General features: G+C 33.9%; 4 protein-coding genes and 1 pseudogene across 5 annotated transcripts; 1 reads left to right on the top strand and 4 right to left on the bottom strand.

The window, feature by feature from the left end:
• The first annotated feature begins 242740 nt into the window (after positions 1–242740).
• LOC147063632 (uncharacterized) lies at positions 242741–813591 on the top strand. Of its 2 annotated transcripts, XM_085959789.1 has the most exons (26): positions 242741–242852; positions 250633–250738; positions 253562–258209; positions 387459–388347; positions 396780–397587; positions 441456–441585; positions 555506–558104; positions 605033–606102; positions 613544–613894; positions 616029–616217; positions 617923–618390; positions 624419–624660; positions 626756–627507; positions 754118–754258; positions 759243–759354; positions 798748–798864; positions 799591–799742; positions 801277–801458; positions 801728–801941; positions 802349–802515; positions 804048–804348; positions 804929–806616; positions 808222–808314; positions 809714–809907; positions 811932–812090; positions 813271–813591. In XM_085959789.1, the coding sequence occupies exons 2-26, from the start codon at positions 250658–250660 to the stop codon at positions 813355–813357; spliced, it is 15834 nt and encodes a 5277-aa protein (XP_085815915.1). In that variant the 5' UTR covers positions 242741–242852; positions 250633–250657; the 3' UTR covers positions 813358–813591. The 2 variants fall into 2 exon arrangements, with proteins under 2 accessions (XP_085815915.1, XP_085815916.1); XM_085959790.1 differs by lacking the exons at positions 242741–242852; positions 250633–250738; positions 253562–258209 and adding exons at positions 269417–269571; positions 269888–270053 and having other exon boundaries at positions 605033–606108.
• LOC147063633 (uncharacterized) lies at positions 756071–756891 on the bottom strand (annotated as a pseudogene).
• Positions 813592–840916: 27325 nt separating the features above from the next.
• Positions 840917–844224, bottom strand: LOC147063631 (peritrophin-1-like). Its single transcript, XM_085959968.1, has 3 exons — positions 843845–844224; positions 842510–842703; positions 840917–841134 (listed from the first exon to the last, which is right to left on the bottom strand). Exons 1-3 carry the CDS (start codon positions 843849–843851, stop codon positions 841075–841077), a joined length of 261 nt encoding a protein of 86 aa, XP_085816094.1. The 5' UTR covers positions 843852–844224; the 3' UTR covers positions 840917–841074.
• An 11363-nt stretch (positions 844225–855587) lies between these two features.
• LOC147063630 (endochitinase-like) lies at positions 855588–863435 on the bottom strand. Its single transcript, XM_085959499.1, has 3 exons — positions 863400–863435; positions 856981–857189; positions 855588–855726 (listed from the first exon to the last, which is right to left on the bottom strand). Exons 1-3 carry the CDS (start codon positions 863404–863406, stop codon positions 855643–855645), a joined length of 300 nt encoding a protein of 99 aa, XP_085815625.1. The 5' UTR covers positions 863407–863435; the 3' UTR covers positions 855588–855642.
• Positions 863436–867946: 4511 nt separating this feature from the next.
• LOC147063629 (allatotropins-like) lies at positions 867947–1091714 on the bottom strand. Its single transcript, XM_085959788.1, has 6 exons — positions 1091582–1091714; positions 1069039–1069136; positions 878838–879051; positions 874028–874124; positions 869518–869605; positions 867947–868126 (listed from the first exon to the last, which is right to left on the bottom strand). The coding sequence occupies exons 3-6, from the start codon at positions 879040–879042 to the stop codon at positions 868082–868084; spliced, it is 435 nt and encodes a 144-aa protein (XP_085815914.1). The 5' UTR covers positions 879043–879051; positions 1069039–1069136; positions 1091582–1091714; the 3' UTR covers positions 867947–868081.
• Positions 1091715–1092422: the final 708 nt, after the last annotated feature.

The following is a 1092422-nucleotide window of genomic DNA, read 5'->3' as shown; positions in this document are numbered from 1 at the left end:
CTGCTGGGTGTGGTATAACAATTTAAATAACTCGGTCTGGAAAATATGAGATAAACTTAAACACGTGTTAAAGAATATGCTATTTTCAATCGTTTCTTTTTTAACTTTTTTACTTTAGTTTGTCACGTTAATGATTAACGTGAAAAACTATACTTACGTGCCTTCAATCCTTGGGAACAGTCGACGCGATTTTTTTTACTTGGGTTTTATGGCGTTCATGCCATAAACAACACTGCTTCAGAACTTTGGTCCATGGCGATGGCTTTTACATTTATATTAATCTGTTCTGTAGGGCAGCTGCAGTGACACAGGACACTCTATGTGAACTCTACATAAATTAATTGTTGGTTAGGGGCGGCAAAGGGTTACATGTAAATAATTGTAAATTTACGTAAGTATTACATTTCACCGCACCACAATTCAACAAAGAGATGGTCGTAAAGCATTGCGATACAAAAAATGATTGGTTGTTTGTGAAGTATTGCAGACAGATGTTCCAATTTTAATAGATTCAATAATAACATTAATTTGAATAATTTTATATTGATTGGTATCAATCATTTCTATCTGATAATAACGCTACCAGTATTATCAGATATTTTGATAGATACGACTTGGTACTGACGAGCACCTACCACAATTCTATATTATATTCTACGATACGATTGTATTTCTACTTTACTTATCTTCTTATTTTTTTTCTGTTTTCCTTAGTATTCCAGTGGGGTTTATTACGTTTTTTTAAGTGTTGTATTTAGACATGTATTTGATTTCAATGCTATACGGGCATACTACTATCGGCTTCCGATACAATAGCTTACGTGGTTAGTGGCATCCCATGGGGGCAGGCAAATCATGCGTTATATAGGGGAGATAGATACATTATGAAGGGCGGCAAATGAAAATAACGAATATAATATTATTATTGTTCTAATAAGTCAATGCCGGTTTATCGCACGGGTAAAATTTTCACAGGGGTCCTCCCAACTTGTCAGCGTCACAAACCTCCGCACACATTGCTAAAACATTGCTGTTTGACAGTATGTTTCGTGGCAATGCTACAATTCTCAGTAGATTGAGTTGATTGAGTCATTTTTTGAAGATTTTTGTTCACTTTTGTGTTTAAGATAGCTGACAGCAATGCCTTCAATCAGCGCTCGAAATGGAATATTTTACGAACCGGAGCGTTCAATAATTTTACGAAAATATTAACATAGTTATCTAATTGCATTTGTATTTTATAAAAATAAGTGTGTTAGATTTTTACATTATATGGAAAATCTAGTTGAGACGGTCAAATTAATATATCCACGAGACGGAGCGATAATTTTGGGGATTTTACGAACCGGAACGGCGCTCCGGTGCGCTGCGGTCCATTTCGAGCCCTGCCTTGAATGAAGTTGATATTTTTTTCTCTAGCGACACTAACGATCTTTGTATATTATGTTTGTCAAAACTCAAAACGAATTGATATTCATATTTACAAACAAAATGTGAATATGAATATCATTTATTTTGTTTTGCAACTAAAAAACTGAAATACCGAAATATTATTGTAGTTCAAGGTAATGGATGATCTTACATGAAACTTGAGATTAAAAGTAGTACAACGGGGTATACTTAGACAGGGGCGCCAATAAATTCAATAAAATAAAAAGTTTGAAAAGTACGTGGAGAAAATAATTTTGAAAACATTTTATACTATTCAGGCCCTCTCTTAATAATATAAAAAGCTTTAATAAGCAGATAACTTCTGGTAAAGCAGGAAACTACATCAAATATTTTATTTTGTAGTTTAAAAATAAATCAACAGATGCCAATATAAAATATTGACGAAATTAAATTATTAAAAATTTCTATTCCCATTATTTTTTACACAAATTATTTCATAATTAATTCGTTTTACTAAGAATACATACCTATTTTACTAATTAATACTAATCTATACTAGACCTATTTACAGTAAAAATTGTATTTCAGAACATACATAACAAAACAAAAAATATATTTATAATGAAATATGTAATGTGTGTGTAAATTTGTACAAATTTACCGCGCAATGAAAAGCGGAATATTAAAATACTGAATAACTAATAATAATAAATGTCGTAACTGCTGACAATAGGTAGTCCAAATACAGATAATAAAAAACCCCTTATTTAGATTACATAGGTACCTATTTTATGTATCCAATTGAAAATATTCTATAAATATTCGGTTTTGAACATAAGATTTAAAAAAAAATGTTAATCAAAACCAGTGATTCTCAACCGGTTCGCGAGGCATAATATAAGGAGCTCCAGTTCCTCGAGAATCGTAAAAGCCACAACAGTAAAAAAAGGTTTAACGTGACCATTATTATTGTTAGTTTAAAGTAAAAATCGAGGATTTTAATAATCAGTAATGAAGATCACCGCCTACTACGCACTGCTAATTTTATTTTTGTCAAAGAGTTTTAAATTTGCACAATAATTTTATAGCTACCCACAGCACGCAACAGATTTTTCACATACTGTATTATTATTATTAGTATGATATTTATTTGTCTGCCAAATAAGTATTGGGCTATTATTGTGTCGCCTTTGTGATTTTGTTTTGGTAAATAATTCAGTTGAAAATGTCCCTTTGAGACGGACGAAACCGGTCCAAATTTATCAAACAAAAAATTGTTATAAGTACAAATAAATGCGTTTTATTAAATTAATCAATAATACCTACAATACAGTTCCATATATTTATAAAGGTATACTTTTATAATAATTTTCCTATCGGGATCTGAATATTTGTCGGCCAGGTAGAGGTTCCTAGAGTTTCTAGAAAATATTCAAAGGGTTCCTCCAAACAAAAAAAGTTGGGAATCACTTGATTCCAAACCGTCATGCATCTATCCGGCAAACAATAATTAATAGAAAAACTCTGAAAAATGGATAAAGTAATCACTATATTGTATCTAAAACACTAAAACGAAAATATCTACAAGAAGTAAATCGCAGGAAACTTCAATTACATATGTTTTTTTCGATGCGATTGTCAAAATTTAATCAATGTTATCAAAATATGGCAATTATTTTACTTATTATGATGATCGCATAGCAGTGGCGAAGGGTGGAGGTAGGCTATTGAGATCCGACATAAATTAATGCACACTAAACGTTGTTAGTTGTAATTATTTGTTTTCATTGAAGTAAGAATATAAATTGCAGATGGTGCTGGTTAGTTTTTAAAATTCAATTAAACCATGCCTAAACCGCCTAAACCAGGGGTGACGAACCTGCGGCCTTTTAGGGTCTCAATTCAACTATGGCTTTTGACTGAATCCAATAAATCCTTTTATTTTTATATAACTTTTTATTTATAACTAAAGCTACTATTTTAAGTGACACTGCTACAAGTTATACATATCGTTAACTATATTCGTACAACGGCATCGGCAGTTTCGTAACACGCTGAAGTTGAACGATGAGATATTCAGTGTGGATTTGCTGTATCATTCTAAAGTGGGATGGTTATCGTAGGGACAGGTGTTGGTCAAAATTTTGTCTCTGTAAGAACAGATACGTAGTTGAATTTTATGAAGAACAGAATCTACGATGTCGGTTATTGAAAGTAACCATATGTGTGATATTCATGTTATATCAAAATGACTTGGATATTTAGTAGTAGGTAGAAATATATGGCCGTATATTAAAGACCGTCCAACATCTTTGGGTCGTATAGTACTGACATAAAATTCAGGTCTAAATAAAACACGGTTTTTGTCGGTTTACAGAAAGCCAGCAGCAAACAATTTTTGAAAATAGTCAATATACTGGATTATTTGTTAGGTCAGGTTAGGTTAGGTTAGGTATTCATTCTTGAATTCATGAATTTTGCCAAAATCAGCTATGAAAATTGAATTAATGATCATATTGAATCTAATAAGATTGGAGACCGTATAGTATACTCTCATCTCTTTCCGATAAGAAAGCTCACGGCGAACTGTGCCACGGTGAAATGTTTTACGTATAATTTACATGTAACCGATCCAAAAACCATTGCGAAATCACTACTTGTCTTATCTTTACCAGATGGTGAAATTTTCCATTTCGTACACTATGAATTTGTGACGATTCTGTTCCAAATGAAATTATTAACCTAATAGTAAATAGGCAGACTATAATTTCTTGATTAAGTCAATTTGAATGTGTGCTTGAAAATGCTATTTTTGTGTCGTTACTTACGAGTTAGAGCAGCCGCTCTGGCGGGAACGAACCCAAAATAGATTATTATAACTTCGCGTTTGTCGATTTCACCGTTCAGCGCGTTATACTGGAATGCACAGCAATGACGTTTTAATCAAAGATTCTGATTCTCTGAAACAAAATCATTTTGAAACGACTGTAATCTGAAGTATGATTTAAGGAAGCAGCGTTGCCAACTTGGCGGTTTTCTTGCCGGATCTAGCATATTTGAATAAGCATCCTTCCAAAATATGCATTTAGTGTACGGCTTTAAATCTGGATGAGTTCGGATGAGTTACCAGAAGGGTGGGCCATGTACGCATCCCCGGACGGTAAAAGAAGACATGGTCGGCCGAAACGTAGATGGTTGGACTATGGTACTGGAGATTGAAAAACATTCAGGGTGGAAAAACTTTTTGGAGGTTTCCAAGGGTTGTAGTGCCATAAATGATAATGAATATTCTAGAGCTAGACATTATATAAAAATATCCTTAATACACTGTCGGTAGTCAGCGCCGATTTTCTTTGACGCAAATGACGCAATCGATTAGTTAGATTTAAAAGGGGGCCTTGAAACAGCCCAAACCAGTCACATATTTATTAAATGATATAAAAATCTTAAAAATTTTAAAAACGATATTTCCCAAAGCATAACAAAATCCCTGCAACAAAGATCAAAAGGGCATAGGCCAGGGATGGGCATACTTGAGGTCACCGAGAGCCAATATCTGGATTTTCATATAATATAAAGAGTCACACCATATTCACATTTAGAAAGGAAAACTCGCGAAAATACATGTAGGTATAATGAGGAAAGAAAATACCAATATTTTTATCAAGAGATATTGGAAGCAGCACTTAACCTTAACCCATCGAAGAGCCGCATTTGCCTCGTCTGGCATAGGCCCTAGGTATATTATAATCACTCTAACAGATAATTAAAATACTTTGTACACAAAAAAACACTAATATTATTTATTATGTGTTATCCTTATTACTTATCTTATCACAGTTATCACTTATCAGTGACACTATCATCTTCTATAATAATTGAATAGAGATGAGATCCATTGTTATTTTACGTTGATAGTTGGCATGTATGGTTTTAATTTTATTGTTTATGTTGACGGGGCCTGAAAAATCAGCCTCAAAGACCCCAAACCCACCACTGGCAGTATTTTAAAATACTTAGGTATATGATACAAAATGAAATTGAATGCTGAATTCTGCCAGTTTCTATGTTAAGAATTTTCAAAGCGAGGCATTGCTCTCTAGAAATACAATCTGTAATAGCTAAAATCTCAAGTAGTGAGCTTTCTCCCATAAAAATCAACATCAATCATAGTAGAGTTTCGTAATCGATTTGACTGGACCAATTTTCAATTAGTGCACTGCTCACATGTGATTGAGATATTCGAGAGTAACGCATAGAAAATAGAACTCAGACAAGGTGATATTCAACCTTTTTTGGAAACTTACTTTGATTTTACTTTATCAATTTATGTACATTTTTCTATTATGGTGAATGCTCCACCTACCAGAGGCCCCTAGCGGAAAAGACGTTGCTTAAAATTTGGTATAAAGATTTAGAAAATAATCGTGATTAGTTTATTGCAGTGATTCCCAACGTGGGGCGTACGCCCAAATGGGGGGAAATTAGAATGTTTTGGGGGACAAAAATGTCATCTTGAAAATCATTTGAAGATGAAGCAGCACATAGCACTAATTTTCTTCCGAGTTGTACATGTAACGTAATATACATATTTAATTGCGAAAGTTAAATTAAATTGCCAATGTGCATTTTTTATTTGAAGCAATTCACTTTTTTCCGAATTATTTAGGTAACAATAAATTTTGATAGGGGCTTGGCAGAAGGAAGGTTTTTTTTTTTTTTTAGAATTATTAATAACCATATCCTTGCTTTTTCGTACAAGGTGGTTGTTAGTAATTTTGAACAATCACAAACACCCAGGCTTTTGAGAAAAACACATAAATGTTTTTGTCATGACCGGGAATCGAACCCAGGAACTCTCGGGTGGAAGGCGAGGCAGAAGGAAGGTTGGAAAACACTGTATATTGGTATCTTTAAATTCACAATTTTTTTAGCTTTCCTCCCAAAAAAATCGATTCTTGTCTATTTAGTCTTTGTGGAACCCAAAGGCAAACAAATTTTGAAAATAGCTGATTATTTTGTTAGGTTAGGTTAGGGTTAGGTTGTCATTCTTGAATTTATGAATTTTGCCGAAATCGTCTATGAAAATTGCCGCTGTTCCCGCCTGGCTTCCAGTAAACAGTCATATAGGTATACCTACCAAAATTTCCGTTCAAGGTTTCAGTCGACTATTATAACTTTTTAACTTTCCTACAAAAAAATACGGAATCTGAGCTTCTGTATTTCACGAATAAAATTTTATATTCTTGGTGACTACTTCGACAAAACGAGAAATCAACTTCTCACAATTTCAAAAATAAATATTATTATAATCATTAGTGTCCGCTTGTGTCGTCCGCGTTGCCTGTATGTTGTATGTTGCGTCAGAATATTAAAGTAACCATTAGATGCCTCAGGTGGTAGTATCCCGCGCTCGAAATGGAAAATTTTACGAACCGGAGCTCTCAATAATTTTCCGAAAATATTAACATACCTAGATATTAATTTTATGTAAGTATATCTTATAAAAATAAATGTGTTAAATTTTGTTGTTATAATATGGCCTATCTCGCTCAAATAGTCAGAAATTTGATGCGCATGAAAATGAAAATCCAGCGTTTTTCAACACATTTAAAGCTGTTCGGGGCATCAAAAAACGCTAGTAAAAACGCCACAAGCCAGATGCTTTTTTTTGCAAGCTAGACTCCGATTTCTATAAGCTGGCATACGCGTCATCAGCGACTCTAGAGTCTGTCTTCTATAAGCTGGCGTGCGGTTTCCCCCCCCCCCCCGCTTCAGCATCCATCTCGTTCCCCCCCATTGAAAACGATGGCACAATGCTTTCCGTGTGACGTGTACGCCAGTTTATAGAATACAGACTCTAGATGCCTATTGAAAAATGCTAGACCTGGAAAGAAAAACGCTAAATTGGCAACGCTGGACACATTCCTTGCCTGTTGTAGAATGCCAAGAGTAGAGGGTATACCCGTGTAGAAGGTTGTTCGACGGCTAAATCATCCTCAGTCACGAGGTCCTGATGAAGAAGAAGGAGAAGTAATATTCCATTATCAGTAATTTGTATTTTTTTCGCGCGCTCTTCTCCCGACACAACCTCAAGTTAGAACTAACAGTATCGATGTAGTTACAATGTTAGAGTAAGATTGCAGTATTTTCATTTTTCGAGTACATACTTATTAAGTTATTAGATTCAGGGTTAGTTCTATTAGCAGTCATGTTGCATCATTCATAATGCCAACACAATTTTTATTACCGCCTGTTAATAATTAATTCACACTTGACGCGTACATTCAAACCATTTTGCCCCATTAAAACTGCAATTTGAATGTGCTTCTGTTTTGATGTCAGCGTATTATCTTACACAATGTTAGGCATCTACTGTTCCAGATTCATTAAGAGAGGTATAATCACTACAGAAATCGTGGAACTAGGAATATATTTCTGTTTTCTATAAGGAGTAGAACGTATTTAAAAAATGTATACAATAAGGAAATAAGTTGACCACTAGTCAGTGGTGGTATTTAACCATTCGTTCAACCCATTGGGTTATTGGTTTTATTTATGAAACTGAAATTGGAAGGGGTTGCTAACGTTATGGATAGACTAATTTGTAGCAAACACTATGCATGTGATTTACAATTAATCTGTCAGGGCTGCACTGAGATCATTAAACTGTGTGGAATAAGTACCTACTAGATACTGTGTTTTATTGTTATTACAGCGCTTTACTTAGCTCGTATTCTTATTTGTCCGGTACAAATCTTGCAATCGATTTTTAACTAACTTCCCGACTAGCTAGACATTTGAAACTTTTAGAATATATCAGAACACGATGCCAATGCATTTTTTTAATACTTTTAGCCATTTTTAAGTAGAATTGATTTAATTTTCAGTTAATTCTGTTTTGTATGAAAAGTTATTTCGGAAGAAATCCGTAAAAAGTAAAACTATTATTGGTTGCTAAGTGGGTCCTAGCAACTAAATTATTAATATTAATATATACGTGCGTTACTATGGAAATCAATAGGTATGAAGTGTCAAAATGACATTTCAGTATATTCAGTATTTCTATCAAGTACCTACAATTTTTTTTGATCGTTTAAGCTAGTCAAGTCAAGTTTATATGATTCAACAGAAAATTTAAAAACGTTGTATATAAAAAGTTCTTTTTATCTTGTAATTATTTTAATTACTTATTATAATGTCTTGCTTTCAAGCATGTGTTGATAGTTAACACCCATAAAGAAATTAAAAACTTTATGTTACATTTACCTACCTACCAATTCAACAATATTCAAAATGTTCAGGAATCATTATAAATTGTTCTAATACTCGTACAAAAGGTCGTATAACTTCGTATAATAATATATCAGTAGAAATCGTGTTAGTCGGTACTAATATTAGAATTTTTATGTTTAATATTATATTAATCATTCAAAAATTATGGTAAATGATTCCAACTTGAAAACATATTGATAACAATGTTTATTCAAGAAAATTGCAATGTAAAAAAATAGATTTTAATCTATTCTTATCTTATCTAAAATAAATATTAGACAGTAGATAATCAAAACTAAATACTTATATACATCAGTGGCGAAAGGTAGATGTAGGTTGTTAAGATCCGACAGAAATAGTGCACACTTAACTTTGTCAATCAAACGTATTCGTTTTCATTAAATTAATACTACAATGTGTAGATGGTGTTATTAGTTTTTTTTTAAATTCAATTAAACCCTGCGAAACCAAGCCATAATAGATAAGGAATAGTCGAAAAATACTCGTCTGCCTATAAAATATCTAAAATTATGCAATTAAATCATACATAAAATATTCATACAATATTTTTTATCTATTATAGTTTGATTTAGGCAGTTTTCATGAATTTAAAAAAAATGAACCAACAATATGTGTAATAATATTATGTATTATGTATTCTTAATCCAACGAAAATAATTAATAAATATGAAAGAAATAGTGTGTACAATTTTGTCATATCGCCCAAAATATACCAAAATTATTATGGTTAGGTTTAGACAGGGTTTAATCGATTTTCAAAAACTAACGAACACCATCTGTAAATAACTGTAGTCGTAGACTTAGGTCTTTAGGCTCATTCAACTGATAGCTAACTTATATTTGAATCAAACAGCTAATATTAAGATCGAAAATGAAATCAGTGGAGAGGTAAAAATTCGTCGCGGTGTAAGACAGGGGTGTATATTGTTACCACTGCTATTTAACGTGTACTCAGAAGCTATTTTCAAGTAAGCCTTACAGGGTGAATCTGTGGGTATTATGGTTAATGGCAAACATATTGACAATATACGATATTCCGATGATACTGTGCTGATTGCTGATAGTTTAGAGAGTTTACATCAACTGGTAGAAAAGGTTAATGAGGTCAGTAATTCTTATGGTTTAAAAATGAACCTCAAGAAAACAAAACTATTACTAGTATCAAAAACAGCGACACCAGACACCAACACAAATTTTGTCATTAACAGCGAACCAATCGAATGTGTGACCCATTATAAATATTTAGGTACATGGCTCAATGAGAAATGGGACTAGTCTCAAGAAATAAAAACTAGAATTGAGATCGCAAGGAGCGCCTTTCTCAAAATGAGACGCCTCCTTAGCAATCGAGATCTTAATCTAGGTCTGAGACTGCGTATGGTATGTTGTTATGTTCTCTCAATTCTTTTCTATGACGTGGAAGTATGGACGCTAAACCAAGAGATGTCACGGAGACTTGAAGCTTTCGAGATGTGGCTGTATAGACGCATCCTCAAAATTCTTTGGACTGACCGGGTGACAAATGCTGAAGTTCTCAATCGAATGGGGAAGGACCGAGAAGTTCTACGTAGTGTTAAAACCAGGAAACTACAGTACCTCGGCCACATTATGGGAGGACAAAAATACGGCATTCCCCAACTTGGCATTCAAGGAAAGATCAATGGGAAGCGTAGCAGAGGACGGCGCCGCATTTCGTGGCTTAAGAACCTCCGTGATTGGTACGAGTGCAGCTCCACTGAACTGTTCCGGGTAGCAGACGACAAAGATAAGATCGCCTTGGTGGTGGCCGACCTGCGCTAGGGGATGGCACAATATGAAGAAGAAGACTTAGGTCAATAAAAACAAATACGTGTGACTAAGAAAGTTTAATGTGTACTATATATGGCGGATCTTAACAGCCCACCTCCACCGTTCGCTACTGATATACATTTATATAAGTATATATGTTAAATCATAACACATCATAGACATACGTACAGATTAGAAGCAAAAGTATTTATAGAAGCAGTAGTAAGTATTTGCATCTAATAGTAGGAATTGAACCCACAAGCTCCGTAAGCCGGACGCTATACTTTACCGATACTGATACTGATACATGCACTAATCACGCCGAAATTTATTTCCTTGTAATTTATGCAAATGGCATGTTATTTCAATGCAATATAGGTACTATAAATGTGTATCAGTGGCGAAGGGTTCCTATTGAAAGAAGTTAGGCAGAGGGAGATAACCGAAAAGAAGTTATATTATGTACGATACGAAATGTAATAATATAATATTATGTATGGTATATACCAGTGGTCGGCAAACCGCGGCTCGCGAGCCACATGCGGCTCTTTGGCCCCTTGAGTGCGGCTCTGCCACAAATTCCCTCTGCCATATTTGACATGGCTATAAAGAAGAAGCAAATAAAAATGGAAGACGAAACCCGTGAATAGAGTTGAATGGACCGAGACTTTCGCGTTTAATCAAAACTTAAATGGCCTACCGACCTGTATTATTTGTCGGGATAAATTGGCGCATCACAAGAAGTCAAATTTGGAAAGACACTTTACAACTAGGTAAACACACCCTGTCACGTCATTTAGTATTAAATATCCTGTCGGTGATGCAAGAAGAAATCAGTTTAAGAACTTAAGAAGAGTCGAGAAAAATCAGGTTCTGTATTTAATTACTGAATACAATCTTCCAACAGTAAGTTGAGAAGTCGTCTTATTGATGAGAACCTGAACCTGAACCTGGCTTAAAATTAAATACAACAATAAGCAAACCTGACTTACCCAAACTTTCCAAGCCAATGCAATGTCATTTTTCACGTTGACTGTTTGTCAGTCATTATCATGATTTAATTTTATGGATACCAAACTTACAATTTCATTTTTATCAATAAATAAGATCATTATTAGGTACGTATGATATCAAGTTTTATTCAGTGTACCTATAGTTTAAAGACTTAAAACTTTATCTAAAGTTTATTAAGTTAATAAACAATGTACCGACATAATTATAATTTGAGAAATTTGGCTCTCCAAAGAAATCTCAATCGTTGTACTGTTGATATTTGGCTCTATTGACGAATGAGTTTGCCGACGATATATACGATAAAGGACGATGATGAAAAATTGTAAAGAAGGAATATGTATAAGTAGTTCACAATTTAAATTTCTGAAAGTAGCTCACATCCACTCACATTGAATTTGGAGACCATTGATCTATAATCTATATACATATTCAATCTATAGGTAGGTAGGTACTGACTGATGTACAATCGATTACTTATCATTCATTTTGTTTGGTCATTGTTTACATTAGTTCAACGAGCACTTTTCGGCACTGCAATTTGTCGATATCAAAATCAACAGATATTATATCCGTTTAGAGTCGTTTGATCTATTTATTTTATGAGCAATATTCGCCGAACGAAATGTAATTCCGCCAATTTGAGCGCAAGATCCATACTAAAAGAGCAAATGTGTGTCAAATAAATACACGTAACTAGCTACTTGCGTGTATTTTAGAAACGTAGAATGAAAACATCCCGGAAAGCCAGGCCAAATGTTTATTTCCCTGCTGGCATTAAAACATTGAGCCAACGGAATTCCCAATAAGCCTGAACTCACTGAAAACACTGAACAGCGATTGCGCATAATACGTGTACCGTGTACCTATCAAAGACGTTGAATAAACCCTTCTCTACTAGATGTAACTTAAATAATATATTAAAGTAAAGTTTGAAAAAAGGACTGATCAGTGGGTCTATTCCAGACACGAGGCGTCTAAGGGCGGCTATTGACGGTACTTTATCATAATATGTACCTATATAATCATCATAATATAATATGTAATCAAGAACGAACAAAAATAATTGAAAATAAAAATATTCAATCCACAAACCTAATGAAATTTATTGACAGTCATTCAAATATAACAGCCGCTTGTTATTTTGCCTCAAATACAATCGCTAAAATGGAAAATTGTTCAGTGATGGGGAATATATGAAAAGTGTGTGGTTAATTAATACTCCGGCGATCTCTTTGAAAATATTGAAAGGAAAAAATATTCAAATAACAAAAGAAACCCACGCCTTCGGCTAGAAACCTATCTACCGCATTGCATACAATTCGATAGACCGACTGAGTAACGTAGAGTCTATTCAAATAAAACATCAGCATTCCTGGACGAATAATCCGATAAATACGTTAAAGATAGATGGCATGCTGAGACATGTTTTTTCAAACTTTTGATAGATTGTTCTCATAGACTCTACATCTAGACGCCAACGTTGCATTGCAAAATGAAGCTGCGTGCTGTGCGTTTGGTTTGTGGGCGAGCGAATGCATTCGTCTACAAATGCTCGAGACCATAGACCATTTCGCTAGTGCTCGCCCAAAGTGGTCGCACTAGACGCTCAGAATTAAAATATAATTTTCTATTTTTTTACGTTATATAGTATTTTTAAGCGGTCAAAATGCAACCATTAGGTAAAGATATCCACGATTTAAGTTATTTTAAAGAAACACTAGGTCACTGATATTAAAATATATAATAATATACAAATAAATTATCACAGACATGTATCAACTTACCTATGAAACGTAATACCATCTTCTTGCTTATCAGTACGGCTACCATATTTTAATACAACACACCGAACCATCTTTCCTACTTAATTAACTAAAAATATTTACCACTGACTTTATGTTTAACACAAAAATAGCAATTTTAGCAACACGAGCTCGCAGGTTATCGACGCTACGTGAAGCTATTCGCCACGATTTTCCGGCGATACTTTTGGAAACTAACTCACACATATGTAGAACTTTTATCTTACTCTAGCGCGTGTCGCAGAGATTATAAGGGTGTCGAATACTTTCTCACTCGCACTCATGCATCGTTGGAAAGTTAAATTGTTTTTATAGAATATAAAATAATCAAGCGATAATATTATTATAAATATGTACGTCAATATGCAATTTTATTAAAAAATATTTCTCTTAAGAAGGTAGGCTTTAAATAATCGCCTAGTATGGAGTCTTCACTATTGAAACATAGTATAATATACCGATGTCATAAATTTTACTTGAAATGTAAGAAAAATTGTACTTAAAAATCCAATATAGGTAAATTGGGTCTTTAATACAATTCTTAATTTATTATATTATTTTAAAATAATAAATTTGTATATTTTGTAGGTTTAGTGACGTTCAGTACAAAAAACGAAGTGACGTGAATAAGGAAATAAAAAATAGGCAGATCAGCGCTCGAAATGGAAAAATTTACGAACCGGAGCGCTCGACAGTTTTCTGAAGATTTTTACATAGTAAAGTTATCAAAGTTTTATCATTTTTTTTTTTCATAAAAATAAGTGTGTTAGATTTTCTATTATATGGCCTATCCAACTCAAACGGTCAAATTATTTATTCCACGAGACGGAGCGATAATTTTACCGATTTCACGAACAGGAACGGCGCTCCGGTGCGTTCCGGTCCATTTCGAGCACTGGATAATATACAGAATGAAGAAATATACTGCGGCTTGAATGTTAATTATTTCAAAATCACAAAACGATATTTCAGTTTTATAATTCGTATAGAATTAATTAATAATATACTTATTAGTTTTTAATTTTTAAATATAATAAGCATTCAACATATCATTGCTCTGTTAACAATATTATTTTGATTACATAGTATAATATCACGCCAGTTTTTATTTAACCTATGATCACGTCTGCGTGTTCGCAAAAGATCAAGTTCATAATTCAAATTATCCCACTTTACTCTCATTGCAGTGTACATATATTATTATAATATATATATATGTACAGTGTAACTCGCGGATGAAAACCGACGCTACGTAATTTCACTTCTGGACTTTTAGACGCCGCATAGAGTTTTACAATTCAGTATCCCGCGCTTGATACGCGGGAGTGACGTGTAATATTATTAGCCAGTCAAGTTTATCTGCCATTTTGCTGTCCTGTTTGACGATCAGTCACAATTCAAACCTTCGCGCCGCCGCGTGTGTCTAGAAATCAAAACACGATATTATTTATACCTATTGCAAGTCTCAATAACAACATAACCTAAAAAGTGTCAGCGGCGGACATTTTTTTTTTATTGTGAATTATTGCGATCGCGAGCGCGCGAAAAAATTTAAATTGTGTTCCACGAATTCGATTCGCAACGAAGTTTCACGAAAGCGACATTCGGGAGTTTTAAAAATGGAAAATGTCGTGTGAGAGTTTTCGCAGGAAAAGTTTCGACCTTCGTCGACTAACTAACTATGAAAACGGTGAACATTAGTTGTATACTATTTTTTATTTAATCAAATGTGTTTGTAATTTTAGCAATAGTGAATGGTGAAATTGATAAATGAAAACCGATAACTAATATTAGTGGAAGCCTTCGTTTGCGTATGAAGCATCTTATGTAGGCCATCCTATTGTCACACCTCTGATTGCATTCTTTCCTCGGTAGCTCTCTGGTCGAGGATTGTATTAACCCTGAATTGGTGTAGTCATCTTCTAAGAGTCTCCACCCATCACAGCTTCTCTTAAGGCAGAGCCCAGAAAACTCCTTTATTCTCTTTCCAGATTATCTGGTCCTTGCCGAAAAATATGTCCAAAAACTGCAGAATGGGCTTCAGATGTATTTAATACTCCCTCCACCATGGCCTCCACATCCTGAAGCGGGCCCCCGGGCTAGGATCTTTGGCGGGTCCCCCTACCTATAGCTAAAGATAAAGGCAGTGTGACGCTCTATAGTAGCGTTTTCCAAATGGTGTACGCGGTAAAATTAATGTGCATATTTAGTGTTTTTTTGTACATTTTAATGCACCAATTTGAATTATGGAATTGTTGAGTATCGATACACAATTAAAAATTATATCGTACAACCACATAATTTTAAATAATAACATTACTGAAGGAAAATAGCGCCTTTTTTACTATTATAGACAATTTGTTATTGTGACGCCGGGCCCTTCCTGAGCCCGGGTCCCCAGACTAGAGCCCTGTCAGCCCCCCCTTTGTGGGGACTATGCCCTCCACCACCTGCCGTGTCTGTACATTGCACGGCCGCATTCCACAGCGCTGTATTGCGACATAGTGAATATTTAATTGCTCACATTTCGTCTCGAACGGAGCCGCACGGGACCGATTATTTGCAACCATGCACCTCGGTGCTTAAGACTGACTCTAGGAAAGTGAGAAGCTCCAGCTCTACTGGCCGCCCTGTGTACTCGCGTACTTGATGCTCAAGATTTAATCTGATTCTACGGAGGAGTCGGAATTATCCCGCTCCCCATACGACGCTGCAAAATTTTCAAATGTCTCAAAATTGGCCTCTGTTGCAATCAGTTCCGCGGGGCCAATTGGGCCCGTGTGAGGACGGACCCTGGCAAACCGCTCCGCTCGTTCGGATTCCATAAACGGGCAATCCCAGAGGACGTGTTCAGCGTGACGTATTGTCAAGAGCCGTTACTTTATCTGGAATCTCTGGATTATTGACTGGTTCGTGCTGTGCTCTGGTCAAGAAATACGAAGCAATTGTCGCCAAAAACGCATTTCGAAGAACATCAATTGTCTAGCGCCCCCTTGCCCTCAGGGTCCATGAAACACATCTACGTTTTTTTTATAAACCTTTAATTATTTGAATGAATTGTTAATAATATATGGAGTTGTAAAATAATTCTTATATTATGTACGAATAGGTATAATGATAGTCATCCATATAATATAGATATATATATATAGATCAACAATTACTATTGTACTGATCGAATAATATTAACATTATAATATGTCTCCCACTGAATTTAATAGTACTTACATATTATATTATAAGTATATTATACTATCGTATTTTCCAATTTATTCATAATATCGTGTAATGATTAATGTCAATTTATCACAATTGACTGAATTTATTACTATTAATAATGGGCCAACCGTTGTTACATTACTGTACCTAAGTCAGATTCTACGCATTGTATAATATAATATTATAATGTAGAAATCTTCCATAATTCAGGGATCGGCGAACTAGAGAAAATTATCCCAAAGAGTCTATTCTATACTCATGGCGGCTACCGATGGCTAAAGTGATAAATATTATCACTTTATCATATTTATGTATTGAAGTATTATAATTGTTACAATAAGTTAGCCGTCTGAACTGTCAAAACTGTCTATCCCGCTCTAAAAGTTAACACAGCCAAGAGACTGTTAAAACATCGCAATTTTTGATAGTTTATTTAGACGGTTAACTTATTGTAACAATTAACCACTTCAATACATAATAATGATAAACTACCTTCGATAGTCGCCGATAACAAACTTGTGTATAGAATAGATGCGTAAGCCTAGTCGCACATTGAAAATCGTCTCGACTGTGATAATCATAGATGTATTAAAAGCTTGTAAGCTATGTAAGAACACTTGTTCATCATAATTAGTATAAGCCCAGTCGCACATTGAACATCGTCTCGATTGGGATAATAGTCATAAATCAAAACTGAGCGCTAAATGTAACTTTCTTATGTGCGTATAGGCAAGGTCGTACGAGGACACAGACGTCACACGACAAGCCAAAATGAATGACGAAGTGCGACATTTCGGGATTATACATGCGCTGCATGTTGGGTGAAAATAGTTGAATGTGCCTCCAAATGTTTTTGAAAACTAAATTGTTCTATTCCGGCAGTGTGCGAAGGTCCACAAGATAACGTGTGTCTTGTGAATAACAATGACGTCACATCGACGTATTCGACACGTTGCAGACTAGATGAGTTTAGATGTGAGAGCCGGCTAAATGTTGTAAAAAAGAAAATGTTGGTGGATACCGAAGTCTCAATAAAGAATGCTCACAATTTATTATTTAAGAAGCGAAACTAATCTCGCACACCAGCACGCATTGGAATGGATGTTTACTGCTAAAAGTTTTTTAAAATCATGGAAGTGATGAAATGCTTCCACTGTTCGCAACAACATAATATCTAAAACTATTGGAAATAGAAAAAAAATATATGACTCTGATCTTCCAATGTAAATTAACAGTACATATCTCATTGTTTAAACATATTTTTAATTAAAATAATAGTCAAAATTTAGAGAGGTGATATTAAAACCTATATACCCACAGATAAATAAAAATATGCATAAATTAGCAATTTTTTTATTAGCTTTAATCATGTTAACCAAAAATAAATTCTTGGCAAAAACACCTTACATTACGTAAATAAATCAATAAGTATGTATAATAAATACCTATGGAGTTCTTTATATTTATTTTAATAATGATTATTATGAATTTGGACTTTTTTTTACCATTTTTCTCGGATCTTGCTATTGTAAGCCACTCTTATGTTGAAATGCTTACATTTTTTTTACATGTCAACACATAGGATTATCTAAACTAGTTAAAATGTCAGTGCGCGGTCGCTATTTTTAAAAATGTCTCATGCATTAGGGCTGGAGTGTTTTGACATTTTCAGAAGAGAGAAAATAACATAACAAATACGTAATAATCGTCATCTAAATGCCACAACTAGGTAACTCCAAATCACAATTTGTAGGAAATTTCAATTTAAATTGATAAAAAATACAACATTTGTTTAAAATGATTGCGGTGATATTTTAGTTATAAATTGTTTATAATAATATACCTATTACATATTAGCATTTATTTCTTATTAATATGGGGTACTAGAGACATAATAATATCATAACCTCAATACTACAGTACAACTAGATAGTTCTGATTTGGTCGCTGTTGGGAAAATCAAATTTAAACTTCACTTGATTAACATAAATCGAAATTAAAATGGAAATTGTGCTTTGTCTAATTGGGAACAATTAAATTATGTTCAATTGAATGAAAAAATATTGTAGATATTTTATTGTATTTAATTAATGCATTTATGGTTTTAAAGTTGTAGTATTGAGGTGACGATATTATGGTGACGGAATTATGAAACAGACAATTAAATACAATTTATGTACATAGCTACTGAGAATTTACATTAAAAAATGACACAAAATGAGCGTTCGTTGAAAGGAATCAATTTTTTATTACATACAATAATTTTATGATATGTTTTCTTAAAAGTGTAGAATAGAATTTTGAATAATTCATAGTTTTAACGCTTTTATTAGACTATTTAAAATCATCAATGTATATAGACTATAGAGAGTAAAAATATGCTTAACTTGAAATTATTTTTTATTTATATCTAATTGAGCTTTGATATTGATAACGATACAACGATTCTCTTTGAATTAAAGACAATGCATTTTTCTTTTTAAGTTGTCAGATAAGTATTGATCTGTAAATTTTCAAGAGTGCATCATCATCATCAGCCGGGGTCGATCCACTGCTGCATGAAGTCCTCCTCTAGCTCCCTCCACCCTTCTCGTTTCTTAATTATTCGCTACCATGTATATCCACCAAATTTTATGAGTTCGTCTGTCTATCCACTGTATGACGACATTTGTCCAGCGGTTGTCCATTCACGAGTGAAAGAGTGTATGTTGTTGATTATTTAGCTGATAAATAATCAAATCAAATGCTAAATTTTAGCATTTAAATTAATATAATGAAAAAAGAAACAGAAAAAAAATAATGTGCAAGCGACTTTGTATTTTAATGAAAACCGACAAAAGTGAGTTACCCAGTTATGATATTAAGACGACGATATACATAATAGATGTAGCTCGATTTTTTAAATTGTCACCGTACAGCTAGCTAAAATATTTTAATTATTTATATAAAAAACTGCAAGATCATTGGCTTTGTCAGGTGTCATCATGAATGATGAGTCCTTTTGTGATTAATTCAGGCTCATATTTTGAGCCTGGGTGGGTTAAATGGTTCGGACCGCCCCCGAGTATATGACGCTTTTGTTATTTTGTCCCATATCCTGAGTCAGGGTGTGGTTAAGAGTTCCGGACCGCCCCCAAGATTTGATATTATTTAGTACCTACCTATAATGTTTAGGGAATGGCTAACAACAAATCCTCACACATGGATTGAGAGGTTTGTGCATAGAAATCAAATAATAACCAATAGTACGAATGTATATTTTTAAATTGTGTATTGATTCTATATTTTCACGAGGACGATGTCGTAACCGATCGTTAGTAATACATAGACGTAGGTAGATATTATGTTTATTAATTACACCCACGATGACCGCGCGATTTAAGTATCGGCCTATCGTATCGTGGGTCCCAGGTTCGAATCCTGGGTCTGGCAAGTACACATATTGTTATAATTTGTGTAGGAGTCAGAGTATGGTCCTAATAGGTTGAGCAAGTGGTTGACATCCTCTCTCGTAAAAAAAACGAAATCTGTTTATACAAACCTCCACCCCGTGGAGGCCCATATTATGATCCTATTAGGATCGGACATGGTCGGAAAAAAATAGTAGTAGATATTCAAATTATTTTTATTAGTCAGATCAATCATAATTTTTACTCATTATTGGCTCTTTGTCACCGGTGAATTTCCATAATATAATAATTACTATAATGGGAGCTTTTAGCATATTGTATTCTTGTGTACGATTTATCCATTACGGCAGCTTTAAGCTTTGTATCTATCGGCAATAATAATTGAAACATAACATGCACACGTGCAACCGTTGTAAATGAACTAGAAGCTTTTATATGTTAAACATGTCGAAAGTTATTTCCGATCTATACTTAGTTCATACAAGTTCATTTCATATAAACGACACATACCTACGTTCTTCTTTCTTTCTCGGCGCCACATGGTTTCATGTAAATTGTACGTAAAACATTTCACCGTGGCACAGTTCTCCGTGAGCTTTGTTATCGGAAAGAGATGACAGTATACTATACGGTCTCCAATTTTATTAGATTCAATATGAAGATTAATTCAATTTTCATAGCTGATTTTGGCAAACATGAATTCAAGAATGAAAACCTAACCTAACAAATAATCCAGTAGGCATATCAGCTATTTTCAAAATTTGTTTGCTGCTGGCTTTTAGACATGAATTTTATGTCAGTAGGTACTATACGATCCAAAGAGGTTGGACGATTTTAGTATACCACCCATAGAGTTATTAAATAAAAAGAGGGTCAACCAATCGGCTTTCTCATACAACTGAATGAAGCAGGCCAACAAAAGCCGACAACTTACGAGAAATAGCGACGCGATAAAAAAAAATACAGGACATCACGGAGGATACACTTTGGTCATTATAACGTACCCATATAATATAATGTTAACGTGGAAAATTTGCCACAAATTGATTACCAGCCTGCCTCACCATACTTTTTCACCATACTGTCATATAACCTGCCGCCCCTAGATACCACCATATATTTCCAATACAACATTTCACGGTGAAGTGTGATACGGCGAACTGAATACGTATAAGTTTCCGGACTTGGCGCCACACATCAGGCTGGATTTCATCTGTCATCTACGGCCTTATGTTTCTCGCCTTTTCATTCTGTTCAAATTCTTCTCTATGTAGTCAATTCATCTTTTAGCGGTTGGTTTCCATATCGCTTCCTCTGGGGTACCCACCTGGTTTCCTATCGTCAGGCTTTCCGCATGGCTAGACCATCGCATTCTTTTAAACTTCAGAATCTACTAAAAATAATAGTTTAATGTTTGACCAGTCACTAAATTTTCCGACTCATGGTTAATCGTCTTTTTCTTCTGTAAACCCTATTTTCCCTTGAATACTACTGTTAATTTATTTCACTGGGTTTAGGTTAGGCAACATGTTTCACTATCATGGGTCACTCAGCAATATTATGGTTTTACATTATAAGGAAAACGTTTTCTGGACCCAGTATTTTCAACGCCGTTTAAATACGTCAATTTATATTGTGTTTTTTTTTGGGCTGTCATCGTGTAATCCTACGCCATTTCGTTACAGAAGTCATTCATTGTCAAGAGATAGTTTGTCAAAATCTACTGTTCGGTGTATGAATGCGAACGCCGCTCTAAGCCGGCTCGCACATCACAACTCGCCTTGTGTGCCTGACGGCCATAAATCAAAATTTCTGAGAATGCCGGCGAATGTTGCATGCTACAACCTCGCACATCTGCCTAGCGGCAAACGTCAAACGCGAAAAAGGAGAAGTCTCTCGTCTGACATTTTTATTGTGTTGATTGTATGAACAAACGTCAAACGCGGTGACCAGCGATGAGCGAGCAATGACAGTGTAGACAGAGACAGAGACAGAAATGGCCGATGGCCGCAGGCTGTGCGCTTGCGCGGAGCCGACATTTTTAGAGATCGACATGCAGGCTTTGGTCAATGCAACTAGACGAATGTCGCAGGGTCGCAGAGTTGCAGTTGCATCGGCCAATCTGCGAAGCTCCATTCGATAACGTTTGTTTCTTGGTTTACGATGACGTCACATCGACGAATTCGTCGTAAGACGCATGCGGCGAGTTCTGATGTGCGAGCCCTCTAAGTGTGCCGCAAAAATGTTGCTCTGTTACTAACAGATTACGAGAACGGCCCCTACAACGAAGCCGTAACGCCGAAGAATAAATGTGAATGAGGTATACACAGTGACAGCCTAAAAACAAAACACAATGAAGAACTTTGAGATCTGTGATTTTGCGATGGTCTACCTACATAGATGTTTCTATTTAATGAATCCAAAAAAATGAGGCTCCAAAAATCAAAAAGATGTGGTGATTTAAAAGCGTGCACCTACTCAATAATCAATAATTTTGTACAACAGAAGTAAAAGGTTAGGTGTCCGTTTTTTTACGAAAACTTTATTTTGTCTACAACTCTTTATATTAAAATAGAATGACTTATTACATACAGTACTATAGTACTAGCACTAACCTAGGCACTAAATCTCAGCTATCATCGGCCTGAATCTATCCACTACTGGATGAAGGCCTCTTCAAGCTGCTTCCACTTCTCTCGATCCTGTGCGTTGCGCTGCCATGTACTTCCGCAGAACTTTATCATTTCATCGATCCAGCGGCCTCTAAGTCAACCTTGCGGACGTTTACCTCTAGGATACCACTGGATGACTAAATTTGTCCAGCGATTGCCTCTTCTTCGAGCTATGTGTCTAGCCCATCCAGCCCATCCATCCATCCATCCAGCCCAACAATATAAATATAAACTATGGAATTATAACAGAACAATATTTTGTAATTGAATAATAAAGACAAAGTACATAAATAATTTATTCATTATTATATGCGAAAACAGTTGCATTATTTTACATTTTCTTCAATCCTTAATAACTTCAAATATGTGTGACACCCGGTCTTTTATTTCTGACGTACAGAATTAATTGTTTATTAAATAATTTTATTCTGAAAATATTTAAATAATTAGTTGTAGGTTGTCAAAATATGAGTACCTTTCTACTTACAATTTTTATCATATAAATATTATTGAAATAAAAAGTATTCGATTAGTAAGCACCTACTTAACTAATATACAATATTTTTAAAATCATTACAGCTTATTTAGCGGCATAAAAATAGAAAAATGTATTAGCAAAATAATAAAAAAAAAATTAGTGAGTTCTGTGACCATGTTGTAAATAATTAGTGACAGTGATTTAAAAAAATATATTGTGCCAAATGTTTTGTGAAACTGATGTCACCACACCGTGTCACTGGCCTAGCAGAATAATGCAGTGCAGCCTCCCGAATCAATAGGAAAAGCTGGCATAGATTGTAATGTAAGTATTTTTTAAAAATCTTATAACTGTAGGAATACTATGTTATATTGTGTTATTAAAAATGTTGGGTGAGCCTTTAAAATATGTAACTATTTATTTTATAAACGTAGTGTCCTCTGCAAACCAATGAAAGATGTTGGTTAAATACCTAGAAAACCCAAAAAAATATTATATGATCTGTCACCACTAATTATATTGAGAAGTGAGAGATGTCTTAGTTGCCCATTAGATGGTTGCAGCGTTCACGATTATCACCCACGAGGAAACGTTCAATAAAAAAACAGGAAAATAAAGTTAGTGTAGTGAGCGTTTCAAATGGTTTTACTCGATTCCCTGGATCAAAATCAAAAATAAATTATTGGTCGAAATAACGATTTGTGTGAATTTTATCCAAGCTAGGATTTTAACCATTGTTTGCCGGTTGCAAGTATAAAACGCAAACCAGTGGACAATAACCAATACATCCAAGTTAATGAATTCTTCTGTTGCGACATATTTAACGTTTTTTTTTTTAACTAAACTGTATTTAACCTTACTATTTCAAATCTTTTTGAGTTTAACAACGTTACTTATCTAGCTTGATATAAATGTAGTATCAGTTTATAGAAAATGATAATCAGTAGGATTATTATTATTATTATTATTGATAGATACAATTACCATGTATTTATTAAATTGCTTATTCTTATGATTAACAAAAATAATTTACTAACCGATGTTATCTTTAATACCGTTAATCAATGGTTCTTAACATATTTTTCTATGTCTCACATATGTAGTAAATTTAAATAATTAATATTCGCACCCCCTACACAAGTAATATTACATTTACTTATTTTGAAGGTGAATAAGTCAAAAAATTTAAAAATATTAAGAGCATACATAAGTGAAACGGCAAATAATTTTCAATAGTATGTGGAACGAAATTTCGCAGTCGTCGCCAATCGGAGACTGACAGTCGAAATGTCAGCACGTCAATTTGTTTTGTGATGGCGTCGGAGGAATATATTCTTAAATCGTGTAAAGATGACTAAAAAACTTTACGCATGTACTTGTTATGGGTTGGAATTATTAAAAGATATTATTAATTGTATTTAATGTTGTCCTTTATTTCCGGTTAATAACACAAAATCACATAACATATTTTTACTGGTATACTAATATAAGGTTGAATATTACTAGGTACACAATGTGTGTTTCTTGTGAGAAATCCGGCTGAAGATTGTTTTATATATTGGAATACTACTAGAAAGGAACAATAAATATGATGCAACAAACTTAAGAAATGAACAAGATTTAACATGTAAAAGAGACAATGAACTCATTGTTTCAGCCGGTCGAATCCACTGCTGACTCACTAACAGTTACAATTTTGAATGGCACATAACATACTTGAAAAAGAAAACATATCAATGAATATACTCTTATTATTACGAATATAATAATAAACATAGCATTAAAAGGACGCATGTTGAATTTTTATGACAAATTATATTTCGTTCGGCTCGCGTCATTTGCACAACCCGCGCATCGCCTAGTCACGATCTTTTTAGAGCATGTCTCAGTATTAAGCCTTAAGTGTTGCGGGTAAACAAAAATGCGTTTAATAAATTAAGCAGTAGTAAATGCATTTATAATATAATCATAAATTCAAAAATATTCGAAAACAATGTAGAATCAATCCCAATAAATTTAACCTTAAATTAATTTCTCCTATCGTTCGTATAATACACAAGATTAATATCAATAGTGTCCTTCTTTGTCGCACTCCCTACAACGCCATCTAGAATTTAGGTCGAGTAGAGTAATAATATAAAGATAGTGGGTATTGTTCGGCAAACCGAAGCCGTGTTTCTTGAGTATAACGCATAGTCGAGTTTTAGTTATTAACTCAACTATGGAACGGATATCCTCTGCATGTCTCACCATAATAATATTTCACAGTTTCACAGTTTTTATAACTTGCACTTGTTAATAATTTAATAAACCACTTCTTTTATTCAAAGAATATTTCATAAGATTTAAGATTTAAACATTTGGAAAATGGAACATACATAATCTGAAAAAAAACAATTGATACCTACCTTGATTTATAATAATATTTATCTTATCTAATAAAGTTACTTAAAGGGAATGCACCCTTAGCCATTATTTACTTTTGTTATTCTATGGTAGTATTATCGTTTGTATTAACAGATTTTGTTTTTTACGAAAAATGGATGTCAGCCACTTGCTCCAACCTATTAGGTCCATACTCTGACTTATACACAAATTGATAAACAATATGTGTAATTGCCAGACCCAGGATTCGAACCTAGGACCCACAACACTATAGGCCAGAGGGGGGAAAACTACGGCCCGCCGGGTATTTTGTTGCGGCCCGCCATTATTAATTGTACTTCTGATTACGAATAACTTTTTTATAATTAAAAAAAAAATATTGACAGAGATTAAAATTAGTTGATAGTGTACCGACAGAGCTACAACTTGAGATTATTGACCTGAAGTGTGACACTGATTTAAGAGAATTGCATCGTTGTGAAGAAATCTCCAAATTTTACAATGCCCTTAATTCAGACAAATTCGACCAACTTATGCAAGAAAAATGTTTGTTATTTTTTGATCAACCTATATATGTGAACAAACATTTTCGATCATGAACCTCAATAAAAATTCTTTACGGTCAAATATCCCCGATGCCCATTTACAAGCAGTTTTGAGAATATCAACTACAAAATTAACACCTGAATTTAAAAAAAAGGTTAAAAAATATACAACAGTTTCATTCTTCTCATTATTTTTTGTAGTGTTTATTTTTCGTGATGGTATTTTACTTGCGGCCCGCCGCTCATTTTGAATTTTTGAATTTAGTCCTACATCCCAAAAGTTTGCCCCCCCCTGCTATAGGCCAACGCTTAAGCTGCGCGGCCATCGTGGGTAGTAATAATTATTTTACACTCACGGTACGAATTGTTGTTAAATTTGTGTATTAGTCAGAGTATGGACCTAATAGGTTGAGCAAGTGGCTGACATCCATTTCTCGTAAAAACAAAATCTGGTAATACAAACCTTCACTCTGTGGAGGCCCATTTAATTCTTTAGTTCGAAGCAGACTTGAGAGTGGGTCTATTGTTTGGGCACCGCATCAGTTGAAGTATGGCCTTATGGTGGAGAGGGTTCAGAAGATATACTTGAGACTCCTTTACTAGAGGGTGTATGGATACTATCCGTGGCTTTATCCAACTGACTTTCTCTTAGGCATGCTTACATACTGCAGTCTGTAATTTAGAAGAAATCTTTATTTAGCTACGTATTTTTTTCGACTTATATGAGGTATAAATGAATGAGATGTTGACCTGTGTGTCCCTGATAACTATCTTAGAAATAGAGAGCATCAGTTGTTTATTCTCCCAAGGTGCAGAACCAACCTGCCACTGGTAATGCCAATTGGGAGAGCGATAACTATGTTCAACGAAATTGCTTCGGGTGTTGATATATTCCACCTACGTGAGGATGAGTATAGGTGGACGTTGTTTTATAAATTCTTAAAATAGGGTCTGCTTAACTCATCCGGTGTACTTCCTTGTACCTATCTATTTTATATTTTGATCTATCTCTTTTTATGTAATACTGTTTTATATTTCTTTGTTTATAAATGTCATGTTGTGAACGTCTTAAACTTATAATTTGTAATATCCACAATATGTTAAAAATAAATAAATTGAATTGAATTTGAATTGAATCCTATTAGGATCGGACATGGTCGGAAAAAAATATCGTTTATGCATAAGGTGGTGAACCTTTTTAAACATTTTAATAACGACTTATTACTTAGCTTAGTAGCATTATTGGCTTTAATCTTCAACGAAAAGTTTTTTTAGTTTTCCTTCCGAAAAGATCATTTTTTATTAACCGATTTTTCACCTTTTTATGTGATGCGTAGCGTAGGATTCCTTCTAAATTCTTTGCTGAGGTTTTTAAATTATTTGCTGAGGTTTTAAAATTCTTTCGTGTGTCACAGGTTCGCCACTACTGGCTTATGGGCGAACCCAGGAAATTGGCGCCTCGTGGAGAAAAAAAATATTCGCTCATTTACGAACGCGAGAAGATAATAAAAAATAATAAAAAAGAAATACATTTTTTATAACTTTCAGCCGTCATCGATTTCAGCGGCATCACACAATATCCCGACCAACGATCCGCTGTGATATTTTTTCTTGTCTATTTTTTAATTTTATTTTCCTCGTTTTTTTTTAAAATTCTGGCAATCTTCCCGCACAGTTTGTCATACACCTTTGACAATGTGATGTGGCCGAAAGTTAAAAACAGAGCGATATCACGAGGCTGTGAGTCAATATCGTATGGACGTTGCCTAAAGCATGCGTTAAAGAAACATTTCCACACTGCCGGGTCATAAAAAATACCACTAATATTTAATCATTTAAATAAATATGAAAATGGCTGAGAAAAATTCCAATGTTGCTGTTGAAATCGACATCACCAATGTAGAACACCAGGGTTTTATGTTTTTTACGACAGTTTAGAGATTTAAGAAATAATTAAGATGAGCTCTACGATACTAAAAAGTATATTTACTGGAGGCATCTAACAGTGGCGAAGGGTGACTTTTTGAAAGAGGTAGGCCGTGGAGATCTGAGAAAAGTAGCACACTTTTGGCAGGTATACTTACGGGAAATATGAAGATGATACGATATTACCACTAATGAAAAGGTACACACTAATTTGATGAGATTTTAATAGCTCAGTGACGACATAAAATTGGGCGATGAGTTTTAAAAGTGATTGGATAAAATTAATTTTAATTTTTAAAAACAATCAAAGTATGTACATACTTATATTTATTTATATGTGATTGAATCCCATAGATTTAAAAAAAAATAAGTGTCCAATTATTATTAATTATTTTATTAATATATTATATGAAAAGATTTAGGCTTACGCATTAGAACGTATCGTTTTGTATACAATGCTCCAGACATGCTGAGGTCACGTGACGTAAAATCCATACAGAAAAAACATCACTTTTCCCGGCAAATTTGTTAAAGACAGATGTCGTGCCTTGGCATATTGTTTAAAACTTTTAACTGACGTGCTGTAGTCTGTATGTATTTATTTATAATACATTCCTATTTTCTTACATATACGACAGATGTCATTGGCAAATTAAATTATTTTTATTTAATAAAGTGTACGTCAATATGCAAATAAAAATTATGTTTATTAAGAAACTGGGTTTAAATTAATAATCGCGAAGTAAGGAGTATTCAACACTGGCCTCAGCGTCACGTTACCGGCAGTAAGTAGGTACTAGAGGTGAGTTAGAAATACTGTCACCAGTTTGTGTACTTAAGTCTCGGCACGTACTACCCATACTCAGTATTCAGTACGTGTAGCCCGATAAACTTGTTCGAAGTTCGAATGCGTGCGATGAAATCACCGCCGCGACTCGCTAGTTGGTACTGCTGGTAGACTTTCAATACTATTGACATTAAATGCGCGTGAGCGAGATAGCATACTACAGTATGTCTACCCGTGATATACTCAACTGTCATTGCTCTCCCTGTCACCCCAGTTGTAAAGTTGGTATAGTGAAGGATAGAAATGGTGACATGTTCGTTTTATAGTAATACCATGGAGTTAGTTTTAGTTCTAGTTGAATATGCGACTTATATCGAGTTGACGTCAGTCTCGGGTCACGGAATAGGTACTAATGCTCGAGTTCTGATAAGTATTACTATTTACACGTTTATCTGGTTTACTCACGTTGAGTTTCTCGATTTTTAGTGTTATAATCGGAACTTCAAATTTTATGTGTGATTGTGTAACTGTAAATGTGTAAATGGATAATAATTAAATAAACAATTTGTGTAAAAATGCCTTCTAAAAAGTCAAGTACACCAAACCTTCTATATAATATTCCAAATACTAGTAAGTATTTTGGAACAAGTCTATACTAAGTATTTTTTTATACTGGTTGTAAGTATACTTAGTCTTAAAAATCGACCAGTTTTCCCACCTCTAGTAAGTATCTACCTAACTGACAGCGAGTCCTACAAGAAATGCACAGACTGGCACACCAAACAATCTCTCGATTAAAATCGTGCTGCGTGCTTGGTTACAAACACACATTGTGGATTTGTATTGTGTAATAATTAGTATTACAGAATACAATGTATTATGAATTATGATGTATGTAGCCGGTAGATATAATTTTTCAAAACGTTTTAAACCATCAATCATAATCAATACCTATGTTTAATATCCATTGCATAATTTATCATTTCGACCTATTTTGAACGCCAATCAGTATGAGCCCAAATATAACATATATCTACAATGTATATCTTATCTTTTCGTTGCGACTGTTTATCACTGCTATCATCAGTTATCACGTTATCAATTCGTCCCACATGAAAAATGGGTGTGATAATATAATAATATATCGAAACAGAGAGTAATATCATACTTAGTGAAAAAACCTTGTCACACTGTAAACTTTACTGAAATATAATGACAGCATCGCGTATTATTATTCACAACAGCCTTATTTAAATAATCATCTACATTGATTTATTAATTTTTAAACACATTTACAAAACCATTAGTAAAATTAATGTTAACATTATATATAGTGAAATATTTACTATAAAAAAATATATTTTATAATCTCTGTGATCCCAAATTTGACAAGAATTAGGCATTTTATTATGCAAAAAATGGGCACGATTAACACATTTGAAGATAATTCTAAAGATACTGATTATAAGCTATGTTTTTGACCATTCAAATGTGATAAAACATCCTACGAATAACGATTGTTTTATAATAATAATTGACCTAAGAATTAGGTAGTATTTTTTTGAAATACGCCATTTCTATTGACATTTCCCAGTGGTTAAGCTACAACATACGGCATTCTCTTCATACCATATTGTGTATAATTCCGTTATATTTCGGACCTCTTTTAAAGTGAGGGTAAGTATATATTTTTCACATATATGTTAGTACTGGAAAAACACATTGATCACTACGCTTCAGAGACAGAGAGTCTGAGAGGTCACTTTTGAATATCTTATCCACACATCAAAATGCACTCTATCCTAGCTTATATATCCGGAGAATTTTGTCGCAAATTCCTTCATTCAAAGTAGACGTCAGTTGTCCCATAAAAAACAATCTACAAGGACTGTGACTGATTAATTTGCAAAAATAAAAGGTTTCCACGCACTCTTCTATACCGAAAGTTCTCTCTTACTAATAATTTGTCAATCAATATGATCAAAACCTCATTTTTTTTTAATTCGAGTTATAAAAAATACGTGGTTTTATATTGGAATATAAATATTTTTTTTCTATGTGATGGCCTGCACTGTTTGGTCGAAATATAATGGACCCAAAAATACATAATTCTGTTACAGCTTATATTCAAATCTGAACACGGCTACAACTACGCCTTTGGATACTATTAATAATCATTCATCCCATATTCACAATAATTATTATCATTTGTGTTATTATTAGGGGCGACACATTTTATTTTTAAAGGGCGGCGAATGAAGGAACGAATATAGATATTATAACTTTTGAAAATAGTGATGGTTTTCTATGAAACAAACGACGTTGTCGCTTTATTATAAAACGTACATTTAAAAATTCGAACCATAAATCTGTTGTAATATGGCAGAACATGATATGTCGGTTTTTTTGGCAATTTGAGTTACGTACCTATACCTGAGGTCTACAAGATATCAAAATATGGTATGTCTATTTCAATTTCAGTTTCAATATATTTATTTTTAGCATAGTGTGGACATTAGAAATCATAAGTTTAAGACGTTCACAACATGACATGAAACATTATTATAAAGAAGAAAAAAGTAATTAAAGCAATAAAAATGAAAATATAAAAAAAGAACTTAATATAAACATACAAAAGCAGTGACAATACTGACAATACAATTATGCATTTATAGAAGTTCAAAAAAGTACACCGAATTTGTTAAAAAGGTCTTATTTTAAAAATTTATAAAATAGCGTCCACCTAAACTCACCTCACGCAAGTGGAATATATCAACACCCGAAGCAATTTGGTTGAACATAGTTATCGCCCTCCCAATTGACATTACCAGTGGCAGGTTGGTTCTGCACCTTGGGAGAATAAACAACTGATGCTTTCTATTTCTAAGATTTTCTAGGGACGTACAGGTCAGCACTGCCCACAATGGCAGAGTTCTCATTTATACCTCGTATAAGTCGAAAAAATACGTAGTTAGTTGGATAAAGCCACGGATAGGTTGGGAGAAATAAGCTGTGTTATGTGATATGTGCATTGTTTGAATTTCTTTCGAAGTTTAAAATTGCTCTCCTGAACAATTTAGAAAAACGGACATATCGCGTTTTGCCATCTTACTACGGAAATAATTGTGACGACGTAACTATTATCGCAACCCATTGTAATAGGTAGGTGCGTATTGTAATGGCGGTTTATAGTACTGATTTCATAAGGGTGTCTCAGCGCCATAGACCTCCACGAGGTTGTACGGATACTATCCGTGGCTTTATCCAACTGACTTTCTCTTAGGCATGCTTACATACTGCAGTTTGCAATTTAGAAGAAATCTTTATATGTATTTTTTTCGACTTATACGAGGTATAAATGAGAACTCTGCCATTCTGGGCAGTGTTGACCTGTGTGTCTCTGATAACTATCTTATAAATAGAGAACATCAGTTGTTTATTCTCCCAAGGTGCAGAACCAACCTGCCACTGGTAATGCCAATTGGGAGGGCGATAACTATGTTCAACGAAATTGCTTCGGGTGTTGATATATTCCACCTACGTGAGGATGAGTATAGGTGGACGTTATTTTATAAATTTTTAAAATAGGGTCTGCTTAACTCATTCGGTGTATTTCCATGTACCTATATAATTAATATTTTTGTATGTACATATTTCTACTGTTTAATAAATAACATACTATCTATCTCTTTTTTTATGTCATGTTGTGAACGTCTTAAACTTATAGTTTGTAATGTCCACAATATGTAAAAATAAATAAATTGAATTGAATTGAATTGAATAAATCCGTTACTGTTCGAGAGTTGGTTTCGTGGAAATACTCTAATAATTCGTAGTAGATGGTGTCTATGTCAATTTAAAGATTTGTTTTAGGCAGCCGAAAATAAATAGTATAATATTATGCACCTACCTAACGAATTCTCAGGCAATTTGAAACTAAAAATGAAAGGGGCGGTTTTTTATGTCTGCATAAGGGCGGCACTGTGCCTGGGGACGTCACTGCCTATTATATTAAAATAAGTATGTTATTATTAATATTATGAAGTTTTAAGGGGACGGGTGTCGAATGCATTGTCAAATTGAAAACAGGACGGCAGATGTAAATAAATAAGCTGTTATTATAACAACAGATGTGAGAGAGAATTTAATAATTACTAGTTATATTAGGTATTTTGTTGGTACAATGAATAGGGAAGCCCTCCTTCTTTATAATAATTGATTAAATGGCACACTGACATTTTATAAAATTATTGAATCTTTTAGCCGCCCTCAAAATTCCTCCGCCCTTATGCAATGCACATTTCGCACTTATGCTCGAGACGGGCATGTTCAAAATCATACAATAAATAAAGCTATGATTATATTATGATGCTCGTCGCGCACTATCACGCAAAGATGATCCCGTAGCACACTTTGAACCTTTAAACGAATATTGTCAGTTAGAAAAATATGCCAAAACCACCAGAACAACAATGAGGTCACCTCACGAGTCGCACTGCATCGATACCCGCATGACTCAATGAACGTTATTTATCATTTATATACATGCCTACACATTTTGGACTCCTGTCAAAATCGCGATTTTTTTTGTTTTTAACGGTTGGCACTATGTATCTTCTATAAGAATGTTGTCTATTATCTATGGTCTCCAGGTTGGGTTCTGTTAAAAATATTATCTATGGTCTATGGATATAATATCGCAAGCAATTTTAAAGTACGCACACGTAGAAACTGCATTAGAGTGGGCACTCTCCGTCATTGAATTTACAGAGATGGTGATCGCTCAAAATATTCTGCAAAATGATGAAACCGTAAACTAAATTTGTCACCGTGACAGTACGCGACGTGCATCATAATGTAACCACAGCTTATGATTCAAAGTCACAAGGTTCATAGCATAGCAAAAACAACATGTCACAAGACATAAGAAACTGAAAGAGTCTAATTTCTCATAAACATAACCGCAAACTCAACTGTCATTTTTAATTAACGGATAATGTCAGTAATGTGGCACTTTACTGTATGCATATATGGGCATGAAATATTAATAGATATTTGCTTGTATTGATCTTATTATGTTACGATAGTGGCAAAACAAACACGATATTGGATTTCATTATATGCAAAAGAAATTGTTGACAATACAGTCTTTGATACAAAGGCGTTGAAGACAACCTTCTCTTTATAAAATAAAGATAGTTGGCAGAAAAAAATGTTAGATTTTCTTGAAATAAATAAATTAATAAACTAGCATATAAAAATGTCATATTTATGAAAATAAAGTATAAATGAGAACTCTGCAATTTTGGGTAGTGTTGACCTGTGTCCCTGATAACTAACCTGCCACTGGTAATGCCAATTGGGAGGGCGATAACTATGTTCAACGAAATTGCTTCGGGTGTTGAAATATTCCACCTACGTGAGAATGAGTTTAGGTGGACGTTGTTTTATAAATTCTTAAAATAGGGTCTGCTTAACTCATCCGGTGTACTTCTTTGTACCTATCTAATTTATCTACTGATCTATCTATTCTTTGTTACTAAATGTCATGTTGTGAAAGTCTTAAACTTATTATTTGTAATATCCACAATATGTTAAAAAAATAAATAAATTGAATAAATAAATTGACTTGAAAATTACACACACAAATATGGAAAAAGAATTTATTATTTCGCTATATAATAATAACTAATAAACAAGCCATATAACTAAAAAAATAATGTAGTAGAAAATTTTGCCTAATTAATATCGTATGGTAAATTAATGCACAAAAAGCTACTTAACTGATTTCCCAGGAAAATGTTTGGTGTGATATCTAAGCTTTTAAACAACTGCGATTTTCTTTGAAGCAAACGCAAAACTGGAGTTTTATATACTTATTCTTATACATAATATATATATTCAGCAACGGCATTATATTATAAGATTTATTAAACTATTTAAAATTATTCACAAGATTTAAGAATGCAACATTCTTTAGTGAACTTAAATAATTTGAAAACACCGCAGGGAAATATATAAGCACTAGAGAGAAAAACGACACGTTTGTGTCCTATCTAAATGCAAAAGCCGACCGCCAAAAAATAACGCAATTTAGAAAGTGCTTTATATAGAATTATTGAAAAAACACTAGTTAATTTCGTCGCAATTAGATAGGACACACATAACTTAGTTGGTAGAGCACATGGGTGCGAATCCCAGGTGTCGTATATTTTTCAAAAATATTTTTTCTTGTGATTATAAATTATAATATAGGTAACCATTTCTCTGAAGGCGGCTCTCGTGGTGCATTGCATAAGGCGCTAGCCTCCCACCCGAAAGTTCTGGGTTCGACTCCCGACGAGGACAACATATTTATGTGTTTTTCTCAAAGCCTGGGTGTTTGTGATTGTTCAAAATTACTATATACTTAATAACAACCACCCTGTACGAAAAAGCAAGGACATGGTTATTAATAATTCTAAAAAAAACAATTTCTCTGAGGTGTTTTCAAATTATGTATGTTCAATAAAGATTTGTATTATTGTCACCTTTATGATTAACTATTGTAATTCATTTGTTTTTGTTATATTCGTGTTTTAATTCATGAAATCTATTTGCAAAATAAATTAAAGTTTTATTGTTATTTTTATCGAATGAGGGCCTTTAAAATCAGTCGATCCGTCGGGACTTTAAGTTACTGTATTTTAAATAAGAAATGTAAAGCTGTTCGCGATGTCACAGAATGTTAGATTAAATGCCGTATGCCAGATGCATATTTTGCAATCTATTAAAAAATGTAAGATCTGGCAAGTATATTTTCAAGGTTTTGAAGAAGTTATATTTTCTGCGGCTGACTAGAATAACACGCATACGAATATTTGCAAAATGGTACATTTTTACATATTGTTCATATTTACATACACCTTATCATATTTAAAATTTACCTGTTACCATTGTTATCGCAGGACTGATTCAACTTGCATGTTTTTTCCTGCATACAGTGATAACACCCAGTAAATAAAATGATTTTATCATTAGCCACATAGATAACAATCATGAGATTGTCTCATTTAATTATTGTTAAACTCAAGGTGAGAATAACTATTTTAGCTATCTAAAATCTCTTTCAAAATTTGTTCTCTTAGGCCGAGATGCATAGAAGTAATATAAAAATACCATATTATCATAATAGAATGACAGCTGCGAAAATCTTGATGCTAAGACACACGGCGATGCAATTTGTAGCAAATTGATCCGAATTAGGTGGTTCTTGCTTGATTCTAATACATTTGGAATCAAGTACGACCTGCGTTGAAACACTGAGTAGTCTGCGTTGGTTTGCAGCGCCGCGTATTTTGGGCCTTAATTTGTGAAGCAACGCAACGGAGCTTCCGCAAATAAAATTATTGCCATTTTTTAAATTCAGACTGACCAATAATCATTAAAATATTTTTTAATTCACATACAATGTCAAAAGTGTGAAGTTAGTTAGTTAGAAGCAGACTTGAGAGTGGGTCTATCGTTTGGGCCCCGCATCAGTTGAAGTACGGCCTTATGGTGGAGAGAGTTCAAAAGAAATTTTTGAGACTCCTTTACTTTCGGCTGTATGGATATTATCCGTTGCTCTATCCGACTGATTTTCTCTTAGGGATGCTTACATACTGTAGCCTAAAATTTAGAAGGGATCTTTATTTAGCTACATATTTTTTCAGACTAATACGCGGCGTAAATGTGAACTCTGCCATTCTTGGTGGTGTTGGCTTGTGTGTCTCTGATAATTACTTTAGGAATCGAGGGTATCCGTTGTTTGTTCTCCCACGGTGCAGAACTAACCTGCCATTAGTAATGCCAATTGGGAGGGCAGTAACCATGTTTAATGAAATCGCATCGGATATTGATATATTCCACTTACGTGAGGGTGAATTTAGGTGGACGTTGTTTTTTAAATTCTTAAAATAGGGTCTGCTTAACTCATCCGGTGTACTTCCTTGTACCTATATACTTAATATTTTTTGTATTTACACATTGTGTTATGTACATAAAACTGTTTTAATAATATTTCTTTGTTTCTAAATGTCATGTTGTGAACGTCTTAAACTTATAATTTGTAATGTCCACAATATGTAAAATAAATAAATTGAAATTGAAATTGAAATTGAAAACTGCACACTTATAAAATGAATAATTATAAATTAATACTATTAATAGTAAAATTTAATGATAACTTTATCAATGGTTAATTGAATAAATCGACCCATCGAGTATACAGTACAGATAATATGGTGCCATGTGTGTATTTTCATTTAGAAAAAGAGAAAAACGATTTTTCTCTTTTTGGCTTTTCCAAGCATTCCCTCTACTTTCCACGCTACTACCTGCCACGTGTTTATAGTGATGTCCTGTGGATGTGGTCGTAATCTAGCGTATACCGATGCCCTACATTTGGCTGTGGACAAGGCTCGTAATGGACCGGAGAACCGTTCCGCTTCATGAAATCCCTTATATAAAAAAATCTAAGACACTTATTTTTATAAAATACAAGCTGAAGTTCCCGGCTTCGCACAGGATCGCTTCGTGGATACATTTATCTTAGATATTTAAAAAATAATAATAAGTGATCGGAGTAATCGGATGAATGGGATATAAACTATATGAATAAATGAAGATAGAATGAAAAAGAAGACGAAGAAGATGGTTGTACTACTTCAGAAACCTTTGGGGGTGTTACCACAACAACTGACGAAGGTTTCATCGTAATCGGATGAATGGTATAGGAACCATACGAATAAAAGAAGATACAATGAAGAAGAAGAAGATCGTTTTTCTAATTCAGAAACCTTCGCGGGCATGCGCACAACAACTTACTAAAATTTCATCGCAATCGGATGAATTATATAAGAACGCATACGGGACAGACAGACAGACATTCATTTTTATATATAAGATAATTATAGCCTATACTCTTCGCGCAAGTACAAGCAATAAGTTGACAAAGTTTTATCGCAATCGGATGAACGGTATGGCAGCGCATAAAATACGAACAAACAAACAAACAAATATTGATTTTTATATATTAGATACATAAAATTAGATAAGTAGGTAACTGTGTATTATCGGAAAATTGTTTAGCGCTCCGGTTCGTAATTTTTTCCAGTTTGAGCGCTGTTTGTAAGACATAAGTGTATCTTATCAAGATGACGTCTGTCTACGTAAGTAGAGTATAATATGCTTCATAACTTTGCACTCCTGCTCTAGGATTAAAATGCTGTAATATATTCAAAAAATATAGTTTTAACATATTTTATATATTTATTTATCTATTACTACATATACCTATTAATATAAGTGAATATCATTTGATTTAATTTTATCCTAGAGGATAAAAAGGCAAAGAGGCGTATCCGTGTAGAAAAAGTGCAAAAAAAGTGTAAAGTTATAAAACGTATATTTACGCTAGATGTCATCATCATCATCATCAGTGTTGTTAATATAATACATTAAAAAGCCTTTAGTTGCCATACAAGTATGCGATATTTTAAATGAGGCCCAAAATAAACATTCCACGTGGAATCACTTCAAAGTTGAATCAATCAAATTTTGTTTACTCTGTAACCCAAAGAAATAGATAATAAAACGTTTAACCTAGTTTCGGAATCAAGGCCATCGATACGTCCGCCATTTGCGAAATCCTCCAAACAAAATGGCGGGCGGATCCGGATGTGATCACGAAGGTGGTACTGTCAGTCACCGGAGGATACTCTTATCCAGTGGCAGTGGCGCACCCAGGATTTATTATTGGGGGGGGCCGAAGGAGGAGAATGGACATTAGTCCCATAGACTCTTTTTCTTCTTCATATAAATATTTTTACATAATTTCACAATACACGGCGATATATTTGTACAGTTTCTCCTAGTTTTTATTAAATTGGAGGCATAGTGGCGGTAACCGTTGAGCGTGTCATCAGCGACTGGCGGATTGGAAGTGAACAGCGACCATGCTGGACATGTGTACCTAGTATGCTTAAACATTACTTAAATAATATCAGCTGTGCTACCCGCTTGGTCTAGAGCAGTGTTTCCCAAACTGTGGTACGCATACCCCCTGGGGTACGGGAAGAGTTTGGTGGTTATGGCTACGCCTGGTGCAACAAGCATTAATACATGGATGTTGCTAGAAGGTTTATCGCATGCGGAAGAAGAGCAATTGTTGGAATTATTAGCTTCAGACGGATTCTTGCAAAATAAATATAAGGAGTGTACTTAAACATCATTAAGGTTGCAAATGCAACATGTGTATCCAGTTTTAACAGAGATATTCCTGAAATACATTGCATTTTTCAACTTCATATCTATGTGAAGTTGCTTTTTCAGCATTTGTAGACATTAAGTCAAAAAAAGGAACAGCCTTTGGGTGTGGAACCGCATCTCAGATTAAAATTAATAACCAGGGAACCAAATTATGATGATCTGTCATTTCAACAAAAATAATTTCATCCTTCTCATGGTTTATAATGATTTTTATTTTTTATAATATAACTTTTATTTATATTTCTGTACCTCAGAGGCAGACCGATGCAAGTGCCAAATACCCAATTGTTCAGGAAAGCCAGAAAACAAACAAAAACAATTTTTATTTTAAACGAATACTCATAACTCCCAAGAAAATATACATAGATTGATCATTATTTTTTGAATTCTAATTCAATTAAAGTACTTCTGGAATATGTAAGAAAGGAAGAAATATAATACAATTTTATATCTAAAAAATAAAATAAAAAACGTAGTATGGATTTGCATCCTTCTGCCTCTAAAGATATTTTGTTAATGTGGACTTGTGTCTTATTTATCTAGCCAAAAAAAACAATTTGTAAGTTAGAAAAACTTATAGGTATAAATATAACAAAGCAAAACACATTTTTTTTTAAATTTTATTATGTCATCATCATCAGCCTGAATCTATTCACTGCTGGATGAAGGCCTCGCTACTCTTCAAGCTGATTCTACTTCTCTCGGTCGTGTGCATTGCGTTGCCATGTACTTCCGCAGAACTTTATCATTTCATCAATCCAGCGGCCTCTGGGTCTACCTTGCGGACGTTTTGTACTTCTTGAATACCACTGGATGACTAGATTTGTCCAACGATTGTCTCTTCTTCAAGCTATGTGTCTAGCCCATCTCCATTTAAAGCTTTTAATAAACTCTATCACATCATTAATCCTTGTCTGTTCCCTTATCCACTCATTCTTCTTTTTGTCCGTTTGCGTTATGCCCAGGATGCACCTCTCCATACCACGTTGTGCTACTCGTATGTTTCTGGATCTCTCTTTGATCTCGTTTTCTGTGATCACGGGAAGCACACACTGGTTGAAAACTTTGCGCTTTAGGCACAGTGGAAGGTCACTTTTGAAGACATTATTCAGGCGCCCAAAAACACTCCAGCCTAGCTTTACTCTGCGAACAATTTCATCAAATATACATCCATCTATAGACACTTGTCCCAGATTGATGTAGTTTTTCACCTGTTAGAGCTGAATGGCATTGATGAGGATCTCTTTTTGGCCCGAAAAGCAGTTGAACATGACTTTCTTCTTTGATACATTTATTTTCAAGCCTACTTTGTTGCTTACTTCAGCGATTTCCTGCATTCTGCTTTAGAGGTTTTCTGAGTCTTGCAAACTACTATGTATTGTCATCGGCAAAGCGCAGATGACTCACGTATTCTCCATTTATGGGGACCCTTGCCATTCCAGTCAAGTTGCCTTAAAAGTCTTCAAGGGTAGCTGTAAATAGTTTAGGTGAGATCGTATCACCTTGTCGGACTCCTTTGGTGATGGTTTATGGAGAAAATATTTATATATCACCCGGGGACTCCTTGATTTATGAGTGCATCGAGTATTGAAAATTTCTTTATAGAATCGAACGCTTTCTCATAGTCTATAAAACCCATGGATAGCGCAGCTTGTATTCCTGTTACCGCTCTGATTTCTCTGATGACTTGGATATGGTCCATAGTTCTGTATCGTCTTCTAAAGCCGGCTTCTTCTCCCGGCTGGTTCTCGTTTAGTACATATTGCAGATTATTGGATTTGCATTTTTCTGCTTCTAAGGTAGGTATGGCATTTGCATCTTTATGCTATTCTTTATATCTTTTTTATTATAGCAACTAGGACTTTCATCTCTCTGCCTCTAATAAATAAAGCCTTTATGCTGACGATTCTTAAAAAAACTCATTTTCCCCAAAAACGGAGTTGCATCCGTCTGCCTCTGAGGTACAGATTTTATTATGAATGAATTTTATTTTTCGTTTATTATTATTTTGTTCATGTACTACAAAAGGAATATATTTTGATTGTTATTAAAGTACTTATATGCATTTTTCTTTGATGAGGAGTACTCAGTGTTACGAAAATTATAGAAGGGGTACACAGATGTCGAAAGTTTGGGGAACACTGGTCTAGAGAGCTACAATATTTATGCCGAATTCCACCGAAAAAAATGTTCTTTTGATTTACATCACCACCGTAGTGGGTGTAGTCGTTCTTTTCGCCGAATGTTTATAGCAGATTTTTGGTTTTTTAATATTGAGGTTTCAAAATATTAATTGAAAATGGACAAAAAAAGTATTATTGCTTTTAAATTATACACAACCTACTCAATACAACACAGCCTAATATCTCGTTTATCGGTCTTTTGTCTATTGCACTCGGTGTACCTACACCATGGCCCCCACATCCTGAAACGGGCCCTCAGGCTAGGGCAATGGTCAGCAAACTGCGGCTCTTTGGTCCCTTGAGTGCGGCTCTGCCACAGATGCTCTTTGCCATGGCTAAAAAGAAGAAGCAAAGAAAATGGAAGAGGATAACCGTAAATGTAATGTTGAATAGACCGAGATTTCGCGTTTATTCAAAACTTAAATGGCTTACCGACCTTTATTTATGTGTTGGGAAAAATTAGCGCATTCAAATTTAGAGAGATACTACAACTAAAAACTCGTAATTTTGCGCTAAATATTCTGTCGATGATGCAAGGAAGAAATCAGCTGAGAAGAAAAGTCAAGAAAAATAAAGTTCTGAATTTAATTAGGTACTGAATAAAATCTTTCAACAATGTTAATATTGCAAGTTTTGTGGTTAGTAAAAAGATTTCCAAGAGTAAATTGAGAAATCGATTTACTGATGAGAACCTGGAATCGTGCTTAAAATTAAATCAACAACATACGAACCTGACTTACCCAAACTTTACAAGGAGATGCAAGGCCATTATTCACATTGAGTTTCAGTCATTGTCATGGTTCAATTTTATGGATACCTGACTTACAATTTAATTTTTATTAATAAATAAGATCATTATTACGTATGATATTCAGTTTTATTCAGTGTACCTACCTATAATTTAATTAGGTCTTAAAACTTTAACTAAAGTTCATTAAGTAAATTAGCAGTGTACCTACTTACTATCTACGCATATAATTTCAGTTTAAAAAATTTGGCTCTCAAAAGAAATCTCAATCGTTGTACTGTTGATATTTGGCTCTATTGACTAATGAGTTTGCCGACCACTGGGCTAGGGTATTTTACGGGCCCCCTATCCACCGCTTAGATTAAAGACAGTGTGAAACACTATATTACCGTTTTTCAAATTGTGTTTTAGTTCAAATTGAGGGTATTTATACAGTGAATTATTGGCGATTTTCAATACATCTACTTTAATAATGGAGCTGTTGAGTGTCGACACATAATAATCTGAAAATATATTGGACAATTATATAATTTAAAATGTTCATAGTCATGAAGTGTAATAGCGCCGCAGGCGACTTTTTTTACTATTAAAGATAATTTATGGTGTGTGTTTATCTCACTTATCTGGTCAACCCGACACGCCGGCCCCCCACAGCCCGGGCCCCCAGGCTAGAGCCCTGTAAACCCTCCCAAACAATCACCTATACCTCTCCAGAATTCGGGTGGACACCGAGAATTTCATTAGGGAACGGGTTTCTAAAAAAACCTGACATCAGTGTTTCGAAATTTTTGTGTTAGAAATTAAAATCTAAGAAATTTTACTAAAAAGGGTGCTGGAGAATTACAAATTATTTTTTGCCGTGTTGTTTGTCTAAGCCCAAGGTATAGTTTATTGACTTTCGATTTCAATGTGTAAAATCATTCTGATGATTTGCATATTTTGGGGGGGGCCAAGGCCCCCTGGCCCCCCCCCTGGGTGCGCTACTGTCCAGTGGTGTACTAAACTATAATTGCCAATAATTATCATTGGAGATTATTTGAATACGGTTCTTGATTAATTTGATAACATAAGGTTTTCCCATTTAAGATTATTGTAAGTGGGTTTTGTCAAACTTGACTTGACATATGTACATATTAATATATGAAAGGTATTGATATGTTAAAAGGGACCCCACATTGCGACTGAAGAGAAAAATACTTATTTACCTATGCATTTAAAACACCAGTGGGTCTATTCTATACTTATCGACCGCTAAAGTGATAAAGTGATAAATATTATCAAACTTAGGGTAGGTTTGTATCAAAATATTAGCACTTATTGTAACAATTACACGAAGCTGGTTTTTATTGTTGCAATAAGTGCTATATTTTAACAGCACCTATCTTGCTGCTGTTAAAATATCGCACTTATTGCAACAATAAAAACCAGCTTCGTGTAATTGTTACAATAAGTGCTAATATTTTGATACAAACCTACCCTAAGTTTGATACTATTTATTACTTTAGTGTTCGATAAGTATAGAATAGACCCACTGGAATTAAAATAATAGCAACCTGACACAAAAACTTGCAAGCAATTTCGTTTACTTGGTGGCACAGTTATAACCCACATTGCATATCTCCTCTTCTACCCCCACCACACAATATTCACAAGTTGGCCATCGTAGTTCAGTGCGTAATGGGCCATCCGGGGGCTCCGAGTTCAATTCCAGTCACAATATAATTTTTGTGAATTTCTCAAAGTTTGGGTGTTTGTGATTGTTACACTTATAACACTAACTACTACACTCAATGACATTAATATGGACGAATCATCTGGAAAAAAATGACACTCACTTTATTGTCGGGTCTGCCGAATGGCATAATCTGTTCTAACGCTATTACAATAAAGGTGATATTGCTATAAATTCCTGATGCTTTTTGTTGGGTCTGCCGAATGGTTCGGTTCGAACGGGTTCGCTCAAATGAACACTGACATTAGAAACACTGCTCTAACGCCATTACAATAAAGGTCATATTGCTATAAATTCCCGATGCGTGATATCGCATAATGGAAATTGCGTGACGTCTACCTATACAAGCGAATGCGCGAATTTACTTGCTAGCTACTGTATTGAGTGCGTCGTCCATTAATAATGTCATTGAATACACTACTATCATTGGGCCTCGTGATCTGTTTAAGTGTTAAAAAGAAAACAATAATTGCGTCGTGTTGTACAGCAAACCGTATATGTGGTGAATACAAAGTGACAAATTAAAATTGATTTTTAGTAATGCACAATTTGACCGGGTTTCGCCTTTTGTCATTTTCAGGGAACTCAGAAATAATAGAACTGAAAGACCTAATGGGTAAGGAGTAGCAGGCAACCGATCTCGAGTAAGAAACAATCCAGGATAAACTTAAACACGTGTCAAGAATACGTCATACGTCGATTACTGACAACTACTCTCGGCTTATGCATTGACGCTCATTTAATATTGGTGTATTATACATACTATTGAACGTGCATAATGCGTGTTTCATTTTCGTAGGACAATCATACATTCAAAACCCTGCGTTAAAATGTAGTGCATTGAATATAGCCCATCGGAATTCTATTTATGAATCTGTTCTGTGGTCATTTTCAAGCACTCTGCACAAATTGATTAGCTTATTTCATAAAGTCAATGTTTGATATTACCCACTTGGGTTAATTTATCCCAGTTCGTCGGCACCTGGTGTAGATAGAGCATGGCCCCCACAAGGGGGGGGTTGATAGGGCTCTAGCCTGGTGGCCCGGGCTCAGGTGGGACCCGGCGTGGCGAGTTAACCAGATAAGTGAGACACATCACGAATTTTCTCTAATAGTAAAAAGTAACCTGCGGCGCTATTGTCCTTCAATAATGTTTTTACACAAATGAATGTAAGTATTAAAATATACAAAAAATACTAAATATACACACTGCGTACACCATTTGGAAAACGCTACTGTAGAGCGTCACACTGCCTTTATCCCTAGAGATAGGTAGGGGGGGCCGCCAAAGATCTTAGCCTGGGGGCCCGCTTCAGGATGTCGGGGCCATGAGATAGAGTATCGAAGCTCTGGGGAAGTATGGAAAGGAGAAACTACAGCTGGATAAGAGCGGAATGAGCTAATGGAGATCATCATCTAGAGGTGGATCTACTCCGGATGGTGATAAATGTAAATGATAACATAATTAATTACTAATAATTATTACTTATACATTTGAATGAGATTTTCACCCAATGTAGTGGTACGTTGATAGTCACTGATTCACTTATTGGTAGTAAAAAAATAATTATGTACAGCTTGTTATGTTATTTTATTGTATTTGTGAGTAGGAATTACGCACGCCACTGAGGATTGTCATTCAGTATCAGAAGAAAATTACTGAAATAATTTTAGTGTTATCTTTAAAATCAATGCGAAACCGGTTTGAGTTTAGCTTTGGTGTAACCCAGAGCTATCGTTTGTAGGTTACCATCGATAACAAATAACACAATGATATGCCTTTTGTCTTTCCGAAAGTAGTTTTATTATTATGGATAACATCTTAAGTCAGATATTAAATAAAATATACCATGACAAATTATTAAATTCCAAACTAATTAATCTATATTACCTAATATTGCAATGTTTTTTGATTTTTGTTTTGAGTATTTCCATGGTACCTAGACAACTGGTCAAGAACTGGGTACTAGAGCAATATTTAATAAAACTATTTTATATATTCAAGAATGTACAATTCGTTAACTATTGATCAAACACCTAACGAGAAATAAAATATCATCATGTATGGCACCACAACCCTTGGCGGGTCTTGGCCTCCTTCAAAAACTTCCTTCATCCTGGACGATCCAACGCCGACACCGAGAATTTTTAAATCTCCCGTGATGCAGTCCAGCCATCATTTCGGCTATCCAGGTCTTATCTTGCCATCGGGGGTTGCGTACAAACCCCACCTCGCCGGTATATCCTCCGGCATTCTATGCACGTAGCCGATCCAGCGCAGTCTCTGCATTTTTATATTCCACGTGATCTTTTCATCCCCATAAAGTGTGTACACTCTTCTCTCAAAGATATGCATATTTCTCTCATACTGTTTGCTGAATGGCCAGCATTCTGATCCATGTGTTAATACCGGGCGCAGAAGAGTTTTATATAAAAAAAAATATAATTTATTTAATATTTGCTGGTAGAAATATTGCCCTCGTAGTCCAGTGCATAAGGCATTGGCTTCTCATCCAAGACTCTGGTTTCCATTTCCGGTGATGTTGTCGTAATTAGGTGGTTGCTCCGATGGATTTTTTTTTAGTTAGCGAGTTTTATTTGCAGCGTAAACAGTCGGTTCGAGAGTATGTTACAAGAGCGTTATATTACAATACTTATGATACTGTTCCGAGGTCCGAGCTCGGTGGAATAGAATGGTGTGCGGAACAACTTACACGAAGCTTACTGATCGGACCGAGATTACGATTGGTACTAATAGGTATTTAGACTAACTAACACATCAACTATGACCCGCTAATTATATGCGTGGATATTCCGTCATTGGTGATGACGTTTGCATTTGAGAAATCTGCTGGTCTCAGCATTATTGCACTTCGAACGTTTCGATCCCATTGAATAATGCGAAGATTGTGCGATAGTTTAAATGGCTTGCTAATTCTTACACTGTCGAAATAATGCTGACGTTTTCTATTTCATTGGGCCTCGTGTCAAGTTGTAGTGTTAAAAAGAAAAATATATTGTATACCTATGTATTTAATATTCTTTAAATGAAATGACAATTTACATGAAAAAAATAGTGGAGATAAATATTTGAAACGAAAAAAAAACTAATTTTGAGTAAACAGGGATTGTATTGATGGCATACTTCGAATAAAATGTGTGGAAAATCTTCTTTGATATTCATTGTCAAAAGGATAATAATAATATATTAACTTTGGTTTTTTGACAACTTGTTTTGAGCATTAATTTCGCTGTTTATTTTTTAAAAATTAAACGCGTTACGTTGTTTCATAATAATAGACGTCAAAATGATCATAAGTGTATCACGCACATCGGCCATTTTGCATCTAAACATTCTAAACCAAACAGAAATAAAAAAAATCTAATTTCTGTCTGTCGAAAACAAGATAAACAGCGAAAATTTGGCATTTTTCATTACCCGACTTTTTTTAAATGTCAAATTTACATAAAACAGACACGCGAGCTTTCCCGGAATATGTATTCTTTGTTGATTTATATTTCGGTTCTTTTTTCCTACGCTAATTTCTTTAATGCACGATAGATGGCCTGACAGTGGCGAATATTTTTTTGCGAAACATTTAATTATACAACTAAACATGTACATATTTATAAGGCAATGCCTAATTAAGTATTTATTTATTTATTTAAAAACAAAACATTGAATAAATAATAACAAATAAAAATTCAGAACGTTCACAACATGAGATTTAAATTTAAAAATATTCTTAATAGATAGAGAAAAACCATAAACAATTTTAAACAATAAAATAAAATTTAAAAATATATATAGGTATATATAGCGCACATCATTGAGTCATAGTCTCTAGGGAGCGCATTGATTAGTCTCGCACGAGAAAACAGTTCTGATGCAGAAGAGGTCACGACAGCGATCGCCTAGGTAATTGATGGACGCATATAAATTAAAATTCTTTAAGACGTCAGGATTGGAAACCATCCCTCATGAGGGAAGACAAACAAGTCTTAAGAGCAGAAGTAGGTAACCTTCGGACTTCAGAAGAGTGAAAGCGAGCAAAATATAACCTATAAATATGTTGAAGTTAACCTCAAGGACGTGGATGCCCGAGTAATAATTCTTAATTTCAATGCTATCATTATCGGCAGGGATCGATCCACTACTGAATGAATGCCTCCCATAGCTCCTTCCATTCTTCTCAGCCCCTAATTCTTCGCTACCACATACATCCATAGAACTTTATGAGTTCGTATATCCAGCGGGTTTTAGGGTGTCATTGTGGTCGTTTAGTATCCCTCGGGCATCACTGTTTGACACCATTTGTCCAGTGGATGTCCATCCCATTACCATTTCAACTATTTAGCGACCTCTCTCGCATCGCGTACTATTATCTGGTCTCTTATCCAATGGTTTCTTTTGTGATCTTTCCGTGTTATGCCTAACATGCACCTTTTCATGCCACGTTGCGCTACTCGTAATTTTTGGATTTCTCTTACAACTCATTCCATGGGTCCAACGCAATTATTGCGTTGCCATTAGTTGGCCATTAGATACAATTGGCATGTTAATTAAATGTGGTAATTAAATAGTAATTAACAGGTCCGCAACCCGTGTACAAGTACAAATAATTGGAAAACACTTTTCGCTGAAGACACAATGGAAGGTCACTTTTGTTTTATTGTATTAATGTATTTTTTTGTACAGAAATCAATGACATTATTAATGGACGACGCACTCAATACAGTAGCTAGCAAGTAAATTCGCGCATTCGCATGTATAGGTAGACGTCACGCAATTTCCATTATGCGATATCACGCATCGGGAATTTATAGCAATATGACCTTTATTGTAATGGTGTTAGAGCAGTGTTTCTAATGTCAATGTTCATATGAGCGAACCCATTCAAACCGAACCATTCGGCAGACCCAACAAAAAGCTTCAGGAATTTATAGCAATATCACCTTTATTGTAATGGCGTTAGAACAGATTATGCCATTCGGCAGACCCGACAATAAAGTGAGTGTCATTTTCTTTTCCAGATGATTCGTCCATATTAATGTCATTGACAGAAATAGAAAATAAAAAAGTATTAATTATTGAAGTTCATTTTATTTATATTGAATCGAGCTTTGGTATTGTGACAATAATAAAAATTATTCTATTCGAAATTCAAAATTCAAAATGTTGAGAAATCAAAAGCTTTACGTACACTCCCTGATATGAAAAAATATTGGGTATAGGAAGGTGTCATTAAGTCTACCGCACCTGTGTTTTAAAAACATTAACGCATATAATTTACTGTCCATTTTCATTTACTTAACAAGGGCTGGGGTCAACGACCGATTATGAAAATTGATAGACGGCTTAATGCAGGCAGTTTCCGGGGAAAACCTTTTTACGCCGGATGTCTGGTTAGCGTCTGGTTCGGTGCAGAGATCGCCTACCGATGGCCCGAGGGAGAATATTAATTAGTAATCAAGTGGTAATTTAAGGGTACCTAAATAAATTTACATTGAGGTGATACATCAGTGAAACGGCAAATAATTTTCAACTATAGGCGCGACGAAATTTTGGACTCGCTCGCATTCTGAGAGAGAACGTCGAGCTGGAAACACGTCACTTTGTTTCGTGATGGCGACGGGCGTATTAATTCTTAAATCGTGCAAAGATGACTAAAAACGTTACCCATTCACTGTAAAAAGAAAACATGTCAATGAATATATTATTATTGTTACTAATAGAACAATAAACAGAACATAAAATTGACGTATGTTGGATTTATATGACAAATTATATTTCGTTTGGCATGCGTCATTTGCACCCGCGACCCGCAATCCGCGCATCGCCTAGCCACGATCTTTTTAGATCGTGCCTCAACTGAGGTACAACCTTAATAAGTGTTTTAATATATCAATAAGTTTATAATTTTAAGATAAACTCACAATAAAAAAAAAATTGCGTTTATTCAAAGCTTTCATCATAATTATTAAAGTATACCTACATATTCTTTATGAGGATTTTTTATTAAGTACTGAAATATAGTTTGTAAAGTTCACACACACACGTAGAACAGATTTTTGATAAATTAATGAGTATAATATTGTTTTTTTTTTATTTAATTAGATAACATCTAATCGGTAGGTAATGTGTAGAATATAACATCATTTTTGTGCCTATATCGTATTTAGTCCGGAAGTACTGTAAATTCTTTTGCAGTGGATTGTAAAGATGCTTGTGGATTACGGATCTATAAATAAAAATATATAAATAAAAAAGATTTCAAGTTATACACATTTCTATTTTATAAAAATCTATGCTTATTAAAATAAATATAAAAACTATTAAAACGATGAATTAGTAAAGAAACTAAACGTCAAAAAATTGTAAACTTAATAAACTAAATTTTAATAATAAATATGACCATAAAATATAATTTTATCTATGAATTAAAAAAAATCTTTTTAATGTTTTCAGATATATTAATTATTTATACATATTTATGGTACTGTTCGGTTATACCGGAGGCAGCGGAAAACGCATTTTGAAAATAGCCGATAAACTGGATTATTTGTTAGTTTGGGTTAGTTTAGGTTCGGTTAGGTTGGGTTAGGTTAGGTTAGGTTAGGTTAGGTTAGGTTTGGTTAGGTTAACCTAACAAATAATCCAGTTTATCGGCTATTTTCAAAATGCGTTTTCCGCTGCCTCCGGTATAACCGAACAGTACCATATTTATATATACATATTTATTAATTAATACAGTTGAAATTGTAAATTATCAAAAAAAAAAAAAAGTTTCGTATTTTTACGCTAGGTTCTCTGTTGGCATATAGGATCCCCCTTAATGTTGGCCTGGAATAAGCGTTAAACTATGAAAATAATGTATTAATTAATTTATTATATTTAATGCGAATTCGAAACTGTTAATTGTCACTGGCTTAGTGCAACCTGTCTACTAGTAAGGTAGGCGAGGCATGCGATGGTCATTTCCAGATATATGTACTTTTGCGTGTGTACACTGTATAATGTACAAGTTCAATTCAGGGCGTTGTTTAGAACCCCTTGTTAACAATTTATTGACATTGGCAACACCTAGTTAATATCACATACGTATACACATATATATTTAATAATATGTAAGTGCATTCATAGTGCATATGGGAATACTTTAAGGTGAATTACTCCACCTACCAAATGCACCTAGCGGAAAAATACGAAGCTAGCATTTTGAGACAATTTTTGATAATTCACATTTAAAATTAATATGATCTCATCTTATTATTATTTTATGTAAGGATTGCAATAACGGTATTTCGAAACCGGTATTCAATAATTATTTATTGATACCGAAATACCGGTATTTTCGGTATTACGAAAGCATACGCGTTCGAATATCGAAATTGAATTATTTAATGTTGTTTTTTCATTACATACTACTATAATTTGTAAATTAAATTTAGTGTAGTTATAAGATTAATGCCTAAACGCAAATATATTGACTGAAACCAACATTAGTTAAATAATAATAAAACAAAATCCCTCAAATATATAAATAATAATTGTCGTGATGAATTAACATATGTATTTCGAAAACAAAACAGTCGTGGCAAATATTTCCTATTATTCTATAACTATTGATCCAACGTTGATAGAACATCCAACAAACGTTGAATTTGAGAAAGATTTTCCTGTACCTGCGCATTTATTATATACACAAGACTGCTATCAGCAGGTATCGAGGGTAGTTTTTCATATTATGTTTGTATCGAAGTATTATAATTGTTACAATAAGTAAGCCGTCTAAAAAGTCAAAACTGTCTATCTCGCTCTAAAATTTAGCACACTCAAGAGAGGTGCTGTTAAAACATAGCACTTATTGTAACAATTACAACTCACTTGTTATAATAAGTGCTAATATGTTCTTCCATACAAAACTACCCTCGATAGCTGCCGATAGCGGCCGATAGCAGTCCTGTGTATAAAATAGATGCATTGGACTTATAGTATTTGAAAAATTCTAGCAGTTCTAAAATATTATGATCTATACATATTTAAAAAGGCCAACATAGTAATAAAATTTTAGATTGGCAATTTAGGTTGCTATAAAATAGCGTTTTAAATAGATTTTAGATAATAGCTATATTTATTGATAGGTACTTTTTTCTATATGTTTTGACGAATACTGGATTTAATACCGGTATTGAAATATTCATTCTGTATTGCAATCCCTAATTTAATGGTCATGTTTATTATAAAAAAAGATTATTAGGTTTGCTCTATTGCACAGTAAATATTTTTGACTAATTCATAGTTTTAATGTTTTTTATATTTATTTTAACACCCACGGTGGCCGCGCGGCTTAAGCGTTGGACTATAAAGCCGTGGGTCCCAGGTTCGAATCCTGGGTCTGGCAAGTACACATATTGTTTTTAAATGTCTAATAGGTTGAGCAAGTGGCTTACATCCATTTCTCGTAAAAAAAAAACAAAATCTGTCAATACAAACCTCCACTCTGTGGAGGCCGATATGATCCTATCAGGATCGGACATGGTCGAAAGAAATATTTATTTTAAAAAACATGGAATTTTATAAAAAAAATGAAAATGTGTGTAATTTGAAATCTGTTTTGTTTATATCAAATCTAATTTCGGTATGGTTACAATAATGATATAAATACTCATACTGCTTACTTAATGATCGCCATTGGCAGATACGCCTTTATAGTGGAAATATAAAAAAGTACATACCTACTATTCACGTTGGGTGGATCATGGGTAGTTATTTGTGACCGTGACCATATCCAAGTATGTGCCTAAGTTTTACTGCGTATGCGGCATCGTTCCAAATGTATTCTGCCGAATATCAGTAAGTTATAGTTAGACCGGACAGGGTCAGTATAGTAAGGCGTTTCGAGCGACCATCCAGGGTGCCGAGATTAAGAGGGCGCCAAATATTAGAATAAATTTTTCATCGGAAATAATATTTATTTATTTACTTGGGTACAATTTTATTTAATATCTCTATGGGTAAAATCATGGCCCCCAAAGGAGGGCTGACAGGGCTCTAGCTTAGGGGTCCGGACTTAGGGCAGGGGCGGCGAGGCGGGTCGACCAGATAAGTGAGAAAAATACACGACAAATATGCTCGAGTAGTAAAAAGTCGCCTGTTTTCCTCAAGAAATATTTACATTTTAAAATACATGGCTGAGCGATACAATTTAATGTGATTTATGATTGATATAATTAAATAACAGTAATTAACGTGAATTTATTTAAAAATCGAAAATTGAAAATATACAGAATCACTTTAACTCTGGGGTTCCGCCGAAACCTTTGAGGAACACTACTGTCTACATTCACACTGCCCTTAACCTAATCGATATGTAGGGAGGCCCGCCATACATTCTAGCCTGGGGGCCCGCTCCAGGATGTGGGAGCCATGGGTAGAATACAGAACAATATGAACGCATTTTCCACTATATTTATATTAATATAAGTAAATATTAATAATCACGTTATTTGAAACTACAGAATGTAAGCATACCTATGAGAAAACCAGTTGGATAACGCCACGGATAGTATCCATACCACCTCAAATAAAGGACTCTTTTTATCAACTCGCTCCACCATAAGGTTGTGTTTCTACCGATGCCGGCCCTTGACCCACTCTCAAGTCGGCTTCTAACGAATTATAAAGGATTTTTAATACAGTAATATCCAAAAAGCCCGGGAAGTACATAAGATGAAGCACAACATTTGTAGCGCTTTTTACAAATCATAATCATATGGCTACTAATTGACAGTTTACTCTCAAGCCTAATGCCAAGATCTCTTACAGATTCTCGAAGGAACTCTGCCATGCATCGAATATTGGAAAAATAATACTAGATAAATCATTACAGGCGAACGAGGCCAGAAGAGATGCACTTTTTAATTTATCTATTGATGTAATTAATAAAAATAATAAAAATAGTAAATGGTGACATGTACCTAATCATGTTTCATGCCTTTCAGATCCAGTGATTGCAGTCATATAAGATAGGATAAGTATATGTTCAGAATATCAGTCCTATGTGACATTTCTTTTACCACGGGAAAAACTCGGCTATCAATTTTGCAATTCTCAGTTCCCAATACGACAAAATATTCATCAGAATCACCACCGCCTTGCGCTACAAAGGATTTTCCAGAGTTTTTGCAAGGTGGTTTCATAGGCCATGACCGAATACAAATTAGCAATACCCGATGCGGGTAGAAGAATAGTTTTCAATAAGACATATTTCTCAGCCGGCACAATTTTCATTTGACTAGCATCAAGTATGTAATATAGTAGTCTGCGTGCCAAAGTCCTTAAAGAAACCTTGATAGTAAATGCGAGGTATCCATAAAGGCACCTAGAAAAAAAGCCGATACCTAGTTACTTATTCCGCCACGAAACTGGCGATACAAAAATATAATATTTAGCTTAGATTAAAATACTTTGGACGCTGAAGACGCACACGCGCGTAATGACCAGACGGCCGATCGATGTAATTAACGTGCATTTTGAAGGTGCTAATTAAAATCTCATTATATAGTCAGCAGCGAATGAGTTAAGTACACCACATTTTAATATTTCAAACATCATAATGATACCCAAAATTCTTATATCCGTGCATTTCCATCGGCGATTAGGTCGTGACTAGGGATTCCAATCCCGGGATCTCGAGATATTTTCGATACCCATGAATCCCGGGATTGGTAAACATAATCCCGGGATTTCGGGATTGATTTTTTATCAATTTTTATGGAAAAGAAAATAAAAACTAAAATATAACAGAAAAAATACTTTTAATAACAAAAAACTAAATTAGAAATAAAATGAGTTTGAATGAAGTTTGATTTATACCCATATGTAAGTTGCCGATTCATTTTATTTTTTCACATAAATCAATAAAAATGAGAAAGATTGGAAAAAACAATTCTTCGCACTTTTAACAAAGTAATTCCACCATGATCTTATAAGTTTTACGGCAGTTTCATATTTGGCTGATTAATTAGATTTATGAAGCGAAAAGGCCATACACCACGATTTGCATTACTATTTTAAATCTAGCTAACCCATTAATTAAGTCTTTACTACCAGAAACAGCAATCTCATATTAAATTCACATTATTATTTATATTACATTACTCCATTAAACTTATGTATCCTCAAGATTGAACAATTAACATAATTAACAATAATAATTTCAAAATAAAAAGAACTTTTATATACAACGTTTTTAAATTTTCTGTTGAATTATTATAATAAATATGCTCAAACTTGTACTTGATATGAATTAAATAAAAAATCAAACAAATGTAAAATATTGAAATGTCATTTTGACATTTCATTTTGATTTCCATAGTAATGCAGGTATATTTTAATAATTTAGTTGCTAGGACCACCGCCTTAGTAACCAATAATAGTCTTTAACTTTTTACGGATTTTTCTGAAATAACTTTCTATACAAAACAGAATTAATTGAAAATGAATTCGATTCTGCTTAAATATGTCTAAAAGTATTAAAAGAATGCATTGACATCGTGTTCTGATATATTTAAAATGTTTCAAATGTCTAGCTAGCCGGGAAGTTAGTTAAAAATCGATTGCAAGATTTGTACCGGACAAACAACTACCGGACAAATAAGAATACGAGCTAATGAAAACGTTGCATAAAAATGTCTTAAATAGTATACTTAAATTATTTATTTTTGCCCGATTTTATCAATGTTATTTGTAAATATTAAAAAAAAATGTATTAACTATGGAAAAAATGCCAATCTCGGGACCAGTCCCGGGATCCCGGGATTATCAAATTGTAATCCCGAAATCCCGGGATCAGAATTTTGGCTCGGGATTGGATTCCCTAGTCGTGACTAGTAAGTAAATAGCTGTACTTAATAAATAATATTTGATTGTCAATTTTAATCTAGAAAATTATCGTTTTGTTAACCCTCAGATAGCTCCCCCATTGTAAACGTTTGCGTTTACATCATCGAGGGGGTGGTCAAAATATCATTTGCCCAGGGCGTCAAAAAGTCAAGGGTCGGCCCTGTAGTAGCTGCATAACTATAGCACTGGATATTTGACAACACGTACAACAATAAACCTAATATTTACCAACATAAAGACGTTTTACCACAAGTCATGGCCAGAATAAATTTACCTTTCTTATAGCAACAAAAAAAAACAATAGCATATAAACATAGTCGCACAAGCCTAAAATTGGACACGTGTCTACAACGTGTACCCACTGCTTACCACGTGCATAACTTATCCATTGTATAAAGACGTCCAAGGTAGGTACTCGCTGTTTTAATCTTGATTTTTTTTATCGTAAGCCATTGGGCGTACCTTATACATATTTCTAGGAAAATCCATCCGATGAAAACGAAGTCACTTGGTTTAATCTTAGCCTAGCATCTTCGATTATATTCATACGGTATACAATATTCTAAGTTTAGTATAAATGTAATGGAAGAATTAAATTACAGAGGGTTGGAGCGGACCCATTTTTAAGTTGCTCAGCTCCGGTTAATAGGTTAATAGGTATTATATTATGTATACAAACGTTAAACAAATTTAAAAATGAGTTGTTTTAAAATAAGGTTTATTATTCGTTCTTTTTATTATTAATTCTATTAAACAAAATCGGCAGCAAATCGTCTTTCATTATCTGCGTCTTCTGTCAAAAAAGTGAGGTTATATTTATCACTCCGCAGTGTTGCCGAATTTCAAATAATTAAAGTGTTACAAATGATTGCTAAGTATTAAATATAATATTTTCATAAGATTTTAGGACGAAAATTTAATAATAAAAAAAAAACATCCGGAGCAATGGAGCACAAACATTTTCGGTGCTCCGGCTCCGCTCCTGCTCCGGGTAAAACCTCATTGCTCCACCGCTCTGTGCTCCTGCTCCGAGCTCCGCTCCAACGCTCTGTTAAATTATGATATGTATTTCTCACCGTTGATCCATTCAATAATTCACCTATAATTGAATGTATGGATTGTATAATAATTGACACTAATCGAATTTAAAATGTATATCTATTCTTTTTTTTATTTTTTAAGTGTAATTTCTTTCTATTGTTCTTTTTACTTTCTATCTTGTTAGGCTTTGCTATATTATAAATTATAATTATTCATAATATGGAAACTTCGCTGGTTACAATATCTTTTTTCTAATCTATTTTTATACATATTTATAATCAATGTAACTGTTTGTTTTCCTTATTAAACAAAAAAAGATGGTCATTTAATCTGTCCCTAATGAAAGGTTGGCCAGTGGGTCTATTCTATTCTATACTTACCGACCGCTAAAGTGATAAAGTGATAAATATTATCAAACTACGGCCGGTTTCAGACGGGACACCGGTGTCGCGCTCGTATATAATAAGGAGGTCTTTGTATTATGTTTATGAACGCCCCGAGCTAATGAGTCAAAGCGTGTATGGTACACTTTTCCGTCGGCCGCTACATTCTTAAGCCGCCGATACACATGTTTTTATGACCGCAGCCAGTTTTATGTTCTAATTTATATCACGAAATTATGCGTTGGATCATTAGCTCTGGGCGTTCATAAACATAATACAAAGGCCCCTTTATTCGAACACAAAGGCCTCCTTATTATAAACGAGCGCGACACCGGTATCCCGTCTGAAACGGGGGTAAGGGTAGGTTTGTATCAAAGTATTAGCACTTATTGTAACAATTACAACCAACTTATTGTAATTGTTACAATAAGTGCTAATACTTTGATCCAAACCTACCCTAAGTTTGATAATATCTATCACTTTATCACTTTAGCGGTCGATAAGTATAGAATAAACCCACTGAAGTAGCTATTGTTATAAACACTCAAGGGTGATTAAAACAATTATTACCAAATAAGTTTGTTTCTATGGCAGAAAGATCTCTTTATTTTACTTCAATCAGCTCTTGTAATGAAATTGATGGGTATTAAAGGATTCTCCATATCTGTCGTCTTTCAATTAGAATTAATTCAGAGATCAGATTAATTTAACCGTCCTCAAAATCTCTGCATGTCGCCATTGACCTTTTGACTAACACTCCGTAATCTTAACTGGTATCTAATCATAAATTCGTATCCACCCACTCTGCCCGGATTCGGGCGACCCGTGCCTAACCCATCAAAATATAATATGTACAAATTCGATGTGGTGACATAACGTATATTTTTTAAACGTGGCTTTCGGGTGTTTTCGGAAATAAACATTCGTTCGAGGATCTTCGGCATGTTACAGGTTATGGGGTTATACAGTAGGTCATGGCCCCTACAAGGGGGGGGGGCTGACAGGGCTCTAGTCTAGGGGCCCGGCGTGATGAGTCGACCGATAAGTGAGATAATCACAGACCACAAATTTGCTCTAATAGTAAAAAAGGCGCTATTTTAGTTAAATAATTATTAATAATTAAAATATTTCATTGTACGATACAATTTTTAACTGTGTGCCGATACTCGACAACTCCATAATTCAAATGGATGTACATATTAAAAATACAGCTAAATTTCACCGCGTACACCATGGAAAACGCTACTGTAGTGCGTCACACTGCCTTTACCTTTAGCGATAGGTACGGGGGCCCGCCAAACATCCCAGCCTGGGGGCCCGGTTCAGGATGTGGGTGCCATGCAGTAGGTACATAATATGCAAAGTACCTTTTCAGCAATAATTAAGGAAACAGTAAAGTAGTGCCGAGTAGGAATCCAATCCCGAGCCAAAATTTTGATCCCGGAATTCGGGATTACAATTTGTCTGGTCCCGGAATTGGCGTTTTTTTCGATAGTTAATAGTTTTATTTATTTATGGCATTGATAAAATCGGTCCGAAATGTCTAGTATAATTTATACTATTTAGGACATTTAAAGTTAATATTGTGTATGTTCAATCTTGGAAATACATGGGTTTAATAGAGTAAATAATATTGTAATAATGTGTAAGTAAAACAGTTTTTTTTTATTTATTTAAGAAAAAAAAACATTCATTCCCTTCACTACAGTAACGTCCCGTGGGGGTAGGCAGATTGAGCGTCGCTTGGGGGCGGCAGTTACTCAAAGGGTGCGCAAATAGAGAAGAATCATTTGGTATATATAGAAAGCTACCTAAACTTAGTAATAACGGAAATATCTTTCCATTAAAAAAATCAGCGCACTAGTTGTAAACAAAATAAGTATATTAATTAGGTAAGTACTATAAAATCTTCTACAGGACTTAATTTTTTTGTCGGGTTCGCGATGTCTAGTTTACTTCCGTTGTCCTTAGACGTCACTTTATTCACAGTCACTCGCGAGTTATGGAAGTTGTATGTATATGATGTATTTTTAAATGTACCTACTTATGTGAAACCGTAGACTAGCAATATTTTCTATTGAAGCAGAGATGGCATTTATATTAGATTTAGTAGTATACCTATATCTTGTTAGTAATGTATCCATTCTACACACTTATTAGATATTCGAGTCATGAAAGGATATAAAAAGTACTCTATAAAAAAATGTGGCGGCATTTTGGCTACGGACGTCACTGCTTCACTAACATAATTTTGTACACATTAATTGATTGCGATTGATAAAAAAATCAATCCCGACGGTTCCGGATTATGTTTACTAATCCCGGGATTGGATTCCTAGTGCCGAGTAGATGGTTTTTCAAATCATAATCGACCCTCATCTTAAATGCATGTTGTCAAAACCACATTATTCAATATTTTTAGGTTTATGTAGGTTCCCAATAATTTAACTGCCTTTGCAAACGAAGTAAAAAGGCAAAATCACTTCGGAATTGCACAGACTTATCACTTTTCTCGTATTTTATGCCCAGTTTATTTACTGATAGTGATTCATATCTTAGATATCGAATCCATTATAATCGCAAGAGTGTAAGGATATAGGCCAGTGGTATTCGAAGTGTGTGCCGTGAAATCTCTTCAAGGGTTGCTGCAGGATGTTTCAATAAAATAATTATTCCAGATAATCTTAAGTCGATGCGCTTCGGTGGCTATTTTGTCCATGCAATAAAAATATATAAACGGTAATTCTATTACCGCAGACATTACGCACGGAGTCGAAATTGGATATGGCTTCATTTCCGAACGGCCATTACAAATCGGCATCATTCAGAATGATTTCCAACTTAAAAATAACAGCGACATAAATTTCTATGTTCACCAGACTCAAAACTATTGCATATGACATATTGTTGATGAAAAATGTCCGCACACCACTACACCTGTACCCACGTAATGATCTTTCTTCATCTCACACTCACAGAGATGGCTAAAAATGGACAATAATTATAATGTAACAAAATACGTTAATCAATATTTATTTTGAAAAATACTGGGATTTGAACAGTGACATCCGTGGGTAATGTGTCACCCTATATTTAGCATGCACTGCTTTCATTTTTAGTCTCATTGTTGGGTACCTATCTATATATTTATTTTCGGCTATCTTACATAGACAGGACGTACAACAAAATTCTTTAAAAAAGTCACATACACGCCATCAAGAAAAGAGTATTTTCATGAAGCCTACTCTCGAACATCGGTGTCATTAGGTACCCACGTGAAGGTCGGAGGAGTTGACAGGTTTGGAGGGCACCTTGTGAAAAATTAGCCTCTGCGACAAACTGCCATACTTTCTAACGTTTATTTTTTACCGCCCTTTATGATGTGCCGCCCCTATGCAACGCATGACCTGTCTACCCACACGAGTCGTCACTGGATTACATACTTTTATAGCATAGTGCATGGCCCCCATAAAGGGGGGGCTGACAGGGCTCCAGCCTTAGGGCCTGGGGTGCGGATCGACCGACTAAGTGAGATAAAAACACATCACAAACTTGCTCTAATAGTTAAGAAAATTCGCCTGCGGCCCTATTTTTCTTTGCTGATATTACGATTGTAAAATATGTAATTGTGTGATGCAATTTGATGTGTTATAATCAATGACATTATTAATGGACAACGCACTCAATACAGTAGCTAGCAAGTAAATTCGCAAATACGACATTCGCACATGTATAGGTAGACGTCACGCAATTTCCATTATGCGATATCACGCATCGGGAATTTATAGCAATATCACCTTTATTGTAATGGCGTTAGAACAGTGTTTCTAGTGTCAATGTTCATTTGAGCGAATCCGTTCAAACCGAACCATTCGGCAGACCCGACAAAAATGATCGGGAATTTATAGCAATATCACCTTTATTGTAATGGCGTTAGAACAGATTATGCCATTCGGCAGACCCAACAAAAAAGTGAGTGTCATTTTTTTCCCCAGATGCTTCGTCCATATTAATGTCATTGGTTATAATATACTTAAATGATAATTCACATGTAGAATTTAGGAAACGCTATTTTAGAGCAGTGGTTCTCATGTGCGGCCACCAGAGGATTTTGCTGCGGCCACCACCATCATTTTCAGTTTTTAATTTAATTAACTGGGCTAACGTTAAAGATATCCGTTATTGGAAATGAGTCATGACCAAGTACTTAAAAACCATTTTAATAATACCACGGTTGAAAAATTTTGGTCGAAGTTATATTTTGACCAAGAATCAAGTCAATTCAAAGAATTGGCAACAATTGCTTTATTAATATTGTCGATTTTTCCTACTACTGTATGCAGTGAAAGATCATTTAGTGTAATGCACTTCATAAAAACAAATAGGTAAAGAAGCCAGTTGATAGCAGCTGTAAACATTGGTAAAAAGGAGTATTGAGGAATTTCCATTTGCATTATTTTTAAATAAATATATATGTACTAAAATGTTTAAATGTCTTTTATTAAATGGACTTGTCCATAAATGATCCATAAATAAGCTTTAATTTTTTCAATCACAACAAAAGTGAAATTTGGTACGGCCACCAGACGTTTTCATAGAACTGTCAATGTCAATTGTGCGGCCACAGTTAAATTTCACGTGAGAACCACTGCTGTAGAGCATCACACTGCCCTCATCCATGGCGATAAATAGAGGGGCCCATCAAAGGTCCTGGCCTGGGGGCCCGCTTCGGCGTATGGGGGCCCTGGCATAGTGCGTTGTATTGAATATTTTTTACCAAGCTTGGGTGTAGTGATGATGCAAATCCCTGCATTAATGTTTAAGAAAATGAATTAATTATGAAACATCATTGTTATCATTAAATGCAGAGCGTTGGAGCAGAGGCTTTTTTGAGTTGCTCCGCTCCAGCTCTGCTCCGGGTTAAAAGTTTTAATAGGTGTTATAAAGGTGTTATATGAATACAAATGCTAAAAATTATAAAAATAAGTAGTTTTGAAATAAGGTTTATTATTCGTACTTTTCATTATTAATTCTATTGATCAAAATCACCGACAGCTTTCATTATCTTTCAGCAGTCTTTCATTATCTGCCTCTTCTCTCAAAAAAGTGAGGTTATTTATCACTTGGCAGTGTTGTATATTTCAAATAATTTCAGTGTTGCAAAGTGTCAAATATAACATTTTCATTGGATTATAAGGACGAAAGTTTAAAAATAAGAAAAAACATCCGGAGCAGTGGAGCACTACAAATTTTCGGTGCTCCGGGTAAAATACCATTGCTCCACTGCTCCGTGCTCCTGCTCCGAGCTCCGCTCCAACGCTCTGATTAAATGTTAATCTAAATAAACCATTTATCAAATGCATCTCATGCGCTTCGTACGTTCGTTTCGACTTGCTTCGATAATTTTAATATAAACAATACGAGGAGAAAGTGAAATAGGTACTTTTTAATATAACAGCAACATAAATGATAGCAATTAGAAAATTTCTACACCTTTTTAACTTTCGTTGGAAAAAACAGGAAACTGTTGTGCAGTTTCACGCTTCGAGACCGAATTTAAATAATACATTAATTTAGACATGATGCAAAGTGCAAAAACAATATAATTTACGCGGGCAAACCAGACAATCTTAGAAAGTAACAATAACTATAAAATGTACTGTAAATTGTAACTGATCGTATCAAAGTTAAATTAATATCAGCCGTAGTTTTTCGGTTTTTCAATTAATTTTGAACTGATAACTTCAACACCGACGATATCAACTTGCTAAATAATTTGAACGAATGATTCTATTTTATGATTATTGCAATAATCAACTAATTTTAGTTTCACGAGAAGATAAGAGTGCTCTACAATATTGTATTAATTTTCAGAGATTTTCACAATTTAATTTTGTTTTATTTAACGCTTTTATAACCTACTAATTATTAGCACTTAGTAAAACAGGAAACTATAAAAACAGGGACGGACAATCCGCCAGAAAATACAATGTTAGTGGAAATATATTAGATGTTAATTAAAAATTGAAAAAAAAACGTTGAAATGATTAGGTACCTATTTTATTTTCATCACAGTATTCATATTGTAATAAAATTCATCTAATTACCTCTGTGACTTACTGACGACTAAGTTATGACTGGAAGGATTATTTATTAAGGTTATACCTCAGTTGAGGCGCGGTCTAAAAAGATCGTGGCCAGGTGATGCGCGGATTGCGGGTGCAAATGACGCATGCCAAACGAAATATAATTTGTCATATAAATCCAACATACGTCAATTTTATGTTCTGTTTATTGTTCTATTAGTAACAATAGTAATATATTCATTGACATGTTTTCTTTTTAAAGTACAAAATGGGTAACGTTTTTAGTCATCTTTACACGATTTAAGAATTATTACGCTCGTCGCCATCACGAAACAAAGTGATATGTTTCCAGCTCGACGTTCTCTCTCAGAATTCGAGCGAGTCCAAAATTTCGTCGCGCCTATAGTTGAAAATTATTTGCCGTTTCACTGATGTATCACCTTAATATCAAGGGCCTGATTAAAACTCTGTAGACCCAGGGTTCACAACTTACAAACATGTATTGTGAGCCCAGCCCTAGTAATATTTTCGAAACGAAAAAAGCGAGATGAAAAAAGAAAATGTCACTATAACTGTGTTATTTGAGAATTCTTGGTGGAATATAATGATACATTTAAATAATAATGACATTTTTGAGATGAATGAATGTTTAGTCATTCACCCGCTTTCCAACGGAAAAATACGAATATCCAAATCTGTACGAAGGCTGGTTTTGAATCCTTGTATAAGTTAGTATAACTACCCTTTAACTTCAATAAAACAAAGTACCTACAATATTGACTATAAATAAGAGTCGTACGTTATTTCTGTTTTATTATGACATTTGACAATTATTTTGCAAGTGCATGAAGCATGGTTAAGTTGGTAAACTCCACAAATATTAAAATCGCTCAGTTGCCAGTTGAAAACTATGAATGAAAAATTAGCATTATACCTGAAAGCCAGAAAAGTCAAACGCGGTGATTTATATTCGATACGTAGGTATGTGTAAGAACCAAAACACGCGTAACAAAGCCTTACAATAATTGAAGCTGTATTTGCAGATCCTTGCCCTAGACTTCTGATTGCACATGCAACAAGTTAAACTTCTCTCTACTTTGGACAATAAAAAATATCTACCTGTAAAATCCTATTCACTAAATTGAAACCAGCAATTATTTTAAATAATATTTAAAGCATGTGTAGATAATGTACATAAGACTAATAAATCTCACGTGTAAACGTGCGTGTCAGTTATTTTTGACTCGTGACCCTCCCAAGTCACGAACCACGGAGGGCTACCTAGCAGTGAGCTACCTACCCTAATAGGCCACTTATTGTCTACTACCCGAACACTCTGGTACTCGGTATTTTTCGGTATTTCACGCCGTTTCACGTATTATAATGATAATCGTGACGCTATAGATTATAATAATATATACATATACAGTGGTGTAGAGCTAAATAAATGGTACGCTATATATAGGGGCTACATGTAAATTATTGTACGATAAACATTTCACCGTGGCACAGTTTGCCGTGAGCTTTCTTATCGGAAAGAATACCTAGCGTATAGGTACTATACGATCTCCAATTTTATTAGATTCAATATGAACATTAATTCAATTTTCATAGCAGATTTTGGCAAAATTCATGAATTCAAGAATGAAAACCTAACCGTACAAATAATCCAGTATATCGGCTATTTTCAAAATTTGTTTGCTGCTGGCTTCCTGTAAAGTGTAAGCCGATAAGAACCGTGTTTTATTTAGACATGCATTTTATGTCAGTACTATACGACCCAAAGAGGTTGGACGGTCTTTAATATACGGCTGAATATTTCCGGTACAACATTTATCGGTGAAGTGCGATACGGCGAACTGCATACGTACAAGTTTCCGGACACGGTATATAGGTGTTTTTAAGTATTAAGATGTACCTACCAAAGAATATTTTTTTATCTTTTATTGCTTTGTCTACGCAGCAGCGCTCGGAATGGACAGGAACGCACCGGAGCGCCGTTGTGGTTCGTGGAATTCCAAAATATACCGTTCCGGCTCGTGAATTCATTTAAAATTGCGTTGCGGTTCGTTAGATTGAGATAATTATATATGAATGTATCTTTTAAAGTTTTTCTCAAAATTAAAAATTAACGAAGTTATGTTATGCCGGGCGTGCAAGGGTTAAAAATAAAAATTATGACATCCCTAAATTTCTTTCAACCTTCTTATTTTGTGTCGATATGTCCATGCCTAAATGCATTGTCTAAATAACAAGAAACAACCAGCTGCAAGCGTAAATTACTTTATTACCCAAAAAAATGTGCCTTGCTGACACTATTTGAAAACTCTTCAAAAATAAAGTATACATTGTTTAATAATTTCTAAAGGATGAAACATTTCAAATCTCAATACAATCTTGCCTTTGACTTACGCATTGTTAATTTACTTACCTACTAATTTATTATATTATTTTATTCGGAGTGACAAAAATTATTACTTCGCCATTTATATTCGGGTGAATGAATTGTGTTTTCGATGGTTAAATTAATACAAAAAAGTTTGATAATTTGACTCGTGCAATCCGCTATAATATTCCTATTAGTTGCTTTTTAAAATATTTTGTATTATTTAAGATATAAATACGTTTCTAAACAAAATTGTTTATATTATTAGTTTGGTGTTTTTTTTTGCTACATTCTAGTAAGTTTTGTGTTTTAATTTTAACTGTGTGTTTAACTTGATTTTTTAATAAAAAATTGTTCTCCTAAAAAAGGGGAGGGCAAACTTTTTGCATGGAGGGCCAAATTCAAGAATTCAAAATGACCGGCGGGCCGCAAGTAAAATACCATTTTTAGATATACACTATTTATTATCACGAAAACTAAACATTTCAAAAAAAAAATAATGAGAAGAATGAAACTGTTGTTTATTTTTTTAAATTAAGGTGTTAATTTTGTAGTTGATATTCTTAAAACTGCTTTTAAATGGGCATCGGCGATATTTGATCGTATAGAATTTTTATTGAGGTTCATGATCGAAAATATTTGTTCACATATATAAATTGATCCAAAAATAACGAACATTTTTCTTGCATAATCTTTAAGTTGGTCGAATTTGTCTGAATTAAGGGCATTGTAAAATTTGGAGATTTCTTCACGACGATGCAATTCTCTTAAATCAGTGTCACACTGCAGATCAATAATCTCAAGTTATAGCTTTGTTAGAAAATAGTGGTTACATAATGTGAGACGAGACGCAAGGAAGACGTACTGAGATAATACATTTACGAAATAACAAATTTTTCATCTATTGTCAATATTTTTTAAAAAAATATAAAAAAAGTTATTCGTAATCAGAAGTACAATTAATGATGGCGGGCCGCAAAAAAATACCCGGCGGGCCACATGCGGCCCGCGGGCCGCAGTTTGCCATCCCCTGTCCTAAAAGTTGGTCAAAAATGTCATCAGGTGAAACGTGTTAACCGAAACTATTGAAAAATATTTTGTCGCAGGTAACGTAACGCTGGCCACATACCTACACAATTTGATCATTTAAAAAATGATATTGAGTGGTTATTTATAAAAATAATGAAGGTATAATAAAGTAGTAGGTAATTCATGTAAATCTGCTAAAACCACATTACATTACATTAGGAATTCACTCCAATAACCATTGAAGTGGCAACAGATGGTATTCATCTCAACAATTGACTTTTGTTAAAAAAAGCTTATGACGTGTCGTAAACCCCTATTTTTACGATGTTTACATTTGTTTTGTAATTTACATTATTGTTGAATTGCAACTATAGTACAATAAATCTTGTGATATAACTACTACATTCATTCATTTATTTGCCATAGGTCATGATGAGTAGGTATACTTTTTTGTAAGTGAATTTTGTTGCTTCTGGTAAGTTTTGTGTTTTAATTTTAACTTTGTGTTGAACATATTTTTTAATAACAATTTTTTCTCTTAAAAGTTAGTTAAAATTCTCAGCAGGCGATACGAATACCTTTATATCATCGGTGTATTGTAAAAAGGGCGAATTAACCAAAATACTATTTTACATGAGGTAAATTTTTAACCTTTGACATTTATTTATTAATTACCTGTGGATGAATACTGTCCTTATAATAGGCTTTATAATATAATATTTTAAAAAGTCTATTATGTTAAATTCGCTTTTTATTTGTAACACTAAGTGGATAATCACCCTTACAATTATCGTTTTTAATAAGTACTTTCCTGTGGGATACAAATTCGCCATTTTTACATAATTATATTATTACATATGTATATACCTATATACTATTGTCGCTGGCATGGGCGGCTGGCTCCTAGGGTCAAATAGTCAATGACCTCCCAAAAATAAATATCTTACAATCTATATACATTATACAATGTCAATTATCTCCTATATATTATTATCCTACGCCTTTTTCCGTTTTGGCGAGCGATTGTAACGTGACGCACGCTAATTTGTATGTACGTGTATCTAACCACCATACACACACACGTATCTCAACTCTCACAAGCGTTTCTCGGTCAATTTCATGAACGCCAAGATTCATATTTCTTAATAATATTTCTTTCTCTCTCATTTCCCATATGTGAGACGGAAAGAAAGCACAAAACACGCCTTTTTTTCATATTGTTTTATCGCTTGCATACACTAAATTTTGGTCATTGCCGAAAACGAGACAGCTATACTATTTTCAATATGTAAAATGAAACAGAGTTTTGTTCTGTGGTTTCAAGGTCTCATTTGTGCGGCAAACCTTTTTATTCTTATTTGTTGTCGCTTATTATTTCAAACTGACCATTGTTCTCTGAAAGTTTCATATTATTATGTTATTAATTTGTAGTTCAGTTTAATTCCAACCTTTGAGTAAAACCCATCGACTGCATTTTCTGTATTAAACCATTGTGTACAAGTTACCGATTAAAATGTAATCTGCTATATTAATCATAAAGTTACCTTCTAATGAGATCAGTGGAAATATAAAAAGTGTTTATATATAAATGATCCCGCCATTCCATAACACTAGGTATTATAACGGAGTTTTTATTAAATGTGTTTGATTGTTTTAATCTTATGTTCTTAAATAGTATTAAGTACAACAGTTATTAGGTGTATAAATAGACACACAAAGTTTATTTTTTGACCTAATTTACAAAAAATTATAACGTGTTGGGTGCAATTTCGGTTAACGATGAGTTGACAACGTGAAAAATGGAATTTTTTTAAGGGTAAGTAACCTACATATAGAAATACGTCTTTTAAGTATACAACGAAAAGGCAAATTAAAATAATATATTCAAAATTGACCTACCCCGTTGCCAGGCTTAAGGCCGCTATTGGTCGCTGGTATCCAAACTGATTTAAGATAATTCTGGCCACACGCACAATTTGACGCACGATTTGGTCTGCTTAACTCATCCGGTGTACTTCTAATTCATCTACTGATATATCTCTTTTTTTATGTAATACTGTTATATTTATATATCTTTGTTTCTAAGTGTCATGTTGTGAACGTCTTAAACTTATAATTTGTAATGTCCACAATATGTTAAAAAAATAAATGAATTGAATAAATGAATTGAATAATTTTGTGGATATTTATAAAAATAATGAAGGCTTAATTACGTAGTAAGTACTTCGTGTAAATCTGCTAAAACATTAGGAATTCTTTCCGGTGGACAATACAGTGGCAACATCTGTTCTGTGATTCAATAATTAGGTATGATCATCTCAACAACTTGACTCGTGTTAAAAAAATATTTATGAGAAGTCGTAAACCCCAATTTTTACAATGAATAATGAATGATTTTTTCTACAAAAATGTGTTTTTGGGCCATTGATGGTTTGGGCAGAAAATATTGAATAGCCTTCTGCAGAGTTTATTTATTTGGGACGTTCCTATTGTATTACAATTATTATTAAATGCATTGTAGCTTGTGACTTTAAAAATAATAGAAATAATACGTAGGTAGTGTGGAGAGAACTTTTACTTAATTTTTGTTTGTAAATTTGTTTAAAAAAAATATAGGAATATCCTTCAATAAAAATGTACGACTATCATAATATCTGTATTGTATGTAGGTTCCTATTATCATTTCCATGGCAATAATAATGTGAGTAGGGAAGGACAAACAACATAGATTGAATCGTTTAGAATAAGTAGGTACTAACAAATTAGGTACCTGTGTGTCCAGTGCGGACATCTAATTATCTTAGATGGTGTTAGTCATAGATTATTAAATAAATACGGTGGTAGATGTATATTACAATAATCGTAACCAAAGCATCACCATTGTAACATAACATGCATACAATACAATATTAGTCCTTATAATGTTGAATATAGTAGGTACTAACTAATGACAATTTTATATTATTCTATAAGAATCGCGCTTAGCAACCTGAGTTTCACCTTCCGACATGTTTTATCTTATATAAATGAAAATGACACACCATTGGTAATTTTATTACAAATAATGCTATGTTTACGTTGTTTGGATGACTTGAAACTTTTATTAGATGTAGGTACGGCCTTATGCCCCTTATAGTGGAGAAGGTTCAAAATAAATCTTTGAGAATCCTTTAAAGCTGTGTGGATAGTGGATACTATCCATGTTTTTATCCGATTGATTTCTCAAGACGTATGCTTACATACTGTATTCTGAAAGTTAAAAAGAGAACTAGGTATTTAGGCTACGTACTTTTTCCAACTTATATCTACCCAGTACAAATGAGAACTCTGCCATTATTGGTACTTAGTATTGATTTTATTATATATTATTTTATAACTATCTTGATAATCTAAGTTGTTTGTTCTGCCAAGGTGCAATAATTGCTAATGATAATTGGGCAGGAAATAACTATGTTCAACCAAATCGCTTCGGATAATCGTATATTCCACCTGCGTGAGAACGAGTTTATGTGAACGTTATTTTATAAATTCTTGGTATAGGTAGGCACTTACTGTTTTTTCTAATACTATTTCTTTATTTTTTTAAACACTATTTTAATACTATTTCTTGATGTTTGATATTCTGTGCTCGTATTTAAATGGAATTTGTAAAATTTTCTATAAGTACGTAAATAATTTTTTAATTTGAATCTATAAGGTACTTATGTGGATATGTTGTTTGTTATGACTAATTAATTACAAACTTATCTATCTCAAATGAGACAGTAATATAAGTTATAATCAGTGACGAGTGGTGGTAGAGGTATCATGCACTGGTTATAGTGGTAGATAAAGTAAGAATAAAGAATAATACAATTTTTGACGGTATACTTTGTTAAAACAAGATTATTTCGCCTACGGCGCTGACAATCCTTACCAACCTGCCCAATATAGACCCACGTAAGAAGTTTAAAGTTTATTGTTGCATTTTTATATCAAAAGTACGTACGTACGTAAAGAAAGGATTAGCATAAGTACTTAGTTTCGGAAAATTATACAGCGTTCCTGTTCGTGAAATTTTCCATTTCGAGCACTGCTACGCAGGGTTATATTCACATAACAGATTAATAGATAGAATTCAGATATATTCAGATATTACATTATGAAGCAGGGTTTTGAATGTGTGAGTGTTGTGTGTGTTGCAGCCTTCAAATACACACAATATATTGGATGACCGTCAGTACATAAACGAAGGACAAGCTTAGAATAACGTATTCTTGACAAGTGTTTAAGTTTATCCCATATTCTTCACACTCCATATCGGTTGCATGTAACTCCACACCAGTTAGGTATTTCATTTGTCATTAATTCTGTTCCCTGGTTATATTGTTATACAATTAATCTTAAGGCATAAAGCCCACCAAAAAAGCGTTCGGTGCGCTCACTACTGAGTAGGCCCCCTCCCACCCGCGCATTACCCTTCACCTATGTAATAAGGGGCTCAAGAAGCACAAAATAATTATTATTATCAGCGTCTCTCATAACAAAGCAATAAAAAAATTATTAAATTTCTCGGGGCTTGTAATTAATATCGGACATGCAATAACTAAACAAAGAGTTCACTGTTCTTAAATAATGGCTTCTCGCCCGTCTGTCGACGACGCTTCGAGGAGCGTGATTTTGCTTGCCGTGTTCAATGAATGGACTACGTTGTATTTTCGTTAATTCGTATCGCTGAGAAGCCAAAAACGGTGACTCTGGCGTATTTGATTACGTTGTATTTTCGATGATTCACATAGAAAATGCGCGAGCGCCCCGCAAGCCTGCTTTAGTGGACTTTATGCCTAAATGGGAGATTACATGAGTATCATATACCTACCCTCTGTGGTTGCGAAATGCCAGTTCACGATATGCGAGGACGTGGGAAGGAATTCGGTGAAGAAAATATCTAGGGAAATTTTGGAAAAAACCTAAACAAAGATTCTGGACGGTATTGGATGGAAAAACTGATGCAGGAACTGAATGAGCGTATCCCGAGTTCACTATGTGGTGTTGTGTCGGAAATAGATGGCCGTATAGTATTGAGATTACAATATTCATGTTTAAATAAAACACTTCAAAATATGGAACACAAAAAACCACCGGAATATAAGAATGAGGGAGAAGAAAATAGTTAGGTAAGTAAATCAGAAGTATCATCTATCCATACGTAGGTATAATATATAGAATTCTGGCGTACAAGTATCAGGTCGTACCTATTAAATTAACACATGGACTGCTGACTAGATAATTACTTTTTAATTACCACATTTAAATAGTTTGCTAATTATATCGAATGGCCACCTAATCGTTACTTAACGAAATTGCAATATTATTGTCTACAATCCTCCACTTACAATGCATAATTTTTGATCTCTATGCTATACGGCCATCTAACAAGACAGATAACAATAAACTGTGATCGAGTATACGTTTTATAACTTTGCACTTTTTACTACACTGCACCGCGATTTCCTAACTATCGACTCGTGTGTCACCAGACGACATGACATAATTGTGACGTCAGCCAATACACGCTCGAGGCATGCCGCCCAGCGCACAGTGCTCACCGTAGATAATATTATAATGAAACACCTATATGTGTATGGTGACAATGAATAACGCCGCTGTCTGACCAGCGTTATTTTCTCGAGTGCTATTATTACGTCACAATGATGTCATATGACGTCATGTCGACCGGGAAGCTTGCATTCGCAAGTTCTAACATAGGGCCGCTGATTCGCCTCTTTGCCTAATTACCTCACATACAATTGAATCAAATGATATTCACTTGTATTAATAAATGTAGTAAGTACCTATTAAGAAAATAAATAGATCCCATACGTAAAAAAAAATATTTAGAATACGTATATTACATCATTTTCATCCTAGAGCCAGGAGTGCAAAGTTATGAAGAAGCAACTCTACCTACGGAAAAATGTATTACATTCTACATTCTACATTCTACAATCTACATGAATGCGTTTAACAAAAAAATAGTTCATTAAACTGTTTCTTTATATTTGAATGTATGTATCACTTACAAAATATTATCGTAATCTACTGATATTTTACAATACAGGGGTTTAACAATCTACCCCTATTTATTTGATAAAATGAGTAGAAATGCCTCGGGACCTATCTACCTGTATATCTCATAAAGGTAAATAGACAATAATATACCTTGGCTGCCTTTTTCTTCTTTTTTATTATTATTACCGAAGGTGTGTTGAGTGTTGAATTTAATATATATACACTGTATAGGTGTGTTCTACGTTTCCCCATGTAGCCGGTTGGCACACTCTAATCGCGTTGTGGTATACGACGCATGCGGGAGCGTTCGATTCGAGCGTGACTTGAATATATTCCGTTATCCACATGACAAATAAAACAAAATCATGTAAATAATATTGTTTGATTCCAATTGAATGATCACAAAAGGTTTGCATGGCTTTCGTAATGTAAGGTACATAATTGATAATCTAAGTATTTTGTATTAAAAAAATATATGGATTGGTGTGATTTGGAAAATTTTTGTGAACCAACCCAAACGAAATAACATGCAATAACACGAGATGCCTTCCCTAACTCCATCGACTGCTCTGGCTGCTTAACATGTCGCGTCCACTTGTTTTTTCCGAACACAATTAATGCGTCGATTCACATGTGGAGACAGCTATGTATTGGGATTGGTCCGTATTGTAATATAATGCGAAATGTTCTATGTTTCAATGTGATATTGATTTCTTGGCGCACTTGTGACATTGATGAGTGACACCATACTAGGTTGAATGAAACAATATCACATACATAAATAATATAATATACATATTTGCTTACGGTGGATGGATATTTGTTAGTTATTGATATGGAAAATAATATGCTGTCAATATTCATCTTCTTCTTTCTGATATTTATATGACGCAAACCAATAATATTTTTTTATGAATACTTATAAATCAATCTTAATATTAAAAATATATCAGTAAAATTACTATATATACTATAATGATATATATTTTTTTTAATGTTTGCTTTTATTTTGAAGTTTAATTGTTAAAACTGCTTCTAAGGTCTACTCGTAAATTGGAAGGTTGCGTGCGCAATAGTTTGCCAAACTCTGTCGCACAAGTAGTACAATTACGGCTAAAAGTTTGAAAAAAAAATATTCCAAAAAGATACGATTTTCAGGGAATCATAATAATATAAATCGGTTCCAATACATATTTCGTTTTCACGGTGGATTAGCTAGAAGAGTGTCTATTTAATCATTGACCTGGACAAGCAGATGTATGTTGTTATTTGTTATTGATGGATGGGCGAAGAGCTAACAATAATTCCCATTCGGTACGAAAATGGTAATTATCTTATTTTAAACTTAAATAAAATTTATATTATAAAATTAAATTGAATGCATTTTATTAAAACCTAATCTAACATTAACTACGTTGATTGGCCAGGCCAGGATAATATGGTAATCGTAATAATATTATCAATAAATTCATGTTGAAAAACTATGTGTAGATAACGGATAATGTCATAAATGTTCGTTCACAATATTCCATACTAGAGAGAGAGACCTTTGAAATGGAAACTTGCGAGTTGCGTTCGCCGGCTCAGTTTGTAAACGATGCTAGTTGGACGGAGACGTTGTGACGTTGTGGTAGTTCTTTCAGTTAAATTTAAAAATAAAAACAAACTGCAATTATGTACATCAATGCATTTGTGCAATAAAAAACAAACCTTAAAGTGGCATTTATGTGTGTTTAGTAAAATAATAAAATCGATGAAGAGTGAGTTAAAACATAAGTAGTGAATATTGCTTGTAAAGAAAGAGTGTAAAAAGGTAAACAACGAATGAACTTGTGGTTAAATAAAAGTTTATCCGAATGATTCTAGTAAAGTTACGTTTATATACTTAGTGAAATTAGAATAACAGTGAAAATAAGTATGCCTAAGAAATAGAGGACAGTATTTTTTGGCTTTTTACTCAATGGTTTGTATACTTATATTTTATAATTGTATTTGTTTTAATTATTATAAAATAAGGGCACACTTTAAAATTACATACAATAAATTGTAAAAATAATTTAACAATTTTACAAAAATTTGAATTTTTAGCGTGGTTTAATATAATAAGAAGGTTTAGCTATTTACAAGGTTTTTCTGAAGGTTAGTTTTAGGTCATCCGTTTTTGTTTATTTATTTATTCAGTAAAAATAATACGATTTTGCAATGCAATTGCAAGTATCTTAAGTCAGAGGAGGATGTAAACATTCAGGGGCCCCATACTCTACTGCCAATAATTATTATGATATTTTCATAGTACTCCATATCGTTTTTGTGAGCCTGTGACTACTGTAACCCAAAAATAAGTAGGTTGCACCAGGTTTTGGTTTGGTTTTTCGTCATAAAACACCTTAACCAAAATGACCACATGGAGTATGACATTACCATAATTATTGTCTTTTTCCCTATATAAAATACATACGTACATATTTATTTATATTTTATTCAAAATTTAATTGAATTTTTAGAACTTACCATAAAATGGTGAAAAATTTCACATATAATCCCATGACTCCTTATCACTCTTAATAAAAAAAATGATACGTCCAGTTCATAATATTAGCCAATCATTACTTACAAGAAATGAAAATATAAATAATTTTGAATTCTACAGGTTTTTTAAAAAAGGGTTTGTCGATAGCTATTTCGGTTGTAACACCGTTATCAAGACTATAGTCTATAGCAATGATACTCAACCTTTTTTTTCTTCGGGTCAAATATTTATATATTTGTAAAGTAACGCGGGCCGCATCACTACTGGTGTGACGACAAAAATTATGAAACCCCTTTTTTACAAAACATTATTAAGATTTTAAAAATTATGCGTGTTTTTTAAATTAATCGTGTGCAATAGCAATAATCTTATACCAGATCTGATGTGGACTATAATGACAATCCTCTTCGGGTGTCACTATCTGTGCGTCAAAGCCGAAACGAATCTCAAGATATACGAAATTCCTCATAATAAATGTGTTTCGCGCCGCACATAAAAGATTAAAGGGCCGCATGCGGCCCGCGGGCTGCAGGTTGAGTATCGCTGGTCTATAGTCTTGAGAATGTTTTGTTACAACCGAAATAGCTATCGACAAAACCTTTTTTAAAAAACCTGTAGAATTACCCTGTATTATTTATATTTTCATTTCCTGTAAAATGGAATTCTACTAAGTAAATGATGACTCATTAATCATTACTTATTTTACAAAACGACTCGGTACGGGACAAATATCAGTCAAAGGGAAATATTATATAGAATAAAAATACTGTTTATATTATGACGTACTTCCACGTGGTACTAAATCCCATTTGATTTTTTACCTGCATAAAATTGTTTTTGCGTATTTGCACAACACAAAACGGCATTGTTTTACGGATCACGGGGCTTCACCGGCTGATCGACTGAAGATAACTGATAGCGGGTCCTACAAACTGATATAAGTACTCGATTAAAATTAGTTGTGCTCTTTGCTTGATTAAGGGTGCATGGGTGCATATTTCACACACATACGTGAGCAAAGGTAGCACACATTTGCTAAATACTTTACGATTTAGGCACAATGGAAGGTCTATTTTGAAGGCACCATTCATACGCTCAAATGAGTGTTAAACTGTCATACCAGTTTGGTTCTGTGAGTAATATCCTCATATATACTTTGTTGTCCAAGACTTTATAATAACCATTTTTAAGGAAGATTAATGATGATTAAGTTGTTGGTACTTACCTAATAAAGCGATTTTTTGTCTCCTCCGTGACAATTTTAATTCGCCTTTCTTGTGAATGATGGCAGTAATGTGCCGTCACCGCATGGCCCATTTATTTTCCCACTATTATTACAAAATGGGCCCCATTTTGTCCCCCTAGCAAACTTTAGAATCTGTAAGTCAGTGCGTATTTATAAAGTATGTCGCATGTGTACTTTAACTGACGCCCTGCCTCAAAATAGAAATCTAAACAATCCGCCACCAGTCTATCATAATAGAACTAATATAAGTAAGTAAATTATTTTTGGATACAGTCACAACTTACAACGGGATAGCACGCGAGACAAAAATATTTTAACGCCACCACTGAAGAAAATAAAATGTAAGATTTAAAATAGGAACATTTTTTTTAAATAAGTATTGTGCTGTAAATCGCTGTATCAAGTATGTATTGTTTTATTTTTGATCTGTCATTAGGTAGATATTATAATATTCAGTTGCACTTTACTCAAATTTTTGTAGATTTTATTTGCGTCAGTCACTATCCATATTATTGATTAATTTAATAAAACACAATTTTCTTTTAATACTTATTCCATTTTTAATAAATAAATCTGGTTCGGTTTCGTCCGTCTCAAAGGGACATTTTCAACTGAATAATATTTATATAACAGATATTTACCAAAACAAATTCAAAAGGCAACATAAATACCATGGGGCGGCAGGTTATATGAAAGTATGGTGAAGCAGGCATGTTCCTATAAAAGTATGGTGAGGCAGGCTGGTAATCAAGTTGTGGAAAATCTTCCACGTACCTATATGAGTACGTTATAACGACGGTCAAAAGGCCAAAGTAAATCCTCTATGATGCTCAGCATTTCTTTTATCGCGTCGCTATTTCTCGTAAGTTGTCGGTTATTGTTGGCCTGCTTCATTAGTTGTATGAGAAAGCCGATTCCTTGCCCCTCTTTTTATTTAATACCTCTATGATAAATACATTGCGTTAACCGTCCAACAATACTTTATAAAAAACAATGAAATGAAAATTGGATATTAATCTTACATCATTAAGGATAATGCAGTCAGTCCACCATGAATGATTGACAGTTAACTCAATAAAAGAAACTATCCATATTGAGAGATATTATAAATAGTTGGCTACCTAATAATTATCTAAGTATGCAAAATTTTATGGGGACAATGACCATGACGCGCACGTACCTACATATTATAATAATACCTATATTATATTATTTGAAATATCTACTTCAGTTAAAACTTAGATATAGTAATTAATTCGCATTTCGCAAAGCACTCATCCGTAAAGTGAAAGAGTCCCATTCGATCATTCTATATTTTCTGATTTTTTTCAAATATGTATATTTCTAAGGTTTAAAAAAACAATTATAATATAGGTACTTAAGTACTTACTTCATTAATTCAACTCAAAAGGATAGTTCACAGAACAGATATTAAATAGAATTCCGATAGGCAATATTCAATACAATTCAATTGATGCATAGTTTTGAATGTGTAAGTGTCCTACGAAAATTAAACACGCATTATGCACGTGCAATAGTGTGTGTGTAATACATCAATATTAAATGAACGTCAATGCATAAACCGAGAGCAATTATCGGTATTCGACGTACGACGTATTCTTGACACGTGTTTAAGTTTATCCCGTATTCTTCCTTACTCGAGATCGGTTGCCTGCTTATCCTTACACGTTAGGTATATCAGTTCCCATTATTTCTGAGTTCCCTGGGTTATTTGATTATGTCTTAATAAAGCAGACGAAACAGCCTTATCCGGATCGTAATATAATTAAGACGAATAAGTATTATGTTATATTGTGTTTTACTTTTTAACTTGCTTTTTCACCAGGATAATATTTCTGTATAAAGGGCCTGTTGCACGACGGCAATGGAAAACTATGCCTCAGTGTAATGCGCGGTGATTTACATCTTATCTTTTCTCTCACTCGTGCGACCAGCCGTGAGTGATGCATTTCGAATCTAGTTATACGAAGAAATCACGTGGTCTTCCTTCATGTGGTTAATTTTCCCCTACAAATATACAATGAAATTATATTATTATGTATTATATGTATATTACAACTCAATGTATGTAAGTACATTTTCACGACTCAATATCTAGGTCATGGCCCCCACAAGGGGGGGGGGGGCTGACAAGACTCTAGCCTAGGGGCCCGGGCTCAGGAAGGGCCCGGCGTGATGAGTCGGCCGATAAGTGAGATAAACACATACCACAAATTTGCTTTAATAGTAAAAAAAAGTCGCCTGCGGAGATATTTCAGTTGAATAATTATTAGTAATTAAAATATTTGATTGTACGATGCAATTTTTAACTATGTGCCGATACTCGACAACTCCATAATTCAATTGGATGTGCATATTAAAAATACAAAAAATCGCTAAAAATACACCTTAATTTTACCGCGTACATCATGGAAAACGCTACTATAGTGCGTCACACAGCCTACCTACCTTTAGCGATAGGTAGGGGGGGGGGGGCGCCAAACATCCTAGCTTGGGGGCCCGGTTCAGGATGTGAGGGCCATGATCTAGGTATAGGGTTTTATGGTGTGTCTGACGTGTTGGGAAAGTCTGATATAGAATATCTGTTCGAATGATGAATAATATACGAATTTTCGTCTATGAAAATAATGAGATAGGAATTTGTTTAAAAATAATACGTGTAGGTATAATGTGAAAAATTTCTGCGTAGGTAACGTAAGTATCCAGTTATAAGAAATTGACGGAAATACGACAAAAAAACTCGAAACTCATCCGGTCATAAACAACATTCAATAAAATAGTATATTAAATTTATTCGCTAATAATAATATATAACTATTACCGTTGTATAAAATATTTTTTAAGTAGGTAGGTATTTAGAATATTTTTTACATCAATGGATAGGTACCTACATTTAAGTTAATGGCTTGTCCAAACCACACCTGTGGGTCTATTCTATACTTATCGAACACTAAAGTAATAAATAGTATCAAACTTAGGGTAGGTTTGTATCAAAATATTAGCACTTATTGTAACAATTACACGAAGCTGGTTTTTATTGTTGCAATAAGTGCGATATTTTAACAGCAGCAAGATAGGTGCTGTTAAAATATAGCACTTATTGCAACAATAAAAACCAGCTTCGTGTAATTGTTACAATAAGTGCTAATATTTTGATACAAACCTACCCTAAGTTTGATAATATTTATCACTTTATCACTTTAGCGGTCGATAAGTATAGAATAGACCCACTGGTCTTAATTGTGCGTATCACTGTTTCAGTATTTTATTATCAGTTATCACTGAATATATCAGAGGGTCTATTCACTCTATTCTATACACAAGACTGCTTTCGGCCTTTACGGCAGCTAAATAGGGTAGGAAAGTATCAAGTTATTAACACTTATTGTAACAATTACAATAAGTTAGCAGTCTGAACTGTCAAAACTGTCTATCTAGGTCTACAGCCAAGAGAGGTGCTGTTAAAACATAGCACTTATTGTAACAATTAAAATAAAATTATTGTAATTGTTACCATAAGTGTTAATAATTTAATACTTTCCTACCCTATTTAGCTGCCGTATCGGACTGAAAGCAGGCTCGTGTATAGAATAGACCCGCAGGAGCAGTTACACAAGAATGGGATCACCATGCACTCAAGTGTACTTTGACTGAATATAAGATCAGAGTAGGAGAGAGGAGCACACCGAAGAAAAATTAAAACAAGACAGTAACAAAAGCTAATACAAAACTGCCGATAAATAATTAGAGATCTTAACGTTGTCAGTATGACAAATTTTTTGAATGCAACAAAATTGGCCTTTGTGCCGACTAAGTTAGACAGTCTGATGGGTCCGACACCTGCTTGAACCGACTTCTTCAATTTTCGTCCACATTTAAGGACATTCCCAGATGATGCGGTTTGCATGCTGTATTTCCCCATCACAGTTTACGATGCGAGAAAATTTATGTCAGTTTTTAAGGCATTTGTCGTAAGTATCTTCTGCGTATTTTCACACAAAGCGCTGTCCACGCAAACGGCATTATAAACTAACTGTACAATAGTATTAAAGATGTTGTGAATATATTATGGTCTAGGGTTCCTGAAATATCTAATTATTGCTTCATTTCTTCTTCTGATCATCTCCTTCTTCCCGTGTCATCTTTTATAGGATGTCGGCCACCATCAAGACAATCTTTGCTTTATCACCTGCTATTTCTACCTATAGCAGTGCCGTGGAGCTGAACTTGTATGTATCACGAAAGTTTTTGACTCATTTAGTGCTAACACCACGACTGGCGCGTTTGGAGTCGTTGACCATTAGATATAATTAACGTGTTATTTAAATGTGGTAATTAAAAGGTTAGTTAAGCGACGAAATGTGAAGTTGTCCTCTGCTACAATTACCGTTCTTTTTTCCTTGGATAACGAGTTGTGTAGCTCTGTATTTTTGTCCTATGATAATGAGCCCAGGGTATTAATTTTGTTGCTTTGATGATGTGAAGAACTAATTGGACATTGCCCATTTTTAGGACGTCAACATTTGTCATTGTCAACATTTGTCATTGTCAACATGTCAGCCCTAGGAAATTTGGGGATACGTGTATACAGCCATATCACGAAAGCCTCAAATTTCCATGACGTCTCCTGGTTTTGCGTCCATACCTTCATGACATACAAAAGGATTTCAAGAACATAACTACGAAAGATACGCAGTTTCATAATTATTCAGTACAATTGTATTGATTCCACACAATATTATAAACTTTGAATATGGAACACAATTTTATTACAATTCAGATGTGAACGGGTAATATTTCTCTCATAAAATTATGGAACCTTCATCGCCTTGGTTTAGGTTTACGGATAATGCCCTATTTATTTCCTTGCGCCATTTTAATGGAGTATTTTATACATTATTTTTATTACCCTATTCCCCTAGGGAAGGAAACGCTGTGTGAATATCACTGCTACAGATTAATATGGATAGGAGAGTCCAATATACATTTACCCAATCATTTATTTAATGCAAACAACCCAGTAAATATTTTATTCGATATTAATTTTACCAGTTATTATATTGGTAGTAATCTAGTGTAGGTATTTTAAGGTTGGGAAAATCTTTAATAAAATTATAAAATCTTAAATAAATCTAAAAAAAAAAATATTATTGTTAAAATAAATTGTACGTAAAACATTACACCGTGGCACAGTTCGTCGTGAGCTTTCTATCGGAAAGAGACGACCGCATACTATACGGTATCCAATTTTATTAGATTCAATATGAACATTAATTCAATTTTCATAACTGATTTTGTCAAAATTCATGAATTAAATAAAGAATGAAAACATAACTTAACCTAACAAATAATCCAGTATATCGGCTATTTTCAATATTTGTTTGCTGCTAGCTTCCTGTAAAGTGTGAAGTGTAAACAGACATTAATTTTATGTCAATACTATACGACCCAGAGAGGTTGGACGGTCTTTAATATACGGCCATATACATATCTCCGATATAACATTTCACGGCGAACTGCATCCGTACAAGTTTCCGGACACGGAGAATATGGGCCTCCACGAGTTGAGGTAATCCATCGTTTTACGGTTAATATAATAGGTATAATATATTATATTTGCTCGATACATTGAATCCTTGCAGTGTGTCAAGCATACATTGAAAAAAAAAATGAATTTGCAAGAAGTGGGACGCGAACCCATCCATGGCTTTAGACCCGGACGTTCGGCCACTGCACCAACTCTGGTGAAGGGAAGAGCAATCGAGTATTCAGCAGGTGCATATTTTTGTCAAGCCATTGGCGCCTTGATTTTTTTTTGAATACTTAACTATTTTTCTTATCAGATTTTTCATTTCCTCACGTCGTAAAAGCATTCCGAACTTGCAAAGAGTCTTGTATTTGAATGTAATGTACCTTGGACAAATCGTAAATCTTATCTGGCTTTCCGCTGTTTTTGTTTGCAATCCAGGATTGTATTTTCAAAATAGATTATGTGTGTGTGTGCTTAATATTAGTATTATGTACATCTATTTTGAAAACACTACAAATTGAAGATTAATTCGTTACAATCATATTATTATGTTTCTTTTTGACCATGAGTTCATCGGATGTCCAACAAAACAATCATATTATGATATCTCCCTACTAAATGACCGTTTCGTTATACATGGGAGAAAATAAGATTTAAGCAAGTAGGTACCTTTAAGTTTTCAGAGTTTTTTTTTGTTAAACACCAAAATTACATATTTTGACCTCACCGGGGTCGAATCCGGAGCTTACCGATGGAAGGCCATCGCATTACGCACTGCACCACGAGAGCCGCCTATATCGCAGTGACTATAGGAAAGAATATGGTTATATCGTGTTAAGGAATAAGGAAAGTTAGTTTAGTAATAATAAGAAATCGTTAAAAAAAATACAAAATAGTAAAATAATACACACAGTACAGATTAATAATTACGAGTTCTCTGAATACACTGCTGACTTATTACTCTTATCCTTCAAAGAATCAATCAGAAGGTGAGTTTTATACCTACATAACTTAATTTCATATTTTTTTTATCTGTCTTCCATTTTTTGACACTACAAAATGTAAGTACTTACCTAATATCTTTCAATAAGTGTTTTACAATCGACTTTATTTAACTTTATCTGCGGAGGCTATTCTAACATATCACTCAACATCCAAAAAGAGCTAAATGTGATAAATATTTATCACTTTATGTATGTATACAGTTAACTATTAGAATAAGTTAACATTCTGAACTGTCAAAAATGCTATCTTTTTACAGCCCCTCTCTTTGTTCTGTTAACTTTTAGAGCGAGATAGAGTACGTCAATTACATATTGAGAATTGAGATGCAAGATGCGGTTGTTTTGAAAAATAATTACGTCACGGCCGCCGCCTTAATTTATAGATCCCGCGAGCTATTAAATATCGAGTGACTAGTAGTACCGTAATATTTGTTTTACTACATGCTGCCATTGCAAAGATATCACTAATAAAATTGTAGGTGTTACACCCCCGTATGGTCCCCATTTGGGGATGTCTCTGTGTATTTGAAGAGGCCCGAGTTGGTATCAAATCCAACAAATAGTAAGCGCTGATTACGAACATAAATAAATAATAATAGAGCCGGCAATGCCGTAGATTACGACGCTTCTCGTTGAAAGCGAAACACAAGATGGCGGGTAATACTCTGCAAAGAGCCAAACAGTAAACACGCACATTTCGCCCTCCGTAAAATAGATTATTAAAAATGTAACTATTATATAATATTAACTTAAATAAACCTCGCCGCTTCCATTACAATTCCGGTGTGTTAATTGTCCACCTCCACATCCCGAATCCAGACGAAAAACCATATCAAAATAAAAGCGACAGCGTGCTTCTCACTTTCGAAAATGGAGGGAAATGACATAGGTTATGTTGATATGTTTGTCGTTTCAATACAACATTTTGGGGTTCGGGTGGATACGCCTGCACGAACATACCCGGATTTGACCGACATAAATCTACCAACCTAATTTTTCGCTGTGTTACGAATTTACAAATTATTGGAGATAATTGATAGCCGCTGATCCGCCTTGTGTATGGAATGGCTTCCGTGTTAATTTGGACCAATGAAAATATCGGAAACGTGCTAACTGTTAAAAATAGCTACTCTGAGCTCTTTTTTTATCAAACGACGAAAGGAGACAATTCATTGTATATTTCAAAGGATTGTCATAATAAATCTTAAATGATAATTACAATAAAAAATAGCGTGATCTAGAAGGGCTTAGACATCCATCATATTAATTAAATTTTGGCTCAAAATTACGCCATAGTAAAATTGGCAGTAAGTAATATATTTGTTTAACTAAAATATAAATGATTTAGTGACTTTTGAAAACGCGTGCCCCATTTTAAAATGGACGCATTTAGCTTGTAACTCTGCATTGGAAAAAATTCTACTCGTTTTCAACTTGTTGGCAGTCTGTTGTTTTATTTTTCTTTTGTTATTCTGAAAGCACTGAAAGCTCATTATTGCAAAAATCTTAAACAGTGTCTAGACTTTAAACACTGCATTATATTATTATTTATGTTTAATGAAATACATACACAATTTATTGTAATATAAATATTTATCAATGGGGCCATTCAAATGGACCTTCTACATTCATGCTTTGAAAAATTAAATAAACATTGATTTATTTATAACGTGGTTGAAAACTTATCTTCTATTTTGCAATAATATCATATACCTACTACTGAATACAGAATGAGTCAGTGTTGATGAAATCTATAGGTAGCAGTGGCGTGCGGTGAGTTTTGATTGTAAGGATACTGATGGAAAAATATAATATACAATCCTGTCATTTGATTTTCTCTATATTAACTATGTACATATTTAAAGATTTGTAACAAATTGAATCATATCAATTATCCGAATTGAAGTATTATAGTGTGTAGTATTCTGAATATTTTTACGTAATAATCACAATAATAAGAATATAAAAGAATCAATATGCATGTAATAGAAAACATTTAGAAGAAGTATAAGATATTGTACAATTAATTATTTATGATATTATATAATAATTTATCGAATATTTATGGGGATGCTCTGCATCTCTAGCATCTATGGACCGCACGCCACTGATAGCTAGTTATTAAATGCTTTGGATATAGGTACATGTATATAAATATATATTTTATTGTTATCTGGAAAGTGTAATATTCCTGTTAATACGTACTTACTTGTTCTCGTTTGCTGTCGTCGACTGTCTTGGCGATTCCAATTAAAATTCAAATTTATTTTTAGATACGGTGAATATTACAAATTATAAATTTAAGACGTTCAAAACATAACATTTAAAAACAAAGAAATACTATTAAAAAGTGTAAAGAAGAAATAAATATATACAGTACCTATCACAAAAACAGTATGCAAAGTAAAGTAAAAGGCACAAAAACTATACAAATTATAAATTATAAAGCATGGAAGCACACCGAATGACCTAAGTGGACCCTATTTTAGGGATTCATAAAACAACACCCACCTATAATACTCATCCTCACGTAGGTGGAATATATCAACATCCGAAGTAATTCGGTTGCCCTCCCAATTGGCAGGTTAGTTCTGCTCCTTGGGAGAACAAACAACTGATGCTCCCGATTTCTAAGATAGTTATCAGGGACTCGCAAGTCAATACCACCAAGAATGGCAGAGATCTCATTTACACCAAGTATACGTGGCCAAATAACGTGTATCTTCCAGTGGGTCTATTCTATACTTATCGAACACTAAATTGATAAATAGTATCAAACTTAGGGTAGGTTTGTATCAAAATATTAGCACTTATTGTAACAATTACACGAAGCTGGTTTTTATTGTTGCAATAAGTGCGATATTTTAACAGCAGCAAGATAGGTGCTGTTAAAATATAGCACTTATTGCAACAATAAAAACCAGCTTCGTGTAATTGTTACAATAAGTGCTAATATTTTGATACAAACCTACCCTAAGTTTGATAATATTTATCACTTTATCACTTTAGCGGTCGATAAGTATAGAATAGACCCACTGGTCTTAATTGTGCGTATCACTGTTTCAGTATTTTATTATCAGTTATCACTGAATATATCAGAGGGTCTATTCACTCTATTCTATACACAAGACTGCTTTCGGCCTTTACGGCAGCTAAATAGGGTAGGAAAGTATCAAGTTATTAACACTTATTGTAACAATTACAATAAGTTAGCAGTCTGAACTGTCAAAACTGTCTATCTAGGTCTACAGCCAAGAGAGGTGCTGTTAAAACATAGCACTTATTGTAACAATTAAAATAAAATTATTGTAATTGTTACCATAAGTGTTAATAATTTAATACTTTCCTACCCTATTTAGCTGCCGTATCGGACTGAAAGCAGGCTCGTGTATAGAATAGACCCGCAGGAGCAGTTACACAAGAATGGGATCACCATGCACTCAAGTGTACTTTGACTGAATATAAGATCAGAGTAGGAGAGAGGAGCACACCGAAGAAAAATTAAAACAAGACAGTAACAAAATACTGAAACAGTGATACGCACAATTAAGACCAGTGGGTCTATTCTATACTTATCGACCGCTAAAGTGATAAAGTGATAAATATTATCAAACTTAGGGTAGGTTTGTATCAAAATATTAGCACTTATTGTAACAATTACACGAAGCCGGTTTTTATTGTTGCAATAAGTGCTATATTTTAACAGCACCTATCTTGCTGCTGTTAAAATATCGCACTTATTGCAACAATAAAAACCGGCTTCGTGTAATTGTTACAATAAGTGCTAATATTTTGATACAAACCTACCCTAAGTTTGATAATATTTTTCACTTTATCACTTTAGCGGTCGATAAGCATAGAATAGACCCACAGGTGTAGTTACATCGAAATTATTATAATATTAATACTGTCAACCGAGGGTACTTGATGGAATTTGAATTTAAATTAAATAGTAAATACAAACACTCTCAGTGTGGTGGTATTTTTTAAGATTTTTAGCACTATGCATAATTCATTTAACCTTTAAGAATTAACGGCAAACAGTCGTCGTAACTGTAATCGGTTTTAACCGAAAATGATTGTATGGCAAAGTGGCTGATACCTATGCATCAGTTTGTTTTAGTCATTCTTGGAAGATAGGTATACTTATGTTATTTTAAAGATTACAAAAAAGCGACATTAGGTTTGGGAATACACATATTTATTCCTTATTTTCCAAAGCTATTTTAATATTTATATTTAAAGCGCAGGTGTACAAACAATAAATTATATAATGTAGAAGATGTAGAATGACGAAACCTGGGTTATGGCTCAAATAGACTCTATGACGATCGGTCATATAAATGCCGAAAAAGCCCTTTCTTATGTTGGCGTCCTGTGTCACAGAGTGTAAATACGATAGCATAGCTGTCATACAATATGTAGGTATGTATATGTCGGAATGGCATAGATATGATCATATACACTAAATCGCTCTTAGCATATATGTGCCAGATCGTCATTGTGTCTGTTTCAACCATTAGTAAAACCGACAATTGTTGAAAAATAAATAGGAAGGTATGACATATAAGAACTATAATTACATGGATGACGCAATGGGCTGGTGTATATAGCATTTCCAAGCGGCTTTTTTGTAAATAAATAAAATATGTACACCCTTCTATTCGCCGACAAAATGTTCAATCCCCGAAAGCGATATAAATGTTAATATTGTATATATTTAGGTTGACCACGATGTTTTTAAATTATTGATTTTATTTCTCAGTCCCAAGTTTCTCTAGGGAAGATCTCGAATGACGTTTTAAGTGTTCCATATTCAAAAAGCGGTTTGCTAATTCAATTTCTATTCATGCTGCGAGAATGGATCCCCTGAGAAAATGACGTAATTTGGCATTCAGAAGCCGAAGGGAAACGATTTGTATAATATGGCCCCCTTTACAATGATATCACGTGTTAGTTTTTGCAGTCACTTCTATAAGTACATAAATATTATTATGTACATATTTGTTTGTATTACAATAATAAATGTATAATATAGAATAATATTAAGTAAGTAAGTATATAAAAAAATATATCGTTTATCTATATTTTTTTTGTTTTGTTTTACTTATACTTAGTCATATTATAAGTAGTACAGTTTCTTCACTATCAATTAATTTAAATTTGGAAATGTTTATGTACCTACGTATTTGTTTTTTTATGATTTTTAATGCTTAGTTTTATATAGGTAGGTATTTAATCAACAATAATAAAATTAAAGTTTCTTTCGGTTTATACTGTTAAGTATGTACCTACACAAATTTAAACGAAAATATAGATTAGATTTTACAGTTTTAATTGTTTAAAACCATAAAATATAATAATAACGTGTGATATGGACCAAAATTAGTTTTTAATTAAACTTATTTATATTTTTTAATTAAAAAAAAAGTCTGCTGATTTTTTTACTTCTTTCTCATATTAAAACGATATTTAGGTATTTAAAAAAAGTGTAGACTATTATTTATAAGGAAATTTAATTTATTTTAATATAACTCGAAGACTACTGGACCAATGAGGCGGATAAAACGTGCACACCTTAAAGACTACATTTGACTACATCATGTTAAAATAGAATTTCTTGAAAATAACGAACTTCATCACGAGTAGATAAATTGGTCAGATAGCAGCGCTGGAGTGATGCGGTGGGGTGAGCTAAGTCTGAGTTAATAATATAATTAAATTACGAGTAGGTGCAATGGTCAGATAGTGGCGGTGGATTGTGATTAGTGGGGCGCGCACTTAGATCGAATGATCTGTCTCAAGAATTTTAGTAAAATCAAATCAAGAATACTTATTTCTGTATTTAACGCGGATTAAGTCACGGGTTACTGCTAGTTAAAAATAATGTGTGCTGTAATAAAGAAAAAACAGAGCTAGATTTGCATTGTTTCATTAGTGTAATACTAATAATATGTAATCTATTGTTTATCAAGGCTAAAGCAATACCTAAGTTTAACAATATACCATTATAAGCAATTAATATTATATAAAAAAACTCTATGATACGAATATTATCTATGCTTAGGTTACTTATCTATTATTCAACATTGTTGCCAAACTACTAATTATGTTTTAGTTCTGCGTTCGAATAATAAACAGATTCAGAATGGAGCAAAAAATTCGACACCTTTCAAAAATCGAACGTGCGGCGGTTTGTAAACGTCAACATTTGAAAAATAGAAAAAGCCCGCGAAACGTGCGTCGTCGGAATTTGACGTAACCTAAAAAAATCGTTACATGGCCGACTGACGACCGACACCCGCCGGCTGTTTGAGCTAGCCAGAGACCAATGTGAAAAAATCCAGTCTATTAGGTCGAGCGCGCAGCCATTAAATTGAATTAAAACCATATAAAAACAACGTGACCAGAAGAGAGTGTAAAATGAAAGAAAAAATAGCCGTAGCCCATTGCGATCGATCTGACAATTTCACGATACTCTTTTGTTTGTCTACGGTTAAATCGATCGAACATCTAAAAAATTCAAATAAAACCGTCGAATTTAATGTAGTCTGGGAATTATAAATCCACGTGTTTTAAGAAGATTTGAATGTAAAGCGCGAAATATATCGTCTCTGTTCTGGCAGAACACACTAACTGGAGAATACTAGTTTTGAGTAATTTGACTTTGAAGTTGTTAAAATGTTTGAAATGGTCTATCATGTGAGTTTATTAAGTAATCGTAAAAAGGATGACTTTAAAATAAAGACTGTATATTTATTAAGAAGGTTTCCAGACGGTAAAGTTTGAAATAAGGAACATTCTGGTATAACTAACTCAATATGTATTTTTTTCGAATTAGTGTCTTCTGCCAGAACAGTGACGATATTATGGTGCATGTCACGGACTATCACGTGACGTCACAGTAAGCTGCCGCTACGGGAGAATAAGTGTGTAATGTCGTTTTTCTTGTTGTTTAAAATGTTATCAGACTGATGCTCCCGTCCTGTAGCACAGTTGGCAAAATCTGCCGAAATAATCAGAACGACAAAGAGGTCACGTCGTGTTGAACTGCACTGCATCGACACCTGCATGACTCAATGAACGTTTTTATCATCTTCTACATGCCTACAGTTTTCGACTGTCATGCCAAAATCACGTTTTTTTATTTTTAGTGATTGGCACTATGTATTTTCTATAAGAATATTGTCTATTATCTATGGTCTGCAGGTTGTGTTCTGTTCAAAATATTATCTATGGATTATTGCAAGTAATTTTAACGTACGCACACGTAGAAACTGTTAAAATTAAGTTAATAAGCATGAATAATTAATAATTATTCCAAATATTTAGTAATACATTAGAGTTGGCGCTCTCTATAATTGAATTTAGAGAGGTGGTGACCGTTCAAAATATTCTGCAAAATGACGAAACCATAGACTAAATTTTTCGCCGTGACAGCATGACGGTGGCGTGACATGCACCTCAATTTAATCACAACTAAGTGACTGCTAGAAGAAACAATAATTTAGGAAACACTTTCAATGAAATGAAGAATATAAATTTGTAGGTGACACGGATAGCTGTGCCCCATCTCTTTTCAACAATGTTGTCAACTTACGGTACTTACATATCTAGACTAATCGCAACATATGTGTAATTTTTGATTTTATTTCGCCTGCAGCGCTAATTTATACTTGCTTAATATCATTAAGCAGATATATGAGAAAAATCTTTTAGCAGATGTGATTATGTATTTAGAGTAAACTCAAAGGCATTGTAGAATACATTATTATAAATCTTCACAGACGGAGCCAAAATATATAAAAATGAAGCTGAAAAGGGGCTATTAACACCAACGATTAAACCAGCTGCAAATCGTTTCACACTGCATTTTAACTTATTGCAAACATCAGAGTTTTGTAATTTATGCGTATCATTATTTAGAGACCGTATTTAGATGGACGATTACAAAACATCGCAAATACTACACGATATCTAGATATAGATACAAAGTGTTTATGCCGCCATGTTTTTTCAATGTTACCGACGTGTAGAATTTTAATTTGTACTATGGCTATCAATTCAAATCAATCTCTGGACACTGTTGTAATACAACAATTTCATATAATTCATTTGTGGTGTAGTCCAAACTCTTATGTAAATACCAGCGCATCTATTCTATACACAAGGCTGCTATCGGCGTCTAGCCAGGGTAGTTTATCATATTTATGTATTGATGTATTATAATTGTTACAATAAGTTAGCCGTTTAAACTCTGAAAACTGTCTATCTCGCTCTAAAAGTTAACACAGCCAAGAGAGGTGGTCTTAAATTTTTTTTGACAGTTATAACAATTAACCGTCCCGATACATACATGTGATAAACTACCCTCGATAGTCCCCGATAGCAGCCGTGTGTATATAATAGATAAACGCAGGGAACACTAAAATTAATCTGTTCTAATGTGAGAGATCCATTTAAAGGAATTATTTTTAATATTATAATATACAATTCACTTTTTATAATTAATTATGCTGTGTGTAATATTATAAATCTATTACACATCAATACAGTTTGTACTATTATTATAAATAATTAGGTATTTATATTATTTTATATTTTATCAATAAATGAAATAGATAAGTATGAATTCAGTAAAGTAACCACTTATTAGATATTTCTGCGAAATATATCAACCGCTACCCGGAAACCGCAGGAAAAGAGTTGTTGAACAAAATTATACATTACATTTATTACACGTCATATTATTAAAATAAAATATACTTACCTAAAATATTTATGTGATTATTAGTAATGTAGAAACAGGCTGTAGACGCCGCAAGCTTTATCATTTAGGCATAAAGCCCATTGACACAGCGAGTGCGGCGCTCGCGCAAAATTTCTACAAGTGGCGCGTAAATCATCGAAAATACAACGTAATCAAATACGCCAGCGCCCACTGGATTTGGCGACGCATTATACGCGCCCGCCGCATGAATCATCGTTTTTTCGCGAATCACCGCTTCTCGGCGATACGAATGAAAGAAAATACAATGGAGTCCATTCATTGAACACAGCGAGCAAAATCACGCTCTGGACGGCGTCGTCGATCGACGGGCGAAAAGTCATTATTTAATAACAGAGAACGCATTGTTTAATTTTATTGCATGTCCTTTATTTCGCTGGTTGAATAATGTCGTCGTAAATATTTATTACAAGCCCCGAAATAATATAATATTTTTATTGCTTTGTTATGAGAGACGCTGTAAAAATAATTGTTTTGTGCTGCTTGGGCCGCTTATTACATAGGTGAAGGGTAATGCGCGGCGAGAGACGTGTGATTATGGTTATGAATAAACACTTAATACGCCGACTTCGCCCGCTCGACGCGTTCTGTGGGCACCATCGCTTAGTCTTTATTTTTGCATTGTAAATTTTGTCAAGTGATAGTATTCGTCCCTTCCCCTTAGTAGGCACCTAGTTTATGAATACCATCTCTCGAATAGAGACGCAACGTGTGTATATAAATATAACTATATGTAACTCTCTCTTCTTATTATTTGCCTCATGTCTGCGGACTGCGATCGCTGACTTTAAAGGCTTTACCAAAAATCTCTCATTAAATTGAGCGAATAAACCCGCGATTCCCTATATTAAAAATAATTACAAGATAAAAAGAACGTTTTTATATTTTCTGTTGAATCATATAAACTTGACTCGACTAGCTTAAACGATCAAAAAAATGTACTTGATAGAAATACTGAATAATGAAATGTCATTTCATATTGATTTCCATAGTAAAGCACGTATATATTATTTAATAATTTAGTTGCTAGGACCCCAACCAATAATGGTATCGAAATAACTTTTCATACAAAACGGAATTAACTAAAAATGAATTCAATTCTACTTAAAGATGGCTAAAGTATTTAAAAAAAATGCATTGGCATCGTGTTCTGATATATTCTAAAAGTTTCAAATGTCTAGCTAGTCGGGAAGTTGGTTAAAAATCGATTGCAAGATTTGTACCGGACAAACAACCACCGGACAAATAAGAATACGACCTAAGAAAAACGTTGTAATCAAAAATGAAGAATATTCTGTAAATTCAAAAAACTCATTCCGCCGTTCTCCAACTAGGTTCCCCTTTAGTGTAGAGGGCAATTTTTAAAACACAGTATTTCATAATTTACAGTAGTTTTTCGTTAAAATTGGAAGAAATTTGCTAAAGTAAAATAAAAGAACAGCGTTGCACGCACGTTTCAGTTAGCGTCAATTATTTTATTACGTTTTTTTTCACGCGCCAAGTTGTCTGACGAGATGATTTCACCGCCCGGAGCAGAGTTGAACCCGGGACCCAGACAATCGAGGCATTATTGTGCCATTTTGCCAATGCACCATACACTGGCAAAACTTGCACCCTAAAAGTGAAGTGTAATTGAGACAGACTTACTTAAAAAAATATATTTTACAATAGGTACCCAGTCACTACATTATAATAATCTCGAATGTTTTAGCTGTTACCGCATGTTGTTTCTCATCTCTCCAATTTATATTATGGAAATACGTGGCCAATCATGCACTACATTATATTATAACACTAGCTGACCCGGCAAACGTTGTTCTGCCATATAAATTATTTCTAGTGAATATTTTGGTTGTTAAATAAAAAATAACAAATGTATCGTAAGTGTGTGGGGATGGGATCTATGACAGATAGAGGAATAGAGCGTTGTAGACGATGACCGCCGATAAAAACAAAAAAACATCAACCATTCATTTTCTCAATTCAAAATGACTAATGATGTTCATAATGAATGAATTACCTGTGACAGGATCTCGTTGTTTAATGTTTATGCAATATCCGTCTTGTCCCTTCCAGAAAATTAGCGGATATTGGAGAGCGTCGTATGAACGGTGTGTGTCAGCGATGAACTCCAGATTATTGTTTCTTCTTCGAATCACGATTTCTCGCGTCGATGTGCGGTCGCCAACCATGATTCCAGCAATGTCGTCAACAACAGGTGCATTGAATCGACGCACGTGCTCTCCAGCTGGTGTTTTATCAGGATTGATAACAATAGCGTGATTATCACTTTGCAATTCGTGCATGTGTGCTTTGAAAAATTTCAATAATTCATTGTGCTCATTCAACAGGGCGTCCAGTTCGCCGACGATGCGCCTGGAAATAGGCGAATTGAGGCCATTGTAGCCGCAACGTGCATCTACATGATTGATGTCCTCACCGCCCATGAAGTAGATTTGTAAAAAATTATGTGGTTCGTTTGGCATTGGCAGCAATGAGCCTACTTTGTGGTATACTTGGCCTTTAATTTTGAACGTAGAATGGCATTGTTGACCATTTGTCGCAGTATTGTGAACTATTTCTGTTGCTCCGAACGAAGTCATTTGGAAACATGAATTGAATGTGCGAATGGACTTCAGGAACTGGTTTGAATCTGGAACCGTGCCGATGAGCAAGCCGTTCAATGGTTCTGGTGGTATCTCAATTTCTGGTAGTTGCACTTTTCCTGATGCGCAACACATCCCGGCTGAGTCATGTTTGAATTTGAGCGCATGACAATTGGGACATTCTTTGTCCATAGCACCAATCAGCACTTTCGGATGAGCGGAATATTCAATATCTAGCTCGTACTCGAATGCGAGACGAAGGAACGAAGCGGGTGTAAATGTTCGATGTACTTGTTGGCGTTGTCGGTCATTTGCTCTGCGTGTGTTAACTACGAACCGGCGCGCTTGGCTCCGTTCCAATTGTCGTTGTTGATTTCGTTCAGCTCGTGCCTCTTGTGATTGAGATGCACGCAATTGCGACATGCTTACACGCACGTTTTGGTTCTCTTGTTGGATTTGTTCGTCTGTTCTTTCTGCTCTACTATTTCGTATGTTTGTTGCTTTATTCGTTCGACGGCCTAAATGCCCCCCCTTGCGTCTTGCTGGCATTGTGCACTGTAATACACGCACATAAAAATAGATAAATTAAAATAAATCGTACAAAATTTTGCACGCACTGCGTTGTGATATGCCGAATGAAATGTTAAAATGACGCGACGCTTCTCTTGAATTCTTCTCGGACGTAGCGCCATCTGTCATTCAACAACATAAATAATTTCATTCTGTTTGAAATACGAACGACGGTTAAATTTGTTCATACAAAAATAATAAAATCGCGATTAAAAAATGGGAGGGTGGGGGTAGGAAAATTAACATTTGAGCTTATAGAAATTTTTTAATGCCAAATAATAAAAAAAATTGTCAAAAAAATAAAAGAAAATTTTTCTGGATAGAGATACCCTAATCACCTAGCGGTATGAAATATACTTTTTGACCTATTCTCATACCTAACAAATATACGCCATTTCGGAGGAGTTCGACCACAAACATCGTGACACGAGATTTTTATATATATAGAGATTACATTATATTATATAAGGCTAATTAGTGATTACTATTTGGATGCTGCTGGTGTAACTGTACGAATATAAAATAAATACCGTGTCTGTTAAATATGCATTATGATTTACTGTATACTAAAACTAAGGTTATCACAATTTCTTATCTTTATTTTCGTAACAAATAATCTTTGGAATGCATTATTTTTTAAACTGAATGTTTTTTTTTTTAATTTCTATTAAGTATACGCATTTACAACTGGCTATCGCCCACGACGTCGATTGCGTGAGATACGAAAAGAAAAATTAGACCGATACTCAATTAAGAAATATATTGATTAATATTAGGTATTAATTCTTTTGAGTGTTTCTCAACCTACGTTTCATCTAATAATAGGTATTGCAAGTGCAAGTTTATTTTCAGATATCGATAATCGAGATGAATTATTATTGGTACAATTCATTTAGTATATACGCTATGCAAGTTTCATTGATATCGGCCCAATACTTTTTGATTTATAATCTAATCTAAAAAACTCATAGCCACGTCAATTATTGTATTACATAATATTATGAGTATTGTATAAATAGATAAATAATGCTCATATTATTGAAGTTATACTTCTTTTGGCGCGTTTGGGAAATCAGATCAGAGTGTATTTTTGGCGTGTGAGATGTAACACGTAATTTATTTTTTCACACGAAAAAAAACGCACTCGATTGGATTCGAACCACCGATTGTTAGGTTATCAGCCGAACGCACTGTCTTTACGCCACAGTATGATACTGCAATCGTGACGATTATACAGTATAATATTATAGTTAAGAATTGTTCCGTTGATTGACATTTGGTACTTTAAAAATAAAGACAACGAGAAACCATTATATAATTTAGTAATATAAGTTAAAGTGTTTAGAAATAAACCAACGGCGTTCCAATAAGCGGTCCTTTTTCTTGAGTGTGTAATTTAACAAGATAATTAAGAGCTAGTCAAAGAATCTAGTTTATCACAAGTTTTATTTTTGTTTTGTTACGCCAAAGAAGTATAACTTTTAACGCGCGTACATAAGCACTCACACCGATTTTTTAAAATTAAGTCGGCTCGCACATTGGAACTCGTCTCGCCTAAAAACGTGTCGAATACGTCGATGTGACGTCATCGTTATTTAACGAAACAACATAACACGTGTTGCCAAATGGAGCTTCGCAGATCGACCGAATGCAACTGTTTCGTCTGAAAAAAAAACATCTGGCTGTTGCATTCGACATGTTGCATCCTTCTCGGGCTCCGAGTCGGAGGGTCGAAGTCACAAAGAAACACATGCGAATTGGTCATTCCTATTCCGGCTCGCCGATCGCCGCATTGAAATATCAATACGTTTCGAAGGCTACGCGCGACTGTCGCTAGATAGATGTGCGAGGTTGTGTCATGCAACACTGGCCGCCTGTTCTCGGAAAATTTGATTTATGGCGGTAAGGCACACGAGGCGAGTTGTGATGTGCGAGCCGGCTAATAATACATTGCCGTATTAAAAAAAATAAACTAATTATTGCGTTCTATCGCATAGCTTGGTGGGGAGAATTATTACTAAAGGCCGGATCTTTCAAGTTTTTAACCGTCAACCCATAAAAAAACACATTAAAATGGTGGACGAATCCAATATCCTAAGGAGACTTTTGCCCAAATGATTCTTAGTATGGATTTCTACAATTTGTCAGTTGTTTTTTCTGGCAGCTCAGGTGCGATGGTAATTATTGTAATTAAGATAATCGTCTTGCCAATATTATAACGCGACTTGCGGCTACGACAAACGAATTCAAATTCGCAAAATGCAATTAAAAAGATCGCATTACAAAATTGATGGTTTGTTTTATTGCAGGTAAGTAATGGTAAACCATTTTTATAAAATGCGTGTAGAATATGTTTTTTCATAATTAAATATCGAATAGCTTTTGCGTACCTACCACTAATATAAATACAAATATTGGAAGATTTTGTCCGCTGACCCGTTTTATGTTCTAAATGTATCATATTGATACCTATTAGTATTACAAGCAACAATACCGTACCTACATATCGATAAAAAAAGTCACATACCTACTTGTTTATTTCTTTAGATATTTAAGTATTTTGAGGATGCTCTGCCCAAACTGGTCTATTTGAATATAAACTATTGACATTGAAGAATTTCATCAAATCGATCGTAAGAAATTTCATCTTCAAAATACCAGTGGCGTACATCTGAAGATGCGAGACATCCCTGAAAATATTCGTTTGAACCTACTATTATAATATTATGTATTGCGTAAGCCGTAATTGCATTCTTCTAAAGGTTTTGCAATATAATATTGCTTCAGATTTTCACTTAGTCATTGTATTACGTTAATATTTATTGTTGTTTAATTAAAAAACGCATTTTTTTGTAGTACTTATTCCACTTTTAATCAATAAATTAGGACCGGTTTCGTTCGCATCAGAGGGACATTTTCAACCGAACAAGGGAAGATTCAGTTGAAAATGTCCCTCTGAGGCGGATGAAACCGGTCCTAATTTATTGATTAAAAGTGGAATAAGTACTACAAAAAAAATGGAGCAATTGTCGAAAACTACCCAATCAAGACTAGTAACTAGACAAAATCTGACATTCGAATGAAATTTTCAAAATGGCGTCCTATGGTAATTCGTAGTTCCATTTTTGGCCATTCTACAGGTAAGTTTGTAGGTGTGTAACATTAAAAAAAGTCCCGCCGTCCCATTTAATACATTGTACGCTAAAGGCGCGCCGATTAGGTGGCCATTCGACATAATTAGCATTATATTTAAATGTTGTTATTAAAAAGAAATTATCTGATATATGATTATATTATGTATTTGATTTAAATACTTACATATTATAAAGTGTAAAGAACTATTCATCACATAAAACGACTGGTACCTAGATACATATTTCATTAAAACACTTTATAATATGTACTTTCGTACTTTTTCCACATTTATTCCATAATGTTGATATTCAACCGATTTTATCCTAATGGACATTTTCAATTGAATAACAGTACAAAATATAGGTAGGTACATATTATTGCATAAAAAGTCAATTAAGTATAGAGGACGTGGGAGTCGATTGTTTACTTGAACTAACTTGTTGGTGATATTTGTCCTTATTTATTAAATGACTGGTTTATATACATTAAGAAATAGCGTAACTTCAAAACTGTGAAAAATTTGCTGTGTTTAAATTTCACCTGCCGTAGGTGTATGTATCAAAAAAGGTTCCCGACCAATGACAAAAACTTGAAGACGATTTTATTGCTTTTGTCGCATGATACGTACAAGAAACCCACAACTTAAAAATGAATTATTTTCCATACGATAGTATGTATCATCATCAGCTGTAGTATATACCAATATTGCATATAAATTTATGTTTACATTTTAGATATAATAGTGCAACCATCTATAATACCGTGGATTTACAAGAATAAAATTACAAAGCGGCAGGTTTACATAGGTCGTAAGTGCATTTGCTAGTCACGCAGCCTTCGCTATCGAGGCTTGATAATTATATATTATATACTTACACAATATTATATATGTGACATATTATAATATTTAGGAATATTATATTTCATCCATTGTTGTTATTTTTAAGTTAATAAGTCAAAAGAATAATATCAACTAAGATTTAATAACAATAAACAAAAATGCAAAATGTACAAAGTGTTTAAAAGTACCTTATACACCTTCTAGAGGAAAGTGGTATAATGGTCCCTATATCTAACGGGTACGAGTGGCAAAAATATTAATCAATAAATTCTAATTGATTTATGTTTTGTACTAGGTATTCTATTAGTCATTATTTACGACCCGGCTTATGCCTTCTGGCTTATGGCCTTCTGGCTTCTTCGTGCACTATGCGCACTCACCGATCGTAAATGCACATTGACATAATAAAAGATTGTTAAAACCTTCTTACCTATTAGTAAAGGATCAAGTAAAAAACAAATTTTGATTATCTGAAGTGTTTGTGAAAAACCCGTAATGAATATATTACATACTATTAATACATTCAATAGGTAAGCCCGTTAAATCGTCATTTCCCGTAAACAATGGAACCAGCTAATGTGAAATATCACAAAATATACCTACTCACTAAATAAAAACAGATAAACAATTTTAAGCTATAATCCATAATCGTTAAAACTGAAGTGATCTCGGATTTTAAGAAAATACGTAGATCAGTTAACAAACGCGCAGGTTAAGTTTTTTTTGTTTTTTCTACCATATTACTATAACATCAAATTATAGTTTCATGTGTGAACTCCCAGATTGGATAAATCAATGAACTATTAGAACCAAGGTCAACTTGTTAAGGCAAATGGTAGGCACTGCAACTGTGTTATACCTATTTATATCTAATATTTTCTTGATAAAATAATTTATTATCAATGGTATTAAGTACTATATATACACAATGTATCAATGTCGACTAATTATGATTGTATCATTTTGATAACTTCCGAAATAAATAATTATATCGGGTTTATATATTTCATTGAAATAATACTATGATATATAATTTATAGTATTAGGGAGTAGCAATTAACAGAAAACGCATGTACTTACATATTTTGCATGATGAATATAAAGTTTTTGAAAATGGCCTATAAAATGTCAAAAAAAACATTACAACATCAGTACCTATATATTAAAATTGAATATCTCAATATGTCCAACCACTTGCTTGAAACACAAAAGTACGATTTGAAGTATCTTTCGTACGAAACTTTTTCTAAAGGGTTTCATTAACCACATAGGTCCGATATTCCCCATTTTACCCATCCATAAATCCATATAATATAATAATATGTTTTCATATTATATATTTTCGTAGTATCAACATAATATACGAAATCATTCAGATTTGGTACGATTTTAATAATACACTAGCTGTCAGGTCCTTCTCATTATGGGAGCAAGTGTGATTTGTTATTTGATAGTGAAAATAAAAGTAGTTTAGTAGAAATTTTAAACTTTGATTACAATAATAGGTATGTATATAAAAAGTGGAATATTATTAAATATTATAGATATTACTATTAACAACTAATTTTTCCACTCTATACGTAAGCGCTTCATTAATTTCTCTAAATAGTATATTATATCTACCTACTAATAGCAGCGTTTCTATATAATTAAGTATCGATAAAGTCTCTTGCACATATTATCAATATCATTTATTTCATATTTCATTGTACCTACTACATCGTACAACTTATTTTTCTGAAAAACATAGGTTCCATAAATTATTAACGCATTTTTTAATTAAAAAATGTTGTAATATTCGAGTCCGTCCCAAAAAAAAAAGGACTCCAGATATCCGGTGTCTAATTATTACGGACTGAGATTAACCGACAAAATCTACGAATGAATTTTCTCATGGAATGTCACAGTAAATAGTCCGGGCAGAATGCGATAATTAATGTCTGAGCTATGCGAAAGAATATTTTCATAGATAGTTTAATATTATTGGCAGACTTACCGCCTCACCACACCACACAAATGATCCAGGTGTGTAAATTCACACACAAAGCAAATCATTCACTCATCTTCGACAGGTTGATAACTCGCATTGTTTCAGTTGGAGTGATAATTATTGGTTCCACGAATTTATTTTCATCAGTCTCATTCCATCCATTCACTAACATGGTTTGATCAGTATCCTCAACTTTGCCGATGACTGAAAGGGATTTTATTAATAGTGTTCTGTAGAATTGTTACCGACTGTATTTTATATAATAAAAAAAACATTCGATACAAAAAGATTGTCTCCATTCAGACCAATTTAATAATTTAAGGTTTCTCTTATAAATGAGTCTAAGTTATTGTATGCACTACGAAGAAAATATCTTACAAAGGTTTCGACTTTGATTCTGAATGAAGAATTTTCAATTGGCACTTGGGGTAGGAAGGTAAAATTTATGTCTACAGTTATGGCATGTTTATGTTTAGGAAATACTGCTTTAAATTATTAAATTATTTTATAGTATTATGTTATACTTTTTGTGTATTTTTTTAAATCGTCAAAGTGTTCATTCATGGTATTAATTTGTACTAAACATCGTGGAATAGCTGGGGTCAATTAATAGTAATTAAATAATTACATAATATATTTTGATTAACTATTAATATCACCAGTTTCAAATAAAAATAAGAAATTATAACCAATATTTATTAATTCTACTAATGTTAATTCCAATTCTAGAATGTGAAGAAACAGTAAGTTAAATAATCGTGACCACACTTTCATGGCAGAGTGAAAGCTGGCTCCAGTAGGCTGCTTTACTTGGTGCCCCAGCGCCCCCAGCCACGGTCCCCACAATGGGGGGCGGCGTGGCGGGTCGACCTGAGAAGTGAGATAAACACAATCACAAATTTGTCCTAATCGAGGAAAAAGTCGCCTGCGCTATTTTATTTATAGAGTCTTAACGTTTTAAAATGCCTAGTTGCGTGATGCTAATTTTGATTAATGTGCGTCGATATTAGACGCATCTATAATTCAACTGGACATATTCAACAATACAAAAAATAATCGCTAAAATATACCTAATGCCCTTAATTTTGCTTTAAAATAGAAAATGATTCTAGCGATGGGTAGAGGGGGGGGGGCAAAGATCCTGGCCTGGGAGTCTGCTTCAAGATGTGGGGACCATGGCTCCAGCATTCCGACGCTCTTCCTCTGTTACGCCTTACCCGAAGGCTACCCAAAACGACCAGTCTCTCTAGCTAGAGTCTAGATTATTTAGTCAGTGACGAACAACATCAAAAAACTACAGAATGTCTCTGGATGATTGGATGATTGGCTGATTTGTTTGTTTTGTTTTGTTTAATGTTTGCATAACCATAATATGTATGTAATATTCGTTAAATATTAATTGATTTGAAAATACTAATTTAAAAAATCGAACTCTATTTTACAATCTCTTGTGAATATTTTATATCAGAAACCTATGCGATATTATTGAGAAAAATAAATTGGTCTTGACATTAAAGTTGAGAGATATTTTAAAACCATATTACATATTAATTGATATTCAAGCGTTATTGTGAATATAAAATGGCATCAAGGATTGCCAGTAGTAATTTATTATCAAATTAGGTTGACATCGATTTATCAAATCTAACGCTATTTCGCAATAGGACAGCTGAGCATCATCATAATATACTGTATATTATGTCTAAAAACTCGTTTTTACAACGGTTAATAAAAATATACGTAATGTCGTCACATATAGACGGTTTTTTTTTCAACAAATTTTGCCACAAGCTGAAGTAAAAAGACCTCGATGGTCGAGTGGCTTATACGTCGGATTATAATGTCGTGGGTCACAGGTCGAACCCTGGGTCTGGCAAATACACATATTGTTTTTCAATGTGATTTTAGACTTTAGGGTTGAGCAAGTGGGTAACATTCATTTCTCGTAAAAACAAAAATATGTTAATAAAAACCTCCACTCTGTGGAGGCCCATATGACCTTTTTAGGAACTGTGTCATACTATATGACTTTAACTGAAATTCAATAAATATGGTAGGTATAAGTATCTCCCGCTACATTCCACTCAGCCTCCCATTGTTTTATTTATAGCATCATCATTGGTAGTAGGTACAACCCAATGTGGGTTTTGGTCGCTTCCAAGAAACTTCTTTATTCCTCTTTGTTTGCTGCAAGCTCCCTAAAATGCTTTATCGTCAGAGATGGTGTGTCTGGGTATTCCAACCCTTCTTATTCCTTTTAAGGTCTGTTGAACCGGAACATCTCTCGTGGTTAGGTCTCTTCCAATCCGTAGTAGGATTTGTTTACCTGAGTAATTTGAGTAAGTAATTGATTTTGTTGTTTACATGTCATAATATTACAAGGCTTAAGGTGATAATACAAATTCATTTAAAAAATATATATATATGGTGACATTAAAAATTATAGTTTTAAGACGTTCACAACATGACATTTAAAAACAATGAAAAGTAAAGTAAAAGGTACAAAAAATATAAATATATAAATTATAAAGCATGGAAGCACACCGGATTAGCTAAGTGAACCTTATTTTAAGTATTTATAAAAACGCCCACCTAAACTCACCTCACGCAAGAGGAATATATTATCAACACCCGAAACAATTTGGTTGAACAGAGTTATTGCTCTCCTAATTGGCATCACCAATGGCAGGTTAGTTCTGCTCATTGGGAGAACAAATAACTGATGCCTGCGATTTCTAAGATAGTTATCAGGGACACACAAGTCAATACCACCAATAATGGCAGAGTTCTCATTTACACCATGTATAAGTCGAAAAAATTACGTGGCCAAATATTGATATCTTCTAGCATGATATGACATGATAAAATATTCAATAGAATGCACCACTTATAAGTCATAAAAATACGTAGCTAAATAAAGATCTCTTCTAAATTGCAGACTGCAGTATGTAAGCATACCTAAAATACAACCAACAAAAAATAACATACAACTTCAAGTAAAGCAGTCTCAAGAATTTCTTATAATTAGTCTTCTATCCGTAGTAGGATTTGTTTACCCGAGTAATTTTTTCTACTAATTCCTTGACTGATTTTGTTGTTTACATTATCATATTGTTAACAAGGGTTACGGTGATAATCATGGACCCCACGTCGTGAAGCGTGCCCCCAGGCTAGGATTTTTGGCGGCCCCCCTACCTATCGCTAAGGATAAAGGCAGTGTGACGCTCTACAGTAGCGTTTTCCAAATGGTATACGCGGTAAAATTAATGTGTATATTTAGTGTTTTATTATATATTGTATTACCTACATCCAATATGAATTATGGAGATGTTGAGTATTGATACATAATTAAAAATTGTATCGTACAACCACATAATATTAAATAATAATATTAATGAAGGGACGTTTTTTTTTAACTATTAAAGCAAATTTGTGATGTGTGTTTATCTCACTAATCTGGTCGACTCGCCTCGCTGGGTCCTCCTGACCCCGGGGCCACAGGCTAGCAGTGGCGAAGGGTGACTTTTGGGAAGAGGTAAGCTGTAGAGATCAGAGAAAAATAGCACACTTGTAAGGTATACTTACAGGAAATAAGAAGATAATACTTACGATATTAGTACTGATGAATAATAATATGTGCACACTAATGACAACGCCACACTGAATCGTTGAAATTTCAATAGCTCACCGACGGTATAAAATTGAGCGATGAGTTTAAATTATGTATTTTCATAAACATTCATACACGTAACATACGCCCAAAAATATATCATTGGTGGCTTTGAAAAAAGCCGTTGTTGTCATTTTGCCATTCAAAACACTTCAAGATATTTCAGTAGGTAATTAATATAAAGGCTTACTATATGATCATTTGTACTCTAAGTCAATTCGTCTGTTTTTCTGCAGAAATTTTTTTAAAACATCATCATAAAATGTTTGCCCACGTTTTAATTTAATTAATAATTCTTTTTCAATAGCTATAATTGAAAGATTCGATAATCTAGTTTGATTTTGAGTATTTCGACAATATGTGTGGACACGTTTTAGAGTAGAAAAACTCCTTTCTGCCGTCGCTGTCGTGGTCGGTAGCGTTAAAAATAATTTGACTAGTTTATAAGTCTGTGAGAAAGCTTCCACTAGACATTTTTTGTTTTTAAAATATTCGAACAACTCTCTTAAATTTGAATCTTGAAATTCTGGTAAAGAATAAATGACTTTAAGTTCGTTTTTCAATTGACTTGAATCAAAAATACCAGAATAACTGTTTTTCAGGGATTCAAATAGTTTATCTGGAAATTTTCGTTTGAACGATTTAAATAGCGTCGGTTCAAGTAATTCTAAAAAATTTAATTTTTCAAATGAAACAAATCTATCGTTCATTTGCATTAAAATGTTATCGCAAACCTCCTTAAAAATGATTTTAAAATATTGCTCATCATTTAATTCATTTCTGCGACGTTTTTTTGGTGGTTCACAGAGGTTTTTATATTTATTATATAAATTACTAAAACTATTTTGGAAGTCGGTCTCTAACCATTTTTTAAATTCGTTAATTTTTTTAATGGAATAAGAAATGTTTACAGTTCTACTTTGAATAATTTTAAATAAAATATCCGTTCGGGCATAGATTTCGGAGAATATTCCTAAGTAAAAGTTAAATTCAAATTCTTTAAATTTACTATCATAAGCATCTGGAAAGGTTAAAGAATCTTCATCCCATTTAGAAGAATTATTCTGTATTGTCTCGAATGTCGTTATGAAATCAGATCTATTGTCATGTATTACATTAAGTATACGAGAGTGGTAGTGCCACCTGGTCGATGCAACACTTGGAAGACGGCGATCCATTATTTCATTGAGCAATGCACTTCTCTTTGTAGATGTATTAAAAAAACTCACTAATTTATTAATGTGTCCAAAAAATTTTTTACATTCCGCAACATTTTCAACGGATCTAGATAAAACTAAATTTAAAATATGAGCATGGCACGGTACAAATATGGCCATAGAACATTTTTCTCGAACTTTTGATTGAACTCCGTTTAATTCTGAAGACATTACTGCAGCCCCATCATAACTTTGCGCTACCAATTTTTCACTACAATTAAACTTTTCTAATATGGAGAATACATGTGAACTCAAAACAATGGCAGTTCTCTCTGAACTTACGTCTACATAACCTAAAAATCGTTCTTCTACAGAATTATTTGAAACGTATCGCAAAATGGTTGTTAACTGTTCACGGCGACTAATATCTGGTGTTTCATCTATCATTATAGAAACAAAACTAGCTTCTGCAATTTCAGCCTTAATTTCTGAAATAATTACGGATGATATTGACGAAATTAAATCATTCTGAATCTCACCTGATAATCCAGAAAAGGCGCACGAAGATTTTAATGAATTAAAATGTCCTTCAATTACAGAATCGTAAGATGATAAAAATTGAAGAGATTCTATGAAATTTCCACGATTATTTGATGATACACTTTCATCGTGTGCTCGAAAAGATAATTCTTGTTTACCCAAAAAAATTGTTGTATCTATCAATCTACGCATTATATTAAGATTTCTGTCGACTTTCTCATTGTGTACTCTAGCAATTGCCTTTTGTTGTTTATCAACGGCAAATTCGATTCTAGTTTTAACAAAAGATTCCAGATTTACGATTGAATGTAAATGTTTTTCTGTAGTCACATGTTTTACCACTGAATTTGTCAAATTATTTAAATCACTTATACCAGAATAATTCCACGCAGACTTATCTGTGGCAAATAGCATACATGGCCAACAATATAGTTTATTTAATTGACAACTGCCAGTCAAAAACGAATATTTGTCATATAAATTGTTGTGGAAATGTCTAACATAAGTTTTTTTTGCTGTATGCAAATTTAAATGAACGGTTGATCTTCCAGCTTTGATAATTTCTGATTTTTGGTTAAACGTCAAACTTGAAAATGATATTTTTAAAATTTGATCTGTACTACAGCAATGACCAATTTCAGTTGGAAAACTAGACATTTTTACAAATAATTTGTATTTGAAGCACTGACGAATGACTTAGGGTACAAAAAAAGATAATCTATCCACATTCAGAATACAATAAATCACAGAATTGTCTCACAAAATAAAACTATACCACCATGTTTTGAACAACAATCTGACTGAATTAAAACGATATAAATTATGTTTGTCTATGACTGAACTAATCTAAATAATTATCACGAGATACAATTATTTGTTATTTTTAAAATCAATTAATAATTATATCTGATTGAACCCAATAGACATTATTTTTTTAAATCATCTTATTTATTTATTATTATTTAAAGCGGCAGGCATAGACAATAAAAAGAGTTGGAAGGCGGTCACTCGAACGCTTCCAAGACGTGATAAAATAATTTGTAGACTTGCTCGAAGACATGAGTCATATAAGGTATAGAAAACCATTTTCGATTATGAAGTCAATAATCGACAATCGTCATTCAAAGAAAAACAACAGATGTCGTCACTCGCTTGTAATTTTTTGTTTGATTCTAAACTCGGCTAATTTACATAGTCTACATTCAAATTCACACAATAGATGACTCTTAATATTTTAAAATTTTCTATATATTTTTTTATTGCAATTTGAAATAAATACTTGAAGATATAGTTTTCTTAGAAGGTAGGCTTTAAATAATCGCTTAGTATGGAGCCTTCGCCACTGCAGGCTAGAGCCCTGTCAGCCCCCCCTTTGTGGGGGCCATGGTACTAATACATGATAAAATATTCAATAGCATATTTTGTACAATATTATTTTAATCGGATGTCACTTTTAACCATTAGCCTGTGTACTATAAAAGCATGTATATTTTATTCGAACGTACCTATTATCCAAAAGGTGGGTCACACACCTGGCATCTCAAATAAGTAGAACTCGGTCTGATTGTCAATGTAACCTGTAAGTTAAGCCCGAGTTAAGGTAAGCATTACAAAGTGTCTCCCTCTCTTTCTCAGTGCACCGCCAGTAAGTCTGTCCTTTTTATTTATGTTGTACACAACTTCTTAATGTAGGTCCAGGTGCCAATTTCAAAACATGCCATCTTCAGTTGTTATTATTATTTCATTGATCAAGATAAATATCTTTTAGTAGGTACCTATTTAGAATTAATTTAATATGACTAAGTATGCACCTACATTATTGGAACCTATCTTAATATAATATAAGAGCGGAATGCACAATCTAAGATTTCGTTCCTAAGGATAAGTCGCCGAAAAGGATGACTTAACTATAGACAATCCTGAGTATAGAGTTAAGGAATCCTTAACCATAGACTACTTTTGTTATGAACACGCCCCCTTCTGTATTACCATTTACCACTGACAGCTGCTGTCAAAATAAATTCGCATGTCTATAACACAGTCCATACACTCAAATTCATTTGACAATGTATCTCAATATGGATATTGATAGTGTTAATTCGTTTGGCATGTACTTGCAGAATATTATTTTATTTTTATACGCCAGCCCGCAGAAATACAAAATACCAGATGAAGAATGACACTTGATGCTAGTGTTACCATGTTAAAAAAAAATCTTGTGGTGCCTGTGGAATCACGTATAATGACTTATAACGGAAACATGAGAGTATTATAATTAAATATTAATATGTATTTATAGTTATTGCATTTATAAAATGCAGTTGTCATATTTTTGTCATCGTTTAACGATTATAAAATAATTTACCTAATTTACCTAACGAGAATTTTTAAATATGGTATTATTTTCAATAAAAATGATCTTAACTAAGGACAGTGTTTCTGCATAGTGTTTTCTGCTAAGGAAATTTTAGTTATGACAAATGTTTCTGCATTCCGCTCTAAGTCTATCTAACCGGTACTTCTCGTGAGAGCAAGGATGGCGTGGTGTGATATTTGTTTTTTGATAGTGAAAATAAAATTAGTATAGTGCAAATTTTTAGCTGTTTTTTTTCGTTGGTGAGCAGTAGCGGGCTATCGTGCTTGTTCTTGTGAATCCATGTAGGACAGTTGGACTAGAGATTATTTTATTACAAACAATAAAAAACAGTACCTACTTCCGAAGAAACTCGTGATTTTACTGTCTAATGCATTATGTAAGTGAGTTATTGAAGAGCCAGAATGAAAATACAAAGATCGTTGTCATCGTAAATCGATAGATAAAATACGTTTTATAAATAGCTATAGGAACATAATATGTAATGCGTGTAATGTAATGACATTAGACATCACGTTCATTTGTTTTTTTATAATCTTTCATAACAGTATCAAATTTTTTGAATACTAATATATTTTAAAATTGGAATAACGGAAACGGATGTATTTAGTTACAATATATAAATATCGGAAAATACCCCTATGTTAATTCAGCTGATAAAAAATATTGAAAACATACAATATATTATTATGTATCAATATTATTCTTCTTATTTGGTGCAACTCTTGTATCATCATCAGCCTGAATCTATCCACTGCTGGATGAAGGCCTCTTCAAGCTGCTTCCACTTCTCGGTCCTGTGCGTTGCGTTGCCACGTATTTCCGCAGAACTTGATCATTTCATCGATTCCAGCGGCCTCTATGTCTACCTTGCGGACGTTTTTTTATATCTTGGATACCACTGGATGACTAAATTTGTCCAACGATAGTCTCTTTTTCGAGCTATGTGTCCAGCCCATCTCCATTTGAGGCTTTTAATGAACTCTATCACATCGCAAACCCTTGTCTGCTTCCTTATCCACTCATTCCTCTTTTTGTCCTTTCGCGTTATGCCCAGCATGTACCTCTCCATACCACTTTGTGCTACTCTACGTTTCTGGATCTCTTTTTTACTTAGGGTCCATGTTTCACACGTATATGTGATTACGGGAAGCATACACTGGTTGAACACTTTGCGCTCTGTTGAACTCTTTGTCCTGTACCAATTGTATCAGACCATCAACGTCTTGAACATTGAGTCATATACACGAAGCGGAAAACAAGGCCGGTGTATGCAGTCTAGAACTCCAATATAGCTACATTCCGAAAGGCTCTAGTCTTATGATAGTCTTTTCCTTTTACGTCCAGGCTTCGACTTCGTAACCTGCACCGCGATTTCCTAACTATTGTCTCGTGTGTCACCCGACGACATGACGTAATTGTGACGTCAGCCAATACACGCTCGAGGCATGCCGCCCAACACACAGTGCTCACCATAGATATTATTATGATGAAACACCTATTTGTGTATGGTGACAATGAATAACGCCACTATCTGACTAGCGTTATTTTCTCGAATGCTATTATCACTCCGGTAGTACGTCACAATGATGTCATATGACGTCATGTCGACCGGGCGGCTTGGACTCGCAAGTTCTAACATAGGGCCCCTGTTCGAATAGTCGCCTTCTACCGAGTACCTAGAATTATGTCTTGATTGCAGACGAATTGAATCATTTTAGCTCGTATCATTTCACGTAATATGCATGACTTTCAATATAATTTAGTTATGAGAAAAGCAATCGAGAATGTACGCGCAGTTGTTTCGTAAGACCAGTATTGAAAACAGAAGACTTTTACTCAATTTTACACACAATACTATCAGAGTCATTGAGCATCTCGAGAGTTATGTGCAGATGAAAGTGTACTGGGGGCCACGCCATCGAAACCAGTTATGCAAAACGAGAGACGAGCATCTTTTTAGTGTAGGTATCGAAAAAACGTAATGCTGCGATGATCACCGTCTGGCCTTATTTTAATATTACGCTTCGTTGCTTTCTTCCACTTCTATTTCACATTAGAACTTATTACCATATTATTATGAAGTTTAATAGAGTCGTGCAAATAAAATAAAATAAAAAATCCATCCTATTAAGTATATTTAGGGATTGCAATACCGGTATTTCAAAACCGGTATTCCAGTATTTATCAATACCGAAATACCGGTTTTAAAAATGTAAAATACCGGAATTTTCGGTATTAAGATAGCACACTCGATTATGTTGTTTAAAAATTAATTATAAGTCATGTGCTGCTAAAATGCAAATATATTAAGTGAATCCAATAGAATTGAAAAAATAATAAAACAAATTTCATAAAATATATTTATATGCCTACCGAAGTAATTGTCGCGATGAATTATCATAATATTATTTCGAAATAAAAAACATCCATGACAAAAATGTTTAATTATTCTATAATTATTGATGACTGTACAAGCGTTGAATTTAAGAAGCTTTTCCTGCAGCCGGACTTATTTGAACTTGATGAACTTTTGAGGGATTTTGTTAAAATTATCAATATATTCAAATTATTTGTAAAAAATCACTAGTTCTACAATTATGACCAATACATATTTTTAAATGCCAACATAATAAATGTAGGTATGTAGGTTTTTGCTATAAAATAATATTTTTAAAAGATTTTAAACACAGAACAGATAATAAATAGAATACCGATTGGCTATATTCAATACGCCGCACATTGAAGCAGGGTTTTTGAATGTATGAGTGTCCTACGAAAATGAAGCACGCATTATGCACGTGCAATAGTGTGTGTAATACACCAACATTAAATGAGCGTAAATGCATAAACCGAGAGCAGTTTTCAGTATTAGACGTAAAACGTATTCTTGACACGTGTGTAAGTTTAACCCGGATTCTTCCTTACTCGAGACGGTTACCTCCGTTGGGTATTTCAGTTCCCATTATTTCTGAGTTCCCTGATTTTAAAGCTATATTTTTATTGATAAGCACCGACTTCTGTTTTTTTAATGTTTAAGAAATACCAAAAAACCGGTATTGACATTTTCATTCGGTATTGCAATCCCTAAGTATATTCCATTTTGTAATAGGTACGCTAAACATTAAAATACCTGAATTTGGCTAACTGTCATTTTTTCACATTATATCCTGTTCTCCCCATCTTATTTTGTAGTATGGACAGCAGTGGCGAAGGGTGGAGGTAGGTTAAGATAGTGTTAAGATCCGACATAAATAGTTCACACTAAAATTTGTCAGTCAAACGTATTTGTTTTCATTAAACTAAGCTACAATGTATTGCTAGAGTTTGTTAGTTTATAAAATTTAATAATTAAACCCTGCCTATTTCATGCTATAGTAGATAATAGTAAAAAAAACATTTGTTTTTCTATAAAATGTCTAAAATTATGCGAAAAAACCATACATAACCTTAGATATTTTATAGATAATAGAATATTTTTATCGATTATGGTTTGGTGCACTAGGCTTAATGAATTTAAAAAAACTAACCAACACCATATTAAACATACATAATTTTGAAAAATACTTTCTGAGAAAATATATTATAACTAATTTAAAAAAAATCCTTTTTGAAAAAAGTAAGCCACCCCGGCAGGGAATCGAACCCTGCATCTCCTGGGTTTACGCCCCGTCCGTTGCATTTACCTCTATGCTACAAGGCGACGTACTAATTGCGACAAATTTTAACTATTGGCCTTTTTAATACCTACTCATCAGCGTTCTTCTAAATCAAGCTACTTTGGCAATCGGTTTTTGTTTTTTATTAAATCAAAGTAGATACCTATTACTTCAATTACTAACCGACGTCGTGGATTTCTCCAATATTTTTTATGTGTGGCTGTTCAATAATCAGAATGGTACATTCTTAAATCTTGTGAATTATTCGTTGAATAAAAGAAATAGTTAATTATTAACACCATAAATTATGTAATAAATGTAAGTAAGTATTCTTAATTCAAAATAAAATAAGTACATGTAACTGAAAAAGTGTGACGAAAATTTAATAATAAAAAAACGACACTCATTATTAGTTACATTTTGGCTTGTCTGTTACTAATTTAATCGCAAAATATTGAGGGGGATTTTATAATCGATGGTATTTATTGAAATTTCTAGTGTCGATATAATCGATGATTGTAACTTACCTTTATGGCAACGGAATGTATATTCAATCAAGTTTTACGCAATTACTATGCATTGCGTAACTATAATAATACTCTACGTCTACTATATCAGCTGTATACACTATTTTGCTTATATGTGCGATGTAATATATGTAATATTATTATGTACGTATATATAAACACTTTCTATTCTTAAGCTTGTTTCATTCGAAGCGATGATTTTGATTGACATGCTATTATAATAGAACTTTGTATAAAGTACTTGCATGTTTTTTTTTTTGTAAAAAATATTTTTACAATAATTTACAATATTTAAAGATTGACGTAAGATACTAGAATATTAAGCAGTGATGAGCAATTTACAGCTATGGAGGTTTTTATTAATAAACGTTTTGGATAATTATACGAAAAATGTGTATGAATAAAACCAGGCCCCAAGAAGACGTTTTTTGTATTTAATTTGGCCCTAGTGAAACGAAAGCTTTGATATAAATGTACAAAAACCCTGTGGCGCTCCAGCATTAGGGCATACGGCTAGCACAAGTTCGCACAACTTACCTAGGTCTCGGACCTAGGACAATACACCCTCCACGACCCGCCGTGTCTGTACAGCCGTGGATTATGCACGGCCGCCTTCCACAGCGCTGTATTGCGACATAATGAATATTTAATTGCTCACATTTCGTCCCGAACGGAGCCGCACGGGACCGATTATTTGCAACCATGCATCTCGGTGCTTAAGACTGACTGTATGAAAGTGAGAAAGTGAGGTCCAGCTCTATCGTCAACTCTCGATCCTCCCGTCATGCCAGACCTGCAGTGCGTAGATCGCTTTTGAAGCACCACTTCAGGGTGAGGGAGGGCCGGCCTACAAGGATGCGGAGTGGAGTATCGGACTCTCTGGCGGTATCCGGAACACATGTCCCAGCCACGTGGAGCGTCTCTCCGTGATTACTTCAATCACCGACGGCTGCCGTGTTCGATCACAAACTGTAGTATTTGTAATGCGGTCTTACCGATGTACCCGATTCGGTGGAGACATGTATTTTAATGAATTACATACCTAATATACTAGAATGTTATTACGAATTTGATTGTGATTTCAGATCGTTTTTAATATGATTGAATTGATAACAGCAGAAAGATTAATATTATCTGGGTCGCCAGCATTGGATCTGACATTTTGCTTTGATATTTACTTTACAAAATGATAATTTATTATTCTCTGCATACCTATAATATTATAAAGATCTTTTTACGACATGTGTTTCTCTCACATTTTAATCTTTGTCAAGTGTGAGTACCTGTCGACATTTACATTTTATGTAATGCTATAATAAATTATTGTCAACACTGCTTGGTAGGGGTGGGGAAGGAGCTATGATGTTACGTGGGAAAGGGAAGAATCGGCAAAAATCCAAGTTATAAGTCGAGGGAGGGGTGTAGATACATATAAACGTTATTTTAAGATTATGTATAATAATCTGTTTATTAGAAATGCAGTTTCTTTTGTTGATTTACCTAGAATCTAGTTCTAAAATTTCCAAAGTGTGGTGTTGCACCGGGCTTTGGCTGCGCCTGGTGCAACAAGCATTAATACGACATCAATACAACATCCATGCTAGAAGGTTTAGCCCATGCGGAAGAAGAGCAATTGTTGGAATTAGCTTCAGACGGATTCTTGAAAAATAAATATAAGGTGTACTTTAACATCATTCTGGTTGCAAGTGCAACGTGTGTATCCAGTTTTAACAAAGAAAGTCCTGAAATACGTCATGCCTTTTCCAACTTAATATCCATGTGAATTTGCTTTTTCAGCATTTGTAGACATTAAGTCAAAAAAAAGAACAGGCTTTTGGATGTGGAACCATATCTCAGATCAAAATTAACAACCAGGGAACCAAATTATGATGATCTGTCTTTACATTAACAATAATTTCATTCTTCTCATTGATTATAATGAATGTTGTTTATAATATAAATTTTATTTATATTTTATTATGAATGAATTTTATTTTTCTTTTATTATTATTTTGTTTATATACCTAGTAAAAAAAGAAAAAAATAATATATTTTGATTGTTATTAAAGTAAACTTACGCATTTTTTTTTGACTCAGTGTTACGAAAATTAAAGAAGGGGTACATACGGTAGATGTCGAAAGTTTGGGAAACACATGTCCTAGATAAATAAAATATTTAAGGTTTTAGAATGAAGAATATCAGATTCTTTTATTTACCATAATATATAAACAAAGGCCACATATAATAATTATATTAAACTTATTTAATATTATACTGTTGTACTTCTGACAATAATAATTCTATGGTAAAGGCAAAGTATACCACAGCCTCTGTACCTTTGGTAGGTAGATTCCGGCCTTAATAAAAACAAGTTATTTACCTACTCGCAATCGTTCCCGTGTAACTCGGCGGCACCAACTCAACAAAACTAGTAAAGGCAGGCAGACAACTTAACTAAACCGGAACTTCCGACAGTGATAATAGGAATGGCGCCGTGTGATCGAGGCGTTGACATTTAAATTATTATTATTACGGTTAACGGTAATATTGATAATTATGTAAAACAGGAAAAATAGTGATGAATTTTTCAACTGGTTTCAAGCCTTATTCGTCAGATAGGCAGATTAACGAATCAAAATTACGTTATTAGTTGTGAAATCTACCGTGCCACGAAAACGTCGAGACATACTAATTTGGCGATTCTCTGAATATTAATTTTGGACAATTTGTCGAATTAATCAATTAAAGGAAAGATATGGGTACGTGCATTATAATGTATTTTATTGTGTTAACTGTCAATATATGATCAAAATATTTTTATGTTTTTTCTCAAAGCCCGGGTGTTTGTGATTGTTCAAAATTACTAACAACCGCCTTGTACGAAAAAGCAAGGACATTATTTATAATTCTAAAAAAAAATAATGAAAAGAATAGGAATGAACACGTGAAAATTTATGTTTTAATTTAAATTAATATATATTTCTGAAGAAGAAATTTGCTGAGGTAAGTATATTACAACGTTCTTATTAGGTCGTATTCTTATTTGTCCGGTGTTTGTTTATCCAGTACAAATATTGCAATCGATTTTTAACTAACTTCCCGACTAGCTAGACATTTGAAACTTTTAGAATATACCAGAACACGATGCCAATGCATTCTTTTAATACTTGTAGCCATCTTCAAGCAGAATTGAATTCATTTTCAGTTAATTCTGTTTTGTATGAAAAGTTATTTCGGAAGAAATCCGCAATCCAATCCACTATTATTGGTTGCTAAGGGTCTGGGGTCCTAGCAACTAAATTATTAATATATACGTGCGTTACTATGGAAATCAATATGAAATGTCAAAATGACATTTCAGTATTATTTCTATCAAGTACTTAAATTTTTTTTGATCGTTTAAGCTAGTCAAGTCAAGTTTATATGATTCAACAGAAAATTTAAAAACGTCGTATATAAAAAGTTCTTTTTATCTTGTAATTATATTATTTGATTTTAATTTCAAGTAAGAATAAAATTCTTGGCAGGAATTCACTTTAGTTATTAACATTGCAAGTGTGTTTTTTCGTTTATCCACAACTTATTCATTAGAGTAAAGATCCTTTCTACCAATGCATTAGTGTCGGGCAGACATAAAATGTATTCATTCATAATTATACGAAAGTTCATATGATTCGAATTCCACTCAACGACTTTCGGTTGAAACATTCCCAGTGTTCCATTCTGTCACTTTTTGAGGTGTGATGTAGTTAGAAACAAATGAATACTGGTTCAATACTTCTATAATATTGGTTACAATTATTTATAAATCCCTTTTCAATTAATACATGTTGGGCTTCGTCTTGCGTACTTCCCGGGTCTTTTCAGATGTTACTGTATTAAAAATTCTTTATAATTCCTTAGTGAGAAGCCGACTTGAGAGTGGGTCGATTGTTTGGGCCCCGCATCAGTTGAAATATGACCTTATGGTGGAGCGAGTTCAAAAGAATTCTTTGAGACTCCTTTATTTGAGGTTATATGGATACTATCCGTGGTTTTATCCAACTGACTTTCTCTTAGGTATGCTTACATACTGTAGTTTAAGTGCTAGAAGATATCAATATTTGGCCACGTATTTTTTTCGACTTATACGTGGTGTGAATGAGAACTCTGCCATTCTTGGTAGTATTGACTTGTGTGTCCCTGATAACTATCTTAGAAATCGGGAGCATCAGTTGTTTGTTCTCCCGAGGAGCAGAACTAACCTGCCATTGGTGATGCCAATTGGGAGGGCAATAACTCTGTTCAAACAAATCGCTTCGGATGATGATATATTCCATCTACGTGAGGATGAGTATAGGTGGACGATATTTTATAAATTCTTAAAATAGGGTCTGTTTAACTCATCTGGTGTACTTCCTTGTACCTATATAATTTTTTTTATTTACACATTTATACTGTAGAATCTATCTCTTTTATTTTGTACCTAATATTGTTTTAATAATATTTCGTTGTTTCTAAATGTCATGTTGTGAACGTCTTAAACTTATATTTTGTAATGTCCACAATATGTAAAATAAATGAATTGAATACACTTTGAATTCCTTCCCACGTAGGTACGAGTATTTTGGTTAAATTCGCCCATTCAAATATTTCTAATTATTACCGTGCTCTCTTTCTGAAAACGGGACATTTCGGCGTCCTGAAGCTGTGATTGGGGACAACGGCATGGGCTACCTAAAAACGGGACGTATAGTCACGTTAATTATACCTATATTTTAATAAATAACATTAAGTTATAATATGGCAAATTCGTTCTTCACCAATTAAGTATGTATACCTAGTAAGTAAGTGCACAAACTCTGAGTGAAATAATGTCGTTGCTCCATTTTCAGAGCAAAAATAGCTACACTTTATACAGAGGAGATTTGCGACAATCTCTTCCTTTTGATTTTGTTTGTTCGAGATAATTTATGGTTTGAGTTGTTAGGTACTTGTTACGATTTAAGTTCCGCCAGATACGACGTTTTATTTTGCGACAACATGGTCGTATCTCCACTATAAATACATGTTTAAAACATTCTATCTTCACCAGTGGCATACGCAGGATTTTACAGGGTAAAGGGAATTACAAAATAGCACCAGCGCATCTATTCTATACAAAAGACTGCTGTAGGCCGCTATCGAGGGTAATTTTACATTTTTTTGTATCGAAGTATTAGCACATATTGTAACAATTACAATAAGTTGGTAAAGTTGTAATAATTGTTACAATAAGTGGTATGTTTTAACAGCACCTCTCTTGGCTATGTTAAATTTTAGAGCGAGATAGACAGTTTTGACTGTTCAGACGGCGAATTGTACTTATTACAATTAATGCTAATACTTCTATACAAAAAATGAAAAATTACCCTCGAAAGCTGCCGATAGCGGCCTATATCAGTCTTTTGTATGGAATAGATGCATATGAAGTGTTTCATCTGCATATTATTAACGTGCTTTTTAAAATTAAACTTTAACAATTCATCGTCATGGGAAATGAAAAATCAAAGTCTTGGAGTAATTTAATCTAAAGTTTTTAACCTTTATTTAGAAATAAAAGTGTTTGGTAGAGGTAACGTTAATTTGGTAAAATATAATTAATGCACCCAGAGACCACACTGCTAGAACTGGCATATGACAGATGCGTAGATAGATAGATAGATGTAGCAAGTTACAAGAAAAATGTTTCAAGCCACGCTTGAATTTTATTACCTACATATTTTGCTTTACTAGTGCAGGCCCATATTTTCATTAAAAGTAAGTAAGATTGTAGTTGTGAATAAATCAAAAATAAATTTGAATTGAAACTGAGAACTACGATAAATATTTTATACCACATAACCTAAAGAGATCTGAATGAATTTTAAGGATAATGATTGTTTTAGAATTTTTGAGAATATTATTTTTCTGATTGCATCAAAAACACTTGCACATTTACAAAACCATGTGGCGTGAACGGCGTTTTTAGGTATTTACTGTAGGACAGCGATGGCAAATTCGTGGCACGCTAAAAGTTTTCGACGGCACGCCTATAAATCAAAGCGAAATCATGTTGATATTTATATTTTATTGTGGCAACACTGGACGGTAGTTGATGTTCTATATTGAATCATGTACATTCAAAGACTAGAAATAGGTTGACAAAGGGAGATTCAGCAACATATTGTGTTAATTTGCAATCAACGACATATCAGCCTAATATGAAAAGTCTCGCAAATAACATGAATAAAAAATCTCATTCTCGAATCTCAAATTAGTGTGTTATTAAATGTTTTTATATCATTATTAAATTATATTATAAAATAAACCTTAGAAATGTAAAATTAAACAAGATAGGTATTTAGTCATTGGATGGCAAATATGTACGTTACCGTAGATCAGAGGGGGGCAAACTGCGGCCCGCCGGGTATTTTTTTGCGGCCCGCCATCATTAATTGTACTTCTGATTACGAATAACTTTTTTATAATTAAAAAAAAATTATATTGATATAGATTAAAATTTGCTTAGCAATAGTACGCGATCCATTTTCAATAGATATTGATAGTGTACCGACAGAGCTACAACTTGAGATTATTGATCTGCAGTTTGACACTGATTTAAGAGAATTGCATCGTCGTGAAGAAATCTCCAAATTTTACAATGCCCTTAATTCAGACAAATTCGACCAACTTAATACTTTGGACGCGGAAGACGCACACGGTGCGTAATGACCAGGCGGCCGATCGATGTAATTAACGTGCATTTTAAAGGGGGCAATTAAAATCTCATTATCTATTCAGCAGCGAAAGCGTTAAAGATTATGCAAGAAAAATGTTCGTTATTTTTGGATCAACCTATACATGTGAACAAACATTTTCGATCATGAACCTCAATAAAAATTCTTAACGATCAAATATCTCCGATGCCCATTTACAAGCAGTTTTGAGAATATCAACGACAAAATTAACACCTGAATTTAAAAAAATGTACAACAGTTTCATTCTTCTCATTAATTTTTTTTGTAATGTTTATTTTTCGTGATAATAAATAGTGTATATCTAAAAATGGTATTTTACTTGCGGCCCGCCGCTCATTTTGAATTCTTAAATTTGGCCCTCCATCCAAAAAGTTTTCCACCCCCTGCCGTAGATGTTAGTTAACATCGCAATAATACCATATTATAACAAAAAATAAATTACCGGTTAAATTTGACGCGCCTTTGTAAAAATGCAACGTATTTACCGCCAATAAAAAACGGAAAACAATACAAACAACTTTATCCCGTCCATTAATAAGGGTGGTTCAATTAAGCTCACCCTTTAATGCTCGTGTTTTTGTATTATAGTATCTAGTCGCACCCCTAAAATAATATCTTGTCATTTTGACCTGTTACATTATTATTATTAGGTCAAACAATATTTACTATGCATGCCTATATTATTAAAAGTTAATTAATATTACTGTAGTTATGACGTATTTGATTAAGGTATAGATACTGTACTGTACATGTAAGTGTTTAACTGTTTAATTTAGATTATGGGATGGAATTACTGTTATAAATAAGTATTTGATTTAAATTTAACGTTGAGTTGAAAAAGAAACACGATGTGTCATTCTGTATTAGGAATTTTTAAGACAGTTCGATTTTCGAATCGAACCATAATTAATACGTGTGGTTGTATTTTTAACAACTTCATTATTTTTTTTCTTATTTTGGCAGCTCCGAAAAGAAAATGGCGACTCGCATTCTGGTTTTAATGTCTTGCATTATACTGTTAGTATTGATTTTGACTGCCTACATAAAATTGTCGAGGAAGATATTCCACAGGTTTTTACAGCTAAACTTTATATTCAATTAATGTCTACTTTGATACGGTAATCTGTGAAATATGCGAATGTCAAACTGGAATCGAATTTTATTATACACTATTCAATCACATGAAATCAAATATTCATGAATTATTTATGCAATATCTTCACATAGGTCATAGAATCATGCATGCAGGGAACTCAGAAATAATAGAAACTGAAATATCTAAGCGATAGTGCCCATAGAACGCGTCGAGCGGGCGAAGTCCGCGTATGAAGCGTTTATTCATAACCATAATCACACGTCTCGTGCCGCGCATTACCCTTCACCTATGTAATAAGCGGCCCAAGCAGTACAAAATAATTATTATTACAGCGCCTCTCATAACAAAGCAATAAAAATATTATATTATTTCGGGGCTTGTAATTAATATTTACGACGACATTATTCAATCAGCGATAAACTGGACACGCAATAAAATTAAACAATGATTCTCTGTTATTAAATAATTGCTTTTCGCCCGTCGATCGACGACGCCTCGAGCAGCGTGATTTTGGTAGCCGTGTTCAATGAATGGACTTCTTTGTATTTTCATTAAATCGTATCGCCGAGAAGCGAAAAACGGTGACTCATGCGGCAGGCGGGACACAAGGCATCGTCAAGTCCAGTGTGCGCTGGCGTATTTGATTACGTTGTATTTTCGATGATTTACGCGCCACTTGTAGAAATTTTGCGCGAGCGCCGCACTCGCTGCGTCAATGGGCTTTATGCCTAACGGGTAAGGAGTAGCAGGTAACCGATCTCGAGTGAAGAATAAGCCGTAATAAACTTAAACGCGTGTCAATAATACTTCATACGTCGAATACTGACAACTGCTCTCGGTTTATGCAATGACGCTCATTTAATTATTACACACATTATTGCACGTGCATAATGCGTGTTTCATTTTCGTGGGACATCACACATTCAAAACCCTGCATCAAAATGCAGTGTATTGAATATTGCCTATCGGAATTCTTTTATTATCTGTTCTATGCATGGCCCCCATAAGGAGGAGCTGACAGGGCTCTAGGGGGCGTGGTGGGTCGACCTTATGTGAGATAAACACACATCATAATTTTACCCTAATGGAGCAAAAAGTCGCCTGCGGGGCTATTTTATTTATAGTGTCTTAACATTTTAAAATGTCTGTGTGTCGATATTCGACAACTTCATAATTCAACAATACAAAAAAATTGCTAAAAATACACCGAACACCTTTAATTTTACCTGAAACAACATTTATATAACGATTATGTAAAAAGTCCCACTGCCTTTAACCCTTGCGATGGGTATGGAGGCCCGCCAAAGATCCTGGCCTAGTAGCCCGCTACAAGATATCGAGGCCATGGTTCTATGCATGCATGTAATTAAATAATTTGGTGAATCTGTATAGTAAAATATAGTAGTAGTGTGAAGCTCTCATCAAATGAAATAGTTCTGCGAAGTCACTTGTAGCTAACTTCATCAGTAGATCAGAGGTATCTTTTGCTTTCAATTTTATATACATACATTATTTAGTTTCCATCTCTATACAATAAGGTTTTTTTCAACATATTTGATTCACACGTTGTATATTAATTCGATTATAAGCAACGTATATATAATCAAAAAAAGTAGGCTATATGATAAATTAAATCCCTTCGATAATGCGGGGGAAAGTTGACATCGTTGAGACATTTCGGCATTTATTTTGTTCGGTAAATTGGTTTATAGGGCGATACGTGTCTCGTATTAACTGTAAACTCGTTAATGCACAAGTAAGTGGGTTCATTGCGATTACATTACAAATTACAATGACACGAATTACAACGCAGTAATTCACTTACTATTCACTTTACACGAAATTGATTGCTGGACACCGTTAAAGTGACAGTATTGGTTGTTATTTTGATGACAATCAGAATGTCACAATAGCATATAATATAACATACACGAAGGGTACTGCACACGTCACACTACAATTAAAGGCAAAATTTGCGCAATTTTATATAATTGTAATATTAATACTTTCGACCGAAGGTACTTGATGGAATTTGAATTTAAAGTATATTAGGTGAGTTATATATTATATTATATTAAGCGAGTTTATATGTATAATTTTGTTTTTGTTAAAAAATAATGTTATAAAAATAAAAGTAGGTACCTTGTAAGTAGTATTATTATAGACATCTCATTAGTTAACTCGATTAATTATTTTTCTTAGAATTGACGATTTACACCTCTTGAGTGTAGTATTTTTTATTGTTATAAAGAATTTTGACCTATTATTAGGTTTGACGATTTATTATAATAATATGCTGTCCAGTGTATTGTTATTAATAAGATAGGGTTTTTACTAATTGGGTTTTTTACTGACACTTCAGCTATTCATAATTTGTTTATTGTACTTTTTGTTGTAATTTCTGACTAAATAGGTAGGTAATGGAGTTTTTACCTACTTTATTGTATTGTTTTACTATATAAGGTAGAGTTAAGGGTGTTCGTTGTCAGTGTGTGTTTGCCTTTGGTGAGTGTACACGACGCCTGAAGATGCCGAAAGGCGAAACCCGGGTCGCAAAAAACGACTTAAATGGAATAGTACAGAGCTTGAATCCATTAGAATTTATATAATTGTATTGTTTTTAAGCAATCAGTCTTGGAGATGACAGGTATTAGATACTCGTCACTGCAGCTTGTTTGAAATCCTAATCGGATTTATTTGGAATCAAGTAAAGACATGCGTCGACACGCTCGCTGTGCGTCTAATGCCGGGTCCACACCGAAAACAAGTCGCGCGACAACTTGTTAAATTTTACGATAAGCATGATAATTATCGTAAAATTTAACGACTTGTCGCGCGACTTGTTGCCGGTGTGGCCCCACTTTAAGCCCACATGCAATCGCGATCCGGGCGAGAGCTTTATCAATCGATATTTTCTAAAAATTATGCACCTGAACTATATTATATTATATATTATATATGGGGCCCGTTGTCAGCGTGGGGTCTTACGCCTGTGCACAAAAACTACACTAGAGTCTGTCTTCTATAAGCTGGCGTTCACGTCACGTCATTTGCGGACGGAAAGCATTGTGCCAACGCGTTCGAATGTTGCAAGTTTTCAATGGGAGGGAACGAGATGGAATGTAGTGTTAAGATGCTGAAGCGGGGGAAACTGCACGCCAGCTTATAGAAGACAGACTCTATTATACCTAATCTGGCACTACATACATTCGGGTCAATAGTCTAGTGCACAGTATCTATCCCGAGCTCTTTCTCCAGTCGGTCACACTCAGCCTCTTTGTGCTTATATACTATTTTTAAAATAATGTTCGACATACTATTTATAAGAAGAAATTACCTTATATATGTGCAGTTGATTGTTTTCATCTTATTAATAATTTTCACAGATAATCCTTGATGGAACAACGTGTTATTAGAAGTAACAAACACTTTTTAAACTCTTTAGTATTAATAATATATTGATTTGTACTTAATTGCACAATGTTTTAATATAAATCCAAGACAGGTTTCGTCTTTACTGATATTCTGAATTGGTTCTAAATACAACAGTATGGCTCACCTTTTTATATTAAATTTTTGGCCAATGTACATGTACTTACGTCGTTTTAACCTGTATAATCTTCTTAGAGCGGAATGCACAATCTAAGATTTCGTTCCTAAGGATAAGTCGCCGAAAAGGATGACTTAACTATAGACAATCCTGAGTATAGAGTTAAGGAATCCTTAACCATAGACTACTTTTGTTATGAACACGCCCCCTTCTGTATTACCATTTACCACTGACAGCTGCTGTCAAAATAAATTCGCATGTCTATAAAACAGTCCATACACTCAAATTCATTTAACAATGTATCTCAATATGGATATTGATAGTGTTAATTCGTTTGGCATGTACTTGCAGAATATTATTTTAATTGTGTACGCCAGCCCGCAGAAATACAAGATGCCAGATGATAGAATGACACTTGACACTACGCGAGTGGAGAACTACAAGGTTCTAAGTGTTTGTCCTTGGAAAAACAAAAGTAACAATGAGGCAGCTTAGAATACTACTTCATTGTTGGGTTTGTTTTTTCAAGGACGAACACTTAGAACCTTGTAGTATTAGGGCTAGTAACACTAGTCTAGTGTTACCATGTTAAAAAAATATCTTGCGGTGCCTGTGGAATCACGTATAATGACTTATAACGGAAACATAAGAGTATTATAATTTAATATTAATATGTATTTATAGTTATTGCATTTATAAAATGCAGTTGTCATATTTTTGTCATCGTTTAACAATATTATAAAATAATTTACCTAAACGATAGGAAAGAGAATTTTTAAATATGGTATTATTTTCAATAGAAATGATCTTAACTAAGGACAATGTTTCTGCATAGTGTTTTCTGCTAAGGAAATTTTAGTTATGACAAATGTTTCTGTATTCCGCTCTTATTTAATTGATATCTTCATTTTATCTTTTATCACAATGACCGCAGTTTGGTGTAGTTTTTTTTATTTATTAATTTATCTACCACCATTGTCATTAATGTTGCTGTCATGATTTAAAAACTAATTCCTGCGGACCCCGTGTCGAAATTTAAATAAATACATTTGTAATTGTTTTTTAACGGCTCCGTAATTAAATATTTACATCACGGATTACAAAATTGAATTGTTTAAATATTCACAACTACTTCCGTTACGCTATGGAATCTACCGGTTAATAGTTGTCATACCAAATAAGCATCGAAATACTTATAGAGCTTGAATAATAGATTGTAAAACAATAATATAAATGTTATGTCAGTTAATTACTTTTTACTTATAACTACAGAGGAATACACCATATAGATTTGTAGGAGTTATAAAAATTTAAATTTTCTTTAAATGGCAACCCGTATTATTAAATATAAAATTTGTCATTGGAACACTTAGGTAAAATAATAGTAAAGAAAATATTGAGTGCTTGAATATATGTAAATTGGTTGTATGGACTATGTATTATCCCACGTTTTTATTAGCTCGTATTCTTGTTTGTCCGGTATAGATTTTTTCTTGTGTGTCCAGTACATTTTTTTATTGTTTGAAGATTGAAGATTTTTAACTAACTTCCCGACTAGCTAGACATTAGAAACTTTTAGAATACATCAGAACACGACGACAATGCATTCTTTTAATACTTTTAGCCATTTTTAAGCAGAATTGAATTAATTTTCAGTTAAGGTGACGCATCAGTGAAACGCCAAATAATTTTCAACTGTACGCGCGACGAAATTTTGGACTCGCTGCCATTCACTGAGAGAATGTTGACCCGGGAACACGTCACTTTGCTGCGTGATGGCGACGGGTCAATTAATTCTAAAATCGTGTAAAGATGACTAAAAACGTTACCCATTTACTTTAAAAAGAAAACATGTCAATGAATATATTATTATTGTTACTAATAGAACAATAAACAGAACATAAAATGGACGTATGTTGGATTTATATGACAATTAATATTTCGTTTGACAGGCGTCATTTTCACCCGCCACCCGCAATCCGCGCATCGCCTAGCGACGATCTTTTTAGACCGTGCCTCAACTAATGCATGGCCTTAATTCTGTTTTGTATGGAAAGTTATTATTGTCGGTTGCCAAGGGGGTTCTAGCAACTAAATTATTAATATATACGTGCGTTACTATGAAAATCAATATGAAATGTCAAAATGACATTTCAATATTCTATAAAATTTATTCAGTATTTCAGATTTCTATCAAGTACAATAAAAAGTTTTTATTAATACCTACAATAATTGTCAAGTTTATATGATTCAACAGAAAATTTAAAAACGTGGTATATAAAAAGTTCTTTTTATCTTGTAATTATTTTATACTGACGTAAAATTAAATCTAATAAATTCTATTGAAGGTAAACACAAGTCAAGTCACTAACATGTATATACTGCTTGCCACTTTGGTTCTGCTATGTATGTACCATATATGTATATTTTGGTTTGCTATTAAATACTTATATTGAAAATAAAAAAATACCCCCTATTCCAAAATTATCATATTATATAACTAATTCATTTCACGTTGTTTTTAATTCTCTCCCATTTGATTGTGTTCACTGTGAAAATATATAAAAAGGGAACAAAATCAGTATTTGGAGATTATATTATATCCGCGAACTTTCCTCTTTTCCCTTCGCGTTTTGACTACTAACTGTATTAAATACGATGCGAATTAGTGCCATTTTCCAATTTCCCCATGAGATAACTTGAGGAGGCTTTCATACAGCAGTCCATTTCAACTTTCAACTAATAGTTGCCTTGCCATGTTGGTGATAATAGGTGAAATACTCCGATGTAACAACTGTGTGTTTGTAAAAGTATGTACGCACTAAAGTCAATTACACAACGTAGAATTAGTACCTACAAGAAAGGCTATTCAATTTTGCATTGTGTTCCCTGGGAATCGAACATTAGACCAGCACTTAATTGATTTAAAAGCGGAAGTGTTCACCGCTGAACTAAAACAACTGATTGTATTTAAAAAATGGGCAATTGTTTTTATTTACCTGTGATGGTTTTACTTTTTAGTATGAAACAAACGAATACATACATATATTACTTATATATCGTTTGAAGTTCATTGAAAAACATCGCATTTTATCAAGCTGAGTAGATGTTTAGTTAGTATTAATCAAAATCAACTTGAAGTTAATCCGGGTTAAGAGAATTTTAATAACTCTTCAATTAAAGTATCCAATACAGTCAAAGTATTTAAATAAGTTTAGCTAAATAATTATACAATACAATATATCCGGTACTTAATTGAAAGATAACAATGAAAGGCTTTTCAATCAACTAATTTCTTTATCTTCACAGTCACGAAGAAAAGCTACAGCTACATTTTGTATATCAAGTAAGTGATGTCATAAGTATATAATATGCTTTAAATTGGTTACACAAGATAGGTATCTATTATAATTATGAACACGTAGGTAAGAGAAAATATTCGAAACTATCTAAAACCTGCGCGCTACTAGGTACTATACTCAATGAATCCTGAAAATATCGAAGGTTGATACACTGACATCGAATAACAATATAATATACATAATATAATACCTACGTAAACATTTCAGAAACATATATATTTAAAAAAAATATATGGTTCTGGGTGGGATTGGAAACCGCATCCATTGGATTTCATGCTTTACCAATATAGACACCTGCACCCTACTTAATTACAAGGAACTTGGTCAATAGTCAGGCCAATGAAGAGTTTAGCTAAATTGGTGAATCACATTGGCCGGTACCATATTTTTTTTTCTTTCTAATAGTTGTATTTTTGATGTTTTACAGAATAATATCTATATAAGTATTCAACAAAGAACATTACATTTTTAAATATTGAGAATTATTCGTTGGATAAAAAAATACTTTTAATATAATAGCAATGTATAAGTATACAAGTTTAGGATTTAAAATAGATATCTACCAAACACCTGCCATCCAGTTATTTAAAGTGTTTATTAAATATTCTACAGTAATACGAATAGGTACACAACGCTGTTAAGGCTATACCTCAGCTGAGGCATGGTCTAAAAAGATCGTGACTAGGCGATGCGCGGATTGCGGGTCGCGGGTACAAATGACGCAAGCCGAACGAAATATAATTTGTCATAAAAGTTCAACATGCGTCCTTTTTATGTTATGTTTATTATTATATTCGTAATTATAATAGTGTATTCATTGACATGTTTTCTTTTTCAAGTACATGCGGAACGTTTTTAAGTCATCTTTACACGATTTAAGAATATATTCATCCGACTCCACCACAAAAGAAATTGACGTGCAAACAGGTCGACTAAATATCTCCAAATGGCAACGCGGCCAAAATTTCGTTCCACATGTTGTTGAAAATTATTTGCCGTTTCACTTATGTACGCTCTTAAGTCATTGATAATGAAAATATAAATTTTGAGGTTAAAAATAACTCTCTCTTCAGATGCATGAATAAAAATATAATTACATTATATTATTTTAACAGTGTTTTATATTATAAATCTAATTACCTCTAAGTAAAATATAATATAAGTATATACTTTTAATTTAAGACCTAATAGTTTAATAATATGTAAATAAAAATTTATTTACTACTATTAACTATTATCTACAATAAAACACATCCCTACTTAATTAACGATTCTATTTCACTACTACAAGTAGACATTTTCGAGTTAAAGTGAACTGAGTTTACCTACATCCGTTGTAAGTTTTCCTTGGCAAAACATCGCTGTTTCTTTAGTTAAGTACATAGCACAATCGTTTTACCTATACTAATTGACTTATCATGTCCTCCATTTAAAATGGGGACAGCGTCCGACCAAGGCTTTATACCATTATCGTATCGTCACCTAATCACCATACTACATAATATTGTCGTATAATATAGTCATAAAAGGATTTACTAGTGTCGAAGATTGCTTTATTGGAATGAGAGGTAAAAAAAACGGTTATTTTTAACTTATTTATAACAGTATAGTGATCTTAAATTTGTATGCTACACTGGCGAAGGGTGGAAACGTATAAGGGTGGAAAATAAGCTCACTGGAACTATAAATAATAAGGTCGATGACAATTATAGTCGCCGCAATGACAGCTAGATAATATTCTTTGACATTTCAGTGTTACCATATAACTAAAAATATCCCGACAGATTTGAAAAATATTATCACCTGGTTTTGTCTTTTGTTGTAAGTAGGTAGCACATTCTGAACCAGAGTAGGTAAAAAAAGTCACTTCAAAAAGCACCACGACGGCGGCCGTGACACTTCAAGTTATAATTTTCGCACTCTAGGTACCTATTTAAAGATGGTTTAAATATTATCTTACATTGTAATGTCATTGCTTACGGATGTAATAATAAATTTATACGTACTTTATACGAAAAGTAACGATATTTATAATCAAAGTACCTACTTATTTTTCCCTCCACCACCCGCCACGTTTCAATATCCACAGGCGTATACCGTGGCGTAACGAACGTTTTTTATACACAAATTATGTAGGCATGTTTATACAATGATAAAGTGAATACGTGTATTAATTAAGGCGCTAAGTACCAAAAAAATAAAAACTGACATTTTTATAGAAAAATGTTCTACATACCAACGCCAATAACTTCAACTATGGTCTAAGTGCCTCAAGCAAGTCAAAAAAATACAGAAAAATATTTAAACCTGTCGACGTTGTAAGTCCGTTGGCGTGTTTTATTTATAATGGTGTAAGTAGCACTGCAGTGGTCAACGGCATTCAATATAAAATGGCTGACGATGATGTGTTGACACTTGCGAATTCTTAATACCTAAAATTATAGAAGCTGCCGTGATTGCTTCACACTGTAAAACCACATTTTTCGGAAGGTCTGCTTCATGAATTTTTACTGCAATGACTCGGTATTTTGTAACTACAGGCAATACTACTTTTTGGTACTTAGAGCCTTAATTAATACACGTATTCAAGTGTTACCAACAGAATAATAATTTATGTCAGATATACCCTTGTAGATAGAGCCCATGTTGGTACTGTCATATCCATGATTATTGGGCCTCTCCCGATAGATTAAATTAATTATTAGGTATAACCATGTCACCCGACCTCGCCAACAATGGGCGTATGTACGTCCAAGATTCCTTGATTAACTGTCAAAATGTTTAACATGTACTTAGCACGTAAGAATTGTATCTATCTAATTATAATAATATTATGTCAGAGAAGAATGTGATTTGCCGAATAAAAGAGACGATAGCCAAAGGAATTTGTTGGGAATAGTGGATTGTTTTGAGGATCGTAAATAAGCAACGTAGTTTTAATATACGATTAACCTTATTTATGAATAAACTGCATGAATACGATTATACAGAAATATTATAACAGATTACATTTTTAATGCGCGCGTTACAATTAACCGAAGAGAACTAATTAGTATCACGCCGCACACACAGGTACGGCGTAAGAGTGGGAAGTAGAATCTGTCTCCCTCTTACAAACAATAGTCGGTATCTAGCAGAGTCGCACAGCGGGCGCTAGATGTCGACACATACTTCTTTATTCTTATATTATTTAATTATATTGTTATATTATTCTATTAGACGGCTATCTCTCAACATAATTTAATAATAAGGAGTATTTAAGGGAAGGATGGCAACACTGCCGAGAGAAAGAAGAGAGTAGAGGGTCGCCATTTAAAAAACAGACAACACTGGCGTGGACTTGGAGAGTAAAACAAATAAAAATCGAGCATGGAAGTTAAAAATGGGATACGGAGTGAAAGGCCATAATTTTGAACGTTTAACCATTAATAATGAAACAAAAATTAGTGCATAAAACATTGGAAGTGTAACTAACTAACACGTGTAAACAGAAAAATATAACCCGAATATGATAAAACGAGTTTCAATTTTTAACCCTACCATGAAACAGATGCCAATTTAGTTTTAATTTTTGTGAATCCCGGGTCCCACCAACATCCCGAGCTAGCCACCAGGTCCCGGGATGTCTCAGTACCTACACGTGTAAATATTCAACGAGTCAACCCTTGGACGCATAAACTACGAAAGTGGATTGTTTTCGAGAACACAGTTCTCATACTAAATCATACGAAAACATTAAAGATTAAATTCGGCCTTAAAAGGTTGGGATGACCCACTTTGATAGAACTATTAATTTGGCTTAAAGGTTAACTGCTTTTCGTATGATCGATAAAGCAATTTGTTATTCTGTAACTTTACATAAACTCAATAAAATATAACACTTCCTCTTAAGTCATTGCCTAATTATGTAGGTACCGAGGATTGTGGTCTTCGTGAGCAGTTTCCAATTCTGCTCAGGCACTGCTCACTGCTGCCAGTTTCCCCTAGGCATAAAGCCCATTGACGCAGCGAGTGCGGCGCTCGCGCAAAATTTCTACAAGTGGCGCGTAAATCATCGAAAATACAACGTAATCAAATACGCCAGCGCACACTGGACTTGACGATGCCTTGTGCCCCGCCTGCCGCATGAGTCACCGTTTTTCGCTTCTCGGCGATACGATTTAATGAAACTACAAAGAAGTCCATTCATTGAACACGGCTACCAAAATCACGCTGCTCGAGGCGTCGTCGATCGACGGGCGAGAAGCAATTATTTAATAACAGAGAAGTCTTTGTTTAATTTTATTCCGTGTCCTATATTTCGCTGGTTGAATAATCTCGTCGTAAATATTAATTACAAGCCCCGAAATAATATAATATTTTTATTGCTTTGTTATGAGAGACGCTGTAATAATAATTATGTTGTGCTGCTTGGGCCGCTTATTACATAGGTGAAGGGTAATGCGCGGCAAGAGACGTGTGATTATGGTTATGAATAAACGCTTAATACGCCGACTTCGCCCGCTCGACGCGTTCTATGGGCACTATCGCCTAGACTCCATGCAATTTATATATCGTTACCCGAAAGCAATAGTGAGGCTGATTGCTGATTGGTGATTGCTGAAACTATACGTACATAATGAATCACTGAATCACTTTTTTAAAACTGTAATAATAAAAGAATAAAATGATAGTTTTATTTATTGAAATAATTCTCCTGTAACTTCAAATGTCAATAATGTTATACAAAAATCTTACCATTATCAATTAAACCGAAGCAAAAAACAGAATAGTACAGTATTTTTGACTTATCCCGTAGTTTCAGATATAAATTAAAATGACTTACATACATGCATAAATTGAATGTAATACAAACATTTAAAAATACAGTAGGTACAAGAATAATAAATATAAACAAAAATGAAAAACAATTAACGTATAAAATAAAAAATAAATAAAAAAGACAAGCTGAGACCTAAAAGTACATTCACTGTAATGCTCGAGTGTCTGAACGTAGGTATTGAACATGTAAATAGACAAAATATATGGAAGCAATAATTAATATTAAGAACAGAAGAGACAGAGGTTTTATCGGAATATACATAATTTGACACCCACGGTGGCCGCGCGGCTTAAGCGTTGGACTATCACGCCGTGGGTCCGAATTTTGGGTCTGGCAAGTACACATATTGTTTTTCAATTCATGTGAGTCAGGTTATGGACCTAATGGGTTGAGCAAGTGGCTGACATCCATTTCTCGTAAAAACAAAATCTGTTAATACAAACTTCTACTCTGTGGAGGCCCATATGATCCTATTAGGATCGGACATGGTCGGAAAAAAAATATAATTTGAAAACATCTGTTGATACCTACCTTATAACGCAATTCGAAAAGCATTTCGTGTAACAACTACTAGTTAAAATCGTCGTCATTAACTAAGGTGTCCGTAGCTTAATTGGAAAAGCATACTGGCGCGAATCCAGCAGATACAGGTTCAAATCCCGTCGGGTGTCGTATGTTTTTTCTATTAAATGAATTTTTATACTGTTTATATGCACGAGATGTTTTCAAATTGTGTATATTCAATATAAATGTATAGAATGTTACATTTTTTCAAATCCTTTGTCTTATTCGTTGAATAAAAAAAAATGTTTATTAAACAATCTTTTATCCTTAGCTCTTCAAGGATGGATTTGTTGTGTTCGTCCAGAATCTTGAGCATACGTTTCCAACACAGCATATTATCTAAACCTAACAGTGTGGTTTTCAATGATTGTTAATCAAGAAAGAACTTTGTTCTATATTTGAATTTCTGCGGCTCTATTTTATACACATGGCCGCTGAAGTGATAGTATTTATTACATACATTATGTATTGAGGTATTATTATTGTTACAATAAGTAAGCCGTCTCATCAGTCAAAACTGTCTCTCTCTCGCTCTAAATTTTATCACAGCCAAGAGACGTACTGTTAAAATATGAAGCACCTAGTTTCAAAAGCCCCCAAAACGGTTTTTGAAATTTTTTGAGTTAGATATGTAGTTAGATGGATATTTTTGTGACCTATATGATGGCCAAAGATTGAACTTTAAAAAACGCCATAATTCGTCAATACGTATGATCAAAAATTATGGTAAATTTCAAAACCCGCTAAAATGGTTGGGTATGCTTTTCAAATACCGCTTAAATCGAAAGCCAAGATACTCTTAGAATGTAACGAATTAAATAATAAATACATAAAGTTCACAGATTTAATAGATATGATTTTTTCTCAAAACTACCTAAAATTGTTTTTTTTTTTTTTTAATTTTCTCAGAACTACCTACAATCGTTTTAGGGGCTTTTGAAACTAGGCGCTTCATATAGCACTTATTGCAACAATACCAACCAACTTATTGTAATTGTTACACTAAGTGCTGATAACTCCATACAAACCTACCCTAGTTAGCCGTAAATACTATCACTTTAGCGGCCTTGCGTATTGAATAGACCCGCTGGTATGTTCATACCAGTTATATATGTTTAAATGTCACATATCTTACAAATGATTATTGACATAATAAAATACATATTCAACAATAGACAATGGCACATTGACGTGTTTGGTATAAACAAAAAAATCTTTTTGCTAGCTATATTGCTTTGGTGTTATTGATTCTTTTCTTTATGTATGAGTCTATTTTTATGTGTGATTCGTGACTAGCAAAACAATGATTCAGGTGTTAAAGGAAGGCCATAGACTATTTCACGCGACAATTTTAAACTTTTAACAATGCGACATTCATAAAATGTAAGCAATTTACACTACACGTGTGTGTTTGACGATATATCTTTGTTACCGCACCTCAAACGAACAATGAATATGTATATGATCTGAAAAAAATATGGGACACATTTTAATTTTAGTTTTCGAATCATCAATCATAGGTTAAAACTTTTAAAGTATTGTATAATTCAGTGGCCAAGGGAGGTACTAGAATATTATACTTTAAAGCCTACCTTATTAAGGAAAATAATTTTTAATTGCCTATTAACATATTTAATTTACATTGGAGTGAACCCTTATTTGAGTTGCTCCAGCTCCAGTTCCAGCTCAGCTCCAGGGTCTGCTCCGCTGCAGGTAAAAAGTTTTAATATGTGTTAGACATAGCAGGTTAACACCCACGATGGCCGAGCGGCTTAAGCGTTGGCCTATTGCGTCGTGGGTCTCAGGTTCTAATCCTGGGTCTGACAAGTACACATATTGTTTTTCAATTTGTGTATGAGTCAGAGCATGGACCTTATAGGTTGAGCAAGTGGCTGCCATCCAGTTCTCGTAAAAACAAAATCTGTCATTACAAACCTCCACTCTGTGGCGGCCCATATGATCCTATTAAAATCGGACATAGTCGAAAGAAAGGCATGCATATGTTACACCGAATGTGCGAAATTGACTATTACATGAAATGGCCAAAATTTTGGCTAATTCATGTAATAGTCAAGCCTGTTGCCTTATTCATGAATTAGGTAAATTTTCTCCTGAGTACATGAATTCGCCAGGGTATTGGAATTCTCGAACTGTCAACATGACAGAAGAAAAAGTAAATTTAATACGGATGGTTTTATTAGTTATAATTGGACATAATATAATATTATTATTATTAGGTTAGGTTAGGTTAGGTTTGGTTTTGTAATTCTGAATTAAAGTATTCAACTGAATGTCCATTTTGAGGTTAGCTATCAAGTGTCAACAAACTACCTATCACAAACATTCAATCGACCAAGCACGAATCAAATCACGAAAATACTTTTCAATAAAATTCTTCCGTTATCATATTATAGTTCTAGATTTCTTTGCGCATAGTAAATAGATATGAAAGTCATTGCAGTTACATATTGATTGGTATATTTTTATATTATAATCAATGACATTTGTTTAGTTTGATTAGTTGCAAAAAATACCACCGGAGCGCGATCATCTATTTTGACCATAGATAATATATGTACATTTTGACCAATGCACGAGCATTTTGATACATTTAGTTTAGTTGCAAAAAATTCCACCGTAGTGCTACTATCTAATTTGTCGAAGACATGAACTAGACAGAAAAATTACTGCCGAATTCACGCACTCTCCAGATATTTTGTCTAATTCATGAATAAGGTAACGGGCTTGCATTTTTCATGATTTAGGCAAAATTTTGCCCATTTCATGTAATATTCAATTTCGCACAATCGGCGTAGCACATACGAATGTTAAAAAAAATACAAAAAAGTAGTTTTGAAATAAGGTTTATTATTATTCGTCCTTTTCATTATTAATTGTAATACATAATAACTGCATTACTTTATATTCTATAAAAATAATATAATTTGCCAATTGCATCTGGATGTAGATGTGTAATATAAATTGATTAATTGCTTACCTAACAAGTCCACACGTACGTGGCATTTACACAAAAATGGCTCTAAACAATTTAGAACATTTTACGCATACAACACATACATACGTAAAAAAATATACACACGTCAAAACCAGTGTCCCACTATCACGTGACCATATGCTGTAGGTATTTAAGCCTTTCCGGTGCTAAAAGAGATGTAATCTTTGTAAATAATATATACATTTATTTATGCACGCTGGACTCGATGCTAAATCGCTGTGCAACTACCGTGAAGTAGCCCATAGAGCATGGTTTCCCAAACTATGGGTCGCGAGCGAATATTGAGTGGGCCCTCGCCACTGTATACATGAATTTAAATAAATAGGAAGTGGTAAATTTGATATTTCATTCAGCTATTTATAATTCCTAAAAGTTTGATTCGTTGCGTTGGATTTGTAACCCATTTCAAGACGACTTACCAACTAGTATGTCAACAAAAGCAAGTGAAGAACTCATTGATTTGTCAGAAGATACGTCACCGAAAAATAGTTTCAATCGTAAACAGTTAACGAAATTCTGGCTCTCAGTTGCTGATAATTACCCTTGCCTGTTCGATGAAGCTATGAAAGTCCTCTTCCTCTTTACTACCTCATATCTATGTGAGGTCGGATTTTCGGCTATGGTTAACATTAAAACTAAATACTAAAATAAATTGGATGTATCAAACTCACTGCGATTAAAAGTAACCAAAGTTGAAGTTGATGGTAAAACTGTAATGAAGAAAAATAAGAAACAAATACATCCTTCCGATTGAAATAACTTTGTAAAAAAACCTTGCAGGTGTAGGTATTTAAGTAATAATTTTTTTTTATTTAAGTTGTGTTTCTTATTTCAACAGTCTTTCATTCATATTGGTAACACTTATAAAAAATATTTTTTTTTATTTCATTTAGAACAAATAAGACAGCATTAAGTAGTTCCACGACTCGCCACTAGGGAATCTGAGCATTACCAATATTTATGCCGTCTTTTCTCTAAGACAGCTAAGAGGTGGGTCCCAAGATTGGAAATTTTGGTTAGATGGATCGGAGCCCAGTCAACTTTGGGAACCACTGCTATAGAGTATATTCCAGCCCGAGTTCAAATCGTAGTTAAGCATTACTTTTTTAAATATCTATGTAAGTGCCTTTGTATTTTTCGTGTAATATCTATTAAAAAAAGGTACAGTATAATAGGTATTTTTCGTTCAATAAAGTCCTAGGACTTTTTTTAGTTATCTACCTACCATCTACACTCTACAGGCACCCTTCGCCACTCGTATTATATTATAGTATGGAAATCCTTACACCAAAAAAATAAAGGACTTTTAATAGCATCAGAAAAAAAATGCGATTGAAACTAATATAATTTGTAATATAGGTATTTGTGAATATTAATGTATTTTGCTATCTCAGCCACCATAGATTCTGTGCTGGATAAAAGCCTCTCCATGTTGTATCCATTCGTATTGGTCTTTGGTCTTTCATTATCACGAACTTCTGCTACATTAAATTAGTTTATAGATTCAGCGGGTTTTTTGTCGACCTTTATTTTAAAATGGTCCCTACAAATTAGATCAGGGGGGGGGGCAAACTGCGGCCCGCCGGGTATTTTTTTTCGGCCCGCCATCATTAATTGTACTTCTGATTACGAATAACTTTTTTTATTGTTGTTGACATTTTTGAAATCCTGATTGCCCGATAATTATTAAATTATAATGTTAAAAGTATGGTACTTTCACAACATAAATTGAAGAATTAATAGTTAATATAAACAAATTCCCATAATTTTTTTTTGAATGGGCTGGAATGAACATTTAGATATTGATATAAATTAAGTTTAGTTCTTCTCATTAATTTTTTTGTAATGTTTATTTTTCGTGATAATAAATAGTGTATATCTAAAAATGGTATTTTACTTGCGGCCCGCCGCTCATTTTGAATTCTTGAATTTGGCCCTCCATCCAAAAAGTTTGCCCCCCTCTGAATTAGATGCACTTATATTTGTCAAATTTTATTGTTCTGTTTAATGAGAATTCATTTCTTCAAAGATTTAAATTTTATCCCAACTAACCTAACCTCTTCTATAATATCAATGATGTGGGGCCTTTAATGATAATTAAAAAAATCAAAAATAATTAATAAAATCCGTTTAACCCACTTTCTGAGACAGATATTATAATATAGATTGAAAGTTTCTCTTTACATCACGAATAATTCTTTTCACCAGCCGGCAAAGATCGCAGTAATTGCTATGTAAATCGAAGCCATTTATTCTTTCGTGAGACAATGGATGAAGAAGATGGTCTGATGATAATTGCGGTTGGTACATAATTTTGCATACGGCACAATGAGAGGTTCCCCATCACGAGCAATAATTGCCAACTAATTGTCAACGTCTACAAAACCGGATACATCACTCGACAAGTCGAAGCATATATTTTACTATTACTCGATGGTTTGGTAATAACTGCATGTGATATCGTCTTCTTCTTTTTTTCGGTGTTTCGGATTCAACGGAAGATATTCTCAATACAAAGTAAAAGCCAGGAAGGAAAGAAGAAAAGAAAATCCAGGAGATAGAGTAGAAAAAAACCATAGAAAAAGGGTACTTTGGCACGAAATCAACAACAATATTTTTTTCGGCAATACATTTTGAAGTTATACTTCTTTAGGCGCGTTTGGAAAATCAGATCAGAGTGTATTTTTGGCGTGTGACATGTAACACATAATTAATTTTTTCACACGAAAAAAATCGCACTCGATTGGATTCGAACCACGATTGTTCGGTTATCAGCCGAACGCGCTGCCTTTACGCCGCAGTATGATAATGCAATCATGACGATTATACGGTATAATATTATAGTTTTGAATTGTTCCGTTACCTAGGCAGCGAATTTATTATTACATGTACGAAGAATTGTTCCGTTGCCTAGGAAATGAATTTATTATTGTTGGCCAACGAGAAATAATTAAATAATTCATTTAGTGATATAAGTTAAAGTGTCTAGAAATAAAGCAGCGGCAACGGCACTCCAATAAGCGGCCTTCCTTTTTTCTAGTTTTTATTGATATGGGGCTATTAAAACGTCAATTCTATCTTATATCATACTTTATTATTTGACAGATCTGAAACATGACGTTTCGCGCAACGATGTGATCATAGCCGACCATAGTGACCATAGAATAAGGAGTATGGATTATTTGCTTGATGAAAAATATTCTTTCGCGTTGTGAATTGTTCCTAGGTACTCCTTTTTATATGTGATTAGCTGTCAAAACTAAGTTTAATATTTTTAAGTGTGATAGGTACGTTACTTTTGTTTGGTATTACATATTTAGTATATGTGAAAACTATTATCTAACTGTTTGAATATTTTTGGTTGATGTGAATTTTGACTAACGCGGTATGCGATTATTTCATTTTGTTACGCCAAAGAAGTATAATTTCTAACGCGCGTACATATAAGTACACACACCGATTATTTTTTTTATCAAAATGTAGCTTAATTGAGACATTATGTAAAAGCTTGATGAAATGTGGTGCAGGGGTAGAGGAGTTTAAAGCTATACCTCAGCTGAGGCATGGTCTTAAAAAAATCGTAACTATGCGACGCGCGTATTGTGCTAATGACGCGTGCCGAACGGAACATAATTTGTCATAAAAAATCAACATGCGTCCATTTAGTGTTATGTTTATTGTTATATTAGTAATAATCATAATAATATATTCATTGACATATTTTCTTTTTCGAGTACAGGCATAACGTTTTTTAGTCATCTTTACACGATATAAAAATATATTCTTACGACGCCATCATAAAAAAAAATACGCGCTCCCACCTCGAATGCCGCTCGGTGATTGGCGACTAATGCGAAATTTCGTTCCACCTATTGTTGAAAATTATTTGCCGTTTAACTTATGTATGTATGTTCTTAAAAATACCGAAAATCGTGTGACACAATATGATTAATATGAACAACCCTTTTCTGCTGGTTATGTTATGTGTAGTATTGCACATAACTATATTGAAAAACAGAGATACATTTTAATTTAAACTAATACATTTTTGCTGTAGTGTAGTTAATAGTGTACTGCAGTTAGAATTTAAACTTATTAAGTCGATCAAATACAAGCAGAAGTGTTACTTATCGATCGGCTGTCAATATTACAGACATTACCTTAAATGCGATACTTTATTCTGGTCATGGTCAATGTAACCATGGTAATCAACGTTCAAAACCTTACATTATTACCATATCATTATACATAATACTATACCTGTTAACCGTAGACTGACGTCAAAGTTGCATTGCCAGTTTCAACGTAATATAGCTAAATATAATTAAGCAAAGGTGAACACGCTTGCAGGTAACTTGATGTCTGCTAATCTAAATGATTAATGAGCTATGATTATACTTTATACTAAATAATATTTTTAAAAGTATGTTAATTCGGTTTGAAAAATTGATTTGTTAAAACTAGTGATGTACCGAGTGTAGGTATGGGTACTAAATTACGTTTATATGTAAACGGTTACCGATACTGAGCTTGATCTCGTGACTCACGTCTTGAATGCAGGTGTCAGTGGCGAAGGGTGACTCTTTGAAAGAGGTAGGCTGTGGGAGTAACCATGCTTGTCAGATATATTTGCGGGAAATAAGAAGATAACCCAATATTACTACTGATGAATAGGTACGTTAAAACGAAGAAATTTCAAAAGCTTAATTGGTTTGTTATAATTAGTTCATAAAAATAAGCAATTAGTTTGAATTACTTATGTATTTTCCTAAACATTTATAAACTTAACATACGCTCAAAATATATTACCTATCATCTATGAAAATATCCGTTGCTGTATATATATTATGTTCCATAACAATTTATAATTTAACCCGTAAAACTAGACATTTTAAAATACTTCTATATTTAAAACACAGACTTAGGTAGGTACAATATCAGATATCTAAATTGTCTAATGAGTGAACTAATAAATAAATAAAAATCACGAGATAAATTATTTTATATTTTTGACAACAATCAATACATATTTATGTAATTGAATCTCATAGAAATTATTTTTTAAATAATCTTCTTATTAATTATTTTGAATAAATGTGCTCTCGCGACGTAAGCGCTAACGAAACAGCTTGTACATTTGTATGCGGGACGCCAGATATTTTGAAATAATGAGAAAAAAACTTTATATTGAAAAACCCGTCGATTCACGCGAAAATAATCCTATACAATATGTGAAGCGAAACGCGGTGTATTCTATTTTTTTTAAACTTTCGAGAGATGCCATAGATGGTAATTATTGAAATATGGGAAAAGATCGTAAAATTATGACAATTATACGATAGATGTCTTTGGGCATATTGAATATATTATTATTTGTGATTATATAAATACGTCAACATGAAAATAAAAATTATTTTTCTTAAGAAGGTAGGCTTTAAATAATCGCCTAGTATGGAGTCTTCGCCACTGGCAGGTGTTCTGTCACAACTCACGGCGGACTCACTAAATTTATTAACAATTGATAATATTATTGATAATAAAATTAATTAATCAAAACATCGCCTGCCTTCAGTTCCTATCAATTTTTAATAAGTAGTTGATTCCATTACTTTTAGTCTTGGCCCCCACAAGGGGGCGGCTGACGGGGTTCTAGCCTAGGGGCCCAGGTTTAGGGGGCCAGATAGGTCGACCAGATAAGCAAGATAAACACACATCACAAATTTTCTGTAATAGTAAAAAAAGTCGCCTACGGAACTATTTTACTTCAGGAATATTAACGTTTTAAGATAAATTTGTGGTTGTGCGATGTAATTTTTGATCATTGTATGTCAATACTCGACAACTCAATACTTAATTCAAACGGATGTATTCAAAAGTACAAAAAAATCGCTATAAATACACTGAATAGCCTTAATTTTACCTCGAACACCATTTGGAAAACATTACTGTAGAGCGTCATACTGATTTTAACATTAGCGATGTCTTGGCAGGGGGTGGGGGGGCGCCAAAGTTATTGGTCTATCAATATTAGGTACATATAAGGGTAATAATTGACGTAAATTGCTTCTTTAAGGATAAATTAGCTAGTTACTTACTTTAAGAATATAATGCTACTATAACAGTTATTAATAAAATATGATACTGTCATTCATTACCATATTTTAGGTTTTAGGTATTTCCTTGTTTGCGTCTTAACTTGAGCTGGCATTAGCTGTCGTGGAGTCCATAGAATAAAATATAATGCAAACTTTTACGTGATCATAAATGTACGTCCAATATTTATGACGCATTTTCGGACACCGTTCGAAGCATCATGCTTATTTTTCAAGCTATTTCGCGTTTTCTAGCAAGATACTGCTTGTTTCGAAAATTGGGCTCCTGCGCGCAAGTACCTGAAAATCTGCCTATTTGCTTCCCCGAGATGATAATATTATGTTGTACTTTCAGGATAAATATATTTTACCGGACTTGGTATTGGTATTCTAAGTTTGAATATTAACCTTTGCGCATCGGTCCGCGCACATCACTATTAAAACTATAAAAAATTAGAATGTCTCAAGGAAGCACATTCCCAAAGGAAGTTAAAAAAATCCACTTTATATTCATAGTTTCTATTCACCTAACTCTAACACATACGTGTGTTATAAATAACACCATTATAGTGCAGGAAATAGTACGGCAAAAACTAAATTAGTTTCAAGCTACTTAGTGATGTTCTCAATACAAGTTTAAACTTGTACTTACTTAAATAAATAAACTCGATTCGATTATAATTTACTCAGTCACGAATAGGCAACACAGGTAAATTTAATTAATATGATCACCTGTGACCGGTCAAAATAATTTACGTTGCGATTTTATTACCGATAACTACCAACTAAACGTGAGTATACAATATTAATCTTATTAAATCACAGCCTGTTTGGGATGGCGTTTACTCGGAAGAATTCCTTTTCACAAAAGGATGGTAGGTATTAATTATACACAATTACACAAATTCGTTACTTTCGTCGATAGCTATTTTGGTTGGATCACCATTATGAACGTTTACAACACTAATTTGTAAAATTTAAAGTACAATACAATTTAATAAATAATAAAACAGGAAATAATTTCAAAATGGCTCGTATCCTACGACATTTCGTCGCTGTAGGATTGGTTTGTCGAATAGATCAAATGTCAAATCTTCAGGAGACGAAAAACAAATTTGATTATCCTATATTTAGATAAATGACAATATTAAAATTGTTGTTTTTACAGCATATAAATGCTGTTTATTGTACAAAGCAATTTAAAGAAAAGGATGGTTCTGGTCCATTTAGATACAAAAATCATTCTGCATTAAAAGGTCGATTTCGACAAAAACGGATATTCGACAACCCAATCCTATAGCGACGATTTATTAATATTGTTCTTTCTTTGAGGGGCAGTGTTCGTCTTGTCGGTGCACATCGTAAAGCCATCATAAGGATTTCATGTAGGATCTACTAGTTACAATTATCGTAATTAAGTAGGAGGTCCGTAATTTAATTGTTAATAGCATATCGGCGCGATACAAATTCAAATTCATTATTTATTTAACATATGGTGAACATTACAAATTATAAATTTAAAATGTTCACAACATGACATTTAAAAACAAATATCACTAAAAACAGTATGTCAAGTAAAATAAAAGGTACAAAAATTATAAATTATAAAGCATGGAAGCTCACCGAACAAGCTAAGTGGACCCTATTTTAAGAATTTATAAAACATCGCCCACCTATATTCATTCTCACGTAAGTGGAATATATCAACATCCGAAGCGATTTGGCTGAACAGAGTTATTGCCCTCCCAATTGGCATCACCAATGGCAGGTTAGTTCTGCACCTTGGGAGAAAAAAAACAACTGATGCTCCCGAATCCTAAGATAGTTATCAGGGACACACAAGTCAATACCACCAATAATGGCAGTGTTCTCATTTACACCATGTATAAGTCGAAAAAAATACGTGGCCAAATATTGATATCTTCTAGCATGATATGACATGATAAAATATTGAAATCCTGAATCCTAAGATAGTTATCCGGGACATACGGGTTCAAATCCCGTCGGGCATCGTATTTTTTTCAAATGTGATTTTTTCTAGTAATACCTGAGGTGTTATGTAATATGTTTAATATCTTTGGTATTTTTTTTTAACTTTTGAAATGTAGTTCCGTTATTTAAATTTATAGGTATAAGAATGCCTTTAAATAATTTCGTAGTATGGAGTCTTTACCACTGCATGATACGCAGGCTGTCATGTGTACAGTCATAATTACATCGAATGCGTCTATTTTTTACACAATATTTTAGTTAATGTCCACACTTACCTACCGTAGAAAATGATTGGAAAATGTGTATACAATTTTTAATAAACATTCGAGTTTGCGTGGTTAGTGTGTATTATTATGATTGCAAATATCCTCAACAGGTGATCGTAAATATTGATTGATAGGTACTTACTTATCTACTTGAGAATAAATTTACCTGCTGTAGTTCAAAATGTTGTTTTTCCACCACCCTGTTACCTGTAATCAAATCACCTGCCCTACTTTCGTGACTACCTGTCGGATGAAACCATAAAATATTACCTAGTTTTGTTTTTTCTTTCTAATTACGCCGACTAAATAGCTATTTATTTACACGTAGGTGTAGTTCAACCGATTCGTTGTTTTATTAACGCAAGTTGAGTTGTTGTCAATTTCTTTCTTTAATGGCGTCAACCGTCAATTCTTGGTGGTAAGACATTATTAGTATTAAATTGGCTTTAATAAGTTGGATTGTCATATCGAAAGAAAATGTATTGATACCAAAGTATCGAACTATCGGTCAAAAAGTATTGATTTTCGTAAATATCGGTATTAAATGATGCCCTTCCGCGAAGGTTTTATTTCTTAAATCGCAAAATCAGTTTCGCCATCGAAAGAAAGGATCAATACTTTTTTGATGTCTCGTGTAGTAGGTACTAGAGGTGAGTTGGAAATACTGTCACCAGTTTCTGTACTCAAGTCTCGAATGAAACTACCCATACTCAGTATGTGTGGCCCAATAAACTTGTTCCAAAAAACTTGTGACGATACCATCGCGAGTCGCTCGCCAGTTGGTAGACTTTCAACACTATTGACATTAAATGAGCGCCAGCGAGATAGCACTCGAATGACATAATCGTATGTATAAACAATAGGTGATAAATTATTTGTAGTAGCAAATTCCCTCGCGATTGTGGTAACATGACGCACAGGCTTGTTATGACCGCTAAAAACATGTTTAAAATAATATAAAAATCACTGTTATTCACTTTATTTTAACAAGAATATTATACTTAACTGATAACCTAACAGAAAAACAACTCATAAATTTAAAATGTGTTTAAAATTTTATAATAAATGGACATTTCGAAAAGCTGAGCTCAGTGTATTTTTAGCGATTCTATTGAAGCCAATATTTAAAATACTAACGTGGAGTTGGTTTTAGTTCCATTTGAGTATGAGACTTTATGTCGCATACGCACGCCAAACGCTCTATATAGTATTCCAAATACTAGTAAGTATTTAGGAACAAGTTTTGATACTAAGTATTTTTTATACTGGTAGTAAGTATACTTAGTCTTCAAAATCGACCAGTTTTCCCACCTCTAGTAGGTGCTTCCTAATACTCAACATAGTTTAACAATAATCAGCTCATCTATTCTATACACAAGGCTACTATCGGCGGCTATCGAGGTTAGTTTATCATATTTATCAAATGTGTATTTGTATAGAATAGATGCGCAGGACCGGTTTCGTCCGCTTCAATGAGACACCATCAACTTACATTAAATACCGACACATTTAAAATTAATATTGCATTCAAAAAAAATTCGGCGTCTTATTGCGGACGTGAAGATCTCTTCACATAGTTTCTCTCTCCGTATTGTTTTAGCTTTGTTTTTTTTGTATTTCATATATCATTAAATTCGTTTATTTTTGTTAAGTCTCTTTCTCTCCTACGTCTTTCAGTAAACTCAGTCAAGCTTACTTGAGAGCGTGGCGATCTCAGTCTTGGGTATCTGCTCCTGAGACATACCCAGGCGTAAATAACTGCTGATGCTTCACATCCAAACGTAGTGGCTCGTGATACGCTCGATTAAGACCGAGTATGGTACGAGGCGGGTTGGCTTGGAGGGTCCATGTTCGTGTTGACAAATTTAAAAAGCAACATTATTTAACAGTTTTGCTTTATGCTTTCATTCTAACATCTCGGACCTTTTCCTTTCGTTTGAGTATGTCTACATTTGTCACCATGTCAGCACAAGGTTTTTGAATGTCTATACAGCCATGCTTTGATTCTTAGAATCAGGAAACACATAATTAATGGGAACTGAAATACCTAACGGGTGTGGAGTAACAGGCAACCGATCTCGAGTGTGGAAGAATATGGGATAAACTTAAACACGTGTCAAAAATAGGTCATTATACTAAGCTTGTCATCCCAAACTTTTGACATCTGTGCACCCTTTCTATAATTTTCGTAACACTGAGTAGCCTCGTCAAAAAAATTGCATATAAGTACATACTTAATAACAAACAAAATATATATTTTTTCCTTTTTTGGTAAGTACATAAACAAAATAATAAAAACGAAAAATAAAATTAATTCATAATAAAATATAAATAAAAGTTAAGTATATTATAAAAATAACATTCATTATAATCAATGAAAAGAATGAAATTGTTTATGTTGAGACAGATCATCATAATTTGGTTCCCTGGTTGTTAATTTTAATCTGAGATGCGGTTCCACATCCAAAAGCCTATTCCCTTTCTTTGACTTCACGTCTACAAAATGATGAAAAAGCAACGTCACATAGATAATATGAAGTTGGAAAAGGCAAGATGTATTTCAGGGCTTTCTCTGTTAGAACTGGATACACATATTGCATTTGCAACCAGAATGGTGTTAAAGTACACTCCTTATATTTATTTTTCAAGAATCCGTTTGAAGCTAATTCCAACAGTTGCTCTTCTTCCGCATGCGATAAATCTAGCATGGATATTGTATTCCGGCGCAACCGAAGCCCGGTGCAGCGTGTACCCCCACCAAACTCTTCCCGTACCCCAAAGGGTACGCGTACCACACTTTGGGAACACAAGAATAATCTAATGCGGGTCCACACTGGCAACAAGTTGATGGAAACCTCGTTAGATTTTATCTTAATTATGATAATTATCGTAAAATTTAATGAGGTTGCGAGCAACTTGTTGCCAGTGTGGACACGGCATAACGTTCTATAGGACGTCTATAATGTGTGTTTCATTTTCGGAAGATACTGACACATTCAAAACCCTGCTTCAATTAATATAGTACATAGTAGTATGTACATATTAACCTATCTGAATTCTATTATTTATTAATAGCGTACATAAGTGAAACGGAAAATAATTTTCAACTGTATGTGGAACGAAATTACGGCCGCGTTGCCATTCGGAGAGCGATAGTCGAGGTGTCTGCACGTCGATTCGTGTTGTCATGGTGTCGGATGAAAATATTCTTAAATCGTGTAAAGATGACTAAAAAACTTCACGTATGTACTTAAAAAAGAAAGCATGTCCATGAATATACTATTATTATTACGAATATAATAATAAACATAACATAAAAAGGACGCATGTTGAACTTTTATGACAAATTATATTTCGTTCGGCTTGCGTCATTTGCACCCGCGACCCGCAATCCGCGCATCGCCTAGCCACGATCTTTTTAGGCCATGCATCAACTGAGGTATAGCCTTAATCTGTCTTGTGCTGAGAATATGTTATATTAGATCACTCGTGCATTTGGTTCGCTGTTATTTTTGGTTGACTTTATTTTTGTTAATTATTTCGTCTACTAAATGAGTTAGCGATTGCTCAAACGTATGTTTTTAAATAACTACAAAACCATTTTATAAAACAATCTCAGATCTTGACGAAATCACATAAAAAATGCAAGAGGTATTAAGTTGTCATACATTTGTCAGTTTCCAAATCAAATTTAAAAGCTTTTAAGTAAACAACCAAAATGACATATTTCCCGCGAATTCTCACAATTCAGCGCAGTCTGGTTACCTTGAATCGTTAACAGCATCACGTCACTCCGGTGTCGCATTATCATTTCGGTTATATAATAACAATAATTGCCATTTTGCCATCATTGTGTGGCAGAAAATTATTGTTCGGTTGCCATCGTAACTCGATTGAGTGTAACAAGGTAATCTGTCTCGATTATGTATTGTAGTATCCAATTTTGGGCAATTTTGCGTTGCCGGTGTAGCGTTTTTTTTTGCCAGGCCTAACATTTATCACTAGACTTGGGTTAGCTTCAAATCTGTAAAATTTTCTATAAGAAATATAATCGATTTTTTTTCATAAATGATAGACGTTAATACTAGCGATTGCAATACCGAATGTAAAAAACAGAAACCAATAAATATGGATATAAAAATCTCAATTTAAATATTTTATAGCAAACATATCTAAATAAGTTCATTATATTATAATATACTAATTATATTATATAACTTACATATTAATTCTTTTAGAAGAGAGTTCTTTGAATCAACTTTATTAAAATTATTTTATTAGTATAATTTGGTGAATAAAATGGTGCATACATTTGTCTATATAAATACAGTTGTCTATATATCTAAATAGTAAATAACTGTGGTAGACTGTTTCAAAAAACTCTCCTTGAAAATATTTCAAATGTGAGTTAGAATAGTTCTGCATTATATTAATATTATATTATAGTTAAAGGTAAGATATGGTGGAGATGCTGATGTATATGGCATGTAGTTGAACGTTTGACACTTTCTCAATATTGCTCACTTTTTTGTTAAAAAAAATATTTCTCTATTATACTAGGATACTGGTTTTGAAATAACGGTATTGCAATCCCTAGTTAATACCTACAATGGAAAACTTGGAGCGTATAACATATTTTACCACGTTTTTATTAGCTCGTATTCTTGTTTGTCCGGTATAATTTTTTTCTTGTTTGTGCAAGATTTGTATTGGACGATTGAAGATTTTTAACTAACTTCCCGACTAGCTAGAGATTTGAAACTTTTAGAATATATCAGAATACGACGACAATGCATTCTTTTAATATAAGCAGAATTGAATTAATTTTCAGTTAATTCTGTTTTGTATCGAAAGTTATTATTGACGGTTGCTAAGGGGGTCCTAGCAACTAAATTATTAATATATACGTGCGTTACTATGGAAATCAATATGAAATGTCAAAATGACATTTCAGTATTCTCTATTCATTCAGTAAAATACAATAAAAAAGTTTTTATTAATACATAAAATTGTCAAGTTTATATGATTGAACAGAAAATTTAAAATCGTGCTATATAAAAAGTTCTTTTTATCTTGTAATTATTTGTAATTATTCCGTACTTGGAACATGATAATAATTTTTTGAGGTAAGTATGTAGTAACAAACCGCCATTTGACCTCGGACGAATACGTTGGTGGGGGGGGGGGGGTGTCAAGATTAATACCGATTTTAATAGTAAGTAGGTAAGTAAATTAGAATTACAATCATATTGAATAACTTTATTTTAAACAATTTTGAATGAATCAAAAGTAAGCTGGCGATTGTAGATGCTCTGTCATTTTTTGATCTCAATATGGCGAATTACATACTTAGCGTAAAATTTACATTCCTGTGGAATGGGTTTTTTACTCAATCTAACGAATCTGTGTCTGACAGTGTTGGCAACATCGGCTGTGGGTGTTTTTGGTTGTTTACCGAAAAATAGCCGACAGCTGTAATAATTCATACTGGGTCAATGCCGTTTGCGAGTAATCGAGAAAATATGTCCCGAATTGGTATCAATCCAATATGGACGTAGCTATAACAATTATTAATATGATGGCTTGTGTCAATCATCATTAATAGTAATGGGTTTATAACGATGCGAGGCCTTCATACCTTGTCCGGTGGATGTATTGTTCATGCTTGTTATTTTTACTGGCTAATAAGTATTCGATTTTTAGGTGATTCAATAAAAAATAATATCAGTTTGAAAATAAACTTAACGTTCTATAACCAGAAAATGAAATTTAAAAGCTAATAGAAAGCTTTTTCTATGTATCGTGCAGTCCGCAGATACAGTAGATGAGGAGCATGCCCAAAAATAATCGATAGCATACCAAGTATATTTTATAATATTATTTATCGAGTAAATTTTACTTCTACTGAAAGTTTTATAACATTAATATTACATACGTATTTTTAGAATATATCGGAGCTACCAACACTGCAATGCCAATCACCAAAATCAAGTTAGCTACTAATCCTAAGTAGATTATTATGTAAGGTATATGTATCAGCAAAGGAGTCCGACAAGGTGATACAATCTCATCTAAACTATTTACAGCTACCCTTGAAGACTTGTTCAGGCAACTTGACTGGAATGACAAAGGGATCCCCATAAATGGAGAATACCTGAGTCATCTGCCCTTTTCCGATGACATAGTAATTTTCTCGCAAGACTCAGAAGACCTCCAAAGCAGAATTCAGGAACTCGCTGAAGTAAGCAACAGAGTAGGTTTGAAAATAAATGTAACAAAGACGAAAGTCATGTTCAACTGCTTTGCAGGCCAAAAAGAGATCCTCATCAATGGCACTTAACTCGAACAGGTGAAAAGCTACATCTATCTGGGACAACAAGTGTCTATAGATGGATGTATATTTGATGAAATTGTTCGCAGAGTAAAGCTAGGCTGGAGTGCTTTTGGCCGCCTGAATAATATCTTCAAAAGTGACCTTCCACTGTGCCTAAAGCGCAAAGTGTTCAACCAGTGTGTGCTTCCCGTGATCACATATACGTGTGAAACATGGACCCTAAGTAAAAGAGAGATCCAGAAACTTAGAGTAGCACAACATGGTATGGAGCGGTGCATGCTGGGCATAACGTGAAAGGACAAAAAGACGAATGAGTGGATAAGGAAGCAGACAAGGGTTTGCGATGTAATAGAGTTTATTAAAAGCCTTAAATGGAGATGGGCTGGACACAGCTCGAAGAAGAGACAATCGTTCGATCACTCAACTCCACAATTCTTGTCATCCAGTGGTATCCAAGAAGTACAAAACGTCCGCAAGGTAGACCTAGAGGCAGCAAGATCGATGAAATGATAAAGTTCTGCGGAAGTACGTGGCAACGCAATTCACAGGGCCGAGAGAAGTGGAAGCAGCTTGAAGAGGCCTTCATCCAGCAGTGGATAGATTCAGGCTGATGATGATGTATTTTTAATAGCATCCCTACACTAGTAGGTATGCATTGATGAAGGTTGTCTCAGTGTTCATTATAGGTACTAGCGTCGACTATAAATACAAAAACGATCAATATGTTAAATAATCACTTATATTGATTTTGATACTGCCTTGATATTAAAAAAAAATTTACTTCACCAATTTCCACTCTCATGCTTTATTTAACCGATTCTAAACTTCAAGAATTTAGACGATATACCGGCAGAGAGATCGTGCCAAGGTTACCATAGGAAGTCAGATTAATTCGTGTCTGAAAACTTGTACGTATGCAGTTCGCCGTATCACACTTCACCGTGAAATGTTATATCGGAAGTATATGGCCGTATATTAAAGACTGTACAACCTCTTTGGGTCGTATAGTACTGACATAAAATTCATGTCTATATAAAACACAGTTCTTGTCGGTTTACGTTTACACAATTACAGGAAGCCAGCAGCAAACAAATTTTGAAAATAACCGATATACTGGATTATTTGTTAGGTTAGGTTAGGTTTTCATTCTTAAATTCATGATTTTTGCCAAAATCAGCTATGAAAATTGAATTAATGTTCATATTGAATCTAATAAAATTGGAGACCGTATAGTATACCGTCATCTCTTTCCGATAGAAAACTCACGGCGAACTGTTCCACGGTGAAATGTTTTACGTACAATTTACATGTAACCACGTTATTTACGTCTTACCCGTATCACCTTACTGAAATCATCAAAGGGATTGTCGAGAGACCTAGAAATTGTCACTAGGCTAAACTGCCTAAGAAAATTTGATTTCTTGGTTAAAAAAAACCTTTGAAGCTGCATCTGATTCCGAATTTTGGAATTTGTCACTTTACCATTGTATACAGTTAACCTGATCCGTGCCACGGATGAATTAACTCGCCAGAGCATGTATGTCGCGTCAGGCCATGGACGAATATATTCGCGGGTTCTTGTAAACGTCATAACTTCTGAATGAACATTCTGTGTATATTTTCTAAACAATGTTTATCATTTTAGTGTGAAAATATTCACGATAAACTTGATAAACATGTTGTGTTGCTAAGTTTTCACAAATATTTATCATTTCGCTTCTATTTCATGTTTTTTAGAGGATTTATTTTATTTTGAAAATAGCCGGCCTACAAGTAGTGTCCACCTAGTAAAAATTGGCTGGCAGTGATAAGGTTAATAATATATGTCGGAAGTGGTAACAAAAAGCTCTCGCTTTCATTGTGAAACAAATTTGTTAATTTCTATTAAATATATGTATTAAATTTATAAACCTCGCTGAAATGTATTTGTAGTACGGTTCGTAGGCACTAGATGGGTTAACAGTTAATAATTTTTCATTTCATAACAATTTTTGTGGCGAATTATTGTGAAATAATTCGTCACTAATAATAGTACAATAATTGTGTATTGCAATTAACGTATGATACAATTTATTATCCAGTGCACATACAATATATTATTATCATCGTATTGTGTTGCTAAATATCCTGTTATTATTTACGGTGGCTTGGTAGTTTTAATTTTACGAATCATTACGACATGGCACAGTACTAATTATTTGCACTTAACAATGTACAAAGATTAAACAATCAGATAGTTTTATATTCTGTAGTACTTGATTCAAAATGTTCACTTATTAAGAGCGTACTTCAGTGAAACGGCAAATAATTTTCAACAGTAAGTGCGACGAAATTTCTCACTAGTCGCCAATCGGAGACGGATAGAATAGATAGGATAGTAGGAGATGTCCGCACGTTGATTTGTTTTGTCATGGCGTTGGATGAAAATATTCTTAAATCGTGTAAAGATAACTAAAAAACTTTACGTATGTACTTAAAAAAGACAACATGTCCATGAATATACCATTATTATTAGTAATATAACAATAAACATATCATTAAGAGCATACGTAAGTGAAACGGCAAATAATTTTTAACAGTAGGAGGAACGAAATTTCGCAGTCGTCGCCAATCGGTGACTGATAGTCGAGGTGTGAGCACGTCAATTTGTTTTGTGATGGCGTCGGAGGAATATATTCTTAAATCGTGTAAAGATGACTAAAAAACGCTCCGCATGTACTTGAAAAAGAAAACTTGTCAATGAATATACTATCTCTATATATATAAAAATCTCGTGTCACGATGTTTGTGGTCGAACTCCTCCGAAATGGCTCGACCGATTTTTATGAATTTTTTTATGTATATTTGTTAGGTATGAGAATAGGTCAACAAGTATATTTCATACCGCTAGATGATTAGGGTATCTCTATCCAGAAAATTTTTCTTTTATTTTTTTGACAATTTTTTTTTTGTATTTTTTTTATTATTTGGCATAAAAAATACCTATAACCTCAAATTTTCACTTTCCTACCCCCATCCTCCCATTTTTTAATCGCGATTTTATTATTTTTGTATGAAAAAATTTAACCGTCGTTCGTATTTCAAACAGAACGAAATTATTTATGTTGTTGAATGACAGATGGCACTACGTCCGAGAAGAATTCAAGAGAAGCGTCGCGTCATTTTGACATTTCATTCGGCAAATCACAACGCAGTGCGTGCAAAATTTTGTACGATTTATTTTAATTTATCTATTTTTATGTGCGTGTATTACAGTGCACAATGCCAGCAAGACGCAAGGGGGGCCATTTGGGCCGTCGAACGAATAAAGCAACAAACATGCGAAATAGTAGAGTAGAAAGAACAGACGAACAAATCCAACAAGATAACAAAAACGTGCGTGTAAGCATGTCGCAATTGCGTGCATCTCAATCACAAGATGCACGAGCTGAACGAAATCAACAACGACAATTGGAACGGAGCGAAGCGCGCCGGTTCGTAGTTAACACACGCACAGAAAATGACCGACAACGCCAACAAGTACATCGAACATTTACATCCGCTTCGTTCCTTCGTCTCGCATTCAAGTACGAGCCAGATAATGAATATTCCGCTCATCCGAAAGTGCTGATTGGTGCTATGGACAAAGAATGTCCCCATTGTCATGCGCTCAAATTCAAACATGAGTCAGCCGAGATGTGTTGCGCATCAGGAAAAGTGCAACTACCAGAAATTGAGATACCACCAGAACCATTGAACAGCTTGCTCATTGGCACGGTTCCAGATTCAAACCTGTTCCTGAAGTCCATTCGCACATTCAATTCATGCTTCCAAATGACTTCGTCCGGAGCAACAGAAATAGTTCACAATACTGCGGCAAATGGTCAACAATTCCATTCTACGTTCAAAATCAAAGGTCAAGTATTATACCACAAAGTAGGCTCATTGCTGCTAATGTCAAACGAACCACATACATTTTTACAAATCTACTTCATGGGCGCGGCGGTGAGCACATCAATCATGTGGATGCACGTTGCAGCTACAATAGCCTCAATTCGCCTAATGCCAGGCGCATCGTCGGCAAACTGGACGCTCTGTTGAATGAGCACAATGAATTATTGAAATTCTTCAAAGACTTCTTTTCTTTGCTTCTTTGCTTTCTTCTTCACATGCATGAATTGCAAAGTGACAATCACGCTATTGTCATCAATCCTGATAAAACACCAGCTGGAGAGCACATACGTCGATTCTATGCGACTGTTGTTGACGACATTGCTGGAATCATGGTTGGCGACCGCACATCGACGCGAGAAATCGTGATTCGAAGAAGAAACAATAATCTGGAGTTCATCGCTGACACACACCGTTCATACGACGCTCTCCAATATCCGCTAATTTTCTGGAAGGGACAAGACGGATATTGCATAAACATTAAACAACTAGATCCTGTCACAGGTAATTCATTCATTATGAACATCATTACTCATTTTGAATTGAGAAAATGAATGGTTGATGTTTTTTGTTTTTATCGGCGGTCATCGTCTACAGTGCTCTATTCCTCTTTCTGTCATAGATCCCATCCCCACACACTTACGATACATTCGTTACTTTTTATTTAACAACCAAAATATTCACTAGAAATAATTTATATGGCAGAACAACGTTTGCCTGGTCAGCTAGTTTTTATTATATATTTGTTTGTCCAAGATTTGTATTGCATGATTGAAGATTTTTAACTAATTTTCCGACTAACTAGACATTTGAAACTTTTAGAATATATCAGAACACGACGACAATGCATTCTTTTAATACTTTTAGCCATCTTTAAGCAGAATTGAATTTATTTTCAGTTAATTCTGTTTTGAATGGAAAGTTATTTTGGAAAAAAATCGTAAAAAGTAAAAACACTATTATTGGTTGCTAAGGGGGTCCTAGCAACTAAATTATTAACAAATACGTGCGTTTCTGTGGAAATCAATATGAAATGTCAAAATGACATTTCAGTATTCTATATTTATTCAGTACAAGTACAAAAAAAGTATTTATTAATACATTGAAATGTTTATATGATTCAACAGAAAATTTAAAAACGTGGTATATAAAAAGATCTTTTTATCTTGAAATTATTTATATGTAGGGCCAAATAGGAAAAGGAAATCAGACACACATATTTTGATTGTTATATATTATATAGGTAGTACCTATATTCAGTACACATTTACAATATTCATTATTGTTTGTTATAAATTAAATATATATTTTTTTAATATATCTAATATATATTATTTTTACTTTGAAAGGCTAGCATCCGCATAATATAATAAACGCTTGTATGTATGACCAGTTTTTTAAAGTTACTTGGCATTCAAAAAAATCCTTATTACATCTAATCGAGCCTGAGAATAAAAGTAGATATAATGACTAATGACTTAAATGTGTTATTCAAAACGAATAATTTAGAATTTTTAAATTAGTAGGTACCTCGCGATTTACAGAAAATATAATTTTTGTATTCATAGAATCATTTAGAATTATAAAAATACTAGTATAATAGTAATACTAATAAGTAATAACAACACAAAACTAACCTACCATTGGTAATGTCAACTGGTAAAGCGGTCGAAATGGAAAACTTTACGAACCTGCAGGCCTATGTTATAACTGGTGATATATGAAGTCACCCGACATGACGTAATTGTGACGTAAGCCAATACACGCTCGAGGCAAGCCGCCCAATGCACACTGCTCACCATATATATTATTATGATGAAACACCTATTTGTGTATGGTGACAATGAATAACGCTACTATCTGAGTAGCGTTATTTTCTCGAATGCTATTATCACTCCGGTAGTACGTCACAATGATGTCATATGACGTCATGTCGACCGGGCGACTTCAACTCGCAAGTTCTAACATAAGGCCCCTGAGCCCTGAGCGCTCAATAATTTGCCGAAAATATTAACATTGTTACATTTTACATAAGTTTTTTTTTTATGAAAAGGTGTGTTAGATTTTTTGTTATACATACCTATTACTTATCTAGCTAAGATGATCAAATTATTTTTTCCACGAGATGAAGCGATAATTTTGGGGTTTTCATGAGCCGGAACGGTGCTCCGGTGCGCTCTGGTCCATTTCGAGCCCTGAAATGATAGGGCGATAACAGTGTTTCAACAGAGGTAACACAACAATATTGAGAAGTGCGTTACCTCCTGGGTGTGGCTGTACGATTCTCGAGTGTGGAGAAATATCGGATACAGTTGTTAAAAAATAATGTTATTTTCAATTTTTACGCCTGTTTTATAATTTATGCATTAAAATTTGTCACGTTAACGAAATGAGCAAACCATATCTGACATTTTTATATTTTTATTAGGAAATCTGTTATGTGGTTCACTAAAATCGCATCGGATTTTAATAAGTACATAAGATATAAGTGTGAATTCATGTACAAAGGTACAATTCTCGAGTATGGAGACATATGGGATATAGTTGTTAAAGAATATGGTTTTTTCAATTTTTACGCCTGTATTATGATTATGCATTAAAGTTTGTCACGTTAACGAAATAAGCATTCAATACTGGTAATATTTAAGGGATTTGTATTTCCTGCGTTTTATGGCCTGACCAGCATTACGTCATAAACCATATCTGACTTCAAAATGTTAGTTCATCTGGGTTTGGCATTTTTATTAATCCGCTATGTGGTTCAATAAAATTGCTTCAGATTTTGGTATATAAAATATAAATGTGAATTTATGTGGACGTTGTTTTAATTATGACAGCTGTTTGGACTATAGACCAAGGTTTACGACACGAAAAGGGAAGCAGATGGTCTATTTATTCACCAGTCTCTCGTCGAGCTCATGGAAAATTTAACCAAAAAAAATATATGCAAATATAATAATATAATAATTATTCTACCGCACTGCAATATATAATGAAGTTTTTAAGAGAATAATATTCGCAGAGATAGAGAGATAAACACAAGTATCCTGTTGCCTACCTCAACTGTCAGTTAACCTAAATTATGTATTACTACGTCGCCCATGTCACCGGATATTTAACGCTAGACTGGATAATAACCCTTTCTGTCAACTACATAGGTCATAGACAATTCCCGCCATTTTTTATTGAAATATTAACATAACTGGTGAAACATAGTAATACAATACAGAGTTGGGGCGCTCTCATGGTGCAGTGCGTAAGGCGTTTGCGTTTGCGTTTGCCTTCCACCCGGGAGTTCCTGGGTTCGATTCCCGGTCAGGACACACAATATTTATGTGTTTTTCTCAAAGCCTGGGTGTTTGTGATTGTTCAAAATTACTAACAACCACCTTGTACGAAAAAGCAAGGACATTGTTATTAATAATTCTAATGATACAGAGTTGGGATTATAATATCTAAAGAGAACATACCTACCAATTATAAAATATTTTTGAACGATTTAAGTATGCAAATTGAAAATACTCATTCGACATTCATAGAAAAAAAATCTTATATCGAGTAGGATCCGATAAAATGTCGCTGTACTTTTAATACATTCCCCAATAACCACGTTATTAAAGTTTTATCAAAATTATCACATTCTTAAATCTTGTGTTTATTAAATATAAAACTAAATTTTAATATTGAATAAAAAAAAACAATTAAATTTGATGGTTTAGTTAGTAACAAAAAGATACTATTATTCTTATCATTTTTCAGATTTATTTGTAAGTATAAAATGAATCTTGTTTTGAAGTTTTAATTGATTATTAATTATGTACACAAGTACACATGTAGGACAGATTATTCTGGCATTGTGGTCACGATGGAATCACTTTGGAACGGTGTTAGTGTCATTTCAAAGTAACAATACCAATACCTAAATAAGTCACCTACACTACCAGAAGAATCTCACACCATTGTACCTACAATTAAAATAGAAATAAACATATTTAAATGTAGTTATAGAATACTCTTTTTAGGCAAATGTCTCCGATGAGAAAATAACAGTACGTAGTCAGAGTGATAGCAATTGATCATTTTAATTTTTTTAAATCACAGGTTTCGCATGTAGGTACTACATTCAACCAATGGTTTAAAAAGACGATAGCATTCTACTAATGATTAGTTATTAAGTTGGAGTAAACAAAATGAGATGGAAAATTAAAGGGAAATTAATGTTAAACAACGCAAGAAAATTATATATTAAGGCTATACCTCAGTTGAGGCATGGTCTAAAAAGATCGTGGCTAGGCGATGCGCGGATTGTGGAAATGACGCGTGCCGAACGAAATATAATTCGTCATATAAATCCAACATGCGTCCATTTAATGTTCTGTTTATTGTTCTATTAGTAACTATAATAATATATTCATTGACAAGTTTTCTTTTTCAAGTAAATGGGTAACGTTTTTAGTCATCTTTACACGATTTAAGAATTAATACCTGCCTCGCCATCACGAAACAAATTGACGTGTTCACAGCTCGACTTTCACTCTCCGATTGCCAGCGAGTCCAAAATTTCGTCGCACCTGTAGTTGAAAATTATTTGCCGTTTCACTGAAGTATGCTCTTAAGTATCAAGTGTTTATATAATTGTAAGCAAAAAAACGTTTACTTTATTTATTATCGGTCTAATGTAATGATGGCATTCCGATGTCTGCATTTAATCAATTATGGCGGAAACGACGAATTGAAAAGTATTTTTTTTTATTTGGGCTAATTAGCGGTTCCATTCATATCGAAGGGGGCCGACAGAAGTTATCCAACATCTAAAAATAAAAATCTTCGTAAATGCTTGTAATGTGGATGAATGTGTGCATGTTGATGTAATCAAATGCTTATCCGGTACTAATTAGAGCCATTTAAGATACAAAATGAGGGACTTCTCAACCGTTGGTCCTGTGGTGAACTGTAGACATTTTACGTTTACCATGAAATCGATTAATTTATAATACTATCAATGAATGTACTAGTGGTCGTGTCCGGAAACTTGGACGTATGCAGTACTATTATAAAATTCATGTCTAAATAAAACACGGTCGGTTTACACAGGAAGCCAGCAGCAAACAAATTTTGAAAATAGCCGATATACAGGATTATTTGTTAGGTTAGGTTTTTCCAAAATCAACTATGAAAATTGAATTAATGTTCATATTGAATCTAATAAAATTGGAGACCGTATAGTATACGGTCATCTGGTCGTGTGTCGTACGTTTACCATTAAATCGATTAATTTATAATAATATCAATGAACGTACTAGTGGTCGTGTCCTGAAACTTGTACGTATGCAGTACGTCGTATCCACACTTCACCGTGAAATGTTGTATCGGAAATATATGGCCGTGTATTAAAGACCGTTCAGCCTCTTTGGGTCGTATAGTACTGACATAAAATTCATGTCTAAATAAAACGCGGTTCTTGTCGTTTTACATTTACATGAAGTCAGCAGCAAACAAATTTTGAAAATGCCATTATACTGGGTTGTTTGTTAGGTTAGGTTAGGTTTTCATTCTTAAATTCATGAATTTTTCCTAAATCAGCTATGAAAATTGAATTAATGTTCATTTTCTTAGAAACAGTTATTTAGTTATTTAGAAAAAGAAGATTACGGCATTAAAGCGATTGGCCAATGCCATCAAATAAGTTAATCGCACGATACACAGCATCATGAAACATAACATCTGTCCTGCGACGAGGTATCTTGAAGACCGTAGAGTTACGAGTGATATTTTTGGGAACACGAGAATATTGAATCTAATATAATTAGAGACCGTATAGTATACGGTCATCTCTTTCCGATAAGAAAGCTCACAGTGAACTGTGCCACGGTGAAATGTTTTACGTACAATTTACAATCAATATTCCGGGAGACAAAAGCTGGCAAAATTTTGTCCTAATCTTGCGTGTTGTCTTGTTGCAAATGCTTTGTTTGAGATTTTCATTATAGTTATCTAATTATTGATTTGAGGATGGGTGTATAGCTCAAAACCGCCGTCAACATACATAACTCAAACAAAGTAGAATTGACAAAAACAATATATTTAAGTATGTGTTTCATCTTTTCAATGTAATGAGTAAAGGATGTATTTAGCAGTTTCGTGGGCAGGTATAATGTAAAAACATATACACAGATATAATATATTTCCACATTTCAACTTAGGTACTGTCAAAAATATTATAATACATTTATATAATATGACGCCCGCTGTGGGAGAGAACATTCTAAACTAATCTGTTTAGTCGCAGGCTCGTCAAAATTAATTCAAGTATTGTTTTCTTTATATACTTTCGGTTTCAGAGCATAATATATAATAGGATGAACGATTGACTGATTGTCATTTTAGTAAAAAAAAAACTATTAAGAAACCCCTGCAAGAGCTGACCAAGTTTCAAAGCCATAGACTTAATAATTTTCTTAAATATAATTTCCATGGTATAGGTAAATCGTTTTACAGTGGCACCATGGGTACGGCAAATGCGACTTGCAGTTGTAGTGGTCAGACATTGTCGCAAGCAATTCAATACACGCGCGAATCGCCTATGGTGACACTGTAGAATGATTTACCTATACCTTGGTTTTAGATATGAATTATTATTATTTTTATTTTAACGATTGGCAACCGCTGTAAATGATTGCACTACTAGAGTTGTTCCTAATTTTTAATTACTGGGAAAAATGTTTTAGAATCCATTATTGTATCAGCTGTAAATATTTTTTGTTGCTCAATAGTGTGCATCTACACTAATACACACATAACTTATCTATATACGTCCGAAAGTATTTTTGATACTACGTAATACTTGTTACGTCTTCTTTTAAAAATTGCATGTTGCTATAAATAATTATTTTTGATTTATTTCATAAATTTCGCACACCTACAATGCAAAATTCTCTTGTGCAAAAGTGTAAACATTCGGAGAGATAGGGTACTATATATTTATGTAGAAAGCAACTAATCACATGTCAGAAAAGTGAGGCAAATCGAGATAGGTATAACAAAAAAATATTTTTTACTAAAAAATAAATGAAGCTATCGGAAATAAATGCAACAATGTCCGGTTTATACTTATGGGGCTTTGTTACCTTTGCTTCTGACAGGTTCAAATTTGTTCTAGGTATTTTTATCAACATAATAATGCATTGCGAAGCGATGTATTATTGCAATCGTGATTAATTATTGACTAAAGAAGAATTGGTTTAGTGTTTGTTTGAAATTCGCGCCGTTTTAACGTCGTCTTTTGGCGAAAGTAAAAAATAATAATATAGATGTTTCCGAATTCATAGACCTGATAAGACCAGTTGCTCTTCCTTATAATAACATACAGTAATACGCCGACTTACGCTAACCCACCCGACTTACGCGAACTCGGAGTTACGCGTTTCTCGATTTTTTCATTTACCAGTGATTTGGAAGTCAAATCGTGAAGCTTGGGTGACAGCTATCGTTTTTGAGGACTGGTTTGGTCGCCATTTTATACCCGAAGTCGAACGTTATTGCAAGTCGAAACAGGTTCCATTTAAAGTAATGCTTTGTTACAAATCATATTAATAATCTAAATCATATCCTTAAGGGGGGACATGCTCGTCGAAGGTCAACATTGAGTTTTTATTGTATTTTCAAACCATGATCCTGGACACTCCTTTTGTCAATTTATGGCTACGGCCGTATGTTGTAGCTTAACCACTAGGGAATGACAAAAGAAATGGCGTATTTAAAAAAAACACTACCTTATTCTTAGGTCAATAATTATTATAAAGCAATCATTATTCATAAGATGTTTATCACACTTAAATGGTCAAAGACATAGCTTATAATAAGTATCTTTAGAATCACCTTCAAATGTGTTAATCTTGCCGATTTTTTGAATAATAAAATGCCTAATTCTTGTCAAATTTGGGATCACAGAGATTATCAATATAATTTTTTATCGTGAATATTTTACAAAAATTATCTCGTAATAAATTATACTAATGGTTTCATAAATGCGTTTAAAAATTAATAAATGTAAAAAATCTTAACACCACTGCACAGTTATGTACCGAAATATGACTATATTCTAAAACATTAGAGCGAGAGGTTTAAAAGAATACTGTTTTATGTAACAAAAATACTTTATGCAGTCATCAAATGTTGAAAATAACTATAAAGGATAATAAGGCTTCAAAATTATATAAATATATTATCTACAACGTTTAAGGAGTGTCCAGGATCATGGTTTGAATATACAATAAAAACTCAATTTTGACCTACGACGAGCACGTGGGCCGCTATTGTACCTAAACATCTATTTAATTGAATTTTTAACTATATTACTATTACCATGCTTACGCTATATTTATTGTACTCGTACCATTTATTATTATCCGACCGCTGCTAATCTTATCGTTACCTGTGATTTGCATGGTCCTTATGACCGACTTATCTCGTCCACAGTTCACCTTGAGAGGTAGTGGGACCTGTCAAGGTAAACCGTGGGACTTATGTACAAGTGTTGACATTGTTTCGCTTTGTCAAGTGTCATCGTCATATACCTAGTGGCAGATTTGACTATCGGGGTCAGACCAAAATACTACTCCACCAGTGGCCATCCCCCAGGGGGTCACAAATTAGGTTTGTGACAGCTTGCTAAGACGAAATTTTACTTGAAAAAAATAAAGACATTGTGTCGTCAGACGAATTTGTTAGATTTTATGAAGCCATCGAAATTGAAATATGTTTTTACGAAAGTAACTCATTTATTTTTTTAATATTTTGTACAATATATTAATACATACAAAGAACTGCAATTTTATAAAATATTTTTCTTCTAAACTAGTGTTTCTGTTAATTCTTGGTCCCAATTAAATACAACTTGTATGTATTTATATGCAAAGTTGTACCCCGACTTACGCGAATTCGACTTAAGCGATTGTCGTCGGATCCACATATAGCGTAACCGGTTAAGAAAAAGACGAGTAATTTAACGTCTTACAATAATGTCACTGTTCTGGCAGAAGACACTAATTCGAAAAAATGAAAGTGTGAAAAAAAAATAATGAATATTGAGTTAGTACCAAAATGTTCCTTATTTCAAACTTTACCGTCTGGAAACCTTCTTAATAAATAAACAGTATTTATTTTAAGGTCATCCTTTTTACGATTACTTAATAAACTCACATGATAGACCATTATTTCAAACATTTTAACAACTTCAAAGTCAAATTACTCAAAACTAGTATTTATTTATTTATTTGAAAAAGACACGTTGAGTACATAACAAATTATTAATTCAGGACGTTCACAACATGACATTTAGAATAAAAATTACAAGTAATCAGTTCGGAAAATCTGAAAAAACAAAGTGGAGGAAAAAAAGAAAGCAAAAATAGTTTTATACAAAAGAAACAAAATTTAAAAAAAAAAACAATGATTCAAAAAGTACAAATTAAACAATAAAATAGAATTTAAAAAACAGAATATATAATGGATCGCCAAAAATATCTACCTCTCTAGGAAGTGCATTGACCAACCGCACAGCCCTCGCTATTGGTGCCTGGTGAGCCTGACATGAGGAAACAGCTTTCACCCAAAATAGGTCATGGCTGCGACCACGCATGTAATTGACGGGTGTGTAAAAATTTAAATTTTCTAGAATATCGGGATTGAAAATGATACCACGTGAGAGCAGGGAAAAATGCTTTAAGAGCAGAAGTGACCTACGAGCTTCAAGAGAATGAAAGGCGAGCATGCCTTGAAGAAAGTTAGTCGGAAAATACTCGTTTGAGAAGGTGTCAAAAGGAAAATAATTATAAACTTTAAAATAGAGATGACGAAGAATTTTTTTCTGAACACGCTCTAAAACAAGCTTATAGGAAACTTCATAAGGACTCCAGATGATGGAGCCATACTCAAGAATACTCCAGTTAGTGTGTTCTGCCAGAACAGAGACGAATCATACACTATTCTTTGCCGTAATAAAATTACTTACAATGAAAAATATAATTATAATAGCATCTGACAGACGTAGATAAAAACTATAAAGGCATTCGTCTCATATGGTATAATGTTTCTGCTAGATTATTTTAATTAGGCTTGAACTATTAAATATTACGATGCATCTGGCTTCCATATTAACTTGCATCGTTTCAATTAGACAATTGAGTGACGTTCTGTGAAATGCATTACTTGCATCAATTGAATTAATTTATGTTAATATTAGCTACTCATCTTATTAACATAATTTGAGTTGATTTTATAGTATCATTTTGATGAAGGAGCATTATCCTGACTTCCTGCGCTGCCAATCATCCATTACGGTGTAGGGTGTAAGTATAGGACATTTTATATTATTATATTCATTCGCGGAATCTAAAAAGTGTGAGGTCCGATTAGACGATGTGGGTGAGGCCCATAGTTACCGGTTATAATTATTTTATTCCCTACAGCAGTAGGTAGACATACCTTACGTTATACCTACATTTTTTTTATAATATATATTTTTTCTATTATATTAATATATATTATAGTTTACTAAACACTTTTAATAAAACTACTTGAATAACTGATCAATATGAATTTTTTCTTACCTGATGATTGGAAAAATCGTTTATATTTTATAATATAAATATTTTTATAAAATGGTTTCATGTAAATTTTACGTAAAACATTTTACCGTGGCACAGTTCGCCGTGAGCTTTCATATCGGAGAGAGATGGCCGTATACTATACGGTCTCAATTTTATTAGAATCAATATTAACATTAATTCAATTTTCATAGCTGATTTTGGCAAAATTCATGCATTCAAGAATGAAAACCAAACCTAATAAATAATCCAGTATAATATATCGGCTATTTTCAATTTTTTTTTTGCTGCTGGAATCCTGTAAAGTGTAAACAGACAAGAACCATGTTTTATTTAGAGATGAATTTTATGTCAGTACTATAATACGACCCAAAGAGGTTCTTCTTCTGCCATATATTGTCGGTGTTTTGTAAAAAGGGCGAATTAACCAAAATGCTATTTTACAGTAGGACGATTTTTAACTTTTGACATTTATTTGTTTATTACCTGTGGATGATTATAAATATTTAACAAGTTTATAATAAAGCTTAGAAAGAATACTGTCATTATAATAGGCATTATTATATAATATTTTAAAAGGCCTAATATGTCACATTCGCTTTTTATTCTTAATATTAATTAATTTAATTTTAGTCGATTATCGTTTTTTAAGTACTTTCCTGTAAAGATACAAATTCGCCGTTTTTACACAACAAAGCTAGTGGGGTACATACCTATTGTAGTTTCATTAAAATCTCGATTTCGCCAAAATGGTTGATTCGCCCTTTTTACAAAACACCGACGATATAGGTATGTATCCGATACAACATTTCACGGTGCAGTGTCATACGGCGAACTGCATACGTACAAGTTTCCGGACACGAATATCATCGGGGTTAAAGAATTAATGTATTATTTTACACTACAAAACATCACAAAAATAAGCTGGAAAATCGTTTCAACGCTGAAGCGAAAAAAACGCAGTTTCACAAAGACGTCCTTCAGTTTTTTACAGTCCATTTTTTGCGGTTTTTCATATTATTCATGTGTAATTGTTGTTTTCAACATCTGCCGGAACCACGTTATTATTATTTTTGACGTCTTTACGACATGATATTCGTATATTTGTGTATGCCAGTGTGCGGACAATATATGTGGTTGGAATGTAAACATTGCGTATCTACATTTTTATTATCGCTTATCATAATAAACCATGGTATATCACAATATCAGAATAAGTCAAATAAACAGATTGAGCGCTCCATATAGACCAGGGGGGGGGCAAACTTTTTAGATGGAGGGCCAAATTCAAGAATTCAAAATGAGCGACGTGCCGAGAGTAAAATACCATTTTAGATATACACTATTTATTATCGCGAAAAATAAACATTACAAAAAAAATAATGAGAAGAATGAAACTGTTCTACATTTTTTAACATTTTTTTAAAATTCAGGTGTTAATTTTGTAGTTGATATTCTCAAAACTGCTTGTAAATGGGCATCGGAGATATTTGATCGTAAAGAATTTTTATTGAGGTTCATGATCGAAAATGTTTGATCACATATATAGGTTAATCCAAAAATATACATTTTTCTTGCATAATCTTTAAGGGCATTGTAAAATTTGGAGATTTCTTCACGACTATGCAATTCTCTTAAATCAGTGTCACACTGCAGATAAATAATCTCAAGTTGTAGCTCTGTCGGTACACTATCAATATCTATTGAAAATCAATCGCGTACTATTGCTTAACAAATTTTAATCTATTGTCAATATTTAAAAAAAATATATAAAAAAGTTATTCGTAATCAGAAGTACAATTAATAATAGCGCGCCGCAAAAAAATACCCGATGGGCCACAGTTTCCCCCCCCCCCCCCCTGATACAGACTAACCCACTTCCCGGAATCTGCAATTATTTAGCTCACAGCGATTCTATTCTAACGCATCACTTAACTCCAAAAGCTATAAAAGTGGTAAAGTAAATAATTCCAGTGTGGCAAAGTGTCAAAATATACTATTTTTATTGGATTTTAAGACGAAAATTTAATAATAAAAAAAACATCCAGAGCAGTGGAGCACTACAAATTTTTGGTGCTCCGGCTCCAATCATGCTCCGGTTAAAACTCCATTGCTCCAGTGCTCCGTGCTCCTGTTCCGAGGAGATCTGATTTCAAGGTTAAGTCAATCCACTCTCGAATTTTTATTATTGTCGTTTTGTAGGTACTTTGATCTAAGTAACTTTTTTTTCTTAAATTTTTTTGAAATTTTTCAAAATTTTGTTTTTATAATATTATTATTTAGTTACCTAGTGATGGGAAATCAATCACAAAATAATGTTCTACGTCGTTTTCTTGTAAGTACCTATATCACTAAAATTCACGCGAATTTTGAAAATACGTAGGTGAAGGAAGTCAGTGTGACGCGTTCACAAAATATTGGCAAGAAAACACACGGCTGTGTGTAGGTACTGTTAGGGATTGCAATACGGAATGAAAATGTCGATAACGGTTTTTCGGTATTTCTTATTGAATACCGGTATTAATACCGATATTTCTTAAACATTAAAAAAACAGAAGTAGGTGCTTATCAATAAATATAGCTATTAAAATCTTTTTAAAATATTATTTTTTTAGCAAAAACCTACATTAAATATGTTGACATTTAAAGATATGTACTGATCATATTTGTAGAACTAGTGATTTTTACGAATAATTTGAATATATTGATAATTTTAACTAAAACCCTCAGAAGTTAATCTAGTCCAAATAAATACCGGCTGCAGGAAAAGCTTCTTAAATTCAACGCTTTTACAGTCATCAATAATTATTACTTATAGAATAATTGAACATTTTTGTTACGGATGTTTTCTATTTCGAAATAATATTTTGATAATTCATCGCGACAATAATTACTTAGGTATATAAATATATTTGATGAAATTTGTTTTATTATTTTTTTACCTCTGTTAGATTCACTCAATATATTTGCATTTTAGCAGCACATAACTTATAATTCATTTTCAAAAACGTAAACAAGTTTGCTTTCTTAATACCGAAAATTCCGGTATTTTGGATTTTTAAAACCGGTATTTCGGTATTGATTAATACTGGAATACCGGTTTTGAAATACCGAGATTGTAATCCCTAGGTACTGTGCAGTCATCAGAGATTCGGTTATTAATAGTCTTAAATCGAATGAAATGACTGCCACACGATATCCCATTTTAAATGGCTCAAGTTTAACCCATTCCAGACACGAAAAGCTGTAAAGCCGATCCGAAATGATATGTTTAGTGGTGTGGGGAGCGATAGAGACGCCAAATGGCCAACAAAATGGATCTATTTTTGTGGAAAGACATCAAATACTCGGACTATTTGGGTGAAACGATAGGAAAGAAGATTAGCGACTAAAAGTTAGTTGAAATGTCAGGCGTGGCTATTATGTTAAAGTTAGACTATCACAACATAACAGCGTGTAATTTCTTAATTCTATCCAATGAGGGTGTACGATAAAATTAATGTTCATTAAAAGTTTGGTTAATATATTGGTTTACCGGTGTACGTATCAGCGCCTGAAATGGAAAAGTCGACAAACCGGAGCGCTCCACAGTTTTCTGAAGATATTTATTTACATAGTTATCAAATTGTATAATATATATATTATATATATATATATTATACTGGCACGTATACCAGTGGCGAAGGGTGGGGGTAGTCTGTTATGATCCGCCATAAATAGTGCACATTAAACTTTGTCAGTCATTCTATTCTTAATCCATCGAAAACAAAGCCTAAAACATGCCAAAATTATTATAGTTTGGTTAGGCAGGGTTTAATTGATTTCAAAAACTAACCAACACCATCTGTAAATTCGAGGGCTTAGTGTCAAACAACACTATCTACAAAAGTGCAACTTTACAGGAGACCCAAAAATCGTTATTTTAGATTCTTGTAACTCAACAAGGGAAATGTTTATTTAAAACCTAATGTTAATATTTTATAATTTATTGTGTATTGTACATTTATCCTGCTTATATAATGATGTAAAAATTTATACGGATAGTTTAAAAAAAATATGAAAACAAGGGTAACTTATGTAGTTAGCGTTAAACTTTACTGACGATTTAATAAGAAATTAGAAAAGATTGACATAACGTTGTTTGACTATCGTGTAGCCGTAAATGTAAAATAACGTTATCTCAAAAAAAAAAAACACTTTTTTGTAGATAACGTTGTCTGACTTTAAGCACTCGAATTGTAGTCTTAGTTCAATGAAATAAAATAATACGTATGATTAACAAAGTTTAATGTGCAATATTTATGGCGGATCTTAACAGCCTACCTCCACTCTTCACTACTGACGTACTTATACATATTCAATCTAGATATTATTACCCTAGAGAAATATTATATAGCTATTGGAAAAAATCTTTTTGAAATAATACGATGCCCAGCAGGAATTGAACCCGATTCGCGCCAATGTGACCTACAAACTAAGCTATGTGCGTCCTATCGAATTACGAATTTGAAATGTGTCACAAATTCCGTTAACCGCTGTCGGTATTTTAAATCAATGTATCAATTATTACATTAATAATTACTAAAAGGTGTCAGGATCTCCAAAATTTTCACATGTAGAATGAATGCCAAGAGAGGAGTGAACATGTTGCAAACGCTATTCGACAATTAAATCAACCGGGTCACGATCATCAGTCACGAAATCCTGACGAAGAAGAAGAAGTCATATTCCATTCACCTAAATAATTCATATTGTTTTACTTCCTGGATTGGCAGGGTTCCAGACCCGAAAACCTAGGATAACGAGGTCAATCTCGAATAGAAAGAGGTCAGAGGACAGTTGGATAAATGGTTGGGCTTTCATGCATTATTAATTCACAGTACCTACAAGCTTTTTAATCGATATTCAATGTCTTCTCTATTTATAGAATATAGCCTTAAAACGTTTAAACTATAAAGGTATCTCATAAGCTTGAAGTTCGATAGTTTTGACGGAAAATATGACATAGTTGTGATAATAGAGCGAGATAAAACAATCCAATAATATGCTTCATGCAAAACCATGTCCCCCATATTGCCCCCCACAGAGTGGAGGGTATTAATAGATTTTGTTTTTACGAGAAATGGATGTCACCCACTTGCTCAACCTATTAGGTGCATACTCTGACTCATGCATACATTGAAAAACAATATGTGTACTTGCCAGACCCAGGATTCGAACCTGGGACCCACGACGCTATAGGCCGACGCCTAAGCCGCGTCGCCATCGTGGGTAAGATCAGTCGGAAATAATAATGGTAGGTAACAATAATATAATTTACCCTATGTAATTCGTGCGCAGTAGAAGAAATCGCAATCTGCGCAATTTCAAGGTTAAGTTGTCCCACTATTTAGTAAATAATGTCGTCTAATAAATTACGTAATAAGAGAAACCAATGTAAAATTATTCATCAAAATTATGACTGTTTTAATGGCCGGGTGGTCGTATTTACAAGTTTCATTCTTTACAATGACAATTAAAGATGAAACGGAAAACAAGTTTAAAATATTTTTCTCAGTAAAATGACAGCACATTTCCCCACGTTGACAACACACGTGACAATTTCCATTCAGATGCCAAGTAGATTGAGCAAAAGCATTTTGCAAAATGTCAACGACCGACATTTTTAAATATATATTTTAAAATATATATAATATTTTCAATATTTTAAGACCCTGAATACGTCCTCTGGGATTGCCCGTTGATGGGATCCGACGACGCAGAGATGTCCATCCATACATGGGCCCATTTGGCAAACTGACTTTATCATTTTATCAATCAACGTTCATTTTACTGCGTCGTAAGAATTATGGAATAATTCCGACCTCTCCTTAGATTCATCACTTTTAACTCCTGGACTCCTCCGTTTCGGCAGAGTTTCAATTAACGGGCATCGGTGTTTGTCACTACAGGTAAGTGACGACAGAGCAAACCAAGATTCTTTTTTATTTTTTAAACTCTCTATTTAAACACCGAGGTGCGAATGCTTGCATCAGTCCAGTGCCGTTTCGTCTCGGGACAAGGAAGTGTGTCACTAAAATCTTTTCATTGAGACACGTTTATAGCGTGCACAAATCGCGGCTGCATTATGGGGGGGGGGGAGATAGGGTAAACTCAAATCATGTATGTACATTATATTGATGAAGTGTTCTAGTTTATGGTCTAGATGGTATAGCAGGCATGAAGCCGTGGGTCTCCTGTTTGATCCAGTGTAAGGACCCAATGAATTGATAGAATGGTCAACAAATATTCCTCATGAAAAGTCTACTTATATTATACTACGTTATACCGTGGATGCCCATATACTCCGCTTAGGAAAGAACATGGTTTACAAAAAGGAGGAGGTAGGAGGGAAATATTGGAATGGGGCAACCATAATTGGCCCAACCACAATGTTTACGTAAGTCTAAATATACATTAATAATTATTTTTAATAAATAATCTTTTCTTAATAATATATAAAGTGTTTCCTACTAGGTGATAAATTTTAGTGATTTTAATCCCAGCATTCTCACAAGTTTGTTGAAAACTAATATTAAGTCACTTTTATCGGGTTTTCGTTTCATTAGATTTGTTAAAAAAATCATACAAATATATCTAGCTTTATGTAACATACTAGTTCCGATTCATTATCATCAAAATAATAATATCATACGAGATAAAATTTCACATTACATTTGTCTGCCATATTAGAAATCAAGTTTATGTATTTTATAACTAGTTTTGGCTGAGTTATGAGACAACAGGAAATCCTTATTTTCTATTCGGTGAATTATTTATATAATGAATGCCAATTCACTCCAATTCTGGCCAAGCCGATAACATATGATATTATCTATTTAATTTTATATAATGTAGGTACTACATTTTAAGGCTTCGAGATATCTACTAGTGTGTATAGTGGCATAATAGCCGAAATTGATATGACATTAGATATAAATATTATAAAATCATTAATCAAAACTTGTATCGTCAGTGGATAATGTCCAAACCAGTATTGCCAACTGTCATTCACAGCAATATTCCACACAGGAAAAGAAAATTAGCTAGATGGCAGAATAAAATGCAAATTTTTTTCAAAATCAAAAAAGTGTCTAGAAACTAGCATTTCAAAAAATATCTGTCACAATAATTATTATAAATATCGTTTTTACACGAACTTAGAACGAACAAGAATTTAGTATTTTAATCAATGTAGATTAGAAATTTTATCATCATTTTGAATGTAACCTTTTTACTGTATTAATAAAAATATATGTAGCTATCTAGGTATTTCTTAGATACAAGAATATTTTATAATATATATAATACATATCTATTATGGTTTGGCTCACGCAGGATTAAATCGAATTTTAAAAACTACACAACAAGATCTTCAATTTGCAGTGGCGAAGTGTGAATGTAGGCTGTTAAGATCCGACATTAACAGTGCAAACTAAACTCTGTCAGTCAAACGTATTTATTTCCTTTGAACTAATACTACAACGTGTAAACAATGTTACAAATTTAATTAAATCCTGCCTAATTCTAGCCATTAGTAGATAATAGTGAACAAATATTCGTTTATAATTAACTATTTCTTTTATTCAACGAATAATTCACAAGATTTAAGAATATATCATTCTGATTATTGAACATATATAATTTTGAAAAACTCTTTCTGAGAGAGTATATTATAACCAATAGAAAAAATCTTTTTTGAAAAAAGTAACCCACCCCGGCCGGGAATCGAACCCTGCATCTCCACGGGCTTACGCGCCCCATCCGTCGCATTTTCAAAAAGATTTTTTCTATTGGTTATAATATACACTCTCAGAAAGTGTTTTTCAAAATTATATATGTTAATTATTCGTTTATCTATAAAAGATCTAAAATTATTCCATTAAACCATACATAAGTTTAGATATTCTGTAGATTTTATAAATTATGGTTTGGTTTAGGCAGGGCTGAATGAATTTTAATAAAACTAACCAATTTGTAATATGTATTCTTAATTCAGTGAAAACGGATGAGTATTACTGAAAAAGTGTGCACTATTTTTGTCGAATCTCCCATAGCATACCTTAACTATTGTGGTTTGGTTCAAGCGAAGTTTAGTTGAGTTTTAAAACTAACCAGCACCATCTGCAAAATGTATTCTTAGTTGAATGAAAACAAATACGTATGACTGACAAAGCTTAGCGTGCACTATTTATGGCTGATCTTAACAGTCTACCCCCACCCTTGCCACTGTTATACCCGCTGGGGACCCAATAATTGTTAGCACTGCGAGTAGGGCCCCGATTGAATAAACCCGCCCCTGACAACACTCCTATAAAATATTATAATAACCAAATAAACAACGACCATCTACAGCAGGATTGGCGAACCTTTTGACGTACGCGTGCCAAAATTTCCCAAATACTATTTTTCGGCTGTCTGACGTGCCGAGCAGTTTTTCACGGCGGAAAAATAGTATGTAAAATTTCTATTAAAAAATGATGATGTTCTAGATACCACTCACTGACCAGATCACACACACGAATATCATCTGTAAGGGATCTTGGCATTACGTTTGAGAATAAACTGACATTTATTAGCCATATAGTTACCATTTGTAACAAAGCGCTTAAAATGTTGGGTTTCGTCATGCGTACTTCCCGGGTCTTTTCAGATGTTACGGTATTAAAACTTTTATTTAATTCTTTGGTTCGAAGCAGACTTGAGAGTGGGTCTATTGTTTGGGCACCGCATCAGTTGAAGTATGGCCTTATGGTGGAGAGGGTACAGAAGAAATTCTTGAGACTCCTTTACTTGAGGTTGTATGGATTCTATCTGTGGCTTTATCCAACTGACTTTCTCTTAGGCATGCTTACATACTGCAGTCTGCAATTTAGAAAAAAATCTTTATTTAGCTACGTATTTTTTTCAACTTATACGAGGTATAAATGAGAACTCTGCCATTCTGGGCAATGTTAACCTGTGTGTCCCTGATAACTATCTTAGAAATAGAGACCATCAGTTGTTTATTCTCCCAAGGTGCAGAACCAACCTGCCACTGGTAATGCCAATTGGGAGGACGATAACTATGTTCAACGAAATTGCTTCGGGTGTTGATATATTCCACCTACGTGAAAATGAGTTTAGGTGGACGTTGTTTTATAAGTTCTTAAAATAGGGTCTGCTTAACTCATCCGGTGTACTTCCTTGTATAGGTAAATCATTCTACAGTGGCACCATGGGTACGGAAAAAGCGACTTGCAGTTGTAGTGGTATTGTTTGTTAGCATTAAACCAGGCATTGCAGCAAGCAATTCCAATACATACGCGTAACGCCTATGGTGCCACTGTAGAATGATTTACCTATACCTATCTAATTTATCTACTCATCTATCTCTTTTTTATGTAATACTGTTATATTTATATATCTTTGTTTCTAAATGTCATGTTGTGAACGTCTTAAACTTATAATTTGTAATGTCCACAATATGTTAAAAAAATAAATAAATTAAAATAAATAAATTGAAAATATAGATTTATCACTTTTTTCAATTATGCTATACATTTCGGTCTACCAATTTTGAAACTGTCTGCCAGAATTACTACTACTAGCTTCACCAAGTTTTTGTTTCTTATTTAGTGCAGTCATTTTTTGTGGGTAGAATGAGGTTGTTTGTTAATGTTTTAATTAGCTTCTTTACGCACAAATTAACACTAGAATTGCTCCGATCAGATGAGGCATTCTCTCGCCACAGTGGTCTCAAGCATTGTAAATCGATCAAAATTAGAGGTTCGCGGTACGGCATTCCCCGTCGCCTGATGAGGTTAATGCGATAATATTATGTGTGACTCATATCGACCTATGTAATTATATATTTACGTTAAACCTAATGCTTATTTTTGAAGAGTATTTGCCTGCTTTTTTATACAATGTGATCTGTCATTTATTTTATATTTATTTTTTTCTCCTCAAACGCGTGCCACGCAAAATCATCTCACGCGCCATATGTTCTCCACCACTGATCTACAGACTATGCGATATCTACGATTGGCCAATGAATTATTGCCTGTATCTTAATCAATATTTTAATTGAGTATGAAATCTTTATTGTACTCCTAAGTTAAAATCTTTTTTAGTTTCAAATGCTTTAGTCGCCTTATAAGGTTAGTGTTTGAAAACTTGTTTTAATTACTTCTTTAACAAACGAGCCTGATTGTGGTTTCATTATAAATACGCTTGTATTACCTTCTGCTATGGAAATATTATTCCATCTGCAGTGTACAATGACCCACGCATTAATACTATACATAAGCCAAGAAATAATAGCTCGCATCTTGATAAATTGATAATTTTATTAATTATTATTCATACGATAACTGCAGCATGGCAACCATGGAAATTATGTTAAGTTAGTATTATAATATGATATTCCTCGTCAATCACCTAGTATTCACTATATAATCATAAACATGTACAGTGGAAGCCCGTTTTTACGTGCACAGAATTCCACGTTTCACAGCTATTTGTGTGTATAGTAGATTAAACCTTTATATCTTGAACATAGATAATTTTGAAAAAATCTTTTTGAAGAAAGGAATCGAACCTGCATCTATTGGGTACCGCACCCATGCACATATACCACTATGATATAGGCGTCATACTTAATTGCGACAAATTTTAACTAATGGCTTTTTAATACTCTCTGAAGCGCTTTCAAAATTGAGCTACTATTGGCAATCGGCTTTTGTATTTTAAATCAAATTGTGTAATACCTTAATAACTAACGACGTCATGGATCACTGCAAGATTTTTTATATCTTGGCTACGATTTTCTGGCTCTATAATATGTAGTTGTCAAGATTTTAGCGGGTTGGAGACGTAAAATTACACCTGAAAGTGCGGGGGGAAACGCAGTTCCCCAGTTCGCCGCTAATATTTCCGTAGTCATGATAATATAGCGGTAGGGCAGGGCTATAGTTTCTGCAATTCCGTTTCATTTTACTACATTTAATTCCCGGTTTTCCGTTTTTTCCCCGCAATTAACGTCTGTGGGTTCAATGATCAATTAAAATTACGTAAGTACATTGAATTCAATGCATGTCAACAATTGAAATGAATTCCAGGCGAATGTGTACGTTTCTATTTATAGACTGGTCTGCGGTTTTTTGTTGTTTTAGTGTTTTTTTAGGCTGTTTTAAATAATATCTCAGTAAAGAAAAACGTCGTCAGTTCAAGAGAAAAGGCACATTCTCGAAAAGGCGAAAGGTCACAATGACACAATATACTCCAAACCAAATTGAAAGAAAATGGATAGATTCAGGCTGATGATGATGATGAATTAAAATACTAATCACACCATAGAGATATTAAATAAAAAGAGGGGCGAGGAATTGGCTTTCTCATACAACTGAATGAAGCAGGCCAACAGTAACCGACAACTTATGAGAAATAGCGACGCGATAAAAAAAAAATCAGGGCATCACGGAGGATTTACTTTGGTCATTATAACGGACCCATATAATTTTGCCACAAATTGATTACCAGCCCGCCTCACCACACTTTTTCACTATAGTAGCCTGCTTATATATGCTTAAGTATGGTACTTTCATATAACCTGCCGTCCCTAGAATCACACCCAGGATGTCCGCGGGGCTTTAGCGTCGGCCTATAATGCCGTGGGTTCCAGGTTCGAATCCTGGGTCTGGCAAGTACACATATTGTTTTTCAATGTGTGTATGATTCAGAGTGTGGACCTAATATGTTGAGCAAGTGGCTGACATCCATTTCTCGTAAAACAAAATTTGTTAATACAAACCTCCACTCTGTGTAGGCCCATATGATCCTATTAGGATCGGACATGGTCAATGAAGAAGAAGAAGACTATTCCATTTGAGTCTTTTTCGCGTCTCGGGTTTCGCCTTTCGGCATCATCAGGCGCATGCCCATACCCACACACTTTTCACAACCTATCAAATTGCACCATACAATGACAACAACGCGTCCTGCTTACACTTGAAGATTGATATTAGCGAGACAGTCTGCACTTTTGCGTGTATTAGCAACAGCTGTTATTATCGCGATATTTTGATTTACACACTGTTGGTGCCAGTAAATCCATGCATGTGTACAGGTGCTACTAAGTATTATTATTAATCTAATATTGAACTGAGTTTTAAAGCCGTCTGACGATGAAAGTTTTACAACTAAATAATAAAATTACATGTCAACAATATAATTATTAATATAAAATAAAAATAGAATCATTTTTGTAACAATTCTGCAAAATTAAATATTAACTCTCATCCAACATTGCTGTGTTTGTTTCGAATTTAATTCAGTACTTATGCATAAATCACAGAGGTAGAAAATGAATGACTCACGTTGCATAGTAATTAAACGTAAAATTAGAATATATTATAAACGATATAATGATATTATGTAGGTACTAATATAATTTATAGTATACTTACCTCAGCGGTTTTCAAACGTTTTTGTATGACAGCATCCTAAAAAATATACTACTTATATATATATTTTTTTTTCAGTTGGTTGCTGTTCTCCAAATCTCGGTATCAAATTAAACAAAGTAACTATTCTCATTTCCGTCAGAGGAAAATGAAGCCGTACTCAATTTACACTGAAAACTTTATTACATTCTAAAGTAGCCAATTGATTTTTTTAAATTTTACATCTTTTGAGCGTACAAAGGAATGTTTCCTGTCAGAATCAAATGTAAAAGATTTGTTTCCAATGTTGATCTATATTTTTGGGATTTTTTTTTATAAATATAATAAATGTCGGTCTTTGAAGGAACCACGGATAAATTTTAATTTATTTTATCATCATCTTCATCAGCCGGGGTCGGTCCACTGCTGGATGAAGGCCTCCCCTATCTCCCTCCACTCTTCTCTGTCTCTAGTTTTTTGATCCGCCGAACTTTACGAGTTATCCCTGTGGGCGTTTAGTGCCCCCCATTCTATTACGGCATTTGTCCAGAGGTTGTCCACTCGCCGTGTGACATACGAGCCCATTGTCATTTCGTGTGATTAAATTGCGTACTCTTGTCTGCTTCCTTATCCGTTGGAATGTATATAGTAAACTTTACAAATTACAAATGCAAGACGTTCACAACATGAAAAAAGATGAGTAACAGTGTAGTTATATTACAAATATTAAAAAAAAAACAACGAATGAGAGAATGAATACAAGAATCATAAAAAAGGAGTCGAAGTACACCGAACGACCTGAATATACCTCAGCAAGTACAGTATTTTAAGAATTTTTAAATCTTCACCTAAGTGGAATATATCATTATAAACAGGTTAGTTCTGCACACAAGAGCAGTATGGTGTGCTGAATTTCTCTTTTCGCATGAAGGTAATAATAACCGATCTTGAATCAGCATATTGGATTAAGATTGCCTAAAATTATTAAGCATATCGAATGTCCTGTGACATCTCAAAGCGAAGTTCCACACACTTTGAATACCTCTGGTATACCTGGTAGATTGTGTGGGAAGAAAATTTGCCAGACGTACAACTTACAACTCGTAAAGTACGAATTAATATATTTGAAACAATGTCAGGGGCGTTGATAGCAATTAGTATAATATGGATATACTATTATCCACTAGTCATATTGAAGCCTAGTAATTGATATACTTAATGCATTTAATAATAGTACAAAAAAAATATTGGTCGCGGAAACATCATGTCATCTACCCACAACATAATTGTTGTATCACTTTATATTTAGATTTTCTATTACCTAATATAATATATTCGTTGTATCTCGGTAGGTTGTGTGTAGATTTGTAGAACATTCACATTGTTAGTAATAGCGCTTGTACACGTGTATGGATTTAGTGTGTAAATTAAACTATCGCGATAGTAAATGTTTACACGCAAAAGTGCTGACTGTCCCGCCAATCTCATTCTTCAAACGTAAGCGAGATGCGTTATTATCATTGATTGTATGGTGCTATTTGACTTGTTGTGAAGATTGCTAAATGTCACAATGCTCTGCGCGGTGTAGTTCGTATTTTTTCCCGGCACGTTCGTCACTATCAGGGAACTCAGAAATAATGGGAACTGAAATACCTAACGGGTGTAGAGTAACGGGCAACCGATCTCGAGTGTGGAATAATATGGGATAAACTTAAATACGCTTGTCATTCGTGCTGACAACTACTGCTCTCGGTTTATGCACTGACGCTCATTCAATATTTGTGTATTTGAAGGTTGCAACACACACTATTGCACGTCTATAATGTGTGGTTTATTTTCGTAGGACACTCATACACTCAAAACCCTGCGTCTAAATAATCTAAATGTAGTGTATTGGGTGTATAGCCTATCGGAATTCTATTTATTAATCTGTTCCGTGGCCACTATTGTTCTACTGCACATACGTCGTACAAGTTACAACTATCCCGTGAAAATTCAGAAGCCGCTATTTTTTTTTAAACCATGCATGCAGTCTTGCAACTTGCACGATAATAAATGTTTACAATTGCATTTTATCGTTATGGTCGCGATAATATGTACTGCCGCCAGTAAATCCATGCGCGTGTAAACTGGGTATAACTCATGAATCCGATCACTTTATTGTGTAGGTACTTGAGTCAGGTGAGTATTCGTTGTCAGTGTATATTTGCCCTTTTTGGTGAGTGTACGTACATAGTGCCTGAAGCTTCCGAAAGGCGAAACCCGGGTCGCAAAAAACGACTCAAATGGAATAAATAGTACAAAACTTAAATTCATTAGAATATAATTTTCAAATTCTTTGGAATTACAAACATTTGTTTTTGCTGGTTTTAATAACAGATTGCAAAAAAAATATGATACTCTTGAAATATGAATCACAACTGCAATGTCAATAACACGCAGCTGCAATATTGATAGTATTATTTCCCTGCATATTTGCAATACGATGCACTATTTGTTTAGAAATTCTTCGTCAAAAGGAAGTAACAGTCAATATAAGTAAGCATCAATTTTACACCCGTTTGCGTTAAAATCATAACCATGTTTTCGATAACTCTGCAAAATTATCATTGCCATATGGTTGATTTGCGAAATCAATCACACGATTGATAATAACAAAATTATTTTGCAATAATAAGCTTGCATAATAATAATAGATACTAATACTTACTGTTGATTTTCCAATAATAATTCAAAAGGGCTACAAGATACAATAAAATTAACTAAAACTATTTATATTTATAAAGATTAATCTATTTTAAAATAATGTCCCTGCCTACGGAACAGGCCGAGTTACGATGGTAGTGCTATAAACATAATGACATAAGCGTGAAGTTCGTTCGTTTTGACGGAAAATATGACGTGGTTAGAGCGACGCGAGAGAATGTGAGAGAAAACGATAATAACGAGCAAAAGGCTTCGTGTAATTAATAGCAGTCGGAAATAATAATGATAACAATAATTAAATTCACCCCATGCAATTCGTGCGAAGTAAAAAAAATCGCATTCTGCGCAATTTCAAGGTAAAGTTTTTCCATTATGGTAACATGTTAGCGGTTAATATATTATTCATTTTCGATTGCATTTTTATTACTTACCATTTTACAACAATCGTCATTGAGCAACAAGAATAACTAATATTCGAACGATCGAAATCTACAGCATGATGCCCAGTCAATGAAAAGTGACTAAGTGCTTTGGAAGGAAGTGTAGGCTATGTTTAACCGAAAAAAGTGCCAAGACGGTCATATTTGTGCTACCTGCATTTGAATGTAAATAATATAATTTACTAAAGATAAAAATATTATATAATATATTATATTTTTTAAATATAATATATACATTAAAAACTATTTGACTGGACACGAGTTTTTATTGACAAGCGTTCTATGCACAGATCCAAGACTTGTAAAACGCGCTGAAAACATACCAAATTATGCACTAATGACTAAACGAAGCACAGACATTAGCGTATTTTACTTAGATTTTTAATGCGTTTAAAGACTGCGATAATCATTATATTTTTATTACGATTCCGAGAGCTATCAGGGCATCTATTCTATACACAAGACTGCATTCGGCCGCTACGGCAGCTATCTAGGGCAGTTTTTTATCGAAGCATCAACACTTATTGTAACAATTACAATAAGTTAGTTGTAATTGTTACAATAAGTGCTATGTTCTAAAAACACCCTTTTATGCTGTGGTAAATTTTAGAGCGAGATAGACAGTTTTGACTGTTTAGACGGCTAACTTATTGTGATTGTTACAATAAGTGTTAATACTTCGATACAAACCTACACTAGATAGCTGCCGTAGCGGCCGAAAGCAGTCTTGTGTACTTATAGAATAGATGCGCTGGTAGGTGGAATATTCACATTAATTAAATGACAAAGGTGTTTTTCTAGCTAGTTTCAAAGCTGGGCTTTAGGCGGAATTTGAAACATTTCGGATATAATGCGTAATGCTTAGAATTAATTCGCGTAAATTCGATAGCTTAAGACTAAAAACATTCACTGGGAGAGTAAAAGACGTGTATTTCTTCTTCAGTCTTGTAGGTATATAGAATAGATGCGCAGATGTGTCCATTGAAATTTTTCATTTATTTCTGGTGGTCTTCTACAAGGATCACTCATGGGCATTGTTCCAAACATCACTAAATTTAGAAATTGATATAAGATATTGTTGTACTTAATGGTTATAATATTTTGAAAAAAAAACCACAGCGCAAGTACTGTGAGAGTTGTACAGTCAATATTGCGATTACGGTGTTGCAATTCTCGGAAATATTTGTATGTCAGTTCAAATATTTGAAGTGTTTTCCTCTACTAAAACGTTCAACTCTGACAGAATCCAATACCGGCTTTTATTATTATCCATTGTGTGATTGTGGTATTATAGAGAAATCCGAATGATGAAATAGTCACGAGTCAATACAAACCAGAGAACAGCGACATCTTCTAGCTAACAAATCAAGAAACACAGTAATTAATACGCGTTTCGGTTTCGGCCATATACAATTATGAAACTTAAAAATTGTACTTGTCCGATCCTAATAAGATCGTATGGGCCTCCACAGATTTTGATTTTACGAGAAATGGATGTCAGTCACTTGCTCAGCCTATTAGGTCCATACTCTGACTCATACATAAATTGAAAAACAATACGTGTAGGTACTTGCCAGACCCAGGATTCCAACCTGGGACCCACGGCGTTATAGGCCGACGCTTAAGCCGCGCTGCCATCCTGGGTGTGATTAGTATATTAATTCATCATCAGCCTGAATCCATCCACTGCTGGATGAAAGCCTCTCCGAGCCGATTCCACTTCTCTCGGACATGTGCGTTGCATTGTCACTTACTTCCGCAGAACTTAACCATTTAATCGATCCAGCGGCCTCTAGGTCTACATTGCGGACCTTGCGTACCATTTGTCCAACGATTGTCCCTTCTTCGAGCTATGTGTCCCGCCCTTTTCCATTTGAGGTTTTTAGCGAACACTATTAGATCGAAAACCCTTGTCTCTTTTATTATCCAATCATTCCGCTTTTTGTCCTTTCGCGTTATGCCCAGCATGCACCCATCCATACCACGCTGTGTTACTCTTTCTAAGATTCTGGATCTCTCTTTTACTTAGGGTTCATGATTCACACGCATAATATGTGATTACGGGAAGCACACACTGGTTGAACACTTTGCGCTTTTATAATATAATATTATTGGTGGCGCTTTTAGCAGTGGACTGTATTTTTTGGGATGATGTGGATTCCGGATCTATGGGCGGGGGCTATTTAACAGAATGCCAGAAACAGACCTTTTATGATGTTGATGAAGGCTCCGTGGTCTGGTTGCACTGTCACTCACGGTAACAAACAAACGAGGTGAGGTTAATGAATCATGATGATATGTTGTATGAATGATGAGAGCCGGTATCACGGCTCGCTAGGAATTCAGAAATATCGTTTATACGACGGTCACACTATATCAAGCTGACCTGGCCATGGCCCACAAACAACTTCTGAATTAGTCTGTATAACGCAATGCGGCAACAAGCACTCGTTTGTTCGCTTGAGCTGACTACGCGCAACGGCTGTCTTGAAGTCACTCCATGTTGTTCGCAATTACGCCATTCTTATGACCCGTGATTACTTATTCGTCTTGTGACAATAATACTGGGATTTGAGGTAGGGGGAAGTAAGTATTACGGCCACCGTAATTTGGCGCAACCGATTATTATTTTATAAAAGCACAATATTTTTTAATACCGGTTTCAGACGATGATTGTGGATTCTTGACTTCATGTAATAATTCGCCCCACCTGTTCCTATCCACAATGACATATTTTAAAACTTCATTAGATATCTGATATATTATCTTATTTCACAGTGACAACTGTATAATATATTATTCTAGCGGTGAACTCCCACATAAGTTCATACAAAGCGCATTTTATTTGTTCAGTAGAATTTCACAGGCGCCAGCTAAAATAGATAAAAACTGCACCCACGTATTTTGACAATGCACTATTTGGTTTTCTACTAAAACTGCATGTGATGTTAATATACAATTGCATCATTGCCTAGTTGTTATATATAAAAAAAGAACAAAAACTAAGGAAGAAGTAATGCACTTAATACTTCGTTTTCTTAACCAAAAAATTCGACAATTTAGTTTTCGTAGTCTCCTCTGCTTTCCAAATTTAAGAATGTGACCATTACTGCACCAATAATTCAAATTAAAACTGATTTATTGAACATATTATAAGTAGTGTACTTTACTAATTATAAATTAAATACTTTCACAAAGCAGTGTCGAAGGGTGGAGGTAGGCTGTTAAGATCCGCCATAAATAGTGCACACTAAACTTTGTCAGTCATACTTATTTGTTTGCATTGAACTAAGACTACAATTTACAGATGGTGTTGGTTAGTTTTTAAAATTCGATTAAACCCTGCGAAACCAAGCTATAATAGATAATTAATAGTCAAATATTGTAACTTTGTACCTCTTCAATATTTGTATTATAAGAATCACTTCCAAGTAGGGAAATCCAATCCAGAGACAAAATTTTGATCCCGGGATTTTGGGATTACAATTTGAAGATCTCGGGATTGGCATTTTTTCGATAGTTAAGGGGGGACATGCTCAGCGTAGGTCAAAATGGAGCTTTTGTTCTATTTTCAAAGCATGATCCTGGACATTCCTTAAATGTTGTAGATAATCTATTTATATAATTTTGAAGCCTTATTATCCTTTATATTTATTTTAAACATATGATGACTGCATAAAGTTTTTTTATTACATAAAATAGTATTCTTTTAAACCTCTCGCTCTAATGTTTTAGAATATAGTCATATTTCAGTACATAAATGTGCAGTGGTGTAAAGATTTTTTACATTTATTAATTTTCAAACGCATTTACAAAACCATTAGTATAATTTATGTCGACATTATTATAGTGAAATATTTACGATAAAAAATTATATTGATAATCTCTTTGATCCCAAATTTGACAAGAATTAGGCATCTTATTATTCAAAAAATGGGCAAGATTAACACATTTGAAGATAATTCTAAAGATATTAAAAAAAACACTACCTTATACTTAGGTCAATAATTATCATAAAGCAATCATTATTCGTAGGGTGTTTATCACACTTGAATGGTCAAAGACATAGCTTATAGTAAGTATCTTTAGAATTATCTTCAAATGGGTTAATCTTTGCCATTTTTTGAATAATAAAATGCCTAATTCTTGTCAAATTTGGGATCACAGAGATTATCCATATAATTTTTTATCGTAAATATTTCACTTTAATAATGTCGACATAAATTATACTGATGGTTTTATAAATGTGTTTGAAAATTAATAAATGTAAAAAATCTTAACACCACTGCACATTTATGTACTGAAATATGACTATATTCTAAAACATTAGAGCGAGAGATTTAAAAGAATACTATTTTATGTAATAAAAATACTTTATGCGGTCATCAAATGTTTAAAATAAATATAAAGGATAATAAGGATTCAAAATTATATAAATATATTATCTACAACGTTTCAGGAATGTCCAGGATCATGCTTTGAAAATAGAAAAAAAGCTCCATTATGACCGACGCTGAGCACGTCCGCCCTTAATATAAAATATATATAATATATACACGCAAAAATGTCTCGTATAATTCATACTATTTAAGATATCTATTGTCAATTATTGTGTACCTATGTTTAATCTTGAAAATACATAGGTTTATTAGACTAAATAATATTGTATGAATTTTCATATTGTGTATTTAAAACGAACGCAGTCCTTTGGTACTTCCCCCGCCAGTTTTCAGCACCAAACTACATCTTTTACACTGACATCAAATAGTATTTCCATATTGAATTGATATCACCATCTTTTTTGTGCATGTGAAATTTCAATTATTTATCTATTTTTAATGGACAAAAATATTTTGGTGAAATATCCGTGGGTGTCCTGTTGAAATGCGATCTTAGAACTGATTGAAATAAAAAAAATACCGGATTATATTATAGTAATTATCAGAAAGAAGTGATTTTTTGTTGATTCGTAATGTTTCAAATTTCAGATTCTTAGTATTTTAAAACTAGCAATAAATAAAGTTTTTATTGACAACAAAATAACGCATTAATTTCACCAGATGTTATGATCTAGTTTAGATTTTAATGCATTTGACATCCATTAAAACATTATATTTTATCATCTGAAATGAGCTCTACCTTTTGTATTCAATATTTTTCGTCCTCTAAATTCATTTCAATAAACAGATTTATTATTTTTCTGATGTTGTGACGATTGCGTATGGAAGCAAAGAATGGTTATTTATTATCTGTGAGCATCCGGCGATCACCCCGGGCGCACATACCAATTATTGATTGCGATTGACAACAAAATCAATCCAGATAGTTTCGGGATTATATTTACTAATCCCGGGATTCATCAGTGGCGAAGACTCCATACTAGGCGATTATTTAAAGCCTACCTTCTTAAGAAAAATATTTATATTGACATATTAAATAATATAATCACATAATAATATATCCAATATGCCCAACGACATCTATCGTATAATTGTCATAATAATTTTACGATCTTTCCACTATTTCAATAAGCACCATTTATGGCCATGTCTCGAAGGTTTAAAAAAATAAGCGACATCTCGTTTCGCTTTACATATTGTATGGATTGCGTTCGCGTGAATCGAAAACTTTTTTAATATGAAGTTTGTTTCTCATAATTTCAAGACGTCTGCGGCGGCCCATATAAATTGGTAAGCTATTTAAGGAGCGCTTACGCTTACATATTACGTAAGTGCAAATTTATTCAAAATAATTTATAAGATAATTTAAAAAAATAATTTCTAGGAATTCAATCACATATAAATATTGATTGTTGTTAAAAATAATAAATAATTTATCTCGTGATTTTTATTTGTCAGTTAGTTTATTCATAGACTAAGAAAATTTATACAGCCAATTATGTAAGTTGAAATCTGATATTGTATCTATGTTGTGTTTTAAATATAGAAGTATTTTAAAATGTGTAATTTACGGGTTAACAACAACGGATATTTTCAATATATTTTGAGCGTTTATATTTAAGAAAATATATAATTCAAATCAATTGCTTAATTTTATACCATCAGTGAGCTTTTGAAATTTCATCGGTTTTTGTGTACCTACCTATTCATCAGTAGTTATGTCGGATTATCTTCTTATTTCCAGTAAATATATCTAACAAGTGTGCTTTCTCCACAGCTTACCTGTTTCCAAAAGTCACCCTTCGCCACTGAGATTCATAGGTATCGAAAATTGTCCGAGATACCGGTATTGGATTCCCTACTTCCAAGTAAACCCTGTGTATTTTATTATGTTTTTCCCTCGCAAATACTGTCGACTATATTATTGTAATACTTATTGTATATTAGCAGGAAAATAATTAACCGACTTAATATTATTTGATGTTAGGTATTATTACAAGTTCCTACACTTCACTACCAGTGTTAAATTATGAGTCTAAAGCATGGGTGGCCAACCTTTTCAACAGCCGGGCCAGATTCTAAAAATGAGATTTTCTACCGGGCTGCACAACCGATTTTTTTTATTATACATAACAATAAAGAAATAGATATTATGTATTAATAAAATTAAACACTTTTTTTAAATAATAAAAAATAAACAAAACAATATAAAAATAATAAATTTTAGTGAGAAGTTTGATTTTGTGTGGCAGAACTAAGTGCATCAATATCGACATCATTGATTCGTGTTCTTACTCGGGAATTGTTATGCTTCATCCGACTAAAAAGCTGTTCACACTTGTAAGTGTTTCCAAATAGCGAAGTCATCATTAGAGAATGTTTGTAAAGTGAAGGATATTTCTCCTTGTCCAAATATGTTTTGTAAAACTCTTCCAAACCAACCTGATGGAATTTCTCCTCTAACTGTTCATCGCAACATATTTCACAACGCTCTATTTGTAAATGTCCCAGTAGTAAATTCACGCTACGGAAAATGGCGTTGCAAATGCAGCAAAAAGCATACGGTGCTTTAAAAATCTTGAGCCAATATCGAATCTCAATTTGCGAAATTAGCACATCTAGTGGCATCATTTGATATTATTTTTATTTTTTCACTGCTCCACGGGCCACAAGTTAACACCTAGCGGGCTGGTGTCTAGGACGATTTGGCACCGGACAACTCGACGCCACGGAATTCGAAAATAAATAGACGTTAGGTACTTATAGGTACTTAAAAAAAAATATTGAATATTATTATGTATACTTCAATGATTACATTATGATTTAATAGTTGGTAAGAATGTAAATATGCAGACGTAAACAATGATTTAATCGTGCATATGTTTAAGTTCCAACGAAAAAAGAGTTTTTTATTTAATATAAAGCCTTAGGCATGGTAATTCTCAATCCGCGATAAAGAATACATTATGTTAAGAGTAAAATGAATTCAAACTACTAAGTGGTAGATAGAAACTGATTAAAATACCTCGTCTACACGTGTCTACGACAGTGCGGCGTCCAATTGTCCGGAGGCCAGCCGTCCCATTCCCGCGGGCCGCGGGTTGGCCACCCACGCTGTAAAGTTTAAAGTGCTCGACAAATTTTTTTATTTACGTTCTGCGTGCTCTTGTTAAATCTGTCATTTTCTATGGCCTTGATATTGTGGTTTACTCTATCATTAGTGCTATAATCTAGAATAATTATTAAAAGGTTAAATGCAGGCTATATTTAGTAGTGGTCGCTTGTCACGCCATGTTATTATTTTAACGCGATTATTAACGCGAGCGACGTTTTAATTACGCAAACGACAGTGGTGACACTTGGGAATAGCGCTGATTTCACGCGTGTTATTGCATGCTCTAAAAAACGGATAAATTAGAGAGATGTAATAATATCATATTGCTGCTCACCATGACCCCCACAAGAGGGGAGAGCTGATGGGGCTCTAGGAGTGGTGGATTGACCAGCCAAGTGAGATACACACCCATCATAAAATTCCACGAATAGTAAAAATGTTGCCTGTGGGACAATTTCACTTCAACTATACTACAATTAAAAAATATGTGGTTGTGCAATGCAATTTTTCATTATTGTTTGTCAATATTCGACAATTCCATAATTCAAATGGGTGTTTTAAAAATACCCTTAAATTTACCTCGAATACCATTTGGAACACGCCCTTTACCTTAGCGATAGGTAAGGGCGCCCGCCAAAGATCCTAGCCCGGGTGCTCGCTTCAGGATGTGGGGCAATGCTGTCCTCCCTTACCACCATAGAATGAAATCCATTTACTTAAAACCTTATCTTATGTCGTAATATTATATACCTAATACATACACATATTATTACATGATTTTATCAATTTATTGATGAATGAATAGCTCTAGGGGAATTCTAACTAGTTAACACAGTAACACGTTTCCGTTATTTTTCTTAACCCAAAATAACACGGATATCACTCGAGGCAATTCCGTATACAAGGTTATAAGGTATACAATTACCTGGTTCCAAATACATCCGATTAAAATCCAGCAAGATTTGTTAAAAATTATGTTGCAGTAGGTATTTCAGAATACGGCGTATCATTATTTATCACTTATTTTTTTTTTAATTAAAATTTATTTATTTTACATAATATAATGAACATGACAAATTGTATTATAAATTCAAAAAGTTCACGGCATGACCTAAAGAACCTGAGTGTTAACAATTTTCAAATAAAAATACAGGGTAATATGAGTAAATAAAACAATAATAAAATTAAAAGTAGGTACATGGAAGCACACAGAGTGAACTAGGTTGATAGACCCTATTTTAAAAACATCTAAAATAACGTCCACATTCTAAATTCACCCTAAATTCAACCACACGTAAGTGGAATATATAAATATCCGAAGCGATTTGATTAAACATAGCATACATGAGAAAATCAGTCAGATAGCCACGGATAATATCCATACAACCGACAGTAAAGGATTGTCAAAAATTTACTCTGGACCCTATCTACCATAAAGCTGTATTTTAACAGATGCGCGACCCAGACAATAGACCCACTCAAGTATGCTCCTAATTATTTTATTGATTTTAAGATAATTGAAGAGAATCAATAACTAGCACTACCATCGTAATTCAGAATTCAGTGCCAATATAGTCAGCTTTGGATCTGTACGCAAAACATTGTATGTATGCAGAAATTTGGGGAATGGGACAACTGGACGCCGGGACAATTGCACGCCGCACTGTCGTAAATACGTATACAGAACGTAGACGAGGAATTTTAATCAGTTTCTATCTACTACTTAGTAGTTTTAATTCATTTTACTCTTAAAATAATGTTTTATTTATTTCGGATTGTAAATTATCATGCCTAAGGCTTTATATAAAAATAAAAAAACTCTTTTTTCGTTGGAACTTAAATAATATATGCACTATGAAATCATTATTTACGTGTGCATATTTAAATTCTCACCAACTAAATCATAATATAATAATTTAAATATAAATAATAATAAGTATTAAATATATTTTTTAAAAGAACCTATAAGTTCCTAACATCTATTTATTTTCAAATTGCGTGGCGTCCAGTTGTACCGGCGCCAAATCGTCCTAGACACGAAATTCGCTACTGTGGGCGTGTTACCCAAGGGTGGCCTTAAAAAAGATCTTTTCTCTCTCAACCGTGTGGGATATAACATAGTGAACACACACATATATTTTGAGACTAATTACTTGCGTATGTAAATTTTATTTCTTATTACGACATAAGTACTATTACTCGGAGTGAATTCAATTTATTCTGTCTCATTGTGCCGGCTTTTGTCAGGTTTTTAAGGTGCTCGCTTTGTTAATTTGAATAAATTATCCGGATTAGTATTTGTAGAAGGAGCACATGAAAAGCATTGCGAAAAAGTGAAAACAATTAAGAGTACAGACGAATGCAAAACAGCTTCCCAGCACTTTCGATAAACAACATTGCGTAATGGACACAATACGTTTTAATTAAGTAAACGATTCTGTGTTGATTCTCACGTAAACGGTCCCTATAAACTTTGCGAAATAATGGCGATTTTAATCGTTACATTGATTATTATAGTCCATTTCATTTTCACATTGTTGATGTTTATTACTGGTTATAATGCAAGGTGTGAAACTAATACCTGTATTAGACTATCATAGATCTTTTATAAAAGGCACATCATTGAATTTGATCCCAAACTTTCGACATCTGTGTACCGCTTCTATAATTTTCGTAACACCTCTCATCAAAAAAAAATGCATATACTTGGATAACAACCAAAATACATTTATTAAATAAAATTCATTCATAATAAAATATAAATAAAAGCTAAGTATATGTATGATAAATAACATTCATTATAATCAATGAGAAGGATGAAATTGTTTAGGTTGAGAGTTGAGACAGATCATCATAATTTGGTTTCCTGGTTGTTAATTTTAATCTGAGATGCGGTTCCACATCCAAAAGCCTGTTACTTTTTTTTGATTTAATGTCTTCAAATGCTCAAAAGCAACTTCAGATAGATATGAAATTGGAAAAGGCAAGATGTATTTCAGGACTTTCTCTATTAAAACTGGATACACGTATTGCATTTGCAACCAGAGTGATGCCTTATATTTATTTTCCAAGAATCCGTCTGAAGCTAATTCCAACAAGATTTGAGTTTCCCCATCTCCACCCGCTGTGTATATGCAGCCGCGGTTTGTGCAGGGCCGCCTTCCATGACGCTATAAACGTGTCAGAATGAAAAGATTTTAGTGCCAAACTTCTTTGTCCCGAAGCGATGCTGCACGGGACTGATGTGGCAATCATGCACCTTAGTGCCGATTAACCTTCTAGCATGGATGTCGTATTAATGCTTGTTGCACCAGGTGCAGCCAAAACCCGGTGAAGCACGTATTCCCACTAAACTCTTCCCGTACCCCAGAGGGCACGCGTACCACACATTTAGAAACACTGGCTACGGTAAGGCTAGATGGCGCATGTCTCACCACGCCGTTTCACACGAGACACCTGTGTCTTACTTATCACGTCTTATTTACCTTTTGGTGAGTGCACATAGTGCCTGAAGATGCCGAAAGGCGAAACCCGGGTCGCAAAAAACGACTCGAATGGAATAGTACAAAAGTTAAATCCGTTAGAATATTATCCACTGTAATTAGAGTTGGGTATTTCCCGAGAAAATCTCAATCTCGAGATTCGGGATTTCCCGAAATGATGAAATTTTGAATTCTCGAGATTCGGGATTTCCAGAAAAGAATTCTCGAGATATGGGGAAAATTTAAAAAAAAACTGTAAAAATCCTAAAATAAGTGTAAAAACAGACAAATTCCAAAAAAATATGATTTTTTTTTATTTACCTATGTAAGAAGACAAACAAAATAGAAGACGGGAAACAATAATAATTCAAAACATTACTTATTAAAATAGAATTTCAAAAAACACAGACTGTCAATCGCTGCATTGGACAATCGCGTACGTTTTTGAGACACAAAATTTCCTGATGTTGCAAAAATTGCGCTCATTTTGAGCCCCGATCAGTCTTCGAACGTTTTGTGTTTTCTGTCCATTTTTTCATATAGAAAATCGTTTTTTCAATTAATATTTGATAATAAAGAAATCCCGAATCCCGAAGAAAGATTCTCGAGATCCGGGATTTCCCGAAATGTTAAAAATTAAAATTCTCGAGATTCGGGAATGAAAATCTCGAAAATTTCTCGAGAATTCCCGTCGGGAAATTCCCGAAACCCAACTCTAACTGTAATGTTTGAAAAACGAAAGTAAGTATACGAAGTTTTCTTCAAGAAAATTCTGCAGTCGTGAGAAACGTTCCATTTTCAATAGTAAAGCAAAAAAAAGAGTATTTATTCACTGGGACTTATCTTTTACCGCTATAGTTTTGCCACCACCACGTGTTTTACGTATTTATTACAATAAAAACAACAGATTATAATTATGCGTTGGCACCTTATTGCGTGTTAATTGCATTTATTATTGTGCATGCTCAATTACTCTGAATGAGAAAAGATTTCTCCGCTTTGTCGTTTTGCAGCGTCTTTTTTGTCGGCCATTGTGGCAGAAGTCGCGTGACGAATTGACGAAGAGAAATGAATAAGGCGAAATATTATTTTCGATGATATGGCAACACGCGAGCCACGCGAGATTTATCGACTGTGGAAATGGGAGAAAATAACGTATTTATTAGTAAAAGTAATAGTGATTCATTTTGTATACATACCTACTTATAATGTCATGTTTATAACCAGCGATTTGACTTTTCGTTGTTTGGTGGAACATTTGAAACATTGTGTAAATATAGAAAGGTATATTCAAGTCTGGAGTTATAGATCGTCTAAAACCGCGGTACCTAATTTTAAATATGCGTTTTGTACTGTCGTAGGAAGTTTCACCTTAAAAAATAATAGGCATAAACCAATTTATTTATCAAGTCTTTTGGCTGTTACGTCACGTGGTGTTTGCGTGTTGACTTGTCATAGCAGATATTCTCTATGTGGCATTATTGAGAGGAATTCAAAGCTTTCTTTTCTGTTCCTTTCATACATTCGAAATAATTTTCTTTGTCTGCTTTCGCAAAGGTTTATGCATTTTAATATTAATAAACACTGAATTATGGTCGCGGGAAATGTAGTAGCGGTGAAGGGGAGGGTTATAGTTCCAGAAATAACCGTTGTAATGTAGAAAATGTCACACTATAGAACAATGCTTTCAGCAATGTCGATTCTTGAAATTGCCTACAATACTCTGGCAAACTATTTAGTACTTCTTTTCTTAGTAGAGATGGGAAAACTGGTCGATTTTGAAGATTAAGTATACTTACTACCAGTATACAAAAATACCTAGTGTAGAAACTTGTTCCAAAATACTTACTAGTATTTGGAATACTATATAGACGTATAGAGCGTTTGGCGTGCGTATGCGACAAATGTTTCGTACTCAAATGAAACTCAAACCAACTCCATATAAGTATTTGAAATACGTATCGACTCAGGGAACTCAGACTGTGTATCAGCTTCAATAGAATCGCTAAAATACGCTGAGATCCGCTTGTCGAAAAGTCCCATTTATTATAAAATTTTAAACACATTTTAAATTTATGAGTTGTTTTTCTGTTAGGTTACAATATTTGTTAAAAAAAATGAATAACAGTGATTTAAAAAAAAAAATTAAACATATTTTGAGCGGGCATATAACATGCCTAAGCCTGTGCGTCATCTCACCACTGTGCTGCGACACAAACTTTATTACCTATTATTCATACATTCGAATGCAATAGACTAATAAATTAAAATATACCTATATTCAAGTGCTATCTCGTTAGCGCGAATTTAATGTCAATAGTGTTGAAAGTCTACCAACTGGCGAGTGCACAGAACAGAGACTTGCGATGATATCATCACAAGTTTTTTGGAATAAGTTTATTGAGCCACACATACTGAGTATGGGTAGTTTCATCCGAAACTTGAGTACACAAACTGGTGACAGTATTTCCAACTCACCTCTACTTCTTAGTATTTCTGTATATAAACACTCCTCTGTTTATTTAACTTATTCTGATAATAATTGATTATAAAATATATCATCCAAAATAACTTAAGTTACAATGCTCTTAATCCGTTCTGTGATGTCAAATCCTTGATCTTAAATCTTTTGTGTTTCATTTAGGTACATATAATATGCATATTATCTTCTCTCAATCTTTCTGCTATCAGAACATCAACAAACTTTCCAACAGGTAATAATAAAGGCATATTTATAAACTTAACTCTTTTTCCAAAATACGAATTTAGATTTTCAAATACTGTACGTACATCATGAAATTAGTACTGTAACGCAATGTAACAGCTTACAGCGCAGGATGGAACAAAACTTATTAACACAGTAAGATATAGGTTATGTATGTCTATCAAACATGGATACAAGCAGTGTCAATATTATTGCACATCCAATACAGTAACAGTATGTTAGCGCCGCAGGCGAAACAAGTATTGCCCATCTCTACGAAATCTACTCTCAATACTTATATTATTTGCATCCCATCCCTATTTTGCCACTAGGTCGCGATGGTAACTTATAAACTCCATGAATAATAATTTGTGGAACACAACTAGGTATTACTAATTGTTTTTATTTTTTATTTTTTGAAACATAAGTGTTGATAAATGCGAAAATTGACAAGGATAAATTGTTTTTCACTTGTTTTGCATCATTTATTTTATAATAATAAAAAACACCGTTTTTTGCGTACATCAGATAAACACGCTACATTAATTTTGAAATATGAATCTTATTTAAATTTTAAAAAGTCCGATTCATGAATTTAGTTCACACAACTTCTATTAATCGTTACAAGTCATCAAATTCTTTTGATAGCAAAACGTAATTGTTAGAAAGTAAATCATCAAATTAAAAAATTAAAATGATGACAAATCTATATATTTTTTTAAATGTTATTATTATGTAAATGATTTTATGCATTTTATCAGTTAATCTGTGTCAGCTGGAGTATTCGATGAATTTTATTCTAAATCAGTTAATTTCTTTTCGAAATTAAATTTGGAACTGTCACAATTGCGCAATTAAAAAGTGTTCCTTTTTCAAACTGATTCAAATCGATTTATTTCTGCTGGATTTTTGTATTTGGCATTAGGTATAGTATCTCTACAATTGGGTGTGTTAATTCAGAATATAATAACTGCTGCTATTTGATTCAACTTCTTGTCAGTCCTTTCAACTACCAGTTGCGAAGACTGTCTGTTGGTGGAATGTACAGAATTTCTAATAGAAAATAACAATAGTTATAGGTATAGGTACTCATAAATTTCAAGCTAAAGGTTAATTTAACTACTACAACTTAGGATATTGTCACATTTGCTATTGAATACAAAAGACAATATAAAATTGCATAAAGTGCGTTTTAAATATTATATAAATACACGTGACATAAACCCGGAGGTCGTCATATCGACAGAAGCAAATAAGCTCTCTCTCTCTCACACACATAGACACAAAGAGAGACTAATTATATTGGTATGTATATTTATTGCACGAGCACGCAAGCCTTTCTTTGTTTATAGCGACGTTCTCTCTCTTTGCAAACGTTTGATGTGTCGTTTATAATTTATTAAAGAATTTTGGAAACAGACGTCGCCACCATTTTTTGTATATGCGAGAATTACAGGCAAATTATCCCATACTAATGGCGTAAGTATTATAATTTAAATTATATATAATAATATGTCGCACATTGGCTCACAGCTATGCCTGATTAAAAAAACGGGATACAAACAATAATTTATATTATCGTAATTAGATTATATTCTTAGCAAGTATTCTAAACCCTGAATATAGTAGAATAGAGTCTACGCCACTGCAGTATTTGTAACACAATTATAATATTGAGATATTAAATGACAAAGTATATAATAATACAATTATTTTCCTGGTTATATTTTAACACATGTTTCTGTCACACGATATTTATAAAATATTGAGAGATATGCAATAGTAAAATGTCGACATTATACAATAAATTAATAACAAGTACAATAAAATATTGTCTCGATAATTCTATTATAAAGGAAGCTGAGGCGACGCCATATTCGACCCTTTGAACTATGATAACCCGAATAATGTCTTGGGTGATAGGGAAAAGGCACAAGGACGGTTATTGCTTGTGCGCTTAACTATGGACTGTAATTCATTAATTTACAGCTAAGATGAAATCGAATAAATCATTATTTTTTATAAACACAAACAAAGTTATAAAGTTATAAATGAATTGCGTTCTGAATAAAATTAAATACATTGCAAATAGTCCAGAGATTATCTAATTAACGTGGACAAGAACGTATTAAATAGTAATCTTTTAAAACTGCTTCAACACCCTAAGATAATATTATGTCATGTCGTAATAAGTAAATCTTTTTATTGAAATAAATAATAATAAAAATAAGTAAAACTACATCACTGTTGTGCGAAAGAAAGAAAATTGGTTGATGTAGTACACCCCCTATATCAATGACATTATTAATGGACAACGCACTCAATACAGTAGCTAGCAAGTGAATTCGCGCATAGCGACATTTGCACATGCATAGGTAGACGTCACGCAATTTCCATTATGCGTTATCACGCATCAGGAATTTATAACAATATCACATTTATTGTAATGGCGTTAGAACAGTGTTTCTAGTGTCAATGTTCATTTGAGCAAACCCGTTCGAACCGAACCATTCGGCAGACCCGACAAAAAGCATCGGACATATATAGCAATATCACCTTTATTGTAATGGCGTTAGAACAGATTATGCCATTCGGCAGATCCGACAAAAAAGTGAGTGTCATTTTTTTCCCAGATGCTTCGTCCATATTACAGTCATTTCCCTATATAATATGTTATAGCTTTTGATTGTTCTGATGATTTTATAGCCCGAAACAGCTGTCAACATACATGACTAAAATATCGTTATATAATGTAAACGTGTAAAAAGAACAACAATAACATGTTTTTCAAAAGTTTATTCGACACTTGGATAATATTCACCACATTTTACGAATTGTTTTGGTGAATACCAGAGAACACAAAAATAATGGGAAGTGCGTTACTTTTTAGGTGTGCTAGTAAGAAGGTATATTTCTTGATTGTGGACAAATATGGACTCCTCTTAAAGGATATGTTATTTTCAGTAGTTACGTCTACTTTGTATTTCATGCGTTTTATGACCTGACCGTCATTAAATCATCAAAAAATCCGGCTTCAAAGTCTAAGGATTTGGTTTTTCTATCTCGTAATTATTAATTGTTTTTCTGGTAATATAATTTTTATAAATTATATGAATTACCATAAAGCACAGAACAGATTGATATGATAGAATCGCTTTATTATTTATGCCAGAAAACCAAGGGACCCAAAACGCAGCGAATTTTCCCAAATATGGAATACGCATTTCGTTTACGTGAGAAACATTAATGCTTATTATGAGACTGACGTACCTAACTATTAAAAATAAGATATTCTTTAACATCTATTTAAGTTTATCCCATATTTTTCCACATTCGAGATTGGTACACTGTTATACCACACTCGGTAGGGTAAACCAGTTCACATTAATAATGTGTTCTCTGCCACCAAGTCAACACTGGATTCCTTGAAAAGATCCATTCGAGAGGATTAATTCTTTTATCATCAAAACTTCGAAACAGTTTATTTTATGTATTATAAAGTTTTCTTTTGCTCTAACATTGCCAGTATACGCCCTAATCTCGTTCTTAAACAATCAAGATATCGTTACACATAATACACTATAATGTTATACGTAATATTATTAGTATTATAGTAAATGGTCCAGACGTATCGTCGGCGGGAGTCTGAGATGCCAGGACACGGAGCAGATGCCGTTACTTTCAGCCAGTCTATTTCTGAACACCTTCCTTGCACGCGTCTTATAACTGGTAGACGCCGGGTCTAGCGCGTTACATTAAATCTGGCATAGTTGGGGTAAATGTAAATTGTTTACAGAATAATAATTTAAAAGTAAAAAATACGCTAGTTTATTAAATAAATAAATTGTTTGTACAGGTAATCATAAATAAGAGAGACTTAGATAATATAATATAACACTATACATCATTTACCTACATCCTAATCAACCAATATAAATGATTAATATGAGGTACTGACTAATAGAAGTGTACCAATGGGTCTATTCTATGCTTATCGACCGCTAAAGTGATAAAGTGAAAAATATTATCAAACTTAGGGTAGGTTTGTATCAAAATATTAGCACGTATTGTAACAATTACACGAAGCCGGTTTTTATTGTTGCAATAAGTGCTATATTTTAACAGCACCTATCTTGCTGCTGTTAAAATATCGCACTTATTGCAACAATAAAAACCGGCTTCGTGTAATTGTTACAATAAGTGCTAATATTTTGATACAAACCTACCCTAAGTTTGATACTATTTATCAATTTAGTGTTCGATGAGTATAGAATAGACCCACAAGTATAGTTAATCAATTTCAAAGTTAAATTCTAATAACCTGTACATGAGGTTTTATATTCAAATGATTCTTTATTACTGGTCCTCAACAAAATATTGATATTTCTTTGATATTCATTTTACATTTGAAGGAGAACAAATAAAGCCAACACATTTAAATTACATACGGTTGCTATGGAAATAATAACGACATATTAATTATAAACACCATGTCCACAGGATATAATATTACAATGTTGGGAAAAAATGGTTACCTTTGTCTTTCCATACAGAGCAGGACATATTGTTTTAATTCTGATTCATGTATAAATAGGTATAATATTAATACTATCGACCGAAAGTACTTGATGGAATTTGATTTTAAAATCTAACGGATTTAAGTTTTGTACTATTCCATTTGAGTAATTTTTTGCGACTCGGGTTTCGCCTTTCGGCATCGTCAGGCACTGTGTACACTCACCAAATGGCAAATAAACACTGACAACGAATACTATTAACAGTATTAATTCTAACTTATATAGGTATAATTTGGTGATGTGATGTTAAATCATGTGCCGTTAAATTATTGTAAATCATTTCAATATTTTTTTTCGTAGTTAAACCTTGTTTCTACGGTTCCTACGGTCCTACTTTATGGTGTTAACTGTCAATTTTTGGTGGTAAGCCGTTGCATTTATCAGAATGAAACAGAATATTATGTAATATATCCATGGGGAATATAATAATATAATATGTACTAATTAATAAAATAACCTAACAATAATTATTATAGTTTACACAGAAATGAAAGCTCCCGATTAGACTTCGGATTTTAATCGACACTGTTTTCTGTAGGTATATATTTTTTGACGTGTGATAGTTATTAAATAAAAATATTATTCGAAAGCTTTGTCACGGATTGCTGCTCTATCACTGCATTTATAGTAGGTACCTCCTTTATGATTATATTAATTCAGATAGTTTGATAAGGGATTCATTAATTCCATTAAAAATATATATAAAATGAGTATACTCCCATATAAAAAGTTATATTTACAGTTATCGCGTTTTCTACGCGTGACGTCGACGGGTTAAAATGAAAACGTAATAGATTTCGCAATGAAAACTGTAATACCGACGACTGGTTTATATCTCTAAAATTTATGATATTCTTCGGACATCTGAGGGATTCCGAAAATTATTAAACCCATAAATTCATAAACACATCCAATTAGATTACGATGATTCAAATAATATGTTGAAAACGAACTTAATTCTTTTGTAGTTCATAATACGTATAATATAAACACTTAGTTTTTTACTATTTTCTTTGGAACATAAATTATTTTCGTATACTAATTTATTTTCGTATATATTATGTAATATTGTGTGCCCTTATTTTATAACGATTTTGTTTACTTTAAAAAAATTAGCTACTTGAATGATTATATTATTTGTGCCAATTAATGATAAGTTTAATATTTTTTTAACACTGTATTTATTTAGTATGAATTTAATTTACAAGACACGTGTTTCGCTTTTTCAGCAATTATATGAGTATTTCGCACCTCCGAAACTAAACTACCACAAGTCAAAGTATCTTGAACTGAATTCATACATACTAGATTACATTTGTAAGTTAACTATTCATAGCATTATTAAAAACATACTTATTTGTTGAAAATTCCATATTCCAAATACATTACTAATTATACAAATAGGCAAGATAATGTTTTTAGGATGTGACGTCGTCGTATTTCAGGTAAAACTCAGATAATGTACATAAAGTTACGATGTTTTGACAATATTACAGTTTTTACTTACTTTACTTCACCCTGCCACAGTCCAGAATTGATGCATAGGTCAAGCACAAGTTCGCGCCACTTCCCTCGGTCCATCATCAACTCTCGCGTCTCCCGCCATGCCAAACCTGCAGTGCGTAGATCGCTTTCGTAGCACCGCTGCAGGTTGATGGAGGACAGAAACCTTGAGGCACATCTTATGGGTACATTAGTATGACTGCGTCGCAAACACTCGAGCTTGTGAGCAGACACGGCAGCCCACGGTGATTGAAGTAATTGTAAAGAGACGCTTCACGTGGCTTGGACATGTGTTTCGAATGCCGTCAGAAGTGCAATAAATTAGTTTTTTTACCAAATAACAATAAAATACTAAAAAACGTTAATTGTGTAAATTCAATTTGATATACATACATACTTAACGGTAGAAAAATCAATATGGTACTTTGGTAAAAACTATTTTCATTGTTTGGCTAATTTTTACTTATGACAGTTTAATTTCAGTTGTGCGTTTTACTTGAATTTATGCACTATTTTTAATGCTCATATCAGCTAATAGTTTATTTATGAAGTGCACACGAAAACAAGATGACAAATATATTAATTTCATATTATGTAAGAAGATAAATAAATATTATTAACGTTTAATCGGTTTTTATCACAGATTATAATTATTATCATAAGATAATAATATATTGTATGATTCAATTTGCAAATTCTGTTTGTATCAGTTATGTAATATGTAGGAACGTATCTCTTATATTAAATAACTGATACAAATATTTTTTTTTGCAGATTTGCATTGAAATAACAAACCATGTTTTGTTTATATTTTCAGATAACTATTTAAAAATACGGAGATATTATTATGACAAAACTATTTAATAGAAACAGTGAAATGTGAAAAGTGAACTGATAAAGATTTTAATGTGAAGTGAAATATATTAATTTATCGGATCACTTGTTATATATACAAAACATTGATAGTAAAACATGTGAAAACATTTCAACAAAAAATAACAGCTGGAGTGGATAAAATGATTCTATTATTTGATGACATTTGACATTATAAAAGTTATCAAAAGGAATAAAAAAAACAACTGGCCTTAATGACATCGACAATGTATTTGATGCAGGTAAGATTATTTGATTTTTTAAATGTAGGTAATACATCAATAACCTGTTGATTTTTGAATTAATCATAATATCGCTTCACAGAATACTCCATAATATAGTTACAACAAATAATATTTAAATAATCGTGTTTTCTAAACACCAGTAACAAACCATGTAAAAACCAGTTTACCATAACTTTCTTGGACTACCGTCCCTTTTAAGGGGGTGAGGCAAATAAATGTATTTTTAATCGATCAATTTCTAATCTTCTATCTAAATACAATGGGAAAAACTAAAAAAAAAAAAATATTTAAAAAAAAAGCGACAGTTTACAAGAAAAACGTCTAAAAATAAGAGTTCGACTGTACGTGATATTGTATTGTTCCATGTGATATTTTGAAACAAAATTATCAATTTAATGTTGTTTAATAAGTTTTCATGGGACTCTTAAATTAATGACAGTTTGAATAAAAAATAGACAAAATAAAAATGCATTTTATTCGGTTATTGATGAATATTTTTTCTAAAAATCACAAACGCGGATTTGACAATTAATATTCAATATTTGTTTCATAAAGATTCGTCTAAATTCATTCAAAAACTAATTAACGCTATCGTCTGATCGTAGTGGTGTGCGGTTCATATATGATATGAATGCAGACATCCCTAAAATTATCCAAAGATATTCACATATTATATATCATAATATGTTTAATATATCCGAAGCAAATATTTATTCTTCTCGTTTCATAAAAAAAACACTTATTTTGAAAAGCTTTCTTCATCTCAGCAGTCACCCCACGTCGCTGCTTCTGAAAGTACTTGATGGATTTGGATTTGAATTTAAATTTTAGTTTGTACTACTCAATTTGAATAATTTTCAGCGATCCAAATTTTTCCTTTCGGTATATTCAGGCACTATGCATATATATTACCTATATCTAATAGTAAATATTTACCTTTAGATTTACCAGATTGCGATGGTTGTGGGCTCAATTCCTATTCGGTATTTACACAATGTGTCTGAGGTATTCTAAATTATGTACTAACTTTATTATACGAGGGTGGGTCAATAATTCCTTAGAAAAAAGCATTAAAACAGTTTTTATTTTTGTATTTTTTTTTATTTCTCAACATAATCTCCTTCGAGCTCAATACACTTGGTAAGACGTTTCTCAATTTTTTTAAAACCGTCAGAAAAATAAGTTTTCGGAAGGTCCTCAAAATAAGCATTTGTCCGATCGATGACTTCTTCATTTGAAAAAAAACGTTGTCCACTTAGCCATTTTTTTAAGTTTAGGAAAAGGAAAAAGTCACTGGGGGCTAAATCTGGCGAATACGGTGGGTGGTCGACCAATTCGAACTTCAATTCTTCAATTTTAGCCATTGATCGTAAACATGTGTGAACACGGGCATTGTCCTGATGAAAGAGGATTTTTTTCCTGTTTAAATGAGGCCGTTTTTCTTCAATTTTGTTTTTTAGCTGGTCCAATAAAGATGCATAATAATCCCCTGTTATTGTTTTTCCTTTTTCCAAATAGTCAACGAAAATAATTTCACGTGCATCCCAAAATACAGTAGCCATAACCTTACCAGCTGATTTTACGGTTTTCGCCTTCTTTGGACATGGTTTGCCTTCGCAATCCACTGCTTTGACTGTTCTTTCGTCTCGGGAGTATAGTGGTGTATCCATGTTTCATCCACAGTCACAAAGCGACGAAAAAATTCATCCGGATTGCGTTGCATGAGCGACAACAGGGCTTTAGAGGCCACCACCCTATTGCGTTTATTGTCGACTGTGAGCAAACGCGGCACCCATCTTGCAGACATATTTTTCATGCCCAATTTGTCATGTAAAATAGAAATGACGCTACCTTTTGAGATCCCTGTAACCTCAATTATCTCACTCAACTTTAATCTTCGGTCACTTAACACCATATCGTGGATTTTATTGATCATTTCTGGTGTAGTCACCTCTACAGGACGTCCTGAGCGTGGTTCATCCTTTGTTGATGTACGACCACGTTTAAATTCATTTAACCAGTTATAAATAGTTGCAAGTGAAGGAGCAGATATGCCGTGAACTAAATCCAACTCATTTTTTATTTCCTTTGCTGTTAACCCTTTTATATTAAAATGTTTAATAACAGATCTAAACTCAATTTTCTCCATTTTCCATTTTTCCATTTTCCACAAGCAATTTTTTTTTTAAATGTACGAGAAACACACAACAACCCGACCAATCTGATTGAAACTTCGCAGCATACTGAATCGGTAGTGCCGCTGCATGAAAACAAACCGCTTACAGTACTAGTCGCGCCACATGTCGGCTTTTCTAAGGACTTATTGACCCACCCTCGTACCTAGTCGTGTTTCTTGTATAAATCGATATCAGTGGGTTAGACCGTAGACAATTATTAGTAGTAATAATAAAAATGTACTTCATAAAAATGAAGATGAAATTCCTCACATGTTGTATTTGAAGTTGTGAAACAAAATTTCTAGCAGTAATTAAGTTGGCAATTTTAAATAAACAGCTGACCGGAACGTTGGGCAAGATGGCCGAATCTCCCAATTAAGAAAAAAATCCATAGACAATTAGATCTTCTTTTAATGGAATAATTGTCTGTGAAATTTATGCATACAAAATGAAAGTGGTTCATTTTAAAATGTACATAACGATACGATATCAGTGATAATAATGTGCTTGTATAAAAATCGTTGCTAAGATAAATTATCAAAATAACATAGGTTGTAATGTAATTGCTAATTGCGATTTAATGGGGAATAATAATTATACTATGGCAACATTTAAAATGTCAAGGATTTTTTTTTATTTACGCTGATTTACTGATTTTCCAAACGAACGAATAGCTAATCAAGAAATCATAGCGGAACTCGTCAAAACAAAAAAAATATATATTAGTCATATTTTTGTTATTCCCACCTGATTAGTTGACATGGTCTGGGAAGATGCAGAAAACTGGCAAGCGACAGGGATTTTTGGGACTGGTGTGGTGTCCATTTGCTCCAAATAAGAGGCGGACATTGATGAAGAAGGAGATATTTGAACTGAATAATTAATATGTCAAATCACAACATAGTAATTAAACATGCAAAATTTGGAAACATCTTAGATATATGGGAATTGAACCCGTATCCACTAGATTCGCACTAGTTAAACACAGAGACGACCGTCTAATACGCCCATAAATGAGTTTGAACATCTTTGACTAGTCAGGTGATTCTCGCATCACTGAGAATATCAGTGGCGAAGGGTGAAGGTAGGCTGTAGAGGTTCGACAAAAATTGTGTACACTTTGTAAATCATGCTTTGAGTTTAGAGTCCCAATTGCAGATGGCATTGATTAGCTTTTTTTTTTAAATTGTATCTTATATTTTTTATTGGATCCTTGACTTAATAGGTAGGCGATAAAGTTTTTACCTACTTTATTCTATTGATTTGTTATATTATAAGTTAGAGTTAGTAGTGTTCGCTTTCAGTGTGTGTGTTTGCCTTTTGGTGAGTGTACAGAGTACCTGCAAATGCCGAAAGGCGAAACCCGGGTCGCAAAAAACGACTCAAATGGAATAGTACAAAACTTAAATCCATTAGAATTTAAATTCAACTTCCATCAAGTACCTTCGGTCGATACTATAAATACTAATTAGTGAACATTACCTATATATCTACTACGTAGGTACAGCTTTCAGTATAGATGCAGAAATATAAACTAGGACACCCTAGAATGCCATAGAAATGCTTTTAATCCTGTCACGCGAGAGAATACACTTAAGCCGCTAATATAGTCTATAACTTAATTAAAACAGTTTTAATTAATTTAAAAAAAATTCCACGTTATGATAATGATCGTTTTCAAATTATCGTATTTAAATGATATATAGTAAAGTGTATTTTACTTACAGTTGAGTACAGTAATGGACTTATTAAAAATTTCATTCGTTCGAATCAAAATTCGAGAGCTTTTTTTATCTGTGCTGGCCAAAAAAAAAAATCGTCGGGAAATTTAAAGAAATTTCGTCTAGAATAAAAATCGAAGGGTTTTTTTAAGCTTTTATACAGATAACTCAGAAATAATGGAAACTGAAATACCTAATGGGTGTGGAGTAACAGGCAACCGGTCTTGACTCTCGAGTGTGGAAGAATATGGGATAAACTTAAACACGTGTTAAGAATATGCTTGTCCTTCGTTCTGACAACTACTCTCGGTTTATGCACAGACGCTCATTCAATATTGGTGTATTTGAAGGCTGACTGTCTCGCCTCTCGCCAATGTCATTCTTTAAATAATGTAAGCGAGACGCGTTATTATCATTGTATGGTGCTATTTGACTGGTTGTGAAAATTGGTAAACGTCACAATGCTCTGCGCGGTGTAGTTCGTATTTTTTCCTCGTCACTATCGTCACTTTCGGTCGTCACTATCAGGGAACTCAGAAATAATGGAAACTGAAATACCTAACGGGTGTAGAGTAACGGGCAACCGATCTCGAGTGTGGAAGAATATGGGATAAACTTAAACACGTGTCAAGAATATGCTTGTCCTTCGTTCTGGCAACTGCTCTCGGTTTATGCACGGACGCTCATTCAATATTGGTGTATTTGAAGGTTGCAACACACACTATTGCACGTCTGTAATGTGTGGTTCATTTTCTTAGGATTCTCACATATTTAAAACCCTACGTCAAAATGTAATGGGTATCGGAATTCTATTTATTAATCTGTTCTGTGCTGTCATACATATTTTTACAACGTTTTTATTAGGTCGTATTCTTGTTTGTCCGGTGGTTGTTTATCCAATACAAATCTTGCAATCGATTTTTAACTAACTTCCCGACTAGCTAGACATTTGAAACTTTTAGAATATATCAGAACACGATGCCAATGCATTCTTTTAATACTTTTAGCCATATTTAAGTAGAATTGAATTCATTTTCAGTTAATTCTGTTTTGTATGAAAAGTTATTTCGGAAGAAATCCGTTAAAAGTAAAACACTATTATTGGTTGCTAGGGGTCTGGCGTCCTAGCAACCAACTACGTGCGTTACTATGGAAATCAATATGAAATGTCAAAATGACATTTCAGTATTCTATGATCGTTTAAGTTAGTTAAGTCAAGTTTATATGATTCAACAGAACATTTATTAAAAACGTTGTATATAAAAAGTTCTTTTTGTATTGTAATTATGTTTATTACGACGATGTTTTAGAATTCTGATTGCGGTCGGGGCAGGTTTCTTTTTCAGTTTCAACTTTTTCCTTTGTCATTTTAGTCTAGTAATAATTTCTTGCCATCTTGAGTCTCATTTTCAAGAATTATTCTCGAAATTTAAGAAATTTTCTTTCTCGATCTCAATCTTAAGATTTTATGATTATTTCTCAAAAGGAGATTTCTCGATCACAACCTCCACTAAACTTGGGGGTCGCGACCAATAGTGCACCGTGCACTAATCAATTATATTTTTACACGGTAAAACTCCAGAAAAAAACTGTTTTAAATGTTTGGCCTATTAAATGCGGTATCTGGGACACGGTTTCCAATAACACATTAGTAGAGATTTTCTCTTGTAATTTGAACCTGCGAACCCAGCATGACAGTCGACTACCAACAAGCTATTAATTCTTCGTATATTACGTAAAACGAAACATTCTACACCACTGGTGGTCTCGCATAGGTGGCACGTTATATAACAATAAACTAATTTATGATAAATAATCATAATATTAATGATTTGGATTCGAGAACTGGAACGATCTGTCGCAGTGACGGCGTGACAGTTGATCAACAAACAACACGTCAAACTGATTTTCTGTCACGCGCGATCGACTAGACTGGAGCACGAAGTCGATAACTTACTAATAAGACGCCACTGCGGTTGACCTGGAAAATATAATATTATTATTATTTTAAAAAAATGCTAATTTAATTAGGTAAATAAATCAATGAATAGTGTGGTCTGGAAACACCACATATTTTCATATAAATGACGTTACAGTGTTGCAAAAATCGAGTGAAGTACCAACTTATATATTAATAAAATTAAGAGTAAGTAAGTAGGTATGCGTAGGGATTGCAATACCGAATGAAAATACCAGTACCAGTATTAATAATTTTTAAAATATTTTTCGCGGGCGTCATTGTTGGAGGGACGAGACCGCTTTGATTAGGGGATGACCAGGAGGTGTAGATGGAGAGTCAATAGTTGGCGGTGATTACTCCGATGGATGCAGGAGCGAGTTATACTTGCTGCGTATACAGTCGGTACAAGAGTATGTTACAAGGGCTTTATGTTACAATACTGATGATATTATCCCGAGGTCCGAAATCGTGGGACAGGAGCGACTTACACGAAGCTAATACACATAGGATTTAGACTGAGCTACTAATCAACTATGACCTGCTAATTATATGCATGAATATCCGGTAAATTGCGAGTCATTCATTACTGATGAAGTTGATATTGAGAAATCTGCTGGCCTCTGCATTGTTGCACTTAGATGTCACGCGTGTAGAATGTGCTTACTGTAGATGCGACTATTGTGCGATAGTTTAAATGATTTGCTAATTCTTACACTGTCGAAATAATGCTGACAAAGCCCGAAGTCATTGACCACTATATATTAATATTTTATAACATGTGTCATTGCTGCTCATCAATGACGATGAAGGGCCATTGAAGTAAACCAGACATCGCGTAACCCCACAAAAATATTACAGTCCTGTTAAGCCTACACATTGTTTCCACGTTCAATAACAAATATATCTGTATTGTCTGATTAACCGGTTTTTCGGTATCGAAAAGTACCGGGGTACCGGTTTTAAAATACCTGTATTGCAACCCTAGGTATGCGTATCAGTTATGACGTAAACAGTTGAATTAAATAATGCCTCAAACCCCACAATATCCTAAAATGGGTTAAGAAGTAATGAGGTCTTATTGTAAAAGCCAATCCCACTACCTCTTTTTATACTCGTAAATAAAATTAGTGATCCTACCAAAAGGAGAAGTAGATTTCAACGTAATTTAAACTTTGTCTACTGTAAGTAAGTAGGTTTACTTTAACCATACGTCCCGATTTGACTGGGGCTGGACAAGTACAAGATGTTTTTCAGTGTCTTTCCTTGTGTTTCTGAACTACAGCGTTGCCAACATGGCATTTTTCTTGTCAGATCTAGCATTTTTGAATAGGTATGTAACATTCAAAACACTCATCTAGCGTATTGTGTTAAATCTAGCATGTTCAACACCGCAAACAACGTACTACACTTTCTATATATTATTATCAGAGGGTTGGAGCCATCGAGGTATTAAATAAAAAGAGGGGCAAGTAATCGGCTTTCTCATACAACTGAATGAAGCAGGCCAACAATAGCCGACAACTTACGAGAAATAGCGTCGCGATAAAAAAAATCAGGGCATCACGGAGGATTTACTTTGGTCATCATAACGTACCCATTTAATATAACGTTAACGTGGAAATGTTGCCGCAACTTGATTACTAGCTCGCCTTATCATACTTTTTCACCATACCAGCCTGCTTCACCATACTTTCATATAACCTGCCACCCCTAGGTTGGAGCAGACCCTTTTTTGACTTGCTCCGCTCCAGCTCCACTCCGGGACCTAATTCTTGCTCCAGTTTCGCTCCATGGTCTGCTCCGCTCCGGGTATAAAGGTTAACAGGTATAGGTATTATATGTATACAAATGTTAAAAAATAAAAAAAAATATGTAAGTAGTTTTGAAATAAGGTTTATTATTCGTCCTATTCATTATTAATTATATTGAACAAAATTTCCGCCAGAAAATCGTCTTAAATTATCTGCCTCTTCTGTCAAAAAAGTGAGGTTATTTGTCAATCGGCAGTGTTGCCGTATTTCAAATAATTCCAGTGTTGCATAGTGTCAAATATAATATTTTCATTGGATTTTAGGACGCAAATTTAATAATAAAAAAAAGCATCCGGAGCAGTGGAGCACTACAAATATTCGGTGCTCCGGCTCCGCTCCTGCTCCGGGTAAAACCCCACCGCTCCACTGCTCCGTGCTCCTGCTCCGAGCTCCGCTCCAACGCTCTGGTATTAATTATTTTCAATCGAATATAATTGCAGTCGAACCATTTTTTTAAAGTTCTGCAAGTCGACATGTAAATAGAGAGGTCGCGTATAGATATGCGGATGGCTGAATGCAGGAACTGTTGGCGAGATATCTAGGAATTTAAGAAGATGTCACGATTCTCACAAAACATTCGGTGCTCCGGCTCCGTGCTCCGCTCCAACGCTCTGTATTATCAACGAAAGTTTTCGATACCGCTTAAAAAAATATTTCAACGTGAAAATTATCCATTTTCACTGTCAACCTGTCGGCTCAAACTGATTGTTCTTCGTGGAGAAGTAATTTTCATATTATTGATGCAATCGATAGTTTGTGACATCTCTTTAAAATGATTAATATTAAACACAACGACAGTACCCTGTCATTTATTTACCTTGAGCCAATCGTCGAACACTAATAAAATGAAGTTTCTCCAAAGAAAATCAAGCCATCGACTGAAACGTGATCGCGATTGCAAAAGAGAAAAAAAAATGTTGATTTGTGATCATTTTTCAATGTCAGAACATAATAAATTCAACTGTTGTCATTTGCGACACGATTAAATCCATATATATTTTTTTTATCTTGTTTATGGTTTCGGCCGATTTATTCACTTATTTATTTTACCTTCTGGTCAACGGAAAAACGAATTTCTAAACAATTTCGCCGTGAGAGTAATCAAAAGGTAGTTATGTATTTACTTATTTTTGTAATGTTTGTATAACTCAATATCTCTCCAACTGTGGTACGCATAACCTTGTTTCAAGAGACATTTGAACAGGTCAACGGTTGAAATTTTATAAACATTTTAATTATTTAACTAACCAGTGTTTTACGCATTATTGCTATCCATAATCACAGAAGTTAAATTGGTAAAGATTTTTTAAAACAATAAGATCAGTTTTTGCGAAACACTATAATTATTATATGACCCAAGAAAACCTCAAGCCAATAATTCTGTTCATTGTTGAAAAGATCCGGATAAAAACATAAAATTTCAGATTTTCATTTGCGAGTTTATAAGAGTTTTTTGCCAACATGCAACACAGCGTAATATATTTTAACTAATCAAAATTAGCATCGAGACGATCAAATTGGTACCTGGATCGTAATTATTGCTATTTACGATCAAAAATTACTCACGACGATCGGCATAAGTTGTATTGCTTGGGATTCTGCTTGTATATTTAGGGCATATCAATAAAAATGACTTAAAATAAGTTGTTATCAAAAGTGGTGTACACTGTATGATTTCTTACTCTATGGTTCCGCCGGTAAAATATATATCTCTAAAGAAGTTTGGGAATTACGAATTACAGGTATAAGCACTTTAACCGTCATATAGCTACAATTTTTTGAACTAATTGTGTCCATTAACTTTGTATCAAACTAACCAATATACCTAAACTCAAACTAACACATAATTCGAGTTGTCAAATTGACTACTTTTAATAAGCATGTTTTATTTATAAATTATATACGATTTCGACATAATTTGTAATAAAATAAAGGTAGGTAGGTATCTATTTTTTTCAAATTTACACTTTTTGTGATAATTTGAGAGTAGGTACCTAGTCAAATATAATATAAATGAGCCATGAACACCATCTGGCGGTGAAACCTTTAAATTAAAATTAAAATAAGAAAAATATTTAAACATCGAATCATAGTTGTCTATTACTTCTTCATAATTTATTGTCGAGCGAATGTATATATCATCTTCATAATATATACTCGTACCTACACCATTTAAAAATCTTGAGTATTAATCATTCTTCTATACAGATGGATGTATTATAATAAATGAAAGACCAGTATCCGACCTTCGAAGTCCAGTGCATGAGGCACTGACTTCTCGTCCGGGGACTGCAAATTCGATTCTTGGTACGGTCACAATACGAGTACATCTGTGTTTTTATTAATTAAACTTTACATGTTTCTGTAGTTTTTTAACTGATACTATATTACACTACTGTTTCCACTACTACTCCACTGCTGTCATTGGGCTCCTTGGTGTTTCAATTCACTGCAAATCTACAGGTCTAACCTAAGTCACAGCTAACCGCACGCTGCTGGCTGCATTTCCTGTGGTTACTGTTCATGTATAATAACAGTTATATATATATATACCAATATACCACACACGACAGGAAAAAGCGACTCGGTGTTGTAGTGGTATTGTTCGTTAGCATTAAATCAGGCATTGCAGCAAACAAATTCCAATACATACGCGAAACGCCTATGGTGCCACTGTAGAATGGTTTACCTATAGCGTGCGTTGACTTGATGTAAGTCGAAGTTCGAAAATCACATAGTTAGTCGTTGTACTGTACCCTGGCGGACCCTTACGCCATCCCACGTTCATTCCTCATGAACATCCACACACTGATAGGATGTTCATCTTCGAATCGTTGAAATTATGCACCCATAAATGTTTTGTGTGGTCTTATTCCCCGATTCTAGAATATATCCATACATATATGGCCTAAGGGTAGATATTTAACCTGAGCAAAGCTTGCCTATCGGATTTCCTGATTTAATATATTCTGTATGTCGATATACATACGATATACATATCATCATCATCATCATGATGATATGTATGTATGTCGATATACATACGATATACATATAAGAAAAATATAATAAAATAATTTTAGATATTGTGTAGTTATAGGCTGTTTTGTAGCCGAATCTTTGAGGTTAACCAGGCATTAAACCTAATGCTCGACCAATTGTGATTTTTATTCAAGGCCTCTAATTTCACGATTCAAGAGATCTCAGTTTCCAAGAATTTTTTACTTATCCGTTACAGGTGTTCAACAAATACGGTTGTACAAAATGCATATCATAAAAAGATGCATACATACAATATGCTGGCAATTATAAAATACACGACTTCCATCAGTAATGAAACGAATATACACACCAAAAAGATGCTCACACAAAGGCCTCTATAGTCTTTTTTAGTGTCAAGAATCGTGGTTTTTAAATAAGTATTATACATTTTATTCCAAAGTTTGTTTATGGAAAACGGTTTAAAAAAATTCCAATCTTATTGTTAAAAATCAAGAAATAAAAAGTTTCCTATCGATTCTTGATAGGGTAGTGTAAATAGTTAAAATACAATTTTATTTATTTTACACATAGTGAACATAACAAATTAAAATAATATATATTGTATGTAATATGCTTTAGTAGTGATGTATTGATTGTTAATAAACACAATGGCGGTCAGTTTTGATGTTTTGCTTTAGTTATTCACTTTCGTATGTGTCATTTTTCGTGATTGTTCATCTAATTATTCCAAATAGTGATGAAAATACGCTTTTAAAACTAGGTAGATAATACAAACCGTCTTTTTCTTCTAGTTAAATTCAAATATATTTACACTAAGTAAATTTTTGTATTGTAAATTATAAGTTAAAGACGTTCACATCATGACACGAATCTCAGAGGAGCACTGGCTGTTTATAAGGGCGAAACAATGGAATACAAAAATAATGGGAACTGGCTTACTCTACTAAGTGTGTTATAACAGGCTTGTGATCTGTAAACAAAACGTGCATTCAATATTTGAGTACTGTCGGCGCTCTTTGTTCTTTGGGTTGCGTAAAAATAGCCCGGCTTCAAGACTTTGATCCAGGGTAACTGGCTTTCACATTTTTAATGTTATGTGGCCGAGATGATCACGTGGCTATATGAATCATACTCGTATACAAATGCATAGACTGCGCTGTATAAGTCTCATATATAAAATGCCGGAGTATCTATCCGTAACCTTGGGCTATGTACGCATCCCATCATGGCCCCCAAATCCTGAAGCGTGCCCTCAGGCCAGGATTTTTGGCGCCCCCCTACCTACCGCTAGGGTTAAGTAGCGTTTTTTCAAATAGTGTTTAAGGTAAAATGAAGGGTAGTCAGTGTATTTTTAGCGGTTTTTTAATAATCTACATGAATTATGAAATTGTCGAATATCAACACTAAACAATCAAAAATTGCATCGCACAACCATATATTTAAAAATATTAATATCATCAAACCGAAATAGCGCGGAATAGCTTTTTTTTCGTATTAGAGCAATTTTGTGATGTAAGTTTATCTCATTTATCTGGTCTACCCGACACCCACAAGCCCCCCTTGAGCTCGGGCCTCAAGGCTAGATCCTTGTCAGCCCCCCCCCCTCTTGTGGCACATAATCTGATGGCTGGTTAGGAGATTTGAAGAATTTTATCCAAAATTATTGGAGAGTGTGACACTGGATTGTCCGCGATGTGCATAGTTCCTGTAGGGGGCCAAGATCAACCAAGAATGATGATAAGTATTGACTTCTACAAATTTAATAAATTTGCAAGCGTTAAAAGTGTGTGTAGTTAGTACGCCATTCGCTGTACTCATATAAACACAATAATCACATGACAGGAAAATCGACGTAGAGGCATTATTACGAATTTCAAAACGTCTAGAATGAAATTCCACGATGCGGAAAATGACATGCAAAATTGAATAACTTATAAATCATAACAGCAAAGACTAAAAACTGTCATTATATTAATAGTGTTATATAAGTAGATGCATAACGGGTGCATTAAACTTTAAACAGTTCTACAGTTTAAGAAAATGTATTTATAATATGTATAGTGTGCTATCAAGGAAATATATTACACATAAACTACCAGAGATTACACTTTTTTACAATGTCTGATCCTAAGAAAATCATTTTATGGATTTTTGAAACTTGAATCATTTTTTTTGGTTCATAAAGAAAATAATTATCTATATCTACAGCACATCAATGAAGTATGGTTTTACTAACCACGTCGTCTCGCGGATGTAGGCAGGATCATGTGTTGCTTATCGGCGCTAAATTAAGGAAGGAATTCAAATAATACAACTTTTCAAAGTAAATTCCGTAGATATGACAAATTTTTCGCCTCCCATTGTTTTTTTTTTTACCATATCCGGATTCTAATAAGATCATATAGGCCTCCACGGAGTGGAGGTTTATATTAACAAATTTTTGTTTTTTTTAATGAGAAATGAACGTTGGTCACTTGCTCAACCTATTCGGTCCATACTCTGACTCACGAATTGAAAAACGATATGTGTATTTGCCAAACCCAGGATTCGAACCTGGGACCCACGACATTATAAACCGATTCGATCGCCGCTCGACCATCGTGGGCATAAGATAACACTTAGATTGTGTTAAATAAACAGGTGTAGCATTTCTATACAAAAATACTTGTTCGCCAAAGAATGTCCTAAAATCAACATAACGGCTCCACTTACTGTTGTATTTTTTTTATACCGGACAATAACGTCCTACGACTTTGCCAGTCAGCACAGATAGCATACTAAAAGTAACCCCATTTTCAATTGATTTATCCCTGACAACTAAGCTATGTGTGTCATATCTAATTACGATGACATGAACTAGTGTTTTTTTACCACATAACAGGTAATAAATAGAACACGCATTATGCACGTGTAATAGTGCGTGTAATACATCAGTATTAAATGAGCGTCAATGCATAAACCGAGAGCAGTTGTCAGTATTCGACGTATGACGTATTCTTGACACGTGCTTAAGTTTATCCCGGATTATTCCTTACTCGAGATCGGTTACCTGCTACTCCTTACCCGTTAGGTATTTCAGTTCCCACTATTTCTTAGTTCCCTGGTTTTTACAATTCTCATTGAAGCGTTTTCTAAATTAAATTGTGTTATTGTTTTGGGAGTCGGCTTTTGTATTTTAAATCAAAGTATTAATACTTATCTTAATTATAAGTAACGGGTATCAGGGTTTCTCCAAATTCTTGTTATAACGTTCACGCACTTGCTAATAATTCAATGAACATTCTTTATTGCACATACTTTATTTTATTGTTGTTTGATTTAATAAAACGCATTTTTTTGTAGTACTTATTCCACTTTAATAAATAAATTTGGACCGGTTTCTTCCGCCTCAGATGGTTGAAAATGATTTAAATGTCCCTCTGAGGCGGACTACCACAAAAAAATTCGTTTTATTAAATCAAACAACAATACAATGCAGTTCCACAATGAATTGACAGTTAACAAAATAAAAGAAACTTTATTTTATGTTCAATAAAGGATGGTACATTCTTAAATCTTGTGAATTATTCGTTGAACAAAAAAATTGTTTATATTCTTATTAGATTACAAACTATGCAAGATGGACAAAATAAAAATTTGATCATTGTGAGTTTTCTTTCACTCCTTGTTGTCTTGGCGTGTTCGTGGTCGGCACGTTTCGTATGACGTCTCTCCACGGTTCGACGCCTGCTAGCGGGACTAGACTTCTTTCTGGGCACGTCCACGCGTCGAGTTAACCAGCAATCACAGTCACGTGACCCTGTCATATTACCATGTATTATTTCAAGTAGACAGAGTGACTATTACGTTCTCAATGCAGTGTAATATAGATGCCATTTAGGTAAAAAGTCATAATCAGTGAAACAGTTACGAGTCCTCGTATACGTATCTTGAATATGACATATTATTATTTCCGATCAGGGTTTCGTTTGCAATCAATGACATTATTATGGACGAAGCATCTGGAAAAAAATGACACTCACTTTTTTGTCGGGTCTGGGGCCCTATGTTAGAACTTGCGAGTGCAAGCCGCCCGGTCGACATGACGTCATATGACATCATTGTGACGTACTACCGGAGTGATAATAGCATTCGAGAAAATAGCGCTGCAGCCCGATTTCCTAACTATCGTCTCGTGTGGCACCAGACGACATGACGTAATTGTGACGTCAGCCAATACACGCTCAAGCGGGCGGCATGTATTGGCTGACGCCACAATTACGTCATGTCGTCTGGTGCCACACGAGACGATAGTTAGGAAATCGGGCTGCTGGTCAGACAATGGCGTTATTCATTGTCAGCATACACATATAGGTGTTTCATCATAATAATATCTATGGTTAGCACTGTGTGCTGGGCGGCATGCCTCGAGCGTGTATTGGCTGACGTCACAATTACGTCATGTCGTCGGCTGACACACGAGTCGATAGTTAGGAAATCGCGGTGCTGTCAAATGGCATAATCTGTTGTAATAATGCCATTGTAATAAAGGTGATATTGCTATAAATTTCCGATGCTTTTTGTCGGGTCTGCCGAATGGCTCGGTTCGAACGGGTTCGCTCAAATGAACATTGACACTAGAAACAGTGACGTCCCTAGACAAAATGCCGCCCCTAGGCAGCGTCAAAATGCAGCCCCATTTTTGTACCATCCTTTCATTACTCCAATATCTAAGAAATGTATTGTATGAAGCATGGCCCCCTCATCCTGAAGCGGGCCCCATTTAGGATCTTTGGCGCCCCCCTACCTATCGCTAGGATAAAAGCAATATGACGCTCTACAGTAATGTTTTCCAAATGGTGTACGCGTTAAAATTGATGTGTATATTTAGTGTTTTTTTGTATATTTTAATACATACACTTGAATTATGGAGTTTTTGAGTATCGCTATACAATTATTAATTGTATTGTGTAACCACATAATTTTAAATAATATTATTATTGAAGGAAAATAGCGCCGCAGGCGAATTTTTTGCTATTAGAGCAAATTTGTGATATGTGTTTATCTCACTTATCGAGCCCGGGCCCCAGGCTAGAGCCCTGTCAGCCCCCCCCTTGTGGGGGCCATGGTATGGATACATTACTAATAAAATATACACCTACCACTAAGCTGAAACATACAAAATTAAATTTATATATCAACAAATAAATTAAGCGAATAAATATAATATTAGTTAGACACTTACCCAAATCACCAGAGTCTGAGATGCCATTTGGTTGATATGTCCGACACATTTGGTTTGTATCATTAATTAGTAATACCTACGCAGATGTATTATTTTCACACCATTTTTTCTATGATATTATTGTACCCTACAACATGTAAACAAAATAATTTTCCTCATTATTTTTTTAATATAAACCTAAATTTAATCATAAATACACTATTAATTAATAGTCTCAACATTCAACCGTTGATGATTGAAATAAACTACAAATCCACATTATTATCAGCAAAAAATATGTTTACAAAAAAAACGACTTAAAAGAAGGTATTGCACAGTATTGTATTCACAGCACGATAAATATGATATAATTTAGGTAGATACCTGCTAGTGTACATTTTTATTACAATTAGCTGGTACTTAACGTAAATACCTATTATATGCACGAATACTAATTGATTATGTCAAATGTCAATAAGGATTAATAATCATTATGAATAGGTATCTATTTGTAATAGGTACATCCGGCAACTTTTAAATCTCGCGAGTGACTGGCAAAAATATTTGGATAAATTAAAAAATACGGTATGTATCTACCTATAAATCTCTACCATAAATTCTCCTAGTTTCGTTACCAACGTTGATATAATATATAATATTATTTTCTTTTAATAACTATGGTGCGACATAATTATTGGCTTTTGCGCAGTATACCTACCGCTGTTATGGAAGGAACTTTTTAATCTGAGTAAATGACATTATATTATCATGACTGATTTATTATTCGTTTGTGGTGTTTTACATTTATAAAAATATTCATAATGTGTCTAGGCGCCAAGTTTATTAGCATTTATATACGAAACCGAGCAGTCAAAAATAAAATAAAAAAATCACTAGCGAGCGTGGTGACATCATACTAAAATCGCTGCGAGTACCTACTGGGTAATAATAAAAAAAAGCATCCGGAACAAAACATCCCAACGCTCTGGTTATAATATAACTAAGTTTAGGTAGCTATTTCTATATAATACCAAATGATTCTCCTCGATTTGCCGCCCTTCGAGTATCTGCCGCCCCCAAGCGACGCTCAATCTGCCTACCCCCACGGGACGTCACTGACTAGAAACACTGTTCTAACGCCATTATAATAAAGGTGATATTGCTATAAATTCCCGATGCGTGATATCGCATAATGGAAATTGCGTGACGTCTACCTATACATGTGCGAATGTCGTTATGCGCGAAGTTACTTGCTAGCTACTGTATTGAATGCGTTGTCCATTAATAATGTAATTGTCTATGATGTTATCAGATGTACGTGGGAGCTTTAATGTAGCACGGTTTGACCAGGCTACTAAAATTAGTCAAAAAGTAGTAATTAACGATTTTACCTTATTAAAATACTTTATTGGATTTATTTATTAGACAATTGTATAGACAGGTATTTAACATACATAACTTAACAGTATGCGGTCTGATACAACAGTCTAGTTATATTGGCTAGAATGCTAGATGCTCAATATAGAGCATGGCCCCCACAAGGGCGGGGGCTGACAGGGCTCTAGCCGTGGGGCCCGGACTCAGGAAGTGCCCGGCGTGGCGACTCGACCAGATAAGTGAGATAAACACGCATCACAAATTTGCTTTCATATTAAGTCGCCTGCGGCGCTATTTTCCTTCAATAATATTATTATTTTAAATTATGTGCTTGTACGATATAATTTTTAATTGTGTATCGATACTCGACAACTCCACAATTCAAATGAATGTATTAAAAGAGACAAGAAAACACTAAATATACACATTAATTCTACCGCGTACACCATTTGGAAAACGCTACTGTAGAGCATCGCAGTGCTTTTATCCTTAGCGATAGGTAGGGGGGACCGCCTAAGATCCTAGCCTGGGGGCCCGCTTCAGGATGTGGGGGCCATGTATACGAGTATATATTGGATACTGAATAGACATTTTGTTGTACTTGAGATATATTCAAACGGACAAGGATTATGAGACAATCCCCTAATCAACAGATGTTACACAAAAGCATCACAACTATCGACCACATAATGCCTACATCACAATTTATATTATTAATTAGGTACATACATATCATGGCCCCCACAAAGAGGGGGCTGACAGGGCTCTAGCCTGGGGGCCCGGGCTCAGGGCCGGCGTGGCGAGTTGACAAGAGAAGTGATATAAATGCACATCACAAATTCTCTTTAATAGTAAAAAAAAGTCACCTGCGGTATTTTCCTTTAATAATATTATAATTCGGAATTATGTGTTTGTACGATACAATTTTTATTTGTGTATCGACACTCGACAACTCCATAATTCAAATAGATGTACATATTAAAATTAAAAAAAAAAACACTAAAAATTTACACATTAATTTTACCGCGTACACCATTTGGAAAACACTATTGTGGAACATCACACTGCCTTTATCCTTAGCGATAGGTAGGGGGGCCGCCAAAGATCCTAGCCTGGTGTTCCGTTTCAGGATGTGGGGGCCATGATAGATATACATTACATAGTAAGTTCTTTAAACTACACAATAAATCTAGTCTATAATCGGTACTTCATCTAAAAGGTAGCCCTTATTTATTGATATAAATAAAAATCCCTTTGCTGTAATATTATTAACAATATAACAAATTACTGTGGGAATTTGGTCAGTTATTGACTTACATATTATTAGTATATAATTATATTCATTCATATCTTATATCTAATAATATTTTATATCAGTACCTACTGAATATTTATATAGATTGAGATACTATATTCATGCGATTTTTGTCATTTCGTTATATTTTATACGTTGAAGAATGCACTTTTAGACAGTAGCTACACTAGTAAAGCCGTAATGGCAATCATATGGCCCTTCAAAAATATGTTATGGGGTTATAGCCTTTTTAAGTACGACATATTTTTTCTTCCGACACTCTAAGCGCAAAGCCGAAGTGGAATTTAAATAGCTTCTGATGGGCGGGTCGCGTCATCTTTTACGACAACCTCGATTATTTTTCACTGTCGTCCAATGTCAAGAATTCAGAGTAAAAAATTAAGATTTCGTTTGACGATGCAGCTCGTTAAAATGTGTCAAAAACAACAAGAGAGAAAGCAATAAATCTCCAATAGTGCAAAAAAGTAAATTATCCACTACTTTTCTCCACTAATTAGAATATTTTAAAGGGATGTATGGATGACATAACTAAGCGAATGAGTGTATGAGCAGGTACGCATGGAAGAAGTGACAATTTGTTGGTGAAACAAACAAATCGTCTCTGTTCTGGCAGAACATACTAACTGGAGAATACTAGTTTTGAGCAATTTGACTTTGAAGTTGTTAAAATGTTTGAAATGGTCTATCATGTGAGTTTATTAAGTAATCGTAAAACGGATGACTTTAAAATAAAGACTGTTTATTTATTAAGAAGGTTTCCAGACGGTAATGTTTGAAATAAGGAACATTTTGGTACTAACTCAATATGTCATTTTTTTCGAATTAGTATCTTCTGCCAGTACAGTGACGATTAATAATGATTTTTGACTTGACCGCTAACCTACGAATGCCTTATCTGATTATGACGAAATTAACTAGCGGTTCCTACAATTTTCACTGAAGCACTTTCTAACTTGCGTTATTGTATTTTAAATCCAAGTATTACTAACTGATGTCAGGATCCGCATTATTTGCACTTGTTAATAATTCAGTATTATATTTGGCTGAGGATACTGGTGCATTATAAATTAAACAACAACACCCGTCTTCTCTCACATCTTATGTTTCTCTCACTTCTGTGCTAGGTAGTCAGTTATGCAATACGATTCGAGTAATATGACGAAGTCACTTAGGTTACATCATGATTAAAACCTATAGTTGAAAAAATAAAAAAGGAATGGTTAGTTTACCCATAAAAATCCCATTGAAATCATATTATATTAAAATGTGATGTAGGTGTCACACTTTTTACATTTTCAACACTCAATTCCTATGGGTCTATAGTGCGATCATCCAAAATTTATTTCCACGCGTTGGACATGCCTGGTCTGTATGAGTTGTTTTGTATCATATAATCGTCTCTGTTCTGGCAGAAAACACTAACCGGAGAATACTAGTTTTGAGTAATTTGACTTTGAAGTTAAAATGTTTGAAATGGTCTATCTTGTGAGTTTATTAAGTAATCGTAAAAAGGATGACTTTAAAATAAAGACTGTTTATTTATTAAGAAGGTTTCCAGACGGTAAAGTTTGAAATAAGGAACATTTTGGTATAACTAGAAAGTTTCTAACCAAACACTTGGAATAAAACCGGCTGCCATGTTCTTGCTCTAGCGTCCCAAAAAGCAATTTGGGTTCCTATGAGTAAAATGTAGATAATAAATTTGGTCAAAAATATTTAAAAAAAAATTTAAAACTTCAGTAATTATTATTCAAAATAAATATTCCCTTAGTATGTATCTAGTTTATTCAGCGCCCCTCGATCTATTGTCACCAGCTTATCTAGTCGGCTATACTTAACTGCATTCTCGAGTCTTTTCGACTGTTGACAATTTTGTTTTACTTTTATCTCTTTTTGTAGAACTAATTCCCTTTCGGCAGCCATTTTTTTCGTCGCGACTAGTCCGGGGAACCCTTCTTCGTTGTTAACATATCTTTAAAATTCCATTATAGTGGAATTTTATGGTGCATCTTGCATTTCTCATTCCTATTCTATTGTTATCTAAATTCTATACTGCATTATTATGGCCTCTCAACTACTGTGTCTTGGATACACTCGTGTGTCCTAGACAACTGCTGACATAAATAATGTGTTGTGAATAAATGACAGAATTTCGTCTTTATGAATTCATAATCATTGCCAACAGCTGGTGTCAGAACATTAATGGATTAAGACCTCACTTAGCTCTTTAAACTTCTCGCGGTCTTTGGTTAACTTAGGCCCGTTTCAGACGGGACACCGCAGTCGCGCTCGGTATAATATAGGAGGCCTTTGTATTCGAATAAAGGGGCCTTTGTATTATGTTTATGAACGCCTCAGAGCTAATGAATCAACGCGTGTCTGGTACACTTTTCCGTCGGCCGCTACATTCTCAAGCCGCCGATACACTCGTTTTTATTACCTCAGCCAGTTTTATGTTCTAATTTATAACGCGAAATTATGCGTTGACTCATTAGCTCTAGGTCGTTCATAAACATAATACAAAGGTCCCTTTATTCGAATACAAAGGCCTTCTATATTATATCGAGCGCGATACCAGTGTCCCGTCTGAAACGGGCCTTAGGTGTAATCAATTTCCATCGTTCCTGCGGGTTTATTCTATACAAAAGGCGACTATCGACCGCTAACGTGCTAACGTGTTAGTATTTATTACATACATTTTATATTGAAATATTATAATTGTAATTGTATTGTGATCAGTTAATCAGTCGAAACTGTCTCTCTCTCGCTCTCTCTCTATCGCTCATGCTCTAAATGTTAGCACAGGCAGGGGGCATGCCGTTAAAATATAGCATTTATTGCAACAATTAATACCAGCTAATTGTAATTGTTACAATACGTGTTAATAATTTGATACAAACATACCCTAATTAGCGGTTTTAGCGGACGAAAGCAGCCTTTTGTATAAAATAGACCCGCTGCTGGTTGAAATTAACCCCTGTGGTAATTGCTTGATTATATAAATGATTGACACTGACAGTATCGACGTGGTTATTATTGCAAACAAGCTATTTTCCCAATTTTCGATGAAGTACGTTTTTTTTTAATCATTGAGGTTTATCAAACGAAATAATAAACTTTGATTGAATTGAATTATCTTGAACATTGCGAATTATTAATTACGTTACATGTAAATTGTACGTAATGCATTTCATCGTAGCACAGTAACCGTCAGCTTTCTATCGAAAAGAGATGTCCGTATACTATCCGGTCTCCAATTTTATTAGATTCAGTATGAACATTAATTCAATTTTCATAGCCGATTTTGGCAAAATTCATGAATTCAAGAATGAAAACCTAACCTAACCTAACAGATAATCCAGTATTTATATTGTATTATATTGGGCTATTTACAAAATTTGTTTGCCTCTGGCTTCCTGTAATGTAAACCGACAAGAACTGTGTTTTATTTAAAAATGAATTTTGTTTAATTAAAATTAATTTTTAAGTTATTATTAATTATTTTTTAAAAAAGTTAATTTAAAGAATGTATAATTGAATTGTGTCATTGGTTTTAATTATTAATTAGTAATAATAGCAATTGAATTTCGGAGTGTTTGTAAATTTTATTATGTATTGTATTTATTGTCAACACAATAATGACTACTTATATATATTATTATTTTTTATTTTAATTGAACTTATATTTGTTATCTTTTGTTGAATAATTAAATAAAACTGATTTACTTTCACATTGATATTTATATTACAATATTATTTACTCCATTAAATCTATGTATTTACAAGATTTAGCGTACACAATATTAACAACAAACATCTTAAATATTAGGTATAAATAATTATACTAGACATTTTTTACCAATTTTATCAATGCTTTTTCTATGTATAAATAATTACAAGATAAAAAGAACTTTTTATATACTTACAACGTTTTTAAATTTTCTGTTGAATCATATAAACTTGACTTGACTAGCTAGCTTAAACGATAAAAAAAATGTACTTAATAGAAATACAGAATAAATATAGAATACTGAATTGTCATTTTGACATTTCATAATGATTTCCATAGTAACGCACGTATATATTAATAATTTAGTTGCTAGGACCCCCTTAGCAACTGATAATAGTGTTTTACTTTTTACGGATTTCTTCCGAAATAACTTTTCATACAAAACAGAATTAACTGAAAATGAGTTCAATTCTACTTAAAGATGGCTAAAAGTATTAAAAGAATGCATTGGCATCGTGTTCTGATATATTCTAAAAGTTTCAAATGTCTAGCTGGTAGGGAAGTTAGTTAAAAATCGATTGCAAGATTTGTACTGGATAAACAACCACCGGATAAACAAGAATACGACCTAATAAAAACGTTGTAAAATGTACATTAACTATCGAAAAAATGCCAATCCCGGGATCGTCTAATTGTAATCCCGAAATCTCGGAATCAAAATTTTGGCTCGGGATTGGATTCCCTAATCATGTAGCTCGGTCACGGGCACTATATTTATATATTTCCTTAGCTGTACGTGTTTTACTCGTAATATTACTATGCAGGAACATTAAATTTATTAAATAGGTACGTGAAAAAATGAAGCAACCTACAGCGTCTTCCCTTTTGAGTCGAGTTTCCGACTTGAACGCTCTAAAATATGGCGTTTCGATCTTAAAACGAGATAATAACTACGTTCTTTTGTTTATGGATTAGTGACGCGCATATTTTAAATAACCATAGATTAGACTTGGCGCCAAAACTATTTCTGGCAACACGTTATTTTTAGTTCTTCTCTCTAATTATTACCTGTAGGCGACTAAAATTCATTCTGTATTTTGTTTATCTACAACCACTGACTGTCTGTATTTTTCATTGAACGGATAATTCAATAATTAACAAAATTTAAGAATGTAACATTATTAATTGGGAGTTTTCAGATTTTAATTGGCAAACTTTGTATTTTTCTGCTATTTGCCTCTGGTAGGTGGAATACTCACCTTAATTATATTACAAAGGTGTTTTTTTTTCGACCATGTCCGATCCTAATAACATCATATATATGGGCCGCCACAGATTGGAGGTTTGTACAAAGGCTATACCTCAGCTGAGGCATGGTCTAAAAAGATCGTAACTATGCGACGCGCGGATTGTGCAAATGACGCGTGCCGAACGAATAATAATTTGTTATAAAAATTCAACATGCGTCCATTTATTGTTAAGTTAGTAATAATAATAACATATTCATTGACATGTTTTCTTTTTCGAGTACATGCATAACGTTTTTAGTTATCTTTACACGATATAAGAATATATTCCTCCGAAGGCATCACAAAACAAATTGACATACTCACACTTCGACTGCCGCTCGCCGATTGCCGACGAGTGCGAAATGTCGTCCCATCTATTGTTTATTTATTTAGAAAAAGAGTATTACGGCATTACAGCGATTGGCCAATGCGCCATAATACATAATAAATACAAAATTATAAAAATGTCTTAATTACAAATGACAACTAATATAACAAGAAAGTAAAAAAGACAGAATGTGTTTATGTAAATATTAAATAAACATGATATTATACACAATTATAAATTTAACCTATTTAACACGTCCACAGACATTAGGTATATAGTTCACCCATAGCTTACGGGCCGCACAAAATTGTGTTTTTACTAATTACTTTTCAAATGCAAATTAACACGTTAATTACAAAATTAATTAAAAGGGCCCGTAAGCATTGTGTTAATAAAAAATAAATCAACCTTTATGGTGCCATCAAATAAGTTAATCGCACGATATACAGCATCATGCAACATAACATCTGTTCTGCGACGAGTTATCATGAAGACCGTAGAGTTAGAGTGATACCTATTGGTGGGAACATGAACTCCAACTACCGCTCGCCGATTGGCGACGAGTGCTAAATTTCGTCCCACCTATTGTTGAAAATTATTTGCCGTTTCACTTATGTATGCTCTTAACAGATTTTGTTTTTACGAGAAATAGTTGTCAGCCACTTGTTCAACCTATTAGGTCTATACTCTGACTCATACACAAATCGAAAAACAATATGTGTACTTGCCAGACCCAGGATTTGAACCTGGGACCCACGATGCTATAGGCCGAGGCTTAAGCCGCGCGGCCATCGTGGGTGTTTTAGCTAGTTACAAAGCTGCCCTTTTATTGGCGGAATTTGAAACATTTTGGATAGCGAGATAGATAATAATGATTGGAATTAATTCGCATAAATTCGATAACTTAAAGAATAAAAACATCGGGAGAGTGAAAAATGTGTACTTTTCTAATTCCACACAGTCCGACATTGTTTCCCACATTTCAAATCTAACTATGTTTATATAGCTATTCCACATAAATTACTAACGATCAGGACCAGACTGACATCTTTTACTCGCAGGGACATTGTCGTCGGATATAAATGCATGACTATGTATTTTTGTATCAGTTTACAATGGCGAAGTGTGGAGGTAGGCTGTTAATAACCGCCATAAATAGTGCACATTAAACTTTGTTGGTCATACTTAGGTATTTGTTTTTATTGAACTAAGACTACAATTTACAGATGGTGTTGGTTAGTTTTTAAAAATCAATTAAACTTTGCCTTAACCAAACCAAACCATAATGGTTTTGGTATACTTTGGGCGATACGACAAAATAGTGCACACTTTTTCATCCATACTTACTTGTTTTCGTTGGATTAAAGAATACAGTACACAATATATTGTTGGTTATTTTTTATTAAATTCATTAAGCCTTGCCTAAACCACACTATAATATAAAAAAAATAATATTCTATCTATAAAATATCCAAAGTTATGTATGATTTAATTGGATTTGGAAAAACTAGCAAACACTATCTCCACGTCATTGTAGTCTTAAAGTGCGGCCACACCGGCAACAAGTCGCGCGACAACTCGTTAGATTTTACGATAATTATCATAATTGCTTAAGAAATTTTACGATAATTATCATGCTTATCGTAAAATTTAACGAGTTGTCGCGCGACTTGTTTTCGGTGTGGACCCGGCATTAGGCATAAAGCCCATTGACGCAGCGAGTGCGGCGCTCGCGCAAAATTTCTACAAGTGGCGCGTAAATCATCGAAAATACAACGTAATCAAATACGCCAGCGCACACTGGACTTGACGATGCCTTGTGTCCCGCCTGCCGCATGAGTCACCGTTTTTCGCTTCTCGGCGATACGATTTAATGAAAATACAAAGAAGTCCATCCATTGAACACGGCTACCAAAATCACGCTGCTCGAGGCGTCGTCGATCGACGGGCGAAAAGCAATTATTTAATAACAGAGAATCATTGTTTAATTTTATTGCGTGTCCAGTTTATCGCTGGTTGAATAATGTCGTCGTAAATATTAATTACAAGCCCCGAAATAATATAATATTTTTATTGCTTTGTTATGAGAGGCGCTGTAATAATAATTATTTTGTGCTGCTTGGGCCGCTTATTACATAGGTGAAGGGTAATGCGCGGCACGAGACGTGTGATTATGGTTATGAATAAACGCTTCATACGCGGACTTCGCCCGCTCGACGCGTTCTATGGGCACTATCGCTTAGTTCAATAAAAACAAATACGTATGACCGACAAAGTTTAGTATGCACTATTTATGACGGATCTTAACAGCCTACGCCCACCTCCACCCTTCGCCACTGTTAGATACCTAACATCTCTAGATATATTTTTATTGTTGCAACTGTTTCATGCTTCTGTAATAATAATACAATTCCATACAGTATACATTTATCAGACATACTATGTTTCATTGCTAACTCAATTTGTAGAATGACAGTTGTACACTGTTTATTTGATTTCCATTATTGATAAAAAGAAATCGTAGGTTCATACGAATCAGTTATTGTCAATAAGGGATATGTTCATTTCGTCTGATAATCTTGTCACTTAAAATTCTGAGAGAGACTGGTCGTTTTCCGCCGACCTTGTCTCGGCTGTCTGACAGTAAAGACAGCCATTTTGGATCAGAGCCAAGTTTTCAATCAATCGCAACATTAAAAAGTTAGAAATTAGACTAAATTTATGTAACTTTCTCATAATTATTGACAGGCGGTAAAACTGCTTTCAAAAGACGATGGGTTCCGGAGAATCGCCTATTCAGACTAATGTGACTAATGGATCCAGATCCTAGAGCCATCAAAGCAAGAGTGACTTGCCAAATTATTATGGTTGTCCACTAGTTGCGAAATTATTCACAATCCCCGCCCACGCAAATGTATGAAAGCAGGGAATATAAAAATAAGGGGAGTAGGCTACCTTCTGGGATAGGCTGTAAGCAACGTTCCCTCTAATTTTTCTATAGTGTGTGCGGATCATCAACGCATCTCAGCAGTGGCATAACTAGAGTTGGTGTCACCTGTCACCAATGACATTAATATGGACGAAGCATCTGGAAAAAAAATGACACTCAGTTTTTTGTCGGGTCTGCCGAATGGCATAATATCGTCACTGTTCTGGCAGAATACACTAATTCGAAAAAAATACATATTGAGTTAGTTATACCAGAATGTTCCTTATTTCAAACTTTACCGTCTGCAAACCTTCTTAATAAATAAACAGTCTTTATTTTAAAGTCATCCTTTTTTACGATTACTTAATAAACTCACATAATGGGCCATTTCAAACATTTTAACAACTTCAAAGTAAAATTATTCAAAACTAGTATTCTCCAGTTAGTGTGTTCTGCCAGAACAGAGACGATATGTTCTAACGCCATTACAATAAAGTTCATATTGCTATAAATTCCCGATGCTGTTTCTCGGGTCTGCCGAATGGTTCGGTTCGAACGGGTTCGCTCAAATGAACATTGACACTAAAAACATTGTTCTAACGCCATTACAATAAAGGTGATATTGCTATAAATTCCCGATGCGTAATATCGCGTAATGGAAATTGCGTGACGTCGACCTATACATGTGCGAATGTCGCTATGCGCGAATTTACTTGCTAGCTACTGTATTGAGTGCGTTGTCCATTAATAATGTCATTGCCTGACATCCGGTGCGGTAAATTTACACCCCCCCCCCCCCACCACAAACACACACATACAATTTTTCATCAATACTTATATTTTTAAGGTACGAGGGTGGGTCAATAATTCCTTAGAAAAAAGCATTAAAACAGTTTTTATTTTTGTATTTTTTTTTTATTTCTCAACATAATCTCCTTGGAGCTCAATACACTTGGTTAGACGTTTCTCAATTTTTTTTAAACCGTCAGAAAAATAAGTTTTCGGAAGGTCCTCAAAATAAGCATTTGTCCGATCGATGACTTCTTCATTTGAAAAAAAACGTTGTCCACTTAGCCATTTTTTTAAGTTTGAGAAAAGGAAAAAGTCACTGGGGGCTAAATCTGGCGAATACGGTGGGTGGTCGACCAATTCGAACTTCAATTCTTCAATTTTAGCCATTGATCGTAAACATGTGTGAACACGGGCATTGTCCTGATGAAAGAGGATTTTTTTCCTGTTTAAATGAGGCCGTTTTTCTTCAATTTCGTTTTTTAGCTGGTCCAATAAAGATGCATAATAATCCCCTGTTATTGTTTTTCCTTTTTCCAAATAGTCAACGAAAATAATTCCACGCGCATCCCAAAATACAGTAGCCATAACCTTATCAGCTGATTTTACGGTTTTCGCCTTCTTTGGACATGGTTCGCCTTTCGCAATCCACTGCTTTGACTGTTCTTTCGTCTCGGGAGTATAGTGGTGTATCCATGTTTCATCTACAGTCACAAAGCGACGAAAAAATTCATCCGGATTGCGTTGCATGAGCGACAACAGGGCTTTAGAGGCCACCACCCTATTGCGTTTATTGTCGACTGTGAGCAAACGCGGCACCCATCTTGCAGAAACTTTTTTCATGCCCAATTTGTCATGTAAAATAGAAATGACGCTACCTTTTGAGATCCCTGTAACCTCAATTATCTCACTCAACTTTAATCTTCGGTCACTTAACACCATATCGTGGATTTTATTGATCATTTCTGGTGTAGTCACCTCTACAGGACGTCCTGAGCGTGGTTCATCCTTTGTTGATGTACGACCACGTTTAAATTCATTTAACCAGTTATAAATAGTTGCAAGTGAAGGAGCAGATATGCCGTGAACTAAATCCAACTCATTTTTTATTTCCTTTGCTGTTAACCCTTTTATATTAAAATGTTTAATAACAGCTCTAAACTCAATTTTCTCCATTTTTGTAAACAAGCAAATTTTTTTTTTAAATGTACGAAAATAAAAAACAACAACCCGACCAATCTGATTGAAACTTCGCAGCATACTGAATCGGTAGTGCCGCTGCATGAAAACAGACCGCTTACAGTACTAGTCGCGCCACCTGTCGGCTTTTCTAAGGACTTATTGACCCACCCTCGTATTTATTAATTTCAGTGATTTTATATAATAATAACACTGACAACGGTATTATATTATGTAACTGTGTATGGAATCGTATTGGATTGTTTGTTACGTATACTGAACACATCTCTGTAGTTGTCTGTAGTTATTTATTACAAATATTGATTAGTATTATAAATATTTTAATTAAAAAACACTGCTTTTTGGCAGGTACTTTTACGGTTTATAAAATATTGTAAGGACTGTGATGTTTTCACAATAAAGACTACTATGAGAATGTACTGAAAATGTTTCTTGCAAGTTGAAACATGTCAAAGACTAAGAAATGTAGAGGACCCAGCACATAGGTGATCATTAATAAACACTCAAATACGTATCTTATTTTCGTATATACAACGGGGCGGATATAGTGATCCCGCTCGACGTAAAATTTCACTTGTGTGCTCGTGTTAGTCGCACTTGAACTTCGCCTTCCGAGAAATGAGTCGAAGAATTAATTGTTTCGTGCATTCGAGCAAAACTAAAATCTGGCAAAGGAAACTTTCTTTTACAATATTTTTGTATGAGGACTGTGCGGGGATGAAAACATGTGTGCGGACACATTCTGGTAGGTGTGCGCGCGCACACGCGCACACCTTACAGGGAACATTGACTGTAAGGTATAATAATTCTTCAGTGTGGAGAATAATAATAGGATACATTTAAACAAATATTTAAGAATAATATGTTATTTACAATATGCATCTATATCTGTATCATAATAATATGCATTACAGTTTGAAACGTATTTCTTGCATTTCGTAACCTGGCCGTTATTAAGTGGTAAATCGAAACTGGATTCAGTGCCTTATTTTAGATTATTTGAAGCCGTCTTAACGTATCTATTTAAAATATATTAAATTGATTATTTTATATTCTAAAAAAATAATATGTAAGAATGTGTATGTATTGTAAATTGACTGCCGGATAGACGGGCATGTATCTACCCTTACTGGGCCAATAGCAGTGGCGAATGGTGGAGGAAGGCTGTTAAGATCAGCCAGAAAAAGTGCACACTAAACATTGTCAGTCATGAGAATGTCGACGAATTGAAAGGTGTCCTGGCGGTGGGTAAGACGGAAGAGCTAGGCAAAATTGTAAAGTTATTTAACAGAATAGGAGTGAGGACCTGATCGACGGATCCCCTTCTAGAAGAGACGAGGCGATATGACAGCGAGTCGCAGTCAAAGCCTCGGTAAAATCACAAAAAAAAACATGGTCAGTCATACGTATTTTTTTCATTGAAGGAAGACTACAATTTACAGACGGTGTTAGTTTTTAAAATTCAATTAAACCCTGCGAAACTGAGCCATAGTAAATAATAGTAAAAAAATACCCGTCTATCATAAAATATCTAAAATTATGCAATTAAATCATTCATAACTGGATATTTTTTTTTATCAAAGTTTGGTTTAGTCAGGGCCTAATGAATTTAAAAAAATGAACCAACAATAAGTGTAATAAGTATTTTTAATCCAACGAAAACAAATAAGTATGAATGAAAAAGTGAAAAAAACGCCGCCGTGTTCGGAAACTTGTACGTATGTAGTTCGCCGTATCACACATTACCGTGAAAATAAATGTTGTATCGGAAATAATATATGGCCGTATATTAATGGGTCGTATAGTATCTAGTATAGTACTGACCATGGCCCCCACATCCTAAAGCTGGCCCCCAGGCCACAATGTTTGGCGGGCCCCCCAACCTATCGCTAAGGTTAAGAATAGTGTAATATTCTACATTAGTGTTCTCCTGGTATTCCGTGGGCTATATATCAGTTGAGGCACGGTCTAAAAAGATCGTGGCTAGGCGATGCGCGGATTGCGGGTCGCGGGTGCAAATGACGTATGCCAAACGAAATATAATTTGTCATATAAATCCAACATGCGTCCATTTAATGTTCTGTTTACCGGCACTTGAGCGTGCAGCCACGGACGCCTTGGGCAGAATCCTTAATTGGGGGTTGCTGAACAAGCTGACCTTTGCCCCGAGCAAAACGGAAGCTGTCCTCCTCAGGGGTAGTTCTCGGGTCAACATAACTCGACGGCCGCCCACGGTTCGTTTTGGCCAGACCTCAGTGCGTTTCTCCGAAAGGGTTACGTATCTGGGAGTAATTCTTGATGACAAGCTGTCTTTCGTTCACCACGCCAAGACGGCCGTCTCTAAGGCCAATTCGGCCTATCAGAGAATGGCCCGAATGGCGGGCAGCAATTGGGGACTTAAGCCTAGAGCCCTTAAGGTTGCATACGGCGCAATTTTCATGGGAATTGCCGGTTACGCCTCCAGCATTTGGCATTCTCGAGTAAACTCCTTAACTCTCGTGAGACGCGCACTATTAAGCGGGCAGCGACTTGCGCTGATCTCGCTTACCAAAGCCTACCGCACAACTTCTACTGACGCGCTTGCCGTACTCGCGGGGGTGCTACCCCTCGATCTGCACGTCCAAGTCAGAGGATCGATCACCCTCCTCTTGAGGGGGATCAGCACAATACTCGCCGGTGTCCATCTGACACCACCGCAGAGATCCGAGGACGTTCCTTACAGGAAGACTGTAAGTGACATTGTGTACAAGACCGCATTTGCGGCATGGCAGGCGAGGTGGACCGCCTCCCCCAAGGGGCGGCACACTTACCGTTTTTTTCCAGACGTATTCTGCAGGCACCAAACTAGAAGACTCCAACCTTCGCACTGGATTAGCCAGTTCCTCACCGGCCATGGCAACTTCGCCGCCAGACTCCACGAGTTTGGCTTGATAGTAGATGGGCCGGGTTGTACCTGCGGGCATGACCACCAAGATGTTGAACACATCCTCTGGGATTGCCCGCTTATGGAATTCGAACGAGCGGAGCTGTTTGCCAGGGTCCGTCCTCACACGGGCCCAATTGGTCATGGAGATCTGGTAGCAACCGAGGCCAACTTTGCGGCATTTGAGAAATTTGCAGCGTCGTATGGGGAGCGGGATAGTCCCGACTCTTTTGTAGACTCATCCATTTCAATTCGTGACACTCAGTATGCGGGTACACAAAGCGCTTAACGTCAGCGGACAGCAGAGCCAGTCCAAAAACAAACATTTTCTTTCTTAACTTTCTTCTTTCAGCACTACGGTGCATGGTTGCAGCATCAGTCCCGTGCGGCTCCGTCTCGGGACGGAATGAGCACTTAAAATCACTTCTTTCAGACACGTTTAAAGCGTCATAGAAAGCGGCCGTGCATATCCACGGTTGTGCATATATGACGGGTGGTGGTGGGCACTTTAACGTATGTTCTATTAGTAACAATTATAATATATTCATTGACATGTTTTCTTTTTAAAGTAAATGGGTAACGTTTTTAGTCATCTTTACACGATTTAAGAATTAATACCCCCGTCGCCATCACGAAACAAATTGACGTGTTCCCAGCTCAACGTTCTCTCTCCGAATGGCAGCAAGTCTAAAATTTCATCGCGCCTATAGTTAAAAATTATTTGCCGTTTCACTGATGTATCGCCTTAAGGGTATTCCGTGTATTTTTTGTATGTCTAAATAAATCCTTTTGAATTATTGAGCTGTTAGCACTTCTGTCTCGGCACCGTATTATGAAGCACTGATCAAGACCCCCTTTGTGATAGCCAAGTAACATGCGACCATTCGCCATATTGGATAGTCATTTTTATTAGTCAGGAAAAACACACCAAAAATAATTATAAAATAAAATACTGCCCGCGAAATAGCGCCGCAGGCGACTTTTTTGCCATTGAAACAAATTTGTGGTGAATTTATATCTCACTATACCGGTCAAGCCACCATGCCGGGGCCCCCTAAGCCAGGGCCCCCAGGCTAGAGCCCTGTCAGCCCCCCCTTGTGGGGGCAATGGTACTGACATAAAATTCATGTCTAAATAAAACACGGTTCTTGTCGGTTTACAGGAAGCCAGCAGCAAACAAATTTTGAAAATAGCCGATATACTGGATTATTTGTTAGGTTAGGTTTTCATTCTTAAATTCATGAATTGTGCCAAAATTGGCTATGAAAATTGAATTAATGTTCATATTACGATTCGCCACAAGTATTTAGAAATCGATTTCATTATTAATTTGACACTGGCATCTAACCATATAAATTACTGACAAAGATCGGTTACCAAGTGAATTGTTTTCTTGTCTTAGTATTGTCAATGTCTGCATGGATGGCGTTGCTTATATTATTTTCAGCATGGTAAAAAATATAATATTGTCAAACACAAACGTAATTTAATTTTTTCCACGAGTTTTAATCAGCGCAATACGATCTCGAGGTCTCGGCTCGTGAACAATGAATAAAATAAGGCCCCAATGTCGAACGTAAAATTAACATAACCTCGAAAGGTCATTGTAAAAAAATAAAATATAAAATACCTATTGTACCTATAATAATACTAGACCCAAATTATACGGTGCAGAAATTATAAATGGTTATTGCATAATAAAATAATTAAATTGTATATATTTTACTCAGCTACTTCACTTTTATTTTAGACTTTAATGAGAGATTGCAATTAGTTGTAATAATTAGTGTTTGTAAAAATATTTTAATTGCAACCGATGTGTAGATAAATAATAATCATGGTTGCAATTTTCATGGAGAGATACTCTCAATAACTAGGTACTATTTGTATAACCAACTAACTAGTAATTAGAATTTATAACTGATTTTTGTTTTAACATTTTCAGAGGCATTGACAAAATATATAGTATAGTGTAATAATCATAATGAATTACATTTGATTTTTATCTTCTTGTGTGTATAACAGATTTGTCTATAAATTATAATGATATTTGGTTGCGAAACTATTCGGCATCGAGTTCTAATGAATTTAAATATTTAAAAAATATATATCGACGTAAGAGCCCCTGAGGATTAAATACCCACAACCAAGGATAACGTGATAATAGTGCACTGATTTTGGCATTTTGTATGCGTCTTTTACAAAACGTGTGTTTTTATATGTATGTATAATTGTATTTTCACTGCTTTAGTATGTTTATATTATGTTCTCTTTTTATTTTTATCCCTTTTATTACTTTTGTTTTTCTTTCTTCTTTATAATAAATTTTTATGTCGTGTTGTGAACGTCTTGAACTTATAATTTATAATGTCCACAATATGTAAAAATAAATAAATTGGATTGAATTGTATGTGTGTGTTGTATGCGCAAAATTGATTGATGAAAGTGGCATGTAGGTGTCGGTCTAGTTATGCAAGCGGACAATCGATTTATAATTAATACATAAGTATCTACAGACAGATGTCGTTGGAAAATTATATTATTTTTTGTAGAATATAATTTAATAACGTTATTATTTAAATACATACGTTATGTAAGACAATTAAAAAATGTTTTTCTTAAGAAGGTAGGCTTTACATAATCGCCTAGTATGGAGTCTTCGATACTGGATAATACTGATACTTATAATAAATATAATATAACGCCCGTGACAACCGAGCGGTAACGTGTCGGCCTATAAAATCGTGGGTCTCGGGCTTGAATCCCATGTCTGGCAAAATGTTGTTATTTTAATGTGTACTTATATGGTGAGTAAATGGCTAACATTCATTTCTCGCAAAAAAAAATCTTTTATCGCCACCTCTACTCCGCGGAAGCCCATATAATACTCCGATTACAATCGAATATGGTCATTTACACGTCATAACAGATCAATAAATAGAATTCCGATAGGCTATTCCCCAATACACTACATTTCAACGCAGGGTTTTGAACATGCTCCCCACATCCTGAAATGGGCCCCCAGGATACGATGCTTGGCGCCCCCCTCCTACTTATCACTAAGGTTAAGAAAAATGTGATGTTTCATAATAGTGTTCCTCAAATTTAATGGTATTTCGTGTATTTTAGTGATTTTCTACATTTTTAAAGAAATCCCCTTGAGTTATTGAATTGTCGGTACTCAGCATCATATTATCAACCACGAATATTGAATGAGCGTCAGCGCATAAATCGAGAGCAGATGCCAGAACGAAAGACAAGCGTTTTTTTTTGTTTTTTTTTTTGTGATTTTACCGAGGCTTTGACTGCGACTCGCTGTCATATCGCCTCTTCTCTTCTAGAAGGGGATCCGTCGATCAGGTCCTCACTCCTATTCTGTTGAATAACTTTATAATTATTTTGCCTAGCTCTTCCGTCTTTCTTTATTTCTTCTTTAGACACCAGTGTTTTATGCACCAGAATCGCTCTCCTCCGTATCCATCCCCTCTGTATTTTCGATACATCGTGTAATCATTGAATTTCAGATTGTCTAATTCAGACCTCAGCCAAGTCTCTGAGATTAATGCTATTGCTATTTTTTTTTCTTATTGAGTAAAGTTATATATCATTCTTTTTTTGCTTCATACTTCTGGCATTCCATTGTAAAATCCTAATTTGTTTTTTATTATCCATTTTGTTGCAGAACCTCCCCTAGAATTTCTCCTAAAGTTCCTTCTTTGAAGTTTTTGCATACCCAGTCCACTGCTTTAATTATTAGTTGTGTAATGATCTGCTGCCAGTCACAACACACAAGTCACAAGCGTATTCTTTACACGTGTTTAAGTTTATCCTATACTTTTCCACACTCGAGATCAGTCGCCTGTTACTCCACACCCGTTAGGTACTTCAGTTCTCATTATTTCTGAGTTCCCTGGACATTTATTTTACTTCTTGTGTGATAAACAGCCTCTGTACAGCTGAAGTAAATTCTCCGTTAAGTTAAGTGTGCGTGTGTGGGCCATACGTAATATGTTTTCTTCTCATTGAGTAACGCTGGTCTACGCTAAGACAATAATCTTTGCCAAGGAATGATGGAAGCACATGCGTAAACATCTTCGGCCGAAAAACTCGCTCGTAATTTCGCCAGCACCGGAAATCAAACATTAAACAGACGAGAACGGATTCGCCCCACGAATATATCACAGCTGTTTTATTCCGTGAACGAATATAGTTACTTACTGAGACTAGACAAATAATTAGACATCGTAGATATTTAAACTCGACGTAAAAAGACGCATGGCCGGTGTTTATGTAAGAAAACACTTGTACGAATGATTTTTGGCCGAAACCACCGGGCCAACTTACAAATGGCAAAAATGAATTCAAGGCGAATTGAATTTACATTGATCGGCACTCTGTTGAAGGGCTAATTTGTACGAATTAAAAAAATGGCATTCAATTCTGAGATACGACATTTAAATACAAATGTAGAATTGTAAATTACTCAAGACAACTGGGCGCTGGACTGTCGAATGAAATAAATAGACGTTCGTTACGATTGTATACAGAAAATAGATGGGGAATTTTAATCAGTTTCTATCTATTGCTTAGTAGTTTTAAGTAATTTTCCTCTTAACATAGTGATTTTTATTGATATGATAATTCTCAACGCCTTAGGCTTTATATAAAAATAATTACAAGATAAAAAGAACTTTTTATATACCTACCACGTTTTTAAATTTTCTGTTGAATCATATAAACTTGACAATTCAATGTGTTAATAAAAAGTTTTTATTGTACTTAATAGAAATACTGAATAAATATTATAGAATATTGAAATGTCATTTTGACATTTCATATTGATTTCCAAAGTATCTCACGTATATATTAATAATTTAGTTGCTAGGACCCCCTTAGCAACAATAATAACTTTCCATACAAAACAGAATTAACTGAAAATAAATTCAATTCTGCTTAAAAATGGCTAAAAGTATTAAAAGAATGCATTGTCGTCGTGTTCTGATATCTAAAACTTTCAAATGTCTAGCTAGTCGGGAAGTTAGTTAAAAATCTTCAATCGTCCAATACAAATCTTTGACAAACAAGAAAAAAAATGTACTGGACACACAAGAAAAAATCTGTACCGGACAAACAAGAATACGAGCTAATAAAAACGTGGGAAAATAAAAGAACTCTCTTCTCATTGGAACATGAACGTATGAACAATTGAATCATTATTTACATGTGTACATATTTAAATTCTCATTTCTCAATTCTCAAGTTTTAAATAGTAATATTAAACAATATTCATTTTAAAAGTACCTATAGTTCACGAACGTCTATTTATTTTCGAATTACATTCGATTTCGTGGCGTCCAGTTGTCCCTACGTCGAATCGTCCTAGACCCCTGGGTGGGACCGCGTCGGTTTATAATGTCGTGCGCCCCGGGACAAAATTCACATGTTGCTTGGACCTTGAGTATGGACCTAATATGTTGAGCAAGCGGCTAATAGTCTTTTCTTGTAAAAATAAAAAAAATGTTATAATCTGTGGAGGCCCATAATACTCGTATTATGATTTTTTTTAGGATCGAACACGGTGAAGTATGTATGTTATTGATTGATTGGTCCTCATTTCCATGGGCACCAAAAATGAGAGATTTTGGACTTCAAATCATTTCTATGTTCGGAAGTATATATATTATCTCAAAATCAAAATATAGAAACAGCTTGAAGGACTCCACGCTTGAAAATATAATTAGACTTGCCACAACAAATGTTGATATTGACATAAAAGAAATTGTTGCTTAACAACTAAGGCCACAATGCTACCTTTAAATAACTTATAATTACATATAAGTATAATCTTTGTTTTGTAACCTAATTAATTTATGATGAATAAAATTTTTTACAAAAAAAAAAAATAACTTAATAATATTATTGTTCTTATTATTTCTAGTTATGTATTTTTTTTTGTATAAAAAAATTACTTTTGAATTGACATTAACTGACTTTTCATTTACCTATCCTCTTTGGCCCCGAAATGTTTGCTAAAGAAAAAATTTCCCGCGGCCTAAAAGAAGTTGGACAGCGCTGATCCAGTAGATTGAAATGTAGTTATGCTGTATACAAAAATAAATCCACTGTCCATAAACAAACCGGAGGTGAGTAAACGAGAGGAGATACGAGTAAGTTATTAAGATTAGTTGTCAGTGGTGTTGGCTGCTGTATGTTTATTTTCACCTATCCTCAACAGAAGTTCGCGTTCCGTCCGCATGCGTCGCGTATGTAACGTAACGTCTTTCCACCAGACGACTGTGATTCTCAACCTGTAATCGAATCCCTCGAAGCATTTTGTAAAAGCTCAGGGAATCCCTACGTGGCTGTTGTGATAGAGCTAGAAATTATGGACCTCTATGCAAAAATTATTCAAAGCCACCTTTCGTTTTTTCAAAATGTCTATAATCATAAATAAAATAGAAAAATAATTAGCTATCAGAATTAAGGGCCCTTGTCAGACCCAATGCATTGCGTGTTCATGCGATAAGAAGCTACGTCCCTGCGTGTCACCCATGTAATATGAAAGGTTTAATTACAAAATATACAGTTATGTAAAACAATGTATATACACATTGGCAAATTTCCCTATTAATGAAGGTTCAAAATTCAACCCCATTTTATTTTTACTCTGAGATTGTTTATAAGTTTATTACTTACTACATTTTATAATTTCTGCGGGGATATAATATGAAAAGAAAATCATTAGAATAATTCTAATGTACACACTCGCAAATCTACGCATATAATATAATATCAAGTAATATTATAATATATTTATATCACCCAAAAACAGGCTTATGCGTCGGCTTATAATGACAAGGGTCTCAGGTTTGAATCCTGGTACTGCAAATATACACATATTGTATTTTGTTTGTGTTTAGAGTGTAGCTAGAGTATCTACCTCAAGTGGCTAACATCCATTTCTAGTAAAAAAAATCTGTTGCAAAAACAGATTTTGTTTTTACGAGAAATGGATGTCAGTCAGCCACTTGCTCAACCTATTAGGTCCATACTTTGACTTATACATAAATTGAAAAATAATATGTGTACTTACCAGATCCAGGATTCGAACCTGGGACCCACGACGTTATAGGCCATAGATGTTCTAATTATAGGCCATATTATAATACATATAATTATTTATATGTAAACAAATGACGTATGTATCATAGATTAAACATCTTTAATAAACATAGGTTACGTATGCTTTCAGGGTTAATAGAATAACTTATTTAACACAAAATAACTCGTATCGATCGGGAAACCTTGAAAATATATTGTTGTTTATTAATATTAAATATGTAACAACGGTTGTATTGGGAGTTACTTATTATGTAATATGAAATCGGCGGAGGCGTCCCGACGCGTCTTGCTTGCGAAAACCGACGCTCGCGTTCAAGGCAAGCGGATATCACACAGCGAAATTTAACCGATGTCATTGAGTTATTTATTTTAATTCTCAGAAACTATAAATATATTATCTAATACATAGTCATATTTAAAGTTTAAACACAGAAACTGCTAGGTGTCCAGAAAGACGCTGATTTACTTAGCTACTTGACGGTCGATATAATCTTGATGTAGGTATGTGAAATGAGTCACTCAAATTTAAACATCTAACTTCATGTCAATTACATTTTAAGTCTCGTTCCTACTGATTGATAAGGTCATTCGAGTCTTTTGTCTTCAGAGCGTAGTAGTACAAAGTAGCTTATGACTCGCTCCGATAGCCTCCACAAGGGGGAGGCTGACAAGGGGCTCTAGTCTGGGGGCCCGGTCTCATGGAGGGCCCGGCGTGGCGAGTCGACCAGATAAGTGAGATAAAAACACATTGCAAATTTGATCTAACAGTAAAAAAGTCACCTGCGGCGCTACTTTACTTCAATAATGTTAATATTTCAAATTATGTGGTGGTACGATGCAGTTTTTAATTGTATGCCGGTAATCGACAACTCCATTATTCAAGTGGATTTGAGTACTAAAAGTACACTAACTGGCCATAATTTTACCGTGAACACCATTTGGAAAGCGCTACTATAGGGCGTCATACTGCCTTTAATCTTAGCGATAGGTAAGGGGGCCTGACAAAGATCCTTGACTGGGGGGCACTTCATTATGTGGAGGGCATGGTTACCAGACACAGGTTATGGAAAACGAGTGACTCAAATTTAACCATCTACCTTCACGTCAATTACATTTCAAGTCTCGTTCTTATTGATTAGGTCATTTGAGTCACGAATAACAAAAAAATCATCGTAACGTAGTTTTAAGCCATGCCAACTGACTGTTTCACGGGCAGCCTATACCTCACATATCTCAAGTCGATGTCGATTCGAGTCGAAGAACGATGTATGTCTACCAGGTCATCAGATGCAGATGTAGATGTAGATGTAGACGGGATTATACCTGTGCTGCATGTCGGATGAAAATAGTTGTGATTGTGGGTGTGTTGTAGCATGTGACTCCAGCTGTTTTTTTTTTCAAAATATAAATTCGCATTCGGCAACGTATGTTTTGTAAATGATGATGACGTCACGTCGACGTATTCGACATGTTGCAGACGAGACGACTTTAGCACTTAAATGCATACTGCGCTACGTATAGTACAAACTTTATTTTCGCTTTTTTGAGCACAAGAGAAATCAATAATTGTAGGTATCATGCATTTTATATATTATATACAATGGTAAAGTAGGAATCATTATTTCAATTTTTCCGATAGATGTCATTGTAACTTGTGGTTGTTGGATATAATTTGTAATCAAACAACGCGAGCCGGAGATGATATATTTAGGTATGTATGAGCCGGATTTTGGCAGTTATTTTTTAACGGCTATATTCAAATTAAGTTTTAACCACAAAAATATTACATTTTGATCGGGAAAAAAATATTACTTGATTCTGTAAAGTAGATTGATTGATTGATTGATTATTTTTTACGAAAATATAATTGTTCAAAATAATTTCAACATAAAGTACAAAATGTTTTTTGATGAAAATATATAGAAAAAACTATTAAATATTTGTGTCATAATCACACCTATCCAATGTACATATGAGATGTATAATCATGTATTAAAGGTTAGATCTGCGAGCCGACTAATGGTAAATGAAGTAAGGGCTAATTTACAGGATATCAAAAAAAACTCCCGTCATAAGCAGTCGATTATTAAATTTGTCATCCCGAATATTTCCAACAGGTGCGCCGGTCACAACTCCACTTATGTAATGACCCCTCGTCCGAATCGCCGCAATCTTCCGTCGGTCGCGTGCCAAACGAAAATACGGACGGCCCCTCGCATATTTGCACACAAAGCTTTTGAACTAGTTCCCCGGAGCTTATCTTGGGCATCGCGCGCGGAAAACGGAGCTTTGAGCTTTCACCGAATTCTTTGAAAGATTCTGCGAATGATTTCTGAAGTTCGTTCGATTAACAATTAACTTTAAATTGTGGCGTATAAAATATTCGTGTTTACTTTGATTTATTTAATAAACGCGTAACACTTTGTTATTTATAGGAACTTTGCAGTGTTAGAATAATATGTTTATTTTAGTGGCTTGTTACGTGAAATACATAATATAAGCTAGTACTTATATACAATCAAGTGATACTTTTGTGTATTATGAAAAAACTTTAAGAGAAGAATCGATCTTAACTAACATCACATATACTCAACAATAACGTAACCTAACCTAACATTATTTAATTTTTACTATTTGAAAACAAGTTATTCGTAGGAATTCATTTATAAAAATCATTATTGAATTTGTGATGGACGGCTGATTGTTAACTATTTCGGTTGTAACATCATTATCAACACTACATTAATACATGTCCTTGCTTTATGTAAAATATTATTTACGGAAAGAGAGAACATAAGAAAAGCAAGGGCAACCAACATTGATTATATATTATATAGTGTTGATAATGTTGTTGCAAAGTACGAAATAGCTACACAAGTTACAGCTGAATGATTAAATTTGTATGATATTTAATGTTATTAATAACATAATTCTATAAACTATTTTAAAATGGAATCATTAAGTATGTTATTTCTGAGATTGTTTAAATCTTACTTTGCATTATTTTACCAGGAATGTCCAACGTGTGGATCGCATGCGAGCCCATAGGAATTGAAATAGTAATATACGTGTACATTAATTAGTTCTAATAAAATATGATTTCATTAGGTTTTCTATGAAAAGCATTAATTATTCTTATTTTAATTTTTAATGAGATTACGTGAAAGTCGTTTTCAAATTAACAAGGAAGAAAACCGTCTAACCTCATCACATCACTTTAATTCGTATTGTATCACTCACGTCCTGGCACTGGCGTGAGAGAAAGTGAAGATATGAATACCAGCGCTTTAAACTGATGCGTAGTTCATTTTACCGTCGCACAGTAGGCTCTTTTCGAAGCAGAAGAATAGCTTGATGATGCATACAGTGATTGCCCAAAAGAAGACGAAAACATCAATTTTACGATGAAGGGGAGATTGAGCATAGGGCGATAGTAGAATACAAGTAGTGTTCTTTAATTTGTAACTTCTCACTGTATCAGCCAAATTATAATACGTTTGTTCAAGTTGAATGACTATGGAATCACTACTAGATTTCATATCGGGTTGTATATCACTACCCGCACCCCTATATACGCACCCAAATTTGGCGCTGATTGAAAACCATTTCAAGGAATATGAATTGTATTTTTGACTGTATATTCTATTTCTATGGATCCGTTAGTGTATACTATGGCCCAATTAAAGTGTACCTGTATCTGTAACAAAATCAAGTTAACATAACCTCACTCTTCTTAACTAACTTAATCGAACAATAGATTTGCAGTCGTACACAGCGCTCGGAATGGAGCGGAACGCCCCGGAGCGCCATTCCTGTTCGTGGGATTCTTAAGGATGGCGTTCCTGTTCGTTAAAACCTCGAAAATGGCGTACCGGTTCGTTAAATATCCGACGGACAGCGAGTCGTCTAGTAAAATCCTCAAGCGTCATACTTAATATTATTACGTTCCGGGTTAGATTTAAAATTTACGAAAATGAATTGATATGTACAAAGGTACAAAAACATAAATATTTTTTTTATTAAAAAATAATTTTACTGGTTTAGAACCACTGGATTTTCTATGACCCGTACATAATTTACTTAAGTTTTTTTGAAATAGTGATAGAGTAAGTGTAAGACAGCGTATTTGAGAAATAACCTTTTTTCAAGACAATACTTTTTTCAACGAATTTGGCCTTGAATGCACCAATAGACATATTACTCTTTTGCGTCAATGGTGATAAAACAATAAAATTGTATACAAAGAAATGCACTGGGGTAAGTAAGATTTATTGCATTGTCGTATGGGACAATAATGTATTTTGAAAAAAAAGGTTTTTATGATTGTAAGGAAATGTTGGAAGCTATTTTACATTGGAATGTAGATTTACTGTATTATTAATTTATAAAACGAGACACTTACTTTTTTGCAAGTTCAAACATATTATTTTAATACAGTTAAGGTTAAGTTACATGCCTAAATATAGTGAGTTAATAACGTAATAGTTATAATGCACACTGGAACTTTTAAATTTTTAAATGAAACACATTAAATACATATATTATCTTTACTGCAGTGGTAGGCAATTGTTTTTTGTAATGAAACTTTAAATTTTGTATCGAGACAACCATAATTGGCCGAATTGTCCATTTATCATTTATTATTATGTTAGCGAAATTTACATGGGTTTGACGCGTTCATAGTTTTTGTATTTCATAATGCAATCGAGGTCGTTCATTGGTCGTTTATCAATATTAAGTTGTATGCAGCCAATGATAAGCGTTTTCATCAGAGGAAGCGACAAAATTAGACTCCTTATTTTTCCAAATTTAATAATTTTAAGTTGTGTTTTTTATCTTCTATCATATATTTTTATTGTTTTAATTTTATATGGATATTTTTCGGGTTGAATGAACTGTGTTTTTGATGGTTAAACTAATATTATAATAGATTTAATAACTTAAATCAAATAATTCCATAATTAATATAGATACATATTCGTGAACATCGTATGCATGTTAAAAAAAATGTATTGTTTAAGGTACAATACGAAATAAAAATATTAAAATAAATCAATCAGAATCCAATAGGATAAATATATGAAAAATTTCCCTGTATATAACAATTTCTATAACATTGGAAACCTATTAGAATAAATTATCCTACATGTCCACATGATGTAAATATTTTTTTTCTAATAATATGTACCTACACTTCTGAGGTTGTTTAAAATGATTCATATTTAATAAATAATGCTACATTTGTAAATCTTGCGTATTACATACTTTTTTAATTAATTTATTAAAAACCATGCCCTTGCTTTTTCGTATACGATGGATTTTGATTTGATTAAAAAATAGTTTACCATAATCAAAATATTTCGAATTTACGAAAAATCAGAGCTTTGAAAAAAGCGGCATGTATTTTGTTTAAACCGAAGTATCTTCACTCATATTTCTATCCACTCTTAGTCGCATATTTTTATTCAAACTACTAACGAAACCAATGGGAAATTGTAATTAGTTTTTCTATTGTTTCGTGTATTTTAATAATGTTTCCCACTCCAATTAGATTCATATACGTTTAGTTATTTATATTTGTATAATTATTAATGTATTTTTTAGAAAACGATTTCGTAAACTAAAATGACTCTATATTTGTATGTTACCACTAATTGTTATAGCCGATAGCGTATTGGGCGAAGATGATGATAAAAAAGTACATCATGTAAAAGTAAAAGATATTTTTATGTTACAGATATTATTATATCTAATATCACACATTTTTGGAAAATTGTCGAGCGTTCCTGTTCGTGAAATTTTCCATTTCGAGCACTGTGCGTACGTTAAAATTACTTGGGATATTATATCCATATACCATAGATAATATTTTTAACAGAACCCAACCTGCAGACCATAGATAATAGACAACATTCTTATAGAAGATACATAGTACCAACGGTTAAAAACAAAAAAAACGTTTGACCGGAGTCCAAAATGTGTAGGCATGTATAAAATGATAAATAACGTTAATTGAGTCATGCGGGTGTCGATGCAGTGCAGTACTCGTGAGGTGACCTCATTGTTGTTCTGGTGGTTTTAGCATATTTTTCTAACTGACAATATTCGTTTAAAGGTTCAAAGTGTGCTACGGGATCATCTTTGCGTGATAGTGCGCGACGAGCATCATAATATAATCATAGCTTTATTTATTGTATGATTTTGAACATGCCCGTCTCGAGCATAAGTGCGAAATGTGCATTGCATAAGGGCGGAGGAATTTTGAGGGCGGCTAAAAGATTCAATAATTTTATAAAATGTCAGTGTGCCATTTAATCAATTATTATAAAGAAGGAGGGCTTCCCTATTCATTGTACCAACAAAATACCTAAACTAACTAGTAATTATTAAATTCTCTCTCACATCTGGTGTCATAATAATAGCTTATTTATTTACATCTGCCGTCCTGTTTTCAAATTGACAATGCATTCGACACCCGTCCCCTTAAAACTTCATAATATTAATAATTACATACTTATTTTAATATAATAGGCAGTGACGTCCCCAGGCACAGTGCCGCCCTTATGCAGAAATAAAAAACCGCCCCTTTCATTTTTAGTTTCAAATTGCCTGAGAATTCGTTAGGTAGGTGCATAATATTATACTATTTATTTTCGGCTGCCTAAAACAAATCTTTAAATTGACATAGACACCATCTACTACGAATTATTAGAGTATTTCCACGAAACCAACTCTCGAACAGTGATGGATTTATGTACGTGGAGGACTATGGCGCTGGGACACCTTATGAAATCAGTACTATAAACCGCCATTACAATATGCACCTATTACAATGAGTTGCGATAATAGTTACGTTGTCACGATTATTTCTGTAGTAAGATGCAGGGCTCGAAATGGACCGGAACGCACCGGAGCGCCGTTCCGGTTGATCAAATCCATAAAATTATCGCTCCGTCTCGTGGAAATATTAATTTGACCGTCTGAGCTAGATATTTCATATAATAAAAAAATAACATTTATTTTTATAAATAACATTTACAATTACTGTAATAGATATTTTCGTAAAATTATCGAGCGCTCCGGTTCATAAAATTTTCCATTTCGAGCGCTGGTCGTACATAATATGTACAGACAGTAACGGAAATGCCTGTGTTGTGTGTCGAGAAAATCGTGTTGATAAATAAACATAGGCGCATTGAAACGTATTCTATATAATATTATACCAGTTATGAAGAGTTGTTACTAATTATTTACGCTGACGTATAAAAATAATTTGAATTAATAGCTACAAGAATTTGTTAAACTTCTAATATACATACTTGTGCTTATCACAAATAGTAAAACTTGATTTATTCTTCCTTTCGAAAGCTTTGAAATTAATAATAATGAGAAAAACTTGTAACAAGTCAAATGAATTAAATTACTGTCCAGCAATACTCAAAATTATTATACTATACAAACAATTGAAAGTATTTCAGAAAAGCTCTAAGTGTTTACTTAATCGATTTTGTCGCCCATCACTGTGTTTGTGTACTGCTAGCTGTATACTATATAGTAACACAATTCGATACAAGGAAACAACTGAACATTTTAAGGTTTTGAGTTAATAATGCCATTCGATGTAGAAAGGTATTTTCTTTATTATTGATTAATTTAACTCCTAACAACACCCCTTGAAAATGTCCCTCTGAGGCGGACGAAACCGGTCCTAATTTATTAAATAATAAAAATGGAATAAGTACTTAAAATTTTTGCGTTTTATTAAATTAATCAACAATACAATGAATGCACTTCCACCATAATTGATAGTTAATACAATAAAAGAAATTTTCTTTATAATTAAAAAAAAATCGAATAATAATATGTAACCCTTTCTTTGATTATAAACGGGAATGTCTGGGATGATTATTGGTTAAATTGTAAAATTCTACCGGGCATTGCTAAGGCCCGTTTCAGACGGGACACCGGTGTCGCGCTCGTATATAATAAGGAGGCCTTTGTATTCGAATAAAAGGGCCTTTGTATTATGTTTATGAACGCCCCGAACTAATGAGTCAAAGCGTGTCCAGTACACTTTTCCGTCGGCAGCTGCATTCTCAAGCCGCCGATACACATGTTTTTATGACCGCAGCCAGTTTTATGTTCTAATTTATATCTCGAAATTATGCGTTGACTCATTAGCTCTGGGCGTTCATAAACATAATACCCCTTTATTCGAATACAAAGGCCTCCTTATTATATACAAACGCGACACCGGTGTCCCGTCTGAAACAGGGGTAAGTTCATTTGAACTAAATATAAAAATAAATACAATTATGTACTACAATCGAGGCTTTAAATTGAAATGAGAATTTGTGCGAAATTTTCAAACTTCATTATCTTAGATTTATTTTGAGTTGTTTCCCTAGTATGGTATTGACATAGCTTGTTATTATTCGTTTGTTTACACATCGTTTACCGTCGTCCAATGCAACGATACTCAACCTGCGACCCTTTAAGCTTTTATGTGCGGTCCGAAACACATTTATTATCAGGAATTTCGTATATCTTGAGATTCGTTTCGTCTTTGACGCACAGATAGTGACACCCGAAGAGGATTGTCATTATGGTCCACATCAGATCTGGTATAAGAGTGTTGCTATTGCACACGATTAATTTAAAATACACGCATAATTTTTAAAATCTCTAAAATGTTTTGTAAAAAAGGGGGGGGGGGTTTCATGATTTTTTTCGTCACACCGGTAGTGATGCGCCCGCGTTACTTTACAAATATATGTATTTGGCCCGAAGAAAAAAAAAGTTGAGTATCATTGGTCAAATGGATACTATTCGGCACTGGTTGTACACCAATGTCATTGTTTTACACACATTATATATTTAATCATCGTTTACCGTTTGAGAAAATGGGAATCGTTAATTCCCTTTCAAAATTTCAATGAAACGTTATTTTATTACACGACTCAATTCCTATAGGTCGATCGCGATCAACGTGTTGGACATGCATGTAGGTCGCTGATTTTGCATGTATCGCTAACGGCACGAAATGCATAGAGACCAGATACATTAAACATAAATAATTAAATTGTATTAATTCTACTCTAGAATAACAAATATCGACAATCCCAGAAAATTATAATATGATCATAAAAGATTAATTATTTAAATAACTTACTATTTTCTAATATTTATGCGGTCCATTATCCGTAAGGCGTAAAACCCACCGCAGCGAGTGGGGCGCTCGCGCAAAATTTCACAAGTGGCGCGTAAATCATCGAAAATACAACGTAATCAAATACGCCAGCGCACACTGGATTTGACGACGCATTGTGTCCGCCTGCCCCATGATTCATCGTTTTTTGGCTTCTCAGCGATACGAATTAACGAAAATACAACGTAGTCCATTCATTGAACACGGCAAGCAAAATCATGCTCCTGGAAGCGTCGTCGATAGACGGGCGAGAAGGCATTATTTAATAACAGTGAAGTCATTGTTTAGTTATTGCGTGTCCGATATTTCGCTGGTAGAATGACGTCATCGTGAATATTAATTACAAGCCCCGAGAAATAATATAATATTTTTATTGCTTTGTTATGAGAGACGCTGATAATATTAATTATTTTGTGCTTCTTGGGCCCCTTATTACATTGGTGAAGGGTAATGCGCGGGTGGGAGGGGGCCTACTCAGTAGTGAGCGCACCAAGCGCTTTTTTGGTGGGCTTTATGCCTTACGCTTACATATCGTGATTGTATATTAGTCCGGTATGAACCCAAAATAATAGCACCGGTTTCGCCAAAAACAATAACATAAAAAAATTAACAAGCCAATCGCTGGATTGGTTTCAATGTCATTAGACTTTATTTAGTTTGGCAGTCACTTGCGAGGGTCGAATCCGGGAATTTTATATACCGATTAATCAGTTTTTTTTTTGTTTATTTCTGAATTTCTCAGCGGAATCTTAACGGTGAAGAATGTGAAAATTTCACCTTGTGAATTATACGTGTATCCGGTGTTGTGACATCCGTGATTCGAGTCGCCGAACCTATTTATTTCGGCAATCTAAATCTGGTTACTTGTGCTTATTATTATTATTGTATTTTTCAAATTTAATGACTTAGGTGAGGTGATTTACGGCGCTGAAAAATGGTGGCTACTGCAGTGCGAATTTATGACAGCCAAAATGGCGGCAAGGACGACGGCCAGAGACAACACTTTTTTGAGACTGTAAGATTGTCATTTTGTATTGAAGACTTCGTCAAAAACAATCAATACATAATATGCTACATCATCCATGTTGTTGTTTTTTTTAAATTATTATTATTAGGTACCTAGGTATTATTATTTAGGGGAGAGAAAAAAAGGTTTTTTTCGGTTAGGTAACATGTTCAAACACGCGCGTTAACATGATCTTACTCCCTACTTTAGTTATCGTTTGTCAACTTATGGCTACGGCCGTATGTTGTAGCTTAACCACTGGGAAATGCCAATAGAAATGACGTATTCCAAAAAAATACTACCTTATTCTTAAGTCAATAATTGTTATAAAACAATCATTATTCGTAGGATGTTTATCACATTTGAATGGTCAAAGGCATAGCTTATAATCAGGATCTTTAGAATTATCTTAAAATTTGTTAATCGTGCTCATTTTTTGAATAATAAAATGCCTAATTCTTGTCAAATTACAGAGATTATAAAATATAATTTTTTATCGTAAATATCTCATTATATAATGTTAACATTAATTTTACTAACGGTTTTGTAAATGCGTTTAAAAATTAATATACCTAAAAAATCTTAACACCACTGCACAAGGATGTACTGAAATATGACTTTATTCTAAAACATTAGTTCGAGAGGTTTAAAGAATATTATTTTATGTAATAAAAATACTTTATGCAGTCATCAAATGTTTAAAATAAATATAAAGGATAATAAGGTTTCAAAATTATATAAATAGATTATCTACAACGTTTAAGGAATGTCCAGGGTTATGCTCTGAAAATACCATAAAATCTCCATTTTGACGTACGTTGGGCATGTGGGCCCTTGTATCATAAGTGACATTATTTTCCAATGTATTGAATTTTTCATAAATTTAAAACACAAAAAATGTTGTTTTTTTTTTATATCCCGATATAACAGAACTAAAATTGAATTAAGTACCTATAGGTTAGTAATTTCTAAATTTCGCTTTCCTGCACATTTTATGGTTTGGGGCTAGGATAGTTTAGAAGAAATTTTCTTCTTCTTCGTCAGGACCCCATGACTGAGGTCATAATCCGGATGATTTGGGTGTCGAATAGCCTTGTCAGTGGGTTGGCCCCACTCCTCTCGGTATTCTACAACTCACGCAAGGCCTGTGTCAGTGGAAGAATCGTGGTTCTCGTGCATTGGTGCGATCATCCGGGGCACCTAATGGTTCCCTTAATATTATAACGCTCCAAGTTTAAAAGACAATCAGCGCCAACGACAAAAGCTGACACTAACTAAAAACAAAAATCTGTTGATTCAAACTTCCACTCTGTGGAAGCCCATATGATCCTATTAGGATCGGAAATGGTCGAAAGAAGAAGAAAAAGTTCTTATCCAATTGTACTTCGTTCCTTATTCAAGTTTGAGAAATATTATCGTCCGGCAATCACGTTTTTATGTTTTTTTTTTCAAATACTGAAATATTTTGCGGCTCCCTGGCAGAAGCTCCAAAGCCCCCTAGGGGGCCGCGCCCCCCCAGTTTGAGAAGTACTGATCTAAATTACGATTATTAATCAGTTTCTGTGCTATCATTGACTAATTCACGAACTACACATTTTTAAACGCTCAATACGTTTGCGCCAGGGCTTGAAATGGACCGGAGCGCCGTTCCTGTTCGTGAAATCGGTAAAGTATCGTTCCGTCTCGTGGAAAAAAAATTGACCGTCCGAGCTAGATAGGCCATATAATAGAAAATCTAACACACTATTTTTTATGAAACACACATAAAATTTGATAACTATGTAAATATCTTTAGAAAACTGCCTAGCGCTCCGGTTCGTAAACTTTTTCATTTCGAGCGCTGGTTTGCACGAATATTACACTACGCCATTCGGGTTATATCAACCGGCGTCCTAACAAAGCTAATCAGGTTGAACACAATATCTTCCAATATTATGTTTTCTTTTAGTGACATCTTTACATATTTCAAAATATAACTGCATTCGAAATTCAAACAGTCCCCCGCAAATAGATCGGGAGGATTGTGTTTTTTGACGTAATTAAATATGTTGCCAGATAACTAAAAATATTGGCTACATATATATTTTTTAAAACACATCGACAGAGTGCCGTTTCTACGAGGCCGCGCCAAAAATATTTTACTTCAATGCACTTAGTAAAATAAAATTTAATAATATATATCTATTACAATGAATCATTCACGATTTATTTTACAGCTCGAGTTATGCTTTTATTAAAACACTAGCTTACCGACACTTTTCCCTATGGGAGCAAATGTGGTTTGGTGTGGGTCCTGATATTTGCCATTATAAAATAAAATTAGTAGGTACCTACATTGAAGATTTGTTTATATTTTTGATATATTATTATTACAAGTGGAATATAGTTATCCTATATTACAACAATTACCTTATGTGTATTAATAAGTTAATAAAATTTAGCTTGCCCACTCCACGTGCAAGCTTTTGATGGTTTGCAATCAGTGACCTATTATTTTACCATCAACCGTATAATTGTAATGGGAAAAAAAAACACTACAATCATTTGTTTTAAAAAATTTCAATCAGGGAATTAAAATAGTTGGCGTGACATAAAAATATTTTATCTACATCGCAAAATATCCTTTTGAATTTTAATATAATATATATACATATCTATATTATGTACTTAGCTTAGGACTCAGGATCTGCATCCTATCGCCTGTAAAACATCAAGATTCTTATTCATTTCTTATCAGCTTATGTTATTAACTAATTAGAACCTTGTAGTATTCTTGTATTTATAGTTTATGGTTAGGCTTTCAAATAAAGTGTTTCTTTTCTATTATTTCAGACTGTCAGCTCGGCCCCTGTGAGAGGTCGTCACCTGGGGCCAATGGAGGGGCGCGGGCCCACGGCCTCGCGCAGAGACCAGCCCTGGTCAGAAAACAGCCAAGACAACTGGGCAGAACACCATCACAACACTGAAGAAAAGGTCAAGAAAGACAAGAAGTGGTCCATCGGGAAACTGTTCAGAAGAAAGAAAAAGGACACCGAAACCGATTCGTCAGATTCAAGCAATGACAACTCGCAGAAGCAGAAGAAAAGGAAGAGTCATTCGAAGAAAAGAGAGACCGCCAGTAAAAATAATGTAGATCATATTATTGTCAGTCAAAATAAAAGATCACAGAGTGTAACTAAAGTCCATAGAAAGGAATACCCTGATGAGGGAGTTTTGTCTGATCCGTCTGCTGGTTTTGTCGGATATGTTGGCAGAGGACTTCCAAGATCTCCTTTCGATAGGTCTCACTTTACCAGCAAGGATTCTTTAGATAGGAGAGGACCTGGCTCAAGTACCGGATCGCAGGATGGTTCGTTACGAAAAGGAAGAAAAGGCCGGATAAAAGCGAGAGTGGAGGCAATTAGAAATCTGAAAAACGAGTCGAGCAGCGATGAGGAATCACAGAAGTCAACGTCTTCCTCCATTTTGAAGTTCCGCAGCGACGACTCACTCGCTAATCATTCCAAAGACGGGTCTATCGGCAGGCGAACGAGGAGTGCTCGCACCGATAGATACATCAAAAGACTCTCCAGAGATGATGAAGTTCAGCTTAACAGGGAAGCTGATCTGATTCAGAAAGGTTTCAGCAGGTCTGAAGCAGAATTAATGGCACTGAAACACCGGGTGCTGAGCACACCGCAGATGGTTGAACACGATAAATGCGTAGAGGATCCTGATTACTCGGAACCGCAAGTTGTGATTCAAGGATATAATAACACAAACAGAAGTGATGGTGGATCACAACCACAAATGCCAACGTACGCAAGTGTGCATAGAGGCGATTCAAATATCAGAACAAATCTAAGACAACCTGCTTTATCTGCTTCCAATTCATCAGTATATAGCTATCCAGCCGGAGTTATTAACTTTAATGCCCAGGTCAACAACGAAAATATAACTTACAGCGTTCCTTATAATAATATTAAGAAAAATTCTCAACCGGAAGTTTTGCCAAATAAATCAACGTTCCGGAGGAGTGCTTCCGTGGAAAATACAAACGGAGTATACGGTTCTTCGAACCATGATGAAAATGTAATTGTGGTAAAGTTTCCATTGGGGAGTGCAGTTAAGAAAGATAATCCTCCTCCGCCACCTCCTAGAGACCCTCAACGAAAAATACCGACTCCGATTTCGTCAATGTATGAAAATAGTAGACCGCTGTCATATGCTTTTGAGCCTAGTTCGCAATCAAATATCCCGTATAGAAAGAGTGAAGACAAAAGCATGATGAATCCTGCAGTTGAGTACCGGACGTCTAAAAATATATACCAGAACAGTGTCCCTAATAACAGTGGACACGCATTGAATTGGTCAAAGAGGCCAATTTCTACGTCCGAAGACCACATTGCAATGCAGCAAAATAATTACATCCAATCAACAATAAATCCTTATTCGAATGAGCAACCTAAAAGACCCTCATCCGTAACTGGAGAAATATTAAGACCTGATATTTACAGCAGGTATTTAGCCAGGCCCCAAATTAACCGTGTCAATATGCCAAACAATGTTCCAAGACGGCACACGCAAGAAAATAATAACCCAGAGTTTCTTTATTACGCTGATAAGACACCCAGATCTCGGAAGCCAATTCATATTGCAAAGACGATTACAAATCCCGAACTTATATCTTCAGTGGATACAAAGGTACCGGCTCCGCAGAATGGGACAAGTCAAAGACCGAGAAATGCTTCAGATTTCTGGAGGAAGATGGATAGCCAGGCGTCCCAAAGAAAATCTTTCGGTCACAACAGGGCTTTGAGTGATACATCCATTAGTGGAATGTTTAATGGCCAAAGTAACAACCCGACAATCCATAATCCAGTAATAAGAAATGTCACAAAGCCTGCTATGACAAATGGCATTCAAGAAAATGAAAGGTTGAAAGTAAATAATTTTAGAAACAACCCCTTATATAATAGTAGAATTAACAGTAATGATAATGTTACTGTAAGAGTAAAGAAAGAAGAAGAACCAATTTGTTATTCAAATATTGATATAATTCCTATGGATGATATACGTAAAGGAAGTCAATCTGGGAAAAATTCTGATGAAGACCCTCCAAGAGGCCGGAGAAAGTCGACCAATCTTGAAGATGCTTTATCTGAATTGGAAGCAATTTATAACAGTCTGGGATTAGGAGACGAAGACCTTTTGGATAGAGCTGAAAGGCGGGAATTGACAACCCCTAAAACTACCGAACCGTACCCGTTTTCAAGTTCCGACAGAGAAAACTATTTCAGATTCCCGAGCTATTCTGATTATACTGACAATGCATCCGTATTGACAAAACAGAACCAATTCAACCGACGTTCATCAATTCCTGACAAAATGCACGATGATATGGCGTATAGACGGATGAATCCACATGAAAGACCAAAATCCAAAGATGTTAATAGTCTTGTATCGCAGGTTAGCTATATGCTGTCGCCTACGCTTGCTGATCAACAGGGAACAATGAAAAACGGTGAAAGTACTGATGATCAAGAACCGGATGTAATTTTAGATGATGTCGTATTTAGAAATCTAAGACAGGCGAATAATTACTTGAAGATTGAAGATCCGCAGCCATTATTTGGTATACCAATAGGACCTGTCTCACCAGCACCCAACAGTGACTATTTGCATGTAACGCCTGAAGTGAAATCGAGGTCCAGATTTATTCCTCAAGAATCGCCGGATGTTGTTACTGATGATTTGGCTTACAGGAGTCTAAGAAAAGACAGAAATGCGTCACCTCTAGGTAACGCTCCAGTAGAAGTTCTTATAAATAACAGCTCCGAAAATAAGAGTATGAGCCAGCCGTCTAAGATGTTTGACAACCATGTCATCAAAAAGAAGAAGGCGGTCAGGTCAATGTCTGCAAACATTTTCACAATGATACAGCGAGAGATAGACGATGCGCTCGGTTTATGCAGCAGTCGTGCGTTGGAAAAAGCCCAAAGCATTCCTGACCTACCAGATGCAGTATTGGAATTCGGTAAAAGTGGGAAAATACCAAGCAATTTCAGGGCATCACAAATTATAGAACAGATTCCAACCTCTACACCTGTGGCACCGTCAAGATTGGCGTCGAATTATGATATCGAAGCGAGGACTAACGCAAGAAACAGTTTTCTATTCAACGTCGACGATAAAGTGACGAATCGGCCGCCTATATCCGTAACTCCTGACAAATCTCCCAAAGAATCGTCATCGGGTTACCGGAAACCGTTGTCTCCGAGAAGGACTACTCAATCGGAGACCGAAGACGCTCTAGATATGATGGCACAAGAAGCGAAAGAAACCAGTGCCAAATTAGTGATTGCGCTTGCTGAATTAGAAAAAGAAAAATCACCGATGAAATTGAATGAAGAACACAAACAAATACCTACGGTGTCTTGTATTGAAGGTTCAAGTCAGTTGATAATGAGTAATCCTGTTGGTAAATTGAATTTTATGAATGATGGAAACGCTGTGCAAAATTCTGATAACAACACGAGAGTGTCTGTGCCTAAAGCAGCGGAGCGCAGAAATTTATTTGAAGAAAATGATTACGTGAATATTACGGAGTTCGATAATTTTAACAGGGCTACCGAAAATAAAATTGATAGAGCAGTGTCATTGGGTAAAGGCAGATCAACCGAAGACAGTTTGATTGCCATTTCGAATCAGCTAAAAATCGCTGGCAACAAAATACGGTCAAATTCTGAACAGGAAGACAATTTTGAAGACGAAGGTGCTAAGCTCAGGGCGTTGGCGAAACAATGTGATATTAATCTTAACAAAAATGCATCCCAAGCGGAGATCAGAGACATAGAAAATAAAGTAATGAAAGAAACGAAATTTGCACCGGTTGAGCGTTCCGTTGTGAAAAGTCATCCATCTTCTTACGATGACAGATTTCACGTAAAGACATCTGCAGTAAGTTTAAACAATTCAACGAAAACTGTGTTTTTGGATGAATCGAAATTTGATACGTTGGATAAAATGCAAAGTTTTGATGACTTAAGGAAAGGCATTAGCGATTTATTGGATGATATAACAGATAATTACAACGCCATGAAACCAGAGGAATCCAATAATGTAAGAAGTGGTAAAGAGTCACCGATTGAAATAGCTTCTCGGGATGATGAAAGCGAAAGATCCAAGGACAATAGAGGAAGTCCTGAATATAACTCGTCAGAAGAACTGGCAATGATCTTCAACTTAACGAAAGAAGACGCTGCTAAAGCTTCAGATCATCAAGGCAGAAAGAAAGATGGAGAGAAAGACAGCCATTTAGATTTAAACTCGCCGAGGTTGGTGAATACAGTTAACCAAAACCTTAGGAAGACGTCAAAGGATGAGACCAAACCGACTGAAATAACTAAGCCACCGAGTACAGCACCTCAAGCGCCGACTTCAAGCGACGTCCCGTGGAGAGTCAACAGGCGGCAGCCTACAGCGGATAGTGCAAGCAAAGGTAAGGTGTATTAATCGCTACGAGTCCTACGCATGCTGTATTGTTTTGTTTGTGCCGTTCTGAGTTTTTCTTTAACCATGCCTGTTTCTTAGGTAACACTATTAAGAAGTACCAGATTTATCCAATATGACATCTAAAATGGCCGTTTAATAAACATCTCACATTAAAGAAGTAATGATACTAAATATAAACATTATGGTATAAACATAAGAATTGTAAAATGAGTTTTCAAAGTTTGTAATATTTAAATGCATCATTTTGACACAAGGTAAATTCAAAGATACTATATCCACAATTGGTTTTTTCAAAACAATCAGTGTTTACTTGGTATGATACGTAATACCGTCACTGTTCTAGCAGAAGACACTAATTCGAAAAAATTACATATTGAGTTAGTTATACCAAAATGTTCCTTATTTCAAACTTTACCGTCTGGAAACCTTCTTAATAAATAAACAGTCTTTATTTTAAAGTCATCCTTTTTACGATTACTTAATAAACTCACATAATAGACCATTTCAAACATTTTAACAACTTTAAAGTCAAATTACTCAAAACTAGTATTCTCCAGTTAGTGTGTTCTGCCAGAACAGAGACGATATGTATGATACATATTACAAAATATATTTAGCACTTGATATTCACTACATATTAATAATATTTTAAGGCACGTATTTCGGTCACAACGTTGCTCACAATTGTGATTTAGAAAATGTATTCATCAGTTGCTATTTAGCACAGATATAAAATTATATTCGATCACGTATTTCGTTCAAATGATGTGCTTCATTATGTACGAGTACAAAAAAGATGCATTTAACTCTATGTAATATTGTAATGTTATTATCAATATTGTGAGTGAGGGTAGAAGAAGAGCTAAGTAATAATATGAGAAAGGGACGGCTGATAAAAATTCCAAGTTACAATTTTTTTTTTTTATTATTATTTATTTCTTTGAAATTAATTTTTAATCCACTTTGATTCACTTTTTCTGTTCACACCTACCTCAAAGCTCTGACAGTATTTATAATATTACATAAACTCAAATGCAAAATGTGAAGTAAAACATGTGTCTTAAAATAATTTTAATATGTGATGAATAACAGGAGATGTTATCAAAATCTCACTGAGTTGCAAAAATGACATTTGCAACTTTTGCCATATTGGATACACCGGTGCTTCTGGAGAGTGTTGCTGTGTCTTGTCGATTGCCTAAGCAGTGATTTATGTGTTGGCAGGTACGTGTGACGATGGCTTGTGCTCCTCAAAACGCCGTTCTTGGTACCGCGACCCCAACACAGTGATGCTAGCATGTTCCTACACGTTGATTTGCACGCAACAGCTTGCTGGCTTGGATTTCCTCACATTGCTGGGAATCGTGCTGGCCATGATTTCGATTATTGCGATGATGCTCATTTAGCCAAAAAAAATTAGCAAAAACCTAAACTGCTTTTAGTATTATGTCAGTGTTCTGAAGTGCTTAGTTGCAGAAACCGCTAAAACAGTTCTGTAGCAATTCTAGTATGTGACATACAGGGATAACAGCTTAAAATATAAAGCATAACATTCTATTAAATAACAGATAGAGATTCTGGACTAGTTAGTGATTTGTAACACGATTTTCTGGCATAAAAAGACACTATGATAAAATAAAGAAGCAAGGATAAACAGTGTCAACCCCTAATGGTGTCTGAATATAATATGAAAGTGTTGCAAACCCCTGTCTGGTCTATTGATTAAGTCATCTACGAGTGACTTACGCAATGAAGGTTCATTAGGAAGGAACACAATGGCTATCAAAAAGTGACAGCCATTGTTTGAGTTAGGAAACCAGACTTGCCAACTTAGCGATGTTAATATTATCTGTGCAGTTAAGCAACGTAACCTTGATTCATTTGTTCTGTAAATGTATTCAAATGTCATTTACCTATATAAATAGTGTATAGGACTTCTTCATCGTAATCTAAATTCTTTAGTCTGTCATATTCTTAGTTTAGAGAAAAACTCAATATAGGAATCATCTGCATAAATATGTAATTTGGTGACTTGTTTACACTATCTGCCTCTAATTTGTGGTCGATACGTTTTAACTCAAAACTCCCATATCGGCCTATTTTCAAATCATTTTTTCTTTTTATAAATAACTTTTAGGCGTTTTTTATAGATGGCACACTTAACTTAATTTAATGTCAATCTTAAATTATTTTGGTTGACATTATTAATTTTATTCCAGACCCTTCAATGCTATATTTAGAATTTCCATGAAAATGTGAGAAATTTTGTGGTCATTCTACCAACACTAGTATAGTATCCTCCACGTTACTTTGCCATTGTACACAGTGACAAGATTTGTGTATATACGCACTGCGTATTAGTGTATTAGTAAATGCCAGGCGCCTGATTGGCTGATTTCCATTTTGTTTCAACAATAATCTCTCTCATCTCAGAAAAAAGCACAATACAAAAATCATCTGAATGTGTAGGCACAACTGGAGGGGATTCATTTAATTCCAATATGGCCGCAACGCCACAATCAAATCAGCTGTGAAGTGTCAACTTATATGTTTTTAGATAATTTTAGCAGGTTTTAAAACTAAGTACTTCATGTCTACCTCTGTGTGTCGTATCCGAAATAACATTTCATTTTTATTAATATATTCCTGTATTTATAATAATATAATTAATTAATTAATGTATTTATATAAATAAATTTTGTTATATAAGCATGATTATTAAAATCTTGTGTTATTAATTTTATTGAATTGTCGCTTAAATAATTAATTATATTTAATGTAAAAAAGAATATTTTGTATCAATCGGTGCCAAATATAGACAATAAAATAAAGAAAGCAGGAGTAATTATAAATAGATTTTGAGATGCTATAGTTTTTATTGTTACTTTGATGGTAGAAAAACCGTAAGTTAATTACTGTAAGTTAAAATTTAACTTAAAATAAATTATGTAATATTTAAAAGTTGACTTTTATTAATTGTACATATTTAGTATATTATTGTAAGTAATTAAAATTAATGTGAAATAGAATAATTACCAATGAGAGTTTTTTGGCTAAAGAGCAAAAGGTTAGTATAATAATGAGCTATAAACTGTTAGGAAACCACATTTCATATAAATATTGAAGTAAACCAAAGATGTGGAAGAAAACTTTCTGAGATGAAGCCTAAGTGAAGGAACGAAAACGACCTCATGTCTACCAGTGGCGAGGGTTGGATGTAGGCTGTTAAGATCCAGCATAAATAGTGCACACTAAACTCTGTCAGACACACGTATTTGTTTTGATTGAACTACAATGTATAGATAGTGTCTGTTAGTTTATAAAATTCAATTTAACCCTGCCTAAACAAAACCATAATAGTTAAGGTTATGCTATGAGTGATCCGATAAAAATAGTGCACACTTTTTCAGTCATACTTATTTTTTTTCGTTGTATTAAGAATACATAATATTACAGACAGTGTTGGTTAGTTTTTTTTAAATTCATTAAGCCCTGTCCGAACCAAACTATAATAGATAAATAATATTCAACCATTTATAAAATATTTTTTGACTATTATCTACTTAGCATGGTTTGGATTACGCAGAGTTTAATTGAATGTTAAAAACTAACAAACACATCCACACATTGTAGACTTATTTCAATGAAAATAAATACATTTGACTGACATAATTTACTGTGCACTATTTATGTCGGATCTTAACCGCCTACCTCCACCCTTTGCCACTGACGTCTACTAGTTTTTATGCAAAATGTGAAGAGTTTAGTTTGAAGATATTTATTGTTGTACAGGTTCGAATCCTGGGTCTGGCAAGTACACATATTGTTTTTCAATTTGTATGTGAGTCAGGGTATGGACCTAATAGGTTGAGCAAGTGGCTGACCATTTCTCGTAAAAACAAAATCTGTTAATACAAACCTCTACTCTTTGGAGGCCCATATGATCCTATTAGGATCTGATATGGTCGAAAGAAAGAAAGAATATTGTTTGTCGCATTGAAAAAATGCACTTACGAGAAACTGAAACTTGCTTCAACGATTCTGATAAAAAACCATAGAAGGCTTCATTTAGCAGAAGAAGGGTTACTTCGATATGTTTGATGCTGACCTACGCTGCCCTGCTAAGTAAAAAGACAGTGTTTTTAGTTTTAGTGAAATGAAAACAAAAGTTTTAAACCATTCTTTTTCTTATATTATGTAAAATTATTGGATTGTTTTGATATAATCTCTAAATATACATATTAGGAGATTATGTCAAAACAATCCAATAGTTTTACATAATATAAGAGACTAGTTTAAAACTTGGGTTCTAATTTCACTGAAACCAAATACACTGTCTTTTTACTTAGCAAGGCAGTACGGCTATAAGCGGTTTTGTTGAATTACTCTGGTCCAACAGTCAGTGGTCAGGTGCGAATGAAGTTTCACCTTCATTTTGCAACCATTACGAGTCGAAATGTGGTTTCTTTAAAGTTTCTAGCTCAATAGTTAGTTTGCATTTGCACAATCCCAGTAAGATTTTAGGCTCTTATGCTTTATAAGCACGCTTTTCATATAAAAAAGACAGTTAAATACACCGTTGTTAGTTTAAAAAATCTGTAATTTTTTCAGTATAATAAATAGCAAAACTATCATTCATTTCTGTTTAATTTCATTACTGTATATTGTACTTGTTAAATTTTATTTATTATTTGTTTCTTGTCGTCCTGTGAATTTGTTTTGTTGCATATGATTATTTTTACGATTTCTCATTCATATTGGTTTCTATTACATACAATCAATAGTTAAAACTCACAACACAAAACATTATACATTATTCTAGTAAAATTTACATCACACTCATATTCAATTAATTTTAAATCACAAATTACAATGATAATAATATTTTAATTAAAATTAAAATTTGTAGTCACTAGTGACATCTAGTAATGAAACTAGGAAACATTGAATTAAATACAATGCTTACATAACAAGGTTACAAGATAATTTTGAGAATATAATGTAAATTGCTTTATAAAATATACATTTTAATTTACTTTTCATCACCTGATGGGGTATTATTAATTATCCCAGGCAATTGAATTACAAATTTGAAAATCAATTATCATATTATTTATAGCCAAATTTTTATAGCTTGTCACTTGCTGAAACGAATGTTCTATGTCTCGTCCATGATCATCTCGTCTATAAATAATAAAATATTATAGGTGCTATACTATAGCCACGATGGACGAGCGGCTAACGCGTTGTCTTATAATGTTGTGTGTGCTCGAATCCCGAGTCTCGCAAATATATATATATTGATTTTCAATGTGTGTTTGGAGTCAGGAGTATAAATAGACCTAATAGGTTCAGGAAGTGGCTAACATTCATTTCTCATAAAAACAAAAGTCTGTTAATACAAACCTTTCACTCCGTGGATGTCCATATTACGATCTTCTGAGGATCGGATATGGTCAAAAAAAATTAAAATAGGTGTTTTCAAATATATTATTTTACCGTATTTTATACATACATAAATGTTATGTCGAACAATCCGTAAATGGAAAGCGACAATGAGATTCATGTTCGCCGAGTGACAAGCTATGTTGTGGATACTTTAGTAGGCAGGATTGTCAGCTGTTATTTAGTTATAAAAATCAACATAAAAGAAGTTATCTAGTAGACAAAAACAAAATTAATGATAGAGTTTTGTTTTCCAATTGCAAATTATTAATTACTTATTGAAAAAAATTGTATTTCTAGCATTAAATTTACTATACGAAATGGAGTGTACTTAACAGCTGATCAATAAACTGTCAGATGTCAGATTAAAATGTAAACAAATAATAGTACAGTTGATTTAAATTTCAATAAACAAAAAAATAATATACATACATAAACCACAGAATTATATTATTACATTGCAATAAAAAATATATATTTATATATTCTTTTTAACACTATAACAGACCATGAGGTCCAAATGACAGTGGTGTAGTGAAACAGCGCATCTATTCTATACACAAGGCTGCTATCGGCGGCTATCTAGGGTAGTTTATCATATTTATGTATTGAGGCAGTTAATCATTACAATAAGTTAACCGTCTGAACCGTCAAAAAGTGCTATGTTTTAACAGCACCTCTCTTGGCTGTGTTAACTTTTAGAGCGAGATAGACAACTTTAGACGGCTAATGTATTGTAACAATTATAATATCTCAATACATAAAAACGATAAATTACCCTCGATAGTCGCCTTGTGTATAGAATAGATGTGCAGTAGTGTATTTAGTAATAGAAGACAATCACAAACAACCAAGCTTTGAGAGAATCATATAAGTATATTGTGACTTCACCGAAAATTGAGCTCGCGGTCTCTGGATGAAAGACCAGCGCCTACTGTAAATTATCATGGCATAAAGAAATTAAAATGCATATGAATAGATACAATAACACAATTGACACAGCAAACATTAGTCCAGAATTAAATGAACTTCTGGCCGAGCTTGGTAGTAAACACACATTACATAAACATCATTAATTTAGGAGATTATTCATTGTGAGATAATTCTAATTGACTCCTGGTTTGATTATAGGTATTGTGTAAATGCAGACTAGGACAGTATTAAATGGCTGCAACGCCCAAGGCTCTCATTGGTGACATCTGTTGGCGATGATGCAAAATATTTTACAAACTAGATTAATAATAAATATTAATATTATATCCCTGTTATATAGAAACTTAACCTTACAACTCTTTCTCTGTGTACCTATATTTTATTTAACATGTATTAACAATAAATCAAATTATATTTTAATAAATAAAGAAGCTTTATATACTTAATGAGATTCTTTATCATTACTATTATTATATTTAATAATGGCTCCCATCCTTTAATTCCCGTTTTTAGTTTTTTTTGTGTGTGTTCTAGATTAAGTGTTATCAGTATAAAAACAATTTAATTTATTGTACCGCTTACAATCAACATTATCCAACTAAGGAAATACTGCTGCATAAGGTAAGAACCAATTGTCTGATAGACATGGTCGTAAACTGTACTAGAACCAATGATGGAAGAATCAGCTACAATATTTCATTAAAAATTTTATTTTTATGTACACCAATATCTATCATAGAGAAATTTCTTCTAGCATTGTGGACACCATGAAATCACTTTGGAACAGTGTTAGTTTCATTCAAAAGTAACAATACCAACACTTAAATGGTTACATGTAAATTGTACATAAAACATTTCACCATAGCATAGTTCGTCATGAGCTTTCTTATCGGAAAGAGATGACTGTATGCTATACGGTCTCCAATTTTATTATATTCAATACGAACATTAATTCAATTTTTATAGCTGATTTTGGCTAAATTCATGAATTCAAGAATGAAAACCTAACCTAACAAATAATCCATTATATTGGCTATTTTTAAAATTTGTTTGTTGCTGGCTTCCTGTAAGTAAAGTGTAAACCGACAAGAACCGTGTTTTATTTAGACTATACGACCCAAAGAGGTTGGAGGGTCTTTTTATTTCCGTATATATGTTACACCGAATGTGCGAAATTAACTATTACATGAAATGGGAAAAATTTTGGCTAATTCATGTAATAGTCAAGCCTGTTGCCTTATTCATGAATTAGGTAAATTTTCTGCTAAGTACATGAATTCGCCAGGGCATGGAATTCTTGAACTGTCAAAAGTAAATTTAATACGGATGGTTTTATTATTTATAATTGGACATAATATATTATTATTATTATTAGGTTAGGTTAGGTTTTGTAATTCTGAATTAAATTATTCAACTGAATGTCCATTTTGAGGTTAGCTATCAAGTGTCAACAAACTATCACAAACATTCAATCGACCATTGCACGTTTGATACCCAAGCACGAATCAAATCGCGAAAATACTTTTCAATAAAATTCTTCCGTTATCATATTATAGTTCTAGATTTTTTTTGCGCATAGTAAATGGATATGAACGTCATTGTAGTTATTGATTGGTATATTTTTATATTATAATCAATGACATTTGACACATTTGTTTAGTTTGATTAGTTGCAAAAAACACCACCGGAGCGCGATCATCTATTTTGACCATAGATAATATATGTACATTTTGACCAATGCATGAGCATTTGATACATTTAGTTTAGTTGCAAAAAATACCACCGTAACGCTACTATCTAATTTGTTCAATACATGAACTAGGCAGAAAAATCACTGCCGAATTCATGCACTCTTCAGATATTTTGTCTAATTCATGAATAAGGCAACGGGCTTGCATTTTTCATGATTTAGGCAAAATTTTGCCCATTTCATGTAATATTCAATTTCGCACATTCGGCGTAACATATATATATTTCCGATACAACATTTTACGGTGAAGTGTGATATGGCGAACTGCATACATACAAGTTTCCGGACACGCGTAAATAGTACCAGAACCAAAGATGGAAGAAATTCTTTTATCGTCAGCTATAATGTCATTAAAAATTTTATTTTTATATACACCAATATCTATGGTGGAGAAAGAACAGATTCTTCTGGCATGGTGGTCATGACGAAATCACTTTTGAATAATGTTAGTTTCATTCAAAAGTAACAATACCAACACCTAAATGCGTCATCTATATTGCCAGGATAATCTGACAACATTCTACTATCAAAGAGGTAAAGTGCATAATAGACAGCATCATGAAATATGAAAGTGCGGAGTAATTAAAAACAATTTATACTTGTGCTCAACATATATTTGTCAGGTGTGGAGTTATCTCCCATTTCCTTTCGGTACAGATATAGTATAAGTAGTTATAGGTATTCCTCGATTTATAACCGTTACATTCATATACTTTGGTCGTAAGTTGAGTCAGTCGTAAGTCGAGCTTCATACTAAATATTAAAAATATCCAATTGAAAGAACTTTTTGACCACTATGCAAAAATGATAATATAGTAAGTTCTCGACTTACGACCACCTCGACTGACGACCATTCCCACTTACGATGAACAAAAAAATGATGCAATCGATTCCTTTATCAATAAGTTTTCAAACAATGTGCAGTTAGTCACTCTTTGTGTGCACTTCTGGACGGTGGTTTACTTGTAATTTAAATTTGGAGATAGATCTTCGAAGGTAAGCCGCATTCATCAAGCACTCACCTGTTATAATGAAATTCGACTTACGACTTCGGTGGTGAAACGGAACCCGTCTTAAGTCGAGAACTCATTGTAATTATTATATTTATTTGGAAATATAGAAGTATTGTAAGTTATATTGTAAATTAACTCATTCACTGCGGACCCGTTAATTAATATTTAAATGACATGCTACTTATATCTAATGGCCATCTAATGCCGACACGGCAGCTGTACACTGTACTAGGTACTTCATATGCCTTCTGCTAAGATTGAATCAGTTACAAACACTAAGTAGATAATCGCACCGTGAATGTAAAACTATAATAAGTGCAAAAGAGTAGATATTGGGGTATAAATATATCAATTTGTCAAAAAATGTAGAGTTTCTAAAATGAAACAACAATATTTGGTTTATGGATACATTATGTGAGTGTTTCACAAGCATGGTGAATCAAGTCCATTCTGGTCATTTTTGAGTAAGCTAGGTTCAAACATAATATTTGAGTATTTCTAATTCTGTAAAAGGGTATGATTGCAATTCTGAAGTGTTATTTTACATAATAAGAAATACTCAAATATTATGTTTGAACCTAGCGTACTCAAAAATAACCAGAATGGACTTGGTTCACTATGCTTGTAAAACACTCATGTCATGTTCATTTATTTAATTTCCAAATTTTTACATGTGCCTAACATCAAAATTATCAGTTTTTTCGCTATTAAATCTTAAAATCGAAATATTTGTACTTATGTTTTATGGTTTTACATCACAGCGTAATATATTATAGGAAACAGTGTGTATATTATATGATTTCAACAGCGTCCCTGCAAGCAAAAGTCACTGCATGTCATTAACAAAAACGAAACGTCCTAATATTGTAGAATATTTTATAGTCACTATATTATATGATTTCAATAGCGTCCCTGCAAGCAAAAGTAACGGCACGTCACTAACAAAAACGAAACGTCCTAATATTGTAGTATATTTTATAGTCGCTATAACAAATTGATCAGGTATTAATTATTATCAGCTATAAACAAAAAATGTCTTGTCATATAAGAATTTATTTAAAAAAAGAATTTATATTGTCAAGGATAAGTACTAATAAGGTATATTCGGTACAATAAAAGTTTTTGAACACCATAAAAAATATTGAATGTGATTATAGTTGTGTCCTAAATAATAGTAGAATTCGTCTTTTATTAATTTATTATTCCTCAATTGCTGTTGAAAAGCTCCTTACTTCATTTAAAAATTATATAATATAGAGAATTAATACTATCAACTGAGGGTTCTTGATAGAATTAAAATTTTTAAAATATATGCATACATACTTTATTTACAATATTATTTTGTGAAATACTGCCATCTGTGAACAGTATATGATCGCATTGTTGACGAGTATTCCATCTGCCAACGGTAGGTAATATTCTTGGATTTATATTATTTGGATTCAATCCAAAAACCTACCTACTTTACCGACAAATTTCAAACAATATCCAATAGATTTTATTTTAATTTATATTAATACATTTCTCAATTTATCTTGTTTGAAATAGTTTTAAGATCATTTATGTTGTTGAGAGAAACGAATTTATCGTTTATTTTGCGTAATTAAGGTACAAATGGGAGGAGAGTTAATATTTTTTCCGAACAGCTGATTATAAGTTACGGCAATCGTGGGCAGATGGTAGTAATTAATAACAACAAATATGGCTAGTACAATTTCAACTGTATGTATCTGTAAAAATGTTATAAAGATTTTTTTTTTTTAATTCAAAGATAAACTTACAATTATTAAAAATGTGAATTCGTTGCAGGGTCCCATTTTATTATTACATTTTATTTAATGGTCATATTTATTATTAAAATTTAGTTTATTAAGTTTTAAAATTTTCGCCGTTTAGATCTATTTTAAAAAACCTTGATTTTTATAAAAAATATAAATGTGTTTAACTTGAAATCCTTTTAAAGAACAAAATTAATTTTGAAATAGAATGATAGATGCCTCTGCATTACTTGGAATCCTGTTTGGAACCGTTGTCTTATCAGCAGAGCGAAGTGATTCGAAGTGGAGTGACCAGAGTGGTATGTCGTCACATAGAAACTGTCATATTTTTAGTGCCTGTTATATCGAGCTAGCATCTCGTTCGTGTAATATATTAAAACCTGTGTATTTTCAATAATTATAAACCTACAAGACGTTTCCAGTGTCGTGGTAATGAAACATACTATATTTTGTGACAAAACGCCGCGATGTTTACATGCCAAAAAGGCATTATTAAAGAATACGAAATGTGACACTATTTTTTACCCCGAAATTTGATTCAAACAGCTGATTTTTTTCTCAAAAACATACAACCCACGTTTCGTAATCAAAATAACAAATAAAACATCGTTAAATGTGCCTAAATCTATAAAATATATTAATAAAACATAATTCAATCCTCAATTATTGTATTTACAAGGATTCATTGTTGTAAAATGTAAATTCATTGCGTTGGTTTTTATCGTTTTTAACGTATTTCTTTCAGAATTTGTTTTTAGCAATTTTGTATGTGTACTGTTTAGTGATTAATGTTTATAATAGTCGTTTGATTTGTGACTATTCGTACAGTTTTAAGTGAATATTTTCGTCGTGTATTGTTGTTATTGTGGCCCTGGAAGTCGGTAGAAGCTGTATTTTTTCACCTTCGATTGGTAAGTAATCTTTTTCGCTTCGTTACCTACATAAGATGAGAGTATGAAAGATAGTTTGATACAATATTATAGTCACTTACCTCATCTTGTAGTCATCGGCTGCATTTTACAAAACCGGTAGAAGGCAGACAACCTTCCAGTTGTTGGTACATTCCTTCTACCATTTATTCATACATGCAATAATAATAAAATTGTTCTATAAAACCATACATACGACACATAAAATTAATTATCTTTACGCTATTGGTGAATTATTGGTGTACATGTACATTATAAATTTAATGATTTTACAATTTATTTAATTTCAATTTATTTAATTTCAATTTATTTATTTATTTTACATATTGTGGACATTACAAATTATAAGTTTAAGACGTTCACAACATGACATTTAGAAACAAAGAAATATTATTAAAACAGTTTTATGTACAGGATAAATGTGTAAATACAAAAAATATTAAGTATATACCTAGGTACAAGGAAGTACACCGGGTGAGTTAAGCAGACCCTATTTTAAGAATTTAAAAAACAACGTCCACCTAAATTCACCCTCACGTAAGTGGAATATATCATTATCCGAAGCGATTTCATTAAACATGGTTATTGCCCTCCCAATTGGCATTACTAATGGCAGGTTAGTTCTGCACCGTGGGAGAACAAACAACGGATGCCCTCGATTCCTAAGGTAATTATCAGAGACACACAAGCCAACACCACCAAGAATGGCAGAGTTCACATTTACGCCGCGTATAAGTCTGAAAAATATGTAGCTAAATAAAGATCCCTTCTAAATTTTAAGCTACAGTATGTAAGCATCCCTAAGAGAAAATCAGTTGGATAGAGCCACGGATAATATCCATACAGCCGAAAGTAAAGGAGTCTTAAAAATTTCTTTTGGACTCTCTCCACCATAAGGCCGTACTTCAACTGATGCGGGGCCCAAACGACAGACCCACTCTCTAGTCTGCTTCTAACTAACACTTTACACAATTTCTACTTTACACAACACTGGCAATTGTACACTTTAACTTAAATTATAAAATAAACAAAATAATGATTAAATACACGCTGTAGGTCATGGCCCCCACAAAGGGGGGCTGACAGGGTTCTGGCCTGGGGGCCCGGGCTTAGGAGGAGAGGATTAGATAAGTGAGATAAACGCACATTACAAATTTACTATATTAGTAATAAAGTCACTGCGGCGCTATTTCGCTTCAGGAACACTAAAATTCTAAAATACTTATCTGGTTATACGATACAATTTTTGATTATTGTTTGTCGATACTCAACAACTCCATAATTTAATTAGATATTTCCAAAAATACACCATTTGAAAAATGTTTCTATAGCCGAGCGTAACATTGCCTTTTAGCGATGGGTAGGGGGGCCTGTCAAAGATTCCAGCCTGGGTGCCCGTTTCAGGATGTGGAGGCCATGCTGTAGATATTACAAAACTTAAAGCCGTTTCCTTGCCAAAGCGGCCAGTTGTAAATGATAAATATTTGGTCCAGGTATTCGGATTAATTGATTGTAATGTTGTACTAAAACTGGAAAACAACAACATAATAATATTATGTACTTACTTATTTTTGGGTTACTAGTAGTAAGTTGTGTCAGGTTTTGGTTTGGTTTTTGGTTTCTAAGTACCTAACTATTACTTATACAATTAATTACCAATAGTTTTTTTTGTACCGCTCAATTTTCGCCTATTATCTGTATACCTGCCCAGGGACTCGAAATTCGGTGCATATGTGCTAATGTCGATACATTCTGTTAAATTTGGGGGCAGTTCAATACTCCAAAATATACGGACTTTGAATGGCATGCCCTTTTAATTTTAGTTTCAAATTGTCTGCAAATTCATACCTACTTATCTATAAGTACACTACAGAATACATCTACAGACAAATACACCAAAAATATTTAAATTTACATAATTCCATCAACTGAGAATTGATCATTTCCACGAACCCTAGTCTCAGATAGTGGTGGTTTTAGGTGTTTGAAGGTTGAGTAGCGCTGATAGGTTAAGAGGCAACCTTGTCAAAAATTTGCCACTCAATAGTTGTTGTCTGAATTTTTCATACTTTGATTTTTAAAAAACTAATATGTTGATACTTTCTAATGAGGCGGCCGCATTTTATGCGGTCCCTATGCAACGCATGACCCGCTTAGCCCTACGGGGACATCTCTGAATCCATCAAATGTTCTCAAAAAACAACCCTTTTTTAATGACGCTATCGACCTCCTCATGGAGGGTTTCCACTAATACATAAATGTACATAGGTGTCGTCGATCTACATTTCGAGATAATGAATGACACATTGCGTTATCGTCGTCCATTTTGAGTGTAGGGTATCTGGCGAGGGTAGGCCACACTATTAAAATATAATCTTTATGACAAAATCTACGCATTTATTATATTTAGTATTGCCAGTTGTATTAAACACCTATGATTTATTATCCTGGTTAGAACATGGTTTAGTTTGGAATGTACACATTACTTAAGGCTATATCGTCACTGTTCTGACGGAAGACACCAATTCGAAAAAATGACATACTGAGTTAGTTATACCAAAATGGGCAAAATGTTCCTTATTTCAAACTTTACCGTCTGGAAACCTTCTTAATAAATAAACAGTCTTTATTTTAAAGTCATCCTTTTTACGATTACTTAATAAACTCACATGATAGACTATTACTTCAAACATTTTAACAACTTCAAAGTCAAATTACTCAAAACTAGTATTCTCCAGTTGGTGTGTTCTGCCAGAACAGAGACGATATTTCAGTTGAGGAAAGATCGTGGCTAGGCGATGCGCGGATTGTGCAAATGACGCGTGCCGAAGAAATATAATCTGTCATAAAAATTCATATTCATTCATATAAATTCAGCGTCCATTTAATGTTATGTTTATTGTTATATTACTAATAATAATATTATATTCATTGATATGTTTTCTTTTTCAAGTACATACGTAAAGTTTTTTAGTCATCTTTACATGATTTAAGAGTAAATTCATCCGACGCCATGACAAAACAAATAGACATGCGCACACCTCGACTATCGGTCTCCGATTGGCGAGTCCAGACGTCGAGTGCGAAATTTCGTCGCACCTACTGTTGAAAATTATTTTCCGTTTCACTGAAGTACGCTTTTAATCATGGTAGGAACAATCAGGTAACCTAATAATATTTATTTTAAAATAAATAATTTCGATCTGGTCCAAGCTCCAAATATAATATATATCGAGGGAAACCCAGAAGAAGATGTAGATAAGGTTATTTATTAATAGCTCCCAGACGCGACGTTCGTTAACGCGGGAAAGCTAAAGATTTGAACAAAGAATCTTCTCTAGTCTATGGTTTGAGAAATAATGTTGAATGAAGAAAAGACTATGATTTGATTTGTATGTACGGCAGATGACATATCTAGCGCTGTGTAGACCATGGACGAAGGAAAGCAATTGGGCCCTACAAAAGCAGAGAATTTTCAAAATTAAAGGAAAAAAAAATATAAACCATCGATGGAAAGTAATCGTTAACTTGATTATTTTTAGTATGTACCTACCTATCGCCAATGCTCGCATGCTCAGAAAGAATAACGTAAATTGCACCGCAGGTGACTTTTTAACTAGACGTACAGTGGTCAAACACATACGAGGAGTCCACGATAATTTGACTTTCTATCGAAGTTTACAAAATTTATTAGGCCAAGAGAATGAAGTCTGAAATGATTTAAGTATACAACGGGTTATCACTAATTGGTATTCACTACATGGAGATTGTTTTTGTGACACGAATTTTAGAGTATCTATACTTACTTAATAAAGGTCGCTATGTGAGCGAAACACAAGTCAATTATATTCCACTGAAAAGCGAAAATATTCTCAGATCGTTGTTTCTTCCCATAATTTGTAAATTTAAGGGATATTTCTCGTACCCCCTTTTTCATTTTCAAAGTTATTAGAAAATTAGATAATTAAAAAAGAAATATTTTCTACCCAGAGTTGGCAGGTGCAATTCTGTACCTTAAAACCAGAGTAATTTTAAGTTCAAGTTTTGCCGGAAATGAATTAAGTAGGTACAGATTTTGTAGCTAACTAAATTTAAATTATCATAGATAACCTCAGGCCCAATTCACACTTTGAGTCTGTTCATAACAGAAACCCGAAATTCTTAAAACAATAAAGCCGTCGATACATTGAGAGCAAGGACATGAAACATCTTAAATTGCGTTTTTCCAAATTAGTGTTCCTTTACAGAAATATTTTTCTGATATTAATTAACACACTCACTGATTACCTTTTAATTACCACATTTAAATAGCATGTTAATTATATCTAATGGTCAACTACTTAAAACGCGCCATTAAATTGCACTAAATGAGTTAAGTAATGCTCTATTTTACAGTGTTCCAAATTATGTAGATAAACCACAGTTGGGGAACAACTCAAAATTTAAAGGTTTTGTGTTAAGAATGCCATACGATGTAGAAAAGTCTTCTCTTTATAATTCAGCAAAAAAAAAAATAGTCATAAATGTCTTCAATGTGTCATAAAATCGAATAACCCTTTCTGAGATTAATCGGTAATTCCGTTATATAATCAAATTTATTCGTTAATTCCTTATTAAAATGTACAATTTCATTGTGCATTGATGAATTCCACTAAATTAAATATAAAAAACATACATTTTCAACGAAATCAAGGCTTTAATATTAAAATGAGAATTACTGCAAAAAATTCAAACGCCATTATTTTGGAACAAGGTTTTATGAGTTGTTCCCCTATTGAACTGTATCGGTATGTTCAATAACGAATTTTAATTAAAAGTACATTTTTAAATCGTTTGCATTATTCATTAAATACAAAATAGTTTAATTCAAAACTCTTTTTTGTTAGGTATGTTTTTGCTGGATTTGCTTGATCTAGCAATGCACACTGTCGTCCAATGCTTGATAGTGTATTTTCAGTCAAAAGTAAGAGTCAGCCGCTTATGTAATCGAAATTCGTACCAATAAACTCGAAAACAAAATCTGACATAAGAAGTCGGTGTGAGAGATGTTATTAAAAACGAACCGAAACAATGGGATGAGATTCTTAATTTAAAAAATGCAATAAGCCAATCGAAACGTGGGAACCGTCATTTGTGTTTGATAATCGCAGAAACATGAGCGATAATTTATTAATTATTTACAACATTCTTAAGATTATCAAGATTTGGTACCTTAGTTAGCATAGTTTAATACGATTCGCTCTTGATATACGTGTCATGGCAATTCAGGCCCTGGGCATCTATTCTATACACAAGACAGCTATCGGCGGCTATCGAGAGTAGTTTGTCGTATTTATGTATTGAGTATTATAATTTTATTGTTACAATAAGTTGGCTTTCTAAACTGTCTATCTCGCTCTAAAAGTTAACACAGCCAAGAGAGGTGCTGTTAAAACATATTAATTATTGTAAGAATAACAATTATAAAACCTCAATACTTAGATATGATAAACTACCCTCGATAGCAGTCATTTGTGTATAGAATAGATGTGCTGTTGTCTTTTAGTGAGTCTTATGTATCACTGTATGACTGCATTTATTCACTCGTCGAGTGATATGTTTGCCCCATTGCTATTTGTTCAGATTCTCTTTCTTTGTCAATTGGTTTATTTTGTGGTCTCGCCCGGAAGATGTGTTCATTTTTAATTTTTGAATTTATCTAAAATCGTGGCTGCATGGCTTCTTTTTTACACTGACAACTTTTGTATGTATTTCAGGCGCAGGAAAGCGCTATAGGATTTTGGTTCTATGAGCAATGTTGTCATTCATGTATTATATCGTTATCCGTGATGGGCGTAGTTTTTGACCCGTTCAGTGCCACAAATGCTTGTATCAAACGAATGTTGGTACTCTAGATATTGTAGACAGCTCGCTATCTGAACGGAGAATGGTTGAAGCAACATTCCACTCGATGCTGAATGTTTGAGTCTCAGAGATGTACCTACTCGGTTAAAATCATTTGCCACCTGTTCGACGCTTGCATTCTAACTGTGCTGCTTTACGTTAAGAAAGTCATCATGACACTTTACAAAGACTAGTGTAATCGTATCCTGAGCTTCCAGAATATAACATGCTTAGGAACGGTGGCTACTGGGTGTGCGTATGAATTTGCCACCGAAATAGTGTACCTATACGGTGTTGCTGCGAGATGATCGCATGGCGTGGGAATATGTTTGTTTCCATAACGGCCCACATGCTCAGCGTACGTCAAAATGGAGCTTTATGCTATTTTCAAAGCATGAACCTGGACATTCCTTAAACGTTGTAGATAATCTATTTACATAATTTTGAAGCCTTATTATCCTTTATATTTATTTTAAACATTTGATGACTGCATAAAGTATTTTTATTACATAAAATAGTATTCTTTTAAACCTCTCGCTCTAATGTTTTAGAATATAGTCATATTTCAGTACGTCCATGTGAAGTGGTGTTAAGATTTTTTATATTTATTAATTTTTAAAAGCATTTATAAAACCATTAGTAAAATTTATGTCGACATTATTATAGTGAAATATTTAGATACAATAAAAAATTATATTGATAATCTCTGTGATCCCAAATTTGACAAGAATTAGGCATTTTATTATTCAAAAAATGGGCAAGATTTACACATTTAAAGATACTGATTATAAGCTATGTCTTTGACCATTCAAATGTGATAAACATTCTACGAATAATGTTTGCATTATAATAATTATTGACCCAAGAATAAGGTAGTGTTTTTTTGAAATACGCCATTTCTTTTGGCATTACCCAGTGGCTAAGCTACAACATACGGCCGTAGCCATAAATTGACAAACGATAAATAAATCAGGGAGTAAGATCATGTTAACGCGCGTGTTTGAACATGTACCTAATCGATTTTTTTTTAAAACGGTACATGGCGTCAGAAAATCTTGAAATCACCGGGTTGTGTTCATATTATGTTCCAACCAAGGGGTAGAAGAGAATATATTATACTGTAATGAGCGTTTTATATGACCATGTTTACATAAAAATAGAAATATAATATTACTAATTTGTATGCATTTCTGTTATTGATACAATATGTCAAATGTATCAGTCAAAATGCTTAAGTATCTAAAATCGTTCACATTTCTTGAACATTGCTATTATTCTTGTAAGTGCAATACAATACAACACTTGTGTAGAGCAAAGAAATAAACACTTGCGTGAAACAATATCCACACACAAGTTGCTGCACAAAAACCGATTGCGCAACTCATGTCGGTTTGCGAATACATAAATCACTCCTGTTGCTAATATAAGAATTACCGCAAATTTGTACTGTGCAATCATTTCATTTGATTTTAGAATGATTGCGCATCTACTTATTATTTTATAATAAGCGTATTCTTCGTCTTTGCGTGCTACTTATATAACTGTCTACCTCAGTGGCGAAGGGTGAAATTTGGAAAGATGTAGGCTGTGGAGATCTGAGAAAAATAGCACACTTGTCAGTTATACTTACGAGAAATAATAACATAATACGATATTACTACTAGGGATCATGAGCTATTTTTGATACCTATGAATCCCGGGATTGATAAACATAATCCCGGGATTGATTTTTTTATCAATTTTTATGGAACATAAAATAAAATATAACAGAAAAAATACTTTTAATAAAAAATAACTACATTAGAAATAAACTGAGTTTGAATGAAGTTTGATTTATACCCATGTGTAAGTTGCCGATTCATTTTATTTCTTCACATAAATTATTAAAAAATGAGAAAGATTGGAAAAAAACAATGCTTCGCACTTTTAACAAAGTAATTCCACCATGATCTCATACGTTTTACGGCAATTTCATATTTGGCTGGCTAATAAGATTTATGAAGCGGAAAGGCCATAAGTAGGTACGCCATGATTATTTGCTTTACTATTTTAAATTTCGCTAATCCATTCATTAAGTCTTTATTATCAGAAACAGCAATCTCGTATTAAATTCACATTATTATTTATATATATATATTTAATATTATTTATTCCATTAAACTTAAGTATTTGCAAGATTGAACGTAGATATACAATATTAACAATAAATGTCTTAAATGTTATAAGTTATACTAGATTTATTTTTGACCGATTTTATCAATGTTATGTGTAAATATAACATTTTTGTATTAACAATGGAAAAAAATGCCAATCCCGGGACCAGTCCCGGGATCCCGGGATTGTCAAATTGTAATCCCGAAATCCCGGGATCAGAATTTTGGCTCGGGATTGGATTCCCTTATTACTACTAATGAATGCGGTGAATAATACCTGTTGGACGAAGATAGAATATGACTAAATAAAGTTTTGTATAATATTTTTTGTAAAAAATAATATTTCTTATTTGCCGTAGTGCAGCGCTACCTATTAGTTTTCATATATTTCGATTTGTTACCACAGCAATCGGTACTTACCTACTGTATAGATGTCGCTAGTCGGACACGTTGTTATTTGAATAGGTACACACGGATGGACAATAATATTATGCACTAAGTATGTCATGTAATTAATTACAGTCGCACTCAGTTATTACGATCACGGATATAGCGAGATCTCGGATGTAATAAGGAAACATTCGTTGACATTTAAATTTATGATTTTCTCCATACATTTATTCACTGTTATAACGAGCTATAACTTATCGGATATACCGAGCTAAGGTATGGTCAAAAATTTTCTTGAAACTGTTAATGTGTCGATCGTTTAAAAACATTTCGACCCTAAGCAATAAAATCCGATCGGACAGGATGCCGCCGGGATCGCATTACGTTTATGACACTAGTTAAGTGTCTAAGTACCTACATAATTGGTGTTTTCGCCGACAATATTGAAAAAGTATTCACGCATATGGTTGAAATAAGTAAAAATTTAAGAGGTACCTACTAGTGTGCATTACAATAAACAACTTCTTTTGTAGTTTATGAATGCCATGCTTGTTTCGGGGAAAAATTCTAATTGTGTATTTCTGTTTGAATTGCGACTTTTTGTGTTATATGACCGCTCATTTAAAAATACCTATTCTCTGATATAACGAGTAACGCTTATTACGACCGAATTCGGTCGGTCCCATCTTCCTCGTAATAACCAAGTTCGACTGTATATTCGTTTCGTAATAATTGAAGTCGATGTTAACGAGAAATAATCATTTAGTATTTACTCTTCGTCACTGATATCTTCAATCTCTGTGATTTCGTTTCGGTTGAGAAAATAATCTTGTCGTAGATTTCCACTTTTAACCTGTTCACCCTTTTTGCTGTAGAAGATAGCGTAAATCATTAAAACCAGTAAGTAGCTACCTATGCGATAAGAAAAATGTTACCATATATTATTATTACATGGGATTTTGCGTACATATTAATGGTCGCCCACGACTGAAATATTTAATAGGAAAAGTAGACATATATGTATATACACAATGAAGAAAATAATATACGTATTCTTATGTTAATTTTTCGATTGCGCTGTTGTTGACAAACTACAAGATATCTAAAATCAAAATAAAAATCTGCTCTGTAGTTATGTATGTAGGTATAATGTAGTCTATAATCTGTGCAAGTTTCATCAACATAGGTCCAGTAGTTAAAACGCACAAACCGAGAGAAAGGCAGATTATATTACATTAGGTACATCACCATGTTCGATCCTTAGAGATGGTCATATTTTGAAAAATGATACCATATAAGTATTGCAGATTTTTTGTTTTTACGAGATCCGGATTAGTTAGCAATTTGCTCAACCTATAAGTTCCATATTCTGGGTCGAAACACTACGTGAATTTGCCAGACCCGGGATTCAAACATGGGTCTCATGGTATTATAAGCCCACACGTTTCCGCTAAGTTATCATGAGCGTAAGGCAGAAGAATTTTATTATTAGTTAGATTTACTTCGTTCTACAGAGTTTCAAGAAAGTACAGGGTCGTGCAAATTTGCCTTGCCACTCATACTTATTTGTTTTTACTGAACTAAGAATACAAATTGTAGATGGTATTGGTTAGTTTAAAAAATTCAATTAAGCCCTCCCTGAACCAAGCCAACATAGTGGAGATAGGTTGTGGAGATCCGACCTAAAACCTAAATCCGAACTAAACTTAAACCCTACCAGCTGCCTGAACCAAATCCATACTTAATAGATATTAAATAAAAAAAATTCTTACTTATATAGGTATCTATATAAAATATCTACCATTAAATCATACATACTTAATTGTAGATATTTTAGAGATGGAAGAATATTTTTTATCTATTATGGTTTGGTTTAGGTACGGGTAACATGTATTTTAAAAAACTAACCAACACTATCTGGAATTTATACTCTTCAATGAAACCAATTAAGTATTACTGACAAGTGGTACACTATTTTGTCGGATCTCCACAACCTATCTCCACTATGATGGTTTGGTTCAGGGAGGGCTAATTGAATTTTGAAAACTAACCAATGCCATCTGCAATAATTTGTATTCGTAGTTAAATGAAAACAAATAAGTGTAACTGACAAAGTTTAGTGTGCACTATTTATGTTAAATATCCACAGTCTACCTCCACCCATCACTAATGCTAGGAGTAGATTCCTTATGAAATCCCCGGATTGAAAAATTTCCTCGAGACTTATTCTCAATACGCACTTACACGTGTAAATTAATTAGTGGCTGTATATTTCAATTAAGTAACGATTCTAGACGGTCTGAGAGACAATATATGACCTCCGTAAACGTTGGCTCTATCGGTCTAAATGCTAACACATTAAAAACGAATTATCACACGTTAATGGGAAAAACAAAAACTGTTTTCCGGCTTTCCCGAAAGAAAATTGGAGACGCGCGGAAATAGCACGCGTCGCATTTAATTATCTTGTTTTTCCCAACGCCCCAGAAAAGGTTGTTGGTACACATAGAGTGGTACTGGCAAATGTTTATTTTCACCCACAGTTTCTTTGCCTGAGGTTCGTACCTGGAAAACTGCACCCGCGAATGGATTCAGAAGCTCATTCAAATAATCTTCTTTCGATCATGTCCCACCTAATAGGATCATATGGGACTCCACAGAATGGAGGTTTGTGTTTTTACGAGAAATGGATGTCAGCCTCTTGCTCAACCTATTAGGTCCATACTACGACTAAACAATATGTGTACTTGCTAGACCCAGGATTCGAACCCACGACGCTATAGGCCGACGCTAAAGCCGCGCGGCCAACGTGGGGCATAATACTCTTACCTGATCATTCTAAGACAATTAATGACTACATTCTTCTTTTTTCACCCTGTCACGCCCCAGCATTGGGGCATATGCCAAGCATAAGTTTGCGTCACTTCCCTCGGTCCATCGCAAACTCTCGCGCCTCCCGCCTCCTGCAGCGCGTAGTTCGACGAAACCCTTGAGGCTGTGCCACAAGGGTAGGAAGGGTCGCGGTCCATGGTGGCATCCCGAACACATGTCCCAGTTACCTCAATCACCGAAGGTTGCCGTGTCCGCTCACGAACTCGAGTGTTTGTAACGCGGTCGTACCCTAAGATTCGGCGGAGACATCGATTCTCAAAGCTCAAAAGCCGAGACATAACTGCGTTAAAAAGACAATAATTAAAAATTGAGTATTTACTAATTCATCTAACCACACAACGGACTGGGTGTCTCATTTACATTTTTAAATAATTCAAGTTTGTAGTTTTGCCATTCCTGTCTAATGCAGCAACCACATAGTAAACATAGAGACTAAAGATTCAAACCAGAATTTTCATATATTTGCAAATGGAATCCCAATGTTCACACGGAATTGTTTTGAATTTTTGAATTAGAAAAATAAATATATGGGTATATAAGCTTTTTATCATAATTAAATGATATATAAAAGCCTGTTTTATTTTTAAAATACTTTTCACTGTTGATTTCTGCTCAATTGAATTGTAAATATACCTGTTTATTTAAAAAAAATGTTGATACATATATACTTACCTGTAATATATTTACATAAATTATTGTGCAACTATTTGGCATGCCCATCGACGGATGTACGAAATAATCAAAATTCTTGTTAATTCATTATTTGGAACTTTATGCTGGCATCTGTGATTTAGGAACGTGCCTCATAGAAAATAAACGAAAAAGGTTGCCCATGGTTATATTATAAATTTTGATTATATTTCCATCATTTGGTTTACCGCTGCCAAAGAAAATGTCTTGCGTGTGTGAAAGTATTATTTTCACAATTAATAGTTAATGAAATCATCCATGTCTTTTGAACCTTTAAAATAAATCTTTTTCATGCTTTGCAAAACGTTTCTCATTATTTTAAGGAATTACCAGATTATAAGTAGGTACCTATAATAATGAGCACGTCTGGTTACATTAATACACTATTAATTTTATTGTTGTTTAACGTAATGTGAATGACAGCACTGCCCTTCCAAGGAAGAAGAAAATTGAGAAAAATTGAGTTGTGAATGCCATACGTTAGGTAATTTTGAAAGCTATTATATTCTGTTTACTTTAAAATCAGTATTATCACTAAAATTACCGTTAAAATCCTTGGTGAAAAAATGAACATCTGCTAGAATGATACACATTTCTGTGCAATAAGGCAGTCATTGCACATATTCATTGCAGTACTGCTTGTTTATTATTAATTTGTTTGTATTTTAACATCCGACTAATAAAAAAAATCACCGTTTTTTATTAATTCACAGTACCTACTAAAATTTGAAGAAAAAAAAACACGTTGTGTCATTTATCTCGAAAGTGTGTGAGAGTCAGTTAAGCGCGACCAAAATTGAGGTGCATGTCATGGTGCATGTCGCCTACTGTCACGGGCTGCCGCTACGGGAAAAAAGTGTGTAATGTTGTTGTTCTTGGTGTTTAAAATGTTATCAGACTGATGCTCCTATCCCGTAGCGCATTTTGAATCTTTAAACGAACATTGTCAGTTAGCAAAATCTGCCGAAATCACCAGAACAACAATGTGGTCACCTCACGTTGTACTGCACTGCTTCGACATCGGAATGCCTCAATGAACGTTTTTTTTATCATTTTCTACGTGCCTAAACATTTTCGAATCATGTCAAAATCGCGTGTTTTTTGTTTTTAGCGGTTGGCACTGTGTATTTTCTATAAGAATGTTCTCTATTATCTGTGGTCTGCGGGTTGCGTTCTGTTTAAAATATTATTGAATTTACAGAGACTCCTTACTAGGTTACTCCATCATTGAATGTACAGAGATGGTGTTCGTTCAAAATATTCTGCAAAATGACGAAACCATACCGACGAAACCATAGGGCATAAGCTAATAATAAATAATACTAAGCGCTGTTTGGATTTTGTTTTGTAAGCGCTGTCAAATTTACTAGTTTTAAAATTGGAACTGTGCAGAAGACCCGTGCGAATTTTCGCGAATAATATGTAGTTACCTAACTACGCGCTGTTTATTGTTCTGCCTTGGGGGTAAGCGACCGAAAATGTTTTGAGGCCACTGCACTAAACTTTGGTGCTACAATACCCACGAAAACAACGCAGATACAGCGCGGAAAGATTATACAATACGACACACGCAATATAGATCGGCGGCTATGGAATTGTAGGTACGAGGAAATTAATTCAAAAAAGTCATCCACCCACTGGCCCGACACCAAAAGCGATCATCGAAATATTACTAAGTATTTGAATTAATTGATGTTTATTATAACTACGCCTTTGAGCGTGTTTGATATAAAAAAATGCGATGAGAATTGTTTTTTTATTATTTAGGATGAGGTAATGCAAAATCTTGTATGGTAACGTATCATCATAATTATTGACCGTTATCGGCCATGGACAATAAAATTGAAGTCTTCCCACCGTTAATGAATTATGTCGTCAAGTCAAGTTACAATGATTATACGTTTTAAGGATATCTTCTTCTTCTTCGACGGTTTTGAATATTAATTTGTAGTAAACCACCACCTACTTCTACTACATAAGCGTCACCATAACAGACCGCCAAAGACGGCGAGTAAAAAACAAAAATAGCCGACATGTTTCAATGCGCCGATGTATAAAATATGTATTTTGGAACCCTTTAAGGATGAAGACGAGGTGTGATTATTGATACGGTTGCTAAATTGTCCTTACATTGTACTTACATCAAGCATATTGGATCGCTTTTTATCGCTCGACTCGTGTCAAAACCATCGAACCTCACGATAAACCTATGAATGTTTTTAATTAACTATTTTTTTATTCAAATATGAATTGAATTGGAAAAAAAAACTTGTTAATCAAAAAATATTAGCAAGTTCAAGTAAGTTACAACAAAAAATCTTGGAGTGATCCGTGACGTCGGTTAGTAATTAAAGTAATACCTACTTTGATTTAAAATGCAAAAGCCGATCGCCAATAGTAGCTCAATTTGGAAAACGCTTCAGAGAGTATTAAAAGTCATTAGTTAAAATTTGTCATAATCAAGTATGACTCCTTTAGCATATTAGTCTATGTGCGTGGGCGCAATACCCTAGAGATGCAGGTTCGATTCCTGCAGGGTGTTTTCAAAAAGATTTTTTCTATTTATTATAATATATTTTCTCAGAAGTGTTTTCAAAATTATGCATGTTATATGAATGTTTGTTTATACAAATTTAACTACACTGTACGAAGCGGATTTCTTTGATGTGGTTACAGTAAACATATGTTATCTGGGGTATTATTGAAGAATCTACTTCGTCGGAACTTCGTAACTGAGGATCAGATGATTCACAGCCTTCTCCACGGCTTGACTCCATCTCTAGACATTCAGCGACATGCAAGGCCTATCATTGACAGTCTATCTTTTGATTCGTGTCCATCTGGAGAGAGCTTCCTGGTCGTTTTTACCACATTTTAGAAGCATATAGTTTCAGCAAATTGGGAACACAGGAAATTTTACTAGACACATTCTAATCGTTTTGATAATAATATGTTTGATCCTTCAAATTGTTTAGGCTAAGGCCACATAGGCATGTGCCTTGCTTGGTGGCTACGTGCTAGGTGACATATCCTAGCGAACGAACGCACACTATTCTATAGCAATGGCCACACTGCACGCTTCGCTATGTGATTATGAGTCATCTCGTGAGTCTCCCGGCGAACAAACGCGTTGGTTATTTTTATTGTGTCACTTAGTGAATTTGCCATTGTCTATGGATTTTGCAAGATGGCGGATGGACGTCAAACACCGCATATTTTGAGGTTATGAATAATAACGCATGGGATGAATTGACACTATGCACCCAACAAGTTCGAATTTGCGACTTAACTTAAATTCTCGGTGAGAAGTAGCTATCTTGTTAGTTTTGAGAGTGACATATCGTTGTTGACTTGAACGCTCCCAAATGTCAAATGAATTTATACCTAAGCACGTAGCGTGCAATGTGGCAGTAGTGTTTTTAGTAGACAAGCATAACACCTAGCTCAGCACTAGCGAAGCACCTGCCTATGTGGCCGAAGCCTTACAGTTTCGACATGGCATTTATTTGTCATTGCTAAAGTATTTATAGAGACTGAAGTAAATATGCAATAAAAATGCAACGTAGTAAGTAATACTTGTGTTGCCAGTTATTTAAATGTACCGACCTAAGTATTTTTATAAACAATGACTAGGAAGATGTTTTATCTCTTGTTAGTTGATTCGTCACCTTGTCTACCAAAGTTATTGTTGTGTCTAACGCTCGTGGAATATTAAAGCTAATCACTTACTTCACTTTTTTACCTTTTGTCTAGGAATTTATGTTCAGTATATTATTCTGATTCATAACACTTATTATTATAGTTACTAATTTGTAATGATTAATGCCACAGGTATGCCTACTAAACGTTTTACATGTCGTTATCGTTGACTTTGTAGACAATGACTTTCACATGGAAGGTGGCCTGTACGTGGTGATAGGATATCAAAACGTGGCCAGCTATTTTGTCATCATAGTCATTTGGGATGGGCCTGGCATCTGTAAATAAGTTCGCAAATAATCACAAACTATTTGCGTAGATACATGAACTCGTCAAATTAATATGCCACGAAAGAAAGTGCTAACCTAACAAGGAAAAAATGATTTTTATGTACTTAGATTGATTACGAAAAGGAATTGTGTGTTTTTACATTGCTTCAAACCCAGAATTTGAAGACTAAAATATAATAACATCGACATTCGTTCTGTGTGAAATGAGTCTATGAAGAATTTTCAAAATTTTGCGAGTGTATTAAGGCTATACTTCAGTTGAGGCATGGTCTCAAAACATCGTGGCTAGGCTATGCGCGGATTGTGCAAATGACGCGTGCCGAACGAAATATAATTTGTCATAAAAATTCAACATGCGTCCATTTAATGTCATGTTTATTGTTATATTACTAATAATAATAGTATATTCATTGACATGTTTTCTTTTTCAAGTAGGTACGATAAGAAAAGTTTTTTAGTCATCTTTACATGATTTAAGAATATATTCATCCGACGCCATGACAAAACAAATCGACGTGCGCACACCTTCTCTGTCGGTCTCCGATTGGCGACGAGTGCGAAATTTCGTCGCATGCTCACACTCACACACTCTCACAAGTACGCTCTTAATACATACTTAATATTATATTGGTTATTTGTTAGTATCAGGTAATACAAAATAATGCCTTCTAGTTGAGGTTGTAACACATTTTAAATCTTGATTGTGGAGAAATATAAGATACACTTAAATACGTTTTAAAGAATGTGTTATTTGTTATTTTGAATAGTTACGTAATGTATGTATCCGTAATATTCATTAAAGTTTGTTACGTATACGAAACGAGTATTCAATATTGCTAATATTTGCTGACACTTGGCGCCATTTATTTATCAAATTCAAATTCATTTTTAAACATTACAAATTATAAATTTAAGACGTTCACAGTATGACATTTAGATGCAAGGAAATATTATTAAAACAGTATTATATAAAAAGAAAATAGATCAGTATTTCATTAAACAGTAGAAAAATGTAAATAAAAAAAATATTAATTAGATACACGGAAGTAACGCAGTACACCGAATGAGCTAAGCAGACCCTATTTTAAGATATTTTTTTAAAGAGTTTTGTATTCCTTGCTAAACCGGCGTTAAAACCTTGATCCAGTGCGACTGGCTTTTATATTTCTATTTTATTAATCTGTCCGTAATGAGCATATCGTCGGTGTTTTGTAAAAAGGGCGAATCAACCATTTTGGCGAAATCGAGATTTTAATGAAAATACAATATGTACCCCACTCGCTTTGTTGTGTAAAAACGGCGAATTTTTGTTCTCCACAGGAAAGTATTTAAAAACGATAATCGACTAAAATTAAATTAATTAAAATTACGAAATAAAAAGCAAATGTGACATATTAGGCCTTTTAAAATATTATATAATAATACCTATTATAATGACAGTATTCTTTCTAAGCTTTATTATAAACTTGTTAGATATTTATAATCATCTACTTACAGGTAAAAAACAAATAAATGTCAAAAGTTAAAAATCCTCCTCCTGTAATGTAGCATTTTGGTTAATTCGCCCTTTTTACAAAACACCGACGATATTTAGCCAAACCAAAAATTTGGTATCGCTAACTGTGAAGGTTGTGTGAAGGTTGGAGACATTTGTGCAGACAATTTTTTTTACAAGTTTGCCTGTAATTCTGTGAAAGTTATAGATTCGTTCAGAGACGAGTCTTTGGTACTACTACATAGACCTCCAAAGATCCTTCTTATTCTTGTTTTCGAAAGTCGGGTTTTTTTAATCCCAGCTACCTTTTGGGAGTCTGTCGGGAAAATGACGGTGAGTGCATCACGACCTTTATGATCCTAGTCTCGTTCGTCATTGCCACGGGTTTATTCACGGGCCGTCTCCATCAGACCATAATTATAATCATGTAACCATAAGCATTTACTTAATAAAAAAAATGTGAATATTACCTATGTATAACTTACCATAAATATGATATTCTAAACCGGGACAACAAGAATGGGAGATAGGTCAAAGAAACAAATTAAACCACTAAAATTTGTTTTATTATTAAAAGAAGAATTCTGCTGCAGCGGAAATTTAAATTATTTTATTTATTTATTGTACTAGTCGAACTTCTCGTTGGATGAACTTTTTTTAACATTATATTTTTTTTTAAATTTTCTCAAAAAAAGTTGCACGTAATGCCGAAATGACCAATTGAGTTCCTCGAACTGTGTAGATATGAACATCATGGCCCCTACATCCTGAAGCTAGGCAAGGATCTTTGGCGCCCCCCCCTATCTATCGCTAAGTGTAAAGTAGGTGTGACGCTTTACAGTAGTGTTTTCTAAATGGTGTAATCAGTAAAATTATGCTGTATTTTAAATACATCCATTTGAATTATGGAGTTGCCGAGTATCAACACACAATGAAAAATTGTATCACACAACCATATTATATTTTAATATAATAACACAATCGAAGTAAAATAGCACCGCAGGCGACTTTTTTTACAATTAAAGCAAATTTGTGATGGGTGTTTATCTCACATATCTGGTCGACTCGCCACGTCGGGCCCCTTCTGAGCCCGGGCCTCCAGGCTAGAGCCCTGTCAGCCCCCCTCCTTGTGGGGGCCATGATGAACATATTTATATATATTCACAACAAGAGCTTCAAATTCGATTGGCAGACCATCCACAGTAGATTGAAGTGTATTGTGCGCAATATGTGCTCCGCATCCAATGCCGATGATATTAACACCAAGTTCTTGTTTGAGTCGGCCGTAAATGTTATTTTACCCTCTTCTATGTACGCCTCCAAAATTCGTGTTACAAAATTGTTACTACAAAATGCAATCCTTTTATCAATCTCTTGACGACGCACTGTTCAATTAGTCGGCTCGCACATTGGAACTCGTCTCGCCTAAAAACGCATCGAATACGTCGATGTGACGTCATCGTAAACCAAGAAACAAACGTTATTACATGGACCTTCGCACATTGGCCGTTGCAACTGCGACGCGAGACGATCCGCTGATGCAACATGTCGAATTTCGAACAGCCTGCATGTCGTATCTAAAAAAAGACGACTCCGCGCAAGCGCACAGCTGGCGGCCATCGGTCATTTCTGTCTTTGTCTCTGTCTACAATGTCATTGCTCGCTCACGCCGCCGCGTTTGATGTTTGTTCATACAATCAACACAATAAAAATGGCAGACGAGAGACTTCTCTTTTTTCGTGTTTGACGTTTGCCGCTGGGCAGATGTGCGAGGATGTACGATGCAACATTCGTCGAAAGTCTTAGAACTTTTGATTTATGGCCGTTAGGCACACAAGGCGAATTGTGATGTGCGAGCCGGCTTATGTTTTCAGTCAACATTTCCGATGTCTCGCCTTGAACAGATGGATTTTGACATTAGTTTTACGTGCATACCTTCCAATGGTAAAAAAAGTATATAACAACAACAGGCGCTAGTTTTACTTCTTTTCTATCTGAAGTGTTGATAGTAACACTTAGCCGGCTCGCACATCACAACTCGCCTTGTGTGCCTGACGGCCATAAATCAAAGTTTCCGAGACCGCCGGCGAATGTTGCATGTTACAACCTCGCACATCTGCCTAGCGACATCGACATTCTCCCGAAACGTCAAAATATACTCTAGCTAGACGACGCCATTGCGCAAATATGTCATCAGACGCGGAAACAGCGATTATTATGTATTGGTACCGGAGACATTTAAGGAGAAGACTCTCGTCTGCCATTTTTATTGTGTTGATTGTATGAACAAACGTCAAACGCGGTGACCATCGATGAGCGAGCAATGACAGTGTAGACAGAGGCAGAAATGGCCGATTGTGCGGCTGTGCGCATGCGCGGAGTTCGATATCGACATGCAGGCTCTAGCAAACGCAATTCGTCGCATGCAGGAGCGTCGCAGCGTCGCAGTTGCATCGGCCAATCTGCGAAGCTCCATTTGATAACGTTTGTTTCTTGGTTTAAGATGACGTCACAAGACGCATGCGGCGAGTTCTGATGTGCGAGCCCTCTTACAAAATGCGTATTCTGTCTACGGCTAATCATAATAATGTATTACTGCCAGTCATTCATACGCGGAATAACAGCCGGGACAAAATTCCAAACCGGCCGGGACCAATGTGTGAAACCGGGACAATCCCGGTCAAACTGGAACGTACGGTAAGCAGCCTACCTATGTACTATTCATTTTATTACGGCCCATTGTCGGAATCCGGTGGAAATATGTCACAAGGTGGTAATTAACTTGGTTGGCTTGTTATCGTTAGGCGAATACGTATTTACCCACTGATTAAATAAACCGTTTACAATATTTTAAGAAAGATAAGAATTATTACTTCCACATAAGTGTTCATGAAAAAGAACATGGCTCACCTTAAATTTTATTATTCCATGTAACAACCATTACTATTTGTGTGTATTCAAGTACGAACAGTAATCATGTTGTTATAGACAGCACATATGTGAATATGTAAGTAGGAAATCAAATTATCTTGATCAGGTAATAATGTGTACATTACTCATTGATTTGATAACCTATGTATACAATATTTTTTTTATTTTGAAATGTTTTCACGATGCCGTACATACTGCAGGGTTGCCTCCCACTCTATAATTGTGGTACTATTACTATGTACGATAGTTAATATGTATTTAGTATGGTAATACTACTTACTGGTTGCGCTTTTTATAGTGGACTGTATTGGTGGAATGATTGTGATGGTGGATGTGGATGCTGGGGGGAGGTGACACGGAAGTTAGTCATGTACTAACTTTATTGATGTTCAGCGGTCTGGCTGAAGCTGGTCCCTGGTGCATGCCCTCAAGTCCTAGTAGGCACTCGCACGGTTTACTTTTGATGAATGATATGATAAATGAGGAGACATCCTGTCCCGGTAACATGAATACAGGGGGTTTAACGTAGTTTGCACGGATACTCGAATGGACTTATGGTTTCCACGACGGTTGCACTATACACGCTCATTGTTTGCATGCGCTTATAATTACTCGGTCTAGCTGTAACAAGCCTAGACGCGCCCGTTGTCTTGAGGTAACTGAATGTTCTACAATCACGGTCGATTGATGACCTGTAACTGCTAGACTCCTGGACTTGCGACAATAACTGGGGATTTGAGGTGGGGGGGGGGGGGGATATAGAGATGAAAGCGATCATAATTATTGGCCCAACCACTCACTATATTTTTTAATTAGGAAAGATGTCATTAACACTAGAGAAAAATACGTAAAAGCTCTGCTTTCTGATTCTAAAAGCTCTCAGTTTGTGTTTAATCCCACGATTTAAAAATCTGTATTGGATCGCTGGCCCTATTGCCAATTGGAAGCCACAGACACGATACAGCGTTATCTGTATCTGTTGTTGATTCAAGTATACCTTACATACCAGTGGCGAAGAGTGGAGGTAGGCTGTTAAGATCTTACATAAATAGTGCACACTAAACTCTCGTCAGTCATACGAAATTGTTTTCATTGAACTAAGAATACAAATTGCAGATGGTGCTGGTTAGTTTTTCAAATTCAATTAAACCCTGCCTAAACCAAACCATCACAGTAGAGATATTATACTATGGAGATCCGACACAAGTAGTGTGAGAGTCTTAAGAGTCTACCTCCACCCTTCGCCACTGCTACCCACCTATTTCATTTATATTTTTGTTCTTGAAATATATTTTTAAAGTTAACGCGGTGGCGGTACCACGGTGGCCTTCAGTGCGAACGCAGTGCAGAACGGTGGGTTCCAGGTTCGAATCCTGGGTCTGGCAAGTACACATATTGTTTTTTTTTTAATTTGTGTGTGAGTCAGAGTAGGGACCTAATAGGTTGAGCAAGTGGCTGACATCCATTTCTCGTAAAAAACAAAATCTGTTCATACAAACCTCTACTCTGTGGAGGCCCATATGATCCTATTGGGATCGGACATGGTCGGAAAAAAAATCCGTCTAATTGAAATCGTATTGTTGGATTTATCTCGTAAATCTATTTAAAATGTTTCTGCGGTGCTGATCATGATTGTGACCAATTTACGACTCACTTAACTCATTTCTAAATATTAATAAATAACCTCGTGTGAAAGCTTTTTTAGTCTGCCTAGGTACGTAACCAAGTAATTATTATGAGTGTAAACACTGAATAGTTAAACGCTTTACTGTTGTTAATTAGCTAGATGTTTACTATGATTAATAAAAAAAAACTACATTTAGGTTAATTCTAGTTTAAGCAAAGAAATAATGTATTCAACATAATCGGTTTGTTTTAGGAATCGTCGTGACGTGTGATAGTTGAGTAGCTATTTTGTACCTATATTTTGGTATACCTACATGCTAAGTACAAAGTTTCGCGCCAAAACTCAGTGGTCCTGCTTTATAGCTGTCAAAATTAAAATGTACATATTGTTGATTGTTACTAAATAATTCGGTACCGTGACAAAACACAACAGTGACAAAACAGAACAGCCAGGGGAAAAATAAAACATTCATTTTTGTGGAATCTATTTAAAACTTGAGTTCATAAACGAAAATCATATAAATATTTTCAATTTTTAAGTGAAATCAACTGTTTATTAGGTATCTATATATATTTTTTTACACTGTCACTGTTTGTCACGTTCTGTTTTACCCGGATACCAAATAATTCATGTCTGACTTTTTTGTATTTTTATTGAACTATATGACAAAAAGCACACATTTTAAACTTATATATGTAACATAAACTACTATTTGATGATTATTTTTGTTAAAGTCGTAGGTAATGTAGGTATACAATGTAGGAAATGCTTCATCTAATTTTTACTCTGGATGTTTAAATTTCTACAAAATAATACATAAGATTTGTTGTTAAAATTTTAAAATCAATTACTTACTTATATATTTTAAATAAATAAACGTCTAGTAGGAAAATAAAAATAAATGGTAAGTTGACAGCTACAAAATAGGACTAACTAGTTTTGGCGCCATAGTTTGTGCCCGGCTTGTATGCTAGAGATGGTCTTGGATTCTGACATGCAATTTGCATTTACGTCTATGCTAAATTCACAGTGAATTCTGCTCTCGCAGGCCCAAAAGGCGATCAAAATCATCATTGGACCAACGTAAACACCGGGAACTCAGAAATAATGGGAACTGAAATACATAACGGGTAAGGCGATAGCAGGTAACCGACTAGAGTAAGGAAGAATTCGGGTTAAACTTACACACGTGTCAATAATACGTTTTACGTCGAATACTGAAAACTGCTCTCGGTTTATGCATTTACGCTCATTTAATGTTGGTGTATTACACACACCATTGCACGTGCATAATGCGTGCTTCATTTTCGTAGGACCCTCACACATTCAAAATCCTGCTTCACCATGCGGCGTATTGAATGAACCTGTCGGTATTCTATTTATTATCTGTTGTGTGGTAAACACGAACGAAACCAAAGATTTTTTAGAAAACCCTTATTACCTATTATTATTATTATTATTATATACCCTGTCTATGAGATTTGAGCTTTTATAAATATAAATGAATCTAAGTAAAGGTTACTACTTAAATCTAATGATTAAATCATATCGCATTGCAAATTCATTTGTAAACGGCTGATTTCATGTTTAGGGTGCTCTGAGATAAATGAAAATGAATCTGAATAAAGGTTACTAAATCGAATGACTCATTTTCCTGCAAGTCATATCGCATTGCAAGTTAATTGTGTAGAAAATTAGCTTCATGTTTAGGGTGCTCTGAGATATATTTTCCAAAGTTGAATTGAGATTTTTAAAAAATGTCTTGTATCAGTATTACGTGCCTAAAACAAGTTTTTTCATAGAATTCATTACCATTACATAATCTTGCAAATACACAAAAATGTGTATGATGTTACTATCACTCCCTGTGTTAAGTTCAATACTTCTTTGCCATTCGCAAATTAAATATTCCACCTATTACTCTTTAAATGTTTTGGATTCGCGCATGCGCAGAAAAATATCTAATTAAGAGGGCTAAAATTATATCCATGCTAATAATTGTTGATCTATATTTTGACAGATACAACACCGATGCAAACTTTTCATAATTGAAAATTTTTCTTTTAGTGGGTAAGTATATCTGTATAATTCAATTCAATTCAATTCATTTATTTTACATATTGTGGACACTACAAATTTAAAGTTTAAGACGTGCACAACATGACATTTAGAAACAAAGAAATATTATTAAAACAATATTAGGTACATAACAAAAGAGATAGATCAGTATTAAGTTATTATACAGTATAAATGTGTAAATACAAAAAATTATATAAATACAAGAAAGTACACCGGATGAGTAAAGCAGACCCTATTTTAAGAATTTATAAAATAACGTCCACCTATACTCATCCTCACGTATATGGAATATATCAACATCCGAAGCGATTTGGTTGAACAGAGTTATTGCCCTCCCAATTGGCATCACTCATGGCAGGTTAGTTTTGCTCCTCGGGAGAACAAACAACTGATGCTCCCGATTTCTAAGATAGTTATCAGGGACACACAAGTCAATACTGCCGAGAATGGCAGAGTTCTCATTCACACCACGTATAAGTCGAAAAAAATACGTGGCCAAATATTGATATCTTCTAGCACCTAACCGATTTTTTTTAATTTTTTTTTTAAACGGTACATGTTCAAACACGCGCGTCAATATCATTTTACTCCCTACTTCAATTATAGTTTGTCAATTTATGGCTACGGCCGTATGTTGTAGCTTAACTACTGGGAAATGACAAAAGAAATGGCGTATCTCAAAAAAACACTACCTTATTCTTAGGTCAATAATTATTATAAAGCAATCATTATTCATAAGATGTTTATCACACTTGAATGGTCAAAGACATAACTTATAATAAATATCTTTAGAATCATCTTCAAATGTGTTAATCTTGCCGATTTTTTGAATAATAAAATGCCTAATTCTTGTCAAATTTGGGATCACAGAGATTACCAATATAATTTTTTATCGTGAATATTTTACAAAAATTATCTCGTAATTAATTATACTAATGGTTTCATAAATGCGTTTAAAAATTAATAAATGTAAAAAATCTTAACACCACTGCACAGTTATGTACCGAAATATGACTATATTCTAAAACATTAGAGCGAGAGGTTTAAAAGAATACTATTTTATGTAACAAAAATACTTTATGCAGTCATCAAATGTTTAAAATAACTATAAAGGATAATAAGGCTTCAAAATTATATAAATAGATTATCTACAACGTTTAAGGAGTGTCCAGTATCATGGTTTGAAAATACAACAAAAACTCAATTTTGACCTTCGACGAGCATGTCCCCCCTTAAGAGAAATAACCGAATACCAGAGATTGTAGAAAATAAGTTTAATATTAAAGACTCGGGCAGTCGATTGTAATATATACACACTACATTAAATTTCGTCTATGTCATAAAATAATATTATTATAAAAATTTCTATTAATATTCGTGCTTCCTCACATAATATGTTTTGATTAGATGTAAATATCGCAATTTAAATCACCAAAACTGCTTTTTTATTTTCCGAGATTTAAAAATAAGCCTCTATCGATATTCGTTTCGATAATGTGATGCTAAAATTAATATTTTGCTCACGGTGAAAAAAACTTCAAGCAGAACAAGTTGTTTGCCGGTTAAAAAGCAAGCATACTGTATTGTATTATGTGTTACAATATAATATATCTTTTTGTTTTATAGAGATTTATTATAATATAATATTTAGTGTGAAATGATCCTAATGATGTGACGTCTGCCGAAGGCTGACGCAAAATATCCATGGTGAAGTTAATAGTGGCTAATAGTGGGTAACAAGTGGCTTCAAGTACCTGGGGGTACACATCACGGGAGATGGCATTTTGCAGAAAGAGCTCGCTATCCGAATGGGAATGGCTGGAGCAACATTCAACTCGATGCGAAATGTCTGGGACTCATGATTGTACTCGGTCAAAACCAAATGCCGCCTATTCGACGCTTGCATTCTAACAGTGCTGCTTTACGGCAGCGAATCATGGCACCTTACGAAGGCTCAGAGCAACCGTATACCTACTGAGCTTCGAAAACAGATGTTTGCGACGAATACTGGGTGTGCGGTTTTATGACTTTAGGAGCAATGAGGAGATAAGAGAACGTACCAAGCAGCCTCTCATCACGCTGAAAGTGAAGAGGCGATGTTGGGCCTGGCTCGGCCACGTGCTGCGGATGCCAGAAGAGAACTTTAACCTGGCTTGCCTGTTCTTCAAGCCGACCGGATTCCGGCGTCCTGGAAGGCCGCTAAATACAATCTACAGAGTGTATACGGCGGAGCTACGGGATGCTGGTTTGACCTGGAACGAAGCAAGAAGACTGGCGAGCGACAGGGATTCTTGGAGGCGCCGCGTGGTGTCCATATGCTCCAGCTAAGGGGCGGATATGGGCAAAGAAGATATATTATTATTATCCCGTGGGTTTTTGAATGCAGGAATTAAATGACTATCCGAAATACATTCCTTGTGTGATTGTGTACTCTACAATCGTGGCTTATCGGGTGTTCTGCTTGTGTCATGTATTCTTTAAACTTTACATTGGAATTTGTAATTGACTCGTAATTTTGGAGAAATTGCAATATCTTACGTTCTCAGTCGTTACCAGTACCAAACGCATGTTTTTGCAAAACATCTTTATCGCAAAACATCTTTATCGCAAATCATGAACCGTCATATCTACATATCTGGCCTATATGCTATAAATAATGCTCTAAGAACTAGCCTATACTGTTTGACATGAGCATAGTCAAACAACGACGGTCCTTCTAAATTTGTCCACACAAATATTCTCAACCTTTGTACATATAATTTTTTTAAAATATTTTCTAAACAAATTTTTCACATTCATTACATAGACACATTTCCAACATGACAAATTAATGTTGTCGTTGTCATGTTATTATAATTTTTTAGTCTTCGCATTTTTCCGCAACATTATAAATTGACGAGTTCATTTATCTATGATATAAATAGTGAATATTTGCAAACTTTGGGTCAAATTTTGTTGACAACACTTCAGATTTTAGGCGAACGTAGACATAATACATTTGAAACAAACACATAAGCGTGATGTGAGATCGTTTTGTCAGAAATCAAAACATAATCTGAGTGCAATACGATGCAATATTGTTGAGGTATACATAAGCCCTGCCTAATTCCTGCGCTCTAGAAAAAAATCGCATCTGCGCATTTTCAAGGTTAAATAAAACTGTTACATACACTATTATACCAGTGATGATGAAATCTATGGTTATTTCAATTATTTTTTTATTTACAACAAATTACAATAAAACCGATATATTCCTACTAGGGATTCCAATCCCGGGATCCCGGACTATTTTCGATACCTATGAATCCCGGGATTGGTAAACATAATCCTGAAACTTTCGGGATTGATTTTTTTTATGGAAAATAAAATAAAAACGAAAATATAACAGAAAAAATACTTTTAATAAAATTACTAAAAAAAACAATAACTGCATTAGAAATAAACTGAGTTTGAATGAAGTTTGAGTTATTCCCACGTGTTGCCAATTCATTTTATGTTTTCACATAAAATAATTAAATGACGAAATAGGTACTTCATACTTTTGTACTTCGGGCATATTATTCAGAATAATGTTTTAATTAGGTACTTACATCTTTAATTTTTTTATATTGTATTGTCAACACAGGTTATTTTTTATTTTAATTGAATTTTTATTTGTATTTGTTATCTTTTCTTATACATACATAAATAAAACTGTTTTACTTTCACATTATTATTTATATTACAATATTATTTACTCCATTAAACTTATCTATTTCCAAGATTGAGCGTACACAATATTAACAATAAATGTCTTAAATAGTATAAATTATACTAGATTTATTTTTGACCAATTTTATCAACGTTATTTGTATAGGTATGTAAAAAAATTATATTAACTATTGAAAAAATGCCAATCCCGGGACCAGTCCCAGGATCCAGGGATCGTCAAATTGTAATCCCGAAATCCCGGGATCAAGATTTTGGCTCGTGATTGGATTCTCTAATACCTACATATACCTACTTTGATCGTTCTTATCACTCAAAAATTTAATTTATCGATTTAACTTACATAATTATTTATTTAAAACGAATGTGTCCTATATATACGTTTTCATTATCAGTAGTGAGAAGTCGCTTCGACGATTAAACCGAAGGAATGAGCATATATTTTCTACATTATCCATCACTGTATCTATGGATTTTATCTTTATCCAATACTTACACAGGGGTAATTTGTAGCAATAGGGTAGCTAAATAACTCACGAATTAATCATTCTGGACCACCCTGATGGTTTCTCCACACGGGTAAAAGATACGAGATCATAACCGGTTTCAATGCATATTGAGGTATATAAAAAAAACAATGTTGTTTTATATTAGAATAATAACAATGAACACTGACCATTTTTTTACGGATACACTCTGGTTTTGATAATAATTCAGTTGATGTCATCTAATCGAAACGATATGTGAGACTATATTTGGTGCAGTATTTAATTTTTTTATAGGTCAGTGACTGCATGAATATTTAACGTCTACATTTACTTACAAATAAATTACTAATTAATTAGTAATTATTGTATGCAATTGATGTCACAAATATTTTATGCAGGTCACGTTATAAAACAGTGTCATCTATTTAATTTCAATTGAATCTATATATTATATCGGTTATTATTCAAGCGTTTAATATAAATATATGAGGACCGTTAGCGATGTCTGGTGCTAAAGTAATAGAACAATATTGATAATATGTGTCGCTAGATTTCAAAATCAGCCAAGACCATAATAGATGAATAGGAGAAAAACAGCTTTTTGTTTTCTCTCAAGTACACAGTCACAAGGGTGAAAGTTTATATTATTTCGAGTACAGAATATTTAAAATTAATAATTTCCACTTTTCGATAATGCAGAAATGTTAGAAAGTTGTAGTTCTTCAGCAATTCGCAAAAAAGTCAAAAATACCTAAAGGTGGATTTGGCTGATTTTGAAATCTAGCGACACATATATGCGATTCCATAGCGGGTTGCAAACTGCTCGACAATCTGTTGCAAAGAGAGATATCTATAGACACATTTACTAAACGACGCTGGACTGTCACGCCCATCCAATATGTGGGTACGAGATATTACTTATACCTACGTTTGATTTCGGGTTTATGTCTCGTATTTTATTTATTTAAATATAAAGAATTTTATATTCTCTGTGAGCTTTTAATATTATGTAGCGTCTATTAATCACTGACAATATCTTCATATTTGGCGTGACACTGAATTACGAATTACGATGGTAGTGCTAGTTATTGATTATCTTCGAATGCAATTCGGTAACCAAATTATTACCATTTGTTTCAATGTGCAACAATCATCATTTTCTACAAAAAGTTTACCATTTTGTATTCGGAGTATGAGCAATAACTAGCATTACCATCGAAGTTTACCTTTTCGTTTCATGGCTTGACTATACTGCCCTTCTAAGGAAGAAGGCGGTAACTCGCAAAATTTGTGAAATTGAGTTATGAATGCCATCCGTTAGGTAATTTTGAAAGCTATATATTCTGTTCACTTTAAAATTAGAATTATCACTAAAATACCGTTAAACCCCTTTGTGAAAAAATGGACATCTGCTAAAATAATACAAATTTCTTAGCAAAAAGCCAGTAATTACACCTATTTATTGCAGTTACTGCTTGTTTATTATTACTTTATTTGTATTTTAACATCCTACTAATAAAAATTATCACCGTTTTTTATTAATTCACAGTACTAAAGTTGGAAAAAACCACATTATGCCATTTATCTCGAAAGTGTGTGAGAGTCAGTTACTGCCTCTCACACACTTTCGAGATAAATGACATAAGTAATGTGTTTTTTTTTTCAAATTTCTGTACCGTGAATTAATTAAAAAACGGTGATATTTTTTATTAGTAGGGTGTTAAAATACAAACAAAGTAATAATAAACATACCGTCACTGTTCTGGCAGAAGACACTAATTCGAAAAAATGACATATTGAGTTAGTTATACCAAAATGTTCCTTATTTCAAACATTACCGTCTGGAAACCTTCTTGATAAATAAACAGTCTTTATATTAAAGTCACCCTTCTTACGATTACTTAATAAATTCACATGATAGACCATTTCAAACATTTTAACAACTCCAAAGTCAAATTACTCAAAACTAGTATTCTCCAGTTAGTGTGTTCTGCCAGAACAGAGACGATACAGTAACTGCAATAAATAGGTCCAATGACTGCCTTTTTGCTAAGAAATTTATATCATTTTTGCAGATGTCCATTTTTTCACTAAGGATTTTAACGGTATTTTAGTGATAATACTGATTTTAAAGTAAACAGAATAATATATACCTAGCTTTCAAAATTACCCAACGGATAGGATTCATAACCGAATTTTACAAATTTTGCGACTTACTGCTTTCTTCCTTGGAAAGGCAGATAGTGGACCTTGTTTAAATAGTTAAATACGTTAAATATCGTAAGTAGGTACCTGCCTTCAAATTTAGTGTATACGTATCTACATACAATTTCTTTAAGCCTCAATTACATTAAGCTTCTTTACGAGCTGCTTATTGGCGAATTTACAATCTGCCTGTAAAGTCGCCCATCATCGAATAAGCTAATAAGCAGGTTGTAAACAATCTACCGAGAAAAGTTGAAAGCCGGTCAACTTTACACTCTACACGCCGGCGTGTGGGCCTACTGCGTCTGCGCAGTAGAGCGCAGTACCAACCTCCCGGTAAAAAAACGAACTACGTTCCGTCAAAATAGTCGTTGGCTTGTGGCTTCTCAGCGAATGGAAAGTGTTGTGTGTAATCATCAAATCGCAGTAGCTGAATCGCCCGCTTTTAAATTCGCCCATAAACAGCTCGTAAAGAAGCTCAATGTAATTGAGGCTTTAGGCTGCGATTCATTTACCTTCCTTCAACAGCTAGTCTTCTTATTTTGTATAGGTGGGATTGGATTTATTGTTTTGCATGCCTCCTTTTATTTCGATATAATTATTGATTCAGTGTACTTAATACTTACGCGGCGTGTTAATAATTATCAGTTGTAAATAAATTTTAATATTCATAGATCATTATGTGTGCCAGAGATCGCTCGCGGGGCCATTGATTGACCGCGACCCCGATATGGACTCTTCATTACCTGGAATGAGTTTTTTCCTTCCCGATACGATGAATGCGAGCGAGATGTCTGCCATTAAATACCACCGAAATGACTGGGCATGCGCGGTCTTCAATCTGTGTTGCGTGCCAGGGAAAGAATTCGCAGGGAATTGACCGCCGCGAAGAATTGCTGACGGACCTTTTTATTTATTTTTTAAATGTCTTGGATTAGGTACTTTATGGTAGATACATACAATGTATCTCATTCAATTGTCTTAATTAAACGTAATTTTTGTTGTGAAGTGGTCATATATTATTATTGTACAATTGCGTGAATCTATCAAAGATGTTGAAAAACACTTTCTTCAATAGAGAAGGAGCCTAAATCTATGAAATTTAAGCAAAAAATGACTTCTGCGGGTGAATTCTATACTTATCGACCGCTAAAGTGATAAAGTGATAGATATTATCAAACTTAGGGTAGGTTTGTATCAAAGTATGAGCACTTATTGTAACAATTACAATAAGCTGGTTGAAATTGTTGCAATTAGTGCTGTATTTTAACAGCAGCAAGAGAGGTGCTGTTAAAATATAGCATTTATTCAACAATTACAACCAACTTATTGTAATTGTTAGAACAACTGCTAATATTTTGATACAAACCTACCCTAAGTTTGATAATATTTATCACTTTAGCGGTCGATAAGTATAGAATAGACCCACTGGTCCACTGATTAAATTAGTTGCATAAGACTTCGCATTTGTTTATTTACAGAGAACTTCACACCACTGCTATGACATTTATTTGCCATTTTACAGGGCGTATAAAAAGACAATCTCCACCGACAAGTCGTCAAAAATGCTACCCTTCGGCATTATTGTTTAGTTAAAAAATCTTGTAAAATTTGTGTTTAACCATTTATCACCGCACTCCAGTAGGTAATCACAATGAATATAAACGACAACTGAGCGATGTTAATATTAATTATTGTGAATTTCAGTGGCGAAGACTCCATACTAGGCGATTATTTAAAGCCTACCTTCTTAAGAAAAATATTCTTTAATTTTATATTGACATATTAAATAATATAATCACATAATAATATATTCAATCTGCCCAAAGACATCTATCGTATAATTGTCATAATAATTTTACGATCTTTTCCACTATTTCAATAAGCACCATTTATGGCATGTCTCGAAGGTTTAAAAAAATAAGCGACATCTCGTTTCGCTTCACATATTGTATGGATTACGTTCGCGTGAATCGAAAACTTTTTTTATATGAAGTTTGTTTCTCATAATTTCAAGACGTCTGCGGCGGCCCATATAAATTGGTAAGCTATTTAAGGAGCGCGTATATTTTACGTAAGTGTGCATTTATTCAAAATAATTTATAAGATAATTTAAAAAAAGAATTTCTAGGGATTCAATCACATATTAATATTTATTGATGTTAAAAATAATAAATAATTTATATCGTGATTTTTAATTGTCAGTTAGTTTATTCATAGACTAAGACAATTTATTCAGCCAATTATGTAAGTTGAAATCTGATATTGTATCTAAGTCTGTGTTTTAAGTATAGAAGTATTTTAAAATGTCTAGTTTACGGGTTAAATTATAAATTGTTATAGAACAGATTCACAACAACGGATATTTTCAATATATTTTGAGCGTATCTTGCGTTTATATTTAAGAAAATACATAATTCAAATTAATTGCTTAATTTTATACCATCAGTGAGCTATTCATCAGTAGTTATGTCAGATTATCTTCTTATTTCCCGTAAATACATCTAACAAATGTGCTTTCTCCACAGCCTACCTGTTTCCAAAAGTCACCCTTCGCCACTGGTGGATTTTACCAATTTAATTTCAAACGTCATTACAGAATTAATAACGTACAAGGCTCTTTCTATTATTTTATTGTCCAAATTCTTTGGGATCCGTCGAATTTATACCCAGTGAAATGTTTTACATACATGGTTTCTTCCTTTTCTTCTTAAATAATGCAGCAACCAAACAGTAAACATATATTATGATATAAACCATGTAAAATTGAATTCTCCAAAGATTCTGACGGAGTCAAACCGTATTATTTATCATTATTTATGGTATCGTTAACCGTAGTATTAAATAGCATCTATAATTCTATATTTTACCAGCGGCCGTCGTAGTCGAGTGGGCAGAGCACTGGCTTCTCATCCGGGGGTCCGGGTTCGACCCAGTGAGGTCACAATATATTTATTTGATTTTCTTAAAGACATGCTATTTATGTGTTTTGTATTTCTCATCTACTATTGCAATTTGCAATACCTACTGTTTCACTCAGGGAACTCAGAAATAATGGGAACTGAAATACACAACGGGTAAGGCGATAGCAGGTAACCGACTCGAGTAAGGATGAATCCGGGTTAAACTTACACACGTGTCTAGAATACGTTTAACGTCGGATACTGAAAACTGCTCTCGGTTTATGCATTTACGCTCATTTAATGTTGGTGTATTACACACACTATTGCACGTGAATAATGCGTGCTTCATTTTCGTAGGACACTCACACATTCAAAAGCCTGCTTCACCATGCGGCGTATTGAATATAGCCTATTGGTATTCTATTTATTATCTGTTCTGTGGTTTCACTACACTAGTACATACGGCTGTCATTGGTCCACGTGGACAGTTTTAGTTTTATAAAAAAGGAATACTTAATGTGATTATTATTATTTTATTATTTATTTGAATAATTATATCCATTTTCCTTATGCTGAGTGTAGAGAAACTACTGAGAATGCCGTTGAGATCTGTATCCTGCATGCATTCGTTGTCTTGTAGGCTTTTTGCCATGATAACGCGCTTGCTATGGATAAGGCTCTATCCGTGCCTCTCGAGTTATAACCACTTCTGATAATATGATTTTGCGTTAGTGGTTGTGTTTCTGTGCGAATCTCTATTTTATCTCCTGCGCCATGCCGTGATACAAGTGGTTGATTGGTTGATATAAAATGTCTCAAATCATTCGAGATGGGTAGACATGCTGTCTTGATTATTGTTCGTGAACCGGTGGGCACCGCGCCAGGAAACTTTTAGCATCTCACACGCAGGTATGCGATGAGATCATCCCATATACAAGATACCGACGCACACCTGTAACGAGATTTGACGTGATGTTTGAATTTTGATTTTTTACTCGCGACATTGTTGCTAGCGTAGGCATAATATGAATTATTTATTTGTAAATAATTGTAATGGCGTACGTACATTAATAATTGTTATTAAAGTACTGCGTCCACCTATTATTAGCACATTGAACCGTGTGTAATACACGTTTTATTACTGTCTATATTTTGGGTATGAATAATGATCAATTTCGTTGTTGTTTTAATGTGACAGTTGCGATTCGACGAAGTTTTATACCGAATTAATGATGGCTTCGAGTTTTTATTCCTACGTAGTTGTTTGGCCTTTTTTATATCAATATTATTTCGACCGTGTTTAGAAAAAAGGGTGTAACCCTCACAGAACAAATTTTACAGGAGAGACAAAAAACGTTTTTTGAGAGATTTTAGTTTAATATTTTTTTAAAATAGGCACATACATTAGGTGCATGATGATTGATGATTTGGTGTAATATATTTTCGATCTGATAATAATTAAAGAAATTATTACAGAAAAATTATTAAAATTGAGGATAAATGCTTTTTTCCGTAAATTAAAAATTAATTAATCTCAATTAAACCCTGAATTTAGATAATAATTCGGCATTTGCGGCTTACTTCCTTTTTATAGAACGTGTATTTAGTTGTATACATTATTAATATCGAATAAAAGCACTTTTCGAAAAATCGAGGGTTACGCCCTTTTTCCTAAACACAGTCGAATTTGTATTTGAAGGAATTGTAGGAAGAGGCATTGAAAGAGAAAAAAACAGTGGAATCGTAGGTATATTTTTGTTTATTGCAGCGGTTCGGAAATTTACTCACACGCCCGATAAACAGCCGCCCCTTTGTGAAATCCTAAAAAAACAGCAATTGCAGGACTCTAAAATAAATCATAATATAATGAGGAATATAATTTATTCGCACAATAAAGTAGTGTTTTCAATAAGCATCGATAACATTGAAAAAGATGAAAGTCACATTGGAAATGGATGGTTTTTACAACTATCAAATGGTAGATTTTGAATATGGAAAGAAATAGTTCTAACTTGTCAATAGATTATTGTAACTAATTATCCATTATACCCCGTTTACGCGTGCATGGATTTACTGCTGACAGTACGTATAACGCGGCCATAACAGAACAATACAAGTGTAAACACGTATTATCGTACAAATTGCAAGATTGCATGCATGAATCGAAAAAGTTCAGAAGCTTCTGAATTTTCATGCGATAATTGGACTGTGCGATATCTGCGCCTGCGCTGTATAACGATAGTGGCGAACCTGCCGGTAAAAAAATGAACTACACCGCGCAGACTCATTTTGAGGTTAGTCGATTTTAACGACTTGTCAAATAGTACCATACAATGATAACATAGCGTCTCGCCGTCTTCAATTATCTATAATGCATGAGAGAAAACATATATGTAAGAAAGAGTGAGAAAGGAGAGGACGTATTAAACATACATGTATAAACGCAAATTCTAAATTTGAATAATTATGAGGTATTGTTTATTTTAATCGGGTCGTGAAATAAAACAAATGTTAATCTCATAATAGTTTGACAGCTGCGTGATTACAGTACGGTAATGGAATATCGTGAAATTAGTGTGTTTTCATTTAACAGATTTAAGGGTAATTATAATAGGGATAGCTAGGGTGCTGTAACCTACTGTAACCTTAGGCAACATGCAATCAATCAAAAAATATAAATATTATGATATTATTATATAAATATTGATGGATGGACTATATGAATGATTACTATGGAAACCATCAGTTAAGCGTCGCCGCTTGATAAATGGACGATTTCAGCGATGGCGTACTCACTACTCAGGAGCCTTCACAGACTCCGCCGGGATGATGCAGCAGCCTACAGACAAATAATTCGAGTCTGAAATACCAAAATTATGACGGGGGCCAGACATGGAGAAGGCGTATGAGAATGTTGAGATGTGATACAGCCCCATGGAATATTTGATAGTATCTTAATCATGGCCCCCACGTGTTGAAGCAGGCACCCCTACCTATCACTACCTAACGTTAAAGGCAATATGACACTCTATACAGTCTATACCTACTTATTAGCATTTTCCAACGGGTGTTCGAGATAAAATTAACGATATTCACTGCGTCGACACACAATAATTGAAAATTGCATCACACGATCACAAATTTTAAAATGTTAATATTGAAGTAACGCGACTTTTTTACTATAAGAAACAAATTGTGATGTGAATTTATCTCACTTATCTGGTCGACTAGCCATGTCGGGGTCCCCAGGCTAAAGCCCTATCGCCAATTTGGCGCCAACTATTACAGGGTACAGGACATGGTGAAAATAAAATATCCTAAATCATATTTTGATTTTTTTAAAAGTTGAAGTTACTTAATAATAGATGTAGCCATCATTTTTTGGTGTTAGTTATATAGAGTCCAAAATATATTTTTTAAGAATTATTTGAGTTATAAAATCTATTTTTATTTAAATTTGTCAAAATAATGACCGGTTTGGTAAATATGACTGAGTAAAAAAGATATAACGGCCCTCCATCTTCTAATTATCTTGAAGAGTATTATATTTCGATCGGGTTTTAGTATATCTTTATTTTATCATTTAATTCTATCATAGGCTTTTTACCTTTTTGTATCAAAAAAGGCTAAGAAAAACACAAAAACCTATATTTGACATGTTTTCTTGATTCCACTGATACACAAAATTAACTTAATTAATAAAATAAATAATAGAATAATTCAATACTTACAAATATTTAAAGAATTTATTTTAAATAAATGAGTTATAGTAGTAATCAGTGTGCCTTTTTAAGTGATACTCGAAAATTAATTCTGTCTCCAATTATTGATATTGTTTACAGCAAGTAGGTATTTAATATGACGATCAACTGATAGTTGTCTTTCATCTGATGTCAGAATTAAAAAAGAATGCTAGATTATAATACGATATTATTCGTTGACAGACAGATGTTAGCAATTATATTTTAATATTTCAAAAATATTCCTAAAATTAAAAAAATGGACAAGCTAATCTTTTTTTGTTGATTTATTACATTATTTAACCTTAAGCTGTTGGATAATTAGTGACTTAGGTGTTTATAATTATTTTTAATTAGGCAGACGGAGAATCATAATTATTGTTTTTTTCCTGAACATCTTCGTTTAGCAACAATTAATTGCCGACGTTTTTGTCATGATGATGAGCTAAGCCCCGCATAAGTAGGCACCCGATCCTCTTACGCTAAGTCTTTTTGTTCTGTTTGAAGACAAAATCGCCTCCTCCAAAGGTCGCCAAGGTTAGGAGATGGCACTGCGGAGACCGCCCACTATAACTTCGATTTCTAGCTTCGTATTCTTAAACAGCCTCAGTTGTTGACTCACGGTATGACTATTTTAAGAAACTAGATACGCTATCGTTAATGCATGTAATTATGGTAGTTCACTTGTTAGGTAGGTACCTGACATACTTAAAAAAAAAAACATAAAAATACTTATTGTAAATACAGTATATAAATACTTTAGGTACGTATTATACCCACTGTTGATTTCTTATAAGTGGATAGCAGTGGCGAAGGGCGGAGGTAAGCTGTTAAGATCCGACATAAATAGTGCACATTAAACTTTGTCACTCATACGTATTTGTTTTTATTGAACTAAGGCTACAATTTACAGATGGTGACGGTTAATTTTAAAATTCAATTAAACCCTGCCCAAACCAAACCATAATAGTTTTGGTATGCTTTGGGCGATCCTACGAAATTATGCACATTTTTTTCATTCATATTTATTTGTTTTCGTTGAATTATTACACACGTAGTTGGTCAGTTTTTTTTAAATTCATTAGGGCGATACCTCTACCTACCAGAGGCACCTAGCGGAAAAATACGAAGCTTCCAATTTGAGTTTTTTTTTTTTTTTTGATAATTTACAATTTAAACTGTATTAATTAATACACATGTATCTGAAAACAATAAAAAGAAAAATATTTTTTATTTTAAGTCAAAGATAAACTTACAATTGAAAAAAAATGTTATAAAATGTGAATTAGTCAAAGGATCTAATCTTATTATCACATATTATTTTATGGTCATATAAATTATTAAATTTTAGTTTATTGAGTTTCCTATGTTTTATCGTAGAGATACTTAGGTATGGTCCCAATATTGAAGCTCGATTTGATATAAATAAAAATTATGTTATACACATTTATATTTTTATCAAAATCAATGTTTTTTAAAATAAATATAAAAAATATTAAAACTATTAATTAGTCAATAATCTGTGTTATTTTCAATTTTCTATTAGTCACAATGTATCCAATGTCTTACCTACTTGTAGACATTTTTATGAATCCTTGTCAAACAAAATTTCAAAAGTTTCGGTCAAAATACCGAAGTAATGGCACCAGTATTAGATGTATTAAATAGAGGCACCAGTGATCGGATTTTTTTAGACACTACGTCCTATTCTAGACATTTAACGACATATCACATTATGCATAGCAACCTTAACGGATTCGTTTGAAGTTTATGTTATTGTCTTTTATTCGCGACACGTTATTAATATTTTTGCTTATTTGGTATTATTTAATAATCATAAAATAAATACATAATAGCAAAATTCAAATTGATTATCGATTTTTGCACATTAAGTTATCGCTTTATCACGATCGTAATTTGATATCTCGTTAAAGCGCTGTTTTAAAACGTCAACAGATTGAAAATTATGGATTTTATTGAAATAAATAAAAAATATACAATGTCATTGAAACATTTATAAATACTTTTTACGTGTTTATAAATAAAATACAACAGGTGAGTCTTTTTCTTGACTTTCATCATATTATTTAGTGCTAATATCTTCGTCTATCTATATAGATAAAGGGTGACTTTCTCTTAATCATTGATATTTTCAGGACATAATTGTATCCAAAGTCCACAAACGCGTCAATTTTGCGAAAATATAATTTGGCCATTCCCTTTCTTTTTTTTAAATCAAAATTTTTCGTAGATTGATTCTTCATAGTCAGTTTCCAGATAGAAATGAAAAAAATATATACCTGCTGCTGTCTATTTTCATAAATAATGAAAGGCAAAAATTTCACAACCTCGCTCACTACTAACATAGGTAATGCGGTTAGCGTCTGCTTTTTCAAAATTTACTGACTAGCGCATAATTCCACATATTATTTAAGTAAGTGTTACTATGTATGCATTAGGACATTAGATTAGTCGCTAATTCGTTTAGTTGGGTGGACTTATCTCTGCGAATACCCGCCCGCTCTGCTCGCTAGCTAGACAACTGGCGCCATATCCATTAATGTTAGCGCGGAAAAGTTATAAACTACAAAAAAGTGCATCTATCACGCGAAAAGCGCCAGGAACCGTTTGCCAAAACCGGATGTAAAAAACTTTGACATTGAAGTTAAAGTCCCTCCACCAAACCCGCCCCGTACCACCCACGGTCTTAATCGAGAGTATCACGGGACCCGTCAATTGGTGATGTGAAGCATCTAAGAATTGGCCTGGGAGTGTCCTGGGAGAAGATGCCCAAGACTTAGATTGCTACGCTCAAAGTGAGCTCTGACTGAGTTTACTGAGTTTACTCTAATGCAAAGTGCCAGGGAGAGAAAAAGCACATGGAAATTACTAAAAAGAAAATGAACCTACTTGTTTTTTAAATTAAAGAACGAAGCTAATCATACAGGCAGCAAAATTTATGTGAAGAGATCTTCACGCCCGTAGTAAGACGCCGCAAATTTTTTGAAAGCAAGATAATTGGCCTTAGTAGCAACCAGGTCGGATGGGCCTATGGGTCTAACAGCTGGTTGGACCGATCTGAGCATTTCCTCCCGTTCGGAGCACATACTCAGACACTCCCATAAGATGTGGTTGGCATCTTGTATTTCCCCTCCGCATGGACATGTCGGACGGCTTGCCAGCGAATCCACCATGACCAGTCACAAATTGACTGGTGTAATGGTCTGGAGTCAGATATTTGGTTATCTCCATTCGCCACTGTATGTCTGGAAAAAACGTATATGTGTGCCGGCCCTTGGTCGATTCGTCCCACTTTCGCTGCCAGGTCTTAATGGCCGCATTGAGCGACATGAGTCTAATTCTGCGCCTCAATAATGCTACTCCTTCGCCAGCTAGCCGAGGGGGGGGGACGAGGTGAAAATCACCAACGTCGGCCTCCTCGCCCCTGAGGAGCAATATTGAAGCGCCGCTGACCTGAATATGCAGGTCAAGTGGGAGAATGCCGGCCAGGACCGGGAGCGCGTCAGTTGAGGTAGTACGGTAGGCCTTGGTAATGGACAGAAGCGCGATGCGCTGTCCTCTTAAAAGAGAGATTCTAAGTTTGACACTTTTGGGAATGCGCGGGCACCAAGCACTGGCGGCAGAAAAATAAAAAGATACGCCTAGTAATTTACATAAACGGCAATATTGCATAGCTAAGGAAACGTTATTCAACGAACTATTCTGCCGCCCTCTGTTTTTTCCCTGCGCGATAAGTAGAACGACCATTTAGCGACTGCATTGATTCCAATTATTTTTCGTTTAGGGGAACCGAACCCTTGATTTTTTTTTAATTGTCGGAGTACTCCCAGCTGTTTGACACAATATACCTGACTATAGTAGTAAATTATAAGCAAAACGCTTTCACAAAAAAATAGCATTGCATAGTAGGCGGCGATGTTTATTACTGACAATTGAGTTCCAAAAAAAATATTTCCTACTTTAATGTTTGTGGATGATGAGGTGGAGATAAATGACGTTGTTGCGTGGATATTTGGAGGAGAGTTTATTGATCGTTACAAGAGTACTCTGAGTACAATAATAAGGATGATAACATGAGATTATAATCGCGGGTAATAATATACTGGTGAGATTGATGTGATCATGAGATTGATTATATTAATAACCTGAGAGACTCGATTATGTCGTGAGAAGAACTCGTGACAATAGTAGTCCGTCTCGTGACGGACTCGATGAGTTGAGTGAGGATTCATGCATTGTCCTTCCAATTTATGCACATTCAGTACATATATTACAAGAAATATTGTCGCAATTAACAAATCAAAACAGACCCTACTGATCTAGTTATGATCAGGAAATGCTGATGAATATTATCGCTCTATAGTTTTGTTTTGATAACATAACATACATATTAAAGTGTGTCACTCATTTAATGCTGAGTGGAATGATCGCTGCAAATACGATATCTAATGAAGCTAAACTTTCAAAAATACTTGGTTGTTTTTAAAAATTATTTTTCGCAATCTTTTGAGAATTCTTGCGGAACCTCTGACATGGCTCACGAAACCTCGGGGTTCCAAGGAATCCTGGTTGGGAATCACCGCGGGGTGTTAAGCTTCGAGATAATACCTCACAATACAGCTTTCGGTAGAACCGAAACGTGCGGACTCGCTCGGATTAGTTTCAATATTCGAAACGCAATTCAAACCCGTTCAATCGGTTTAATGTCGGATTTGTTTCCGATTCACTGCTGAAATCATTTATTTAATAATCTGTCTCCGCACGCTACAGCGGTTTCAATGCTTTTCATTAACACGTTGTAAAAATATCAATGTTTGTGCTCATGCACCGTGAATTTGTTCCGTTATGTAAGATTGACTTTATCAATTTAATCGTAAGAATTTTCAGACGATCGTGACGCGTAATACATACAATACCCGCGACGATGACATCACAAAAATATGGAATATCGATGACTCTTATAATAATATAATGTTTGAGGCTTTCATTAAAAACGTCATGGCTCCCGGCACTATCAGCAAAATCCAAAATTCTAGCCGTTATCTCTGGTCGTAACGATTGACACATTACTCTGAGCTACGTTTGCTCTTAGTTAATCGGATTCATTTTGACATTCTTAGAGCAACGTTTACATTCATACACCTACACTACATTTCATCATAAAACATAAATCATCTCTTCATAATGGCCTCTGCAACGAGTCCGAAGCGTCGAGGAAAGAAGGACGGACGGTGGAAACCCAAAAATCTACTACGATATCAATAACTCTTCCTATTCTTTTGTAGAGCAATTCTTTAACAGTTAACACGTTTCTGTTATTTTTATTGGTCCAAATTACCATGAAAATCAATTCCATACACAATGTGTATCCACAATAATTGGTAATTTGTATCACGGCAAGAATTTAAGTTGGTATGCCTGTCTTGTAAAATACGTCTCTTATTTGTGGAGTCCGGGCAAATTCGGGTATTCTCGTGAAGGCGTATCTATGGTTTTTCCACCCGAACCCCGAAATTTTGTATACAAACACAAACGTCAAACATGAATTGAACATAACCTTAAATTTTGTTAGTCATGTCATATATTAGAATTAGACACAAAGATTTTGTTGCGATGCCACGGTAAGAATATAATATAATATTTGTTTCATCTCAACACCACAACTACGAGATAACTCTGATCTGGTCATTGTCGGGAAAATGACATATAAACTTTACTTGGCTTAACATAAATCTAGGCTATTATTATTATCTAAAATAAAAATGGAAAATTGTGCTTGTCTAATTGCAAACAATTAAATAATGTTCAATTGTATGAAAAAATATTGTAGATATAATTTTATTTATTTAATCCATTTATGGTTTTAAAGTTATCTAATATTTTCAAACACAAAATTATTACAGTTCCGATTAACTTCTGACTTACCTAGTTTTATCATTTTGTAAAGAAGGAAATGTAGAATCATATTCAATAGCTATCTCAGAAACAGTGAAAATCAAGTTATCTAATTGAGGTGATGATATGTATTACAGTGAATGTGCCAAGAATATCTTATATTGGTATCTATATTACGTGACGTAGTATTATTTTTCAAATAGTCGCATTTTAATTTTCAATATGTAATTGATGTACTCTCTCTCGCTCTAAAAATTAACACAGCCAAGAGAGGGTGTCTTGAAAGATAGCACATTTTTGACAGTTGATAACTGCCTGAATACATAAAGTATAAAGTGATACGAGGGTGGGTCAATAATTCCTTAGAAAAAAGCATTAAAACAGTTTTTATTTTTGTATTTTTTTTTTATTTCTCAACATAATCTCCTTGGAGCTCAATACACTTGGTTAGACGTTTCTCAATTTTTTTTAAACCGTCAGAAAAATAAGTTTTCGGATCGATGACTTCTTCATTTGAAAAAAAACGTTGTCCACTTAGCCATTTTTTTAAGTTTGGGAAAAGGAAAAAGTCACTGGGGGCTAAATCTGGCGAATACGGTGGGTGGTCGACCAATTCGAACTTCAATTCTTCAATTTTAGCCATTGATCGTAAACATGTGTGAACACGGGCATTGTCCTGATGAAAGAGGATTTTTTTCCTGTTTAAATGAGGCCGTTTTTCTTCAATTTTGTTTTTTAGCTGGTCCAATAAAGATGCATAATAATCCCCTGTTATTGTTTTTCCTTTTTCCAAATAGTCAACGAAAATAATTCCACGTGCATCCCAAAATACAGTAGCCATAACCTTACCAGCTGATTTTACGGTTTTCGCCTTCTTTGGACATGGTTCGCCTTTCGCAATCCACTGCTTTGACTGTTCTTTCGTCTCGGGGTATAGTGGTGTATCCATGTTTCATCTACAGTCACAAAGCGACGAAAAAAGTAGTGCCGCTGCATGAAAACAAACCGCTTACAGTACTAGTCGCGCCACCTGTCGGCTTTTCTAAGGACTTATTGACCCACCCTCGTATATTATAATAGCTTAACTGCTGGTGACGTTACACTCGTTACAGGCTCTAAACATGTACCGCAATATTAGTTTTGTGGTACTTTTAAAATTTATCTATCTCGTCAATTAAATGGTTTATGTAATTTTCCGTGGAATATACCACCGTAATTTTAGTATTTGCTTATTATATAGTAATGCAATATAGTGAGTGCTTACTGGATTTGATATCGCGTTGTTGCCAGACATCGTATCTTGATTTTATTGTGTCTGACGACATCTTGAGCTTGTGCTAAGAATAACAAGTATAATAATGTATTGCGAAACTTGTAAGTAAAAGTTATAAATACATTTTAGTAACGTTATAAAAATCGCACAGATGTTTTTATCGCACGAATGTCCGATAAGTATACAGTAGGAGTGCTGCCAATCTTGCAGTGATAATGATATACCAGTCACTTATAATCCCGTATAATTTACAGTGTTGCTTTGGACGCATTAGCGGACTCGCACATATAAAGTAAACGCAACTGCCTTGGCAATTTTATCGTAGTTGACATTTACAAAATACATTGATTTCACTGAATTCGCTTAATAATGTAGATTGTGTAAAAAAAACTCTGCGAATGCGACTAAACTGAAAGTGACGCGGTATGGTTATCGCTTTAGGCCGAAGTTGCGCTCGAGCGAAATAACATCTGTTTTTACAATAATATTAAAAAAACTATAGGTACGTAATTAATATAATATTAATATGTGTGTAATTACAGTGTCCGCTTATGAAGCTGTGTGCCTGGAAAATTCACATGTTGTTTTTCAACGAGAGCAGAACATATTTATAACCATTTGTCAATATCCACACCGGTGTGTATGTATGTAGAGCCAAAAGTAGATGTTTATTATAGGGTTGAATGGCTGAATATTCACATTATAGTTATTAACCACCATTACGAATTATACCGTATTAAAATAGTTCGTTTTCACTGTTTCTGACATAATATTATAATATGCCAGATAAAATATTATAGCATACAAAAGTCCAGTATGTTGACATTTAACCAAATCTGTGAGTCTATTCTATACACAAGGCGGCTATCGACGGTGGTTTATCATATTTGTGTATTGAGTGGTTAATTGTTACAATAAGTCAACCGTCTGAACTCTCAAATAGTGCTATGTTTTAACAGCTCCTCTCTTGACTGTGTTAATTTTTAGAGAGAGATAGCCAGTTTTGACAGTTTAGACGGCTAACTTATTGTAACAATTATTATAATAACTCAAGATAAAATAAACTACCGTCGATAGCCGCAGACGGCCGCCTTTTGTATATAATAGACCCACTGATGTAATATGCTAGCTTTTTTTTGATAAATTTAAAATTTTGCATTGTCGAAAAACTTTGTATTTCACGCCATACGTCAGATCCAGATCCCAGGTTTTGAATGTGTGAATGCTTAAGAAAATAAAATACGCATTATGCACGTGCAACAGTGTGTGTAATACACCAATATTAAATGAGCGTGAATGCATAAACCGAGAGCAGAGTTTTCAGTATTCGGCGTATGACGTATTCTTGACACGTGTTTAAGTTTATCCCGGTTCTTCCTTACTCAAGATCGGTTGCCTGCTACTCCTTACCCGTTACGTAGTACAGTTCCCATTATTTCTGAGTTCCCTGCGTCAGATCAAAAGTTGCTTGTTAGCCTGTTCAGAAATGCTAGATCTGGCAAGAAGTTGGCAACGCTGATCGCTATCAACAAGTGCCTTAGGTATGTATTATTATTCGATCCCTCTAGTAGTCTAGAGTAGTACGATATCTTTGTTGCTGTCTGTAAAAAATGCGCCCGTATTAAATGCAAAATTATCGATAATATTCGGATGTATTTATTATCTATAATCTATATGAAATGTGCAGTGACGTCCCGTGGGAGTAGGCAGATTGAGTGTCGCTTGGTGCGGCAGTTATCCAAAGGGCAACAAATAGAATCATTAGGTATATATATATAAATAGCTGCCTAAACTTAGTAATAACGGAATTTATTATCTTTCCATTAAAAAAATCAGCTCACTGATTGGAAAAAAATGTATTAATTACTCACTATAATAGTTTTAACTGGATTTTTTTTAACATTTGTCGGGTTCGCGATGTCTAGTTTACTTACGTTGTCCTGGGACGTCACGTTATCGGTGAACAGCAATGATACGTGCAGATTTGTGAATCATATTTGAATTAAAGGTAGGTGCATACTTATCTAATTTAAAATGTATCCAAATATGTTTGCCAGTCACTCACGAGTTTTGGAAGTTGTTAGGTGTATTTTTAAACGTACCTACCTATCTGAAACTGTAGACTCGCAATACTGTCTATTGAAGCAGAGATGGCATTTAAATTAGGTTTAGTGGTATATATTTTGTTAGTAATGTATCCATACAACACATTTCTCCAATATTGGAGTCATGAAAGTATGATGCAAATTACTGTATAAAAAATGTGGCGGCATTTTCGCACAGCCTAGGGGCGGCATTTTGTCTAGGGACGTCACTGGGCTAATGCGTAACAAATATGGCCAAGAAAGTAGGCACACTGATCTTGTTTGTTCGGCCAATAACGCGTTTCTCTCGACGTCGATGGACTACATTTTTTTTTCAATCGATCGCGGCGACTTACTGACCCGCTTGTTAGGCACATCACTATTATTTTATTCGCTGTCGGATTGTAACGAGTTTTTTTTTGTCCTGTTTTTAAATCAATTTCGGCCAGGCGCATCACTAAATAATTAATCGATTATTTTGGAAGATTACTGTGGGAAAATTATAGTTGCATATTATATTTTTTTACCAATAGGATATTGTCTGTTGTTTATAGACGAACTAAAGAGAGTTATTAGTGTTATTAGTGTTATTACATCCATAAATGGCAATTCTATCAATTTTATTGTAAGTAAGTACCTAGAACAAATAACATTATTGAAAATGCGGAAGTACGTAAAAAGTAATAGATGATTACTTTTTAATTACCACATTTAAATAGCATGCTAATTATATCGAATGGTACTCCACGTTGGCCATCTTATAATGCCATCACCATATAACGTCATGTAAATTGCACGTAAAACATTTCACCGTCGCACAGTTCGCCGTGAGCTTAATTATAGGAAAGAGATGACCGTATACTATACGGTCTCTAATTTTATTAGATTCAATATGAACACTAATTCAATTTTCATAGCTGATTTTGGCAAAATTCATGGATTCAAGAATGAAAACCTAACCTAATCTAACAAATAATCCAGTATATCGGCTATTTTCAAAGTTTGTTTGCTACTGGCTTCCTGTAAAGTGTAAACCGACAAGAACCGTGTTTTATTTAGACGTGAATTTCATGTCAGCACTATACGACCAAAAGAGGTTGGACGGTCTTTAATATGCGGCAATATATTTCCGATACAACATTTCACGGTGAAGTGTGATACGGGGGACTGCATACGGACAAGTTTCCGGATACGACGAATCCAGGGTCTGTGTGTGATGTAGGTATATTTGGAGACACAGTATGGATCTAATGTTGAACAAGTGACTAATATCCATATCTCGTAAAAATAAATATCTAATAAAACAGCCTCCACTCTGTGGAGGCCCATATGATTCTCTTAGAAATGACTATATTTGTGGTTGGTTTTAAATTCTTTAACAACAAAATCACAAATAATTTAGTAAGGGGCCGTCCATGTGACGTAACATCCTGGGACGAGGGTTATCATATACTGTGTTGATTTCGCAGTGGCGAAGGGTGGAGGTGGGCTGTTCAGATCCGCCATAAATAGTGCACATTAAACTTTGTCAGTCATACGTATTTGTTTTCATTGAAGTAAGACTACAGTTTACAGGTGGTGCTAGTTAGTTTTTAAAAATCATTTAAGCCCTGCCTAAAGCAAACCATAATAGTTTTTGTATGTTTTGGGCGACACGACAAAATCGTTCACACTTTTTCATTTATATTTATGAATACATAGTACACATATTGTTGGCTCTTTTTTCTAATTCATTAAGCCCTGCCTAAATCAAACTATAATTGATAAAAAATATTTTTCTATCTCTAAAATATCCAAAGTTATGTATGATTTAATTGCATAATTTTAGTTATTTTATAGATAGGCGAGTATTTTTTGACTATTATCTAGGTATTATGGCTTGGTTTTCGCAGGTCTCAAATGAATTTTAAAAACTAACCAACACCATCTGTAAATTGTAGGCTTATTTCAATGAAAACAAATACGTATGACTGACAAAGTTTTATGTACACTATCAATGGTGGATCTTAACAGCCTACTTCCACCCTTCGCCAATGTGATTTGGGATGGAGTATAAAGTATAATAATCCCTATGGTATACGTTAAAATAATAGTCGTATTTAAAAGTGTTTTTTTTCAAGTGTAAAGTCAAGTGTAGAATAAACGTTCAGTAATGAATCTTCTCTATAGGCAGCAATCAACTTTAAGATTGGTTTGGCCGGTTGATAGCCAGCAGGGCTATTCTAACATACCTATCATTTAACTCCAAAATCAATAAAAAATTGATACATGTTATTTGTCTTATTCATGCCGTTAATAATTATGCGCGGCTTGATATTTTTAAAACGTCCGCTCATGACGGTGTTCAATGTCGCTGAGTAGCACAGTTAACACGTTTTACTTGATTCTAATAGGGTGCATTTGGAATCAAGTAAGATACGGTGCCGTGTGTTAATAATTATTGTAGATAACCGTCTTGTTTATGGAATTGCTCCGAGTGATATTTGTGTTATTTTGGAGCGATAAAAATAACGGAAACATGTTACATATTATTATTGTTGAAATCGTTCACGTTTTATAACTTTCCTCTTTTTTGCACTTTTTACTACACTGATTAGCTTGCATCAAATTAGATCAAATGACATACATTTGTATCAATATATATATATATATATAGTAATAAATAAATAAATAGATAATATATCTAAAAAACATCTTTAGAATATATTCATGGCCCCCACATCCTGAAGCGGGACCCCAGGCTTAGATGTTTGGCGGCCCCCCCTACCTATCGCTAAGGGTAAAGGCAGTGTGACGCGCTGAAGTAGCGTTTTCCAAATGGTATACGTGGTAAAATTAGGGTGTATTTTTAGCGATTTTTTGTATTTTTAATATGTGCATCCTTTTATTGTAATATTGTAATGTATTTTTAATATGTGCAGTTAAAATTGCATTGTACATCAAAATATTTTTAATTATTAATATCATTGTAGTAAAATAGTGCCGCAGGCGACTATTTTTACTATTAGAGCAAATTTGTGATCAATATTTATCTCACTTATCTGGTCGACTCGTCACGCTGGGCCCTTCCTGAGCCCGGGCCCCCAGGCTACAGCCCTGTCAGCCCCCCCTCTTGTGAGGGCCATGAATATATTACAGCATTTTCATCCTAGAGCCGGAGTGAAAAGTTATGAATCATATAATTAGATACTATAATTATTATTATGTTCTAAGCGTAAAACAATTTTCAAATGAGCGCCTTAAAATGTCAATATTATTATTAGATTAGCTACAATGACTTGTCTATTATTTGTAGGTAGACCATAGCGTCACACCTTCACGGTCGATTAAGTCCTTTTCATTGCTCCTTCGTGTGATTGACTGTCTATTATGTTCTTTGACTGTGACCTTTCTGGATACACGGCCGCCGTATAGTTCAAGTGACTTTGAACTTAAAGTTATATAAATCTACTTACTTTACACAAATATATATACTTATATTGTTAGTAGGCAGGTATTTATATACTTATTGTAATTTAAGTTGATTAGATCGATAATAAGTAGTGTAACCTTTCGACTTCTGCTTACCTTCTAATGCAGTGCTCCGCAACCTTTTCCAACGCGTGGCACACCAAAGGTCTTCCCAGAATTCCGCGGCACACCACACGTAAAACAATTTATACACCAAAACATGGACTCCACATCCTGAAGGGAGACCCAGCCCAAGATCTTTGACGGCCCCCCTACCTATCGCTAAGGTTAAAAACAGTGTGATACTCTAAAATAGTGTTTTTCAAACAGTGTTCGAAGTAAAATTAATGGTATTGATTTTATGTTTGGCGATTTTTTGTATGGTTATATTCTATTATTATAATTATGGTTGTCGGGTTAGGAATAAATATTTGTCGAGTATTGATACAATAACAATAAATTGTGTCCTACAATCACATGTTTTAAAATATTAATACTTACTAGCGTAGTCAAATAGCGCCGCAGGCGTTTTTTGACTCGAAATGAGAGCTGAACTGCGATAGCCTTGTCGGAAATCCGAGGATATTTTTTATTAACCGAAATCCAGAAAATAGCCAATGGAACATCGGCGAACTTCAGATTTAGCGTCCCGTCGTTTATCAATTCAACAAATTCCTCTCGACTTTATAGAAAAAGCGCTTCTATAGAATTTTCGGCATTGGTTGCAAAAGGGTTTTGTATCCTGTCGCATTTATTGTATGAAAGTACTGATGAAATTTCTTTGCAGCTTTGCTCAAATGTTTTTGAGACAGATATAAAATTAATTGCTTGTTTTCAATGGTGGTCTGGTAGTTTCTTTGGAACATTTGTAGAGATCCTTCTGCCAAAGTTCCATTTTATTTTTGACTTCTTCTAATTTATCAGAGCACGTATATATTTTCATTCTGACCTTACATTGTTTTATTAAGTTCATGCAGGTGCTCACATATATTATCAGCCATGTATGGCTATTGCACCGCGGCACACCTAGCATCGTCTGGCGGCACACCGGTTGCGGAGCACTGTTCTAATGGACTAAATTGGACTAAATTCTGAGTCATGATATCATTTCAAGGGATGGAGTGGTGAATCATAAAGAATTATAATAATATAGGGCGAGATCTAGCCGGACGTATTTATTTTGATTTGATTTTTTTTACATTACACAAGGCGGCATTTTTCTACCTTAGCCGGTTGAAAGACGGTTGTTAAGTGGAACTTATTTTGTTGTTAAGAACATACTTCAGTGAAACGGCAAATAATTTTCAACTATAGGTGCGACGAAATTTTGGACTCGCTGGCAATCGGAGAGCGAAAAAGCTGTGAACACGTCAATTTGTTTCGTGATGGCGACGGGGGTATTAACTCTTAAATCGTGTAAAGATTACTAAAAAATGTTACCCATTTACTTGAAAAAGAAAATATGTCAATGAATATATTATTATTTTTACTAATAGAACAATAAACAGAACATTAAGGCTATACCTCAGTTTAGGCATGGTCTAAAAAGAACGTGGTTGGCGATGCGCGGATTGCGGGTAGCGGGTGCAATTGACGCATGCCGACTGAAATATAATTTGTCATATAAATCCAACATGCGTTCATTTAATGTTCTGTTTATTGTTCTATTAGTAACAATACTAATATATTCATTGACATGTTTTCTTTTTAAAGTAAATGGGTAACTTTTTAGTCATCTTTACACGATTTAAGAATTAATACCCCCGTCGCCATCACGAAACAAAATGACGTATTGACACCTCGACGTTCGCTCTCAGACTGCCAGCGAGTCCAAAATTTCGTCGCGCCTATTGTTGAAAATTATTTGCTGTTTCACTGAAGTATCGCCTTAATCACTGATATTTTCAGGAATTATATCCAAAGTCCACAAACTCGACAATTTGGCCAATCCTTTTCCTTTTTTTTAAATCAAAATTTTTCGTAGATTGATTTTTCGTAGATTGATTCTTCGTCGTCAGTTTCCAGAAAGATTTCATTCCAGATTTCCAGATGCCGTTTCACTGAAGTATCGCCTAATTTTTGTAATTTTGACAAATTATATTTCGTTGCGCACGCGTCATTTACACAATCCGCGCATCGTCTAGTCACGATCTTTTTAGACCGTGCCCCAGCTGAGGTATAGCCTTAATGTAACCTTGGCCATTTTGTTTGTTTTTTAGGCTAGGAGGGATATGCCATAACCTATCCACCCACCAGTGGCGAAGGGTGGCGATAGGCTGTTAACATCCGACATAAATAGTCCACAATAAACTTTGTCAGTCATACGTATTTTATTCGACTTATTTGTAAAAATTAGCAGTTCTAAAATATTATGATCTATACATATTTACAAATGTCAACATAATAAAAATGTAGGTAGGTACTTTATTGGGTTGCTGTAAAATAGTGTTTTAAATAAATTTTAATAGTTATATTTATTCATAGGTACCTACTTATTTTTTATATAATATGTTTTGACGAATACCGGTATTCAATGAGAAATACCAATATTGATATATTCATTCGGTATTGCAATCTCTAGTGGCTGTGTGACACCCACGAATAAGTATCGTGTTCATGTGACCTAAGGACCCAGAATGCTGCGATTTTCACTAGTTTTTATCGGTTCACCGAAGCGGCGTATACGAATTCAAAAGCGTTATTATTAGAATTTAAATATCACGTCTCTTGTACCTAATACAATTTCTAGTGTCTTATGATTACTTATAGAGGTACCTACTATGCTTGTGTCGTGATTATGAATTCGCTCCAACGGGCACACCTGTCGTGCCATTTGTTTCGGTCCACTCACCTCTCTCTCTCTCTCTTCTGTCTCGTCAAGTCAAACAAATTATTACTTATTTTGATAATTGTTTTCTCGTACTACCTCTATGCTGATGGGACCCGTAAAATTGTTCGTCTATTATCAATTACAAATACATATACTTACTTAATTATTATGCAAATGCAGTGACGTCCCGTGGGGGTAGGCAGATTGAGCGTCGCTTGGGGGCGGCAGTTACTCGAAGGGCGGCAAATGGAGGAGAATCAATAAATATATATATAGGAATAGGTACCTAAACTTAGTAATAACGGAAATATCTTCCCATAAAAAAAACCAGCTCATTGGTTGGAAACAAAATGTACATATTGATTAGCATAAACAGTTTAACAGGGCTGTATATTTTTCGTCGGATTCGCGATGTCTATTTTACTTCCGTTGTCTTTGGACATCATTCCTTGATGGCCAGCAATGACACGTGCAGGTTTGCGAATTATATTTGAATTATAGGTATGTACATACTTAGGTACCTAATTAATTTATCCAAATATTTTTGCCATTCATTCGCGAGTTTTGAAAATTGTCAGGTGTATTTTTAAATGTATCTGAAACCGTGGACTCACAATATTGTCTATTGAAGTAGAGATGACATTTAAATTAAATTTTGTGGTATATTTTGTTAATAATGTATTTCTTAGATATTGAAGTCATGAAAGGATAATAAAAACTACTGTATAATGGGGTGGCATTTTGACGCTGCCTAGGGGCGGCATTTTGTCTAGTGACGTCACTGTGCAAATGAGTCGCCTAGAGTCATAATTCGAATTTTAAAAATTTGTCATTTTTTAGTTAAATATACCAAGTGATTCTAACGGCATTAATATATACAAAGAAAAATAGTTGGCTATCAAAAGTCACTTTAAACTACATATGTGAAAATCGTTGACAAAGTTGACTGTTTCAATGAATAATGTTAGTTCTGTCATCAAGGCGTTTCTAACCAATCAGGGAGCTTAATTTCACATAGTCTGGTGTGTGTCTGCAGCTTTTGGAGTATTATATTATTATAAAAAAAATATGTAAATTGACTGACTTACTCATTAATATTTAAGAGCATACATCTGTGAAACACCAAATAATTTTCAACAATAGGTGGGACGAAATTTCGCACTCGTCGCCAATCGGAGAGCGGCAGTCGAAATGTGAGCACGTCAATTTGTTTTGTGAAGGCGTCGGAGGTATATAGTCTTAAATCGTGTGAAGATGACTAAAAAACGTTACGCATTTCCTCGAAAAAGAAAACAAGTCAATGAATATATTATTATTATTACTAATATAACAATAAACATAACATTAAATGGACGCATGTTGAATTTTTATGACAAATTATATTTCGTTCGGCATGCGTCATTTGCACAATCCGCGAGTCGCATAGTCACGATGTTTTCAGACCATGCCTTAGCTAAAGTATAGCTTTAAGCGTTTCTTCTAATTACAAAAAAACAGTGCTCTGGTGGTTTTTTGCGATTATCTCAAAACTCAAATTTTGGAATATGTGAGTTATGACTCTAGGCAACTCAAATGCACATTGTGATTCTTCTAGAACTCTAGGACGAAATCAGTCTCGATCGTTATTAAATATGTTATGTATAGCTTGTATGTGAAATTCACATACAGTGAATGTGCTAATAATATGATGCGCATTGTAATAATACGATGAAAATTGAAAAAGCAATTAATCACAGATGACATTAGTTCAATTTTAGTATGAAACACGTCGCTGGGGTACCGCGGCAACCCACCCTGTCTGGGGTGTCGACAGCTGGTAGCGCGAAAAGTGAACAACCCCGATATTACCTAGTTCATCGCATTAACGAGTGCGTAGACCCCATGCGACCTGTCTGATCTCGTTCCCAGGACTTCACTCCCGGCTGGTCGCTTGTATCACGATTTTTCTTCTTTTTTGTTGTTTGTTGAATAAGTCTCGGCGAAACGAGATTATAGAAGCTTTCTCTGAGATAACTGTATCGTATTGGCAATGCATTAATTATTTATCTATTTTTACGTAGACGAAAACTGATTCCAGTGACACTGCGGAAAATATAACACAATTTCTGTAATTTCAACCTTGAAATTGCGCAGAATGCAATTTCTTATATCGCGCACGAATTACATGGAGTAAATTTAATATTGTTACCGCTATTATTTCTCACGATGGCCGCGCGGCTTAAGCGTCGGACTATAGCGTCGTGGGTCCCAGGTTCGAATGCTGGGTCTGGCAAGTACACATATTGTTTTTCGATTTGTGTATGAGTCAGAGTATGGACCTAATAGGTTTAGCAAGTGGCGGACATCCATTTCTTGTAAAAACAAAATCTGTTAATACAAACTTCCACTCTGTGGAGCCCCATATGAGATATATAGGATCGGACATGGTTAAAAAAAATATATATATAATTCCTGCTGGTCATACATGAAGCCTATTGCATCGTTTTCACTCGTTCGGCGTCGCTCCAGCTACTTATATTTTCTGCCAAAATTATCAAACTTCACGCTTATGTGGTATGTTTGTGGTAGTTATTCTATTTTTATCAGAAAATGAACTCTCTTCTGCCTCCTTCCGTTTCGGTCATTTTCTTGCTTTTGTATGGCTGTTAATCTTAGAATCGTGAACCTGTTCGTAAAATTAAATTTATTAAGATTTTTTTGGGTATCGTGATATTAAAAGTTTTAGATGGTGAAAGTATGAAAATCGTAGATAATTTTGCCAAGGCCGCCATTTTGGCAATTTTAATGATTTTTCGACGATTCTGCTTCTTACCTTTCAAACGATGTATTTTCAATGCTCTTGTCGAAGTTGGGGCGGAACTAGTGTTGCCAACTGTGGTTAACAAAAACATGCCCGACAGGGTATGAAAACAAGCTATTTGGCATGAAAAAAACGCTAGATTTTGTGGAAATAAAATTGCAAGTAAATTTACTTATTCTACCAAGAACGAAGTCAGTACCTTCGCTTTTACGTATCGAAAACAGTGCAAAAAATTAAAAAAATGTGGTTACGTGTAAAAACCACACATTTTAAAAGAAATATATTTCAAAATTAACAACAAATACCTACCAATATTGTGTCAACGGCATTCAAGTTTCGTGTCATGTTTGAAGACGAGAGCTTCTTTTTTGTAGGACAGACATAGATAATTAAAGAAAATACCTTTTAGATGAATAATTGTCAAATATAATTTTAAATACGCGGAAATTCGGATTAACATAAAAAAACATTAAATAATGCATGAAATTGTTTCATCGTGTTACCTGCACCGACCTACCTGCATTAATTATCTGATTTGTGAGATCTGAGTGAGTATCTGTGAGAAATTTGATGCGCATGAAAATAAATAAACTAAATATCTAGCGTTTTTTCAACACATTTAAAGCTGTTAGAAGCGTCAAAAACGCTAGTAAAAACACCACAAGCCAGATGCGTTTTTTTGCAAGCTAGATGCCTATCGAAAAATGCTAGATCTGGCAACGCTAGGCGGAAAGAAGGATACAGCGATGACGTTTAATTTCGTATCATTTCGCGACTAATGTATAAGCCTTAGTTCGAAATGTTTCGCTACAAGTTACCAATTATCATTATTCATTAAATATAATTCATGTGACTTTATCTGTCGCTGCCCCATTGGGAAGATTCGAATAGAATAGCTGATTATAGTCCATGTAACATTCATATCAATTTGTCTTCGGTGTGTATTCGATTTTAATCATCTCAAATAATACATTATTAATAATATGTACTCATGTCTATGATTTTTTATTATTACTGAGAATCACACCCACTGCAATCAGCCCATATTCAATCGAGAAATCATCGTTTATAAATATGTTATGATATCATAAGATCAGAATAAGATGATCAATAATATTTTTTTAATCATACAATCACTGATTTATCATCAGATTTAGTAGTCCTCCAGACTCTCGTCTTATTGCTAAGGTGGGTCGCACACACAAACTCGGCATGACTGCGACAGGTCGACTCTGCGATTTGGTTGTGCATTCATAGAACAAGATACATGCTATAGCAGTGATCGCAAACTTATGGCACGCGAGATAATTTTGCATGGCACGCGTCTAAAGAGGAAAAATTCCTATACTAATCTAATATATAAAAATTAATATTTGTGTGTTTGTTTGTTCGTATTTAATGCGCAGCCATACCGTTCATCCGATTGCGATAAAACTTTGTAAACTTATTGCTTGCACTTGCGGGAAGAGTATAGGCTATACTAATATATAAAAATGAATGTCTGTCTGTCTGTATGTCTGTCTGTCTGTGTGTCTGTCCCGTATGGTCCCTATACCATTCATCCGATTGCGATGAAACCTTCATCAGTTGTTGTGGTAACACCCGCAATGGTTTTTGAATTAGTACAACCATCTTCTTCTTCTTCTTCTTTTTCTTCTTCTTCTTCTTCTATTCTATATTCTTCTATTCGTATGCGTTCCTATTCCATTCATCCGATTGCAATAAAATTTTCGTCAGTAATTGTGCCAACACCCGCAAAGGTTTCTGAATTAGTACAACTATCTTCTTCTTCTTCTTCTTCTTCATTCTATCTTCTTTTATTCGTATGGTCCCTATACCATTCATCCGATTGCAATGAAACCTTCATCAGTTGTTGTGGTAACACCCGCAATGGTTTTTTAATTAGTACAACCATCTTCTTCTTCTTCTATTATATATTCTTCTATTCGTATGCGTTCCTATTCCATTCATCCGATTGCAATAAAATTTTCGTTAGTAATTGTGCCTACACCCGCGAAGGTTTCTGAATTAGTACAACCATCTTCTTCTTCTTCTTCTTCATTCTATCTTCTTTTATTCGTATGGTCCCTATACCATTTATCCGATTGCGATGAAACCTTCGTCAGTTGTTATGGTAACACCCGCAATGGTTTTTGAATTAGTACAACTATCTTCTTCTTCTTCTTCTTCTTCTATTCTATATTCTTCTATTCGTATGCGTTTCTATTCCATTCATCCGATTGCAACAAATTTTTCGTCAGTAATTGTGCCAACAACCGCGAAGGTTTCTGAATTGGTACAACCATCTTCTTCTTCTATTCTATCTTCTATTCGTATGCGTTCCTATACCATTCATCCGATTGCAATGAAATTTTGATCAACTGTTGTGCTCACGCCGCAAAGGTCTCTGAATTGTTACAACTATTTTCTTTTTTCTTCTATTCTATCTTCTTCTATTTGTATGCGTTCTTATACCATTCATCCGATTGCGATGAAATTTTGACCAGTTGTTGTGAGCACGCCCGCAAAGAGTTCTGAATTAGTACAACCATCTTCTTCTTCTTCTATTCGTATGCGTTCCTATACCATTCATCCGATTGCAATGAAACTTTGGTGAGTTGTTGTGCCCTTGCCCGCAAAGGTTTCTGAATTACTACAATCATCTTTTTCTTCTTCTATTTGTATGCGTTCTTATGCCATTCATCCGATTGTGATGAAATTTTGACCAGTTGTTGTGCGCAAGCCCGCGAAGGTTTTTGAATTAGTACAACCATCTTCTTCTTCTTCTATTCGTATGCGTTCCTATACCATTAATCCGATTGCAATGAAACTTTGGTGAGTTGTCATGCGCATGCCCACGAAGGTTTCTGAATTAGAAAATCATCTTCTTCTACTATTCGTATGCGTTCCTATACCATTCATCCGATTGCGATGAAACTTTTGTCAGTTGTGTGCGGTTTCTAAATTATTATTATATAACATACAAAGTTTGTTATTTGTTTGTTCCATCCAATTTTGTTTTTTTTTTTTACTACATATTTATAACATTAATAACGTTTTCATATTTTGGATTCGATTTTAATTTAGTGTTCTTATGTTTGACCTTTACTCCTATTATAATTATTTTCATATTGCCATATTGTATTACACAGATATTTTAATATTAAAGAAATAATTACCTCTTATTATTTTTCAAATATCTAAGATAAATATAACCACGAAGCGACCCCGTGCGAAGCCGGGTACTTCAGCTAGTAATAGATAAAAATAGCAGGCAAATACTTTTTGGTGTTCAGTCAATTCAGTGTATTTTAGCGATTTTTTGTATTTTTCAATAAATCCACTTGGATTATGAAGTTTTCGAATATCGACACACAATAATCGACATTTGTAACATACATCCACGTATTTTCAAATGGTAATATTCTCAAAGTAAAATAGCGCCGCAGGCGACTTTTAGAGAAAATTTGTGATGTGTGTTTATCTCATTTGTTAGGTCGACCCGCCACGACGGGTCCCCTAGGGTAGAGCCCTGTCAGACCCTTCCTTGTAGGGGCCATGGCGCTGTGTATATAGGATTGACGATGGAAGAGCTCCTTGTGATTGCTGTCTCAAATGCAGTATCAGACATGTATGCTCGCTTTAATAGTCTCGACTAAAATAATAATTAATTACAGTCATACAATTGTCTGACATATATGCATCATTATATATATTATTGTTTCTCTTCCCGCAGTTAAGTGCATTTGAGTGAATCAAACTGCACTGTTAAATATATATCAAGACTTCGGTGCACTTATTTAACGAAGCATTTTCATTCTTTCCAGACGAGAAAGGTAATGAGATGTCAGTAACTCACAGTCGTTTGACTACCATTTCCGCGAAGCCAATTATTATTATATTTTTACGACTCGATTGTCATCGGTAAAGGAAAATCGCTCTCTATTGTTTGCCTTATCTGTATTTTTTGATGTGTCGAATAATGTATTGTTTAGTAGGTATTGACACATCTATGGTATTGACATTCGAAGGGATTCTACATACTGATTTCCTCCATGTTCAGTTTAGTATAAGAACGGCCCGATTAGTAACTCGCGTGTGTTGTGATTATGGAGGTAATGTTAAGTTATTTTACAGTTCACTTTACGCGGGCAAAACACGTGTAATGTGTGTTATAACAGGGAATACAGAATTAATAGGAACTGAAATACCTAACGGATGTGGAGTAACAGGCAACCGATCTCGAGTGTGGAAGAATATGGGATAAACAGCTTAAACACGTGTCAAGAACACGTTATTCCAAGCTTGTTCTTCGTTCTGAGAAATGCTCACGGTTTATGCACTGACGCTCATTCAAAATTGGTGTATTTGAAGGTTGTAACATACACTATTGCAAGTCTATGCGTGATTTATTTTCGTAGGATACTCACAAATTTAAAACTCTGCTTCAAAATGTATTGGAAAAAAGTGTATTGGAGTATAGTCTATTGGAATTCTATTTATTAATCTGTTCTGTGAGTGATACATACATTTTATGAATTACCATTAAATAGATGGTAAATCTCTTCAAAAGATTTAGTCGTCTAATAAATTATTGTGGGAAGAAATGTAAACAAATCACACTTGTCTTGTATTATTATATTCATACATGTTTTAAAATTGATTATTTTTATTGAACATACATAATTTTGAAAACACAGAAAATATATTATAACCAATAGAAAAATCTTTTTCTAAAAACTAAGACACCGCGCAGGAATCGAACCTGCATCTCTCGGGTATCGCGCCCACGCACATAGTCCACTATGCTAAAGGCGTCATACTTAATTATGACAAATTTTAACTATTGGCCTTTTTAATACACACTGACGTGCTTTCCGAATTAAGCTACTATTGGCAATCGGATTTTGTATTTTAAATCAATGTAGGCATTACTTTAATTACTAACGGACGTCACGGATCACTTCAAAAATTTTTGTTTGTAACTTAGTTGAACTTGCTAATAATTTTTAATTAACTATTCTTTTAACTCAACGAATAATTCACAAGAAACTTCTGAGAAAATATGTTATAACCAATTATTTGTATATTTGCAAATCTGAGTCAATATGTTCAAAAGAAAATTGTAACGTATTCTTGAGTACCTATTGTGAATTTTATGTTTTATTTTATTATAGAATCTTGTATGGAAAAGCAATCGCTTGCTGCCTGTTGAATTCATGTTGTCGCCGGAACGATTTTAAATTTGCGATTTCCTTCCAGGAAATAGCTTTGAAAATTCTTTACCTGATCGAACGTGTGTTAAGGGATTACGTGTAATAATGAGGTTTTACTTTTCTTGACAAGAAGGCTATGCTGTGTTCCTTATTTTTTTTACAACTTAATCAACCATTGATAGTAAAAGAAAAGGCGTATTATATGCAGATAGAGCGGTGATATGTGAAAATGAACTGTACAGAACTGTTCATTATATTAGCTTCAAATCCACTTCAATCGAAATTATTCAGTTAGTTAAATTATATTTCGGGGTTTGTTCACTCATTTAAGGACGTTTACTCTCGAGCCACTGTCGAATTACAAAATATAAATACAGATATCAAACTGTTAATTAGTGACGTCACATCGCGTCCTATTATCAGTTATCACTGTTGTTGCCATATTTAAAAAATGTTGTTATCCCTATAATAATTATTAAAATATTTTTTAATTGTCATACAGTGGTAAAAGTTAAAAGTATACAAACGGTTCAATATAAAATATAAAATAATTATAAATCAATTGTTAATGTAGACCTCAATGCTTAACTGAATCAATTAACACATTGTGCATCTAGAAGGTATACCTAGTAAGACAGAGTTATATTTTATACTTGACCCGTACATATTATTGTTTTATTAACATGGCAATACAATTTGTACTCATTCAAAATTACTTCTCTGTTTACGTTTTAGATATCATAGATAGTGAACGTCCACGGTGGCCGCGCGGCTTAAGCGTTGGACTATCCCGCCGTCGGTCCCAGGTTCGAATCCTGGGTCTGGCAAGTACACATATTATGGACCTAATAGGTTGAGCAAGTGGCTGACATCCATTTCTCGTAAAAAACAAAAATCTGTTAATACAAACCTCTACTCTGTGGAGGCCCATATGATCCTATTAGGATCGGACATGGTCGGAAAGGTAGTGAATAATATAATTTTGTAAAAAGTATTTGTTATTGCTTGTGTTTCGTATTTGCACATTAAATCGATTTTTATTATAATTTTCTTTTGTATGGAACAAGTAAACGGCATTAAAAATATTTATTTTATTTCTCGTTAAAAATGACATACGACCTAAGGCTATAGATACATCCATACGATAGATTTTTCAGGTTACCAGACAAATGTATACGTATGTCACTAGTCAAAGGGTCGTATGCATGAGATTCCCAAAAACCTTATAGGCTATATACTGCACGTTTGTATGCATGAGTACAAACGTAATTCGTTGTTTAGTGACTAGTAGATAATGGTAATCTTATAAAATTACATTCCCCGATCAATAATTCAAAATTTTGAAATTGTAAATGTGTCTGAAAGTGTGCGAACGGTACCATATAAATTTAATAATTATTATGAACTTTAAATACATTTTATCACATTTATTTTATAATTCTACTGTACGAAAGGATAAAATATTGCCAGTAAACATTTCCATTTGGTGGCAATACTGAATACATACATATTATTATGACTAACTTTACTTCAAGTATGAGATGTCAAAAAAGAATAAGAATAAATTACAGAAATGCAAATGAATTTAGATAATATGTAATGATCTCTGTATAAAATTATCATTTATACCAATCACCGTATGACACTAATGATGTATCCAGTATATTTGAGAGTTGTGCCTTGTTTATTACAGTTGTCTTACAAAAATTAACTATGTAGGTAGTGTTACACCCCCGAATGGTCCCCATTTGGGGATGTCTTTGTGTATCTGGAGAGGCCCGAGTCGGTATCAAATCCAACAAATAGTAAGGGCCGATTACAAAAATAAACAATAATAAAGCCGGCAATGCCGTAAATCACGATCGTTGAAAAATATTTGCAACGTCGCCGTTTTTCGACAACGCTTCTCGTTGAAAGCGAAACGCAAGATGGCGGGTAATACGCTGTCACAGTAACAACAACAAGTAACTGTAATAGTCAAACAGTAAACATGCACATTTCGTCCTCCGTAAAATAAATTATTAAAAATGTAACTATTATATAATATTAACTTAAATAAACCTCGCCGCTTCCATCACAATTCCGGTGTGTTAATTGTCCACCTCCACATCCCGAATCCAGACGAAAAACCATACAAAAATAAAAGTGACAGCGTGCTTCTCACTTTCGAAAATGGAGGGAAATGACAGTAGGTACCATAATATTTTGATGAATGTTTCCAATTGCATATTTTAATGCTAGATACAGAAGTAGGTACCTATTTTTGCGGTCGTTAAGCGGAGATATTTTATCGTAATCTTACGTAAATCCATCTTATCTCTCCATGAGAAATATTGCGCTTTGTAATCGAAATAGGTACGAGGCATTGTATCAGTTACCTACTAAAATGACATTTGAAAGTAACAGATGAAGCAGCCATTTTGAATGGCGTGTGACGTCAGATTGCTCACGTCACAAACAGTGCTATACGCTATATGATGGAAAATCGGTTAAATAGCTTATTAAGAATTTGGGAATCTCATTCATACGGCCCTAAATGTGTAGGATTTAGCGCGTTTCTCTACATTGTTATCGTCTTTCGTTTAAACAGTCGATATACGGTTAAATAGATTTTTTTGAGATTCATTACATACCGTATATCGGGGTTTCTTATCATTTTAGTTGATTTCGGCTGCTGAGAATAATTGAGGTGCTGAGGCTTGATCGAATACAAGTGCTCCTGTGGTGACGAAATTGTGCAACAGTTAAATAAATATGCGATTGTAAAAATGCGAGAGTGCAACACTCCGTGCCCTTACATTTTACAGTCACTGTGATTTAATATGTAAAAATATTGTTTCATTGCTTCTCGATGCAATAAATGAACGTTACTAATAAACCTATAGGTATATTGTAGGTAACTTATTCATAAGGACAGTCACGAGCAGCTGGGAGAATTATGTTATTGCTTCGATGCAATGTTTAGTAATAAAGTAATTAATTAATTTTAGTATTAAACATGACATCAGTATTATAGTCGTATTGTTTTTCTGATAATAAAATCTCATAATAATTATTCTTTGCCACTAATTTATTATGTTGATCGTGCGTCACCCATTATAATGGTTTATAATTTACAAACAATCAATATCGTGTCAACCTGGTGTGAATATAGGTAATATAAAATATATTTTTTTTCGACCATGTCCGATCCTAAGATATATAAGATAGATATCCATATCATCTCTGTTCTGGCAGAACACACTAACTGGAGAATACTAGTTTTGAGTAATTTGACTTTGAAGTTGTTAAAATGTTTGAAATAATGGTCTATCATGTGAGTTTATTAAATAATCGTAAAAAGGATGACTTTAAAATAAAGACTGTTTATTTATTAAGAAGGTTTCCTGACGGTAAAGTTTGAAATAAGGAACATTTTGGTACTAACTCAATATGTCATTTTTTCGAATTAGTGTTTTCTGCCAGAACAGTGACGATATGGGCCTCTACATAGTAGAGGTTTGTATTAACAGATTTTGTTTTTTTACGAGAAATGGATGTCAGCCACTCGCTCAACCTATTGGGTCCATGCCCTGACTCACACACAAATTGAAAAACAATATGTGTACTTGCCAGACCCAGGATTCGAACCTGTACAACAATAAATATCTTCAAACTAAACTCTTCACGGTTTGTATAAAAATTAGTAGACATCAGCAGTGAGGGGTAGAGGTAGGCTGTTAAGATCCGACATAGACCCAGGATTCTAACCTGAGACCCACGGCGTGATAGTCCAACGCTTAAGCCACCGTGGGTGTATTTTTTGGTGTGTTATTTGGTACATATTTTATTCAGTATAAATACTGTATTATGTTAGCGCTTTACCAAACATGACATAGCCGCGACCTAGTAGGTGAATATGTCACTAAAAATTTTGTAGTTGGTACAAACGATCGATGGAAAAAATATTCATGTTATTTTAACAGTTTTTACAAATTATTATCGATATATGTATGTAGTTTAAACGTAAACAATGACCATGACGAGCACGTACTGCACTTGTTAACTTGAAGCAAATATTATACTATATTGCGATGCGACACAATGTAAATGCTGTAGAAATACTCAAAATAACTAAGCAAATAGGTTAAAAGCAAAAGTTATTCTCTGAAATGCACAATAGTCACTCTTTGAAATGTTTAAATCAGACGAAATTACTGTATTATTTTTAATTCTACAGTGGTAAAAGTAGCTCAGTATGTCTCTATTAATATAATATAATACAAATTATAATGTCCCTAAGAGGGCTCGCACATCAGAACTCGCCGCATGCGTCTTACAACGAATTCGTCGATGTGACGTCATCTTAAACCAAGAAACAAACGTTATCAAATGGAGCTTCGCAGATTGGCCGATGCAACTGCGACGCTGCGACGCTCCTGCATGCGACAAATTGCGTTTACTAGATCCTGCATGTCGATATCGAAAAATTTCGACCCCGCGCATGCGCACAGCCGCACAATCGGCCATTTCTGTCTCTGTCTAGACTGTCATTGCTCGTTCATCGCTGGTACCGCGTTTGACGTTTGTTCATACAATCAACACAATAAAAATGGCAGACGAGAGACTTCTCCTTAAATGTCTCCGGTACCAATACATAATAATCGCTGTTTCCGCGTCTGATGACATATTTGCGCAATGGCGTCATCTAGCTAGAGTATATTTTGACGTTTCGGGAGATTACGCGTGAATGTCGATGTCGCTAGGCAGATGTGCGAGGTTGTGATCATGCAACATTCGCCGGCAGTCTCGGAAGTTTTGATTTATGGCCGTCAGGCACATAAGGCGAGTTGTGATGTGCGAGCCGGCTAAAACCCATGAAAACGATGTCATTATTTATACGCAAATATCTCAATATATATGTAATGCAGAGAAGTCTTTTTGCTTTTAACCTACTCAATTGCAACATTGCCTTAAAATATGTAATCAATTGTTTGATAGATGTCTTATACTTTCATGCCAAAAATGGTAGAACTGAATTATAAACTTTAGCCCAATGGAATAAATACACCAATGATAATTTTGAGTAAATTCACAAAAAAAAAACAATTATGTAGGTACTATATTGTTGAATATTTTTTCAACTTTCAATCATTTGAACTTTAATAGTCTGTGTACCTACTGTAGTTATTATTTAAAATACCAGTAGGTATCTAAATTGACAAAAACGACAATGGAGGTTTTGCACCCACTTCATATTTGAAAATTATGTAAATGAGATTATATTTCTTTTGTATAAAACTATTTTTTGCTTTGTTTTTTTTTACTCTACCTTGTTTTTTCTCTAACTGATTACTTAAATGTCATGTTGTGAACGTCCTGAATTAATAATTTGTTATGTACTCAACGTGTATTTTTTAAATAAATAAATATGTCTAATATAAACTACGTTCCGTTCAATGTCCTTGCGATTATCCAGAAACTAGATTTGAATTATCTCATTAATTCTACACTGAACCATCACAATTTGAAATTTTGACTTATAAAAATGCGATTTTTACGTTCCCTGACCGTCAATTTTTTCTCAATTCTACGTTGTAATAATGCACATAAATGTCTGCAAATATAATTGGGTTTTTATTAAAAAAATAAAACCTTGTTAACAGTGGCATTGTAGTGCAGACAGAATAAACGTAAAAACAACTTTTCCAAATGCAGTACACGATCACAATTAGATACTCACATTCCGACATGTTTTTTTTGTATAATTGCCTTGGAAACAAAGTATCCGTCAAAAATTTGAAAAATACCTGTTGAATATGGATCGAATCATAAAAAAATCAGTAGCCGATGAAGAAAAATAATTTGCATCGTGTATTTCTTTTATTTTGTAAGATTTTATGCTTCCGTGGATTTCGTTAGCTTTTTTATGTTAAATCTCACAAGATAGTAATAACACCAATATTTAACTCGTTTTATTGCGGCATATAGGTATTACATTTTATTAAGTGTCTAAATACTGGGTCTAATTTCAAATATTTCACACAGTTAACGATGTTTTGATATTTCATTATTCTAGTATGTGCCTAAGAGTACTAAGGTAATTAAATTTCGCTAGTCCGTGTGTATTTTTTTCTAACTTTATAATATTAACTTCACTTGCGCATCTATTCTATACACAAGACTACTATCGGCCGCTATCGGCGATTAACGAGGGTAGTTTATGTTTGTGTTGTTGTATTATAATCATGGCCCCCACAAGAGCGGGGCTGACAGGGCTCTAGCCTGGGGGCCCAGGCTCAGGACGGGCCCGGCGAGGTGAGTGGACCAGATAAGTGAGATAAACACACAAGTTAACACACAAATCACAAGTTAACAATAGGCTAAAAAGGCGCCTGCGGCGCTATTTTCCTTCAATAATTTTATTATTTTTAATTATGTGGTTCTAAAATACAATTTTTAATTGTGTATCAATACTCGACAACTCCATAATTCAAATGGATGTATTAAAATATACAAAAAAAACCACTTAATATGCACACTAATTTTACCGCGTACACCATTTGGAAAACAGTACTGTAGAGCGTCACACTGCCTTTATCCTTAACGATAGGTAGGGGGCCCCGCCAAAGATCCTAGCCCGGGGGCCCGCTTCAGGATGTGGGGGCCATGATTATAATTGTTACAATAAGTTAGCCGTAAAAATAGTCAAAACTGTGTACCTCGCTCTAAAATTTAGCACAGCCAAGAGACGTGCTGTTAAACATAGCACTTATTGTAACAATTACAACTAACTTATTGTATTTGTTACAATAAGTGCTAATACTTCGATACAGACATGAAAAACTACCCTCGATAGCTGCCGATTGTAGTCTTGTGTGTAGAATAGATGCACTGGGTTCAATAGTAGTCTAAGAGTTCCTGTCGGACGGGACAATTAATCGAAGTTCATACTTGTACAGTTGTACTTACGGGATTTAGTTGAATGTATGTAATCTTCAGCATCTTAGTAGATAGTAAACAATTTTTTAGAAGGAACGCTAAAAAAAACTCTCGACTTTAATCATTACAAATATTTCGCTCGCATAATATAAATATTTAATAAACTATTTTTATCATTCAAGAAATAATTCGCAAGATTTGCGAATGTAACAATCTTATGTTGAACATACATTATTTGAAAATACCTTCTAGAAAAAATAACTCGAATCCACATCCATCCATCGGAATTGGATTGGAAGCGGATGGCTGGAGTCGTCAAATCAAATATTATTTTGATTAATATAAATATTTCTCAACAATCTCAAGAAATCAAGAAACCAATTTCAAATTCTCGAGAATCAACTAAAATTATTTAGTACGCACTCTCTCCCTAATCTGCGCGCCACCCCTTGTTTCCTGCGAAAACTATCGAACCTTTCAAAACAATAATGTAGGTTAAGTACATAAATGAAATTCCACAGGTTGGTTTAGAAGTCGATGGTTAGTTAGGCTTTTGTGTCAATATGTGGAATTGGATATAATTTATAATATCACCATGGTGTACTAGGTGTACTGCAATACGGTCGACAATCTTCGATAGAAAACAGCACCAGGGAACCCAGAACTAATGGGAAGTGAGTTAAATTCTGGGTGAAGCTGTCACGAGGTCAATTCTCTAGTGTGGTGAAATATGGGATAAACGTAAACACAAGAATGTGCTACTATCATCAAAGTTTTCGCGCATTCAGTATTGGTACCTAATGATAATTTGAGGTGATTTCGGACGCTTTGTGCTTCTTGATTTCTTTGGCCTGATCGTCATTTCTATGGCGATTAGCTTCAAATTTCTATTTTATTAATCTGTGTTGCGGATGGCACCAAAAGAAAAAGAAATTTTCAAATGCAATTCTGTTCAGGAAGCCTACGATGGCCGAGCAGTTCCGCGTCAGGTTTAGATTGTCGTGGGTTCCGGGTTCGAATTACGGGTCTGACAAATTCATCTGTTATTTTTCAATGTGTGTTTTGGATCCAGAGTATTGCCCTAATTTGATGATCAAGTGAATTATTGAACAAGCAAAAATCTGTTACAACTTCCGCTCAGTGGAGGCCCATATAATATGTAATAATATTAGGATCGAACTTTGTAAAAAAATGCTAATTCAATTAATATGTCAAGCCGTACATAATAAATAGTGTCCTACATTTTCTTATTGAGATCAGTCACGATTTACAAGATGGCGGATTTATTGTCTGTTTACATTTTTTTGTTGATTATTGCAACAATGAAATCGAAACGATGTTTACGCAGGTTATGTGGCAGTAGTAATAGGTAGGTAATACAACATTGATATGGCAACTAAAAAATAATATTATGTTAAAATGTAGGCCACTTAATACATGTCGTAAGTAGATTCGCTGTGTTATTGGATACGCACGCGCCGGATTGAATTTCAGCACTTATCTCGCTGGGCCGCATAGCTTTGTTCACTTTAAGTGAAAAATAGCAACTTAGCCCTCCTGTCAGTAGCTAAGACTTGATGCTGAGGCTCCCCGTGTCCGGAAACTTGTACGTATCCAGTTCGCCGTATCACACTTCACCGTGAAATGTTGTTTCGGAAATATATGGCCGTATATTAAAGACCGTCCAACCTCTTTGGGTCGTTCAGTACTGACATAAAATTCATGTCTAAATAAAACACGGTTATTGTCGGTTTACACTTTACTTGAAAATTGCCAATATACTGGATTATTTCTTAGGTTAGTTTAGGTTAGGTTTTCATTCTTGAATTCATGAATTTTGCCAAAATCAGCAATGAAAATTGAATTAATGTTCTATCGAATCTAATAAAATGTTTGTAAATTCTCAACAAACTAAAATTTAAAAACACTCGTGATCTATCACAGAAAGCCAAACGTACACATAGCAGTCCTGAGAAAAAAATTTATGTTTTTATACTTATCAACATATTCACGTTATTGTGTAAGTAGGTATGCACGATTGCATTTCATTTTTTTTTAATTTGCAACATTGATTTAGGTTTAGTGATATTATAAATATGTGTAGTATTCTGTATTATGGATTATCGTCGAGCTGTTTTTTATAAATATTGAGTAAACATACTATACTTTACTAACATGGTTTTCCTTTGCGTAAGTTAGGTATATATTTCAATAATAATTGTGTTAACGTATTATATTATTGTATATATTTAACAGATAATAAAAAAAAATAAAGTCAACCAACGAACAGTGACTGTCCCATGGGAGTTTAGACCTCTCAAGGGTTACCTCCATGTGTGTAGATACCAGGGAACACAACATTAATGTAAACTGGCTTACCCTACTGGGTATGGCATAACAGGCTAAATATCTTGAGTGTTTAAACATATGGGATAAACGTAAACACGTGTATTGTCAATATATGCATTTTAGTTTGTCACGTTAATGCAACGTGCTTTCAATCTTTGGGAACAACCGATGCGGTTTTTTACTTGGGCTATAAACCACCCTGCTTCAGAACTTTGGTCCATGACGTTGGCTTTTACATTTATATTTATTAATATTCTGTTATGTGGTAAATACACTGTTGAATGTTCGTGTATAGATACTGTATATGAAGCGCCTAGTTTCAAAAGCCCCTAAAACGATTTTAGGTAGTAATGAGAAAAATGATAAAAACTATTTTAGGTAGTTTTGAGAAAAGTGAGAAAAAATCATATCTATTAAATCTGTGAACTTTATGTATTTATTTTTTAATTTGTTGCATTCTAAGGCGTATTTTGGCTTTCCATTTTAGGGGTATTTGAAATGCACACCCAACCATTTTAGCGGGTTTTGAAATTTACCCCAATATTTGATCATACGTATTAACGGTTTTTGGCGTTTTTTAAAGTTCAATCTTTGGCCATTATATAGGTAACAAAAATATCCATCTAAATACATATCTAACTCAAAATTTTTCAAAAACCGTTTTAGGGGCTTTTGAAACTAGGCGCTTCATATGTATATACATATAAGTTGTTTCCAGATATCTATGGCAAGGGTTGTTTTCACGAGGGCTTTTTTTATTCTTCAGATGATGCGTTTATTTAACTACATGTATTTAAGTAATTAAAATAAACACACACATTCAAATTATTTTTAATTCAGATGAAAATGCACTGTGGGATTTAATTATTTTTTATCCTGATTTATGTATGCAATTATCACTATATTATTTCCCTTGAAATTCTGATGAATCTTTGCTTAATAAAATCCTAGTAAAATTGGGCTAAGAAGTATCTTGTTAGTATTATGTTTGTGATATTATATTCAATGCTCTCATTGCATGTTTAGTTTATTGAAATTAGGTTTTTGTTCGGGAGAAAAAAAATCCTTTTGAGTAAATCGTTGAAAGATGCCGACATTTTTTTTATAATAAATAAGCGCTTTTTAATGAATTATCTGAGCTAGTTTTTATGTCTCAAATAAAAAAAAACTATAAAACGAATCACCGAATACAGGGTTGTTAGTTTATCACGCAAATTTTGAGCTTCGTAAATCTGTACTTCTGCCCCACTGTAAAATAATCTGGTCCAGTCTGGAGGGTTTTTGGTGCGAAATCATCTGGGCGAAAGAGTGTTGGGTAGCGAGGGTTAATATCGTCTCTGTTCTGGCAGAACACACTAACTGGAGAATACTAGTTTTAGTAATTTGACTTTGAAGTTGTTAAAATGTTTGAAATGGTCTATCATGTGATTTTATTAAGTAATCGTAAAAAGGGTGACTTTAAAATAAAGACTGTTTATTTATTAAGAAGGTTTCCAGACGGTAAAGTTTGAAATAAGGAACATTTTGGTATAACTAACTCAATATGTTATTTTTTCGAATAAGTGTCTTCTGCCAGAACAGTGACGATATGCTCGAGCTATTGGAGTCCCAGCTTGAAGGAGTTTTGCGGAATGCATTAGACGAGTTGAGGGCCCACTCCGGGCTATCACTAGCATTACATATTTTTTCAATGTAAATAATATAATATAATATATAATATAATATATAAAAAGCCTTTTTATTTCTTACAAACAAAAAAAGTAAATGACAGTAAATTGACTATATCTAATGTATATATAACCTATGATTATATTTATTATGTATCATCAGCCGGGGTCAATCCACTGCTGGATGAAGGCCTCCCCAAGCTTTCTCCAACTCTCTCGGTCCTGTGTCGTTCGCTGCCACGTATTTCCGCCGAACTTTACCAGTTCGTCAATACAGCGGCTTTTAAGGCGACCCTGCGGCCGTTTCGTGCCCCTTGGGTACCACTGGATGACGGCATTTGTCCGGCGGCCGTCCTTTCGGCGAGCAATGTGCCCCGCCCATCTCCATTTTAGCTTTTTGGCAACGTCTATTACATCGCGTACTCTTGTCTGCTTCCTAACCGATTCGTTTCTCTTACGGTCCTTTCGCGTGATGCTCAACATACACCTCTCCATGCCTCGCTGTGTGACCCTTAGCCTTTGGACATCTCTCGTGTTGAGGGTCCACGTCTCGCAGCCATACGTGAGATATTATGTATAATATATATATATATATATCTATCTATGATTTTTTTACATTTTATCTATGATATTTTTATATTTTTGTATAATAAATATATATATTAAGATTTTTATTTTGTATATAATACTAATAAATAATGTTTATATATTAAACAGTGCTACGTAACGTTTATATTAGTACTTATATATTTTTGTATTTGTAACTTACATACTATTTTTAATGCTAAGATACTAGTTTGTTTGGTTTTTAAGAACCCTTCTTCGGGTGAAGGCCTCTTCCAAAGAAAGAAATCCCACTGGACTCTGTCTTTGACTATTTGTAGGCAAATTGGGCCCGCTGTTGCGTTTGTTTTTTTGTCTGTTGTTTTGTGATGTCGTCTTGCCATCTGGCATGGGGTCTTCCTCTGTAGCGTTTCCCTTTTGTTCTATTGTAGGTTGATATTATATAAAGCTTGGTTGGTGGGATAAATGCAAGGTTTGTTAGCGTGATTTTATTTTCCTTTGGAGGGTTAATGTAATTTGGTGAAAATACAGTGATAGATATAGTGATAGATAATGTTTATAAAATTATTTAACATACAGTTAGAATTGCTTGCGTGATAGATGGATAACCCTGTACGAATGAATAAACAAGGCTTTGCTAATTTGGACGGCGGTGGTGTGTTAAAATCACGCGAATCGAATTAAAATCGGATTTGCGAATTGTTATATTATCGTTTCGAGTAATGTCGGCAGGGGGTAATTGGGAGGAAACACCTCTTCGACTTTGAGAGGAGGTTGCACGGAGCGCTCAGCCGAGACCTACATACCGACGTAGTTTCGCCACTGAACAAATTAACGGATGATTGTTACAGTTTTCGCAATGGCGACCTACGTGAGGCTATTGTTTGCTGATCGGATATGATTTTTTAATACCATGTGCGTTGGCACCCGCCGGACGTTTCTGACATTTTTGACTTGTTTCCACCAGAGGTTGCAGCAGACCCTTTTTTGAGTTGTTTCGCTCCAGCACCTAATACTTGCTCCAGCTCCGCTCTGGGGTCTGCTCTGCTCCGAGTAAGAAGTTTTATAAGAGGTATTATATATATACAAAAATTATCAGAAATTAAAAAAGGAAGTAGTTTTGAAATAAAGTTTATTATTCGTCCTTTTCATTATTAATTCTATTAAAAAAACCGATAGCAAATCGTGTTTCATTATCTGCCTCTTCTGTCAAAAAGTGAGGTTATCTATCACTCGGCATTGTTGCCGTATTTCAAATAATCCCTGTGTTGCCTCAAAGTCTCAAATATAATATTTTCATTGGATTTTAGGATGAAAATTTAATAATAAAATAAACATCCGGAGCAGTGGAGCACTACAAATTTTCGGTGTTCCGACTCCGCTCCTCCTCCGGGTAAAACCCCATTGCTCCACTGCGCCGTGCTCCTGCTCCGAGCTCTTCGCTCCAACGCTCTGGTATTAATTATTTTCAATCGAATATAATTGCAGTCGAACCATTTTTGAAGTTATACTTCTTTTGGCGCGTTTGGGAAATCAGATGAGTGTATTTTTGGCGTGTGACATGTAACAAACACATAATTAATTTTTTCACACGAAAAAAAACGCACTCGATTGGATTCGAACCACCGATTGTTCGGTTATCAGTCGAACGCACTACCTTTATTCCACAGTATGATACTGCAATCAAACTGCCCGGAATCCCGGGACTGGTCCCGGGATTGGCATTTTTTTCCATTGTTTATATAAAATTTTTATAATTACAAATAACATTGATAAAATCGATCAAAAATAAATCTAGTATAATTCATTCTATTTGACATTTATTGTTAATATTGTATACGTTCAATCTTGGAAATACACAAGTTTAATGGAGTAAATAATATTGTAATTTAAATAATAATGTGAATTTAATAGGAGATTGCTGTTTCTGATAGTAAAGACATAATGAATGGATTAGCGAGATTTAAAATAGTAAAGCAAATAATCATGGCGTTCTTATGGCCTTTCCGCTTCATAAATTAGTCAGCCAAATATGAAATTGCCGTAAAACGTATGATATCATGGTGGAATTACTTTGTTAAAAGTGCGAAGCATTGTTTTTTTCCAATCTTTCTCATTTTTAATAATTTATGTGAAAAAATAAAATGAATCGGCTACCTACACATGGGTATAAATCAAACTTCATTCAAACTCAGTTTATTTCTAATGTAGTTATTTTTTATTAAAAGTATTTTTCTGTTATATTTTCGCTTTTATTTTATTTTCCATACAAATTGATAAAAAAAATCAATCCCGAAATCCCGGGATTATGTTTATCAATCCCGGGATTCATATGTATCGAAAATAGCTCGGGATCCCGGGATTGGAATCCCTAATCATACTAACCCACTGTTACCGCGCCCCCCTGTGCATACAATGGTAATATTTCACCTTGTGATTAACATATAAACAATGGCGCAGTACGTCATAACTAGTCGACGAAAGTCAGCTCCGATGGACCCAGATTGATAGGTATCCGAGTGGCTAATCGCAGGCGCTTTGTTCGTTCCTCACGGTTCTCGCTGAGCGACTACTAAAATTATTACCCGCTGCTTCTTGGTTCGGAGATTCTGTTAACACTTGCGACTGGCTAACTGCAGGTGTTGTTAAAGCATTATTTGCCTATTTTATCTGGATTATAATTGTTTAACGTTAGTATTGCCTACCCACGGTGATATGTGAACTGTACAGAATTACTAAGTCTGTTTATTATATTAGCTTCAAATCCACTTCAATCGAAATTATTCAGTTAGTTAAGGGGGGACATGCTCGTCGAAGGTCAAAATTGAGTTTTTATTGTATTTTCAAACCATGATCCTGGACACTCCTTAAACGTTGTAGATAATCTATTTATATAATTTTGAAGCCTTATTATCCTTTATAGTTATTTTAAACATTTGATGACTGCATAAAGTATTTATGTTACATAAAATAGTCTTTTTTTAAACCTCTCGCTCTAATGTTTTAGAATATAGTCATATTTCGGTACATAACTGTGCAGTGGTGTTAAGATTTTTTACATTTATTAATTTTTAAACGCATTTATAAAACCATTAGTATAATTTATTATGAGATAATTTTTGTAAAATATTCACGATAAAAAATTATATTTTGAAATACGCCATTTCTTTTGTCATTCCCCAGTGGTTACGCTACAACATACGGCCGTAGCCATAAATTGACAAACTATAATTGAAGTAGGGAGTAAAATGATATTGACGCGCGTGTTTGAACATGTACCGTTTAAAAAAAATAAAAAAAAAATCGGTTAGGTACAAAGAATGCAAACAGTTCAATATAAAATATAAAATAATTATAAATCAATTGTTAATATAGACTTCAATGTTTAACTGAATCAATTAACACGTTGCGCATCTAGTAGGTATACCTAGTAAGACATAGTTATACTTTATACTTGACCCGTACATATTATTTTATTAACATGGCAATACAATTTGTACTCTTTCAAAATTACTTCTCTGTTTCCGTTTTAGATGTCATAGATAGTGAACGCCCTCGGTGGCTGCGCGGCTTAAGCGTTGGACTATAACGCCGTGGGTCCCAGGCTCGAATCCTGGGTCTGGCAAGTACACATATTGTTTTTCAATTTGTGTGTGTCAGGGTATGGACCTAATAGGTTGAGCAAGTGGCTGACACCCATTTCTCGTAAAAAAAACGAAATCTGTCAATAAAAACCTACAGGCCCATATGATCCTATTAGGATCGGACATAGTCGAAAGAAAAAGAAGTATTTTTGTTTTTTTTATTGCTTCAGAATCTTCAGAATTCAGAATCAGAATAAGAGCGTTGGAGCGGAAATCGGAGCATGAGCACGAGCAGTGGAGCAATGGGGTTTTACCCGCAGCACTCAACATTTGTAGTGCTCCATTGCTCCGGATGTATTTTTTTATGGAATTATTTGAAATACTGCAACACTGCCGAGTGATAAATAACCTCACTTTTTTTGACAGATAATGAAAGACGATTTGCTGTCTAAATTCTGTTTAATTTATTGATGAATTATTAATGAATAGGACGAATAATATACCTTATATCAAAACTATTTACCCGGAGCGGAGCAGACCCTGGATCGGAACTGGAGCAAGTATTAGGTCCTGGAGCGGAGCAACTCAAAAAGGGTCCGCTCCAACCTCTGTTATAAAATGTTATGACGCATTCCATGAAATAATTAGCTCGAGTCAAAAGTCACGTATCCTTACGGCGCTAACTAGATAGAGTGAGATTGTGGACAACAATTATTGTTATCTAAGAAGATTCTAGAAATACATTGTCACTTCTTCATCATCAGGATCTTATGACTGCGGATCGTTATCCGGTTAATTTGGCCGTCTGATAGTCTTCTCCACGCAAGGAACGCTTCTCTGTCCTTTCCGATTTTCAACCTGACACAATTACCTACTTCACCGTCTACAAGGTTGCGCTGTGCTACTTCCCTCGATCCATCGCAACGTCTCACGACTCTCGCTACAGCGTGTACCTATAACGTTTTTGTAGCACCGCTGCACGGCGTGGAGGGGGGGGGGGGGGGGGGGGGGTTGGCCACGCCGAAACCCTTGAGGTATCGTACTCTCTGGCGGCATTCGTCCCAGCCATGAGTTAATCCTTGTTATCACCTCCTCTACTGGATATATGACAAAACGTTTCATTAATGTATCAATTGACCTAAAATAGTTGCTTTTGTTGCTATATTATAGCTATAATTTATAATATTTATTTAATGCAAAACACCTGTCTCCATTTAAAAAATATATAATTACTTCATGCAAATTTAACAGCCCGTGTTAAAAGAAAATCACTAATCTCAACGCACTTTATGGATACGCTATGATTATGTTTTTAATCCTTCATTTATTTTTAAATTCATCGACTGATTTCTAAGAGATTTTAATTTTAAATTGGTCAAGCGATTCTTTCCGTATTCTTCATTTCTAGTTATAGTCGAGTGTAAACACTTACTTACTTGACGTAACGTAAATGGAAAAAATAATATCTATTTCTTACGTTTGTTTAGTCAAGTTTTATGTATAAACAGTAGTTGTATATTAATATACAAAATTTCCAACATTTAAAATGTTAACTTAGCGATGGTGCATTTTGACGATCGTTTAGTATGTTAATAATTTAGTATAATATACAAAGTTAAGTAAAAGTAACTAGGCATATTATGTATCAGTTGTACGTCTGCCATTAGTCAGTGTGCGTAGTGCCTGCAGATGCCGAAAGGCGAAATCCGGGTCCCAAAAAACTGATATAAATATACAAATAACATAAATCAAATCTTATTTTATAAAACAATAATTCTACTCTTCGAAATTCGGCGTTCATTTGATGGTGGTTTATAATTTAAAATCCTTATTGGTCTTTCTTCCGAACGATTTTCCCATTAAGAATTCTCTACTTCTCAGTTGTGTCTTTCTCATATTACAATGTTCTGTTTCTATCCCCACCTTACAGTGTTGACAATAATAATGTATAATATTAGGTACATAAAGGCAATGACATTATTAATGGACGACGCACTCAATACAGTAGCTAGCAAGTAAATTAGCGCATTCGCATGTATAGGTAGACGTCACGCAATTTCCATTATGCGATATCACGCATCGGGAATTTATAGCAATATGACCTTTATTGTAATGGCGTTAGAGCAGTGTTTCTATGTCAATGTTCATTTGAGCGGACCCGTTCGAACCGAACCATTCGGCAGACCCAACAAAAAGCATCAGGAATTTATAGCAATATCACCTTTATTGTAATGGCGTTAGAACAGATTATGCCATTCGGCAGACCCGACAATAAAGTGAGTGTCATTTTCTTTTCCAGATGATTCGTCTATATTAATATCATTGCATAAAGGTAAACATTACGTTTTAGTGCTCATACTTAATAAAGTTATAATGATTAAAACACGTATGTATGTAATTGCACGCTTTGTAATTCATTAGATAGGTGTCTTTTTATTATTATTAAAGTCTACCTTAGCTACCTATAACTATGAAACAATCAACGCAATTTTCCCTACGTTACCTGTCGTAACCCAATCAGTCAGTCTGGTTTCACAATTTTGCGGTAGACCGCGAGCCCGTGGCGCGGGTGAAGGGTGGGCGGGGTGTGTTATCGCGTTACAGAACGTGATTAATGTTTCGGTTTCACATCTGCATTACCTGCAATCTGCACAATAATCGTTAACGTCGATAAAAAGTGATTGCATTTGATGGGATTATTGCAAGTAGTTTTATGGTTATTACTTAATTTTACCTTCCGTTGGGTTGCCTGTGCCCAAAGACATTATTAATGGACAACGCACTCAATACAGTAGCTAGCAATTAAATTCACGCACAGCGACATTTGCACATGTATAGGTAGACGTCACGCAATTTCCATTATGCGATATCACGCATCGGGAATTTATAGCAATATCACCTTTATTGTAATGGCGTTAGAATAGTGTTTCTAGTGTCAATGTTCATTTGAGCGAACCCGTTCGAACCGAACCGTTCGGCAGACCCGACTAAAAGCATCGGAAATGTATAGTAATATCACCTTTATTGTAATGGCGTTAGAACAGATTATGCCATTCGGCAGACCCGAAAAAAAAGTGAGTGTCATTTTTATTCCCAGATGATTCGTCCATATTAATGTCATTGCCTGTGCCAGAGATTCCCTACCAGTGTGCCGGAATCTTGTACTCGGAAGGAAAAAACGTTTTTGTGGAGGAAAGTTTAAAAAAGCTCTAAGCGATGTAAATAATTTTTTATATGGAGAGACTGCCCGGATGGAAAACAGTTGTTGGCTTGTATTTTGAATGGTTTTTTAGAGGGAAGCCGGAAAAAAGACCTCATTTAGAGTAATATGTTGAAAACAGTTATGTAGAATTTACAAGAGCAAATTTAACATTGAAGTCGGTTTAATCCACTTCCGTCACATGCATTAGTCCAACCCTTAGTTCATAAAGTATGAAATAAAATTTTCATCGATCTTATTAGACTTAGGTATTCTCTTTTCTTATGACAATGTCCGACCCAAATACGATCAGAGCGGAGGTTTGTATTAATAGATTTTTGTTTTTACGATAAATGGATGTTAGCCACTTGCTCAACCTAATTAGGTCCATACTCTGACTCCAAAATACAAATTGAAAAACAATATGTGTATTTGCCAGACCCATATTCGAACCTGGGACCCACGACATTATAAGCCGACGCTTATGCCGCTCGGCCATCTTATTATTACATTCGTATAATTATAATACAATCCTACGTAATCACCACTTTTTTTTTTGAATATTTTTAGTTCATACTTATGATTATACATAACAGCAACACCGGGGCAACAGGGCTTCTGCAACGTCTCTCAAATCTCAACCCCGCCCAATCGTTGACTTAGTAATGGACGCAGAATCTTTATTTAGCTACGTATTTTTTTCGACTTACACGAGGTATACAATATGAGACCTCTACCATTCTGAGCAGTGTTCACCTGTGTGTCCCTGATAACTATCTTATAAATAGAGAGCATCAGTTGTTTATTCTCCCAAGGTGCAGAACCTACCTGCCACTGTTAATGCCAATTGGGAAGGCGATAACTATGTTAAACCAGATTGCTTCGGGTGTTGATATATTCCACTTGCGTGAGGGTGAGTTTAGGTGGACTCTATTTTATAAATTCTTAAAATATGGTCTCCTTAGCAAACTCGGTGTACTTCTTTGTGCTTATATATATATATATATATATATATATGTATAATTGTATTTTCACTGCTTTTGTGTATTTTATATTATGTTCCCTTTTTATATTTTCATTTTTATCGTTCTTAATACTTTTATTCTTCATAATAATGTTTCATGTCGTGTTGTAAACGTCTTAAACTTATAATTAGTAATGTCCACGATATGTTAAAAAAATAAATTGAAATTGAATTGAAATTGAAAAGGACCGTCGTAAACGATATTGCTTAATATGCAAATTGAAATTATTCAGATTAATACAATCGTGAATGTGAATGTGATTGAAAATTAACTCTACAAACTTAGCTGTGTGCAATGTAAATTTTTCATACATACTTTTAGTTGTATTTCTTAGTGTCTCAAGATGTGTTGATTGTTATAATATTTGTTTAATCTTACCTCTAAGGGTAGGGTTTGTATATGTATAATATTGAATAAGTAAGTGCTACAGCGGCCATCTTGGAAATTAGTGGCTGATTAAAAAAATCGGCCATTTAAAAAAGAGTGCACAATAAATTAAACAGTGTATTGATACAATAATCACTTCAATAAATTGAAAAATCAAATTTGTTTTTTTTTTCATTTTCTCCTTACGTTTGCAGAAAATCAGATCAGAGTGTATTTTTGGCGTGTGGCATGTAACACATAATTTATTTTTTCACACAAAAAGACTCGATTGGATTCGAACCAACGATTGACAGATTGATGCTGCAATCGTGACGATTATACAATATTTAGTTTGGAATTGTTCCGTTGCTGGGCAGCGAATTTATTATTGTCGGCCATTTGCAATTCCTAACGTAAACAAACTATTAAACGTCAGAGTGACAGTTGTTACTTTAAAAATAAAAACAACGATAAATAATTATATAATTTAGTAATATAAGTTAAAGTCTATAGAAATAAACCAACGGCGCTCCAATGAGCGGTCCTTTTTATTGAGTGTGTAATTTAACAAGATAATTAAGAGCTAGTCGAAGAACCTAGTTTATCACAAGTTTTGTTACGCCAAATAAGTATAACTTCTAACGCGCGTACATAAGTAGGTACACACACTGATTTTTGTATTATTATCTAACCGCCACACTCGCGTTATGTTCACCTTGCAGACTGCACGTCCCCTTCCACCCGACATCGACTGATGGCTTAATGGTTCGCCGGTCGGTTTGAGTTGTGTCTCGATCTGGTGAACACGGGTCCCTCCATGCTCCATACTCCACGCCGTGCGCTACCTTTTTCATCTTGCAACATTAAACTTTTTATACCGAGAGTACTACTTCACTCTGACCTAACCCTTTGCCTGCATTTCGCGATATATGAGACATCGTAGTGGCGCGAATTACGCGATGCTTGATATCCTTTAATTCGACAGCCGTTTATTGTTGATGGTAAAAACAACCGAATGAAAAAAAAACTTAAGGGGGACATGCTCAACGTAGGTCAAAATGGAGCTTTTATTGTATTTTCAAAGCATGATCCTGGACATTCCTTAAACGTTGTAGATAATCTGTTTATATAATTTTGAAGCCTTATTATCCTTATATATTTATTTTAAATATTTGATGACTGCATAAAGTATTTTTATTACATAAAATAGTATTCTTTTAAACCTCTCGCTCTAATGTTTTGTGGTGGTTAGGTAACAGGATTGGTGGTGTTAAGATTTGGATAAATAATGACCACATAAAATATATTAATACCATAAAAGAGTATTGTTATGAACGTCGTCGTGTTAAAATTGAGATTAATGCCATATTATAATATATTGTGGGTACATCAAATGTCCGTGTTTATAGCACATTTAAAAATTATTATTTTGTCAACACACGCAATTGTATTTTAAATTTTCATAAATTTTAACAGTATAATTCGCACCCTCGCAACTAAACCGCCACAAGTCCAAATTACGTGTTTTGAATTAATTACTACGTTTCATTGTCTATCGTTCATAGTATATGTATCTCTTAAGTCATCAAATTCAAGTCAAAACTTCGTTCAATATCTAAACATATTTCAAAAACACAGTACAAAAATGCGAAATGTGAAAACTTCAAAGCTGATTTTCTCTGTTTGACGTTTTTTGGATTGTGGCAGTTTTGTTGCGAGGGTGCGAATTATAGTCCAGTCGCGAAGGGTGGAAATAGGCTGTTAATATTCGACATTAATAGTGCACACAAAATTTTGTCAGTCATAATTATTTGTTTTCATTGAACTAAGACTACAAAGTGTCGATAGTAATTGATAGTTTTTAAAATTCAATTAAACCTTACCTAATCCAAGCCATAGTAGATAATAATCAAAAAATATTCGTTTGTCCAACAATTATATAATTTTAGATATTTTATAGATGGACACCATTTGTAATACCTAATATGTATTTTTAATTCTTCGAAAGCAAATAAGTATGACTGAAAAAGTGTGCACTATTTTTGTGGGATCGCCCATAGCATACCAAAAACTATTATGGTTTGCTTTAGACAGGACTTAATTGATTTTTTTTATATAACCCGCAACATCTGCAAATTATACTCTTAGTTCAATGAAAACACATAAGGACGACTGATAGAGTTTAGTGTGAACTATTTATGTCGAATCTTAACAGCCTACCTCCACCCCTCGCCACTGATATAGTTGAATATATTTAGTAAATTATTCAATAATTGACTCTTAATGCTATACCTCAGTTGAGGCATGGTCTAAAAAGATCGTGGCTATGCGATGCGCGGATTGCAGGTCGCGGGTGCAAATGACGCATGCCGACCGAAATATAGTTTGTCATATATAAATCCAACATGCGTCCATTTAATGTTCTGTTTATTGTTCTATTAGTAACAATAATAATACATTCATTGACATGTTTTCTTTTTAACCTAAATGGGTAACGTTTTTAGTCATCTTTACACGATTCAAGAATTAATACCCCCGTCGCCATCACGAAACAAAATGACCTCGACGTTCGCTCTCAGACTGCCAGCGAGTCCAAAATTTCGTCGCGCCTATAGTTGAAAATTATTTGCCATTTCACTGAAGTATCGCCTTAATTTTGGAGACAATGTCACATTTTGCATTCCGTATTATCATTTGCCTTGATATACTTATAACATTTTATGACAGTTTTATATATTATTATCCGAATTTCTATTCTTTCCCGTTGAAAAAATGCTAATATAATTTGATAAAAGAATGTTTTTTAGTCCGTCAACAATGGATGTTTTCAGACATGTAAAAACCGAACGCAAAACGTTACATTTTCTCCAAAATTACTAGTCGATTATAAAATAATTTACCGAATATATTTGACTAAAATCTGTTAATTATTTAAATATTAAATTGATATACCTACAAGAAAATTTATTATAGTATTGTTGTGATTGGATAGATAAGTAGATATACTAACCAACGCAGCGAAGCAGTTAACGACTGTGCCGCCACTGAAATATATTTTCTGCAATAGATTTTACGAGTTTTGGCCACCGCTACTGAGTTATATTTTCTACGTATATATATACTCATCTACTTGCCCTGCGGTCATATAAAATCGGCTCTCATATTATAATAATATCATGTATTATTTTTTATTACGTTGTTATTAGTAGTTTTTCTTAGTCTGAACAAGCCACATTAGTATTTTGTTTTTTGAAGAATCGTTAAATATTGATGTTTTCTAAAATTAATAAATCATCTACGTATGAATGTGTATGCTGACGTCTAATCTGAATATATGACGTATCATATACATACGATGACATACGTCATATTATTATATTAGATTCGTAAGGGGTATTTTCATATATCTAATACCAATTCTAATTTCAAAATGCATTATTTCTATAACCATTTTATAAATTAAAAACAAAAGAACGTCGCATATAATGTCATTTGCATACAATCTACGTCTATGCGATAATTCTTTTTGACATACATTCAAAACAAATGAAAATCTGTATAAATGTGATTATTAAAAGTTTTTTTTTTTTTTAAATGTGATCCAGATAGCTCAATCAATTGCATACTTAAATTATATATTTGAATTAGATATTTGGAATAATATGTACCAAGATATCATCATCATCAGCAGCCTGAAACTATCCACTGCTGGATGAAGGCCTCTTCAAGCTGCTTCCACTTCTCTCGGTCCCGTGCGTTGTCTTGCCACGTACTTCCGCATAACTTTATCATTTCATCGATCTAGCGGCCTGTATGCAACAATATTAGATACAGGGCCGTCCATATATGACATCGCGCTCTAGAGGGGGTTCTAGCGCGCGTTCGAGGTACAGGCGACTTCATTGCTCCGTCCACATACACTCGCGGCGTATCGCAGCGAGACACGCGTCATCTGGACAAGCTCTAAGGATAAATATTTAATAACAAAAATCTTCTATTTTTTAACATTTAGGTGGGGGTCAATGGTCAGGATAGGGGGGGGGGTTAAAATAGCCATAATCGTGTCGTCATTCGTCGCTGTAGGGTTGGTTTGTCGAATAGACCAAATGTTTAGGAGACGAAAAACAAATTTCATAATCCTATATTTAAATGGATATATTTAAATTGACATTACAGCATACGAATTATGTATTCATTACCTGTAACATTACAAAGTAATTTAAAGAAAAGGATGGTTCTGGTCAATTTAGATACAAAAAAACATTTTGTATTAAAATGTCGATTTCGACAAAAACGGATATTCGACAAACCAATTCTATAACGATGAATATGGACGACTAAGGCGCTAAGGCATCCTGAATTTGAGCAATTAATATTATTAAAAATAAATCTTTCATTGTGTACAGCTGTCTTCTTTTTCTTTCCGTATTTCACGTAGACAAAGTCGTGGGCGATCACTAGTTATAATATAAAAATGGATTATTATATTTTTTCTATGTCATAAATATAAGTACGCAGTGAAAAATGCATTGGAATAGCTGTTCCTAATTTAAATACTGCACCTTGATATTTGTTAATCTGTGATAAGGTGGTTGATAAGAGATAAGAATTAAAATAATATTTAATAATAGAATTGTGTATTGCAAAACGTTTTCTTATCTTGTATTGCAAAAGAAATAATATGACAGTTGTCATATGAGTTTGTCTTTTTAATAGTCCAAAGGTCTACTGCTGTTTTTTTAAAACGTGACTAATGTATTTGTTGTGTGAATTCGTCGGTAAAATATGCAATTTTGGATAGTCACTAGGGATTGCAATATCGAATGAAAATATCAATACCGGTTTTTCGGTATTTTTTATTGAATACCGGTATTCGTTAAAACGTAAGTAGGCCTACTTATCAATATTTAGCTATTACAATCTCTTTTAAAACAGAGTTTATAGAAATAACCTACCTACCTACATTTATTATGGTGCCATCAAAAATATGTATTAATCACAATAATGTAGAATTGGTATTTTTTACAAATAATTTGAATAATAATAAGAATAATTGAACATTTGTCACGGATGTTTTTTTATTTAGAAATAATATCAGTACCTATATTAATTTATCGAGACAATTTTATAAATGGGTATATTTTTTAATGAATTGTGTTTCATTGTTATTTCACCTACTTATGTTGGATTCAGTCAATATCTTGCATTTTATCAACACATAACTTATTCACTCAATTGAATAGGATATACAGTACAAAGTAATGAAGAAATAACATTAAATTCGTCATCAAAAACGTAAACGAGTGTGGTTTCATAATACCGAAAATTTCGGTATTTTGGATTTTTAAAACCGGTATTTCGGTATTAATAAATACTGGAATACCGGTTTTAAAATACCGGTATTGCAATCCCTAATAATCACGAAATATATTTTTAATACAAATCTTTGATTTCGAAAATATACAGAGAACTCTTTCCGAGGAGGAATTATCTTGTACCTATTGCCTTGCCCCTATATACATCTAAACTAATTGTAAAATGGCGATTGTCCATATCTTTACGTATAATTTTAAATTATTCTGACAGTAATATTTATATTCTAATGGATTTAAGTTTTGTACTATTCCATTTGAGTAGTTTTTTGCTACCCGGGTTTTGCCTTTCGGAATCTTCAGGAACTGTCTAAACTCACCAAAAGGCGAATAAACACTGACACCGAATACTTTTGACTCTAACGTATATAATCCCGGGTCCACACTGGCAACATGTCGCGCGACAACCTCGTTAAATTTTACGATAATTATCATAATTGCTTAAGAAATTTTACGATAATTATCATACTTATCATAAAATTTAACGAGGTTGTCGGTTGTAGGTTGCCAGTGTGGACCCGGCATAACAAATCAATACAATAGAGTATGTGAAAAGGCACACAATGCCTGAAGATGCCGAAAGGCGAAACCCGGGTCGCAAAAAACGACTCAAATGAAATAATACAAAACTTAAATCCATTAGAATTTAAATTCAAATTCCATCAAGTAGGTACCTTCGGTCGATAGTATTAATATTAGTGATATTTGTATTTTAATAAAATTAATAATCTGGACCGTTCCGTCTAGCAAGATGGCATTTAAAAAGTACCTATAAGTATATTATTCTTTAATTCCTTTGACATACTCATATCTTATATCCGTCGCGAAACGTAATTTGGGAAACGTTGTTGGATTTAGCCAAAATGCTGAACGTTTTAATTAAAATTTCGCGTATCTAAATATCGGGTGCCGGACGAAATCCCGAAGGCCGAAATCTCAAATCGCCGAAATCCCGAAAGCCGAAATCCCGAATGCCGAAATCCCGCATGGCCGGAATCCCGAAGGCCGAAATCCCGATTATCCTGGTTTTTTGTCTCTCTTGTAAAAATTGCGCAATTGAATATTGCGCAATTATTGCCGTTTGTATTTTTCGGAATTTAGGCTTTCGGAATTTCGGCCATTCGGGATTTCGGCCATTTGGGATTTCAGCATTCGGGATTTCGGCCTTCGGGATTCCGGCCTTCGGGATTCCGACCCAAACCCCTAAATATCTACTATAATTTATATATTGACGATGCAGATAGCGCCCTCACTTGACGATAATTAAATTTGCTCTTGATGCAATATTACGCCAGGTGATGGATTGAGATTGTTTTTGAATACGTTACCTGATGATTATTGAGTTATCGACCTTTTATCTGAATCATCAAACCACATTGTTGCAAATTTATTTTAATGCAACTGCCTCACGTGTTTCCTGTGCATTGTTGCTATACGATGCCCAACGAGATTCGAATCTCGTAGTGTCTGTTGCGAGAAAAGCACCGCTACATGTGAGCCATTATTATGAGTGCAGTCTGAGTGCAGAGTGGTCAATAATTAAATGCACCACGTATTGGATGATGCTTCAATATTAATCAACGTATCATTGACGTGGTGGATTACGATAGAGTTTAGCGCTACTAGGGAATCTACAGAAGGAAATGTAAAAATTGCGATTTGATACATTGTTGTTCTTCTCGTACTTCTCTACAAGTTCGCGCCACTTTCCACAATCCATCGCCAACTCTTTCTTGCGCCTCCCGCCATGCCGGACCAGCAGCGAGTAGATCGCTTTTGTAGCATTACTGCAGGGTGAGGGAGGGCCGGCCACGACGACGGAACCCATGAGGCAGTTCCGGGGAAGTCCTGCTCGGAGCATATTTTAAGTCTCCGAGATGCCTCCTGCAATAGCATCAAGATATGGGGAATGGGACGATTTGGCACCGCAAACTGGCCTCCGGTAATTGGCCGCCGGTACAATCGGACGCCGGCCCAATCGGACGCCGGCCCAATTGTACGCCGACCCAATTCGACGCCGACCCAATTGGCCTCCGGGAGGATTGGACGCCGCACAGTTGAATTAAATGCGCAAAAGAATAGACGTACGTTACGATTTGTTAGAGTAAATAAGCAAGTCAGTTTAATATGCTTCTATCTTCTCAGTAGTTGTACCTTATACATTTCGCTCTTAACACATTTTTAATATAGATAGAGAATAATTATTATGCCTTATGATGTTTATTAAAAGAAAATAATTCTTCCCTCGCTAAAACTTAAATATGTGCATAATCAATTAATTTATTATCTATATATGGGTACTTATTTATATTTACAACAAATATTAAAAATAATGTTAGATGTTAGAATGAAAATAACATTATATTTCAGCGTTTTATCGACTTAATATTATAATAAAGCTTAAACATGTATATTATTATGCATACATGCGTATTTTAAGATAGTATGAAATTACAAGCAAAATATTAAGTAAGTTATCTGCTAAGTACGAGGGTGGGTCAATAATTCCTTAGAAAAAAGCATTAAAACAGTTTTTATTTTTGTATTTTTTTTTTATTTCTCAACATAATCTCCTTGGAGCTCAATACACTTGGTTAGACGTTTCTCAATTTTTTTTAAACCGTCAGAAAAATAAGTTTTCGGAAGGTCCTCAAAATAAGCATTTGTCCGATCGATGACTTCTTCATTTGAAAAAAAACGTTGTCCACTTAGCCATTTTTTTAAGTTTGGGAAAAGGAAAAAGTCACTGGGAGCTAAATCTGGCGAATACGGTGGGTGGTCGACCAATTCGAACTTCAATTCTTCAATTTTAACCATTGATCGTAAACATGTGTGAACACGGGCATTGTCCTGATGAAAGAGGATTTTTTTCCTGTTTAAATGAGGCCGTTTTTCTTCAAATTTGTTTTTTAGCTGGTCCAATAAAGATGCATAATAATCCCCTGTTATTTTTTTTCCTTTTTCCAAATAGTCAACGAAAATAATTTCACGTGCATCCCAAAATACAGTAGCCATAACCTTACCAGCTGATTTTACGGTTTTCGCCTTCTTTGGACATGGTTTGCCTTCGCAATCCACTGCTTTGACTGTTCTTTCGTCTCGGGAGTATAGTGGTGTATCCATGTTTCATCTACAGTCACAAAGCGACGAAAAAATTCATCCGGATTGCGTTGCATGAGCGACAACAGGGCTTTAGAGGCCACCACCCTATTGCGTTTATTGTCGACTGTGAGCAAACGCGGCACCCATCTTGCAGAAATATTTTTCATGCCCAATTTGTCATGTAAAATAGAAATGACGCTACCTTTTGAGATCCCTGTAACCTCAATTATCTCACTCAACTTTAATCTTCGGTCACTTAACACCATATCGTGGATTTTATTGATCATTTCTGGTGTAGTCACCTCTACAGGACGTCCTGAGCGTGGTTCATCCTTTGTTGATGTACGACCACGTTTAAATTCATTTAACCAGTTATAAATAGTTGCAAGTGAAGGAGCAGATATGCCGTGAACTAAATCCAACTCATTTTTTATTTCCATTGCTGTTAACCCTTTTATATTAAAATGTTTAATAACAGCTCTAAACTCAATTTTCTCCATTTTCCATTTTTCCATTTTCCACAAGCAAATTTTTTTTTAAATGTACGAGAAACACACAACAACCCGACCAATCTGATTGAAACTTCGCAGCATACTGAATCGGTAGTGCCGCTGCATGAAAACAAACCGCTTACAGTACTAGTCGCGCCACCTGTCGGCTTTTCTAAGGACTTATTGACCCACCCTCGTATAAATGTTTCAGTAGTTTGATTGATAAACTACTTAGGTACTGGGTGCCGGACGAAATCGACGAAGGTTCGAATCCTGGGTCTGGCAAGTACACATATTGTTTTTCAATTCGTGTGTGAGTCAGGGTATGGACCTAATAGGTTGAGCAAGTGGCTGACATCCATTTCTCGTAAAAAACAAAATCTGTCAATATAAACCTCTACTCTGTAGAGGCCCATATGATCCTATTAGGATCGGACATGGTCGAAAAAAAAATATACATGTTTAAGCTTTATTATAATATTAAGTCGATAAAACGCTGAAATATAATGTTATTTTCATTCTAACATCTAACATTATTTTTAATATTTGTTGTAAATATAAATAAGTACCCATGTATAGACAATAAATTAATTGATTATGCACATCTTTAAGTTTTAGCGAGGGAAGAATTATTTTCTTTTAATAAACATCATAAGGCATAATAATTATTCTCAATCTATATTAAAAATGTGTCAAGAGCGAAATGTATAAGGTACAACTACTGAGAAGATAGAAACATATTAAACTGACTTGCTTATTTACTCTAACAAATTGTAACGTACGTCTATTCCTTTGCGCATTTAATTCAACTGTGCGGTGTCCAATCCTCCCGGAGGCCAATTGGGTCGGCGTCGAATTGGGTCGGCGTCCAATTGGGCCGGCGTCCGATTGTACCGGCGGCCCTTCCTGATAATTATATTGACCCATTCATCAGCTTTTTTTTCTTCGGATCTTGGTCAATTGTTCCTACGTTGATTTTAACTTAAAACAACTGCAAATTCCCTATAAATACTATATCTACCGGATTTTTATAAGACATCAGATTTCATGCATGAAATCATTATTAATTATTTTTATACTTATCGCTTTTCATTAGATTAAACAAAAATTTCTAAATTGCAATACTGACTGATTACGCCATTTGCTCATCCCGGAAATCAATTCGATTAAAAATTGCAATTATTGCTTATTTTTACGGTTTAATAGTGATTAGTTTCTTTTCCGCAGATGACCATAGTAATTATTTTATTCGTTGTTAATTTCGTTCACGGTTCATCTGCCTTGAACTCATTTTGTGTTTATTTTTTTACAACTCGTTTAAATATCGCAATTATTACTATGCTCGACAGATTTTAATATTCTCGATCAATCGGTTGATTGTTTTATAACGGGACTAATACAAATTTATGTTAATTAATATACAATTTCGTTTCGGAAACGTAGACACCTGTAAATTAAGGGCCGTTTCAGACGGGACACCGGTGTCACGCTCGTATATACTAAGGAGGCCTTTGTATTCGAATAAAGGGGTCATTGTATTATTTTTATGAACGCCCCAGAGCTAATGAGTTAACGCGTGTCCGGTACACTTTTCCGTCGACCGCTACATTTTCAAGCCGCCGATACACTTGTTTTTATTACCGCAGTCAGTTTTATGTTATTATAACGCAAAATTATGCGTTGACTCAGGCGTTCATAAACATAATACAAATGCCCCTTTATTAGAATACAAAGGCCTCCTTATTATATACGAGCGCGACACCGGTGTCCCGTCCGAAACAGCCCTAAGTCTGATAATAGAAACAACACTGTGGGGTAGTTTAATGGATTCCATCACAATGGGAATTGAGGGAAATGAAAAAGTGGATTATCTACCAAAAAATGGCCAATTAGGCATGGAATATCAATGGATCCCCGAATGCTTAGACTGTAATGAATCCATTATGAAAATGTACCAATACACGTGAATATTTTAATAATTATTCTATTGGAGTTTACGGAGTTGTTAGAACTCAATTATAATGGTTTTAAAACAGTTGTTTTGTAATTCTACAATAATTAAGTTATTACTGTGGACAGTTATATTTTGGGCTAACTGAGATATTTCATAGTGTCGTTCTCAATATAATAGGCCGAAACAGTTGTGGACATAAATAATTCAATTATTATTGTCGAATTAACATAAAAAGTTTGTTTTAAAACCACTTTTGAAATGATCTTTCGATTTTGCTATGGAGATTATAAGTACTTGTATTTTGTTAAATAAAGGCGTTTCTAAATTCATGCTAATTTAACGGATCTCTCGATGTGAATGTGAACATTGTGACGGGTGCCGAAATAACTGACAACCGTTAAGACGATACATCAGTGAAACGGCAGATAATTTTCAACTATAGGCGTGACGAAATTTTGGACTCGCTGGCATTCGGAGAGCGAACGTCGAGGTGTGAATACGTCAATTTGTTTCGGGGTATTAATTCTTAAATCGTGTAAAGATGACTAAAAACGTTACCCATTTACTTTAAAAAGAAAACATGTTAATGAATATATTATTATTGTTACTAATAGAGCATGGTGTGTAAAATTCCCACCTCCGCTCCCGTTATGTATATGCAGCCACGTCATACGCGGCCGGCTAACATAACCCTTACGTGTGCCAGATCAAAGAATTTGAGCCCTCATTTTGTCCCGAGCAGAGCCGCACGGGACTGGTGATGCAACCTTGCACCGAAGTGCGAATGCATGATGTTAATTTAAATGGCAACTATCAGAGTGACTTTAGTTTGAAGAGTCGCAAGGGGAGTCGAGAGTGTCCCGCCCCCCGTACGCTCTGGCGAATTTAGTAAAGGCTGCAAAATTGGCCTCGGTTGCCACCATGTCCGCGTGTCCTATTGGGCCCGAATGGGGTCGGACCTGGGCAAACAACTCCGCTCGTTCGGGGCCCATAAGTGGACAGTCCCACAGGACGTTACTAATAGAGCAATAAACAGAACATTAAATGGACGCATGTTGAATTTATATGACAAATTATATTTCGTTCGGCATGAGTCATTTGCACCCGCGACCCGCAATCCGCGCATCGTCTAGCCACGATCTTTTTAGATCATGGCTCAACTGAGGTATAGCCTTAATACCATAAAGAGTATTGTAATCCAAATCGAAAATAAAACCATATTTTATTACATCAGAGCATCTATTCTATACACAAGACTGCTATCGAGGGTAGTTTTTCATATTATTGTATTGAAGTATTATAATGTAGGTATACAATAGTTAGTTGTAATTTTTACAATAAATGTTATGTTTTACAGCACCTCTTGGCTATGGTAAATTTAAGAGAGAGATAGACAGTTTTGACTGTTAATATTCCCAACATTGACAAAAACACTTCAATATTCAACATTATAATATAGAACAGGTCTTCTGTATAATTCCCAGGCCAGTCAATGATAATATCATTTTTTATAGTATTATTAGCATATTGTTTACGTAACAGGCTGTATACGTTGCAGTTTGCAGTCATTACCGGAAGACACAGAGTGCGAAGGGATACGCCCTCCGAACGCAGAAACGTTCGCGCAAGCCGCTTGCAATGGTCTGCTGTAATATTTATAATGAAGTTTCGCGAATTTATAATAATAATTATCGGTCAGAAATTAGTGAATATCTAAAAACTATAGTGCAATCTAATGTGTTCTGTTTTTAAAATAATTTTAACTATACCATAGATTTTAATTAATAAAATAAACTAAATTCCCAAGCGGTAATATTGACAGCCCTAATTCATTCAAATTGTTGTGTTCTATTTTTGAAATAAATAATATAAAGTTTCCTAATTTGAAATGAGAGTATTGTTGACTCGTGCTTTGAACCTGGAATACATACAATACATAATAATTGTCTTCCGACCACTTTTTGTGATTCTTTTAATGAAATAATAAATCTTGAATATTTTTTTAGATTTCAGAATTTATAATATTGTTCTAAATTCGTATATCCGTGTTGTCGTTTAGGTTTTGACTGTGTTTGTTCGTTTAAACATTGGCATTACGACGTTCTTTTTACACCAGTGTTGTATTATTACAATTTTTACCTTATTGAACTTGGCAAAATTTTTGAATGACAAATGACGAACAGGGAAATAGCGTGAGCTGTATTTCTAAAATCAATTGTTGACATCGTCAAGTTGCTCGTTTTCCTGCTAATAAAATGCTGTGTCCACGCTGGCAACAAGTTCCTGGCAACCTCATTAAATTTTACGATAATTATCATAATTATCGTAAAATCTAACGAGGTTGCCAGTGTGGACCCGGCATTATCAATCTAAAATAAAAACTAAATTGTTGTTTAATTTAATAAAATGCATTTTTTTGTAGTACTTATTCCACTTTTAATCAATAAATTAGGACCGGTTTCGTGCGCTTCAGAGGGACATTTTCAACTGAAAATTTTTCATTCAGTTGAAAATGTCCCTCTGAGGCGCACGATACCGGTCCTAATTTATTGTTTAAAAGTGGAATAAGTACTACAAAAAAAAATGCGTTTTATTAAATTAAACAACAATACAATGCAGTTCCACCATGAATTGACAGTTAACAAAATAAAAGAAAATAACTTATTTGCCTACTTATTTCATTCATGATACGGATTTTATGATACTTTAAAAATTATACTTACCGAATAAAATTGAAATAAGTGTAAATTTTTTCTCAGTGGACGCGAAAATACAATTAATTATTCGACCTTTATTTGCGTAGATCGTTGACAGTTATGCGTTTTATTCTTGGAAGTATTTTCGAATAGTTTAACAAAAACGAGTTAAATCTAGCGTTTTTTGACACAGTTGACTATTGTGAAAATCAGCATTCCATCCGTTCTGTGCTTTATTTAAAAAAAATGTAATAAGTAAACAATACCATATAAAGTGAATTTCCACGTATGCCTCCAAATATATGTATGGAACATGCCTCCAAACCTGTAAGCACTTCTCCACTGCATGTTCAGCCAGTTTTTACATTTTCCGAATGATCATTTCGATAACAATACGTACGAGAACGTGCAAGTGATTTAAAATATATATATATATATTTATTTGAACGAAATGTAGAATTTTTTGCTGCCTTGCATTGTTATTATTTCCCCCATCTCGCGTATTTTTGATAACCGTAGCTGGCAACACTGCCGAATTGCGCCATCTATAATGATGCTATCGAACTTGTTCGATATTTGAATAACGAATGACGTATTTTATTGAACCGGGATATAATAGCATAGCATACCGTGACTGTTCTTACCTTATTGGGTTTCTATTTAAATTTTAACGTTTCGAATAGCGTGCGTTTAGGCCATGAATTTTTATTTACATTCATAATGTTATTAATTTGACAGATGATGGACTACTGTTTATATTGAAACACGCCAGAATACACTGTTGACAATATTACCAGACAATAAGCAAACTTTCTTCTTATATAGGGACCTAAATATATTATGAATGTACATATGGAACAAAGGATTAGATGTAAGTGATTTCGCATCGCAGTTAATTCGTTTATATTAAATATCACACTGTTGAGCTCTGAGAATTATATGATAAAAACAAAATGTTTTGCATTACGCTACCTGAAAGCAACAATGTGATAGATAAAAAGTCTAGTTAGTTTTGAGATAATTGAACTTTAATGTTGGTCTTGTACAATTAAAATCGTAAACTATATGTTTATTTTGTTTTTTTCTGCGGTTTATAATATATTACAGTGGCGAAGACTTTTACTCTCGCGCCGTAAATAAATAATAAACGCCGCGACGTCTCGACTTAAATAAATTTCCGATTATGTGTGAAATAATTCAGAATTTTTTTCGTATGGACTTTACGTCTCGTAACCTCAGCAAGTCTGCTGATTTGTACGAAATAAGGTAAGCTCCTATCGCAGCACCGCGATTTCCTAACTATCGTCTGGTGCCACACGAGACGATAGTTAAGAAATCGGGCCCCTGGTGCCACACGAGACGATAATTAGGAAATCGGGCTGCTGAGCCTAAAACATTCGCGCATAATAATATTGTTGTCATGACTGCGCACTTTGTCCAAAATCATTAATAATTAGATAATTAAAAAAATAAATTCAATCGGCGTTTAATCGAATATTAATAAATAAGTAAGTAGGTATAAATTGTTTTTATAAATAAAAATAAATTTTATCTAATGATTTTTGATGGGTATACATGTTTTGAAAAATACGTAATTTAAACACATCGCTCATTTTTATGTCGTCAATGAGTTTTTGAAGTTTCATTGAATTAGTGTGTCGTTGTCATTTATTAGTGTGTAGTGTTAGTAGTAAATATCGTACTATTCTCGTAAGTATGCCTGACAAGTGTGCTCTTTTTATCAGATCTCCACAGCCTACCTCTCTCCAAAAGTCACCGTTCGCCACTGATATATTATGATATTGGTAATATGTTCTGTCTAACATTATTAACAGTGGGTTATTTCAGTTACCTATTCCATTTTTTAATAAATGCAACATTGGTATTTTTCTTTTAGATGGGTTAAGTATTACGAATTAAAAAAAAATCTCTGTGATTCATTATATTGGTAGATACAGCTTTCAGCAATCGATTGGCATTACTTACTCAAAATCGACTTTGCTCTAGAATCTAGAATCTAACTGGCGTATGCATAAAACAGCAAACTGCATTCAAGCTATTTACTGCAAATTTGCATGCATAAACTTAATTTGAATCTGTCGAATAGTGACGTCACGTCGCTGACGTAATACGCGTCATGCCGTGGCGAATGTTACCAACTTTTAAATTTAAATTTCCCGATAATTAATTTAAAATTTTGAAATTGTGAATAGGTGTAAAAATGTGCAATCGGTAACATATAAATTTAATAATTATAAATCAATAATTATCATGAACTTTAAATAATTTATTTGTTATAAAATCATATTTATTTTATACTTCTTAATGCACAAAATGATAAATTATACCCAGTAAATATTTCCACAATATAGCAATACAGCTTCGCGGACTCATTGACAATATTACATACATCTCCATCGATCCACGATCTGTATACATTTTTACAAGCATTTAGCATCATCATGAATAATAGCACAACGGCACGTTTCAAGTCTCCTACTAAACGCTTGTTGTGATGAACTCATTTTAGACGTATATTAAAGTGACACTGACAGCTCGCGCAGATCGTCGCCATTTTAAGTTTGGTGCGCATTCCTGTACGCATTTTCGTGACGTATGCATTTTTTTACAGTTTTCTTATTTGCCGATAAACCGCTTACTGCGTTGAATGCGGTTCAATAGTGTATGAATACGGCAGTAACATTCTTAAATTTTGTGTTTATTTAGTATTGCCCCAATAAAAGAATAATTATAAATAGTATGGAATGGTAAAATGCAAATATATAAAAAGTATTAAACTTTAAATTAATACTGGCAATAGTTTATTCAAAAATAGGTTCCAAATTATTTTAATAAAATAAATTTAATATCTGTCTTAGCATAAATATATCCTCAAATATATTTTAGGCATTTCGTGAATTATACATGATTTATTTACCTACTATTTTTATGTAGCGATTTGTTATTTTTTTTTATATTAAGCTATATTTGCATTAGAAATCGCGTGACAGATTAAATTTGACTGGCTTTTACTGCTTATCGATTAAAAAAACATTGTTCGTGTTCGTAAAACTTGGCAAAACAAGTGTTCGATATAAATGAACTGATTAATAATAATATTATTTATTATTAATCTATACTTGTAAAATGTACATTTACATACTATTGTATGTGTAGATAGGCATTATCGATATGAAAATTAAATTAAAATATTAATTTAAAGTAATTTACTGTGCTTGTTACATGACGTTATACTATAAACATACCACACTAACGTTAAGTTCGATAGTTTTGACAGAGAACAAGGTATAGTTAGAGCGGCGCCGAGCGATACGATCAGGGAACTCAGAAATAATGGGAACTGAAATACATAACGGGTAAGGCGATAGCAGGCAACCGATTCGAGTAAGAAAGAATCCGTGTTAAACTTACACACGTGTCAAGAATACGTTTTACGTCGAATACTGTAAACTGCTCTCGGTTTATGCATTTACGCTCATTTAATGTTGGTGTATTACACACACTATTGCACGTGCATAATGCGTGCTTCATTTTCGTAGGACACTCACACATTCAAAAGCCTGGTTCAACATGCGGCGTATTGAATATAGCCTATCGGTATTCTATTTATTATCTGTTCTGTGGGTACGATGATAGGTTTGATTTACATACGTGTTATCGAAAATAGCAACCGTAACCAATGATCGTCAATTCGCCCTGATAGAAGAAATAGCATTTGCACATGTTCAATGTTGAATTGTTATAGTTATACGCCTAGTAAATCTCTGAAGGGGTGTTTTCACGGTTTATTTTGAGAAACATTATAATATACACATAAACTCTTTGTATTAAGTGTTGTTTTATTCCGTTTGAGTATTTTTTTTTTCTATTGACTGTCAGTGTGTATTATTTGCCATTTGTGAGTGCGCATAGTGCATAATATGTCGACAGACGAAACCCGGTTCGCAAAAAATGAGTCATGGAATAGTGTAGGTACAACTTAAATGAATTCGAATTTAAATTCAAATTCCATCAAGAACCCTCGGTCGATAGCATTAATATAGTATACGTAGTTTGGAAACACCTTGGAAACATAAGTACATATTAAATATTGTGGTACTTGTACCCGCATCTATTGGATTCGGGCCAATGTGCTTTACTAATTTAACAATTATTTAATATGTTATTGTTTAAAATGGATTGAAATGTTAAGCACCGAGGTGCATGGTTGATACATCGATACCTTGACAACTGGATGACAGGACAAGTGGGCGCGGCACTGTCGAATGAAATAACGTTCATTTATGAAATACATATAGGTTCGTTACGATCTGCTACAGAAAGTAGAAGAGGAAGTTTAATAAGTTTCTATCTACTACTTATCCTGACGCTTCGTTTAAAAATAAAAAAAACTCTTTTCTCGTTGGAACTTTAATGCACAATTAAATCATTATTTTTTTACGTGTGCATATTTTAATTCTCACAAAGTATTAAATGATAATAAACGCTATGTAGATGGATTAGGATTTAACCCTATGTCCGTAGTTTTTACTCACAATCTTACAGCTAGTCATCTTAGTCTGATTAGCTCTGACCCTTTTGATAATACAGGTCCTCTATTTTGAAATAAGCACCTTGCATTACATTACACTATCGAGATTCGTTTCTAGTGTTATGTGTGGTTGTCTAGTTGTCATATGCGATACCTACCTGAACTGAACTAATTATTTGACGAGTCCATCTGCTTATTTGGTCGAGCGAGTATCTTAACTTGTTAATCTATTTTCGTGTACCGTTTGAAGTATTCTCCGTTATTGTTGATTGATCTCTGTGAACTCAATATTTTTTTTTTTAAATTATCAATGGTTTTGTTGACCGCCAAACTTACTCGAAAGGGTGGGTTTCCATTTCCATTTACGCGAAACCAAACTTTGTACCATATCAGTCGTAGCGGTTCTAATTATGCACAAAACTCTTTTATTCGTCGCTCTTGTTTAAATTATACCTATGTATTTTTCCACCGTTGATCATTTTAATAATTCACCTGTTTCATTTAAACGCGCTATCTCCAAAATTTTGTATAAATAGATAAATATACTTATATTTTTTATGTTACTTTTTTTGTATATAGTTTAATTATTCATTATTTTTACTCATTTTTCCCATGTAATTTCTTTATATTTATGTTATTCTTTTTCTCTATCTTGTTAGGCTTAATTATATTATAATGTATACATGGAAACTTTGCTGGTTGCAATAACTTCTCATTATTATATTTGAAATTTTTGTAATCAATATGTAACTGTTTGTTTCCTTAATAAATAAAATTAAAAAGAAGTAAATAAATAAAAAAACTCTGAATAAATACTAAAACCGGAAGTGTTTGTATTTTATAATAAAACCATCCTATAACTTGTATTTATTTTCATGTACGTGGTACGTATTCATATAGTGTTCTTATTTACTTTCACAAAAGTCGTTTATCTTTTCTCATACCTGTTGGACCATTATCTTGTTCCTTTAACTAACTTTTAACCGCAAAGAATTTTAGACTAGGAAATGAAAAAAAACCGCCCGGAAATTGCGTTGTACCTCCTAATCTCTTTTACTGAAGGAAACATAATACATAATCATATACATTATATTACAGGGTTGGCGAACCTTTTTACGTACGCGTGCCAAAATTTCCAAAATAGTGTTTTTCGACTGTTTGACGTGCCGAGCTGGGGGAAAATGAAAAAACTGTTTTTAATGATGCTATTAAAAAAGTTGCTATTCAGTTCCTTAGATTCTATTTTCACTATGTTTCTAGCCGAATGGTAATCTTTTATTCTTTGAATATTATTTCCTTGTTTTCAAATTTTTCAAAGAGATCGTGTAAGCATTTTAACTACGGTTCTATTATATTCGACATCTCTAAACGGTTTTCCATTTTTCGCGATTATGTTTGAAGCAAAATAATAAGCAGCTGCTTATATTTGAACGACTGCGGATAAATTTCATGAAGTTTGTCGGTTAAATATTTTTATTTTTAATTGCCCGATTGGTCGCGGCTTCCCCCGTCGCCTGGTGAGGCCAGTGCGATAATATTATGTGATGCATAAAACCTAAGGACCGACCGAGTATTCTCCTGCTATTTTTTATACAATGCGATTTATCATTTATGCATAACTTTCGTCGTTTCAGATTGGTAAACATTATTGGAAAAATAATAAGTATTAAAAACCGAAGAAAATACGCATAACTATATCTTCATCATTTTTAATATTATATACGTACCTACCTACTTACTTATACATTTGTTTGTAAAACTTTAAAAGATAATTTTGTCTCCCTTCAAAATAAAACATTTGCGTACCATGCAAAATGATCTACCATAGGTTCGCCATCACTGTTATAATATAAATAAACCATTCTTACGTATTCTTGATTATATTCTGATCTTATTTCAGTTTGTTCAAACGTCCATGTACTTTTTTTTAAACTTTCATGTCGTGTAAAATAATTGAATTTCATAATAATTGTACAGTGTTCTAAAAACAGAAGGATTGTAAAAATAAATTTTAAACTCGATATAGGTAGGGCAAGCAGACATGACGGTCAACTGTAGTAACCAAACTCTACGGATTGTATTTATCATCATGATTTTATAGGACTTCCATATACGTTTCATAGCGTGTAACGACTGGATGCAGATCGCTGCAGAGCTTAATTGTTTACAAAGCTGTCACTTCCTGATTGGTGGAATTTTAAGTCCTCTAGTTTAAACGTAGTTATAAGAAATATACGGATTGATAACTTAAAGGCGAGAAAACTCACCCGGAAAATATATAGAGTTCGAGTCCCACTCGGTCTAACTTTTTCAGTTTCTGAGGTTTATCAAAGTTATGTTTTTGTCTTTAATAATAATTCTTAACATTCGTAAATCTTGAGGTAGTTATAGTCAATATTGAATATAATATAAATACTCTATTATACAAGAAATGAAAATATAATTAATATTAAATTCTACAGGTTTTTTTTTTTTTTTATAAAAGGTTTGTCGATAGCTATTTCGGTTGTAACACCATTATCAAGACTATTCAGATAGGCCGTTTGCCTTTGCTTAAATACTATACGTGTATAGATAGAGACAGAATACATTTTCTTATTCGTTCCAGCAATATTATGAATTTTTTTTACATTATTATTAATTGTAATATTATTAATACTTTGAAAACCCTAAGTGGGTTTTTTAAATTGGATATCGAAATTTTCAAAATTTATCAAAATTATCAAACTCGCATAGCATCAGTAACAATGAAACGCCACAATGTTTGCATATATGTAATAAGGGTCTAAAATTAAATTTACTTGAACAGTTGGAAATTAATCGCGAATTATCCAAAAGTAATCACATAATTAATGAAAATTTGGTAATGTATTCGTCGCCACTATTAAATATAATCTAAACACACGATTAAGACAATTATACTAATAATATTTTAATTGATTAATAATGTCAATAAATAACCATCGAACACTGTAATTTTGATAAATTTTGAAAATTTCGATATCCAATTTAAAAAACCCACTTAGGGTTTTCAAAGTATTAATAATATTACAATTAATAATAATGTAAAAAAAAATCATAATATTGCTGGAACGAATAAGAAAATGTATTCTGTCTCTATCTATACACGTATAGTATTTAAGCAAAGGCAAACGGCCTATCTGAATAGTCTTGATAATGGTGTTACAACCGAAATAGCTATCGACAAACCTTTTATAAAAAAAAAAAACCTGTAGAATTTAATATTAATTATATTTTCATTTCTTGTAAAATGGAATTCTACCAAGTAAATGCTAACTCAATTAATACTCTATTATAGTTTATACTGTCACGCTAGAACGTATGGTACTTTACGGTGGAAGATAGAAAACTGGGAATGATTTCGATTCGACGGAGTGGAGTGGTAGGTAATTGATAATAGGTACCTACTTCATTTACATTCGAATCCTACCATTTATTTGGGTACTATTTTACACACTTTTAGTCATAGAGGTATTAAATAAAAAGAGGGGCAAGGAATCGGCTTTCTCATACAACTGAATGAAGCGGGCCAACAATAGCCGACAACTTACGAGAAATAGCGACGCGTTAAAAAAAATGCAGGGCATCACGGAGGATTTACTCTGGTCACTATAACGTATCCTTATAATATAATGTTAACGTGGAAATTTTGCCGCGAATTGATTACCAGCCTGCCTCACCATACTTTTTCACCATACTTGCCTCCTTCACCATACTTTCATATAACCTGCAGCCCCTAGCTTTTAGTGATTAAAATATGTAAATATACCTACCTCACTGTTTTCCAACTGAACTGTCATCGGAGACTGAACAGACAACTGAACTGATCATCTTTTTCTGACCATGTCCGATACTAATAGGATTATATTATGAGCCTCCGGAGTGGAGGTTTCTATTAACAGATTTTTGTTTTTACAAGAAATCGATGTTAGTCGCTTGCTCAACCTATTAGGTCCTTACTTTGACTTCAAACACACATGAATGAAAAACAATACGTGTATTTTTTCAAATAATTTGAATCTGGGACCCATGACATTATTAGCCGACTCTAAATACACCGCCATTTAAAAAGTGAATGGACCAAAACTGAAACCTCGACTGAACCGGACAACAGAACTGACGTCTAAAAGGACCTTACCGATGTATCATTAGTATCATTACGATGGTAACAATCACAGAACAGATAATAAATAGAATACCGATAGGCAATATTTAATACGCCGCATGGTGAAGCAGGCTTTTGAATGTGTGAGTGTCCTACGAAAATGAAGCACGCATTATGCACCTGCAATAGTGTGTGTAATACATCAACATTAAATGAGCGTAAATGCATAAACCGAGAGCAGTTTTTAGTATTCGACGTAAAACGTATTCTTAACACGTGTGAAAGCTTAACCCGGATTCTTCCTTACTCGAGTCGGTTACCTGCTATCGCCTTACCCGTTATGTATTTCAGTTCCCATTATTTCCGAGTTCCCTGGTAACAATACTTAGTTCGATTTATTTGAAATAAAATTTTTATTAGATATGTATGTTATCTTATTAAAAATCTCTAATATTTTGCTAGACGACTAAAGAACGTGTACTTTGAAAACATTTGATAATTCATTACGTGATATATATATTTTGATTTCGCTTTGTTTCACACTAGTCCATCGATCGAACCATAGATTACCGATACTGGACTATTATAGGCATACGATTGAATTTTTTCTTATCGAGTTTATTTATTCATTTTAATTTTCTTATGTTTGTATAAAAAAATAAAAATAAATAGTAGATACATAATTATTAGGATTAGTATGATTTGTAAAATAAATAGTTTTGTTTATCAAACTTGTAATAACTACATTGTATTGTATTACTTATTATTGAACATAGCTAATACAAACTAATACTAATAGTAGATTTTCTTCTATATCGTGGTTTTAAATACATGTCAAGCATTATGTCGGCAATGCCATATTGGTAGTGTGCGCGACTGGTAATCAGTAGGTTCGAGGTTTTAGAATCCTCTTCTTGGTCTTTCCCTCATGGCTGAGGATCGTGCCCACCTTGAAATATCATCTTTTGAGCGACCAAGACTTTCCACGCCTCTCGATCCTCTGCATCTCTCAGGGCAGAGTGAAGTCTGCTCCCAGTCAGCTTCCTCTGCTTCGCCTTCCCTGGAAGCTACCCAAAACCACCAGTCTCTCCAGGCCATCTGGTCCGCGCCAACAATATGTCCATACAACTGAAGAATGCCTATCAGAAATATTGTCGTCAGACATCCTTTATCTGTAGCCTCTTGATGATTGACTGGTTCGTCCTGTGCTCTGTCCACAAAATAATATGAATCTGCATACTGCCTTACATTTTTATTTCGTTTGTATAATATCGTCACTGTTCAGGTCAATGGTCGTAACTAGGGAATCCAATCCCGAGCTAAAATTCTGATCCCGGGATTTCGGGATTACAATTTGACAATCCCGGGATCCCGGGACTGGTCCCGGGATTGGGATTTTTTTCCATTGTTAATATAAAATTTTTATATTTACAAATAACATTGATAAAATCGGTTAAAAATAAATCTAGTATAATTTATACTATTTAAGACATTTATTGTTAATATTGTATACGTTAAATCTTGGAAATACACAAGTTTAATAGAGTAAATAATATTGTAATATAAATAATAATGTGAATTTAATATGAGATTGCTATTTCTGATAGTAAAGACATAATGAATAGATCAGCGAGATTTAAAATAGTAAAGCAAATAATCATGGCGTACTTATGGCCTTTCCGCTTCATAAATCTAATTAGTCAGCCAAATATGAAACTGCCGTAAAACGTATGATATCATGGTGGAATTACTTTGTTGAAAGTGCGAAGCATTGTTTTTTTACCAATCTTTCTCATTTTTAATAATCTATGTGAAAAAATAAAATGAATCGGCAACCTACACATCAAACTTCATTCAAACTCAGTTTGTTTCTAATGTAGTTATTTTGAATTAAAAGTATTTTTTCTGTTATATTTTCCATAAAAATTGATAAAAAAAATCAATCCCGAAATCCCGGGATTATGTTTATCAATCCCGGGATTCATAGGTATCGAAAATAGCTCGGGATCCCGGGATCCCGGGATTCGGGATCCCGGGATTGGATTCCCTAGTCGTAACCATCATTTTTCACCGAAGTGACATTTTGATTGCAATGGATTTATTGCATACTCTTACACGAATTTACAAGAACTAAAAGTATTATAAATCTCATAAATTATTTCATATCAAAATAATTCAAAACTAATTTTTAAGCCATTTGTAACTAATTGACAAAAAATATTTCAGCGAAATGCTGTAACCATCTAAACAATTTGTAATAAAATAGTAAATAAATCCAATGCCTACAGTTTTTCACTTCCTGAACAATTTGATATTTGAGGCTTACGACAATTCGCTTGGACCGTGACGATACTATAAAAATTTACATTTCTTTTAGGTAGGCACATGAAAATTGTTTAGTATCGTTTAGTACAGATAATATCGATAATTTACGCCACTGACAATCATTAGGGCCAATGTACGAATCCTCGTGCCGCTTAAAATATATTTTGTATGTAAAATAGATGTGGACGAAAAATGTAGGTTCTGCAAATAAACGTGTTCTACCATAGAGGTATTAAATATAAAGAGGGGTAAAGAATTGGCTTTCTCATACAACTAAATGAAGCAGGTCAACAATAGTCGACAACTTACGATAAATAGCGACGCGATAAGAAAAATGCAGGGCATCACGGAGAATTTACTGTTGTCATTATAACGTACCTATATAATATAATGTTAACGTGGAAATTTTGCCGCAAGTTGATTACCAGCCTGCCTCACCATACTTGCCTGCTTCACCATACTTTCATATAACCTGCCATCCCTAGTGTTCTACATTTTAAATATTTCGTTGATTGATTAGTGCATCGGTATGACATTCCATCTACATAAATTTTTAATTTTATTCTTGTATTATTTCATGTATTTATTGTTGTTATTTTTTTTATATATTATGATAATATTGATAATTAAAAATACTTACCGTAGACAGCGAAGATATACAAGTTCAGTGATATGAAATTAGTTTAACAAAATATTGATAATAAATGACTCATTTCTATAAACATAATATGATTATTATGATTGATTATGCACGGATTCGGTGAATACGTAATTCTGAAAAAATAATAATATGTCATAATATGATTTTGAATATTAATGCCGGATTTTTGATATCAAATCGAGCTGAGTCGCTTGATATCTTTCTTTCTTCTTTTTAAATTTGACTATGACTATGTCGTGGGGAATATGCTATTCCAGGGAATTTTGAATAAAGAATTTGAATTACTGCGTGATATAATTATATTCCTCATGTATCTACAATCATGACTATTAGGTGTTTTGCTTGGAATTATGATGTATTGCATCCAAGATGGCGGTCGCTCCTGACATTTATACGAAACCAATATTTTTTTCATTTAACGGACTATTAATTAATTCGATATATACATACTATTTGTATCTTCTTCTGCTTCTTCGATCATGTCCGATCCTAATAGGATCATATGGGCCTAACGGCCGAGTGGAGGTTATTAACAGATTTAATTTTTATGAGAAATGGATGTCAGCCACTTGCTCAACCTATTAGGTCCATACTCTGACTCATACACAAATTGAAAAACAATATGTGTACTTGCCCAGGATTCGAACCTGGGACCATCGACACAATAGGCCGGCGTTTAAGCCACGCGGCCATCGTGGGTGTTTATTTGTATAGTCTCTGTAAACTCAGTCAAAGCACACTTGAGTGGGTGGTGACCTCAGTCTTGGATATCTGCTACTGAGGTATTATTACCAGCCGTAAAAATAGCTGATGCTTCAAATCGAAACGTTAGTGTCTCGTGATACGTTCGAGTTTGATGCGGGGCCTGTTGATTTGGAGGGGTCTACGTTTGTGTTGTATCGTCGCTGAAGTGTTTATTCCTCCGGTGTGACAATTTTGTCAAAATGGGTTTTAAACATTTTCACAAAAAAGCTTGTTCCACTCTTCTCGGTCCCTAATTTATTATGCGTCGAAACCGCTCCTCATCTCCGTTAATAGACATATGCTGTCTGATTACCTAGTTACATAGTAATTGTGTACTTGTAGTTATCGTTGTTTCATTTACTCACCTACCTATACATGCAACATGTTAACCATTTTACTAAAACTAATGTTATATTTATAGATGTGGTATAAAAAATCAAATTGACTGATTATATACACATAGGTACTAGGTAGGTACTTAATTAGGCAATCGAATCCAAGAGTGATCCCAAGAATCGATAGTTTTGAACACATTGTACTATCGACTATTTTCATCTTTCCAAAAAAGACGAATCGTCGTGCGACCGTGCTGATGGCATGGTAAAAATTATCGCATTTCCAATCGATCCGTGCTGCTGTCTTACTTTTATTGAAGAAGTCAGAACAATTTTTTGGTTGGGTTTTATTATTTTTTTATTACCCCAAAAAAAATTACCACTAATATTTCCTGGCAACATCGATATTATAATATATATTTGTGACCTCTAGAACCATAGAACCTATACCAATTGTCAGAATGCGTTCCGCATATTATTTATACGAATAGTCTATTGGAGCCTGGACTATCACACAAAATCGTTCCAGCCGTCACGTTTTGGTGAAGTGCAAAATTTTAAATAAGTTTGATAGTAGGGTCTAATTATGTTCGATGAGTGTCAAATTAAATGTATTGAAAATAACGAAACACAATAAACACGCGTGCGATTGATTGTATGGCAGCAGATGATTCAAAATGGGTTTGTATTTTATCATTTTTTTTTTTACATTGTATTTTATTTGTGATACTATATACCAGGGGTAGTCAACCTTTTTATATCTACCGCCCACTTTTGTATCTCTGTAAGTAGTGAAATTTTCTAACCGCCCACCGGTTCCACAGTAATGGTGATTTATAAAGTAGGGAAGTAACTTTAATTTATAAAATTTATAAAGCAGAGTTACAGCAAGTTAGAGCATATAATAATAATTGCTTACCAAATACTTTATGTCAGACTTTCGCTAAGTTTGGCAGAATAAATCTTACTGTAGTTAAATCTATCTATTTTTTATACTTAGCATACATAGAAGCATTAAGTCTAATGAAATTACATTTAATTAATTAAATAATTAATGAGATCCGTAAACTTCTGCGAGGGCGATACAAATAGTATATATTCTGAAATTTAAACTATCACGGGGAATTTTATGGAAATGTAATGATAATGTTTTTAAAACCCCTATCGCCCACCATGAAAGCTGGAACGCCCACTAGTGGGTGGTAGAGACCAGATTGACTACCCCTGCTATATACAATACATATGTGATATTTTGTCATAATATTATAATAACGACAGTCAAGCAAAATATATTATGTGTTCACTGAGAGAGGAGGTAGACACATGATTTATCAATATAAACCAGTGGTGCACAATATCACATACCGAATAAAGGAAATTATCCGGGAAAAATCGTGACATATCCTAATAATTATCTACCTAGACTAAATTGCGTGTTCGGCAAAATTTTACATCAATACTATAAAGTTTATTAATGCAATAATGTATCTAATACAATCGTCGGTTAGTGTTATGAATAAACAATGAGTAAAGTTTCGTCAATATCAGGTTTACATAGATCTAATGTGAGTAACCAGTGCTAATTGTTTTCTCAGGTGATAATTGAGTTATTTATGCTGACAGCTGTCAACCCGTGTCGCTCTGAAAATGGGTTCACAGCTCGAAACTGCTGCCGACATAAATGCCTCAATTATCGTGGAATTAACAAAAAAACTTTGTTTTCAAACCATTGAGAGTATGTATCGATTGATTCCATTGCAACTGAATATTTAATATTTTTTTGTATTACCAATTATTATTGTGCCACCAACTGATATTAATGCATCATGTGAAGCTAAGAAGCTAATTGAAAAATCGTAGTTTTAGGATCACAGGGGCCTATCTACCGATAACACAGTGTTTAGGTAAACGCAAATTTAGATTTTGCTACTACGAAATTCATTATATAAAGCACACTTTACTCAACTATGTATAAAACGGATATAATATGATGACAATAGCGTCGCTATATGATTGGTTTGTCGAATATCCGTTTTTGTCAAAATCGACCTTTTAATGCATTCATTTTAATCAAATTTTTAATCATTTTTTGTATCTAAATGGACCAAAACCATCCTTTTCTTTAAATTACCTTGTAATGAATAGGTACAGCATACATATGCTGTAAAAACAACAATTTAAATACCTACATGTATTTAAATATGGGATAATGAAATTTGTTTTTCATCTCCTGAACTTTTGACATTTGGTTTATTCGACAAACCAATGCTACAGCGACGAGGTCATAGAGCTTTGAGTTACCAATAAATACGATTAGGGCATTATTGAAACCGGGGCGTTCTCAAAACATGCATTTTTGTACCTATGATCATAAAGTATCGATTATTGTTTTTTAATGTTAGTTTTTAATGTATTATTTAATGACTTAATGTTTGATGGATGACGCACTATAAGTATAATTAATTACCTATATATAGATTTATATTTTAATTAATTAATGTGAAATATGCATAGGTACATAATCCGTGTTTTTATTATTGACGCATTTTTGTATATAAATATATCCTGTTAACTTACATTCCCCTCACACACTTTCGGTTCAACCGCCAAAGTCAAAGATTACCTACCGTAAATGACCTATTGGCGAACCGACATTGACGTCCCGTGGGGGTAGGCAGATTGAGCGTTGCTTGGGGGCGGCAGTTGCTCGAAGGGCGGCAAATCGAGGAGAATCATTAGGTATATGTGGAAATAGGTACCTAAACTTAGTAATAACGAGAATATCGTTTCATTAAAAAAATGAACTCACTGGATGGAAACAAAATGTATTAATTAATCCTTTCTATGCCGCAATTAGTTAATTGATAGTAATTAACATAAGAATTGGTGTAATTAGGGCGTCCAAAGACGCTTTGGGCACTTAACCGGTTAACATGAAAGGTTTAACAGGAATGTAATTTTTTGTCGAGTTTGCCATGTCTAGTTTACTTCCGTTGTTTTTGGACGTCACGTCCTTGATGACCAGCAATGACACGTGCAGATTTTCGAGTTATATTTTAATTATAGATAGGTACATAGTAACCTAATAAATTTATCCAAATATTTTTGTCAGTCACTCGCGAGTTTTGAAAGGTGTCAGTTTTTAAATGTATCTGAAACCGTCGACCCGCAATATTATCTACTGAAGTAGAGATGGCATTTAAATTAAATTTAGCGGTATATATTTTGTTACTAATGTATCCATGCAACACATTTCTTAGATATTGGAGTCATGAAAGGATGGTAAAAAATATTGTTTAAAAATGGGGCGCCATATTGGCGCTGATTAGGGGCGGCATTTTGTGTAGGGACGTCACTGCGAACCGATGATTCAAGACTATTCGTACGAGCTTTACCGTGCTATTGAACATAGTTGGTATTTACTATTCGTCGTACTTGGTTTTCTTCTAATATAGTTTCATTACCCTCTTAAAGGTTAATCGATCGTTGCGTCACAGATTGCCGAATCGTCTGGTGGCCACTCAAGTCACCGCCAGACGTTGAATAATCTCATTATCGTCGCTTCACGTGGGATCAGAATTTCCCGCATACAGTATTTTCGTTGCACACTTACTTTGTAAAGACTACCTATATACATGCCAGAATTTCTGAAAATATACCGGTAACTGTTTAATAAACATTTTTCTTCTTTTGTCGCCATATTCTATGGAATGTTGGCGACCAAATTGCAACACCTACATCTTCCTATAATGGGTACTTTGTATCAGATCACCACCGACGCCTTGGACATTGAGCCACTTACGGAGGCAAAATAATCGTTTTCGATTTCTTGTTGGTTTGAGTATAAATAATATGAGGGACGCAGCTTCTTTTGCGATCCGTCTACCTTAGACGAGAGTATACACAAATCGTGGCTCCCACTCCTCATATTTGCAACTTGGTACTGCATACCACACCCGTTCAGCTAGAGTATGCCATGGCATAACGAAACGTTAGGTTACCATCGCAGTCGTGCAGAGTGTATCCCAGGATCGACTTCTCAAATTCTTACATACTGTAGTTTAAAAAGTGCAGGATAAGTATTTTGCTAAGTATCAGTTGTGTGTTACTAACGTACCATGGCCGCAGGGCTCGAAATGGACCGGAGCGCCATTCCTGTTCGTGAAATCGGTAAAATTATCGCTCCGTCTCGTTGAAAAAATAATTTGACCGTCTGAGCTAGATAGGGCATACGATAGAAAAACGAACACACTTGTTTTTATGAAATACACATAAAATTTGATAAACAAACTAAATACGAGGGTGGGTCAATAAGTCCTTAGAAAAGCCGACAGGTGGCGCGACTAGTACTGTAAGCGGTTTGTTTTCATGCAGCGGCACTACCGATTCAGTATGCTGCGAAGTTTCAATCAGATTGGTCGGGTTGTTGTGTGTTTCTCGTACATTTAAAAAAAAAATTTGCTTGTGAAAAATGGAAAAATGGAAAATGGAGAAAATTGAGTTTAGAGCTGTTATTAAACATTTTAATATAAAAGGGTTAACAGCAAAGGAAATAAAAAATGAGTTGGATTTAGTTCACGGCATATCTGCTCCTTCACTTGCAACTATTTATAACTGGTTAAATGTATTTAAACGTGGTCGTACACCAACAAAGGATGAACCACGCTCAGGACGTCCTGTAGAGGTGACTACACCAGAAATGATCAATAAAATCCACGATATGGTGTTAAGTGACCGAAGATTAAAATTGAGTGAGATAATTGAGGTTACAGGGATCTCAAAAGGTAGCGTCATTTCTATTTTACATGACAAATTGGGCATGAAAAATATTTCTGCAAGATGGGTGCCGCGTTTGCTCACAGTCGACAATAAACGCAATAGGGTGGTGGCCTCTAAAGCCCTGTTGTCGCTCATGCAACGCAATCCGGATGAATTTTTTCGTCGCTTTGTGACTGTAGATGAAACATGGATACACCACTATACTCCCGAGACGAAAGAACAGTCAAAGCAGTGGATTGCGAAGGCAAACCATGTCCAAAGAAGGCGAAAACCGTAAAATCAGCTGGTAAGGTTATGGCTACTGTATTTTGGGATGCACGTGAAATTATTTTCGTTGACTATTTGGAAAAAGGAAAAACAATAACAGGGGATTATTATGCATCTTTATTGGACCAGCTAAAAAACAAAATTGAAGAAAACCGGCCTCATTTAAACAGGAAAAAATCCTCTTTCATCAGGACAATGCCCGTGTTTACACATGTTTACGATCAATGGCTAAAATTGAAGAATTGAAGTTCGAATTGGTCGACCACCCACCGTATTCGCCAGATTTAGCCCCCAGTGACTTTTTCCTTTTCCCAAACTTAAAAAAATGGCTAAGTGGACAACGTTTTTTTTTCAAATGAAGAAGTCATCGATCGGACAAATGCTTATTTTGAGGACCTTCCGAAAACTTATTTTTCTGACGGTTTAAAAAAAATTGAGAAACGTCTTACCAAGTGTATTGAGCTCCAAGGAGATTATGTTGAGAAATAAAAAAAAAATACAAAAATAAAAACTGTTTTAATGCTTTTTTCTAAGGAATTATTGACCCACCCTCGTATCTTCAGAAAACTGTCGAGCGCTCCGGTTCGTAAACTTTTCCATTTCGAGCGCTGCATGGGTGATGCCGATTAGGAGGGAAATAGCGTTCGTTGTTTAATCAAATTGATTTGATCATCGTTGTGTTCCACTTGCGTGGGTTGATTTTGTTTTTTAATTGTTTAAAATATGGTACTCGTACCTACTTATATTTTTTTGTATATATTTTTTCGATTAAAATCACATAGATTTAAAAAATGATCTATCCAAACTATTATGAGAATATCATATTATTTGTTTTCTTTCATGACCCGATTAAAATTACCGATTCTTTTATTTTCGTGTTTGTTTATTTTTTTAATTAGAATTTGCGTTCATCTACCCCATTTAATACGTCTTCTCCGATTAGATAAATCAGTACAAATAGTATTATATAAATTCTAATGGATTTAAGTTTTGTACTACATATTCCATTTAAGTCGTTTTTTGCGACCCGGGTTTCGCCTTTCGGCATCTTCAGGCCCCGTGTACACTCACCAAAAGGCAAATAAACACTGACGGAATAGTACAACACTTAACCCATTGGAGATAATCGGCGCCAATCGCTGTTGACCAAGTGATTATGGACAATCGGCGTCAATCGACGCCGCTTGTCCTTGGTAAAAATGTTTTATTTTTTATATTTAGATATATCTTGAAACCCTACATATTTAAAAAGATGAATTTAAACTGAATTTTTTCAATACTTGTTAAAATATAGAAGTTGTAGCTGTTTTAGTAAACTTTTGTAAAATTTACTACAAAATTAAATCTGGCTCTTGTCCCAAAATTTTTCCTATTTTAATCTGTCTTTAATGTGTTAAATACATTAGAATTTAAATTAAAATTCCATCAAGTACCTTCGGTCGATAGTATTAATAATGTTATATACATGGGCCCCACATCCTGAACCGGGCCCCCAGGCTAAGATCTTTGGCGGGCCCCCCTACCTATCGCTAAGAATAAAGGTATTGTTACGCTCTACAGTAGCAGTTTCTAAAATGGTGTACGCGGTAAAATGAATCTGTATATTTGGTGTTTTTTTTTTTTACATATTTTAATACATCCATTTGAATCATGCAGTTGTCGAGTATCGATACACAATTTAAAATTTTATATTTATTTATCGTACAACCACATAATTTTAAATAATAACATTATTGAAGGAAGCAGGCGACTTTTTTTACTATTAAAGCATATTTGTGATTTTGTGAGTTTACCTTACTTATCTGGTGGACTCGCCTCGCCGGGCCCCTAGGCTAGAGCCCTGTCAGACCTCCCCTTGTGGGGGCCATGATTATATACCTATGGTATTTAACGCAAACTGCTGTCTTTATTTGAATACCTTGTACCTAAGTAATTTAAATAATATAATTATATTGTTCAAAAACCCGTGTTTTAGGACATCGTTGGCTATAATGAATCCTGCATGCAACGAAGCGCAGGATTTTTTTTATTATTTTGCCAAAAAATGTAAAAAAAAAATACATTCAATCGAGTCTTGAATACCTCTTAAGGTTAAAGTAGAATTATCGCAATTATCCGACAATCACAATCACGTCTGTGACAATTCAAATTAACTGACCTCAGACGTGAGATGAGATGCGGCCGCGAGAGGTCAAACATCTATCTATTTCTGTGCGATCACTCCTCGCTAAATTTAGACTACGTTTATCTTTCGCATTGTCAATGAATGTATGTACTGTGTTGTGCCCCCTATTGAAGTAGTTCTATTTATGGCTGCAATTTTGAATCATCAAAGGATTGAATGAACAATTGCTCCTTTGGTTTGTTCAGCTGCTCTTCGATTATTCTTCTTATTTACTGGCGCTACAGCCCGAGGTAGATATTGAACGTCTGAAGTAAACTTCTGCTTGTTCTCCCAGTCGCTTTCGTCCTCTCCCAAGGGCAGACACACATATTTGTTCCTTACTAATGTCCAATGGCGATTGGAGGTAATCAGTCTGAATCCTGACCATTACACCAGTCAATTCTTGACTGGGCACGGTATATTAACTGCCAAGTTCTTTTAATTTGCCAACATGTCCATGTGGCGGATAACTACAGGATGCAAACCACATCCTCTGAAAATATCCGAGAATGTGATTCGAAAAGGAAGAGATGCTCAAGTCGGACCAACCAGATGTTGGGCTCATCAGGCTGGCCGACCTGGTCGCCACAAAGACTAGCTATAATGGTTTTAAAATTTGCGGCGTCTTAATGCGGACGTGAAGATCTCTTCACATAGTTTTGTTTGTCTGTATTGTTTTAGCTTTGTTTTTTACATAAGTACCTATATCTAAATTAATTAGTATCAATTATTTTTAGAGCTCTAGCCTGGGGGGGGCGGCGTGGTGGGTCGACCAGTTAAGTGAGAAAAACACAAACCAAAAATTTGCTCGAACAGTAAAAAAGTTGCCTGCGGCGCTATTTTCCTCCAGGGCTATTTACATTTGAAAATACATGGTTGTGCGATGCAATTTGCGATGATAAATTATGATGATTGACGTAATTAAATGATGATTCATTTGTAGAATTGAAGAAGTAGAATGAGTGCCGAAAACTCAACATTACTGTCGAAAATCACACTACCCTTAATCTTAGCGATAGGTTGGGGGACCCGCCATTCATCCTGGCATGGGGGTTCTCTTCAGGATGTGGGGGTGGGGGCCATGCCTAAGTTTTTAAGCGTGCAGAAAGTATCTGCTCATTTAATCAGTTCAATTGATTCGGATTATATCTTAATGTAAGAATGTTGATTGGGTGTGGGAATTAAAAAAAAATAGTGCATTTTATTTTTATTGAATAAATTGATTTTCGATAGCTACTCCATAAATGATTGATCGGACTGTGTAATAAATGGCATGATAATAAACGCAATTACTTAATCGTCTGGTTTAATGCCAGCTTTACTTTCGATTCGAAGATTACTTACTGTCTGGTTTTTTTGTGTACTAATACCACGCTTTAAATTTCCCTCACGAATTATTCATCTAATAGTAATTTATATATTTTTGTTATACCTATATCATCATCAGCCGGGGCCAATCCACTGCTGGATGAAGGCCTCCCCAAGCTTTCTCCAAATCTCTCGGTCCTGTGTCGTTCGCTGCCACGTATTTCCGCCGAACTTTACCAGTTCGTCAATCCAGCGGCTTTTAGGGCGACCCTGTGGCCGTTTCGTACCCCTTGGGTACCATTGGATGACGGCATTTGTCCAGCGGCCGTCCTTCGGCGAGCAATGTGCCCCGCCCATCTCCATTTCAGCTGTTTGGCAACGTCTATTACATCGTGTACTCTTGTCTGGTTCCTAACCCATTCGTTTCTCTTACGGTCCTTTCGCGTGATGCCCAACATACACCTCTCCATGCCTCGCTGTGTGACTCTTAGCCTTTGGACATCTCTCGTGTTGAAGGTCCGCGTCTCGCAGCCATACGTGAGCACGGGTAGCACACATTGGTTGAACACCCTACGCTTAAGACATAATGGTAGGTCACTCTTGAAGATACTATTCAGACGTCCGAAAGCACTCCATCCCAGCTTTGTTCTTCGAGCAATTACATCGTGCATGCTTCCGTCTATGGACACCTGCTGTCCGAGATTTACGTAGCTGCTGACTTGCTCGAGTTGGGTGCCAGAAATACAAATAATCGCAGGGTCCGAAAAACAGTTACTCATCACTTTTGTCTTTGAGATATTTATCTTTAGACCGACCGTTTGACTGACATCCGCGAGTTCTTGCATTCTACCTTGGAGGTCTTTCGGGTCTTGTGAGAGTATAACAATATCATCTGCATAGCGCAGGTGACTGAGGTGTGCCCCATTGTTATATATACTGGCTTTAATTGTCTAGAAACTTGTTGATGGAGAATAATTACTGCATTACATCTTGGTTTCTGGACAACTTAATCGTTTAGCAATTCGGAAACATTGCAATAAATAGGTGAATATAAAAATTCCGATGACAGTGGGTGGTTTTTAACTATATCTAAAACTCCCTCATCCTATCCATATCAAAAATGGCCCAAATTGCCCATATTCGAATTTGGTACGCCCGTCATACGGTGGGTATTGGTAGTTTCATCAAGTCAGCTATGTTTTTGGCCTGCCTGTGCTCTATAGTCTATTGGATTGCGCGACAATAGTCTATTTGCTGATTCATTGTCCTCCACACGGATGTGACCTACGTGACTCAGTCTTCCGATCTTGATTGATTGAACTGCGCTGCCATCTTCATTATATAGACTCTACTTTGTATTTTCTTGTTTATTGTTGTAAACTAGGGAGGCGTGTTATTGTCCTAAGTCCTAAGGCTAAGGCCACATAGGCAGGTGCCTTGCTTGGTGGCTACGTACTAGGTGACATGTCCTAGCGAACGGGCGCACACTATACTATCGCAATGGCCCCACGTGATTATTAGTCACCTCGTAGGTCTCCCGGCGAACAAACGTGTTGGTTATTTTTATTGTGTCACCTAGTGATTTTGCAAGATGGCGGATGTTTCTTCAGTATGACAAACGTCAAAAACCGTATATTTTGAGGTTATGAATAATGCCGCATGGGATGAATTGATATTATGCACCCAACAAGTTCGAATTTGATATTTTCGAAATTTTGAACTTAAATTCTCTGTGAGAAGTAGCTTTCTGGTTAGTTTTAAGAGTGACATATTGTTGTTGACTCGAGCGCTCCCAAATGTCAAATGAATTTGTACCTAAGCACGTAGCGTGCAATGTAGTAGTAGTGTTTTAGTAGACAAGCATAGTATCTAGCTCAGGACTAGCGAAGCACCTGACTATGTAGCCGAAGCCTAAACGTTTATAGGTTACACTTATGCAACTGATTGTAATGTTACACAGCATTGTCGATTTGTGAATGCCTTCATCTAATGCAATGTCTTCTGTTAAGAAAAATGAATACTAACTTCATCATTTTATATATAATTGGCAATAATTGAGTACTTATTGATTTGTTTTTGTTTTTATTTTCTCAGGTAACGTGCATTACGAAGATCCTCAGCGAAGAGGACGCCGCCAGCCTCCTGATTACCCCCCGCCTCCTAAGCCAGTCCAGACTTCATCAGCGTTCGCCCAAGTTAAGCCATTGCGATCTAGACCAAAGAAATTTCAGTGGGAGAAGCCTTTCTTTGAGGATATTAAGATTATCGCGAGGGGCTTCGGCGAGATCGTCGAGCGGCCGCGGCCACCGCTGGTCGAAAGCCCATGCCCCAATGATGCGTTTGCGCCAAGGACCGATGCATCCAACACTGATGGACACCTGACAAAGGGCCAAAGCTCAAGAGGAAGAGGGAAGAAGATTAAAAGGCGTCCAGAGAGAAGAGTCACTGTCCACACTGCTGAGAATATTTTCGCTCTATCTTCTCCCACCAAAGCAGAACCTGTTATTAGGCACCCATCTACAGAACATTTAAAAGTTGAATCAATCCTTTGTCCACCAAGTTCACATAGAAAAAGTGCAGAATTCGTAGGAGGTCCAAGTGTTGAAAAGAAAATTGTAGTCAGCGAATCTGGTCGTGTTAAAAGTATTGCAGAGTTGAATAAGGAAATACCATTTAAAAGATTATGCACTCCAGTAGCTGACCTTAACACTAGTACAGATAATTTGAGTTCGTATGTCAGATCGTTTGAAAATCTGTGGACAAAGGAGGCTGACCGGTTTGCCAGCGTAGCAGGCGAACGTCTGTCCCAAGAGTTTGGCAAGGCGGCGTCTTTTGACTTTGATGGTAACGAAGACCTTGCAGCGATGGCTGGAGCTGACGATGGAAAGACTGAGAGGATGAAAAGATACAAAGAGGAGAGGAGGCGCCAGCTAGCTGCTGGGAATGCCAACGGAGCGGCTCGGTCTCCCATGCGCCTTGACAGGTTGGTTAATTTTTTAGTGCTTCTCTAATCATTGATGGACCATACGTGTCAGTTTCAGTTATTGTGCCCTTTTATTCGTCTTATACCAATTGTATCCAATTCACAATAGTATAACATTTATACTTAATTGAATATATTAGTAGTTGTCTCTTTATTTGTTTTGTTTACTTTCAAGACATATGTAGTACGAAGTACTTAATATTGAGACCTAGTATTGCGTAATATTTGGGTGAGGTATGGTTTTTTACATACTTTGGCGGCCCTGATTCAACCAGTCCATGACAGGCCTCTAGGTTATCAAATTGTCCCAAATTGTCCCGCGTTGCAACGCACACATCCAAATTGACATCTTTATAATAATTCGGTGGTGTCGTTTGGGCATAACCTGTTAACTGCAAAATGTTGAATTTACAGGAGAGCCATTTAAGCTTTGAATTGCCCACATAAATTTCAGTTTATTTTTTTGTTTAAAATTGAAAAAAAACATTTTAAAATAAATAACTGAAGAAGAATATGACAATACTTAGATTGTCAATAATTTCACTAATTAGGAAAATAAGGTCACTTATCAGTGATCAAACTATGATAAGGTCTTTGGTCATGTTTTGACCAAACTAACCACTGTGTTTGTTCACATATCATCATATTATTACAATAGCGTTTTGAGCATTTTAAGTGAAATATAGATATCGGGTTATTACCAAATGGAAGATAATACTATAGTGACCCAATTTTTACTCTTAACATAAAATGACCAAAAAAGCAGTTATCAAGTTATGCCCAAACGCCACCGATATAATCAACTCAAATAATAGTACACACGTGTTTCACTGATCATACATCAACACCAATCCTGTAATGGTGACCCGGACGTGATACTGACACGTAACCTTCTGCTCTACTTTTAAGGGTGTAGGTACTTGGGTGAATCGCCAAATCTCTAAACTAGGATATTGGTACATGTTCTAGAAAGCACTTATTAGCACAGTTATTATGACTATCAGTCGGGATCGGCCTTCCATAGCTCCTTTCACTGATCTCGGTCCTAAGCCTTTCGACGCTACGTGCATAATATGCCAGTCTTTAAGAGGACTTAATCAATTCGCCTACTATATTTTTTTTGTTGTTCATCACTTGGCAATCTTACTTAATAAAGTTTATAACTCAAATGAAACACTTTCCATGTATTATTTAACCCTTCTGAGTTGGCAATACAATCAAATCCAATTTTTTTTAATTTAAAAAGTTTTTCATTAAGGGGGGACATGCTCGTCGAAGGTCAAAATTGAGTTTTTATTGTATATTCAAACCATGATCCTGGACACTCCTTAAACGTTGTAGATGATCTTTTTATATAATTTTGAAGCCTTATTATTCTTTATAGTTATTTTAAACATTTGATGACTGCATGAAGTATTTTTGTTACATAAAATAGTATTCTTTTAAACCTCTCGCTCTAATGTTTTAGAATATAGTCATATTTCGGTACATAACTGTGCAGTGGTGTTAAGATTTTTTACATTTATTAATTTTTAAACGCATTTATAAAACCATTAGCATAATTTATTACGAGATAATTTTTGTAAAATATTCACGATAAAAAATTGTATTGATAATCTCTGTGATCCCAAATTTGACAAGAATTAGGCATTTTATTATTCAAAAAATCGGCAAGATTAACACATATCAAGATGATTCTAAAGATATTTATTATAAGCTATGTCTTTGACCATTCAAGTGTGATAAACATCTTATGAATAATGATTGCTTTATAATAATTATTGACCTAAGAATAAGGTAGTGTTTTTTTGAAATACGCCATTTCTTTTGTCATTCCCTAGTGGTTAAGCTACAACATACGGCCGTAGCCATAAATTGACAAACTTTAATTGAAGTAGGGAGTAAAATGATATTGACGCGCGTGTTTGAACATGTACCGTTTAAAAAAAAATAAAAAAAAATTCGGTTAGGTACATGTTCAAACACGCGCGTTAACATAATTTTACTCCCTACTTTAATTATAGTTTGTCATTTTATGGCTACGGCCGTATGTTGTAGTTTAACCACTAGGGAATGACAAAAGAAATGGCGTATTTTAAAAAAACACCACCTTCTTCTTAGGTCAATAATTATTATAAAGCAATCATTATTCATAAGATTTTTATCACACTTAAATGGTCAAGGACATAGCTTATAATAAATATCTTTAGAATCATCTTCAAATGTGTTAATCTTGCCGATTTTTTGAATAATAAAATGCCTAATTCTTGTCAAATTTGGGATCACAGAGATTATCAATATAATTTTTTATCGTGAATATTTTACAAAAATTATCTCGTAATAAATTATACTAATGATTTTATAAATGCGTTTAAAAATTAATAAATGTAAAAAATCTTAACACCGCTGCACAGTTCTGTACCGAAATATGACTATATTCTAAAACATTAGAGCGAGAGGTTTAAAAGAATACTATTTTATGTAACAAAAATACTTCATGCAGTCATCAAATGTTTAAAATAACTATAAAGAATAATAAGGCTTTAAAATTATATAAATAGATTATCTACAACGTTTAAGGAGTGTCCAGGATCATGGTTTGAAAATACAATAAAAACTCAATTTTGACCTTCGACGAGCATGTCCCCCCTTAAATAATAACACATTTTGCACTTGTTATAGTTTTCGAAAATAATTCGCGAGACACTGGTTGGTTAGCACTGTCTTATATGATTAAAGCAAATTCATTGGTGGTGAATACATTAAAAATATCTAAACAATAAAAAAAAATACATTTAAAGATTGCCTCTTTTTTAATAATATAGGGAGAAGTATTTTCATTTTTTTTTTTAAAACCATTACGATTTGATAACATGTCTATCTAATGCAATGATACTCAACCTTTTTTTTCTTCGGGCCAAATACATATATTTGTAAAGTGACGCGGGCCGCATCACTAATGGTGTGACGAAAAAAATCATGAAACCCCTCTTTTTTAACAAAACAATTTTGAGATTTTAAAAATTATTAACAAAAGTAATGTGTATCCAAGCGTTTATTTCAAAATTAAAAATCATGTTCCGGATAATAAATGTGTTTCGGGCCGCACATAAAAGCTTAAAGGGCCGCATGTGGCCCGCGGGCCGCAGGTTGAGTATCGCTGATCTAATGGAATAAGGAACATTGATATAGTTTTGGAGCTCAATTCCCAAGAAATTATTGGTAACAGTATACTTGTTACCTATTCGATATGTTATCCTAAATAATACCTCGTTAATCACTAACTAAAGTATGTTGTGTTTTATTCAGTGGCGTAGGGTAGTGTTCAACAATCTGATGATACTTAATTTATAAATTACTATGTACAACTGGGAGTCTCAGACATTCCGCATTGAGTCGAATGCTGCTCTTGCCATTCCTATTTGAATGGCCAGATGCCTTTGCGAAGTGTCATATTTATTGATGTGTAAACTGAAGTAACCATCCATAATTGTAAGCATAGATGCCTTTGCGAAGTGTCATATTTATTGATGTGTAAACTGAAGTAACCATCCATAATTGTAAGCATACACGTAACCTTATTGTCGGTATTTTTTACCCAATCGTCACAGAATCTTTTGCGCCCACTCTGAATTACGTAATATTTTTAAACTGCCCCCCATTCGTTAAAAAAACAAATTCATTGAAAATAATCCATCTCAGTACATCTCATTCTTAAAAAAATTGTATATTAAGACTGTTGTATTGTGACGTTAGATTTTTTATAAACCCCCTTGGGATTGTCTCATTTCATTACATTAAAATATCCTTCTTCTATCCTCTTTGGGCAGCTAAGTGATATAATATATGGTAACGACATTTTAATTTTTTTATCCTTCGCTCATGTGAGGTCATTTTCGATCGACACAATATGTGTTATTGTAAATGACATTAATATGGACGAATCATCTGGAAAAGAAAATGACACTCACTTTATTGTCGGGTCTGCCGAATGGCATAATCTGTTCTAACACCATTAGAATAAAGGTGATATTGCTATAAATTCCTGATGCTTTTTGTTGGGTCTGCCGAATGGTTCGGTTCGAACAGGTTCGCTTAAATGAACATTGACATTAGAAACACTACTCTAACGCCATTACAATAAAGGTCATATTGCTATAAATTCCCGATGCGTGATATCGCATAATGGAAATTGCGTGACGTCTACCTATACATGCGATTGCGCGAATTTACTTGCTAGCTACTGTATTGAGTGCGTCGTCCATTAATAATGTCATTGGTTATTGTACATAACGTTGGTTTTCTTCGTGTTGATTTTTACATCATCGCGAGGTAAATTATTGTGCAGCCTATTATCATGTGTTGGAATATTTCGACAGAAATTTCGAATAAGACAGCCTTCGTCTCCGTAGGTACTTCAATTCGAAACGTAATATTTGGCTCATGTAGTTTCGAATTTTCTCGGCGAGTGCGTACACTCCCCGTGTTTTTGTGTACGCCACTGATTTTATCTTATTCTGAAATCAGGAACAAGGAAGTCATTCGCCAGCCAAATTGTTCGTTATTTCTGTGTTCCAGGTAAATATAATTTTAAACCCTATCACTCGACGAAAATTCCTGATAATATGTTGGTGAACAAAACATATTATAATTATTAATACCTTACCTACATACTTTTGTTAAACCTCAAACATACCTACATAGAAAATATCTTAGAAAAAGTAAACTGAGTTTATTCAACTATCCACCAATTTGTCATTCTTGCGATTAATTTCAAATTACAACACCATGCGAAATATTCCAAATTCAGCCAAAAAATGGCTACAAACTTTGTAATTTAAATCAAGGTAATGGTATTACTTGTACGCTTACTTAAGATGTCGCTAAAAATCATTCAGGCCCTTGGCTGACTGTCGTAGCACAGTTCACCGTGAGCTGTCTTACTAGAAAGAGATGGCCGTATAGCGAAAAATCGCGTTGCGCGTGGAGTAACAATAGACAGTATTGTTCCAATTTTATTAGATTCAATAAGAACGTTTATTTGATATTGATTAATGTTTAGTAGGGATCCCGAGCTATTTTCGATACCTATGAATCCCGGGATTGATAAACATAATCCCGGGATTTTAGGATTGATTTTTTTATCAATTTTATTGAAAATAAAAGAAAAGCGAAAATAAAACAGAAAAAAATACTTTTAATAAAAAATAACTACATTAAAAGATTGGAAAAAACAATGCTTCGCACTTTTAACAAAGTAATTCTACCATGATATCATACGTTTTACGGTAGTTTCATATTATTTGGCTGACTAATTAGATTTATGATGCGGAAAGGCCATAAGTACGCCATGATTATTTGCTTTACTATTTTAAATCTCGCTAATCCATTCATTATGTCTTTACTATCAGAAACAGCAATCTCTTATTAAATTCACATTATTATTTATATTACAATATTATTTACTCCATTAAACTTGTGTATATCCAAGATTGAACGTATACAATATTAACAATAAATGTCTTAAATAGTATAAATTATACTAGATTTATTTTTGACCGATTTTATCAATGTTATTTGTAAATATAAAAATTTTATATTAACAACGGAAAAAATGCCAATCCCGGGACCAGTCCCGGGATCCCGGGATTGTCAAATTGTAATCCCGAAATCCCGGGATCAGAATTTTGGCTCGGGATTGGATTCCCTAATATTTAGTATCAGATAACTTGAGATCTATCAGATGACTTGATACTTTCGAGCAACATCCAGAATTTTATATAAATTATACGATACGATTGTATTTTTAATTTACTTACAGACTTTTCCGTGTATTCTGGTGGTTTTTGTAAGTTATCAATATTATACGACCAACTATTTCTGATACAACATCTCACGGTGAACTGTGGTACAGCCAACTGTATGTCTACAAATTTCCGGACACGGACTGCTCAACGATACTCTAAAACTATTTTTTATTCAATACTGAATATCTGAAAGTTATTCTTTTTATTTTAAATTCTAATGGATTCAAGCTCTGTACTATTCCATTTAAGTCGTTTTTTGAGACCCGGGTTTCGGCATCTTCATGCGTCGTGTATACTCACCAAAGGTAAACACACACTGACCTAAGTGTGTGTGTGTGATACACTGAGGTCACACACTGAGGTATACACGACGCATGAAGATGCCGAAAGGCGAAACTCGGGTCGCAAAAAACGACTTAAATGGAATAGTACAGAGCTTGAATCCATTAGAATTTAAATTCAAATTCCATCAAGTACCTTAGGTCGATAGTAATAATACTTTTTATTTTAAATAAAAAGTTTAATAAATCTTTTCCACTCATATTTTTTTTAGGATTAGTATGTATTTTTCTTAAATCTTGTGTATAATATTAAATAAAAATAATTTAATTAATAAAGTACATACCTAATTTTCTCATACCTCATTTTTTTATCAAACTGGCGACTGGTTTTTTCGTAGTGCAGTTTTTATTGTTAATTTTTGTCATTATTCTTGTTCAGTCATCCGTGAAATTCTCATATTTACCTCTGGTCGTTTATTCTATCTATGGAAAAATCAACGTTCAATATTGCTGGAAACCATTCAATCACATTACCTGTATGAAATTATTATAATTCATACAGTAATGCCTCTTAATTCGGCCATTGTTGGTTTTAATGCCCGTCTCGCACAATACAAAATGAATTTATTCGACCTCGTATGTACATGTATTGTCATGTTTAAGCACAGTCCCTTTTGTGTGATCTTTCACAAAAAATACCCCACAGCACAATATTTGCGACTCCAATATTTTATCTTTTGTACGTAGCAAATAACATGAAACGCTTGTTTAAAATTCATTACTACTTTATATATTTATCTTTTATTCAATACAAGATTTAAGAATGTTGGATTCTTATTACATTATAACAGTAGCGAAGGGTGGACGCCATACATAGTGCACAGATGGTATTGATTAAGGCTATACCCTCAGTTGAGGCATGGTCTAAAAAGATCGTGGCTAGGCGATGCGCGGATTGTGCAAATGACGCGTGCCGAACGAAAAATAATTTGTCATATAAATCCAACATGCGTCCATGTAATGTTCTGTTTATTGTTCTATTAGTAACAATAATAATATATTCATTGACATGTTTTCTTTTTCAAGTAAATGGGTAACGTTTTTTAGTCGTCTTTACACGATTTAAGAATTAATACCCCCGTCGCCATCACGAAACAAATTGACGTGTTCACATCTCGACGTTTTCGCTCTCCGATTGCCAGCGAGTCCAAAATTTTGTCGCATCATAGTTAAAAATTATTTGCCGTTTCACTGAAGTACCGTCTTAATTAAAAAAAAATCAATTAAAGCCTGCCTAACCAAACCATAATAGTTTTCGTATATTTTGGGGGATACGACAAAATTGAACTCACTTTTTCTTTTTCTTTTTCTTTTTACTTTTTCGTTGGATACATATTACACATATTGTTGGTTCATTTTTGTTTTAATTCAGTAATCCCTGCATAAACCAAACTATAATAGATAAAACATATTATTCTATCTATAAAATATTCAATGTTATGTATGATTTAATTGCATAATTTTAGATATTTTATAGATAGACGTGTATATTTTGACTATTATCTATTATGGGTTGGTTTTCGCTGGTTTTAATTGAATTTTAAATACTAACCAACACCATCTGTAAGTTGTAGTATTATTTCAATAAAAACAAATACTTATGACTGACAAAGTTTAGTGTGTACCATTTATCATCTTTATTTATCCATATATTTTAATTATTACTTTTTACCAGTGGTGTGCTTGTAGGGATACTGTTTAAAAAATACATATTTACTTACCCACTATTTGCTAGAGATTATATACTTAAAACACAATGCTTACGGGCCCTTTTAATTAATTAATTTTGTAATTAACGTGTTAATTTGCATTTGAAAAGTAATTAGCAAAAACACAATTTTGTGCGGCCCGTAAGCTATGGGTTATAGATTGGTGTGATTTTATTACGGAGTAGTAACTCAAATATATTTGCATATCATTCATAATACAGAATGCCAATGTTAAGAGAGTCACAACCAATGTATAAATTATAGAACTATTTGAAGCAGTATAGTTGTATGTACCATAAAATTGTGCAATAAATGCTTAATATAATCGATTGTAATTTATGGAATATTTATGGGGATGCTCCGCATCTACAGCATCTATGGACCGCACGTCATTGCTATTTACCTATTTATTCCTGATATTAAATATGTTCTTGTTGACTACTTGCTAGACCCAATTCTCTTAGAACGATAGCCACAATTGTTATATTGAATAGAAATCCATCCAACATAATATATTCGGCAATGTAACGCATTTACTGTTGTGATAGTATAGTAACGTGATTGTATCATTCCAGGGTTCAATCAGAGCGGGTGTCGTCGTCATCACGTCTCGACGAAGATGCTGCATCGTCACTTGAGCGAAAGGCCACCGTCGCGTCTGGACGAGTTCGAACGACGAGGGCCTCCCGTCTGCGGGCTGCCGCCGCCGCGCAGTCAGCGGCTGAAAGCTCCCCGAAGACTTCTCCGACGCAATCGTCTCCCAGAACCACGCGCGAAAGCCTGATAGAGCCGGCTGCTTTGCGCCTGAGTGGAATCGCCACGAACGGCGAATCTAGGCCATCTTGTCCAGTGACTTCAGCCGAAGCTAAAACTTCAAGCGGATTGTTGAGACCATCTAGAATTGAGCTACAAGCTCCAATTGTTAGACTGAACAGGCTTTCTCTTGACCTCGACTCAAACCTTGTCGGTAATTTGCCTCATTCACCAGATAGTGCGTTCAAACCTCCAAATAATACGAAGCAGCAAAACAGAGAAAGCATAAATCGATTTTCATTAGATCTTGACTCAAGAAATGTAGAAGTTCCCACCTATGACAATATAGCTACTGCTAAAGATGACTTATTGAATTCAATCCGCCGATTGAAGGACATGTCTTTAAATTCATCCATCGATCAAGAACCTGCAGCAATCAGTGATCCAAGAAATGATCTATTTCAACCGGTTCTACACCAAGACGTGATCCAGTTGAATTCGGATAGTGCCAGTAATGGGGTGAAACAAGTGGATGAAGTAGTGTCTAGTGAAATCGATAATGTGATTGATATTTGTGACAGTTTGAGTGCTGGATTGAAGGTTTCTGGCGCATGTGAAGATGAACAATCGGTGAGTAAAAATTATATTATTAAATATACTTTCCTACGTCATACCTTCGCCCAGTTTAGCAACTGTGTCTCCTTCGTCTTCCAATGAGATCATATATTATCACTCTGTGATTCCTTACCATCTCTAGTATTAATTGACTCCAACAGTCGAACAAAGACATGCTAACATATGACTTAGGTAACTCCAAAATCAATAGAATATGATATGTCGTATTTAGACAGCTAATTATCCCGAAATATGATCTGGCAGGTGTGATCGTTTTTAATGCGGGTTCAGATGGCCGTGCTACCTGGTTCTTGGAGCGAGATATAGACGGAAATTAGGTTACACCTTGAATAAAAATCATACAAACGCTGCGAGATCAGTGTCACCGCACAGCGCCGCCAAGCCATAGTTGGTGTATTATATACGTCTGCTAGCTAAGTCAGTCAAGTGGTAACTTGCAATATAGATAACTGTCTTGTATACAGTATTGAGCTAAGTCAGTGGTCGGCAAACTCATTTGTCAACAGAGCCAAATTTCTTAATCTTAAATTATATAATATGTAGGTACAATGTTTATTAACTTGATATACGTAATAATGGTCTTATTTATTGGTAAAAATTAAATTGTAAGTATGGTATCCATAAAATTAAATCATTACAATGACTGACAAACACTCAATGTGAACAGTGGTCTTGCATCTCCTTGGATAGTTTGGGAAGTCAGATTTGCATGTTGTTGTTTTTAATTTTAAGCACAATTCCAGGTTCTCATCAATAAGACGACTTCTCAATTTACTCTTGATTTCCTCTCTTAGAAATCCCCTTACTAACCACAAAACTTGCAATAATAACATTGTTGGAAGATTGTCTTCAGTAATTAAATACAGAACTTGATTTTTCTTGACTCTTCTAAAGTTTCTCAACTGCTTTCTTCCTTGCATCACCGACATGATATTTAGTGCTATGTGACAGGGCGTGCTTAGTTGTAAAGTGGCTTTCCAAATTTGACCTCTTGTTATCCGCAATTTTTCCCGACAAATAATACAGGTCGGTAGGCCATTTAAGTTTTGAATAAACGCGAAAGTCTCGGTCCATTCAACTTTAAATTCACGGTTTTCATCTTCCGTTTTTCTTTGCGTCTTCTTTGTAGCCATGCTAAATAGGGCAAAGGGCATTTGTGGAAGAGCCGCACTCAAGGGGTCAAAGAGCCGCGATTTGTCGACCGCTGAGCTAAGTGATAATATCCGTATTATTTCAGATCAAGAAAAATAATGGAAACGTGTTATCGTGTTAACTAGTTAGAATAGCCCTGAAGGAGCCCCGCCCCTATTTATCGCAGTCAGCCTCCAGTCATCCGATAGTCCAGAGTACGTAGTAAATACGTCATTTCATTATCATTTGATTTCTACAAAATTCACAATAGTATATTCTTTACAATTTGACAATATCCATTTGAAACGGATGAAGCAGATCATTACTAATATTAAAAAAATAAGTGGAATTAGTGTATGTAATCCACTTCGTCGGTTGACAGGTGTTGCAGATGAAATACTGTAGTAGTTGTTCGTGATGATGTAGGAGGCTAGAGTTTATTTACTGTTTCAATAATTACAAGAGTACGATCGGTACAATATAATGACTAGTCGGTGCGTTGTGTTTTTAACGGGAATTTATAATCGAGTGACATGTCCAATCAATTATGACCCGCTATTTATTGACCGGCAAAAATTTAGGTTGGTAGACATGCCGGCCAAATTCGGATATGTTCGTGCTGGCGGATACGCCTAAACCCAATAATTTTGTCATATCAACGTAACATATCAACATAACCTACAATTTTATTAGTCATGCCATTGCGATTGCAGCACAAAATGTAATTGCTGTAAATCAAATATTATGTTACGACTAGCTGCTACTAGCCACTCGATATTTGAAAGTTCGCGGGGAACTGTGAATTAAGACAGCGGCCGTGATGTACTCTGTCTCGCTCTATAAGTTAACACAGCCAAGAGAAGGGCAGTTGAAAGCCAGCACTTTTTGACAGTTCAGACGGTTAACTTATGTACATAATTAACCGCCTGAATACGTGATAAATGTGATATATTTATCACATGTACCTAGGTCTTTTTGGATGTTAAGTAATATTTATTGGAATAGCTTCGCTCATGTGTGTGGTTGACAATGACATTAATATGGACGAAGCATCTGGGAATAAAAATGACACTCACTTTTTTGTCGGGTCTGCCGAATGACATAATCTGTTCTAACGCCATGACAATAAAGGTGATATTGCTATAAATTCCCGATGCTTTTGTTCGGGTCTGCCGAACGGTTCGGCTCGAACGGGTTCGCTCAAATGAACATTGACACTAGAAACACCGTTCTAACGCCATTACAATAAAGGTGACATTGCTATAAATTCCCGATGCGTGATATCGCATAATGGAAATTGCGTGACGTCTACCTATACATGTGCGAATGTCACTGTGCGTGAATTTACTTGGTAGCTACTATATTGAGTGCATTGTCCATTAATAATGTCATTGGTGGTTGAAAAATGAATTCTACAGCACATTGTAAATCGCGTTCATATATTAATTATTGATCTTATTCTGCTAACGCGTTCACTTTCATATTGAGATTTTCCGTTGGTGCATCCTCCTGTATAGGTCAATGTTTATATCCTACCGTTATACGAATGACTGATCGAATTGGCATACAATTATTGCTAGATACTAATTTTGTTCTGTTGTTTTTTTTAACCGATGCTCATAGAATTAGAAATGCCCTTGGCTTCGAATCACTGTCATGTTTTCTGAATTATCGGCATCAATCACTGAAGTCGATCGATCCACTTTCGACAGCCTTGTATTATACTTGAACTAGGTATGAGAAATACAAGCGATCAATTATACAAAAAAGGAGACACGCCTTATTAGGATCATTCGCGACTCCAATTTGAACAGCCATGTTTTACATTGATGGAAGTCATATTTAAAATTCAGCTCCATAAGAAATGGCTTTGCCTTTTCTTCGGTGTGATAATTTTAGTAAACTTCCACCATGTCCATATGGATTTGTGTGATGTCTAGGGAATCCAATCCCGAGCCAAAATTTTGATCCCGGGATTGGCGTTTTTTTCGATAGTTAATATTTTTTTTATAGACAAATAGCATTGATAAAATCGGTCAAAAATGTCTAGTATAATTTATACTATTTAAGACATTTAATGTTAATACTGTGTATGTTCAATCTTTTGGAAATACATGGGTTTAATGGAGTAAATAATATTTTAATATAGATAATAATGTGAAAGTAAAACAGTTTTTTAAATTTCATAAAATCGGCGTAGAAACAAGTGCCTGCCTGCACGTCCGTGGCACTGGCGGTTAGACGCCGTTCGCGTGCCAGAACGTCAGTGACGTCTAGAATTTATTATTTTTCTGATGTTCTTACTATTGCGTACGACAACAAAAAATGAATTGGACCCCATCGTATTATTACATATTATATTTTATGGTCATATTTATTATTAACATTTAGTTTAATAAGTTTTCTAAGCATCGCCTAACTAAGAGATTTTTGACTAATTCATAGTTTTAATATTTTTTACATCTATTTTTAAAAACATCGATTTAAAAAAAAAACATAAATTTGTATAACTTGAAATCCTTTTTATTTATATCAAAGTAAGTTCAATATTGGGACCATACCTAAATACAATGCAACAAATTCACATTTTATTAACTGTAAAAAAATGTGAATTTGTTACATATTATTTACGTACACAGTTACGTTATTATTACATTATATTTTATGGTCATATTTATTATTAAAATTTAGTTTATTAAGTTTACAATTTTTCCTCGTACAGATTTCAGACTAATTCATAGTTTTAATATTTTTATATTTATTTTAAAAAACGTCAATTTTTATAAAAAAATTTAAATGTATATAACTTGAAATCCTTTGAGAGAATCTCTCGGTGATGCTTTGCTCTCTCCGGTATCTGAGTAACTAGCAGCTCTTCCAGTATCAGTACCGAACACTACTATAACCAAATGTGGTAGGTACGAGTACTACCTGCGTAGTTAATTGGTGCATGTATTTAACTGCTCAAGTCTCTTAGCGACAAGTTAATTATTTAACTATAATTACCGCCTGTTATGGTAATTATAATGGTTAAAGTACCTACTACCAAAACAAGTCATCCGAGTGCATTTACTTGAAGCTATTTTTAAACAAGTAAATGCAACCACGTTACCATAAATAGTTAAATGATTTGATCTTTTGAAAACATACAACATGCTGTAGTAATGCGAGTTAACCTTGCTAATGTCTGCACTTGTATGGCAACGCGGAGGTCACAGGTTCGACGATCGGTTTCCGAAAATGTCCATGCCGTTTGCTAGCACTGTGCAATAATAATTCATAGCATGAAAGTTGCAATTAGTATCGTTATATTTATACATTTCTTATTTTTTAACTTAACCGTAATCCACAGTGTTGGCATATCTTAATATACATTGTTACAAGGATTGATTTTTACGATTGCACGTCTATAATGCTCATTTTCGCACACTCACACACTCACACATTCAAAACCCTGCGTCAAAATTTACTGTATTGGTATCAATGACATTACTAATGGACAACGCACTCAATACAGTAGCTAGCAAGTAAATTCGCGCATAGCAACATTCGCACATGTACAGGTAGACGTCACGCAATTTCCATTGTGCGATATCACGCATTGGAAATTTATAACAATATCACCTTTATTGTAATGGCGTTATAACAGGTTATGCCATTCGGCAGACCCGACAAAAAAGTGAGTGTCATTTTTTTCCCCAGAAGCTTCGTCCATATTAATGTCATTGATTGGTATACATCTGTCACGTGGAGTTATTGGGTTTGATGTTGTCATTATTTCAAAACGATTTTCCGGATCTTTCTGAAAAAATCTTATAAGTGCACTTATTGGATTGATGCAGACTAAAAGTCAATTATGTACATAGCGTTGCATGAACTGAAAAAATCCATAAGTGCAGTTATTAGATTTTTACAGACTACAAATCAAGCATACGGAGTGACATGAATCCAGGCATGCCGACAACTTTTGTGATATAGCAGATAGGAGTTAACGGATCCTTTCAGTAGAAAGACATTGAAAAAAAATAGTATTGCATTCATAACTCAATTTCACATAAAAGTGGAGTTATCGGATTTTCGCAGTAAGGGGACGATTTATTATCTGTTCTGTGCAGACGACCCACAAAGAAATTGTGTCCCTCATATTATTATGTATACTCAACTTTAAGTAATTATTTGCGCGGGAAACCCTATTCGAATTTCGCGCGATTTCAATATGTCATTTTATCTAGCCGCCATTTCGTGTATGCACCGATTATTATTTACTGTTTCATTAGTGGGTCAACGGATCAAGGACGCGCGCAAAATGTCCGCCCACCCGCGAGACAGACGCCGGGAGACGAGACCCGAAGGCGAACCGGAATTATCGCTTCTCATTAAATCGCGATTGATTCTTTTCGATACTCATTCGATTATGGTTGATCGATGTCAGACGGGGGTCGATAACGCGTGGCTCTTTTTACCATGCTTTATTTTGACGCTCGGCTATATTGCTGCGGGAGAGTTCAGGTGTTTACGTTTGATTGTACCTTTTTTTGTCAGACACAGTGACGTCCCGTGGGGGTAGGCAGATTGAGCGTCGCTTGGGGGCGGCAGTTTATTTGAAGAGCGGCAAATCGAGGAGAATCATTCAGTATAATATATAGAAATAGGTAATACCTACCTAAACTTAGTAATAACGGAAATATCTTTCCATTAAAAATTGAGCTCACTTGTTGGAAACAAAATGTATTAATTAACATAAAAGGTTTAACAGGTCTGATTTTTTTGTTGGGCTCGCGATGTCTAGTTTACTTCCGTTGCCCTTGAACGTCACGTACACGATGACCAGCAATGACACGTGCATATTTGCGAATTATAGGTAGGTACATACTGACCTAATTAATTTTTCCAAATATTATTGAAAGTTGTCAGGTGTATATTTAAATGTACTTATATGAAAACGTGGACACGCAATATTGTCTGTTGAAGTACCTAGAGATGGCATTTAAATTAGATTTAGTGGTATATATTTTGTTAGTAATGTATCCATACAATACATTTCTTAGATATTATTGTCATGAAAGGATGATAAAAAATATTATATTATAAAAATGGGGCGGCATTTAGGCGCTGCTTAGGGGCGGCATTTTGTCTAGGGACTTCACTGGTGAGACACCTATGTTACGTAGTTAGTTCCTTACCTCATGCCATATAATATGTAGCGTGTGTGGAAACTTGTACGTATGCAGTTCGCCGTATCACACTTCACCGTGAATTCACCCAACCTCTTTGGGTCGTATAGTACTGACATAAAATGCATGTCTAAATCATTGTCGGTTTACAGGAAGCGAGCAGCAAAGAAATTTGAAAATAGAAGATATGCTTACTGGATTATTTGTTAGGTTTTTTGGTTAGGTTAGATTTTCATTCTTGAATTCATGAATTTTGCCAAAATCAGCAATGAAAATTGAATAAATGTTCATATTGAATCTAATAAAATTGGAGACCGTATAGATTACGGTCATCTCTTTCCGATAGAAAGCTCACGGTGAAATGTTTTACGTAAAATTTACATGTAACCTATATATTATAGTTGTCAGTAATCATTTATAGTAATAATTAATAAACCCTGATAAACACTGCATTCATAAACTCATCCGATTTCACTCCAAAAATTTTACTTTTCAAGTATTTATAATAATCGTCTTCTAAAGTGATGGATCCTAAGTGTATTAAAATTAAGTAACATAAGAACCTCTGGTCTACTGATTAATTTAACTACAGGTGACTTCAGGTTGCAGGTTCTTTTGAAGACATGTTCACACCTCTACTATGATATTACATTTTAGTTTCAGATTCACTCATTTAGCTAATTACGTTGATGATTGTGCAGATTTTGCTAAAATAACCTTTGAATACTTAAATTAATTTCAAAGTAACATTTAACATATTCACATGGTGCCAAATTAGCAGCAGCCACTAAAAGCAGATATTTGAATATAAAAATAGCTACAAATAAATACTTAGAGATACTCCCTAGTCAATTTTACGATGGCAGCTAAAATCAATACATTGATTGTTTTTTTTAATCACGTAAAACACGTGAAATGCGTTTTTTTAAGAAAGCAACAGACTTCAAACTAAAACGCGAGACGCCATTTTGTTTTTTGGGGCTGCCGATAGAAAAATAATGAACTTGCCTTTTTGTTTATTTTAGAGGAAAGTCTACAATCTTGCATACCCAAAAATACTCAATCGGCAAAAAACTTTAAAAAAGATCACAAATTTGAATTCGAAGAGCATAATTAACATTCGAAAGAACAATAAGAGATGTCGCAATTTTGAATCGGTATAGAGCTTTCAATTCAAGGGAAAAGCAAAAATTTTATCTAAATATCGAATGTTAGCAAATAAAAATCGACTCTAATAATGCACATGGAAAAAAATAGATTTGTCTACTGAACATACATAATTTGAAAACACCTTAGATAACCCACTAGAAAAAATACAATGCTCGACGGGATTTGAACCCGTATAACCACTGGTATCGCGCCAACTGTGCATTAACTATTTATGCTACGAGCCTCCTATCTAATGACGACAATTTAAACTAGTAGGTCATACATGAAATGCTTATCAAATTGCGCTATTATCGACTATCGGTTTTTCTGTATTCTATGAAGGAATATTAATTTCCTTAATTACTAACCGTTTTTCTAGTGGGTTATATCTGAAGTGTTTTCAAGTTATATGTGGAATGTTACATTCTCAAAATCTTGTGAATTATTCGTTGAATAAAAGAAATGGTTTATTAAAAATTTTTCTACTATTTTCGTCAATAAAATATGCTTTCCCAGTGGTCCGGCAGTCAGGGTTAAACGTCATGTACATCTGGAAAAACCGTATGCACCTTCTAAAATTAACAGGTTTAATATATTGAATCAAAATGTTGCTCCAACGGGACTAGAATCAAAAGATTTATTATTTTTTAACGGCGCGTAGGAGTCTAACGAGGTGTAACGGTCGTTATACGGAGCAAAAATAAGCGAAGAAAGATGTAGATCATTCATTCCCATATTGGTGTATCGAAATGATTGAATAAAAAAAAATGATCAAATGCACTGTCATGCGAATTATAATATTGGTTTAATTCGTTTGACCGTGAAGGTATTTGAACTCGGTCGATAGTTTTACGTCGAAACGATACTTACGACACGGTATTGCTATAAATCTGATTCAGAGGTATTAAACCGGTGGAATGACTCGACGAAATCATTGTTTGAATATTGAATATTCATATTTTACCACTGTAGAAGGGGAATGTTCTTTACAAGCATACGTATAGAGCCGATCAGTGTATTGTCTTTACTCTCCCGTGAGAGGATTGAGTGAATGACTGAGAAAAAATATTTACTTGATAATATCATCGACTTTATTTAGGAAAAAGGGCGTAACCATCGATTTTTTGAAAAGTGCTTTTATTAGATATTAACAATGTATACAACTAAATACACGTTCTATAAAAAGGAAGTAAGCCGCAAATGCCGAATTATTATCTAAATGATGTATCTATAGTCTAAGCTAAATTCAGATTTTACTTGAGATTAATTCATTTTTAATTTATGGAAAAAAGCATTTATCCTCAATTTTAATAATTTTTCTGTAATAACTTCTTTAATTATTATTAGATCGAAAATATATTACCCCAAATCATCAATCATCATGAACCCAATGTCTGTGCCTAGTTTTTTTTTTTTTTTTTTAATATTAAACTAAAAACTTTCGTTTTCTGTTCTCTCCTGTAAAATTTGTTCAGTAAGGGTTACGTCCTTTTTCCTAAACACGGTCGATCTGTATTTTGTTATTTCTCATTTTTTTTGGTTTTTAATAACCAAGAATATTTGATTTTCGAAGATTGTATTTTACTGAATTTCTCAAATTCTGTCCAAAACCACAATCTAGAACTATTTTTAGCTCTTCATCCCAAAACATCACAAAGCAAATGTAATCCGGTTTTCCGAATCTCAAAATAATATATGTGTAATAATATCTAAATAATTCTCGAGAAACAAGAACGAACTTTTCTCAATTTTTCTCGAGAAATCTCAATAGCAAACTCTATTGGACACCACCACGTGTCTATTAGTCATTGAAGTTAATGGCCCTACCAAACCACACCCGGTCTTTATCGGGATTTTCACGGAACCCTACGTTTGGATGTGAAGCATCATTTTTTTTATGACTGGGAATGTCCCAGGAGCAGTTGCCCGATACTGAGGTCGCCATGCACTTAAATGTGCTTTGACTGAATTTACATGACTTTAAGTTAAGAGTACCCATGATAGAGATGAGCACGTACAGGCAATATTCAGAATTGGATTAAGTAAGTAACAAAGGCTAATACAAAACTGCCGAACATTCTATGTGACGAGATCTTCGTGTTGGCAGTATGACGCCGCAAATTTTCTGAATGCAACAAAATTGGCCTTCGTGGCGACCAGGTCGGACGGTCGGTCCAACAGCTGGTTGAACCGACTTGAGCTTTGACCGCCCCTTTTGAATAACTTTTGTACCCAGGAGATAACTGTATTTGTCCAGAAATTATGTCGTCTTTGCGCGATATACTGGCCCATTGATAATAATTGTTCATTATTGTTTGTGAACTTTATCATTATGCATACGTACGTTCCCTCACACACTGGTTAATTTTCCTGTCGCTACGCATTATTCCAAACGTGCGCTATTCCATTGCACACAATGCTCTAATTATTAAAAGGGCTCTCGTAGTCACCTACTCCCCTAGATTTAGAGGCTAGATTCGCTTCCCGTGCAGTCATTTTCGGATAAAACGGTCAGAGATATTGTTGTTGCTACAGTCACCGTTTGTTACATTTCGTACCCTCGTATGGTGTTTCACAAGTCCTTCTTTTGAACAGTAGATATTCATAGTGCGGACTGCAGTTTGGCCAGAGGTTGGAGCGAACCCTTTTTTAAGTTGCTCCGCTCCAGGACGTAATAGTTGCTCCAGCTCCGCTCCGGGTATAAAGTTTTAATATGTACTTATTATATTATGTACTTATACAAATGTTTAAAAAAATAAAAAATAAGTAGTTTTGAAATAAGGTTTATTATTCGTCCTTATCATTAAATTCTATTAAACAAAATTCCCGAAAGCAAATCGTCTTTCATTATCTGCCTTTTCTGTCAAAAAAGTGAGGTTATTATTATCACTCGGTGGTGTTGCCGTATCTCAAATAATTCCAGTGTTGCAAAGTGTCAAATATAACATATTCATTGCACTACAAATTTTCGGTGCTTCGTGCGGGTAAAACCCCATTGCTCCACTGCTCCGTGCTCCAGCTCCGAGCTCCGCTCCAACGCTCTAAGTTTGGCATCTGATAAAGGCAGAGTTACTTCCGTCACTTCTTCAGGCGCTCAGTAACGATCCGGCAGATTTCGTAGAGGACAGTGTCCACGTATTTCTTGTTTTCAGACTTGCACTATCCTGGGTAGGCGTATTTGAAATCGCAATACAAATGATATAATAATATAAACATACATAATATACGTCACGAAGTTCAAAGCTATGCGAGTTTTGTTCCGTACTCAACAATTAATAAATATTCAGGTAATACACCCACATGTTCCTGGAACATACTCAATCATCTCCATGCAAATCTTGACAAGTACTGCTGAACATAACACACAACTATCCAACCGGCAATGTACCCATAGTGCCAAGGGACCAGTTGCCGTACATGGCGATCGTCTCGAAATAGCAAGATCATAATTTGATCCGCCGGCTGGCTGGGTGACCGTGTTTTCGATTGGTTCTGCGTCGCATTATGGACGCAAGGTCCTTTGGTTTGTTACCTGACTGTGGACTTACTCGGGAAATTGTTATCTCTCGTACTCTATTCGCATCTTTTCCGGGTGTCTAGTCAGCGATGGAGGTGTCTAAATCAAGCCCGCTTCGATATTCGTTAAAGACTCCCATCATCATCAACTAGAGTCAATCCACTGCTTGATGAAAGCCTGCCGTAGCTCATATTATAGAAAACAAAGGGTTGGCATTGGAGTATACCAGGCATTTCGATCGCACCCATTTCCCTGAACGCACCATAATTCCATATGAATTAAGTCATGAAAATTTGTAATATAATATGATTTCATTGAGATTTTGAAAAGGAAGCAATACCCATACACATTTTTTATTTACATATCTGCTTAGAGAAAGATTAGATACCTACCTTGCCTACCTACTCAGAAAGTTGTTTTGAAAATTTATCGTGACCTTGTCGTATCACTAGAGTCGTCCTGCATCACTTACGGCCTGACGTAGGAGTGAGAGAAAGAGAAGACGTGCCACATCGCGCTTTAAACTTATACATAGTTCTATTTACCGTCACGTAGTAGGTTCTTTACACAGTATGAGAATAGTAAGTTGCAATGAATGCCCAAAAGAAAACCAAAAGTTATCATTGTGTCTATTCGATAATTGCGGCTTAATTTACCGCATTTGTCACAGCTATGGTCCCCTTATTGGGTTACAACGTGTTGTCGATGGTGCAGTGGATCTTTTGAGGATTGACATCCGAATACGTAGTACGTCTCCTCCATACAACCTGTACCAGCTGTGTTATCATCCCACATTTTTACCATCCCGATTTTTCCCTCGTATCAACTCCGCGTGTGTAGTTTCCTATTGTTACTTTAATTCTCCAGCGTGTAGATCACTCTTGTACCATCGCCAGTATGGAAATGAGGATGTCAGAATCTATTAGATTATGTCAGTGTCTTGGTTAAGTTCGAGGGTCCCAGTTTGTATATTTTGAACGTCGTTGTCTCCACCCAATAATATAGATTATAGATACACTGGTACAAACGTATTTCGAATGCTTCAGCTGGATCCTGGATATTCAGCCAAGCTCTCAGGTTTGACAGATACAAAAATCTGCTATTACCTTCAGTGTCCTCTGATTTGCCTGTGTCATATGAAATTAAATCATTACGGAAAATTTGTGTGATTTTCCTAGATTCGCCAAATGTAGTGATTATTAGTTTTCAAGGAGTTCCAGGGTGGATGGAGGTTCTTTATACGCCCAACCCCAGGTTTATGGCAACAACCACACTTCTCAAATAATCGCGTAACAGGGCAAGATTTAAATGTGGGATCTTTGATAATCAAGGTACCAATCACATGTTTTGTTAACGAGGTCCTACAAGCTGAAGAAATTTGTGTTGCCTTCCCTACCCTATGAAATGATTTGAAGCCATTAAAGACACACCAAGATTACAGTAAACATGTTCGAAGTATAATTAATGCTTTCCTGCGATTGACATTAGCTACCAATTCACCTGACTTGTAGCAATTAGCCTGTCACCTGTCAAATATGCAATTATTGAAATCACGTCATTGCACACTTATAAATAAAGATTGTGTGTGGTTTTTATTGCACCCATAGTGTTGTGTACAAAATGCACGGCGGCCTTCGTCGTCTCCTTATCCAGATGACATTTCGCAACGATATTTTCTCGACAATGGTGCAGAAAAAACACTTCTCCCAGCATTCGTAACGTGGGCCAGCCGGCTTAGTCGACAGCGCGCGTTCCTCTGCGCACGTAGTCTGCCGAATTAGCGCGAAAATCGATCTCGATGTGCTATACATAATTACGTTAATTAAAATCCGATCTAATTAATCAAACATAAAACGTGAGTGACCGGCTGTCTGTGATTGTTGTGCATTTTTCCCCGTCTCGACGGCCGCCATCTTGTTATTGGAACTCGTTTGTTTTTGTTTTGCAGCACCAGCTGTCAAATATTTATTTTGTTTTTTTTTTCGTTTCTAGAAAAATTATATTTGAATTTAGAACGTATTGTATAATGAAAATGTTTTATTCATTATCCACAAGTAATTTATACCGATCAGTTAATACTTGATCAACATACAGGGTTGATCCACCGTTGAATAAAGGTCTCCCGACAAGTTAACGTAAAATCTTTTCATTCCTTAGTTTTTCACTGCCACGTGATAGATACATTCATCGGCCCAACGGGTTTTGTAGGCACTTAGTGGCCCTTGGGTACCGATGTATTGCATTTATTTACCGGAATTCTATTTTACAAAAACCATAAAATAAACTGTAGGTATTACATTCGATAGATTGGTTATTTTATTATATAAGTTTATAGCCGATTGTCATATCATTATCAAGACTTAGTTACCTATATCCTCGATAATTTCTTATGTGAAAACAGAAATAACAATCGACTTATAAACTTATCTGTACATTTTTATATATAACATAATATTATATATCTTTTTTGCGAAGCGATAGAATTAACATAACTTATATTTCTTACCAATTATGTGAATTTATACAAACTTTATGATAAGGATTCAGATAGGTATATATGTATGTAACCGTTTTTGTCATGCCCACAATAGATTAATAAGATGGAAATGTGAAAGTCAGTAGCCATGGACCAAGCTTTTGAAACCATACTCAGTTTATTATTTTATAACGTTTAAGCCGTAAAACGCTAGAAGTATGTATTGAATGCGCGTTTCGTTTACGTATTTTTTTTAATGTGTAGTATGATATAAACCTAACTACTAAAAAATAAGACTTTCTTTAACACGTGTTTAAGTTTATCCCATATTTCTTCACACACACTCAAGTACTAAACTTTCATACATCATTTTTCTTATTTTGGCGTTTCCTGGTCATGCAGAATATTAAAATTTTGAAATACACCAAGCTTAGTATATCTATTTAGTACTCGATTTTGTTTCACAAATGAATGTAGCATTTCCTTCATGTTTGCTGACAGTCTAATTGTGATACGTAATTATAATATAACATCGTGGGTCCCAGGTTCGAATCCTGGGTCTCGCAAGTAGAGTCTGTCTCCTATAAGCTGGCGCGCCGGTTCCCCCCCCTGCTTCAGCATCCATCTCGTTCCCTCCCATTGAAAACTTGCAACAGTTGAACACGATGGCACAATGCTTTCCGTGTGACGTGTACGCCAGTTTATAGAATATAGACTACACAATTGTCATATTGTTTTTCAATTAGTGTATGAGTCCGAGTATGTTCCTAATAGGTTGAGCAAGTGGTTGACATCCATTTCTCGTAAAAACAAAATTTGTCAATACAAACAATATGATCTTAGTAGGATCAGACGTGGTCGAAAAAAAATTATAATATCCAACTTTGATGTAATAGGTACCCTTTACATCCACTAGGTACCAAACAAAAAGCCATTTGAACACATTCACTTAAGGCTATACCTCAGTTGAGGCACGGTCTAAAAAGATCGTGGCTAGGCGATGCGCGGATTGTGGGTCGCAGGTGCAAATGACGCATGCCAAACGAAATATAATTTGTCATATAAATCCAACATGCGTCCATTTAATGTTCTGTTTATTGTTCTGTTAGTAACAATAATAATATATTCATTGACATGTTTTCTTTTTCAAGTAAATCGGTAACGTTTTTAGTCATCTTTACACGATTTAAGAATTAATACCTCCGTCGCCATCACGAAACAAATTGACGTGTTCCCAACTCGACGTTCTCTCTCCGAATGCCAGCGAGTCCAAAATTTCGTCGCGCCTATAGTTGAAAATTATTTGCTGTTTCACTGATGTATCGTCTTAATAAGGAGGAGTACAGTGCAGTTAATATATTATTATATTTATATGTTGTTGTTGTTGTTTTTTTTTTTTTTTTAACAATATTTCAAATCTTTCCAGTTAATAAAATGCTAAAAAACAATCAAGTTGGTAGCAATGTTTTTGTGTGTGAAAAAACGACTGTCAATTATTATTTACTGTTAATCGTTGAAAGTGATACAACACAGTGGCTATTAAATATAGCTTAGGTTTTAAAACACGCGGTAAATATTTTATAATTAGCAGTTATTCATTTTCAAGATGTTTTTTTTTCAAATTGATGATAGTGTTGAATCTTTTAAATTTACTCAGTCATGTCTTGTTTAGGAAATTTCTCCATCGTGAATATTATCGTATACGATAATCTTATTTAGATTATTACTGATACAAGTTTTGCGATGGTTTGATGAAGCATTCGAAACAGATTAAGATAACTGCGTAATGTTATGAACTAGTAGCCATTTCACGGTAATTTAGAATTAATTTACCATATTTTAAACGCACCTACGCAAGAGAGTGGGTGGGATTGTGGGATATTAAATCAATCTTACTGTTATATCTAATTTTATAGATTCTATACTAGTGATTCCTAATGTGGAGCACTGCCCTGCGTGGTAATGCTGAAAGGTATAGGGCGATAGGCTATCAAAAAGGACAATGCATATAAATCGACAACTCATGTTTTACTGTATGAATTGAGGCTTTTAGCAAGTAGGTAAAAAAACTCATGAATAATGGGAACTGAAATACATAACGGGTAAGGCGATAGCAGCTAACCGACTCGAGTAAGGAAATCCGGGCTAAACTTACACACGTGTCAAGAATACGTTTTACGTCGAACACTGAAAACTGCTCTTGGTTTATGCTTTTACGCTCATTTAATGTTGGTGTATTACACACACTATTGCACGTGCATAATGCGTGCATCATTTTCGTAGGACACTCACACGTTGAAAACCCTGCATCAAGATGCAGCGTATTGAATATAGCCTATCGGTATTCTATTTATTATCTGTTCTGTGATCATTTTCATGATCCCCATAAAAGGGGCCGACAGGGTACTGGACTGGGGCCCGGCGTGGCTGGTCGACCAGATAAGTGAGATAAACGCACATTAAAAATTTGCTCTAATAGTAAAAAAGTCGCATGCGGCGCTATTTTATTTACTTAAAAAATATTAACATTTTAAAATATGTGGTTATGCGATGCAATTTTTGATTATTGTGTGTCCGATACTCTACAACTCCATAATTCAAGTACATACTTAGATTTTTTTCAAAAATACAAAAAAAAATGCTAAAATTACACTTAATTACCTTACCCATAATTTTACCTCGAACAACATTTGAAAAATGCTTGTACAGCGCGACATTCCCTTTAACCTTAGCGATAGGTAGGGGGGTTCGCCAAAGATTCTAGCCTCTGGGCCCGTTTCAGGGTGTGGATGCCGTGATCATTTCACATCTCAAGTGGTCAAATCTTCTGCTTGTATATAAACAAGCCTAGCGTATAAATGTTTTTTTATGAGTATATAAAATTTTAAAGTCATGTACTCCGAGGGCAAGGGAGTGGAAGGCAATTGATGCATTCCAAATGTGGTGTTGGCGTTGGAGCCGAATCCTTTGTATTTCTTGGACAGAGCACATGACGTACCGTTCAATTATCCAGAGACTACAGATAAAGGAACGGCTCTCGACAATGTATCTGCGATGCATTCTGTAGTTTTTTTTTAACATATTGTTCGGCACGGACCGGATAATCTGGAGAGATTGGTGGAGATCACCTTGAAATGTTGTCATCTTTTGAGCGACCAATGCTTTCCACCCAGCGTCGATTCTCTGTTTCTATCAGGGCAGAGTGAAAGCTGTCCCCAGTCAGCTCTTTCACTTGGTCGCTTCAGCGCGCCGACGCTCTTCCTCTGCTTCGCCTTCGCTGGAGGCTACCTAAAACCACCAGTCTCTCCAGGTTATACGGTTCGTATGTCAAAAAAACTACAGAATGCGTCTCTGCAGTCTCTGGACAATTAACTGATCCGTTCTATAGTATATACAAGAAAACGAAACATTCGCCGCTAACATCACATTTCGAACGCTTCAGAGTCCATGGCTCGACCCCATACAAAAATATGAAGAACATTAATGTTTGCCTAAGCATAATTTTCGTGGTAATTGAAATTCCCCGATCCTTCCATATAGTAGTCTAATTTTTAGCCATCCGTCAAACACCCAATACTGGTATGTGGTATGCACCATGCATCAGGTTTTAAGTCAGTGGTGTTATGAGTGTTTCATTTGATTCGTACAGTGACGTTGTAAGGGGTATCTTACCTAATTCATTCAGTAATTGAATTAAAAACTTTAACTCATTAAATATAACTAAATTAGTATCGGTCTCTTAAACCGATTATAGTAAATTAATTCTTACTTTGAACGATCATGTAACTATAATTATTAACTTAAAGATTTAGTTAAAATCATATAACATAAATTTTAATTCATAATTAATGGAATGTTTTATAATAACATTAATAACCCCACTCACATAACTTATGGTGTGTCATTCTTAACAGCAGGTAAACAAAATGTTGCCAAAATTTTAGTTTTTTTATATCTGTCTGAAGTCATAACGGTTTTAATATTCAAGGTGGTGGGTAGGTAGGTAGGTACTTATGTTTTGAAGGTATTAACTCGAACATGATATATGGCGTTAGTTGATTTATGTAATTTTATTGTTTTTTCTGGTAAATTCAACATTGAATATCAAATTGCTTTAACTAAATGGAATCTTCTAACATATTAGCGATGCGGTAACGTTTTTAGTTATAATTAAATTAGTAGCCACAGAAAAAAAATATTTTATATCCCGTTGTATTGAAAGATAGCCTTCATCAGCTGTGACAACCGAATCTTTCTTATTTCATCTTCTTATAAAAATATTAGTTACAATAATTATATATTCATATCTTGTATTTAAAGAGGGCTCGTTGTCCTATGTATATGCACTGAATTCTCATCTGGAGGCTCCGGGTTCGGTTCCGGAGAGGTCACATTAAATTTAAGTATGCGATTTTTTCAAAGTCAGGGTGTTTCTGTGATCGTTTCACTTTTAATATTACACGACTGTTTCTATACACGGCTGTCATTGGACCGCATGAGCTGTTGTAGTGTTAAAAATAATAATGTTTTTGTAACAACGTTATTTTTGTTAATTCTAATTTTAGTCATTTATGTTGACAGCTGTCAGCTTATCGGTCGATTATAACTATTCCGTTAATGGGTTTATAGCCCGAAACAGCTTACAACCTAAATGGTTTAATTAAAGTAGAATTTAACAAAAATGTTGGTAAAACCATGGGGAGAAAATCAATATGCATACACACACAGTCACACACTATAATATATTGAAAGTTAATATTTAAATAATTACAAGATAAAAATAACTTTTTACATACAACGTTTTTAAATTTTCTGTTTAATTATTATGCTCAATATGCTCAAACTTGTACTTGATACGAAGTAAATAAAAAACAAACAAACGAACAAATATAAAATACTGAAATGTCATTTTGATTTCCATAGTAACGCAAGTATATATTAATAATTTAGTTGCTAGGACCACCCACTTAACAACCGATAATAGTGGATTGGATTACGGATTTCTTCCGAAATAACTTTTCTAGTAACTGACTAGTTACTGGCTAGTCGGGAAGTTAGTTAAAAATCGATTGCAATATTTGTACTGGATAAACAACCACCGGACAAATAAGAATACGAGCTAATAAAAACGTTGTAAAAAATGACACTATTCTATTGCGTTTAATTACTTACTTACTAAAAACTTAGGTACCAACGTATGGGATTATAATAATTATTTTTCACTATTTGTAGCAATTGCACAATATTATCTCTGGCGAATTCCCATATTTAAATTATATTTTACAAGTCAATGTAAACTTTAAATAATCGTTTTACATTATAAATTCTTCACGTAGTCATCCAGCTCGGCCGCTTGGGTTAGAATCCGAGGTCTTCCGATATGTTAGATTGCTAGTCTGGAATATCTAGTTTGTCACTTTAACAAAAACATAAGCCATAGCGACCTCTAATCAACATAATTTTATTTCCAGTCATTCTGTATGAAAATGATTGGCATTGAGACGGCCTTACTAATAACAACTAATAATAAATAATAATAATCAATCGCTTATCTTGTAAAATTTTAGCGATCATAACAACTTTTTAATGACATGTCATATTATGCATTGTCAATAGATCAGACCGTGAGTGCTTTGAGTATTTTTGCCCATGCCATATGTTCGATCCATATCAGATAACGATAATATGTCATATATGATACATATAGGTATACGACTGATTAGTAGGCCACAGTGCATGCTCGGATGATTCAATCATAAATGCGTTGTTTATTTATTTTTTCTAAACCCTGATTTCCTACTGGCTATACTGACTTGATCCCCAATATGCCTGTTAAAATTAAGAAAGTCTTTCTGTCTTTTTGCCACATCGTTGAGTCACCCAGAGCAGTGATCCCCAACCTTTTTATCGCCGCGGACCGGTCAACGTTTGGCAATTTTACCGCGGCCCGCTGAGGGGGGGGGGGGGCGTTGTATGTTTATATTTTAGATTGTTTTGATTTAATAATTTTAATTTTATTGTATTTAATTAGACATGCCTTCAAAATAAAATACAGTTACACCAAAGAATAATGTAAAGTGATTTAACATTTTAACTCACTAGAACGTTAAATCAATGAGAACCCTGAGTTTCTTTGCAACGAGACGGTTCCATCTGGGGGTAATAGGAGACAATGACACTCGAAGTGTTTTGCTTATGTCCAGTTTTTTTTTGTTTGTTTTGTTTTGGTTGCTGTCATTGCAGAAAACCCCACTTTACACAGATAGGATGTCGGAAATGGCAATAGGGATTTATGTGCTGTGGTGGCAATCTCAGGGTATTCCGCTATGACTTTAATTCAGAACACCGGCAGAGTTGTTGTCTCGAACGTAGTTTTAAGGCCGCCGTCATTTGCAATCCCCAGCAGTTGATCTTCTTCTTGCACAGACATGCTAGATTCGCCTGGTTTGTTGACAAATGGGTCGCGGATCCATTCCTTACCAGTTCGTGGGTCTTTTGTAGTTGGGAAATAGCGCTCGAACTCTTCTAAAAGGAAAAATGGAAATAATTTAATGTTCCTTGGGCGGCCCGGTACCATTTGATCCACGGACCGGGGGTTGGGAACCACTGACCTAGAGTCATAACTCACATTTTGCAATTTTGTCATTTTTTAGTTAAATATACCAAGTGATTCTAAAGGCATTAATCGATATAAAGAAAAACAGTTGGGTATTAAAAGTCACTTTAATTAAACCACGTGAAAATCGTTGAAAAAGTTGACTGTTGGTATCATAACTCACATTTTTTAATGAATAATGTGAGTTCTGTCATCAAAGCCTTTCTAACCAATCGGGGAGCTCTATTTCTCATGATGTGCTGTGTGTCTGCAGTCTTAGGAGTATTATATATGTTTTAAAAAATATATGTCAATCGACTCGCGCACTGATTAATATTCAAGAGAGTTCAATACTTTTATTCTAATTACAAAAAATGGTGGTCTGGTGGTTATTTGCCATTATCCTAAAACTCGATTTTTGGCAACTCATATGATTAAATAGAAATACGAGTAGGTACCTATATCGTTGAGACGTTTTGTGTCACGTTTGTCTTGTGCCATTCACCAAGCTTATAAAAATACAATGACATGGATTGAGGCACTACCTGTGGATCTAGTGTGAAGTATTTCGTATTTCATACAGGAGATTCGCCTAAATTATTCCCAACTGTGATGGTCGTGATATTGGCTTTAAACATATATTTGATGGTGCATCTGGATGCACCATTAATGGCCAGACCATTCGCAGTTTGAAGAATCATCTGAGAATTCACACTTGTCCGTGTCTTCGCATTTATGACGATTTTGGAGCATGCGCATTTATTTATTTATTAATTAACAAAAGAGCTTTTAAAATTTCACTATTTTACAACGTTTTTCTTAGGTCGTTTTCTTATTTGTCCGGTACAACTCTTGCAATCGATTTTTAACTAACTTCCCGACTAGCTAGACATTTGAAACTTTTAGAATATATCAGAACACGATGCCAATGCATTCTTTTAATACTTTTAGCCATCTTTAAGCAGAATTGAATTCATTCTCAGTTAATTCTGTTTTGTATGAAAAGTTATTTCGGAAGAAATCCGTAATCCAATCCACTATTATTGGTTGCTAAGTGGGTGGTCCTAGCAACTAAATTATTAAAATATATACGTGCGTTACTATGGAAATCAAAATGACATTTCAGTATTCTATATTTGTTTGTTTGTTTTTTATTTACTTCATATCAAGTACAAGTTTGAGCATATTGCTAGACATTTGAAACTTTTATAATATATCAGAACACGATGCCAATGCATTTTTTAATACTTTTAGCCATCTTTAAGTAGAATTGAGTTCATTTTTAGTTAATTCTGTTTTATATGAAGAGTTATTTCGATACCATTATTGGTTGCTAGGGGGTCCTAGCAACTAAATTATTGAATAATATATACATGCGTTACTATGGAAATCAATATGAAATTACATTTCATTATTCAGTATTTCTATCAAGTACAATTTTTTTTTGATCGTTTAAGCTAGTCAAGTCAAGTTTATATGATTCAACAGAAAATTTAAAAACGTTGTATATAAAAAGTTCTTTTTATCTTGTAATTATTTGTTTGTGTATACCATGAACTGTCTTATCTCAAAATGAAACGCCCACCTACTTAGCATTCGAGACCTTAACTTAGGCTTGAGACTGCGTTTAGTCCGTTATTATGTTCTATCAATATTTTTATATGCATATGGTATTGAGGTATGGACGCTAAAACAGAAGATGTCACTGAGTTGAGGCTTTCGAGATGTGGCTGTATAGACAGACGCATTCTCAAAATTCCTTAGATTGACCGGGTGTCAAATGTGACGTTCTTAATTGCATGGGAAACGATTAAAAACTACAGTAGGTACCTCGGCCACATGAGAGGACAAAAATACAGCATTGCCAACTTGTCATCCAAGGAAAGATCAACGGTATGCGTAGCAGACTTGTTTAAGAAACCCCGTGATTGATACGAGTGTAGACTGCTGCTACACCAAACTGTTCCGGATAGAAGATGATGAAGTAAAGATTGCCCTGATGGTGGGTGACCTCCATTAGGGGATGGCATGATATTAAGAAGAATTAGTATCTACCGGAATAATGTCCTTTTTGGTTACGAATTGTTTAGTTAGGTACCCCCCAATAGATAGTAATTTAGCAACTAACGTAGTGTTGTTCAGATGTAATATTTTTTTATCGTTTATTTACGTATTATCTACTGCACATATAACTTATTGTGGATTTTGTTTTTTATTTATTATCGTCGTATTGGAAATACAGTCTCTACGAATGATAAAGTGTCATTGTAAATTATGAAGAAGTATTATGGACGATTGTTATATTCGCGAGGCAAAAGTTTGTGAGATACATCGTTCATTGTGACGTATTGACTGTGTTATAATGTTATTGTATTTTGTCCCCGTGGTGCATTTTAATAATAAAGGATCGATCGAAAATTTATATCGAACTGACAATCCCAATATTTGGTTAAATTGTAGTGATAAAATACAGTGAGTGTGTTTATATGTAAAATCTACAATTTTGCTCTAAGTGTTGAACAAAAATCTTGAAGATAATATCGCAATGAGGATATATTTCAAGGAACATAAATTGGTGAGTGATTCTGACGTGTTTTTTTAATGTAGCACATTTTTTAGGTTTTTGAGAAAATCACATACATATATTGTGTCCTCACCGGATCGAACCTAGAGCTCCCGGATGAAAGGCCAGCGCTTTACTCACTGCACCACGAGAGCCGCTATCAATAGATTCCATTTGTGTGACAACTGTTAATACAAACCTCCACTTCGAAGAGGCCCATATTATGATGTTTTTAGAATCGATAGAAAAATATTCCGCTTGTGTGACAATGAATATATTTGGATGTTATTTTATAAATTATGATAGTGTGGGTATATTTAGCTCACTCGGTGTATAGTTTTTATCAGAGGTTGGAGCGGACCCTTTTTTGAGTTGCTCCGCTCCAGCTCCATTCCGGGACCAAATACTGCTCCGCTCCGGATAACATATTTTAATTATAATTTAATTGGTATTAAGTATGTACTTATGTATAAAAATGTTAAAAAATTGAAAAGTACGTAAGATCTAGTTTTTAAATAATTGGCATTTTCATTAACGAAATTGCTGCCTCAAAACGTCTTTCATTATTGGCCTCTTCTGTCTGTAAAAGTGAGGTTATTTATCACTCAACAGTGTTGCCGTATTTTAAATAATTCTAGTGTTGCGAAGTGTCAAATATAATATTTTCATTCGATTTTAGGACGACAATTTAATAATAAAAAAAACATCCGGAGCAGTGGAGCAATACACATTTTCGGTGCTCCGGCTACGCCTTTGCTTCAAGTAAAACCCCGTTGTTCCACTGCTCCGTGCTCCTGCTCCGAGCTCCGCTCCAAAGCTCTGGTTTTTATGATTTGTTTTTTTTTTATATTGAATATACCTGTATCAATATAGCAGGCATGCGTATACAACTGTCGGGTTAACCGCATTGCGTCCACGATAATGGTAAAAAGTTAGGGTGCAAGTACATACCCTTGCTTGACACTTGTATTATATTTTCATTTTATTTTAGTTCTTGCTAATTATACACGAGTGCCTTGCTATCTTTTGTCACTTTTTGAATACCTACGTGAAACGATGCGAAGCAAAATAAGAGTAACGCCATTTCGTAAGAATAAACGTAACAATAACACCGTGACGATTTGTTCGCGTTACTTAGTCCGGATGAGTTTTCAGAGAAGAGTTCCGACCAGGGATAGCGATTCCGGACAGAGTGTTCTTTCCCGGGAATACGGGATTAGACAAAATATAAATCGTATGATAACGGTGTAATATAATTTTGTACAATCAAAAAACATAGGTAAGTACAAAAATTCACATTTAGTGCAGCATGTTCAACGCGTTGATCGCACCATAGGTCTTTGGAGGTGATTGAGGTGGAGGACATAGAAGGTCGTTGTTGCTCGGTTGTTGAGATGAGAGTTTATTGGTTGATACAAGAATACACTGAATATAATAATAAGGATGTATATAATCGTTGATAATGATGTACTGTTGAGATCTGTAGAGGTTTCGTATAACTCTATAAACTGTCATGTTGTTGTCTGTGGTCATCGATAGACCACAGATAACGACGCAACGATAATCAAACAGTTGTCTTCCGGCCTAGTTACAATGTAGTCGATAGGTACGCCCCGCTCGTCCGCGTATCCTTCTAAATTCAATCTACTTAAATCAACCAATATAAATGTGGCAGCCATTTACTCTGTGCCGTGTTTATACTAAATTTATTCTACAACATAAAACCATGAAAATACCATCTCTGTGTGTTATTCATCACGTCGTCATCGCGTCATGCACACATCCGCAACCTTCAGAACAGATAAATATAGCATCGGGGACTACCAAGCATCTTTGCATTACCCCTGATAAATCGATATGATCAAGAGAATACTATGTCGAGTGAAGAACTCTTGACAACAGTAGTACGTATCGTGACGGACTCGATGAGTTGAGTGAGGATTTATAGATTAATGCAGTACATATTACAATAGATATTGTCGTAGTTACCAATCAAAACAGACACTACTGATCTAGTTGTGATTGAGAAAATGCTGACGATTATTATTGCTCTAATGTTTTATTTTAACAACAAAATCTACATATTAAAGTGTGTTATTCATTTAACGCTGAGTGGTTGATTGTTACAGGTCCATAGGAAAGGGGTTGTGAAAATGTAAAAAGTATATATTATGTACATTCAATTGTAATACAATACGATTTAAATCCATTAGAATTTAAGCTCAAATTCCACCAAGTACCTACCTTCGGTCGATAGTATTAACAATACGATTTCTTTAGCCTTAAACCATTCCTATTTTTATTTCCTTAACCTGGTCATGTAAAAGTTTTTTAGAATTAACCATAAGGGAGTACGCGTCACATTGTGTTTCCACTTGCTTGTATTGCATCACTCACTGCCTGCCGCAGGAGTGAGAGAAAGAGAATACGTGAATCACAGCGCTTTAAACTGAGGCGTAGTTTACCGTTACCGGCACACATTAGTCTCTTTCCACAGTAGGAGGTTAGTCCTCAAAAGAAGATCTAAACGACGAATGGGATATTGAGAATGTATTTTTTGTGAAGGCGTAAGACAAGACACAAGTTAAATTTGAATATAGGTATGCGCCAAAATCGTACAGATCCCACTAACAACCTTGACATCCGTGAAGTTAGCTTCATAATAGCAATGTAAAATGTCATTGATTGCACACCGCCTCATACCGATAACTCGACGCCCCTGATTGCCGTGCATGAAACGTCACCAAAAAAATTTCAAAAACCATGCAAGGGTAAAAGTTAGGCGAAATTAACTAAAATCATAATAACAGTTATGGCCAACCAGTCGATCGTGAATCAGTTTTTGGTCGATCACGGTCGTATTCGTATTTTATTGGAATATATACGTAATAGGTTTTGAGCATTTTGAATTTAATACTGGTAGAATACTTTTAATAATAGAATTATGCACATGTTTCCGATTCCGTAACCCAGCTGGAGTTGGACGATTACTATTTTTGTACTATTTTTGTACTATTTTTGTACTATTATTACTATTACTATTACTTCACTATGTTCGATCCTAAGATGATCATAATATGGGGCTTCACAGATTGGAGGTTGTATTAACAGATTTTGTTTTTACAAGAAATTTATGTTAGCCACTTGCTCAACGTATTAGGCCCATACTCTGACTCATACACAAATAATTGAAAAACAATGTGTACTTTTGACAGACCCAGGATTCGAACCTGGGACCCCACGATGTTATAGGCTGACGCTTAAGTACCTGCTCATAAATTGACTGCGTTTTTTTTTAATTACAGCATAATATTAAAACTAATCCCGAACTTGTAATATTTACAATTCCGAGATTTCTGAATCCGGTAATGGACCGTGATTGAAAACCCTAGTTCCGACCATATGGCAAAATGATTCCCATTGTTCCGACTGAGAAAATCGTATCTCGCAAAACGGTGTCGCAACGATATTTTTAGCAGTCTTGTATGCGACACTGACGTTCATTTTGTGATACTATTTCAGTCTCGAATAATAAAATTGTCAGTGTCAGTTCCACGAAAAATAAGTTTTTTTTTTTTTTTAATTATTACTTTAGATCTACCATCACAAATCGTCCGGTGTTCGAATTTAGAACTAAAATCATCACAGTATAAAAAATGTTGAATGATATGTCAAATGCTAGCATGTGGCGCCTTCACTCAGGGGACAAATTATAGGTACTGGTGGATCTTTAGTAGGTACCAACTTTCTTTTCTTGGGTCTTGTTCCATGTCCCAGATACCTTGCATCATTGAAGATATGCGGATACTTCTATAAATAACTCTTCAAGTCCCTATCTCAATGCTTCAATCCAATGGCATTCTGATCTTAACAAGCGAATAAGTTTAGATATATATATTGAACAACAATTAAATTAATGAATGTTCGATGAAAACCGCCTAAATAAAATCTTCATAAGTGACTTACCAATTTGTCTACAACGGTTATGTATAAATTGTACGCATGACATTTCGCCGTAGCATAGTTTGCAGTGAGCTGTCTTACTGGAAAGATGTGGTTGTATAGCATTGACATCGAAAAATTACGCGCTGTTCGTGACACATCGTAGACATCAATGTTCCAATTTTATTATATTCAATAATATTTTTAATTTTACAATATTCTAATTTATTAACCTACCTATTGTGTCTTTTCCTTGAATTCCGGTAGTTTTATAAGTGTTTTATTTAGACATTAATTTGATCTCAATACTATACGGCCATCTATTTCCGATACAGCATCTCACGGTGAACTGAAGTACGGCCATCTACATACGTAAAAAAATCTGTCACAGCCTACAATATGTTCTATCTATATCTAACTTCAATGACATGCCGGTAACACGAAGTGAACGATGAAGTAAAAATCGACAGCACGTTCGGTGAACTATTATGTACTTTTTGATCGTGGTACCTACCGTGAGATTTTTTATGCGTAATGCAAAAATAAATATTATATTTAAAAAACAATCAGAAACTTTTGTTTATTATTTTCTACTAAGTACTTAACCACTCTAAATATATCTTTGTCAACAGAACTCTGTACCTATTATTTATCCGGGCAACTTACCGTTTACTTTACTGTTTGCCATTGTTTGCGGAGACATTTATATTTACCTGAAATTATACTTAGGGTACTTACACACTTACCGAAGTTTCATGGTCTTGTTTAAATGGCGTACCCATTATTTGAGTAACAATGTATCGTCAGTTTAAATGAAAAACTCGTTAACGTGGTTTTCATGTTTTGGTGAACATGGTAATTTATCATCCGTACGACTAAAAATAAAGTTTAACCTTAGGCGAAGTTGATATTAATATGTTACGCCTTAAGGCCTGATGCATAGAATGTCGACCTTATATTGTAAAATAAACAAACTGGAAACCATCCATAGATGACAAGTGTAATGACACATTATAGTGAAAGAATCACTAGCGTGACAATGTCGCATGCTGCAATCAGAAGACGTTATGTTATTAATAAAATTAGTTTTTTCTTAAAATTATTAAATTATTTTTAATTGACACAACTTCTTAGTCTTGCCGCTCACTATGCAGCCAACGTGATCTTCAAATTTGTATTAAAATGTATTCAAGCGAATGCACTAGCAGCCAAATATCGTTAGCTGCGGGAGCCAGTTGGAACATGCCAATTGCGCAGGCAGTCAGATACAGCAGGGTAAAATGTATGTGGCTGCCTCAAGCTGTAGCTAGGCGTTTCTCGTATTCTGTGACAAATTGTATGATGTCTTTTGGTACAGAGAGTTTGAGCAGAGAAGTGGAATGTCGAAAATCACTCTGGGATATGTGCAATTTTAAAAATGATTTAAAAAAAATTCAAATAGAATTTTGTTTTATGTACTCGTACGAAGTACATACACCTAAATGTGACAAATAATTTTTCTTCGGGAGTTCTACAAATTCGCATTCGAGTATCAGTTCCCCTGATTGATTCTCGAAAAGTATCCAACAGCTCGTTAAATGACTGCACTGACATTCTTGCATAGTTAAAAAAGATTCTAAGTGTTTTTAAAGATCTTTAATGTAACATTCAAATGCACATGTTGAGTGCCGCTCGAGAAGCATTGGGTGAATCCAATAACGTTTCTTTTTTCATCTTTGTTTCAATAGGTAAATAATAAGTGCATCTTATACGTCGATCTCGAGGCAGCGATCAGTGCCACCTGGTGACTGCTGGCTGCTAGAATTGGCTGCCCCTTATTGTGGCTGCCGCAGCCTGGCTGCCTAATGCGCGGTTAGCCTTATCGTCACACCCAGAAGATAGTCCAGTTTCTTTATTTTGGTGTTCTCTGATCGGTAATAATTTATTCAACCATGCTAAAATCATTCTGCAGATCTTTATTCTCGTTGTTTTTACAAGAAATGAAAATATAATTAATATTAAATTCTACAGTTTTTTAAAAGGTTTGTCGATAGCTATTTCGAACAGTTGGAAATTAATCGTGAATTATCCAAAAGTAATCACATAATTAATGAAAATTTGGTAATGCATTCGTCGCCACTATTAAATATAATTTAAACACACGATTAAGACAATTATACTAATAAGATTTTAATTGATTAATAATGTTAATAAATAACCAAAGTACTCAAACACTGTAATTTTGATAAATTTTGTAAATTTTGATATCCATTAAAAAAACCCCCACTTAGGGTTTTCAAATTATTAATAATATTACAATTAATAATAAGTGTACAAATTCATAATATTGCTGGAACGAATAAGAAAATGTATTCTGTCTCTATCTATACACGTATAGTATTTAAGCAAAGGCAAACGGCCTATCTGAATAGTCTTGATAATGGTGTTACAACCGAAATAGCTATCGACAAACCTTTTAAAAACCGTAGAATTTAATATTAATTATATTTTCATTTCTTGTAAAATGGAATTCTACCAAGTAAATGCTAACTCAATTAATAACTCGTTGTTTTTCTTGATCCAAAATAACACGGGGCAATTCCGTATACAAGGCTATACATACAATAATTCGTAACACAATGATAATCGGGCTAAGACACTGTACTGCAGTTCGTGAGCGTTGACGCACTTTTTACTTGATTCCAAATATATCCGGTTAAAATAAGTATAGCTTATTTTAAATAATAAGTATGTATTACAACACTACTCAACAATACTTGCGAGCTCGCGGTAAACTATAAGTTGAGACGGCGGCCGGGCCGTGACGGGCCAGTGTCGCAATGTTAGTAAGTATTTATTTTTACAATCGCTGCATCTCAATTTTCAATATGTAATTGTCGTTCTCTATCACCTATGTCTCTCCCGTCCCATGGCACTTTTTATTAAATTATGACAATTAGTAAACTTCTCAAAGCTCACTTGAGAACATGACGATCTCAATCTTGCGTATCTGCTCCTGAGACATTATCAGGCTTAAAAAACTGCTGATGCTTCACAACAAACGTAGAGCCTCGTGATACGCTCGCGAGGTGGGTTGGTTTTGAGGGGTTTTGGTTTGTGTTGCCGTTCTCTATCTTACCATAAAACACGGCAATGAGTTACCCTGTTAAAATACATCACGCCTGACAGTTCACATCCCGGGATAATTAACTGTCTGAATACGATACAGCATATTGTTAAGTATTTTTTGATGATTATGGAGTTAGGTGATATGTTACAATAGTCTGGAATTGATTTCAAATTAATGCTCTTTGGGTATAGTGCGATCTGTGGACTAGCAACAAGCAATGTCACAAATTATTACGTCGCAATTTTGAAACGGTAAACTTTTTAATCTTCACCCGTAAACAGGTATGAAGGGAATGTTTAATTAGTGTTGCATTGTAGTCTTTGAGATCGCAGCAGCTGTTGCATCGGATAAGAGTATTTGACAAAGAAAGCGATGCGTCATCTCTGCGCAAGTGTTGTGTCAGGTTAGGATTCCATTTTCGCGAACAAGTAACGAATCGATTGCTAAACTTTACTCTGCAAATGTGCAACTATTAGTGGGCAGAGGATAGTCTGCTTATATCAACTGTGTATACATTTCGTAATAGTGCAGGGTTGATACGCTTGTTGGTATTAAACTCGCTACACCGAAACGCATTTATCTTAGAAAACACTTTTATGTGTTTTAGGTATACTTAAGTAGTATTCCTTATTTGGATGTTGCCTCTGCGTCAAGACAGCCATCATGCGGTGCCCAGTCCATTGATATTTTTCCAGTTGATGAGAGTGATGTGTTAAAATTTATTAAAAAACTAAAAAATACTCACTCTTTGGGACCTGATAACGTCCCTACATTTTTTTTAAAGGGGTGTGTTGATTTTGTCAAAGGCCCACTTGCATATATTTATAATCTTACAATGGAGACAGGTATCTTTCCGGAAACGTGGAAGATGTCGAAGGTTACTCCAATCCATAAGAGTGGTACAGAGTTATCAGTGGAAAATTACAGGCCGGTAGCTGTTCTCTCTGCACCAGCAAAAGTTCTTGAGATGATCATGCACAACATGATTTCTCCAAAAATTGAGTCATTTATAATAAATGAACAGCATGGATTTAGAGCAGGCCGATCAACGGAAACTAACCTGATGGTATTTACCAATTATGTGTCATCGGCCCTGGATAGAGGTCACCAGGTTGACTGTTCTTACAATGACTTCTCGAAAGCATTTGACAAAGTCGATCATGATGTCCTGATGGAAAAACTCCAACTTATTGGATTGTCTGATCGATTTTTGAAGCTATTCGGGAGTTATTTTAGGAACCGTCAACAATACGTATCGTACGGCCTTTATCAGTCACAGACCTTTAACACATTTTCTGGTGTCCCTCAGGGCTCAAACTTAGGGCCGTTGCTGTTCACGATTTTTATAAATGACATAGCATTGGTAATAAAAAATGCTATGTTTTTGTTGTTCGCTGATGACTTGAAACTCTTTTTGGAAGTTGTCACCTTGGACGATTGTCGTCAGCTCCAACTTGATATAGATAATATATTAGATTGGGGCAGGCGTAACAAACTAGAATTCAATATTGATAAATGCAATCTTTTGTCGTTTACCAGAGCCTCAAAAGTGTTGTTTTTCCAATACTCGATGCATGGCAGAGTTTTGTCACGAATATCATCTGTAAGGGATCTTGGCATTACGTTTGAGAGTAGACTGACATTTATTAGCCATATAGTTACAATTTGTAACAAGGCGCTTAAAATGTTGGGCTTCGTCATGCGTACTTCCCGGGTCTTTTCGGATGTTACGGTATTAAAACTTTTATTTAATTCTTTAGTTCGAAGCAGACTTGAGAGTGGGTCTATTGTTTGGGCACCGCATCAGTTGAAGTATGGCCTTATGGTGGAGAGGGTTCAGAAGAAATTCTTGAGACTCCTTTATTTGAGGTTGTACGGATACTATCCGTGGCTTTATCCAACTGACTTTCTCTTAGGCATGCTTACATACTGCAGTTTGCAATTTAGAAGAAATCTTTATTTAGCTATGTATTTTTTTCGACTTATACGAGGTATAAATGAGAACTCTGCCATTCTGGGCAGTGTTGACCTGTGTGTCCCTGATAACTATCTTAGAAATAGAGAACATCAGTTGTTTATTCTCCCAAGGTGCAGAACCAACCTGCCACTAGTAATGCCAATTGGGAGGGCGATAACTATGTTCAACGAAATTGCTTCGGGTGTTGATATATTCCGCCTACGTGAGGATGAGTATAGGTGGACGTTATTTTATAAATTTTTAAAATAGGGTCTGCTTAACTCATCCGGTGTATTTCCATGTACCTATATAATTAATATTTTTGTATGTACATATTTGTTTAATAACATATTATCTATCTCTTTTTTATGTCATGTTGTGAACGTCTTAAACTTATAATTTGTAATGTCCACAATATGCAAAAATAAATAAAAAAATAAAATAAAAAAATAAATTGAAGGGGGGATATGCTCGGCGTAGGTCAAAATGGAACTTTTATTCTATTTTCAAAGCATGATTCTGGACATTCCTTAAACGTTGTAGATAATCTATTTATATAATTTTGAAGCCTTATTATCCTTTATATTTATTTTAAACATTTGATGACTGCATAAAGTATTTTTATTACATAAAATAGTATTCTTTTAAACCTCTCGCTCTAATGTTTTAGAATATAGTCATATTTCAGTACATAAATATGCAGTGGTATTAAGATTTTTTACAATTATTAATTTTTAAACGCATTTATAAAACCGTCAGCATAATTTATGTCGACAATATTATAGTGAAATATTTACGATAAAAAATTATATTGATAATCTCTGTGATCCCAAATTTGACAAGAATTAGGCATTTTATTATTAAAAAAATGGGCAAGATTAACACATTTGAAGATAATTATAAAGATACTAATTATAAGCTATGTCTTTGACCATTCAAGTATGATAAACATCCTACGAATAATGATTGCTTTATAATAATTATTGACCTAAGAATAAGGTAGTGTTTTTTTGAAATACGCTATTTCTTTTGGCATTCCCCAGTGGTTAAGCTACAACATACGGTCGTAGCCATAAATTGACAAACTAAAATTGAAGTAGTTAATTTTATGGCGGATCTTAATAGCTTGTCTATCTTAAAATAAAACTACAATACAATTGTTTATTAAAATAATGTACAATGACGTTTATCCGTTTTCACAGAAGGTGGCGTCGCATCTTTTGTCGCCGATTAGACTTGCAACATTTTCGGCAAACATGATTTATTGCTATGTTTATGTCAGGTAGAATTTTGGTATGCATTGCGTATAATATGGTTCAGTAATGTATGTTCTGACTTCAATTCGCTTTCTTCATTACCGTTGCCAACCCTATTTTAAGTCGCAGCCACAACAATGAAAGTGTGACCCCTTCACTTGGCTCTGTCCATGTTTTCTTCTCAATGTATTTAAGCGTTATCCAATACTGGTCTCGTGTCTTTGATCTGTTACGAAAACATCTCTGACCGAGTGACTCGTATTCACGACTTTATTTGCGACACTTTCGATTTGTAACGGCTTTCATTTGGACCGGTGACATAGTTACGATTTTTAAAGCAATCTAGAACCAACCACCAAATGTCGCAGTAATTAGGGGTCGTTTTCTGTAATATCCATGACATGGCGTGTACGATGGCTTAAATAGATTTTATGTCCATTACTACGAGCTGAGATCACTTTGTGATAATAATTTAAATTTTAAATACTTGTTAGGTTTCTTTTATTTTGTTAACTGTCAATTCATGGTGGAGCTGCATTGTATTGTTGTTTTTATTTAATAAAACGCAATTTTTTGTAGTACTTATTCCACTTTTAATCAATAGATTAGGACCGGTTTCGTTAGGCGGACGAAACCGGTCCTAATCTATTGATTAAAAGTGGAATAAGTACTACAAAAAATTGCGTTTTATTAAATAAAAACAACAATAGGTACTTGTTAGGTACTAATAAATAGTTTTTTCTCTTTCGTAGTGTTAACTAGCCACGGACATAGCGCATTTATTCTATACAGAATATTGTTATCGGCCGCTATCGGCAGCTATCGAGTGTAGTTAAAAAAAATAAGTTAGCAGTCTAAACAGTCAAAACTGTTTATCTCGCTCTAAAAGTTAGCACAGCCAAGAGAGGTGCTGTTAAAACATAGCACTCATTGTAATAATTACAACTAACTTATTGTAAAAATTATAATACTTCAATACAAAAATATGAAAGTCTTGTGTATAGAATAGAAGCGCTGGTGTAATAAAATATGGATTTATTCTCGATTTCGATTACAACAATACTCTTTATATTTATGGTATTAATAATACTACTATATTTTATATGGTCATTAAATGTTAATTTCTAAAATAAGAAAAGTTAAATTATCATAATGGTATATACGTTTTGTAAACAAAGGCTACAAGATCTGATTATTTAGGCCAAACTCGTAAAGCTACCCCAAATTCATTATTTCGACCTTCCCACAGCACTGCGGCCCTTACGCTACCCACTGATGAAAACTGACGTTACTTCTGCATTTTAATTTTAATATTTTTCGTTGACCTCTTTCATTTTTGCAATTATAAATAACAACACTAGAATGCATAGTTTTGTAACGAACACTCCGCGTTGCATACATAATAACATCACGAACTTAATATTCTGTGTGGCAGTGTTGTCCTCGTTTTAGGTCAAGTTGGGTTTGACGTCATTAAGGTCCTCATCATTACTCACTATAGTCAGACCGAACTGTAAACTTCGATGGTAGTGCTAGTTATTGCTCATACTTCGAATGCAATATGGTATGGAAAATGATGATTGTTATATATTGATTGAAATAAATATTCATTTAATGCGAAAAGGTTACCACATTGCATTTTAATATATTATTCAATAACTAGCACTACTCTAATAGTTTTCAATTAAGTGCCACGGCCTGAATATAGTCGGCCTTCGGTCTTCATTTATGGCTGAAAAATAGAATATTTGTGTAAGAAATACTAAGTTTATAATGAAATCAAAGTGAATGACAACAAAAAACGAAAGCCAGTTTTGGTTTATGATTTAATTAATGGCCAGCCAATAAAACGCAAGAAATACAATGTCTACTGAGTGTTCTCGTATATTACCAATATTGAATGCGCGTTCCGTTTGCGTGACAAACTTAAATGCATGTTATGATACAAACCTAAATATTGAAATTAACACGTATTTCAGCTTATTCCATATTTCTCCACACTTGAGAGTCGTATCTTACAGCCACACAGATAAGGTAACCCACTTCCCATATATTTTTTTGTGTCCACAGTATAAGTGCGGTTGATTTTAAAATTTTAACCAATGATTGTTGTGAATTCATATAGAGCCCGAGTGAAGTTAATTTGATAGTAACGACCACAGAACAGATAAATAAATAGAATTCCGATAGGCTATATCCCAATACAGTACATTTTGACTCAGGGTTTTGAATGTATGAGTGTCATACAAAAATGAACCACTCATTATAAACGTGCTCTAGTGTATGTTGCAACCTTTAAATACACCAATATTGAATGAGCGTCAGTGCGTAAATGGAGAACAGTTGTCCGAACGAACGACAAGCGTATTCTTAACACGTGTTTAAGTTTAGTCAATATTCTTCCCCACTCGAGATCGGTTGCTTGTTACTCCACACCCGTTGGGTATTTCAGTTCCCATTATTTCTGAGTTACCTGGCACCAACACGATAAAAAAAGGTACTAAGTAATTTCGAACATTTCACGCATACAACCCTTTCATACAATTACACACGTATTGTAAAAAACACATACCCACACTGTCATTCTATCACGTGACATAAGGCTGTAGATATTTAAGCCTAACGGGCTCTCCCGTGCTAACAGCGATGTAATTGTTGTTTAGGCATGCGTCGGCATGGTCTTGCGATCAAAACACCGAACTGTCGTGAAGTAAAATTTTATAGCCTGAGTTTGCATCGCGGTCGAGCATTACTTTTTAAATATATATTGTAGTCTTTTTTCGTGCAATAAATTGTATAAAGTTCAAATACAATATTTTTTGTTCATACTGCATAAAAAAATATTTAGATGCTGTATTAGAAAACAGTAGAAAGAGTAAATACATCAATTATCAATTAGATACGAGGAAGTACACCGAATGAGCTAAGTTGTCCCTATTTAAAAAAAATTATAGAACAATGTCCATCTATACTCGTCTTCGCTTAGGTGGTTCACCCATTTCACTTCACTTAGTTCCCTGGTAAAGTGGACTCGCATAATAAAACACAGTATAAATAATTATAAGTCTCCTCGTGTCAAAAAAATGTTGGCGGCTACACTGGGCCGCCGACTGCATTCGAGCATCAAGTCGCGAGCATTATACTGATTGCATTTGCAGTTTGCATTAAGAGTCACGTGACGTGTCTAATTATTATCAAACGGAAAATTCTGCTGTGTTGCTTTATTGTTTTTGATGTGGATACTGTATGTTTACACCGCAGACTAAGTTTACACTTACTAGACTTTCGGAGGCATTGCCCCGATAGATAATAATATATACCAATGGCGAACGGTGCCTTCTGAAAGTAGGTAGGCATTGGTAGGTAACCGAAAAAAAGTCCTAGGACAGTCATATATACGGGACTTGAATTTCATCTTCAGTATTTTACTGAACACAAAATATTATATTTTACCTTTCTGTAATAGATATTTCCCACATTATTATACACCCACGGTGGCCGAGCGGCTTAAGCGTTGGACTATCATGCCGTGGGTTTTAGGTTCGAATCCTGGCTCTGGCAAGTATACATTGTTTTTCAATTAGTGTGTAAGTCAGGCTATGGATCTAAGAGGTTGAGCAAGCGGCTGACATCCATTTCTCGTAAAAAGCAAAAATCTGTTAATACAAACCTCTACTCTGTGGAGGCCCATATGATCCTATTAGGATAAAAAATATATATTTCACGGAAAAATACAACATGCACTAAAATAGATATTTAAAAAAGTAATGCATAACCGTGTTAGAATCCCGCGATACCATTTGGAATGATTAAATAAATGCATATATTTATTTAAAAAACACATCGCTGTTAGCACCGGAGAGCCAGTTAGGCTTAAATACCTACAGCCTTGAGTCACGTGATAGTATGACGCTGGTTTCAACATTGTGTGCGTGTATTCTATACAATACGCGCGTAATCGTGTTAATGTGTTGTATGCGTGAAATGTTCGAAATTACCTTTTTATTGTGTTGGTGCCATATTATCTGGTTACGTATTAGTGATATGTTATTGGCTAATTATACTATATTTGTAGAATATGACATAATGAACGTATTATTAAAATGCTTTATTAGGCAATTAATAATTCTTTAAATACTAGCCTATTGTGGAGTTTTCGCTACTGATAATTACCTAGATGATTTATACTTACGGGCGGACATGCTCAGCGTAGGTCAAAATGGAACTTTTATTGCATTTTCAAAGCATAATCCTGGACATTCCTTAAACGTTGTAGATAATCTATTTATATTATTTTGAAGCCTTATTATCCTTTATATTTATTTTAAACATTTGATGACTGCATAATGTATTTTTATTACATAAAATAGTATTCTTTTAAACCTCTCGCTCTAATGTTTTAGAATATAATCATATTTCAGTACATGCATGTGCAGTGGTGTTAAGATTTTTTACATTTATTAAATTTTAAACGCATTTATAAAACCATTAGTATAATTTATGTCGACATTATTATAGTGAAATATTTACGATAAAAAATTATATTGATAATCTCTGTGATCCCAAATTTGACAAGAATTAGGCATTTTATTATTCAAAAAATGGCCAAGATTAACACATTTGAAGATAATTCTAAAGATACTAATTATAAACTATGTCTTTGACCATTCAAGTGTGATAAACATCCTACGAATAATATATAAATAGATTATCTACAACGTTTAAGGAATGTCTAGGATCATGCTTTGAAAATGCAATAAAAGCTCCATTTTGACCTACGCTGAGCATGTACCCTCTTAAACGATATCACTTCGTTGCGGTTACTAAATTGGCTGGATTATAAGACATACAATATACCTCTTGATTTAATTGAATATAACTTTATATAAAAAAACGGGATCCGCAAAGTTCAGGAATGTTAATAATTTCTAGTAAGTAATAGGTATATTGTATAGATTTTCCCAACAGCATTCCCACGAGAAAACCTCATCACAAACCACTGATTTGTGTGTAGGTATATATATGTTACACCGAATGTGCGAAATTGACTATTACATGAAATGGGCAAAATTTTGGCTAATTCATGTAATAGTCAAGCCTGTTGCCTTATTCATGAATTAGGTAAATTTTCTGCTGAGTACATGAATTCGCCAGGGTATGGAATTCTTGAACTGTCAACATGACAGAAGAAAAAGTAAATTTAATACGGATGGTTTTATTAGTTATAATTCGACATATAATATTATTATTATTAGGTTAGGTTAGGTTAGGTTTTGTAATTCTGAATTAAATTATTCAACTGAATGTCCATTTTGAGGTTAGCTATCAAGTGTCAACAAACTATCACAAACATTCAATCGACCATTGCACGTTTGATACCCAAGCACGAATCAAATCGCGAAAATACTTTTCAATAAAATTCTTCCGTTATCATATTATAGTTCTAGATTTTTTTGCGCATAGTAAATGGACATGGACGTCATTGTAGTTATTGATTGGTATATTTTTATATTATAATCAATGACATTTGACACATTTGTTTAGTTTGATTTGTTGCAAAAAACACCACCGGAGCGCGATCATCTATTTTGACCATATATAATATATGTACATTTTGACCAATGCATGAGCATTTGATACATTTAGTTTAGTTGCAAAAAATACCACCGTAGCGCTACTATCTAATTTGTCCAATACATGAACTAGGCAGAAAAATTACTGCCGAATTCACGCACTCTCCAGATATTTTGTCTAATTCATGAATAAGGCCACGGGCTTGCATTTTTCATGATTTAGGTAAAATTTTGCCCATTTCGTGTAATATTTAATTTCGCACATTCGGCGTAACATATATATACTTATATATATTTATTTCGTTACCAACGCAGCGTGATAATCAAAATATCTAAATACCATCATTCCATACCGAGAACTATTCGACTATTACGAACTGCGCGCAGATCACCTGTGCAGAATAGTAATGTTTATAACAGAATATGATACACTTTGTTTACTAATCTATTTCCATCAAATACACCTTGCACACTTTGCATAACCCATTGGCTGCATTGTTTCCGTTCCGTCCGTCCGCATGAAGTAAGTTACCTGATTTACCTGCATATAAACCAGCGTTTAGATATGCAGCTAGTTCCGATAATGAGCCAACGGTCAATTAGCGTGCTAGGCGAGCCGGTGCATTGAACTCGGGTCTCTGTTATAATGGGTGGGTGATACTGCCGTACAATGCAAACATCGATCTGCAATGGCTTATTATGGAGCTATTTGACGTTGGTTTGCATTCTTATTATGTGTGATTTCTTGCGATCTTCAGACCTATGTAGGGATTTGTAATGACATTAATTTACATTAATAATATTGAATGTGTTGTGATTTTTAGTTATCGTCTGTAACGTAGAATCATTCACTGCCGTACAGTTATGTGTTGGAAATCCAATCTCGAATCAAAATTTTGATCCTGGGATTTCGGGAGTACAATTTGACAATCCCGGGATTGGCGTTTTTTTCGATAGTTAATATTATTTTATTTTTATATATATACAAATAGTATTGGTAAAATCAGTCATAAAAGTGTCGTGTATAATAAAATGACTGTTTAAGACATTTAATGTTAATAATGTGTAGTTAAAAACATTTTTTTTTTGAATTTGAAAAGATACCATTCATAAAATTCGGCGTAGAAACAAGTGCCTGCCTGCACTCCGTGGCACTGGCGGTTAAACGCCGTTCGAGTGCCGGCGTCTAGCTGGTTAAATGAACGAATTTATTATTTTTCTGATGTTGTTACGATTGTGTATGGCAATAAAAATGGTTATTTATTATCCATGAGCATCCAGCGATTCCCCCAGTGACATGTGCAAGTACATACACTTCACTAACACAATTTTGTACACATGATTGTGATTGATAAAAAAACCAATCCCCAAGGTTTCAGGATTATGTTTACTAATCCTGGGATTTATAGGTATTGAAAATTGTCCGGGATCCCGGGATTGGATTCCCTAGTTATGTGGGTAGTAGAGCTATTTGAACGCCCTTTTTTCGTAGATTCGGTTCCAGTGAAAAATCCGGTTATTCCCTTCTTCCTGGTCGTTCACTCTTGGCTGAAAATCAAAAACACATTTGTTAGAAAAATCCTAAAATAAACTCGTATCGAGTGGTATTTCACACGCATTTCGCTGTACCAGAATAAAATACCGATTCAAGTACCTACTTAATCTCTTGCATCCCCTTTCTCTTGGTCGTTCCCTCGTATCTGAGGTGTTTTTTTTTAAATTATGTATGTTTAATATAAAGAAACTGCGTTCTCAAATCTTGTGAATTATTCGTTTAATATAATAAATTGTTTATTAACTTATTAGCATGTGCAAGTACGTTATAACTAAACATTTGGAGTGATCCGGGCGTCGATTAGTAATTGGGGCACTTAATTGATACCTTGATTTAAAACAGAAAAGTCGATATCCAAAAATTAAAGCAATTTGATAAACAGTTGAATATTTAAAAATTCATTTCTTCGTAATTATATATGACACATGTGGCTTAATTGGTAAAGCACATTGAAGCGAATACGGTAAATACGTGGGCGTCGTATTTTTTTCAAAGTTTTTTTCTAGTACCTAGGTATAATATATCTGAAGTGTTTTCAATATTATGTACATAATGTTCAATATAAAGAATGTTTCATTGTATTACTCGTTGAATAAAAGAAATAGTGTACCAAAAGATATGTTCTAGGGCCCAATAGTTTTTAAAAATTTCGGTAGATTAGAGTCAACGGGTGGTTTTTATGTATTGTGTTTTTTAACATCACCCACTTTGCCGTATTTCCATTTCGTCACCTTACTATTAAGATCTCGTAAGTCCGATATTATGGAAAAATAATTACAAGATAAAAAGAACTTTTTATATACAACGTTTTTAAATTTTCTGTTGAATCATATAAACTTGACTTGACTAGCTAAAACGAAAAAAATTGTACTTGATAGAAATAATACTGAAATGTCATTTTGACATGTCATATTGATTTCCATAGTAACGCACGTATATATTAATAATTTAGTTGCTAGGACCCCAGACCTCTAGCAACCAATAATGATGTCGAAATAACTTTTCATACAAAACAGAATTAACTGAAAATGAATTCAATTCTACTTAAAGATGGCTAAAAGTATTAAAAAATGCATTGGCATCGTGTTCTGTTATGTTCTAAAAGTTTCAAACGTCTAGCTAGTCGGGAAGTTAGTTAAAAATCGATTGCAAGATTTGTACCGGACAAATAAGAATACGAGCCAAGAAAAACGTAGTAATGAAGTTTGTTCGACAAAATTTAAACAAAAAAAAACATTTTAAATCATATCAAAACATCGGTTCTCTAGACTAGTATACTGTCCATTGATCGACAAATTAAAAAAAAAAACTTGTAGGTCTCGTGGTTTCAAACATGGAATTAAAACTTCGTATTTCACAACCAGTGTTAGCAGATTCATCGATTAGACTGATTAGAGAGGTGTTTAAAATATTGTTTTATTACGTTTTTTCTTTCCCCTCAACATTCTTCTCAAACATACTTACGTGGTTTTAATAGTACGGTGACGATATGCATATCATCAATAATTCGTGTTGCTCACTTATACAATATACAACTATACTCACACTGGTGTAATATTAAAAAAAGCTTCCACCAAAAAATGCGACGATGGTATATTCCAGCCCGTTGGCTGTAATCTGATTGCAGGCGGTAATTGGATTTGTACCCCACGAATCCACCTACATTAGCTACTATCACTGCAGTACAATTACGGTGCAATTTTTCATATTACCTCTGAAGAAATAGTTTGAATCGAAATATCTGTTGGACCGATCGACTATGAATAGTGATACGGCGATACGACAATGCTGCTATCGGCGTAGTTTATCATATTTATGTATTGGTGAGTTTAATTTATTGTTACAATAAGTAAACCGACTGAATTGTCAAAAGATGCTATGTTTTAACAGCACCTCTCTTGTCTGTGTTAACTTTTAGATCGACAGTTTCGATAGTTAAGATGGATAACTTATTGTAGCGATTATAATACCTCAATGCATAAATATGATAAACAACCCTTGCTCGTGTATAGAATAGATGCGCTGGAATCGCTTTATACAACACAATGTTTTTATTATGAATCCTTATAGGTATGGTCCAGATTATTTTAGTGGGATGCAATATTGATTCTTCTCCTTACTGACTTTAGTTGCTACAAGACGGCATTCCAGAAGTCGGCAAAAGCATCCCTATTTTCCTCAGCTTGTAGAATCTCCCTGAAGTTCTATGCCAGTGGATCAATGACATATTAAATGGACAACTCACTTCATACCGGCGCGCACGAGAAATTGTGCATGAAAGTCATTCACAGATGTATAGGTAGATGTCACGTGACCATATGACGTTCCGTTTCCATTATGCGATACAAGCTTCAAGAATTTATAGTAATATAACCTTTATTGTAATGGCGTATTAGTGTCATGACTCATTGCGTTAGAAACAGATTCTCGGTTACTTACGACTTCTCGGAGATTAGACGCAAGTGAGCCCAGCGCATCACAGGCGACTGTCCAATGGTTTCTATCATTCAATTGCATTGAATAAACATTCATCAATATCTTAAAATGGCATTTTATAAATAATAAAACACATGAAAAGTGATATCCCATCTTTCTTGGAGTGTTTAGTAGATTTTTTTTACAATTTTTAACTAGGCACATTGGCATTTTGTAACACAATAATAACGATGGAGTAGAAACCTGACAGTCATAAATTTTGTATGGGCAGACCCAGCGGTGTTGCCAGACAGCTTGCAAGCAGAATGTTCAGTTGAACGTAGGATACCGATATTAAAATATGAATTTCGCCATCCGGCAGACCCGACACAAAGTGAGTGTCATTTTATTTTCTAGATGCTTCGTCCATATTAATGTCATTGCAGTGGATACACTTTGCATAAGAACAGGTGTCCAATGATAACTCGCCTCAAATGCAAGCTAAGTCATCGGACATTCTTCATTTCACCATATTGTTTGAGTACGTCCTACTTTAGTTCGGAGTCTGTTGAGGATTTTGGGTGTGGCAATCAGAGATGTCATTATTGCCATAAAGTGTAGTTGTTTATTAATTTAAGGGGGTGCCATTTGTAGTGATTACATAATAATTGATTAATAGCCAGAACTGTTTTAATGTTTGTTTATTGTATGGACTTGTGCACTCTATTAAATTTTGATGATGTATATATATAGATAATATTATTTTAATTGTTTACTTGAATTTAGTATTTAATAGTTTTACGTCATTCTCGGACAAACACAATATGCAATAAACGACTAGTTAATTGAGAGATTAATTTTTAAACTGCTTGATTGAAAGGTTTGATGTCGACTGAATATTATAATGTAATAATAGTTACGAGTATTTAATTATCGTCTGAGATCGTTAGTCATAATTTATGTTGATAGAAGTTCCCGTATTTAAGGCTTGTTTTTGGGACATGACATGTCGTTGGTCACCTTAATGGCCGTCGCAATATTGGCTAAAATATAATATATTGACACCAGTGTATTTTTAAGACACGCTTTGAATTGCCGGAAACAGTTCAGTTGGTTCTCATAACATTATTATATTATCTGTAATGGAGTGACAAAAGTATTCACCGCAATCCACATAAGAAAGTGCTGAGTTTGACCGCACGTTTCATAATTTCCCAAGATTGTGTTTCTTACCCCTCGACTCACCGTACTCGTTTGCACGTGCCGTCGAACGGGGAGGGACACGTGGTCGATGGAAGCTCACTAGATCGAGGTGTGGACATGCAATCGCTTATATAAATTACTTTATGGATCCGGTATCGCGTATGTGTGTTGATTCTCACAATAATACTGTGTAGAATTTTTATCGATTACCTACGAGAAATTTCATAAATTTTTTTCATTATTTCAGAGAAAGCCCGCTGTTCCGGCCAACGGTCACGGCGATGGAACAGGCGCAGGGTCCGCATGCCAGAGGGGCACCTGCAAGAGGTCCTCACACCCTAAGCCTACGCCCCCGAAAGAAAAGGATAACCGCCAAGGTAGGTCTAATTTTTTAAGACCACGATCATAATATAATATTTGTTGGGTCACTACTGTGGTGTACAATGTGTGGGTTGAGGATGATGATAATGAAGTCTACGATGTAGCAGGGTGAGAGAGCGAGAGAGCAGCGTATCGGTACAATAGTATATTATACAATGCTAGTACATATAATCTACTGAGATAGTTACGAGCTAGGTACTTGGATTCGAGTGACATTTAGATAAATTATTCTTCGTTATTTATACAATAAAAAGTAATACATTAACATTAAATTCTGGTACATAATCATATTGGACTAATTATAGAGTCAGCGTTTTAAATCGAGTAGCTTGTGAAATATTATTTATTATTACAGTCAAATTATTTATTATAATGTGCTGTGATATGATGTAATAATATACCGTATCTAATATCGCCAAACAACTTGCTGATCTAGCTAAGAATTGTTTGCTGGAAATTGATTCGCTGGGAATATATTACTGCAGAGTAATTTGATACATTAAACAATAGATATTTGATCGCTATTATTCTGCAGCTACATATTTATTATAATGACATTTGGTAAAATATTTCCTATTTATTAGGAAAAAATTAATAAACCAAATTTTAATCAAAAACATAATCATGAGATAATATGTAGTAATAAGATAAGAACATTTTAAGAAAATATAAGTTTTTTTAATTGTAAGTTTATTTATGATTTAAAAAACATTGATTTTCATTTTTAATGTTTTTATATGCCTACGTATTGATTAATTAAAATACTATGTAATGTACATTTTCGATAAAGTGTATTAAATGACAAACTTCATATTTTTCCGCTAGGTGCCTTTAGTATGCAGCTTATTCACCCCGGCTAGACGGCAGCGACTTGCATGCGCGCTATAAAAATACGTAACGCTTTCGGTTTTCGCGTACAGTTTTCCCGTCCATACACACGGGCTTCCCGATACAAACCGGTTTGCGCAGGTAAGCTTGTAAAGCATGAGCGTCTAGCCGGCGCTTAAGAGATCTCGAAGTTTGTGTATATTCTGATATAAATAGGTACTCGTAGGTACATATTATGGCAATCTAGGAATCCAGATTTTTTTGATTCCTCTCGTTTTATTGATTTGATCATAATAACAATGATTTGTAAAAATACAAAGATTTTTTTTTATTAAATCAAAGTAAAAATTAAGAAAATTAAAACAATATATCCTTTAGGTATTTCGTTTAATATATAAGATTTTTTGAAATGTGACTATGAAGGGAAATTTTCCGATAGCTCAGAATAGCTAAAAAGATTTCACTATGAAGTGGTAATACTCAATTGGCTGTTCATAATATTATAAAAGGACTTTTCGTCGCAAAGAAGAAATCCAATATTTTTTTTATTCTTTCCAAGAAAATAAGGTCTTTGTAATTTCGATTAGTGAGGATTTTCGCGATAAGCGAGAGCGGAAGGAAAAAAACCATTCGTACGCAACATCATTTGTTTTCACCAATGCCGGGATTCTACGATCGGGATTGGAAAAACTAATCCCAAAATCCTGCAATGAAAATTTTTATCTGATATTGCAATCCCTTACAGTATACATGGAACGTTGACTTTTCAAAAAGCAATTGGTAAATGAGTATGTATCTGCCGCAGTGGCGAAGGGTAGAGGTAGGCTGTTAAGATCCGACATAAATAGTGCATACTAAACTTATTCAGTCAAAAGTATTTATTTTTGAACTAAGACTGCAATGTGTAGAGTACATGGTGTTTGTTAGTTTTTTTTTTAAATTCAATTAAAACTGCATAATCCAAGCCATAGTAGATAATAGTCAAACAATATTCGTTTATCTCTAAAAATTTGCCATTAAACCATACATCATCATCAGCCGGGGTCAATCCACTGCTGGAGGAAGGCCTCCCCAAGCTTATTCCAACTCTCTCGGTCATGCGTCATTCGCTGCCACGTATTTCCGCCGAACTTTACCAGTTCGTCAATCCAGCGGCTTTTAGGGCGACTCTGTGGCCGTTTCGTGCCCCTCGGGTACCACTGGATGACGGCGTTTATCGTCCATTCGGCGAGAAATGTGCCCCGCCCATCTCCATTTCAGCTGTTTGGCAACGTCTATTACATAATTTTAGATATTTTATAGATAGATGAGTATATTTTATCGATTATGGTTTAGTATAGGCAGATCTTCAGTGGATATTAAAAACTAACGAACACCATTTATAATATATGTATTATTAATTAAACCAAAACAAATAAGTATGACTGAAAAAGTGTGCACTATTTTGTCGGATTGTCCATAGCTTACCTAAACTAGTATGGTTTGGTTTAGGCAGGGCTTAATTGAATTTTAAAAACAAACCACCACCATCTGCAAATTGTATTATTTGTTCAATGAAAACAAATAAGTATGACTGACAAAGTTTAGTGTGCACTATTTATGTCGAATCTTAACAGCCTACCTCCACCCTTCGCCACTGGTATCTGGTTAATGTAAGTGATTATCATTGTGATAAAGAAACATGTAGACGATTCAGAGTTGGTCGCCATGTTTGGATATCTCGTCCTATAGATTTTCAACAACGTTTTTAAATTCAGCAGTCACAAAAACATATAATTAGACCAGGGAACTCAGAAATAATGGGAACTGAAATACACAACGGGTAAGGCGATAGCAGGTAACCGACTCGAGTAAGGATGAATCCGGGTTAAACTTACACACGTGTCTAGAATACGTTTAGCGTCGAATACTAAAAACTGCTCTCGGTTTATGCATTTACGCTCCTTTAATGTTGGTGTATTACACACACTATTGCACGTGCATAATGCGTGCTTCATTTTCGTAGGACACTCACACATTCAAAATCCTGCTTCACCATGCGGCGTATTGAATATAGCCTATTGGTATTCTATTTATTATCTGTTCTGTGAATTAGACACAGTCCATACACATTAGTATTACTTAAAATAAAACGCAATATGTGGTACTCCTTTGAGAAATATAATATAACGACTAGAAAAAATCTTTTAGAAAGAAAATTACACCTCGCTCACTCACTACGCTCATCTGCACTGACCACTATGCTATGCGCGTCCTATCTAATATTTATATATAAAGTTAACTAATGGTTTTTACAATCGAATAGTTACTAAATCTGAATCTGAGAAATATATAACGACTATAATTTTTTTTTTTAAATACATCCAAATACGAATCTGCGCCCCACGGGATTCGCGCTCATGTGCATGACCACTCTACTATGCGCGTCCTATCTAATAGTTATATCTAAAGTTAACTAATGGTTTTTACAATCGAATCGTTTCTAATAATCTGAATCGTTTTCTAAATTGCGTTACTTATTGGCAATCGGGTTGTGTATTTTAAATCAAAGTATTGAATTACCTTAATTACTAACCGGTGTCAATAATTAAACTACATAATTTGAAAACACTTCTGAGAAATATAACCACTAGAAGAAGTCTTTTTGAAAGCCTGCTGGGTGTCGTATTTAAAATAGTTTATTTAATTATTGCACTTCGTCCGCTGTCCGCAACCGTCCTGTTTATTTTAAAGTAAGTGAAATTAGTACCTACTGCATATTGTGTTTTATTTTAATTAATACAATGTATTTTGACAAAGAATTGACAGTTCACGCCATAAAAGAAAACATTAAAATAATTTAAATTTTATGGTAGCCAATTTGAGAATCATGGCTGCCATTTTATTTGGGGGGGGGGGGGGGATAAATTTCAGTGAGCTCTCCTTCCTAAATGTTGACAAAGGCCATGGTGTATGTCAAGATTGGCAGTCTCCTCAGTCTCCTCCATTGGACTTCTCAGTTCTTAACCGGACACGGTGGTTTTGCCTCCAAGCTCTGTTTGGCTCAAGCAGCTTGGCCTAATGGAATCTCCGACTTTCTTATGTGGCGAATTGCAAGATGCCGATCACATCCTCTGGGAGTGTCCCCATATGTCGGTTGAAAGGGAAGAGCTTCTCAAGTCGGTCCGACCCTCAGTTGGACCGGTCGGCCATTGCGACTTGGTATCTACGAGGGAAAATTTCTCAGCTTTTTAAAAGTTTGCGGCATTATACGGCGAGCGAGAAGGTCTTTTCTCATCGGGAATTGACCGTAATACATTATATTATGGAAGTAGGGATCACGCACACTCTAGTGCACGCCAACCAAGGTCTTGTGAAGTTGCTCCTGGGACACTTTCGGCATAAATTTGAATAGCGCCTATCGTTCGTTACGCCACGGTATACGCCTGCATAACGGGTGTGGAGACGTGGCGGGTGGTGGAGGGAAAAGTAAAGTATCCTCATAAAGTGCAGTTTTGCTTACATAGTCAACTAGATAGTTAGATGTGTCAGTCAGAGTGTATATAATTAGATTTGTATGGAAATACGGTACCTATTTCTTATATTGTATGATGTACATAATACGTTTAATATTAATTTGACTCTTGTAATTTCTACGTCGATTCGATGAAGCTTTGGAGATTGCCACTAATTATCTGATTACACCTCACACCTGCCACTTCGGCTACCTGCATAAAAAAAACTTAATGATATAATTATTCGGCACAATTTAATCTCTCTCTCCATCTAATTGGCTAAGCGTAATTTAAATTGCTTTACCGTTAATTCGTGGCGGAAAGCTATCGTAATTAAATAAGTAACAAAAAAGTTTTCTTTGTAAGTATTTCTTCTACGAGATGGAACCTTTGTATATAGATTTATGAAACTGAAAATCAGGTTACTGTGGCGAATGAATGATTTTGTTCGCATTAGCAAAATTATTTCGCATTTATTTGTCAATTGTAACAAATTCGCATCTGTCTTCTGTGATTCATTTGACAAATTATCTTACCTATCGATCTGACTGTGATTCATTCAGATTAATAATAATAGCTACTCACCGTTCGCCCTTTTCTTCTTTGTGTAGGATATCGTGCTGTTATGCATAAAATCAATAAGTAGATAACAGATTATAATTAGAGAAACCGCAACTTCCTCTGATAACAACAGCATCCTCTTTGATATCGATAATATTGTTAAATAAAATATTGATTCAATTATTCTAATTAATTCCAGAAAACCACAAACAATAATATAATGTTATTTGTGTTGATAATTAGAAGTTTCTGGAATATTATTTCTTTCCATATATGTACCATTGCACACGTAATGAATTTGTTAGTTCTCCGTCAACCATTGTACCACTTGTATTGTAAGTTGGCTCTCTGTCAATTGTAATATCTGTATTACTGTAATTCTTCTCCATTTAATAAACCAAACATCTATAAAAAGTTCTTCTCTTTCAATAAATTTGATATCTCCTGTGAAGTTTTACGCTCTCTTTTCGCTATTCCTGACAAAACAAAAGAGATTTTAACAGAGTCCTATTTCCATAGTCCTCTGTATAATAATAAAATAGCAAATAATACATTAACACGTATAAAGACTTTTTAAATTCGTAATTACAAAACCTAAAAGAACTAGTGAAAGTGATAATCTATTTTACTTAAACTACTCCGCTTTTTGGGGACGTAACAGTGCGTCCCGATTTGACCGGATTGTCATGGCTTATAATGTTATAAAACATATTTTCTGATTCACACGCAAAATATCGATAATCTGAACCCTTAAAAGCCTTATATTGTATTTAAAAAAAAAACTGAACATGGGGATAAACAACTCAATCCGTGTCAGCATATTGATCGGCGATATTAAATATATTACCGCAATTACAAATTCTTTAATATTCATTCCCCGTCATGTCCAATTATGGCAAACTCAGTAAAATAACTTACTGCAATTATTATTTCCGCGATATCCATTTTTCCACATAGTCAGCTATATCCGATGACGCAAACTCCATATAGTAGCTGACTCAATTATAAGAATTATTTCCTAAATATTCTTTTCAAGATATAATTTTGATTGGGACGTAGGTCAATAAATAACGGATCATAATTCAGTGGACATGTCACTCGAATATAAGTTCCCGGTCTGTCAGTATCTCAGTCTCTGTATCGCTCCGCACAACATCTTATTCTACCGAGATTTGGACCTCGGAACAGTATCATAAGTAGTGTAACATAACTGCTGTAACATAGGTACTCTTGTACCGACTGTTTACGCTGCGAATAAAATTCGCTCCTTCATCCATCGGAGCAACCACCAAATCTCGACTTCATCATCCACCACACCATGACTCCCACAGTGGTGACCCCGTCTTTCATCGGCATCACCTATCAACCGCCGAAGTAGACTCCCACATAGTATGCATATTTAGTCAAGGCTTATTACGTCACATCTCACATGAATTGTATGCATTTTTGTTATTGATATATCAGTGATCGACGGACTGTGCAAAAATGAGGTTGTCGAAAATCTTTAATCAAAATATTAATGACCGATCATATATATATTTTTATTCAATTATAGTAATATATAATATATCAACATATAATATAACTAACGATCGCAGACGATAACTAAGTACTCGTCAGTCAAACTTATCATACTACATTGTATTAAGTATAATAATTAGTCGACATCAAACCTTTCAATCAAGCGGTTCACAAATAATCACTCAATTGAATAATCCCTCCACACTAGGGAATCCAATCCCGAGCCAAAATTCTGATCCCGAGGTTTCGGGATTACAATTTGACAATCCCGGGATCCCAGGACTGGTCCCGGGATTGGCATTTTTTTCCATTGTTAATATACAATTTATATATTTACAGAAAACATTAATAACATCGGTCAAAAATAAATCTAGTATAATTTATAATATTTAAGACATTTATTGTTAATATTGTATATCTACGTTCAATCTTGGAAATAAATAAGTTTAATGGAGTAAATAATATTAAATACATATATATAAATAATAATGTGAATTTAATACGAGATTGCTGTTTCTGATAGTAAAGACTTAACGAATGGATTAGCGAGATTTAAAATAGTAAAGCAAATAATCATGGTGTACTTATGGCCTTTCCGCTTCATAAATCTAATTAGTCAGCCAAATATGAAACTGCCGTAAATCGTATGAGATCATGGTGGAATTACTTTGTTAAAAGTGCGAAGCATTCTTTTTTCCAATCTTTCTCATTTTTAATAATTTATGTGAAAAAATAAAATGAATCGACAACTTACACATGGGTATAAATCAAACTTCATTCAAACTCAGTTTATTTCTAATGTAGTTATTTTTTATTAAAAGTATTTTTTCTGTTATATTTTCGCTTTTATTTTATGTTCCATAAAAATTGATAAAAAAATTCAATCCCGAAATCCCGGGATTATGTTTATCAATCCCGGGATTCATAGGTATCGAAAATAGCTCGGGATCCCGGGATTGGAATCCCTACTCCACACATACTGTATTTTTGTCCGCAGTAGACATTAAATTAAACTATCAAAATAATAAAGCCATACTATTATGTGATATTAAAATAACAACCATCAAAATAGTTTTGTATTTATTAATAAAATAATATGTGTCCATATAAAATCAAACTTAGTAGTATATCATACCAAATGTAGTTTTAATTTAATTTTATCCCGATTGGGTAAAAACCTACATACAATACACAATGAAGTCAGTGCTACTTACATGGAGAATATTAATAATGTTCCATAGTATTTACCAATAATTAATTCAGCATAATTTTATTTGAATTTATTTTTAAAATGAAACTACCCTTCAGAAACAACACTTTTGTAGTTATTATTTAAATAATTGCCAGACGTCTGGCACTTCCATTACCTACTTGTTTCCAGACGAGATGATCTCACTTAACTTCGTAAAGTGGCTGCAGCCCGAAAGCCTTAAATATTTGATGGCCATATCTGATTTCAGATAGAGCTCATCTGAAGAATTAATTGCCTCTTTGGATTTTGAAGTTATAACGAGCTGTGCTTTATCAGCCCAATCGACATTTAATACACCGTCAAATTCATTGTGGATTTAATTACTTTCTTACTTTTCATTTTAACTAATTTTCGACTTCTGCAATGAACTGAATAATTAGTTAGATTGTAGATTTTAAAGGCTGTTAAAATTTGATTTGTTTTTTTTTTTTAATTCATGATACAATATTTCGAAATATAACATTCTTTTAATTTGTGTAAGTTCGGTACTTTTCTTTTTCCGGGTTTCGTCTTTCGTCAAATACAAAGGATGCAGAATATAGTTGCATACTTACTATATATACATAATTATGTTCTGATACTATATATTTAAAATCGTGAAAATATTTTAAGTATTCCCGAGTAATAGTTTTTATATAATTTATATTAACTTTAACTTTGAATTTTTCCTTAATTAGAAGCCGGCTTGACAGTGGGTCGATTGTTTGGGCCACGAATCAGTTGAAATACGACTCTTATAGTGAGGCGACTACAATTTTTTTGAGACTTCATTACTTGATGGTTTTAAGCTGGTTAACGAGTTACAACCATCGCATCAACTATGTCTCAAGTTAAAATTATATTGTACTAAAAAATCTATTTTCGATGCGTTTTCTTTACCTCTAAGATTTTTTCGGAGTCGCGGGTCACGTTGATTCTATAAATTGGGGTCACGACTCGAAAAAGGTTGGGAACGTGTGGTTTACTTCCTGTTGTAAAGTGTGTGAGGTTTCTTAATATGTATTGGTACTATAATATTATATTAATTGTGCTGAGAAATGTACAGTTCTGACGATGCCCTGAATAATTCAAAAAGTCCAAGCTTTTAAAATACAGAATATTTTCCTTTGTAATTTAGTATAGCTTACTTTACCAAGCAAGAATTAAAAATTCCGAGACTTTGTATCTGATTTCACGAGAGTGATATTCTTGAAATTCTACTGTAAACAATGTTGAAACTCTCGCAAACTTTGGAAGTTAGCAAACTTGAGTTAAACTAAACACTGTTATCATATTTTGTCCTCAAGTTTGTAGACGCTGAGAAATGTTTTTTTTTTTTTTTTTAATTAATACTCTTAGCAAAAAAACTTTGAAGACTTTCATATTAAATGAGGAGAGAGTGGTAAACTACAGTGCAAATGGAGCTTATCAGTATGTTTAAATTTATACCACTACTTTAGGGCAATTTTTGGATGAAGCAGTATCTAAGTTATTCAAGCAGCCTGCTTCGATATTGTATGAGAAATTTTATTTTTGTTTCGATTTGTACAACCGGAACTAAAAGACGCGGAGGCGCAAGTTTATCGCGTAGGTAAGTAAATTAGAAATACAGTGTAATTTATATAAAATTAATTCTGCTATGTTCTCGGCGTTATTATCAAACGTTTGATACGAGGGTGGGTCAATAAGTCCTTAGAAAAAAGCATTAAAACAGTTTTTATTTTTGTATTTTTTTTTTTCTCAACATAATCTCCTTGGAGCTCAATACACTTGGTTAGACGTTTCTCAATTTTTTTTAAACCGTCAGAAAAATAAGTTTTCGGAAGGTCCTCAAAATAAGCATTTGTCCGATCGATGACTTCTTCATTTGAAAAAAACGTTGTCCACTTAGCCATTTTTTTAAGTTTGGGAAAAGGAAAAAGTCACTGGGGGCTAAATCTGGCGAATACGGTGGGTGGTCGACCAATTCGAACTTCAATTCTTCAATTTTAGCCATTGATCGTAAACATGTGTGAACACGGGCATTGTCCTGATGAAAGAGGATTTTTTTCCTGTTTAAATGAGGCCGTTTTTCTTCAATTTTGTTTTTTAGCTGGTCCAATAAAGATGCATAATAATCCCCTGTTATTGTTTTTCCTTTTTCCAAATAGTCAACGAAAATAATTCCACGTGCATCCCAAAATACAGTAACCATAACCTTACCAGCTGATTTTACGGTTTTCGCCTTCTTTGGACATGGTTTGCCTTCGCAATCCACTGCTTTGACTGTTCTTTCGTCTCGGGAGTATAGTGGTGTATCCATGTTTCATCTACAGTCACAAAGCGACGAAAAAATTCATCCGGATTGCGTTGCATGAGCGACAACAGGGCTTTAGAGGCCACCACCCTATTGCGTTTATTGTCGACTGTGAGCAAACGCGGCACCCATCTTGCAGAAATTTTTTTCATGCCCAATTTGTCATGTAAAATAGAAATGACGCTACCTTTTGAGATCCCTGTAACCTCAATTATCTCACTCAACTTTAATCTTCGGTCACTTAACACTATATCGTGGATTTTATTGATCATTTCTGGTGTAGTCACCTCTACAGGACGTCCTGAGCGTGGTTCATCCTTTGTTGATGTACGACCACGTTTAAATTCATTTAACCAGTTATAAATAGTTGCAAGTGAAGGAGCAGATATGCCGTGAACTAAATCCAACTCATTTTTTATTTCCTTTGCTGTTAACCCTTTTATATTAAAATGTTTAATAACAGCTCTAAACTCAATTTTCTCCATTTTCCATTTTTCCATTTTCCACAAGCAATTTTTTTTTTAAATGTACGAGAAACACACAACAACCCGACCAATCTGATTGAAACTTCGCAGCATACTGAATCGGTAGTGCCGCTGCATGAAAACAAACCGCTTACAGTACTAGTCGCGCCACCTGTCGGCTTTTCTAAGGACTTATTGACCCACCCTCGTATCAATAAATATCAAATTATTGTTCTTTAATTATTTAATCTAATAATATTGTAACAGTAGAGGAAGGGTGCCTATTATGAGATAGGTGCCTAATATGAGATATAGCAATAACTCAGCAACCGGACGATAATAAAATATGGTGATGGTGTCACACGGTAGCGAGGAGTAATAGCTCCAAACGACTGTCAATGCGCAGGGTGCAGCGCCTGTCTTTGGTGATGTATGTGTGTTTTCGTCGATCACTCGTCCAAGAAATTTTGCCGCATGCTACTTTTGATGATCGTAGAACATCTCTAAGGTATCGTACAATGTTTATTTCTTAATTAAACACGTAGTTTGGTAGTTTAATTTATATTTGAGTATCTTCTGTATCATTATCGACTCTAGAAGAAGAATAGTTAATTTTATTATGTCAAATTTTGAATGTGCCTAAAATGAGATACTTGGGTGTGCCCAATATGAGATATCTCATATTAGGGACACATTTTACTTTGAAACCATATCAACGTTTATAATTTGTGTATGTTTTGTATTATATTGTCTATAGATGCCTCCGTCAAAAAAGAAAAGCTGGGACCCCGGGTCTATGTTTCAAGCTATGAATGCCGTTTGCAAGAAAAAAATGGGATATCTGAAAGCTCCCAAACAGTTCGGAGTACCAAAAGGCACACTGAAGCGTTATGTCAAAGAAAAGACGGCTGAGGAAAAAAAAACTAGAATGGAAAAAGCGATGGGAAAGAAAAATTAGAAATAAATTAAAAGAAAGAAGAAGGAGGAATCTGAGTCGTCGTTAAGCGAAGGTGGAGAAAAGATGATAGTGCTGATGACGACGATGAAGAAAATGATGCGATGTGTATTTATTTACTGTAGTTGGAATTTTATGGAAGATACTAGAGTAGAAAAATGGACGCAGGTGTTTCAAATGGAGTCACGAAGATTGTGGTAATTTAACAGCAGGAGATGTTTTTATTGGTGTATTTTGTTATGATAATATTTGAATAAAAGGTGGATATGGATTAAATGAGACCATGTGAAATGTAAACAAATATATAATTATTCATATCAATTGTTTTTTTTTCATAATGTTCCCAATATGAGATAGTCTCATATTAGGAACAGTGACTATCTCAAATTAGGAACACTTTTTGGAGAACAGCTTATTTGACATTTTTCACTAAAATGCGAATTTAAAATAAACTGGCTGAAAGAAAAATCTCATGACTACAAATTTATTAGTAAACAGTATGTTTGATGTATTTATAATAATAGATACCCTGCAATGCGTTTATTTTAGATTTGAGAATGTCTCAAAAAAAAGTATCTCATAATAGGCACCCTTCCTCTACTGTTTGCAATCCTCCACGAAAAACGCTTATCTTTTTAATCTCAATGCTATACATACGGGAATCTCTTTCCGGTAAGACAGCTCACGGTAAACTGTGCTACGGTGAAATGTAATACGTACAATTTACATGTTACCAGTTTGTCGTTGGCGGTCGTTCATTTTAATTTTGACAGATCGAAAACAGATTGAATGTCGTAACGTAACATCTTAATGCTACGTTATTTATTGTTTTTTGGCTTTTAAATATTAATTTTGGAAATGTTATTTTGTATTGAAATTTTTATTAAAGTTTTTATTCTTCTTTTTTTTGTATGTACTTACATATTTTATTAATATTAAGTTAGTAAAATACATCGGAAGATCTGTTTATATTGTAAATAATTCATGTAGGTAGCTTATTTGAGGATACATTAGCCACGTACTTGAAGAATTTCTAGTTTTATTAAACTACCATGATAATGTCATTGCACTCACGTGAACTGTGGAAAATCTCGCATCTTTTTGTATTTTTTATAAGTAATAATTATAATTATCACGATGTTTTCAAAATTATGTATTTTTCAAAAATAAGAATCCAACATTCTTAAATCTTGTTTATAATCAGTATCAAAGAAAAATGTTGGAATTTACAAATTAGCATAGAACACAAGCTTCCCAGAATTCATTTAATACGGCTGCCTTGTTATCGGCCGACGTTTTATCGAAGTAGGCCGCGGCTTAAAGCTTAAAAAGCTTCGGAATTCGCTGAAAAACTTTAAGTTATGCGTCAGAGCGTTGTGGAACGCGTTCTTTGGTTCTGGTTGTTGGATAGTAGGCAGGCACTTATAGAAAGCTTTGATGCGGAGTTAGTTTTGTATCGTTTGTTATGATCGCAGCTTCCAGGTGGTTTATTTTTGTTAAGGCAACAGCTCTCCAATAAAAAGTCCCGAAGGGTAGATCGGGAATGATTGAATAAAAATGATAATTAATTCATAATTTGGTTACCTACGGACATATTATATATTGTGATTTATATAAAAATTTCAGAACACACAATCTTTAAACTGCTGAATAAAAATTTACACCAAAGTTCATCAGTCAGTATGTTTAGTTATATATATATACACACACACACACACACACACACACACACACACACACACACACACACACACACACACACACACACACACACACACACACACACACACACACACACACACACACACACACACACACACACACACACACACACACACACACACACACACACACACACACACACACACACACACACACACACACACACACACACACACACACACACACACACACACACACACACACACACACACACACACACACACACACACACACACACACACACACACACACACACACACACACACACACACACACACACGGAGTTTCGAAGGTGTGACAGGTTTGGGGGTCTCCTTCCAAATTTTTCTTTAGTGGAATAGAGTGTATAAAAACAATATTATTATATGCTGCGAGGTATTTGTACAGTCTCGAGTGTCTAGACTCTAGCTAGATGTTGTGACCGAGAAATCTCGGCTAGAGTATTCTCGAGAACTAATCAGAAAAAGTCTTAAATTTTGAGAAATAATTTATACGAAATTTTTAAAAATTCTCATTTATCAGGAATAATAAATATCACTAGGATTGAAATTCACATTTTTATAATATTAATGGCATAGGCCTTAGAGTAATAATATAAAGACAGTGTGTATTGTTCAGATTTGATATGAAGCCGTGTGTTTCTTGCGTATAACGCACAGTAGAACCTCAATTTTATTATTATCAACCTGACTATGAAACGTTATACCATCATGTTGCTACTCAGTATGGCTACCAAATTTAAACACAACACAGTTAACCATATTTTCTACTAAATTAACTAAAAATAATTACCACTAACTTTATATTTACCACAAAAACAATACATTTCAGCATTATGTGCTCGCAGTTTCTGAATGCCTGGAGTCAGACAAACTAATAATTTACCGACGTCGTGTCCACAAAATATTTAATTCAGCCGTAGAAATTCTATCTTACTCTAACGCATATTGCGGAGAATATAATCGTGCCGAATGCATTTTCACCGGCAGTTATGGTTCGATTTTGTTCAGGTCTTGGCATAGGTCCAGTGGCGGCTCGACGACTTTCTAGGTGGTGGGGTTTAGTTATTAATTATTAAATATACACACCTACCTACTTTCTCATATTATGTAATATGTATCAAGGTACTTATAATATGATTTTATTAATTGCAAATGAGTAATGTTTTAGAATAAATAATATGATTATCTCAGTTGTTACCTACTTCATTACATCTAAAAAACGAGTCTAAAATATTACTTAATTTTGATATAGATGTGGGGATGATCCCTACGAACCCTCAAGGTAGAGCCACTCTCGCATAGGCCGGTACCTTATTGGTTAAGCCTCAATTACATTGAGCTTCTTTACGAACTGTTTATTGGCGTATTTAAAAGCGGGCGATTCAGCTACTGCGATTTGATGATTACACACAAAACTTTCCATTCGCTGAGAAGCCACAAGCCAGCGACTATTTTGACAGAACGTAGTTCGTTTTTTTACCGGGAGGTTGCTACTGGGCTCTACTGCGCAGACGCAGTAGGCCCACACGCCGGCGTCTAGCGTGTAAAGTTGAACGGCTTTCAACTTTTCTTGGTAGAGTGTTTACAACCTGCTTGTTAGCTTGATCGATGATTACACTGAGCGACTTTACAGGTAGATTATAAATTCGCCAACAAACAGCTCGTAAAGAAGCTCAATGTAATTTAGGCTTTAGAGTCACCGCCTCGAAATTGAAAAATGTGAGCTCCAATTCCATTCGGTAAAAAAAGTAAAATTTCTCCAATATGTATGTTTTTCAACATTTATAATATCACAGAGCGATCGTATTAAAATATAATTTTAAATATTATATCTTCGGGCTTTCCGTGAGATTGTGATATCTAATACGCGATTAGTTAAATGTGAGACGCGAGCCGCCGTTTAATGCCACGAATAATAATTTTCCTTCGCGTTATGCGCCGTACTTTGAATATTTCGGCGCCCACTTTGAATTTGAATATTTGGCATACTGCTAACCGAACTTTTAAGTAATGCGGCCGCGGAATTTTTCCTATCGCGAAAAATGCCCTCTCCAATTTTGATATTTTAGCATATTATATCCGTAAAGCCTTCACATGGCGGAGCTTTTTCATTTAATGTGGCATTATGTTTTTAAATCCGTCGAAAGAAAATTGGTGATTAATTATTACAACATTGCTATCACGTTTATCAGTTTCTCAAATATATTATCGTTGTTTACTAAGCTGAATTATTTATTTAGGATGCACCCATGTGTATTGTGGATACGATCGCATGTACACAGCGAAAGCTTCACACTGGGCGATCATTTAAAACCAACTTTCGTAAGGCACATAAATTGAAATGATAACATGAAAAAATACAACCAGAGTCATATTATAAGTATCGTATTTAGGATTCACATACACAGATATGCTATACTCAAGTCTGTCATATCATCTAATAACACAATATACAAACGAAGGCTAGACGCAAATTTTTTTAAATGTAGTTTTATGCTATTTGTCCTTGAGATATCTGAACTGTATACTTCATTATATGAAGCGGCATATGGTTCGAACGATAACACACAGGTACCTTTGCGCATATTGTGTAATGGCTGCGCTATGTCGTGTCCACATTGGCAACAAGTTGCTGGCAACCTCATTAAATTTCACGATAATTATCATAATTTATATGGCCATAAATTATTTTAATCGAAAATCGCATAGTGATATCAGTTCCCAGTAGTCTACTGGATAAGAGGGCCGACTAATAATGTAGATTTTTTTATTTTATTTTAGTGAATGTTGTCTTTTTTCAATGAAATTGTTTTTATAAAGAAGTAACATACTATTATGAAATATTTCATTTTCAGTAAAATACTGGACATGTAACAAAATTCAAATTCTAGACTCGTAAATATGGCCATCCTAGGACCCTTTTCACGTACGTAGCACAGCCTACCGTTCTTCAACGAGCACCCTTCGCCGCTGCTGAAAGACAAAACCACAAAGTCAATTTTTCATTTTTTGTACCACCCTTCATTATTTTATTTGTTATGCGGTCTGTTAAAATGATTTTTTTCACGTCTATAGAACGCAAAACAATGGTTTCACAATATTATGTATAATATATTGCATTAATGACTCAATATTTTTGCTACTGAAAAGTTAGCAACAGTCACTTGTGTTTCATGTAACCTTTCAATATTCGATATTACTTATTTCATCTTTGGGTGGGTAGGAATCAATTGTTTTTTTTTCTTGTAAAGTTGAGAATTTTCCAACAATTTTTCCTGTTCATAACAACATTCTACGAACGAATGACTCAGTTCGTTCTTAAAACCATAATACTATGTCTGACTCAACATGTGCGTCTCGCATCGATCGGGTTTTAAGGAAAGGTAGCAAATGCTTCAAAATTATTCAGTCTTGCTGCCGGCATATTAAATTTAGATTGCCTCATCTTAACTACCTGTCTGCTTTATTATATACGTGGCTGTATGATTAAGACATGTATGCCTGGCTTGCAAAAACTCTCAGCCAAGCAAACGTATACTGCAGTTCTTCCCGAATTTTTGTAGTTGGGGAGAGGTCTGAGAATTTTATTGAATCTCAGGGAATTCCTATCAAGTTTATACGTTAGGGTTGAAGTACGCACAAACTGGCAAACAATACTAAACTTTTAATGGCTAATCCCCGCACGAGTTTGCAGAACTATTCTTCCTATTAAATGATAATTATCATCATCACCCGCGGTTTATCAAGTGCTGGATGAAGACCTCCCTTAGCTGTACATCCACCGACCACTGTGAGTTCGTCTACACAGCGGGTTTAGGGTGTCCCTGTGGATGTGGACTTTATGAGTCGTCTCTATATGAAATGCTGCCGTAATTCAACTTTGATATTTTTTTTTACAATATACGATTAAAAAATGACATCCCTTTGCTGGATAATATTCTTAATCTAATGAATAAAAGCATGGAAACATAAATAAAGCTAAAATGCTAAAGTACATACTGTATTGTTGTTGATTTTTTTTCTCCAGTAGTTGATTTCTAAGAAAAAGGTTTTTGAATTGCTCCGCTCCAGGTAAATTATACAAATGTTCAAAAATTAAAAAATAAGTTGTTTTGAAATAACATTTATTATTTATCCTTTTCATTAAGAGCATACTTCAGTGAAACGGAAAATAATTTTCAACAGTAGGTGTGACGAAATTTCTCACTAGTCGCCAATCGGAGACCGACAGTCGAGGTGTCCGCACGCCGATTTGTTTTGTCATGGCGTCGGATGAAAATATTCTTAAATCGTGTAAAGATAAATAAAAAACTTTAACAGTAGGTGCGACGAAATTTCACACTAGTCGCCAATCGGAGGCAGACAGTCGAGGTGTCCGCACGTCGATCTGTTTTGTCATGGCGTCGGATGAAAATATTCTTAAATCGTGTAAAGATGACTAAAAAACTTTACGCATGTAGGTACTTAAAAAAGAAAACAAGTCAATGAATATACTATTATTATTAGTAATATAACAATAAACATAACATTAAATGGACGCATGTTGGATTTTTATGACATATTATATTTCGTTCGACACGCGTCATTTGCACAATCCGCGCATCGCCTAGCCACGATCTTTTTAGACCATGCCTCAACTGAAGTATAGCCTTAAATAAAATTTTCGGCAGCAAATCGTCTTTCATAATCTGCCTCTTCTGCCAAAAAAGTGTGGTTATTTATCACTCGGAAGTGTTGCTGTATTTCAAATAATTCCAGTATTTTAAAGTGTCAGTTAATACAATATTTTCATTCGGATTTTAGGATGAAAACTTTATAATAATAAAAAAACATCCGGTGCAGCAGAGCACTGAAAATTTTTGGTGCTCCGGATAAAACCCCAATGCTCCACTGCTTCATGCTCCTGCTCCTAGCTCCGCTCCAACGCTCTGGATTTCTTACATTATTATTATTATACGAAATGTGCTGTGATTACCTATTACTATTACGTATTTTAATGTTTGTGAGGCCACTAAAGCACAACCCTTGAATGAATAATAACGCATACTGGGGTAGCGGGTATATAATACTTACATAGGTGGAACTTTGCAGAAGATGCAAGTTTATGCCTGGGTAACTTTCTTATGCAAGTTACTCGTTAACCCACGAATGCCCAATGCTATTATATTATATCCCGGGGGATAGTATGGACACCACGATATTGCAGCATCTTAAGGCTGGTCTAACCCAACTCGAATTGTTAAAGCAGCTTTTTGCGCCCATACAATAATGGTCATCCATAAATGTGTCGCTAGATTTCTAAATCAGCCAAGTCCATAATAGATGAATAGGGGAAAAACTCGCAAGGGTGAAAGTTTATATATATTATGTCGAGTATAGAATATTTAAAATTAATAAATTCCACATTTTGATAATGCAGAAATGTTAGATAGCAGTAGTTCTTCCACAATTCACAAAAAAGTCAAAAATATCTAAAGGTGGACTTGGCTGATTTTGAAATGAAGCGACACAAATGACGTTACACGATGGTAGGTATTTTGCAACGTTTTTATTAGCTCGAATTATTGTTTGTCCAGTACAAATCTTGCAATCGATTTTTAACCAACTTCCCGACTAGTTAGACATTTGAAACTTTTAGAATATATCAGAACATGCCAATGCATTCTTTTAATACTTTTAGCCATCTTTAATCAGAATTGTATTCATTTTCAGTGAATTCTTTTTTGTATGGAAAGTTATTTAAGAAAAATCCCTAAAAAGTAAAAGATTGGTTGCTAAGGAGGTGGTCCTAGCAACTAAATTATTATTATATACGTGCGTTACAATGGAAATCAAAATGACATTTCAGTAATCTATATTTGTTTGTTTTTATTTACTTCATATCAAGTACAAGTTTGAGCATAATAATACAAGAGAAAATTTATAAACGTTGTATATAAAAAGTTCTTTTTATCTTGTAATTATTTTAGGTAAGTACATTGTATTTATCCATAATATGTTTAAATTATATCACAATTTAAACTCCCTTATGTTTATATTTTGTTTGTTCTGTGACGTCTTTTTTCTACAACAGGCCCACCGTTCTCATCCCCTTTATCACAAATCAGCATACCTCCTTCACCCTTATGACGTGACGTTTTATATATGGACGACCTCTTACTGAACATAAATATTTATATGCTGTAACATCTCTTAATATTAAATTTAAGAATTGCAAAAGAAATTACTTGCCTAGAACGTAGAGGGCCGGTTCCGGCAAGGTCGCACCGTGCCGTCTTATCTTTCGCCGGAGACGGCTTCGTGTAAATGAGACAGCCATTGACTGGCTGGACAGGGAGACGTTTTACACATTGTCACTCAAGTCACACTGATTTCCCGGTCTATACATGCTAGACGGCTCAATACTATCATTGTACTTGACAAGAAAAACCGTTCTCCCTTACAGCCTACGTTTTTAATGAAACCATCCCCGCCTCGCCTCCCAGCAAAGGGCCCCGTTTCAAGCCTTATCAGTGCCTACTGCTGTCATAATATTTAGATCCATAACTCAGGACCGGTCGTGGCGTCAAATAAAAGCCCAACGATCCTCGATTGCCCAACGAATATTTTATGTAATAATACTCGTACGTAATGCATACTGATGCAGCTCGCAAGGACACTTTCAGCCTCGGAGCGTCGGACTCTCTGCTTGCACGTACCTTGCTCTCCGAAGTCTTCAAATCGAGATAAGTCGCGCATTTCTCTCATTCTTGTATACAATTTACAATTAGAAAAAAAACCCAGGTGGCAGTGCCACCAGTCAACATTATTGTCGATTCGCTCAGCAATATTACTACTAACTAACTACAATCTTAGCTAACTTTTATATCGTGCAGCGAGTATGGGGTGGATACAACGTGGGTGTTCTATTTGTACGATCGCGCAACAAATACGCAAAGTCTCTCGCTAGCAAATTTATGCGCGTCATACAGATATTGCGGTACTGTTCGGTTATACGGAATACAGTGGAAAACACATTTTGAAAATAGCCGATAAACTGGATTATTTGTTAAGTTAACCTAACCTAACCTAACCTAACCTAACCTAAACTAACCCAAACTAACAAATAATCCAGTATATCGGGTATTTTCAAAATGCGTTTTCCGCTGTATTCCGTATAACCGAACAGTACCGATATAGCTTATGCGTTACAGACAGATAAATATATAATGTAATTAACGAGTTGACGCTTTACTAGTCGTAGACCATCGCATCTATTCTACACACAAGGCTGCTTTCGGCCGCTACGGCAGCTATCTAGGGTAGGTTTGTATCGAAGTATTAGTACTTATTGTAGCAATTACAATAAATTTTAACAGCACCTCTTTTGGCTGTGGTAAATTTTAGAGCGAGCTAACTTACTGTAATTGTTACAATAAATGCTAATACTTCGATACAAACATACCCAGGATAGCTGCCGTAGCGGTCGAAAGCAGTCTTGTGTATAGAATAGATGTGAATAGATTATTCGCCGTGGTAATATGACATGACTACATTTTTATTTGGCTTAGACGACGGCATCAACGGGTTAATGACAGCCTCGAGTCATGCTGTCGGGCAAGTGCACTAACTTGTTCAGCACCGTATACTTAAAAGAGCATTTAAATGTTTTCATTGCCTCATTTTTTATTTGGCTTGTTTCTGTCGAAAGCTTGGCAGATAAAATATTAAGGTACTTTCTTAATTCAGTGCAATTATTTATAGGCTGTATTAAAATTATATGTGGTCAATTTGGATAGTTTTGTGGTAATTATTTCGTATTTGTATTATGATTCGATTGGGCCAGCGCCGTTGGTCAGTCGGAGGGCGGGCGGCAGTTTGAACGCGTCGGGAGCCGTTTACGTCATGTCTCATGCGTGGTTAGTGCAACAGTGTTTGTGTTTTGCGCGCTCAGATTAGCCGCGTTTTGACAGTCACATGTAGTATGCAAAATTTAGAGACATTCAGCAGGTAACCACCTGCTCTCTTACCTGCTCGTGTAGGTTACATGTAAATTGTTCGTTAAACATTTCACCGTGGCACAGTTCGCCGTGAGCTTTCGTATCGGAAAGAGATGAACGTATACTATACGGTCTTCAATTTTATTAGATCCAAATGAACATAAATTCAATTTTCTAATAATAGGTGATTTTGACAAAATTCATGAATGAATAAAAACCTAACCTATCATAACCTAACAAATAATCCAGTATATCGGCTATTTTCAAAATTTGTTTGCTGTTGGCTTCCGACAAGAACCGTGTTTTATTTAGACATGGATTTCATGCCAGTACTATACGACCCAAAGAGGTTGGACGGTCTTATAGGGCCATATATTTCCGATACAACATTTCACGGTCAAGTGTGATACGGCGAACTGCATACGTACTACAAGTTTCCGGACACGCTCGTGTAGAATCAGTGACGAGTTCCCTAGACAAAATGCTGCCCAAAATTAAATTAGAAAGCGAATAAAAATATAATATTTGGTTGATGTTTCTGACACATTTGTTTTGTACCATTTAGCAATTGACACAGATTTATTATGTTCACACCATTTTTACTATGCTATTATTGTACAACATAATAACAAAATAATTTCTATACCTATATACCAAATAGTTCTCTCGATTTGGCGCCCTTCGAGTAACTGCCGCCCCTAAGCGACACTCAATCTGCCTACCCCCACGGGGGGACGTCGCTGTGTAGAATGGCCCTTGGACAGGTTTGAATCTCGTCGTTTTTTGAAACTTGAGCATACTACATACGTATACAAGAAGGTTCAAGTTAGTATATAATGTGAAAATTCAAAAATCATAACAATTTCGGCAGTTTTGATGTGAAGGCTTCCGTTATATTTTAGCCGTTTCAGCTGCTTCCCGCAAAATTAACGACGTTCTCGGAGCTTTAAGCTTTCGCTGACTCGCCGCGATGCAGCCACGTACGGGTATGAATAAGTTACGCGGAGCTTACGAGGAATTTAATAGCCGCTTCAAGGTATTCCGTTTGAGCAGTGACTAACTACATGGAAGCCGGATGGAATTCTATTAAACAGTAATAATTATTACAGTATCTCGTGCATAACTTTGTCGCTGTAGAAATTCCAGCAAAATAACAGCAGCGGATTGTTGAAGGTCAGGTATACGATTTTTAGCTCCTAAGTTTTTTATTAATTCTGTGTCATATCTGTTGTCGGACCTCGGTGATGAATTTTACGTAAGTATCTCGTGTCTGTCGCGGTTACTTGTAAACTGTACGTATCACAGCGTATGGTTAGCTGTCGTACTGGAAATATATGGCCATATTGCATTGCAGACAGTATTGTTTAAATTTTATTATATTCTATAAAAATTTGATATTGATTGGTATCAAATAGGTATCTACGTAGGGCAGCGATTTCCAAACTGGGAGGTGCGCCTCCCTGGGGAGCCGCAGACTATTGCAGAAGGAGGCGCGAACAGGATGTTGAATTTGGATTGACTACTGTTGAAAAGTAAAAATTGAGTGAATTATCATGCGATACTTCGTTGAAACAATAATTTCAGAGTTTTCACTCTTTTCACTTGGTCAATTTTGGTTGAATCGAAGTCAACAATGTAATATTTGATCAAGCAAAGCAATGCAAGTTCTGCTTCCATTCGTAACATCATATTTATGCGAAACGGGATTTTCTGCGTTGGTATTATTCTGTTAAAAACTTATTTTTTGTATTGATAAATTTTTTGCCATTTGAAAGTGGGTCTGTATTATTTTTTTAAATAAAGGCTGGGGGGGGGGAGGCGCCAAATATTTTTTCAAGGGGGGCGTAGTAACATAGAGTTATAAAGTTTGGAGATGACTGACGTAGTGTATATGGGCCCATACTAGACGGAGAAGAATTGCATATTCGGCATAATAACCTGGAACTCTACTTTTTTTGCCATTTGAAAGTGGGTCTTATTATTTTTTTAATAAAAGGTGGGGGGGGGGGGAAGGCGCCATTTTTTTTCAAGGGGCGTAGTAACATAAATTTATAAAGTTTGGAGATCACTGACGTAGGGTATATAATTATATGGGCCCATACTACATCGACGAAGAAGAATTGCATATACGGCATAACCTGGAACTCTACAAGTTCTTCCAAAAATAATTTTAACATTAATTAAACGGGCGGACAGTTAAGTTTAGACGATTAACTTATAACCATTATCCGCCTCAATACATTAATATGATAACCTACCGTCGATAGCCGCCTTGTGTATAGAATATACCCACTGTTGTTATTTTAAATTACGAACGTTTTACAGGAAATATTTGTAATGAGTGAAATGACAAAGTGCTGGAACTCTGTATACATTAATATATTTGCCCTACTGAGTAATTGTTTTAACCAGTATAATAAAAACAATATATATTATATAATATATAATAAAGCTACACTCTTATTACAAATTATTACTACGTATTAATTCAAATGAAATGGTATTATATTATAGCGAATTCTCAGAACAACAACTCGATATGATTAGTATAAGAATACATGAAACAGCTGGCGGGCTTCGGAGCGAAAGTTACCAACTCCAGTTTCCCAGTCGTCCTTGACGTAGAAGGTCACCATATGACCTTGACTTGTATGTAATTTTCTTTGCTGTCATTCTATTACACGCTGTGTGTCCTTTTGTTTTTCTTCCAGGACTTCTTTATTAATAATATAGTGGCTTTCGTGATTTATTTATTTTTAATCTTTTCATATTCATTTCATTTCATCGCATTACCTGTCCTTGGAAATTGAACCCCTTTAGTATGAAGGTATTTCTTAAGACACGTTTCGAAGAAGATTCTTTGTTAGTCATTTTGTTAACGTGTTCTGTAATTTGCACTAAAACACTTGCACGAAGGACAATTAGTCGAAACCTTTAGGCTAACTCACAAATGAGAAAAAATGGTTCACACAAAATTAAATTTATATCTATCAGTTATTTACTGTAACAATACTATATATATATATTGTGAGTGTCTGATGTTTATGTCCATTTATTCGATTAAACTATTATAATGATTCAATTTAAATTTATTAATTTTGTAACATATTGTGGATATTACAAATTATAAGCTTAAGGCATAAAGCCCACCAAAAAAGCGTTCGGTGCGCTCACTACTGAGTAGGCCCCTCCCACCCGCGCATTACCCTTCACCTATGTAATAAGGGGCTCAAGGAGCACAAAATAATTATTATTATCAGCGTCTCTCATAACAAAGCAATAAAAATATTATTAAATTTCTCGGGGCTTGTAATTAATATCGGACACGCAATAACGAAACTAAGAGTTCTCTGTTCTTAAATAATGGCTTCTCGCCCGTCTTATCGACGACGCTTCGAAGAGCGTGATTTTGCTTGCCGTGTTCAATGAATGGACTACGTTGTATTTTCGTTAATTCGTATCGCCGAGAAGCCAAAAAACGATGACTCATGGGGCAGGTGGACACAATGCGTCGTCAAATCCAGTGTTCGCTGGCGTATTTGATTACGTTGTATTTTCGATGATTCACATAGAAAATTCGCGAGCGCCCCGCAAGCGTGCTTTAGTGGACTTTATGCCTAAGACGTCAACAACATGACATAAAACATTATTATAAAGAAGGAAGAAAAAGAAAGATAATGAAACGGATAAAAATGAAAATATAAAAAGTGAACATAATATAAACATACAAAAGCAGTGAAAATACAATTGAGCCGTTGCCCGGAATAACGTTGTATCCAACAATATTCTTGTTTTGAGAAAAATGGAAAAAACTAAATCAGTTATGTTTTTTTACATTTTATATTTGAAATACAATAAACAAACAATTATTAAGAGTTTTAAAATATAAAGTGTGAAGAAAGACAATTAAATTTGAATTTATTACAAAAAAATATAGTGAATTAATGGAATAATGTTGTATATGAAAATTTCACATACAACATTATTCCACAAAATGCTTTTTATTTATTCTACTTCACTCAATAGTGCCTTATAGAAAGCAGCGTGCTCATCTAGCATGAATTCACACATATCATTGAGGTCTTTGAGCTTAGCAGCCTTGATTGGCAGCGGATTGGAGTACATTGGAGTGAGTTCCAAGCTCCCTAACTGCATGAAATTTCTCCGTACGTTAGCCAATCTTCCCCGTCCTCCACGAAGAGGTGGTAGAAGACTGTATGATGTCCATGATTCCAGTTCATTGTGGGAGGTTCGAGCTCTGATTGTCGTGGGATCATCAGCAGAGAGCTGAAGCCAAATGGCACCAGTGATCTTCATTTTTGTTGGTCTCTGCATTGCATTTTCAACATCTGTGAAATTTTTAAAGTCAATGCGATCCATATTCTGTATATGAAATGGGTTGTTTGGACGGCTTTCTTTAATAACCTGATTCCACTGATCCGGCACCAATACCTTCGAAACCCGTTTCCTTTGCTCTATTAAAGCAAATTCACGGTCACAAAGCATAAGTCAATCGGTGAGTGATTATCATAATTAGCACTATCTTCGTCTGCTCTCTGAATACGGCGTCCGACATTCAATTTCTCGATACATGAGACGAGATAATGACTCTGTCCATTATGATTTAGCAACCTGAATGCTGATTGTATTTCTGTCTTAATGTTAAAATCGAGAACACATCCGCGATTCAAACATTTTTCGGCACAAACGCGACCCTGCGAAAAATAGAAAGAAACGATTAAAAAATTTGAAAAGGTATTATATTAAGTAACAATATAAAGAGTAATATAATGCAAGCATTATTATCAAATAACAATATGGATAAATCATTTGAATACAATCGATTAACGTTCGACGAGGAATAATATGTCGAACATAGTAATTTTATTCGTGACATCAATAGAACTGTCAAATCGTATACAACATTATTCCACAAACCTGTTTCGGTGGCTCAATTGCAGGTTTAATAATATTTTTTCTGGATAAATATTCTTTTCCTGCATCCTTCAACTTCTTGGCTTTATTATCTCTCCAGTTTAAAACATTGGATGTCCGTTTTCTTCCTTTATTTACATGAATTAAGCCACGCTCCGTGATATTGACGGACGGCGACGCCATTTTGACAACTGCATAGACAACGTTCTTCCATAAACCAATAACTTTAAAATGCTGCCACAAGCTTAAATATTGTTTCCCGACCATAATACTTACCTTAAAAGATGCATAATAACATACCCAACATTATTCCATCAATAACTCAACATTGACAGTTTTGTTGGATACAACATTATTCCGGGCAACGGCTCAATTATACATCTATATTAGTTCAAAGTAGTACCTACACCGAATTTGGTAAGTGGACTCTATTTTATGAATTTATAAAATAGCGTCCACCTAAACTAAACTCATCGTCACGCAAGTGGAATATAACAACACCCGAAGCAATTTGGTTGAACATAGTTATCGCCCTCCCAGTTGGCATTACCAGTGGCAGGTTGGTTCTGTACCTTGGGAGAATAAACAACTGATGCTCTCTATGTCTAAGATAGTTATCACTATCAGGGACACACAGGTAAGACGTACACATCTTATTGATTACTCATGGCTACAATGGTACAATGGTAACGTATCCGCTGGGTAATTTAAGCGTCTCGGGTTCAAATATCGGATCTGGCAAAATTCGCATATTGTTTTTCTAAGTGTCATTGAATCCGGAGTATGTAACTAACTAATTGGTTATTTACGAGAAATGGCTAACGTTCCATTTTTTGTCCAAAAAATGTTACGAAACCTCTTTGTTAGGCGGCCAAGATGCACACCGGATTGTAGAGCCAATTAAAAAAGTAGATTTCATCTCTATTTTCGATATGCCAAAAGAAACTTCTAAAAAATACCGCAATAATATAAAGTGAGGCGCGGATTGAGAAGTGCGCGTCTAGAAATCGAAAAAAACTATGTGTAAATAATTAGCAAAAAAATTTGTGAGGCGGCAGGTGGAAAAGAAGCTTTCGCTTATAAATTGAACAATAAATATTCATAATACACATAGTATGTTTCTGAGATGTACCGTAATATGTATGTTCTATAAAGAATGCTACATTCTTAAATGTTGTGTATTATTCAATGCATAAAAATAGTTTAATGAAAAACATTTTGCTTGGAGATTAGTTTTACACATTTAGTCCAGTAGGTATTGATTTGACTGAAATTCTTGTAACTAATTCACCTGTTGATTAAGTTATTTTTGTACACTGGACGAGGAAAGTAGAATGAATCTAATTGACTTAACCGTTGAACGATCGTTTAGTATCTACTGTTCCCCGCTGCGCATCTATTCTAAACTGAAAACGGCTATCGGGGGCTATCGAGGGTAGTTTATCATATTCATGTATTGTGGTATTATAATTATTACAGTTGGCCGTCTAAACTGTCTAAAAGTTAATACAGCCAAGAGAGGTGCTGTTCAGTTGGTCAGTTCAGACGGTTAACTCATTGTAACAATTAACCGCCTCAATACATACATGATAAACTACTCTATATTTATAGCAGCCGATAGCAGCTTTGTGTATAAAATAGATGCGCTGGAATTCATTGGAATGTGTACATGTGACAATACTTCAGCACGTAATGTTTAAGATGCCTATATCGTGCATAATATATCATACGTGTTTTATGCAACACTGCAGTATCCTTGTTTCCAGCGTTCTAACCAGACAATCCTATTAATTTTGCATTGTTGTTTGCGTCGACATAATTTGCAAACGTCTACCTGAGCGAAACTTATGCAATATTTAGTGTAGGAAGATTCCACCTTACATTCTACATAACATTAGTAATATTTGACATAACTGCAGTTCTATTATGAGGTTATATGTAAATTGTACGTATAACATTTCACCGCAGCACAGTTCACCGTGAGCTCTCTTATCTATAGCCCCGAGATGAAAAGATTACGCGTTGTTCGTGGAGCATTGCAGACAATGATGTTCAAATTTTATTAGATCCTAACTTAACCTAACGAATAATCCAGTATATCGGCTATTATCAAAATTTGTTTGCCGCTGTCTTCATGTAAACCGACAAGAACCGTGTTTTATTTAGACATGAATTTTATCTCAGTACTATACGACCCAAAGAGGTTGGACGGTCGTTAATACACGACCATATATTTCCGATACTACATTTTACGATTTACTATGATACGGCGAACTGCATACGTACAAATATCCAAAATTATGTATTTACATTAATATTATTCGACTTCGCAATTATTGCCTCTACTAAAAAAAATCCAATGATTGATACATGTTCAAATCAATTTCATTTATTTTAACATATAGTGAACAAATTATAAATTTAAGACGTTCACAACATGCCATTTAAAACAAAGAAATAGTACTAAACCTGTATACTTATATAATTATATATATTATATAAAAAAGAGAAATAGAAGCAGTGCATAAATTAGATACAAGGAAGTACACTGAATGAGCTAAGTAGACCATATTTTAAGAATGTATGATACAATGCCCATCTATATACTCACCCTCACGTAGGTGGAAGATGTCAACATCCGAAATGATTTGGTTGAACAACAGAGTTATTGCCTTCCCAATTGGCATTAAGACTAACTGCTCCTGATAATTATTTTCTTAAATAATATATCGGGGCCTAAATGATTCGTCCTGGTATAGATGCTTCCTCATAACTTCACACTCCCGGCTCTATGGCGAAAATGATGTAGTATATTCTAAAAATATTTTTTTACATATAATTATATATTTATTTTCTTCTTACTACATTTATTACTTATTTTCAAAACTTTATTTTATTGTAGGCATTGGAAAGACGCTTTATGTATAGGTATTCAATTTTATTTTTCGATACAGTCTCAAACTATAAGCTAGTTAGATACATGGTATCTCATAAAGATAAAGAATACCTTTAAACTTTTTCTTCGGCGCCCGCCGCCCGAGTATAGGTACAGTCGGTGTCCTAATAATTTCACTTGGTAGATTCGTAAATCCACCCCCCGAACTTTTTCCCTTTGGCAAAGTTTACCTTTTTACATTCAATATTCATAGGTTTTTCGTATTTTTTCATCCAATAGAGATGCCCCGCGAGAGCCTTACTTACTTAACCCCCGCCGTAACCGGTCGATTGGGGATGGCCCCGCGCGCTCCTCTCTGGGGTATCGTATATTCGCATTTCACGTCAAATTGGGTAATGCGTGGTTAATATTCACGGCTGTTTTTGTTTTTGACGAGAATTCTGACTGTCTTATGAATGTTTCATACGCGCATTTATTTATGTACTCAATTTTGAACGAGTTATTTAGGTTTATTGTACATTTACCAATTAATAGAATTAGAGTGGAATGCAGAAACATTTGTCATAACTAAAATTTCCTTAACAGAAAACACTATGCAGAAACATTGTCCTTAGTTAAGATCATTTCTATTGTAAATGATACCATATTTAAAAATTCTCTTTCCTATAGTTTAGGTAAATTATTTTATAATTGTTAAACGATGACAAAAATATGACAACTGCATTTTATAAATGCAATAACTATAAATACATATTTATATTTAATTATAATACTCTTATGTTTCCGTTATTCGTGATTCCACAGGCACCGCAAGATATTTTTTTAACATGTTAACACTAGCGTCAAGTGCCATTCTATCACCTGGCATCTTGTATTTCTGCTGGCGTATACAAGTAAAATAATATTCTGCAAATACATGCCAAACGAATTAACACTATCAATATCCATATTGAGATACATTGTTAAATGAATTTGAGTGTATGGACTGTTTTATAGACATGCGAATTTATTTTGACAGCAGCTGTCAGTGGTAAATGGTAATACAGAAGGGCGCGTGTTCATAATAAAAGTAGTCTATGGTTAAGGATTCCTTAACTCTATACTCAGGATTGTCTATAGTTAAGTCATGCTTTTCGGCGACTTATCCTTAGGATCGAAACCTTAGATTGTGCATACCGCTCTTAGACTGTGTCTTCAGAGCAAGGAATACTTGACATTCATACTAGGATACTATTTAAGACGGTACTTCAGTGTAACGGCGAATAATTTTGAACTATAGGTGCGACGAAATTTCGGACTGGCTGGCAATCGGAGAACGAAAGTCGAGCTGTGAACACGTCAATTTGTTTTGTGATGGCGACGGAAGAATTAATTCTTAAATCGTGTAAAGATGACTAAAAAACGTTACTCATTTACTTGAAAAAGAAAACATGTCAATGAATATATTATTATTATTAGTTATATAACAATAAACATAACATTAAATGGACGCATGTTGACCTTTTATGACAAATTATGTTTTGTTCTCCACGCGTCATTTGCGCAATCTTCGAGTCGCGTAGTCACGATCGTTTTAGACCGTGTTCCAGCTGAAATATAGCCTTAAAGCTTACCTTCTTAAAAAAATGCCTATTAAGTATTTCACCGCTAAAGACGCGCCAGGCGCGTGGCCATTAGATCGAATACTTTCACTGCTGACGAGTTAATTACCACATGTAATTATCATGCTAATTGCTACACGCTATGCGTGTCTTTAGCAGTGACCATGTTGTGGCAATTAACTGGTCAGCAGTGAATGAAATTAAAGTATTTGCATAATAACTTCTACAAAAATAATATATATAATTTTCCTAATTTGCCAACGACATCTGTCTGTAGCTACACGTACGTGGTACTAATACGTACCAGTTATTGCACCAACCACAGAACAGATTATTAATAAATATAATTCCAATATACCTACTATACTCCAATACACTACATTTTGACGCAGGGTTATGAATGTGTGAGTGTCTTACAAAAATGAACAACACATTATAGACGTGCAATGGTGTGTGTTGCAACCTTCAAATACACTAATATTGAATGAGTTGACAGAACGAAGGACAAGCGTATTTTTGACACGACGTGTCTAAGTGTATCCCATATCCTTCCACATTCGAGATCGGTTGCCTGTTACTCCACACCCGTTAGGCATTTCAGTTCCCATTATTTCTGAGTTCCCTGACACCAATGGAATAAACAAGCAATTTCGAACATTTTACGCATAAAACACTTTCATACGATTTCACACGTATTGTAAAAAACACACACAATGTCATTCTATCACGTGGCCTAAAGCTGTGGGTATTTAAGCCTAACGTGCGTTCTAGCCTGATGTATTTTTTGTAAATATATATATATATATATATTTGTTAAGGCATGCTAAATGGTATTGCGATCAATTCGCCCAACCATCATGAAGTAGAATTTTCTAGCCCGAGTTCGCATCATGGTCGGGTATTACTTTTTAAATATTTATTTTAGTGTATGTAGTCTTTTTCGTTGTTCATACTGTATAAAAAATATAGATGCAGTATTAGAAAACAATAGAAATAGTTAATACAAAAATGATAAATTAGATTAAGGAAGTATACACCGAATGAGCTACGTAGACTATTTTAAAATTTATAAAACAATACCCATCTTAACTCGTCCTCACGTAGGTGGAATATGTCAACATCCGAAGCGATTTGGTTGAACTGTTATTCCCCTCCCAATTGGCATTAAAACTAATTACTCCTGATAATTATTTTCTTAAATATATCGGGGCTAAATGGTTCGTCTGGAGTTCGCCATAGCTAAAGGCGAAAAAATGTCCACATTTTACAGGGTTAAATAACAAAAAATCCAAAACGAAATCCATCCCCCCCTGTTTCAATGCTATTGAGTGAGTTTTGTTTTAATAAAAGTTTTCAATATACCAATTGCACATGGCGCGCCCTGTCTCACAGAAACTCTTTTATAAATAAATTGATTGTGTTTCTTATTCTTTCTTCGACATAAAAAATATCTAATTGAAATATTTCCAAGCGTATTGGACACTTTCATTCTTTACTCACTTATTTATTTCGAGTAAATAAATATAACTGGAATCTGCTAAGGGCATTGGATTGCTATATTATTGACAAAAAAAATGATACGCTATTTGGACAAGCGATGTTTCAATATTCTTTTTTAACTTTTGAATGAAATTCTTTTAAGTTATTTGATTTATGGGATACTTTTTTTTATAAAATAGTTCTTGGCTAGTGGTATTGAATTACTATTAAAACAAAATCTTGTATTAATACATTTTCATATTCGATTTCTATTTTTTTTTTGTTAGCAAATAAATATATTGAAAGGCTAAAAATTGATTGCTAACAATTTATTTGGTATTAAAGATAAGCTTCTTTTTATTTCAACAATATTTGAGTTATTTGTGTTATTAACCCACCTTCAATATGAATAACTAAATTATCGATTGAATTACCAATTAAATTTGCTTATAATAACTATTATAATAAAATTCCACAGTGGAAACACTAATTTAATTGATAATTGTACATATTTGTAGCAATCATACCACCCGGCATTACATGGGTACACACTTTAATATGTATGTTTTGTTGTCAAACAAAACAATGGGGAGAAAATGATCGTCAGCATTTTCTCAATCATAACTAGTACTGATCTATTACGGTTCGTCTTAGGTAAGCGCGTTCGGCGGCGCGTTGAGCGGCGCGCGCAACTCAAACATATAACCGTATAAACATCTAACCAAAGAAGACTTTATCTACTAACATTTTTACACACAGTTATACGTTTGAGTTGCGCGTGCCGCTCAACGCTCCGCCGACTTCGCCCACGTAAGACGCCCAGTTATATTTTGTTAATTGCGACAATGCCTTTTATAATAATTAAATGGACTGCATTTTCGTATAAATAAGAAAGACAATCCATAAATCCTCACTCACTCGTCGGGTCCGCCACGCGACGCACTACTATCGTCTCGAGTCCGATCACTCGACATAGTCAACTATCATTCCACTTGAGTCCAGTAGTATAATCAATCTCTCGATCACATCGATCTTACTAATACATCTGTACCCGCGATTATAATCTCACTCTGTCATCTTTATTATTGTGTTTATTTATTTATTCTGGTAACGATAAATAAACTCTCTACTCCCAACATTCAAACAACAACGACTATAATTATCTTCACACATCTCATCATCAAAAAATATTGAAATGATTATTCAAAGGATTAATTACTTTGAATTTTGAATTGTTTATTGTAAATTTTAAGTTTACTAATCTAATATAACCTAACCGATAATTGGTTTTACTGTTATTTTTGGATGCAATGAAATGCCACCAATTTTATGAGTTTTAACAGAAATTATGGACATTGTACTAACAAAAATAGTGTTAAAGTCTGAATGCGTGTAATCGATAATGTGTTCTCATAATCCTTTTCGATTTAAAAACTATTCGAATTTACCTACGTTGTTGATAGTATTATAATACCACTGTTGGTTGCCGATGCTTACTTAATGATATTCAAATTCAAACAACACTTTTCCCATACCTACATATTTGTTTTTTTTATCAAAACTTTGGCACTGGTTATTTTGATACAAATATTAGCATTGCAATTACAGGTTTAATTTTGCACTGTAAAAAGCTGTCGATAATTTCTCTCATTATAGTTTCATTTTTTACGATTAGAATAATCGATCTGTAGCAATGACATATTAAATGGACAACTCACTTTATATCGGCGCGCACGAGAAATTGTGCATGAAAGTCATTCACAGATGTATAGGTAGACGTCACGTGACCATATGACGTATCCATTTCCAATACAAGCTTCGAGAATTTATAGTAATATAACCTTTATTGTAATGGGGTATTAGTGTCATTGCGTTAGGAACAGATTCTCGGTTACTTACGACTTCTCGGAGATTAGACGCAAGTGGGCCCAGCGCATCACAGGCGTCTGTCCAATGGTTTCTGTCATTCAATTGCATTGAATAAACGTTCATCAAATGGCATTTTATCAATAATAAATAATACTAACACATGAAAAGTGATATCCCATCTTTCTTGGAGTGTCTAGTAGATTTTTTTTTACAATTTTTAACTAGGCACATTGTCATTTTGTAACACAATAATAACGGCGGAGTCGAAACCTGACAGTCAGAAATTTTGTATGGGCAGACCCAGCGGTGTCGCCAGACCGTTTCCAAGCAGAATGTTCATTTGAGCGTAGGATACCGATATTAAAATATGAATTTCGCCATCCGGCAGACCGACACAAAGTGATTGTTATTTTATTTTCCAGATGCTTCGTCCATATTAATGTCATTGATCTGTAGGCACTATTCGTGTCAATTCTATTATAATGTTTACGAACTTCTTATATTATCTCCACTACTGATTTGACCTGAAGTTCAGACATTCCAATTACTCCGCGCCGGACGTAGATAGACGTTATAATTCAAGTTGTAAGTATGCATGCATAATTCAGAGGTATTCGTTCATATCGGCGTAGCTGCTTCTACGAGACTCGCGTAGAATCGGTCTGTCAGCCTGGCGTAGAGGGTCGGTCTACGGAACTGACGTTTCCCTCTGATACAATGTCGAGTGGTCTGGCTAGCGCTTCGAATGTTGCGGGGGGTTGGTTGGGTGGTTGAAGGGTGCATTTGATTGGTAGACATTGAGGTGAATGTTATACTGGAAGAGAATTTTTTTCCGAGGGGAGACTAAATTGTCATTCCTTAGTTGTTTTCTGATATAAATTATTTTAGTCACACGAAACATGGCACACTAATCAATGTACACATATAGATGAAGGAATGCAAAGTAATAAAAAAATATATATACTTAAGTATATTATACAGTCGGAAGCCAACAGCGGTGGAGTGAGGTTGTACAACTTCGCTTACGTATTCGGGACGCTATTCGCCGGGACTCGCGAACGGTTATAAATACGGGTTACAACAAAAATAATATTGTTTGTAAATGAATTTGACAATAAACTCAACATGTGTGGTCCCATGTGATTTTGACAATCAGTGCCAGTGCTTGAGAAAAAGTGAAAAATATTTATTGTTGCACGGATAGTGCACTTTGTGCGGGGAGTGCGTCAAACGCTGTGAAGCGAGGGGTTGTCCACACTGTTTTTTGTTCACACTGTTGCGCGAATTCCAAGACCGCGTGAACGGCAAAAGCAATAAAATGGAAAACACCACGATGGAAGTGAATGAAACCAAAAAAACGAAGAAGAAAAGAAACGATGATGAAGAGGAAGTGGTTGGAGAAAAAGAAGAAGAATGGCAGACGGTGACCTCTGGAAAAAAACCCAGAAGAGACTCTGGGGTCACTCCAAAGGGAAACCAAAACATCGTCATGATAGCGACGGGAAGTAAAATTCCATTAAAATTGAAAATAGCGCAGATGCTGCATAAGGCAGGAGTAAAGTACAGAAAATTTACAATAAAAATTTAAAGACGTACATCCAAGTAGAAGACGAAAAAGAAGCAGATAAAGTGAAACAAGCTGGAGAACTCAAAGATCTCGGTTTTGTGACCAAAGAGAATGACTCCTGCTCTTATGGAGTAATAAGAAAAGTCGATATTGATATGGACCTCCAAGAACTGCAAATGGAAATCAAAAGTGATGCAAAAGTAATCAACCTTAAGAGGTTGACAAGAAAAGGTGATACAGGAGAGCTGACAAAGACCTCGTCAGTCAGTATTAAATTTGGGGAGAAAATATTGCCGAGAACAATTTACATATATGGAGTCTCTTTTGCTGTAGAACCGTATGTATTCAGGGTTATGCAATGCTACAAATGCTGGCGATATGGGCATATCGCGAACAATTGCGGACGTACAGTAGAAACGTGCCCTAAGTGTGGTGAAAACCACAAAACCTGCGAAAAAAATGAGGAAATTACGTGCATCAATTGCAAAGGTAACCACGCGGCAAACAGCCAAAAATGCCCAAAGTGGCAAGAGGAAAAGAATTGCAAAGAAGCAATGAAAAAAATGAACATACCTTTCAAGGAAGCAAAAAAAAATATGTTAAATAATAGCTATGCTGACATATTAAAACAAAAAAAAATCGTAGGAAGAGATGAAAGCGAAACAATTCAAAAAACTAAGGAAAACAAAAAGAAAGAAGAAGCGGCGGTAGAAGCTTCAGGCTCAACAATAATATCTACAGGTAGTAGCGTAAAGCCTACAAAAAATAAGAAAAATTCAAAGGGGAAGACAGAGGTTAACGCGATGGGAGAAATTATGAAAGTCTTGCTGAGAGGGGGAGACTGGCAGCAGATCATTAAACAACTAATAATTAAAGCAGTGGACTGGGTATGCAAACAATTCAAAGAAGGACACTTAAAGGAAATTCTAGGGGAGGTTCTGGAGCAAAATGGATAATAAAAAACAAATTAGGATTTTACAATGGAATGCCAGAAGTATGAAGCAAAAAAAGGATGATATAGAACTCTACTTAATAAGACAAAAAATTTCAATAGCATTAATCTCAGAGACTTGGCTGAGGTCTGAATTAGACTATCTGAAATTCAATGATTACACGATGTATCGAAAATACAGAAGGGATGGATACGGAGGAGAGCGATTCTGGTGCATAAAACACTGGCGTCTAAAGAAGAAAGAAAGAAAGACGGAAGAGCTAGACAAAATAATTATAAAGCCATTTAACAGAATAGGAGTGAGGACCTGATCGAAGGATCCCCTTCTAGAAGAAAAGAGGCGATATGACAGCGAGTCGCAGTCAAAGCCTCGGTAAAATCACAAAAAAAAAAAAAAAGTATATTATACTTGTATATTATGGCAATGAAACCATCATACGTAAAATATGTTTTTTTTTTTTGTTATCAATAAAATGAGACAAATGTGCATACTTACCTATATTTTTTTTTATTGAATAGGTATTGTTTTATTTTCACTATCTGAAGTTATATATGGCAATGCTTTATAATAGTTGAAGTCACTGATAGATTGTTTTGGTTAAATCTTCTCAATATATCGAATATCGATGATCTTGTTGATAAATTTAATGCCTCGACAACGTCACAAGGGCAACTGACGGACCTCCAGAAATCAGGAGCCGAGGGTGGACGATGAAGAGTGAGCGCTTCCGATGAAACTTACCGTCACCACGTCGGTGCGATGTTGATGAATAGATGCTAACAAAAATCGTGACACCGTCGCGTTACGATTGTCCTGCCAATAAACGTTTTGTTCGTTACAATAAATCGAGTATTAGTGTGCTAACAAGAACAGTGTTAAAATTAATCCTAATTACTTCACCATGTCACACTCCAGCGTAGGAGCCGTGCGAGACATGCAACGACTATTTTCAGTGTTTGAGGTAATTGTTAAACTAATTTTCAGCATAGTAATGTAATTGATCATTTATTATTTCTGATGGATTCCTCATGCCACTTTACGATAATTATAATGTTAATAGGTAGTGATATGAATCTGGATATATTATTTGATTCTGTAAGACTGTGTAAAGTAAATAAACTTGTTTTCGAACACAGAATTTTCTTGGAATGTTGTGGTTGATAAAATTATTTTTCTATACTTGATAAATTCAATGTTATCAGTATGTATATTGTTTGTATAAATAAATAGCTGTAAAAATATATTTATAAATTAACACAGTCAGTGCTCAAAACACGCCTGGCGTGTGGCCATTAGATGCATAATATACATTCACCGCTGACCAGTTAATTACCATATTTAATTATCATGCTAATTGCTACACGCCAGGCGTGTCTTGAGCACTGGCCGAGTTGTGGTAATTAACTTGTCAGCAGTGACTGTGTTAAATTGTAATTGATTTAACTATTATATTATGCTTGATTTTTTCTACTGCACACGAATTATTTAGGGTAAATTTAATTGCTATTGCCGACTGCACTTACACGGTGGCTGTTACATCGTTTTCTCTCGCTCGGCGTCGCTGTAACTACGCTATAATTTTTTTTCAAAACTATCGAACTTAATGTTTATGTGGTATGTTTAGAGTATTACATTTGAGTCTTTTTTGCCAACCAAGTTATGCCTTTCGACATCCTCAGGTACTATGCGTACTCACCAGTGGTAAATGCACACTGACAACGAATACAGTTAATTCTTGTTAATATAATAAATTAATAATATAAACATACCGCATAAACGTGAAGTTCGATAGTTTTGGCGGAAAATATTATGACTTAGTTAAAACTACGCCGACTGAGAATAAACGATGCAATAGGCTTCATGTACCTAGTAGCGGTTGGAAATTAAAATACGTATTTTCAAGGTTAAGTTCTTCCACTATGCTATGCATATTTTTGAGGTTTTCCAAAATTATGTAATTTCTATAATAAAGAGTCTACAATTGTAAAATTTTCTGTTCTTAATAAGTATTGTACAAAAAAAACTAAACATCGTAACACATGTCGCGCACGAACATACTTTCTATATTTTTTTAGTTGCTTTTAAAGTTATCCTGGAATGCTACTCACGACTTAGCTTTCTTGTAGAAACGATAGTTTTATCTTGATTTACTGAGACTGTACAAATAAATCTAATGAACAACTCGTGAATTTCGTGTTTTAAGCCTCAAACGTGGTTTGAGGTCACATACCATTCGTAAATTTGATTACCGCCTGGGCTCCACATTTTAAATTTTAAATTCTACTAGGCGAAATGTAGGTGAACTATATTAAGGGTGAGCAGCTTAGCTTCTACTGTATTAAGGGAGACACAGAGATATGATTTAAAACATTTTACTGATAATTTTCATTTTGAAATGTTTTAAAAAATCAATACATACTTTGAAATTATTCAATATTTATTCTGACGATCGTAATACTGTATCGGTGAGAATTATGAATCGATGTATTATTGTGATTGTGAATAATTTGACCAAATCATAGCCAGTTTGATATTATTTCACCTAGCGCTTCTGTGAAAATGATGATGCGAAAGCGTTCGGACTAAGGACAATAATATTGTTCGTAAGAGAGTTTTTCTTTACCCCCGAAGGACTTGTTTGAAATGGGAAGGTAAATGTAAATTCAACCGCTCAATACTTAGCTAGATTACATGTAGGAAATGTACTTACGAGACCCAACCCTAGGAATATAATTAGCCAGGAAACCGAAGCCTACCTCTCAGATCTCACAAGTTTTCAGTTAAAAGAATAAGTAGGAAAAAAACGGTCGAACAGCGGTTAATGCAACCGCTTTCGCATTTAAACTTTTTTGTTTTTGGAGTTAGAAAGCGTGTTGTAATCTCGAGTCCCTTTGAATAAGTTAAAATTAATTCCACAATCGTGCTAAATGTGCTTTGTCAGTAAATATTAAACGTCTGTATAAAAAAATAAATACCCCCGGAGCATCCGTTCTAAAGCCTGCGCACCCGTAAACGCCGTCTGTGGGTGCGTTTTTATGTATGCATTCTTTATAAACCCCGCGCACGCATACCGCGATGACTGTCTCGTACGTCTAGTCTAATGGGGTCAAGTCTCGACGGTCAGACATTGTAGTAGGCGCGCGTTGTAAATGAAGTACATATGATCAATTATTAAATACCTTTTCATCTTAGTTACATACAATGTAGGTCTATTTAAAAATTCTGTTGTCCTCGGCGCGAATGGCAGCTCGGCTTTCCAGTTGCACAATTAAATTGCACAACTGGGAATTGAGGACTGCACTGCATTTTCACCTTGACTCTATTCGTCCTTCCTGCTCAGTGGATAATAATAATGATAATTTATTTTGTCCACAGTGGCGTATCAACTTCAAGTTGCAGAAATATATAATATCTATTTAAAATGAGGTTGAAATTTTCTTTTGTGTTTAATTGCTGAGACCAGAATTCCAGAACGACAAGCTCTTTGCCACCAACCTTCAGCCACCGAAGTGTGTTGTATATTAAACTCTGCCGCTCAGTAAGTCACTGATTATTGCCCGTCTTTACTGCACGCCACTGTTAAGTGTGCATATCATAAACATCGGTGTGCATTATGCAATTTCATTACCCGGGCAACCAGATGCAGTCTTACAAACATTTACAGTATCCGGTCACATTTATTTGCCTATACACCACCGGTTCTCACAAACCCCAGTTTGACCGCCTATTAACATATGGAAGTATCCATGTTCCTTCTGGATGTACTTTCTTGGTAAGAAAAAACAAAATCCGGCTTCAAAGTCTTGGTCCATGGCGACTGGCTTCCACATTTCTATATTGTTAATCTGTTCTGTGAGCATGACAACAACCGTTATAATTTGTATAAGTATATTTATTTATATAAAAATACACGTTTAGCACATGTCAAATTATTAATTCAAGACGTTCACAACATGACATAGAATAAAAAGTACAAGTAAATCAATTAGAGAAAAAAACAAGGTTGAGAAAAAGACAAAGCAAAAAATAATTTTATAGGAAAGAAATAAAATAAAAAAACAACATTAATTAAAAAAAATACAAATTAAACAATAAAATTGAATTTTAAAAACAGAATACATAATGCATCACTAAACATGTCTATATCTCTAGGGAGTGCATTGACTAGCCGCACAGCCCTCGCTATTGGTGCCCACGTAATATCATCATCATCATCAGCCGGGGTCAATCCACTGCTGGATGAAGGCCTCCCCAAGCTTTCTCCAACTCTCTCGGTCCTGTGTCGTTCGCTGCCACGTATTTCCGCCGAACTTTACCAGTTCGTCAATCCAGCGGCTTTTAGGGCGACCCTGTGGCCGTTTCGTACCCCTTGGGTACCATTGGATGACGGCATTTGTCCAGCGGCCGTCCTTTCGGCGAGCAATGTGCCCCGCCCATCTCCATTTCAGCTGTTTGGCAACGTCTATTACATCGCGTACTCTTGTCTGCTTCCTAACCCATTCGTTTCTCTTACGGTCATTTCGCATGATGCCCAACATGCACCTCTCCATGCCTCGCTGTGTGACTCTTAGCCTTTGGACATCTCTCGTGTTGAGGGTTCACGTCTCGCAGCCATGCGTGAGCACGGGTAGCACACATTGGTTGAACACCCTACGCTTAAGACATAATGGTAGGTCACTCTTGAAGATATTATTCAGACGTCCGAAAGCACTCCATCCCAGCTTTGTTCTTCGAGCAATTTCATCGTGCATGCTTCCGTCTATGGACACCTGCTGTCCGAGATAGACGTAGCTGCTGACTTCCTCGAGTTGGGTGCCAGAAATACAGATAATCGCAGGGTCCGAAAAACATTTCCTCATCACTTTTGTCTTTGAGACATTTATCTTGACATTTATCTAGACTATATAATTGGTAAGAAATATACGTTTTGTTAATATGTATGTATTATTGGTTCGCAAAAAGGATAATATAAGTTATATGTAATTTTACAGATTCGTCGAAAGCTTTCTTGCATTTTATGTCCTGCCCGTCATTAAGTCATAAACAAAATCCGGTTTCAAAGTCTTGGTCTATGGCAACTGGCTTATCATATCTATCCTTCACCTTTTGGAAATACAGCGGATGAAGCATAGTCATCCATGCACGCGTCAATTCATTATTACAATGGTAACAATTTGCACCGACGTATCACCCTTTCCATGTAAATCCAGCTAGTCGGTAATTTTAATTAATCAAACCCCACTAAAATCTGTTGTTTGTATGGCTTCATACTATGGAAATTTTCCTGAAGCAATTTTACATATGTGATCCTTAGGGAAAGTAAAGTCTGCCTGTATATGCAACGGCCTTGTGATGAAGTGGTTAAAACGCGTTTGCTGTTAATCAACGGAAAACTACAACACTATATCTTAAGTTATTGCGCAAATTTTCTAGGAAGTATCATGACTAAGTGTCATTAAGAGTTCATAACATGATAACGTAACTAATATTTGCAGAGTTCAATACTGAGAATGCGATACTAATGTGTTCTCTAAACCTTTTTGAAAGATACGCAATTAACTATATTGACCAGTGGCTAAATTAGTCCTAAGTACTCCATTACTTTCAAATATTTAGATAATAATTTACGAAATGATGTAAAACAAAGTATATATTTGATATATTTAATTACTTTCTTTCTTCACCCTGTCACGCCGCAGTGTTGGGTCACAAGGCAAGCACAAAGTCGCGCGACTTTTTTTTCCAGGTCTTTAACGCCGCATCCCGTGTCATTAGACGTAGGTGTTCAGTGGAACCCCGATATATCGTTCTCGCATAAATCGTTTTCCCGCACGGATCGTTCTTTTGTTCCCGCGAAACACTCATAAAAACAATGTTGAATAATCCCCCATTAAGCGTTCCCCGTTTTATCGTTTTCCTTGATCTATCGTCTAAATATTATGGTCCCGTCACAAATATTATCCCAATTGACCGTTTTTGTTAAATAATTTTCATTTCGCTTTCGTAGAATTGTTTATGATACATACATACCTTTCAGTTGCTGTGCTTTGTTTGCTCATGTCAGTCGGCGCTCAGGCTTGTCTCGCATCTCGTATCACGAATTTCTAAGTCGAAAGTCGCAACTAAAATCCCCCCCGTGAAGAAAACTAAAACTCTAAACAATTCAAGACGTCGAAAAAAATCCAGGAGAAAAACGAGAAAAGAGAATTTTTAAATTTTTTTTTTATATACTTATCTCGCATTTATCGTTTTTTTAGGGTCCTTTGAAAACAGAAGAATCGGGGTTTCACTGTAGTTCGCTTCAAAGTTCGGAGAGTTGGACAAGCCTGATTTAAAGCAATGTTCTGCAACGCGTCCAGATAAAATCCAACATCTAAACGTCTGATTCTCGGCAAGAAACTCCCACGCGCCTTACGTAAACACGTTCAATATTCAATTTCATAATAGACTCATTCAAGACGCTCTTGTTGTGGATACCCATTGTGAATACTGTGATGTCACCTTACTTAATCAGTGGCTGTGAGATAATTTGTACGTGCGATTCGCATACATTGCTGTGAGAAATCTTTTCATTTTCATAATCATTATTGTATGTCGGTTAAAATCGAGAAAGTTTTTCTGGACGGCACTGGTGCACAAGAATCATGAGCTTGGGGCAGTCTGGCACTTTGAATGGCAAACGTATTGGGCGAAGATTCCGTATCTGGTGATGGACGATGCAAGAGTTATAGGGTGCAGATTTATTGCATATCCTGTATTATGTAGGTACGTATTTCCATTTTATCGTTACATATGTATATGGGTGGCTCACAATAATTATGGATCAAGTCCAATTTTTATAAAATTCATTTTTTTGTTTCAGTGGCAAGATAGAACAGATTTCTATATTGTGTGTTAATATCACAATCGTAGCTCTTCAATTTTCCGCATAAATGACAATACTAGTATTGATAAGACATCAAATTGGATGTGAATCATGTCCATTTTGACAGTGCCTTCAGCAGTATAAAGAGGTATTTGCTAATATTAATAAAACTTGAATATACGATCCATGTTACTATCAAAATATGGTAAGTATATATAGTGAAAACATTCCTGAATTTTACAAAAGGAGTTTTAACTTTAGGTCCAAATATTTCAGGATCCATTTTGATGGACTTGATCCATAATTATTGTGAACCACCCATATACATAAATAATATATATATATATATATAATTAAATACCCTTACTATACATTTATATAGGTACTTACTATATTAGGTATATATTTTAGAAAAAAAACAATTGTGAAAAGCCTCACAAACATACACATTGAGAAAAAATCTAGAAAAAAATGACCGAATGGGACTTGAACTCACGTCTCTCACTTTCCGGGTGAGTGCTTTCACCACTATGATCCTTCTATGATTCATGCGAATTATTTCTTATCACTACATTCTAATCTATGAATTGATGTAAATGACATTACTAACTTAGTCGTAACAGACGTCCGGCGCCAGCCAAATTGTATTACTGACGTTTTTGTGCTTACGAATAATGAAATAATTATATTTTTTTTGTAATATTCAATACTTACATAAGATTTAAGACTTTTTCTTTTTAACCGTATGTATAGGTATTTATTGTATAATCAGTATTGAATAATAAAAAAATATCTAAAGTAATATAGTATAAGTATTTTCTTTTGGCAAGCTAAGTATATTTATTTTCACCTATACTATCATGTAAAATGTGGATCATTTAAAATGTCTCAGGAATTTTAATAGCGTGTCACTTCCAATCAACAGTGCATTGTTTCCTTTGCCAAAAAAAATATTATTTGAAGACACCTACCTATCTCAACATTGGTTACGTTTGATTGTCGCTCACAGTGGCACAGAGATTGTCATGTGACTCGGGTTTGAATCCCGTCGTATCGTATCGGAAGGAAATTATTGAAGTATGGGTTGAAAGCAATGACATTCATTATTAATGGACGACGCACTCAATACAGTAGCTAGCAAGTAAATTCGCGCAATCGCATGTATAGGTAGACGTCACGCAATTTCCATTATGCGATATCACGCATCGGGAATTTATAGCAATATGACCTTTATTGTAATGGCGTTAGAGCAGTGTTTCTAATGTCAATGTTCATTTGAGCGAACCCGTTCGAACCGAACCATTCGGCAGACCCAACAATAAGCATCAGGAATTTATAGCAATCACCTTTATTCTAATGGCGTTAGAACAGATTATGCCATTCTGCAGACCCGACAATAAAGTGAGTGTCATTTTCTTTTCCAGATGATTCGTCCATATTAATGTCATTGGTTGAAAGTATAATCAATAATTTTTTGACTGCTTTAAATCTGTTTGTCCTGTTTTTTGCATACAAAGTTTGTATGTACTTTCTGGAGTTTGTCTATCCGTATAAGAGATCCGGATAAACTCTTTCCAACCTTGCCATGGACACCAGCATGGCCGCGTAATTAGCTTCAAACATATGCAGCTGGGTGCAAAGAATGGACAGACTATCACATGTTTATCAGTTTCCCCGCGTCACTGCGTTGACCCCATGTATGCCCATCCCTTGTATATCATATCATAAGTGATCAATACGATGTTATATTTTACAAGAGTCAATGGTATTTAAGTTTAACGTTTATTATTTATTTGATGTGTTATGATTATGTCATCAATTAAGAAAAATGTGTTGTGAATTCATAGTAAACCATATAATTGAGATGGATTTTACACACGTCAAAATACGTTGACACAGTGTTACATACAGGGAACTCAGATGAAGGATGTATTTAGGGATTCCAATCCCGGGATCCCGACCTATTTTCGATACCTATGAATCCCGGGATTGATAAACATAATCCCGAAACTTTCGGGATTGATTTTTTTTATCAATTTTTATGGAAAATAAAATAAAAACGAAAATATAACAGAAGAAATACTTTTAATAACAAATAACTACATTAGAAATAAACTGAGTTTGAATGAAGTTTGATTTATACCCATGCGTAAGTTGCATTTTATTTTTTCACATAAATTAATAAAAATGAGAAAGATTGGAAAAAAACAATGCTTCGCACTATTAACAAAGTAATTCCACCATGATCTCCTACGTTTTACGGCAGTTTCATATTTGGCTGACTAATTAGATTTTTGAATTGGAAAGGCCATAAGTACACCATGATTATTTGCTTTACTATTTTAAATCTCGCTAATCCATTCATTAAGTCTTTACTATCAGAAACAGCAATCTCATATTAAAAAATATTATTTACTCCATTAAACTTATGTATTTCCAAGATTGAATGTAGATATACAATATTAACAATAAATGTCTTAAATTTTTTCACATAAATTAATAAAAATGAGAAAGATTGGAAAAAAACAATGCTTCGCACTATTAACAAAGTAATTCCACCATGATCTCCTACGTTTTACGGCAGTTTCATATTTGGCTGACTAATTAGATTTTTGAATTGGAAAGGCCATAAGTACACCATGATTATTTGCTTTACTATTTTAAATCTCGCTAATCCATTCATTAAGTCTTTACTATCAGAAACAGCAATCTCATATTAAAAAATATTATTTACTCCATTAAACTTATGTATTTCCAAGATTGAATGTAGATATACAATATTAACAATAAATGTCTTAAATAGTATCTATAAATTATGCTAGATTTATTTTTGACCGATTTTATCAATGTTATTTGTAAATATAAAACTTTTATATTAACAATGGAAAATAATGCCAATCCCGGGATTGTCAAATTGTAATATCGAAATCCCGGGATCAGAAATTTGGCTCGGGATTGGATTCCCTAGATGTATTATTATAGTTTTAAAAAAAACTCTAATTTATGTCCGTAAGTAGGTACTAGGTAGGTAGGTATTCATGCTGTTTATTCACAATAGTGTGAACGATCTACTCGTGTAGGAAAATCATCAAGTGGTCTCGCTTATGATCGTCTGCCAAATAACTTTGTGCTTAATTAAGCGCCGTTCACAATGACGAAATATCTGTCTCCCAGTTTCATTATTCACAGACTGGCCAATAAACTACTGTCACATGACAATATTTCTCTATTGGTTCAAAAATTTTAACCCTATGTTCAAATTTGTAAATTTCTGTGGCTTCTTAAGCGAAATGTCGCTGTGCTACTCTATTAAACTATTTCTTTATCTGAAACTATTGTTGTCAGTAGTCAGTACCTAACAGTGATGCCAACCGTACTTTAATTATAGTACAATAATTTCGATTTCGCGAAAAATGTAAAATGATATAATTTTACGCCAAATATACCAAAATACTATAATTTTAAAGGATTCAAGACGAAAAATGTTCCTTTGCTATATATTTTTCAGAAATACAATATTTTTTACGCCTTTGTACTATATAAGACATATAAAAATATGGCAACACTGGTAGCTAATTATTTATGCCTATTGTATGTTATTCTTTTACTACTCATAATTATTATTATGCCCACGATAGCCGAGCGGCTTAACGCGTCGGGTTATAATGTTGCGGGTCTCAGGTTCGAATCCTGGATCTGGTAAATACACATACTTTCAATGTCTGTTTGGAGTCAGACTATGGACCTCATAGATTTAAAAAGAAGTGACTAATATCCAGTTTTCGTAAAAAAAAATAAAAATCTGTTAATACAAACTTCTACTCTGTCAAGCCCCATAATATGATCTTCTTAGGATCGGACATGGTCAAGAAAAAAATCGCATAGTCTTTGCTTTTACGGTGTGGTTGAGCTTTTCGCAGTGGACTGTATTAATTGGTGGGTGATGATGCTGGGAATTCCGGATATAGGGGAAGGGGGTGATGGACAAGAAGACGTGGCACTGACCTTTTGATGAGATGAGGGCTGGCGCGCACTGGTACTGGTCCCAGGTCATGCACACACGCACTGGTTGTTTTGGGTCACCCTGTTCACGCACTTGTTTCACAGTTTATGGATGATTATGATGTAGTAAATGATAATGATTTGTATGTATGAGTGAACGAATATCTTTCAGATATGTTTTGAGTTACTTCTGAGTTTTCAATCAATTACTAGCCACGGTAAGCTGTCAGAAGCCCGCTCGCGTCGGCTGGTTGGTCGTAACTGCTTGTCTCTTTGCAATTACGGTAGACTTTTACCCGTAATTGCTCTTGTGACAACACTACTGGATTAATGATATGGGTAAGGAACTAAGGATGGGAATGGGAATATAAATGGCCCAACCAGGTGTATTATGGTGCTTTGACCAATATCTGCTATCGTGATGTTTTTTTTATACATAATAAATTAAACGTTTAATTTATTTAATGGTGTTAATTATTGGTAGAATAAAATTGTATTAATTAAAATAAAATACAATATGCTGGAGGTACTTATTCATCATGGTTTTAATAATCATGACCGGTTTCGTCCTCTTCAATGGGACGTCTTCAACTGATACAGCATATACAATAATACTAATTTTAAATGCAAATTATCTATTGAAGATATGGACAATAATTTAAAAAAAATCGAAGAAATTCCTTTTTGAACATTAATTCAATTGACTATTTCTAGCTTTACATCAGTGTAAAGCTGTATGTAATATTGTATAATTTGTATCAGTTGATAATGTCACATCAACTGTTTATTAATAAATTATGTGACACATAATAAATTTGTTTGCTCAGTTCCTTCTAGAGTTGTGTAAGTTTGAAAAAAATATAAAAAGCAGTGACTTAGCAAATGAGAAACAAAAGTTCGCTATTTTCCAACCATCCAGTCGCTCCAGATATTTTATTATTCCTTCTTGTCTTTTTCTCCTGCGCGCTTTTGCCACTCTTGCTTCTGTTTCCTTTTGCCTTGAGAGAGGATGCATTCTCACTTGTCGAAACGTCGCGACTCTGTTTGGATTAAAGATTTCTCCGACCGTACGAATCTTTCCGCGTAGATATTTATAATTTATAAACGTTCAGTTAATTCAGGATATTAATTGTTTTTTTTCGTACGTTCCAATAATAATATAACAGTGACTTTACATATTATTATTATTATTATTAATGTACCTATTTAAAAACGTGCTATCATCGACTGTTGTGTAAATAATAACGGAGGGGGTTGAACAACAATGGCAACAAGTACACTAACTACAATGTTGAGTATTTTAAAAATAAATTTTACAACATAAATTTTAACGATTTAAATACATGTAATAATCATATTTATATTTTTAATTGATCAAAATAAAAATTAAAACACAGTTTTTAACCTCAATAAAAAATCATGAATGGACGTTGTCAACAGATACTAAAATACAATTTACACGTCATACTAAGTATATTCAATTTATATAATATTATGTACATAATAATTACTACTTCTCTTCTCTCTTCTCTTCTTGGTCGTGCACTCATGGCTGAGGATCGTGACCACATTTATAGGGTATCCATAGAAATAAGCCGAACCGAATCGTTTATGACGGTCTCACCTTACGGCGGAACCGTTTATTGCCGTAATAAAACTTGTCGAGTGTTCACCCACTTGTCTGCGAATTTGTATATACGGGTGCCGCCGTGTTCCATTATGCTCCATTCAAATAACGGTGTTTGTACATGCGCGTCTATTTGAAACAAGTATTCCTTATATTAAAACAGAAAAATATTTTTTCTCTATGGTCAGTTTTTGATGTCTATGGGCACTTAACTGTCAAATAAATGATAATTTTTCACATTTTGCCGCTAGATATCCCTAGTGGTCCATATATTTTGAACTCGGTATTACATTTACTTTCATATTATTTCTTTTATTTTTCGATTAATACTACATTATGGCCGGATAATCCGAATGCCGAATAAACGTTATTGAATAAATAATCATTACAATATAAACAAATGAAAGTAAATGGTTATCGTGATAGTATACCTACCTACCATATAATTATTATGCATAAATCGATTCCAGCATAATCATGTGAATTGAGTTGTTCAAAATATTGTATTACTTATTTTCATGAATCTGCGTTTGATGTGTATTTACTAACGAAACTCTTAAATTTGAAAGCGTCGCCGCTTTTACGAAATTTGCGGCATTGTAGATTAACTTTATCTACGAAAACAAAGTTTAGTACCTATAAATAAAGCATTCATGATTGAATAAAATGAAGCACCAATTATAGGATCAATTGTAAAATAGATAATACCATTAGACAATAATCAAAATAATTCACTGAATCATAATAAAATACGGAAGAAAACAAGTACCTAGGTATGACAATTATCAACAAACGCGGGCTGTCAGTTGCGATCTGTCAAAAATGGACTCTGCCGAATTTAGCAATCGGTTCGCTAAACTTATGGTAGAGGGGCATTAGGTGTTCGGGTTCGGCGAGATGCTTATGTACAAAATTTCCATGAACGGAATTATACGTTTTGCACGCCATCTGGCGTAAAATCGCATTCGAAAATATTGCATGAACAGGGTATTAAATTTCGCCATCCTTTGAGCGACCAAGACTTTCCATCCTTCTCGGTCTTCCGCTTCTCTCAGGGCAGAATGGATGGTGCCCCTAGTCAGCTCTTTCACTTGGTCGCTCCATCGCGCAGACGCTCTTCCTCTGCTTCGCCTTCCCTGGAGGCTACCCAAAACTACCAGTCTCTCCAGGTTGTCCGGTCCGCGCCTGACAATATGTCCAAAAAAACTGCAGAATTCTTCTCAGACATATAGTCGAGAGCCGTTCCTTTATCTTCGGTCTCTGGATGATTGACTGGTTCGTCCTGTGCTCCGTCCAAGAAATGCGAAGCATTCGGCGCCAGCACCACGTCTTACTACTTACTTACTTAAATTACTACTTAGCGATAAAAATTAAATCATTAATAATGAAAAATAAAATCATTCGATACCAATCACATGCAATATTTTAACAATAGCTTGTTTAAAACTTATTCAATATACATAATCTCACACAATGCATATTATATGTATCTAAGTAATTAGGGTGAAACTTCGTCATTCGCATTGGAATATAGTTTTTTGTACAGAATTGTACTCAGATACTTTGAAATATAGCGATTTTGAAGATATAAATGGTATATGATTTTTTTTTTAAACAATTAATACTTTATTATTTCAAACAAACAGTTACATAATGTTATATTACATTGAGAATTAATAGATTACATAGAGAAACAATAATAATAATAAAAGAGTACAACAATATAAGTGAGAAAAAATGTAACATTAAACGATATAAGTACATATCGTCACTGTTCTGGCAGAAAACACTAATTCGAAAAAATGACATACACCAAAATATTCCTTATTTCAATCTTTACCGTCTGGAAACCTTCTTAATAAATAAATAGTCTTTATTTTAAAGTCACCCTTTTTACGATTACTTAATAAACTCACATGATAGACTATTATTTCAAAAATTTTAACAACTTCAAAGTCAAATTACTCAAAACTAGTATTCTCCAGTTAGTGTTAGTGTGTTCTGCCAGAACAGAGACGATATAATATAAATCAATTAAATAATAATTATCCAACTATTAATATACCTACTAGGTTTCCCCAAGTATATAAAATACCCCTCCAATCACAGAACAAATAATAAATAGAATACCGATAGGCTATGTTCAATACGCCGCATGTTGATGCAGGATTTTGAATGTGTGAGTGTCCTACGTAAACGAAGCACGCATTATGCACGTGCACTAGTGTGTGTAATACACCAACATTAAATGAGTGTAAATGCATAAACCGAGAGCAGTTTTCAGTATTCGACGTTAAATTTATTTGCAAAACAATATCTACAAAAATCCTTCCAACCGTTTATGTTTGTGTTAACGTGCATTTTGCAAAGCCTCTGAAAAAAAATTGTCATGTTGTATTTAAGGTCGGCCGTCATATCGAAAGAAAAAGTATCGGTACCTGGCATCGGTGTCAAAAGAAAAATATTAAAGTATTGGTCAAAAAGTAGGTATCGATACTTCAAAGTGTCGATGTCCTTCGACACCTGGTTGTGCTAAATAAAGATAATTAGCAAATACTTCTGTGATGAATACACCTGTGTCTTCATTACCTACTATTTTACCACGTTTTTATTAGCTCGTATTCTTGTTTGTCCAGTACTAATTTTTTCTTGTTTGTCCAAGATTTGTATTGGACGATTGAAGATTTTTAACTAACTTCCCGACTAACTAGAGATTTGAAACTTTTATATTATATATATATTTTATATCAGAACGTGATTATAATGTATTCTTTTAATACTTTTAACCATCTTCATTTTCATTTTCAGTTAATTCTGTTTGTATGGAAAGTTATTTTTTCGGAAAAAACTCGTATTATTCGTACGATTATTGGTTGCTAAGCGGGTCCTAGCAACTAAATTATTAATATATACGTGCGCTACTATGGAAATCAATATGAAATGTCAAAATGACATTTGAGTATTCAATATTTTTATTCAGTATTTCTTCTATCAAGTACAAAAAAAAGTATTCATTAATACATAGAATTGTCAAGTTTATATGATTCAACAGAAAATTTAAAAACGTGGAATATAAAAAGTTCTTTTTATCTTGTAATTATTTTTGTTTTAGTTTCAAAACAGCCCGTTCCTATATTATGTTTTATTTAACTCTGTCGGCAATTTAATAATCCGGTCCAATTTTGCGAATTGGGAGTAATTTGTGTTATATTTTGGGCAACAATGAAGGAATTAGAATGTGGCAATGACCTGTGACTCTTCGGTCTTACGTGTGTCATTTCTCATTGTTTTAGATCGAAAATCATTCAGAAATATCATTAGTCATTAAATCTATATGCTTCTGCGTAGAATCATAATTTATATTTTTTATTTAATATCGTAATGCTCAGGTAAATAGATAATTAGGTAATCTGCACGCGTCTCACCTCACTCAGTTTAAGTAATATTGTCAAGGGTGGGTAGAAATGGAGCTATCGAATATAGGGATAGGATAGTTTGCATAATTTCATGATATAATTGAGTATTGAGGGTGCGAATTTTGATTGGGAACCGTACATATAGGTAATTTTCATAATTTGAAAACACATGTGAGCCATACTACGAATATATTACCACTAATAAATCGTTTCGAAAAAAAATTGACACCCGGCGGGATTCACGCCTATGTGCACTGACCGCTAATCTATGGGTGTCCTATTTAATTGTGACGAAATTAGCTAGCAATTTTAATTCTCACTGAAGCGCGCTTTCTATAATTGTGAGTTATTCGTCGAATAAAAAGAAAGTATATTGTATTGTTAATTATTGATGTGTTATAGCTGTTAATATTTTTAATTATTTTTTCAGAATTCTGAATTCATTTTTAATAATACTTTATACGTGTGATAAAGAATTATAAGATTACTTTCTTTAAAAAAGTTATGATCATTTTCGATTATGTGGTTTGCGAATTTTGTTCACCTTAATATTTAATGCACACTGAGTTTTTCCGATGTAGACCCGGTCACAGTTATTGCATACCATTTCATAAGTGTCGCTTTTGCATAAACACGGCATACTGAGGTCAAACGATTTTAATATATGGCGAACCCCAATAGCTTAGCGCGTTTTATAAATTCTCTTGAATTGGTACCAAGCTACCGCTAATTTTCTTGACGAGATTACATACACTGATTGTATTTCTTATCGTGTATGTTTTATATGTACTAGATACTAGAACTAGGCTTTATATTGCTTAGGCTTAGATGATCCATACATATTTTTTTGCTTTTTGCCTTAGTGTAATGGTTTTGAAAACAATAAGTACGCATTGGTTGACACATAACACCTACATAAGGTATTACACTCCGATAGAGTTGCCATTGTATTAAATGTTGGGTTCATTGAACATATCGTTATTATTGTGCATTAAAAGTTTACTTTGTTATTTTTTATGTTCCGTCTTATTTTGACGCGCGTATATTGACGTCACGCGGTCTCCGAACCGGATTCTAATGAAATGACTGTCCCATGCTCTTCCCATATAATTAATTATATGCATCTCCGCTCGAGCATGGATACAACCACGCACATATTGCCAACATTTTGATAATAATAAAGACTTTGACATGTGTGATTTAATTCAGATCCTTTTTTATAACATCATTAATTATTACCTACGTCCTTCGACTTAAAAAACTGATTTTGCGAATATAGTTCGCATTATAGACTGTTTTCTATATGTGCAGAATAGTGAACGAAAGTAATAATTAACTTCATGTATAAAAGAAGAGAAATGATTTCTTTCGAAATCAGTCTCACTGTGTCGTGTTTTGTGATTTGTTATCTCGCCTACAAGTGTTTCATGGCTGTTTTGAGGTTTACAGGTATGTTGTGGTCTTATCAATTTTCATAATATTACGTCCCTTAGAAATTAAATTAAACATCTATTTCATATATGTACCTACTATCTCTTTTCAGTTATTTTTTTAACTTTACTGTCGTATTTTTGTGTTGAAATTATTATCAATACAAATGATCGAATGAACTATTCCACACTATGTAACATGCAATGTGTTGCACAGAAAAATGCAGACCGTTTTTATTGAATATGTATTGAAAAATATTTGTACCGACCGAAACTTGCGCCTATATTGATCGCATTCTTGGCCTTGTGCTTTTCCAATAGTTAATTAGCAATAATAATCATTACCAAATTTCAATATTAGCTTCTATCTTTTGTACTTTTTCTAATATTTATCGGAGGCTCACAACTAGGGAATCCAATCCCGGACAATTTTCGATACCTATGAATCTCGGGATAGAGTAAACATAATCCTGAAACTTCAGGGATTGATTTTCTTACCAATCATAATCAATTGGTACCTGGACATGTCAAAGGGTGAATCGCCGGATGCTCGCGGATAATAAATAATCGTTTGTTAATCAGTTAACGCCAGCGAACGGCGTCTAACCGCCAGTGCCACGGACGTGCAGACACGCACTTGTTTCTACGCCGAATTTTGTGAATGTATGTTTTAATTTTCTCATTGATTAATTTTCTTAAATAAACAAATAAAACTGTTTCACTATCAAATTAATATTTATATTACAATATTGCTTACCCCATTAATCCCATGTTTTTCGAAGATTGAATGGATACAACATTAACAGTAAATGTCTTAAATTGTACTAGACATTTTTGACCGATATTATCAATGTTATTTGTGTGTTGTTAAAAAATAATATTAACAATCGAAAAAAATGCCAATCCTGGGACCATTCCCGGGATCGTCAGATTGTAATCCCGAAATCCCGGAATCAAAATTTTGGCTCGGGATTGGATTCCCTACTCACAACATATTAAAATCTGTCTAATTAAAACAAAAAATAATACAACATAACCCCCCCCCCCCCTCCTGCAATCTAGAAAAATCCTACCTATCGCAGCAATTAATTCCATTTATTCTCAGTCCCGGGGGCCCCCGCACAATTTTTGGGGTCTGATGTTTAGTCACCACAGTCAATCGTAAATTGATGTATTACTACCTATTGTCTAATATTGGTACTATTCTAACAATTAACGTGGTGTAAAGTCGTCGCAAGGAAAGATATTGTGCATAGTAATAGTAGCACTATGTTTGTAGGTACTTATAATTATTATGTTTTCACTCGAAAAGTAATTATTTTCAACTGACGGGAGTTCAATATCTGTGTAAAACCGTTAAGTCGAGTTAATACCTATTTATGTGATGCCTTTCGCAACGGGAACTTATTTATGCATCCGACGTCATTTAAACGTTATTTTTATGATATCATAAATAAGCAAAGCTTCCAAGAAATACAGAATCTAGTAATAATATTTACGTACTAATTCATCTTCAAATCTGCATTGTGAATATGGTGGATCTGTGTTAGTTAGTAGACCACAGGGCGTTCATTACAATATACTCTTAGTCAGTGTGAAGGAAAATAGTGAGCTCATTCAAACAAGGATTTATTTTATTGTGCTTTATGCACTATTTCAAACTAATGCGGTTCTAAGTAACAACATGACAACACAAACATATATCCTTCTTTCTAAACCAATCGGCCCTGCACGACACTCGGTATTAATGCTTAAGTCCCACTATATTTGGGTTTGGATGTAAAGCATCAGCAGTTTTTTACGCCTGTGAATGTCTCAGGAGCAAATAACAAAGACTGAGATCGCCACGCACTCACTCATGTGTGCTTTGACTGAGTTTACAAAGACTTCCTGATAAAAAGTACTCATGGGAGAGAGGAGCACGGTGGACTTACAACATAAATGATTCTAGATAATAAATATAAGTAAGAGGTTTAAAACAAAATTAAAACCATACGGATTACGTATATAACTATGTGAAGAGATCTTCACGTCCGTAATAAGACGGCGCAGTTTTTAAACGCAAAGAAATTGGCCTTTCCCGAATACTTAAGCCGGGTACTCATTAGCGAGCCGTAACTGTGACTGTTGCAAAAATACTGTAACCAGTATGGATGCCAAATAATTAGTTCGCGAGCCTAATAAATAATTATTTCGCAACTAGAGTTGGTTTCAGTATCTGGAACGGTTACAGTTACGGCTCGCTAATATGTACCCGGTTTTACCTTTCGAAACATATTCTCTGACATTCACAGAAGATTTGGTTTGCATCTTCTGCTTTCTGCTCTCTGTCAGATTGTTGAACGGATGACAGTTCAAGTTCAAGAAGCTTCGCAGTAATTGTCTAGTGTAGTGGTCAGGAGTTGAACTAGTTATCTCCAATCGCCCTAGAACATTTGGAAATAACAAATAATATGTGTGCCACTTTCGCTGGCACCGACATGACAAATGAGCCCCCGTCGTTAGAAATTGTTCAATTTGTAATACAGTGATAACTTACAGAGAATATAATATGCTAAACTCATTGTGGTAGTCTATAGGGAGTCTGGCCTTTCAAACTATGTATATAACTAAGAATTTATATATAAAAAATGTAGGTACTTATATTTAAATTCTCCGTTAACCCTTTGATAATTCTAATATGAACATATACATAGATATATGAAGCATATATATAGATAAAGGCCGGCGTCGACCGGCGATTCTTCCAGCATAATAAATTGTCTCTTGGCATTTGTTTTGATCAGATACCCACAATAAAATAAGCATAGAAGATAGATGAGCTTCCACCGCGTTGAAATCCATCAAGTGTTTTATTTTATATGCTCTCTCCAGCCAGACTCTCAGCTGTTTGATATTCTACTCATTATGGATTCATACTCTGACGAATTTTATTTATTTGCGTGCTTTTATGCAAGAGGTGATCTCACAGAACAGATTAATGAATATAATTGCAATAGGCTACATTTTGTCATACGAAAATGAGCCACACATTATAGACTTGCAATATTGTGTGTCGCAACTGTCAAATACCAGTGGCAAAGGGTGGAGGTAGGCTGTTAAGATCCGCCATAAATAGTGCACATCAAACTTTGCCAGTCATAAGTATTTGCTTTCTTTGTAATAAAACTACAATTTAAAGATGGTGTGTTGGTTAGTTTTTTAAATTTAACTAAACCCAGCGAAATCAAACCATAATAGATAATAGTCAAAAAATACTCGTCTATCTATCAAATATCTAAAATTATGCAATTAAACAATACATAACTTAAATTATTTTATAGATAGAATGATAATTTTTATACAGTATAGTTTGGTTAGACAGGGCTTAACGAATTTAACAAATTTAACCAACAAATGTGGAATATGTATTCTTAATTAAGCCAACAAAATAAATATGTGTCGCATGTGTGCACAATTTTGTCGTATCGCTCAAAATATACCAAAATTATTATATTTTTGTTTAGGCAGGGTTTAAATGATTTTTTAAAACTAACCAATACCATCTGTAAATAGTAGTCTTAGTTCAATAAAAACAAATACGAATGACTAACAAAGTTTAATGTGCACTATTTATGGCGGATCTTAACAGCCTACCTTCACCCTTTGCTACTGTCAAATACGCCAATATTGAATGAGCGTCAGTGCATAAACCGAGAGCAGTTGTCGGAACGAATGACAAGCTTAGAATATAAGTTTATCCCATATTCTTCCACACTCGAGATCGTTTGCCTGTTACTCCACACCCGTTAGGTATTTCAGTTCCCATTAATTTCTGTGTTCCCTGCTATCAATAGGGATTGCAATACTGAATGAAAATATCAATACCGGTTTTTCGGTATTGCATATTATTGAGTACCGGTATTTGTTAAACACGTTTTTTACGGCACCCTAATTTCTTTCTCAGTGTCGACAACTTTTCTGTAAAAAAATGAAATAGAATTTCATTCGGAAACCAAAATTGATAGTGTTTTTTTTAGCTTTTGTCAAATTCTGTCCAAAACCAAACGCGAAAGCTTTCTTTCGCTAAACAAACATACATTCTGTCCAATACCAAAGTCGACAGTTTTTCCACCCACAATTATTAATTTACTGCACTTTCAGGTTGCGTCAGAATGCTCCGAACATTGGCCAGTGGTGCTGCAGTAGTGATACGCGAACTGACGTTCCGTGCACTTTCCGGCATGTTGCCAAGCCGTAAATCGCTTGTCCTCTGCATCGGTTAGCTTATGGCCGACAAAGTATTCAGAGAATGAAGAAAATTAACAATCTCGCATTATATTACCCATACGCCTCCTGTCGTCGATTGACAAAACTATAATCGCTGGAAATATTTTTTATATCGTGGATTCTTAATTAAATTAAGTTTTATTTAAAATGTAAATGAATGGCTCACATGTTGTATTTTTAGAAGTCTAAAACTAAGAATTTGAAATATCTTTCGAAACTAAATATTAATAGCGACGTTGAAAATAATACATACCCTTTTATGGTAGGTATTAATAATATTTTATGAGGTCATGAAATCTCGCTTCTCATGATAACAAAAGACATTCCAGCATATTTATATTTCTTGCAATTCTACAGATTATTTACACTTAACTCTTATGCATTTTCCAAACTTTTCAATTTTGCTCTTAACCAATTAAACCACGGATCCAAATGTCCATCTTGCAAGTAATTCGTAATAACTCCACTATCTGAAATGGCTACCTTACAGTGGCGAATGGTGGAGGTAGGCTTTTAAGATCCGCCATGAATAGTGCATACTAAACTTTGTCAGTCAAAAAAATTTGTTTCCATTGAACAAAGACTACAATGTGTAGATCGTGTTGGTTAGTTTTTAAAATTCAATGATATCCTGCGAAAATCAAGCCATAATAGATATTAGTCAAAAAATACTATCTATAAAATATCTCATATTATGCATTTAAATCATCCACAACTTTAAATATTTTATAGATAGAATAATATTTGAATCTATTACAGTTTGATTTAGGCAGGGCTTAATGAATTAAAAAAAAGAACCAACAATGTGTAATACGAATTTTTAATCCAACAAAAACAATATAAGTATGAATGAAAAAGTGTGCACAATTTTGTCTTATCGCCCAAAAGTATACCAAAATTATTATGTTTTTTGCTCAGGCAAGGTTTAATTGATTTTTAAAAACTAACCAACACCATCTGTAAATTGTAGTCTTAGATCAATAAAAACAAATACGTATGACTAACAAAGTTTAATGTGCACTATGACGGATTTTAACAGCCTACCTCCACCCTTCGCTACGGATACCTTATTTCTAATTTAATTGATTAAAATAAAACATACTATTACTTATCAGATTTTCCAAATAATTTTAAATTACTTAATTAACTTTAAATTTATCGTAATAATACATTGGTAAGATGTGTGAACGATGTTCAACCACAGCGAAAATGAATAACATACGTAAGCTTTTCGAATTCGTATTCCTGAGAGTCGTTGTTCGAGTGTGTCGACAGTTCAGTTGTTCTTCGTCATAGCTGACACGAACAAGATTTCATTCAGAATGTAACCTTATCAAGCGTGTTATTTTCGGGTTGATTGGGCATGTTGTAACCGCGAGCCCCGCCAATATCAATAATTACCATATAAATGTGCTTTGGTGTAAATTAGTATCAAAAGAAATGTGTTTCGTCGGACCCGACCGTAAATAAGTTCCGTTTATCAATTATTACCTATTTCTTGAATCGAAATTGTTGTAGAGTACCATACATACCCCACTGTCACAATACATAATTATTTTAATTATTACAATGTCTTTCCATGAAGATTTGATAACGTAATTCATAATTCAACTCAATGACCTTAGTAACTATATATTGTATTGTATTCAATGTTCTCTAAAAAAGTATAAAATTGATGTTGATTATCCCACGATATAGAAAACATAAATTATGTATACTTACATTTTTTTTTTGTTATTTTTAAAAAAATATTTTGTTTTAATTAACCAATATCAAAATTAATGTGAATACTGTACTTTCTCGTTTACTTATTTTTTTTTTGTTTATCAACCCCTTTTGCGCTTCAGGAGATTCAATATTATTTTTTGTATTTTGGCAACCCCAAAATATCGTAAACACTGGATGAGTTTGTCGATGGAGAAAATTGATGGGATATGCTGCAGTGGTGTCGGTATTGTGTTTCTTATTTATTGATAACATTTAGGTACATGATTTGGTTGCGATGAAACTAGAATATATTGAACAACCTTACCAACCATTATTACTTGGATGAATAATCACACAAATAACAGTTTTGTAACTACCTAAGTGAGCGAAGTAAAATGTCAAAATAGGCTTTCACCTCGTTTATTTATAATATACAATGCAATTTGGCAATGAATAAAATAGTATTTTTTATTTATAGCTTCCGATCATACTAAAAACGTTCGGTAATCGTGCAATCAAGTGTGTGAATATTGAAAGTTTAACAAAAAAACCCTCTACTAGTGGGTAGGTATACCTTCCCTCTCAAAACAAGAGTAATATTATTATCTCTTGATTCGGAGATAAATGGCTTCTAAGTTTTAGATGTAAAACGGAAATATGTTTACAAATAGATTAATAAATTGATGAAATTAGCAGAGGTTGGAGCGGATCCTTTTTTGAATTGCTGCACTCCTCTCCGGGACCTAATACTTGCTTTAGCTCCGGGTAAAAATGGTATACAAATGTTAAAAAAAATTAGTAAGTAGTTATAACATAATCGTCATTTTCATTATTAATTCTATTAAACAAAATTACCGACAGTAAATCGTCTTTTATTATTTGCATCTTATGGCAGTGTTGCAAAGTGTCATATATAATGTTTTCATTGGATTTTAGGACGAAAATTTAATAAAAAAAAAAAACTCGGGAGCAGTGAAGTACTACAAATTTTTGGTGTTCCTGTTCCGGGTAAAAACCTATATATATTATAGGTAATATATATATTTTTATTATTATAGAAGGCAAGATATAGTAATTACTTCAATTATTATTTTGAGTATTTGACGTCATAAACAAATTTTAAATAATGACGGACGTAGTAATTACAATACTGGTTAGCGGAATTTTAAACTCGGGGTTAGCGTAGTTATTAGAATTAATTCACATGAATCATAGACGGATCGATAGCTAAAAAGACCCACTAGGTCTAAGTATTTTTCTACGATTTTTTTAAATGCTATGTTTTTCAATTGTTACGAGGACTTTGCCAACAGATATGTATACAAACAATCATTGTTGGCAAGTACCTAGTATTGTTGAAACTATAAAAAATATCTAATTTAAATTATGTATGCCACATATTATACTAAGTAGTTATGGCCATTAAGTATGCGAGGACAGTATAGATTCACTCCTAATATCACATACTATGAATAAAATAAATTATATTGATAGTTATGTCAAAAAAAGCTTACTTTCTCTGACACATCTTGGCGTTTATATCCGTGGGCGAGTCATGGAAAATCTTCAATGGAATGCCCCCGAAATGACGCCATTATTTATATAGCTTTCGAGAGTGTTTATGAAACAGCAGGTAGGTTCATCGACTATTTCTGAGGGTTTTGAACTCATATAGCCAAAGGGTTGTTTCTTTGAGCTTTTTTTTCACTTTGATGTGCTGAAAAATACCCAACCTGCGTTTGTATTTTTTTTATTGATAAATTATTATTTCGCTCAACGCTTTAAAAAAACAACCCTTGATTGAGTTTTTACAAATTATTATTTTGTATTTATATTTAAGCTTAATATGTAAAGCTCACGGCGCGGAATGTGATATAAGTGGGGTAAATTTTAATATTATTCTCGTATGAACCTTTCTGGGATGTTTCCAAATTATGTATTTTATGGTATGTTTATAATTATTTATACAATTAGCAACACATGTACCTACATGTGTCATAAGACATTCAGAACTCGTGCCGAAACGATCCAATTGTTATCTGAATAGGAACGTGTGCCACTTTCAAGTACATAACTGCGCTTTGGAGAGGGTCAGCACGTTGATATACTTCAAATGCATTTCGCACAAAATGCTTATATAAGTCAAGTTGCCCTGTATGACCAAGGGCTCATTTGAGCGGAGCGTGCTACTCGGTATCTTCGTAGATACAAAAATAAGTTTTACGCTTTGTTTAGGAGTCCGTACGTCGTAGTCTATAAAATAAGGTAGCATTAGATGGCTGGGCCATGTACATTGGATGGACGAGTCACGCTTGACATTCGGGAATCCGTAAGTCAAACCATGACCAGGTGGACCTTGTGCGATAATATCGAGCTGGATTTAAAGACTGGAAAGAAGCGGTTTTCCACATACCTGGATGAAGGCTGATGCTAGATTAAGGGGAAGAAGAATAATAAGTTCTCAGTCATGTTGTTAATTATTATAATAATAAACTATCTCGATAAGTTATTTCATATAACAACTACTAGCTAAAATCGTCGTAATTCAATAGATGCCCGTAGCTTAATTGGAAAAGCATACTGGCGCGAATCTAGCAGTTCCAGTTTTAAGTCCCGTCGGGTGTCGTATTTTTTTGTACAAAATATTTTTTTCTAGTATGTATATGCATGAGATGTTTTCAAATTATGTATATTTATGAGGTATAATAATATATAACTAGTGGCTTTTTCGGATAATAGCCCTATTCTAGGGGTGGTTACTAACTATCTTTGCCTTTCTCGCTCGCATGGAATTTAGTTTAGTATTAATTTTGCAATACATTTTATTTTTACAACGCTTTTCTTAGCTAGTATTCTTATTTGTCCGGTGGTTCTTTGTCCGGTACAAATCTTGGAATTGATTTTTAACTAACTTCCCGACTAGCTAGACATTTAAAACTTTTAGAATATATCAGAACACGATGCCAATGCATTTTTTTAAATACTTTTAGCCATCTTTAAGTAGAATTGAATTCATTTTCAGTTAATTCTGTTTTGTATGAAAAGTTATTTCGACACCATTATTGGTTGCTAGGGGTCTGGGGTCCTAGCAACTTAATTATTAATATATTCGTGCGTTACTATGGAAATCAATATGACACGTCAAAATGACATTTCAGTATTATTTCTATCAAGTATAATTTTTTTTTGATCGTTTAAGCTAGTAAAGTCAGGTTTATATGATTCAACAGAAAATTTAGAAACGTTGTATATAAAGAGTTATTTTTATCTTGTAATTATTAAACTTATATTGGGGCCCAATATTTTCCATTCAAGCCGTGAAACACAAAAATAGTTTCAGTGGTTTTCGTATACATTCAATTATGTAAGAACGGATTTAAATATTGTATAAATTTAAGTTTTTCCGGGATACTCCCGAGGCGTCGAAACACATTGAAGACAGGGCATTATGTCGGTGTTTGTACGACTGATTAAGTCATCGGCCGTCTCCAGACGATAGAAAATAGCGTCAATTAAATGAATTACTTTGTGCCGGCGACCCGGCGAGGTTACGGGCCTATTGAGGGTCGTTACATAATACGGTACCAGAGCCACTCAAGCTTTTCGTCTAGCTTTTCGCCGGTTCAATGTGCTTGCACGAACTTCAGACTCGTCGTTAGCAAGAAGCTTTTAACGATTAGATGCTCAAGATTTATCCTAGCTTTTGTAATCAGCTTTGCTTGGGGGTTTTCCTTTGTGTGTGTATTTATTGTTCCATATCTTCTTCTTCTTCGGCCATATCCGCCCTTATGCCACCACGTGACACCACGAGGCGTCTCCGAAAATTCCTGTCGGTCGCCAGTTTTCTTGCATCGTTCCAGGTCAAATCAGCATCCCGTAGCTCCGCCGTATATACTCTATAGATGGTATTTAGCGGCCTTACAAGACGCCGGAATCCGGTTGGCTTGAAGAACAAGCAAGCCAGGTTGAAATTCTCTTCTGGCATCCGCAGCACGTGGCCAAGCCAGGTCCAACGTTGCTTGGTGCGTTCTCTTATCTCCTCGTTGCTCAGTATCTGTCGCAAACATCTGTTTTCGAAGCTCAGTATACGTTCCGTTTTACTTACGAAAAAAAATTATGTCTTTGAATGAAATAATGAAAGTAATCATTAGTTCTCTTGTCCAGCATTTGACTTAGACAATCTTTTACGGCCACAATGGTCGAGCGGTAACGTATGGGCTTATAATTTCGTCGTCCCATGGTTTGCGTTTCGTTTCAAGGTTACCGATTACTAAAAAAACATAAATTCAATTTTTGATGATGTATTGGAAAATTAAATTGTTCATATCCCGTGAATTAAACCACATAAATACTCAAAATAGTTGCGTTGATCCTAATTTTAGCTTAGGAATCATCAGTAAAAAGCTCTAGAGCTTGTCGTTTTGGAGTCATTAATTTTGAAATATTAGAAAAGATTAATTTCATTCATTTTTATTACCTCCTTATAGTATCGGTTGTTTTTTTTTTCAATTTTCCGTGTATCCAAAAGCTTGAAATTCGGTGCACCTCATGTGCTAATGAAGGAAAATGTATTCAAAATCTTTGAACGTTCAGATAGGTTTTTCTGTACAATGTTCTTTCAAAATATCAACTATTTTGTTAGTGGTGCGGTCGATCTGAAATCTGTTAATGATAAATTAAGAAGTTAATTATAGTGTAACATCATTATATATTTTTTATAATAGTTATTAATAACCATGTCCTCGCTTTTTCGTACAAAGTGGTTGTTAGTAATTTTGAACAATCACAAACACCTAGGCTTTGAGAAAATCATATAAATGTATTGTGTCCTCACTGGGCATTGAACTCAAACCTCCCGGATGGAAGGCCAGCGCCTTACGCACTGTACCACGAGAGCCGCCACATCCTTAATCAATCACTGCAACGGTGTTAACTGCCACTTGGTGGAAAGACATTCTTTATGCCATATTTCGTGTAGACTGATGGAATGAGCTAATAAAAGTTTTCATATATGCGATGATAACTTGTGATTGGTTATAATTCATTGAACGTCTGTCTAAAATCATAAATATCTTTTGACATTTGGTAAAACAATTTGTGCGGTTCATTGGTTGGTATCAGGCGGTATGCAGCCAATGTGATGTCGGCTGTTTGTGATAGAACAGTTTGCAGCCAATGAGGTTTTATATCGCTAAGATGAAGGTGAGCCCAAACTGAACTACGACTCTTTTTTTCTTGTAAAGACGTAGTGATGTGTAGAAATGAGCGCAGCGAAAATTTACAAACCTCATTTAGTGATTATATATCACATATTTATAGTTTGTATTAAATAATTTTACAATAAAAAATTGGTGGTGTACCGGGAGATACGTTAGTGAAATATGACAGTAATGATTTTTTGAAATAAACGCAAATTTGAAACTCTTATTAGATTGCAGCTAGTGTTCATTTTTCGCCTAGTTTCATCCGTATTTATTATGTTTAGGAAAGACTAAAATTTGTATGAGCTGAACCGTGCAGATCCAGATTTGTATGCAACATTGCATTTTGCATGTTACACCGGTTCTAAAACTGAATTTATATAGCTACATACTTCTACTAAATGTAAAAACAACTAATGAAGTACAAAAGTGGGTTATTGAAATAAAACCAACGCCCTAAAATAACAAAGTGACTAGTCTGGATTAAGAACAGAATATTATGGTAATCGTGAGTATATTATTATGTAGTTGTAAACGCATTTTCGTTTCTATTGAGTGTCGCTACGTTGTGTGTGAATAATAGATTTTTCCAATGTAGTTATTGAGCTTTCAGGAGGCTGTAGCCTCCAAAAAATAGGTCGCAGACCCCAGGGGTCCATGGACCACAACGGTATTGAAATCGCTGATAAAGCAGACTGTCTCGCCTGCCAAACCCTCCTCCAGCCCATGCTGCGCTGTGGGCGGAGAATCCCGCCTACCCTTATGTTGGGTTTACAACGAGCGGTTTGCTTAGTGGGCTGCTGAAAAATGCAATATGCACATAGAAAGACAGTTGAAAATGCTAAAATTCATCTACCTATCATTGGCGAAATATATGTTAAATTTTATATAATTTTGAATTTTTAAGGATATAGGGTATTTTCCGTTATAATATGTTACTTTATTTATGGAATGATTCCAAATTCAAAACGCTTTATTCTGATATTATATAATTTTATACAAGATTAAAAAAAACAAAGTCCTAAATACTGTCACTTGTATATTATCAACTTATTTCATAGAAGATTTAAAAAAAAAACAAATGAATACCTATTTTATCTTCTGTCACTAGGGGACATAGATAACAGACGTATATAATATAATTCGTCACTGTTTTGGCAGAAGACACTAATTCGAAAAAATAACATATTGAGTTAGTTATACCAAAATGTTCCTTATTTCAAACTTTACCGTCTGGAAACCTTCTTAATAAATAAACAGTCTTTATTTTAAAGTCATCCTTTTTACGATTACTTAATAAACTCACATGATAGACCATTATTTCAAACATTTTAACAACTTCAAAGTCAAATTACTCAAAACTAGTATTCTCCAGTTAGTGTGTTCTGCCAGAACAGAGACGAATTATGTTTGAGGAGTAGAATTGTAGGGGGTTTTTCTGGGCAGCTAGTATAATATTATGATAAGAAAAATACATAATATATGGCTATAAACGTGCAACAGTGAATTTTTGAAAAAGTTACGATGAGAAAAGGTTTTTCTGGAAGTAGTTAGTAGGAGTTATTATATAGCTATCTGAATTGCTGATGAATTTTTATCCCGATTATACTGGATAATAATTGAGGTTGTACTAATTAACGTTCACGTTGTATGTTCATAGCACATAATTTAATCGTATTAATAGTCACAGAAAACATGCTCTGTACATAATACAATAGTATAATATATTATATGGAGCATTAAGCGCCAAGAAGTTGAATAATATATTATTTTCCAAAGGTCCATTCATTCCTATTCAGTAAGTAAGAAATGTTGTATTTTACAACGTTTTTCTTAGGTCGTATTCTTATTTGTCCAGTAGGTTGTTTGTCCGGTACAAATCTTGCAATCGATTTTTAACTAACTTCCCGACTTGCTAGACATTTGAAACTTTTAGAATATATCAGAACACGATGCCAATGCATTTTTAAATACTTTTAGCCATCTTGCGATCGCTAAGTATCGTGCGATTAACTTATTTGATGGCACCATAAAGGTTGATTTATTTTTTATTAACTATATAATGTTTGTGGACGTGTTAAATAGATTAAATTTATAATTGTATATATTATCATGATTCTTTAATATTTACATAAACACATGCTGTCTTTTCTACTTTCTTGTTATATTAGTTGTTATTTGTATTTAAGATATTTTTATAATTTTGTATTTATTATGTATTATGGCGCATTGGCCAATCGCTGTAATGCCGTAATACTCTTTTTCTAAATAAATAAATCTTTAAGTAGAATTTAATTCATTTTTAGTTAATACTGTTTTGTATGAAAAGTTATTTCGATACCATTATTGGTTGCTAGGGGTCGTAGCAACTATTATTAAATAAAATATACGCGCGTTGCTATGGAAATCAATATAAAATGACATTTCATTATTCAGTATTTCTATCAAGTACAATTTTTTTTGATCGTTTAAGCTAGTCAAATCAAGTTTATATGATTCAACAGAAAAATTAAAAACGTTGTATATAAAAAGTTATTTTTATCTTGTAATTATTGTTATTTACAATGAGACTAGACAAGGTATTACAGATATAAATTTTCTACGAAATCTACAGTTTATTCAGGTTTGGTTTCCAAATTCTTAATTTTCGACCTTTATGTAGCACGTGGACCGTTAAGTACTCGACTGATTTTCCACAAACATTAATTTATCGGCAACCTGCTTTCCCAGTATAAATTCACCCTTACCTTCAGTCCCAGACAGCCAGACATATTCCGCCCTCTTCGTGTATGTACAGTACTTATTCAGTCGCGCTTCAGCTTTTGAGCTCGGAGGGTGTATTCATTAAAGCTCCCAGTGCTTTTAAGTTCAGCTCGATGCAATCGAGTTCGGTTCTCTGTGTTGAATTCAGCGTGCTTACCCTATGATTTTATGGCATATTCTTTTCTTTTTCTTCTGTCATTTGCAATGGGAGAAATTCAATATTTTTAAGTGGGTTTATCTCACGGAAAGAAGTGAACTTTTGAATTAAATTAATCGACTTGCAATTTAAAATAGGTAATGGAATATGCAGAGAATTTCGTAACGAATTAAATCTATTAAAGTATATTTTGTGTTCATCATTATTTTTTAAAATTTCAACTCTTTCGTATTTATATGTTCCGATATAGACTATTTTGTAGTAAGTATGCAATTAGATGCAATTTTCGATTAAATACTTTATTTTTTTTAATATCAAGTGTTTATTTCGTGGTAATTGGTAATTCATGATACTTTACAGAACGTAGGTATTTATTTTGTCAGTTATATTTTGTAGTCACCAGATTTAAACATAAATGTTATCACATTGTGTTATACCTGTAGGTACCTACTATTAATACAATTCTGGTGGCATGTCTGTTTTTATAACTCAAAAACTACTAGACCAATATTACTGAAACTTGAACAGCTTATAGAATACAGAAAATAAGCTTATCAAAAATATGTAATGCATTTGCAACAATATGAGGTGAGGCACGGGTTGAGCAGCGCGCGTCTAGAAATCGAACAAATAATATTACGAATCCTGCGTATTTATTCATTATGTGTGTTTATACTTTTTCTTATCGTATTTCCCGTTGATGAAGTCGTGGACGATTACTAGTATTATAATATAAATTTAAAAGAAAATTTTGGTCACCTTATGAGACACGTGTCGTAATTTTTATGTTACACGTGTAACGTGCAAAAAAATCTTGTACAAAATACTACTTACGTATTATTTAGATGTTTATTTTGTATTTAATTACTACTGCTAGAGTGCTCGTAATTGTCGATGTGGGCAGGGATTCGATCCTGCGTCTGGTAAAAATGCGTGTTTTTTTTCATTGTGTTATTAATCCAGTGTTATTGCACTGCTTTATCACTGGATTCAATGGTTTGAGCGAATAGTTTACAACCATTCCTCGTAAAAACTGTTAATATAACTTTTGCTTTGTCGACATAAATATGTTCCGATTTCAAGCAAAAATCCTAATTTAACTTTTCACCATAATGGAAAAATAATAAAATATTACAAATTAAAAATTATTTTGTTACTGGTAATTATTTGTGTAAATACCTACATTCTATTTATATAGATAAAACAAAATGTGTTATGCAGTATCGTCTTAGGCACTGATTCGTATTCTTGATATAGACAATTATGTTTATTTTTATTTAGATTTTTGTGAGGTTGACTCCCGTGTATCTTTCCATCTTTTGGGAGGTCTACCGGGAGGACAGTGGTTACGCCCATCCTTTTCACGTGTGAATTTAACAATTTTCTTTTAAATATTCCCTGTCTGACGACATCCTCAAATTATATAAATAATGCTAATAGGCACTGTTCGTAATGTACCACTACGCGGACAAAACCGGTGCTTATCATTATTGAGTTTAAGTAACAGTGGTCCTATTAAGGATTAGCAGGTGTGTTATCGTCTGGTACAATGCCTGTTTCAATGCTAGTAAGCAATACCGATTCAACTGCGAATCGCTCGCTACCGAATAATATTTTAGGTATACGAAATATATATTTTAAGATATTATGGGTCTCCACAGAGTGGAGGTTTTACTAACAGATTTTAGTTTTTACGATAAATGTTAGCCACGGTTTAAATTTTATGTATTACATTTTACCATAGTACAGTTCGCCGTGAGCTTTCTTATAGGAAAGAGATGACCGTATGGTACTTTAAATACGGCCATCTCTATTTTCATAGCCGATTTTGGCAAAATTCATGAATTCAAGAATGAAAACCTAACCTAACTAACTTTACCTAACAAATAATCCAGTATATCGACTATTTTCAAAATTTGTTTGCCACTGGCTTCCTGTAAACCGACAGGAACCGTGTTTTTTTTATACATGAATTTTATCTCAGTACAATACGACCCAAAGACGTTGGACGGTCTTTTATATACGATTATATATTTTCGATACAATATTACACGGTGAAGTGTGATACGGCGAACTGCATACTTACAAATTTCCGGACACGGTTAGCCACATGATCGACTCATTAGGATTAGGTCCATACTCTGTATCCAATTATTCATTAATTTCTTTTATTTTGTTAACTGTCAATTCATGGTGGAACTGCATTGTATTGTTGTTTTTATTTAATAAAATGCATTTTTTTGTAGTATGAAATATTAATGTCCAACCTCATAAGTTTTAAATTAGTCTGTTATTGGGAAGGTATTATTGGACGGATAATTATTTACGTACCTATTGTTATATTATTGATTTTGTTTGATAAATATTGTTTTAAAAAAAATGTATTCAGTTGAAAATGTCCCTCTGAGGCGGACGAAACCGGTCCTAATCTATTGATTAAAAGTGGAATAAGTACTACAAAAAAATTGCGTTTTATTAAATAAAAACAACAATTATTCATTAACAAAAAAAAAATGTAAATTTGTATTGTCAGACCTAACGTGGCCCTCGAACCCAAACCCACGACTTTATAGGGCAGGCGGAAACGTTACCGCTCGACTAGCGTGGGCGTTTACCTATGTCCTATGACCTATACCTACTATAGGTATAATTAAGTATTTCAGTAGTTATTTTCGTATGTGGTTTTGTGTAATTTTCGGATGTGGGTGGGTACCTACTTAATGTGATTTGATATTATGCTGTTGTATACAATTTTAGTATCAGTTAAACAGGGAAAACATTTTAAGTGCACTCTCGGTATGAATGATATGGTATGGGTAAGTTTTATTATTTCTCCATGAAAATGGTAAAATTGCCTACCGTTGTTGATGATACTGAAATAGGTCATATGTCAAGTATCCAGAAAGAAAGAGAAACGTTGTCATTTAATTTATATTAAACATGCATCCTTAATAAGATGCAACGTTTAGTTAGCGCTCTTTATATCCTGATATACTAATTAAATGTAATTACGTATTTAATTACAATCTAATTATTAATATGGTTTGACCGAGGTACTGAATATTAACGTTGGACGTTTTGGACGCTGTTTCAATCAACGGGTGATTTAAAAAAAATCACTTAAAAATGGAAAACCTTTATTGAAAAACTAATACTTACGTTGCGGTAAACTGAAGAGATAACATGCATGTCTTCCCGCGTTGCAAAAAAGAATCTACCTACCTTAGCTATGGCCGGGGTATTAAACCATGCCTATAAGTTTTTTTTTTGTGAACAGTAAGTAGTTTAAACGCCAGAAAATGACAAATTGTGCAGAAAGAAACCATGTCGCGGAAAACTACAGGATCCTCTATGAATGTCCGAAAATGTGCTCCGAGGGGGAAGAGATGTTCAAATCGGTCCAACCAGTTGTTGGGGCCATCGGGCCTTCCGAGCCGATCGCTACAATGGCCAATTTTGTAGCTTTAAAAAAAAATTCGGCTTCTTATTGCGGACGTGAAGATCTCTTAGTTTTACTTTGTTTTTGTATTATATTTATAATTAAAATATTATAACTTAACTATTAATTACATCAATGACTTAAGTCAACTCAGTAAACTCAATCAAAGCTTACTTGAGAGCGTAGTGACCTCAGTCTTGGGTACCTGCTCCTGATACATTACGAGGCTCAAAATAACTGCTTATGTTTCACATAAAACGTAGGGCCTCGTCATATGCTTTATCTTTGTTTGTGTTGTCATTCAGTAGTGTAATACATTCCATTTTTAAATTCTCACAAAATTGCTTTTCAGGTGTAACTTACGTCATTAACCTTGTTTCTAATATAACTTTAAGCTTATATGAAAATATGCAGAATCTTAACGACTTTTTGAATCAGTAATAAAACGGAAAATGTACCTTTTCAAAACTTATAAATTTGTCAACAACTGTCAAATAATCCGATCGTACGCGCGTGATTTTTAGCCGGCTCCCACATCTAAACTCGTCCGACTGCAACACTGTCGAATATGTCGATTTGATTTTGTTGTCATTCTCAAAACACATGTAACTAAGCTGACTCGCAGATGTAAACTCGTCTCGATTGCAATAGGTATGTCAACTATGTCGATTTGATTTTGTTAGCATTAATAAAACACATTTACCTAAATCTATCGCCGTATCATGATTGCAACCTTTTAGTTTGAAAAAAAAAACAGCTGGAGTCACATGTTACTACATATTTAACATTTAATTATTTTCACCCAGCGTAATCAAGCAGGTATAATCCCGAAATGTCGCACTTCGTCATTTATTTTGGCTTGCCGTGTGACATTACTGTCCTCTCAAAGTCTTGCCTATACGCACATAAGAAAGTTGCTTGTTGCGCTCAGTTTTGATTTATGACTATTATCCCAGTCGAGACGGTTTTCAATGTGCGACTGGGCTTATAGTGATTACGATGAACAAGTGTGAGACGAAGAATGTGTTACTTAAAAATCAATCGCGTTGTAACGAATTCGCCATCGCCCATGTCGCAATGAACGAAGGTTACCTATATCCAGTTCGCGGTCAATATGTTCACACTACTCAACGATAATTAAGATATTATTATATTATGTTGTGGATAGGTACATGATATATTTTGGTTAAATACCACTACTGATTTATTTGACATTAAGTTAAAAATAAATTATTTAGAAACGCTTATGACAGTATTAATTACGCACCTACTAGATTCGGGTACTCGCTGTAATTTGTTTGTCGTCATAAAATTTTTTTTTCCCAGAACATTTTTTTTAATACTACCTACAAAGAAGTATTTATCTAATGACGTTAACTATTAGGTACACAGAAGAAATTAAATTTAGTTCATAATGGATTAAAAGATTAAAACTAAACCCTGCAATTATGCACAGGTACGTGTTGCTTTTAAATTGTTTTTCGGCTACTGTGTACCTGACTTAATGCATTGAGGTTAATCTCTATTTAACGTTTTGCCTTACTTTTCGTCTTTATACAAACATTATTTACCCGTTTGTTTTATCGATTCCAACAGCTGTCACTTATTTTATAATAATTATTAAGGGCACGTCTTTAAACCTCATTTCATTGTATTATTATTAAAAAATACATTTTAACTTCTAAAATTATACCTGTAAAAAAACCCGTTTGTTGCTTTTTGGGTCTCGGGTTTTTCCGTTTAGAAACAGTATCACATAATGTGTTGCAAGCTTCAAATACACCAATATTTAATGAGCGTCAGTGCATAAACTGAGAGGTTACATGTAAATTGTACGTAAAACATTTCACGGTGGTACAGTTCGCCGTGAGCTTTCTTATTGGAAAGAGATGACCGTATACTACTATACGGTCTCCAATTTCATTAGATTCAATATGAACATTAATTCAATTTTCATAGCTGATTTTGGCAAAATTCATGAATTCAAGAATATAAACCTAACCTAACAAATAATCCAGTATATCGGCTATTTTCAAAATTTGTTTGCTGCTGGCTTCCTGTAGAGTGTAAACCGACAATAAACGTGTTTTATTTAGACGTGAATTTTATGTCAGTACTATACAAACCAAAGAGGTTGGATGGTCTTTAATATACCGCCATATATTTCCGATACAACAATTCACGGTGAAGTGTGATACGGCGAACTGCATACGTACAAGTTTCCGGATACGAAACCGAGAGCAGTTGTCATAACGAAAGAGAGGCTTAGCATGACGTATTCTTGACGCGTGTTCAAGTTTATCCCATATTTTTCTACACTCGAGATCGGTTGCCTGTTGCTCCACACCCGTTAGCTATTTCAGTTCTCATTAATTCTGTGTTCCTATGTTTTATCTATGTTTACAACTGACAAAAAAAATGTAAAAACATATTTACATAATTTGAAAATAACATAAGAAATATTAGAAAAAATATGTTATCGAACAGGACTCGAGCCAGAATCTATTGGATTACGGCCAATAACTGTGTTCAGCCAAATCGCTTCGAATATTGATATATTCCATTTGCGTGAGATGAGTTTCGGTGGATGGTCGTAATTATATATACGTATATTTATTTTTTTAAATAGGGTATACTTAATTTATTAGATGTACTTCCATGTACTTACATGATTTTGTATGTTTCTATTTAATCTTTTTTTTTTGTATTCATTCCCCCCGAAATGTCACGCCGTGAACGTCTTGAATTTATAATTTGTAAAGTTTACAATATGTCAAAATAAAATAGAAAAAACTTGCTCTATCAATTGTATCACCTTCACTTTACCTAATTACGACGAAATTATCAAATAGTCTGCAGGTGAAATAGTTTATAAATTTCGCTAACATTGGCGACTGTCTTTTGTGGTTTAAATCAAGCTCCCAATCATCATCATCAGCCTGAATCTATCCACTGCTGGATGAAGGCCTCTTCAAGTTGCTTCCACTTCTCTCGGTCCTGTGCATTGCGTTGCCAAGTACTTTATCATTTCATCGATCCAGCGGCCTCTAGGTCTACCTTGCTGACGCTTTGTACTTCTTGGATACCACTGGATGACTAGATTTGTCCAACGATTGTCTCTTCTTCGAGCTATGTGTCCAGCCCATTTCCATTTAAGGCTTTTAATAAACTCTATTACATCGCAAACCCTTGTCTGCTTCCTTATCCACTCATTCCTCTTTTTGTCCTTTCGCGTTATGCCCAGCATGCACCTCTCCATACCACGTTGTGCTACTCTAAGTTTCTGGATCTCTCTTTTACTTAGGGTCCATGTTACTAGGTATTTACCTCGATTAGGTACTAGCCATCGTCAGGTTTTTTTCTAAATTTTAGTCCTGACGCGCTTGCTTGATGATCACAACTACTTTTGTTATGTACATATTTATTTATATTAATAATTAATGGATTCTGTCGGGGCGAGATTAATTAAAATTAATATATGGGGCTGTCCTCGTAGTCCAATGCGTAGTGTAGGGCAATGATTTCTCATCCGAAGGCACTGAGTTTGATTCCCCGTGATATCACAATACATCTATATACCTTTCTCAAAGTTTGGGCGTTTATTGATTGTTTCACTTCCACTACTTACTACAGTACTGTCATTGGGCCTCACGGTATGTTTTAGCGTTAAAAATTATATTATATAAATTATTGTTTAACACAGAATTTTCTCGTATTGATATTATTATCATTAGATGGCTTTCTTTATAAATAGCTTTAAAATACTAAAACCGATTCTGACCATAATTAAATTATGCGTAATAAGTACCTAGGTACCTACTGTGAATTGTGTTTTTTTTATTAAGTACATGCAATGACATTTTTAATGGACAATGCACTCAATATAGTAGCTAGCAAGCAAATTCGCGCATAGCTATATTCGCACATGTATAGGTAGACGTCACGCAATTTCCATTATGCGATATCACGCATCGGAAATTTATAGCAATATCACCTTTATTGTAATGGCATTAGAACAGTGTTTCTAGTATCAATGTTCATTTGAGCAAACCCGTTCGAACCGAACCATTCGGCAGACCGACAAAAATCATCGGGACTTTAAAGCAATATCACCTTTATTGTAATGGCGTTAGAACATATTATGCCATTCGGCAGACCCATCAAAAAAGTGAGTGTCATTTTTTTTCCAGATGCTTCGACCATATTAATGTCATTGAGTACATGTAATATTATTTTTTTTAATATACTTTAACATTTTTGGATGGTAATTATATTTCCTCTTATGGTGTAGAGCTTTTTCACCGTAGGTTTTATTATTATTATTATTTATTTTATTAATAATTACCCGAGTGACTAAATTATTGTGACATTTGCTGTATTAACAGTGTTTCTAGTGTGAAAAAGTGAATACCTATGTTTTTTTCTTCGTGGTTGATACTTATGCATGAAGAATAGTTATTGAGTTGTGTTTTACATGTGCGAACATTTTTATACATCACCATGAACGGGGCAGGCATCTACCATCAAGATTATGGCAAGTGTATACTTATGACATTTATGTTAATATTATTATGCTCTTAATATTTTGTAATATCCGGTTTTGAATTAAACAATAAATAAGCGAACGATTTAACTGAGGGATATTAATAATTCGATTGCCTTATGCAAGTTAATTTAACGGCAAAACTAACTGTTGCCATATTTTACTGGTGGTATATTTTTCTTAAAATCACCACCTCTAATTAAAATTTATAATTTAATTTAATTTAGACTCTCCGCCCATTTCAACGATTTGACGTTGCCACAATAATAGTAATTCGTAGGTTTGATCCCCACTGCAGGGACGGGCTTTCTTGTTCGGTTGTTATCGTTATCATTAAATGTTTATAGTTTTAAATAAGTAACATTCTAAGTAAAATATTAGAGATGTCATGTTAATTAAATATTTAAACCAATTAGGTTACAACTGTGTCAAATTATACGCAAAACTCTTCAAATAAACGGTTACATACTATCAGATAAATAAAACAAAATACGTATTTTGTACACCATGTCAAAGCATGTGCTGTGTTCAATCCAGTCTTTGAGATTCTTGAGCCCCAGGACTTTTTTCTGCCAGGGCTTCACTCACCGGAAAATTCTTCTCTTGGGTGATATGATGCAATAGTTGATATCTCTCTTAATGCCGCGTGATGTGGCCAAAGTATCTGGTTTTTATTTATCTGGTTATTTATTTGGTCTTTTTCATCACCCCGCAAATCTCACCCGCAGCCACATTCGAAATTTTTCAAGTATTCATCCCCTAAATCTGGTAGATTTCCTGTTCCGTCTATATTGAAAAGTTTCCTGTGGCGTAATTATATTTGATGTACTTACGTAGGTACCTACTTTATAGTTTTATCTATTTTACATTATGGAGGTTCCATTGAAAAAAATATGTATTCCACACCCTTCATGACTGTAAATGTGCATACATAATAATATGTACGTTTATATCGTTATATTTTATAATATGTAACTATTCCAAATTCAAAACGCATTATTTCGATAGGACGTACTCATTTTATATAAGTAACCACGATGGCCGCGCGGCTTAAGCGTCGTGGGTCCCAGATTCGAATACTGGCTCTGGCAAGTACACATATTGTTTTTCAATTTCTGCAAGAGTCAGAGTATGGACCTAATAGATTGAGCAAGTGGCATCCATTTCTCGTAAAAACAAAATATGCTAATACAGATCTCCACTCCGTAGAGGCCCATATGATCCTATTGGGATCGGACATGGTCGGAAAAAAAGAAACAAAATGAATGTCGCAAATACTGTCACTTGCATACCATCTACTCATTTTATCAGAGGGGAGCGGACCATTTTTTGACTTGCTCCGCTCCAGCTCCGCTTCGGGATCTAATACTTGCTCCAGTTCTGCTCCAGGGTCTGCTCCGCTCCCGGTAAAAAGGGTATTATATATATAAGAATGTTAAAAAAATATGTAGGTAGTTTTAAAATCATCATTTTCATTATTAATTCTATTGAAACAAAATTACCGACAGTAAATCGTCTTTCATGATTCGCATCTTCCAGCAGTGTTGCCGTTTTTCAAATAATTCCAGTGTTGCAAAGTGTCAAACATAATATTTTTTTCATTGGATTTTAAGACGAAAATTTAATAATAAAAAAAACATCTGGAGCAATGGAGCACTCCAAATATTCGGTGCTCCGGGTAAATGCTCTTGTCAACTTATGATAATTTTTTAATGAGTTTTTTGCTAGTTGGTAATATAATATATTTTTTTAAAAATGAAGATATTATTAACGGCCGACGTGCTCGTCGTAGGTCAAAATTGAGTTTTTATTGTATTTTCAAACCATGATCCTGGACACTCCTTAAACGTTGTAGATAATCTATTTATATAATTTTGAAGCCTTATTATCCTTTATAGTTATTTTAAACATTTGATGACTGCATAAAGTATTTTTGTTACATAAAATAGTATTCTTTTAAACCTCTCGCTCTAATGTTTTAGAATATAGTCATATTTCGGTACATAACTGTGCAGTGGTGTTAAGATTTTTTACATTTATTAATTTTTAAACGCATTTATGAAACGATTAGTATAATTTATTACGAGATAATTTTTGTAAAATATTCACGATAAAAAATTATATTGATAATCTCTGTGATCCCAAATTTGACAAGAATTAGGCATTTTATTATTCAAAAAATCGGCAAGATTAACACATTTGAAGATGATTCTAAAGATACTTATTATAAGCTATGTCTTTGACCATTCAAGTGTGATAAACATCTTATGAATAATGATTGCTTTATACTAGTTATTGACCTAAGAATAAGGTAGTGTTTTTTTGAAATACGCCATTTCTTTTGTCATTCCCTAGTGATTAAGCTACAACATACGGCCGTAGCCATAAATTGACAAACTATAATTAAAGTAGGGAGTAAAATTATGTTAACGCGCGTTTTTGAACATGTACTTAACCGATTTTTTAAATTTTTTTTTCTAAACGGTACATGTTCAAACACGCGCGTCAATATAATTTTACTCCCTACTTCAATTATACTTTGTTAATTTATGGCTACGGCCGTATGTTGTAGCTTAACCACTGGGGAATGACAAAAGAAATGGCGTATTTCAAAAAAACACTACCTTATTCTTAGGTCAATAACTATTATAAAGCAATCATTATTCATAAGATGTTTATCACACTTGAATGGTCAAAGACATAGCTTATAATAAGTATCTTTAGAATTATCTTCAAATGTGTTAATCTTGCCCATTTTTTGAATATTAAAATGCCTAATTCTTGTCAAATTTGGGATCACAGAGATTATCAATATAATTTTTTATCGTGAATATTTTACAAAAATTATCTCGTAATAAATTATACTAATCGTTTCATAAATGCGTTTAAAAATTAATAAATGTAAAAAATCTTAACACCACTGCACAGTTATGTACCGAAATATGACTATATTCTAAAACATTAGAGCGAGAGGTTTAAAAGAATACTATTTTATGTAACAAAAATACTTTATGCAGTCATAAAATGCTTAAAATAACTATTAAGGATAATAAGGCTTCAAAATTATATAAATAGATTATCTACAACGTTTAAGGAGTATCCAGGATCATGGTTTGAAAATACAATAAAAACTCAATTTTGACCTTCGACGAGCATGTCCCCCCTTAAGCTGAATAGTGCTGTACTATCCGTGTACTGAGTAATGGAAATATTATCATAAATATGTTTTTTTTTGTCAAAATACTCTTAATTAGTACTTAACGAATTTCTATTTCGTAGGCTTATCTGTATGTTGGTTAATATGAATGTATGCACGTATATATCTATTGATTCCACCTTATCGCCTCCGTTTCAGGACCGCTTTGTATGTGCTGTGAATAAACGCTATCAAAAGGATGTGGCATGCATTTCACATTTCACTATAGTGTAGCGTCTACAAAGCGCTCGACATGTCATAGTGAATCATGAGGCATTGGAACGATGCGACGCCGGAGTGCGTCGTTGACACGGACGCAGTGTTGCCAACCGCGCTTTCAATCGACGGAGTTTCGCAAAAAGGTGCAATACCACAAAAGAAAATTATTCATATTATAATTCGGTACTATGATTGCCAATGGTTATTGACGCAGGTTTTGTAATATATATTTCAAGAGATGGTTTTATTAGTACCTTAATGCTTGTTTGCGATAATAGCATACGGGTACCTACAGTTCAAACTGTTATATTAATTTACCGTTGTAACATGTGTTATTATAACTACGGCAAACGATTTTAAATACAAAAATGTTACATCAGATAACAACCTTTAAATAATTAAACAAATGCAATATATTTTTTATTATTTTGGTTTTTTATTGAGTTTTTGCTCTTCTGTGAAATAATGCTTAATGCAGATACCTATTCCTTACCATTTGCATAACCTAACCTAACTGATTATGAGACTTCGTTTCTACGCTCCTGTGAAATAGTGTTTCAGTCAAATATTATAACGGTTTACTTAGCCTAACATAACTTAACTGTTCGTTCCATAGTTTTTTCTCTTCTGTATAATAGTGTACCATTTTGCAATCACAGTTCTGAATTATGTTATTTTTTTTAGTCTTCGAATTACTGATTCTATAACATCCTTCCATTTAGAGAGAAATGTAATTGAGTACCTTTTAAATGTCATAAATGAATGCAAAATTTTAGCCAGTTGGATACATGGTATGGTAGGCAGTATCATAATAAAATTATGCAGAATATTACTATATTATTTTGAGCTTTGTAATAGGTTGGTTTCAGCAAATTTTAGACTTCATAGTTAATATCGAAATGTAAAAGCCATAGTCCAACGTTTTGAATGCTTTATGACAGTCAGGCCACAAAATATAAGTAAAACAAAGTGCGCCGACTGCCCTCAAATATTGAATGCACGTTACATTCACGCGACAAACTTTAATGCATACTATTACGATACAACTTTCTATAGAAAATAACATATTCTTTAACACGTGTTTTAAGTTTATCTCATGTTTTAAGTTGCCATTAATTTTGTGTTCCCTGGTTGTTGTATTAATATACCTTACACTATATAAATCTTCATTTTAGAGTCCGAATATTGCTCTTAAAATATATATTTAATTTATCAGACGGTTTTTTTTTTTTTAACTTGGTCTTAAAACTCTCATGTGAATACTGGACTACATGATATCAATTTCAGCTATCGATTCCAAAGTCCCTAACACTTGTTGGCTGTCTATTACGAATTATATTAATGATTTTTTTAGTTCTTCGACTTTAATGTATTATGTTTTTATTAGCTGGCAACACTCCGATAGACGTCAACACACCAGAGTCAGTTAGTCGCGTCGATGCACCGTTCAATGCCACCCGCACTCTCTCGCACTCGTAGCGACAAAACATTGTATTCTGCCGCATGATAAATGCATTAGAAATAACCCGGTATTTTATATTATATTACATCTGTATTGCAATCTAAAGGTTTCTCTAGTGCACTATTATGAATTATAATCTTGTTAGTTGTGAAATGTATCATGACATTCGGTTAACGTTGTCAGTGTTGGAAAATATTGTGTTTTTGATGGATAGGAGTGTGTTATTGTTTTAGTTTTTTTTTATATATCAACAGTGAAGTTATGTGTTGCTTTGGAGTGTGTTGAGTTTATAAATAACGGATATATGTATTATACTCGGATGTAAGTATGTACAACTATAATATAGTCAACTATAACAGTGACGTCCCTAGACAAAATGCCGCCCTTAGGCAGTGTCAAAATGCCGCCACATTTTATTTATACAGTACTTTTTATCATCCTTTCGTGACTTCAATATCTAAGAAATGTGTTGTATGGATACATTACTAACAATATAATATTATATATACCACTAAATCTAATTTAAATGCCATCTCTGCTTCAATAGACAATATTGCGAATCGACGGCTTCAGATAGGTACAGTTGAAAATACACCTGACAACTTCCAAAACTCGCGAGTGACTGGCAAACGTAATAATTGGATAAATTTTAAATTAGGTATCCACGTGTCATTGGTGTTCACCAAAAACGTGATGTCCAAGGACAATGAAAGTAAACTAGACTTCGCGAACCCGACAAAAAAGTCCAGTTAACACTTTTATAGTACCTAATAAATGCATTTTGTTTCCAGGCAGTGAGCTGATTTTTTTAATGTAAAGATATTTCCGTTATTACTAAGAATAGGTAGGTAACTGTTTCTATATATACCTAATGATTCTCTTCGATTTAGTAACTGCCGCCCCCAAGCGACGCTCAATCTGCCTACCCCCACGGGACGTCACTGCGTTACAAGTCGGTTATCATGGATTCAGAATAATCCAGTATATCGGCTATTTTCAAAATGTGTTTGCCGCTGTATCCAGGATAAACGTATAGAGCATTATAGCCACTAGCGGATTCAAATATAGTCAAATAACCATTCAATTTAAAAACGTATGTTCCAAAAACGCATACAAGAGAGATATTTCGTAATTTAAAACTGTCAATTTTTAGCGGTTTGATAATTGTAAATAAAAAATTTTAATTGTTGTAAGATTACATTATTAAGATAATTCTCATTATATTATATTACTCGTCGTCAAATAAAATTGTGCCGCAGGCGACATACTTAAGGGGGGACATGCTCGTCGAAGGTCAAAATTGAGTTCATTATCATTTTACTCCCTACTTTAATTATAGTTTGTCATTTTATGGCTACGGCCGTATGTTGTAGCTTAACCACTAGGGAATGACAAAAGAAATGGCGTATTTCAAAAAAACACTACCTTATTCTTAGGTCAATAATTATTATAAAACAATCATTATTCATAAGATTTTTATCACACTTGAATGGTCAAAGACATAGCTTATAATAAGTATCTTTAGAATCATCTTCAAATGTGTTAATCTTGCCGATATTTTGAATAATAAAATGCCTAATTCTTGTCAAATTTGGGATCACAGAGATTATCAAAATAATTTTTTACCGTGAATATTTTACAAAAATTATCTCGTAATAAATTATACTAATGGTTTTATAAATGCGTTTAAAAATTAATAAATGTAAAAAATCTTAACACCACTGCACAGTTCTGTACCGAAATATGACTATATTCTAAAACATTAGAGCGAGAGGTTTAAAAGAATACTATTTTATGTAACAAAAATACTTCATGCAGTCATCAAATGTTTAAAATAACTATAAAGGATAATAAGGCTCCAAAATTATATAAATAGATTATCTACAACGTTTAAGGAGTGTCCAGGATCATGGTTTGAAAATACAATAAAAACTCAATTTTGACCTTCGACGAGCATGTCCCCCCTTAAGGAATAGTAAGTGTTTTCTTGTGGTTGAAAATAATATAGAATTGTAATATACATATTCAATTTTGATCAAGGGTTCTATCAAGTTGCTTTGCGGGCTACAAATCTCCCGCGTTTTACCGGTTGAAAATTGTTAATATAATAATAGTAGTCGGTATAATAAAATATTCTTGAAAAACGGACAGAATAAACAAATTATTATATACTTATATATTAAATAAATTTGGCTTGGGATTAAAATATTTGCTTTTTTAATTAGAAAAAAGTGTATTATATCATTACAGCGATTGGCCAATGCGACATAATACAATATGATAAATACAAATTTAAAAAAAATGACTTAATTACTAATAGCATCCAATGTAACAAGAAAGTTGAAGAAAAATACGTGTTCTTATGAAAATATTAAAGTGAAATAATAAAAGCAATTGTAAATATAACCTATTTAACACGTCCACAAACATTATATAGTTTAAATCTTTACGGTGCCACATCACATCACATTCGTCCTGCGACGGTGTATCAAGAAGACCGCATAGCTACGAGTGATATTAGTGGGAACATGAAAATAAATGTTTGCACGTGAAACTGAAAAGCGTCCATCACTTTCAGATGCGGTTGTCAAAATCGAAGCAGAAATAAAATTGCCTTCCTGGCTAAAGCTTTCGATGCTTCGTCCCAAATCCTTCAATTATTATCGTTTTTTACTACGGAATAATTTCCTAAGTATCTTATCGGGAAAGTTCCATTCGATCACCTATCTACCTATATTGTATATTTATTTTTCCTTCTATCTGAACATTTCACGACAAAATCAATAATACACTTAGGTGCTTAGTAGATATCAATTATGTTTAGGACATTGACGTTGTGGGATCGGTTCCATATTATTAATAGTTAATTAATTATTATCAATTCATAGACGAACGTGTGGTTTTATTATCCACCTCTTTCCCGTGAAAGCGGTGTTTAAACATTGTATTCAGATTTCCGTTTTGTATTTTTTTGTAACTGTTAACTATTTATATACTTACTGAAATCGTGCTTGCAAAATATGATGCATTTTATTTATTATTGTTTTATATTTAATTACTCTGTAAGTTTTATGGACATAATGCAAATAAAATGCGAACGAATCGCATTCTAAAGCTTTATGTTAGAAATTTTACTTAAAATCTGAGCTCGCAGTTAAATGAGATCCATTGGAAAAACAATACAGAATGCAATGTTTATTTTTTTATTATTGAGGTAGCATTTTACTTTGTAGAATTGCATTTCACAACCGAATAACAATTCTTAGATTAAATTACGCAAATTTGTTTTATAATACATAGCCATTTTGATTGTAACATCGTTATCAAGAATAAGAACGATTTGCCATTGTTTATGTATGTACCTATTTTACTAACAGAATGAGGCGAGATTTCTTATTCTTCACTGTAATATTAATAATATTTCAAACACAATTCCGGTAAGTGTTTTGGATACCGTTAAATGTAATTAATTTTAAAATGTGTTATACTTAGGTACCTATTATTAATTATTGTTTATTATCAGAATTGACCGGTTTCCGTGTTGCTTTTTTCGTTTCTGCCATTAATAAAATATTTTATTAATAAAAAACGGATTAGGCAAAATGAACATTGTCTAACGGGGACCCACTTGACAATATTACATTATTTGTAACAATTACGGTGAATTTTATGTTCAATTTAATATGGGTATATATTTTAATCAGGGAACTCAGAAATAATGGGAACTGAAATACCTAACGGGTAAGGAGTAGCAGGCAACCGATCTCGAGTAAGGAATAATCCTGGATAAACTTAAACACGTGTCAAGAATACGTCATACGTCGAATAATAGCAACTGCTCTCGGTTTATGCATTGACGCTCATTTAATATTGGTGTATTACACACATTATTGCACGTGCATGCGTAAGGTACTCACACATTCAAAACCCTGCATCAAAATGTAATGTATTGAATATTGCCTATCGGAATTCTATTTATTATCTCTTTCTTCTGTGATTATAATATAAAATTAATACTATCGACCGAGGGTACTTGATCTGAATCTAGTTTATAATTGATTTGAGTTGTGTACTGTTCCATTTAAGTCATTGTTTGCGTCCCGGGTTTAGCCTTTCGGTATCTTCAAGCACTGCTTATTCACTAATGGCTAATGCACACTGACAACGAATGCGGTTAATTATTGTTTATATAGCAATTTAATACATAAGATAAGGTACACACCTTATTTCCTAAGTAAAGGATCGGGCATAAAAAAACATTTTGTAAAAACCCTTGGTAAATAACTTATATTCTATTAATACATTCAGTAGGTAAGCATCTTGGATATAATTACTCGTAGTATACCATGGAAATAGGAAACTTAAATTGCTATAAACAATAAAAAAGTATGAACAATAATTAACTGTACCTAAATATTCGTTGTCAGTGTCAGTGTTAAGGTGACGCATCAGTGAAACGCCAAATAATTTCCAACTGTAGGCGCGACGAAATTTTGGACTCGCTGCCATTCACTGAGAGAATCTCGAGCCAGAAGCACGTCACTTTGCTGCGTGATGGCGACGGGTCAATTAATTCTAAAATCGTGTAAAGATGACTAAAAACGTTACCCATTTACTTTAAAAAGAAAACATGTCAATGAATATATTATTATTGTTACTAATAGAACAATAAATAGAACATAAAATGAACGTATGTTGGATTTATATGAAAAATAATATTTCGTTTGACAGGTGTCATTTGCACCCGCGACCCGCAGTCCGCGCATCGCCTAGCAACGATCTTTTTAGACCGTGCCTCAACTAATGCATGGCCTTAATCATTCCTATTTTTATTGCCTTAACCAGCTCACGTGAAAGTCATTTTCAAATCAACCAATAAGGAAGCACTCGTGATCTCGTCGTATCAATTGATTCGTATTGTATCACTGACGGCATGCTGTAGAAGTGATGATAATATGTGAATCTTTGCGTCTTAAACCGAGGCGTAGATGCTCTTTACCGTCGCGCAGTAGGCTCTTTGCAAATTAGTAGAATAATTTAACGATTGATGTAATGAGTCACCAAAAGATGACCAAATCTTATAATTTTCACGTCGAGTGTCAGATTGTGTATTTCTTTTTTGGCAATTAATTAGTGTTGTTTAATTTGTAACACAGCAATTTCCTCGGCTAAATATGATTTTGTTTGTGCAAGTTGAAGAATGACAACGGACAAGTGTGATGATCAACAACTGCTAGTTTTGATACTTACCCTTTGTTGATCACATCCTACTTGATGTTGGGCATATTATTATTATTGTCTGATATAAAATAATCAAAACGATAATCAAAGTGAAGAAGTTTCGATATCACAGGCAGAGATTTGAATTTTATTATTTGTATATATAAGGCTTTCTTTTATGTTCGATTTACTTTTGGATAATATAGGTATTTAATTAATTTCGATCTGTTGTAATATATATATATTATTTAACTGAAGCCCTTTATTATAGAAATGTATGTAGGCGTTCCGCGCGATGCATCTGTATTACTTTGTGATAGCATCGATGTAAGGCTTCTTATTGGTTAAAATCATCGGTCAACATTTAATATTATCTTGACTGTTTAATTAAACCTCTTTGTAAATATTTATTAATGACCATTATTGATTATCTTGTCAAAATTGTCACTTTGATACACTGTGTTTACGACTTAATCAACAACACACTGACGACTGGTCTGACTGACGACTGGTCAGTATTATTAATTTAGTATACTCACGAGTGTTAAATTGATAATTACGAATAGTCCTATTAAGCACAAACAATAGTGCGATTAATTGCTTTTCGTATTATATGTAAAATTCAGTGGCGAAGAGTGGAGGTAGGCTGTTATGATCCGATATAAATAGTGCACACTAAATGTCGTCAGTCAAACGTATTTGTTTTTCAGATGAACAGGGTGATAATCGATGGCAATTAAATTGGCTTTTTGTCTTTAAGGCTTTTTATCGTTATTGTGTTTATATGATTTTTTTTTGTTTTATATTACTGTGATTATGTACATAGCTAACAGTGTGTTATTGAAAAATTATAATTTGGTATGTACAGTATGGCTTTTCTTCAATTCTACTTTTTCTAAATCGATTTAAATATGTTTGAGAAATTGAGATGTCGGCAACATGTATAATATAATATTCATTTCTTTTTTGTCAAATTTTAAACTGTATAAACCATTTTACTCATTAAATAAAATAACGTATATGGTTAAAGGTAGATAATAGATAGTGTCTGTTAGTTTTTTTTAATTAAACCCTATTATTTGATTAGTTATTTGTTTAATTAAATAAAACACAATTTTATAGTACTTATTCCACCTTTTTAATTAAATCTTGGACTGGTTTCGTCCTCCTCAAAGGGACATTATCAACTAAATATGAGGAGGACGAAACCGGTCCAAAATTTAATTAAAAAAGTGGAATAAGTACTATTAAATTGTGTTTTATTTAATCAAACAAATAATTTATCAAATAATACAATGCAGTTCCACCATGAATAATTGAGAGTTAACACTATAAAAGATATTAATTAAACCCTGCCTAATCCAAGCCGTAGTAGATAATTAATAGCCAAAAACATGTTAAATTATTGTGCCGTTAAACAATACATAATTTTAGATATTTTATAAATAGAAGAATATTTTTTTATTGATTATCGTTTGAATTTTAAAAACCTTACCGATACCATCTGTAATAATGTATTTTTAATTTAACGAACACAAATGAGTCGCTTAGAATCATAACTCACATATTGCAATTTTGTCGTTTTTTAGTTAAATATGCCAAGTGATTCTAAATGAATTAATCTATATACCGAAAAATAGTTGAGTATTAAAAGTCAATTTAAACCATGTGAAAATCGTTGACAAAGTTCATTGTTGGTGTAATATGTCGTATATTTCAAAGAATAGAGTTTTGTCACCAACGCCTTCCTAACCAATCGGGGAGCTCTATTTGTCATAGTATGCTGTATGTCTGCAACGTTAGGAGTATTAGGTATATATGTTTAAAAAAAAAAGTTATTCGACTCTCTCACTCATTAATATTCTAGGGAGTTCAATACTGTTCTTCTAATTACAAAAAATAGTGCTCTGTTGGTTTTTAGCGATTATCTCAAAACTTGATTTTTGGAATATGTGAGTTATGATTCTAAGCGACTCAAATAAGTGTGACTGAAAAAATGTGCACTATTTTTGACGGATCGCCCGTAGCATACCTAAACTATTATGGTTTGTTCGGGTAGGGTTTAATTGAAATTTAAAAACTAACCAGCACCAACTGCAAATAATATTCTTAGTTCAATGAAAACAATTAATTGATAAGTACGACTGATAAAGTTCAGTGTGCACTGATGTAACTAATTGATGTCATCTAAATTTTGTGATACAGTTGATATTAACGTTACTGATTGTCGAATGGAATAATTTCGTCTAACTGTTAAAACGAATTAATTATACAATCAGTAATCAGCTACATACTTCGTATATAACTTAAAATTCAAATTAATCTAAAGTCTTTTATATTAGGTATGTCTCGTTAGTAAAATCAATACCTTTGAAATTTGAATTTCATATCATTATTAACACGTTTAAAGATAATTTGGTTACTTGATTGGGTTTTGCGAATATCTGTTTAGCATCTGGAATATTTAGAAATATATGCATTACATATGTACATATCACTGTCATGTAAACATTATTTTTTTAAGACTAGTAATCAATGATAATTTTATACGACCAACAGAACAGCCACACCTTTATTTATACCCGAATTTAAAGTGTATTACAACGGGAAGATACTTTAAAGATAGTTTAGTATGAGAACTGCATTTTAGTCGTTATTGACACATTTCAAATGTCATTTGTCTATGGCGAAGGTTGGATGTAGGCTTTGTAGATCCGACATAAACAGTGCACAGTAAACTTTGCCAGTCATACACATTTGTTTTCATTGAACTAAGAATACAAATTGCAGATGGCGTTGGTTAATTTATTTAATTTTATTATAGTTTGGTTTGATAATAGATGTATTCTTTATTCAACGAAAACAAAATTACTGAAAAAGTGTGTACTATTTTTGACGGATCGCCCATAGCATACCCAAACTATTATGGTTTGGTTAGGCAGGGCTTAATTTAATTTTAAAAACGAACCCACATGAGCTGCAAATTGTATTCTTAGTTGATTAAATACAAATACCTAAGAATATCTGACAATGTTTAGTGTGCTCTATTTATGTCGGATTCCACAGTCTACCTCCACCCTTCGCCACTGTTGCACGCGTGTGTGGTTTGTGCTTAGTCTTGTGATTTATAAATCACAGTATAATATTAAAATAATTACGAATACAGTAGTTAGTATCCACTCTTAATTCACCTAAATTGTCTATAAGTATACCACCGATTTCTTCTCAAACCTGAATTATTTGCATCCGCAAAGCTTATACGGTAACCATCAATCAAACAGGGTGCTTCGATTGCACGTCAATATTACATGTGCGTTAAATTTTTAATAATAGGAATATGCACACAAAATGCGGTAATTTTCACAACTCGCATAGGTATACTAAATCTGGAACAGGATATTTCGACAGTTTGATACATGTTGACGCTGAAAATTTGTGTCGATGTGACGAAAATTGTAACTAATTCGTAGTGACCGCTAAATATTGCAGTTACGTCGACCAGCTGAAGATATATCGTTTACGTGTCAGGTATACGTCGCATCTGAGCAATAAAAACACTTTCGTTAACGAGTCTGGTCACGGAAATCAAACAATATTCAATATTGTATTAATCTTATACTGTACAGTATTGTTTACCTACATTGACTCAAATGAAAATCCTGGTACTCATACTAGAAACACGTGTTGTATAAAATAATATTTAGGTTTAGATATGTAGGGGCATGGCCCCCACAAGGGGTGGGCTGACAGGGGGCCTGGGGGCCTGGGCTTAAGGGGGCCCAGCATTGTGGACCGACCACACATCACAAAATTGCACTAATAGTAAAAATGTCGCCTGCGGCGCTATTTCACGAGTATACTAACATTGATTATTGTTTGTCGATATTCGACAACTCCACAATTCAAATGGGTGCATTAAAATACAAAAAATCGCTATAAAATACCCTAAATTACACTATTTGTATTACACAACTGTAGATCGTCACACTGATTTTAACCTTAGCGATAGGTAGGGGGGGCCGCCGAAGATTCTAGCCTGGGGGCCCGCTTCAAGATGTAGGGGTCATTGTGTTGTGGATGAAGACGTGATGATTTGGTGGTTGCTCTGATGGATGGAGGAGCGAGTTTTATTTGCAGCGTAAACAGTCGGTACAAGAGTATGTTACACTAGTTATGTTACAATACTTATGATACTGTTCCGAGGTCAGAATCTCGGTAGAATGAGATGTTGTGCGGAGCGACTAACAGACCGGGAACTTATATTCGAGTGACATGTTCAATGAATTATAATCCGCTATTTATTGACGTACTCACAATCAAAATAATATCTTGAAAAATATATTTAGGAAATAATTATTACAATTGAGTCAGCTACTAGTATATAGAGTTTGTGTCATCGGATATAGCTGACTATGTGGAAAAATGGATATCGCGGATATAATAAAAATGCAGTAAGCTATTTTATGAGTCTGTCATAATTGGACACTACGGGAAATGGATATTTAATATCGCCCATCAATATGCTGACACGGATTGAGTCGTTTATCCCCATATATATGGTGAATCTTTTTCTAATCCCTAACGGACGTCGGCAACCATCAGGATGATCTTTTGCTGCATTATCTGCTACCCGGAACTCGATGGAGCTGCACCCATAGAAAAAAAAATCACGGAGGGACTTACCTAAGCCACGAAATGTGGCGTCGTCCTCTGCTACGTTTCACATTGATCTTTCCTTGGATGTCGAGTAGGAGAATGCTGTAGGTACTTTTGTCCTCTCGTAATGTGGACGAGGTAATGTGGTTTTTAGATGCGTCTTTACAGCCACATCTCGAAGCATCGACTTTCCGCGTGGTGAATACTGAGCACAGAACAGATTAATAAATATAAATGTAAAAGCCAACGCCGTGGACCAATATTTTGAAGCAGGGTATTCTGTGGCGGTTAAGCCGTAAAACCCAAATATAACAAAGCATGCCGACGGCCCTCAATATTGAATGCACGTTACATTCATATAACAAACTTTAATGCATATTATTATCATACAGACGTAACTATTGAAAATAACATATTTTAAAGCGTCAATGACATTGAGCTAGTTGTTGGCGAGTTTAAAAGCGCGCGAGTCCGCTAGTGCGATTGTGATGATGACACACAAAAGATTCCACTCGCTCAGAAGGCAACAAGCTAGCGAGTTGAAACTGACATTTTTCGTACTATTTAACAGGACGTATTGAGTAGTTGGTTTTTTTACCAGGAGGTTCGCCACTATCGCTCTACTGCGCAGACGCAGATCGGCCCACACGCCAGCGAGTAGCTTGTAAAGTAGCCCGGCTTTCAATTTTTCTCGGTAGTTAATAAGTAATAAATAAGTAATTAATCTGCTTTTCTATAATGACACTGGGCGAGTTTACAGGCAGATTGTAAATTCGCTAACACGTGTTTAAGATTATTCCATATTTTTCCACACTCAAGATCTATTGCCTGTTATACCACGACCAGTAGGGCAAGTTAGTTCCCATTAATTTTGTGTTCCGTGATACTGAATGATAAACTCATTTTGTAAAATCTCAGTTACGTTTACATTTAATATAATTTTCCACCGACGATCGAGCACTCTACGGTGGTATATTCTGGTATACTCTAGATGTGGTATATTGCGTTTACACACCATCTGACGCGGTCAAAAAAATATTCCTCATCTACGACGGTGTCGCACTGCGTTGAGTTAAATATTTTACCGAATGTGTACCTACTTTTGTGTAGGTAACTTTGTTTTGTGTTGTGATGTCATTGTTATTATGTGAGGCTATCTTTTATCTTACATCAAAATCACTATTCGGTGAATTAATCAATAATTACTTCTGAATCTTATGATTTCGGATTTAAATTAAAATTATTTATATAAGAAGGTTTATATTAATGATATTTAAAATTGGTTACCATTTTTTTTATTAAATCCGTAGGTGTAGTTGGTATTTTGGCTTGACTTCTAATTTATTTTCAACCACGCTTCTTCTGTACAACAAATGACATTAATATTGAAGACAATATATAATTGCTTTCCATTTTTTCATGTTAAAGGTTAACGAGGCATTTTTTTTGTAGTAAATGTTATTTTTTTAGAGAATGAATTTTACTATTAAATAATGTAATTAATGACTGATCGTTTGTGATTATTTATTGCTTTTGTCGTAGCAATTTTATGTCTATTTATATAATTATATAATAATATTACATAAAAACATACTTTCTCTTCTTTTTTCTTGTTTATATCGTCTGTTATCAACGATTAAATGTATATAATTTTTAAATCTACTAATGACTATTTATAATTGTATTCTGATTATATATTTTTATCTAATCAGTATTTTATTATGTATTATGGCGCAGTGGCCAATAGCCGTAATGCCATAATACTCTTTTTCTAAATGAATCAATAAATTATAATGGTAAATTAGTATTTTTATATAATAATAGAAAATAATGCAGACATGCCGATCGCTGCGGGCATAATCTAAAGTGACTACACGCAGAGATTCAGAAACCAATTGGATCGTCTCGACGCTTCCTGTGATAATATGTTGTATTGATAGAGGTTAACATTATTTTATTAATTGGATTGGCGTTTATGCGATATAAGTCTATTGTAATAGTTTAAAAACAACGTTTTTTGTTAATACTACGATCATGTAGTTATTTTTTTGACACCTATTTCGTGCTATGAACCCATGAACCCCTTTTCAGAAGGACGAGTTATATTAGTGTCGTTTTGAAGTTGGGTACAATTTTCTAAAAAAGTTGTCAACTTAATAATTCAATTACTGTAAGTATATTTTGTTATAAATTAGATATAAGTAAACCGAAGCATATCGTTCGGCCAGTTTGTTGCTCTTTAATAGGTTTCCTTAATATATTTTTTCATCCCTTTGATATTTTCGGCCGTTCTCGGTAATCTTCGAAGATAACCGCCGAGTCTTGTTGGGCAAGAATATTAAATTGTCTATGGCAATAAGGCATCGAGGAAGACTGTCTGAACGAATTCACAGTGTCATTTTTATGGTGCAGACGGTCGTAGAGATTTTGTCGTTTCGTGTAATTTGAGCATAAGGACATTAAATTCATGTAGGTACTTACGTAATATAACGTTTTTAAAAAGTTTTTTTAATTCTTCTATAACTTCATCCATAAGATGTAAAAACTTTGTTGAATTTACTCAAAACTTATCCGTTTACCTATAAAATATTGGGAAAGTTCTCGAATATGATCTAGTAAGTCGGGGTGTTGTAAGTAAAGTTGTTATAACTTATAGCGAAGTATGTCGGTTCTTGGGATTACGATCATTTATATCCTATCTTATCAATATTCTCGAAGCGTCTTCAAAACTTGATTCGATTTCGGAAACTCATCGATGTTTTGTACATAAACTGAAGTTCGCGTCCATAATACGAGGGTGGGTCAATAATTCCTTAGAAAAAAGCATTAAAACAGTTTTTATTTTTGTATTTTTTTTTTATTTCTCAACATAATCTCCTTGGAGCTCAATACACTTGGTTAGACGTTTCTCAATTTTTTTTAAACCGTCAGAAAAATAAGTTTTCGGAAGGTCCTCAAAATAAGCATTTGTCCGATCGATGACTTCTTCATTTGAAAAAAAACGTTGTCCACTTAGCCATTTTTTTTAAGTTTGGGAAAAGGAAAAAGTCACTGGGGGCTAAATCTGGCGAATACGGTGGGTGGTCGACCAATTCGAACTTCAATTCTTCAATTTTAGCCATTGATCGTAAACATGTGTGAACACGGGCATTGTCCTGATGAAAGAGGATTTTTTTCCTGTTTAAATGAGGCCGTTTTTCTTCAATTTCGTTTTTTAGCTGGTCCAATAAAAATGCATAATAATCCCCTGTTATTGTTTTTCCTTTTTCCAAATAGTCAACGAAAATAATTCCACGTGCATCCCAAAATACAGTAGCCATAACCTTACCAGCTGATTTTACGGTTTTCGCCTTCTTTGGACATGGTTCGCCTTTCGCAATCCACTGCTTTGACTGTTCTTTCGTCTCGGGAATATAGTGGTGTATCCATGTTTCATCTACAGTCACAAAGCGACGAAAAAATTCATCCGGATTGCGTTGCATGAGCGACAACAGGGCTTTAGAGGCCACCACCCTATTGCGTTTATTGTCGACTGTGAGCAAACGCGGCACCCATCTTGCAGACATTTTTTTCATGCCCAATTTGTCATGTAAAATAGAAATGACGCTACCTTTTGAGATCCCTGTAACCTCAATTATCTCACTCAACTTTAATCTTCGGTCACTTAACACCATATCGTGGATTTTATTGATCATTTCTGGTGTAGTCACCTCTACAGGACGTCCTGAGCGTGGTTCATCCTTTGTTGATGTACGACCACGTTTAAATTCATTTAACCAGTTATAAATAGTTGCAAGTGAAGGAGCAGATATGCCGTGAACTAAATCCAACTCATTTTTTATTTCCTTTGCTGTTAACCCTTTTATATTAAAATGTTTAATAACAGCTCTAAACTCAATTTTCTCCATTTTCCATTTTTCCATTTTCCACAAGCAATTTTTTTTTTTAAATGTACGAGAAACACACAACAACCCGACCAATCTGATTGAAACTTCGCAGCATACTGAATCGGTAGTGCCGCTGCATGAAAACAAACCGCTTACAGTACTAGTCGCGCCACCTGTCGGCTTTTCTAAGGACTTATTGACCCACCCTCGTACATTGTTTGGAGCATATTATCGTGTATGTTATAAGTACGTAAGGTAACCTTACGATTGTGGCTTAGGCATAAAGCCCATTGACGCAGCGAGTGCGGCGCTCGCGCAAAATTTCTACAAGTGGCGCGTAAATCATCGAAAATACAACGTAATCAAATACGCCAGCGCACACTGGACTTGACGATGCCTTGTGCCCCGCCTACCGCACGAGTCACCGTTTTTCGCTTCTTGGCGATACGATTTAATGAAAATACAAAGAAGTCCATTCATTGAACACGGCTACCAAAATCACGCTGCTCGAAGCGTCGTCGATCGACGGGCGAGAAGCCATTAATTAATAACAGAGAACTCATTGTTTAATTTTATTGCGTGTCTGATATTTCGCTGGTAGAATAATGTCATCGTGAATATTAATTACAAGCCCCGAAATAATATAATATTTTTATTGCTTTGTTATGAGAGGCGCTGTAATAATAATTATTTTGTGCTGCTTGAGCCGCTTATTACATAGGTGAAGGGTAATGCGCGGGTGGGGGGGGCCTACTCAGTAGTGAGCGAGTCGAGCGCTTTCTTGGTGGGCTTTATGCCTTAGGGTTACTTTAGAATGGACGAAGAGTATCAAGCGAGATTTCAATATGGGAGTTTGGAAAATCGCATATTGACTGAGTACTTGGACATGAGAAAACTGTGCGCAAGATGGATGCCGCGATTACTCACAATGGGACAAAAACAGCGTCGTGAGGATGTTTCAATCGAGTGCTCACAGCGATAAAGCAGAGTTTTTGCGTCGATTCATAGCCATGGATGAAACATGGGTCCATCATTTCAGAGACGAAGAAACAGGCAAAACAATGGACTGAAAGGGGAGAATCGGCTCCTAAGAAGGCGAAGACAGTTCCATCTGCAGGCAAGGTCACGGCGTCAGTTTTTTGGGATGCGCGTGTGGTAATTTTCATTGATTATCTTCAGAAAGGAGAAACAATCAACGGCGTGTATTATGCGAACTTATTGCAGCGTTTGAGTGATGAAATCAAGAAAAAAAACGGCCGCATTTGGCGAAAAAGAAAGTTTTGTATCATCAAGACAATGCACCAGTTCACACATCCGTTATCGCGATGGCCAAAATCAATGAGTTAAACTTCCTCATGCACCCTATTTGCCAGATTTAGTCCCCTCGGACTATTTTCTGTTTCCAAACTTGAAAAATGGTTCGGTGGTAAAAGATTTGCCAACAATAAAGAATAAAATTGTAGTCTGCGGTTGATAGCTATTTTGAGGAGCTCGACGATTCTCACTATAAACAGGGTATCAAAGCTATTGAAAATCGCTCGGAAAAGTGTATCGAACTTAAAGGAGACTATGTAGAGAAATAAAGATATTTTTCCCCAAATATGTTGTGTTTTCTTTGTTAGATCGGGTACTTCTGGGACTACCCTCGTACATTCTTTTATAAATTATGATCGGTCCGTTACTCTAAACATAAGATTGCTAACTGATTTAGCTAACTAAAAATCTGCTAAATCAGCTAATGCTAGATCAATGGGTAACTCAATTTGACATGAATTAAAAATATTATGTTCTTGAAAATTAGAATAATCGGTATCGTATTTCACGGTTGAGTACCGATGGTACTCTAAACAGTTTGTACAGCCCTACAGCTGGTTACAGTAACCGATGGCATAATGGTCTGATAGTATCAATCCGTATGTCAAACTTCCGGTTTTTGCTGTATCACTTTTCGTTGTTCGACAGGAAACTGATAACAACGGTAAAAGCGCATATATATTTTTTGGTGTTTTGTTACAATTTGATTGTCCAGTAATAATATAAAAAAACAACAGTACGGTGTTTTTTCATTATTATTATTTGACACTTCTCTTCCTTTGTTTATTTTAAACATTATAGTTTTCCTTTTCCTTTTGCATATTGTAATGTAAATATTGTTTTTATCTTGTATTGCGTAATGTCCTTTCATTACAGAAATATGAAAATATACATTATTTTATGATCGATACGTTTTTAGTTTGTGGTAACACAAACAAAGACCTATTCAAACCAACACGTCCCACATCACACTCGATCTTAATCAAGCGTATCACGAGGCCCTACGTTTAGTTGTGAGACTTCAACAGTTTTATACGCTCGGTAATGTGTCAGGAGCAAATATTTAAGCCACGCTCTTAAGGTTATACCTCAGTTGAGGCATGGTCTAAAAAGATCGTGGCTAGGCGATGCGCGGATTGCGGATCGCGGGTGCAAATGACGCATGTCAAACGAAATATAATATGTCATATAAATTCAACATGTGTCCATTTAATTCGGGACGGAATGAGCACTTAAAATCACTTCTTTCAGACACGTTTAAAGCGTCATAGAAATCGGCCGTGCATATCCACGGCTGTGCATATATGACGGGTGGTGGTGGGCACTTTAACGTATGTGCTATCAGTAACAATAATAATATACTAATTGACATGTTTTCTTTTTAAGGTAAATGGGTAACGTTTTTAGTCATCTTTACACGATTTAAATTAATACGTCCGTCGCCATCACGAAACAAATTAACATGTTTCCAGCTCGACGTTCTCTCTCCGAATGGCAGCGAGTCCAAAATTTCGTCGCGCCTATAGTTGAAAATTATTTGCCGTTTCACTGATGTATCACCTTAAGTGAGCTTTGGCTGAGTAATAATTAAGTAAAAAGTGCCATGGGAGAGAAATGCACGGATAACTGTCATAAAATAAACGAAATGAATGGTATACTTACATATAATACTAAAACAAAGCTAAAATAATACGGACGTACAACTATATAAGGAGACCTTCACGTCCGCAATAAGATGCAGCAATTTTTTTAAAAGCTACAAATGAGGAGCTTTTTTTCTTCAAAATTTGCTTCTAATGTCGATTGCCTTTTAACAATTTATTTTGAAATCTTTTGCGAACATGAGCTATTATTTATCAGGGGACCGCGAGACCGCATTCTTGTCATTTTGTGTAAGTTTGAACACACTACAATTGAATCTGAGATACGAAACGACTTACCTACTGCTGATTTAATTGTTGGCCATCTTATTGTTTTTCGAACTTCTCCGTCATATTTTAGGCTCCATCATCATATAAGACGAATGTTTTCTTTACTATCTCCGATTAGGTGGATATTTCAAACATCAATCCGTTACCTTTGCCATAGTAAATGCTGTGTGTTTGATTCACGACATTAACCGTTACATCATATTTACGCATTTAGTCACACATGTAATTTCTTAGAGCCCCACTGTGGGAATCGAATCGATAAATAGCTTTAAATGACCGTATTTTAACCACTATACCACAGCATAATTTCGTTATAATATTATAAATCATCTTGTTTGAATCGCGCACTAAAAAATAAATACAGTAAGTGTTTTAATACACTCACATCCAAGTAAAAAAAAACTGATGTATAATACATTATTTTAAATTTCCGTTATTTATTTCTGTCGTGGATATGTGTGTAGCTTCTGCTTGTTGACCACTAAGATAACTGATAAGATCTCCCACGGGAAATGCGTCGTACAAAGTAGTATTCGAAATTGAGTTATATTTCGTTTTGTGGTTAACTTTGACCGCTACTGACTGAAATTTATTATTGTACCTACATATTTCGCATTGTGAAAATCCAGTTAGAAATTGCTTTGGGAATACTGCAATTTTGTGGCTTACTACTTGAAGCTAACGTGCCTAAACTAGGGTCGGGCTACTTAAATAAAAGTATGGTAAACAAGTTAATTATTAATGGTATAGTTACTTTTAAGTGTGTCAGTACGTTATTCCTTCAATATATTTGATTTGGTTGTTCGCAAACAACTGATAATTCGTATTTGTTTATTTAACAAACCTATTTACCAGTAATGTTGGTATTCACCACATAGTTATCGAATTTACTTTTTATGTTACATTATTGTAATATAAATATGCATATATTATATTATAATATGTAACAGTGGCGAGGGGTGGAGGTAGACTGTTACGATCCGCCATAAATAGTGCAGACAAAACTTTGTCACACGTATTTGTTTTCATTGAACTAATACTACAATCTACTTACAGATGGTGTTGGTTAATTTTTAAAATTTAATTACACCCTGCGAAACCAAACCATAATAGATAATAGTCAAAAAACACTTATAACACTATTATAAAATATCTAAAATTAAGCCATGAAATCATACATAATTTTGGATATTTTACAGAAAAAATATGTTTTTATTTATTAGAGTTTGGTTTAGGCAAGGCTTAATGAATTAAAAAAAAAACCAAGTGTAATAAATGTATTTCTATTTCAACGAAAACAAATAATTATGAATGAAAAATTGTGTACAATTTTGTCCGATCGCCCAAAATATACCAAAACTATTATGGTTTGGTTTGGTAGGGTCTAATTGTTTTTTAAAAACTAACCAACATTATCTGTAAATTGTAGTCTTAGTTCTGTAAAAACAAATACGTGTGACTGACAAAATTTAATGTGGACTATTAATGTCGGATCTTAAGAGGGCTCGCACATCAGAACTCGCCGCATGCGTGTTCCGACGAATTCGTCTATGTGACGTCTTCGTAAACCAAGAAACATACGTTATCAAATGGAGCTTCGCAGATTGGCCGATGCAACTGCGACGCTGCGACGCTCCTGCATGCGACGAGTTGAATTTGCTACAGCCTGCATGTCGATATCTAAAAATGTCAACTCCGCGCATGCGCACAGCCGCACAATCGGCCATTGCACTGCCGCACAATCGGCGGATCGGCCATTTCTCTCCAGTTTGTCGCCGCGTTTGACGTTTGCCGCTAGGCAGATGTGCGAGGTTGTAGCATGCAACATTCGCCGGCGGTCTCGGAAGTTTTGATTTATGGCCGTCAGGCACACAAGGCGAGTTGTGATGTGCGAGCCGGCTAACAGCCTATATCCACCCTTCGCCACTGAAGTATAGGTGCTCTTCTCAACAAGTGCAGTTTTTCGCTAAAAGAACGTTGCTTGCACGAGCAACTTCTGTTTCGCTGTTTCATTCTCGACCGAATAATAACGCCATATTTTCTATGTCTGTTTGGTTGACCCAATGTGATGTCCGTTATTATGGATTTTTATCTATCGAGTCTTATTTGCACTTGTACTTGCTTTATCAGGACTCCCCGTTGACAGCTAAACCTTTGGACTTTATTATTGCACTGTAACTTATCTGTGTATTTTGCGCGAATAAACAAACAATATTTATTCTCCTTCGCGATTTGCGTGATAACCACAATGCTAATATAATTATTATTGAACATGGTTAGTACAATATTGAATTTGAATAGAACGACGTCTGACAATAACGCTAACTTGTTAATAAATTATAACTATTAATTAAAGGCATACAGATTTGTTTTGTTGTCAGAAAAAGACGAATATTGTAAAAGCATACATTTCTAAATTAAATTGTGTAAAGATAGTTATACTTAATAAATAATTACAAGATAAAAAGAACTTTTTATATACAACGCTTCTAAATTTTCTGTTGAATTATTATGCTCAATATGCTCCAACTTGTACTTGATATGAAGTAAATAAAAAACAAACAAACAAACAAATATAGAATACTGAAATGTCATTTTGACATTTCATTTTGATTTCCATAGTAACGCACGTATATATTAATAATTAAGTTGCTAGGACCACTCCCTTTGCAACCGATAATAGTCTTTTACCTTTTATGGATTTTTCTGAAATAACTTTCCATGAAAATGAATTCAATTCTGCTTAAAGATGGTTAAAAGTATTAAAAGAATGCGTTGGCATCGTGTTCTGATAAATTCTAAAAGTTTCAAATGTCTAGCTTAAAAAGGTTAAAAATCGATTGCAAGATTTGTACTGGACAAACAACCACCGGACAAACAAGAATACGAACTTATAAAAACGTTGTAAAATGATACTTATTTATAGATTTTTCCGCCATACCCAGCAAATACAATAGTCTTTAGTTTATACATACTATGTTCTCGATGGTGGGATAAGAGCTAGTTGAAAGTACATATGTGCTTGGAAAAGTCTGTCTATGTGAGTGGTAAACATCTGCAGCTATATTCCAACAAAACGCTTAACCCCAAAATCAATACAAATTTATATATATATATACTAAAACGTGGCTTCCAGAGTTAAAATAATAAACTGAAAATATCTACGAAAAAAATTTGAGTCTGAGGAAACAGCTCTAGTAACTTCCAAGTAACTTTATGCAATTGTACACAGTGACAAAATTTGTGTGTAATACGCACTGCGTATTAGTAAATGCCTAGTAAATTGGCTGATTTCATCAAATAATTCAAAAAAAATCTATTCCAAATTGTAAGGTTACGTGGAGGGTGGTCTACCTCCGCGCCAAGCTCGACATAAGTAGGAATGTACATTCATTAAAATATAATATCGGTACTGTTCGGTTAAAGCGGATACAGCGGAAAACGCATTTTGAAAATAGCCGATAAACTGGATTATTTGTTAGGTTAACCTAACCAAACCTAACCTAACCTAACCCAACCTAACCTAACCTAAACTAACCCAAACTAACAAATTATCCAGTTTATCGGCTATTTTCAAAATGCGTTTTCCGCTGTATCCGCTTTAACCGAACAGTACCATAATATCATTGAAATCAATATTGCCGATAAAACAATATTTTATTATTATTTTAAGTAACTATTATTTTTATTTTTACGTAAATTGATATTGCAAAAACATTACAGTATTAATATCACCAAATGAGAATTGTGGGAAAGCGGATAAAGCGGAAAGCGGGTAAATTTTTGAATTCCAGGATCATTCTTTTTTTAAATTCCTCGATTGCACGTAACATATTATTATGAAATTACTTAAGTACATCATTGTTTTCTTGGCTAAGATGTGGATAGTCGCCAAAGAATCAACCAATATCGACTAATTTTATTTAATAAATTTATTATGCAGATAATAAGTCACCGGAAAAACATTGACAATGCATAAATATGCCAAACGTTAATACCTATATTATTATCACAAAACACATACGATTTGTGGACAAATCAAATATTGTTATTGAGTAATGGTCGTGTTGCATTTCCGCTTTAATTTTTGCAATTTAAGCATGTATAATAAAAACTATCACTAAATACAAGAGTTTAGCGGCATGCAATAATTTTGTAATGATTAGAATGATAAAAATTAGCAATTAAAATTATTAAGCCGTAGGTACCTAATAAGTTAGATTTTTGGGGCTCCCAATACGTATTAGCAAGTATAAAACTTACCCTGTTGAAATGGCGTTTTTTGTTCCAAAGATTATTGTCAGATCACTTTTTTCAAAATTATTCCATATTTCTCTCATGCTGTTTGATTAAATGCACAGCGCCTGATCTATATCCAGCCAAAGTTTGGTGATACAGGGTTAAGTGTAGATTTTTAAAACGTTTTTATTTCTGATTCCCACTAAAATCAGCGCTGGAAATGGAAAATTGTACGAACCGGAGCGCTCGATAATATTATGAAAATATTAACGTTGTTATCTAATTGTACATATATGTATTTTATAAAAATAAGTCTGTTAGATTTTTTATTATATGACATATTTAGCTCAAGCGGTCAAATTAACATTTCCCCGAGACGGAGAGATAATTTTGGAGATTTTATGAACCGGAACGGCGCTCCGGTGCGTTTCGGTCCATTTCGAGCCCTGACTAAAATTGACATTTGTGTATTGCTGTATTTTTGGAAAGATCACAGTTGTACAGCATATACAAATTGTTATATGTAATTTGTTACAACATTAATAAATCTATTCGAGCCCAGACGTTTCTGGGATTATGTGAATTTTATGGTCAAAATAATCGACCTACAGAGCTCACTATTCGTAATTTAATTGGAAAGGTAGAGTCAAATGGTAATATTTGTGATGTTAAGAATCCAACCCGTTAAAAATGGAAACATACTGCTGAAAACATTGATGCTATGAATTAAAGTGTGGATGAAAATCCAGAACAATCAATTATACGTCGTTTTCGAGAACTTGGGCTTTCTTCATGGAAGATTCTTCATTAATATTTGCATTTGAAAACGTATAAAATACAGTTAGACCATTTGGTGCGTCGGAATTTTGCTGATTGGGATTTACAGCGACTTGAAACAGACCACCGCCATCTTTAGATCAATAAAGCCTGAGCATAATTTTTTGCACAAGCAACTAGTGGTCCACTTTTCAGCTGTCAAAATCAGATCCCAGATTGCTTGACACATTGATTCGCCCTTTATCGTTTCAAATTGAATTATGAAAATTTCTCAAATCAAATATATTAACTATCAGTGTTATTTATTAATAATATGCATTCAGTATGAGCACTCTATAGACAATGACAGGTCATCCATAGACAACGGGAGGGGCGAAAAGTAGGACCAGTCGTGTAATGTATCGGCTTTCTTCTTCAGTGGGCAATGAACAGACTCATTATTTCACGTAAAATATCATCTTTTGCGATGAAGCTCATTTTTTGTTTAATGACTTCGTAAATAAACACAATTGTCGCATTTGGAGTAATAAAAACCCACATGTTTTTCTTGAAACACCTTTACATCCACAAAAATTAACAGTTTGTTGTGGCTTATGGTCTGGAGTTGTAATTGGATCTTATTTTTTTTGAAAATGAGAATAGCAATGTAGTTACTGTCAATGGATAACGCCACAGATGATTTTTGATCTGGACGATATGACGTGGTTCCAATAAGAGGGTGCAACTTGCACATACAGCTCGTGACGCAATTGACTTATTGAGTGAAAAGTTCAGTATAATATCGATGCTTAATGTCAAACAACATTATCTACAAAAGTGCAACTTTACAGGAGAGCCAAAGTTTTTTTAGGTTTTTTGTAACTCAACAAAAGGAGATGTATATTTATAACCTAATGTTCATATTTTATAATTTATTGTGTATTGTACATTTATCTTGCTTATGGTGATGTTAAAATTTATAGGTATGGTTTAAAAAAAATATGGAAACAAGGGTAACTTTATGTAGTTAACATTAAACTTTACTGACGATTTAAGGTACTTCAGTTGAGGCATGGTCTAAAAAGATCGTGGCTAGGCGATGCGCGGATTGTGCAAATGATGTGTATTGTTATATTACTAATAATAATAGTATATTCATTGACATGTTTCCTTTTTTAAGTACATACGTAAAAATTTTTAGTCATCTTTACACGATTTAAGAATATTTTTATCCGACGCCATGACAAAACAAATCGACGATTTGCGAGTCCAGGCGACGAGTGAGAAATTTTGTCGCATCCACTGTTGAAAATTATTTGCCGTTTCACTGAAGTACGCTCTTAAGAAGAAACTAGAAAAGATTGACATAAGGTGCATTGGGGTAATTCCGAATATGGGTATATTCCGAAAGTTCAAAAATTCTACCAATCGAAGCGATATTTTCCTATTGGCAACATTTAGTCTAGACACCATGTTCATTGTGCTCGCCTCGACAGTCGTCGCTAGTCGCTAGTGTCAACAATGCGTGCATACCATCAAGTTTTTTCGGAGAAGTGTTTTTCGCGCCATTTTTGCTGATTCGTAATTACCCCAACTTACATATCTCGGAATTCTGGTAAATTATTTGAATAAGTGATTGCTTTTACGATAGATTGTCGTTTTTTACGAATTGTGAGAGGAACACAATGTCCTAGCTCTGTTTTTAATTTTTTTTCGGAAATACCCCTTTGGGGTTATTCCGATATATATTCATTCCGCAATAGCCCACTTAACTTTTTCATAGTAAATGGCAGTGCTTCTCAATCTGTAAAGATACTAAAATTATATCTAATTTAGATGTACATAATATACTTCATAAAATTAATATTAAAGTAAGTAAATTTAGCGTCGTCCTAATAAGAAGCTATCGCACGTCCTATTATATATAATCTTGGTTAAGTGCGGTAACACCAGCCTTCACTTAACAGCATAACTAGTGTATCCGACATCATGAGCGAATATAGCGATTCTGATATTATAGATTATCTTGATTTTGAAGTATTGATGGATGAATACTCTGAAGATGATTTAAAAATATACATGGAAGAACCAAGGTCACAAAAAAAACCAAAGATGTGAAATATGGTGAAAGTTTAACTGACGAAAAGATGCTCACCAACAACGATTCAAATTCTCTCTGTACTAAGAGTAAAGGTGTTGGCAAAAAAAGTAAAGGTAAAGAAAATCAAGCGGATAAAACAGACAAAAAAACGAAGAGAAAAGACACATTGAAAGAGATGACAAAGACAACGTTGATGTTTTTATAAATGGAAAAAAAATATCACAACTAGAGAAGACTCAAAAGAAAAGGGCAAAGATGAATAACTGCTACTAAAACTGAAAAATAAAGATATAGTATACAAAACTCAAGAAAAATATCCTCAAGAAGAAGGAAAATTACAAATTAAATGATTCAGTGCTTGTCAGATATTCAATCAGAAAAAAATGGAGGTACTATATTGGGTTCATAGAAGAAATAATAAAACATGAGGAAACATATTTCTCTATCAACTTCTTAAAAACTATGAGACCACAGCAGTAGCTAACCTTTATTACGACCAAAAGAAAAGATAGTGACAAAGTTCCAGAGTCATTATAGTGAAGAAGATAGATATACAAAAAAAAGTGCTGATGAAAAAGAATATTACTTATGTAATGATAAAGATAGAATTTATTTTGACTGATTGCGTACCAAACCAATAGATCATTATTATGTATATGTGAGGTTTTCAGACCGTGTCTTAATCAATTCTGTTATATTTTTTTAACAGTGTAGCCCGCATTTTAGTTTTAGGTTTGCTAGCAGGAATAAATTATAAGTTTATGCCATAAAAGTAGATGAAAATGATTAAAAAGACAAGTTCCGACTTTGATTTACCATTTTTAATGTTGACTAATTTAATTGTATGGGTATGAAGAAAGTTTATTTTGCTATGCAAAAAGCAGTAAGTAAACAAAAGACATCTTTATAAAAAATATTGTTCTATCAAGGTAGGCAAATGAGAATGTAGACTCAAATAAAAATTGATTTTTAAAATTATCACTTTCTTTGATTTTCCTCGTATTTATTTTATTGATTTAAGGTGGTAGGTACTTGTGTCATATTGAGATATTTTTTCTCATTATTTGTCACCGGTGGGAACAAAACTGGTAGTGACAACCGGGAATAAACCTGCTCTGCTCCATCCCGTTCCACAATCCCTATAATCCTAAGTACTTAACTGAAATGTTGAGAACCACTATCTTTTTTTGGGGTAATTCCGAACTAATAGTATCAAAAGTTAGGGATTATGGAAACTATTAACAAAATTGATGATATTTTGTGTTAGGAGTAATTACGGTCGAAAAAGAAAGGTAAACCTTTGGTCAAAGTGCAATAAAATCAACTTTTGAATAATTTCGGAATTACCCCAAGATAGTTCGTAATTTCCCCAATGCCAAAAAAAAATGACTCAATATTTCAAATTCTCAATTCAAAGAACCCAACTATATATTCAAGAATCTAATATATATTTATCATACATCTTTTCTTTAAGTACACAGGGATAAAACAATAATGGCAGTAAATATAAAACACTTTGAATAATTAACCGAAATATATAACCTCTAGTCATCTCATAGAAATTTCTGTCGGAATTACCCCAATGCACCTTACAATTGTTTGACTAGCCGAGAATGTAAAATAACGTTATCAAAATAAAAAAAGAGTTATGTAGATAACGTTGTTTGACTTTAACCACTCGATATAATTCTCTTATTTAATGACCAGTTCGTTAAATTAAAATTTTCATTTAAGAGTTTTAAATTTAATATTTTTATTTGCATATTTATCCGTCTGAATTCTGAAACAACCACACAACCTTGCGCGGTCAATTCGAAGTGATGCTTTTGTTTCTTTTTCGCATGCCATTGTCTGTCGGTGTTGGTTAGTATGGCCGGCGCAACGTTAGCGAGCTTCCCGCATGACGGATGCATAAACAAATAATAAAATAACTACCGGCTAAAAATACAAAAAAATGGACGCTCTCAACCATGATGGCAATGATTGTATTGTATTGTTTTTTTTCGTTGTCTATCTTTTCATATATCCATCACCCACATAACACATAATATGAAATCGATTATCCAGTATCGTCGTTAGGAGATAGATACCCACAATTACTCTTTGGAGCAGATACGTTCACTATATATATACCAGGCAATGGTGGAGGTAGACATAAATAGTGTACACTAAACTTTGTCAGTCATACTTATTTGTTTTCATTGAACTTAGCATACAATATGAAGATGGTGCTGGTTAGTTTTTGAAATCCAATTAAACCCTGCCTAAACCAAATGATAATAGTTTAGGTATGCTATGGGCGATCCGACAAAATGGTGGAGACTTTTTCAGGCATTCTTATTTGTTTCGGTTGAATTATAAATACGTATTGCAGATGGTGTTGGTTTGATTTTTCAATTCATTAAACCCTGCCTACTTCTAACCATAATCGATAAAAAATATTCTTCTACATATAAAATATAATAAATGAACATTTTTTACTATTATCTACTATGGCTTGTATTAGACAGGTTTTAATTGAATTTTAAAAACTAATAAACATGTATACATTGTAATCTTAGTTAAATGAAAACAAATACGTTTGACTGACAAAGTTTAGTATGAACTATTTATGTCTGATCTTAACAGCCTACCTCCGCCCTTCGCCACTGATAAGAGAGGTGACGAACCTTTTTCTATAAGTGTGTCAAATTATGTGCTAATATATTGTCAAATGCATGAGCATGCCAAATACAAAACCAACATATTTATATTTTTACACATAAGTAATTTATTGTAAATTGACAAAAAGATAACTTACTCATATTGCTATTACCAAGGCTATGTTTTCTACTTTCGATTTAAAACAATTCATCGACGAAAATGATCGTTCGTATTCATATGTTATTGAGAGATAGTGATTTTCTTCTTCATTAAATTGAACGTATCTGGTAATTTGTTCCAATATTTTAAAAGTAGGTACATTCCGCAATATTATTACTTTTTATTCACAAATATTTTGCTATCCTAAAACAAGCCAGGGTTGCTAGTACTTTTTAAATTAAGTCTTTTAAAATTGGGATCCCTGAAGTAGACGGAAAAGATATCTGAGATTATAGGTCATATAAGATCACAAACGCCTTGGGTATTGAGCCCCCAAGTTTTGTGTAACCGAGAAAATATTTTTGTGCCATGCCTACCTAATGTTGCTCTATCTATACCTTTATTGGTTCCTGACGGGTTGAGTTGGCTTATGAGGAACTGTAACTTACACAAATTTACTCGTAACTTCTCCCTTGCCAAGACTGTCGTGTTACAATAATTCCCATATCCTACTCTTATCCTATTCTTGGTGTTGTGTGGTGGATAGCAGTACCATTAGTACTGGATTGAAGCCCAAGATAATCATATGCACTGGCCTCAAACACTCCGAGTTGGAACCACAAAAAGTTGCGGTACTGCATTGAACAAAGGTAACGGGATGGTATGATTCCCCTGTAAAACCAAGATGTTGTAGATTCACTCGAATCAGTCAATTCTGTAAATTATTGGCAGATGCCGGTTTCAAATCTTCTACCGCAAGACCATTCAACTGGATTAGAGTATGTGTATGTGCATGCTTAAATGCGTTCCATGACAAAACAGAACAGTGACAAAACAGAACAACGATAAATATAACTATGACCTTTCAGGAAAAATATAAATTTAATATTGAAATTGTCCTATCTCTATTATGTTAATAGATTTTTAATAGCACAGATTTTCAATACGCCATAATAAATCAAATTATATACGAGGGTGGGTCAATAATTCCTTAGAAAAAAGCATTAAAACAGGTTTTTTTTTTGTATTTTTTTTTTATTTCTCAACATAATTTCCTTGGAGCTCAATACACTTGGTTAGACGTTTCTCAATTTTTTTTAAACCGTCAGAAAAATAAGTTTTCGGAAGGTCCTCAAAATAAGCATTTGTCCGATCGATGACTTCTTCATTTGAAAAAAAACGTTGTCCACTTAGCCATTTTTTTAAGTTTGGGAAAAGGAAAAAGTCACTGGGGGCTAAATCTGGCGAATACGGTGGGTGGTCGACCAATTCGAACTTCAATTCTTCAATTTTAGCCATTGATCGTAAACATGTGTGAACACGGGCATTGTCCTGATGAAAGAGGATTTTTTTCCTGTTTAAATGAGGCCGTTTTTCTTCAATTTTGTTTTTTAGCTGGTCCAATAAAGATGCATAATAATCCCCTGTTATTGTTTTTCCTTTTTCCAAATAGTCAACGAAAATAATTTCACGTGCATCCCAAAATACAGTAGCCATAACCTTACCAGCTGGTTTTACGGTTTTCGCCTTCTTTCGACATAGTTTGCCTTCGCAATCCACTGCTTTGACTGTTCTTTCGTCTCGGGAGTATAGTGGTGTATCCATGTTTCATCTACAGTCACAAAGCGACGAAAAAATTCATCCGGATTGCGTTGCATGAGCGACAACAGGGCTTTAGAGGCCACCACCCTACTGCGTTTATTGTCGACTGTGAGCAAACGCGGCACCCATCTTGCAAAAATATTTTTCATGCCCAATTTGTCATGTAAAATAGAAATGACGCTACCTTTTGAGATCCCTGTAACCTCAATTATCTCACTCAACTTTAATCTTCGGTCACTTAACACCATATCGTGGATTTTATTGATCATTTCTGGTGTAGTCACCTCTACAGGACGTCCTGAGCGTGGTTCATCCTTTGTTGATGTACGACCACGTTTAAATTCATTTAACCAGTTATAAATAGTTGCAAGTGAAGGAGCAGATATGCCGTGAACTAAATCTAACTCATTTTTTATTTCCTTTGATGTTAACCCTTTTATATTAAAATGTTTAATAACAACTCTAAACTCAATTTTCTCCATTTTCCATTTTTCCATTTTCCACAAGCAAATTTTTTTTTTAAATGTACGAGAAACACACAACAACCCGACCAATCTGATTGAAACTTCGCAGCATACTGAATCGGTAGTGCCGCTGCATGAAAACAAACCGCTTGCAGTACTAGTCGCGCCACCTGTCGGCTTTTCTAAGGACTTATTGACCCACCCTCGTACCTAATTTCTGTATTCCTAATCGCTAGAAAGCCTCAAATAAACGGGACTTTGCCGGCAAGCTTAGGATATCTCATCTTGATCAATATAATATCATCATCATCATCAGCCGGGGTCAATCCACTGCTGGATGAAGGCCTCCCCAAGCTTTCTCCAACTGTCTCGGTCCTGTGTCGTTCGCTGCCACGTATTGCCGCCGAACTTTACCAGTTCGTCAATCCAGCGGCTTTTAGGGCGACCCTGTGGCCGTTTCGTACCCCTTGGGTACCATTGGATGACGGCATTTGTCCAGCGGCCGTCCTTTCGGCGAGCAATGTGCCCCGCCCATCTCCATTTCAGCTGTTTGGCAACGTCTATTACATCGCGTACTCTTGTCTGTTTCCTATCCCATTCGTTTCTCTTACGGTCCTTTCGCGTGATGCCCAACATGCACCTCTCCATGCCTCGCTGTGTGACTCTTAGCCATATAATATATATAATATAATATATAATATAATATATTCTTCAAAATAATGACCTAACCTAACCTAATCTAACCTAAATAGATTCCACAAAAATTAATGTTTCATTTTTCCCCTGGCTGTTCTGTTTTGCCCGGTTACCGCTTGAATAGTGTGACGAGAAAAATCACTTAAATATTCTCTTCTCTACTCACATCTCAGATGTTTTGTTTTGCTGAAGCATAAGCAAAGCAAAGTGACATAATTTACATTCAGCAATGATTTAAAAACGATACATATTGTGTTGAAATCTAAAAAAGCAGGTAGATATTTTTATATTTACTCATAATGTAATATATGGTGATTTGCCAAAACTACAACAAGAAGATAATTGCGCGACAGGTTTTTCATGAGTCAGTCTCACAAAAACAACGACAAAAAAACTTACAACTGCTGGGGGGAACATTTGGCAACACTAGTTTTAGAAATTATGCTAGACTGGTAACCTAGATGCAGGTATATACAATATATGATGTATATAATAGAAGGTTACGTTCCCTCTAAAATATTATTAATCATAGCGAAGAATGAACCGAAACAAATAACCTTTGTTGCGAACGCCTATTACTAATGTTAGAAAAATTGATAACGCGTGCCTTAGGTGTGTCGCACATACAAACTCGACACGACTAGAATTCGTAGGACTCTGTCGATGTGATTTTATTGGCACTTATGACACAGAATATACCTTAATGTACCATCTTACATATCGTTGACGCAGTAGTGTAAAAGTGGGGCCACACCGGCAACAAGTCGCGCGACAACTCGTTAAATTAACGTAATTAATTAACGTAAAATTTAACGAGTTGTCGCGCGACTTGTTTTCGGTGTGGCCGCACTTTTAGACACCTGTTGGCGCATGTAACATAGTTGAAAGTGCTCATCGTAAATGCTGTGTATGAAGTGTACATAATATAATATGTAGTTTAAAAAATTGTCGCTACCACGATCAGAATCCATACTATTCGTAGTGCCCAACTCGCTTTTCCAGCTACTTCAAGCGATCAACGCACCAGAATATCAGATCACGTGAGAGAAAAAACTACAATTACGGAGATGATAATGAAATGAAATTTCGAGCAACAATATAAACCCAGTGCGTACATATCTACTGTTTTTGGTCTGATGTAGTGTTTGCAACTTTGTTGGCACATCTGAGTTCGGATTGTGTTCGTGTCGAGTGGATTGTTGGTGTACATTGCGCCTTATATTTAAACAAAATCGTTTGTGGGGCACTACTTTAATAAACATCACGTTATAAAAGCGAATTTTAAGACGTTATTCTATGCTATACTAGCATATCAGTCAATCATTACGTATAGCAGAATATTGTTTTCAAGTTGATCGATCGTACCCAGACAATGGATTGGCGCCGGCAAAGTCACAATCTTGTTCAAAACACTGCGATATTAACGCCTTTCCCCAGTCACTGCCCCATTACTGGGAATCGTGGTTTTAATGGTAGCACCTAAATTATACTCGCACATTTCATCTGGTTGTCCTTTGATTCAACTGAGCAGAGGTTAATGACTCACACACATTGATTACCTAGGTACCCAATTAATCGGAGCTATGTCCAATTTTATTTTAGTGTTATATATTTATTGCAATTAAGGGTTTATTGGCCAATGAAATATTTATATTGATGAATATATACCTAATAGAATCGAGAGAAAAAAAATCGACACCCGACGGGACTATGTCCTTTTTCTAGTGTGTATAATATGTATGGGATGTTTCCAAATTTTGAATATTCAATATATAGAATGTTACATTATTAAATCTTGTGTCTTATTCGTTGAATAAAAGAAATGGTTTATTGAAAATATTAGCAAGTATAAGTAGGTACGTTATAAAAACTAAATAATGGAGTAATCCGCAACGTTGGTTAGTAATTAAGTAATTACATAATACCTAACTTAATTTAATATATAAACCAATAGCCAACATTTTAACGGAATTCGATAAGCATTTTACGCAAAAACTACTAGTTAAAATTTATTGTTGTAGTTGACTAAGATGCCCGTAGTTTAATTGGAAAAACATACTGCCACGAATCCAGCAGGTACAGGTTCAAGTCCCGTCGGGTGTCGTATTTTTTCTACAGAATGATTTTTTCTAGTGTGTATATGCATGCGACGTTTTCAAATTATGTATATTCAGTATATAGAATGTTACTTGTATGTTTCATTTGATTAATTTTTCGTGAACTCTTCTCCATATTGCATCATCAATCTTTTATATCAAAAATGTCCTCCATTTTGCTGTGATAAATTGCATAGCTACCTGGTTTGGACGATTCCCATTATTCTCTCAAACGTATCTCTCTGTTTATTTTTTGTCCTCTTCTCTTGTTGTGTATTGTTGGTTTGTTCGTGTTTTTTTTCACGGGCAACATTCCAACTTCTATTTCGAAGGATTCCGAATCTCGCTGCAGTGTAAGAAATAAATATGCATTCAAGACACTGGAAATTTAGGGCTATTCATTTTTTCTCATCTTGGAAACCTGTAGCTATGTACAAATTATAATAATATATAATTAAAATACACACATATGTCTAGCAATATTAACCGTATTTAATCACTGAGATATTGAAAAGACATTACATAACACTTAATCGGTCACTGAAGGTTATAGGGACCCAAGTGCATTGTTAACCACACTCAATTAATCGACTTCAAAGTTAAATTACGCGATTCTAAATATCACATAGTTAAATGTTTTCAATATTCTGTAAATGAGGTCTGCTTGTCAAATGATACATTATTCTTATGTTAAGAAAAGATATTAATATTTCTTTCATATTGATTAATACTTATGGGGGCTACATGTAAATTGTACCTATTACATTTCGTCGCAGCACAGTTTACCGTGAGGTGTCTTCTACATGTAAATTGTACCTATTACATTTCGTCGTAGCACAGTTAACCGTGAGGTGTCTTACCGGAAAAAGATGGCCGTGTAGCATTATGATAAAAAAATATCGCCTTGTTCGTGGAGCATTGCAGACAGGAATGCTCCAATTTTATTAGATGCAATAAGAACATTGATTTGATATTAATACGTACGACTTGATACTTACGAGCACCTAAATTCGCATAAATAAATATTATGTTAATATGATTGTATTTATAATTTACATACTTAAGTGTTTTCTATTGTCTTTCGGTCTTGCCCTTGTATTGGTGGTTTTTATTACTGATTTTTAAGTGTTTTATTTAGATATGAATTTGCTCACGATACTATACGGCGATCTACTTCCGATTGAAAAGCTCACGATGAACTGTGATGCAGCCCACTGCACACGTGTACATGATGTATATCGCACTTTTCGACGATTTTAATTTCTTCTGATGAATGAACTGAATTGTAACCTGTAAATTTTATAAGCTTTCTTTTTCGTAATGTGACTCTTTTTCTACCCCTTCCTCATAGACTTTAGAATATATATAAACTCTTATATATATAAATCATTTTCTTTAGAAGATTACCATTTGGCGGAATACGTATTGTGTTGTATTAAATTAGTGTGTTATACTTATATTTTTATGAACTTAACTCACTATTTGCATTTTTTCCCTTTCCAGATGAAGGTGTCAACCGAAGAGGGCGCCTCACGTCAGCAAGTTTTGGTCTGAGAACTGAGGCATCGAATCACGATCATCAGCCTTCAACTCGACCTCAACCTGTTAAGACATCGCCGCCTAGGACTTCTGCCCCGTCTTTGAATCGTAGAGCATCCCCCAGATCATATGCTTCTCCCAGATCTTCGTCACAGTCTCCGCTCTCGTCTCCGAGCGCGGTAAAAATTCAGCAGAAGAGAAGGAGCGCAGAAATCAATGTGAGATCGTCTTCAGCCACTAGTCTTGGACCAGTAAATGGTAAATTACCAGAAACAAGTCCAAAACCAACAGAATCGTCAAATAAAAAGCCAGTAAAGAAAAAGATTGAAAATGTGTATCCGAAACCAATGCTGACGCGTGCGGCGAAGCTTAGACAAGAGAAATTAGAAGCGAATGAAGAAGTTCGCGCTGATAGTGAACCGAATCGTATTAAGAAAAGACTGACTACTCCTAATGCCTGTGATAATCGGCTCAGCGGAGCAACTGAAGACAAGGACAAGAAATGTGATCGACGATCTCAGGACAATACCGTCAAGAGTCCAGTGAATAGTAGAGAGCTTAGACAAAAGGCGCAAAGTCTCGACTTAGATAATAGAGAATTTAAAATGTCTTCCGTAGATAGTCGTATGATGAAATCCGATAAGAAGAGTGTTGCCAATAGGCGGCTCACCAGCAGGATGGATGCCCTGGCAGCGCTCACCAAGGAGACGCTCGCGAAAGTTGACAGGTTGACCAAGAGGACCCCCGAGCCTGAATCAGTTGTCGTTTCCCATGGGGATAATTATCAAGTGCCAGTATCAACGCATTCTAAATTTACTAGTAGTTACAATGATAGGCCACGCGATGATGTAGGAAGTAGTGATGATAATTATAAAGACAATTTATTCCATAATGTGAGTAACGGTGGAGCTTCCACTTCCAGGGGTGTTATCGAAAGGCTCAGTGATATAGACGCTGTGACTCAGCATTTATTGGAATTCGAAAGGCAATCCTTGACTACTGCTTTTATCGGTGAAAACCAAAGTGATGTCCGTGAACCAGTCAGGAAACACAGCGAACATTCAACATCTCTATTGTCTTATACTCCAGTTTCCATACTTAAAAGGAAATCTTCGCAAGAAGAACACGGATCAGTTTCCACTCCACCTGTGACATTTTCACCGAGTGTTATTGATCATGGACCATCGAAAGCTCGTCGTCATGGTCAAGGTATTTTGAAAAAAAGACGCAGCTTAGATGAGTCACAAGTTAACAGACACAGGTCTTGTAGCCCAGAAGTTGCATTTGCCGACGATTGTGATAATGAGTCAAGGCCGACGTTTAAGTCTCAAAGACGATCGTCCTTGGAGGAGTTAATCAGGGGAAGATCTCCGGATGGTATACAAGGTATTCTTAAGAGGAAGTATAGCCGAGATGGTGAATTGATTGCAGATGATAACAGATCATTAGGCTCACCAGAACCACAAGGAATATTAAAGCGTAAATCTAATTCTAGTTCGAGTAGTTCTACGGCTTCCTCTCACGTGTCGATTGCTCAAGCAGTTATTCTTGCAGCCGCTGGCGGCGCGGAATTAATTGAAGACAAAGACGGTGTCAGGCCCATACTCAAGAAGAAAAGTTTCTCAGAAGAACGCCCCTGCTCGGACATATACAACATTGACATACCGAAACCGATACTTAAAAAGAAGTCTCTGACTGAAAGCGATGACAATGAGTACGACAGACCGAAGAAGACTATTTTGAAAGGCGCTAGAAAGATTTCGCATGACGATGGGAACGCCTCGTCGAGTTTTGACCTCAGTGAAGATGACAGAGGATCCAGGCGATCTTCAGTTCTGCGTCATCGGTCATCCGATTTATCTGAAGGTGAATCCAGTGTCCGACCAATATTGAAACAGCGAGGCTACACCCATTCCAGAGAGCACAGCCAATCTCCAAGACCTCGATTGTCATTTTGTTCAGACGATGAACATCCCTCGACCCAACATGAGCACAATAGAAATCATACTGAGCATGAAGCACGGTTTTATACTCCGCCTGTTGATAATTTGAACCTTAACGGTCAATCTCCAGGTGACGATGATGCCCCAGTAAGACCTTCACGATTTGAATCAGGAAGGTTGCACAGTCCATCAAAGCTCAAAGATCTATTCGACAACGGGTCTCCACCATCGTCTCCAAGCTACTCTAATGCTGTGTTGAGAAGACGAAATCTTCGCCCGAAAGCGGTTGGTCGATCGAAGTCTCTAGCTTCAAATTTCAGTGAAGAACTTGATCAAATTTTAAGTTCCAGACGCAATAGGGTGGAAGAAGATATCCAAACTGGAGACGCTGTTATAGGATCTTCTGAAGATGCAAGTCCTTCTGTTGGTGCGGATGATACGGACGAGCCGGCAGTCCCAGCTAGTTTCCCGTCGATTGCGCAGAGGATACAGAGCATGGAGAAGTATTTCGGTGTCAGCAAGGTGGCTTCTGGAGCCATTCCCAAGCACAGGCAGATGAGGAACAAGGACAGGTTTATGACGCAGCCGGTCACGCTGAGCGAACTGCAGAGTATTCCGAGGTGAGTCACATTATAAACATTTTTTTTGAATATGTATACTATGCGCCAGGTGTGTCCAACACGTCAACTACGGGATCAATTAATTTTGGTCAATCGTACCATATGTACCAAATGTAAAGTGGTAATAAAATATGATTTCAATGAGATTTTCAACTGTAATCATAGCCCATTCTTAATTTATTTTTTTGGAAGTGGGAGAAATATATGTTTTGAATCCTCGCGCTTTAAGTCGAGGCGTAGTTCATTTTACCGTCGCGCAGTACGCTCTTTGCGCAGTAGGTGAATGGTTGGACGATGTGTGCCCATAAAATGATGGGAAATTGAGTATTTATTTGTCCAAAGAAGTCTCAAGTGTCCTCAACCAAATGTAATACGTTTGTTTAAATTGAAGAATAACAAGGGGAAATGATAGTAGATCACAGCCTACTTTGAAGTTGGACATGCCTGCTATAAGCAATTGAAATGTAATTTTTGTGTATTATTGGACATTTGCGGACGACTTAATAATGATTATACGTTATATTTCTATTTCCTGTCGAACTAGGGTCGTTCACATTTAATGTTGCGAATTACAATCTGTATTGTGATTTTTTTGGTTAATATTATGTGACACAATTTGATGATGTGTCGTTATTGGGTAAAATTACGTTTTTTTTCTATTTTTGTCGAAAATGATGTTTTAAAAAACTTTTGAATTTTTTTTATCTCTCTACCATTGAATATTTACGTAAATTATCAGTAAATTTTCAGCTGAATATACATAATTTGAAAACATCTCATGCATATAAACAAATATACACATCAGAGAAAATCATGTTGTAGAAACGACGGGACTTGAACCTGTATCTGCTGGATTCGCGCCAGTATGCTTTTCCAATTAAGCTATGGGCTGCTATGGGCATCTTACTGAACTACGACGATTTTAACTAGTAATTGTTACATAAAATGCTTATCGAACTGCGTTATAATGTTGGCTATCGGTTTTAGTATATTGTATTAAGGTAGGAAACATCGTTATGATATTAATATTTACTAATTTTCCACTCGACATTCATTTTATTTGTATTAATTTTACTTAGCCTAACACTGGACACAGCAATTTTTATTATGAAATTTAGTTCGAGAAATAAATAATGAAGACTGTTCGATCTTCAATTAAGAGTATAGGTCTAAAGTCTAAAGCAAGGGTTGGGTGTTGTTAACGTTTCACGTACTCGAAGGCAATATTCTGTGTTGTCAGCGGCGATTTTGTTTGATGCAAATGACACAAAAGATTCGTCGGAAAATATTAAACATGTCGAAATCTGACGTAAAATTATTTTGTTCCGAAATATTATAAAGATGCTTGTTTCTTATGGTAAATTTAACAGAACAAACACTCAACTGTCATTTTACAATGTTAAACTCAATAAGGTCCCGTGAGAGTGGGCAGATCATGCATTGCTTAGAAACATCAAAAGAAATTTCGAATAACCTACAACTTGGATGGTAGATTGACTTTTTTTCTCCTGCGGTGCTAATATCGCATCCTGCCCCGTTAATAGTAGTTTATATACATACTTCTAAAGGTTTTGATTTAAGGTACCTTTACACAATAATGAATTCACTCTCTTTCGCCATACGTATGTCTTAATATAAATTAAAGCTAACTTAGTACTTAATTGTTAGGTACGTATATTGGTGTATGATTTTATTGTGATTTATTATTTGTTTAAATAAATAAAACACAATTGTATAGTACTTATTCCACTTTTTAATTAGTTAATCAAATAATACAATGCAGTTCCACCATGAATTGACAGTAAGTTAACACTATAAAAGAAAGTATTGTGATTAGTAAAAACGGAGACTGTTTAATTTGATTACATACAATTAGACCCTGTTTGTATAATTTATAAAAATAATAAGTAGTTTGCACGGATTTATTTGGAAAATTAAAGGTACATTGTTAATTATTTTTCATCGTGTGGTGCTGCGTGTCGTGCCTAGGGATTCCAATCCCGGGATCCCGGGATCCCGAGCTATTTTCGATACCTATGAATCCCGGGATTGATAAACCTAATCCCGGGATTTCGGGATTGATTTTTTTATCAATTTTTATGGAAAATAAAATAAAAGCGAAAATATAACAGAAAAAATACTTTTAATAAAAATAACTATATTAGAAATAAACTTAGTTTGAATGAAGTTTGATTTATACCCATGTGTAGGTTGCCGATTCATTTGATTTTTTTCACATAAATTATTAATAATGAGAAAGATTGGAATAAAACAATGCTTCGCACTTTTAACAAAGTAATTCCACCATGATATCATACGTTTTACGGCAGTTTCATATTTGGCTGACTAATTAGATTTATGAAGCGGAAAGGCCATAAGTACGCCATGATTATTTGCTTTACTATTTTAAATCTCGCTAATCCATTCATTATGTCTTTACTATCAGAAACAGTAATCTCATATTAAATTCACATTATTATTTATGTTACAATATTATTTACTCCATTAAACTTATGTACGTCCGAGATTGAACGTATACAATATCAACAATAAATATCTCAAATGGTATAAATGATACTAGATTTATTTTTGACCGATTTTATCAATGTTATTTGTAAATATAAAAATTTTATAATAACAATGGAAAAAAATGTCAATCCCGGGACCAGTCCCGGGATCCCGGGATTGTCAAATTGTAATCCCGAAATCCCGGGATCAGAATTTTGGCTCGGGATTGGATTCCCTAGTCGTGCCTACCCGTATAACATAAAAGTTATTAATTCAAACCCTTAGTCCCACAAGGCTAGATTGGAATTGGAATGATTTTGACTCTGACGTATTTTCAAAATTTTCCGCGGTCATTTTTCCGCAAATTCTGTGGTTTGCGTCCGAGATTAGTCGACGATGTTTTCGTTTTCCACCGCGAGATGTCGATTGCCTACTTACAAGTGGGCAATATTAAATTTTAGGTGGGGCACAACGTAGGGAGTCCGACCTGTTTATTAACGCCGCACTATGCGTTGTTGTGAGTATTGGAAACCATTATTAAAGTTTATATTAAACTATATAGTTTAGTGATAGTCACTACACAATATAGTAATTATTGATAATATGTATTATACTATTAAAAATATTATAAGCATAGGTACTATTATACTTTACAATATTTCCGAAAAACTCATTAAGGCGGTGACCAATTCCTTAAATTTTAACCTGTGAATTTAATATTATCAGTGATTTGTTGGAGTAATAGATGCAATTTATGAATACTATTTTGGGACTGTTCACGAACTTAGGCTTTTTTGTAATACATTTTATTTTTACATTTATCTCAGAACCCAGGTGCTTCATTCAAGCTATTAAATGTACAATAATTAATGTGTTGAGTGGTTTTTGAATAATTTCAAGTACCTACATTGTACATTATGTTTATATAAGTACGTAATTATTATACCTATAACCCATTTTTTTAAAATAAGTTAAAGTAATATTAATTTGTAACATATCCTTACTTATATATTTTAATTTTGGTCAATAAATTGTGTAAATATTATTATATATACTGTCGAATGATGTGAAGGCGAAATCCGGTTCGCCAAAACAGATTGATTTCTTGTATAGATAGATAAAATTGTTATGAATAATTACAATGTTAATTCAATACTGACTGGACGATAGAATTATTTTGTATCACGTCAGTGGTTATTGTAGTTTGGTTTGTACCTAACGCCTACTATATTCAGGCCGCGGCACGAAATTGACAATTTTCATCGTAATGATTGCTTATGTTTGTTTCGTATTTAAAAAAATGGTATAACGTTAGATATTAAGGACGAAATATGGGATTGAAAATATTCATTTACTGCGAACAGGTTATATATTCACATTTGATGTTAAGAGATATGTAGTACTACCGTTTTAACTTGCAATTTATTACCACGGCTTGACTATAGACGACTATGGTTTCCACCATAGTACCTATATTCAGTGAGAAAAATATCTATATCGCCAACAATTCGTTTTTTGTCTTTTGAAAAACGTTTTTTTTTATTGATAATTTGTTTTTGTTTATTATTTCGAAAATACCACTATCGTGCCGTTCGAAGGATTGTGTGGCGCAATTGTTATAATAACTGTCCGATAAGAATCTTGCACTAGGCCAGAGTGCGCGGTGACACGCGTCCCGCGGAAATACCACTGGACGGACGCCAAAAGCCGTCGCGGTGCTTGCCGGGACGCCGACGTCGCTCGAGCCCCCTCACTGTCCGATACCAGGCGTCGGCAGCAGAAAAAAAACATAATATTAAATAATCGTACAAAAGGGGATTTCATATGGATTTTTCAATTTGAAACCATCAAACAATTAACGGAATTTGAAATAATATCTCAGTTTGCATAATATTATTAGTGAGTTCATCGGTTGTGGGTTGTGGGTTGTAGCTTCAAGTCATATTCAATGGTATATTCGTATAGGTATATTTTTGATTTGTTACATAGTGATATTTTTTATTAATTATAATAAAACGAAATTTTTTATCGTTCTGATTCCACTTTTATTAAATAACTGGAACGGTTTCGTCTGCCTCAAAGGGACATTTTCAACAGTTGAAAATAATCGATAAAAATTTGCGTTTTTATTAAATTTAATAATTCAATGCATTTACGCCATGAACTGAAGTAAACACCTAGGGGCGGCAGGTTATATGAAAGTATGGTGAAGCAGGCAGGTTATATAAAAAAAAGTATGGTGAGGCAGGCTGGTAATCAATTTGCGGCAAAATTAACGTTATCATTATTAATTATACGGGCACGTTATAATGACCAAAGTAAATCCTCCTTGATGCCCTGTATTTTTTTTATCGCTTCGCTATTTCTCGTAAGTTGTTGGCTATTGTTGGCCTGCTTCATTCAGTTGCATGAGAAAACCGATTGTCTGCCTCTCTTTTTATTTAATACCTCTATGGTTAACACAATAACAGAAAAAATGTAGTTATATTTATATATAGATACTTCCAAAATTAAGATATATTATAAAATCTCTCTTTCATTAAGATTTGAACTACTTTCAGTTAACACATCTGAGCTATTACTACTTGCCATGATATAGATAGGTAAGTCAAGTTTTACACAGCTTATAAAAAACAAATGAAAGTTTACCTTTATATGTGTCATATGCTAGTTTTTTTCGATGAATAATTCACTAGATTTAAGAATTTCACATTATTAATTATTACATCATACATGTTATAGTGCAGGCACGTCAAGACTATAATTTTTAGAAACCTTGACGTCGGCTAGGAATCAAGATGAGTTTCTATTATTCGTACTTTGATTCAGACCACAAAATCCTATCGAAAATATTAATAAAATTTGAGAAAATTTCTGTCGCATGACTATTTTATTAGTCGATTTCATTTAGATAATTGGGTTAGGGTGCAGGTGGCATGATTGGTAAAGCACATTGGCCGGAATTCAATGGGTGCGGATTCCAGTCCCTCCAGCACAATTTGTTTTTTCAAGTTTTTTTTTTTTAAATATGTGTTTACGTATGCATTTCCTAATAGAACAATTTTGTTTCTCCTGTAAAATTTGAACTTTGTCACTGCGGGTGTTTTCATTTATGTGATTTTGAATTGCAACTGTTATTTAGTTTAAATGGTTATTGAAATTCTAATAGATTTAAGTAGTTTATTGCGATACGGGTTTCGCCTTTCGGCATCTTTAGGCGCTGTGTATACTCACCAAAAGGCAAACACACACTGTCCACGAACACTATTAACTCTAACTCATATAATAAATCAATACAATAAAGTAGGTAAAAACCTATCACCTAGGTACCTATTAAGTCAAGGATCCAATAAAAAATATATTATAAACAAACTATGAATAGTTAAAGTGTTATTAATAACCATACCTTATTAATAATAATATATTAGATAAGCGTATAATAAATCGTCAAACCTATTAGATCATTAGAAATTATAAACAATAAAAATACTACACTCAAGAGGTATAAAATCGCCAATTCTGGGAACAATGGAAATTAATGGAGGTATTAATATTAAATGGTTATACAGGCAGTTTTGTCTCATTATTCAATCATATTATAATATGTGGCAGTATCAAATAATATTCAATATATTTTTACTAGCTAATTTTCTCATGGTTGTCGACCAGTTCCCCATATATTATAGTGTATTTCACTGATGTACGTTTGACGTCGAAATCTCGCGAATCGAAAAATTTTCTTAGTCAACACCGCCGGGCAGTCCGCACGATACACACACCGGTACGCGTTGTGATAATCAAATCGCCCTCAGAACTGTCTCACATTGTTGTAAAGCCATTTTTCCATCTTGTGTTTGGAAAATTTCCATTCGGCGATAGTAAAAATTACCGCGTCCGGCCGATAGGTGGCTTTCGCAGTTTCAGCTTGCTCGGCCGTCACCGGAACGCTTGTTTTTATTGTGATTCTAACCCATTTATTTCCAATTAACCCACTTGTCTTCCAGTAGAGAAAAGGAAAGCACCGTCTTGAGACTCGTGTAAAGATTCGCGTCGTATTAGAAGATATTTACTTTGTATTTTCTCCCGTGCGGAAAATTTGTTATTAAAAACCATGCCAAGATCATTATAACTTACATATATATTATATGAGTTATTCGAGTAGGTTTTTTTGATGTTTTGCTGCTTTTCTGATGGTGGCGATTGGTGAGAATTAGTTTATAATGTGTAGTTTGTGTATAAAATATTTTTACTTCGTAAATGCGAAACAAATTTTTGCAAGACTGTGATACAAAATAATTGAAAACGATATTCAGTGCGTTTGTGTGTGTAGTTTTCCGTAAATCTAACGTTTTAACTTTAAAAAAAATTGTAAATATAATAATATATTATTTTAGGTATTCGTATTATTGTAATGAATTTGACCGTTGTCACACGAGTGATAATTTAGTCCGTAGATTGTATATAGATATTAATGCGTTTGACGCCAACTTATTTTTCGAGTAAGTGCCCCATTTCCATTATACGAAAATGTGTCGTGTTGTGTGTGGGATAAAACCAAAACAAAATGTAACACAATCTACTCTTTACGTACATACATGATACATTACTAGCTGAATATGGGAATGGGACGACTGGCCTGCGGACAATTGGACGCCGCACTGTCGTAGACACGTGTAGACGAGGTATTTTAATCAGTTTATATCTACTACTTAGTAGTTTCAATTCATTTTACTCTTAACATAATGTATTCTTTATCACGGATTGAGAATTACCATGCCTAAGGCTTTATATTAAATAAAAAACTCTTTTTTCGTTGGAACTATGCACGATTAAATCATTGTTTACGTCTGCATATTTACATTCTTACCAACTATTAAATCATAATATAATCATTGAAGTATAAATAATAATATTGGATATTTTTTTAAGTACCTATAAGTACCTAACGTCTATTCATTTTCGAATTCCGTGGCGTCCAGTTGTCCGGTGCCAAATCGTCCTAGACTCCTGAATATATCATGGAGGAAAAAAAATAGTAACTCGTTTTTTGTTCCAAGAATCAAGGGTTAGAATTCAGCTGAATCAATTCAATCAACTTACACGTGGATGGGACCCTGCGCATGTACACATTGTTTATCAAAATCAAGTAATTCTCATTATAATTGCTAAGATACCTACATAATGTAGAGACCCATACTCACCGTTCTATCTTGGAGCAAAAATTGTTATTACTATAATATTATATATTTTCTTTGTCGTAGAAGTTTTATATCAGTTTGCAATGACATTCACATTAAAGCTTTAAATTGCCTGACTTGCAAGAAGGTTGTATAATTTGTATTATACCTGTTTATTAATAACAATATTATTATACAATTTTGTTTTTAGTCGATAGCTATATCGGCTGTTAGACCATCATAAAGACATGAAAATAAAATTAATATTAAATTCTACAGGTTTTTTAGAAGGTTTGTCGATAGCTATTTCGGTTGTAACGCCATTATCAAGACTAGACTATCTTGATAATGGTGTTACAACCGAAATAGCTATCGACAAACCTTCTAAAAAACCTGTAGAATTTAATAATAATTATATTTCTTTTAAAATGGAATTCTACCAAGTAAATTCTAACTCAATTAATACATCATAAAGACATTATAATATTGTAAAATGGCACACTGGGTAGTTTTTGTTATAAATAATTACTACGGTTAATATGAAGGCAGATCTTGTGTCTTTTTTGTTAGGCGTCCCTTGTCATATTCATATTGACAATGCTCTTGCAAGCTAATTAGATATCTACATACAAAATAATCTGTTGAATGTACCTACCTAATATTCGTAAAATTATACAATTGAATTCCAAAGTAATTTTCGAGCAACCACATGAAACGTTAGATATCTGCTGGTGTCAGTATAACCAACAAGTACCTTATTTTCTTAACCTTTTCAATACCGGCAAAAAATAAATAGAAGACCCTCCCACACCGGCATGATTTCAGAAAAATCTTTCATTACATAGTGTTGTACTAAACTGCTTACAAAAGATATATTTATGGAGACATTGGAATAAAACTCAGATTTTTTGACAATGTAATCAATATTTATTTATTATGTGGTATTTTTGCCAGCATGATCCTTTGTGAAGAGGCACATTGCACTCTTGACAAAGGTATCTGGTCTCTCCTCGCCTCTCATGCGCAGCACATACTTGGCAGACTCGCGATGGATACTGTTTTTTGCAATCTGTGGAATCACCTTCAGAGTATGTCTGGACATTATTCCAGACAATCTATTATTGCCAGTGAATTCATTTAACTGTCTCCAACTGTCTGCAACTATCTTTAACTCTCGCCAACTGTCTCCAACTCTCGCCAAATGTCTCCAACTGAGTAAAACTGTCTTCAACTGTCTCCAACTCTCGTCAACTGTCTCCAACTGTCTTCAACTCTCTCCCACTTTCGTCACCTGTCTCCAACTGTCCCCAACTCTCGCCAACTGTATCCAAATGTTTTCAACTGTCTTCAAATGTCTCCAACTGTCTAAAACTGTTTCAAACTATCTTCAACTGTCTCCAACTCTCGTCAACTGTCTCCAACTGTCCCCAACTCTCGCCAACTGTCTCCAAATGTTTCCAACTGTCTTCAACTATCTCCAATTGTCTAAAACTGTCTTCAACTGTCTCCAACTCACGTCAACTGTCTCCAACTCTTGCCAACTGTCTCCAACTGTCCACAACTCTCGCCAGCTGTCTCCAACTTTCGCCAACTGTCTCCAATATCTCCGATTCAGAATTCTCCGAATTTTTCAGAAAACAAATTTTTTCGAAAAATTCTATAGATAGCTAAAAATATTAAATTAATTACGGCCAGGAAAAAAAACGGAAATTTCCGGGTCTGGTATTAAAAGGAATAAACATTAATCACGGAAATTTCCGGGTCCGGTATGATAAGGGTTAACATGCTTTACTATGTAATTACTATATTTATATATTATATACGTTTATTGATATACATAATATATTATATTTATATTAACAAATAAATTACTTTGTAAGTTATTTTAGAAAATCTGATGTAACTTGAAAAAGCTCGCCATATTAGTGAAACACGTATTGTAGATAAGAAGATAAGGTAAACGCTGTATTTCTTGAATAGAAGAAATAAAGTTCTCATGTAAGTAGTTTAAATTACAAAGACGGAAGCCATGAATGATGAAAATTTATATTACCGTAGACACCGTAGTTATTGAGTAACATCTGCAAAGTTAATTGTTGTTGAGTTGTTAACAGGGAACACAAGCTGGAATGCCTTCGGGGCGAGGCTGTAACAAGAAGTGGAGAAATATAGGCTTCATTTAAACACGTGATAGTGATTATGTTATTTTCAATAGTTTCATTTGTATTATATTGGTAATTTTGACGACACTCGGCGCGCTTTTTGTTTCTTGAGTTTTATGGCCTGACCATCATAAAATAATAAACCGTACCCGGCTTCATAACATTGGTCCGTGGCGACTTTTCTGTGGTTGTTAGCTTAATGTTTAGAAACATTGGCCGGCAGGCGAAATACATATTATTATTGTGTTATGCCGCGTTCACACGTGGCGATTTTTGTCGTTCAACTATGCAATTGCGATTTCTTCTACTGCGGACCATGTGCATAGGTTAAAATTAATTATCATTACCATTATTATTTCCGACTGCATTTACATGAAGCCTATTGCATCTCTCTCATTTCTCTGGCTCGGCGTCGCTTTAACTACGTCGTATTTTCTGTCAAAACTATGGAACTTCATGCTCATGTAGTATGTTTATAGCAGTGGCGAAGGGTGACTTTTGGAAAGAGGTAGGCTGTGGAGTAACCACGCTTGTCAGATATATTTACGGGAAATAAGAAGATAACCCTATATTACTACTGATGAATAGGTACACTAAATCGATGAAATTTCAAAAGCTCAATTAGTTTGATATAATTAGTTTATAAATAAGCAATTAGATTTAATTATGTATTTTTCTAAACATTTATAAACGTAAAATACGCTCAAAATATATTATCTATGAAAATATCCGTTGTTGTAAATAATAATATTATGTTCCATAACAATTTATAATTTAACCCATAAAACTAGACATTTTAAAATACTTCTATATTTAAAACTATAGATAACTGATAAATAAAAATCGCGAGATAAATTATTTTATATTTTTAACATCAATCAATATTTATATGTGATTGAATCCCATAGAAATTATTTTTTAAATTATTTTCTTATCAATAATTATTTTGAATAAATGTGCGGATGTAAGCGCTAACTAAACAACCTATAATTTCGGAATAAAAAGCCAGACAGTGACTGGCGTCAGTGGCGTCACGTGACTAAAAACGCATACAAACCACATCATAAATTCCCATCGAATATTTCATAATATAGTTGAATCCAGACGGCGCTAGTTATGGTTATAAACCTTAATAAATTATAAAATAAAACTATCTAAGTAAATTCTGACGATAGATGACTATCAATTATCTTGGATTTTTCAGTGTATTTATTTTTTTTAAATTTAAATTATTAACCTGAAGATTTATTTTTCTTAGTATGTATTCTTTAAATAATCGCCTACTATGGAGCCTTCGCCACTGGACTGTATAGCTAGTTGTTTGGAATAATCGAGGTGATAACAAGTCGCATCGGCAACTTAACTTGTTTGTTTCACTTGATGTCATTTTGATTTCATCTATCGGTTCATGTTAAATTTATACGTGGGAATATTCCATTGGATTTCGTATTCAACATTAATTGCAGAACCTTTCTCTCATTTTTATGATATGCATGTATGTGAGTCTTTTAAACAGAGTGATGACAGTTTAACTTGCATACGAGTGTATATCATTTAATAATGTTTATTGCTGAAATCAATTTTATACAAAAATACGATTTATTTGATTAATATAATATTGCATTTTGGCTCGGTGTCAGTGGCACAAAAATGTTTCGTTGTTGTATGTCTTTCCGGTGACGTCCTAACGGGCCGAAACACCACCCACCAGCGTCTTAAATCCGTTCTCTTAATACAATAATAATTATCTTATTTTAGTAAACCGCATGAATATCGCCGACTTCACGTGGTGTATGGTTAATTTATTATTTCATCGATGATCTTAACTGAGGAAATATGTTTTTTGCATTTTGCGCGTATTTCGTGTGAATCATTGAGTAAATATTAACATTTTGAAGAAAGCACTCGTGTGTCCAGAGACTGTACTAAGTTTATATTCTAATTAATTTAAGTTTGCTTTTGAGTAATTTCGGCATTTTCGGGCTCAATGCGCACTCCTAAAGATAACTAACAAAACTTTAAAAAAAATTGAATTTGAATTCAAATTCCATCAAATAGTTATCCTCTGTCGAAGGTATTATTTTTATTCGATGTTATTCTAAGATTCATCTTTCATCTTTACCTTTTTAATAATCGTTTAGGCCATGAGGATCCAATGCGTGTCCGTTAGGTTGGGTTAGGTTTTCATTCTTGAATTCATGAATTTTGCCAAAATCAGCTATGACAATTGAATTAATGTTCATACCGTATAATATACGATCATCTCTCTCCGATAAGAAAGCTCACGGCGAACTGTGCCACGGTGAAATGTTTTACTAATATTCATACCGTATAATATACGATCATCTCTCTCCGATAAGAAAGCTCACGGCGAACTGTGCCACGGTGAAATGCTTTACGTACAATTTACATGTAACCGGTCCAATGAAGGTAGTGTAACTAGTAGGAAAAATGCTGCACCGAAGTTACAACGCCTTCCATTATTAGTCATATTCTTCTTCTTCTTATTGTGCCATCCCCTAGCGGAGGTCGGCCACCATCAAGGCGATCTTATCTTTGTCGTCTGATACCCGGAACAGTTCGGTGGAGCTGCACTCGTACCAATCACGGAGGTTCTTAAGCCACGAAATGCGGCGCCGTCCTCTGCTACACTTCCTATTGATCTTTCCTTGAATGACAAGTTGGGGAATGCTGTATTTTTGTCCTCTCATAATGTGGCCGAGGTATTGTAGTTTCCTGGTTTTGATACTACGTAGAACTTCTCGGTCCTTCCCCATTCGATTGAGAACTTCAACATTTGTCACCCGGTCAGTCCAAGGAATTTTGAAGATGCGTCTATACAGCCACATCTCGAAAGCTTCAAGTCTCCGTGAGATCTCTTGGTTTAGCGTCCATACTTCCATACCATAGAAAAGAATTAAGAGCACATAACAACGTACCATACGCAGTCTCAGACCTAGGTTAAGATCTCGATTGCTAAGGAGGCGTCTCATTTTGAGAAAGGCGCTTCTTGCGATCTCAATTCTATATTTTATTTCCTGAGACTGGTCCCATATCTCATTGACCCATGTACCTAAATATTTATAATGGGTCACTAATTTAAAAAAAAAATATCATCTCTTAATGCTAATGTTAGGCGTAAAACCCACTTAACGGAGCGAGTGGGACTCTCGCGCAAAATTTCACAAGTGGCGTGTAAATCATCGAAAATACAACGTAATCAAATACGCCAGCGCACACTGGATTTGACGACGCATTGTGCCCGCGTGCCCCATGATTCATCGTTTTTTGGCTTCTCAGCGATACGAATTAATGAAAATACAACGTAGTCCATTCATTGAACACGGCAAGCAAAATCATGCTCCTCGAATCGTCGTCGATAGACGGGCGAGAAGTCATTATTTAATAACAGTGAACCCATTGTTTAGTTTGCTGCGTGTCCAATATTTCGCTGGTAGAATGATGTCATCGTGAATATTAATTACAAGCCCCGAGAAATAATATAATATTTTTATTGCTTTGTTATGAGAGACGCTGATAATAATAATTATTTTGTGCTTCTTGGGCCCCTTATTACATAGGTGAAGGGTAATGCGCGGGTGGGAGGGGGCCTACTCAGTAGTGAGCGCACCGAGCGCTTTTTAGGCGGGCTTTAGGCATTACAATCGCGGAATTTTGAAATACAAACGATTAAGCTATCATCCATGTATGATTTTGCATTTAAGGGAGGGAATTTTATATTATTATTTTAGATGATGGGGTTAGGGCGTTAGTGGATTCTTTAGAAAATGTGACGTCGAAAAAATCAGAACATAAACTCTTCTGACAATAAAAAATGTGTCGCTAGATTTCAAAATCAGCCAAGTCCATAATAGATGCATAGGAGACAAACAGCTTTTTGTTTTATCAAATACATAGTCGCAAGGGTGAAAATTTATATTATTTCGAGTATAGAATATTTAAAATTATTAAATTCCACATTTTGATAATGCAGAAATATTAGAAAGCAGTAGTTCTTCAGCAATTCACAAAAAAGTAAAAAATACCTAAAGGTGGACTTGGCTGATTTTGAAATGTAGCGACACATATTTAAGGGAGACCATTCTACAATCTAACATTTGCTACGCATCTGGGGGGGGGGGGTTGAAAATACTGATGATTGTATTATGCCGTCATTTATGGCCGAACCCTAATAGAGGAGTTATTTTTTAATTTTTAAACTAAGCATTTAATAATGTCTTAATTGACGCAGATAATGTATTTTTTATATATAGTTACTTAATACGAAAGTCTGTATTATTTCCTATGTTATTTCGTAATCCAATTTCTTTGGTGTAGAATTGTAGATTGTTTGTACGTAGGTAAAAAATAAAAAAATAATAAAATAAAATTATATATTATATCAAGCTTGAGAAAATAGTGTTTTTAATAATTGACTTATTTACGTTTGGTTCCTTATTATTGGCAATGGAATAATTTATATTCAACTATGTACATCGTACAAGATTCCTTAACTATAGTATTATTATATTTCAATGTAGAGTAAATCGGCTTAGAAATAATATATTTATACCACGACGAGGCCCTCTACCTGTTCATTGTACCAAAAAACAAAGATGGTGACTAAAATCTTCAAGCGTTGATTCACTTGTACCATAATAATGTTAATTGTTATTATATTCTTACAGACTCAGCTCATTCTTAAATACTTATTAATGATTGTAATACAAAGTTCATATCATTTTATTTAGTGTATGTAGCATGGTATGGAATAAAAAGAGGGGCAAGAAATCGGCTTTCTCATACAACTGAATGAAGCAGGCCAACAATAGCCGACAACTTACGAGAAATAGCGACGCGATAAAAAAAATTCAGGACATCACGGAGGATTTACTTTGGTCATTATAACGTACCCATATGATATAATGTTAACGTGGAAATTTAGCCACAAATTGATTACCAGCCCGCCTCACCATACTTTTTCACCATACTAGCCTGCTTCACATTTCATATAACCTGCCGCCCCTAGGTATGTGGTATAGTGCAAAATCGTTTATATATTGAAGGCGGGTTAGATTTCGTTCGAAGTACATACACATAATTTACTGCTGTCATAAAATACTAGTTTTATTTATTCAATGATAAATTTATGAATATTTTATTGTAACGGACTTATATTGATTTAATTCATCTTCAGATGATGTATTTAACGCAAAATATGTAACGTGAATTTGTTGGTTCAATTAAATGTCACTTTAATTTAATATTCGCTGTATCATCTCGAAGCTCGGGAAAGCTTTTTATTCAAGGAAGCAATTTTATTCGGCGACACAACGGTCAACGATAGACACGCGTCTCGCGCATTTGTTTGCAGTTTCTATAATAACCTCGCGAGCTTTCTCGGAAAGCTCTACAGCTGTTTTCCCGGCTTGTGTAGGCAGCGACTTCCAATAGACCGCTGGAAATTTTCCATACTCGATCGGGAGCTTTTTTAGAACTGTGCTTTCAATCGTGTTGTATATGTTATGTTTGCTCTCATTACAGTGTAAGGTTGAAGTGACTAAGTGTGAAAAACGTACCGTAGTGCCGCGTGAGATTTTGAAGTGATTTGTGCTGTGTCATTTTACCTATTTTGTTGTAGTTTTGAATTTGGAAGTGTCTAGGTGGATTTGTTCCGTGTTTCAGCTTGTAAAGGTATTTATTGTTGTGTTTTCATTTGGTTACTTCCTAACGGATCCAAATGACTTAGAGATTTGAACTTCTCGTGACTGCACCCAACACTTATATAATCTCGTATTATAATATCGTCACTAGTTTTAATTAGTGTCACATTGACCACATAAATACATACATTATTGCGAATATTTGAAATAATTTGCATGGATCATAGAGACTATGCACGTTCACCTGTGGTGAATATAAAACTGACATGGATTCTAGTTACTTTTATAGTTAAGCCGAAATTACTATAATCCGTATCAGTTATATATTTACAATAGGATTTTGAAAACTCATTAAATCAACTAGAATTCATTATATTATATTCATTTTTCGACTGCGCATGATAAATTTCAGTGAAAGGGGGATATATTAAATCGTCACCTCAATACTACAACCAGATAACTCTGATTTGGTCACTGTTGGGAAAATGAAATTTAAACTTTACTTGATTAACATAAATCTAGGCTATAATTTTTATTTAAAATATAAATGAAAAATCGTGCTTGTCTAATTGGGAACAATTAAATATTGTTTATTTAATTTTATTTATTTAATGCAGTTATGGTTTTAGAGTTTTCTAATATTTTCAAACATAAAATTAATACAGTTCCCATTAACTTCTGACTTACATAGTTTTATCATTTTGTAGAGAAGGAAGTGTAGAATCATTCAATAGCTAACTCAAAAACAGAGAAAATAAAGTTATCTAGTTGTAGTATTGAGGTGACGAAATGATTACATATTTGCAGGATTGGAGAAAAATGTACTTATAATGGTTCAGTTTAAAATTAGGTATGCGCAGACGCGATTTATTGAAGTACTCTCGAATTACGCAGGGCGAATGTGATTATTATTACGGTTACTATTCTGGACTGGACTTACCTAAATTATATTGATTGATTTCTTCCGCTCGGCGAATATGTCTTGTGTTATGTAAAAACTATTGAAATTCATCCTAATATAGTATATTCATAACATATGTACTTCGCCCAGCATTGAAGAGTAGGTATGCTATTTGTTAAGTTAGGTTTATATTATGTTATGGACCTAATAATAATATAAACATTTGAATAAGTTTACTATAATAGTTATGTAATTGTTCCTTTTTTCGAATAAAGCTTTTCAGTGTGAAAGCTGTCCTAATGTAATTTCTTGATAGTCTAGAATTGGAATGATCCGTTTGAATTTTCAAAATAATCTTTTCATGCGTTCGAATGTTCTATATTGCTTTTTAAATGTGCTTTTTTATCGCCGCCTATAAAGTAATATTGCTTTCATATATTTCCATTTACACATTTCTAACTTCCAACGGACTAGTACGTTGATAGAACACATACCATATGGCATATACATTTGAAAAGTCTTCAGTTAATGTCAAACACACTATTGTTATTTTAAATATAAAAAATATGTCTAGAAACTGGCATTTAAGATACAATGTATATAATTAACTATTTCTTTTATTCAACGAATAATTCACAAGATTTAAGAATATATCATTCTGATTATTGAACATATATAATTTAGAAAAACACTTTCTGAGAGAGTATATTAGGTATAACCAATAGAAAAAATCTTTTTTGAAAAAACTAAGCCAACCCGGCCGGAAATCGAACCCTGCATCTCCCGGGTATACGCCCCGCCCCATCCGTCGCATTTAACCAATATGCTTCGGCGTGACATACTAATTGCGACAAATTTTAACTATTGGTCAATTTTAATACCTACTCATCAGCGCTCTTCCAAAATGTTAAATGTTAAATGCGACGGATGGGGCCGTATACCCGGGAGATGCAGGGTTCGATTCCCGGCCGGGGTGGCTTACTTTTTTCAAAAAAGATTTTTTCTATTGGTTATAATATACTCTCTCAGAAAGTGTTTTTCTAAAATTTATACACAATGTATAGTTCAAATTTTGACCGTCAGACAAAAAAAAGTGAATTATATAATAATGCATTGAATTTAGGCCATCCCTTGTGTTACATTTATTTTCCATTATGAAAATATTAGATAGAATAAAGTCAGTATATCGATTTTTAAGTTAATCTATTGAAATATTGTATTGTTTTCATGCAAAATATTAAGCTTTTTGGGGTGTCAAGAAACGCCAGAGTTAACGGCATACGCCAAATGCGTTTTTTGCAAGATATATTATGCTCCTAAAAAAATCTTATATCTGCCAAGAAAAACGACAAGTTGGCAGCGATGTTTAGGAGTGATGTATGACTGGACAAACATACATTTTTGTCTATTTCTACTTAGATTAGAAGAATAAAGTAAAACAGCATAAGACTTGTTTACTATGGCTAATTCACTTTATATTAGTGTACTAGACCCTCAGTGATTAGGTACGAGGGCAAGTCTATCAAACTGTTACGAATAGCAGATCGCGTAGACCTCCGCTAGCGGATGGCACGATAAGAAGAAGAGTGTAACAGTCTAAAGAAATTGTCATTATTGATATTAAATAATAAATTACTATTGTGGAAATTTGGGGAAGAATAGAGCCTTCGCATGTACCTCGGAAGGTAATGTCAACAACTGACGCGCACGACGTCCAATTTTGTATTTAGACCCGAGATAGTGCAATTTGACAGATAATTTCTCACGTCCATAAATTCACTTATGTTATTATATTTATCATAATCTAAATAGTGTAAGAATAAACGTCTAAAATGTTATGTAAAATCGTAGACTTGAATCTTTGGTATACTTTGAAATGCAGCCGGTAATTAGTGTTAAAATATCTTTTAAAAAATATGTAGTAGAACAATTCTATGTCCGGGGTGTAAAACCATGTAAGTCATATTTTTTTTCTTTTTCAGTGGAAGCGTTTTTATGAACACCGAAAAAATAGTGTAGGCATCAGAAATTGAACAGAATGAATCAAAATTAATTGTCATCCAATAACTAACTCATGGATTGTTGTTTTTATTTAATAAAACGCAATTTTTTTTATAGTACTTATTCCACTTTTTTTTTATTAAATAAAAACAACAATACAATGCAGTTCCACCATGAATTGACAGTTAACAAAATAAAGGAAAAAATAACTCATGGATAATATAAGTCATCCAGTATTACAATATTCGAATGTATAAATGTTTTTAATTAATAATCATAGGTTTGTGTGTTTTTGCACCCTTCTTTTAGGAGCTAGATAACTTACGTGATTAAACTTCTTTGTAATATAACATTTTCCAAAAAAATTTGACTTATCTGATAAACACAAAGGTGCAGAATTTTATTAACTTATTGAATCGATAATAAAACAAAAAATGCAATTGTATGACTTATGTGCTTTTACACCCCCCGGTCATAGAATTTAACCTCGAAGTTGCGCAGATTGCAATGTCTTCTGATGCGCACGAATTACACATAGCTAATTTAATTATTGTTAACTAAACTATTTCTCACTGCTTTTACATGAAGCCTGTTGCATCGTTTTTTCTCGCCCATTAATGCTCCTACTATGCCATATTTTCTATCAAAACTCCCGAACTTCCCGTACCTATATTATATGATATAAAAAAAATTAAAATACTTATCCTTGAATTTTTCCATATTCTGTAAAACAATGCAATTTTTGGTGTAATTAAAACACACGACGAGTTCAACAACTTAAATACCATTAAAACAGATTTCTTTGGCGTAAAAAATAATATTCAATTAATATCATGGCATGCTTTGAAGACGTTACCCTCTTGAGCGTCGTACACTTAATCTTTCGACGTCGACACCTGTTGCGTCCTTCGCCGGATCGATGTATATTTGGCCGTGGCGGGGAAAACTCGCGCGTTCAATTCTCATCACAATTTCTATTCACGTTAATAATATGCTAATACCATTATGCATGTGATCATTCGTATGTTCGTAACTAGTAGGTGCCTAGGTAAAATGCATGTCATATTCGTATAGCGTCTTTAGCCGGATTCATATATATTTGACCAGGCCGGTCAAACCAACACACACGATAATATTTTTAGTCCAGTTTTATTTAGTATACACTGTAGGCAATTTGTCTTACAGAACTTTGATAGATACTTAAATATCATGTACACTTATGCACTGGTCACCGACAAGAAATTGTTTTGCGAAATATTTTTATTGCGGATTGCGATGTACGAATATCTTATATAAAAATATCTTAGTTCTAAAAATTAAATGATTGTCGTATTTATTACATTTTTATCAGACTCCCGTCAATATTCGTCAATATGATTCATTCAATTTCGTGTCCGTGATTCATTCAATTTTTTTTCCGGACAGGTCTTAGGCCGCGACAAATGACGCGATTTGACTCGCGCGTAAAAACTCGCGTGCGCTCCAAGTACATGTGACCTCATTGAGCTGTCCACCGGCGAGACACGCTTTATCTAGGCACACTCTTAGGTTACCAATCCGCCTTCAACTGTGCGTAACCGTAACCATTTACGCGTGGTCTTCAATTTAACAAATAATTCACGTACGTGCTAGCCTTTTACATTTCCAGTCGCTTTGTCTTTACCCCCATACCTTCCGAGTCAATCATGCTGCATTATTAACCAAAACCTAAGGCCGACTATATAATAGACAGGCCGAGGCACTGAATTCACTGAATTGCTAGTTATTGATTATTTTCGAATGTGATTACATTTCACCTGATTACCTGATTAGGTAACCTGTTCGCAGTAAATGAAGATTGTTGATGTTATATTTTGTTCAAATCATTTAACGTATTACCATGTATTTCAATATGAAACAATGATCATTTTCTGCAAACAGTTTACCATATCATCGCTGTAGGATTGGTTTGTCGAATAGACCAAATGTCAAATGTTCAGGAGACGAAATACATATTTCATTATCCCATATTAAAATACATGGATGTATTTAAATTGTTGTTTTACAGCATATAAGTGCTGTATTCATTACAATGCAATTTAAAGAAGAGGATAGTCTGATCCATTTAGATCAATGACATTATTAACGGACGACGCACTCAATACAGTAGCTAGCAAGTAAATTCGCATGTATAGGTAGACGTCACGCAATTTCCATTATGCGATATCACGCATCGGGAATTTATAGCAATATGACCTTTATTGTAATGGCGTTAGAGTAGTGTTTCTAATGTCAATGTTCATTTGAGCGAAACCGTTCGAACCGAACCATTCGGCAGACCCAACAAAAAGCATCAGGAAATATCACCTTTATTGTAATGGCGTTAGAACAGATTATGCCATTCGGCAGACCCGACAATAAAGTGAGTGTCATTTTTTTTTCCAGATGATTCGTTCATATTAATGTCATTGATTTAGATACAACAAATCATTCTGCATTAAAAGGTAGATTTTGACAAAAACGGATATTCGACAAACCAAATCTTATAGCGACGATATTGCACTCGACGATATTGCAGTATGAACAATAACTAGCACTACTCTACGGTTTCGTGTCATGTCCTGACTATAGTAGCCCTTGCCAGACTCTGATAATAGATTTTAAAAAGATATATGTCATTAAATGGGTCACTGCCTTTACTTGACTTAACACCTCTTCGCGAATTGACATTTTTGAGATTCTTCTCAAATTAATATGCATTGTAATATCATTGTCAAAAAGGTGTCTTGATACTATTTTGTTGCTTTTTTATTTATCAATACTGTTCCGTCAACTTTACGCCAGTCACTTGACTTTTATACTTCCCCCCTCTGAATATCTAGTACAGGGTTGGCGAACCTTTTCACGTACGCATGCCAAAATTTCCCAAATATTATTTTTCAACTGTCTGACGTGCCGAGCAGTTAAGTACATATAACGAAAAAATAGTTTTTTAAAAAATCTTTTACAAAATGACGATGTTCTAGCCAAATACCACTCACAGAACATAGCACACATACCTATAGCTTTATCATTTTTTTTTTTCAATTACGCCATACATTCCGGTCCACCAATTTTGAAACTGTCTGACAGAATTACTACTACTAAGTTTTTGTTTTTGGTCATGTTTGTGGGTAGAAATAAAATTGTTTCTTATTGTATTAATTATTTTGGTTCTTTATGCACAAATTGACACCAGAATCGCTCCGATCAGAGGAGGCATTCTCTCTCTACAGTGCTTTCACGCATTGCAAATCGATCAAAATTATACGTTCGCGGGGCGGACCCCGCCGCCTGACGAGGTTAGTGCGACAATGTTAAATGTGACGCATAAAGTCTTAAAGATCGTCCTATGCAATTATATATTTAAATTAAACGTAATGCTTATTCTTGAAGAGTATTTGCCTGGTATTTTTTATACATTGCGATCTGTTATTTATTATTATTATAGTTTTTTTTCTCTTCAAACGCGTGCCATGCAAAATCATCTCGCGTGCCATAGGTTCGCCACCACTGATCTAGTAAATAGCATTGATTCCGTTCGCGTCGAATTTATATGTCCGAGCCCATTAAATATCGGAATTCACCCGATTTCCCGACAAAGGGAAAAAAACTGGCCATCTAAAATATCTCTTGTAATAAATTATATTCACATGACAAGTGTTCTTAATATAACCACGACATATTATCGTAATATGTTTATGTTATGATTTTGGCGGGTAAATCGCCGGTGGCCCTGCCTGTCGCCATGTTGGATTTGCAAGCAACCTTGCAACGCTAAAATGATGATCAAAACGTTTCTCAAGAAACATTAATATTGTTTATTATACTAAACGTAACAAAGTAGACAAAGATGCTTCTGGTGTACATCATGTTAGCGACTGTATAATTGAGGAGGTGGTTATAAGATACGCGTAACTGCTGAACTGTAGTTTTGCTTTTAAACATTTTGGCGAATATGTTTACATCTTCACTAATAAGCCAATTATTGTTTTCAATTCTAAAAACACACAGAACGTCCCAATTATATTTAGATTCCTCATTTATTCAATGCCTCACCTATAATGTATTTAATGTATTAGCAAGTGCAAGTACGTTGTGACAAACATTTCGAGTGATCCTGACACCGGTTAGTAGTTAAAGTAATTTAATAAATTTGATTTAAAATACAGAAGCCGATTGCCAATAAGTAACGCAATTTAGAAAACGCTGCAGAGAGTATTGTAAAAGCCATTACTTAAATATGTCGGAATTAGATAAGACATGCATAGCACAGTGGTCAGTGCATCTGGGCGCGAACCCCGAGAGGCGCAGTTTCGAATACTGCTGGGTGTCGTATTTTTTTCAAAAAGATTTTTCTATTAGTTATAGAAATGTTTTCGAATTATGTATGTTCTGCACGTAGCTCCATCACCGATGGATTTATGTTCAACATCACGTTAGTGTTTCCAACCGAATGATTACATGAAAAATGTATAGTTTTAGTTAAAATGTTTCGTGTATTACCTACAGTTTTTTTTCAAGATACTAAAAGAGATGGCAACTTCTCGTCAAAGATTGAAAACTATTTGTCGTACACGTGTAGACAGTTGATGCGCTGCGTAACATGGTTTCAATCTAAAGCATGCACAAAACGAATAGGTGTTAAAGCGAGGATTAAAAAGTGGAAGGTGAAGGCATCAAATTTAATGTAGGAATAGCTAATGAGATGCAGAAAAGTGCGACGCAATTTAGAAATGCAGTTAAAAGTTCTGTGACAACGTGTTTTCATTGAGGCTGTTTTTATTATACTGAAAATCGTATACGTACGATTCCTGATGTTTAGTCGTTATATATTAACACTTAGGTAACTGATTCTTCTTCTCTTCGTGTATGTATTTTTTCCTTAATGTTTTCATATGTGTACCAATTAATCAGAGAAAATTACTTGAATTTATAGTCTGTTGATTTATTCGTCGTATTAAAAAATTGTCACGGCTTCTCATTTAGATTTCAACTCATTGGAATTAACAGTTAGTACGCTAGCCTAATTTAATGAAGTATGCATCATTGACGAACATCTATGATGACATATGTGTTGGTGATTTGCATATATTATGCTCGATATTAAAATATATTATGCAAATTTGCTTCATGATATTTATGACCACTGACCCGCAATATAACATTGTAATAATTAGCTTCAACTATTTTGTTTAATTGTACATAAAGTAAAATTATTTCATCCAAATAAAATAAAACACGATGTTATATGGTTACATGTAAATTGTACGTAAAACATTTCACCGTGGCACAGTTCGTCGTGAGCTTTCTTATCGGAAAGAGATTACCGTATACTATACGGTCTCCAATTTTATTAGATTCAATATGAACATTAACTCAATGAATTCAAAAATGAAAACATAACCTTACAAATAAAATAATCCAGTATCTCGGCTATTTAAAAAAAATGTTTGCTGCTAAGTAAACTGTAAAGTGTAAACCGACAAGAACCGTGTTTTATTTAGACATGAATTATATGTCAGTACTATACGACCCAAAGAGGTTGGATGGTCTTTAATATACTTACGGCCATATATTTCCGATACAACATTTCACGGTGAAGTGAGATGTGGCGAACTGCATACGTACAAGTTTCCGGACACGATGTTATGTAGTATTTATTTCACATCATCATCAACCGTGGTCGATCCAATGCTGGATGAAGACTTCTCACAGCTCTATCCACTCTTCTCGGTCCATAGTCCTTCAGCAGCGTTCATTCACCGAACTTTATGAGTTCGTCTATACAGCGGGTTTTAGGGCGTCCAACCCATGGGTACTAATGTATGACGGAATTTCGATACTTTGGTTATATAAGGAAACAACTCAAAATTTTAATTAATAATGCCATTCGATAAAGAAAAGTATTTTCTTTATAATTAAATAAAAAAGTAATCAAATTTTTTTTCAACGTGTCTTAAAATCGAATAACCTTTTATGGTATTAATTATTAATTTAATTATAAACAGGAATGTCTGGGTTGAATATTTAATAAATTGTAAAATTTCATTATGTGGTGCTAAGTTCATTTGGACTAAATAAAAAATAAACACATTTACTTAAAAAAATAAGTCTTTAACATTGAAATGAGAATCTAACTAAAATTTTACGTCTCGCCATTATCTTAGAACAATGTATTCTGAGTTGTTTCCCTATTTACTAGGGTATCAATTTGTCCAGCGGTTATCCATTCGTCGAGCGACACATTCAGTCCATTGCCATTTCATCTGCTTAGCGACCTCTATCACGTACTCTTGCCTGCTTCATTATCCATTAGTTTCTTTTGTGATCTTTCCATTATGCCCAACATGCACCTTACCATGCCACATTGCATTATTTAAATATACATAACTCTTGGAGCCGAGCCACACCGGGCGACTCTGGTCTCGAGACCAGTTGCCGAGACCAGACCGATGCATGCAGTTATATGGACCATGTCACACCTGGTCGCCCAGTAATCGCGCAAGCAATAAAGTCGCGCGATCAGTAAAATCTCGTTCGTGCGCTCGGTCTGGTCTCCCGGTCTCTCTGGTCGGGTGATCGGCACTGATGTATGAAAACATATAGCTATGTATTGAGCGCTGCCACACTAAGCCACGCCGCATTTTTTGCATAATTGCGTATACATTCATTATTATTATTATTATTGGTTGCCTCTCTGGGGCCCGATTTCCTAACTATCGTCTCGTGTGGCACCAGACGACATGACGTAATTGTGACGTCAGCCAATACACGCTCGAGCGGGCGGCATGTATTGGCTGACGTCACAATTACGTCATGTCGTCTGGTGCCACACGAGACGATAGTTAGGAAATCGGGCTGCTGGTCGCCGGCAAGTCGCCCGAAGAGACCAGAGTCGCCCGATGTGGCTCGACACTTGGACTTTGTCAGTGGATATAGTAGGTTTTAAATGCCTTCTTCTTTGTATCAGACCCTAATACAGTGCAACACTCGTATGTTTTCCATATTAACCCATACTTACATTTTTCGAAGCGATACATCAATAATTTATACATACGCCCACCTGAGTGTTGTTTTTGACAGGATACTATTGCACCTGTAATTAAGTACTCACTTGTTAATGACATCGACACTTACTACTAAGTTCTTGGCACGCTTCTCTAACGAGCTTAAAGCACTATCTGCTCGCAGAAGTTCGGCGATTTCCGTGAGATCAGCTGTCAGGTGTGTACCGAGCGAATTGGCTCTTCTGTTGTCACACTGACTGTAAACACCTGGTTCGCAAAACTTAGAAAATTTAAAAGATTGTAAAGATATTTTTTAAAGGAACGTTGATTTTAGTTGGTTTTTGGGCTGTGGGCCGTGCATTCTTACTCCTTTTCCTTAACGTTTCAAGAGATATTGTAGTGAAATGTACTGTTAAGTATATGGCCCACGGAGTACGTAAATAAGTGCATAATGACAAGTTTAAAAAATCATACTTTATATGGGGACTAAATCAGAAAGTTAAATGTTTCTATTCAAAAATATTTTGCTACTCTTTGAATCGATATATTATAAGACAAGGCTATGATTTAAGATTGAGATAAGACACATCGATTAAGATACATTTGAATCTAAAACAATGGTAGATACATCGTAATGTATTCTAGTATCCTGGTATTGAAGTTAATTTTGTGACCTGTATCCATGGAATGTGCGATAATTATAGGTGTCACCCAAACAATATTTTCAATTTAATTTCAATTTTCTATTTATCTATTTTTTAACATATTGTGGACATTACAAATTATACGTTTAAGACGTTCACAACATGACTTTTAGAAACAAAGAAATATAAAACAGTATTACATAAAAAAGAGATAGATCAGTAGATAATTAGATAGGTCCAAGGAAGTACACCGGATGAGTTAAGCAGACCCTATTTTAAGAATTTATAAAACAATTTACACCTAAACTCATTCTCACGTAGGTGGAATATATCAACAGCGGAAGCAATTTCGTTGAACATAGTTATCGCCCTCCCAATTGGCATTACCAGTGGCAGGTTGGTTCTGCACCTTGGATAAATAAACAACTGATGGTCTCTGTCTCTAAGATAGTTATCAGGGACACACAGGTCAACACTGCCCAGAATGGCAGAGTTCTCATTTATACCTCGTATAAGTCGAAAAGAATACGTAGCTAAATAAAGATTTCTTCTAAATTGCAGACTGCAGTATGTAAGCATGCCTAAGAGAAAGTCAGTTGGATAAAGCCACGGATAGTATCCATACAACCTCAAGTAAAGGAGATGTTGTATTGTATGGCATATTTTCGTGATTGTAAAAGAACTAAAATTAATTATCTGATCTAATATAATGATAGAAAATAGTCCTATTCTATGTTTTTTTTAAATATATTATTATAAATTACATTTTTTTTTATAGACTTTCACCGAAATGTGTGTAATTTGACGTACCTACCTATACCAATACTGCAAACTTAAGTCAACAAAGCCAAAGATATGCCATATTCGTCTTCACTCACGCGTTTGTTGATCGTTCGCGACAGTTTGTCTTATAAACGCCCGCCGAATCGAACGGTAGTCGAGAAATGCAAAATACGCAGTATTTTTTTTATGCATCAAATATTTAGACTATAATAACTGTTGGGAAACGCCGCGGTCTATCTGCTAAGGCGTGGGCGCGGTGATACCGCTCAGACCTTGATAAAGGCTGAGAGAAGTCGGTAAAGGACTTCGCTGTAAATAGACCGTGTCGCAATACTCGTAGATATACCACTGCCGATGCTATGCGTAAGTGCATGCAAAGTATCCGATGCACTTTCGTAAATAAAGCTTTATTCTGAGCTTTTGTGTTTTATTGTAAAGTTTTTTTTTGTTGTAAAATTAATAAATGAAAGTATAGTCATTTATGTTCTGTTACGAGGATGCTGTTTACATTTTCACATTGTAATGGACATCACCTTGTTCTTTCTCGGTGCTACATCATTGGGCGGGGTTTTTTTTGTCTCTCGCCACTCTTCTTTTCTTTACCAATCCTTCTCTGCACAGTCAATCCACCGCGGATTGCTTCTAGGTCATTTCTGCTGGGATACCCACCTGGGTTGTCTATTCCATGGTTATTTTTTCTGTGACTTCCATTTTCGAATGTCAGACCAAAGATTTTACGTAGTAATATTTTTCTCTCAAATTTACATTGTGTTTAAATAATAATAGTCGTGTTTACGATATCTACTACAAGGGAGAATATTGACATTTCAATTAATATTGTCGTATTTCTACATGATTTTTACGAAGATTGATTGTTAGGCATTTGTTATAAAATATTAGTAGGTAGTAAACGTACTACTGAAAATATCGATGATGTGAATCAAAGTGTGGATGAAAATCCAGAACAATCAATTACACGCCGTTCATAAGACCTTGGACTTTTTTATGCCACTACATGGAATATTGTTCATAAAGATTTGCATTTGAAGGCATATAAAATACACTATAACACAAAAACTTTAACCGAATGACTATTTGGTGCGTTGAAATTTTTCTGATGGGATTTTAGAGCATCTTGATATATAATTATATATATATATTTCTTATTTGATAACTCCATACATTCTGTCCAGCTTTGACATTTGAATTTTCCGCTGTGCCACGTGCTATCCAATATTAACATCTGTCAATACGATGTAATATTTTCAAACGTTGGTAGCATTTTAATTTTAACGGTATATATTTTTGATTTGTAGTGATCTGCAGCTGTGTTCTGATAATGACATCAATTATGATAGAAAAAAACAAGATATTAAAAGACTGTGTTATGAATTCTCAGTTAACCTATGTTAGTTACTGATTTATGGATATTGGTAAGTCGAATATTCGCAGATACAACAACGTTACATACATCAAAAGACAGGGACAACATATACGATTTATAGCTAGCTACCTGACTTCTTACGGAGTATAGACTATAAAATATGATGACGTGGTATTATTGTTAATAAACTATTATAAATTATAAACTATTTATTTACCCATTTTATTCACGCTTTTGTTCGTATTTGTGTATCTGCAGACGACTCAACTAATATAATATGTTTTCATATTCAGATTTCAATGAAAAGTTTCAAAATCTAAAGTTATAATATGTTTTATTAATAATAAATACACTTTATAATTCTAGTTTGAAACGTATAAATCACAATAGTAATTTAACATTCATGCACGATCGGCATCGTGTCGTTGTTATTTTGAAGCGTATTAAACTTTTCATATCGAATTGATGCAAAGGTAAAGTTTTACTGTAGTAGTATTGCAGGCTGTATGTAACAGTTGCAGAAATTTCGCAATTTATTCTATTTAGAAACAGAGCCGTGGGAAAAAAGTTTACCTGAGAGGGAGCCCTATGGAAGTTACGTGTTGGAATTTTTGGACCGATTTTGCGTGCTAGATTGTGCTAGATTGGTTGATTGTTGTAGATGTCATAAATTATCATTTGATTCCACATTGAGAAGTCATTTTAAGATTCGTTTCTCGCCCGATCATTTCAGAACGGCCTGTTTCTCATTTATACTCATCTCGCCTCGTATCACAAGCAAAAAGTGAATAGCTGTTAATTAAAATAGTAGATCATGAGTAATTATTATGGACGTAGAATACGTCTTTGAAATTGGTCATGTATGGGGTGCCATGCTGGTGTTGAGGTGTTACGAAATTGCTAGCAATTTCTAACAGGTATAACACGGCAACTAATCAGATGATACGTGATATCCCGTTAGAATGTTTATAGTCCAAAGTTATCTACAATGTGAGGAGAGGTGTAAAATAAGTGCGAATTGCGTCAGTCTGTGGACAACAAATAAAAATGTAGTCACTGAATGTAGTAATCCGAGACCAACTATATTCGGGCTGTAACCTATTTGCAATAAATGAATATTGTCGATGGCAATGGTCGTTCAAATTATTAGCATTTATTTCAATATGCAACAATTATCGTTTTCTACACATAGTTGACCATATTGACTGTTTAATCTGCAAACCGGCTAACTCCACTTGGGCAAATTGTTCAGGAAGGAGAAAAAACTTAATAATTTAACTATCGAGCGGAATTTAACAATTCCAAAAATTCACTTGGAAATTTTTTTTTTTTTTTTACAAATAAGCTGCACCATTTTAGCTTTCCTTTTACATATAAAAAGAATTTATATAAAAAACGGAGTTATTCAATTTATGATATTGGAAATTTGGCACCTGCAGTTAGCTGTTTTGTGTGAAGAACGATAACACATTTATTTATAGGTTTAGGAGTTTGAAATTTTGTGAGCCTAGAAAACATGCTTTATAACAAGATGCCATTTGAATCTCATTTTTGGTCAAAGTGCAGTTAGCTGGTTTGCAGATTAAGCAGTCGATATTGCGTTCGAAGTATGGACAATAACTAGCACTACCATCAAAGTTTACAGTTTTGTGTCAGACCCTGACTATAAATAGTGGACCTTAGTAGTAACCGTCATTTCATTTCTTTACAAGGTTAAGTTAGTTAAGGAACTGACACTGCCGCTCTTTTTCACTTTCATGCAATTAGGTTCCGTCTAATAGAAAAGGTTTTCATCAACGTCTTTGGGCGTTGGCTATTTTGGACATAACTTTTGAGAAAACTTTTTATAATATCACTAAAGCGTCAATTACATTGAGCTTTTTTACGAGCTGTTTATTGGCGAATTTAAAAGCGGGCGGTTCAGCTACTGCGATTTGATGATTACACACAAAACTTTCCATTCGCTGATAAGCCACAAGCCAGCGAGCGATTTTGACGGAACGTAGTTCGTTTTTTTACCGGGATGTCGCTACGCTCCATAACAATGTTTCCATTAAACGTCAAAAAGGTAAATTTCAAAATGAGTAGTTAGTTTTTCCACCACCATCGCTCTACTGCGCAGACGCAGTAAGCCCACACGCCGGCGTGTAGTGTAAAAAGTTGACCGGCTTTCAACTTTTCTCGGTGGAGTGTTTACAACCTGCTTATTAGCTTATTCGATGATTACACTGGGCGAATTTACAGGCAGATTATAAATTTGCCAATAATCAGCTCGTAAAAAAGCTCAATGTAATTGACGCTTTAGCTACATTCTACATAACGACTCCTGACAACTATTCCCTGGCTGAATTTCAGTACACAGATTCATAAGACATTATTTTACTATAAAAAATTTAAACCTTATACTGAGGGAGTCGAAATGTGTTTTTCATCGTCCTGAATTCGCCTCTGGGCACGGAAGTGAGACATCCTATCATTCTGACACGCTTATACCGCCATGGAAGGCGACCATACACACACAGAGGATGCACATAGGTGGTGAGTGCTGTGTGGAGAACATTAACAAACGATTTTTATTCGAGTGTACGCTTTAAAATACTGACACACAAGTTTTACGACATTATAATATTATTATACCCTTATGCTTGCGTTTTTTAAAGATAAATTTACTTTGTGCTTATTTTCATTTTAATAATTTGGTTTATTTTGCTGGAGGGCATTGTATTAATTTAAATGAAAAATGTATGATATTGTATAATACTTATTCCACGTAATTCACTAAATATCCGTACGGATTTTGTCTGCTTAGCTATACATTTTAAATTGATAAAACCATTCTAACTAAATGATACTAATTATTTGGCTTTCGAGAATACTTTCTACCTTATTTACAGAATATTGAAAATAATTCAGCGTTGACTCTCATGGTCCAATACGTAACGCAATTGCTTTCCATCCAGCGGTTCATTACAATGGTCACAACACATCTAAAAATGGTATTTTTAACGTCAGGGTGTTACTGTGATTATTTCACTGATACTATTACTACACGGTTACAGACTTGTAAATTGTACGTAACACATTTCACCGTGCCACAGTTCGCCGTGAGCTGACCGGAGAGATACCACACGGTCTTCAATTTTATTAGATTCCATCTGAACATTAATATAGCTGATTTTGGCAAAATTCATGAATTTAGGAATGAAAACCTAACCTAACCTAACAAATAATCCAGTATATCGGCTATTTTCATCCAAAGAGGTTGGACGGTACGGCCATATAATATTTCTGATATAACATTTCACGGCGAACTGTATAGGTACAAGTTTTCGGACACGTTAATACACTACAGTGGGGAAGGGTGACTTTTAGAAATCGGAGAAAAATAGTGCACTTGTCAGATATCTTACGGTAAATAAAAAGAAAATCCAGTAAATCGATGAAATTTCAATAGCTCACTGACAACAATATAAAATTGAGCGATGAGTTTAAATTATGTATTTTCCACGTTTATACACATCAAAAATCATTACATAAAATTATTTATATATACTTATATGTTATTGAATGCCATAGATTTTTTTTCCTTTTTTTAATAATGTTATTGTTAGGTAACTATTTTGGACAAAGCTGCAGTAATATTGGACAATAATATTATTATGCCCAAAAGTTTTAGGGTTCACCTTTCAAGCCTACTATATTGCATACATTCAAATGTCCGATGTCTCGTGACCTGTCATACAAAATATATCTGAATTCCTTCAAAATATGTAATCGTAGCAATACAATAATTGAGACGGATGGTGCATATTTTTTTTATTTATTCAAAATTCACTTTAAGATCTATTGTAGGTTTTAAATAATCGTTTAGTATGGAACCTTCGCCACTGCTACACTACTGTCGTTTTGGTAAAATATATCAAATGCATTTGGGTAGTTTGTTTTCCCAGTTCTCAAATAATATTACCGTTACATTAAAAATATTATTATTATATGCACCCCACTGTGTTGCAGTTTGCAGTGGATGTATTCAAACCGAAATTTCGCTTTGTGTAGAAATGTAATATAAAATATTACCGACGTCAAATTCATGAATTCAACTTTGCATTGGAAAAATACTTTGTTGTACCTACTGTTCAAAATGAAATTCTGTTGGATTCCACAAACACAAAACTGCGTCATTTGAAGTGTTGTCTCTTGCACCTGCTGCCTATCTAGTACAGTAGTACACCCATGTCTTTCCGCATGAGATATATATATATACTGCCTAAGGAAGAAGGCAGTAACTTGCAAAATTTGTGAAATTGAGTTATGAATGCCATCCGTTAGGTAATTTTGAAAGTTATATATTCTGTTCACATTAAAATCAGTATTATCACTAAAATACCGTTAAAATCCTTAGTGATAAAATAGACATCTTCTATTTAATACATTTTTTTAGCAAAAAGGCAGTAATTGCACCTATTCATTGCAGTTACTACTTGTTTATTATTACTTTGTTTGTATTTTAACATCCTACTAATAAAAATTATCACCGTTTTTTATTAATTCACAGTAATAAAGTTTGAAACAAAACACATTATGACATTTATCTCGAAAGTGTGTGAGAGTTAGTTACTGCCTTCTTCTTTAAAAGGGCAGTATACATGAGGACCAATCTTCACATGACATTATAGTCGTCGAAATAGTTTTGAATCATAGTTTGTATTAATTCAATATATTTAACTACCACTTTGAGATCGAATTGGGTTTAGACGGTTTTGAAGAAGGGTTTTGTAGCCCAAAACACATGACAACGTCATCTTCTTTTTTTTTTGGTATTGTCTTCTATCGAAATGAGTATAGATAATACCATCATAAATCGTTCGGTGTTCGAATTTAGAACTAAGCTCATCCCAGTATAAAAAGTATTGAATGATAATAATATGTCAAATATTAGCATGTGGTGCCCTCACTCAGCGGACAACTACTTATACTGGTCGATCATTTTTGTAAGGAGTATTTTAAATCACATATTCGACGGAGCAGGGGTAGTAAACCTGGTCTCTACCGCCCACTAGTGGGTGTACCAGCTTCCATGGTGGGCGGTAGGGGTTTTAAAAACATTTTCATTATATTTTCATAAAATTCCCCGTGACAATTTAAATTTCAAAAAAATATACTATTTGTATCGCTCTCGCATAAGTTTATTGATACCTTTCCCTACCTCATATATTGTGGATTCAGGCTTTAGTGCTGTTAATCATATTATGACCAAATAGATAATCCGCATAAACATTTCCGAAAGAAGAGACCTTCGTTTGTTCCTCACAAAAATTGAGCCAGATATCCAGTATGTAGTTTCGCAGCATCAGCCTCATCCCATTATTAGTTTAATTAATTAAATGTAATTTAATAATAAATGTAAAAAGATAGATTTTACTACGAAACGGCGAAACTTAGCGAAAGTCTGACAAAGTATTTGGTAAGTAATTATTATTATATACTTTAACTTGATGTAACTCTGCTTTATAAATTTTATTAAGTTAAGTTACTTCCCATCTTTATAAATTAACATTACTGTGGAACCGGTGGGCGGTTAGACAATTTTACTACTAACAAAAATACAACAGTGGGCGGTAGGTATAAAAAGGTTGACTACCCCTGGCATAGAATATCTTTACATGTAAATTTACAATAACTAATCCTGATGCCTCGAGATTTCAGCATTTTCGATGTCGGATTTACAAAACGTATTTTGGTTATGTTTTTTTTTTAATTCGGGTATTTAAACAAATTCAAAAGTTGCGAACTGATAGGGGTGGAAGGTTGTAGGGATGGTATCCATCCAGCAGTTTACTAACCCCGGCTGACGATGACGACAATGCTACGTGATAATGCAATATAGATTTTATTTCTATATAGGTCACACACCGCGAAACTTCCGACGTTTATTTTTATCGTCTTTTCCGCTTCGATGTTTAGCTTGGAATTGATACCCTTTATCCGGCTTTATTTCTTTGGGGAAATGGAAAAAGGAGTTAAGTCAAAAAGATGCTAAAAAGCGGCGAGAATGAAATACAGTTGTTTCATATCATAGCTGCCAAGGAACTAAGAATGCCAGTAAAACTTCGTCGTAAACTTTTAAAATGGCATCGATTTCGTAACGTATATTCTATTTATCATTGCGAATGGTATTCAATTCAATTCAATTTATAAACATACAAAAGTAGTGAAAATACAATTATACATCTATAGAAGTTCAAAGAAGTACACCGAGTTTGTTAAGGAGACCCTATTTTAAGAATTTATAAAATAGCGTCCATCTAAACTCACCCTCACGTAAGTGGAATATATCAACACCCGAAGCAATTTGGTTGAACATAGTTATCGCCCTCCCAATTGGCAATACCAGTGGGAGGTTGGAATAGTCAAATACTCAAATGGAATAGTACAAAACTTAAATCCATTAGAATTTAAATTCAGAATACATCAATGCCCTCGGTCGATAGTATTAACATTATGGCTTGGATTGGGCAGGGTTTAATTGAATTTTAAAATCAAATAAATACATTTGACTGAAAAGTTTAGTGTGCACTATTTACGTCTGATCTTAACAGCATACCTTTCCCCATCGCCACTGACATATGCACTCCACACCAGTTTGGTTCTGCGCACAAACTTGTCATACATACCACCCCCTCCCGTCAATTATTGATATTCGCTGTCTGAGATAGACGTAGTTGTAGACTCGCCCGATTTGAGTGCCCAAAATTAATTTAAAAAATTAATAACCTACGGAAAATTATAAAAAAAAATATATAACTTGTATTTGCCAGAAGCGACACAGGGAAGTGCCATATTAGTCACCGTTTTACTATTCAATTTTCATGTATGCATAGTGTTTTTACTAGTTAGTTTTACATTACGTCGAAATTCTATATACATCGCGCTCCTAAGTGTGCCTAAAGGAACAGCGTTTTTCCTATGCGGCGTTTATCGTTACACATGGCTGGTTGGTCGGTTCGCGAGCTTTTAGCGATGTAATGGCGTACTTTATTTTCCACCTCGAACGTGAAAAGTTTAGTCAAATATCCCACTCGCGAACATAGAGGGCGCACCTTCTATTCCGAACGGCTTTAAACATTGAAGACAATGTATGTTGGTATGATAGTGAGCGACGTGCCGAATGAAAATGTCAATTTTAACATTTCACTTCCATCCCACATAGACTTAAATAAAATTTTAATACCTTTGTGTAAATTCCTAAGTATTTTCAGAAGACCTTTCTGGAAGAATAAACCATTTCTTTTATTGTGTTAACTGTCCACTTATGGTCCACAATTTTTTTTAGTACTTATTCCACTTTTATTACCTAATAAATTTGGACCGGTTTCGTCCGGCTCAAAGGGACATTATCAACTGAATAATATTCATAAAACAGGTATTTACCAAAACAAAATCATAAAGGCGATACAAATAATCTAACAATAGGTAATTAGCATTATCCGTCCAATATTACTTTGTCACTAACAATTAAATTAAAATTAATGAGATTGGATGTTAATATTTCTTACTAGGTACATCATTAAGGACACTAAACAAAATATTTTTAATATATTGAGAATATTTTGTTTAGTGTCCTTAATGATGTACCTAGTAAGAATTATTAATTTCCGATCTCATTCATTTTAATTTAATTGTTAGTGACAAAGTACTATTGGACGGATAATGCTATGTACGTATTGGTAGATTATTTGTGTCGCCTTTATGATTTTTTTTTGGTAAATTACCTGTTTTATGAATATTATTCAGTTGAAAATGGCGGACGAAACCGGTCCAAATTTATTAAATAATGCATGTGGAATAAGTACTACAAATTTTTGCGTTTTATTAAATTAATCCATAATAATAATAAACCATCGTCATATAGATTAACAATCACAGAAATAATAGGAATTGCGTTACCTTCTGGGTTTGCTGGTCATCATCAGTCTGAATCTATCCACTGCTCGATGAAGGCCTCTCCAAACTAATTCCAATTCTCTCGGTGTCATGTGAGTTGCGTTGTCATGTACTTCCGCAAAACGTATCCATCTCATAGATCCAGTGGCATCTAGGTCTACCTTGCGGACGTTTTGTACCTCTTCGTTACCACTGGATGACTAGATTTGTCCAGCGATTGTCCCTTCTCCGAGCTATGTGTTCAGCCCTATTTTAATTTGTGGTTATTACATCACAAACGCTTGTCTGTTTTAGTAACAAGGTTTAATTCCCGAGTGTGGAGAAATATGGGATAATCTAAAAGGCGTGTTATTTTTAATAGTTACTATGTATGTATTAAAGTTTGTCATATTTAAGGATATTCCTTGGGCTTTGTATTTTTTTTTCAATTTCAATTTTTTTTTTTTTTGACATATTGTGGACATTACAAATTATAAGTTTAAGACGTTCACAACATGACATTTAGAAACAAAGATATATAAATATAACAGTATTACATTAAAAAGAGATATATCAGTAGATAAATTGGATAGGTACAAGGAAGTACACCGGATGAGTTAAGCAAACCCTATTTTAAGAATTTATAAAACAACATCCACCTAAACTCATTCTCACGTAGGTGGAATATATCAACACCCGAAGCAATTTCGTTGAACATAGATATCGCCCTCCCAATTGGCATTACCAGTGGCAGGTTGGTTCTGCACCTTGGGAGAATAAACAACTGATGGTGTCTCTATTTCTAAGATAGTTATCAGGGACACAGGTGAACACTGCCCAGAATGGCAGAGTTCTCATTTATACCTCGTATAAGTCGAAAAAAATACGTAGCTAAATGAAGATTTCTTCTAAATTGCAGACTGCATTATGTAAGCATGCCTAAGATAAATTCAGTTGGATAAAGTCACGGATAGTATCCATACAACCTCAAGTAAAGGAGTCTCAAGAATTTCTTCTGTACCCTCTCCACAATAAGGCCATACTTCAACTGATGTGGTGCCCAAACAATAGACCCACTCTCAAGTCTGCTTCGAACTAAAGAATTAAATAAAAGTTTTAATACCGTAACATCTGAAAAGACCCGGGAAGTACGCATGACGAAGCCCAACATTTTAAGCGCTTTGTTACAAATGGTAACTATATGGCTAATAAATGTCAGTTTACTCTCAAACGTAATGCCAAGATCCCTTACAGATGATGTTCGTGACAAAACTCTGCCATGCATCGAGTATTGGAAAAACAACACTTTTGAGGCATTTTGTGGCCTGACCGCCATTAAGTCATAAACAAAAGTCGGCTTTAAGTCTATGGTGGCTGGACTGTTCTGTGAATTAAACAATACCATCCATTGATAACAATAATTTCAATTTACAGAATGATATTGTTTTGGCATTATATTTGTTTTTATTTAATAAATTTAATATTGTGGTGAGGGATTCTAAAATTATGTTGAATTGTGCTGATCTGGCGAAATGACTCGCAGCTAATTTAACGTTGGTCTTAGTAATCCTTTATTTAGCTTCATTTTCTTATACTTACTCTCCGTCTATGTATCTCCCATCTCTTATTATTCCTTAGTAGATAATAATATACCCCGTGATTATAATCTTTTTAAACCAAAGTCTTTTGACTTTGTAAAGAAAATAATTCAGAATCTCTTTGAGAGTTCAGTCTCTTTCGACTTTTAAATAACCCTGTCATATCCAAAACTAAATTTCTCTGACATTTAAACAGGATAAATTTGATTTCACAAGTTTTTTTAAGACTTTCAGCTGTGCGATTTTTTGTTCTTTCGCAAAGAAATAACTCTGCGAAGTTGCCAAAATGTAGTGGCGAAAGTATTTGAACTATGTGGTCTCCGTTTGAACGCCGTAGGATTTTTCTTTGAGTTGTTTTTGTATTTTCAAGTTAATTTTTTTTTTTAGACGGGAGTCGAACTGGGTCTATTGATTTCTGACGTGATAGTCGTTCATTAGTCATACGTTTATTCGTGATTTGGTGGTGGCCTATTTATTTTGAAAACCAATACAGCTAAGTCCTCGATACAATTATCTCAGAGTGTTTATCTTGAAGATTGTAACCACAGAACAGATAATAAATAGAGTACCGATCGGCTATATTCAATACGCCGCACGTTGAAGTAGGGTTTTTGAATGTGTGAGTGTCCTACGAAAATGAAGCACGCATTACGGACGTGCAATAGTGTGTGTAATACACCAACATTAAATGAGCGTAAATGCATAAACCGAGAGCAGTTTTCAGTATTAGGCGTACAACGTATTCTTGACACGTGTGTAAGTTTAACACGGATTCTTCCTTACTCGAGACGGTTACCTGCTATCGCCTTACCCGTTGGGTATTTCAGTTCCCATTATTTCTGAGTTCCCTGATTGTAACCCATATGATTTGGCCGTCGGACAGCCTTTCCTACGGCTTGGGGTCATGTAGTGCCTGTATCAGTAGAAAACTAGTGGCACTATTAAATTCGTGTCCGGAAACTTGCACGTATGCAGTTCGCCGTAACACACTTCACCATGAAATGTATCGGAAATAAATGGGCGTATATTAAAGACAGTCCAACCTCTTTGGGTCGTATAGTACGACATAAAAATCATGTCTAAATAAAACACAGTTCTTGTCAGTTTACACTTTAGGAAGCCAGCAGCCAACAAATTTTGAAGATAGCCGATATACTGGATTACTGGTTGGGTTAGGTTTTCATTTTTGAATTTTCCGATAGAAAGCTCACGGCGAACTGTGCCACGGTGAAATGTTTTACGTATAATTTACATGCAATTATGGGTAGAAACTCAATATTCGATTCGTATTTGGTGACTGTTCTGGCAGAAGACATTAATTTGAAAAAATGACATATTGAGTTAGTTATACCAAAATGTTCCTTATTTCAAACTTTACCGTCTGGAAACCTTCTTAATAAATAATCAGTCTTTATTTTAAAGTCATCCTTTTTACGATTACTTAATAAACTCACATGATAGACCATTTCGAACATTTTAACAACTTCAAAGTCAAATTACTCAAAACTAGTATTCTCCAGTTAGTGTGTTTTGCCAGAACAGAGACGATTTTATTCATCTGTCCGGCGCCCAGTTGTCCTGACGCCTAATCCTCCTAGACCACCTTGTCAGAACGGGTCCGAAACAGTCTTCCAGGAAATCTAGTTTTCTGACGTATAATATATCAATATGGGGGTTTTCTATAGTTTCATTTTAGTTTCCTTTGAAGGAAGCCTTGATTTGAAGTATTCGTAAACTGTATTACGATTTGTTTGTTTGTGTTATTCATCTGCTACTTTGTCTGATGTCATTTCGACGAGTTGTATAAGCGATAGTGGTTGGTGTACGTTTTGTCATTGTGTGAATGCCAAAACAAAGAAAGAAAATCCTGAGGGATTTTCGGTACCGGCCATTTACAGTCTATCATTACTCGCCGTGTAAGAGAATCATTTGGCGTATGCGATGTGCACGCTTCATACATGCGGTGGCTTTCCTCCCGACTTGTTCGATCTCCTCTCTCATCTCGTTTGTAGGTCGACCGTAGCGTCGGTTCTATTTCCGACGCCCGCGGAAGCCGGCGTCGACTGGCAGGGCTTGTCTTACCGGTTAATCGCTCTTAGATTGATTACCGCATTACCGGTAGTGACGTCAATGATTATCGGTTATTCAGGAAACAGAAATTAACAATTCTTCCGATGTTCAATTAAAAGAATTGACACGGAAGTTGGTTCTAGGTTGAAACACAATATATATATAATAATCTTTTTTTTAAAGCTTTTTATTTCCTAACGCAGCATCGCTGGATCATGCACCTAAATACGTATGATGAGAATATAATGAAGAGGTGAAAAATTATAAATGATTTGAAATATAAACATTCAAATTCTGGTTGATTTGCTTTCGCACTATTCCATTAGGGCTTGAACAGACATAGAACCGTCAGGCGTTCTGTGTTCCGCGTTCAGAGTTCTTTGTAGTGTGTGGACCGGCGTGGTCTGACTGCCTGCTGCGTGCACAGTTTTGATGAAGTCCATACACTACGAAGAACGCTGAACGCCTGACTGCTCGCTGCATATTCAAGCATTTATTCAAGTATTTTTTTGCCACCGGGTTTCGCCTTTCGGTATCTTCAGGCAATACAATTATTTGTAATTTACATAATAAATGAATACAATAAAAAAGTACATGGAAACAATATTACTAACCACCTATAACAGCAAGTATAAAAGCTTATGTTGGTAATTTGAAGTATTTGGAGGTATCGTTCCCACTGCTTATATATTTAGCAAGTCTATTAAAATAAAGGAAAGGAAAATTTATATGATTAGGTTATGAAACATGTCACTAAATAAACACACACGTCACATGTCACTAAATAAACAAACAGTATAATCAGTTATTGTAATGCAATCAATTCATTGAAATGTTCGTAAATCAGAAGGTAATTTTCAAATTTGGTAAAATTCACTTTTTTATAAAGTGAGAGAATGCTATATTTTCACTTCTGCCTAAAAGGTTTGTGTTTACTAGCAAAAAAACAAACACGACATAATGTATACCATTTAGCAAAAGTATGTTTGCCATTGCCATGACGTGATTGCTTGAAATGGTTTTGACACTAGTTGAAAATTAATGTAATGGATTTATCCACTATTGAGAATCAGTCCAAAATTTTTAAAGCGATTTGATGTTGAATTTGTTGAGTACTGTAAATTATATAATGTCAAGTAGGTACTCTTTGGAGAGTGATCTAAATATTGCTAGTAAAAAACACAGTTTTACCGGTTAATGAAAGCTTTCGTAATGATGTTGTCCGGTAAATTTTGGTGGCCCTATTGCCGCGACGCCACTCGTGAGCCGGCGTCGCTTTTCGCAAACCAAAACAATAATAACAAAACGACGCCCAAGTGCTGTTCTACGCTTTTGCTTTGGGTTACGTTATATATGGGACAATAAGGCATTGCCCCGTAAGAGCTGTCGGACAATGATTTATTGTACATACATATTTGATTTATTAACCGAGCTTTGAATGCAATTTTCAAAGTACATAATATCAAAAATTCACAATACATAGATATCTATTTGTATTTTATTAATTTACCACTACGCTGCGTTGTTTTATTTTAGAATAATATGCTTGTTATCGTACGCATTTATAATACTATGTATGTACAATATGTACCCACCTACTTTTGAAATATATTGGTTTCATGTTAGTCATTAATCATTGAATTTTTATTTTGTCAGCGATGATGTGTGGACTTATGCTTTGACTCATATATATGACTAATATTATCATCGTCACGTCATTATAACCCAATGTGGGTCTTAACCACCTCGAGGAGACGTCTCCACCCCCTCATACCCTTATCTGCAGCAACTCCCCATCACTGCCTTAGCCTCAGAGATACCGTGTTTCTTCCTACACCCACCGATGATGCGGATATTAGATTTGTGGGTCGATAACTCATCCGAACAGTGCACATAATCTGAAGTTTGAGTTCCACTTGATTAGCATTGTTTCTATGTTTCCAAATATGTGTGATTTCTAAGGTTTTTCAGAAATTATCTATTTTCAATAATAAGAATCTTCTTCCTGGGGTTACAACCCTAACTGGGTATTGACCTCCTCCAGTATCTGGCCCCATGCAGGTCTTTCCAAAGCCGCTTTTTATCAATTTAGGATTACCATGGTTTTTAAATCCAATTTGACACCACCCCTCCATCTTGTAAAAGATCGACGAGGTCATTATTTGCTTTTCTGTTTCATATAAAAAGAACTCTAACAATTTTTAAATGTTGTGAACAAAATAATTTGATCTGAATTCATCATCAATGAAACTTGTTTTTGATTCACATTAATTAGCAGTTACTTACCTCAAAAGTCTAAGGCCGGTAAACTATAAAAGATCTTTGACAAATATATTTTATAAAATTTGTCTTTCATAAAAGGTAAAAAGCACGCCGTTACCTTTTATCAAAGATGAGTCAATAGGGGTGTTTTGTAGTGTTACCAGATGAAAATTTCAAAATTCGGTTGGCTGAAAATAAAAATATCTTGAATGATAGATTAATGGGCTTCAAATCATGCTATTGTTATATTATCACAAGTACCTTCTAAAAAATCGCGCAAATGTGACCTTTAATCCAATATAATATATTTATATTATTATCGGTACATCTGCGATTACAGTACATAGCAACGATAAGTCAGTGTTGTTTTGACAGTTCATTGCAATATGGGTTACACATAGTAATATGCTTTCGTATTTTATAAAAGAATCATTTATAAAATAAATGCTGTTAAAAATTTGATAAAATAACTTTCTTGTGTTTTTTTTTTAAATTAAATTTACGTTCATTTGAATCTTGGCAAAGATATTTATGACAAAATTAAAACATGGCTTACTCATTATCTTTATTCTCTACTTACTTGAACTGTCTTAACGTATCTCACCCAGTTTACTGTATTTATCAAATATATTGTGTCTAACTCTATATTACAAAATGTCGGTTACATTAATATACTCTAATATGTGCACTCTGAAATGAGGAGTTTACATAAATAAATATGTAGGTACATATTAATAATGTTGAGCAGGGTTTGCTAAGGGTATTACTTTAATATATTAATTTAATCGTGGTCTTTATATAATTTTAATGATGATGATATTAAACAAATGGCATGTTCGGACATTTCCTGCCCCACACCCCTCAGACGCAAAGTTGCGGAGAATCTTTCTTGAATGTGGATTACGCTGATTATATGGAATCGTTTGGCACTCTAGGAACATACCTATGTATTTTGAACTCATTCTTAGAACTGGAGCTAGAAATTTTGGATCTTTAGAATGATTTTACGCTAAAATCCTTAATATCGGATGAGGACTTCTGGAATGCAGTGAACAGAAAAAAGTTTTCATTCTTAAAAAAAGCGTCACCTTATAGGTAAAATCTTTTTTTTGTTCTGCATACCTTTGCCAATCATTCTTTTCAAACATGAATTTAATAAAATCAATTTAGAGATCTCGACTCACCGATGAGCATCTTTATGATTGTTTACTAACATGAACTAATTATGAGGCACTGGCCAATGAAATGCAATGCCAAAGATCACACTGTCTTTGAGATTTTTGTATAATGTTTACTTTGTACGCATGAGGCAACCATGGCGTGTATTGATTTTACAGAATTTTTATAAATATTTTTTTTTGTTTAATATTATTACCTATGTCCAACTATAAATTTGCTTTCAAAAAAATATGCTGTGCCCGTCGCCCTACCGATATTTTAAAATGTGCTCTAGGGTACAAATAGGTTGGGAACCCCTGCTAAAACATTCAACTCCGGCAGGACATTTTCAATCTGTCTAGCTGCTGTTTCTTTTCCTTTATCGTGCAAGTCTCTATATTATGAGAGCCATAATAATTATTATGTATGACTTGGGAATACAAGTGGTGTATAAAGCAATATATATTTAATGTTAATAATATTAATACTTTCGACCGAAGGTACTTGATGGAATTTGAATTTAAATTCTAATGGATTCAAGCTCTGTACTATTCCATTTAAGTCGTTTTTTGCGACCCGGGTTTCGCCTTTCGGCATCTTCAGGCGTCGTGTACACTCACCAAAGGCAAACACACACTGACAACGAACACCCTTAACTCTACCTTATATAGTAAAACAATACAATAAAGTAGGTAAAAACTCCATTACCTACCTATTTAGTCAGAAATTACAACAAAAAGTACAATAAACAAATTATGAATAGCTGAAGTGTCAGTAAAAAACCCAATTAGTAAAAACCCTATCTTATTAATAACAATACACTGGACAGCATATTATTATAATAAATCGTCAAACCTAATAATAGGTCAAAATTCTTTATAACAATAAAAAATACTACACTCAAGAGGTGTAAATCGTCAATTCTAAGAAAAATAATTAATCGAGTTAACTAATGAGATGTCTATAATAATACTACTTACAAGGTACCTACTTTTATTTTTATAACATTATTTTTTAACAAAAACAAAATTATACATATAAACTCACCTAATATTATGCATACCTAAATCCTCATCCCTAGACTCTCATACAAATATATATAATCTCATACAAACATATATAAATTGTGTGTCAATACACACAGATATGATTTTGATTCGAATATTATATTGCTAGTCGTACCTACATTATGGTCAGAAGAATACTTAGGCATACTTAGTTAAATTTCGATATATTTGCGACAGTTCTACTTTTGATACTATACTACTCATTTGCATGATGACAAATAAGATTCCCAACCTCTCCCAATGTAAAATAGTCAATAGTAATCATTACTGAGTCATCATCACTCATCATATTTGTTTCTTACCATAAATATCGATATTAACATTATTAGTTTATTACATACCATACACACTATAATTTGTGCTATAAATGTTGACATTTCGTCATTTTTTACTGTTCTGATATCGTCATAATTTTTATAATGCTTCGCTTCTGAAAATGTCATTAAAACCAGTAACTTTCCGCGAAATATAAAGGGCAAATGATAATGCATAATAATATATTTTATTACTATCCGTCATTCGGTTTTTTTTATTACTCTGATCACTATCATTTTGCAATTATATTTTTTATTTTTGCCACTAACATCGAGCTTTATAAAAACACCGATATGTCCACTTACACATTACTATGACGCGTCTGTATTGGTTATAAATGATTACTGTTTTTATAGTTTCATATCGCCAATTTTTTGACTAGGTCACAATCGCGACAGTCACAACGGCGATAATGAAAGTCACCGACATATTATTGCAGTCCTGTAATCAGTGTTGCCAACTGTCGTTGATGAAAACATGCTAGAGGGGGTACGAAAACAAGCTATTTGGCAGGGAAAAAACGCTAGATTTTGTGAAAATACCACTTTTTTGCCTATCGAAAAAATCGGCATACCGGTATAAATCACATCACATTTTCCCAGAAACTCATTTCAAAATTGACAAATAATTTATTTATCTAACAACGGTAATATCAGAGAGTGGAATCAAAAATAATCATCAATCCGATGCTACATGCAATAAGTACACATCATATCCGATAGCATTATATCACTATAACGCCAAGAATTCCTATTGTTTCATTTTGTTGTTTTGTTTCTCAAGTACCGACCTACCTTCATTAAATACCTATCTGATGGTAAAAAATAACCTAAATATCTATCTTAGTTTCAGCACATTTAAAGCTGTCGAAGGCATCAAAAAACGCTAACAAAAACGACATAAGCTAGATGTATTTTTTGCAAACTAGATGCCTATCGCTAAAAACGCTAAGTTGGCAACGCCGCCTGTAATCCCACTAAATTTCATGAAAAGGGTGCAGGAGTATTTGGTTGATTCTGCTATTAGATAAATGTTAACAAATCGACGTTTACTTTACCTGAAAGTTGACACGCGATGGTTTGTAAAATTGACTTTTGTTGGAATCTAACCAAACTTTACTAATCCATTAGACTTGCCATGCATCTCGACTTGGCAAGCATGTTGGGACTTTTCTGACCGGATTCGTAACTTCGTCTGGACTTTCTAAGATAGAGAAATAATTATGCTGCCTTTATTAATTCAAGTGTTTTTGTTTTGTAATGGAAGCAATGTGTTTATATTACATATTTTGTTTAAATATTGGTTCTGGGCGTGACGGGACTCGAGCCCATATCTATCGGATTACAGTCAACGTGTTTTATTAATATAGCCATCTGTGTCATACCTAATCACAACAAAATTAACTAGTAACCATGCATCTGAAGTATTATCGAATTTCGTTAACGACGACAACTGACATATTGTGTTGTGATTTTGAATCAATGTATTAATAATTAATAGGTAACCTCATGTATGTACGCCGTTAGGATATTTTAAAAATGTTATTTTAACGTATCTTCCATTTTCTATTGTGAATAATGTAAGTATGGCTCAGAAACATACTATTAAATATATATATATTGTCGAGGGTCCGGCCCACTGGAAAGTCTTCGTATCCCACATTGACGTAACCTTACCAAATCGATATTTCGGGATTTTAATTGTGGAGTTAATTATTTCTTGTCTCAGGTTTTGATTGGCACCCGTTTGAATGATCGTTTTTTTGCAGACATTTCCGTGGGTTGAGAAAATTTATATTTAGAAATGGTACGATTAATTATGTAAAAAAATATAGATATTCTTTTATCGATCGATGGTAAACCGTTTAGTGTTTTGTTCATTGGTTACAATATACTACATTTTGTCTAATCAGGCACTGTGAAAATGCGCTTGTTAACTAACTGGTTACATGAATTTCTTGTATCTAACTGTCGTTACCTACCTCACTATAAGCTATACTCTCTAGCACATCTGTTAGTGGTATCATTCCATTTCGTATAAACATGCACTGCTTTCTATAATACGTATTTTTGTATTGTTTATTTTTATATTTCGCGTCGGAGATATTTTAGGCGTGTTGCGGAGTTGCTTTAATGCCTTGGATACATTAGTCTCTATAAAACAATATTTGTGTATACGTTTGAATTACTCAATATCTCTCAATACGATGATATGGTAACCCGCTGCGTTTGCCAATTCCCTCTCATAATAATATAAACTAAACGAATCCCATTTTACTTTACAGCTTGGACTTCAGCCAAGGCGCTTTCCAGCGGAGACAGCCATCGCCGCAGACTGACGAGCGCCCCAACTTTGGAAACCACGCCGAAGAATCTGCCTTTACAACCAAAAATCCTAACAGTTTCCCTGACTTTACTACTGAAAACAAAGAAGAATCAAGGTCACCTGACAGGTTTCAATCACCTTCCAAAATAGGAACATTTGTTACAAATCCTTACTATATTGAACCGTCTGCAAGAAAGGAGCAGATCTCGTGCAGGTTTTCTCCTGAAACAAGTCCTCGACTAGAAGGAACGAGAGCACCTAAAAGTACTCCGATTCCAAAAACATCTGCTGAAAGGCGACGGAATTTGTTCCCCGAACGTCGCAGGACTTTTGGAGACTTCGAAGATAGAGAAATTGAATCACCAGAAAGGCGAAGGACGTCTGGAGAATTCGATGTAACGTCAAGTAATTACAATAATTACAATTTAACTGGTTATTCAGATCTGCTTAATTCCCCTGAACGGGTAAGGCAAGCTGAATTATCGAGGACTAGAACTTCTGATGATGCGCTGCATCGGATTCAGAAAATTTTGAATGATTCAAAAGAGAGTCCCGTGACTAAAGAGTTTAATAAAATATTTGAAGAGACTGCTAGAAGAAATTCAAAAACCGCAGAAGACAGTCAATTGGATAAATTGATCTGGGATTTATATGCGCAATCTGGTATTGACGAATCTTCCAAAGTGTCCAGTGCAAGAGTCAGTTCTTCCGCTGATGCGCCGTTAAGTCTTGCTGACCTCAGTCCGAGACGAGCGAGTTTGGATGTGAAGTTTTCTCCTACAAAGAGAGAGCGTCCGAAGAAGTTGTTTGAGAGTCCTGAGAAAGAGATCGGCTACCAAAGAGGTGGCAGGGAGGCCACTCTTCAGGAATTGGACAGATTGGAAGTGGAACTGGAAGATGTGAGAACGGCGCTGGACGTTGATAGCAGCGCACTGTGTGGGGTGGACGCGGATCATTGGAGCCTTAACGTGTCCGTGGACAGCGGAGTCTTCAACAGGATGTCTTCCGGGGATTCAGGACCGCTTTCCGGTGAGTGTAAGTTCTATTCATGTATTTTTCTATGCATTATATTATTCTCCTCATCACATTACCTACTACTGCATGAAGTCTTTTCTAAGTTGATTTCATCCCAAGCAATATTGTGCATTGCTTTGTCATGTACTTTTGCAGAACTTAGCTATATAAATTCTAAACATTCTAAACCATGGCACAAGGGGGGGGGGGGCTGACAGGATTATATCCTGGAGGCCCGGGCTCATGGGGGGTGGGGCATGGCGAGTCGACCAGATAAGTGAGATAAACAGTCACCACAAATGTACTCTAAGGCATAAAGCCCACCAAGAAAGCGCTCGACTCGCTCACTACTGAGTAGGCCCCCTCCCACCCGCGCATTACCCTTCACCTATGTAATAAGCGGCTCAAGCAGCACAAAATAATTATTATTACAGCGCCTCTCATAACAAAGCAATAAAAATATTATATTATTTCGGGGCTTGTAATTAATATTTACGACGACATTATTCAACCAGCGAAATATAGGACATGCAATAAAATTAAACAATGAGATCTCTGTTATTAAATAATGACTTCTCGCCCGTCGATCGACGACGCCGTCCAGAGCGTGATTTTGCTCGCTGTGTTCAATGAATGGACTCCATTGTATTTTCTTTCATTCGTATCGCCGAGAAGCGGTGATTCGCGAAAAAACGATGATTCATGCGGCGGGCGCGTATAATGCGTCGTCAAATCCAGTGGGCGCTGGCGTATTTGATTACGTTGTATTTTCGTTGATTTACGCGCCACTTGTGAAATTTTGCGCGAGAGCCACACTTGCTGCGTTAAGTGGGTTTTACGCCTTATAGTAAAAAAAAAGTCGCCTGCGGAGATATTGTTAATATTTAAGAATATGTGGTGATTTGCGATGCAATTTTTAATTTTGTGTTGATACTCGACAACTCCATTATTCAAGTGGATTTAAGTGTTAAAAATACACTAAATAACCATAATTTTACCGTGAACACCATTTAGAAAACTCTACTGTAGGGCGAAGCACTGCTTTTAACCTTAGACAAAGATCCTAGGGTGGGAGGGGTGGGGGGTCCCTACATTATGTGAGGGCCATGATCTCAACGATCCAGCGGCCTATGTATACCTTTTGGACGTTTTTTTACTCTCAGATTCATTTAAATGACTAGATTTCTCCAGCAATAATTATTGTCTCTTCGATGTATCAGTTCTACCCGTTTCCATTTAAGGGCGGACATGCTCAGCGTAGGTCAATGTGGAGGTTTTATTGCATTTTCAAAGCTTGATCCTGGACATTCCTTAAACGGTTTTATAAATGCGTTTAAAAATTAATAAATGTAAAAAATCTTAACACCACTGCACATGCATGTACTGAAATATGACTATATTCTAAAACATTAGAGCGAGAGGTTTAAAAGAATACTATTTTATGTAATAAAAATACTTTATGCAGTCATCAAATGTTTAAAATAAATATAAAGGATAATAAGGCTTCAAAATTATATAAATAGATTATCTACAACGTTTAAGGAATGTCCAGGATCATGCTTTGAAAATAGAATAAAAGCTCCATTTTGACCCACGCTGAGCACGTCCGCCCTTTAGGTTTAAAAAAACTTTATTAAAATGCAACCATTGTTTATTCCGTCGTCCAAATATTCACTTCATACCATAGTAGGTATAGTTATATCAACATTGTTACCACCCGGTTGAATACAGCATTTTCTATTTGTATTTTTATCATGTTTTCCATGAGGTTATTTTACAATCTAATACCTGTCAAATGCAGATTTAAAGCAAATCAAATGGGTTATATCAGTGGATTTTTCATCCTGAATAATGCAAATAAACAATGAAATTCAGTCAATTTCCGTGACCTCAATGAATATTTGAACCATTAATATGCGTAGATGCAATTTCTTCTCGTCCATATAGGAATTTGATTATGGTGATTTATATTATGTTACAATATCAAATCTTTTGCATCGCTTTCTTTAGAATAGCACCCCTCCGACTATGTCTCGTTTTGTGTCAAAACTGTCGAACCTCATGTTTCTTCCCGTGCGCACGCACTTAGCAGGGTTAATGTGATTATTGTTACGGTTGCTATTGTCGACTATACTCGTACCAAACGTGTTCAATTCTTACAGTAATGTGGTGTGTTTATTATCAAACATCTGCAGTTCTCAAACTTTCTTTGCATTATCCCCTGAAATAATAATCATACTGAATGAAGTATTATTGCGCATTTTTTTGTTCAATGTGCATCTTTCCTTCAAACGATGAAAATTTCTATTAGTCACTCTCTTTATAATATAATTTTTATGAAACTATTCCTTTTGTATGGATGTGAGGCAGGGAACTTACAAGTAATGGGAACTGAAATACATAACGGGTAAGGCGATAGCAGGTAACCGACTCGAGTAAGGAAGAATCCGGGTTAAACTTACACACGTGTCAAGAATATGTTTTACGTCGAATACTGAAAACTGCTCTCGATTTATGCATTTACGCTCATTTAATGTTGGTGTATTACACACACTATTGCACGTGCATAATGCGTGCTTCATTTTCGTAGGACACTCACACATTCAAAACCCTGTATCACGATGCGGCGTATTGAATATAGCCTATCGGTATTCTATTTATTATCTGTTCTGTGATATGAGGTTTCTTTATCAATTAGAAAATCATTAGTGCTTTGCAAATACGTGGTAGGTACATATGTGCCATTTTTTTTAAAACTTATTTTGTTTGAATGGCAATGTGTTTTTCTTTGAACCTTGGCTGATTATATTTTTCTAGATTTCTTTGCCAATAAACAAAAGAAACTAATTACTCGTTTATTCCGAGACCCGCGCCTAAAATTTTAAATAAAAACACAATTGGAAAATTTAAAAAGAGCTATGTAGTAACAACTAAATTTAACAGGCACCAGTGACTTAAAACGCAATTTTTTATCGTACTTATTCCACTTATATTAATTAATATCTGGACCGGATTCGTCCGCCTCAGAGCGACATTTTCAACTAAACCGGTCCAGCGCATCTATTATATACACAAAACTGCTTTCGGCTGATACTTCGGCAGCTATCTAGGGTAGGTTTGTATCGAAGTATTAGCACTTGCATAATTGCTATGTTTTAACAGCATTTCTCTTGGCTATGCTAAATTTTAGAGCGAGTTTTTCAATGATTCTAGAAAGAGGTACATATGAAGTGCATTCTAATTGAAATATAACATAATATATAACAATTTGCGTAACGTGATTTGACATCTACTCACGGAATATTTTAACACAATCCGAAGTCAATTCTAACTGAGAGTCAGTGTGTATTTGCCTTTTGGTGAGTGTACATAGTGCCTGAAGATGCCGAAAGGCGAAATCCGGGTCACAAAAAAACGACTCAAATGGAATAGTACAAAACTTAAATCCATGAGAATTTTAATTCAAATTCCCTTAAACAAAAATTCAAAAACCCTTAACCCATAACCGGTAAGAGCTGCTGCCCTCCCCAAACTATGACATACGTAGAGCTTTAGTGGTCTACTATCCAATTACTGTATTGTCACAATGATGCTTTGACTTCAAAGTTAATTATCGTTCTGTATGACTGATTTAAAGAAATTGAACATAATAATATCAACTGACTTTATATTTTTAATAAACCATTTCTTTTATTCAATGGATTTTGAGAATGAAATATTCCATATATTGAACATGCATAACTTGAAAACACTTCAGATATATAGATATCCACTAGGAAAAATCATTTGAAAAAAAATACGAAACTCGACCGGATTTGAACCCGTATAACCATTGACGAGAGCCGGACGTCGGTTAGTAATTAAGGTAATTAATATTCCTTGATTTAATACACAAAAACCGATAGTCAATAATAACGCAATTTGATAAGCATTTCATATATGACCTATTAGTTTAAATTGTCGTAATTAGATAGGAGGCTCGTAGCATAATTGGTTAATATATCCACTAGAAAAAATCATTTGAAAAAAAATACGAAACTTGACGGGATTTGAACCCGCATAACCATTGGCGAAAGCCGGGCGTCGGTTAGTAATTAAGGTAATTAATATTCCTTGATTTAATACACAAAAACCGATACTCAATATATATACAATAACGCAATTTGATAAGCATTTCATGTATGACCTACGAGCTTAAGTTGTCGTAATTAGATATTGGGCTCGTAGCATAATTGGATAATGCACAGATTGGCGCGACACCAATGGTTATACGGGTCCAAATCCCGTCGAGTTTCGTATTTTTTTCAAATATGATTTTTTCTAGTGGGTATAGGTATGTATATCAGAGGTGTTTTCAAGTTACGTATGACCTTATATTTGTTCCTAAGGAAAAACTTTCAAATACCTCGGTACTAACACCGACAGAACTGTGTGGTAGTAGTACCTATCTAAAAATTTACAACTAATGAACATAGCTCATTTTAATTGCCCATTATTTTGATTTGATTCTATGTTAAGCTGGCATTTTGTAGATATTATGACATTTCACATTACTGAGTTAATAGGACTGTCGAATTTTACTGTCAAATTATTTGAAAATCTAAATGTCACCCGATACAATAATAAGCTCGGCATTTGAGATTTATTACCCTCAATTTTCACACTTGTTATCGTAAAACAGAGTAAAGACATAAGCTTTGGAAAATTGTAGGTAGGTACACAATATATAAGTTAATTCTGGGTCATTAACTTAGTTATAGTGACATTTAAATTTGAGTAGTATAATATACAAGTATTTTAAAGTGCGTACAGTTTACGAGGCATTTCTCAAAACCCACATAAGTAGGTAAAAAATTAGTGTCATATTTTGATTTTATTATCTCGGAAAGTAAATCGATAGCATAATTATTTCATTTTTACCTGGATACCGTTCGATGGTTATATTCCTTTCGTTTTCTCGTCGTTTGGACTAATAACAAAGGTAACGGATCTTGATCGCTTCCTTTATTCCGACCATGTCCGATCCTATTAGGATCATATGGGCCTCCACAGAGTAGAGGTTTGTATTAACAGATTTTTTTATACGAGAAATAGATGTCAGCCACTTGCTCAACCTATTAGGTCCATACTCTGACTCACACACAAATTGAAAAACAATATGTGTACTTGCCAGACCCAGGATTCGAACCTGGGACCCACGGCGTGATAGTCCAGCGCTTAAGCCGCGCTGCCACCGTGGGTGTGATCGCTTATAGTATACAAATTCACACATCTCTATCTGCTCACGCCCTAATGAAAAATTCCGTCTCTTTCTGCACATTTCAGTCCAGTTTACGTCTTTAAACCTATTTCCATTTATCAAGCGGCGACGCTTAACTGGTGGTTTCCATAATAATCATTCATATAGTCCATCCATCAAATAGTCCTCCATAATATTTATATTTTTTGATTGATCGCATGTTGCCTAAAGTTGCAGTAGGTTACAGCACCCTATCTATTTCTATTATTCTTAGTCCAATCCTAATAGGATCATATTATGGGACTCCACAGAGTATTATTTAACGCCCACGATGGCAGAGCGGCTTTCGCGTCGACTTATAATGTTGTGGGTCCCAGGATAGAATCGTGGGTCTGACAAATACGCGTATTTTTTAACGTGTGTTTGGAGTGGAGTATGGACCTAATAGGTTGGGCAAATTGCCAACATCTATTTATCTTAAAAACAAAAATCTGTTAATTCAAACCTCCACTCTGTGGAGACCAATGGATAGTACCATATTAATGGTGGAGACCCATATTATGATCTTTTTAGGATCGGGCATGGTATATTGTGTATTGTTATTATACCTTATTTTCCCTTCCGGTCTATTGAAGACACTCCCCTAAATTCATTTTAATACTTTCCGTATTACACCGATTATAAAAGGCATTCTTAGTTTTAAATGTCTTCCAATTATCATAAAATCGTAAAAATCTTCATTACTAATACGAGAGTCCAATGACAATAAAAAGCGGTGGATATATTAATTATGTTCTTTCGTGTGTTAATTAAGTGTAATAACTTCTTCGGATTCAGTGTATACGGGTACAAGTCCCGTTGGGCGGATATTTTCGAATTATATGTTCAATTTTATATACAGTTCTATAATTAGATTGATTCTCTTTTTATGTAGATATAAATTATTATCTGTTATTATTACAACTCTATTAATGGCCTTCCATCGTGAATTGACTGCTACTAATTATAATAATTGTAATACTAATTAATGCTAATTTTAACATTATAAGATGCGACTTATTAAGTTTTTGACATAACTTCTTTCAGAAAATGTTTCATCCTCAACAAAGTTACTTACGACTTTAATAAAGAATAATATATACCTTCTGTATAGAAACAATGAAGTATCTGCCGAAGTTATAGTATATTTTGAAAGCTCTTTCGCTTTTGTGTTCAATATAAAATCGTTGACAGAAGTTTTATCAAGGAGCTTTGTGAAACAATCATTCTAGAATGAAAACAAAGGTCTTTCGAGGCAGTGTTGCCTTTGACTTTGGTCATATTTAGTTGACATTCATTCAAGTTTAAAGGTCTTGTTAAAGTTTGCCCTATTTCTGATTGAAATGTTCGTTTAATATTTACTCAATGTAAAAGAATATTATTTTAATTAGACGAGCATTTTTTGGTTTTGTACATTTTTATGTTAATTAAAAGTGTTTGATAACTTACTGGCAATCAGTATTCATTTATAACATTTTAATATAACATTAAGTACATCTGATATAATCGTATTTATAGTCTTATGACCTTTTTCAACATCGAGGTTTGTCAGGCCAAAAAGGCGTAACTGACAGTTTGCATTTTTATAGTAGAGACAATTTGTCAATAAGTCGTAATGTAAATAAGTTTATTGATTTCGTATATAATATATTTTTCACTAATGCGTACGGTAAAGCTATTGCTGGAGGGATTGTTGGCGCACTTAAAACTTAATTCCAAACAATCTAACCTCGTAAGACCCTCCATTGCGTGAGGAACTGGTTGGGCTCCGGGTTCGATCTCAGTGAGGTCACAATACATTTATGTGATTTTTTTTTAAACCTGAGTGTTACTTCTAACACATTCTCGTAAACATGTCACTTACGCCCTTTTGACTTATGTGCCTCAATATATTTTTCACTGATATCCTACAAAAAAGAGTTGTAACTTCGTCAAGGAATAATTCTTGCTGACGCAACTTTCGTGATGTCAAAATCTCCTTTACGACTTTTTGGTTTCTTTCTCTCTTCTTTCTATTCTCTCTCTATCTAAAATTGTAGAAGTTTTATTTCAAAACAATTGTGCCTACCTACTGTTACTATCTGATTAGATCATTTATATTTATTTCTGATTAAGAAGTCCTGATTTAGCTACTGCTTTTTAAAATATAATAATGATCGAATTTTCTATGAATTTCAGGCGAGGAGCCATCGTTACCCCAAGATTTCTCCAAGCAGCCGGACGTGATACCGAAGAGTCCGATATCGAAACTAATGAAGCCCAGCTCACTCACATCGATATCTCCGATCATCGACAGGAAAATCCTGTCACCCTCCAGCCCCACTAAGCAGATCCTGAAAGAGACTGCTAACGCGGTGATAAAGAGCAGCCCGGTGAAGTGTCAAGATGACAGTGACGACAGCAGTGATGATGACCTGCCCGAGGGAGAGGATGCCAACAACCCCAGAGCTCTGCACGGCCTGATGAAGAGTAACAGTGTGTCGGCCAGGGCTTCTATGTGGCAGCAGATGCAGACCATGGCAAATAAAGGTATTTTGAGCTATGGGTAGAATTTATTAATTTATATATCTAAAACTATGATAGATCAAAACGATTTTTAATTTTTCAATTTTATCCCCGAATGTTAAATCCATTTTCTCAAATACCCCTGCAATCATGTCAACCCCCTTTAAAAAATCTTTCTCTTCTACTGACCAGCTCATCACTATAATGTTTGAGGCTTTCATGGTTATTCATTATTGTAATAGAGTTTTGGGTTTTCACCGTGTGTCCTTCTTTCCTCGTCGTCTTGGGCTCGTTGTAGAGGATATTCTCAAGAAATATGTTATGATGAAGTTTAGTGTAGTGTAGGTGTATGAATGCGAACGCCGCTCTAAGAATGTTTAAAGGAATTCGGTTAGCTGCGAGCTGTGCTGCTAGTGTGCTGTCAGTTGTGATGATCAGTGATTCCGGATCGAATATTGGATTTCACTGACAGTACCGGAAGTTATGACTTTTTTAGCCGTAGCCCATCATCGTTATTAATATTTTTACGGTTCCTATGGATTTCGATGGCCTCCTTTACCAATCGTGAGAAATGTCCTTTATTCCGACTCTGTATCTTGGTATTGAAGTCAAATTTGTGACATCACGTAGTGTTTCAGTCGGTATGGCCTCTCGTGTTGTCTCGAAATGTTGAGGAAAGAAGGAAGAAAGACACGTGGTGAAAGCCCAAAAATCTATTACAGGTTATCACTGTTTCTTATACTTTTAAATCTTTGTTCACAAAAATTTTCTTCCAAAGAACTCAGAACAGGAAATTACACAAAGAATTCATGTTAAGACTATGTTGGCTGGTTGATTTAGCTGCTGCAGTTCACATTCTCGGATGGCAGCTACTGCTTTTGTCGACATGTGTACCTGCACGATGTCGTGTGCTGTTGGCTTTTCTAGTCATTGTATTAGCGCAAATCACTTCTGTTATGGTTGCCTTGTGTGGTATGAACTATAGGAGGACTGAATTACTATATTGACTTCAATTCCGTGTATGATATTATAATTGATTATTTTAACAGCTGCCACTTACGTTTCTCAATTCTGACCTAAACGTGACGGCACTAGTCACTAAACAGCCATCGGTTGCTTAATGCAAGAAACCCCTTAAGAACGGCCGGCTCAGTATGACACGGCACTGGTCGTGATTTTTATTTGGGTTTCTCATGTAATTTGTATTCTTGGTTCAATGAGAACAAATAAGTATGACAGACAAAATTTAGTGTGCACTATTTATGTCGAATCTCCACAGCCTGCCTCCAACCTTCACCACTAAATTATAGCGCCTGTACATATGCATGGATTTACTTGTACTAATAGTGTGTATTTTGAACTATCGCAAAAATAAGTGCTGACTGTCTCGCCAATCTCATTCTTCAAGAGTAAGCGAGATGCGATGTTGTCATTGTATGGTACTATTTGACAGGTCATTAAAATCGGTTAATCCCAAAATGAGTCTGCGTGGTGTAGTTCGTTTTTTACCAGCAGGTTCGCTACTATCATTCTACTGCGCAGGCGCAGATATCGCACAGTCCAATTGATCTATGCATGCAATCTTGCTTTGAAATTATAATTTGTCATGTTCATTACATGAAAAATAAATAAATTTGAATCTTGATATTTGTACGATAATACGTACTTACATTTTTTTGTTATAGCCACGGTAATACGTACTGTCAGCAGTAAATCCATGCGTATCGATTTTTGTCATTAAAACTGTATGTTGAATGGCAGTTAAAAGTCAATTGATAAGTAGGAACCATATTTTAATAAAGTTGATCAACTGCCAAGTTGAATTGAACGGAGTTAAGGTCCTTTCGACTTTTGTCAATTCAACAGTGAATCTTCATTAGAGTCAACTGTTTAAATAGTAAGTTACCTTGAGTAACCGAAGTGATAATAATTCGCATCGGCATGCAAACTTTGATTACGATACGACTATTGGTTCAACTTAAATTGAAAATTAGGAACAATCCTTTTGATTTCTTATTCAAAATTCTGTAAACACCTGAATGTCAAAAATCGTCACGTGAGAACGCAGTAATACTTTCATATGCAAGCCCCTCTTAGGTCAATTGATAGCATTCATCACCTACGTATGTATATAAAGATCATTTTTATTCATTTTCAGCTGCCATCAAACCAGTTCTGAGGCATTCCAGATCAAAGATGAATGACGGCTCGCCATCCATTCTCGACAGATTCAAAACTCAGCCAATCACCCTTGAGGAGGTCACGATTGCGGAAAATGAAAACACTCCTAACCCCCTCAACCAATCACGGAGCAGTTTCAATTTAACTCTGGAACAGGACGAAGACGGTACGCTATTTTTTTTGAACTGGGTGTATTTTTGCATACATAATTATATTTTACTGATTGTAGATAGTTTAAATATTTCTATCATAGGTTTATTCTTTTGCACAAACTTTATACTTAATATTATTATTAAGCACTTTTACGTCTGGTTTTTTTATTACTCTAAAGTTTAAATCTTTATTATTTCATTCTTTGGCTACAAAAGCTTTAATAATTTACGATTTCTAAATGAATATAAGCATGTTTTTTTTAGCTTTGTTTTAAGTTTAAAATGAATATTACAGTAAAACATTGATTTTGCAGACATTGATATATACCTGTAAACAGGATTTTTGTACATATAATTTAAAACAGATTAATTTGTCAATTTTTTTTACTACTCATTCAGAAAATCTACTTTATTACGCAATGGACACTTCTTCTCCTGAATCAGTTTGTTACATCGAAGTTTTACCATACATAATTAAAATTTTTACAAAAGTTACATGAAGTTAACGTAGTGAAGATAACGTTTATGAGAATACATCACTTTAACATTGTTAACTGTCAATTATTCTTGGTAGAATGACAAGGTGTTAATTAAAATAAAGAACAATATTATAGTACTTAATCCACATGTATAATATAAGGCTGAATGCTGGTTGCGAATTAAAAATCTGACTGATGTTTCTTTGGACGATTTCTAGCTCAACGCAATTATTTTGAGCTCATGGTATTAATTGTACTGTTCACGTTTACTATATCATTAAATACAATTTATACATTTGTTTAATTTAATGATTATTAATCAATTGAGTCGTTTAGTCGCTAAACCTGCTCTGGGCGATTTCTCAATAAAATTAGTTTAGAATGTACGTATGAATGTGCTATATCGATAGGTCTTCCTTGAGGTGTTAAAAGGATTTAAATTCCGCTCTGTTTCGTCAAAAAATCAAAATTAATATTGAGAGTCGCTAAATCCGCTCTAGGATAAATAACAGTTTACTAAATCCTCTCGACATGGCCGACCGCTTAGATGCCGTGATTCAAACCACGATTTTTAGCATATGTTTAAATTGCTATACAAATGTCACCACTAATCACAAATCGTCAGGTGTTTGAATTTGGAACTAAGCTCAATACAGTATAAAAAAATATTGAATGCTATGTCAAATGGTAGCATGTGGTGCCCTTACTCAGCGGTCAATTTATACTGGTGGATGTATAGCATCAACATTATCGTAAATGCACAAAACATTTACTTGAAACCCAAAACAACCTCCATAGAGGGTTTAGCGACTAAGCAACTCAATTAACGTAACGTAACGTATGTGTTTCCATTACAGTGGACGAAATTGAGGTCCATATTTATCAAATTAAGTGGATTAAGTACTATTTCTTATGATTTCTATTTTTATTATTATTTTGGAGAATAAATTAATTTTAGGTTTTTATTTTTCATTTCATTTATAATTTGTCTTTTTTTTTCTTTTGCATGTTATCTTCGTAAAATACGGCTGCTTTTTACAAACATACTACGGCAAATGCTACAAAATATCTTTTAATCTGTATGATTATAAATAATTGACTTGTACATACGTCATATTATTTTTATTATTGAAACGCATATTGCTTACTATTACACGTATTGTAATATATACTTTATATATAAATTACGCACCGATATATTGTACGCCGAAATTCGTTCGCAATGCGTACAACTACACAGCGAAATTAGACGAGAATGATCCTGCGAAACTGACACTGGCTGAAAAGATGAAATTATTCGGCGCAAAACTCGCACCTAGACCGCCAATAGGCAACAACAAGAAACCGAGGAGTCCCAGGTTCCAAACTATGCCCGTGCTGTCAAGTGAAATTGACGATGCAAGGCAGTTAAACGCCAAGCAGCATAACCTCATTGTGAAGGATGACATGGCTGATATACCGTCGCCACGGCACAAGATGATCAAGCTGGATTTGAAGCCGCCATTTTCCGTTGACACCAGCAAGAACCGGAGATCGTTGATCGAGAATAAGACAACGGCGCCGATTGAATTGACCAAGCAGCGGGCTAATTCGGTGTCCAGTGTCGATATAAAGAAGTCTTCCATTAAAAATGATAAGGGTGACACTCTGGGTGCTTCCGAAGAATCGTCGGAGCAAGACGGTCAAACGAAGCAGAAGAAAGAATTAGGTTAGGATTGTTTTTAGTGTGTCGTATTTTGGTGTAGGTTTTTGATTTAACAGCGCACTTGGTGATTGTATCCCGTTTGAATTATCCTTAACAACTGTATGGATTTTTTGTTTTTAATCTTATTGTAGTGATTTAGGTTTTGGCTACTAATTTAAATTGATAAAAATCTAACCTAACTTACTTTTATGATGTTAACTGTAATTTTTGATGGAATGAGATTACATTAATTACAATAAAACTGTTAATTATCAATTAATTAAACGCTTTAACGACGGAGTCTAGATATATGAAAGTGAAACTGATATAAAGGTTATCATTATGAATCTCCCTGCTTTTTCATGTACATATCTAAACCTGACCCCTGCTTCTGTCCTTTACACTACATGCAGCATTAAATTGCAAGCTATAACATGTTGGCTGTGGAATATGGCGAAAGTTTAAACTAACTGTTATTTTAAATTACAATTTTCATTCATTTCATTTACTTAGTGTAGCAAACATCACACTTAATTTTATTACTACGAGTGTTACAACACAATTTTAGATTCACTCAGTCAATTTTATGAACATGTTTTTTTATGAATGGATTATTCAAATAAAGTAATCATTAAATTAACCTTTTCTATGCCTCACGATATTATTATGGCAGTATCTGACAAGCCGAAGATTTTGAATGACACACGTTAAATGTAGAACGAAGCTCTTACTACAATCGCTGTTGACAATTTGTGGCTTAGTATTTCATAATTATTCAAACAGATGTCACTGTGTGCTTAATTATTTAGATTATGCAAATCAATCGACAGTGGCTAGCAATTTGAGTTTAAAGTCAGACGAGATAACTTGCGAAATTTGTATGTGCGGCCTGGCCTGTAGATCACGGTTTCATAGAGCAAGGTAACTCGCTGAAGGCATAGAACCGGTTTACTAACGATTATTCAATTTTTGAAACATGGTAGCACTTTGATCGCCAAGAGCATCGTTGCCAAGTTTTTTATTATTTTGATAAACTATGCACAGGGTTAATAATTAGTAAGTTTTACTCATCGTCGACATCTTTGCATCAAGCTCTTATACTTCAGGAACAATAATTATTATTCTACTTACAATAGTTTCATGTAACTAGCATCCCCTATATTGCAATAATTATCCTTTTCGTATTAGTAAAAATTAACTTATAATAACCACTAATACTAATCATGTGTTTTATTTACCGTTAAAATAATTAATGTGATTGTCAGACCATAGAAATATTTGTATATATCGTTAAGCCGTTAAATTCTCTGATGTAATGCTATTTAAATTTTACAGGAGAGACAAAAACGAAAGAATCGGAATGATTTGATTTATTTTAATATCAAGTTTTGGGTGGCTCATTGTCATAGAGTATTTGTATTAGCTTTAATGTGATACATTATGGTCTTATTAAAATAAGACATGTTACATTGGAGGTTTCTCTAATTATTGAAGGTTTTAAATGAACTATTTATTACCTAAGTATATTACCATGTTCGATAATCGTGTCCGGAAATTTGTACGTTGGCAGTTCGCCGTGTCACACTTCACCGTCAAATGTTGTATCGGAAATATATGGCGGTATATTAAAGACCGTCCAACCTCTGGGTCGTATAGTACTGAGATAAAATTCATGCCTAAATCAAATACGGTTCTTGTGGGTTTAGACTTTACAGGAAGCCAGAAGCAAACAAATTTTGAAAATAATGAAAATTGAATTAATGTTAATATTGAATCAAATAAAATTGGAGACCGTATAGTATAGTCATCTCTTTCCGATAAGAAAGCTCACGGCGGACTGTACCGCGGTGAAATGTTTTACGTACAATTTACATGTATACTCCACAGTTTCGATATGACACATAAACAAAAATGCAACTGTGTGTGTCTATATTTTACAATAAATAATGGTGTCGTAAAAAAGTATATGATTACCTCTTTCCTCCAGAGTCCTAGACGTACGTAAATTTTAGTTGTTACGTTTTATAGAGCTGTTAGAAATGTCAATAATTTGAAAGAATAATCATTACAATTTCATTTATTCACTCTATGGCCGCAGGTTAGAAATAATATTCATTAGAGATACCCTGGTAGACTCTTTAATCATGCTTGCATGTTTTTATCAGCTCGTCACCCAGAGAAGGCAGATCTCAACGTTATCCTCATTGGTTTGGATTTGATTTGTTTTGCGTTTACACAAAAAATACAGATTTAATTTAATACTTACTAAATTTTCTTGATGTTGATTTACTGGCGTTGATTTTATCTAGATATGTTTACTGACGGCTTTGAAATATACCTTTTAAAAGTCTCTACTACATTCCGATTGGACGATAAAAATAACAAATGTTTGTGCATTAATAGTGCCAATGAATACTGCCCACTGTAACTGAAATATTTGTTTTTTGTACAAATTATTTAATGCTACATTTTTTACTGTCTTTCATTGGTATTTTATTGTCTTCAACCAAAAACAATAATGTACGTTTTGACAGAAATACAAGTATATATGTACAGGAATTATTATTGATGAATATAGATACACACTAATGGAAATGACATCCGCAATCGAAAGCTCACTGACGTTGAATTTAAATTGTCTATTTTTTTTTTTAAATAATAACGTAGACAGAAACTTCAAGATGACAAGTTTTTGGTATTTCATAGATGGCGGTAATATTTATAGTTTTCTTACAATAGTGCAATGGCATACTACTTTGATAATTTTCCGCTAGATGGTATCATAGTTTATAATACAAAATTTAAAATCAATTACACCCTAATAATAATAATTTATAATCTGACAGAAAAGACTAATTGTTCATTTGTGATATATATTTACACATCTCAAATCTCTGAAACTTAAATAATAAATAGGGAAGGAAGAATAAACTTTTTGGCTTTCACCTTTTCTATGCTCTCACGATATTACTATGGCAGTATCTGACAGATATAGATAATGTATTAAATTGGGGCAGGCGTAACAAACTAGAATTCAATATTGATAAATGCAATCTTTTATCGTTTACCAGAGCCTCAAAAGTGTTGTTTTTCCAATACTCGATGCATGGCAGAGTTCTGTCACGAATATCATCTGTAAGGGATCTTGGCATTACGTTTGAGAGTAAACTGACATTTATTAGCCATATAGTTACCATTTGTAACAAAGCGCTTAAAATGTTGGGCTTCGTCATGCGTACTTCCCGGGTCTTTTCAGATGTTACGGTATTAAAACTTTTATTTAATTCTTTAGTTCGAAGCAGACTTGAGAGTGGGTCTATTGTTTGGGCACCGCACCAGTTGAAGTATGGCCTTATGGTGGAGAGGGTACAGAAGAAATTCTTGAGACTCCTTTACTTGAGGTTGTATGGATACTATCCGTGGCTTTATCCAACTGACTTTCTCTTAGGCATGCTTACATACTGCAGTCTGCAATTTAGAAGAAATCTTTATTTAGCTACGTATTTTTTTCGACTTATACAAGGTATAAATGAGAACTCTGCCATTCTGGGCAGTGTTGACCTGTGTGTCCCTGATAACTATCTTAGAAATAGAGACCACCAGTTGTTTATTCTCCCAAGGTACAGAACCAACCTGCCACTGGTAATGCCAATTGGGAGAGTGATAACTATGTTCAACGAAATTGCTTCGGGTGTTGATATATTCCACCTACGTGAGAATGAGTTTAGGTGGATGTTGTTTTATAAAATCTTAAAATAGGGTCTGCTTAACTCATCCGGTGTACTTCCTTGTACCTATCTAATTCATCTACTGATATATCTCTTTTTTTATGTAATACTGTTATATTTATATATCTTTCTTTCTAAATGTCATGTTGTGAACGTCTTAAACTTATAATTTGTAATGTCCACAATATGCTAAAAAAAATAAATGAATTGAAAATTGAAAAAATAACGACACACGTTGAATATAGAGTCAAGCTCTTCCTACAATTGCTTTAATACCGATAATTTGTGACTTAGTATTTCATAATTATTCAACAGATGTCATTATGTGTTTATTTTTTTTGATTATGCAAATCAATTGACAGTGGCTAGTAATTTGAGTTTGAAATCGAACGAGATAACTTGCGAAATTTGTATGCGCGGCCTGTCGATCATGGCCTGGAACATGGAACTGGTCAATTATTTTCTTTCTTGATTATATGAAGGTTTTATTTGTATGTAGATGTTTTATGACTATTTTTTTTCAATGTTGACTATTCTACTACTGCATAACACATTTTAGTATTTGCATATTCTAACTAAACCATGTAATCTATTCAGTCGAGTATAAAACCTCTGAGATATATTATGTCTCTGCATAAACAATGGAAAATCACTATTATAGCTTGACATGTTAATAGTACCGTTCCTATAATCGTTTTTCATTTGGGAAATGCCTTTCGTCATGATCTTTGTTTATTATTTTCCTAGCGCAGACTGCTTTGTCTACAGTTTATTACCGGCTTTTGATCAGCTGCCAAGATCCATATATTTATGAGCGGTTAAAATTTATTCATAGCCAATAACATTGCCTTTTATAAATATACTTACTTCAGTCCTAAGCCCGCACTCTTATTATGATGCTTGGGGATGATTCATTTATGCGGAAATTATTTCTGAGTCACAATATGAAATATAATAAAAGTTTTGTTCCTTTTCTCTGTATCTTTTTGCAGTGAAAATGTAAAATGATATATTATTTTATTTAGATGATGTAAATTAGTTTTTATGTCGGTTTGTAAGGCTTTTATTACAAATCTTTCTAACAATTAATTGTTTAGCGCTTACCTTAACAAATGACTATTTAAAATTTAATGTCTACTTTGACATCATTTTATTACGGAATTTATTAAACATAAAGATTAATGGTAGAAAAAATAATATAGTCTTATATTATGCTTATATAAACTAAACAGTGACATCTATCTAACTGTATTTAAATCTCATTCAAGCCTAATCAACGCCTTTAATATCTAAACAAACACGGTGATGGTGTCATAAACAAAATTCCGCTTTGCAAGGGTTAAAGCCGGTTATTCACTCATTCGACGCGGATGATACGGCTGCCGTGTCCCCGTTAAGCGGCCGATCGATCCAATTAGCATGTTATTTATATGCGGTAATTAAAAATTAATGAAAAGGTACGCAGCGATTGTGTTAATTAGCGAGGAGATTACTGTGTACCAGAAAAATGAAGCTATATCGTACACAAGTCCAACTCTACGTGTTTTGAGTTAATTACTACTTTTCATTGTCTATCGTTCATAGTAGATGTACCGAAAATTTCATATCTCTAAGTCATCAAATTCAAGTCAAAACTTCATTCAATATCTAAACATATTTCAAAAACACAGTACAAAATTGCGAAAGGGAAAAACTTCAAAGCTGATTTTCTCTGTTTGACGTTTTTTGGATTGTGGCAGTTTAGTTGCGATGGTGCAATATGTTTGTGGAATGAGATTTGTACGAAAATAAGATTCCAAGATGATGGTTTTATTTTTCTGCTGGAAATGTTTGATTTGTTTCTCGGCTTTTGAATTATTGATTATTACAGTTCTTGATCTTACAACTAATGCGGTAATCGTATTCACTCATTCTTATCATTATTTTACGTCATCAACAATATCCTCTTTTATTGTCACATGTGAAAATCTTTCTTTATATTTTTTGTTTATTCTGAAAAGAATAAAAGATTGAATTTTAATATCAATGTTGTATCTGGGATATACAATATTTTGACTACATCGCTAACTCTGTGCAAAACACAGCCTTAAATTATTAATACTATCAACTGGTACTTGATGGAATTTGAATTTATATTCTTATTAATTTAAGTTTTGTGTAGAGTAGGACGTGTACGAATATTTTCCTATATTAATTTAATATGTGAGTACGTAACTATATTCCATATCAGTTGTATGTTAATTATGCAAATAGTCTGATGATGCCGAAGGCGAAACCACTTATCATGAACCATACCATTTAACTATTATTCATTTACCATTCAGCAGGCGTTAACTTCCGCCTCGCACAAAACAAATTGGCGGAGCAGGCATCTCGAATGCTGACATCTGAAGTAAAAGGCATCCTCAAGTCGAGGACTGGTGCAGTTCCTCTTCTCCCTTCCGCTGTAGACGCTGCCGTGAAGAAATCAGCTACCGATGAGGTCCAGCCAGTTGCCAGAGGCAAGGATGCCAGTCCCAAGCCCAAGGAAGCTGCTAAGACCCTCACTAAGGGGGAAAGCTCTGAGGTAAACAATACTTTCTTTTAAATTATCTGCTTTCTGTCATTATGAACCGGTCAAGTTTATTATATGTCATTACATCAAAATATGAGAAAGTAATCATGATGATCATCCTACAATAGAAAAGAGCACATGGATTTACTGCTAGCTGTAAATATTATCGCGACCATAACAAGGAAATGCAAGTGTAAATACATTCTTCTTCTTTCTCGGCACTACATCCCGGGTCGGGATTTGGCCTCCTCTACAATTGTCCTCCACACGCTCCTTTCCCTGGCTGCTCTTCTCCAGTCTCCAGCCCTCCCCATCTTTCTCCAGTCCTCTTCGATACAGTCAGCCCACCTCTTCTTTGGTCTGCCCCTAGACTGTTTCCACTGTGGGATCCACTTGGTCATGATTTTTGGCGTCCTGTGCTCAGGCATTCTCTCAACGTGTCCAGCCCACCGACAGCGACACTATGCGCTCTCACCAATGGCATATACACACTGACAACGAATACAGTAAGTAAAGGATTGGGTGATTGTGCATCAGTGGTGAAGGCTGAAAGTAGGCTGTTAAGATTCGACATAAATAGTGCACAGCACTAAACATTGTCAGCCAAACGTATTTGTTTTCATTGACTACAATGTGTATGGATTATTAGTTTTTTAAATTCAATTAAACCCTGCCTAATCCAAGCCATAATACATGATAGTTAAAAAATATTCACTCATCTATAAATATGTAAAATTATGTATTTAACTCAAACATAATTTTATATAAGTATAGAAGAATATTGTTATCGATTATGGTTTGGTTGTAGCAGGGTTTAATGAATTAAAAAAACTATTTGTCGTATTTATTTTTAATTCAAAAAAAATGTGCACTATTTTTGTCAGATCGCCCATAGCATACCTAAACTATTGTTGTTCGGTTCTTCTTTCACCCTGTCACGACCCAGCATTGGGGCATAGGGAGAGCACAAGTTCGCCCCACTTTCTTCGGTCCATCGCCAATTCTCGCGCCTCCAGCCATGCCAGACCTGCAGCTCATAGATCACTTTTGTAGCATCGTGGCAGGGTGAGAGAGGGCCGGCCACGGCGATGGAATCCTTGAGGCTGTGCGACAAGAGTACAGAGTGTTGTACTCTGGCGGCATCCGGAACACATGTCCCAGCTGCGTACTTTGTAATTACCTCAATCACCGAGGGCTACTGTGTCTGCTAACGAACTCGAGTGTTTGTAATGCGGTCGTACCAATGTACCCCTAAGATTCGGCGGAGACATCGATTCTCAAAGCTCAAAAGCTGAGACCTTTGAATCTTGGTAAGATGCCATGTCTCACAGCCATGCAGGAGCACAGGTAACACGTATGCGTTGCACAAATGACATTTGGACCTCACAGAATACAGCCTTGACCTCCATGCGACTCCAAGTTGGCTAAATGCAGACCCCGTCATACCCATGCAGATTCCAAGCTCACTGGAAATACCATCATCGTTGGCAACTGTGGCACCTAAGTATTTGAACCTGGTCACCAGCTCGACGGGCAGACAGGAAACCCGCAGAGGAGTGTCGGCGTCAATGCATGCAGCACTGCACATGGATTTGGTCTTAGCTGCATTCAGATGAAGATCCACTCGTTTAGAGTTCGCGATGAGCCTGTTCACGGTTACCTTCAACCGTTCGATCGTCGAGTCAAACACGAGTGCGTCATCTGCATACTCCAAATCGCACAGTTTTTCTTCTCATAGTTCGGTTGCGTCATCATATCCCACTGTCAGGGCGAACCATCTTACGCGTTAAGAAATCCATCACGATGATAAAAAGAAAGGGCGCAAGTACACAGCCTTGCTTGACTCCTGACATGATTTCAAAGAAGTCAGAGGATGTTCCAGGTGTTCTCACGCGACACTGTATTGTTGTAGAGAGCACTTATTACGGTGACCAATTTCTGTGGGACACCATAACCCAGCAGAATTTGCCATACCGATTCACGATGCGGGCTGTCTAATGCCTTTTCATAGAATCCTGTATTGAGAAACCATTTGACAATTATTCATGTCTTACCTAGTCATTCCAAATGTCTTGAACTAATCTAACCGTTTACTCTTTCTTTATAGGGCTTGAAGGATGAAGGAATAGACAGCTCTTCCGATGAAGAAGCAAGCGCTTCCACTTCTAGCCACTCTTCAGAACATAGCTGCTCATCATCCGAGTCATCTGAAGAATCTGAAGAAGAAGCCAGCGCGTCTCCCGAACCAGCTTTAGTGAAACCTTCCATGCTTAAATCCTGTAAAACGGAATCTGACCTTATGAGAAAACGTAATGAAGAAAATGATCTAAAGGCTGGAGGCAAGATTAAATTGCCGTGTATGGACGAAATGAGGGCGAGACAGATCATGGAGAGATGCATGATGAGAACAGACAGTGCCCCTAAAGTAAAAGCACCTACTCCAATACTGAAATCTCATAGTATTTTGTTGGCAAAGATTCAAGAGAAAAAGGTTGTAGACGTTGTTAATTTATCAGCTGTAGTTCAACTGAAGAATTTAAAGAATGGTAGTCTGTCTCCGGTAAAGCCTGTTGAAAACGTGCTGGGGAACGGAAAGGCCGTGGGAAAGATGGAGAATTCTGAAGATGAAGTGCCCGATCTTGTGAAAAAATACATTCCCCAAGTTGTGAACAAGTCGAGCAGTGTGCACACGTTTAACTCGAAGTTGATGCAGGAATTGAAGCTCAGGAGGGTAGGTGGAGCTTGCCTGGCGAGGAGTGCTATCTTGCGGGAAGACCGGGAAGGGTCGGAAAGCGATGGAGAGAGTAGCGGAGGACGAGAGGTCAGACATATCAACACCAGGCGACGAGGAATGAGAGAGTGAGCGATTTTAATTTACTTAATTTTTTACACTATGTCGTCTTCTTCTATAGATATTAATATTTTTGTATAGCGCATGGTTATCAACGTGGTGCAGCCGCGCACACAAGGGGGATTTCGGTTCCGGACTCCCCCCTAAAAATACAAATTATTTAGATGAAAGGAATATTACTTCTTCTTCCTCTTCGTCAGGACCTCATGACTGAGGATCGTGACTTGGATGATTTGGCTGTCGAACAGCCTTCTCAAAACGTTGGGCCTACTTCTCTCAGCATTCTACGACATGCAAGCCCTGTGGCCACTGGAAGACCTGTTGCACTCATGAATCAGTGCAACCATCCAGTGGGTCTATTCTATACTTATCGAACACTAAAGTGATAAATAGTATCAAACTTAGGGTAGGTTTGTATCAAAATATTAGCACTTATTGTAACAATTACACGAAGTTGGTTTTTATTGTTGTAATAAGTGCGATATTTTAACAGCAGCAAGATTGGCGCTGTTAAAATATAGTACTTATTGCAACAATAAAAACCAACTTCGTTTAATTGTTACAATAAGTGCTAATATTTTGATACAAACCTACCCTAAGTTTGATAATATTTATCACTTTATCACTTTAGCGGTCGATAAGTATAGAATAGACCCACTGGGGCATCCAATGTTCGCTTTAATTTTCTGATGCATCCCTAAAAGACAAACAACTAATGATCCTAATAATTATGACCGTTATACCATGCGCATTCGGTAACCGCTTGTGGATGCGACAAGTCGCAATTAGTCGTAGTTTTACCTGCAGCCCAGGTGTTTATTGCAAGACTCAAAATTCGAAGTGTCTAGGTATGGTGAATGTACCCGAAGTCCATTTCCAAGATATTCCACCCTTTGGAATCTTGCCACTTATACATACTCCCAACGTAACCTTACGTACTCCTAACACCGTGTCTTGGTGTCGCCCTGTAACTAATTAACCACGGTGACGTTCGAAATTGAAATAACTTTTATTTTTATGGATTCCTTCCTCTTCTCATTGTTTTGGTGAATATGAGCAAAAGTTTTTATGAATTCAACAATATTTGTGTTATTTACATTGACATTGCTACTGTTTCGGGTTGTAAACCCATCCTCAGGTAGATCTTTCTGACGATGGGATTTTTCACAACTGTAGCCCGAAAAAGTTGTCAAGATAAATCAAATAATAATGTAGATTTAATAAAACATTGCTTCACAACAATTATAATTGACTTCTACAACCTACGTAAACTTCAGTTCAACACATTACCGCTGAACTTTTAATTAAGTACCACATTTAAATAACACGTTAATTATATCTAATGGCCAAGTACTCCAAACGCGCCAGTCGCGGTGTTAGCACTACATGAGTTAATGAATAATAGTTAACAACTGATCCCCGTAAAAATCTGTTTAAATTTGTCCACACGATTTTCGTAATATTGTAATTCGATAAGGTGACTAATAAGAAGAAAATATTATTTTTGTTTTTGAAAAAAATATCCAATGTTAATTTTCGATAAAAATATTCACACTACTTTTTCCCATTCAGTCAAAATATTTTTCAGTATGGCAATTATTTGTCAACAATTGACAGTTGGTTGCCAGTAAATTCGTCTTGTTTTTTGTTTTATTTTTCTTGTATTTATTATATTACCGGCCGTTGCATACGACATCTTGTGGGAAGCTGTATAACAAGTTAGTTACGTCATTTCGTAGTAAAAGTGAAAAGAAAATGCTTACAGTAATTATTACATTATAAAAAGTAATGCTTTGTTTGTAAACAAACCCAGTTTACACATACACAATAAACAGCTGGCGTGTGACGTCACAATTATAATAATTACCTCGATTAGTTCACGCCGCCGTGGTCACAGACAATCGTATGTCTTCCCCCCTCTTCGGCGGCTGTCATCTCGCGCCATTGTTATTTTTCTCGTTTCCCGCCAAATGTAACATTCTTTTGTTTACCCGCAATGGCCGACGGATACATCTCGTGGCGCATGCGCTATGAAATGGAAAACATTTGAAAAATTGACTGTCTTTTGTTTTGTTTTTGTTGTATTCTTTATTTGAATTTCATATTATAAACTGCATTGTTATGATTGCCTAGTTATATTCTAATTTATAGGTTAGGTCAATGATACTTAACCTTTTTTTTCTTCGGGCCAAATACATATATTTGTAAAGTAACGCGGGCCGCATCACTACTGGTGTGACGAAAAAAATCATGAACCCCCCTTTTTTACAAAACATTTTTGGGATTTTAAAAATTATGCGTGTTTTTAAAATTAATCATGTGCAATAAATAGCAACACTCTTATACCAGATCTGATGTGGACCATAATGACAATCCTCTTCGGGTGTCGAAAAAGTCGAAACGAATCTCAAGATATACGAAATTCCTGATAATAAATGTGTTTCGGGCCGCACATAAAGCTTAAAGGGCCGCAGGTTGAGTATCGCTGGGTTAGATTGCTTAAATGTACAAACAATTGCATTGTTTACTGGAATAATGCATGCTACATTCTTAAATCTTGCGTAGGTATATTCCGTTATTGAATAAAAAGTAATTAATTATATTTAATGCATTGTTTATCTACTACCATATTACGAGAACAACTAAAGGTTATTTCTATTCAGTTAGAGCTGTAAAATATGAAAGTGAATCCGAAGAATTAATGTTTTACCAAGCAAGTCATTTCGCATTGCAGATTAATTTGTAGCAATATTATGTTCTGGGACTTATTTGTCAGGGGGCAGGTAAAAAAAAAGATCTTGCAATATTGATACCAACGTTAAGAAGTTTTTTTTTTATATATAGTGCAACAATCGCAAACAACAGTAGGTACCAAGTAAAGAAGTGACCAACCCAAACTATACACGAGGCTGCTATCGGCAGTTATCAAAGGTAGTTTATCATATTTATGTATTGAGGCGGTTAATTGTTACAATACGTTAACCGCCTGAACTGTCAAAAAGTGCTATGTTTTAACAGCACCTATCTTGGCTGTGTTAACTTTTAAAGCGAGATAGACAATTTTGACAGTTTAGACGGCTAACTTATTGTAACAATTATAATACCTCAATACATCACTATGATAAACTACCCTCGATAGCCGCCGATAGCAGCCTTGTGTATAGAATAGATGCACAGGCCGCTACCACATTCAATGCTGCACGAGGCATATGATATTTATTATTATATAGATACGAGGGTGGGTCAATAAGTCCTTAGAAAAGCCGACAGGTGGCGCGACTAGTACTGTAAGCGGTTTGTTTTCATGCAGCGGCACTACCGATTCAGTATGCTGCGAAGTTTCAATCAGATTGGTCGGGTTGTTGTGTGTTTCTCGTACATTTAAAAAAAAAATTTGCTTGTGGAAAATGGAAAAATGGAAAATGGAGAAAATTGAGTTTAGAGCTGTTATTAAACATTTTAATATAAAAGGGTTAACAGCAAAGGAAATAAAAAATGAGTTGGACTTAGTTCACGGCATATCTGCTCCTTCACTTGCAACTATTTATAACTGGTTAAATGAATTTAAACGTGGTCGTACATCAACAAAGGATGAACCACGCTCAGGACGTCCTGTAGAGGTGACTACACCAGAAATGATCAATAAAATCCACGATATGGTGTTAAGTGACCGAAGATTAAAGTTGAGTGAGATAATTGAGGTTACAGGGATCTCAAAAGGTAGCGTCATTTCTATTTTACATGACAAATTGGGCATGAAAAAAATTTCTGCAAGATGGGTGCCGCGTTTGCTCACAGTCGACAATAAACGCAATAGGGTGGTGGCCTCTAAAGCCCTGTTGTCGCTCATGCAACGCAATCCGGATGAATTTTTTCGTCGCTTTGTGACTGTAGATGAAACATGGATACACCACTATACCCCGAGACGAAAGAACAGTCATAGCAGTGGATTGCGAAAGGCGAACCATGTCCAAAGAAGGCGAAAACCGTAAAATCAGCTGGTAAGGTTATGGCTACTGTATTTTGGGATGCACGTGGAATTATTTTCGTTGACTATTTGGAAAAAGGAAAAACAATAACAGGGGATTATTATGCATCTTTATTGGACCAGCTAAAAAACAAAATTGAAGAAAAACGGCCTCATTTAAACAGGAAAAAAATCCTCTTTCATCAGGACAATGCCCGTGTTCACACATGTTTACGATCAATGGCTAAAATTGAAGAATTGAAGTTCGAATTGGTCGACCACCCACCGTATTCGCCAGATTTAGCCCCCAGTGACTTTTTCCTTTTCCCAAACTTAAAAAAATGGCTAAGTGGACAACGTTTTTTTTCAAATGAAGAAGTCATCGATCGGACAAATGCTTATTTTGAGGACCTTCCGAAAACTTATTTTTCTGACGGTTTAAAAAAAATTGAGAAACGTCTAACCAAGTGTATTGAGCTCCAAGGAGATTATGTTGAGAAATAAAAAAAAAATACAAAAATAAAAACTGTTTTAATGCTTTTTTCTAAGGAATTATTGACCCACCCTCGTATGTTGCTACAAATTTAACCACGCTGAAAACGTTATGGAATCGCCATCAAATATTCCTGCTATCATAGCTAATTAATCATTATTAATATGATCGTGTCGTCAGATGTATCGAAAGTATGACCCGCGGACCGTATTAAAACCCTGAAATTAGTTTACACCTGCACAATAATTAGTAGTAATAAGACAATATATGGTAGGTAATATACTAAATAATGTCATAAATTATTTTGCTTACCTTTAGTGCTCGGCCGTAGCGGTTTGGCGGGCGCGGTGCGGCGGCGTCTAGCGAAACTCAAACGTATAACCGTGTGTATTATGCTCCAAAAAAAGACACTGTCTACGATCATTTTACACACGGTTATACGTTTGAGTTTAGCAAGACGCCGCCGCACCGCCCCCGCGTGACCTCTACGTTCTTGCACTTAAAGTCGACATAATGTATTTTTTTCATTTGAATTATACAATAATTATTATTGATTTTTCTTTTATTTTGTTAACTGTCAATTCATGGTGGAACTGCATTGTATTGTTGTTTTGATTTAATAAAACGCAATTTTTATGTAGTACTTATTCCATTTTTAATAAAGAGATTAGGACCGGTTTCGTCCGCCTGAGTTGAAAATGTCCCTCTGAGGCGGACGAAACCGGTCCTAATCTCATGATTAAAAGTGGAATAAGTACTACATAAAAATTGCGTTTTATTAAATAAAAACAACGATATTTATTGACACAAGATTTGATAAATATTTACGCAACAATATCTGTCAATACTTTTCATACATAATGTAGTTTCGAGATCAAGACGGAAAAGTTGCGCGAATTGTTTGATTGCATATTATTTTGTTTGGTCGGTTCGTTTATCGCATTATGAATTGAAAAAACACATTTCGGATTGTTGATTAAAATCGCACGTTTAGGCAATCAATAAATAAATAATTATTAGCGCAATAAAGCAACGTTCTCCCTGATCCGATTGATACATGTAGTCACTTTAATTGTGTGTCAAGGGTTGTTTATCTTTATTACTTTATCCACATTTTTTAAATAAATATCTGGTTGCTCTGAGTTGATAGTGATAATGAGTTGACCTGCAGATTTATTCCATGTACCACTGCGATTGTAATACAAATATATTATTATATTAAACTGTGACTTGCAAGTAGTTATCACTTTGGTTGCTCTACCCAACACGAATTATTGTTTCTGCGGTAATCTATCGCGAGAAACTTTCGCGATTCGAAGATGGGTGGATTAAAACTATCATTTGTCGCGGATACAATAATGATTTAGAACACTTGCGTGGAGGTTGTAGTAAAGGTGCAGACCCTTAGACTATAGATACAGTGCAGACCACTTCTATGCCCGGATCATTGGTTTTCAACATACCGGTGATGGTGCAGATGTTCACGGCATTGGGCAGATCGTCACTTGTTTTGGGATTTCTTCAGCGCCACGGATTATTACTGATCCTTGTTACTCCAATCCATATACGGATCATGTCAGAAGATCACTATAATCATGTCACGTGAGCTCACGGCGACATGGGCAAAAAGTGTGCAGTATTGTTTTACTTGGTATTGAAAATGGTACAGACAGATGCTCCCATCCCGTAGCACATTTTTAACCAAATAGTGTCAGAAGAATCTATCAACATATCAGAACCACTCTATAATCACCTCACGCGTATTACGCTACACTACTAACCTTACGCGCTCTCACGTGCTCTCGTAGTTTATTTTTTTTATTTTAGTGGTTTGGAATGACACAAAAGTTTTTTCAGCTATCAATATTGAATATTCTAGTGATTATCGCACATGACGTGATGGTAATGTATCTCTAGCATTATATTGTCATCTAAAGTTTCTAAAACTCATGGGTCGCGGCCACAAAATGTTTTAGTAGAACTGGAAGTATATTTTTATGATTATTTTATATATATTCGTACCTACGTATATATATATTAATTTATCAGATAAGAACATCTTATGCAAACTTAAATATTTATATTGACCGAAAATAATACTATCAAAAGAAGAATTGAATGAATGGGAGTCAATTTATATTTCGGATTAAATTATATTTCAAATTGCACACGTTTGATAGTAATTTTTGTTAGATATTATAAGTATGACCCTCAACCTTATGAGTTATGACTGTGTGTTATGAAAAAGTTTGGGAAATATCGATTTGAACCGCTAATTCCTGTAAACTTCGATACAACACCCTAACTAGTTTGTCTTCTACCGACTGATACCGCATGGTAGGCTTTGCAGTCAATTTAGCGTCAATTCGCTGGTGACTAGTCTCTCCACTTCATACGACTCCGAAATATCTTCGGTTGCCTTGAGGAAGTCTTTCTTGGATCCCAGTCGTGTTTTATTATAATATGTGTATATATTTCGTCACACATTTCGTATGTTTGATTTCTAATATAACAATAACATAACTAAGTCGGATATAAACATACCCATATATATTTTTTACGGTATGTTTTTATCGCTTATATGAAATTAGTAGATAATAATTTAACGACTGTTGTCAAAAGGCGTTCGTGATCATGTCGTAGCTACACCTACGTACTACTCGACGTTCATGTGTGGCAATTTGTTATGTTGCGAACAGCTGTTCATGATGAATGGTGATGCTTTTCATTTTCGGTTCTAATCTGACGTATCGTACTTATCCGAAATAAAGTATAGATTTAATCTTCTATTAATAATGTATTATGGAGACCTTGGATACTGCCATCTTCTTCTATGCTGATTATAGTACAAAGGCGTAAAAATTATAGTATTTCTGATAAAAATATAGTACAGGAACATTTTTCGTCTTGAATCCCTTAAAATTAGAGTATTTTGGCATATTTGGCGTAAAATTATAGTATTTTACATTTTTCGCATAATCAAAATTATAGTACGGTTGGCAACACTGTGTTACACGCTGTTGTGGTTCATCCAACAGGGACCCACTTCAAAAATACAACTTATATCACAAATTAATTTCTATATACAAAATACGTTGAAGAAACCCTTCTCTAGAAGACAGACAGTATGTTTGTAAATATGAAGCTGAAAACGGGTTACGTAGTCTAAAAGTTAAATCGGCTTTTTGTTATTTTGCAAACTTTGCTATTCCTGATAAATATCTTTAAAATCGTAAATATCAGTTGTTTGTTCTCCCAAGCTGCAGAATTAACCTGCCATTGGTAATGCCAACTAGGCAGGCAATAACTGTGTTCAATCAAATCGCTTTCGATATTGATAAATTCCACCTGCGTGAGAATGAGTTTGGGTGGACGTTATTTTATAAATTCTTAAAACGTGGTTGCTTTGCACATCGTATTCACTCTTTATACCTACTCATTTTATACTGTTTTTCTCCTCTTCATGTTATGTTGTAAATGTCTTGAATTTGTAATTTGTAAAGATCACTAATAACTAAGTTGGAAATAAATTTTGAATATTATATCGATATATGTTGGTTGCGCTTTTCATAGTGGACTGTAATTGATTTTGGTAGAATGATTGTGATGGTGGATCTGGATGCTGGAGGGGGGGTTATGTTAGGATGCCAGGGACTGACTTTTTTGCTGTTGAGGCTGGTTCCTGGGACATGCCCTCACCAGGGCTCGAAATGGACGGGAACGCACCGGAGCGCCGTTCCGGTTAGTGAGATCTGTAAAGTTATCGCTCCGTCTCGTGGACGAAATAATTTGACCGTCTGAGCTAGATATGGCATATAACAAAACATCTAGCACACTTATGTTTATCAATTTGATAACCATGTAAATATCCTCAGAAAATTTTCGAGCGCTCCGGTTCGTAAACTTTTCCATTTCGAGTGCTGGCCCTCACGGCCTAGTGGGTACTCTCGCGGTACACTTATGATGAATGATATGATAAATGAGGAGACACCCTGTACCGGTAACACGGACACAGGTGGTTTGATTAACGGAGTTTGCACGGAAAGTTATGGTTTTCACGACGGTTAGACTGGTCACGCTCGTGGTATGCACTTAACTTTTTGAATCAATCTGTATACTTGGAATTATTCGTTAAACGACGGTAAAGCTATAACAATCCTACACGCATCCGCTATCTTGAAGTAACTTAAGGTAACTGAATGTTATTCAATCACGATCGACTGATGACTCGTAACTAATGGTCGCCTGGACTTGCGATAATAAGCGGGGATTTGAGGTAGGAAGGATGAAAGCGACCATAATTATTGGCCCAACCATATATACATATAATGTTTTAACCATGTCTGATTGTAAGAAGATATGCACATCCACTGAGTGAGGTTGTATTAACAGATTTTAGTTTTTTTTATGAGAAATGGATGTTAGCCACTTGCTCAACCTATTAGGTCCATACTCTGATTCCAAATACACGTCGTGTGAATATGCCAGATCCAGGATTCGAACCCGGTACTCATGACATTATAGGATTGACGCGTAACCGCTCGGCCATCGTGGACCATCAAAGGTACCATCAAATACGCATAATCATTATATTATTGTACACGTTACAACATATTGATTATTGTATGATTTTGGTAGTTCCCTCGTGTTATCGATCAAACTCCTTGGAAAATTTGAACCTACTATGGTTTTTATGTCGTTTTGTCTAGATGTAAATGAGTTCTTTTTTATGTTTGATGCCTCGATAATATTACAATATATAAATATGGAACAGCTGATAACTGGATAACCTTCTAATTATTTACAACTGCAATTAGCGAACAATAAAAACGAATTAACATTGTACATCGACAATGGGCTAGGCATTTTTATTGTCTTGCAAGGTGGTTTTTTTCATTGTTTTTCATAGGTACACGATTCATTTTGTTGCCTCTACATTTTTATCAGCCGCAGAAACAAATGGTTTAAGTGACTGCAACGTTTTTTTATAATAGAAATTGAAACTGTACATTTTTTCTGCCTTACCATAAATAGACGTAGTGAATATCAAATATTTGTCATATATTATAATATGTCCTCGTTATATCCTTTCAATTCAAATTCAAATATATTTATTCATATACTTAGTGAACTTAAAAAAAATACAAATTCGGGGCGTTCACAACATTAAATTTAATAGTAGGCACCCATTCAATATTGTATCGAAATATCTATATGGATTTTTTAAAGTTTTTTTTACATTCGGTGTGTTAGTAACAGGGCGATGACCATGTGTATGGGTAATGTTAGATTATTGAGCTCCCGGCTAATGAGACTAATTTAGATCGAGCTTCGAACCCTAAACTACATCCCCCACTCTGTAAATTGGAACTACCTACGTCGGTGATCTCCATGACGCTGTATTTAACCCTTATTTTTAAACTGCCCACGAAGGCGTTTTCAATATTTCGGATTTTTAATTGTTTTGTATTGAAATTTTTGATAGATTCTTGAAGGTATAACTTTGAAAAACACAGTCTCTTCATATTATTTGTTTCGTTACTGAGGATCTGAAGCAATCGTGCGCTGAACTTGTTGCCAATTTAGTCGTTCTCTTGGGGGTGGCATTCCATTTAGAAGGCACATACCCCCGAAACCCCATATTATCTTCGATGTCACTAGAAATCACTCTTCTCTTCTGGCTCCTCGGACCTCTTCTTACTATGTGAACAAAGAATTGATGAACGCGTCTCTCAGATAGTCGTAGTCGTAGTAGTAGATACGTGGGACTGAGATAATTTTCTTTTCAAGAAAGTCATGTTTTTTTTATTACATATGTGCACAAAACTACCCCCAATGAACACGGCTCTATATTTTTGTCTGTATACGGTTTTACTAGTATAGAGATTGTGATTTCTCGAAATACTCTAAAATTTTCTTCCGTCTGTTTCACTTTTCATCAACAATAACAAAAAATCACCCACAATCCAAGTCAAGAACTTGTTTATCCTTTTCTTCCGATTTGTTTTTAATCGAAATTGACTTTAATTATCAAGAAACGAAAATTTCAAAATTACCGACAGAATATCGTCACTGTACAGGCCAACGGGTCTATTCTATACGAAAGGCGACTATCGACCGCTAACGTGCTAACGTGATAATGTGTTAGTATTTGTTACATACATTTTATATTGAAATATTATAATTATAATTGTATTGTAATCAGTTAATCAGTCGAAACTGTCTCTCTCTCGCTCTCTCTCTATCGCTCATGCTCTTAATTTTAGCACAGGCAGGGGGCATGCCGTTAAAATATATCATTTATTGCAACAATTAATACCGGCTAATTATAATTGTTACAATACGTGTTAATAATTTGATACAAACATACCCTAGTTAGCGGTTTTAGCGGACGAAAGCAGCCTTTTGTATAGAATAGACCCGCAAGTAGCGTAACCCCCAGATATCAAATTGTTCAGGAAGTGAAAAAAACTGTGGGCATTGGATTTACTTATTATTTTACATAATATTTATTTAGTATTTTATTACAAATTGATTGGCTTACTCTGTACGTACCCTGTGGCTTACGTTTAGAGGGGTTACAGCATTTGGCTGGAATATATTTTGTAAAATTACAAATACATATTTGAATTATTTTGATATGAAATATTTTTTTTGGGGCTTGTGATTCTTGGCCAGTTCGTGTTAGAATATGCAATAAGTCCATTACCTACCATCAGAATGTCATTTTGGTGAAAAGTGAGGGTAGCGCTATTTGGCCTGTACCTACAGTGACGAATCTAGAAACAGTAATTAAATCTTTTACGTTACTCCCGAGATTTCTCGAGACGATCATTTTCGATCATTTATTTAGTTTTATTTTTGTCCGCATGTCAGTCCACTCATAGCTTGTTTTGTTAATTCATATCGTAAATAATATAACATATTGGTTACACATGCTCTTGAAAGTGTACCTATCATGGTACCCTATTAGTCCACTCTAGATACCATTACGGTTTGTTAACTCTGTGCCCTGCAGGGGATTTAATAATATCTGTCCAGCTATATAACTATGCTATAACAGTATAACACGATCAAACGCATTCTGTGCTTTACTTACGTTCAGCTCGTTTTTCATATTTGGGGAGGCTATAAAGGGGATGAGGGATGATAATTAATGTATATTTTTATCGTACACACATAGAATATATTTGTATTTTTTCTACGAATCAAACAGAGTTGCTTCATTGTGCGTGATTTCATACCGTGAGAGGTTTTAATAATAATAAAAAAACATAATAATACGACATAACTCAAGTATGTTGTTTGGTTAAATTATTTTTTATTATCTAGAGTTGTAATATTCTTTGTTGGACATCAGTAATGCCAACCGTACTATAATTATAGTACAATACTATAATTTTAATTCAGTGAAAAATATAAAATACTATAATTTTACGCCAAATATACCAAAATACTATAATTTTAAAGGATTCAAGACGAAAAATGTTCCTGTACTATATAATTTTCGTTTTTACGCCTTTGTACTATAATCAGCATAGAAAAATATGGCAACACTGTTGGACATACACATTTTGAACAACCCCATACAATAAAGTGCCAAATATATTATGATGCACGTTGCGTACTATCACGTGTCGTCACGGTAAGCTGCCGCTACAGGAAAAATGTGTGTTTTGTCGGTTTTCTTGGTGTTTAAAATTTTATCAGACTGATGCTCCCGTGCCGTAGCACATTTTAAACCTTTAAAAAACGAATATTGTCAGTTCTGCCAAAATCTGCCTAAATCACCAGAAGAAGAATGAGGTCACCCCACGCGTACCGCACTGCATCGACACCCGCATGACTCAATGAATGTTTTTTTATAATTTTCTACATGCCTACACATTTTCGTCTTGTGTCAAAATCGCGTGTTTTTTGTTTTTAGCGGTTGGCATTATGTATTTTCTATAAGAATATCGTCTATTGTCTGCAGGTTAGGTTCTGTTCAAAATATTATATAGATGTAATATCGCAAATTAATTTTAAAGTACGCACACGTAGAAACTGTTAAAATTGATTGAAATTAGCATGAATAATAATTTAAAATACTAATACATTAGAGTTGACACTCTCCATCATTGAATTTACAGAGACGGTGATCGTTCAAAATATTCTTCAAAATGACGAAACCATAGACTAAATTTGTCGCCGTGACAGTACGCGACGTGCATCTCAATATAATCACAACTTTAGTCTCTCATATTCCTGTGCGAAAACTGCTGGCCTTTCTTCCTGGTTCGATCCCGGCGGGGTCGCAATATATGTATGTGATTTTCTCAAAGCCTGTGTGTCTGTGTTCTTTTCACACTACTGTTTCACTACACTACTTTTAAATTGTTACACCGAAGGTTTTAATATCCCACTGACTATATTATATTGTAGGCGTTATTTAATCTCTGCCTCACGGTGGTCGTCTTCGATTTAAATATGTTTGATTTTATTTTTATATCACGGTTTGAGTGTGTATTTATATTGGCAGGTGTCCTTAAGACTTGTTAAATCGAAGTATAGGTAAGTATTAATTAATTCCTGTTTTGACGTGGATGTCATCAACACTGGACCGACCGCATTACTCCACAAATTGAAGCCGGATTAGTTATGTGCCGTTCGTTCCCACAGATATCCTTTTTGGTCACAGTGTAACCCGAAAATACGACTGAAACTCTTATTCAGGGCTTATACTTGGTAGCAAATTGGAATACTCACCTTACTTTTACTGCATTATTTACTCAACATTCGCGTTCATTTATAATAAGTAATAACCACACAATATATTGATAATATAATCATTGAAAACACGGTCACTTTTACCATGCCATCGGCATGGTCGTAGTACGGCTTGTCTCCTTTGAAAAAATGAAAATATAAAGTACTACAGTACTAAATATTTACCCGATAGTTTTTCTGTATAAAAACATTCTATCTGTGATGACATTTTGATGTTGATTTTTTATCACTGTGTAATTTAAATCGATAGTGCATTTCACCGTGTTCGGAAATTTGTGCGTATGTAATTGGCCGTATCACAGTTCACCATGAGGTGTTGTATCGGAAACAGATGGTAGTATATTACTCTGATGGAATTCATGCATAAATAATACACTTAAGGGGGGACATGCTCGTCGAAGGTCAAAATTGAGTTTTTATTGTATTTTCAAACCATGATCCTGCACACTCCTTAAACGTTGTAGATAATCTATTTATATTATTTTGAAGCCTTATTATCCTTTATAGTTATTTTAAACATTTGATGACTGCATAAAGTATTTTTGTTACATAAAATAGTAATCTTTTAAACCTCTCGCTCTAATGTTTTAGAATATAGTCATATTTCGGTACATAACTGTGCAGTGGTGTTAAGAGTTTTTACATTTGTTAATTTTTAAACGCATTTATAAAACCATTAGTATAATTTATTACGAGATAATTTTTGTAAAATATTCACGATAAAAAATTATATTGATAATCTCTGTGATCCCAAATTTGACAAGAATTAGGCATTTTATTATTCAAAAAATCGGCAAGATTAACACATTTAAAGATGATTCTAAAGATACTTATCATAAGCTATATCTTTGACAATTCAAGTGTGATAAACATCTTATGAATAATGATTGCTTTATAATAATTATTGACCTATGAATAAGGTAGTGTTTTTTTGAAATACGCCATTTCTTTTGTCATTCCCTAGTGGTTAAACTACAACATACGGCCGTAGCCATAAATTGACAAACTCTAATTAAAGTAGGGAGTAAAATTATGTTAACGCGCGTGTTTGAACATGTACCTATCCGAATTTTTTTTTATTTTTTTTTTAAACGGTACATGTTCAAACACGCGCGTTAATATCATTTTACTCCCTACTTCAATTATAGTTTGTCAATTTATGGCTACGGCCGTATGTTGTAGCTTAACCACTAGGGAATGACAAAAGAAATGGCGTATTTCAAAAAAACACTACCTTATTCTTAGGTCAATAATTATTATAAAGCAATCATTATTCATAAAATGTTTATCACACTTGAATGGTCAAAGACATAGCTTATGATAAATATCTTTAAAATCATTTTTAAATGTGTTAATCTTGCCGATTTTTTGAATAATAAAATGCCTAATTCTTGTCAAATTTGGGATCACAGAGATTATCAATATATTTTTTTATCGTGAATATTTTACAAAAATTATCTCTTAAGAAATTATACTAATGGTTTTATAAATGCGTTTAAAAATTAACAAATGTAAAAACTCTTAACACCACTGCACAGTTATGTACCGAAATATGACTATATTCTAAAACATTAGAGCGAGAGGTTTAAAAGAATACTATTTTATGTAACAAAAATACTTTATGCAGTCATCAAATGTTTAAAATAAATATGAAGAATAATAAGGCTTCAAAATTATATAAATAGATTATCTACAACGTTTAAGAAGTGTCCAGGATCATGGTTTGAAAATACAATAAAAACTCAATTTTGACCTTCGACGAGCATGTCCCCCCTTAAAATATAATATAAACCACCGGAATACAAGAGACGAACCTCATCAATTTTGTCAAGAACGTTAACTTGAAAGGTACGGCTTGATACTTACGAGCACACCTACCAGAATTTTGTATAAATATATACGATATGATTATATTTCTAATTTACGTATCTACTTATTTTCCACTGTCTTTCCCTTATATTTCGGTGGTTTTAATTACATATATTTAAGTGTTTTATTTAGACATACTTTTAATCTCAATACTATACGGCCATCTATTTCAGATACAAAATCTCACGGTGACATGTGATAGGGTCGACTACATACCTACGTACTAATTTCCGGACACGGCCTACAACGTGTGCGTTACGTTGGATCAACATCATAAATACACACACTTTTATATGCCAATTATAATATATTAGTTTATTATACTAATTCACAGTCGTTTTTTTAATATAGCTATTTATCCCAGACAAAGTAACTATAGTTATAGCATCCTCAGGGAACTCAGAAATAATGGGAACTGATATACCTAACAGTAAGGAGAAGCAGGCAACCGATCTCGAGTAAGGAAGAATCCGGGATAAATTTAAACACGTATCAAATACGTCACACGTCGAATACTGACAACTGCTCTCGGCTTATGCATTGACGCTCATTTAATATTGGTGTGTTACACACACTATTGCACGTCTATAATGCGTGGTTCATTTTCGTAGGACACTCACACATTCAAAACCCAACGTCAAAATTTACTGTATTGGTCTATTTATTATCTGTTCTGAGAGCATCCTACATGTACGTTTTCGCAAGTATCACTTGGAAGCTATTCTTTGAAACCTTTGCGCGTTTATGTTATTATAATATTTGTTTGGTGTCACAGTGATGGAAGTGTAACATAATACCGAATTGTAATTTTTAGGCCACCCCTTGAAGGTACGATTATTTTATAAAGAAGATCGAGTCGATTCGTTACGTGGTGCAAGTAAATCCGATCGGATTTTATTTATATGAGCGCTTGAGGGAGAAATAACTTTAATAAATTAAATGACTCAATAATTTAGTGTTATTTACAAAAATAATAGATTATAATAAGTATATATTATTATATAGACAATTCAGATAATTTTAAAATATTATTTGCAATGACTGACTTTAATAAGCTTTGATTACGTTTCCTCTCAATTCCATTAAGCACTAACATGCGCCACGTAGGTCAAAATGGGGATTTTATGGTATTTTCAGAGCATAAGCCTAGACATTCCATAAACGTTGTAGATAATCTATTTATATAATTTTGAAGCCTTGTTATCCTTTACATTTATTTTAAACATTTGATGACTGCATAAAGTATGTTTTTTATATAAAATAGTATTCTTTTAAACCTCTAGATCTAATGTTTTAGAATATAGTCATATTTCAGTACATCCATGTGAGGTGGTGTTAAGATTTTTTAGATTTATTAATTTTTAAACGCATTTATAAAAGCATTAGTAAAATTTATGTTGACATTATTATAGTGAAATATTTACGATAAAAAATTATCTTAATATTTTAATCTCGCAGTACTCTCTTACGAAGTATCGCCCCCTTTAAGCGTACCTTATCGGTGTCCCGAAAACCGGTCAGCCGCCTTTGGAAGACCGCACCGGCTAGCTAGACCCCGCCTGGGAACCTGTTCCCGAGGAACTCGGATCCCTCTTCCGTAGTACGTAGTTAAGGTCACTCGTTATTGACTAGACTAGACTCTGAAGAGTCCTTCTTCTAGGATCGTATTATTCTGTGATCGAATCGAATATCGGTGGAATTCGGTTAATGGCTTTTTACTGACTATGTTGAAATTGGGGTTGAAATTGTTGGGTGGGGCTGGTCATGCCGTTTTGTTTTGGATGTTTCACTACTCATATATTTTCATCCCGTTAAAATTTTACTAATGATATTAATTCGAATTAATTTTTGACACAATCTTAACTTGCGAATACCTATCGCTTTATCTTTCGATATGACGGCTGACAGGGCTCTAGTCTGGGGGCCCTACATGACGCGTCTACCTTATAAGTGACGTAAATACACATCACATTTTTTCATGGTAAAAAGTCGCCTGCGGCGCTATTTTACTTCAAGTACTACAATTTTAAAATATGTGGTTGTGTCATGGAATTTTTGATTCAATATTCGACGAATCCATAATTCAAATGGGTGTATTCAATAATACAATTATTGGAAAACGCTTTTGAAGAGGGTCACACTGCCTTTAACCCTGCGATAGGTAGGGGGGCCAGCCAAATATCCTGGCCTGGAGGCCCGCTTAAGGATGTGGGGGCCATGATGACGACCCTACACAAACCTAAATAAGTGTGATGTGGAAATAGGAGAATGAGAAAAACCAGTATGTCTGAGAGTAAAGCTGTAAGACCGACGTCATTTTGCATTCCATAATCATTAGTATCAGCTTTGCACTTTTACAAGCAAGGATTTTTATGCAGGACCGTACTGAGATAAAAGTGGCTTTCATTTAGTGTCGGAAGCCTTAAAATTGTTTTTATACGGTCAACTGATTTATTAGAATCCATTCCGTAGCACGTCAGATTTTTAGTTTATCGCTTACAGTTAGGCGCAATGTGTGTCCAGTTTTTAGGACATGTCTCAAGTGTATTTTAAAACAATGAAATATCATTATTTAAATAAACAATCGTCTGTAATTGCAAATGGCAGTAGGTAGTACGTTATCAGTTAGCAGTGTTATTACTTATCTGAAAAAAAAGATCGACGGCAGTTTGCCATTTTTTTTTTTGCAAATGTATGCAATGTGTACTGTCGATTCTTTTTCTGTAGTTTCAGCAATTTAATTATAATGAACATACATACTACCTTGAAATACGACACCCGACGGAATTTGAACTTGTATAACCACTGAAATCGCGCCAATGTGCTTTAACCAGTAGAGCTACGGGTATCTTATTTAATTACGACGATTTTACGTTATTACGTGAAATAATTATGAATTTTCAAAAAGAGATTTCTTCTAGTATTTATATATTATCTGAGGTGATTCAAGTAATGTATGTTCAATATATAGAATGCTACATTCTCAAATCTTGTGAATTATTCGTTGAATAAAAGAAATGGTTTAATAATTTAAGTATAGTGAAAAAGATCTGTGGGTCTATTCTGTACTTATCGACCGCTAAAGTGATAAAGTGATAAATATTATCAAACTTAGGGTAGGTTTGTATTGAAGTATTAGCACTTATTGTAACAATTACAATACGTTGGTTGTTATTGTTGCAATAAGCGCTACATGTTAACAGCGCCTCTCTTTCTGCTGTTAAAATATAGCATTTATTGCAACAATTACAATCCACATATTGTAATTGTTACAATAAGTGCTAATAATTTGATACAAACCTACCCTAAGTTTGATAATATTTATCACTTTATCACTTTAGCGGTCGATAAGTATAGAATAGACCCACTGGAATCGCTATCATTAATGTTGTAATACTAAACGTTTATATTAGTCGCTCTAGTAGTAATGAGTAATGACTAGGGAATCCAATCCCGAGCCAAAATTCTGATCTCGGGATTACAATTTGACAATCCCGGGATCCCGGGACTGGTCCCGGGATTGGTATTTTTTTCCATTATTAATATAAATTTTTTATATTTACACATAAAATTGATAAAATCGGTGAAAAATAAATCTAGTATAATTTATAATATTTAAGACATTTATTGTTAATATTGTATATCTACGTTCAATCTTGGAAATACATAAGTTTAATGGAGTAAATAATATTAAATATATATATATAAATAATAATGTGAATTAATACGAGATTGCTGTTTATGATAGTAAAGACTTAATGAATGGATTAGCGAGATTTAAAATAGTAAAGCAAATAATCATGGCGTACCTACTTATGGCCTTTCCGCTTCATAAATCTCCAAATCAGCCAAGTCAGCCAAATATGAAACTGCCCTAAAACGCATGGGATCATGGTGGAATTACTTTGTTAAAAGTGCGAAGCATTGTTTTTTTCCAATCTTTCTCATTTTTAATAATTTATGTGAAAAAATAAAATAAATCGGCAACTTACACATGGGTATAAATATAAATGAAACTTCATTCAAACTTAGTTTATTTCTAATGTAGTTATTTTTTATTATAAGTATTTTTTCTGTTATATTTTCGCTTTTATTTTATGTTCCATAAAAATTGATAAAAAAAATCAATCCCGAAATCCCGGGATTATATTTATTAATCCCGGGATTCATAAGTATCGAAAATAGCTCGGGATCCCGGGATTGGAATCCCTAGTAATGACTAATGACTCTCCGTTAGGAAACCAGATGTTAAGTAAATTGAATGACAGCGTTTAGTACTTGATTAGTACTTCCCTGTCTTTTCTTTTCACGGTCCCTGATTTTTCTCTGTCCAAGTCTTTTATTCTACGTAAACCGTGTCGTCTCTAAGGATCGCAATATTAACATTAAAAGTGTACGTCTTTACAGCATGTCAATCGTAATATTGCGTTACATTTTGTGACTGTGACTTAAATTAAACAGTCACAAAATGGAAAGTGTGTGACTGTACGTGGATCCTACGCCACCGGTGACGTTTTGCCAAGTAGACAGATGCGGTATTGTATGGTAGGTACGCGTAATTTTTTCATTGTTTGTTTTCGTTCTTTTGTTACGCGCATTTTGTATTGAAACAATATTATTTTGTATGCGTGTGCATGCTAGCCGAACGGACTATAAAGTTTGTATGGCGTATTAGTATGCCTACAAACTTATTTCATATCCGTTGACAATAGTAATACTGCTTGTATGAAAAGGGACAATGATACACTTCTATGTAGGTATTTAATTTATAATTATTTGTATAATATACCTTAAAGTTTGAAGTCGGGATGTCACATTTTTATCGTTGCTTATTCAATTATTGTTGACCGTTTTGAGCATGAATATAGAAACTAAAATAGCTTTCAAGTATCTCGAATCTTAAGTAGCTTAATTATCGGAAAAGAATGAAAAAACTTTGTTTCGCAATCATTTTACTTCATCGAGTTTAATAATTAATGAATATCTTTCTGAATCACACCAGTTTTATATAAATTTTCCATAATCTGAATTAGCTTCTTATTAGATATTTAATTATATTGTATATAATATATATATTATTTAATATACTGACACTGGTCTGTGTGTGTGTGTTTTTTTTAATATTAATAATTTCATCTAAAAACTGATAATATACATATTTCAGTTATATCTATTTTACCTATTTGCAGTAATATCTGGTGTGTTAAATTACGCCTTAAAAATTCACCAAACGTATAAAGTACATAATTTTGATATTATTTGCGTTTGTCTAATATGCTAAATACATATTATTTATATTGAAATATTATTTAATTGATATTATAGGAATGATATAAGATTTTAGTGGTGTTGTATTATGGTTTTCACTTTACTTACACCTTACCGCAAATAATAACTGTTCTAAATTTATCAAATGTGACTTCCCGAATTTTGGCTAAAGATATGAAAATATAACTTGTTAACTTTCCTTTAGATACATTAAAAGTGAACATAGACAATAGGTTTTTTTTTCAAATAAAAATAAAACAAAATCAATCGTACAATACTGAAGCCACTACATAACGAATATTGTTAACTGAAAAATTAGAAAAAAGTATATTACGATGGAGTAAGCTGGAATAATATTATGCGACATGACAGTTGCATCAAATTAAAGTTAACGTCAGATGAGGTGAGCTTTTACCTTGAATATTTATTTTTTTATTTACGAATAACCTTCCACTATATAATAGTGTAATAAATAATATTGGCGTAGAACAGTATATGTGTATGTATAGAAATACGCATGGTTCAATTTACTTTCGAGCTCTTGCGATAGCGAGCAATAGTTTTGATAAGGCAAAAAATGTAGAATTGTAGTTTATACTATAATTATTTTAAGACCTTCGTACTATAATCAGCATACAAAAGATGGCAACACTGTTATAAGGATGTCAGGAGTTCTTTAGTCGACACGTACATGTATTTACACAAAACCCCAACTTTGAGTTTAAATTAAATCTACTAATACGGTTTCCACGTAACTAGGTTTTATTCTTGAATCTTAGATTGTATTCTTGAATAGACACATGGTGTGTGAGAGGGAGAGAGAGAGAGAGAGATCATTTCATCTTATTTTATGAGTTTTATACTTAAGCGTAGACAAGTCATTTGATTATCTTTGTTGTCTTGATAATAGTGGTACAATCAAAATAACTAGTAGAATTTAATATATAAGGTATATTGTCATTTTTAAATTAACACATCTTTTAGGTTTTCTAGCTTTATTTTTGTATCTGTCCTTCAATCCTGGAAGTGTTTTTTGAACATAATATGGTAAAAAATGTAAACGGATTTTGAGTTGAGTCAAAACTACTAAATGCTCTTTGTATTATTTATTTATTTAGAAAAAAAGTATTATGGCATTAGATAGATTGGCCAATGCGCCATAATACATAATAAATACAAAATATAAAAATAATTTAATCACGAATAGCAGCCAATATAACAATAAAGTAAAAGAGAAAGATTTTGTTCTTATGTAAATATTAAAATAAAATGATAAAAACAATTAGAAATTTAACCTATTTAAAACATTCACGAATATTATAATAGCTCAAAAAAACCTTTGTGGTTCTCCCAATATGAGGAATTGAAAGGTGGTACAAATATAGAGTTATCACAAAGACATTGAACTCCAAGAAACTATACCAAAGTGGAATATGTCGGTTGACCAGTTTTAAAATCCCCCTTTTATAAATACGTCGTATGGTAGATATGTCATCAACCCCATATCTATGGTAAATCGTAAGAAATTACGGGTGGGAGACCATTAATATGCGTAGATTTGATTTCTTAACGTGATGAAAAATCAGAAAATAGGCAGGGCTAATGTATTTATTATCGTGGATGCTATTGTTGACCCTGTTTCCCTATCCTTAGTTTCCTGCCTAAATATCGAACATTATTAGTAATGTTAAATAATTATTGTCATGAATTTACAATGTAGAATTGTAGATAGTGCATCGCTCTTTCTTCGGTAACTGAACTTCTATCAAAACAGTCACAGCGATGCACAATGTAATCGTATGCACGTACAGTAAGTACACGAACCTAGCCCATCTATCGCGACCATAGACCGAATTGCCCCGCGCTGCCTCTCGTGCCGGCCTCCCCTCGCGGAGTGACATCAAAACCACTTTGCTCACCGTCGTACTATCGTTCCGGGGTACCAGTCGAGTGGTACCGAGTTCCAGTACCGCGTTTAGTACCGCCGGAGCCAGCGTGCTGTGCGGCGAAGCGCTGCTATCGGCCGACGGGTGAATTGATCGATACAATTCAACATTATCGCGGTCAATATATCGCGTGTACCTTGAGATTTTACCGTTGACTATATTAGGAAACGACTGATCTATCTAAATTATTGTATGCCGCCCTGATACATTTTTTATATACTAAATAACACAAATTAAATAATATTTATATTGTTTGTTTGTGTATATTAACAAAACAAAAAACATACTACAAGTAAAGTTTAATACATCTGTGTTATCATCATTGTCGTTATTTTGAATTAAATATCCCGTTTTTTTTTTTGTTTTATTTTGTTATTGCTCTATCAGCGTTTAATATAAACTGGTTCTTGCTTTCTTTTTATTATTGTGATGCAGTGATTAAACAGTTATTCAGTGACAAGTAATTGTTTTTTTTTTGTTATTTGTTGTGTTGGATAACCTATATGTCACATTATCCGGATAAGTCATATTATTGAAAAGGTTTGATATTGTTTTCATTTGTTTTATTCTTTTAAAAAATTAAAGCAACTCTAAAAAATGACTTGATATCTATTTTGGAAGCATTCCATTTTGTAATGTAAATTTTATCTAAAGGTCATCGATTAGTATTGTTATAAATAAACATGGATGCACATTGTATTTCATAGAATACGTACATAGTATATAATTTTCTAATTCTATTGTACAATCTAAAATAATACTGGGTGAAGGTCTACTACACCTCATTGTAAGAATAAATTAATCATAACTACCTTTAACACTGATAACTTAAAGTCCCAAGTTACTAAACAAAAATCAAGTTCATATAAACACCTTTTGTGTTTAAACTGTCTTTATTAGAATGTAATTTACCTATATAATAGATTATGTTTTAGACAGTAACTTGTCAACAGTCTGACTTGATACAGTGATTGAATGCAGTCGATGCGTCCTTCTTTAAGGTTGAATTAAAACTGAACTGAAAAGCTATTTTGATTCAATATAAAACAAACTTCATTAATATTACGCATGTCATTCTCAGACGTTGATAAGAAAAGTGGATACCTATACAACAATATCCGTTAGAATGAAGTTTTAAACAATGGGAGATAAAGATGCATTGCGTTCCAGTCGCTTAGATTGATAAGAACAATGGTACGATAAAGCAAATCTTTGTCAAATGCATTCTCAGCCATTCATTATGAATGCTTATTAATACTTGACAAGGATACCAAAATAGGGTCAAAGCTGCGGGGCTTTTAAAAATATAAACTAATGAATTTGTAAGCGAGCGTAGATAATGGGTAAATTACTTAAAAAACTGGCGAGGGAACCGGGTTTGATTCCCGGTTAGGTCACAGTATATTTATGTGATTTTCTCAAAGTCTGGTTATTTGTGATTGTTTCACCTCTATTACTACATTACTGTTTCACTCCACTACTGTCATTGGGCACGAGGCCTGTTGTAGTGTTAAAGAGAAAATTATATGTTTATATATAAATACATGTTTGCTTATTACAAAATGTTGCTGTTTAAAGTATTGACCCGAACCCCTCTTTATTTATACAAAATAAATGCTTGAATATGTCATCTACATTGGTAATATTATTGTTGTTAATTTACTTGTATCAAGTGTAGGTACATATTATGGCTTTTACATTTTTTGTATAAGGTTTAAGTAAAAAAAAACAGTTGTCTATGCTCCTGTTAAAACAGGGATGTAGGTTGTTATGGCACTGGGACTGGATAAGTACGCTAGTCTTACTTAAATTATTGTAAATTCAATAATAAATATAATATATTATGTTATGTAGGTACCTACTCGTTGATATTATCGATAAAATTAGTGTAATTATTAATACATAATAATATATAGTTATCTATATGGTTTTAATTTGATATGGATTGATATTATACATAGGTAGTTCAATTCTATGAATATTATGTTGACGCAAATTGCTATGCATAAATAATATACCTAATCAAGTCGTATTGCAATAGTTTAAAAAGTGTGGACGTACATACTGAATTAATTTCTACTTTGTAATAATTAATGTTGATATTCGATTTCGAAGACTGGACTCGTATCTAGGCATATAGCATAATATCAAATTGAAAATAATTCCGACAGCTAAGTTAAACAAAAGAAATTCAAATCGAATCCAAAATATGCAAACTTTATCTGTCGTGAAAATTTAAAATTGGAATTGTCAAGAAAGGTAATTTTTGAACAAACAATCCTTGTATTTTTTGAAGTTATACTTCTTTAGGCGCGTTTGGAAAATCAGATCAGAGTTTATTTTTGGCGTGTGACATGTAACAGATAATTTAATTTTTCACACAAAAATAAACGCACTCGATTGGATACGAACCACCGATTGTTCGGTTATCAGCCGAGCGCACCGCCTTTACGCCACAGTATGATATTGCAATCGTGACGATTATACAGTATAATAATATAGTTTTGAATTGTTCCGTTGCCTAGGCAGCGAATTTAGTATTGTCGGCCATTTGCAATTCCTTCCGTAAACAAACTATTAAACGTCATAGTGCTAATAATTATTTAATTTAGTAATATAAATTAAAGTGTATAGAAATAAATCAACGGCGTTCCAATAAGCGGTCCTTTTTCTTGAGTGTGTAATTTAACAAGATAATTAAGAGCTAGTCTAAGAATCTAGGTTATCACAAGTTTTGTTTTTGTTTTGTTACGCCAAAAAAGTATAACTTCTAACGCACGTACATAAGTACACACACACCGATTTTTTATTATATTATGTCGGTCAGTTGGAGGGTATGAAAAGGAAATCAAACATATATAATAATATATTGTGACTTATATAATAATGTAAAACAAGATGTGACCAATGACATATTTTCATGATTTAAATCAGTGAAATTACTATACTCTTGATAATATTTAAAAAAAAAAAAAAGTTTGATAGCATGTTGATTAGTAACTACTGTTTGTATGAATGAAAAACTCTTCATTTTTTTATTATTTGTATGTCCGGTGTGAAATTCGGTGATAGTAATTGGTATTATTGTGAAAATATGTATTTTTCCCATTTTCGTACATCCGACTCGATATTTTGCGCGCCAAATTTAATATCTTATTACTTTATAATTATACTCGTATCTGAAATACGGATATGAAGGTACGTAATACAAATGAGAGAAACTCAACAAAAAAGCCTTAAGGCCATGCATTAGTTGAGGCACGGTCTAAAAAGATCGTCGCTAGGCGATGCGCGGATTGCGGGTGGCGGGTGAAAATGACGCCTGTCAAACGAAATATTAATTGTCATATAAATCCAACATACGTCCATTTTATGTTCTGTTTATTGTTCTATTAGTAACAATAATAATATATTCATTGACATGTTTTCTTTTTAAAGTAAATGAGTAACGTTTTTAGTCATCTTTACACGATTTTAGAATTAATTGACCCGTCGCCATCACGCAGCAAAGTGACGTGTTCCTGGGTCAACTTTCTCTCAGTGAATGGCAGCGAGTCCAAAATTTCGTCGCCCGTACAGTTGAAAATTATTTGGCGTTTCACTGATGCGTCACCTTAATTATCTAAACATTTATCAATGGAACTGCCACTTCCATAATTTATTATGTTTACCTGTTAGAGATATGATTAATGTATACGAAGATACTTATTCACACGGAAAATATCATTAGTACGGTGAACACTTTAATAGAATAGGTAAAAGATATAGATACACGCAATTTTTAAATAATTATCCGTATTGCAATATAGGTATAAGTAATTTTTCTACGGAATACATACCATAGTAAGTACTGTATAAAACAATAAAATGCGAGGAGCTGCAGACGCGTTACCAGAATAGGACGACAGTGCTGTAATTACATGAATACTGATTTGCAATGTAGGCGTTTACGAAATGACTTCCTTCTTCCACCCCGTCACGTCCCAACATTGGGGCATAGGGCAAGCACAAGTTGGCGCCACTTCCCTCGGTCCATTGCCAACTCTTGCGCCTCCCTCCATGTCAGACCTGCAGCACTTAGGTCGCTCTTGTAGCACCGCTGCAGGGTGATGGAGGAGGTGAGGCTGTGCCACAAGGGTACGAAGTGCCCTACTCTTTGGCGGCATCCGGAATACTATTCCGGACGAAATGACTAGAACACGATATTTTCCATCCGCGGCAAAATGCAAAAATCTCACGAATATTTTTATTAAAATAATACTTTTTATACTTACAATATTTACTTGTTCACGTACAATGTACATAATAAAAATGTATATTTGGTCTGGACTAGAGCATCCCTAATGGTATAATTCGAAATCTGTAACCAGGTAAACGCTCGTTCCTAAAATTACCGAAAACCGTGTAATTTTACGCGGTTACCGAATTTTTAGTAGGTATTTTTATGAACAAAAATAGAAATATGTAAAAAGACACATCGACAGCTGTGCAGCGCGACATAACAACACATAAAATATTGCCTATAGAATGTATTTACATAGGTACTAAGTATTATTGTTGGGGGTGGTAGGTAGTCAAGGAATAAATTTAAATGGAATTTCATCAAACCCCATGTTCACAATAAATAAGCCTTCAGAGAAAGTACATACAGATAGATTACCGGGTAGGTATTATTTTAACTAATATATATTATAAATCGAAATAAAATTAATAGTATACATACATATTTCAACAAGTAACATATTTTTTTTAATCTGACCGTTAAACGGTTAATTATTCGCAACCGAGAAGTCTTTTTCTCCCGGTTAATTGAATGCTCTAACTAAGCCTAAGAGCGGAATGCAGAATCCATTATTTCGATCTTAAGGATAAGTTGCCGGAAAGGATGACTTAACTATAGAGTTAAGAAATCCTTAACCATTACTACTTTTGTTATGAACACGCCCCCTTCTGTATTAGCATTTACCACTGACAGCTGCTGTCAAAATAAATTCGCGTCTCTATAAAACAGTTCATACACTCAAATTCATTTAGCACTGTATCTCAATATGGATATTGATAGTGTAAATTCTTTTGGCATGTACTTGCAGAATATTATTTTACTTTTTATACGCTTGCCCGCAGAAATACAAGATACCAGACAGAATGACACTTGACGCTAGTGTTACCATGTTAAAAAAAAATATCTTGCAGTGCCTGTGGATTCACGTATTGTTATATTTTTGTCATCGTTTGACAATTATAAAATAATTTACCTAAACCATATGAAAGAGAATTTTTAAATATGGTATTATTTTCAATAGAAAGAACGAACGAAGCTTTAAGACGAGGTGAACCATAGTCAACATGATCTTAACTAAGGACAATGTTTCTGCTAAGGAAATTTTAGTTATGACAAAAATCCGCTCTAAGTCTGTACTGAACAAACGAATAAAAATTGTATGAGAAGACCCATGATACGTCTATGATGATGGTGATTTTGTATGATCTTTTTTATTTTTACATGCTGTGTTCACTAGTAAGTTAACCCAGGAACGGGAAAATTATGTACGTATCAATAATGTAGGTGAAACGCTTGTTTAAGTATCATCAGATAGGTAGTAAAAAAATTTTTCAATGTCCCACTTGTTTTGTTAATTAACGGGTTAATTGGTCCATTAACTTCAATTTATCTTCAGAAATATTTCAATAAACAGTTTATTGTATCGACACTTTTCATGGGTCATTGAGGTTGCATACCAATGGAATATGAGATTACCGAGGAATTTATACTAATAATTTACGAAAGACTTATTATGATAGTATATATTATATATAATTTTATTGCAGTAGGCGTTGCACATTTTCTTTATTAAACAGGTAAACATACTATGGAGAGATAATATTGCAAATTATATTTTTTAGCTGCAATGAAACATGGGCAAACTACCCTACTATTCCCTTTAAGAGTTTAAGGGTTATGTTTCTACCTACCAGAGGCACCTAGCCTTGTAATTTGAGACATTTTTTTGATAATTTAATATTTCAAATGTATTAATTAATAAATATGTATCTGATAACAAAAACAAAATATTTTTTGTTTTAAGTCAAAGATAAACTTACAATTATTGTAAAAAAATTGTTATAAAATGTGAATTTGTCACAGGACCGCATGTTATTATTACATTATATTTTATGGTCATATTTATTATTAAAATTTAGTTTATCAAGTTTTCTATGTTTTGACATAGAGATTTTTGACTAATTCATAGTTTTAATATTTTTTTATATTTATTTTAAAAAAACATCGATTTTTATAAAAATATATACTTGTAATCCTTCAGAAGTTTATCCCGGATTCTTTCTTACTCGAGATCGGTTACCTGTTACACCTTACCCGTTAGGTATTTCAGTTTCCATTATTTCTGAGTTCCCCGAATGACATACACACGATCTAACAAAGATTAGTCTAATGCGTCAATTACATTGAGCTACTTTACGAGCTGTTTGTTGGCGAATTTAAAAGCGGGCGATTCAGCTACTGCGATTGTGATGATGGCACACAAAACTTTCCATTCGCTGAGAAGCCAACAAGCTAGCGACTATTTTGACAGAACGTACCAAGTTCGTTTTTTACCGGGAGGTCGCTACTACGCTCTACTCACACGCCGACGTGTAGCGTGTTAAGTTGACCGGCTTTCAACTTTTCTCGGTAGATTGTTTACAATCTGCTTGTTAGCTTGTTCGATGATGACACAGGGCGACTTTACAGGCAGATTGTAAATTCGCCAACAAGCAGCTCAATGTCATAATGGAGCATTTCCATAAACCATACTTTTAAACAGCGGCGGTTTTAGGTACGCACAGGTCTGAAGCGCTGACAAGTTTGGAGGCCCCCTTGTGAAAGTTTTCGCCATGGGGTATTACGAAAACAATAGTTATGTTGCCAGGTTATGCTTCGGTTATTTTTTAAACCATGATATCGCTGTTTTCTAATTTGTTAACATTGTCCGTTTTGTGGAAAACCGCCGCTACTTTCGGAAGTGTAATTTTTTTCGGTCCTTCACTTGCCGCCCTTTATTAAGTGCAGCCGCTAAGCAACGCATGACCTGCCTACCTTCTGCCTTCATTTTGTTTCTAATACTTTGTTTCATGCTATCGTTCTATTAATGTCACTTTCCCTCAGTTGTTAATACACACATAGTAATCATTCAATCTTGAATTATTATAAATTATTATTAAATGATAAAACAAACGGCTCATAAACATTCACTTCATGATGTATACCTACTTATATGTTATCATTAACTATTATCAACTATTATTATTTGCAATGATATGATGCATTATGTATATTGTTCATCTATTTGTAAATCATTGTTATTAGAATAGCATGAAATTCCGAGAACTCTTGAAATGTAAACAGTGCCCATTGAATAATGATATATTTTTTGTTATTTTTTTATCACAATTGGTAGGTACTGTTATATTAATGAAACATGCTCCAATATAGATTTTCCGACTATATTTGTTATAAGTAGGGCCCGGATTTATATGCTAGTGCATGTTTTGTTAGGGTGTATGCAGAGCTATGAGAGTTGCACAGAAATCCGTTTTGAAAGACGCAGAATCCAAAAATAAAATTTTATTGTGCATATAAATGCATATTTGAGACATTAGTGCATATTTCATAAATAAATGCATATTTTAGAGCTTTTGAATGTATAATTTTAGTTTTAAAAAAATATTTTAACGAAATATAACTAAGTTAGGAAGGAAGATAGTTTAGATGCACTTGCATTTTTAATACCATCTCCGAGCTGTGGATTTATCAGTGGAAAAGTGAAGTCAACTCGGGCACTATTATTTAAAGTTTGCCCAAGTGGAGGTTGAGAGGTAGTTTCCGCATATAAACAAAATACTGACAGATACCTATGCGGAAAAATTTAATGCCAGAGCATAATATTGAAAAAAATGATGTAATTTTTTTCGGGCAAAAAACAGAAAATAGTATTTAGGAATAGTTAAGTGTGTCGTTTTTGTTTTTTAAGTTATGTATGGTTTACATTACATTTATTATTCAATGATTTGTAGGTACTTGTGAAAAAACTATTTTGAAAATTGTAATTGATTAACTTTATATTCTTTGTTTGTGTTTTTTGTTCTGATATCGTATTATGTTGAAAATTATTAACTTGTTATTCAATTTTTTGTCAGTAATATTGGGTAAAGTGGGTATTTACAATTTTTTCCCACAAAAAATGTAAATTTTTAACTGCATATTTATTCGGTTTTAGTGCATATTTTATTGATTTTAAGTGCATACGTGCATGCATATAACCATGTTTTTTGTTGCATACTAATCCGGGCCCTAGTTATAAGTATGCGAGAAAATAAACACTAGGACAGTAATGCTACAAATACATTATAATCACGTTATATGTTGTCACGTGCTGTTACAGTAAGCTGCTGCTACGGGAAAAAATGTGTAAAGTCGTTTTCTTGGTATTTAATCCCATCCCGTAGCACATTTTAAACTTTTAATTAAACGAACATTGTCAGTTAGCAAAGTCTGCCGAAATCGCCAGAACAACAATGTGGTCACCTCACGGTATCGCACTACATCTTGAACCCCACTAGTCATTCAACGTTTTTTTCAGGCCTACACAATATCTTCGACTCATGTCGTGTTCTTTGTTTTAGTGGTTTTCTCTGTAGATTTTCTATTAAATTATTATCTATGTCTGGTATTTACGTCTATTATATGTGGTCTGTTTCTTGGGTTATGTTCAGCATATTATCTATGGATGCAATATCGCAAGTCATTTTAACGTACGCACGCGTTAACACTTAAACTTAATTGAAATTGGCATGAATAATGAATAATAGTTCAAAATACTAATACATTAAAGTTGGCACTCTCCGTCATTGTATTTATTGAGATATAGTGATCATTCAAAATATTCTGCGGATTGACGAAACCATAATACTAAATTTGTCGCCGTGCCAGCACGAGATAGCACATGACTTGATCATAATGTAACCGCCGCTTTAGAACTCATGTTTAATGACCTCTACATAATATCTAAACATGTATCATCAATCATGATATATTTAATTCTCATACAATATTAATACATACATGAAATTCTATAATACCTACGTACCAGCCAAAAATAATTGTTATTGTGATTGCTGTGGTCTGTACAGAACCGTGGTTCTAAACGAAATCCAAAATTACTTTTTGTAGGTAAGTAATTACCTAATATAATGAATGTATAATGTTATATTATCAACAACAAAAAAAAACAACAAAAATATACCGAATACTAGGGCTCGCAATTCCGGGATCCCGGAATCACGTTTGACGTCTTTATCCCGGGATTTCGCGATTAATTTGTATATCTATTACGAGTAATGTCTTGGGTCCCACGTTCGAATCTTGGGTCCGGCAAATACACATATTATTTTTCAATTTGTGTTTGGAGTCAGTGAATGGACCAAGTGGCTGACATCCATTTCTCGTAAAAATAAAAATCTGTTAATACAATCCTCCTTCTCTTATGAGAATCGGACATGGTCAAAAAGAAAGAAAAAGGTTTTTGAGGTTTTGTGTACACAAATGACACATTATTACTGAATTTCACATAATGAACCTACGTTGACCTAGTTGGTTGAATGGCAAGACTTAATCCCGTGACTGACAAACGTGCATATTGTTTTTTTCAGTTTGTTTGATCCTAGGGATTGCAATACCGAATAAAAATAACAATACCGGTAATTGCGTATTTCCTGTTAAATACCGGTATTCGTGAAATATATGAAAAACAGAAGTATCTACAAAAAAATAACATAAATACGGTAGATATACTGATGTTTACAAATACCTAGTAGTTGAACTATTGGTTTGAAGTGTTCTTAGATGTGTATGTGCCTGACTGGTAATTCCACCTAATGTTTTATTAGTTTATATATTTTTCATCATTATTATATAAGCTACTCTTTAGTTAGTAGATAAACATTAAAAAAATAGGTACAGGCAAGTACATTATAGTGTATAATTATTATTGCATCATGAAATATTCGCCAGTAAGTCTGAGGTTACTAACGGATTATACAAACGAATGGCGTAACTCGACAAATAAACCGTTTATGTTAGTATTTTTTTTTCCATTTTCGGTATTTGATTTTAAAAACCGGTATTTCGGTATTGAAAAATACTAGAATACCGGTTTTGGAATACCGGTATTGCAATCCCTATTTGATCCAGTACACGTATTATAGGTAAAGCAATAACCATCATTAATAAAAAGTCTGTTAATATAACCCCCAGTTCGTCGATTGTCGTATGGTTCGCTTAGAAGCGAGTATTGTAATTAATGTATTTAATTCTGTATGTTTTTTACTAATCCCGGGATATGAATCCCTGTGTTATATTATAGCGTGTCGTAGAAAAGATTTTCGCTAATGACATTATAGTTAGACAGTACTTATCTTCCGTACACGGAAACTAATTTGATGTTCGACCACACGGCGGACCGTGTTTCTCTAATCTAAAAGCATCATTATTTTATTACATTTCAATAAGAATTTTATTATTACATAGAAGATAACATCGCTAAGTGTAACATTGCCTATCATTATCGTTGTTTGTAACTGGACAAATTGCGTTCGCGAATAGCATCTATTGTGGTTTGCAATCGCCGGTCTGAACCGCAAACGATTGGATGGATATATTATGATTAGTACGTGGATGTGTTCACCTGTACTTACCTGTGGATATGACATTATTGAAATAATTGTATTTGCTCTGGTCTGTTAGTAAAGTTGAAATGAAGCTCTCGGTAAATCCGTTTTATGAGTCATGTCTTAGAATAATTTACGTTGATTAGTTTATAATTGGGGTGATGAGTGGACAACGGATCCTTGTGGAAATAGCGTTGTTTCTAACAATATGACATATCTACTAAATTATCAATTGTATACAGTCTAAAATGGTTTTAATCATTTTTTAATGAAACTAACATTCTTTAATTTGTTATTAGTAGTTTCGTAATTGTTGAATTTTTCTGCTCAATACGTATTTTTGAGTTTTATAATAAGAATTTTTTGAACAGGAAGTTCCTAGAATATAGTTTTTAATTATTGTTCATATCTTTTATATATAATTTTGTCTCTAAATTTGTTAGTATAAATAAATAACTGATTGTATATTTTTTATCAGTTGAAAATAAAATATTAATTATATTGAGATTTTTTTCCTTGATAGAGCAAGCATTAGATTTTTGAGAACATAATAATACGACCACTAGTATTAGATGTGCAGTATGTGGTAGGTACATTGATTGGTAGTTTATCCTTAATATGCCAAATATCACAAATGTTTTTTTAATGTCCGCTATATAGTAAATTGAGTTCAAATTTATATATACATCATCTTTATCATTCCTTAGTTAGAAGCTGGCTTAAGTGTGGGTTGATCGTTTGGGCCCCGTATCAGTTGAAATACGACCATATGGTAGAGCGAATTCAAAAGATTTTTTTTAAACTCCTTTACTTCAGGTTGTATGGATATTCTCCGCGGTTTTCTCTTTAGATATGCTTACATATCTATATTTTGCCACGTATTTTCCGACTTCTACGCGGTGTAAATGAAAACTCTAGCAGTATTGATAGTATTGAAATATGTGTCCCTGGTAACAACGAAGAACTAACCTACTACGTATTAAATTCATAATTTGTAATGTTAACTATATTATGTTAATAAATAAATTTGAATTTGAAAAAAAAAAACCTTTTGTATCAAGGTAACACATTGTCTATTCTTTATTTATATTGCGTAGTATTATTATCTTAAACCAGGGGAGGGCAAACTGCGGCCCGCGGGCCGCATGTGGCCCGCCGGGTTTTTTTTGCGGCCCCCGATCATTAATTATTGTACTTCTGATTACGAATACCTTTTTTATAATTCTTTAAAAAATATTGACAATAGATTAAAATTTGAAGAATTTGTTGCTTCGTAAATGTATTATCTCAGGACGTCTTCCTTGCGTCTCGTCTTACACTATGTAAGCACTATTTTCTACGTTGAACATCGTGACACATTTAAATACTTTTAACTCCGCGTTGCAAGGAAAAAAAATATATGCCCATGATATGGTAAAAAGTTTGAATGGATTTCAATTAAAACACAAGTTATTCCTTCGACAAATATCGAATAACAACATGGACCACTTTCCAACTTTGAATTTGCTGAATATACCAGAATATAAATTTGAAGAGTATGGTAAAATTATTAAAGCTCTGAATGACGATTTTTCACAAAGATTTGGTGACTTCCGAAACATTGAGACAAGTTTAGCGATTCATTTTCAATAGATATTGATAGTGTACCGACAGAGCTACAATTTGAGATTATTGATCTGCAGTGTGACACTGATTTAAGAGAATTGCATCGTCGTTTAGAAATCTCCAAATTTTACAATGCCCTTAATTCAGACAAATTCGACCAACTTAAAGATTATGCAAAAAAAAGTTCGTTATTTTTGGATCTACCTATATCTATATGTGAACAAACATTTTCGATCATGAACCTCAACAAAATTCTTTATTCTCAAAATAATGTATATCTAAAAATGGTATTTTACTTGCGGCCCGCCGCTCATTTCGAATTCTTGAATTTGGCCCTCCATCCAAGAAGTTTGCTCCCCCCCCTGTCTTAAACGTTTAAGGAGACAGGGTATAAAATTCATGCTAAAATATGCATATTCGATACTAAAAATATATGCACACAAGCCGCAACAATTATCATAAATAGGAATTTCGTTGAGCTTCACTTGTGTTCAACTATATTGATAATTTCGCTAATAACTGCTTTAAAACATATTGTAATTTTTTCACATGTTACGTAATGTGAAAGTATTGTTTTAATTAAATGTCACTTGTACCTCTTAACTCGATTATGCTCTCTCGCCCTCATCTATGAAGTTATACCCTTACTGCTTGTTGGGTAAATATTGTTTCATTGCAAATAAAGCTGAAGAATTTATTCATTTCTTTATCTAAACCACTGTCACTATGTTTCATTGTTTGTCTAATGAGTACATTGTCCAGCCGCTGTCGGGAAACGTGTTATCTTGTATTTAGGAATTCTGCACCATTATTAAACAATTGTTTTGTTTTTATTACGTCTTCCTAAATCTAACGAACTTGTTGAGAGCCTTCTGTTTTAGGTAGATTCTCGTTAGTGTCTATTCATTGTATAATATTTAATGTGTAGTTCATTCTCTTATTATTGTGCTATTCTATTTAAGTTTATATTCTTGGCCTGTTTTATTATTTATGTCTAGTTTTCGTTATATCATGGTTTGATTGTTTGAAAATTATTGATATATTGTTATTATCATCTAGAATCTAGATTGATTGATCTTACATTCACTTTATCTCTAACAACATTTGCTTGTTTCTAATTGTTCTTCTTTCGTCTTAGGCCTTTTATTCAGTATTTTGACATTTCCTTTCTTTTATTATACTCCTCAAACCAATCACCATTCTTACGAAGCGCTTTCGTGACTGCTTTTAGTACTTATATATTTAGTACTTATATATTATTTTCTAATAACGATAGACCGCGATTTTATCTGTGTAAAATACTCAAATAAAAAGTAGTCAAACACATAGAATGAAGAAATAAACTGTGTCCGTTTGATTTTTTTCACACTGGTGAAATAGGCAATTTTTTATTGTGTCTATGTACACGCCATTATAACCGTACCTTCCCTTACCCCTGCTGCCTTCGATCCGAATAAGCGCGCGCGATCGACAAGGGTTGCATGTGGAAATGCCCCCTCTACCAGCACTTCACCTTACCACTCCACAGCAGCCTGCACTTTACCTTGTCGTAATTATTTTCAGTTTATCTTAATTTCGGAGGAAGCGAGATGAAATTTGACTAAATTGGTACCTACTTACGGTGTGGCCAGGGAACTCAGAAATAATGGGAACTGAAATACCCAACGGGTAAGGCGATAGCAGGTAACCGTCTCGAGTAAGGAAGAGTTTACACACGAGTCAAGAATACGTTGTACGTCGAATACTAAAAACTGCTCTCGGTTTATGCATTTACGCTCATTTAATGTTGGTGTATTACACACACTATTGCACGTGCATTATGCGTGCTTCATTTTCGTAGGACACTCAAACATTCAAAAACCCTGCTTCAACTTGCGGCGTATTGAATATAGCCTATCGGTATTCTATTTATTATCTGTTCTGTGGGTGTGGCCAATAAGGCTTAGTAAACTATGCAAGTTTCATCAATATCAGTGTACTCCAGTGGCGAGGGGTGGAGGTAGGCAGTTAAGATTCGACATAAATAGTGCATACTAAATTTTGTTAGTCAGTCAACAAATAAATATGACACGTTATTAACAGCCTACCTCCACCCTTCGGCATTGGAGTAATCAATAATCATAGTAATTGAACTATAACGAAACAAAAAGAAAACTATATTGTGTGTTTATGTATCGTGTAAATGGTCAAAATGCTGATTAAAAGCCAAACATTGCGAAATCGCAGATGCACACTAAAATTGTAATTCTTGAATACCTGAATACCACAGATTAATTCATGCAAGTGCGTGTAATATTGTTAGAAGTGCATTGAATGGATACCCTTATATTAAGGGATGCAAATTAATACATACAATCAATTGCTCATTCATTCCATATGTATCACACAAAACATCGTTGGTATGTTGCATAGGTTGACATAGCGCACTGTTTATTGTTTGTTCATCTTTTTTACTGTGTAAATTGTATTAATACTAATACAATTATATGATCTATCAAGGTTATTGTTGTAGTTGTTGAGGAGCGTACAAAAAATAGTTGGGGGGGGGGGTTCACTTTGAAAAAAATATCCATAATACTTTATTATTTATTTTTAAGAGGACGTTCTACAGAATTGGCCTTGAGAATTGAAAATATGATTTTTTAACATGTGGTCCATAATATCTGGTCTACTAGTTAATATAAAAAGGTCGTGTCAAAGTTGTTTGTGTTAATAAATTTGCTCTGTGACAGATCCGACTCATATTTCACATTTATTTCATCAGGGCTGTCGAAGACATAAATCATAATATATATTTATAATTTTAAATTTTTATTTATAATATATATTATTTAAGTTTTGTGCATCTAATGCCGGGTCCACACTGACAACAAGTTAATTTGCTGGCAACCTCGTTAGATTTTACGATAATTATTGTAAAATTTCTTAACGCTTTCGCTGCTGATTAGATAATGAGATTTTAATTGCCCCCTTTAAAATGCACGTTAATTACATCGATCGGCCGCCTGGTCATTACGGACCGTGTGCGTCTTCCGCGTCCAAAGTATTAAGCAATTATGGTAAGTATCGTAAAATTTAATGAGGTTGCCAGTGTGGAAATGGCTTAATATCCACTGTGGTTCACGTAGTGGCATCCTGGGGTTAGCTAATTCAGGAAGTCAACACCCATGATAGAATTTTTTCCAGTTTTGGTTGCATTATATTCCAAAACTCTTCTGTAAAAATCGTTTCCGAGTTTATAAATGGAAATTTCTCGGTGTACATAGTAAACAAACCTACGAATAAAAAAAGACAAAAAGGAACATACTGATTCATCGCAGTAAAATCTGGTAATCAAATTCGCCATTTTGAAAAGCGACGATTTTGCGTAAACAAATATCACGTGGTCTGTACGTGTGCGGCAAACTTCGAATGTGTTTGTAATTTTGTGCAAAGTGCGAATGTAATGTTTTCAAATAATTGATATGGATTAATTATACCATCGTATTATTTTCTCGAAATCATAAACATACTATAATAGTATTTGAGTATCAACCTGTGTTCAATTTGAATTGGGTTATAATAATAATATACCCGTATATATATCAATAGTATGTTTGCTACAAAATCCACCCAAGTTATCAGTACGTACTTGCACAGGTTTGATTAAAAACCATGATGAAATTAACATTTAAAAAATATGAATGCTTAATATTATTTTGACAGCCCTGTTTTCTGATCGGCTTCATCTCGCAGGTGTTCATAAAATAATAATAATTCTCCGCGCGGCAGAAATTATCAGTAATAATAATAATATTTCTTGAAATAAAATCTCCGATGATTAGTGATTTTTGCGAAAAGATCGATTTAAATTGACGTAGTTACGACGCCGAGGTCCTTTTTATACTGAATTATATTTGAACGGCGGGCTCTTCAGCGGGCCCTTAAGGCAGCCGGCGTTTAACAAAATCTACCAGCGGGTCTATTCTATACAAAAGGCGACTATCGACCGCTAACGTGCTAACGTGATAATGTGTTAGTATTTGTGACATACATTTTATATTAAAATATTATAATTGTAATTGTATTGTAATCAGTTAATCAGTCGAAACTCTCTCTCTCTTGCTCTCTCTCGCTCTATCTCTATCTCTATCGCTCATGCTCTAAATTTTAGCACAGGCAAGGGGCATGCCGTTAAAATATAGCATTTATTGCAACAATTAATACCAGCTAATTGTAATTTTAGCCGGTATTAATTGTTGCAATAAATGATATATTTTAACGGCATGCCCCCTGCCTGAGCTAAAATTTAGAGCATGAGCGATAGAGAGAGAGCGAGAGAGAGACAGTTTCGACTGATTAACTGATTACAATACAATTACAATTATAATATTTCAATATAAAATGTGTGTAACAACTACTAACACATTATCACGTTAGCACGTTAGCGGTCGATAGTCGCCTTTTGTATAGAATAGACCCGCAGATGCCAATAGCTTCCACATTAACACTACTTATAATAGATATTCCGCACATTTCCAGATACATTCTCCATACCCAGACTCTCCAATAGTTAAGTACTTAGTTTCATATTGCTTTACTGTTCAAAATAATTTTTGGGTACGAATCGTAAACGTATAATATATTCGTCACTGCTGTAGGTATCAATATTGTGTCCCAATGTTGTATATATTATGATTTTTTATTTATTTACTGTTTTTGCTAAAGCTATAATTTGTTTCTCAAGCACGTACTGCCATGTACTCGACATCTGATGCAGTGTAGTAATTATTGTACTACATTTTATGATTCATCATATTTCGATATTCGTGTAATTTCATTTGGGTTCGCCATTTGCGTTGTGTCGTTTTAGGTTTCATTTTTTTACGAACTGCAACGGAAACAAAATGTTCATTAACTTTACTGATCGATAATACGTCAACGATTTGATTTAATACAATAACTAGAATCGGAAATTAATGACCGCAACATATTTCTGATCTTAAAACAGCTATTGTTTGCAATATTACCTTGACATACTATTATTACCACATAAATTCTTGATTAATTTTGGTCAACTAAACTATATAATAATATGTAGGTACATTTAACCCTTAGAATTCCAAATACTAATTTCAGTTTACAATATAAAAATTTCTTTACAGTCAAATTCTTGGTGGAAGGACAATGTTTTATATTATTTTATGGATTTGAACCAATGGGAAAGTCTTTTACTCAACTCAGTGTTTAAAGTAATAAACAATAATTTGTGCTAAGTATATAAAAACAGTTTCATTTATAAAAAAAAATTAAATAAAATCATTTGCAATACATATTTTAAATGTTCCAATAAACAAACTCCATAAAGACCTTTTTCACAAATCACGCATATTGTCCGAGATCATTTAACGAGGCCACTATGCAAAATTTTTCTTTTCAGCCGGGTAGTTTCCTAATTCCACTACTTTGTACCTATTATCCCTCGTGTGGGATAACCGATTGTTTCCAATAACTGGTAAAAATCAAAACTCTGTGCGCGGATCGTGCATTTCGCTCGCTCTCGCGATCGCCCGTTTGATGGAGCGAGAAAGAGATATGTCAATTCTTTTTAACAGTAGATGTAGCTCGGGATATCTAATCGTAAATTATCTATTCAAAACGATAAATTAATTACGAAACGTGTTTTCATAATATTCCGATTTCGCAGAATCAATTAGAGTGGTAATGTGTCTAAAAATAATAGAATACTTTAATTTATCGACAATTATTGGTAGCAATCCTCGACTGGATTTTGCACAACATCATTGAATTTGTGTTGTATCATACTACCGTATACTTACTTACATGGAACTGCTCTATAAAATCATCTTTACCAGCCCTAGTAGCAATGTACACGTTATATACCCGTACTCGGATACCTTCTTTAACTGTGGCGGGACAATTTCATCTAAACGTAATACAGTGGTTTCCAAACGTTACGTTACTACGCCTCCCTTTTAAAACAATCTAATCTTGGCGCCTCCCCGCCCCCTTTATTTCATTAAATACAATTTTACACAAAGTGCTTTTTTCTACTAAACGGGCTCGATATATAGATTTTATTGCATCTAATTCTAAAAATTCCATTTCGCATAAAAATATGATGTTACGAATGGTAACAGTACCTACTTGCATTGTTTTTCTTGACAAAGTATTATATTCTTCTTCACTTCGATTCAACCAAAATTGAACAAAGGTTTTTGTTTCCATGTAGACATTTTCAGGAAATACACTACAAATTGTAATTATAAAATAAAATTCTACAAGTGAATTATCATCAATCACAGACAACCACACAATCATAACAAATTGTATCACACAGACACATATATTATAAAATAGTAATATCCTGTAATCAAAACAGCGCCGCAGGCTACTTTTTTTGGTAATATAACGAATTTGTGGTGTATTTATCTCACTTAACTGGTCGATCGGCAACGCCGGGCCCCCAGGCTGGAGCCCTGTCACCCCTCCTCTTCTGGGGGCCATGCAGAATAGTATAGAAATGAGGTATAATAAAATTAGTCTCCATATCTTCAATCTTCATACAGGTTTGCAAACAACCTAACTTTTATAGGACTGTTTTTTATGTAGTTTATAACTAGCTGCCGTTTTATAAACTATGCACATGCAAACTGCAAACCTGTGGCTACACTATTGTGTTAAACTTTTCGCGCCTACCTTTGCAACAGTCCGTCCGCGCCGTCGCTGACGTAATATATTGTTGATTTATTCTAAATATGTAAAACGTAAAACTATAACGGGCTGTTTGATTATTGTGTAACTTTTTATTATGCGAATTTTCGGAAAGATAGATTGTTTAGTTGATAGATTGTAAAATCGTCATAATTAAAATCTGCCACGTAAGTATAATAACAGACCAATTAATAAGCTATACCTATTTGACGTATTCTGTTGTAATGAAAAAAGATTTCTCTTAGCTTGGCAAGTTTTTCTTCACTCTTCTTTTAATTCTTCTATTGTCCGTAACAGTATTTTACATACTACATACCTAATATGTATTGCTTTTATAATGTTAATTATGGCATTAGAGCTGATCATCGGTTTCTGTTTTGCTGAAAAGCATGTTATGTTAATCACAGTCTTTCAATGGATGTCATCATTTAGTATTAATTGTGTATTATGTTGACTGATAATAACGGCTTTGAAAGCCTAACGGAGTTTGCGTTTATTCTCTTGCATTGTATACTCATCTCGTTTGATTGCGATTGACCGCGATTGATTGCGAGGCAATTGCATTGCGTCACAATGCAGCCGCGGCGTGCAGTTAGAGGCGGTCCAGTGCGTCTCGCATGCGTCGCGATGCAATAATGCATTTAATACAAATTGTAATGAATAGTGTCCACTTTATGGTAGGAATTTCAATCGAATTCATTTTACTTTAACGTGTCGTGAATGTAGCGAATTATCAATTCAATATTCACTAACATGATAAACAGAACAGTGAGGAAATTACCGAGTGAATTAGTTCAACATACTGATTTTTAAGAGATCATAAACTTTCATCTAAATCAGGTATGTCCAATACGTCGATCGCACCGTAATCCCATAGGAATTGAGCTGTGAACATGTAAAAAGAGTTTACATTCAATTGTAATATAATTATATAATTTCATTGAGGCTTTGATGTGGTAGCATTAACCTGTAGTCGCGTACTAGACTAAGCGAGCAGCCTTCCGAGGCTGCCTCGGGCATTTGCTTCTCGAAAATCGCTGCGCGGGCCAGCTCACAACAGAATTAACGTCACGCGAGTGAGCCGCGCGCAGCACCTTTGAGCATCGATAAACCGACAACGATTGGATCGGTCGCGGCAACGCTTGGGCGCGTACTGACTGACTGAGCATTTTGCCTCGCGAGGCTTTTACGTATATTATCTATAGCGAAACTGCCTCGCGATCACAGGAGGCTGCTCGCTCAGTCAGTACGCGCCTATTCCTATTTTTATGTCCTCGACTAGCTTACGTGAGAGTTGTTCTCAAATAAACCATGATGATGTTCCGCGTGACATCACCGTAACACTCGATTCGTATTTATCTAATTACTGACGGCCTGCTGCAGGAGTGAGAGAAAAAGAATTTACCCTATGCTTTGAACTAAGTTGTGGTACCCTACCGATATGCAGTAGACAAAATAAACATGTTTCATCTTCAGTAATATTTAAATAGTGAAGAGATATATTGCTATTTTTATTAAGTACGTTGGTAGCTGGAATTTATGTTATTTATTTTCTCCTCCGAGAATTTGCCACCGTAACCGTAGTTATTTGGTACGCATATATGTAGATTAAAAAGTGTTCTTTACGCGTAAGTCGGAAGTCACATATTCTATGTTTTGCATAACAGTTTTAACATAGTTAATCTACTCTGGTTAAAATACTCACTCGCGTTCAGACTAAACCTCCGTATGTTGGACTTCCGCACTTTTGCAATTAATCTTTTTGCTATAGCTTGAAAAAATTACTTAAATTGGACATCCACTCTTATAGCTCTAAAGTAAAATAATTGGAGTACCGTCGTTTTAGAAGTACCTACGTATTTTGAAAACAATGTGTCATTGGAATTTTCAGCATTAAGAGAACGTGAATACACATTTAAAACTGCACAGTTAACTCTAAAATGATAAAAATGTGACTTCCGTACTTTCAGCTCTAACGTACAGGATTTCCTAAAGATAAACCAAAGATCGTATTGTATGTTTTACCACAATTCTTATATTGGGACGCCAACAGTCCTCGTGTAATACAATTAAATATTATATATGTAATTTTATTATACCTACACAGATTTCCCTGCGTTTGTTCGTTCACTTCAATACAGTCTTGGCGGAAGTGAGACGTATCTGCTCATTAGTAGTTTTCGTTTTTTGTATTCTAAGTGCCTGTCTATTGTGGGCCTGGAATTCGAGAGCTTAGTCGAGTGGATGTGATGAATGATGATACGTGCTAGTTTATTCTATTCTTGTCGATACAAATTTCAATTGATAGATGGCTTAGTTATTCTGCCTGTAAGTGACTTTGTGTGCGTAACACAAAGCTGTAAATTAGACATCATAACTGCGTCCACAGGTATTATTTAATTAGGCAGGTAAACATAAGGATTTAATTTTTTTTCTAAGTACATACCTACTGTTACCATCGTAACGATACACCAGCTGTACACGGCTCAACCGATGTATTTTTGTGATGGTGGTTAATTGAATAAATATATATATAGAGCCAGCTACCAACCCAACCATTTATGCTATTTTCTATTTAATGAAGCATTAATAATTGTTCGTTCACCGAATTAGCAAATATCCTATTCAGAATGTAACTCCCAATCCTTGTTTTTGTGCCTGGAGAGTATGTTGTAATCTCGAGCCCCTTTCAATAAGTTAAAATTAATTCCATAATCGTATATCACTATCATATTATAAATGTGCACATATTATTAGTCTGCATTAAAAAAAAAACTTCCGCCAGATCCGACCGTAAATCAATTACCGCTCCACCTCCTCGAAACGATATCATGACGAATAGTTTTCTGCCGTTCATCGTAAAGTACCATTGCAGTACCTACTTATATTGCTGCGCAATGTTATAATATCAACTAGAAATGGGTTTCGGGAATTTCCCGACGGGAATTCTCGGGAAATTTTCGAGATTTTCCATCCCGATACTCGAAATTTTTAACATTTCAGGAAATCCCGGATCTCGAGAATCTTTTCTCGAGATTCGGGATTTCTTTATTATCAAATATTAATTGAAAAAAAACGATTTTCTATATGAAAAAAGTGGACAGAAACACAAAATGTTCAAATACTGATCGGGGCATTTAACACAATTAAGCTAACGTCGACTCACAATAAGCGCAATTTTGCAGAAAAATTTGTGTCTCAAAAGCGTACGCGATTGTCAGATGCAGCGATTGACAGTCTGTGTTTTTTTTAAATTCTATTTTAATATCTCTGAAATCCTGAATCTCGAGAATACAAAATTTCATCATTTCTGTAAATCCTGAATCTCGAGATTGAGATTTTCTCGGGAAATACCCAACTCTAATATCAACTAATAACTTATTACCACGTGGTGGTATTGTGTTTGAAATTATTACTCTGTAGAATTCCATTTAAAACCATTGTCATCGCTACGATATGTGGAAGCCTCTGTACTATTCTCCATCATTACTATTCGACGCCTTGTATTTCCATCGAATTTAAATAATTCGTTGCTTAAGCGGATTTCAGTGCGACACACTGATCATCTAGTGACTTTTGGTTAGAATACATTATATTTTTATAAATCTGAGTCGATGTCTGTTTTTGGCTTTAACATCATCATTAAGATTATAAAAAGCGACTATTTGTATAATTCCGTATTCTTTTGCGTTACCTACTTGCTGTAGTAATTAATTTAATAATCTTTATCTAGTTAAAATCACATACATTAAACAATAATTTATAAACACCGATTTGTATGTATGACATTTGAATTTTAATGTAGGCGTTCAAAATTTCTGATGAAGATTTACTGAAGTGTAATTCTTTTACTTCCTTCTGTCATCTGATTAATTGTTATCCATTCGTAATATATCTACTAAAAATCTTGACATGGGTTATTTCAGAGTCGTTTAAAAGTTATGCATTTTCTGTGAAGAATGTCACATATTATGTAGCCTTGAATAAAAAAATAGTTTACTTAATTTGAATGTTGTTCAGTTGCGGGATTCCATCCCATTACATTATATCACTAGAGCAGCGATGGAAAATACGTTGCTCGCGTGCCAAGTTTTCGACGGCACCCCAAAAAATAGATTCTGGATATGTATTCAATATGCAAAATTTCTTTTCTTTCCCTCTTGATTGGATGCAATTAGAAAATTTTGAAATGGAAATTATTGATTTGCTATCTAAACCTATTTGGACTGAAGAATTTGTAAATATGCGAACATGTATTGAAGAATCGAAATCCCGAATTGAAAACATGTAAGAGCATGCCTGATACTTTTATATCTGTTAAAAAACTAGCAAATTCGTTGTTGACAATTTTTTCTATATATTATTTACATTCAAAGACTAGAAATTGGTTGACAAAAGAAGATTCAGCAGCATGCATTAATTATTTGCAATCAACGACATGTTTACTTTTCACTCTCTTGAATGTCGTTGATCTCTTCTGCTCTTGAAACACTTTTGCTTGTTAGCGCGAGGGATGGTTTCCAATCCTGGTATCCTAATGAATTTGAATTTACATGCGCCTGTCAATTACCTGCGTGGTCGCAGCCCTGATTTATTCTGGATCGGAACCGTTTCCTCGTGTCAAGCCTATCAGGCACCATTAGCGACGGGTGCTAGATTAGTAAATGCGCTCCCAAAAGACATAGACATTTTCAATGATGTACTTTGCATTTTGTTTTTGAAACTTAATTTAACTGTATAAAATTGTATGTTTTTTGTTTTCAAAATTTTATTTTCTGTATTAAATTATTGCACCTACTTAAGTATATTTTGATTTTTTTTCTGTTATTATTATTATATTATATATTCTCTTCTCTCTTGTGAGGGTAATATTTGTTGTAATGTAAATCTCATGTTGTGTACGTCTTGAATTTAGATTTGTTATGTCCACAATGTTTTGTATTCTTAAATAAATAAATAAATACATATAAAAAGTCTCGCAAATAACATGAAACAAAAAACCTCAAACATAAATTAGTTTGTTATTCAATATTTTTATATTTTCTTTCATTTTATGCATATCATTTTTTTATATATTTAATAAACAATGTGTACCGAATTGTTTTTTTTATTCGATAAATATGATTTAGATTATATCATATTGTGTAGGTACACCTAAAAAGGAATGGCACGCGCCACGAATTAATAAAAACATCGGTTTATTTTGGCACGCTGATCAAATCCTATTTGCCATCCCTGCACTAGAGGATTCCATCATCTCCTCAACCGCTGGTAATTAATTTAATCGACGTCAATGTTTTAAAATCTAATGTAAATGAAGATGGTTATTTTTTAAAGCTGCTTTGTAAATCTGACGTTTGAAAGGCGAAAATAGCAACGATCCAAACGAAATGAAATTAATGAACACGGACAGGTTTGCGCGAGCGGTTCGTGCAACAATTCGGATTGTCGCTTTCGATAGAATGCATCAAACATACGTATAAATAGAACGATGCATTTTATACGGTGCACTTCAGAGTAATGCACCTGAAGAATTATACATAACAATGTCCGTTCTTATTGTCTTTGCATAATATGACTACATCCATACGATCATATAATATAATCGTCGTAGAGATTTTAAGATTCTCGCTGTGATAATTTGGCAGACTGTTTAGGTATTGATTACTCATGAACAGATAAAACATTAACTTTTGATTTATGATTTACTATGACTGTTTACACTAAGTAGAGTAAACTTATTTTACGCGTCACTTAATATTAAACAAGATAAAAAGAACTTTTTGTATACCTACCACGTTTTTAAATTTTCTGTTGAATCATATAAACTTGACAATTCTATGTATTAACAGTTTTGGACAAATAAGGCAATTGTCAACAAATCATTTTTTTGTATTTTGCAACAAACAAATATAGAATACTGAAATGTCATTTTGATTTCCATAGTAACGCACGTATATATTAATAATTCAGTTGCTAGGACCACCCCCTTAGCAACCAATAATAGTGGATTCGATTACGGATTTCTTCTGAAATAACTTTTCATACAAAACAGAATTAACTGAAAATGAATTCAATTCTACTTAAAGATGGCTAAAAGTATTAAAAAAAGTTTCAAATGTCTAGCTAGTCGGGAAGTTAGTTAAAAATCGATTGCAAGATTTGTACCGGACAAATAAGAATACGAGCTAAGAAAAACGTGGTAAAAATTGTAATCAATAATGAAAAATTAATTTCCACATCACTCGTTTGAGTATGTCATAACATTGTATGCCGTCAATATAACAATAATGCAGCAAAGACCTGTCTGAATATTATGTAACTATAAGCGACAGCATGAAAAGGCGCACTTACTCGAGCATACGCTTGAAACACTGTTTGGGATTTTGTTATAATTCGTCTATCTTCCCTCCCCCGACGTATCTGACATGAACACCAGCTGCTCTGGTCATATTTTCATGAGATTACTATAGTATAATTGCAAGATAAAAAGAACTTTTTATATACAACGTTTTTAAATTTTCTATTGAATCATATCGTCACCGTTCAGGCAAAAGTCACCAAACCTAAAAACATAGTTTTGAGATATCGCAATTTGAAAGTTTGAAAATGCAGGAAAAATCAGATTTTAATGTTTTTAAGGTTTTATTTACATTAAATTATTTTCTCATGTCTTCTTAATAATTTCTTTAAAGTACTTTTACTTTTTGATTCTAATTAAAACATCTGGAAGGTTTTGAAGGAGGCAAAGTAGCTCAAATTATGGTTTGGTGACTTTTGCTTGTTAATAATCTGAACAATGTTAGCCAAAAGAAGGATCAGTAAAACTCACCATCCATAGTATAGTGACTTTTGCTTGTATATTTATAACGAATGATTTTTTTTTATAGAGTCAATAATGTCTATTCACCTATAATGACTTTTGCTTGTTAAGATTTTATCGAAAGTCATTTAGTGAAAAACAAATAATTCGGATTTAAGCAAAATTTTACTAACTAATGTAACGAGGTGAGTTTTGCATCTTAAAGAACATAATTTTACGCTTCGGGTGACATACTCAACTCAAAACTGCCATTTTCAGGGTTGGTGACTTTTGCCTGAACGGTGACGATATACACTTGACTTGACTAGCTTAAACGATCAAAAAAAATGTACTTGATAGAAATACTGAATAATGAAATGTCATTTCATATTGCTTTCCATAGTAACGCACGTATATATTAATAATTTAGTTGCTAGGACCCCCTAGCGACCAATAATGGTATCGAAATAACTTTTCATTCAAAACAGTATTAACTGAAAATGAATTAAATTCTACTTAAATATGACTAAAAGTATTAAAAAAAATGCATTGGCACCGTGTTCTGATATATTCTAAAAGTTTCAAATGTCTTGCTAGTCGGGAAGTTAGTTAAAAATCTATTGCAAGATTTGTACCGGACAAATAAGAATACGAGCTAAGAAAAACGTTGTAATAATAAAATTGGGGGGAGGCGGTAGTTGTGATTTTTTATACATTAAAATATAGTATTATCTATCTATGCCTTTTCCATTGAGATTTATTTCTACAGTAATATATAATACTTTAATATCAAGGTATTCAGTGTGTCTTTGTTATTTATTTTACTATCAACATCAGGTTTTTCCCGCTCGTTGCGACTTAGTCATATTCCGTTGAATTAATGAATGTCTTCTTACATTTGTCACTGATTAATTATATATCATTTTTATCACTATGTACATTGTGCCGTGTTATTTTTTTGACGGTTCCATGCACGATGGCCGCCGCATTTCTCGTCGCCGGACCGTCTGGCAATGCTGCCGACACGCGAAAAAAGCGGTCACTAAATACTTAATATGCAGACTCGATCATGCGAATAATATTCTAAATACAACCGTCGATATTAATGTGTAGTGAATTTTGTAGAATAAGTTCGATTACAGTTATGAATGGGTATTATTAACTCATTCGCTGCTGAGTAGATAATGATTTTTTAATTAGCACCTTTAAAATGCACGTTGATTACATCGATCGGCCGCCTGGTCATTACGCGCCGGGTGCGTCTTCCGCGTCCAAAGTAATTAAGTGACTTGGTCAAGATTTCTCCTTTATAATGTGGGATTTTCTCCGCTATATTTGCTTTAAGTTGATAATGATTTTTTAATTAGCACCTATAAAATGCACGTTGATTACATCGATCGGCCGCCTGGTCATTACGCGCCGGGTGCGTCTTCCGCGTCCAAAGTATTTAAGTGACTTGGTCAAGATTTCTCCTTTATAATGTGGGATTTTCTCCGCTATATTTGCTTTAAGTTAAGATGAACATGCGTGACCGCGTAATACGCGTGTACTCACTGCACGTGTACTAAGGCCTGCAATGGACTGATTGAATGAGGGTCGCTACAATAATATATTCAATAATAGCTTCTTAGGCTGTATGTAGGCTGTTAAGATTTGAAATAGATAGTGCACACTAAACTTTGTCATTCATACTTTCTTATTTGTTTTCATTTTAGTTAGAATACAATTTGCAGATGGTACTGGTTAGTTTTTAAAATTCAACGAAACCCTGCCAACTCCAAACCATAATAGTTAAGGTATGTTATGGGCGATCCGACAAAAATAGTGCACACTTTTTCAGACATACTTATTTGTTTCTGTTACATAAAGTATAAGTACATATCGTCACTGTTCTGGCAGAAGACACTAATTCGAAAAAATGACATATTGAGTTAGTTATACCAAAATGTTCCTTATTTCAAACTTTACCGTCTGGAAACCTTCTTAATAAATAAACAGTCATTATTTTAAAGTCATCCTTTTTACGATTACTTAATAAACTCACACGATAGACCATTAATTCAAACATTTTAACAACTTCAAAGTCAAATTACTCAAAACTAGTATTCTCCAGTAAATGTGTTCTGCCAGAACAGAGACGATATTATTACAGATGGTTTTTATGAACTTCATTAAGCCCTTCCTTTTACAAACCATAGTCGATTAAAAATATTCTTTTATCTAATTTATATTAATAAAATAAATTTAAATATTTTATTGATAAACGAATGTTTTTTTACTATTATCTACCATGGATTATATTAGGCAATGTTTAGTTGTATTCTTAATTCAATGAAATCAAATACGTATGACTGACAAAGTTTAGTTTGGACTATTTATGTCGGATCTTAACAGCCTACCTCCGCCCTTCGCCACTACTGTTTCCATATGCATATTAAAAGGGAAGAGCTTCTCGTGTATTTCCATCGTTCGGTTGGGGTGATCGACTATTATGACCTGCTGCTTTCTAGTATTTAAATTTGCATATTCATTGTGCAAGAGACAGTCTCTTTTCGTCCAAGCTCGATCGAAGTAGTCGCATTAATTCAACTGAATCCTGCACACTGAAATCGAGCACACTGTTCTCGTTCGTTTCGCCACAGTGTACTCTTGAAAAGGTGTGAGAACGCGGTGGGTAACGCAGAGAATGGTTGCAGCATGTTAAAGAGTTAAAATCACGTATAAATACGTTTCCAATAATTGTATTAGTTGTTATAAATAATAACTTAAATGAAGTAATACTTGATCACAATATTTGAAGTCTGAGATTTCGTAAAATCATTCAAATAATAAGAATCGCAAGTCCGTATGTTAAAAATACTCTCTTGAGTAGACAGGAAATGCATAGCACAAGTTATGTTAGCCGTGTTATCGCCGCTCTCGCTAATGGTTTAGTTTGGCTAGGGGAGAGAAATACCCACGGCGTAACAGTGTTCCCCTCTTCTGGATTTAGGGGATGAATTCGGGGGTCGCTAAATCGCACCCCTAAAATAGCCGCGATCGACTCAACTGCACGGCTGACTTGTTTGTTGGGAAGTGCCAAGATGTATGTAGATACTTATGCACAGTTGAATTGCATGTAATATTATTCAAAAATCAAGAGGTGTTTTTTTTGGCAACTTTGAAAAAAATTACTCAATACAATATCAATTCGTTCTGTATTTAAATCGAGCAAATTTTAGTTTAAACAGGAAGAAGCGTATTTTTTTTTTTAAGTTTTTAACCTTTTAAAATCTTCAGAACGATATTCAGAAAAATGTATAAAAAAATCTTAGACCTTATATCTTAGGGGATTCGAACAAGCATCTTTCGCTTTCCGGTAGGTAGCGCCTCCACGTTTCATTACTTCTTAAATTTAATAAAAGTTTAAAATCTCTGGCTGTTGAAATTGTAATTTTTAATCTACGCTGATCTCTATATTACTGTACATTAGAGCTGAAAGTGTGGAAGTCTCATTTTTATCATTTTTAGTTAAGTATGCTGATTTAAATGTGTATTCACGTTCTCTTAATGCTGAAAATTTGGGAGTCCAATGTCACATGGTTTTCAAAGTACTTACTTCTAAAACGACGGTAGTCCAATTATTATTATACTTTAGAGCTGAAAGAGTGGATATCCAATTTAAGTAATTACAACGTTTTTCTTAGCTCGTATTCTTATTTGTCCGGTACAAATCTTGCAATCGATTTTTAACTAACTTCCCGACTAGCTAGACATTTGAAACTTTTCTAATACTTCTAGCCATCTTTAAGTAGAATTGAATTCATTTTCAGTTAATTCTGTTTTGTATGAAAAGTTATTTCGACACCATTATTGGTTGCTAGGGGTCTGGGGTTCTAACAACTAAATTATTAATATATACGTGCGTTACTATGGAAATCAATATGACATGTCAAAATGACATTTCAGTATTATTTCTATCAAGTACAAACTTCTTTGATCGTTTAACTCATTCGCTGCTGACTATATGATTTTTTAATTAGCACCTTTAAAATGTAAGTTAATTACATCGATCGGCCGCCTGGTCATTACGCGCATGTGCGTCTTCAGCGTCCAAAGTATTAAGCTAGTCAAGTCAAGTTTATATGATTCAACAGAAAATTTAAAAACGTTGTATATAAAAAGTTCTTTTTATCTTGTGATTACTTTTTCTTTAAGCTATTGCAAAAAGATTAAGCGGATTAAGCGGAAGTCCAACATACGGAGTTTTAGTCCGAACGCGAGTGAATATTTTAATTAGATTAGATTATATATGTTAAAACTGGTCTCCTGCAAAATATTGAATATGTGACTTCCAGACTTTTAGCTCTATGGTTGTTCATGATCAGTCTTCATAATCGATCATAATTATTTATTGTTAAATGTCATTTTATCCTGTAAGCTAAACTTTGAGTAAATTGCGATCTATATTATGTATCAAAAACTGGCGTGTGATTGACCACACTATCCAAATGCCTACAGACAGTCTAGTTTAATTTGATGGATAGTAAAAAAACTGTATATTTCGGTCAAAATCGTTTTAAACAATTTCATATTTCTTTGGGCACAGTGCCTCTTTGAGAAACACCTTTCCGTGTCTGTGAATCGTTAAATTTCGCTCCTGGCGCATGGCATTTACGCAATTTAAACTAATTACTTTTCATTATTTTTTTACACATGTAGTGTGTGATGAATTACTAATGATTTAGGTCCATAATCAAATATTGTATAATTGATGGTTAGCTATCTTCACCTCTCACCTGCCCATTTGATCGGAGTCATTATATTTTTTGTGTTTATTTCAAAATGGAGATTCGCCAAAAACAAGTCATTAAGTAACATCATTTTATTTTGCGGTAGATGCCTATTACGTACGTGTGATTTTTTTACGTTTGCTAACCTGATCTCATCAATCAGGTACGTTTTTTTCCAACCTGCTTTTCTCGGAATTTCACTTCGCAACTGTCCAAACGATTTTTATGTAGTATTATAAAACCTAACAGGATTTGTTTTTATGTCCAAATTATTATCTGATATTAAATACATGATTTAAATGACCATGTTACTGTTTATTGCTTATTATGTAGATATATGATTCAAGTTTATTGTTATCGTATTGTAGCGATCAGTTCTAATTTGTTTTATGATACTAGAAAAAATATATAAAAAAAACCTCGTTAGTTCAAATATCTTGTGGTCATTGGCATTTTGACGGATAGCGCGTCTAAGGATGCATACTTAGGCCTGTCGCACATTGAGACATCGGTACAATCGGTTGAAATTGTCGGTACGACTTTATTGTCATTCACAAAATACAGACTATCGCGCGACATTTTGGTAGAAAAATACATCTGCTTGTCGCTTGAAACAAATTTCATGGCGCACAGGAATACTAGTAAAATATCGCATCGGCCCATGTGAAAAGGTTACGTTTTCATTCGTTTTGGCAAACCAAGAGAGTTCTAACATTTTGGCCGGCTTTGATGTAGGTACCTATGACAAGGGATTCCAATCCCGGGATCTCGAGCTATTTTCGATACCTATGAATCCCGGGATTGGTTAACATAATCCCGAAACTTTCGGGATTGATTTTTTTATCAATTTTTATGGAAAATAAAATAAAAACGAAAATATAACAGAAAAAAATACTTTTAATAATAAATAACTACATTAGAAATAAACTGAGTTTGAATGAAGTTTGATTTATACCCATGTGTAAGTTGCCGATTCATTTTATTTTTTCACATGAATTAATAAAAATGAGAAAGATTGGAAAAAAACAATGCTTCGCACTATTAACAAAATAATTCCACCATGATCTCATACGTTTTACGGCAGTTTCATATTTGGCTGACTAATTAGATTTATGTGGCGGAAAGGCCATAAGTACACCATGATTTGCTTTACTATTTTAAATCTAGCTAACCCATTCATTAAGTCTTTACTATCAGAAACAGCAATCTCATATTAAATTCACATTATAATTTATATTACAATATTATTTACTCCATTAAAGATTTCTCCATTATTACTCCATTTCCAAGATTGAACGTATACAATATTAACAATAAATGTCTTAAATAGTATCTATAAATTATATTAGATTTATTTTTGACCGATTTTATCAATGTTATTTGTAAATATAAAAATTTTATATTAACAATGGAAAAAAAAATGCCAATCCTGGGATTTTCAAATTGTAATCCTGATATCCCGGGATCAGAATTTTGGCTCGGGATTGGATTCCCTACATATGATCATATCCCACGATTTTCAATCTGTAACCGGGCTTATTCTACAACCAATTTGCTATGATTTAATAGCGTTGAATGTAGTGTATAAAGCAACGTTGCGGGGGTCGGGGTATTGGTATGTACCTGAAGAACGGATGAAATTGTAAAACGTCTTCAGTCATGATATTATAATGGTAACGAATATGACGTGTTTATATAGTTGTTATACCGTTGTACATCATCTGAGAGTGTTCCCATATGTCGGTTGACCGGGAAGAGCTTGTCGTGTAGGTTCGACACTCATGTGGACTAGTTGGCCCACAGAAGAAATTAATAAGACAAGGTTTTGAAGCCAGGCCATAAAATGCAAACTATTTGTTTAGTAAAGACGCTGGATCGTCTCAATCTTGCTATGTCAATACGCCAGTGCCGTCAATACATTTTTTTTCTTGTTTTATTGTTTAATTAACTGCATACTAATTGCTATTTTTCTTGTATTTTCAGGTAAGCCATTTGTAAAGTCAAATCTTCTGGTAAATCTGTGGTTGAAGGAAATCTTCAAAGGTCAGTGAATTGAGGTTGTTGCGTTTTAATTTTGCATTTATTATCTCTCCATTTCAAATATTTTTAGAGTTTATTATACTATACTATTAGGTCCTAAATGTCTACAAGAAAATACTACAACGTTTCTCAATCGGGACCACGTAGTCCGCTTGGTACCAGTGACGAAGGGTGGAGGTAGGCTGTTAAGATCTGCCATAAATAGTGCACATTAAACTTTGTCAGTCATACATTTTTTTTTCATTGTTAGTTTTTAAAATTCATTTGAACCAAGCCGTAATAGCTGATCATAGTCAAAAAATACGCAAAAAATATCTAAAATTATGCAATTAAATCATACGTAACTTTAGATATTTTATAGATAGATTACTATTTTTTATCTATTATAGTTCTGTTTAGGCAGGAATTAATGATTAGAAAAAATGAGCCAACATGTATAATATGTATTTTAATTACAGCGATAAAGTGTGCACAAATTTGTCGTATCCTCGAAAATATACCAAAACTATTATGATTTTCGTTAAGGCAGGGTTTAATTGATTTTTAAAAATTAAGCAACACAATCTGTAAATTGTAGTCTTATATAGCAATAAAAACAAATCCGTATAACTATAAAGTTTAATTTTAACCTCCACCCTTCGCTACTGCTTGGTACCATAGTAATTTTCAAGGCAGCAACAGTTAGAAATTAAAAAAATAAACAAGAAAAATAGATAAATACTTGGGACCTAAAGATCTGAGAGACAAGGGCGGCATTTTATCTATGGACGTCGCTGATCGCTTATCTCAGCGCGGTAGATTGAACTCTCGATGGGTACACCGAATAAAGCTGCTGGTTTTCTTTCTCAGGCTATTGATATTCTTTCTTTAGTATAAAGTAACAAGTAACAAACCCAGTATCCGATAGTGTTAACAATTTAACACTCTGGTTTACGCATGAAAATATTTTTTCCCGCGCTCGTTAGCGTGCTAAACGCCTTTTTATTATTGTTTATAGCTAACATATTTTTTTCTCGTACCGGTCTCTTCTTTGTGTTACACCTTTTCTGCTGTTAGAATTAATTATTCGTTACTAAACGGCCGAAGTCGTTCGGTGTTGCGGCTCAAACCGAGCGCATCCGAACGTTTTAGCAGTACACATACAAAACTTGATACTGCCCAAATTAGGCACACTATTAAATTAAATTTTTAATTACGTTTTCAGTAATTTATATGTATGAACGTTGTATTATACTGTCATGTAATTCAGCGACGGTTTCCGAAGCGGTAAGAACCAAAGTGTGTCTAATAATAAACATCTCTTTTGTATAAACATAGCGAAAAAATTACATTACACATGGTTCGGTATCCAGATGGCTAACTTTACTATATGTAGTTGATGCCCAACTGGCAGCTCGCGGGCGCTTAACGGCCCACATGCTCAGCGTACGTCAAAATGGAGCTTTTATGCTATTTTCAAAGCATGATCCTGGACATTCCTTAAACGTTGTAGATAATCTAGTAATAAAGAAAACATTATTCGTAGAATGTTTATCACATTTGAATGGTCAAAGACATAGCTTATAATCAGTATCCTTAAAATTATCTTTAAATGTGTAAATCTTGCCCATTTTTTGAATAATAAAATGCCTAATTTGTCAAATTTGGGATTACAAAGATTATCAATATAATTTTTTATTGTAAATATTTCACTATAATAATGTCGACATAAATTTTACTAATAGTTTTATAAATGCTTTTAAAAATTAATAAATATAAAAAATCTTAACACCACTTCACATGGACGTACTGAAACATGACTATATTCTAAAACATTAGAGCGAGAGGTTTAAAAGAATACTATTTTATGTAATAAAAATACTTTATGCAGTCATCAAATGTTTAAAATAAATTTAAAGGATAATAAGGCTTCAAAATTATGTAAATAGATTATCTACAACGTTTAATACTTTGGACGCGGAAGACGCACACGGTGCGTAATGACCGGGCGGCCGATCGATGTAATTAACGTGCATTTTAAAGGGGGCAATTAAAATCTCATTATCTATTCAGCAGCGAAAGCGTTAAGGAATGTCCAGGTTGAATGTCATGCATTGAAAATAGCATAAAAGCTCCATTTTGACGCACGCTGAGCATGTCCCTCCTTAATAGCGCGAGAAATTGCATATAAGTGGTATTGAACAATATTTGTTAAATTAGAATAATTTCAGAATCATATTTTAATTTGTCATAAGTCATAACATAATCTTAATAACACTCTGCCCCATATAGGTATGTTAATATACCGCAGTTTTGTTAAATTAACACTAAGATAAGATTTCAAACCACATAATTCGATTGCCAAAATTAGCCCTATTTGTTAGGCGTTTCAGAATCATTTCAGATATATCGACCGTGTTTAGGAAAAAGGACGTAACCCTCACAGAACAAATTTTACAGGAGAGGCAAAAAACGTTTTTTTGAATGATTTTGGTTTAATATTAATAAAAAAATAGGCACAGACATTGGGTGCATGATGATTGATGATTTGGTGTAATATTTTTTCGATCTACTAATAATTAAAGAAGTTATTACAGAAAATCATTAAAATTGAGGGTAAATGCTTTTTCCTTAAATTAAAATTTAATTAAAGCTCAATTAAAACCTGAATTTAGATAATTAATCGGCATTTGTGACTTACTTCCTTTTTACAGAACGTGTATTTTAGTTGTATACATTGTTAATATCTAATAAAAGCACTTTTCGAAAAATCGAGGGTTACGCCCTTTTTCCTAAACAGTTTTCCTCAGTCGATATATCATAATTTACTACTTAAATTCTAATTGATTTGTGTTTTGTACTATTTCATTTGAATCTACAGACAGACTAGCAACGAATACGGTTAATTGTTGTTTATATTTTTTTCGACCATGTTCGATCCTAATAAGATCATATTAATATAATATACAGATTTTGTTTTTACGAGAAATGGATGTCAGCCACTTGCTCAACCTATTAGGTCCATACTCTGACTCATACACAAATTGAAAAACAATATCTGTATTTGCCAGACCCAGGATTCGAACCTGGGACCCAAGCCGCGCGGCCATCGTGGTTAATAATAATATATACTTATGTCCGATCCTAATAGATCATATGGGCCTCCACAGGAAGTTTGTATTAACAGGTTTTTGTTTTTGTAGGAATACTCATAACATAACACTTAGCTGCCCGCCGACGATGAACGGACTAACTCAGCGTACTACGGCCCTACCGCCATTGAAAATATAGAAGCTAGTCGGCGAAGTATGCGCACCTACGTGAGAATATACATTGACAGTATACGCTGCGTCAGTCTTTCACCGTCTGCGAGCAGCCTTAGCTGGCCGACCTGCCAAGCCGCTGTATGCGGCGTTAAAGACCTAGCAGAAAAAATGGGATGCCTACACCAAAGGCAGGCACACATATATGTAATTTCCAAATATCAAATAGCGAATGGAGATAACCGCTTTGACTCCAGATCATTACACTAGTCAATTCTTGACCGGACATGGTGGCTTCGCTGGCAGGTTCATTGAGCTTGGTCTTGTTACCCGTTCAACATGTCCATGTGGCGGAGAAATACAGTATGCAAACCATATCATCTGAATGTCCTAAAATGTGTAAGGAAAGGGAAGAGCTGCGCAAGGCGGTTACACCAGCTGTTGAGCCCACCGAACCGTCCGACCTGGTAGCGTAGGTGGAGCAACAAAGGCGGAATTGAGTTTAGAAAATTTGCGGCGTCATACTGCCAGCGTGAAGATCTCTTCACTTAGAATGTTCAGCAGTTTTGTATTAGCTTTAATTTGTTACTTACCTACTACATTTTTTAATATTGACTCTACGTGCTCATTTCTCCCGTGGATACCTTAACTTAAGTCATGTAAATTCAGTCTAAGCACATTTCAGTGCATGGCGACCTTAGTCTTGGGTAACTGCTCCTGAGACATTCCCAGTCATAAAAAAAATGATGCCTCACATCCAAACGTAGGGTCCCGTGATACGCCCGATAAAGACCGGGTGTGGTTTTGGTGAGGCCATCAACTTAAATGCCAAGCCGCCTCCAGCCCAGAGTCCTGTCAGCCTCCTCCTTGCGATGGCTATGATCTGATGTGTGTCAAACTATGTGTAGTTAAATTGACAATAAAAATGTTTCATTATTGATAAATCTATCGCTTTGCATGTACATACTTCATATGCACATCCTATTGGGCAAGATCGGTGTCAAAGCTTATCAAATACGTCTTATTCATGTATATTATTTGTGACCAACTCTCACTCTACAACGTCGGATACGTGATACGCGGTATTGCACGTTCACGGTCCAGATGTTACACTTTGGTATGGTACTGCTCGTTGGCCGGGTGAAAGGTGAACGATCTGTCAAATCGGTGATGATGATGTGACGTTTAAATTGGCGCGAAACGAGCGAGACCGAATTCGTATTCTTTTTTCGAATTTCATTACTATCGGCGGCGCGGCAACTGTGGCGGAACCGCGGCTAACTTCACGCAAGATTTGGTGGAATTGACTGGTTGATGTTTTTCCCCTAGTTCCGGGAATCTCAATGGCAATTTGAATTTAAAAAAAATAAAATAAGTAGGTACATAATATAATTATTCACAATTTTATTCGATATTTTATATTATAATAGTCAAATAGTAGAACAACTTAACCTTCTTCTCTTGCGCATGAATTACGTAGGGTAAATTTAACTATTGATACTGTTATTGTTTACGACTGCTCATGCATAGTTTGCACAGTTTTTTTTCACTCGGCGTCCCTCTAAATACGTTATATTTTCTGTCCAAATTTGAAATATTTGTTTAGTTATTTATAATTACCTACTTAGATTTACAATTTCGCTCTACTTGGTCTAGTTCAGGTGCTGAGACCATTGTCGTATATTCAATAATTAAGACGCAGTTTGTTTTCTGATTCGTCTACCTGAGCCGATAGTATACACGAAAAATCAAGGTGCCAGGCTCATACGTGTTCGTGGCTCACACACCGCACCTCCATAATACGATAGAAGAAGTTTTTTTCATATTTCGTCTACTTCAGACCGAGTACACAAAAAAGTTACGGTGCCAGGCCCGAAATTGCTCGTGAAACCCACTCCTCATATTCCTAACTTGCTATGTGAAAGGCTCCAGACGATGCGTGAGAAGTACGACAAATACAACCGTATCAGTTATCGGCTCATATAAAACAGAGCAAAATAACTTGCCAGTAGTCGGTAATCCATTTTCAGTGCCTATTATCACACCCACAGTGTTATAGCGAAGTAAATCATGATCAGGACCGGTTTCGCTCAGTATGGTATCGCCCACTATTTGCAATCAAGAATTTTTAATTTATCCGTAGTTGGACTCGTTTGATAACTATGATTACTATAGTAGTACTGGCCGAAGTTTAATGGTAGCCTGCAACTAAATTTAAAACATAAAATATACATATATGTACTTACTTGGTTTTACGTACACATTGATCGTGTATGAAAAAAATATTTATACAACAAGTATGTACCAATGCGCCTTATTTAGGTATTCAATTTTAGTTGCAAGCTGATATTAAACTTTGACTGGTTTCTACAACTATATTGTATAGTCGTATTCAGGCCATCATCTGACGCAGTGATTTTCAATCTTTTTTGTTCGCGGAACCCCCTTGGAGTATTTTGTAAAAAACATAAATTTTTGTTAGTCCATATGGAAAACCTGTTGTAAAACGTCAATAATTTGAAATAATAATGCTAAGATTTAAAATTAATTAATGGTGACGGATGAATCTTTTAACTAGAATTGTTTATTCAGTAGTTAGTCATTTGTATCTTACTAGAAATGAGTTTTAAGTGTTGCTATTTTTGGAATAAGGAATTTTTAACCTATGCATCGTGACCCAAAATAGGGTCGCTTGTGCGTATTGAGTAGGTCGTTGAGCATTTTCACAATAACATTTTTAGATAACAAATAGCATAGTATGTATGGTACATTAAAAATATACAAACATTTTAAAAACCAATCTTTCTTTGAGAAATTAATAAAAAAAGTCGGATTTGGATGGGCATGGAAATTGTATTGTAAATATGTAAATGCTTATTGATACAGTAAGTTTTCAGAAGATTTTTTTGGGGTCGTGAAACTAAAACTATTGTCCACTGCCCTATTCTGGGTTTCGGCTCAAAAAGATTAAGAAACCCTGCATAAAATCTTGTCAACTTGGCACAAAAATACCTCTATTTTACGTATGGCTCCCTGGTTCTTGATTTCAATATACATGGCATATTCCAACCGACTTCGAGTATTAGGTAGGTACCTAAGTAGTATTAATAATTCTGGCTAGACAGACACACATAAGTAAATTTCATATATATAGTGTTTGTTTTGTAATTGAATTGCCTTCTCATAGCAAACAAGTGTTTCAACTATTTCTCATCTATGTGCGTAGGCAGAATTCTACAATATGTTGAGTTATGTTATTTGTTTTCCTTTGATAGATGTATTATGATATTTTACAATATTGAAGAGGCAGTCATCGGCGTGGGGGTTTTTCTATTATCGAATAATGAATTTTGCTTAAACTAAATGATACTACATAATATTAAAAAGGTTTCCAAAACATTAATCTTATAAAGATTTTGTACCTATAGTAACCATTCCCCCCCCCCCCCTCCTCTTTTTTAACACTACAGTAGGGCATAGGCTATGGGGCTCCATGGACTGACACAGTACGCCGATGTAAATGTCGCTGAAGTGTGTTGAAAAAATCGACACCACCGCGCACAAAGTCAATACTATTCATAGCGCGCGAGTTGCTTTTCAAGCTAGTTTGAGCAACCCGTCAGATCGCGCTGAAAAAAATTAAAAAAATATTTATTTATTTAAGAAATTATATTTTAGGGATATATACATCCAACTATTATCCAATCACTGCATGTGTATATTTCTCATTGATAAATATACAAATTATTCTGCCATTTTCTTAAGAGCCAATATAATGCTCCTGCTTTTTGTCTGATGCACAATGACGTTTATCCGGATTTTCGATAAGTAATCGACTTTTTATTATGTCCAATTTGGGAGTTGTGTCGAATGGCAATATGAACATTATGGCCTATGTCAGCGGTCGGCAAACCGCGGCTCGCGAGCCACATGCGGCTCTTTGGCCCCTTGAGTGCGGCTCTGCCACAAATGCCATCTGCCCTATTTGACATGGCTACAAAGAAGAAGCAAAGAAAAACAAGACGAAAAACGTGAATTAAAAGTTGAATGGACCGAGACTTTTGCGTTTATTCAAAACTTAAATGGCCTACCGACCTGTATTATTTGTCGGGAAAAATTGGCGCATAACAAGAAGTCAAATTTGGAGAGACACTATATAACTAAACACGCCCTGTCACGTCATTTAGCACTAAATATCCTGTGTGTGATGCAAAGAAGAAAGCAGTTGAGGAACTTTAGAAGAGTCATTAAAAATCAAGTTCTCTATTTCTTTACTGAATACAATCTTCCAACAATGTTAATAAAGCAAGTTTTGTGGTTAGTAAAGAAATTTCTAAGAGATAAATTCAAGAGTAAATTGAGATGTCATCTTATTAATGAGAACCTGAAATCGTGTTTAAATTTAAAAAACAACAACATGCAAACCTGACTTCCCAAACTTTCCAAGGAGATAGATGGAAGGCCATTATGCACATTGAGTGTTTGTCAGTCATTATCATGATTTAATTTTATGGATACCATACTTACAATTTAATTTTTAATAAAATAAGATAATTATTACGTATGGTATCATGTTTTATTATGTTAATAAACAGTGTACCTACATATATAATTTAAGTAAAATTTGGCTCTCAAAAGAAATCTCAATCGTTGTACTGTCGATATTTGGCTCTGTTGACTAATGAGTTTGCCGACCACTGGCCTATGTCAATATTAAACAGTTACAGATAGTTCACTTAAAAAGACTAATGTCATTGGAATTATTAAATTTATTATGCATTTTATTTGGTAGACATCTCCCAACCGTGGTTACAAAATTAATACACAGTGTCTTATTTAGATGTCTTCGATCCACTACTAGATAATGGCCTGTACACGTGTGCACTAAACTTTTCTGTTTAAAGTTATTAACATAATAAATTATCATCAAGTTATTGTGGAGTCCATTGAAAAGAATATTCTCTGATTACTCCACGAATGGCTGTAGATTATTTCGAAATGTCTTGAGTATATACCTATCCATTTCTATTATATTTCATTAATAAATTATACAGAGTTATTCAACGTGGGCTACATTAACTTAACAGGTGGTATGATGTAGGTATTATTTTCTACGGTGGAACCTAAGCGAGCTAGCAAGTAACACGTTGTTATAACGCAATCTCTCATCGATTAGTAATTTATTATTCTTGCTAGCTGCCCACTGTTGCAAGTGCATAAAAAAACATTATCTCCTACCGCATGCTGCACCTCGCCGAGTGCATTAGCCGATGCAACAGATTTGAGTTTATTGACTGGAAATATTTGTAAGTTTTATAGCTGTTTGTTTTTTTAAATGATTGATATAGTTAAGGCGAAGCAAAGATTAAAAGTGACCTTCAATTTATAATTCAATAATGACTCGAAATGAAATTGTTTTTTTTATTTGTGTTATATTTTTGATTAAACAAAAACTTGTCCTGTCGCGACACTTAGGTAAGAAAATCTCGCGTTTCAAATATAGAACCTTTCTACAGATATTACAAAAAGGCTAACTATTCTAGATTCAAACCTCACATCTTTTCAATGTCCATCAATAATGGCACACAGCATTGTTATTTAAATCAAGTTAAAAAATATATTAACTTGATTTTCAGATGGCGTCAGGATATCTCCAAATTTAGTTCAGGCGTCTTTGTAATAAAATTGCTCATGATTATTGATTTGTATATTCAATATATTAGAAAACACACTGCCGTCAAACTAAATCTCGTATAAAATTGACACCATCTATGAGTCAATTACTAGATTTTATTGAATCTGAAAATACCCTCAAATAGCATAATTATAATGAAACAGGTGAGGTCAGTTTATGTTAGGTTAGTTAGGTGAAAGATCTGTTTTATTATAGAGCTAACTTAAAGAGCCTCAGCGCATATATTCTACACACAAGGCTGCTATCGGCGGCTATCGAGGATAGTTTATCATATTTATGTATTGAGGTATTTTGTTAAAATAAGTTAGCTGTTTAAACTGTCAAAACTGTCTCGCTCTAAAAAGTTAACATAGCCAAGAGAGGTGCTGTTAAAACATAGCACTTTTTGACAGTTCAGACGGTTGACTTATTGTAACAATTAACTGCCCCAATACATACATATGATAAACTGGCATCGATAGCCGCATTGTGTATAGAATATACCGACAAATTACAAATAAAACTAGCTATTATTTTATTTGAAAATACCATTATTTAGCGTAGTTATAAGGAAACATCTTCAAAGTTAGATTAGGTTAGGTTGGGTTAGGCTTGGTTATGTTCGCGGGTTAGGCAGGTGAAAGACGTGATTTCTCATCCTTCTGGTTCAGGATTAGAAATATATAGGTAAATATAATAGCATAATGTCATAATGGAATTGACTTATTTCGTGCAATCCAGATTGTGGCATTCTGTTATCATTTGCCCTGCATCTTATCGTCATTATAATATGAAAGTGCTAAACATATTAACTCTTAGTTCTGTTTAGAAAGCTTTTACTATACGTATTAGGTACATATATCTATTGTAAAATATGTTCTTGATACTATTACAGAACGTGGTTTTGTATGCACTAGTTTAGTGGCTGAGTAATTACCAACTGCAAGTCGATCGGTCTGGTTCATTTCATATATTGAGATTAATATCCATATGCACCAGGAAATGGATATTTTGCTCTAAGCACTCGAATACTCGTTCTAATTAGTGTTGTAAATATATTGACACTGGTATTTTAGATTGCTTAGTGAACTTACGAAGTGCACACCTTGATATATATGTACCCTTACGTGAGAGTGAATTTATGATTTATTAAAATGCCTATGTACTTAATGTCTGTTTAACTCAAGGGATCTCAACCCGTGGGGTCGCCAATTAAATAATTAACGGAAAAATATAATGCTAATTGGTTAATAAAAGGCTGTCGAATATGGACTTGGGGAGATATTTAATATTTGCATTTATTTGACACTCGGGAAATCGATGCTTGATTAACGGCCCACATGCTCAGCGTACGTCAAAATGGAGCTTTTATGCTATTTTCAAAGCATGATCCTGGACATTCCTTAAACGTTGTAGATAATCTATTTACATACTTTTGAAGCCTCATTATCCTTTATATTTATTTTAAACATTTGATGACTGGATAACGTATTTTTATTACATAAAATAGTATTCTTTTAAACCTCTCGCTCTAACGTTTTAGAATATAGTCATATTTCAGTACGTCCATGTGAAGTGGTTTAAAGATTTTTATATTTATTAATTTTTAAAAGCATTTATAAAACCATTAGTAAAATTTATGTCGACATTATTATAGTGAAATATTTACAATAAAAAATTATATTGATAATCTCTGTGATCCCAAATTTGACAAGAATTAGGCATTTTATTATTCAAAAAATGGGCAAGATTTACACATTCAAAGATAATTTTAAAGATATTGATTATAGCTATGTCTTTGACCATTCAAATGTGAAAAACATTCTACAGATAATGTTTGCTATATAATAATTATTGACATAAGAATAAGGTAGTATTTTTTTTGAAATACGCCATTTCTATTGGCATTTCCCAGTGGCTAAGCTACAACAAACGGCCGTAGCCATAAATTGACAAACGATAAATAAAGTAGGGAGTAAGATCATGTTAACGCGCGTGTTTAACTGATCAGAGAATATGTAGGTATATCTAAAAGTGGGAACATACAATGACTGTACTTACTAGTGAAATATCTACTTAATTTTAAATATATTTTTTAGTGTAATTCGAATGTAGGTACCTATAGTAATATCCTAGGCACTGGAACAACTGGACGTTCGTTACTATTCGATACATAAAATAGACAAGGAAGTTTAATAGGTTTATATCTACTACTTAGTAGTTTTAATTGATTTGCTCTTAATATAATGTTTTTATTGCGGATTGTGAATTATTATTCCTGACGCTTCATATTATAAAAACAAAAGAACTCTGTTCTCACTGGAACTTAAACAGTGCACAATTAAATCATTATTTACGTATTAAATATAATGTAATGTTGTAAAAGTACATATAATTCACGAACGCCTATTTATTTTCGAATTTCATTCGATTGCGTAGCGCCCAGTTGTCCCGGTGTCGAATCGTCCTAGACCCCTTCTCACTGTCTCGCCATCTTCTACACAGTTAGTATAGAGTGTTTGTTAGCTGCATAAAATAGTGACACACATGTCCATAATTGGTCAAAAATGGATTTTGATGCATTTTTTTTTACTATATAATATATCAATATTTTACAATGACAGCTTCGTTCACGAAACACTATCATTCGGCTATAATTAAGAAAACAAAAATGATATGTTGAAAAATGAACATACAATTTCTAGATTTTACTATTGCTCTAATGCAGGGGGGGGGCAAACTGCGGCCCGCCGGGTATTTTTTTGCGGCCCGCCATCATTAATTGTACTTCTGATTACGAATAACTTTTTTATAATTTTTTAAGAAATATTGACAATACATTAAAATTTGAAGAATTTGTTGTTTCGTAAATGTGTTATCTCAGTAGGTACGTCTTCCTTGCGTCTCGTTTCACACTATGTAACCAATATTTTCGACGTTGAACATCGTGACATATTTAAATACTTTTAACTCCGCGTTGCAAGGAAAAAAAATATATGCCGATGATATGGTAAAAAGTTTGATTGGATTTCAATTAAAACTCAAGTTAATCCTTCGACAAATATCGAATAACAACGTGGACCACTTTCCAACTTTGAAGTTGCTGAATATACCAGAATATAAATTTGAATAATATGGTAAAATTATTAAAGCTCTGAATGACGATTTTTCACAAAGATTTGGTGACTTCCAAAAAATTGAGACAAGTTTAGCAATAGTACGCAATCCATTTTCAATAGATATTGATAGTGTACCGCATGGCCCCCACAAGGGGGGAGCTGACAGGGCTCTAGCCTAGGGGCCCGGGCCCAGGGGGAGCCCAGCGTGACGGGTCGACCAGATAAATGAGATAAACACACATCTTAATTTTGCTCTAATAGCAAAAAAAAGTCGCCTGCGGCGCTAGCTTACTTCTGACTTATTACCATTTTAAAACATATAGTTGTTGGGACGTGTTGAGAAATACTGTGTTAAAAAATCGCTAAATTACACTGAATTTTATTTGACCTCGAACACCATTTGAAAAACAATACTGGAGAGCGTCAGACTGCCTTTAACCATAGCGATAGGTAGGGGGCCCGCCCAAGACCCTGGCTTCGGGGCCCGCGTCAAGATGTGGAGGGCATGGTGTACAGACAGAGCTACAACTTAAGATTATTGATCTGCAGTGTGACTGATTTAAGAGAATTGCATCGTCGTGAAGAAATCTCCAAATTTTACAAAGCCCTTAATTCAGACAAATTCGACCAACTTAAAGATTATGCAAGAAAAATGTTCGTTATTTTTGGATCAACCTATATATGTGAACAAACATTTTCGATCATGAACCTCAATAAAAATTCTTTACGATCAAATATCTCCGATGCCCATTTACAAGCAGTTTTGAGAATATCAACTACAAAATTAACACCTGAATTTAAAAAATGTTAAAAAAAACAGTTTCGTTCTTCTAATTAATTTTTTTGTAATGTTTATTTTTCGTGATAATAAATAGTGTATATCTAAAAATGGTATTTTACTTGCGGCCCGCCACTCATTTTGAATTCTTGAATTTGGCCCTCCATCCAAAAAGTTTGCCCCCCCCTGCTCTAATGTAAAATTTACTTTTTTGGACATGTCAACATTGTGCAGATAACTCTCGATATATTTTCTCTTATGCGTTACAGACAGATAGATAAATTAAAATTAAAAAAAATATTCAAATAGAAAGGGCATTGTCTCCTGTTATAATCATTTTATAGGCAGGTGTAATATGTGATTTCAAATTTCAAATTTTATTTATTTTCACTTAAAGTGAATTTAAGACATTCACAAGATGACATTTAGAAAGAAAGAAATATTAATACAACAGTATTAGATATATATATATATATAAAAATAGATCAGCATTAAACAGTAGAAAAGTGTAAATACAAAAAAAAATATATAAATTATATACAAGGAAGTACATCGAATGGGCTAAGTAGACCCTATTTTAAGAATTTATAAAACAGTGCCCACCTATAATACTCATCCTCACGCAGGTGGAATATGTAAATATCCGAAGTGATTTGGTTGAACAGAGTTATTGCCCTCCCAATTGGCATTGCCACTAAGAATTGAAAGTAACAGCTTTACATAAATACAAGTTAGCTTGTTGTAACGTATACAATACCATTAATTCGATGTATTACCTACATGGATCAGCTATTAACCGATTACAATCGAAGCATTTATCAAATTCTCATTCATTGTAATCACAAAATCACATTCTAATCCCAAACTCATCGCACCAAAGTCAGGCGCGATTATTTTGCACAATACTAACTGAATTTGGAAGTGGGATTCAGACTCCATTGATAAAAAAGTATCCTTAGAATATTTGAAACACGCCGTTCGCCTACATGCAAATTCATACATTTTGATTTATTAATACACTTTGATAAATGTTGGTAAATATTCAAATTAGGGGGCGGTGTCGGCGTCAGGCATTGGTATGCATTTTATTTTGAATAAATCAATCATTTTTCATCCAATGATACCTATATTGAATTCATTATATTTAGATATATTATCGCGCTAACTTTGGTAACACTTTCGCACTAATTATTATTGCTTGAGACTTTCACGGTTATTAATATTGTTGTAGTTATTTACATATTTGTCTTTGATACTTCAATCATTACCGTATGAGCTACCTTTTTTACCTGTAATGCGGTATAATGACCGTTAGCAGTGGCAAAGACTTAATGTTAAGGCTATACTTCAGCTGAGGCATGGTCTAAAAAGATCGTGACTAGGCGATGCGCGGATTGTGCAAATGACGCGAGCCGAACGAAATATAATTTGTCATAAAAATTCAACATGCGTCCTTTTTATGTTATGTTTATTATTATATTCGTAATAATAATAGTATATTCATTGACTTGTTTTCTTTTTCAAGTACATGCGGAACGTTTTTTAGTCATCTTTACACGATTTAAGAATATATTCCTCCGACGCCATCACAAAACAAATTGACGTGCAAATAGGTCGACTATCGCTCTCCGACTGGCGACGCGACCGTAATTATGTCCCACATACTGTTGAAAATTATTTGCCGTTTCACTTGTGTACTCTCTTAAATGATTATTTAATGGCCAGATGACAGAAAAAATAATTCTATTACCTATTATAATTTGATAAACACCGTAGGGGTAGCTGCAAAGGTCAGACTAATATTGAAGATTTTATTTATGCACATATTATTTATTAACATATTAAATTTTCATGACAGTAGGTTTATTTTTTAAATAAAAAAATAAATTCTAATGGATTTAAGTTTTGTACTATTAATTCCATTTGAGTTTGTTTTTTGCGACCTACGCTATTAAATTCCCAATACGTTACCATTGTTCCCAGAATGGACGATTTTACACCTCTTGAGTGTAGTATTTTTATTTATATTTTAATTACTAATGGCTAATGATCAATTATTATTAGGTTTTGACATTTTATACGCTTATCGAGTGTATTATTATTAGTGATAATACTGATAAGGTAGGGGTTTTTTACAAACATTTCAACTATTCATAATGTGTTTGTTATATTTTTTATTGTGATCCTTGACCTAGTAGGTAGGTGATTAAGTTATTACCTACTTTGTTGTATTCATTTGATTTATAAGTTAGAGTTAACTGTATTCGTTGTCAGTGTGTATTTGCCTTTTAGTGAGTGCAAGTTGCCGAAAGGCGAAACCCGGGTCGCAAAAAACGACTCAAATGGAATAGTACAAAAATCTTTTATCTATTAGAATTTAAATTCAAGTACCTTCGGCCGACAGTATCTATTAATATTAAAATATAAATAATAGTTCGCAGTCTGTCACTAAATGTATTGGTAGGTAGTAAGTTCAGTAACACTGCACCTCGCCTTGAGTAATGTGTCTCAAGGAAGAAAATACATAGGTATTCTAATGAAGTCTTACCCTCCAGTTTCTTTACGAATTATCTCATCGGACTTGAGTTAAATCGAGCACAGGTGAATGCAGTTACGAATCACAGGTAGACAACACCTCGGCGTACTTTGCAGTTAATCCACTTCGAAGGCCGCGTAAAGCGAATCCACTTTGCGATTGTCCGCCCACCGGAAGGTAGGTGCATACAAGTGCACTTCTCGGTAGTGCCTACCTAACTGGAAGCCTTAAAAATGTAACGCAGGATTTAGCGCATCAACCTGACGCAGCGAGAGCCATGACCTTTTGATATTTTAAAAATGATGTACAGTAAACCCATTGTGTAGTACGTACTTGGGATAGTAAAATTGCAATGGAAGACGATGCGTAAGTACTTATTATTAAACCCGTCGCGTAATCGATTTCCGAAAGGAGCATTGCGACCAGGGAACTGAAATACCTAACGGGTAAGGAGAAGCAGACAACCGATCTCGAGTAAGGAAGAATACTGGATAAATGCATAGCAGAGTTCTGTCACGAATATCATCTGTAAGGGATCTTGGCATTACGTTTGAGAGTAAACTGACATTTATTAGCCATATAGTTACCATTTGTAACAAGGCGCTTAAAATGTTGGGCTTCATCATGCGTACTTCCCGGGTCTTTTCGGATGTTACGGTATTAAAACTTTTATTTAATTCTTTAGTTCGAAGCAGACTTGAGAGTGGGTCTATTGTTTGGGCACCGCATCAGTTGAAGTTTTTATTTGAGGTTGTACGGATACTATCCGTGGCTTTATCCAACTGACTTTCTCTTAGGCATGCTTACATACTGCAGTTTGTAATTTAGATGAAATCTTTATTTAGCTACGTATTTTTTTCGACTTATACGAGGTATAAACGAGAACTCTGCCATTCTGGGCAGTGTTGACCTGTGTGTCCCTGATAACTATCTTAGAAATAGAGAACATCAGTTGTTTATTCTCCCAAGGTGTAGAACCAACCTGCCACTGGCAATGCCTATTGGGAGGGCGATAACTATGTTCAACGAAATTGCTTCGGGTGTTGATATATTCCACCTACGTGAGGATGAGTATATGTGGACGTTATTTTATAAATTTTTAAAATAGGGTCTGCTTAACTCATCCGGTGTATTTCCATGTACCTATATAATTAATATTTTTGTATGTACATATTTCTACTGTTTAATAACATACTATCTATCTCTTTTCTTTTTTTTTTTTTATGTCATGTTGTGAACGTCTTAAACTTATAATTTGTAATGTCCACAATATGTAAAAAATAAATAAATTGAATTGAATTGAATTAAACACGTGTCAAGAATATGTCATACGTGGAATACTGATAACTGCTCTCGGTTTTAGCATTGAAGCTCATTAAATATTGGTATGTTACGTCTATAATGCATGGTTCCTTGTCGTATGACAGTCATACATTCAAACCCCTCCGTCAAAATTTACTGTATTGGTATATAGCTTATCGGAATTATATTTATTATCTGTTCTGTGATTGCGACGCTTTTCACCCTCTCCTACCAGAGAGCATTGAATGTCCTGCTTTCTCCTGTATTACTAATGGGCATAATTTTGAATTCCCTTACTGTTGTCGTACACTGGATATGTCGTGCACAATTAGAATTAGGAGATTAATGAATGTAATCCTTACACCCCGCCATCACTTATGGGTTCGTAGATTCCAGCAGAATCTTTCTATCAAATGTATCTTATCTAGTCTAGTTGCTTTTACAGTAAAGTTATTGTCCACAACTCGTTTTCATACGCAATCACTGTGCATTGGACAATATGAGTAATGATGGATGATTTCGTTTCATTGTGACATCATAATTAGGTACTCTAACTTCGCATCATTGACTTATGAATGATGAAAGGAATCTCGTAAACGACTCTACTCAACTGATACACATTTCTTCCTTTTGAGAATCGGCGTGGTGGTTTCTGCTAACTTACCTTCCCACAAGTGATTTCGTACAAATTACTGGAAATTACTTTTTCATTAAAATATTTCGTTAAAGAAATGTATCATTAAAATTTTGTGTAAATAGGTGTGAAAATATTGTCAATAGTGGTAGTAGGCTGCCTTTTGGAGAGAGATACAATTATTATTATTTACTGAACATAGAAATAGTATATTTTACTATTTTAAATATGTAGGTTCATATTTTACTTTTAAAAATATTGACAAGTCGCAGGATCCAACGTGGACTCATGCCATGGCCTTATTCACCGAGCTACAGAGGGCTTGCAAAATGCGTGAAAAATAAATATGTACCTACACATCGATACCAGGGAAATAACTCATAAAATCGTGTTCCAAAATAATGGCGATGATATTTTTTTCTAGAAATACTCATTTTAATTTTAAAGCCTTGATTTTGAGGAAAATGTGTTTAGTGGAATTCGGCAATGTACTAATAAAATTTTGCAGTTTAATTAAGAATTAATCCAGAAATTTCAGTGTATAACTGAATTAATGATTAATATCACAGAAGAAATTTTTGACTCTTTTTTTTACTGAATTGTAAAGATAAGCACTTTCTACATCGAATGGCATTATTAACTCAAAACCTTGAAATTTTTTGTGTTGTTTCCTTATTAAAAATAAATGAGGTATCGATATAATATGAACTAAGCACACTAGTCAAAAGGCTTTTTAATAAACGCTTCCATCTCGCCTATACAAACTGAAATATTATTTATGTCATCATCGGAGTTTTTTTGTTCCCTGTTAAATGCATAGAAAAGCTGCGATAATCGAGATTTCACTGCCTAATTTTATGTAAATATTTTTTCTACCGTTCATAATATTTTAGTTTGCCATCGAGCCTTTGCCATTATAGGTACGCTAATAATAGTATTTGTTTAGTTAAGCTCTAAATAGGAGTCTTCGCCACTGGTTGACAACGAATGACCATATAAGCGGACGAACATGCCCTATTTCTCATTAAATTGTGTGGTATAACTATCTACTATACACTGTTTCATTTTATTTAACAAATTAATTAACTATAGCATAATAACGAAAGGTACAATTCGATGGCGCCACGACAGGCCCACTCACCTGTCGCTCCATTCATTGATGATGGTTGAATGAATTCATTTTGTTAGTCCAACCTGCGATACGCACACAATGTCCAAATGAAGTCATCTCTTAATTATGCAGTCGCTTAAGCTCAACCTACATATTGTTGTTGTCGTTTTTTTCAGTGACCATTTGGCTAGGTACCCACTTTGTGAAGTAAATAATATGTAATTCGTACGTTTACCTTGCTCCCACTTAACACTTGACGTTGATTGTACATTTTGTACGCTATTATTATGCTGATCTTAAAAACTTCCTACACGAATCGTTTTTTTTGTTAGCTAACGATTTTAATTTGTTTATTTATTAATATTCGAATGACAGCATAATGGATGAATGATAAAATCTATTCTTTAAAAAAAATATATAATTACTAGTGGGGATACGCCATCTTGTACCGATCCTTCCTTCGTTACACGCGCAAAACGACGACGCACACTAATGCAATGTTTAAGTTACATTATCTTGAAAATTAAATCGACGATACCCACCTTTTTTACATTTCTATTTGAAAACTGTCCACGAAGAATCTCTAATGACTAGTCCAGACCAAAATACATCGGTTAACGTGGTCGGAAACAATTGTCTATATAAATTGTTGTTTTTTGACGGGGATGGAAAACATTGTTCATATACAGATGTTCGTGGTTTCGACTAGACTTAAATGGAAGTTTAAAGATGTAAAAATGAAAGTTAAAAGGAAAAAATTAAAAAAAAAACTTTGTACCTATTGAGTACCGGATTTAAATATTATGTATTAACATGCAATGAACATTTCACATTTCTCAAAGCTACTGAAATATATATAAACATATAAAATATTATTATTCACTAAATTGCAGCCGACCTCTGGTTATAAGACCGTCAGAAGGCAGTTCGGCCTAATTTCCAAAGGAGGTTAATTTATTGGATGTTAATACATTCTTCTTCTTCTTTCTTCTTCTTCTTCTTTTCTTCTTTGCCCATATCCGCCCCTTAACTGGAGCATATGGACACCACGCGGCGCCTCCAAGAATCCCTGTCGCTCGCCAGTCTTCTTGCTTCGTTCCAGGTCAAACCAGCATCCCGTAGCTCCGCCGTATACACTCTGTAGATTGTATTTAGCGGCCTTCCAGGACGCCGGAATCCGGTCGGCTTGAAGAACAGGCAAGCCAGGTTAAAGTTCTCTTCTGGCATCCGCAGCACGTGGCCGAGCCAGGTCCAACGTCGCCTCTTCACTTTCAGCGTGATGAGAGGCTGCTTGGTACGTTCTCTTATCTCCTCGTTGCTCCTAAAGTCATACCACCGCACACCCAGTATTCGTCGCAAACATCTATTTTCGAAGCTCAGTATACGGTTGCTCTGAGCCTTCGTAAGGTGCCATGATTCGCTACCGTAAAGCAGCACCGTCAGAATGCAAGCGTCGAATAGGCGGCATTTGGTTTTGACCGAGTACAATCGTGAGTCCCAGACATTTCGCATCGAGTTGAATGTTGCTCCAGCCATTCCCATTCGGATAGCGAGCTCTTTCTGCAAAATGCCATCTCCCGTGATGTGTACCCCCAGGTACTTGAAGCTGTCGACGCTCTCGATGCTCTGTCCATCGCTAATCAGAGGGAAATCTGGATCAGGACAGGTGCTATTGCACAAGACGTTGGTTTTCTTCGCGTTGATTTTCAAACCAACGCGAGAGGAGTTGTTATGCAACCTGTCGATTGTCTCTTGAATGCCCTCGATTGAGTTGTCGAATAGGACAGCATCATCGGCGTATTCCAGGTCGCATAGCTTCACCGTGGGGGTAACAGGTATGCCTCGGTCGGGTGGTATTGACTTCCGTAGTATGAAGTCAAAGAGAATGATAAAGAGAAACGGTGCAAGGACACAACCCTGTCTGACTCCGGTCGTGACCCCGAACCATTCCGTGACAGTGTCTCCAATTCTGACACAGCATTCGCTATTCTCGTGCAGGCTTTTGATTATGGCAATGATCTTGGGAGGGATCCCGTATGCTCCCAGTATCATCCAGAGGGAGGGGCGGTGCGGACTGTCGAAAGCCTTCTCATAATCCACAAAACAGCAGGCCATCGGACTGTTCAACTCATGGCTCTGCTGGAGAAGACATCGAAGGTTGTGGATTTGGTCTGCACACGCTCGACCAGGTAGAAACCCGGCTTGGTTTTTCCTGAGGACGTGCATTATTGGGTCCCTTATTCTCATCAAAATGATGTTTGCCAAAATCTTTCCCGGAACACTGAGTAGCGTAATGCCTCGGTAATTGTCGCAGCTTAGAGGGTCACCTTTTTTAAGAAGTGTGATGATTTCACCGTTCACCCAGTCCCTTGGGCAGCGCTCTTCTTCCCACACCTTTGTCATCAGATGAAACATAGGGTGCAGGATTGCGCTCAAGCTGTACTTGAGGAATTCAGGATGAATCCCGTCTCCCCCCGGTGCCTTTCCGTTCTTGAGCCTTTTCACAGCCGATTTTATCTCGGTGTGCGTGGGCGGGCAATCGGAAATGTCGGTCGCTCGGGGAATGTCCAAAAGTAAAGCTTCCGCAGATATGTCAAAGGGATCCAAGGGGGGTGGGCGGTTCAGCACTCCGCAGAAATGATTCTTCCAAATCTTCTTGACGCATTCTGCGTCAGACTCTATTGCTCCACTGGGACCACGAATGGCTCCGGGAGTCGGTGGTCGCCTGCCGCAGACTTCACGGGTGATTCGGAAGAGTTTCCTGGTGTCATTTCTGCTTGCTGCCTCCTCTGCCGCTTCAATTTGCCGGTTCATAAAATTGCGCTTGTCCAACCGCACGGATCGTTTGACTACCCTGTCTTGGGTCTGGTAGTCAGTCCGGCGGTCCTCGGTTCGGTCGGGGTCTCTCTCCTCGTCTCTCAGGGCTTTCAGCCTGGCTCGTTCACCAATTTCAACCCACGTTTCGTCAGACATCCACTTTGGCTGCTCACTCCTTCTGGTACCAAGGACGGTACGAGCCGACGACACAATCGCACTCTTTATGAGGCTCCAGTCCGCCTCAATGAGGTCGGATTCAGATTTGTGCCGCTCGTAGATACAATCTACACTCTCTCGTACAGCAGTTTCGAAGTCGGTCCGAATTCTTCGGCGTCGGAGCTTCTCAACGTCAATTCGTTCGCACTTTGGAGGCCTCGCCTGGCGACTGAGTTTTACTCGGATGTTTCCAATAAGTAACTCATGATCGCTATGGATATCGGCGCCTCTGTAAGTACGCACGTCGAGAAGTTCCTTTCGGTGCTTCAAGCTGTATAAGAAGTGGTCAATCTGCGTCCTCGTGCGTCCATCAGGAGACGTCCACGTATATTTGTGAATGTCTTTGTGGGGAAAAACAGTGCCTCCGATTGCAAGCTCGTTCAGAGTGGCGAATTCTACGAGCCGCTCACCATTATCGTTGGGGTCACCGAGGCCGTGTCGTCCCATCACCGTGGGGCCAAGCACCGGGTCTGCTCCTACTCTCGCATTATAATCCCCCATTACAATCACGCGGTCTCTACGGGGGATGGCGGAGACTGCCGCGTGGAGAGAATCGTAAAAAGCATCCTTTGTCTGCGCGTCGGCATCCTCAGTGGGGGCGTAGCACTGAAAGACGGTCAATGAGCTACCAGGCGTCTTGAAGGAGGCACGTATCAGTCTCTCTGAGATTGGTTCCCATTTCACGAGGCAACGGGCCGCTCTCTTTGACATCAACACTGCCACTCCCTGGCGATGGTATTGCTCCTGACCTGAGTAGACAATAGAGTAACCCTCAATCAACTTTCTCCCGGCTCCTTTCCAGCGCACTTCGCTCAGCCCTAGGATGTCCACACCATAGGTGTGCATGATGCGTGTGGCGTGCAGGTCCTTTCCGGGGGTACGCAGGGTGCGAACATTATATGTCCCAATGCGCATACTCGAGTTGTTAGAGAGGATTACTCTACCTGTTTCATTGTCCATTTCCATGCAAGGTCGTCGTTTTACAGAGCCGGTTGTCGTCCGAGGCTGCTGTGTAGGTGTTATGTTAATCTGTTTCGTTTAAGGAGGCAAGGTGATTAGCCCAGCGCTCCCGAGGCCTGAGCCACGAGGGCCCTGAAGGTCGGCTCGACCAGGTTTTTCTGTCGGGGATTTCCTTCCCTTAGCCAGAAGGCCAGTTTTATGGCGCCGGTCACTCGCCCTTCGCCCCCTGCTGTTAGCTACAGCATACGCTGCATTGCCCGGAGGTCGCCACGGGGAGGCCAGCAGATGGGACTTGCTGGCAGTTTGGCATTTCCCAACTTTTGCTATGAACCGAACCAATACATTTGCGTTGCAAATTTAGTTATACTTGCGAGGAAATGATAGCAGACGTCAATTATTATTATCTGTAGCCAAATACACTTAACCATTATCATTTATATTATTTTGCTGAACAATCACAAAAATCGCGTATGGAAAATACGTACATAAAAATTAAACATCAAAATAGCTGACAAACATGGCGAAAACAAAAACAAAAATTTATAACCGCTTTATTTCTATGGTTACCAATTCAACCACACTAAAGTGTTGTAATGGAGAGACTTTGAGGTCATCCATGGACTGAAACCGTTTCTGGTCATTAAAATATATTTTCACAAAGTATATTATAAGCATCTGATTATATCCGTTTATACCATACACTTCCACTTACAAATTTAGTGAAAATATATTTTAATGAACAAAAATCATAAGTTTAGTATGGTACACGGATCTAAACCGCACACGGTTTCAGTCCATGGATGGCCTCTTTATAAGACTTCTTTCTAGTCCAAGATCTTTGGGACAGTTGTTTATTTCAATATTATGTAAGTTTGCTTTTAAATAATAATTCGTATGCATTCCTGTTTAGTCGAAAATTAAATCGAATGAAATTCTGCACAAAACCGTCGACACTTGTTTGTTATTCAATGGCGATAAGGCAAACATCCCGACAGGTGTACTGCGGACAGCTGATTGGTTCGTTTGTCAAGACACCTGTGTCAAAGCAAACGGTACTGACAGGTCACGCGCTGGCAATCAATAACCATGAATAGTAAGTTATTGAAGTTATTGATGAAGAAAATACAGTTTTTGCTTTAATCAGCATGGAGTACCGATTAAGTAATCAAGCACAGTTTATCACTATGTGTGTTATATGTTACAACTTCGTGGCTTAGCTATTATTAGTATGTACATATTATTAATTATAGTATGGTAATCGCAAAGCAGAAAGAACGACGTTTTTGTTATCAAAAGTCAGTGTTGACTATCTTTTCCCTGTTTGTAGCTACTCTTCAGGAATGGAGGGTCTTTTGAATTCCTGAGGCAGGACGTTCTTCTGCCTTCTTCCTATCCATTGAATAGGCCAAATTACAGGAGTTTGACCTGGCAGGACATGGGTCGGGTTGCTCATGTGGACACGACCAGCAGGACGCAGAGCACGCACTGTGAGACTGTCCACTTATGGGCCTCGAACGAAAGGAGTTGTTTGCCCGGGTCCGACCCCATTCGGGCCCAATAGGACACGCGGATATGGTGGCAACCCAATTTTGAGGCCTTTACTAAATTCACCAGAGCGTACGGAGAGCGGGACAACCCCGACTCCCCTTGCGACTCGTCAAAGTAAAGACACTTTGATAGTTGCCAATAAATAAATAAAATCCATTTTCTTTTGCACTTCGGTGCAAGGTTGCATCACCAGTCCCGTGCGGCTCCGCTCGGGACAAAAGTGAGGGCTTAAATTCTTTGAACTGGCACACTCACTGGACGTTACTGCATATACATAACGGGAGCGGAGGCGGGAACCTTTTCCAAAACATATTCATTGAATAATAAGACAGAAAGTTGATAACTCTCAGGATTCTTCACGATGTGGCAGAAATATGCCATCTCTTTAGTTTTTCACTGCATATATATAATAGTCACTAGAAAAAAACACCCGACACTACATTTTTTTTCTAGTGAGTATATAATATATGCATGAGATATTGTAAAATTATGTATGTTCAATATTATATAGATAGAATGTTACATTCTCAAATCTTGTGAATTATTCGTTGAATGGAAGAAGTGGTTTATTAAATTATTAGAAGTGCAATTACGTAAAAAATAAATATTTGGAGTGATCCGTGACGTCGGTTAGTAATTAAGGCATTTAATTGTTTTAATATACAAAAACCGATAGCCAACATTAATATCGCAATTTGATGAGCATTTCATGTAAGAACTACGAGTTAAAATCATCATAATTAAGTAGGGTGCCCGTAGATTAATTGGAAAAGCACACTGGCGCGAATCCAAAGGTTGCAGTTTTATGCGCATGAGATGCGCGAATCATTTTATATAGGTACAACAATTTAAACATGAACAAGAAATCGACAATTATTATTCTCCAACAATAAGCACACCAATAAATTACTATTATATTATTTCTGTCCACACGAACTGTATTTCGCGCCCGTAGAGACCGCAACATGGAATCGTAACGTCGTTTTCATAATATTAACGCGCTTAACACGACCGCTTTTCGCAGTTTTATCGACTGTGCTACAACGTATTCGTAGCTATTGATGTAACATCAATGGTCGTAGTTGTCGTTTCCGTAGAATTTTACGGTATTATTATAGAAAACTTTTATGTGTTCGGTCTAAAGAGAATTATATATTGTATGGTGATTCACCTAGATGCGATCAGTCGTATCCGGGAAATTGTACGTATGCAGTTGGCTATATCACAGTTGCCTTATCCACTCATTCTATTTTTTTGTCCTTTCGCTTTATGTCCAGCATGCACCTCTACATACAACGTTGTGCTACTCTAAGTTTCTGGATGTCTCTTTTACTTAGGGTCCATGTTTCACACGCATATGTGATTACGGGAAGCACACACTAGTCGAAAACCTCCTACTGTGCCTAAAATTCATGTATAAAAAAAAAACTCAATAAAAACCACCGGAATACAAGAGAAATACAGAAAAAAATGGTTGGTGATTGTAATGTTTCGAATCGTACCTATCAAGTGTCTGATAATAATAACAGAGTTCAAATATTTGATACTAATCAATATAAAATGTTCTTATTTAATATAATAAAATTAGAAAATTACTGTCTGAAATGCTCCATGAATAACGCGCTATCTCTATTACCGGTACTAACAGCATCTCACGGTAAACTGTGATACCGAAACTGCATACGTACAGTCGCCAGTAACAAACGCATAATGCGGCTGTAACTGTAGTTACCATACAGGATTGCTGCGGTTGAGCAAGCGACCTTGTGTGCTTATAGTTACTTATTATTGTAGAGTAGGTACCTACTACACAATAATTACCCACGTGGGGTAGGACTTAGGAGGTCGCAATTTCAACCACACATCTAAATCATTATTAACCGTTGAATCGTTGTCGGTTGCCCGCACTGTCGTCATTGGCAAACTGTTATAAATTGTCCTAGATAATTTGCAACTTGCCGTAGATTGTTAATTGGAGTTAATCAATGGCAGCTGGTAATTATTCATTGACGTATGATACCTTGCATACCTAGCTATCAATCATTTAAAAATTCCACGCTACAGTAGCGAGCTAAACTTAAATCGGGTTTGATAATGTAGGTACTATTATCGAAGCCATTTATTTGTAATATTATTTGTAGCATGCGATATAAGTATTATTAAAATGTATCAACATTTTTTTAGGTATCGAACATACATCATTTTAGAACATCTCATGCAAAAATCCATTTTAGAAAAAATATACGACACCCGTCGGGACTTAAACCTTCAACAGCTGGATTCGTGCCAGTGTGTTTTTACAATTAATCTACGAGCATCCTACTTCTTTACGAAGATTTTAACTTGTAGTTCTTATATGTTATGCTTATCAAATTGCGTAAAATTGAATAAAATGAGTGGTTTATTTTTAAGGTATTACAGATCTTCGGAGATTGGCTACATCTCTGTCATCTGTGGTTACTCTGGTCAAAATATGTCACTGTAATGATAGCCTATTCATATAATTTATCCTATTGTGTCGCATAGATTATAGTATTAAGTACACGATTCTTTTTGTTTATTATTGTTGTTGATGTATAGCCGTCTAATATAACAACATAATTAAATATTATAAGTAATAATATAAGAATAAAATAAATACGTGTTTAACTCTAGCACTGGCTGCGCGACGCTGCTAAATACTAATTACTGTTTTATGTTCACTTCTGTGTACGGCGTGACACCAGTGAGTACTCGAATGTCTATTGTAACGCGCGCATAATAAAATGTAATCTGTTATAATAACTCTGTATATTATTATTCATGAAATTGATAATAAATAAAGTTAATCATATATATATAGAACTACGTTGATAATTAACGATCCTTAAACGATCCACTATTCCCAACAATTGTATATTATATTATGTACATACTTAGAAAATATAAAAAAAGATAAGAACATACTAGTTATAGTCAGTCAAGTAAGTGTTAGGCGTAAAACCCACTTAACGCAGCAAGTGTGGCTCTCGCGCAAATCGATCGACGGGCGAGAAGTCATTATTTAATAACAGAGATCTCATTGTTTAATTTTATTGCATGTCCTATATTTCGCTGGTTGAATAATGTCGTCGTAAATATTAATTACAAGCCCCGAAATAATATAATATTTTTATTGCTTTGTTATGAGACACGCTGTAATAATAATTATTTTGTGCTGTTTGGGCCGCTTATTACATATGTGAAGGGTAATACGCGGCAAGAGACGTGTGATTATGGTTATGAATAAACGCTTCATACGCCGACTTCGCCCGCTCGACGCGTTCTATGGGCACTATCGCTTAGAGCGTACCTTGAAAAGTCTCAGAAAATCTTAGAAAATATGTTGAATAGGGTGCGATAAAAATGCATCTTGAGGGATGTAACAAGCGACTTAACTATCGAGCCAGGTAATTTTCGCAGAATTTTTCTTAGTGTCTATAATAATTAATGATATTTTTTTAAATTCCGCAAACAGATGGCTAATGTCTTGATTTTAAAGCAATGTAGGTAGTAATAATCATTAGATGCTGTAAAATATTAGGATATAGAATCACTCTTGGCCACAATATACATATATACAACTTTTGAAGGGTTTTCAAATATTGGAATATTTATGTTTGATTATATTCAGGGCGCGGCACGAAGTTTAATCGTACCTAGTGGTAATTATGATGAACTCTTTGTAGAAAACGATGATTTGTCAAATTGAAAAATGTCAATACGAAATATGCAATGAAAAATCTGTATTTATATAAACATTTTAACGTTCACAGTATCATCGGAACTCGCAATTCAGTGCCGCGACCTGGTTATAGACGGCTTTGAATCACCCTCAAGTGCGTTACTGTCGCCGGTCTCTTGAAGCTTGAATAATCAATTCCATTGACAAAATAACTTTTTCAATTTTTGCGAGTATCTTGTCATCAATCTAGAAGTCACACATTATGAATAGCTGGTCCATTACAGCAACTCAGGTTAAATTAACACGATTAACACTTGTTATTGTTGTTGTATTATTAAAATAAATCAACGTCAATCTTTTCCTCGACGTATTGCCGTCAAATTAACCATCAATCTCGCGGCCGGATCCTTTCACGTCGCGTTAACGAAATTCACCCACTCCCGCTCGGTTATTTTTGACCGAAGATTTATTTATTCGTTACCTGCCGTGAACAGAGAGCGGTTATCCTTGACACGACAGAAATCTCCTGGGCTCTACTGAATGAAATAAAGGTCCGTTCATATCTACAAGCCTCCAACGTGGCATTATATTTCAAAAAGCTGCTTCATTAAAACTCAAAAAAACGAGTACATACCTATACTTTTACTTTAGGTGGATACAATGACATTAATATGGACGAAGCATCTGGAAAAAAAATGACACTCACTTTTTTGTCGGGTTTGCCAAATGGCATAATCTGTTCTAACGTCATTACAATAAAGGTGATATTGCTATAAATTCCCGATGCTTTTCGTCGGGTCTGCCGAATGGCATAATTAATGGAAATTTGCGAAATTTGTCACGTGACGTCTACCTATACACGTGCGAATGTCGCTATGTGCGAATTTACTTGTTAGCTACTGTACTGAGTGCGTTGTCCATTAATAATATCATTGCGTGGATAGCAGTGGCGGAGGGTGGAGGTAGGCTGTTAAGATCCGCCATAAATATTGCACATTAAATTTTGTCAGTCATACTACATACTACAATAATACTACAATTTAAATATAGTGTTGGTTAGTTTTAAAATTCAATTGAAACCTGCTAAAACCAAGCCATAATAGATAATTGTAAAAAAATACTCGTCTATCTATAAAATATCTAAAATAATGCAAGTAACCCATACATAGCTTTGGATATTTTATAGACAGAATAATATTTTTTATCTATTATTGTTTGGTCTAGGCAGGGCGTAATGAATTTAAAAAAATTAACAATCAAAATGTGTAATATGTATTCTTAATCCAACGAAAACAAATAAGTATGAATGAAGAAGTGTGGACAATTTTTTCGTATCGCCCTAAATATACCAAAACTATTATGATTTGGCTTAGGCAGGGTTTAAGTGATTTTTAAAACTAACCAAGACCATCAGGTAAATTGTAGTCTTAGTTCAATAGATACAAATTCGTATGACTAACATATTATATAAATGTGCACTATTAATGGCGGATTCATCTTTGGTATATACGAGGGTGGGTCAATAAGTCCTTAGAAAAGCCGACAGGTGGCGCGACTAGTACTGTAAGCGGTTTGTTTTCATGCAGCGGCACTACCGATTCAGTATGCTGCGAAGTTTCAATCAGATTGGTCAGGTTGTTGTGTGTTTCTCGTACATTTAAAAAAAAAATTGCTTGTGGAAAATGGAAAAATGGAAAATTGAGTTTAGAGCTGTTATTAAACATTTTAATATAAAAGGGTTAACAGCAAAGGAAATAAAAACTGAGTTGGATTTAGTTCACGGCATATCTGCTCCTTCACTTGCAACTATTTATAACTGGTTAAATGAATTTAAACGTGGTCGTACATCAACAAAGGATGAATTACGCTCATGACGTCCTGTAGAGGTGACTACACCAGAAATGATCAATAAAATCCACGATATGGTGTTAAGTGACCGAAAATTAAAGTTGAGTGAGATAATTGAGGTTACAGGGATCTCAAAAGGTAGCGTCATTTCTATTTTACATGACAAATTGGGCATGAAATAAATTTCTGCAAGATGGGTGCCGCGTTTGCTCACAGTCGACAATAAACGCAATAGGGTGGTGGCCTCTAAAGCCCTGTTGTCGCTCATGCAACGCAATCCGGATGAATTTTTTCGTCGCTTTGTGACTGTAGATGAAACATGGATACACCACTATACTCCCGAGACGAAAGAACAGTCAAAGCAGTGGATTGCGAAAGGCGAACCATGTCCAAAGAAGGCGAAAACCGTAAAATCAGCTGGTAAGGTTATGGCTACTGTATTTTGGGATGCACGTGAAATTATTTTCGTTGACTATTTGGGAAAAGGAAAAACAATAACAGGGGATTATTATGCATCTTTATTGGACCAGCTAAAAAACAAAATTGAAGAAAAACGGCCTCATTTAAACAGGAAAAAAATCCTCTTTCATCAGGACAATGCCCGTGTTCACACATGTTTACGATCAATGGCTAAAATTGAAGAATTGAAGTTCGAATTGGTCGACCACCCACCATATTCGCCAGATTTAGCCCCCAGTGACTTTTTCCTTTTCCCAAACTTAAAAAAATGGCTAAGTGGACAACGTTTTTTTTCAAATGAAGAAGTCATCGATCGGACAAATGCTTATTTTGAGGACCTTCCGAAAACTTATTTTTCTGACGGTTTAAAAAAAATTGAGAAACGTCTAACCAAGTGTATTGAGCTCCAAGGAGATTATGTTGAGAAATAAAAAAAAAATACAAAAATAAAAACTGTTTTAATGCTTTTTTCTAAGGAATTATTGACCCACCCTCGTACCTACCTAGATAGTTTGACATATTTAAATTAATTAAAAATATCCTGTTGCGTTTCCTATCTGACACGTTGAATGTATATATATCTGAATGAACCTTTACAAGTAACACCTCTTGTAATAATATTGATGTTATTCTCGGGCTAGAATATCTGCCCACTGAGTCACGACATTGTCCGTATGCCTGATCAAACATATCACCTGACCTAGTATAACTGTCATTGTCATTTTTTTTTTGTTGCTATGGTTGATATTCGCTATATTGTCATACTTTAATGCAGAATTCTCTCGTTACTGTACTGTTTTTTTTAAGCTTCGATATATTATCTGATATGACTGTATAAATTGTTTATGATAATCGACTCATCATCGGGTTGGATCAATTCACTGCTGGATGAAAGTCTCTCCAATCTGATTTCATTTATCTCAATCATTTGCATTGTATTGCCATGTTCTTACTTCTCTATAACTATTTAGTCAATACAGCGGCATCTAGGTGTACATTTCAGGCTACTCCTACCTCTTGTGATTTGTCCAGCGATTCTCTCTTCTTCAATGTATTTTTACTGTCGATCCTACATAGCATAACCTTGTTCAATTGATCGTATAAATACTGGATGTCTGCTTTAATAATGTTGATCATTGTGTTAATTATATAATATGTAATTTAAGTTTAAGTGAAGAGTGCTTTGTATATTATCCAATAATTATTTACAGATGTCTTATGGTAGTATCGTGTCGCTAGGATTCACATTTAAAACGGACGCTTTTCAGAGAAGCGGCGTCGATGTTGACACTGTTCGACGTTCAAGTGAAAGCTTTTCATTTCAAAGTGTCCTGCTTTGTTAAAGCGACGTCATTTTCACCTGTCGATTTCTATCGGAAGAAGGATGTTGTGGAAATATGACGTTATCTTTCGTTCAGATGTCCCACAAACGCCCTCTATAGTAAGGCCTGTTGGTGAGAAGGTAAACAATGTTATTACGTTTAATATTCTAATGGAGTTAAGTTTTGTACTATTCCATTTGAGTTGTTTTTTGCGACCCGAGTTTCGCCTTTTGTCATCTTCAGGCATTATGTGCACTCACCAAAAGGTAAATACACACCGACAACGAATACAGTTAATTCTCACTTATATAATAAATTAATATAATAAAGTAGGTAAAAACTTTATCACCTAGTTGAAGTGTTTGTAAAAAACCCCTCTCACTAATAATACAATAAAAAAGCGTATACATTGTCAAAACCCTTATAAAAGATGATTAGATGATAATCAATTACACTGCATTATAATATTACTATATTCAAGAGGTGTAAAATCGTCAATACTGGAAAAAACTGGGAAATTGAATTTAAATTTTAATTGCTTAACGGTTATGTTTTTTTTAAGAATTATTAATAACCATGTCCTTGCTTTTTCGTTCAAGGTGGTTGTTAGTAATTTTGAACAATCACAAATACTCAGGCTTTGAGAAAAAGACATTTTTTGTGTGTTCTCACCGGGTGTCGAACCCAGAACTCTCGGGTGGAAGGCCAGCGCCTTACGCACTGCACCATGAGAGCCGCTACTGTTATGTATTTATTTTTTGTTTAATAAAATTTTGATGACCTAATTCTAATACGTTTCAAAAATTTCACTTGTTCCATTGTCATAAACTTGAAAAAAAAACTAGTATACTACACTAGTTTTAAGAGAAAAGAATGTTTTCAATTGTTGAATTCATTGTATAGAACCCGCAGTTATCAGTTGAATACAAGTATTTCAAAAAAGTTTTTTTATCCACTTTGGTTAGGAAAGCATTCAGTCCTTTAGTACACGATGGAATGCAAGTACACTACTTCTGATATCATTGAAAGCGTCGCGACGCCTGCGAGTCCTGTATACCGGCGTCCGGATATCGGAACAGCTTCCCGCCGGAAACCCTCCACAAACGCGACACTATCGCCCCGAGCGGTACCTCTTCAAACTGCATACCGAACACAAGGTTGACACACGCCGCGTTCAATATGTTGACACAAGACTGTTTGCATTTTTGATGTCTTTTGTTTGATTCCTTTTAGCAATGACTCGATATATTTGATTAACCCTCTTGAAGAGTGTGTCGTGAAATGGAAATTTTGATTGGTTCCAAATAAAACATTTCGTTTTATTTATCCACGTTTAAAAAGTGGCAATGTTCGGCCCACAGAACAGATTAATAAATAGAATTCCGATAGGCTATACCCCAAAACACTACATTTCGACGTAGGGTTTTGAGTGTATACGTGCAATAGTGTGTGTTGCAACTTTCAAACACACCAATATTGAATGAGCGTCAGTGCATAACCCGAGAGCAGTTGTCAGAATGAAGGAATGACGTATTCTTGACACGTGTTTAAGTTTATCTCAGTTTCTTCCACACTCGAGATCGGTTGCCTGTTACTCCACACCCGTTAGGTATTTCAGTTCCCATTAATTCCGTGTTCTCTGGTTCGACCACTCTTTGGCATTTAAATGTATCCATACAAACTTAGATGTAAGTTACATTTACCAATGTTTTTTATCGTTTCTTGTTAGCTGAATTTATTAACGTATTGCCAATTTGAATGAATAAACGAGTGTCGATAAAATAGCACATCTTTATAATAAGAATCTATAAACCCTTTACACGTATAAAATATTTTTGTTCAGTACACAAATGTTTTACGGAATATTGGCTCAAAGTAGTCATCCTTTAGCTTTGGGCCCGTGTAAGTGCGCACATGGGGTTTTGAGAGAAATCGAAGAAATGATTGCCACACATAGCTCAGTCAAGTCAAAAACCTAAGTGAAATTTCTAAATTTAATATAAATTAGTACGTACGTATACGTTATTTATTTTTTCGCATACATTTAATATAACATTAAAAGGAACGTTGGCTCGAAGTGATAATAATTTTGGCTAAGGTTTAGCGACTCATAGCTAAAGTCTGCCCTAAATAAGATTCTCATAAATATACGTAATGATTATAATATATATCTGACACAGTGGTGTTATGGTGGGGGTAAGCTGTTAAGATCCACCATAAATAGTGCACACTAAACTTTGTCAGTCATAAGTATTTGTTTTAATTGAAATAAGACTACAATTTACGGATGCTGTTGGTTAGTTTTTCAAATTCAATTAAACCCTGCGAAAACCAGGCAATAGTAGATAATAGTAAAAAAATATTCATCTTATGCAATTAAACCATACATGACTTTGGATATTTTATAGATAGAATAATAATTCTATTATAGTTTGGTGTTGGCAGGGCTTAATGAATTTAAAAAAAATAACCAACAATATGTGTAATAATATGTATTCTTAGTCCAACGAAAACAAATGTGTATTAATGAAAAAGTGTGCACAATTTGGCGTATCGCCCAAAATACATATACCAAAACTATTATGGTTTGGTTCAGGCAGGGTTAAATTTATTTTTAAAAACTAATAAAGATCATCTTGTAAATTGTAGACTTAGTTCAATGAAAACAAATACGCATGGCTGACAAAGTTTATTGTCGACCAGGGGGGGCAAACTTTTTGGATGGAGGGCCAAATTCAAGAATTCAAAATGAGCGGCGGGCCGCAAGTAAAATATCATTTTTAGATATACACTATTTATTATCACGAAAAATAAACATTACAAAAAAATTAATGAGAAGAATGAAACTGTTGTACATTTTTTAAAATTCAGGTGTTAATTTTGTAGTTGATATTCTCAAAACTGCTTGTAAATGGGCATCGGCGATATTTGATCGTAAAGAATTTTTATTGAGGTTCATGATCGAAAATGTTTGTTCTTATATATAGGTTGATCCAAAAATAACGAACATTTTTCTTGCATAATCTTTAAGTTGGTCGAATTTATCTGAATTAAGGGCATTGTAAAATTTGGAGACTTCTTCACGGCGATGCAATTCTCTTAAATCAGTATCACACTGCAGATCAATAATCTCAAGCTGTAGGTAGCTCTGTCGGACACTAATAATATCTATTGAAAATGGATCGCGTACTATTGCTAAACAAATTTTAATGTATTGTCAATATTTTTTTTTTAATTATAAAAAAGTTATTCGTAATCAGAAGTACAGTTGATGATGGCGGGCCGCAAAAAAATACCCCTCTGTTGTAGACTATTTATGTCGGATCTTAACAGCCTACTTCTACCCTTCGCCACCGATATGACATGTGTACCTCCGAGCTAGTATGTCTCGATACAGATACTATTCAGAGTACCTAAATAATAGTAAGGTTTTTTAATAATGCGTTGCGGATATCGACGATTATCGCACTTCGTAGTATCGCAAATTGACACAAATTTCATGTCCCACTTGCATCTAATTACGGTGACTTCTAAGTACACATTGCTCACGACTATGCGACATTCGCAGTGGATACTGACAAACCGGTCTTCCGGTTTATCTGGATTGCGGTTTTATACCGATGTTTGATTATCGAAATGGTTAATCATGTATCTGATTTTTTCTAGTGGTACCATTTTTGAATTGGTCTTTATTTGCAAGACTAAATATAAATGTAGGTACAGTGTTTTATCAGTAATTTTAGATAATATAACTTCTTCTAGATCAGTGGTTCCCAAAGTTGACTGGGCTCCGACCCATCTAACAAAAATTTCCAATCTTGGGACCCACCTCTTAGATGTCTTAGAGAAAAGAGGGCATACATATAATTGGTAATGCTCAGATTCCCTCGTAGCGAGTCGTGGAACTAGTTAATGCTGTTTTATTTGTTCTAATTGAAATAAAAAAAATATTTTTTATAAGTGTTACCAATATGAATGAAACACTGTTGAAATAAGAAACACAACTTGAATAAAAAAAAAAATATTACTTAAATACCTACACCTGCAAGGTTTTTTTTTACAAAGTTATTTCAATGGGAAGGATGTATTTGTTTCTTATCTTTCTTCATTACAGTTTTAGCATCAACTTCAACTTTAGTTACTTTTAATCGCAGTGAGTTTGATATATCCAATTTATTTCGGTATTTAGTTTTAATGTTAACCATAGCCGAAAATCCGACCTCACATAGATATTAGGTAGTAAAGAGGAGAAGCAGGCAAGGATAATTTATCAGCAACTGAGAGCCAGAATTTCGTTAACTGTTTACGATTGAAACTATTTTTCAGTGACGTATCTTCTGATAAATCAATGAGTTCTTCACTTGCTTTTGTTGACATACTAGTTGGTAAGTCATCTTGAAATGGGTTATAAATCCAACGCAACGAATCAAACTTTTTCATCTCTTCCCCAATAGTCGTCAAAGTTATATTTTATTAACAGTGATAAATGACTGGAAATTTCAGACAGTACGTTCATCTTAGGCTGCACTTGGTTTTCAATAATAAAAGTTTCAAGTGTTTCAAATTTGTGTTCATGAATGAAATATCAAATTTATCACTTCCTATTTTTTTTTTAATGCATGTATCAGTGGCGAGGGCCCACTCAATATTCGCTCGCGACCCACTGATGGGTCGCGACCCATAGTTTGGGAAACCATGTTCTAGATATTTAGATTTAGTGTCTGTATAGTAATACTTCCTTCTATGCGACGACAAATATGTCGTATTCAGATATAAATAAATAAATAAAAAAGCCTTTTTATTTCTTACAAACAAAAGTAAATGACAGTTAATTGACTATTTTTTTTTTTTTTTTTTTTGACCATGTCCGATCCTGATAGGATCATATGGGCCTCCACAGAGTGGAGGTTTGTATTGACAGATTTTGTTTTTTACGAGAAATGGATGTCAGCCACTTGCTCAACCTATTAGGTCCATACCCTGACACACAAATTGAAAAACAATATGTGTACTTGCCAGACCCAGGATTCGAACCTGGGACCCACGGCTTTATAGTCCTATGATTGTATTATCTAGTTATTTTCTAGTTTACATAATATTAATTATTACTATTTTTTTATATTTTTGTGTAATACATATATATATTAAGATTTTTTATTTTGTATATAATACTATTAGATAATGTTTATAAATTAGACAGTGATATGTAATTAGTTTGTTTGGTTTGTAAGAACCCCTCTTCGGGTGAAGGCTTCCCCCAAAGAGCCCCACTGGACTATTTAGGCCCGCTGTCTTTATGATGTCGTCTTGCCATCTCGCTTGGGGTCTTCCTCTATAGCGTTTCCCTTTTGGGCCGTTCCATGAAGTAATTATGTTTGTCCATCTCTCATCTTGTAGTCATTGCCATCCTAGAACGAATAATGAGGAAACCGGACGGGAAAAAAATATGGAATAAATATCGATGGAAAAAAAATACCTTGTTCACCTCCGTATTCAGAGGCTACATAAATCGAAAACATTAATTATTGATTAATTTAATAAAACGCATTTTTTTTAGTACTTATTCCACTTTTATTATTTAATAAATTTGGACTGCTTTCGTCCTCCTCAAAGGTATATTTTCAAATGCCAGTTCAAAATGTCCCTTTGAGGAAGACAAAACCGGTCCAAATTTATTAAATAATAAAAGTGGAATAAGTACCAAAAATTTTGGCGTTTTGATATATTAATCAATAATACATTGCAGTTCCACCACGAATTGACAGCTAACACAATAAACGAAAACATTAACTTGGAGACAGCATTTAAAAAATATATAAACAATTTCAAATGCTCCTGTTACCCTGTTAGGTGCAATTTTAATAATATCAATGAAATTTCAGTCAAACACATTCATACCTACACGAAACTCTATTCCCAACTTTCATTTTTTTTAATAAATTGTACTTACTTTTACTCAAAGATAAAAATAATAAAATTGTCAAATGGGTTTTAAATGTCATTTTCGACGATTAAAATAATATGGTCTTATGTGGTTCACTCGAACGCCATGTATATCTAAATAATTCACTATAATATGTATATATTTATTTTATTCAAGTACCGTAATTATTGAAAAGGCATTACATAATTAACATGGTAGAAAATCATTATACAGTAAAATGTTGACGGCAACAACCCGTGAAGGTTTTAGTTACGTGGATGCCCGAGGCGCTGACAGATTTGGAACCTCATTACGAAAATTCCTTATACGATAAACCTTGCATTTGTATGCATCGATTATTTTTTGTACTATATCTTTATCTTGACTACAAACCTGTACTTCGAATAAACAAGAATAACATAGGGCTGTTAATTCACTACGTCAATATATACTACGTATATTACCGGTGGTATAGCCGGTGTTCAAGTAAAAGTTACCGTTAACCGATATTGTAAATCGTTATTCAGAGCGAGTGATAAACAATAATAACGATCGGTTCGCACGGCCATCTCGCGGCGTCATTGGAAAGCTGAACCGACCGATGCGTTCCCGTCACGTCCGTCGGGCGGCGATTTCGCGCGCAATTTGCTTTCGACCGCGATCTATGCATAATGACATTATTACCGCCATGTTTATTATTGTAGCCTCTTCTCGATCGGCCATTTGCATTGCTCCGATTGCACTGACATACTTTGACGAGGTAGTGAAGTTATTTCCGCGATTTTTATGTGACTTTATGTTTACTTTCCTGCACACAACGGAAACACTGCGTATCTATTTTTGAAGTTCAACATATTTGGGAGCGAAAGAATTAATTACGATTTCGCTGCATCGTGAAAAATAACACATTTTTTTATTCAAAATATTATACGTTTGACATACTGTCTGAAATTTTTACATATTTTTTATTTTAAAATGTATAATTATATACACTTAGGCTTCTATATTGAGACGTACACGTCACTGCGGCCATTTCTGGAACTAAAACCGTTGCAATACCGCCACCACGAAAAAAGCTCGTGACGCAATACTGTCATCGCATACAGCGCCCTGACGTAAATGTTAATACAGGAGGACCTCGACTTTCGCACATAATTGGTTCCTGAAAAGGTGTGCGAATGTTGAATGTTCGAAAGTAGAGGGAGGTAAAAAAAAAAAAATTGTGTGTATTTTGAAATATGTATTTATCAAGTAAATATAAGATGTTTAAGAGACATGTTTAAGTGGGGTTTGCGGATGTTTCCCTTAAAAAGTTATCAAGAGTTAACTGTTTGCCACTATTCTTTTTCTTATTTTAAGTGGTAAATTATTAACTTTACAATATTGCTTAACTGCTGGCACGAAATGTAAAGTGAACCAATCTTTTAATATTAACGCAGTAAACCCAGGTTTTTTTTTAAATCTTTATTTGATTACTGGATACAATTCTTTATCCTTCCCTTTCAATGCCCTGGTATTTTCTGGTTGATAAATTAACATTGGCATCAATTTTAAATCACCAGCCAAGTTTCCACCAAGAAGCAATGTCAATCGGTTTTTAGAAGGTTTATGCCCAGGGGCAACTGATTCTTCCTTAGATAAGAATGTACGACTAGGCATTTTTTTCCAAAATAAACCTGTGTCATCTACATTAAATATTTGGCTAGAGGAATATTCTCCATCTTCAATAATTTTGGATAATGAGGAAATAAATTCTCCGCGAAAATCAGCCGATTCTCCAGTGAATTTAATATAAACCAACTGTTACTTGCTTGAAAATTGTGTTAGAATCTTCTTTTAATCTAGCCTTCCAATCTCTGTGCAAACTAAGAGCCTTCGCTTGAATAATTGAAATATTCAGAGGGACATCTTTTTGATGTTGGTCGTCGATCCATGATGACAAATATTTTTCCATTTCATCCATAACTATGCCGTGTCTTTTGGAAACAACCTTTAACGCTTTCGCTGCTGAATAGATAATGAGATTTTAATTGCCCCCTTTAAAATGCACGTTAATTACATCGATCGGCCGCCTGGTCATTACGCACCGTGTGCGTCTTCCGCGTCCAAAGTATTAAAGATATATTTCCACAATTTTGAACGTATTCCTTAATTTTTATTTTATTTTTCAAAATTGAACATAATATAGTAGTAGACCTGTTTGTATCATACGAACGTCCGATTGAAGAAAAAGATTCACCGCAATCAGAACGTCGTGCGAAGTTTATAAGTCCTTGATTTCTCTTTGTTCGTACCTATCAACACTGCAGTTTTTCTGTTTCTCACTCTTGTTTATAAATCTTATTATGTCTTAACCCCACGGCCAGCGCGACGTTTTAAAAAAACATTTTTTTTTGAAATGTGCGAAATAGCGAATTTTGCGAAAGTCGAACGTTCGTAAGTCGAGGTCCGCCTGTATATAGAAGCCGAACAGTACCTGTGTGATTCGCTCTACAATCTGGTGTGAATTTTGGCCGCCACACGAAGAGGTTTCGTAACATTTTTTTTACGAGATATATATGTTAGCCACTTGCTCAACCTATTAGGTGTGGGTTCAAATACACATTGGAAAACAAAATGTAAATTATCTAGATCCGAGATTCGAATCCGAGACCCTTGATTTACTAAGCAAATACGTTACCACTCGGCCATCGAGGACCTGCCTGTTTTTTATTGTATTTTATTTTGTTTTTATTAGATGAAAACTTAAGAATGTGAATAACTGCAAGCTGTATAAAATTTTCACTAAATCCAATATAATTTTCTTCATCCATAAAAAATATCAATTTTATATTGCCACCTGTATTATATATATATTTTAATACAAATCGATATAGTTTATAGGTTTGCGTCAACGATAATAGTTTTCTTCTATATAATTATAATTTCACTTACCTTATATCCGAAATAGTGAAGTCAACAGCATGCGCGATTCCTTATCGAAATTCGTGTCCGGAAGTTCGTCGTATCACACTTCACCGTTAAATGTTGTATCGGAAATATATGGCCGTATATTAAAGACCGTCCAACCTCTTAGGGTCGTATGGTACTGACGTAAAATTCATGTCTCAATAAAACACGGTTCTTGTCGGTTTACACTTTACAGGAAGCCAGAAGCAAACAAATTTTGAAAATAACCGATATACTGGATTATTTGTTAGGTTAGGTTAGGTTTTCATTGTTGAATTCATGAATTTTGCCAAAATCAGCTATGAAAATTGAATTATTGTTCATATTGAATCTAATAAAAATGGAGACCGCATAGTATACGGCCAACTCTTTTCGATAGAAAGCTCACGGTGAACTGTGCATCGGTGAAATGTTTTACGTATAATTTACATGTAACCATCGAAATTTTCTATGGATTGACGTCGTGCTACCTATGGTTTTTATTTCGATTGTCGAGAAAACCGTGATCGTTTTTCGTCACAGACCAGCTGGGCTCACTCTCCCAGGAATATTCGTAAAACGCACGTAAAAAAAAGTATTCAGTAGTATTGAAAATCATTATTTATTGTCTTTTCGTGATTTCTCACTTTTTCTCATCATGAATTTTCTATCGCGGCCCTTCTGACGTGTAGTCCATTATACAGATACAATAAGGGAGCCGTTATTTTTTGAAATCGTGAATAATCGCTTTCGTCACGTCGTTGTATGTTGATATAATATATATAACAATACTTCTACCAATGGCTTTACGATTGCGTATAGCAAATAGAAAACTGATATTCTTTCGAGCATTGAAAATGAATTTGGATTGAATAAAAACTAGTTAAATAACTCAACTTCCCATGACGTTGTAACGCACGTATTTTTCTCTAATACTTTTGTTGGCCTGTATAATGATTAATGAAATCCATTTTTGGTTTTATCTCCACTTGGCTGCGTTTAATACTGTATTTTTATAGCTATATAACAAACAGTATCAACCGGTGGCGATGGGTAGAGGTAGGCTCTTAAGATCCGCCATAAATAGTGCACATTAAACTTTGTCAGTCATACTTATTTGTTTTCATTGACATAAGACTACGATTTACAGATAGTGTTGGTTTGTTTTTAAAATTCAATAATTAAACCCTGCGAGACCAGGCCATAATACACATTAAATATTGCATTAGTGATCACCTGTGAATAGGGATTTATGAATATTGATAAATTGTTCGATTACGTGGCGCATGCTTCTCTACCCGTGTTTCACATCATATTGTTTTTACAAATGCGTTATTTTCGAGAATTTTAACACGGAACATGTTTTACTCATGGTCTCCGATGCAAAAGCGTTACAAAAAATAGACGTAGAATAACTATAGACGCGCAACCCGCCCGCGGCTCGAGCCCCGCCCCGATTACTTACGCGCGCCGATTATTTTCATTTTACGTTCAGTAGTCTACATTCTGTGCGACGTATTGTTCATCTTTTATTATTATTTCTTTATTTTTATTATTGTAATTAGGTAATTTTCAGAAAAGTAAAATTGTTTGAATCCTTTCGATTCGGTTACTTTGACAAATAAATTTTCTTTCGAATTTGGACAACCAGCATTCAGAGAATCAGTAGGCAAAGCATGTTCCATGCTTAATAATTTTAGCCGTCAGGGTTTAAGTAACCATCATCTGATGGGCCTAGGGGGGCGGAGGCCACCCGCGAGGCGCAATCATCTGAGGGGCCCAGGAGGGCATAGCCCCCCGCGAGGCGCAAGCGCCAAGTTTTTTTTTGGATCTATTATTGAGAATTGACATCAAAGTCTACTAAGTTCGTACGCAACGTACGTCTATATAGTAGGCAGACATTCAATTTGTATTAATAATATCGATTCATAAATAGATTTTACATAAGTTTATTCTTATTTTTGCCGCTGGAACGCCTGGCCCGATCGCCTGCGTCGTAAAACCGGCACTTTGAAATTATGTTTGGACAGTCTGGTTTGAAATAGAAAAGTTTAGACCACTATTGTTACCAGCGGCGATTTTCTTTGACGCAAATGACGCAATAGTTTTGTCAGAACATTTAATAGGTGCCTCGAAACAGTCGCACAATTTTTATATAAAACCAAAATTTAAAATGTTATTTTAATGTGACCTGTCAACTGTCAGTACCTACTGCCACTTCGGCGCTACTAACATGTGTCTTAATAACAATATAATACATAGTAATTGCTCGTACGTACGTTCTTCATTATTTGAACATAAAATAACGACAGATACGATCCAAATAATAGTAATATGTTCAAATTATCGCCCGTCCAAACACAATCTCCAAAATATTCTGCGATATCTGAAACAAGAAAATAATATAAAGAAGTTAAGCTTGGTGTAGCCACTATTTTATATAAAGTATCAATTTGGCCTTACGGTAGAAAGACACTGATTTATATTATGTATATTTTTTTATAAAGCGTCTTTCAGTTTCCCGACTACCGCCCTCTATCTTTTTCTGTCCGAAGCGTCCCGCTTTTGTCTGGTTTGCATCTCGGGTTTTTTTACACTACCCTTTTGGAAAAATCTAGCCAACTAAATTATTATTAGGAAAGTTGGAAAATCGTCTCGCCCTGCGCGAATCCTACAATTTAGTGCCCGCGGCTCAAATAAGAATATGAAAAGAAAACGCTTTTCTTTTGAGTGAATTCGGTGAAAGGGGGTCCTGTAATCTCAACCGTTTCTCTTAGGAAAGTTTTAATAGGATTTTAAAAATGCCCCAGGGTATCAATACACCGTTATATTGTTTCCATTTATTTATTATATTATATTAATGCATGCAATTATAGAGATCGACAATTATTAGTTTTAGTAATGTTAATGAAATGCACATTGACATTCTTTTCATAGAAATCATATTTGAGGTTCATTCTCTCAGAATAACCTCAAAAATCATAAATTAAATTAATGTATAGAAAATTATCTTTTTAATTAATTTAATTATTTGTGATCATAGGTGGCGTGTTTGAATTTTGAATTATGTTATTACGGTTTCAATGTAAAAAAAAATGCAATTTTGGTTATATTCAATATATGTTTATTTTTACAATAAATATTTTATCCGTAAGCTCACTAAAGATGAGGTTTTGCATGTGCATTTCAAGCAAGTTCTACTGCCGCCATCTTGGAAAACAGCGGCTGATTTTAAATGTTCAAACATTTTTTTAAATACTGAATTTTAAATAATATATTCTTAAATTCAAAATCTGTTTTTTACATGAGATATATCAACGATAAAAAATTTTGATGAAGATATATGTATTTTTTTATTTTCTTTAGTTTTTATTTGAAACATTTTTCGATATTTTTATCCGTCAATAAGACATAACTGAAAACCTAAAAATCATCTGCCATTTTCCAAGATTGTGGACAATATCACATAATATATTATGACTGAAGATTTTTGGTATGTTTTTGGCCACTTGCACTATGTTTTTTTAAGTCAGCCAACCGGATAAATCACAGCGATAAAAGTATAATTATTATAATATAGAATAAAATAATATGTGATGGTTCCAATAACAGGCAGACACAAAAAGCTACTCTTTAATGAGTGAAGTAGATTGGAGTGAGTTGCGTGAGATTTTTGATGTGAATGAGGCGGTACAATACTTTTATAATGTTGTATATAATGTGTTTAATAAATGTTTTTCAAGGAAGTCACTATGTCGAGGTGGAAGACGATATCCGAAGTGGTTTTCACGGGAAATTATTAGAGACATTAGAGTCAAACACTACTATCATACAGCTTGGAAGGCTAAGCATGGTCAGCATGACTATGAAATGTTTGGCCTTTATCGTATGAGAGTGAGACAAGCTGTTCGGCTGGCCTATCGAACATATATGGAATCGGTAAGGGATTGCATTCGCGAAAATCCTAAATCGTTTTGGGATTATATAAAATCATTAAGAAAGGATGGTGGATTTGCCAATTCGATGACTTGGAAGGGCGAAGAGGTGACTGGACATGGAATGGCAGAAGCATTTGCTGGTCATTTCAGGTCCGTCTACGCAAGTAGTATTCCGAATCTGGATGTCGCCTCAACGTCAAGAAAACGATCGTGCGGTGCCCAATCCGTTGACATCTTCCCAATTGATGAAGGTGACGTGTTTCGATTTATTAAAAAACTTAAGAATACGCGCTCTTTGGGACCGGATAACGTCCCTACATTTTTTTTAAAAGGGTGTGTTGATTTTGTCAAAGGCCCACTTGCATATATATATAATCTTACAATGGAGACAGGTATCTTTCCGGAATTATGGAAGATGTCGAAGGTGACTCCAATTCATAAGAGTGGTACAGAGTCGTCAGTAGAAAACTACAGGCCGGTAGCTGTTCTCTCTACACCAGCAAAAGTTCTGGAGATGATCATGCACAGCATGATTTCTCCAAAAATTGAGTCATTTATAATGAATGAACAGCATGGATTTAGAGCAGGCCGATCAACGGAAACCAACCTGATGGTATTCACTGATTATGTGTCGTCAGTACTAGATAGAGGCAGCCAGGTTGACTGTTCTTACAATGATTTCTCGAAGGCATTTGACAGAGTCGATCACGATATTCTAATGGAAAAACTCCAACTTATTGGATTGTCGGATCGATTTCTAAAGCTATTCGGGAGTTATTTTAGGAACCGTCAACAATACGTTTCGTACGGCCTTTATCAGTCACAGACCTTTTACACATTTTCTGGTGTCCCCCAGGGCTCAAACTTAGGGCCATTGCTGTTCACGATTTTTATAAATGACATAGCATTGGTAATTAAAAGTGCTATGTTTTTGTTGTTTGCTGACGACTTGAAACTCTTCATGGAAGTTGTCACCTTGGACGATTGTCGTCAACTTCAACTTGATATAGATAATATATTAGATTGGGGCAGGCGTAACAAACTGGACTTCAATATTGATAAATGCAATGTTTTATCGTTTACTAAAGCCTCACGAGTATTGTTTTTCCAGTACTCGATGCATGGCAGAGTTCTCTCGCGAATAGCATCTGTAAGAGATCTTGGAATTACATTTGACGGTAAACTGACGTTTAGTGGTCATATAGATACCATTTGTAAAAAGGCGCTAAAGATGTTGGGCTTTGTCTTGCGTACTTCCCGGGTCTTTTCGGATGTTACGGTATTAAAAATTCTCTATAACTCCTTAGTTAGAAGCAGACTTGAGAGTGGGTCTATCGTTTGGGCCCCGCATCAGTTGAAGTACGGCCTTATGGTGGAGAGAGTCCAAAAGAAATTTTTACGACTCCTTTACTTTCGGTTGTATGGATATTATCCGTGGCTCTATCCGACTGATTTTCTCTTAGGGATGCTTACATACTGTAGCTTAAAATTTAGAAGGGATCTTTATTTAGCTACATATTTTTTCAGACTTATACGCGGCGTAAATGTGAACTCTGCCATTCTTGGTGGTATTGGCTTGTGTGTCTCTGATAATTACCTTAGGAATCGAGGGCATGCGTTGTTTGTTCTCCCACGGTGCAGAACTAACCTGCCATTAGTAATGCCAATTGGGAGGGCAGTAACCATGCTTAATGAAATCGCTTCGGATATTGATATATTCCACTTACGTGAGGGTGAATTTAGGTGGACGTTGTTTTATAAGTTTTTAAGATAGGGTTTATCAAAGTTCACTCTGTGTGCTTCCATCTACTTTTATTTTGTTACTTATTTAATTTATTTTCTTATTTTATTACTTTTTCTCTGTATTTTTTTTTTTTTTTTTATTATTAACACTTATTTTATGTCATGTCGTGAACGCTTTGAATTTATAATTTGTTATGTTCATTATATGTAAAATAAATAAATTTGATTTGATTTGAAAAAATCAAGAAAAACATAAGAAAGTATATTTTATATAAAGAAGACAGGCAATATAAGAAAGGAAAAATATAATAAAAAGCTGTCGTCCAGATACAATTAGTCGTGAATTTTGGAGTAAATTAATTTTAAAAGAGGCAAGAGAACAAAACGGATCCAGTCGATCACTGTGAAGATACAAAGTTCTGCAGAGTCGGGCCTACATATGTTACGTCTTCCCTTTAGAGAAACTTCTTGTTATTTATAGCGTTATGTCTGATATAGTTTAATTTGTCCAGTATATTATAAGACATGGAAAGTATTAGTAAAATATGCATTGATAGTAATGTTATATGACAGACAATATTAATTGTGTCCAAATCTGTGGTTTTAATAGCTCGACGAGTTTCACACGGTCTTATAAAAATCTGTAACAGGGTTCCGAAGATAACATACCCAAACCCCGAGTTAACCACGTGTGAACGTATCGCAAACATCCCCAGTTCGTAAATTGGCCCGAAACCGTTGACTCTATTAGCGGCGCGTTTCCTTCCCGTTGTGCTCGTTACTCTATCGCGCTCTCTCGCCGTTGGATCCGTTAGGGGCGCAGACGGTCGTTAAACGGCGCGTCTAGACTGCCCACCTTTGCCACCCTCCCGCGCTACCTACCGTGAACTTGCAGCCGGGTCGTTCAGTTTTGAAAGCGTCCCGTCGCAAATATTGCGAAAACGGATTTTTGAATTATTTTAATTTTCTTAATTACTTAATCACTTGAATGTTGGTAGTACACTTTGTGGAAAAATAATGTGTTAATTGAGGGACCGATAAATATTATATGCATATCAACATATTCATCATCGATGATTTGTCTTCCATGAGCTATAAACGTGTCAAAATGAAAAGATTTTAGTGCCACACTTACTTGTCCCGAAACGAAGCTGCACGGGACTGATGTACCAACCAAGCACCTTGGTGCTTAAAGCAAAGGAAAAAAAGTCGGTGTGTGTACTTATGTAGGCGCGTTAGAAGTTATACTTCTTTGGTGAAACAAAACAAAATAAGCCGTTACCTGAGTCTATTAATATTACAGTGGATTAGGTTGATGAAACCGTACGCGATTCATCTGTGTCTCATATAGAACATGATAATTGTAATTTTATTATTGTATTGGACCAAAACTCATATTTGCCATACAGCGGTTATAATCGATTCAGAAGTGCCCTTGATAAATTGATTCCTCGATTCAAACCACTAAAGCTAATTGTCAAAATTAGCGCTATTTAGTAAACAATTTCGTCAGCATTAGGTACAACGCAGGTGGCTCAGTTGGTAAACACACTGGCGCAAATCCAATCGATGTTTGAGTCCCGCCGGCTTCGTAATATTTTTCAAAGATTTTTTCTGATATGTATAAATATCTGAGGTGATTTCAAATTGTGGATGCTCAATAAAAAAAGAATGTTACTTTTTTATTTTTGTGAATTATTCGTCAAATTAAAAAAATGTTAAAATGCTAGACACTAAAAGCTTTGTAAAATATTATGTCTGACGCCGACACATTTCAATGTTTTTTTCTAACGCCTGTAAAAATATGGCCAATTTAAGTTAAGTAACTTCCTCTCCGTTGTATTCTGGCTAAATATCACGTGAATCTGTGTGTTAGTTAAGGGTTGGGGGGAGGTTGTTTCAAGGGCGCGTTGACATCCTTGTACAGAGGAGGGGGTGGTTCGAAGACCGTAGAGACGCTACTAGGATCTTATCCGTTGCACGGAACAGGCTGTGTTGATTTTGTTTTGTTTGTAAGGAAATATTAAAGTTTGAAATAACGCCAATTACAACAAGCTAATAAACCACACGCCAAATTATCTTATACATTATAAGGCATTTAAGACGTGTGCTAGTTCTGATGTCACTATATATTTAGATGATTCGAATATATGTCATATTAAGCATACTGATCAAGTGCTCTCGATCAATTAAGCCATCGTGCTACAAAGTGTCCTTCTTGTGAATAATATCTACGCTATCCGAAGTTTTATCCAGTTTAGAAATGGCTACGATATTTGTTATTTAAATTAAGATGACATACGTGGTGTACAAACTGATATACCTATATTTCCTCTTTGCATAAGTTAGTATGTCTACCCAATTTGCATACGTGTCCGGAAACTTGTACGTATGCAGTTTGACGTATCACGCTTCACCGTGAAATGTTGTATCGGAAATATATGGCCATATATTATTGACCGTCCAATCTCTATGGGTCGTATAGTACTGACATACAATTCATGTCTAAATAAAATACGGTTCTTGACGGTTTACACTTTACAGGAACCGAGCAGCAAACAAATTTTGAAAATAGCCGATATACTGGATTATTTTTAGGTTAGGTTAGGTTTGTCGCCCACGGTGGCCGCGCGGCATAAGCGTTGGACTATCATGCCGTGGGTCCCAGGTTCGAATCCTGGGTCTGGCAAGTACACATATTGTTTTTCAATATGTGTGTGAGTCAGGGTATGGACCTAATAGGTTGAGCAAGTGGCTGACATCCATTTCTCGTAAAAACAAAATCTGTTAATACAAACCTCTACTCTGTGGAGGCCCATATGATCCTATTAGAATCGGACATGGTCGAAAAAAGAAAAAAAAAAGGTTTTCACTGTTGAATTCATGAATTTTGCCAAAATCAGCTATGAACATTTAATTAATGTTCATATTGAATCTAATAAAATCGGAGACCGTATAGTATACGGAAGATAAGAAAGCTCACGGCGAACTGTGCCACGGTGAAATGTTTTACGTACAATTTACATGTAACCATTTGCATTATATTAGATCGGTGAGATAAGCTGTGTTTCTTTGATATTACAATAGTGCCAACATAGGCAGAAAATTTTTCACTCAAGATGATGTCTACCTTCTGCACTTGACAAAGGGAATCTTTCCCCTCATCGTCAAGATTAACTACCCAGACACGTCCTTGTGCAAGACGTGCGCTTGACATTAGATTACGTTTTTCATTGTAGACTTGATAGAATTTTCATCCATCGGTATACAGCCTTCAATATGATAAAGTTAAATATTTTTTTTGATATCTTACAGCTATGATAACAAAATAATTTTCAAAACACATCGCAGGCGTTTCGATACACTTTGTCTCATAGTAGACTTCTAATGAATTGAATAAGGTAAGCATATTTTGAAAAATATAGCTTACCTATGTGAATAGTGGTTAAATTTGGTTTTGATTTTAGCTTGGTTATTAAAAGTCACGTCAAACGACATATTAAAAAAATAGCATGATTGCGTTTATACTCACTTTATCGTAGTACCTACTATCATTACCCTCCATTTTGTAAGTGGAAAACAAACTGTCACTTTTATTTTGTTGTCTGGTTTTTCGTCTGGATTCGGGATGTGGAGGTGAACAATAACACACCGGAATTGTTTTGGAAACGGCAAGGTATATTTACGTTAATATTATATATTAGTTACATTTTTAATAATTTAATTTTACGGTGGACGAAATCGGCGTGTTCGCGATTTAGCCGTTTGTAGCGTTCTGTGCGCCATCTTGTGTTTTTTTCCAACGAAAGCCGTCGTCAAAAAAAAGCGACGTTGCAAATCTTCAACGGTTATAATCTACTCTACGGCATTGCCGGCTCGGTTCCGTTATTATTATTTATTTTCGTAATCAGCGATTTACTATTTGTTGGGTTTGATACCGATTCGGGCCTCTCTAGATACACAGAGACATCCCCAAATGGGGTCCATACGGGGGTGCCACACTACCTAATATTTATATAGTTATTTTGTTTTTTTCTTTCGTTTAGAAATTACATCGATGTTACCTTATTTATTGATACGCAATATTATCTTCATTGAGACAATTATGGCCTAATTACGTAGTCTTGAGTAAATCCGCCAAAGTTGCTATACGCATTTTTGTGCCAATTTTTTTCGCCCGTTCGTTCGAAAACGCTTTATAATTAATTTGAAAAGCACAAACTATATATCTGCACTGACGATAAAAATGTCCATTTACTTACTTCCTTCGCCCTGTCACACCCTATAGATCTACCATCATAAATTGGCATTTCAGCGAGGGCGCTAGTGTGACATTGAGAATGTTGCCATAACTAACAAAAAAATGGTAATTTATAATTTTTTATTGGTAGTAGATTTCTGTACAAATATTATTAAAATAAAAAATTAACATAATCAAAATAAAAACGTGTTACTTTTTTTATAACCACGAGGAAGAAATGCATAGTTGGAAAAATCAGAAATTGGAAAATATAAAGTAGTATTGTGTATATTTTAGTCATGGAAAAAAATATAATAAAAACAACGAAAATAAATTAAACTCTAAAGACAGTTAAATAGTATCAACATAAATGGAATTTTAAATGAAACACGATAACTATAAATTACACAAACAATGTAGAAATTATATAACTACCATAATGTTTCAATTCCAGATAGACTATCATCCGATTCTGTGTCACTCTCAGGACCATATACGGTAAAAATAAAACCAGTCGAGGTCATATTATGGAATTCAAACTTGTAAATGTCAGTTTAATTAATATACTAAATTTCTTTATAAATCCGTTTACATACACAAATAATAAGTAAGTATTCATTTATATTGCTATCCGACATAGGTTTTTTATTTATATCATAACTTTGAACAAAACTAAAAAAAAACAAGAAATTACTTGCGTTGTAATATAAATGCAACTTGGTAACACTGAAAATAAATCTTCAACTGTCATGGCGACTGGCCGTTGTATTCCATTATCGATATAAATAATCAATTCTTTTTGTCCTTTTTCATCATCGCAGAATTGCCATACTTTTAAAATGATGTCTCTGGCATTCCCACGAACTGTTTTAGAACTACTTGCCATTATGCACTATACTTTTTTCTTCTGTATTTTCAATAACACAATATATATCCCGAATTCTGCACGCTGACGTTTCAAAATGTAAACATTTGACTCAGTCTGGAATAAATTTGTCATAACGCCCAATCAGTAAACACTACTTACTGCGAAGTTATTTTCGGCTTGCGCGTCGTCTGCAGAGACATAATTCATTGTTGATTATATTAAAATATAGCTTACTTTAAATACTTACCAAATAATTGGTGCTAAGTAGCTATCGAATAATGTCAAATATTGAAAGGTCACATTCGTTTATTAATAATCTAAAATGCTCTTTATGTTTTCTAATGTACAAACAATAAAAATCTTGCGAGCAAGAAAACCAGCGTACCCACCTAAATTAGCAACAAACACTCATTCGATTATAAAATACTATATCAAATATAAAATTATGTATTAGGTAGGTACATTCCTTATTTAAAAGGAAAAAACTTTTTTTACTTGTTGATCTCTTTTTTTAATAGGTCGGTATATTTTATTTATCAACACTAAATATAATGTGTTTTTGATATTTTGACGCCATGAGAGCTAAATAAACGCAAGCGCAATCCATAATTCGAGAAACATGTTGTAAAATTAAATGGCATTTGTGACAAATTTATCCTCGATAGACAATTTTAGTTTCAAATTCGACCGGCTGCCAACTTACGATGGTAGATCTATAGTGTTGAAGCATAGGGCGAGCACAGGTCGCGCAACTTCCCTCGCTCCGTTGCCACGTCCCGCGCCTCCTGCCATGTGAGACCTGTGACGCACAGATCACTTGTAGCACCGCTGCAGAATGAATGAGGGTCGGCCACGCTGTTTAGTTTAAATTTAATATTACAAAAATGATTGTTTGGAACACTGTGTAATATTTTACCTTCGCGAATTACGCATAATTTTGCAATTATTGTTTAGCCTTATTATTAAATTATATTGTATTAAATAGTTTATATAATATCATCATCATCAGCCGGATTCGATGAAGGTCTCCTTTAGCTCTCTCTACTCTTCTCGGTACCTTGTTCTTTGCTGGCACGTACATCCACCGAATTGTATGAGCTCGTCTATCCAGCGGGTTCAGGGCGTCCCTGTGGCCATATAGTGCCATTATATGACGGCATTTATCCAGCGGTTGTCTACTTGCCGAGCGACATGTCCAGCCCATTGGCATTTAGAGATCCATTGACAGAGATCGCCAAGCAGATGAATATAATACATGATCTAATAATTATTATAATAAGGGTAGTAATAATGTAGATATTACAATAACCACGCGATCTAAGGGATTTGTATTTCCAAATTACGGCCCTTAAGTGTCGGTGGAGTTTAACAAATACCCGTTTTGTAATTTATAATGTTGTGTCGTTCCAGTAAATGATACTTCGATTCTTTAAAATAAACTAACATGAAATATTGTTGGGCATTTTCCGGAGTATATGACATACTTTGTTTTGACGAATAATAAGAATGTGGCGAGAAATTTTGAAAGACTACTGCATCACTGGGTGTCAGTATAAATTTGTAATTAAAACAGGATGTAAATTGAAATTTTTCTTATGTTATTAAGTGTATACGTTCGAGTTACAGAGGAAACTCTTTAAATAATACTATAATTAAATAATAAACTACTTTTCTCTATCCCTATGTGATGTTTTATAACTCACTCTCATTTGCACGTGCAGAATTGAATCAAAGCTTCGCTGGAGCATATAAATAAATATGTAAACAAAAACTAGCACGTGCGCGTAATAAATAAATTGTACTGCCGGTTGCATGTTGCAAATGAAACGAGATCTGTGTGCAGTGTGCATTAGATGCATTTTGAAATGTTTGTGATGCATGCGGCGGGTGCATTGCGCTCGTGAATTTTGCGTATGCATCAGACACGAGGATACGTATGTTTTATGCACTATTCAAATAGCGTTTTAATTTTTGTTACTCGCATAGTAATGAAGCAGTAAGTTATGAAAGCTAACACATTAAAATACATTATTTTGTAAAACTCTAAATATATTATGTCCATTGGGATGATGATGGCTCTATCAACCAATCTACCGACTGTCCAACTGTTATTCTTAAAAAATAATTGCTAATTACTATGATTTAATATATTGTAATGTTTCAAATTCTGGTCAAGAATATGATTTTATAATAATTAATGAATACTATTATGAATGAAGAAAAACAATTTAATTAAGCGTAAGTACATGTACAAGTAATAAACATTTTAATTGCTCCTAAAGCATCAATTACATTGAGCTTCTTTACGAGCTGTTTGTTGGCGAATTTAAAAGCGGGCGATTCAGCTACTGCGATTTGATGATTACACACAAAATTTTCCATTCGCTGAGAAGCCACAAGCCAGTGACTATTTTGACAGAACGTAGTTCGTTTTTTTACCGGGAGGTTGCTACTGCGCAGACCCAGCAGGCCCACACGCCGGCGTGTATCGTGTAAAGTTGACCGGCTTTCAACTTTTATCGGTAGAGTGTTTACAACCTGCTTGTTAGCTTATTCGATGATTACACTGGGCGACTTTACAGGCAGATTATAAATTCGCCAGCCAACAGCTCGTAAAGAAGCTCAATGTAATTGACGCTTAACGCCAGCTATATCATGTTTTTGATATCATTACCTTGATTTAAATCATAACATTAGTAAATAAGATATTTAACACGTTCGATAGCGGGATTCTTTGGGGAGCCTTATGGTGTCCATATGCCCAACTAAGGGGCGGATATGGCTGAAGAAGAAGAAGATATTTAAATTCTAATTGATTTGTTTTGTAATATTCCATTTGAATCATTTTTAACTGACTGGATTCACCCTTCGGCATCTTTCGGCATTATACACATTCACCTTTGTTAAATGTACAACTGATAGGTCATAAGTGACAATGCTTATATGCTGAATTAACATTTAAATGTACATAGCATATGTACTATATTAGATTTTAAATTTAAATGCCGCCAAGTAAATGTATTTAATAATATTAATTATTAATTTTATACTTGAAGGATACCGTTGTAGGATAAATTTCTAGCTGTTAGTAATTTGTTTTACACGGTTTCGTGATTTGAATACAAAACAGTTACACTGAAAAACAAAAGCGTACATGAAACCATTTCACCAAAACAATGGTTCGCTTTACCTCATAGTGAATGTATTTAGATCGTAGCGCGAGCTTGTAATGCTGGAAAGGCGTCCCGACGTCTCTCCTTCGCCACTCGACGCCGCGGCACAATTTTCATTCACATGCAAACTTATTCATTCGCCGTCCAACCCAATGGATGCAACTGTCGAAAGTGCATCTTTCTGAATGCATTTCTCCAAGCAGAATGTATGATGCTCTTACGCGTACCGTTTATTACGAGATATTCATGTATTATTGAAATATGACTCTGCAAAACTAGTAGGTATATCTACCACTTTTTCAAATATCCCCTTATAGTTAATGTCTATATAAATAATTATGTTACTCCAGCTGTCTAGTAGGCAATTGTTAGTTAAAAGCATTAACGATTAATATATTTCTCCATATTATAATTGAGAATTCTGATTTTCTTCACGTTTTCCCGACCAAGTTAGCATTATCTTAAAATTTAATTAAATATGAAATGTGTGACAACCTAAGAAACAAACCTTTAAATAAATACACATATAATCACAACTGTAATGTCGTGCTGAATTCATACCGGTCGCAGAGAATTTTGAGCCAGGACGTTATTTCTCTGCTCTCGGGATGCCGTGTTGTGCGGCAAAAGTATGTTGGGTCACTACTGTGGTATTCGATGTGTGGGTTGAGGACGATGATAATGAAGTCTACGATGTAGCAGGGTGAGATTTATTAACAGCGTATCGGTACAATAGTATATTATACAATGATAGTACATATAATCTACTGAGATAGTTACGATCTAGGTACTTGGATTCGAGTGACATTTAGATAAATTATTCTTCGTTATTTATACAATAAAAAGTAACACATTAACATTAAATTCTGGTACATAATCATATTGGACTAATTATAGAGTCAGTGTTTTAAATCGAGTAGCGAAATGAAATATTATTTATTATTACAGTCGTAAGAAAATATGATACCATGAAAAATGATTATTCGGCTAATACACCGTAATGATATAATGTGCTGTGATATGATGTAATAATATACCGTATCTAATATTGCCAATCAACTTGCTGATCTAGCTAAGAGTTGTTTGCTGGAAATTGATTCGCTGGGAATATATTACTGCAGAGTACTTTGATACATTAAACAATAGATATTTGATCGCTATTATTCTGCAGCTACAAGTATGTCAACATTCTAGATTTTACGTCTTTGATTATTTGTTTATCCTTTTTCATCCTCAGAATCTCATCGGCGTTCGTGACTTTGGCCTTGCAAATGAAACGAAGCATCTCCCTCAGTGTCTGTTTCACATTTAAAAAGTTTCACGTTGTCTGCGCGTACTTTCTGTGAGTGTTCACGCCTATTGTACGACAACACCTTCTTGGGTACGTAAATAAAGGCGCTGTTGTCGACTCAATGGGAGGGGCTTGTTAGTTTATAATGGAAGTGTAGTTAAAAATAGGAGGAGCATGTTAGTTCACAGTTTTAACACGTAGCCAAGAAGATGTTGTCATAGAGTATACTCCATAATATTATAATAACGTCGAAAAAACATAGCATCTTACCTTTATCGACACTTGGGTCCTGGATACATAGTATATTCTAAAAAGCTGCCTTGGCCTTCTTGGTTCAGCATATCAATTCAACAGTGCCGAAGCGTGGAGGTAGGCTGTTGAGATCTGACATAAATAGTGCACACTAAACTTTGTCAATCAAACGTATTTGTGTTCATTGAACCAATACTACAATTTATAGATGCTGTTGGTTAGTTTTTAAAATTCAGTTAAACCCTGCGACAACCAAACCATCATTGATAATAGTAAAAAAAATACTCGTATATCTATAAAATATCTGAAATAATGTCATTAAATCATACGTAATTTTGGATATTTTATAGATATAATAATATTTTTTATCTATAATAGTTTGGTTTAGGCAGGGCTTAATGAATTAAAAAAAATAGTTGAAAACACGTGTAATATGTATTTCTAATTCAACGAAAACAAATAAGTATGACTGAAAAGTGTGCATATTTTTTCGGATCGCTCAAAATATACCAAAACTATTATGGTTTGATTTAGTAGGGTTTCATTATTTTTTTAAAACTAACCAACACCTCTACATGGGCACATTTATTTAGTTATACCAAAATGTTCCTTATTTCAAACTTTACCGTCTGGAAACCTTTTTAATAAATAAACAGTCATTATTTTAAAGTCATCCTTTTTACGATTACTCAATAAACTCACATGATAGACCATTTCAAACATTTTAACAACTTCAAAGTCAAATTACTCAAAACTAGTATTCTCCAGTTAGTGTGTTCTGCCAACAGAGACGATTTGATTATGACAATTTCATTAAAACTCTATTTGAAAGAGTAGGTATCAATCAAAATATTTAAATAATACTTACATCCTTTTAGTTATATAAATGTGACACAGTAAATATCAGATATTAAACAATTTTGCGAAAGTCTGTTTATCTTGTCTATCTTTAACCCTCGTAGAAATTGAAATCAGTAGTCACGTCGACTTATTCCATACAAAAAGATTGCTTTTATTATTTGATGAAATCTTGCTAGTATAATAAGATATTATCATCTTGAATTGGATTTTTACGAAAACATCTAAAAGCGAAATAATTGAATGAAAAAGTTTTACCTTTAGGCATATCGTATTATTTCGCCAATTATAATGTGAATATTTATGTTATTCCAGTTTCATTTGATATTCTACAAAAGATTTAGTTGGTATCCAATTATTACTTTTTACTCTGAAAAGTTTATTTCATTTTTTTTTTGATGGGCTATATAAAAAGTAATACACGGGTTTTTTCACACATAATACAGAATTAGGATAATATAGTTGTATATCTACAATCTATAATATTTTATTGAACATTATTTGTGAATACCCGTTTTGTTTTTACGTTGGGTTCTTTTAATATTGTCGTAACAAAGAAAATTTCTTTCCAGCGTCGTTGGCTGTCAGTCTAAGAATTTTTCCCGCATCTTTTCACTTTATAATAATTTAGATTGTTCATATTTCAGTCTAGACTTCCAGTGTTGCCATTGTGTTGGAGGATTTTTTTCCGCAAAACTGCCGACAGATAAAAACTCTGCACTAGACATTTTATCATACATTTTTCGGTCCGGTGCATTGTTTTTTTTAAGTCCTTTTTTAACAACTGCAGTTTGAATGCGCTTTTAAAAGTGCATTTTTTTCGGCGGGTTTTTTGCATATGATGGATATTTGAATGCCATATTATTACTGTATGTTTACAGTGTTTTTTTTTTTTTTTTAATATAAATGCCATCATAATTTCGGTAATCATACTATTATAGCCACCATACTTTTTTTATCGAACCTGGGTTAGCAGCGTCTGTGAGAATAAGATATTAATTTTTAAAACATTAAATATGACATTATTTTTCAAATGGTTGACATTGGTTTAGAACCCCTTTTGATGCTTTATGTTAGTGCTAATACCTATACTTGTGTAATAGTTCGTTTCCATATTAATATTGTATTAATGGTTTCTATTGCCTTTTTGTTAGTCTGTCAAATTAGTTCTGCTGTTTAATTAAACCCGTCCACGCGGCTGTAAAAAGCTCCTAACTCAGTTAGTCTTGACCGAAAATGCTAACGGAATGTTTTCACTCGTAGAAGGTTGTGCGCACGTGCACTGTGGTAGTGGTCCTTTCCCAACAACTTCCACGTAGCCCGTAGCGACGCGTCTACGCCGAAACGTAGCAGTCTAAATTATGTGCATAAGGCAGGGAAGTACTGAAAATACGTGTCTATTTTTTAATTATCCTACTAATTTTTAATGTTAATAAACCATTTCTTTTATTCAAATGAATAATTCACAAGATTTTGATAATGTAACATTCCATATATTGAACATTCATAACTTTAACTAAGAATTATTCATTTGAAATTGTTAGCAAGTTTTAGACGTTATAACTAAAATATTTGGCGAGAGCCAGGCGTCGGTTAGTAATTAACGCTTTCGCTGCTGAATAGATAATGAGATTTTAATTGCCCCCTTTAAAATGCACGTTAATTACATCGATCGGCCGCCTGGTCATTACGCACCGTGTGCGTCTTCCGCGTCCAAAGTATTAAGGTAATTAATATTCCTTGATTTAATACACAAAAATCGATAGTCAACAATAACGCAATTTGATAAGCATTTCATGTATGATCTACTAGTGTTGTCGTCATTAGATAGAACACTCGTAGCATAATTGGTTAATGCACGGATTGGCGCGACACCAATGGTTGGTTATACGGATTCAAATCGGGTATATATATGAGGTGTTTTCAAGTTGTGTATGTTCAATTTGTTATGTATTCTTTAAATCTTTTGTTACAACTAAAATATATAAGTAGGTATCGCATTTACAGATTAAAGCCACATTTTCACGAATTTAATTTATGCAAGTTGCGAAATTAACTTTCGTAAATAAGGTATACTTATTAGTTTATATACTTGATTCCGGTGGCGAAGGGTGGCGGTAGGCTGTTAATATCCGCCATAATTGGTGCACACTTTGTCCGTAATACGGATTTGTTTTCATTGAAATAAGACTACAATTTACAGATAGTGTTTGGCTAGTTTTTAAAATTCAATTGAACCCTGCGAAAACCAAACCATAATAGATTATAGTCAAAAAATATCTTAAATTATGCAATCAAATCATAACTCTGAATATTTTATTGATAGAATAATATTTGTATCTATTATTATAGTTTGGTTTAGACAGGGAATGAACTTAAAAAATGAAACAACAATTGTGTAATATATATTCTTAACCCAACGAAAATAAATAATTATGAATGAAAAAGTGTGCACAATTTGGTCGTTTCGCCAAAAATATACCAAAACTTTTATGGTTTGGTTTCGGCAGGGTTTAATTGATTTTTTTAAAACTAACCAATATTTGTAAATCAATTGTATTATTAATTCAATAAAAATAATTACGTATGACTAACAAAGTTTAATGTTCACTATTTATGGCGGATCTTAACAGCCTACCTCCACCCTTTGCTACTGTTTGATACCTATAATTTGTATCATGACAGTAATTATGGTTTTACAGTTTTTTTTTGTATTTTGTACATGTCAATTGATTTATACACAGATATGATAAAAATCATGTGTAGAAACATCGCAAAAACTAAATGTCTACAAATTTAATTGCAATATTATGCTTTTACTATCTTTAATCTTCGAAACAACCTCTACAATGAGCCCAAAACGTTTAGAGAAAATGGAAGGAAAAATGCAGTGTCAAACTATAAACTTACATTAATTAATCTTTAATTGTTCTAGTATAGTTTTACAATAAATCAGTAATCAGTTGTCTATTTTATTTATTCATATATTGTATTGTATCTTTTCAAGAGGGTCATTGTTTACTTCATGATAATTTATAAAATGGTTTTTTCCATAGACTATAGATACATCTAGACGCCACCCGTTGCATTGCTAAATGAAGTTACGTGTCGTGCGTTTGGTTTGTGGGCGAGCGAACGCATTCGCCTACAAATGTTCGAGACCATAGACCATTTCGCTAGTGCTCGCCCAAAGTGCTCGCACTAGACGCTCAGAATTAAAATATAATTTTCTATTTTTTTACGTATTATAGTATTTTTAAGCGGTCAAAATGCAACCAATTAGATAAAGATATCCATAATTTAAGTTATTTTAAAGAAACACTAGGTCACTGATATTAAAATAAATAATAATATACAAATAAATTGTCACGAACATGTATCAACTTACATATGAAACGTAATACCATCTTCTTGCTTATCAGTGCGGCTACCATATTTTAATACAACACGCAGAACCACATTTCCTATTTAATTAACTAAAAATATTTACCACTGACTTTATATTTAACACAAAAAATAGCAAATTTAGCAACACGAACTCGCAGATTATCGACGCTGCGTGAAGCGATTCAGCACGATTTGCCGGCGATACTTTTGGAAACTAACTAAAAAAAATAGGTAGACCTTTTATCTTACTCTAGCGCGTGTCGCAGAGATTATAAGGGTGCCGAATACTTTCTCACTCGCACTCATGCATCGTTCTTGCTCAGGCCTTGGTTTTATCAAATATTTGTATTCACCACATATAAATATTATTTTTACCACACGTATTTTGCTAATATGCAGAGCTTTTTATCAAGTAGTATTAATGCCGAAATTTACGTTTGAGTTTATGCACTTTTATAATAATTGTTGTCAATCTTTAAATTTTGCCTTAGAAAGTGCAATCATTTTGGCCTAGTCGGTAGAGCGGCCGTTTCTGGATAAATACTAAGTCGTGGGTCGCGCTTTTAAACTTGCGGCTTGTCAAAATTTCAATTTGTATTTTTAATCTAACGCAAAGGCCCAATGACTAAAAACTATGATTTATTAAAAAATACGTTAATACAACTTCCACTCTTGGAGGATTCAGAGCAAATATGGTAATATATTTTTATATATAAAAAGGTTTCTTTTAAAAAATGTAATTCTTTATTTTCTTTTTTTGTATCACTGTATTCTGTTAATAATGGCATATCTATACGTATTGTCGGCCGTATTGTAACGGCAATACTAGGAATTGTCAATATACAATTATATTTTTGATTAAATTATTAACAGTATTTGAAAACCAAGCGCCACTGGAAATAATATATCTCCCTAATTTTTAATTTTGAACCAACAAAAGCTTCTAGCCCTCTACGCCGCGTAGAGCGCCCGCAATAATATACCGTAGACCGGTGCAGTCGTAGCATCAACCCGCTTGCATGTATGCGTGTATACTTCTGTATGCGATCGATATGTCTGCCGAATAGTAATGTGTATCGTAGACCGAGAGCACGTGGTTGGGTTTTTGATGTAAAGAAAAAGCCATTTTATTAACTTAATTGAAATCATGTAGTGGAATCAATGCATGCACTGCGTGCTTATTAATTATACTTATTTAAATTGTCGTGCTACGGTTAAATCAGTTATATACCTGTCAATGATTTTCTGCGGTTTTATTTGTGTGGTTCATTGTACTTAAATTAACGGATTAAAAGACATGAGCAAATATTATTATCTCAATGAAAAATACCCATTTTTCAAACATTCTTGGTTGATGAGAGACATTATATTAATTAAATTAAAACTGGCGTGACTTTGAAAAGAGACCCATATATGGCGCGGCTCATTGAGTGGACACCGAAAGCGCTATGTAGACGGATTAGGAACTATATGTTAACTCCGTATTTTTTGTCTCTCCTAGTCTTACAGCCAGTGAGCTTAGTCTTTCGATCATACAAGTCCTCTATTTTGAAACTAAGCACTTTACACTATCGAGATTCGTTTCTGGTGATAAGTGTGGTTTCTAGTTGTCAAATGTGATATACCTTCCTAAACTGAACTAATCCTTCGGAAAGTTGATTTGGTTATTTGGTCGAGGGACTCATCTTATCTTGTTAATCTATTTTCGTGTACCGTGTGAAGTATTCTGTTATTGTTGAGTAAAATCTGAATAAATACTAAAACCGGAAGTGTCTCTATTTTATAAATAAAAAAACATACCATAAAACTAAATATTATATATTCAATTTAATATAACAAAGAATTTTATCAAAACATTCGTTTAGAATGTACTTTATGGTTCTTGCACTATTCATTCATTCGCTCAATTGTCTGTAAGCTCGCAATATTTAAAAGCTTATTCCGCACGATTAAACAGTATTTGTTTGAAATCAGAGTGTTGGTGAATAGGTAATAGTTTTTTTGGATCAAGTGAATCGCTTTGATATTTATAGTTTAAAAAAAATGAAAAGCTATATTGTCACGTAAGTGACAGCAATTTGTGAGTTGGTTTTAAATAATAAACTATTTTTTTTTATTCAATGAATAATTCATAAGATTTGAAAATCTTTATTGAAAATACATAGTTTTTCTAATAGTTTAGTAAAGCACATTAGCTGGAATCCGGTTGATGTATATTTAGTTCGAAGATGTTTTCTAGAAGTTATTTTCAAATTATGAATGTTAAATTAATTTAATATTTAAATGTGCAAAGCTATTCCGTTGAAAGACACCTGTCGAATTTTAACTTAAAGTTTAGACTGTGAGGGTTGTTGATTACTCAGTGAAGGGTAGCCACCAAAAAGCGTCGCATGCCTACCGTGCTCGTTGCTAAGTTTCAAAGTTATGATTACCGTTTAATGTAATTCATTTGGCTTAACGACAATTGCATTTCCGGTGTGGCAGACACCCCTGCATCAAAAGCGCATTTCCGCCAAGACAAAGTTGTCTCGGATTCGATAATAATTAATGCAAATGCATTCATAACTATTTGGTGGTTGTGTTAGATCGTAGTTTGTTTATTAATTCAGTTCTGCTTAATTGCGGGAAAGGACCATCTGCAGCCTTTATCGATTAATGTTTTAATGCAAAAGGTGTACTTCTATAAATATTTATTATAATCCTAATAATGTAATGAATTTTCTTTTGTTCTCGTAATAGACGGGCGATTAAACCTAAGTGTACATTTTAAATTACTGTATGTAATCCCCTCTTTTAGAGAGAGGGTTGATTCTACTCTTCCGGAGTAAATATTGATACTCGTTGCAGGTTTTCCGTTATCGCAAAGTGCATTGTGATTTTTATTAACACTTTCAGAGAGTTAAAAAGCACTTGATTATTCTCTAATATTGCTTTACAGATTATAACGTTATAAATCATATTGTATCTTTTGAGACAAAGAAAATTATCATTGTCATTGGCTCTTTTACTGTAAATCATTCTACAGTGACGCCGTGGGTAGAGCTGGGTATTTCTCGAGAAATCCTCAATTTCGAGATTCGGGATTTCCAGAAAAGAATTCTCGAGAATTCTCGACATATCGGGAAATTTTAAAAAAGCCTGTATAAATCCTAAAATCAGTGTAAAAACAGACAAATTCCAAAAAGATATGATTTTTTTTATTTATCTAAGAACATAAACAAAATAAAAGTAGGAAAACAAAAATACTTAATTCAAAACATTACTTATTAAAATAGAATTTCAAAAAACACAGACTGTCAATCGCTGCATCTGACAATCGCGTACGCTTTTGAGACACAAAATTCCCTGATGTTGCAAAAATTGCATTCATTTTGAGTCGATGCTGGCTTACTTAATTGTGGTAATGCCCCGATCAGTTTTTGAACGTTTTGTGTTTTCTGTCCACTTTTTTCATATAGAACATTGTCTTTTTTTCAATTAATATTTGATAATAAAAAAAATCCCGAATCCCGAGAAAAGATTCTCGAGGTCCGGGATTTCCCGAAATTATAAAAATTTCAATTCTCGAGATTCGGGATGGAAAATCTCGAAAATTTCCCGAGAATTCCCGAAACCCAACTCTAACCGGTGGCGATTCGCAGGTTTATTGGTGTCATATGCTACAATGCCTGTTTCAATGCTAATATAACTATGAATCGCCTTTGCCGTACCCATGGTGAGATTGTTGAATAATTTACATTTACTGTCTTTACTTTGTTTCAGCACAGCTACAGAATCGGCGGAAAGACCGTTTTGTCGATCTTGTATTGTATTTTTCTGAACAGCAGACGGGATTTTACATTCGATTATCTATAAGTACATTGTTTAAATGATGAGATTCAATTGTCACTTCGAGCGGTTAATGTTTGTCGATGTATACCATAGCGATATCGCCCTCTCAACTACGATTATGTATTAACTGTATTTATTTCGAACATAATTTTTAAAATAAGATAAGAAACACCTGTTTCGTTTCGATTTGTGGACGCCAACTAAAAGAATCTTTACCTACACCGAAATAGCTATTCCCTTTGTATCGATCTAACCATATTTGGGAAGAGCGTGGGGACCTATAACGAGTTTTGTTTATGGTATGCCGTCATAATACTTTATGGCACACAGTTGCGTGTGTAAAATTCATATCAAATAGATACATACTCGTAGATTTTAACTGGAAATTATTCAAGGTTAGGAATCCCAAAGGTTTTACTTGCTTTATTGAATCAATTATATTTTTTTTATGGAACTGGAATAAATTATAAATATGTATATACTAAGTATATATAAAAGCTATTGTTAGGACGTGGGAGGCTAAGGAATTCTAAAATAATATAGAAGCTTAAAGTAAGCCTCATATACTTAGTTAATATTTTGACGGCATGATTTCTCAGTTGCACCGGTTAACGACAATTAATAGGTCCAGTGGTTGAGGTTTATGAATGAAGGTCATATACGGGGTCTTTCCCCGAGGAGATAGACAAAGAACGTCAAGAGGGATGCATAGAGGCTGAGTTTAAATTACTGGATGACAGTTGTGTAGTCGGCCATGGATCTGAATGGTCTGTATCACCTGCCTAACTAAGTAAAATTGTCAGATAACGGCAATTATAAATCAAGTTAGTGCCAAGTGTCATCACCTACAAATGATATGATTGATGTTTTCTGAGGGGGAATTCGAAACAGCTCAAATGGAGTTAAATTATTAGCAAGAAAGATACTTCGATCGGTAATTTAATTGATTAATATGTAAGTTTTTTAGCATTTTGCCTAATAAGCTTTTTAAAATCTGTCATCATCAGCGTTCGCATGGACAGACTTAATTGACAATTTCTGTGCCAGCGGATGAAACCATTCCTGATCTAATTCTATCGTATACATCATAGTTTCTTAACCGGTGGTCCGCGGACCACTGGTGCTCCACGAAGATTTTTGGGTGGGTCGCAAAAATTTTTTGCAGTTCAAAAATAGTTACCTAGAAACCCAACATTAAATTTGAAGTGGGGTTGTATTAAATTTCGACAATTGTTTCAAAAATAGTGTAAATATAAATATTTATTATTTTATTCCAATGTTGATAGTCCGCAAAATATTTTTTGATTTTTTTGTGGTCCTCGGATGTAAAAAGGTTGAGAAACATTGGTATACATGATACATAGTATTTTATTTATTTAGTTATTTTAATTAAACTTACCTACTAAATTAATGTAAGTGTATACTATCAAATTATAATATTGTTAATATAGGAAATTCGATCGCGTCATGCGTGGAATGCTAATTACCCAATTTAATACCGACGCAGGTAGAATTAAATAGTAACTTACGTTCGTTTATTAAACTGAACTTGGCAGGCTTTTCACTGAGGCAACGTTGAAAGCTTTGCAGTACAGCGCGCGCATCCTACACTGTAGGTATCTTCCCCTGCATGAATGCAAGCTCATATATTGCAAAGTGGCAAGCGACGCCCTGTATACAACAGCGTCTCGACGCCCAGTCGTCAGGCGGCCCTCGGCCGGCGTCGTTTCGCCCTTGCAGAGCTTTGAAAGCTTTATTGCAAAGTGAAAGTTCGTTTTTGAGTGGATATTGTGGGAATTTTCATTATTGAATACTGAAAACCGGCTGCTTTGAACGTCTGGAATAGTACTCAACTAGGTGAGGCTTTATTCATGATTTATTATGCTTTAAAATTATAAAATAATTGCCCGTTTTCAATATTATTTATTATTGTTTATAAATGTTTATTTAATAACACATCCAAAGTTATTACAGTATTTAACAAATCGATTTGAATCTTCGTTTTCTGTATTAATTTATACTGAAAGTAATTAAACTTGACACAAAATATTTAGATTCGAACATACTATAATATGTTAATAACAATTAATTGTCAGTTTAAAATACCGTTTAAATCGATTGATGTACTCGTGTATGAATGTAAAAACCCAAACCCTAAAATAAAACATAGCAGTCCCAAACAAAGTGGTTTCTGTGGTTTCCCTGTCAAGATCGCTGAATCGTGTTCAATTTTGACGTAATGTGTAATATCTTTGGATACAAAAAATTAAGCATTCCCCTTTTTTAGCATTTGTATAAAAATTAAAGGGCACAGTCGTCCCTTTTTGGCATTACTTTCATACGTGAAGGCTCTACATGTAACAAGAAGGTTTTCTTCAACATTTTTTGTTCATGATGTTTAACGACAGGGTGAATTAAATCAGATATTCTAATGGATTTAAGTTTTGTACTATTCCATTTGCATCGTTTTTTACGACCTGGGATTCGCCTCCTCAGGCACTATGCGCACTCACCATTGGTAAATACATACTGATTAGAATTTAAATTCAAATTCCATCAAGTATCCTCAGTCGATCATATGAAATCAGATATATATATATAAGCATATGCATCGTTAACAAATCAGACGAAACCGGTCCTCATCGTCATTCATGTATTTAGGTTGTGTGTTTATTTCAATGCATCTCCATTTACGGTCATCCGTGTGTCCCTTGATCAATTATTGTTTGTTTTCCTAAGGCGCAGAACTAGCCTGCCATTGGTGATGCAAATTGGGAGACTAATAAATCTATTCAGGAAAATTGTTTCGGATGTTGATAATAATATTTCTTACACGAGGATGAGCTTTGGTGAATGTTGTGTTATGATTTTTTTAATATAGGGTCTAATTAGCTCATTCGATTTACTTCCATGTACTTTTTTATGGATTGTTTGCTGTTTTTTGTATAAATATATTTAATTATGTTATTTATTTTTTCTAGTCATATTTTTACACCTATTTAGTTCAGTTCAATCATACACATTGCATTGCTTGAAGATGCTATAAGGCGAAACCAGGTTGCTAAAAACGATTTAAATGGATTTCTACAAAACTTATTAAACACAAATTTATTATATTCACGTTGTTTTTATCAATGTTTCATTTTACTTTACATGTTGCATGTTGTGAACGTATTACTTATGTATTTTTAATGTTCACTCGTGTAATTGAAATTAATTTTAGTTTTAATTAAAAAGGTTATCATTTGGTAATGAGATATAACATTAATTTAAAGCTTTTAACAACACGTATTCTAGTTTCAATTGTAGACATTTTTTTTGTAAAGTCTATGTTGATCTAAAGCTGTAATATGGTTGGGTATTATTTCTTTTGTAGTTGCAATACCTGTTAATTAAAAATACAATGAAACACGATTGTATTTATTCCATGTATCGATTTAATCAATGTTGTATGGATTATCTCTAAGCTGGTGTTGAATGTGAAATTTTATCAGGTTTTATCAGCTTCAAGAAAATATTCCGTTGTGTTTGTTATCGACATCGTAGTTAATTTTATTATTTTCTCCAACGACATGTTATCACTCTTATCTATGTTTCAGTAAGCGTTGCCAACTTAACATTTTGTTTGATAATAATCTAAGTGCAGTGTGGCTGCGAAATCACAACCTTTCGGTTAATATTATTTATTATGATAATATTATTAGTACAGATATATTCTACTATTATACGGTTATACTGTTAATACAGATATATTCTACTTTTAACTCTTTTTTATCCCGACATACTTCGTAGTATTTAAAAAATCTCACCTACCTACCTTTATTTTATTATATCTCTATTATTTATATGTATCGGTATATTTTAGGTTTCGGTTTTCATTATTGCTCCAAGGTAGTCGCGTATAGGGTGTACGATACCGGTATTCCGAAAAGCGGTATCCCGATATTTAGCGATACCCTTTCTTACCGGTATTTTCGTTATTAATAAATCAGAGAAATTAAAAAAAAAACTTTCTAAATTGACACTGAATCATCCGACAAAAGTGAAATATTTACAAAAAATACACCACATATTTATTAATATGATTTTAGACGTAATAAATTTTTTGGTTAGAATAGCTTTAAAAAAGCTTTCTCAACTTAGGTTTCTGGACAAAATTTACTATTTTAAGCGGAAAAGTTGACAGCACTGAGAATACCGCGGTATTGATGCTTTCATTCGATATTGCAATGTAGTGCTGAAGTATTTGAAATATAAATAGTACAATGTATAATTTTAGAAGACTGAAATAATAATTTTAAAACAACTACATAATACCTACAAAGCAATTGGCATACAACGCGCGAATTGATTCACTATTCCACACAACATAAAAAACTAAACCATTAAATGCTATGAAATTATTGGGTCTATAATCGTAAGTAGCTAATATTTGTATGAACTTATGGTATTAGCGACGCGCTTTTGAGGAATAATTAATGTCCTCAGCCTCATTGAGAAGGCAACCCACTTGATATTATTTTTCTCTGATTGGGACAGACAACGATAACATCTTTACTCACACAGTATATGTCGTCAATCATTCAGTAATATTTTTATTTTACATTTTTTTTTTCGGTTGTCTTAAATTATTGGAAGTGTATTTTCATATTATTATGTTTAACGTTAAATGATAATTTCTAACTCATCTTCAGTTGCAATATTTCTATTGCACACTGTGAACGTGTATTTTTTTGTAATACTATTTCGCCGTTTTGTAATGTTGGTGACCCTGTTCTCAGGCGAATCTGGTGTGTTCACACTTTCATTGTTAACCGGTGAAGTTACGCGATGTTTGTTGATCAATAATAAAACAATATTTTTTATTTATAACCATTACATAGAAACATCGTAACGCATGGCTTAAGTATTATGAAAGAACATCATTTTATTGTTACTTTCCCATGATTTGATTTCGTTTCTGATTTTGTATTTCTTCAAGATGTGCTCTGATGTGCTGTATCTAAATATAGCGAATTGAATACATACAGTTGGTTTCGTGTTTTTTTTTTGGTTCCAATTTGGAAATATAAATATTATGTATTAAAATAGTAAGTACCTTTGAATGTTATCCCATACGCTACCTTGGTAATAAGACTGTATAGTGTATTTATACCACTTAATAGGGAAATTGGATTGAAAATTATACATTAATACATAAGCGATATAAACAAAAATTATTTTAAATAGGGATTCTTTCATTTAGGTCGTGAACAAATTAACAAACGGTTTTATCGATTTCGATAAATATGGATTTTGTCTATGACACAACGCTATTATAAAGTACGTATTTTTTATTATTTTGCAATTGCATCGATAGTTTCATTTCAATTATAATCGTCTGTCAGAGTGTCAATGTATCCGGAGTACATACATATTAACAAGGTTGAACCTTAAAAGATTAAGCTATATTTTAAATATTAAATATTAAAATAAAAATACCCTGACATTGGCGTCTGTGACACATAAAAATATAAAATGCGTATTCTTTATTCTGCAATTTGTATCGATCTTTTTATTTGAAATTTAATCGTCTGTAGGAGTTTTAAATATATCCGGCGTATAGAAGTATTAACCATGAAAAAAGCTCTTTATTTAACTATTAAAACTAAAGAATGCATTTTACATTAGTGCCATCACATCCGTTGTGTTCGAATCGTATCATTCCTGCATCTTTCGGGAGGTCAGCCAGGAATACGTTGCCCAACTGGTTTTCTGTGCGTCATGAATTATAGGATACTATTGTCCTCCATTCTTCCCGCACATATATTTCCAAAATTTTCCTCTTTGTCTTCTACGTCTGGCAAAATCCTCAACTTTGCATATTTCTCGGAACTGTTTATTCCTTATATAATGATCTTTGAGTCTCTTATCTGCGATGCATCTGGGTGCCCTCATTTGTATTTTTTGCAACATGGTTTGGCTGTATCGGTTCCGGTATTAAAAGAATAATATCTAACTACAAAATATAATATTACTTAGGTTATATCTATATACGATAGACGACGGAATAGTTAGGTAGACCGAAGTCGTGGGTACGGTTTCAAATCCCATTTAAAATAACAATAAAATTACAAATAAAATAGGTATGTACCTACTGTTTTTCATCGTGTATTGAACACAAATCAAGCACAAAATAAATTGTGCAAATGGGGGATACCAATCAATATTTATAGAACTATATCATACCATCTGCCCCAAATATAAACCTTATGCAAGCTATTTTTAATTAAAATAAAACACAACATGTAGTAAAACCAATAATAGTTCTGAACTGACAATTAACACTTCAGAGAGATTAAGCTATTTTTGACTAAATCATATTTATTGTATTTTTATATTATAGACAGTGTAGGTAGACACTTTTTATTTGAATTGAAATTGAAATGTCTGTGTTAGTTTTAAACCCAGTTTAGCGTAGACATGACAAAACTCTGTATATCTTTAGATTTCATTATGAATCACATTTTTACGTTTATTGTTTAAAACTCAATGTGACAATTTTGTCAAAATAGTTTTTACAGTATTTTCTTTCGTTTATATTCTACATGGTTTCAGTAAAACCCTTCCATTATTATGATTTATTTATATAACTCGGAGAGTTTCAATTAACTAAAATGAAAATTTATCTTCTTTTCTAAAGCAGTTTTTTGTTTATCATGTAAAATTTCAATTATGTCACCTCAGAGGTTGTAGCAGCGCAACAAGTATTGTACTCGATCTTTTGATGATAATGTAATACCACACATAATTCGTACACGTGTATTATGTAGTTAATGGTACGAGCAATGCTTTCTCATAATAAATTGCATTGGTTTTTATAGTGATATAAGTTTTAACATTAAATATATATATTAATGATATTCTCTGCCTTCTGTATCATTGGGTGAAACATGTGTAGTAAGACAATCTTTATAATATATGGTGAACACCATGTTTAGTGATGAACAGATTTTATAAATTATCATGAATTTTCACCTATTTTTTTTTATTTCTTAATCTTTTCTGTTATCACCACACGTAAAAAAATACAGATTTTGATGCAATCTTGCATTTGAGTCATTGATTAGATAAAAATGCAATAATTTTATCATTTCTGTCATGTTTTTTTTAAATTTTATATAAGTATTGTAAAATTTAAGTAATTACTTTAAGCATTTTACATATTTCATCATAGAATAATTCGGCAAGTACTATTTTGGGGTCTAGGACGATTTGGCACCGGGACAACTGGCCGCCACGGAATCCGAAAATAAATAGACGTTAGGTACTTATAGGTACTTTAAAAAATATATTTAATATTATTATTTATATTTAAATGATTATATTATGATTTATTAGTTGGTGAGAATGTAAATACGCAGATGTAAATAATGAATTAATCGTGCATATGTTTAAGTTCCAACGAAAAATGAGTTTTTTATTTTTTATAAAGCCTTAGGCATGGTAATTCTCAATCCGCAATAAAGAATACATTATTTTAAGAGTAAAATGAATTAAAACTAAGTAGTAGATAGAAACTGATTAAAATACCTCGTCTACGTTCTGTATACGTGTCTACGACAGTGCGGAGTCCGGAGTCCAGTCGTCCCATTCCCCTGTTTTGCGCTGTTTCATTTGATATATCGGCAACTTCATCGTCACCACTCAACGTGGAGTGGGTGAGGGTTGGTAACATCGGCATACATATGTATAAGTACATGAAATATGTTTTTGATTAATCGGACATCCGGTTTTCGCCCGACGTTTTCTCTTCTTAGTAGCGTTACAATCGAATCTTACCCAGTATACGAAGTTATCTTTGTGTTTTTAATCAATCGATAAAAACGTGTTCGTTTTTAATATTTTTTCAATCTGAGCTATTTCAAATACTACATGTACTAATGATATTTCTCTCTTTTTTTCCAGGGCTCTCCCTCCTCCACAGGAGTCAGGTCCTCCGGCGGTTCTTCCACCAGGCCTCCAGAACTCGCCCTGGGGCCTGAGGAGGAGCGCTACGCAACCCATGGCGGCGGCTATGCCACAGCGCGGTGTAACCATCGCTGAAAGGTGAGCCTCGTCCATTTTAATTTTTAACATAACGATTTGAAATTTACTATGTAAAGGAAGACTGAAACAAGATGGACAATCCTGGAAACCCGAGAATATTGGCAAGGCCAAATCCCCCCCTGGAATGTTGCATCGAAAAAAATTAAGAACGACACGTTCTCTGATAATAATATGTGTGGTAGTTTAAATATTTGACAGTTAGGTTGTTTACACATTCTATTGACTTAAGTTTTAAGTGCTTAAGAAGATGTTTACGGGTCCGGTAACGAATTAAAGAACCTACATAGGTTAGAAAAACGTGAATAGTTATTGTATAACTCCAGGATCCACTCCGAAATTCAGAATTCTCAATTATATGGAGAAATAAAATTTCAAAACCCGCAACACTTTTTCATTATGTTGAGAAAATCAATAAAAACTTTTTGAACTAAAAAGGTTTTTGAATGTTTTAGTAGTGTTATAGCGGGATTTGATAGACACGTTGATTTCATAAATGACAGCTAATCGTAGCGGCTTATGAAAGAGGCGATAAAATTTTCATGTAGAGATTTTAATAACGAATCCAACGATATATATATCTTAATTATTTCAAAAAAGTGTTATAGCGGGTTTTGAAATATAGCGACACATATAGAACCTTCTCAATGCTGGTGATATGCTTTCAACTAACAATTGCCTACTATACTGCCCTGCTAAGTAAGCTTGTTTTGACGAAATCTCTAAAAAGACACTGTAGATTTAGGATTATGTAAAAACAATCCAATTACTTTGCAACGCAGTATACATCTAGATTCTAGAGTAACATAGTTATATAGACATTGAATATAAAGGTGTTTAAAAGGAATATAAAGGTGGTTTAAAAAAGTGATATATATTATATTATACTAGTTTTTCATAGTCGAAATATTTGAATAAAACATGAAAATCTCGTAGTAAAGCATGAGAGCATCATACATTCTGCTCGTGTAGATGCATTCAGAAAGATGCACTTTCGAAAGTTGCATCCATTGAAATAATATTAGATGAAGTATTAATTATTATTGAACAACGAACATACAATGTCTTCACTAAAATCACGAAGATGGCCGTAAACATTAACGAAATTTGGTAGAACAGGTAAGGCGGCATATTTAGGTATGACACAGGTTACCTAAGACGTAATCCGATAGATGCAGGTCAAGTATCACTCTGTTCCAATATGTTTTCCTAATATTTCAAAGTACGTAGGTACATTTCTTAGAAAATGCCCTGCATGTATTATTATGGCATTAGTATTTCAGTTATATAAAAATATAATAAAAAGCCTTTTTATTTCTTACAGATAAAAAAGTAAATGACAGTGAATTGACTATATCTAATGTATATAACCGATTTTTTATACTTTATCTAAGTATATTTTAATATTTTTGTATATTACATATATATATTAAGATTTTTATTTTGTATATAATACTGATAAATAATGTTTATATATTCAAACAGTGTTATGTAACATTTATATAGTATATATTTTTGTATTTGTAACTTAAATAATATTTTGGTTTGTTTGTTTGTTTGGTTTGTAAGAACCCCTCTTCAGGTGAAGGCCTCCTCCAAAGGAAGAGGTCCACTGGACTCTGGGATAGATGCAAGGTTTGTTGTATTGCGTGGTTGTATTTTCCTTTGGAGGGTTTTGGTCGTGATCTTCCTCGGTGACCAGCCGTAGTATTGGAAGATGGTATTTGTTTCTTGTTGTAATAATATTATAACAAGAAACAAATACCATCTTCATTATGTTCATGTATGATATCTTCGTGGGGGGGCGGTTGGTTGCTATGTCTTCTTGTCTTTGTCGACTTGGTTGTTTGTTATAATGTTGGTATTTTTGTTGACTAAGAAGTTCAGCATACCCGGTTTCGGGGCTCCTTCTGATAGGCTATTTGATTTTCGAAACGATGTCTGTGGTTGGAGCGTTTTGTTCTTTTTTGGTGGCTTGAATGTTTCTGTCGTTCTGTGGAAGGGGGTTATTTTCAGGTGATGTAGGGAGTGTTCTTTTATTCTTAGGTTTTACCATGATCAGTTTATCATATTTTATTCTGACTGTATTGCCTTTCTCTTTCTTTAGGATCATTTGCTGTTGTAATTCTTTTCTTTTTTCTAGAATTTACTGTGGGTAGTCCTCCTTCATATAATATTGAGTGTCTTTCAGCGCTCCCTTTTGTTTAAATATGTTTATCTTGAGACCGAGATTAGTAAAAGTTACTATTATTGGTCGAGGTCTTTCCTTTTTTTCCAATTCTCTTTACTTCTTGAATGTCTTTATGGTCTAATCTAGTAGAAAAGCACTCTCCTATCCACTTGACGATGTTGTTTTCCAGTTCCTCGTACGAAGATTCTTTTTCCTCGATGCCAAAGAACACTATATTTCTTTGTCTTATCTGTTTGTCCAAAAAGTATAATTGTTTCTTTTGATTTTTGACCTTTTCTTTCAATTTTCCATGTTCTTCTTCCCATACAAAAAAAATTTCGTCTAATATTTTGTTTACGTTCTGAGTTACGTGATCTGTTATATTTTGCCCACTTTTGCCGATCATTATTTTTTGTTCGTCGAGCTCTTTTTGTATATTACGAAGTGCGTTCAAAACTTCTTCCATAATTAAAAAGAAAAAATTTTAAATTGAAAGATGAAAATATTTTTATTTATATTTATTATTATTTTATATTATATTATATTAATAGCGTCCTCTGTTTTTTTTCCGTTGCTGTACTGTGTTGATGTATTGAATTGCGATTGGTAGTAGTTTAGATGCTGATTGACAGATGACTCTCTATTTATTATTTTATTTTTATTGTATTATCTCGCAAATAATAGGGTCATATTTTTTTAACACTTTTTAGGTTATGTTTTAATGTTCTACAAAATGTCGCTCTTTTGCACTGATTTTGTAGGTCTGGTTTCTTTTTTAGTCCGTCTATCTACGATCAAGGCCGTTAAAAAACAGTTAATACTGGTGGACACTGGTGTTGTTATTCACTGCATTATTTTAGCTTTTTTATGATTTTTAGTTAATCTTGGCTCTAGTCCCCAATGTTTGTATTGGTTCACTTAGTTTTATTTACTTTTTGCGCATTTACACGATTTCAGTACACTGTTTTATACAATAAAAACTTAAATTTGTGTGCAGTCGATATGAATCGTGCACCGTAGCAGCAGTCCCTCCATATTTAATCCAGTTAGTATTTCAGTTACCTTTATAATATTATAATGTGGACGTAGTAGATTTATATTTTTGTGTTTTTCCTTATAATAGGGGTGTAATAGCGTTCTGAATTGCTGCTGGAAAATTCCATTGTTCATTTATGTAGATTCGTGATGAGGGTCGCGTGATATTGATTTCGCCGTATTTTGGTTGCTCATTATATTACCCCATTCAGTGTTTCCCAAACTTAAAACCTGAAAAATACCCCTTAACATCCATCGAATTCACCCTTTTACAACTTTTTTCTTAGCTCGTTTTCTTATTTGTTCGGTACAAATCTTGCAATCGATTTTTAACTAACTTCCCGACTAGCTAGTCATTTGAAACTTTTAGAATATATCAGAACACGATGCCAATGCATTTTTATTTAAGTAGAATTGAATTCATTTTCAGTTAATTCTGTTTTGTATGAAAAGTTATTTCGACATCATTATTGGTTGCAGGGGTCTGGGGTCCTAGCAACTAAATTATTAATATATACGTGCGTTACTATGGAAATAAGTATGACATGTCAAAATGACATTTCAGTATTATTTCTATCAAGTACAAATTTTTTTGAACGCTTAAGCTAGTCAAGTCAAGTTTATATGATTCAAAAGAAAATTTAAAAACGTTGTATATAAAAGTTCTTTTTATCTTGTAATTATTATTATTAAGATGCAATCTTGCGTCAATGACATCTATACGCTGTGTTATTTTTCATATTACTTTTTTTATATTTCACATTATAGTATTTTAAGTATAGGTACTTTATATATAATTAGGTAGAAAGTACACGGACCAAGATTTAAAAATTATAGCAGGTACAAATACTATATTAATTATTATAGTACGGTCCGCGAAAAACAAACGACCAAAAATATACGGTTCACACAACATGCGTAGCAACTTAAATATTCGCAATATGTTACCAATTATTGTTATCCGTGTTATTTTGGATTAACGATGATAACGGAAACGTTATGTTAACTACTTAGAATAGCCGTGCAGGTATATAAACACAACCACTGTATATAGATATTGGAGTGTATTTTATCAACGTTATGTGGTTAATTAATCTTCAATAAAATTAACAGGGACGAGAATAGTTAAATTATGTTGAACAAAATTTTGTTCAATCGTGATTTGAACCTACAATAACACAGTAAGTCTAACAACTGCTATTTCTTATAGGTATATACAACACTGCGCCTATCACTGAGAAGTCAATGACGTCAAAATCGTTCAACCACGTAGCTCTTCTTTCGCGTACCTTCAAGGGTGCCTACGCGTACCACATTTTGGAAAACACTAATCTATAATAAAACAGTTGCTACGTTATTAAGTTATATTGCATGTTTCATTTCAGTACATGGGTAACTACATAGTATTAATATATTTTCTGGGGAAATATTTTTTTCTAATTTATTCAAAGGTCTATTTATTGTTAAAATGGCAATTGAAGGTGACGAAGGCTTTACGGGTGGTGTAAAACGTGTATTCAGTGGATAAGTGTTTAATTTGCGGGGTGTCTGAAATTTTGAGATTTTTCATTTCTCAAGAATCGATAAACCAATCTCGAATTCTAAAGGAAAAAAAATACACTTGAATTTGATAAATCTCGAATCTCAAAAAACGAGAAAAGCCGAGGAATCACAATCTCCATATGAAAGCACGCCGACTGCTTATTGAAACGCATTGAAACAAATTGAATGAAGCTTATAGAAAATTTGGATCGCATGAGTAATGTTTTTTGTATACTTCAGGCTCGCCGCACTTCAGCAGAGTGGTAACAACGACTGGCGGAAGCGCGTCTCCAAGCTGAGTCCTGACGATGATGTCACCAACGTCATCACTGCCACCAAGAACAAGATCAATGTAAGTTGTCCAACTTTTACTTTTACTACGAATTATGTAAACACAGTTTAATTCTTACAGCTCATTCAAAATATTAGGTTTCTTTCATCGGATTTTAAGAAAATTTATTACGTGCACTACCCGTAATCGACGGAAATAATAAGATACTCGTAAAACTGAGTTTTCTGATTGTAGAAATTTATTTAGTTATATTCTCAAACATCCCCCTGTTTCTTTCTGGGTAGTGATAAGGCTGCCCACAGTAAGCAGCGTACCTACGGACGTTGTTTCTCTGCTCCGCCTTCCCTGAAGGCGACCCAACATCACCAGCCTCTTTAGATTCTCCAGTCCCCGACGAGCAATATATCCGAAAAATTGTTGAATATAATCTTTATGTCGACAACGTTCCTTCATTTAGACTACTTACGGTAACACTACGTTTTAAAAGCATCAAATTCCTATGCCTTCAGAGTCTACGACTCACTATACAAAAATGTAAAAATAAATATTTTTTTACAAACTATATTTTATTAGAAATTGAGATTCTTCTATTATTCCATATAGCGATAAGGCAATCTTCAGTATTAATTATTGTGATTCGCATTTATCTCTTCCACTTAATGACGATCCCCGCAGGGCCATTCTAACATATCACTTAACATCAACATCAATTAATATCATGTGTTGTATACCGAGAGTTAATTATCCCGGGATATAAACTGTCAGGCGTGATCATTTTTAACGCGGGTTGAGATGACCGCATTAACTGGTTTATAGCGAGATGCAGTACGACAATAATTACATATTGAAATAATTGAGATGTAGCTATTTTGTAAGTTAATACTTATTTCCGATACTTGCGTTACCGTCTCCGTCTTAACAAGAAAAGATGCGGTTCACACAACATGCGTACCAACTTAAAATATTCGCACTGTGTTACTAATTATTATTGTAGGTATTTGTCTTGTATACAGAATTGCCCGAGTGTTATCCGTGTTATTTTGGATCGAGATGATAACGCAAACGTTATGTTAACTACTTAGAATAACCCTGTAGATACACAAACACAACCACTGTTTCTAGATATTTGAGTGTATTTTATCGAAGTTATGGGGTTACCTCAAAATTAACATGGTCGAGAATAGTTAAATTAGGCTAAATAAAATTTTGTTCAATCGTGATCTCAACCTACATTAAAGAGCACAGTTAGTAACTCTAACAACTTTTGTCCAACTGCCATGTCCAATCTATTCGCTAAAAATAAATAGAAAATCTTAATAAAACGATGAACAATGATATTAAGGAGAATTCGTAGGACAATTAATTATTGATGTGATACTGGTCATGGCAAAAAATGTATGCAATTTGTTCGCCAGTTTTCGACAAAATACGATATTTTAGAAAAGAGCCACATAATATATTATTTTTACGAACTATATTTTACTGGAAATTATGCGGCTGGAGTATCAGTTTCCTCTGAGAAAATCTCAAAATATGAATTCGTCTGTCAATCATCCGTCAAAGAATACAAAATAGATTATTAATTACTTTCCTGGCTAATTACTTGTTTTTCATCAGGAAATACTTAAAAGTTAATCGCGAATCATTGGCTCTCTCCCAAAAAAAAAAAAAAGTTTTTCCTGACGCACATTGTGTATGGAAAAGTTTTCTGATACATTAGTAGACGCTATGAGGCGTCAGTCGGTCTATTGTATTTTGTTACACTGTCATACTAGGGGTATTGCAATACCGGTAATATTCTTCTTTGGTGAAAGAAACCGGTTATTCCAACAAAAAAGATTATGTTTTGTTAGCAGAACGTTTATACCGGTTTATTTAGGTACTCATTTTTTGTTTAGTAATATCGTATTAATATTAATATCTAATTTCCACATTTAAATAACATGCTAATTATATCTAATGGCCACCTGATGGGCAACGCACCAGTTGCGTTGGACACAGTAAATGGGCTAACTTTCTTGTATTATGTTTTGTCTCACATAAATCCACTAATTTACTCTGCTTATGAACCCCACAATGTGAGTGTGTCAAAACAGAATTTTACCTTACGAACATTGGTCATTTTCTTAACCCCTATTCGGAGCGTGGCCCAATAAGGGAAAACACATATTTATATTCTCCGTTATTATTTTTTATAGGTACATTGAAAATTTATAGTAGAATAATTTACCATTCCAATAATTGCGCTCTGGAAGAAATACATCTGTAATCTTTTGTCACATATGAAAAGAGAAAAGTTTGTCATTATGGAGTCATTTCTAGTTTTCTGAAATTGGCCAATGTAAACTACTAAAATAAGCATAGTTTTTGATGTTTGGGTTTATAAAATTTATCATTACATGGAGAACTTCAAGTTTTTTTTTATCATAAATATTATGACTACCTACTGAAATGATTATCTGATATTTCTTTTTACCATGTCCGATTCTAATATGATCATATTAATATGGGCCTCTAAAAATGAAATTTTGTATTAACAGATTTTTGTTTTGACGCCACTTGCTCAACCTGTTACGTTCATTCTCTGTCTCCAAACACAAATTGAAAAACAACATGTGTATTTACTAAGCCCAGGATTCGAACTTGAGACTCACGACACTATAAGACGTCGCGTAAGCCGCTCGGTCATCGTGGGTGTTACATGATTATCAATATGATCAGCCTAAATTACTTATATAATATTAGGTTTGGGTGAAATCGAAGAAAAAATCATTTCAGAATTGTTAACACTACAATATTGCTTCTATTTTGTAATTTTAAATGATATTAGTATTTTGATAGTTTCGATAGTCATTTCGAGAAATTTAAAGATTTTAGGTAGAAGTTTAAATACCGGTAAACCGGTTTAGTAGAAAACCGACAACGCGTGTCCCTCGTAATCATTTCATACCCGAGTAAGCCCGTACCATTTGTTTATTGCAATGCAGATATCTCGTATTGAGTCGGTAGACAAAATCGTGATGGCCGGTCGTGACCACGTTTGAAGAATGCCTCTTGTATACTTTATCAATACGTGGTAAGATAATACGCCATTGTTGCATAACTGCTCGAAGATGCGTCTGTTATGGCATTTCGAATGCACGACTTGGTTCATATAATGGACAGCTTTATAATGTTGTTGTAAAACCGGGTTTACAAATAAAAAGACTTGTACTATATTCTTTGGATTATTAGGATTTTCTAAACCCTATAAAATCCAATGAATCATCCAGCAGATTTTTTTAGTTTTTATCCAAATGATTGGTAGTATATGGTAAGTATACAAAATAAGTATTACTTCTATCGCGCGTAAAAGGCACACATATTTATTAACGTTATACGTTTATTGGCAGGAGCTGCTTTGAAAAATCCTAACGCGGGGGTGCCACTTAATATTATATTGCAAGCGGTATACTATTTTCCTTTCGATAATTCGTCAAATGATTATTTTCCGACTGCTTTCCTACAGGGCGTGCTTACTTTTCACTCTCTTAAATCTCGTAGGTATATTCTGCTCTTGAAACATTTTTGTCTGTTATCGCGAGGGATGGTTTCCAATCCTGGTGTCCTAAAGAATTTGAATTAACATGCGCCTGTCAATTACCTACGTGGTCGCAGCCATGATTTATTCTGGATCGGAACCGTTTCCTCGTGTGAATATCAGTAACCATTAGCGAGGAGTGCAAGACTAGTCAATGCGCTCCCCAAAGACGTAGACATTTTCGGTATGTATTTTCTATTCGAAATTATATTTTTCTGTATAAAATTGTACTTATGTTTATTATTATTATACATATATATCCTTTTCTCTTTTGTAAAGGTAATATTTGTCATAATATAAATCTCATGTTGTGAACATCTTGAATTTAGATTTGTTGTGTCCACAATATTTTGTTTTCTTAAATAAAATAAATATTATAACGTTTGCGAAGTTTCGAACCTGTTCTCATATAAAACTTACCACACCGAATTTGCACGCCCTGTTTCGCAACCACGGGAATAGTAAGTTAGGTTAGCTCGGTAAAAATACCTATTTATACTATCCCGGAAGTAACCCAACATATTTGTTATAATAGAACTATGTTTTGTATTGTATATGATTGCACGTTATTGTAACATATACTACCTTCCAGCACATTTAGATTGAATCAGATATTATAGGCAGGAAGTTTGTAGAATTTCAACATTAATGATTTTGAAAGTTGAAGGCTTGCGTCGCTTCCAGAGCTTTGGTGCGCGACCTTTGCAGGCTTCAAAGCATGCGGAACCGCGCGAAAGCTCTTTCGGTGTGTAAGTGCGGACCATCCCCGAAATCGCGTGCCATTTAAAAAAGCTTCCGGGAGGACGGAAATAGACGCGCGTCGGTCGCGCCCTCTGTCACTTCGCGGACCGCTGGGTGATACTATTGAAGTCGGCACTGAACGGGTCAATTGCAAAGTTAATAATGATAATATTATTATGTAGAAAATATCATTTTTTAGTAGAATCTGTTTAATTTTTTAATTTAATTTTGAAAAACACTTCTGTGAAAATATATTATAACCAATAGAAAAAATCTTTTTGAAAAAAGTAAGCCACCCAGCTGGAATCGAACCAGTATCTCTTGGGTTTACGCCCCGTCCGCGCATTATTCTCTATGCTACGAGGTGACATACTAATTGGGACAAATTTTAACTTGTTAACTATGAATGCGTTTATAAAACGAATTATTTTCTATATTTACAAGTTGATATTATCTACTAGGGTTTGGGGTTTTGTTAATGACTTTTAATTAACTTCTAATTTGATTATGATTTACTGAAATTCCTCAGAACTTACATTGTTCTATTTATTTTAGGCAACTTAATAACTAAGTGAATTTTATTGGTTGGTTTGGTTTCAACAGAATTTATTTTTTATTTTTATTTAATTATTGTCCATATCTTCAATATATATTTTTTAATTTGTTAATCAATGAACAGTGGTAATATTGCATATTTTCTATCAGTTGACAATGTCCCGTTGAAGCAGACGAAACAGGTCCTGATTATTATTAATTTTTCATACTACCAACTACAATAGTAGGAATCCGTACTGTGTTTTATTTTATGTAAAACGATGTTTTCCCACAAAGTATGGACAGTTAACACCATTAAACTTTACTAAAATACTTTCGAGAAATATAATAACCAGCAAAATTATATTCCGTCACAGAATGTATGTGTTAGTTATACGTTTGCCATTGGTGAGTGTGCATAGTGCCCGAAGATGCCGACAGGCGAAACCCGAAGCACAAGAAAACGACTCAAATGGAAAAGTATAAAGTAGAATTTTTATTAATATTCTATTAAATACTTTTATAATATATACAACGCATAACCAATGTCTCTTGATGTAGTTGTTATTATTAGCATTGTCAAATTTAATTATGTTTTTGTAATACCGTTTTTATGTTAATATCGCTTTTAATAATCGTGCCAAAACCGGGAGGTTTGAATATCTTCGGTTCGGTTATTTGTGGAATTTATTCAATCAAATCACACTTGAGTGCATTAGGTAACTGATCCTGAGACATTCCCAGTCATTAAAAAATACCGATGCTTTATTATACCAAACGTAATGTCCCGTAATACGCCCGTTTAAGACAGGGTGTGGTTTGACTTGCCATTGACTTCAATGATCAAAGAAATACGAGAAAATATAATCTTCGTCTTTCTATTGAGTTTTTTTGGAAGCTTTATACCTAGCACTGAGTAGAGGGCACTTTCCAATGATGGTAGTTGATACCGCGCACGTCTCAGCTCAGTGGACCGCGCCGCTTTTGCAGATAGTTTCCTAATGCGGCCAGCACTGCGCGGGCTATTTTCAGGTTGACATTTTGATTTTCCGCAGCCACCAATGCCGCGCCCCATATTTCTATACATTACACAAATAGCATTCGCAATGAAAACCAATCGCGTGCTCGCCATTTTGATTTTTTTTCCGTTTGTCACTCCGGTCGAACCTTGATTGATTGGAGATAGGCCGGTCTCGACATTACCCACTACATAGTGATATAGTCTATGGCTCCATCTACAAAGTCCGTTCAATTTATAACAATGACTTTACGTTTCGAGTAATTAACCTTTACTGTCCGACCTTTTGAAAGGTGAAGCGTTTGAGTGACATTTCAGCATTTAGTTTAATTTTAGAGTCAGTTACCATTTACAAGCAAACACCTTTCGATCTATTTATTATGCATTAATGTACCAAGTAGCCCATCCATTGATGCCAGAAGTTTCTGGCCCTAACCATAGCTTAGTTTGAATTTTTAAATTTCATATAAGTACCTTTTTGGGTCCGTGTAGTTTGTCGTGTTGGTAATATATTTACCCACTTACACAAAGAATATAAATATAATGAAATCAGAGGTGTAAGGTAAATTATACTAAAACACTGACAAGTGACGTAGAAACGTATAAGTCTTCTACGATTACAGTATGGTTGGCAGAAGGTAAACGAATGACATTTTCATCTACCAGGATTTTAAAAATATCATTTAATTGAGATAATTTCAAGGCAGTGATTTTTCAATGAGATGGTTTTTTTACAGTATTTCGTTATAAATATATTTGATAATGATTGTGGTAGATAGTTAAATAATTGTTAAAAATCAATAAAACATCTGTAAGTTAGTTCTCGAAGAATTCTGAATGATTTAAAGGTAAGTAAGTAGGTATCCGTCGATACCTCGTTATTATTGAATATTATTTGTTAGAAATGGTATGACAAATTTTCTATTTCTATCTAATTGGAATGCCGTTGTCTTAAAAGTGTACCATAAATAATAACACGTATTTTTAAAGTTCGTACAAATTACCACTCGGTGAAATGTAATCAACTTAGTTTTATCGGAAAGAGATCAATTTTGTATTTTTTAAGCAGACTTACGTACGGGGGGTGTCGCTATCTATCAGTGGCGAAGGGTGACTTTTGGGAAGAGGTAGGCTGTGGAGTAACCAAGCTTTTCAGATATATTTACGGGAAATAAGAAGATAACCCTATATTACTTCTGATGAATAGGTACACTAAATCGAAGATCTTCAATTACTGCGAACAGGTTACCGCGTTGCATTCGAAGATAATCAACAACCAGCACTATCATCGTAACTCGATATTCAGTGCCCTGGCCTGACTATTTGTCGGCTTTCCCTTTATCGTACTCGTAGGTATCTATTTTATATTTTTTCTTGGGCGCTGTTTTTTTGTATAAAATACTAAATTTCTCGGTTTGTTCGTTCCAATTTTGAATTTGTGTGTTTGTATATTTTGGTTTCGATTTTAATAAGATGTTCTTTTGTTTGAATTTTACTGCTGTAATAGTTTTTTTCATTTTAACTTATTGTATGATTAGATTAAACAGTAATTTTGATATAGGAAAATGTATTTTGCTAAGTATGATAAATGTATATCGATCATCAAAGCCGGTAATTCAGCTAGTTTTCTATAAAATATCTATTTTTACGACATTTTAAGACACCGATAATCAAATCCACGTGACTATAAAAAAACATTAACCTCGCATTCTCTACATTGTATCATTGCTGATTGATGCATTATTATGTAGTTAATGGAAATGGCCGTAATGTATAATGTAATTTATTTTGTTCAAATCACTTTTTATATTGTGTAAAAAACTTTGGCTCGCCTGCGTGGCTTTAAAAGATAATAAAACTAAATAGTATTATGTTGTAAACATTCAGTAATAAGTATAAAGTTATAGTTCAGTGATGGACTACTTCGTTTAATGATAAGATTAATAAGTCAAATATTATGAAAAGTTTTTATTATACCGGAGAATTTGTACATGTAATTACTGAGATAAGAATTTAAGTTTTTTTTTTATATGAGGCAATTAGTAGTGGGTATAATCTTGGAATGTAATTCTAAAACCTGGTATATCTCAAGACACGTCATAATTAGAATAAATAAAATAAAAAATAAAGGCTCAAAGCAGGAAAGAATGTGTCAAGAATTAAAAACTCTCTACCCAAGGTGGTCGTCTAAAATAAACTGGATGAGACTGAGAACTAAACTGTGGTATAGATATACCATCAAATCGTCAGGTGTGCGAATTTAGAACTAAGCTTATCACAGTATAAAAAGTATTGCATGATATGTCCGATGTTAGCATGTGGCTCCTTCACTCAGCGGATAACTGGTGGATCCATAGTAACAGAGTCAATATCCTTAATAATATTCCCAATAAGACCCACGATGCCCGAGTGGCAACGCGTCGACTTATGACGTCGTGGGTCCCGGGTCTGGCGAATGTACATATTGTGTGTATCATATGGACCTAATAGATTGAGCAAGTGGCTAACATCCATTTATCGTAAATACGACCCCTATATTATGATCTTCTTAGGGTCGAACATGATAATATATTTATATTTTATCAGCGGTGTGTGGTCCATATATGCTGTAGATGTGAAGCATATCCAGAAATAATCGATAACTTGCATGAATATAACATCTATTAACGCTGCAATACTATTGTAGAGGTTTTCTATATAACTCTATAACTGTCATGTTGTTATCTATGATCATTGATAGACCATAGACAATAACGCAAACGGAAATGCAACAGTTGTCCTTTGGCCTTCTTATATAATGTAGTCGACACGCCCCACTATTCTATGTCTCACCGTATTTAAATTCCAAATTAATGTAAACCCTTCAACTCAAACTAAAATCAATGTGATAGTCATTTCTTAGTGCCGTGTTTATCCGAAATTTATTACCATAAAATAAAACTAATAAAATACCAACTACGTGTATTATTCATCACTGCCCGAACATACGAGGGTGGGTCAATAATTCCTTAGAAAAAAGCATTAAAACAGGTTTTATTTTTGTATTTTTTTTTTATTTCTCAACATAATTTCCTTGGAGCTCAATACACTTGGTTAGACGTTTCTCAATTTTTTTTAAACCGTCAGAAAAATAAGTTTTCGGAAGGTCCTCAAAATAAGCATTTGTCCGATCGATGACTTCTTCATTTGAAAATAAACGTTGTCCACTTAGCCATTTTTTTAAGTTTGGGAAAAGGAAAAAGTCACTGGGGGCTAAATCTGGCGAATACGGTGGGTGGTCGACCAATTCGAACTTCAATTCTTCAATTTTAGCCATTGATCGTAAACATGTGTGAACACGGGCATTGTCCTGATGAAAGAGGATTTTTTTCCTGTTTAAATGAGGCCGTTTTTCTTCAATTTTGTTTTTTAGCTGGTCCAATAAAGATACATAATAATCCCCTGTTATTGTTTTTCCTTTTTCCAAATAGTCAACGAAAATAATTTCACGTGCATCCCAAAATACAGTAGCCATAACCTTACCAGCTGATTTTACGGTTTTCGCCTTCTTTGGACATGGTTTGCCTTCGCAATCCACTGCTTTGACTGTTCTTTCGTCTCGGGAGTATAGTGGTGTATCCATGTTTCATCTACAGTCACAAAGCGACGAAAAAATTCATCCGGATTGCGTTGCATGAGCGACAACAGGGCTTTAGAGGCCACCACTCTACTGCGTTTATTGTCGACTGTGAGCAAACGCGGCACCCATCTTGCAGAAATATTTTTCATGCCCAATTTGTCATGTAAAATAGAAATGACGCTACCTTTTGAGATCCCTGTAACCTCAATTATCTCACTCAACTTTAATCTTCGGTCACTTAACACCATATCGTGGATTTTATTGATCATTTCTGGTGTAGTCACCTCTACAGGACGTCCTGAGCGTGGTTCATCCTTTGTTGATGTACGACCACGTTTAAATTCATTTAACCAGTTATAAATAGTTGCAAGTGAAGGAGCAGATATGCCGTGAACTAAATCCAACTCATTTTTTATTTCCTTTGCTGTTAACCCTTTTATATTAAAATGTTTAATAACAACTCTAAACTCAATTTTCTCCATTTTCCATTTTTCCATTTTCCACAAGCAATTTTTTTTTTAAATGTACGAGAAACACACAACAACCCGACCAATCTGGTTGAAACTTCGCAGCATACTGAATCGGTAGTGCCGCTGCATGAAAACAAACCGCTTGCAGTACTAGTCGCGCCACCTGTCGGCTTTTCTAAGGACTTATTGACCCACCCTCGTACCATGTCACACACACCTCATGCAACCTTCTGAACAGTAAACTTAACATCGGGGGTAAGAAAACATCATCGTCATCCCCCCGATACTATACACCAAACTGCTTATTAATTATGCACCCGCCAAGATTCAACTAGTTACAAAAACTTAAGCATATAATTATATGTAGTAAATAGTTTATATATGTACATGTCATGATATATAATATATTATGTATGTTCATCTCTCATACACCAGATGTGTGTAGCCGCTGATATGCTGAGATCGCGTGTCAATTTAAGCACAGCACAAAAAATACAACGCATCAAATAACTTCACTAAATGAACTATATCCAGTAATATTCCTTAATCAAAATATTCGTTGGGTGGATTTTATGATTTTCAATAAATTTCTTTGGCTAATTTCTACAGGCTGATGTCGTCTAGCCTAGGCCTGTGACATATTGAAAACAACGGATGTTTGCAGAGAAAAACCGTGTAAGTTTATTTTCCAAAATACTTGAGTACTGATCACAGCCGCCCGTTACAGCATTACAATATTAACTTATTGTGATTTTTCTGTCAGCAAACTCTCTCGATAGAAAAAATCTGCGATCGAAAATCAAAAATAAAAATGCAGGTTTTGCCGCGGAATGCTGAGCGTAACTCCGTCTCTCTTTATTTAGAGTCTGGGGTGCCTCATCCCCTTTCACTCTTTTACCTGTATATTATCTGCTTTACGAAAATTCTCTGAATTCTGTCTAGCCCAGACAATATTCTTATTCTTACTTATCTAAAATCTACAACTAAACCGAATACATTTTTATGTGCTTTGCCTAATAGTCAACCCTGCTCATATCTCTATTAGTCAGATCAATAACGATTCCGGCCTCTTTAGGGTTCTGGAGTAGATTTCCCCAATTGATGATACTTTTATTGGTGTTAGTAGTCCTTATATTAGGAAAATCGAGATGACTCAAAACATGGACTTACACATTTACATTACGGGGTAAAACATCAATGTATATAGGTGAAAACGGTTACATTATGTAAATTGTACGTAAAACATTTCACTTTGGCACAGTTCGCCGTGAGCTTTCTTATCGGAAAGAGATGACCGTATACTCGTATATACCGTCTCCAATTGTATTAGATTCAATATGAATTCAATTTTCATAGCTGGTTTTGGTAAAATTCGTGAATTCAAAAATGAAAACTTAACCTAATCTAGCTAATAATCTAGTATATCGACTATTTTCAAAATTTGTTTACTGCTGGCTTCCTGTAAAGTGTAAACCGACAATAACCGCGTCTTTTTAGACATGAATTTTATGTCAGCACTATACGACCCAAAGAGGTTGGACGGTCTTTAAAATACGACCATATATTTCCGAAACAACATTTCACGGTGTCGTGTGATACGGCGAACTGAATACGTACAGGTTTCTGAACACGACAAATATATGATTAAGATGTGATAAAGAGGTAGGTATATCAGCTTATTAATATTTTCCTGTACCTATCCAATTAACATATTATCATTAACGGAAGATAAACTTAACACTCGACTGACTTATTAACCTTCTCATTATATTATGTTAATAAATCAAAACGCGCTTGATATTATACATAAATCATTTTCATGTTATTTCTTCCTTTTCCTTGATATTACATACAGGAACTTCATTAGTATGCGTGTCATAACATTATGCATATTTTGATACCACTGCTTTGTACTTAAATCTCAAATAACACAAAGACGATTTGTATCAATTCGCAATTTCGGAGTCTTTGAAGCACCGGGTGATCAATCATTTTTGTAATTACCAATACTGCCACGTACCGACCGATGCAATTCGCATACACTTTTATAGTCTGACCTTTACTAGATATTAACATTCACTGTACAATCATTACTCAAGATTACAACACTGTTATTTACGTGAGCACTTGAGATTATCTAATATTTTAGCAATTTATCGTGCCACCAAAGTATGAAAAGTGTTACAACAAGATTAGGCTGCACTGTAACCATTTTTGCGACACGCGATCACGGTCGAAAAAGTAACTATCCCGTTTTTTTTTATAAATGATTGTAGATAGACATCGTGGGATACGGATTGCTACAGTATCGAAATACTGTGACCTCTATGCCTTAACCATAGTTTCCCTACCGTTTTTAACCTCACTGCCTCCTTTCCAAATATAAAACAAAACTCTTATTAGCAACTTACTGTTCTTGCCTATACCAAATCCTCCCAGCGCGCTCTTTGGGAAACCATGCTCGAGACCAGTGTTTCTCAACCGGTGGTCCGCAGATTTTTTTCTGGCGGTCCGCGAATTTTGGCGTCCAAATGCCTGTGCTAAAAAATCCGATAAAATCTTCAAACCCTGTGCACCTGCAAATGTTTTTAAATGCAATGCGTTTTTGTAAGATAGCACTTGCACTTTGCACTTTTTATATTATGAATTTGAAAATTTCACAAACATCTTTATTACCTTTTTATACGACCGAGGAACGCTGGAAAATTCAATAAATAAATAATATTTTTTTATTTCTGCATTAGCGGTCCGCAAAACGTTTTTCCTATTATCAGTGGTCCGCAGGTGTAAAAAGGTTGAGAAACTAGACTATCGTTTCTCAATCAGTATGTCGTGAGTATAACTCAAGTTTCTCGCTAACTTAGAAAGTTAGAAAAACACTGCTTTAGAACTAGACCGATCATTGCCAACCCTTTTTGTTTGACAGAACATTTTATAAAACTTATACTGCAAAATATACGTGTACAGTGGTAGTGGAGGACTCTGAAATTCTTAGCAGTACTTATTGACATTATGTGTCCCTGGTAATTGTCTTTGAAATCGGGAGCATCAGTTCTTCGTTCTTCCAAAGTATATAACTAACCTAACATTGACGATTCCAATTGGCAGGGCAATAACTGTGTTAAACGAAATTGATTGTTTCACTTATATTACAGATTACACTGATACTGTTTCACTATTTTTCTATATTTCACTATATTTTCATAGGATCTCGGCTGATGACGATAATGACTGTTGTAATACATACTACGTCTTCGGTTTTTCATGTCATGATGTCTTGAAGTTATAATTTGTATTAGTAAATAAACATTCTTTTGAAATTTGAATTTGAACATTCTATTTTTGTCTCCCACGGTGGCCGCGCGGCATAAGCGTTGGACTATAAAGCCGTGGGTCCCAGGTTCGAATCCTGGGTCTGGCAAGTACACATATTGTTTTTTCAATTTGTGTGTGTCAGGGTATGGACCTAATAGGTTGAGCAAGTGGCTGACATCCATTTCTCGTAAAAAACAAAATCTGTCAATACAAACCTCCACTCTGTGGAGGCCCATATGATCCTATCAGGATCGGACATGGTCGGAATTTTTGTCTCAACTATTATGTAAATTCATTGAATTTTATCTTTCACTTCTGCTAAATTATATTATTTCAGCGTGGTTAAGTTAAACGGATATAGGTATATGCAAAGAAAATCTTCAAAATAATTCTGACATACGCATCCACAAGCACTTCCTGGTCGTTGGCGCCGCAGCTATTTTTCATCTCCACGGAATGTCCTCTCAAAAATTATATTGTTGTGTTATTCGCATTCCTTCCGTAATTATCTGGTTCCTTAGAATGCGGCCACCCCTAAAGTAACGCACAACCCCCATACTCGCAAGGGACGTCACTGTTATCAGGGTTGATGAAGAATAATTAACTAATACTTTTGTAAAAAAAATAATGTATTATCTCTATATATATAAAAATCTCGTGTCACGATGTTTGTGGTCGCACTCCTCCGAAACGGCTAGACCGATTTTTATGATTTTTTTTATTTATATTTGTTAGGTATGAGAATAGGTCAACAAGTATATTTCATACCGCTAGGTGATTAGGGTATCTCTATCCAGAAAAAATTTTCTTTTATTTTTTTGAAAATTTCTTTTTGTATTTTTTTTATTATTTTTCATCAAAAAATACCTATAACCCCAAATTTTTACTCTCCTACCCCCACTCTCCCATTTTTTAATCGCGATTTTATTATTTTTGTAGGAACAAATTTAACCGTCGTTCGTATTTCAAACAGAACGAAATTATTTATGTTGTTGAATGACAGATGGCGCTACGTCCGAGAAGAATTCAAGAGAAGCGTCACGTCATTTTGACATTTCATTCGGCATATCACAACGCAGAACGTGTAAAATTTTGTACGATTTATTTTAAGTTATCTATTTTTGTGTGCGTGTATTACAGTGCACAATGCCAGCAAGACGCAAGGGGGCCATTTGGGCCGTCGAACGAATAAAGCAACAAACATGCAAAATAGTAGAGCAGAAAGAACAGATGAACAAATCCAACAAGATAACAAAAACGTGCGTGTGAGCATGTCGCAATTGCGTGCATCTCAATCAAAAGAGGCACGAGCTGAACGAAATCAACAACAACAATTAGAACGGAGCCAAGTTCGCCGGTTCGTAGTTAACACACGCAGTGCAAATGACCGACAACGCCAACAAGTACATCGAGCATTTACATCCGCTTCGTTCCTTCGTCTCGCATTCGAGTACGAGCCAGATATTGAATATTCCGCTCATCCGAAAGTGCTGATTGGTGTTATGGACAAAGAATGTCCCCATTGTCATGCGTTCAAATTCAAACACGAGTCAGCCGGGATGTGTTGCGCATCAGGAAAAGTGCAACTACCAGAAATTGAGATACCACCAGAACCATTGAACGGCTTGCTCATCGGCACGGTTCCAGATTCAAACCTGTTTCTGATGTCCATTCGCACATTCAATTCATACTTCCAAATGACTTCGTTCGGAGCAACAGAAATAGTTCACAATACTGCGGCAAATGGTCAACAATTCCATTCTACAAAGTAGGCTCATTGCTGCCAATGCCAAACGAACCACATAGTTTTTTACAAATCTACTTCATGGGCGGTGAGGACATCAATCGTGTGGATGCACGTTGCGGCTACAATAACCTTAATTCGCCTAATGCCAGGCGCATCATCGGCAAACTGGACGCCCTATTGAATGAGCACAATGAATTATTGAAATTCTTCAAAGCACACATGTACGAATTGCAAAGCGACAATCACGCTATTGTCATCAATCCTGATAAAACACCAGCTGGAGAGCACGTGCGTCGATTCAATGCGCCTGTTGTTGACGACATTGCTGGAATCATGGTTGGCGACCGCACATCGACGCGAGAAATCGTGATTCGAAGAAGAAACAATAATCTGGAGTTCATCGCTGACACACACCGTTCATACGACGCTCTCCAATATTCGCTAATTTTCTGCAAGGGACAAGACGGTTATTGCATAAACATTAAACAACGAGATCCTATCACAGGTTTTTCATTCATTATGAATATCATTACTCATTTTGAATTGAGAAAATTATTGGTTGGTGTTTTTTTGTTTTTATCGGCGGTCATCGTCTACAACGCTCCATTCCTCTTTCTGTCATAGATCTCATCCCCACACACTTACGATACATTCGTTATTTTTTATTTAACAACCAAAATATTCACTAGAAATAATTTATATGGCAGAACAACGTTTGCCAGGTCAGCTAGTAATTGTATAAAAATATTGTAAAAACAGTAAGGTCGTCGATATATGACGCCACGCACGTCTGCAGTGTTGCCAACCGTGCCATGATTATTGTATAATACTGTAGTTTTACGCCAAGTATGCTAAAAATTTTATAATAATTAAATGTTTATATTATAATCATCATAGAAAAAAGATTGCAACACTGGGTCTGATGAAATGTGATAATTAGTAACGAATGAGATAGGGGGGCGGTTACATCATGACGTCATAAAGCCACAAAATGTAAACTGTTATTTTAGAATAAAATAATCTGGATTGCTATGAAATACCTAGATCATTTTTGACGAATGGGGGCGATTTAGAAATATGTTATAATATATTGGGGGTAAAAGATTTTGCGATGAAATATGAGTGTGAGTGAGGGGTGGTCATTAAACATTTTAAATCGTGTCGTTTATGGACGATCCCTTATTATTCTCTACACTGTATTTTTTTTAAATCTCTTCACGGTTGACGCATTTTTTGACATCGTTTGCAAGACCCATCGGTTTTTCCAAAGAAAAAATGGACACGTTTTACGTCCTATTAGAAAATGTTTACTCAGAAATGAACTACCCTGCCGACCGTATATTCAACGTAGACGAATCAGCATCATCACAGGTGACAGAGCTTGAGGGAACCCTCAGTGCCTCATGTGTGAAGTTAATACACATAATAATTCCATACTGTTAAAAGTGAATATAATTTGGAATATGGAATTCCGAATTATAAGCATTTTTAGAAAAACACATTTTTTCTCATTCTTGTAATTTTTATTTTTCATAAATACTGTTGAATTTTTTTTATTTCCGCACGCATTTCATAATAAAATATTATTGCATCTAAGTTTTTGCATAGTTTTATTTATTCAATCTCCTTTATCTTATCTTCTGCACTCTAAAATATAAATGGTATTCCGAATATGCTTCATTTCCTCTATATTTTGCGTACTGACCAAAAAGCGCTACTTTGGGTGATTTTTAGCAATTCACTCGAGCACGTCGATGAGTGTAATATGACATTTACGGCTTACTTGTTCATTTTAGTTCAGTAACACAAAGAAGCTTTGACACACTGGATTTTCCGCGTACTACTACTAGGGTGACAAACTTTTTTTTTTTAAATTGTCTAGTCATTTACATGAGCTTTCTCTGTGAGTGATTTAATTAATAACGGTTTGTTTTTCCAGCGCTGAAAATTAATTTCCTATTTTTCATTTAGCCGTTGAGCCGGCTGCCAACTTTTAGTAAACTGTAGCAGATGTTTTATGTATTATGTGCGATATTGATGTGCCAAATCTTATATTTCTTGCGGTGCGATTTTATATGTAAAAAAAATATAGTGTTTTGTTTCGAGTTGTTTGACGTCTTTGTGCGCGTACGTTCTTTAAGTGGGGCTAGCATGCGCGCTTATAGAAGTGTGTTGTTATGTCGACATATTTATCGAAGTTTAAATATTTTTTTTTTTATTGTGTAAGTCAGTGTTTTATAATCGTTCTACTAAAACCTATGTCGTATTCCCCTGGTATATCCAGACGTGGATTTACGTTTGAACGGACCCTGGGCTAATTACGTATTGGACCCCACGAAAGAACGTATTGAAACCTATTTTGAAAAATGACCATTTTCATCGCAAATCACTAATTATTTCAATAGAATCTTTTTTTAAATATATTTTAGACTGAATTGAATTTATAATTAACTATTTCTTTTAATGAACGAATAATTCACAAGATTTAAGAATGTATCATTCTAATTGTTTAACATACATAATTTTGGAAAACACTTCAAAGAAAATAACATATTATAACCAATAGAAAACATCCGTGACGTCAGTTAGTAATTGAAGTAGTAGATACCTACTTTGATTTAATAAACAAAAACCGATTGCCAATAGTAGCATGATTTAGAAATTTGTCGTAATCAGTATGCCACTTCGTAGCATAGTGGATAATGTGCGGACGGGGCGTAAACCCAAGAGATGCAGGTTCGATTCCTGCCAATTGATTTCAAAAAGATTTTTTCTATTGGTTATAATATATTTTCTCAGAAGTGTTTTTCAAAATTATGTATGTTCAAGAATTGAATTTAGCTAATAGTGATGCGTATTTTTATTCGTAAGAAGTGGAAAACGATCTGTCGCCTTGATATAATATTTTTTAACATAGCAAGTAGCCTCTCTGCAATAACACAGACCTTTCTACTTTATCGGCAACCCACTAAAGACTCAATTATTTCAAAAAACCCTAAGTAGATATTATGTAGAAAAGTCACCGCACGTCATTGCTAAGTAGTTATATAGTTGTCATTTATATATGTGCTTTGTCTTAGTAGGTACATAGTAGATAATATATTTAATAAAATAATTATTGGATATAAATTGGTGACTTGTAAAACGTACATATTCAGAATTCTCTGCCACCAGTGTAAAAATACGAAAAGAGGTATAGAAAATAAAATTTCATCATCATATTGAGATTTTTATAATATATTCCTTTATGTATATATTAGTACCAAGATCCGAACAAAAACGAACCATAAGTGCGAGTGAAAAATCATTAGACACTCTTATATCTCCGCAATGATACGGCTGAATTAAATATGTTTTGTACCACTGCCGGTAAATATTGATATGGATGACTACAGTCATTTAAAAAGTGCGAGAACGTGTTGCTGGAATTTATTGTTTTGTATTAAATATAAAGTTAGTGGTAATTATATTTAGTTTATTTAGTAGAAAATATGGTTAACCATGTCAACTATTGTTTAAATTTGGTAACCGTACTGAGAAGCAACATGTTAACAAGTTAATAATAATAAAAAGAGGTTCTGTGCGTTATACGCAAGAAACGCGGGTTCATTTTGCGGAACAATACACACTCTCTTTATATTATTAGTCTGAGATTAGTACCTATAATTATTTTGATAATGAGTCAAGTAATCTCTTATAATGTAGCAGAGGTACTGTAGTGTAGTTTTCTGGCTTTAATACTACGCAAAACGTCTCGCGGTTTATATTGTAATGGATTTTATTTTCATTGATAATTAATGATTTCAGATAATAATCATTAATTAGGGAAATTAATTACAGTCGAACTTGGTTATTACGAGGAAGATGGGACCGACTGAATTGGCTCGTTTTAACATTACTCGTTATATAACATTTTTCGCGCCACGTTCTATTTAAGCATAAAACATACAACATCTGAAAACCATCGTAAAAATCCCCGAAACAAGCATGGCATTCATAAATTACAAAAGAAGTTGTTAATTGTAATGTAGTGCTGAGCCGCCGGCGCTGGTATGTACCTACTGACTTCACAAAGCTTGGATTTTTTACATGCAATTTCAACCATATGCGTGGATACTTTTTCAATGTTGTCGGCGAAAACACCAATTAGGTACTTAGACACTTAAATAGTGTCATAAACGTAATCCGATCCCGGCGGCATCGGTCTAGTTAACTGCCCGGTCGGATTTCATTGGTTAGGGTCGAAAATGTTGTTTTTAAACGATCGACACATTAACTGTTGTGCTCGGTATACCCGAGAAGCAGCTCGTTATAAAAGTGAATAAGTGTATGGATAAAATTCACTACATCCAAGATCTCGCTATTTCCGTGATCGTAATAACCAAGTTCGACTGTAATATAATATTAATTATTGTGAATTCTATAAAAAAGTGTTTTTATGGCTTTATTGGATGCACGGCACTGACCATAGTTATGGAAATTTTCCGTGTGACAAATCGGTGTTATTTGACAGATGAAAATTCGACGACGTGACGGGGTTGCACAGTCGTAAACTATTGCAAAAGTGCGCGCAATTCGTTCAGGTTTTTCCAAAAAGGCTATAAAAAATGGCCACAGCGCGCTTCGAAAATAAATCCGCAAGTTGGCGGGAGCCGCGATACGCTTTTAGCTCCAAAACACATAGAGACGCGTGATATCGTATGTATGAATGGCTACAATTCGGCTATATTATACATTCGGTGAAATATCGCGACTGGCAGGGGATTATTATTTTTGCATTTTTTCGCCGGCCGGCTTGTCGATCGCATTCGTCCGGTGTGCTGTGGAATATAATAGAGATTAAAGTGTATTTCTTATTGTCAGTTTTCATTCATGTAAAAAATATCATTTTTTTTTGTGTTTTATTGTTTTTTTGTTGTTGCGAAAAGTGGCGATTGGTCATTGTTTTGACCGTGTGATAAACAGTGATACTAGAAAATTGAATCGGTTAATGTTGACGTATTATCTACAGATACATAATATGATTTACAATTTTAATTAAGTGATGTCTTATTAAAACGGAAAACTATTATAGTTTTATCGTCAGGGAGTTTGTTTGCAAAATATGGAAATTGAATATGTATTGTATCTTGTCATTGATTGTTCATAAGAATCATATTCGCTTACATACATTTTATTTTAATGACATAAATAAATTACGTTATTGTAGTTTATTTTGGTTATAAACTGTGGACATTGTCTTTATTTACGTAGTGACAATGTGTTTATATTTTAATTACCTACTTCATTCGAGTCTGTTTTGTGAACTTAAGTTGTGATTATATTGAGATGCACGTCGCGTGCTATCACGTGACAGCACAGTAAGCTGCCGCTACGGAACAAAAGTGTGTCGAAAAATAAATGTTTTTTTTTGTGTTTAAAATGTTATCAGACTGATGGGAGCATCTCGTAACACATTTAACGGACATTGACAACGGAAATGACCAGAACAACAATGAGGTCACCTCACGTTGTACGGCACTGCATCGACACCTGCATTATTCATGAACGTTTTTTTTATAATTTTCTACATGCCTACACATTTTCCACGCGTGTTTTTTGTTTTTGGCGGTTGGCACTATGTATTTTCTATAAAAATGTTGTATATCATCTATGGTCTGCAGGTTGGGTTCTGTTCAAAATATTATGGATGTATGTAATATCGTAAGTAATTTTAACGTACGCACACGTAGAAACTGTTAAAATTAATTGATATTATCATGGATAATGAATAATAATTCAAAATACTAATACATTAGAGTTGGCACTCTCCTTCATAGAGTTTAAAAATATGGTGATCGTTCAAAATATTCTGCAAAATGACGAAATCATAGACTAAATTGTCGCCTTGACAGCGTGACAGTACGCGACGTGCATCTCAATATAATCACAACTTTAGTGTCAGATACAGTGAAATAACAAAATTTATGAATCTGAACGGCTAATAAAACTAGGTAACGATTAAATATGGTATAAATTATTTATCATTGCAGATTCGTTAGTACCTAATCAAATTCAATCTGTTAACGGATGCTTCTGTCAAAAACCACAAGCATTTTAACACAATTTAAGATTAATTTAACTATTACATATTTCCAAGAAGAGCCCTGAAATTTGAATTAATTTTTTATGAATTTATTGTTTTATTTTAAAATTTTGATGAATAATCACGTTATTATTATATATTTTATTAGACCACCAAAGATGGTAGCTTATAAACAAAGGTTTATATCCGCCATCTTTCATTGCCACAACATAAAGCATATTATTATTTATTAATGACTGCCAATTTAACGACACTAAAAACGTAGCAGAATCGTCATAAAGTACATATTATGTAAATTAATAGTAAGTCTGTCAGATATTGCTAGTTATCTCCCTAAGTTAAATTTAATCAAGAATCAAGATGATCTTAGTAGTTTATACTTAGCAATGTCACGGAGACATTATTAACAGCTGTTATCTCTCCTACCTAAAACAATCGACCAATTATAAAGTGGTTTCCGAGTATTTATTTGTTTACCTACTCACTTTCTCTGTCTTTCTTTAAAGTTATTGCCAGACACCGCGCTGAGGTCATTGCCGTATTACGTAACAAAACACATGAGGTGGATAGTTTTTGACAGCGACCATTCGTTGAAAGTTTATTATTTTTATAATGCCGTTATGAAATAAATTGAAAGTGTTCATACTATCGACCGAAGGTACTTGATGGAATTTGAATTTAAATTCTAATGGATTAAAATTTTGTACTATTCCATTTTTATTCCATTTTTTACTCAAATGGAATACTTAGTAAAAAAAACTTAAATCCACTAGAATTCAAATTGAAAATGCTTTGCTCTGTAGCAACCAGTGGCGAAGGATGGAGGTTGGCTGATAAGATCAGCCATAAATAGTGCACACTAAACTTTGTCAGTCATAATAATATGTATTTGTGTTCATTGAAATATTACTACAATTTACAGACGGTGTTGGTTAAATTCAATTAAACCCTGCGAAACCAAGCCATAATAAATACGATTCAAAAATACTCGTTTATCTATAAAATATCTAAAATTATGCAATTAAATCATATATGACTTTGGACATTTTATAGATAGTTTTGGATAGGATATTTTTTATCTCTAGTAGTCTAGGCAGGGCTTAATGAATTCAAAAAAAATTAACCAACAGTAATAGGTGCAATATTTACCTACTTATTCTTAATCCAACGAAAACAAATAAGTATGAATGAAAAAGTGTGCACAATAATTTTGTCTTATCGCCCAAAGTATACCAAAACTATTATGGTTTAGTTTAGACATGGCTTAATTGATTAACTAATCACACTGTAAATTATAGTCTTAGTTCAATAAAAACAAATACGTTTGACTGGCGAAGTTTAATGTGATATTTATGGCGGATATTAACAGCCTACCTCCACCCTTCGCTACTGGTAGCAACTATAGTTAAAGTTACCTTGTGACGTTTGTCCTTGTTGACATTTAATTCAAAACTCAGACTGTAAAATACACAATATTATGTAATTTCTTGTTATTGATTTTTATCGGCTTTATTGTTGTGGCACTATTTTCATGCTGGGATCAAAATATATAGTCATTAAATTAATTTGCTTCCTAAAGGGCAAGGATAGAGTCTTTTTGAAGTCTTAATTTAGTAAATTTGACTTTAAACTTACTAATGCGGTGGGTATGTGGGAAATTCTGCCTCGAAATTAACGTCATTCCACGAGGCGTAACTCATAACTCGGCTAATGCATCTGACACACGATCAGACGTCTTGCGGAGTAATATTTTTATTGTAAATTGTCCGGGCATGTGTAATTACTAATTACTAATTTTTAAATTTTAGTGATTTAATTTCAAAGTACAGTATAACCCCCATTTTACGTTTTTAAGGGACTGAAAAAAAACCTAATTGGAGGGAAAATGTAAAAGGGGGGTATTGAAAGAAAGAACATTTAAATTTTATGTTTCTAAAAAAATAACGTTTTATTAAAAAACAACATTCAATTAAAATTTTTATTGAATTTTTTTAAATTTTTTATTAAAAAAATCATGTATTAGCTTGTTGCATTTTTGTTATGTAATTCTCGCCTTACGCCGTTCGAATGTCACGACCCAATCATTGTCAAGCGCGCGTAACTCGCATATTTTGAATATTTCCGACGTAAATCGCGGGAGAGAAAAATGTAAATGCGGGTATTAAATGTACTGAAATACATCGGGACCGAAAAAATTACACGCAATTGCCGGGAAAACGTAAATTCCGGGCACGTAAAAACGAGGTTATACTGTAAATCAATAAACAAAATTACCTTTCAATGGTTAAATATTATTACGATATGATAAGTATAAAAATCAGACGATTACCGCTTTTATTTTTTTCAATATTTCGACGCCAAGTTTTTATTTTGTTTGCGTTGGGTTATAAAATAACTTCTAAACATTTATAAACATGTATACATATAAGTATAACTTTCGAATGAATCATACAGGGAACTCAGAAATAATGGTAACTGAAACACCTAATGGGTATGGAGAAGCAGGCAACCGACGTCAAGTGCGAAAGAATACGGGATAAACTTAAACACGTGTCAAGAATACGTCATACGTCGAATACTGACAACTGCAATGACGCTCATTTGATATTGGTGTGTTGAAGTTTGCAACACACACTATTGCACGTCTATAATGCTTGGCTCATTTTCGTAGGACACTCACACATTCAAAACCGTGCGTCAAATTGTACCGTATTGGGTATAGCCTATCGGAATTATATTTATTAATCTGTTCTGTGGAATCATATTAAGTATAAGTATTGGTTTCTTCATACATTGTTTGTTATGAAAATAAGTGTCTTGAAAACTAGCAAAATTTTATGTGTTCACTCGTGTGCCCACTTAATGGAACATCGGTCAATGTGCCAGTTTAAAATTTTCAATTTTTAATTTGTAGGTTTTACAATCACTCATCATTGATATCGCATACCTTAGTTTATATTGTAGTGGTTCCCAATTGGTGGGCCGTGATAACCAGGGGCTTCGTCTGAGATTAAATGGGAGTCACATCAAATCGGGTTTTGATAGTTTTGATCGGTATTATATATAACTCTTGGCAAGGCCCTTAACAATTTTATAGTGTTCGTCTCCAGAAATGTTTACCAAGGCTGTCCAGTTTTAAAATAATAATATATTATAATTAATTATGTTATTGGAGAACATGACATCATGTTTAATAATTTTCTAAGAAGGTTTGGAAAGGTCATATTAGTATTTTTTTCGCTGTGATGCACAAAAAGGTTGAAAATTGCTTTGTTAATCTATAATGAGGTAAAATCAACAAAACATAAATGCCGAATGTTTTGAAAGATATAAAATTTAATAATTAGTAATCTTTTTTTATAAAATCTCGGTGTATTTATATTAATTAATAATCATAGAGTAATATTAATTATCTGTGTGTAGGCTTTCAATATGGAATGTAAGATGCCTTTTTTTAAAGTACCTACCTGCCTACACATTTACCAAAACAGTGCACGATCTCTCGTTAAAACGTTACGCCTGATTGGTCGAAATCGAAATCATCCCACCGAAAATAATTCATCTGATTGGTTGAAATATTTCTACACATCCCCGGTGCAATTTATTTTTTACTTTTTATACTATTTTTTCTTAGTGTTAAAATAGAGTGATCGGCATGAATTTCGCATTTTTCTGTTTCATTATGTTTTTATGACAAAATGCAGCCTGGCAATACAGGTTTATGAAGTTCATTTATTTCATTAGGTATATGAATAAAAAAATCAAAACTTTATAATGTAGGGGATGAGAAATCATACGGTCATAAAGAAATCATTGCCATATGAATTTAAGGGTATGTTTAAAAAAGGTTTAGGAGAATTATAAATGATAAACATATTGCAAATACGTTAGCAAATACGCTGTGAGAACTTTTCTTTACTCAATATAGTAATTGATCTACCTACCCCGTAGTATAAAAATAATGAGATCAATCTACAACGTTTTTCATGTTGATTTGTTATTTATACTTGACTTAAGTATTTTTACACATTTTCCGTATACCTAGAGACTTTAATTTCAATACATAACGTTTAATGCGGTGGGAATACATTATATTAAACTTTGGAGCTGGTAATCTAAGCATGAGGTCTTTAAAAAAGTATTTTTTTATCAATCTATTAATCCATCAATATCAAATCGTCACTGTTCTGGCAGAAGACACTAATTCGAAAAAATTACATATTAAGTTAATTATACGAAAATGTTCCTTGTTTCAAACTTTACCGTCTGGAAACCTTCTTAATAAATATACAGTCTTTATTTTAAAGTCATCCTTCTTACGATCACTTAATAAATTCACATGATAGACCATTTCAAACATTTTAACAACTTCAAAGTCAAATCACTAAAAACTAGTATTCTCCAGTTAGTGTGTTCTGCCAGAACAGAGATGAAATATTCACTTGCTCGTGTATGGCTTCTAGATAAAAATGTAAAAAACAACAGCATGGATGTTGTCGATCTAATTTTCGAGATAATGGAGCTTAAACCTTGCTTTGCGCTTGTAGCGAAGGGAGAGTGTGGGCTCTGGCGGATAATTGGAACGTAGTGGGCGTGGTGGCCGCTGAAGGTGGCCAAGGGAAATATTAACGAGTTATAATGTCGAGGGTCCCAGGTTCGAATCCTTGCAAATACGCATGCTTTTCAATTTGTGTTAGGATTATGAACCTAATAGATTAAGCAAGTGGCTGACATCCGTTTTAAGTAAAAACAAAAATATGTTAATACACATCTCCACTCCGTGAGGCCCATTGTGATCATATTAGGATCAGACATGGTCAAAAGAGAAAAAATATCCTCATTCGTTAGTAATTTATTTTAAATATAATGCTCTGGCTGTTTTGCAAAAAATAAATATTGGACTACTTGCAATAGACTACAGACGGTTAAGCAATAAAGATTGCATGCATTTTTATTAACATTTTAAAATGCACCACGTTCGGGAAATTCGTTCAAGGTCGCCGGTATTGTGCACTCACTGTAAAATATAATAGTTTTACTTTCATTTTTGTTTGAAATATATTTTGACGTAATTTTGTATTAGTTGCGGTTTTTTAGTCAGAATGTGGTAGTGTTGTGTTTGTATTCGTCTATTATTATGACTTATATAATGTATGTAGTTAAATTATCTATGAGTAATACATATTCCAATGAACAGAGCGTTAAAAAAATATCGGATGCAATTCCTTAACAATATAATTGCATTTTTTTAAATTTTCTGTGCTGTAAATTGTATGCCTTGATCTCGTTTTGTTTTAGTAATTATACTATACTAGTAGATTGTACATGAAATTTGTTATTTAGATGATAATCATTTTGGTTGTCACAAGTTTATGAATGTTATGTGTTTATTATTAATTTTGTTTATTGTTAATCTTTATGAAATGTCATGTTATTACAAATAATATACACAAAATCGAGTTACTTATAATTTTATAACCTAACATTTAATTAAAACTACCTATCGTTGGAGGTTTTGAGTTTATTAAAAATTGCGACTAAGTAGGGTGCCCGTAGTTCAATTGGAAAAGCACATAGGAGCGAATCCAGTGGTTACAGGTTCAATTCGGCGTCGTATCTTTTTCAAATTATGTAGGTTCAATATATATGTTACAATATGTTACATTCTCAAATCTTGTGAATTATTCGTTGAATAAAAAAAACAGTTTACTAATACAAGTATTTTTTTATATATTATTTTATGTAACGTATGTAATTATGTAATGTAGGTGTATTTTGTGCCCATTCAATAATTCATTCTGGTATATACTTGGTCGCTCGATATATAGGCAAATTCCTGTTTATAATATTAATCTCACCCCGGAAGAAATGGGGCGAAGGGCTCCTTCGCTGGGTGCCTGTCGTGGGTAGCTCAGAATTCTCAAAATTTCCCTTGACACCTCGTAATAAATACTTTAATATGGGTCGCTAACCAATTTAAGCATTTAAGACCGAAATTACTATTGAAAATGTATTAATAGGATTTTTCGGAGTTCGTAATTTGATTAAATTTGCCAAAGTCGTACAATAATCTGACCGCAGATTCGCGAACACACTGTACATACCATATAGCTTAGCAATGTTTTATGCAAGCGATTAATTTATTATCATTTCATTATCAACTTTGATAGATATTACCTCACAAACCTGTTTTCGACCGGAGGGTCTAGTGATTAGTTCTGACAGTAGTGGTCAGTATTTTACTATATTTTTAGAAACTTAAAAAAGGGAAACATAAGATCCCGACTTAAGTAGTTTGATTGGAATCCAGTTGCACAGTGCCAATATACTTTATATTGTATGTTCTGCTTAATAATATTAGTGGTAAGTGTTCTATGTTGATGTTTGTGATCGTTAAAATAGAAAATTCATTACAGCTTCTAGTTAGCCAACTGCTGTGGTCCATTTATAGCCTGCCAGCCATGGGTGATATGTCAAATATTAAGACTTTGCTAGACATGTTAGTAAATCTGAACCGACTTATCGAAAAACTGGAGCATTGCCAAGCTGATGAAGTTATCGGAAGGATTCTTTCTCAATCCAGGATGTATCAAAATAGCAAAACAGAGATTGGTGGATATCAACATCCTGTTTCCAACTATTTATTTTTATTGAGTTGATTATATTTGTGGTTATCATTTTGTATTCGGGATGCCCAACAAACACATTTTTAAAAGAATTATTTAGTTCTTTCGGTGTTTACACTATTGATTACGCAATTATGTGAAACCCGACATAGCATTTTATTTTGGTACTACAACCCAGTGTCGATGCTAGCATCCCCCAGAATCTGCATCTGAGAATTATTATTCTGTACAGGTTCCACCCCTCAGTGTCTTGTTCAACATTATCCACCAATCTTGTTACTGTTATCATTAGGGCCCGGATTTATATGCTAGTGCATGTTTTGTTAGGGTGTATGCACAGCTATGAGAGTTGCACAGAAATCTGTTTTGAAAGACACATAATCCAAAAATAAAATTTTATAGTGCATATAAATGCATATTTTAGACGTTAGAGCATATTTGAGACATTAGTGCATATTTTAGAGCTTTTGAATTTATAATTTTAGTTTTTTTAAATTATTTTATCGAAATATAACTAAGTTAGGAAGGAAGATAGTTTAGATGCACGCATGTTTAATGCCATCTCCGAGCTGTGGATTTATCAGTGAAAAAAGTGAAGTCAACTCGGGCACTATTATTTAAAGTTTGCCCAAGTGGACGTTGAGAGGTAGTTTTCCGCATATAAACAAAATACTGACAGATACCTATGCGGAAAAATTTAGTGCCGGAGCATAATATTGAAAAAAATAATGTAATATTTTTTCGGGCAAAAAACAGAAAATAGTATTTAGGAATAGTTAAGTGTGTCGTTTTTGTTTTTTTAAGTCATGTTTGGTTTACATTGCATTGATTATTCAATTATTAGGTATTAGTAAGTACTTGTGAAAAAACTATTTTGAAAATGGTAATTGATTAACTTTATATTCTTTGTCTGTGTTTTTTGTTCTAATATCGTATTATATTGAAAAATTATTAACTAGTTATTCGATTTTTTGTCAGTAATATTGGGTAAAGTGGGTATTTACAATATTTACAAAAATGTCAATATTTAACTGCATATTTCTTCGGTTTTAGTGCATATTTTATTGATTTTAAGTGCATACGTGCATGCATATAATCATGTTTTTTGTTGCATACAAATCCGGGCCCTAGTTATCATACGTACTTGGAAGGGTTGATGAGTTTTTAAAGACTTCAATTAAATACTGCTATTCGATGTTTAATGGTATTTCGAAATAACTTATGGAAAATGTTTTTAAATCGTTTCGATGTGCTGAACTAGTCCCAAAAATAATTAAATTTTCGCTAAGTAAATTTCACGTGAAGTTAACTTTTTAATGTGTGATAAAATGAGTTGCATACTCAGTTTTGGTGCAGTTATCGAGTGGTCACCATTCTCCAACACTGCTTCTGTAATGTTGATTCATATGCTCTTGGTCTCTTGAGAAATCGGGAGCTTCAGTAGTTGTTGTTCTTTTTATGCATATAACTGATTCTTGGTGACGCCAGATACCAATTAGAATAACAATAGGTGTGCCCCGTGCCAAACAAAATGCTTCAAGATATAATCCACTTACGTGAGATGAGTTTATGCACACATTGTTTTATAAATTATTCAACTAAGGTATTTTAATTCACGTAGGAAACTATCCACTTCTCTTCCTGCCCAGTTTATTTTTTATTTTATTATACAGATAAATTATACAATTTTTTATTCAAAGAACAATTCACAAGATTTGAGACTGTGACATTATTAAACATACATAATTTGAAAACACCTCAAATATTATATAGGTACCTACCATATATATTTTTTTTAAATATGACACCCGACAGAACTTGAACATGTAACCACTGGATTTGCGCCAATGTGCTTTAACCAAAAATCTAAAAATGTTGAGTGATCCGGGTGTCGATTGGTAATTAGGGTAATTAATGATACATACGTTCATTTATTTAATCTATTAGGTGTATATTTGAGGTGTTTTTTAATTATATATATGTTTATATTATTAATTAAAACCCATACTTAAGTATATTTAAAATACATTAATTGTAATAATCATTATATAATATAATATATATATAAATATTATAATCGTCAGAATAATAATATTTTTAAATCACGATACCCTCGCAACTAACCGACGCCTCCTTCCGCAGTTTGCGATAACGCATCACATAATGTAATATTATTAAAGTTTATATTAAATTCCTACCATCGGCCGACCGCTCCTCAGCACCCGAGTCCGTTGGCAATTATTTTACTCAACCATTCGTGGTAAGTGGCCGATGGTCTGACCGCCGCCCCGGCCAATCCGAATTCGAGTGTGTCAGTACCTATCGATAATTATAAATACTAAATTTGTATTTTAACTGCTCTAACGTGCCTTACTTGTTAAAACCTTACGCGATCAAATAATTTGTGTGGTGACGTTTTAAAGTGTCATGCATGAAAATGACGTGTTCTAATCGTCCTTAATTTATTGTATTCAAATTTTTAATGTACGTGATCAATTGTCTATTATGCTACTTACCTAATTATTAATATATTAAATGTCGTGTTCTAATTTTAAATTTACGTGATCGGTTAGTGTGCTGTGTTGCCTAAACATTAAAATTGGTTTATGGAAGCATTCTAATAAAATTCTTGATTCAGTGCCGTGTTTAAATTGTGTTCTAAATTTAAATGTACGTGATAAATTGCCTGTGTTTTATGTACTTATTAAATGTATTATAATTATCACGTTATTTATTTATAAGATATTTTAAATTTGGTTAGACGTTTCATTATAGCAATTCAATTCGTATCGGTTCTAATCATCCTTAAAATGTGTTCTAAATTTAAATTGACGTGATCATTTATTTGTGTTAAGTTTAATGCCTTTCAAATAGTTTTAACGCTTCGTTTATTAAGTGAATTGAATTTTCTATTTAGTTTTTTCAAGAGAGTCACTGTTTTACTCGGTGTTAATTCATGTCATAATTTTAAAATGGGGTACCACTTGGTAGAGATATCCATGTAATTTATAGAACAGCAATACCACAGTGATGGAATTATATAAACTACCCATTTATAACCATTTAACCCGTAACCACCCTTTCTACCCCCCACTATGCAATATTTACAATAATTATGACATACCTGAAAAATCTTAGCATGTGAGCGAAACAGATGTCATGGAAACAATATGGTGGATACCAAGTGATCAACCATTTTAAATTTAGTTTTTACGTATTGTAAATATCATCTAATAAAGATGTGACAACAAGAACCCGGCGTAACCATTTAGAGTATTCTGGAAAGTTGAAATTGTAAAATGTCTTGTTGTGAAACAAAATTGTCTGTTTTTTTATTATTTTTATTGAAGAGATTATTCTGAGATATTTCCTAATGGCCCAACACATAAAACTAATGTAAATCGTTCATTGACGTATTGGTATTGCTAATCTTGAAATTATTTTTAATTAATAAACAAATTAAATTATATTATTTAGTCTGCATAATGTAATAAAGGGGGACATGCTCAGCGTACGTCAAAATGAAGATTTTATGCTATTTTCAGAGCACAACCCTGGACATTCCTTAAACGTTGTAGATAATCTATTTATACAATTTTGAAGCCTTATTATCCTTTATATATATTTTAAACATTTGATGACTGCATAAAGTATTTTTATTATATAAAATAGTATTCTTTTAAACCTCTCGCTCTAATGTTTTAGAATATAGTCATATTTCAGTACATGCATGTGCAGTGGTGTTAAGATTTTTTACATTTGTTAATTTTAAACGCATTTATAAAATCATCAGTATAATTTATGTCGACATTATTATAGTGAAATATTTACGAAAAAAATTATATTGATAATCTGTGTGATCCCAAATTTGACAAGAATTAGGCATTTTATTATTCAACAAATGGGCAAGATTAACACATTTGAAGATAATTCTAAAGATACTCATTATAATCTATGTCTTTGACCATTCAAGTGTGATAACAGCCTACGAATAATGATTGCTTTATAATAATTATTGACCTAAGAATAAGGTAGTATTTTTTTGAAATACGCCATTTCTATTGGTATTTCCCAGTGTCTAAGCTACAACATACGGTCGTAAATAGATTATCTACAACGTTTAAGGAATGTCCAGGGTTGTGCTCTGAAAATAGCATAAAATCTTCATTTTGACGTACGCTGAGCATGCGGGCCGTTAAGTTTAGAAGATAGATTTTGTACCGACGACGAATGCTCGTTATTAAATTATGTTTATGCACTTTTATATATTGTTATTCAATATAATTACTGTTCACAAGTAATTATTATTGTCATTTAGGTAACGATGTTTATATGGTTTTAAATTCTGCTAAATTTGTTAAAATATCAACCAAAAATAATTTTAAAACGTCTAATATTTTCACTGAAAACTATGATCGAGGTGTGATTTCATTTATTTCCGTATTTTACAATTCGGATTTTGAATCGACTTCCTGATAAAACTTTAATAATAATTCAAAAATATTTGAATGTTGCATTATACGATTTGTTTTTTGCTGTATCTGTGTTTCTTTTGTTTTTGTTTATATGATAGTGAAATGTCAATTAATAACGACAGCAATGAAAACAATTTTATAAAACTTTTGATATTGAGAGTAGTGTATTTTTAAAAAAAAATCTATTAATATACGGGAACGATTGTTATCGAAATTAAATCTTAAATTGGGAGTCATAAAATTTGAAAAAACGTCAAGAATGGTTGGCAAAATATGAACATTGTGCTTCAGTGCCATGACATGGGCAGTAGAATTTGCAATGTTTTTTTTTTATATATACATAACGAAAATATTTAAATCTTCCAACATTCACGGGATCCGTAATAGATAAGCACAGTTATAACTTATAACACTCAGTAAAACAAACAAGGTTCGCACAATTTACGTTTTTTTAATTGGGGCATAGTAGGTATATGGCAGCTACGGTGTTTTTATATCGCGATAAATGTAGCTCTTTGTCTTGACAGGCGTCTTTCCTATACTCTCCCGTTACTTGCACAAACTATCGAATCATACTTGCAATGTCGTAGGTACATTTACATTTTTTTGGTACAGTTCGGATATGAGGAATACAGCGGCAAACACATTTTGAAAATAGCCGATATATTAGCTTATTTGTTAGGTTAACCTAACCAAACCTAACCTATCCTATACTACCCCAAACTAACAAATAATCCAGTATATCGCGTATTTTCAAAATGTGTTTTCCGCTGTATTCCTCATAACCGAACGGTACCTTTTTTATATAAATTCATATCGGTCGAGTTTATCTAATCCCCGGATCACACGATCGAAAAAATAAATGCTGTCCGTAATTGCAATCCCTTGGAAGTCAGGCGCGCACGGCCACAAACCGTGTAAATCTGGTCCAATTAGTGCAAAATATAATAACGATTAATTCCACTGATTAATTTATTATTTACATCGTCGTGTTTTATTATTTATTGTGACGTTTTAATTAGCAATATTTATTTCTTTTTGATGTAATCTTTATTGTTGATTTATTTATTAAACTTCGTCTGGGCATGCATTTTGTGTTTTACGATTAAAAAATCCTTTTCTAATGTACGTGAAAGTGAATTAAAGCGAGGCTGTGCGGACGCTCTTAATGGATAATTTTGAGACATCAGAACTATATTCGCGGCTTAGTTTTACGATTCGACTGTAATTTAAAAGTTAATTTTCAGTATTTACTCCTAGCATTTTTATGTTTTTTATAGCTTCACTTCACTATTTCGACATGAATAACTTGAACGTTATTTACCTTGCCTTTAAGATATAGGTTAATTTATATATTTTTTCTATTTAATTTTTAATCGAGACTTGTCAGATAAATCAAGACGAGAAAACAATTTGTTTGCTATGGATTGAAATGTATTTATTATTTATAATTAATTATGCAGGTATCAGTGGCGAAGGGCGGAGGTAGGCTGTTAAAATCAGCCATAAATAGTGCACACTAAACTTTGTCAGTCATAGGTGAGTTTTTAAAATTCAATTAAACCCTGCGAAACCAAACCATAATAAATAATAGTCAACAAATACTCGTCTATCTATAAAATATCTTAAATGATGCAATTAAATCAAACATAACTTTGGATATTTTATAGTTAGAATAATATTTTTTATCTTGGTTTAGGCAGGGCTTAATGGACTTACAAAAAAAATGAACCAATACTGTGTGTAATATGTATTCTTAATTCAACGAAAACAAATAAGTTCATTCATGGAACACTTTTCCGTTGTTAAAATATACATAGGGCTGAAGACAACGATCTCGTAGACTTGAGAAATTCATGTGGTAGGTATATGTCAAAATAGTGAAGCTTATTTTACGCAGAATTTAAACAAATACCGCTAATATTCGTGCACATAATACAATGAACTTGAATCCTGAATGAAAATCGAACGAATTGTTACTTGAATAATTATATTGTGTAGGATTAGGATTAACGTACTATTATGACATCTGGCTTTTTTTTTTGTTGATGCCAAACGTTAAGCAACAGTTAAGTTTGACTAAGTACCGAACCCATATCCGTGGATACTTAAGGTCGGACATGCTCAGTGTAGGTCAAAATGGAGCTTTTATTGCATTTTCAAAGCATGATCCTGGACATTTCTTAAACGTTGTAGATAATCTATTTATTAAAATTTTGAAGCCGTATTATCCTTTATATTTATTTTAAGCATTTGGTGACTGCATAAAGTATTTTTATTACATCAAATAGTATTCTTTTAAACCTCTCGCTCTAATGTTTTAGAATATAGTCATATTTCAGTACATGCATGTGCAGTGGTGTTAAGATTTTTTACATTTTTTAATTTTTAATGGCATTAGTATAATTTATGTCGACATTATTATAGTGAAATATTTACGATAAAAAAAATATACTTACTGATAATCTCTGTGATCCCAAATTTGACAAGAATTAGGCATTTTATTATTCAAAAAATGGGCAAGATTAACACATTTGAAGATACTAATTATAAGCTATGTCTTTGCCCATTCAAGTGTGATAAACATCCTACGAATAATGATGCCATTTCTTTTGGCATTCCCCAGTGGTTAAGCTACAACATACGGCCGTAGCCATAAATTGACAAACTATAATTGAAGTAGGAAGTAAAATGATGTTAATGCGCGTGTTTGAACATGTACCTAACTGATTTTTTTTTAAAACGGTATTCGTCTTAATTAAGTAGGGATGCCCGTAAATTGGTAAAGTACATTGGCGCAAATCCAGTGGTTACGAGTTTTTTTTTCAAAAAAAGTTTTTTATAGTATGTATCTGAGGTGTTTCCCAATTATGTATATTAAAATAATTGGAACACCGCTGGAAATATAATATGTTATTCTGAATAAGTAGATAATTCAATGTCTTGCCATGAGACTAATAATTTTCCATACTTTGTACTTATAATTTTATAATAAGTACCATGGACTTTATTGTTTGAGGTTTGGCTAATAATTCTTGGCCTGAATACTCCCGCCATGTAGGTACAGAACAATTCGATTGTAGGTCGCGACTACTGCCATTTCTATTTGACTCAGTTCAAGTCCATATATGGTCGTAGCCTTAGATTGTTTCGCATTTAATACGACAGGTGGCAGACCTTTTAAGTGCTTGTCAAACCGTATTTGGATTAGCGATACTTAGCCCCTTACCTAATAAGATTTGTAATTGTATTCCTAATGTAGTTTTTCACATAGTGAAATGCGTCCAGAACTAGGCCACGGGTTTGAATCCCCGCGGATAGAAAAAGGGCAACATGACGTTGTTTTTTTTTTTTACAACGCAATCTGTTTGTAGGTATCTGGAACCTATTTTCTGATATTCTAACCTTTTATCTATTCTCCGTGTTTCCATCCCATTTTTAGACAAAATAGTACATCATGGCCCCCACATCCTAAAGCGGGCCCCCGGGCCAGGATCTTTAGCGGGCCCACCTACCTATCGCTAAGGTTAAGGACAGTGTGATGCTCTACAGCAGTATTCCCCAAATTCTACACGGGACTTATCATTTACGTACATCAATCATCCAGGGCTCGAAATGGACCGGAGCGCCGTTCTGTTGCATGAAATCCCCAAAATTATCGCTTTGTCTCGCGGAAAAAATAATTTGACCATATGAACTAGATAGGCCTTATAATAAAAAAAACTAACGTACTTATTTTTATAAATTTTACATAAAATTGTGAAATTTTCCATTTCGTGCGCTGCAATTATCATATCACATCAAATTACGACGCATAACCACATATTTAAAAGTTCTGAACTAAAGCAGCGTTTTTTTATTATCGGAGTAAATTTTCTATGTGTGTTAATCTCACTTAGCTGATCGACACGCCACGCCGGGCCCCTATGCTAGAGCCCTGTCAGTCCCCCTCTTGTGGGGGCCATGACGTACATACTTAGGTATTGGTCGTACCCAGACAATTTTTCGTACCGACAGATTCACAAGCTAATTAAAAAAAAAACTATCACCTTTTTTATCGCTACTACTGTATATTACGTTTGTATGTATAGGTACATCGTTTTACAGTGGCACCATGGGTACCGCAAATGCGGCTTGCAGTTGTAGTGGTATTGTTTGCTAGCATTGAAACAGGCATTGTCGCAAGCAATGCAATACACGCGCGAATCGCCTATGGTGCCACTATAGAATGATTTACCCATACCTGCTTACGACATTTTATCTCGGGGCTCTGTAAGTAGTAGTGTGACATATTAGTGAATTTTAGTTGCAGTCACTTTACAGTCAGTTTCACTTTAAAATTTGGTTGATAGTACATTAATCCGTGGGTTGCCAAAGAAATATTCCAAATTTTCTTATAGAAAATAACTATTCTTCAGATGGGGAAATATATTTCAGCGAAAGCTTTTAATAAAACAAGTAGAGTTCGATTTAGGGCTACGTGAATCGAGAAAGTTTGGTAACCCCTGCGATTAATTAACCTATTGCAAATAAAAAGGAGACCGCATGCTCTGTAGCAGATTTGGTAGAGGTGATTGAATCCGAACAGGAATAGAAATTTGTCACATACAATGTGTCAAGACAAAGATCAGTGTCAATATTTTATTATCGCGTTGAATTTCTGGAAAATAAGTCATCGTCACATTTTTCAGAATCATTTAATCGGATTATTTTTAAGTGAATCAAAAATATTTTTAGCATAAAATAAACAACATTTAAATTCTGTAGGTCGGTCGGTGATGTGACAAATAATTCCTCCAGTCTGATATTTGGTTTTAGCCATAGAAGTTGACATTTCGTCCAGTTTTATATCGTATTGATTTGTTCGATGTACCTACTTACTTCAATATAGTGTTTGGCTATGGTTAAGCAGAATCACGCGTTAAAAAAATAGTTAGAACCTATTCTATCAGTGTTTTTAATATTATACACCAATTTCGTTTGAGCGTACAACGCATGCGTTCTACGCACCCGTAAAATTTGCTTATGTGGATTGCGTTGAACGCGCAAGCGAAACTATATTAGTATCCATTGTTAAAAGGTGTGTTAATTATACATAGTGCGTAAAGGTATATATATATCTACCATGTGACATTAATTAAAAATCAGTGTTTCTAAACATTTAAAAATATACAAATAAAAATGTTCTACGTGATCGAGTTAATACTCGGTATCGCCGCTTTGGCGTATTTCGCCGTTAAAGTCATCGGTCCTTATTGGATACCGGGTTGCCTGCAGCCGTCCTCCGTTGAGGTGCCTCTGGTTTCGAAGAAAAGGGACAGCCCCAAGAGACGCAAGAATGTGTCGTTCTGTGATATCGTCGAGGTGTCTGATCCCGAGGATGAAGAAGTGACAGCTGAAGACGGAGATGCTCATGAGTGTGCGAATGAAGAGTTGACGTTTGCTGAAAGATTGGAGGTAAAATTTGGTTGACAAGGTTTGGAAAAATGGTGGTTAATTCGTTGTAATTTCGTGTTATGTGCCCATCGATGAGAGCACAGGTTAGCATGATCGACATTTTGGCAATACGGCATATCTATCAGCCATATTGACAACTTTAGAAAAGACCCACACGATTGATTTATTCATATACCTATGAAGACTAATGTTTTTTTTGATTATTATGGTAAGATCTCAACAACAACATCTTAAATAATAATTGGAATATTGTGTGTAATATCTTCTGCAATATCTTCTGTGTAATGTCTTCTTGGGCCATATCCGCCCCTTAGTTGGAGCATATGGACACCATGAATCGCCCCCAAGAATCCCTATTGCTCGCCAGTCTTCTTGCATCGTTCCAGGTCAAACCAGCATCCCGTAGCTCCACCGCATACACGCAATATGTAATAATGTTATAACTGCCAGATCCCATTGAAAGTTAATAAGAAAAGTGTTTAAATAAAATGTTAATGATTTGCGGAAACCGATTAATTAATGATACAAAAAATGGCGATATTATTTCTCTCACATTTATTGCAATATATAATTTATCGAATAAATTGAATATAATTGCAATACTTTGAAAGTTTCTACAAAAAGCTTGATTGAAAAAGATGCTAACGTTACAACGGCTCATTCGCGCTTGAAATACAAAAACGTCGTTTAGCAGAAAAAACTTATCACTGTTTAGAAAGATAAAGATACACCCCAATTATAGTAATTTAATATTTATTCCTCCATCAATTTTTATTGACTATTTAAAATGCCGTGATCAGTGTCAGGTTGGCCTCCGGAGAATGAGGGCCGGGTTTTTTCGTTTTCATTTTTGAAGGTTTTGGACATAACACACCACGCTGTCCAGACGGGTTGGTGTGTGGTTTTTCTGTCTGGTTGGTCCTTCCCGTAGCCAAAGGTCTCTCGTTTTAAGGCGCCAGAGTTTCGCCTTGCACCCTTCTTTATTAGCTACAGATATACTGCGTTATACAGCACATTATCTGCATTGGCCGGGGGACGCCGCGCGAAGGCTAGACATAGGATTTGCTGACTTTCTTGGACAGTGGCGTCTCAACATTTTTTAGAAGTATACCTATTGGCATCAGTATACATAATTGAGGCCATAATCAGCCTTTGCCCGCCCGTTGGACAAATCTAGTCATCCAGTGGTATCCAAAAGAAGTACAAAACGTCCGCAAGGTAGACCTAGAGGCCGTCTGATCGATGAAATGATAAAGTTCTGCGGAAGTACGTGGCAGCGCAATGCACAGAGAAGTGGATGCAGCTTGAAAAGGCCTTCATCCAGCAGTGGATAGATTCAGGCTGATGATGATGATTTAAAATGCAGCTGCGATGAAATAAATGATGCGCTATTTTGCCGTTTCGTGTTCTGATAAAATAAAATAATTGTATCTATAGAGTTAACGTAAAATTTTTCGAGTACCTACATACAAACCAATTCCAACAAAATGTGGTACATTGACTTAATGCCAGTGATATAGAATCTCCACCTCGGAGATAGTGATTTAAGGTAACCATAGCATGCGAGGATTTTATAAAAGATCTTGAAGTCATTGAATGCTCTTATGTCTCTATATTTACATTCGTCAGTAATTTAATTAAACTGAACTTTAAAGAGAGTACAGTAAGGGTTAACTTGTTTTTGGATAAATAAGTTGTATTTTTTTCATAAATAGTGAAGAGCATTTCTGTTATATTGTTAATATTGTCTTTATGCTAATCGTTTTATTCCTCTCTATTGTTACAGGAAACCCTCACGCAGCAGGCCGAAGAACAGCGTCGCGCTGCGCAGCTTGGGCCGGCTGACCTCCCCGGAGATCAGATCATCTCTGACAGGAGGACCAAATTGGAAACTTCTGCCCAGGTAAATCTTTATTTTGATTCAATGCATGTAAATTTCATTTTTTATTTTCCATAATTTTCTTTTTTTTTACACTACATTAGGGCAATGAGGCTAAATTACAGTAGTGTATTAGTAGCAGTAAGACAATCATAGAAAACATCCAGGCTTTTAGTAAATCGTAAAGGTGTATTGTGACCTCAACGGGAATGGAACCCGGTGCCCGGTGCGGAAATAAGTATTATAAATTCACTTTGCAAAAACCAAATGCCGCTTGTTTAACGCTTGTATTCTGACAGTGATTCACTATATGAACACAGAGTAATCGTATACAAACCTTCGAGAATATAACGGAATACTTGCGGCGAATACTTGGTGTGTGGTGATATGACTATCAGAGAAGACGAGATTGGAGACCGAAACATGCATCCTCTCGTTACATCTAAGATGAAGATGCGACCTTGGGCGCGGATGCTTCAAAAGAGACTTAACCTGGCCTGCTTGTTCTTAAAGTCAACCGGATTCTAGCCGCTAAATACTATTCACATGGTGAATACGCGCAAGGGTGTTACACACTAGTATAATCTGGGAAGAGGCAAGAATACTGGTGAAAAAAGAGCGGAGAAATTCTCGGATACGTGGCGCCGACCGACATGGACCTAGAAGAATAAAGATCATATTTTTTTTTAATGATTATTCAATCTTCACCTTTATTGCATTTTGTGACTCGTGAATTTTCATATTTTTCAGGGTTGGAGGAAGCGAGTTGGTCAAAATGACGCAACGGCGTTTTCGGTGGCCGGGAGAATGGACAGGGATGGACTGGCACCTTCGCCAGTTGCCACACCACTCACCCCGGCTGCTTCACAAGACAAGTGTACTCCACAACCCGCCAGATTCAAGTAAGGATTTTCTTCTTTTCGGTTATACTGACTCGATTCAGATTCATCTGTCTGCCGTTTGGCAAGAGTTACCTATAGGGAAATGGTAGACACCAGGAATATCTTTTTTATCAAAATCTTGTTTATTTTAAACTCAATATAAATTTCCCTGGACCATTCCCAGCCAATAGCATCCCATAATTGAAGGGTTCCCAATTGGTCAATCGAGAAGCAAAATTTGGTTGATCGCAATTACGATTGTGAATTTTGAAAATTATAATGATTTCCATCTTTTTAATTTATGTACAACCATGGATGAAAAAAATAATACCCCGGTCATAGGATAAATTGGTTTTGCAAGATGAGGATAATGTCCAAAGTCTAGCTCGAACCATCGTAATAATTTTTCCAATTGATGAGGGGAATTTCGAATAACAGTTGATTTATTGCAATATACGTTGACACAATTGAAATCTTCTGATTATATAGAAAGTACTGAATCCAAAAAAAATATTATATTTGATGGACTATCTTCAAATTTTATCATGTTTTCGAAGTACATATTTATGTGAATCTTCATTTTCTCATATGAAATTTATTCAAATCAAATCAAATTTATTTATTTTACATATAATGAACATAACAAATTATAAATTCAAAGCGTTCATGACATGACATAAAATAAGTGTTATTAATTTTTAAAAATTAAAATACAGAGAATAAGTAATAAAATAAGAAAATAAATAAAATAAGTAACAAAATAAAAGTAGATGGAAGCACACAGAGTGAACTTTGATAGACCCTATCTTAAAAACTTATAAAACAACGTCCACCTAAATTCACCCTCACGTAAGTGGAATATATCAATATCCGAAGCGATTTCATTAAACATGGTTACTGCCAATTTAAATCCAAATATCGAACACGTTTGATGGATGATCACCTTGATGGCTGTTATTATAAGCTGAATTGTTTAAAGACTGCTAATGATACATAGACAATGTCAAATATCTCACTTTATCTGAATCTTTATCTATCACATCTCAATTTATGTAATAGCCCTGTCCACGTGCATGGATTTACTTGCACCAATAGTGAGTATTTTAAACTATCATGACAATAACTGTGAGTGCTATCTGTCTCTCCAATCTCATTCTTCAAGAGTAAGCGAGAGGCGAGTTGTCATTTTATAGTACTATTTGACAGTCGTAGAAATCGGTTAATCACGAAATAAGTCTCTGCGCGGTGTAGTTTGTTTTTTATCTGGCAGGATCGCTACTATCATTCTACTGCGCAGGCGTACATATCGGACAAACCCCAACTGTCGCGTGAAAATTCAGAAGCTTCCGAACTTTTTTGATTCTTGCATGCAATCTTTCAACTTATAAAATGATATTAGTAATAAATAATTACTGTCAGCTAATTCCATGCACGTGTAAACGGGGTATGAAACTGCATGAAGATTTTTCTATTCTTTCTTGCTTTGATTTCGATTTTGTAAATTAGGTGTCTATCTTTCCACCAATAGTAACATATTTTTCCTTTGTTTTCGCAGGTCTCGAAAGGGTGACGGTGTCACCCCGTCTGGACCCATGAAGTCTGCTTCCACCGCGATCATGTCGCAGCCCGCTTCCCCTCTTCGATCGGCAGTGCAATTCAGAAGGAGTATTTCCACCCCTGGAATGGATGACATTCAGAATCCCTCTGAGAACACTGTCATGACCAAATCTGAAGATGGTGAGTTAACATGAATACGGGTCACAAATTTAATCATTCATACTGATGTTCAAAGCTACCATACCAAGTAGAATAAAATTCTTATGATAAATTCTTCAAAAATCCTTTAAAATAACCACATTTTGGGGTCCACAATCTGTTGAAACCCATAGTACATAGTTGGTCAGGTCAAAGGATGGATGATGAAGAATATTTCCCTCCGTATGGACGGACCAAATCAAGAGTATCATAGGTGTAATAAAACTATTTTGTTCGTTTTTATTGTCCAGGCTTCAAAGTGAACGGATCTGCTCCTTCTGGACCGTCAGTGCTAGTTCCAAGAGCTGACGATGAGACCTTTACATCCTTCTTCCAGAGCGCCTCTCATAGCGTTGTGACAACTTCATCGTCTGCCTACATCCCTTACAATAATAACAACAACGATATCCCTCTGATTCCCGAGGATATTGACCTCGACGCTATCGATAGCGGAGCAAGACATATGTAAGTAAAGATATTGTTTTCATATCATATTATTACTCTGAGGTATTATTACCAATCTAATTTCAAAGTGAATCAAAAACTGTATTAAGTAGTTAGGTATATAAATATTTAAATATTGTCACAATATAGTATGTGTAAAAAAGACTGCTTACTGGGCGTCTTACGTGGGCGAAGTCAGCTAAGCGTTGAGCGGCGCGCGCATCTCAAACGTATAACCGTGTGTGAAAACGTTCGTAGACAAAGTCTTTTTTTGGTTATATGTTTATACGTTTGAGTTGCGCGTGCCGCCGAACGCGCTTACCTAAGACGAGCCGTTAGCATCCAACTAAATCACGCATAGCACTATTAAATTACACGCGAAATTCGTGTTGTATTTTTCTTATGTGAATCACAATTCATTCTCATAGGCTTGGAGGAGCAGCAGGTAATCGCGTGAGGGCCGCCCGCCGCTTGGGAGGATCCCGTAACCCACTGCGAACTCTTGCAGCCAGGACTGACCTGCGTCAGGAATACACCCAGCCGCCTCTCACGGGTGTCGCTGATAAGGAGACAGCCCGCATAAACAAGGATAAACGTAAGTTAATTGCAGATTTTTCTTCATATTATATCTAGTTATATAAGCCTATATTATTTACCTTCTTATAAATCATCAGTCGAGAGATGAGTTCATTAGTAATTGTAAATGATAAATATATTAATTTTTGGCAAATATAAAACAATAATGTTAATGGAAAATGTTGATTTAGTTAAAACCAATGTTAACAAAATGACAAATGAGAATGTTTGTAAAATATTTCTCTAGATGTGAGTCGCTGCAAATCAAATGTAGCCTTCTCTCCATTGAATTTCAATTGAAGATAATTGAAAAAAATCGATTCGGCACTTACTATTGTAGTTTTCAGTTTTTACTGTAGTTTTAAAATTGATAAATGACAAATAAAAACTACAAATAATCACATGTTGCAATTTGCTGTACAATAATATAATTTCTGGAGTTGACTGATATTGATTTTTAGCTGTTGGATTTGTCAATGTTTGATTCATTTTGGAGTTATAATTTGAACTATTCACATTTTTCAGGTGATCTAATTAATACTTCTGAGATATTTATTTTTGTACTTGTACTAAATATAAATAATGGAATCTTGCAGAAAAATAAATTAATCCTCAGATATTGCAAACACAACAGTAAAGTCATAATGCTGTCATACAAACTAATGCCATATTGGGCGCTGCTTATGTTTTCAGATTGGTTCAAATGGATTAGACGAACTTTGATTTGTTGGTAGGATTAGATGCAAAACTTTTTAATTATTGATTCCATAAAGAAACACATATTTGAATAGAGAAAATATAAAATATACTAATAAGATTAAATATTAATTAAATAAACCACAGTAAAATCAGCAGTCTACAGCAGTAAAATTATCAATGTTTTGTTAAATATTTTCAGCGTTGCCAAGATGTCCCGCTTTTTAATCAAAAATAGATTATCCCGCACTGGAATTCACGATTATTCAACAAATACGTAATATATTCAAGTTGTTTCCGGAAAAAGAGACTAAAAATATTTTCAAGCTAATTTCATTTATTTTAAGCATACCAACATCTAATTGCTATACCGAACGGGTATTTTCTCAAATGAATTTAAGCTGGTCAGATGCAAGAAACAGATTTTCTATTGAGTTAATAAAATCGGAATTACTTGTTCAATTCAACATGATATACTAATGTGCTGAATTTTATGAATACATTAAGCAGCAGAAAGAAGCGCTTTAGGAAATAAAATCTTCAGCCAAGTACAAATAGGCGAGTGTCGGTGAAAAGTAATATTTAATATTATTATTTTGATAGTTAAAGAGTTTTGTAGTTTGTAATAATTATCTGGCAACACTGCATATTTTAGAGTTGTACAATATTGATTTGCAGCGACTCTAATATCAATAATTAAGTAATTTTCTACTGGATAATATCATAAACTAATCACTAATCAATATTTTATACAACAATAATCATTACCAGATATTTGTTCACAGACCAGAGTCTTCATCATTTTTTTCGTTTTCTCCTACTTCTTTGCAGTGATGTCTCATTTCTTTTCCATAGTGGCACAAAACTCTTCTATGGCAGTTGAGGCCCTAGCAGGTCTTGCAGCCCGCGAGGATTTCGCCAACATCCACCTCAAGAGGGCGTCCCCTCCAAAGGGACTTGCCTACTCCCAATCCTCAGGCTTCGGCCTGGACTATGTCAAGCCATCTCTTTTGATCCACGTCAAGGGCAGGCGGCACGTGCAGGCGCGCCTCGCTGAACCCAATCACGCCAGTATTAACAGCGGAGATTGCTTTGTGTTGGTCACCGCTGATCAGGTCTTCCATTACGCCGGATACTATGCCAATGTCATCGAGAGGTAAGGATTCTTGTCAATTACTGAATAATGGTAACAGAGCTGGGGTAAATGTATTCAATCAGTTATAAATTGTTGCATGTGGGGTTTTGCAGAACAGATGGCACTTACTGATTGTTCTGAATATTTAACTAATAATTATAATAAATATCTTATTGATTCTAATATTATAAGATGTGTTTTTGTCCGTCTTGTTTTTTTGTTAGTTAAGTGTGACATAAAAGCTTTATAAAACTGTGTTTAATGAAAAGTCTATCCGTAAACGACATGCAATTCTTTTATGTGTCAGACGGATTTATAAGTTTTGTATTCAACTGTGACATCAAATATTTAAAATTCTTTATCTATGTTAATGACTAATCAATGTTTCAAATCATAACATGAAGAAAAGATACAATTAAACATTGTTTCTCAGAAAAAATCATTTAATGACAAGGAGTGTTTTGAATGCAATGTTTTTATGTTCTCCTGTTTTTTTATTAACGATATTGTACAAAATAGTTTAATTTTATGTAACTAATATAATATAATATATTGTTCCGGCTTAAGTGTTGAAATTCAGTTGCTGTTACATTTATTACAGATCTCGAGCTGCTGAAATAGCCTTGCACATTCACACAACAAAAGACCTAGGGTGCGCCAATTCCACGTCAGTCATCACTTTGGATGAGCAGCATCAACACAGCTCGCCGAAGCACTGGAAGCAGTTCTGGACTCTGCTAGACGTGGACGAAGATGAAATCGAAGACTTCAAACCGACACCTGCAGGAAACGCAGACGAAGATGAGATCTTCGAGTCGGGAATTATTCCCACAAATATGTGCTACGAAGTCATCGACGACGAGCTTGTTCCCGTTCAGGAGTACTGGGGGCAGGTCCCCAAGATTGCGATGCTCGATCCGTCGAAGATACTGGTCTTCGATTTCGGTTCGGAGCTCTACGTGTGGAACGGGAAGAACACAATCCTCGAGGTACGCCGGACGGCATTCCAACTCGCCCAAGAACTCTGGGACGAGGGGTACGACTACAAAGACTGCCACCTCTGTCCGTTGAGTATTCCCCGGATGCTCGGAGCGAGGACTGAAATCGACGATCTGCCGAAGAAAGACACCGCCAGACCCGAGTGGGCCATGATCACCAAAGTCACGCAGCACATGGAGAATATTCTTTTTAAGGATAAGTTCTTGGATTGGCCCGATTTCTCTCGTGTCATTAAAGTCAAGGAAGAGGAAGACAGTTTGAAAGGAGGCGCTGTGGAAATTAAACCGTGTAACGCTGAAGAGATGTGGAATAAAGAATACGAAGATCCGAGCCTAGTGCTGGAGTTATCGCATGTCGGTAGAGGAACGCACCATTACGACAAAGAAACTATGAGACATTTTGAAGTCAAGACAAAATCTGTAACAAAATGGATTATACAAGAATATGACTATTGTAAGATTGATAATGAAGATATGAACGATTTTTATTCTGGTGATAGCTATATAATTCGATGGGAGTATCAAATGACAGTCACCGGCAGGGAGTTAAACGGTAAACCTTCAAAGCATAATCTCACCGGAAGAGATCGGTGTGCATATTTCTGCTGGCAAGGAAAAGATGCAACGGCAAATGAAAAGGGAGCCGCTGCTTTACTGACTGTGGAACTGGACCAAGAGAAAGGCCCCCAAGTTAGAGTAGCGCAAGGAAACGAACCGCCGGCTTTCCTCAATCTCTTCAACGGCTCATTGGTAATTCACCAAGGCAAGAAAGGAGCAGACAAAAGTAAATATAGGCTTTATATGGTGAGAGGAAACATCTTGAATGAATCACACCTCGTTCAAGTCCCGTGCTCCATGCGTCAATTGAGAAGTAGGGCTTCTATGGTGGCCATCGATAAAGACAAGGCTCACTTGTATGTGTGGCACGGAGCGAAGAGTCTCAAGCATACGAGAGTCATAGCTTTGGAAGCCGCCAAGATAATATTTGAAAAGCAAGACCCGGATCTGTTCGACGAGGACGTTGAAGAAGCTGAATTGATTGAAATCGACGAAGGCGAGGAGCCCAAGGTTGTGATGGAGATGTTAGGCGGTGCCAACAGGCAGTTGTACCATTCCCTGGTCAGTAAAGGATTCGAGGATGTTTCTGAGCCTGTCACTCCGAGATTGTTCCACTTCACAGACCTGTCTGGACAGTTTGATGCCGTTGAAATGCTGTCGCCACTCCGTCACGAGACACTGGTGACGCCGTATCCTTTCTCTCAACAAGAGCTGTATTCTGCGTCACAACCAGGTGATTTAATCATTTCTATTCTTTTGATATACAAAGAGTTCGAACTGTAAATATGTAGTGGGAGTTATATAAACGATTTTATTATGGTTAAATTGTTAGTCTTGAAAAAATTTTATTCTTACATTGGGCTAAAATGTCGTAGCTTTGATTTCTGTACAAGTTCAACATGTTAATTGGGTATCCATCGAAATAAGCCAAACCGAATCGTTTATTACCCTCCAAACTTACGTTGTTTCCGTTTACAACCTTTTACTAACTCGTCGAGCGTTCATGTATACAGAAATCGCATTGTGTTCCATAATGCTCCATTCAAATAACGGTGTTTGTACATGCACGTCTATTTGAAACAGTATTCCTTATATATAAACGGAAAAATATTTTACTTTATGGTCACTTTTTAATGTCCATGGGCGCTTAACTGTCAAATAAACGATAAATTGTCGCATTTTGCCACTAGATATCCCTAGTAGTCTCTATATGTTGATCTCGCTATTACATACTTTCATATATCTTTTATTTTTCGATTTAATACTACATTATGGCCGGATAATCCGAATGCCAAATAAACGTTATTGAATAAATATATAATCATTACAATATTAATTTATAGGAAATCTCTTAACGTGGAGAGTAAACAAATAAAAGTAAATGGTTATCGTGATAGTATAGGTACCTACCTACCTACCATATAATTATTATGCATAAATCGATTCCAGCACAAATATGTGAATTGAGTTGTTAAAAATACAATATTATATTTATTAGATTTTCATAAATCTGCGTCTGATGTGTATTTACTAACGAAACTCTTGAATTCGAAAGCGTTGCCGCTTTTACGAAATTTGCGGCATTGTAGATTAGCTTCATCTACGAAAGTAAAGCTTAGTATAAATAAAGCAGTCATGATTGAATAAAATGAAGCACCGATTATGGGATCAATTGTAAAATAGATAATAACATTAGACAATAATCAAAATAATTCATTGAGTCATAATGTAATACGGAAGAAAACAAGTACCTATGACAATTATCAACAAACGCGGGCTGTCAGTTGCAATCTGGCAAATTTTGCAATCGGTTCGCTAAGCTTATGGTAGAGAGGCATTCTGTGCTCGGATTCGGCGAGATGCTTATATACAAAATCTCCATGAACGCAATTATACGTTTCGCACGCCATCTGGCGTAAAATCGCATTCGAAAATTTTGGATGGATAGGGTATAAGTGTTCAAAATGTATGCAGTAATTAATTTTTTTCGATACACTTATCTTTCAATAATTAAATGCTTAATGTTTGATTTATTTTTAATTTTTTCCATGTTGAAGTGCCGGTTAAGTAATTAAAAAACATACCATCCATTCATAACAAACCCAAGTCTCACAGTTTATCTTGACAATATCTTGATAATTATTTATGGACTGATTTGATTAAATGAATCTTAAATTGTGATAAAATGCTTGGTTGTTTCTGACCGGTGCAGGCGATAAAAGTGTGATGTCCACTGCAAATAGATATGCAATGCGAAACGATTTGAGCACTCATTTCAAGCACGATTTGCAACACTCATTTTGAGATGAAGTCATATTAATTAATACAATTATTTCAGGTCTTTTCCTGCTGGACAGCGGCGATAGTTTGTGGTTATGGCAGGGCTGGTGGCCTCAGCACGGAGACAATGAGCTCATTGAAGCGGGACCCGGTTAGTAAAATAATCATTATAATAACCAATCAACTATCTTAAACCTAGTGCAAACACAACCACTTGTAGCTAATTGTATGAGATATTCACACACACTGCACTTGCTACGTCGAATGCGTGCGACTCACTGTGGATTTATACACACATATTCATATTTTACATTTAAACAATCGTCGCTCTGATGCTGGGCTGTATCTGTGCCCTGTGGCAAACACTGGTAGGTACGCTCACCTATCAGTGACTGTGACAATAAGTGAGAGGCAGTTTATTTATTTACAATTATTATATATTAATCTGATGCTAACCGTAAAGATAGACAAATAATGACATCTTCTGAAAATATTTTTATATGTCAGTTGAGAAGGAATAATTTTTCATGACAGTCAAAACAGCAGTGGCGAAGGGTGTAGGTAGGCTGCTTGTCAGTCATTCGTATTTGTTTTTATTGAACTAAGACTAGTACTTTACGGATGGTGTTGGTTAGTTTTTAAAAATTAATTAAACCTTGCCTAAACCAAACCATAATAGTTTTGGTATGTTATGGACGATTCGACAAAATAGTGCACACTTTTTCATTCATACTTATTAGTTTTCGTTGAATTAAGAATACATGTTACACATGTTGTAGGTTAGTTTTTTAAAATTCATTAAGCTCTTCCTCAACCAAACCATAGTAGATAAAAAATATTATTCTATCTATAAAATATTCAAAATGATGTATGGTTTAATGGCATAATTTATAGATAGACGATTATGTTTTGGCTATTATCTATTATGGCTTGGTTTTCGCATTGAATTTTAAAAAACTAACCAACAGCATCTGTAAATTGTTGACTTAGTTAAATGAAAACAAATACGTATGACTGACAAAGTTTATTGTGGACTATTTATCTCGTATCTTAACAGCCTACCTCCACCCTTCTCCACTGCAAAACAGTCAGCCATTGCAACTTGGTTTCTTTTCAAGGGACAACTTTTTCAATATCTCACGAGAAGCCAGAGGGTTTCTTCTAATGAAGGGTTGACCATAATAGATTAAATTAGATTAGGAATCATGCATACTCTATTGCACAAAAGGTCATGCAAATTGCATCACAGTATAAGCTTGCAATTGGTGTGGAGTAAACATGCATCATTTATGAATAACTGAATCAAAATTATCCATACAGTTCGGTCAATACCAATCATTTGTGGGTTCATACGATCTTGATTTAGATTAAGAGCCAAAGATACACCTCAAATGACCTATTCGTTCAGAACTAATCACCAGACTTCCAGAAAGTGTCCTATTCACATTTAAGTGACTCATTTTCCAGCTGTAGTTTAGGGATGTAGCGGACGGGAAGTACCAACCTTTGAAATATATCAACTCTAATTCTTTCATGTGACGTCGTTATAGGTGCGGGAACTCTTCGCTGGCAATGCTGCAGGCGAGCGGCCATGGAGACAGTCCTGGAGTACTGGAAAGTGTCGCGGCCTGACGTTCCACAACCCGTAGCATCCGTGGTGGTGGCTGGACTGGAACCCCTGGAATTCATCAACCTCTTCGATGCCTGGCAGGACAGGGACGACGTCGCTGAAATGAATATTGCCGTAAGTCTACAATATATATTTTTTAATGCTTTCCACTATTTGCTATGAAACACAGGTCTAATAGCAATGTATACAGTATTTTGAAATTTGATGACAAAATAGTTTAGGTGCAGTTTTGGCATATTTTAGATTATCTTCTAAGAAATATTCTTAATGGCATAGTATTTGGTGTGGATGTGTGGTTTGTGATTAAGCTGCAACTGTTAGCTGGCTCTCACATCTAAACTCGTCTCGCCCGCAATGTGTCGAATACGTCGATATGACGTCATCGTTATTCACTAAACAGACGTTATCTTATGGACCTTTGCGCACTGCTGGAATAAAACATTTTAGTTTGAAAAAAACATCTGGAGGCACATGTAATTACTTTCACCCGACATGCACCGCAGGGTGTAATCCCGAAATGTCGCACTTCATCATTCATTTTGGCTTGCCGAGTGACGTCATTGTCCTCGCACAGCCTTGCTATACGCACATAATAAAGTTGCATGTTGCGCTTAGTTTTTCATTTATGACTATTATCCCAGTCGAGACGATTTTCAATGTGCGACTGGGCTTACATTTACGTTATTGAGAAAATATATTTCCATTTAAAAACATGAATTATGTTTGTTATGCCAGAAAAAAAATACAAATGCTGTGTATCAAATCAAAACGTCTGTATATTATATAATCAATGCTGTTATTCGGGGAGTCATGACTGCTGTGCTCCATGGACCCATTGTTAAAAACTGATTGAGCTGTGTTTGAGCTCAGGGTAATTAAATAAAAATGCAGTACGGCGGCAACGGCTTAGTCACGAACTGTACATATAGTGCTTGTGATAATCTGGCTATGCACGAAGCTTATAATGATTAGTGTATGACCTGAATGGACAGCGTCCGGCGGTGCGTAAGTGGTGTTCGTAACTCAATCGTATAACCGTGTGTGCTTCATAGACATTGAAGTTAATGGCCCCACCAAACCACACCTGCCCTACACCATACTCTGTCTTAATCGGGCGTATCATGGAACCCTACTTTTGATGTGAAGCATCATTTTTATTTTTATGACTGGAAATGTCTCAGGAGCCCAAGGGTTACCCAAGATTAAGGTCGCCATGCACTTAAATGTGCTTTGACCGAATTTACATGACTTTAAGTTAAGGTACCCATGGGAGAGTGAGCACATAGAGGCAATATTAAAAATTGTAATAAGTAACAAATTAAAGCTACTACAAAACTGCCGAACATTCTAAGTGTAGAGATCTTCACGTTGACAGTATGACGCCGCAAATTTTCTAAATGCAATAAAATTGGGCTTTGTGGGCGACTAGGTCAGACGGTCCTAGACAATATCTTTTTTTGGTTATACGTTTGAGTTGTGCATGCCGCTCGCGTTCCGCCGAACGTTGTCCACTCAGGTCGTACACTACTTAGAGTTGGCACTCTCCATAATTGAATTTATAGAGACGGAGATCGTTCAAAATATTCTACAGAATGACAAAACCATAGACTAAATTTGTCGCAGTGACAACATGACAGTACGCGACGTGCATCATTATGTATTTGAACCTTAATTATTGTAGGATGCAAATCGCATCCTCTGAGATTGTTCCAATATATCGGTTGAAAGCGAAGAGCTTCTCAGGTCGGAAAGTTTATCTGCTTTTTAAAAAGTTTGCAGCATTGGCGAGTGATAATATCTTTTCTGGTCAAGAATTGACTCTAGATTATACTAAAGTCTGGAAGAAGTTGCTCCTGGGGCTGGGGAAGGAAAAACAAGTTAGAATGAAGGTATCATTAGAAGATATGAAGAATTTGGCTTATTTGTTTATTGCAACTTTCTCATTCCAATATTTCATTGTAAAACTATTTTTATGGTGAACACAATCTCGTGATATTTTTCCACATGGTAATTATGACACAGCTCTTAATATTATGGTAAACCAGAATCCATTATAACCGATGACATTAACTGAATCATCGTGTAATGTTCTGTTTGATAAGACCGCTAATAAATATTGTTTTCTTTTGAATATTTAGTATGGATACAAAGTAGGCGAAGGAATATGCAGTGTATCAGAAGAACTCTGCCGCCTCTCGAGGACTAGTTTCCCACTCGCTGTGCTGAGGCAGAGACCGCTGCCTGACGCTGTGGATCCTGCCAACATCGAACGCTACCTCACCGATCAAGTCTTCGAGGTGAATAATTAATTCTTTAGAATACATCTCTAGAAGTTTGCAAACTCGCCATGAAGTCCATAATTGGTGACCCCCACGTGATTGTCATACAGTGTCATGACACATCTATGTTTTTCATGTGTGACGACATGCCACTATTACATTTGGTACACTTTTAGTGATAATACCAAATTTATCATTAATATACACCATTTCCACGTGCATGGATTTACTGCTGACAGTACGGATTATCGCATAACAAAAAAATGCGTAAACATGTAATATTGTGCAAATTACAAGATTGCATGAATGAATCAAAAAAGTTCAGAAGCTTCTGAATTTTCACGCGACAATTGGACCGTGCAATATCTGTGTCTGCGCAGTAGAACAACTACACCGCGCAGAGATGTAGCGCGTGTGGTTAGTCTTTTTTCTGGCAGGTTCGCCACTATCGTAATACTGTGCAGACGTAGATATCACACAAGTTCCAACTATCACGTGAATATTCAGAAGCTTCTGAACTTTTTTGATTCATGAATGCAATCTTGCAACTTGCACAATGATACATGTTTACACATATGCATTTTCTCGTTACGGCTGTGATAAAACATACCTACTGTCAGCAGTAAATCCATGCACGTATAAACGGGCTATTAGCATGTGCATGGATTTATTTGCAACAATAGTGTGTATTTTAAACTATCGCTATAATAACTGTTAACACGTCATAGTGTTAACTGTCTCGCCAATCTCATTCTTCAAGAGTAAGTAAGACATGATGTTGTCATTTTATGGTATTATTTGACAGGTCGGTCGGAAAATCGGTTAGGTAACCCCAAAATGAGTCTCTGCACGGTGTAGTTGGTTTTTTATCAGCAGGTTCGCTACTATGCGCAGGAGCAGATATTACATGATCCAATTGTCACATGAAAATTCAGAAGCTTCTAAACAACTTGCACGATAAGATGTGTTTACACATGCATTTTTTTTGTTATGGCTAGTTTTGTATAGCGCGAGATAGACGGTTTTGACAGTTTAGACTGCTAACTTTTTGTAGAAATTATAATACCTCAATATATAAATATGATAAACTACCCTCAATAGCCGCCGATAGCAGTTTTGTGTATAGAATAGATGCGCAAATCTATAACATATATTATAATAATAATTACCCTAAAATGTTTTTTTTTTATTATTTCAGGAAACGTTTGGAGTCACAAAGGAAGAGTTCTACCATCTGCCATCGTGGAAGCAGGCCAACATCAAAAAAGATCTTGGTCTATTCTGACACCGCAACTTGTACTGTAACAACATTGACAAAAGTTTGACAATATCCTCTTCCGACTCTTTGACATCTGACATACCCAATGATAATATTAATATCCATCGTCCGCAGACGGATATTGAACCCTGTTGCTCAGCAACGTATACCCAAGTCCCTGATAAAATATCTGATACTCAATATTATGAAGACTTGTCTTTTTCTACAAGAATTCCTAGCTTTATAATGATTCCCCGTTCGAAAAATAAAATTGACTCGAGTCAAGTGAATCGATCGATTGATTCAGTGGAATCAAACGATTCATTCTCCAATTGCTCGTCGAATGCTGGCGATTCTTCTCGAGAGCATTGCGACGTTGAAGCTGAAACGAAGTCTGTCGCGCAGAATGTAAATATTGACACGAATTATGTCAGTCGCCATTGCCTTATCAACAGTATCGTCGGTTTTGTGGTAGATCCTGAGGATCATATCAATTTTCATCACATCAAAGGAGATTCGCCGAGTTTCAACATTCGGAAAGTCACGTCTCCGCCTTGTTATTGTTGCATGCAGTAGATCGGCGATGAATCCGAATACTTAAGAAGTTGTGCTCTTTATTCTAGTCGTTTTTCTGCTTTGAATGATTCTTATCGAACATTGAACGGACGTAATCGCTGACACGTGCATAACTGTTCCAGTTCTCGCTGCGTCATTTAAACAAAGGTTGTAATCAACGCTATTTATCTATATATTTTTTTCTTATCGAGTGCCTACAATCGGTCATGCCTTATTGCGATGTTTCCAATATTATCTGTAAACCATTGCAAGTCTTGTAGTTTTTTTTTGTAATGTTATTATCGATTATTTTGTGTGTAAAATTTATAACACGAAATATCCTACTAGATTTCGCTTCACATTGAATTTAGTGATAATGTATATTCGCCAACTTTATCTTTACGTATGACAACAATTTATTTTCTTGTCTGCCAACATTTTGGGATTTGAATATTGTAATATATATATTATATATATTATATTATTAATAATAAATTACGAAACAAAGTAAACATGCTGGCATGTGGTATTAAAAAAAAAATTGAAAAATTAATAATCTTGGCACAAAAATTGAAAATGGGTTGTAACTTCCCATTTATTTTTATAACTTTGACAATCTTATCATTGAGATTAGTAAGTAATATTGAAATAAATATATAAAAATGATTTAAAACGCTTGCTGCTAGTTATATTCGAAAATAATTAATATACATATTATATACTTACTTAACTAAAGCGGTATAATAATAATTAATGTTTTTGATAATGAAGTGTATAAGATAGAAAAATATTCAGTTAATCTTAAAATTATTTGTGGATTTTTTTTTTTAATATAATATAAAACATTTTGCACAATGTAATCAAAAAACAAAAAACCGTAAAAAGTAACGCCATTTAAAAAAAAAATGGCACATTATAATAAAATTAATCTTTTTCTTGACAAATCTCCCGGGTGTGAGATAGATTTCGAGTAGTACAATTAAGTATTATTGGAATTCTTTGAAGGTTTAATGTAAATTATTTAAATAAATGCCATTATTTTAAATGTATTATTATAATATAAATCAGTCATACTTAATTAATTAATATTGAATTAATAATAGCTATATATATATATTTTTTTTTTGTTAAATGTGTGAAGCGGATTTTATTATTTAAAGATGCCAAATTGCATATTAAATATTATTTTGTATTTACTAAGGTAAAAGATTTAAATGAAAAAGTGATACATCATAATGTAATATTAATGTGAGGGTTCGATGAACAGGAATTGAAAATCCGTTTTTTTTTTTTTTTTTGTTAAGTATATCAATATCTTGTCACTTTGAATGAAGTATAGTCAAAATATATATTTTTTTTTTTAATTATGGCCTTTTACTTATTTTTTTTTTGACGTGTTAAAAATATTAAACTGTTATCATAACGAGGATTCTGCTTAAATTTCATGACAATAGACAATCCACAATAATTCTCTTTGGACACGTAATAAATATATTTTTTTTGTTTCAGATTTATTGCAATTATTCTTAAATATATTATCCTAAAAATAAAAGTGACAAATAAACGTGTGTTATTGAATACGTTTTAATTTTGTTTATTACGACATTTATACGCAGAATTAACATAAGTGAAGAATATCACCTGTTTCTCTTGCGATAATAACATTACGATAATTCCTAATCTTGCCAATTTTTTACCGACTTTGCATTAGATCTAACAAAAAAAATTATTGCCAAATTGTATTTTTGACGTAACTTAATCGGTAGAATAATAATTAAAAACATTTCGTTCATTTTTCATAAATGGCCAATGCTTGGAAGTATATTATATAATAAGATTCAAACCTCGTTGAATGCGGATTTTTTTTGCGAATAATGTAAGACCATAGTATAATTGACTAAAAGCAGAAAATTTTATTTTTCATATAAAAAGTTGAGCCACGCAGGACATATCTTTTGTTGTGTAAATAAAAATGAATAATTTTGTAGAACAAAAAAATTATCAAAGTATTTTATATATTAATGTAAATATTTGGTCTGTATTCATTTTGGAACAATATTTACATACAAATCTTTGCTGCCTATTTATGATAATATGTACTCTATCTAGCCATTTAATAATCGATATTCAGAAAATAAAAATAACTTAGTCGATGGTCGCTGTGGTCACATTTAATTTACAATTCCAATACCACAGACAATATTAACTATCATCTGTCAAAGAGTATAAAATTTTCATATATATCCACTTAGATGTTTGCTTTCAAAAAAGTATAATTTGATAATAATCAGTATTCTTCGCACATAGTTATTTGCAATAAATTACTCAATAAACTTTAAAATTTGCTTCATAGATGTCACCAATTGTCAGTATTAAGCAGATAGCTAATAGAAACTATCTTTTTTTCGCAAATGAGTTCAATAACTCATCAAGGAAATGGATTACCAATGGCCATTACCGTTTGCTTTGACACAGGTGTCTTGATAAATGAACCAATTAGTTATTTTGAAGCCATCAAGGAAATGGATTACCAATGGCCATTACCGTTTGCTTTGACACAGGTGTCTTGATAAATGAACCAATTAGTTATTTTGAAGCCATCAAGGAAATAGATTACCAATGGCCATTACCGTTTGCTTTGACACAGGTGTCTTGATAAATGAACCAATCAGTTATTTTGAAGCACACCTGTATATGCGTCTTCGAGCAATATGTGACTGTTTTCATTCAATTCAATTCACTAAATCTGACATATGTGAATAAACAAATATTTATTTAGTAACTCAATTATCCTCACATGTTTCGTAACATCTCATTGAATATTATGTCCCAATTATCATTACTTCATGCTATTGGTTTCATCATCAGTCTCGGTCAATCTAACTATGGATGAATGCCTCTCCAAGCAGATGCTTGGATTGCTTTGTGACCTTCCATGTACTTCCACCGATCCAGCTGCCTTTGGGTGTATTTTTGAGATGTATTCTCCAGTGATTATCTTTTCATCTTCTATATCTCCTACCCAGTTACCCAGTTTTTTATCAATTTTTATTAAATTGCATAGTCTTAATTGCTCTTTCATCAAATTATTCCGTTGTTTGTCTTTACGCTTCTTGCGTACTATGCACACTTTGTAAATTTCTGGATCTTTCTTTTACTGAGAATACATCATTCAATCGTTTTTTAAATAATTATTAAGACAGCCAAAAGTACCTCAGCATTATTTCGCGAACAACTACATCAAAGTTTATTATACATCCATCTATCAACATTTTGTTGTACAAGCAAGCAAGCATCTTTTCATACCCGGCATTGTGCTACTGTTCGGTTTCTGGATCAGACAGCCAATATATTTACAACATATCAATTACTAGCGATCTGCGACCATCGACAGTTTCGTGACTAAGTTAGGCATTTCTACATAATTACTACTACATATTAAAATAATTACGATAATTAAATAAAACGCGTAAACTTAAACATAACAACTTGTGTTCATCTCGCATTGCTAATAACTATTATAATACATTTCTATCGTGGTAAATACATGTAAATACGTTATTAGGTTACATGCCGGTAATTTAACTTAAATATATACATAAATGTAGGGTTTGTAAATTTTTTAACTGATGTATAATTAATTAATTAATATGTTGCGTAACCACTTAATTACTGTTCTCTCTTTAATAATAATTACATAACAAAAGTTTATGACTTTCAAACAAAGCTACAATATTACAAACAATACACAATGTGAACAATTTGAAATTGTAATTATTTCTGTATAAGTGATAAAGTTAATTAAATGCATATTATGTAAATTTTTTTGTGTTTTCCAATGATGGGTGTAGCAATTAAAGGAAGTTATATGAAAAATGTTTATAATTTTTTATGTCGTGCTTGTAATATCTAATAGCTGTACCTAATATTAAATTTATTGTGACTGATTATTATTTTCAAATTTTATTTGCAATTTTTAACAAATATTATTGTTGATTTTTTTCCTACTATATTGTAATGAATTATTGTAACTCAAGATACATAAATAAAATGGATTTTTTAAAGTTTTACCGGTTCGTTTTAATACTGAAATACAGTCGTGCTCGGTTATTACGATCACGGATTTAGCGAGATCTCTGATGTAATGAGGAAACATTCGTTGACATTTTGGTTTAAGATTTTCTCCATACATTTATTCACTGTTATAACGAGCAACTTATCAGATATACCGAGCTAAAATGAAGTCAAGAATTTTCTTAAAGCTAACTGTTAATGTGTAAATTGTTTTAAAACATTTTGAACCTAAGCAATAAAATTCTGCCAGACAGGATGCCGCCGGGATGGCATTAGGTTTATGACACTATTTAAGTGTCTAAGTACCTACCTAATTGGAGTTTTCGCCGGAACAAAATTGTTGAAATAAGTAAAAAATCCAAGGTTTGTGAAGTCAGTAAGTACATCGACCATCAGTGGAAAGGGCGGATGCGAAGCGGAAATAAGAAGGCGCACACAAATTGCAAAAAGTGCGATGACACGCCTTACCACTAAATGGAAGGCCACAAAAATGATGCTTGTGGAAACATTAGTCTTCTCGATATTCCTATACGGAGTCGAGTTGGGACCCTGAAGGCAAGAGAACGGAAGGCAATTGATGCCTTTGAGATGTGGTGTTGGCGCCGAATGCTTCGCATTTCTTGGACGGAGCACAGGACGAACCAGTCAATCATCCAGGGACTGAAGATAAAGGAACGGCTCTCGACGATATGTCTGAGAAGAATTCTGCAGTTTTTTGGACATATTGTCAGGCGCGGACCGGACAACCTGGAGAGACTGGTAGTTTTGGGTAGCCTCCAGGGAAGGCAAAGCAGAGAAAGAGCGTCTGCGCGATGGAGCGACCAAGTGAAAGAGCTGACTGGGGGCACCATCCATTCTGCCCTGAGAGAAGCGGAAGATCGAGAAGTATGGAAAGTCTTGATCGCTCAAAGGATGGCGAAATTTAAATGTGGTCACGATCCTCAGCCATGAGTGCACGACCAAGAAGAAGAAGTACAATAAATAACTTCTTTTGTAGTTTATGAATGCCATGCTTGTTTCGAGGATTTTTACGATGGTTTTCAGATTTTTTATTTTCGACTGTTATGTGACCGCTCATTTAAAAATACCTATTCTCTGATATAACGAGTAATGCTTATAATGAATAAATTCAGTCGGTCCCATCTTCCTCATAATAACCAAGTTCGACTGTATATTAATATGTTATACACAAAATACTCCCCTCCCATCTCTAGTGATCATGGTGACATTCTTAACTGATATACAAGTCTTTATGATATACTTTTAATATATTTCTAAGGTTTTATTTTTTCATAGAAATTCGTTGCCCGCCGGGTACCACCATTCTAATACTCCTGGCATTTAAAGGGACAAGGGTCACACAGTGTAGGTGTAGGGCAGGGGTGGCCAACCTTTTGCATACCATGCGCCAATGTTCTTCACAGACGAGTTCAGATGAGCCATACAACTCAAGCACCTTTTCCACCTTCTTACGTTCACGGTTGGATTTCGAAAATAGGGATACGGGGTAGGATCTGCTTCGCTTAGGGAAAGAAAAGGAATAACTCAATCATGCAATTAAATTAAATAATTTATGCCAGTTCAAAAAACACGTTTATTGGAGCACCAATCTACAATAATAGTCAGAAATGATCTCTTGGACGAGAGGGTGGTCGCTGTCGTGGAGCCCGCTGATGGTGCTACAGCTGCCAGAAAGTGTCGTTTGTTGAAGATAACTCTGGACCACAGTTGTTGGAAGTGATAAGAGAGAGAGAGAGGTCTGAGCGGGATGGAGCACTGAGAGCTTTTGAGCATTTGAATTTCGCTAGTCTTTCAATGTTTGGTGTTTTTAATTTCTTACGGAGAGCAGCAGAGAATTCTTCAAATTTGAATCAGTTATTTGCAACCTTGTTTTGCTTTTAATCAATTTCATGGATAAAAATGCTTGTTCTTCACATCTGTATGTCGATCCAAAGCGACATATGAATATAACTTTTTTACAAATTTTCTTAGCTCTGGGAAATGTTCACAGAGTAATGAACGCCAGAAATTAATTATGTCAGAAGCATTTTGATCTGGAAAAAGCTCATCAAATTTCATTTTCAATAATGAATTTTGTTTTTAAATCAATCAGTTACATTTTGTATGTTACTAGGCACCTGCATTACATTTTGTTCACCAAGTGAAAATGGGTTTATAAATATGCGAGCATGCAGTTTTCTTCTTTGGCAAAATCATGAAAACGACTTTCAAATGACCCTTGCAATATCTTGATTTTTTCAATATTATTTGGTCAAATTGCTATTATCCGCAGCACATTCATTCTGCTCTTTCAAGTGTGGAAATTGACTCAAATCCTCATTTTCTAATTGAGAGATGAACAGTTTTAATTTAATTTTAAATGATACTATTTACTAAGCTAGGAAATAATTTATTCTTGCCTTGTAGTGATAAATTTAGATCATTGAGATGGCTATCAACTAAAAAAGCTAAGCTAGCCACTGCATTAAATCCCGTTATCTCCTGTGGATATTTTAGCTCACCAAATAACTGCCTTTGCGGTGCCAACTGCATTTGCGGTTACGTCCACCCACCAGCCGTTGCAATGTGTTACAGCGACTAGCTGTCATGTCGGCGCGCGGTCTTAATAGGGTTTTTTAGAGCCCCAATACATATTAGAAGCCGGCTTGAGAGTAGGTCGATTGTTTGGGCCCCGCATCAGTTGAAATACAACCTTGTGATGGAGCGAGTTCAAAAGAAATTTGAAAAAAAAAGAGACTCCTTTACTTGAGGTATATTGTTATCCAATTGGCTGTCTCTTAGGTATGCTTATATACTGTAGTTTAAACATTAGAAGATATCTATATTAGGCCACATTTTTTTCCTTACTTATATGCAGTGTAAATGAGAACTCTGCCATTCTTGGTAGTATTGGCCTATGTGATCCTGATAACTATCTTAGAAATCAGGAGCATTAGTTGTTTGTTCTTCCAAGATGCAGAAGTAACCTGGTAACCAGGGCAATAACTCTGTTAAACCAAATCGCTTCTGATGTTGATATATTCCACTTACGTGAAGATGAATATAGGTGGACGGTAGCGCATGCGGTGTACTTCCATGTATCGACTTTATAATTTTTGTATTTACTCTTTATACTGTTTTTCTAATACTGCATCTATTTCTTAAATATCATGTTGTCTTAAATTTATAATTTGTTAAGTTCACCACAGTTCACTCGATTATCCGACAACTACTATAATCCGCTGTTATTTTTACTAGTTGAAAGTACAAAATCAAGCTCTATAATTCGCCGGTATTCTATTGTCAAATTCAGTAGTCCGCCGCATACAAGTATACAACGCAGATGAGGCGGGTTTATTTTGAAAACTTCTCCTTTGTAAAACGTACGTTCATCGCAAAGAAATTAATGTACCAGGCAGGAAAGTGCCCAAGGACCGCATCACAATTGTGCCGTGCTCCGATGCAACCAGGACACACAAACTGAAGCTTTTGGTCATAGGGAAAGCCAGGAATCTGATATATTAGTGTTTTGTAGTTGTGAACATTATCGTCACAACTACAAAATAAAAGGAAGTTTCTAGATAGGATGGAATAGAGTAAAGTGTAAAGTTAAAGAGAGCATGAGACATAAGCAAACAAGAAGGGCCATGGATTACCTGATCTTTTCAAGCTGAACAATAATTACTTCCGCAACCTCGCAACTGACAACTGTAAAATTTAATTAGAATACAAGGAATTACACGGCTGAAGGCGCGTGCAATTTATGGTTAAAGATGTAAATAATAAAGTCCTGGGCGCCACACGATCTTGAAACCGTGAAAGATAATAATTATTTAGCAGTGTGGAATAAAGTGGGAACAATTAAATAAAAGATCAATTTATGTACTTGACAGAAACTATATTATCGTCAAAGCAAGAAATTAGAATTACATTAAAAGGTTATTAAGCGGCTCGATATTGAAATTTGGAAATACTAAAAGAAATACGAGCAGCTAAGTTAGAAAAGAAACATTGGAAGAGTAGTGAATTAAATATTAATAGTTTTAAAATACCAAACTGGAACGATACGGAGGCTTCAAGCACTGTGGCTGCAATCGTGCTCCGTTAAGTGACGTCCATTACAAATTTTGGGTAAAACTAAAGCGGAGCACGACTTTACTGGACGACAGTCAGAATCAAAAAGCCTTGTTGCTTGTTTCACACCTCGCGACGTCCGTTGCGGCTGGAAATTCTATCAGCGACATCTCTCCAATCGCGTACGCTCCATCGACGTGACCATAGATATTCGTCGGGGTTGCCAGAAGTATGAATGTTAGTTATGTTCATTTTGAACATAACAAATCCTAAGCCATTCAAGAATATCTGCCTCACTGAACAACTGGTTGTGTCAAGTGATTTACTGTTTAAAATTTAGTTAATAAACTTAGTTTATAAATATGTATAATTTAGTAAATACTTGATTTTGATTATAAATAAATCCGTAATGTGCTATTACAAATTTCTCCAAAAAAAACTATTCTTACGAAATACCTGTTTTAAATTTTATCATATTTTGTATGGATGTACTATAATCCGCCGCTTTCACTAATTAGACACTTGTCTGGTTATTGAAGTGGCGGATTACTGAGAGAGTAGTGTATATGCAAATAAATAAATTTGAATTTGAATATTAGCCCAGGGCCCCTTCAAATGTAAATCCGGCACTCCTCGTAGAGGAAATCTTGACCACGTGCAAAACCTGGTTGTTGGATTCTCTAAGGCTGACTATCGAGAACTTGACATCAGCAACAAAAGTGGCTCAAGATTGAGAATTCTAGAGCAATTCTGGTGGGGTAAATGGAAACATTAAGATGTTTTGCAAATTTTTTATTGTTATAATACACAATATCTTACAATACAGTGCAATCTTTATAATTTGAAACAGGTGACAACAAAAATTTGAATGAGGAAAGTGCTAATTTCGGCTTGATTCATTTGATGTTTACATGTAATTTAGGTCCAGAGTCTTTTGGTGGATTACAAATTCCTTTGGCGACATTGCTGGGACTGTCGCAAGCCTGTACAAAACAGTTGAATGAGTAATTATGATATACATTGAGATTATTGTTTATACTATTTTAGAACCCCTTTCGGATTTGGGCTAATACATATCAGAGATCTTACAAACATAAAACACTATCCACAGGTAATGAAAAATAATATATATAATACTGTACTTGAAGCGCCTAGTTTCAAAAGCCCCTAAAACGGTTTTTGAGTTAGATATGGATAATTTTATTGGATATTTTTGTTGCCTATATGATGGCCAAAGATTGATTCAAAAACGCCAAAAACTGTCAATAGGTATGATCAAAAATTAGGATAAATTTCAAAACCCGCTAAAATGGTTGAATGTGGTTTTCAAATACCCCTAAAATGGAAAGCCAAAATACTCTTTAGAATGTAACGAATTAAAAAATAAATACATAAAGTTCACAGATTTAATAGATATGATTTTTTTCTCATTTTTCTCAGAACTACATAAAATCGTTTTAGGGGTTTTTGAAACTAGGCGATTCACTTTGTCTCTACTTGAATATTGTTCGAAAAATCACTTTTTTTTGCTTAATAAAAATCTAATACATTATTTAACTTTTTTAATGACATTAGAGGAAATATGTTGAATAATGAGCGAATGCAGAACTACAAGGTTCTAAGTGTTTATTTTTGGAGAAAAAAAAAGTAACAATGAGGCAGCTTACCTAGCTTAGGCTACGTTAGGTTTGTGTTGTCAATAATAAACACTTAGAACCTTGTAGTAATAGGCTCGCTAACGATGTTGATGGTTTTAATTTGTGACAATCTGGAAAAAATCTTTTCCACTAGGCGATCAATTTATTTTTGAGAATTTTGGGGTCTTGGCAGGGACGCGCCAAGGGTGTATGCTGCCCGGGTGCCAGTGTATAATTGTATCATTACAATAAGTTAGTTGTAATTGTTACAATAAGTGATAATATGTTTTAACAGCACCTCTCTTGGCTGTGTTACATTTTAGAGCGAGGTAGACAGTTTTGACTGTTTAGACGGCTAATGTATTGTAATTGTTACAATAAGTGCTAATACTTTGATACTAAAAAATGGAAAACTACCCTCGATAGCTGCCGATAGAGGCCAATTATAGCAGTCTTGTGAATAGAATATATGGGCAGGTGTGGTAATGTTATACTAAAAACTATTGCATTTTCAATAGATCTATGATCAGGACTTTGCTATAATACAGAAGTCGGCAATGTAGCCGCCCATGGGGAATATTAGTCAGAATTTTCATTAAAGTTAAATAATGTTATGGACTTACTGATATTGCTGGGTTATACCATTCCTCATTTTCGCATTCAGTCAACTGAGGTTCCAATTCAACACAGATGTAGTAAGTTGAACAATTTTTTGGTTCCCTATGGTGACAGCTCCTTCGCCAGGCTCAGGCTCATAGCATTGCGGAAGTTTTTTTGCGCAGACGAAGACCACAAAAGCCAGGAGCACAAATGATCCTGAACATGGTAATATTTTTCCTGTTATATTAAGTGGAAACTTACGTAAAACGCGAAAATATCTCTAGGATTCGCACATTTTCGCATAGCTTAAGAGCTATAGCATATAACTTAAGAGCGTACTTCAGTGAAACGGAAAATAATTTTCAACAGTAGGTGCGACGAAATTTCTCACTAGTCGCCAATCAGAGACCAACAGTAGAGGTGTCTGCACGTCGATTTGTTTTGTCATGGCGTCGGATGAAAATATTCTTAAATCGTGTAAAGATGACTAAAAAACCTTTACGTATGTACTTAAAAAGGAAAACATGTCAATGAATATACTATTATTATTAGTAATATAACAATAAACATAACATTAAATGGACGCATGTTGGATTTTTATCACAAATTATATTTCGTTCGGCACGCTTCATTTGCATAATCCGCGCATCGCCTAGCCACGATCTTTTTAGACCATGCCTCAACGTATAACCTTAAAAAAAGAATCTTTTGAAAGATATATTTCCCAAGGTGAACGTTCCGCCTACCAGAGGCGCGTAGCGGAAAAATGTGAAGCATGCAATTTGAGACAGTTTATTGATAAATTACAATTTAATGGGTTATAATAATCAATAGATACATATCTAAAAACAATATGAAGAAAAATATGTTTTTTTAACGTCAAAGATAAACTTACAATTTAAAAAAACGTTATAAAATGCGAATTCATTAAGAGGGATGCTTATACCAGCAGAGACACCGAGGGGAAAAATACGAAGCTTGCAATTTGAGACATTTTTTTGATAATTTACAATTTCAACTGTATTAATTAATAAATATGTATCTGAAAACATTAAAAAGATTTTTATTTTTTTAATTCAAAGATAAACTTACAATTATTGTAAAAAAAGTGTGAATTCGTTGCGGGTTTTGTATATAATATTTTAAACTGTATTTTAGGCAGTAATGTTATTAATATTTTTATAGGTAACAAGATAAAAGTTGCAGTTAGTAGGCAACCGTGCTAGTTTTAATATTCTAGCTTTTTTATGAGAAGTTTAAAGCTGTTTGCGATACTGAAAAAGCTAGATTTAACGCCACACGTCAGATGCGTATTTTAATAAAAGTATAAGATAGGTTCGATAGATAGATATTCGAAAATGTATGATCCGGAAAGAAAAACGCCAAGTTTGCGACATATATTGTATGCATGGGCGGCTGGCTCCTAGGGTCAAATAGTCAATGACCTCCCAAAAATAAATATCTTACAATCTATATACATTATACAATGTCAATTATCTCCTATATATTATTATCCTACGCCTTTTTCCGTTTTGGCGAGCGATCGTAACGTGACGCACGCTAATTTGTATGTACGTGTATCTAACCACCATACACACACACGTATCTCAACTCTCACAAGCGTTTCTCGGTCAATTTCATGAACGCCAATATTCATATTTCTTAATAATATTTCTTTCTCTCTCATTTCCCATATGCGAGACGGAAAGAAAGCACAAAACACGCCTTTTTTTCATATTGTTTTATCGCTTGCATACACTAAATTTTGTTCATTGCCGAAAACGAGACAGCTATACTATTTTCAATATGTAAAATGAAACAGAATGATATAAATTTTTCCTTAAATGTTTCAAGAGTTTTGTTCTGTGGTTTCAAGGTCTCATTTGTGCGGCAAACCTTTTTATTCTTATTTGTTGTCGCTTATTATTTCAAACTGACCATTGTTCTCTGAAAGTTTCATATTATTATGTTATTAATTTGTAGTTCAGTTTAAATCCAACCTTTGAGTAAAACCCATCGACTGCATTTTCTGTATTAAACCATTGTGTACAAGTTACCGATTAAAATGTAATCTGCTATAATAATCATAAAGTTACCTTCTAATGAGATCAGTGGAAATATAAAAAGTGTTTATATATAAATGATCCCGCCATTCCATAACACTAGGTATTATAACGGAGTTTTTATTAAATGTGTTTGATTGTTTTAATCTTATGTTCTTAAATAGTATCAAGTACAACAGTTATTAGGTGTATAAATAGACACACAAAGTTTATTTTTTGACCTAATTTACAAAAAATTATAACGTGTTGGGTGCAATTTCGGTTAACGATGAGTTGACAACGTGAAAAATGGAATTTTTTTGAGGGTAAGTAACCTACATATAAAAATTTATAGTACTTCTTCTATAATGTATAAAAAGCTAATTTGCAATACGTCTTTTAAGTATACAACGAAAAGGCAAATTAAAATAATATATTCAAAATTGACCTACCCCGTTGCCAGGCTTAAGGCCGCTATTGATTGTATGGTCAATTAAACGATGATGAGCATTATTTATTGAACACTATGTACACTAACATATTAATTAACACCAACTTTCTGTTTTTACTACAGTGATTTTTTTGACTTACCTTTCATGTTTTCGCAGGTTGTTAAATGGACAGAAAATAATATTCACTGATACTGATTATTCAAACTGTTGGAATTTATAGTTTATTCACACATTCGTAAAAGACAATATTGACTGGGATCTCTAAGCACATACAGGCATGTTATGTTTATTGCTTTAATAAAAAAAATCCGCAATTTAAAAACACATTTTTGTATTTGTAAAGAAATTTACAACACCCTGTGTTTGTTTTTTAATTATCATCTCGTAACCATGCTTTAGATAATATTTGGGAGAAGATTTTATATAAAAAAAGAAATAGATCAGCATTAAACAGTAGAAAAGTGTAAATACAAAAAATATAAATTAGATAGGTACAGGGAAGTATACCGAATGAGCTAAGTAGACCCTATTTTAAGTATTTACAAAAATATGCCGACCTATACTCATCCTCACGCAGGTGGAATATGTCAATATCCGTAGTGATTTGATTAAACAGAGTTATTTCCCCCAATTGGCATTAGTTCTGCACCCTGGGAGAACAAACAACGGATGCCCTCGATTCCTACGATATTTATCAGATGCCAATGAGAAGCCAATGCCACCAAGAATGGCAGAGTTTCCATTTACGCCGCGTATAAGTCGGAAAAAATATGTAGCTAAAGAATGATTCCTTCTGAGCTTAAAGCTATAGTATGTAAGCATACCTAAGAGAAAGTCAGTCGGATAGAGCCATGGATAATATCCACGCAGCCGAAAGTAAAGGATTCTCAAAAATTTCTTCTTGGCCCTCTCCACCATAAAGCCGTACTTCAACTGATTCGGAGCTCAAACAATAGACCCACTCTCAAGTATGCTTCTAACTAAGGAGTATAGAGCATTTTTAGTACCGTACCATCCGAAAAGACTCGGAAAGTACGCAATACAAAGCCCAACATTTTAGCGCCTTTTTACAAATTGTATCCATATGACCACTAAATGTCAATGTACTGTAAAAAGTAATGCCAAGACCATTACAGATAATATTCGCGAGAGACTGCCATGCATTGAATACTGGAAAAAAACAATACTCGCGAGGCTTTAGTAAACGATAAAATATTGCATTTATCAATATCGACGACCAGTTTTTTAATTATTGGGTATAATATGCATTATACACAGTATTGCCATCTGTACTATAATTATAGTATTTTTGTACTATAATTTTCGTCCGCGTTCTATGTACGATACAAAAATGGTATAGTACCTACACTCAAAATACTATAATTTTGAATGTCAGAAAAAAAACGCAAAAGTACTAATATTTCGATATTTTAGAATTATAAATTTGTGCAAAGTACCCACCTACTATAATTTCGCAATATAGGAAAATTTCGAAAACCTGGAAAAAAACAGAAAATGTATAAAAAGCCCTTGACTTTGGCATAAAATGGAATTTTTTGAATTCACCTGTAAGCTTTTCTGGTCGAAAGAGATAATCTAAATAAAAAGTAGGCTGGGAATTTCTCAAATTCTTCGTTATTTTTTTGGTAACAAGCAAAAAACCTATACATTTTCAACATGTACTATAATTTTTGCCGAATCACATAAATTCTTGGACCGCGTACTATAATTCGGTGACAAAAAGATGGCAACACTGATTATACCTAATGGGTGACGGTAGGTAGTCGTGAATATCTAGCACAACGATTTATGGTAGTTTTCCATGAAGCAGATGAGCCGATCGCTTCGTTAGAAAATACCCTATTTTTTTTAAACTATGTATCTTTGTCACAATCATTAGTGTAAATACTGTAAAGAATAAATAATGTATGTATACCAAAACATGATAACAAAACTATTGCTATCTATATAAATTGTTTAACGTGAAATTTAGCGCACTTTTGTTTTCGAAAGATGCCCTCAAAACCTGTCTACTAAATCTACCTAAAATGCGTGTTATTATTTAATAATGATTTAATTGTGCTTATAATTATCTTTAAGTTCCAACGAGAAGAGAGTGTTTTTTTATTTTTTTATAAAGCCTCAGGCATGACAATTCGTCGCTATAGTACTTGTTTTCCGAATATCCATTTTTGTCAAAATCGACTTTTTAATGCAGTTATATTTCTTTTGTCTAACTACACCGAAATCATTTATAAAAATTGTATATTTTCATGTAGAAACAGAGATATTTTTTTAAAAACTCTGAATACGCCATGTTTCGCAACGATTGCTTTGTGCTTATTTTCCGAATGTCAAATAAAATAGCTCGGTCTCACTCTCGCATATCGCTTTCATATAGCGCTTTCTACTTCTAATGTCGCTCACTTCATATGTGACTGATGTCTGTTTTTCGTCTTTCAAAGCGCGCGATTTTGACTACTATTGTGTTATTTTAAGTTTCTATCGTTTAAATAGTGAATTTTTCAAATTTAAAGTTATCAATCTTGTCTGGTACATCACCAGTTCGCTCTGAACTTACAGCAGAGTTATGGAAGTAAGTATTTTAACCTAAATTACTGTATTTTGTACTGAGAAACAGAGATAATATCCCAACGGTCATACGAATTGTACAGTGTGACTCGGTAACTACTGTCTTAAAAAATAATTATTATTAATGTCTATAATCAAAACTTTTTCTGTTTTTAATTTACTTTTTATCTATTCATGCTAAAATGTACGCGAATATTTAATCTCATTTATTAATAAGATGTATGTTTATACCTATTTTTTTTTGGTGGATTTCCATTGAATAGTACATTTGATTGTATTTTCATTAAGTATAATTATAATACTATTGGCTATCCAATAGATATTTTAGTAAATGTACGATCTATTAAGATTAATTCTGGTTTCGTGAGTGAATATATTTTTATATAATAATATTATACTCAGGATAGAATATTCGCAATCAATGGTTATTAAATAACACATGTCCCTATTTTTTGTTCCATGCCAATAAAACATAATACCTAATATGCAATATATGGTTTGTAATAAGTTTAATTGTATCAAGTTCGATTAAAATCCATAATGAAGCATTATTTGTGACCAATAAAAATATCATTGCCACCGTTTTAATATAGAAATTAGGAAAATTTTACTACCTACATTATTATTACGTAAATCTATGGATACAGATTTTTTATAACTATAATTAGGTATATAATTTTATGTTGATTCCCAATTTTGTAAACAGAAAATGGTGAATGGCATATTTTATAATTACCTATGAAATTAGGTAAAAACGATCATTGATACAACTTGATCACCTATTTACAAAAAATCATGTACCTATCAGTAAATTTATTAAAAATTACGTAAATAAATATTAAGTTTTTAAGTTTGTACTTTTTGACCACACGGTATACCGTGGTCCATGCAACGATACGCTACGGTCTTACATTCCGAATGTCCTTGTTTTGTTCCGAATATCCACTTTTCGGAGCCAGCGCTGAGAATGATCCGTATATCCACATTGCTTACTTGTAAATAAAACGTATTTTCTCTTAGTTTAATGAATTATACTAATATATTATTCATCAAATCTCTTCTTGGATAATGTGGCAATCATAAAAAGGAGACAGAGTGCTTGATATATAAACTGATATTTAAATATAAGACAGGGAACTTTGTTTTTCGTTTCCTGAACAATCGACATTTGGTCTATTCGGAAAACAAGTACTATAGCGACGAATTCTCAATCCGCGAAAACCATCTGGTAACTATTATAGACTCTAGAGCTATGAACACGTCGCCTTCTGTATCCATACAATAACGAACTGTCATGTTGAGAGTAAATATTACGGGAAAAAACTGATGAAGTAGGCAGTGCACTGTGTTACCACTGACACTGACAGCAGCTGTCATCATGTCATAACTCATAACCGTTTACACGTAAAAATGCTGACTGTCTCGCCAATCTCATTTTTCAAGAGTAAGCGAGACGCGATGCTGTCATTTTATGGTACTATATGACAGGCCGTGAAAATTGGTTAACCTCAAAATGAGTCTCTGTGCGGTGTAGTTTTTTTTTCCGGCAAGTTCGCCACAATCGTCTCAATTTCAATTTATTTTTTCAACATATTGTCGACATTGCAAATTATAAGTTTAAGACGTTACAACATGACATGAAACATAAAGAAAAAAGTATCAAAAACGATAAAAAGAACATAATATAAACATACAAAAGCGGTGAAAATACAATTATACAACTATAGAAGTTCAAAGAAATACACCAATATTTTAAGAATTTATAAAACAGCGTCCACCTAAACTCACCTCACGAAAGTGGAATATATCAACACCCGAAGCAATTTGGTTGAACATAGTTATCGCCCTCCCAATTGGGATTACCAGTGGCAGGTTGGTTCTGTACATTGGGAGAATAAACAACTGACGCTCTCTATTTCTAAGATAGTTATCAAGGACACACAGGTCAACACTGCCCTAGGTCGAAAAAAATACGTAGCAAAATAAAGATCTCTTTTGTATTGCAGACTGCAGTATGTAAGCATATATATTATAAGAGTCAGTTGCATAAAGCCACGGATAGTATCCATACAACCTCAAGTAAAGGAGTCTCAAGAATTTCTTCTGAACCCTCTCCACCATAAGGCCATACGTCAACTGATGCGGTGCCCAAACAATAGACCCACTCTCAAGCCTGCTTCGAACTACAGAATTAAACATAAGTTGTAATACCGTAACATCAGAAAAGACCCGGGAAGTACGCATGACGAAGCCCAACATCCTAAGCTCCTTGTTACAAATGGTAACTACTTCGCAGTCGCAATCCAACTGCAACGTAATCCAACTGTCGGGTGAAAATTCAGAAGCTTCCGAACTTTTTTGATGCATGCGTGCATTCTTGCAACTGCAGGATAATACATGTTTGTACGTACATTTTCTTGTTATGGCCGCAATAATACGTACTGTGAGCAGTGAATCCATGCTCGTGTAAACGGGGTAATAAGCCTCATATAATATGGATTATACCTAATGATGGTGGCGGTAGGAAAGTAGTCGTGAAATCAGCCTTTGTATATTGCATGGAATACCCATTTAGCATAATAGCGCCTGTATACGTGCATGGATTTACTGGCGGCAATAGTGCTTATTTTAAACTGTCATGACAATAACTGTTAAATGATAATAAAAGTAAAAGTGTTGACTGTTTCTCCAATTCATTCTTTTTAGAGTGAGCGAGACGCGATGTTGTCATTTTGTTTTGTACTACTTGACAGCTAGTGAAAATCGGTCAACCTGAAAATTCGTTTTTTGCCGTTAGGTTCGCTACCCACTATCGTTTTTGTTGGGAATAGTGGATTGTTTTGAGTATCGTAAATAAGCAACGTAGTTCTAATACACGATTAACTTTATTTATATTCAACTGCATGAATATTATTATACAGAATTATTATAACAGATTATATGAGCGCGTTACACTTAACCGAAGAGAACTAATTAGTATCACGCCGCACACACAGGTACGGCGTAAGAGTGGGAAGTAGAATCTGTCTCCCTCTTATAAACAATAGTCGATATCTAGCAGCTTCGCACAGCGGGCGCTAGATGTCGACACATACTTCTTTATTCTTATATTATTAATTATATTATTTAATTATATTGTTATATTATTATATTAGACGGCTATCTCTCAATAGTTTTACTGCACAGGCGCACATCAAAAAGAAATCCTTCTGTCACATGAAAATTCAGAAGCTTCCAAACTTGTTTGATTCATGCACGCAGTCTTGCCAACTGCAGTATAATACATGTTTCCCCATACATTTTCTTACTGCCAACAGTAAATCCATGCACGTGTAAACGAGGTATAAAGATTTACTGTGCTGCTTGGTGTGATTCATATTTTTCCAGGCAGGTTCGCCACTACCGTTCTACTGCGCAAGCGAAGATATTACACAGTCCAATTGTCGCGTGAAAATTCAGATAGTTCAGATGCTTTTAAACTTTTCTGATTTTGCATGCAATCTTGCAACTTGCACGATAATACTTGTTTACTCGTGCATTTTTTTGTTATGGCCGCGATAATACGTGCTGCAGTTAATCCATGCACGTGTAAACGGGGTATAATGGTGGTGACGGTAAGTAGGTAGTCATGAAATCAGCCTTTGTATATTGCATAGAATATCTATAATATACAAGGTACATATCTATACACTGTAGTCTTACTTCAATGAAAATAAATTAGTATGACTGACAAAGTTTAGTATGCACTAGTTATGTCGAATCTTAACAGCCTACCTCCACCCTTCGCCACTGATACCTATTAAATATGCCATTGGTGAATGTTTATAGTGCAGGAATACGTTTAAAGACGAAACCTGCGTCACGAAAAACGATTCAAATGGAAAATTAAAAAACTTAAATACATTAGAAGTTATTTTTCTATTTGTACATTCTACATTATATAATTAGAAAACACCCCAGAGAAATATGTAACTACCAGAAAAAAATCTTCTTTCGCAGCGAATCCAGTGGACACGAGTTCATGTCCCGCTGGGTGTTATATATTTCACTGAGATGTTTTCAAATTGTGTATGTTCAATAAATGAATCTTAAATTCAGCGCTAGAAATGGAATATTTTACGAACCGGAGCGCTCAATATTTTATGAAAATGTTAACATAGTTATCTAATTGCTTGTGTATTTTTTTAAAAAATAAGTGTGTTATGCCATGTCCACATTGGCAACAAATTGCTGGCAACCTCATTAAATTTCGATTCAAATAATTTTTGGTCAAACAAATTTTGATAACTATCGTGAATCATCGTGATCAAATTAATACGTCCACGAGACGGAGCGACAATTTTGGTGATGCTACGAACCGGAACGGCGCTCCGGTGCGTTCCGGTCCATTTCGAGCCCTGGTTACATTTTGAAATCTTGTGAATTATTTGTTCAATAAAATAAAACAGTTTATTTATCAATTTTCAATTGTTTAATTTATAATCTACCAACACGACTACATTTTCATATAATCACTAATCACTCAATTTACTACACTAATAATTAGTCTCACTATTATTTCAAACTACCCATTTCAAAGTCTGTATATCATTATTTTATTATCTTTGATTGTATCATAATCACTTCAAACTATCAAAATCAATTGTATGGTTATGTTATAAGTGTTATAACGTTATAATATGTAGCTTCCTGCTTGTTAAAGTTATCTCAATTCACTATCATCAACAACAAAAATTTAATAAAAGATTACAACGGTAAATAAACAATAATGAAAAAAATACAATAGTTTGTAATCAGATCTAGTCATTGTTTCTTTATACATAGGTATTATAATATATATATGAACATACATCATTTTTGGAAACACTTCTGAGAAAATATATACTTATCTTTTTTTTTTAAATACGTCACCCAGCAGGAATCGAACCTTCGTCTCTCGGGATTCATTCCCACGCACATCTTCACAATGCTATAGGTACCCTATCTAATTGCGAGAAATTTTAACTAATGGCTTTTCCCATACTCTCTGAAGCGCTTTCCGTAGTGTTTTTAAAATTATGTATGTTCAATAAAAAGTATGTTACTTTCTTAAATTTTGTGAATTATTTGTTGAATAAAAAAATAGTTAATTAAATCATTAGCAAGTTCAAGTAATCCTAGAAGTCGTTTAGTAATTAAAGTAATTAATACCTACTTTGATTTAAAATACAAAAGCCGATTGCCAATAGTAACTCGATTTAGGAAGCGCTTCAGAGAGTATTGCAAGAGTCGTTAGTTAAAAATTGTCGCAATTAGTAGATATAAGTACCTATATCTACGGCTCTCGTGGGTTCGATCCCAGTGAGGTCAAATTACATTTACATAATCTAATATGTAAATTCCTCAAGCCTGGGAGTGTTACCACTATTATTCACGGGCTGTTGTGGTGTTTAATAAAGAAACAAATAAAAAATAAAATATTCAACGCCAGCAGAAATCGTATCCGGAAATTTGTACGTAAACAGTTCAACGTAGAACACTTATTCGTGTGCCGCAGTACGTGAAACATGAGTTCGTGCAACATTTAATCAAATGACGAGTTCTTCGTTGAACATTTCACCGTGGAATACATTTCACCGTGGAATGCGTATTCTACAACATGTGGCGCTAGTTTGCTGTTCCAATTAGATTCGATACGAATTTATTGTCTTTATTGCTTTTAAATAATTTAATGTTGAAACTACATAAATAATATACCTATACGATGTGATTGTATTTATAATCTACTTACCTACCTATTTTTTAATGTGTGTTCCTTGTATTACGATGGTTTTATTACGTATTTTAAGTGTTTTATTTAGACATTAATATTGTAAATTACCGAAATAGCAATATTTTGTTAAATATAATAAATAAATAATATTATATTTATAATTCCCTGTGTAATATAATAATATTAGCTAGTATTAGTATACTAGTAAGTAATATTGCACTTTAATGGTATAAATTAGATTCCTATAATCTTACCAAATTTGAAAAAACAAATATGTGAAAAATGTTCTCTTATTGTATTAATATGTATATTTATATTTGTATATAAAACCAGATCAAATGTTTCTTATACAAATAAATTTTGCGTGTGGACAATGGACTAGTTGATTTGAAACATTTTGTAAGTAGGCATTATTGAAAATACAAAGATGACAATACCTACCTACTTTAACTTTTACTATAGATAAATGCTGTTATTTAATTCATTTAGGATATTAATGATTTTTATAGATAAGTACGTAGTATCGTAAAGACCCAATGGGTTGGGCGAATGGCTAACAAGTGACAACATTCTTTGTAAAAAGTTTATTTATTAATATAATGTCCATTCAATGGAGCCCAATGTATTGCGCTTTAGAGAAAAAATGTTAATTATTTAGCTAGTTTCAGTACAAGCGATTGTTCAATACCGTTCAGACTTGTTAATTGATAATTTTAACAATAATGATGCACTATAGATGTTTTTGTTGTTTTTAATACATGTAAATAATTTGGACAAGACTAAAAAATAAAGCAATTTTTGAAAATTTTTAAGAACTTTTCAAAACTTAATACATATTAGACAAATTTGACATAGGCACTTCTTTTACATAGATCCAGATTTATAATTCCTTGTGTAATATATTGTGTTAAATGAAAAAAATAACATCCGACCATCATTCAACACTGTTATCCAAGCTATCTGGATAACAGGCACCGCTAGCTCAGGGTACTGGGTTTCCACACTATCCCCCTGATGAATTCCAATCCTGTTACGGAAAGGACCATCGAAATCAATTGGTATTCGATGGATAATGTCTACCATACCGCTGCAGCGGTTAATTGCGAGCACTGAAAACTTGACTCTATTGGACGCCAAAGCCTTTTCTATGAAAGAAAAGAACATAAAGAACATAATATTACGGGATACAATTAAATTAAATGAAACACCGTGATAATTTTAACCTCACTGTATTTAAAGAAAATGCAATTAAAAGTCAATGGTACATAAATGGCGACATGATGCCATAGAAAAATCACCACCGTTCACAAACGAAGAGGTTATAATACATAAATATTTACGTTATACAAAAGACACAATATCAGCGTCTGCAAACTAAAATTTTAACACAATAAGTTCTCAGCAACTAACTTAAACTTAAACCAAAATATCCACATGTGAGTGAGGTTATAATTAAAACAAAAACTTAAAATTAATTAATACTAAAAAAATGAAATTGAAATGTATTTACAGCCGCTTGACAAATTGCCAAGCGGGAATCGCTCCTCCCAACGTCCTCTCGTTCTCAAGGGTCAACCAGAAAAAGGGGGAGATCCAAACAAAATTCGATCGCCTGACATCGATCCCCCCACCACTCATCCAACCCAGAATGCCAACCGCTGGATTTTAGTGTTGCCCGCGAGAGAAAAACCTCTCCACTAATTATGATTGTTAATTAGCCCGATGGTGACGTCTGCAACGTCACAATTGGAATCATGTAAGTATAGATAATTGATGATTTTTATTAGTAATATTATGTAGTGCCAGCTATTTATTGGTGGGAATTAGGAAAACATTATATTAGGTAGGTATTTCTATAAGTCATAGTAGTAGTAGTATAGTCAACAGCCACGTGATAAAGAAATGTTATTTTGAATATTTACATTATGTATCATAATATGCATTAAAGTTTCTAACATAAACGAAACGCGCATTCAATATTGGCAATATTCGAAGACACTAAACGGGATTAGTATTTCTTGCGTTGCTGGCTTCAAATTCTTGGTCGATGGTGACTGGCTTTCGCATATCTTATTACTCAGTTCTGTGGTATGACCTATAGATATTTAAAATGCACTATTATGCAACCGTAACAAAAGTAACCTATAACGTAAGTGTATTAAATAAACATCCTATATTATTATTTATAAGTCATGTATGTGTGAATACTTAGTAAACAGAATACAGTAAGTTCCTAGCTAAATAATTAACATTTTTGCTCCAAAGCGAAACACATTGGGCTCCACTGAATGGAAATTATATTAATAAATAAACTTTTTACGAAGAATGGATGTCACTTGTTAGCCATTCGCCCAACCCATTGGGTCTTTACGCTACTACGTACTTATCTATAAAAATCATTAATATCCTAAATGAATTAAATAACAGCATTTATACAAGAAATGAAAATATAATTAATATTAAATTCTACAGGTTTTTAAAAAAAGGTTTGTCGATAGCTATTTCGGTTGTAACACCATTATCAAGACTATTCAGATAGGCCGCTTGCCTCTGCTTAAATACTACACGTGTATAGATAGAGACAGAATACATTCTCTTACTCGTTCCAGCAATATTATAATTTTGTACACTTATTATTAATTGTAATATTATTAATACTCTGAAAACCCTAAGTGGGTTTTTTTAAATGGATATCAAAATTTATCAAAATTACAGTGTTCGAGATTGACATTATTAATCAATTAAAATACTATTAGTATAATTGTATTATATAGTGGCGACGAATGCATTACCAAATTTTCATTAATTATGTGATTACTTTTGGATAATTCGCGAATAATTTCCAACTGTTCGAGTAAATTCAATTTTAGACCTTTATTACATATGTGCAAACATTCCGGAGCCGTATTACTACTGATGCTATGCGAATTTGCTATCAAATGTTTAGCAAACTGAGAATCTGTTTTACCGTTCCTGAAGGACCGGAGGTGTTCTTGGAAACGAGTTTTTATTGACCTGCCAGATTGCCCAATGTAGCATAGACTACATGTGCCACATGTTATTTTATAAACTCCGCTTTTCTCCAGTTTGTTGATTTTATCTTTACTATTTTTTAAGTTTAATCCTAGATTATTATTAGCTTTGAATGCTACGTTAACGCTATGTTTAATTTCTTGATAAATTTTGTCTGAAATAATGCCGTGATAGGCAATGGACTTGTAATAACGATTTGAATCTTTAACGTTAGGGTATATTGTTGATCTAGCTAATTTAAGTTGTTTTTTATATAATATTTTATTTATATAATATATAATATTTTATATATAAGCCAAAAGAAGCGTAGACAATTCGGTTGACTTAATTAATAAAATAAATACCATAGATTTACCTAGCAACTGTAAGCTGGTATCATTAGATGTAACCAGTTTATTTACTAATATTCCAGTTAAAGAATGTTTAGAAATAGTGTACAAAACACTAGAAAAAGCTAAAGTACACCCATTCGAGTTAGAAGAAATTTATTTTTTAATGAAATTATGTGTAGAAAATAACTATTTCTCATTTAATTCAGAGTTTTATAACCAACTTGACGGAGTGCCTATGGGGTCACCTTTAAGTCCTTTGCTCGCAGAACTTTTTATGGACAAATTCGAATCGGAATCACTTAAAATAGACTCAGTAGCTGATTTATTATATTACCATAGATACGTAGATGATATTTTGATTTGCTGGAAAGGAACTGACCGTCAACTTAACTCGTTCGTCAAAAGAGCTAACACATTGCACTGTAATATTAAATTCACGGTCGAAGTAGAGATAGAAAACAGAATTAATTTTCTAGACCTCACTATTCAGAGGGTTAATAATAAACACAACTTTAAAATATATCGAAAACCCACCTACACTGAAACTACTATACATAAAGGATCGCAACATCCATGGATTCATAAGTTGGCGGCATACCATGCCATGATCCACAGGCTAGTTAGCGTACCCATGGACAAATTAGATTTTGAGGATGAACTACATACCATTAAACAAATTGCCTTAAGTAATGGATATGCAACATCAATGGTAGATAAAATATTATATAAAAAACAACTTAAATTAGCTAGATCAACAATATACCCTAACTTTAAAGATTCAAATCGTTATTACAAGTCCATTGCCTATCACGGCATTATTTCAGACAAAATTTATCAAGAAATTAAACATAGCGTTAACGTAGCATTCAAAGCTAATAATAATCTAGGATTAAACTTAAAAAATAGTAAAGATAAAATCAACAAACTGGAGAAAAGCGGAGTTTATAAAATAACATGTGGCACATGTAGTCTATGCTACATTGGGCAATCTGGCAGGTCAATAAAAACTCGTTTCCAAGAACACTTCCGGTCCTTCAGGAACGGTAAAACAGATTCTCAGTTTGCTAAACATTTGATAGCAAATTCGCATAGCATCAGTAGTAATACGGCTCCGGAATGTTTGCACATATGTAATAAAGGTCTAAAATTGAATTTACTCGAACAGTTGGAAATTAATCGCGAATTATCCAAAAGTAATCACATAATTAATGAAAATTTGGTAATGCATTCGTCGCCACTATTAAATATAACTTAAACACAAGAATAATAATATTATACTAATAATATTTTAATTGATTAATAATGTCAATCTCGAACACTGTAATTTTGATAAATTTTGATATCCATTTAAAAAAACCCACTTAGGGTTTTCAGAGTATTAATAATTTTACAATTAATAATAAGTGTACAAATTCATAATATTGCTGGAACGAGTAAGATAATGTATTCTGTCTCTATCTATACACGTGTAGTATTTAAGCAAGGGCAAGCGGCCTATCTGAATAGTCTTGATAATGGTGTTACAACCGAAATAGCTATCGACAAACCTTTTTTTAAAAACCTGTAGAATTTAATATTAATTATATTTTCATTTCTTGTAAAATGGAATTCTACCAAGTAAATGCTAACTCAATTAATAAACAGCATTTATCTATAGTAAAAGTTAAAGTAGGTAGGTATTGTCATCTTTGTATTTTCAATAATGCCTACTTACAAAATGTTTCAAATCAACTAGTCCATTGTCCAGACGCAAAATTTATTTGTATAAGAAACATTTGATCTGGTTTTATATACAAATATAAATATACATATTAATACAATAAGAGAACATTTTTCACATATTTGTTTTTTCAAATTTGGTAAGATTATAGGAATCTAATTTATACCATTAAAGTGCAATATTACTTACTAATATACTAATACTAGCTAATACTAATATATTACACAGGGAATTATAAATATAATATTATTTATTTATAATATTTAACAAAATATTGCTATTTCGGTAACTTACAATATTAATGTCTAAATAAAACACTTAAAAATACGTAATAAAATTATCGTATACAAGGAACACACATTAAAAAATAGATAGGTAAGTCGATTATAAATACAATCACATCGTATAGGTATATTATTTATGTAGTTTCAACATTAAATTATTTAAAAGCAATAAAGATATCTCATAAAATTTGTATTGAATCTAATTGGAACAGCAAACTAGCGCCTCATGTTGTAGAATACGCATTCCACGGTGAAATGTATTCCACGGTGAAATGTTCAACGAAGAACTCGTCATTTGATTAAATGTTGCACGAACTCATGTTTCACGTACTGCGGCGCACGAATAAGTGTTCCACGAAGAACTGCATACGTACAACTTACATGTAACCAGCAGAAATTGTGTTGGGTAAATAAAACACAATATTTGTTTAATTTTTTTATGTGGTTATTTATTATGGGGGTATTTTAAGATCTTTAAATGTATTATAATATTGTCACACAAGATCGTTCAAAATTGGATAATCAATGACAATGACATTGTTGATATTTAATATTATTACATTTCAGTTTGATTCATTTAATGTAAACTATAAATTCTCAATATACTGATGGTGGAACACAGACTCCTTCAGCTACATTAGCGGGCCAGTCACAAACCTAAAAAAATAATTGAATCAATATTATATACATTTGGTTTTTCCTCATTTCGATTTTGTTGGTCAATTGTGTATTGAATGTTCATCAATATAAAAATCTAACAATAAATTGAATAGGAATGTATCCACGTATTATCAGTTTTTGTCAAGATGATGAAATCAATGATGACTCACAATTATTGAATCAACCAAAAGTTCACCAACTTTGTGAAGAATGGTAGCCACTTGTCAATTTAATTTCAAATGTCATTTGACAGACCGCTGATCAACAAAGATCAACGTGTGGGAATGCTGAATTTTTGTCTTCACAACTTAGACTAGCAATATTCCTAGAAATGGACTGAATAATAATTTAATTTAATTTTTAATATAAATGAGACAGACAGGCTTTGGATATTCACGCACTATCTATCTGCACATCACCTCATCACGCTACCGCCTTTATTCCACGTACCCACCGCGAGTGGAATGTATCGCGCTGAGCTTAAACAAATTACCTAGAGTAACCAAGGTGATATCAACTCGCTAACCTTAGTGCGATATATTTTTCACTCGGTGGGTACATGGAATAAAAGGAATATTATATGACCACTTTATATACTCGTATCTCGATTCACGGTAAATTGTTGCAAGTGCGTTATTGGTGGTATAGTGGGTGCTGGTAATTTACATTGTACGTAGAACAGCATATAATTTTTTTTTCTTCAAAAACCGTTATAAATTCATTTGGCGTCATAGATATTTTTTATCATCGAAATTCAGTCAGAAAAGCTATCCTAAAGATGTAAATTCAGTACCTAATTGATAATTTTAATGTATTTTTTCATATTAATTAAAAAAAAAACATCGAGTTTTTGAAAAAAATAATGTTTTTATCTTGAATTCATTTTTATTAATATCGAATCAAATTTTGGTAATGTAAAAATTAAAAAAAGTAAAAATTTGTGTCTTCAATAGTGAATGTTAGATGTTACATTCTGAAATTTTGAGTATTGTTCATTTTTGTTCAACAATTTCAGAAGTTCAGAATTTTGGATATCTATTATTATCTAGTTAGCCATCTCGCTCTAAAATTTATCACAGCCAAGAAAGGTGCTGTTAAAATATAGCACTTATTGCAACAATTACAACCAACTTATTGTAATTGTTACAATAAGTGCCAATACTTTGAAAGAAACCTACCCTAATTTTTACAATATTTATCACATTATCACTTTAGCGGTCGATAAGTATAGAATAGACCCATAATATGCCATTATAATGCCTTGCTATTTCTCGTCATAAAAATCAACATCTTCAATGATAATTTTACCCGAATTCTATTATTTATAATGCAAAGCTTAATTTGAAATATGAAAAATCAATGAATTCCTTACTCCTGCTGCCGGGTTGAACCAAGTTCCGAATTTGCATTGCAGCAAAACGGGAATTTCTTCGGCGCAGATATAGAAGGTGGAACAGTCGTCAGGGTTCGGGAAATGGACAGCTCCTCCCTCGGGGTCAGGTTTATGGCAAACCGGGGGCGGTGTCGCGCAGACAACAGCCACTACAGCCAGCAATACGAATAATCCTGGACATGGAAACATTTTTCATGGTGAAACCTCACAAAAGGTCAGACAACGAACGCTCATTATTTAAAAAAAGAAATGAGTAAAATAAAAGGTGCACTATTTTTATATATACTTCCCTCCTTGCACACAACAATGGCGTAGTTTGTTTATTTATTATTTTTTATTATGATTTATGCAAACTTAAAAGATCTATAAGTATTAAACAAGTTTTAAGAGAGGACTTTTAACAAAGACATACTCGTAGACACAATCTAACAATACGACGACAATTTAGTAGGTATGAAATACAATATTTAAAAAAAGACTACTAGGATAATTGTCTATTTTTTTACATTTTTGCAAAATGATTTTATTTCCTAAATGTGTCAGGTATTCTTTAATGTTCGCATTTATTTATTTATTAATTTAACGCGTCAACTAGTTAGGGTTTCTAAAGATTTAAGAAAATATTTCAAGGTTTCCTTAAACTTAAAAAGGTTTGGCATTCCTGGATTAAATACAGTATAAGTTTTTTATGAAGCAGGTAAAGCAGGTCGCTACGTTAAAAATTATTCGAATTTTGACAATCTTACTAAGTGTAAAACATAACCCAAAAATAAAAATCTGGCTGGATATTGATATATTTTCACATTCCTAAAAGCAAAGGGTGCCTCCAAACCTGTCATTTTGGAGCCTCCATTTAGGTACCTAAAACCTTCACTAAATAAATGACAGTACAATAAAAAACCAACAATATTAATTGATGAAATATAATAATATAAGTAAAATACTAAACAGAATATAATATATTATGGTTCCAAACGGTGGATATTATAAAATAACATAAATTAATATATATTATCAAATATCCATTTAGGAGTAATGGTTGTCGGCCATTCATCTAATTCATTGGGTCTCTACTCTCTACACTGAATCAAACACATATTGAGAAACAAAATTACATCATATTTTCCAGTCAAGAAATCGAAAACGCGACCTGCCGATTTACCAACTAAGCCATCTTATGTGTATATATAATACGAGCGATAAACAAACAATTATTAATCTATATTATTAATTTGGTAAGTATTCAGTGATTATGTATTAACGAATTAAAAACAAGTATGTATTGTTAATATTAAACTCTATTTTATAACTTACCTTTCATTATTCACAGGTTGTTTATATTCGCACAAAACAAAAATAACTGACAACACTTATAATTGAACTGAAGGCATTTATAGTTAATTCTTATCGTACCTACGTATTAAAATATAAAACTGACTAAGTAGTCAAAATTCATTAGAATTAAATTATGTGTAATATCATATTATAAAATAATTGATTATCTTCAGATAAATTAAAAATGTAATCACTTTATCTGGTTATTTTTACAGATAAAAACTCCTAATCTCTGTTTGTTTTTATTTTTAATTATTATTTTGTGATATTATATCTTAATAATATTATGGTCAGGTTAAGATAAGTGTATCGAATAGATCTGCACTGTTACTTCGTTTGGTTAAGTATTCATAAGAACTGCTTGCTGTCATCGGCCTTGATATTTTCTAATGCTAGTAGAATAAGGAACTTCACTTTTATAATAATGAAAGTTGTTTAGTTGTGGGAGTATTGTATTGTGTTGGCGGATGGTTTTAATAGTTATGTGCAATATTATAGATAACTAAGCATGCGGCTAGGTTTTCTAAAGCAGGGTTTCCTAAACTTTTCCTGCGATTGCATTCGTAAATCCGTATATTTTAATGGAACACCTTGTTTATTTTGTAGATAGGTAAAGAATTAGTATATAATCAATAACATTTGGGAAAAATAAGAAAAATCAACAATTATTGGTACAAGTCTGTTTACTGGAAGCCAGACGGGAACAGCAGCAATTTTTATAGCCGATTATGGCAAAATTCATGAATTCAAGAATGACAACCTAACCTAACCCAACCTAAACTAACCTAACCTATCTTAACCTAACAAATAATCCAATATATCGGCTATTTTCAAAAGTTGTTCACCGCTGACGTAAAATATATATTTGAATGAAATTATTAATGAATTCGATGATTTTGGGTCATTGAATTGCAAATCTTCTTGGTCAAGCACAATATTAGAATGTTGGATTCATATATCTGGTGTGGCATCGTCCCTGTTCCTGGACTTTTGACTTCGTTGCAGTAAAATCCGACTCTGCATAAATATGTCGTAGTAAATGGAAGTACCTATAAGGTAAAACAATTATTTGTTGAAGTTCCTATTTTTTACCGAAAATCCCTGGGTAGTAAATGGTTTTACATCCACGATGGCCGCGTGGCTTAAATGCCGGCATATAGAGTCGAGGGTCACAGGTTCGAATCCTGAGTCTGACAAGTAAACATATTGTTTTTCAATTTGTGTATGAGTCAGAGTATGGAACTAATAGGTTGAGCAAGTGGCTGACATCCATTTCTCGCAAAAATAAAATCTGTTAATACAAACCTCCACTCTGTGGAGACCCATATGATCCTATCGATCTGATCATTAGGTCAAAAAAAAAAGTAAATACCAGAATTAAGACAAGCGGTATGTTGAATACTTAACACGTATTTTCAATGTGTTTTTGATAGTAGCGAAAATATAGTCCTTCAATCTCACTCGCCTGTCAATATGAAGTCAAACATGTTTGTATTTGTCGCAGCATATAAAATCATTCCAGGTTTTCGCGGAACACCCATTCACGCTTCGCGGAACGTAGTTTAGGAAACCCTGTTCTAAAGCATGGTATTAGCTGTTGACTAGCATACCAGGTGTGTATCGTGCTAGTAGAAAACACGCTTTTGTTGCGCTACAAAATGACCAGTTTTTATGCCAGTGAGTAAATTATATTTCCAGCCATACAAAAGCCAAATATTGGTTACTAGCATGCGTTTCACTGGCATGTGTATCATTTGCGGATCAATAATTATCAATATCATGCATCAATACATAGTATGTCAATCAACTCCATTTTAGCAGGAACCCAATGCTGTCTATGTTAGAACATATTATGACGTCATCAATGACATTGTATTGTTTCGTAACCTACGAAGCAGGGCTGGTTTAAGTATGTGACACGTAAAATTACATGTAAATAATTACAAGATAAAAAAACTTTTTATATACAACGTTTTTAAATTTTCTGTTGAATCATATCAACTTGACTTGACTAGCTTAAACGATCAAAAAAAAATGTATTTGATAGAAATAATACTGAAATGTCATTTTGACACTCATATTGATTTCCATAGTAACGCACGTATACATTAATAATTTAGTTGTTAGGACCCTAGCAACCAATAATAGTGGATTGGATTACGGATTTCTTCCGAAATAACTTTTCATACAAAACAGAATTAATTAAAAATGAATTTAATTCTACTTAAAAAAGGCTAAAAGTATTTAAAAAATGCATTGGCATCGTGTTCTGATATATTCAAAAAGTTTCAAATGTCTAGCTAGTCGGGAAGTTAGTTAAAAATCGATTGCAAGATTTGTACTGGATACACAACCACCGGACAAACAAGAATACGAGCTAAGAAAAACGTGGTAAAATAGTAAAAAAAAAACTTATTGGGAATATTTTTGCTAGTTTTGTTAATGAATGGCCCGCGTACATGCTCCAATCGGTTTCCCGGGGTGGATTAGCCCGACGAGACCAAGGTTCACTATGGCCAGGCTGTTACACAAAACTGTAAACTTCGATGGTAGTGTTAGTTATTGCTCTTCGAATGCAATGTGGTAAATTGTGTGTAGAAAATGTCAATTGTTGCATATTAAAATAAATGGTTATAATTTGAACGAAATATTCGTGCGTTGCATTCGAAGATAATCAATAACTAGAACTACCATCGTAATCCGCAATTCAGCGCTCTTGTATATAGTCGGCCGTAGGCGAGATACTGGAAAAAATTCTGATAGGCTGACATGTAAAGAAATGGATTTTTCTAATACAACTCACTCTAAGCTCCAAGTTTGATGTCAATAAAATTGAAACCTTAGAATAAAATTATACGTTATAATTTCTCGCGCCTTGATGTGTTGTATTTAGAATATTTTTATTACCTCCGAGTTGTTGAATATTTGACAATACAATTCATTCATTTTAATATCATCAAACATATAATTTTTAAAAATTATATCTATAGTTTAATTGATAATTAAATGATTATTTTTCCATTGAACACTGATTTTAAGAATGCAAGAACCTTAATATTCAAAATACTGTATTTCGTTTGTTCAACGTGTGTGTACTACCTGTGCTCCTGTATGGCTGTGAAACGTGGCATCTTACTAAGCTTCAAAGGTCTAGGCTTTCGAGCTTTGAGAATCGATGTCTCCTCCTAATCTTAGGGGTGCATTGGTACGATCGCGTTACAAACACTCGAGCTCGTGAGTGGACACAGCAGCCCTTGGTGATTGAAGTAATCATGAAGAAACGCTTTACGTGGCAGGGACATGTGTACCGGATACCGCCAGAGAGAGCGACACTTCGTATCCTTGTGGCACAGCCTCAATGATTCCATCGCCGGTGCGCCGTACCTCACCCTACAGCGGTGCTATAAAAGCAATCTACGCGCTGCAGGTCTGGCATAGCGGGAGGCGCAAGAGTTGGCGATGGACCGAAGGAAGTGGCGCGAACTTGTGCTTGCCCTACGTGACAGTTTGAAAGAAGAAGAAGAATAATTATAATAGCTATTCGAATTAATTCGTATTAACCAATGATGGATAAATCACGTAAAGTTTGAAGGATAATAGCGTTCATCTGGACACTGAAAAATGTTAGTTCAATTCCCACTCGGCCTTAATTTTCTTTTTTAGAAATGCATTATTTAATTTTGATCAAATGAACTAGTATTTTTCCCGGGCCTTGCATTTACTAGGACCGGCCCTGCTACACAATGATCATGCATGTAATTTAAAAGTAACAATAAAATTCTAAAGGTCAATTATCATTCACTGAGTATTTATAATAACATGAATAATTCGTATTGTACTTCTGGGATTCTTGTCATTTTAATGTTTTAATATTAATACTATCGACCGATAGTATTGATAAAATTTGAATTTAAATTCTAATGTATTTAATGCTAATGCAAAAATATTTTTATCTATTATGTGGTTGTTTTTAAGTGTCATAGATCGCAACCCCCCAATTTTTTCAATCAATTTCAGAATTTAAAATAAATTGTTGTCTACACTCATTCTTCAACATTGTTAGAGACCTTTGCGGATTGTTATTTTATTATCTGGTAATCTGGTTAAGGCTATACCTCAGCTGAGGCATGGTCTAAAAAGATCGTGACTAGGCGATACGCGGAATGCGGGTCGCGGGTGCAAATAACGGAAGCCGAACGAAATATAATTTGTCATAAAAGTTCAACATGCGTCCTTTTTATGTTATGTTTATTATTATATTCGTAATAATAATAGTATATTCATTGAAATGTTTTCTTTTTTAAGTACATACGTAAAGTTTTTTAGTCATCTTTACACGATTTAAGAATATTTTCATCCGACGCCATGAAAAAACGAATCGACGTGCAGACGCCTCGACTATCGCTCTCCGAATGACAAAGCGGCCGTATTTTCGTTCTGCATACAGTTGAAAATTATTTGTCGTTTCACTTATGTACGTTCTTAAGAATGTACGTATTTTTATTGTATATATTCAACTATTTAAAGTTGTCCATCTAGGAAGTCCATCTGTTATTATTGGTACTCACTTTATTTTATTGTTTTACTTTGACTTACTTTATTGTTTTACTGATTTGTAAATATTTTGTACCTAAATGTCATTCCTCACTATGTATCCAAAGTTACTGTTTCCTGCATTAAAAAGTATTTTAGATGTACGACTGCTTTCTTATGTGAGTCATGTAGGTATACCATAATATCTTCCCGGTCGGTGACAACAACAGAGGTTAGACTGGACCATTATTTGAGTTGGTCTGCTCCGGGACCTTATACTTGCTCCAACTGTGCTCCAGTATCTGCTCCGGTCTGAGTAAAAAGTAATGTATACAAAATGTTAAAAAAGGTAGTTTTGAAATAAGGTTTATTCGTCCATTAAAGGTATTATTCGTCCTTTTCATTATTAATTATATTAAACAAAACCGACAGCAAATCGTTTTTCAATGTCTGTCTGGTCTGTCAAAAAAAGTGAGGTTATTTATCACTCGACAGTATTGTCGTATTTCAAATAATTTCAGTGTTGCAAAGTGTCAAATATAATATTTTCATTGGATTTTAGGACATAAATTTAATAATAAAAAAGAACATCCGGAGCAGTGAAGCACTAAAAATTTTCGGTGCTCCGACTCCGCTCATACTCCGGGTAAATCCCCATTGCTCCACTGCTCCGTACTCCTACTCCGAACTCCGTTCCAACGCTCTAGACAACTATGTTCTTATAATGAATTTCTGAAGATTATGCTGTACGTGCAATTTTAAACAGTGCCTAATGTGGGGTAAGATGTGTTTGTTTCGGAGAATTACTATCGTTTTTAACTACATTGGATGATCTCAATAAATTCGTGTCCTAATTTTCTTTTATCATCGTTTTGGTTACAGGATATTGCTCCAGAAGTCTGTTACAAAATATTATTGGATATAAGACATGAACCAATAAGTAAATTTATTACTGACCGAATATATTGTTAAATAGTATAGCAAGGGATGTTTTTATATAAATAAATAAAGGATACCTTTAGATTAAGTATTGATTAAGATTTATTGTGTATTCTCACAATATTGTAGAGTGTATAGTATCATGAATTGTAATGTTTACATCATAAAATCGATAGTTTATGATGTTTTTGTGTTTGCTGTATAGGGAACCTAGATATTCTCCCCTTGACTCTTGTCCGTGGTAAGATATCGATATATATATATAGAGAAGTACAATTAATCCCTATTCAGTATTCAACCTATTCATTAAGCATGTAGCCAGTGTAAGAAGACTCTTGTTTCAGACGCCATACCGATAAGTTATGTTAAATATCTGATTTTACAATTGTCAATTAAAATTGAATATAAAAAAGTGTTTTAATAAGATGAAATCGTCGATTACTAATTATAGCAGCCTGGTTAAGACGTGCTATAACAATACACATCAATTTCCTGAGTTTGTATGACTTCATTGAATTCGCTTTATAATATTATACATACTTTGCATGAAAATATATGCTCCATGCTTTGGGTTTGGTGATCAGAGAATCCACATTTTAACACATTGTTATGTCATACGCCCTACCACAGTTATAATAGATTCCAAGCAAGAGATGCTTTGCTAGCCTTAGGTACCTATTAATTAATACCCTCATAAGCTAGATCTGCTTTCCATTCTGATAGTTAGTCCTCTGAGACTATCAAATCTAAAGTTGTCGCTATAAAGATTCTAAAGGATTTAAACCTTGTTTTGTGTATTTGATTCCCATGCATGGTGTGTGACAGATTCCTTTTTTGACAGTCTTGTCAGTACGGGATATGGTTTGACATTAGATAGATGGGGTGAATTTACAAAAAAAAATACAGGTATAGACTTCAGGCATTCCATCACAATCAGGCAGACTTCGTTGTGTGCAGTATTTCTACGTGTCCCGTATACGCAGATTGTTTAGTTTAGAACATAGTCCCATGCGTCATTTTACCAATACCTTATGTATTTATTCTAGAATCTAGGTAATGTTTCATTCTTTATACCTTTTCGATATTCAGTAAGTAGTATTACTAGTTCAGTGTATTGAATTCTGTTATCTATCGAGAACGTGGAACACGTTTCACTACCGAATAATATATACATTTATAATGTAATAACAAGTAATAATTCTAGGTACTCCATAACTACCTGATCACGTTTATTGATTATCTATTGTTTTATTAGTATTTATTTTCAAACGTTGACAGGTATTAGACTGATTGGTTGTCGCCACATAAGTAGCAAACCATTGCCGACTCAAGTAGAAAGCCGATACATTCACAACGACTGGTCCTACTTTTTACGCCCCTCCCGTTGCGGTCTATGGATGACCTGTCATTGCTCTATAGAGTGCTCGTACTGACGCATCTGTCGCGTTCACACAGGGAATGGTTTGATTTGAACAAATGAGTTACATGATAAAAATAATACACTAGCATTAACACACCTTCTACAAATGTAATGCATAGCTCAATGCTACATATTTTTTGAAAATCAATATTACCACCGGTTTTTGTTAGTCTAAGACTAAAGACTAAGGACCAGTCTGACTGTTGATGAATAACATGAATGTATATTATTTATAAATAACACTGATAGTTAATATATTTGATTTGAGAATTTTTTATAATTCAATTTGAAACGAGAAAAGGCGAATCAATATGTCAAGCAATATGGGATCTGATTTTGACAGCTGAACAGTGGACCACTCATTGCTTTGCAAAAAGTTATGCTCAGGCTTTATTAATCTAAAGATGGCGCTAAGCAAACTCAAAATTTATCGACATTATAAATTATATAAACACACAGAGGGGTAACGTGGTGATTTTTATTAAATATTTCTGAATAAAATTACTTGATCGAGGAAAAAATGGTATCTTCACATCTCACCTCACTGTGGTGTTATACTACGAATTGTATGAGTCAATTATTGATGACACCTAAAAAAGGCGTAAAGGTTAGTGGTAGATGGATAAATAATAATCGTCGTTATGGCGACGATACAGTATTCCTAGCAGACAAAGCTGACGATTTTTACTCTTAACTGTGTAAAGTAATCATGATAAGTAAGACATACGGACTTAAAGTGGCATTAGAGCATGGGTGGCCAACCTTTTCAGCAGCCGGGCCAGATTCTAAAAATGAGACTTCCTACCGGGCCGCACAACCATTTTTTTATTATACAAAACAAAAAAGAAATATATATTATATATTAATAAAATAAAACAAAAATGAGAATCTAACATATTTATTAGATTAGACTTTTTTTACATACTTAATAAAAAATAAACAAAATAATATAAAAATAATAAATTTTAGTGAGAAGTTTGATTTTGTGTGGCAGAATTAAGTGCATCAATATCGATATCGAGTGAGGTTGTTCCTACACGCAAACAGTTTTTCAAACGCACATCAGTGATTCGTGTTCTCACTCGGGATTTGATATGCTTCATCCGACTAAAAAGCTGTTCACACGTGTAGGTGTTTCGAAATAACGAAGTCATCATTAGAGCATGTTGTAAAAGAAAGGATATTTCTTCTTGTCCATATATGTTTTGTAAAACTCTTCCAAACCAACCTGATGGAATTTCTTCTTCAACCGTTCATCGCAACATATTTCACAATGTTCCATTTGTAAATTTCTCGGTAATAAATTCACGTCTACGGAAAATGGCGTTGCAAATGTAGCAAAAAGCACACGGTGCTTTTTAAAATCTTGAGCCAATATCGAATCTCAATTTGCGAAATTAGCACATCTAGCGGCAGCATTTGATATTATTTTTATTTTCTCACTGCTCCACAGGCCACAAGTTGACACCTAGTGGGCCTCATGCGGCCCGCGGGCCGCGGGTTGGCCACCCATTCATTAGAGAAACTTGAAACAGACCCATATGTTTTTTTGTTACATGTAAGTTGTACGTATGCAGTTCATCGTGGGACACTTATTCGTGCGCCGCAGTACGTGAAACATGAGTTCGTATAACATTTTATCAAATTACGAGTTTTTCGTTGAACATTTCACCGTGGAATACATTTGTACGTATCGTACAAAATGCGGCGATAGTTTGCAAATAATACTGTTAGACTTATTAGATTGACCCTAACCTAATCTAACCTAGTAAAGATATCTCATAAAATTCGCCACATGTTTTACCATATGTACAAATATACTCAACGGCGAAATGTTCAACGAAGAACTCGTCATTTGATTAAATGTTACACGAACTCATGTTTCACGTACTACGTCGCACGAATAAGACAAGTGTCCTGCGGTGAACTGTTTACGTACAAATTTCCGGATACGATGTATTTTTGCCGCTCGCACGATCGACCCCTCGGCTTCAGAGACGGGTGGCTAACAACAATACTGTCGTGGGTACAAGTTTTTAATAATACGATTAAAATAATACACAATGCGATATAAGCTGTATGCTACCATAATATTAATACAAATAATCTTGGAATCAATATGGGCTGATTTGAGAAAAATCATGTTGCAAAATGTAATAAACAAATAAAAGATAATAATAATCTATTCACGTGCCGTTGATAACAAACGCTGATGTCATTTTTGTTTTACAATACGTTTAGAGTGGTCCACAAACTTTTTTAATCTCGGCACTTTTTTAAATATTTTAGAAACCTGTGACCGCACGTCACACTATAAACCTGTCTTCACCAAATATAATACTTTTCTAGTCTTTTCAAAACAATTTTTTTGTTTACATCGGTAACTAGCTTTATTTATATATATGCGTTCGTTGCCTCTCATTGTACAATGTTTTTCTTAGCTCGTAATCTTATTTGTCCGGTGGTTGTTTATACAGTACAAATCTTGCAATCGATTTTTAATTAACTTCCCGACTAGACATTTGAAACTTTTAGAATATAGCAGAACACGATGCCAATGATCCTTTTAATACTTTTAGCCATCTTTAAGTAGAATTGAATTCATTTTCAGTTAATTCTGTTTTGTATGAAAAGTTATTTCGGAAGAAATCCGTAATCCAATCCACTATTATTGGTTGCTAAGAGGGTGGTCCTAGCAACTAAATTATTAATATATACGTGCGTTACTATGGAAATCAAAATTACATTTCAGTATTCTATATTTGTTTGTTTGTTGCAAAATAGCAAAAAAATGATTTGTTCACATTTGCCTTATTTGTCCTAAATTATTAATACATAGAATTGTCAAGTTTATATAATTCAACAGAAAATTTAAAAACGTGGTATATAAAAAGTTCATTTTATCTTGCCTAATTATTTATACTGTTCGTTCCCTATATCAATAAAATTCTCTCAATTTCGGTCATTTTGAATAACTAAACTCTCACGTCAAAAAGTTTAATAATTTATTCATATTGAATGTTACTTTGACGATTTTATACGTGTAATACAGGCTGTTTCCTTCTTAGATGCTCGTGTACTGGCCGAAAGCAGTCGAACACAACCGAACATCAAAAGGTTCACTTTTATGTTGTCGGACTATAACATGGTTTCTCACAGTACAGTTTTCCTATCCGAATCATCTTTCCGATGAGGTTTTTGGCTTCTACTTTCTCTTGATAGATAATAATTACAAGATAAAAAGAACTTTTTATATACAACGTTTTTAAATTTTCTGTTAAATTATTATGCGCTCAAAGTTGTACTTGATGTGAAGTAAATAAAAAACAAACAAACAAATATAGAATACTGAAATGTGATTTTGATTTCCATAGTAACGCACGTATATATTATTAATTTAGTTGCTAGGACCACCCACTTAGCAACCAATAATAGTGGATTGGATTGCGGATATCTTCCGAAATAACTTTTCATACAAAACAGAATTAACTGAAAATGAATTCAATTCTACTTAAAGATGGCTAAAAGTATTAAATGAATGCATTGGCATCGTGTTCTGATATATTCTAAAAGTTTCAAATGTCTAGCTAGTCGGGAAGTTAGTTAAAAATCGATTGCAAGATTTGTACTGGACAAACAACCACCGGACAAATAAGAATACTAGATAATAAAAACGTTGTAAAAACATTACACCAAATAATGATTAAAATAAGAGAAAATAATCAAACAATATTATAAAAGTATTATTATTAACCTATATGTTGAGTTAATATTGTAATACTTTAAGGGTGTTTTCTGTAATTGGTATTGCACATTAATATTTATTTTAACGTAAATATAATAAAATGATGTTTGTAACTTTGTATTGGAAAAACGATTTGTTGCTAAAATGAATTCACTGCGGGTAGGGGGTATTGACATATTATCGTTAATCAGCGCTTCCAGACTTTTTTAGCACTACTGTTTATTGAGTTAAACTTGTGCTTTCAAGTCGTAACTATGTACCTCCTTGTTGAATTACTGTTACTTTAACCCGGTAGCGGTTAAGACAGTTGGACGCTATGATGGTCGTAAAATAACTAACTTATTGATAAAAGTGTGTGGATGACTCAATGATTTTTGGAGGGTAGGATCAGTGACGTCCCGTGAGGGTAGGCAGATTGAGCGTCGCTTGGGGGCGGCAGTTACCCGAAGGACGGAAAATCGAAGAGAATCATTAGATATATGTAGAAATAGCTACATAAACTTAGTAATAACACAAATATCCATGAAAAAAATCAACTCCCAGGTTGGAAACAAAATGTATTACTTAGGTATATATACTATAAAAGTTTTAACAGGACTATGTTTTTTTCGTCGGGTTCGTGACTAGTTTACTTCCGTTAATCTTGGACGTCACATCCAGCAATGACAAGTGCAGATTTGCGAATTATATTTGAATTGTAGATAGGTACATACATATCTAAATCAAAATTTATCGAAATAAATATGTTTACCTGTCACTCGCGAGTTTTGGAAGTTGTCAGGTGTATTTTTAAATGTATCTGAAACAGTGGTTTCGAAATATTGTCTATTAAAGCAGAGGTGGCATTTAAATTAGATGTATTGGTATATGCAACATATTTCATATAATTATATTGGTGTCATGAAAGGATGATAAAAAATACTGTATAAAAATATGTGGCGGCATTTCGTCTCGGAACGTCACTGGTAGGATAGAAATGTTGGATAGAATTTGCCCCACGACAATTGGACAGTAAATTAGAGAAATTATTAATATTTGATAATTAATGTAATTAGATATTGAATAAATACAATATGTCTCAATAACCGCGATTTTTAGCAAGATGTTATCGACATTTTTATATACATTATGATCGATATTTTAGTAGTTTTCAAAATAGCCACCAGATCCTTCTGCTGGAGGAATACAGACTCCCTCAGGTATATTCACTGGCCAGTCGCATACCTGAAATATTATATAAATATTTATATAAGACATGATAATAAATATGAAGATTTAAAAAAAATCAATTAGGTACTACACGATGCCACGAAATGTCATTCTACAAAAACACTTGGGTCTCAATATAAATTGTTAAAGTTATATCCAGAAACGCACCAAGCGGTGGTGTTAAGGGTGCGAAACACCCGGGCGGCAGATTTCAAGGGGCGGCAAGAATCCGGAAAAAAAACATAAAATAAATTAGGTATAACGAAAAAACTCGCCTGTGGGTTAATTTTCTTCCTTATCATTTTTTAATATAAATTGTGCTTCAGTGCTTCATTCGATACATATTTATTATATCGATTTACGAAGCTCTACATTATAATTCAGAATGTTTTATTATTATTAATTTAATATGTCATAATTTTTGTTGCTTATACATTTTTATAATAATAAAATAATTGTTTTAACATTTCTTTGATTTCTGTTATAGGTAATTCCACTAAAAAAAATATTATTTTATTTGGGGGGGGGGTAGTAATTGAATACCGTTGACTAGAAAGAATACAAAAAAAACATATTTTACGTGAAATAGGTGCCAAGTACTGTGATGCGTTAAATTGCAAAAGGTCTATGGCTCCAGAAATATAGATAAATAAATTATATATAAATATAGATAAACGATAAACTGGATTATTTGTTAGGTAAACCTAACCAAACCTAACCAAACCTAACCTAACCTAAACTAACCCAAACTAACGAATAATCCAGTATATCGGGTATTTTCAAAATGTGTTTTCCGCTGCATTCCTGATAACCGAACAGTACCCTTTTTCATTATTTGTTTTTCATATCTATTATTATATTGATTTTTATGTATTATAACATATGAAGCGTATATATCGGAGTTGCATTGTAAGTTTACTGAAAAAAATGAATAAATGTTTTTCACAAATAAAATGTTTTTCTTAATTTCCCACACTTTTAATTTTTGGCACATAGCACCTTTCTACTCAACGGTATTCATTGTTCATATAAAAGCACCCGAGCGGCAACTACCCTTGGCACGCCTCTGGTTATATCAGTTTTAATTCTACAATCTCGTCACTAGAATTGATGAAATTTAGTTTTTAACATATAGTTATATAAACTTCAGTTCTACAAACTGTAGTTAAAAAAAATCAGTTCTATAGCATTTAATCCTGCAATGTTCATCAAACACAAGGTGAAGGAAATTGTTATTTTATTATGCAAAGGGCAGTAGCGCCGACTTACTCCTGCTTCCGGATTGAACCATGTGTCGTTCATGCAGTCCATCACGACAGGGATGAGGCCAGTGCACATGTAGAAGGTGGAGCAGTCATCAGGGTTGGGGAAGATGATGACACCGCCTTCAGGGTCGGGTTCCGGGCAGACTGGGGGTGGTGTCAGTACGTTTGCCGCATACACAAAGCCCACGACGGCGAAAACAAAAAATGCGAACCCTGAAAGAAACACGGACTTTCAAATTTTGGCCTGTAAACCTGCGGTGACTCGCAAGCATTCCACAGTTTTTTTGTTTAATCCATCTCTAAAAAAATGATTTTCGTGCATAAGACCAGTGTTCCTCAAACTATTTTAAAACACAGTCAAACAAATCTGTAAAAAATTAAAGCTCCCAGTTTTTTTACTGTTTTACAATATATCAACCAAATGTAACCATTGATTACTTATTATTCTAAATGATAATAATGGCAACACATAAATAGACGCCATTATAAACTTACCACATAAGCGTTAAGTTCGATAGTTTAATATCCCGTTTACACGTGCATGGACATACTGCTGACAAAAGTTCGGAAGTATTTTCACGTGACAGTTGGGATTTGTTCTATATCTAGAACGATAGTGGCGAACCTGCCGGTAAAAAAACAAAGTACACCGCGCAGAGACTCATTTTGACGTTAATTTATTTTCTGTAAAATGATAACATCGCGTCTCGCTTATTCTTGAAGAATGAGATTGGCGAGATAGGCAGAACTTTTACGTGGAAACAGTTATTATTTCGATAGTTTAAAATACACACTATTGCTGTACTATAATCCTGGTACTATAACCCTATGCAATCTACGCAATTCCAAGGTTAAGTTGATTCATTATTCCAGCAAATAATGCACTAAAAATCTAAAAAAACAAGAAATTTAAGGGAAGAATATTATTTAACGATAATCATTTTTATAATGTTAAAACTAGACAATCGTAGAATGCTCTTACCTGTAGATAGAGACTTCGCTGCAATTGATAGTTATCAGAATTTTGGCCCAACTATATGGAGAAAACTATTTCAATCCCGCATTTGGGTTGAAAAACAAAAAATAATATTGAGTTATCTCTAAGGTTCGAAACTGCCCCGCTGGCATCCCACAGGCCAGATAAATAGTCAGTGTATGTTCCACCCCAAATAACTCATAAACACAAAGGTTCCGTGACAATTATTAACCCTTTGAATGATAAACAACGATACACGTCATAATAACAGCTATAAATGATAACAACGGTTGTTGTTGACAATTTTTTCAGGAATTTTTACTGTGATATTCTCAGACCGGTTTTTATTTGTTTTATTTTGCACATTTGATTACATTTTTAACACTTATTTTGTGGGTTAGATGAATTATTTATTGGAAATTAAAGTTATTTATATATGAAAAAATCCTAGTAGGTATTTAAGTAAGTACCTATTTCGTTATAAAAATTTTAATTGTCATTAAAACGACATAATGACACACAATTAATAATTAATGTTATCAAACATTGAGCTGAAATACTACAAAATGAGTAATATTTTTAATTAAGTTATTAGTCTAATGAACGCAATGTGTTATGTTAATATTTTGATATTGTACAACTATTATCGATGGATTGAATACTAAAGTTATTTTATAAACAATAATTATAAATGGTAACATTTCTCACAGAAAATTTGAAAAACATTATAGCAGCTGAAGGTTTAACCCTTTACTGCATGATTTTTTATTTTTTCTTGGTGTCAAAATGCCTTGTGAATGAAGGAAAAATAATATTTTTTTTTTTCGAAAATTACATTAAATTTTGTATGTTACTGCGTGGTGTCGCAGATTTACGACATTAGGAAATCTTATATTTCAGTATGACATAATACAAAACCAAATGATAACAATTATAAAAAAACTAATGTACACACCTTATTTGATGTGTAGATATTTTTATTCAACCAATTTCAATCTTCTGTACATTTTTTTTTATTTATTTACAAATGCGGATTTTTACGTACTTACTAATTCGTCAACTGTCAAAGCAGAAATGCAGAGACTATAATGCAGAAATGCTTTATTTCTTGAAATGTCCAAACAAAATCGGTAAAGTAGGATGTTTATGGTAAAACAGTTTTCTAGCCATCGAAAAAAGATATTATTTGATAATTTACACAGATGGCTTTGGCAATATCGAAATAGTTTGAAATGTCGAAAATTTACGACACTATGCAGTAAACGGTTTTAAACTTTCACACAATTATTCATACATATATCTAGAGGTATATTATTGTATGTCCTAAAAACAACTCTTAACATCAAAAATATTTAAAATTAAAAGCCTAATCCTATAACACGTTGATACCAGATGGAAATCTCCCACAGGAGACTACCTCAAAGGGCGGACCGAACCATCATATTTCCCAAAATACCACAGCCTACGTCCACTCTTCGCGGTGATCGCAACCCTCGGCCGAGCGGAACCCGTCTCCTTGAAATTCAAATTCGTCAAAATCCCGCCAAAACAGACGCGGTCTATCAAAAACGGCCGCTCGCGCCGCCACTAGTCAATCCGTCGGTAAAACAGGGAGCTTCCCGACCGACGGATAAAACAGGACGCCGCGAATCTGGCAGTTGGATCTGGATGGGCGCGAAAGCTCTCTCTTGCCTGATACGTCGACCAGCCAGCATCTCTCTTACATCAACCGCCGAACCAGCAGCATCGACCGCGAAATCTCTTCTCGCCTTCGCTCGCCTCGGACGCGAAGCCAAGCCAGCATTCCGGACAGCCCGCCAAAAAAGACCACATCTGACATCGGCAGATCGCCACGCCGCAAGCACTGACTCGCCTCGGATGCCAAGCAATCAATCAGCAGCCCAGCCGCGACACCACGTTGCAGCCCGTCAATTACCAACCGACCGCCAACGACGACAATAACCTGTATCTGTAACGACTACCCTGCAATACGATGAAATAAACCAGCCTTGACCAAATACCCCGTGCGTTTCTGTCCCCCACCCCCGCTTTGACCTTGACGTTATCACGGCCTGCCATCTCCGCTTCAGAGCGCGCAGAAGGCCGGTGATAAGTTGATCGCCGTCAACGTGGGGCTTGTGGGCAGGATTGTGTCCACCGGAGCCAGCATCGACCCTGAGATACGCCAGCAGAGTGAGTACAACTGTGAACTTCCTCAAGCAGTGACATTTGCGAGTACTCACTCTACCGGGGGAGAAACACACGGCCGGTATTTACAATGTCAAATTGACTTTGTTTCGCGCGTGCAATCGCAACATCGAGACACGCGGCGATACGTTCCTCGCAGCGGAAATGACACACGAGATCGCGCGGACCGTACTCCCGCAAGTTCATTCGATGTGGGAAGCATAGCCAGACAATGCTGGGGGCCGCGCAAAAAACCGCGTGGTCCCGAAACCTGGAATTCAGCACACCAGTGGCGCCTGACAGAAGCAAAAGCATGGACATCGGCTCCATCACAAGACGGGACAGCACCATGAATCAGCAGCATCGCTATGTTCCTCCGACCAGCTGTATCATCCCTCGACCCTGGCCCACGGAGGAATACATAAGATGTCATGGCCAACGGCGTCGCGACGCTACACGGAGATGCCCCGGCTACCGACGCCGACGCTCTTCGTGACCGACGTCACCCAGCACAGCGAGGTGCCAGCCAATGGCGCTCGTACCTCCAACCCAGGCGAAACATCTGCCACCAGCGCGGATGTCTCGCCTAGCATAACCACCAGCCTTATCAAGCCTAGCGAGCCTTACGACGCTCCTCGCAAAGACTCAAGGTCAAGCTTCAGTACCAAACCCCATAACCAGCCGCTTACCATTTGGCACCGGCGTTATCACGGAGTGCCCCGGCGCGACGCCCGGCACCTTCGTGATATACCTTACGGCAGACCGAGGTTGGTCGCCTGGTCTCTGGTTGCCCAACCGGCGGTGACCAGCAGATACATCAGACACCGCCTCAATCGCCGACGGCCCAAGGCTACATCGGATCTGCAACCTGAGGGTCCAAGAAGACTGAAGCGGAAGCCAAGATTCCAGGGACGCAGCAAGACCCCCAGCATTAATCGACCAACAAGACAAACATCCGACGCCAGCGAGGATGTCATGCCCGCCTTAAAACTACGACACCTATGGCCAAACCGCTTCGACGCCTTGGACGTGCGAGAAGACGACGCTCAAGAACTCAAGGTCCCACTTCCAACACCAGACCCCATCACCAGACGTCTATTCTTGGAACCGGCGCTATCACGGAGTGTCCCTGACTGAATGTCTGACACCTCCGCGAAAACCTCACGAGGAAGCTGAGATTGGTGCCCTGGTCTCTAGTCACACAATGGCGGCGACTAGCAGGCGCAACAGGTCCCACCTCACTCTTCGACGGCCCAAGGATGCGATGAGCTGGTCGATTCGAGGGAACCACCATGTGGAAGTGGAAACCTCAGCAGTTTTGACACGAAAGAGCCTCAAGCACGCCAAGACCATCGGACGCGTCAAAGCCGCACAGAGGTGAACCGGCCCCCAAGGACAAGCGACGGTAGGCTGATGGAAAAGACGACGGTTCGGTCGTTTCCCGGAGAGGTCGTTTGATACCAGATGGAAATCTCCCACAGGAGACTACCTCAAAGGGCGGACCGAACCATCATATTTCCCAAAATACCACAGCCTACGTCCACTCTTCGCGGTGATCGCAACCCTCGGCCGAGCGGAACCCGTCTCCTTGAAATTCAAATTCGTCAAAATCCCGCCAAAACAGACGCGGTCTATCAAAAACGGCCGCTCGCGCCGCCACTAGTCAATCCGTCGGTAAAACAGGGAGCTTCCCGACCGACGGATAAAACAGGACGCCGCGAATCTGGCAGTTGGATCTGGATGGGCGCGAAAGCTCTCTCTTGCCTGATACGTCGACCAGCCAGCATCTCTCTTACATCAACCGCCGAACCAGCAGCATCGACCGCGAAATCTCTTCTCGCCTTCGCTCGCCTCGGACGCGAAGCCAAGCCAGCATTCCGGACAGCCCGCCAAAAAAGACCACATCTGACATCGGCAGATCGCCACGCCGCAAGCACTGACTCGCCTCGGATGCCAAGCAATCAATCAGCAGCCCAGCCGCGACACCACGTTGCAGCCCGTCAATTACCAACCGACCGCCAACGACGACAATAACCTGTATCTGTAACGACTACCCTGCAATACGATGAAATAAACCAGCCTTGACCAAATACCCCGTGCGTTTCTGTCCCCCACCCCCGCTTTGACCTTGACGTTATCACGGCCTGCCATCTCCGCTTCAGAGCGCGCAGAAGGCCGGTGATAACGTAATATGAAATGATATCTTATTCAAAGATCAATAATTTGTTTCATTATGAACATGTGAACAGTGAAATAAAAACTTCTGAATTTAAAAACTTGTTTTCTCTCCCCATTATAATTTTTCAAATGGGACATGCGATAGTTTACCTCTGAGCCGCAGAATTATAATACCCTATTTACCCTATTTACCCTCAGTACCCATATACACCTTAAAATGCCGTGTACGGAAACTTCTACGTATGCAGTTCGCCGTTTCACACTTCACCGTGAAATCTTGTATCGAAAATATATGGCCGTATATTAAAGACCATTGAAGTTAAATTCCCACCACCAAACCCGCCCCGTACCACCCTCGGTCTTAATCAAGAGTATCACGGGACCGGTCAATTGGTGATGTTAAGCATTTAAGAATTGGCCTGGGAGAAAGTGCCCAAGACTTAGGTTGCTACACTCAAAGTGAGCTCTGACTGAGTTTACTCTAATGCAAAGTGCCAGGGAGAGAAAAAGCAAATGGAAATTACTAAAAAGAAAGTGAAGCTACTTGTTTATTAAATCAAAGAACGAAGCTAATCATACAGGCAGCAATATTTATGTGAAGAGATCTTCACGCCCGTAGTAAGACGCCGCAAATTTTTTGAAAGCAAGATAATAATTGGCCTTTAAAGACCGTCCAACCTCTTTGGATCGTATAGTACTGGCATAAAATGTATGTCTAAATAAAACACGGTTCTTGTCGGTTTACACTTTACGAAGCCAGCAGCAAACAAATTTTAAAAATAGCCAATAATATACACTGGATTATTTGTTAGGTTAGATTAGGTTTTCATTCTTGAATTCACGAATTTTACCAAAATCAGCTATGAAAATTGAATTAATGTTCATATTGAATCTAATAAAATTGGAGACCGTATGGTATAAGGTCATCTCTTTCCGATAAGAAAGCTCACGGCGAACTGTGCCACGGTGGAATGTTTTACGTAAATTTTACATTTAATCCTAAACTCCACCAAAAGCAGAAGTAGAACTCGCTTATACACTCTGTACGTTTACACTTCATGATAATTGTATGTATACGCTACCTTTCATTTTTTTGTAGAACAGTTATTCATTCACTTTAAACCACAATAAACTGATGTTATATTTAGTTGCATTCACCCATTTATAGGTTTATCTGAAGTAATACATATCTATCTCTCCTCTGATAGTGACTTTCAAGAAAATTTTATATCGATCGATAGAGAGATAGTAAATCGCATCAGATATTAGATTGCATCGTTTTCTTATCGTCACCTATCGATATACAAATTTATAAGAATTTTATCATGCAAAGATTGTTGTATAAGAGATATTCATTAAAGATATGTAGAAAAAAATATATTGATTTTTTCCAGACACAAGATGCATGTATAAATCTCGCTGCACCAACGTGGGGGAAACTACATATCATATTATGACTGTGGTGTTCAATGTGTGGGTTATGGTGTTGAGGATGATGATGAAGAAGTCGAAGATGTATGCAGGAGCGAGTTTTATTTGCAGCGTAACGATCGGTACAATATTATAAATACAATGACAGTACATATTATCTACTGAGATAGTTACGAGCCAGGTACTTAGATTCGAGTGGCATTATAATAAATCATTATTCGTTATTTATACAGTCAAAAGTAATACAAAAACATTATATTCCCGTACATAATTATATTGAACGAGTCAGCGATTTAAATACGAGCAGCTTGTGAATTTTATTAATTACTACAGTCATAATTTAAAGGGAAAGGATTATTCGACTAATTTTCGATTGCGATACCGTATTTCATATCGCCAATCAATCTGCTGATCCAGCTAAACAGTAAACTTGTTTACCGTTATATGAGTCGCTGAGAAATTATTATTGCGGTCGAATAATTTGATACGTTAAACATAGATATTTGATCGCTAATATACTGACAGCTACATGACAAACGATGAATAGTAAAATTGCTTTTCTTGCAAATTTTCCTTCAGTTCCTCTTGTCATCGTTATTACATGTGTGATAATTTGACCTAAACATGCCAGGTGGATTCTTATAAATTTCATATTTCCCGCTTCTTGCACCGTAAAACGACATCTAATCAAGCGAACTTAATGTCTTCATCCTTTAGCTTGTTACTTAAAGCTAGTCGGCTGAGATTCATGATAAATAAGCAAGGATGTAACGAAATACAAATATTTTATATTTTGGTATTTTAGGTATTTTTATTTGGTATTTATTTTGGTATTTTAGGTATTTTAGCCATTTTGGTATTGTAAGCACGAGTCCATCATTACAATGATTACAGTTTTTGATCGTTTTCCATATATTATATAATACACTCACAACACATTAGGGTTATCTTGAATCTAAGAAATATAGCGAAACGGTGTTATTCGAGTTAAATAGTTAGAATAGTTAACAGGTATGCTTTTTTCGCAATGGCATTAATATGGACGAAGCATCTGGAAAAAAAAATGACACTCACTTTTTTGTCGGGTCTGCCGAATGGCATAATCTGTTCTAACGCCACTACAATAAAGGTGATATTGCTATAAATTCCCGATGCTTTTTGTCGGGTTAGCCGAATGGTTCGGTTCGAACGAGTTTGCTCAAATGAACATTGACACTAGAAACACTGTTCTAACGCCATTACAATAAAGGTGATATTGATATAAATTCCCGAAGCGTGATATCGCATAATGGAAATTGCGTGATGTCTAACTATACATGTGCGAATGTCGCTATAAGCGATTTTACTTGCTGGCTACTGTATTGAGTGCGTTTTCCATTAATAATGTCATTGTTTTTTCGTCCATAATATTGCCAACCCTGCCTAAAAGTATCAAATTGAAGGTAATATAGTTTGAAATGTGCCATACTAAAATATACTGTGAACAAGCCGATCAAACAATACCTACAAAAAGAAAACCCTCGTTTTAAGTCTGCCACAGTGACGTGAATTCAATAATGTTGACTGTGGGTAAATACGTGAAATGTAAGTATTTTGAACATTTCATATTTTAGCTGGCTGTTCAAAATTTATTAGTATCCGGTAAATTGTACGAAGAAAAAATTGGTTGAAAAGTTTATGCTGATTTACACTCAGTTGAACCGAAAAGAAATTTTATCGATTGATACTACACAGAAGTGGTAATTTGTACGAGTTTTACTGATATAAGTACTAATATACCCACGATGGCCACGTGGCTTAAGCGTCGGTCTATAGTGTCGAGGGTCCCAGGTACGAATCCTGGGTCTGGCAAGTACAAATATTGTTTTTCAATTTGTGTATGAGTCAGAGTATGGACCTAATTGTTTGAGCAAGTGGCTGACATCCATTTATCGTAAAAAATAATTAAGGGCGGACGTGCTCAGCGTGGGTCAAAATGGAGCTTTTATTCTATTTTAAAACCATGATCCTGGACATTCCTTAAACGTTGTAGATAATCTATTTTGTATAATTTTGAAGCCTTATTATCCTTCATATTTATTTTAAACATTTGATGACTGTATAACGTATTTTTCGTATACATCGTATACATCATACTCATACACAAATTGAAAAACAATATGTGTAGGTACTCGTCAGACCCAGGATTCGAATCTGAGACCCCCGACACTATAGACCAACGCTCAAGCCGCGCTGTATATTTTGATGAAATTGGTCGTAGAGTAAAGCTGGATTGGAGTGCTTTTGGCCGCCTTAATAATGTTTTTAAAAGTAACCTCCCACTGTGCCTAAAGCGCAAAGTGTTCAACCAGTATGTGCTTTCCGTAATCACATATGCGTGTGAAACATGGACGCTAAGTAAAATAAAGATCCAGAAACTTAGACTAGCACAACGTGGTATGGAGAGGCGCATGCTTCATAACGCGAAAGGACAAAAAGAGCAATGAGTGGATAAGGAAACAGACAAGGGTTTTCGATGTGATAGAGTTCGCTAAGAGCCTAAAAGCTGGATACATAACTCGAAGAAAGGACACTCGTTGAATAACGTGGTACCCAACAGTTACAACACATCCGCAAGGTAGACCTAGAGGAAGCTCGATCGATGAAATGATTAAGTTCTGCGGAAGTACGTGGCAACGCAACGCTCAGTACCGAGAGAAGTTGATTCAGCTTGAACAGGTCTTCATCCAGTAGTGGATAGATTCAGCCTGATGATGATGATGATAATGATAAAGTACTAATATTTTTTCTTAATAATTAATAATGAATTAATTAAAATAAAAAAGATATTAATAAAACACAGTTATCGGCTGAACCATCTAGCGATCAATGTTACACTTTATTTTATAATAGTATAATACATTTACAGTTTCAATGGGAGTAGATAGGTATATATATATTTTAATGGCACCATATAAATATTTTTATTTGATGACAATAATTGAAATGATGTAGGTAAATAGAATATGCATGCTTTTAACAGATCAATTTGAACATATTATTAATATTATAACAGTAGATAGATACTTACAATGCGTAACAATTTTATGTAACTGTCAAATTTTAATACATATTTTTGAGAAAATTTGTGAAACAAAATTATATACCTATATATATATATATATATATATATACGTTAAAGATACGTAAGTGTTACTATATTATGAACGATTTGACAGATAATATTAATAGTTTCAATACATTTTTTATGAAATCAGATCTAGCAATAAAAAAAAATACAATTTTTTACTTCAAATGTTTGAAACTAACTAAACATTTGAAAAAAATAGGGATATTGTTTTAAATAAAATTATACTTGCTTGTAATAATATAATATTTTAAGTATTTAGGTATAATGTTATGCTGTATTATCTATAGGGAGTGTTTGTCAAAATATTATAAAAATGTCTCCCATCTGACAATTTGACATGTTTCTAGGCTATAAATGGAAAATATTTTTTGTTTTGTTTTTATCAATACTAATTCGTAAAACCATTTTATATCTAGAAACACCAGCCCGTCAAAGTAGCTGCCATGCGAAGGTATGACATTTTTAAATTGAAAATAAATATTATTATAATTTACAGTAGTTTTAAGAAAATCTAACATTTCATAAATAAATTATATAATATTTTTTCTTAATATCTAAATCTTACAACGTTAATATCGTATTCATTTAAAATAAACATCAGAGTTATAATAAATATTATAATATTCAATCCATTTTTTTTAAATAATTAAAAATCAAAAATATATTTTAAAATAAATACTCTCATGAAATAATTTTATGGCCATTTTTTATATAGATATTTTATTAAGAAATAAAATATTACTTATCTCCACTATGTCAGGGATATTTTTTTCCTGAAAAAAAAAAAATATTTATTGATAAATGAAATATTTATTTAAAATTAACTAAACATTATGATTTACTATATTTAGGACACTCAACTATTCCAAAACATCTTTTACACAATTGACATTTTAAATAATTAGAATTTATTTCAAAGATTATTTATATTAATAAATTATGCTTTATTAGCTAAGCCTGTATTATAATCATTAAAATTAAAAACACAAATAAATAATAAACATTTATTAATACTATAACCTTTACAAATTCGTAAAAAATAAAATAATAAGCCAATTATTGTATCCAATTAATAACTCGAAAAATATAAAGTAGGATTAAATAAAATATGAATAAATTTGATTGCGCGTCAATGGATTATATTATAATAACATTTTTTTACATAATTAAAATAACCTTTCAATACAGATTCATTTTCCATCTTTAATAAACATTTCGTAGGAGTTCATCAGGAGACAGCAGACCATCCTGAAAATTAAAGAAATTCATTGAATTAACTTTTATTCGTAAATGTTACTGAAGCCAGACAACCTTATCTCCAAAAAGAACAATTTTGCCAAAACATAATTTAAGATTTTTTATGTTCTTTATAATATATGTCGCACCATGAGTACTTTAGTGTATTGACTCCAAAATTACAGTTTTGAGATATTAACGTTTCATCAATACATACAAATACAACAAATCACATATCTGTAATATTGCGGTAAGTTTAAGAGCTTCGTATGAGCTTAATACTTTAGTATATTAAATCAAAATAATACACGAATGCACCGAAATATACATCACATTGATGCATTACCATAGTATATCTTAATAATATAGTAAAGCAAAATTTTCTTAAATTTTCTTAAAATATTTTCAAAACATCACTAAAGTGTTTTTAAAATATTATTATATTACTAATATAGTAACTCAATTAAAACGAATTTCACATTTTGTTTGAGTTACTATTTTAAAACAATAAATAAAGCAAAAAGTTCTGAATAAAACTGCATTATTAACTACAAAATGATAATTTTTGACTTAATACACTAAATTTCTAATGATGCGATGTGTGGGTACTTGCCACACCCAGGATTCGAACTTGGGATCCACGACGCCATAGACCAACGCTTAAGCCGTGCGGCCATCGTGGATGTTAATAGTGTTTTTCAATTTGTGTATGAGTCAGAGTATAGACCTAATAGGTTGAGCAAGTGGCTGACGTCCATTTCTCGTAAAAACAAAATCTGTTAATACAAACCTCCACTCTGTGGAGGCCCATATGATCCTATTGGGATCGAAGATAATATTATATAGCCCGTTTACACGTGGATGGATTTACTGGTGGCAGTACGTATTGTTACGGCCATAATGTTAAGATGCAAATGTAAACACGTATTATTGTGTATGTTGCAAGATTGCATGCATGGATCAAAAAAGTTTATAGTAAGTTCAAATAATAGTGTGTGCATGCACAGTATAACAATAGTGGCGAACTTGCCGAAAAAGTACGAACAACGCTGTACAAACATTTTGACGTTTACCAAATTTCACAACTATAATTTATTGTAAATAAAACAAATGAATATCAAATAAATGTTATATTCTAAATAAATGCTTTTAATTTTTAAAGGTCATACAGATCACTCTTTCGCCAAAGTATGTCCATAATATAACAATCGACCAGAAGGTTTCAATAAAAGTACATACTCATTCAAATGTTTTTAAATAAATCACTGGATATTGGTAGTTATTAGGAATCATGTGTAAAATTGGCTTAATGATCCTTAATAAATTCAAAACTTTACTATTTTCATGTTTCACAAGGCTATTTTTATGGTAATTATTAATTAAAACATTTATATCATATTAACCTGATTCGTATCAACAAACTTGCGGACGACAGTTCTTGTCAACTCTGGGTTGTTGAGCAGCTCATCGACAAACCATTCCACTGGCACGCTGGAAGTAAATCAAGAAAAAAGCACATATTAGTTTAATCTAAAAATCTAGGTATTATCAATATTTTTCGAGAAAAGGTGGTAGGTATACGAACATAATCACTTAACAATTTAAATCAAATAAAGCGTAGAAAATTAAAATTAAGCTTAAACGACTACATATTTAAGACAACGGAGATGAGGTGTAAAACACTGTGGTTTTATTCCATTTAAACAAGTTTTCACTATAAATAGTTTTGATTATACATTATTATAGGGAATCATTTTTTTTTATATCTCAATATTTGAAAGAACTTCCAAAACGATTAAAATAGATTTAAATAAGTTACTATAAAAAATTATCTATGTTTGGAACATCGTTTGTAAATAAAAATAAAATTACTGTCTAGTTTGACGTTTTGCTTAAATGTTTGCAATTTTATGTCATTGCTAATTATTTTAATACGACAGGTTATGAAGCCCTATGAATTTAGTGTAGTAATAATGAAATAGTAGTGTAGTGAGTATCAGTAAAACAACCACTAAACATCATGCCCATGATGGCCGCGCGGCTTAAGCGTCGGCCTATAGCGTCGTGGGTCTCAGGTTTGAATCCTGAGTCTGTAAACTATACCTATTGTTTTTCAATTCGTGTATGAGTCAGAGTATGAACCTAATAGGTTGAGCAAGTAGCTGACATCCATTTCTCGTAATAACAAAATCTGTTAATACAAACCTCCACTCCGTGGAGGCCTATATAATCTTATTAGGATCGGACATAGTCGGAAACACCATGCTTTCAAAAAATCTTTTGTTTTTTATTATATTTATTATGTATTCTGACCTCATCGGGGTCGAACTCGGAGCCCCCAGCTAAAAAGTCAGTACCTTACGCCATTATGCTACGAAGTAATATTTATTATTCATTGCTAAAAATGAAGTTGAAATTTGAAATAACTTGTAAGTAATATTATAAGCATTCGCCTTGGCAACAGTTTTTTTTTTAGTTTAATTTTCCGACATAAAAGTTCTCTAAGCGATTTTCTTTGACATCTCCGTTTCACACCAAAGCTTTAAAGTTTTGTAGTTATATTGTACCCACTATTATAACCCAACACAAACTAACATTGAAATATTACAACTATTTTTTGCACAATGCATACACAATAACTCATTCATATTTAAAAACTCACATGTATTCAAAAAGAAAGAAAAAATATTACAATGAAATGTATGTGAAGGTTAGCCACCTTCTTGCAACATAAATATTTTGTGTTATTTCCTATAAATCAAATAAAATACTAAGTTTATCTTAGATAAAATAATTAGGTAGATACCTACCTACACATTGAAGGGTACCTACTGTAAGTAGAGTTGGGTATTTCCCGAGAAAATCTCAATCTCGAGATTCAGGATTTCCAGAAAACAATTCTCGAGAATTCTCGAGATATCGGTAAATTTAAAAAAAATCTGTAAAAATCCTAAAATCAGTGTAAGAACAGAAAAATTCCAAAAAATATGATTTTTTTTATTTATGTAAGAAGACAAACAAAATAGAAGTAGGAAAACAAAAATAATTCAAACCTTACTTATTAAAATGGAATTCGCTGCGTCTGACAATCGCGTACGCTTTTGAGACACAAAATTCCCTGATGTTGTAAAAATTGCGCTCATTTTGAGTCGACGTTGGCTTAATTGTGTTAAATGCCCTGATAAGTCTTTGAACGTTTTATGTTTTTTGTCCACTTTTTTCATATAGAAAATCGTTTTTTCAATTAAATTTGATCATAAAGAAATCCCGAATCCCGAAAAAGATTCTCGAGATCCGGGATTTCCCGTTATGTAAATGTTAAAAAAAATCAAATTCTCGAGATTCGGGATGGAAAATCTCGAAAATTTATCGAGAATTCCCACCTGGAAATTCCCGAAACCCAACTCTAACTATAGTAACTATAGGCACGTTTATCGCTTGTGCGTTAAACGGATACTATGTATATAGCGCACACGTTAAACGCAGCCAAACGTAGTATTATTGCGAAAGTAAAATACTGTTCGATAACAATGAAAATATCCTTTGAAACCAGATATAGTTGCGTAAGTTTTTAAAAGTTTCTCATTTACGAGACGCGAGAGCTTTAAAAGCTACATTTACGACACAATAAACCTTACTTTACTTGTACAACACTTTTAACTTCGGTCTAAATTTCTGTTTAAAACAAAGTAATGGTCTGAAAACTATAGACACACTGTGCGTGTATCGTTTTTTTTATTAGTACCTATAAATATATCCAGTGATGTCTCGTGGGGATAGACAGGCTATGTACTGCTTGGGGTGGCGTATTCTAAAGGGAGAGAAACGATTGAAATAATGCGAAGATTATAACTGTTAAGAGTAGATTTCGTAGAAACAGACGAGAGATGTTTATTATTTATTAAAATAAAATACAATTTATAGACTGCTCACCAGTGCTCGAAATAGAAAAATGTATGAAACGGAGCGCTCGATAATTTTCAGAATAATATATAGTAGGGGAGTTTTGTTATTATCTACCTACCTACCAGAGGCGAAGGATGGAGTTAGGCTGTATATAATATAATATAAATAGTGCAAATTAAACTTTGTCAGTCATTCGGATTTTTTTAATTAAACTAAGACTACACATTGCAGATAATGTTGGTTAGTTTTTAAAATGCGATTAATCCCAGCGTAAACTAATAGGGTGTTCATCCGAAATTTTCGAATGCGATTTTACGCCAGATATATAATACGCCCGTATAATTGCGTTCATCCAAATTTAGTACATAAGCATCTCGCCGAACCCGAACACCTAATGCCCCTCTACCATAAGTTTAGCGAAACCGATTGCTAAATTCGGCAGAGTCCATTTTTGACAGATCGCAACTGACAGCCCGCGTTTGTTGATAATTGTCATAGGTTCTTGTTTTCTTCCGTATTTCATTATGATTCAGTGTATTATTTTGATTATTGTCTAATGGTAATATCTATTTTACAATTGATTCTATAATTGGTGCTTATTTTATTCAATCATGAATGCTTTATTTATAGGTAGTAAACTTTGCTTTCGTAGATAAAGCTAATCTACAATGCCGCAAATTTCGTAAAAGAGGCGACGCTTTCAAATTTAAGAGTCTCGTTAGTAAATACACATCAGACGCAGATTCATGAAATCAAATAAATACAAGTAATATAATATTTTGAACAACTCAATTCACATGATTATGCTGGAATCGATTTATGCATAATAATTATATGTAGGTAGGTATACTATCACGATAACCATTTACTTTCATTTGTTTATATTGTAATGATTATTTATTCAACAAAGTTTATTCGGCATTCGGATTATCCGGCCATAATGTAGTATTAATCGAAAAATAAAAGAAATAATATGAAAGTAAATGTAATAGCGAGTTCAAAATATATGGACCACTAGGGATATCTAGCGGCAAAATGTGAGAAATTGTCATTTATTTGACAGTTAAGTGCCCATAGACATCAAAAACTGACCATAGAGAAAAAATATTTTTCTGTTTTAATATAAGGAATACTTGTTTCAAATAGGCGCGCATGTACAAACACCGTTATTTGAATAGAACATAATGGAACACGGCGGCGCCCGTATATACAAATCCGAAGCTAAGTGGGTGAACACTCGACAAGTTTTATTACGGCAATAAACGGTTTCGGCGTAAGGTGAGACCGTCATAAACCATTCGATTCGGCTTATTTCCATGGAAACCCTATAAGCCATAATTGATTATCTGCAGTTACTATTCTTAGTGCAATGAAAATAAAAACTATTTTTTACATAATCTGCTACTATTACTTTTCTTTCCTTTATTATGTCGCATATAAGCAGTGCATGGTGTGTCTACCCCCGCGAGGCGTCACAGTTTTGTATAAATTCTGTATTATTTACGATAGTTTAATTACTTCAATTAGTAATACCATACAATATCTACAGACATTGAAGATGTCGAAAGGCGAATCCTGAAATACTAAACCCAAATCTTGTGATCATCGACGATTGTCTAAAAAACTTTGTAAAGAAACAACACAAAATCATGTTATTGTTTATAGAAATAGGTGTATACATCATGTCTAGTTTCTTTTTAAACTTTATTAAAAAATATAAATTAACGTAATGAATTTTATATCCAGAACCGGAGCGTCAGTATTAATGTTTCTAAGAGACGGAACGGTGCGCTCCGGTGCGGTACGATCCATTTCGAGCACTGCTGGTATTCCAAATTATGAAGTAAATATCACGACCGGTTTTATTTGCTTAGTAGGAATTTTTCAACTAATATAAAAGTAAATCTGGAATAAATATTATAAATTACTATGAACCTACTATTCTTATTAGTTCAATAATAATAATTATTGATAGTTAAAGTTATTATATTAGAAAAGATCATATACCTTTCCGGGAGCTTGTCTTCCCCCTGTTCGAAGAATCCATGATCCTGTGGAGCCTCCAGCATTTCCAAGAAGTTGTCTGTAGGTCCCATGGTCAATGCTGAAACAATATGACTACGTGTTAGTATTCCAATATTATGACAAGGGATACATTTGTGTGTCTAGGGCAGGTATGAAAATTGAAAATTAGTTTTTTTCTTCAATATATGTTTACAGCAATTATACAAGGGGGGAGCTGACAGGGCTTTAGCTGGGGGCCCGGAGTGGCGAGTCGACCAAATAAGTAAGATAAACACACATCACAAATTTGCTCTAATACTAAAAAAAAGTCGACTGTGGCGCTATTTTCCTTCAGTAATGTTATTTAAATTGTGTGGTTGTACGATACAATGTTTAATTGTGAATTGATACTCGACAAATCCATAATTCAAATGGACGTAAGTATTAAAATATACAAAAAAAAACACTAGATATACACATTAATTTTACTGCGTACACCATTTGGAAAACGCTATTGTAGAGCGTCACACTGCCTTTATCCTTAACGATCGGTAGGGGGGCCCGCTTCAGGATGTGGAGGTCATGCCCAAAAGACATGGATGGAAGAAATGACTAACATCCATTACTTGTTTAAAAAAATCTTGATTGTCGCAATTCTTATTTTCGGTAACTTGATTATTTAGGTAACTTGTCCTATACTCCAATGCTAGAGTGTGGACAGGGTGGAAGGAGGAAAAGATGAAGATAATCTTTGGTATTGCAACTTACAACTGTAATTTGCTAGATTGAACAGTATTTTAGACTAGATTTGAACAGCATTGACAGTATTTGAATTTGAGACACGAATGCAACCATATAAAAAAAATGGAGTAGACTAGCTGAGAGCCTGCTCGCACATCAAAACTCATCTCATCTGCAACGTGTCAAATACGTCGATATGACTTCATAGTTATTCACAAAACACACGTTGCCAAATGGAGCACCACACATTGGTAGAATACAACTTTTTAGTTTGCTAGCAACAAATCGCATGCGTCTCAGGCTGCGAATCAAAGCCGCCAGAACGTATACGCACATATACAAATTGGTCATTCCTATACCGGCATCCCAATATATCTACGTGACTGTTGCTAGGTGCTTACGCGCGCGGTCTTCGTATGCAACATCGAAGCGAAGTTCCTAGAAGATTTGATTTATGGCTGTGTGGCAGAAGAGGTGAGTTTAGACGTGAGAGCCGGCTTACAACTTACTGGGTGTGCTATATGTAAAATAATTACAAGATAAAAAGAACTTTTTGTATAAGGCAATTGTCATCAAATCATTTTTTTGCTATTTTGCAACAAACAAATACAGAATACTGAAATGTCATTTTGATTTCCATAGTAACGCACGTATATATTAATAATTTAGTTGCTAGGACCACCCCCTTAGCAACCAATAATAATGGATTGGATTACGGATTTCTTCCGAAATAAATTTTCATATAAAACACAATTAACTGAAAATGAATTCAATTCTACTTAAAGATGGCTAGAATGCATTGGCACCGTGTTCAGATATATTCTAAAAGTTTCAAATGTCTAGCTAGTCGGAAAGTTAGCTAAAAATCAATTGCAAAATTTATACTGGATAAACAACCACCGGACAAACAAGAATACGAGCTATGAAAAACGTGGTCATATGTAAATTTTAATAGTAATTGTATAATCTTTTTTTATATATCTACTCGTACCTTACATTATATTATAAAGAACGTGGGTAGATAATTTAAAAGTAAATAAACAATGTGAACAACAAACAATTATTTTCCAATTAAGTAACCATGGTAATTCAATGATGAGACTCTAATTTATTATTACAAATGCCAAAAAAACAACGAATCCATTTTCATGCCCTTAAGCATATATCACGTATTTTTCTGTTTGATAAACGAACTTTACAAAAATGTTTGTCTTTAAAGGAAGGTGGATTATTTTTTTCAAGTTAAGTAAAACGAGAAGATAAAAAAAAACTGCCAAATTATATTCCTTCAACTCAAACAAAATACACCCCAGTTTCTTTCTTCTTCTTCTTAAATTCGTACTTATTTGTGTTTCCCCGTGTTTGCCTTTCTAAAAATACGAGAGTTAACTTTATCGCAGCTAATTCTTTGAACAACGTCTCTAGTTTTTGTTTGTCTATAGATTTATAGAAGAATAGTTTGTCTATAATGTCGGTAAACTCTTGATATTTGTATCAGAAATTTACATAATAATTCATTTTGATTATTACAGTGATCGATACTGTCCAACTCGACATAATGATATTACAGAAGAAATCAACAAGAGAATCATGACTGCGAATAAATGCTACTTTGGCCTGTTAAGACATTTTAAGTCCCGCATACTATCTCGCCAAACTAAAAGCACTCTTTACAAGACACTTGTAAAGCCAGTGCTCACCTACGCATCGGAAACCTGGACATTAACTCTGCGAAATGAACAAGCCCTGAACTTTTTTGAAAGAAAAATTCTCCGCCGTATATATTATGGACCGATCAGGGACGGCACCAATTGGAGGAGAAGATATAATGCTGAGCTCTACGGGCTGTACGAAGATTGCAGCGCAGTTCCATCAATTAAGATTGGGTGACTGTGATGGCTAAGTCATGTGCACCGTATGAATGACAATGAACTGGCAAAGAGAGTGATGTCCAGCAATCCAATAGGGCGTAGAAGAAGAGGCAGGCCAAAGATTCGCTGGTTGGAAGGAGCTGCCAGTGACTGCCGTATTTTGGGGGTACCGAATTGGAAAGCGGCCACACTGGATAGGGACAGGTGGAAGGAGCTGTTGGAGGAGGCCAAGAACCACACCGGGTTGTCGCGCCCCTGATGATGATGATGAGATACTGTCCAACGAATTTAGAATTGATCAATAAGGTAACTATCAATTAGCAAATGGGAAAGAACTACTTACAAGTATTAATCTTTATAATATCAAACTTTAATTATTGTAAACAAACAATAGGTATCACGGAATGAATTGGCGTTTCATAATAATATTTAAATGTCTAATTACAGATAGGTAACTGTATTATATTTTTATATCTAAGAAGGCCTTAAATTGACCAGAAAATTGAATAAAAAACATCTGCTGTTTTCAACTGAATTACTAGCGACGCGGCATATTTGTCGCTTGACCGGCAGTTGGCGTAATCGATTACATGTAAGTTGTACGTATGCAGTTCATCGTGGGACACTTATTCGTGCGCCGCAATACGTGAAACACGACTTCGTATAACATTTTATCAAATGACGAGTTCTTCGTTGAACATTTCACCGTGGAATACATTTGAACGTATCTTACAAAATGCGGCGATAGTTTGCAAATAGTACTGGTCCAATTATATTAACCCTAACCCAACCTAACCTAGTAAAGACATAAAATTCGCCACATTTTGTAGAATACGTACAAATATACTCCACGGGGAAATGTTCAACGAAGAACTCGTCATTTGATTAAAAGTTACACGAACTCATGTTTCGCGTATTGCGGCGCACGAATAAGTGTCCCGCGGTGTACTGTTTACGTACAAATTTCCGGATACGGATGTAATCAGTTATAATGCTGTTAAAATCCGACATAAATAGTGTACTTACACTAAGCTTTGTCAGTCATACTTATTTGTTTTCATTGAACTATGACTACAAATTGCAGATAGTGTTGGTTAGTTTTTAAAATCCAATTAAACCCTGCGCATTGAAAACAAATACATACGGCCATGGGCTTCACACCCTGAAGCGGGCCTCCAGGCCAGGATACTCGGCGGCCCCCTTACCCATCTCTAAGATTAAGGGCGGTGTGATATTCCACAGTAGTGTTCCTTAAATGATATTAAACGGAACCCCACAGTTTCACAAGGTGAAATTAAGGGCGTTCCGTGTATCGTAAGTACATTTTTTATATTTTTAAATAAATTTACTCTAATTATTCAGTCATTAGCCCCTTCTTCTAAGTAACAACATACGACCCTTCGCCATATTCGATAAAAAGACCCATTAAGAATTATTATAAAAAAATACACTAAAAATAATTATAAAATAAAATTCTTTATGTGAATTATTATTTAATTATATAAACTATCATACTTATCACATCGAATTGGTCCATTGCACGGCCAAACAGTTTTAAATATTTAAGGAAAATAGCGCCGCAGGCGACTTTTTTTACTATTGGAGCAAAATTGTGGTGTGTGTTTATCTCGTTTAACTGATCAACCCACCACACTGGGCTCCCTAAGCCCGGGGCCCCAAGCTAAAGCCCTGTCACCGCCCACCCTTGGGGCCATGCGTATGACTGAAACAGTTTAGTTGTGCACTATTTATGTCGTATTTTTATAGCCCACCTCCACCCTAAGGCACTAGGTGTAATCATATTTTGAAAGTTGTGCACTGTTCATATATATATCTCTAATTATTGATGGTTCTACCCAATATGACCGCTTACCCCTGATTGGGGACAATTTATAATTCATTTTCTGAAGACATTTTAAATTTTTAATAATTTTTATCCAGTATGAGTTGAGTCGATATTGACGATTGTAGTTTGTATGGAGATTGATATATGAGATTGTTGTGAAACTTTGTGATGGTTTTGTAGGTTTACGTTTTTTGAGGTTACCATCGATTATTATCTGTGTAAAAACAGAGTTATCATAATCTTAAATTTGCCCGTGTTATTAAAATATTCAAAAAGTAAAATTTTAAACTTTATAAAATTAAAATTATCAATAATATAACATGAGAGAAGCAAAATAAGTCGTGGCATAGTTTACCTTGAAGAGTTTCTTGCGAATGGAGTCCCCGTTTGCCAAATCCTCTAGCCGTCATCATCTCATTGTTCTTGAATCCCCTCGTGGCTCTTGGCTGCTTGGCCCTGGGAAGGACCCTTCCAGCCGCTGCAGCGCTGCCTACTCCGCCAAGAGTTAGCGCCACGCAAAGTGTCACACCGGCTACCAGTACGTGGGTTGAGATCCTCATTTTTAAAATCTGAAACAATAAGTTAAACAATATTATATTAAGGCGAATGCACCACTTATCATAGGGGTATCTAGCGGGAAAATGCGAAGACACGGAGATACATGTTTTTGATAATTTACATTTAATTAACACAGGTTATTAAACACATTGAAAGTAAAATATTTTTAAATAAAAGACTTTTTTAAACATAAGCATGTGTATAACTTTAAATTCTTTTTATCCATATCAAATCTAATTTTTAATTAACTATTTTTTCATTCAATGAATAATTCACAAGATTTAAGAATGTAACATTCTAATTATTGAACATATATAATTTTGAATTTGGAAAGCGCTTCAATGAGTATTAAAAATCCATTAGCTAAAATTTGCCGCAATTAAGTATGACGCCTTTAGCATAGTGGTATATATGCTTGGGCGCAGCGCTCGAAATGGCAAATTTTCTGAAGATATTTACATTGTCATTAAATCGTATGTGTATTTTATAAAAATAGGTGTATCAGATTTTCTATTCTATGGCCTATCTAGCTCAGACGGTCAACATATTTTTTCCACGAGACGGAGCGATAATTTTACAAATTTCACGAGTCGGAACGGCGCTCTGGTGCATTCCGTTCCATTTCGAGCCCTGCTTGGGCGCGATACCCGAGAGATGCAGGCTCGATTCCTGTGGGATGTCTTACTTTTTTCAAAAAGATTTTTTCTATTGGTTATATTAATATATTTTCTCCGAAGTGTTTTCAAAATTATGTATGTTTAAATCTAATTTTGGTAAAGTCACTATATTGAAGCTGGAACATTCAAATGCGTTCAAGTCCTGGGGGAAATATGGTAGTTACAGTGACATCCCTGGTGAGCTATGAGTTAATGTGCTTCTGAATTACAATTAAGGAATGAGAATGATACATTTTTTTAACGTATATTCCGTCAATAGTCAATAAGTCAATATTTTTTTCAACTGCGCCGCTAACGTGCTGTGACATATACACGTATATCATAATTTAGTAATCATCGGAAAAAAACATTTGAGACTAAAATAATATGGGGTTGCATTTTCACTTAGCTTATGAGGGGATAGATTCTATTATTTAAGAAACTACATGATGTATAACAGTCTCACCGAGTGCTTATAGTCAAACAACGCTATCTACAAGATAGTGTTTTTTTGAGATAACGTTATTTTACATTTCCGGGTACATGATAGTCAAACAACGTTATGTCAATTTTTTTCTAATTTCTTCTTAAATCGTCAATAAAGTTTAATGTTAACTACATAAGTTACCCTTGGTTTCATATATTTTTTTCAACTATTCCTATAAATTTTCATTTTTCTTTTTCAAATTTTTAATAATTAATTATAATATTTCATATTTTCAAATTTTCATTTCAGTAAGTAATAATAACACATGAAAACTTAGGTTTGGGAAAATATGATTAAATTTCTACAGTTTGTAAGATGTCGACGAGAATGGAGGCAATAGTAAAACGACCACTATTATATATATTTATTACACGAATCATATTGTAGATAGCTATCATATTAGAATACAACTAGAAAATGTAGGTAATATTATTTCATATAAATAAATATCATCATAAGCAAGATAAATGTACAATACACAATAAATTATAAAATATGAACATTATGTTTTAAATAAACATTTCACTTGTTGAGTTACAAGAATCTAAAATAACGATTTATGGCTGTCCTGTAAAGTTGCACTTTTGTAGATAGTGTTGTTTGACATTAAGCCCTCGCACCTATCCACTAATTTGTATTATTACGGGTTGCATAAGACAAACAAGTTTGAAGAACACTGATCAAAATAATGATGTAATGATGTATGATCATGGTAAACATGAATAATTTTATCTCGCTTTCCATTCTATTCTTAAACTATAAATATTTCAAACGCGAATTGAAAACAGATCACGCGACTGAAATATTATCCATAGAAATAAATCAGAGAAGGTTTGCAATAATCAATCCATCTCGAAGAGACACTTTCAACTTTATTCGAAAATCAATTTTTCATCGCAGTTTTCCAGCGTGGAAAAGTTGTCGTTGAAAACGTCCAACAAGTGCACCGCGTGAAATAGAAACTTGGATCGGAAAACTTGTATGGAATCCTGGAAAAGGGTTAACAAAGTGATAGACGATTTGTTTCGATTGCATTATATTTTCCTTTTGCATGAAAATTACATAATATTTTGCTATTATTTACCCATATTGAATGGACTCGAAATAAAATTACTTACTAAACTAACTATTAATTTTAAAATGTTTCTAAGTATAGACAGATTATCAATGTATGGAGGTTTTTTACATGCGGTTCTGTATCTACATATCATATCACCTCACAATAACCACTTTTTATATTCATGGTGATTTTTTTTTCAAGTGGGTTTAGTCCAAAAGAAGTTGTATTTCGAGCATGTCCGGAAATTTGTGCGTATGCAGTTCGCCGTATCACACTTCGCCGTGAAATGTATCGGAAATATATGGTCGTATATTAAAGACCGTCCAACCTCTCTGGGTCGTATAGTACTGAGATAAAATACATGTCTTAATAAAACACGGTTCTTGCCAGTTTACAGGAAGCCAGCGGTAAACAAATTTTGAAAATAGCCGATATACTGAATTATTTATTAGGTTAGGTTTTCATTCTTGAATTCATGAATATTGCCAAAATCAGAGATGCCCCTATAATATACGGTCATCTCTTTCCGATAAGAAAGCTCACGACAAACTATGCTACAGTGAAATGTAATAAGTACAATTTACATTGAGATATCAAAACATTAACAAACTGGCGGAGTAGGTATTAATTAATTTCATTGTAAATAATATTATTATTGATGGCAACGACATGGAAAAACCATTTTAATTATATATTAATTATATTTTATTATATAAGATCCGTTAAGTAAATACATTTTTAGCATACAAATTTTTCACGAATCTAATAACCAATTGCAAATAAGAACTTTTACCTCAGTAATATTATTAATATTTTTATTGTGTTAAATTGCATTTCTCACCGAAGACACGGGATACGCAGTGTTAGCATTATTCAATCGTAAGAGGTTCAATAAAATAAATAGAATGTTACGATTGAATGATGATCTCATTCCACATTTTATCTCGGTAGAGAACTGTCACTCTGTATCATCGTGCTTCGGGCTAAAATATCTACCTCGCTGTTATATATATTATCATTATATCATTGTTTCACTGTACTTGTGTCCATCTGTCATATAAACACGCAAACGCTTGCAAAAATCATACTTCAATTCTTTAGTCACATGTCTTCATCATACCATCACCTGCTTACCACCAATTTAAGATTAAGAAGTTATTGAGTTATAAGAGAACAAATAAACAAAGAGATACTTATGTTGGTATTTTCTTCGGCGTGGATATGTGATACAGATGAAAGACAATCGATCGTGGTTATTCGTGATGATGAAGAAGTGAGAGTTTATTTACTGTTACATAAGTACAGGGGTACAATGGCCAATGGGTACAATATAATAAATACAATGACAATACGGTGCGATGTGTTTCTACCGGAAACTTATAATAGAATTACCTTTCAATCAATTGTTATGCGCTATTTATCGACGTACTCACAATCTAAATAATATCTTAAAGTTATATTTATGAAATAACTATTATAATCGTTTTCGGAGTTTTTGTCATCGAATATAAATAGCTGACTATGTGAAAAAACAGATATGGGGAAATTATCGTTACAGTCAGCTATTTACTGAGTTTGCCATAATTGGACACTACGGGAAATGGATATTTAATATCACCGATCAATATGCTGACACGGGTTGAGTTGTTTATCCCCATACTTACAACCAAAATTTTGTTGTACAAAATCATTTTAAAATAACATCAATGATTTATCTAATTCTGTTAAAATATTAAAGTGGCTCATTTTTGTCACAGTCATTATTCACCCAACAGTCCAAATTATTTTCAACTCGAACAAAAAATCCGTTGAACAAACACTTTTTTTGACAACACAAAAAAGCTTTCGACTCGCTTACCACAACAGTTATTTATTACCGGTGACAATAATCGCGGAGCTTTTATTTCTCTACACAAAATGGCGTATAATTCAGTCGTAAACATTGACTCGTAATGACATTTTATAATACCCGTCGTGAATTTACAAATTACCGAACCGTTAGTTACTTTGCATACGGATATATCATGGTTATAATTGAACCCCATTCGTGGGCCTGTTTGTAATTTTCATTTTTCAGTAGACATCAATTTTACTGTGGTATTATTTTGATTAAATTTTGTCATGGTGAACTTTTTTACCGCAAGTGGGTTGAAACTTTGTAACATCAAAGTGCGGATGAATTATTAGAGCAGTGTTTCTGGGTTATTCATCAGGAATCAGGATAATATGGGCCTCCATATGGTAACAGTAGTATCAGTTAACTGATTTAGTGCTAACACCGCGACTGGTGCGTTTGGAGTCGTTGGCCATTAGATATAATTAACGTGTTATTTAAATGTGGTAATTAAAAGGTCAGCAGTGATTGTGTTAATAGATTATCGTTTTTACGAGAAATGGATGTTGGCCACTTGCTCAACCTATTAGATCGGCGATACTCAACCTGCGACCCGCGGGCCACATGCGACCCTTTAAGCTTTTATGTGCGGCCCGAAACACATTTATTGTCAGGAATTTCGTATATCTTGAGATTCGTTTCGACTTTGACGCACAGATAGTGACACCCGAAGAGGATTATCATTATGGTCAACATCAGATCTGGTATAAGAGTGTTGCTATTGCACACGATTAATTTAAAAAACACGCATAATTTTTAAAATCTCAAAAATGTTTTGTAAAAAAGGGAAGGTTTCATGATTTTTTTCGTCACACCAGTAGTGATGCGGCCCGCGTTACTTTACAAATATATGTATTTGGCCCGAAGAAAAAAAAGGTTGAGTAACATTGTATTAGATAGGTGCTAGTACAATAATTCATCATTAGGATATGTGAGACGCTACATTTATTATGTTTGAGAGACTTAGAGAGATAAAACAGTATTGTAGTGGTCAATGACTTCGGGCCTTGTCAGCATTATTTCGACGGTGTAAGAATTATCAAGTCATTTAAATCAATGTTTCCCAACCTTTGAACATCTGCGGACCGGTAAAAAGAGGAAAAAATTTTCGCGGACCACTAATACTGAAATAAAAATGGTTTTTCGTAATATTTTTTTAATCTTATATTGTGACAGATGGACATAACTATAACTAACTAATATACATATAACAGTCTGACACAATTAAAATTTAGCAAAAACAATGGTTTTTTTTCAACAAACTAATGCGAAACCTGCTGTTGCATCTTTGCTAATATATTGGATATTCTTGGCTGCAGTGCTGTCTCTGACAGACGAAGTGCTGCATTCACGTCCAGTCTATTCCTTTGTTTCGATTTTATTGACGACAGCCCGGTACCATTTGATCCACGGACCGGTACCAGTCCGCGGACCAGGGGTTGGGGACCACTGATTTAAACCATCGCACAATCGTCGCATCTACAGTCAGCATATTCTACGCGCGTGATATTATTCGATGGGATCGAAGCGTTTGAAGTGCAATAATGCAGAGGCTAGCAGATTTCTCAATTTCAAACTTCATCAACAATGACTCGCAATTTACCGAATATTCATGTTTATAATTAGCAGGTCATAGTTGATGAGTTAGTCAGTCTAAATACCTATTAGTATCAATCTTAATCTAAGTCCGATCAGTAAGCTTCGTGTCAGTTGCTCCGCACAGCATTCTGTTCCACCGAGTTCGGGCCTCGGAACAGTATTATAAGTATTGTAATATAACGGTTTACGCTGCAAATAAAACTTGCTCCTCCGTCCATCGGAGCAACCACCATAATATCTCGACTTCTCATCTCTCCTCCTGACGACTCTCCATATACACCTCCTCATCAACCGGACGATTTTTAAACGAGCTAGGTTAGACCAAAAACCGAGAGTCGCCGTATGAGGGCTCGCACATCAGAACTCGCCGCATGCGTCTTACGACGAATTCGTCGATGTGACGCCATCGTAAACCAAGAAACAAACGTTATCAAATGGAGCTTCGCAGATTGGCCGATGCAACTGCGACGCTGCGACGCTGCCACATGCGTCGAGTTGCGTTGGCCAGAGCCTGCATGTCGACATCGGCCAATATCGACTCCGCGCATGCGCACAGCTGCACAATCGGTCATTTTTTTCCAGACTGTCGCCGCGTTCGGAGCAGCCGCGATGCGGCGAATGTCGATATCACTAGGCAGATGTGCGAAATTGTATCATAGAACACCGGCTGCCCGTTCTCGGAAGTTTTGATTTATGGCGGTCAGGCTCACGAGGCGAGTTGTGATGTGCGAGCCGGCTATGGATCGCAGGCGGTTGACTAGGTTATACCTAAACTTTTTTTCAACAGTCGACTAGTAACAAGGAGTCCTAAATATATGACCGTAAATTAACTAATCACTCGGCGAGTGGACAACCGCTAGACAAATGCCGCCATACACTGGTAGAAAAGGGCCACTAAAATAATATAAGTTTTCGAAAACTAATTTATATTTTGTATAAATTTAATACAAAAATACATTTTGTAATAATCTTATAATAAAAATAAAAATTCTTACCAAAATATATTATATAGGCATAACTGTTAAAATAACCGAACACATTCATGTAAGAAATAGGCGGAAAAGTAGCTATAGTAAACTTTTGAGTAAAAAGTTTTCCTTATACCCCAAGAAAACACTTATGGTGCAAGTACTAAAACTTGCCAAGAAAGTAAGTAGTCACTTACGTTGAATATGATCCTGATTTTAGGTTTTTAAACTGATTGTAACTATCAACACATACTAGCTTTAAGCTTTGCGCAGATTTAGAAATGGGTTTCATGTTATGAGGCTTTTAAGTACTAATATACAAGCTTAATTGTTTAAAGTCGTGGCTAATTTGGTACCTAGTAATGTACACTATACATAGTAAGTTAAATTCAAGGCTGAAACCATCTTAGTTTAGGGTAAAGTCACTATCAAAAAATTTTTTGGTGTATTTACTAAATCGAAATTTAAATAAAATGGATGAATATTTTGAATAAAACCAAAATATTTTTATATATCAGAATTTGTTATAAGTATTATGCGAGAGTATAAATATTATTTTTTATGTAAGTATATGAGCTTACTTATACTAATAAGGTTATTTTTAGTAGGATATCAATGAAATTGGATTTACGTATTATTTATATTTAAGACCACCACACCACATCCCGTCTTAATCGGGCGTATCACAAAACTCTTTTCTTGATGTCAATCAAGAATCAATGATGTGAATCAATCTCTTCGTTTGATGTGAATCATATTTTTTATGACTGGGAATGTCTCAGGAGCAGTTACCCAAGACTGAGGTCACCATGCGCTGAAATGTATTTTGACTTAATTTACATGACATTAAGTTAAGAGTACTCATGGGAGAGAGGAGCATGTAGAGGAAAAATTACCATATCTTAGTACACCTAACAACGTGATTATGACTATAATTGTTAAAAGTAAATATACAAAGCTTATTGTTTATTCAACTACTGATCGCCAAAAATATTTGTAGGATAAATATAAGTATTTAATACCCTCGAAGGCCGAGCAGCTAACGCGTCGGCTTATAATGTCGCTTCGAATCCTGGGTCTGGAAATTACATAATTAATATGTAAATATAAAAAATACATAAAATATATAAATCAATGTGTGTTTGGAGTATGGACCGAATAGGTTGAGAAAGTGACTAACATCCATTTATCGTAAATATTAAAAAAAACGTTAATACAAATCTTCAATCTGTGGAGGCCTATATGAATTTCTTAGGATCGGCCATGTCAAATATAAGTAAAAGAACCAGAAACTTAGTGTAGCACAACGTAGTATGCGAATGCTGGGCATAAGGCGAAAGTACAAAAAGAGGAATGAGTGGATAAGGGAATCGACAAGGATTTGTGAAAATCGTAAATGGAAATAGGCTGGACACATAGTTCGAAGAAAAAACTTGGAAAAATCTAGTCTAGAGGTATAAAAGTCCGCAAGGTAGATCTAGAGGCCGCTGGATCGATGAAATGATTAAGTTCTGTGGAAGTCCGTGGCAACGCAACACTCAGGACCGAGAGAAGTTGAATTAGCTTGGAGATGCCTTCATCCAGCAGTGGATAGATTCAGGCTGATGATGATGATATAAGTTATCGTAATAATCGATAAATTTATAAGAATATTGTCAAATAATATTAAAATATTTCGATTACTTATATTCTTTTACCTGGTAGAGATGGATACATTTTTTTAAATAACAAATCATTTATTTACTATACAAAAACTAGATGTTTTTAAAAGTCACATTTTTTGCTCATGCTCTAAACAATTCACCTTAAAATCGGTCATTGAAAATTTTATTATATTATATTTTTTTTCTGAATCCATTACGACGAACACGTTAAACTAAGAAATATTTATTTGGGTCAAGTTCAAAATTTATTCTGATATCTCCACTCATCTGAATACATTGTTAAGTGATTTTATACTAATCAATCTTCTTGTGAAAGCCTTTTCTTAAATAAACATTCATAATAGAAAATGTTGTACATCTGGGAACGAGGTCAAAAATGTAAGTTTCCACACCAAGTTAAATACAGTCGTAAGTAGTGTGATATGGTTATATGTAGTGAGTATGGTTAGATTTTATTTTTTGCAATTTAATAAAATACTTTCATATTATCTTTAGCTTAAAAAATATCAGCAAAAAGACACTTAATACATTTAATTACTTTTCCAACGAAAAACATTCGAAAAAATTGCTCATCGTCACCTCAATACTACAACTAGAAACTTGGTTTTCACTATTTTTGAGTTAGTATTGAATATGATTTCACATTTCCTTCTCTACAAAATGATAAAACTAAGTAAGTCAGAAGTTAATGGGAGTTGTATTAATTTTGTGTTTGAAAATATTAGATAACTTTAAAACCATAAATGTATTAAATAAATAAAATAATACATCTACAATATTTTTTCAAACAATTGAACACTGTTTAATTGTTCCCAATTAGACACGCACAATTTGCCATTTTATTTTAAATAATAATTTTAGTTATTTGATTAATGATTTGTTTAATTAAATAAAACACAATTCTATAGTACTTATTCCACTTTATTAATTAAATTTTAGACCGGTTTCGTCCTACTCAAAGGGACATTATCAAACAAATAATTAATCAAATAATACAATGCAGTTCCACCATGAATTGACCGTTAGCACAATAAAAGAAATTAATAATTTTAGCCTAAATTTAATTTTCCCAACAATGACTAAATCAGAGTTTTCTAGTTGTAGTATTGAGGTGACAACATGTCCTAATTAATTACTGCTGTATGTCAGACATAATAAAATAACTCCATTGTTATATTATGTTTTAAAGAAAAGTGAGAAATGTACTTGTAAAAATACCAAAAACTGATATATTATAATAATCATAATTAATTATTATTGACCAAAGCAGAGCCAGTTTGATTTTTGTTTGAAATTCGCACCATTTTAACAAGTCGCGCTGCCACGTCAAACGTGAATAACATATTAGTCTTTTTGAAATCAAACATCTGAGAATGGATCACAGTTCGGTTGTAATACGCCATTGATACTACGAAGAAGATCCCATTCAAAATGTGATTTTACACGGCTAATTTTTTTGGCCGAGAGAGCATGTTGTATTCTCGAGCCCCGCAAATAAGTTAAAAATCAACGCCATAACCTTGTATAATTACGACATAAATGTGGTTTTACGTAAATTACTATCAAAATAAATGTGTTTGGTCGTACGCGACCGCAAATTAAGTACCTATGATCAATTACCTATTCTTTGAATCGAAACCTCGAAACCTTGGCAATGTCCAATTGTGTATTGTGCAAAACAAAAGTAGACGTTTCCGGTTTAAAAATGTATACATTATATTTAAGTTGTAATGTACATTATAAAATATTTATTTAATAATAAATAACACAATATTCAGGAGAATGAAATTTATTGTGTTTGCTTCTAGTGTCCTTAGATTTGCGTGATAGGTATGAATAGTTCCATTACATGTCATCTAATGTGAAATATATCCTCAAAAAAAATGCTGCATTTTTTTCTCCCTCTACACTCTACAGACATAGAGCAAAATGCTAATGGACAAATGGACAATTTGTTTTTGTATGTCTATAATTTTCATGTTACGTATACATATGCGTCTAATGTACAATGTGTAGGTTTATATTTAGTTTATATACGTTGTTAGTCATTAAAATGAACATGACTCGTAGAAAAACTAGTAGAGCCCACTCCATACGTATCTACCAACATTAGATATATAAAAAAAATCGTTTGCTGAACAATTGGGAGAAAATATAATCAAATCTTTCATATTATTTGACATGGCTGGTGTGATTAAGACAGTACTTCAGTGAAACGGCAAATAATTTTCAACTATAGGTGCGACGAAATTTTGGACTCGCTGGCAATCGGAGAGCGAACGTCGAGCTGTGAACACGTCAATTTGTTTCGTGATGGCGACGGTGGTATTAATTCTTAAATCGTGTAAAGATGACTAAAAACGTTACCCAGTTACTTGAGAAAGAAAACATGTCAATGAATATATTATTATTGTTACTAATAGAACAATAAACAGAACATTAAATGGACGCATGTTTGATTTATATGACAAATTATATTTCATTCGGCACGCGTCATTTGCACAATCCGCGCATCGAGTAGCCACGATCTTTTTAGACCATGCCTCAACTGAGGTATAGCCTTAATATTAATATACATTATTTAGTGTTGAATATTCTTTAGTTAAAAATGTACCTCTGAGGCAGACGAAACCGGTACTTACAGATATTAATTAATAAAAGTGGTATTGTTGTTTTTATTTAATAAAACGCATTTAAACGCATTTTATTTTTATAGTACTTATTCCACTTTAATTAATATATTAGGACCGGTTTCGTCCGCCTCAGTGGGACATTTTCAACTGATTTATTAAATAAAAACAACAATACAATGCAGTTCCACCATGAATTGACAGTTAACAACATAAAAAAAAATAATAAAAGTGGAATAAGTACGATACCAATTTGTGCTTTATTAAATTAAATTAATACATTAGACCCTTACCTAATAGATGGGTAGGTCTCTAATTAATTATAGGTGTCATTTTCTAGTGATTAGGTATATATTTCTTTGATGTATTAAATTATGTATAATTCATCTTTGTTGAGTTTTGTGCGATTTAAAACTTAAATTTACATACTATCGTACTAGCAACAATAACAGAAACGTCAGCTATTGTGTTCAATTAAAAATGTGGATTAAGTACGAAACATAAAAATATATAGCCTACATCATTATTGAAGTGTTTGTTTTTATTACTATTCTGTCTTTCCATTATAAACTGTGAAAAAAACTAAGGTAATAAAATTGTAAAATTAACAACGATGCTAATTTTTCAGTAATGTTTTAAATTAAATTTTCATTACTACGAGGCATCTGTCTTGACAAATATATAAAAGCGCTTAGCTACGGATTACGTTGAAGGGTTTCAGTAATTATCGACTAAGCAGTTTATTTCTTGAATGACGAACTTCTTATCCACACAATATATTAAAAATGGTTACTTACAATTATATAATTTTTCACTTTATTTATCAATTTTAAAATTGATAAATCTTTGTTTCATCGTTTAGCTATTTATTATCAGATTGTATTGTGATCAAAATAATCGTATTGACGAATGTAATTCGTCGTATCATGTTATTGATAATATTTAAGATGTTATAGTGAAATGGCCTCAATGATTATATTTTATGAATGTGTAGATAGATATTAATCTGTAATAAAATGATTGTGATCCATAGATGCATAAAATATCTTAAAATAAAATTACTTTTTGAGTTTTTATATACAAAACAATGGATTTTATTTTGAATACCGTGTATAGACAGTGCGCTAAAAATATATATTCTGAATTAATAATTTAAAAACAGAACAGCCAATGGAAATCATTTAGTTTTTCTCTGGATTTAAATAACTATGTTACTTTTATTTAGCTGTTCTTAAATGTGTCAATAGGTGATCGGTCGTTTGAAAATGAAGTCATATTTTGTTTGGGAGTTTTTTTTTCTATCGTCTGAGCAAGATAACCATCCGAGAAAACAAGTCAATTGTTTTCATCAGCGCATTCAATTAAGATTGGCTGTAATTATTATTTTTACTCAAGGTGCTCCAGGATGAATTAGTTATCTAAGAAATACATAATATTTTACAAAGGAAAATTTATTATAATATCGCATAGAAGTAAACTAAGACAATCCAAAAATTAGTAAAAAAAAAAAAACAACAACAACATTAGTTTTACCAATTCCAAATTATTTTTATTGTCATTTCGACATAGTATAACGATAAATTTAATATTATAGCTATTAAACGATTTTTTAAAAATACATTTGGTAATACCTTTATTAGAATATTATTGTAGTTACGTATTTATTTTCCAAGCGAGTCAGTAGTTTTATTTTATTTTGTTTCACGGCGTTCTTAAGGCTATACTTCAGCTGAGGCATGGTCTAAAAAAAGACGTGCATATTGTGCAAACGACGCGTGACGAACCAAACATAATTTGTCATAAAAAGTCAACATGCGTCCATTTAATGTAATGTATATTGTTATTTAAGTAATAATAATAATATATTCATTGACATGTTTTATTTTTCGAGTAAATAGTAACGTTTTTTAGTCATCTTTACACGATTTAAGAATATATTCCTCCGACGCCATAACAAAACAAATTGACGTGCTCACAGGTCGACTATCGCACTCCGATTGGCAAAGCGTGCGAAATTACGTCTCACCTATTGTTGAAAATTATTTGCCGTTTCACTGAAGTATGCTCTTAATGAAACTGACCGTTATTGATTATTTAATATTATCAAAATTTGGAATCAAACAAGCTATCTTCATTTTTTGCGGGCAGAAGAAGGGAAGTAAAATCATATCAGATTTCAACTCCGAGCATTATATCTGTTATAAGAGAAGAGCAGTATGCTACAATAAGATTTATTTATTGCCTGATGAAAATATCTATCGAAGCATATGAATTCACTATTTCATATCATCATCATCATCATCGGCACTACAACCCAATGTGAGTCTTGGCCGCCTCCAGAAAACGTCTCTACTCCCCTCTCCAGCAAGCTCCCTCCACCGCTTTAGTCTCAAGGATACTGTGTCTCTTTCTGTACAGTCCAGCCACCGCAGTCTAGGTTTCCCGACCCTCCTTTTCCCTTCTGGTATGTTGAAGAGAAGCCTCTTTGTTGGTCGGGTGTCTTCCATCCTTGAGACATGGCCTGCCCAACGAAGTCGCGCCACTTTCACGTGTGACACTACAGGGGGATCTTCGTACAACGCATATAGTTCATGGTTGTACTATATGCCATCCTCCTCACATACAGCTCCCAAGACTCTTCTTAATATCTTTCTTTCAAAGATATCCAGCCTATTGCATATCGCCTTGAATAAAAATGATAAATTATGTTTGTTGGGATAATTGTATAATCGAAACTACATCTTAAGGGGTGTCGGTTCTGGTTTCTCAATATTCGTAATCAAGAGTTTCAGTTTTGATTTTGGGTCCATAATAATTAAGGGTGTTTAGTATTCTATAGTTCCATTCCGGTTCCATTTCCAGCTCTGCTACAAACACAACAATCCGAATTGACACTATACCACAGCAAATAACTAATAGTTTACTTAGGCACTCATTAGTAAGAACTGTATGCATTAAAGACTAAACAAGGTACAGTGTTTTATAAATAACATAAAGGTTTATTTACGTTTTCTTGCAGTGTTTATACTGTTAATGGGGTAGCATTTCACCTTATTTTTATGATGATTAATGCACATTAAAACCTAATAGAGGTCGGCTACCCAAACATGAAAAGACATTTCTCTTAATTATTATAATTACCATAGGGACAGCTTTAAGGATACGTGTGCTACGACAAAAATACAGAAAATAGAGCAAGTATAAAATATAATATGGCAGTATTTGGTGGACTTTCGCCAGTAAATCATTGTACAGAAGAAAGATTGTAGTGCCTATATAAAAATTGCAGTGTTGATTATCTCTCCTCTTCTCAATACATTCTTAACATTCTATACCAAGAATTCATTATCTTTCGAATAGTTTATCTACTTATGTTCCAGCGGCAAAGGGTGGAAGTAAATAAATAATGCACACTAAACTTTATCAGTCAAACGTATTTGTTATCATTTACTAAGATTACAATGTGTACATAGTGTTTGTTAGATAATGTTTGAGGCTTTCACGGTTGTTTTTTTACCGTGGTAGATTTTTGGGTTTCCACTGTGTGTCCTTCTTCCTTCTTTCCTCGACGTTTCAGGCTCGTTGCAGAGGCCATTATCAAGAGATAATAAATGTTTTATGATGAAATGTAGTGTAGGTATATGAATGTAAACGTTGCTCTAAGAATGTCAAAAAGAATCCGATTAGCTAAAAGCAAACGTTGCTCAGAGTAATGTGTCAATCGTTACGACCAGAGCTACCGGCTCGAATATTGGATTTTGCTGATAGTGCCGGAAGCCATGACGTTTTTAACCACTACACTACATTTCATCATACAACATACAATCTCTTGATAATGGCATCTGCAACGAGGCCGTAACGTCGAGGAAAGAAGGAAGAAGGACATATGGTGGAAACCCAAAAATCTACCACGATGGGAATGGGACGACTGGCCTCCGGACAATTGGACGCCGCACTGTCATAAACACGTGTAGACGAGGTATTTTAATCAGTTTCTATCTACTACTTAGTAGTTTGAATTCATTTTACTCTTAACATAATGTATTATTTATCGCGGATTGATAATTACCATGCCTAGGCTTTATATTAAGTATAAAACTCTTTTTTCGATGGAACTTAAACATATGCACGAGTAAATCATTGTTTACGTCTGCATATTCACATTCTTACCAACTATTAAATCATAATACTCGTATAATCATTGAAGTATAAATAACAATATTGAATATTTTTTTTAAAGTACCTATAACCTAAAGTACCTAACGTATATTTATTTTCAAATTCCGTGGCGTCCAGTTGTCCGGTGCCAAATTGTCCTAGACCCACCACGATAGTGTGTGTTAGATTTTAAAATTCAATTTAACCCTGCCAAATCGAAGCCATAGTAGATAATAGTCAAAAAATATTCGTTCATACTATAAATATCTAAAATTATACCATTATACCTTACATAGTTTTAGATATTTTATAGATGGGAGAATATTTTTATCGATTATAGTTTGTTATGGGCAGAGCTTAATGAATTAAAAAAAAAACTAACCAACACTATCCGTAATTTATTATGTATTCTTAATTCAACGAAAATAAATGAGTATGACTGAAAAAGTGTGCACTATTTTTGTCAGATCACCCATAGTACCTATATCTAAGCCATCATGGTTTGATTAGGCAGGGATTCATCGAATTTTAAAAACTAACCAGCACCATCTGCAAATTGTATTGTTAATTCAATGAAAACAAATAAGTATGACTTACAAAGTTTAGTTTCAACAATTTTTTGGAATCTTAGCAGCCTACCTCCACCATTCGCCACTGATATGTTCAGTACCTCCGATTGTGTGCTCAAGCATTGCAGTAATTAATGAACTTGTCTTTTATAATTTTATAGACCCAATTAATTTTACTATATAAAAAATGATTGCTTGTCTTTTGTTTATATGTATGTATTTTACCTAATTATAATACAAAACAGACAAGGGTTTGCGATGTAATAGAGTTTGCTAAAACCTCAAATGGAAATGGACTGAATATATAGCTCGGAAAAGGGACAATCGCTGGACAAATCTAGTCATTCAGTGGTACCCAAGACGTACAAAACGTTCGCAAGGTAGACGGCTCTCCGCCACTGGATCGATGAAATGGTTAAATTCTGAGGAAATACATAGTAAAGCAACGCACAGGACCGAAAGAAGTGGAATCAGCTTGGAGAGACCTTCATCCTGCAGTGGATAGATTCAGGCTGACGATAATGATATCATGATGATGAATATTGTGTTTCTTATTTTTATAAAATGTGTTGAAATGATTTGATAACTGATTTTCATATAAACTCTCAAGGTTTTCCTTTATGTTATATCTTCCTTCCATACAAAAGAATGCAACAACATCAAACTGAAACATGCTTTAGTGATTTTTAGCGTGAAACCACAGAAGGTTCCATCTTGAGATATATTCAAGTTGTTTAATTTTTATGAGTTTACGTAATATAATATTAGTGCTTCACAAGCATAGTGAACTAAGTCCATTCTGGTTATTTTTGAGTTAGCTAAGTTCGGATATAATATTTGAGTACTTATTTATAATTCTGTAAATGTATGATTGAAATTCTAAAACGTTATTTTGAGTACATTTAAGTTGTTATGTAAGGGAAATCATCCCCTTACTTAAATAATACGAAATACTCAAATATTATGTTTAAACCTAGCTTACTCAAAGACTACTTACCAGAATGGACTTCGTTCACTATGCTTGTGAAACACTCATAATATGATACTCATTTGCATTTAATACTATTCAAGAATTGTCATTTAAAGACAAAACTGCCACTGTTTACTTGAAAATCACTCAATACCTCATATGTAAATTAAACTTTATAACATAGAGGTAGATACAGATATAATAGAGCGGATGTATCTATGTATTGTATTTCCTTTGCAAAGCTTCAATCGGAAGTGCATTTCAAGATGGCGGCCAGGTAAACAGAGGCATAAATCGCCATTGCAATCCTCTCTGACCAAGATGTTTCCCTTGGGAACCGGTCAAGCGGCAGACGTCAATTGCGTTAGTCTTCGGCTCTTTGAGTGATGAGAAACATTTTTTAATACCAACTTTCACCGTTAGTATGAACTGGGACCAATTTACTACCGGAAGAATGTTTTCATCGCCTCCTTTGCTGCTTACATTTATTTCGGTCTGCGCTTTTAGAATTTCTACAACACCAATCAATTCTTCCTATATGGTAGCTTTTACACGAGATCTATAGATGGATAGTTTAGTATTTTTTGAGTTTCGAATACGGCAGCATGTAAACAACTTTGGCAATTTTTATGGCCAGTTCATATCCAATAGTTGAGCGACATTTTCATTTCATCGCGTACTCTTCTTTCTTACATTAGGTACATGTTGTACTGTATTAATCTTTGATTTTTCTATAATTTTAAAGATTTATAATGTAAAAACATGCCTTGCCTTAAAAGTTAGATAAGTGAAGAACTGTTATATTATAATATAATAGTTTTAACTTAAAAATAATTAATGTCAAATTTTAACCAAATAGTTGTATATTATGATTAATATTTTATAATATTGATACAATATAATGAATAAATTGATATTTAGACTAATTATTAGAAGATGTATATCAAATTGTAAAGGATATTTCAGATATATGTATAATATGTCATGTCGAAAACCAATTTTGAAAGAAATGGTTTCGAAACTCATATTTTGTTTTTTAAATATATTTATGTAGTATATAGGCCATCCATACACTGAAACCGTATGCGGCTTAGAACCATGTGCCATACTAAACTTATGATTTCTGTTAATGGAAATATATTTTTACAAAGTATATTATAAGCATCTCTGATCGTATCCGTTTATGTTTATACCTTACATTTACACTTACAAACTTAGTGAACATATAATATTTCCATGAACAGAAAAAAAGTTTAGTATGGCAAACGGTTATAAACCACATACGGTTTCAGTCTATGGATGGCCTCTTAATTCATGTCATTCTTGTTGCGCATTGACATACAGTGGACAAGGTACGATTTATTCAACTAATTTATAATATAATTTTAGTGGTGATTTATTATGATTTAAAATTACCAGAAAACAAAAAAAATCCACTTAGGTACGTATTTTATTTTCACTATCAAATCGCAAGTCCCACATCACACCATATTTGCCATCATAGAGAACAGTACCGGGCAGATAGTTTGATATTAACGAGAATAATCGCGTATGATGTAGATTATTACCGTTTCGTGTCATATGTACAGCAAGTAGAGGCATATATAACACAAATAAAGCTTTCATGTTTTATTTTAATACACAGCGTCACAATATTAATATATTATTTTGAAATAATAACTCTATTAATTCTGTTGATGATAATGCTTTAATAATTTTTGTATGGGCTACGTGTTGCATCACTGAATTTACATACCATTTATAGAAAGTCACGCCAAATGCATGCGCGGCATAGAGGTTCCATACAGACAATCGTATAATTATTATTATTTAAGTGTACGAAGCTTGAAATGGAACGCATACCTTCCCACTCGGGAAAACTAAATAGGGCGGGAAATTTGACAGTTGATCAAATTTATTTTTGATAAGGTCAGGTCGTTCATGTTGTATCATTATCATTGTTAGAATAAAGGTCAATATCGCTAAATTGAATAAATACAGTACAGAGATGCTGATAATAAGAAAAACCGTCTGAGATGTAATTTAAAACTGAACTTAGATACTTTTTCGAATTAATGCACTAATAAATGTAGCATTTGAAAACATAAACGGATCCTTGTAAACGACCCTCTAACGCTATATACCAATATTGGAAATTTACGTTCATATATATAAAGTATCTGCAATTTTTTTATCTGATTATACTTACGTATAACTTATATTGCACGTGTTAAAAATAAATTTTACTAAATCGTAATTAACATTCACATTAAAAGAAATCATGGTTATGTCTTTGACCTATACTGCTAATGCGTCCATTCTAATATTGAGATATTCTATGTAAAGGTGTATCTTGTATAAGTCAATGAATTATTGTCATGTTAATCTATATTCTGTTCAATAAATACAAAGAATGACCGTACTATAGATATAAGTGCAGTGACGCATTTAGTGACGTAGATAACCGACGCAATGACTGATTTTGAGGCCTCCAATGATGAAAAATGAACAAGCTAATTTAAATTTTCCCTAAATAAATCCATACGTTTAAATGTTTTTTTCTTTAAACTATACAACCTTTAATAAAAAAATCTTTAATATAAGTATATCTTATATACTTCCACTTAGAGTTGGGTTTTGGGAATTTCCCGACGGAAATTCTTGATAAATTTTCGAGATTTTCTATCCCGAATCTCGAGACGAGAGAATTGAAATTTTTGACATTTCGGGAAATCCCGGATCTCGAGAATCTTTTCTCGGGATTCGGGATTTCTTTATTATTAAATATTCATTGAAAAACGATTTTCTATATGAAAAAAGTGGACAGAAACACAAAACGTTCGAAGACTGATCGGGGCATTTAACACAATTAAGCCAACGTCGACTCAAAATGAGCGCAATTTTTGCAACATCAGGGAATTTTGTCAGACGCAGCGATTGACAGTCTGTGTTTTTTTAAATTATATTTTAATAAAAAATGTTTTGAATTATTTTTGTTTTCCTACTTTTATTATGTTTGTCTTCTTACATGAATAAAAAAAACATAGTTTTTTGGAATTTGTCTGTTTTTACACTGATTTTTGGATTTTTACAGATTTTTTTTAATTTTCCCGATATCTCGAGAATTCTTTTTTGGAAATCCCGAATCTCGAGAATTCAAAATTTCATCATTTCGGGAAATCACGAATCTCGAGATTGAGATTTTCTCGGTAAATACCCAACTCTACTTCCACTTACAAAAAATCATGTCTACTATCAAATATGTATAATTTAAAATTGGAACTATCTGCCTTAACTTTCTGTCAGCAAGTAGCGCATGGTAATAATGGTATAAGTATTCAACTGCTTACAAAAAACATGTGATATAGATAAAATATAGATACCCACCAATAATATCGAAAAAAAAATCACATTTTAATCATTTATAGTATCCATATGTAAATGAATACGCCAGAAATATATTTAAACATTCGATTGTTAAATTATCGCATGCCGTAGGTAAGGTTTAGTGAATAAATCATTAAAAAGATTATTTATTTCTGTTATGTATGGATTCTTTAGATAGAAATATTGTAACTTCCTTCGTTACGCTTTTATGATGATGCCAGCTATCACAGAGTAAGGAACTCTGACGGAGTAGGCTCAGTTTACTTAGGTAAAAAAATTACGTGTTAAGATTTGTGTATACTTTAATAATTTATTGTATGTTCGAGGTCCCCTTTTAAATACCGTGACGACGTGAGTCCTGTTGCGTTACGGAAAAGCGCCACTGTGTAAGTGGCAATATAGGATGCCACTTGGGTATACGAGTAAAGTACCCTCTTGTCACTTGATAGATATTAAAAAGACGAGGATTAACTATTTGAGTGAAAACTCGTTTCGTTTTTTCATAAATACTTTTATCTAGATCCCTACATATATATAATATATGTTAGCATAAAAATATCGACAAGTCGAGCCAATAATATATTATGAATTTTGTATAACTAAAACAATAATCGGTACTGTTCGGTTATACGGAATACAGCGGAAAACCCATTTTGAAAATAGCCGATAAACTGGATAATTTGTTAGGTTAACCTCACCAAACCTAACCTAACCTAACCCAACCTAACCTAACCTAAACTAACCCAAACTAACAAATAATCCAGTTTATCGGCTATTTTCAAAATGCGTTTTCCGCTGTATTCCGTATAACCGAACAGTACCCAATAATCTTATAATATTTCACATGTTTGAAGACTTTAGAGCAGCATAATATGACATTATAAATACGGCAGTATTGTGTGAAGCGATGACGGAATTTATACCTGAAATATTAACCTATTATTAAATGAACAACGTATATGAAAAATGAAATTGCATCAAATGTCTAGTTTGTCAGAATCGTCCTAAAAATTGTTTATTATTTCATAATACACCGATAAATACAGATGAAATTGACGAAAAATTAAACTCATGTTTCACGTACTCCGGCGCACGAATAAGTGTCCCACGATTAACTGCATACGTACAACTTACATGTAACCGAATAACACAGTTCTCATTTACACCGTGTATAGATTTACAGTCGGAAAAATATGTGCAGCTAAATAAATTCATCTAAATTTATACATGTGATATAGCACAGGTGAAGGAATCCTCCAAACCTGTTGGTGCTTCAGGCCTAGACGTGCCCAAAACTGCCTCTGAATAATTTATTAGTTAATTATCTATTGTTTAAAGCGATTGACAAAATGGCGTCGTAATGTATTATAGCTAGAACTCGCCTTGCCTTTCAAAGCGGCTTCGTGGAAAACTAAAATAATTATACTATTTATGAATTATTATTAATGCTTTCCACTGGGTAATGCGTAAAAACCCCAAGGAATAAATCGAGGACACATAATATGTACATACATAATATTATGTTTGCGCGATGTTTTATTAATTAACAATTTCGTTTGGTGAATTGACATTTTAACCCTTTCAGCGACTCTGTTTGACAAATTGAAATCGGATTGGGAGATTAATTAATAATCCACTTGTTAAATGCGGGTAACGCTTGTATTTTTGATCGATAACAGCGCAATCCATAATTTGAATATACTTACTTAATTGTTTAATACATATTATACAACTGTCAACACCATTTATATTTTGATAACATGCGGAGATCACAGGTGGAAAGATTAAATGGTTTATAATTATTATTGAAGCATATTCAATAATATTGTTATACTTCAAATTAATTTCCATTAGTAAACTCAGGGGCTTAGTTAAAATCTATCACTAAATTTAATATATAAGGTAAGGTTACTTTCATAATCACAGAACAGATTAAGAAATGTGAAAGCTGATCATCACGGACGACAGTTTTCAAGCAAGGTTTTGCCTTATTACTTTAGGCCAATGGGGAAGGTTTGGGAAAGATCCGACATAATTAGTGCACACTTAACTTTATCAGTCATGCGTATTTGTTTTCATTGAACTTAGAATACAATGTCTAGTAGATAGTGTTTGTTAGTTTTTAAAATATCAAACCATAATAGATAATAGTCCTAAAATATTCTTATATTTAACATTACGCGAATATCATCTGTAAGAGATCTTGGAATTACGTTTGACGGTAAACTGACGTTTAGTGGTCATATAGATACCATTTGTAAAAAGGCGCTAAAGATGTCGGGTTTTGTCTTGCGTACTTCCCGGATCTTTTCGGATGTTACGGTACTAAAAATTCTCTATAACTCCTTAGTTAGAAGCAGACTTGAGAGTGGGTCTATCGTTTGGGCCCCGCATCAGTTGAAGTACGGCCTTATGGTGGAGAGAGTCCAAAAGAATTTTTTAAGACTCCTTTACTTTCGGCTGTATGGATATTATCTGTGGCTCTATCCGACTGATTTTCTCTTAGGGATGCTTACACACTGTAGCTTAAAATTTAGAAGGGATCTTTATTTAGCTACATATTTTTTCAGACTTATGCGCGGTGTAAATGTGAACTCTGCCATTCTTGGTGGTGTTGGTTTGTGTGTCTCTGATAATTACCTTAGGAATCGAGGGCATCCGTTGTTTGTTCTCCCACGGTGCCTGCCATTAGTAATGCCAATTGGAAGGACAGTAACCATGTTTAATGAAATCGCTTCGGATATTGATATATTCCACTTACGTGAGGTGAATTTAGGTGGACGTTGTTTAATGAGTTTTTTAGATAGGGCCTATCAAAGTTCACTCTATGTGCTTCCATCTACTTTTATTTTGTTACTTATTTTATTTCTTATTTTATTACTTATTCTCTGTATTTTTATTTTTAAAAATTATTAACACTTATTTTATGTCATATCGTGAACGCTTTGAATTTATAATTTGTTATGTTCATTATATGTAAAATAAATAAATTTGATTTTGATTTGATTACGGCTTGGTTTAAGCAGGGTTTAATTATTTAAAAAAACTAGCCAACACCATCTTTAAATGTGTTTTCTTAATTCAACAAAAACAAATAAGTAGTACTGAAAAAGTGTGCATAATGTTTGTCGGATCACCCATTAGGTACTATATCTTAATCCTATTTAGGTAAGGTCTCAATGTTGAAGCTCAATTTGATATAAATAAAAAGGATTTCAAGTTACTTATACACATTTATATTTTCATAAAAATCGATGTTTTTTTTAAATAAATAAGTATAAAAATATTAAAACCATGAATTAATCAAAAATTTCTTCATGACATTATAGAAAACTTTTAATAATAAATATAACCATAAAATAATAATATGTAATAATAGGATGGGATCCTTTAACAAATTAAAATTTTATAACACGTTTTTTAATTGTAAGTTTATCTTCGACTTAAAATAAGAAATATTGTTTTTTGTTAAGTAATGTTTTCAGATGCATATTATTTATTAATTAATACAGTTTAAAATGTAAATTATCAACAAAAAAATCTCAAATTGCAAGCTTCGTATTTTTCCGCTAGGTGCCTCTGGTAGGTAGAGACTTCGCCTTAACTATATTCCTTGTCAGTGTGCATTTACCGTTGCAAGGCAAAGAGCGAAACCCGGGTCGCAAAAAACGTCTCAAATATAATAGTACAACAGTTAAAATTTAAATTCAAATTCCACCAAGTACCATCGGTCGATAATATTAATCTTCTAAATATTATATTGTGAACGCCTTGAGTTTTTTACTTTGCAATTTCTATTTTATGAGAAAATAATAAAGTAACCAATAACTTTGTATAATGCAAAATGCAATATCACATCGCAGCAAGTTAAAAATATTAAAAGTGTCATTATTGCCTCGATACGGTGGTATTTATATCGATGAAGAATTTAATAAAAACGTCATGGAATCCAGTAGCGAGAAGAGAGATGGCGGGGTTATTACAATTTCAAAAGACCTATGGTAGGTATAAACTATATTTTTATTTCAACATAAATAATTTCAAAACACCTCAGATATTATATCTACTAGAAAAAATCTTTGAAAAAAACCGGGTGTAGGTTAGTAATTAGGGCGATTAATTGATACATTGTTTTAAAATACAAAATCCTTAAAGCAATTAACGCAATTTCAAGTATTTTACCACGTTTTTCTTAGCTCGTATTCTTATTTTTCCGGTGGTTGTTTATCCAGTACAAATCTTGCAATCGATTTTTAACTAACTTTCCGACTAGCTAGACATTTGAAACTTTTAGAATATATCAGAACACGATGCCAATGCATTCTTTTAATACTTTTAGCCATCTTTAAGTATAATTGAATTCATTTTCAGTTAATTCTGTTTTGTATGAAAAGTTATTTCGGAAGAAATCCGTAATCCAATCCTTTGTTATTGGTTGCTAAGGGGGTGGTCCTAGCAACGAATTTATTAATATATACGTGTGTTACAATGGAAATCAAAATGATATTTCAGTATTCTATATTTGTTTGTTTGTTGCAAAATAGCAAAAAAATGATTTGTTGACAATTGCCTTATTTGTCCTAAATTATTAATAAGTACATAGAATTTTCAAGTTTATATGATAAAAACGTGGTGTATAAAAATTTATTTTTCTCTTGTAATTATTAATATATAAAACTGCTAGTTAATTTCGTATTAATTAGATAGGATACTTATGGCTTAATTAGTAAGGGACATTGGCGTGAATCCAGTGGAGACGGGTTATCCAAAAGGTTTTGGGACGTTACTATGGTTGTTTAGTGCCCTTTGGGTACCATTCTATGATGGCATTTTCCCAGCAGTTAATTATACGCCAAGTGGCACTTAAACTACTTCTTGGCGATCTCTGCTGCATCGCATACTCTTCTATGCTTCCTTATCCATTGGTTTATATTGTGATCTTCTTCGGGTTATGCCCAACACGTACCTTTCCATGCCACCTTTCTCTATTCGTATTTTTTATTATATACGTGAACGTTAATAGCACACATTGGTTGAATACGTTAAGCTTAAGACTAAATGGAAGGTTACTTTTGAGGATACTATCTAGACGTCCAAATGCACTCCACGCCAATTTGGTTCTGCAAAAAATCTCGACATACATTCCACTGTCAGTTGACATTTATTTTGTTGAACGAGATAGACGCAGTTGTAGGCCTGCTCGATTTGAGTATCATTGATGAGGATCGCTTTTGGTTCAGTAAAGCAATTTATCATTACTTTTGTCTTCGAGACATTCATCTTTAAACTTATTTTGCCGCATTAATTTGCAAGTTCCTGCTTCCTGTTCTGAAAGTCTTCTGGGTCGTTATTGGTAACGGCATCTGTACCTATTTTAAATTTATTAAAACGATATTAAAAGCTGAATTAGGAAAAATAATTACTAACAAATTATTAATGTTTTCCAGAGAAATTTTTAATTATAACAAAATCTCGCATGCGTTGAAACTTCTTGAAGTAAAATTAGGGTTGCCAAAATATATTTTCACTAATGATATATTTAAACGACACACATAATGAGTGATAAATACGTTATCCGGCTTCTGAGTATCAGGGCGCAAATAGCATGTTTTAAGCTTAAACATTTTAAACGTTCTAAAAACTTTCATTTTAACTATTTACCGGATGATGACGCAACAATTCAGCTGTTATGATAAAGTACACGACCTTCATATATGCGTAAACATTATTCATCAATGAAATTTAATCGGCTTAAGTTTTGAGCCATGCTTGGTGAGATTTGGTTAACATTTAAATACTGACCTAGACCGCCACATAAAAACCTATATCATTGGGACGTTTTTGATAATAAGGAAATTAATTTTTGCTTCCATTTCAGCTTTCTACTTCAGATGACCACGACGTTCATATATTAATATCAGTGTCAACCTTGAATATTCTATAATCATAATATATGTGTGGGTTCACCACTGTGGGAGTCGCGGTGTGATGTATGAAGAAGCCGAGATTTGGTGGTTGCTCCCATGGATGGAGGAGCAAGTTTTATTTGCAGCGTGAACAGTCGGTATAAGATTATGTTACAGTAGTTATAATACTATGATACTGTTCCGAGGTCCGACTCTCAGTAGAATGAGATGTTGTGCGAAGCGATACAGAGACTGAGATACCAACAGACCGAGAACTTATATTAGAGTGACATGTCCAATGAATTATGATCCGATATTTTTATTTACGAACTAAGCGTATGTACTATGCACTAAGCGCATTTTACAACGTTTTTATTAGGTCGTATTTTTCCGGTGGTCGTGTATCCGGCAAAAATCTTGCAATCTATTTTTAACTAACTTCCCGATTAGCTAGACATTTGAAACTTTTAGAATATATCAGAGCACGATGCCAATGCATTTTTTAATACGTTTAGCCATATTTAAGTATAAATGAATTCATTTTCAGTTAATTCTGTTTTGTATGAAAAGTTATTTCGGAAGAAATCCGTAATCCAATCCACTATTATTGGTTGCTAGGGGTCGGGGGTTCTAGCAACTAAATTATTAATATATACGTGCGTTACTATGGAAATCAAAATGACATTTCAGTATTATTTCTATCAAGAACAATTTTTTTGACCGTTTAAGCTAGTCAAGTCAAGTTTATGTGATTCAACAAAAAATTTAAAAACGTTGTATATAAAAAGTTCTTTTTATCTTGTACTTATTTGTTTTTATTTAATATCATTTAATAGTTTTGTATAACATTTTAACTACCCCCTATCAAACATATTGAATGTCAGATACGAGGTGTCAATGTTAGAACATCGATATTATATTATTGTACAGCGGTAAACAAGTAGTATTAATTAATGGAACAGGTGAAAATGTGTATTGTTTGTAATTCCCAATTCAGGATTAGTGGTAAGTTTTAATCATGTTCAAACAACAGGCTACTGGCGAATAATTATTGTCAATTTTAACCGATAAATTTAATACAAATTGTCTATCATAAAATATGATATAGTTTCTGTATTTTCAATGACGTTTTTCAGAAGTAAAGTGTATATTTAATAAGTAAGTATGCAAGTGTAAAAAAATATTTCTCGAACTGCGATAAGGTTTCATAAAATTATTGTTGTTTTTTTTTCTTTAGTTTCTGTCGGCAAAGTTTTTTAATCATACAAGTGTTTCTCATTGCGAGACTGTTTTAAGAAAAAGCAACACAATTCACTCGACATTGCATTTCATACCGTAAACTCTCATGAAGAAAATGGTCTTTTAATATTCCAGCTATTGTTTTAACAAAGGAATTTTCCATGTTTAATTTTTAAAGAATGTCGTAGCCTACGCATTGTAAATGCATTGCCTATTTTAAGCGTAGAACAATACTAGATATTAAGATCAGTTTAGCATTAGTTTCTTAGTCTGGTGGTTAATATTAGTTATGCATAAACTATCATTTTAGTGATTGATATCATTCAAGTGGCAGCATGTATTTTTGTAATAAAATGATTAGTTTGTTTTATCGAAAACGTTATAGTGAATTTGAAAAATATTACATACTTGAAAATGTGCGAGTAAAACAGCACGTGCAAAAAAAAAACGATCGTATCCGTATATTTCTTCAGTTTGTACAAGTATATTTTATATTTCACGATTGTTATTAAATAAAATTAGTGTTTTTGTGGTTTCCACAAACCACTCTGTTATATCTTGTGTATTATTTAAAATTTAAATAACACATAAATAAGCCAACTGATATTAAATTTACTCTCCTTAATTAGGTAGATATATTGCATATTTATAGCGCCTGTAGACGTGCAACGTGAATTACTGTCGGCAATAGTGCTTACTTAAAACTATCGTGACAATAACTGTTTACACGTAAAAGTGCTGACTGTCTCTCCAATCTCATTCTTCAAGAGTAAGCGAGACGCGATGTTGTCATTTTATACTACTATTTGACAGGAAGTATTGAAAATCGGTTAACGTCAAAATGAATAGTTCGTTTTTTTACCGGCAGGTTCGCCATTATCGTTATACAGATCTTACTTACGCGTAAAAAATCAGCACAATTCAGAAGCTTCCAAACTTGTTTCATTCATGCACGCAATCTTGCCAACTGCAGAATAATACATGTTTCCCCATACATTTTCTTACTGTGCACAGTAAATCCACGGTGGCCGCGCAGCTTAAGCGTTGGACTATAACACCGTGGGTTCCAGGTTCGAATCCTGGGTCTAGCAACTGCACATATTGTTTTTCAATTTGTGGGTGTCAGGGTATGGACCTAATAGGTTGAGCAAGTGGCTGACGTCCATTTCTCGTAAAAAACAAAATCTGTCAATACAAACCTCTACTCTGTGGAGGCCCATATGATCCTATTAGGATCGGACATGGTCGAAAAAAGAAGAAGAAGCACAGTAAATCTATGCACGTGTAAACGGGGTACTAATTATATAAATAAATATGACAAGGTAATTTAAGAATATTAATAGTAAACAATCCCTGCTCTCACGTGGTATCATTTTCAATCCCGATATTCTAGAAAACTTAAATTTTGACGCACCCGTCAATTACATGCGTGGTCGCAGCCATGACCTATTTTGGGTGAAAGCTGTTTCCTCATGTCAGGCTCACCAGGCACCAATAGCGAGGGCTGTGCGGCTGGTCAACGCGCCCCTAGAGATGTAGATATTTTTGGCGATCCATTATATATTCAGTTTTTTTAATTCTATTTTATTGTTTAATTTGTATTTTTTGAATTATTGTTGTTATTTTTTATTTTATTTCTTTTGTATAAAACTATTTTTGCTTTCTTTTTTTCCCTCCACCTTGTTTTTTATGATTTTCTGAACTGATTACTTGTAATTTTTATTCTAAATGTCATGTTGTGAACGTCCTGAATTAATAATTTGTTATGTACTGAACGTGTCTTTTTCAAATAAATAAATAAAACAACTCATACATGTAAGTATATTCATACTACTCGTACCATATTACATTGAACGATTTTTAAATCTATCCAAATAATATATGACTTCCAGGCGCCTTGTTGTTGGTTGTATATGATATCATATTACCCAAGTTTCTTCAGCCGTTTTGATTGAAACCGTTTTCCTCTCGCAATATCTGTATCGTAACATCGGTGGATTTTATCAGACATATTATCCTTTCACAAAACTCTAACCCCGTATCGCCGGATGGGAAACGTCTCGGCAAGTGTTTAATGTTATCTGATACGCTAATGGCGTGCCTTAGTGAATGGTGAATGGCTTATTTGGACACCTCAGAAGACGAAGGATTTCTCTGGCTTGACTGATGATGCGGAGCAATATTTCAAACGTTTGAGGCAGTCGTTTTATTCAACCGGCTCATAATTATTACCATGAAATGGTCTAATATGTGCCCAGTGACGTCCCGTGGGGGTAGGCAGATTGAGCGTCACTTGGGGGTGGCATTTACTTGAAGGGCGGCAAATCGAGGAGAATCATTTCGTATATAGTACTCTCTCAGTAATCCGCCATCCCAAAAACCAGACAAGCGTTCAATTAGTGAGAGCGGCGGATTATAGTGCATACATACAAAGTTTGGTAAAAATTAAAACAGGTATTTCGTAAAAATAGTTTTTTTGAGAAATTTGTATTTATATATAGTTACTAAATTATACCTATATATAATATTTATAAATAAGTTTATTAAGAGCGTACTTCAGTGAAACGGCAAATAATTTTCAACTATAGGTGCGACGAAGTTTTGGACTCGCTGGCAATCGGAGAGCGAAAGTCGAGCTGTGAACACGTCAATTTTTTTCGTGATGGCGACGGGGGTATTAATTCTTAAATCGCGTAAAGATAACTAAGAAACGTTACCCATTTACTTTAAAAAGAAAACATTATAATGAATGTATTATTGTTGCTAATAGAACAATAAACAGAACATTAAATGGACGCAAGTTGGACTTATATGACAAATTATATTTCGTTCGGCACGCGTCATTTGCATAATCCGAGTATCGCCTAGCCACGATCTTTTTAGACCATGCCTCAATTGAGGTATAGCCTTAGCTAAGTATTAAACAGTAAATCACTTGACACAATCAGTTGTTCAGTGAGGTAGATATTCTTGAATGGCTTAGGATTTCTGGTTTTCCCTATGACTAAAAGCTTCATTTTGTGTGTCCCAGTTGCATTGGAGCACGGCATAATTGTGATGCGGTCCTTGGGCACTTTCCTCGCTGGTACATTACTTTCGCCGCGATGAACGTAGTTTTTACGAAGGAGAAGTTTCCAAAATAAACTGGACTACTGAATTTGAAAATCGAACACCGGCGAATTATAGAGCTTGATTTTGTGCTTTCAACTAATAAAAATAACTGCGGATTATAAATAGTCTGTACTTGTCAGATAATCGAGCGGCGTATTACTGAGAGTGTACTGTATATAGAAACAGGTACCTAAACTTGTAATAACGAAAATATATTTCCATTAAAAATTTCAGCTCACTGGATGGAAATAAAATGTATTAATTAACAGGACTGTAATTTTTTGTCGGGTTCGCGATGTCTAGTTTACTTCCATTGCCTTTCGACGTCCTTGGTGACCGTAAACGACACGTACAGATTTGCGAATAATTACAGTCTGACTTATTAACCGGTGGGCACGGAAATTGCGTTGGCCGTCCAAACTAAAGATGCACCCCCTCTTACAAAGCGTCTCACCTAGCGCTCCTGGTCCATGATTTTAGTCTGTATCGAAGAGTTCGTGCCGTCATTATATCGATTATCGACGTAAGATGTAATAATTCCTAAAACTTTGCGATCTTAGGTAAAAAATATCATTACAAATCGTCGCTGTAGGATTGGTTTGTCAAATAGACCAAATGTCAAATGTTCATGAGACGAAAAACAAATGTCATTTATCCTATATTTAAATACACGGTGATATTTAAATTGTTGTTTTTACAGCATATGAATGCTGCATTCATTACAAAGTAAATTAAAGAAAAGGTTGGTTCTGGTCCATTTAGGTACAAAAAATCATTCTGCATTAAAAGGTCGATTTCGATAAAAACGGATATTCAATAAACCAATCCTATAGCGACGAAATGTTGCCAAGTTTGTGAAGAAGAAAATCGACACGAATCGCCGTTTACTCCTCAAGACAGAGCAAATTAATGTAGGTATCGCAAAAATAACATGGACACATTTCTTAGATATTGGAATCATGAAACGATAATAAAAAATACTGGCATTTTTTTCTAGGGATGTCACTGTATGTGCCTGGTTTAGAATAATTAATAATTAATATTGAAACAACACAACACATAGACCCCTCCAAACCAACCCGCCCACCACTACACTCGGTCTTAATCGAGCGTATTATGATGCCTTACGATTAGCTGTGAAGCATCAGCAGTGTATACGCCTGAGCAGATACCAACGTTGAGGTTTCACGCACTCAAATATGTTTTGGCTGATTTTACAGAAACTTAAATATAAGCCCATGGGAGAGAGATGCCCGGTGATGTAACAAAAAGAAATACAAAATCAAAGTGAAGAGACCTTCTCATCCGCAATAAGATACCGCATTTTTTTAACGCAACAAAATTGGTATATGTTGGCGTTCAGGTCGGACGGCCCGATGGGTCCAATAGCTGGTTGACTTGAGCATCGCTTACCTCTCGGAGCACATTCTCTATATTTCCAAAGGATGTGGTTTGCATTTTGTAGTTCTCCGCAACATGGATATGTTGATTAGGTGACAAATCCAAGTTTAAAGAGCTTGGCAGCAAATCCAGCTAGTCAAAAATTGACTGGTGTAGTGGTCAAGAGTCAAACCGGTTATATCTAATCACCATTGAACATTAGGAAAGAACAAAATGTGTGTGCCTGGCTTTAGTGGAAGCATCCCATTTTCGTTGTCAAGTCATCGACGCCGCATTCAGCGTCATTTGACGTAAATAAATAACATTTTAAAAACTGTCGACAAGAGATTCCGGACGGGTTAAAAATCAAACATATATAAAAGTAATTATTAGTTATATATACTTCAAACTGTATAAAATCTGTACCAATGATTGAATCTAACGGAGCTAACGGAGAAATTATAAGAATATTGTATTTAATCATTGTTAGTATCTTGAACAAATAACTCTGTCTTTAAACTTGTTCGTAATTCACAGAGTACAGCTGCAAATTGCAGATATCTATGAGAATGTCGACGAATTGAAGGGTGTCCTGGCGGTGGGTAAGACGGAAGAGCTAGGCAAAATTGTAAAGTTATTTAACAGAATAGGAGTGAGGACCTGATCGACGGATCCCCTTCTAGAAGAGACGAGGCGATATGACAGCGAGTCGCAGTCAAAGCCTCGGTAAAATCACAAAAAAAAAAAACTTGTTCGTATAATATGTATCTATCTGAGTATATTTTATATCAGTTGAGAATATCTCTGTAGTGTTCGATAACTTTGGGCCTTGTCAACATTATTTCGATAGTGTAAAAATTAGCAAAGCATTTTAACTATCGCACAATAGTTGCATCTACAGTCAGCATATTCTACACGCGTGACATCGTAGTGCAATAATGCAGACTCGCAATTTACCGCATACATAAATACTTAGCAGGTCATCAATCATAATCTCGGTCCGATCAGTAAGATTCATGTCAGTCACTCCGCACAGCATTCTATTTCACCGAGCTCGGACCTCGGAACAGTATCATAAGTATTGTAATATACTCTTGTACCAACTGTTTACGCTGCAAATAAAACTCGCTCCTCCATCCATCGGAGCAACCACCAAATCTCGACTTGTCATCTCTCCTCCAGACATCTCTCCATCTACAGCCCCGCAAAATTATATTGACACAGATAAACCCGTTTCTGATCGTTATTAAATTATGAGGAATAAGTATTAACTATTTTATTTTAATTAATACGATATTATGTAACAACTCTTTTCAAATAAAGAACTATTTTCTATATCGAAGAACGTATAGAAACCGCAATTATATCCCAAGACCTTTAATATGTATGATACTAATGCACTACATATATTTAATCGTTACAATAAACTAAATTAAGGCTATGCCTCGTCGTTTAACAATCTTCCATAATCGATAATTAGTTTTACTATACAGAGTTGATTTTCCGACAATAAGTTAGTATGTGATTGAATTGAGAAGCGTCGAGTAAAGAAATAATACAAAAAGCTTCAAATGAAATAAGTCCAATAGTTATATGTGAGGTCTATTCAGAACGTTTAATGAAATAAATAATAAGGTATACTTCGATAAGTAAATATTAATAGAAAACATGAAAGCGAACTTACTTACAGTAGCAAATTATATTATACAATTATGGTCTGTACAATCATACCCAATTCAGTGTAACTAGGGAATCAAATCCCGAGCCAAAATTCTGATCCCGGGATTTCGGGATTACAATTTGACAATCCCGAAATGGCATTTTTTTCCATTGTTAATATAAATTCTTTATATTTACAAATAACATTGATACAATCGGTCAAAAATAAATCTTGTATAATTTATACTATTTAAGACATGTATTGTTAATATTGTATACGTTCAATCTTGGAAATACATAAGTTTAATGAAGTAAATAATATTGTAAAATAAATAATAGTGTGAATTTAATATGAGATTGCTGTTTCTAAAGACTTGATAAATGAGTTAGCGAGATTTAAAATAGTAAACCAAATCATCGTGTACTTATGGCCTTTCCGCTTCATAAATCTAATTAGTCAGCCAAATATGAAACTGCCGTAAAACGTATGAGATCATGGTGGAATTACTTTGTTAATAGTGCAAAGCATTGTTTTTTCCAATCTTTCTCGTTTTTATTAATTTATGTGAAAAAATAAAATTAATCGGCAACTTACACATGAGTATAAATCAAACTTCATTCAAACTCAGTTTATTTCTAATGTAGTTATTTGTTATTTAAAGTATTTTTTTCTGTTATATTTTCGTTTTTATTTTATTTTCCATAAAAGTTCAAAAAATCAATCCCAAAAGCTACGGGATTATGTTTATCAATCCCGGTATTCATAGGTATCGAAAATAGCTAGGTATCTCGGGATTGGAATCCTTAACTGTAAGTATATTGATGTTGTTGAGTTTCGATATCGCTAAATAAAATAAACTTTTCATTTTGATAACAGAATTATTAATGCAAGTGTATATTGTTTTCAGTTATGAATCTTTTAACTCTCTCTAATAGGTAGTATTTGTGACTGACACACTTGTATTTAAACTGGTTGTCATACAAAGTTCAGTATGAAGAATTTGAAATGCAATATTCGTAAATTTTTCGACTGAAGTTATAAAATTCTCTGAAGCACAATAACGATTACATGCATTTTGTGATGTCATATAAAAGTGTCATTGTTATCATATATTATATTGAAATAAAAATGTCATTATTTTATGTGTTTCATAAAATATAGTGTAAGTAAAAATGTTCATCATAAAAATGTCAGTTTCAATGGTGTAATAAATACATACGTTTCATTATAAATAAACAGTTTCTTCGAAATGACACTCCGCCAATTCAAAGAATATAAATATAACCATGAATCACTCTAGATGTGAACCTCCTAACCCGGATGATCGATTTCAATCTATTGGCAACCGCACGCGTGTTGACTCTCAAACCTGTGCTATATTGTTAGCGAGGGTGTTCAACACGTCGCTTTGCTTGTTGAAAACAATCTCAAACCCTTGGGCGCATTTCCTTTCTGTGTTTGGTTACGAACCCGGCTCGCATTCAACGCAAACAACGAGAAATATCCACAGAGTAATCGGTTTACAGGTTGGGAAGGTTTTTCCGTATAGTTTCGTGTGATATTACTTCATTACTTCGTAGCGTAATGCTCAAAATAGATCGATCAATCAATTTATTTATTCAATATAATAATATATAATTTGAAAAAAAAACAAAGGAAAAACAATCATTGAAACAAAATAAATACTGAGTGGGACTTGAACTCACTTCTTTCAATTTTTGGGGGCTTTATTGGGAAACGTTACGATCTATCATTCTTGCAAACCATTACCAATAACTGCGTTATCTGTATATACGTGTTTCAAATTGGTACGTCTAGAAAAGTTTTTCTCGAGCTTTTCTAAAATGTCTGAGGTTTTTTAAGCTGATATATTATCTTCAATATGAACAATATTACATTCTTAAATCTTGTGTATGTTCTATCTCGATTTAAATTTAACTATTTTTTATTAGACTAGTTAAATTAAATTATTAGACAGCACTCTCTACAAGACACTTGTAAAGCCAGTGCTCACCTACGCATTGGAAACTTGGACATTAAATCTGTGAAATAAACGAACCCTGAACATCTTTGAAAGAAAAATTCTCCGCCGTATATATGGACCGATCAAGGACGGCACCAATTGGAGGAGAAGATATAATGCTGAGCTCTACGGGCTGTACGAAGATTGCAGCGCAGTTCAATCAGTTACGATTGGGAGACTGCGATGGCTAGGTCATGTGCACCATATGAATGACAATGAACTGGCAAGGAGAGTGATGTCCAGCAATCCAATAGAGCCTAGAAGAAGAGGCAGGCCAAAAATTCGCTGGTTGGATGGAGCTGCCAGTGACTGCCGTATTCTGGGGGTACTGAATTGGAAAGCAGCCACACTGGATAGGGACATGTGGAGGGAGCTGTTTGAGGAGGCCAGGACCGAGTTGTCACGCCTCTGATGATGATGATGATGATTTTTTATTAGACAAACATAATTTGGAGTACCTCAGAAACATACATATAATAAAATATACTGAAAAAAAATATGACGCCGGACAGGTCTCAAACCTGCATTCATTTAGATACCTTCCCCCTATCTAATTCCGATGAAATTAATAATTAATAGTCAAGCGACTGAAACACTTCACAAATTTTGCTAATATTATCGTCGTTAAATAATTTGTTATTTGAATCGAAGTACCAATAATACATGCTTACTTAAATAGTTATTATTATTAATTGGCTCTAAAATCCTGTGTGGGTCTTGGCCGCCTCATAAAGAGATTTCGTAACATTATTTTTTACTAGAAATGGATTTTGACCACTGTCTCAACATTTTAGATCCATGCTCTGGATTCAAACGCACATTAAAAAACAATATGTGAAGTTTGTCAGACCCGGGATTTGAACCCGAGACTCTCGACTTACGTAGCGGATACATTACCACTCGATGGTCGTGAGCGCTTACTTAAATAATATTTAATTTAATTATTAATGCCTACACATGATGTAAGTACGTAGATTTTTTTAAATTTAAATATCGCAATCCTAACACTATGCTTTTAGTCAGTATTCCAATATCTATCCAAACACGAAAATAATGTACAAGAATTGTGTCGTGAAAATGTGAAAACCTACATTAAGTTGTATAATATAATTTCATTTGACTTTGAAGGGGTAGAAATTATCATTCATATTTTTATTTCCTTCACTTGCTTGCGCAATGAAGCAAAATGACATTTTCAAATTAACCCTGAGAACACCTGCGTGACTTCATTACATCACTTGATTCGTATTGCACCACTTACTGCTTGTTACAGGAGTGAGAGAAGGAAATATCAATATCCGCGCTTTAAACTGTGGTGTAGTTTTCTTTTAATGGTTTGACAATGCGTGTGTAAGTGTCCACGACGAACGTAAAAATGAGTATTTCTTTATGATAGTGAAAGATAAGTCACATTGTTTAAGTTGTAATGCCTCAGTCAAATTGAATAGAATAATTGTTCATATTGAAGAATGATAATTGAAGAGTGTGGTAGATCACTGCTAGTTTTAATACTGGACTGTAGATCCAAAAGATACTGCCGCAATATAATATTATTATCTTTAACCTAACTAAATAGTCGCCTATAAAGGCAATGTCTTAATGTATGCAATTTTGTCATAAAGGTCTCGCTTGTCGAAATGTCATGTCACGACGAGAGGCTGTATGTCCGTGGGAAGGCTTTACCGCCCCACTGATCAAAGGGGCGGTATCCGCTTCAATGCATCGAGGGTCAATATGTGACCCCCACCCCATCGGTACTCACACACTACCTATATCCGGGGTTATAACGCAAGAATTTAAAAGTGCTTAGAAGAATATCATGTTTATTGAATAAGTATTTTCAGATTCAGTATTTATTTTCTTTATAAATTGAATTTATTGCATCCACCATATAGACTATAGAGTAAACGTATCAACGCTTATTTTCATCTCAATTCAATTTATTTTTAACATATTGTAGACATTACAAATTATAAGTTTAAGATGTTCACAACATGACATGAAACATTATTTAAAGAAAAAAAGGTAATAAAAGCGATAATAATGAAAATATAAAGAGAACATAAAAACAGTGAAAATACAATAATTATACATCTATAGAAGTTCAAAGAAGTACACAGAGTTTGCTAAGGAGATCCTATTTTACGAATTTATAAAATAGCGTCCACCAAATCTTACCCTCATGCAAGTAGAATATTATATTAACACCCGAAGCAATTTGGTTGAACATAGTTATCGCCCTCCCAATTGGCATTACCAGTGGCAGGTTAGTTCTGCACCTTGGGAGAATAAAAAACTGATGCTCGCTATTTCTAAGATAGTCATCAGGGACACACAGGTCAACACTGCCTAGAATGGCAGAGTTCTCATTATGTTTTTATATATCATGTGTGTTAATGGTGCCTCTGTGAGTGAATTTTAAAACTAATTTTTAAAATATTTTATTGATAGTTTTAATTTTAAACAACCAACATGTATCAACATTTAAAAAAAAACTTCAGGAGGTACATACATTATATTTTATGAATATTTTTATCACAACAACATAGTTAGCAAGTTTTTTAGAAGATGACGAAACGATTTTTTGAAATTGTGGTTTTTAATATATTTTTCTAATTAAAAATACGTCGATTTTTTTAGAAACCTCTTAACTATTATATTATCGTAAATGGCAAACAAAGAATCATAGTAAATCTAGTTTGTCATCTAATATTACAATATTATGCTTTGGTTTATTACCTACCTCTTTATTAACACCATATTGCAAAATTATTATTTTACAGCAGTTACTAATTTTCTTTGAAGATTTTTTTGAGTGGTATATTTTCATAATCTCTCTTAATAAGCCGAAGGTTTGGTGTAGGATAAATAGCGATTAACTTTGAATTTGTGAATCAAAATTTAATTAATTTCCTTTTATAAATTTAAAGTCGGTTTTATCATGATAATAATTTAGCCTTTATAATTATTTTCATTCAAACAATTCACGAAACAAAAATGTTCTGTCAAATTTGAATTTCGAACGACCCACTTGATAGCAATGAACGCGCATTGATCTAAACGCATAGTATTGCAATTCGAAAAAATAATTTAATGCAATAATTAATCAATGAAGATTTTTAGGATGGATACATGCCAGTGGCGAAGGGTGGAGGTAGGCTGTTAAGATCCGCCATAAATATTGCACACTAAACTTTGTCAGTCATACATACTTGTTTTCATTGAAATAAGACTACATTTTACAGATGGTGTTGTTAGTTTTTAAAATTCAATTAAACCCTGCGAAAACCAAGCCATAATAGATAATAGTCAAAAAATACTCGTATATCTATAAAATATCTAAAATTATGCAATTAAATGATAAAAAAAATGGATATTTTATGGATAGAATACTATTTTTTATCTATTATAGTTTGGTTTAGGCATAGCTTGATGAATTGAAAAAATGAACCAACAATATATGTATTACGTATTCTTAATCTAACGAAAACAAATAAGTAAGAATGAAAAAATGTGCACAATTTTGTCATATCGCCTAAAATATACCAATACTATTATGGTTTGGTTAAGACAGGGTTTAATTGATTTTTAAAAGTCAACCAACACCATCTGTAAATTGTAGTCTTATTTCAATAAAAACATATCCATTTCACTGAAAAAGGTTAATGTGCACTATTTATGACGGATCTTAACAGCCTACCTCCACCCTTCGCCACTGATACATGCTTTTGCTTTGATCTCCAGGGTGGATTCGTTACGAAAAATTGCACAGGCGTGACAAAAATTCATGCCACAATTGTAACGCGGCCATTAGAGTCTTAAATCGGCCGCGAGCGGTATTAAGTATTAACAAATTTCAAGCTATTCTATAATTTTTCTTTAAATCTTAAGGAAAGACAAGTCATTTATTTCTGTAGTCTTGATAATGTACATGAGCAGTTTTTATTAGATATGTAAGGTAAGTTCTCTTTGTCAAGATGGTTTTCCGATATTCCTTCTGAGAATAATGTACTCTAACAATTATTAATAATATAAAAATATATTTTCACCTTCAACACAGTTTTAGAACATTTTTTATGATAAATGTAGAGTTGTCACTTCATGACTTAGCACTCCGTAATATATTTTATTAAATATATTACCTATTTATTTATTACTACATGTGAATATCATTTGATCTGTAGGATCTGAGGCATATCAGTGCAGTAAAAAAGTGAAAAAAGAAAACCAACATTTCATCACTTGGAGGAAACGTTCGGACTTCTGCTGATAACGAATCCAGCTATCTCAACTTTACTACTCGTGGTGGGAAATTACATAACTTATTTCAGCTATCATAAACACATATTGACCATTACTTCTAACGATTATGTGTAGCAAATACTTACGCACCAACATTACTATATGAGTTCATAAATTTTAATTTTCAGAAAAGTGCAATTGTTTGAATCCTTTGGATTCGGTTACTTTGACAAATAATTTTTCTTTCGAATTTTTTTTTTGAAAAAAGAACACTATATTCTATGATGTAAAAATAGGTATAAAATTTACCTACTTGGATATTGACCATGCTTGGAATCGCTTGATTTTATTCGTTCTAATATATATAGATACATAATAATATATGATATATATTTTGTGATCGTTGGAATTCTCCGTCGCAGCTTTTCCATTATTACACTGGATGCCCGAAAGATTATTAAATCTCTCTGATTTTCCGCCCATTTGTGTTTCGCCGGATATCCAGGCGCCTTTTTTAACATCCATGCAAAAACACGCATTTGTATATTGGCCCTTCGGAGTTTTATATCAATCTAAATTCCGTAAAAAATATCTCAGCCTTCTTATTTTATTCGGAATAATATGGTTAAATAGACAATGAGAGATAAGTCTCCTATTGTTTTCAATTCAAATTAAAAATTATAGATTTAGCCTAAGCGAACATTGAAAATTACATTTTTGACAGGTTCATAATATGACATCAATTATATCGACATAACTTATATCGAATATATTATTAGACACAAAATATGACACATACCTACGTATCAGTGGCGAAGGGTGGAGGTAGGCTGTTAAGATCAGACATAAATAGTGCACACTAAACTTTGTCAGTCATACGTATTTGTTTTTATCGAACAAAGACTACAATTTTATTTGCAGATAGTGTTGATTAGTTCCAAAAAATCAATCAAACCCTGCCTAAACCAATCATAATAGTTTTGGTATACTATGGGCGAATCGACCAAAATAGTGCACAGTTTTTCAGTCATACTTATTTGTTTTCGTTGAATTCAGAATTACAGATGGTGTCAGTTAGTTAAGCCCTGCCTTAACCAAACCATAATCTATAAAAAATAGTCTTCTATATATATCTGTCTATAAAATATCTAAAACTTTGTATGATTTAATGGCATAATTTTAGATATTTTATAGATAAACCAATATATATCTGTCTATAAAATATCTAAAACTTTGTATGATTTAATGGCATAATTTTAGATATTTTATAGATAAACCAATATATATCTGTCTATAAAATATCTAAAACTTTGTATGATTTAATGGCATAATTTTAGATATTTTATAGATAAACCAATATATTTTGACTATTATCTACTATGGTCTGGCTCAGACAGGGTTTAGTTGAATTTTAAAAACTAACCAACACTATCTGAAAATTGTAGCTTATTTCAATGAACACAAAATACATTTTGACTGAGAAAGTTTAGTATGCACTATTTATGAAAGATCTTAACAGCCTACCTCCACCCTTCGCTAAAAATATCTAAAACTTGTATGATTTAATGGAATAGTTTTATATATTTTATAGATAAACGAATATTTTTTTGACTATTATAATATACTCTATGGCCAGGCTTACGCAGGGTTTAGTTGAATTTTAAAACTAACAAACGCTATATACACACTGTAGTCTTTGTTCAATGAAAACACAATACGTTTGACTAAGAAAGTTTAGTATGCACTATTTATGAAAGTTCAACAACCTACCTCCACCCTTCGCCACTGCTACGTATAAAATTAAAAAAAAAAAAAAAAACTGGCTAAGATAAATATACACACGTACAAAGAAGTAGGTACATGGAATGAACTAAATATACACATTTAATAAATTGTAAAATAATGCCCACTTAAACTCCTCTCACTCAAGTGGAATGTATCAATACCGGAAGCAAATTGGTTAAGCCCAATTCGCATTACTAATGGTAGGTTATTTATATAGCATATTGGGAGAATATTGAGAAGTTGTACACTATTTATGGAGGCGACAAGATCACGTGGCATACGAAAAAGACTGCACTGGATCGGACAATTACCTACCTAGATGGCTCAAACTGAGATGGCTGGACTCTATGGTGCCACTGTAGAATGATTTACCTATACATGGAATGAACTAAATATACACATTTAATAAATTATAAAATAACGCCAACCTAAACTCCTCTCACTCAAGTGGAATGTATCAATACCGGAAGCAATTTGATTAAACCCAATTCGAATTATCAATGGGAGGCTATTTATAGCATATTGACAGTATATTAATAAGCTGTACACTATTTATGGAGGCGACAAGATCACGTGGCATACGAAAAAGACTGCACTGGATCGGACAATTACCTACCTAGATGGCTCAAACTGAGATGGCTGGACTCCGCCACGGGAGATTGAATGTTACTCGGCCAAAGCAACTGGAAAGCCTCAGGGCTGTATCATCCAGGATATTAAAAAAATGAGGAATGAAAGACCCACCAAGGATTTTAATGCTATAAATGATGATAGTATCACATATTATAATGTAGGACAGAGACTCAGTATCTATATTTTATTACCACGTTTTTATTAGTTCGTTTTCTTGTTTGTCCAGTACAGATTTTTTCTTGTGTGTTCGGCACAAATTTTTTATTGTTTGTCCAAGATTTGTATTGGACGATTGAAGGTTTTTAACTAACTTCCCGACTAGCTAGACATTTGAAACTTTTAGAATATATCAGAACACGACGACAATGCATTCTTTTAATACTTTTGGCCTTCTTTAAGCAGAATTGGATTAATTTTCAGTTAATTCTGTTTTGTATGTTTCGGAAAAAAATAGTTAAAAGTAATATTTACTACTCACTATTATTGGTTGCTAAGGGGATCCTAGCAATTAAAATATTAATATATACGTGCGTTACTATGGAAAAATGGAAAAATGACATTTCAGTATTCTATAATATTTATTCAGTATTTCTATCAAGTTCAAAAAAAAGTATTTATTAATACGTGGAATTGTCAAGTTTATATGATTCAACATAAAATTTAAAAATGTGGTATATAAAAAGTTCTTTTTATCTTGTAATTTTTTTAAAATATCAATATTCATTGTGTAAGTATATTTAATATTATCTAGTAGGTACGGAGGTGTATAATGGCTGTTTGATTTTTCCTGGACCTAATCTAATTACCTTGTAACTTTTACAGCTCTCGTGAAGGCGAAAGAGCATCTGAACCTCGCATAATCTAAACCTGATATTTCAAACTAAACTTCTGGTTGAAAACCTTAAGGATATTTTAAAGTTTTCCGAGAATTTTATCTCCGAGATGAAACAATCTCCAATGGAAAAGGGTAAAGCTTTTAACCAACTAATTTCCTTTCGAAATAATTGCGCGTAATTTATCTCTCTATAGATATTTTAATATAGTGCACTCCAGTTTAAATGGCGTGTTACTTTATTCATGAGTATTTTTTAATGATAAAAGAATTCATTGTAGATATCATCATCATGAGTTTTGATCGATCTACAGATATTTTCATTTCTCTCGGTCTTGTGCATTACGTTGTTACGTTCTGTATCTGTATCTCACGGATGCAGTGGACTCTAGCTAGATCTACCTTTACTGTATGACTAAGATCTCCAAATATTGTTATTTATTCAAGCTAATAGCCATGGGCCGTATGTATGAGATTCCGAAATTCTTTATAAGCTATTTAACCGATTTTCCACCATATAGCGTATAGCACTGTTTGTGACGTAAGCAATCTGACGTCACACGTCATTCAAAATGGCTGCTTCATCTGTCACTTTCAAATGTTATTTTAATAATGCATTCATTACAACAAACGTTTGCTTGAGGCCCTCGTTCATTTTGTAGAGTCTGTAAAACATTTTCGAACTTTAAAAACAGTTCCTAGTCGTGCTGTTTATTCATTTCATTCATTCATTTATTCTTATTCCGTTTTGACATCTCATAAAATAAGTGATTGAAGTGAAGTTAGTCATAATATAACTGTATGTATTGCCACCAATTGGAAATGTTTACTGGGAATACACTATTCTTTCGTACAGTAGAATTATAAAATAAATGTGATAAAATAACTGATAAATTATTTAAAGTTCATAATAATTATTCATTTATAATTATTAAATTTATATGGTACCGTTCGCACACTTTCAGACACATTTACAATTTAAAAATTTTAAATTAACGATCGGGGAATGAAATTTTATAAGTTTTCCATTATATGGACGCCATGACACATTATGACGTCACATCGTGACGTCGCTTACCAAATGATTACATTTGCACTCATGCATACAAATGAGGAGTATTTAGCCTATAAAGTATTTGGAAATCTCATGCATACGACCCCATGTCCCTATATATATGATTTTTTTCAACTGCCTACTTGATATTTTACCGAAAAAATTATAAGTTAAAATAAATTCAATTCTGTTTAAAGATGGCTAGAAGTTTTAAAAGAATGCATTGTTCATGTATGTGTACATATATTCTAAAAGTTTCAAATGTCTAGCTAGTCGGGAAGTTAATTAAAAATCGATTGCAAGATTGGACAAACAAGAAAAAATCTATACCGGATAAACAAGAAAACGTGGTAAAAAACACAAAATTATTACTATGTCCGATCCTAATAAGATAATATGGACCTTCACGGCTTCACGGTGTGGGTTTTATTTAAAACAGATTTTTGTCTTTACGCGAAATGGATTTTAACCATTTGCTCAACCTATTAAGTCCAAACACACATTGAAAAACAACATTTATTTTTTTGGAAGACCCGGTATTCGAATCCGGGACCCACGATATTACAAGGCCGACACGACACCCGCTCGGCCGTTGTGGGCGTTATTTAAAATAATCAATTTCAATTTTCACAAGGCTATTGATTAATCATGCAATCAAAGTGTGTATATTCTAGATATCAATTTTATTATAACTTCGAATCTATGAAGTTTCCAAGAAATGTAGGTAATATTATAATAAATATTTTTAATACTGTGATAATTCACTGAACGGTTTTAATAATAAAATCATTTAAATATATGTAGTTGATATATAGGTACATATTTAAATGTTTATCTACGGGATCTTATACATATCTGTTTAAAGTATCACTTTAATCATTGTAAAATCATTCAAATATTTTAGAACATTGTCACTAACAGCTGATGTAGAATGTGGTCGCCATTTTAAAATTTTGAGATCTTCATTTGTTTTCTATATTTGAAAATAATAATGATAGTATTTTTCAGTAAAATTGGTGTTCCGTTTTTATATAGTAATACAATGTGTTTTAAACTTGCGGTTAATATTATTTATCATTTTTACTAATAAACACGACATGAAGATATAACAAAAATATTGACACACGTAATATATATCATTTTACAGAAATATTTAATATTTAATTATACGTGCGTATTTTATTTTGTAGTGAGGAGCGTGGAGAAAATTTTTCAAGAGAACATTCTGGCCATTTAGATGACTTCATTAATTATTGTTTGTGGTAATTATAACTTTACATACAGAATACGTTTTTGGCAAAAATAAAAATATTATGATATAGTTACCAACTTTGTAGGGAGATTTTCCCGACCATGTCCGATCTAGGGAATCCAATCCCGAGCCAAAATTCTGATCTCGGGATTTCGGGATTACAATTTGACAATTCAGGGATTGGCATTTTTTCCATTGTTAATATAATTTTTTTATATTTACAAATAACATTGATAAAATCGGTCAAAAATAAATCTAGCATAATTTATACTATTTAAGACATTCATTGTTAATATTGTATACGTTCAATCTTGGAAATAATACATAAGTTTAATGGAGTAAATAATATTGTAATATAAATAATAATGTGAATTTAATATCAGATTGCTGTTTCTGATAGTAAAGACCTAATGAATGGGTTAGCGAGACTTAAAATAGTAATAAAATAGCAAATCATGGTGTACTTATGGAGTAAATAATCGTATAATATAAACAATAATGTGAATTTAATATCAGATTGCTGTTTCTGATAGTAAAGACATAATGAATGGGTTAGCGAGATTTAAAATAGTAATAAAATAGCAAATCATGGTGTACTTATGGCCTTTCCGCTTCATAAATCTAATTAGTCAGATAAAGTCACATACAAATTGATAAAAAATCAATCCCGAAAGTTTCGGGATTATGTTTAACAATCCCGGGATTCATAGGTATCGAAAATAGCTCGGGATCCCGGGATTTTAATGCCTAGTCCGATCCTAATAAGATCATAATATGGACCTACACAGAGTGGAGGTTTGTATTAACAGAATAAGTTTTTACGAGAAATGGATGTCAGCCACTTGCTCAACCTATTAAGTCCATACTCACACTCATACACAAATTGAAAAACAATATGTGTCCATGCCAGATACAGGATTCGAACCTGAGACCCACGACGCTATAGGCCGATGCTTAGCCACGCGGTCATCGTGGGAGACTTTAAGCAATCTTTATCTGTTAGTTATTGTTCCCAACATAAAGGCTATCATGAGATTTTATAACTTTCTTATAGACCAAACCAAACCTAACCTAACCTAACCTACCCCAACCTAATATTAGGTACCTAATATAATCATAGTTTGTGATAATGATGCATCAAAATGTATGAAAATTTCAAATTTTAAATTAACAATTATTGGATCGAAAAGCCTAATATGCGCCGACAGAAAAAGGTATGCATTATAATTGTCCACATGGAATAAATTGTTTTCATAAAAAAAATATAATAGCTTATGACAGCATCTGCGGCACAATTACCATGGTCCACGATGTTATATAAAAAGTTGATTTTTTCTAGGAATAATACTATTCTCTTTTAATGTACGCCAGAGAAATGGCACGTAATATTGTTGAATTAATTTTGTTAGCTGCAATCCAAAGATCAGAAATAAACTGCAAAAGTTTCTGTAGTGCTATAAATACTAAATGGCAAGAGGTTCTTTGAAATTGTTTTCACGTGGGTAGCTGTAAGAATTAATTTCAACACAGTGATTTATATAAGCGTAAAATTGGTACGGATCGCGTGATACTTCACATGAGATATAAATTAGAATCTGACAATATATCAGTTAGTAGATAATAATACAAAAGATTTGCGGTTTGAGTCTGTATTACTAAGAATATCATATTGATTATAATCCCACTAATAATAAGCAGTTTCGGGATTTGGTGATTAGTCTTTTAAATGAAACAATCAAGTTTCATATCATATCCCATGCCTACTACAATGTTACATTAGTACTATGTATAGAATTAGGCAACACTTTTTAACCTCCCCTTTACGATGCTAATGAATTTCGTCCGTTCCGGTGATGTCACCTTGGATTACCGTACAAGATTTACAATATTACTATAAATAAAAGAGAAATGCTTATTTTGGCAACATAAATAAAATTAGTCTTAAGAAGGTTTCACTATCATTATTTACTATTTTTTTATCGATATAATTTTCAAAACGGCATCAAAACCTAATTATAATCATACACGTATTTCTAGTCATTCTTACAGGCAAAAAGTTATAATACTATCTTGATCTCACGCTTTATTTTACAACGTTTTTATTAGGTCGTATTCTTATTTGTCCGGTGGTTGTTTGTCCGGTACAAATCTTGTAATCGATTTTTAATAAACTTTCCGACTAGCTAGACATTTGAAACTTTTAGAATGTATCAGAAAACGATGCCAATGCATTTTTTAAATACTTTTAAGCATCTTTAAGTAGAATTAAATTCATTTTCAGTTAATTCTGTTTTGTATGAAAATGTATTTCGGAAGAAATCTGTAATCCAATCCAATATTATTGGTTGCGAGGAAATTATTAATATACACGTGCGTTAATATGGAAATCAACATGAGTGTCAAAATGATATTTCAGTATTATTTTTATCAAATACATTTTTTTTTTGATCGTTTAAGCTAGTCAAGTCAAGTTTTTATGATTCAATAGAAAATTTAAAAACGTTGTATATAAAAAGTTCTTTTTATCTTATAATTATTAATATTTCTTTTTCACAATTCAGTAGATATGTCTCTCTTTGTCGCATATTATACTTTTAGATCTATCACTTTTGTTTGTAATTAAAGGTGACGCTCTGTACGCAATGTGCATTTATAATATATTATGACAAGTAAATGAAATCTAGAACCTCAAATAAAAATGGGCTGGACACATAGCTTGAAGAAGGGACAATCGCTGGACAAATATAGTCATCCAGTGATACCCAAGAGGTACAAAACATCTGTAATGTAGACCTAGAGGCCGCTGGAAATTGTTAAGTTCTAAGTACGTGGCAACGCAACGCACATGACCGAGAGAAAGTGGCTTGGAGAGGCCTTCATCTATCAGTGGATAGATTCAGGATAATGATGATGATAAAATGAAATCTGATGGATATCTATCAATAATTGTATGTATTTATTTACTGGAATATCGGGTAAGGTCTTTGGAGCTGTACACCTTCTTACAACTACACCTTCTTACAACTACACCAGTACTTATTATTATTGTTTTCTCTGTTAATACTTCTTCAGATAACAAAAAATATTTTAGATGAAAATCAATTTAAAATAACACCGGGATTTCAGCATTTTCATCCCGTTATTTTGGAATCAATAAAACGAGCACAATCTCACGATTATAAACCCTAATCGGTATAAGAATGAAATTTCTATTTGCTTTTGAAATAAATCATGAAACACAACAATGGTAGACGATTTACCTTAGTTTGATAATAAATTTAAACAGGGATTGATTGTTTCAAACTCTAAATTCTGGATTTGAATGCAATATTTAAATTATAGCAAATTTTTGAAACTATCAATAGTGGGTTCATGATTATTCATTTAAGATTTATAGACATGTATTATTTTACCTGACCCTTTCACCTGGCTCTTTTGTTTTAAGAGCAATATATATCTTATAGTATAACCTTTCTGTGGGATGATTCTATCAGCTAACGATAACCGATATTGTATTATGCAAGAGGTTTAATGTTAAACTGATGATGTCTATGGTCTCGCAGCCCATGTAGGGAAATATACCTGTAGTCTTTGGTAAAATTTATAATAAATTCAAAGTGATAATTTAGATATAAATAAGCAGTAAAGTTTTAATAAGTTTTTTGAGCAAGTTGATTTGGTCAATTTATACTATTGAAATAATGATTACGTTTTGCAGGTATTATGAATATTGAACGAAGATTTTATCTATTGTAATTATCTAATTTTGAAGAGTAAAGACAACACAAACATTCACCCTCCAAACCAACCCGCCCGCACCACACTCGGTTTTTATCGAGCAAATCACCAGGCCCTACGATTGGACGATAAGCATCAGCAGTTTGTTGCTTACGCATGGGATTGTCTCAGGAGCGGATGCCGTCACGCTCTCAAGTGAGCTTTGACTATGTTTACTGAAAGACATAATTTAATAAAAATGCCATGGGAGAGAAAGGTATGGATATTTCACAAAAATAAATGAATTTATTGATATATAAGATACAAAAAATAAAGCTAAAACAATACAGACAAATAAAACTACATATTATAGAGATCTTCACGTCCGAAATATTTTTTTTAAATGCAATATAATTGGCCTTTGTGGCAACTAGTTTGGACGGTCAAATGGACCCAATAGCTATCTGGACTGACTTGAGCATCTCTTCCCTCTCGGAGCCCATGCTCAGACATTCCCAGAGTATGTGGTTTGCATCCAGTAATCTCCGCCACATGGACGTGTTGGCCCGGTAACAAGTCTTTTGCGGAGTCTCGTTGTTGAAGGTACGAGACCCATTGTTTGGGGATGACCAGGAGGTGTAGATGGAGAGTCGCAAGGAGGAGATTTGAGAAGTCAAGATTTGGTGGTGGTTGTTCCAATGAATGCAGGAGCGAGTTTTATTTGCAGCGTAAACAGTCGGTATAAGAGTATGTTACAAGAGCGTCATGTTACAATACTACAACAACAATGGCCTTTTCACCTTTGAAGAGCATCGTGGATGCACTGCGTAACTATATGTGCAGGTCAGGGGGAAGGATTCTGGCCAGGACAGGGAGTAGGCATTTAGGCCTTTCTGATAGATAACAGCTCACTGCGTAGGCCACTTAAAAGGATATTCCTAATTTTTACACTTATGTAAAACGCTGTGAACGTTTTGAATGGTAAGGAACTAATATATAATGTATTTTGTAGAAAAAAAGTCATAATAGCCGACTGCTTCTAATAGAGTTACATGTAAGTTGTACGTAAAACATTTCACCATAGCACAGTTTGCTGTAAGCTTTCTTATCGGAAAGAGATGACCGTAAACTATACGGTCTCCAATTTTATTAGATTCAATATGAACATTAATTCAATGTGCATAGCTGATTTTGGCAAAATTCATGAATTCAAGAATGAAAACCTAACATTACCTAACAAATAATCCAGTATATAGGCTATTTTCAAATTTTGTTTGCTGCTGGCTTCCTGTAAAGTGTAAACCAACAAGAACCGTGTTTTATTTAAACATGAATTTTATGTCAGTACTATATGACCCAAAGAGGTTTACCGGTCTTTCATAATCACTGCTAACCTTTTAATTCCATTTTAATTACCACATTTAAATAACACGTTAATTATATCTAATGGCCAACGACTCCAAACGCGTCAGTCGCGGTGTCAGCACTAAATGAGTTAATAATAGGGCTATATATTTCCGATATAACATTTCACGGTAAAGTGTGATACGGTGAACTGCATACGGACACGTTCCAACAGAGGGTCAGACTAACTCTTGCAATCAAAATAATTCAATACTATTGTATTCATAATATTTTAATATTACACCATACGTCATATTTCCGGTTAAATGGTACAATGACCTGATATACTGTATGGCTAGATTAAATTATGTATGTACATTCATGTCTCAAATCTACGTCATCGTATGTATATTGAAATAGTAATATAACACGTATTAGTAGTTTACCTTATAATACGACTAGTTTAATATTATAATGTTATTATGTCTACGTATTGTAATATAATCTTTAGAATCAGATGCTACCGTTAATCTTCCCTTTCATTAGTTTAGGTTTGGTATGAAAAGAGAAACGATTTCAAATTATGTGTATAATTCAGCGTTTCTTAGGTGCATTATATTGTAGACCAATATTTTCTTATTACATACTAGCTGAAAAACCCGGCTTCGCACAGGGTCGTTTCGTGGATACATTTATTAACCTTCCCAGATGTGGGCATAACAATTGACAATAGTTTCATTGCAATCGGATTAATGGTATAGGAACCATACGAATAAAAAAAGATAGAATGAAGAAGAAGAAGAAGATGGTTGTACTAATTCAGAAACCTTCGCCGGCATGTGCACAACAACTCACCAAAGTTTCATCGCAATCGGATGGATGGTATAGGAACGCATACGGGACAGACAGACAGACAGACATTCATTTGTATATATACGATATAGCCTATAACCTTGGCGCAAGTGCATGCAATAAGTTGACAAAGTTTTATCGCAATCAGATGAACGGTATGGCAGCGCATAAAATACGAACAAACAAACAAACAAACAAACAAATATTGATTTTTATATATTAGATTGTTTTGTGAATCGTTTTATTATAAGTGTATTAATAATTAATTCACCGTTATTCTAAGTCGCATAGCTATTGCTAATTAAATTGATTTAGTACTAAACTTACCTCTACAATCCGCCACCTCTCTGCTTCTGCTATCAGGGCGTATATCGCGACTTAATAATGCACATTAGACGCTTTTTAAAGTTGTTCTAAGAGAATTAAGAAGTTTTTTCCAACTATCGATTCGCTAAATTATAAAATATTTCATATTAGATTTTAAAACAAAAAACAAAATAATATAGATAATCGTTTTTTGTGTCTGCTTTAGCGTTCCAAAAAATATGTCTCAGTCACAGATCAGATTAATAAATAGAATTTCGATAGGCCATTATCCCAATACACAACATTTTGATTCAAGGTTATTGAATGTGTGAGTGTCCTACGAAAATAAATCACACATTATAATGTGTGTTGCAACCTTCGAATACACCAATATTGAATGAGCATCAGTGCATAAACCGAGAGCAGTTCGTCAGCTGAATCCAGAACTACTCTAACTTACATTTGATTTTTTTTGCGAGAGAGTTCTTTGAAACAATTTACTGCTTAACGATTTTATTTATTATTTTATGGATAAATTTATGCATTATATTTTAGTATGATTATTGATGACACCCACGGTGGCCGCGTGGCTTAAGCGCTGAACTATCACGCCGTGGGTCTCAGGTTCGATTCCTGGGTCTGGCAAGTACACATATTGTTTTTCAATTTGTGTGTGAGTCAGGGTATGGACCTAATAGGTTGAGCAAGTGGCTGACATCCATTTCTGAGCAACTGAGGGTTAAATCGACTTTAGTAAGCTTTTAAACCGTTTTTGAAGCTTTCTTTTAAATCACTAAGTACTTAAATACCAGTTTCATTATCCAGATTATATAAATAAACTACCAATATTTATCAAAAATTGGGAAGCGTTGGTTACTGCAAATTTAACAATTCAAGGCCACTATTTTATAAGCCATCACTAAGCCTGTTAACTCCTGTTGATATATTTAATCTAAAACTAATAGAGGTATGTATATTATCTCCAACGCGATGTTCGCCTGCGTCAAAACATAATAATATTATATTTCAAACAGAAAGCTGAACACGGATTTAAAATTGGATTCGTTCCTTTCAAAAAGTATTGAATGGAATTTGAGTTTATTATGATATGCAAAATAATGCATTTTGCATCGGATAGATTCTCTTTCTGAATGCCACACATCTGAACAGTGCAATATTGCGTTTTTTGCATTTCTATATGCAATATATTCTTTACTTTTGAATGAAATGAGAAAATTTTATTTATTTATATTTATATTACGTGGAATACAATATTGTTATTATGTTCTCGGAGTTTTCATACATTAAAGTAAAGTGGAACATATACGACGTTTTTAAAATTGGCTATTTGGAAAAGGTTTACAGTCCTGTGGATTTATTAGACCAACGGTTGACAACCAGTAGCCCGTATAGTACTCGATTCTGACCGATTAAGTGAGGGTGTGTACAAAAACGAAAGCTTTAAGTACAATGGGTCTGTTTAAAAAGATCTATTCTGTAAATGAAAGCTACATATGAGTTGTAGGTATTTAATGAAATAATCAATTAAAACACGGGTCCCCAACTTTTTACACGCAGTCATCTGATTAATTAATATTTTAATAGTTTTTTTTTCGACCATGTCCGATCCTAATAAGACCACATGGGCCTCCATGGAGTAGAGGTTTGTATTAACAGGTTTTTTGTTTTTACGAGAAATGGATGTCAGCCACTTGCTCAACCTATTAGGTCTATACTCTGACTCATACACAAAATGAAAAACAAAATGTGTACTTGCCAGACCGATGATTCGAACCTGGGACCCACGACTCTATAGCCCGATGCTTAAGCCGCGCATATTTACTCATACCTGCGTTAAATTGCCATTTTATAAAGAAGAATGGTTGTTAGCCATTCGCCCAACCCATTGAGTTAGGTCCTTGCACCATTTTTTACACAGTGAGATCGAATCCATGACCTAGACCGGATATGTCCAACGCATCTATCGCGGGATGGACGTTAGTCGATCGCAAGATAGGTCCATAGGAGGGAACACAAAATTAACGGGAACTGAAATAACTAACGGGTGTGGAAGAATATGGGATAACCTTAAGCACGTGTCAAGAATACGTCATTCTAAAGTTGTCTTTGGTTCTGCCAACTGCTCTCGGTTTATGCACTGACGCTCTCTCAATATTTGTGTATTTGAAGGTTGCAACACACACTATTGCACGTCTATAATTTGTGTTTAATTTTCGTAGGACGTTCACATTTATTCAAAACCCTGCGTCAAAATGTATGGTATAGCCTATCTGAATTACATTTATTAATCTGATCTGTGGTATATAGGAACGAATTGTAAAAACGTAAAAAGCATATACATTCAGTAGTAGGTAGTCATATAACATGATTTCATTAAAATTTTGAAGATAAACTTTATATTAATCAATCTTAAATTTATTTTGTTAACCAGCTTACTTGAAAGTCATTTTTAAATAAAATCACGAGGAATCCCGCGTGACCTCGTTGTATCACTCGATTCGTATCGCATAACTCACGGCCTGCAACAGGAGTGAGATATAAAACGACGTGAATCCCCACACTTAAAACTGAGGCGTAGTTTCTTTTTACAGCCGCGCAGTAGGAGAAAAGTTTGGACGATGAATGCATTGAGTACCCAAAACAAGACCAAAATTCATAATTTTCATAACGAATATTATACGTTTGTCCGAGACATTTGGACACATTGGGGACCGTCTGCTTTGAAGATGATGGCTGAGATCGGTCGTCGCTTGAATGATAAAACGCGTGAGTGCCGTTCAACTGAGTACCTGAGACAATGAATAAGTATGAAAATTCAAAGAGGTAATGCAGTCGTTGTTTTATGCAATCTCGATGTATCTAGAGATCCGGAGGAAGTATTTTATATACTTAGGAAAATCTAGTATTGATTATTATTTTATTGGTTTATATTATATTATATTATGTACTTATATCGTTTAATTTTACCTTTTGTCACTTATTTTGTTTTACTAGGTAAGTATATAGTTTATTAATTCTCTATATAATTCGCAATGTTTTATAATATGCAACTGTTTTGTTTTCAATAATAAAATAGTATACAAACGTTTGTTAAGATTTGAGAATAAATATGGAGGAGTATGTTTGAGCACTGCACGCTCAGAGTAACGATATATGGAAAGCGCATATTTTTCGGCAAAATGAAGCCGTTTTTCTTGCGTATAACGCACGGTAGAACCTCGATTTTATTATTATCAACTTAACTATCAAACGTTATACCATCGTGCTGCTTCTCAGTACGGCTACCAAATTTAAACACAACATAGTTAACCATATGTTATACTAAAATAACTAAAAATAATTACCACTAACTTTATATTAAACAGAAAAACAATAAATTTCAGCAACACGTGCTCGCAGTTTTTAAATGAACGTAATCAGTCAAATCCATACTTAACGGCGACGTTTTCGAAAAATGTTTAATTCAGTCGTAGAAATTCTATCTTACTCTAACACATAGAGCGGATATATAAGGGTGTTGAATGCTTACTCAATCGCACTTATGGTTTATTTTTGTTCAGGCCTTGACTGCACGTTATGATCCTGGATCTAGCCTACTTGACGTTGGACATGCCGGTTGCTCTATCGTCTCGGTTACTATAGGTACTAACATGGTGTCTCCAAATAAGTTTGAAGTATGCAACAACATTGGAGAACATGAGCTAACTACATTTAATTTCCGAACAAGGTTATTCTATACCAAAATAAATCTTGAATACAATTACAGTTTATGTAATAAACGTCTTTAGCCGCATCTGCACAATCAATCACCTGTCAATTTGAATCAATTGTTTAATCACAATGGGAACGGCTATCCTCACAAGGGTCCTGCAATCAACAGGTTTCATACAAAGTAGCATTGTTATTTATCAAAATTATGGTTATATCTGCGAAATTAGTTATGCCCGTAAACTTTTATTCTTGGATATTCAATAACAAACTGAATAAAAAGACAAAATGATTGCTTTGAAAAAGATATTATTAAATAATATCAAAACGTCGTAGTTATTAAAATCTTCACTGAGACAACATGTAAATTACATGAGAGTCAAAAACTACCTTGGAAGCATTAAATTAAGATAGACTCACTTTGTAAGTCTCCGAATAATTTGATTTATTCAAATAATATAATATAGCCAGCAGGGTCCGGACCCCACCCCCAGAAACAGAAAATATAAGTTATTTGGGTAAACACAATATTATTTCTTGATTGCGCTTTTAATAGTGGACTGTAATTTTGTAACAGAATGATTTTGATGGTGGATGTGGATGCTGGGGGGGTTAAGTTAGGATGCCAGGCACTGACCTTTTATGATGTTAATGATCTTGTTTCGTGGTCTGATTTCACTAGCAATTACGCGGTATTATTCTTTGGGCTACCCGGCGCGTAGCACTTTTATAATGACGTTTGATTTTTTGCAGTAATTCTCATTTTAATTTTAAAGCCTTGATTTCGATGAAAGTGTATGTTTTTTATAATTAATTTAGTAGAATTCATCAATACACAATGAAATTATACATTTTAATAAGGAATTAACCAAGAAATTTGATTATATAACGGAATTTCTGATTAATCTCAGAAAGGGTTATTCTATTTTATGACACATTGAAGACATTTTTGACTATTTTTTTGCTGAATTATAAAGAGAAGACCTTTCTACATCGAATGGCATTATTAACTCAAAACCTTTAAATTTTGAGTTGTTCCCCTATTGAACTGTGGTATCGTTTTGATGAATGACAAGAGCCAGTATTACGGCTTGACAGGTATTTAGAAATATTGCTTGGACGACGGTCACACTATATCAAGCTGACCCGGCTGTGGTCCACGAATAACTTCTGAATCAGTCTGTATAGTTGTCACAGTCGGCACAATCACTGCTAACCTTTTAATTACCTTTTAATTACCACATTTAAATAACACGTTAACTATATCTAATGGCCAACTGCTTCAAACGCGCCAGTCGCGGTGTTAGCACTAATTGAGTTAATCAGTTAACGACAGCTTAGCTTTAACAAGCCTTGGCGCGTCCGCTGTCTTGAGGTAATTGCATGTAACTGCGTGTTCTACAATCGACTCACGATCCGTAACAGCTGGTTGCCTGGTTTTGCAACAATAACTAGGGATTTGAAATAGGTGGGAAAAATAAGGATGAGAGCGACCATAATTGACCCAACCACTTCTTCTTATTCTTAATAAGGCCCTCATAACTGAGGATCGTGGGTCGGATGAATTGGTTGTCGCACAGCCTTCTTCACGGGTTGGCCACACTCTTCTAGGGAATTTTACGATGCACAATACCCGTAGCAACTGGAAGACACGCGGCACTCATAAATTGGTGCAAATATCTGAGCCATCCAATGTTTGTTGAAATATTCCTATGCGGTATTCCTAAAAGACTAGACATCGTGGACCGTGGACGTGACCGTAAAGCTACGCGCATTCGATAACCACTTGTGCTGGGTGCCTGGGTATGGGGAATGTACATAAAAAGTGCGATATTCCGCGACTGCTGCATGCGCATAATTTTATCATATTTTCTCTTACCTAGTCAATTTTTTTCATTGGATAATTACTGCGTATTTTTAAAGACCTATTTCTGTATACCTACGGCAGATAAATTGGAACTATTTTTGACGAGATATGGTCCATTTTTTATAATATTATGGTCTGAATCAAACATACATTTAAAAATGGACATGTCTTTTTGTCAAATGGGAGATTTCAATAATATTCTCTTGCGACTTCAGAGACCCTCTTATCAACCGTGACGTCATTAAGTTTTTTTTTTCTTGTTATAATATTCACACTCTACTTTGAGCATTAAAAAATCCTGCCCCTATAAAATAATAACAAGGGAGTGATTCCATTATAATACAGTCACTCTGGAGGTTAATATGTGGAGGGCACTTTTATCTTTACTAAAAGGTGAAAAAACAGTTTTCTGTAAAAGGGTCTGTATCCCCAGTACAGTCGTAAATATAAGTGATCCTTTATGATATTGCAAAACATATAAATACAATGCTTTCAATAATATTGTTGAAAATTTGGCTAGTGACTAATAAATAATAATAATAATAATAAACTAATATATTATTATTTCAACGATACATTCTTACAAATTGATTATGTAAGTGAAAATCAGTAGTAAACAATGTCATTGTTTATGGTACAAATTTTGTTTTTGATCTATTGGGTGGTCAAGCATTTCTCATTGTTTTTTCTTTCTTGTTGCAAAACCATTCTCATGAGGCAGGAATCAGGATAATAATACGCGGTGTCAGCCTCAATATAAAATAGCGATAATTCAGCGGAGGCCAACGTACTGAATTTAATATTAATTTATTGCATTTCATTTTTTCAAATCTTGTTCGGCCATATCTTCCCATTAGCTGGAGAATAAATGACACTACACGGGTCTCCAAGAATCCATGTCGAAAGAATTCTAGGTCATACCAGCATCCCGTACCTCTGCCGTTGATACTTTATAGGTTTAACGTTCTTCCGGCTTTCTTGAAGAACAGGCAAGCCAGGTTTAAATTCTCTTTTGGAATCCAGAGTACGTTGCCAAGTCAGGCCCAACGTCGCTTCTTCATTGTCAGCGTGATGGGAGGCTGTTTGGTTCGCTCTATTATATCCTAGTCACACGCAGTATTCATCGCAAACATCTGTTATCGAAGATCAGTATACGGTTGCTCTGAGCCTTCGTTATGTACTATGATTCGCTACCGTAAAGCAGCACTGTCAGATTGCAAATGATGAATGGGTGGAATTTGGTTTATTAAATTAATAATTAATAATTTGGACGCTGAAGACGCACATGCGCGTAATGACCAGGCGGCCGATCGATGTAATTAACGTGCATTTTAAAGGTGCTAATTAAAATCTCATTATATAGTCAGCAGCGAATGAGTTAATATTAACGTATCTACACTTAACCTAGTAAAAATATCAATATATTCCATTCATGAAATCGGGGCAGTTTTAAGACCCCTTTTCTTCTGAAGAATCTATGCGTAAATTGTGTCAAAGAAAATCGACGCTGCTAATCGTACCCAAGAGGTACAAAAAATGAAAATATAGAGGCAGTTAAAATGTTAAATCGACGAGGATAGTTCGTTTTTACGGAAGTATGTAACGGTGAAATATAGGCACCTGATCGGAATCGGCTTGGAGTGGCTTTCATCCAGCTAATTATTATGATCTTCATTTTTACGTCCATATTGCCACACTATTGACAATCATATTGTTTCATTTTAAATATTTTAGTTGTATCTCTCCAGTGATATCTGCATTCTACCGTCCGCAAAGTTAAGTTGAAAGTATCAAAAAGCCCGTAGCGCGCTGCATTTGGTCACATCAACATGCAAGCGTAGCGACATACCTCTAAAGTCGTGATTATATTTAGATGCACGTCGCGTACTATCACGTGACGTCACAATAAGCTGCCGCTAAAGGAAAACAAGGGTGTAATGTCGTTTTTCTTGATGTTAATCATGTTATTAGACTGATGCTCCCACCCTGTAGCACATTTTGAACTTTTAAACGAACATTGTCAAAAAAATCTGTCGTAATCACCAGAACAACAATGAGGTCACCTAACGCTGTACCGCACTGCATCGACACCTGCAAGACTCAATGAACGTTTTTTATCATTATCTACATGCCTACACATTTTCGACTATGTATGTTCTATAAGAATTTTGTCTATTATCTATGGTCTGCAGGTTGGGTTCTGTTCAAAATATTATATACGGATATAATATCGCAAGTAATTTTAACGTACATACACGTAGAAACTGTTAAAATTAATTGAAATTAGCATAAATAATTCAAAATACTAGTACATTAGAGTTGGCACTCTCCATCATTGAATTTACAGAAGTGGTGATCGCTTTAAATATTCTGCAAAATGACGAAACCATAGACTAAATGTATCACTGTGACAACGTGACAGTACGCGACGTGTATCTCAATATAATCACAACTTACTCTTTAATCCTCTATGTTTCCACTAACTATGAGTCCTTTAGCCGATGACGATACATAAGTAAAATATTCTAATAATATCCACATAAATTTTCATCACGGTATAAAAATATAAAGGCAAACTTGTTAGTAGTGCGTCAACACATTAGCGTCGTAAAAAGTTGCCCCAGGCACGAGTGCTGACCGGGGCCCTATGTAATGACCTCAGGTGGAAATTAAATTATAACTTTCTTTTTTTCCGCTCCTTAAAAGGTCAAAATGATCCAAGTATAAACTCCATTACCTGCGCAAGAACCGTGTTCGGTGGAAAACATAATTATTATGGAAATATGGAAATTACTTAATAATATTTTCCCCACATGGAAATATTACATCTACGATAATAAAATTATTATTATAATGTAGAGATCGAATAATTCATTTTTAAGACAATCTTTTGTTAGACATAACAAGACGACTATTATTTTAGACTATTCTCACCCCTGCCTAGGTGACATAATAATATATTTTAATAAACATTCTTTATTAAACAAGCATAATTTGAAAACACATGTGACAAATATATAGAACATACGGGTTCTTTCCTTATGATAATGACAATAAAATGAATTTCCCGACTTGTTTTCTTCTGGGTATGCTATCAATGCAATCCCTGTCTACCCGAAGAGTGATTGTTCTTTTAAAGCATTTCTTTTTACTTCTTCGTGGATTCATTTACAATCCGTATATACTGGCAAATATTAATTTTCATGTTTCCACCAATATCACTCGTAGCTCCACGGTCTTCAAGATACCTCGTCGCAGGACAGATGTTATGTTTCATGATGCTGTGTATCGTGCAATTAGCTTATTTGATGGCACCATAAAGGTTGATTTGTTTTTTATTAACTATATAATGTTTGTGGACGTATTAAATAGGCTAAATTTATAATTGCATAAATTATCATATTTCATTAATATTTACACATGCTGTCTTTTTATTGTTATTTGTAATTAAGATATTTTTATACATTTGTATTTATTATGTATTATGGCGCATTGGCCAATAGCTGTAATGCCGTAATACTCTTTTTATAAATAAATAAATAAATATAACCAATAAAGAATGTTACATTCTGAAGCCATGTAAATTATTCGTTAATTAAAAAATAGTTTATCAGCAAGTGCGAGTACGTTATAACAAAAATTTGGAGTGATCCTGACGCCGGCTAGTAATTAAGGTAAATTATTAATTGTTGTTTTAACTTAATAAAACGCAATTTTTTTTGTAGTACTTATTCCACTTTTAATCAATAGATTAGGACCGGTTTTGTCCGCCTTAGAGGGACATTTTCAACTGAAAGAGGCGGACGAAACCGGTTCTAATCTATTGATTAAAAGTGGAATAAGTACTACAAAAAAAATCGTTTTATTAAGTTAAAGCAACAATACAATGCAGTTCCACCATGAATTGACAGTTAACAAAATAAAAGAAAGTAAATTATTAATACTTTCATTTAAAATACAACAGCCGATAGCCAAAATAATTACGCTATTTAGAAAGCGCTTCAGTGAGAATATTAAGAACCGCAAGATAATTTTGTAACAATTTTGTCGGTTCGAATACCTTGAAGTCCGGTCAGTGTGCGCAGTCAGCGTCCAATCGCTGATTACTTTATTTTTATTTAATACTACAATAGGCTACGAGGTCCAATTACAGTACTGCAGTAGTCACAGTAAAATAATCACAGAAATACCAAGGCATGAGAAAATTACATTAAAATATGCTTTGTGACCTCACCGGAAATCGAATTACCCACGATATTGCGACTGATCGCTATTGTGGAACCAATACAATGTTATAATGTTTTAATCGTGTTTTCCTACCTGATGATATGATTGGTTATATTCCATGAAGTCTGGCCCATATAAGTTTTGTCGCATCCAATGCAGTTTAACTTGTAGAATCTAGTCATACATATATTATATATGATTAGTTTGACTGAATAATGAATAGAGAAATTTACAACATTGCATGAATGAAACCTACGAACACTGCTTAACACTTAATAACCTGCATCTGTTTATAATGAATGATTAGTATCAGTTAATTGAAGTCCAAATTTGTGATTAATAATTAATTCGATTTGTTTACATTCTGTTATGGTAGCACAAATGTACCACTTTTCGAAAAACAGTGCAAGCGGGGAATTTATAAAAATATGCCATCTTATTATCATTCATTCTGTCGAAAATCGAATGATGTCGTTGTCTCACGATTCGCGTGAAAAAGAAAATGTCGAAGGATTTTCCGAATTTTTGAAGCGATTCGTCTTTCCCTATTTGAGAAAACTCAATAAAGAAAAGTTTTCCTACCTTCGCACTTTTTCACTTTAGACAATAGCGTAAAAATAACCCTAATGTAAAAATATACCTACATTATGATGTTACAGTAAATTTATTATATATAACCTAGGCATGAGAAATAAAATTATTCAGCGGTACGTTCACATGCTTTTCTCTCTACCACCCGCCACGTCTCCACATCCGTTATGCAGGTGTATACCATGGCGTAACGATCAATAGGCGTCCTTCAAAGTTGTGCTGAAAGTATCCCAGAAGCAACTTTTCAAAACCTTGGTTGTCGTGCACTAAAGTGTGCGTGGTTCTTGCTTTGATATAATAAATTACGGTCATTATTATTAATAATATTTTCTATATTCTCTTCTTCTCTCTTGTGAGAGTAATATTTGTTATAATGTAAATCTCATGTTGTGTACATCTTGATTTTAGATTTGTTATGTCCAAAATGGTTTGTTTTCTTAAATAAATAAATTTTCGGTGGGCAAAACCTTCTCACTCGCCGTAAAATGCCCACATGATACATTTTTCTTTGTAAATACTAAGTCGCAATGAGAAGCTTTTCACTCTCAACTAACCATATGCGACATTCCCAGATAATTTGATGGAGATCCTACAATTCGCCATATAAGCAAGTCGGAGATTCTATTAAGCCAAGCTGACAGAGCTTGGAAGCAAAACCACCAGGTCCAGTTAAGAACTGAGAAGTGTCTGGAGTCAATCTGGTTGCTGCCATGCGCCACTTTATATTTGGAAAAATTAAATGCGTTTGTATGTAAGACGCGTTGTGCTATGAGTGAAATTGATGGAAATATTAATATATTATGCGCTATACTGAACTCTATTCTATTTAGGATGCCATATATCTGGAATATATTATTATGATGTCCCGTTTTGACATTTCTAGCAATCGCCAATTTCGCCAATAGCGCAGGATGTATAATTTTATATAATATTATGTCGATAGCATTTTAATTTATCGGTTTATATTTTTGTTTTATTTGTGAGGTGTTTTGATAATAACATAAATTTAGAAAAATGTATATATTAAAAGACAGTATAGTGAATTCGTAGTTAAACTATGTAATAATTCAATTATTGACTGATTTATAGATGTTACGAGTATATCATAGTCAAAGATACCTACGTAGATACACTGTTGCATATCGACTGTGTTTAGGAAAAAGGGCGTAACCCTCGATTTTTCGAAAAGTGGTTTTATTAGATATTAAAAATGTATACAACTATTTACACGTTCTGTAAAAAGGAAGTAAGCCACAAATGCCGATTTATTATCTAAATTCCGGTTTTAATTGAGCTTTAATTAAGTTTTAATTTAATGAAAAAAGCATTAACCCTCAATTTTAATAATTTTTCTGTAATAACTTCTTTAGAAGTTAGAAAAAATATTACAACAAATCATCAATCATCATGCACCTAATGTCTGTGCCTATTTTTTTAATTAACCCAATGCTTACGGGCCGCACGAAATTGTGTTTTTGCTAATTACTTTTCAAATGCAAATTAACACGTTAATAACAAAATTAATTAAAAGGGCCCGTAAGCATTGTGTTAAATATTGAACCAAAATTATTCAAAAAATGTTTTTTGCCTGTCCTGTAAAAATTGTTCTGTGTGGGTTATGCCCTTTTTCCTAAACACGGTCGATATTATATTAAAAAAAACAGTGACTGCCTGTCAGATTCAGTTATCTAACTATTTAAAGTGTTAAAATTCATTCATAAATTGCATTTCCTCGAAAGTGTTATTTTTGTACATACGATACACTGACTTGCAGGTACAAAATTAAATTTTTCCCTCTCTGTCCAGTCCCAGTTTAAAATAACATCTAGGTATTCCATTAAAACTTGACAAAAACATGTCACGGCCTGTAATTGAATTAAAACGGTTACAGCTGTTTTATAAAGTAGCCAATTTCACTTTTTAACTTTGCCAAGTATAAAATAATAATTATAAAGTTAATAGCTCTGTACATTTTAAGTTTGTTTTTGACGTTACACTGTCCAGAGATCGTATCATTAAATATTTCTTTAGTATTGAAAAGTAATCCTGAGGTAGGTACTAAAAATGTAGGTGTCTTATAAAATGTAATGTCATTGAATATAAAAAAATACATCTACTATTAAACTAAAGAGATACTATTTTTTTTAAATATTACAATAGAGGTGAGTTAGAAATACTGTCACCAGTTTGTGTACTTAAGTCTTGGCATGCTACTACCCATACTCAGTACGTGTGGCCCAATAAACTAGTTCGAAGTTTGAACGCATGCGATGAGATCATCGCCGTGACTCGCTAGTTGGTATTGTTGGTAGGCTTTCAATACTAAGTAAGTTTTAGTTCCAGTTGAGTATGAGACTGATAAGTATTTACGCGTCTATCTGGTTTCGTCACGTCGAGTTTATCGATTTGTTTGTGTTACAATTGGAACTTATATTAAACTGAATTCAAATTTTATTCGTGATTGTGTAAATGGAAACCAAATAATTATATAAACAATTTGTGTAAAAATGGCTTCTAAAAAGCAGTGACAAAGCTTTGCACGGCAAACGCTCTATATAATATCCCAAATACTAATAAGTATTTTGGAGCAAGTTTCGATACAAAATATTTTTTATACTGGTAGTAAGTATGCTCAGTCTTCAAAATCGACCAGTTTTCCTAACTCTATATTACAACAAATAATAGAGACTTCGCTATAATCATGAGCTTTTCAAGCTTTCCGACGAGCTTGACGTCATCAGATTTTTAAAAACCCAACGTATGCAATCCGATGACCACGTGATACGCACATAAATACAAACACATGTAAAACGAAGAGAGAACGGGCAGAATGAACGACTCTACTTAAGATAGGTAAGCTCCACTCCGGGTTATAGTTCAGAGGAGAAGAAGTCATGAATGATAATTTCCAGTGAAATGTTTAAATAATTAAGACCAGGCGAGATGGAAAATTCGTGGATCTACGTGGCAGGTAAGAACTAGGGACTGAGAAAAATGGAAGGAGCTAGGCGAAACCTTTATCTAGTAGTAGATCGACCGCAGCTGATGATGATGATAATACATATAATGCCGAATATTACATTAAATAAAACAAAACTGGGATATTTTTATTAGTACGCAATGTGTGTGAAAAATATTAACCCCTATAGTAATATATTATTGTACAGGGAGAACTCGTGTAAAAAGAAAATTTAATAATCTATGGAAATGGTTTCATAAAAATACAACCACGAGATTGGAAATTAGTTTAATGACTGTTAGCTGTCGAAAAAGAAGACGGCATTTAAATAAGAAGAAAAATATTTTTTAATGGTTTACGAATTGTACAATAAATTTATTATTATAAAATATGAAAAGAAAAATTTTATATTTCGTAATAAAAATACTAAGAAATTGTATTGAGTTTATTATTACGCGAATAATATAGATACGATATTTTACAAATATATTTCATTAAAATGTAAATTTTTAAAAGTCTTCTTCATACCTGTCACCAAAGCATTTTATTTTCATCTTTTCTGTTCTCCGCGAGAAACATTAAAAATATTTTTTTCCGAAAAGTTCTTCCAATTGTCCCGTAGCCTGACATATGGCTTCTGTTTTTCCATAAAAATTAAAATGAAAATTACTTCACTGTATTGTGTTGGCTTTTATTAAATGCGACGCGAAAAATGATTGATACCTATTTCATTTTAAGATGGCTGCCTTATCCGAGTAGACCGCATGGGTGCCGCCAGGATATTGTATAAGGTGGTGCATGCAAGAAAACTCATATTCTTATTCCAACAAATTTTGGATATTTCGCGTAGGCGTCGCAGTTTATAATTTGCGGCCACCCCATAGCCCCCTGTCCCTTCGACATTCACTTACTTAAGGGCAGACGTGCTCAGCGTGGGTCAAAATGAAGCTTTTTTTCTATTTTCAAAGCATGATCCTGGCCATATCTTTAATGTTATAGATAATCTATTTATATGATTTTAAAGCCTTATTATCCTTTATATTTATTTTAAACATTTGATGACTGCATAAAGTATTTTTATTACATAAAATAGTATTCTTTTAAACCTCTCGCTCCAATTGTTTTAGAATATAGTCATATTTCAGTACATAAATGTGCAGTGGTGTTAAGATTTTTTACATTTATTAATTTTTAAACGCACTTATAAAACTATCAGTATAATTTATATTGACATTATTATCGTGAAATATTTACGATAAAAAATTAAATTGATAATCTCTGTGATCCCAAATTTGACAAGAATTAGGCATTTTATTATTCAAAAAATGGGCAAGATTAACACATTTGAAGATAATTCTAAAGATAATAATTATAAGCTATGTCTTTGACCATTCAAGCGTGATAAACATTCTACGAATAATGATTGCTTTATAATAATTATTGACCTAAGAATAAGGTAGTGTTTTTTTGAAATACGCCATTTTGTTTGGCATTCCCCAGTGGTTAAGCTATAACATACGGCCGTAGCCATAATTTTTTTTAAACGGTACATGGCCAGGATCATGCTTTGAAAATAGAAAAAAAGCTTAATTTTGACCCACACTGAGCACGTCCGCCCTTAAACTTTACTATAATGGTACCGCGTAATCGGCTAGTAATTCATACATAAACTATAACAACAATGAATATTTTTTCGTTCATCACAGTCGGTACCTTTTACATTGACATGATTTTTTTTAATTTACCTGAAATAATTTAACTTTTTAACAAAATTATGCACATTATTTTTGCTATCTACAGCAGCGGCAATTGGCGTTACTAATGGCAGGTTAGTTTTGCACATTGGGAGAATAAACAACTGATGCCCCCGATTTCTAAAATAGTTATCAGGGATACACAGGCTATGTATAATGGCAGAGTTCTTATTTTCACCGCGTATAAGTCGGAAAAAATACGTGGCCAAAATATATAGATATCGTCTTGAGTTTAAGCTACAGTATGTAAGCATACTTAAGAGGAAGTCAGTTGGATAAAGCCACGGATAGTATCCATACAACCTCAAGCAAAGGAGATTCAAAAAATTCTTTTGAACCCGCTCCACTATAAGGTCATATTTCAACTAATGCGGGGCCCAAACAATCATTCAAGTCGGCTTCTAACTAAAGAGTTAAAGATAATTTTTAATACCGTAACATCCGAAAAGACCTGGGAAGTACGCAAGACGAAGCCCAACATTTGTAGTGCCTTTTTACAAATGACAGCCATATGACCACTAAATTTCAGTTTACTATCAAACGCAATGCCACGATCCCTTACAGATGGTATTCGTGAAAGAACTCTGCCATGCATCGAATATCGAAAAAATAATACTCGCGAGGCTCTAGTAAACGACCGTGGTGACGTAGAACATATGAAAGTCCCATTCAGTATACCTCTTTTCGACACACTTAGAGCAGCGTTTGAATTCACTATCTCTGCAACAAGTCAAAAACATCGAAGAAAAAAGAAGAAACAACTGCGATAACACATCACAAAATCTATTACGATAAATCAATTTATTCAATCTAATCAGTATATTAAGCGACAATATTTCTTGTATATTAAATATATTAGTCACTTTGTATTATCTTATGATATAATTATCTATTTCTAGCATTTGACATCCTTATTAAAGATGATCTATCTCAATATATTGTGATGCAATCGATTGATTAATATAAGTTATTATTAGAACAAGGCGAGATGTCAGCATTCGATTCCATATATCAGTCCACGATATTTTTTATATAATATTATTTATCTTAAATCAAAAATAAATAATTTGTTCATATTTTTATCCAGTATTATAATCTGGTACGTCAATGACATACGAAATATTGTGGAAATTATGTTCACATAATCAAATAGACTACCTACGCTATGGTAATCATTTAGTAATGCTTCTCGTAGCAGGCAAGGTGGTTTAAATGAAAAAAGAATCTAAGTTATGTTTGTGATGTGCTACAAATAAAGTAATTGAAAAATCTAATATTGTTGATTTACCACCCGAAAGTTCACTAATTTAAACATGTTGCGAAATTATCTCGTTGCATAATATCTCACAGAGCTTATTATATTTGCTGCATGAACTTTTAAAAAAGTTTAAGTCAATTATGAGTTTAAGAAATGAACATTTTGAATTTTTGCTATTTATATCTTTAAACTATAAAAAATATTTAACTATAAGATTTATATAAAAGTCAAAATATTATCCACAGGGTGGAGGTTTGTACTAACAGGTTTTTGTTTTTACGAGAAATGGATGTTAGCTACTTGCTCAACCTATTAGGTCCATACACTGACTCAAACAAAAATTGAAATGTGTAGTTGCCAGACCCAGGATTCAAACCTGCGACCCACGATAGTATCGACAGACGCTTAAGCCGCTCGGCCATCGTGGGCGTACATATAATATAAACATATTAACTTTTTTCCAAATAACTGCCAATTCCAATTTTAATTTTCATGACAGATTTAGATAAAATCTGCATTTTTTGAATTCGATTAAAAAAAAAATATTTAACTTAGCTGTCAGAATTATTTTTATTTTGACAGGTTGTATGCCTAGATACCGATATTTTAATGTTGAAGAATGACGTCATTAATATTGTTTTATCAACTTTCCCTTTACGATGCTAATAAATTCCGTCTATTCTGGTGATGTCACTGTGTATTGTAGGTAAAAAAAGTGCGAAAATTTTAGCAACATAAATAACTCTAATAATATTTTATCGTCATTATTTTATATTTATTTATCTATAAAATGATCAAAAAGGCATCAAAACCTAATTACAACCACACAAGTATTTTTATACATTCTTACAGCCAAAAGTCATAATACTAATTTTATCTCGCGCCTTATTATCTATTGAGCATCGCTCTTTGTCGCATATACTTTTACACTTATCTTTTTTGTTCGTAATGGAATGTGACGCTCTGTATGCAATGTGCATTTTTAATTTATGACAGGTAAATGAAATCTGACAGATATTTATCAATTATAATATGTATTTATTGGATAATGCTATCGATTTTGACAATAATAACATTGTAATTAGATGTAATATTGATGATTAAAGAAATAGCCAAAATATGAAGATAACAAAGTGCATATCAATTATTGAAATATATGCAGTTTAACGGGCTGAGCAACCTTAGGTGACAATACAGTAATGGGAGTGTTAAATAAGTTACATATGTATATCGATCAAAGAAGGGATCTTATGCAAATCCGGGTACTTGAGATGGTATTATATTATGTAATACAGTACACTTATTACATTATTACATTATACATTTATTGGATATTTTAATTATAAATTAACATAGAAACATTTTGGGCCCACGTTGGTCGCCAGTTATAGTATTTATAAAATATGAAAACTTCCGGTTTTAGTATTTATTCTGAGTTCACAGAGATCAATCAACAATAACAGAGAATACTTCAAACCATACACGAAAATAGATTAACTCATTCGATGCTGACTAGATAATGATTTTTTAATTACTACCTTTAAAATGCACGTTAATTACATCGATCGGCCGCCTGGTCATTACGCGTCGGGTGCGTCTTCAGCGTCCAAAGTATTAACCAGACAAGATGACCCGCTTGACCAAATAACCAGATGAACTTGCCAAAGGATTAGTGTAGTTCAAGTAGGTATCACATTTGACAACTAGATATCACACTTATTACTAGTAATGAATCTCGATAGTGTGAGGTGCTTAGTCTCAAAATAGAGGACCTGTATGAGCAAAAGGGTAAGAGCTAATCAGACTAAACTGACTGGCTGTAAGACTGTGAGAGTTCTGAGAGAGATCTACCTAGGTTCCCACCAGCGCCCGTCATGTATGTACAGCCGTGGATATGCACGGCCGCCTTGACGTGGCCATGACGGTGTAAACGTGTCTGAAAGAAGAGATTTTAAGTGCTCGTTCCGTTCCGAGACGAAGCCACACGGGACTGATGCGACAACCATGCACCGTAGCGCTTAAAGAAGGATGTTTAGAAAGGAAAAAAATGAGATCTGTGAGAGGTATCAATTACGAAGTCAACATAGAGTTAAATCCTCATCCGTCTACATAGTGCTTGCGGCGTCTAGTCAATAGCCACCACCATCTATAGGTCTCTTTTCGAAGTCATGCCGCTATAAATTAAATCTAGATTAAATTGATTTGTCGCAAACAAATTATATTATATAGACATTAAAAAATATAAATCGAATACGTTCACAATATGATAATTAAATATATAAAATTATGTAGAAAATTAAAAAAACATGAAACAAATACAACGTTGTATCCGTTAGTTTGTAAAAAAAACACTCGCACGAAAATAACTTTACTGCTACTATCAGTCTAATTCAAAAATGGTAGAAAACCACCCAATTCAAATTAATTTTCATCGACTAGCACTTTTTCAGTGTCCTAATTTATATTTTTTAAACTAGCATTTATTTGAGATACGACATTGTGTTTAAAAACAATTACGCTTCACTTAGATTAATCTAACTAATTCGAGATAATTTTTTAATTATAATCACAGTGCGCATGTTCAAACACGCGAATTAACATCATTTTACTCCCTACTTCAATTATAGTTTGTCAATTTCTGGCTACGGCCGAATGTTGTGGCTTAACCACTGGGGAATGACAAAAGAAATGGCGTAATCCAAAAATACACTACCTTATTCTTAGGTCAATAATTATTATAAAGCAATCATTATTCGTAGGATGTTTATCACACTTGAATGGTCAAAGACATCGATTATAATGAGTATCTTTAGAATTAGCTTCAAATGTGTTAATCTTGCCTATTTTTTGAATAATAAATTGCCTAATTCTTGTCAAATTTGGGATCACAGAGATTATCAATATATTTTTTTAACGTAAATATTTCACTATAATAATGTCGACATAAATTATACTAATGGTTTTATAAATGCGTTTAAAAATTAATAAATGTAAAAAATCTTAACACCACTGCACATGCATGTACTGAAATATGACTATATTCTAAAACATTAGAGCGAGAGGTTTAAAAGAATACTATTTTATTTAATGAAAATACTTTATGCAGTCATCAAATGTTTAAAATAAATATAAAAGATAATAAGGCTTCAAAATTATATAAATAGATTATTTACAACGTTTAAGGAATGTCCAGGATCATGCTTTGAAAATGCAATAAAAGCTCCATTTTGACCTACGCTGAGCATGTCCGCCCTTAATTACCTTTTAGCAAATTTTAATGGTTACGGTAGTAACATGTTAATATGATTCTCTTTATAATTCATTCTAACCACTTACCCAGTGAAAACCATAATACCCTAAGAGAGTAATGTTAATTTACTTAGCGTATTTACATATTTTATATGATGACCTATTCTACTCATTTCTTAATCCATGCATTTAATACACCATAGCAGTACTGTCAACCCTATTTATCCAGATAATACGTCTTGCTTGTAATGAAAATTATAATCTTGAACAAACTTAGAGATATACATATTAGAAAAAGTAATTGATTATTTGTATGGAATGGTAAGAAGATGAACCTGTATACATACATCGAAATTAAAATGAATACGTGTATTAATTAAGGCGCTAAGTACCAAATAAATAAAAACTGTCATTTTTATAGAAAAAGGTTCTACATACCAACGACAATAACGTCAACTATGGTCTAAGTGCCTCAAGCAAGTCAAAAAAATACAGCAAAATATTTAAATCTGGCGACGCTGTAAGTCCGTTGGCGTGTTTTATTTACAATGGTGTAAGTACCAATGCAGTGGTCAACGGCATTCAATATAAAATGGCTGACGACGGTGTGTTGACACTCGCGAGTTCTTAATTTCTAAAATTATGCCTAAAAAGCTGCCGAGATTGCTTGAAATACTCTGAAAACATATTTTTCAAAAGGTCTGCTTCCTGCAATTTTATTGCAACGACTCAGTATTTTGTAACCACAGGCAATACTAGTTTTTGGTACTTAGAGCCCTAATTAATACACGTATACAAATGGTGAGCTTTACAAATTACAAATTCGAGGCGTTCATGAGCACGAAAAATAAAATAATAAAATCAGTATTACAAATGAGACTAAGCTTACAATGAGCTAAGTAAACCCTATTTTAAGAATTTATTTATAAAACAACGTTCACAAACTCATACTCACGTAGGTGGAATATATCAATATCCGAGTCGATTTGATTTAACACAATTTATTGCTAGTCCAATAGGCACTACCAATGGCAGATAAGTTCTGCGCTTTGTGAGAAAAACAACTGATGTTCCTGATTTCTAAAATAGTTATCAGGTAAGAGCCGGAAATAGTACGTAGTCAAATATAATATAATATCTCTTCTTACTTTTACACTTCAATATCTCAGCATAATATTATGTAACATAAATCTTTATACTGCCCTTCCAAGGAAGAAGGCAGTAACTCGCAAAATTTGTGAAATTGAGTTGAGAATGCCATCCGTTGGATAATTTTGAAAGCTATATATTGAACCACTAAAATACCGTTAAAATCCATAGTAAAAAAAATGGAAATCTGCTAAAATGATTTCTTATCAAAAAGGCAGTAATTGCACTTATTTATTGCAGTTACTACTTGTTTATTATTACTTTGTATTTTAACATCCTTCACAGTACGAAAATTAGAAAAAACACATTATGTCATTTATCTCGAAAGTGTGTGAGAGTCAGTTAATGCCTTCTTCCTTGGAAGGGCAGTATAGGGGGGACGGTAAAGGAATTTAAAATATCACCTCAAATGCGTACTTATTAGGAGATTACCGCTCAAAAATAATAGATTATTTATACGAGAAGTGGTTATTAGGTATTAAACACTAAAGCATTGTGTATTTGTAATGAATCAAACACACATTGAAAGAACAACATTCCGAACTCGTAACGTATGTCTGTAAGATTATTTCAAATTATATATAATTAATAAACAATATTCATTGAATTATTTTTTTTATTCAACGAATAATTCACAAGATTTAAGAATGTAACATTCTAATTATTGAACATACATAAAATCCGATCGATAACAGTAGCTCAATTTGGATAGCGCTTCAGAGAGTATTAAGAGCGATTAGTTAAAAATGTGTCGCGATTAAGTATGGCGCCTTTAGCACTTTAGTGATCTATGTGCATGGGCGCGAAACCCGAGAGATGCGGATTCGATTCCTGCGGAGTGTCTTATTTTTTCAAAAAAGATTTTTTCTCTTGTTTATAATATATTTTCTCAGAAGTGTTTTCAAAATTATGTATGTTTTATATTCATTGAAATAAAAAAATATTTAGTGATCTATGGCACTCAAATAAAGGAAAACAGTTTGAAGTCCGCTGATTTACAGCTTAACATCTACTATGTGAACATTGGTTAGGGCGAGAATGGCTTTAATGCAGATATCTGATTAGTGAGCCTCCCTGTTAAATAGTAGGTACGTCAAACAGCTCTAAATCTGTCTACAGACCGACCACGTCTTGTTGGCGTGGCTACAGCACTGTGGGCCACGTCAGGTGGATAGTAGATTTACTAGGAACTACTCAAGAGCTATAAGCCAGGCGGTAATTTAGTTACTGAATCAATAGTGTATTAGCTGTTAATTAAAGCTACTTTACGGAGAACTGAAAGCCATATTTCAGTTAACAGTAATAGCATTACCCGCCATTTTGAGATACGCTTATATGTTCCAGATCAAGTGGCTAAGTGCATTGTAATATCTACGATAATGTTATTATTCAGTGGTGAGAAATTATATTATAATATGGGTCTAGGACGATTTGGCACCGCGAACTGGCCTCCGCCGATTGGCTTCCGGTTATTGGCCGCCGGTACAATCGGACACCGACCCAATTGGCCTCCGGGACGATCGGACGCCGGTACAATCGGGCGCCGGCCCAATTTGACACCGGCCCAACTGGCCGCCGGGAGATTGGACGCCGCACCGCTGAATAAAATGCGCAAAGGAAAAGACCTACGTAACGACTTCGTAGAGAAAGTAGACACGACACTTTAATAAATTCTTCTATCTACTTAGTGGTTGTACCTAATACATTTTGCGCTTAATATATTTTTATTATGATAGATAATAATTATTATTCATGCTTTATGCTGTTTATAAAAGAAAAGAATTCTTTTCTCGCCAGAACTTGAAGATGTGCATAATTAAGTAATTTTTGTGTATACCTACCTATTCATATTAAAAACATCAAATATTAATAATGAATTAATTAGTTAAAATATTGTCTTTCGGCATTTTCTCTATTTCATGTTATTATTATTTATATGTGTACCTATATCACCCGTAAATAATTACTTTGAAGATTATGAAATTACAAACAATATAAGTAGGTAAACTACTTGAAAGGTATATACATATTACATTAGATATTATGTTGACAAAGCTAATTTGTAACTTTATTGGAAGTTTTAGTCATTTTTATTTAAGTATAGTATATATATGATGTTTATAAAAATAATGGAATTCTTTCCTCGTCTTTTAAAGATGTGCACAATTAAATTTACGTATTTTTATTTATATTTACAAATCTGTAGGTGTCCCTATAAAGGGGATAATTAAGTATATGTTATGCGAAACTCAAAGCGAGGAAAAACACCAAATAAAAACAGTAACCAAAATATATGTATTCGTATATGGTATTTTTTTTTAGTTTATTAAATGTATATGATTTAAAATACAACCATAAAACACTAAAGCTATTGTTATTTATTTCGTCGTGTGTTTTTTATTTTTTTGCCTGTTTCTAGTTTATTAGTTAAATTGAGCCAGTTTGAATGAAAATAATATTCTTTCAGACTTTTCTTAAATTAAAACAATACATTTTAAAGTGTGTTTTAGGGTAAATAAAAATATCTTTAAATATTTAAGAAAATAATCTGCTGTAAATATTTCAGTAGGTTGATGGATAAATATGTAAAGTAACCTTATAGTAATTAATAATATTCACTATTTGCTAAGTCATATTTTTATAATAATACTTACATATGAATTTCTTTAACGGTATTAACTCACAGTAAAGCCTTGATGAAAAGACAGTACCTATATTAAATAATAAAATAAAATAAAACACAATATTATGCAGTGCTAAGCAAAATTGATAAATAAAACGACAATTATATTAATACATTTATTTTCAATGACAACCTATTTTAGAGAATACATTTTAATAATATAAAAACAAAATGCAGTTCATAAATACACATCGTATGGGTATTTTATAATCCTACTTATGATATTTAAATAACATAATATACGTACATATTCATCTCAAAAAACCTCATAACAAAATAACATACGAAAACTACACAAAATATTTATTACTTTCCATAAAAATAAACGAATAAATGGAGGAACCTAATAATACAATATTAGGTACCTTCCTACCTATCTACATAAAACTTGTAATGTAAATACACTTTTAATATATTCTACCTAACCGAATATTTTACTACTTTTCTTAATAACCTCTCAAAAATTCAACATACCTATATATTTGAATGTAAGTAAACTAAACGAATAAATTTTAATGGATTGAAGTTTTGTACTTTTCCATTTGAGTCGTTTTTTGCGACCCGAGTTTCGCTTTTCGGCACCTTCGGGCACTATGTGCATTTACCAAAAGGTAAATACACACTGTCGATGAATACAGTTAATAATTCTAACTTATATAATAAAGTAAAACAATAAATTAGGTGAAACTTTATCACCTACCAATAAGTTCACAATAAAAATATAACAAACAAATTATGAATAGTTGAGGTGTTTGTAAAAAAAACCCTACCTTCTCACTAATAATACATTCGATATGAGTATTAATCGTCAAAACATAATAATAGATCATTGGTAAATGTAATCAATAAAAATACTTACTACACTCAAGAGGTGTAAAATTGTCAATTCTGGGAACATAGTAACGTATTGGGAATTTAACGGAGGTTACTAATGAGATACCTATATCAATGATATCAATCTTGTGAAACAAATATTCGATATTATTCTTACATGCTACTTTTTTCCACTTCACTTCAAATACTTCAACTAATCATAATTTATTTGTTAATTTTTTTATTATTATTTATTGTTATATTTTTTATTGTGATCATTGACTTAATAGGTAGGTGATAAAGTTTTTACCTACTTTATTGTATGAATTTGTTATATAAGTTAAAATTGACTGCATTCGTTGTCAGTGTGTGTGTCACACTCTAACTTTCCATGCCCGCGTTCGCTCATAATCTGCCCTTCCATTGCGAATATGGTATTTGTCACTAATTATTGTCACTTGAGTTTATTTTGAAATTTTGGCCCACGTACGTAAAAAGGTTTGCCAACCCTGATCTAAATAATACTATTAAACCTATTTTTCTCAAAAAAAGGGGTTTTCAAACTGTGTTCACTCGTATAATTCTGTTTAATATAATATTTCTTTTATTAATTATGTTAACTGTAAATTCATGGTGGAAATGAATTCTATTATTGATTTAATTTAATAAAACGCAATTTTTATCGTACTGACTAGACTAGCCTCTGGGTGGACGAAACCGGTTGCAGTTAAAAAACGTTCATGTGATTGGGTCATCGATATATTTAATAATATGTTTACTGTTCAATTCTACTTATTAAGTCATAATTTGTGTTATACTAATTATTTAATTTATAAATACGTACTGCAATATAATCAGTCAATGTCGATTTAATGATTTATTTTCTTCCAAACTCAATAATTACCCAGTATTATTAAATTTAACCTAACTAAAAAAATACGACATCCAACAGGATTCGCGCCCAGATGCGTGCTCTGGCCACTAAGCTATACGAGTCCTATCTACTTGTATCGAAGTGAGCTAATGCTTTTATAATTCTCTCTGAAGCACTTTCTAAATTGCGTTAATTATTGGCAATCGGCTTTTGTATTTTAAATCAAAGTAGGTATTGAATTATCGATTTCAGGATCACTCCAATGTTTTATATTATATTTTGCTGATATTTTTGGACGAATTCACTGGACAGCCGGCTCTTAGACTGTTAGCCGATGAGTTAGACATTTTTAGAAATTCTTGTCCTATTAAAAATATTTTTAACGCTATTATAATATTTTGTATAATTCTCATGACAAAGGCCAATCATTTTTTAACCCCTGATCGAGCTAATGAGGTAGTTAGATCAGATTATTTTTAAATATCTGGGGCTTTCCCACATACCCAGGTATTTCCACAGATAAATTAAAAATAATTCCCTATTACAAACATCGGCTTCCTAGTGATTAATATAATAGGTATTATATATTTCGACGTAGTTACACAAAACAATACAACTCATAAAATATAAATCCATGCTTGGTGAAATGTTTCACCAGTCAATATAATTTTTTTTCCTAGATTATTTATTTTCTTATTATCTTCCCAAGTCATGTCACCATTCTGTATCCACCATATATATAATGTGTGGATGGTTTTTAGTAGCCTTGGTCAGGTGACAGGTGGTGGTATTGACTTTTGTTGTCAAAGAGGATATATAATTATTAAGTTTACACTGCTACTTATTACTATTTTGTTTTACTGTTTTTGTTATATTTGTAGGGGTCATTACCCTATCATCTGCACGAGTTAATTTATAATTACAATGTACCTTGCAACATAGCAATGTTGAAATAGTGGAACAAGCGATTTATGTGAATCAATCAATTTTTTTAACAGAAAGCTAATTTAGCAAAATAATTATATTAATCAATTATTTATAAATTACAAAACAACATTATATGCATAAAATTGTTTATATGAAAATCAATCGTGCCTAATAATTAAAACTGCTTAATTGCCTAAAAATTAAAATCAATTATTTATAATTTACAAACAAGCTATGCATTGCACAACAAAGCATGATTATTAAAATATCCAAATAATGATCAGCATTTTCTATTGTATCGAATCTGTATAAAACACTCAATTACATGACATCAAATGTTCAGTCAGTTATCAAAGATCTAACCGTAAGGTTATCGTTCAACTTCGCCCGGTCGACTTAGCAATTTCTCATAACGCATAAACTGCTTTCGTTCTACTAAATTATAATCGGTAAACTTATCTGTAATAAAGTAAATAAATATTTACTTGGTCATCCCCATCTCACTTCCAAAGTGGTGACACTAGAGCAAAAATTAAATTCATTCAATTCAACTCATTTAATTTTGCAGACTCCGTTTTATAATTTTTATCATTTTCACGCTGCGTTTTCTGAGGATTGCAAGTCGATCGGGCCGTGCTGTTCGCGCTGTTTACCGTGCTGTTTACCGCGTTCAACTATAACGCCATTCCCGCACTCAGCCAACGCGTTCAACTATAACGCAGTTCCGCGAACCTTTGAGACGACAATGACTATCATCATCAGATCAGCCTCAGCCAAACTCACCATGGAAGAAGACGCATCATCTGTACACATACAGACATCGACAACTACAACACACCAGGATCTACTACAGTGCACGCTAATGGCACTACCAATTCCTTGGTTCGATGACAGCTTCCACGATTTCGACAATCCATCTTCACCATCAGAGGCCAGCCACAACAATTCAATCAGATTCTGCCCACTTCAGAGTCCTAACACGTCGAACGAGACACCGGACCACGCAGACTACCAAGCCACCAAGGATTCTCATCCTTGCACTCATCAGTCACATTCATCCAACCACCAGCGCAGCCAAATCACCGGAGCACCATGGACCTCGCAGCAAAACAGGCGGAGGCAGTTCCGGTGCAGCCAGCAGCTGACCAGTGCATCACAGGCGTCACGACGGAGGACACCAAGCAACCCGCTTTGGCCATCGTCATCCGCCCGGTGCATCCAGACGACATGTTAAATCCGCTCAGGCAAGCTCAAGGTTTTCCTACACACATACATATTTAACATAGGTACACACCACGAAATTAGCATTTCTAGTTACACTTAGAAGCAGCAACCCTTGACTTCTGTCACCAAGACATTTTTACTTGAAGGATCTATTCTTAACACTAGATAGATTCCTGACTATTGGTAATTGTCTAAGGCACCTTTGATACTCCAACTTTAGACTTCACAAAACTCAACCAACCATTTTTCAACCCTTCGTAGTTTCAATAACGCACTTTTGAACTACTCACTGTGCATGTTACGTACATACAGACTATATGTACTAACAGGGCAGCTTCTAAGCTCGTCCGAAGGCACACGCGAAATGCCCTCGACAGCTTATATCTCTCTTAGCCCTGTGGACCCACTCACAAGCTAAGCTACCATTTCCACACTTCTGCACACATTGCAAGTCGGAAACGCCAGAAGAATTTATCTTACGAGCAGCCGAATGACATATTCCCTCGTACTTAATGTTTTCTGATGGCCAGCAAACAAAATACCTTGGTTGAACTTACAAGCCTAACTACATTGGACACTCTATCAAATAATTCAAGTCACAACCCCAGCTTCTGCATTATAACTTAATGCTATTTTCATACTACCTACGTTAGGTCAATGACTTTTACAACTCTCAATAAAAGTAAATACATCACTATCACAAACATCAAGGGAAATCTAAGCGAGCCAGATGAGTTACAATTTCAAAACATAAAAACGAAGCAATTCGACACCTGCAAACAAATACAGTGTTATGAAACAACCGAATTAAACCAGTGCGAGTATCATGTTTCACAACAGTCAAACCTGACCTACATCAAGCATCTCAAATGACAAATATTATTTTCGAAATTATGATTGTAAGCACAATTTAACATACAGGCAATGTTAATGTGCTAAGCAATGAACAAGAGACGCACTCTCAGCAAAATACTACTCTGCATTTGTCAGTACAGTCTGATCCACGAAACGCGAGCGCTGTACCGAATAAAGACAACACACGACCAGATCTTCACATCAACCCATCACCAGCAGCCAGTCAACACCCACTTCAACATCTTCCTGTATCGCAATCCTCCACTCGGATTACTGGAAAGGGGGTCCTGTAGGGGTCATAACCCTACCATCTGCACGAGTTAATTTATAATTACAATGTACCTTGCAACATAGCAATGTTGAAATAGTGGAACAAGCGATTTATGTGAATCAATCAATTTTTTAACAGAAAGCTAATTTAGCAAAATAATTATATTAATCAATTATTTATAAATTACAAAACAACATTATATGCATAAAATTGTTTATATGAAAATCAATCGTGCCTAATAATTAAAACTGCTTAATTGCCTAAAAATTAAAATCAATTATTTATAATTTACAAACAAGCTATGCATTGCACAACAAAGCATGATTATTAAAATATCCAAATAATGATCAGCATTTTCTATTGTATCGAATCTGTATAAAACACTCAATTACATGACATCAAATGTTCAGTCAGTTATCAAAGATCTAACCGTGAGGTTATCGTTCAACTTCGCCCGGTCGACTTAGCAATTTCTCATAACGCATAAACTGCTTTCGTTCTACTAAATTATAATCGGTAAACTTATCTGTAATAATTAAATTAATATTTATTTGGAAGGAGATAATAAAACCAGGGTTCATTTCATTCACGCATCAATCTTCTTCTTCCTACCCTGCCTGTTCCCTATTTCATCTCCTCGCAAAATATTATACGTATTCATATTCCAACAGTGAATTTTCCATGTGTGAGATTTTCTTCAGAAATAAATATTTATCTTCTTCTTCTTATTGTGCCATCCCCTAGTGGAGGTCGGACACCATCAAGGCAATATTAGCTTTGTCGTCTGCTACCTGGAATAGTTCAGTGGAGATGCACTCGTACTAATCACGGAGGTTTTTAAGCCACGATATGCGGCGCCGTCCTCTGCTACGCTTACCTTTGATCTTTTCTTGAATAATAAGTTGGGGAATACTGTACTTTTGTCCTCTCATAATGTAGCCGAGGTACTGTAGTTTCCTGGTTTTAATACTACGTAGAACTTCTTGGTCCTTTCCCATTCGATTGAGAATTTCAACATTTGTCACTCTGTCAGTTCAAGAAATTTTGAAGATGCATCTATACAGCCACATCTCGAAAGCTTCAAGTCTCCGTAACATCTCTTCGTTTAGCGTCCATAATAATGTTTATAATAATGTATTAATGTTAGCCATACTATTTATCTTTCAACAAAAATATGTGTACACATTTTAAATTAAAGGTGAAATTTTTAACATATGAACATTTCGACTTTTAAATTAATATCTAGTACACTCTACTCCAGTTATTTTAAAAATAATGTAAAAAAATATACCACACTATGAAAAAATATTCATTTACCTATGCACCGTGCTGAATTTTTTGAGTCAACTTTTCTTGAAATTTATCTAATGTGAGTTAGCGCGTTTTTTATAAAATACGTTTAGTAATAAAAATAGAATAAGCAATTTTAAGCCAAAGATACCTAACACCTATTTCAAACGATAGTCCATTGACAATAATATGCACCTACATACAAATTCGCTTTGTCAACATAATATATAATAATGTAGGTACAGAATACTTGTAGGTACTGAATACGGTATAGTTTGTTAATTATTATAGACTTATTTTATTTATTACGTAAACGCCTTGATTAATATAAATTGTACCTAATTATTAAAGATCGATTGACCAACACATTTCAAACAATAATATAATATATAATGTAATATGTAGGTACCTTTCAAGTATTTTACCTACTTATATTGTTTGTTATTTCATAAACTTCAAAATACTTATTTACGGATGATGAATAAATATAAAGTTCAATTATAATAACATGAAATCGAGAAAACGCCGAAAAATATTATTTTCACTAACCAATTCATTATTAATATATATATTTTTTTAATATGAATAGGTAGGTATACACAATAAATTACTTACTTAATTATGCACATCTTCAAGTTCTGACGAGGAAAGAATTCTTCTCTTTTTATAAACAGCATAAAGCATAAGTAATAATTATTATCAATCATAAGCGAAAAATGTATAAGGTACAATCACTAAGTAGATAGAAGCATATTAAAGTGTCGTGTCTACTTTCTCTACCAAGTAGTTACGTAGGTCTTTTCCTTTGCGCGTTTAATTCAGCCGTGTGGCGTCCAATCTCCCGGCGGCCAGTTGGGCCGGTGTCCAATTGGGTCGGCGCCCGATTGTACCGGCGTCCGATCGTCCCGGAGGCCAATTGGGTCGGTGTCCGATTGTACCGGCGGCCAATAACCGGAGGCCAATCGGCGGAGGCCAGTTCGCGGTGTCAAATCGTCCCATTCCCTATAATATCGAGGGATTGCAATAATGGATATAAATGTCAATAATGAGATTTATATACTAATATTTCCAACCCTGATAATAGAATCCAAGGAAAGATTATAGTTTAACAATATTAATTATAACTTAAAAATAAATATTCATATTTCATATTTAGGTACAGCAGATAAAATGATCAAATATGACATGGGTATAAAAACAATACCCGTATACAATAAATATGAGGCGGTTAGTTTATAGTAACATCTATCAATATAAAAAGAAAACTAACGATCACAGACGATAATTAAATACTCGTCACTAGAAATTATCATATTACACTGTACTCTAGATGTAATGATTAGTCGATACCAAATCTTTCAATCAAGCAGTTCAAAATTAACCTCTCAATTAACTAGTCGCTCTTTGTATATTATTCTATTTGTCCGAAAATGACGTAAAACTATTAAATAAGTACTAAATTTACATAGATAACTAAATTAGTATTATCTAAATATATACTTATAATAAAACAATCATAAAAACAGATCTGTCTGTCAATTATGGATCCATATAATTATTATCAAAAATTAAACTTAACAGTTGAACAACTACAAATGGCGACACATTAAATAAATAAATGATTACAGTTATTCTGGTGCACGCATCATTAAATTTGTAAACGAATAACTTCAGTCATATTCAGTAAATCAGTCAGTGGCGAAGGGTGGAGGTAGGCTGTTAATATCCGACATAAATAGTGCACATTAAACTTTGTTAGTCATATGTATTTGTTTTTATTGAAGACTACAATGTTTACAGACGGTTTCGGTTAGTTTTTAAAAATCAATTAAACCCTGCTTAAACTAAACCATGATAGTTTTGGTATATTTTGGGCGATACAGCAAAATTGTGCACACTTTTTCATTCATACTTATTAATTTTTGTTGAATTAGAAATATATATTAAACATGTTGTTGGTTATTTATTTTTAATTGTAGCCCTGCCAATACCAAAGTATAATACATAAAAATATTATTCTATCTATACCTAAAATATCCAAACTGATGTATGATTGAATGGCATTATTTTAAATATTTTATAGATAGACGAATATTTTTTGATTTTATTATCTATTATGGTTTGGTTTCGCGGGGTTTAATTGAATTTTAAAAACTAACCAACACCATCTGTAAATTGTAGTCGTATTTCAATGAAAACAAATACGTATGACTGACAAAGCTTAGTGTGCACTATTTATGGCAGATCTTAACAGTCTACCTCCACCATTCGCCACTGTAAGATCAATCAAGAAAAATTGGTCTATCAAACTCATGTGTTCTAAAATAAAATTATTGTTAAAACTCAATTACATTTCGCGGCCTATATCAACCTCCCGGAATTGGTACACCCGATTTAATAGATAACTACTATATCCCACAATTTTATTTTCATTTTATTATAGTCTACCGATTAAAATTAACGACCCTCGAAAGGCTGTAAAACAAACTAGCTGCAAAGTTGTAACTAGATTCCAGACAACATGCCGTAACTGGATAAAGATTTGCTATCTTTCTCTCGGCATTATCTGACGTCAGGGAAATCTTCCAGTACATTCTATGATGGAATCTCTATCGCAAATAATACCTACAAACACTCGCGAGCACTTGTTGCATTAAATAAGTGTGAAAAGCAACAGAAAAGAATGTAATAATATTGCAAAATTGCAAATTACTTAGTGAAACGTTTCTCAGAGTGCATTTTATGTATCTAGAAGCTACGTTACTATTTTATTTTATTATTATGTATATTGTATTGAAGTACATATTATATTATATACCCATTTAAATATTATCAATATTAGCTTTTATTTAACAAGACTGAGATAGTTTTACAGCGTAGTCATGTAATCGTAAGCTTTAAGCTCTATTAAGTATTGCAACGGTAGCCGACGATGGTGGTATTTCCAGTGAGCTTAGAATCCGCATGGGTATGGGGGGGTCTGCATTCAGCCAACTTGGAGTCGCATGGAGGTCAAGGCTGAATTCTGTGAGGACCTAATATCGTTTGTTCAACGCGTGCGTACTACCTGTTTTCGTGTATGGCTGTGAGACATGGAATCTTACAAAAGTTGTCGGCTTTTGAGCTTTAAGAATCCATGGCGAATCTTAGGGGTACATTGGTACGACCGCGTTAAAAACACTTCTTCTTTATGGACACCGTGATTGAGGTAATCACCTAGAGACACTTTACGTGGCCGGGACATGTGTTCCAGATGCCGCCAGAGAGTGCGACACTCCGTACCCTTGTGGCACAGCATTAAGGGTTCGGTCGCTGTGGCCCGCCCTCCCTCCCCCCTGCAGCGGTGTTACATACGTGAATTACGCGCTGCAGGTCTGGCATGGCGGGAGGCGCGAGAGTTGGCGATGGACCGAGGGAAACGGCGCGAATTTGTGCTTGCCCTATAGGCGGCCATAGACGGACAGTTTTCGTAGCAGTTTGAATATGGCACAGACAATATCTGTTCAATAACTGTACGTTAGTGGACACACCACAGATCAGTTTAACTACACCATTTAAATCTGTCGAACTGTCAACAGACGTGCCCATATACGTACAGTTATTGTCTGTGGCAGATCAAGTGTCAAAAACTATGGAGGTTATGTTCGCCGAGATCATACACAGGGGTACCATGTTTGTGTTAAATTAGTTTTAAGTAGGGTATACTTGAACGAACGATTGATCTACGAATATTTTTACTTTGTTAGATTTATTATGATTACAAGTTATTGTTTGTGTAAATATATGTCCAGATTCTTTTATTTTGAATAAATTATTCATAGTATATTAATTGTTGTTTTAATAAAATTTAATTAAGATAAAATACATACGTATTGTTTTATTTAAATCAGGGTTATATACATTAAATTTATGTAATATGTTTTATTCAATCACCAAAACAATTTACTTATTGGTTTTGAATAATATAATATATTAATTTGGTACAGACATATTAACAACACACAATAAATATTGTTTGCGGTACCTAGTTGACACTTCACAATATTCGTAATTATATAATATGAGTAGCAAAAGAATACGCAACAAAAATAATATACTTCTTATCGAACGAACTTAGAAGATTAAGACAGAACTGTCAAAATTTGCCGCCAAATCGCGCCAGCTACTCCTACTTTACGACACAGCCAGCTAACGTCACCCGAAAACTTTCGGTGAGTTGAAATTCCAGTTTTACAGTTTTACAAAAACACGGGAGTGGGAGGTCGCTGGCAGTTTGAACATGGCACACATCTGAAAGGTCGAAAAGTGTCCGTCTATGGGCGCAGCAGATTATCTACCAAAGATAACTGTATGGTTATTAACTGGCATGTTCAACCTGTTACGAGAACTGTCCGTCTGTGGCCGGCATATGCCCCAATGCTGGGGCGTGGCAGGGTGAAAGAGAGAAGAGGGAGAAGTATTGAACTAATATTAATGCAAAAAGTTTAAAACTTGGGTTCTCATTTCACTAAAATCAAAAATATTGTATTTTTATTTAGCAAGGCAGAAGAGGTAGTGAAAACTACATACCTTCTTAAAACCTGATGTTATGGTGACGCGATCGATGCTTTTGGCTAGTCAATTATGAAATATATATTTTTTTCTTTTATTGTGGTAACTGTAGATTCATAGTGGAAATGCATTGTACTATTGATTTAATTTAATAAAACGCATTTTTTTAGTACTTGTTCCACTATTCATAAATTAATCTGTACCAGTTTCGTCCGCCTCAGAGGGACATTTACAACTGAATAATCTTTACGAAACAGGCACCTATCAAATATCTACCAAGAATATAACATAATGTGTCAATGCAAATAAATTTGTATTGTATATTTAAGAATTTTAAGAAAAGAATAAGCCATACAGGTTTTCCATCAATAAGGAGCTCGATAGGGTCTTGAAAAAAGGTTTATTTTAATGTGTATATCTGTAACAAATAATGATATCCATGGTAACCAAACACGTGTGCATACTCTTCCAAAAAAAGTGTTTAAATTTTTTAGGTTCATCGCACATTACGGTGGTTAGACACAACCACTTATAGTGAGAAGTAGCAGTCTAGATTACCAAATTCTTTATAAGCTATTTAACCGATGTTCCACCATATAGCGTATAGCACTGTTTGTGACGTAAGCAATCTGACGTCATACGTCATTCAAAATGGCTGCTTCATCTGTCACTTTCAAATGTCATTTTAATAATGGATTCATTATAACAAATGTTTGCTTGAGGCCCTCGTTCATTTTGTAGACTCTGTAAAACATTTGCGAACTTTAAAAACAGTTTCTAGTCGTGCTGTTTACAAAATACGTACAATTTTGATCCATAGTCTATAATCTAGATAGTAGGTAACTGATACAAGGGAATGGGACGATTTGGCACCGCGAACTGGCCTCCGCCGATTGGCCTCCGGTAATTGGCCGCCGGTACAATCGGACGCCGGCCCAATTGGACGCCGACCCAATTTGACGCCGACCCAACTGGCCTCCGGGAGATTGGACGCCGCACAGTTGAATTAAATGCGCAAAGGAATAGACGTACGTTACGATTTGTTGGAGTAAATAAGCAAGTCAGTTTAATATGCTTCTATCTTCTCAGTAGGTGTACCTTATACATTTTGCGCTTGACACATTTTTAATATAGATTGAGAAAAATTATTATGCCTGATGATGTTTATTAAAAGAAAATAATTCTTCCCTCGCTAAAACTTAAAGATGTGCATAATCAATTAATTTATTGTGTATACATGGATACTTATTTATATTTACAACAAATATTAAAAATAATGTTAGATGTTAGAATGAAAATTACATTATATTTCAGCGTTTTATCGACTTAATATTATAATAAAGCTTAAATATGTATATTATTATGCATAAATGCGTATTTTAAGATAGTATGAAATTACAAACAAAATATTAAGTAAGTTATCTGCTAAGTATAAATGTTTCAGTAGTTTGATTGATAAACTACTTAGGTACTGGGTGCCGGACGAAATCCCGAAGGCCGAAATCCCGAATGCTGAAATCCCGAATGGCCGAAATCCCGAAAAATGAAAAAATACAAACATCAATAATTGCGCAATTTTTGCAAGAGAGACAAAAACCCATTTTTTGTGGAAATATAAAAAATGTAAAATACAAACATCAATAATTGCGCAATCGTGAGCGCAATTTTTGTAAGAGAGACAAATCCCATTTTTTCGGAAAATGGGTTTTTCTGATTGCGCAATTTTTTTCATGAGAGACCATTTTGTAGAACAAAAATTGCGCTCACGATTGCGCAATTATTGATGTTTGTATTTTTTTTATTTTTCGGGATTTCGGCCTTCGGGATTCCGGCCATTCGGGATTTCAGCGTTCGGGATTTCGATATTCGGGATTTCGGCTTTTGGGATTTAGGCTTTCGGGATTTCGGCCTTCGAGATTTCGTCCGGCACCCAGTACCTAAGTAGTTTATCAATCAAACTACTAAAGCATTTATACTTAGCAGATAACTTACTTAATATTTTGTTTGTAATTTCATACTATCTTAAAATACGCATTTATGCATAATAATATACATATTTAAGCTTTATTATAATATTAAGTCGATAAAACGCTGAAATATAATGTAATTTTCATTCTAACATCTAACATTATTTTTAATATTTGTTGTAAATATAAATAAGTATCCATGTATACACAATAAATTAATTGATTATGCACATCTTTAAGTTTTAGCGAGGGAAGAATTATTTTCTTTTAATAAACATCATCAGGCATAATAATTTTTTATCTAAATCCATTTGAATTTATTATCTTAATCCATTTGAATTTCTGTCATGTATTCTTATTCTGTTTTGACATCTCTTAATAGAAGTGATTGAAGTGAAGTTAGTCGTAATATGTATGTATTTCTACCAAATGGAAATGTTTACTGGCAATAGTCTATCCTTTCGTACAGTAGAATTATAAAATAAATGTGATAAAATAACTGATAAATTATTTAAAGTTCATAATAATGATTCATGTATAATTATTAAATTTATATGGTACCGTTCGCACACTTTTAGACACATTCACAATTTAAAAATTTTAAATTAATTTTCGGGGAATGAAATTTTATAAGTTTGCCATTATTTCGACGCTATGACACATTATGATGTCGCTAAACAACGAATTACATTTGCACTCATGCATACAAATGAGCAGTATATAGCTTATTTAGGAATCTCATGCATACGACCCTAGGTGTACATTAAAGGGACAGTTAATCATTGAAATCACTGCTGAAGTTATTACATTTTAAATAACACGTTAATTATATCAAATGGCCAACTGCTCTAAGCCGCGCCAGTCGCGGTGTTAGCACTAAATGAGTTTTAAGGCATAAAAATATTACACCGGTGATGCGGAGGTGTCTTGCTCATATTAATCCAGAGAGTTGTCAAAAGCACAACGTAGTTGCAGGGAATTTATAACAGTCCTTTATAAATTATCAGCGAACTCATGTCATGAAATAAACCCTCCCTACTTTTGCTGCACTTTATTTATTGTCCACATGGCACTCTGGGAGAACTGTATTTGTTCCTTACGAAGGTTGTAGAATAAAATAATAAAAGCTCTTTCTAGATCAGCATTTCCAAAAGTGGATGATATCGTCCAATAAGGTATGCTGGGGCAATCCAGGATGTTGCAGTAGCCTCGGAACTAATACAGCAGGTGACAGCAGACGGTGGAAACAAAGCAAAGGCAGAAGAAAATTTTTACTTTAAATTTTAAAATTTTCCGATGTTTCATGTGTTAAAAAACAGTTAAATTCGTAGTGATCACTATTTTTTCGTATATTTTAACTAAACAACGATTCATCACTCAAGACAGGGGAGGGGCATGATAAACGCGGTTATTAAGGATGAAAAACACTAGCTCGGATTCTGGGGGGAGGAAGTTCTAAAAAAACATTTTTAATGATATTAAATAATATATGTTATTCAACAACATAAAATAAAACATTATGATAAAAATACTTATGTACGTGCGTTAGAAGTTATACTTATTTGGCATAACAAAACAAAATAAGCCTTTACCTGAGTCTATTATTATTACAGTGGATTAGGTTGATGAAAACGTGCATCATTCATCTGTCTTATATAGCACATGATAATTGTAATTTAATTATTGTATTGGACCAAAGCTCAGCTTTGCCATACAGCGTTTATAATCGATTAAAAAGTGCCCGTGATTAATTAATAAAAACTCAACTCAACATTCACAAAATTTATTTATTTATTGATATATAATTTTACTCGTAAATAATACTTACATAAATATAGCCTCAAATCTTGATACACAATCTTTACAATGAAAAATAAATATACACTCCAATATAAAATAAAGTTTTATGAATATAAATTAACAGTGTAGAATGTTAGTCTCCAGAAATTTGTTTATAAACATATATATTTATTATGACAAAATATTGGTTATGTTTACAACATGTGCTATTTACTTGGTTGTATTGAACGACTAACTAAATGACACTATGCGCATGCGCATGTACCAATTATGTGTTACAACTTGGTCACACGCCAAAAATACACTCTGATCTGTTTTCCCAAACGCGTCAAAAGAATTATAACTTCAAAAAGTTATATGTAGTTGATTTTGGTTTACATTATATTTCATAATGTTATATTATTTAATGGAAAGGCTACCCGATGGCCAAATCTTCAGTCATGGGGTCTCAACAATTAATAATAATCTCTTAAACTCTGCTATAAAGAAAAGTTTTTTGTAGCATTATATAAAGCTTCGTATCGAAATTATCATACAAATTAGATTAATTCTATATTCAAAAAAGCTTTATTAATTTTACCGTTTTATAAATTCCGTTTCTCAATTTACGAATGCCTTTGTAAGTCTTTTCTATAGTAAAAGTACTTACTGCAGTAGGATAGAAGCAGATGTCCCAACTCTCGACTTCCATTTTTACTTGTTTATCGTAGCTCATACGTTTTACTTTACATGAAGCAATCTTCATTTTTCATTTCAGTTTTGCTATTTCAACGTATGATATAATAATTTTGTATGCAGCACTGCACAATTTAATAATATTATCATTCTCTAAATAACTTAACAAAACTTATAAAGATATTTTATTAAGACTAACATTTTAGATGTTTGTTTTCTAGATATACTCATAGGAATTAACGTATCCGGAAATTTGTACGTAAACAGTTCACCGCAGGACACTTATTCGTGCGTCGCATTACGTGACACATGAGTTCGCGTAACATTTAATCAAATAATGAGTTCTTCGTTGAACATTTCACCTTACCATAAGTAAAATATTTTATTTTATTTATTTAATTAATAATCTTTTGCAGGGGTCAATCCATTGATGAAGTAAGGCCGCCTATAGCTTCCTCGACTCTTTTTGGTCCCTATGAACTTAATGCGCTCGAGTTTTAGGGTGTCTTTGTGGTCAGTTTAGTGCCCCTTGGATACCAGTTTATGGTTTCATTTGGAGTTGTCCATATGCCAAGCGAAGTGTTAAGCCCATAGTCATTACCTCTGTTTTGCGACCTCCATCGGATCGCGTAATCTTCTGCGTTTCCTTATCCATTGGTTTATTTTATGAGTTATGCCCAACGCGCACTTTTCCATGCCAAGTTGCGCTACTCGTAATATCCCAAGAGTCCATATTTCATATGCATACGTTAACACTAATAGCACACATTGGTTGAACACTTTACGCTTAAGACTAAATGGAAGGTCACTTTTGAATATACTATTCAGGTATCCAAATGTACTCCATTGCAGTTTGGTTCTGCGACCAATCTCGTCATACAGACCGTCGCCGTCAAATATCTAAATGTAAACATATTACCTACATAACTATTTTCAATATTCTGTTAACAGTCACTTTCTCAAAATATATTATTATCTTGTCTAGAGAAAATATTGTTATTTATTTACGTTTCTTAGTGTGTTTAGTGGTGTAAAATAATTTCATTCCCTTCTATGAAGAATACCTTGGAAACGTACTTATATGAAAAAAATGTGTGTCCAATAGAAATTGAACCTTAAAAATGTAGTAGGTAGATGTGTTTCTAAAGTTTTACAAATGACATATTATAATTTTAAAACTTTGTTTTGTCAAAAATATATAATAAAAATATTTACGTAAGTACAATAAATATTATGTGTTTTTATAATTTACCCATTATTTTATCCTGCTATTTATAATATAAATAAATATGTAATTCTGTGCTGGAATTCCGTCAGATTTATTATATACATGTTGTTTTTCAATCAATATAATAATGTATGTTTATCCAGGAGATATATATTTTATGTTTTTCTTTTTCAAACATCTAAATGAAAATGAAGATTTTTTTGGTCCATAATGTTGTTGCTTTGATTTACCACGCAATTTTATTTAAATATTTCACTTGTTGTTTATGAATGTATTTTTGTCAAATAAAATAATTTGTATTTAATATGGTATATTTTAAAATGTAACAAAGTCTGAAGTCTATATTACTTATTGCTCCGAATAAAAAAATAGTACTTCATAAAACATTACAAACTACAACGATACGATAATATTTCATTTTTATTCTTTCTACTATGTACCTATTCTATATTAGACCTCTGTTGATTACGTGTCGTATCAAGTCGTAAGAGGGCTCGCACATCAGAACTCGCCGCATGCGTCTTACGACGAATTCGTCGATGTGACGTCATCGTAAACCAAGAAACAAACGTTATCAAATGGAGCTTCGCAGATTGGCCGATGCAACTGCAACTCTGCGACCCTGCGACATTCGTCTAGTTGCTTTGGCCAAAGCCTGCATGTCGATGTCCGGCCAATATCGACTCCGCACATGTACACAGCTGCAAAATCGGGCGAATCGGACATTTCTCTCCAGACTGTCGCTGCGTTTGGTAGAGCTAGAGCTAGCAGCGCTAGGCAGATGTGCGAGGTTGTGATCGTGCAACATTCGCCGGCAGTCTCGAAGGTTTTAATTTATGGCCGTCAGGCACACAAGGCGAGTTGTGATGTGCGAGCCGGCTTACACATCTACGTTTCTTACTGCATTTCGCGTAAGTTACTGCAAGTTACTGGCTCCATAATGCCAAACGTCCAGTTATCTTGGCATATATTATGACATGGTATTAGCATTACTAAATCATCCGAGTTTTCTTCTGTTTACGTTCATTATTCATATAATATAAATGTAATGTAACAAAGAAAAATACAATTAGGATTATCAGCGAAATTGATTCTGGATTATATTATCCAAATAAATATTTTTATTTATCGATATAGAGTAGTTTAACAAGTATAACGTAAACGTCAAAATCGGTTGAGATCTCACGGAGTTTTGCGAAAAAGGTGGCCGCCGGAACGCAGTTATCACTACCTATTATTTTTCTAATCCGTCTCGCTGACCTTGACTACTTTCTCTGCAGTATAAACACAAGTATTTTTTTAAATTACAAGCGATTCTAATGTTATATTATTGTAGGTATTATTATTATTGCTGAGTACTTAGCGACCAAAATGGTTGAATACAACAGCAAAAAATTATATAAGAGAGAAGATCTACATTAAAATAACATTACTTATCTGACATTATTTAATGTTTTAGTAATCAATTGAAGCCTTCCTCTCAATAATGATCTATCTTACAGTTGAGAATTGTGAGATAATCAAATACAACTATTTTGTTGGGAAGATATTATTTATAATTAATAGGTCTCTCCTGAATTCCTAAATCACTTATTTTTATTCCTCTTCCAATTTTTCATGTGAATTTTTCTCTGTGAGGTCGTGATTTTGACAGATGCATAGATCACTATTATTGTAGGGAGGCCAACATAACGGATCAAAAATAAGTGACTTAATGTTGCAAGATCAAAAAAATAAAAATGCCAAAACAGAGACAATAATATGATGTAAATCCATTGTTGCATATTTAGTTTAAATTGCCAAAACGTAACATTGATCATTATTGAGGGGAAGGCTTCAATTGTGGTTATCAATAATTAAAACTGTGATTAAAATTGTAATAAAAATTAATTAAAACATAACATTGCCCATAATAGTATATATATTTGTAAAACATATTATATTGTCAAGCTTGATTCGTCAAACGTTGTTTACGGATGCTATGTATCTGAACGTTTCCCTATTAAAATGTGGGTAAAAGCATATCATCTGTCAAATACAGACAGATAAAATTACATTCAGTAAAAATCTTGTAAAAAGCTGATTTTTAAAAAGCTCTATTTTAAGCTTATTGACACTTGCAAAGTGATGCTTATTGATTTATTTTTATTTTCGTATTGGAAAATTTTTCTTTGAGAATTATTTTTATTTACTGTAGTACCACTGTGGCATTTAACAGAAAATACGTATTGAATTTACTTCGAAATAAAACCGATACTGCTGTAGTTGAATTGTTTATATTAAAATGATAAACGTATTGAATGTTTGCAATTTCTTGAATCCGCTACAAAAGATATTACTCTGAAGATAAATGAAGTAAAAACCCAGATCATGAATACCAACCTTGTCATAAAATAGGTAGCCTTTAAATATCCCTACAAATTTCAAGTGATCAAATTAATATTACTATTTTGACAATCATATAATATTATTATCAGTAACAGACTACCATAGACTTAATAGTTGTTACAGTAATATATGTACCTACAGATTCGCTGCTTCGTATATTTCGTTCTTTCAAAGACAGGTTGTAAAAGGCAATGGCGTTCAAAGGCTGAAATAATCATTACGTAATTGTATCATGTTGTGTATAGAAAACCACGACGAGCATAAGAGAGCTTTGTTGAAATAAAATATTGTTATACTAGCATACCTGTCTAATTTGACACGTGTTTTTACATTTATATTTAAGGAATGGGACAACTGGACGCCAGGACAATTGGACGCCATACTGTCGTAGACACGTCAACAGAACGTAGACGAGGAATTTTAATCAGTTTCTATCTACTACTTGTTAGTTTTAATTCATTTTACTCCTAACATAATGTTTTTTATTGCGGATTGAGAATTACCATGTCTAAGGCTTTATATAAAAATATAAAACTGTTTTTTCGTTGGAACTTAAACATAATGCACGATTAAATCATTATTTAAGTGTGCATATTTAAATTCTCACCAACTATTAAATCATAATTTAAATATAATAATTTAAATATAAATAATAATATTAAATATTTTTTAAGTACCTATAAGTACCTGACGTTTATTTATTTTCGAATTGCGTGGCGTACAGTTGTACCGGCGCCAAATCGTCCTAGACCCTTTATTTAGATACATATACAAAACTTTAATACCTAAATAAATCTTATTATTAAAAAAAAATACAAAGGAATGTACACAATTCTTTTTTATGGCGTGAGAATCTATGAGAATTTTTCATCACGTCTTCCAGTAACGAGCCAGTTGCTAACACACGGGGATCGCAATCCTATTGCGGCCTCCCATTATTAGACACATAATACGTGCAAAACTGCCTTCAAAGAATATGGCGTAAACTTTCACCTGACGTTCAATATAAATACGTAAATCCCTACGGAACGAAATTATTGTAACGTACCTACGCGTATATCTGCGTAAGTCTCGTGGAAATCCAGAATCATATACTATGCCTTTGGAGTAACGTAAATTTACATATTCTTGAGCGTTGAGCTATGGGCTGGAACAAGGTGTACTTATTTTTCGAACTTGTTAAAAGACCATCGACATATAACGGAATTCTGACAAAATTAATAGAGACAATTACCATAGCCATATAGAATGTCATTGCACCTATGTTAATTTATAAAATAACCTCAAAGTTCCGTACATATTATATAAAAATAATAATGGCAGTTACGAAAGTCGTGAGGTAATTATTCAGGCAACGTCGCATACGAAGTCAGAATTCTTTCCATTTTTACCATGTTTTTATTAGCTCGTATTCTTGTTTGTGTTGTGCAAATGTAAAAAAAACTTCCCGACTAGCTAGACATTTGAAACTTTTAGAATATATTATCATATAACACGAAGGTAAAGCATTATTTTAATACTTTTAGCAATCTTTAAGCAGAATTGAGTTCATTTTCGGTTAATTCTGTTTTGTGTAGAAAGTTATTTCTGAATAAATCCGTAAAAAGTAAAATACTATTATTGGTAGCTAGGGGGGGGTCCTAGCAACTAAATTATTAATATATACGTGCGTTACTATGAAAATCAATATGAAATGTGAAAATGACATTTCAGTATTCTATGTTTATTCTATTTCTATCAAGTACAAAAAAAAAGTATTTATTAATACATAGAATTGTCAAGTTTATAATATGATTCAACAGAATTAAAAACGTGGTTTATAAAAAGTTCTTTTTATCTTTTAATTATTAAACTTCAATCTCCCGATAATTATCATTAAAATATTTTTTAATTCTCACATAATGATAAAATTATGCAAAAAGCAAAATATTTATAAATTAGTAGTTAATAAATACTTTAAGTAATGTATTAATTATTGCTTTATTATTAGTTAACTGAATCAATAATTAACGCATTGCGGATACAGTAAGACAGAGGTATACTCGATCCGTATAAATTTTTAAACGCATGCCATAAATTTTTGTATTTTATCAAAATAGAGTCTACATAATTTTGAAAAACACTTCTGAGAAAATATATTATACAATTGAAAAAATCTTTGTGAAAAAAGTAAGACACCCGGCAGGAATTGAACCTGCATCTCCTGAGTTTACGCTCCAATCCGCGCATTATCCACTATGTTACGAGGTGACATACTAATGACCACAAATTTTAACTTTTGGCCTTTTAATACCTGCTCATCAGCGAAATTATGTATTTTCAATAATTAGAATGGTACATTTTTAAATCTTGTAAATTGGTCGTTGAATAAAAGAAATAGTTAATTAAAAATGAAGTCTGTTTACGTCTAAAATATAACAATGAAAATGGTAATATATTAGTTATTTATTTGAAACTCGTAAACTCTAGTGCTTGCGTTTTGCATTATTTATTACTTACTTATTTCACATGTTCGATTCTGAGAGGATCATTATGGGCCTCCACGAAGTGGAGGTTGCAATGACAGATTTTTTTACGAGAAATGGATGTTAGCCACTTGTTCAATCTATTAGGTCCATACTCTTACTCCAAACACAAATTAAAAAAACAATAAGTATGTGTATTTGCCAGACCCAGAATTCGAGCACTATTGCATCGTAATACTTAATTGTGACAAATTTTAACTAATAGCTCTTAATAATCTCTGAAGCGCTTTCCAAATTGAGTTACTTTCACAATTAAGTATGATCTCTATAAATAGTACAGTGGTACATGTGCATGTGCGCGAAATCCGAGAGATGCAGGTTCGATTCCTGCTGGGTGTCTTACTTTTTTCAAAAAAGATTTTTTTCTATTAGTTATAACATATTTTCTCAGAAGTTTTTTCAAAATTATGTATATTGAGTATATTTGACGTGAAAATTACTTTTTAAAATAAATAATGAAAAAATGACCGTAACTCTGTATACCTACACGTAGATAGTATAATAAGCACTTTGGTTATGCATTTCTAGACAAAGAACAAAATGCAGTGTGATATCCATGGCAACATAAAAAGAAGAAAAAAAAACAAACAATGAAGTGTCAAAAGGAAAAGGCTGACTTTCTCATCAAACATACCATTATTCTCTTGTTTGTCTATGCCTTTATCTCTCGACGAAAGCATAGACAAAAAAAAATGACATCACTTCTGTATTAATAACCGGACGTTCCATTACGTATTATTTTAATTATAAAACTACATTTCGTTCATCATACATACTCATGTCAAAATTGAAAATACGTATCTATAGTATAATCAGCCAAATTTTAGTAGTCAATAAAAAAGGTTTATTTGAATATTGGATGATGATGATCCTTATAGGAGCAATATTGGGAAGAAAAGGACGTAGACATTTTCGGTATTTTGTATTCGAAATTTTATTTTTCTGTTTAAAATATTGTACTTAAGTATGTTTTTATTTATTATTATTATTAGTATTATTTTATATACTTATTCTCTTATCGAGAGTTATTGTGAGAGTAATATTTGTTATAATGTAAATCTCATGTTGTGCACGTCTTGAATTTAAATTTGTTATGTCCACAATGTTTTGTTTTCTTAAATAAAAAAAAACAAGACAATTTTAATTTAGTTTTATAATAATAAACTAGTAGAGATCTACGTACTTTTATCTATACACGCAAAACGATGACGTATAAAAATATTATTATCTCGAAAAATAAATAGGTGACACCGTTTTTTAACTTTTTTTCTGAAATCCGTTCGCGTAGAATCTATTAGTAAAGGTTTCATCGATATGATCATTGTAATAAGTTAGTTATTTTAATAATGTTGTATGGAGACCTCATCTTTGGTGTATCGGACCGCCCCCAAATTTCAATAGTATTTATTGTTACCGCATTAGCGTGTACCGAATTTTAAGTGTATGTGTGTGTTATGGTAAGTGGGCTAAATAGCTTTTTGATCGGGACAGAAAAACTTAACCCAAAAGCAGAAATAAAACCTAATTTAAGTATATATATAATTACAAAATAAAAAGAACTTTTTATATACCACGTTTTTAATTTTTCTGTTGAATCATATAAACTTGACAATTCTATGTATTAATAATTTAAGACAAATAAAGCAATTGTCAACAAATCATTTTTTTGCTATTTTGCAACAAACAAACAAATATAGAATACTGAAATGTCATTTTCCATAGTAACGCGCGTATAAATCAATAATTTAGTTGCTAGGACCACCCCCTTAGCAACTAATAATAGTGGATTGGATTACGGATTTCTTCCGAAATAACTTTTCATACAAAACAGAATTAACTGAACGTGAATTCAATTCTACTTAAAGATGGCTAAAAGTATCAAAAGAATGCATTGTCGTCGTGTTCTGATATATTCTAAAAGTTTCAAATGTCTAGCTAATCGGGAAGTTAGTTAAAAATCGATCGCAAGATTTGTACTGGATAAACAACCACCGGATAAACAAGAATACGAGCTAAGAAAAACGTCGTAAAAAGATAAAATATTTTGTTTGTTTGATTTTCTTTTTCAACTTGGCCCCACAACTGACATATAGATATAAAAATACAAGGTTTATATGTTCAAATTACCTTACTAGCCAATTTTAATTTTGAATTTTAATGACAAATCAAGGTAAATTTTGCGTATTTTGGATTCAAATTGATATTCTTTTGTTTGACTCAACAGTTTTTTTTTCATTTTTAAATGTTTTATGCCTAGATACAGATATATCAATATTTGCGTAAATATTTAAGTAAAATAAATGTAAGTATATCGATCAGTGGAGCTACTTCGTGCGAAGCTGGTCACTTCAGTTAGTATTAATTTAAAATAATAAATTGCTTGTCGATTTTATTTACAGATAGGTATTTCTTAAATGTACACCTAGGTCTACTAATTGAATGTAAATACCTACGAAATTGATTTTTCATTATACGCCGATGAAATAGAAAAGCACAAAATACCAGGTAGTTTGAAATTTTTGATATTTTATTTTGATACAGAGTTTAAATGCGACCGTACTAGTATCGAATTGATGACACTACGATCGTTGCAATGTATGTATAGGAGGTTGTTGAGAATTCATGAAACTCTCGGTAATTGAAGATTAAGTAAACTGATGCATAACATCCTTCACCCAAAATATACATGCATTAGTGCAGTAAATACAGAAGTAGAGAGTATGGTTAGGAGACACATTTATTGACTGAAGAATCTGTATACCGTGATTTTCTTTGATGCAAATGACGCAATCGATTCATCATTCAACATTAAACAATACTAAAATCTAAAAATGCTGCGTATTTCTCAGATTTTTTAAAATAGTATCGATTTAAATTTAACAGAACACACACTGTCAACAATGTTATAACGCCTGTACACGTGCCTGGATTTACTGGCTTAAACTATCGTGACAATAACTGTTTAGACGTAATAGTGCTTACTGTCTCTCCAATCTCATTCTTCAAGAGTAAGCGAGATATGATGTTGTCATTTTATAGTACTAAAGTGCCCACCACCACCCGTCATATATGCACAACCGTGGATATGCACGGCCGCTTTCTATGACGCTTTAAACGTGTCTGAAAGAAGTGATTTTAAGTGCTCATTCCGTCCCGAGACGGAGCCGCACGGGACTGATGCTGCAACCATGCACCGTAGTGCTTAAAGAAGAAAGTTAAGAAAGAAAATTTTTTGTTTTTTGGACTGGCTCTGCTGTCCGCTGACGTTAAGCGCTTTGTGTACCCGCATACTGAGTGTCACGAATTGAAATGGATGAGTCTACAGAAGAGTCGGGACTATCCCGCTCCCCATACGACACTGTAAATTTCTCAAATGCCGCAAAGTTGGCCTCGGTTGCTACCAGATCTCCATGACCAATTGGGCCCGTTCATTTTATAGTACTGTTTGACAGGTAGTGAAAATCGGTTAACCTCAAAATGAGTGTAGTTCGTTTTTTTGCCGGTGGTTCGCCACTGTCGTTTTACTGCGCAGGCGCAGATCGAAAAAATCTCTACTGTTGCATGAAAATTCAGAAGCTTCTAAGCTTTTTTGATTCATGCATGTAAGCTTGCAACTGCAGGATAATACATGTTTACCGCTACATTTTCTTGTGGTTTCCACGGTGGCCGCGCGGCTTAAGCGTTGGACTATCACGCCGTGGGTCTCAGGTTCGAATCCTGGGTCTGGCAAGTACGCATATTGTTTTTCAATTTGTGTGTGAGTCAGGGTATGGACCTAATAGGTTGAGCAAGTGGCTGACATCCATTTCTCGTTAAAAACAAAATCTGTTAATACAAACCTCTACCCTGTGGAGGCCCATATGATCCTATTAGGATCGGACATGGACTTTATTATTATTATTATTATTTCTTTTTATGGCCGCGATAATACTTACTGTCAGCAGTAAATACATGCACGTGTAAACGGGGCATTAAACTTAGTAACATTCCGTGGAAGTAGGTAAGGCAGACAATGATTGAATTTGATTAAGATTTTTTTTATCGTAGGAGGGCTCAAAATCGATCAGTGCATCGGGCCTCTATGCCACTAAATGCGGCACTGGTTCACTGAGTCGCTTTTCAGAATCAAAATTAATAAAATGAAGATCAACGTCATAATAACCAACCTTCGTTTAGAATTTGGCACATAAAGACGAAGAATATTGCTTTTCGTTCATATGAAAAATATAATATTTCACTCGAAATCTCAACATACCAAACCGCGAACTTTACATTAGTGAAATAAGTTTGTTTTGCAAACAGTTAAAAAATAATATTATCTTAAAAACGATCATAACAAATTTGAAATATTCCTTTGGTTTCAGATAAAAACGGTTAAGTTGCTAAGTCAAAGATTGTATTGTTTATTTCTTAACTACTTGAATAAAATCGGAAACTCTTTCAGGTGATAAATAAATACATTGATTTTCTTTTACAAATACGTAACATTTTTGCTTTATCGTTTATTCAAAGTTTTAGACAACCTTCATCGTGATTTTACAGTAGTATTAGAGAAGTTTGATTGGTAGCTTTTCAACATAAGACGTAAATAAAAACAAGTTTAAAAAAACTCACCTTATAACCAGAGTTTAAATTTAAATCAATTTAAAGGGTCTAGGACGATTCGGCGCCGGGACAACTGGCAATATTATTATTTAAATTATTATATTATTATTATTTAATACTTAGTGAGAATTTATATATGCACACGTAAATAATGATTTAATTGTGCATAATATGTTAAAGTTCTACAGAGAAGAGAGTTCTTTTATTTTTATATAAAGCCTCATGCATGATAATTCTGAATCTACAATAAAAAACCATATAGTTTAAAACCAATAAAGAGTGAAATGAATTAAAAAGTATTAGATAGAAGCAGATTAAAATTCCTCGTCTGCTTTCTGTATAAAATCGTAACGAACGTCTATTTATTTCCTTTGACAGTGCGGCGCACAATTTTCCTAGCGCCCAGTTGTCCCATTCCCAATTTAAAATCTTTACGATCTCAGAATAAGTAAAATCAGTGTGCTTGTTGGCGTAATATAAAAAAATACTAACTAAACCAATGGATAAGGAGACAGATGAAATGACAATGAAATGGTGTGATGAAATGAGTGGACAACCGCTGGGCAAATACCGTCATACAGTTTTACTCAAGGGACACTAAATGACCACAAGGACTCTCTAAAACCCGCTGGATAGATGAACCTATAATATGTGCTAACATAATTCAAATCAAATTCAATTATTTATTATTCTGGGTTTGATACTCTTTGTATGATATTAAACAAATCAATATCAGTTTTATTTCATTGCATATTCATATTGGCAGTTAATCCGGTAAAAAATCATGTACGTTGAAAATGTCAAGCAATGAATATTACCGTTATAATATACTTTTAGAGCTCATGAGAATTTATAGGATACAATATGCCATTCTAGGCTATAATTAATAAAGTGAATATGGATACACATAATATCATTAAAATAAAACCTATAAAAATATTATTGGATTTTTAATAGTTACTATTGAAAATATTGCTACGTTAATATGGGTGTAAAGTACAATATGCTATGAATCAGCTGGTAGTACACTGAATGTCAAAGTGATGACTGAGAACAATGATGGAAAGACCAAAGAAATTAAAACTAGAAAGTTAACATACTTTATCCACCAGTGGCGAAGGGTGACTTTTGGAAAGAGGTAGGCTTTGGAGATCTGATAAAACGAGCACACTTGTCAGGTATACTAACGAGAATAATACGATATTTACTACTAATGAATAGGTACACACTAATTCAATGAAACTTCAAAAACTCATTGACGACATAAAAATGAGCGATGTGTTTAAATTACGTATTTTTCAAAACATGTATACCCATCAAAAATCATCATATAAAATTTATTTTTATTTATAAAAACAATCTATACTTACTTATTTATTAATATTCGATTAAACGCCGTTGAAATTATTTTTTTAATTATCTAATTATTAATGATTTTGGACAAAGTGCGCAGTCGTGACAACATTATTATGCGCGAATGTTTTAGGCTCTGCGATAGGAGCTTACCTTATTTCGTACAAATCAGCAGACTTGCTGAGATTACGAGACGTAAAGTTCATACGAAAAAAAATCAGAATAATTTCACACATAATCGGAGATTTATTTACGTCGATGTGGTATATTTTTTAATACCTTTGCAGTTGTTTTGTAAACTGTGTAATACTGTTATACATTCCTACATATACGACATCTCTCGTTGGCAAAATAAATTATTTTTATATAACATAATAAATGAAGTGATTAAGTATTTAAATATGTCAATATGCAATTAAAAAATATTTTTCTTAAGAAGGTAGGCTTTAAATAATCACCTTATATGGAGTCTTCGCCACTGTTATCCACATAATGCAGCATACCGAAACGTATCAACTTCTGCTAATCATTGAACGAATTGAATTATCATTGGCCCCACATGCGCCATGTAGGTCAAAATGGAGATTTAATGGTATTTTCAGAGCATAAGCCAGTATTTTTTTGAAATACGCCATTTCTATTGGCATTTCCCAGTGGTTAAGCTACAACATACGGCCGTAGCCATAAATTGACAAACTATAACTGAAATATAAAGTAAGATCATGTTAACGCGCGTGTTTGAACATGTATCTAACCGGAAATTAAACGATGCTTAAGCATCGGCCTATAGCGTCGCGGGTCCTAGGTTCGAATCCTGGGTCGGACAAGTACATATTGTTTTTCAATTTGTGTATAGGTCAGAGTATGGAACTAATAGGTTGAGCAAGTGGCTGAAATCCATTTCTCGTAAAAACAAAATCTGTCAATACAAACATCCACTCTGTGGAGGCCCATATGATCTTATTAGGATCGTACATGGTCGAAAAAAATGTAGAACATCACACTGCTCTTAAGCTTAGCGATATGTATGGGGGCCCGCTTAAGGATGTGGGGGCCAAGGAACTATTCTGTGATCGATATCATGGTGGTGGGGGTGGTGAGCCCCACCACCATGATGAGGCTGCTCTGAATAAGGGTGGAAACTGCTGAGCCCAAACCACCTTCTAAGATTTTTCCGCAAGGAGATTATTCTACTCACAAGGCCTCGCTTACTAGAAAATCTATAAATAAGGTGCACACGTTGATATTTCTCTGGGTGTCACATCGTAAAGTCACCGCAATTCAATTCATTAAACAAAACCTGTTAATACAAACTTCCACTCTGTGGAGGCTCATATGATCTTATTAGGATCGTACATGGTCGAAAAAAAAATGTAAAACATCACACTGCTCTTAAGCTTAGCTATTTATATATGGGGGCCTGCCAAACATCCTGGTCTGGGGGCCCGCTTCAAGATGTGGGGCCCAAGGAACTATTCTGTGGTCGATATACTGTTGTCTTTTATTATACTTAATTATTTTTAGCTTCACACCAGCCTCGTGAAATCTTTAATATTCGTTGTAAGGATACATTTAAGCCCGTTTTACTATGCTGTAAAATACATAATAAATTTATGAGAAAATCCTTTCATTGCCCCACATTTCACATTGCTAAACGTGCGTGAATTTCCGGACACGTGTGTACAGCAATAAATAATTTTACCTGTTCACGTCGCCGGACGCTGTATCCACGTTGGTACTGCTATGAACAGGTAATCCAGCGGCCGGAAGGTACATACCGAGTTCGCATCTTATTTTAATTTTAAAGGTCGACTAAAAAGTAATGAAATTAAAGAGTCAGAGATGTAACTAGTGTAATGTAATGTAGTGTAGTTTTATGACGTATATTTTCCACTACATTTAACATAGCGATTCCTCAATTGTTTTAGTGGAGTTTAATTTTAAGCCATAAAAAAGTTAAAAAGTTTATACGTCGGCCTCTATTTTAAGTAGCCTTTTGATTTAGAGATTGTGATAGATCACTGCCATTTTGTATACTAGATAGCATACTTGAAGTTGTGAAATTGCCTAATATATTCCATTATGGGTTTATTATTAACTTATTACGATATCAAACATTTTTTATTTACACATTGTTAGCTGATTGCGCTTTTACAGTGGACTGTAATTTGAAAATGCTGGTGGATTACAGATCTAGGGGAGGGGGTTTAAACAGGATGCCAGACACTGATCTTTTATGTTGAGAGAACTTAAAGGACTCACGCACTGGTAAACGGAAAGGTTCGGAATGTCACTATCACGGTTTCACTCGGGTTTTGGAATAAATGATGATGACAAGTTTAGGATGGATGGTAGACGCGACGTTTGCTCAAACCGTATGATATCTGGCGCAACGTAGGTTGTGTTTTATATGAGCCATTCTATGGTTGACGCCGCCTCGTTTGTACCATATCAGATAGAGCGCGATAAAGTATTAGCTTTAACAAGCCAAGAAGTAACTGAATCTAGACTTCTAATCGCGGCCGACTTATGGTCCATGACTGGTAGTCGCCTGGTCTTGCGGCAATAATTGAAGATTCGAAATAGATGGGAAGAAAAGAATGAGTGCCACCGTAATTGGCCCAACCATTAGCAATTGTAACTTATTTTCATGGTTTTTACATGTAATATTGTGAATATATTGAATTTATAATGTTGGCTTTGTGTAAATAAGTAAATTTCAATTTGAATAGTGTATCCATTCATAAGTAGTAACAAACCACACTATCGTATTAAAATGTACCTACGGTCCTACAAACTTATCTAAAGAATGCTCATAAATGGAACTACGCACTACTATATGGATGCCATTTTAAAAATGTCATTCGAATGTCAGATTGTGTCCAGTTGCGACTGTTGCGAGTCTTGATTGGGTAGTTTTTGACAGTGGCTCCCCCTTCTATTCTTTAGATCAGGGGAGGGCAAACTGCGGCCCGCGGGCCGCATGTGGCCCGCCGGGTATTTTTTTGCGGCCCGCCATCATTAATTGTACTTCTGATTACGAATAACATTTTTTATACTTTTTTTAAAAAATATTGACAATAGATTAAAATTTGAAGAATTTGTTGTTTCGTTAATGTATTATCTCAGTACGTCTTCCTTGCGTCTCGTCTCACACTATGTTACTACTTACTATTTTCTATGTTGAACATCGTGACACATTTTAATTCTTTTAACTCTGCGTTGCAAGGAAAAAAAATATATGCCCACGATATGGTGAAGAGTTTGAATGGATTTCAACTATTAAAACTCAAGTTGTTCCTTCGACAAATAATATCGAATAACAACGTGGACCACTTTCCAACTTTGAAGTTGCTGAATATACCAGAATATAAATTTGAAGAATATGGTAAAATTATTAAAGCTCGATTTTTGCAACCTATGTATGTGAACAAACATTTTCGATCATGAACCTCAATAAAAATTCTTTACGATCAAATATCTCCGATGCCCATTTACAAGCAGTTTTGAAAATAGCAACCACAAAATTAACACCTGAATTTGAAAAAATGTTGAAAAATGTACAACACTTTCATTCTTCTCATTAATTTTTTTGAAATGTTTATTTTTCGTGATAATAAATAGTGTATATCTAAAAATGCTAATTTACTTGCGGCCCGCCGCTCATTTTGGATTCTTGAATTTGGCCCTCCATCCAAAAAGTTTGCCCGCCCCTGCTTTAGATCATAGTTTCTTAACCGGTGGTCTGCAAAGATTTTTGGGTGGGCCGCAAAAATTTTCTGCAGTTCAAAAACAGTTACCTAGAAACCCAACCTTTGAAGTGGGGTTGTATTATATTTCGACAATTGTTTCAAAAGTAGTGTACAAATGTTTCAAACCTGTTTCAAAAGTAGTGTACAAGTGTGACAATTGTTTCAAAAGTAAGTTTCAATGTTGATGGTCCGCAAAACATTTTTTGATGTTTTTGTGGTCCGCGGATGTAAAAAGGTGAAGAAACATTGCTTTAGATAAGTTTGTAGGCCTGTACCTAAATGCTGTATTTCCGGTGTAAGGCGAATATGATTCGAAGTTTAAATAATTAATGTATACAGTAATTAATAAACCAATACCATCCACTCATAACATATTCATTTTTCACATTTGATCTAAGTAAAATCTTGAAATCTAATATTTTTTTAAATTACTTTTTATTTCACAAAATTTTCAGTTGGTTGGATTACCATTATACCTCTTACGTGTCGGTTAATTGTTCTACATACAAATTGTCGAATATAATTACTTTCACGTAAGTTTCCCTCTACGTCCAAAGCTTTCGGATCCAAGCGGGTAATTATAATTGAGCTTTTGACTATTAATAATAAAATTGACCTTTATTAGTTATTTATCTTGAAATTTACGAAATTTATTTTCAGTATTCATTACGATGGAAACGAGAATCATTCACTGATGGCATCGCTGGGAGATATGATTGATGGTAAAAACCTCTCGCAGGCACTCGCAGTATTGTACAGTTGAGTAATTTATCAAGGAGTATCAAATAAGACAATAATATAATATGAACAGGAGAGCTTTCGTCATGGCAGAAAATTATATATTATCTGAAAGCTTGGAGCGCGTTCCAAAAAGCTTTTCATTTTTACAGACGTTCGTATTTTAAAGTTATGTTAGATCCGCAGTATTAATTAATTTATAATATACATAATTTTGAAAACACTTCTGAGAAAATATAATATTATCAGCAATATAAAAAAAAAAAAAATTAAAATCTTTGGCGTAACAAAATAAAATAATCGCACACCGCGTTAGTCAAAATTCACATCAACCAAAAATATTCAAACAGTTAGAAAATAGTTTTCACATAAACTAAATATGTCATACCTAACAAAAGTAACATACCTATCACACTTAAAAATATTAAGCTTGGTTTTGATAGCTAATCATATATAAAAAGGAGTAGGTACAATTCGCAACGCGAAAGAATATTTTTCACCAAGAAAAATAATCCATACATTTAATTATTTCTCGTTGTTTTTATTTTATTTTGGCCAACAATAAATTTGTTTCCTAGGTAACGGAACAATTTTTCGTACATATAATAATAAATTCGCTGCCTAGGTAAAGGAACAATTCTAAACTATAATATTATACTGTATAATCGTCACGATTGCATTATCATACTGTAGCGTAAAGGCAGTGCGTTCGGCTGATAACCGAACAATCGTGGTTCGAATCCAATCGAGTGCGATTTTTTTCGTTTGAAAAAATAAATTATGTGTTACATGTCACACTCAGATATGATTTTAGATACACTTCAGATATCTTCAAAATCTTTTTGAAAAAAAGTAAGCAGGAAACGAACCTGCATCTCTCGGGTATCACACCCACGCGCATAGACCACTATGCTAAAGGAGTCATACTTAATTGAGACAAATTTTAACTAATGTCTTTTAATACCCTCTGAAACGTTTCCCAAATTGAGCTACTATTGGCGATCGGCTTTTTTATTTAAAATCCAAGTAAGTATTATTTTAATTACTAACCGACGTCACGGATCAATCCAAGATTTTTTGTTGTAACTTACTTAAACTTGCTAATATTGTTTATTTATTCAACGAATAATTCACAAGAAGATAGTGAGCCATGGTGTCTTGATACGTCCTTTTAACACCTATTGGTGCGGGGCACTTGTAGTTTGGTGGATTATTATCTGCAATATAAAGACATAATAAAAAAGACTGATGATCAACTGAAAACCCCTGAAAAACTAAATTTTCCTTGCAACCATATCTGTGCCTGCCTATCACTCGTTGAACGTAAGTATTTAATAAATATTATTACATCCAATAAATGTTTATGGTTTTGACGAATGTAGACAGTATACTGCCATTAAATCTAATACAATCCTGACTAATCTAACCTAACCTTAACAATATTTCGAGATTTTGAAATGTCGAGCTTTCAGCTTGTTTAGATTTGACCGACACCCGTAAATTCCACGTTTATTACAGGTATTTTAATTACCGTATATTTATATTAATTTTTGATTGAAGAATTTACTGCCCTTCATAGAATACCCCCGTAACATTATGCACCCTATCACTCTTCTTTGCGCATTCCTTGTTATTTGTTGTAATTAATTTGATACAATATACTTTATTTTAATGGAATGTAGCTGTTTATCTAACAATAATATAGCTTTATTTTATAATATTAAATAGCTACAGCTCTTTAAACAGATCATCACATTTAATTATATACTGGGAGATAATCTTAAGTGATTATCTCATTTACGCAAGATAATTTTGTATACGTAATTATTAATACTCACCCTAAGTGCTTAAGTACTTAATTACAATTATAATTAGGGTTGTAATTTCATTACTTAACCCAAAATTGAGTAAGATAATCTGAGATCAATGCAGAATAAGTTCGTATAATATTATTAATTTAAATCAAATTAATACAAGATAAAAAGAACTTTTTATATACAACGTTTTTAAATTTTCTGTTGAAACATATAAACTTGACTTGACTAGCTTAAACGATCAAAAAAATTTGTACTTCATAGAAATAATACTGAAATGTCATTTTGACATGTCATATTAATTTCCATAGTAACGCACGTATATATTAATAATTTAGTTGCTAGGACCCCAAGCAACCAATAATGGTGTCGAAATAACTTTTCATACAAAACAGAATTAACTGAAAACGAATTCATTACTACTTAAAGATGGCTAAAAGTATTTAAAAAATGCATTGGCATCGTGTTCTGATATATTCTAAAAGTTTCAAATGTCTAGCTAGTCGGGAAGTTAGTTAAAAATCGATTGCAAGATTTGTACCGAACAAAGAATCACCGGACAAATAAGAATACGAGCTAAGAAAAACATTGTAAAAATGAATACAAAAACGTAGATATTAATTATTAGTTGAACGTGGTGTCGAATTTAACTCGGTCCAAGATTTTTCAACGGATAAACCAGAGAATCTATCCAATTCTAATGACATTCTAATTTTGTTTATTTGGATGACTTTATTAATAATTAATGAAGGTAATAAATAAATCAAACTCAAACGCTATTAATTGTGGAAATAATACTTTTACATCTTTAAGAAATCTTTTCTGTTTTTACTCGACATACTTTCTGAAGTATACATTCCAACAATGGCGAAGGCTAGAGGTAGGCTCTTAAGATCTTCCATAAATAGTGCAGTGAGTCATACGTATTTGTTTTCATTGAAATAAGACTACAATTTATAGATGATGCTGGTTAGTTTTTAAAATCCAATTAATCCAATTAAACCATGCGAAAACCAAGCCATAATAAATAGTCAAAAAATACTCGTTTATCTATAAAGTATATAAAATTATGCAATTAAATTTTATATATATAACTTTGGATTTTTTATAGATAGAATTTTATTTTTTATCCATTATGGTTTGGTTTAGGCAGGGTTTAATGAATTTAAAAAAAACTGACGAACACCATCTATAATATGCATTCTTAATCCAACGAAAATAAATAAGTAAGAATGAAAAAGTGTGCACTATTTTGTCGTATCGTCCAAAGTATACCAAAACTATTATGGTCTGGGTTATGCAGGGTTTAATTGATTTTTAAAAACTAACCAACACCATCTGTAAATTATAGTCTAAGTTCAATAAAAACAAATATGTATGACTAACAAAGTTTAATGTGAATTTCTTACTATCTTAACTGCCTACCTCCATCCTTCGCTACTGGATTCCAACATAGAACCTTTAATACTAACAAGAATTTAGATATTATTTCATATATCTTCTATAATTTCAAGATTTTTTCTGTGTTTAACAAAACCAAAATTCGCTACAAGGCAACTTTTTCACGTAAAGTCAGAGTAAATTACAATGATATTGGCTCGATGAAAATGTTTACCCAGTAGAGTCAGAGCAATACTCTCTTTACTGAAGCAAATTAATATACCAACCAATGCGATCGTTTTATCAATTTATCAATATTGTCATGTCAATATTATTATGACCTAAAATTAATCAAATGGTGGATGTCTTTATTTTATTAATGTTTTATCGACTCTATTAAAAATGCTAAATTATTTTATTTATCATTTAATTGTAAATTGATGTTGCTTGTAATATCTTTAAGAATAAGTCTCGCTAAAAGGCATGCATTCTTGAAACTTCTTAACTTAACAGTTATATCGCATAATTTGATATAAAAAAATATAAAACCCATTCTCAGCTTTCTGGCCCTACAAGAAGGCGTACTTAGCCAACCCTTGCCCTTGTCTATGCCATTGCTGCCAGGATACTGAGAAAATATTCTTGTGTTAGTCTTATACTTCTAATTTGTAACGCCATCGTATATGCATGCAATTCTATAAATTTTACCAACCTTATTCTATGTAATTTTTAAATATATATATATTTATCTGCATATAAAATTGAAATTTTAACTGGATACGTGAATGAAAAGCTATAAGACAAGTTAAGTATAGCTGTTGTTATATGCACAAGCTGGAAAACTCTTTTCTTTCTACTCGAGAATAGGTGGAAAAGGCTAACTCTAGTGCGAACGAGAGCTTAATACAATAGAGGCGAGCTTTACGACGAGCTTTCCGTTCTGGGGAAAGCTAGGAAAAATATTTTTGCGCCACTTAGCTGAGGAAATTGCAGCTATGTAGTTAGCTTGTCGGAAAAACTGAAGTTCAGACTTAAAATATCAATACGTTCCACTTCACAGTTGTATAACTTTGAGAATACGATTGTCACAACACTCAATAATGGTATCATTATTCGAAGTTAGATCATTCAGCGTGTTGACAAAATACGTAAATCTGAAGTATAACCGTTATCTGATGTGGGAGATATATTACATACAATTATTATTGTCTGTCACTAGGGCTACTGTGTTCTTATGTAGAGTATGTGCTGCGAACACGGGCGTCCGAACCAAATAGCGGTTCAAGTTATCAACAACTACTCATTTTTACCTTAAAATTAAATATCATTTTTAAGATAATAATTCACATGTTAGACTAAATATAAATAAAATATGAATGATTGAAGTGTGTGACGTTAGTAATTATTGATAAATTAACAATTGGTAGTCATGTATTAACCCAAGTAATTAATGATTAATTATGCTGGTGTCATCTTTCATGCATTTTACTGCGACTGGGATTAAACAGATGGTCTGCACGTACGGTATATATTAACGGTTTGTTTTATTATCGTAGATAATTATCTAACTTAAACCCGTTTCACACAAGTTACCTGTGTGGCGCCACCGACGTGGTGAGATTCCGCATTTACACATAACTGAATGGGTGCTTTCAGACGTGGACACATGAGTGTCGCGTTCATTTATATTTAAATGCGGAATCTCGCCACGCCGGTGGCGCCACACCGATGTCCCGTGTGAAACGGGTCTTAGGGATGATATTTTTTATACACAAACGGTATAGTGACATATTATCATGCCCCCCATAAGGGGGGACTGACAGGGCTCTAGCCTGGGGGCCCGGGCTTGGAAGGGGTCCGGCGTGGCGGATTGACCAGTTAAATGAGAAAAACACGCACCACAAATTTCATCGAATAGTAAAAATGTCGCCTGCGGGGCTATTTTCTTTAATGATTATTAACATTGAAAAGTTTGTGGCTGTATAGTGTTATTTGATGTAATATGATGATTGATATAATTAAACGATAATTTAAGTGTAAAATTCTTCTTTATAATTATTTTAAGTGTGTTTCTTGACTTACAAAATGGCTATGAATATTTATCCAATATGGAGAAGGTTGCATGTTACTTGGCTACCATAAAAGGAGGTCGCGATCAGTGCTTCTTAATATGTATGTTGAGTACCTACTGACAACTCAATAAATCAACTGGATTTATTTAAAAATCGCTAAAAATACACGGAATACTCTTAACCCTGGGGTTCCGCGAAAACCACTTGGGGAACACTACTGTCGAAAATCATACTGGCTTTAACTTTAACCTTAAGCGATGGATAGGAGGGCCCGCTTCAGGATGTGGGGGCCATTCATATTATATCGACATAAAATAAAACTATCAATTTCAGTCGATAATAAAGTAATCGTTACAAATACAGTTGACATAAACTGACGTTAACTGTAAGTTTTGAAATCATGTTATGCAGTAATTGCAATTTTAAGTTTAACATGCCCTCTTAAATCAAGCGTAATACTAATTTCGTCATACTTTATAGGCATGTTCTATATTTTGGATAACTTTGAATTTTTTTAGCATACGTATTTATATATTGACATAATATCCGGTGTTAACTCTAAATACCTAAATTATCAACTTACCAATTTTTCGCAGCAACCCCATATATCATATTATATTTTATAGTAGTCGATATCGAACCTTTCAATCAAGCAGTTCACAAATAATCTCTTCATTGATTAATCGTTCTTCGCATAATATTTTTGTCCGCAATAGACATAAAACTACCAAAATAATAAAGCCTTACTATCTTGTAATATTGAAATATACATGAAACAATAAAACATTTAAAACTGCTGTGTGTTTATTAATCAAATATGAATCCATATAAAAAAAATCGGTGTGTGTACTTATGTACGCGCGTTAGAAGTTATACTTCTGTGGCGTAACAAAATAAATCGCTCAATGCGTTAGTCAAAATTCACATCAACCAAAAATATTCAAACAGTTAGAAAATAGTTTTCACATAAACTAAATATATAATACCAAACAAAAGTAACGTACCTATCACACTTAAAAATATTAAGCTTAGTTTTGACAGCTAATCACATATAAAAAGGAATAGGTACAATTCACAACGCGAAAGAATATTTTTCAATAAGCAAAATAATCCATACTCCTTATTCTATGGTTACTATGGTCGGCTATGATCACATCATTGCGCGAGACGTCATGTTTCAGATCTGTCAAATAATAAAGTATGATATAAGAATTGACGTTTTAATAGCCCCATATCAATGAAAACTAGAATAAATGAGGGTCGCTTATTGGAGTGCCGCTGGTTTATTTCTAGACAATTTAACTTATATCACCAATTAAATTATTTAATTATTTCTCGTTGTTCTTATTTTATTTTGGCTAAAAATAATAAATTCGTTTCCTAGGCAACGGAACAATTCTTCGTACATATAATAATAAATTCGCTGCCTAGGCAACGGAATAAACTATAATATTATAATGTATAATCGTCACGATGGCATTATCATACTGTGACGTAAAAGCAGTGCGTTCGGCTGGTAACCGAACAATCGTGGTTTTTTTTGGTGTGAAAAAATAAATTATGTGTTACATGTCACACGCCAAAAATACACTCTGATCTGATTTTCCAAGCGCGCCTAAAGAAGTATAACTTCCAAAAACTAGTCTTAGTAGTTAGAGGTAATGCCAAATAATTTAAATAACGAACAACTACAGTGGCTACAACTCTCGCGGCGGCCTTGTCTCTGAAATTTTATAGCCAGGATATTCTTATTTTATTTACGAGAAATCTTCCGTTGAAGATGGAATACGAACGACCAAAATCCATCCCTTGATTGACGCGTTGACATGCTTATATTTGTGGGGTTCGATTTGGGTTACCACTGTGAGAGTCGTGGACGTTACGACACGGTGTTGAGAATGATGATGAAGAAGTCGAAGATGGATGCAGGAGCGAGCTTTATTTGCGGCGTAACGGTCGGTACAATAGTATATAGTTATAGTTATGTTACAATACTAAACTTATGATACGGATCCGAGGTCCGCATCTCGGTATAATAAGATGTTAGAGATTGAGATAGTAACAGACCGGAAACGTATATTCGAGTGACATTCCGATGAATTATTATTCGCTATTTATACAATCAAAATAATATTCTCTCTATTGAAATAAACGAGTCAGCTATTTATCTGGCGTTTACGTCAATCGATGACTGACTAAGTGAAAAACGGATAAGCGGAATTTATTATTGCGGTCAGCTCGTTACCGAGTTTGTTATAATTTGACACTACGGAAAATAGATAATTAATATTTTGTAATTCTATATCTCTATATATTATTTTCAATAAATTGTATTAGTATCATAATTTTATCACTAGGTGTCTTTATAAATAGTAATTTTACAATTCACATTAAAATGTTAGTGAAAAGTGTGAATGTTTACTCCATAATCATCTAAGAAATCACAATTATTGTTTCCGGTACCTACTAATCAAAATTACAAAGTATCTTTATGAGAATTACAATAAAGTTGCGTAATTTTTACTCACTCCACCATCATAGATAACTTTATTAAGCATCAAAGAATGATACACAATTACAGAGAAAGGGGGAAATCCAACAACTTAAAAACGATTTGAACATCGTCTTCTTGTAAATACTATAAACTGAAGCTCTTCGGATGAGAGATCACAAAAACCATTCAACAATATTTGTGTGCTTAAATTTTCTATAAATAACGTGTCTTATTCAGCGCTCGAAATAGAAAAGTTTATGAACCGGAGCGCTTGATAATTTTCTGAAAACATTTAAGTGTGCGAGTTTTTTTTGTTGTACACCTTAAAATAAATCTACCTACCTACCTAAGACAGATAAATGCAACAGTCTTTAAGCGTCTGATATGCAGTACTAATACATACGTGAGCAGGTAACGTTTTTTAGTGCCGCAGGCGAAAAATACTATTTTTTACGAAATATTATGCTGTCTAAAATGTTATTGTTATTTTTTCTTTTATCTTCGGCATATAAGCACCACTTAATTTATCTATCCTCACAGGACATCACTGTTTTTTACTTATAATGTATTATTTTCAATCATTTAATTAGTTAAATTAGTAATATCATACAATATCCACAGACAACGAAGATTTCAGAAGGCTAATCCTGAAATAATAAATCAAAATCGATATAGAATACAGACCTACAAATTTATCTGTTCTATTCTACACCCTAGGATGTCATTCCGAAGGAATATTTGTGTATTCAAAACGATCCTTACTGTTATTGAATAAAAATCAAAGAAAATGTTTAAACCCTTTGACATGAGAAAATGATTATCGATTTTAAAACAATAAAAAAATAACCTAAACCACGCAATTCTAGATACAGACCTGCAAAATTATCTGTAGAATGGCAAAAATGGAACTACGAACTACCATAGGACGCCATTTTGAAAATGTCATTCGAATGTCAGATTTTATTCAGTTACGAGTCTTGATTGGGTAGATTTCGACAGTGGCTCTCCCATCCCATTCTTCAGATAAGTATGTAGGTCTGTACCAATGACATTAATATGGACGAATCATATGGAAAAGAAAATGACACTCACTTTATTGTCGGGTCTGCCGAATGGCATAATCTGTTCTAACGCCATTACAATAAAGGTGATATTGCTATAAATTCCTGATGCTTTTTGTTGGGTCTGCCGAATGGTTCGGTTCGAACGGGTTCGCTCAAATGAACATTGGCATTAGAAACACTGCTCTAACGCCATTACAATAAAGGTCATATTGCTATAAATTCCCGATGCGTGATAATCGCATAATGGAAATTGCGTGACGTCTACCTATACATGCGAATTTACTTGCTAGCTACTGTATTGAGTGCGTCGTTCATTAATAATGTCATTGGTCTGTACCTATGGAATGGTGTACAATTATTGTCAACAATCAGAATGTATTTCCTATTAAAATCGCAAAAAATCTTTGTAACAAAACAACACAAAATATTATTATTGTTTGTAGAAGTAATTGATGATGGCCGAGTGGCTTATGCGTCAGCTAATAATATCGTGGGTCCCAGGATCGAATATTAGTTACATAAATTGTTTTTCAATTTGTGTTTGGAGTCATAGTATGGACCTGATAGGTTGAGTAAGTGGCTAACATCAATTTCTCGTAAAAACAAATATCTGCTAATACACAAAACCTCTACTCTGAGGAGGACTATATATTATGATCTTACTAGAATCGGATATGGTCGGCAAAAAATGATCGTCAAAATAATTAAGTCGCTAGGATTTTACGAAGACGCGTTCCGGTCCATTTCTAGCGCTGCATATTTTTAATTTCGGATCGTTTAATTTTAGATAAAGGTATATAATTATGATAGGTACCCAATGTTCTAAAAATGTTCTAACGGGTTAATAGTCCTCAATTTTAATTTTTGTTTTAATGAATTAATATGCCTGTTTAAGAGGGAGGATGGAGAGCGTGCCAAAGGAAAGGTTAGCTTACTGCCTGAAGGACAATTAGTGCCGCATGAGAAAACCTGACAAGTGGAATAGAAGTTGGTGAAAATCTGTTGTGGGCAGATTTACTCGACAACAGGACAAAATAATCACAATGTAAGTGACTCTATTTGTACTTAGGATGTTTTCAAATTTCGTAGTCTTATGTGACTAAAAAACAATTCCATTTATAATTATTAATAACCCATCATAATGTATAGCTAAAATTTGCAACAATCCTATTGCTAGCCTTAATCAAAATTTAGTAATGTGTAAAATTACCTTGATTTAAATTAGAATGATTACAGGATTTTATACCAACCGAATTTGAAAATTTACTCGTTTTTTGAATTGTCTGTAAGAATTCGATACTTGTGTCGTGTGTCAGTAGCTTTATTGGGTTAAACTCTTGCCTGGTAAGCGGTAGATATGTGTTCACATTTCCCAATCCCAGTTAGTCCGTAAGTTTTCCGAAGCTTTTTCAATTAAAAGAATGCAATATTTTATAATCTTGCATATTATACAGAAGATTTTCAATATTTTTTTTATTATGTTCAATTCTAATAAAATCATTTGGGCCTCCACATAGTAGAGGTTGTATAAACATTTTTATTTTTACAAGAAATTGATGTTAGCCACTTGCTCAACCTATTAGGTCCATACTCTGGGTTCAAACACACATTGAAAAACAACATATTGAATTTTTCAGACCCGGGATTCGATCCCGAGTAGGACATTACTATAAAATGTTACTTATTAACTAATTAAATTAGTTACATATCAATCCCGAAAAGAGTTTATGGACGTATAACTATGTTTGTTAGCGAGGGAAATTTTGAGAAAATAATTAGTGATAAAAACGTTTTTGAATTCGTTTTTAACAATGTAAACGATCAGATCAGTTGAGATAATGACTAACGGAACGCAGTTATCCATGCCTATTTTATCTCACCTGTCTTGTTTTGACTTTGAGGCTTCGGCCGGTTTATATTTGACATTTATCGTCAGGGGACATGTTTTAGTGTTTCCTAAACATCTGGGGTACACTCTATAATTTTCATCACACTCGTCAAAAAAAATGCATATACTTTAATAACAATCAAAATATATTTATTTTTCCTTTTTTAGTACATAAACAAAATAATAATTAACGAAAAATAAAATTCATTCATAATAAAATATGAATAAAAGTTATATTATAAATAACATTCATTATAATCAATGAGAGGGATGAAAGTATTTGTGTTGAGACCGATCATCATAATTTGGTTCCCTGGTTGTTAATTTTAATCTGAGATGCGGTTTCACATCCAAAAGCCTGTTCCTTTTTTTCCTTAATGTCTACAAATGCTGAAAAAGCAACTTCAAACAGATATTATATGAAGTTGGAAAAAACAGGATGTATTTCAGGACTTTCTCTGTTAAAACTGGACATGTTTTATTTGCAACCAGAATGATGTTAAAGTACACTCCTTATGTATGTTTTTCAAGAATCCATCTGAAGCTAATTCCAACAATTGCTCTTCTTCCGCATGCGATAAACCTTCTAGCATAGATATTGTATTGATGTCGTATTAATGCTTGTTGCACCAGGCGCAGCCAAAGCCCGGTGCAGCGCGTACTCTCACCAAACTCTTCCCGTACTCCAGGGGGTACGCGTACCACACTTTGGGAAACACTGGTCTACATAATGGTTTTATTTTTATTTCGCTACCTACGTTTGTTTGATCAAAAACTGTAACTTTCTAAATGCAGGTGTTTGTATTTGGAAAGTTTATTTTAAATACAAACACCTAATCATACGTAAAAAAATAATTAAAAGAAAATTTTAAATATATTATATTCTAGAATGAGGCGATTGTAATGTCTGTAATCAAACACCATAAATCCAGAGTTCCGTTTGATATTAAAATGCCTAATTTAACCACTTTTCACCCACGCACTTGTAATATCGCAGACAATTTCAAGACATACTTACTCATACTCTTTTGTTGTATTCCTTATTTATATCAGACAGCGAAACAATCATAATACCTAAAATATAATCAAAGGATTCTTGCGTCTTTTTGAATGAACATCTACGCGTGAACTTTACAAAGAGTTGGATTCTTTCAAGAAGAAAATAATAAATTTCGTGTTATTTGTTGCCACGAAGTATGCATTAAAACGTTGTATGCGAAAGTTGAATACCGACTATAAATTCAATAATTAAGTATACACTGGAATGTTTCAGGATCTTTTCATGCATGCTCAGTGATAAAGAGTCATATTATAATATGTTATGTCGGTTCCACGAATAAACAGAACAATACGGTGACAAAACAGAACAGCGATAGACAGAACTATGACATTTTAGGAACAATACAACATTTAATATTGAAATTATCGTATCTCTATATTATGTTGAATAGATTTTTAATAAAACCGGTTTCTGCATGCTTAATCGCATGAAAGCCTCAATTAAACGGGACTCAACTCAGTGTTGCCGGCAACCTAGGTATATCTCGTTTCAATCAATCTAATATGTTCAAAATGCTTGGGTGACTAGGTATAACGAAATAATGAGTTTATTAATTCTATGGAGTTGTGCATGATTATCAAAATCATGCAGATAAATTGAGGCTTTTACGCCAAATGGCCAACACGCAGTGATTATATATATATGAAATATGTAAGTATATATTTTATAAATATTTAATTAATAAATCTTCTTCTTCTTCTTCTTTGCCCATATCCGCCCCTTAACTGGAGCATATGGACACCACGCGGCGCCTCCAAGAATCCCTGTCGCTCGCCAGTCTTCTTGCTTCGTTCCAGGTCAAACCAGCATCCCGTAGCTCCGCCGTATACACTCTGTAGATTGTATTTAGCGGCCTTCCAGGACGCCGGAATCCGGTCGGCTTGAAGAACAGGCAAGCCAGGTTAAAGTTCTCTTCTGGCATCCGCAGCACGTGGCCGAGCCAGGTCCAACGTCGCCTCTTCACTTTCAGCGTGATGAGAGGCTGCTTGGTACGTTCTCTTATCTCCTCGTTGCTCCTAAAGTCATACCACCGCACACCCAGTATTCGTCGCAAACATCTGTTTTCGAAGCTCAGTATACGGTTGCTCTGAGCCTTCGTAAGGTGCCATGATTCGCTACCGTAAAGCAGCACCGTCAGAATGCAAGCGTCGAATAGGCGGCATTTGGTTTTGACCGAGTACAATCGTGAGTCCCAGACATTTCGCATCGAGTTGAATGTTGCTCCAGCCATTCCCATTCGGATAGCGAGCTCTTTCTGCAAAATGCCATCTCCCGTGATGTGTACCCCCAGGTACTTGAAGCTGTCGACGCTCTCGATGCTCTGTCCATCGCTAATCAGAGGGAAATCTGGATCAGGACAGGTGCTATTGCACAAGACGTTGGTTTTCTTCGCGTTGATTTTCAAACCAACGCGAGAGGAGTTGTTATGCAACCTGTCGATTGTCTCTTGAATGCCCTCGATTGAGTTGTCGAATAGGACAGCATCATCGGCGTATTCCAGGTCGCATAGCTTCACCGTGGGGGTAACAGGTATGCCTCGGTCGGGTGGTATTGACTTCCGTAGTATGAAGTCAAAGAGAATGATAAAGAGAAACGGTGCAAGGACACAACCCTGTCTGACTCCGGTCGTGACCCCGAACCATTCCGTGACAGTGTCTCCAATTCTGACACAGCATTCGCTATTCTCGTGCAGGCTTTTGATTATGGCAATGATCTTGGGAGGGATCCCGTATGCTCCCAGTATCATCCAGAGGGAGGGGCGGTGCGGACTGTCGAAAGCCTTCTCATAATCCACAAAACAGCAGGCCATCGGACTGTTCAACTCATAATAAATAGATGCGACAAACATGAATGTTTTATTTTTCCACTGGCTGTTCTATTTTGTCAACGTTCTGTTTTTTCATGTTCTGTTTTGTCCAGTTACCGTTATGTCATGGTATAAAGCGTTAAAGAGGACCTGATCTATTATTGTAATAATTTAAGATGACGTTACAAAATACAGTAGAACCTTGATATAAAGGACCTCGATATAACTGACAAAATATCCGGTCAAATGTGAAAATTGTTAAAAACATCATAATTAATGTTATACATGTTTAAATCCAAATGTCACTGCGTGTAAACAATGTTCTGCACATGATAATCACGTCACACCTCTCCCACTTGAATTCTCATCCTGCTCGTAGCCTGACGCAACGCTGGCCACTAATTCACACAGCTGCACAGCAGTTTATTTTTTACTCGTAGTGAGAATGAATGCGTTTATTACTCCGTTCAATAAGTTTACAATGCTTGGAAGTAGTTAAAAGTAACCCCTGGGTATCACGTCATGATAGATTATCGTAATTTTAGAGAGTTGATTATAAAAAAAAATCATCCACATTAGTCCGTTATATCAAAGTTCTACTGTACACCAAATATAAACTCTTCTTTTTCTGAGATGTTTATATTAAAATCAATATTTCTCAACCAATTTAATTTTAAAGGATGGGAAACTAAACATAACGTAAAATAGACAGAAGGTTAAAATATTTTGTGACGAAATACGACATTGGGGTAGTCAAAAACATCAAAAATTGTGTGACGCCATTTGTGGACGACCCCTCAGCCTCGTCAACAGGGATTGCAGTCCCATGATTAAAGGATTAGTATTTTTTAAATCCTTGAAATATAGTGAAATACGCGCGAAAAATTATTGTCATAATATGAATCTATATTAACAAAAAAACATTCTTAATTTGTTTTTACGTTATTTATTGATGGAAATATATTATAATGTTGAGCGTATATAATTTAAAAACACTTACAAATACGACGCCTAGCGGGAATCAACCCCGCATCCACCAGATTCACCTCAATGTGCTTTAGCAATTGAGTCATGTGTGTACTATCTAATTACGACGAAATTAATTAGTAGTAGGTACATATTCACATATTTGGTCAGCATTTTTTTCAAAGATTTTTCTAGTAGGAATATATCTGAAATATTTTCAAATCATACATGTTCAATAAATAATGATACATTTTCAAATCTTGTATTTTTTTTATTCGCTCAATAATAAAAAACAGTTTAATTAATTTTCAAACAAATTAATGATAAATTTTGTTGACTCTCTTTTTTATTTTGTAGTATATTTTTCTATATTTTATATTATTATAATCGACCCGAAATTCCCCCGCGTGTGCATGCCTGTGTAAATGAATTAATCTGATTATCCGAAACAGAAGAATGTAAAGTTGTTATTATATTGAGATGCATGTTTCGTACTGTCACGCTGTCACGGTGACAAATTGAATCTATGGTTTCGTCATTTTGCAGAATATTTTGATCGAACACAATCTCTGTAAATTCAATGATAGAGTAACCTAGTAACGAGTCTCTTATAAATTTAATAATATTTTGCACGGAACCCAACCCGCAGACCATAGATAATAGACACCATTATTATAAAAAATACATGCCAACCGCTAAAAACAAAAAACAAAATTAACCTGATTCTAAAATGTATAGGCATGTAGAAAAATGATAAAAAAACGTTCATTGTGTCATATTGAAGTTCATGTTGTTCTGATGATTTCGGTAGATTTTGCTCACTGTTCCTTTAAAGGTTCAAAATGTGCTGCGGGGTGGGAGCATCAGTCTGATAACATTTTAAGCACCAAAATAACGACATTACACACTTTTTTCCCGTAGCGGCAGCTTACTGTGACGTCACGTGATAGTACGCGACATGCACCATAATATATTTTACGCTTTATGGTCACGATTTCTACTAATTGCATAGTGTGGTTTTTTAATATATAACTCTGACATGATTTTCCGATGTTCATAACATAACATGATCTACAATCGTTCGCCAACTCAAAATATTAGAGTAACATTGATAATTATTCCCAATTCCATAATCTCGTAAAAGTTAGAAGATTAACTGTATGTTTTCTGAGATTACAATATTTTCAGTCGTGAACAAAGTTTAAGACGCGTGCCGCGCATTGGTAATGCCGAGACGTGTAAACGAGTATTTTACAAATCCCCTAAAGCGTGAAGATGAGTCAAAGGTCCGAGGGTTCGATAGGCTGGTGTTATCATAGTTAAAGACAATGTCGACACCTATTGTTATTTTCTTCACAACTATCTTCAACCCACGACTTAATCCGCGAGAAATACGGAAATGTAAATCTGTTTCGTTATTTTTTTTAAATCAAAACGATAGACAACGTTTACAAAGACCAATACTTACAACAAAAGTATCTGACAGATAATAGTGAGGTTATAATACCACCTAAATGGCCGCAAAATCTTAGATAGAAGAACAACTTCTGAGGTGTCCCAACTTAAATCAATATAACTAGCTCTATTGACCAAATACAGAAATATTTTTTTGAGAGCTAATAGCCAGGTTATAAACCTTGCTAAATACAACAAGAACCGAGAAACCACTTAGGTAATTCTTCTTACAGGGTCTTCAATTGTCTTTCATTTAGAAAATCTGCGGCATCATTCGAGTACTATCAACGTGAAGATTTATTTACTTTAAATTTCACATGTATGTGATCCTCTCTACCATGGGAACTTTTATTAGAGTCATGGAAATTTCAGTTAAAGCAGACACAAGTGCATTCTAAATACTAATGCTTCACATCGAAACTATTATTAGCCAGGGTCAATCCACTGCTACAGGAAGGCCTCCCTTTCTCGGTCTCTAGTTCTTTGCTGTCACGTTCTTTATGAGTTCGTCAAGGGGTTTAGGGCGTCACTGTGGTCGTTTAGTACCCATTGAGTACCACTGTGTGATGGCAGCTGTCCACTCGGTTGTCCAAGCGACGTCTTGAATGGCCGTTAAAAGGTATACCTTGCGATATGTTACGGGATAGTCAGTGGCGAGGGGTGGAGATAGGCTGTTAAGATCTGACATAAATAGCACATGATAAACTTTCTCAGGCATACTTATTTGTTTTCATGGAACTAAGAATACAAATTGAAAATGATGCTGGTTAGTTTTACAATTAAATTAAACCCTGCTCAAACCAAATCATATTAGTTTAGGTATGCTATGGGCGATTCGATAAAAATATTCTACACCTTTTCAATCATACTTATTTGTTTTCGTTTACTTAAGAATACAGATGTTTTATTTAAATTCATTTAGCCTTACCCAAGCCAAACCATTATCGATATAAAGTATTACATTACTATTAATTAATAATTTTAGATATAATATGTTTTAACTATTATGGCTTGATTTACGCAGGGTTTAATTGAATTTTTAAAACTAGCCAACATTATCCGTAGTCTGTAGTCAAAGTCCAGTGAAAACAAATAAGGATCTTAACAGCCTACATCCACCTTTCGCCACTGCAGGATACCTAAGTAAGAACAAGATGGTTAGAAAGTAACAGATACTCTTTGAAATGCCACATGTTATCCATACCTTCTTCTAAAAGAGTGAATATTTATTACGAAGAATATTATAACATAATGGATATATTCTGCTGTAGGTTTGAGTCAAGCGTATCAAAAAAATTATCAAAATTGATTCATCAAGTGTTTCAATACCAACGGTGTAATTCCTAATAAACTTTGTTGTTTTGCCAAACGAAATCTGAAACCACTTACTTTTTCATAATATTAATATATCACCTTTTTATATAACTCACTTTAGAGTAGGTTGTTTACGCTTAGATGAGAATTGCTTTCAGTGAATCTTATGAAAAATAAATAAGTCCTTTTGTGAAATGTGATCTGTTGTAAAACAATACAGAGTGATTAAATATATTTATCCCATATAATTTATTTACGTATTTTGTCAAGATATAGTGCAAACAAATCAAATCAAGTTTGTTCCGTACGATGCTGGTGATAATCGATCGTATCAGCGAATAATATATTATATACACAAGACTGCTTTCGGCCGCTAGGTAGGTTTGTATCGAAGTATTAGCACTTATTGTAACAATTGCAATAAGTTAGTTGTAATTATTACAATAAGTGCTATGTTTAAACACCACCTCTCTTGGCTGTGATATATTTTAGAGTGAGATAGATAGTTTTGACAGTTCAGACGGCTAACTTATCGTATTTGTTACAATAAGTGTTGATATTTCGATACTTTCCTACCCTATATAGTAAAAGTAGCTATAACAACCGTAAGCGCATACAATGTGACTCATCCAACGAGTATCCTTTCAAGTGTCACCATTAATCTCAAAACCCAAGTGTACCCAGCGAGTGATAAACCCGGGACCTGCTCCAGCCATAAATCCGAACAACACCAAGGTTAGTGCCTAGATTAAACCTCGTTTAAATCGCCCTCCTATATCCCTAATTCACCACCTAAATTACAGTCCACTAAAAAGCGCCACCACCTAGGAATGGTTAATAATATTACCTAGTTCCAGTTATTAAATATAGGGGTAAGATTTTTCAATCTGAAAATCGTGAGCAATTACAATTTTAAATCATTTGATTTAATGTGGTATCGCTGTTAATATTAATTGTATTTATTTCTAAGAATTCTTAGCTAACACTTTCAAGTCTATTTTATTCGTTCGATGAAAATTTTTTGAGATGATTTGCAAAATATTCTGAAAACTTATTAATTTTTAGGCATAGTTTTTCGACTTGTACAGAAATGTATTTTAAATATCATTTGCAATCACTTTTTTGCTTTACTTTAAAGCTACGGAAGTTATTAGTCAATTTTAAGCAGTAGTTTATTCTTTTAAATTAGCACCTACGGTATGGTCTTATAAGATATATTAAGCTGTGAAAGTTTCATCAATATTAGTCTAATTGTAATTGAGCTATAGCTGAACAAAACCAAAATATATTTCGTGCTCATGTGTCGTGTAAATTGTCAAAACTCTGATGAAAACGCAAACATTGCGTCACATATCATCGACGTACACTTAAATTTTAAAATTAGTAAGTAGCAGGTACCTAGCAGTGGCAATGGATGTAGGTAGGCTGTTAAGATTCGACATAAATAGTGCACATTAAACTTTGTCAGTCATACTTATTCGTTTTCATTGAACTAAGAATACAAATTTTAGATGGTGCTGGTTAGTTTGTAGTGGTAGAATTCTTATGGTTTAAAAATGAATCTCAAGAAAACAAAACTATTACCAGTATCAAAAATAGCGATACCAGAAACCAACACAACTTTTGTCATCAACAGCGAAACAATCGAACGTGTGACCCATTATAAATATTTAGGTACATGGGTCAATGAGAAATGGGACCAGTCTCAGGAAATAAAAACTAGAATTGAGATCACAAGGAGCGCCTTTCTCAAAATGAGACGCTTCTTTAGCAATCGAGATCTTAACTTAGGTCTGAGACTGCGTATGGTACCTTGTTATGTTCTCTCAATTCTTTTCTATGGTATTGAAGTATGGACGCTAAACCAAGAGATGTCACGGAGACTTGAAGCTTTCGAGATGTGGTTGTATAGGCGCATCCTCAAAATTCCTTGGACTGACCGGGTGACAAATGTTGAAGTTCTCAATCGAATGGGGAAGGACCGAGAGTTCTACGTAGTATCAAAACCAGGAAACTACAGTACCTCGACCACATTATGAGAGGACAAAAATACAGCATTCCCCAACTTGTCATTCAAGGAAAGATCAATGGAAAGCGTAGCAGAGGGCGGCGCCGCATTTTGTGGCTTAAGAACCTCCGTGATTGGCACGAGTGCAGCTCCACTGAACTGTTCCGGGTAACAGACGACAAAGATAAGATCGCCTTGATGGTGGCCGACCTTCGCTAGGGGGTGGCACAATAAGAAGAAGAAGAGGTTAGTTTGTAAAAATCAATTAAGCCCTGCCTAAACCAAACCATAATAATTTAGGTGTGATATGGGCGATCCGACAAAAATAGTGAACACTTTTTCAGTCATAATTATTTGTTTTCGTTGAATTAAGAACACAATATTACAGACAGTGTCTGTAAGATTTTTAAATTTTATTAAGTCCTGCTAAACCAAACCATAATAAACAAAAAATATCTAAAATAATGTATGATTTAATGGCATAATTTAAGATATTCTATATATATGTATGAAGATTTTTTGACGATCATATATTATGGCTTGGTGAGGCAGGGTTTAATTGAATTTTAAAATCTAATCAACACTGTTTACAATTTGCAGTCTTAGTTCAATGAAAACAAATACGCATGGCTGACTAAATTTAGTGTGCACTATTTATGTTACATCTTAACACTCTATCTCCAGCCCTCGTCACTGTTAGAGGTAGTTAGATGTTAGATGTACTTATTTGAAAACTGAATATACTACGTGGTCACAAGGTTTTTATTTAAACACAGAAATTTGCAGTATGTATTGATTGTTTTTCATTTTACATTAACGGCCCACGTGCTCGTCGTAGGTCAAAATTGAGTTTTTATTGTATTTTCAAACCATGATCCTGGACACTCCTTAAACGTTGTAGATAATCTATTTATATAATTTTGAAGCCTTATTATCTTTTATAGTTATTTTAAACATTTGATGACTGCATAAAGTATTTTTGTTACATAAAATAGTATTCTTTTAAACCTCTCGCTCTAATGTTTTAGAATATAGTCATATTTCGGTACATAACTGTGCAGTGGTGTTAAGATTTTTTACGTTTATTAATTTTTAAACGCATTTATGAAACCACTAGTATAATTTATTACGAGATAATTTTTGTAAAATATTCACGATAAAAAATTATATTGATAATCTCTGTGATCCCAAATTTGACAAGAATTAGGCATTTTATTATTCAAAAAATCGGCAAGATTAACACATTTGAAGATGATTCTAAAGATACTTATTATAAGCTATGTCTTTGACCATTCAAATGTGATAAACATCTTATGAATAATGATTTCTTAAGAATACTATTTTATGTAACAAAAATACTTTATGCAGTCGTCAAATGTTTAAAATAACTATAAAGGATAATAAGGCTTCAGAATTATATAAATAGATTATCTACAACGTTTAAGGAGTGTTCAGGATCATGGTTTGAAAATACAATAAAAACTCAATTTTTACCTTCGACGAGCATGTCCCCCCTTCAGTTTGAATCTACCAGCAATATAAAAAAATCAACATTTTAATAACTTTCTCTGATCTTCGATTATAATTTAAATGTGTGCGTGGTTTTATCAAAGTCGTTATCTACTATATACAGTTAATTAACAGACATTGCAATATAACATCCAAACAGCGATGCAGGTTAACAGTTTCAAAATAAACCCATGCAGGGACACTTAAAATAATGGCGGTTTCCAGCTCGGCGCCAACAATGGGGCAGCGAATGAATTGCTCAACATCACAACTACCCGAATAGAGTGCTGACGACAGTGAGAGGGTTGATACGGTATATTATTACGATGTTAGGGCTGACATCTAACGTATAGAAACCAGACGAGACAAATTTGGTTTTTTTTTTTGTTTATAAAATGAGTGGTTGAGCCAATTATGGCGGCCCTACTATAAAATAAATATTCTGCCCACCTGATATCATTATCTTTGCCAGGCCTACCATTAACAGGCAGTCATTCTGCAACCATGCGCTTGTAAACACCTATAACATGTAAAACATTAAGACGTCATTTACGTGTACTGTAAATTTCCACGCACAAGGTGATTCAATTAAATAGTAAGTGGTAGTGCGAATGAGTAGCAACCACATGGAGCCATTCTCATCATCCTTGAAATAGCCCCGAACAAGCAAATTAGCAACGCCGAATCATTCTGTCATATTACAGTCCACTGAGTTTTTCACTACATACAATATATAAAGATGGCTTTACGACACATGTCAAGTCAAATATTATTAATTAAATGTAGTTGACTATCAATTTTATTCTGGGTGAAAAGCGTTAGATACCCATAATATGGATCTAGAATTTTATTTTAATTAGGCTCAACAGTCGACAGTACCCAATTAAATTATAAGAATTATGTTAGGTGCTATTATAGACGTATTGTGTTTTGTTTTTATTGATTAAATACTTTTAAGGTGACGCATCAGTGAAACGCCAAATAATGTTCAACTGTACGCGCGACGAAAATTTGTACTTGCTTCGCATTCATTGAGAAAACGTGGAGTCGGACGCACGTCACTTCGCTGCGTGATGGCGACGGGCCAATTAATTCTAAAATCGTGTAAAGATGACTAAAAACTTTACCCATTTACTTTAAAAAGCAAACATGTCAATGAATATATTATTATTGATACTAATAGAATAATAAACAGAACATAAAATGGACGTATGTTGGATTTATATGAGAAATAATATTTCGTTTGACAGGCGTCATTTTCACCCGCGACCCGCAATCCGCACATCGCCTAGCAACGATCTTTTTAGACCGTGCCTCAACTAATGCATGGCCTTAAGCAATATTTAGTGAGAGTATAGTGCAACTAGAGAGATCTAGTGACGGAATTACGAAGCATGCAATCCAATAGAGTGTACTGAAAATGTATATAGAAGTGTTGAAATTAATCATAACATTTTTATTTAAAAATGTGGTAATATAATATAATATGTCGCTCGGTGAGTAGACAAGCGCTGGACAAATGCCGTCATATATAGTAGGTACTAAAAGGGCACTAAATGCCCACAGGGACGCCCTAAAACCTGATGGATAGATGAGCTCATAAAGTTTGGTGGATGTACATGGCAGCAAAGAATTAGGGTCCGAGAATAGAGAAAAGAGCTATGGGGAGAACTTAATCCAGCAGTAGATCGACCCCGGCTGATGATGATATAAAATAAACGTTAATTGAAGACTATTATATTGTTTAGATATGTATGTTATGACAATTATTGTTATCATTGAGATATACCTACTGTGATAATTTCTTTCAAAGATGAGATATTTTAACAATATTTTTTATTTAATAAAAAAACATTACAACCTAACCTAACCGATTTTTTTGTTTTTTTAAAACGGTACATGTTCAAACACGCGCTTTTACATCATTTTACTCCCTACTTCAATTATAGTTTGTCAATGTATGGCTACGGCCGTATGTTGTAGCTTAACCACTGGGGAATGGCAAAAGAAATGGCGTATTTCAAAAAAACACTACCTTATTCTTAGGTCAATAATTATTAAAAAGCAATCGAATCGAATCGAAGCAATTGAATGGTCAAAGACATAGCTTATAATTAGGATCTTTAGAATTATCTTCAAATGTGTTAATCTTGCCTATTTTTTTAATAATAAAATGCCTAATTCTTGTCAAATTTGGGATCACAGAGATTATCAATATATTTTTTTATCGTAAATATTTCACTATAATAATGTCGACATAAATTATACTAATGGTTTCATAAATGCGTTTAAAAATTAATAAACGAAAAAAATCTTAACACCACTGCACATGCATGTATTGAAATATGACTATATTCTAAAACATTAGAGCGAGAGGTTTAAAAGAATACTATTTTATGTAATAAAAATACTTTATGCAGTCATCAAATGTTTAAAATAAATATAAAGGATAATAAGGCTTCAAAATTATTTAAATAGATTATCTACAACCTTTAAGGAATGTCCAGGATCATGCTTTGAAAATACAATAAAAGCTCCATTTTGACCTACGCTGAACACGTCCGCCCTTAAGTCATCTTTCAAAAAGTATAAAATAATTAATAGCCAACATTCCATTAATTATTATTCTCACAATTATTCAATACAGGCAACCCTAATAATGGGTAATATTATTATTCCTTATTAATAAATTGCCCCGTTTTGAGGAAAGGTAGCCAAGCTTCATCCGCTTGGAGGTACAACTATAATAATGGTTATTAAGATCAAGACCCACATGACAAGGGATTATCAAATAAGGTTAGAGCAAAGGTGGAAGATTAAACAGGACTATTATAATAATTCGAAAATCTTTCATTGAAAGATTTTGTTGATCAAGACGATAAGCTTGCTAGTTCAATTAATAATATTAATTAATAACGATGCGCTGTCGACGACGCTAACCCACAGTATTAGACTGCATCGAAAATGTGCAGTTTCACGCTCCATTGTAACTGTTTGTTGGGAGTTTATCGCGCGGTTTTGAAACAGGGGTAATATTCTGAAGATTTGAATCACTCAACAAGTCATGTTTACACAATACACTTTTATTGTGTCACCATGTATTCACCATACGTGGCATTATTTTGAATGTAGTGTGACATGTTAATTGTGTTTCTTATGTTATTTATAATTATATATTTACCGAATAAAAAATACAAGGTTTAATTATGTATAAATAAAAGAATATCGTGGGTTACTGCCAAAATTTGGTAAGTCTTAATATCATGTTATGGAGTAATAGCAATTTAAATTTTTTATGCCTTCTAAAATCAGGCAAAATGCTAATTTCTTTGTGCTTTATATGCATGTTATATAATATTATATTCGGATGAACTTAGTTTTTTTTCTAATATAGGTATATATTAATTATATATAACACATAATCCGTAAATAATCGACTTACCAACTTTTAGCAGCAACACACGATACGCTATTTTCAATCATTACGATGTATGCATTATAGATACCCAAGGGGTACAAAACGGTCACGGGGATGCCCTAATACCCGTTGGATAGTCGAACTTGTGAAGTTCGGTGGATGTACATGGCAATGAAGAACTAAATATCAAGAAGAGTGGGTAGGGCTAAAGAAGACTTTCATCCAGCTGTGAATCAAAGCCTGGCTTATAATGATGATGGTGATATTTATATAAAATTCCGAATGATTCAAAGGTATGTTGACAAATAGGTGTTCGTAAGTATCATGTCAGGATGCCCGTGGCTTAATTAATAAAGCACATTGGCGCATAATTATCAAACATCTGATAATACTGGCAGTGTTGCTCGTTTGTATTTTGATGATTATTAAAGTAACATTATCCATAAACTCGGTTAGATACTCCTTAAAACCCGTTGGATAGACGATCTCATAAAGTTCGGTTGATGTACGTGGCAGTGAATAACTAAGGACCGAGAATATTGAAGGGAGATTAGGGAGGTCTTCATTTACCAGTGGATCGACCCTGGTTGATGACGATCAGTGGCGAAGACTCCATACTAGGCGATTATTTAAAGCCTACATTCTTAAGAGAAAAAAAATTAAATCTCGTTTCGCTTCACATATTGTATGGATTACGTTCGCGTGAATCGAAAGTTTTTTTATATGACATTTGTTTCTCATAATTTCAAGACATCTGGGGCGGCCCATACAAATCGGCAAGCTATTTAAGGGGCGCTTACGTATTACGTAAGTGCACATTTATTCAAAATAATTAATAAGATAATTTAAAAAAAAATTCTATGTGATACAAACGCATATAATATTGATTGTTGTTAAAAATATAAAATAATTTATCTCGTAATTTTAATTTATCAGTATAGTTCATTCATAGACTAAGACAATGTATTCAGTCAGTTATGTTGACATCACATAAGTCTGTGTTTTAAATATATACGTATTTGAAAATTTCTAGTTTTACGGGTTAAATTATAAATTGTTATGGAATAGATACACAACTACGGATTTTTTCAAAGATGACAATAATATATTTCGAGCGTATCTTGCGTATATAAATGTTTAGGAAAAAAAATAATTCAAATTAATTGCTTAATTTTATACCATCAGTGAGCTTTTGAAATTTCATCGATTTTTGTGTACCTATTCATCAGTAGTAATGTCGGATTATCTTCTTATTTCCCGTAAATATGTCTAACAAGTGTGCTTTCTCCACAACCTACCTCTTTCCTAAAGTCACCCTTCGCCACTGATGACGATGATCATGATGAATTAGACGTTGAACTAAAATAAGTTGAATAATGTGGGCGCATCAAAGTATGCATGCAAACATTGCAGTATCTATCTACCTACGTAAAATTATAACTGAGTGCTTTTCCTAAGGAAGCTTTTAATATACTAATCGATTTAAACAGCTTCCGTTTTATATTACGGGAAAACTTGTAATAAGCTTCTCACTTTAAAGTAACAAGTTAATAAAATCCTATTTAGAAGAGCTTTATATTAAATTTTAAACCTTAATCACGTTTATTCTTATCTTGCAATCCCCTAACGGAGGTCGGCCACAAACAGGGCGATTTTTCTCTATTATCTACTACCAGGTGTAGTTCGGCAGAACTGCACCGTACCAATCATGGAGGTCACAGAATGCAGCGTCATCCTCTGCTGTTACATATAAATTGTACGTAAAACATTTTACCGTTTAAAAGATGACCGTATACTGTCTCCAATTTTATTTGATTTAATATGAACATTAATTCAATTTTCATAGTTGATTTTGACAAAATTTATGAATTCAAGAATGAAAACCTAATCTAACCTAACAAAATATAATCCAATATATCGGCTATTTTCGAAATTTGTATCCTGTAAACCGACAAGAACCGTGTTTTATTTAGACATGTATTTTATGTCAGTGGTATACGACTCAAAGAGGTTGGACGGTCTTTAATATTCGGCCATACCAACATTTCACGGTTATGTATGATACGGCAAATTGCATACGTACAAGTTTCCGGACACGGTTCTCTACTACGTTTACCATTGATATTTCCCTCCAGTCAAATATAGCACCTGCTTGCCTTTTAGTGTCTAGCTCTAGACTTATGCATGTGTTGCGTATAACATCGACTGTTTTTTTTTAATATTATGTTTTTAACACTGTATTCAATTTCATGTTTCGTATTTTCGACATTAGATGTCCTAAGTATATACCTGTTACATTCCCGCTTTTAACAGCTGTATATATTTTTGTTGTTGGATTAAATGGCCTGTATCGACTTTTGAATTGAGAAATATATTCGTTTCACCTCAGAAATGGAACCATACAGAATAAATTGAGCTTAAAATTTGCATGCGAAGTAATTCAATAATCCTTTTCGCTATAAATTAAGCGATTCTCTAGCGAGATCTCAGTTTATTCAAATTAAGGTTTAGGTAAACCCTTAAATGGTGGGAATTAGCTTCAATCGTCTTTGAATTTGGCGCGAACATATTCTTTATAATAGTAAGTTACCTACGCTATTTCTCCAATTCTTGTGGTGTTTCGGTTCACGACAGAGACACAGGTATTTTTATTATAACGTTTTTATTAGGTCGTATTCTTATTTGTCCGTTGGTTGTTTATCCAGTACAAATCTTGTAATCGATATTTAACTAACTTCCCGACTAGCTAGACATTTAAAACTTTTAGAATATATCAGAACACGATGCCAATGCATTCTTTTAATACTTTTAGCCATCTTTAAGTAGAATTGATGTTGATTTAATTGAGTTAATTCTGTTTTGTATGAAAAGTTATTTCGGAATAAATCCGTAATCTAATCCACTATTATTGGTTGCTAAAGCGTCAATTACATTGAGCTACTTTACGAGCTGTTTGTTGGCGAATTTACAATCTGCCTGTAAAGTCGCCCAGTGTAATCATCGAACACGCTAACAAGCAGATTGTGAACACTCTACCGAGAAAAGTTGAAAGCCGGTCAACTTTACACGCTACACGCCGGCGTGTCGGCCTACTGCGTCTGCGCAGTAGCAACCTCCCGGTAAAAAATGAACTACGTTCTGTCAAAATAGTCGCTGGCTTGTGGCTTCTCAGCGAATGGAAAGTATTGTGTGTCATCATCATAATCGCAGTAGCTGAATCGCCCGATATTAAGTTCGCCAACAAACAGCTCGTAAAGTAGCTCAATGTAATTGACGCTTAAGGGGGTGGTCCTATCAACTAAATTATTGATATATACGTGCGTTACTATGGAAATCAATATGAAATGTCAAAATGACATTTCAGTATTATTTCTATCAAGTACATTTTTTTTGATCCTTTCAGCTAGTCAAGTCAAGTTTATACGATTATAACAGAAATTTTAAAAACATTGTATATAAAAAGTTCGGTACTGTTCGGTTATACGGAATACAGCGGAAGCATTAAAATCAAATGCAGTCTATTCAACGCCTCCATTTTGATGGTGCTGCTTTACGGTGGTAAGTTATGGCACCTTATGAATGTTCAGAGCAACTTTAGGAGTAACAGGGAGATAAGAGCGCGGTTCAAGTAGTTTCTCATCACGCTGAAAATAAAAAGGCGACATTGGACTTGATTCGGTTATGCTACGGATGCCTGGAGATAACTTCAATCTAACTTGTCAATTCTTGCCGGATTTCGGCATCCTGAAATGCTGCTAAGTACTATCTACAAAGTGTATATGGTGGAACTACGAAATATTGGCATGAAATGTGATGCTGCAAGAAGACTAGCGCGTGATACAGGCGTCCTGTGGTGGCCATCTGCTCAAATTGAGGAACGGATGTGGTTAAAGGAAGAGAAGGATAATTGTTATTTAAAAAGTCAGGAGAACACATCGTTGGGAAGTTGGATAACATGCTACCGTCTGGGTTTAATAATTTGAAGCTTAGTAAAGACAAATTAAAATAAATTTCATTTATATTCTTTTACAGGGAAATCCCCTGTAGATTATAGACAGATTCTTAGTGAATTAGTTTGTACAATTAATTTTAGAAGTTAATTCAAAGGTACGTTAAAAAGTTTAAAAAACGCGCGATTTTGTGAATTTGTAGACGATGATAGCATTCTAAGTAGGTACTATTTCCAAACATGTATTTATTCATTGAGATTCTTTCTTAGTATGTTTTCAATTAATTACCACGGGGAAAGGACATGAATTAAAAATTCTGTATTCATTGAAATTGATTAAATGTTCGATTAAGTTCATTTGCATTAATGTAACTAGGCCAAGAAATGAATTTTGAATTTAGAATGAACAAAAAGTGATTTGTAAACAAAGAAAAGCTAAAATATTCGTAAATATTACGTTGTTTTTTGGAGTACCCAAATAGGTTTTTTTTATCATCTGTAATCCTAATAAGATCATAATATGGGCCTCCACAGAGTGTAAGTTTGAATTAACAGATTTTTTTCTCGCTTAAATATATTTATCTAGTATAAATCCGGCCCTAATGAAAAAATCATTGAATGCCAATATTTAAATATTTTCACTAATATCTTGGAAGAATACAAAAATATAAAATGTTATTTGCGCAGATAATACAATTAATTTTGACAAAACAAGTAAAATGTCGTAAAATCCACCGAATTATCTAGAAAAGACGGTTTTTAAAATAAGATATCTCTAAAAATATCAATTTTCTTAAGAATATGATCCAACACAGAAATCTCGCGGGTATTTGTAAATCGACGTAAAAATGGCGTTTAGATAAGAATTGGTGTGTCATCGAAAATCTCTATGGACAATAATATTAAAAATTATGGTAAACCTGCCGGAAATTCTACACCGTAATACTATCTATAAGACCGCGATGCGAAACCATACTTAGAATCATAAGGCCCGTTTCAGACGGGACACCGATGTCGCGCTCGATATAATATAGGAGGTCTTTGTATTCAAATAAAGAGGCCTTTGTATTATGTTTACGAACTCTTTAGAGCTAATGAGTAAAAAGCATAATTTCGCGTTATAAATTAGAATATAAAACTGGCTGCGGTAATAAAAACAAGTGTATCGGTGGCTTGAGAATGTAGCGGCCGACGAAAAAGTGTACCGGATACGCGTTGACTCATTAGCTCTGGGGCGTTCATAAACATAATACAAAGGCACCTTTATTCGAATATCAAGGCCTTCTATATTATATCGAGCGCGACACCGGTGTCCCGTCTGAAACGGGCCTAAGTCTCTAAAATAGCCATGTATCTTTAAGAGGTTGATATCAGCAACTTATAGAGTATTGCTTACAGTATATATTCATAATAATATGTCATAATATGTAGTAAATCTACGGAAAATGTCAGTGGACCAAAACGAAGCCGTTTAAATTACGGTCAAGACACGTCGAGTTAAATTTAGGGCTCGAAATGAATCGGATTCCGTTCCAAGTTATTGTACGCGATCTGGCGTATGACAATGCGCTGGGTACATACATTATATCGAAGTAGGAATCACGCACACTCTAGTGCACGCCAACCAAGGTCTTGCGACGTTGCTCCTGGGAAACTTTCGGCACAACTTTGAAGAGCGTCTAACGTTCGTTACGCCACTGTATACGCCTGGATAACGAGTATGTAAACGTGGTGGGTGATGGAGGGAAAAGTCCTCAAAACTACCGCTCTGTCTCGTGGAAAAAATATAAATGGCGCTCCGGTTCGGGAATTATTATGAAAATCATTAATTTTTTTAATAAAGTTTAATACGAAACTAAACATGTCGGACATACTACGAACAATAATATATTTTTGTGTTGTTTTGTTACAAACGTTTTTAGGCGATCATTTGGCATTCAGGGAACAGAGGTGTTCCTCATAGAATCAAAGTCAGTTATATCAATACGTGCTACCTACACTATAAAAACTTACCACAAAAGTGTGAAGTTAGATAGTTTTAACAGAAAATATGACGTAGTTAGAGTGACGCCGAGCGAGAGAAAACGATGCAATGAGAAAAATAATGATGGTCACGATAGATAGATTTACCCTGTGTTATTTGTGCGCAGTAGAAAAATCGCAATATGTGCAATTTCGAAGTTAAGTTGTTCCACTATTATAGTGACGATAATTAATGATTAATATACACATATTATATACCTGAATGCATGTTTATACACTATCTAAACATTGTAGTTTCAGTTCAATGAAAACAATTATGTCGATACCATAATTCAATAGGGGAACAACTCAAAAAACCTTGTTCCAAGATAATGGCGTTTGAATTTTTTGCAGAAATACTCATTTTAATTTTAAAGCCTTGATTTCGATGAAAGTGTTTATCTTTTTATATTTAATTTAGTGGAATTCACCAATGCACAATGACATTGTATAGTTTAATAAGGAATTAACCAATAGTTTTGATTATATAACGGAATTGTTATTATTGTAATATATAATAACGGAAGGGTTATTCGATTTTATGATACATTGAAGAAATTTTTGACTATTTTTTTTTGCTGTATTATAAAGCGAAGACCTTTCTACATCGAATGGTATTCTTTAGTCAAAACCTTTAAATTTTGAGTTGTTCCCCTATTGAACCAAGGTATCGATGTATGACTGACAAAAATTAGACTTATGTCGAATCTTAACGGCCTACCTCTACCCCTCTCTACCGCTAGGTATTTATATTATTTATAATGTGTACATTAAAAAAAATCGCACACTTTAATATTTTCGAAGAATTATTAAATGTTGAAAAATTTTCTACTTCGAGCGCTGGTTAAATATTTAGTAGCTCTGGATGGTGTTTGCTAAGTACGGCTAAGATAACCTAGATGGTTCTGCATCGCACTCTAAGACTATAACTAGTTAAGAAACTGCTTGATAATATCAATAACTTTATGTATTGATTATTACTGCGCATTGTCTAACTGCAAATTGCTTTAATTGCATAAACCATATCTAAATTTATAGTCGGTAGTTAAATTCTTGCTTCAGTTAAACACGTTAAACACTGACTATATACTTTAAAATAGTCACGTATCTGTACCGAGAAACGTGCCAATGTCGACTGATTCGGTTGAAACTTGAATTATCCAATTATAATTAGACAGTATATTACTGCAATAGTACTGATATTTACAGATGATGTATAAATTTACCTTTCTAATAGTATGCATCGATCATTGACATTCAAATGTTATAGTAATTATTGAAATTTGTATGATCTTTTAGCGCAATGATTCCAAACCTGTTTTGGCCACGAAAGACAGTTAAGCGCGAAACATATTATGGTGCATGTCGCGGACTATCACGTGACATCACAGTAAGCTGCATCTACGAGAAAAGTCATTTTTATTGGTGTTTAAAATGTTATCAGACTGATGTTCCCATCCTGTAGTACATTTTGAACCTTTAAACCAACAATTTCAATTATCAAAATCCGCTGAAATCACAAGAACAATAATGAGGTCACCTCGCGTTGCACTGCACTGCATTGACACGTGCATGACTCAATGAACATTTACTACACACCTATACATTTTTTAATCATGTCAAAATTGCGTGTTTTTAGTTTTTAGTGGTTGCCACTATGTATTTTGTTTATAATAATGTTGTCTAGTATCTATGGTCTACAGCAGAGGGGGGAAAACTGCGGCCCGCGGGCCGCATGTGGCCCACCGGGTATTTTTTTGCGGCCTGCCATCATTAATTGTACTTCTGATTACGAATAACTTCTTTATAACTTTTTAAAAAAAATATTGCCATAGATTAAAATTTGTTTAGCAATAGTACGCGATCCATGTTCAATAGATATTGATAGTGTACCGACAGAGCTACAACTTGAGATTATTGATCTGCAGTGTGACACTGATTTAAGAGAATTGCGTCGTCGTGAAGAAATCTCCAAATTTTACAATGCCCTTAATTCAGACAAATTCTACCAACTTATTTGTGTTTTTTTTAATATATATAGATATATTTATTTAATTATTATGGATTACTGTTATCTAAATTAGATGACCCAAAAGAAAAAAAATCCTCTTATTCCCTTCTTCTTTTTGTGCCATATCTGGCGATGAGTTCAACTATTTTATCGTATCAGTCGTTTCTCTATATAAGGGTGGAGTACTGAGCTCAAGCCAGTCTCTTAAGTTCTTGAGCCAGGACGTTCTTCCTCTACCAGGGCTTCGCTTACTTGATAGATAAGACATAGATCTGGCTAAAGTGTGTCAACTTTTTTGTTGTTATTTCTCTAGTTGTTTCTATGGTTGTTTTATCCTCGTCATTTGTAACATTATCTTTCTTCTGACTTATGAGTATCTAACTATTTTTATTCTGCAATCTAGGAATATGTCATGCCCCTCCCTGATTAGCGAGGGGCAAAACATCGAGAGCGTCGACAGGTTTAAATACATGGAGTACACATCACGGGAGATAGCATTTGAATGGCTAGAGCTACATTCAACTCAATGCGGAGTATCTGGGACTCACGATTGTACTCAGTCATAACCAAATGCTGCCTATTCGATGCTTGTATTCAAACGGTGCCGTTTTACGGTAACAAATCATGGAAACGTACGAAGGCTCAGAGCAATCGTATTCTTAGCTTTGAAAACAGATGTTTGCGACGCATACTAGATGTGCCTTTAGGCCCCCATAGACGGACAGTTCTCGTAGCAGTTTGAACATGGCACAGACAATAACTGTTCAATAACTGTACGTTAGTGGCCACACCACAGATCAGTTTAACTACCCCATTTAAATCTGTCGAACTGTCAACAGACGTGCCCATATACGTACAGTTATTGTCTGTGGCAGAGCAAGTGTCAAAAACTATGGCGGTTAGGTTCGCGGAGATATTACACAGGGGTATTGTTTCAATTAGTTTTAGGTAGGGTATACTTGAACGATGATACACGAATAATTTTACTTTGAATTTATTATGATTATAATTGTTTTTATTAGAAACAAATTGACATAAAATACACACCTATGACGTTGGTAAAATAAATCATGATTTCGCTAGTGGATTGTGTATTTTATCGATTCACCGAAACAATATTATACACATTCGTGTAAATATAAAATGTAATCTTTTCTTTTGAATAAATTATTCCCTTTAATGGACAGTATTAATTAAGTAAGAAAATCGTAATATTTATAAAGGTATTGATTTTATATACAATAAATTTAAACATGCCACAAAATTATATTTACATCAATCATCAGTATTATATAATTACTATGATATTATTAAAATATATAGGTACTTAAATTTTATTTAGATTTAGCGACATTGTCATTCACAATTAGGTATATTAATTTATGTTGTGAACGTCTTAAACTAATAATTTTTAATATTCACTACATACAATAAATAAAATTTGAGTACTGAGTTATTAGTCTATATTTTCACAATAACTTAATATTTATAATGCTCTCTAAAATTTTAACATTTATATTATATTGTAATAGAAAATGGTAATATTTATAAAGGTATTGATTTTATATACCTACAATAAATTTAAACATGCCACAAAATTATATTTACATCAATTATCAGTATAATAATTAATTACTATGATATTATTAAAATATATACTTAAATTTTATTTAGATTTACCGAGATTGTCATTCACAATTAGGTATATTAATTTATGTTGTGAACGTCTTAAATTAATAAGTTTTAATATTCACTACATACAATAAACAAAATTTGAGTACTGAGTTATTAGTCTATATTTTCACAATAACTTTCATTTTAACATTTATATTATATTGTATAAAATAATATGTTTACATAAATAACTATTACTTTGTTTTACTCTCGTAAAAATAAATAAAATATAATATTTGCGATCTCCGCGTACATAATATTATTACATTTTTAATGTATTATAAAATATATTATAAAATGCAATAACAAGCAACACCAGCCGAAGTTGTATCGCGCGGTATATTCTACTTTACGTTACCAACATCTAACGTCACCCGAAAACTTTCGGCTAGTTGAAATTCCAACAGTTTTACAAAAACACGGGAGTAGGGGGTCGCTGGCAGTTTGAACATGGCAAACATCTGAAAGGTCGAAAAGTGTCCGTCTATGGGCGCAGCAGATTATCTACCAAAGATAACTGTATAGTTATTAACTGGCATGTTCAACCTGTTACGAGAACTGTCCGTCTGTGGCCGGCATTTACGAGCAACGAAGAGATAAAAGATCGCACCAAGCAGCCTCTCATCACGCTAAGAGTGAAGAGGCAACGTTGGACCTGGCTCGGCCTCGTGCTGCGGATGCCGGAAGAAAATTTTAGCCTGGCTTGCCTGTTTCTCAAGCCGATCGGATTCCGGCTTCCGGGAAGGCTGCTAAATCCTATCTATAGAGTGTATACGGCAGAGCTACGAGATGCAAGAAGACTGGTGAGTTACAGCACCTCGTGGTGTCCATATGCTCCAACTTAGGGGCAGATATGGCCGAAGAAGAAGAAGAAATAATATTTTTCTCAGTCATATAAAAGTATACGTCATGACTTTCTCGATTCGGCAATTCAATTCAATGGTATGGTCACGGTTATCATCCTGCGTAAATCTAGTAAATAAAGTATACAATTGAATGTGCTCTCTCCATGGGCACTTCACTAACTTCACACATTCTGTTCCCTTGTTACTGCCATAATATAGCCATATAACACTAGCTGAACAATACATTTTCTAATTGACAATATATCACGTTTTCTAAACACCTGTGATGCAACTACTATTATTGGTAATTCCAGGACACCTCACGCGGGCCGAGTGTATGACCTGCCAAACGCATGTCTGATGTGACACCAAAATCAATTCGGACAAAACGCATAAAGGCTTTAGTAAACAACGTTATACGCACGTCTGGCATATATTGGTTACACTTCAACTACAGAATGTCCCCGAAAAAAATACTGAATTAAATTCATAATTGTTATTATAATATGTAACAGTTGTCTACAGTGTATGCAATTTAATAATGATCAGCACCAAAACTTTGACACAAAATGTTACGCAAATACAGCGTTCAATAAAATAATATAACAACAATTTGAAAAACGTGATATACATGCTGTTAGTATATCTATTATCTATGCTGGGTGACCTTAATAGTATTATATTAATACTATCGACCGAATGCACTTGATGGAATTTGAATTTAAATTCAAATGGATTTAAGTTTTCTACTATTCTATTTGAGTCATTTTTTGCGACCCGGTCTTCGCCTTTCGGCATCTTCAGGCACTGTATGCACTAACTAAAAGGCAAATAAACACTTACACCGATTACTATGAACTCTAACTTATAAACAATAAAAATACTACACTTAAGAGGTGTAAAATTGTCTATTCTTCATAACTTTTAACATAACCATTCATAACTTTTAAAAACTGATATCATATACATATCGCATTAGTTAACTCAATTTGTTACCATTGTTCCCAGAATGAAAGATTGATTTGTTATGTAAGTTAGAGTTAATAGTATTCGGTGTGAGTGTTTATTTGCCTTTTGGTGAGTGTACACAGTGCCTGAAGATGCCGAAAAGCGAAGCCCGGGTCGCAAAAAACGACTCAAATGGAACAGTAGAAAATTTAAATCCATTAGAATTTAATATTATAAGTCAAAAGACATTACTTTTTAGAAATATAAAATTCTAATTTATTCCTACATTTGTGATTGTGACAATTTTAAAATTATTTAGTAAGAAATTTATATAATCATTCACAATACTAATAGTATATAAGCCAGCTTTATTATATACCTACTTTTAAATCGTATACAGTTTGAGGGTGTTGTTTTATAACTCTAATAGAAAATTATTTAATAAATCAAATGAATATTGCAAAGTATTCATTTACGACGTTCACATCGCTATTTGAAAATATATAAAAAGAGAAGTCACATTTTTAGAATTATCTTCAAATGTGTTAATCTTTCCCATTTTTTGAATAAAAAAAATGCCTAATTCTTGTCAAATTTGTGATCACAGAGATTTTAAATATAATTTTTTATCGTAAATATTTCACTATATAATGTTAACATTAATTTTACTAATACGTTTAAACATTAATAAATCTAAAAAATCTTAACACCACTACACATGGATGTACTGAAATATGACTATATTCTAAAACATTAGATCGAGAAGTTTAAAAGAATTCTATTTTATGTTATACAAATACTTTATGCAGTCATCAAATGTTTAAAGTAAATATAAAGGATAATAAGGTGTCAAAATTATATAAATAGATTATCTACAACGTTTAAGGAATGTCCAGGCGTATGCTCTGAAAATACCATAAATCTCCATTTTGACCTACGTGGGGCATGTGGTTTAGGAAAAATTGGTAAGTACGAATTCTGCATTGGGCTCTTAAGAACGTACATAAAGTGAAACGGCAAATAATTTTCAACTGTATGTAGAACGAAATTACGGCCGCTTTGTCATTCGGAGAGCGATAGTCGAGGCGTCTGCACGTCGATTCGTTTTGTCATGGCGTCGGATGAAAATATTCTTAAATCGTGTAAAGATGACTAAAAAACTTTACGTATGTACTTAAAAAAGAAAACATGTCAATGAATTTACTAGTATTATGACGAATATAATAATAAACATAACATAAAAAGGACGCATGTTGAACTTTTATGACAAATTATATTTCATTCGGCTTCCGTTATTTGCACCCGCGACCCGCATTCCACGTATCGCCTAGTCACGATCTTTTTAGACCATGCCTCAGCTGAGGTATAGCCTTAAGTTATCTTATTTTGAGGTGAATCACAAATAATATTATAAATTAATTAAATATTATTATTACCAGCTTTGCCATGGGGTCTTCCAATAATATTCGAAAACATTGCAGAGTTCACTAGAAGTAGACAGTTTTTTTATGATTGTGTACGACATAAATCCCAGAAGTCATTTAATATTCAAGAAACTCCGCGGAGTAAATAAATTACAAAAAATGAATTACGAAGCCCAACACAATTACTACTTAATTGAGTCGACCTAATTATAATATTATTATAATGCTTTTTTAAATTTTACGGACAATTTCAGATGCTGTTTTTTTTTTTTTTTTTTAAATGTTTTAATTAAATTAGCTCTGTAGAAAACGGTGAACAATATTTTGTTTTCTGTTTTTAATTAAGGACACGATTTAAGGTGGAAAGCTTAACACTAGTGACATCTAATGACGGAAATATGAGACATGCAATTAAATCTAATTTACTGAGGAATGGTCTATAAAGTTTTTAAATTCATCAATACACGTGAAAAGAAAAAAACAAATGTTTTAAATTTAAAACGAATTATTTACTAGAATTTTAAAGTACAAATTCTATACGATATATTTCAGAGCTAGTTTGCCTTTTTGGATAATAACAGAAACTTAAAATTATTCTTCTTTTTGGAGAACACAGAAGTAAATGAAAATTACTTGTAAGGATCGTTTTAGGTGGGCTTCCACAGTATCGTGATCAACTCTTAGGTATGCTTACATACTGTAGCTTAAAATTTAGAAGATCTCTTTATTTAGCTATATATTTTTCTGACTTATCCGCGGCGTAAATTGAAACTCTGCCATTTTTAGTGGTGGTAGCTTGTTTGTCTCTGATACTTATCTTAAGCCTCAATTACATTGAGCTTCTTTACGAGCTGTTTATTGGTGAATTTACAATCTGCCTGTAAAGTCGCCCAGTGTAATCATCGAATAAGCTAATAAGCAGGTTGTAAACACTCTACCGAGAAAAGTTGAAAGCCGGTCAACTTTATACGCTACACGCTGGCGTGTGGGCCTAATGCGTCTGCGCAGTAGAGCGCAGTATCAACCTCTCGATAAAAAAACGAACTACGTTCCGTCAAAATAGTCGCTGGCTAATGGAAAGTTTTGTGTGTAATCAGCTGAATCGCCCGCTTTTAAATTCGCCAATAAACAGCTCATAAAGAAGCTCAATGTAATTGAGGCTTTAGGAATCGAGGGCATCCGTTGTTTGTTCTCCCAAGGTGCAGAACTAACCTGCCATTAGTGATGCAAATTGACAGGGCAATAACCATGTTGAATGAAATTGCTTCGGATATTGATATATTCTCCTTACGTGAGAGTGAATTCAGGTGGATATTATTTTCTAAGTTTTTAAGATAGGGTCTATCAAACGTTCATTCTGTGTGATTCCATCTACTTTGATCTATGTTATTTTATTTCTTTTCTTATTTTATTATTTATTGTATTATTAACTCACATTTCTCTGTATTTTTATTTTAAAAATTGTAAACACTTATTTTATGTTATGTCGTGAACGCTTTAAATTTATAATTTGTTATGTTGATCATAATATGTAAAATAAATAAATTGAATTTGAATTTTTAAAGGACTAGATCCAAGGCCTGGATCAAACACACATTAGAAAAAAACAACGTTAGAAGTTATAAATTTAAAACTACAATAATTACTACAATAGGTTCAAATTATCTGAAAAAAATCTGTCAAAATCCAATGATAAAAAATGTGACATTTATGACCCTACACTAAGGTTAGGATTTACATAGAACTTTTACGAAATGTAAAATGGAATTCGAAACAAAATTTCGTGAATCATATAATGTAAAAATATATGATAATATATTACACGAACGCGATTTTAAATTCAATTTCATATGACTCGATAGAACTTTTCAATTCCCCACATTATCCGCATCGGGACACAAGGTAAAATAAAAACTTTTTTTCCTGCAAGAAAACTTATTCGCTTGTGTTTTGTGATACAGGCTTTTTTGATCTCAGTGTGCATACAAAATTATATAGTTCAATATATAAATGTTAGGATGACTTGGATCTTTTTAAAAAGCTTTTATAATATATATTGTTTATCTGCACGTATTCAACTAACGCACAAAAGCTTAAAGTAAGCTTATAATCGCCTCTTTTCTATTTTTATTAACATAATATATATCGATCTACCACTCTTTAATATCCACGTTTTGTTATCAAAACAAAATAATAGAGCGATTATATCCGTCAGCATTTCCTCAATCATAACTATATCAGTAGGGTATGTTTTGATTTGTTAATTATTGCTACAATATCTCTATTTGTATAAATTGTAAGGATAGTTCATGAATCCTCACTCACTCATCGAGTCCGTCACGAGACACGTACTATTAGCATAAGTCCTTCACTCGATATAGCTAACCGTCATTCCACTCGAATCAAGTCACTCAGTTTATTAATATAATCAATCTATTGATCAAATCGATCTTACCAGTACATCATCTACAGTCTACACCACTGCCTCTATTAATTCACGTGCCTCCAAATCATCCAATACCAAACATTGCATCTCCACCAAAGAAATTTGTTCCTCGCTTGAGGAATCCTTTCTGGATTACTTGAAAGGAGCTGTTTAGCAGACTGATAGCATGAAGGAGAAAGCGAGGTGACGTAAATGGCAAGCATATGACGTGGACTATCTGGTTTTAAACTTCCACACAAATATAGCGAATGTCTGAATACTTACTTTATCTAAGGCTATGAGGATACTATTCGTTTGAATTAAATTTAAATATGAATTCTTCTATTTATAATCAAAACTATTTTTAATTTATAAGAAAAATACGGTGATAATATAATACAAACATAAATAGTTTGTACCTGATCCACAGAATGTAATAATACACAGACGAAAACAGTGCTGATCATTCAAAACTATCTCATTTCAGACGAATATTTAATATTATTATATATTATAATTTGATGCAAATATGTATGTAAATTTAATGGCAGAACGTTTAATTTATTAGGTCATGTATTTTGAGATCATTTATAATTAGCTTCATATAGAGAAGACATAATACATAAACTTGAAAAACACCGAACGTTGACAAAATGTCTCAGGTAACAACAGGTAATCCAAATTTATGATGAATTATAACAAATTTTCACTACTTGTAATAACTAAGTAATGTGTGGAATTCCGTATATATTATTATTTCGGCTCTAATATAATTCAATGGCCTATTAATACTTTTAAAAAAATACTTAATTCTTAATAGGTGTAAATTTCTTATATTTTACTACTCATAGTTTCTTACTTCCAAAGTCAACAGAATATTTTTACATAGCTTTCAAGTTATTCGATCCCTCGACAAATATTTAAGGACACTTAATGTCCTAATAAAAAATTGGTAAATTTTAATAGTGAAGTTCAAAGCAAGGTAGATGTGCGCGGTCTTCATATGCGACATCGGATCGACGTTCATGGAAGGTTTGTTTTATGGCTGTACGGCAGACGAGGCGAATTTAGACGTGAGAGCTGGCTTACGGATCGCTAATAAGTTCCCAGCATTAGAAGTAAATTCAAAGATAGAATTGCAGAATAAATAAATAATATAGTAATTCAATGATTGCTATTAAGGGCCCACATTCGCCAAGAAGGTTAAAATGGAGATTTTATGGTATTTTCAGAGCATAAGCTTGGACATTCCTTAAATGTTGTAGATAATCTATTTATATAGTGATATAGTGATTGCCCTTTTAAAGCATTTATTTTTACTTTTTCGTGGGTTCATTTACAATCCATATAAACTGGCAAATATTAATTTTCATGTTCCCACCAATATCACTCGTAACTCTACGGTCTTCAAGATACCTCGTCCTAGGACAGATGTTATGTTTCATGATGCTGTGTATCGTGCGATTAACTTATTTGATAGCACCATAAAGGTTGATTTATTTTTTATTAACTATATAATGTTTGTGGACGTGTTAAATAGGTTAAATTTATAATTCTATATTATATTATCATGTTTCTTTAATATGTACATAAACACATGCTGTCTTTTCTACTTTCTTGTTATATTAGTTGCTATTTTTGTAATTCAGATATTTTTATAATTTTGTATTTATTATTTATTATGGCGTATTGGCCAATCGCTGTAATGCCGTAATACTCGTTTTATAAATAAATAAACAAACAAATAAAATAATTTTGAAGCCTTGTTATCCCTTATATTTATTTTAAACATTTGATGACTGCATAAAGTATTTTTATTACATAAACTAGTATTCTTTTAAACTTCTCGATCTAATGTTTTAGTTTAGAATATAGACACATTTCGGTACATCCATGAGCAATGGTATTAAGATTTATTAATGTTTAAACGCATTTATCCATTTAACCATTAGTAAAAATAGGGGATGTACTGGTATAGTGGTATTATAGAAATAGTCAAAAAGCTGATTAAATATTATAAAATCACGGACAAATACTTCAATTTATCATTAGTATGAATATACGTATTTGTTTACATTTTACATCATTTGTAAATCTACTAGGCCTTTTTATATAATATTTTCCGTTGACATTTCAATTCGTTTTTTAGTCAATTCAACTCACTAATTAAATAAAAGCACCATTCATTAAAACATCGTCACAGCGTGTCTCTTTATTATGTACAGAGCCCACAATGTATTTTCCCTCAACACTGAACCTGTATGATTAAATTATGTAGAAAAATATAATTTCGTATTTTTTCCCCAGAAATATTATTATTTTCAAATGGACACGCCAAATTGTGAAATATTCCAGCTCTTCGTTAGAGTATTTTTTTTTCCTCTTTTACGGCTTATATTCTTAAACTGGATTTGGTACTGACCATTAGCCACATCCACGTGTTTCCTAAACTGTGTGTTTCTCTTAATCAGGGTGTCTGACACCTTTTCGGGAGGGCTGTAAAACAATTCTTTGAGATATTTTGGTGTTTTATTATTTTATTTTGTGATTTTACCGAGGCTTTGACTGCGACTCGCTGTCATATCGTCTCGTCTCTTCTAGAAGGGGATCCGTCGATCAGGTCCTTACTCCTATTGTGTTAAATAACTTTACAATTTTGCCTAGCTCTTCCGTCTTACCCACCGCCAGGACACCCTTCAATTCGTTGAGATTCTCATAGATATCCGCAATTCGCAGCTGTATTCTGTAAAGTTCATATTTAGGGTATTGTAGTGCTATAATATGTACAATGTCCTCTAAAACATGGCATTCATCGCAGAGTTGCGATTCGCTTCTTCATGTTTTATTACTTATTTTTGAAACACAACATTTGAATATAGTTTTTTTATTATCGAGTTAATACAATAATTGATGTTGTTATGTATTGTGACAATATATGCTTTTCTACATACTGATTCATAATACAATATTATTAGATATCGATTGCTTATAGTGCCTGTACACAATATGACTAGACACGCTTCGCTGGCAGGCTTTACAAGTTTGGTACTGTTACTTAACGTAGTTCGATAAAAACTTAAAATAAAATAATTAGTTTGGACAGAAAACTCAAAAAAGGGACAAATTTAGTGATCTAGAGATACCTCGATATCCGAATGGGAATGGCTGAAGCAACATTCAACTCGATGCAGATTGTATATGACTCACGATTGTACTCAGTTAAAACCAAATGCCGCCTATTCGACGCTTGCATTCTGACGGTGCTGCTTCACGGTAGGGAATCATGGCACCTTACGAGTGCTCAGAGCAACCGTATACTGAACTTTGAAAACAGATGTTTGTGATGGATACTGGGTGTGCAATGACTTTAGGAGCAACGAGGAGATAAAAGAACGCACCAAGCAGCCTCTCATTACGCTGAAAGTGAAGAGGCGACGTTGGACCTGGCTCGGCCACGTGCTGTGGATGCCAGAAGAGAACCTCAACCTGGCTTGCCTGTTATTCAAGCCTACTGGATTCTAGCGTCCTGAGAGGCCGCGAAATACTATCTATAGATGAATACGGTGGAGCTACGGGATGTTGATTTGACCAAGAACGAAGAAAGAAAACTGGCGAGCAACAGGGATTCTTGGAGGCGCCGCGTGGTATCCATTTGCTCTAAGCTGAAGAAGAAGAAGAAGAGGTACCAAAGACGTAAAAAACATCCAAAAGGTAGACGCTGGTTCGTATAAATAATTAAGTACTGCGAAAGTATGTACCAAAGCAACGAATAGGACCGAAAAGAGTGGAATCAACTTAGAGTAACCTTTATCCAGATGTGGATAGTTTCAATTTTATGATCAAAGACAGTGTGAAAACTGGTTGGGTTAAATCCATGATAGGAATCAAGAACTATCGTCTACTGAAAGCAGAGCATCTATTTTTAAATGAGAGGGGCGTTTGAGTACAAAAGTTTTGAGAAACACTGTAGTACATCCACGCATTTATGTCCCTTTGTTAACCTTATTATTGTAGTCGGGACGTCCCCGTGGATATAAAACATGTTTTACTTTATCCGTTCATCTACAGGGAATTGTAAAAGTAGCAGGGCAAGAAGTTATATTTATTTCAGTTACGCACTAAGTTCAGCACTTAAATGGTTACCAGAAATATGGCATTTTTACGTGATATATAATATGTATTACATATAGTGTGATCGTTTTTATATTATTCTTCTTGTATTTCAGTAAAATTGTGTGGATTTATAAGAAAGGTAACTTGCCTTGGTATATTTATAAAACAAAAATATAATAGTTTTAGAAAATACCTTTTATTCATAATCTTTATCAAGGATACTTATGAAAGTTTTATTATTAAAGTAATTTTTCCAATATCACCTCTGACTTCTCCAATCTGACCAGATATTATGTTACTACTAGCCGCTATTAGCCACTCGATATTTTACAGCTCGCAAGGAACTATAAATTAAAGCGGTGGCCGTGACGTAATTATTTTTCAAAACAGTCGGATCTTGCATCTCAATTCTCAATATGTAAAATTGACATACTCTGTCTCACTCTAAAAGTTAACACAACTAAGAGAGGGGCTGTTCAGACGGTTAATTTATTGTAATAATTAACTGGTTGAATACATAAAGTGATAAATGTGATATATTTATCACATGTAGCTCTTTTTGGATGTTAAGTGATATTATTGATTAATTTAATAAAACGCATTTTTTTTTACTTACTCCACTTTTTATTTAATAAATTTGAACCGATTTCGTCCGCCTCAAAGGGACATTTTTAAATGAATAATAAAACAGGTACTTACCAAAAAACAATTAACAACAACTTACCAATACACATTATCCGTTCAATAGTACTTTGTCACTAACAATAATTAAGTTATAATTAATGAGATTGGATATTAATATTTCTTACTAGGTTCATCATTAAGGACACTAAATAAAAATCATTTACAATAACATTTCAATATTATAATACAAATATTTACGATTAGTCAATATTAAACAAATAAAATTTAATAAACAATTGATTTTAAATTAACAATATTATCACTTGTTGGATAAACCAATACAAATGGAAAAATATTAATAATTTCCACCGTGTATTGACAGTTAACACAATAAAAGAAGAAAAAAAGTCATATGTTAAAATAGCGCGTCATTGGACAATAAAAATTTATGACAGACTGAATTAAAAATACAATAATCTTCTATGTGTATAAGTATCACTTCAATTATATTATTCTTGAAGTTTTTTTTTACCGCCAAAAATAATTAGACAACTTTGGAATCGCCCAGTATTCGTTAAAGTGATCTTTATTTGCAGGTAGTTTTTCCAATTTACTGCTAACTTAATGTTTATTATATCTCTTAAGAGTTGAGAGGGAAACCTCAATAACACAACCCACATATTATGTTTACTTTGTTCTACTAACGAGAGGGTCATATTTCATTTAATTAACTATATCTAATTACTAGGATTCAATTTAAATTCTAGCCTCTGTATTAGGGTGCAGTCATCTGTGTCACATTCGGTTTTAACATGTCAAAAGTTAACGTTAACATAATAATTATAATTAACTGTTAATTTAAATTTAAATAAAACAAAATATATTACAGTATTTAACCCACGTAGTTCAAATAACGATTTGACAATGTTATCGTATTGGCTTCTCATCCAAGGATTCTGGGTTTGCTTTCCGGTGATGTCACAGTGGCAAAGACTCAATATTAGGCGATTATTTACAGTCAACCTTCATAAAAAATATAAATTTAAATATCATTTTGACTTTTCATCACTCTCTAAATTTAGGATTCACATACACAAAGATAATAATACACTGTATCAAAGTCAATCGAATCTTCTACTAACACATGTGTAGGGTGAATACCCTACCGTCCAGCATGACTTGGCAGGAAACCATTAATTTATAACCTCAATGTATCTTGCAACATAATATTGTTAAAATTGCAAAACAAGCGATTTATATGAGTCAATAAAATTTCAACAGAAAGCTAATTTAGCAAAATAATATAATAATTCAATTAATCAATAATATCGCAAATTAATAAATAATGCTATATAGGTTTCCCATTATATGCACAAGAGTTGTTTGTATGAAAATCAATCTTGCTCAATTATTAAAACTGCATAATTGTTCAAAATAAAATCATTTGTCGATAATTTACGAAACGAATCATACATTGCACAATAAACCCCATAAGCATAATTATCAAAAATATTCAAGTAGTTGATAGCAGCATTTTCTATTGTATCGAATCAGTATAAAACACTCAGTAGAAGAAAGCAACATCGTCATTCAGTCATCCAAGATTTAGCCGTAAGGTTATCGTTAAGCTATCGATATTATCGATCAAACTCGTAATCCATCAGAACGCATTCTCGTGATTTTGCTCAGCTAAATTATAATCTGTAAACTTATCTGTAATAATTAAATTAATATTTATTTGGAAGGAGATAATAAAACCAGGGTGCATTTCATTCACGCACCAAATTCTGAGTTATTCATTTGGGAGTCAAACCAACCAACCCTGCCTGTTCCATACATCATCTCCTAACCAAACATGCAAACAAAAGCTTGGTATAAGCCAAAGTTTTTTTTATGTAGTTTAATACTATTTTGTCCTTGAGATCTCAGAACTGTCTACTTCATTATACAAAATACCGCCTACCTACTTATGCGCATATTGTGTAATGACTATTATATTACTATTTTCCACACGACGGACAAACTCCGGGTAGCATACCAGATAAGAAGCCCAACTGACGAAGCCGTAGAATTTTTTTAATGCAAGTTCGATTATCGGTTGGATCACTTTTTTGTAAAATATCTATTTTTGTACATGTTTTCTATTTTAGTGAAATATCTTTTTTAAAGTAAAATATATTATATTATTTTGAAACATAATATACTAAAGATGAAATAAAATACAAATCCAAGTCTCGTAAATATGGCTGTCTTGGAAGTTTTTCAGTTACTAACTACAGCTTACCTTCCTTCAACAGGTACCCTTCGCCATTAATATATTCTATATGATTTTCTCAAAAGCCAGAGTGATCTTGCTATTGTTTCATTGTGACTATATTTTAATACTTATATAAATGTTTGAGACTTTCACGATTGAGTTCTCATAGCGTGTTCTTCCTCTTTCTTTCCTCGTCGTTTTGGGCTCGTTGCAGAGGCCGTTCTCAAAAACGAATGAATGCGAGCGTTGCTCTAAGTGTATACTACATAGATATTATATTTTTTTAATTTTAAAATTCTATATAAAACACAAGAAGAAGACGAAGAAAAAGATTGCCAATTAAAAACTATTCAAATACTTCATCAAAAAAAATGAGTGTAATACATACGTTGCAATATAAATTTCTAAAATTATAACATTTCTTTAAATCCCACCAGTGTGACATATCGCTTTTCAAAAGCTCAGTAAAATTCTGAAAAGCCCGGAGCAATAAGCTTTTACACTTTTGTGGACTGAAAAATTGAAAACGCCATCTCTCTATTCATCCGTTGAAGTTATCAAAACGAGAGGTGTAAAAATCTGAGTAGGTGTATCCGTTACTATTGGTGACTATATCTCTGTCTCTCTTCGGCTGACCTTTTTGAAAATGAAATGCAGTACTGCATGTTTAGTATCTTTTTTAACGTCTTTCTTTACGTTGTATAACAATACTGAGAATCACTAATGAATACTGAAAGATTATTTTTAATTTTCTCAATACGGAAATTTGGCTATTATTTCTGTTACAAGAAAGTTCATTTGTATTCTAAACGGATTACAGAATAATACATATACGAGGCGTTGACGATTTAACGAATACAATAACTTAATGTAATGTACCATTAACCAAGTTGACAAAGTGGACTTCAAAATTAAATAACACGCAATTGTAAATTCTAATAAACTGTTTTCAATAGCCTTACAAGGTGAATCGGTGGGTATTATGGTTAATGGCAAACATATTAACAATATACGATATGCCGATGATACTGTGCTGATTGCTGATAGTTTAAAGAGTTTACATCAACTGGTAGAAAAGGTTAATGAGGTCAGTAATTCTTATGGTTTAAAAATGAACCTCAAGAAAACAAAACTATTACTAGTATCAAAAACAGCGACACCAGACACCAACACAAATTTTGTCATTAACAGCGAACCAATCGAACGTGTGACCCATTATAAATATTTAGGTACATGGATCAATGAGAAATGGGACCAGTCTCAGGAAATAAAAACTAGAATTGAGATCGCAAGGAGCGCCTCCTTAGCAATCGAGATCTTAACTTAGGTCTGAGACTGCGTATGGTACGTTGCTATGTTCTCTCAATTCTTTTCTATGGTATGAAAGTATGGACGCTGAACCAAGAAATGTCACGGAGACTTGAAGCTTTCGAGATGTGGTTGTATAGGCGCATCCTCAAAATTCCTTGGACTGACCGGGTGACAAATGTTGAAGTTCTCAATCGAATGGGGAAGGACCGAGAAGTTCTACGTAGTATCAAAACCAGGAAACTACAATACCTCGGCCACATTATGAGAGGACAAAAATACAGCATTCCCCAACTTGTCATTCAAGGAAAGATCGATGGGAAGCGTAGCAGAGGATGGCGCCGCATTTCGTGGCTTAAGAATTTCCGTGATTGGTGCGAGTGCAGCTCCACCGAACTGTTCCGGGTAGCAGACGACAAAGATAAGATCGCCTTGATGGTGGCCGACCTCCGCTAGGGGATGGCACAATAAGAAGAAGAATATTCTGTAAATGAGGTCTCATTTCCAGATCATCTATTATTACAAATCTATAAAAAAATATATTATTATTTCTCTATTGTATATAATGTTTTAAGAGGGACGACTTTTAAGTCGAAAAAATGGCAATAATTTATTTTGGAGTATGAGTATTTGGATTAAAATATAAAAAAATCAACAGTAACACATTTCAGCATATTGCTTTGCAGTTTTAAAACATACGGCTTAATTTTATTTCACTTTTCAAATGTGGCTATTCAATCACTAAACTAAAAACCATAGATTCCAACGAAAGTAAACATTCAATATCGAACTGAAAATTGGTATAGTTTATTCAGACTAGTTGGCTTTTCATTCACGAGTTCGCTAGACCAGTGGTCGGCAAACCGCGGCTCGCGAGCCACATGCGGCTCTTTGGCACCTTAAGTGCGGCTCTGCCACAAATTCCCTCTGTTCTATTTGACATGGCTATAAAGAAGAAACAAATAAAAATGGAAGACGAAGCCCGTGAAGTGAGTTGAATGGACCGAGACTTTCGCGTTTAATCAAAACTTAAATGGCCTACTGACCTGTATTATAAGTCGGGAAAAATTGGCGCATAACAAGAAGTCAAATTAGGAAAGACACTTTAAAACTAGGTAAACACACCCAGTCACGTCATTTAGTATTAAATATCTTGTCGGTGATGCAAGAAGAAATCAGTTTAGGAACTTTAGAAGAGTCAAGAAAAATCAGGTTCTGTATTTAATTACTGAATACAATCGTCCAACAGTAAATTGAGAAGTCGTCTTATTGATGAGAACCTGGAATCGTGCTTAAAATAAAATACAACAATATGCGAACCTGACTTACCCAAACTTTCCAAGGAGATGCAATGTCATTATTCACGTTGACTGTTTGTCAGTCATTGTTATGATTTAATTTTATGGATACCGTACTTACAATTTAATTTTTATCAATAAATAAGATCATTATTACGTATGATATCGAATTTTATTGAGTGTATTTATAGTTTAATTAAGAATTAAAACTTTGTACCTAAATAATTATAATTTGAGTTTAAGAAATTTGGCTCTCAATAGAAATCTCAATCGTTGTACGGTTGATATTTGGCTCTATTGACTAATGAGTTTGCCGACCACTGCGCTAGACTAACAATTTCCATTTTATCAATGATTTTTTTTTTGTTTGTATTTTGCAATGTGTATTGAAAATGTAGACATTACGATACCGATGATTGTTTAGTAGCATTCGGAAACTGCAATATTATTATTCAATAATTTGGCTCTAGAATGTCTCCAGAATATCATTCTCTTCATGTTTGTTTATATTGAACCGTAATCTTCCGGCTTTTAAGACCCAGTATAATGACGTCACTATTAACGCAAACGCGCTAGTCGCGGTGTCAGCACTAAATGAGTTAATGTATATAATTATTTTCCTTTTGACAGCTTCTCAAGCGAGTATTTTCCGACTAACTTTCTTCAAGGTATGCTCGCCTTTCATTCTCTTGAAGCTCGTAGGTCACTTCTGCTCTTAAAGCATTTTTCCCTGCTCTCACGTGGTATAGTTTTCAATCCCGATATTCTGGTAAATTTGAATTTTTACGCACTCGTCAATTACATGCGTGGTCGCATGACCTATTTTAGGTTAAAGCTGTTTCCTCATGTCAGTCTCACCAGGCACCAATAACAGGGGCTGTGCGGCTGGTCAATGCACTCCCTAAAGATGTAGAAATTTTTAGCGATGCATAATGCATTCTGTTTTTAAAATTCTATTTTATTATTTAATTTGTATTTTTTTTGAATTATTGTTGTTTTTTATTATTCTTCTTTTATTTCTTTTCTATGAAATTATTTTTTCGATAACTTTATTTGTTTATTTATTATTATTTTTTTATTAATCTATTTGTTAAATAAGATATAACAAACCTTTAAAAATAGGTATAGGTAAGATATGGTAGAGATGTTGATGTTTACAAATACTTAGTAGTTGAATAATTGGCACTTTGACAACGATCTTTCAATAAATTTATATAATGTAGTGATTTTAGATGTGTATGTGCCCCACTGATTATTCTACCTAATGTTTTATTAGTTTATTGTACTTTTTACACTTAGATATTTAATGGTAATGGGAGTAAACTAGACATCGCGTAATCCGACAAAAATGTACAGCCCTGTTAAACCTTTTATGTTAGTTAATACATTTTGTTTCCACTTTCAATACCGAATATCTCTGTATTGACTGATTTTAAAAACCGGCATTTCGGTATCGAAAAATACTGAGATCAGTTTTGAAATACCGGTACCTATTACAATCCCTAGTTGAGATTAGTGAGTAGTTAACACCTTGGTTACTCAGTTAAATCCATGGCGTGATAATCTATCGCAAGGAAACTCACCGATTGCCAACGGCGTAAATGAGTTGCGCTGCTTCCGTTGCGCGTGAGCATTTTAACAAAATTATTCACATAGTTTTGTAACGCGCATGAGTACCAAATAAAATAAAATGTCATCGTTCAAACAATTTTCCTCAAATTATAAAATGACAATAGATTTACAGATATGATTTACTATTGTAATAATATTATCTCCGCATATTTTTCACGCTAGGATGTCATTCAGAATGAATATTTGTATATTCTAAACGATAATTACTGTTATTGAATAAAAATCAAAGAACATGTTTAAACTCTTTGGCATTAGAAAATTATTGTCGATTATAAAACGAACAAAAAATAACATAAACCACGCAATTATAGATGAAACCTCTTTGAAACTAATTGTATGGCATTGTATCTTTTAAACATATTTACAATGTAATTAATACGACTTCTACATACTATTGTATGGTAAGATGTGTACGAATTTAATGATCTCGCGCCCTACAGAGATCGCGGATAATACCCGTGACAAACTCGACCCGCGTCACCATTCGTGGATTCGAACATGGACTAAGTAGAGATATTATCATTTATCGTGGATACAGTCGTGTTTTGGCAGGTTTAAATAAAGCTGCTGGTCTACGACTTCTTGCAACCTATGATTGTCATGCAAATGCGGCTTAATACACATAACGTGTGTGTATCTACATCATTGTCAACTAGTTGCTATATTATATTCATAATATGGCGGCAACTTATCAACGAGATAATGAAATAGAAACACTATGTCACACCGGCCAAGGTTGGTGTGGCAATCTCGTATTGTCACTTTGTTTATTAAACGACAATTTGTGTTACTAAACCATTTCTTTTATTTATTAAATAAAATTTTGAGAATGTAACATTCCATAATATATTGAACATACATAACTTGAAAACACCTCAGATATCGAGGGCTTAGTGTCAAACAACATAATCTACAAAAGTGCAACTTTACAGGAGAGCCAAAAATCGTTATTTTAGATTCTTGTAACTCAACAAGGGAAATGTTTATTTAAAACCTAATGTTAATATTTGATAATTTATTATGTATTGTGCATTTATCTTGCTTATGATGATGTTAAAATTTATAGGGATAGTTTTTAAAAAATATGTAAACAAGGGTAACTTATGTAGTTAGCGTTAAACTTTACTGACGATTTAATAAGAAATTAGAAAAGATTGACATAACGTTGTTTGACTATCATGTAGCCATAAATGTAAAATAACGTTATCTCAAAAAAAAAAAACTTTTTTGTAGATAACGTTGTCTGACTTTAAATATACCCACTAGAAAAATTATATTTAAAATACATCTGACGTTTTTTCAAGTTATGTATGTTCAATGTATGGAATGTTACATTCTCAAAGTTTTGTGAATTATTCATTGAATAAAAGAAATGATTTATTAAAAATTGTTAGCAACTTCAAGTAGACGTTATAAATAAAAATATTTAGCGAGAGCCAGGCGTTGGTTAGTAATTAAGGTAATTAATACTCCTTGATTTAATACACAAAAACCTATAGTCAATAATAATGCAATTTGATAAATATTTCATGTAGGTATAACCTACTAGTTTAAATTGTCGTAATTAGATAGGAGGCTCGTAGCATAGTTAGTTAACGCACAGATTGGTGCGACACCAATAGTTATACGGATTCAAATCTTTTCGGTTTCGAATTTTTTTACGATTATGATTTTTTCTAGTGGGTATAATTGGGGATTGCAATACCGAATGAAAATATCACTACCGGTTTTTCGGTATTTCTTATTGAATACCGGTGTATTCGTTAAAATATAAGTACCTATCAGTAAATATAGCTATTAGGTATATTCTCTTTAAAATATAATTTTATAGAAAAAACCTACCTATCTACATTTATTACGGTAACATTTTAAATTATGTATTAATCACAATATTGTAGAATTGGTGATTTTTACGGGTTTGGGTTGAAATCCCGAAGGCCGGAATCCTGAAGGCCGAAATCCCGAAAGCCTAAATCCCGAAAGCCGAAATCCGGAATACCGAAATCCCGAAAGCCGAAATCCGGAATACCGAAATCCCGAACGCTGAAATCCCGAATGGCCGGAATCCCAAAGGCCGAAATCGCGAAAAATAAAAAAAATACAAACATCAAAAAACTTGTACAATCATCAATAATGTTATTATAGAATAATTAAACACTTGTCACGGATGTTTTTTCGAAATAATATCAGGAGGTTAATTTATCGAGACAATTTTATAAATGGGTACCAATATTTAATGAATTATGTTTTATTGTTATTTCACCTATGTTGGATTCAGTCAATATTTTGCATTTTATCTGCACATAACTTATACACTCAATTTAATAGGAAATACAGTATAAACTAATGAAGAAATGACATAAATTCATCGTCAAAAACGTCAATGAGTGTGGTTTCTTAATACCGAAGATTTCGGTATTGTGGATTTTTAAAACCGGTATTTTGGTATTGATAAATACTGGAATACCGGTTTTAAAATACAGGTATTGCAATCCCTAGGTATAATATCTGATTATTTATGTTCGATTTGTGTTCGATTTGTGTTATGGTTTGAACTGTTGAACTGTTAGTTATAAATAATATTCTGTCCCGTTTCATCTCTGTACTAATACTAATAATAACCACAAATTTATATTAGATAAAAAAAAATGTGTAAGTATATTTGTGTGTAGGTTTATTTTCGTATTCCAAATTAAAGTAAAATAAACAAAATAATAAGTACGTGGGGTAACCTTTAACGGTTGAACATAGCTGTTAACGAACAAGTGTAGATATTATCTACAAGTTACGTTATATTATTTGATCCATTAGCAGGTGTACGACCACACCCGTTTCATTGAAAAACCCTTTGGGAATTTAATGTTGGTTGCCGCTTTGAATTCTGCCGCTACTAGAAAATGGCTCTAAAGACAGAGCTGTATCTTAATATGAAATAATTAATGATATCACTGGTAAAAGGTTGATTTATATAGCGGGCGGTAGATTGACATGAATTTTAAATTTATGAAGAAAGACTTTATCAATATTTTTTTTATATAGAACTACGCCGTTGTCTTTGGTAAGTTAGCGCTCGGTAAAGATATCCGAAAAAAGTATTACATCAAAATAGTACATAAATTTCAAAAGAATGATTAATACAGTGGAGAAGGGTGGAGATATGCTGTTAAAATTCGACATAAATAGTGCACAACAAACTTTGTCAGACACATTTATTTGTTTTTATTGAACTAAGAATACAATTTTCAGATGGTACTGGTTAAATAGTATATGATAAACTTTATCTGCCATACTTATTTGTTTTCATCGAACTAAGAATACAAATTGAAGATGGTACTGGTAAGTTTTTAAAATTCAATTAAACCCTGCCTAAACCTTAGCATAATAGTTAAGATATGCTGTGGACGATCCGACAAAAATAGTTCACTCTTTATCAATCGTACTTATTTGTTTTCGTTGAATTAAGAATACATACTACAGATGGTATTACTCAGGTTTTTTCAAATTCATTAAGCCCTGCCTTACCAAACCATAATAATGTAAACGAATATTTTTCTACTATTATCTACTATATCTTGGATACGGCAAAGTTTAATTGCATTTTAAGAACTAACAAACATTATTTACATATTATTGTAGTCTTAGTTCAATACAAATAAATACGTTTAACTGACGAGGTTTAGTATATTGGACCTTAAAATCCTACTTCCACCCATCGCCACTCGATTAATATATAACCAACTATACTAATGTTACCACTGTGCAAACAAAAAAGTCTTTTTGCGGTAAATATAAATTTCAAATCGGTCAAAACCAAGGTTGACAAAACGAGTGAGGGAAAACATGGCTCGATAACTGCATTCCAGCAGTCATTTTATGTGCATAACTCTGTAAGATCTCAACTGATCTGGTTATTTAAATTTCTTTTTTAGCTATCCTTTAATATTTAATTCAATAAACAAAATATTTATTTCGTATTTATCCCATAAACTTTTCAGTACACTTCCGGTACACATGGCGGCCAAATTTTGTAAAAATTCTTTATTGAAATGATAATATAATCTAAAACACTACTATCGACTGAGAGTAAGTACTTCATGGACTTTAAATTGAAATTCTGATTTATTAAGTTTATTACTATTTATTATAATATAGTCATTTTTGCTACCAGTGTTTTGCCTCAAAAATGGTTGATACTTTCATCTATGTATAACTAAGGTTTTTTTTTACGAATTCTTCCAATTTAAATTTCTGATGTGCTAAAAATTATGTATGTTAATTTAGGTTATTTATTATACAATTTTTGTTTATACATTAGGCGTAATATTTCCTTAATATGGCCCTGGCATCTTTCAAAAATATATTTGATGTGAAATTAATTCATTAGATTCTTCATAACAAGCCATTTTGGAAGATGTGTTTACGGTGAATTAATTATCAATAATAATTAAGGTGATAAATAATTAATTTTCCATAACATCATAACTCAAAATACTATGTTTGTTTATTTTTTTTAACTTGTTTTGGATTTTACAAATTATTAATTAAAGTCTTCACAATATTTCTAAATGAAATATTTACTACATAGCAATAATTAAAAGTAGCACAGTGCACCAAGTACCTACATTTCAGTGATAACGCGGAAAGCTCACAAAAGATACCAATATCCAAGAAATTAGACAACAGTACACTATTTTATAACAGTATAACTACTAGAAAAAAAAATATTTTGGAAAAAACACAGCGGGACTCAAATCCACATCCAATGGATTCGCGTAAATGTGTTTTACCAATTGAACCATGTAATTCCTGTCTAATTGCGACGAAATTAACCAGTAACTTTTAAATTTTTGAAGCGCTTCACAAATTACGTTAATTTTGGCAGTCGGCTTTTGTATTTGAAATCAAAGTATCTATAACCATAATTACTAATCGATCTCAGGATTTCTCCACATTTTCAGTAATAACGTACTTGCACTTGCTAATATTTTTTATTCCACGAATTCACAATATTTGAGAATGTAGCATTCGTCATTGAACACACATAATTTAAAAATACTTCAGACATAAAATATTATAACTAGGTACTAAAAAAATCTGACTGCCTAAATGTAATTATTATAATAATATATTCAATGTATTTTTTTTTATATTTTAGACATCCCTTACTTCTACTATCGCTCATAGAATTTTACTAACAACTTCAGTGTATGCTCGCTCTCACTCAAATGGAATATATTTATATATGCAAAACATTGTTGAAGATAGCCATTATGATTCCCACAATAAAAAGTGCATAGAAAATAAAATTATTATATTTTTTGACCCATCTCCGAACCTAATAGGATCATATGGGCCTCAACGGAGTGCAGGTTTGTATTATTATATTTTGTTTTTACGAAAAATGTGTGTTAGCCACTTGCTCAATCTATTAGGCCCATACTCTGACTCATACACAAATTGAAAAACAATATACGTGTAGGTACTTGTCAGACCCACGACCATGATGTTATAGGCCGATGCTTAATCCGTGCGGCCATCGTGGATGTATATTTATTGGGTACTTATGATCAAATTCAATAGGACAATATTATAATAATGTCATAAGAAAAAATGGTACTGTTCGGTTATCAGGAATACAGCAGAAAACACATTTTGAAAATAGCCGATAAACTGGATTATTTGTTAGGTTAACCTAACCAAACCTAACCTAACCCAACCTAACCTAACCTAAAATAACAAATAATCCAGTATATCGAGTATTTTCAAAGTGTGTTTTCCGCTGTATTCCGGATAACCAAACAGTACCGAAAAAATCGATCAATGTGTTTTCTAATAATGGACTAATCGCTAAAAATAATTATTGAATAAACACAATAATAGTCATGCATGTTCTCTAAAAATATTGGAACAAAAATAATAATAGGACATTGTTTATTGAGTTTTAAATTTTGTTATTAATTATGTTCATTGTTAATTATTCTTGATGAAAGGACGTGTTATTAGAAATACCAAACATTTCGAATGTTCAGTTATAAGTTTTATTGGTATTCATTCCCTACCAGGGATTCCAATCCCGAGATCCCGGGATCCCAAACTATTTTCGATACCTATGAATTTCGGGATTGGCAAACATAATCCCGAAACTTTCGGGATTGAGTTTTTGTCAATTTTTATGGAAAATAAAATAAAAACGAAAACATAACAGGAAAAATACCTATAATAACATACAAATACATTAGAAATAAACTGATTTTGAATGAAGTTTGATTTATTACCCATGTGTTGCCAATTCATGTTATTTTTTCACATAGAATAAAAATGAGAATGATTGGAAAAAACAATGTTTCGCACTTTTAACAAAGTGATTCCCCCATGTTTTTTAATGCATTTGTCATCTTTTTATTTTAATTGAACTTGTATTTGTTATCTTTTCATAAACAAATAAAACTGTTTTACTATCACAATATTATTTATACATATTATTACAATATTATTTACTCCATTAAACCTATGTATTTCCAAGATTTAACGTACACCATATTAACAATAAATGTACTATTAACTATTACTAATGTATATATTATACTAAATTAATTTTTGACCGATTTTATCAACGTTATTTACATATATATAGAAATTTTATATTAATTATTTAAAAAAATGCCAATCCCGGGGTCGTCAAATCGTAATCCTGAAATCCCGGGATCAAGATTTTGGCTCGGGATTGGATTCACTATTCCCTACTATTAATTATTAATTCAATACATGTTTACAATGATAAATTGAGAATGTCCACCACGTCTTAATTGATCTTGGGTTTATAATAATTGTCGAATAAGTACTAATAAAACATATAACCAAATATTTGAAGTGTTTGTTATTTCTAATAAATATAAATTCTGATATATTAATATTATTATTTTAGTTTATACTCGTAATGTAAATAAACCACATAACAAGATTATAAATTGAGGATTACTCAGTAAAGCTTCTTCATACAAAACTTTTTTACGTTTCGAAAGCTTTTATAAAGTTCTACAACACGTCAGTTAACTACTAAAGATGAGATATTGCCGATATGGGAAAGACAATGTTTAAACTATTTTATGATTTTACGGTGACAACTTTCGTTGGTGGATATAATATAACATTGTCAAATGAAAATATCATATATATAAGGGCAAAATTATAGCGTTTCGTTTATTGAATTTTCATAATTATTGTGGTTAACAAACCAAGACCAAAAGTTAATATTATTTTGCTTTACTATTTTTAATATCATTTATTTTACTAGAAAAAAATAATTCTAAGAACTTGAAATATTATTGGGTGTTTGAAAGGTGTACTATTAGATATATGTAAATATGATCTCTGGATCTTTTAGCTATCATTTATCGAATTCATTCATTCAGTCATTTGAAATCGGTTTTCTTATTGTAACTATGCATTCTAAATCCGAATAAATAAATCATTTACTGTCGAATTAAAAAAACTATTTCATTATTCAATGAAAAATCAATTTTATACGTAGTCGTTTTTCGTGGCTTAACGCTTTCGCTGCTGAATAGATAATGAGATTTTAATTGCCCCCTTTAAAATGCACGTTAATTACATCGATCGGCCGCCTGGTCATTACGCACCGTGTGCGTCTTCCGCGTCCAAAGTATTAAGAATCTCCGTGATTGATACGAGTGCAGCGTCACCAAACTACTCAAGGTACTGGTAAAACTTTCTATAGTGGCACGAAAAATTTTACTTTACCACAACCATAAATATTAATTTATTAAAATATATATTTAATAATAATATTACACTTTCTTGGGTTACTGGTAAGTACAATAATAATAACAAATATATTATATTTCATTTATTTTTGTGTCCATATGTACATCTTCCAGTTATTTTGAGTCTAGTTGGTGGCGCCAATCGCCCTATTTATTTCAGTTGAGATGTATTTGTATACGTACCTAAATAAATATTGTAGTTCTATACTTTCATCGTGAATGTGACAATTAATATTAACACGAATGCTCTGCATACTAGATGCATCTACCAGCGGAATATAAAGCTTGCAATTTAACACAAATTATTGATCATTATTGACAAGGTATTTTAATTGATCAATTCGCATCTAAAAACATTAAAAAGAAAACAAATTATTTTTAAGGTCACATTGTATTTGTATTTAAAGAGTAATGTATTTTATTAAGTTTTCTTTAAAGTATCTCAATTTCTTTTTTAATAAGTAATCCATATTTATAATTTATATATTTAAAAAATAATATAAAATATAAATATGATAACTTGAAGTTACTTTAAACATTTTTTACTTATATCGAATCCAGTTTCGTTAAGTTCACAATAACGGTTAAATGAAAGAACTTTTACAGAAAATAAAATGAAGATTGCCCTAATAGGGGATAGCACAAGAAAACGGAATATAATTACCCGTTCGTTTAATAAGAGATCTTTGTACAATCAACAAGCAAATAAATTCGTCAGTCTACATAAAATTCTGTGTGTATTTACCATTACAACTGTCCACTAATTAGAATGTTATTAATTCAAGACAAGTACAAGAAATAATTTTCTTGACAAAATTCGCCGTTTAATTATGCAGTTAGCAAATTATTTGAAAATGCTTATAATGATTGCGCCATCGCTAATTATGTAATATGTATATTATATGATATGATAGAAGGGGAGGTTGTTATACATGTGGACAGGGGCTTTATTTTGGCAGTTATTTACGCACATATAACTCTGGCAACACCCAATCCAATTTTCAGTCCAGGAAAGCTGCCAGATTTTGAATTATTTTGAATTTGTGTTTTTTTAGATCCAAAAGTAAGTATTTGACTAGGTATTTATTTTATCATAATTATTGAGAGATCATTGAAAACAACTTATAAATGTAGTTTGATTTGTGAATTATTAATTGTTAAGCTAAAGGAATTCTTTTTATCAAAATACTTCAGCACACTTTTAATGTAAAATTTTGATTTGTTTTACTTTTGGACATATTGCTGGTTGTACCTGTGGACGCATCGAAAGGTACAACATGCATATATTTTATTGATATTTACATGATTTTAAACTAATAAAAGCATATTTTTTAGATAATTAGTTATTAATGTTACAACCGTCTTTAATATGTCCATTTTATACATTGTTTTCACAGATTTATTTAATTTGATGAAAAAAAACTAATCAGTCCGTAGGATTTGACATTTTTTTTCAAAATTGTTTCCACCTTAGATGATAGATAAACCTGATCGACTAAAAAATCAATTTTCACACAATGTCGACCCCAAAAGTTTTTAAATTGACTATATGATGGCTTGTATGTCCAAAGGTACAACGTATGCTTTCTACAGGTATCTGTGGATAAGTTCCCAGTCTTTGATTATTTTTCAATAAATAAAAACCCTTTGCACGAAATATGTTTTTATTTTGTAATAATAAGCCCAGATTTATTGATGACATTAAAAACTTTGCTATAATATGATATATTTGACGATTTAGAAATGAAAAACAAAAAATTGTCCACAAATACAACACCTTCCCCTATATTACATGGTTATATCGTATTATTAAGAATACCTTTGTTTAATACCTGCTTGATGTTAAATAACAATTAATTTCGACATGTTTCTCATATTAATAACCATGATAGTATAATTATACTACTACTTACTGTGTACTACATACTTCAAGCGTTTATATTAAATTGTCATTAGTTAGTGTTCTCTAATGAAATATTTTGCATGTATCGAATGTAAAAAGCTATCCATTAATATTTCATATTATTGTTGTGGAAAAGGGTTAATTCTTTCTTTCGTTTACGCATTTTATATGCTTGCAAAACACTCATTAGGATAAGTAGCCGTTTAAAAATGCTACCTTGTTCTTTTTATAATACGGATAGAGAAAATGTGCAATAAAAATTCAAATCGTTCTTTTTGAAAGCTTATGAGGCGCCATTTTAAAACTTTAAATAAAAGAATGCTAAAAATACAAAATGGCTGACTCGCTGGTTGTCGATGAATAAAGTGAAATTGTATAAGTATTTTATATCGTTCGTTAAGCTTATGTTTTACAAATATTCTAGTATTTTTAATTGTTAATTGAACGTCATAGAAATTATTCACTTATTAATTATTAATGTAATTTTTAATTATGTTTGTGAGGTTAGGTATATGAAATATTCACCACAGATACTTTAACTCCAACAATTCACCACTGTGACTAAAGTTGTGATTATATTGAGGTGCATGTTGCATACTATCACGTGATGTCACAGTTAGCTTATGGGAAAAAAGTGTGTAATGTCGTTTTTTGGTATTTAAAATGTTATCAGAGCTCCTATCCCGTAGCACATTTTGAACCTTTAAACGAACACTGTCAGTTAGCAAAATCTACCGAAATCACCATAACAACAATGAGGTCACCTCACGTCGTACTGCATTGCATCTATACTCGCATGACTCAATGAACGTTTTTTATAATTTTCTACATGCCTAGAGATTTTCGATTCATGTCAAAATTTCGTGTTTTTTTTGTTTTTAGTGGTTGGCATTATGTACTTTCTATTAAAATGTTGTCTATTATCTATGGTCACCATAATATATTTCGCGCTTAAGATGCACTAAAGTTTTTGAATTTGTTCAGAAAACATTATTTTTATAAAATATCGATTGATTTATTATATATGTTTTTTGTATAAAATTGACATTTTACTTTCAAAATGAATAGATTATACGAATAAATAACGCACGCATATTTAAATTATACTATATTGTAGATAAATAATTATTTTACCAATGTATCATGACGCAAGTTTATTAGTTTTTCACTGTAATAATTTAAACAATACTTATATTGAAGAGATAGTATTGTCTCAACTTGAACTCTTGAACTTGCATTTCTCTCTACCATCTGCCACGTCTCCACTTCCATGTAAGGGCGTATACGGTAAAGTAGTGAACATTAGGCGCCCTTCTAAATTATGCTGAGAGTTTCCCAGGAGCAACTTTGGAAGTTAGCATATACCAAAATACGCGTAATACCTATTCTGGTATAAATTATCTACGGTCAATCCTCGATGAGAATTTATTTCTCGCTCAACGTAAAATACAGCGAAAGCTGAGAAATTTTCTCTTGTAGATGTTACAATGGCCGACCGGTTCAACTGAGGATCAAACCGACTTGAGAAACTCATCTCTTTCAACAAACATATGGGGACACTCTTTAAGAATTTAATCGGCATTCTGTAATTCGCCACAAAAGCAAGTCGGAGATTATAACATAATCTGACACCAACACTCAACTTTGTCAACGATTTTCACATGTTTTAAAGTGACTTTTGATACCCAACTATTATTCTTTATAATGCCTTTAGAATCACTTGGTATATTCAACTCAAAAATGACAAAATTGCAAAATGTCAGTTATGTTATGACTTTAGGGGCTAGGCGATTCAAATTAGGCCAAGCTTATATCGCTAGTAGGTAAAATCACTGTGTCTGATCAAAAACTGACAATTCCAATGGTCTGAAGTCAATCTAGTTATCTCCATGCGCCACTTTATATTTGAAAAAGAAAATGCGTTTTTCTGCCCTTGGAAGGGTATATCTATCACCCTTGTCATACGCAAAAACGCGTACATTTCACAAGATCACAAAATTCCTCCATTACACGTTTATCAATTACTTCATGAAAGTACACAAGTCTACATTATAATATAATAAAAAAAAAAACATAAATACGTTATCAACAAAAAAACAAATCTTTGAATCAGAAAAACGTTTTTTTTCTCCCATAAATATAACATATTGCTGTTTGTTACGTTAATATTGCGAACAGATATCACTAAAATGTTTTTGGATCCTCTTTTGTGCGCATTCAATTAAGTTAAAACACTTGTTCATGTTTATATTTAACAAAATACGAAGATGGTTTATTTGTCTTGTAGATTCTTATACAACAAACATTTGTTACATAGAAAATTTCCATCCCAATTACCTAGTTTACATTAGGCAAAGAGTATTTATTTTATTTAAACTTTTTTGTCTTTTTAAACAAAATTAAATGTTCGTTTGAAATAAGCTTTTTAACTGTACTAATCAAAATCAAACAGATTTACAAAAAAAATACTGTAAGCTCATTAGAATTTTCAAATGTATTTTTGATGGATTACAGTTTTGTCTGTACATTTTTCGGGTAAACGAGTTAAGAAGATTTTTGGATAAATTTAATTTAATGGTGTTGATCTCAACTTTGAACTTGTAACTTCAGAACGTAGAAAAAATGTGAGAAGAAACATAAGTTTCTTTTTCCTTCAGATCGTCTATCTATTGTCTTCGCCTATGAGTATAAATGATTTTATAATGTCGGTTTGACGTTATCAAAAATTTTAAAGACATGATATGTCAAATTCGTGTATAACTACGAGTTAAGAAATATTCACATTTTTGACAAAGACACACTTGTAAACCTACTCACTATATCGTTGTTGAATGAAATTAATAATTTATATATTTCTTTATACTAATATGAATTGGAGTGTATATTTTACAAATTCGAATAATTCGAGTTAAATTCAATTAATTACCTGAGTAAAATCACGCACAAACCATTATATAATCAAAATAAGACAATTGAAATTCTTCAATTAATTATTTAGATGAAAAAAGGAGTGAAAAATCGCGTGACAAACCAAAAATCTATCACGAAAATTAAAACTGTTAAAACTCTCAGTATTGTGAATACCTAGTAGATTACCTGTTTTTACAATTTCCACTCCTCAATTGGAGCATAATATGAACACCACGCGTCACTTCCAAGAATCTCTACTTCTTGCTAATCTTCTTGAATCTCCCAATATCATTCTAACACCCACCCCGTAGTTCTGGCATATATACCATATGGATGGTATCTAACTTTAACGACCTTTCAAGATGCTGGAATTGGATTGGCTTGAAGAACAGTCCAGTCCAGACGCTGGCTTTTCATCCGGGAGCTCCGGGTTCGATTGCTGATGAGGCCACATTATATTATGTATGTGATTTTCTCAAAGTCTGGATGTCTGATGATTATGCTATGATGTTATTTCACTTATATTACCACTGCTACTACCGCTTCTTTATCCTTATTGTAATGAGAGGCTGCATAGTTCACTCATATAATTAATTATTGAATTCTCAAACATGTCTCATTACAACGTTTTTCTTAGCTCGTATTCTTATTTGTCCGGTGGTTGTTTGTCCGGTACAAATCTTTAAATTGATTTTTAACTAACTTCCCGACTAGTTAGACATTTGAAACTTTTAGAATATATCATAACACGTTGCCAATGCATTCTTTTAATACTTTTAGTCATCTTTAAGTAGAATTGAATTCATTTTCAGTTAATTCTGTTTTGTATGAAAAGTTATTTTGACACCATTATTGGTTGCTAAGCGGATGGTCCCAGCAACTAAATTATTAATATATACGTGCGTTACTATGTAAATCAATATGAATGTCAAAATAACATTTCAGTATTATTTCTATCAAGTACAAATTTTTTTGATCGTTTAAGCTAGTCAAGTCAAGTTTATATGATTCAACCATTGATATACTACTGGATGAATCATAAGCTTCTTAAAATGACGCCCGATTTTCAGCGAGTCGGCCTTTGTTAAAACTTACTGAGTAAGCCCGGTCTAGCTTGCATCTTACTCTAACTAATAGTCAGCGCATGACGACTTGCTCTGTATGTTTTGCGTTGCAGCCACCCTTAGGTTCACTATTCCAAGAACGCAAATTTAGTTTTACAGCCAGGGCAATACGGGTGAAATTCGGGAATCCATGTTAACAGTCTTAACGCATTATACCTACAAGGAAATATTATAAGACGATATTCGTTATATCTTTTGTGGTACATTTTTAAAATGACACTTGTATGGGAACTGCTCATCTAGTAGTATATCAATGGATTCAACAGAAAATTTAAAAATGTTGTACTTATATAAAAAGTTTTTATTATCTTGTAATTATTTTAATAATAATGCAATATAACCAATGTATTTCTTTATCATATTATTAGAGCCAATACAAACACTTAATAATGACGAATAATAACCAAACCTAACCTAACAAGCTATTTTTGAGCTTCATGTTTGTAAGTATATTAATGTGTCCCTCCTGAAACATTTCTATTTTGTCACGTCGGAGGTTTTAAAAGCTTAATGACAGTATGTATTTTATATTCAATTTTTCGTGAACCAACGCATGTGGATGAAAACAGAATAGGGCTGTAAGAAGTAGAAGGATCGGGTAAAGGATTTCACTCTGCGGTACAAAGCACGCAAGGATGACAATGATAATAATAATCAGCTATTCGCAGGCATTTCGTCAAGCATGTAAGTAAGTAATGAAAATTGCGATTGCCGTTTTTAAAATGGAGCCTTCCGTGAACAATAAACACGAAACAGCTTTCGACGTGTTCATAAAATTTCCACATGACGTCACGCCAACTTTCCCGCTTCTTGTCCGCGTCTCCCTTTGAAGGAAACTTCGAGTGTTTTGCACTTCAAAGTGCGCCAACCGTATAATGTCTATGGTATAATCCTCATTTTACTTTTAGTCAATGATCTCATGTAACAATAAGATGGCAACATTTTCACAATGGACGGCGCAATGCAACATTTTGAAAATAGCCAACGGCTTTTATTTATTTGAGTTTCGTTATTTGAGTAATTATTTAGTGCCCTGAAAGTTTGATCAGGAAATCATAAATGTCAGTTGATTTGATAAGAAAGTCATATTTTATTCTTTTCCCATCCAAAAACCTACTGTATTTATGAATTGGTCAGGTAGACGTTAAGAAGTTCGTCATCTAGTGAAGAATCTGATGATGATTATACAAAAAAACTAATTAAAAATATTTTGTTTCTATATAAATATTGTAAGTGTTTTGTTAGGAGTTGATATAAGGAACAGGCAGGGTAGGTTTGTTTGACTCCAATAATAAGAAGAGTGATGTGTGAATGAAATGAACCCTGGTTTTATTATCTCCTTCCAAATAAATATTAATTTAATTATTACAGGTACGTTTACAGATTATCATTTAGATGCGTGAAATCACGGTTATGCGTTCTGACGAATTGCGAGATCGATTGGGCAGAGCGACACGATAACCTTACCGTTAAATCTTTGATAACTGACTAACAATATTGTTTTCATGTACTGGGTGTTTTTATAGTGATTCGATAAAATAGAAAATGCTGTTATCACTGCTTGAATATTTTGATAATCATGCTTTGTTGTGTAATTCATGATTGTTTTGTAAATTATAAATAATTGATTTTAATTTTGGAATATTAAGCATTTTTTAATTAATTAAGCAAGATAGATTTTCATATAAACAATTTTTGTGCATATCATGATAAATCGTTTTGTAAATTATAAATAATTGATTAAATTATTTTTGCTCACATAAATCGCTTATTTTGCTATTTCAACAATATTATGTTGCAAGATACATTGTAATTATAAATTAATGGTTTCCTGCCGAGTCATGTGGATGGTAGGGTATTGACCTCCCTACAGGTGTATGTGTCAAAATCATCGGTTAATTTAATGAACTTAATAATATGAAAAAATGCGTTTTTTGTTTTGGTTAGAAATATTGCCTTTTTTGTTTGATTTGTAAAATAAACTGGGTACCTAATGTATTGGCATGTTATTTTGTTTTTAATACTGTAACCAAGTTGTGCAGCTTACTCACGGTGTTTGAACAGTTACAAATCAAACTGAGTGGTGAATCGGCGAAACGAATGAACTATACTAATTTTATACAAAGTTATTATAAAAGGATAGATTCTGGAAAAAAAACATAATTTCTATGTGAATTAATGAATCAGAAAGTTTTTATGCTACCAGTCTTGCGACATATATTGGTAAATCCTACAAATTGTGCATTTTTTTTTTGTAAACGCATGACGTGCAGTTGTTTAAAATAAACAGTGTGATTTTTACCTGCTATTTCCGTATTTCTCAAGATTCTAATTGCAAAACGTCAGGACTATTTTTCAGCACCATAAAACGTATACAATAAAAGTTATTCAAATCAGATATAATTAAATAATCATAGAAAACTGAAAATTTTAGCAACATCTTAGTAAGCTATGGACTTAGAATTGAACAATATAAAATGTATCTTTAAATTAGTATTCAGCACCATAAAATACCCGTATAAACTAAATAATTACAAGATAAAAAAAAAACTTTTTATATACACGTTTTTAAATTTTCTGTTGAATCATATAAACTTGACAATGCTATGTATTAATAATTTAGGACAAATAAGGCAATTATCAACATTCATTTTTTTGCTATTTTGCAACAAACAAACAAATATAGAATACTAAAACGTCATTTTGATTTCCATAGTAACGCACGTATATATTAAGAATTTAGTTATTAGGACCACCCCCTTAGCAACCAATAATAGTGGATTGGATTACGGATTTCTTCCGAAATAACTTTTTATACAAAACAGAATTAACTGAAAATGAATTCAATTCTACTTAAAGATGGCTAAACGTATTAAAAGAAATGCATTGGCATCGTGTTCTGATATATTCTAAAAGTTTCAAATGTCTAGCCAGTCGGGAAGTTAGTTAAAAATCGATTGCAAGATTTTTACTGGATAAACAACCACCGGACAAACAAGAATACGAGCTAAGAAAAGCGTTTTAATAATAAAAATTAATAAAATCGGACAGTGTTTATAAAAAAAATGAATCTTTCTGCGTAAATTTTGTAGCAGCTCAATGTCGTAAAAATTATCCATAGGTCATGCCAAAGTTTTATGCTTTTATCCAAAAGTGAACTTATCAATAAATACTCTCTTACAATGATCCCAGATTATCAGTTTAAATATAAAACAATGCTAAACACATGTTTGTTTAGTTGAAGATTTTCTTTTGATCAGTGTCGGCTAGATAATAAGAATAATAAAATTGTGGCTTTTTATAAATTGAGAATTATTAGCGAAAGTTTCAGATTGATAGGATTATTTGCAAAAAAAGCTTGTTTTTTGGAAAAACACTGTATTCAGACCTCCTATTTGGTGCACCAGACTGTTCCCAATTATTGAAATAGTTGTAGTTGTAATAGATGTAGTTACGGATATACGTACGATACGGATATACATACGATATATATGAAATTGCTCGAAGAACAAAGCTGGGATGGAGTGCTTTCAGACGTCTGAATAGTATCTTCAAGAGTGACCTACCATTATGTATTAAGCGTAGGGTGTTCGACCAATGTGTGCTACCCGTGCTCACGTATGGCTGCAAGACGTGGACCCTCAACACGAGATATGTCCAGAGTCACACAGCGAGGCATAGAGAGGTGTATGTTGGGCATCACGCGAAAGGACCGTAAGAGAAACGAATGGGTTAGGAAGCCGACAGGAGTACGCGATGTAATAGATGTTGCCAAACAGCTGAAATGGAGATGGGCGGTGCACATTGCTCGCCGAAAGGACGGCCGCTGGACAAATGCCGTATTCCAGTGGTACTCAAGGGGCACGAAACGGCCACAGGGTTGCCCTAAAAGCTGCTGGATTGACGAACTGGTAAAGTTCGGCGGAAATACGTGGCAGCGAACGACACAGGACCGAGAGAGTTGGAAGAAGCTTTGGGAGGCTTTCATCCAGCAGTGGATTGACCCCGGCTGATGATGATGATGATGATGATGATGATGATATAACTTAACAGCACCCTTCGCCACTGATATATTATATATCGTCTCTGTTCTGGCAGAACACACTAACTGGAGAATACTAGTTTTAAGTAATTTTACTTTGAAGCTTTTAAAATGTTTGAAATGGTCAATCATGTGAGTTTATTAAGTAATCGTAAAAACGATGAGTTTAAAATAAAGACTGTTTATTTATTAAGAAGGTTTCCAGACGGTAAAGTTTGAAATAAGGAACATTTTGGTATAACTAACTCAATATGTCATTTTTTCGAATTAGTGTCTTCTGCCAAAACAGTGGCGATATGTACTTTCAGAAAAAGTAGATCGCAGAGGATTTTTCTTCTCCGAAGTAGATCGTATGTAAAAATTAGTTGTCACCCCTGGTGTACTTTATTAAATTTACAAACACGCACTTATATAACATAATTGCGAATATACATTTTGTAATCACTGATTACTGTAATACAAACTGTAACTTATGTAATTCGTAGTGTGTAACTGGTTATAAAACAAACCTGCAATATGAACATATTATAATTATTATCTTATCATGTTGTGCTTACAATCTTGAACTTTCCAAAATCATAATGCTGAATGAACAATAGTATGAAAACTTGTAAACTTTGTCTACCATTGTATCACACTAGGTCTATATACAAATCATTCTGATGGATAGGCACATATTTAATTAATAATATTATGTTAATATAGCATTACATAAGTAGTAACTACCCAGGTATAAATTATTATCATAATATGTAATTTTAGATGTACATAAAGATGGAGGAGATAGAAGGTCATTGTTGCTAGGTCATTTAGATAAGAGTTTATTGGTTGATATACCTAATACAATAATAAGGATGATCACGTGAGAATCTAATCGCGGAAAATGATGTACTGGTGAGATCGATGTGATCAAGAAATTGATTATATTAATGAAGCGAGAGACTTGATTCGAGTGAAGAACTCGTGACAACAGTAGTACGTCGCGTGATGGACTCGATGAGTTGAGTGAGGATTTATCGAGTGTTCTTCTTATTTATACTGATGCAGTACATATTATATTACATATACATGTTTAGTTTAAATTTATTATACTAAATTGCCTGTATTTTTTTCATTTGTGCATTTACGTCGGAATTTTCTTATGGATTATTTCATGATTAGTAGACAGAATTAAATCTATACCTGAGAGTCAAAGAACCTAAAACTAAACAATTACAAGTTAAAAAGAACTTTTTATATACCAGGTTTTTAAATTTTCTGTTGAATCATATAAACTTGACAATTCTATGTTAAATAAATACTTTTTTTGTACTTGATAGAAATACTGAATAAATATAGAATACTGAAATGCCATTTTGACATTTTATATTGATATCCATAGTAACGCACGTATATATTAATAATTTAGTTGCTAGGACCCCTTTAGCAACCAATAATAGTGTTTTACCTTTTACGATTTTTTTTCGAAATAACTTTCCATCAAAACAGAATTAACTGAAAATGAATTCAATTCTGCTTAAAGATGGCTAAAAGTATTAAAATAATGCATATAATCGTGTTTTGATATATTCTAAAAGTTTCAAATGTCTAGCTAGTCGGGAAGTTAGTTAAAAATCTTCAATCGTCCAATACAAATCTTGGACAAACAAGAAAAAATTTTAACTAGACAAACAAGAGTACGAGCTAATAATAACGTGTTAAAAAGGAACACCTTCGATAAACGAAACGAAATTATTGTCTATGGCCTTAATATTAATGACGTACTTACCACTACATTGTTTTAAGAATTTCTGACTTCTGTTATTAACCTCTTGAGACCCAAGATAGAACCAGTCATGAGAAAAAATATTTGTGCATTTTTCTGTTCAATAAATATTATTAGATCACAAAAAAAAATTAAAAATATTTTTTTTACTATATATTAACTAAAATGACGTGAGTGCATCTCAGGTCACAATAGAGTACAATATTGGATACAGTACAAACAATGAAATGAAAGAAAAACAATGTGACATCCATATAATGATACAATTTTATTAGAAAAATAATACAATAATCATAATAATATAATAGTGATTGGATAATTATATTTATTTAGATTAAAAATATAGTACAATAACGGTCAAAACCCTAAAATACTACACATTAATTATCGCGCACTTCATGGAATAGGTTTAGGGACAACCATTCTTTGCTTTAGAAGTAGATCTGTGTTTACTCGGAGTGTTATGGAAGCTAATGGTGAAGAGTTTCTTGGATGACCTTGTATCGATGATGATAATGATGGCTAAATGACTTTCATACCAAATCATAGGGTTTGCAAGTCTGATTTTCCATGACTATGAAGTATTCCAATCACAGTGAATATTTTCTTGCCTATAAGTTTGCATGTACAATGAGCAAACAATTTCATGTCCATGTCCAACAAGTCCATGTCCACAGTGGTCAAAGATCCTCACAGTTTACATGCTTGATGTCTTGTGAAAGCAAACACACCACTGTGAAGATTAATGCGGCTCATCGACTTGTAATCAGTATTTTACAACAGCTGACTGAGTGATGCATATCGTTCTTCGTCTTCTTTGAATCATAACACGTATTGGCCTGAAATAACGAATCGGTGAGGTTGAAGCTGGTAAAAAAGTCATATGTGTAGACGTACAAGGGCAGTTGTTGGGAAGCCAAAGTAACATCACAGCGCTAGCATTGAGATTGTATCGTATCTTCATCAGATAGGTAGGATTCACTTCCCCACAAGGAGAATAATTTATAGAGCAATTGGAGTCCAGCACCCAATAAACCATATATGGCCATGAACTGAACTCTTCAGCTCAGCATCATTCGTCTTATTAGGCTCAGCGTACTGAAACAATGGAAAATACAATACTATGAATTAATCGATACATTTATTCCTATTTATTAAGTATTCAACACCAGGAATATAAATACTAATGGCCAATAGTATTAATCACTAGGCATATTAATTATTCTGTCCATGGAATCCTCAATATGGAGATCACAAAGCCCTTTCAAACTGTATCAATTTAATTGGTACCTACTTAATTGATTTTTTGGCAGTGCATGCACTTGCCTAATAAAATGATAAGTTTGATATTTATGACTAAATGATAAATTAATATAATATGAGCATTGATACCTTATGGTTTCATAAGCCAGGATAGGATCCTGGATTGTGATTTTAGAGGATGTATCTCAGCCTCTAGAAGTGGGTAAAGTTCACTGCTTCTCCAGGATAAAGTCATCATCTGGCCCCAGGAGATGAATGTGAACATCATTACTATCGTCAAGGTTATATCTTCTACCAACTTCGACATCATTATCATTCAAAATATCACCAATATGCTGGCTATTCAAGGATTCGTCTAAATGTAAACAAAAAACATAACCTCAATAAATGAGATATACTAATGTCAAAATATATCACTCTAGACCTGGGTTACACATGTGTGTACCGAATTTTGAAACTATGATTATAATATTTTACTAAAGTGTAAGAATAATTTAAAGTATACGGAATATCACTATGATTCATTGTGAAAGTAAATACATCATTGGTTTTTAATAGAAATAAATATTAATATTTAATTAAAAGCACTTACTTGTCAGAGTTGGCTTTTTAGCCGCCATTTTTGTCTTGTGCAAATATCCATAAAGTCAAAATAACAATTTATTTTAAAACTACATAGGCTAGTGTTTTGCTCTAGTGGTAGAAAAATATACTATCTATACCACTGTAGTCAAATGCGGTTCAAGTATCCATTTAAATCATTGCTAAAAAATATTTAAATAACGTCCACATATGTGTACCTCAGGACGCAAGAGGTTAATAGACACAAAGTGTGATTTTGGGCCTGACAGATATGATAAGTTATGTTCAAAATCTGTTCTTACCATAAATTATAGTATAATGGCTATGACGAATTCATCAAAAAATTTTATTTATAGTATAAATATTCTTGTGATGTTGTTAGTGAAAAGCTTTATAGTTATATTCCTGTTTTATATTTATCAATTCAGTAATTATAAGGAATTATAAAGCTTAATAAAGTTTTTTATTAAAAGTACTGCTATTATTATCTCATTTACGTAACTCAACAAATTACTGTAGTAGGTAACTACTTGAAAAAACAAAATAAGGCTAATTAAAAAGTTGACTTTACAACTAATAGTCTCAATTTTAAAAGTCCCGTTTCATTTTAATACGAATCATTCAATGGTAATTACAATTCTATGCTTAAGTGAAATTTTGTCGTAGAAAACAGCTACGCATTATGAGTTTGTGCTAACAGAAAAACACGTAAAAAATCACTTTATTTATTTTAACGATCTGGTTTGTGAAAAATTTGAGTAATATTTTTTAATAAATTATTTTTAATGCGTCGCAAAATTATCCAGGCTTAGTAAAATCATATTTTATGCATTGTGACCTCACCGGGAATCAAACCCCATACCATCAGCGATGAAAAAACAATTCTTGGCACATTGGACACCGAAGACCACCAGAAAGCTTGTAGATTTACAACTCTACGACTGAATTGCGATGGATGTAGTTTCAACTGTCATTCAGTACACAAAATGTAATAGTGATATAATCGAGGATTCTATGTTATATTAAATCTGTCAAAATATTGATGTGATTCATTTTTACTAACCAGTTTCAATAAATTATATCTATTGAACATACATAACTTGAAAACACTTTATATATTCCTACCTATTAGAAAAAATCTCTTTTGAAAAAAATACGGCACCCGATGGGATTTAAACATGTACAACTAATATCGCGTCAATGTGCATCCTACTTAATAACTATACTTTCAACTAGTAGTTCTTACATAAGATGCTTTATAAGGGTGGCTATCGGTTTTTGTATATTAAATTAAGGTAGGTATTAATAAAATGCGTTGAATAAAAGAAATTATTTATTAAATTCTATGAGTTTTATTTGCAAATATCATATAATTCACTTCTAATCCCGGTAGCTCAAAATTTTCAGTAAGTATCAGGTTTTTAATGCCAATAAATATTGTTCCCAACTGTCGTAAAGAAAATAAGCTAACAAACATAAAAAACCTAATTTTCGCAGAATTAATAAAATATTCCGAAAGTAGCGTTGTAAACAAATAGTTTGTACATAAAATTCTAATCTATTTAAATTGTGTGCTTTTCCATTTGAATCGTTTTTGGCTATCCGGTTTTCAACTTTCAGTACTATGCACAATGCACCCTCACAAATAACAAACGTACACTTGACATATACTATGGTTACTGACTATTTATAAATATACAGGTAGTAACTATTTTCTGCGTCAGTTAAACGTTTTCCAATGGTGAATGTGTGACTGAAAAAGCTTAATGGCGAAACCCGGGATGCAAAAAACTATTCAAATGGTAAGATTTTAAAACTTTAATTTAAATTTAAATAAATGAAAGCTATAAACATTATTTTTGCAATAACTAAGATTGAAAAACATCTTATTGTTTCATAGATAACTAATATAAATATCATACAACTGACTTGCTTAAGAAAATTGTAAGTTACAAAAGACCAGCATGTTAAATTTAAAGTAATCATGGTATAATTTTCTAGTTCTTTTATTTAAAAAAGATGTGTTGTCCAAAAACACTAAATTTAATGAAATATGCGTATTATTTAAGATAGATAAACACCTATTCAAAAATGCTATATCTAGGAATAAAAATGCCTTGGACGATCCGGGATTGCAAACACTAATGTTAATGACAGTTGTGAAACTATTTTTTGAAAGAATACTCTTTTTCATCTCATTGTTTTGATAAGCATATTAATAAAGATTGTTCTAGAAAAAGGAAGCATTGTCTGGGTTGAAGTATTTTTCTTTGAAATTGGCTTAGTGTTAGTTGGAAGGATTATCCGGCCAGAAAAGAGCAAGGATGAATTTATTTTCATTGCAAATCATCTCTGTGACCTTTATATTCATATTTTTTCTTTACGAAAGACTTTGCACTAACTAGGCCAAAGCATATTAAAAAGATAATCATAATCGAAAGACAACAAAAATATTTTACGCGCAAAAATATTTGTAATTTATTTATATCCGTTCTATTTTTTTTAATTAAAGACAAGTTTTCAAAAAATTGGCGGGGAAATTCTGAGCAATAATTCATTGTTGCTTATTTATTTAGTGTATTATGGAAAGTCCCGCATACTACGAGGGTGGGTCAATAATTCCTTAGAAAAAAGCATTAAAACAGTTTTTATTTTTGTATTTTTTTTTTATTTCTCAACATTATCTCCTTGGAGCTCAATACACTTGGTTAGACGTTTCTCAATTTTTTTTAAACCGTCAGAAAAATAAGTTTTCGGAAGGTCCTCAAAATAAGCATTTGTCCGATCGATGACTTCTTCATTTGAAAAAAAACGTTGTCCACTTAGCCATTTTTTTAAGTTTGGGAAAAGGAAAAAGTCACTGGGGGCTAAATCTGGCGAATACGGTGGGTGGTCGACCAATTCGAACTTCAATTCTTCAATTTTAGCCATTGATTGTAAACATGTGTGAACACGGGCATTGTCCTGATGAAAGAGGATTTTTTTCCTGTTTAAATGAGGCCGTTTTTCTTCAATTTTGTTTTTTAGCTGGTCCAATAAAGATGCATAATAATCCCCTGTTATTGTTTTTCCTTTTTCCAAATAGTCAACGAAAATAATTCCACGTGCATCCCAAAATACAGTAGCCATAACCTTACCAGCTGATTTTACGGTTTTCGCCTTCTTTGGACATGGTTCGCCTTTTGCAATCCACTGCTTTGACTGTTCTTTCGTCTCGGGAGTATAGTGGTGTATCCATGTTTCATCTACAGTCACAAAGCGACGAAAAAATTCATCCGGATTGCGTTGCATGAGCGAAAACAGGGCTTTGGAGGCCACCACCCTATTGCGTTTATTGTCGACTGTGAGCAAACGCGGCACCCATCTTGCAGAAACTTTTTTCATGCCCAATTTGTCATGTAAAATAGAAATAACGCTACCTTTTGAGATCCCTGTAACCTCAATTATCTCACTCAACTTTAATCTTCGGTCACCTAACACCATATCGTGGATTTTATTGATCATTTCTGGTGTAGTCACCTCTACAGGACGTCCTGAACGTGGTTCATCCTTTGTTGATGTACGACCACGTTTAAATTCATTTAACCAGTTATAAATAGTTGCAAGTGAAGGAACAGATATGCCGTGAACTAAATCCAACTCATTTTTTATTTCCTTTGCTGTTAACCCTTTTATATTAAAATGTTTAATAACAGCTCTAAACTCAATTTTCTCCATTTTCCATTTTTCCATTTTCCACAAGCAATTTTTTTTTTTAAATGTACGAGAAACACACAACAACCCGACTAATCTGATTGAAACTTCGCAGCATACTGAATCGGTAGTGCCGCTGCATGAAAACAAACCGCTTACAGTACTAGTCGCGCCACCTGTCGGCTTTTCTAAGGACTTATTGACCCACCCTCGTATCTCGCCGAACTAAAAGCACTCTTTACAAGACACTTGTAAAGCCAGTGCTCTCCTACGCATCGGAAACCTTGACATTAACTCTGCGAAATGAACGAACCCTGAACATCTTCGAAAGAAAAATTCTCCGCCGTATATATGGACCGATCAGGGACGGCACCAATTGGAGGAGAAAATATAATGCTGAGCTCTACGGGCTGTACAAAGATTGCAGCGCAGTTCAATCAATTAAGATTGGGAGACTGCGATGGGTAGGTCATTTGCACCGTATGAATAAAAATGAACCGGCAGAGAAAGTGATGTCCAGCAATCCAATAGGGCGTAGAAGAAGAGGCAGGCCAAAGATTCGCTGGTTGGACGGAGCTGCCAGTGACTGCCGTATTCTGGGTTACCGAATTGGAAAGCGGCCACACTGGATAGGGACAAGTGGAGGGAGCTGTTGGAGGAGACCAGGACCCACACCGCGTTGTCGCGCCCCTGATGATGATGATTATGGAAAGTACAAAGTATTAATTCCAGACGTTCACACTTATATGAACAATAACAACTTATTATTATTACTATAAAATGTGTTCGTAATATAACTATACTATAAAAATACAGTGGGTACCGTAAAAGCTATTTTAATAATCCATACACTAACGTCCGTCTATTCAAATCATTCTCACGCAAGTGTCGTGTTGAGATTTATTACTGATGAATTTATTGGGATTTAAAAATTACTTTGTTAAACAGACGTGACGAGAGAAGAAACAATCGATACATATATAAAACAAATGAAGGTATTTTTTTTAAAGAACAAAATAGTGTCATTAGAGCAGTATTACCAACTCTAGAACTATCATAGACATAATGTCAATGTATTTTCAGCAACATGTCAACATTACATACGAAACAATCACAAATCAAAATTGAATCAAGAGTCGCTAATACGGTATCACAATTTTTAACTAAAATTTAAGATACACTTCAACTGCAAATAAAAAATACCCACAAAATAAAGACGATGAGGATTTTTAGTTTGATTGTTAAATATAAATTACATATTTTACTGGTTAAAGAAAAAAATATGATTATTTTTATTACGAGACCGATTTCGTCCTACGATATTATAAATGTATTGGACATATAAAAAATTAACAATCGTAATTTAATAATTGTGTTGTTGCTTGTAATATCAATGTTATTCCACTATAAAAACACCATAAATAAAATGTATAATATAAATTTGTAGATTCAACTACTGAGAAAGTTGAAAACATCTCGGACGCATAGTTATTCGTTCATTTTGTCGTGATAAGGTATGGTGTAAGTAAATTAAATATTATCACATTTACCGGAATTCGATATATTATGCGGATTCAAGTTCCACCCGTCACCAATATTTTTTTACTATTTCTATTAGATATTATGTTTCCGAAGTGTTCCGAGTAGGGAATCCAATTCCGAGCCAAAATTTTGATCCCGGGATTTCGGAATTACAATTTGACGATCCGGGGATTGGCGTTTTTTCGATAGTTAATATTTATTTTGATTTATACAAATGATAAAATCGGCCAAAATGTGTAGTATAATTTATACTATTTAACACATTTAATGTTAATATTGTGTACGTTCAATTTTGGAAATACATGGGTTTGATAGAGTAAATAATATTGTAATATAGATAATAATTTGAAAGTAAAACAGTTTTTTTTTATTTATCTAAGAAAAGATAACATTCATAAAATTTGGGGTATTTTCGATTGCGTATGATGAAAAATGGTTATTTATTATCCGTGAGCATCCAGCAATTTTCCATGTGACATGTGCAGGTACTAAAATAATTTTTTACACATACTAATTGATTGAGATTGATTAAAAAATCAATCCTGAAGGTTTCTGGATTATGTTTATTAATCCCGGGATTCATAGGTAACGAAAATTGTCCAGGATACCGGCATTGGATTCCCTAGTTCCGAATTACATAATATATTCCATAACAATTTAATCTTCAATATTGTGATTATTTTGATGAATAAAAAAAAAAATAATTATGAATATTAATTTTGTTGTTATATGAGAAAAATTTATTGATTTACAAAATTGATCGAAATCGATTATTGTCTATGCTCGGATATTATATTTGAAATCATTTCCAGCGCGACATTAGTCGGTATTGCCAACGGAAACGCATTTCATAGTCAATAATTTCCCCCACAAATAACGTTGGCAGCAATTAATTATTATTTTCTTTGTTGGTAACATTACTATTATTATTATTGCGTTATGTTGGCATGCGTGTCTGCTGAATGGCCCCTCTCAGCGGCAATTATTTGATAAGAATCCAATTAACCTATGATTGTTTAAGGTTAATAACTGGAATTATTCTGAAAAAACGTAATAATACGTATTCGCGCACCATTTACTGGAATTCGTTAATGGCGACATGAAATTTTCCGGTGTCATTACACGAATAACATAATATTGTTTCTGTGTTTATTAATCATTACATCTCAAAACCATCCTGACGTTTTATGACTCTTAGAAATTTCATGCTTAACGACATGGTCACTGACAGCAAGATTTGAAAAATGGCTGAACCCTTTTGAGATGTGCTGCTGAAGGAAGATGCTACGAATATACCATAAACCCTGATAAATCACATGAATTAATCCTCCATCTCGTAGGAACTGTTCATCTAGAATAGGCTCTCAATGTTATCTATAAAATGCATTCTTGGTTTCTTCAATCATATTTCTTGCAAGATAGAATCTTGAAAGACAAAAAATGTGAAAGTGTACTCTCCGTAGTCAGCAAGTGAATGATGATATAAGATTATCTCAATAGACTTCAGGCTACAAGGAGTTTAATGGTTTTACTCTGAGGATTGCGTTTACGTATCATTTTTTGGCTGATTTTATCATTAAAATAAAATTCTTACGAGCACTGTAGGAAGATATGTTTTAATATTTTCTTTAATTAGAAATATATCGATATTTCTAGAAAATATAAACGTGTATGACTTTGACTGAAGATCTTTTATATTTATATCTATCCGAGCTTTGGTATTTTTATTTTAGTTATTTTTTTAATAAAAATATGTTTTAGATGCCTTAGTCATTTATAAAATATGTAAAGTACCAGTAAAATGTTTTAAATTTCAATTTTTGCTACTTAATTAAAATAAAATAATTTCAAGATAAAAAGAACTTTTTATATACAACGTTTTTAAATTTTCTGTTCATTTCATATTGATTTCCATAGTAACGCACGTATATATTATTTAATAATTTAGTTGCTAGGGCCCCTTAGCAACCAATAATGGTATCGAAATAACTTTTTATACAAAACAAAATTAACTAAAAATGAATTCAATTCTACTTAAAGATGGCTAAAAGTATTAAAAAATGAATTGGCATCGTATTCTGGTATATTCTAAAAGTTTCAAATGTCTAGGCTAGTCGGGAAAATGGTTAAAAATCGATTGCAAGATTTGTACTGGATAAATAACCACCGAACAAACACGATTACGAGCTAAGAAAAACGTGGTACAATGAGGGGCAACGAACGCATATATTATATAAATAAAGCTAGTTACCGATGTAAACAAAAAAAAACGTCTTGAAAAGACTAGAAAAGTATTATATTTGGTGAAGACAGGTTTATAGTGTGACGTACAGTCACAGGTTTGTAAAATAGAGAGATTTGTACTGGACAAACAACCACCGAACAAATAAGAATAAGACCTAAGAAAAACGTTGTAAAAAGACAAAAATCAGAGCGAATTTACAAATACTGTATAAGTGAAAAAATCAATATTTATTTTATGTGCTTCACGTATGATGTAGTTATATATTTTTCATTAACACCCCCATCAAAAAAACGTTGTAGTTTTGTCACGAAATTGTTGAAATTATAAATTATTTAACAACACAATATAGCTCATCTTTAAACAAAAAAAACTCCCAATGATTATTTTTAAATGAGCAAAAGTTAATTGTATTAATTATCGTGTGTTTCATAATTCTGTCACTAGGTCTCCCCAGTAAAATTACACTGCTCCTTATTAATATCTTTTAGATAATAACTACTTCCGTCCACTTACATTACGCGAAATATTCGATAAATACATAGAATTACTATGAAAGCCATTAATCTTGTTAAATTAAGATTTGATTCTATTGAAACACTAGTGTTATAATTCGTGGTTAATTAATTTTGGAATGTATAAGCTTTTGTTCGATATTGTATAGTTAAATATTTTACTTCAGATATACTGTGTGAGAAACTAATTGATTTGAAAATAGAATAGATGTAATTATTTGATTTCTATTCAATAAAATGTTGTGTATAAATTGATGTAAATACATATATATGTGTAACTGAACATATTATGTTTTAATTAAAAATAATGTTATCGTAATATTTTTTTTACAATAGTGCTCGTCCTCGTGATACTCAGTGATGCCCGTTGGGGTAGGCAGATTGAGCGTTGCTTGGAGGCGATAGTTACTCGAAAGGAGGCAAATCTAAGAGAAACATGCTGAAACAAAAGATGCACTCCCATTTTACAGAGCGTCCCACCTACCGCTTTGGTCTGTAGCAAAGCGTCGCGACGTCATTTTATCGATTATCCTTTGCAATATCAACGTAAAAATATCATTACAAATGGATGGTTCACAATAATTATGGGTCAAGTCCATCAAAATGGATATATTTGGGTCTAAAGTTAAAACTCCTTTTGTAAAATTCAAGAATGTTTTCACTGTATATACTTACTGTATTTTGATAGTACATGAATAAATTAAAATAAATAGTTGAAACATAAAGTATACTCAAGCTTTATCAATATTACTAAATTAATGTTAGCAAATACCCCTTTATACTGCTGAAGGAACTGTCAAAATGGACATGATTCACATTCAATTTGATGTCTTATTAATACTAATATTGCCATTTATGCGCAAAATTGTAGAGATACAATTGTGATATTAACACACAATATAGAAATCTGTTTTATCTAGCTACTGAAACAATTCGAATTTTATGAAAATTGGACCGTACTTATTGTGAACCACCCTAATGTTGCCAAGTTTTGTGAATAAGAAAAGCGACACGGATCGCCCTTAATTCTTCAATACAGAGCAAATTAACATATAAGTACTGTATTACCAACGTCAAAAAAATCCCTACTTTTGGGGAAAAAATATTTATTAATTTAATTTTGTATGTTTTATATTTTGGTAGTAATGTATCCATACAAGACATTTCTTAGATATTGGAGTCATGAAAGAATGATAAAAAATACTATATGAAAAAATAGATCGGCATTTTATCTTGGGACGTCACTGGTTATCCTACTCGCAATGAAGTGTGTGTTGAACATACATCATTTTAAAAAACACTTTCTTAGAAAATATAATATAACCAATTGAAAAAATCTTTTTTGAAAAAAGTAAGCCACCCCGGCAGGGAATCAAACCCTGCATCTCCCTGGTTTACGCCCCATCCGCGCATTACCTCTATGCTATGCGGTGACATACTAATTGCGACAAATTTTAACTATTGGCCATTTTTAATACCCACTCATCAGCGCTCTTCTAAATCAAGCTACTTTGGCAATCGATTTTTGTTTATTAAATCAAACGTGTGTTGTTTTATCTTAACTACATAAGCTTTTAAAATATTGAGATGAAACTATATTACATTGGCACCAATAATCCAGTCCATAAGCTGTCCAAGTAACATCAATCACCGTTGTGAAAGTAAAAGAAATGTTTGGTTATATTACCATTTGACATGTCTAAAATATGACAGCGCGGCACGGACAATACAAACGGAGTATCCGGCCATAATACTCAGGACCTAACAAGCGTACGCGATAATCACATGTGAGTGCGACAGATTTCAATGATCAACCTCCAGTGTTTATAGCTGATTATTTGAACATGGAGAATGTACCGGTAAATTGTAGATGCCCATAATGGAAGTGGCGAGGTGCAGCAAGCAGTAGGTGGGGTTAGAGCAGAATTCAATACCACTGGCTATTTGTAAACTTACCGAACTCTGATCATATTCAAATATGTTGGGTCACTACTGTGGTATTCGATGTGTGGGTTGAGGATTATGATAATGAAGTCCACGATGTAGCAGGGTGAGATTTATTAGCAGCGTATCGGTACAATAGTATATTATACAATGATAGTACATATAATCTACTGAGATGGTTACGAGCTAGGTACTTGGATTCGAGTGACATTTAGATAAATTATTCTTCGTTATTTATACAATAAAAAGTAATACATTAACATTAAATTCTGGTACATAATCATATTGGACTAATTATAGAGTCAGCGTTTTAAATCGAGTAGCTTGTGAAATATTATTAATATTACACTCGTAAGAAAATATGATACCATGAAAAATGATTATTCGGCTAATACACCGTAATGATATAATGTGCTGTGATATGATGTAATAATATACCGTATCTAATATCGCCAATCAACTTGCTGATCTAGCTAAGAGTTGTTTGCTGGAAATTGATTCGCTGGGAATATATTATTGCAGAATAATTTGATACATTAAACAATAGATATTTGATCGCTATTATACTACAGCTACAAATATATTATATTTTACCCCTCCCGACCGTAAAAATCAACAATGAATTATTATATTACTTTTTTATAAATGGATCCCCTTTCCTTAACATCAAAAATTAAAATGGCAATTTACCTTTTTTATTTCGTATTTGATTTTAAAATACTTTTTTTACTTACCCTAAATGTTAATTTTTTTTAGATTCTTTTAAATCAGTTTTATGGGAACGTTTTGTAAATGTTCATTTATACTATCATACTTATTATATAGATAAATCCAGATATAATTACTTTTTATGTCAACCCAGCTTTTTTCGCTGTAGGAGTATAATTATTTTATTTGTTCGTTTTGGATAATTTCAGATTCCAACCATTATATTTTAGTGACTTTGTTTTTCTACGCTATCATCGATTTATTTTTAAGTTCCTTCATTTCCCTCTGTTTTTTAGATAGTATTTTATTTATTACAAATTGATTTAAAGTCGCACAACAATTCAAACGTATTTATTACATTTACAAAATAAAACGTCCATTTCAACCTAACCTTTCAACGTTTAATTTACATTATGTAGTTATTTATTTTCGTAGCTCCAATACGTATGGATTATTAATAAAAAAAACATATTATAGTGTTAACATATTAAAACATGAAATACTTATTTAAAAATCACTTACCGACTTGTGTCTGCTACGCGGAAAAATATATTATTTTAAATCCAGACGATTCTGAACTGTTAAAAAATTCGGGTGTTTTTCGAGTGATCTGCAAAGTTCTGAAAAGTAAATAAAAATATGACATTAATATCTAATAGCATTACATAATATAAACGTTATCTATATCTAACATGGACCCTAAGTAAAAAAGAGATCCAGAAACTTAGAGTAGCACAACGTGGTATGACGATGTGCATGCTGGGCATAACGCGAAAGGACAAAAAGAGAAATGAGTAGATAAAGAAGCAGACAAGGGTTTGCGATGTGGTAAAGCTCATTAAGAACCTCAAATGGAGATGAGCTGGACACATAGCTTGAAGAAAAGATAATCGTTGGACAAATTTAGTCATCCAGTGGTATCCAAGAGGTACAAAACGTCCGCAAGGTAGACCTAGAGGCAGCTGGATCGATGAAATGATAAAATTCTGCGGAAGTACGTGGCAATGCAACGCACAGGACTGATAGAAGTGGAATCAGCTTGGATAGGCCTTCATCCAACAGTGGATAGATTCAGGCTGATGATGATAATGATGTCTGTTTTATACGAAAACATTAAAAGCATTATTTTGGAATGGCAGTGTTTGTACCAATACAAACGCCATACCAAAAGATCTGTTAAAACCTACGATGCTATACATTGTATGCACCCTATGACGTTAATTCATACTAGCCAAAAGTGACATACGCGTATGGCTGGCAAAATTTCGCCGTGCTTCGATGCTGTGTCGGTCTTTCTAGACGTATTAAAGTGTAAAGGCCCAACATCCGCGATGCTTGGGCCAACGTGAAGGGCAATAAATATTACAGATAAGACAAAAATATGGTTTGTGAGCACAATCATTAATTTAGTATAAATAACATGTAGTGATGAGTTCGTTATAATCAAATGTTTATAATAACTCCGATGTGATGATTACATTCGCTGTATATATTACGGTTTTATTGAAATAATATATATTAAGTCGGTGATTTTATGAATAATATTAAAATGTTGATGGTATTTTAATTATCTTTATAGGGTAACGGAAAAGGAAACATCTATACATACAATCCGCAAATTTTTGACGTGTTTAAAAACAATATCCGTAACGTTATGGCCGAGATAGAGCCTGAAATCCGTGAAAAAGTCATAAAAAGTGACATAAGCAGATTGTGAGCTGCAAGATGGACCGGAAGGTCATTATATTATGTTATGTTCCGCGTGTAATTACAAAAACCAAATTATACTTTGAACCTTTTAAAACATTGAGAGTTTTACCAAACTATACGGTATAATATTATAAAGACAAAACGTATTAAAAAAATACATGTTCATAAAATAAAATTGTAGGGCTCAATAGCTCAACGTCGAAAATATGTCCTCTACGCCTCTACGGCATACCATGATGACGTAGCACATCCGTAGATCGCCGGTTACTACGAATAGCGAAAATATAAAAATAAATGATACAAGAGAAAATAATTATTAATTATGGGCAATTGTATTTATTCGGTTATTTTTTCCATACACGCTTATATGTACATCTCTTCTTGGTCGTGCACTCATGGCTGAGAATCGTGACCACATTTAAATTTTGCCATCCTTTGAGCGACCAAGACTTTCCATCCTTCTCGATCTTCCGCTTCTTTCAGGGCAGAATGGATGGTGCCCCCAGTCAGCTCTTTCACTTGGTCGCTCCATCGCGCAGACGCTCTTCCTCTGCTTTGCTTTCCCTGGAGGCTACCCAAAACTACCAGTCTCTCCAGGTTGTCCGGTCCGCGCCTGATAATATGTCCAAAAAACTGCAGAATTCTTCTCAGACATATCGTCGAGAGCCGTTCCTTTATCTTCAGTCTCTGGATGATTGACTGGTTCGTCCTGTGCTCCGTCCAAGAAATGCGAAGCATTCGGCGCCAATACCATGTCTCAAAGGCATCAATTGTTCTCCGTTCTCTTGCCTTCAGGGTCCATGACTCGACTCCGTATAGAAATATCGAGAACACTAATATTTGCACAAGCATCATTTTTGTGGCAATCGAAATTCCCCGATCCTTCCATATGGTGGTAAGGCGTCGGTAACCAGTGCTCACATATTCGTGTGAAACATGGACTTTTGATTTAAAATAAATTCAATAGTGAGGAGTGGCACAACTTGGCATGAACATAATATTATGTAAAACATATTTATTGGAATAAAAAACATGTGAAGTTGGCTCTACTGTGGCATTATATCAAACGATTTAGGCATATGAAGCGAGCGTTATAGCAGCTTCTCTTCCATGTATAGTAGAAGTAATATTATACACATTCTTGTTTAAAATCCATAATAAGTATCTTATTTTCAACATAGAAATTGTAATTTGTTTTTAAAACAAAAAAAGTTTTTTAAAAAAAATACACCAACAGTAACCGAATTCGTATGTGGCCACCTATAAAGCCGTAAGTCACAAGTTCAAACCCGCAGCCAGACAAATGGATCCAATAAGCTAAGAGAACTTATGGTATTATTAAAAGCAAGAAAACTATATACTTCCGTCTTATTTTCAACAATGAGAAGTTTACTTTAATACAGGTTATAAATGCATAATAAGGTGGAAGACAACATAAGCGTATATATACAGAGATCCACTTGGCTATAAAATCTCCATAAGTGGTATAATGGTGTCAATCATTTGTTGCGACTGGCTCAGGATAGAAAGTTGTACTGCAATTACATCACCAACCGCCAATAGAAAACGGCATATATATATACGCTATAAAATCAATAATAAATCAGTGGGAGTCTTACATTCACAAATTTATGTCAATTACTTAGTCATAAAAACCAAAATAGAAGAGGAAAATACAAAAATCTCGTCTAATGGAGATATATTAAAGTGTCCAAAGGGTACACTCTTCATTGTGTGCAGGGACTGGAAATTATGGATAAATAAGGCTTTCATCGCTCAGTAATTGGGGTTGAGGCTAAATAAAAATATTTCTATAAGGATATAGGAAAATAGAATTTCTGTGAGCTATTGAATGGAAAATATAACGTCATTCCTGAATATTTTCATTGAGAATTCCAAATCTATCTAAAAATAATTTTAGATACGTCAGCTGAATGCAGAACTATTCTAACTCATATTTGAAATATTTTAGAAGCGGGTTTTATGAAACAACCTAATTCATTTATTTATTATTTGTATATATATTATTTTAGTATGACTATTGATGAATATAATGTTGCATAATTGTGTCTATATAAATAATAAAGTATTTAAATAGGATGATTCAAAGAACACTTCTGTAAAATATTTCAAATGTGAGTTAAAATGTTCCGCATTCAGCTGACACTCGAAGAAAAAAGTAATGGTAAACTGATTTGCTGAACTAAAAACAATCCTTAGCAATGGCACTCGAGCAAACCAATAACTACATATATCTGGGTAACAAGTGTCAATAGATTAGATTGCTCGCAGAACTAAACTGGTACAAATCACATTTTAGTCGCCTAAATTCTAAATAATATCATCAAAAGTGATTTCTCATTGCGTTTTAAGCTTAAACCAATGAGTGCTAACATATTCGTGTGAAACATGGTCTCTTGGTGTAAAATAAATTCAAAAGTGAGAAGTGACACAACTTGGCATGAAAAGGTTCATGTTGGGTATAATACAAAGAACCACAAATATCTTAGATTTAGATAACATTTTTTGTTTGTTAATTCGTGTTGTGAACGTAGTGAAACTGTTTACAGAAATTAGAATTGAATTATATAATATATCATTTGCAATACTTATTAAAATAATTGATTGATTTCGTTGAAATAAAATCAATTAAACTATAAGTGTTGCTAGATTTCAAAATTAGCCAAGTCCATAATGGTTGAATAGGAGTAAAACAGCTTTTTGTTATCTCAAGTACATAATCACAAGGGTGAAATTTTATATTATTTTGATTATAGAATATTTAAAATTAATAAGTTAGACATTTCGATAATGCAGAAATGTTAAAAAGCAATAGTTCTTCAACAATTCACAAAAAGTCAAAAATACATAAAGGTGGACTTGGCTGATTTTGAAATCTAACAACACATATTACGTTTGTTTTTCTTATCTCTTTGTATCAGAAAATTGTAAACGAATTTTAAATGATGATAATATTATAGTTGGGGAGGTATTTTATTAAAAATATTTTATGCAAAACTCCTGTGGACATGAATATAACAATGTACTTACAAATGCCAAAAATCAACAGAGTGGCTTTTTCGTGTAAAATACCTACATTCTTTAAATTCGTTTAGCGTAATAATGTAAAGGATGGTTCAGTAACTCATTTCATTGTTAAATTTGACTGATTTTTAAATCTAAATTAACATTTTCAGAATATATTATGAACTCCAATATTTTCCTGCCAGGTACCGAGGTTATCTTTCTCATAATTTTAGCTGTATATCTGTTTTACAATATCTCCCAGAAACATCTTCATCATCATCATAGATCTCGGTTGCCTATCGAAGAGGTCACTTTTTACGAAATAGTTATCAGTCAATTTTGTTCAATGCATACTCTTGATCCAAACACCTCTTAAAACGACTTAATAATTTGTCAGATGAAACCTTAACTTATGAGTGCATTTTTCTTTGACTGTTAAGATCCGACACAAATAGTGCACATTAAACTTTGTCACTCATACGTATTTGTGTTAAGTGAACTAAGATTATAATTTACAGATGGGGTTGGTTAATTTAAAAAAAATCAATGAAACCCTGTTTAAGCCAAACCATTATAGTTTTGGTATGCTTTGGGCGATCCGATAAAATTGTGCACACCTTTTCATTCATACTTATTTGTTTTCGTTGAATTAAGAATTCAAATTACACATGTTGTTGATCAGTTTGTTAAAATTAATTAAACCAAGCCATATATAAAAACATCATTCTAACTATAAAAGAATATCATAATTATAGATATTTTATAGATATACAAGTATTTTTTTTACCTTTATCTATTATGGCTCTATTATCTGTCTATTTCGCAGAGTTTTATTGAATTTTCCAACACCATCTCTAAATTATTTTTCATATTTTTCTTTGTTTTTGTATTGTCTTTTTTTTCGACCATGTCCAATCCTAATAAGATCATATGGGCCTCACCTTTACAGAGTGGAGATTTGGTTTGTATTAATATAATATATTGTTTTTACGAAAAATGGATGTCAGCCACTTGCTCAACCTATCAGGTCCATACTCTGACTCATACACAAATTGAAAAACAATATGTGTACTTGTCAGATGCAGGATTCAAACCTGGGACCCACAACGCTATAGGCCGATGCTTAAGCTACGCAGCCATCGTGAGAGTGATTATAGTCAAAATAAAATGAAAACAAATACGTATAATTAACTGACAATGTTTAGTATGCACCATTTATATCGGATCTTAGCCTACCTCCACCTTTCACCACTGGCTTATATGATGCATAAGTGGGACTTGAAAGACGTAGGGTCATACAGCATATATGCTTTCCTCAGCTATACATTAGGCTAAACCGGAGGCTGTTGTGTAGATTGATGCCTTGACGGTCTCGCGGACTTTTCGTGAATTTATATTCCGATTTTATTTTCTAATGTTTTTCTCCTATTGAACAAATATTTTCATATGATTACTGGATAGGAAAACATTATTATATATTTTTTACATAGTATGATCAGTATTCTTTTTATTTTAGTGTTTTTCTTAAAATTTATTCCAAATCAAAAATTTAAATTTGACTGCGCAGTGGCCACTATAGAATTCAAAATTATCAATCGAAAATTGAGAATAATATTTTTTTGTTTATTTTTATTATTATGTCGGTATTAGGCAGTAAACTATTTCAAAAATCCGAAAACATTTTGTATTATATAGTCGTCGGTAAAAAGGTAAAATACAGTAAATGGCAAATTATGGCAAAAAAAAATACTTACAAAAGAGCTATTATTTATTTGGCGGTTGGTGAATGAATTTGAGATAGAAGGTCGTTATTGCGTGAATGTTTGAATACACTGTTTGAACACTGAATACAATAATAAGGCTGATAACATTAGATTATAATCGCTGGTAACGATGTACTGGTGAGATCAATGTGATGAAGAGATTGATTATATTAATGAACTGACAGACCTGATTCAAGTAATGGTTAATTATGTCGAGTGAAGGACTCGTGACAATAGTAGTGCGTCTCGTAACGGACTCGATGAGATGAGTGAGAACTCCTGCATTATCATTCCCATTTATATTATAAATACAGTACGAGGTCCCGACAAAACCACATGAATCAAAACCGCCCAGACATCGCCGCCAAAACCATTTAGAAATAAGATATTTTTTTAAAGATATAAAAAAAATATTTAAAATTAAATTTCAATATTAATTGTGTGCTAACTTTCTTAAATATTCTAAATCATAAATACTACCATACAAAGGCATTAACTAAATATTAAAATTTGATGTTTTAAGTTATTAATCTACTAAAAACTACAACGGATTAAATCTCAAATTACACTGATTATCATAAGTATGTAAATTTCTATCGATACGCAATTCGAAAAACCAAAAAAAGCATTTGTTTTATTTATTTTTCTATGTTTTGCGGGCGGTTTTGTCTAGGCGTTTTCCTCCGGGCGGTATTGACGAACACTGATATGGGCGATAGTGTCTAAGCGGCAATGTCCGGACAGTTTTGCCGAGGTGACATGTAGTACATACAAGAGATTTTGTCACAATTACCAATCATAGCAGACCCTACTGATCTAGTTATGATTGAGGAAATGCTAACGAATATTATCACTCTATTGTTTTGTTTCGACAACAAAACATACATATTAAAGTGTGTCACTCATTTAATGCTGAGTGGTATAATTGCTATACATATATTTTTACTATCCATTTTTTTATAGTTAATAAATAATAAAAGCTTTAAAAATATATTTTATAAATATGGTTATGTTTTATTATCAATAAAATATAATGGAAACTAAACTATCGTTTATCATAATTCCTTATTTCATTGTCATATTAATGATAGTGTGATTATGTGGCTTTGTTTGTATTAGTAAAATATCATAAATACAAATCAATGAATCTCCAACAATACACAGTGATTTATGGCTGAAAATAGTAATTGACCGAGTTCTATAGTTACCATCAACTGTTTATAATAATCAACGTAATATCTGTCAATATAAAATGTTTTAAAAATAATGTCGGTCGATAAAGGGTAATATATAATAATTAAATGACAACCTGCTTTCAGCATAAAAAAAATCCTTTTGTATTTGTAATATAAATTGATAAAATAAAAGTTCTAAGCTAAGAAAAATCATTTTACTCATTGTATCAATACGCAGAATTATATATAAAACTCTCAGAAACATTTATATAAGAAAAAATCTTGAAAGGTCTAAGATTTTTCGAATACATAGTTTTTTTTTATAAAGTTATCTATTTTTAGTATTTCTAACTTCTTTCTTTGCTCCAAACGAACAGACACGAATTTTAAATTAAAAATATTATCTAAGATAATCATATCATCTCACGTTAGTCTGCGGTAAAAATATTATATTATAGTCATATATCTAACTATTATTTGTCAGTGGCGAGGGGTGGAGGTGGACTGTTAAGATTCGAAATAAATAGTGCAGACTAAAGTTTGTCAGTCATACATATATGTTTTCATTAAAATCAGAATACAATTTGCAGATGGTGCTGGTTAGTATTAAAAATTCAATTAAACCCTGCTTAAATCAAATTATAATAGTTGAGGTATGCTATGGGCGATCCGACAAAATAGTGCATACTTTTTCAGAGATACTTATTGGTTTTTATTGAATTAAGAATACATGTATTACGTATGTATGGTGTGAATTTTTTTTTAATTCATTAAGTCCAGCCTAAACCAAACCATAATTAATAAATATTTTAATTATATACGGTTTAATTCTACCTAAGTTCTACTTAATAGCTTCTTCCAAACCAACCCACTCGGTCTTAATCGAGCGTATCACTGGGTCTTACGTTTGGTGTGAAGCATCATCAGTTGTTTACGTCTGAGAATGTCTCAGAAGAAGATGCCCAAGACTGAGGTCGCCACGCACTCAAATGTGCTTTGACTGAGTTTACAGAGACTTTCTAATAAAAGTACTCGTTGGAGAGAGAAACACGGAGAATTAACAAAATAAATGAATGATTCTAATTAAATTACATATTATAATATGTAAAAACAAATCTAATACAATACGGATATACTAAACTATATTAAGAGATCTTCACGTCAAAAGCATTATAGTTGGATTTATTGGCGACCAGGTCGGACGGCCCGATGAGCCCAACAGCAGGTAACGTGTTGCTCGGCGGTATCGTGTGGCAATTGCATTTCTAAATTAACATTCATAAGTGTTGTGTTACGCTGTAATCATCCTTTTAATATAAATACCTCACCACCGTCAAATTCTTATTGTCAAGTTATTGGACTCATTCCTTCCCCAGTACTAATACTAGAACAGTGGTTCTCATGTGCGGCCACCAGAGGATTTTGCTGCGGCCACCAACATCATTTTCAGTATTTAATTTAAATAACTGGGCTAACGTTAAATATGCGTTATTGGAAATGAGTCATAACCAAGTACTTAAAAACCATTTTAAGGCTATACCTCAGTTGAGGTACGGTCTAAAAAGATCGTGGCTAGGCGATGCGCGGATTGCGGGTCGCGGGTGCAATTGACGCATGCCAAACGAAATATAATTTGTCATATAAATCCAACATGCGTCCATTTAATGTTCTGTTTATCCGACTCTTCTGTAGACTCATATATTTCAATTCGTGACACTCAGTATGCGGGTACATTAAGCGCTTAACGTCATCGGACAGCAGAGCCAGTCCAAAAAACAAAAATTTTCTTTCTTAACTTTCTTCTTTAAGCACTACGGTGCATGGTTGCAGCATCAGTCCCGTGCTGCTCCGTCTCGGGACGGAATGAGCACTTAAAATCACTTCTTTCAGACACGTTTAAAGCGTCATAGAAAGCGGCCGTGCATATCCACGCCTGTGCATATATGACGGGTGGTGGTGGGCACTTTAACGTATGTTCTATTAGTAACAATAATAATAATTATAATCATTGACATGTTTTCTTTTTCAAGTAAATGGGTACCGTTTTTAGTCATCTTTACACGATTTAGGAATTAATACCCCCGTCGCCATCACGAAACAAATTGACGTGTTCCCAGCTCGACGTTCTATCTCCGAATGGCAGCGAGTCCAAAATTTCGTCGCGCCTATAATTGAAAATTATTTGCCGTTTCACTGATATATCACCTTAATAATACCACGGTTGAAAAAATTTGGTCGAAGTTATACGTTGATCAAGAATCAAGTCAATTCGAAGAATTTGCTACAATTGTTTTATTCATATTGTCAATTTTTTCTACTACTGTATAATGTGAAAGATCATTCAGTGTAATGCACTTCATAAAAAACAAATATTATGTATTATACCAGTTGACAGCTGATGAAAACTTAGAAGCAGCCACGCGACTCGCATTGGAAAAAAATGAGGATTGAGGAATTTCCATTTGCATTATTTTTAAATAAATAGATATATTCCACTAAAATGTTCAAATAACTTTTAGTAAATGGACTTGTCTATAAATAAATCGATCCATTTTTTAGTAAATAATATTTATCTTCATTTTTTTCAATCACAACAAAAGTGAAATTTGGTGCGGCCACCAGACGTTTCCATAGAACTGTCAATGTTAATTGTGCAACCACAGTTAATTTCCACGTGAGAATCACTGTACTAGAATAAATTGAACCCAGAACCATGAAATGAGAATCCAGTGCCTTACGCATTAGACTACGAGGTCTGCTTGGTAGTTAATAACAATCCTTTTGGGATTAGTCTGGAAATATTCTTAATATGGAAAAACCCTTTCGTCTCGCGTGACGTTTTCAGGAATCTGATTTTCACGGATGAAATGAAATAATATGATATTATCCGAAGTAAAAGCTTGAAAGGCCAACTGCTGTTATATTGTCTCTGGCAGAGTAATTGTGGCAGCCTGAAACCATGACTAAAGGCCCCTCGAGAGTTTTTAAAGTTAGACACTGCATGACATGATAGCACACATGGAGAGAGTTAGCACGAGCTTTATTGTACTAATGATTTTTCAAATATGAATCTACATATTTTACTAATAAAATCAGTCTTCGTAATTTTTCAAGTTATATTTCTTTAGGCGCGTTTGGGAAATCAGATAAGAGTGTATTTTTGGCGTGTGACATGTAACAAATAATTTATTTTTTTCACACGAAAAAAAATGCACTCGATTGGATTCGAACCACCGATTGTTCGATTATCAGCCGAACGCACTACCTTTACGTCACAGTATGAATATAGTTTAGAATTGTTCCCTTGCCTAGGCAGCGAATTTATTATTATCATTTAGAATTCCTTACGAAACAAACGATTAAACTTCAGATTGACATTTGGTACTTTAAAAATAAAAACAACGAGAAACCATTATATGATTTAATAATAAAAGTTAAAGTGTATAGAAATAAACCAACGGCGTTGCAATAAGCGGTCCTTTTTCTTGAGTGTGTAATTTAACAAGATAATTAAGAGGTAGTCAAAGAATCAAGTTTATCACAAGTTTTGTTACGCCAAAGAAGTATAACTTCTAACGCGCGTACATAAGTACACACACCGATTTTTTTTAGAATGTATGATTTTGAACATACGTAATTTGAAAACACCTCAGATTATTACCCACTAGACAAAATTATGCTCGACGGGATAGTCAATAATATCGCTATTTGATAAGCATTTCATGTATGACCTACTAGTTTAAATTGTCGAAATTAGATAGGAGGCTCGTAGCATAATTGGTTAATGCACAGTTGGCGCGATACCAGTTGTTATACGGATTCGCATCCCGTCGAGTATCGTATTTTTTTTCAAATATGATTTTACGACGGGACCGATAGTCAATAATAACGCAATTTGATAAACATTTTATGTATGACCTCCAAGTTTAAATTATCGAAATTAGATAGGAGGCTTGTAGTATAATTAGTTAATGCGCAGTAGGCGCGATACCAGTCGTTATATGGGTTCACATCCCGTCGTGCATCGTATTTTTTTTAAATATGATTTTTTCTAGTGGGTATATTATATCTGAGTTGTTTTCAAGTTATGTATGTTCGAGCAGTTTAATTGAATTTTAACTGAAAATTATTGATGGAATGACACTTTATTAGAAATGAGGTTGTTAGTTACAAAGTCGGTAACCTCCTTATTCCGCCTTTTTAGGTACCTAATCGCAAAAAACTGTCAAGCATATTTGAGTCCCCTAGAGTCATAACATAACCCACATTTGCAATTTTGTCATTTTTTATTTAAATATACCAAATGATTCTAAAGGCATTGATCTACATAAAGAAAATAGTTGAATATGAAAAATCACTTTAAACCAAAAACCAAAAATCGTTGAAAAAGTTGACTGTTGGTGTCATAACTCACATGTTTCAATGAATAATGTAAGTTCTGTCATCAAGGCCTTATTAATTAATCAGGAAGCTTTATTTCTCACAGTTTGCTGTGTGTCTGCAGCCTTAAGACTATCATATATATTTTTTTAAATATATATATATATATAAATCAACTCACTCACACATTAATATTCAAGGGAGTTCAATATCTTTCTTCTAATCACAAAAAAACAGTGCTAAGGTGGCTTTTTGCGATTATCTCAAACGTAATTTTTTAGAATTTGTGAGTTTTGACTCTAGGCAACTCATTTAGGAACTAAATATAATATTTTATATTAAAGAATAGCTTTGTTTTATATATACAAAAATACGGCTTATAAATAAATATAAATGACATTGCAGTAAAACTCTGGTTTAGTTATATTTAACTAACAGACGGAACTCAATTTGATATTTTTTAATATACATACATATTACGATGAAAAAATACTTCCTTACTTAAGAATCAAGACAAATATAAATAAAGTAAAAATTGAGATTACCTGCTTTGCAACTAATAGCCATAAACAACAACCCCTTTGAAAGCATTGTTAAAATGTGATGTGTTTATTATTATATTATAACCATGATCGCTTTAATTTGAATCAGAAAATTTAACTGAAAACATTCGTAATGTTGAAACCGGTCTCGGATGCAATTTAAAAGTTTGTTGAACAAGTAGTACTAAAATTATAACTTGATATCGTTTAGTGTTTGTTATTTCTAATTGATTGATTTTATTTGAAAATTAATTGAATAGAATCGAAGAAATCGAAATACTTCATTGTTTTTAATTTAACTTAAAACTTTTTAAAAGTTTCTTGTGTTAAAACATTTTTAGCTAATCTTTACTACATTAGTTTTAACTGTCTTAAAATATAAAATATTCATTTATTTATTTAAAAAGTAAGTAGAAAAAATATCAACAGTTAAAAAATGTTATAAATCTTCAAATTCGGTTTGAAATATTTCTTTAAATATGACTATAACTAAAACTTATTTCATAATAAACTATTTTTCTACTCAACGAATAATTCACAAGATTTAATGTAATTTTAATAGTCATTGAATAAATAAAAATAGTTAATTATTTATAATTATTCAATGTATACTGCATTAAGTATGTATTTTTTTAACAACCTCAATCTTAAATAATATCCATTCTTTTTCACTTCATCCACTCATTTGAAAGTATACCTGTTTCAATTTTAAATAGCCTCATTAGACAGGGGTGTCAGAAAATTAAGATGAATATAATTTTCAATAGGCGTAATAAATTTAAATTATTCTTCCGATAACCCTGTCGATATCATTCAAAGGAGATACCGAAGAAGACTTCTCGTAAATTATGCCAATTTTATCTGAAAAGGTTCTACATTTACTGAAACAATTTTTCTTATCTACCTATCTAGAAAGGGTACTCAAAACTCAAAGTAAAAACTACCCACCTACTTTTAGTATTTAATGCAATAACAACTTGAATATTTTCAGTAAATTCACCATGTACTTATAAAAATATTGTTATGTAGAACTTATGGCTTTTGTTTCATTGGTCACATGTTTAAATACCGTAGCTGGGCCAATTTAAAATATTCGATGTGTGTTTTAATTCAAACCAAGTACCAAATTTACCCCGTGTTTCTAATTAAAGTATTCTATGATTGATAGGCATAACATTTATAAGTAAGAGATAAATTGTCCAGGCAATAATGGTGAGACCCAAGTCGCGGTCGACAACAATGCAAAATTTTGCAACCAATGTAGCCACCAGCGCTTTACAGAATAATATTTCAATATTATTTATAAAATTATAAAATTGGTTGAATACACATGACTTGTCTTAAATTTCTTTCCACTCTCAAGTGATCCATAATGTGTTCTTGTGATGAGATCATGTGTGAATTAGTCCGTTTCTGACTTATTTTCTGCCAGTATACAATTTCACGCATTTGTTTAAATATGGAACCAAATATGACAACAATTGCTTTATTAATATTGTCGTTTTTTCTACTACTGTATACTGTGAAAGATCATTCAGTGTAATGCACTTCATAAAAAACAAATATCGAAGCCAGTTGACAGATGTAAACTTAAACGCAGCCATGCGGCTCGTATTGGAAAAAAGGAGTATTGAGGAATTTTCATTTGCATTTTTTTTTTAAATAAATAGGTTTGTACTAAAATGTTCAAATTAATTTTATTAAATGAAATTGTCTATAATAAATTGATCTATTTTTTTAGTTAATAAAATTTAGCTTTAATTTTTTCAATCACAACAAAAGTGAAATTTGATGCGGCCACCAGACGTTTCCAAAGAACTGTTAACATTGGTTAATTGTGCGGCCATAGTTAAATTTTACGTGAACTCTTTATAACTAACTCGCTTTTTACTACACTGATACACATTATTGCCTGATTACCTTGCATAGTATGTAAGTAATAAGTAAATAAATAAGATATGTAAAAAAAAAACATTTTTAGAATATAATTACATCATTTTCATCCTACAAAATTATGAAGTGACAACTAAAAGCTGGCTAAACTAGACGCTAAACGATTTGACACTGATTTAATCATCAGACTCAATAACGTATTCTTCAGTTTCTCGTCCATATTTTTACGCTCATCTATATAATACCCACGATGGCCACGTGGCTTAAGCGACGGTCTATAGTGTCGAGGGTCCCAGGTTCGAATCCAGGGTCTGGCAAGTACACATATTGTTTTTCAATTTGTGCATGAGTCAGAGTATGGACCTAAAAGGTTGAGCAAATGGCTGACATCCATTTCTCGTAAAAATAAAATCTGTTAATACAAACCTCCACTCTGTGGAGGCCCATATGATCCTATTAGGATTGGACATGGTCAAAAGAAAAAAGAATATAATACAAAGACTCTGGTTAGAATATAAAGTTTTAGTTAATTGATAAAAACTTTTTATTACTTGGGTATTTAGCAAAAAAAAATCTTTTATAATACGTGTTTTACTCGCATGGTGAGTTTTAACGCAAGTATACTTGATAAAGATTACCACGTAGACAAATATTATCATATTTTTTTTATAGATAGTGAATACCAACAAATTTTATAAATTATCATGGATTACCAACAAGTTTTAACTTGGTGGTAGAGGTTGTGATCGAGAAATCTCGTATCGAGAATTCTCGAGAAATAATCTGAAAGGCCAATCTCAAATCTCAATAAATAAATTTTACGAAATTACGAGAATTCTCATTTCTCGAGAAAATATCACTAACTAATTAAATATAACTGCTTAAGAAAATTTTAAAAAAAGCTCTTGACTTTTGATTATGAAAGGATTTTCTTAAATTTCCCGGTTAATTTTTTTTGGCAGAAAAAGCGAAAAAAAGGTCTCGACTTTCATTATTCACGGAATTTCTTAAAATAATTGGTGGTATTTTTTGCCTGAAGATTTAAAGAAAGTAAAAAAAACCAGTTAGATATAATTTTTTAATAATGACAATTTATAGAAAAGTCCTAAACCAATCTTGAATTCTCGAGAAAACAATTAGGTTTCTTGCTATCAAGAACTTTCTAATATCGCGAAATGAAAAATGTCGAGAAATCACAAAATTTTTGTTTTCTTTAGAGGGATGTATTGATCTGAAGTTTTTATTCTCTATAAATATTTATAAGGTAAATTTAATAATATTTCACCTTTACGAAAGCCATCACAAATAATATGGGTTCTCTAAACTAATAAATATACCATTTTTTTTATATAGATCCAATCATATTGTCCTGCGATAATAAAACGTATCGTACCAATATACAAAGAGATTTAACAAAAAAAACATAAGGGTTATCTCACATTACATGCCATTTTATACTTACATACAAAATATAAGAGTTAAAGAGAATTCATTTACACTTCAAAGATGCTATCTTAATAATATATTATGCTGCTTCCAGATTCAAAGATGAAAATGCATAGATACCCAAAGATGTGCTCCCTTACAAATATGTACATATTATATTATAAGAATGTATATCGTTGAATAAAACCTACGGATGCTAAATGTATGAAAGTGAACCCGGAAAAGGGTTAATAAAGCTAATAATGCATTGCAAAATTACCCTTTTATCGCTTCCATCAATTGAAACCTGAAACCTCAAAGCATTTCAAAACTATTTTAGATTAATGTTGTTCATAATGGCGATAGGAATGTAGTTTATGCGTATTCATAACTATCCAAATCGTTTGACCATTTTCAATTCCTTCATGCATGTAATTATAAATCTTTATCATCTTTTAAAATATTATGTAGGTATGTATTTTATTATTTTTTTGTTAATTGACTACAATCAGCGCATCTATTCTATACACAAGACTGCTATACTGCCCTCATAAGGAAAAAGACAGCTTTTCGACAAAAATAACAAATTGAGTTAGTGTACAGATATCTACGTGAAATTCTGAACCATTTGACGTAAAGTCAAAAGCGGTATAAAATTTATTTTAATATAATAATCGACATATTGTTTTTTGTTTTTTTTCACAAAAACGGTAGTTATTCTAAAAAAAAAGACATTATAACGAGTTTCATAAGCAAAAATACAGCATCGATTAAAAATATGCTGGTTTTTGCTTATACCATATTATATCAAATGATTCATATAAATTATTTAAAGATTTATTAAGAAACGTTAATGTCTCATTATCTCAAAATGTGACTTTGGCGAAAAGATGCCTTTTTGCTAATGGGGGCAGTATAGGCCGCTATCAGTTGCCATCGAGGGTATTAGTATTAGTACTTTTTTGTAACTATTGCAATAAGTTCTATGTTTTAACAGCACCTCTTTTGGCTGTGTTAGAGCAAGATAGACAGTTTTGGCTGTGTAGATGGCATAATTATTGTAATTGTTACAATAAGTGCTAATACTTCGATACAAAAAATGAAAAACTACCTTAGATAGCTGCCGATAGCTGCCTATAGCAGTCCTGTGTATAGAATAGATGCGCTGATGTGGATATTGGCAGCCTTACGAAGAGGCTTTGTAACAGAACCTCGACATATCGTCACTGTTCTGGCAGAAGATACTAATTCGAAAAAATGACACATCGAGTTAGTTATACCAAAATTTTCCTTATTTCAAACTTTACCGTCTGGAAACCTTCTTAATAAATAAACAGTCTTTATTTTAAAATCATCCTTTTTACGATTACTTAATAAGCTCACATGATAGACCATTTCAAACATTTTAACAACTTCAAAGTCAAATTACTCAAAACTAGTATTCTCCAGTTAGTGTGTTCTGCCAGAACAGAGACGATATTAGATCTACTATTTGCATCCAAATATACATTGCAAAAAACAACATATGATTACGGCAGGCCGTTGATTCGAATCCAATACCCACAACTTTATAAGCCGTCACATTAATGCTCGGTCATTGCTGATTGATAAAATATTATTTTAAATAAGTTAATATTTTATAAAATGTCACACGTTTCCTTCCGAGTATGCTATCAACAAAATTCCTGTCTACACAAAAGGCTATGTCTTTAACATATCTTTCGAAGTTTTCGCGGTTAGATTTACTGTACAAGCGAGTAATAATTTTCATGTCACTCATAATTCTAGAAAAATATCCCACATGGCCCCCATAAGGGAGGGGCTGACAGGGCTCTAACCTGGGAGCCCGGGCTCAGGAGGGGCCCGGCGAAGCGAGTCGACCACCAGATAAGTGAGATAAACAAATAATTTACTTTAATAGTAAAAAAAAGTCGCCTGCGGCGCTATTTTCCATCAATAATATTTTTATTTAAATTTATATAGTTAAACGATACAATTTTTAATTGTGTATCAATACTCGACAACTCCATAATTCAAATGAATGTATTAAAATATACAAAAAAACACTAAATATACATCACACATGTTAAGGGACTGAAGGTTCGCTATGGTCTCTATGGAGTATTCTAATGTCAATGGGTATACTTCGATAAAATTTTGAGTTCTGATGTCGTCTGATGGACAGTTAATAAATCATAATATATCTAACCTCCATGCATCATCTCCGAGTAGCGTCTTGCCAACTACACCTAATTACACAACAATACCAAACTGTTAATTTTTGTGGATGTAAATGTATATAATATAAATTATATTTATTATAAAATCCAATATTAATAATTCGCTGCCGGAAAAAATCAGATTTAACGATACCCGTCGGCAAATAACTTAGGCCTCGTCCATCGCATTGCAAGAATTAAGTGGCAAGGGCTGGTAACGTCGGTAAAAGGGAATACCAATGAGGAATAGAGGTCTTAAAATAAAGGCCCCGAATGATAAAATGTAGTATTATAAGGTCCCGTACTAGTGAACCACTAATTAACATTTTAATAAGATTAACAATAAATTTTAATGTAATACAAGTACACAATATTTAAATGACGATCAAATTCTATACCTACATGGCTTTTGTAATTGTATAACTTATTTAATAAACATACATATTTTGAAAACATCGCATGCACATACCAACTAGACGAGGAAAAAATCTAGTGGGTATATGCACGAAATGTTTTCAAATTATGTATGTTCAATATACTTAATATAATGTTACATTCTCAAATCTTGTAAATTATTCGTTGAATAAAAGAAATACTTTATTTTATTATTAATTAATTTCAAATCGATAAGCTCTTCTTCTTCTGTCTATACTGTCGTAAGAAACAAACTCGTAGATGTTACATTTTTAAATCCTTGTTTTTAATTAAAATAATCAATTAGATGTTTCTACTGCCTAGCTTATTTTATTTCCCTGTCTGACATTTTGGCAATACCAATTATAACAAGATTAAAGTTAATGGATTATAAAAAGTTAAAATGTTTTGCCAGACCGTTGATTTGGTATCACAAAGTTGTACGTTGGTATGAAAACGACTTTTAAAAATAAACTGGGTATCTACATCGTGTAAAAATCATGGAAAGCATATCATCACCAATGAGGCATTAGTTAATTATTTAAAAAATATAATTTTGACCTATGACTTTAATTTCATATTATAATGACATATAATTTCTATAAATTCTAAATATTGTCTCTTTAAACTAATAATTATTAAAAAAATATGTGGTAAAGTCTTATTATTATAGTTTGTAATTTCTTGCTAGTGAAATTTTGCTTATAAAATGCGTGTTAGCTACACATAACTTTGTAGTACGTATTGAACGGAAATATTAATTAATATAACGTTTGAATATTCAAAATCATTTTAAGATCTTAATTTAAATATACCTGATATTAAAAAAATAGTTTATTAAATTATCAGCAAGTGCAAGTACGTTAAAACAAATATTTAGAGAGATTCTGACATTCGTTAGTAATTGAGGTAAATTATTAATACTTTTATTTAAAATACAAAAGCCGATTGCTAAAACAATAATGCAATTTAAAAAGCGCTTCAGTGAGAATTGTAAGAACCGCTAGTTAATTTAGTCACAATTAGATAAGACACGTGGCTTAGCGGTCAGGGCATATGGGCGCGGGTTTGAATCCCGCCGGGTGTCGTTTTTTCTTTCAAAAAGATTTTTTCCGACGGTTATATATTTTACGCAAGTGTTTTCAAATAATTTAAGTTCAATAAAGCTTGTTACATTCTTAAATCTTTCGAATTATTCGTTGAATAAAAAAATAGTTTATTACAAGTTATTTTAATTGTTATTTTTTCCATAATTAATTAACACACAATATTAAGAATGGTATATTATTTGTATTGTAAATAAATAATTTTGAATAATCTCAGAAAATATGCCATTAGAAAAAAATTCTATAAAAATTACAAGATAAAAAGAAATTTTTATATACAACGTTTTTAAATTTTCTGTTGAATCATATAAACTTGACTTGCTAGCTTAAAGATGGCTAAAACTATTTAAAAAATGCATTGGCATCGTTATATGGCATATATTCTAAAAGTTTCAAATGTCTAGCTAGTCGGAAAGTTAGTTAAAAATCGATTGCAAGATTTGTACCGGACAAAGAACCACCGGACAAATAAGAATACGAGCTAAGAAAAACGTTGTAATAAATAATAAAAATAGGTATTCCAAGTGGGACTTAAGCCTTAAATCTTGTCAAATAATGATCAATTTATTGGATAAGAACACTCACCCACAATGAAAAGATGTGAAGTTTGAGTCCTGTTTGGCTTAAGTACCTTTTTTCTAGGATTTTTTAAAAATAATATGTATATATATATATTTACTTTAGTTGTGTAAAATGTAAATTGTTGGTGAAAATATACTATATTAATTAATATAACAATACGTAATAGGTACTTTTTAAAAATATTCAATTAATGATCAGTACATTACAAGTTGAGAATGTCATATTACAGTAAATGGAACCGATTCTGATTAATATACAATTATTATATGAACTAGGCATTATGCATTTTAGATTATTTTAATTAATAATATTATTTTAACTAATATTTTCAACTCTTATTTTTTAACCGATACCTATAGCAGGTATGTATGTCGGTATTCACATCATTACCAAAACTTACGTCGATAATGGTCTTCAAACTATAATTTCTAACAGATTAATAAATATAGAAAAAAACATGTGCTAAATAAAAACTTGATAAAAACACACTATTAATAATTACATTATTATCGTCATTAATAAATTAAATTCTTGGTGGAACAATATGTTACCAATTGAGGATGTCCGTGAATACAAAATCAGTCTTAGATTAATTAAATTCATATATTATTATTGTGTAATAAGTAAAAATAAACCCTTTTACTTAGAACTAAATATTTTAATAGTTGTTTGTTATGTTTAATAAATTATTAAATATACTGTCAACTGTATAGTATTTTAATTGATTATCTTAACAATATCAAAAAATGCCTAAAAGCAAGAAAAGTCAGAAATTTTGTTTAAACTTATAATCACTTAAATACCTGAAACAGATCTATATTATTTTCTTAAGTAATTTTTATTACGGTATTATGTATTACAATATAATTATAATAACCAGAGTGAATAACCATAGGGCGTCATTAGAAAAGGGTAAATGGAGTAAGTCTATTCTACCATCACCACGAGAGGTGCCCTGGTTTGTAGAGTCTTCTTTGGCGAGGAATGAGCTTAAGTTAATACTGAGGCTAAGAACAGAGCACACCATGGGCAAAAGATTTGATGTCCTCATGGGAAGAAGCGAATCACAGCTCTGCGATGAATGTCATGTTTTAGAGGACATTGTACATATTGCACTGCAATGCCCCAAATATTAAATTCACAGACTACAGCTGCGACTTGCGGATATCTATGAAAATGTCGATGAATTGAAGCGTGTCCTGGCGGTGGGTAAGACGGAAGAGCTAGGCAAAATTGTAAAGTTATTTAACAGAATAGGAGTGAGGACCTGATCGACGGATCCCCTTCTAGAAGAGAAGAGGCGATATGACAGCGAGTCGCAGTCAAAGCCTTGGTAAAATCACAAAAAAAAAAACGTGAATAAGAAAAATATGTGTGAATCATTTAGTATTTCAAGTCATTTAATAATGTACTTTTGATGATTGCGTGTTAACCAAATTAACTGTGAAATAAATAAATAATTTATAATTAAATAATATCACATTGTCAGGTGTATAAATACACTCTAATAATAAAATTCAACCCTGTTTAATTCATTCATTAAGTTTTAAATAATAAATGAATTCTACCATATTACTGATAACACAATGTTTGATGAAATATGTGTCTTGTTATCAGACATTAAAATACTAATATACGTCACAATCCCGTAAATATTTAAATGTACATATTTCAAAAACTATTTAAAAATAGAACTAATATTATTATGTTATTAAATGGTATTAATACCATTTTAAATATAAACATGGAACAAATTTGATATATTATAATAATGAATTAAAATAAAACACAATATTATGTCGTACTTATATTAATACTTCGTTAAATATTAATCAGGACTGGTTTAATCTACTTTAATTGGTACAGAATATACAACAATCTAAATTACATATTACTGCATATTGTGTTATATTTTAATTAATACTTTGCACTACCACAAATACTTGTAAATGATTTATTAATAGCATGAAAGAAAAAAAATATAATATGACAATTTCTAGATATATAGGGAAAATGTTATGATAGATAAAATAATATTTCCAGTCGTTACTATATGATAATAATATAATTCTTTCAAAATAAGCAGTTGTATATAACATATAATAAAATGTTGTAAATATGTGTTTTTATAAAGAGAAAAAAATATACTTTAAAAGTTTTTTTTAAGTTTAATCTAACTTTATAATATATATATTTATATATTTATGTTCATTTTAAAGGCAAGTAATCGTTACTTTAGAAAATTTAGAACACCTCAGAAACATACTACTCGTAAGTCCAACGCATTCCGGAAAATGTGTTTTACCAATTAAACAATCGGTGCAATGCTAAATACGCCGAAATTTCCGAACAATTATGTGTCAAAATCCAATTCAATATTTGCAACTTATAATATTATTTATTATTTTAAATCAACGTAGGTGTCCAATGCATTCCGGAAAATGTGTTTTTCCAGTTAAACAACCGGTGCAATATTAAATACACCGAAATTGCTGAAAAACTATGTGTCAAAATCCAATTCAATATTTTCGACCTATAATATTAAGTATATATAATTTTAAATCAACGTAGGTATTAATATTACTTGCTTTGATAACTATATTGTGTCAGAATCTCTGAATTTTTAGTTATATTGTATTTTCACTTGTTTTTTATTCAATGAATAATATAAATATATATTAATTAAAAATATAACAATCGTTATTGAATGAACATAGTATTTAAAAATATGTATGTTCGATTTTGAACATATTATCAATTATTAAATGGTAAGTAGTTTAAAAATGATGAAAACTTATAAAATAAAATTTTAGATTATTCAATACTTACATTATCTCGGCTTCAGCACAATTAATTCTTCTGTAGAATGTCACACGCGCGATAAACTTTTTCAAAAAGTAACTTAATTCGAAACAAAACTCCAAATACAATAAATCAGTGTATACTGCACCTAATCTTTACATATAGTTTCGTTCAATCCCGATACAGTAACAACAATTCGATAATGCAAGTATGTGAGCTTATTTAATTTTACAAGGGTAGTTTGGTACTCTAAGGTTTTAGTATTATGGGGATACTTGACGCGACGATATGTTAGGCGAGAGTGACCGCGGAGAAGACTTCGTAAGGCTTTTATGCCTCATCTAGGGGGTATGTTGTATCTACGTCAGGTGTAGAGGAGGGGCGCTTTGGCGTAGGCGGGGGGCGGTATCGGCTAACAGGTTCCGTAGAGAAGGGGCGGTGAAATTTATGCTTTTTAGCCATTACGGCGGGCTTCCGGTAGATATATCACACAGTGCCAATGTCAAATGATACCGTATCCGTCAATGAATTCAAATTCAAATCAATCATAGGCTCAAATAATGATTTTCCGTCCAAATTAAATATTTGACACTATCAAAGAATTTGGACTATGAGTAAAATAACCCTTATAAGACTTTATTTCTGTTATGACATTTAAAATTATTTAAAAAAAAAAACACGTGTAAAGGTTAAGTTATTAAACCACAAATATTGCCATTTTTATGTTTATTGTGATTTTTCAATTAAATAATAATGCCAAAGTGTAGTAGTATTATTAATTAACTGCTTACCTATTCATCGTGAGATTGTATTTTTACACGTCCTGCAGATTGGTAAATAAATATTATAATAGAAGTGTGAAGTTTTC

Source organism: Rhyacophila brunnea, unplaced genomic scaffold (genome assembly GCF_057557595.1).
Source record: "Rhyacophila brunnea isolate RB1 unplaced genomic scaffold, BYU_Rbru_1.0 scaffold_9, whole genome shotgun sequence".
NCBI lineage: Eukaryota > Metazoa > Arthropoda > Insecta > Trichoptera > Rhyacophilidae > Rhyacophila > Rhyacophila brunnea.
Note: the sequence above shows the minus strand (reverse complement) of the source record. Positions and strands in the feature narration are given on the sequence as shown.

What these genes read in the sequence shown, in the direction of transcription:
- LOC147063631 (XM_085959968.1), bottom strand. An exon ending in GGTTCAACCCGGCAGCAGGA is followed by an intron (nt 841,135 to 842,509) that starts GTAAGGAATTCA and finishes TTATTTTTTTAG; the next exon opens with GTTTGTGACTGGCCCGCTAA.
- LOC147063630 (XM_085959499.1), bottom strand. An exon ending in GGTTCAATCCGGAAGCAGGA is followed by an intron (nt 855,727 to 856,980) that starts GTAAGTCGGCGC and finishes ATAATATTTCAG; the next exon opens with GTATGCGACTGGCCAGTGAA.
- LOC147063632 (XM_085959789.1), top strand. Translation starts at nt 250,658, where the DNA reads ATGGTGGCTACTGCAGTGCGAATTTATGACAGCCAAAATGGCGGCAAG. An exon ending in AGGCGACGAGGAATGAGAGA is followed by an intron (nt 627,508 to 754,117) that starts GTGAGCGATTTT and finishes CTTTTTTTCCAG; the next exon opens with GGCTCTCCCTCCTCCACAGG. An exon ending in CATGACCAAATCTGAAGATG is followed by an intron (nt 801,459 to 801,727) that starts GTGAGTTAACAT and finishes TTTATTGTCCAG; the next exon opens with GCTTCAAAGTGAACGGATCT.
- LOC147063629 (XM_085959788.1), bottom strand. Translation starts at nt 879,042, where the DNA reads ATGAGGATCTCAACCCACGTACTGGTAGCCGGTGTGACACTTTGCGTG. An exon ending in TTCGCAAGAAACTCTTCAAG is followed by an intron (nt 874,125 to 878,837) that starts GTAAACTATGCC and finishes ATATTGTTTCAG; the next exon opens with CATTGACCATGGGACCTACA. An exon ending in AGTTTGTTGATACGAATCAG is followed by an intron (nt 868,127 to 869,517) that starts GTTAATATGATA and finishes TTTAATTTTCAG; the next exon opens with GATGGTCTGCTGTCTCCTGA.